This window comes from Orcinus orca, chromosome 3 (assembly GCF_937001465.1).
Source record: "Orcinus orca chromosome 3, mOrcOrc1.1, whole genome shotgun sequence".
NCBI lineage: Eukaryota > Metazoa > Chordata > Mammalia > Artiodactyla > Delphinidae > Orcinus > Orcinus orca.
In genome coordinates, this window is record NC_064561.1 from 121,883,744 (window position 1) to 122,889,800 (window position 1,006,057).

General features: G+C 39.7%; 9 protein-coding genes, 1 long non-coding RNA gene, 1 other non-coding gene and 3 pseudogenes across 30 annotated transcripts; 7 read left to right on the forward strand and 7 right to left on the reverse strand.

Moving 5' to 3' along the window:
• Positions 1-58,383: 58,383 nt before the first annotated feature.
• Positions 58,384-108,230, reverse strand: THBS4 (thrombospondin 4). The gene is made up of 22 exons (XM_004270853.4): positions 107,950-108,230; positions 102,358-102,561; positions 90,880-91,127; positions 87,394-87,502; positions 86,922-87,004; positions 86,534-86,585; positions 86,111-86,313; positions 84,562-84,699; positions 82,865-82,933; positions 75,002-75,154; positions 71,846-71,950; positions 70,826-70,933; positions 70,360-70,519; positions 68,931-69,049; positions 67,809-67,861; positions 65,077-65,270; positions 63,539-63,717; positions 62,847-62,895; positions 62,557-62,753; positions 61,755-61,927; positions 59,147-59,286; positions 58,384-58,605 (listed from the first exon to the last, which is right to left on the reverse strand). Exons 1-22 carry the CDS (start codon positions 108,035-108,037, stop codon positions 58,544-58,546), a joined length of 2,886 nt encoding a protein of 961 aa, XP_004270901.1. The 5' UTR covers positions 108,038-108,230; the 3' UTR covers positions 58,384-58,543.
• On the forward strand, positions 59,190-70,365 carry LOC117201688 (uncharacterized). Of its 5 annotated transcripts, none has more exons than XR_004483781.2 (6): positions 59,190-59,316; positions 59,426-59,642; positions 60,124-60,240; positions 61,237-61,415; positions 63,209-63,912; positions 69,735-70,365. It is a non-coding gene; the product is annotated as an uncharacterized LOC117201688 (long non-coding RNA). The 5 variants fall into 5 exon arrangements; XR_007476387.1 differs by having other exon boundaries at positions 59,194-59,320; XR_004483782.2 differs by lacking the exon at positions 63,209-63,912.
• Positions 100,880-709,388, forward strand: HOMER1 (homer scaffold protein 1). 5 transcript variants are annotated; one of them, XM_049707766.1, is made up of 10 exons: positions 576,119-576,702; positions 577,636-577,955; positions 621,676-621,832; positions 626,284-626,415; positions 630,201-630,293; positions 640,389-640,528; positions 675,648-675,804; positions 680,105-680,215; positions 680,834-680,914; positions 701,061-709,388. In XM_049707766.1, exons 2-10 carry the CDS (start codon positions 577,951-577,953, stop codon positions 701,247-701,249), a joined length of 1,065 nt encoding a protein of 354 aa, XP_049563723.1. In that variant the 5' UTR covers positions 576,119-576,702; positions 577,636-577,950; the 3' UTR covers positions 701,250-709,388. The 5 variants fall into 5 exon arrangements, with proteins under 5 accessions (XP_049563724.1, XP_049563727.1, XP_049563723.1 ...); XM_049707768.1 differs by adding an exon at positions 594,758-594,809 and having other exon boundaries at positions 576,120-577,955; XM_049707767.1 differs by lacking the exons at positions 576,119-576,702; positions 577,636-577,955 and adding an exon at positions 100,880-100,884.
• MTX3 (metaxin 3) lies at positions 160,053-174,491 on the forward strand. 3 transcript variants are annotated; one of them, XM_004270851.3, is made up of 9 exons: positions 160,053-160,153; positions 160,659-160,728; positions 161,097-161,173; positions 162,120-162,212; positions 162,731-162,913; positions 163,060-163,136; positions 163,651-163,808; positions 165,086-165,174; positions 167,962-174,491. In XM_004270851.3, exons 1-9 carry the CDS (start codon positions 160,073-160,075, stop codon positions 168,070-168,072), a joined length of 939 nt encoding a protein of 312 aa, XP_004270899.1. In that variant the 5' UTR covers positions 160,053-160,072; the 3' UTR covers positions 168,073-174,491. The 3 variants fall into 3 exon arrangements, with proteins under 3 accessions (XP_004270899.1, XP_004270900.1, XP_033285995.1); XM_004270852.3 differs by lacking the exon at positions 165,086-165,174; XM_033430104.2 differs by lacking the exon at positions 162,120-162,212.
• LOC125963813 (tigger transposable element-derived protein 1-like) lies at positions 251,812-253,928 on the reverse strand (annotated as a pseudogene).
• Positions 343,520-451,525, reverse strand: CMYA5 (cardiomyopathy associated 5). 2 transcript variants are annotated; one of them, XM_049707733.1, is made up of 13 exons: positions 450,933-451,505; positions 396,211-406,312; positions 393,173-393,268; positions 391,568-391,801; positions 389,946-389,968; positions 385,540-385,658; positions 380,528-380,677; positions 377,781-377,927; positions 376,290-376,437; positions 353,247-353,380; positions 351,868-351,967; positions 349,604-349,777; positions 343,520-344,468 (listed from the first exon to the last, which is right to left on the reverse strand). In XM_049707733.1, the coding sequence occupies exons 1-13, from the start codon at positions 451,091-451,093 to the stop codon at positions 344,222-344,224; spliced, it is 11,835 nt and encodes a 3,944-aa protein (XP_049563690.1). In that variant the 5' UTR covers positions 451,094-451,505; the 3' UTR covers positions 343,520-344,221. The 2 variants fall into 2 exon arrangements, 1 of the variants encoding a protein (XP_049563690.1); XR_007476384.1 differs by lacking the exons at positions 343,520-344,468; positions 349,604-349,777; positions 351,868-351,967; ... (2 more) ...; positions 377,781-377,927; positions 389,946-389,968 and having other exon boundaries at positions 380,538-380,677; positions 450,933-451,525.
• Positions 409,994-410,122, forward strand: LOC117201699 (small nucleolar RNA SNORA72). Its single transcript, XR_004483792.1, has one exon. It is a non-coding gene; the product is annotated as a small nucleolar RNA SNORA72 (small nucleolar RNA).
• On the reverse strand, positions 454,252-514,840 carry TENT2 (terminal nucleotidyltransferase 2). 6 transcript variants are annotated; one of them, XM_004270846.3, is made up of 16 exons: positions 514,504-514,828; positions 514,209-514,277; positions 508,594-508,767; positions 508,293-508,382; positions 505,255-505,492; positions 489,958-490,072; positions 489,775-489,866; positions 487,897-487,975; positions 486,024-486,093; positions 480,384-480,460; positions 479,873-480,001; positions 475,072-475,115; positions 468,000-468,136; positions 459,582-459,673; positions 457,285-457,364; positions 454,252-455,686 (listed from the first exon to the last, which is right to left on the reverse strand). In XM_004270846.3, the coding sequence occupies exons 3-16, from the start codon at positions 508,728-508,730 to the stop codon at positions 455,612-455,614; spliced, it is 1,455 nt and encodes a 484-aa protein (XP_004270894.1). In that variant the 5' UTR covers positions 508,731-508,767; positions 514,209-514,277; positions 514,504-514,828; the 3' UTR covers positions 454,252-455,611. The 6 variants fall into 6 exon arrangements, with proteins under 6 accessions (XP_004270894.1, XP_033285989.1, XP_012388860.1 ...); XM_033430098.1 differs by having other exon boundaries at positions 514,209-514,272; positions 514,504-514,814; XM_012533406.3 differs by having other exon boundaries at positions 487,897-487,963; positions 514,504-514,789.
• Positions 469,690-470,130, forward strand: LOC101283910 (NHP2-like protein 1; annotated as a pseudogene).
• An 18,630-nt stretch (positions 709,389-728,018) lies between the features above and the next one.
• On the reverse strand, positions 728,019-801,949 carry JMY (junction mediating and regulatory protein, p53 cofactor). 2 transcript variants are annotated; one of them, XM_033430086.2, is made up of 11 exons: positions 800,119-801,949; positions 771,119-771,292; positions 760,850-761,000; positions 756,896-757,065; positions 753,886-754,051; positions 753,220-753,407; positions 750,797-750,883; positions 740,149-740,253; positions 738,380-738,968; positions 737,039-737,346; positions 728,019-733,307 (listed from the first exon to the last, which is right to left on the reverse strand). In XM_033430086.2, exons 1-10 carry the CDS (start codon positions 801,157-801,159, stop codon positions 737,042-737,044), a joined length of 2,976 nt encoding a protein of 991 aa, XP_033285977.1. In that variant the 5' UTR covers positions 801,160-801,949; the 3' UTR covers positions 728,019-733,307; positions 737,039-737,041. The 2 variants fall into 2 exon arrangements, with proteins under 2 accessions (XP_033285977.1, XP_004270890.1); XM_004270842.3 differs by having other exon boundaries at positions 740,158-740,253; positions 800,119-801,948.
• A 68,101-nt stretch (positions 801,950-870,050) lies between these two features.
• On the reverse strand, positions 870,051-891,174 carry BHMT (betaine--homocysteine S-methyltransferase). Its single transcript, XM_004270841.4, has 8 exons — positions 891,021-891,174; positions 887,197-887,329; positions 880,449-880,567; positions 878,927-879,118; positions 878,407-878,554; positions 874,753-874,935; positions 873,078-873,306; positions 870,051-871,413 (listed from the first exon to the last, which is right to left on the reverse strand). Exons 1-8 carry the CDS (start codon positions 891,051-891,053, stop codon positions 871,230-871,232), a joined length of 1,221 nt encoding a protein of 406 aa, XP_004270889.1. The 5' UTR covers positions 891,054-891,174; the 3' UTR covers positions 870,051-871,229.
• A 3,873-nt stretch (positions 891,175-895,047) lies between these two features.
• On the forward strand, positions 895,048-902,754 carry LOC125963967 (tigger transposable element-derived protein 1-like; annotated as a pseudogene).
• A 13,417-nt stretch (positions 902,755-916,171) lies between these two features.
• Positions 916,172-930,588, reverse strand: BHMT2 (betaine--homocysteine S-methyltransferase 2). 2 transcript variants are annotated; one of them, XM_004270840.2, is made up of 8 exons: positions 930,479-930,588; positions 926,665-926,797; positions 924,706-924,797; positions 923,510-923,701; positions 922,116-922,263; positions 920,854-921,036; positions 920,364-920,592; positions 916,172-917,172 (listed from the first exon to the last, which is right to left on the reverse strand). In XM_004270840.2, exons 1-8 carry the CDS (start codon positions 930,509-930,511, stop codon positions 917,091-917,093), a joined length of 1,092 nt encoding a protein of 363 aa, XP_004270888.1. In that variant the 5' UTR covers positions 930,512-930,588; the 3' UTR covers positions 916,172-917,090. The 2 variants fall into 2 exon arrangements, with proteins under 2 accessions (XP_004270888.1, XP_033285976.1); XM_033430085.2 differs by lacking the exon at positions 920,364-920,592.
• Positions 930,555-996,738, forward strand: DMGDH (dimethylglycine dehydrogenase). 2 transcript variants are annotated; one of them, XM_033430084.2, is made up of 16 exons: positions 930,555-930,765; positions 931,660-931,834; positions 939,973-940,071; positions 942,411-942,575; positions 945,291-945,495; positions 951,742-951,990; positions 953,853-954,051; positions 960,455-960,624; positions 961,082-961,235; positions 963,255-963,420; positions 963,884-964,014; positions 965,285-965,502; positions 967,129-967,286; positions 969,644-969,703; positions 983,659-983,793; positions 990,792-996,738. In XM_033430084.2, the coding sequence occupies exons 1-16, from the start codon at positions 930,680-930,682 to the stop codon at positions 991,020-991,022; spliced, it is 2,601 nt and encodes an 866-aa protein (XP_033285975.1). In that variant the 5' UTR covers positions 930,555-930,679; the 3' UTR covers positions 991,023-996,738. The 2 variants fall into 2 exon arrangements, with proteins under 2 accessions (XP_033285975.1, XP_004270887.1); XM_004270839.4 differs by having other exon boundaries at positions 930,559-930,765; positions 990,807-996,737.
• The last annotated feature ends 9,319 nt before the right edge of the window (positions 996,739-1,006,057 follow it).

Genomic DNA, 1,006,057 nt, shown 5'->3' on the forward strand with positions numbered 1-1,006,057 from the left:
GTAAAACCATGCCCACCAATCTTTTCCAGATACACTCCCCTCTACTTCGGGCTACAGGTCAGAGTGCTGTGTGACAATACCCTTATTCTTACAGAAGCCCTTTTATCTAGCTGAGATTAGGAGACGCACTAGCCAGGAGGATTTGAGACGCACCTCCTTAAATCTTTGAGGTCATAATAAGAGGCTTTATCTTGACCTTGAGGCCACACTTTATTTGTGGCATCTTAGAAATGATGAGTAGTTAAAAAAATAGTGTTGTTGAAAAAATATTTCATTGAATGTGTTTCAGTGTGTTGTTAAATGAAAAGTAATTTAGAAAACCATATATACAGTGTGATCCAAATCCTGCCTGTGTGAACTCTTAAAGAGAAAATTATTCTCATACTTGTTAAAACAGTAATACTTGGGAATTCCTTGGCAGTCCAGTTGTTAGGACTCGGTGCTTTCACTGCGGGAGCCTGGGTTCAATCCCTGGTCGGGGAACTAAGATCCTGCATGCCCCATGGTGCGGCCAAAAAAAACAAAAAACAAAAAACAATGACAACAACAACACAGTAAGACTTTATTCAAGTCCATTCAATAGGAGTTTTGCAATAGGGCAGAGAGATCAGGCTCAACTCAATACAAGGACAGTGGGGATTGATAACCAACAAGCAGAGGGAGGGGGTCCAGTAGATGGAAAATTATAAGAGGAGACCTCAGGGGGTGGAGAGATTCTTGCTAAAGGTAGGCCAAGTGTAAGCAGGTAGGGTAGGGGGCCCCCAGAGGAAGAACCAGACTTAGCTTTATTAACATAAGAAGCCATTTTAGGCCTCAGCCGTTTTGTGATCTAAGCCTGGCCACAGTGCTTGCCCTTGCAGAGGGATATGTCTCAGTAGTCAGTGATATTAAGGGAGAAAAAGAAGGTAAAAACAGTTACTACCAGGACAAGGAGATAACCTAACTTTATCAGAGACAATGTATCAGTTGTAAAGACTACCAGTTCTGTTTGAAAGGTAAAGATTACCCTGAAGCACGTTCTTGAGTTGTTTTGCAGAATTCAAACCCCCTGGAGTCCTCAACCATCAGATTAACTGGAACCTAAGGGATGATAATGTTGACATTTTCTGACCCTCATGACTTCTGTCAACTAGGGCCTGGACTCTGTCAACCTTTGTCCCAAGTCTATACTGAATTCTCTGTTCACACCCCTTAATGAATATGCATATACCACACAAGCCCTTTCATGAATATGCAGGGACCCTTAGCTTAAAGCTTCCCCAAGTTTGCTATTCAGGGGGACACTGCTTTGAGAAAGATCCCTGGTGTTCTCCTTACTGGCTGCAAGTAATAATAAATCCTTCCTTCTCTCAATCTTTGGCTTGGTTGTGTCTTTTGGCTCAACACCCATGAAGAGGCGAACTCAGTTTTTGGGTAACACAAGGACTTATACATCAAAGGTAGAGGGATGAAGAACTTGGTCAGATATCAAGGGTGGGGAGTTTTGCTAAGACTAGGCTGTGCCACCTGGCAAGGACAGGCTGGATGTGGAAGACTAAGGTTGAGGTCTAGTCAAGAAGAGAGCTCAGAGGAGCCTGACTATTTGGTCAAGGAGAGGGACTTGGTTAGAACACACATGCATGCTTGCGCGCTCAGAGAAAATGCACCCAAAGTGTTCACGTTGTTTTGTCTTCATAGCAGCACCCCCCGCCCCCGTGTTTTCCTCTCCACATTTTGGGAACTGTTCTCATGGCTGTAGCAGGAGCAGCTATTTTCTTTCCACGTAATTGTCATAGCTACAGTTAATTGATTCAGGAATGGACTTCCCATTTAAGTTGGGCAATCAAGCCTCTCTGGAAATTTGGACTTGAAACGAGGAGTTGGGAGACTTAAAAGATGTTGCTAGTGACTAGCTTAGGACACAGGGAGAAAGCCAATTTGCAGGAAGATCTAGGATTAAAATGGATGTGTAGAGGGGTAGTTGTGAAAGAGAGAAGGGGTGGGGCAGAGAGAGAGAATGGACTTCTGAATTTCTTAGGGTGTTCTTAATGTTCCCCACTTGAATTCTGTTCTGGAACCCCAGCTTGAAATAATAATGATAGCTCTTATTCACTGAGCACTTGATGTATGCCTGGTACAATTCTCAAAATGATCCTGTGGAAGTTACTGTTCTAATTCTCATTTTACACGTGAAGGAAAAAGGCGAACTTTTCTTAAAATCCTTACTAAATGCAATTGTTTTTACAGAGGTTGCCAAATCTCACCTCACCTCACCCATCTTTCCCATCTCCTTTTCTCTTTACCATTCTCCACCTCCCAAGGTTTCCTTTGTAGATCAGTTTTTCCTTTTAGCATATAGAGCTTTCTCTTGGTTTTTCTATTTGCATAAGGATTATATCAGTAAGGACTTGCATTTGAGTAGCACAGTGAACCTCAGTGTCATAAACACCTGGGATTTTGGTTCAGCATCTCAGTGTCAGGCCAAAGGCTACCGTGAATTTCTGGCTTTTCTTTTGTGGACTCCAGGGACTGCTTTGCAGATCCATCCTATCTACATTACAGACAGAAAACCAAGGAAGGGTGCAGGGCTCCCTAAAGAGAAGCACACTGCACATGTTAGGGCAGGAAATATAAAGGTCTGGAATATCTTGTTATTACCAGAAGACAAGAATAATTTTAAAGACGCTCTGATGACAAGCTAAGTTATGTCTAGCAATGAGTATTATCTAGAAATAAGGTTTGTAATCATTATAGTATGTTATGCGTTTTTCTGCCTTTTGAGGTGAGAAAGTGAGTGAAGAGACTGATGAATTAGACTTATAATATTAATAAAAATTCAAAAGAAGATACAGGTAGTTAAGTTTAAAGCCAATGTTTAAGTTATTATAGTTTATTAAGTTCATAAGGTTAAACTTTTTAGGTGTCATGTGTTTTAAATGTTTAGAGAGTTTTGTCTGTACTAATGTGAATCATCTTTATTGGGTTTTTGAAGGGCTTGAGAAAATCAAATGTATTAAAATTAGATTGTACTTTGAAATTTCTAAGACTTAATTTTTAAAACGTGATAAACATTTGGGTGTATGTATCACATTTATAAGCCAAGGAGACATTAATCAAAAACAAAATTGACTAATAATATTAACACAAAATTAATCAATTTGTAAATAAAATGACATGAGTTTAAAGGCTTAAAAATTATTTTAAAAATACATATAATTTATATAAAATGTAAGTTGAAACTCTTTCAATGCATAAAAGCTGTCTTCAGACATAAGAAAAATTTAGTTGATACTTTAGGTGTGTCAGTCAGTATAGGCTAAGATATGCTGTGGTAACAAGCAAGTCTAAAATTCTCTGGTTTACAATGACTAAAGTTCAGTTCTCGCTCACATTACATTTCAGCTGTGGGCTGTCTGCAGCTCTGCTCCAAGTTCTCTTCACTCTGAGAGCCAGGCTGATACAGCAGCCCCTATTTGGGACATTGCTGATGAAGGTGGGTGAATTTGCCACTCCAAAATATGCTACTTTGGAAGAAGAATTCTTCTGAGCTGAACGCAATTGAGAAGATACAAGAAAACTTTTTTGCCCTCCCCCATTTGCCTAAGAGCAGAACATAAATTTAGAAAAGCATCCCTCCTCCCCTCTCTACCGGTAAGGACAAACATTAATACCTGGGGACAACTTTGGACCCTTATCAATGGAGAAGACATTGACTTAAATCTGCATAATAAAACACTCTAGTTTACCATGCATCTCCTGGTCACCTCCTCATACTTGGCTTCTCCCATACTTTTACCTTGTCTTTAGCTAAAGATGGTATATAAGCCTGAGTTCTAAGCTACTTCTGAGAACTACTAATTTTTCCAGTATATCTCCCATGTATACCTGTGGTATAGAATGAAGGGTAGCAAAACGTGCCACCACAGAATATGCCACTTTGGCATACTGATTGTTTTGAGCTATAGCAAGTAGGGAGAAGCTTTCTCTGAATGCCCCTTGCCTGCCTACAGACAGATCCTCCAAAAGAAGCTCAGTAGTCATAGATCCCTTCCCTGGGAATTTCATCAACCAGAGGAGACTAGAAGTTGACACCACACCCAGACAGACTTCAACATAAACTCCCATCTGTTCTTCTAAAGGTCCATTCATCTTTCCTAAAAATCATTACTCTCCCCTAAAAGGCCTACATCCTCTTTCTTCTTTCCCTATTAAGATGGTATTTAAGTGAGTTCTAAGCCACTTTGGGGAGCCATTTTTCCCTTGGGTATCTCTCATGTATACATGAGGTATGCATGCTAATAAATGTCTTTGTCTTTTGTTAACTGTTTTATTACAGAGGTCTCAGCTAAGAACTTAGAAGAGTAAAGGGAAAATTATTTTTCCTCCCCTACACTGGTCTCATGGAAGAAAGAGAGAACATGGCAGAATCACATGGTGACTCCCAAAGCTTCTTCCTAGAGGTGGTACACATCACTTCTGTTATCACTGCATTGATCAAAGCAAGTCCTATGGCTACTCTTGAGATCCACAGGGTGGGGATATCTAATCTTCCCACAAGGAGGGGTGCCTCAAGTCATAGCCAAGGCTGATGCAATGAGGCAGGGAAGTATTACCCTCCCCCAGGGTGGGGCAGCTGATATTTTGAACAATAATACAACCTACTATAATGGGGAATAAGGAGATTTTTTAAAATTCTTATAATTTACTTTTTTCTCCTGTCATACATGATGTCAATGTGTCTTAAATTACAGAAGTGATTGGTTCTGGGTATTGGAATTAGGGTGATTTTAATTTTCTTCTTCGAAAATTTCTATAATGAATATATAGTTATTTTGAAACCAAATTAAAAATTTTAAGTTTTAATTAAAATTTTCATAGCCAGATTAAAATTTATAAATTTTATTTGGACAGAAAAGGCAGTGGATAACTTGTTTTTAATATAGGAAGGGTGATGTGTGTAAAACAGTGTTTTAATATCTCACAACATAGAAGGAAAAAATGTATGTTGGAGAGCTTGTGTTTTAGGTATCTCTCTATCCAACCTGTCAGCTCAGAAAGAGTGTGGCTATAAAATGGGATGTGTTCGTTAAATACATACCTCAGTAACTGATGAATGTTGGTTAGTTGGGTGGGGAGAGCATAGTCTCATGATGGCATAGAGGCATTTTGTATTATAAGATACATTCTTTTGTGGTTATCTGGCTGATGTCATGAAATTCTCACTCTTGCCACCAGGGAAGATGATATTTCTCTTTGGCAGGAAACTTACAGTTAGTACAGCTTGGATCTCTTTGCATATTATCACAGCGAAGCTTTTGTGCTTAATTGACTCTTCATTTGCTTCTGATTTTTACAGTCAGTACTGATCTTACTGATGAACTAGCTTTTTGTAATCCAAATTGGATTTCTGCCTAATTGGTTGTTTCTGTCCCAAATCTACTTGGTGGTTGAGATGAAATCAGATTTTCAGTTCTCCCCTCTACCCCACCACTTTGGTTTTTCAGTATATTTAAATGAATTTTCATAATTATAATCCTAAAGTGTTCGTCTCTTCCTTTTTTGTCTCTTGGAGACAAGAAAGCTCACAAGACCACATTGACAGGTGACTGACTCATTAGCTCCTCCTTGCTCAGATAGAATCTCTGAACTGAGCAAACTTTAGATTAGGTTGCAGGAAGGCTCATGATTCAGCCTGTGATCCTGCCGAATAAATGGTGATAGAATCAATCTCTCTCAAACTTTCCTCCATTATTTCAAGTAATAACTTTATTTATATATCTTCCCCCCACCACCTCATCCACTACATGGCCTTTTCTTGATCCATGTGGTAACATCTCTTGAATCAGTTTGCCTTCTGTCTTAGTTCACCTTAGAACCCCAAGGTTACTGCACAAGTTGCCCACCTGGCTCTCTCCATTTTCAGGTACACCTAATCCTTTACCAGCCGTGGTGACCTTTCAGGAATGTAAATCTAGTAATCTAGGTCACTCCTGTGTAAGGGGGCCCATTGCCTTCGTCATATATTTATGGCATTCAAGTCCCTTTGAAACAGGAGGGAAGGAGGCAGGGCACAACTTTTGAAAGAATAACATAGCCTGAGGACATGACATAAACTGATTAGAACCAAATGGGTCCAAGATGGCAGACAAGTCGACTTTTTCCACTAGAACTTGAGCTTCAGTATATGCTCACATCAGCAAGCTAAATGACACACCCACAGGCGCCATGACAGTTCCAAGGCCGACCATAAGGATCAAAAAGTGAGCCCTGGCCCAATTCTTGGAAATCCCCGCCCCTTCCTGAAATAGCTGGAATACTCCTCCCACTCATTAGCCTGTGAAATAACCCACTTGTATAAAAACTGCCATCTCCTTACCCTCGTGCCTTTCTCACATTCTGAGATGACCCACACTCTGTCTGTGGAGTATGTTTCTCTCTAAATAAATCTGCTTCTTACCTATCACTTTGTCTCTCACTGAATTCTTTCTGCAATGAGACATCAGGAACCTGAGCTTCATTAAGTCCTGAAACCGGGTGTGCAGTATCAGTTGGAAGACTGTGGGTTTTGGCCAGGTTTGAGTCCCGGCATGTGGCTTCAAGTCCCAATCTGGGTTTTGGCCAGGTTCGAGTCCCAATCTGGGTTTTGGCCAGGTTCGAGTCCCGGCAGTGTGGCTTCAAGTCCCAATCTGAGGGTCATGGTTTCACCTTTAGACCTGGTCTCTGACCCCCTCTCTAGTCTACCTCCCCAGTGCTCTCACCCGAATACTCCTCGTGTCAACCTTACTATACTACTTTCAGTGTTCCTAAATGCCCTTCCTTGACAGTGAAACTTGGTTCTGCCTGGAACATTCATCCTTCTTTTATTTCTACCAGCCTCCCTAATTTTCAAGATTTCCTTTCAGATATATTCTTTTAAGAAAGCATTTCTTGAAACAGCTCCCTCCTCAGCCCCACCCGGATCAGATTTGGGTTATAATTTGAGCATAATATTCTTCACCGTATTTAATTTTCCATTTATGTGGTGATATCCTCCTCTCCATGAGGGCAGAGATGATAGGTTTTTTCACCATTGTACACCTAGCACCTAGCGTAATGCTGGGATGTGCACTTGCTGTCTGTTAAATGGATGGATGAATCTCTTCCCAAGGAAAATCAGTGACTAGACCATGTCAGTTAGTGATACTGGGAGGCACAGAATCTAGCACCACATAACTACTCTCTCCCTGTGCCATCAGGAATGGAGTGAACCCCTACTGGGTTGTCTGCCCCTGTACATTTTCTCTGGGAACTGTCCCCATCCCCCGCTTCCCCTCAAACAGTTACAGTGATGGACTCCTGATTGCCGTGGTCATAAACAAGACCGCCCACAGCCACTGACCACCTGGGTTCGGGGTTGGGGACTATTCTAGGATGAATTATTTTATCCTAGAATATAGAATTATAATAGTTGGTGAACTGTTCTAAGATGGCCCTAGACCCAGTGGCCTGGTCTGTGTCCCTTACCCTGGAGCTTGCAATTAGGACCGAGACAGAGAAAAGAGAAGAGAAAAAAGGAGGGGAAGGGAGGGGAGGGGAGGGGAGGGGAGTTCTCTCTGCAGATAACTCCCCCTTGGCTGGACAAGAACCATTAAACACAGGCCCTGTTCATGGTCACGTTTTCTGCCCTGTGGGCCAGAAAAGCAGAGATTTCTGTTTGCAACAAGATAAGGTAGAGGAAACTTTCTGAGATAAGATGCAAGATAGAGAGCTCTGATGGCTTTTCCAGACGATGGTTCTAGGTCTTCATGTGGCCCAGATGCTCTCTTGACCCTGAGTTTCCAGTAAACACTCCTGTAGCCTACTATGAAAATTTCCTTTTATTATTGGAATTAGTGTGAATAACATAACGCTACTAAAAACAATCAGTATGTCACTTTATGTCTCAAAGCTCTAAATCTGCTTGAAAAATAAGTACATAAATGAAGACTACCTAAAAGAGAACAAGCAAAGGCTCTCCAGATCTTGCTGTATCGCAAGGGAGTGAGCCACCGTCAACAGTGCTTGGCAGGCTCAAAAAACAAAGGAGTGGGAAAGCTTTGTAGTGGAGAAAAGAGAAGACTTCAGTGATGCTCTTATTGGAAGCTGCTGCCATGAGGAAACTGTTTGCAGGCTAACGGGCTAACTAGATGCAGGCATCCTGTGTGATTGGTGAAGGTGACTATTTAGCTTTCTCTGGTTAGTCCTAAATTGGAAATGGGGGCAAAAATTAGGGAAGCTATCAGCTATTAATCAAGTCCTGGCCATTTTGAGTCATTTGCTACAAGGGTTGTTTGGATTCCTGGTCTGGTTGCTGCATGTTGTGTGTCAGAGTTCCTTTGTTTGTTTGTTTTTTGGGGTTTTTTTTTGCCACACCACACGGTTTGTGGGATCTTAGTTCCCTGACCAGGGATCGAACCCAGGGCCCCTGCAGTGAGAATGCTGAGTCCTAACCACAGGACTGCCAGGGAATTCCCCAGAGTTCTATTTTTATATATAGTCTGGCCATTGTCCGTTTGTATATTCAGTATCTCATGATGATACTTGTATGTATTGAACTCCTTTACTTCAAAAAAAAACTTCTTAAATTCATCTTGGTCAAGGGCATAATATGTGCGGGAACACTTTCTGCTTTTGGAGGGTGTTTTAGGGTAAGAGACATGGAAATAAGATATATGCATCAGGCCAGGAGGGTTCCAGGAGATGTGATCAGAATAAGCCACCTTCCCCGTTCTTGACACCCAGAGCTGGTAGAGAACAGTGGTAAAGGCTGGATCCTCCACATTCATCAGGCTTGGAGATCTGCTGGGAGATTGAAGGTCAGCACAGTAGGCTTTGGAATCACTTTGCCCAACTTTGTTTTCTTTGACAGCAGTGCTACTTTTAAGATTTGGATTTGGGGGCTGGTGAAGTGGGAGTGGATCATCTGCTCATAAAGCTACAACTAATACCCAGACTGTGCCATGTTCACACCAGATTCCAAGTGCCGTAGGGCCATGGGGCTCCCTAATATACAATGGAGACATGGAACTGAACAAATGTAAAGCTAAAAGGATGCCTGGATATCACCTAACCTACTTTCTACCACCACCCCACAGAATTCTTAAAGACATAGGTGAGGAAACAGATTTAGAAAATGTATTGGTTTTCTGTGGCAGCTGTAACAAATTATCACAGATTTAGTGGTTTGAGACAACACAACTGAATTCATTCACAGTTCTGGAGGTCAGAAGTCTGGGTGGGCTTGGCTAAGTTCTTTTCTCAGGGTATCACAAGGCCAGAAAGCAAGCGTTGGCTAGACGGGGCTCTTATCTGCAGCCTCCGGGAAGAATCTGCTTCTAAGCTCTTTCAAGTTATTGGCAGAATCCAGTTCTTTGTGGCTGTAGGTCTGAGGTCTCTGTTTTCTTGCTGCCTGCCAGCTAGGGGCCACCCTCAGTTCCTTCTCAAATGGTGCTCTATCTCCAAAGCAGCAAGGGCATATGGAGTCTTCTCACACTCCAATCTCTCTGACTTCCGTATCTGTCCTTCAAAGGACTCCTGTGATTGGATCAGGCCCACCCAGATAATCTCCTTATTTTGAGGTCAGTTGACTTGGAACTTTAATTATATCTGAAGAATTCCTTCACAGAAGTCTCTAGATTAATGTTTAATTGAATGAATAATGGGGTGGGGGGAGTGGGGGGACAGGAATCTCAGAGAGGCCGTCTTTAGAATTTGCCTACTACGAAGAAATTCCGAGTGGAGATAAACTCTTGAACCAGTTCTGGGTAACGTGTAATTATTATTTGAAGGCCGAGAAAGAAGGTGAACATCTTCTGACCACCTATACATTAGTTGTAAAAAATAGATTCCAGAAGTATAGGGACTTAGTTCTCATTTGCAAAAAAAAAGTCCAAGGCAGGTATTCTGGTTGGTGGGTAGCTTTCCTCTACCCAGTGATTCAGAGACCCAGGCTCCTTCCATATTGTATCTCCTTTCATATTGTAGCTCCTCGCTTCCCTAGGGCCGTCACCTACATCCAGTTGGTGCAAGATGAAAGACCATGAGGGAGATGCATCTGTCCCTCAAGCCTTTGTCTAGTGGAAGACACATCACTTAACAGTCATTCCCTTGGTGACAGCTAGTCACATGGCCATGTCTAGCTGTCAGGGTGCTTGGAGATATAGTCTAGCTGTATATTAATGAAGAAGAAATGGATTGGTGAACAGTAGCAGTCTCTGCTTCAACCTACTGTGTACTGGCACCTTACATAATTTTCATTTAATTAACACCAGAGCCCTGAGAGGTATATTGGTCTGCTTTACAGAACTGGGAGCTGAGAGCCAGAGAAATAATTTTCCCAGGGTCCCACAGCTGTTATGTGAAGCACCTCAGTTAGGATCTCAATCCTATTTGACTCCCAAACTCTTACTCTTTCCAGTTTGATATATAATAGTTCTTCGGTAGAACGTTTGGAGATCAAGCCCATGTTTAGGGATGTGTTGGTTGGATTATAATTTGATTATCATGGCTGGTTTTCTCCAAATGAATCAGAATTACCTAAGTGGTTTGTTTGAAATGTTTAGTTCCTAGCCCCACTCCACTAAAGTTTTATTCAGCCAGTCTGGGGTCGGGGAGGGGGTAGGAATCTGCATTAACTAAGCACCCTGGGTTATTCAGATGTGTTGAAATGGACATGAGTAGGTGAATTCCCAGTTCTGGTCTGGAAAAGTGCTTCTTGCTAGGAATTGGGGTTCTGATCTGTTTATGAAATTCTGGGGCTTCTCCAGAGTAGCTTCCCCTGCCCCACTCCAAGGAATCATGTCACTGGGGAGGGATTTTTTTTTTTTAATGGTAACAACAGAGATGAGTGAGGCCAGTTGCATGCCTGCCAAATGGTCCTATTCTCTGCCTAAAGCCCACCCATCTTGGCCCTGCAATGCTCAGGTTCGGGTGACTGTTGGACTCCTCTAACGGCCTCCTTCCGATGTGGAGAACATGAACCCAACTCCCTATCATCTGTAGAATCACATGTCATTGGTGATGTTGGTTGCCTGGGTTGCTTGTTCAGCCAATTTCTCACCCTGTCTTTACTGAGGATGGACTGCTTGCAGACTTGTGCTAGAAGGACCCATGAACGAAGCAAAGCAAGATGTTGCCCGGTCTTATAAGCTTTTAGCCTGGTAAGGTAAACCTACCGTTAATGAGAGGCAGTACCATTTACAGAGGGAGTTTACATATTAGCTTATTTAATTCTCACAAAAAACACTGAGGAGTTGGCATTGTTTCCAAAAACTGAAGCTCAAAGATGTTAAATAATTTAATCAAGGTGACTCAACTAGCTAGTGGTTGTGGATCTGGTATTTGAATCCAGGTCAGTTTGATTCTAAAACTCATGTTCTTAGTTTCTCTGAGCAGTGGGCTGAAAGAATATGTCCGTATCCTAATCCCCCAGAACCTGTGAATGTGACCTTTGCAGAAGTAATGAAGGTACAGATCTTGAGTGAGGAGGTCATCCTGAACTATCCAGGTGGGTAACAAGTGTCCTTATAAGAGACACACAGAGGAGAAAACAGACACAGAAGAGGAGATGTGACGTCTAGACAGAGATTGGAGTGATACAGCTACAGCCAAGGAATGCTGATGGTCACCAGAAGCTGGAAGATGAAAGAAATGGATTGTCCCCGAGAGTATGGAAAACACATTGATTTCAGATTTCTGTCCTCCAGAACTGCAAGAAAATAAATTTCTGTGTTCTAAGCCACCAGTCTATGGCTGTTTTGTTTTTGTTTCTAACAGCAGTCACAGGAAACTAATACACCCTATTTGTTTTAAGCAAAATCCTCAGGGAGCATATAATTCAAGGATGAATTATGTTGTGTGCTGACAGATGGAAAATCAGAGACAGACATCACTGAAATTGGGGGTCAGTTAGCCCTATGTAATTATCTGTTAGTACCTGCCTGTCTCTTTCTCTGTGTTGGACTTACATCATCATCACCATCATCACCTTCATCATTTCTGATATTGTTGACTACTTAATATGCGCTAGGTACCAGACTAAGTGCTTTACTTGCATTACCTCATTTAAAACTCCCATCAATTCTATGAGGTAAGTACTAGTATTATCCTATTTTGCAGATGAGGAAACTGAGGCTCAGAAAGGTGATTTCCCACCTGTGGTTGTACAGTGAATAAGTGCCAGTGGGAGGCCTGGAACTCAGGTCTGTCTTGCTCCTGAGTCTTGGCTTAAGCAGTTCCCTACACCATCTTCCCTTTTAGTAAATTCTTACATACTTAGTCATTGTAGTTAAGGGCTCCACCATTTTGGGTGACCAGAGCCAGAGGGGTGGACGGAGCAATGGGCTCCATGAGCCTGAGTCCTCTAGTGTATGGCATGCCCCTCCAGGCCACAGCAGGCGTGCCTCTGCAGATGTTCGTTAATGAGTGAGATGTAATAGGACGGGATGCCAGCTGATCTCTGGCTGCTACAGGGCCATTGGAGAAGTGTATGACATCCTCTTGGAGGTGAGCCACCGGTTTCTGCATTCAGTTACGGAGCTGCTGCACACAGGGGTGGGGAGAAAGCAGGTGAGCGCTGCCTCTCACTGCCTGGAGGGAGGTATAGCATGCAAATCCCAGTGAAGGAAATAGGGAATATGGACTGAAGTTTCCTCTGGGCTGGTGGTGATCTGGACGGACTGGGCCTGTCCCACCCTCTGTTCAGTTGAGGAGAGGGACACGAGGCTGGATTTTCATTTCTGTTCCTTTCTCAGAAGCTCTCAATGTTATGGACTTAAGACCCAGGTAAAATACCCTCAGTGCAAGAGGGAATGGAAAATTCCTGGGCCTGATTCTGACAGGAAAGCCTGGTTTTAGAATTTGAAAAGGTGATTGACTACAGTTTGCTTTTCTCCAAGTAGGGGAGAGACAATACGGAGTGCTGTGCTGGAGGGGCCAAAGGTAAGGGGCCTGATTTTGCATTTGCTGCAGCCAAGAAATGGCTTTCTGCTCTGCCCCTACACTCCTCCCCCATCTGCCCCCGCCTTCCCCAGCATGGGTTTCCATGACGCCAGACTGTTGATTTCTTCTACATTTGTGTGGAATTGACATCTTCTATCCTTCCAATGTTGAATTAACTTTGTGAATAATCTGTTAAGCATCCCAATCAAAAGGACTTCCCTCTTTTCTAGAATTTTCCCCATTTGTCAGTGGAGGTAGGAATCCCACTGAAGGTTTGTTAAAGAGCCATAGAAGAGTTCTAGATGGCCCTGCTCGCAGACGGTAATTGCACTTTATATTTTTTGTAATACTCTTACCTAGCCTTCAGGGATTCAAGTGGGATTGAAATTATATTTACCAAATTTCAGCATATTGATACCTTAAAAGAAGTAAATGTAAGACAGCAAAAATGTATAGACTTTTATGCGGTAAACATAAACTCAGGAAAGTTTCGTTTATTCAACAAAGTGTTGTTGCATACCTATTGTTTGTCAAATTATAGGAATATGGAAAAAAACAAGTCTGCCTTCAACTTGCTCAAGGTCTATTTGGGGAAACTATTATGCAGCTATTGAAAATCATTCTTTCTGGTGAGATTACTTAATGGTTTCTCCAAAGTGGAGAAAAGGTATTAAAAGAATGACAGTAGAAAAAGGTAAGGAAGCTAGAAAGTAGCTGGATTTACTGCACAATATGCAATAGCCAATATTATTTTGAACTAAATTCCAAGAGAACAGTGTGATCTCTGTTCTCTTGGAATTGAGTTCTCTGATCTCTGTATACCTAATGTATACAGGTCTATCTATGAAAATACTGTGGAATAAGCCCAGGAAGGATGGGTAGTGTTCCAGCCCTTCTGTAAGTATAAACAATCAGAACACAGGCTTTCAATTGTCAAAGTGTGATGGGAAGCTTTTATCGAGTAATAATCAGTAGAAAGTTAAGCAACTGTCTTAGTGATTTATTCAATGCCACTTCTTGCCATCATTTTGAAATTGATAAACTGGGCATAGTTCAGAAAGTAAACCTGATGCCTTTATGGGGGTTGGAGCCACATTCATGCTCTGGGTGGGATCAGCTCTGCAGGAGAACATTACATTTTTTCTTGAAGGCAAACTGCTTATAGGTTTTTTGCCTCTTTATTTTGTATTTACTTTTAAAGTTGCACTTGTTCACCTACCAGTGTTTACAAAATCCTGTATTTGGGATGCTTTTTCTATAATAAAATGTTAATCATTTGAAAAAACGCTTTCAAAGAATTTGGGGAGCCCAATGCATAACTGTATGCCGATGACATTTAAGCACATAAAGAACTGGAAGGACATTTTTCAAAATGGATTATTTTAGAATTGTAGAATTGCAGGCTTATTCCTTCTATTTTCAATGTTTTCTGAATTTTCTAAAGTGAGTTGCTGCATGATCTTGATAATTAGAGGGAAAAAGATGTCATTAAAAAAATGATTGCACCTGAGTAGCTGCAACCCATGCTCTCTGTTGCCAGCTGATCCTCTGCCTTTGGCAAGAGATAAATTTCATGAGCCTGGAAGCCCTGCCAGGAATAGTGCAATTACCCAGAACGAATCCACCCTGGGGCCTGGCCAGCCCCCACTGGAGGGAGGGAAGGTGCAGAGAAGCCCATCTGGAGAGGGGCTGCGTCGTTTCTCAGGGACACCCCAAAACTGAGCTGCGCCCACCTATTGATTCCCAGGTTCCTAACTTAAAGATGAATTGCTGGTGCTGGACTGCCAGCTGGCTAAACGCTGCTTTGACTTGGGGGCTATGTGCCCACCTGGAAGTGCGAGGAAAAGCGGCTGGGCAGAAGCCTGTGTGGATTTGCATCCCCCTCGGAGCTGTGGGGGAGAGCATCACGTTTCCCTCCTAACAGTGGTCAAGCTTCTTGACTGGGAGTGCTGGCCTCTGCCAGAATGCGTTGGAGACTATAATTCCCTCCTGCTGTATTGTCTAGCGCTATTCCATTCTGACCAGTGACATCTGCATCACCAGGGGGAAAGGCAGAAGCTCAGGGCCTTGGGGCAGATTTGCTGAATCAGACTCTGCATTCTAACAAATCTGCAGGTGACTCAAGAGCACAGCTGCCTTTGCCTAGCTCTGCCCGAGTCACCTCTCAGGTGGCTGAATCTCAGACAGGCTGCAGGGGAAGAGGGGCGGGGTAGGAAGAGGACACCCCTGAGGAGCGGAGCCGGTGGGAAGCCTCGCCTTCAATCGGGTGGCCTCCGAGCAGAAGCGGTTCCAGAGGCCAGGCCAGGGCAGCTGGCGAGAGCCCTGATGAGCGTCTTACTTCTGCTATTGAGGGCGAAGGAGGCTGGGCAAGAGCCCATTCCAGGGCCACCTTCTCCAGGAATGTGGGGGGCTTAGTGGATAATCTCTCCCTGTCTCTCGCAGAGTCTCTGGAGCCTGGAAGCAGAGGCATTATTTTCATTTTCCAGATGGTTTGTGGGTGGTGGGGAGGAGGCAGGCGGGGATGCTGCCAGCTACTGAGGAAGCTCAGAGCTCTCTCCTCAGCCTAGCAGTGCCAGCTGGCTCTCGGGCCAGATATGAAGGCTGTGTCCAGACACACCATCCTTCCAGATCTCCAGAGAGTTGCTGTTTGGGCTGCTGGATTCTCTCAGGGGCTGCCTAGAGCTACAGACTCCTGGGCCGCTTTCATTTTTTGAAGAGGGGTGGTGGTAGTTTCCAATACATTAAAAATGCTGGGGAAAAACAGGTTAAATATTATAGTGTTTAAAAAATATATTTACATTAAAAAAATTAATGTTTAAGACTTCCCTGGTGGCGCAGTGGATAAGAATCCACCTGCGGGGCTTCCCTGGTGGCGCAGTGGTTGAGAGTCTGCCTGCTAATGCAGGGGACACGGGTTTGAGCCCTGGTCTGGGAGGATCCCACATGCCACGGAGCAACTATGCCCGTGAGCCACAACTACTGAGCCTGCGCGTCTGGAGCCTGTGCTCCGCAACAAGAGAGGCCGCGATGGTGAGAGGCCCGTGCACTGTGATGAAGAGTGGCCCCCGCTTGCCACAGCTAGAGAAAGCCCACGCACAGAAATGAAGACCCAACACAGCCAAAAATAAATTAATTTTTTAAAATGTTATTTAAAAAAAAAAAAGAATCTACCTGCCAATGCAGGGGACACGGGTTCGAGCTCTGGTCCGGGAAGATCCCACATGCTGCGGAGCAACTAAGCCCGTGTGCCACAACTACTGAGCCTGCGCTCTAGAGCCCATGAGCCACAACTACTGAGCCCACGTGCCACAACTACTGAAGCCCATGCGCCTAAAGCCCGTGCTCCGCAACGAGAGAAGCCACCACAATGAGAAGCCCCCGCTTGCCGCAACTAGAGAAAGACTGCCTGCAGCAATGAAGACCCAACGCAGCCAAAAATAAAAATGAATAAATTAAAAAAAGAAAAGTACACTGGAAATAAAATTTTTTAAAAAGTTAATGTTTAAAAACACAGACAATGTGAATATAGATTTAACACTGTATTAGTTTGCAAGGGCTGCCGGAACGAAGTACCACTAAGTTAGTGGCTTAAACAGCGGAAATTGTCTCACAGTTTTGGAGGCTGGAAGTCTGAGATCAAGGTGTCTGTCTACAGGGTTGCCTTCTTTGAGGGCTCTCTGTTTGGCTTGTAGATTAGCTGTCCGCTCCCCATGTTGTTATGTGGTCTTCTCTCTGTGTTTGTGTGCAGTTGTCCTTTTCTTACAAGGACACCAGTCATATTGGATTAGGGCCCACCCTGATGGCCTCATTTTAACTTAACTTCTTTAAAGACCCTATTTCTAAATACAGTTACATCCTGAAGTCCTGGGTGTTAGGAATTTTTGGAGAATACAACTCAGCTCGTAACAAACATTTGGAAATAACATCGAAAGGCTAGAATAAAGCCCTTTCATGAATGTAAGACCCAGGCCCGGTGGCCCTCCTTTCTCCACCCTGTCTGTGTCCTGGACCCATAAACCATCCAAGTGGGCAGCAGGAGGTGTCTGATTTTTCCTGTGTTTGTATGCGGGGGTGGAAACAGGGAGAAAGGTTCTTCCCTCCCCCTTGGCCTACTCTGGCTGCTTGCTGCCCTCTAAACCAGTCGCCACTGTGGTCCTCATGTGGATCCCAGAAGATTTCCCCTTTGGTGGGAAAATCTAAAGGCTTGGCTTCAACCATTGCACACAGCTGGGGCCAGGGTTCTGTTGCCCCCAGACTCGGGACCTGCGTGAAGAAAGCCTGCCCAACATGGTGTCCTCTGGTCCTGATGTTCCTACAGGATTTCAGTTCCAAATCCTGAAAGTACTTCCCTGTGGGATTGTTCGGTAATCATAACATTCTCACCCGTGTTGGGGGACCTGATCCTTCAAATGGGCAAATTGTTTGAGTCTTTTAAGTCCTCCCTGAAGCCATCTGTTATGGGTTGAATTGTGTCCCCTAAAAAAGACATATCGGTGTCCCAACCTCAAGTACATCAGAATGTGACCCTATTAGAGATAGGATCTTTACAGAGTTCATCAAGTTAAAATGAAGTTATAAGGGTGGGCCCTAATCTGATATGACTCATGTCCTTATAAAAAGGGGAAATTTGGACACAGATGTGCATAGAGGAAAGATGATGTGAAGAGACAGAGGTAGAAGATGGCCACTGACAAGCCAAGGAGAGAGGCTTGGAATAGATCCTTTTCTCAAAGCCCTCGGAAGGATCCTTGATTTCCAAACCCAATTCTCCAGAACTGGGAGACCTCAAACGTCTGTTGTTTAAGGCAGCCAGTTGACAGTACTTTGTTACAGGAGCCCTAGCAAATGGATTCCCCACCTGTGGGAACTCCTACCCCCTACCTCTTCTCTCTCCTTATTTGCTCAGCTCACTTTCCATTACACACAGACTTGACTTGGCCAAGGCCTTGTTCCGTCCCCCAACGGTGTCTGGCCTAATTTACTTATGTGACAGTCTTGGTTCTCTTCAGTAATCATAAGCTTGCTGAGGGCAAAGACCAGGGTTATGTTCCTTTAAAAAATTCCACTGGCCCTTGCCCAGTGCTGGTCAGAAGATCAATAAAACCATGTTGATCTGAAGAACTTTCCTCCCTTCCTGTTCACTTCTGCCCGTAGACTTTCTGGCATGGTTAGGGTGAGAGGCTGAGCCTCATGTGGTCCTTCCAGGTGGGTCTGGGCACAGCATTGCATTCATTGAGGCTGCAGGTTCTTGTGACCTCATCTCTCTGCCCTTCCAATCTGATCCTGAGAACAAGCCCTCTTGGTTGTGGAGTGCGTTGCCATGACCTTGAAAGGATATCCAAGAAGCCCTTGGCTCTGGAGAATGCCTCTATGGGTGTTGAGTGGCGTGGGGAGAGCAATGGCCTGGTTGGTTTGCAGGGCCTTTTGCTGCCCCCTCCTGGAAACCATCTCTAGGTCCTGGAGCCTGAGCTGTCACAGAAGCCCAGTTCTGCTCCAGTGTCCATGGGCACCCTGGGTCTCCCTGCAGGCCCTTCTAGGAGTGTGTCTGGTTTGAACTATGATGATGGCATCCTCGGAGTCTGGAATGCCAGCCTCTGCTCCGTCGTGAGGGGCAGCCCTTGCAGCTGTGCATTGTGTTGGGGGGAGCCAAGTGGGACAGCCAGAGCCTCAGGAGTCTGGGGTGGGAGGCAGGGCGACACTCAGGGGACCAAAGAGGATGAGGAGCCCCTAAAGGAAGCGGTGGTGGCATTTCTGAGGCAGAGACGGGCTGAGAGTTGTAATCCCGGTGGAAGGAGTCTGCTCCGAGGTTGCTGCTTGGTTGGTTTTGATTTAACCCAGGCTGAACCCCCTGGTCGTGTGGTCAAAAACAAGTCAAAGAGCTTTGGGAGCCCAGAGTAGGGAGTGCTTACACTTACCTGAAGGGAAGGAGAGGCCGCACAGAGAGGTGACCTCTGAATTAGGCTCCAAAGACTGAACAAAAAAGACAAGAAGGTGCAGGCCTCAAAGCTGCCCACAGCCCCTCCTGGCCCGGCACAGCCTGGGGCTGGGGAGACGCTGGCTCCAGCTTAGTCCCCCAGGATGGACTCCTGTGATGGGCCGCATGCCAAGGGCATTTTAAAGAACAGGCCAGGTCAGGAGAGTGGCGGGAAAACATGTTTGAAATATTAACTCAAGTATTTCCCTGCTTTGCCGTCCCTCTCCCTCCCTTCGCCTCCTACCCCGGCAACTTGAACTTTAAAGCAGCCATCTTCCAGCCCCTTGGCCCCAGGTGAGGAACGTAACAGAGAGGAAAGCAGGACTGGACCTCCGCTTCTAAAAGCCTAAAGCCGCTCCTGAATGGACAGGACTCTGGATGTAGCCAAAGCATTTGGGATTTGGGGGGTTTGGTGAGAGGATGATTTCATTTAAACACGAGAAAAGATTCTTCTGGGATGGGGGAAGGGAGGAAGAAGGAAAGCCATGACAGTACAGAAATGGGGGTTCCTATGGTGGGGGGGATGTCCTATATCCTGTGAACTAGAAAGAGCCCTGGGAGACCCCAAAGAGGAAGTGGCTTGTACAGTGTGTTCAGGCAGAAGTGACACCTTGGCCCCCAGAGCTTCCCGTCCCAGTGTGGTTCAGAGCATAGCAAGTTCCTTCCTGAGATGGCCATGAGAGTAGCAGCGAAGCGTCAGCCTTAAGAGGACCATGACCTTGAAAGGAGGTCTTGTGTTCCAGGGGCTGTGGGCTGAGGGGGCAGGTGATGTCTCAGTGGCCATGCAGGGTGGCCGCACTGCATCCCTCCCCGGGTGCCCTCACAGGGTTTGTGTGGTAGGTGGAATTGCAAAGATCCCTTTGCCTTCCCTGAGCCATTCTCCCATCCCCTGGTTAGTCAATCAAGCATCAATTTAGTACAGCTGGGAAGGGACTCGGCAGGTGAATTAAGGTAACTAATCAGCTGACCTAAAATAGGGACAGCAGCCTGGATTAGCCAGGTGGGCCCAATGGAATCAAGCAGGAGAGGAAGTCAGAGTTGGTCAGAGAGGTGCAGAGGACGCCAAGTCAGAGAAGGTCTTCCAAGGGTGAGGAGTGTTTGCTGCCTCTTTGCTGGTGCTGAGGGGCCCATGTGCAAGGCCCAGAGAGAGACTTTTAGGAACTAGGGGTACCCTGGTGGACAGCCAGCAAGGGAATGGGGATCTCAGTCTCTTGACTACAAAGGACTGAGCTGGGCCAAAAACCTGGATGCACTTGGAAGTGATTCTTCCCTAAGATCTCCAATAGAAGCCCGGCTTTGGCCAACACCTGATTTTAGCCCTGAGAAACCCGTGTTGGACTTCTGACCTACAGAAACTGTGAGTTAATATATATTTGTGTTGTTTTAAGCTGCTAAGTTTGCGGGAATTTGTTCCAGCAGCAATAGGAAATGTTTGGATGGTGAGCCTGCAATTGTGCAGGCCACAAAGTGACAATATGTGACAACATCCAGACACACGGACAACCAGAACATTGAAGACCCCATCCCTCAAAGCTTAGGGGGACTTTGACAAGATCTTAGGTTCAGGCAGGGGGTAAATGCCAAACTGAGATTATGTTTTTGCCACATTGGTGGGATGGGGATCAAAACAAATTAAATTCAGTAATAGAAAAAGTGTGTGTATTCCGCACACCTGGACTTGTGGCCTGAGATTGGGAGCCACTTCAGGAACTTTTATAGAGAGCTCACATTTGATGGAGTTAGAGTGAACGTTTCCTAAGCGCTGAGAGCTTCTCTGTCCAGGTCAGCATTTTAAAGAAAAGGAACATGGCAGAGTAAGGCAAAAATAAGGCAAGTGCTCCAAGGCGGGTCTCCACCTGACCCACAGCCTGTGCCCATGGAAGCTTCCACCGGCTCAGACAAGGACATCAGTGTGCTCTTTGCGTAGCCGCTCTCATGCTGGTGGAGCACTGGGGCCTTGTGTGTTGCTGCTTGGGAGGAGGTGTCAGCCGTCTGGGGGCTCTCAAAACTGCCCGAGCTTCTTTCTGCTTTGTCTGGCTTCCCAGCTGGGAAAGAACAGGCGTTGCTGTTCCATAGCCTGAGCAAACCCGCAGGCAGAGCCCCTGAGTGAGACCTGAGACGAGAAGGAGGGGTGAGACTGTGGGTTACCAGAGGCGGGGGTGGGAGTGTCGTGAAAGGTGTGAGAGACGTCCAAAGGTACAAACTTCCAGTTACGAAATAACTAAGTCATGGGGATGTAACGTACAGCATGGTGACTATAGTTCTTTTTTTTCTTCCAGATTTATTGATATAATTGACATACAGCACTGTATAAGTTTAAGGTGTACAGCACAGTGATTTGACTTACATACATCATGAAGTGATTATCACAATAAGCTTAATAAAACATCCATCATCTCATATAGATAGAACATTAAAGAAATAGAAAAAAATTTTTTCTTGTGATTAAAGACTCTTAGGATTTACTCTTTACCAACTTTCATATATAACATACAGCAGTGTTAATTGTCTTTATAATGTTGTATAGCCCTAGTACTTATTTACCTTATAAGGGGAAGTTTGTACCTTTTGACTGCTTTCATCCAATTCTCCTTCCCTCCAACCCTCTGCACCGCCCTGCCCCCCACCCCGACCCCGCACTGCCTCTGGTAACCACAAATCTGTTCTCTTTTTCCTATGAGTTCATTTGTGTGTTTGTTTATGAAGTATAATTGACCTACAACACTGTTAGTTCCTGTTATACAACATAGTGGTTTGATATTTCTATATGTATCAAAGTGATCACCATGATAAGTTTAGTTACTCTCTGTTATCATACAAAGATATTACATAATTATTGACTATAGTCCCCACAATGTACATTTCATGCCTGTGACTCATTTATTTTGAAACTGAAAGTTCATACCTTTTAATTTCCTCACCTGTTTCTTTACCCTGCCCCCCTCTGGCAACCACCTGTTTGGTCCCTGTATCTATAACTCTGTTTCTGTTTTGTTACTTTGTTTGTTTGTTTGTTTTTAGATTCCACATATAAGTGAAATCATATAATATTTGTCTTGCTCTGTTTGAGTTATTTCACTTAGCATAATACCCTCTAGGTCCATCCATGTTGTCACAAATGGCAAGATTTCAATTTTTTTTTTTAATGCTGAGCAATATTCCATTGTGTATATATATACCATATCTTCTTTATTCATTCATCTATCAGTGGGCACTTAGGTTGCTTCCATATCTTGGCTATTGTAAATAATGCTGCATTGAACATAGGGATGCATATATCTTTTCTAATTAGTGTTTTTGTTTTCTTCAGATAAATACCCAGGAGTAGAATTGCTGGACCATATTGTAGTCCTATTTTTAATTTCTTGAGGAATCTCCATACTGTTTTCCACAGTGGCTGCACCAATTTACATTTTCACCAACAGTGCACGAGGTTCCCTTTTCTCCACAGTTTTGCAACACTTGTTATTTGTTGTCTTTTTAATAATAGCCATTCTGAGAGGTGTGAGGTGATATCTCACTGTGGTTTTGATTTGCATTTCCCTGATGATTAGTGATGTTGAGCATCTTTTCATGTACCCATTGGCCATCTGTATGTCTTGGGAAAATGTCTATTCAGATCCTCTGCCCATTTTTAAATTGGGTTGTTTGTTTTTTTTTGCTGATGAGTTGTATGAGTACTTTGTATATTTTGGATATTAACCCCTTATTGTATATATCACTTGCAAATATCTTCTCCCATTCAGTAGGTGGCTTTTTCACTTTGTTGATAGTTTCATTCACTTGGCAAAAGCTTGTTAGTTTGATGTAGTCTCATTTGTTTACTTTTGCTTTTGTTTCCCTTGCCTGAGGAGACATATCTGAAAAAATATTACTAGGACTGTCAAAGAACATACTGCCTGTGTTTTCTTCTAGAATTTTTATGGTTTCATGTCTTACATTTAAGTCTTTAATTCATTTTGAATTTATTTTTGTGCATGGTGTGAGAGAATAGTACAGTCTGACTCTTTTGCATGTAGCTGTCCAGTTTTCCCAACATCATTTATTGAAGAGGCTGTCTTTTCCCCATTTTATGTTCTTGTCTCCTTTGCTGTCGATTAATTGCCCTTATAAGTATGAGCTCATTTCTGGGCTCTGTATTCTGTTGATTCATTGATCTACCTGTCTGTTTTTTGCTAATACTGTTACTTTGTAGTGTAGTCTTTTTTTTTTTTTTTTTTTTTTTTTTTTTTGCGGCACGCGGGCCTCTCACTGCTGTGGCCCCTCCCGTTGCGGAGCACAGGCTCCCGACGCGCAGGCCCAGCGGCCATGGCTCACGGGCCCAGCCGCTCCACGGCACGTGGGATCCTCCCGGACCGGGGCACGAACCCGCGTCCCCTGCAGCAGCAGGCGGACTCTCAACCACTGCGCCACCAGGGAAGCCCCTGTAGTGTAGTCTTAAATCAGGGTATGTGATATCTCCAGCTCTGTTCTTTCTCAAAATTGTTTTGGCTATTTTGGGTCTTTTATGTTGCCCTATAAATTTTAGAATTATTTGCTCTAGTTCTGTGAAAAATGCCATGGATATTTTGATAGGGATTGCACTGAATCTGTAGATTGCCTTGAGTAGTATGCTCATTTTAACAATATTAATTATTGCAATCCATCAGCATGGTATATCCTTCCATCTGTTTGTGTGGTCTTTAATTTCTTTCAGGAGTATCTTACAGTTTTCTGAGTACAGGTCTTTTACCTCCTTAGTTAGATTTATTCCAAGGTATTTTGTTCTTTTTGACATAAATGGGATTGTTTTTTTAATTCCTCTTTCTGATAGTTTGATGTTAGTGTATACAAATGAAAATAGATTTCTGTATATTAATTTTGCAAGTTTACTGACTTCATTGATGAGTTCCAGTAGTTTTTTACAGGCACTTTTAGGATCTTATATATATAGTATCATGCCATCTGCAAACAGTGACAGTTTTACTTCTTCCTTTCCAATTTGGATGCCTTTATTTCTTCTTATCTGATTGCTGTGGTTAGGACTTTCAATACTAAGAATAGTATTGGAATGTTGAATAAAAGTGGTGAGAGTGGACATCCTTGTCTTGTTCCTGATCTTACAGGAAATACTTTCAGCTTTTCACTGTTGAGTATGATCTTAGCTGTGGGCTTACCATATTTGGCCTTTATTATGTTGAGTATATTCCTTTTGTACCTACTTTGTTGAGAGTTTTAACCATAAATGGATGTTGAATTTTGTCAAAAGCTTTTTCTGCATCTATTGAGATGATTATATGATTTTTATTCTTTAGTTTTTTAATGTGGTGTATCACATTGACAGATTTGTGGATATCAAAACAGTGGGATAAATCCCACTTGATCATGGTGTATGATCCTTTTAATATATGGTTGAATTTGTTTGCTAATATTTTGTTGAGGATTTTTGCATCTGTTTATCAGGGATGTTGGCCTGTGATTTTCTTCGTGATATATTTTTTGTCTGGTTTTGGTATCAGGGTAATGCTGGCCTTGTAGAATGAACTCAGAAACATTCCTTCATCTGCAATTTTTTGGAATAGTTTGAGAAGGATAGGTGTTGACTCTTCTCTAAATGTTTGGTGGAATTCATCTATGAAGCCATCTGGTCCTGGACTTTTGTTTGTTGGGAGTTTTTATTTTGTTTTGTTTTGTTGTTAATAAAAGCCAGCATTTATTGAGCTTTGCTTCATGCCAGGCATTGTTCTAAGCATGATCCATGTGTTAATTCATGTAATCCTCAAAATGATCCCATGAGGTGAGCACAGAGAAGTTGTGCCCAGATTACATAGCAGAGCTCACATCCAGACCCAGCCTGTCTGGCTCCTAAAACTGCATTCTTTTTTTCTTTCTTTTTTTTTTTTTTTTTTTTCAGTACGCGGGCCTCTCACTGTTGTGGCCTCTCCCGTTGCGGAGCACAGGCTCCGGACGCACAGGCTCAGCGGCCATGGCTTACGGGCCCAGCCGCTCTGTGGCATTTGGGATCTTCCCGGATCGGGGCACGAACCTGCGTCCCCTGCATCGGCAGGTGGACTCTCAACCCCTGTGCCACCAGGGAAGCCCTAAAACTGCATGCTTAACCATGATGCTTAAGGTTATCAGATGAGTAGCCCAGGAGAGACTGGGGACCGGGAAAGCCTGCCACAGTAAGTGGTGGTGGGTAGGGCTTTCCTTTTCCTGAGGTGCAGCTGTGTGGGCCTGGGCAGGCCCCTCGGGGTGCCTCTGAAGCCTGGAGAGGCACACTGGCCACCTTCCTCCTGGGAGGCCTGGGTGAGGCCCCCAGGCCAAGTCTGCAGAGCCAAGAGCCCTCCCTACCCCTAAATACAAAGCACAATGATGACAGTAGTCCTCATCATTCATGATGATCATTCTTATTAAAATACACATAGGAGCCTCTGGGAGGCTGATGGGATTTTTGTTGTTGTTGTTTGTTTGGTTGGTTGGTTTATTTTTTTTTTATTCAAACATTCACAAAAATTATAATCATCCTCATCAGTTCACTCAGTCCCATGTAATTATTTTTTTCATCTTGATCTTTTGTTAGCACTTTTATGAATTCATAAGTTTTCCATTAGAGTTCTGAAAATGCTTATTCATTCAGTTCAGCAGTATAGTCAGTTACCTGAAACCTGTACTTGTCAGAGTCTTTTCCATGAATTCCTTGAAGATGAAACTCTTTTATAGGAACATTTTTGCAAAAGCATCAGAGTACACCCAGAACTGTCTGTAAATGACAAAAGACATAAAAATGACCATGGCTAGGGCTTCCCCGGTGGCGCAGTGGTTGAGAGTCTGCCTACCGATGCAGAGGACACGGGTTCATGCCCCGGTCCGGGAGGATCCCACATGACGCAGAGTGGCTGGGCCCATGAGCCACGTCCGCTGAGCCTGCGTGCCCGGAGCCTGTGCTCTGCAACGGGAGAGGCCACAACGGTGAGAGGCCCACGTACCGCAAAAAAAAAAAAAAAAAAAAAAAATGACCGCAGTTAAAGATTTGATGAAAGTTCATAATAATGCAATTGACAAGGAAATTTAGTTATTTCTGAGACATACATTTTAAAGGAATAACTAGAATTATGACTAATTATACCAGAACATATAAGATTTTTAGAAGTTTCATGTAATGTCTGAAACATTTATGTTAACATATTTCCATACAAATAACCCAAAGAAAGTTTAGTATTAGTTGCTTTTTTGTTGTTGTTTGTTTTTTTATACTGCAGGTTCTTATTAGTCATCAATTTTATACACATTAGTGTATACATATATATCCCAATCGCCCAATTCAGCACACCACCATCCCCACCCCTCCGCGGTTTCCATACGTTTGTTCACTACATCTGTGTCTCAACTTCTGCCCTGCAAACCGGTTCATCTGTACCATTTTTCTAGGTTCCACATACATGCGTTAATATACGATATTTGTTTTTCTCTTTCTGACTTACTTCACTCTGTATGACAGTCTCTAGATCCATCCACATCTCAAAAAATGACTCAATTTCATCCCTTTTTATGGCTAATATTCCATTGTATATATGTACCACATCTTCTTTATCCATTCGTCTGTCGATGGGCATTTAGGTTGCTTCCATGCCCTGGCTATTGTAAATAGTGCTGCAATGAACATTGGGGTGCATGTGTCTTTTTGAATTATGGTTTTTATCTGGGTATATGCCCAGTAGTGGGATTGCTGGATCATATAGTAATTCTATTTTTAGTTTTTTAAGGCACCTCCATACTGTTCTCCATAGTGGCTGTATCAATTTACATTCCCACCAACAGTGCAAGAGGGTTCCCTTTTCTCCACACCCTCTCCAGCATTGTTGTTTGTAGATTTTCTGATGATGCCCATTCTAACTGGTGTGAGGTGATACCTCACTGTAGTTTTGATTTGCATTTCTCTAATAATTAGTGATGTTGAGCAGCTTTTCATGTGCTTCTTGGCCATCTGTATGTCTTCTTTGGAGAAATGTCTATTTAGGTCTTCTGCCAATTTTTGGATTGGCTTGTTTGTTCCTTTAATATTGAGCTGCATGAGCTGTTTATATATTTTGGAGATTAATCCTATGTCCGTTGATTCATTTGCGAATATTTTCTCTCATTCTGAGGGTTGTCTTTTTGTCTTGTTTATGGTTTCCTTTGCTGTGCAAAAGTTTTGAAGTTTCATTAGGTCCCATTTGTTTATTTTTGTTTTAATTTCCATTACTCTAGGAGGTGGATCAAAAAGGATCTTGCTGTGATTTGTGTCAAAGAGTGTTCTCCTTTGTTTTCCTCTAAGAGTTTTATAGTGTCCAGTCTTACATTTAGGTCTCGAAACCATTTTGAGTTTATTTTTGTGTATGGTGTTAGGGAGTGTTCAATGTCATTCTTTTACATGTAGCTGTCCAGTTTTCCCAGCCCCACTTATTGAAGAGACGGTCTTTTCTCCATTGTATATCTTTGCCTCCTTTGTCATAGATTAGTTGACCATAGGTGTGTGGGTTTATCTCTGGGCTTTCTATCTTGTTCCATTGATCTATGTTTCTGTTTTTGTGCCAGTACCATGTTATCTTGATTACTGTAGCTTTGTAGTATAGTCTGAAGTCAGGGAGTTTGATTCCTCCAGGTCCGTTTTTCTCCCTCAAGACTGCTTTAGCTATTCAGGGTCTTTTGTGTCTCCATACAAATTTTAAGATGATTTTTTCTAGTTCTGTAAAAAATGCCATTGGTAATTTGATAGAGATTGCATTGAATCTGTAGATTGCTTTGGGTAGTATAGTCATTTTCACAATATTGATTCTTCCACTCCAAGAACATGGTATATCTCTCCATCTGTTGGTATCATCTTTAATTTCTGTCATCAGTGTCCTATAGTTTTCTGCATACAGGTTTTTTGTTTCCCTAGGTAGATTTATTCCTAGGTATTTTATTCTTTTTTTTGCAATGGTAAATGGGAGTGTTTCCATAATTTCTCTTTCAGATTTTTCATCATTAGTGTATAGGAATGCAAGAGATTTCTGTGCATTAATTTTGTATCCTGCAACTTTACCAAATTCATTGATTAGCTCTAGTAATTTTCTGGTGGCATTTTTAGGATTCTCTATGTATAGTATCATGTCATCTGCAAACAGTGACAGTTTTACTTCTTCTTTTCCAATTTGTATTCCTTTTATTTCTTTCTCTTCTCTGATTGCTGTGGCTAGGACTTCCGAAACTATGTTGAATAGTAGTGGTGAGAATGGACAACCTTGTCTTTTTCCTGATCTTAGAGGAAATGCTTTCAGTTTTAAACCATTGAGAATGATGTTGGCTATGGGTGTGTCATATATGGCCTTTATTATGTTGAGGTAGGTTCCCTCTATGCCCACTTTCTGGAGAGTTTTTATCATAAATGGGTGAATTTTGTCAAAAGCTTTTTCTTTTTTTTTTGGAATATTCTCTCCTCTGTATTGGGAAGGCTGTGACCAAGTCAGCTTCCTTTCTCTCATTAGACAGGTGATAGAAGAACACCTCACGGGAAATCAGAACCTAGTCAGCGCCTGCCCCTGACGATGGGGATGCTAAGGGAGTTGGGGGAGGGGGTGGGAAGGGTGGAGAGCCAAGAATCATCTTCAGCAGCCTTGGCGTGCTTTAGTCTAAGGCTACTTGTGAAGACTTGATGTAGACTCATTTTCTCCTCGCATCTACTGCAGAGTTAGACAAGTTGGGTCAGGACACAGGGTAGATTTGACCAGAACTTCGGGTCCTTAGGCAGAAGATCCAGGATGATCTCGTAGCATTTGATGCAAGTCCCAAGAAGATGTGGTTTTCCTTCCTACCTTCCTCAATGGCCCATTTGCCCTTCCTTCAGTTTAATGGTTTTCTTTCCTTATCGTGAGTTATGGGGGCTTCAGGCATTCCACGGGGGTCTCGCTGCCTTCCAGAATATCTCGCCTATGCCAGCAGTTCTACACGTAGAGATTCCTTTGGGTACTTCAAGGTTATCCCCCTTGTTAAAATGCAAATTCTCCTTAGATGGGCAAAGTGACTTCCAAATGGTAAGAGCCTTAGGAAGGGAGCTCAGAATCCACTCTCCATTTCGAGAAAACAAAGGAGACAGACCCTGGGGCCGGATGTAGGGCGGCCAGGCCCCGCAGGTCGGGGAGGGCGGGGTGAATTCTGCGGGGGCTTCCCGCTCCAGCCCCCCAGGAATTTCCACGGGGCCCCCTCTGGACATCGGCGCGTCAACAGCTGGAGGGGAGCGCAAAGGATGCAGCCCCCTCCTCCCCCCGACTCGCCGGGAGCCTGGGGAAGCCCTTCCGCGGGCGGCGCATCCCATGGGCTCCGCGGGGGCGGACCCAACGAGCCGGGCTCGCGGCTGCGTGGGCGGCCTGGCGAGCGGCGGGCGGGCGGGCGGCGCTGGATCTACCCGCCCACGCGCCCCTCAGCGCTTCCCAGCGGGGGCGGCAGAGTGAGCCCCACCCCCGCGCCCGGAAGCCGCGCGCCCGGCGCCCATCCCGGCGTGGCGGCTGCTGAGTCACGCGCCCGGGAAGCGCGGCCGCTGCCCCCCCATCCCCCACTGCGCCTCAAAAGCTTTTTCTGCATCTAGTGAGATCATCATATGGTTTTTATTCTTCAATTTGTTAATCTAGTGTATCACATTGATTGATTTGCATATATTGAAGAATCCTTGCATCCCTGGGATAAATCCCACTTGGTCATGGTGTATGATCCTTTTAATGTGTTGTTGGATTCTGTTTGCTAGTATTTTGTTGAGGATTTTTGCATCTATATTCATCAGTGATATTGGTCTGTAATTTTCTTTTTTTGTAGTATCTTTGTCTAGTTTTGGTATCAGGGTGATGGTGGCCTCATAGAATGACTTTGGGAGTGTTCCTTCCTCTGCAATTTTTTGGAAGAGTTTGAGAAGGATGGGTGTTAGCTCTTCTCTAAATGTTTGATAGAATTCACCTGTGAAGCCATCTGGTCCTGGACTTTTGTTTGTTGGAGCATTTTTAATCACAGTTTCAATTTCATTCCTTGTGATTCGTCTGTTCATATTTTCTGTTTCTTCCTGGTTCAGTCTTGGAAGGTTATACCTTTCTACGAATGTGTCCATTTCTTCCAGATTGTCCATTTTATTGGCATAGAGTTGCTTGTAGTAGTCCCTTAGGATGCTTTGTATTTCTACGGTGTCTATTGTAACTTCTCCTTTTTCATTTCTAATTTTATTGATTTGAGTCCTCTCCCTCTTTTTCTTGATGAGTCTGGCTAATGATGTATCAATTTTGTTTATCTTTTCAAAGAACTAGCTTTTAGTTTTATTGATATTTGCTATTGCTTTCTTTGTTTCTATTTCATTTATTTCTGCTCTGATCTTTACTATTTCTTTCCTTCTGCTAATTTTGGGTTTTGTTTGTTCTTCTTTCTCTAGTTCCTTTAGGTGTAAGGTTAGATTGTTTACTTGAGATTTTTCTTGTTTCTTGAGGTAGGCTTGTATAGCTATAAACTTCCCTCTTAGAAATCCTTTTGCTGCATCCCATAGGTTTTGGATCATCATGTTTTCATTGTCATTTGTCTCTAGGTGTTTTTTGATTTCCTCTTTGATTTCTTCAATGATCTCTTGATTATTTAGTGACGTAGTTTTTAGCCTCCCTGTGTTTGTGTTTTTTACGTTTTTTCCCCTGTAATTGATTTTTAATCTCATAGCATTGTGGTCAGAAAAGATGCTTGATATGATTTCAATTTTCTTAAATTTACTGAGGCTTGATTTGTGACCCAAGATGTGATCTATCCAGGAGAATGTTCCGTGCGCACTTGAGAAGAAAGTGTAATATGCTGTTTTGGCATGGAATGTCCTATAAATATCAATTAAATCTATCTGGTCTATTGTGTCATTTAAAGCTTGTGTTTCCTTATTTATTTTCATTTTGGATGATCTGTCCATTGGTGTAAGTGAGGTGTTAACGTCCCCCACTACTATTGTGTTACTGTCGATTTCTTCTTTTATAGCTGTTAGCAGTTGCCTTATGTATTGAGGTGCTCCTATGCTGGGTGCATGTATATTTATAATTGTTATATCTTTTTCTTGGATTGATCCCTTGATCATTATGTAGTGTCCTTCCTTTTCTCTTGTAACATTATTTATTTTAAAGTCTATTTTATCTGATATGAGTATTGCTACTCCAGCTTTCTTTTGATTTCCATTTGCATGGAATATCTTTTTCCATGCCCTCACTTTCAGCTGAATGTGTCCCTAGGTCTGAAGTGGGTCTCTTGTAGACAGCATATAGATGGGTCTTGTTTTTTTTTTTTTTTTAACATCTTTATTGGGGTATAATTGCTTTACAATGGTGTGTTAGTTTCTGCTTTATAACAAAGTGAATCAGTCGTACATAAACATATGTTCCCATATGTCTTCCCTCTTGCGTCTCCCTCCCTCCCACCCTCCCTATCCCACCCCTCCAGGCTGTCACAAAGCACCGAGCCAATATCCCTGTGCCATGCGGCTGCTTCCCGCTAGCTATCTACCTTACTACGTTTGTTATTGTGTATATGCCCATGACTCTCTCTCGCCCTGTCACAGCTCACCCTTCCCCCTCCCCATAACCTCAAGTCCGTTCTCTAGGAGGTCTGCGTCTTTATTCCTGCCTTACCCCTAGGTTCTTCCTGACATTTTTTTTTTCTTAAATTCCATATATATGTGTTAGCATACGGTACTTGTCTTTTTCTTTCTGACTTACTTCACTCTGTATGACAGACTCTAGGTCTATCCACCTCATTACAAATAGCTCCATTTCGTTTCTTTTTATGGCTGAGTAATATTCCATTGTATATATGTGCCACATCTTCTTTATCCATTCATCCGATGATGGGCACTTAGGTTGTTTCCATCTCCGGGCTATTGTAAATAGAGCTGCAATGAACATTTTGGTACATGACTCTTTTTGAATTTCGGTTTTCTCAGGGTATATGCCCAGTAGTGGGATTGCTGGGTCATATGGTAGTTCTATTTGTAGTTTTTTAAGGAACCTCCATCCTGTTCTCCATAGTGGCTGAACCAATTCACATTCCCACCAGCAGTGCAAGAGTGTTCCCTTTTCTCCATATCCTCTCCAGCATTTATTGTTTCTAGATTTTTTGATGATGGCCATTCTGACTGGTGTGAGATGATATCTCATTGTAGTTTTGATTTGCATTTCTCTAATGATTAATGATGTTGAGCATTCTTTCATGTGTTTGTTGGCAGTCTGTATATCTTCTTTGGAGAAATGTCTATTTAGGTCTTCTGCCCATTTTTGGATTGGGTTGCTTGTTTTTTTGTTATTGAGCTGCATCAGCTGCTTGTAAATTTTGGAGATTAATCCTTTGTTGGTTGCTTCATTTGCAAATATTTTCTCCCATTCTGAGGGTTGTCTTTTGGTCTTGTTTATGGTTTCCTTTGCTGTGCAAAAGCTTTGAAGTTTCATTAGGTCCCATTTATTTATTTTTGTTTTTATTTCCATTACTCTAGGAGGTGGGTCAGAAAGGATCTTGCTGTGATTTATGTCATAGAGTGTTCTGCCTATGTTTTCCTCTAAGAGTTTGATAGTTTCTGGCCTTACATTTAGGTCTTTAATCCATTTTGAGCTTATTTTTGTGTATGGTGTTAGGGAGTGATCTAATCTCATACTTTTACATGTACCTGTCCAGTTTTCCCAGCACCACTTATTGAAGAGGCTGTCCTTTCTCCACTGTACATTACTGCCACCTTTATCAAAGATAAGGTGTCCATATGTGCATGGGTTTATCTCTGGGCTTTCTCTCCTGTTCCATTGATCTTTCTTTCTGTTTTTGTGCCAGTACCATACCGTCTTGATAACTGTAGCTTTGTAGTATAGTCTGAAGTCAGGGAGCCTGATTCCTCCAGTTCCTTCTTTCGTTCTCAAGATTGCTTTGGCTATTCGGGGTCTTTTGTGTTTCCATACAAATTGCAAAATTTTTTGTTCTAGTTCTGTGAAAAATGCCAGTGGTAGTTTGATAGGGATTGCATTGAATCTATAGATTGCTTTGGGTAGTAGAGTCATTTTCACAGTGTTGATTCTTCCAATCCAAGAACATGGTATATCTCTCCATCTATTTGTATCATCTTTAATTTCTTTCATCAGTGTCTTATAATTTTCTGCATACAGGTCTTTTGTCTCCTTAGGTAGGTTTATTCCTAGATATTTTATTCTTTTTGTTGCAATGGTAAATGGGAGTGTTTTCTTGATTTCACTTTCAGATTTTTCATCATTAGTATATAGGAATGCCAGAGATTTCTGTGCATTAATTTTGTATCCTGCCACTTTACCAAATTCATTGATTAGCTCTAATAGTTTTCTGGTAGCATCTTTAGGATTATGTATAGTATCATGTCATCTGCAAACAGTGACAGCTTTACTTCTTCTTTTCCGATTTGGATTCCTTTTATTTCCTTTTCTTCTCTGATTGCTGTGGCTAAAACTTCCAAAACTATGTTGAATAAGAGTGGTGAGAGTGGGCAACCTTGTCTTGTTCCTGATCTTAGTGGAAATGCTTTCAGTTTTTCACCATTGAGGATGATGTTTGCTGTGGGCTTGTCATATATGGCCTTTATTATGTTGAGGAAAGTTCCGTCTATGCCTACTTTCTGGAGGGTTTTTATCATAAACTGGTGTTGAATTTTGTCAAAAGCTTTCTCTGCATCTATTGAGATGATCATATGGTTTTTCTCCTTCAATTTGTTAATATGGTTTATCACATTGATAGATTTGCGTATATTGAAGAATCCTTGCATTCCTGGAATAAACCCCACTTGATCATGGTGTATGATCCTTTTAATGTGCTGTTGGATTCTGTTGGCTAGTATTTTGTTGAGGATTTTTGCATCTATGTTCATCAGTGATATTGGCCTGTAGTTTTCTTCCTTTGTGACATCCTTGTCTGGTTTTGGTATCAAGGTGATGGTGGCCTCGTAGAAGGAGTTTGGGAGTGTTCCTCCCTCTGCTATATTTTGGAAGAGTTTGAGAAGGATAGGTGTTAGCTCTTCTCTAAATGTTTGATAGAATTTGCCTGTGAAGCCATCTGGTCCTGGGCTTTTCTTTGTTGGGAGATTTTTAATCACAGTTTCAATTTCAGTGCTTGTGATTGGTCTGTTCATATTTTCTATTTCTTCCTGATTCAGTCTTGGCAGGTTGTGCCTTTCTAAGAATTTGTCCATTTCTTCCAGGTTGTCCATTTTATTGGCATAGAGTTGCTTGTAGTAATCTCTCATGATCTCTTTTATTTCTGCAGTGTCAGTTGTTACCTCTCCTTTTTCATTTCTAATTCTATTGATTTGAGTCTTCTCCCTTTTTTTCTTGATGAGTCTGGCTAGTGGTTTATCTATTTTGTTTATCTTCTCAAAGAACCAGCTTTTAGTTTTATTGATCTTTGCTATTGTTTCCTTCATTTCTTTTTCATTTATTTCTGATCTGATTTTTATGATTTCTTTCCTTCTGCTAGCTTTGGGGTTTTTTTGTTCTTCTTTCTCTAATTGCTTGAGGTGCAAGGTTAGGTTGTTTATTCGAGATGTTTCCTGCTTCTTAAGGTGGGCTTGTATTGCTATAAACTTCCCCCTTAGAACTGCTTTTGCTGTATCCCACAGGTTTTGGGTCGTTGTGTCTCCATTGTCATTTGTTCCTAGGTATTTTTTGATTTCCTCTTTGATTTCTTCAGTGATCACTTCATTATTAAGTAGTGTATTGTTTAGCCTCCATGTGTTTGTATTTTTTACAGATCTTTTCCTGTAATTGATATCTAGTCTCATGGCATTGTGGTCAGAAAAGATACTTGATACAATTTCAATTTTCTTAAATTTACCAAGGCTTGATTTGTGACCCAAGATATGATCTATCCTGGAGAATGTTCCATGAGCACTTGAGAAAAATGTGTATTCTGTTGTTTTTGGATGGAGTGTCCTATAAATATCAATTAAGTCCATCTTGTTTAATGTATCATTTAAAGCTTGTGTTTCCTTATTTATTTTCATTTTGGATGATCTGTCCATGGGTGGAAGTGGGGTGTTTAAGTCCCCTACTATGAATGTGTTACTGTCGATTTCCCCTTTTATGGCTGTTAGTATTTGCCTTATGTATTGAGGTGCTCCTATGTTGGGTGCATAAATATTTACAGTTGTTATATCTTCTTCTTGGATCGATCCCTTGATCATTATGTAGTGTCCTTCTTTGTCTCTTGTAATAGTCTTTATTTTAAAGTCTATTTTGTCTGATATGAGAATTGCTACTCCAGCTTTCTTTTGGTTTCCATTTGCATGGAATATCTTTTTCCATCCCCTTACTTTCAGTCTGTATGTGTCTCTAGGTCTGAAGTGGGTCTCTTGTAGACAGCATATATAAGGGTCTTGTTTTTGTATCCATTCAGCTAATCTGTGTCTTTTGGTGGGAGCATTTAGTCCATTTACATTTAAGGTAATTATCGATATGTATGTTCCTATTCCCATTTTCTAAATTGTTTTGGGTTCGTTATTATAGGTCTTTTCCTTCTCTTGTGTTTATTACCTAGAGAAGATCCTTTAGCATTTGTTGTAAAGCTGGTTTGGTGGTGCTGAACTCTCTCAGCTTTTGCTTGTCTGTAAAGGTTTTAATTTCTCCATCAAATCTGCATGAGATCCTTGCTGGGTAGAGTAGTCTTGGCTGCAGGTTTTTCTCCTTCATCACTTTCAGTATGTCCTGTCACTCCCTTCTGGCTTGTAGGGTTTCTGCTGAGAGATCAGCTGTTAACCTTATGGGGATTCCCTTATGTGTTATTTGTTGTTTTTCCCTTGCTGCTTTTAATATGCTTTCTTTGTATTTAATTTTTGACAGTTTGATTAATATGTGTCTTGGCGTATTTCTCCTTGTATTTATCCTGTATGGGACTCTCTGTGCTTCCTGGACTTGATTAACTATTTCCTTCCCCATATTAGGGAAGTTTTCAACTATAATCTCTTCAAATATTTTCTCAGTCCCTTTCTTTCTCTCTTCTTCTTCTGGATCCCCTATAATTCGAATGTTGGTGCGTTTAATGTTGTCCCAGAGGTCTCTGAGACTGTCCTCAGTTCTTTTCATTCTTTTTTCTTTATTCTGCTCTGCAGTAGTTATTTCCACTATTTTATCTTCCAGGTCACTTACCCGTTCTTCTGCCTCAGTTATTCTGCTATTGATCCCATCTAGAGTACTTTTAATTTCATTTATTGTGTTGTTCATTGTTGCTTGTTTCATCTTTATTTCTTCTAGTTCCTTGTTAACTGTTTCTTGCATTTTGTCCATTCTATTTCCAAGATTTTGGATCATCTTTACTATCATTATTCTGAATTCTTTTTCAGGTAGACTGGCTATTTCCTCTTCATTTGTTAGGTCTGGTGCATTTTTATCTTGCTCCTTTATCTGCTGTGTGTTTTTCTGTCTTCTTATTTTGCTTATCTTACTGTGTTTGGGGTCTCCTTTTTGCAGACTGCAGGTTCGTAGTTCCCGCTCTTTTTGATGTCTGTCTCCAGTGGCTAAGGTTGGTTCAGTGGGTTGTGTAGGCTTCCTGGTGGAGGGGACTAGTGCCTGTGTTGTGGTGGATGAGGCTGGATCTTGTCTCTCTAGTGGGCAGGTTCACTTCTGGTGGTGTGTTTTGGGGTGTCTGTGGCCTTATTATGATTTTAGGCAGCCTCTCTGCTAATGGGTGGGGTTGTGTTCATGTTTTGCTAGTTGTTTGGCATAGGTTGTCCAGCACTGTGGCTTGCTGGTCGTTGAGTGAAGCTGGGTGCTGGTGTTAAGATGGAGGTCTCTGGGAGATTTTCGCCGTTTGATATTATGTGGAGCTGGGAGGTCTCTTGTGGACCAGTGTCCTGAAGTTGGCTCTCCTACCTCAGAGGCAGAGCCGTGACTTCTGGCTGTAGCACCAAGAGCCTTTCATCCACACGGCTCAGAATAAAAGGGAGAAAAAGTAGAGGGAATTAGTAGAAGTATGAGGAAAGAAAGAAGGAAAGGAGGGAAGGAAGGGAGGAAGGAAGAAAGAAAGAAAGAAGCAAAGAAGGAAAGAAGGCAAGAAGGAAAGAAAGGAGGGAGGGAGGGAGGGAGGAAGGAAGGAAGGAGGGAAAGAAGGAAAAAGACAGAAAGAAAGAAGATACAGTAAAAGTAAAATAAAGTATAATAAATTTATTGAATTAAAAAATTCTTATTTGGAAAAAAAAAAAGGGACGGATAGAACCTTAGGACAAATGTTGGAAGCAAAGCTATACAGACAAAATCTTACACAGAAGCATACACATACACCCTCACTAAAAGAGGTAAAGGGGGAAAAATCATAAATCTTGCTGTCAGAGACCACCTCCTCAATTTGGGATGATTCGTTGTCTAAAGGAGGGAAGGAAGGAAGGAAAGAAAGAAAGAAAGAACGAAGGTAAAGTATAATAACGTTATTAAAATTAAAATTGATTATTAAGAAAAAAATTTTTTAAAAAAACCATGGACGGATAGAACCCTGGGACAAATGGTGGAAGCAAGACTATACAGACAAGATCTCACACAGAAGCATACACATACACACTCACAAAAAGAGGAATAGGGAAAAAAATCATAGATCTTGCTCCTAAAGTCCACTTCCTTAATTTGGGATGATTGGTTGTCTATTCATGTATTCCACAGATGCAGGGTATATCAAGTTGATTGTGGAGCTTTAATCCGCTGCTTCTGAGGCTGCTGGGAGAGATTTCCCTTTCTCTTCTTTGTTCTCACAGCTCACAAGGGCTCAGTTTTGGATTTGGCCCTGCCTCTGCGTGTAGTTCGCTGGAGGGCGTCTGTTTTTTGCTCAGACAGGACGGGGTTAAAGGAGCCGCTGATTCGGGGGCTCTGGCGCACTCAGGCCGGCGGGGAGGGAGGGGCACGGAATGCGGCGCGGGCCTGCGGCGGCGAAGTCCCGCGTGACTTTGCACCAGCCTGAGGCCTGCCGTGCGTTCTCCCGGGGAAGTTGTCCCTGGATCCCGGGAACCTGGCAGTGGCGGGCTGCACAGGCTCCGTGGAAGAGGGGTGTGGAGAGTGACCTGTGCTCGCACACAGGCCCCTTGGTGCGGCAGCAGCAGCCTTAACGTCTCCCGCCCGCCTCTGGGGTCCGCGCTTTTAGCCGCGGCTCGCGCCCGTCTGTGGGGTCCCGCTTTCAGCCGTGGCTCGCGCCCGTCTCTGGGGTCCGTGCTTTTAGCCGCGGCTCGCGCCCGTCTCTGGAGTTCCTTTAAGCAGGGTTCTTAAACCCCTCTCCTCACGCACCAGGAAACAAAGAGGGAAGAAAAAGTCTCTTGCCTCTTCGGCAGGTGCAGACTTTTCCCGGGACTCCCTCCCGGCTAGCTGTGGTGCACTAACCCCTTCAGGCTATGTTCAAGCCTCCAACCCCAGTTCTCTCCCTGCGCTCCGTCCGAAACCGAAACCCGAGCCTCAGCTCCCAGCCCCGCCCGCCCCGGCGGGTGAGCAGACAAGCCTCTCGGGCTGGTGAGTGCCAGTTGGCACCGATCCTCTGTGCGGGAATCTCCCCGCTTTGCCCTCCGCACCCGTTGCTGTGCACTCCTCCGCGGCTTCGAAGCTCCCCCCTCCGCCTCCCGCAGTCTCCGCCCGCGAAGGGGCTTCCTAGTGTGTGGAAACTTTTCCTCCTTCACAGCTCCCTCCCACTGGTGCAGGTGCGTCCCTATTCTTTTGTCTCTGTTTTTTCTTTTTTTCTTTTGCCCTACCCAGGTACGTGGGGAGTTTCTTGCCTTTTGGGAGGTCTGAGGTCTTCTGCCAGCCTTCAGTAGGTGTTCTGTAGGAGTTGTTCCACGTGTAGATGTATTTCTGGTGTATCTGTGGGGAGGAGGGTGATCTCCGCGTCTTACTCTTCCGCCATCTTCAAGGTCCCCCCCTGGGTCTTGTTTTTGTATCCATTCAGAAAGCCTGTGTCTTTTGGTTGGAGCATTTAATCCATTCACATTTAAGGTAATTATCGATAAGTATGTTCCTATGACCATTTTCTTAATTGTTTGGGGTTTGTTTTTGTAGGTCCTTTTCTTCTCTTGTGTTTCCCACTTAGCGAAGTTCCTTTAGCATTTGTTGTAGAGCTGGTTTGGTGGTGCTGAATTCTCTTAGCTTTTGCTTGTCTGTAAAGCTTTTGATTTCTCCTTCAAATCTGAATGAGATCCTTGCTGGGTACAGTAATCTTGGTTGTAGGTTCTTCCCTTTCATCACTTTAAGTATATCATGCCACTTCCTTCTGGCTTGTAGAGTTTCTGCTGAGAAATCAGCTGTTAACCTTATGGGAGTTCCCTTGTGTGTTATTTTTCGTTTTTCCCTTGATGCTTACAATTATTTTTCTTTGTCTTTAATTTTTGCCAATTTGATTACTATGTGTCTCGGCATGTTTCTCCTTGGGTTTACCCTGTATGGGACTCACTGGGCTTCCTGGACTTGGGTGGCTATTTCCTTTCTCACGTTAGGGAAGTTTTCGACTATAATCTCTTCAGATATTTTCTCGGGTCCTTTCTCTCTCTCTCTTCCTTCTGGGACCCTATAATGCAAATGTTGTTGTGTTTAATGTTGTCCCAGAGGTCTCTTAGGCTGTCTTCATTTCTTTTCATTCTTTTTTCTTTCTTCTGTTCCGCAGCAGTGAATTCTACCATTCTGTTTTACAGGTCATTGATCGGTTCTTAGCCTCAGTTATTCTGCTATTGATTCCTTCTAGTGTAGTTTTCATTTCAGTCATTGTATTGTTCATCTCTGTTTGTTTGTTCTTTAATTCTTCTAGGTCGTTGTTAAATATTTCTTGCATCTTCTTGATCTTTTCCTCCATTGTTTTTCTGAGGTCCTGGATAATCTTCACTATCATTATTCTGAATTCTTTTTCTGGAAGGTTGCCTATCTCCACTTCATTTAGTGTTTTTTCTGGGGTTTTATCTTGTTCCTTCATCTGGTACATAGCCCTCTGCCTTTTCATCTTGTCTGTCTTTCTGTGAATGTGGTTTTTGTTCCACAAGCTGCAGGATTGTAGTTCTTCTTGCTTCTGCTGTCTGCCCTCTGGTGGATGAGGCTATCTAAGAGGCTTGATGGGAGGGACTGGTGGTGGATAGAGCTGACTGTTGCTCTGGTGGGCAGAGCTCAGTAGAACATTAATCTACTTGACTGTTGATGGGTGGGGCTGGGTTCCCTCCCTGTTGGTTGTTTGGCCTGAGGCAACCCAACACTGGAGCTTACCTGGGCTCTTTGGTGGGGCTAATGACAGACTCTAGGTGGGCTCATGCCAAGGAGTACTTCCCAGAACTTCTGCTGTCAGTGTCCTTGTCCCCACGGTGAGCCACAGCCACCCCCTGCCTCTGCAGGAGACCCTCCAACACTAGCAGGTAGGTCTGGTTCAGTCTCCCCAGGGGTCACTGCTTCTTCCCCTGGGTCCCGATGCACACACTACTTTGTGTGTGCCCTCCAAGAGTGGAGTCTCTGTTTCCCCCAGTCCTGTCAAAGTCCTGCAATCAGTTCCCACTAAGCTTCAAAGTCTGATTCTCTAGGAATTCCTCCTCCCGTTGCCGGACCCTCAGGTTGGGATGCCTGACATGGGGCTCAGAACCTTCACTCCAGTGGGTGGACTTCTGTGATATAAGTGTTCTCTAGTCTGTGAGTCACCCACCCAGCAGTTATGGGATTTGATTTTACTGTGATTTTGTACCCCTCCTACCATCTCATTGTGGCTTCTCCTTTGTCTTTGGATGTGTGGTGTCTTTTTTGGTGAATTCCAGTATCTTCCTGTCGATGATTGTCCAGCAGCTAGTTGTGATTCTGGTGTTCTCACAAGAGGGAGTAAGAGATGGCCTTCTACTCCACCATCTTGGTTCCTCTGTGTTGGGAGTGTTTTGTTCTTTCCCTCTTTTTTTTTTTTTTTTAACTGATTCAGTTTCATTACTGGTAATTGGTTTGTTTGTATTTTCTATTTCTTCCTGGTTCAGTCTTAGGAGATTGTACATTTCTAGAAATTTGTTAACTTCTTCTAGGTTGTCCATTTTATTGGTGTGTAATTGCCCATAGTAATCTCCTATGGTCCTTTGTATACCTGTGGTATCATTTGTAACTTCTCCTTTTTTATAACTGATGTTACTGATTTGGGTCCTCTTTTTTTCTTGATGAGTCTGGCTAAAGGTTTATCAATTTTGCTTATCTTTCCAAAGAACCAGTTCTTAGTTTTATTGATCTTTGCTATTGTTTTCTTTGTTTCTATTTCATTTATTTCTGCTCTGATCTCTATGATTTCTTTCCTTCTACTAACTTTGGGTTTTGTCTTTTTCTTCTTTATCTAGTTTCTTTAGGTGTAAGGTTAAATTGTTTATTTGAGATTGTTCTTGTTTCATGAGTTAGGCTTGTATCACTATAAACTTGCCTCTTGGAACTGCTTTTGCTGCATCCCATAGATTTTGGATCACTGAGTTTCCATTTATCTCCAGATATTTATTAATTTCCTCTTTGATTTCTTCACTAACCTGTTGAATGGTTAGTAGTTTATTGTTTAGCTTCCATGTGTTTGTGCTTTTTGCAGGTTTTTTTGTTGTAGTTGATTTCTAGTCTCATGGCATTGTGGTCAGAAAAGATGCTTGATATGATTTCAGTTTTCTTAAATTTACTGATATTTGTTTTGTGGCCTAGCATGTGATGTATCCTGGAAAATATTTCATGACTATAGTTAATAATAATGTAGTGCATATTGAAAGTTGCTAAGAGAGTAAATCTTAAAAGTTCTCATCACAAGAAGAAAACATTGGTCTCTGTGTGTGGTGCTGGATGGTAACTAGACTTATTTTGTGATCATTTTTCAATGTATACAAATATCAATTGAATCATTATGCTGTACAACTGAAACTAAAGTAATGTTGTATGTCAGAAAAAAAGTGCCTGGAGAAGGCTCATGGCCCTCTTGTGGGTGACCATGGATGCGAAGGGCTTTCTGAGCTGAGATGCTGAGCTACGTGCTCCTGGTACATGGCTCTGCTGAGGCTCTGGGCCATTTAATGAGCTGCCTTACATCCTCTTTGGAGTCCTGACTAAGGTGGGACATCTGCATCTCTAGGAGCCCTGGGAAGCCTTTTGGGAGAGGAATATCAAGTCCTGTGGTATATGGGTAAGGGGGCATACTCCACAATCAGGTGAACTTGGTCCAAATCCTGGCTTTTCTTCTTATTAGATGGGTGAACTTGCTTCTTTTTTTTTTTTTGAATTTTACAATTTTATTTATTTTTTTATAAGCAGGTTTTTATTTGAACTTGCTTCTTAACCTCTCTGGGTAGTTGTTTCCTCATTTGCAAAATGGGGATATTAAGAGTATTTACCTTTTTGCTTTGTTGTAAGGCTTTAATGAGGTAACTTATATGAAGCAACTGGAATGTAGGACACCACAAGAAATCTATCCTATGATGATACACAAAAGATCTAGAATGGGAGATCTTGCATTTGATAGGATTCTAAGGCATTCTATCAGGAGTTGGAGAAGAATGTCTGTTTTCTAGGAGTCAATGTGTGTTCCTGTGTAGTGACATTAGTAGTTTTTGTCTGTCCATTATCTAAACCTCATTTCCTAATAGCACCTTATTACTTTCTCTCCTGGAGATGATACTCCTGGGTATAGCTGTGGTGGAGGCAGTGCCCTTTCTCTAAAGAACTCAAAGAGGCCAGATCCTCCCCTCCCTGCCCAGCTGTGGGCAGGGTATATGCCTTTGCCTTGGCCAGTTAAATTCCCTGTCCTGGAAATTGTCTCTGATCTCTCTTTCTGGACTCCTATTAGGTAGATACTGAACCTTCCAGATTAGTCACCTTTTCTCTCCCACTTTCTATTTATTGTGTTCCCTTTATTGGAGAGTTTCTCTATTTTATCTTCCAGATTTTCTGTTGGATTTGTTATGTTAGCTATCATAATTCTATCTACCAAGAGTTCTTTTCTGTTTTCTGATTATTCCTTTCCCTCCCTAAAAATAGCATTCTGTTCTTGTTTCATGGATGCATATTGTCTTAGTCTGTTCAGGTTGCTATAACAAGAAAACACTGACTGGGTGGCTTATAAACCACAGAAATTTGTTGCTTACACTTCTGGAGGCTGGGAATTCTAAGATCAAGGTGCCAGCCTGGTTGCCTTCTGGTGAGGGCCCTTTTCCTGGCTCATACCAGCACCTTCTTGCTGTGTCCTCACATGGTGGAAGAGGCTGGGCTGTCTCTGTAGCCTTTTTATTTTTCTTCATAAGGCAGTAATCCTGTTGTTGAGGGCCCCACTCTCATGACATAAACATCTTCTAAAGACCCAGCCTCCTAATACTATCATCTTTGGAGGTTAGAATTTCAACATATGAATTCAGGGAGGACACAAATATATGGACCATAGCACATATCTTCACATACTTCAAGGTGGGTGGTATTATTATTATTATTAGGCTGTGCCACGCAGCTTGCGGGATCTTAGTTCCCCGACCAGGGGTTGAACCCAGGCCCTCAGCAGTGAAAGCATGGAGTCTTAACCACTGGACTGCCAGGGAATTCCCAAGGAGGGTATTATTTAGTTTTTTTCTTTTACGTGTTCCTCTGGTCCTTTTATGGCCTCTTTCTCACCCTTCTGAGCTGCTTTTATTGTCATTGTTTGGTCTCCCATTTTAGAGTGAGGCACTAAAAAGCTAATTAAAACTCTCTGGGCGTTCCTGCCCTATCACTCCATAATTAACAACAATCATGACTTTCTTTCTCTGTTACACGTTTTTTCTCTGAATATTATTATAATGCTTTCCATTGTTTGATATGTTCCATTATTAATAACTATATAATTATCCCATTGTTTTCTGGGCATTAAGTTTTTCCTTTTTTTTCTTTTTTGCTCTTAGAAGTAAGTTTGCTATGAATATCTTTCTATATATGGCTTTTATTTCCACATAAATCATTGTCTTGGAATAGACTCTGGGAGTGGAATTGTCAGGTCAGAAGCTCGTGGGCATTTTCATCACTCCTTCCTGTGTGTTGCCAAATTTCTTTCTAAAGGTAGTGGATATAGGTCCAATGCCAGCAGCAACAAATGAGTACAACCCTCAAGCACATGATTTTTAAGTCTTTCTTTATTGTTGCTTGTTTTAAGTACATAATAGCACTCATTATTGTTTAATCTCATTATTTTTAAAATTTGTCTTTCTTTGGTTACTGGGGGGAGGGGTGGTTGAATATTCTTTCATAATGGAACTGGGTGAATTTAGCTTGGAGAAACATGAGGAAGCCCATTGGATACATAAAATCTCCTCAAATGACTTTCAAGTAGAGGCAAATGCAAAATATTCTGTGTTGGTGTGTTGGTAGTGGTTCTTAACCTGCGTGCCATGGGCTGGGCAGGTTGACTCCCTGAAATTATATGCAAAATGTTGTGTCCATCTACACATTAGCAAAGGGAGAGGGAGGATCCTTGGCTTTCATCACAATTTCACAAGGATCAGGACCTACAAGGGCTTATTAGTTAATATGGTGGGAGATTTCTACCCCGAGTAAAAAAAAAAAAAAAACGCAATAAGGAAGACTCTGGGGTGAGATTTCCTTGATTTGAAATCTCCTTCTGCCAGTTGCCAGCTCTGTGATCGTGGGCAAGCTATGAACTTCTCTGTGCTCTGAAGTGGGGATGATAACGATAGCAGCTATCTCATGGGGTTGCTGTGGTGATTAAATGAATTCACACAGGTAAAGCACTTTTAATAGCACTTGGCATATAGTAAATGTCTAATGGATGTCTATTATTCAAAACTATTATAATTAGAACCTTCCAACAAAAGGATAGTCTACCTCATATAGCCTATCAGGTCAAAAGTTTGTAGGTAGTGAGTTCCCTGTCACTTGAGGTATTCATGAAATAGCGAGATGACAACTGTCAGGGAGGCTCTTGAGAGAACCTCTGAATTGGGAGGTACTCTGAGTTTCTGTGAATTAAATTTTCCCTCTGGGCAGGTGGCATGGGTGAGACCAGCAGGAACGACAGTTGCGCTTGCTAAAATGGAAATGTACTTATGAACAAGCAGGCTGTTTCATGAGCATGTTCCTGGCACATGCTTCTGAAGATGCAGAAGAATAGTTTGAAAAAACCAAGTACAGTTTCTGCACCGCTATGTGCGGAGAGAGTAGGGGTGGGGGAATTATCCTTGGTGCCCAGAGAGATGAGATAGTTGGGCATTGGAGGTGGGCTGTTGTGCAACAGAAGCTGCCTGTTTCTAACTGCTTCTCTAATGAACAGATATTTAATGAGCATTTACCAAAGTCTGTGGGCTGGATGTGATGGTGGACGGCGGGTATGATTAAAAAGATGAATGAGATCCAGTATCACTATGCCCTCATTGTTCTAGTTTTCATTTTATTCACTGGACCTCAGGGCTATTCATGGAGGGACAGTGAAGCCCAGCTAAGTGGCTGAGACACATGGATGTCTTTGGGATGACTGCTCCAGAGGGGAGTTGGACATTTCTACATGTGTATGTGTGCGCATGTTCATGAGCACTGGGTATCCGTTCAAGCCTCAGTTTCCCTAACGCTGGATCAAGTAAAATCTAAGTGGGCTAGTAGAGAGGGAGGTTTACTTCTGGTTGGTTTATCCAGAAGCAGACGCTGAGTTAAGGATTTGAGTACAGCTTGTTTATTTGGAGGTGAAGGAACCCCAGGTAGGGGAGTGGAGAGTGAGGCAGGGAGGGGAAGGCATTTACCACTGAGGCAACTGGAGCTTCATCGTGCTGGGGGTGACAGAGAACACACACTGTTGCCGAAATATCGGCTTCCCTGTGCACCAGTGCCGAACAAAAATACGGAGACAGGGAATTCGGAGGAAGAGAGAGATCGCTTTATTTTTCTGCCGGGCAGAAGGGAAGACACAGCAGGCTAGTGCCTCAGGAACTGTGCTCCCCCATCCCTTGGAAATCAGGGAAGATTTTATATGTGGGTCTCGCAGTCCAGGGTATATGATAAGGATCAAAGTAGTGAAGGTCTTGCATTCTTCCTTCCCTTTACATTATTTCAAAACAGTCATAGCTGGTGTCAGGCCGCCGGGTAATTGCGTCCGTTTGCCTCTGGTTTATCGGATGTAACTCACGGAGAGTTGGGGATGATAGGTGCCAAATGTAAATTACATAGTGTCAGGGAGTGAGGTTAGCTTTGTAAAGTACAAATCTATTTACTACAAATTAGTGACAGAGTAAAACAAGGAGTGATTAACTCTTTCAGGCCAGGTTATGTTTCTTCTCTGGCCTGTTCGCGGTTCCCTTTGCTTTCCTTGCCCTCAGGAGAAGAAAGAAAACTCTCACTTCTATGTACATTGCAACAATACCTCAGGGGCATCCCCCTGCAAGGTGAGGGGCTAGTTGGAGCCTGTTCCCGGTACTCTTAATTCCCTTGTACTCCCTGCCTGTGACATGGGTAGAAAAGTTGTCTCAGCACCAGAGAACTTTCTGGAACAAACGGCTGGCAGTTTGACATCAGTGAGTGAGAAGTGCTGAGAGAGATGGACACCAAACGCATCTGCCACAGTGTTTTTCAGCAGGAACATAAGTTCCCCTGATGGAAGCAAGGCCAAGCGTGCTTTGGGAAGCAAGATGGATGCCAATGAGCTCTTTCTCAAGCCTGAGGCTGACTAGGGCCGCTGTACAGTTGACCCTTGAACAACATGGTGGCTGGGATGCTGACCCTCTCGCACAGTGGAAAATCCAGTATAACTTTACAGTCGACCCTACGTATTATGTGTTTCTTCACCTGCAGTTTCAACCAGCTGCAGACTGCGTAGTACCGCAGTACGTATTTGTTGGAAAAAGCCCACTTCTAAGTGGACTCCCCACAGTTTAAACCTGTGTTTTTCAAGGGTCAGCTGTATAAAGTTGCTGGTTTTGTGCGCTTCATAAAGGCAGCTGGCCAAGGAGGCACAGGTGGGGCTCAAGTCCGGCCTGGGTTCTGCTCAATATGCACCATATGGGTCAGAGGCACTCCCAGTAGCCTCGGGTTTGAACTCCAAGGATAGATGGAGGCATGAAGTCTGGTGAGGGTGACAAGAAGGTGTGGAGAAGAAAAGCTGGGGCCTCCAAAGTCCCAGGACATGCTCACCTTCCACTGCTGGGTCTTCCCCATCAAAACAGGAGGTGTGGTGGCCTCCAGGGAGACTCCTGGAATTTTGTCTCGTACCTTCTATGAGCACTTTCTGTTGGAGCGCTCTGGAGGGGAGCAGCGTCTCAGACCTCACCTCTGACCTGGCCTAGCTGAGGTGGTTCTCACAGCAGAAGGAGAAGCTTGAGCCTGCAGGTTCCCACACCTGGGATCTAGTCTCAGCCCCGCTCCTAACTAGCTATGGGACCCTGACAAATCAGAGATGACCGGGTCTCCGTTTCTCCAATTGTAAAATGGGGAGGTGGAAAAAGATGGTCCCTAATCACCATTCAGATACAAAATCTGGTGATTTTATGGTTTTGGATACATAACTTTGCAAACACTTGCCCATCCTGAGTATCTCCTGTATTAGGGAGAATTAAATTCAACTGGGAGTAACAGAAAAGCCCCAAATACACTGATAAAAAATTCTCATTTTCAAAAAGCCGAGATGTAGAAATATTAGGGCCAGTGTGTGACTTCACAGTACCAATTCTGTCCTGTTCTGTGCTATGACACTTCCATTCCCGAAGTTTTCTCCTCTGTCGAAGATGGCTTCTGGACCTCTGGCCGTTCCATCCATATTCCAGAGTAGGAGGAGGGAGAAAAGGATAGAAAGGAAACATCAACTGTCTTTAAAAGAAGAGTCCCAGAGCTACCATAATTTTTTTGCTTACATGCCATTGGCTGGAACTTAGTCATATGACCACACCCAACTACAAGGAACTCTGGGAGATGTAGACTTATTCCAGGCATCTATGTTCCAGGTAAAATTGTGGGCTCTATGCCTATGAAAGAAGGATAGAGCAGATATTGGGAGTCGTAGCCTCTACCTTAAATTCCTCCAGGTGCAGGACTAGCCGAATAAGCCACACCATTTGGTCTCTGCCCCTGGTCATGTGTGTCTCACCTCAGTGGTCTCCACTGTGCGTCTTCTCCTCTGGTCCCACGGGGCATTTGTAGTTATTAGCCTTAGCTTTTACCTTTGCGTCCCTCTTTATTTCCTCATGAATGATGCAGAAATAGCCCTTCATTTCGTCTTTGCACTTGACAAGCCCCAGGGCCTCACTCAGCTGCTCGCGAGAGGTGCCTGATGTTTCAGGGGTGCGCTAGACCACCTCCCATACAGTGACTTGCTAGGGGACTCCCAGGACTCAGCATACAGACAAGCTCATGGTGATGATTTATTACAGCAAAGGATACAAAGCAGAATCAGCAAAGGAAAAAAGGGGCACGGGGCAAAATCTTAAGGAAACCAGGTGCATGTGTCCAAGATTCCTCTCCCAGAGGAACGTGTTTAATCCCCTCCAGCAAGGAGTTGTCACAACACATGTGAGATGTCCACCAGGGAAGCTCATTAAAGACTCAGCAGCCAGGTTGTTACTGGGGGCTGGGCATGCAAGCACACTCTGCCTAGCACGTACCGAAGTTCCAGACGCCCGGCAGGGAAGCAGGTGTTCAGCATAAGCCACATGGTACAATATGGGCCACACTTCTCAGTTCTGGGAATGGAGGGAGCCCTCCCCAAACCCAGGCTCTCAGATGCCAGCCAGAGGCCAACTTGGCAAGCAGGCTTTTTTTTTTTTTTTTTAAGGAATGGTTTCATATTAAAAGACACCTAGAAATGTAATTCACTGTATAAACAGAATAAAGCAGAATAACCAAACAGTCCCTGTAGTAGAGGAGGAAAAACCAATTTTGTCATTCGACATCTCTTCATGATCAAAACGGCAAGCAGGCTTTTAGGATAGAAATCTCAGGCCTGCTTTTTTAACTCTGCTCTGCACAATTGATGCATATTTTCTATAACTATATAATAATTTCAGGTTATGGAGCCAGGGACACCGGGTTTGAATCTCGTCTCTGCCATTTATAACGTAGGTGTCCTTTGCCAAGTCCCTTTTGCAATCTGTGCCTCGGTTTCTTCAGTTACAAGAAGGGAATCCTCTCCCTCCTCCTCCCTTGCAGGTTGTTGTCAGGATTAGATGTAATGTGCACAGGGTGTCTGGAATGCTCTCTGAGTCGAGCTGTTACTGTTAGTCTTTTTTTTTTTTTTTTTTTTGGCGGCACGCGGGCCTCTCACTGTTGTGTCCTCTCCCGTTGCGGAGCACGGGCTCCGGACGCGCAGGCTCAGGGGCCATGGCTCACGGGCCCAGCCGCTCCGCGGCATGTGGGATCTTCCCGGACCGGGGCACAAACCCGTGTCCCCAGCATCGGCAGGCGGACTCTCAACCACTGCGCCACCAGGCAAGCCCACTGTTAGTCTTTTTCCTCCCTGTCTGTGTTGGTGTGTGATATTTTGGTCCAATGCCCGGGGCAGAGGGCAGTGTGGTGGAGCTGAATTAAGGTGGAGTAGAAGTAGGGGGTCTTCTCTTCGTCCTGGGTCAAAAGGGGGGCCCACTCCCCACCTGCCCTTCCTCTGCTTTCTGTCTGGAGGGGCTGGCATTGGCGTTCGGCATCAGTGGACCCCCTGGCACATTGGCTCTGGTTGAGTCTGAGTGATCGGGGAGGGGGAGGAGACTGAGGGTGGGCTGCTTGTTTCCTTGGCTCCTTCGTGGGGTTTTGCACATGTGGGGTGTGGCTGTGCCCCTCTACCCAAGGTCCTGTTGGCTGCACTCTCTGCCCTCACCCTCTCCAGAAGTGGTGACAACTCTTGCCTCTAGTTCTGTCAAGGGAGGTGGGGAGGGGTGGGAACAGCGCCCCTCTCTTGCTTGGTGGGTGGAGTGGGGCGGGAGCAGAGGAAGGGATACTGTACTCTCGCTTTTGGTTTCCCGAAACCTGCCCCTACCTTCTGCATTAGCCCCTTTATTAATCTCTTCTCAGTTATGAATCTGACGGCCTTCTGTTTCTTGCGGAGTCCTGCTAGGACGAGGACTTGGGACACTTGGATTAGAGCCCAGGCTGAGCCACTCAGTAGCTGTGGGACTGGGGCCAAGGTATCTAGCAGGTCATCAGCCAGCGGGCTGGTGTCTAACCCTTCTCTGTACTCCCGGCTGGCTTTGCCGAGTACCTTGGATCTGGCAAGTTGAGGGTCTCAGTCAGACTCAGACGCCCGTAGCAGCCAGGCAGGAGCCTACTGAGTGCCGAGGGTTGAATGGGACCTGGGAGACCTGGCGGACACAGCCCTCGCTGAGGTTCCTGGTCAGGAATGCAGATGGTGTGGCCAGAGCTTTTGATTTTTTGAGGGAAGCTGGAAATCCAGATTTTTATGTGAACTCTTCCGTGTTTTAAATGTTTGCTCAGGTTAACAAAACCAACAAACTACCACACGACAACGAAAACACCCTGCAGGCCAAACAGTTTTTGCCTCAATCAGTTTCTGTCAAGCCACCTGTCCTGGCCTGGGACTCTGCCCTCTGCTCCCTGGAAAATCCTTCCTGGTGGGACATTTAGGACAAGGCTCTTTTGACCCAGCTAAGAGCTCTCAGGATTAAGTAAGTAGGGGTTCTTCCAATAGACGAATGTGTTATAGATAGTCTAAGAGCAAGGGAATCTAGAGATTGGCTTTAAGGTTCATCTCATTCTAAAATAAATTATACTTTTGCAATTCTGATCAGTACTAGAATGAAAATCACTTTCACTCGTACAGAGGCCTGGACTGAAGCCAACTGCATTTGTGTACCTTTGCTGCAGCCCTCACAGTGCCTAGCACAGTGTCTGGCACATGGTCATTGCTTATTGGGTGTTTGATGAATGAATGAGTGAGTGAGTGAATAATGAACGGATGGAGAATGGCTCTTTGCTTGGCTCACAGAGAAGGCTATCATGTGAATTTAGGTTGAGGGACATGGAAAAAGGCTTCTCTAGGCAATTCCTGAAAGAGAGCAAAGGAAATGAGGCTTCAGTGATCATTCAGAGCCTAATCTGCAATCATTCCAATTTAGGATGTTTCACGCATGGTGCTTGTTTTTTGTTTAGTTGTTATGTTTTGGTAAATAAGAGTTCTTAAGCACTGAACTATTAGTAGTTAACAGTGCTAGGGGTAGAGTAAGTTTTTAATAAACTGTAGTAGTTATTTTACTTTTAATGAACTTTAGGAGTTGTCTTTTAGCTAAAAAAAAAAGAAGCAGTCTGTTCAGAATAGGGCTATTTTTAGAGGATTGCCGCCACCTAGTGGATTCTCTGGAGAAAGACAGGAAGTTGAAGCCGACTGCTCTTGGGCTTGATGTAGTTGGCTTTTCCAATTCAACACTTTAATAAGCGCGGGGGTGGGGGGTTGGAGAGGGGAGGGTTGGAGATGAAAATTGCACAGTCCTCATCCTCCAGGAGCTCACAGAAACCACAGGGTGAGAAGGGACTTGCGAGATGTTGGTTCTCGAACTCTCATCCTCAGAATTCTGGTGGGAGAGGGTTGGGGAACAGGATAACTCATTAAAAATAAACTAACGGAGAAATTTCGATAAGAATTTTCCTTCCATAAATTTTTCTTAGACTTTAGATGTCTGCTACTGCTTACTCTAGCGGATGCTATAAAATAAGCATTAATGAACAAGTAGTTAAGAACCTGAAACGTGGCAACAGATGTTCACGCTTAGTTGGACAAGTCTTTTTTGTGGGCACACATGCTCCCGACAGGGATTCCTGTTGTGCTTCATCGTGTATAAATTTGGTAGTACTTAGCAAGTTAAACTTCACGGAGGCGAAACTTGTGTGTTAGTTCACCACTTGGATCAAGAACTGAAACGAATCCTTTTCTCAGAGCACTTTGAGCTGAAGCTGTGACTTCTGAGGGCTACCCTTCAGGGCAGGGTTGGGACCCGGCTCCACCACCCAGCCACCCATCTGGACCCCTCGGCTCAGGAGCTATTTTGTGGAATTTCTAAGGTGAAGGATGTGGCCTGGTTTAAACACAGGCAGCTTTTAATTTTAAGAACAAATTTAGTCAGTAGGAGCTGAATAATGCAAGTCTGATTTGTAGTGGCTCAAGAAACCAGCTTGGGGTCCAGCCTTGGTGGTGTGAGCTAGGAGCTGAAATCAAGGCTGTTTTGTTTGTATTTTTTTTTTTTTTTTTTTGCTGTACGCGGGCCTCTCACCGCTGTGGCCTCTCCCATTGCGGAGCACAGGCTCCGGACGCGCAGGCCCAGCGGCCATGGCTCACGGGCCCAGCCCCTCCGCGGCATGTGGGATCCTCCCAGACCGGGGCACGAACCCACGTCCCCTGCATCGGCAGGCGGACTCTCAATCACTGCGCCACCAGGGAAGCCCTGTTTGTATTTTAATTGCTCTCATTTTATATCATTTATTCATCTATACTTCTCTTAGGCAATATTTTGCTGAACCCACTTAAACTGCTCATTGGTCTGGTTTTTTTTTTTTTTTTTTCGTGGTACGCGGGCCTCTCACTGCTGTGGCCTCTCCCATTGCGGAGCACGGGCTCCGGACACGCAGGCTCAGCGGCCATGGCTCACGGGCCCAGCCGCTCTGCGGCATGTGGGATCCTCCCGGACCGGGGCACGAACCCGTGTCCCCTGCATCGGCAGGCGGACTCTCAACCACTGCGCCACCAGGGAAGCCCTCATTGGTCTGTTTGACACTTTCTTAACTTGTATTCCATTCTTTCTTATAGAAACAACACATGGTCAGGAGTTTTATCTTAGACCAGTACATGTGCTTTGCAGGCTCCCCATTTCTGCATGTGGGTCTGGGGCTGCCTGCTTCTGCCTCTGGTGAACGGAGCTGGATGGACAGTGTCTGCAGAAACACCTTCTGGCGTTGGGAGTGTGGGTCGTGGAGGTGGTCCCGCTCTCGCTGTGGCCCAGTTCACTTCTCCGAGTGCAGATCCCTTTGGCGCTGCCCCTCATGTCCTCCCTTCGTTGACTTTCCTTCTGTTTGCTCCACTCTGTTGGGGCTCAGCAGATGCCCCTGCTCTCACTCTGGCCTCCTGCCCACTCATCCGGCCGACCTCCATTGTCAGCTCTTCCTGGGGCTGCTCCCTCACCCCCATGCCCCCATTCAGTATCCCTGGGCTTCTATGGCTTCAGAATATGAGATTGGGGGCTTTATCTTTGGTGGTCACCCACTCTACCATTGCTCTTCGGCCACTGGATGTTCCTGCGGGCGTCTGGTCCTCCACCACACGGGGGCGCCATTTCTTGGTGGCTGCAGTGATGCTGCTTATAATGGGCCTGTCTGCCCCTGCAGTCTTGGCTACCCAGAGCCCTCACCTCTGCTCTCAGCGTGCAGGCTAAGTGTCCAGTCCACAGTCACCCACGGGTGCCCCACTGGAGACTCCTCCACCTTCTCCTGCTGTGTGGGAGTGGGGCAGACCCCGCCACTCCAGACCCCACCACCCCTCTGCTCCACCAGCCTTGGGGAATCCCTTTCTCTCTTCTAAGGGCCACCCCCCTCTGCCTCTAGACCAACTCCAGTTTCATTCCTTCATTAAGTCCTACTTTTCCAAACCGTATCCCTGGTGGCTATTCTGTTTTTTCAGGTAGGCCCCAGAAACCCAAAGATGATCCTACCCTTTAGATCACCAACATTTGAGGTCATTCAGAATGCGGTAGGGTAGCACCTTGAGACACAGACCCACCTCCTGCTCATATCTCCCTTTTCCCCAATTCTTCCGTTCAGGCAGAAGGTGGACCCTGAGCTCATTGCCTCGGAGGGTTTGTGGCAGGATCGCCAGGCTGTTCAGTGATGCTGCAGCCTGCTGTGTGTTGATGGCCTTGGAGCCAGGGAGGGCTGCACCAAGGTACAGCGACAGTCCCCTCTGTAGAGTGACAATCCCCATGGTAGAAATGGGCTGTGCTCTAGAACAACTGTCAGCCACTTATTTGGAGTTGAGGATGCATTTCCCAGACTCCTCCAAAATTAAAAAAAAAAAAAATTCTATCAATGTTGTCACTTAGCTGTTTTTTGTTGATTTTGCTTTTTTCCTTATGAAGGAAGCTTTTGTACACAGAAAACACAATTATGGCTACTGTAGATTCTTCCAGCACAAAAAGAATCTGGTCTAGAGGTGAGGAAACTTGAGAACTAGGTCATTTATACATGAATCTAGGGGAGTGGGATATGAGCCACCCCTGTTTGGAGGGCATACACTTGAAATCCCTAATAACATTGGGACTATAGGAGAGCCCAGCTTTCCCTTTGGGGTCATGAGAAAAATCCCCTTCAGTGTCCAGAGCCCCAAAACTTTGGCTAATAAACAACCTCAGTCCACTGAGTTCACCCCAAATGTCTTGAAACAGTATAGTTTCCTTATTGGGTAAGGGTCTTTTATTCCTAAGAAAACTTAAATATAGAGATGCTGAACCAGTCATCCCAATATTTTTGTGTGGTGTTTGGGAATTATCTTTGACTATGTGGTGTGTAAAGTACTTGAAATATTTAAGAGAATTTGGCATATTCGAGAATTTAATAAACTGAACTTGAGTATTTGATTTTAGTCTTGTAATTTTAAGTTAAAAGGTATGGGAGGGTTTGGTTGAATATATAAATAGGTGGTTAAGATACCTTGTGACCCACAATATTCATGTTTGTTATATTTGTAAGAGTTACGTAAGTATGTAGGTAGGTTTTGTCAGACAAATGACAGAAAAGTTTATAAGTGAAATTGAAACATAGTAAATTTATAGTATATCACAAATTACTGTAGTATTATGTTATAGATTAATGTATTAAGTTTATAAATGCAATTTTAAATGCTTAGGGAGATTTAATTGTTTGCAAATGGGACTAAACAATCAAAAGCTTAAAAGTGGTTATAAATTTTGCTATAGAGTACTAAGTAGATTTGCATATTGATAGAGTATAGTAGAATCGTAAGATTTTTAAAAAATTGAAGTACAGTTGATTTACAATGTTGTGTTAGTTTCAGGTGTATAGCACAGTGATTCTGTTATACATATATGTGTATATATGTATATATCTATTCTTTTTCAGATTCTTTTCCCTTGTAGGTTATCACAGAATATTGAGCAGAGTTCCCTGTGCTATACAGTAGGTCCTTGTTGCTTATCTATTATACATATAGTAGTGTGTATATGTTAATCCCAAACTCCTAATTTATCCTCCCTGCCCTTTCCCCGAGTATAGTAAGAGTTTTAAGTTGAACTTATAAACTTCAGATTTTGTAGTTTGTATCTTTAGTTAATTCTGAGATCCCGGAATAATAACCTGGGAGGGGAGAGGGGAGAGCTTCCTTTCTTTCTTGGGTGGAGGCAAAATGTGCTCTACCTCCCTCTTTGCACCTGCTCCCAGGCCCTGGAGCTGTCTCCTGATGCCCTCTGCACCCTCCTCCTGCCCCAAGAACTCTCCCCACACCTGGTGGGAGTCTACCCAGGCACGGTCTTTTCCCCACAGTGATGAGCCTCTTCTCTCGGCCAGTCACACCTCCCACGCCCCCAGGACCCTTGATCTCAGTCAGAATTGAGGAGGTGGATAGGCAACGGGATGACTTTATCCTCGTTGGTGAGTGAGTGATGGCTGCTCAGACTCCTAGGGGTGTTACTAAAACTCAAAGGAGGACCTTACTAACCTGAATGAAACTCTAATAGGAATTTGAGTCACTGAGATAAAGTTGAGTGTAAACATTCAAAAGTCCCAGGTTGTGACTTGGGGAAGAGGGTACCACACCTGCTAGCCTGTTCCTATGGTGTGTATCTGGCCTTTGTCTAGCTTCTCTCAAGTGCTTCCCAATTTTCACAGTTTTTCCACTTCTTTGCTTTTTTAAATTGAATATATTTGATATATAACATTGTGTGAATTTAGGGTATACAACATGTTAATCTGATATATTTACATGTTGTAATGTGATTGCTGTTGCAGTGATATTTGGCGCCTCTATCATATTACATAATTATCATTTCTTTTTAGTGGTTGGGATAATTAAGTTTTAGTCTCAGCAAGTTTGATGATTGTAGTACAATATTGTCATGTGTATTCACTGTATCGTGCATTGGCTCTCTATGACGTATTTACTTCTCATTGCAAGTTTGTACCCTTAAACAACAGCAGTCTTATCCCCTCACTTCCCATCCTCTGGCAACCACCATTTTACTCTGTTTTTCAAAAGTTTGACTTTTTTAGATTCCACATATAAGTGATATCACACAGTATTTGTCATTCTGTATCTGACTTATCTCAGCATACTATACTCAAGGTCCATCCACGTTGTTGCAAATGGCAGGAGATCCTCCTTTCTCATGCCTGAATAATATTCCATTGTGTGTGTATACTACATCTTTTTTTTAAAATCCATTCATCCATTGGGCATTTAGGTTGTTTCCATATCTTGGCTGTTGTGAATAATGCTGCAATAAACATGGGAGTGTATGTATTGCTTTGCAATCCTATTTTCATTTCTTTTGGTATATACTGATCTTATGGTAGATCTATTTTTAATTTTATGAGGAAACTCCATACTGTTTTCCACAGTGGCTGGACCAATTTACATTCAGACAGTGTATAAGGGTTCTCTTTTCAACACCTCCTCACCAGCACTTGTTGTCTCTTGTCTTCTTGATGATAGCCATTCTAATAGATGAGATGAATCCCATTGTTTTTTGTTTGTTTGTTTGTTTGTTTGTTTGCGGTACGGGCCTCTCACTGTTTGTGGCCTCTCCCGTTGCGGAGCACAGGCTCCGGACGCGCAGGCTCAGCGGCCATGGCTCACGGGCCCAGCCGCTCTGAGGCATGTGGGATCCTCCTGGACCGGGGCACGAACCCGCGTCCCCTGCATCGGCAGGCGGACTCTCAACCACTGCGCCACTAGGGAAGCCCCCCCCACATTGTGGTTTTGATTTCCATTTCCTTGATGCTTAGTGATGGTGAGCATCTTTTCATGTGCCTGTTGGCCATTTTGATGTCTTCTTTGGAAAACTGTTTAGTTCTCTGTCCATCTAAAAATTGGATTGTTTTTTGTTATTGAGTTGTATGCGTTTTTAAAAATATATATTTCAGTTTGGCATGTACTTGAGTGATTAGAATGAAATCCCCCAAGAACAGTATCTGTAGCCTTCATCACATATTGCTAGTAAAGTGCCAAGGACTCCAGAGAAAGCACACTAAACTTTTGTAGTATGAAATACTTTTATACCTATAAAGGTATGACGTAACTCTACCATAGAGTGGGTGTGGACCAGGAGGGCCAGAGAGCTCCTGGAGGCCCTCGGGGCTCAGGAAATAACCTTTCAGTGGGATACAAAAAGCAAGGAAAGTGGGGAAGATTGAGAGGTGACAATCTCCAACCATATGAATTTACTTCTCCTTCCTGGGCTTTTTAGAATTGGGAAAGATTTGTAGATGTGGAACCACAGGTGTCACAACAGAAATATGGCCCAGAGATCCTGGGAAGGCAGCTCCTGTAGCAGGATCTGCCTGCGAGACTAGATTCCCTCTGTGTCAGCAGAGGGAAGAATTGGTAGACAGGTCTAAGTTCTGTCCACTCACTGAAGACCCTGATTGAAGGTCTAAGTCCTGACTTTTGAGGCAACCTCCATCTGTAGGCTTTACATGTGAGAGGTGGCCCGAAATCCTGCACATCTCATATTGGTCATGCATATGCCACTGTGTTTTCTGACTACTGAAATAGAATAAAACAGTGGTCACAGTGTTTACCCTTTATTTATGATTTAAAATATTTCCAGGAATTTTAGAATTTGGAGAATATATTACTGCCCAGCAATGTTCCTTGAAACAAAAATCTAAGGGAATTTATAAAAATTTGCCTGGATCTTTGCCTAACAAATGCAGTGGGAGAAAGGCTAGTGCGAAAATCAGTCAAGTTTCTGTCCCCTACACACAGAGAGGCTGCCGGCGCCACCGCACATAGGGTGTATGTTGTGAGCGGCTTTCTGAGTTGTAGGAGGGCTTATATGATCCATATACGCTATTGTCCTTATTACTTAAGAGGCATTCGTGCATCCAGCCAGCCAGAAATTTACTGGCTATCTACTCCATGTCGGGCACTCAGCTTATACAGATTGTAGTTAAGACATGGTCCTTTATTCTCAATTAGCTGATATTCCACTAGAGGGAGCCAAATATATAAATAAGCACAATAACCGTGTTGAAAGTGCTGGCATCGGAGTCTGGGCAGAAGGGGTGTGTGTGAGGTGGGGAGCGTAACAGAAGGAACTGGACAAATCCGCCCCAGGATGGGTCAGGAAAAGTCTTCATAGGAAAGGTGTCCCTGAGCAGTGTTTCTGAGGCTTCTTACCCAGAATAGGGAGGCTGCTGAGGTGAGCACGGAACTGTGAGGCTTCTGTGTGAAGCTAACTGGAGAGACGGAAGAGGAGCCTCTGGCCTGAGCCTTTTGACTGTTGCACGTGGACACCACAGAGAACGGCACACACATCATCAAAGCCTGAGCCACGTGCAAGCGATGTCTGGGTAACACAGTTTTTAGAAATTCTCTTCTTTATTGCTACATTCATATAAAAAGTTTGGTATATTTGGGTGGGCAAAAGAAAGCCACAGTGTATATAAAGAAAGTTGTAGGAGGTTAAAAAAATATGTGGTTTCAGTGTTTGGAAAAGCAGTCACGGATTGTTTCTTTGGTTTAGTTATCCAGGCGATCGAAATTCTGGGTTTGAAATTCTTGGAAGTCCTCTGGGATGGTGTCTGCAAAGGAGAACAGGCACAGGGGGATTAGGAAGGCTCCCTCCAGCCCGCATCCTGGTGCATCTCACGCTGGGAGGCATCCTGTAGGGGTTGCTGTCAGCCCACCCAGCAGGCCCCCAAAGACACCACTTCACGCCACACCCCCCGGCCGCCATTTTCTACCGCCGCTGCTTTGCAGATTGTTGGCTTAAAGCCCAGGAACGCTCATTCACAGGCCTAAAGAAAAAATGGATTTTGAGTTTATGATTCTGTGTGAGCTGTATGAAAATGAAGGCTGCCTATCAATTAAACCTGCCTGAATCTCTCACTGAACCCACGTTCTAAGCCAAGCAGTTTAATTCTCTGGGGCTCAATTTCCTCATCTATCAAATAGGAGAAATGAGATCGGCCTTTTACTTGGATGACACAGGGATTCTCAGGTTTCGGGAATGTGTGGCATGAGCTTGTGGCTTCTGGAAGGGAAGTGTGCTATACGATAGGGTGGCATTATTGGATTTTTTTTCTAGTAGTGATAGTATGCAGCGACAAGAATGTACGTTACCATTGCAGCGATACTTGAGGTTGGACCAAATGATGTTTTCCTGGGAGAAGCAGAACACGCCGAGCCGGCCTCCACGCATGGTGGTGTCTATGGTGACCCCTGAGTCAGCCACCAACTCGGAGCCTTCATAAAACTGCACCCTGCGGACAACACAGCCAGAGCGGGCCTCCGTGAGTAGGTCTCCAACCAAGGTTGGGGGACGCGCCTGTCGTAAGACCTAGGGGTCCCCCTTCTTATCCACCTGCATCTTTGCTCTGTTTCATACTCCACTTTTCACAGACCTGGAGCATGCTCCCGCTGCTGTGTTCCCCTTTCCCTACGAGACTGGAAGCTCCATGAGGTCAGGGACCACCTGTCCACATCTCCCCTCTTCTGTCTCTCCAAAGGCCTAGCATGATGCTGGGCACCGAGTTCAACTCGCTGGGTACTCGCTGATGAGTTAAAGAGAAATCACAATACGACTCAGGACCGAGAGGCTTTGTGACTTCACTGTCCAGTGAGTTACCTTGTCCAGACCTCATGCTTGAAAACCACTGCTTTTCTCTAGGTCGAACTGATAACATTTGGTGGAATCCCAGAGCAATGATTCTCCTCGGGAGGGACGGCACTTCCTAAGCAGGGTTTGAGACATTTGTGGGAGCATTTTGAGCTGTCACCGTGGCATTTAGTGACAGAGGCCAGGGGTGCTGGGTAGCTTACAGGCCCTGGAGAGAAAAATCAAAACTTGTCCTGCATCCAGACACTTTTGGGGTGCTCCTCCAGACCCGTGGGTAGGTGAAGAGACTGTTCATCTGGGCTTAGAACCTAACTCTCTCTCACTTGTGAACATCAAGTAGTTTTGCACTGGTATTAACTGATTTTCCAGGGTAAATTGAGAAACTGAGTACAGTCGACCCTGAAACAACATAGGCTTGAACTGCATGCGTCCACTTATATGTGGATTTTTTCCAAATACTACTTTACTATGTGATCTACAGGTGGTTGACTCTGCAGATACTGAGCCGCTGATACGGAAGGCCGACTGTGGGACTGGAGCATCTGCAGATCTTTATCCCTGGCGGGGTCCTGGAACTGATCCCCTGAATTGCTCAAAGGTCAGCTGTACTTTGTTTTGTTTAACAATTAAGCTGTTTACTATTTACTTATTTTATTGGAGTATAGTTGACTTACAATGTTGTGTTACTTTCTGCTGTACAGCAAAGTGAATCAGTTATACATCTACATATATCCACTGTTTTAGATTCTATTCCCACATGGGCCATTACAGAATATTGAGTTCCATGTGCTATACAGTAGGTCCTTATTGCTTATGCATTTTATATACAGTAGTGTGTATATGTCAATCCCAACCTCCTAATTTTTCCCTTCCCCACCCCCCCATAACCATAGATTGTTTTCTACATCTCTGACTCTACTTCTGTTTTGTAAATCAGTTCATTTGTACCTTTTAGGTTCCACATGTAAGCGATGTCATACAATATTTGTCCTTCTCTGTAGCTGTTCACCATTTTAGAAAGTCACATTACCACTGTTGTGTCTACAACACACCAATCTGTAGCAGGACATCGCCTCTGCCGTGATTCTAGGCACAGGTGCCAGTGTCTGTCTCATTTTGTGTTGGGTGTGGTTGTGTCCAAGCATTTACACGATTTTGTTATAAATTATTATTTCTCTATTAGGGATCAGATTGACTCTCTAAAATAATCTGTGCAGGTAGGTTATATTTTCTATGATTTCATTTTGGGACACAGAGGGGGCATCTCAAAATATGTCATAAAAAAGGGGCATTAAGCTTAATAGGGCTGAGAACATGCTCATCTTACTGTGAGACAGATTACATTTGATGTAATGTCTCAAAGAAGGACAAAATCTGAACTAGCCCTCATGATCCGTTTTTTTCCACTCAGCAGCTTCCTTGCCCCCGGTCAGCAGAAAGCAATCAGCACCATTCCTAAAAGTGCTACATAAGCTGGCAGGGGTGTTGATCTGTAAGTTTGAGGAATGAGAGAGAAAAGTACACCGACTAAATTTCAAAGATGTAGTGCTAAGGCATCCTAGCTTCTGAGAACAGTTGTTTGTTTTTTAAATAGTCCTACAGGGAAATAAGGCAGATTACATCGGCTCACATGAAGGTCAGTTCATGCCGAGGGTGGGACGTGCCGTCACTGTGTCAGGCACTGGGGAGACCAAGATAAAATGAGACATGGGTGCTGCCCTCGTGGAGTTTATCAGACCGTGAGGGACTCACTGCAGCGTGAAATGTTTGTGGGTAAGTGATGATACAGGGCCGAGAGGGACCACATGGGGATGTGGATGGGAGAGTCAGTGCACGTCTCACCTCACACGGGTCAGCGTGGCAGAGGGGAATCACCGTTCTGGTGCCCCGGTGCCAAGGCCTCCCCCACAGAAGGTCCTTCTACCCCCAGTTTGGCCCTACCATCCAGGCGGTCAGTCTGAGCCGGGTGTCGTCCTCCCACCTCTCTTCTGGGAGCCTGAGGTCCCAGCATGTCCTCGGGGACCCTCGGCTCAGGGAAGCGGAGGCTCCGCGATGCAGAAGGAGGATGCGCTTTACTTCAAGTGCACGGGGTGGAGGGGGCGCTGCACCTACCTGATGTAGCCCACCTGGGGCCGGTGCTGCAGGAACCAGCGGTAGGACACCTTGTCCTTCCAGCCCACGTTCCTGGAGTCCTTCCACAGCAGCCTGACCTGGTCGCTGGTGTCCCCGGTGTGCCACAGGGAGTTGCGGAGATGCTCCCCCGGACCCGTCTTAGACTTAACGGCCTGGACAACGACACGAGTGAGGTCTTAGAACAGAACGCACAGACCACCCTTCCCGCACCCTCCATCCCTGGGGTGGTGACGGGGTGGGAATTCACGGTTACAATCTGGTGGCTTTGATCTGGACACAAAGCATCAACGCTTAAGTGCCATTTCTACTGCGATGCTCCCCCCAGCCTTTCAGTAATCCGCACTGGCCAGTATTCCACTAACCCAGCCCATGTTTTTCCTGCTGAAAATCCATTGCTCCCCACATTTGGCCAATGAGGGCTCTGAAGTGTGCCTTTCTTCCCAGCAGGAGTGACAGAGGTAGCCTCCCAGCCCTCCTGTACAAAGCTGGCCCCATCGAGGAAACACAATACCAGTTTCCAGAAGAGTGTGCCTGAAGCTGCACCCCAAATCCTCCCCCCCTCTTGGGCCCCTACTGGGGCTGACATTCTCACCATCAGTCACCCAGAGGGAAGCACGTAGCTTGTACGCAGGAGTGAAGGCAAGGCCCTGGATGGGCTCCAGTGTTCCCTAACTTGAATGCTGGCACGAATGCATCAATTCCTTAGATGGATAAATGCCATATGGGAGAACACAGAATTTAAAAGGTGGGTGAAGGGCCCAGAGGAAAGGGAGATGAGTACCTTGAGCTGAATGCCAGGTTCTGCAACAGCTCGGAACGGGGTGGCCTGCCAGTACGTCTGCTCCGTCTGCTTCCACATGACCACATAGAAGCTGGAACTGTCTTGGTAACCAAAGATAAAGCCAGCATAGTCATCGTCCGTCTGGGTGTTGACGTGGAAGGTCCCTTCGAAGTCCACTCCATTAAAAGCCGTGTACCCTGTAACGATCAAAATAGATGAGAAAAACAGACAAGCCACACCAGCTCGAAAGAGTGAATTCTGTACCAGTGGTGATGAGGCCCTGGACGTACCCACTGCCAGGCCTGGATCGCTGTTCATGGTCTGCACGATCTCCATGCCCTGCGGAGAGAGTTGAAGGGGTTAAGATTAAGCTTGGAGGGCGTAGAATCATCTCAGAGAAGCCCAGAACCTCAGACCTCCATGTAAAGATTTCATTATCTGAGGAACTGCTCTCCCTTGTTACGTGCTCAAAGAAAGCGTACCCTTAGAAGAAAACAAAAACCCTCAAAGCTAAGTAGAAATAGTTTTGCTAAAACTGTCACTTAAGCTGAGTCAATAAACCCTTAATTAGAGAACATATGCTTCTAATGAATGTGACCTCCTGGGTGACACTGGAAAACCGACGAAGCCTCTCTGTGCCTGTCTTCTTTAGGTCCACAGGGAGGAGGACACACCGGAGCATCTACTGCAGAGATGAGAAGCATGGCTCTAGGGTCAGACTGCCTAGGTCCCAAATCCAGCAATCTTAGCTGCTTAACTGCAGTGCTACCATGAGTAATCACTCAAGCTTTGTAACACTTGAGCTCATCATCTGTAAAACGAGGCTAATGAAAGAGCTCTGTCACAGGGCTGTTGAGAGGAACAAACACGACGTGGAACAGTACCTGGCTGGAGGTCGGCACCCTCAAAATTTACCCACTACTCTCAGAAGGGCCTGTGTCGAGAGGCAACGCTGAGCCGGTGCCGACCGCGTGACCCTCACCTTGTTCAGGACCACCCAATTGGGATCGATCTGGGCGTCCCCTTCAGGGTCCAGGACCACCGTCTGATAGGCCCTGAAGTCGGTCAGGGTGACCTCTGCGTTCTCCGGGCACACGTCGATCCGATCGATGACCTGGTCGTGGTCGAAGTCTGTCTCGCAGATGTCCCCCACGCCGTCGCCTGTGGGGGTGGAGGAGGAGGGGACCAGTTCAGTAATGCCTACTACCCCCAAGCCACCCCTCCGTGACAGAGGGGGCTGGGCAAGGAGCAGAGAGAGCCCAAGACCCAGCTCCACGTGGAGCCAGGAGTCCTGGAATCAGCCGTGTCTGAGCCGGCCCCGCGGTCCTCGTGGTGGGTTGGTGAACCCCACTGCAGGTGAGTGAACCCCACTGCAGGTGATCAAAAGGACTTCCTAGGGACAGAGTGGAGGGCAACTGTCCAAAGATGACCTGACGAGGGACTTCCCTGGTGGTCCTGTGGTTAAGACTACCTCTTCCAATGCAGGGCGTGCGGGTTCGATCCCTGGTTGGGGAGCTAGGATCCCACATGCCTCGCAGCCAAAAAACCAAAACAAAAAACAGAAGCAATATTGTAACAAATTCAATAAAGACTTTAAAAATGGTCCACATCAAAAAAAAAAAAAAAATCTTAAAAAAAAAGTACACTTCAAAGTTGACCTGACAGGAAACCCTGGCTGTCCTCTAGGACAGGGGTTTCACCAACTGGTGGATCTTTTTTTTTTTTTTTGCGGTACGTGGGCCTCCCACTGTTGTGGCCTCTCCCGTTGCGGAGCACAGGCTCCGATGCACAGGCTCAGCAGCCATGGCTCACGGGCCCAGCCGCTCCGCGGCATGTGGGATCTTCCGGGACCGGGGCACAAACCCGCATCCCCTGCATCGGCAGGCGGACACTCAACCACTGCGCCACCAGGGAAGCCCCAACTGGTGGATCTTAAGCCTGACCTTACGTAAGCAAACGTCTACAGTACTTTCTGGACTATAACGCATAAAAAGCAGGGAAATTATGGTCACCAAAATCTAAGAATTTACAGCGATCCTTAGGCTGAATATAGCCCAGTGTCTTTTGTCCAGCTGACAGATGGTGTTAAAATTTGAATTTGCATACTGGGATGGGCATGCCCTCACCAACGCACCACCACGTGTCCTCACCACTCTGCTGTCTCATTTCTGGCTCTGTGCATACCTTTCCTTAACAGCTTGGCCCCTGCAGGCATCAGGCATCACGCAGCGCTGCGGTGCCCTCCCCTCCATCCCGCTCCTGCCCTGTCACTCTGGTGAAAGGCACGAGCAAGATGGTGGAGCAGCTCTCCAAGCCCCGAGCAGCACGTGGCTGCTTCCCTGCCCTGTGTGGTCTCATCCGAGGGCTGTGCAGAAGCAGCTCTTCTCTGACAGTTGAGACTGGTGTCTAGCAGATGTCTACTGTCCACACAAGCTGTGGCTGCTCAGAGAAGCTGGGGCCCTGGCAGAGGGGGGCCACCATGGGCCTGGCTGAAGGGAGCCTGGGGCTGAGCCCACTTACTGTTGCTGTCCTCCTGGGCAGGGTTGGGGACCAGCCGGCAGTTGTCTGGTCCAGGGGGCACCAGGTCTGGGATGCCGTCATTGTCATCATCATCATCACACTCGTCACCAATTCCATCCTTATCAGTGTCCAGCTGGGCACTGTTTATGACAGTGGGGCAGTTGTCTGTACTGTCCTGGTGCCCGTCTCCATCACTGTGGGAGAAAGGAGAGGGGGTTTGCGTCCCAGTTCAGCAGAGGACACGAAGAGTCCAGTTCTCAGGAGGGAGAGTTTGGGTGTGGGGTCTTAACCAGGCTTGGTCTTTTATCACCCCCACAGGTCCTTAGATGAGGCTGCCTTATGGGCCTCAGAGACCATTTCCCACTTCTCCAACCTGTTGAAACAAGTAGATCATTTTCTATTCAAAATAAGGGCCTATTTCTGTGATTTGGTGACCAGATGCTCCTTTCAGTCCCCGGGCACGACTGTGACCCCCGACAGAGAAAGTGGGAGGGGAACAAAGTGAGGCGCAGTGGACTCACTGCCCGCTGCGAGTCCTGGCTCAGCTGCGCACCAGCATGGGGCCCCGGACGTGACCCTTACCCCTCTACGGCTCAGCATCCTCCCCTGTACCATGGGAATAATAACAGCCTACCTCACAGGGTTGTTAGGAAGATTGAATGATTAAGTGATTAGAATTTTGCATGTTACGTTTTAATATAAGAAAAACACTTCTAAGTGCCTGGCTCTTGGGAAGCCCTAAGGTGTTTCCTTTTCTATGACTCTTCACCATGCCCGGCCAGTAAGCCCGAGAAGTGTCAGACGGGAATGCACAGGGAGAAGGGCAGGAACAGCAGGGCCGCCCTTCCCAAGAACTGAGCACGTAGGCCGGGCTCGGCCCTGGGCTAACGCACTTCTCAGAACCCTCGTTCTCTGCCCACCTGACATTCCTTCTTTCCAGGCCTAACGGCCACCTGAGGATGAGTCTGCCCTGTCCCCAGGCTTCCCTGAGTTGATGGAGGCCTCCCACGGCTACCCTGGATTAGAGCAGATACTCCTTTCACGGGCGCCACCCACAGCTCGTCCTGGACCAGCAACTGCCCCACGCTGTCCACAGTGGGACAAGGAAGGGAAGCCAGGGGCCAGTCCATGCCCTTCAGGCCAATGCTTCCCAGATGGGTCCCAGAGAAAGTGAGGTCAACCCTGACAGGCAGAAGGTGACACAACTCCAACAGTGGAATTCCTGGGCATGTGGCAGGGCTGCTTTCCAAATCATAAGATTGAGCTATTTCCATTAGCAGCCATTCCATATAGCCCTGAACATTTTTATGCAAAACCAAGCAGTTTCTGTCCTCAAGTTTGTGGGAATTAAAATGTAGTGGAATGAGTTATTTTAGGCAGAAAATCTAGAGGCTGGTGGGACAGGATATTTTAGAAATCACTTAGATGGCACTGAGAGCACAGGATGACCTACAACAGGGAACATTCTTGATGTACCTTATCGAGGGAAGTTGTCAGGGTACCAGCCGCATCTTAACCTCAGAAACGGAGACATCCTATGTCAAACTGTCTCCGACTTGCCTCTCCTTTCCTCATGCTGTGATAACACTAATACCTCAGTTACCATTTTCTGCAGGTTATCTGAGGGCCAGCACTGTAGGTAGGAGCTTTACCTACATTATCTTTCTTTTTTACCATCACTTGGCATTTAATTCGCTCTACTTTGCAGATGAAGAAATTGAGACTCAGAGACTGAGAAGTCTGTTGACGTTCACTTAGCTGGCATGTACTGTGCATCAAGGACACGGAGCACAAGGACTTGATAGGAGCTGTCCTTGAGCAAGGTTGGGCTTGGGAGCTGCTGCCTGTAGGGAAGCCTCTGAGAAGAGGTTGAGAAGGGCAGCTATGTTTCTTCCTGCTTTGCCTTTTAGACTCCTTTCCCTCTCTCACCCCTGTCCTGCTGCCCCTATGATTCCCTACAGAGATGAAAGGGTTTAGAGTCTTGGACGGCAGGTACCTCTAGGGCAGAGCTGGCCATGCCTACATTTTTGATGTTCCTATAGCATCTGATCCAGCCCCGTGTCTTAACGTAGGACTCCATCCATGTGGGGCTAGAAGGGCTGACAACATTCATTTGTATAGAACAACTCCACCCAAATAAAGAAAACTGAAAGAAAAAATTCCAAGGACAATGAAATAACAGTGATTCCCTCAGCACACTGACAGCTCTCTATTTTGGGATGATGATGAAGCTTTCCTGAGCTGAAAGAATATAACAGCAAAAGAGCTAACATCGATGCAACAGAAACTGTAATATGTCCTTTCCATAAATTAACTCAACTTTCACAAGAGTCCTAAGAGCTACATTCCATTTCCATCCCCATTTTACAGATGAGACAATGGAGGCACAGAGAGATGAGGTAACTTGCCTAAGGTAAGCTGATGTGTAGGTGGAGGAGCTGGGATTTATATCTAGCTGTGTCGCTCCAGAGCCCATCTTTAAAGCATGATGCTACACTGCCTCTCCTGTGATAGAGTCTCAGTTGCTTGAGTGCCTAGTGGCCCCTCCTGGTACCGTCAAGTCCCCCATTCATGGAGGTGCAGTGACCCTGACCAAAGACAGGGCTATGGTCCCTCCAGCAACTCAATCTGCCCAGAGAGATCCCAAAGCATGGTAGCAACGGAGAGCTCTGAAAGAGAAAACTTCCTCTGGAATTTTCATCAGCCCTATGCAGCTGGGAAACGTGCCATACCTGTCCTGATTGGTGTCACAGGAGTCCCCAACCAGATCGTTATCCACATCAGACTGCAAAGAGAACAAAACGTGTCATTTACCCCTGGGCCTGCACAGAATGTTCCAGAGAAGGCAGGCCCAGCCCATCATCACTGGATCTCAGGAATTATTTCTCTGGAATTGGGGTGGTGCAAACTGCAAAAGGACAACACCATATTGGTGTAGGCACAATGCTGAATTTTCAAAAAAGCCTTCCAAAATATCAAGCTCCAAGGATGGGCTGCCTACACACCAGATGAGCTGATTGGAGAAGGGCGCTGGGGCAGCATGGTGGCAGGTGGAGACGTGGCACTCAGGCACGGGTCGGAAGGGAGCCAGCCACAGGCACGGGGACAAGGCAAACAGATTTTGCTTTGCTTCTGCATTTTGGAATTGAGCCAGCATGGGAGTGAGTCAGAGGGCAATAATGACGCCCCTCTCTCAGGGCTTTAAAAATAAGTGACACATCATATCCAATTATCCAGACAGGAAGGAGGAGAGAGAAGGCAAACAGCACATCGCTGACTGATCCCAACCTGAAATGTCCATACATAGGCTGTTGTTGGGATTTGGGGATGAAAGGGACATGAGGCTCCCCATGGTTAATTTCCACATTGCATTTTCCTTTCAGCCAAAAAAAAAAAAACAACTTGTTTTGGGCATCATTAAACTATTACTGGGACTTCCCCGGTGGTCCAGCAGTTAAGACTGTGTGCTCCCAATGCAGGGAGCCCAGGTTCGATCCCTGGTCAGGGAACTAGATCCTGCATGCCGGAACTAAAGATCCCACACACAGCAACGAAGAGCCCACGTGCTGCAACTAAGACCCGGCGCAGCCAGATAAATTTTAAGAAACCCCCAAAACAACTATTCCTAACCTCACAGGGACTTCACAGCCTGTGAGATTAGTCCCGAAGGCCTCAGATCTCCCATCACCTCCAGGCTTAAGTATACAATTTCACCACCTCTGCTGTTAGGTATAAGGCAACAGCAAAGAACTGGGCTGGCGGGCTCGGCTGGGCTCTTCCAGACACGTGTCTTACGTGAGTCTCTGCATTGGGCAGTTCAGCCTAGAGTTTGGATGGCCCTGGATCCTACTAACCTGGTTAGGGTTGCTGACATCAGGACAGCTGTCACAGGCATCCCCCACGCCATCACCATCTTTGTCCTGTTGATCACGGTTGGGAACTTTCTGGCAGTTGTCCAGGATGTTTTTTATTCCTATGAGAAAGGAATGCTTCTCTGAGTCAGGTGAACATCACAGAAAGGTCTGGAGCACAGACTTCCAGGTGCTGTAGAGATCAGGCCAGCACATGGCACACAGCAGGTAATGTCTGCCTGGGCCATCCTCAGAGAGCCATACCTTTTCCAGCAGTTACCTGGAGGTAATGTCAAAGGATGGATTCTGGGAGCCTTAAAAGAAGAATGACCTGAGGCATTTATCCACTGAGTTAGAATTTGTTGAAGATATCAAGGGCTATCACTGCAACCAGATGAGGGGGTCATGAGGGCTAGGTGGGCCGACCCTGGAGAGGGAGGACCTCACGGGTGTGTGAGCTATGACAAGGGCCCCGGGGCTCAGGCAGTGGTGTGCTGGAGTCAGGCCAGTCATACCCATTTCTACCCAGCTTCCCGTTCAATCATGTCATCTCCTCTTGGTACCTTGGAACCAGTGATGGTGGGAGTGGTATTTACATAATGGAAACTGGCAAATGCTACAACTCGGTGCGTTGTTTGTTTGTTTCGCTGAGCGGGTTTACCATCAGTCAGGCTTATAGAAGGTGGGATTGTGTTTTAGAGACATGGGAATAGTCTGGAGTGCCGGGTGTGTGTTGGTTAGTGGTGGGTGTAGTGTATTTCTAAAAGGAAATTCCTTCAAGGTCCTGTGTTGTGATGTGTTTTTCAGAAACTATCGGATCCAGCCTATACTTTGATGATAGTCACCTATATGTTCCGGAAGCTATACAGGAACAAACGTCCTCCCTCACGGCCTGTGAGGCTCCAGAGTTGTGCTCCAGAGGTGCTATTCACACAGACCACAATACGAGGCCCCTTCAGTGGCCCCTGGAGCTGGGTGATGCAGCCGCCCTGCCTGACAGCTCTTCCCAGGCTCCTGGGAAATGCCCGAGTCTCTGCAGGAGGAGCCTGACCCACGGCTGCAGCCCATGACCCTGCTCAGCCCCTCTACCTCAATCCTCCACTTCCAGGACCCTTATGCATGAGAAGGATGGTGGGGAGGGAGGAAAGCTGCAGTCTGGGAAGACAGATGCCCTACAGAGCCACATCCCTGACAAGACACTGCTCGAAGGGATTCCTACAAAGTTTCTGGCAATGATATAGAGTTCCCAGAACACCAGGGTTCTTCTTCCACAGAAACAAGTGGGCCTTGGGGCCACCAGGCACAGGCCATGTGGAACCCCCTGGAGCGGAAAGGCCCTCAGAGTCAGTCATTCTATTCCTGCTCCTAAGAGAGAACAAGGGGAAAAAGGACAAATGAATCCCAAGTAAAAGACTAAGCAAGACACACCCACCATCTCCATCCATGTCGTCATCGCAGGCATCTCCTTTTCCATCCCCGTCCGTGTCCTTCTGGTCATTATTTAGGACATTCCGGCAGTTATCACAGGCATCCCCAAACATATCTTTGTCACTGTTCCTCTGGTCCACATTGTGAGTCAGGACACAGTTGTCCTAAAGGATCAAAAGACCGACGTTAACTCTGACTTTTACTGAATCCCCACTGTGTGCCTGGTCCTGCGGTGGATGCCAGCCAACCTTCCCCCGACTGGCATGAGATGTCGCAACTCAGGAGGCCCAAGTTCATCAGTTTTATAAACATTTCATAATCTTAGAATAAAAAACTGCAGTGCCATGGGAACGCAGGCATGGAAACAGACAATCGGGATGATTAATATAAATAGTTGACTTCACGGCCTTTCTTCCACCATCCCTGGTACGTGGCAATTCATAGGCCCTCCCAGCAAAGCAGGTACTTACCTGCTCATTCAGGATCCCATCTCCATCAGCATCCTCGTCACAAGCATCTCCAAGGCCATCTCTGTCTGCATCCTCTTGGCCGGAATTTGGCACATACTTGCAGTTGTCCTAAGTTGGAGAAACACAGCTCAGAGACACATCTACATTTGTATTTTTTCAGCTTTATTGAGGTATAACTGACAAATAAAATTGCAAGACATTTAAAGTGTATAATGTGACGATTGGATATACGTTGATATTGTGAAGGGATTCCCCCATTGAGTTAATTAACATATGCATCACCTCACGTTTATCTCCCCATTTTTTTTTGCTGAGAACATTTAAGTTCTACACTCTTAGTAAATTTCAACTATACAGTACAGTGTTATCAACTATAGTCACCATGTTATACATTAGATCCTCAGATCTTATTCACCTCATGGCAGAAAGTTTGCACCCTTTCATCAACTTCTCCCCATTTCCCCCATCCCCATCTCCATCTGTCTTAAGTCAAAAACTATTTCTGCCTGTACCTGTCTGGCTTTTTTTCTTAAAATAAATTTATTTATTTTTGGCTGCGTTGGGTCTTCATTGCTGCGTGCTTTCTCTAGTTGTGGTTAGCGGGGGCTACTCTTTGTTGCGGAGTAGGGCTCTAGGCACACGGGCTCACGGGCTTCAGTAGTTGTGGCACGTGGGCTCAGCAGTTGTGGCTCACGGGCTCTAGAGTGCAGGCTCAGTAGTTGTGGTGCACGGGCTTAGTTGCTCCACGGCATGCGGGATCTTCCCAGACTAGGGCTCGAACCTGTGTCTCCGCCTGCATTGGCAGGCGGATTCTTAACCACTGTGCCACCAGAGAAGTCCCTACCTGTCTGGCTTTATTGTTGATGGCTGTTTTGCTACATTTGAGATGCAGCTACTTCAAAAATACAGTTTTAAATGGAAGCCACAGAACCTCTGCCCCATATAAGATGTGGCTTTGGAAAGCCACAGAGTGAGTGTGCGTGCATGTGCGTGTTTTTTTCTCCTGCTCGACCCCCTTACCTTTTTGCAGTTGCTGGCAGAGCACAGCAATTCTTCGTCAGGGTAGCTGTCAATGTCCACGTCCTTTCCGCAGATGTAGCCGTCACCAGCCCAGCCAACCCCACACTGTGAAGGAAAAACCCGTCAGGAGTCCAGGAGCTGAGCCTGGTGGGAGGCCAGGGTCCGACAGGGGCCTCTGCTCCTGTGTGTGCATCCCCAGAGGGAGGGCCAGAAAGCTTTGTTCGCAGGATTTTAAAACTATTAAACTGTGTTTTGAATAGTCTACTGCTTCAAAATTCAAAAAGTACAAAGGGAGAGTGAAAACTCCTTCCTGCTCTTGCACCTTGGCTCAGGAATCAAGGCAATCTGCTCTCATGAATACTTTCAGAGACATGCTGGGCAGAGATCAGCAAACACACATACGTTCTTTTTCTCTTTTTGTCGTTCAGCACAATTGGTAGCACACATATGAACACTGCTCTGTACCTTGAATTTTTAAAAAATTAACATTATATCTTAGCGCTCTTTTCATATTACCACACGTAGATTAGTGTCTTCCTTTTTAATGGGCACAGAGATAACATACATAAAGTGGAATGCATGCACCTCAGTGAATTCAACCAGTCCCCTATGGTCGGTGTCAAGTCGTTAAAACCTTTTTCTGTCGCAAACAATGCTGCCACAAAGAATCTGAGGACATTTATCATTCTGCACCTGTACTGGCTTCTTAGCATGAAATTCTTGGTTCAAAGGGTATTTGTACTTTTGAAGTATTGTCAAAATGTTCTCCATGTGATTGTCCAGTTTCTTCTCCCAATGGAAATGAATGCACACAAGGGTGGAGCGGCCGCTGTGGCACCTTCCTTAGCATTCTGGAGCCACAGTCGTGTCTCTGAATCTAATGGTCTTCTAGATCAATGTCCACCACAGCAGGAACCTTCCAAAGTGCTTTACCTCCACTCATATCTTTTAACAGGTGAAGATTCCCACAGGGGTAGGGCTGGGTCTGCATGTTCTCTACGTTTCTGGAAAAGTCTACCCAAGTTCCGTGCCACCACCAGCTGCTGAGAGCAAGCCTTCATTGTCAGCAGAAGAGGCATTAAAATAACAGTTATTCTATGCCGGACTCTATAAGCATTATCTCCAGTCCTTACAATGATGCTGCAAGGTCATCACTATCCCATTTTACAAAAGAGTCGACTCAGCTCAGAGTGGCTAAGTCCCTTGCCCAAGGTCTCAGAGCTGGGACTTGAACTCAAGACTGTCCCAGTTCAATGTTTTCTGCCACATGTATTTGGTTAACATGCACTTTGAGTTCTCCCTCTGATATTCCATATAGTTGGCCTGGCTAAAGGATGAATGATAAACCCAAGAGAAAGGAAATCCTTCTATAAGAGGTGTCCTGGGTATGAGGTGGTACCTGGGAGCTCAGCTCAGGAGCAGGATAGGTGCCCGAGGAGGGGCAGGCAGAACTGCAGAAGGAACAGGAGACAAGGGGGCCTGGAAAATGACAGGGAACCAGCAAGGCAGGGGCAGGTAAGAGCCGGGGGAACAGGGCCAAGGAAAAAGAAACGTTACATGAGTAAATGTTAAATTTCCTGCCCTCATTAATCAAAATAACGTGATTTAAGACCAGTGACTTCCTAAGCTGCAGCCTGGCTATTCTTAATCATGTGCACCCCGCTTCTGCAACCAGAGATGTGGAAGGCAGAATCCAAAGACACGCCTCCCAGTAACTACCCCTATTTCTGTTCAATTGCTTCAGCAGGGCCTTCAGAGGGCCTGGAGAGCTCAGCCGTGGGGTATGGTCCTTGACTCATTTTAATGAAGAAAAGATTTCCTCTAGGAACAAGGTTGTTTTTAATGAGCCATTTTCTGGCAGATTAAATTATTTTAGTAGTCACACCAAGTGTATTAATCCTTTACCATCTGTCATTGTGCCTCACCACAAATTCAAAAACACATTAAGGGAAAAAAACACAAAACACATGAAGAGCCTCATCACCCACCATCCCAGGGGAATCGTTAATTTGTTCACAGAAAATGAGGATTTAAACATAGATACACGCTTGCCTCTCAATGGGAATAAACATGCCCCATCAACAGGAATTAGAGGAACTGTGGATTTTTTTCTCCCCCTTGAACCCAGCCCATTCCTTCATCAGTATCTTGTTACAAATTATCTGTGTTGATGGAGAGAGCTGGTGCCATTGCAGTTATTTCTCTAACTTAGTTTTGATTCTTCTCATTTTTCCTATTTGAAAGTGATATGCCCATTGTAGAAAATTCTGAGAACATGAAGGTAAGGGAGTCTGAGTTTGAGGTATAAAGAAGAGAGAAAAAGTCTCCCAGGATCCATCCTGCCGCTCAGGGTGATCGCCATGAACCTATGAGCCCCCAACTCTAAAGGGCCTGGCTCCCTGGGGAGGTGAGTGGCTGGAGACGGCTGATTGAGCAGCACCTAGAATCCCCCAGGACTCCAGGGCAGGATGGATGGCAGGCATGAACCTCATTCCTCGCCAAGGGCCCACTACACACCTGCCTGGTGGGAGACCCTTGCAAGGCTGCAACTGCCCTGCCCTCTACCCACCTCCTCCTCCCCAGGCCGGCTCCCGGGTGGGGAACCGCATGGGAAGGAGAGTGAGCACCCACTGAGCTACTCCTGAGCCCGGCCGAGGTGGACACAGAGAACAGAGGGTGCTGCGGAAGATGGGAGGTTTCCTCCCAGGGTTTATAAGAGCAGCCCACCACCCCTCCACTGTGGCTCACCTCCTGAAGTATGAGGCCAGATTTTGAAACTGGATGCCCTCAGGGTGAGGACAGTAAGGAAGGGCAGCAGTAGGAAGGGAGGGAAGGAGGCTCCTTCCGCTCCGGCTGTTCACTTCTTGGGCCTTCCAGAGGGGGTGGCTGGGAGCTGGGGCTCCACCACCGAGGTGCCCAGGGGGATGGTGCCGACCCACGGCCAAGAGGGAGAGAAAGAGGGTGGCTGATGGTCAGGTGGACCTCAGATTGCTCCCCACAAACTCAGCTGACTCTGTTATTACTACATCCTTTGTTTACTTTGATGGAATTGTTTTCATTCTTGAGTACTTTTACCCTGAAGCAAGTGGAAACCGGAGAGGCATGGTGTTTCAAATGGAAGGGGGAAAATGATAAAGCAAGGAGCAAACAACTTACCACGCATGTCACATCCCCCTGCCTCTCTTCAATGCACTGTGCGTTCACGCTGCAAGGGTTCAGTTCTGCATTCCTGCAGTTTCTTTCCATTTTGCATCCCCTCGTCTGATCACCAATGTACCCTGGTTTACAAGGCCCACAGCGATAAGATCCCTGTAAGGAGCAGAGCAAGACGGTGAGCCAAGGCCTCAGACCTGTGAGCAAAGGTACGGCACTTGTGTCTATTTTTACATGTACTCGATGATGCCAGGATGCAGTGAGCCCCATGCCTGCCTCTGCTTATGTGTATGTCTTCTAACACTGTGTGAGTATTGGGGGAGACACTACCAGACTGGAAGCCACAGCAGGCCACGGAGACATAAAGGAACACAATCGAAGGGAGAAGGCTGGCCAGTGAGCCACTTTGACTTGCTGGCTCCACTGTGGAGGGCAAGGAGGAAAGGGCTGAAAACTCCAGTGAAGTCCTGGGAGGTGGAGTGAGAAAATTTACTCTGGGGACAAAGAACACGGTTTGGTAAAAAAGCAAATGAGAAAATTGTTTTTAATGTTCATTTGGCTTTTTTTTTTTTTAACAATCAAGTGACAAAGGAACAGAGAAATGTCGTCGGCCTTGCGCTGAGAATTCTTGATGAGGTGGAGTGCTGTGAAAGAAACCTGGCAAGTGAGCTGTCAGCTCCATTGCGGTGGCGCTTCCGGGACAAGCTTGACTTCTTTTTTTTTCTTTTTTACTGAGATAGACTTTACATATCATGAAAGACATCCACATAAACTACACAATTCAATGATTTTGGTCACTCACAACCCCTGACTCACTGAATCCAAAAGATGCTTTCCAAGTATTATTATTTTATTTTGCCCACACTGCAGGGCTTGTGGGATCTTAGTTCCCCAACCAGGGATTGAACTCAGGCCCTGGGAGAATCCTAACCACTGGACCGCCAGGGAATTCTCTCCAATGATCTTTCTTGATCTGTCAGCCTCATTGGAAGACTCCCTTTGGTCAGTTCTTTCCTTTTCTTTGTTTCTCTGCTCTTTTTCCTTTGCCTACTCCTTCATTTTTGAGGTTTTCTAGAGTTCTATTTTGTAGACAGTTCCACTGTCTACTATTCCTCTCCCTGAGTGACTTTAGTTATTACCTTCATGTCAGTGTCTCCCAAATCCATTTCCACAGACTAGCTTTGTCCTGGTAGAAAGCTAAGAAGCTAAAAAGCTAATAAGTCCCAGTATATTCCTAGGCAGCATTGTGGATAGAACAGGGCTCTGCAGCCAGACTCGATGTCTTATGAGATGTGTGGCCTTCGCCTAATTATTTAACTTTCCTGTGCCTCAGTTTCTTCAACTGTAAAATGGGGATAATAATAGTGCCTATTGACAGGTTTGTTGTGAGGATTAAAATAAGTGACTTGATATTTATAAAATGCTTTGACATATAAGGAAGCTAGGAACCTAGAGATTAAAAACCTTTCCCAGGAACATACAGTAAATGAGAAGCAGTCATACCTGGAGCCAATAGTTACTTCATTGACAGTCTACTGTGCTACACCTATCACCTTGGAAAGAGTCAACAGGAACTTTCAGGAATAAAAGCCAAATCTGATTCGTTAAAATTTCAACCCAAATGGAATATTATTCAGCCATAAAAAGAAACGAAATTGAGCTATTTGTAATGAGGTGGATAGACCTAGAGTCTGTCATACAGAGTGAAGTAAGTCAGAAAGAGAAAGACAAATATCATATGCTAACACATATATATGGAATTTAAGAAAAAAAAATGTCATGAAGAACTTAGGGGTAAGACAGGAATAAAGACACAAACCTACTAGAGAACAGACTTGAGGATATGGGGAGGGGGAAGGGTGAGCTGTGACAAAGCGAGAGAGAGGCATGGACATATATACACTAACAAACGTAAGGTAGATAGCTAGTGGGAAGCAGCCACATAGCACAGGGAGATCAGCTCGGTGCTTTGTGACCGCCTGGAGGGGTGGGATAGGGAGGGTGGGAGGGAGGGAGACGCAAGAGGGAAGAGATATGGGAACATATGTATATGTATAACTGATTCACTTTGTTATAAAGCAGAAACTAACACACCATTGTAAAGCAATTATACCCCAATAAAGATGTTAAAAAAAAAATTCAACCCACTAAGCATTAGGCATTTTAATTTAATACAAATGACTTTCGAGAAGTCCTATGAAAATAATGAATACCATTTGGGAATTCTGTTGTCACGAGTAAAATGCATATTTTGGAATACTGAACTATTAATACAAACTAAAAAGCTCTTCCTATTTAAAAAATACTAGAATGATAATATTTTATTCAATAAACATTAATTCAAAAGCCCAACACTGATCAGGAAACTTGCATAAGCCTCTGAGATAGCCTCATCCACCAGAGGGCAGACAGCAGAAGCAAGAAGAACTACAATCCTGCAGCTTGTGGAACAAAAACCACATTCACAGAAAGATAGACAAGATGAAAAGGCAGAGGGCTATGTACCAGATGAAGGAACAAGATAAAACCCCAGAAAAACAACTAAATGAAGTGGAGATAGGCAACCTTCCAGAAAAAGAATTCAGAGTAATGATAGTGAAGATGATCCAGGACCTCGGGAAAAGAATGGAGGCAAAGATCGAGAAGTTGCAAGAAATGTTTAACAAAGACCTAGAAGAATTAAAGAACAAACAAACAGAGATGAACAATACAATAACTGAAATGAAAACTACACTAGAAGGAATCAATAGCAGAGTAACCGAGGCAGAAGAACAGACAAGTGACCTGTAAGACAGAATGGTGGAATTCACTGCTGTGGAACAGAAGAAAGAAAAAAGAATGAAAAGAAATGAAGACAACCTCTGGGAGGTTGAAGAGACCTCTGGGACAACATTAAATGCAACAACATTCGCATTATAGGGGTCCCAGAAGGAGAAGAGAGAGAGAAAGGACCAGAGAAAATATTTGAAGAGATTATAGTCGAAAACTTCCCTAACATGGGAAAGGAAATAGCCACCCAAGTCCAGGAAGCGCAGAGAGTCCAATACAGGATAAATCCAAGGAGAAACACACCGAGACATATAGTAATCAAATCGGCAAAAATTAAAGACAAAGAAAAATTATTAAAAGCAGCAAGAGAAAAACAACAAATAACACACAAGGGAACTCCCATAAGGTTAACAGCTGATTTCTCAGCAGAAACTCTACAAGCCAGAAGAGAGTGGCATGATATACTTAAAGTGATGAAGGGAAGAACCTACAACCAAGATTACTCTACCCAGCAAGGATCTCATTCAGATTCGATGGAGAAATCAAAAGCTTTACAGACAAGCAAAAGCTAAGAGAATTCAGTGCCACCAAACCAGCTCTACAACAAATGCTAAAGGAACTTCTCTAAGTGGGAAACACAAAAGAAGAAAAGGACCTACAAAAACAAACCCAAAACAATTAAGAAAATGGTCATAGGAACATATATATTGATAACTACCCTAAACGTGAATGGATTAAACACTCCAACCAAAAGACACAGGCTTTCCGAACGGATACAAAAACAAGACCCATCTATATGCTGTCTACAAGACACCCACTTAAAACCTAGGGACACATTCAGACTGAAAGTGAGGGCATGGAAAAAGATATTCCATGCAAATGGAAATCAAAAGAAAGCTGGAGTAGCAATACTCATATCAGATAAAATAGACTTTAAAATAAACAATGTTACAAGAGACAAGGAAGGACACTACATAATGATCAAGGGATCAATCCAAGAAAAAGATATAACAATTATAAATATACATGCACCCAGCATAGGAGCACCTCAATACATAAGGCAACTGCTAACAGCTATAAAAGAAGAAATCGACAGCAACACAATAATAGTGGGGGACATTAACACCTCACTTACATCAATGGACAGATCATCTAAAATGAAAATAAATAAGGAAACACAAACTTTAAATGACACAATAGACCAGATAGATTTAATTGATATTTATAGGACATTCCATCCCAAAACAGCAGATTACACTTTCTTCTCAAGTGCGCATGGAACATTCTCCAGGATAGATCACATCTTGGGTCACTAATCAAGCCTCAGTAAACTTAAGAAAATTGAAATCATATCAAGCATCTTTTCTGACCACAACGTTATGAGATTAGAAATCATTACAGGGGAAAAAATGTAAAAACCACAAAAACATGGAGGCTAAACAATATGTTACTAAATAACCAAGAGATCACTGAAGAAATCAAAGAGGAAATCAAAAAACACCTAGAGACAAATGACAATGAAAACACGACGATCCAAAACCTATGGGATGCAGCAAAAGCAGTTCTAAGAGGGAAGTTTATGGCTATACAAGCCTACCTCAAGAAACAAGAAAAATCTCAAATAAACAATCTAACCTTACACCTAAAGGAACTAGAGAAAGAAGAACAAACAAAACCCAAAGTTAGCAGAAGGAAAGAAATCATAAAGATCAGATCAGAAATAAATGAAAATGAAGGAAACGATAGCAAAGATCAATAAAACTAAAAGCTGGTTCTTTGAGAAGATAAACAAAATTGATAAACCATTAGCCAGACTCATCAAGAAAAAGAGGGAGAGGACTCAAATCAATAAAATTAGAAATGAAAAAGAGTTACAACAGACACCACAGAAACACAAAGCATCCTAAGAGACTACTACAAGCAACTGTATGCCAATAAAATGGACAATCTGGAAGAAATGGACACATTCGTAGAAAGGTATAACCTTCCAAGACTGAACCAGGAAGAAACAGAAAATATGAACAGACGAATCACAAGGAATGAAATTGAAACTGTGATTAAAAATGTTCCAACAAACAAAAGTCCAGGACCAGATGGCTTCACAGGTGAATTCTATCAAACATTTAGAGAAGAGCTAAACCCATCCTTCTCAAACTCTTCCAAAAAATTGCAGAGGAAGGAACACTCCCAAACTCATTCTGTGAGGCCACCATCACACAAAACCAGACATACCAAAACCAGACAAAGATACTACAAAAAAATAAAATTACAGACCAATATCACTGATGAATATAGATGCAAAAATCCTCAACAAAATACTAGCAAACAGAATCCAACAACACATTAAAAGGATCATACGCCATGACCAAGTGGGATTTATCCCAGGGATGCAAGGATTCTTCAATATACGCAAATCAATCAATGTGATACAGCATATTAACAAACTGAAGAATAAAAACCATATGATCATCTCAATATATGCAGAAAAAGCTTAGGACAAAATTCAACACCCATTTATGATAAAAACTCTCCAGAAAGTGGGCATAGAGGGAACCTACCTCAACATAATAAAGGCCACATATGACAAACCCACAGCAAACATCATTCTCAATAGTGAAAAACTGAAAGCACTTCCTCTAAGATCAGGAAAAAGACAAGGATGTCCACTCTTGCCACTATTATTCAACATAGTTTTGGAAGTCCTAGCCACAGCAATCAGAGAAGAAAAAGAAATAAAAGGAATACAAATTGGAAAAGAAGAAGTAAAACTTCACTGTTTGCAGATGACATGATACTATACATAGAGAATCCTAAAGATGCCACCAGAAAACTACTAGAGCTAATCAATGAATTTGGTAAAGTAGCAGGATACAAAATTAATGCACAGAAATCTCTTGCATTCCTATACACTAATGATGAAAAATCTGAAAGAGAAATTAAGGAAACACTCCCATTTACCACTGCAACAAAAAGAATAAAATACCTAGGAATAAACCTACCTAGGGAGACAAAACACCTGTATGCAGAAAACTATAAGACACTGATGAAAGAAATTAAAGATGACACCAACAGATGGATACACCATGTTCATGGAGTGGAAGAATCAATATTGTGAAAATGACTATACTACCCAAAGCAATCTACAGATTCAATGCAATCCCTATCAAATTACCAATAGTCTTTTTTACAGAACTAGAACAAATCATCTTAAAATTTGTATGGAGACAAAAAAGACCCCGAATAGCCAAAGCAGTCGTGAGGGAAAAAAACGGAGCTGGAGGAATGAGACTCCCTGACTTCAGAGTATAATATAAGTCTACACTAATCAAGACAATATGGTACTGGCACAATAACAGAAACATAGATCAATGGAACAAGATAGAAAGTCCAGAGATAAAGGCACGCACCTATGGTCAACTAATCTATGACAAAGGAGGCAAGGATATACAATGGAGAAAAGAGAGTCTCTTCAGTAAGTGCTGCTGGGAAAACTGGACAGCTACATGTAAAAGAATGACATTAGAACACTCCCCAACACCATACACAAAAATAAACTCAAAATGGATTAGAGATCTAAATGTAAGACTGGACACTATAAAACTCTTAGAGGAAAACATAGGAAGAACACTCTTTGACATAAATCACAGCAAGATCTTTTTTTGATCCACCTCCTAGAGTAATGGAAATAAAAACAAAAATAAACAAATGGGAACTAATGAAACTTAAAAGCTTTTGCACAGCAAAGGAAACCATAAACAAGACGAAAAGACAACCCTCAGAATGAGAGAAAATATTTGCAAACGAATCAATGGACAAAGGATTAATCTCCAAAATATATAAATAGCTCATGCAGCTCAATATGAAAAAAACAAACAACCCAATCCAAAAATGGAAAGAAGACCTAAATAGACATTTCTCCAAAGAAGACATACAGATGGCCAAGAAGCACATGAAAAGCTGCTCAACATCACTAATTATTAGAGAAATGCAAATCAAAGCTACAATGAGGTATCATCTCACACCAGTTAGAATGGGCATCATCAGAAAATCTACAAACAACAAATGCTGGAGAGGGTGTGGAGAAAAGGGAACCCTCTTGTACTGTTGGTGGGAATGTAAATTGATACAGCCACTATGGAGAACAGTACGGAGGTTCCTTAAAAAACTAAAAATAGAATTTTTTTAGTTTTTAGTGGGATACAGCAATCCCACTACTGGGCAAATACCCAGAGAAAACCATAATTCCAAAAGACACATGCACCCCAATGTTCATAGCAGCACTGTTTACAATAGCCAGGTCATGGAAACAACCTAAATGCCCATTGACAGACGAATGGATAAAGATGTGGCACACATATACAATGGAATATTACTCAGCCATAGAAAGGAACGAAATTGGGTCATTTGTTTGAGACATGGATGGACCTGCAGACTGTCGTACAGAGTGAAGTAAGTCAGAAATATAAACACAAATATCGTACATTAACACATGTATGTGGAACCTAGAAAAATGGTACAGATGAACTGGTTTGCAGGGCAGAAATAGAGACACAGATGTAGAGAAGAAACGTATGGACACCAAGGGGGGAAAGCCATGGCAGGGGGCGGTGGTGGTGTGATGAACTGGGAGATTGGGATTGACATGTATACACTGATGTGTATAAAAGTGATGACTAATGAGAACTGCTGTATAAAAAAAAAGAAAATAACCCCAAAGCCCAACACTGCAACTTTGAGAGAAGATAAAGAACAAATTTGGCATTTATAAAATTATTATTAATTTTTTGGCCATGCCACACAGCTTGCAGGATCTTAGTTCCCCGACCAGGGATTGAACCCCAGCCCTCGTCAGTGACAGCACAGAGTCCTAACCACTGGACCACAAGGGAATTCCCATATAAAATCATTCTTATGTAGAAAATTACTTATAAATTACTCTTACATTAAAAACTGTTTTTCAGCACAAATTTTATCCTCACTTGCAAGTCAAATATATTATGCCCATATGTTCTCCATGTGTTTTGGGGTTATGATTTACGTACACATACTTGTTTTAATAACTAGTCTTCGATAACAAGAGCCATGAAAAATACTCACCAAAGTGTTAACACAGATAGAATTGAGAACACACGCTCCACTTCGACACTCATCGATGTCAGTGCAGACCTAGTGCAGAGAAGTTTAAAGGGACACTGTTTAAGTAGAAAGACAAATACATTTTGCTTTGCTTTGACATCTTTGTGTGAAGCGAGGACGTGCAATTTCAGGTAGGCTGGTGATCAGAGTATATCCTTAGTGGCCCTGCTTTTGCTTGAGGGTGTCCCACTTGCCCTGAGTTTTGGAGTCTCTTCACAAAGTGATATTAGCCAGGGTCCTGGGGATTTTACTGCTCTAGGGCTGGTTTTGATGTCAATTTTGGGGCTCCTGTTTCTGCATTCTATGTGTAACATAGGTTTGGAGCTCATGACTATGTGTCTTACAAGCTTGGAGCTTTGATTTGTTGTGGGCAACTGTCATTTCTGTCAACCATGTCCCAAAGCTGACATCAAGCTTCCTGTTGATTTTTGGGGCCTAAGAAAGTTTTCTCATCTCCTTGTAATAAGTAGGGTAGCTCTCTAAGGCTTCTGGCTTTCTTCAGGGGTATTAGGTCTTTCTAAAGGTTCAAGACTACATCTGCTATACCCACACAGTGCTTGAACCCCAGTTTCCCACTTGGAGGACCTAAAACCATCTCCCACCTCCCATGAGCTGCTGTGACATCAGTTTCCACCCACAGCTCTGACTCTGAGTTCCCTCTTTGTTTCTCGAACCTGCACATTTCCTCTTATTTCTTTTGATATTGGTCATGCATTAAAATTTGTTGTTTAATTTCAGCAAGTTGGTTCCCTTTGACCTGAGTTCATTCTGCCATATTCTGGAAATCCACTGGAAGGGCTCCTTCCTAGCTTACATAAAGCACCTTCTGTTTCTTTTTGTCTATTTTCCTTAGCTTAGTCTTGGCGATTCTGTCTTTAGAGAAGAGGAAGAAAAATTTAGGTCATTACTCCAATGGCTTGTCATTCGTGTGTGTCGAGCTTGGCTCCTTTTTCTAGTCTAAAAAATGATGCCCTCTAGAATCCTTTGATAGGCTGCTAGGAAATAATGAACCTCTGCCCTTCTTTAAAGCTAATAATTTCCGTAAGGTAGTAAAATATATTTATAGACCAACCATTTTTAGGGGCTGAAAACATCAAAAAGAATTTCACGGTCAGTCAGTTAAATAATGGTCAGGATATAGTAGAACATTTGGAAATAAACGGAGACTGTCACAAAGTGCTTGAGTGCTCTACAGCAATTTACGGCTTATATAAGAAGAAAGGCAGGTTTCCTCAGGGGATTATTTCTACTCGTGAAATCCTCTCATCTCTAAAACAGCTTCTGATCAGCAACAATGACTCTATGAAAGTGACCTAATTTTTCAAAGCTTTTATTTGTTTCCCCAGTTCTTAAGTTATTTGGTGGGACAAAATGTTCAAAAGGCTACCAACAAAATAAGGCTGAAACATGTCACATATCCAGGATTACCCCCTTCACTGCTTTCCTAGTGCTACTCGATTATCCCAGCTGACTAGCTTCCTCCTCACTAGCCTTGATGAAATGAGTTGGAAAACTTCCTAATGTGCCCGCAGTGCATGAGGACATTCTGCACACCCTTGGCCGCTCCGGGAGGTAAAGGGTTATATGGAAAGAGGTGGGAACCAACCAAAGGTTTTCTGTTGGTAATTAGAGATTAAAAGGCCACAACTTCAGCCCACCTGCTTGTTTGTCTTGGCAAAATTGATCCCAACACCCTGCACCGTGGACCCTGTGAAGCCCACCGGGCAGGTGTCACATCTGAAGCCAGGAGCCAAGTTCACACAGCGCACGCCTGGGTAGCAGGGATGGTATTTGCACTAGAGAGAAAGAAAAATTCACTCTTTAGCCGCATGGAAAAAACACGCTCAAACTTCCATTCATCTATTTGTGCAGACTTGGGGATTCATTTAACTATCATTTTTTGGTGCTCGACATGATCAAAGGCAATAAAGGCTTCCAATTTCATAGTTACTCACAGAATCCCTGACCCACACGGTCTGGAGGTTTCCTTGTAGTGGGCTTTTGCTATATTATAGAATCACGCACAGCCGAGTGGAAAGAGTACTTAATGTTAACCAGTCTACCTCCCAGCGCAAATTCCCTGATATTCTAACTTGGAGTTTTAAAACCTCTGTGAGAGGACAGTGCTCCTGGACCACTTGTCAGCTAGCTATTAGTTGAGTCCAAAGGAACCAACTACTCAAAGAAAAAGACCTTGAGAAGACAAAACCAGGGCAGCTGTTGTTTCTTGAGTAAGATGTGATTCATCAGGGTCTGTGCCTGCCTTTGTGCCCTACCAAGTCCATGACTGTTCCTAGGCTCTCACAGTCTAGGAGGTTCATTCTGATTTTGTTTTGTTTCGTTTTTAACCAGTTCAACTAATGTAAAAAACATGACCACTTCCTGCGCTTTCAAAAGGAGGAAAATTCCAGCTCACAGATAAAAACCAGATGCAGTTCTGTGAAACATGTGCAGATGTTCTTCCAGTGGAGGGATGACTAAAGACCATCTTAATTGCTTACTACCTGGGGAGGTCATCCGCTACCACAAGCCTGCAGGATGCATGTGTGTGAAAGCTCCTTCCAGCCTTCCTCTGGCCAAAGGCACATGGGGGCAGCCTTGCTACCCACTGCGAACACTGTTTTGGGACTGGACCAGTGACTGGCTAACGATGGTCCTTCAGAGGCTTTGCCAGCTGGCCAAACAGCCCGTATTTGCTGTATGTCCTTCTGGCTCCATCTCTGGGCACTTTTGGTTACTCACAGATAATGGGGCCTCTTCAAAAGGTCTTATTGGTTTGAGATTCCTGTCTGCTCCTCTGTTTTAGGAAGCCTGAAGCAATCAGTTGCAAGCCCTGAAATATACTCTTACCCAGATCTTTCCCCTCCCATGTTTGCAAATGTGTGGAAAAATCACAACTGTCACAGAGACTGCTTAAGAGAAAGAATCAATGTTAGAGTTGAAGGCTGAAATCTCAGCATTGTAGTAACACAAACTGGAAGAGTGGGAACCATGGAGGGGAGACACAATGATCACGGCCACAACTGCGTGTCATGCCTCCTCCTTCCCACCATCACAGATCTCTAAGGATTCCTGAGGGAGTACTTTTTATGTAGCCTGGAGGACAACCCAAGTCATCCCTTAGTCATCAACATGGCTTCTTTCCCCATAAGCTGTCGGATGTACAAGATACTGAGGGAGCCCCATCCTATCTAGTTGAACTTTTACCTCATCAACGTCAGAACAGGTGATCCCATTTCCTGTGTAGCCCTCAGGGCAAGGCCCACAATGAAAGCCATCTCTGGTGTTGGTACATCGGACGCCACGGAAACACGGGTTGGAATCGCACCGGCGCACTGGGGGTATCAGGGATGCTGGGAGCACGGGGGGCACCACGGTGTTGGGAGTTGGAGACTGAAAGCTGAGAGGACCTAGAGGAAAACCATCATCCACAGGCTTATAAACCACCAAGAAAACAGAGCTGATACAGAATCAAGCTTAGTTTCGCAGTGAACTTCTTTTCCCTTCCCTCTGCCTCTGTGCCAAACCTCCAGAAACCAGCGCCAGTGGAGCCTCACCCACCCAGGCCCATCATCAGTTGGCATTTGCTGGTCCAACTCAGAATGCACCAGTTACTAGAAAAGCACTTACCGCAAGCCTGGCATTCAGCTATGGTGTTTCGCAAAAATGATGTTTCCTTGACCTTTAGAAATGGGAAGGGAGAAAAAAAAAGATGGAAAAGGAGTTCCTGATGTATAATCCAGGAGTGAAAGAATCCATGAGTAGCAAACTATTAAGCAGTACTTAAAGGAGTGTTAAAGGAGCTCTTGGTAGTTCCCACTCTGCATGGAGCCCTGGTGTGTTTATCACAGGCTGGTCCCCCATTTTCAGAGCCCCAGGGCAGCGGGCCGCACGGGGCCACTTGGGCTCAGGCTCCAGGTCCCCTCCCTGCCTCTGCAGGCCTGCAGATCCATTAACTCCAACACAGAGCTTCTCTGATAAGACTGGGCCTTCTCTGATGGTATGTCCTACTTGTTACCTGCTGTCTCAGAAGATCCTTCACCTCTCCCAGTAGCTGGTTTAGTTGTGACATCTGCCCCAAGAACTGCCGATTGAAGTCTCCTGTAGGAACAGCAGAAGATAAGGCGCGTTCGGTCAGTGACAGCGATTTCTACAGTGACTCAAAAACAAATGATTTCCCAGAGACCATCAAGACAAAGAACCTAAGATACAGGAATTTAGTTTAGGGTCAAACTCATTTAATTCATCTACAACATAATGATAATGATGCCACTGGGCTGGTTACATCAAATTCCTATGAATTATACTAATAAAAGTGCAATGAAAACGTTCCTTGCCCTGGACTTGGCACAAGAGCCTCATCTCTGTAGGTACATGATCCTGTAGGGCTGCTCTGCCCACAGCCCACCTTTCTGGGATGGGACCCAGTCCAGCCGGGGGCCTGGGGGTTTGTGTTGATGGAGGTGTGCAAACTGCCCAAGAGCCCACACCTGTGCTTGTGGCAGCCAGCGGCTCGCTCTGCTGCAGGAAGCAGTCTTGCAGGCTGGCCACCTGGAACAGCGAGCCTCTCACCGCCAACTTCAGCTCTTCCAAGGAGTCCTGGAAGAGATCGGATTCACACCATACATTGCTGATGTCATTCAAAAGCCAGTGAGCTTGCAGACGCACACAATTTTCATAACACGGTAGGCCTGAATACTTGGACTCTGACACTTTCCATAATTTTGTGGGTTTGCATTTTTTCCTGAAGCCTGCCAGCCCTGTCCTTTTGACTGAAGCAAATATGGAAGAAACCAGTAGCTTAGGAGAGTGCTGGAGTCCAGCATGGTCTGAGGGCTCATGAAGGTGACTAGGAGAAGAGAAAAGGCAGTTTTCCTTCATGGTAAACAAGCTCTTTTGTGGCAGGAGGCTCTTAAGAGTTGTCTGTTTATGGAGTTTAGACTGTAATGAATAAGACATTGACCCCAATTTTAAACACTATTGTTCTTAGGGTGCCTTGGATCCAGGTTTTAGCAAAGTCTCTGGTTTCCCTGGATTATGAAGATGAATAAACCGTATATTCTTTTTTGTGTGTGTATATTCTTTTTCTTTCTTTTTTATTGGGGTATAGTTGATTTACAATGTTGTGTTAGTTTCTGCTGTACAGCGAAGTGAATCAGCTATACGTATACATATACACCCTCTTTTTTTGGATTTCCTTCCCATTTAGGTCACCACAGAGCACTGAGTAGAGTTCCTTGTGCTATACTGCAGGTTCTCATTAGTTATCTATTTTATACATATTAGTGTATATATGTCAATCCCTATCTCCCAATTCATCCCACCCCGCCTTTCCCCTCTTGGTGTCCATACATTTTTTCTCTACATCTGTGTCTATTTCTGCCTTGCAAACAGGTTCATCTGTACCATTTTTCTAGATTCCACATATATATGTTAATATACGATATTTGTTTTTCTCTTTCTGACTTACTTCACTCTGTATGACACTCTCTAGGTCCATCCAGGTCTCTACAAATGACCCAGTTTCATTCCTTTTTATGGCTGAGTTATATTCCATTGTATATACGTACCACATATTCTTTATCCGTTCCTCTGTTGATGGATATTTAGGTTGCTTCCATGACCTGGCTATTGTAAATAGTGCTGCAATAAATACTGGGGTGCATGTGTCTTTTTGAATTATGGTTTTCTCAGGGTATATGCCCAGTAGTGGGATTGCTGGGTCATAGGGTAGTTCTATTTTTAGTTTTTTAAGGAACCTCCATACTGTTCTCCATAGTGGCTGTACCAATTTACATTCCCACCAACAGTACAAGAGAGCTCCCTTTTCTCCACACCCACTTCAGCATTTATTATTTGTAGACCTTTTGATGATGGCCATTCTGACCGGTGTGAGGCGATACCTCATTGTGGTTTTGATTTACATTTCTTTAATAATCAGTGATATTAAACTGTATATTCTGTGATGTATATTTTCATATATTTTCACACTATTGGTTTATATCCATCATTCATTGTTAGTCATAGTCAATTTTCTCACCCCTTAATTTTGTAGCTTTTACTGTACTCATTATTTTATATATGTATGATAGAAAATGTTTATGTTAACTGTGGCAACATAAAGTCATCATTCTTATTTTAGAAATGAGTATGCTAAGGATGTTCAGAGGGACTCTGCTTTTTCATTTAGCTAAGTTAAGATGTATGCAACACGTGCTACATAATAGGTATTTTGTGGAATCAGACCATAAGCTCTATGGAGGCAGAGCCATGACTGTTTGGCCTAATGCCTAGAATGTGCCTACTGACTGACTAATTGACTGACTGACTGACTGAGAAGGTACTATGAAGACAGAGCACTGTGGTCCTTGTTGATAGTCTAAGGAGGTAAAACTTTTGGACAAAATTCCAAAAAATTCCATCTGTTTCTGATTCTTAGATATGGACTTATTTGGTGGAGACTAATTTCTGAAATGTCAGTGACACAATTTCTGACTGTCATTCTGACTATTTGGGCTACTCTGGGGATTCAGAAATAAAGTTTGGCATATCTTTCCATTAATTTTTTTCTCTCTCTATAAATCTACACTAAATATATATACAACTCTTTCTCCCTCTCTCTACACTTGGATTTTAGCTTTCTTGAAACTTCTGCTTGAAAATGCTTCCTATGTTTCAAGCACAAATTCTAGTACCTGATTCATAGTTTTTACATTATTATCTAAAACTCCTCAGCATTCCTAGTTACAATGGAAATTACTGTTTACACCCTGCTTCTTTACACAAAGGGCTCAGAATAACTTGGTAAGAGCACATATAGTTTAGTTAAAGCATATAATAATGAAATAGAAGTGGAAAATAGTGATTGCAATATATAAAACAAGGGCCACAGTGGATGAACGTAGTTACTGATTTTGGGATTGACTTCCGTATCAGATGAAATTCTGGAACGATGAGCAGTTATAGTATAATTGGAAAAGACAAAGAATACTACTAGTTATTTATAGGAAACAAAGTATTTCCTAGCACAAAATTCTTTTTTTTAAAATAAATTTTTTTTTTTTTATATTTATTTTTGGCTGCATTGGGTCTTCATTGCTGCACGCGGGCTTTTCTCTAGTTGCGGTGAGCAGGGCCTACTCTTCGTTGTGGTGCATGGGCTTTTCATTGTGGTGGCTTCTCTTGTTGTGGAGCACAGGCTCTAGGAGCACGGGCTTCAGTGGTTGTGGCACGTGGGCTCAGTAGTTGTGGCACATGGGATCTTCCCGGGCCAGGGCTCGAACCCATGTCTCCTGCATTGGCAGGCAGATTCTTAACCACTGTGCCACCACGGAAGTCCCCCTAGTGCAAAATTCTAAGAGAAGCATATGTGGCAATTTCTAGAGTAGGTGCAATGATATGATGGAAAAAAATACCATCAACAGGGCATAAAACGGAAGACAGAAGTGATGTGATTTGTAAGGCCTCATGGAATTAAGTTGGCAATAAGGGTCTTTTTGTTAGGGATGCTCTAGTGAGACCTGTGAAATATGTTGTTCCTGGTGCTTGGCAATTTCCAATCATTCTTTTTTACTTTCATTAAAAATATAATAACGTTATAGAAAGATTACAAGTAGATCATCCTATTGCCCTAAGAAAGTTTAAAAATTTTTGCTATTCTTTTTGCTATTCCTTTCCTGCTTTACAATTATATTGCCAAAGTCTCCACTTATCATCTAAAAGAGCAGCTCTCAATTTTGACTTCACGTTAGAATCAGTATTTTAAAAAGTACTGATGCTGAGGCACCACCTTTATAGATTCTGATTTAACTTGTCTGGAGGGTGGGCCCTCTAGCAGCCGGTTTTTAAGTTCCACGGGTGTTTCTAACATGCAGCCAAAATTAGACCCACTCTTGACCTCAGCCCACTCTTCTGCATTCAGCAGAAGCTTCAGAAACTCATCTTTCCAGTTTGGAGAATGGTTTGTGGGTTCTTACCTGTGCCTTCCTCTGGAAAGTCCTCAATTCAACAGCCTCAGGACTCTGGGCGAGGCCAGAAAAGGCTCTGGGGAGATTGTGAATGGAATCCACTTGCGAGCAGTCCACGTAGAGCTCTACAGAGCCAGCTCCCCGGTGCAGATTGTTCAGTCTCAGGAGGACCCTGTGCCGCCTGCCGTCGGCCAGCTGCAGGTTGTTGAAAACCACCAAATGAATCTTCCCATCATTCTTCAGGTAACGGAGGATGGCTAGAACCAAGCACGGGTCAGTGGATAATGAGATAAAGGGAAAGGGCGTGATTCTGTGCTGCACAGCCTCCAGGTGACAATGGCAAGGCTGGGTCATTGGAAAGACGCAAGTAAGTCAGCACCATAAATTTTCAACATTCTGTGTGCCAGGCAGTTTTCTAGGCATTGGCCACCACTCTGTTGCTAAGAATGTTTTGTGCTCATGAAGAGAGACAATAAGTAGTAAATTTGAAAACAAACAGAATAATTTCAGATAATGATGAGTACAGTGAGCAAGTAGAACCCATCCAAGTAAGCTCCTGAGGGCATGAATTCACTAATTCGCAAACATCTACTGAGCACTACTACAGGGCTGGGTGCTGCCCTTCGTTGCTGTAAACACTTAATTTCTCCTCACTGCAACCCTATGAAACTGGAATGACTACAGGTGAGGAAAGGGAAGCTCAGATAAGCGAAGGAACTTGCTACACAAGGACACAGTAAGTGACAGGACTAGAATTTGAAACTGAGTGTGGTTTATTCCATGACTAAAAGAATGCTAGGCCTGGATAGGCCTTTGTAAGGACTTCATGGGAGATCCACTACCTTACACAAAAAGACATTCCCAGTATTACGTTGAGTGAAAAAAAGGTTATGAGTCAGTACAGGTTCATTCCGAAAAAACTATGTAGGTATGTACATAGACTTATATACACATATACGGAAAATTAGAAGGAAATATTAATACGGTCATTGCTGGACGACGTGTTTTTTTTCCTTTTCTTCATTTTCATTGCCTGATTTTTCTACAAGAAACATGCATTACTTATGTAATACAAAAAAGTAAAAGAAAAAAATGAATTCCACACATAAACCCAGAGTGTGCTACAGTCAGTCTATATGATTCATAACAAGTAACTGGGACCATCTTTCCTCAGATACCTCTTCTGTGAAGTGTAAATGCCAACTTGGTGCTGCCCCATGGAGTAGCCAGCCAGGAATATCTGTTTATGTTGCAATACTGCCAGAAAAAATAATCCCTACTATGAAATTTTAAAGATGTTTTTGAAGACTTCCTCCAAATACATTAGACTTTCTAGGTTGACTTCCCCACCCTTCTAAACCCTGACTAGATTTGCTTTCCCATTTGACCATGGCTGGAGGGGGCCAGTTGGCATCAGGGTCTGTGGTATAGACAGATGCCCTGAGGAGTCAGGAGATCTTCCCTCGTGCCCATGTGGTCGCCGCCACTTGCTTACCGAGAGAGAAGAATTAGTACGACCTGACAGAACAGACTGGCTAGAAGGCCTTTCTATGGCTGTAGTACATTACTACGTTTCCTGAAGCAAAGTATTGGTAAGACTTAAGTAAATATGGTATGAGGAGAAAGAAAACAGACATGAGTAGAAATTCTTGAGGTATTTTAAACATGGGATACAACAGAGTTTTTTTACCCCTTTATTTAATATTGTTGAGAATTTATAATAGTAACAGCACGGCTGGAAATTGGAGGCATAAGGCACACAAAAGAGGGGGAAAATGAACCCAAATATATGCACTAATTCAATATTTTAAGACGTCTATTTCTTTACTTTTTTGAATAGTTTTGCAAATGCCTGGCGTTTTTACAGGCCAGTGAAAACACCACTTGGACTACCAGACTTCAACCAGGTCATAGACACATATACTCAGGATCTCCTCATTTTCATTATAGCCACAACCTCTGTTCCTCATAGTAACAGTTTAAGAGAATACACAGAGTAGCTTAAAACAAATACCCTTGGTCTTTCTCTCCTGGGATTTCTGTGTAATTCAAAGGAAACATTTTCACGGGCCCTTGCCTGCTTTTAGCAGGCCTTCCAGGCCATGTGGGCCATGATTTATTTTCATAACTGAATTGCTAAGTTTAATTTTATAAATAGTACCTAGTGGAGTACGTTATGTATAACACTTGCACATTAATGTTGTGAATATAAACTTTCAATGAATAATTAAATGATTGCATTGAAAGCTTTTCACATATAAATTTAAAAGTTTAGAGAGTAGCAATTTAACAACTATTGCAGGCAGCCAAACCTGCCATTGTGTTCATGCTGTCATTTAAGGGCACGCTAGACTTCTGCCTTGCTTTGTGTTGCAGTGCAGCACTGAAATGAGATTCCTCATGCTCATAGATCTTGTGACAAGAGCAAGAGGAAAAAAAGGAAAAGAAGACATGGAAACTTCCATCTTCACAAGGTCTGTTAGCAGAAAATTATCAAGTGCTTTGACATTTACCATTCTTCATACTTGATCCAATAATTTTCATTTTGCTTATGGCTTCCATTTTTTCATTTTTCTTTTTTATTGCAAACTCCTTACTTCAGTGCTTCTATACTTATTTTATCTTCAGAGCAGTAAGACTACCCCAGAGGGTCAACAGGCACGTGCTCAGAAAACTCAGCATTCTCCCATCAGTCACAATGAGTCTAGAAACAGCCTCAACAACCCAGGAGCCTGCAGCCTGGGAGATTCCCTGACCTTCTCCAGAAGCAGCACCACTGGAGGGGAGAGAGCAGACATGGTTCCCTTCCTCTCTCTGGTCCCCCTTTCCCAGTGCTCACCTTGCCCAATCTTAGCCCAACATACACACAGAGCAGAGGGGAGCAAAACAGAGGGGAAAATACAAGTGAGCCAGTAAGACATCACTTCTGCCTCCAGAAGGAGTGAAAAATCAGGCCTGGAAGCCGGAAGGAGCAGTCTTCTCCTGGCTCCAGCCCACTTCTGCCCCTTAGCACCCCAGGGAGCAACGCACTCAGGAAAACGGTCACTGGGTACAGCTCTGCTTCTTCAGCTGAGGCACATTCCATTCTCTTGCTTGCTTCTCATGGAAACAAGTTTGCTTGGTGATTTCAGCCTTGTTCTCTCTCAGGGAGAGTACCAAGAACTCCTCTGATTAGAACTGAATGCTGCAGGTCTTCAAAAGGTGTTTCTGCCTCTACCTTGTTCTATCTCTGGGTTTCTCTGCCAGATTCCTTACTTACCTTCCTGCTGAGGGTCTCTTTCTATGCAGTTTTTCTGGACTGAAAGCTTGAGATTCTTACAGGACCGTTTTGACCAAATGATTGCCTTTTCAATGCAACACACAACCGAGCCAATGGAATCATTCACTAGCTCCCTAGTGGTCCCTAATTAACGTGTAACTTATCCCAGGACTGGCCCAACCTTCCTGCCACCTTCCATTCTACTGATCACCAGCCATGCTGAACGACCAGTTCTAACAACCCATTTTCACCCCTCTCTAGCGTTCTCCAGCCTCCCTCATCCTTTTCTTCCTGTGCGAATGTTCTCTTCTCTGTTCCTCTCCTTCCTGCTCCATCATTGCCACAAATCTGAAGCCAAGCTCCAGCTCAAATGCACCAGACTCCCTCTGGTCTTCCATCTTCCCCATGGCTGGAAGTTACTGCCTCATTCATCTTCCCTAACACTTTCTCGGTGCTTTGCTAGGTATACTTTTTCAGGACTCAGGTTCCAGTCATGGCTCGGACACTTAACCCCTATGTGACCCTGGGCCTGAAGGGTCCACTTCTTAAACTATTGAAAGGAGTCAATAAAAGCTGTCCTTCCTATTTCATTTTGTTTTCAGTGGTGGTCAAATAAGAAAATGCAAAAATATAAGCTGCTGTACAAACGTAGGTACTAGTATATTTGTTTATTTCTTATCTTCTCTACTAAAGCATAAACTCTTGGGACAAGCAGTCTATTTCTTACTAATTTTCCCATACACCACAGCATCTGAGAACACCAAATACAACTATCTGTTGAATGAAAAAATAGATAAAATAGACTGTATCTACTTTGAGACATGTATCTACTCTGATTTTTTTTTTTTTTTTTTGCGGTACGCGGGCCTCTCACCGCTGTGGCCTCTCCCATTGCGGAGCACAGGCTCTGGACGCGCAGGCTCACGGGCCATGGCTCATGGGCCCAGCCGCTCTGCAGCATAACCCGTGTCCCCCGCATCGGCAGGCGGACTCCCAACCACTGCACCACCAGGGAAGCCCCCTACTCTGATTTTTTTAATCCACAATCTTTTGAAAAATGTGGGGAGCAGTTTCTATTAGTTTACTTACATAAATCCTTTCCTTCTAAACTAAGCATCTTTGTGTACTTGAGAGTTTGGAGGCCCGTTTTATGGCTGCATTTCCATGTCTGGGTACCAGCCTGACAGAGGAGCCACGCAGCCCGGCCTGATTAAAACCATCTCAGTGACTGGCGGGGGATGAAGACGAAGAAGCAAACTCAAGCAATGAAGATTTGAAATATTGCTATCTTGGGAAAACTTTCAAAACGTGCTTTTTGAAAAGTGGACGGACTTGGTGGTCAAAAATATTATGATGTGTTGAATGTCAAAGCTATGAAGCAGGCTACCAGCTTTAAAGAACTGGAAATGATAATATTTTGTTTGCTTGGGCAAAGAAATTCAGAGTGACCTGGCCTGCAGGCAGCAAACTCAGCAAGGTAGTCCAGGGCTTTCTGCTTTGCTTGGCGAATGGCTTTGCTTGGCGAATGGCTTTGCTTGGCAAATGGCTTTGCTCTTTGGCACTTTTAAATATATGATGAAAGCAATTGCTGTCAACCTTTCCTCTTCTTCTCTAAATAACTGTACATTAAAAAAAGACTTCTTGCCATTAATGTTTCTTGTGACGGATATCCTTGTTTGCCTTCACTCATTTATCTTTATGCCCTATACGCTAAGGTCTTTGTAACTTTAGTGCTTTGGAAATACATAAAAGGTAAATCATAGAACTGCTTTTCCTAAAAGTACTCTGGGTGACTCCCAGGTGTGATAAATGCAGTATGTGTGTTTTGAAATTTTTTTGTAGCAGTTTAAACCAATGTAAAGCTTACAGAACACACACACGCACACGCACGCGCACACACGCGCACACGCGCGCGCACACACACACACACACACGGAGCAAAGAAACCATCCAGTGAAAGGAAGCACAGCAGTTATACTGAACATCTGCAAACGGCTTTATATTTTGCTAAGTTATGAGGCATCACTGTAAACAACTATCAGGTAGGTAACAGAGCTGTAAATGTGCACAGAATGCCAAGGTCACCTTAGAGGAGAGAGGCGCACAGCAACTTCTTAAATGCCCATGGAATGCTCTCCAGCCTTAGCAGAGCCACAGAATATTAGCATTATAAATCATCCAGCTTAATATCTCATTTCACAAATCCCTTCAGTAAAAGTGCAGCCTCTACCAGCACATTTCCAGTAACAAAGAACTTTACTTTGCAGAAAAACCCATTTCACTTTTGGATTGCTCCCCAAGATTTTCCTAATTCAGAGCCAATATCTGTTTCCTCCAACTTCCACCGGTGTGTCCTAATTTTACTCTTCAGAACTATAGACAGATATAATCTTATCCTCAATCGAAATGATATTCTTCAAATATTTTAAGGCAACTTTCACTTCTCTCATGTCTTCTGTCTGGCTCCTTGATTTCTCCAGTTCCTTTAACTTTTTGACTTGTGATGTGGTAAAAAAAACGGGATCCAGAAGGATGCTGGCTTGGTGACTCTCCTTAAGGTAGTCTGACTTGACAGTGTCCCTGTGAAATGTGCTCACAACTAGACACAGTATTCTAGATGTGGCTGGACAATTAAGTGTGCAGTGGGACTATCAGTGCCCTTAATCTGGCCACATGTGTGTATTAATGAAGCCTAAAATTTGAAAAGCTTTAAAAAGAAGTTGCATCACTGTATCTGTTCATTCATTCATTCAGCAAACATTTCTGAGCAACTACTAAGTGCCAGGCACTGTGCTCAACATTGCTTGGTTCTTAACGTTGTTGACTAGAATGCTTAGGATGGGTCTTCCACATCCTGGGTGTCTACAATTTACTTTTCACTCCTAGAGGACGGATTTACATTTATTATTGTTAAATTGAATCTGATGGTGGCCTACTGTGTGTCAGCCAGGTAGGACCTTGCAAATCTTGATAATGGCATCTGACATGTTCAACTGTTTTTTCCAGCTCTGTGCCACCTGCAAACATGTTAAAATACTATGTTTCCACCTAAGTCACTGATATGTTGAAAAGTTCAATGCCCAAGACAGAGCCTTATCAAAAACCACTAGATACTTTGCTATAAGGCAATTTACCAACTCCTAACAGTACTATTTATCTAGCTTATTCTTTTTTTATATTATTCAGAAAGGTATAATGAGTGACTTCATAAAATTCATTAAAAAATTTGGCAGGATTTATTTTTAGTAAACCTATTTGCCTTCAAATAATCCCAGCTTTCTTTTCCAGGAAATCCCCAAATGCATGAATAAAACAGTACAACCCTCTGAAGGTTTGTCCTAAAGTTCACGAAAATTCTTTCCACTTTCTGGATATCATCATTTTAAAACTGAGTTCATTCAAGGGTACCTCATAAGAGTACTGTGAAAGTTAAAAGGGAAAATGAGCGTTGAGCCTTTAGCATGGCCCTGGTTCATTGTAATGGCTCCATAAATAAATATTATTATAAGCGTTTGAGGCACCTCATTTTTTCCCCTTCATTATTTGGTTTAGAATTCTAACTTTTTTTTTTTTTTTGGCCTCTCCACGCAGCTTGCGAGATCTTAGTTCCCCCATCACGGACTGAACCCGGGCCCTTGGCAGTGAAAGCTCAGAGTCCTAACCACTGGCCAGCCAGGAAATTCCAGAATTCTAACTTTTAAACTCTTCCATCTCTTTCAAGCTGTATCTCTCATTAGCCTGCAGGTTTCAGAACTACTCTGAACCATTTGACTTCTCCTGTCATAGGCTGAGGAGCCTGACTCTCTCCAGTCATTACTGCTAATTCTTGGAGTTCCCTTCATTTCCAAAGCATCAAGTTGTTTTTTTGTGGCTCTCAAATTAAGGCTAAAGAAGAGGTCCTCTCATGCTTTTTCTGAAAGGTGAAGCTTTCATTAAGGTAAGCCAAGAGTTCACCAACTCATCATTTTTGGAAGACAGTTGCCTAAATAATAGAAAGGTGTCTCTGTCTCTCACTATCTATCTAATCTATCTAATACAGTAACCTGAAGTTTTTATTGAGCTTCAGAGTCTAAGTTATTATACTTTATATAAGTCAGTTCTTGCAATCAACCTGGGAGGTAGCTGTTATCATCCCCACTTTAGAGATAGTAAATCGATGCTCAGGGGGGTTCAGAGATGTATTCATGGTGACACAGTTCCTGAGACTTTTAACTGTGACTCAAACTCAGGATACTAACTGGAAAGTTGTCTCTATGTCAGATTCAAGAAAATCACCAACCATATCTTCTACCCAGCTAGGTGGTTTCTATAGAATGCTTATTTCTATACCACTGTATTACTAATAATCTGATAGAGCATTTCTATCAGAAATACTACCTGTATCACTTTTACATCCTCAACCAAATGGTCTTCAACATTCATTCATTCAAAAAGTGATTCCGAGCCAGGCCTACTGTGTGACATTGTATACATCTAGAATTTCCACAACAATGTCTTGTTTTTTTTTAAACAAAGATACTCTTCTCAGCCTCCATTTATTCTATCCAGTCTCTTCATGAGCCACTTCTATGTACAGGGCACTGTGCTATGTGCTGCAGTATACACAAAGGTGAGTTAAGGGATGCTCAGTCCCTGCCTTAGGGAAGCTTATAACCTACTGGAGAAAAGACCTCTAAGTAATTCAAATACAAGGCAAGCGAACAGTAGCACCTTCTGTGGAGGTACAAAGTCATATAAAGAAAGGTGTCAGGAGGAGCTGGAGATGTGTCTTACGTGTGTAGGATTTCAGTCACTTGAGATGGTGCAGGGCATGCACCAGGGGAAGCAGAGGGCAAGAGCAAAAGGACAGAGAAGGAGCGACAGTGTGGGTGCGTCCAGGGAACAGTAGTTAGTCCATCCAGCTGAAGCACAGGCTGCACGGACAGTTGGAAGGACAGATAAACTGGAAAGGCTGGTTGGGAGTCAGGCAATAGAAAGCCCTAAAAGCCCAGCCTGGGCAATTGCACCTTATTCAGTTTGGGATCGGAAGCCACTACAGGTCTCTGCTGTCAGGCATGACTAGATCCAAGTTATGCTTTGCGAACAGTAACGAGGCGACCATGGTAGGATGACTTGGAGAGTGAGAGGGTAGAAACAGAAAGCTCAGTGGCAAACTCATTCTTTGCAGTCTTCATGGAATACACTTTAGTTTCTCGTAGGAGCTCGTCAAAGGCCCAGACAACCAAATCCTCTCTTCGATTCCATCTGTGCAGTCACCCTCTCCCAAACCATAACCTTTAATAGAGGGAAAGATGTGTCCTATTTCCTACTCTGGTGCTTTAAGTCATGAGAGATACATCTTGATTTCTTGTTTCGCTGTTTTCCATGCAAAGCAACAGAAGACAAGATCAGCTGAGGCTTGTCAGTTGAATAACGGACTGGGGTTCACCTTTCAGGAAGATGCTTTCCCCCCACCCTCCACAAATCATGGCAGGTGTGCATGGCCCCCTCAACGGTCAGGTCACTGAAGATGGTCTCTTGCTCTTTGTAACTCCCCTGCTCGACCAGTCCCTGCTTCACCTACTCCCTACTCACATGAAAGTGCTTGCCCCCTGCTCCGGCAAGTGCTTATTCTAATCCTTAGGCCAGAACGCCTCCACCTGCTAGTTTATTAAAGGGAAACTTCTGCCCTCATGATGGCGGTTAACCTGAGGGGCTGTGAGGAATGTGCCCCAGCTGCCGGTTTCCCTGGTAACTGACAAGCCAACCCGACGTCAATTTCCCCATACATGGTAGCCTCCTTCTCCTCCGAGTAGCAAAGATCGCTGCCATGTCCCGCCTGCTGTCTGCTCTATACAGTAGGATGTCGCTCCAGGACCTTTTGCTGCAGACATGTAAGATCCCCTGTCCAATAAACTGTTGATGTCTCTGTCACTGCTCTGGGCTCTTCTTTTGGTCTCGAGGCCTGCAGGGTGCAGCCCAGCACCACCACTGAACACCTCAATGGGGAGTCACAAACACATGCTGCATCTTTTTCTGGACCTGATGGACCCAGTGACTTCTTTCTTGTTCCAGTCACAATGGGCTGCTGCTCCTTCCTAGAACTTTAAGATTCACAAGGGATGGCAAATCTCTGTCCTTTTTCCTATTGCTCCAGGGACTCTTCTCTGTGTCAAATTCTTCAACTCTAATACTGTTATAAATTCCTCTTTGTTTTCTGAGAATTGTCATCTCTGGATTCTTTTAGGACTCCTTTTAAAAAATATTTTTTCTAAGAGCTTTTTATCTCTTCTAGTAGGTTGGCAGGTGGAAAGGTGTTCAATCCTTTCCTCTTTCTTTCTCCTTTAACATGGAGATCAGCTGGTATTAACAGCTGACTCACATGACTGGTGATTCTTCAAAGGAAACACACTTAACAACCCCCTTCCCTATCCATCTACCTGCCCATGTATCTAGCATTACCCTGGCTTCTATAGAGTGAACAGAAAGAATCAGCTCGGGGGAAGTTGCTTGTTTTTCCACAATGGCCAATTTAGAAATAGAGGGTGAGATTCAGAGAGAGTGAAAAGCTAGAAGTTGAGTTTTTGGCTCTATAGAGGGCCTTTTAGCCACTAAGCTGAGCGAGCTAAAAGAAAAACCTTCCAGTGCATCTAAAATAATTTAGTGAGAAGCTACTGCCCTTTAGATGAAGAAGGGTGGCTTTTATAGATGATAAACTGAGTAGCTGGGTTCTTAGACAATGAGATGTTCCTTCAAGAGATGTGAGGCAAAATGGGGTTGTCAGAATCAAGGCAGAGAGATGGGTGAAATTACCTCCCATCAGGGCTGAAGGCGGGGCAAAGGGAGCAGGAATGGTTGAAACATCTGCTAAATCATGAATCATGTCCCCAACTCCCTTCATTGTCTGAAACCGCACCTCAGCCCCTGAGAGGCCAGAGGAACAGACAGAGAAAGCAGACTTGTGAGTGAGATGGAAGGAGGGAGGGAGGATATTGGAACTTGACATAAAAGGAGGGGTTAAAAGCCCATTCCTTCTTGCTTTTAACTCTATAGCCCTATGAATGCTAAGAATTAGGAATTTCTTCCAGCTCCCAACACCTGCAGCTTTAAGTGTTCAATCACAATTAGAATCTCAGAGAGTTTGAAGCACTAGAAGTATCTACTTTGTAGAACAAACTGAAATAAAAAATCTCGCCGGAAGGACCAGTCCTCCTTTTTTAAAAGCATGAGGCAGCATGGACACGTATCTGTCACATTCCTCAATAAGCAGGAACAGGTGTTGTCCGCAGGGCACGGGTGGAAGAGAAGGAGATGAAAAAATAGTGACCTTTTCCTTGGAAGTCATTTCTTAGTACATGTAGGAACTCAATTTGACAGTGAAACATTTGACAGCAGAGGGAACAAACAAGTGACAGACCTGTGTAAATTGGCACAAAGCAGGTAGAAAAGAGAGCTGTTCATTTCGTTCTACCACTGAGATATATTCTCTCCATCAAGTCCGGGAGGTGCTTGCAGAGCTAGGAGTTAGGTCTGCTAAGCCACATGCTTCTAAGGGAGCACAAGAATGGTGCGAGTGGCTATTACAGGCTGAATGTGTGTGTTCCCCTCAAATTCATATGTTGAAGCCCGAACCCTCAATATGGTGGTATTAGAAAGTAGGCCTTTGGGAGGTAATTAGGTTTAGATTAGGTCATGAGGGTGGGACCCCCATGATGGCATTAGTGTCCTTACAAGAAAAGGAAGACAGAGCTCACTCTCTCTCTCTGCACCAGCACACACTGAGGAAAGGCCATATGAGGACACAGTGAGAAGGTGGCTGTCTACAAGCCAGGACCCAGGCTCTCATCAGGAACCAAATCTGCTGGCACCTTGACCTTGGACTTACCAGCCTTCAGTACTGTGGGCAATAAACATCTGTTGCTTAAGCCACCCAGTCTATGCTATTTGTTATAGCAGCTCAAGCTGACTAAGAGTGGCCAAACGGTCCTGGGTCCTGTCCCTTCCAGGACTGGATCCAGAATAACATGAGGATCGGACAATGTCAAAGGGCATTTTTGCCGCAAGCTATTCTTCCTTCTTTCTCCCGATATCAACTCACCCTCCCTATACAGGTAAGTGCACAATCAGAGGAATTTGGTATTGAAAACTGAACTCAATGGTGGATGGAACCATCTGAAGGAAAGTAGACCCCAAATCCTGGAATAGGCAGAGAGGATTTTTAAGAAAATAATTTCTATAAATCTCCTTACCTTTGTTCAAGCGTCCCATCACAGTAAACTCAAAATACTTGCTGTTGTCAGCTGAAGAGTAAAGTCCGAAGATGGTGGCTGAACTTTTCGTCTGCAGCTTGAAGGTGGAGATCACATAGAGCTCGTTCAGGGTGGGGTCTGTCAGGACTGGCTGCAGGGCACCTGGGTTCAGCCTCTGGCTGGCGGATGGGAGGAGGTCAAAGACTGCGGTGAATGGGGAGAAAGGAACAATCAGTGAAAGGTTTAACTTTGGGGCAAACACGTTTTTTGAGGGGAGACAATTTGACAGTAAGCTATGAAGTAAACTGATACTGTAATCATTTTTCCACATTGTCAAACTCGCCAGTTCTTCCTCATCACTCTTACAGTGGCTGGACATTTGAACCAGAAGAAATAGAGCACAATATTCATCACAAGGTTATAGCCCCCAAGAGAAGACAAACTTTGCAAACCCAAAATTGCATTTTGGCTGAAGAAGTGGCTCTGAAAATGCCCACTAGGGAGAGGCTAGTATAAAGGCTAAAAGCCTTTTATACTAAAGGCTTAACGTATAAGGTGTGGGGGACGCAGGTAACAGTGTCCAAGTCATTGTTTTTCTTATGGCCCCTAGTAGTGATTTCTGCCTTGGGGTCCCTCATGTGCCTCTTGGACCGGAGCCAGTTGTCTTTTCCTGGTCAGTGATAAGTGACACAGGAAATATGCAGCAGAAAGCAGGGGTGTGGTAGGAGATACACTGTCAACAAAACAGTTTGCTACCTTGGTGAGACCAAAGTGTTCGCTTTGTGCATTTACAGTGCCCCAGTGTTTCTCTGCTAAGAAATCCCGATGTGGAAACAAAACAAAACCATACAACGTGGTTTCTATTTCTTGATTGTAACCTCACTGATAGAGTTGGTCTACAAAAACTAGAACCTGCATGTGTATTTGTGTAAGTTGCTTTTGATCGAGTCAGCAGCACCTTCTCTCAAACTTTATGAAAGTTATGAGAGAGTCTGTCCAGTTAATTTAAAAGGCAAAGGCCAACTTTGGGTAATACTCACTAGAAGTTACTTAGTATTGTTCTTGGTTTATGCAAATATCGTTTGGACAATTCCATAGCCTGCAGGAACTTCAGGCTCCAGAGCTGTCTCCTGGATACAATAATCTGGTTACTAAAAACGGTCATAGTATCCATAATTTATAAAGAGCTCTTACAAATCAATAATAAGCATCCTAATAAAAAAATGGGTAAATAACATGAAAAGGCAACTTACAGAAAGAGTTACAATGGCACATAAGTACATATATAAGTGTTCATATGCTTAACTAATGATGAAGGAATTGCTAACTTAAACAACGAGGTATTATTTTCACCATCAAATTGGAAAAACAATAAATACAATAATACCCAACTGTTGGTGAGGATTCAGGAAGATGGGTACTCCTATACTGGTGGGTAAGATTTAAACTGGTATAAACACTTTGAAGCCAGTTTAAATAGCAATATCAAAGGCCCTAAGACACATATGCTCTTTGATTTAGCATTGCTACAAAAGGAATTTATCTTAAGAAAATAATGGATGACACGGTCATTTATTTAGGAGATTCACCACCAGTGTTCATTCTAGAATTTCTATTTAGGAAGGAGTTATGTGAAAATCTAATTGGAAGAGGTGGGAAACCTGAATCTTTGCTGGCAGAGCACTTTGTCTCTTCTTAACAGAGACAGAAAGGCTTGACGGGGATTACAGGGATTTCAGCCCTCCGAAGCCATCCTGTGGCACTGCAAATGTTCAACAAATTATTTATAGTATAAAAACACTGGAAACTAAATGTCCTACATTAGAGCCCTGGATAAATAAATTTTGGTCCACCCAAAAAGAGAAGTACTATATATTAAATTACTATATATTAAAAAGGGTAATGCAGCTGAATACTTAGATATGGGAAAAAGCTCATGATACATTAAGTGGAGACAGATGATAAAATTACATGTATAACATGATCCCATTTGAAATATGTATTTGCCCAGAAAAAGATTTGAAAAACAATACGACAAAATGCTAACAAGAATAGTAGCTATCTCTGGGTTGAATAATTATACATTTTTAATTTCATTTGATTTTACTTATCCAATTTTCTTTTTTTTTTACAATGAACAGGTGTTGCTTTCGTCAGAAAAAATAAAGTTATAAAACAAACAGGCAAAAGCCTAGTTATTAATGAATGTCTACTCCTTTTGAAAGACGGTATGTCTTCAGATTGGATCTGTATTGTTTCTTTCATGTGTATCAAGAACCTTATACAATAATGATTTTAATACTAGCAGTGCTGGAAAGCAGAATATCTATTATGTTCTTTCTAGCATCCCACATTCCCCAAACATGAGGACTGCTGCCAACTGTACTTCAAAAGGGGCATAGAATTTTTAAATTTCTAGAGAACTGGAAACTTTACATTTCCATCAGTGGGAGCAAAGGGAAATAAGGCAATATATTTAAAAGTTCCATTCAGGACAAGACATCTTCAGGAAAGAGATGTGTGTTTAAAAGTATGGGAACTGCATGCAAAACTAAACTCTTGGTATTCCTGATTTTTGCTTTGACCATGATTACGTCATAATTCAGCTGAAACTAAATTTACCGCATTTCAATCTGTACGGTTCCTCTAATCCACTGGCTTCACTCTCAAGAGGCCAAGTTGGGATTAGTTAGTAATGAGTTTGGAGAGTGTTTTGAAAAGGAAATGAGACACCACAAATTTCTACTAATGTTATGACGCTTTAGTAATAGCGCCAGGATCTAAGCACAACCTTCTAGTGTTACAGGTGAAATTACTGCTACCAATGAGCCCAACCATCACTGTATGAAAATTGAATACTTACCAATAAGACTAGCAAGGCAGCTCAGAGGAAAAAGGAGATAAATTATTCAGCTGAGCTGATAATTGCAAACTAATCAACTCAATAAAGAATCTATCAGAAACTTGACTTAATCAGATCATCTACAGCAATTAAATTAACCAGATAATTTAGGTATAACCTGATTTCAAGTCTCCATAAAACAGGCAGCTCTGTCCAAGGAGAAGCAAAATCCATACCTGCAACACACCATGAAGTTGTGTTCAAACGTCAAGAATTCATATAACACAAAATATTACACCCATGAATTCAAACCTGTTAAATAATGTTTGCAATAAGAAAACTTTTGAACTGTGTCAAAAAGCTTCCTTTCTGACACCAAAAGCAAAGGCAACAAAAGCAAAAGTAAACAAGTGGAACTACATCAAACTAAAAAGCTTCTGCACAGCAAAGGAAACCAACGAAATGAAAAGGCAACCTATGGAATGGGAGACGACATCTGCAAATCACATCTCTGAAAAGGGGTTAATATCCAAAAAACTCATACAACTCAATAGCAAAAACAAACAAAACAACAAAAAATCGCAACCAAACATATTTAAAAGTGGGCAGAAAATCTGAATAAACATTTTTCCAAAGGAGATAGACAGATGGCCAACATATACATGAAAAGATGCCCAACATCACTAATCATGAGGGAAACGCAAATCGAAACCACAATGAGATATCACCTGACACCAGTTAGAATGGCTATTAGCAAAAAGACAGGAAACAGCAAGTGTTGGTGAGGAGGTGGGAAAAAGGGAACCCTTGTACACCATTGGTGGAAATTTAAGTTGGGGCAGCTACTATGGAAAGCAGTATGAAGGTTCCTCAAAAAATTAAAAATAGAACTACCTTATATGATCCAGCAATCCCACTCCTGGGTATTTAGCCAAAGAAAACAAAACCATTAACTCCGAAAGATATATGGAGTTATTCATCACAGCACTATTTACAATAGCCAAGATATGAAAACAACCTGTGTCCATCAACGGATAAATGAATAAAGAAAATGTGATACACACACACAACAGAATATTATTCGTCATAAAAAGGAAGGAAATCTTGCCCTTTATGACAATATGGATGGATTTTGAGGGCATTATGTAAGTGTAATTAAGACAAAGACAAATACTGTATGGTCTCACTTATATGTGGAATCTTAAAAACAAAAACAAACAAACAAGAAAGGACAAGCTCATAGACACAGAGAACAGACTGATGGTTGCCAGAAGTGGGGTAGTAGTGGTGGGGGTGAAATGGGTGGAAGACGTCAAAAGGTACAAGCTTCCAGTTATAAAATAAATAAGCCATGGGGATGTAATGTACAGCATGGTGACTATAGTTAATAGTACTGTATTGCACATTTGAAAGTTGCTAAGAGAATAGATGTTAAAAGTTCTCATCACAAGAAAAAAATCTGTAGTCATGTGTGGCAATGGATGTTAACTGGACTTACTGTGATGATCATTTTGCAATGTATACAATTATCAAATCATTATGTTGTACACCTGAAACTAATATAACATTATATGCCAATTATACATTAATTTTTAAAAAAGGCTTCCTTTCTTACCTTCTTAGAAGCAAGGTCACAATGAATAAATACTATAAAGTACAGCATTTTAAACATTTCAACCCAAACTAAAAGCAGTTTCACTACCCCCTGAAAACACAATTCTGGTTGCCTGGTCTGGAATCAAAATGAGTTATCTGGTGAAATGCAAAGTTTAAATGGGTAGTTACTGCAGTGGGAGGGGAAGGGAATGGAGAGCACTAGCACAGGCTTTCTTCATTCTGCCTTCCTTGAATTAGCAATTTTTACTTCAAGTTGCGCGTCTCTTCCAGCTTTATTTCCTTAGTCAGTAAAAATTAACCCCAGGCATCAATTCAAACAGATGAAGATCATCACTGGATAGCCAGTTAAAGCCCTAAGATGTTTTCTTGCTTAAATAGTATCTTCCTTTTGGTCTCTCCAAAATTCTGTTTAAGCTTAAGTGCTTTCTGCCCAACAGTTCTTTTCACCCCATCTCACAAAGGGGTTTGAAGACTGATCATCCAGGTGGCTTTTCAAATTATTAATCAACTTATTAACCTCTTTGTAGAGAAAGACCCATTTCTCAGCCTTCCAGTTCAATTTACCTCAAGAATCAAGAGACCAAGCCAACTCCCAAAGGAGGTTTTGGGGTCCCAACAAAGTTGGAGCAGAAAAAGGCGAGTGGCAGGGCAATACAGCCATACCGCACCTTTCTTGGGGATATCAGCTTCAGACCACCTGGTGGAAACATCGCGCCTGCCGCGTCGAAGGATTTAGGATGCTGGGCTGAGTGGAGGGCCGGCCAGAGAGAGCCGCGGGGGACGGAATGCGGATTTCGCCCTACTTCAAACAGAACGTGTTCGAGGTCTAGGGCCGCGCCATAAGCTTGGAAACCCCTCGTCTTTGCCTAGCCTGAAAATAAGTTTTGCATCCCCCAAACTATTGTATAGGGAATTGGTCTCATCGCTGGATAATCGAATCTCCGAAAACTCTTATCTTTATCGTTTCCAATCACAATAAAAAACAGAGAGGTGCCGAGCGAGGCCCCAGGAGCCAGGGGCCGAGCCGCGCGCGGAGCTGGTCCCTCCGTTCGCCCAAGTGGACCGCGGAACGGCGGGCTCCGTGACCGAGGGACCCTGGCCCGTGGCTCCCGCCCCGGCTCGCTCCCACTTACCCTGGGGGGTGGCCTGGGCGCCGGCCCCCAGCCACGGCTGCAGGGCCAGGTGCAGCAGGAGCAAGGCGGCTCCGCGCGGGGCCAGCATGTTGGCTTTTCCTGCTCCCCGTGGGCGCTCGGGACTCACGGCTCCGCGGGCCCTGCCTGTGAGTGCGGACGGCGCGCAGCCCCTCGGTCGGGCTTCCAACGCGCAGCGCAGGTGAGGCGAACGCGGCGTCCGGGCTGCCGTCGGGGGCGGTGCTCGCGTCCTGGCGCCGCGGAGCTGAGTGCGCTGGCTGCTGGGCAGGGCGCTTTATGGTCTGGCTGGCCGGGGTGGGGGAGGGCCGAGGCCGGGGCGGCCTACTTGGCTGGGATCCCCTTTGGCCGGGAAGTATGGGGGCGGCCGGAGCGGGGAGCGTGGGCGGCAGAGAGAGAGGCGTGAGCTTCGGGACTGGGGACGGGAAGGAGCCCTGGGCCGACCCGGTCCTGGGTGGGTGGGCGTAGTCGCCGGGCCCGCACGGACGAGGGGGTTAGGAGGATGCGAAGTGCAAGGATGAGCAGTCGCGGGGCTGGTGAGAAAGTGAGGACACGCGGGACAGAGAAGAAGGAGAAGAGCGGGGCAAAGGAGGAAGAAAGTGACACTGACCCGCTAGCTTTGGGCACCATCCATCCCCCACCTCTTCTTTTCTAAACAGAAGAACATCGTTTGGTCAGGCTCATAACGCCCATCTTGGGTTCCCTTCCCAACGAGCCCTGAAGGCTCTCCGGGACCTTCTGCCTCCTAAGGTGGTCCGGAGAACAACTGGTTTCTTTTATTTCTTCAAGCTTTTCTTGAATACTTTAAATGATGAATATTTTCCCCATCAAGTTTTGAGACGTGAACGGTGAATGTTTCAAAGTTTTTGAGTTTTCAATGGAAATAAAACACATCTCAAGGAATCCATCCAGACAGAACCATTTATAGGATGGCAGTGTTTTATGGAGAATTTTTCAGTCCGGTTTCCAAACACTCTGCCCACTTCTGTTCCGCCTTCCCAAAAGATTCCAAGTGACAGTTTAAAGCTATGGGAGTAGGACCTAAAAGAGAGGGAAGGAACATAAGGAATTAGTCTTCCTCCTAGGCAAAGCTCCCTAAAAATAATGTGGATTAATTAGAGGAAAAAATATTTCAGAACAATGGCAAATTCTTTCCTCTTAAACAATCTTGACTAATGGAGAAAATCCAGCAAAGTATTTATATCCCTATATTTAAATCTCAGAGAATTCCATTTGAAAGTTTAAGAAGCTATCTGCCATAAACTGGAAGATTAACTCATCTTCTTATTCCCAAACGGTGCTAGAATAACCCCTCACCAATTATGATTCCATTTACAGCTAATGACCTGAAAATTTGTGAGCTATATTCAGAGCTCCTTTCTATTTGGGGTCTAACATAGTTCTAATCCAGGCTTCATTTAAGGCCACATTACACTAAATCTCTGTATGGAGTGGGTCACCATATGTCTACATATAAGAGAGCACTGAAGAGACAAAGGGCACATGTTTCCAGCGATGTGACTGTACACTAGTGAGATGGATTAGACTCGAGAATCTTCAAGTCACCAAACGGTGTCCTCAGGAGTGGCCTGGGTTGGAGGGAGCTCCAGGCCCCCAACTTCTGCTTTAAGCACAATGGCTCTGCTTGTATATGCTTTATGCAACGGACTTCGGAGTAAGTAGGACTAAGTTATTTGGAAGGCAGATACCTTTTTTTTAAAGTCATCTTTGTTTAGTCATCTTTGTCAGGCATCCCCAAACCCTAGCAAATTCCCAACAAAACAGCTTGCACAGGTAGGCACACAATAAATTTTGGTTGAAACTGGATGACTACTAAGTGTACCTGAGCAACAAAAGAATCAAATGACTTTCTGCTAGCCTAATAGAACTTACAATTTAGTTTTGTTTTTAAAGAGACTGCATATTTATGAGGCTATTCTTTGGGGAACCTCAGTCAGCTTTTTCTTCATGTTCTCAGAATCAAGAGGAAATTTGATTACAATAAAATTCATTAAATTGGCTGTGAAATATATGGTAAAGGAGGTGAAAGAGTTAATCTGTGTCTTTTCTGTGCCACCTCATTAAAATATCTGTTGTTAACACTTACACTGAATTTTAATTTATTTTAATAATGTACTAATTTATTTAAATTTTTCCCAATATCAGACTGAGCTCTTTAGCACTATCTCATTTATTTTCATAGTCCTAATTCCAAGTACAGTGCTGACACTTGATAGTAAGTAGCTCATTGAATTTACTTTCCTTCTCTTGGTACTGTAAAGCAGGATAAGAGGTTGTGATATGTTAGTAATCCATTCGTGCCGTAGATTGCAAAAATGGCCCCAAAGCTTCACTGTTGTCTATATATCTTTTGCTTTCCAGCTGTAGCTCTAGGCTTGGCCATGTAGTTTTCTTGGTCAATAAGAAGTTAGCAAAACTCCTACAAGCAGAAGTAAAAAACATACGTGTGTGATTGGATTTGTTTACTTTTCCACCTCTGCCTTTGCCATGATAGTGTGGCTGTGCTAGCCTGTTGGAGGACGAGACATGGAGCAGAGCTGAGGCACCACAGTCACCCTAAGTAAAGCCAGCTGAGATCTGCTCACAGCTGACTCACACAGGTGAATAGGTTCAGGCAAGATCAGCAGAGCTGTCTTGTTGACTCTAGCCATGAGAGGAACAAACGTTTATTTTTTAAAATGTATTTATTTAATAAATGTATGTATGTATGTACGTATTTATTTATGGCTGCATTGGGTCTTTGCTGCTGCACGTGGGCTTTCTCTAGTTGCGGCGAGCGGGGGCTACTCTTCATTGCGGTGCGGGGGCTTCTCATTGCGGGGGCTTCTCTCGTTGCAGAGAATGGGCTTCAGTAGTTGTGGTGCATGGGCTCAGTAGTTGTGGCTCGTGGGCTCTAGAGCGCAGGCTCAGTAGTTGTGGTGCACAGGCTTGTTGCTCCGCGGCATGTGGGATCTTCCCGGACCAGGGATCGAACTCATGTCCCCTGCATTGGCAGGCAGATTCTTAACCACTGTGCCACCAGGGGAGTCCCTATTTATTTATTTTAAACATTTATTTTTGTATGCCATTAAGATTTGGGGGTTGTTTACTATGTAACATTATTGTTACATTACGATCTTATTGTAGCAAATTATATACTAGGTTCTGTGCCATTTCTAATTATTGTAACACAGAGTATGCCCCATTTTTGATGTTTGCTGACAGATTTCAAGCTACAGCACTCCCCTTCCTCTTGGTCCCACATCTGAGCAACTGGATAAGAAAGCCTGGGTGCTCCTTCCTTTGGTGCTGTGCAAGCCCTACATCATGCATGGGAACACTCTCCCCAGCCCTACCCGCTAATCATCATGAACACCCCAAAGCCAGCCTTCTTTCCCTTCTCTCTCAAGCCATCTGCAGACCAGCTTGGGAGCCCATCCTGCTCTCACCAGAAAGCCTTCCTATGTGAGTAATAAACCTTTTCAAAATCTTTTGCAGCCGGGCGTGGGGATACCCATCCTGCTTCTGCTCCTCCTGTTCTTCAGAAGGGGGAGAAGTTACTCGTATTACACGCTACTATTTGGCACAGCTAAGTAGAAGCTATATACATATTTGTTAATTGATATTTGAATAAAGCTATCATTAGTTATGTCAAGTTTTCCACTTGAATTTCTTTTTTAACATCTTTATTGCAGTATAATTTCTTTACAGTGGTGTGTTAGTTTCTCCTTTATAACAAAGTGAATCACCCATACATATGCATATATCCTCATATGTCCTCCCTCTTGTGTCTCCCTCCCATGCTCCCTATCCCACCCCTCTACGTGGTCACAAAGCACCGAGCTGATCTCCCTGTGCTATGCAGCTGCTTCCCACTAGCTAGCTATTTTACATTTGGTAGTGTATATATGTCCACGCCACTCTCTCACTTCATCCCAGCTTACCCTTCCCCCACCCCATGTCCTCAAGTCAGTTCTCTACATCTGTGTCTTTATTCCTGTCCTGCCCCTAGGTTCCTCAGAACCTTTTCTTTTTTCTTTTTAGATTCTATATATATGTGTTAGCAAACAGTATTTGTTTTCCTCTTTCTGACTTACTTCACTATGTATGACAGACTCTAGGTCCATCTACCTTACTACAAAAAACTCAATTCCATTTCTTTTAATGGCTGAGTAATATGCCATTGTATATATATGCTACATCTTCTTTATCCATTCATCTGTCAATGGACACTTAGGTTGCTTCCATGTCCTGGCTATTGTAAATAGAGCTGTAATGAACTTTGTGGTACATGACTCTTTATGAATTATGGTCTTCTCAGGGTATATGCCCAGTAGTGGGATTGCTGGGTCATATGGTAGTTATATTTTTAGTTTTTTAAGGAACCTTCATGCTGTTCTCCATAGTGGCTGTATCAATTTACAGTCCCAGCAACAGTGCAGGAGGGTTCCCTTTTCTCCACAGCCTCTCCAGCATTTATTGTTTGTAGATATTTTGATGATGGCCATTCTGACTGCTATGAGGTGATACCTCATTGTAGTTTTGATTTGCATATCTCTACTGATTAGTGATGTTGAGCATCCTTTCATGTGTTTGTTGGCAATCTGTATATCTTCTTTGGAGAAATGTCTATTTAGGTCTTCTGCCCATTTTTGGATTGGGTTGTTTGTTTTTTTGATATTGAGCTGCATGAGCTGCTTGTAAATTTTGGAGATTAATCCTTTGTCAGTTGCTTCATTTGCAAATATTTTCTCCCATTCTGAGGGTTGTCTTTTAGTCTTGTTTATGGTTTCCTTTGCTGGGCAAAAGCTTTGAAGTTTCATTAGTTCCCATTTGTTTATTTTTGTTTTTATTTCCATTTCTCTAGGAGGTGGGTCAAAAAGGATTTTGCTGTGATTTATGTCATAGAGTGTTCTGCCTATGTTTTCTTATAAAAGTTTTACAGAGTCTGGTCTTATATTTAGGTCTTTAATCCATTTTGAGTTTATTTTTGTGTATGGTGTTAGGAAGTGTTCTAATTTCATTCTTTTACATGTAGCTGTCCAGTTTTCACAGCACCACTTATTGAAGAGGCTGTCTTTTCTCCATTGTATATTCTTGCCTCCTTTATCAGAGATAAGGTGACCATAGGTGGGTGGGTTTATCTCTGGGCTTTCTATCCTGTTCCATTGATCTATATGTCTGTTTTTGTGCCAGTACCATACTTTCATGATTACTGTAGCTTTGTAGTTTAGTCTGAAGTCAGGGAGCCTGATTCTTCCAGCTCCATTTTGCTTTCTAAAGATTGCCTTGGCTATTCGGGGTCTTTCTGTTTCCATGCAAATTGTGAAGTCTTTTATTCTTGTTCTGTGAAAAATGCCATTGGTAGCTTGATAGGAATTGCACTGAATCTGTAGATTGCTTTGGGCAGTACAGTCATTTTCACAATGTTGATTCTTCCAATCCAAGAACATGGTATATCTCTCAATCTGTTTGTATCATCTTTAAAACTCTGCAAGCAAGAAGGGAGTGGCAGGACATATTTAAAGTGATGAAAGGGAAAACCCTACAACCAAGATTACTCTAACCAGCAAGGATCTCATTCAGATTCAATGGAGAAATTAAAACCTTCACAGACAAACAAAAGCTAAGAGAATTCAGCACCACCAAACCAGCTTTACAACAAATGCTAAAGGAACTTCTCTAGGCAGGAAACACAAGAGAAAGTAAAGACCTACAATAACAAACCCAAAAGAATTAAGAAAATGGTAATAGGAACACACATACTGATAACTACCTTAAATGTAAATGGATTAAATGCTCCGACCAAAAGACATAGACTGGCTGAATGGATACAAAAACCATACCTGTATATATGCTGTCTACAAGAGACCCACTTCAGACCTAGGGACACGTACAGACTGAAAGTGAGGGCATGGAAAAAGATATTCCATGCAAATGGAAATCAAAAGAGAGCTGGAGTAGCAATTCTCATATCACACAAAATAGACTTTAAAATAAAGACTATTATAGGAAACAAAGAGGGACACTACATAATGACCAAGGGATCAATCCAAGAAGAAGATATAACAATTGTAAATATTTATGCACCCAACATAGGAGCACCTCAATACATAAGGCAAATGCTAACATCCATAAAAGGGGAAATCAACAGTGTCACATTCATCGTAGGGAATTTAACACCCCACTTTCACCAATGGATAGATCATCCAAAACGAAAATAAATAAGGAAACATAAGCTTTACATGACACATTAAACAAGATGGACTTAATTGATATTTATAGGACATTCCATCCAAAAACAACAGAATACACTTTCTTCTCAAGTGCTCATGGAACATTGTCCAGGATAGATCATATCTTGGATCACAAATCAAGCCTTGGTAAATTTAAGAAAATTGAAATAGTTTTAAGTATCTTTTCCAATCACAACGCTATGAGACTAGATATCAGTTACAGGAAAAAAATCTGTAAAAAATACAAACACATGGAGGCTAAATAATACACTACTAATTAACCAAGAGATCACTGAAGAAATCAAAAAGGAAATCAAAAAATACCTAGAAACAAATGACAATGAAAACACGATGACCCAAAACCTATGGGATGCAACAAAAGCAGTTCTAAGAGGGAAGTTTTTAGCAATAGAGTCCTACCTCAAGAAACAAGAAATGGGACTTCCCTAGTGGTGCAGTGGTTAAGGATCTTCCTGCCAGTGCAGGGGACATGGGTTCAAGCCCTGGTCCGGGAAGATCCCACGTGCCGTGGAGCAAATAAGCCCATATGCCACAACTACTGAGCCTGCGCTCCAGAGCCCACAAGTCACAACTGCTGAGCCCACGTGCCACAACTCCTGAAGCCTGTGCACCTATAGCCTGTGCTCTGCAAGAAGAGAAGCCACCACAATGAGAAGCCCACGCACCACAATAAAGAGTAGCCCCCACTCGCTGCAACTAGAGAAAGCCTACGCGCAGCAACGGAGACCCAACATGGCCAAAAATAAATAAATAAATAAATTTATTTTAAAAAAAGAAAAGAAAAAAGAAACAAGAAATGTCTCAAGTAAACAACCTAACCTCACACCTAAAGCAATTAGAGATAGAAGATCAAAAAAGCACCAAAGTTAGCAGAAGGAGAGAAATCATAAAAATCAGATCACAAATAAATGAAAAAGAAAGGAAGGAAACTATAGCAAAGATCAACAAAACTAAAAGCTGGTTCTTTGAGAAGATAAACAAAATTGATAAACCATTAGCCAGGCTCATCAAGAAAAAAAGGGAGAAGACTCAAATCAGTAGAATCAGAAATGTGAAAGGAGAAGTAACAACTGACAATGCAGAAATACAAAGGATCATGAGAGATTACTACAAGCAAGTGTATGCCAATAAAATACACAACCTGGAAGAAATGGACACATTCTTAGAAAAGCACAACTTTCCAAGACTGAACCAGGAAGAAATAGAAGATATAAACAGACCAATCACAAGCACTGAAATTGAGATTGTGACTAAAAATCTTCCAACAAGCAAAAGCCCAGGACCAGATGGCTTGACAGGCAAATTCTATCAAACATTTAGAAAAGAACTAACACCTATCCTTCTCAAACTCTTCCAAAATATAGCAGAGGAAGGAACACTCCCAAACTCATACTACGAGACCACCATCACCCTGATAACAAAACCAGACAAAGATGTCACAAAGAAAACTACAGGCCAATATCACTGATGAACATAGATGCAAAAATCCTCAACAAAATACTAGCAAACAGAATCCAACAGCACATTAAAAGGATCATACACCATGGCCAAGTGGGGTTTATCCCAGGAATGCAAGGATTCTTCAATATATGCAAATCAATCAATGTGATAAACCATATTAACAAATTGAAGGAGAAAAACCATATGATCATTTCAATAGATGCAGAAACAGCTTTTGACAAAATTCAACACCCATTTATGATAAAAACTCTCCAGAAAGTAGGCATAGAGGGAACTTACCTCAACATAATAAAGGCTATATATGACAAACCCACAGCCAACATTGTTCTCAATGACAAAAAACTGAAAGCATTTCCTCTAAGATCAGGAGCAAGACAAGGTTGTCCACTCTCACCACTAATATTCAACATAGTTTTTGAAGTTTTAGCCACAGCAGTCAGAGAAGAAAAAGAAATAAAAGGAATCCAAATCAGAAAAGAAGAAGTAAAGCTGTCACTGTTTGCAAATGACATGATCCTATATATAGAGATTCCTAAAGATGCTACCAGAAAACTATAAAAGCTAATCAATGAATTTGGTAAAGTAGGATACAAAATTAATGCACAGAATCTCTTGATTTCCTCAGTGATCTCTTGGTTATTTATTAGTGTATTATTTAGCCTCCATGTGTTTGTATTTTTAACAGATTTTTCACTGTAATTGATATCTAGTCTCATAGCACTGTGGTCAGAAAAGATTCTTGATATGATTTCGACTTTCTTAAATTTACCAAGGCTTGATTTGTGAACCCAAGATATGATCTATCCTGGACAATGTTCCATGAGCACTTGAGAAGAAAGTGTATTCTGTTGTTTTTGGATGGAATGTCCTATAAATATCAATTAAGTCCATCTTGTTTAATGTGTCATTTAAAGCTTGTGTTTCCTTATTTATTTTTATTTTGGATGATCTGTACATTTGTGAAAGTGGGGTGTTAAAGTCCCCTACTATGAATGTGATACTGTGGATTTCCCCTTTTATGGATGTTAGCATTTGCCTTATGTATTGAGGTGCTCCTATGTTGGGTGCATAAGTATTTACAATTGTTATATCTTCTTCTTGGATTGATCCCTTGGTCATTATGTAGTGTCCCTCTTTGTTTCTTGTAATAGTCTTTATTTTAAAGTCTATTTTGTGTGATATGAGAATTGCTACTCCAGCTCTCTTTTGATTTCCATTTGCATGGAATATCTTTTTCCATGCCCTCACTTTCAGTCTGTATGTGTCCCTAGGTCTGAAGTGGGTCTCTTGTAGACAGCATATATACAGGTATGGTTTTTGTATCCATTCAGCCAGTCTATGTCTTTTGGCCGGAGCATTTAATCCATTTACATTTAAGGTAGTTATCGGTATGTGTGTTCCTATTACCATTTTCTTAATTCTTTTGGGTTTGTTATTGTAGGTCTTTACTTTCTCTTGTGTTTCCTGCCTAGAGAAGTTCCTTTAGCATTTGTTGTAAAGCTGGTTTGGTGGTGCTGAATTCTCTTAGCTTTTGTTTGTCTGTGAAGGTTTTAATTTCTCCATTGAATCTGAATGAGATCTTGCTGGTTAGAGTAATCTTGGTTGTAGGGTTTTCCCTTTCATCACTTTAAATATGTCCTGCCACTCCCTTCTGGCTTGCAGAATTTCTGCTGAAAGATCGGCTGTTAACCTTATGGGGATTCCCTTGTATGTTATTTGTCATTTTTCCCTTGCTGCTTTTAATATTTTTCTTTGTATTTAACTTTTGATAGTTTGATTAATATTAATATGTGTCTTGGCATGTTTCTTATTGGGTTTATCCTGTATGCAACTCTCTGCGCTTCCTGGACTTGATTGACTATTTCCTTTCCCATATTAGGGAAGTTTTCAACTATAATCTCTTCAAATATTTTCTCAGTCCCTTTCTTTTTCTCTTCCTCTTCTGGGACCCCTATAATTCGAATGTTGGTATGTTTAATGTTGTGCCAGAGGTCTGTGAGACTGTCCTCAATTCTTTTCATTCTTTTTCCTTTATTCTGCTCTTCAGTAGTTATTTCCAGTATTTTATCTTCCAGGTCACTTATCCATTCTTTTGCCTCAGTTATTCTGCTATTGATTCCTTCTAGAGAATTTTTAATTTCATTTATTGTGTTTTTCATCGTTTGCTTTTTAGTTCTTCTCGTTCCTTTTTAAATGTTTCTTGTATTTTCTCCATTCTATTTCCAAGATTTTGGATCATCTTTACTCTCATTATTCTGAATTCTTTTTCAGGTAGACTGCCTATTTCCTCTTCCTTTATTTGGTCTGGTGAGTTTTTGCCTTGCTCCTTCATCTGCTGTGTGTTTCTCTGTCTTCTCATTTTCCTTAACTTACTGTGTTTGGGGTCTCCTTTTCGCAGGCTGCAGGTTCGTAGTTCCTGTTGTTTTTGGTGTCTGCTCCCAGTGGCTAAGGTTGCTTCAGTGGTTTGTGTAGGCTTCCTACACAGTGGAAGGGACTGGTGCCTGTGTTCTGGTGGAAGAGGCTGGATCTTGTCTTTCTGGTGGTCAGGACCGCATCCGGTGGTGTGTTTTGGGGTTTCTGTGACCTTATTATGATTTTAGGCAGCCTCTCTGCTAATGAGTGGGGTTGTGTTCCTGTCCTGCTAGTTGTTTGCCCTAGGGTGTCCAGCACTGTAGCTTGCTGGTCATTGAGTGGAGCTGGGTCTTAGGCATTGAGATGGAGACCTCTGGGAGAGCTTTCACTGTTTGATATTATGTGGACCTGGGAGGTCTCTGGTGGACCAATGTGCTGAACTTGGCTCTCCTACCTCAGAGTCACAGGCCTGAAATTCAGCCAGAGCACCAAGGCTCTGTCAGCCACACAGCTGAGAAGAAAAGGGAGAAAAAAAGAAAGAAAGAAAGAAAGAAAGAAAGAAAGAAAGAATAAAATAAATTTATTAAAATAATAAATTAAACAAAATTATTAAAAATTTAAAAAATTTAAAAGTAATAAAAAAGAAAGAAAAAGAGAGCAACCAAACCAAAAAACAAATCCACCAGTGATAACAAGCGCTAAAAACTATACTAAAAAAAAAGACAGAACCCTAGGACAAATGGTAAAAGCAAAGCTATACAGACAAAATCACACAAAGAGGCAAGTACATACACACTCACAAAAAGAGAAAAAGGAAAAAAAATATATATCTATATATTTTAAAAAAAGGAAGAGAGCAAGCAAATTAATAAACAAATCTACCAATGATAATAAACTCTAAATAGTAAACTAAGATAAACATAAAACCAGAAACAAATTAGATGCAGAAAGCAAACCCCAAGTCTACAGGTGCTCCCAACGTCCACTTCCTCAATTTGGGATGATTCATTGTCTATTCAGGTATTCCACAGATGCAGGTACGTTAAGTTGTTTGTGGAGATTTAACCCGCTGCTCCTGAGGATGCTGGGAGAGGTTTCCCTTTCTCTTCTTTGTTTGCACAGCTCCTGGGGTTCAGCTTTGGATTTGGCCCCGCCTCTGCGTGAAGGTCGCCTGAGGGCATCTGTTCTTCTCTCAGACAGGACGGGGTTAAAGGAGCAGCTGATTTGGGGTCTCTGGCTCACTCAGGCCGGGGCGAGGGAGGGGTATGGGTGCGGGGCGAGCCTGTGGCGGCAGAGGCCGGCGGGACGTTGCACCAGCCTGAGGTGTGCCGTGCGTTCTCCCGGGGAAGTTGTCCCTGGATCATGGGACCCTGATAGTGGCTGGCTGCACAGGCTTCTGGGAGGGGCGATGTGGAGAGTGACCTGTGCTTGCACACAGGCTTCTTGGTGGCAACAGCAGCAGCCTTAGTGTCTCATGCCCGTCTCTGGGATCCGCCCTGGTAGCCGTGGCTCGCGACCGTCTCTGGAGCTCGTTTAGGCAGTGTTCTGCATCCCCTCTCCTCGTGCACCCCGAAACAATGGTCTCTTGCCTCTTTGGCAGGTCCAGACTTCTTCCTGGACTCCCTCCCAGATATCTGTGGCGCACTAGCCCCCTTCAGTCTGTGTTCACACAGCCAACCCCAGTCCTCTCCCTGGGATCTAAGCTCCCAAGCCTGAGCCTCAGCTCCCAGCCCCGCCTGCCCCGGCGGGTGAGCAGACAAGCCTCTCGGGCTGGTGAGTGCTGGTCGGCACAGATCCTCTGTGCGGGAATCTCTCCACTTTGCCCTCCGCACCCCTGTGGCTGCGCTCTCCTCTGTGGCTCCAAAGCTTCCCCCTCTCCGCCACCCACAGTCTCCGCCAGTGAAGGGGCTTCCTAGTGTGTGGAAACCTTTCCTCCTTCACGGCTCCCTCCCACTGGTGCAGGTCCCGTCCCTATCCTTTTGTCTCTGTTTATTCTTTTTTCTTTTGCCCTACCCAGGTACATGGGGAGTTTCTTGCCTTTTGGGAGGTCTGAGGTCTTCTGCCAGCATTCAGTAGGTGTTCTGTAGGAGTTGTTCCACACGTACATGTATTTCTGATGTATTTGTGGGGAGGAAGGTGGTCTCCATGTCTTATCCTCCATCATCTTGAAGGTCTCCCCCTTCTCCACTAGAATTCTTGAAGGGAATAGAAATGGAAATAATTACTAACATTTAAAGATGGTTTGAAGGGAGTATGGTTTACACTGTAATATGTGATGACATTTATGCCACAGCACTGGAAAATGTAGACTTTGGACTACTGTTTAGTTTAGTGTTAATAACAAAGAAAGTTCCTTTTTTTTTAAAATTGGGGTATAGTTGTTTTACAATGTTGAGTTAGTTTCAACAAAGGAAGTTTCTTGATTAAGTGACAGGAAAATAGCTTCTCTAGAAACTAGTCAACACCAATAAGGGCCTGGTAAATGAAGCAGGGGACATTTGATTAGTGTACAATTAAAAGTAAAAAACTTTTTCGCAGAACTCAAAAAAAGATAGTTTGCCTTAGCAATTAGGCACTGAAGATTAATGAAGCAAGGAAAGAAGTGTGTACAATCACTCATTTTCAATCTCACTAAGGGTCTAAGTAGACTATTTTAAAAATTCTTATTAAGCTTCTTTAATATACTTTACTAAATACTGTGTAAAGATTCCTTAGAAAAGTAGCCAGAGTTGCAATTGTGAGGACATTTATTACCAGTAACTATGTCTACCCAGCTTGAAGTCCAGAGAGAGTTTTGACAACTAGCATTTCTTAAAGTAACTGCACTGCTTCATTAAACAATACATTAATCCATCCAAATGGTGGTTTCTGCAAAGTCTAGTGATAAGAATGATTATTGTTCCAGGGAAATCCCAAACTTCGTGCCAGATGTCTAAATGTATTTGCTAAGAAAATATGATGCAAACTGCAATGAAATAATAGGACATAAAGCAAACTTGCAAAATACGCTAAAATTATATTCATTTGGATGTGAGGAGTTTAGAATTGGGGATGATTTGATTTGAATTGGATTGAAATTCATCTATGGGGAAAAAATGTTTGTAAGCAAGTGAATAGTATTACTCGAATTCCTGGGGGCATGTTTAACTTTACTAAAATAACTAACACATGAAGGATTTTAGTAGTTAACTGTCAACTGGAAGCTTGGTACTGCTAATGAAAAATGAGCCCTAACAAGTTTGTAAAGAAGCTGGACCATATATATAAATATTTTTTCCAACTCTAAATTATAAAATTCTCTAGGTGTTGCTATCCAATCATTGACAAAAGTGTTGAGTTAGAAAGAATATTTGCCTATCAATCATGAAATCTGAATTAGAGTTTCTTCTCTTTAATATAATCAGCTATCCAACAAATAATTATTTTGTGCCTCTTCATTACTTCACTCAACAAATATTTCTCAACAGTCTTCAAGAATGTGCCCACTACTGTGTTAGACAATGGCCATACAAAGATGAATGACACACAGTTCTTGTTCTCCAGCTCAGAGTCTGCTGTGAGAAATACAGAAGTACAGAGGATATAAATAATATGATAAAGGCTATAACAGATATGTGTCCTAAGAAATAAGGAAATGCTGAGGAGAAAGCAACTTATAGTTAGAGAGAATTGGAAGAGTCTTCCTAGAAGACATTCTCCACGTGGCAAAGTAAGGGAAGAACATTGCAGGCAGAGTGAATGCGTGTTATGTACAAACCCATGGAGGGAGATGTCAAGATGATGTCTGGGGTCCCGACCTGGGCCACATGGCAGACTGTAGTGCCATCCCCTGAGATATGAGGGGTAGATGATGGTTTGGCTTGGCCATGTTGAGGTTAAGGCACCTTTAAGACATTCAAGTGGAGCTGTCCATTAGGAGCTTAGTTACATGGGTCTGTAACTCAAGAGAGAGGTCGATAGGTGTGGCCTCATTAATTTACAGGTAGCAGCTAAAGCTGTAGGTGTAGATGAGACTGCGTAAGAAGTGTGCGTCAGATGAGGAAAAAACACCGAGGAACACTAATGTTCAGAACCAGTAGAGGAGAAGGCAGAGATAAAGATGGAGAGAAGTAAAAGAAAACTGGGAAAGTGTGGTATCAGGGAGGCATGGTGACTAGTATCAATACCTTGGAGAGGTCAAGCAAGATAAGAACTGAAAACTGTGCTTCGGCTTATCAACATGGAAGTCATTGGTGACTCTGTTGGAAGCGTTTGATGGAGTAGTGTGGGTGAAGGAAAAACAGGAGACCGCCATTTGAGGAGTGAGGATGACAGAATAGGAAGTGGAGAATAAAGATAGTGATAAAAGTAAGATAACTTTCAAGAAGCTTGCCCGGGATGTGGAAGGTGGAGATAGGGCAGTAATTATTGGGAGAGATAGGAACATATTTTGATGTAGATGGAACAGAGCTGCCAGGGAGGGAGTTGATGATATGTGATTTTTCTTAATCAGGAGGCATTAAAAGTATAACTAGTGTCATGTGGTGGTCTATTAAATTTGATGTTTTATGTTTTCTTATAATAGTTTTTCATTTTCTGTATCACAACAGAAGCTTCACAAGAATGAAGGCTGTCTGTAACAGACAGTAACAGAATTCCCATCCCAGGGGTTCATTACCTCCTATAACATGAAGTCCAGAGGGAGAGAGTTGCAGGGATGATTCAGTGAATTAACAACCTTATGCCTCTGGGTCAGCTCTTGAACTTCCCTCGTGGTTATTGCAGCTCCTAACATCATGTCTTTACATGACATCATCCAAGAGTAGGAAGCAAGGGGACGGTGAGGCTTCTGCTCTTGTATCTCTCTCAGTCTCCAACCACTGCTCATTTTTCCATGAGGAAGACCTTTCCCAGCAGCACCCAAATAGACTTCTTTCTCTTCAAGTCTTATTGTCCAGGAATGGGTCACAGACATACCCATGTCTTTTCTGTCAGGAAGGGTGGGAAAGGGACGACTGGTGTCTTCAGCCTCCATTGTGGGAGTGGGCTCGACCAGGAAGGAAGAGGGAGAGGAGGGTGGATTACAGACCAGGCCAACATGGTCACCACAGGCTCTGTGTCTCTCATTCTGCTAGTGCCCCCTGCAGGGCTGGGTGCTTACAAGTGGGTCTTTGGCAAATGGTCCTTATTCTCTTTTGAGATTCATAGCTCAAATAGGCGAAGCTAGAAGAGAAGTGGTGAACTGGTAAATGAGAATAGGAGGGAGGGGGTGGGTAAAAATAATGGACTTAGGGAAAAGAGGATGGGCAAAAAGAGACGAAATAACTTCAGTTTCCATGGGTTTAATGTGAAGAATACTCTTAATATATAAGAAGTTCTAGACCAGAGATTGGCAAACTGGCCAATCTGGCTTACCACAGGCCAAATCTGGCTTACCACCTGTTTCTGTAGGGTCGACAAGTTAAGGGGAGTTTTGACATTTTTAAGTGGCTGCAGAAAAAAAATTATAAAGAAGTGTTATTTATGACATGTGAAAATTATGTAAATTTCTGATTTCAAGGTCTATACATAAAATTGTGTTGGAACACAGCCATGTTTGCTTGTCTACGGCTGCTTTTGTGACACAACCACAGAGCTGGGGAGTGGCAACCAAGTCCATGTGGATTACAAAGCCCTAAAGTCTTTACTCTCTGGCGCTTCACGGGAAAAGTGACTGGCCCCTCTTCTAGGCCATATGTTTTCTGAAATCCTCTCCATTGTGTTAGACTTAATTATTAAGCAGAAGAAAGAAAGGGAAGGAAGAGGAAGCAAATATTAGCAGACTCCTGTTGCTGACTCCATTCCTTACTCTCCTGTCTTCTATTAAGACCTAGGAGTTGAGGGGCACGGGGCATGAGCATCACATCTTACTTCCTAGTACCACAAACTAATAAGTATTAAATCTACCCTTCCTCTCCTTCCTCTCTCTAGGTACAGTATTCTGCCAGTGGTATTAACATGGACCAGCTTTACATCAGTCTCAGGAGAAACGGGAGGGAGTTGGTCATTGACTTGAAAAATCTGTCTAATGAAAATATGCTTCCTTTTATGGGTCTAGGGAAATGTGAACTGCAGACCTTTTATATTGCCACTTGAGCATTCAATTTCATTGGTAGATAGCATGTGTTTCCTCATACGTGTCAGTTAAAAATGAGATTCTGCCTTGCATAATTCTCAGAAAGAGATTTCCTTCTGGTGTTCTGGCATGTCTCTTCACAGAAATAATTCTGAGTATGGATGTAATTCCTAGTGATATTGATGACTTTGGCTGCCGCATTTAAAAAGTGACCAGTGGGAAAGCAAAGTAGACGTGACAAATCCAATAAAGGAAAAGTTTCAGCAGGAAAAGCAGAAGTGAGCAAAGGTAGCAGAGGAATTGGGGGAAGAAGGAGAGAAAAAGGGGAAGGGAAGGTGAGGAGGCAGCCAAGAGTCCCTCAAAAACAAGCTCATTGTATGCAGGGGTGTTGAGTGCTGGTTCTTTTTTTTTTTTTTTTTTGCGGTACGCGGGCCTCTCACTGTTGTGGCCTCTCCCGTTGCAGAGCACAGGCTTCGGACGCGCAGGCTCAGTAGCCATGGCTCACGGGCCCAGCCACTCCGCGGCATGCGGTATCTTCCCAGACCGGGGCACGAACCCGTGTCCTCTGCATCGGCAGGCGGACTCTCAACCACTGCGCCACCAGGGAAGCCCCAAGTGCTGCTTCTTTTTAAAGGACCCGTCAAAGAGTCCCATGTTCCATTTGATACCTTCATTTTTCTTTCTTACACACATACTCTCTCTCTCTCTCTCTCTCTCTCTCTCTCCAGAATGTAAGCGCTCCTTTCCCAGTGACCTCTGGTTGGAACACGCTGTTCAGTGAGGCTCCCGGAAGTCACCAGTGAGAGCACAGACTTTGGTACTAGTCCTCTGAGGATTACTATCCCTCTTATCTTGGTCGCAGCAGCAGTCTTTCAACACTATCTGCATATCTCATAAGCAGCTTAGTTAAGCAGCTAAAATCAAGGCCTGCAGGCTTGCCGCAGCACATCCGAACAGGGCTTTTCCTGTGACATTATGACTAATTTTTTATCTTCATTTGCACAACACAACTTACTTATACATATGTACTTATATGCATATTCATGCATGCATATATATGCATGTATATGCATAAGTACACACACACACACACACACACACACACACACACACACACTCCATCCTTATCTCTTTTCTGTGGAAGAGTCTTAGTAACTCACATAATAATAGTAATCAACTTTATCTCATTCAGATACAGAGCCCTGTCATATCTTTGATCTCATTTAATCTTCATGACACTGAAGTGAGATAGATAAGATGGTTAAAATTCCCACTGTACAGACTAGAAAACTAAAGGTCAGGGAGGTTGAACAACCTACCCAAGGGAATGCTGAAGCTTGGCCTCAAACTCAAGTCTCTGACCCCGGGCCCAGCGCCTTTCTACTCTACTGCACTGGCTTCTAGAGAACGAATGATCAATGCAAAAACCCCTGCTTCCTGGGCAGGCTAAGGGAAGGGAAGCCGTAAGAATGAATTTCTTGCTGTTAATTAATTTATTTTCTTCTAATATATTATGTGAAACCAAAAACTCAGTTTTCCAGTATTAGCTTTTCTTTCTCTACACGTTTTAAAGACCATTGCCATAATGGTTGTGGTCACCAGCACAGTGTATCCTGACCTAGTCCTGCCCTGTCCTGTGAAGGAATGCTGTGTCTGATCCGGAGAGGTGGCACATGGAGTCACACCTGGGTTTGAAACCCCGCTCATCACTCTCTAGATGTATGGCCTTAGAAGGTGTATGGTCTCTTAAAACTTTTGTTGGGGGAGGGGGTGGTGTCTTCATTTCCTCACTGGGAAATGGGAATGATACCTACCTTGTGAGTTGTATGAGAACCAGCTCCAGGATGGTGTCTGACATACTGTAACTTTCAATTAACAGTGGTTGTTTATTCCTACGTTGAGACTGTGACTTCAGGGACTTGAAGACTCCCAGGATGTGTGAATCTGAAACATTTCTGAGAAGGGCTGCTGAAAATAAGCAGGGGTATTGTGCTGGTTAGGAATGCAGTAGACTCTGCAGCCATAATGGCTTTGATCCTGATTCCATGCTGTGTGCCCTTAGGAAGGCCTTTAATGGCTCTGTTCCTCAGACTGAAGTGTCATTCAAAAGATGGAGATGCTAATGGTACCCATTATAAGATGAGTGGAGATGCCAATAGCACTTTTTGGGTGAGAGAATAAATATAAGCATTTAACCTAGTGCCTGACACAAAGTGGTTTCATTATTACTTTCATTTTGGGGGAATGAGGTTCAGGTATTTCCATTTTTTTTTTTTTTTTGTTTGTTTGTTTGTTTTTGTGGTATGTGGGCCTCTCACTGTTGTGGCCTCTCCCGTTGCGGAGCACAGGCTCCGGATGTGCAGGCTCAGCGGCCATGGCTCACGGGCCCAGCCGCTCCGCGGCATGTGGGATCTTCCCGGACCGGGGCACGAACCTGTGTCCCCTGCATCGGCAGGCGGACTCCCAACCACTGCGCCACCAGGGAAGCCCCAGGTATTTCCATTTTAAACTGAGTTTGTTAATCTATTATTCTCCGGAGCCTAAATGAGAGGAAATGGGGAAAGAGTAGGTTGCCTTGACAATTTTAAACAAGTAGAGCATATTCTCTTAGAGAAAGAACACCCGACCCTCTTGTAAAAAGAAGGGAAAGACAGCAGGACTTAGAGGAAATTTTAATTACTCTGACTACAAGCAGAATTAATGCTTTTGCTGCCTTGGTTACCTAGGGCAAAAATTGAGCTCAAAATCAAGGAGGAGGCTGTGCTATTATATATAGAAACTCTGTAATCTCACTCCTGGGTAACTCCGTGTGTGCAGGTACAGTTAGATATGTTGGCCAACATACAGATCAGAAAAATAGAGAGTTTTGGAGGCTGGTAAAGGCTAAGGAAAGTCCCAGGCTAAAAATATCCTCAATCCACAACTGTAATTGACTCTGGGGAATAATTATTCTGCTATAATCAGGGTCTGTGGGACATAATGGAATGTTATGATTCTGAGATTTGCTTGTTGCAGAATAGATATTTGTTTACTTTCCTTCATTTCTCTATGTTTCTTTAATAAATATTCTTGTTCCATTAAGGCTGGTGTTCATCCAACTGAGGACATCAATGGTAACCTACACAGCTATCTTGGGGAAAGGTTTGCCCTGTGCTTCGGTGGAGCCTTGTGTTGAGAGAACTGTGACATCCTCATAGAGTAGTTTGGTCCAGGGCATCCCAAGTCCAGTACCGTAAAAAGAAAATGGGAGAGATGTGGGCTTTGTAGTCTGATCCTTATCTAAGCAAATAAATAAAGCATGAAAAGAAGGATGTATCAGACTTGTCAACAGGGCTGTTTCCACTGTTGTTATGAAAGGAACTTATGACACTGAGAAGGTGTTCTTTCATGATCTAGCCTCTCTTTATGTACATTTTGGGTACATAAGGTAGATTATGACTTTCCAACAATTTGAGTAAATGAGCTTCATAAATCAGGAGAAAAGATTGGCTTGATAGTGTACTTTTTTGTCTATTGAGACAACTATATTTTCACCTAGGTATCTGAAAGGTAAATGTACTGGATTTATGTATTAAGACCAGAGGCTTTTTAATAATGATATGAGAAGGAATATTTTTTGGAAACTTGCTTGTGGTTATAACTGCTATTTAAATCTCTACAAACATTGGAAGAAAAATAATTGTGATTGAATTTTTATTTAAAATGTTGTTGCATGAAGACTTTTGTGTCTGGTAGTATATTAGAACAAGATGCCCTGGATGATCCTCCTAGTAAAAACAATGAACATTTCAGAGTAGAAAATATTTTAAAAATTAGATTGATTACCGAGCTGTAAGAAAGCAAGAAATTCATAGAGGCCAAATATAAAGTTAGAGCCTGAATCCTAACAGGCAGTGAGCACTGAAGTCAGCTTTTACACTGAGAGTATCTGATAAACCTTGGGAAATTAAACTTCTGTTTTATCAACTTCACAGGTTGAAGGGATAAAAAAAAGCCTAAGACCCTCCTAGGATGAAGAAACTAATAGGAGGACGCCCTCCCCCATGTAAAGCTAAGACCTGAAGGAGTCACACCCTCAGTATAAGAGTGGACTAGAAATAAACCCTCTGTTCGGAAGGGGAGAACAAGAAATCTTGCCTGTCTTGAGTTTAGCTCTGGTGTAGGGGAGAAAATCTTCCCCCTGAGCAGTTGTACCTATAGCTATCCTTCATGTGGTTTTTGTTTGTTTGTTTTTGCCTTTTCTTACAAAGTTAAAAAACTTAATGTTTTAAAACTTACAGAGAAGTCAAGAGAGAAGTACAATGAACAGTTCTAGCGTCACCAGTTTCTCTAGACATACGCCAATATCTATACCTACACACGTGTGTGTGCACGTGCGTGCACGTGTGCATATCGATAAATACCTGTTTTTTTGGTTTGAACCAATCGAAATTAACTTATAATCACTGGTCACTTTATCCTTAAATACTTCAACACGCATTTCCTAGAATAAGGACATCTTCCTATAGAATCATAATATTACCTCATCTCAGAAAAGTAATGATAAAATGTCATTTACTATATGGTCCGTATTCTAATATTCTTAATTGTCTTCCAAATATATTTTATGACTTAAGAAAAACAGAAGCTGCCCAAGGTACATTGAACTTGATTGGTCTGTTTCTTAAGCTTCTTTTAATTAAGAAGAGTATCCTGCCTTTTATGTGTGAGTATGACAATGACTTTTGTAGAATTCCAGCCAACTGTCATGTAGAATGTCCTATATTCTGAATCATTATTAGATTCAAGTTAAATATTTTTGTCAAGAATGCTTCAGGGACTTCCCTGGTGGCACAGTGGTTAAGAATCCACCTGCCAATTCAGGGGACACAGGTTCGATCCCTGGTCCGGGAAGATCGCACATGCCACGGAGCAACTAAGCCCGTGCACCACAACTACTGAGCCTGTGCTCTAGAGCCCGCAAGCCACAACTACTGAGCCCATGTGCCACAACTACTGAGGCCCCCGTGCCTAGAGCCCGTGCTCCACAACAAGAGAAGCCACCGCAATGAGAAGCCCACACACTGCAACAAAGAGTAGCCCCCTCTCACTGCAACTAGAGAAAGCCTGCATGCAGCAACGAAGACCCAGTGCAGCCAAAAATAAATAAATAGATAAATTTAAAAAAAATTTTTTTAAAGGAAGAATCCTTCATAGTTGATGTTGCTTCTTGTGGTTTTGTAGTGCTAAATTCATGCTACTGTATGGCGTGAAAAAATATCATAGAGATCTGGTAGTGTCTCCAGGCAACTAAAGTCCAAAAAAATCCTCTCTGGAGGACAAAAACTGTAACCCAGTTCTCAAAGAATTCCTACAGATAATGTTCCAAATAATAAAAAAAAATTACAAAACATTCAAGGAAATAAGGCACCATAGGTGAGAGCCAACAGAAACAACTGAAACAGAATCACACTTTCACAGACTTTCAAGCTATACAATAAGTATATTTAATATGCTTCAAGAAATAAAAGAGAAGCCTGAAAATAAGGACAGGAAACAAAAAATGTTTTAAAGTATATTTGAAATAAAACTTCTAGGAAAGGAAAATAGAATTGAAATGAAAAACAATGTATGAATTATATGGTAGATTGGACAAAATTAAGAGATAATTAGTGAAGTAGAAGATAAATCTAAAGAACTTGTACAAAATATAGCACAGAGAAACAAGATTAAAAAGGAATATGAGAAGTTAAAAGTAAAGGAGGATAGAGTAAGAAGTCCATATGTCTAATTGAGTTCCAGATGGAGATATTAGAAAGAATGGAAAAGAGACAATATTTAAAGAGAGAATGGCTGAGAATTTTTCAGAATTGTTGACAGACACCAAACTACAGAATCCCCCAAAATCTCAAACAGGATAAATAATAATTAATGGAAGCCAGAAGACAGGGAATATTATTTTTAATGTGCTGAGGAAAAAAAAAACTATCAATCCCAAACTCTATAATTAATGAAAAGAATAAGGGTAAAATAAGGACATTTAAAGACAAATAAAACTCAGTATAAGATCCTCACAAAATGAATTCCTAAGGTATATACTTCAGACTCAGAGAAAAATGAACTCAAATTGGAAGTCTGAAATACAAGAAGAAATGATGAGCAAAGGTTTTATAAATAAAGAGACTTAAACATTGGTCATATAAAACAATAACAATGATGCTTAATTTGTAGAATTAAAAAGCAAGATAGAACTAAAGTACTATAAACAATAAAGTTGGGAGGGAAGCAATTAGATAGAGTCTTATAATGATCTTGTATTTTTCAGGAGCAGGTAAAATGATTGATAAGTTTAGATTTTATTAAATATTAAAATATTTATGCTTACCTCTGGGAGAGTAGAAAATGTATTGCTCAGAAACTAGTAGAAGGAAGAAATTAACAAAGAAAAAATCCTCCCCCCCCACCAATACATAAAATTCTTTTGGTTTGCATGTTGCCAAACTATATTGCGGGATTGTGCCATCCATATCACTGAGTTTTTCTTATATAAAGCTATAAATAAGAAATTTCCTTCAGATCCAAGTGCCAACAAAAAGCTTTGTTTATTTTAGGAGATTTCTTTATGGCTAATAGGTAATTTTGTATCTATTATATTTTCATTTTTGCTTTTGCCACCTGGAAGCCCCGCCCAAACATTGACCTCCACTTTAATAATTAGGTAGGAGCTACTATCCTACAGATCTTTTAACTCTTCCCTCCCACTTTGATTATCTAACATTTATTTTTATTTTTTATGATCCTTATTTTCATCTTGTGTTCGTGTCTTAAATGCTCTGTAGGACAAATTAGGTAGGAATAAATAAATATCTACTTGAATGGATCAATAAGTAAAAATGAAATGATTAAAGCAAATAAAAAATTGAAATCTGGAAAGTGGTAACTATTTTACTTGCTCTTTAGTCTTCTTCATTAGTGGCTGCACAGGAAGAGTGGTATGAATTAGTCTACCCTGTTTGAATCAATTCATCCAGGGCTGGAATTCCAAGCAGCTTGTCTATGCTTGGGGTTTTTAGTAGCAGTTAGTGGTGCAAAACACTAACATGACAAGCAAAATCTATTATGAAGAAAAGAAATGAGAACTTATTACTGACCAACTTTTAGAGGTAGTAGTACTTTAAACATGATATTATACATATATATGTTTCATCATTTGTGAACACAGTTTTGTCTCTCAGGTAGAAATAGTAATGGAGAAAGAAGCTGCCCTACTTTGATATAATGAAGCTGATTATGGCAGTTGAATTTGTTATACGAGTTCATCGCACTTGATTCAATTTATGCTAAAAATAACATTCTTTCTCAGAGCAATCCCACTCAAAAAAAAAAAATCAGTGGAGACCTTCAAAAGAACACAGAAAATAAAAATGAAATGAAATAACAAAATGACATTTTAAGACTACAGTGTAGTTGTTATATGGGAGGAGGCCAACAATGGGGTGACCCCAAGAATTAGGCTATGCAAAGAAATAGCTCTTTGCCAGCTGACCACAGGTAACGGGTAAACCCAGTATACAGCCACATCTTGTAGAATACAGAGACGTGACTTTAACCTGTCCCAATGAAAAATTTTAACACGTTTAAGGAGAGACTGTGGCAGTCAGAAAGGGAACTGGTCAGACATTGAAGTTTTAGAAATGGGTGGTATGGGCAGAGTTAGTGAGGCAAAAGTTGGCAGTGGACACATGAGTTGTCCTGGCCGCTGATACAACGCTTCTGGGCCAAGCGGCAGACAGGCCACATGGTAGAAATGGATGCATCAGGTAATTATAGGCTGACCCCATTCAACCTCACCCTTGTTGCTTGCCAAGCAAATTTCTGTTAAACTGGCTTCCCGGCAGTTTGTCTAAGAATGTACTTGCCAGGTATACACTGATGTGTATAAAATTGATGACTAATAAGAACCTGCAGTATAAACAAACAAACAAAACAAATACTAAACTTTCATTGCGTTATTTGTATGGAAATATGTTAATATAAATGTTTCAGACATTACATGAAATTTCTAAAAATCTTATACGTTCTGGTATAATGTTATAAGTCATAATTCTAGTTATTACTTTAAAATGTATATCTCAGAAATAACTAAATTTCCTTGTCAATTGCATTATTATGAACTTTCATCAAATCTTTAACCGTGGTCATCTTTAAGTCTTTTGTCATTTACAGACAGTTCTGGGTGTACTCTGATGCTTTTGCAAATATGTTCCTATAAAAGGGTTTCATCTTCAAGGAATTCACGGAAAAGACTTGACAAGTACAGGTTTCTGGTAACTGACTATACTGCTGACTGAATGAATAAGCATTTTCAGAACTCTAATGGAAAACTGATGAACTCATAAAACTGCTAACAAAAGATCAAGATTGAAAAGAAATTTAATTACATGGGACTGAGTGAACGGATGAGGATGATTATAATTTTTGTGACTTTCCGTTTGAATAAAAAAAAAAAAAGGAATGTACTTGCCAGGCTGAAGCTAATGCCAGCCCTGTTAAAGACACTTTGCCTTTTAATGAAAATAAGGGCAGTCAGCTTATTATCCTTCAGCCTCCCTCCACAATGACAAGACAAGAGCCTCTGCATCTCTATGACTGAATCCCCAACCCAGGTCTATGGTACTTTTACCACGGAAAGGAACATTCCCCTTGGAAGCCAGTCTGGCCGTCTTCCCCATGACACCTGGCCTCCCCAGGGACCTTCTAAATGTTGACAGTCAGCCATCATTTTACATTAGTAGATGAGGGTAATGTTCCAATGAGACATGTGATTACCAGAGGTTCCTTATCAGAAGAAGGAACGTGCCAGAAGGCAAAGAGATGAGCTTCAAAACATGGGTTCAGGGGCTTCCCTGGTGGCGCAGAGGTTGAGAGTCCGCCTGCCGATGCAGGGGACACGGGTTCGTGCCCCGGTCCGGGAAGATCCCACGTGCCACGGAGCGGCTGGGCCCGTGAGCCATGGCCGCTGAGCCTGCGCGTCCGGAGCCTGTGCTCCGCAACGGGAGAGGCCACAACAGTGAGAGGCCTGCGTACCGCAAAAAAAAAAAAAAAAAAAAAAAATAATAATAATAATAACATGGGTTCACCTCTCCCAGTACAGCTCATAGAGGTCCTGGCTAACTCCTCCCACCTACCCACCCAAGGTGAGGCAGGTGTCAGCCCTTTAGAATGTACTCTCCTATGTTCCCAGGGTCTTTTAGACCTTTATAGAAGGTCTCTCACTTGTGGCCAGGCCATGTAAGCCCCAGAGGACATCACTCACCTTGGCTGCACCTTCCCCTAGGTACCTGGGTCACCTAGGGCAAGTCTATCCCTGAGATAGTCAAATCCCACTTGGCTTTTGCTGCCACCAACTCAGTACCAAAGAAATGAAAACTTTCCTCATCCCCTAATTGTCTTTTTTTTTTTAATGCCAAAAAAATAAAAGTATGATAAGGTAACACCTTTTTCATTGCTTCATCTTTTCTCATCTAAGTTTGGATAATGTTCTAAGATTGGGTACTGAATGTTAATTATCTTAAAGGATGTAAAATTTCCATTACAAGATTACTTACAGGAATGGTAACATCTCCAAGTTCTTGGGAGTTAAACACATTTCAATGTGGAAGGACTGTTAGGGAGACCTTGGCATTATCTGAATCTGGGAGTGATGACATAAAACTATCACAGAAAGGGCCTCAGTTATTGAGTACAACCCTCTTCTCTCTTTTCTGTATGAGGATAAGCCAGGGTTCAAGGAGGTTAACTTATTTCCCCAGAGACAGTCAGTAGCAGACCAGAATGAACAGCCAGTTCTCCAGGCTCCTGGTACAGTGTTCTCTCCAAGTCTGCATTGGAATACGGTGCTCTAAGTAAAGCCCTTTGTTTGACTCTTATGGGAATGCCAGACAATAGAAGTGTACTCCATAGCTGCCTGCCTATTTTCTTCAGTCTGGTTCAAATCAGAGTCTCTTCTCCACTTCCCTCATACCGCAAATTTCTGTACCTTGGGCTATAATCCACACATGTTCACGAATAAATACTAGCAGCTACTTCATGGTGTCAGTCATTTTCTTGCTCTCTTCCCCCAACCTTAGACAATACCACACCCTTGAGCTCCAGCACCTCTCTTGATATCCATCAGCTTAAGTCTGTTGCTGCTTCCAAGGGTCCTGCTGCATTCACAGAGCACCATTCTGCTTCTGGGGCTACCACCACATCTGCTGGGGAGCACTGCCATCTCTGCTAGAGATCATTGTTACATCTGTTGGGAACCATATTCTGGTCTACTAGATACTATTGTCACATCAGCTGGAGACCACAGTCATGTCTGCTGGGTACCATTATCACATCTGGCAGTGACCACATTCATGTCTGCTGGAAACCACTGTCACCTCTGCTGAGTACCACCTCTGGTGCTTTGGATCCTGTGAGATTCCAAAGCTGTGCAGCATTTTGAAGTGAAGTTTGAGAGATTACTTCTTTCCTGGTTAGGAGGAACACATGTATTATAGGAAGTTGTGGTGATGCCAAAGCAACACTGCCTCGTACACCAAAGCTTTAACCAGTTTTCAATGAAAAACTCTTTTCTTCATTTACTATAATCCTACCTCTATGGGATTTGATGATGAATCACTGGGAAGCTGGACCAGGAGACAGAGCTAAGAGCTGGGCACCAAGTTATAGCCAGAATCTCTCTTCTGAGACTTTGTTTCTGGGTCAAATTGACTTTCTTCATATCTTAGGGTAATTTTCCTCCAAGGAGGCTTATTTATGGGGTAACTACTATTACAGCTGATTTATTGGGCGCTTACTACATTCTATGCCCTGTGCCAAGAGCCAGTTTTACCTCACTTAACTTTTACAAAAGCCCTGTGAAGCAGATACTATTATTATGTCCCTATTTTACAGAAGAGGAGATGGATCCTTACAGAGGATAGAAGACTTTTCCAAGGCCACACAGCTAATATGTGGCAGACCTAAGATTAAAACCCAGATCTGTGGAATTCTGGAACCTGTTTTCTTAAGCTTTATCCTATACTGACTGGTACAAATACACTCTGGGCAGCCCACGATTACCACCTGTCACATGTGCCTGGCTATGGCTAAAACCCAGAGGTGGACACAAGGCTCAAAGTAGGGCCCTTCATGTTACCACTTTATTCTTAAAATATCAGTATGCAGGATCCTGGTAAGACACCTCTGGGGTTAAGAAATTAAACACTTTTGTGTGTGTGTGTGTGTGGGAGGGTAGAAACTTGCTCCATTTTGAGGATCCCCATGGCCCTGCCTTTTTGCAGCTAAGAAGTTCCCTGTATTCCAGCACTGGGTGTATGGGAAAGGATGGGGATGAGGGCAGGGAGAGAGGAGAGAGGAATACTTCTGGGAGCCTATCAGCCATTCTAGAAAGCAGACAGTTTATGGTTCCTCATCCTCCCTCTGCTTTGTTCTCTCTAGTTTCACTGTTAGTGCATACTGGCTCCTCTCTCTGCCTTGTGCCAAATGCCTAAGAGGACCTGTTGGTTGGTTAGTCCCACACTATCCAATACAGTGCCACTCTTGGTAAGTGTTTTATTGCCGTGCTTCTTCAGAAGCTGATCTCCTTATGTTCAGCCTATAGATGGCTTTTATGTCAGGTTCCAATCCCCGGTCCAGTCAGTGGCAGGAACTGGTCTAGCTGCTTTGTTCAGATAGAGGGGGGCAGGCACATAAGCTTTTCTTAGCCTCCTTCCTTTTCACACACCGTTATTTTGCAGAAAGTCCCATTACCACTAAAAGAAAGTGATACATTAGTGCTGTCTGATTTGGGTCTGATTTAGGTCAACATAATTACTGGGGGGGTTCTTTGGCAGAAACAACCATGTTTCAGTATTTTTATCCTCTACACAAAGCAACTGGTTCTGATATGTAACAGGTCTGAGAAAAGCATCCAATCCCAGAGGTGGGCATAGAGCTCAAAGTAGGACACTTTAAGGAGAGGCTTTTCATTCAGTTGTCCTTGTGGCTTGGGTTTGGGGGAGCAGATTGGAAGTGTGCCCTGGGAACCTCTTCCTGCAGAGCTCCGGGGAGCCAGCCCTGGATCATTCCAAAATTTAGCCAAGTTTGGTGTTGTCATTATTCCTCGAGGGACATCACTGGAAATGATCACCTCTCAGTTGTTCTCGCCCCACTTTTACCTCTCTTTCTGCCTCTGTGCTTTGTGGGCAGCTTCCTTGATGTAATAGTTTTTGATCTAAAAGAGTCAACAAGCTGAACAAACTCAAACAATGATTTTCCTTTCCTCCTGTGATCATTCCCCAATATCCATTCACCCCTTCTTCCTTTTAGTCAAGGAGAGGCATATGTTCTCTTAGCTAAAGACTGTATTTCCCAGCCTCTTTTGCAGCTGTGGTGGCCATTCTAGACATTCTAGATAAGGAGATGTAAGTAACAACTTCCGGGTCATATCCCGTCATAGGTGCTGTGCTGTGCTGCCCTCTAGCCATTGGGGCATGTGGGGTAGGGTGTGGTTGTTGGTTGACAGCCCCCTTTGTAAAAAGAGCTCAAAAGAGCCATCTCATCCAAGGTCATGCCCTCTTCCTGGAGCAGCTCACAGCCAATAACTGGTCAAGGGATATAAAGGCCCAACTCCCCATCCCAACTCTGAAGGGCCATCTCTCCTTCACAGTTAACTATAGGGTCAGTTGAGGCCTGGCTGTGATTGTCCTGCAGCCTAATTTCTCTCCCTGCACAATTCTGCCTCCTTCCTTTCCCCCTGCAGAGGTTGATCCCAAGAGCACTGCCTAACGAACCTCTTACATGCTAATCCCCATCTCAGATTTCCCAGGAAACCCACCCTGCAGCACATCTTTAAAAGAAAGTTATTTGCCTTTCTTTCTGCCTACTTTTCTACTGGTTGGAACACAGAGAGGGCGGTGGTGAATGAGCTTTGACCATATGAATGAGGAAATGCCTTACAGGGTAGAGGAGCAACAAGATAGAAGGTAGGTGGGCCACTGGATGATGTCATGGGTCAAGCTCCCCATGAACACTGGACCACTGACCACCTGCATCCTTCTAGTCTGTTATGTGAGAGAATAATCAACGTTGGTCTTATCTGAGCCACTCTATTGTTGGGTTTCTATGTTAGAGCAGCTTAGCCTATACAATAGGAGTTGGAGAAAGTGTGATCAACTCTAGTCAGATAATTTAAGACCTTGTTAACCACAGTAAGGATTCCAGACTTTATCTTAAGGACAGTGCGCCTTTGCTGCATCTTTAAGCATTGTGTATATTGTCTGTCTAAGAAAAAACTCTGGAACTGAGTTGCTTCACTCTTAGAGTAGAATTGCCTTGACATACTTTTTTTTTTTTTTTTTTTTTGCGGTATGCGGGCCTCTCACTGCTGTGGTCTCTCCCGCTGCGGAGCACAGGCCCCAGATACGCAGGCCCAGTGGCCACAGCTCACGGGCCCAGCCGCTCCACGGCATGTGGGATCTTCCCAAACCGGGGCACGAACCCGTGTCCCCTGCATTGGCAGGCGGACTCTCAACCACTGCGCCACCAGGGAAGCCCGACATATGTTTTTTGAAAAGTAACATTAGTAGGACTATTTGCCTAAATTTAGTTAGAATGACTCAATTACTAGAAAAAAAATTTTTTGTATTATCCTCACAAAATTGTAGATTTCACATTAATAAAAGTAGAATAAGAAGCTGATTATTCTCTTTGGCATTTTATTTGAACCACTGTTCTTTTGAGTCTCTCTTTACTGGAAGTAGATTTGATTTTTTTTCACTGCAATCTGGCAATCCTGTAGAACTTGAGTGGAAAATAGGATTATGCTGAAAATTTCTTGCAGGAGGAATGATTAGTGACTCTGTATGACTAAAGAATAGTAATTAGAGGCACAAAGACTTGAAAGGTCAATTCTTTAAAAACTTCTCCATAGTATGTGTAACCACATTACTTTCTTGGTTTAGACAGCAAACTAAATTCATATGTTTTCTTGGGGAAAATAGAAGCAACAGCCTCGTAGCAAAACTCCCTGTCGAATTGTTTTCTGAACATCAAATAGTAAATAGTTTCCCCACTCTGGTTCACAACACATCTCTTGACAATTTGGTTTTTTTGGACACCCATACGTGGTTATTCACCTAGGTGGTCTAGGTTGGAATTTCAGTTATTGCTATCCAAATAAAACACTCCTTTTCCAGGAATCAGCAGACTCCGTATTAACTGTTCTCTCAGAGCCTGGATGAAGGCCATGTTGGGAACCTGAGGCTTCTCTTGAGTACTTTCTACCATCTTTTCCTCTCAAAGAGGAAACAGAAGCTTCTTTAATAAAGCCTCAGGTTGTAGAACAATCCCACGTCTACCCACTCAACTCCTCAACCATTTCCCATCAGTCCTCCATTGGTATCTCTCCCAAGATGCTTTAAAATGAAAACTACGTAAAATATGGTTTTTCCCTTCTTTCTTCAAGACCAGGACAGGCTAGTTTTCTTCCAAGATACATGTACCACACTTACGTATAAATAAGCTTCTTTCCTCAGAACAATGGTCCTCAACCAGGGACGATTTTGCCCCCTCACCCCACCCCGGGGACATTTGGCAATGTCTAGAAACATTTCTGGCTGTCGCAGCTGGGGGAATGCTACTTGAATCTAGTGATAGAGGCCAGGGATGCTGCTAAACACCCTGCCATGCACAGGACGGCCCCCCACAACAAAGAACTGTCCAGCCCAGAGTGTCAGTAGTGCCGGTTCTGAGAAGCCCTACCTAAATAAGATTTGAAATTGTACTTATTTTCCAAATTAACTGGCTATCATATACTTTGGATTTTATTCAGAAGCAGTATTTGGAAACAAAATTTGCCCCTTAGATTATAGTTACCAGATTCAGCAAATAAAAATACAGGAAGCTGAGTGAAATTTGAAGTTTTTACTTATATGAAAAAATTATCCATTATTCATATGAAATTCAAATTTAACTGGGCATCTTGTATTTTATCTGGCAACCTTATCTTAGATGGAGATATTTGCCATAGTTTTCACTGGTAGAACCACTTTTATATTTTAATTTAAACCACTGATTTTAGTTAGAAGATGCTCACTGTTTAAAAAAATTTTTTATGTTAATGTGGTACGTAAACAAACTGATTAACTTTCAGAAAGACCGTATTATTATGAACACAGCTTGAGAGTATCTTTTGTTTCTTCTCTGAAAATCATATCAATCTGATTTTTGTTAAATAGCTGTGATGTGATAATAGACTTTCTAATGTTCTTCTGCTCTGCTAGGAATGGTCCTCGTTTATTCTGGACCTGGGCCCAGGTTGTTCTAAGACCTTACCCCAAATACACAAATCAGGGTCTTTCATTTTCTTTTTTTGCAGGACCATCTATTGCTTTCTTCACTCTCAAAATAAAACTAAATGGTTACAATTTGAGAAGAATGTGAATAATTAATATTGATAATCTCAGACAAAATCCAATACACCATCCACATCACTAGAAGAAAAGTGACTGTAAGATCCAAAACAATAATATTTGTCTTTCATAAAAATATGTGACATGTGTATGAACCCAGGGCTGGGGTCAGAAGACCTGCATTCTGGTTGAGGTTCTGTCACTGGCTCACTCTGGATCTCTTATCTAGTGCTCAACCCTCTACACTCGGCTCTCTCTTTACCAAGTTTAAGATGCTCTGTGACTTAGGTATATTAAAATATATGAGAAATGACTAATGTTATCACAAAATCGTCACATCTGTTAAATTAAATTTTAAAGAATAGTTAATTCAGATAACTGCAAATTTACTAATTAATTTAAACTTTAACTATACTTATTTATATTATACATGGAATTACAAGCTGCTAAACTTTAAGAAATCCATAATCTATTATCTTTTGCCAATATAGGAAGAGCTGGGGAATATTACAGTAAAAATGAATACATTTACACTATTTTCTGTGTAGTAGCACTGAAGCACTAAAATAGTCCCAAAAGGAGCTAAGAAAAAGAACAAGGAAAAACCACCTTGTTCCAAAATGTATTGAATGCAACTTTTCCACATGATCTTAGTCTAATTACTGTCATTTCTGAGCTCTCGTTATTATTTTAATGTTTGAAATTGGCTTTCATTTTACTTTTTTCATTTACCCCAGTTGCAGAATGCTAAAAGTTGCCCCTTTGCCCCAATGGGTAAACAATTCTCTAATCTTTCATCTGTTTGTCCATTTCTAAAACTTTTCTGAATTTCTAAATCAAATCCACAAGCCTCAGAGAAGGGAAGACTCTAGCAGGTAAGAAGCAAGAAGGATCCAACCCAATGTCATCAAAGGTCCAGCCTGCAGGATGTGTCTGGCAGGACCTCAGATCTGCATCTCAGGAGCAAACACCAAGAGATGCTGCGTCACCAGCATTTGAAAGCACCTGCCTAGAAGGCACAGAGTCCTGACTTCTCCAGGCCAGTCGGATGCAGCGCTGATCCCACTAACAGAATGAACAATATCATTTACACATTTTAGTTATCACTCTAAAATGGATAATCTAAAACTTTTCTATTTTCTCCATTTGGGGAAAAAAATAAACCCTTGAGGCAACCCTGAATGATACTTCAGAAAAGGTAGCCTCCAGTTTCAGCTCAGCTGTTGCAGCTAGGATTCCTTGTGAAAGTGACCAGCCATGGGTAGAATATCAGGAAGCTGAACTGGAAGGTTTTCAAAGTCTTTTTAACTCTAACTTTTAGTTCCCTTTATCTTCACCTCTCTGGCTCTGATTCATTTATGCTGCATTGGGAGAGCCCCAAGTATGAATGACCCATCCCCCCACTTGCTATCACCTATTTCCCTGTGCTCAGCTGAACTTTTAACTTTTAAAGAAACAGACTTGTAGAGGAATGTTTAAAACCCAAAATATATGAAGAGCTTCTCCAGAATCTCACACCAGTTTGTTTCTGATGATAAATACCAGATGCTAGAGAGGAAGATTAACTATGCAGGCAACTTGCATATAAATTATACAGTAATGGCAAGAAAGGGGTCTGGAGGGATATGGGATTTCATTTTGAACTTGGCTACGGCATCGGCTTCTGTCCCCAAAGGGGAGCAGTTTTGAGTTGCTGTACATTCATTCATACATATATGTTCATTGTTTTTTCTTTTCTTTTTTTCTTGCATTTGCTCTCAGTTTTTTTCTTTTCTTTCTTTCTTTCGCCCTTTTTCCGTTGGAAGAACTGCTGTTATGTCTGGTTTGTAGAGATCAGAATGCCATGGGCAGTTCTTGAGTCTCATGTGTGGTGGGAAGGGGTTAGAGAGCTTACTCAATCAGGACAAATCGTTAGTAAACAGCATGGTGTGACCACTAACCTAACCCTTCAGAAGGAGCTCGCATGCTGCAACTAAAGGATCCCGCACGCTGCAACAAAGATCCCGAGTGCCGCAACTAAGACCCGGCGCAGCTAAATAAATAAGTAGGTAAGTAAGTAAGTAAATAAATAAATATTTTAAAAAAGAAAGAAAGCTCTCTAGGTTCAAAACCATGCCTTCACCTATTTTTCTATCTCTCCCTGCTTAATCCTCCTCTTTGTCTAATCCCCTTCCCCTCTGCTCCCTTTCTTGATCCCTCTCTCCTTTCCCTAAGTATTTCCTGAATCTCTAATTTGGTTTTTAAAAGTCTATGAAATGCTTCAGGCATATATAAAAGTATAAGGAATAATATAACAAATATTCATTCCTACTACTCAGCTAAGTTTTTTATTGCAAATTATTGAAGCCCATTCTATATCAGCCTCCTGATATATCTACTCTCCATTCTCCACGCCAGGAGTTAAACACAATGCTTAACTTGCTACTCATTCACCTATAACAGATTATAAAATGGAACTTAAAAAAAAACTTGTTCTCTCTGAAAAAAAATTACATTCTTTCTTCTTATGATAATAATCAGGGCATTTAAAATGATTATATATACAATGGATAAACAACAAGGTCCTACTGTATAGCACAGGGAACTATATTCAATATCAATATCCTGTGATAAACCACAATGGAAAAGAATAGGGAAAAGAATATGTGTGTGTGTGTGTGTGTGTGTATATATATATATATATATATATATATATATCTGAATCACTTTGCTGTACAGCAGAAACTAATACAACATTGTAAATCAAATATACTTCAATAAAATAAATTAAAAAAAAAGAATCAGGGCACTTAATTAAATTTTAAAAGAGAAAGATGAAACAAAGTTTTTCAAGTGAACGTACATTGAAATAATTGTTCCTCCAGCTACCTCCTGCTGAAGGGGCATGCACTAAAGTTTCCCAACACCATCAATACAATTGTGTTCAGAAGTCTTTTTCTGAATCCCTGTAATTTTAATACTCTTTTGTTTAGTTCTCAGTCTTTCCTCTTTTCTTTCTCCTGGAGTTTCCCCAACTGTCTAATTGTTCTCTCCTGTCTCATTACAGGGTTCACCCCAATGACATTTACTGCTTGGACAATTTATTCTTGAACATAAAATGTTCTCTCTCTGCTCTGTACCAAATGAATATAGTTGACTTTCGCGGCACCTTTTCTAAATGATTTGGTGAAAAAGGATGAAAACCATTCACATCAGGATGGAGCATGAGGTCACTGAGAGAGGTGCTTCCAGCCCTTCGGAGGCAGGATGACTATTAAACATGGCAGAGAGCATGGTCCTTGGGCCTCTGTTCCTCTTTGGAAAATGTTAATGGTTTAGGGGCAGTAGAGTCATCCTTAGTAACAGGGCCTTCCTGACATCCAATGAGGGGATGTCAGACCCCGAAGCCAGGACTAAAAGAGACCTCTGCTCCCATCAGGCCCAGCAGATGTGCCTTGGTAGAGGTGCCCTTGATGTAAAGGTCTGGTGTCAGATCCACATCTATGTCAGGCAGCTACTAAAGGCAGTAACTGGATGTCCAAAGAGCAGAGTGCTTGCTGTGGAGCACCACCAAGTGGTACACTACCAAGTAAGCCCAGAATTAGGTGCTGGTCAGTTTGCTGTTTTAATATTGATGACAGTTAACAAAAATAGAATGCATGGTATGGTATAAAATATGAGAGTAAAAGATGTCTAATCAATAAACTTGAAGTACAAAGCATGTTGGAAGTAGGGTTGTATAACAGTGGCTTTTTCCAAATAATGCTATTTAACTATTTTCCAAATTGTTCTTTTTCTCATTCTTACAATATGATTTATTTACATCTTTGGTAAATAGTTAATGTCAAGAATGCCTATGAAGTAAATATTATTTAGTGTAAAAAGCTCAGGCTTTGGAGACAAACAGAACTGGGTAAAAATCCTCATGTAATCACTTTTCAGGACAAGATATCTACCCTTGGTGTCTCCAAGTCCAAATTCCTTAGCATGACTACACAGGCCTCTGACTATGACTGTAGTCTTATTTCTCATTATTATCTACTGCTCACTTTATCATCCTAAAATGTTGAATTACACGTTCTCAGACCACAGCATACTATTTCTTTACTCCTTGTCTTTACTTGAGTTGTTATCTCTGCTAGGAAGTCCTCCCTGGTCATGAGGGGTGCTTGCCTGACACTGCTTCATCTCCAAGCGCTCTGCAGATGGGTGAATTATCCCTCCCATATAAATTCATGATACCCTGAACTTATCCCCATCAGCACGAAGCACACAGAATGGATGTTATATGTTTATCTCCTTCAATATAAGCCACTCAAAAACAAGAACCACATCTTATTTATCTTGGTAACCCTGGTGTCAGCATTTAGTAAACTCAATAAATGTTTGCTGGATTGGGAGGGATATATCTGTGAAATGAGTATAATACCATTCCTAGGATTACCGTGAGGAGGAAGTTTAAAATGCTGCTGCTAATTCTGTTACCCAGCCTCCTTCTAACGTATTTCTAAAACACAGAAACAAATATATCATACATGCAAAGAAAATATATATTGACAGTCATCTCTAGATGTCGTTTTTGTACTCATAACATTTTCCATAGAAAAAAGTGTTCAACCGAATTGTAAGCATATTTACTAATTTTAAGATACCATTTGGCTTATGAAATCCAAATAGCAGAAAGACACTCATGGACCAGATGAACAGTTTCACTGAGAGTCAACTGGTCTCTCTTAATTTTTATAAACTGTTGGCCATATCTACAAGTAGAAATTATCTTGAAGAAGAATAAATGTAAAAATAGATTGGTTTTTAAACAGGTCCACATACATAATTAATACATCTACACCTAAAAAGATCAGAGAGAAAAGAATTTTTCACTTTTACCACCATAAAAAAATGAGGCACGTGAATTTGTTTCTTACCTAGTAACTTGAGTTAATGCAATGGAATAAACATAAATGAATTTATATACATATAAATTATATATTAAATTATAATTAAAGTCCATACTTTATTCAGATTTCTTTCGATTTTTATCTAATCTGTAACTTCCCACCTCTAACAGTGAAGACGCCTATCATCTGCCATCCATGTACTTAATTGTTCAACTCCATAGTACATATAACAGTATCAGAATTACTAACCCATACCCGTACCTGTGGACTTTATCAACTACAGTACAGCATATGTACAGTTCTTTTTGCCTTTAGTCATACAGACTACACTCATTTCAAAAGTTGCTTAGATTAGGACCACCATCCATCCCTTTCAGTGTGGTTGTTTCATGCATTTGTAAGAAAGATTCTTTTGTCACAGTCTATATCCCATGCTGGGATCCCCTGACCTCCTAAATAATTTTTAAATTTACATATATTAAGGATCATTTTTTGTGCTGTAAAATTCTATGGTTTTAGACTAATGGATCATGTCATGTGTCCACCATTACAGTATCTTACAAAGTTGTTTCATCTCCTTAAATAACCCCCAGTGCTTTACATTCAACCTTCTCTCCCTCCTTTCAAACCCCTGGCAACCATCAGTCGTTTTACTATATCTATAGTTTTGCCTATTCCAGAATGTCATGTAATTAGAATCATATAATTTTTCAGTTTCACCTTTTTCATTTAGCAATATGCACTTTAGGTTCATCCATGTCTTTGGGGGGGCTTGATTGGTCATTTATTTTTATAGCTGAATGATATCCCATTGTATGTATATGCCACAGTTTATTTATCTACTCACCTATTAAAGGACATCTTGGTTGCTTCTGGTTTGGGGTGTTATAAATAAAGCTGCTATGAACACTCCTGTGCAGATTTTTGTGTGGATGTAGGTTTTCAAATCAGCTGAGTAAATACTTAGAGGTACAGTTGCTAGATTGTATGATATATTAATTTCCTAGGGCTCCTGTAACAAATTATGAAAAGCTGGGTGGCTTAAAACAACATAAATTTATTCTCTCAGTTTTGGAGTTTAGAAATGAAGTGAAAATTGAGTGTCAGCAGGGCCATGTTCCCTCTGAAGACTCTAGGAAAGAACCCTTTCTTGCCTCTTCCTAGCTTCTGGTGGCTGCCAGAAATCCTTGGTATTCCTTGGCCTGTAGACACATCATTCCAATTTCTGCTTGTCTTCACATGGCCGTCTTCCCTTCTGTGTGTCTGTGTCTCTCTTTCTCTGTGTCTCTATGTCTCCTTCTTATAAGGACATCAGTTACTGGATTTGGGGTCCATCTTAATCCAGTATGATCTCATCTGAACTTGTTTACATCTGCAAAGCCCTTATTTCCAAATAAGGTCACATCACAGGTACTAGGAGTTAAGATTTCAACATAATTTTGGGGGAGGGGGAAACAATTCAACCCACAAAATATAGTAAGATAGTGTTTAGCTTTGGGAGAAATTGCCAAACTGTCTTGCAAAGTTTTGCATTCCCACCAGCAAAGAATAAGCGTTCCTGTTGCTCCAAAGCCTTGCAAAGCAGTTGGGATTGTCAGTTTTTTGGATTTTAGCCATTTTAACAGGTGTGTAGTGATATTTCATTGTTGTTTTAATTTGCAATTCCCTAATGACAAATGATGTTGATAATCTTTTTATATGCTTATTTCCATCTGTATATCCTCTTTGATGAGGTGTCTGTTCACATCTTTCCCCTATTTTTATTTTATTTTATTTTTGGAGTATAATTGCTTTACAATGGTGTGTTACTTTCTGCTTTACAACAAAATGAATCAGTTATATATATATATACATATGTTCCCATATCTCTTCCCTCTGGCATCTCCCTCCCTCCCCCCACCGTCCCTATCCCACCCCTCCAGGAGATCACAAAGCACCAAGCTGATCTCCCTGTGCTATGCGGCTGCTTCCCACTAGCTATCTACCTTACATTTGGTAGTGTATATATATCCATGCCTCTCTCTTGCTTTGTCAGAGCTTACCCTTCCCTCTCCCCATATCCTCAAGTCCATTCTCTAGTAGGTCTGTGTCTTTATTCCTGTCTTACCCCTAGGTTCTTCTTGACATTTTTTTTTCTTAAATTCCATATATATGTGTTAGCATACGGTATTTGTCTCTCTCTTTCTGACTTACTTCACTCTGTATGACAGACTCTAGGTCTATCCACCTCATTACAAATAGCACAATTTAGTTTCTTTTTATGGCTGAGTAATATTACATTGTATATATGTGCCACATCTTCTTTATCCATTCAACCGATGATGGACACTTAGATTGTTTCCGTCTCTGGGGTATTGTAAATAGAGCTGCAATGAACATTTTGGTACATGACTCTTTTTGAATTATGGTTTTCTCAGGGTATATGCCCAGTAGTGGGATTGCTGGGTCATATGGTAGTTCTATTTGTAGTTTTTTAAGGAACCTCCGTACTGTTCTCCACAGTGGCTGTATCAATTTACATTCCCACCAACAGTGCAAGAGTGTTCCCTTTTCTCCACACGCTCTCCAGCATTTATTGTTTCTAGATTTTTTGATAATGGCCATTCTGACTGGTGTGAGATGATATCTCATTGTAGTTTTGATTTGCATTTCTCTAATGATTAGTGATGTTGAGCATTATTTCATGTGTTTGCTGGCAGTCTGTATATCTTCTTTGGAGAAATGTCTATTTAGGTCTTCTGCCCATTTTTGGATTGGGTTGTTTGTTTTTTGTTATTAAGCTGCATGAGCTGCTTATAAATTTTGGAGATTAATCCTTTGTCAGTTGCTTCATTTGCAAATATTTTCTCCCATTCTGAGGGTTGTCTTTTGGTCTTGTTTATGGTTTCCTTTGCTGGGCAAAAGTTTTGAAGTTTCATTAGGTCCCATTTGTTTATTTTTGCTTTTATTTCTATTTCTCTAGGAGGTGGGTCAAAAAGGATCTTGCTGTGGTTTATGTCATAGAGTGACCTGCCTATGTTTTCCTCTAAGAGTTTGAAAGTTTCTGGCCTTATATTTAGGTCTTTAATCCATTTTGAGCTTATTTTTGTATATGCTGTTAGGGAGTGATCTAATTTCATACTTTTACATGTACCTGTCCAGTTTTCCCAGCACTACTTATTGAAGAGGCTGTCCATTCTCCACTGTACATTCCTGCCTCCTTTATCAACGATAAGGTGACCATATGTGCGTGGGTTTATCTCTGGGCTTTCTATCCTGTTCCATTGATCTATCTTTCTGTTTTTGTGCCAGTACCATACTGTCTTGATTACTATAGCTTTGTAGGATAGTCTGCAGTCAGGGAGCCTGATTCCTCCAGCTCCGTTTTTCCTTCTCAAGATTGCTTTGGCTATTCGGGGTCTTTTGTGTTTCCATACAAATTGTGAATTTTTTTGTTCTAGTTCTGTGAAAAATGCCAGGGGTAGTTTGATAGGGATTGCACTGAATCTGTAGATTACTTTGGGTAGTAGAGTCATTTTCACAATGTTGATTCTTCCAATCTAAGAACATGGTATATCTCTCCATCTATTTGTATCATCTTTAATTTCTTTCATCAGTGTCTTATAGTTTTCTGCATACAGGTCTTTTGTCTCCTTAGGTAGGTTTATTCCTAGATATTTTATTCTTTTTGTTGCAATGGTAAATGAGAGTGTTTTCTTGATTTCACTTTCAGATTTTTCATCATTAGTGTATAGGAATGCCAGAGATTTCTGTGCATTAATTTTGTATCCTGCAACTTTACCAAATTCATTGATTAGCTCTAGTAGTTTTCTGGTAGCATCTTTAGGATTCACTATGTATAGTGTCATGTCATCTGCAAACAGTGACAGCTTTACTTCTTCTTTTCCGATTTGGATTCCTTTTATTTCCTTTTCTTCTCTGATTGCTGTGGCTAAAACTTCCAAAACTATGTTGAATAAGAGTGGTGAGAGTGGGCAAACTTGTCTTGGTCCTGATCTTAGTGGAAATGCTTTCAGTTTTTCACCATTGAGGACGATGTTGGCTGTGGGTTTGACATATATGGTCTTTATTATGTTGAGAAAAGTTCCCTCTATGCCTATTTTCTGCAGGGTTTTTATCATAAATTGGTGTTGAATTTTGTCGAAAGCTTTCTGTGCATCTATGGAGATGATCATATGGTTTTTCTCCTTCAATTTGTTAATATGGTGTATCACGTTGATTGATTTGCGTATATTGAAGAATCCTTGCATTCCTGGAATAAACCCCACTTGATCATGATGTATGATCCGTTTAATGTGCTGTTGGATTCTGTTTGCTAGTATTTTGTTGAGGATTTTTGCATCTATGTTCATCAGTGATATTGGCCTGTAGTTTTCTTTATTTGTGACATCCTTCTCTGGTTTTGGTATCAGGGTGATGGTGGCCTTGTAGAATGAGTTTCGGAGTGTTCCTCCCTGCTATATTTTGGAAGAGTTTGAGAAGGATAGGTGTTAGCTCTTCTCTAAATGTTTGGTAGAATTCGCCTGTGAAGCTGTCTGGTCCTGGGCTTTTGTTTGTTGGAAGATTTTTAATACAGTTTCAATTTCAGTGCTTGTGATTGGCCTGTTCATATTTTCTATTTCTTCCTGATTCAGTCTTGGCAGGTTGTGCATTTCTAAGAATTTGTCCATTTCTTCCAGGTTGTCCATTTTATTGGCATAGAGTTGCTTGTAGTAATCTCTCATGATCTTTTGTATTTCTGCAGTGTCAGTTGTTACTTCTCCTTTTTCATTTCTAATTCTATTGATTTGAATCTTCTCCCTTTTTTTCTTGATGAGTCTGGCTAATGATTTATCAATTTTGTTTATCTTCTCAAAGAACCCGCTTTTAGTTTTATTGATCTTTGCTATCGTTTCCTTCATTTCTTTTTCATTTATTTCTGATCTGATTTTTATGATTTCTTTCCTTCTGCTAACTTTGCGGGTTTTTTGTTCTTCTTTCTCTAATTGTTTTAGGTGCAAGGTTAGGTTGTTTATTCGAGATGTTTCCTGTTTCTTAAGGTAGGATTGTATTGCTATAAACTTCCCTCTTAGAACTGCTTTTGCTGCATCCCATAGGATTTGGGTCGTCGTGTCTCCACTGTCATTTGTTTCTAGGTATTTTTTGATTTCCTCTTTGATTTCTTCAGTGATTACTTCGTTATTAAGTAGGGTATTGTTTAGCCTCCATGTGTCTGTATTTTTTACAGATCTTTTCCTGTAATATCTAGTCTCATAATGTTGTGGTCGGAAAAGATACTTGATACAATTTCAATTCTCTTAATTGTACCAAGGCTTGATTTGTGACCCAAGATATGATCTATCCTGGAGAATGTTCCATGAGCACTTGAGAAGAAAGTGTATTCTGTTGTTTTTGGATGGAATGTCCTATAATTATCAATTAAGTCCATCTTGTTTAATGTATCATTTAAAGCTTGTGTTTCCTTATTTATTTTCATTTTGGATGATCTGTCCATTGGTGAAAGTGGGGTGTTAAAGTCCCCTACTATGAATGTGTTACTGTCACTTTCCCCTTTTATGGCTGTTAGTATTTGCCTTGTGTATTGAGTTGCTCCTATGTTGGGTGCATAAATATTTACAATTGTTATATCTTCTTCTTGGATCGATCCCTTGATCATTATGTAGTGTCCTTCTTTATCTCTTCTAATAGTGTTTATTTTAAAGTCTATTTTGTCTCATATGAGAATTGCTCCTCCAGCTTTCTTTTGGTTTCCATTTGCATGGAATATCTTTTTCCATCCCCTTACTTTCAGTCTGTATGTGTCTCTAGGTCTGAAGTGGGTCTCTTGTAGACAGCAAATATATGGGTCTTGTTTTTGCATCCATTCAGCCAATCTGTGTCTTTTGGTGGGAGCATTCAGTCCATTTACATTTAAGGTAATTATCGATATGTATGTTCCTATTCCCATTTTCTTAATTATTTTGGGTTCGTTACTGTAGGTCTTTTCCTTATCTTGTGTTTCTTGCCTAGAGAAGTTCCTTTAGCAGTTGTTGTATAGCTGGTTTGGTGGTGCTGAACTCTCTCAGCTTTTTCTTGTCTGTAAAAGTTTTAATTTCTCCATCAAATCTGAATGAGATCTTTGCTGGGTAGAGTAATCTTGGTTGCAGGTTTTTCTCCTTCATCACTTTGAATATGTCCTGTCAGTCCCTTCTGGCTTGCAGAGTTTCTGCTGAAAGATCAGCTGTTAACCTTATGGGGATTCCCTTGTGTGTTATTTGTTGTTTTTCCCTTGCTGCTTTTAATATGTTTTCTTTGTATTTAATTATTGACAGTTTGATTAATATGTGTCTTGGCATATTTCTCCTTGGATTTATCCTGTATGGGACTCTCTGTGCTTCCTGGACTCGATTAACTATTTCCTTTCCCATATTAGGGAAATTTTCAACTATAATCTCTTCAAATATTTTCTCAGTCCCTTTCTTTTTCTCTTCTTCTTCTGGAACCCCTATAATTCGAATGTTGGTACATTTCATGTTGTCCCAGAGGTCTCTGAGACTGTCCTCAGTTCTTTTCATCCTTTTTTCTTTATTCTGCTCTGCAGTAGTTATTTCCACTATTTTATCTTCCTGGTCACTTATCCGTTCTTCTGCCTCAGTTATTCTGCTATTGATTCCATCTAGAATATTTTTCATTTCATTTATTGTGTTGTTCATCATTGTTTGTTTCATCTTTAGTTTTTCTAGGTCCTTGTTAAATGCTTCTTGCATTTTGTCTATTCTATTTCCAAGATTTTGGATCATCTTTACTATCATTATTCTGAATTCTTTTTCAGGTAGACTGCCTATTTCCTCTTCATTTGTTAGGTCTGGTGGGTTTTTATCTTTCTCCTTCATCTGCTGTGTGTTTTTCTGTCTTCTCATTTTGCTTATCTTACTGTGTTTGGGGTCTCCTTTTTGCAGGCTGCAGGTTCATAGTTCCCGTTGTTTTTGGAGTCTGTCCCCAGTGGCTAAGGTTGGTTCAGTGGGTTGTGTAGGCTTCCTGGTGGAGCGGACTAGTGTCTGTGTTCTGGTGGATGATGCTGGATCTTGTCTTTCTGGTGGGCAGGTCCACATGTGGTGGTGTGTTTTGGGGTATCTGTGGACTTATGATTTTAGGCAGCCTCTCTGCTAATGGGTGGGGTTGTGTTTCTGTCTTGCTAGTTGTTTGGCATAGGATGTTCAGCACTGTAGCTTGCTGGTCATTGAGTGAAGCTGGGTGCTGGTGTTGAGATGGAGATCTCTGGGAGATTTTCACCATTTGATATTACATGGAGCTGGGAGGTCTCTTGTGGACCAGTGTCCTGAAGTTCACTCTCCCACCTCAGAGGCACAGCACTGACTCCTGGCTGCAGCACCAAGAGCCTTTCATCCACACGGCCAGGTATGTGGGGTGTTTCTTGCCTTTTCGGATGTCTGAGGTCTTCTGCCAGTGCTCAGTAGGTGTGCTGTAGGAGTTGTTCCATGTGTAGATGTATCTCTGGTGTATCTGTGGGGAGGAAGGTGATCTCTGCATCTTACTCTTCCGCTATCTTCCCGGAAGCCTAGTGATCTTTTCCTCATTTTTAAATTGGGTTCTTTGTTTTCTTGTTGAGTTTCAAGAGTTCTTTGTATATTTTGGATACAATTCCTTTAACAGATAGGTGTTTTGCAAAAATTTTTTCCCTGTCTGTGGCTTATGTTTTCATTCTCCTAGTAGGCTGTTTCATATTTTTATTATTCAATTGTATATATTTTTTTCCTTTGAGACTTCCTCTTTGACTCATTGATTATCTAGGAGTGTCTTGTTTAGTTTCCAAGAGTGTGGAGATTTTACTGTTGTCTTTCTGTTTCTTATTTCCAGCTTGATTCTAGTATGGTCAAAAAATATATTCTGTATGATCTCATCAAAATTTTTTGTTGAGGTTTGCTTTATGACTCAGGATATGGTCTATCTTGGTGAATATTCTGTGAGCTCTTGGAAAGAATGTGTGTTCTATTGTTGATTGGAGCATTGTATAAATGTCAATTAAATCCTCTGTTTAATTCATCTAGACGTTTGCTTATTTTCTGTCCAGTAGTTCTATCAATTTGCTGAGAAGGGAGGGGGTAACCATAACTATAATTATGGATTTATCTATTTATTCTTTCATACCTATCAGTTTTTGCTTTATGTGTTTTGAAGCACAGCTGTTTGGAGTACACATTTAGGATTGGTATGGCTTCTTGGTGGATTGACCTATTTATTGTTATATAATATCCCTCTTGTCCCTAGTAGTTTTCTTTGTTCTGAAGGCTACTTTATCTGATATTAATACATCCACTCTTACTTTTTTATCTGATCAGTATTTGCCTGGTATAGTTTTCTCCATTCTTTTGTGTCCAACCTACCTCTGTCATTATATTTGAAGTTCTTTGTAGACAGTATTTATCTGGCTTGTGTTTGTTTGTTTTCTAAATTTTTATTGGAGTATAGTTGATTTACAATGTTGTGTTAATTTCTGCTGTACAGCAAAGTGAATCAGTTATACATATACATATATCCACTCTTTTTAAGATTTTTTTCCCATATAGGTCATTACAGAGTATTGAGAAGAGTTCTCTGTGTTTTACAGTGGGTCCTTATTATGGGTTGTGGTTTTTCATTCACTCTGCCAATCTCTGTCTTTTAGTTGGTGTATTTAGACCATTTATATTTAGAGTAATAACTGATTTTGTAGAGTTCAAATCTGTCATTTTATTATTCGTTTTCTATTTGTTCCCTGCTAATCATTCCTCTGTTTCTCTCTCATTCTCTCTCTCTTTTTTCTTCTTGTGGGTTACTTGAACATTTCTTAGAATCCTATTTTAATTTATTTAATGTTTTTGAGTATATCACTTTGCATTATTTTCTTATTGGTTGCTCTAGGTATTACAATATACATATATAACTTATCACAGTCTACAGGCATATGATGTTCTATCACTTTGAGTGAAGTATAGAAACCTTATTTCCTTTTAGGACCCTTTACTACCCCCACTTTTAAAATATAATTCTTCTGTTTCTGCATAATTGATCAGTATGTCAAATGACATTTTTTTTCACTTAATTCTTTTTAATACAGGCATAACTTGTTTATTGCACTTCACAGATATTGCTTTTTGTTTTGTTTTTTATAAATTGAAGGTTTGTGGCAACCCTGTATTGAGCAAGTCTACTGGCACTATTTCTCCAACAGCATTTGCTTATTTTGTGTCTCTGTGTCACATTTTGGTAATTCTCAAAATAATTCAAACTTTTTCATTATTATATTTGTTATAGTGATCTGTAATCAGTGATCTTTAATGTTATTATTTTAAAAAGATTATGACTTGCTGAAGGCTCAGATGATGGTTAGCATTTTTTAGCTATAAAGTATTTTTAATTAAGGGATTTACATTGGTTTTTTTTAAAGACATAATGCTATTGTACACTAAACAGACTACAGTATAGTGTAAACATAATTTTTATATGCACTAGGAAACCAAAATATTTGTATGACTTACTTTATTGTGATATTTGCTTTATTGTGGTAGTCTGGAACTGACCAATATCTCCAAGGTATGCCTGTACAAAATACAGACAACAGGTTCACTATGCTGGAGGAGCAAAATGAATCTCTTTCAATATATATCACTGCCTAATAGCCTTGATACCAAATAAATAAATGAGCCTGGCTCCCCATTTACATTTCTAGGCAATAAGGTACCATTAGAGGAAGTCACACAATTGTGCTAACTTAGCTAGGCTTCAAGATGGCCGAGCCCCACTGTTGAAGCTTTAGATTCCATCTTCTTTCAATTCATAGGGCAATTCCTAGGATCTCTTCCCTTTTCTATCATCTTCAGGGCCAAGCTTTAAAGGGTATTAAAACCCAGGTCTCCACATAGGACTTCTAATAGTTGGAATTGGTAAAATGTAAATTGATCCTGTTACATTCTCTAGCTAACTTCACTTTCATAAAAATAGTTGAATAAATATTTAAAGAATATCTCTTTGAAAGGGCATCTAATTATTAGCCTGCCCATGGCTCTCACTTGATTTGTCTCCTTCATACTAATTTAAATTTGACCTTTGCCATTGTCAGCAATGCTTCCATTCACTTTTTTAAAATATTTATTTATTTATTTGTTTTTATTTTTGGCTGTATTGGGTCTTCGTTGCTGTGCGCAGGCTTTCTCCAGTTGCAGCTAGCGGGGGCTACTCTTCGTTGCAGTATGTGGACTTCTCATTGTTGTGGCTTCTCTTGTTGCAGAGCAGGGGCTCTAGGCGCACGGGCTTCAGCAGTTGTGGCACGCGGGCTCAGTAATTGTGGTGCATGGGCTTAGTTGCTCTGTGGCATGTGGATCTTCCCAGGCCAGAGCTCAAACCCATGTCCCCTGCATTGGCAGGCGGATTCTTAACCACTGTACCACCAATGAAGCCCTTCCATTCACTTTTTACTAACTCCCTGATACATCCTCTAAATTGCTTTCTCTCTCTCTTTAGAGCCCCTAATCTTTTTCCCTCAGGCTCTTTTGATTTGTTTTCTAATGTAACGGGGAAATTTGAAGGTAACTGATTTGAGCTAACTCAGCATTCTGTGCTCTCCTTGAAACTTACTCTAGTGTCAGAAAGAAAGCATGTCTCTCATTTTCATTGCCAGCGCCACTGCGCAAACTCCTGATCTCAGCCTCTCAGCTCTTAGGGTAATTCCTAGGACCCCATCACTCTTCTCTCTGCCATCTTCAGGCTTTTGTTCACCATGTCTGTATGTAGATCCACCCTGTAAACTCCTTCAAGAACTTTATCTTGAGTATTCTGCTCCTGTCCTATTCCTTTCCTTCATTTATCTGGCATATTCCTTGTGATATTATACCTGCCCCTATTCCTAATACCATTCTCTTTAGTAATCTCTTGCAATTTGATTTCTAAGAACCTATTCAATGAGAAATGCTCAGTGCAAGGGTGCCAGGTGACTCTCTTCTAATAATATTCTGCAGCATTTCCTCCCTTCATTTTTTTCACATTTAAATTCATATAATGCAATGCATGAATTCATAAAATGCTTCCTCCTATCATGTCCATGAAACAATAGCATTCCACCTCCCGTCCATGACTATGTGAATCCATTAATATTGTATTAAGACTTTTACTCTTTTTTTACTTCCTCAAAACTACAAATCCCCATGCCTTCCAATATCACCAATTATGGTTCTCAACTTAGTCAATCAACATTCTTCCTGATCAGTCTCCAGCTTATTGTCAAATCCAGCATCCATTTACTTGTCTTCAGATTCTTTGCCATTGTCATTCCCATCTCTACGCCTTGACTTATATATGTAGTATAGCCCATGGAGTGCCTTCCTCTGTGCCAATTTAAATCCAATGCACTCATCCTTCCAGGTCAGCTAAAGTCCTACTTCTTCTACCAGGCCTTTGCCAAGCATTGCAGTACATTAAAGACTTTGTCTAAAGCCAAATTAGACTTGTGGTCTGCTTGACAAAATGGTACCTCCTAAACATCTCTAGTTACCTCAAATATGTAGGCTTTGTTTTATCAACTAACCCTTTGAAAGCATGAATACAAGTTTTTATTCCCTGACTGCCCAGCAAGGTGCTGGGCATATAGAAGTTGCTTCATGAACTTGTTTAATGGCTTAATTCTAAACAAATACTATTAAATAAATAATGATAGTAATATCATGTCACTGATAATTCTACTCTGAGTGAAACTATGATTTTTATAGGACTACTTAGAAGGCTACAGGCAGAACGGCCACCAAAAAGTTTACAAATAATAAATGCTGGAGAGGGTGTAGAGAGGAAGGAACCCTCCTACACTGTTGGCGGGAATGTCAATTGGTACAGCCACTATATAGGGAGAACAGTATGGAGGTTCCTTAAATAACTAAAAACAGAGCTACCATATGATCCTGCAGTCCCAATCCTGGGCATATATCCAGAGAAAAACATAATTCAGAAAGATACATGCACCCCAATCTTCATAGCAGCACTATTTACAATAGCCAAGACATGGAAGCAACGTAAGTGTCCAGCAACAGATGAATGGATAGAGAAGATGTGGTACATATACACAATGGAATATTAGCCATAAAAAAGAATGAAATAGTGCCATTTGCAGCAGCATGGATGGATCTAGAGATTATCATACTAAGTGAAGTAAGCCAGATAGAGAAAGACAAATATCATATGATATTGCTTATATGTGGCATCTAAAAAAAACGATACAAATGAACTTCTTTAAAAAAAAAAGAAAGACTCACAGACACAGAAAACAAACTTATGGTTACCAAAGGAGAAAGGGGAGAGGCAAAAATTAGGAGTTTGAGGTTAAAATATACACACTACTAAATATAAAATAGATAACCAACAAGGACCTACTGTACAGCAAAGAGAACTATACTCAATATCTTGTAATAACCTATAATGGAAGAGAATGTATAAAAGTTATATATATATATTTATATATATATAACCGAATCACTTTGCTGTATACCTGAAACTAACACAACATTGTAAATCAATTATATTTCAATAAAAATTTTTTAAAAAGAAAAAGAAGGCTATAGGCAGAATGACATAGTGGTTAAGAGTATAAGCCCAGACTGCCTGGGTTCAAATCCTGCCTGTATCACCTATTGGCTAGGTGACCTTGGGAAGGTTAATTAACATCTTTGTGCCTTAATTTTCCTCCCTGAAAATAGGGGAACATAACAGTATTTACCTCATGGAGTCATTATGAAGATCAAATGAGTTATGTTGGATACTTAAAACAATTTCTGGCATGTAGAAATTGTTCCATGAATGTCAGCTATTATTAAATGCTTATCACACATAAAATGATAGTATCTCAGAGCTAAAACAACTTTCACTTTATAAGTGAATGAGTTGAGGAATAAAGGTAAAATGATTGGCTCAAGGTCATATGGCTATTTAGAAACAAAATCAGGAAACCAGCTCTCCTGACTTCTATTCAGTGTTTGCTAGTTTCCTCCCCAAGGGTTCCTTATCTAAACATGGAACTGAATTACAGAAGTTTAGAGTTGAAAGCGACATTCAAGGCTCTCTAGTTCATAATGCATAATCACTTGTCACAAACCTTTCATCTTTGCTGACAGCACCATATTACAGATTCTTAATCATCCAGACAAAAGATCTTAATACCATGGCTCCTAAGTTAAGAAACACATGAGGGATAGGAATGGATGCCAAGATCAGGTCCCCGGAGTCCAGATGACCATCACTAGATGAAGCCATTTTCAATGTCTATATTTTGAAAAATGAGGTTTCTTTCTCAGGGAAAACACTGTCTGGAATACTCATTATAAAGCTGTAATTCAGGTCATCCCACACATACATGAATGTTTTGCAGACAGCATGCTTCCTGGTAGGAATCTGAAATTATTTTGATGAACTTTGAATAATACTCTCTAGCAGCCAGAAAAAAGGCACAGGGGCATACCAACTACCCATACCAGGCATAATTCGTGAAGGTTTCCACTTTCTCTGTGGTTCTCTGGAACAATATTCAGCCTGGTTGTGCAATCAACTGGCCTAGGGTTTTAAAATTCAATCTAGAAAATACAGACTCTCAAGAGGAATTGCAATAATAAAAGATTGCTATTAAACAGGCACTAATAAACCTGTGTGTAAGGATTCTCTCATCAGAAGCATTAGCATGCTATTCTCTGTCTCAACTCAAAGCTAGGAGATTTAATTTCTCTTTAATGCAAATGAAACTGTTGTATGTAACAACAGCAATAATGGAGAAGGCTAAACTGAGTAATTATGCTGTGTGTCCACAAAGAATGTGCATCCACTTTCACCTCCCTCCCTCATAAACAAGACTCAAGTAATCTACATTCTCTGTGTACGATTATTTAAAATGTCTAATTGTAGTATATGGACTCTGAGCTTTATGGCTTGGGATTTTAATCCTCTAAACAGGGAGGTCCAATTACTTGAATCTGGATGTTGAATTACCTGCTTTATTCTGAAGACTGAACAGACAGACTCCATTGATCCCACAGAGGATGTATCATTCCTACTCTCTGCTTCCATAGTATTTTATTTTTATCTCTAACTTTACTCATGATAATCTAACTTGTTACACCTAATCCTTTGTCTCCTTTGTAGAGTATAAACTCCTGAGGAGAGAAGTCATATCTTATTTATCTCTGTATTCTCCCAGAGCCTTACAGTGTTTTGGACATAGTAGCTGCTCAATAAATATTCTGACATTTAATTTTAATGGTACATATGTTATGCATTTCCCAGTTTAAAGTATTGTTAAAGGAATGTCACCTTTGACATAACTTCCCTACCCATTTCTGAGAACTCTTGCCTTTGAAACATGAAAATGGACTTTAACAGATTCATACTGTAATTTAGATGGCTATGTAAACAGTAAGGGAGTGCTTAGCAATTACTTGTTCAATTGTAATTTTATGAAAATTTGCAGAGATTTCTTTTGAGTTTTCAGTAGTTTAAAGGGACCCAGCCATCTCAGAGGCACAGGAAGGAAAAATCTCAGAGGAGTGACTGGGAGGGTATCCCAGAAAGTTTACTTTGCCTTCTAGAAAGAAGCCTGACATCCAGGTGCTAATTTCAAGACCCAGAGAGCATGTTACGATCATGGCATTCCCAAGGCCTATCTTTCCTCTTTTTCCTCCATTTTTTCTGAGAAATTGTCAGCTTGATGTTCAAGAAACATGTAGTTCATGCCCACTAGGCCCACAGACACGACTGGTGACACGATTTGCAGGGCCCAGTTGAAATAAAAAATGCAGGGCCCTTTGTTCAAAAATTATTAAGAATTTCAAGACAATGACACCAGAACAAGTGTGAGCTCTTCTAAGTATAGGGCCCTGTGTGACTGCAGAGGTCTCACATCTATGAAGCCAGCCCTGTTCTGTCTTCAAAAAACTTCTGGTACAATGAAAGGCAAAAGGTTTGTATCAGATAGAAGCTACAATTCAAGTATGTACAAGATGCTACAGGAACCCAGAAGTTCCTAACTTTGGAAAATTGTCCCAGGGAGGTGACAGTTAAGCTCATTTCTGAGGGAGCAGTGCCAGGGAAGAACAATATTCCAGACTGAAGAACGGCAGAATTCACTTGACAAACTTCAGGAAACTTGTTACTTTTAGGAAGAGTGTAACAAGCAAATATGAAGGTGACTAATTGAGATTGAGAGTGGCAAGAAGCAGAAGCCAAATATATGGGGAAAAGGGGTCAAACAATTACAGAGTGCCTACTATATGCCAAGTTCTTTACCTCTATGTCATAATTTTAAACACAACAATCTTGTCAATAAACTTCTCATGCCTGGTTTACAAATGGGTTATTTAGGCCCAGGGTAGTAATAGTCAAAGTGCTTGGTACACATGGCATCCAATAAGTACTTGAGGAATTACTGGCGGGTTGTCTGACATTGCCCAGGACTCTTAAACCCCAGGCCAAACTGATGGCTAAGCGTGTTGTTAACCCCTTCAGTGGCCCTTCCCGCCTTGCACCTCTCCCAGTCCCCAGAGTACCCTTCCTTCCCTCGCGCCCCGCCCCCGCGTTTCCACGTGCCGGAAAGTAAGCAGCAAAAGTACTTCCGGGATAGCAAAGGTCGGCCCCGGCAAGATGGCGGCGCCCTTGGAGCTCAGGTGCTGGGGAGGCGGCTGGGGGCTCCCGTCGGTGCACAGCGAGTCCTTGGTGGTGATGGTGAGGCCGCCTCGCGGGCCAGGGCGCGGGAAAGAAGGGGCGGGGCCAGAGACGCGAGGCTGGCTGGTCCGGGTCCCGGCGGCTGGGGTTGGTTCCCGCTGCGCTCGGGCCCGGCCGGCCGGGTCGCTGCTCGCTGCACCGCCCGGGGCTCCCTCCCGTCCAACGAGTTACAGCCTAGCCTGTGGCCCCGCCGAATCCTGGAGGAGAAGTCATGGCTTCTCCGCTTGGCTCCGAGTTTTCTCAGCCTTGCAAAGCCGTCTGTGCAGTGGAATGAAAGCTCAAAGCAGTAGGCGCGCGCTCCCCGCTCTGCATCCCTCAAACGTTTGGGGGGAAAAAAGTCCTCGAAATCTTGGTAGCGCGCAACCCCGGCTAGAAGTAGCGGGAGGGACGCAGCCCCCGAGTCAGGCGTTTCTGCCTTCTGGGGACCCGGCTTTGAAGTAAAGCTGCTCTGCAGATTTGCATTACGTATTCAGTCTAAAATGTTTTATTGCAAACTCTCTTTCAGGCTTACGCCAAGTTTTCTGGTGCACCCCTGAAAGTCAATGTCATAGATAACACCTGGAGAGGTTCAAGAGGTACAGTGTAAACTTTTAAACACCCATTTCTGCCCTCTGTAAGCACCCTCCCCCCTCTTATTTAAAGCTAGGGGGCTTGTAGCCATGGAGTACCTTGGGGTTTTAGTTCTTACCACGACCTTAGCTGTGTGTTGCTTATGTTTTGATCATTTTGAGTAATACTTCAAAGGAGAAGCCAAATCAGTGGAAATTATGAGAAATGAAAATGTTCTCCAAAACTTTTTGTGTGTGTGTGAAATTGCAAAAACCTAAGATGAGTTACTCATTTTTTTTTCTCCAAATGTGACTGGCATAGTTTTTAGGGTATTGGAGTCTCTTCAGAGGAAATCGAAATGCTTCCTTATATGTAAACTGTGTTGTGATTACAGGAGATGTACCAGTTTTGACAACTGAAGACAGTATTGTTTCTCAGCCGGCAAAAATACTAAACTTTTTAAGAAAACAGGTGGGTTCCTTCTGGAGAAATAGATTCTTGATCCCTGCATGTTGCTTCCAAAGAAAGTGCATTAAAAAAATTTTTTTTAGAATTCTGTTTTGGAGATACATAGGGCTTGATATAAGAATAGATTTGAGAGTCACTGCTCTAAATCATGAGTTGTACTGTGATTCAAAAGGCATATAGTGAGTTATAGTCAATTTATATTTTCATGCACTTTGCTTGGTTTTTATTGAAGCTTAGGTGTAAGTAGATTCAATTTAACCATTTTCACTATTATACTTATTGATATGATTGTAAATTTAGTTCCATAATTGCTACACATTTTGTGCTTGGTGTGAGGTCTGAGTTCCCATCAACTAGCAACTATTTATTTTTTAAAAGCACTTAAACTAATAGTTGCAGTTAAATGTTTCATGAAATAATGTATCCAAAATATCTGAACATGCCAAGATTTGTATATCTAAAATGTTTAAACTGTAACAGTTTACATAAATGTAAAAGTTATCATTGATTTTGCCAATAGTTTAAAAAAAGAAGTCCTATATCAACAAAATTTAGAACTTTTCTCAATTGGAAGGTTTTCTCTTTTCAAGGGGAAAATGCTACTAATTAGAACTTTTTCCTTATTGTTAACAAGAATAATAATAGTCTCTATTAAGTTTGTACTACATGTCATGCACTAAACTAAACTAGGTCATTAACAATCATTGAAATAATAGTTAATAATAAATAAACACCTAAAACTAACATTTATTGACCTTAACGTGTGCATGATGCTGTGCTAAGAACTTTATTTGCATTAAGCAGCATTTGTCACTGAATTTGTATTTCTCTTTTCCCCTTTTAATATGTTTGCCATTTTTGAGGAAGAATAGGAGTCCTAATTTATTTAGCTTCACTGTTTTGGGATGTTCTTGACTTATGAGGTTTTTGGTTTTTTATTTTTTAATAGAAATATAATGCCGATTATGAACTGTCAGCAAAACAAGGGGCAGATACACTAGCTTACATTGCTCTCCTCGAAGAGAAGCTTCTTCCTGCAGTGGTGAGCATTGGTGAATATTACGGTATTTTAGTGACGTACTGAAAATGTACTTAGTCGATTTAGAAGAAAAATAATGGAAAAGGCTTAAGAGAAGAAATTTCATTTATGTATCAGTCTTGATTCTTTCATGTAACTGCAGAACTGGGTTGATTCTGTTAGACGTTCAACTAGTGTATGAAACAACAAAGTGAAAGTTACTGTCATTTTGGAAATAAAGATTCTCTGTGAAAGATTGGAGTTTGTCCATGTATAGAGTTGGGCCAACTGTAATTCATTCATTCAGCAAATATTCATTGAGCACCTACTATGTTCTAGGCCTTATTCTGGGTGCTTGGGATAGAGCAATCAACAAAACTCACACATTTAAAAACATTGATTTATCCTTGAGTCATCCTAACTGGAAAATTTGTATGGAGTCAACTTCATTCAGAGATATTTATGAAAAACTTTCACATTGATTGAGGATCTTCCTTTTAGTAAAAGAATATCTTTGTAGTGTTTTTTCCCTCCTTTTGCAGCTTCACACATTCTGGGTTGAGAGTGACAATTACTTTACTGTGACAAAGCCATGGTTTGCTTCACGAATGCCTTTTCCCTTGAGTTTGATCCTGCCTGGAAGAATGTCTAAGGGAGCACTGAATAGGATTCTCCTGACCAGGGGAGAGCCTCCCCTCTACCACCTCCGAGATGTAGAAGCTCAGGTATGATTGGAATTACCTTCAGAGCAAGGGCCCTCCAGAGGAGGGACAAGAGAAGGAGCAGGGATGAACTTATCTATAGATGCCAGTCTGAAAAGGAGTTCTCAAGTATCTTTCCTACCTTTGAGATGTAATTTCATCCTTATTAGATATACAGAGATGCCAAGGAGTGCCTAAATCTTCTGTCAAACAGACTGGGAACATCTCAGTTTTTCTTTGGAGATATGTGAGTGCATTCCCTTAAAAACCATTTTGATGTTTTGTTTGCATGTATTCAGTGAGCAGTTATTTAAAGCAAGTTCCCTTGCCTGGTCCTCCCACCCCAGCCCCAATGAGTTTTTCACTTAAAAAAAATATTTAATGGATTTTTACTGTAGGAAACTTTTTCTGTTGCGGTAATCTTACATTGACTTAATATGCTACATATGTGAATTTGAAACTTCTAAGGCTATTCCCACCATGTCTCCAGTCTCTATATAACACTTATGGTAAAAATGAATCTTTAATTTACAACTTAATTTTCTTCTAAATAAAATGGGTAGAGTATTTTTTAAAAGCTACAACTGAGTAAAACCCTAGCTGCATCATTTTTATAAGCCAGAATGGGTAGTAAACCTTTTAAAAGACCGTATTGTATACTTCAGAATTGACAAATGTATTTGAGAAAAAGTGTTTTTTTTAACATAATCCCAAATTAATATTTTCTATGTGCTTTTAAAAAATCCTTAATTTATTTTTAGGCCTTCTACTTTGGATGCCTATGTGTTTGGTTTTCTCGCACCTCTTTATAAAGTATGCTTTCCTAAAGTTCAGTTACAAGAACATTTGAAACAGCTCTCCAACCTGTGTCGCTTTTGTGATGACATCCTAAACAGTTATTTTAGGCTTAGTCTTGGAGGTAAGCTGGTTCCTCTTCAGCTAATCTTTGTTTGCATAGAATACTTGCATATTCTCCTAAGGATGTATAAGCCAAATTCATTACTTATTAAAGAAGTTTGTATATTGTCTTTAAATGCTGGTTTATAGAACTTCAGAAAGTTGCATTTTTCCAACTTATTTTTACTCCCATGTGTTAGTTCTTCTTTAAATAGAGAAATATATATTTGCCATTTGTCTGTTCTGGATTTTATACAGTTCTTGCTTCTTGTTCTTTAAATATTGCTCCTTTGAAGTGGGTCATTTTCTTCTAAAAGTTAACCACAGGTATTTATTGTGTCCCTGCCGAAAGATAGCATTTATCCTAATGCAAATGGGCAATTACTTTAAAGGTTGCTTCTAGCATTTTCCTGTGTGAACAGAAATGAGCAGCAGATTGATTTTGGTGAGGTACACTCCCATGATTCCACTACTTCAAAACTGATTACATCAGACTGGAGGTATAGTAAACAGAGGGCACCTGTCACTTAGGCTCTGATTCTTCGAGTATTGGGCCTTGTGCTTAAGTGATTGGGACACAAAATTTGTATGGGGAGAGTTGGCCAGAATTGTCCTTTTAAGAAATAGAAGTCATAAGGATCGTTGGTTTAGGGACAGTTTACTTTTTATAGTGGGTTATGTGTTTTGTATATAATACACTTGTATATAACAAGGGAGGGGTTAGTTAGTTTGGGGGTCATGAAACTGAGTAACTTTCAACCTTGTTACTTGGGAGCAGTGGTTAGCAAACCTGACTACAGAACAAATACAAAATCTTGGGTCCTATACCAGATTCACTGAATTAGAATCCCTTAGGGATGGATCCCAGGAATCTGTATTTTTTAAAGTTCCTCCAAGTACTTCGGATGCTTTGTGGGTAACTGTTTGGGCCTTAGAAAGCTGTTCAAATAGTTGTAACTAAAGACCTATGTGAAATGGGGGGGAAGGTACAAGTCAAATTTGAGAAGGAAATGAGGACTGTTGTGCTCTAATGACCTTGGCTATCTGCATAATGCTTGGCTAACAGGGTCTCCTTAAGGACAAATTTAGTCCTTTAGCTTAGGGTTTGGTTTTGGAGCATTACTCTCCCTCTTAAGTTTGCCTTTGAACCCAGAATGGTTTTTCACTTTGCCTTTTTTGGAGGGTGTGGTGGGCAATGGGGCACTTAGGAGGGTTGGATAGACTCAATATTCTTTGAATCTAAACAGCTTGTAAGGCTTTCAGAATTTCCTCTTTCTGATTTCTGTCCTGGCTTCTTAGGCATCTCTCCTGCTGGACAAGAAACGGTAGATGCAAATCTGCAGAAACTCACACAACTTGTAAATAAGGAATCCAACTTGATTGAAAAGGTCAAGTTTACTTCAATTGTTATTTTATAGTAGTTTAGTATTTTCCTTTCTGCAATTAATATTGTTTTGGGTTATGCATTAACTTTACCTTTTCAGTTTTTCTTTTTTTTTTAAGTTTATTTTTTCAGAAAGCTGTTTAAACATACATTTACTAAAGCTGTACAAAATACAGTGTTTTGAAGCCAGTAATGGCCTGATTGCTATGGGGAAAGATCTGATAATGGTATTGGATTTACTTTTACCACCCAATTAGTAGTACTTTTCAAGTTAGGAGACCCCAAAGCCTGGCTTCAAAAAGAGAAAGACAAACAAGAAAACACTCCTTGCTTGCTTGTCTGCTTCCTTCTGTCTCTGAGGGTTAACGTTTCTTGAGATTGTAAGCACCTGTGCTTATCCTTTCTTGCTAAAAGCACTATGGTGTTTTTTTCTTTCTTCCACGTAAATGGTTTTCTTTTGCCTCCTTCCTATGCTCTGTTCTAAACGTTGTCTGCAATTTTTGCCAGTGTGGATATTTTGCCACTTAGGGAGTATGCATTTGTTGAGAGAGATATTGAGGAATTGGGTGGGGGAGGGAGCCAACAATGGAAATTTCAAGGGTGATTCTAATTGGAAAAATACAAGGGAGTTATGCATTTTTTCCTCAAATGTTTGATAAACTTGCTTTTTCTTTCTTATGCAAATGCATAATGCTTTATTCTTTCACAAACTAATAGGTCATTGTGGCTTAATAACACTGGCTAGAGGATTTGGGGGATTGAGTAACAGGCACTGTGTTATACGAGCTTTATATGAGTTATCTCATTTAATCTTCACAGCAGCTCTATGTGTGCAGGTACTTTGTCATTCCCATTTTACAGATGAGATACTGAAGCTTCGAGAGTAGCTTATAACATCACCTGCCCGAGGCCTTTCAGCTGGCAAGAGGTAGAGAGAGAATTTGAACCCTAGAAATTGGATTCCAGCATGGGCTTTGCAGTTAGTCAGTCATCTAACTCTTGAATGAAAGTATGTATCCATTACTACTGGTGGTAATAGCCAGATTTATAACAGCCACTCTCTGGAATGACCATTTTATTTCTCTTTATGGTATTGCATGTACCTCTTATTAAAGTTTGGGTAAGCTGAATGAAAGCCAAGTTTGTCTTAATTCATAGCCTAACCCAGCAAATCTCATGAGAGGAAATACACTGAGAGTTAAGTGTGGATAATGGAAAGATTACTCAGACTGTTTTAGATACTTTTCTGCTAGATGAAGGCTATCCAGTATAGCTTCCATTTCTATCTGTGGCAAATTCATTAGACATGTGAAGGGAACCATGAAATACCTGCATATGCAGAAAGTGAAGCCAGGAGGCCCTGTCACCACTTGGTACAGTTCCATTTTGGCATCATCAATATATGAGAGTTTCCTGACCCTATATCAGCACCTCTCTCCACCCCACTTCCCATCTGCTCTTCAGTACAGTTCACTGCTACAAGACATTAGAACAACAAATTCTATTGGCTACCACCGTTCACCATTTAGACAGGAAATCTAGAGCTTAAAAAAAAGAAAGAGTTATGTTTGAGGAACTTAGTTCTTGCAAGGAAAAAAAAGACATCACAATTGATTCAGATAGTTCACTGGGAATACTTTTTCCCTCGGAAAATTAAGAGTTAATCTTTTATTCTTTTCCCTTTATTATGAACCCTATGTACCTCTGCTGAAACATTTCCCCTGTACTTTATAAAAGCATCTTGAGAAGATAAGAGAGAGTTTTGGGCTGCTTATATTCAAAACTCTAAAAAAGCCTACCTATCAAGTAGGTGATAAGATGCTATATTCTGTTGGTTTTGGGTCATTGATGGCAGCTGCTTTCTAGTCTTCTATGAAGCAGCTTAACACCAGGACCTTGCACTCTGGTTTTGGGGTACCCTGGTTAAAGGTAGTTTTCTAAGGTCTGACTCAGTTCTAAGTAACCCCTGTCCTAGTGTTTCCCGGGATGCTAACGTACTCCTTAGGGTAAGTCTGAAACTCTTGGACATTTTCTAAATATGTTCTTGATTTGTTTCTCTGGAGCAGACTTAGAACTGATCCAGTGTTTGCAGTGCCTCTGGATTAGGTCTAAAGAATTTATCCTTCTTTCTGTATCTTTTCTTAGCTTCTCTTGGTCTAAATAGTCATAGCCTTAAAGAGGTGATCTTTTTGAGTGGAGTACAGGTCATTTTTATTGAGGCAATGAGATATAGTTGAAAGAACAATAGTGTTAGAATAAAAAGACCTGTGTTCACATTTCAGCTCTGATGCTAGCTTTGCAACCTAATGCAAATCTGGTAACCTTTCTGAGCTTCATTTTGCTAATCTGTAAAGTAGGGAATGATTGTGTCCGCCTTTTTTTTTTGTTTTTCCTTTACAGTTGTGTTGGGAAGATCAAATGAGAACATACTTTGTAAACTGTGGAGAGTAATGTAACAGAAATACTGCTTTTACCTTAATATGAGAAGATCTCTTAAACCAAGTTGTGCTGTGGTTGAGTTCAGTAGACTGTTCATTATGTGGAATTACTGTAATTTTGTGAAGTCATCAAGGATGAGCCATATTGCTTTCATACATATACTGAGTCAGCCAGTATTTAGATATGATGTTTAGAATTCTTGAGAGATTATTTGCAAGAAAAAGGTTTCTCTAGCAGTCCTAGAAACATAAGGTTCGGTACTCTTCTAGACTACAGTTTGGATGGGGAGGCCACAGTCCATATAAGTGATGCCATAGCCATAAGTCAGATGTACCTTTTGTACTTTCCACAGATGGATGACAATCTTCGCCAAAGCCCTCAGCTTCCTCCTCGGAAACTGCCAACACTTAAATTGACTCCAGCAGAAGAAGAAAGTAATTCCTCACAACGGCTGTCACCCTGACAGTCTTCATGCTTTGTGTCCAAAGTCATATAATTGTTGCAGTAATCTCTTACACTAAGTGTGTGAAGGCAAAAAGAAAATTCATGAATAGGTATAAGGAAGACTCTAAAACAAAAGAAACTTTCTATGACAGCAATTTTTTTTTAGTTAGGAAGCTCGTGTTTTAGCTTGGCAATGCACTTTAAGTAACATCAAGGTAAATGCTAAATGAACTTGGGGGAAAGAGAAAACACGTTGTACTGTAAATAAAAAACCTGCCTTAACCTTGGCAGATTTTTGCCTTTGGTTCACATGTTGCTGGCCCAAAGCTACACTTCTGTTCTGAATGTGCACTGTTAGTTTATCCAAGTTAATTTATTAATTTAGTATCCTTATACCAGTCTAAATATCTAATATGTGGCTCTTTGGCTGAAGCCTTTTTTTCTTCTGTTTAGAAATCTGATGCCTATTTTAGATGTTAGGAAAAATATATTATTCTAATATTCTATTTACTTCAATAGAAAAGCCTGTATTTAACTTTAAAAAGCAATGAGGAATGTGTTTTTTAATTATGCTCTCATAAGTCTAATCTTTGGGGGAGTTACTACCATACATATAAATATTAAAGATGGTTACATATAATATTTGTCTGACTATATGCACTTCAATATAACAGTATTTGCTCATGTGTTCAATACAGGTTAGCAAGGGCTGTTTTAATTTATTGGAGCTTTAGACCTGTGTATTCGTAGTACATCTTTAACTCTAGTCATCTCTTTCTTGGGTTGATTTCGGGAGAGCTGAACGTGTTAGCATCGTTATTATGCCAGGCTGTAAAGTCTAACTGACACTTGCCCGGTTGTTAGACACTACTCAGGAGGAGCTTACTGCCAGAGAACTAGAAGTACCTACTGTGCACCTGGTCCAGGTTCACCATGCTTGGCTCAGACCAGTGTTCTTCCTAAGAAACATATCATGTAGTCAAAACCTTTATGACAACTAATTATTTTCCATAGAGTTAACTACAGTTGAAGGATTCAATGGAGTAATCGGAAATAGCAGATTTTAAAGAACATTTTCTATTTATTGGTTTGTGAACTGTTCAAAGATTTCCTGTGCGGGTAATTTTACTTACAATAGAATCTTGCTTATTTTAGTGGCTGAGGTGCTTCTGCTGTCCTAAAACTACTTCTGGGGTTTTTAAAATATAGGACCATGTTTTTGATTAGTGTCTTAAAAGATTACTATGGTGCTCAGCAAATCTTGTCACATCCTGCAGAAACCCCCAGGTTAGGAAAACAGTTTTGGACTCAAGAGACTTGTCTAATTTGAGCTGAGTGGAACTCAGCTGTGTTTGACCTGTATCCTCTCCATTTGTTCTGTATTTAGGTAGCTATTTATACAGAAGTCTTTATGTCATTGTAAATATTTTTTCTTGAAAGTTTTAATGAGAAACAGGGTAGTCTTCAAAGTCTTGTTCATCTGTTTGGACGCATTGAGAGAAAGAAACTAATGAGTTTCACATTACTTCTGCAACAGGTGGGGGAGAGAGAGAGAGAGAGAGGGAGAGAGAGAGAGAGAGAGAGAGAGAGAGAGAGAGAGAGAGAGAGAGAGAGAGAGAGAGAGAGAGTGTGTGTGTGTGTGTGTGTGTGTGTGTGTGTGTGTGTGTGTGTGTGTGTGTGTGTGTGTGTGTGTGTGTTATGCGTTAGTCTTCTGTTAGAGTCCAGCAGTCGGAAATCTGTTTGAATATTCTGTGTTGGAAATCATGACCATAGGACTTTATTGTCCTCTAGGATTGATGTTTATTGGAGATGGGTGGTTAGCACATTAATCATCTGCTTATGCTTTAGTCAGGGTTAGTCATTTTCGATTATGATTTCTACTAAAACTTTCAAAAAGTATTTGAAGTGACTTACAATTGTCAAATATGTAAAACAGCACAATTAAAATTAGTTTTTGGCAAAATAAAAAATTTGTAGGAGAAAGAACTATATTAACCCTAACAGATTCTAAAATTGAATGGTAAATTTAACTCCAGATTTCTCCATGGGCAAAGTCAAAGGATAATACTGGGTTATGTAAAGTTTTCTGTCAGTAAGGTTACTACTGTCCATGAGTAAGCAAAATGTATTTACATTTTTATAAGAATGTGTAATATCGTATTCTTACGACACAAAGATGCAGCCAGTAAGCATACTGTAATGTTTGTTGAAAGTTTAATGTGTTGAAAGTTTAATAAAAAAATATCATTCTAGAATAACAAGTATCCTTTTTTAGTAGAAAGACGAATGTAAAAATGATTTATTTCCTTTTGGTCATTCCTGCTTTGAACTGCCTTTAGCTGTATGCTATATAGGCCATGATGCTTCCAGACTATCTTTCCTAAGATGCAAAATATGATTTAGATAAGTGAGAATTTATATGCTGGGTTACTTAGTTGAGGTTTTTGGTATAAGCTAATGAGATGCTAGGAGGCTATCACTGAACACAAACCACTCCAGGGGTCAGCCACACATATAGGAAGCTCTTGGAAAGGAATAACTGGGCAGAGAGCTTTTGAGCAACCTGTCAGGATATGCTTTGGATAAAGTTTGAGTTCGCTGAGATAAATGGTCCACAGTCTTAAAATACTGTGAGCCACTTTCTTTTGGAAGTGATGGTGGAGGATAATATGATAAAAGGGACTATGTTTGTGTTTATGTTTCTTGGTAGTATAGGATGAGAAAATTGGTCAGATAATTCCCATAAGATAAAGATCGTTCATCAACAAACTGTCATCAGTTATCCATAAGACTGGCCATTCCCCTAAGACCAAAGAAACTGTAAAAGACCTTTAAGGACAGTCATTCCTACACAGTGTTTTTCCCCCTAAAAGGTTGGCACTGACAAACGAATTAAATTTCAACCTAGACATGTTTGTTTTATTTTTTGAGGGCTAGAGGATTAGAGATTTTATGTTAAATCTGAAGCATTTTGATTTCCATTTGTAATTTCTGTTCATTTAATGTGGCTAGATATATTAACTTAAAGGAATGGGTAAGCTTATTTCAATCAGAGCTCAGTTACAATTTTCAGAAGTCTGCAAAAATGGAAGAAAACTAGACATCAAAAGAGGCAGAAATTGGTAACAGTATCTCAGAAAACCAGTTTTTAAAGGTAGTATCATGTGATAAAAGTGGTATTTGAAGTCAGTAGTATGTTTTCTTAGAGCCTCTTCCAGGAATAGACATTTACCATGTTATTAGATTTTTCTTAAACTGTTTACTTTTTCATAAACTGTCAAAAATTGTATCCCTCTGAAACCAAAATATAAATGCTTAAAATGTAAAGACAGGAAGCTGAGGGATGGTTACATAGGATCTCTGTGTACTATTTTTGCAACTTCTTTTTGTGAGTCTATAATTATTTCAAAATAAAAGGGTTTTAAAAATAAATTCAATAAGTTTATCATTATCTAAACTATGATTTAAAATTTAATGCTTTAAACATAGTATTCAGTTCCAGATTAATAAATGCATAATATAATTAATTTATTTCATTCTTGAGTTTAAAGAAAAAAAAACTCAGGTTTATAACAAATGATAATCTAAAGATCTGTTTTGCTTTATCAGCAAAGATAAAACAAGAACCCCTAAAACTAAGAATCCCTTTTCCCTAGGAGATTAAAAATTCTACGGTTTTATGTTTGTAATTGTATCTTTTTTCCCTATGGTATGGTATCCTTTTATGAGGATAAAATATTTTGGAAAAAACTCCTCCATGTCTCTGTGTGGTGATCCTTCTTTGTTTTGCAAGTGTTCTCTAACTACACTAGGGATGAACAAAATGCAGTGTGTCTGTGTGCTTTTTGTTTTTTAAGTTCACAGGGATTTAGTGATTGACTTTGTCTTGGTTTAATTATTTATATTATTGAAATCCTGAGCAGAGCCACATATATTTGGGTTGTAATGACGGTCTTTTGTATATGTTGTTGGCATTTAGAATTATCTTTTGCCTTTTTTCTTGTTCAGCTCTGTGGAACTTACATTTACTTTTCAATGTTTTCATATTTCCTAAGAAATTACTAGATTTTTAAGAAATTCGTTGTTAATTACATGAACCAAAGGTCAGTAATCCTAGTCTCAAAGGTTTAACTGAAGTTTCATTAGATCTTCAAAATGTTGATTTTCATAGAGATGTAAAGATGGAGTGCTTTGCTTTTTTTTTTTTTTTTAAGGGTTTTAAAAATTATTTAGCCCCAAACTCTTGTTGGGATATAATGTTTGCTAGAAGCCCAGGTTACCTCCCCTAGACTTAAAATTATTGTGATTGAGGTGGAGAGGTATCCTCGGAATCAAAAAGCATGCAAAAATCATTTGTTCCAGATGAGGCGGCCAGTGATTACTGATGAGAATGAACATTCTTGAACAATGATAGAAGAAAGGGTAGCTTTGAGTTGGATGTTTGTAAACAGAGAGTGGAATGTTATGATAAAAGACTATTCAGAGCAAAACAAAGTAGTTCCTTTAAAAAAATGCAGGAAAATAAGTCTTTATATCCTCATTATTATTAATTTGAAATTATATTGTAAGATAGTTTTAAACTATAATTCAGTTCTTTGGAGAAGCATTTCAAGATATATTTTGGCAGAATATATTGTTATTATATGAACAGTGGGTTCTTTGGCTAAATAGGGAAATGCTGGGTTAGACAAAGTTAAGTTACTGTAGGCTTCTCAGCACCTTACATATGCTGTTGGTGGTTTCAGACTCCAAGAAGGGCCTGTATTTTATACACTATTTTCCTAATTTATTTTTATGTGGATTTTTTTTTTTAAGTAGGTGTCATGTGGGATTTGTGTTCTGAGAAATACAGTTAGGGAAATGCTGCCCTAAGAGTGCTTCTGCTTGTTTGTACTCATTGCAGAGGTTTCCAGTTGTTGGCTGCCCTTCTAGTGAGTGGTGATAAAATGGAAGCGACCGGTTAGGGCTCCCTGGGACCATGGAGTTGACTGAGGATTGGTTGTGGGTTTAGATAGTTTGGTTATTTAGGCACATGTGAGGCCCTTGGTCAGTCCAGCTGCTTCCCTAGAATCCCAGTTGGCTTGGAACAGCTGTACAGGAGTGTGAACTGGTGGTTTCAGAGAACTAACCACTTGTTAGGCATCTATGAGACAGAGGGAACCAACTTGGAATTCCATTCCAAACTGTTTTTGGCTGTGCTTTAAAAGTACCAGAAAGGCAGTGAGTATTTATAGCATTAAAGTCACATACAAGCTAGTTATTTTATATATATATATATATATATATATATATATATATGCACATGCATACACACATAGTGTCTTAGAAAGTGTACAGTTCCTTCCGTGACAAAAGCAAGGAAAGTTTAATATTTTCAACTTCTATTACTGAAGACATGGTCTAAAAAAGGATTGTATGTTTGTGTATGTATTTTCTAGGATGAGGGTTTACAGTTTTTATTAAATTCTCAGCAAGTTTCTGTATCCCCCCAAGTTTAAGCCTCACTAGACCTTCTAATTTCAGAGGACTAAGTATATCTGATTTCATTTCAAAGTATAAAACCAGTTCACTCATCAGGCATAAGGATGCTCTTTGTTTTCTGCCGTGTATATGGTTGCATATTTGGAACTGCGTGCTTTGGATGTGTATTTGTTGGAAAGCTTGCCTTTGGGTTTGAGTTGTGGTGTGGTGAACATCTGGCCATGTGCAAAGCAGTTGGATCTTTGTTCTGATTCTTTAGATCTTCTCATGCAAATTCAGAGAAATGCCTTCTAATCATTGAGTTTACATGTCCCGGATCCCTGGATGTCTAGAAACAATGGCTTGCCAGAGTTTGCATCAGTCCTGAGGGAGTCACGCACTATAGAGGAGGCTGTGTTTACTATTTGTTCTTTGACCTGTTGGCTGCCTCTCTTGCGGTGCTGGCGTCTTATTTCTTGGAGAAGGACGGGTGTACTCAAGCTTTTATGTTAACTGCATAAAGATGAGCTTTATTCTTCTTCTGACTTGATGTTTTATTTTGTAAAATATCTTTCCATTTTTCTGTTCATCCCAAAGTGGAAATTTGAGGTGTTTGTAATATAACTTTAGCTTTCTGGAAGACTGATAGCAAAGAAGACAAGTAAGAAATTTATGTATACTCATATTGGTTTTGTTCCACCAAGCTTATCTTCAAATGGTATACATTTGAAACATCTGTTCTAGTGTATAAACACTGTAGTTTTGTTATGAAGTAAACAATCTTAAAATAAGCATTGTTGGTCATAATTTCAATATTCTAGCCTTGCCTTGTGTGAATATATTTTACTCAGAATTTGTGTATAAATACCCAGAAGTGGTGATGATGATCAATGTTGTAAAGAATTTATTCTGATAAATGAGAAACTGGATATAATGTCAAAATAGCTATTTTCACAATAAAATCTCAAGTTGCTCGAATGTTTATTAATTCCTGGTTTAATGTTACTTATTCCTTAAGGTGAATATTTCATTGGGAAGAATTTTGGGGTCGTTCAAAATCGTTTTGTGCTGGGACTGAGCTAGATAGAGGGTTGTTCTTTTTAAAATGTCCATTCTTTCTGTGATGCCTTGAGATCACTTGTGCTCTTTCCAGCCTGTGCTAAAGGAGGTTAGAGGCCTGCTCCCTAGGCCATTGTGTGTGTGTAACCTCAGACAGCTCACACAACTTTTCAGGACTCTAGCTAGCTTATCCCTTTGGCTTTATAAGTTTCTTAAAATTTTTTTTTGCTCACACAACTTTTCAGGACTCTAGTTAGCTTCTCTCTTTGGTTTTATAAGTTTCTTTAAAATTTTCTTTTTTGCTCACCTAGAAAGTCCAGTGATGTTCCATGTAATTGGATGGAAGGCATACACTGAGAAAAATAATGCAACTTTAGTTAGTGGGGAAGATATTCATATTTTTTGCTTTTTTTTTTTTTTAATTGGGTAGCATATATGGGTATGGAGAACCCTGTTAGGGCTGTTAGTCTAGTAAGGGCAGGTTCCCTGAGGGGATGAGTATTTGTTAGTAGAGTTTATTTTTTTTAATTGAGGTATAATTTATGTATAGTAAAATGCATCAACCTTCCAAGTAGAGCTGTTCAGGTATGTATTTCTCTCACATGAGAAGCCAGCTACATCTTTGTTGATACTTCTATCCCCAAAGAATACAAATCTTAATTGCGTATGAACTTTGGGTTTCAGATGAAATGCCTTTGGGTGGATTGAGGTGGTAATGATCACTTACTTCTTGCAAGAGAGCAGGAAAGAAGAGTTGTTGGTGGTGGGATAATAGAATTCTTTTGGGGAAAGACAACTGTTGGATTGGCCAAAAAGTTCATTCGGGTTTTTCTGTAAGATGGTATTTGGAGTCACAAAGCTGAGAACCTTTCAACAAACACCTTCAGAATTTTTCGTTCTTAATTTTTCAGCTTAGAGGCTTGACTTTGGTCTGGGACTATTTGGGGTGCTCAAAAGCTCCTGAATATTTAGTATGATGTCCTTTGGTGAACAGTAGGCTGCAACGTAAGTGGTGCTCTGTTTTTCTTTTGCCATTAATAGCAGCCATTGGTAGGAAAACTTTTAAGTTTTCCATATGGGGATCTTGTCCTAAGTGAATCTCCGTAGGAGAAAGATTGAAATAAAGGGGAAACCACTAAGATCACTGAGGACTGCGCATATGTTTGAGACAGGTATATATGAGAATAAGAAGGAAATGGTGGTGGAGAATGTAAGGATTTGTCTTACTCCATCTTGTAATTAAGTTCCTAGTTGTAAAGCAAAGGAGATACACATCCCTTCTTGATCTGACAAGAAGTTCAGGAGAAACGATGAGAAAACATGGCACATTTCTCCAGGTACATTAGTCAGCCTCCTGGAATGCTTTAGACGTCTATGAATATGAAATGAAGACAGCTGTGCATCGTCAAAGACGTTGCTAATTTCTAACACAGCCAACTCGCTCCAAAAGTTGTACTTTTCCAAGTAAGAGAGGGGCTATTATATTTATCCTGCTTTTTGAGTAAGCGAGTGAAAATAGGGAAATCTTGACATTTATAAATAAAATTAGGGATTGGTGGTTTTTTTTTTTTTTTTGCGGTACGCGGGCCTCTCACTGCTGCGGCCTCTCCTGTTGCGGAGCAACAGGCTCCGGACGCGCAGGCTCAGCGGCCATGGCTCACGGGCACAGCCGCTCCGCGGCATGTGGGATCCTCCCGGACCGGGGCACGAACCCGTGTCCCCTGCATCGGCAGGTGGACTGTCAACCACTGCACCACCAGGGAAGCCCAGGTATTGGTTTTTCAGATCCGAGTTTCGGGCAGGTGGTCGTCTCAAGAATTCACATTTTGAAAAAGTTAAGAAATCTTTTGGTGTAGAAGGAAGCATGACGCTTTCCAAATATCACAGTTAAGACCAAACAGATTTCAGTTTTATTTTAAATGCAAGAAGCAAACTGACTTATTTGAAGACTGTCAGATTGTGCCTATTCTGATATGTGTTGTCCCAGTTCTGTCTATGAGGGGGGAATTGTCATTTTCATCTAATGAGCATGGTTTACGTTTTGTATTACATATAATATGCAGTTCACAGAGTGACTACTGCTAAAATGGTTTAGAAAAAGGTGGGAAGGGATATAGTAGATGTAGAAATTAAAAGGAAAAAGAACCAAAGAGAAAGGAACTCTAAATATGATGTAATTGGGGCTGTGGCGAGGAAGAGGAATGGAATGTAGAAAGACAGTGGATTTTAGTTAGAAAGCCAGGCTTAACACAGCACACCAAACTGGTGATTTTAAGCAAGTCACTTGATTCTTAGTCTGCATTACTATTCGTTGCAATGCAATGGAATAATTGAATCTGGATGTATGAACATTTTTATGTGTTTGTTTTTTTAAAAAAAATTATTAAAATTTAGACACTACCAATAGGAAGAGCCCCATCCCACCCCTTATGAATAACCTCTGTTAACCTATTGGTATCTAGTCTTTCAGTCTTCTGTTTTCTACACACACACACACACACACACACACAATTCTGTATATATTGTAATCCTATATAGTATGTATTATTCTGTAATATGCTTTTTCACTTAGTGTTCAGAAAATCTTGTAGGTCACTACATATTCTACATGATTTTTAAAGGCTGTGTGCAATTTCAGTGCATGATGTTACATTGTTTATTTCATTCCTTTGCAATGGACATTAGGGTAAATTCCTCTTGTAATGGTCTTTGTTATATGTTATTAAGTTGTTTCTCAGGAAGATGCACCACTTTATATTCTCCAATGCCCTGTGTAGGAGAGCCTGTTTTACTGCAACCCCATGAACTTTGAGTTCTTTATCTCGTCACTAATCTAAAAGGTAAAAAAGTTTATTTATTTAATATGTATTTTTTTGATAACTAGTAAGGGTGAATATTTTCCCCATATGTCTACAGTCCATTTGTGTTTCTTCTGTAAGTTGTCTATTCATATTCTGCATAAAAGGAAAATTACTTAACTTCTCTGAAACCCTGTCTTCTCTGCTGTAAGACGGGGTTTCCATGTGGTCTAAACGGAATAACACATTGCAGATCCAGAATATGGCAGGCATGCAACAGTATTGTTTTCCTTCGTGTTATTTCCTGGATTAAGAGCTCCCAGTGGATGGAGACTCATTATTTATCCCAGCACCTAGTACAGTGCTTGGAACAGAGAAGAAGCTCAAAAAGGTTTTGAGGAAGGAGGAATAGCTGGGATTCGAAAATATTTTGAGTATATCAGGAAAAGGAGTGAGAAAAGTTGAAGCCGAGATCCAATGAATAAGTAGTGAGAAAACTGGTGGGTTCCTCAGAAGCTTATTATTCAAATGGAAGAATTTAGGTTTTATTCTCAAAGCTCCACAAGAAAAAATTTCTTATAAAGTGGCTAAAGGACGTTAAATATTTGTATTCAAGGCCGTAAGTAGCCTTGAGAAGTTGAGTTATTATTTTGTAAGCTAATGAGTACATATTTTAAGTACACTAAGAAAGGTGACTAATTAAAGGAATTAATAATTAAAATTTCTGAAAAGTGAATTAAAAAAATGATTAATTCTAATTTCCATATATTAGATTTGCCTAGACTAGGAGTAAACATGCAATAATAATATAATCATATTTTAAAATGGTAATAAGTTAAAGTAACCCAGAGTTGTGGTGCCTCGAAAGGAAGGAAGAGAATTGGTGTCAGGTCTTGTTTTATCCAACATGCCCTGGGATCATGGGGGAGAGAGTCAGTGATTCGTTAATGAGAGTTGCAGATGGCTCTAAATTGAGAAGTATTGTAAACAGCAGGAATGACTGAGAAATGATACAAAAGGAGCAGGAAAGGTTAGGAACATGGACAGGAAATCAAATGATTCAGCCTGGAGTAATGCAAGCCAGTCTGACATCTGGGGCCAAATAAGAAGAAATAGAGATATTCCCTGAAAGAGACAAACATGAAAAACAGTCACATCTCAAAGGAGATTGTGGGTGTGGGGAGGGAGTAGAGGAAAACAAGAGAAGTAAGAAGCAGGAACTAATGATATTTGCCCAGTACTATGATTTGGTACTTTCCGTGTTGATTTCTTTTTGACTGAGGTTAAAGCAATTTAGTACTATGTAAGAAATAGAGTTTTTGAGGATTAACTCAGTACCTAGTGAAACAAAAGCTCAGCCTGTCTTTTAGTTGATCCTAATGATTGTTAGAGTGTTATCAGTATAGAGAGCATTGTGGAAGTGGCTGGAATCTTCAGAAAAGCTCTAGTAGGATAGATCACTTGCCATACTCCTACCTGGCATCTCTCATTCAGTGGGTGTTGCCAGGAACTCTTGGAGCAGCTCCCTCCAGGCTATCCTAGTTGCCAGCAGCATGAGGGGGCCCTACAAAACCTTTGGTGGGTTAGTACAGGGTCCAGCTTAAGCAAAAATAAGATGTGAGTTTCACAGTGGCTGCTCCATGAGGCAGTCTGTTCCTTCCAGCATTTCTTAGTATCCCTTATCCTTCTCTCTTGCTATAAAAGTCTAGTGATCATTTGTATTTTCTCTAGATGTCAATAAACTAAAGTCAGATTTATTGGCAATATTGGCCCACTTTAGGAATCGCCAACTCTTTTTTTTTTTTTTTTTTTTAATAGAGCCACCACTTCTCATATTTTCAGTTACAAGGGCTTTAGGAATTGGGTCACAGTGAGGACCTCGTGGAGATGAAGAGGAAGAGGACCAAATTATTCTAGGGAGGACAAACCCCTAAGCAGGTGATGCTTACTGTATCCATTCCCCATCCCGAGGAGAAGACCAGAACATTGGTGCAAAGAGTATGTTGAAGGAGTGAGCTGGAAAGGAGAGGTGTCAAAGACATATTGCTTGTAGTTCCAGTTGTAGCTTGTAATGTATGTTAATGGCTCAAATTGGAAGCTTGAAGCTGAATGTGTCACCTATACCCAGACATATTTGTCTTGTAACAGAAGGTCCTTATGGCTAAAAAAAATTCATTCATGTATTCAACAAGTATATACTGAGTGTCCCCTATGTTCCAGGCACTGTTCTTAGTACTGAGGATACATCAGTGGACAAAACACAGATCTCGGCTCTTGGGGTACTACATTTTAGCGGGGGGGGGGGGAATTAATAATGAACTTAATAAGCAGAGTATATAATGTAGTAGAAAGTGGAGGTGCTATGGAAAAAGAAAGTAAAGCAGGATAAAGGGGCTGGGAGTGCTGGGATTGGGGGCAAGTGACGGTATTAAATAGGGCAAGATAGGCTTCATTGTGAAGATGAGCAAAGACTTGAAAGAAGTGTTGGGCGGCCTTCCACATATCTGATGAAGAACATCCTAGGTGGAGCAGTGGTCCTAAGGGAAGGTTTGTCTGGCATGTCTGAGAATCAGCAAGTAGGCCAGTGTCTCTGGAGCAGAGTGAGCAAGGTGGGGAGTGAAAGAGATGAGATCGGTGACTAAGGAGTGGGAGCAGACCAGGTAAGAGCCTGTGGGCATTTGTAAGCCTTTGGCTTTTACTCTGAGCCATTTCAAGGTTTCGAGTACAGAAGTGATGTCACTGATTACTTTTTAAAAGGACTATTTGAGCTGTGATGCTGAGGATTGACAAGGGTGTGAGCAGGAAGACCAACTGAGAGCATATTATAGTAATCTAGCCAAGAGATGGTGGTGGCTCAGATGGATTAGGATGGTAGCAGTGGAAGTGGTAAGAAGAGGTTGGATTCTGGATGTATTTTCATGTACATCAACAAGATTTTTTGACTGATTAGATGTGGGTTGTGAGAAAAAGAGAAGTGACTTAAAGATTTTTGGCATGAGCACTGGATGGATCAAGTTGCCATCACCTGAGATGGGAAAGGCTCTGAGGAGAATAGCTTTTGAGGGGTGATTGGGAGTTTCATTTCTGACATGTTGAGTTTGTGATATCTTTTACACATCCAAGTGGAGATGTTGAGTAAGCACCTGAGGAGATATAAGTTTGGAGTTCAGGAGATACAACTGAAGAGTCATGAGTATAAAGATGTTATTTAAAACCGTGCGACTGAATGAGATCATCAAGGATTTAAGTTATAGAGAAGAGAAGAGGACTAAGAACTGAGACCAGGGACACTCTGAACATGAAAGGAGGCCTGAGACCAATGAGTCTGGAGGAAAATCAAAAGAAGGTGATGTCCTTGAAGCCAAATGAAGAAGGAAGAGGGAGTGATTAAGTGCAGTGACTAGAGCTGATGGGTTATGTAAGATGGGGACTGTGACTTGACCATTGGATTTAGCAAAATGACCTTGATGAGCAGTTTCCATGGAGGGGTGGATAGGAATAGGTTCAAGAGAGACTAGGAGGAGAGGAATTGGGAAGAGTGAGAAGAAACAAATGATGACGGGGATAATTGTAAAAAGCATGACAGAGCTGGGAAAGACATCTAGAGGTAAAAATGCCTTCCTGTGGGTCCTTGAGCTCCCACCAAGAACGTAGCTACCTATTTATTTATGTATGTTTATGTATAGCTGCAAATCAAGTCAGCATGCAACCAGCAGTGCTGAGCTAGGTCATTAGGAAACCTTCCCTTTAACAGAGATTCAAATGGGGTTTAATAGAGTTTGTCAAGGGACTTCTTATTTATTACAAAAATGTCGCTATTTAAAACATGGGATTCTTCTCAAAATGATTAGCTAAATTCTTTTGTGAATAAGCATATTAATACATTTATACTTAGTTAAGCCAGAGGATGCAGGGACGAAGTCAATCACTGAAGTATTTTCTTCTTTGTCTAGAGGATTTCAGCTTCTGTGGCTTAGGTAATAGAATTTGTTTCCTTTATCTAGGCCTGGGGCCCAGAGAACTGAGCCCAAATGAAGTAAATCTGCATCTTTATTTTCCATTTGAGCTACTTAATGACTGTGTGCATTCATCAGGGGACAGGATGAGAACATATTCGAAAATTAAAGGGTTATCGCTATAGAAAGCATTGAGAATGCTGTGTGAAGCATAAGTATGTTTTAGGAAAAATATAATGTTTTAAAGGCACCGACTAGTCTGAAAACAAACCAGAAAGCTTGGTGTCATCTTATCTCTTTCCCTGTCTTTCTAGTCAGTCACCAAGTCCCATCTGTTCCTCACTATGGTCATCACTTGGATCTGAACGGTGCTCCTGCCATGGCCTCTTCTATCCTGGGTCACTGCTGCAGATACACCATCAGCCTCCTATCTCTGGTTTTGCTCCTTTCCAAACCATTCTCCACATTGTTCAAGAGTGATCTTTATAAAATGCATAAAGATCATGCTTCACCCTTGCTTAATACCTTTTAATGGTGTCTTGTTGTTATCAAGTCTAAGCTTCTTAAGAGAGCCTATAAGACATTTCATCATCTGGTTCAAGTTCAACTTTGCCCCACCTTCTGTCCTCACCACTGAAGATCCAGCCACCAAACCTCCTAAATCTCCAAATCACTCCATACTTTCTTTTAAGTCTTTGGACGAAGAGGCTCAAATGAGTAATAGAGAAGCCACAAAATCAATTTAACAAGACTACACAGAGAATTAGATTTTTAGGCGTCTTTAAAATAGAAATGGAAGGGAGGTTGTTCTTGCCCTTTGTAACTCCCCTGCTTGACCAGTCCCTGCTTCACCTATACCTACTCACATGAACATGCTTGCCCTCTGCCCCAGCTAGTGATTGTTCTAATCCTTAGGCCAGAACGGTTCCACCTGCTAATTTATCAAAGGGAAACATCTGCCCTTGTGATGGTGATTAACCCGAAGGGCGGAGAGGGATGTGCCCCAGCTGCCAGTTTCCCTGGTAACTGAGCCAACCTGATGTCAATTCCCCCTATAAATGTAGCCTCCTTCTCCCTGGAGTAGCAAAGATCGCTGCCACGAACTCCCTGCTTGGGTGGGATGTTGCTCCATGACCCTTTTGTTTCAGACGTGTAAGATCCCCTGTCCATCAAACCATTGATGTCTCTGTTGCTGTCTCTGGGCTCTTTCTTCAGTCTCGAGGCTGGGCAACTACAAGGTTTGCAGGCCTGCGGGGTGCAGCCCAACAGAGGTCCTTTGTTTCCATGTTCCATGTATTCACATTATACTAGATGTTTCTATTTCTGCTTGGCTCATGCATGTGTGTAACAGCACTGCACCTAAATCATGTTTGGCTTCTTCTCTACTCGACTTTGAGAACTCTCATGGCTTAATCCTTTCCCTGTTTTTACATTTTACTCACTCACTTCACACACCCACTTTACACACTTTCCCTTGTTTGTCTTTTCCATCCTCAGTCTTCAAATACTGCCTATAATTTGACATCTCACAGACCGATGTTTCAGGCATCTCTTGTGAGATTAGACTCCTATCCAAAGGAGATCTAAAAGGTCTGCAGCAATCTCAAACTTGAATCTAAAGCTGAACTCTTATCTTCACTCTGCCAAAACCTCTTCCTCTGCTAGTGCTTCCCATCTCAATAAACATCACCTGTGCTACTCCGTTGCCAAAGTCAGAGACCTGAACATTTACCTTTTTCTTAGTCCCTAAGAAAACCTACTAACATGCCAGGCAATGCCTAAAATGTTTTATATATAATAACTTTGTCTTTTAACAAATCTGTAAAGTAGCTGCTATTATTATCACCCACTTCATAGATGAGGAAACTAAGGCACAGAGAGGTTACGTCAGTTGCCCAAGGTCACGCAGCTTACTAATGGTAAGTAAGTAATCAGGGATTTAAACTCAGATGATGTGGCTTCAGAGTCCATGTGCTTAAATTAACCTCTACACCAACTGTTACTCTTGGTATCTCTTTCTGATTCACCCCTGATAAACTCTCATCCAACTTATCAGATGTGTAAGGAGTCCTACCTCCAAAAATGCCCTAAATCCATCTACTTCTTTCCATCATAGTTGCCATCACCCTAGCCTTTTTCCGAGGCTGTCATATTTCCCTGGAGATCTCCAATTCCACTCTTGTCCTTCCCACCTCCCTCAACTCAGCATCCCTAGTCATTCTTCCCAAAGAAGCCAGGTCTTAGCTTGAATGTAATTTTTTTTTTTCCTGAGAAGCCTCCCTTGATTCCCATAAGTGAATCACATCCTCTCAATTATCCTTTCTCATATCACCCTATTCATTTCTTTCATGGTAAATTTCATAATTGATAATTAGACGTTTGTGTCTTTATTTTTTAAAGCTCCATGAGAACAAGGATTTTTGTTTTATTTTCCACTATCTACCCAGTGCCTAGCACAGACCTTAGCCCATAGTAGGCATTTAGTAATATCTGTGAATGGATGGATGGATGAGTGACTAATATTGAGTAAGAAGTGACTAACTTTTATGTGTTATAATGAAAGTATGGTTTCACTTCTTTATAATGAACTAATGGGAGGAGGCTGTATGAATTACTGAAAAATATACAATGTATGATCTTTAAAATAAAACGTAGTTTTATTGTTTCAGTGAAGGACTTTGTATAATTCCAGTACGCATGCCACCCATTGCTTTCACCCCAACACTCCTTTCTAAGAGATTCTGTTCCCACCCTCACACCGCTAACTCAGCTCATTGGACCAGAGATAGAAACTGATCCGAGCTAAGCTAATTAGATTCTCCCTGCTCAGACTTTAGAGTCAGGAACCTGAGAAACAGATCTTTAAGGCAACTGCATTCATTCAGACTTCAAATATTTATTGAGCATCTAGAATGAAGTGGTCGTTGGGGATGTAATGAACAAGACACATCTCTCCTTGAAGACATTTACAGTTCAGAGAAGAAGACCTGCTATTGCAATTCAGTGTGTTAAGTGCTGTGACATGTGAATTACCAAGGAGTACACAGGAGGGCCTAGGAGAGGTGCCTTAAGCAGTCTTGTGAAGGCAGAGAAAGTTTCCCAGCAGAGGTGATGTCTTAGCCAAAAAAAGCTAAATTGACCCAGGAGAGAGTAGGCATGAGGTGAAAGGGTATTCTAAGCAGAGGGAACAGATAAGGCCAACACAGTGCATTCAGTCTGTTGTGCAATGATAGGGGAGATTTTACTGAGAGGGAAATGTGGTCTCCACCATGAAGGCCCTTGTCAGCCTGTACAAAGTTTGGACTTTATCCTGAGAGCTGTGAGGTTCCTGAACAAGGGATTGTATCAGAAGAGTGACACATTCTAGAGTGCTCTAGAAAGATCCCTATGGTTTCAGTTGGGGGGAACATAGTGGAAGGAGATGTACCAGTTAGGAGATTGTTATAGAAATCCAGGCATGGAATGATGTTGGCAGGAATGAGTTGGTGACAGTGGGAAGAAATGGAGTGGATGGTTAAAGTGTGTTTAGGTTGATGAAGGGTGAGGGAGAGAGGAATTAAGGACGACGTCCAGGCTTGCAGCTTGGGCTCGCAGTAGACTGTGAGGTCACGCTCTGAGACAGGAGACATGTCAGGGACCTCAAGGAAGAGGTCAGGGCTGGAGACATAAATGGGAGTGTTATCTCGGAAGAATTAAGTGAAAGCTTTGGGGTTGACTTTACCCAGTGAGTATGTGGAGAAGAAGAAAAGAAGAGGTCCATGGGTGGAATCCTGCGTGACTCCACAATTAAGAAGGTGAATGAGGAAGAAGAGTCTATAAAAGAGTTTGAGAAGATGTGTCCTGAGAGCCAGTTGGAAACCCAAGGAAGAGTGATGTTGCAGAAACCAGTGGCTGACACCCCCTCTGGAAGAGTCTAACGAATGTCAGTGTCCTAACACAATGACCAAATCAAGGACAACTTCACAGTAACTAATTGCTTGGGGATATCTAACATACATGATAGCTAACATATATTTCTCTTAATTATGTAAATATCATTCTTAGATTGTTATCTATGGCGGTATCCATCTGTGTGTCCCTAAGAATGCTAAGAAGCTTCCCGATAGTCGCCTCGCCCTAATTCCTTGCAAATTCTCTAAGAGTAGAGTCTGGAAAACTCACTGGAGCACCATAAGACAGAAGGGGAAAGGAAAACCAGACTGGACGGACTCCATGATCCTTCTCCAAAGTATTTCTAAATGGGCTTAGGAGATTAGCATGCTTCATGTCCAGACTGTTCCTGCAGTGATTCAGCCATGTGGCTGACAGAGTCTTGGTGGTCTAGCCTGGTGTCAGACCTGTGTCTCTGAGGTGGGAAAGCTGAGATCAGGACATTGGTCCACCAGAGACCTCCCAGCTCCATGTAATATCAAATGGCGAAAGCTCTCCCAGAGGTCTCCATCTCAAGGCTAAGACCCAGCTCCACTCAACGACCAGCAAGCTACAGTGCTGGACACCCTAGGCCAAACAACTAGCAAGACAGGAAGACAACGGCACCCATTAGTAGAGAGGCTGCCTAAAATCATAATAAGGTCACAGACACACCACCAGATGTGGTCCTGCTCACCAGAAAGACAAGACCCAACCTCATCCACCAGAACACAGGCACCAGTCCCCTCCACCAGGAAGCCTACACAACCCACTGAACCTACCTTAGCCACTGGGGGCAGACAGCAAAAACAACAGGAACTATGAACCTGCAACCTGTGAAAAGGAGACCCCAAACACAGTAAGTTAAGCAAAATGAGAAGACAGAGAAACACACAGCAGATGAAGGAGCAAGGTAAAAACCTACCAGATCAAACAAATGAAGAAGAAATAGACAGTCTACCTGAAAAAGAATTCAGAGTAATGATAGTAAAGATGATCCAAAATCTTGGAAATAGAATGGAGAAAATACAAGAAACGTTTAACAAGGACCTAGAATAACTAAAGAGCAAACAAACGATGAAGAACAACACAATAATGGAAATTTAAAATTCTCTAGAAGGAATCAATAGCAGAATAACTGAGGCAGAAGAACGGATATGTGACCTGGAAGATAAAATACTGGAAATAACTACCGCAGAGCAGAATAAAGAAAAAAGAATGAAAAGAACTGAGGACAGTCTCAGAGACCTCTGGGACAACATTAAATGCACCAGCGTTCAAATTATAGGGGTCTCAGAAGAGGAAGAGAAAAAGAAAGGGACTGAGAAAATATTTGAAGAGATTATACTTGAAAACTTCCCTAATATAGGAAAGGAAAGAGTCAATCAAGTCCAGGGAGCACAGAGAGTCCCATGCAGGATAAACCCAAGGAAAAACATGCCAAGACACATATTAATCAAACTATCAAAAATTAAATACAAAGAAAAAATATTAAAATCAGCAAGGGAAAAACAACAAATAACATACAAGGGAATCCCCATAAGGTTAACAGCTGATCTTTCAGCAGAAACTCTGCAAGCCAGAAGGGAGTGGCAGGACATATTTAAAGTGATGAAAGGGAAGACCCTACAACCAAGATTACTCTACCCAGCAAGGATCTCATTCAGATTCAATGGAGAAATTAAAACCTTCACAGACAAGCAAAAGCTAAGAGAATTCAGCACCACCAAACCAGCTTTACAACAAATGCTAAGGAAACTTCTCTAGGCAGGAAACACAAGAGAAGGAAAAAACCTACAATAACAAACCCAAAAGAATTAAGAAAATGGTAATAGGAACATACATATAGATAACTACATTAAATGTAAATGGATTAAATGCTCCAAACAAAAGACACAGACTGGCTGAATGGATACAAAAACCAGACCTGTATATATGCTGTCTACAAGAGACCACTTCAGACCTAGGGACACATACAGACTGAAAGTGAGGGGATGGAAAAAGATATCCATGCAAACGGAAATCAAAAGAGAGCTGGAGTAGCAATTCTCATATCAGACAAAATAGACTTTAAAATAAAGACTATTACAAGAGACAAAGAAGGACACTACATAATGATCAAGGGATAATTCCAAGAAGAAGATATAACAATTGTAAATATTTATGCACCCAATATATGATCACCTCAATACATAAGGCAAATGCTAACATCCATAAAAGGGGAATTCAACAGTAACAAGATCATAGTAGGAGACTTTAACACCCCACTTTTACCAATGGAAAGAACATCCCAAATGAAAATAAATAAGGAAACACAAGCTTTAAGTGACACATTAAACAAGATGGACTTAACTGATATTTATAGGACATTCCATCCAAAAACAACAGAATACACTTTCTTCTCAAGTGCTCATGGAACATTTTCCACAATATATCATATCTTGGGTCACAAATCAAGTCTTAGTAAATTTAAGAAAATTGAAATCGTATCAAGTATCTTTTCCGACCACAACACTATGAGAGTAGATATCAATTATAGGAAAAAATCTATAAAAAAATACAAAAACATGGAGGCTAAACAATACACTACTAAATAACCAAGTGATCACTGAAGAAATCAAAGAGGAAATCAAAAAATACCTAGAAACAAATGACAATGAAAATATGATGACCCAAAACCTATGGAATGCAGCAAAAGCTGTTCTAAGAGGAAAGTTTATAGCTATACAAGCCTACCTCAAGAAACATGAAACATTTCAAATAAACTACACCTAAAGCAATTAGAAAAAGGAGGAAAAAAAAAAACCCAAGTTAGCAGAAGGAAACAAATCATAAAGATCAGATCAGAAGTAAATGAAAAAGAAATGAAGGAAACGATAACAAAGATCAATAAAACTAAAAGCTTGTTCTTTGAGAAGATAAATAAAATGATAAACCATCAGCCAGACGCATTAAGAAAAAAAGAGAGAAGAGTCAAATCAATAGACTTAGAAATGAAAAAGGAGAAGTAACAACTGACACTGTAGAAATACAAAGAATCATGAGAGATTACCACAAGCAACTCTATGCCAATAAAATGGACAACCTGGAAGAAATGGACAAATTCTTAGAAAAGCACAGTCTCCTGAGACTGAACCAGGAAGAAATAGAAAATATAAACAGACCAATCACAAGCACTGAGATTGAAACTGTGATTAAAAATCTTCCAACAAAAAAAAGCCCAGGACTTCACAGGATGTCCTCACAGGATGGTTTCAGAGGAAAATTCTATCAAACATTCAGAGAAGAGCTAACACTTAACCATTTAAACTCTTACAAAATATAGCAGAGGGAGGAACATTCTCAAACTCATTCTACGAGGTCACCATCATCCTGATACCAAAACCAGACAAAGATGTCACAAAGAAAGAAAACTACAGGCCAATATCACTGATGAACATAGATGCAAAAATCCTCAACAAAATACTAGCCAACAGAATCCAACAGCACATTAAAAGGATCATACACCATAATCAAGTGGGGTTTATCCCAGGAATGCAAGGATTGTTCAATATATGCAAATCAATCAATGTGATAAACCATATTAACAAATGAAGGAGAAAAACCATATGATCATCTCAATTGTTGCAGAAAAAGCTTTTGACAAAATTCGAAACCCATTTATGATAAACACCCTGCAGAACGTAAGCACAGAGGGAACTTACCTCAACATAATAAAGACTGTATATGACAAACCCACAGCCAACATCATTCTCAATGGTGAAAAACTGAAACCATTCGTCTAAGATCAGGAACAAGACAAGGTTGCCCACTCTCACCACTATTATTTAACATAGTTTTGGAAGTTATAGCCACAGCAATCAGGGACGAAAAAGAAATAAAAGAATCCAAATCGGAAAAGAAGTAAAGCTGTCATTGTTTGCAGATGACATGATACTATACATAGAGAATCCTAAAGACGCTGCCAGAAAACTACTAGAGCTAATCAATGAATTTGGTAAAGTTGCAGGATACAAAATTAATGCACAGAAATCTCTGGCATTCCTATACACTAATGATGAAAAATCTGAAAGAGAAATTACGAAAACACTCCCATTTACCACTGCAACAAAAAGAATAAAATATCTAGGAATAAACCTACCTAAGGAGACAAAAGACCTGTATGCAGAAAACTATAAGACATTGATGAAAGAAATTAAAGATGATACAGTTAGAGAGATATACCATGTTCTTGGATTGGAAGAATCAACATTGTGAAAATGACTGTACTACCCAAAGCAATCTACAGGTTTAATGCAATCCCTATCAAACTACCACTGGCATTTTTCACAGAACTAGAACAAAAAATTTCACAGTTTGTATGGAAACACAAAAGACCTCGAATACCCAAAGCAATCTTTAGAAAGAAAAACAGATCTGGAGGAATCTGGCTCCCGGACTTCAGACTATACTACGTAGCTACAGTAATCAAGACAGTATGGTGGGGCTTCCCTGGTGGAGCAGTGGTTGAGAATCTGCCTGCCAATGCAGGGTACACGGGTTTGAGCTCTGGTCTGGGAAGATCCCACATGCCACGGGGCAACTAGGCCCGTGAGCCACAACTACTGAGCCTGCGCGTATGGAGCCTGTGCTCCACAACAAGAGAGGCCACAACAGTGAGAGGCCCGCGCACCGCGATGAAGAGTGGCCCCCGCTCGCTGCAACTCGAGAAAGCCCTCGCACAGAAAATGAAGACCCAACACAGCCAAAATAAATAAATAAATAAATAGGAAAAAGAAAGACCGTATGTTACTGGCACAAATACAGAAATATAGATCAATGGAACAGGATAGAAAGCCCAGAGATAAACCCACACACATATGGTCACCTTATGTTTGATAAAGAAGGCAAGAATATATAATGGAGAAAAGACAGCCTCTTCAATAAGTGGTGTTGGGAAAACTGGATAGCTACATGTAAAAGAATGAAATTAGAACACTCCCTAACACCACACACAAAAATAAACTCAAAATGGATTAAAGACCTAAACGTAAGGCCAGACACCATCAAACTCTTAGAGGAAAACGTAGGCAGAACACTCTATGACATCAATCACAGCAAGATCCTTTTTGACCCACCTCCTAGAGAAATGGAAATAAAAACAAAAATAAACAAATGGGAACTAATGAAACTTAAAAGCTTTTGCACAGCAAAGGAAACCATAAACAAGACTAAAAGACAACCCTCAGAATGGGAGAAAATATTTGCAAATGAAGCAATTGACAAAGGAATAATCTCCAAAATTTACAAACAGCTCATATAGCTCAATATCAAAAAAACAAACAACCCAATCCAAAAATGGGCAGAAGACCTAAATAGACATTTCTCCAAAGAAGATATACAGATTGCCATCAAACACATGAAAGGATGCTCAACATCCCCAATCATTAGAGAAATGAAAATCAAAACTACAATGAGATATCATCTCACACCAGTCAGAATGGCCATCATCAAAAAATCTAGAAACAATAAATGCTGGAGAGGGTGTGGAGAAAAGGGAACACTCCTGCACTGCTGGTGGGAATGTGAATTGATACAGCCACTATGGAGAACAGTATGGAGGTTCCTTAAAAAACTAAAAATAGAACTACCATACGACCCAGGAATCCCACTACTGGGCATATACCCTGAGAAAACCATAATTCAAAAAGAGTCGTGTACCACAGTGTTCATTGCAGCTCTATTTACAATAGCCAGGACATGGAAGCAACCTAAGTGTCCATCGACAGATGAATGCATAAAGAAGATGTGGCACATATATACAATGGAATATTACTCAGCCATAAAAAGAAATGAAATTGAGTTATTTGTAATGAGGTGGATGGACCTAGAGTGTCATACAAAGTAAGTCAGAAAAAGAAAAAGAAATACCGTGTGCTAAGACATGTATATGGAATCTAAAAAATAAAAAAGGTTCTGATGAACCTAGGGACAGGACAGGAATAAAGACACAGACGTAGAGAATGGACTTGAAGACATGGGGAGGGGGAAGGGAAAGCTGGGACGAAGTGAGAGAGTGGCATGGACATATATACACTACCAAACGTAAAATCGATAGCTAGTGGGAAGCAGCCGCATAGCACAGGGAGATCAGCTTGCTGCTTTGTGACCACCTAGAGGGGTGGGATAGGGAGGGTGGGAGGGAGACGCAAGGGGGAGGAGATATGGGGATATATGTATATGTATAGCTGATTCACTTTGTTATAAAGCAGAAAGTAACACACCATTGTAAAGCAAATATACTCAAATAAAGATGTTTAAAAAAAAAAGTGGAGTCTGGATTCATGAGCGTTTTTCTGAATTTGGTTTTCAAATGTTATTACATGTTGGTTTGTGAAGTATGCTTGAATGTCAGAGTTGAGAATGTGGAAAAAAGGAGACATAAGGAAAATTTATTTTAAAAATGTTTTTCAACTTGAAGCAAAGCATCTAACAACCCGCTAAGTTTAGCATTTCATGTGTGTTTATGACCTGTCAGAAACTGCCAGAACTTGACTTGGGATAAAGAAGAAAAAGATGTTGCCTGTTTGTCATCTCTCAGAGCGTCCAACTTCTGAAGGTCACTTTGCCACCAAAAAAGAACTTTCCTTCATCAGTGGACATTTCTCAAAGGACAGAAACATTAGTAACAGGATCCAGGCCATGTAATGTTCATTAAACAATTAGATGCTGATGTCAGTTGGTAATCACTCTTTTCCAGTTTATTTTCAACAGTGCGAGTGTTCCTAAGAGGCTTGCATGGGATTGAATCTGGTATTTTAATCAGAATTTTAGTGTATTTTCAGTATCGGTAACATCTCCCTCCCTCCTACTTACACTGAGCAATAGTGTCTCCTGGGTCTGATTTGTGCTCTTTCTTCTGAATGTTTAGTCAATTTAATATACACGGTGGACATATTCTGGGAAAAAAAACCCACTAGGCTTCTCAGCAGAGCCATTTTAAAGATTAGGTGTTTAAAAACAAAGCCATACCATCTATCACAATTATAAGGCAGGAAATACAGCACTCTGCAATGTTTAAATACTTTTCTTTAAGTATTTTCTTGGCCTCACAGGCACTCAACTTCTCTGAAGGTGATTTTTGTGACATCCCTCTGAAGTTTGAGGTCCTGGAAAAGCGCAATGCTGTTTACTGAGTGCTTTCCATTTAAAACTGTTTCACTGAATGGTTAATGAAATGGAAAAGAAAGCACAATATGAAGGCAGTTGTGGTCAAGGCTACTATTCTCAGGTCCAGAACAGAAGGTCTGAGTCTTGCCAAATACCAGGCCAGACCACGAGCACAGCCTTTTCTTTCCTGGGTCAATACAAGAGGTGCAAACATGGGTAAGAGGGCTCCAATCCCAGTCCGCCAACTCAAGGTTTAAGAATAACTTTCTTCATTTTCTTAATTAACGACTTAATTTCTAATGCCAAGCTCTTATTTCTCCTGGCTAGGAGAAAAAAAAAAAAGAAAAAGAAACAGAAAATGCACAACCTCAGTCCTTCCAGGGGTCCCCTCCCTACAACTATTTATGCCAGTGTTTCTGGAGCTTATGCAGTGCGAAAGCCTCTGGGGTGGGGCCCACCTGGTCCCCATCTACACAATTTATCTCTGAGACAGCCTCGCCCTTGCCCAGCCTGCATGGGCCCTCAGGCCCAGCCTCTCTCTGTGCTGCTGGCTGCGTGCAACTCCCTCCCCGCCTTTCACTCTGCCCCCAAGCATCTCTGCCAGGTTGCCTCTGTACCCTGCTGATGGCACTCACCCAGGAAGCAGGGCTTACAAATCCTTCTCCCTATTACTTCCCTCTTTACTTCCTCCTAGTCGAATAGAATATCTTTCTAGGCTGGGGGAATCGCTTATTTCTTTCCCTGTTTCTTCAGTACAATCTGCCCCCCCCCCCTTTTCTTTTTCAATTGAATCGTCTTCTGCTAAGGGCTTAGGCTTTTGTTTCCAAAGCTTGGAAGGAAAGTCTGCCTTGTGCCCTGCCACAAACCTCCTGTGAGGCAGGAGCACAGAGTCAGCAGCTATCTGCTTGAACGGGAAGGAAGAGAAAGGAAAAACAGGGATACAATCACTGTAGATAGACAGCTCAGCATCTTATCCCACCCAAACGCACACCTCCCCTGACTTCCTCTCCTGACACCTGGACTCGCAGTGTTTGTTAGAAGATACCACTGAACTCCTTCTAGCCACATTTCCGGGTGTCCACGGGCCCAGGAGCCTATGGATTCGTACACAGATGTGCACACCAAATGGCAGGGAAGGACGGGCCTGGGAGAAACACTTTCCTTCAGCAGAGGAAGGAGGTCTGGCCCAGTCCACTGAGCACAGCACCTGCTCTGTGAACAATTCTGATCCAGTCCTGGATGCTTCCATGCCCTGAATGGGAGGACCACGTGGAGAAACAGAAAGAACTGTAATCCCAGAGTGGGTCCAGGTAAGACTGCACCTGGTCTGCATCTTCCCACCCCTGCCATACACACATCAAATGAAACACAAAAGAACAGGACACAGAAGGCAGAGTCCTTTCCCCTCCAGCCAGCGAGATGCTCAGGGGTGAGCAGAGCCATCAAGGGCCCTGGAAGCAGCTGGAGAAGGAAGGTAGACAGCTCAAGGTTTCTTAGAGGTCCCAGGTGGTTTCACACCACCAGGAGCTTTGGCAGGTTGTGGAAAGTTACAGACTACGCACCATGCGGCTGATCAGAAGGCCAGCAAAGAGGAACAAGAGAAGTGCAAGTGGTGGCCTGAGTGCTGGGGCCGCAACTTCCTGTGCCACGACTCGCATATTCCCAGAGACACAAGAAAGGCTACAGAGGAAGTTCTGTCGTTATGCAGGTGGGAATGGGCCGGGGAGGTGGCTGCTGTTTTAGTAGGATTAAGGACAAGCTGTTAAAGAACCTTAACAAGGATCTGTAAGCTGGACGGAGCCAGAAGTTACAGATATCTGCCTCCATGTCTCTACATCAGTATTTTAATCCATGCACCACAGCGGAATAAGGTGAACCTTTCCCCCGGGTGGAGCGGGGTTTAAATTCCAGGCCTGTCATTTCTTAGCTATCGAGTTCTTTGGCAAATTGCAGGATCTCTTTTCCCTCATCTGTAAATGGGCATAACAGTTTTATAAAGTACACCTAGCATATTACCTGGCATATAATTAGGACCAAATAAATGAGAGTTGCTACTATTGTTATTGTTATTACTATCACTATTATCATCTGATCCCTTGATTTCACTAGTGAAAAACCAGAGCTGGAGCCTACAGGGTTTTAGACTGTCTTTGGGCTTTTGCATTTAAGAGACAGCATTAGGCCAGCTAAGAGACCAGAGCATATAATCAAATGTCCAGTGGGTGACATCTGTTGAGACCCTAGACTCACTCTGTTCACTCATTAATAAGTCACACACTTGGGTCATAGTAATTCTCTGGGGGTATGGGGACTGAGTCTGCAAAAATGATGGCATTTGCTGAACCTAAGTCATGAACAGCTATGCTGGGCCAGAAATAGTTTCCCAAGTGATGACTTTCTTTGCCAAGTCAAAGGCACAGCTCACAGTGGGCTTGGAACAACAGAAACATCTAATAGGAGAGTCCCTTTTTCAGGGTGATACCCAGCAATCTTTCACCTTCAAAACAGGGCAGTGACCAATTTCTAGAGCACATTCTTTGGCCTGTTTTGCTACAAAGGCACAAGAAGAGATTCAGGGGAAAGAGAAGCCTCGGTAATTTATCAAGGGGAAACAGGTTAACTGAATCAAAATCCCAGCAGGAACTGTAAGTTAGAGAACTTCCAAAGTTTCTGGCTCCCACATCCCCTGTTGCCTGTTGTCAAGAGCATTTGTGGACGTGATAGCCTAGCCTATGTCCCCAAAACCCAAGCCAACTAAAGAAAGCAATGCATTTGGTGGAAAATTCATGAAAATAAAGACATCCTAATAGAGCAGTTGGACTATTCTCACTGCATTTTGCCCAGAAAAGAGAGCCATGGAAAGATTCTATCACCATCTGTGATCTACTTGCCATAAAATCATAAAGCAGAGAAAGATGACAATGGAAGGACTTCAAAGGTATAGAGCAGTCACTCACCCGTGCCCAGAGGCTTACAGCTAATGTGAGGCAGCTGCAGAACTAGAACCCAGGGCTTCTAACTCCCAGCCAGGGGCCCTTTCCACCACCCAGGCAGCTGTCCTAGAGATGGTAAGAGCACACATTTTCAGAAAGTACTCCAAGCTCATTAATGAAGAGATGCCAATTAAACAGCTATTCCTTCTTGCATCAGGGGATCGGGACAAGAATAACACTGCATATTGGGTCTGAAGGGACCAGGAGGCCAACAAGAACACAGGTTGCCTCCAGCTTCTGATAAGACTGTGCTCCAAGTTCATTTCCATGTCATTTGTTTGGACACCACAACATACTTCCAGGTAGAAACAATGGGTAACTTCCCAGGTCAGTCTAGAGAAGCTTTTTTAATATATAACTTTACGTGTAACTTTACTGACTATTCCTGATATTCCAGCTGTAACAAGCCACCATTTATATCTGTTTCATGAATAGAAAAACAAATTCCAGGCCCCAGCTTGGAAGGCAGCAACATAGCTCCCATTTTCCTCCAGTGGGAGTGGTTTCCCTTGCAGTTGCCTGGGACTCTAGGGTATTGGGAACAAAGGAAGAGGCAGGAACTCTTCTCCAGGCTCCGGGAACTTGCTCTTACACTGCTGGCTCTCAAAGCTGACCCTTGGGAGGTGCTGGTCACCAGCAAAGGTCTCAGTGGTCTAGGCTAAAATACACCATTGAAGTTCCAGTGGAGAAAGTTTTTCACAAAGCAAAGTGTATTCAATTTAAAGAACCACCCTTTATTCTTGAGATGACTCTTCTCAGTTTGGGGTGTTGAGGTGTCTTTTTGGAAATGATTGTAGTCAGTGTACTTGTTTTCTTAATATTCTTTCTTGGAAAAATAACATGGGCAATCCTATGTTGATGGTCCCCAGAACTGCATTCCAAAATTTGAGAACTCCAATTCTGAGAACCACTGCTCAACACCTCCCCATTTCTTGGGTGAGCTGGGGAAGGTTTTTGCTGTAGTGTCCATCCTTCAGGGCTCTGGGAGGGGTGAGCCAAGGTGAAGTGAGCTGCTGGAACTGGGGGACAATATGGGTCTCATCCTTTACCACTGGTGCATGGGACAATATGGGTCTCTCATGAATTAAATGGCCCAAAGGAGGGTCTGATTGGGATTAACTTTATCTAATGGCTTAGAAGACAAATTCTGGGTGGGCCAAGGGTACCTCTCTTAAACTTCATTAATTGAGACTGATTAGAAATGTATATTTCAGGTAGAGGCTAATCATTCAGTTAGGAGCTACTACCTAATAAGGAGTGTATGAGTTGATGACTAAGCAAATCAAACCACATATTTACAGGGAAACATTGAATGTGCCTGGGAATGTGATCTTTAAAATAATGTTAAAGTATCAATTTGCATTAAAATATTAATTAAAAACTTGTTATCAATTTTTAAAAATTTTGTCTTTTATTTATTTTTAAAGATTTTATTTTGATGTGGACCATTTTTAAAGTCTTTATTGAATCTGTTACAATATTGCTTCTGTTTTATGGTTTTTTTGGTGTTTTGGCCACGAGACCTGTGGGATCTTACCTCCCCGACCAGGGATCGAAACCGCGCCCCCTGAATTGGAAGGCAAAGTCTTAACCACTGGATCACCAGGGAAGTCCCTATCAAATATTTTTGAGACAGATTTGGTAGACCTTGCTAAGCATTCTTTTGTTGGAGTTATTCCAACAAAAAATTCCAACAAAAGTTATTTTATTTTGAAAGCGAAGCAAAACAAAATAAAAACAAAGATCATGGGCTTCCCTGGTGGTGCAGTGGTTAAGAATCCACCTGCCAATGAAGGGGGTGCGGTTTCGATCCCTGGTCTGGGAAGATCCGATGTGCCACGGAGCTACTAAGCCCATGCACCACAACTACTGAGTCTGCGCTCTAGAGCCTGCGAGCCACAACTACTGAGCCTGTGTGCCACAACTACTGAAGCCCGCATGCCTAGAGCCTGTGCTTCGCAACAAGAGAAGCCACCGCAACGAGAAGCCCGCACTGCAACGAAGAGTAGCTCCTGCTCGCCGCAACTAGAGAAAGCCCGCACGCAGCAACGAAGACCCAATGCAGCCAAAAATAAATAAATTAATTAATTAATTAAACAAACAAACAAACCAACAAAAATCGTATTCAACATCCTGTTGTTCTTTCTTTGCCCTTGGAATTCACTCCTGAACTGCCCTTTACTTCTCTTCTCTCACGCACACTGCCTTAATTCAGGCTCTCATCACTTCCTGCCCAAAGCCTGGTTTTCACACTTCCTTTTTAAAATCACAGGACACTTTCTTCAAACAAAGTCTATATAGAAGTCTAGTTTCAAAACAACAGAAAGCTGCTTTGCTTGGAGCAGGGCGAGGGCTGGCTCCCTGCACCCTCACCCCTGCCTCCGTCATTCATTCATTCAATATATATTAATTGAAAACCATGGCCTAGTCTACCAACTTAATTTCCTAATTGGGCCTCCTGGCTGTAGTCTCTTGACTCTACCATGGACCGTCCATCCTGGTAGTAGAACTACTTTTCTAAAACTCAGATCTGATCTTATCACTATACTTTTCAGAAACTTTCAATTGTGTCCTTATTGTGTGTGATGTCTTGACCCTATGGTGTCAGCAGTATCTGACCCTTACTGAGAAAAAGGCTCCAGATAGAAGCAATAAGAGTTGATTTTATATTTGCAAATGATGTGACTGACCAGGGCTTAATCTCCAAAATACACAAACAGCTCATATAACTTAACAACAAAAAAACAAACAACCCAACTGGGAAATGGGCAGAAGACCTAGAAAGACATTTCTCCAAAGAAGACTTACAGATGGCCAAGAGGCACAGGAAAGATGCTCAACATCACTAATTATTAGGGAAATGCAAACCAAAACTACAATGAGGTATCACCTCTCACCCATCAGAATGGCCATCATCAAAACGTCTACAAATAATAAATGCTGGAGAGGGTGTGCAGAAAAGGGAACCGTCTTATACTGTTGGTGGGAATGTAAATTGGTGCAGCCACTATGGAGAACAGTTTGGAGGTTCCTTAAAAAACTAAAAGTAGAGTTGCCATATGATCCAGCAATCCCACTCCTGGGCATATATCCAGATAAAACTATAATTAGAAAAGATACATGCACCCCTATGTTCACAGCAGCACTATTTACAATAGCCAAGACATGGAAACAACCTAAATGTCCATTGACAGATGAATGGATAAAGAAGATGTGGTACATATATACGGTGGAATATTACTCAGCCATAAAAAGAATAAAATAATGCCATCTGCAGCAATATGGATAGACCTAGAGATTATCATAATAAGTCAGAAAGAGAAAGACAAATATCATATGACATCACTTATATGTGGAATCTAAAATACAACACAAGTGAATTTATCTATGAAACAGAAACAGACTCACAGACATAGAGGACAGACTGGTGGTTGCCATGGGGGAGGGGAGAGTGGGGGAGGGGAGAGTGGGGGAGGGAAGGATTGGGGGTTTGGGATTAGCAGACGCAAACTATTATCTGTAGGATGGATAAACAACAAGGCCCTACTGTATAGCACAGGGAACTATATTCCATATCCTGTGATAAACCATAATGGAAAGGAATATAAAAAAGAATACATATATGTATAACGGAATCACTTTTCTATATAGCAGAAGTTAACACAACATTGTAAATCAAATATACTTCAATAAAATTTTTTTAAAAGAATTGATTTTATTAAAGGCTCCGTGAGACATGGGAGTACAAGTGGAGATACTTCAGTACAAGTAGCAAAGTGAAACACAGAGTCAGGGGACAGGCTAATCATCCACACCTGAGAGGAACCAGAACTGCGGGGTCCTGGGCAGGGTCTGGGTTGGATGGGTACCCCCGGAAGATTCAGCAGGGGGCCACTGATGCCCAGTGGTCCCAGGAGGATGTGTGTGAGTGGTGCGCCCACAGCAGAGTGGGGTCAGTTCCCAGCAGACACAGCAGTTGCCCCAGTAGTGGGAGAGGTCTTATTTGGGAGCATGAGGGAGCCTCCGGGGAATGCCAGCACTATTTGTGGGACACCCATTTGCAGCAGGTCAGGAATGGACAAGAGCCTGTATAACCCCAGTTAGTACTATTACTTTGCCACAATTTATTCCTATGTTTTGATGAAAGCTGAGGTTGTCCTGGGTCATACAGGCTTTAAGAAAACAGTTCCTGAGAAATAGTCATCAGGGCTAAAACATATCCTTCCATTGCCCTTTCTGAGAGAACTGAGTTCATATCATATAGAAGATGTTCTGTATTGGGGACATTTTGACTAAAGTAGCTAATTATGGCCTGACACAGAGAACTGGAGTCCTGGGCCTGTCACAAGCCTCTCCAAGGCCTCTGCTGTGGTGTCAGCAGATTTATGCTTTGTAGGCGGTTCGTTCTCTCACTTGGTTTGCAGCAAGGGGATGGGGTGAAGGTGAACGGATCATTCTATAGAGGTGACTTTTGAAATGGAATATAGTTTGGGGTTCCTTGGGGGACTATGGGTGACCTATGTTTAAATCTCGTGTGCCCGAGTCGGGTATGGCCCACAGCATCTGCCACGTCACCCAGCTAAGAGCTGTTTGACATGTGAGATAAGGATGTCTTCAAAGCATTCTGGACGGGTCAGAGCAGGACTGGCATTGTCTTAACTGAGAGATAGGCCTGCATTTCGCCCTGCCGTTACTTGTGGTCCTTCCCTGACTTTAGCACCAACATGATCAGGGCCTCCCTGCTGCCCAGGGGGCGTACATGGGCTTCTTCTTTCAGCTGGTCACAGGCAGAAGTTCAGTTCCTCCCAGGTCTGCTTGTTAAACCCTGATCACAAACCATCTGTTCTCAGTGTTTTCCCAGGTTGCCAACTGAACGCAGGGAGGATGGAGTGTTTTGAAAACTCTGCAGCTGTTAGTTTCCCTGCTGATCCCACTTCAGGGTAGTGGGATGCTTTTCTAAGGGTAACCTCTCTTTAAGCTTGAGTCATTAAAATGTTTGAGGTCAGCAATGTTCAGAGGAAGCATATTACAGCTGACCAAGCAGAAAGGACTTTGGAAATCTCTCTGCCTCTGCTCTGTGATCCCATTGTCCAATTCTCCTCTCATGAAGAAAGAATTTAACCTTCAGGAAGGATGGTCTGGAAATTTTCTCTGCATCGTATCAGTGATTTCACCAGATGCAGTCTTGCCTCCCTTACTTGCTAAACGGCAGGATATACAGTTTTTACATGCGTCTGAAGGCTCCAAGGAGGGTCCTGAACACTCTCAATGTAAATGAAGAGTAGACAGGGATGGCCCCCTTGTTCTGGGTGGGGAGAGCTGCCCCAAGATGCTCTCAACACTGATGTCATTTGCATGGCTTCCACCTGCCCGGTTAGGAGAAGTACCCGAAGGCCTTCCGGGCTGTCAGGGAGGGAATTTGATCACAAACTCCCTGGTGACTCGAGAGATTGAACTGTTTGTATACTTACTGGCTAATGGCACATTATCTTCTACATAGTGCCTGTTCAGATCTTGCCTATTTTTTGACTGGTTTGTGTTTTTCAGAGAGTGTCTCTTGAACAAGGGGTCAGAAAACTACAGCCTGCTGACCAGCTGCCTATTTTTGTAAATAATGTTGGATCAAAAGATGCCTGTTAAGAACCCTCCTACACTGTTGGTGGGAATGTAAATTGCTGCAGCCACTATGGAAAACAGTATGGAGGTTCCTTCAAAAACTAAAAGTAGAGTTGCCATATGATCCAGCAATCCCACTCCTGGGCATATACCCAGACAAAACTATAATTCAAAAAGATACATGTACCCCTATGTTCATAGCAGCACTATTCACAATAGCCAAGACATGGAAACAACCTAAATGTCCATTGACAGATGAATGGATAAAGAAGATGTGGTACATATATACAATGGAATACTACTCAGCCATAAAAAGAGTGAAATAATACCATTTGCAGTGACATAGATGGGCCTCAAGATTTTCATACTAAGTAAAGTAAGCCAGACAGAGAAAGACAAATACCATATGATATCACTTATATGTGGAATCTAAAATATGACACAAATGAACTTATCTACAAAACAGAAACAGACTTGTGGTTGCCAAGGGGTAGGGGATGTGGGGAAGGGATGGATTGGGAGTTTGGGATTAGCAGATGCAAACTATTATATATAGAATAGATAAACAACAAGGTCCTACTGTATAGCATAGGGAACTATATTCAATATCCTCTGATAAACCATGATGAAAAAGAATATGAAAAAGAATATATATATATATGTATAAGTGAATCACTTTGCTGTACAGTAGAAATTAACACAACATTGTAAATCAGCTATAGTTCAATAAAATAAATTAAAAAAAGAAGATGACCATTAACTTATGAATGAACGTCTGCGGCTGCTTTCTGTACTTCTAGGTCAGGGTCAAGTACGTGACGGAGAATGACCGGTCTAAAATATTTACTCTCTGGCCCTTTACAGAAAAGGCCCTGCTTCCATGGTTCACCTCTTTCTAGTAATAAAACAGTACAAATTGTAACCACAAGGAGATACCAGTTCATGTACTCATCAGATTGTCATAAAGCCTGAAGTGAGAAAAGTGAGAAACACACCTATTAACAAAGAGACACGCACAAGTATGTTTGCTGTGGCTTGTTGGTCAGAATTCTTAAACTGGGTGATTTTTCACCAGGAAAAAAATAAAGATAAGAATTTTGCTATATGCATACAGTGGAATACTTTTTTGAGATTTTAAACGGATTATAAACCTTCAAAACATCAAGTTGAGCAAACAAAACAAAACAAAACAAAAGCAATTTGCAGAATGATACACACAACAGTAGCAATGCTATTTATATAAAATTTGAAAATATGAAAACGCAATCTGCTCTTGTGGGTGAAGGATACATATTGAGCTAGATCAGTTTACAAAGGCTGATCTAGGCTGGTGGGTGGAGAGCTAGGCTGAGATGAACCCCGCGTTGGTTTACCGCCAAGGCTGTGTGAAGAGATCAAGGCTGTGTAGAGGGGAGAGGGGACTGTTGCCCAGGCCTGAAGCTCTGGGTCTCAATGGCCCTCATGCAGTGAAGAAACCCCCTGGAGAGAGACCCCTTAACTGTGGACTCACTGCCTGTCATACCCTTTTAGTCTGGGAGTCAATGCATTGTCATATGGGAATTTCTTGCTACAGCACAGTTATAAACACCCACATTTTATTTATTTGCTGAATCATCAGCCTCTCCCAGGTTCCATTTCAATGGACTGACCATATATGGCTAAATCCATACAAAATATAGAAATACCAAATTCAGGAAAGTAGTTACCCCTGGGATGGGGTTGGGTAACAGAAGAGAAGGGGTCAAGAAGACATCCTAGTGGCTATAATGTGTCTATAATGATTTATCTCTTCATAACATAGGAAACCAATGTGACAAAACATTATGCTTTGATTAAGCTGAGAGAGGGCATGTATAAATCTTTAGGGTGAAAGGAAGTTGGTGGATAGAGGTGGATGGAGGACTGAGCTTCTTGGTAGAAAATGAGAAAAATCTATTTTTGAGGGAGAAGAGAATGGTCAGAACTGGCACCCAATCTAGGTTGATATGCTTACTATTCTATATTCCACATTGAATGGAGGAATTCAGCAACTTCTTATTGTGCTGGGCCCTGTGGGTGATGGGGTCCAGAGCTATGATGAGACAGTTCCTGCCTTGAAGGCACTTACAATCAGTGAGGGAGAGTTTACGCCGAGACTGATGCTCCTGCAAAGCAGGACGGAAACAGCACAATACCAGCCTGAGCACATTGCTGTGGGAGCAGCAGGGGAGGGACCATCAGTCTGGGTAGAAGAGGAAGGGAAGGGAGAATTCTTCAAGCAAGAAGTGGGAACTCAGCTCCCGAGACACAAAACACCCGTAAAGGAGGAGAAGTGCAGAAGGGATTCAACAGGAGGAATCTTCAGGGGATCGAGTGCAGCCCAGCCCAGAGGAAAGGGTACAACGTGCTGAGGAGAGGGGGGAAAGCACACCTGGAGCATATGTGTGTGTGTGTGTGTGTGTGTGTGTGCATGTAGCATCATCGAGTAGAAATTGAGGCCAGATGTAAGGAGTTGGGAAGCCTCTGGCTGCCTTTCTAGCTTGGACTTCCTTCCACAGGCATGGGGAGCTACTGAAGCCTGGAAATCTTGGAAGGTTGAAAAGGTCAGTGCGACAAGACCTGTCCTCATAATTATCTCCCAAAATGGGAGGGAAGGAGGGAAGAAGGGAGGGAGGAATGAGTAAGAACAGGAGGCAGGAGCCTGGTAGAAGGCTGTTGACACATGTCCAGGCAAGAAATGCAAGAAATGACACAAGCCTGTGTTCAGAGAGTGGTTGTGGGGATAGAGAGGCAGGCAATGAGCGAGGACCCTGTGGAGGAGAGGCAAGTGGAGGTGTCACAATCACCCTGAAGGTATTGCTCCCTGGAAATGCCCCCTGAATATCAGGGCAGCTGCACTTCCACGACAGATGCCCTTGGGCAGAGGTGGAGGGCCAAGAGCAAATGGAAGCTGAGTTCTTGTGAGGACAACCATGAAATCAGGAATTATTCACAGTGAAGGGAAAAGCCTTTGTAGGTTTCCAAAGAAGCTTCAAGCCCAGGACTGAAATGTAGGGTCTGGTGCCAGGGGTGGCTAGGGACATGGAGAGGGTCATTTTAATCATTATATGTCACTTGATCCAACGTCAGGAGGCAGGGCAGCTTCATAACCTGAATCCCACAAACTCTGTTTCTGAGGGGCCCTCTGAAGGCTATAAGTGGTCCAGCACAACTCAAACCTTAAAACAGACTCAAGCGAAATCATGAGTTGGGAAGTGTGGGGAAGAAGGCCCATAGTGGGTGGTGACTCCAAGCGTAGCTAGGAAGGAGGGGGGCAAGGATTGGACTGAAGAGTTCCAGTGCGTCCACCCTGGGCTATCCCTACTTGCCAGCGGAGCTAAATATGAAGCTGCCATGTGATGACACCACAGCAGAAAGGTTCCATTTGCAAATTCTTTTCATCAGGGAAGAGGTAGATCTTCTCTGCCCTCAACTGATAATCCTTATCCACTTCTTTGTCCAACAAGCGATCCAACTTGGTCTACAGACACTACAACTTGACCCAACACCTGAGAATGGTCTTTGGGTGACTAGGATCAGTCAGGATGAAGAGAGAGAATAAAATAGGTGAGGCCTGAAGTCTGTGCCTGGGAGAGCATTTTACAAAGTGCTAGGCTCACTGGAAGGCTTTTTTCTTTCTTTCTTTTTTCTGCTGGTGTGTGTGTGTAGTTATTGTTCACTTATGTCATTCCATCTGCATTGGGGTCAGTCTGTTTCACATATCTGGGCCACTATGTTGTAAGTTCCTTGAGGTCAAGGATGGCATCTCATTGATCTTGGCATCCCAGAATCTGGCACAATCCTTCACATGTCATCAGACCTCAGTCAATGTGGTTGTCTTCAGTGGAAAGCAGCATGGACACGGGTCTGCTTGCAAAAGACATTGTGTTATCCACTTGCGCTGATTTAGAACGTAAAAAATCCATAATGACAACCTGGTGTTAATTACAGCCAACTCCTTACCCAGTTCCCCAATCCTACAGGTCCTCAGAAATGTGGCTCCATCTGAATACACTACCTTGGATCTGTGACCATCTGGGTGGTCCTCTGTCCTTCCGAGGAGGAGGGAGAGGCGCCTTCCCTAAGCGTAGGCTAGTTGGGCGTCTCCAGTGCCTACTACAATCCTGAACATCCCAGGGACCGCCCATCCTCCTCCTAAGCTACTGAGCACTTTTATCTCTTGTTGACAAGTATCAGGCCAAAAGAGGCATAGGAGTTATCAATGAGAACGAAGAAAAGCACTTCCTCATCCTAGCATTTCAAACTCAGCTGCCCTTGTTCTATTGGTCCAGGACCTTGGGGTGCCTTTGAGAACAAGGAGCCCTGGGCTCTTCTACTCCTGGGAAAAGTGCCGACAGGGGACTTTTCAGGTGGTATTTTGCTGACTGGCAATATGAGCTGGACATTTAATGGGGGGTAGAATATAGTTTTGAGGAATAGGTATTTCTTTTACTCTTTTTTTTTTTTTTTTAAGAAATAACATTTATCCTTGTCTAGAAGATATTTGTACCCACCTCACTTTCATCACCAGCCCTGTGAATTTTCAGGTAACTCCTTCATCAGCGGGGCCTAATTAGGGATGTGGATGAAGACATGTTTGCCTGCACCCCAACCTGGGTGAGCCCTGTGGTGAGTTCCTAGGGCTGTGCAGGGTGAGAGTCATCAGCTGATGGGCACTGTCTGTGCTTGGGTACTGAGGGGCAGTCAAGGGAAGTGTGTACACCCAAATATTTATGATGATTATCTCTGAGAGGCGGAACAATGGGTGATATTTATTGATTCTTTATATTTTTCTGTATTAATTGGACTTGAGGGCAATCAGCATGGATTATTTTATGATCAGAAAAATTATACAGCCATTTTTAGAAAGATCCAGTAAAGCAGGGCTCCTGTGTGTTCCCCAAACACATCCTGCTTAAGGCAGCCCGCTCCACATCCTGTTCCTACTTGCCCTGCTGGGACCACTCACGTGTGCACTTATTCTCAGTGACCCCTCCCATCCCCCCATCCCAAGACCCGCCCCTTCGCAGAACACTCCTGACAAGGCCCCAGTTATATCCCTCCCTCTCATGAAGCTCAGCAATGTCCTGAGGCTGAAACTTTCTCATATTCTTGTATCGATCTCTTCACAATTTTTATAATTGATTTCATATATTTGTATAATTGATTCTGAAATACTCAAGTAATATGTGAATTAATTCTCCTTGTAAAAATAAAATTACCCCTGGTCTTCTCCCTCCATCCCCAGAGTTAAATTACTATTATCAGTTGGTGTGTTTTCTTCCAGGTTTTTCTGTTATGTACTGACTTAAATGCACTCATGGATGCTATATAATCATGTGCTTTTGTTTTTTTTCCTTTTCTTTTTTTCATAAATAGTAGCATATTTTCAGGCACTGCAACTCTCTTTTTTTACTCAATAATACGTCTTGAAGGTCTACCCATTCCATAGCTCTTTAAGTGCTATATAGTATTCTAAAGTGTATTTAGTAATTCCTCATGGTTGGATATTTAGATTGTTTCCAGCCTTTCATTACAAGCATTGAACGTTTTGGGAATGCCTCCTTGTGCATAAGGATAAGTGTTTCTTGAGGAGAGTTACTGAGAAGTGAAATTGCTGAGTCAGATGGCATGTGAATTTTTTTTTTTTTAGCAGATACTATTAGATTGCTCTCCAAAGTGTTGTACTAATTATAGTTCCACTGGGATTGTGTGAGTATACCTGCTTTCCCACACCCTTGCCAAATATGAATACTATCAAATATTTTCATTATTGCCAATCTGATGGGTACAGTATATGATTGTTCAAAAATTTCCCTATCAGCGAGATTGAGTATATTTTCTTAAGTTTACTTGTACTTTCTCTTATATAAATTGTTCATATTTTTTTATTTTTCATTTTATGGGGAGAAAAATCTTTTGGGGAGAAGGAATTTGTATGGGCTGTTTATATGTTCTAGACCAGGGGTCCCCAACCCCCAGGCCACAAACTGGTATTGGTCCGTGGCCTGTTAGGAACTGGGCCACGCAGCAGGAGGTGAGCAGTGGGAAGCTTCATCTGTATTTACAGCCACTCGCCATCGCTCACATTACTGCCTGGGCTCCGCCTCGTGTCAGATCAGTGACGGTGTCAGATTCTCATAAGAGCGCGACTCCTACTGTGAACTGCACGTGTGAGGGATCTAGGCTGCACGCTTCTTACGAGAATCTAATGCCTGATGATATGAAGTGGAGCAGAGGGGGTGATGCTAGCACGGGGGAGCGGCTGCAAATACAGATTATCATTAGCAGAGAGATTTGCACAGAGACCATAATAAATCAGTTGCTTGCAGACTCATATCAAAACCCCATCAGTGAGTGGCAAGTGACAATTAGGCTGCATCCGGTGGCAGGCTTTATAGTGGCTTTATAGTGGCAAATGATTTGATGTACTTCAATTGTACAGCTGCATCTGGTGGCAGGCTTTAAGTCAGAATCTGATACTTATGGGCATGGCCTGCCCATTGTTTTATTTACCACTTCCGTCCGTGCCTCTTTCCCGCTCTGCACACTTGTCTCAGTCACAGTTTTGGTAAGTCCACAAGCTAACCCTAGTCAAAATGAATAAAAACCAAACGTCGCTGGAGAGCTGCTTTGAAACGGGGGAAAGACCCAATGATGAGACAGCAGAAGACTCTAAGACTGCCAGCAAAAAGAAAGCTGCATTTAAAAGAAAATACCAAGAGTCCTACTTAGTTTACAGGTTCATTGCAACAGGTGATTCACATTCTCCAAGCCCACTTTGTATAACATGTGGCGACAGGCTATCCAACGAAGCCATGAAACCTTCAAAACTGCTTCTCCACATGGAGACCAAGCACCCTGCATTAAAAGACAAGCCTTTGGAGTTTTCCAAAAGAAAATAACGTGAACACGAAGAACAGAAGCAATTATTGAAGGCTACCACGTCATCAAATGTGTCTGCGCTGAGAGCATCATTCTTAGTGGCTAACGGCATTGCTAAAGCTAAGAAGCCCTTTACTATTGGTGAAGAGTTGATCCTGCCTGCTGCTAAGGACATGTGTTGTGAACTTTTAGGAAAGGCTGCAGTTCAAAAGGTGGCATGTGTTCCTCTTTCGGCCAGCACCTTAACTAGACGAATTGATGAAATAGCAGAGGATACTGAGGCACAATTCTTAGAGAAGATTAATGACTCACTGTGCTATGCAATCCAGGTTGACAAGTCTACCAATGTTGACAAGGCAACAGTGCTTGTTTTTCTGTGATGTATTTTTCAGGAGGATGTGTGTGAGGATATGTTATGTGCACTTTTGTTGCCAACCAACACCACAGCTGCAGAGCTATTGAAGTCTTTGAGTGATTACGTATCAGAAAAACTGAATTGGTCATTTCGTGTTGGTATATGCATGGACAGAGTGGCTGCCATGACTGGACGGCTTTCTGATTTCACTACTTGGGTCAAAGAGGTCGCTTCTGAATGTGAGTCTATGCACTGTGTCATCCCTAGAGAAATGCCGGCTAGCCGAAAAATGTCACCTGAACTTAGCAATGTTTTGCAGGATGTAATTAAAATTATCAACCACGTTAAAGTGCATGCCCTTAACTCACATCTGTTCATGCTGCTCTGTGAGGAGATGGACGCAGAACACACACGTCTTCTCTTATACACAGAAGTGAGATGGCTTTCTAAAGGTGGATCTCTGGCCAGAGTTTTTGAGTTACGAGAGCCGCTCCAGAGATTTCTTTTAGAAAAACAGTCACCACTGGCAACATATTTCAGTGCCACAGAATGGGTCGCAAAACTTGCTTACTTGTGTGACATATTCAACCTGCTCAGCGAACTCAATCTCTCACTTCAGGGGAGAATGACAACTGTGTTCAAGTCGGCAGATAAAGTGGCTGCATTCAAAGCCACACTGGAATTATGGGGGTGATGAGGGAATGTTGGGATTTTTGACATGTTTCAAACATTAGCAGAGATTTTGAAAGAGACTGAGCGAGGGCCTTCTTTCTCCTAGCTAGTGCATGATCACTTATCTCAGCTTTCAAAAGAGTTTGAGCATTACTTCCTAACCACAAAAGACCCCCAGAACTGGGAAGGAATGGATCTGCGACCCATTTGTCAATAAGCCAGGTGAATTGACTTTGTCCGAGCTAGAAGAGAATCAACCGCTTGAGATCGCAAATGACGGTGGCCTTAAAAGTATGCTTGAGACAACTTCAAATCTCTGTACATTCTGGATTAAAGTCAAGGCGGAATATCCTGAGATTGCCACAAAGGCACTGAAAAGCCTGCTTCCATTTCCAACATCCTATCTTTGTGAAGCAGGGTTTTCTGCAGTGACAGCAACGAAAAGGAGATCACAAGGAGATTGGACATAAGCAACACACTACAGGTGTCACTGTCTCCCATCACCCCCAGACGGGACCACGTAGTTGCAGGAAAACAAGCTCAGGGCTCCCACTGATTCTGCATTATGGTGAGTTGTATAATTATTTCATTATATATTACACTGTAATAATAATAAAATAAAGTGCACGATAAATGTAATGCACTGAGGGCTCCCCTGGTGGCGCAGTGGTTGAGAGTCCGCCTGCCGATGCAGGGGACACGGGTTCGTGCCTCGGTCCGGGAAGATCCCACATGCCGCGGAGCGGTTGGGCCCGTGAGCCATGGCCGCTGAGGCTGCGTGTCCAGAGCCTGTGCTCCACAATGGGAGAGGCCACAACAGTGAGAGGCCCACATACCACACACACAAAAAAAAAATGTAATGCACTTGAATCATCCTGAAACCATTCCCCACCCCTGTCCGTGGAAAAATTGTTTCTCACGAAACTGGTCCCTGGTGCCAAAAAATTGGGGATTGCTGTTCTAGACAATAATCCCTTGTTATTTATATGCACTGCAAGAATTTTCCCTCATACTTTGCCTTTTCTTTTTTTTTTTTAATTTGTGAATGGTGTCTTTTTTTTTTTAAGATTTTTTTGATGTGGACCACTTTTAAAGCCTGTAATGAATTTGTTATAATATTGCTTCTGTCTTATGTTTTGATTCTTTGGCCACGAGCCATGTGGGATGCTAGCTCCCAGACCAGGATCAAACCCACACCCCCTGCACTGGAAGGTGAAGTCTCAACCACTGGATCTCCAGAGAAGTCCCGTGAATGGTGTCTTTTGGACAGAAGTTTTGTTTGTTTGTTTTTGCAGTACGCGGGCCTCTCACTGTTGTGGCCTCTCCTGCTGCGGAGCACAGGCTCTGGACATGCAGGCTCAGCGGCCATGGCTCACGGGCCCAGCCGCTCCGCGGCATGTGGGATCTTCCCGGACCGGGGCACGAACCCGTGTGCCCTGCATCGGCAGGCGGACTCTCAACCACTGCATCCAGGGAAGCCCTGTTTGTTTTTAATAGAGCCAAATTTATCCATCACTTCTCTATGTTTTACTTTCTATTGGCTCAAAACTATTTGTGGATTTGCTTTATATATTTTGTCTTTCTTTTCTCAACTTCCTTGGGCCTGCTCGCCTTGCTAACCTTGGCATGCATGTACAGGGAACACTTGGGGAGACTGTCTGAGCCCACTGCTGCCCCAGTGCACATCCCTTAGGTGTTCTGACACCAACTCCAATGGCTGGCGCCAACTTGTCCCTTGCTAGGGAATTATAAAAAATCAACTTTGGCGACGGTTTGGAATTATTTATGGTTGTGGACATTTGTCTTCGCAGGGTCTTAGTTACCGTTAACTCTCCACTCAAGAAAACTAAATCTTATTATTAGACAATCAAGCACACATGGAGTCCAGGAGATAGAGAAAAAATAGAAGGAAAATAAAAATATCTTAAACCTGCTTGAGCTTGGCTTTACTTACTTGAAACCAAGGAGTCCCAAGACCCTGAGCCAGCAAGTGACAGAACCAGAGATAAAACCCAAATCACCCATGGCTAAGTCACTCACTCCCCATTAGGCCCTATCCCCTCTGCCCTGTCACCTCCACCACTGCAGCGATGCCTCCACTTACAGATGCTGTCACCAAACCTCAAGGCTTCTACTGACGGTGGCGTGGAAGCGGAAGTGGAAAACTGTTTTGCTACAATAACCCAGTGGTGGGAGACTGGTGACAGATGTGCTGCATGAATCAGATTTATCTGGCTGGGAACACTTCACAAATTTGGGTGTGTGGGTATGGGAAGTACACCTCTGTTTCATACAAACAGCAACACTAGGCTGCATCCCCTCTCCATAGCTTGAGATGTTTGTTGTTATATATTAACAATTATCTGCAAGCACAGCTATCGCCTTATGCAAGTTTCATGGGTGTGCCTGTGGGGGGCTGGGGAAGGGGTGGGGACACTGGTGTGTGGTCGGGAAATGAAAGGAAGAAGAGGTGCTGGTTTTAAGACACATCTGCCTTCCCTTCTCTGCTTTCTTCAAATTCAGATTCACTCGCAAGAGAAACCTAAAAAGTACAGTGTGGTAGACTGACTGCTTTAATAGTCCCAATCCTGCACCCATCCCTGTGTCTACATCCTCCACCAGGTAACTCTGCAGAGCCATCCACCTTGCCCTCACCCCCCTCCCCAAACACACACACACACTCTGATTCTGGGCCGGGTTGTGTGATTCAGGTTGTGTGGTTCGCTTTAGCTAATGGAATGTTGGCAAATGAAATCCAAGGTCAGCTGAGGCTTGAAACAGCATTTGTGCCTTTCCACCCTCTTGCTTCTTTGCAGTTGCTCTGAGAACATGCCTAAACTAGCCTACAGGAGGATGATTAAGGGCAGCAGAGCTGAGTGATCTCAGTCAAAGCCATCCTGGACCAGCCAACAACCAGCTCAGCCCCAGACACGTGAGTAAGCTCAGCTGAGAATAGAACAGTCCATCTGAGCCCAGCTTAAACCACCTACCTGCAGACTCTGAGCTACATAAATGCTTACTATTGTATGCTTACTGAGGTTTCGTGGTTGTTTTTCATGCGGTATCATTGGGGCAATTGATAACGGATTCATTTGACAAAAGGTGTGTCTGCGTAGGTCACTGTGTTACATGCCTTGGGCAATTATCTGGTTAAGTTTTAAAACATTTTAGGTGACCTCAAAGCAATCCACCTATAAACCTGTTCTCATCATCATTGCTTAAGAAAGAGAAATTGCTAAATCCCCACTTTTCTCTGATACTGTGTGTGCAGCAGAAGCGTTCAGCTGTGGCTTTGTGGTTGAGGTGTATCCACTTCCCTAGGGCACAATTAGTCTTTTCATAAACTCCGGTTTCAAAGAATGCCAAATGACTACCCTCTCACAAAAGAAAGGTAAAGCTCACATGGCCTTCTGATGAATGAGTTTACAGTTACGTGGTGAGAACTGCCTTATGCGTTCTGGGTTGATACAGGGCTCTCTTGAGGGCATGATCACTGAGAACAGTCCTGTTCGCTACCCCACAGTGACCAGCTGGAGGCCAGGCCAATCCCACCTGGTGTGGCTGTGTACACAGTGGACAGGATAACTTCCTAGGGGGGGAAAGCTATGGAGAGAAAGGGGGTGTGGGGGGTACAGAGCAAGGGGTCGGACGAGCAGCTCTCCCAACTTGCACTGGCAGGTCCTCAGGGCAGAGATTCCTAACTCACACTAGACATCGTGTCAGTCCTGAAGGGGGAGGTCTGGAGCACGGAAACTTCTCTTGCCCAGAAGGGATCTTCTTGACTTTGCAATGCTGTCTCCAGCTTGGGAGGAGACCCTGGAAGAGTTAGAGAGGACCCCAAAGCGGAGGTACGCACCAAGTGAGAAAAGCAAAGAGGGGAAGATGCTCTAGAGACTCCATCCCACGCTAGTCTGGCCCTGGTCTTGAACTCAAGGGACTGAGCTTGAAGGCTGTGGGGAGCCCTACAGAGGTTAGTCAACTTTTAATGTTGCCAAATGACAGATTAACCAAAACAAAATGCCAAATCTACCATCTTCTGTCATACCTTTTTGAGAACAGGACTTTTTGACCCCAAATAAAAAATAAAAGCATAATCTCAGTATAAAAGAATGGTCTTTCCCCCAAAATGAGTCAGTAATCTTATACCATCTCATATATATATATATATATATATATATGATTATAATTATATATATAATTATGTATGTGTATATAATTATTCTTGTTTTTCTCATTTCGCTTTAGACTTAGGAAGATTTCGTCATGAATGAGTCACCGCTTCCGGCCTCCCTCTTTGCCTCTTTGATGGATAGACGGATGAATGGATTGGTAGATGGGGCTGCATAGGACCAGACCAAATTCCTCATAAAGGTCACTCAGGTCGATAATTCCCAGAGCTGAGCCACACTGCGCCAGGCCTTAGTCCATAAGTTCAGACAGGTGTCAATTCAATTCAATTCAATAGATATTTATGTAGTGCCTACAGTGTGCTAGTCCCTGGAGATACAATAATGAATAAGACAGATATAGAGCTTACAGGAAAGAGGGTTGGGAGAAAATTAAATATGCAGTTATAATGTAGAATAGTGCAATCTATAATTATGATATGAGAGGGGGAGGGTACTGTCAGAGCACACAAAAGAAGCACGTGAATGTAGTCTAGGGACTCCAGAGAGAAGACAGACAGCCTTCCTGAGCACTACGACGGCTCATCATTCTAGGCGCTTCACACATAACGTCTCTTCTCCCTACAACCATCCTGCCAGGTAGTTATAATTATCACCATATTACAAATGTGGAAACTGTAGAAGTAAGCTCTATGCCCAGAGCCACTGTTTTAGGATGGATTCCCTGGGACACTGACTGAGATGGAGATTTGCCCACAGGGGTGCTCTTAGAAACAGCACCTTGAGGGTGTTCAGGCAATGGGGTCAGGCAGAGGGGAAGCTGAGGGGGGAAGCAGGTGCAACAGTGGCCTCAGTTTATATCACGGGCGCCCTGCAGCTGGGAAGCAAAGGGATGGGCTTTGAACCCTGGAATTGACCAGTCATTGAACCCAGCCTGTCCCTGAGATAAGGGTGTAGGCTTGGGTGTGGTAGCCCCTTTCATGTGATGGTAATTCCTGGAATGGGGGGTGGGGGAAGGTAGGTTGTTAACTGTCAGCATCTGGGAGAATGAGAGCTTGGTCCTAACCCCAGTGCACCTGTAGCCACCCAGCTCCCACATGGGTAGCTTGTACTTTTAAGGGTTGACGTGTCCCAGGGCTTGGTCCCCTCTCTTCCCTACCATCACTCTTTGGTGAAATCACAATTTTAAATACCATTTATGTGACCCCACATTTATATCCTTAGTTTAGGCCCTCTCGTGTGCTTCAGACTCACAGGCCACTGTTTATTCGTCATCTTCACTTAGCATTTTCAAAAGCAACCTCTTAATACTTTTTTTGGCTACAACGCGTGGCTTGTGGGATCTTAGTTCCCTGAACTGGGGTCAAACCTGGGCCCACGGCAATGATAGCGCCACTGGCTAACCACTGGACCTCCAGGGAATTCCCCAACTTCTGGATTCTTACCCTCCCTGCAATCAGTTCCGTCCCCGCTTTCCATCCCAGTTAATGATACCTCCACCCTCCCAGCTGCTCAAGCTAAAAACCTTAGATCACTCTTGACTATTCTTTTCCTCTGAGCCCTCAATTTAGTCCATTAGGAAATTCTTCAACATACGTCCCACAGCATCTTCCCATTTCACTCAGTGTAAGTGCTTTCAGTGGCCTGATCTCCCCTTATCACCTCTGTCAACTTAGTTCCTACCCCTCCCATCCCACCCCATTCCATGCAGACAGGCCAGTCTCCTTGTCATTTCTTGAACCCTGCATGCAGGCTCTAACCTCAGGGCCTTTGCATAGAACCCCACCCCCATACATCTTTAGAGTTCACTCTTTCACCCCCTTCAAGTCTTTGTTCAGATATCCACCTGCTCAACGAGGCTTCCCTGAACACATTATTTCAATTACACTCTCCATTCTCTGTCCCAGCTTAATTTTTTCCCCGAGCATCCACCACCTTCTAACATATAATTTAATTATTTATTTTATTTCTTGTCAACCCCCCCATGCCCCACCTCAACTACAATGCAAACTTCATGAAGTCAGGGCCTTTCCTGCTTTGTTCACCATGGTCTCCTGGGGGCCTAGAACAGTGCCTGACACACAGTGGGTGTTCAGGAAGTGTTCGTTGACTGACTGACTAAAGCAGGGCAGAGGGTAACCAAGTGGGTCTGTCTGGTTCCAAACACATGTTCTCGCCCACACACCACATTACACGTTTCCTACACATAACTCCTTCAAGATAGATGCAATGCCACTGAGAGGCCAAAAGCAAATCTTGGCCTTGCACGAGGTCACATGGCGTAGCAGGCGAGGATCCGTGTGTCAAAAGTGATTCCAGCTGGGCTTTGTTTGCTGGGCCAAAAGAATTTCTCAGGGTGCTTCATAAGTGAAAATCTTGCCCCTAGCCCCGCCACGACTGGAAAGAAATGGTGTCAGGGCTTCTGGAGCCCTGTCTGAATGAGACAGGTGCAGAATTCTGACATGATCAGTGATTCTCAGGTTTTCCTGTGGCTGTCCAAGTTCACTGCTGAGGTGGGGAAACCTGAGCCATACACTCACGCAGCACTCCTCAAGCCTTTTCTTTAAAACAGCCCAGGTCTGCGTGTCTGCTCAGACTTTTGACCAACTGCCCATATTCTGATGTCATTCAGAATTTTTTGTTAAAGGAAATATGGAGACAAGGGGTTTGGCCACATCACTTTCATCAGAGCAACATGCGAACCCTTCTTTATTTTTAAAAGGGTGTTTTAAGAATCAGAGTCAGTAGGGGACAGGGGAAAAAGCTCTGATATTGGAATTAGAAACCTGAGGCCAGGCTAGTCTTGACTTTTCATGACCTTGAGCAAATTACTCTGTTTAAATTTCATTTTCTGCTACACAATGAGGACCATTGGACTAATTAGCGCTGGTAAGCTAATGTGTTTTAGGTTGAATTCAGTCTGTGCTTGGTTAGTTTTGGACCTTAGCAGGGTTTTTTTTTTTCATAGTCTTAGGTATATATTATATTTTTTATTGAAGTATAGTTGATTTACGAAATTGTGTCAGCTTCAGGAATACAGCAAAGTTATTCATATAAATAAATAAATAAATAAATACACATTTCAGATTATTTTCCATTATAGGTTATTACAAGATATTGAATATAATTCCCTGTGCTATACTGTAAACACTTGCTGGTTATCTATTTTATGCATAGCAGTTTGTATCTGTTAATCCCATACTCTTAATTTATCCCTCCCTCTTCGCTTTCCCCTTAGGTAACCATAAGTTTGTTTTCTATGCCTGTGAGTCTGTTTGTTTTGCATATAGATTCATTTGTATTATTTTTTAGATTCCACATATAAGTGGTATATAATATTTGTCTTTCTCTGCCTGACTTACTTCACTTAGTGTGATGTTCTCTAGGTTCATCCATGTTGTTGCGAATGGCAATATTTGATTCTTTTTTTATGGCTGAGTAATATTCCATTATATATATCACATCTTCTTAAACCAATCATCTGTTGATGAGCACTTGGGTTTTTCAATGTCTTGGCTATTGTAAATAGTGCTGCTATGAACATTGGGGTGCATATATCTTTTTGAACTTGAGTTTTCATCTTTTCCAGATATATGTCCAGGAATGGGATTGCTGGATCATATGGTAACTCTATTTTTAGTTTTTTAAGGAACTTCTGTACAGTTTTCCTTAGTGGCTGCACCAATTTACATTCCTACCAACAGTGTAGGAGAGTTCCCTTTTCTCCACATCCTCTTCAGCACTTATTATTTGTAGACTTTTTGATGATGGCCATTCTGACCAGTGTAAGGTGATACCTCATTGTGGTTTTGATTTTCCTTTCTCTAATAATTAGTGATGTTGAGGATATTTGCATGTGCCTGTTGGACATTATGTCTTCTTTGGAGAAATGTCTACCTAGGTCTTCTGCCCATTTTGTGATTGGGTTGTTTGTTTTTTTTGATATTGAGTTGTATGAGCTGTTTGTATAGTTTGGATATTAAACCCTTGTCAGTCACATCATTGCAAATATCAATATTTTCTCCCATTCCGTAGGTTGTCTTTTTTGTTTTGATGGTTTCCTTTGCTGGGCAAAGGTTTTTACATTTGACTACGTCCCATTTGTTTATTTTTGCCTTTATTTCTTTCATCTTAGGAGACTGAGCTAAGAAAATATTGGTATGATTTATGTCAGAGAATATTTTGCCTGTGTTCTCTTCTAGGAGTTTTATGGTATCATGTCTTATATTTACGCCTTTAAACTATTTTGAGTTCATTTTTGTGTATGGTGTAAGGGAGTGTTCTAGTTTCATTGATTTACATGTAGCCTGGATCGCAGCAGTTTTTGAAAATGGAACCTGGCTACCTCTAGATGGAGCTTGAGGTCTCCATTTTACTACAGTCCATACCACTCCCTGTTGCCTTTCACCAAAGTCACTCGTCTGTGTTATCTGCCTGGCCTTGAAGGCAGCTGTTTCCCTTCCAGTGATAAAAATCTAATGATTCTAAGAAATATAATAATTCCTGTAATTAGTGGTACCCAATGGGTGATGGGGGGAGGGGAGCAATAGCTTTTGAACTCTAGAATGAAGAAACAGCGTTTATATATTGATCATAGAAACTCATTCTGTTATGCTTTAAACTACATTAATTTTGTTGTAATTCATTCTTCAAAGATTAGACGTTATTACTCTTAAAATGTCTCTGAACATAATAGAGTATATTTCCACAATGTAAAGGAGATGGAAGGAACTTTCTCCAATAAGGAGGACCTGAGCTAATGTAGCTATGCCCCCTCCCTCAACATGTGTAGAAGCACTAAAGTCTAAACATTAAGAAAAATGAGTTTGGGGGGGGGAAAGTATGACTCCTTTTTTGGGTGCCAGAAATAGAGAAATAAAAACTAGTGGCACAGGCATGAGCTGGTGTAGAGGTAGCCCAAGGGGTCTTTGGACCCAGACATTGATTTAGGGGTGGGAGACAGGGCTTGGGGTCTGTGCAAAGCAGGGATGCTAGATGAAGCCTTCTACACAAGCCTCAGAGAAGCCTTTCTGTTCAAACGATTAAGGCATTGCAAGGAGAAATAGAAGCCATTGAAAGAAAAAAAGAAAAGAAAAGAACAGTACACTTGAAACAGGCATGTTTGAAAAAGAACAGAGCTTTGCCTGCCTTAAACAACCTCCTCTACTACAAGAATACTCAAGCTCTCACACTTCTCTGAGCCAGTACATGAAGTGATGGGTCAATTTTTATAGCTAATAAAGTGCATTTTGATCACTCAGATCTTGAGATTTCAAATCCTAACGTGCTTATCTTAACATCTAACATTTATTGACCACTTGCCTCATGGCAGGCACTGGTGGTCCCTGCCCTTGAAGTCTTTCATGACCACCTGACCTTGGGAAGTCACATGGTCAGGCCTCTCTGTGAGTCCCTAATACCAGCCAGATGCCCAAACTGGCGCTGCCAGGACTGAGCCATGAGAATCTGCCACATCGTGAGAAAGACTGACCACACTTTCCCCTCCCAGCCCACTGTGCCTATATGGCAAGGTCCAAATGGAAACTGTATTACATTATTCAATGAGAGAATTAAAAACGGATTCTTAGTATCAAAAGCTGTTTTGCTGGTGGTGGGGAAGGGATTTCAGGAAGTATTCTTAATATAACAGCGCTCAATGTTGGATTAAATTAAACTCAGTGTTGGTGCTGTCCTATCTCTGCTGAGTTATACCAAGATCTTCTAAGACATTTGGGAAAAAAGAGGCTTGGCAGGAACCAAGGCATTTATAATGGGAAAAACAGAACATTTTCTTTCATGAAAGATAAAACTTCACCACATATTCTCTAAATCAGATTTTCTGACATGTGCCCTTTAATTGTATTCCCGTTCTTATTTGAAGGGGGGCTGGGGGAAGGTTAAGGCTAAGGGTGGATATACCTCCTTGTTCTCTTCTTAGTAAAGACGACAGTCCCCTTGGAATCAACAACTTAGGTACTTCGAAGCCAACAAGACCATGGTCCCTCACAAGGTATAATACATTTAACAGTGCAATCATGGAAGTTCACCTCTCCAAGGGTTTTTGCTTTATGAAATCCAGGCAGCCCCCTGGATTCCTCCTTTCTCCTGGAGGAGAGTAAGGGGGAAAGGGTGGGTCCTACAGGCTGGAAAGCCCAGAGTCTTCTGGGAATGCATTGCACAGGTATCCAGGAACCCAGGATGAAGCTGTTTTATTCATTGCAGCTGCCTCTGTGACCAATGCCAACTGTCCCAGTCTACAGAATCTGTGTGGGGAAGGTTAGAGGCTGGGAGGGAAGGGTCAGAGGGTTGAAATCTGTTTCTTTACCTGGCCCAGGTGTTCTTTTTCAAGCAGGGGAAAGAGCTATCTTATTTTTGAGAGCCCTTAATGGTGTAATCATTTCTATTTTCTGATGTGTACAAGTTATGTATATTATCACGTATTTGTTTCTGCAGGCAATGTTATTTTTCTGACCCAGTTAAGACAACTGGACTTCACATCACTCATTCCAGCCTTTCACACATGGAAAACACATTATCACCATCTTTTATGAAGCAGATGAGCACTAACCTCTGTTCCCCAAACCCACGACTTTGTCCCATCTACATTTTCACTCAGTTCTTTTTTGTCCTGTCACCGTTTGGAACGGTAGCTAGGCCTTGTGAAATGCATTCCTCTCACCAACTCACAAATCATTAAAATACAAGTTTCCTTTGCTCCTTGGGCCATTTTCAAAGGGGAAACTTTTTAAATAGTCTTTCTACAGCAGTCACCAAAAAGACAGAAAACAGGAAATTAAATGAATTACCAAGAAAGTCTGCATGTGATTCTATTTTGTCCTTTCAACTAATGAAGATAATATGCCCTGAATATAACACAACATTATTAAAACAATAAAATAACAGAGAAACGGTCATGGCCTGTAATTGATTTAGCCTCCAGATTCGTATTATAAATATTCTTTTCTTCTCTCAACACTTGGGGGAAAATGACATTTTTTTCTCTTATAAAAAGAAACTAGGAATTTGTATTTTGTTTCTATCACAGGAACAAGCTTTTAAAAAGTTTCTTGGGACCTTATTGAATAGATTCTATGTGTCTTTGATTTTTAGGATAAAATGCACAAAATAGCAAAAACAAATAGAAATCTGTTTTGACCAAATTTATATCAATCCAAATGCTGCTGTTTGATCCGAACACACTGTGTTTTCAAAGCTACAGGACACACACACACATGCACACACACACAATAGTAACAAAATCCCAATCCCAACATTGTTCTCAATTGGAGGAGCTTTGATTTGTGGCAAATGTAAGCTCCCAAAAGAAATAGGAAATGATTAAAACCAGCATCCCAGGGAAAGGTTATTGATAAACTCTGAGACTCCCCACTCCCAAGTGCAATTTCAGGGGCTGCTAAGGGCACTGCAGTTATCACCATGGGGTCAGGGCTCTTGGACACTGGTATCTCTGTCCACGACAGAAGTCCTTCTTTCAGAAGCCCACAGCAGTCTCCCCGATGCCCTTCTGAGCAGACCCATTTATTACTTTCTGTTTATAGGCTGAGGGAAGTGTAGCACCAGCTTGCAGCCAGAAGGCACATCCCTACCTCATGGTCGAGGGCTACGTGAATACAGACCTAGGGGTGGTTTTGCTATTACTTAAGACACATTAGGGAGGCTTCCTGAACCCATTGCCCTCCATTCCTGAAGCTCTCCTTGGAAGGAGTTGAATCAGTGTCACCCTCGAATGGCCAGCGAGAATTAAACACAACTGGCTTCATTACGGGGTTTTCGGAAAGAGAAGCTAACTTGGTTTTGCCAGCTCTCAGTCACTAGATCTTGAATAGAGTTGTCTGTTGGGGTCCACCCAGTCTAGGATTCTTTCCAATAAGGAGATGTTCTTTTAACTCAAGACTTAAAAACTAGGATAATGAGACTGATTGTGACTACCAGTTGGAAGGAGAATGGGCAGTTTTTCTAAATCATGAAACTAGCTCATGTGGTGGAGTACGATTAACCAAGAAAAGCTGTATTTTAGAAGAGTTATTTGTTGACCTATAAAGATGTTCATGCCATTCTATTGAGTACAATATACAATAGCAAGTACAGTACGATCCACTTTTTATAAAAAGTAAATTACTTACACTCTGCACCTCAGACCTCTTCCTAACACCTTCCAGTTTCTAAGCTCTTTGGCTTCCCTCTGACTCTTCTCCTCTCCCAGTTTGGGGGAACTTCATCTAACCTGGGGAGGAAGGCCAGGAGAAACAATTTATCATTACCGAGCACTATTCTTCCAGATTTTTCACTGATGGTGTAAAAGCACAATTCTCAAACTGTTTAAAAAACATAATTCCCACACATACAGATGGTAAACTCATGCCAAAGTTTAACTCATTAATGAAGAAACCTGCAGTAAGACGAGAGCTGGTTTGTAGAAAATTTGAGAAATGGGGATTATAGAGTTAGTGGAGAAAGGAATACCGAAATAAGATTGCTAAATAGATACTAAACAAGTTAATGCTCTGTAGACAAGTGTGGAGGTTAACTTCTCTACCAGCTCCCACCCCCCGTAAATATATCATCACACCTTATTATTCTTCTAAAAGTTAATCTCTTAATTTACCAGGGTTGTAAAATACCTGGGTCACAACAAAAGTGTCATTCCCTGGGTAAGTCAGACGACCTTTCACAGACTTTTTAGAAAGGTCATAAAGCCAATATTTTGCCTTATTTTCAAATTTTAGGTAGTTTATCTTGCACAACAACATAAACTTTATGTCCTGGGTCCTTTGGAGTTTAAACTTTGGAAATGTCAAAGCTAAGATATAATTCTTGATCTCAGCTTTCCTGCCATAATGAGCCTTCCATCCTAGAACTAGGGAAGAACAACCTTAAACCAGAATGGGGTAAACTAAGAACCAAACCCAAAATCTCAGTATCAGCTTCTTCTGGAACTGGGGCTATTAACAGATTGACAGGCACAGTGAATACCTCACTCAGCCCCAGAACGATGACACCCAGTCCTTCACCCTCTCAGTAGGAGATAGGAAGAAATCTCTCTGGTTTATTTGACCAGTCCAAAGGAAAGAGCTAAGCATAGGTCTTCACCAGTAAATGGGGATCACCCTACAATAATGCTTAGGATTATCAAGCCCGACCTACATATTCAGAGCTTCCGAACAGCCTGTTACTCCCCATCCATTTTTTTTTTTACATCTTTATTGGAGTATAATTGCTTTACAATGTTGAGTTCGTTCCTGCTGTATAACAAAGTGAATCAGCTATATGTATACATATATCCCCATATCCCCTCCCTCTTGCACCTTCCTCCCACCCTCCCTATCCCACTCCTCTAGGTGGTCACAAAGCACTGAGCTGATCTCCTTGTACTATGCAGCTGCTTCCCGCTAGCTATCTATTTTACATTTTGTAGTGTATATATGTCAGTGCTACTCTCTCATGTTGTTCCGGCTTCCCCTTCCCCCCCACTGTGTCCTCAAGTCCATTCTGTACATCTGCATCTTTATTCCTGTCCCACCCCTAGGTTCATCAGAACCTTTTCCTTTTTTTTTTTAGATTCCATATATATGTATTAGCATATGGTATTTGTTTTTCTCTTTCTGACTTACTCCACTCTGTGTTTCAAATTGAGTTTGAGGCTATCTCAATAGAAACCTTCCAAACTGAAAAGCAAAGAGAACAATATTTTGTATTTTGGGACAACTACAAAAAGTGTAACATACACATAATGGAAATACCAGAAGCAGATGAAAGGTAGAAAGGAAAGGAAGAAAAATTTGAAATAATAATGATGGAGAATTTAACCTGATTAATGTCAGACATCAAACCACAGACTGGGGAAGCTCAGAAAACACCAAGTAGCATAAATGAAGAAAAATACACTGAGGCATATCATTTTCAAACTACAGAAAATCAAAGATAAAGAAAAAAATCCTGAAAGAAGCTAGAGGGGAAAAATATATTACCTATGGAACAACAAAGATAAGAGTTAATCTGACTTCTCCTCAGAAACCATGCAAGCAAGAAGAGAGAGAAGTGAAATATTTAAATTATTGAGAGAAAAAATCCCACCAATCTAGAATTCTATACTCAGAGAAATTATCCTCCAAAAGTGAAGGAGAAATAAAGACTGAGACAAACAAAAATTGAAGGAATATGTTGCCAGTAGACCTGACTTGCAAGAAATTTTAAAAGAAATTCTTTAGAGGGAAGGAAAGTGATATAAATGTAGATCAACATTAAAAAAAGAAGAGCATTGAAGAAGGAATAAGTGAAGGTAAAATAAAAACTTTTATTTCCTTATTCTTTTTTTTGAATTTTTTTATACAGCAGGTTCTTATTAGTTATCTATTTTATACATATTAGTGTATACATGTCAATCCCAATCTCCCAATTCATCCCACCACCACCACCCCACTCTCACCACTTTCCCCACTTGGTGTCCATACGTTTGTTCTCTACATCTGTGTCTCTATTTCTGCCTTGCAAACAGGTTCATCTCTACAATTTTTCTAGGTTCCACATATATGCATTAATATAGGATATTCGCTTCTCTCTTTCTGACTTACTTCACTCTGTATGACACTCTCTAGATCCATCCACATCTCTACAAATGACCCAATTTCGTTCCCTTTTATGGCTGAGTAATATTCCATTGTATATATGTACCACATCTTCTTTATCCATTTGTCTGTCGATGGGCATTTAGGTTGCTTCCATGACCTGGCTATTGTAAATAGTGCTGCGATGAACATTGGGGTGCATGTGTCTTTTTGAATTATGGCTTTCTCTGGGGTATATGCTCAGTAGTGTGATGGCTGGGTCATATGGTAATTCTATTTTTAGTTTTTTAAGGAACCTCCATGCTGTTCTCCATAGTGACTCTATCAACTTACATTCCCACCAACAGTGCAAGAGGGTTCCATTTTCTCCACAGCCTCTTCAGCATTTGTTGTTTGTAGATTTTCTGATGATGCCTATTCTAACTGGTGTGAGTTGATACCTCATTATAATTTTCATTTGCATTTCTCTAATAATTAGTGATGTTGTTGAGCAGCTGTTCATGGGCCTCTTGGCCATCTATATGTCTTCTTTGGAGAAATTTCTATTTAGGTCTTCTGCCTATTTTTGGATTGGGTTGTTTGTTTTTTTAATATTGAGCTGCATGAGCTGTTTATATATTTTGGAGATTAATCCTTTGTCCATTGATTCGTTTGCAAATATTTTCTTCCATTCTGAGGGTTGTCTTTTCATCTTGTTTATGGTTTCTTTTGCTGTGCAAAAGCTTTTAAGTTTCATTAGGTCCCATTGGTTTATTTTTGTTTTTATTTCCATTACTCTAGGAGGTGGATCAAAAAAGATCTTGTTGTGATCTATGTCAAAGTGTGTTCTTCCTCTTTTCCTCTAAGAGTTTTATAGTTTCTGTTTTTACATTTAGGTCTTTAATCCATTTTGAGATTATTTTTGTGTATGGTGTTAGGGAGTGTTCTAATTTCATTCTTTTACATGTAGCTGTCCAGTTTTCCCTGCACCACTTATTGAAGAGACTGTCTTTTCTCCACTGCATATCCTTGACTCCTTTGTCATATATTAGTTGACCGTAGGTGGGTGGGTTTATCTCTGGGCTTTCTATCCTGTTCCATTGATCTATATATCTGTTTTTGTGCCAGTACCATATTGTCTTGATTACTGTAGCTTTGTAGTATAGTCAGAAGTCAGGGAGTCTGATTCCTCTAGCTCTGTTTTTTTCCCTCAAGATTGCTTTGGCTATTTGGAGTCTATTGTGTCTCCGTACAAATTTTCAGATTTTTTTGTTCTACTTCTGTAAAAAAATGCCATTGATAATTTCATAGGGATTGCACTGAATCTGTAGATTGCTTTGGGTAGTATAGTCACTTTTACAAATAGATTTTTCCAATCCACAAACATGGTATATCTCTTCATCTGTTTGTGTCATCTTTGATTTCTTTCATCAGTGTCTTATAGTTTTCTGCATACAGGTCTTTTACCTCTTTAGGTAGGATTATTCCTAAGTATTTTATTCTTTTTGTTGCAGTGGTGAATGGGATTGTTTCCTTAATTTCTTTCTGATCTTTTGTTGTTAGTGTATAGGAATGCAAGAGATTTCTGTGCATTAATTTTGTATCCTGCAACTTTACCAAATTCATTGACTAGCTCTAGTAGTTTTCTGGTGGCATCTTTAGGATTCTCTATGTATAGTATCATGTCATCTGCAAACAGTGACAGCTTTACTTCTTCTTTTCCAATTTGTATTTCTTTTATTTCTTTTCTTCTCTGATTGCTGTGGCTAGGACTTTCAAAACTATGTGAATAAGAGTGATAAGAGTGGACATCCTTGTCTTGTTCCTGATCAAAGAGGAAATGCTTTCAGCTTTTCACCATTGAGAATGATGGTTGCTGTGGGTTTGTCATATATGGCCTTTATTATATTAAGGTAGGTTCCCTCTATGCCTACGTTTTGGAGAGTTTTTATCACAAATGGGTGTTGAATTTTGTCAAAAGTTTTTTCTGCATCTATTGAGATGATCATATGGTTTTTATTCTTCAATTTGTTAATATGGTGTATCACATTGATTGATTTGCATATATTGAAGAAGCCTTGCATCCCTGGGATAAATCCCACTTGATCATGGTGTATGATCCTTTAAATGTGTTGTTGGGTTCTGTCTGCTAGTATTTTGTTGAGGATTTTTGCATCTATATTCAACAGTGATATTGGTTTGTAATTTTCTTTTTTGTAGTATCTTTGTCTGGTTTTGGTATCAGGGTGATGGTTGCCTCATAGAATGAGTTTTGGAGTGTTCTTTCCTCTGCAATTTTTTGGAAGAGTTTGAGAAGAACGGGTGTTAGCTCTTCTCTAAACGTTTGATAGAATTTACCTGTGAAGCCATCTGGTCCTGGACTTCTGTTTGTTGGAAGATTTTTAATCACAGTTTCAATTTCATTACTTGTGATAGGTCTGTTCATATTTTCTACTTCTTCCTGGTTCAGTCTTGGAAGGTTATACCTTTCTAAGAATTTGCCCATTTCTTCCAGATTGTCCATTTTGTTGGCATAGAGTTGCTTGTAGTAGTCTCTCAGGATGCTTTGTATTTCTGCGGTGTCTGTTGTAATTTCTCCTTTTTCATTTCTAATTTTATTGATTTGAGTCCTCTCCCTCTTTTTCTTGATGAGTCTAGCTAAAGGTTTATCAATTTTGTTTATCTTCTCAGAGAACCAGTTTTTAGTTTTATTGATATTTGCTACTGTTTTCTTTGTTTCTATATCATTTATTTCTGCTCTTATTTTTATGATTTCTTCTCTTCTACTAACTTCGGGTTTTGCTTGTTCTTCTTTCTCTAATTGCTTTAGGTGTAAGGTTAGATTGTTTATTTGAGATTTTTCTTGTTTCTTGAGGTAGGATTTTATTGCTATAAACTTCCCTCTTAGAACTGCTTTTGCTGCATCCCATAGGTTTTGGATCATCGTGTTTTTGTTGTCATTTGTTTCTAAGTATTTTTGATTCCTCTTTCATTTCTTCAGTGATCTCTTGGTTATTTAGTAACGTATTGTTTAGCCTCCATGTGTTTGTGTTTTTTACATTCTTTTCCCTGTAATTTATTTCTATTCTCATAGTGTTGTGGTCAGAAAAGATGCTTGATCTGATTTCAATTTTCTTAAATTTACCGAGGCTTGATTTGTGACCCAAGATGTGATCAATTCTGGAACAATTCATGTTCCATGTGCACTTGAGAAGAAAATGTAATCTGCTGTTTTCGGATGAAATGTCCTATATATATCAATTAAATGTATCTCGTCTAATGTGTTATTTAAAGCTTGTGTTTCCTTATTAAGTATTTGTCTGGATGATCTGTCCATTGGTGTAAGTGAGGTGTTAAAGTCCCTCACTATTGTTGTGTTACTGTTGATTTCCTCTTTTATAGCTGTTAGCAGTTGCCTTATGTATTGAGGTGCTGCTATGTTGGGTGCATATATATTTATAATTGTTATATCTTCTTCTTGGAATGATCCCTTGATCATTATGTAGTGTCCTTCCTTGTCTCCTGTAACATTCTTTATTTTAATGTCTATTTTATCTGATATGAGTATTGCTACTTCAGCTTTCTTTTGATTTCCATTTGTATGGAATATCTTTTTCTATCCCCTCACTTTCAGTCTGTATGTGTCCCTGGGTCTGAAGTGGGTCTCTTGTAGACAGCATATATATGGGTCTTGTTTTTGTATCCATTCAGTGAGCCTGTGTCTGTTGGTTGGAGCATTTAACCCATTCACATTTAAGGTAATATCAATATGTATGTTCCTATTACCATTTTCTTAATTGTTTTGGGTTTGTTTTTGTAGGTCCTTTCCTTCTCTTGTGTTTCTCACTTAGAGAAGTTCCTTTAGAATTTGTTGTAGAGCTGGTTTGGTGGTGCTGAATTCTTTTAGCATTGGCTTGTTTGTAAAGCTTTTGATTTCTCTGTCAAATATGAATAAGATCCTTGTTGGGTAGAGTAATCTTGGTTGTAGGTTCTTCCCTTTCATCACTTTAAATATATTGCACCACTCCCTTCTGGCTTGTAGAGTTTCTGCTAATAAATCAGCTATTAATCTTGTGGGAGTTCCCTTATATGTTATTTGTCATTTTTCCCTTATTGCTTTTAATTTTTCTTTGTCTTTAATTTTTGTCAATTTGATTACTATGTGTCTCAGCGTGTTTCTCCTTGGGTTTATCCTGCCTGGGACTCTGCACTTCCTGGAATTGGGTGGCTATTTCCTTTCCCATGTTAGGGAAGTTTTTGACTATAATCTTTTCAAATATTTTCTCGGGTCTTTTCTCTCTCTCCTCCTTCTGGGACCCCTATAACACGAATGTTGCTGTGTTTAATGTTGTCCTAGAGGTCTCTTAGGCTGTCTTCATTTCTTTTCATTCTTTTTTCTTTATTCTGTTCCACAGCAGTGAATTCCACCATTCTGTCTTCCAGGTTACTTATCTGTTCTTCTTCCTCAGTTATTCTGCTATTGATTCCTTCTAGTGTATTTTTCATTTCAGTTATTGTATTGTTCATCTCTATTTGTTTGTTCTTTAATGGTTGTAGGTGTTTGTTCTTTAATTCTTCTAGGTCTTTATTAGGCGTTTCTTGCAACTTCTTTTTTTTTTTTTAACATCTTTATTGGGGTATAATTGCTTTACAATGGTGTGTTAGTTTCTGCTTTATAACAAAGTGAATCAGTTATACATATACATATGTTCCCATATCTCTTCCCTCTTGCGTCTCCCTCCCTCCCACCCTCCCTATCCCACCCCTCTTGCAACTTCTTGATCTTTGCCTCCATTCTTTTTCGAGGTCATGGATTGTCTTCAATATCATTATTCTGAATTCTTTTTCTGGAAGGTTCCCTATTTCCACTTCATTTAGTTGTTTCTCTGGGTTTTTATCTTCTTCCTTCATCTGGTACATAGTCCTCTGCCTTTTCACTTGGTTTATCTTTCTGTGACTGTGGTTTTCATTCCACAGGCTGCAGAATGTAGTTCTTCTTGCTTCTGCTGTATGCCCTCTGGTGGATGAGGCTATCTAAGAGGCTTGTGCAAGCTTCCTGATGGGAGGGATTGGTGGTGGGTAGAGCTAGGTGTTGCTCTGGTGGGCAGAACTCAGTAAAACTTTAATCTACTTGTCTGTTGATGGGTGGGGCTGAGTTCCCTCCCTGTTGGTTGTTTGGCCTGAGGCAACCCAGCACTGGAGGCTACATGCTCTTTGCTGGGGCTAATGGCAGACTCTGGGAGGGCTCACGCCAAGGAGTACTTTTCAGAAATTCTGCTTCCAGTCACTTTGTCCCTGCAGTGAACCACAAACACCCCCCCACCTTTGCAGGAGACCCTTTAACAGTAGCAGGTAGGTCTGGTTCAGTCTCCTATGGGGTCACTGCTCCTTCCTCCTGTGTGCTGATGCACAAACTACTTTGTGTGTGCCTTCTAAGAGTGGAGTCTTTGTTTCCCCCATTCCTGTCAAAGTCCTGAAATCAAATTCCGCTAGCTTTCAAAAAGTCTGATTCTCTGGGAATTCCTCCTCCCATTGCCAGACGCTCAGGTTGGGATACCTGACGTGGGGCTCAGAATCTTCACTCCAGTGGGTGGACTTCTGAGGTATAATTGTTCTCCAGTTTGTGAGTCACCCACCCAGTGGTTATGGGATTTGATTTTATTGTGATTGCGCCCCTCCTACCATCTCATTGTGGCTTCTCCCTTGTCTTTGGATGTGGGGTATCTTTTTCGGTGAGTTCCAGTGTCTTCCTGTCAATGATTGTTCAGCAGTTAGTTGTGATTCTGGTGCTCTCGCAAGAGGGAGTGAGCACATGTCCTTCTACTCTGCCATCTTGAACCAATCTCTTTTTTTTCTTTTTTTTTTTTCTGTATGCGGACCTCTCATTTTTGTGGCCTCTCCCGTTGCGGAGCACAGGCTCCGGACGTGCAGGCTCAGCGGCCATGGCTCACGGGCCCAGCTGCTCCGTGGCATGTGGGATCCTCCTGGACCGGGGCACAAACCCATGTCCCCTGCATCGGCAGGCAGACTCTCAACCACTGCGCCACCAGGGAAGCCCCTATTTTCTTATTCTTAATTGATGTAATGGAAAACAGTTTGTTCAAAATAATAATAGCAACAATGTATTCAACTATGTATGCTTTTATATTTATATCTTATGTGCCTATATGTATTATATATATATATATATATATATATATATGAAATGAATGACAGCAACATAAGGGACAGGAGAAAGGAGTTAGAATTATTTTGTTATTAAAAGGTATGTACACTACCCATGAGGCATTATAGGGTTTTTTAAAAGTGGACTTGGATTAGTTGTAAATGTATATTGTAAACACTAAGACCACCACTAAAAAAAGTAAAACAAAATATATATATATAGCTGATATGCTAAGAAAGGAGAGAAAAATGGAATCATACAAAATGCTCAATTAAAATTACAAAAGGCAGAAAAAAATTACAAAAGGCAGAAAAAGAGTGGAGGACAAAAACAAGAACAAGGGCAACAAGTAGAAAACAGTAACATATACGGGAGATTTTAATCTAATAATATCAAAAATCACTATGAATGTCAATGGTCTAAATGCACCAATTAAAAAACAGGGATGCAGAAACAGATACACAGATGTAGAGAACAAACATATGGACACCAAGGGGAGAAAACGGGGGTGGGTTGTGGTGGTGGGATGAATTGGGAGATTGGGATTGATATATATACACTAATATGTATAAAATTGATAACTAATAAGAACCTGCTGTATAAAAATTAATTAATTAATTAATTAAAAATTAAAAAACAGGCACTGTCAGAGTGTATCAAGGAACAAGATCTGACTATATGTTGCATACAATAAACTCACTTTAAACATAAAGACACATATAGATCAAAAGTAAATGGATGGAGAAAAATATTACATGCTAACATTTCAAAATTTCAGAGGAAGACAGGAGTAGCTATATTAATTTCAGACAAAGTAGACTTCAAAATAAGAAATGTTATCAGGGATAAAGAAGGGCATTACATAATGATAAAGGGGCCTATTCTGCAAGAAAACATAACAATCTTTAACATGTGTGTGTCTAACAATAAAGTACCAAAGTACGTGAGGCAAAAACTGATAGAAACACAAGGAGAAATAGATGGATACTCTATAATAATTCGAGACTTCAACACTCCTGTAGCAGAAATGGACAAATGCAGCAGACAGAAATTGAGGAAGGATATATTGAACTCAACAACACCATTAATCAATTAGATATAATTTATATCTATAGTCTACTTCATCCAACAATAGCAGAATAGCATTCTTCTCAAGGTAACACACAACATCCATCAAAATTGACTATATTCTGGGCCATAAAACACACTTTAATGAATTTAAAAGAATAGAAATTATACAATGTCTGTTCCTAGACCACAATGGAATTAAACCAGAAATCAATAACAGAAAGATAACTGGAAAATGGCCAAATGAGTGGAGAGTAAATAACACTTCCTAATAATGTCTGGGTCAAAGAAGACATTTCAAGAGAAATTTAAAAATGTTTTGAACTAAATGAAAATGAAAACACAACTTATCAAAATTTGTGGGAGGCAGCAAAAGTAGTGCTTAGAGGGAAATTTACAGCATTGAATACATATATTAGAACAGAAGAAAGACCTGAAATCAATAATCTAAGTTTACACCTTAGGTAACTAGAAAAAGAAGAGCAAATTAAATCAAAAGTAAACAGAAAGAAAGAAATAATAATGATTAGAGCAGAAATCAATGAAATTGAAAATAGGAGAAAATCAACAAAACCAAAAGCTAGTTCTTTGGAAAAAATTAGCTTAGAGAAAACCTTGCTTGTTTTTCATCTCTCAATAGAGAGAATCAACAAAACCAAAGCTAGTTCTTTGTGGGGGGGAAGCAATAAAATTAATAAGCTCTATCCAGACTGAGAAAAAAAGAGAATACAAATTACTAATATATGAAATGAAAGAGGGAAGATCACTACACATCCCACAGACATTAAAAGAATAATAATGGAGGGCTTCCCTGGTGGCGCAGTGGTTGAGAGTCCGCCTGCCAATGCAGGGGACACGGGTTCATGCCCCAGTCCGGGAAGATCCCACATGCCGCAGAGCGGCTGGACCTATGAGCCATGGCCACTGGGGCTGCACGTCCGGAGCCTGTGCTCTGCAGCGGGAGAGGCCACAATACCGAAAGGCCCACGTACCGCAAAAAAAAAAAAAAAAAAAAAAGAATAATAATGGAATACTTTGAACTACTCTATGCCCCTAGATTTGATAGCTTAGATGAAATGGACAAATTCCTTGAAAGATACAATCTACCAAAATTCACACAAGAAGAAATATACAATCTGAATAAGCCTACCTCTACTAAAGAAATTGCATGATAATTAATGACCTCCAAACCAGAAAGCACCAGGCCCAGAAGGTTCACTGGTGAATTCTACCAAACATTTAAGGAAGAAATTATACCAATTCTCCACAATCTCTTTCAGAGGATAGAAGCAGGGGAATACTTCCTAATTCAGTCAAAGAGGACAGCATTAGCCTGATACCAAAACCACACAAACACAATATAAGAAAACTACAGACCAATATCTCTCATGATCATAAATGCAAAAGTCCTCAACAAAATATTAGCAAATCAAATTCAAATAACATATAAGAAAAATTATACACTACAACCAAGTGGGATTTATCCTAGGTATGCAGATCTGGTTCAACATTCAAAAATCAATTAATGTAATCATCACATCAACAGGCTAAAGAAGAAAAATTACATGATCACATCAACAGATGCAAAAAAAGAAAAAAAAGCATTTAACAACATCCAACACCCACTCATGATAAAAACTCCTCAGTAAACTAGGAATAGAGGGGAACCTACTCAACTTGATAGACTACAAAAAAACCTACAGCTAACATCATACTTAGTGGTGAGAAACTCGAAGCTTTCTCACTAAGATCAGGTATGAGGCAAGGGTATACCCTTTCACCACCTCTTTTCAACATTGTACTGGAATTTCTCGCAATGCAATAAGAAAAGAATAAGAAATTTATATGAATTGAGAAGAAAGAAGTAGAACTGTCTTTGTTCATAGATGACATAATTGTCTATGTAACAAATCTGAAAGAATCAACAACAACAACAAACTCCTGGAATTAATACGTGCTTACAGCAAGGTTGCAGAATACAAGGTTAATATACAAAAGTTAATTGTTTTCCTATATACTACCAATGAACAAGGGAATTTGAAATTAAAAACACAATACCATTTATATTAGCATTACAAAAATGAAATACTTAGGTATAAATCTAATAAAATATGTACAAGATTTATGTGAGGAAAAGCACAAACTCTGATGAGTGAACTCAAAGAAGAACTAAATAAATGGGGAGATATTTCATGCTCAGGGACAGGAAGAATCAGTATGTCAAGATGTTAGTTCTTCCCAACTTAATCTATAGATTCAATGCAATTCCAGTGAAAACCCCAGAAGTTATTTTGTGGATACTGACATACTGATTCTGAAGTTTATTTGTAGAGGCAAAGACCCAGAATAGCCCACAAACCACTGAAGAAGAAGAATAAAATTGGAAGACTAATACTACTAGACTTCAAGACTATACTATAAAGCTACAGTAATCAAGGCAGTGTGGTATTGGTGAAAAAATAGACAAATAGACTAATAGAACAGAAAAGAGAGCCCAGAAATAGACCCACATAAATATAGTCAAGTGATCTTGACAAAAGGTAATACAATAGAACAAAGGTAACACAATGGAGCAAAGATAGCCTTTTCAAAAAATGGCATTGAAACAACTGGACATCCACATGAACAACAACAGCAAAAAATCATAGAATTTTAACTCAAAATGATCATAGACCTAAATGTAAAACAAAACTGTAAAACTTTTAGAAGATAAAATAGGAGAAGACTTATATGGCCTTGAAAATGTTGATAACTTTTTAGATACAACAACAGTATAATCTATGAAAGAAATAATTGATAAGCTGGACTTCATTAAAATAGAAAACTTATGCTCTGAAAAAATATAATGCCAAAATAATGAGAAGACAAGCCACAGAGAAAATATTTGCAAAAGACACATCTGATAAAGGACTGTCATTCTAAATATACAAAGAACTCTTAAAATTCAACAATAAGAAAGTGAAGAACCCAATTAAAAAATGGACAAAAGACCTAAACAGACACCTCACCAATGAAGATATACAGATGGCAAATAGCATATGGAAAAGACGCTCCACATCATATGTCAGCAGGGAAATACAAATTAAGACAACAATGAGATACAACCACACACCTATTAGAATAGCCCAAAATTCGGAACACTGACAACAAAATACTGGCAACAGATGAGAGCTCCCGTTGCTCTCTAATTCATTGCTGGCAGAGAAGAAATTATATAGTCATTTTGGAGGAATGTTTGGCAGTTTCTTACAAAACTAAACATACTCCTACTATATGATCCAGTAATCACACTCCTTGGTATTTATCCAAAGGAGGTGAAACTTATGTCCACACAAAAACCTGCAAACAAATATTATAGCAGCTTAATTCATTCATAACTGCCCAAACTTGGAAGCAACCAAGATATCCTTCAGAAGGTGAATAGATAAACAAACTGTAATATATCCTGACAGTGGAATATTATTCAGTACTAAAAAGAAGTGAGTGCTTAAGCCATGAAAAGAGACGGAGGAAACATAAATGCATATAAACAAGGGAAAGAAGTCAATCTGAAAATGCTATACACTCTGTGATTCTAACTATTTGATATTCTGGAAAAGGCAAAACCTTGGAAACAGTAAAACATCAGTGGTTGCCAGAGGTTGGTGGGGGGTGGTGGAGAGGGATAAGCAGAGGATTTTATTCATCTCTGTGAGGACCACAGAGGATTATTAGGGCAGTGAAACTACTCTGTATACTATAATGGTAGATACATGTCATTATACCTTTGTCCAAATGTATAGAATGTACAACACCAAGAGTGAACCCTAAAATAAACTATGGACTTTGGGTGGTTAAGATAAGTCAATGTAGGTTTATCAATTGTAACAAATGTTCTACTTTGGTGGGGATGTTGATAATGGGGGAGGGGGATATATGAGATATCTCTACACCTTCCTCTCAATTTTTCTATGAACCTTAAACTGCTGTAAAAAAAAAAAGTCTAAAATAAATTCAAACAATAAAAAAGTGAAAATCACGTGTAAGTCCCCCTCATGAATAGAACAATTGCTAGTATTTGTACACTCACACAACTAAAATGAGAATATGATATGAATGCTTTTTTTGCTACTTGTTTTCTTATTCAGCAATGTGTTGTAGCCAAAAATAATATGGATCAACATCTTAATTTTTAATGGTTGTATATTATTCTGTATGTGGGGAATATACTGTAATCTGTTTTAACTATCTACTAATAGATATGTTGCCTCTATGTATGTATGTGGATGTGAGTGTGTGTAGATGTGTGTGTGTATATACGTATGTGTATACTCATCTGATTATCAACATATTATAAATTTCTGGAAATGGAATTAGTGAAAGGGAATGCCCATGTACCATTTTAATACATAATGCCAAATTTCCCACCAGAAAGCTTTTGCTAATTTACACATCCAACACTGTTAATAAGAGAGTTCACTTTTCCAGTACTAGGTATTGGAAATCTTTTTTATCTTTGCCAGTCTTTTAGGTAAAGAAATGGTATCTCTTAAATTTCTTTTTTCCTTTCCAAAGACTAGTAGCTCTACCTGTTAGTTCTCTCTTTTATTGTTATTTTGTTTTGTAAAATATATCTCAATATTTTTAACTGGTATTTTTTTGTTTCCAGAAATGTTGCACATATTGCCATGTGTATATTGGCCATTTGTGTTATCTCTTTTAAAATTTTCTTGTCTGTGTGCTCTGTCATTTATTTCTGTAGGGATGCTAGTCTTTTCTCACTGATTTATTTTATTTATTTATTTTAAAATTTTATTTATTTACTTTTTTAACATCTTTATTGGAGTTTAATTGATTTACAATGGTGTGTTAGTTTCTGCTTTATAACAAAGTGAATCAGTTATACATATGTTCCCATATCTCTTCCCTCTTGCGTCTCCCTCCCTCCCACACTCCCTATCCCACCCTTCTAGGTGGTCACAAACCACCTAGCTGACCTCCCTGTGCTATGCGGCTGCTTCCCACTAGCTATCTATTTTATGTTTGGTAGTGTATATATGTCCATGCCACTCTCTCACTTTGTCACAGCTTACCCTTCCCCCTCCCCATATCCTCAAGTCCATGCTCTAGTAGGTCTGTGTCTTTATTCCCATCTTACCCCTAGCTTCTTCATGACCTTTTTGTTTTTTTAGATTCCATATATATGTGTTAGCATACGGTATTTGTTTTTCTCTTTCTGACTTACTTCACTCTGTATGACAGACTCTAGGTCCATCCACCTCACTACAAATAACTCAATTTCATTTCTTTTTATGGCTAGTAATATTCCATTATATATATGTGCTCTCACTGATTTATTAAAACTCTTTGTAGATTGGGAATATTGATTCCTGAACAGTGCACAATGATCTCATTTAAATATAATTTTCATGAAGTTGGTCTATAACTTTATTTCTTCTCTTCCCACTAGGTTTGTTCAATTCTGGAACATTCTATACAAGCTCTGTAAAATGTCTGTTGCTTGCTACCCTGGGCATATTTTCTTTCTGTGTATAGTATTGTGTTCTATATCTTTAAGTTTGCTTACATTCCTTAATGATGAGAAGGAATTTATGTACTTAGGCTTTTTGGTGAAAAGAGATCATCTTCCAGTTTTATAACTATCTGGAAAAATATTCTATTCCCTACCTGTGCTCTAAGCCCTACACTCTAATCACATTATTAGTCTTTTTTTTTTTTTTGCGGTACGCGGGCCTCTCACTGTTGTGGCCTCTCCCGTTGCGGAGCACAGGCTCCGGACGCAGCCATGGCTCACGGGCCCAGCCTCTCCGCGGCATGTGGGATCTTCCCGGACCGGGGCACGAACCCGTGTCCCCTGCATCGGCAGGCGGACTCTCAACCACTGCGCCACCAGGGAAGCCCACATTATTCGTCTTGATGGCATAGCCAGCCTCCATCCTGAGCCATCTTGTTAGTGTAAATTTAGTTGTGGTCCGAGGGGCCCACCATGAATAACAGAGACACTTCTATCCCTAGGAAAATTCCAAAAATTTAGAGGTTGTCTCTCAGGAACTAGGGAGAAAGGCCAGCCACATTTTTTTATTATATAACAATGATGATGATGACGATGATATAATTTCTAGTGTACCCTACTTCTCCCATTTCAAAAAACATAATGCCCTAGCCCAGTGAAACTCCTATCTTTTAAGAAAATGCTTAAGAAGTAAGTGTCACGGGGAAATCTGAGGTACAAATGTGGATCTGCATTTCAATTCCTGCTTTGGTATAGAAGAGATTCATGGCCTCAGCTTCAGGTAAGAGGCTTCCTGTTGGTTGATGCTCCCTAGCAGGGACTCTGAAATCTCATCAAACTGTTAATTTCCTTTCCTGTGAACACTTCTCTTGTTAACCAGCCCCTGGGCATTTTCCAATGGAAAATGGAGTTGTTGGCCTTCTCTGGCTGCTGTTTATAGTCCAGTGAATTTAAAGATGGATCACGTAATTACTGTATTCCATACTGATAGAATACAGGTGGAGGACTGAAAACAGGAGAATGTCAAGTAGTCCATTTGGGTCCATTGGGACCAGTGGAGGGAAAGAAAACTGAAAAGGAGAAATACGCTGAGACAGAAACAGCGGAAGACACAACATTTAAATAGGAGCCGTCTTAGTGAGACTGTGTCACCTCAGAGCCAACAGATGTCAGCAGATGGGATGCACCTTTGAGAAACTCATAAAGCAAAATCAAGTACCAGAGCCCAAAATGGAAACAGGAAAACCAAATCACACTCCCAGATATGTCTTAGCAAATAAAGTCTCGGCTCCCCAAACAACAGGTGTTGTTCAGAGGGGGTGCATCTAACATTCCTGCACACCTCTACAGCTTCTGAGAGAAGAGCACTCTTCAGGGAATTTTAGAACCTGCTTCTTTGGTCATTCTTAGAGCAATCGATTTTCACTGCCAACACTCGCTCATCTGTAAAAATTAAGTCAGGTTGCTCTGGCTATAAAGAGCAGCTGGAGTTAGACCAGCCCAAGTCTCTGGGGTCTGTTTTGCAAGAAGGTAATTTTAACTCAGGTGATGAATTCACTAGGATTTTGGAGGATGGCAAGAGGAAATCTGGTAGTCTTTTTTTCTAGCTGTTGTTAAAGGCGGGACCCTAGAGCTCTTGGAACAAAGGAGAATCAGGAGGTGGGTTGGCTGGTATTTCACAGCGTCCATGCTAGCCTAACTTAACCCCCAGTGTGCAGTGCAAATACTTACTGAGCTTTTGCTGCCTGAGGAGGATGGTTGGTGGAGGAGAGGTTTCTACGTGAGGCTGCTAACCTGATCATTCAGACCTCTCCCTTCCTCCCTAGTACGTTCGTGTTAATTCTCTACTTGTACCAGGGAGGAGCATTTTGGAGGCCTTCATGATACAGGTTGTGGCCTCACTCTCCACTCCCCTCTTGCAGAATTGCTGCTCCTGGGGCTGTGTACAGACATGAAGGGAAAGGTTATTCCAGGAATATTCCATTTCAGCTTCTAAAGGATGACGTTCCAGGGACGGGTTTATACTTTCTGAGTTGCTGCTCTTCGAGACAGAAGCCAATAGTGACTTAAGGAGAGAAGCTGAACCATAATAATAAGCAGAGGCCAAAATCAGAGTGAAGGGTTGGGGCAGGCTTCCCACCCAGTTTCTACCTCCTTTCACTCCAACAGGGCAAGGGCCTTGCCTTTGTTGATATCTTTGCAGCTACAACAAAGGCTTTCCTTTCCCCACCACTCCCCCCAACTCCACATTCCCCTCCCTGCAAAGATGCGGCACCTCTTATAAACCCCGGGATCGTGCTTTAGTCCCCCAAGAGATCTCAAAATTACTGTAAGGGGAGGCACACTGTTCCTTGGCTTTTCAGGTTGCTACTTAGTCGCAAAGATCAATGTTATGAAGAAACAACAACAAAAATAAGTGTGGCGGGGTTGGGGAAGTGGGCCTTCAGACTGTGTTGATGTTCCCTGGGGTGGGGTGGGTGTGCAGTGGGGTGGCAGAGACATATTTGAAAGCAAGTAATGGAAAGGATGGGAAGGACATTTTGGTATCCTTAAGAGTGTCCTGGGTGGAGAGCCTCAGGCCTTCAGGCCAGATCAGCCCCAGGAAAAGATGTGAAGGAAGCAGCCTGACCCCCATGGCTCCCTGTTCCCCATGTGTTTCCCCTCCTTTTTCCAAAAATTATTCCAGTGGTGAATCGTGTGACCCATGGTGGTTGCTGATTACCCCTCCCGGAAGTACTTGGGGATGATCCTTTCATTAAAAAAAAAAAATATTTCTAGCCTTTGCATTTTCAGTTTCATTGGGTGATAAGGACATATTTGAGGGCAGGCTACGAGGAACGGGGATGTTTAACCACTTGTTCATTCAACAAATAATTATTGAGTACCTGTTATGTTCTGGACCCTGGCAGGAGCAAGATGGAGGGCCCTTCATGCCCAACATCAATACCATGGCTGGTTTCCTCCTAAATTACCCAAGGGCAGTATTCACCACAGTGAATATTGATTTTCTTTTAAAGTCAACATGTTCTGTTCTCAGTGAGGAAAGCATTAAGGTTTTAAGAGACATTTGACCTTTCCTGGGTCAAATTACATTGCAAGGGTCCCAAACTTAGCTGAGAATGGCTCTATATGAGTCATGTGCAGTTGGCTCCAAATTTAAATTTCTAGATTTCTCTTGAGCTCCATACATATACCTCCATTTGCTTGTTAATCAGCTCTGTTCATTTTTCCTACAGGCACCTCAAATTCCACATGTCCAGAGTCAAACACCCTGTCTTCCTGGGAAACTTGCTCTCCTCCTCCTATGACCCCTGTATCACTGAACATCTTCTTCCCCTACCGGTTACCCAAGCCGGCAGCCTGGGCATCATTCCTGAAGAGTCTTCTTTGCCCAATCTTTCAAACCAGTCACCAAGTCCTGACTATCCTACCACCTATGGAAGAACAACGCTTTGTCATGTATTTAGATCAGAATTGGCCGAAGGCATGTTTTAATTTCAAGCAATTTGCAGGGAGAAAACTAAACTAAGCAGTCAGGTGCTTTCTGTCTAATATAATACATTGAGTGGTAGATTAATAAGTATCAATATGATTACTGAGATCACTTACAACTTAAGCAAGTAAATTCACTTTTCCATAACAAACACACTTGTGACTTAAATAATTTCTTAAAAGAATGCATTTTCCTCTGAGGTTATCACAAGACTTGAATGGTTTTTCTGAGAGAATAAATAAGAGCTTTGTAAATAGTTGTGGATCTTGGCAAAACCCTTTCTCTTTCTTACTGAAAATCTTAACCATAGAGAGGAACTGGCATCATGATTCAAGATGCAGAACATGTACATTTTAATCCTATTTCAGACCTTTGCCCTACATGGATTATTTTTTAATTATACTCCTGTTGTCACTAGAATGTAAATATGGAATATTCTGTAAATTTTCTTCCTTATTTTGTGGAGAAGGGCAATAAATAACACAGCATCTAATTTCTTAAAGTACTTATGTCAACAATATGAGTTTTTTCTTGTCTTAGTCTGTTTGGGCTGCTATAACAGAATACCATAGACTTAGTGGCTTAAACAACAAACATTTGTTCCTTACAGTTCTGAGAAGTTCAAGATCAAGGCACTGGAAAATTCAGTGTCTGGTGAGGGCCCACTTCCTGGTTTATAAATGGCCACATTTTCCCTGTTTCCTCACATGGTGGAAGTGGGGAGGAAGCTCTCTGGGGTCTCTTATAATCCCATGCATGAGGGCTCTACCCTCATGACCTGATCACCTCCCAATGGCCCCACCTCCAAATACCATCACATTCAGGATTAGGTTTCAACATATGAATATTGAGGGGACACAAACATTTAACATTTCTCTTTACAGAGCTTCTCAGAAAATATAATGGTGACCTAAGTCTTCAATTTTAGCTGTGGTTAATCAATGTTTGAGACATAATTTTTTATGCCATATTCTTAAAATTCTCTTGTACCTATCCTCTACTTCACCATCTCTACTGTCATCACCTGAGTTTAGGCCCCAACATAATTTGCTTGGAGGACCAACCAACAATCCCTAATGGGTACCCTCTTTCTAGCCTTGATGTCTTCCCACCTATTCCCTAGACTGAATGATGTTTCCAAACTGTGCAGATATGCCCTTGTAATTCTTCTGTTTAAAACTATTTATGGGCTTCCCTTTGCTTATGGATTAAATAGAAACTATTTACAGTGGCATAATAGGTCCTGTATAGAAAATAAATGAAGATCTGTGATATTGTGATTTATAATAAGAAATATATATTTGGTCTTTGTCCCTGTTTCTGGCACAGAGCTCCTAAAACCCTTGGAATTTTCTAAATGATAAGAGCAATAAAGGTGTCTTGATATTCATAACAAACTGCTTTTAACCACACCTGAGTTTATGGTAACAAAGTTGACTTTTGGAAAGCAGGAATGATGGGGCTGGTTGCCAGGGGAACCAACCCTGTGATTGGAGGGTTGGAACTTTCAGTTCGACCCCTGATCTCTGAGGGAAAGGGAGAGGGGCAGGAGGCAGAATCAATCACCAATGGCTAAGGATTTGATCAATCATGCCTAGTTAATGAAGCCTCCATAAAAGCCCAAAAGAACCAGTTCTGACAGGTTCTGGTTGGTGAACACGTGGAGATTTCACACGTGAGGATTTAGGGAGAGTGGCATGCTCAGAGAGGGCATGGAAGTTCTGCACTCCTTCTCACTTACTATACTTTGCCCTTTGCATCTCTTCTATCTGGCTGTTCCTGGGTCATATTCTCTTACAACAAACTGGTAAACCTAAGTGAAGTGTTTTTCTGAGTTCTGTGAGCTGCTTTAGCAAATTAATTGAACCCAAGGCAAGGGTTGTGAGAACCTTCGATCTACAGCAGTTGGTCAGTCCAGGTGACAACATGAACTTGTGATTAATGTCTGAAGGTAGGGGTGGGGAGTCTCGTAGGACTGAGCACTTAACTTGTGAGATTCGATGCTATATTCATGTAGATAGTGTCAGAATTGAGTTCATTGCTTGGTGATATGGAAAAACAAACACACAGAAGATTCCTCCCTGAAATATCCCCTTCATTCAGTCAGTATTCAAAAAGAATAAAAGAAACCACTGTAGATCTTTTATGCAGAAGAGGATTGGTATAGAAAATAGGTGTTTATTAAAGTGTTGGAAGAGCTTTGGGTATAACCAGATCTCCAAGAATACCATCACAACTGACCTGCCAGGGAGACGGTACCTTTGTCAAAATTGGGAAGGTAGGGAATCAGAACACACTATAATGGCTACAATCCATGTGCTAGGAAACTGCTACCTCCAAGACAACTGACCAAGCATGAAGCTATCAACTAGGCACTGGAACACTGCTGCAGAAAAGCTCCACAACTTCAACAGAAATCAGCTAAGAGTATCAGGACTATGCAGCCTCTGTCTCAGCTCTAAACCTTCTAAATCTTGAGTAGTACATGGAATTTCTGGAACCTAATTTGCATCCAGACCTCTGGTTGCAAGAGAATCTTGGAAAAGAAGTTTTTAGCTGTCCAGGAAGACAAATAGAACAGAAAGTAGGAATGGGCACTGAGTGCCCATTGACCACACCCAACACACCATTCTCTTGCCTTCTGTTAGGACACAGTATTCTGGTTTTCTCCATAACCCTGTGATGCCTTATCTTCTACCTGTTTCTTACATGTTGCTGTTACTCAGGACTCAGACCTATCCTTTTCCCACTCTATATTCCCCTTCTGGGGAATTTCATGCACTCAGTATGTGAGGATTCCAAAATCATCATCTCCAGTCAGGTTTCTTTCACACATGGTACCCACATCTCCAGCTGCCTACTGGATCTCTGCCTAGATATGTCACAGGCATTTCAAGCTGAACATATCCAAAATTAAACTGATCATGTCCTCCTTCCTCAGACCTGCTCTGTCTCCTGATGTCCCTTATCTCAGTAAACGACAAGATAAACTATCTCACTTCCCAAGCAAGACACCTAGGAGTCATCCTTGACTCCTCCTCTTTACCTTCCATGTCTAGTTAATCCCCAAGTGTTGAGAATTGCACATATTAAATCTCTCTCACACCTACCCATTTCTACTATCATCTCCAACCCGAACTCCGGCAAGGGTGTCTCAACTGGTTTCCCTGTCTCCAGTCTTGCCTTCCTTCAACCTGTCCTCCAACTGTATTCAGCAAGCTTTGTCAAAATCATACGTCAGATCTCTTAAAACCCTTGTAGCTCTCCATACCTTTAGGATAGAGTCCAGAGCCATTAATATGGCTTTCAAGGTGCCAAGGCTAATATACAGCTGGTGTTTACCTGTACAACTACTTTTTGTTTTGTTTTGTTTTTTGGTTTTTTTTTTGGCTGAGTTGTCTCTTTGTTGCTGCACACAGGCTTTCTCTAGATGCAGCAAGCGAGGGCTAGTCTTTGTTGCAGTGCACGGGCTTCTCATTGTGGTGGCTTCTCCTGTGGAGCACGGGCTCTAGGCACTCAGGTTTCAGTAGTTGCAGCACCAGGCTCAGTACTTGCAGTATGTGGGCCCTAGAGCACGTGGGCTTCTGCAGTTGTGGTGCATGGGCTCAGTAGTTGTGGCGCACAGGCTTAGTTGCTCCGCGGCATGTGGGATCCTCCGGGACCAGGGCTAGAACCTGTGTCCCTTGCATTGGCAGGTGGATTCTTAACCACTGCACTAAGGGAAGTCCCCTGGCTGTTTAAATATTGAAATTCTCCCATACTTTGAACCTATCTCCCCTACCTCTGCACTATCCATCAACTGAAGAGTTAATGCTGAATCTGTTCTAATTAGTTGATGCTTATGCCAGTCAGTAGCCCACAAAGTACACACTACTGGGCTCTGCCATTGGTTTCCACCAAAAGAGGGTTGATACAGGTCTGTGTCTTGGTGCTCCCTTCCCCTCAACCCCCGGTAGGTGTTGCTTAGGGATCATTCTGGTTTTCTTCAGCACACCAATCCAATATGCTTCCCAAGCTCCATTCCTTGTCCCAGTGAAGTCCTCTACCAGTGTTCCCAAGAACACTCCATGGTCAGGGGATGATGTTGGTCCTGGTGGACATGCTGGCACCCCAGGGATCTCTGAGACTGTGGCCAACTACCACAGGCCAATGCTCCCTCAGAGTCACCCTCACCTGGCCACATGTGGGAACTTCAGCCTCTGTTGGACTTGAGTTCCCAGAGAATGGGATGAAAAGTGGGAGAGCAGATGGGTAGATGGTTAAAGGTTCCTACAGGTCACTGTTTGGCACCAGGCAGAGTTTCTTCAGGAATGATGAACACTCCTGAGAAAGATGGGCACCCATAGGGATGGTCTGGGGACTAGTGTGAAATTCATCTCTGTTAAATTCCTCTTTTATTTATTGGAAGGGCTTGGTTAAAACCCACCTGATGCCCACTTGTCTTGGGCATTTATGATGTTAATTTTATTACTAAATAGGGGAATTAATGAGCGTATAGTGCCAGCTCTGTTCCACTCTAAATGTATATTAATTCACTTGAGGACTATGGATGTGATAATCTCCATTTTCTGGATGAGAAAACTGAAGTACAGAGAGGTTATCTAAAACCTAAGTGGCTGAGCCAGGATTTCAACTTATGGTTCAGTATTTATCTACCAACTAGAGCCTCTCATCTAGTCTGAAGGATTAGGTGAGACCAAAGTATGTCACTCCAGTAGACAATTTTCATAATTAAGTCAATATAGAGATATTGAATAGGTAAAAATCTAAAACAGTATTATATGAGCTAAGACATTTTGTCAACATAATTGCTGTTGATTCTACAAATGCCGAGAGAAAATTTAGTGTCTTGAAAAATATCTCTGAAGTTAAGTGAATTCTCCTCTTACTGAGTCTACAGTTTACTTAATGTCCTGCAATTTAATGGGAAAATCTTTGGAAAAGTTTTATCTTGACTCAGGGGGCATCATTTATCTAGTGGCAGGTACACCAATCACAAAAATTATATCTTTGAACAATTTGTACTGTTACTTAAGTCTCTTAATAAGCAAGAGAATAATATCTATAGTTTCTCATATTTAGAGAATAAAATAGGATATATTTTTAAAATGGAATATATTTTATAAATGGATTTATTTTATAAATGGGGTACATTTTAAAAATTAGTTATATAATTATTGACTAATTTATATTCATGTCTCAGTTAAATGTTTTTATCTTACTCCTATAAGGCCTGTACATTCTAGCCCCTGCCTTCTTTTATAATTCTTCCCCTCACTCTGTGCTCCAGCAATTCTGGAATCTTCAGTTCCTTGGAGTCCTCCCCTCTTCTTGGAACCTTCTTCTCCTGACAATCTCAATTCTGAGCAACAGCTTAAGAATCACTTCCTCTGGGAGCTCTTCCCTGCCCTCTGGGGTCCCCTGGTTATACATTAGCAGAACCAGCTAGAATTCCCCCAGCAAAACCTCTTCAGCTGTTATGGTGATCACTTATCCTGGCCTGTCCTTCTTGCCAGGCTACAAGCCCAGTTAGGGCAGGGCTTCCTGCTACATCTCCAAGGTCTACCAGATGGCCCTAAACATCATAGCTACTCAACAGCTATTTGTTGAATGAATGAACATCTGTATGTTCAAAGCACTTTGCATTTACCTTTAAGGTAACATGATATAGATGTTTATTTTTAAACTGACTACTGAAATTTTGCAGAAAGTTAAATTCAAAGTATTTTCTAAAGGGGTTAAAATTGGGATTGAGAGGTTTCTGACTGCCAGGAGTCTCTCTCTAGGGCTGGTTGTTTAATTGACTGAGCAAGACCTCTCATTATTCTTAGATTTTCCTTTATTGTCCAGGGTACCTAGACCCAAAATTCACCACCTTCAGAACCTCCAAATGTAAGCCTGGGCATGCCCCTCATGTTGGTTTGACTTGGATGGCATTTTGACCACTAGAGCTTTGTTTGCTGTGTGAGTTTGGTTTTTTTTTTAACATGCAAATGTTATGTTTGGTTGATCTGTGGTTAAACACTTCTTGAAAGTCTCAGACCTCAGCTTCTTGGTGATCTCATAAAATTTCCACAGACTGTGTGTCACTCACAACCTAAGTATCTGGAAGGAAACCCAACTTTAAAATGCAGTTCCCTGAAAGGTGATACGTCTGTTTTTCTAACATCTCCAAGTCACTGGAATGTGCATTGGCAATATTTCTAGACCAGATTTCTGGGGAACTGGCTCACTTGTCTAAGAGACACAGTTAATTTAAAGACACTAAAATCTCAACAAGCCTCTTGGCTACTCCATTGCAACTACACAGATGGCTGAGTTGGAGACTAGCATATATATTAGCTGAGACAAACAGGCATTTGTCCTGAAAGAAAAGTATTGTCCATTCTAAGAATGCCATTGACAAGATCATAAATGCAGTACGTGGTCAGACCATTGGTTGATAAAGCTCAACATTCCTTCCTTCCTTAATTCACTCATTCATTCAACATGTACTTTCTGCATCGGGGCTATGGGCCAGGCTCTCTGCTAAGCCCACATGGAATAGACACAATATCTGTCCAGTTGGGTAAACAATTACAGTGCACTGTAGAGTTGTTCCACTGGTGGAAGAGTGACCAGCCTTGCCCTGGAGGAGTTGTGGGGACTTCCTAGAAAAGGCTCCACTTGAATTGGGTCTGTAAGTGGTAGTTTTCCAGTCTTAGAAGAGAGTGGCAGGGGAACCTCAAGGAAGTAAGTGTGACAAAGGCATGGCATCGAGAAAGAGCACTCTCTGTTCTTAGGACCTTGGACAGCCCAGAACACAGGGGCACCAGGAACATTCCTGTGGGAACACGGTGACTTGGTCTTCATCGGTTGACCTTCACAACATTTCTATCTAATATCCAGGAATTTATCTGACCTCTTCTTGGACCCATTTTTAATTTTCATCTTGAACACATTATGGGGGTAACATGTTCCATTTATAGGCCACAGGTTGTTAAAGATGTACTTCCTTTTATTTGTCCTAAAATACTTCTCTGAATGATCACCAGCAGGGTAATTTTTTTCTCTTTTTATAATTGCAGCGTGTTGGTACTCCTACCTAATCCCCAGGAGTCACACAGATAAAGAATGGATTCGAAACGCACTGTTGAAATCCTGACTGTGGTAACTGGGGCCACCTAAAAGCCAAAATCCACCCTCCTCACCTTCCACGTCACACCCACATAGGCTACATGTTGCTTTTTTTGTAACACTCCCCCTCTTTGATGACCTCCCTCGATGTTAATGTTCTTTTATTTGTTTTGAAAATAAAACCAGAAACCCAATTTATTAATGGCAACGAGAACTAGATCTGCTGAGTGACTTATGGTAGCCAGAGCGGGACATTCTCCCTGTGCAGCTGGGAGGAATCTGAGCCTGGGCTGCTGGTTGGAAGGATCTAGATGCTGAATGGCACCAGGTGCTGATAGCGTGTGGTGTCCATCTCCACAATAAAGACTCACCTGGGCTAGACTGGCCAAGTCTGAGGCCTGGGATGGACCCTCCCAAGGTGAGACTCTGGAGAGCCACTTGCTTCTGATACCATAAGGATAAAAATGTTCCCAGAAGGGAAAAGTCCTTATAAATGGAATAAAAGATGGCTTTGTGAACAATGTTACTCCATACCCCCGCACCCTTTGGGATGCTGTCCTGAAACAGGATGCTATTATCCAGAGCCATTCTGGAATTTTAAAAGGAAGGGACAGAATTCTAGTCTTGAACAATCCCTGGAGTAAATTGTTAGCTCCTTGTGTGTGACTTTTTCTCCTCCTACTGAGAAAACAAAACTTGTACAGTTCTGCCCTGGGCCCTTTCCCCTTGGTTTCTCCTTGCCTTTTGGCTCAACTTACCTCAGCCTTCTCACCCTCCCTGTGTAGTGTCACCCACTCTCACGGCAGCCAGTAGAACTGAGGGGCTGGATAAGGAGCACAATGCCAGTCTGAGACTAAGTGAAGGAGAGACGGGAGGAAGGGCTGGTGGAAGCATCTCAAGCCACCAGCAATCTAAGGAAGTTTGACAAGCCTGCGGGGGTGCCCTCGAGCCAAACTGCAATCAGAAGCGTCCTGGCCTCCAAGGAACAGGCTGCCTTAACACCCCTGCCACGTTCAGTCACTGGCCAGAAGCGCGTGTGGTAAGCATGGCCTTGGTGCATGGTGATAGATTTCAGAGTGCAGCAGCTGGGCCTTGGGCAGTTAAGTTCCCTGAACTTGGAGGTCTGTGAGACCCATGCTTATGGCTGCCATACTTGGAGTCCTCCTCACCTCATCCCCACCCACCCAGCTTCTACCACCCTTTAGATCTTAGTTGAAACATCACTTCCTCAGGGAAGTCATCTCAAACCCTTGGATTGACCAGGCTTCCTTGCTCTCTGCTCCCACAACACATACCTTTTCTATAAGTTCCTGTTTAATTACCTGACTCCCCAGATGCACTCTGAACTCAGAAGGGCTGGAACTGTGTCTATATTGCTCCCCACTGAATCCACACTACGTGCAACACCTGGCCCCTGGAAGACAATAAGTGTTTGTTGAATGAACGAATGACTAGTCGCTGATGCAGCTGAGATAGCTCAAATTGTGTGACAATCTTCGTTTCAGGGAATATGCTTATGAAATTGCTCGCTCTAGATAAAAGCTTCACATTTATGTGGTATTTTCAATTTTCAGGCTGAGCTTTCAGAACAATTTAAGAAACCCCTTGAGGGAAACATTTCAAGTTAGAGCAATGCTCCTGAGTCACGGTGGCTATTTCCCAATTCCATCTTGGAATAGAGTCTGGGGCAAAACGAGATGGAGACAACAGGTTTCAGGAGAAACCTAAATCCTCATACTGATTTGATCACTAACAGAATCTTAAATTTCTCCTCTGGAAACCTGTGTTCATACTTCTTGGGTTAGTAAGAGCTCTAAACGACATAATAGGTGTAAGAATGTGCTGGCTAGTTCTGATGCCAGCCCAACCTGGATTGTTTTACTACTGCTATTCTTTATGGACTGTAGGTCAGGGTGAGGGGAGTACGGAGGTGAGTGAGTGAAGGGGAGGGAAGATGTAGATCAGGACATCAAGACTCCCCAAAATATTTGGGGGAGAAGTTGTGCTTTGGAAAATAGCACAGGGGTTCAGAGAAGACGGTTTCCTGAAAGGACACCAGACCTGTCTGAAAACTAAGGAGGGATGTATAAGCCATGGAAACCCATTCACATGACTGTGCATTGGGTGTAAAAATAGGACCCTGAGGTTGCCAGACTCTGCAATGATTGCCTTAGTTCTAACTAATACTCTTAACTGGGAAAAATGTGGGCAGTTCTGTGGTATGAAGCAGCACTTCCTGACAAAGAAGTCTGTGGATCCATTTAAGATGTTCCGAGCAGTGTCCCTCAAGATGTCTAAAATGCCTCAGCCAAGTTGGCCAGAGCCTTCGGAAACATTACATGCTGCTGAGAACCATGTGGGTTGGCAGAAGCTGCTCTGTGCACAGATCAGTTCATCCTCAGCCCACCAGGGACGAGCCACTGGGGCCGCTCCCTGCTGCCAGAGCACCCAGTGGAAGCACCTAGGGATATGAGCCCCTTCCTGGTTGTTCCTGAAGTTGCATGGCATGCTTGGAATGAATACTGGCATCAGAGAACCCAGAGATCTGGGTTCAAGCCTTGAGGTCACCAAATCAGCTCTGGGACCTTGGGCTAGCTCCTTAGCGATGACATTTTCATCTATAAAATGGAGCTAGAGTAGCAGCCTTCCTCACAGATTTGGTATAAGAATTTCATAAAATGTATGTCAAGTATCTGGAACACGTTCAGTAAATGAGAATTATTCTTATTTAACTTAGGAGTGGAAAACAGACCTGATTTGGACACTGGTTTTGCTACTTAGTAGCTGTGTGATCTTGGGCATGTTACTTAACCTCTTTGAACCTCGTTATTTTCCTTATTTGTAAATTGGGAAAATACTACTTAACCTGCCATGGTGTTGTAAGAATTAGAGTTAATTTAAGAAAGGTGCCTAACTAAGTAACTGGCACATAGTAGTAGTACTCAATAAAAGTTATCTGTCAGGATTATTTGTAGATCAAAGAAAGAATAAAAATTCTTGATTCGGTTTGTACAGAGCAAGTATGTGTAAGGATAACAAGCAAATCTGAACTGTTCTGTGGGAAACAAATTGTCTTCTAAGACAGGCTGCCTTATTTCCCCAGGTTAGGCCAGTTCTGAACCTGTGGGCAACAGAGGCAGAGGCTGGGGACTGGCCCTAGGGCCTGGAAGGGTCAGACCCCAGCCCCCTCCTATGAGGGCCTCCTTCATCTGTCCATTTTCCAGGAAACATTTTCGCCTCCAGCCTCAGGTGCCCTGAGAAGAAGTGAAGCATTAGGTCACCATTACTTATACTGCCACAGAATTTTCAGACCATGAGACTCCTATCTATCCCCAGGCTGGGCTGGCCTGTCCCCAAGAAGGAAGGAAGCCAGGAAGTGGATGAGGTTACAAAACTATTTTATATCTGTTCTGTTTTTAATTGATTTCACAGTGCAGGAAGAAAAATCGGAATCTTTCCTACATTACCTTTCAACGCAGGAGTCCTCCTCTGGTTAGGAAACCCATCTGGGGAAGAGTTGGAGCTGGTCTTTGTGTGGTCAGTGTTCCTCCCTGCATCCTGCAAGCCCGGGCAGCACCAGCCCTGCTCCCATCAGTGGGTCCCCTGTGAGCCACCCCCTTTACACACTGGTTTGGAGAGAGGGGGAGCCCTGCCTTTGCCCTGGGCTCCAAAAGAGCCCAACTCTTTTCCACTTAGTGTAGCCTCCCTGTCAGCTGGGGTCTCCCAGACCCTTATATCCAGGTACCACAGGCTCTGTGGAAGCCCAAGTCCTCCTGGGATTTTCATGGATTCCTGGTGGGATGCAGGGGTGACTAACTTTTTACAATTACCTTTGGCCTCGCAAATTTTTTGCACCTTGTGGCAGGAAAGCTGCCCCCCGTCCAGCACCCCTGCAAATGGTGTGTGATGTGTTCTTTGTCAGGATTTGATGGTTGTAAGGAATGGTCACATAATGAGCAACAGAGAAATCAGTGAACACATGTATGTTTCAGACTTCCGTTCTTATAAGGCTGTTCAGCCATCCAGCCATTCATGTGGGAGGATGGGGGTACATCTGCATTTATTAACTATTTTTTAATATGAACTCTGCCTTTATGGAGGGAAACTGGGTGACTGAAGAACAAGGAGGTGGGAGATTTTGCATATCTTTTTAAAATTTTGTACCATTTATATGTACAACTATTGTGTGCCTACATGTGTGCATGCACACATGCACACACACACACACACACACACACACACACACACACACACACACATCCCACATCCCTCATTCTTTCTCCCTATGCCATCTAAAATGCTCTAGCCCCTTCTCTCTACAGAGCTAATCCTTCAAGGGCTGATTTCAAAAAGTCTTCTTTTCCCAACTACTCAAGTCCTCTGTAGTCCCTTTTCCCCCTCTCTGAACCCTGAATTTCCAGGCAGTCTTGCTAAGGTTGGGACCTACTGCACAAACCATCTCATAATGTAAGAGTGTAACATAGTGTCAGTTTCCTGAGAGCTGTGCTTGTCTCTAGTCAATTCCTTAAAGGTAGAGACCAGCCACAGCTTAGTTTCTCTGGATCTCTCACAGCACATAGCTGAACAAATGAATTAGAGGCAAAGGCAAAACTAGACAATTCTGAAGGAAAAGGGCATGGCTAAAACAAAATGCCCTTTGGAACCTCTATCACGTACCTGGTATTAGCTTTTATTGCTCCCAGAACCAGTGGGAATGATGGAAGTGAGAAGCTGCTGTCACTGGACCCATTACCTGTCTCTGTTCCATCGCAATGAGAACAGTTGGGTCTTTTCAAGGGGATGTGTTTTGGATGAACATCCCCATATAGGAACATACATGCTTATACAACATATACCTCAGCAGGTAGTAATCTTTTTGCTGATGGAGGGTCTTGCCTCGATGTTGATAGCTGCTGACTGATCACGGTGCTGGTTGCTGAAGGCTGGGATGGCTGTGGCCACTTCTTAAAATAAGACAACAATGAAGTTTGCTACACTGATCGACTCTTTCTTCCATGAATGATTTCTCTATAGCATGCAATGCTGTGTGACAGCATTTTACCTACAGTAGAGCTTATTTCAAAATTGGAGTCAATCTTTTCAAACCCTCCCACTGCTTTATCAACTAAGTTTATGTAATATTCTAAATCCTTTGTTGTCATTTCAACAATCTTCACAACATCTTCACCAGAAGTAGATTTCATCTCAAGAAACTACTTTCTTTTCTTATCCATTAGAAGCAATTCCTTATCCGTCAATTCAATTTTTATCATGAGATTGCAGGAATTCAGTCACATCTTCAGGCTCCACATCTAATTCTAACTCTCTTGATATTTCCACCACATCTACAGTGAGTTTCTTCACTGAAGTCTTGAATCTCTCAAAGTCATCCATGAGGCTGGAATCAACTGCTTCCAAACTCTTAATGTTGAGATTTTCCCATGAATCACACATGTTCTTAATGACATCTAGAAAGGTGAATCCTTTCCAGAAGGTTTTCAATTTATCCTTCCCAGATCCATCAGAGGAATCACTACCTATGGCAATGATAGCCTTGCAAAATATAATTCTTAAATAATAAGACTTGAAAGTTGAAATGACTCCTTGATCTGTGGGCTACAGAATGGCTCTTGTTAGCAGGCATGAAAAAAACATTAAACTCATTGTCTCCATCACAGCTCTTGGGTGACCAGGTGCATTGTCAACAAGTAGTAATATTTTGAAAGGAATCTTTTCTTTTTCAGAGCAATAGTTCTCAAGAGGGGGCTTAAAATATTCAGTAAACCATGTTGTTAACAGATGTGCTGTCATCCAGGCTTTGTTGTTCCATTTATAGAGCACAGGCGGAGTAGATTTAGCATAATTCTTAAGGGCCCTAAGATTTTCAGAATGGTAAATGAGCATTGGCTTCAACTTAAAGTCACCAGGTAAGGGCTTCCCTGGTGGTGCAGTGGTTAAGAATCTGCCTGCTGGTGCAGGGGACACAGTTTTGAGCCCTGGTCTGGGAAGATCCTACATGCCATGGAGCAACTAAGCCCATGTGCCACAACTACTGAGCCTGTGTTCTCAAGTCCACGAGCCACAACTACTGAGCCCACGTGTCACAACTAATGAAGCCCACACACCTAGAGCCCGTGCTCTGCAACAAGGGAAGCCACTGCAATAAGAAGCCTATGCACCACAACGAAGAATAGCACCGGTTCACCACAACTAGAGAAAGCCCACACGCAGCAACGAAGACCCAATGCAGACAAAAATAAATAAATAATTAATTAAATTTAATAAAAATAAAAAGGTCACCAGGTGCCCTAACCTCCAGCAAGAGAGTCAGGCTGTCCTCTGATGCTTTGAAGCCAGGCATTGACTTCTCCTCTCTAGCTATGAAAGTCCTAGATGGCATCTTCCAATAGAAGGCTACTTTGCCTACACTGAAAATTTTAGTGTTGCCACATTCATTAATTGTCCTAGCTAGATTTTCTGGATAACTTGCTGCAGCTTCTACATCAGCATTTGCTGCTTCACCTTGCACTTTGTTGTTAATGGAGATGCCTTCTTTCCTTCAACCTCTGCTAGCTTCAAATGTTTCTTCTGCAGCTTCCTCACCTCCCTCAGCCTTCAAGAATTGAAGAGAGCTGGGGCCTTAAGCTTTGGCTTAAGGGAATGTTGTGGCTGGTTTGATCTTCTTCCCAGATCAAGGAAACTTTCTCCTTATCAGCAATAAGGCTGTTTCATTTTCTTATTTTTCATATATTTACTGGAGTAGTAATTTAATATCCCTCAGGAACTTTTCCCCTTTGTATTCACAATGTGGCTAACTGTTTGGTGCAAGAAGCCTAGCTTTCCCCCTATCTTTGCTTTCAACATGCCTTCCTCACTAAGTTTGATGATTATTTAGCTTCTGATTTAAAGTGAGAGATGATGTAAGACTCTTACTTTCACTTGAAATCTTAGAAGCCATTATAGGGTTATTAACTGCCCTAATTTCAATATTATTGTGTCTCAGGGAATAGGGAGGCCTCAGGAGAGATGGGGGAAGGCGGGTTGGTGGAGAAGTCAGAGCACACACATTTTGATTACTTTTGCTGTCTTATTTCTCCAAAGAAGACATACAGATGGCCAATAGGCACATGAAAAGATGCTCAACATGGCTAATTATTAGAGAAATGCAAATCAAAACTATAATGAGGTACCATCTCACACCAGTCAGAATGGCCGTCATTAAAAGTCTATAAATAGGGCTTCCCTGGTGGTGCAGTGGTTGAGAGTCCGCCTGCCAATGCAGGGGAGACGGGTTCGTGCCCTGGTCCGGGAAGATCCCACATGCCGCGGAGCGGCTGGGCCCGTGAGACATGGCCGCTGAGCCTGCGCGTCCGGAGCCTGTGCTCCGCAACGGGAGAGGCCACAACAGTGAGAGGCCCGCGTACTGCAAAAAAAAAAAAAAAGTCTATAAATAACAAATGCTAGAGAGGGTGTGGAGAAAAGGGAACCTTCCTACACTGTTGGTGGGAATGTGCATTGGTGCAGCCACTGTGGAAAACAGTATGGAAATTCCTCAGAAAACTAAAAATAGAATTACTTATATGACCCAGCAATCCCACTCCTGGGCATATATCTGGACAAAACTATAATTCAAAAGGACACACACAACTCTATGTTCATAGCAGTGCTATTCACAATTGCCAAGACATGGAAACAATCTAAATTTCCATCAACAGATGAATGGATAAAAAAGGTGTGGTCCATATATTATACAGTGGAATACTACTCAGCCATAAAAAGAACGAAATAATACCATTTGCAACAACATAGATGGGCCTCAAGATTTTCATACTAAGTAAAGTAAGCCAGACAAAGTAAATACCATATGATATCGCTTATATGTGGAATCAAAAATATGACACAAATGAACTTATCTATGAAACAGAAACAGAATCATGGACATAGAGCACAGACTGGTGGGTGCCAAGGGGTAGGGGGTTGGGGGATGGATGGAGTGGGAGATTGTGGTTAGCAGATGTAAGCTTTTATCTATAGAATGGGTAAATAACAAGGTCCTACTGTATAGTACAGAGAACTATATTCAATATCTTATGATAAACCATAATGGAAAAGAATATTTAAAAAATGTATATATGTGTGTGTGTGTGTGTGTGTGTATAATTGAATCACTTTGCTGTACAGCAGTAATTAACACAACATTGTATATCAACTATACATCAAATTTTTTAAAAGTTTGCTATCTTCTCTAGGTGTAGTTTGTGGCACCTCAAAATAATCATAACATCAAAGATCACTGATCACAGATCACCTTAACAAATATAATAATAATAAAAAAGTTGGAAATATTGTGAGAATTACCAAAATGTGACACAGAGAAAAACGTTGTTGGAAAAATGGCACTGACAGACTTCCTCGATGCAGGGTTACCACAAACCTTCAGTTTGTAGAAAACGCAGTTACCTGCGAAGCACAATAAAGTGAAGTGCAATAAAACGAGCTATGTCTGTATAGACTATGTTTTTCCCTATAAATACATGCTATGTATAAAAAACTCATAAAGTTTAATTCACAAATTAAGCACAGTAAGAGAATTTCTGAATTGTCCTCATCACTCCACTTGTCCTTCAAGGCCATTATTAAGTAAAATAAGGGTGACTCGAACGCAAGCAATATCGCGACAGTTGATCCCATAACCCAGATGGACGTTAAGTGACTAATGGCAGGATATGCTGGACAAAGGGATGATTCACTTCCCAGGCTGGATGGAGTGGGATGGCACAAAATTTTGTCATGTTACATAGAATGGCCCACAATTTAAAACTCATGAACTATTTCTGGAATTTTCCATTTCATATTTTTGGACAAGTTGACCATAGGTAACTGCAACAGGGGTAAGTGGGGACTGCTGTACTCCTCGCTTTTGAAAATGGAACCCAAACAGAAGAATGCCTCCCTCCTACAGCTGACCCCCACTCCCCAGGAGGGACTGGGAGGGGTAAGGAGGTCCCACCACCCAAAGCCCTAGAGGCTCTTACAGTGTTCCTTCCCCTCCCCTGTTTAGCATGAACGGTGATGACCCTCAGCTGGTGCTCCCACATGAAGCAGCCAATTCCAGGAAGCTCCAGCCCAACTGACCCAGGCCTGTGGGCCCTGCCATCGTTCCTCCGGGGCAGTCACAGTTCCATAAAACTCCAGGCACAGAAGGCAAAAGGCTTCATCCTCCCTGCCTCAGGCCTTCCAGAACTGCCTCTCCCAGGGACCAAGACTCCGCTGCCCTCCGTGATGCAGCTAAATGCCAGAATTAGCCAGACTCCTCTCCCGCCATCACCTTCCACAGCCCCTTCATCTCTAAAGCCTGAAACTCGGACGTCTGCTTTGGGAGCCCAAAATAAAGTCTCATTTCCTTTCAAGTTCAAACTGCATCTGCCTGGGATTAGCAGAACAGCTAGTCTGCCACGCGGTGGCTCCCTCCATTTCTGGAAAACCCTGAAAGATGCAACCCGGTAAGCGTTTATCTCTCCATCTGCCACTTGTGGTGCCACCATGGCAGTCTGAGCCCCCGGTTCACCTCACGCCCTCTTGTAACTCATTTCTCCAGGATGAGCTCTTTTACACACGTAGACTCACTGCAAGTAGGTGCTGGACACCTCCCCCACCCCCTCACCCTTCCTTGATCCCACACAATTTAACTCCCTAGTCTAGGACAGAAGGCAGTGTTTCCTGAATATTTGGGAGCTAAGAAAAGTGGATAACTGTGTTCTTCCTGGAGCTCACAGGCCTCAAAACTCCAACCTCTGGGCCATGCATAGCTCCCAACAGGCTCTCCTACCCTCAAGAATCTTTAGATCAACACTGATTCTAGATCCCCTAAGACCCCTTTCCAGAGAGCAGGGGGCATTGTCCCCTTCTCCTGGCCTATGGCCGGCTCATGCTGCACCAGCACAATTGGCCCTGGGAACCTCCATTTCCTTCGAGAGAAGCCCCATCTCTGATTCCCCAGGGCCCAGATAAGACAGCTCCACTACTCAATCTTGCATTGCCTGTGTTATACTAATTTAAACACCATGTGGAGTATGATACGCAATATAATGGCCACCTCCCTCTACCAAAGATATACACATTTTAATCCCCAGAACCTGTGAATACTGCTGGTTACTTGGCAAAGGGGAATTAAGGTTTCAGACAGAACTGTTTGCCAATCAGCTGACCTTGACATAGGGCGATTACATGCAGTGCTGGCCTGGACGCTGGAGGAAGGAGCCACGAGCCAAGGAATGTGGGTGGCCTTGGAAGCAGAGAAAAAAGCTCTACATCCTCCAGAAAGGAACACAGCCCTGCCAGCACCTTGATTTTAGCCACACGAGAACCATGTCAGATTCTGACTTAGAATACTATAAAATCATATAAATTTGTGTTGTTTTAAGCTGCTAAGTTTGTGGTAGTTTATTATGGCAGCAACTAGGAAACCAATACATGGAGGATACCAAGAATTCAGTCTAAATTCTAACTTCAGTAAAAACTGTTCTAACTCTTCACCACTTAGCATCTAAATCTGCAGCTGTCATACTCAGATTCATGATGTCTTCACCATTTGCTTCAAGAATAACTTGCTTTACTTTGGTGTAAATAGACAGTTTATCCTGGTGACTTCCTTGAAAACAAGAGAATCTGTTCCAAAGTTTCAAGAGCCCATCTCCAGAAACCCAAATGGCAGTTCTCTTTTACAGCAATCCTAAAATGGCATTTCCCTTACTAAAATATAACATACTTTAAGTTCTTCTTCTCTCGGAATCCTGATACGTAAATCACAGGTATCTCTCTAAGTCATCTTCCCTCCATTTCAATTGCTATTAGTGAGGTTCAAGGCCAGCTCTATCACTTGCTTGAAACACTGTGAAGGTCTCACTCCGCCCCCATTCTATTACTCAACACTACAGTGGAGGGATCTTTCTAGAATCTGATCATCCTCCTGTTGATAAACATTCCATGGCTCCCCATTGCTCTCAGGAGACCACACATGGCTTCCAAGCCCATGATCGGCCCCTGCCCATGTTTCTGGCCTCATTTCCAGCACATGTAGAACCAGCACCAGGGTGGTTCTATCAAATGTGTAGTCACAGAGCACTGAGCGTCAACCTATGGAATTGACTGTGCAAAGCAGATCCCCACACTTTCATGGCATCTAGCTTGTACAACACAGCTATGGCTGTGATGGTTTGAATTGTGTCTTCCCCAAACTCATGTCTTGAAGTCCCATCTTCCAGGACCTCAGAATGTGACCTTAATTGGAAGTAGGGTTTTTGCAGCTGTAATCTGTTAAAATGAGGTTATCTTGCAGAAGGTGGGTCCCTGTTCCAACATGACTGGCGATTCTTACAAAAAGGGGCAAGTGGACATAAGCACACATGCAGGAAGTGTGCCACGTGAAGATTGGAGGTACGTGGCCAGGAGCCAAGGAACCACCAGCAGCTAGGAGAGAGGTCTGGAGCAGATTCTTCCCTGGCACCTTCTGAGGGAGCATGGCCCCGATGACACCTTGATTTTGGAATTCTAACCAATTGAACTGTGAGGCAACAAACTTCAGTTGTTCTAAGCCACCTGAGTAGCGGTATTTTATTACAACAGTCCTAGGAAACTAATATAGTGGCCCCACTGGCTCCTCAGCTTCAGACGTCTCCAGCATTTGCCAGCAGTGCCTATGGCTCTCTGTGTGGAAATGTGGACACACAGTAGGGCTGTGAAGTAGTGAAGGTCACATTTTCAAAGATCCACAAAACTCATTACTACAAAAACTGAGAGGCCCCTGCCCTTTGCTCTCTTACTGTTTCTCAACTTCATGGAAACCAGTGGCTAAGAAGAATTCATTAAAGGAGAGCATTAGTCAGTTTGCCTGCAGTGGGTTGGTTTTGTTCTCTTCCTCCTTAGAGATAATGAGGAGTGAAGAACAATTCAATATTCTCAAAACATCAAATGTTCCAGTGAGGTCAAAGCATGGCTTTCATCTCCTACCTTTGTTCCTGTTTCTTACTTCCACACAGTTTACTCCAATCCTTGTGTTCTCTTATTTTTTTAATACACTTATTTATTTATTTTTGGCTGTGTTGGGTCTTTGTTGCTGTGCGCTGGCTTTCTCTAGTTGCGGCGAGCGGGGTCTACTCTTCGTTGCAGTGCGCAGGCTTCTCATTGTTGTGGCTTCTCTCGTTGCAGAGCACGGGCTCTAGGCGTGTGCGCTTCAGTAGTTGTGGCATGAAGGCTCAGTAGTTGTGACTCACGGGGTCTAGAGTGCAGGCTCAGCAGTTGTGGCACATGGGCTTAGTTGCTCCATGGCATGTGGGATCTTCCCAGACCAGGTATCGAACCCCCGTCCCCTACATTGGCAGGCAGATTCTTAACCACTGTGCCACCAGGGAAGTCCCCCTTGTGTTCTCTTAATTAAAACCAAAATGGACTTGACTTTTCAGTCCCAGTTAATAAGAGGTGAAGCCAGCCTGTTATGTCTGGGCTCCAGAAACTGCTCCGAACAAGATGTACCTGCAAGAAAAGACTGTGCCAGGGAAGAGCAAACACAGTAAGTCACCGCCCCTTCCTGGCAGGACTACTGTCTTCTGTGTGGGATCCAGGAGGCTGATTCTCAGATAGGTCCCACCATCTCTGGGAAGGAGACTAACTGGACACAAGGGCCCTACTTGGAGTGGGTGAGGCTGGAACAAGGGGCCAGAAAGTAGGTTGGGGACTCAGGTCAGATTTGCTCTTAATCTCCAGGTGGAGAAATGTCCATAGGAAAGGGTGAGGAGGTGAAGGCCAGGCTTGAGGAGGAGTAGGAGAGGGAGAAAGGAGAAAAAGAAAGCAGACGGAAGGACTAAAAGGAGGGAGGGAGAGACTGAAAAGAAAATGGTTTCAGGGCTGATGGAGGGAGAGAGCCTGTGTCCTGTGGTCAGGCCCAGAGACTGTCTGTAGTTGGCCCTGTCCTTGTCAACTTGGCCCACCAGAGGTGAGCTTGTGCCCCAGGCAAGACTGCCTTCCCACATAGGAGGACCATGCAGTGCCATGTAAAGGGCTTCCATAAAGGCCAACCCACCCCCAAACGTCTTCCCCATAAGCCTGACATTTGCCTCAGATTTCTTTGCCATTTGTCCCTGTGGATTAAATCTTTGTCTTGAAGCAAATAACTAAAGCTAAGACTTCTTGAATGTTTACATCCTCCAAGCACTGTTCTAAGTGTCGTACATGTATCAGCTGACTTCATCTGTAAAATAGCTTCCCAAGGTGGGTGCCATGATAGTCATCATTCTCTCCACATTTCAGATGAGGAAACTGAGGCACAAACTAGTGGAGCAACTTACATAATGTCATCAAGCTGGTAAGTTGTAGAGCCAGGATTTGAACCCAGTCTGGCTGGTTCCAGAGTCCACATTCTTCCCATTGCACTATACTTATTCCCCAAATGAAAACCATCAGGAACTCTCCCACCATGGTTTTCAAAGCCATGTGTTGCTCCTTAATTGGGTTTTTAGGATGAGAGGTTGTTTTGAAGATAATTAAAGAGAAACACTTGGAACCATCGCCTCTGAGCACCTCTCTGTAGTCCTCCAGCTGGGTTCACTAACAATTACTGTTCACAGCCTCGTGCCTTCCCCCCCACACACCCCTGAGCTATAACTGGAAAGCAATAGACAGGCTCCACAAATCATAAGACTCAGCCTCATTACCTCATAATATCATGTGTAAAGGCAGGTCATCAGGCTGGCAAAGCTGTTACATCAAGTACCATTACTTAATTTTTGGAAGCCGAATGACAACACTGGATGATAGAAAAACAAGTCTGCTTGTTATTTGAGTTTACTGACGCTTTGCTCTCAAGAAAAATACAACCTAAGCTTCTAAAGGCAGTGAGATTATGTAATAGTATTATTACCCAAAACAACAATAACAACCATCACAAAAATAGTACTCTTAGGCAAATTTATCCATTAGAATGGAATGGTAGATCTGAAAATTACCTGATTTTACAGTGGAGAACACTGAGGCACAGAAGATATACAGGTTTAAATGATTTACTGAAGGTCGCATATAAGTCAGTAGCTTTTAATCCTAACAGTACATCAAAATCACCTACAGAAGCATCTAAATATGCAGCTATTTGGGAACCACTCCAGACTTGCTGAGTCAGGACCTCAGGTGGGTGGCATCAAAGGGCAGCTGCACAGGTTTATTAGTGACAAAAACCAGGAGCCAAGGGTCCTGACCCCCACACATTCTCTCCCCCACCCCCTGTTGTCTGCTTTCCCACTCTCATTATTCCCAGGATATATAGAAGAGAAAGACATACACACAGGCCGCTCTGTTTCATACACATACACAAAACCTTTAAGCAACATTTCCCTGTAATTGCACAGCACCTACCTCTATTTTGATACTTATCATAGTGCATTAAAAGTATCCCCTGACCCTGTGCCATAGAGAGTGATGTCTGACAAGGAAGCACCTTCATTTTCTTAAGTTTTCTATATCCTGATAACAATATAAAGGAATAGAAATGAGGATATGTGGAAAACGCTGAGTGTGTATGTGAATAGGAACAATTAGAATCTCTTACTTGTTGGGGCCCAAGATATTCTGAGAATAAGTATGTGACAGGAAAGGACATGTGTCAGAATTACTTAAAGACCATGAGGAAATCTTGGTCAGTGGCACAGATTCAACCAATGTGGGAAGTTTCTCATTATGCTCCAAGCCCACATAAATTTTGGGTAAAATATAACAACAAAATGTTATTGTTGTTGTCATCATTATTACTGTCATTTCATAGCCAAACACAAAACTAAGCAAGGAAAATTCCCAGGTACCAGGAAGGAAGTAGAAACTCAAACTCATAAAGTTGAGCAGGGGCTAAAAGCAGACTGTCCACAGGGACATGAGAAACAGGTGCTGGCAGAGAAGATGTGTGTTAACAGCCATGGGAACAGAATTAGGCTTCAGGCCAGCAGGTGGTAAGAAGTAGAAACTGACCTCTTTGAATAAAGCTAAAAGCCAGAAAGAGATGTTCCTCCCATGAAATAAGGACTAGGAGACTCTGCCCACTGGTCTAAGGAACAGCAGGAAGCTGACCATCTGGCCAACACTGTGGGTGGTGAAAGAGTAGACCTATAGAAATCAAACTTCCAAAATTGTACCATGTGTAGGTGTTAGTCAGAATTTCTCCAAACCATAACCAAATGAAGTTATACTCAAAAAATAAATATAAAAAGTACCCAGGAATGAACTCTGCAAAGGCAAATGTGAACCAAGTGATACAGATGCCTGCACAATACAAGTTCACAGAGCTCTAACAGGAAACTTTACCTACTGAAGATGAATTCATGGTAAATATGTCTAATTCTAGGAAGAAAGGAACTATCTTGAAATACAGTCAACAGATGAGATAGTTGGGAAAATTTGTACCCCAATAAACGACACATGATGGAATAATATGAAAAGATTTTTAAAATGAGTATGTCTAAAATATTCAAAAAGAGTAAAAGATACAAAGTAACATGAAAAAGACATGTTACTTTTTCATAATATCTTTTGCTTTATTTTAGTAAACAAAATAGTAACATGCAAATACAAGAAAGCAGCATTTTCTGATATTATTATATATACCTGAAAAATATAAGCAAATGAATGGGAAACAATAATGGGACACAGTAAGGTGGTTAGGACAAGGTTAATAGAGAAATCAATGATCTTCCAATATAAAAGCAATAGCCCCTTAGAACATAATAACAAAAGATCTCACTTATAATAAACACAATAACCAAAACATAAAATACCTAGAAATAAATATGAAATATTTAAGATCTATATGAAGAAAACTTTAAAATGCTACCGAGATATGCAAAAGATGACTTGTTAAATGTAAAGACAAACCTTACTCGTGCATAGGAAGATGTGATATCAAAGAATGTTAAATATCCCTAAATTTAATCTATTCTTGCCTATTTATTTTTCAGAAACAGAATTTGAAGAAATAATGGCCAAAATTTTTCCAAACTTAGTGAAAACTATATACCCACAGGTCCAAGAAGATCAGCAAAATCCAACCAAGTTAAAGACAAACCACACAAAAATGTATCATAACCAAATTGCTGGAAACAAGAAACAAAGATAAAATTTTAAAGGCAGTCAGACTAAAATAAAGCAAAAGACATTACACATAGGAGAACAAAATTTTAAATTCCATTAACTGGGCATTAAAAACAATGGAAGCAAAAAGAAAAGAAAATGACATCTTTAAAATGCTGAAAGAAAAAAAAATAAAACTATTAGTCTAGAATTTATATCCAGCAATAATATTGTTAAAAAGCAAAGGTAAAATAAAAACAGTTTCAGGCAAACAAAAGCTAGGTGAATTCATTGCCAGCAGACTTTCACTAAAAGAAATGAAAGAGGATATTTTTCAAGCTGAAAGAAATACCAGACAGAAATTTGCACCTATACAAAGGAATAAAGAAAAATGGTAAACATCTAATATAAAGTAATTAAATATAAAATACTTATTTCTAATATTTAAACTTTTTAAAAAAGACATTTGGTTGTTTAAAGCAAAAATAATTTACCATGGGATTTACAACATATGTAGAGGTAAAATGTATGACAAGGAAAATACAAAGGTTGGAAGAGAGAAGTAGAAACATACATATGCCATGTGATGTAATATGTGAAGACAGGTTGTAATATGTGAAGACAGGTTGTGATAAGATGAAGATATATACTGTGAATTCTAGAATAACCACTATGAAAATAAGTTAACAAAAGAAAGAGCTATAGCCAATAAACCAATAGAGGAGGGAAAATAGAATAAAAAAGAACACTAAAAAAATTCAACAGAGGATAGGACAAGATGAAAAGAAGGAACAGAGATCAATTGAGACAAATAGAAAACAAATAGCAGGTGGGGCTAATGGCGGACTCTGGGAGGGCTCATGCCAAGGAGTACTTCCTAGAATTTCTGCTGCCAGTGTCCTTGTCCTCATGGTGAGACATAGGAGACCCTCCAACACTAGCAGGTTACTACAGGAATGCCAAGGAGAGGGCAGACAGCAAGCAAGAAGAACTACAATCCTGCAGCCTGTGGAACAAAAACCACATTCACAGAAAGATAGACAAGATGAAAAGGCAGAGGGCTATGTACCAGATGAAGGAACAAGATAAAACCCCAGAAAAACAACTAAATGAAGTGGAGATAGGCAACCTTCCAGAAAAAGAATTCAGAATAATGATACTGAAGATGATCCAGGACCTCAGAAAAAGAATGGAGGCAAAGTTTGAGAAGATGCAAGAAATGTTTAACGAAGATCTAGAAGAATTAAAGAACAAACAAACAGAGATGAACAATACAATAACTGAAATGAAAAATAAACTAGAAGGAATCAATAGCAGAATAACTGAGGCAGAAGAATGAATAAGTGACCTGGAACACAGAATGGTGGAATTCACTGCCGTGGAACAGAATAAAGAAAAAAGAATGAAAAGAAATGAAGACAGCCTAAGAGACCTCTGGGACAACATTAAATGCAACAACATTCGCATTATAGGGGTCCCAGAAGGAGAAGAGAGAGAGAAAGGACCCAAGAAAATATTTGAAGAGATTACAATCAAAAACTTCCCTAACATGGGAAAGGAAATAGCCACCAAAGTCCAGGAAGCGCAGAGAGTCCCATACAGGATAATTGCAAGGGAAAAAAAGGCCGAGACACAAAGTAATCAAATTGGCAAAAATTTGTCTTGAAAGCAGCAAGGGAAAAACAACAAATAAGATGCAAGAGAATTCCCATAAGGTTAAGAGCTGATTTCTCAGCAGATATTCTACAAGCCAGAAGGGAGTGGCATGACATATTTAAAGTGATGAAAGGGAAGAACCTACAACCAAGATTACTCTACCCGGAAAGGACCTCATTCACATTCGGTGGAGAAATCAAAAGCTTTACAGACAAACAAAAGCTAAGAGATTTCAGCACCATCCAAGCAGCTCTACAACAAATGCTAAAGGAACTTCTCTCAGTGGGAAACATAGAGAAGGAAAGGATCTAAAAAAACAAACCCAAAACAATTTAGAAAATGGTAATAGGAACATACATATCGATAATTACCTTAAATGTGAATGGATTAAATGCTCCAACCAAAAGACACAGGCTCACTGAATGGATACAAAAATAAGACACATGTATATGCTGTCTACAAGAAACCCACTTCAGACCTAGGGACACATACAGACTGAAAATGAGGGGATGGAAAAAGATATTCCATTCAAATGGAAATCAAAAGAAATCTGGAGTAGCAATACTCATATCAGATAAAATAGACTTTAAAATAAAGAATGTTACAAGAGACAAGGAAGGATACTACATAATGATCAAGGGAGCAGTCCAAGAAGAAGATATAACAATTATTAATATTTATGCACCCAAAATAGTAGCACCTCAATACATAAGGCAACTGCTAACAGCTATAAAAGAGGAAATCGACAGTAACACAATAATAATAGGGGACTTTAACACCTCACTTACACCAATGGACAGATCATCCAAACAGAAAATTAATACGGAAACACAGGCTTTAAATGACACAATAGACCAGATAGATTTAATTGATATTTATAGGACATTCCATCCAAAAACAGCAGATTACACTTTCTTCTCGAGTGTGCACGGAACATTCTCCAGAATTGATAATATCCTGGGTCACAAATCAAGACTCAGTAAATTTAAGAAAATTGAAATCAGATCAAGCACCTTTTCTGACCACAACACTATGAGATTAGAAATAAATTACAGGAAAAAGAACATAAAAAACACAAACAGAGGGAGGCTAAATGATACGTTACTAAATAACCAAGAGATCACTGAAGAAATCAAAGAGGAAATCAGAAAATACCTAGAGACAAATGACAATGAAAACACGATGATCCAAAACCAATGGGATGCAGCAAAACCAATTCTAACAGGAAAGTTTATAGCAATAAAATCCTACCTCAAGAAAGAACAAACATCTCAAATAAACAATCTAACTTTACACCTAAAAGAATTAGAGAAAGAAGAACAAACAAAACCCAAACTTAGTAGATGGAAAGAAATCATAAAGATCAGAGCAGAAATAAATGAAATAGAAACAAAGAAAACAATAGCAAAGTTCAATAAAACTAAAAGCTGGTTCTTTGAGAAGATAAACAAAATTTATAAACCTTTAGCCAGACTCATCAAGAGGGAGAGGACTCAAATCATTAAAATTAGAAATGAAAAAGGAGAAATTACAACAGACACCGCAGAAATACAAAGCATCCTAAGAGACTACTACAAGCAACTCTATGCCAATAAAATGGACAACCTGGAAGAAATGGACAAATTCTTAGAAAGGTATAACCTTCCAAGACTGAATCAGGAAGAAATAGAAAATATGAACAGACCAATCACAAGCACTGAAATTGAAACTGTGACTAAAAATCTTCCAACAAACAAAAGTCCAGGACCAGATGGCTTCACAGGTGAATTCTATCAAACGTTTAGAGAATAGGTAACATCATCCTTCTCAAACTCTTCCAAAAAATTGCAGAGGAAGGAACACTCCCAAACTCATTCTATGAGGCCACCATCACCCTGATACCAAAACCAAAGATACTACAAAAAAACAAAATTACAGACCAACATCGCTGATGAATATAGGTGCAAAAATCCTCAACAAAATCTTAGCAAAAAGAATCCAACAACACATTAAAAGAATCATACACCATGATCAAGTGGGATTAATCCCAGGGATGCAAGTCTTCTTCAATATATGCAAATCAATCAATGTGATACATCATATTAACAAATAGAAGAATAAAAACCATATGATCATCTCAATAGATGCAGAAAAAGCTTTTAACAAAATTCAGCACCCATTTGTGATAAAAACTCTCCAGAACGTGGGCATAGAGGGAACCTACCTCAACATAATAAAGGCCATATACGACAAACCCACAGCAAACGTCATTCTCAATGGTGAAAAACTGAAAGCATTTCCTCTAATATCAGGAACGAGATAAGGATGTCCACTCTCGTCACTCTTATTCACATAGTTTTGGAAGTCTTAGCCACAGCAATCAGAGAAGAAAAGGAAATAAAAGGAATACAAATTGGAAAAGAAGAAGTAAAGCTGTCACTGTTTGCAGATGACATGATACTATACACAGAGAATCCTAAAGATGCCACCAGAAAACTACTAGATCTAATCAATGAATTTGGTAAAGTTGCAGGATACAAAATTAATGCACAGAAATCTCTGGTATTCTTATACACTAATGATGAAAAATCTAAAAGAGAAATTAAGGAAACACTCCCATTTACCATTGCAACAAAAAGAATAAAATATCTAGGAATAAACCTACCTAGGGAGACAAAAGACCTGTATGCAGAAAACTATAAGACACTGATGAAAGAAATTAAAGGTGACACTAACAGGTGGAGAGATATGCCATGTTCTTGGATTGGAAGAATCAATATTGTGAAAATGACTATACTACCCAAAGCAATCTACAGATTCAATGCAATCCCTATGAATTTACCAATGTCCTTTTCTACAGAATTAGAACAAAAAAATCTGAAAATTTGTATGGAGACACAAAAGACCCCAAATAGCCAAAGCAGTCTTGAGGGGAAAAAAAAGACCTGGAGGAATCAGGCTCCCAGACTTCAGAATATACTACAGAACTACAGTAATCAAGACAATATGGTACTGGCACAAAAACAGAAATATAGATCAATGGAATAGGATAGAAAGCCCAGAGATAAACCCACGCATCTATGATCAACTAATCTATGACAAAGGAGGCAAGGATACACAATGGAGAAAAGACAGTCTCTTCAATAAGTGGTGCTGGGAGAACTGCACAGCTACATGTAAAAGAATAAAATTAGAACACTCCCTAACACCATACACAGAAATAAACTCAAAATGGATTAGAGACCTAAATGTAAGACTGGACACTATAAAACTCTTAGAGGAAAACATAAAAAGAACACTCTTCAACATAAATTCAGCAAGATCTTTTTTGATCTGCCTCCTAGAGTAATGGAAATAAAAATAAACAAATGGGACCTAATGAAACTTCAAAGCTTTTGCAAAGCAAAGGAAACTACAAACAAGATGGGAAGACAACCCTCAAAATGGGAGAAAATATTTGCAAATGAATCAGTGGGAAAAGGATTAATCCCCAAAATATATAAACAGCTCATGAAGATCAATATTAAAAAAACAAACAACCCAATCCAAAAATGGGTAGAAGACCTAAATAAACATTTCTCCAAAGAAGACGTACAGATGGCCAAGAAGCACATGAAAAGCTACTCAACACCACTAATTATTAGAGAAATGCAAATCAAAACTACAGTGAGGTATCACCTCACACCAGTTAGAATGGGCATCATCAGAAAATCTACAAACAACAAATGCTGGAGAAGGTTTGAAGAAAAGGGAACCCTCTTGCACTGTTGTTGGGAATGAAAATGGATACAGCCACTATGGAGAACAGTATGGAGGTTCATTAAAAAACTATAAATAGAATTACCATATGATCCAGCAATCCCACTACTGGGCATATACCCAGAGAAACCCATAATTCAAACTGACACGTGTACCCCAATGTTCATTGCAGCAGTATTTACAATAGCTAGGACACTGAAGCAACTTCATGCCCATTGATAGATGAATGGATAAAGAAGATGTGGTACATATATACAATGGAACATTACTCAGCCATAAAAAGGAACGAAATTGGGCCATCTGTAGAGACATGGATGGATCTAGAGACTGTCATACAGAGTGAAGTAAGTCAGAAAGAGAAAAACAAATGTATATTAATGCATATATGTGGAGCCTAGAAAAATGGTACAGATGAACTGGTTTGCAGGGCAGAAATTTAGACATAGATGCAGAGAACAAACGTATGGACACCAAGTGGGGAAAGTGGTGGGGAGTGGTGTTGTGATGAAATGGGAGAGTGGGATTGACATATATATACCAATAATTATAAAATGGATAACTAGTAAGAATCTGCTGTACAAAAAATAGTTTTTCAAAAGAAAAAAACCAAATAGCAAATTTTGTATTTAAACCCAAGTGTATCAATAATTACATTAAATATAAATTGTCAAATACTCAAAATAAAAGTCAGAAATTGACAAATTCGATAAGGCCAACAAGTGCAAACTTCAAGAGAAGCCGAGTGAGCGTGGGGCAGAGCCTGGCACAATATACTCTGGATGCTCTCCCAGGCACAATTTCTTAGCAGATGTTAGTCTCCAAGGAAATGTGGTTGACTGTCAGTATGTGAAGAAATCAGTGCAAGGTGAATCGTTTTTCAAAAAGAAAATATGAATTTCTTTCCCAGTTTCAATTTATAAATGTATTTTAGAACTCTAAAAAGAAAAAAGCAGAGTGAAAGATCGCAAAAGAGTAAGACACAGAGATCACCTTCCTCCCCACAAATACACCAGAAATACATCTACATGTGGAGCAACTCCTACAGAACAACTACTGAACGCTGGCAGAAGACCTCAGACCTCCCAAAAGGCAAGAAACTCCCCACGTACCTGGGTAGGGCAAAAGAAAAAAGAATAAACAGAGACAAAAGAATCGGGACGGGACCTGCACCAGTGGGAGGGAACTGTGAAGGAGGAAATGTTTCCACACACGAGGAAGCCTCTTCGCAGGCAAAGACTGCGGGTGGTGGAGGGGGGAAGCTTCGGAGCTGCGGAGGAGAGCACAGCAACAGGGGTGCGGAGGGCAAAGCGGAAAGATTCCTGCACAGAGGATCAGTGACGACCAGCATTCACCAGCCCGAGAAGTTTGTCTGCTCACCCACCAGGGCGGGCGGAGGGCTGGGAGCTGAGGCTCGGAGGTCGGATCCCAGGGAGAGGACTGGTGTTGGCGGTGTGAACACAGCCTAAAGGGGTTAGTGCACCACAGCTGGCCGGGAGAGAGTCTGGGAAAAACTCTGGAGCTGCCAAAGAGGCAAGAGAGTTTTTCTTCCCTCTGTGTTTCCTGGTGCATGAGGAGAGGGGATTAAGAGCACTGCCTAAACAAGCTCCAGAGATGGGCGTGAACCGCGGCTATCAGCGCAGACCCCAGAGACGGGCACGAGACTCTAAGGCTGCTGCTGCCGCCACCAAGAAGCCTGTGAGCAAGCACAGGTCACTGTCCACACCTCTCCTCCTAAGAGCCTGTGCAGCCCACCACGGCCAGGGTCCCGTGATCCAGGGGCAACTTCCCTGGAAGAACGCACAGCGTTCCTCAGGCTGGTGCAATGTCCCGCCGGCCTCTGCCACTGCAGGCTCACCCCGCATCCATACCCCTCCCTTCCCCTGGCCTGAGTGAGCCAGAGACCCCGAATCAGCTGCTACTTTAACCCCGTCCTGTCTGAGCGAAGAACAGATGCCCTCAAACGACCCACACACAGAGGCGGGTCCAAATCCAAAGCTGAACCCCAGGAGCTGTGTGAACAAAGAAGAGAAAGGAAAATTTCTCCTAGTAGCCTCAGGAGCAGCGGATTAAAGCTCCACAATCAACTTGATGTACCGTGCATCGGTGGAGTACCTGAATAGACAACGAATCATCCCAAACTGAGGAGGTGGACTTTGGGAGCAAAGATATATATTTTTTCCCCTTTTTCTCTTTTTGTGAGTTTGTATGCTTCTGTGTGTGATTTTGCCTGTATAGCTTTGCTTTTACCATTTAACCTAGGGTTCTGTCCATCCTTTTTTTTGTTTTTACTTTAAAATTTTTTTTTCTTAATAATTAATTTTTATTTTAATAACTTTATCTTATTTTATTTTACTTTAATTTATCCTCTTTCTTTCTTTCTTTCTACTTTTTCTCCCTTTTATTCTGAGCTGTGTGGATGAAAGGCTCTTAGTGCTCCAGCCAAGAGTCAGTGCTGTGCCCCTGAGGTGGGAGAGCCAACTTCAGGACACTGGTCCACAAGAGACCACCCAGCTCCATGTAATATCAAACGGTGAAAATCTCCCAGAGATCTCCGTCTCAATGCCAAGATCCAGCTTCACTCAATGACCAGCAAGCTACAGTGCTGGCCACCCTATGCCAAACAACTAGCAAGACAAGAACACAACCCCATCCATTAGCAGAGAGGCTGCCTAAAATCATAATAAGGCCACAGACACCCCAAAACACACCACCAGACGTGGACCTGCCCAGCAGAAAGATAAGATCCAGCCTCATCCACCAGAACACAGGCACTAGTCCCCTCCACCAGGAAGCCTACACAACCCACTGAACCAACCTTAGCCACTTCGGACAGACACCAAAAACAATGGGAACTACGAACCTGCAGCCTGCGAAAAGGAGACACCAAACACAGTAAGTCAAGCAAAATGAGAAGACAGAAAAATATACAGCACATGAAGGAGCAAGGTAAAAAACGTACCAGACCTAACAAATGAAGAGGAAATACGCAGTCTATCTGAAAAAGAATTCAGAATAATGATGGTAAAGATGATCCAAAATCTTGGAAATAGAATAGAGAAAATACAAGAAACGTTTAAGAAGGACCTAGAAGAACTGAAGAGCAAACAAACAATGATGAACAACAGAATAAATGAAATTAAAAATTTTCTAGAAGGGATCAAGAGCAGAATAACTGAGGCAGAAGAACGGATAAGTGACCTGGAAGATAAAATAGTGGAAATAACTACTGCAGAGCAGAATAAAGAAAAAAGAATGAAAAGAACTGAGGACAGTCTCAGAGACCTCTGGGACAACATGAAACACACCAACATTTGAATTATAGGAGTCCCAGAAGAAGAAGAGAAAAAGAAAGGGACTGAGAAAATATTTGAAGAGATTATAGTTGAAAACTTCCCTAATATGGGAAAGGAAAAAGTCAATCAAGTTCAGGAAGCACAGAGAGTCCCATAATGGATAAATCCAAGGAGAAACACTCCAAAACACATATTAATCAAACTGTCAAAAATTAAATACAAAGAAAACATATTAAAAGCAGCAAGGGAAAAACAACAAATAACACACAAGGGAATTCCCATAAGGTTAACAGCCGATCTTTCAGCAGAAACTCTGCAAGCCAGAAGGGAGTGGCAGGACATATTTAAAGTGATGAAGGAGAAAAACCTACAACCAAGATTACTCTATCCAGCATGGATCCCATTCAGATTTGATGGAGAAATTAAAACCGTTACAGACAAGCAAAAGCTAAGAGAATTCAGCACCACCAAACCAGCTTTACAACAAATGCTAAAGGAACTTCTCTAGGCAGGAAACACAAGAGAAGGAAAACACCTACAATAACAAACCCAAAACAATTAAGAAAATGGGAATAGGAACATACATATCGATAATTACCTTAAATGTAAATGGATTAAATGTTCCAACCAAAAGATACAGACTGGCTGAATGGATACAAAAACAAGACCCATATATATGCTGTCTACAAGAGACCCACTTCAGACCTAGGGACACATACAGCCTGAAAGTGAGGGCATGGAAAAAGATATTCCATGCAAATGGAAACCAAAAGAAAGCTGGAGGAGCAATTCTCATATGAGACAAAATAGACTTTAAAATAAAGACTATTAGAAGAGACAAAGAAGGACACTACATAATGATCAAGGGATTGATCCAAGAAGAAGATATAACAAGTGTAAATATTTATGCACTCAACATAGGAGCACCTCAATAAATAAGGCAAATACTAAAAGCCATAAAAGGGGAAAGTGACAGTAACACAAACATAGTAGGGGACTTTAACACCCCGCTTTCACCAATGGACAGATCATCCAAAATGAAAATAAATAAGGAAACACAAGCTTTAAATGATACATTAAACAAGATGGACTTAATTGATATTTATAGGACATTCCATCCAAAAACAACAGAATACACATTTTTCTCAAGTGCTCATGGAACATTCTCCAGGATAGATCATATCTTGGGTCACAAATCAAGCCTTGGTGAATTTAAGGAGATTGAAATCATATCAAGTATCTTTGCCAACCATAATGCTATGAAACTAGATATCAATTACAGGAAAAAATCTGTAAAAAAAACAAACACATGGAGGCTAAACAATACACTACTTAATAACCAAGAGGTCACTGAAGAAATCAAAGAGGAAATCAAAAAATACCTAGAAACAAATGACAATGGAGACATGATGACCCAAAACCTATGGGATGCAGCAAAAGCAGTTCTAAGAGGGAAGTTTATAGCAATACAATCCTACCTTAAGAAACAAGAAACATCTTGAATGAACAACCTAACCTTGCACCTAAAACAATTAGAGAAAGAAGAACAAAAAAACCCCAAAGTTAGCAGAAGGAAAGAAATCATAAAGATCAGATCAGAAATAAATGAAAAAGAAAGGAAGGAAACTATAGCAAAGATCAACAAAACTAAAAGCTGGTACTTTGAGAAGATAAACAAAATTGATAAACCATTAGTCAGATTCATCAAGAAAAAAAGGGAGAAGAGTCAAATCAATAGAATTAGAAATGAAAAAGGAGAAGTAACAACTAACACTGCAGAAATACAAAGGATCACGAGAGATTACTACAAGCAACTCTATGACAATAAAATGGACAACCTGGAAGAAATGGACAAATTCTTAGAAATGCACAACCTGCTGAGACTGAACCAGGAAGAAACAGAAAATATGAACAGACCAATCACAAGCACTGAAGTTGAAACTGTGATTAAAAGTCTTCCAACAAGCAAAAGCTCAGGACCAGATGGCTTCACAGGTGAATTCTATCAAACATTTAGAGAAGAGCTAACACCTATCCTTCTCAAACTCTTCCAAAATATAGCAGAGGGAGGAACACTCCCAAACTCATTCTACGAGGCCACCATCACCCTGATACCAAAACCAGACAAAGATGTGACAAAGAAAGAAAACTACAGGCCAATATCACTGATGAACATAGATGCAAAAATCCTCAACAAAATACTAGCAAACAGCACATTAAAAGGATCATACACCATGATCAAGTGGGTTTGTCCCAGGAATGCAAGGGTTCTTCAATATAAGCAAATCAATCAACGTGACATACCATATTAACAAATTGAAGTAGAAAAACCATATAATCATCTCAATCTATGCAGAGAAAGCTCTTGACAAAATTCAACACCCATTTATGATAAAAACCCTGCAGAAAGTAGGCATAGAGGGAACTTTCCTCAACATAATAAAGGCCATATATGACAAACCCACAGCAAACATTGTTCTCAATGGTGAAAAACTGAAAGCATTTCCACTAAGATCAGGAACAAGACAATGTTGCCCACTCTCACTGCTATTATTCAACATAGTTTTCGAAGTTTTAGCCACAGCAATCAGAGAAGAAAAGGAAATAAAAGGAATCTAAATTGAAAAAGAAGAAGTAAAGCTGTCACTGTTTGCAGATGACATAATACTATACATAGAGAATCCTAAAGATGTTACCAGAAAAACCCTAGAGCTAATCAATGAATTTGGTAAAGGTGCAGGATACAAAATTAATGCACAGAAATCTCTGGCATTCCTATACACTAATGATGAAAAATATGAAAGTGAAATTAAGAAAACACTCCCATTTACCATTGCAACAAAAAGAATAAAACACCTAGGAATAAATCTACCTAAGGAGACAAAAGTACTCTATGCAGAAAATTATAAGACACTAATGAAAGAAATTCAAGATGATACCAATAGATGGAGAGATACACCATGTTCTTGGATTGGAAGAATCAACATTGTGAAAATGACTCTACTACCCAAAGCAATCTACAGATTCAATGCAATCCCTATCAAAGTACCACTGGCATTTTTCATGGAACTAGAACAAAAAATGTCACAATTTGTATGGAAACACAAAAGACCCCGAATAGCCAAAGCAATCTTGAGAACGAAAAACAGAGCTGGAGGAATCAGGATCCCTGACTTCAGACTATACTACAAAGCTACAGTAATCATGAAAGTATGGTACTGGCACAAAAACAGAAATATAGATCAATGGAACAGGATAGAAATCCCAGAGACAAACCCACACACATATGGTCACCTTATCTTTGATAAAGGAGGCAACAAGATACAGTGGAGAAAAGACAGCCTCTTCAAATAGTGGTGCTGGGAAAATTGGACAGGTACATGTAAAAGTATGAAATTAGAACATTCCCTAACACCATACACAAAAATAAACTCAAAATGGATTAAAGACCTAAACGTAAGGCCAGACACTATCAAACTCTTAGAGGAAAACATAGGAAGAACACTATGACATGAATCACAGCAAGATACTTTTTGACCCACCTCCTAGAGAAATGGAAATAAAAACAAAAATAAACTAATGGAACCTAATGAAACTTAAAAGCTTTTGCACAGCAAAGGAAACCATAAACAAGACCAAAAGACAACCCTCAGAATGGGAGAAAATATTTACAAATGAAGCAACTGACAAAGGATTAATCTCCAAAATTTACAAGCAGCTCCTGCAGCTCAATACCAAAAAAAAAAAAAAAAAAAACAACCCAATCCAAAAATGGGCAAAAGACCTAAATAGACATTTCTCCAAAGAAGGTATACAGATTGCCAACAAACACATGAAAGAATGCTCAACATCACTAATCATTAGAGAAATGCAAATCAAAACTACAATGAGCTATCATCTCACACCAGAATGGTCAGAATGGCCATCATCAAAACATCTAGAAACAATAAATGCTGGAGGGGGTGTGGAGAAAAGCGAACACTCTTGCACTGCTGGTGGGAATGTAAATTGATACAGCCACTATGGAGAACAGAACGGAGGTTCCTTAAAAAACTACAAATAGAACTATCATATGACCCAGCAATCCCACTACTGGGCATATACCCTGAGAAAACCATAATTCAAAAAGAGTCATGTACCAAAATGTTCACTGCAGCTCTATTTACAATAGCCAGGACATGGAAGCAACCTAAGTGTCCATCGACAGATGAATGGATAAACAAGATGTGGCACATATATACAATGGAATATTACTCAGCCATAAAAAGAAAGAAAATTGAGTTATTTGTAGTGAGGTGGATGGACCTAGAGTCTGTCATACAGAGTGAAGTAAATCAGAAAGAGAAAAACAAATACCGTATGCTAACACATATATATGGAATCTAAGAAAAAAAAAGGGTCATGATGAACCTAGGGGCAAGATGGGAATAAAGACCGAGACCTACTAGAGAATGGACTTGAGGATATGGGGAGGTGGAAGGGTAACCTGTGACAAAGTGATAGAGTGGCATGGACATATATACACTACCAAACGTAAAATAGATAGCTAGTGGGAAGCAGCCGCATAGCACAGGGAGATCAGCTAGGTGCTTTGTGATCACCTAGAGGGGTGGGATAGGGAGTTTCGGAGGGAGGGAGATGCAAGAGGGAAGAGATATGGGAACATATGTATATGTATAACTGATTCACTTTGTTATAAAGCAGAAACTAACACACCATTGTAAAGCAATTAAACTCCAATAAAGATGTTAAAAAAAAAAGAAAACCCATCTTATTTTTTTCAACTTTTAAAAAAATTTATCTATTTATTTATTTATTTGTGGCTGCATTGGGTCTTTGTTGCTGCGTGTGGGCTTTCTTTAGTTGAGGCAAGCCGAGGCTACTGTTCATTGTGGTGCATGGGCTTCTCACTGCCGTGGCTTCTCTTGTTGCAGAGCACAGCCTCTAGGCATGAGGTCTTCAGTAGTTGTGGCATGAGGGCTCAGTAGTTGTGGCTTTTGGGCTCGAGAGCACAGGCTCAGTATTTGTGGCACAAAGGCTTAGCTGCTCTGCGGCATGTGGGATCTTCCTGTACCAGGGCTCGATCGTGAATCCCCTGCATTGGCAGGCGGATTCTTAACCATTGCACCACCAGGGAAGCCCCAAGAAAACCCACTTTAAATACAAACACTCAGAAAAGTTAAAGGCTGGGATGGGAAAACAATCCTAAGGAAACTGGAATGGCTGTATTTATATGAGATGAAATGGATTTCAAGACAGTGATTACTGTCAAAGACAAGAGATATTCTGCAATAATAAAGTGGTCAAATCCTCAAGAAGACATAATCCTACATCTGTACATCCAAAAACAGATCTTAAAAAAATACAAAAAGCAAAAACTAACAAAACTGCAACAAACTTTTAACACTGTTTTCAGTTATTGATAGAAGTAAATAGAAAATCAGTAGAGATATAGATCAGAACCACACGTGGCCTAATTAACATTTACAGTTGACCCTTAAACATCATCGGTTTGAACTGCATGGGTCCACTTATACATGGATTTTTTTTCCAGTAAATATCTGCTACAAAATTAGTGCAGCCATTGTGGAAAATGGTATGGAGGTCTCTCAGAAAACTAAAAATAGAACTACCATATGACCTAGCAATTACACTCCTGGGTATACGCCTAATTGAAACAAAAACACTAATTTGAATAGATATGTGCATCCCAATGTTCACAGCAGCATTATTCACAATTGCCAAGACACGGAAACAACCTAAGAGTCCATCAACAGATGAATAGATGAAGAAGCTGTGAGATACACACACACACACACACACACACACACTGGAACACTACTCAGCCATAAAAAAGAACAAAATTTTGCCATTTGCAGCAACATTCATGGACTTGAAGGGCATTATGCTAAGTGAAGTAAGTCAGAGAAAGATAAATACTGTATGGTCTTTGGTGGGGCTAATGGCAGACTCTCGGAGGTCTCATGCCAAGGAGTACTTCCCAGAACTTCTGCTGCCAGTGTCCTTGTCCCCACAGTGAGCAACAGCCACCCCCCGCCTCTGCAGGAGACCCTCCAACACTAGCAGGTGGGACTCCCCTGGGCAGCTGACATGAACCTGGTCTTCTCAGGACCTGCTGGGGCTTTGGCTTCTGGAACACATGGGGCTGAGTCCATGCTGACAGCGCGGGGGCTTCGGGACAACACAGGGTCGAGTCCACACTAACGGGAGCCAAGTCTCCTCAGGAGTTGCTGAGGCTTCGGCTTTGGGATGTTGTTGAGTCCAGCTCACGCTGACGGGAGCCCCGACTCCTCAGGACCGGCCGGGAGGTGATGTGGCTGACGGAAAAGCCGTGTAGATGAAAGGCTCTTGGTGCTGCAGCCAGGAGTGAGTGCTGTGCCTCTGAGGTGGGAGAGCCAACTTCAGGACACTGGTACACAAGAGACCTCCCAGCTCCACATAATATCAAACGGCAAAAACCTCTCAGATATCTCCATCTCAACACCAGCAGCCAGCTTCACTGAACGACCAGCAAGCTACAGTGCTGGACACCCTATGCCAAACAACTAGCAAGACAGGAACACAACCCCATCTATTAGCAGAGAGGCTACCTAAAATCATAATAAGGCCACAGACACCCAGAACACACCAAAAACGTGGACATGACCACCAGAAAGACAAGATCCAGCCTCATCCACCAGAACACAGGCACTAGTCTCCTCCACCAGGAAGCCTACACAACCAACTGAACCAATCTTAGCCACTGGGGACAGACACCCAAAACAACGGGAACTACGAACCTGCAGCCTGCAAAAAGGAGACGCCAAACGCAGTAAGTTAAGCAAAATGAGAAGACAGAAAAACACACAACAGTTCAAGGAGCAAGATAAAAACCCACCAGACCTAACAAATGAAGAGGAAATAGGCAGTCTACCTGAAAAAGATTCAGAATACTGATAGTAAAGATGATCCAAAATCTTGGAAATAGAATAGACAAAATGCAAGAAACATTTAACAAGGACCTAGAAGAACTGGAGATGAAACAAGCAACGATAAACAACACAATAAATGAAATTAAAAATACTCTAGATGGGATCAAGAGCAGAATAACTGAAGCAGAAAAACGGATAAATGACCTGGAAGATAAATAGTGGAAATAACTACTGCAGAGCAGAATAAAGAAAAAAGAAAGAAAAGAACTGAGGACAGTCTCAGAGACCTCTGGGACAACATGAAACACACCAACATTCAAATTATAGGGGCTCCAGAAGAAGGGAAAAAGAAAGGGACTGAGAAAATATTTGAAGAGATTATAGTTGAAAACTTCCCTAATATGGGAAAGGAAATAGTTAATCAAGTCCAGGAAGCACAGAGAGTCCCATACAGGATAAATCAAAGGAGAAATACGCCAAGACACATACTAACCAAACTGTCAAAAATTAAATACAAAGAAAGCATATTAAAAGCAGCAAGGGAAAAACAACAAATAACACACAAGGGAATCCCCATAAGGTTAACCACTGATCTTTCAGCAGAAACTCTGCTAGCCAGAAGGGAAAGGCAGGACATATTTAAAGTGATGAAGGAGAAAAACCTACAACCAAGATTACTCTACGCAGCAAGGATCCCATTCAGATTTGATGGAGAAACTAAAACTGTTACAGACAAGCAAAAGCTGAGACAGTTCAGCACCACCAAACCAGCTTTACAACAAATGCTAAAGGAACTTCTCTAGGCAAGAAACACAAGAGAAGGAAAAGACCTACAATAACAAACCCAAAACAATTAAGAAAATGGGAATAGGAACATACATATCGATAATTACCTTAAATGTAAATGGATTAAATGCTCCCACCAAAAGACACAGATTGGCTGAATGGATACAAAAACAAGACCCTTATATGCTGTCTACAAGAGACCCACTTCAGACCTAGAGACAACATACAGACTGAAAGTAAGGTGATGGAAAAAGATATTCCATGCAAATGGAAACCAAAAGAAAGCTGGAGGAGCAATTCTCATATGAGACAAAATAGACTTTAAAATAAACACTATTAGAAGAGATAAAGAAGGACACTACATAATGATCAAGGGATCAATCCAAGAAGAAGATATAACAATAGTAAATATTTATGCACCCAACATAGGAGCAACTCAATACACAAGGCAAATACTAACAGCCATAAAAGGGGAAAGTGACAGTAACACATTCATAGTAGGGGACTTTAACACCCCACTTTCACCAATGGACAGATCATCCAAAATGAAAATAAATAAGGAAACACAAGCTTTAAATGATACATTAAACAAGATGGACTTAATTGATAATTATAGGACATTCCATCCAAAAACAACAGAATACACATTTTTCTCAAGTGCTCATGGAACATTCTCCAGGATAGATCATATCTTGGGTCACAAATCAAGCCTTGGTACAATTAAGAGAATTGAAATTGTATCAAGTATCTTTGCCGACCACAATGTTATGAGACTAGGTATTACAGGAAAAGATCTGAAAAAAATACAGACACATGGAGGCTAAACAATACACTACTTAATAACAAAGTAATCACTGAAGAAATCAAAGAGGAAATCAAAAAATACCTAGAAACAAATGACAGTGGAGACACGACGACCCAAATCCTATGGGATGCAGCAAAAGCAGTCTAAGAGGGAAGTCTATAGCAATACAATCCTACCTTAAGAAACAAGAAACATCTTGAATGAACAACCTAACCTTGCACCTAAAGCAATTAGAGAAAGAAGAACAAAAAACCCCCCAAAGTTAGCAGAAGGAAAGAAATCATAAAGATCAGATCAGAAATAAATGAAAAGGAAATGAAGGAAACGATAGCAAAGATCAGTAAAACTAAAAGCTGGTTCTTTGAGAAGATAAACAAAATTGATAAATCATTAGCCAGACTCATCAAGAAAAAAAGGGAGAAGAGTCAAATCAATAGACTTAGAAATGAAAAAGGAGAAGTAACAACTGACACTGCAGAAATACAAAAGATCATGAGAGATTACTACAAGCAATTCTATGCCAATAAAATGGACAATCTGGAAGAAATGGACAAATTCTTAGAAATGCACAACGTGCCAAGACTGAATCAGGAAGAGATAGAAAGTATGAACAGACCAATCACAGGCACTGAAATTGAAGCAGAGATGAAAAATCTTCCAACAAGCAAAAGCTCAGGACCAGATGGCTTCACAGGCGAATTCTATCAAATATTTAGAGAAGAGCTAACACCTATCCTTCTCAAACTCTTCCAAAATATAGCAGAGGGAGGAACACTCCCAAACTCATTCTACGAGGCCACCATCACCTTGATACCAAAACCAGACAAGGATGTCACAAAGAAAGAAAACTACAGGCCAATATCACTGATGAACACACATGCAAAAATCTTCAACAAAATACTAGTAAACAGAATCCAACAGCACATTAAAAGGATCACACACCATGATCAAGTGGGGTTTATTCCAGGAATGCAAGGATTCTTCAGTATATGCAAATCAATCAACGTGATACACCATATTAACAAATTGAAGGAGAAAAACCATATGATCATCTCAATAGATGCAGAGAAAGCTTTTGACAAAATTCAACACCGATTTATGATAAAAACCCTGCAGAAAGTAGGCATAGAGGGAATTTTCCTCAAGATAATAAAGGCCATATATGACAAACCCACAGCGAACATCGTCCTCAATGGTGAAAAACTGAAAGCATTTCCACTAAGATCAGGAATAAGACAAGGTTGCCCACTCTCACCACTCTTATTCAACATAGTTTTGGAAGTTTTAGCCACAGCAATCAGAGAAGAAAAGGAAATAAAAGGAATCCAAATCGGAAAAGAAGAAATAAAGCTGTCACTGTTTGCAGATGTCATGATACTACACATAGAGAATCCTAAAGATTCTACGAAAAAACTACAAGAGCTAAATAATGAATTCGGTAATGTAACAGGATACAAAATTAATGCACAGAAATCTCTGGCATTCCTATACACTAATGATGAAAAATCTGAAAGTGAAATCAAGAAAACACTCCCATTTACCATTGCAACAAAAAGAATTAAATATCTAGGAATAAACCTACCTAAGGAGACAAAAGACCTGTATGCAGAAAAGTATAAGACACTGATGAAAGAAATTAAAGATGATCCAAATAGACGGAGAGATATACCATGTTCTTGGATTGGAAGAATCAACATTGTGAAAATGACTCTACTACCCAAAGCAATCTACAGATTCAATGCAATCCCTATCAAAGTACCACTGGCATTTTTCACGGAACTAGAACAAAAAATGTCACAATTTGTATGGAAACACAAAAGACCCCAAAAAGCCAAAGCAATCTTGAGAACGAAAAACAGAGCTGGAGGAATCAGGCTCCCTGACTTCAGACTATATTACAAAGGTACAATAATCAAGACAGTATGGTACTGGCACAAAAACAGAAAGATAGATCAATGGAACAGGATAGAAAGATAAACCCACGCACATATGGTCACCTTATCTTTGATAAAGGAGGCAGGAATGTACAGTGGATAAAGGACAGCCTCTTCAAATAGTGGTGCTGGGAAAACTGGACAGGTACATGTAAAAGTATAAGATTAGATCACTCCCTAACACCATACACAAAAATAAGCTCAAAATGGATTAAAGACCTAAACGTAAGGCCAGACACTATCAAACTCTTAGAGGAAAACATAGGCAGGACACTCTATGACATAAATCACAGCAAGATCCTTTTTGACCCACTTCCTAGAGAAATGCAAATAAAAACAAAAATAAACAAATGGGACCAAATGAAACTTAAAAGCTTTTGCACAGCAAAGGAAACCATAAAGAAGACCAAAAGACAACCCTCAGAATGGGAGAAAATATTTACAAATGAAGCAACTGACAAAGGATTAATCTCCAAAATTTATAAGCAGCTCATGCAGCTCAATACCAAAAAAACAAACAACCCAATCCAAAAATGAGCAGAAGACCTAAATAGACATTTCTCCAAAGAAGATATACAGATTGCCAACAAACACATGAAAGAATGCTCAACATCACTAATCATTAGAGAAATGCAAATCAAAACTACAATGAGATATCATCTCACACCAGAATGGTCAGAATGGCCATCATCAAAACATCTAGAAACAATAAATGCTGGAGAGGGTGTGGAGAAAAGGGAACACTCTTGCACTGTTGGTGGGAATGTGAATTGGTACAGTCACTATGGAGAACAGAATGGAGGTTCCTTAAAAAAACTACAAATAGAACTACCATATGTCCCAGCAATCCCACTACTGGGCATATACCCTGAGAAAACCATAATTCAAAAAGAGTCATGTACCAAAATGTTCACTGCAGCTCTATTTACAATAGCCTGGAGGTGGAAGCAACCTAAGTGTCCATCATCGGTTGAATGGATAAAGAAGATGTGGCACATATATACAATGGAATATTACTCAGCCATAAAAAGAAACGAAATTGAGCTATTTGTAATGAGGTGGATAGACCTAGAGTCTCTCATACAAAGTGAAGTAAGTCAGGAAGAGAAATACAAATACCGTGTGCTAACACATATATATGGAATTTAAGAAACAAAAATTTCATGAGAAACCTAGGGGTAAGACAGGAATAAACACACAGACCTACTAGAGAATGGACTTGAGGATATGGGGAATGGAAAGGGTAAGCTGTGACAAAGCGAGAGAGAGGCATGGACATATATACACTACCAAACATAAGGTAGATAGCTAGTGGAAAGCAGCCGCATAGCACAGGGAGATCAGCTCTGTGGTTTGTGACCGCCTGGAGGGGTGGGATAGGGAGGGTGGGAGGGAGGGAGAGGCAAGAGGGAAAAGATATGGGAACAGATGTATATGTATAACTGATTCACTTTGTTATAAAGCAGAAACTAACACACCATTTGTAAAGCAATTATACTCCAATAAAGATGTAAAAAAAATACTTTATGATATCACTGACAAGTGGAATCTAAAACAAAATACAAACTAGTGACTATAATGTTCAAGAAGCAGACTCATGGATACAGAGAACAAACCAGTGGTCACTAGTGAGCAGTGGGGTGAGGGGTGATATAGGGGTGGGGGACAGGGAGGTACAAACTATTGGGTGTAAGATAGATTCAAGGGTATATTGTACAACATGGGGAACAGAACCAATATTTTGTAATAACTGTAAATGGAAGGTAAACTTTAAAAATTGTATTAAAAAAAGAAAAAACTTACTACAGTCCTACACAATCCACAGTTAGTGGAATCCTCAGATGTGGAACGGGGGATAAGGAGGGCCAACTGTAAAGTTATCCACAGATTTCTGACCACACAAGTGTTGGTGTCCCTAACCTCCATGTTGTTCAAGGGTCAGACCATCACACCCAAAAATAGCATAATAACATCTTTTCTTTTCTGCTATTTCATGCTGGTGATTTTTCTTTTTTAAAATGTAAGCCACTAATGTTTTAAGAAAAAATTTTAAACTAAAATTTGTATATTATTATTACACAAACTGAAACATAAGTGACTTTTAGCAAGTATATTCATGCTTACATAAACTCAAATATTTATACATTTAAAACAATTTCCATTCAACATACGAAATTTCTGAAATACATAAAAGCATTAATACTTTCTATAAAACTACAATTAAAACATCAATTTGCTACAAGCATATAAAACATCAAGTGCTTTCTTGGAGTTTCAAGTCACCTCTTTAAAATGAGATCTTGCTTGCATATACAGTCTTTCTCCAATAATCAGTGTGAGCTTTTTTTTTCCCCAGGAGGTTTATTTTCCAGGTACATTATAAGCTCAAGAAAACGGACCCAACAATTATGCAATGTAATTATGTCATAACAACTTAATTGCACATAATGCTTTAAAGTAGGTTTGGATGAAGTTCTCAAACTCTTTGGTATATGTTCTTCAGGGACTCCTATTAGAAAAAGCAGGAATTGTAAGTCCCTTCAATCCACATTTTGCTTTAAAATGGACAAGACTTTGGTTAAAGTTCTATGTTTTGGGCATTTATTATTAATTAAAATGGTCTCCAAACCAATAAATGGGGCTGATGTATTATTAGTTCACAAGACTTCATTTAACTTGTTCCTGATGCAGTGGGAGGCTATAGATATTCATTTATTATAACATGTCATTGATAGTTTCAATCTTTCACTTTTAAGCAGAGAAGTCAATAGGTTTAGTCAGTACTTCTCTGTTCATTTTCTGTTATAATCTAAATGAAACAGTAATTTGCAGTAACTATCAATACTGTTCCACAGTATATGTGATTACGATTGGAAAGATGTATAGAATTAAATTTAGAGTTACTCAGGCTAAGTCAATATTAGACTGTTCAGTAATTCTGCATTAACTATAGTAGGTTGTCAGGTAATGCTTATTTAAAAACCCCAAACCATTCCATTTACAAGAGAAATTGTTGCAAGTGTATAAAACAGCAGGTATACAAGGAGAACATCAAACATACTTTATTTTGCACAAAAAAAGCAGCCATAACAAGGCACAGCAAGCAGAAACATACATTAGCAGTCAAAGGGTTAGTGTTGCAAACACAATGTGTTTTTGTGTGTGGCCTTGGCGATAGCCATTGCGATGTAAAATAACTTTCTGTAGCAGCAGGTAAGGAAACTAAGGAGCACTCACCAGTGGTACAGAGCACGTTAACAAAAAGACACAAGAATGAATTCAACTACTTTAGTGCAAAATGTCTAGGACGGAACAGTAAATTCATTTCAATACTAAGCAATAAACACTAGAACTTGGTATTACTTCCAAAATGGCTCACTCAAGTAGTATTGCATGCTATTCTAAGTGACAAAAAGGTGCTAAGTTATTTATAGATACAATGGTTGTACAGTTAACTTAAAACACATTGGGAATAGCTGCAGCAAGGTAGGCCTGCGTGTGATTTTTTAAGTTGACATGTGCAGTCGAATCACGGATTCATTAAAGTTGAATCTTTTTCTGTGCCTGTGATGACTTTGTGAACCATGAAGAAAATGAGACTAGAGGATTCCCAAACAAGTCAGATAAGGATAACTACAGTGGTTGCTGATTGTTGAGATTACTGTTAAACTGTAATTCATAATTTGGATGGCAGTATTTATCTCTGTTGTAAAGCCTCATAGCTGAATTGCTTAAGTACAAGCTATAGAATTTCAGCACACTTAATTTTTAATAGAATAACATCTTTTCAAGTATACATAATCAATTTATACACAATGGCTCTAGGCCATGAAACATGCCTCAATGCATTTAACAGGATTGAAATTATACTTAATGTGTTCTGTGATGACATAAGAATTAAGCTAGAAATCACTAACAAAAAATATATAGGCAGAGCCTCTAAATATTTAGAAATTAAACAATGCACTTCTAACTATCCCATGGGTCAAAGAGGAAATATTACAAATATTCTCTACACAGAAAATTAGAAAATATTTTGAACTGAAATATTATGGAGATACATCATATTAAAATTTGTGGGATGCAACTAAAGCAGTACTTAGAGGGAAATTTATAGCTTTAAATGCTTATATTAGAAAAGAAAAAAGCCTCAAATCAATTATCTAAGCTTTCATCTTAAGAAGCTAGAAAATGAAGAGAAAATTCAATCAAACACAGGAGAAAACAGACATGGGCCAAGACGGAGTGAGACGATTACACTGACAGGCTGTTACACTGATATAAACTAAAATACTGGACAAAATACTAAGGGAACTACATGAGAACTCTGAAAAGTAAAGAAAAACAGGCAGATTGAGGAGTCCAAATATGAAGAAGCAACCTACATGGGGGTGAGTTTCCAGGGTCCCCCCGCCCCCTTGTTTTGCTTGTGCTTTTGACCCAAGGGTGGGCTGTAGTCATGGTCCCCATGGAGTCTCCAGTCATTAAGGAAAATCAAAAGAGTTCTAAAAGAAATGCTAAAGGAAGTTCTTCAGGCAGAAGGAAGATGTTATCAGAGGAAAACTTGGAACTTCGGGAATGAGGAAGAGCATCAGATATGGTAAATATCTGTACTAATAAAAAACTATTTCTCTCCCCTTAAAATATGTACGACTATTGAAAACAAAAATCATAAGATTGTATGGTTCACATTTCCATGTATGTAGGTGTAGTACATTTGACAGTTATAACATAGAGAGGGGAAAGTAAAGACCAATAGGATTTTAAGTCTTCTACATGTTACTTGAAGCAGTAAAATATTACCTCTAAGTAGACAAAATTTATATATATAGTATATCCTAAAGCACCACTAAAACTAAAACAAACAAACAAAAAATCCCCACAAAAAAACAAAAGTTAAAGTCAAAAAGCCAACAGAAAAATTGAAATGGAATACTTATAATTCAAATGGAAATTAATCAATAATATTAAATGTCTAAATAATCTAAAAGAAGGTGTGAAATAGAAAACAGAGGAACAAAAATTAGAGTGGAAAACAAGACATAAGAAATCCTCTTCAAACATAAAAAAAGAGATAGGTCACAAGTAAAAAGATGGAGAAAAATATACCATGCTGGATTGGCTATACTATTATAAGACAAAGCAGATTTCAGAGCAAGGGCTTTTTCATAGATAAAGAGGGGCATTTCATAAAAATAAAGGCTCAATTCTCCAAGAAGATATAGCAATTTTAAATGTGTATGCCCCTAACAACAGAATTTCAAAATATGTGAAGCACAAACTTAACTGAAAAGATAAGACAGATCCACAATTATAGCTGGAGATTTCAACACTCTTCTCTCAGTGATCAATAAAACGAGTAGACAGAAGATTAGCAAGCATATAGAAGACATGAACAACAAGATCAACAATCTTGACCTGAATGATATTGATATGGAACACTTTACCCAACAGCAGCAGAATACACATTCTTTTCAAGTGCACATGGAACATTCACAATAGATCACATTCTGTGCCATAAAGAAAACTTAGCAAATGTAAAATAATTGAAAGCAAGCTCTATTCTCTGAACATAATAGAATTAATCTAGAAATCAGTAACAGAAAGATATTTGGAAAATGCTAATATTTTTAATCACCAGAGCATCTGTATGTTTACATATTACTTTTCTGTTTTGTATACTTAAAAATTTCACAGTAAAAATGTAAACTAAAACTTTAAATGTTTAAACTGGTACAGAAGGATAGCTTGGTGAGAGTTAAAATAATGAGAGCCCCTCCTTATGACTAGATTGTTCTCAGAGACTGATAAAACTCGAAGGAGGGAGTGGGATGGATGGAAGAAAAGTGAAGACCCCTCCCAAACTATACGGAAAAATCCGTAATAATTAAGAACACCATAGCATTGTCAATAGCAAGTGAAATCTGCAATGTAAATTATTAAATTGTGAAATGTAAGCCGTGGTTTTGTTTGTTCTGTGACATTTGGTAAAGGTAGAAAATAAGAGAAGATTGAGAGCTTGCTGTCTCTCCAATAGCCTCTATTTGCCACTCCTCCCTTTGTCGGCCTCCTTTGTCTGCCACCACCAACTCTTTTCAACTTTAGAATCCCAGGCAGAGACTGGACAGAATCACAGCCTCCAGGTTTTATGAGCGATGTCGATTCAGGCTATGGAGAACATCCCACTCCTCTCCCCGCAACAAAAGATATTTTGGTCAAACTCCACCTAAGCTTAGCAGACACCACTATTTCCAGGACGTGGCAATGAGAAGACCCTGAGTCTCAACTGTGGGAATTTGGGCATGCCACCTGACTGCCTAGCCTTGGTTTCCTTATCTGGGAACTAGAGGTAATTAACCCACCTCACAGGAGTTGTGAGGATGAAATAAGATAATTGGTGTGAAAGTGCTTTGTCAGCAGGAAAAGTGCCTCTCAAATGATTTACTGCTAAAGACACCAGTCTCAGGATCTGGTGGTGGTGCTCACCTGGGGTAGTGATCAGTTTCTCTCAACCTCCTAGAAATGGTGTGACCTGAGTCAGTGAATCGTCCTGTCATACTTACTAGAGGGAGGGCAGAGATGGCCAGCTGACCACTCAAATCCCTGCTCCCCCTCCCATGGTGCAGAGTTGGTGCTAGAAAGTGGCTGACCAGCCAGAAACTGCATTTCCCAGTGCCCTTGGCATCCATGTGAGACCAAGGGTCTAGTTCTTGCCACTGGAATGTGAGCCACAGCTTTTACGAAGCAGAAGTGCTTTCTTGTTGCTTTTTTCTCTCCTTCTAGCTAGCTAAACGTGTAGGAAAACGATCCGACCCAGCTAATAGGCAGCCACAAGGCAGAAAGAACCCAAGTCCTGAATCAGCACATGGAAGAAGAGAGGCATCCAGTCACAAGAAACGCCTGCCTGGGGCCATTACATGAGAATGAAATAAAGATCTATGATGGATGTTTGAGCAATCATACATTTTTGGAACATTTGATAAAGCAGTTGGCATGACCTTAACAAGGAGGGTACATAATGCTTCTAGGTTTAATTCCTCACTCTGTCAAGCTTTTGTGACCATGACCATGGTCCCATGGTACCTATACTCTTTATACCTCAGTTCCCTCACCAGTAAAATATGGATGATAATAGTTCTTAATGTGAACTCTGGGCTGTTGTGAACGCTAATTGATGTCACGCATACAAGGTAACAATAATGATAAATGTTCAATAAATGTGGGCCACTATTATTATTAAACAGCATAGAATTACCAAGCCTTTTTTGAAAGTTCATTCATTCCAGAAAAAAAAATTCTAACTCTGTAGCTTGTCTCCAGGTGACTGTGGCCACTATGCGCATATCAAATATTTTCCAAAGAAATTTTTTCAGGGCCTTAGCATTTTTCCTGGACAGTTTTTAATCTTTATTTGAACACAGTTAACTGGCAAATCTCCAAGTCTAAAGCTTAAGGCTCAGCTTATACCTGAAGGGTCATGTGTATTGATTTAATGATAGTTTGTGACTTGACCAACAACTTCTTAGAAGCCTCACGGACCTGCCCTCTCCAGGGTGTGGTCAAGAAGCCAAGGATGAGTTGCCTTACAGCTGCAGGTCCGACTGTAACCAGCAGAAGGAAATGCTGCACACACACCGCTGCAACGTTTGAAGATGCCCAGGGCCTTTCCATTATGAAGGTTTTTTTTTCTCCCCATTTTCATTCCTTGCCTTTAGAACAATGACCATGATATTTCAAAAAAAATCTGGTTATCCTCGGTTGAGCTCAGTTTTTACAGATCTTCTGAGTCTCTTGTGTGGTCACTGGCACTGGTGTGGTTGGGAGAGGCGTATTCCCTGAATGTAACAACAGGAGACCTCGTGCTCTCCTGGATCTGCTGGTCCAGCTGCCTGTGCTCCTCGTCCTCCCTTCCTGAGTCACTTGACACCCACCGGTTTCTGCAAATGATCCCCCCCCCCCATCTTCTCCCACCCATGGCAGATTCCAGGACTCTGGCCTGTTACCTCAGTCATTCTCAGCGGTGTGTTGGAAATGGAGTGGGAGGTTATGATGCATTTCAGAGTCTCCTATATGAAGTGTTCTGAAAACACACGTGCCTGGGTCTCACTCCAGAGCTCCTGAATCCGAGGCAGGGGTGGGCGAGGCTTTGAAGCAGCTCCTGGGGTGATCAAGGTCTGACAAGCACTCCCACTGCCACCTGGCATGCCGCTGGCGTAGTTAATGAGGACCCAGATGAGGCAAATAGCAGGCGAGGGAGAGGAGGGCCCAGTTGGGGGTGGAGTTGGCATGACTCAGTGATTGAACGGTGCTCTTACTCTCCCCATTTTTCCCCAGAGGGAAAATCTGAAACCCACTCCCTCCCAACAGGTGATTCACCTCTTTCTTAACTGAGAAAATTAAAGCTCTCCAACAGTTCTGCCCTCCTCTTAACACTGACTTCTTATCCACATTCTCCATCCTTCCTCCCCACTGGGTGCTCAGCCTGTCTTGGCCTCCACAGGTGTCTGGAGCCTGCCCACCTTCCCTTGGCTCTCTGGGGACCCCTCTACTCCGTTATCTGTTCCCCACCTGCACCTTTGGTTCTCCCTCTCTGGGGCTCCTTTCCTCCTTCCACAGCCCCATGGTCTGTGCTCAAAGCTTCCCTGTTACTCGCTCTCTCATGCAATCATCACCAGTTCTATGAGTTCTCTCTGCTCTGGATGATCCTTCCATTCCATCCCCTCTTCCCTGTCCTGTGCTGACCTCTGTTACTCCTTCCATGACAACAACACATCCTCTGAACTGGCCTGTGTCCACAAAGCTCACTCCCCAGACTGACTCCAGAGAGATTCTTTTAACATGCTAATCAGACATACTTTGCCCTGACTGCAGACTTTCACTGTCCCCGCCCACCACTGCTGGACAACCCCCCCCACACACCTCACAAATCACACAGGCCCTTCTCCATTTGCCCTTCCCCAGCCCTGCACTTCTCACTATGCACCCGCAAGCCTCTTAGGGAATCTTTGCCTTTGCTTAGTACTCCTTTCCCCATTTCGCTTCCTGAAGCAAACTCCCATTCATCCTACAAAACCCAGCTTGGGTACCATCTCGCATGAAGAGCTCCCTGATACCCTTGGAGAGATTTCATCCTTCTCTCTTGAAGAAAAGAGGGCTCTCACTGGTGCCCCTTCCCTCTCTTCAACGTTGGAGTCACTAAGTATTCCTTCTCTGCATACTCCATTCATTCACAATTCTCTCTTCTTTCCAAGCTGTGAGCTTCTTGAGGGCATAGGCTGAGAATGACTCATTTCAGCCCTCCTAGTGCCTAGCACAGCGCCTCTCTCAGTAATTGTGGGGAAGGCTTAGAGCTAGCCTCTCTGCTTCCTTTCACAGATCAAGTTCTTTAAAATATCAAATCCCTGCCTCTTCGGTATTTCCACTCCCACTCACCCCTGCACCCCCTAAAATCTGTTCTCCTCCCATGTTTCTGATCTTTTAAAGAAACAAATGACTCAGTCACATGTCTAAAGTACACTGTGCCCATTCCCTTCCCACCTTCTTTGACCTCTGGGTCTTCTGACCCTGGTGACTACCACCTGCTTTGACATTCTTCCCTTGGTTTGTGTAGTGGAGAGTCATTGTTTTGGCTGTATCCATTCTATCTCCCTCTGGGAACAGCACCCCAATCCTCCTCTAGGGAACTGTCCCTCCCTCATTCTCAGTCCATGTGGTTTGGATGCCTCCATTCGTAACTCGAGATGGATGTTGACTTAATTCTAAGCATCAGAGCATGACAACCCATTGGCTTAGAAATGGGCATATAATGGGCTACACCAGAGTCAGACTCATTCATAGAACTTCACTGAAACTGTCTGGAGGAGACCTGCTCTTCCTGATGGAGAAGATAGAATGGAGCTCCTAGCAGCTGTTTTGTCACCATAAGGACAAGGTTCCTGGGCCAACATAGGGAAGAATAAGGTGAAAAGAGTAAAAACAAGTCCCCAAATCACTGAGTCCCTGAATACATCTGAGCCTGGACTACCCTGGGCTTACCTGTTACATGAGTCAATATACTCTTTTATTATTATTAAACCAATTTGAATTGAGTTTCCTATCACTTGTAAAAAAAAAAATCCTATACAGTACTATATATAAAATATATAACCAACAAGGACCTGCTGTATAGCACAGGAAACTCAATATTTTATAATAATCTATAAGGAAAAAGAATCTGAAAAAGAATATATATATATATATATATATATACACATATATATAAGTGAATCACTTTGCTGTACACCTGAAACTAACACAACCTTGTAAATCAACTATACATCAATTTAAAAAAATCCTGACTAATTGTGGTTATTATGATCTATAGTATATGAGGCCTCCCACAACATTCTCTTTCTCCTTCACTGGTTTCTCATTTTCCTCCTATCTCACACATGTAATCCTGATGCTAATAGAAATTTTCGTTTGCAGAATGTTTACAGCTCACAAGCCGCCTGGACAGAGCCCTCCCAGGTTTCACACATACTCTCCCTGTTGAACACACCAATTCTGTAGCTCCAGTTCCCCTATCTACAGGATGACCCAAATTCTCATCTCCAATTCCAACTTCCCCACAGAACCCCCAGCCTCACTGTTCCAACCACCTGCCATTCATTAGCATCCCACCAATTCCTCTGAATTGCCTGAAACCCAATTCTTCCTTTCCAATTTTTTCCAAAACCAGATTATCCTTTTTTCTTTCTTTTTTATTGAAGTATAATGGATTTACAATGCTGTGCCAATCTCTGCTATACAGCAAAGCGACTGCTTTACACATATAGTCATTTTTAAAAAATATTCTTTTCCAGTATGGTTTATCCCAGAAAACTGGATATAGTTCCCTGTGATTATCTTAATTTTGGTCAAGGTATTAAACTTTTCCAGTTTCCCATGATCTGAAACCCAGGAGTTACCCTTCATTATTCCTTCCCTCTTAGTTTGGGAATCAGCCCTGACTCAAGCTGGGCTACCAAGAGTGCCCAAGACTAGTAGGAAAGAGATGTTCTCTCCTTCCTGAGTTCCAGGCTGGTAGGAGCTTTGAGTTGGGGAGGGGGGGTCACTGTGCCTGCCTGAGGATGAAGCCAAGCTTGAGGGAAGCAGGGCTGAGAGAGGGAGAGGGCAGAAGACTCCCAATGGTGCCATCTGAACCCCTACACCCTGCCTTGATTGAAGCCAGACCTAAGCCCTGGACATTTCAGTTATATGAGCTATTAAATTACCTTTTTTGCTTCAGCCAGGTTGCCAATTTTCTCTTATAACCCTCTTGTAATACTGACACAGACTTTGTCTGTTGCTTGTCTCAAGGGTGCCAGAGCTGACTGTAGATGTTTAAGAAAGGTCAGACGACCACTGGCTGGTTACAGCTCTCATAGGGATCTGGACGGGATGGACTTAGATGTCCTTCCAGACTCTGAGAACCAGCGCTGGGTTCACTTGCAAACCTTCTCCCTTTTGGGAACATAGCCCCTCCCTTCCCAGCTCTTTCCCACAGGCCCGTCTCACGTTCCGCCCGCCCTTCATCAGAGCTGCCACTGCTGCCTTTTCCTGTCTTCCCTATTAATGCAGGACCTCTTTGAGGGGATGTGGAGGCTGTGAGCTTTTCTTCTTAGTTTGGTCAGTGTTTACGGGAAAGAAGGGAGGGAGGAAAGGAGAGAACGGTACAAAGGGAAGGGAAAGGAAGGCGAGAAATCTACTGTTCACGGTATTCTAAGCACATAATTGTGAAGCTCCATCTAGTCTCTTAATTACTGATTCAAAATCCCTCCTTGTTGTATTTGCTACTTTTTAAAATCTGAAATGCTCCTTTATGCTTTCAGGTCAATTTTAAAAATACAATCCATAGAGGACAGTGCTATGTAGCAAAGACGTCTGCAGCAAAGACGCTTTCACTCTAAACTCCAGTGTCGCCCTCTCTTGACCTTGTCTTCCTGCTCACCTCTCTTTTTTCTTGTGATTTTCTTAGTTTCCTTCTTTATCAGAATGAAGTGCCCGGACCCACAGCTGATACACTGGCTTTTAATGGTGTATCGGGGCATAGTTGCCAAGGATCCTTCCAGAGATATTTAGACAAGTGATACTATTGTCTAACTTGTCAAAGGAAAACTAGATAATGAGATAATACTCCCCAGCGAGTTACAGAAGCAAGTAATCTAAGATATGCCCTCTCTGTTTTCATTATCAGAGACTTGACACCTCCCACCAAAAAAAAAAAGGAAGAAAGAAACACCCTAGGCACCATCTACTTTCCATTGTCTGGGAAGTTTTTCCATCCAGACATTTCTTAAGTGGTTAGAATGGTGCTGAGTGTAATTGTGGTGATGGGTCCAGCTGGCCCAGACTTCCCTACAAGGACCTCTGCATTGCAGCAGGTTTAAAATAATAGTCACTGCCTCAAGTGGATGAGATTTCTAAGCGAATGTTACTGTTTCTCTACGCACCCAAGAATTCATATTTAAATGCTTACTGAGAACCCATTGTGTACTGCACTCTGTTAAACTGAGGGAGGAGATGCCAAAACAGGGAGGCACTGTCCTCGCTCCCTGGGTGTTTATCATCTAATTAGAGACAGGCCACATCCCCACACCTACAGATTTCACTTCAGCTGAGAACCTGAATCCAGGGGTTCTCAACTCTGGCCGCACATTAGTGTCACCTGAGAAGCTTTAGGAGCACTGTGGATGCCCGCGCCTCATGCTCAACAATTAAATGAGAAATATCTGGGTAGAGCCCAGGCATGTGAATACTGTTAACCCCTGCCTCGCCCACCCTCTCCCCACCTCCTGGCAAGTCTAAGGTGCAGTCAGATTTGAGAAACTTTGGCCTAAATGCTACCTCTTCTTAAACACAGCGATCAGTTTGTCCTCCCTGACTGCCCCAGCCAGAAGGACTAAATATTACTGATTCTCAAAAGCCCAAGTGTTTCCATCAAAGAAACACTCAGGAAACTTCAGGCCAAGTCCTCTTTCCCAGAAGGCACAGGAGGAGGAGGTGGCAGGACAGTCGACATGCTGTAGCCCTTGCCCTCACCTGGAAGGTTTCTTTGCTCAGTACTAACAAAAGGCAGGGCCAATCAGCCAGCCTGGGAGATCATGGAGGTCCACCCAAATACATCCCAACTCTTGGACTAACCATGTATTTCTTTGCAGCCACTTGACTTGCTGGAAGGTGCCTCCGTTCATAAACTCGGGGTCTGGAAGTTACCTGGACCAAATGAGAAGTATATTTCAAATCATAAAACTGAAATCTTCAGAGGCAACAGAGATTGACCTAGATTTTCTCCTCCTAGGCCTCCATCTCTGACCACATTCCTGGCCAGTGCAGGTGCAGCGTCCCAGCTAACAGAAGCAGGCCGGGCCTTAGTGTCCCAGAACAGACATTCTTAGGCCCTGACTACAGCTGCCTGGCTGGGAGATATGACTTAGCCTTGATTAAAGTAGTCTTTTATTTCCCCTGAGTGACCCCATTCAGCCAACATGAATCTGTTTGTCCAACTGATTCTAACCTAATCGCTGGCACAGCAGCCAAAACCTCTAAGGCCCTGACCTCTCTCTGTAATTGCTCTGACCAACATATCTGCGTCCTCTCTCTGACAGTTCAGATGAGCCGGGCCTCCAAGCTCTACCTCAGAATGTGATTCATCCAGAACATCAGAGCACGGGAGACGCAGACTGGAAACTTTTATGTTCTACGGGCAAAAATAAAGCGAGACTGAGCAATGGAGATGTAAGCTTCCATTTTTATAATTGTTTCTTAAGGGTATGGGCAGGATGCTTTGTTCAGAAGGTGGAAAGTTTTCCAAGGCTCCAGAGGGGCTCCTACTGCCGAGAAGGAAACAAGAGCTTTGTCACCAGTAGAAAAATTCAGCCCTTGAGCCCACTTGGACACCCAGTGTCAGAGTGGTCCGGGCCTCCCAGAAGGAGCCTGGCATCATAAAATCTCACTTGATCACAGCTGTGGTTGCTGGGAAGCAGTGACACCTGTGGCTCTGGTCCCTCAAGTACCTCCCCCAAATGTTGGCCCTGCCCTGAGGGGTAAGATCAGGCCATTTGACCCCCTTTGGCCCTCAGCCCTCCTGCCTCCGAGTCTCCAAGTATCACGATCATAAATGTCACCTCAAGACCATCTCTAGTCAATTCTCTTCTTCCCAGCCCTTATTTTGAATGAGCTTGGAGGGAGAGTGGAAATGCCCACCTCGAGCCTGTGTTCACAGAGGGCACTTCTGCAACAGCAGCAACAGAAGGTGGGGCCTGCTTTCCTGGGGGAGGCCCCTCACAGCACCAGCTGCATTGTAATGGTTCACTCCACCAACATTCACTCTGTTTCTACTACATGCCAGGTAAGAGATAAGCTGCACACTATACAGGATGCAAAGCTGAGCACGGAGGAGCCCCCAGGGAGCTTCTTCTCTAACAGACAGAAGGGAGGCTAGTGCTGCTCAGGATTCCTGGGGAGGGGCAGCAATATCAAGTGCTGTGATACTGATGTTGATCTAAAAGGATATCTCATACTTCGTTCAGGCCATTTACAAAAGGGGAAATTCCTCATCCGGATTCCATCTCAGAAGGAATTTGGAAACTTATCCCCTGTTGTCTCAGAGCTCCTCACTGAGACACTTGCTAATTTTCTGCTGTCCTGGCAGGGCACCTCCACAGGTGATTCATGTGGATTTCTGTATGGCTGTCCTGTTCATCACTGGTCATTGTCCTTCTTAAGAAGAGAGCAGCCTTAGGTATTCTACATAAGAATATGTGTGTTCCCTTCTGAACTTATTCTATGAGGTCAGCATCACCCTGATACCAAAACCAAAGATAACACCAAAAAAAAAAAACAAAAACACAGGCCAATATCACTGATAAACATGGATGCAAAAATCCCCAACAACAAATAATTAGCAAACCAAATCCAACAATACATTAAAAGAATCATACACCATGATCAAGTGGGATTTATCCCAGGGATACAAGGATTTTTCGGTATCTGCAAATCAATTAATGTGATACACCACATGAACAAACTGAAGAATAAAAACCATATGATCATCTCAATAGATGCAGAAAAGGCTTTGACAAAATTCAAAATCCATTTATGATAAAAACTCTCCAGAAAGTGGGCTTAAAGGGAACCTACCTCAACATAATAAAGGCCATATATGACAAACCCACAGCTAACATCATACTCAATGGTGAAAAGCTGAAAGCATTTCTTCTAAGATCAGGAACAAGACAAGAATGCCCACTCTTGCCACTTTTGTTTAACACAGTTTTAGAAGTTCTAGCCACAGTAATCAGATTAGAAAAAGAAATAAAATGAATACAAATTGGAAAGGAAGAAGTAAAACTGTCACTGTTTGCACATGACATGATACTACACATAGGAAATCCTAAAGATGCCACCAGAAAAATTATTAGAGCTCGTCAATGAATTCAGTAGTTGCAGGATACAAAATTAATATACAGAAATCTGTTGTATTTTTATATTAACAGTGAACTGTCAGAAAGAGAAATTAAGGAAACAGTCCCATTTATCATCGCATCAAAAAGGATGAAATACCTAGGAATAAACCTACCTAAGGAGGTAAAAGACCTGTACTTGGAAAACTATAAGATGCTGATGAAGGAACTTGAAGATGGCACAAAGAGATGGAAAGATATACCCTGTTCTTAGATTGGAAGAATTAACATTGTTAAAATGCCTATACTTCCCAAGGCAATCTACATATTCAGTGCAATCCCTATCAAAATACCAATGGCATTTTTCACAGAACAAGAACAAATAATTTTAAAATTTGTATGGAAACACAAAAAACCCTGAATAGCCAAAACAACTTTGAGAAAGAAGAACAGAGCTGGAGGAATCACATTACCTGACATCAGACTATACTACAAAGCTACAGTAATAAAAACAGTATGGTACTGGCACAAAAACAGACACATGGATCGATGGAAGAGAATAGAGAGGCCAGAAATAAACCAATGCACTTATGGTCAATTAATTTATGACAAAGGAGGCAAGAATATACAATGGAGAAAAGACAGTCACTTCAATAAGTGGTGCTAGGAAAACTGAACATCTACATGTAAAATAATGAAATTATAACATTCTCTAACACCATAAACAAAAATAAACTCAAAATGGATTAAAGACCTGAATGTAAGACCAGATACCATAAAACTCCTAGAGGAAAACATAGACAGAACACTCTTTGACACAAATTGTAGCAGTATTTTTTTTAACCTGTCTCCTCAAACAAAGGAAATAAAAGCAAAAATAAACAAATGGGACCTAATTAAACTTAAAAACTTTTGAACAGCAAAGGAAACCATCAACAAAATGAAAAGACAACCTACTGAATGGGAGAAAATATTTGCAAATGATATGACCAATAAGGGGTTAGCATCCAACATATATAAATAGCTCATGCAACTCAACATCAAAAAAAAATCAAACAACCTGATTTTAAAATGGGCAGAAGAACTGAATAGACATTTTTCCAAAGAGGAGATGCAGATGGTCAACAGGCACATGGAAAGATGCTCAACATCACTCAACTTCAGGGAAATGCAAATCAAAACCACAATGAAATATCACTTCACACCTGTCAGAATGGCTATCATCAAAAAGAACACAAATGACAAATGTTGGCGAGGATGTGGAGAAAAGGGAACCCTCATGCACTGTTGGTGGTAACGTAAACTGGTGCAGCCTCTGGGGAAAACAGTATGGAGGTTTCTCAAAAAGCTAAAAACAGAACTACCACGTGAACCAGAAATTCCACTCCTGGGTATGTATCCAATAAAAACAAAAACACTAATTCAAAAAGATACATGCACCCCTATGTCCATAGCCGCATTATTTATAACTGCAAAGATATGGAAACAACCTAAGTGTCCATCAACAGATGAATGGATAAAGAAGATGTGGTATATATACACAATGAAATATCACTCAGCCATAATAAAGAACAAAATCTTGCCATTTGCAGCAACATGGATGGACTTGGAGGGCATTATGCTAAGTAAAATAAGTCAGAGAAAGACAAATACTGTATGATATCACTTATATGTGGAATCTAAAAATACAACAAATTAGTGAACATAATAAAAATGAAGCAGACTCACAGATATAGAGAGCAAACTAGTGATTACCAGTGGGAAGAGGGAAGTGGGGTGGGGCAATATAGCGGTATGGGATTAAGAGATACAAACTATTAGGTATAAAATAAGCTACAAGAATATATCATACAGCACAGGGAATATAGCCAATATTTTATACTAACTATAAATGGAGTATAAGCTTTAAAATTTGTGAATCACTAAATTGTACACCTGTAACTATTATACATCCACTATACTTCAATTTAAAAAAACTAAAAACCGGGCTTCCCTGGTGGCGCAGTGGTTGAGAGTCCGCCTGCCGATGCAGGGGACAAGGGTTCGTGCCCCGGTCCGGGAAGATCCCACGTGCCGCGGAGCGGCTGGGCCCGTGAGCCATGGCCGCTGAGCCTGCGCGTCCGGAGCCTGTGCTCCGCAACGGGAGAGGCCACAACAGGGAGAGGCCCGCGTACCACACACACACAAAAAAAACAAAAACAAAAACCTAAAAACCAATTTTTTAAAACGGCAACCATCAGCAACAACAGGGATGGACCCTGAGGGCATTGTGCTAAGTGAAATAAGTCAGACAGAAAAAGACAAGTACTGCATGTTCACAATAGACACACATACCAAATCATTATACTGTACACCTAAAACTGACACAATGTTATGTCAATTATGTCTCAATAAAAAGATAACTTAAAAAGTTTAAACAAAACAAAAAAGAGTACGTGTGTTCCCTTAGCTAATTCCCCCACCCGTAACGCAGAGCGGGGCAAAGAACCACATGAATTGGGGCATTTAGCACCCTTCTCCCAGTGCTCAAAATAGTTCATTTGGAATAAAGATTAATTAAGGCAAAAGTGGGGAAAGTGTTCTTACATTCAGCTGTCCAGCAAAGTCCCACGGCAGTTCAACCAGAGAGAGTGCGGTGTCTTCGACCACGACAGGCCCTGCCCTGCATTCTGACCTCTTGAATCACCCCCAGCTTTTGTTCTCAATCACGCTTCCAGGAGAAGGCTTTGCGTGGCCATCCCCCATCTCATTGCAGCTCTTTCGGTACATCTTCCTTTCCTAAGTCAGCATTTTTGGGACACATCTCTTAAACCGGGCTTCTTAACCTTGGCAGGGGGCTTTAAGTACTGATGCCTGAGCACAGCCCCAGGGTTCTGACTGGGTTGGTTTGGGGTGGGGCCAGGCATTGTGGGATTCCAGCTTCCCAGGTGATTCTCATGTGTTGTTAAAGGGCTGCGCCTTTGGTTTTCTCTTGCCAGGCTTTCTCTTACACTTTGTATCCTATGTGCTCATTGTTATAAAGAGAGGGCTGAAGCCAGGGCAATAGCTCAGTTCTGGAAGTTCAACATTACACCACTGAAGGAATTTATCTCCCTTGTCTCTGGCCAGGGCTAAGAGACCTCTGGTTCCAGGGTCTTTTGAAATTTTATCCTCAATGTCACCAGTTCCCAGGAGAAGTACTCCCCATATTTCTGCTTGTATTTGTGGAAACCTAACCACATCTTTATAATCTAAAAAGCCACACAATGGGGCTGTGACTCCATATAAGTTGTGGCCATGTGTGGCACTGTGTCTTTTTCCATTTCTTTTTGTCTCTACTCTGCCCCTCAGTTTGTTCACCTTTAAAAAAGTCTTTAAATTATTATAAAATATAACTAAAATCCTTAATTTTTTCATGTTTGAGACAAATTTTTGACCTTCATTCTTATTTTTTTTAAGATACATTTGTCTCTGAAAGAAAAATAAATGCATTGCTACTTAGGTGGCCTCCCTCCAGTTTGTAAAGGCTGGGTGGGGTGGACAGAGCACTGTCCAGAGGTAACTAGAAGGCCCAAGCTTGCCTCCATCATTCACTAGCTACGTACCCTGAGATGCAAGCCACCAAAACATTCCTCTCTTCTCTCAGCCAGAAAATGTAGGATAACAGCTTCACGGTCCGTATCCACAGCCCACAACCATGGGTCATTATGAGAATCAAATGAGCCAGTATCTGTGAATAGTCTGAGGGGGAAGAAATGATTCCTTTTCGTCAGGTATACTGTGAGCTCGAATCTTTCCGCAAGAGAAATTTTCCATGCTCATTTCGATTTCTTTGGAAACCTTGCATTCAATCGTGTGATCAGAGCCCTTGCTGGTCTATAGGAGGCTCTTCTTTTTCTGGGAAGGCTGATCTGCAGACTGTCTGCTGTTTTCTGGAAGTTCCATTTCAGAAGGCAGCCCTGGGGAGCTCCATCTCGACATCTGCAAATCACATCCACGGGGAAAATGTGACTCACTTGAGTGACTGTGTTAAGTTTTCATGGGTATTGTTCAGGGAGTAGGTGTTGTCTTTGGGCCAAATCACTTGAAACCATCATGACATCAGCCCCATCACTGAAAAACTGACTGTGCCCGCAACAGGAAGCAGAGAAAAAGGTGGAGGCTGGGAAGCAAGGTTACTCTAAGAAAAGTCGCTTTCCCAGCCCTCTGAAGTGTTAGAGATAAGGCAGTCAACAAACACAGCAGAGCACCCCGAGTACAGTAGGAGAGCAGTAAAGTGTGACCAGCCAGTTCCGGCCCTCTCATAAATAACCCAGTACAAACTGAAACAGCTAAGGTGACTCAACTCCTGCGAATGAGGAGAGACGCAAACAGCCCACACTTGAAGCTGCACAGGTGATGAGTATATGAAATTCCCACTCCCCACTCCCTTTTTTGGCTACATCTGACGTCACTAATTGGTCATCACATTGTCTGCAGGTGGCCCTTGATGCAACTCCAGAATCCTTCCCGACTCAGTTTCAACAGCTGCTACCGGTCAATCCAGGATGTCAATTGCTATGAAACTGTTGGACGTTCCCAGTGAAAAGGTTTCAATTACCAAATCAATTCATGCATGTCACTAGGTCACTCAGATCCCAGCTTCCTCCTTCTCATCTTCATCATCAGTGACATCACTGTACCTATCACCATAAAGCAGATGAGAAGAATAGCCCCCTGAGGGGCCTGCAGGGTCTCTGGCCTGCAAACAAACAGGGGACCCAGCCCCCACCTCCTCTAGTGCAGGCTCTCCTAAGGCAGCTTAGCAGGCTCTGATAATGCAGCTGTCAAAGCTGGTGGGCCAGAGACATGGCCACCTGCCCTTCTGAAGAAGATTCATGGGCATCTCTTTCCACTGCCACCAGATGAAGACTTCTACCCTAGGCTCATACGAAGGATTCTCCAGTATATAAGCTGGAAGAGAATATGTTAAGGTATAGGTGGAGGGTGAATGTAGGACAAGACGAAACTTACAAAAATTACTTTTAAAGAAATAGAATAAATGCCCTAAATTGTTTGTAAGTCATCACTTAGAATTCCCCTTGAATACAGTGCTGGAGAGATATGATGACCCAGTCAAATTAGAGAAACCCAAGAGGCCTTGATTGATCAGGAAACACAGACTGCTGTATGGAAATGAATGAACTCACCACTGAGCCCTCCAGCCACTCCCACTGGATAGCCAGGCTAAAGGGGAGCTGAAGCATCAGGAGCGCCAAGCACACGTGCTGTGGGTGTGTGCTCACATGGGGGGCAGCTTGGTCGAGCACAAACCTGAGCAAAGAGTACAAGGCTCTCATTCAGACACACCTGTCATCACCTGGTCTCAGCAATCACTGTGGGAAACAAAGATTCCCAGGGCAGTGAGTCACGAAGGCCAGAAAAATCAGAGAGGACAGAAGTTACCCCATTTCAAGACTGACCAAGGAGCAGGCTGTGAGTAGACTCCCACTGAATATCCAAGGTCCTTCCCCTAGAATCTGAAAGATGGATGTGAAGGAGGGGTTGGAAGCCCTGAGTTTCCTCAAGAGCTGCCCAGTGAAGGTAGCTATGGACATCAGACTCTGAAATCCTAGGCCAAAAGGCACTAGGGCCCCCAATTCCAGCTTCACCGGGCTCTATGTTCTAGATGTGATGGAAATTGAGGCTTGAGGTGCGATAAGAAAGGAATTGAAATGATCACCTGTCTTGTGACGGGTCAAGATCCTTACTTATGTTTTCAGAGGTGGGAAAGAGGAATGTAGGATACAGATGGGAGGGATGAAGCTGATGAGAAGGGAGTAGAAATGCCATTAACATTTCCTCATTCTGGAGCAAAGGGAGTTTGGCTCTGTAAATAGCTTTTTTACCCCAAGTAAAACCAGTCATCACATCCCAACTCAGCCTGGGCCTATAATTTCCCAGGATAGTGTTACACCGTATATGACATTGTCATCCTCTGTGAATTCCTCAGCAACGCTACGGCACCAAGGTAGGTAGATATTCCCACCTCTTAAGGAAATGCTTGTCTCAGTCTCCCTGACCGGGACTGGGTGCATCGTTTGATGTCCTGTCTTGAAGGAAGCCTTCCCTGATTTCACCGCACCCTTCCTCTCACTCTCTAGCCGATACGCCTCTCATTGGTACTCCACAATATCTTGCCCACTGTGTCTCCATCCCATTAGAATGTGAGATTACCGAGGGCTGAAGCTTTATCATATTCCTGATATGTCCACAGGGTCATATTACGGTCCATTAAACGTTTCTGGAAGAGAAAAGGGGGATCAACTGACCAACTTGCCCAGGTTTGCTGGGACTTTCCTGATTTTAGCATTGTAAGTCCTGTGTCCTGGGAAATCCCTCAGACTTGGGCAAACCGAACAATTGGTCACTCTGCCAGATGGGAAAGAGGGAGGGAGGGAGGAAGGAAGCCAAGAAAGAGGGAGGAAGGAATGGGCCTGGGGCAGGACCCTGGGTGCTCTGTCTTGCTGGCATGGGAGTGGCCCGCCTTCCTGTCCAGGTGGTGGCAGCTGAGCAACAGGTGAGCTGCTGGGGATTGCGGGACATTCTATGAGCTCATCCCTATAAAGGAGCAAAGACACAACGGGCCAGCCGTGATCCAGTCGTAACTGAATTCTGAAAATAGACCTATTATATTCCCTCAGGGAGCATCTGTTGAGCACCAACCCTTTGTCAGGTTCCAGACGCTGAGAATATGGAAGAAGTAAGGACAGGCCCCGCCCGCTGGAAGCCAGAGGAGGCCGGACACGCTGAGGGAACGTGCTGTGCGCGTCCTGTTTCATCCCGTGGGTAGAGCTCTGCATACACAGCTGATGCACACAGCCACAGTGGGCAGTGTGTCTGCCAAGCTGGCAGACACATTGTCTACCTTGGGAATCCTAGCGGACACTGTTACCACCTCTAGAACAGAACTTCACCACGCATTCCCTTGTCTGTAAAACCCCCAGTGTAAGAGGGCTATTGGCTGCTTGGTTTTTGTTTTTGTTTTTTTTTGCAGTACGCGGGCCTCTCACTGTTGTGGCCTCTCCAATTGCGGAGCACAGGCTCCGGACGCGCAGGCTCAGCGACCATGGCTCACGGGCCCAGCTGCTCCGCGGCATGTGGGATCTTCCCGGATCGGGGCACGAACCTGTATCCCCTGCATCGGCAGGAGGTCTCTCAACCACTGCGCCACCAGGGAAGCCCGGCTGCTTGGTTTGTAACCAACACGCAGGCCTTCTCAGAGGGTTTTTAAGAGGATCACCAGGCCCCTCGCTTAAATTAGACTTGATGTCATGGCCAACAGACATGAGGTTGCCAGGACCAGCTGGGGGCCAGGCACCGCGAGGAGGCCCAGGGAAGAGAAGGATGCGGGTTTCTGCTGAGCTCAGGGCTGATGGAGCTAATCCCCAGGTATCAGCCCCGCCTGCTCGTCCACCGCCCTCCAGTGAGCAGCTGCAGGGCCAATGGCCAGGCAGCTGCCTCCGAGCCCGGAGACGTGGCACAACCAGGCCTGTGGAACTGGACACAATGTCCTGCCCTGTTTTTCTTTACTCCCGATTTTCCGTTCTCAGCCACAGGTTGTGGACCAAGAGGATTATTGCGGTGATTTTCTATCATGGCCCACGGAAGACAGACACGGCAAATGTGGAGTGCAGCTGACCATCTATCTCTTGGTTGGTCTCCAACCTATCCTGAGCATCAACCTCCACAGATCTGGCATTGTGTCTATTTGGCTCTTAATAACAGATGCATAATTTTTGTCCCCGAACTCCCGCCCCACCCTGATCCCCTACTGTACATTCTGAGAATGGACTGGTTTATGGAAAAAGAAATATCACCTCTCTGAGTTGTTTCAGAACTCAGAAACATTGTGCAAGGCACTTTGTTTTACAAATCAGAGGGAAACAGACATGGAATAAGTCTCAGAATTAAGATAAAAACACCAAGCCTATAAATGATTTCTTTCCCTCTCCTCTTATCTGTTTATAGAATTTCTCTTTCTTCCTTCCCTCCCTTGTTTATGGCCATGAGCTGGGTGTATAACAGGAAAACTGGATGTGTTTTATGCCTTCTGGGAATTCACATGCAATTGGGGTTTATTACCATCACAAGGCAAAGACTTGGAGTTCAGCTCCCTAACAAGCAGGGTCATAGATGAAGCCCTCCCTCAATCTCCTGCCATTGCATTCATGTTAATAAAGTATTTAAACACAGTATGCTCAGCAAAGAGGGATTAACTGGGAGGGCCTGAGGGGAGAGAGGAAGGAGTAATCAGAAAGGCTTCACAGAGGAGTTGACAGTCAAGTTGAGATTTGGAGGATGAATAAGAGCGTATTATGTAGTTAAAGTCAAACACAAATTCTCAGCAATCCATGATTAGGATAAGTCAAAAACATGAAAAAGGAAGTTTATAAGCAGAGATTTTGCTTTCAGGATAAACATGGGGGTTCTACGTATATTTCACCCAGGCTGGGACGCCTCCTTCCACAGACTCTCCAGCGTGCAATTGGTGTTCATGTCCAGGCTGCTGCCCTTTCAGGTGCTGTAAGATCCCATGTTCCCCATCTGTAATGGAGATAAGAAAGTGAACTAACACTCTGTAGAAAGCTTTTCTAAATTTAGGGTTAAGACAGAAAGATTTTGGCTCCATTTGTATTTAACTAGAAACTTCCATTAACCAAAATGTGCCATTCCCCAGGCCAGCTGGCTAATGGAGGTTGCGGCATTTCTCTCTTTGTTTTGCTTTCTTCCTTTCACTCTGGGTTCCTGTGCTCCTGTCTCTGCAGCAGCATCTTCTTCCCTTCCTCTCTCCTCTCCGCCCTCTCACTTGTCAGTGCCTGACTCAGCGGAGATGTGTGGGATCGGGTGGGGAGTGAATCAGTGAGTTGAGTTGCAGAAGGAGAGTCACTGTGCATTTACTCTTCACTTGCTAAGGTACACCTAGTGCCTCCCTAGCTGACCACTCTCGGTGAAGCTGTCCTTGTGGGCGAGGCCATAATCCCAGACCCCAGACCAAGCATAAAAAAGCAAAGCTCCTGGGATGGATGGTCAGAGAGATTTATGCTTCCGAGGGAGGAGACTGGAACCCTGACAAGACACAGCTGGCTGAGGGAGTGAGCTGGAAGACTCCGCCCTGGGGTGAGGCAGAAGAGTTGGGGGGTGTCTTTAAATAGCAGGTGGCTTCACTGTTTCTATAAGTGAAAACAGTACGTTTTCACTGAACACTGATTACGAAAATGGTCTTTTATTAGATAGCTGCCTCAACCCAAAGGACAGCCCTGGAGATGCTGGCTGGGGAACCTTCCCTGCAGTTCATAAACATGGTTGACTGCAGCTCACCATGGCGCCAGGAGTGTTTGTTATTTCTTTCTGCTCAAGGACTCTGCACAGGCCAGGAATGAGGGACCCGTGAGGGTATAAGGGCAGTAATAGTCCAGGGCTTTGCTTCAAGCGCCTGCCAGATGTAATTATCCTTGCCGTTTGTGTATTTATCTGAGAGTCATTCATCCTTCGAGGAGATTGAAAAAGAGATCTGCCTTGGGGCCTTGGGGGAGGGCAGGGAGGAGGGTGCTGGGAAGAGCAAAGCTTGTAAAGACACCACTAAGTCTTCTTGCCACAAGGCAGAGCTGAATGTAATGGGTCTCTCCTCTCTTTAATTAACCGAAAAAGCCCTTCTGAAATGGCAGAGTTGGCAAGAGACTGAGGAGCACTGAGTAAATTACCTCTGAGTAAATCACCTGCCTTCTAGCCTCCTTGCTTTGAGGAAGCTGGCCCCAATGTCTCATGGCAGGTTGGGGAAGCCCACTCCACTTGCCAACTCCCGGGAAAAACATGGCGGCCCAAGTGGTCGAGAAACCACAGTCAGGGATGAGTCCAGACCTCACCACCAAGTCCCCATGCTAAGCCAGGGGGTTCGCTGGTATTCCCCAAGAAGGAGTGAATAATAACAGCTGACATTTATCGAGCACATACTACGCGCCAGGCACAGTGCTAGATGTTTTATACCCATGAACTCATTTCATTCTAGCAACTCCATGAAGAAGTTCTCTGTTCAGATAAAGCTGCCAAGAAGAGAGGAAAGAACCTACTCACAGAGACACAGCTGGTTGATGGCAGAGCCAGGATGCACACCCAGGTTGGTCAGAAGCCTAACACTCTTAACTACCCCCCTACACTGCCTCTTTTCACGCTGCATTGGGAAGGAGCTCAGAATATGCCACCCCCAAACAGGCCACCCTGGCACATTGACTATTTTGAGGTAAAGGCACTTGAAAAACAACAAGTACAAGAAAAACACTCTGACCGTCCTTCTTTTTCTTAGAAGCTGGAGATGAAATTCCCGCGTGAAAGATGTCTTCACCATAGAAAACAAATGTACGGCTACCAAAGGGGAAAGGAGGTGAAGGATAAATTAGGAGCTTGGGATTAACAGATACGCACTACTACATGCAAAATAGATAACCAACAAGGACCTACTGGTATAGCACAGGAACTCTGCTCAACAGTTTGTGATAACCTATAAGGGAAAAGAATGTGAAAATGAATAGATATGCATAACTGAATCGCTTTGCTGTACACCTGAAACTAACATGACATTGTAAATCAACTACACTTTAATAAAATAAAAAAATAAATTAAAAAAGAAAGATGTCTTCCCTATACCAGAAGGAAAGTAACATTCATATCACCAAGGATAAGTTCAGATCGAGAGAACTCTATGCGAACAGACCTCGTTCAAAGAATTCCTATCTTCCTTTTGACTCTCCACGTAGTTTAGTCACTTTACAATTGCCTGTCTTTGTTCAACCTCATATAAAAGCAAGTAGGCTGCACCATTTCTTGGGTCTTCTTTTCCTTATGAGGGCTCCCATGTCACATAAAACTCGTATTAAATAAATGTGTATGTTGTTCTCCCGTTGATCTGCCTTCTGTCCGTTTAATTCGTAGGCCCAGCCAAAAAGAACCCTAAGAGGGTAAAGGTCAAAATTTGCCTGCCCCACAGCTGTTCCCTTCCAAATTCACCCTGTTCTCCCACCCTCATTTTATCTATTCAGCTGTCTTCCCAGACTTTCCTATGGACAGGTGGCATTGCAGTGGGGACTCCGTAAATGTCAGGTTTCTTTGGGCAGGTTTGCTTAGTGTGGGACTTTCTGCCAAGATATATCAGGGATATTACCACTTTGGATAATGCAAGCAGAAGTTGTGTGTGATCCATGTGTTAGGTGAGGAAAAGAAATGCTGAAAGGCTACCTGGTCGAACCTCCCTCTTTAGAATCCTGAGAGGACAAGGAAGCCATAAGTGGAGTCAAGATCCCATCTAATCTAAGCCCTTCCGAGAGACAGCATTGTCCGGAGGCACATGATTCAAGAATATCCTACAGAATGAAGGCCTCTCTCAAATGTACACGTTGAAAAGCCATTTCAGCCAAGTGAGGAAGACTGATTTCTCAACATGGAAAGATAGTTTTGCCAGCAGCCCTGGAAAAAACACTGGGTCTTGGACATTCAATCAAGTAAATTAACTTGGAGGCTCAGCTGGGTTCCCCAAGCAAAGAGTGTGCAGCTTTGAAAACCCTTCTCGCCCTCAGAGGGACGGTAAGCAAACAGACACCCAAACGTTCCAGGAGCAGGCCTCGCAGACATCTTGTGGTGTGTCCAGTCCCCAGGGGGAGCACAAGGCAGCTCATCTACTTCCCAGATGGCGTGTTTTGACAGGGGCTGGCTGTTTCCCAAGCCCTTTCCTGATGGCCTGACTTTGGCTTAGGGACAAGGGTGGAGGCTGCTGCTCTGAGAAATGCATTTGCTCTTCCGTTGCAAAACATCTCCGGGTGATTGATGAACCAGCTCCAGGGAAGAAGAAATAAGTCACCAGCACCTGAAATACAGCCGCCGCTAGAAGAAAATATTTCATCCTTTCAGGAAGCCCCCAATCCACATAGACATTAATTAGAACAGAAATGAAAGAGGGTCAGATTCTGCTGCAGTTGTAGGGGCGATGGGCAGGCAAACAGAGGAGCCATGGTCCTCGTAAGAAGATGAGAAATGTAATCACTATAAACCTTTAGTGACCTTTGTTTTCCCCTTTGGCTAAATGTCCCTAGTATCGGATCCAGCCCCCCGCGGGGGCTATAACTCTTTCTCACCAGATGCTGTCAGCCAGCCCTAGGAAGTCAAGCAACAGCCCTCCAGTCTGCATGTGGAAAGGTGGCAGACCCTACTGGCCAAGGGCACACTGCTGGTTTGGGGCAGAGCTGAGTTCAGAGCTCTTCCCTCAGGGAAACCACCAGCCTTGTTCAGGACAGATCACCAAACTTGGTGTCCTCATTTTGTGACCTTGTGACGGCAAAGTCACCTCTCTGGGCCTTTGATTCTTCTTGTATAAAACGTAGGGATCAGACTAGAGATGTATTTTCACACCTGTACGAGCAGTGGAACCCATTTTATAGACTAAATACTATAAGACACCCAATAACACATAAAACAAATGCAAACAGAGCTTCTTCAAGATTGGTGTCATGTGATGGTGAGGAGTTTTATCATTCACGTTTCAGCTCTGTCACTTACTAGTTGTGTGACCTTGAGCAAGTTGTTTATCTGCCAAGCCCTAGTCTTGTCATCCATAACATAGGAATTATAATAAGACCTACTTCATAGAGTGATTACAAGGAGTGTTGAGATAGTGCATGTACAGCACTTCCCATAGAAGGGTTGGCTAAGCACTGTGACTACTATTCACCATCATCAGATTATAGTGGGTGGCGAGGTCTCGAGTTTTACCCACTCAATCCTTCCCCTTCATTTGACTGCATCCTTCTGTAGCTCCAAAGAAGTGTTGAGAGACCTCGGGGCTCTGTGGGGCTCAGCTCAAAAACCACTGGATGGAGAGATGAGTGTTGCCCTGACTTTCTGAGATCGGTGTCTCCAGAGGTGCTTACCAGATACCCAGGGGACCAGACTTCAGGAGGTATGTGCAAGTCCCAGGGCTGTGCGCTTAACCTGCACACAAGGTGCTTCTTATGTTCAAGTTCTCTGGGGGAACACCGGAAGAGGATCCCAAGAGTCCCTTCAGCTCTAGTATGCCCAGATTCCACTTTGTTCTTTGCCTCTACCAGGCTGGTTGGGAATGGCCTGAGCCCAGCTCTGGGGCGCCTGCTAGAAGAGACGGGGCTCACCCTCTCACTGACCTCCAGGACTCTGGCCTCTCACTCTAAACCCATGGCCCTTGCCTGTCCTCTCAGCCTCAGCTGACTTTCCTGGCCCTCGCATGTGCCTGCCCAGAACCAAGGTCTCTGCTTGACCTCCCCTTGGCCTGCCCTGTTCCATTATTGCCAGCATCCTGGTGGGACAATTTCACAGGTGGAATCAGACTGAGTTACATAAGAAATTCCAAGAGAGGCTATTTTCTGCCTAATCTGTTTTCTCTCCATGGGTCAATTTGGTTGCACTTTTATTTTGAAATAAAAGAACCTAGAAACAAATAAGCAAACACCTTATTATTGAGAACCATCTGCGGAAAATCCCACGGAGCAGCTCCAAGGTCAAAGCTTATCTGTTCTGCCTCATACACAAAACAGCCAGCAGGCAGGCAGGATGGGAAATCATAGTATCGTAAGAAGTCTGGGTAAAAGCAAGTATCTTCTTTTCAATTGAATATAAAAGTAAGAGTTCTCTCTGCAGCCCAAAGCTTGAAACTAAGAGCTTCACAGAAACAACAATGATCCTATTGAGTTGGCTGGGGTGGGGGGGGGGGTCAGGGAAGAATCCACAGTAGCCCGAAGACTCACGCTTGACTCTTTCCTTCTCTTTGATCTCAGATTTTCATTTTTTTAAAAAGTGCCATCTGTTCTTTCTGTCACTTTCACATTGAAGAAAAATAATTTCAGTTCTTGAAATTGTGTATCTTCTGACATTCTTTCCCCCAGGCTGGTTCCCTCTTTCGGCACAGGTGAAGGTAAGGGAGGGCATCAGAACTGAGTTTCTATTAATACTGTTCGTGACTAACTCCCACCAGAAAGGACGAGCCCTGTGAAGCCAGGCTCGTGAGCAGTGTTCCGAGTAGACACACAGTAGGGTTGGCTTGGCTTTGCCTGATGATGGGAACATTCTATATCTGCATTGGTCTGTAGAGTGGCCACTAGCCACATCTGGCTCATGAGCTCTTGAAATGTGCCTAGTGCAAGAGAGGAACTGAATTTTTAAATTTATTTCATTTAAATTAATTTAAATCTGAAGTTAAATATTTAGATATGTGACACAGTTTAGGGGATTCGTTTTGTGTGTGTGTGTGTGTGTGTGTGTGTGTGTATTAGGGGAGTCTTTAGGGGAGGCAGGCCATGCTAGGACGCTACAGCGGCAGGCTTTCACCCCCTCTGTCCTCTCTTGGTCTTCTCTTGGTCCATGGCCCTCCCATGCACCACCACCAATTGCCCCCCGAAAATATGGATGACTTGGAGGTGCATTTATTAGGCTGTTATTGCGTTATTATGGTTCATAGGACTTCTCTGTTACCAGTAGGCTTGGGGAAACTGGGTTACACAGTCATAAACAGAAACACAAAAGTCTGAAATTAATTTTAAAATGTGATCTCAGCTCTTACAAAGGATCCTTCCCTGCTCAGGCAGTGTGGTCAGACCCTCAGTGTGATCTGAGGCAGAAGAAAGCCAGCTAAGGAAATAAAACAAAGCACAGCACTTTTACAAAATGCTCACCTGTTTGCAGAAAAATATGTTTTCAAAGAGAAGAGGAAAAAAAAAAAGAAAGAAAACACCTGGGTGTCTTAGTAGTGGGCCAAGAAGAGACCCTGGAGGAGCAGGTAAGGCTACCAGCAACAACAACTAGCCCAGATCAGGCCTCGTGCCCTTCTGGGGCACAGCGAGGCCAGGGGGTCTGGTCTCACTGTGTCTAGGGAGGCTTGCAGGCCTCCAAACACAGGATGCTCAACGAATACTCGTTAGCTGACTACCTAACTTTAAACTCTCAGGCATTTATATTTTTCAAGGAAATTTGGCAAAGGAAACCAAGTAACTATTTTTGGTTTCGCTTTAGGTTACACTTTATTCTGCACAATTTTGAGCCAATACAGTAAGAATATATAATTACATATGGGGCAGCTTTAGCAACTTCACAGAAGATGAACTTCCTGCCACTGGTATTTATGTTCTGGTGCAGAAGACATCAAAAGGAGGTGTCAGTGAACAGTTCACAGTTCTAGACATTTTACCCTCAATCTGCATTCTCTTTTCACCCATTTCCATGTCTTCTTTTCCTGGGAGAGTGGGGCTGACGGTTGGGAGCACAGCCCAGCAAGATCGAGGGCTCTAGAACGTTCCTTTCCTTCAGGGCCTCTCGTATAGGGAGGGTGAACCCAGGAGCAGGGTCAGCACAATCCAGCCCTGTGGGGCAACGTCCGGGACAAGGAGGGAAAGAGGGGCTCTTGACTTCCTGTCACCTGGCTCTTCACCCCCCAAAATAAATGGCACCCCTTGAGGTGCTGGCCACTTCCAGGGAGAAGCTGTGTCCACACAGCTGACCTGCGTCTTCCTCACCCCCTTTGTCTTTCACCCAACTCTAAATTTTAAAACTCTTCATTTTCACTCTATCCTACATATGTATATTTTAATTTTATACAGTGTTTACAAATCCCATGTTATCATTAGCTTCACTTACTAACATGTTTTAAACTTCTCACCTCATGGCTTTTGGGTTTGATTTTAATCATGTATCACTTCATTTTTTATGTTTTTAATCCCCTGTTGGAGTTCAGCCATTTGTCTTATTTTAAATCTCGTCTAGTTGGAGTGTCTCTTTTGGAAAAAAACCCTAATATTCTTTTATCAGAATAACTTTTATTCCAATTTCCTAGACACAAACTTTCTTACATCTTATTTTTTGAACTTGAAGACTTTTATTTCTCTCATTTTAAAACCCAATTTATTTTAATTATTTCTTCTTTATGTATTTTGAAATTTCAAAGTGCTTATTTTTAAACTTATTTTGACATAACTTTGTGTTTAATATGTTTGATTTTAAGCCCATCTTAATATTTCAGTCTTCCTTTGTTTTTGAAATTAAATCTTCAGAAAGGTCATAACCTTTCTGTTCTTCATATATATAATATGTATATATGTGTATATATATGTATGTGTATATGCACATATATGTGTGTGTATATATATATATTTTTTATTTTACATGATTTGTTTTCCAAATGGTCAGTGAAGTTGTAGCCCCAGAAGTATTAATAGTGGGGAGCTCCCCATAGACAGGATGGAGGTCACGTTCACTCCTGCTGCCCCTGAAGGCTCCCCTCTCTTCTCTTAACAGAGGAACCGCCCCAGTTCAGCGCTGTTTGACAAAGACCCTCTCCTCAACCAGCTGGAGAGCTCTAAATGTTAAAGCCCACCAGCCCCCAGGCAGTAAACCTCATTGTACACATGGAACCTTAGGAAAAATAATCCTGTGGGCCTCCATCCATTTCTGCCTCTCCTGTGCTCTGAGGATCTTCGGGGCCTGCCTGTGATCTGTGTGTCCTACTCTAAGCTTCCCCACTCTTCTCCGCTCTGCCGTGGGGAAAAGGATGCCATTCTGAGGAGATGAGCAGACAGCAGCGTGCCCAGGATGCCTGGCTCAACTCTCAGAGCCCCACTGGATTGATGAGATGCTGACACTATGTAATTTGCCTTCAAATCCCCTTTGAGTCCCTTTGGAGGAGTCCCCAAGCGGGGCCGTCTTCCCAAGATGGGGTCTGCCCCACTACTGCATACTCTGCAAACTACGTTCCCGCCTATTTGGTGAAGGGTATCTTCCTTACACCTTCCCTGACAGAGATTGGCCATCCCAACTGCCCTTCACTCCTGTCCCTGATGGTGCCGTCCCTGGTGGTGCCCCTTGAGAATGCTCTGCTGGCTCTGTTACTGGTGAGCTACCCCAGTGTAGAAGGCATGGCTCAGAGAGCCTGTGAGCCCCTTAATTCCAGAAAGTGTCTAAACATAAACTGTCGTAGCTTGGAGGAGTTTGGTCCACCAGATCTGATGAACCGTCTTACCAGGAAAAGTCCAACCAAATTCCACTCTAAAAAGCTGGACCTAAAGTCTCTGAGTATCAAATAAGAGAATCAGGTGGAGAAGCAGGTAAAGAATTCAGTGTGATTTGGGTATATTTAGGCCCAACTTTAGGCTGTGGAATTCTCTACTTAACCTGGGTAAAAACTGTCCTGTTGAGGAATAGTGACAGGATCCACTTTGTTTGGGTACATTATTCTCTGGGGAACCAAGAGCCGAAAGAAAATGGTTTTTTTCCCCAGGAAACATGCCAGGTTTGCATTCGCCACAGTCCAATCTGCTGCTTTCTGTAGTTCTGTACCCAGAGAAGTCTCCTGCCTGTACCCAAGGAGCGAGCAGATGGGTCGGGGTGGGGTGGGGATCCGTGGAACTGGTGCCATAAAAAGCTCTCGACAGAAATAAAACCTTGACTTTCCTACCGCACTTAATACTGCCTTTCCTATGGCGGATGCTTATTAAAATGTGTTGCATGGCATCAAACCCAGGCCACAGGCTTCCCTTGCTGCCTCTGGGATGGCTAGACGGAGACCTCCACATCAGTGGTGCTTCCTGGCCTCCAGAGGAAGCTCAAGGTTCCTCCAATCCTGAGCCCTGGGGTAGAGAGAGGAGAGAAGGAGGTGCAGGGAGGAGCCTCAAGCAGCGTGCTCTAGGCATTAGGACAGCGCTTGGCCCACCAGCTCCCTGGGCAGTGCTTGGCCGTGGTGCCACCTTGCCACCGGAGCTGTGAGTGTGGACAGAGGGGAAGGGAGCTGTGGATGCCCGAGGCCATTCAGGGGTGCCTCTCTCCCCCAGGTACTAGGTGGGGTGTGGCAGCAAAGGTCTGTGGCAACAGGGAGCCTGCATGTGCTCATCCTCATTCTCTGTACTTGTTCTGCTTCTCCCAGGAGACTCTGGGCTGGACTGGGAGGGAGGGAGGGAGGGAGGGAAAGAGGGAGGAGAAAGAGTGACAGGAGAAGCATTGAGGACTGACAACCTTCAAATTCAGAAAAAGACCCTCCACCTGATGACAGTGACCTATAATATTCAACGCCACTGGCTATGCTGAAGGATGAGCGCTCTGACAATACTGATGAAGGCTAAGTTGGATAACCTTTTTGAAGGACAATACGATCACAGGAAACCAATGCTTTTAAAAAGTTAATATCCTGAATTTGTGGACCATCCCTTAAGGGGTGAAAAATCATATTTGGAGCAAAGACTTAGGTAAAAGGAAGTCTATCACAACATTATCTACAATCCTAAAAAAACAGAGCAAACCAAAAAACCCCACAACTTAAATGCCAAGGGGTAGAGCTTAGTTAAATACGTTCTAGTATATTCAGATGATGGACTATTTTGCAGTCATTATCCATCAGATTCTCACTACCTATCGACACAGGAAGATGCTCCAGTATAATCCCTATCTTTAAAAAACAACAAAAATTGGCCATATTTCCTCATTTTGAAGATACTAACAACTGAATGAGGCACCAGAGGCTTAACAAAAGTCTTTTAGGGAGAAACAATAATAGGACACTAAACATATATCAACTGTAAAATACATCCCAATTTAAGGAACATTAGAAAGTGAGAAATATGTGCCTTAGAATAGAAGAAATATATCTCTGGGATTACGGCTGATTTTTATTTTATTCTTTATACTTTTCTGTAATTTCCAAATCTTTAACAGTAAACATAATTGGGCTGTAGGAATGCCTGGACCCATGTCTGATGTTTTCTGCCATGTGAAGGCAAGTACCACTGCGGTTTCTCCCTGCCCCGACTCCCTCCATTCAGGGAGACCACAGGAGTCACCAGATTGGTGGGTTTAGAAGAGACACTGAACTTCCCAGCTCCTGCCAATCCCCTTCCTTCATGGAACCCACCTACCAGCCCAGAGCACATCCTCTAGATCGCCCCAGCTCTTGGGAGGAAGGTTGGAGGGGCTGTCATTTGGGGATTCAGTTCAGCTCTGGGAGTCAATATTAGGAAGCCCACTTGCCTGCAGATATAAGCCCCATTCTCTAATATCAACTTTATCAGTGAACTGGTCATATTTTTTTGTCTTTTGCCTACTTTTTTGTCTTATTTCTCAGTTCGAAACCCAAGCATGGAAGACGGGTGCTATACTGAACTCTCTCAAAACCTCCAACAAACAGGCTGAATTTTATAGTCAGATACGATCATTGAGCAAAGAAGAAATCCAGTTAAGCATAGCCAAGCCCCTTAGGGAATGATGCTTCCTGCACAGTGAGTTCTGCGTGGGCTCTAGGGAGGGGACAGGGACCAGGGCATTCAGGGCAGGCCTCTCTGGAGACCAGCGAGCAAGCGGGAACCCTAGGTCAGAGGTGCCTCTTCTCTTTGTGCTTCCGCATCTCAGTTACAAGATGCCACTGAGAGAAGAATCTGCTTTTCCTCTCCTTGCAGCATCTCTTGGTTGCTAAGCAGATCCCTTGGGTAACTATGTGGGCACAAAACCTTTGCAGAACTGCCAGGAATCTGCTTCACCCAATTGTCAAAGTGAAAAATGAAATCATTCCTCTCACCTGTCACTACTTTGCACAAAGCTTCCATTATTGAATGGTGATGGCCCAGAATGTTATTCTCACCTACTTGTGGGAATATAAATGAGTTTTGCATATTTCACCCCCAAGAGAGTGGGAGGGGAGGAAGGGGGTGTTGGGATCTCTCAGGTTGATACTCTTGTGAGTTAATGATTGCGGAGAAGCAGGTGGAACAAATCAGCAGTGTCCTCTGCCCTTGGAAAAATGGTGCTTCAGGCAGGTGAAGACTATTCTGATTTAGAGGACGCTCTCCTTAGGCCCAGAGATGCACATGAACCCCTCTGATGGCCTCCTGGATTAGAGTCAGAATCTCTAAAGAGGAGGACAAGAAATTTCTGCATTTTAAAGAAATTCCTTAGATGATCCTTATGTGGACTGTGCACTTTAAAGTTTGAAAACCACTGCTTTTCTCTAACATGGATATGTATACAAACAAGTGCATTAAGAGGTGTTATGATAAATGTACGTCCTGGAAGGAGTGAGACACTATCGGAGGGAGGGTCCATTTTAACCGAGTGCAAGGAAAGTGTTGTTTTGAGTCTTGAGCAATGAGTACACGTTGTCCAGGTAGAGGAGGAAGGGGAAAAGGACATCTTAGGCAGAGGAGAAATGCTAGCAAAGATACAGCTGCCTGAGGCTGGCCTGATGAGCTAAGAGTAATAAAAGCTTGAATGCACAGTGTTAGGAGGGGAACCACAAGTGAGGGGATGACAGAGGGGAGGATCTGGAGGTTAAGGAGTTTGGAATTTAACCTGTGGCCTGTGAGTTGCCCCCAAGAGTGGTATGTTCAGATTTGCATCTTAGAAAAGTCACTCTGAAGACTGGCACAGAAGATAGGTTGGGAGGGGCAAAACAGGAGGCGGGAAGACCACTAGAGGCTGTCCTAGCAGCCTGAGCCAGGCCCAGGCTGGGTATGAAGGTGACAGGAATGAAGCCACTTTTCTTCCTTGGCCCGGATCCACGCAGCCTCCAAGTGTACAGCACCAAACTCGAACCACAACACTGCTCAAATACCCTACCTATGTATTGGAATAATCAAAACATTCGGAAGTATTGCTTAAGCACCAAATACGATGATGATACTGCTTTCCAGATACTTAAAAATACAATTTTAAATCATCTCATGAAACAAGCTGTAATTCTTAGGCAAGTGGATTAATCTGGTGCTTCTCAAACCGGGGTATGATGGTGCTAAGGGTTACCAGAAGCCCCAAGGTCAGAAGAGTGTATCTTCTAGGAGCATACAACTTCTTTGAAGATTGGGGGGCATTATTTTTCATTAGTTCAAATGCAAACATACTATACTGTGTCGCACCAGTTTGGACTCTGATGGCTCATTCTTCTCAGCTATTGGCACATCTGTAAAATGCAGGGTTTGGTTTCCATGACCTCTAAAGTCTTTTCACGCTCCAATATGTAATTATTTTTTTCCTAACTAGTTAACATCGTCCTCCTTTCCCTCTAGATCTCAGAGATAGGTCATTTTTTTCTGTTTCTGTAAGGTCACCCTCCTTAATTCGTACTCCTGCTGCTGGCAGCTCTTCTCCCAGTTCTCAGATCCTTTTAAGCATGAGGTGGGGCCTCTCACCCTCCGCCCCTGCAACGCTTGCTCAGCCAGAGTTTCTTGATCTCCCTCCATCTATCTTCTCTAGAGTTTGTCACCTTCCTCATCTCTAATTTAAAAAAGGAGGAGTGGGGGAGGCAATCAAGACAGAGTAGTCCTTTCTTCTGGACAGGGAGACTTCCATCCTCCTTTTGACCTTTCCCTCAATTACTGCTGGTTTGACATTTTTCCCCTTTCATTCTAAGTCCCTCCTGAACTCTCTCATTTGGAGTTTGAGTTATTTTGCATTCAATGACTTTTTCAGGTTTTGGTTTAACATTTAACAACTTTGCCTGTCAACCTCCCTTCTTTTTCCTCCAAAATGCTGAAATGCAGTAAAAGAGCAGAAAGGACTTTCCCTCACTTACAGTCATCACATCACTCAGAGTGGAATTTGGCTGAAACTTGAACCAAAATGTGATTGGTTTCATCAAGCAAGGAGTTAAGGATGTAAACCTGACGTCGCTAAGTTCATCATCTGCATTTTCCCAAACTTTTGATGTAATCACACACAGACACACGCATACACACACACACACACACACACACACACACACACACACACACCTCACTCCTAAAAACTGTATTTTTAGGGATTTGGTTGGAGATTGGAAAATACTGTCATGAAGAGAACACGGGTTTAAGACAGACAACAAAGGCTAGGGATAAGTAAATCTTTCAATGGAGAAGGAACCACAATAAAGTTTCTAGGGAGCACTCATTTAAATTTTAAAAATTAAATGTAGAGTAAGAAACACTCACGAGGGCTTCCCTGGTGGCACAGTGGTTGAGAGTCCGCCTGCCGATGCAGGGGACACGGGTTTGTACCCCGGTCCGGGAAGATCCCACATGCCGCAGAGAGGCTGGGCCCGTGAGCCATGGCCGCTGGGCCTGCGCGTCCGGAGTCTGTGCTCCGCAACGGGAGAGGCCACAGCAGTGAGAGGCCCGTGTACCACGAAAAAAAAAAAAAAAGAAACACTCACGAAACCTCCAGTTTTCAGAAGTCTTTTCAGGTTATTAAATGATAATCTGATCAGGGCAAACCACAGAGTGGTCCCTCAATGATAGATGAATGGACGAGAACCTTGATAAAAGATCAGGGAGAAAAAGTGTTCAGTTACATATTTAGGGAGAAAGAATTTAAATTATACCTGTAAAATAATATCTGAATTTTCTATTATGTCCCAGAAAGTATACAACATCATAAAGAAATACAAATTAAAACCACAGTGCGATAACTCAGTACATGAACTATGCTAGTCAATGTGGAACTTAGGAGTCACTGTAGATTTATTAAGGAAATTAACCGGGTTCAATTGCTGGGGCTGAAACTAGAGTGAATGCTTTTGTATATTTAATGAGGATGTTGGAAACCAGAGTATGTGTGCGATAATGACAATGACAATAGTAGTGATGATGACAGTAACAATAAAGGGTAGAAGAAGCTACTCTTTATTGTGCCAAAGAAGGCATATTAGGAATTGAAACAATGGGGCAAAAGAACACTAAATAATTATTTGAAGTTTCTGGATAGGGAAGAAAGAGAGAAAAATCAAGACTTCTCAGTTTAGAGAGACAAAGACTAATGGGATTTTATTAGTTTGCCAAACACTGATAGCGCTAATTCCAACTAACTCCAATTGATCTAATTGCATAGTTTCCAATCAATCTTCCAATAATAATTTGGCTTTCCACATGGATTTGCCTATAGAAATATAAGTGCTGCTCCTGTGACCCGGCCTCTCCAGACCCTTGCCCTGTTCCAGCTTTGGGACTGGCCAACTGCAGGACCAAGTTCAATCATTGATTCTTTCAGGGATGCTTTCCCATCATCTATAAAATGAATGAGGTCTGAAAGGAGGAAATAGTTCTTTAAGCACTCTGAACTCTTGCAAATGAAGGTGCCATATACATGTAGGTAGAACTTAATATAATTTATCCTCCAAACTGGAATACTTTTGAAAGTGCTATTAATAATTAGGCTGGGCAACAGGTATACATAAAGACTATCATTCTGCACCATCATTGTGAGCAAGGACATGGTTTCCAAATGCTAGCTCAATGACCAGGAGAAATTTCCATTATCCCACTGCAAAATCAGAGAAATGAGGGTCTGAAATAAATTTTTCTTAAATATTACAAAATATTTCATGCAAACAAAGAAGATTTGCAATTTATGTGTAAGGCATAAAGAATAAAATAACAGATTAAGTCTTTATAAATTTCTTCTCAAACACATTCCTTTCCCTCTTCCCTAGATTTTATCATTATTCTGAATTTGTTTATCCTGAATCTTGAATTTGTGATATCATTCCCTTGATTTTCTTTATAGCATTACTAGATACATATGTACCTCTAAAAATATTTAGTTTGTAGGGTTTTTTTTAACATTATGTAAATGGAATAATCATTTGGTAGGTATTTTTATAGGATTTTTTTTTTCCTAACATCTTATAAGTCAGGAAGGACACAGCATCACTTCTGCAGTATTCCTACCAAAAAACCTCAACCTGAATCAAATCATAAGGAGACATCAGGGAACCCTAATTGATTATTCTACAAATGACTTGCCTATAATTTTCAAAAGAGTCAAGATTATGAAAGTCAAGAAAAGACTGAGGAATTGTTCCAGATTGATGAAAACTAAAGAGACACAACTAAATGCAACGTGTGATTCAGAACCATATACTTTTGCTATAAAGGACATTTTGGGGACAATTAATGAAACTTGAATGGGGGTCTGAGAATTAGATGATAGTAATGTATCAGTACTAATTTTCTGATTTTGGTAGTTCTATCATGGTTATATAGGCTATCATTCTTGCTTGTAGAAAGTATAAATAAGAAATTTGTAGTATCTAATTTTTTCCCCAATAGCTAAATGTTCCAGTACCATTTATTGAATAGGCAGCCTTTCCACACTAATATCAGTGCTAGTTCCATGGCATTTCAAGTTTCCATAATATTGGGTCAGTATCTGGGCACTCAAGTCCATTCCATTGGCCTTTCTGTCTGTCCCTGAGCCATAGAATCATGTTGATTTTTCCTGAAGAACATTTGGTATAAAAAAATTAAAATCCACTTACAATCAGTTTGTACTATGACGGGGCCACCAGTCTGAATTGCTTCCCCCAGCCCCTCCCCCCCACCTTATATCTCACATGCCAGCCACTAAGAGGCTGCTGGCTTTCTGTTTCTCGCACACACACCAAGCCTGTGAAGCTGGACGCCATTTCTGGAGGAGCAGCCCCAAGCCCTTGGCTTCACCCCACGCCTCGGCTCCTGCCTGTAGCTTTTTTGATTGTGATGCCTCCATTGCTTGGTTCTGGACACCACCCTCCTTCCCCAACCCCGGACATTCTATGCTTGGAAATGAAACACCAGAGATTTCTTTTCTCAGCATCTTTGGAAAGCAATGGTGCTTCAGAAAGAAGTAGCCATCAGTTAAAATAGTGCTCACTGATGAGGAAAGCATGCGAGCAAGGAAAACAGGTCATAAGGCCTCTTCCACAAGGGAGCTGTTAGGCCCCAGCTCACAAAAGAGGCTCTTCCTTTTGGAGCCCTACAACAGCCTCAGGCAGCGGCTCTCAGAGTGTGGTCTCCTGATCATCAGCACCACCACCACCTAGGAACTTGTTAAAAATGCCTCTTCTCAGGACCCACCCTTGACCTAACTGAATCAGAAACACTGGGCTTTAGGAAGCCCTCCAGTAATTCTGATGCACTCAAGTTTGAAACCACTGGCCTAATGAATCTTCAGCCTGAACAAAAGTCTCTTCCCCCAGCTCTTGGTGGTACACAGGTGTGCTCAAATGTATAAAATTACTTTCTGCAGCAGAGCCCCAAGAAATCATCTGTCTGCACAATCAGCAAATGATTCATTGCACAAGTCTTGTCTCCTGAGCCAAGCTAAGGTTTCTAAGCACCTGCTGGGAACCTTCCCCTGTCCTCCTGGGATGTCAGGCTCAGTGTTTCTTCTCCCTTAACCATTGCCAACTCCTGTGTAGATAAATGGCACTACTATTCCCTAACCTAGAAACCTTGATACTTTCTTCAAATCCTCCCTCATCCTTGCTGTTCACATGCAATTACCAAATCCTATAGATTCTACAGTCTCTGCTTTTCCATGTATAAGGGCTTTCTAGGTGTACTGCTTTTTGCTAAGCATTTTATGTGTTACTTTATTTAGTCCCCACAACACACCACGGAAGATAATACTATGATTATCATCCCCATCTTACATGGAGGAAACTGAGGTTTAGAGAGGAAGAGGAACTTCTCCAGAATCATCCAGCTATAATTACTTCAAAGGCAGATATTTTAAAGGCAGGTATGTCTGTCATACAACTCAACAAAAAAACCCAGACAACCCAATTGAAAAATAGGCAGAAGACCTAAAGAGACATTTCTCCAAAGAAGAAATATGGATGGGCAATAGGCACATGAAAAGATGCTCAACTTGGCTAATTATTAGAAAGATGCAAATCAAAACTACAGTGAGGTACCACCTCATACCAGTCAGAATGGCCATCATTAAAAAGTCTACAAATAACAAATGATGGAGAGGGTGTGGAGAAAAGGGAACCCTCCTACACTGTTGGTGGGAAGGTACATTGGTACAGCCACTATGGAAAGCAGTATGGAAGTTCCTCAGAAAACTAAAAGTAGAATTATCATATGATCCAGCAATCCCACTCCTGGGCATATATCCAGACAAAACTATACTTCAAAAAGACACATGCACTCCTATGTTCATAGTAGCACTATTCACAATAGCCAAAACATGGAAATAACCTAAATGTCCATCAACAGATGAATGGATAAAGAAGATGTGGTACATATATACAATGGAATACTACTCAGCCATAAAAAAGAACGAAATAATGCCATTTGAAGCAACATGGATACAACTAGAGATTATCATACTAAGTGAAGTAAGTCAGAAAGAGAAAGACAAATACCATATGGTATCACTTATATGTGGAATCTAAAATATGACACAAATGAACCTATCTATGAAACAGAAGCAGACTCAGACATAGAGAACATACTTGTGGTTGCCAAGAGGTAGGGGGTTGGGGGAGGGATGGAGTGGGAGGTTGAGGTTAGCAGATGTAAGCTATTATATATGGAATGGATAAAATACAAGGTCCTACAGTATAGCCCAGAGAACTATATTCAATATCCTACGATAAACCATAATGGAAAAGAATATTTTAAAAAGAATGTATGTATATAGATATGTATAACTGTATATATATGTACACTTTGCTGTACAGCAGAAATTAACACAACATTGTAAATCAACTATACTTTAATTAAAATAAGTAAATAAGTAAGTAAATTAAAAAATAAGTAAGTAATAAATAAATAAGAAAGGCAAATATGTCTGAAACTGAAATCAAATTCTGGATTTTAACCATCCTTATCTCCTTTTTCCCAAAAGAACTCTAAAATCATCATTACTTTCCTAGTGATGGTTTCTAACTGGTACCTGGTCTTCAATTAATCCTTAATAACACCTTCAGGGATCTTTCTAGGAAGAGGGGGCATCCCATCACTCAAATCTTCCATGGAAATTCACTGCCTAAAGAATAATTCTAAACCCCCTAGTGCCTAAGGCCCTCCACACCCAGGCTCCACCTTCTTCCCCAAGCTTGCCTCCCAACCCATTCCTCCAACCTAAATCACATCTTGAACTTTGCATCTATTGCTGCTCAACTCAGGCAACCTGAAAGACCTTTAACCATCCAGGCAGTGGTACTTATCACTCAGATTCTCCCACTGTTTCAAAGATGGCATATAAACGTCCCACCAGTGTGTGTAAGTTAAGGTGGTAATTTTACAATAAAATTGAGAAATAACTCCCTCAGTGACCAAATGTGGCAGATTGTATTATTTTCCACAATTATCTCATACTATTCCCTGGGGGAGAATTATCTTTTCCCTGTACCACTGACAGCAGCCTTGGCCATATGACTGACTTTGGCCAGTGGAATTGTAGTGGAAGAGCCTTAGATGACTTCCAAGCAGAAGTTTTAAAAGCTAACAGGTGGTTCACTGAACTCCCCAGCAGGAAATAGCAATGTTCTAGTTAGGGCCTACTGCATCAGCCTCAGTCCCAGAGTAGAGATAAGATGGGACAGAGCCACAGCCAACTCACAATGACATACAGCAAAAGCAAGAAATCAAACTTTGGTTTATAAGCTATGGCGCTTTCCAGGGTGTTGATGTTGAGGCAGCATCCTGACTAAAGAAACAGAGATTTTTTCTTTTTCAATCTTCTTTCAATGGAACCAATTAGCCCTAGTCTGCATCCCTGACATCAAAAGAAGTAGAACTTGGCCAGTAGGGTGGGTGTGTTCTGTGTGATAAGAAGATGCTTGACCTGACTGACTTGGCCTTTCCCTGGGGCAAGTGAATAGATAGAACTTCAGTCCAGCTGCACCACAATCTAGATGGGTAATTACTATCCCAGCCCCTAGTGCCGCAGATAGGAGATGAGCATCAGCAGCGAAAATGTCCTAACATAGGGGAGGGTAGAAGAGGAGACCTGTGTCTATGTTCCCCACTTCCAACAGGCTCCTGCTTGAGGAGCCTCAGTGTCAAAAACTCAAAGCCATTGGCTCAGGTGGCTCAGCAGCTGGAAAGAATTGGGATGCACCCCTTCCTCAACCTGAGCCAGTTCATCCCAGAAAGGTCAGACTCAATGCTGAATCAGATTAAAGCCAGGGGACCAAGAAGAACCTCCCGGTCACCCCACTCACCTGTCTTGGTTGATAAGGCCCTATACACAGACTGGGATTAAGCTCAGGACAGACTGGAAGACTCCTCCTGGCTTTGGGACAGCTTATATGCTGCCTTCCTCAGGAGTGACCACTGTGCTTTTCACCTCTGATCCAGTGATCTCCTCTGCCCTTTCTGTAAAAACTAACCCAGGGTTGCCTGTGACAACATTGGACTTGTTCCTGAAGGTCAGCTCTGATGACACTTCCTCCACAAAGCCTTTCTTCCTCCGACGGCCAACTTTCTCCTCATTCTGGAAAGCGGTGGGCACTGTGCCAGACTGATTGAATTCTACATGCCATCGTCCACAGCAGCATCCTTGAGTAGTCACAATATTTATCATAATGGAGCAAGAACCTCCCACACATTCTGCCTTATTTTTTAAACCTAACATTGATTGACCAAAGCCAATATAACAATTTCAAATGAAGCATGACATTGGCTTTAAGATTAGTTGCTAGGAGATGACATCACTGTAACTTCAAAATCCAGAATCTCATTTTAACCTGCTTGATTCAATGTAAACTTTGTACCCTTAAGAGAGAGACAATCATCACTAAGACTCAGGCTTATAATCGGTGTTCAGGGAGTGAAGAGTGAGAATAACTGTACTTCAATCACTTTTTTAAAGTATTTATCTGCTAACACTAAAAAAAGTTCAGGTACCACAACACAGTGAATACAGTTAGTTCCACCCGTCTGAGGGGGATACGGTCCAAGATCCCCAGTGATGCCTGAAACCACAGACAGTACTGAACCCTGTATATACTATGCTTTTTCCTATACAGACATACCTATGATAATGTGTAATTTATAAATTAGGCATGTAAAAGAATATCTGAATTGCCAGCATCACTATTCTTGCACTTTGGGCCATTATTAAATAAAGTGTTGCCTTGACTGTTGATCTGATCGTTGTCACGGGAGGGATAGAACAGGATGGCATGAGATTTCATCATACTATGCATAATGGCATGCAATTTAAAATTTATGAATTGTTTATTTTTGGAATTTTCCATTTAACATTTTCAGACCACAGTTGACCGTGGGTAACTGAAACCACAGAAAGCAAAACCACGGGTAAGGGGGAGACTGCTATATACTTATCCCTAAATCACACTTTTAAAGTTTGTTACGACTTTAAAGGTATGTTATATGCTTTTCACCAAAATTTTTAAAAAGTTAAAGTCCAACTAGAACTACATAATGTGCCTTGGAAGGTCTCAGCGCCTCTGAATCCCCAAATGTGACGAGGGTAAGTCAAGCTGTAAGGGAATGCTATAGGCAAGAACCATTCTGTAGCTAAGTGCAGTTCTGTCTTTGCTCCACCCACATATTTGCTCAGATCTCCTGTGTCACTCACCACAGCAGGGGTGCTGTAAGCCCCATGGCCTGCTCATGAATGTCTTAGGGCTGCCATAGCAAATTCCCACATGCTGGGAGACTTAAAACAACAGAACTGTGTTCTCTCACAGGCTGGAGGTCAGAAGTCTGAAACCAGGATGTCAGCTGGGCCATGCTCCCTCCTAAGCTCTAGAGGAGAGTTTCTCCTTGCCTCTTCTGAGCGCCTGGTGGTTGCTGGTTGTCAGCAATCCTTGGCACATCTTGACTTTTAGATGCACCACTCCAACCCCTGCCTGCGTCTTCACATGGGCCTCTTCCCTGTGGGTGAATCTCTCCACTCACACGGATTTAGGGCCCACCCGACTCCAGTTGACAATATCTGCAAAGACTCTATTCCCAAATAAGGTCATGTGCATAGGCACCAGGCTTAGGATGTCAACATACATTTTTGAGACACAAGTCAACCTACAACAGTCTGAAACTATTTTTTTCTTCACATTTCTTTGGCCAAGACAAAAATCAGAGACTTTCTGAAGGGACATTATGAAGAAAGTAAACACAAACAAACAATAGCAGCAATACAACAGAAAGTACAAAGGCATGAAAATGGAGATGTTTATTCAAAGATTGTTGAAGTCTGGCCATGGTTTGACTTGTCTGCCAGAACGCATGAAGCCCTCTGGGGAAACCCTCCCCAAAGCATCCATTTCCTTCTCTTCCTTTTAGGGTTCCAACTCCTACAGGCCCAGGTGCCTTCCCAGATGGTCAGTGGAGGTGGATGAGCCCCTCCTGAAAGGTATACACACCTCCAGTTCCTCTGGGAGCTCTCAGGCTGCCCTATCACCTTCCTGAGTCAGAAACGTAAAAGAACAGTTTCCTCCCCAGTGCTTATAATTATTACCCAACCACCATTGTTTTAGATCCGGCACAAACCACACAAGGGCCCTTCCTTTGGGCTCAGACAGATTTCTCTGGGCCAGTCCAGGAGGCAGCGGCAGACCTGCAAGTGTTACAGAGTCAGGTGCTGTCTCTGTGGCTTACATTCCAGCCAGCCCTTCTCAGCCGTCCAAATCTACTCACAAAGACCCTGTTCCTGAACCTTAAGGGATACAGTTTTGACTTTGCTTGGAAGAATAAATCCCCACCTTTGTGAAGGTAAGTCAGAGCCCTCCCACTAAACCCTGCATCACCATGGCAACCGAGAGTCCCCTTCTCTAATTCAGAAGGGTGTCTTTTGTGAAACTTTGCAGAAATAGCCATGGTGGCACCTTTCGCTCAGTCTGCTCGGTCTGAGAAGAGGTGACTACAATTAGTGTGCAGTCTTTCTAAGTCTTTCATAATCCCTTTAGAGTGGGAACTCCACCTCCCCTGATGCTGCTTCTCCTTTCCTCCATCTCTCCTTTCCTCGAAGAATTGTGGGCTAGGGTATTCAGGAGCAGTTTCCTACCACCACCTCTCCCTTCCCGCCACCAATCAAGTCCTCCATGCCTCCAAAACACCATATTATCTCCATGCCATTCCTGCATCCTCTATAGCCTACGAAAGAAAAGAAAATGGCAACAGCAAAATAAAGGAAAAAAGGACTCTATGAACTGAAAGAGACAGCAGGGATACTGTGATGAATATAAGGACTACCTGTTCCCCTTGCTTGCATTCTAAGCTTCAAGTACTAGAAATAAATAGTCAGGCTTTTATGTTGAAATTTTTTTGTATCCCCAGACAGCCAATCTCACATTTAGGGCAAGTAATTTCCAATCTGCTGAATTCTATTGTCATTAGGAAGGTAAATAGTAGAAAAAAATCAGTGAAATTTATTAGAACAAAAGCTAAATGAATACATTTGTATTTTAAAGGTGGTATTATCAGCTTCTCTACTGCAGGATTGCAGTACTTTAAAAGCACGTTCTCCACATGATTCTTTTTTCAGGTTGTGTTCAACTCTATGTTGATTTGGCAGTATCTATCAAAAGGCTTTAAAAATTTGTACATTTTAACTCATAATTCCATTTCTAGAACTTGCTGAAAGAAAATAATTAGATGTATGTGCAAATATTTATAGACAAGGATACTCATTTTAGAATCATTTATAATAACCACAAGTTGGAAACAAATGTCCAGCATCAGATTATTGGTTAAATAGATGATGCTACATCATTATAATGGAATATTTACCACATATTAAAAATTATACTCAATGAATATTTAAGGATATGAAGGAAAATACTGCATACACACTCATACACATACACATACATCAGATGGGATTCTCTGGCTGCTGGTAACAACAAAAAACAATTTGAAATGGCTTAAGCTGACAAAGGTGACTTTGCAGTGCATTGGAGAAGGGATGATACTCCATGAATGGGACTGGATCAATTCTTTGTCCATGAGGGAAAAGCTGCATTTTGATTTCTACCTTATATCATAGATGAAAAATCAGTATCTATATATGTAACCTAAATGTGAAAGCTAGAATAAAACAGGAAAACTTTTAAAAAGAAACATACGAAAATCTCTCGATTACTACAGGGGTAAGGTAGGCAAAGCTTTCTTACATCGAACACAAAAACTAATGGTAAAGGAAAAAAGATAAATTGAATTTTACTAAAATAAATTTTGGTTTATCAAAAATCACTAAGAGAGTGAAAAGTTAAGCTACAAAACGTTGGGGGGCTTGCAAAATATATATCCAACAAAGAACTCATATTCAGAATATATACAGGAATCCTACCAAACAAACAAACAGACAGACAACATAATAGAAAAGTGGGCAAAAGATTTGAACGGAAACTTAAAAAGATATCCAAATGGCCAATAAATCAATAAGTATAGACAAAGATGTTCATCTTCTATAACCGTCAGGGAAATGCAAATTTAAACCATAATGTGGTACCACTATAGAACCAACAGAATGGTTAAAGAGAAATAGACAAATAATACCAAGTGGTAACAAAGATACGAAACAACTGAAAATCTCACACAGTGCTGGTTGGAACTCAACTTTGGAAATATTTTGGCAGTGTCTACTAAAGCTGAACATAGGCATGCCACAACCCAGCAATTCTGTTCCTAGGTATTTACCCAGAAGAAAGGGTACACATACTCACTAAAAGATAGGTACAAGAATGTTCATAGCAGTACCATTTGTAATAGCCCCAAACTGGAAACAACTCAAATGTCCACCAACAGCAGATGAATAAATAAATTGGTGCATTTATAAATTGTACTACTGTATAGCAAAGAGAATGAACAAATAATGCTACAAACAACAGCATGGATAAATCTCATAAATGGTGAGCAGAAGAAGCCAAAAACAAAGGAAAAAAATATTGTGATTCCATTCACATGAAGTTGAAAAAACTAATTTATGGTTACTTGCAGATACTGGTTACTTAAGGAAGTGGGAGTGACTGGGAATCAATTATTGTAATGGTCTTTTTCTCGATATACATATATTACATGTCTACACATGGATTAATAGCATACATGACTATACACATATCAGCTTTGAAAAAAATTCATCATGCTGTAAACTTGTGATTCATTTTCTGAATGTACTTCAAAATGAAAGCTATATTAATGGCTTAAAAGGGTAGAGGTTTATTTAACTCAAGTCACTCAAAGTTTAGAATTAGGCACTAAAGAACGGGAATGTTGTCTCAACAATGTTGAGAATCCCGGCTCCCATCTTTATGCTCCTTCATGCTCAGCATGTGAATTTCATCCTCAAGTTTGCAAGATGCCTGTGATACCTCTAGGCATTGCATCTGCATTTGAGGAAGGCAGAAGGCAAAAGGCCCAAAATCAAAGACCCTACCAACTGAGTCTAGATCTGTGGAATTGTGCATACCATTTATTTTAGTCATCATTTTCCATAGTTTCCAAAAGTTCCACGGTGAGACGTATTAAGGTTATTTTTTAAAAGAAAGCTCTATACATGGAAAAGAATCAAATTAGAACACTCCCTAACACCATACACAGAAATAAACTCAAAATGGATTAAAGACCTAAAGGTAAGACTGGACACTATAAAACTCTTAGAGGAAAACAGAGGAAGAACATTCTTTGACATAAATCACAGTAAGATCTTTTTTGACCCACCTCCTAGACAAATGGAAATAAAAACAAAAATAAACAACTGGGACCTAATGAAACTTAAAAGATTTTGCACAGCAAAGGAAACCATAAACAAGACCAAAAGACAACCCTCAGAATGGGAGAAAATATTTGCAAATGAAGCAACTGACAAAGGATTAATCTCCAAAATTTACAAGCAGCTCAACATTAAAAAAACAAACAACCCAATCCAAAAATGGGTAGAAGACCTAAATAGACATTTCTCCAAAGAAGACATACAGATGGCAAGAAGCACATGAAAAGCTGCTCAACATCACTAATTATTAGAGAAATGCAAATCAAAACTACAATGAGGTACCACCTCACACCAGTTAGAATGGGCATCATCAGAAAATCTACAAACAACAAATGCTGGAGAGGGTGTGGAGAAAAGGGAACCCTCTTGTACTGTTGGTGGGAATGTAAATTGATACAGCCACTATGGAGTACAGTATGGAGGTTCCTTAAAAAACTAAAAATAGAATTACCATATGATACAGCAATCCTACTACTGGGCATATACCCAGAGAAAGCCATAATTCAAAAAGACACATGCACCCCAATGTTCATTGCAGCACTATGTACAATAGCCAGGTCATGGAAGCAACCTAAATGCCCATCGACAGACAAATGGATAAAGAAGATGTGGTACATATATACAATGGAATATTAGCCATAAAAAGGAACGAAATTGGGTCATTTTTTGAGACGTGGATGGATCTAGAGACTGTCATACAGAGTGAAGTAAGTCAGAAAGAGAAAAACAAATATCGTATATTAACACATATATGTGGAACCTAGAAAAATGGTACAGATGAACCGGTTTGCAGGGCAGAAACAGACACAGATGTAGAGAACACACCTATGGACACCAATGGGGGAAAGCAGCAGGGGGGTGGGTGGGTGGGGATGAATTGGGCGATTGGGATTGACATGTATACACTGATGTGTATAAAATGGATGACTAATAGGGACCTGCTGTATAAAAAAAATAAATAAAATTAAATTAAAAAATTTAAAAAACAAAATAAAAAGAAAGCTCTAATTGAATGGGAACAAAGCAAAAATAATTTTCCGATTTTGAACTTCAAGCCCCGTAGAGGTAATTCACAGGGTTTCCCATCGGGCTGAATAACTGGAGACTCATTTCTATGCCTACAGGGGCAAAAAAGTAGCCCCGAACTCATTCTTGGGAGAGTGCAGAACAATGCACGGCTCCCCACTTCTCACATTATAAGGTGCATGCAAAGACTTTGTGTGGGGGCCCCCTAAATGCTACTCTTTGGGAGCAGAGGTGTTTCTGACCTGAAATGACTTGGGGAAAATGGCAACATCCCACACAGCCAGGGCTGGTGTGTAGGTGTCTGCTGCTGCTGTTCAACGCTCAAATGCATATTTTATCCATTTTCTGGAGCTCTGCAGGGTAGAACTTAGCTCAGAATAGTTAAGGAGAAATGCAAATCAAGAAATAAGCTTAGTTATAGTTTAATTCACTGAAGGAAGACAAGTAAAAAGCATTATAAATATTTCAACAGAGGTGATTTCCTGAAAAATGCCATTGATCAACAATTTTTCCTTAGAAAACGACCTTTGAAATAGCTTGTGTTTTGAATGAGTCAGGTTTATTCTCCCTATCTGGGTGATAATGCTTGACCTTGAGGTTTCAATCCTTCACTCACCTCCAGTCACTGAGAAAACTAGGTGACCGGCAAACAGACTCTGTTTGGAGCTTCTGCTTGAAGGACCCAAACATTTTTCTCCATCTGACTTACAATCCAAGGACTGTTTGGAGACAGCCCTCAAATATTCAAGTGGAGAGAAGCAGAAAGTTGACACACAGTGATTCTGAATGGTGAGAAGGGAAATTGTGTTAAAGAAGAACCAAAAATCTATAGGATTTTCGGACTTCACTTTCAACAACATTTATTTACCACCCGATTTGTATGACGCCCTAAGCTAAAACCTAGGGTCTTCAGAGACAATCTGTCCCCCACAGGAGCCCTCCACTGCCATGCCCTAGAGTCATCCCAAAAGCCACTCCTTCCCCCTCCCTCCTTCCCCCCATCCCCAAGAGCCACACTGACCTTTGAGTCCCTCTCAGGCATCAGGCTATTTCTCACCTCCTCACCTTTACTCTACGTCAGGAATACTCTCCTCTCCCCTCCTCTTGCTTCCATAACCCACTCCCCTCAATCTGGCCAACTCCTATTCAGCCATCAGGTCTTAGTGCAGACATTTCTTGTAAGAAAGCCCACCTAAGTCCTCCCAAGTGCCTCTGCCTACACTTTCACTTAGAACTTCTTTCCACTGAATAAACTTAAAAAGGCACAAAGAGACAAAAATAAAATGCCTTTTATGACTATACCTCTGGAGTCTTGCTTATTCAACACACTAGTGATGTAAAACTAATATTACTTGGTCACAAGATATGTTCTCTCCCTGCTTTGTACCCCATGATTCTTCAGCCTATATGCTCATTAGATCCCTGTGCTCCTGCTCTGGCCTCCTTGAAGGTGGGAATTGTGTCTTACTCATCTTTGTTCCCAGCAGGAATCAGTATGGTATCTTGATACAGTAGATGTTAAAAAATACATATTCAGATTGAACATAGTTAAATATAATATATTGAATTGACTCTAAATAAAGCTGGGCACTAAGCTTGCACCATCAAGGAGTCTCTATTCAGTCTTCCCAACTGGGTTTATACAAACTGGTTCAAGTTCACAGTAAATATGGAAACAGTACACAATTTCCCATGACAAATTCAAGAAAAACTCTAGGCCAAATAGTGAAGTTGGTGCCTTTAAAACCAGACTTTTATAGAAATGAAAACTTGGAGGTCTATTGAATACCTATCAGTAATGAACTGGTTGAGTAGTCTATGATCCATCTTTCCAGTGGAGTACATTTGGGCATTAAAATAGTGATGTGAATCTGTCTGTTGATGTGAGAAGATGTTCATGACATAGCTTTAAGTAAGAAGAGCAGACTATGTAACAGTGATTTTATTTACATTTTTTAAAGCATGTGTGTGTGTGTGTGTGTGTGTGTGTGTGTATGCGTGCATGCACGCACGTACGAGGGAAAAAAGAGAAGAGCCTAGGAGGACACACACCAAATGTTAACACTGCTTCCCTCTGAGTGGTGAAATTAAGGATAATTTATCTTTTGCTCTAAATACTTTCCCTGAATGTTTGCAATGAGTAAAAACAGGAAAATATTAAGCTTTCATTGGAGATACAATGGCCATGGATAGTATGCCATGGAGAGCATGCCAAGGTGTGTGTGAGGACACTCTGCTTTTCTGAGGGGTACACTAGGCTCTTTGATTGTAATAAGTCCCTGCACTATAGCTGAATTAATAACAGCTAAAATCTTTGCTATTGTCATGTGCCGGCACTCTGCTAAGAATTTTACATACGTTAATTCTTTCTTTTACATGACACAACAACCCTTCCCTGCTTTATTTTTTTTTATAGCACGTATCACTTTCTGACACTAAACAGTTTACTTATTTATCTCCTTTACTGTGTGTTGTTCCTCTCACTAGAATGTAAACTTCCTGTGGGCAGGGCTATTTGTTTTGATCACTGCTGGATCCCTAGTACCTATGGCAGTGCCTGGCAACTTAGTTAGTACTCAAATAAATGAATGAATAAATGAACAACCTTACGACATAATAACTAGTACTATTCCTTCCTTACAATGAGGACTCTAAAGGAGGCTAAACAATTCGCCCAAAGTCACACACTGTGAAGGAGCAGAGCCATGTCTCTCTCAACACAGATCTACATGATGATCTGTGTTCTAACCCGCTCTCATCAGTTACAACAAATCCTTGAATGAGAGTGTCCTCCTCCTCCCCCAACATGCAGTCAGTCCCCAGGAGAGACAGTGAGATGTCACATAACAACTTTCAAGTGTGGTTTCCTTCTGACTGTTAAATTGGTAAGATCTTGACATAACAGAAGATGTTCTATCATTTGCAATGGTCATCTAACAGGCATGATATTTTTTCAGATCAAAAGCAGGAGGAACAGAGCCTAGAAACCTAATCAAGTATTCACTAAATGAAAAAAAAAACAAAAAACTAGAGCCTGGAAAATGCCCTTAAGGCAACTTCTTTTTTTTTTTTTTAATTCTGAGTATAAGAATTTGGACTGAATAGATAAAACCCCCAAAGGACAAGGATTTTCTCAGGGAAAAATCCTCAGGGATGATGCAAGGAGAAAGTACTTGGAGCAGCAAACCCAAGTATTTGGGCCCATGGCTGGTCATGGCAGTTTAATAATGCTGGCCATTAAGATCTTGCACATAACTTGCCTTGCTTTCCACATAACCAAACAATCTTTTGACTTACACAGAGCTTCCCATGTAAAAATCTGTCAGTTCTCCTGAGCATGTGGGATTTGAGAGGTAAAGAGCCACAGGCAGTATGTGCAGCCCAACACTGACCACGGTGGGTACCCGCAGGTCTTGGAGCTCAGGGCCCTAGAGAGAGAATCCTCTGACCAGAGATGTATGTTCTCCAGCCCCTTTGGCAATTTGATTTCTCACTACAGATTAAGTGATTGGCATCCTAAATTACCTATCAGTCTTCTGTGGGCTTGATTAATATGGGTGAATCCCTGTGGAACTGACAACCTTTGGGAGCTCTGACCAATCCAGTTCCTAGATCTTCAGTGGGAAAACCAGCCCTGAATTGTAATGACAATTCTAACCCGGGAAGACCAGACCCTTCCCCCATACACACACATGTCCACACACACATACACACACATATGAAATATGCACAACATACAGATGCACACACAAATACACTCACATACACACTTATATACACACCTGTGAGGCCCTGTCTGAGGCCCTGTTTGGCCAGGCAACTCCTTGGATGACATCATTATCTCATTTTCCCTGTAACTGAAAATTCATGCAGTTGAAAGATATAAAACATTTCCTTCAAATTTCCTTGTATTTCTCCATCTTTGGTGGTTGCCAACTTTTCATTGAGGGTAAACAGACTCAGTTCAACACAAAGTCTGCCCAGGTACAACAGCAGTTTTTCCCCACAGTTCTGCACTAGGCTGGTTCTAAAGGCAACTAGTGGTACATGTAAAAGTATGAGATTAGAACACTCCCTAACACTATACACAAAAATAATCTCAAAATGGATTAAAGACCTAAATGTAAGGCCAGACACTATCAAACTCTTAGAGGAAACACAGGCAGAACACTCTATGACATAAATCACAGCAAGATCCTTTTTGACCCACCTCCTAGACAAATGGAAATAAAAACAAAAATAAACAAATGGGACCAAATGAAACTTAAAAGCTTTTGCACAGCAAAGGAAACCATAAACAAGACCAAAAGACAACCCTCAGAATGGGAGAAAATATTTGCAAATGAAGCAACTGACAAAGGATTAATCTCCAAAATATACAAGCAGCTCATGCAGCTCAATAACAAAAAAACAATCAACCCAATCCAAAAATGGGCAGAAGACCTAAACAGACGTTTCTCCAAAGAAGACATACAGATTGCCAACAAACACATGAAAGAATGCTCAACATCACTAATCATTAGAGAAATGCAAATCAAAACTACAATGAGATATCATCTCACACCGGTCAAAATGGCCATCATCAAAAAATCTACAAACAATAAATGCTGGACAGGGTGTGGAGAAAAGGGAACACTCTGGCACTGTTGCTGGGAATGTAAACTGATACAGCCACTATGGAGAACAGTATGGAGGTTCCTTAAAAAACTAAAAATAGAATTACCATATGACCCAGCAATCCCACTACTGGGCATATACCCTGAGAAAACCATAATTCAAAAAGAGTCACGTACCAAAATGTTCACTGCAGCTCTATTTACAATAGCCAGGACATGGAAGCAACCTAAGTGTCCATCAACAGATGAAGGGATAAAGAAGATGTGGCACATATATACAATGGAATATTACTCAGCCATAAAAAGAACTAAATTGAGTTATTTGTAGTGAGGTGGATGGACCTAGAGTCTGTCATACAGAGTGAAGTAAGTCAGAAGGAGAAAAATACCATATGCTAACACATATATATAGAATCTAAGAAAAAAAAAAAAGGTCATGAAGAACCTGGGGTAAGATGGGAATAACGACATAGACCTACTAGAGAATGGACTTGAGGATATGGGGAGGGGGAAGGGTAAGCTGGAACGAAGTGAGAGAGTGGCATGGACATATATACACTACCAAACGTAAGGTAGATAGCTAATGGGAAGCAGCCGCATAGCACAGGGAGATCAGCTCGGTGCTTTGTGACCACCTAGAGGGGTGGGATAGGGAGGGTGGAAGGGAGGGAGACGCAAGAGGGAAGAGATATGGGAACATATGTATATGTATAACTGATTCACTTTGTTATAAAGCAGAAACTAACACACCATTGTAAAGCAATTATACTCCAATAAAGATGTTAAATAAATAAATAAATAAATAAAGGCAACTAGTCAGCAGGGCTGCTCTCCTAGAAGCAGGGAGTGAGCAGGGCCACAGGGTTCCTGGACGGAGCTGAGAAGGGGACAGAGAACACTTTTTCTTCTCTCCCACCCATACCAGGCCCTTTCTTTGCAGGAGGTGAGAGCTGGCAAAGGCCAGCCCAGGGGACCTTTATGAAACATCCTGTTTAATGCTGAAAAACGCAATACCCAAACAAGTGAAAAGCCAGTTCTTTGAGACTGCCACTGCGTTACTCCTCATACCTGTTACTTCTTGTTAACTCACCCAGAATATAACCTAAAGTCCTTACTTGGCCTTTAAGGGCATTATGAGCTGGTCCCCAGCTACCGTCTGCATCCACAGCATTCTCTCCTCCTTGATTATTCCACTCCACTCCCCTGGCCTCCTCACTGGTCTTTTAACACACCCTCATGCTGCTGCCTCGGGACCTCTACACTTGCTGTTCTTTCTGTAGGGAATACTATTCCTTTGCAGATATCCACATGACCTGTTCCCTCACTTCATTTAAGTCTTTATTCAAATATCACCTTACTAGAGACGCTGTCCCATCATACCTCCAATATATAGCAGTACCTGCCTCCTTTTACTCTTCCTTCTCTCACCCTGATTTATTTTTCTTCCTAATTCTTATTCCCCACTGACATACTATGTATGTGTTTATTGTCTGTCTTCCTCCACTAAAATATAAGCTCCTTGCAAGCAGGGATTTTGTCTGATTTGATGACTGCCATTTTGCCAGGGTCTAGAATAGCACCCGACCCATAGTAAGTACTCAATAAATCTGTGTTGAATGAATGAAATGTGCTTCTCCTTCCCCATTTTCCTTTTTCCTATTTATTTTTCCTGAGGCCTCCAAAGTTACAAAGTCCTCAAATAACATGTTGACTCTGGAAGTGTATCATTCTCCCTGAAGTGCCTAACATGTAGTAAGGTCCTCCGTGGTGTCAGGCAGCCCAACACGAAGTCTGGAAGCTCGGGTTAGGTTGAGAAAGGATTTCCAATCATTAGCTAGTTGTACAGAAATCCACGGAAGGGAAGATACTACGGGATTCTAAAACCATTCTAAGGAGTAATGGCCAAATTCATCTTTGGAAAAGAAGTGCTCTTTGGTTCAGGGAATTGCTTTTAATGGACCTTTTAGTTCTGCAAAGAAAGGCCTAAAGTCTGGGCAGGATAGAAGAGGCTGAGATTGAAGGGCACAATTTTGCTCTCAGTCTATTACAAAGGTGTCTATATTGGTAAGAGAAGTGTTTTTATGTTTTCTAGTTGCACTGGCTGATCTGAAAAAACAAAGTTTAAACAGAGCTAGAAACTTAAAGAATAAAGTAGAATGGAGAGGTTTGTCTGTTCAATATGTCTGGAAGACTGGGCTGAAGAAGGTATCAGAGGGGGCTCCTGGCAACATGAGGTGCTTCACATTCAGTTTTATTTTGTCTCATAATCTACAAAGAAATTTCCGTTATTAACCCCAAGTCTTCAACAGAAGCTATGTTAACCGCTGCCAACGTCAGCCTTGTGTTAGCACTGCCTTAAGGAATCAATGGAGACTATGTCAATGTTTTGGATGGTGAAGGTCAAATGGGACCAGGGAAGCATGAAGAAGTAGTGGTGAGGCGGCTAGAGGAGGTGGAGAAGAATTTGGAGGACAGAGATGTCAACAAGGAGAACGTAATCACTTCGAGAAATTCTTGGAAATTTGACATAGGAAGCAGAATTTCTTGCAATCAGTATAATGTCCGTATTTGGATAGTAAAAGAAAAGGGACTGGGAGAGAAGGAGAAATTTAGGGACTTTGCGGTCCCTAAAGGGAATCCTGCGTCACAGAATCAGACTTGAATCTCAGTGGTTATCTACTTCTCAAACTTTATTTAGCCATAGAAACCTGTTCATCAACTAAACTATTATATAGAACCCAGCCGGTAAAACAGGATAAAACTGAGCCCCTGCGATGGAAAGGGATAGAGGTTTGAATTTATGCCCAGTTGGCTTTCCCACTGGATCCCACGTTGGCCCTCAGGCCCCTCTGGGGAATCCCAGTACCCCAGGAACATAGTTTAAAAACCATGGATCTGGAACTCAAAGCAAGAATATACTCTTTAATATTCCAGATGGTTGATCTTTCAGCCTGACTCTGAGGGCTCATTACCTGCTAAGCAGCCTGTCTCTGAGCCAGCTGTCACTGATGGGGTGTTCTCCCTTCTCTTGAACCAAATTCCTCAACGCTGGGACTTCTGCCCACTGGTCCTGGTGTAAAAATCAAAATAAGCCTATTCTTCCCTTCAAGTCTTTGAAGACCTCTAATTTCCTTCCTTAACTTGTCTTTGTTCCAAGTTAAACATTCTCAACCCTCCAACTATTCGCAAACTATTCTTACAGTTCATATGCTATTTGGGCACCTGAAATTACTGATACTGATTAGAGAAAACAAACAGCATAGATAGTTAAGACCAAAACAGGGGCACATACAAGAGGGGTACAACCACACACACTATGAGGGTAGTAAAGGAAAATGAGAGATGTTGACCTGCTACTCTGAAAACTGTACAGAAATATGTCCTCCCCCCTACCCAACCCTGCCCACCCCTGGCACTGTGAAGTGGGCTGGAAATCAGGTCGAACTTCATTCAGCTCAGGGCTGTGCCCTGGATCACTCCCTAATAGTCACAAAATCAGAGATACGAGGGGATGGCTATCGACAGTGGAGGCACTCAGCTCTTACTATTATTATTTTGAAAACATCCCCCAGCAGCTGGGCTCCGGAATTCAGGACAGTAAGTGCCTAGCATGGGTTCATCCCCACTAGTCTTAATTGACCACATGTGTATCCACACAGTTATTGATCCTTGCCTAATGCCATGGACTCTATTAACTAAAAACAAGTGACATTCTGTAACCATGGATCCATCAGTTGTTTCGGAGCAGGATGTATCAGAATGTCAGCATCGTTCAGTGGTTATTATTGGATTTATCTTGGGCACTGGCTTTGGTGGAGGCTGTAGGGGTCAGGGAGGCGAGCTGCAACACATAGGGTTAGTTGCACAGCTGCAAAGTATGCGGCCAGCTCAGTATGAGGGCACCCCACCAACCTCCGTGAAACAAAACTTCGGCTTCCTGCTATCGAGGTGCTTCACACACACCCTATTGGTGGCTTGAGGCTTGGAGACACATGCATGTTGCGCATACCAGCAGTGGGCAGACAAGGAAAACTGCACTTGACATAGGAGGGTCCTTTCAGTGCCGATCCTGCCTCTGCGTGCCTGGACCATATCCTTTGTCTGTGATAAAGCTCTTCCATGAGTATAAACTGCTTCAGTCCTGTGAGTTCCTTCAGAGATGATTAATGGGTAATTAACACAGCAAGGGTGAGAAGGGACTTCAGATACAAGCCATTCTGCGGCCTGAAGGGTGCTTCTGATGGGAGAGTGTTAGTGTTTGGTGCTGAAAGCACACAGTTTTGTAAGTGGGTGTGATGAAGTACAATACTTAGTTCTGTTGGATGTTAGGGAAGCACGTCCAGAAAAACAACAGGCACGTGGTCTGGTTTGCTCCAACAGAAAAATATTTCTAACTTTGAAAAAGAATGCATCCAGCCAGAGTTGCCAGGTATGTGTGCAAACAGATAGAGAAGGACCACAGTGTTCGTCCTCATTTTTTTTCTTTTTCCCACATGCTCTTTTATTTTGGCCCTGTACCTGTTAGGGGCAACACTGTGGTTTCATGTCTTTTTTCCACAAATAGAATATTATACATGCTTCTGAATCCTAAATAACGTCATTGGTATTGAAGAAAGAATCAAGGTATCCCACGTCTGCCAGGACTATGACAGCATTGACAACAAACAGAGGCTTGGGAAGGAAGTCAGTTCAGGAGGGAAGAGAATGTGTATATATGAATGAATGTATGTGTGCATACATGTATATTCAGATGTGTATGTGTGGTATGTGTGTGAGAGGGTATGTATACACACACGTAATTTTCACACACCACGTATATGTAGAAAAAATGATCTGTGATTAAAAATGAAACAAAATATAACCATTTTATTCTCTTAGCTCAGGATTTGAGCTATATCTAAATCCAGGCTCTGCCACCTGCCGGCTGTGACTATGTACAAGTCAGTTAACTGCTCTGAGACTGGTTTCCTCATCTATAAAATGGCAATTTTTATTGTGCAAGGTTCTGATGGGGATTAAAAGAGATAATGCATGGGCTCTACATGTTATCAACCATCCACAGATTTCCAGAAGAGAAATTTTGACCAAAATTTGCTAACTTCCTTTCTTTTCTCTGAGGATCTGTAGTGAGAAGAGGAAGGACAAGAAGGGAACGGAACTCAGAGAAGAAGGACCAAGGAGGAGGACATGAGGAAATAGCATTAACTTCACTCTACTTGTCTGCACTGGAATAATCCCCTAGGAACCAACCAGGAACTCGCCTAACAGTCAACAAAGGCAGGTAAAACATGATCTCCTGACCCCACTGTCCTCCCCGCCACCATCCACTTGCTACGGAGTCAGAGACAGGAGGCCACTTACTGGGGATGCAGTGGAGGGTTGGCCACAGAGGGTCTCCAGCATCCCCTGTCAGGATGTTTTATAAGCTAAAAATGCTGTGCCATTTCACATGCTTCTTTAATCTCGTGTTTACAATTATCCTGAGAAAAAGGCATCACTAAAGCATCTGAGTTGCGTAACGTGTTGACCTGTAAGGACTGAATCACGATTTGAACCTAGTTCTTCCCATTACTACATGGCTTCCTCCTCGATACCAGAGCTGCTTCCAACTTGATGGGTGTTGCTGGTGTCCTGTCCCATTCGCCCCAGCTCACCTGAGTGCACCAGCAGCTGTATTAGAGGGCTGTCAGCCCTCTGTCAACTGTGTCAGGCACCTATGTTTCTTGTGCTCTTTGAGGGTTTTCTTGTGACCACAGGAGCTTGCAAGGAACACAACCTGGAAAGGTAGGGAAAGGGAATTTAATGTCCCCTAGGGTCCCCTGGGGCAATGCTCAACCAACTGGGGTTGGAGAGAAGCACTTACATTTCAGCCTCTGGCATGTTCTGAGTGGTTTCTGGGGATGCCCCCAGCATGAGAGCCCCAGATGTTACAGTGTAATAACCCACCCATAAAACATGTCCTTCATCCGCTCTTGCCCCTTCCTGTCTCACTTTCCCCACTTCCTCACACGTGCTTCCTTGGACACCTCCTATGTAAAGAACCCACGCTAAATCTTTACCTCGAGATCTACTTTCGGAGGAACCCCAACTGAGTCAAATTCTAAATTCCATGTGGTTGCTGCTACTGTTGTTATTGTTTTGAATTACACTACATTCCCACCAAAAAAAGTAACAATGACCGTGGGGTGCTGATCAGTCAGAACCTCATTAACACTTTTAAGGCTTGAAAACACTGAAGATAGTGTTTCCCATAAAGCAACAAGTTATTCCTCCTGTTTCACTAAGTACCCTTCTTCCCAGCAGCTGCTCCAATTTCAAAGCAGGATGATGAAGGCTTTGAAGACGCTCTGTTAATGCAGTTACAGATCCAGTTTGGGTATGCTAGCTATTAAACAATGGACTTTAGGATATATGCCAAAAGTAGGACATTGTCTCTCGACATAAGAAAACAACTGAATTGGTAATGTTAAAAAAAATCTGTAAGTATGATCAAAGTATTTATATTATGGAGAACAAGAGCAATCAGCTCAACATGCATTCTAGATTTATCAACTCTGCACACATATTTTAGGAAGATTTTGAGAGATTTCAATACAATATCTAAAAATGACCCACCATTTTATTTTTAGCAAAAAGAGATTCTCAGTTTCTGGTAGTTGTCTGTAACTATAGGCTGAAAATGTTTCGATTTTAAAACATATATGTGTAAAATTCTCACATGAAAATGAGCGGTAGCACAACCCACTGCAGTGCGATGGCTCTTTATTCACAGTTTGTCCCGTCCAGAGATGCCAGACTCACGTCACATGCAGTAAGTTCACATCACACGTTTTGTTTTACAGACTCTAACCATTTATTTAACAAAATGGAAATTTCTAATATCTAGCACTTTTCTACATTTAAAATTACAGGGAAAAGAGACTCGTGTTCTACAGTATATAATGATTACAAAAGAGTTCGTTATCAGCTTTGAATGGTTAAAACACTTTCTCTGCTGATTAGGACTCCACATCCTTTAGTGAAGTGAGATGACATTTTTCTTGTGGAAAAGGCCAGTGTTTCTTGTTGGAGGAGATGTGTCACCAGTACAACCTTCCCTTCACTCAGACCTGTCTATCTGAGGATTTCTCTTACCAGTGAAACAGATGGGAGTCCATTTCACTATTTTGATTCCCAAGTCAGATATCAATCCTTTTCACTTAGGGAAGAACTCAAACGTATATAAACCAAAAGGCGGAGATTGCTTTTTCCATCCTTTTTACTCACGTGACGCTCTGGAAAGTCACAGTTTTCTTGGTGGTTTTGCTCGCGTGCTGATCCCTGTTCATGGAGCTATTACTAGTGCTCATGTGCAGGAGATGTTTTGAATAATGTCTAGCACCCACAGGAAAGAACAACAGACCCCCCAAATTTGAATTTTGTTCTTGCAAACTCTAAAAGCCAACGATCACTTGTGCCTTGCAGAATCTGGGGGCTCTATTCCCAGGTGCAAAGTGCATTTTCCGGGTTTCTCCAGAGCAAAGGCAGGGTGGACGCCCTCATTAAACCTGTGCCTGATGATGAAGAGCAACTGTCCAGTCTCAGAGTTTATAAACAGGAGCCTTTGGGTGGTGTAGTCCAGTAGGATGCCCACTCTGGCGGGACGCTCTGTCACGTGGACATCGCTCACAATGCCACTGTAGAAAAATGTGTATCTGAAATGGAATGGAATGGGAATTGAAAACTTTGGAAATCTTGAAGGACCATGATAAAGAAAATCACTTGGAGATAACCGATTGTGCAGTTGTTCACCTCAATTCACAATGAGTTGCAATAACATTGTCCCAAATACTTTAACCAGATCCCTCCTAGATGCTAACATGCATAGCTCTTCCCAACAGACGAGTATTTTTAATAATTTTGTTCCTTCTACATTAGGAGGCAGTCCCAGAATAACCAACATATGCCTCCCTTGTGATTTTTCTCAACATTTTAATTCTTTCCCAGCTGCCCACGTGTTTTAACTACTGCATTCATGGTGTGTCATTCTTTTGAATAAAACTCCTTTGAGGCTGCCATGTACTTTAAAAAGTACCGCGGGCTTGCCTTCCATAAAGTGTATTAATTTTACCATTTAAAAATTTTGTAAGTAACTTACATAAGGACCTTTATGAAGTTTAAGAAATATTTCATTATTTTTGCCCAACATCATCTTTTGTACACTCCCACTGCCCCAAATCAACTTTCCTTTTCATCTTCTCACCCTTACAGCCAAGGGGGGGTGCCTTTGATTTCTTTCTTCAATTCAAACAAATTCAGTTCAACATGTAGTCATTGGGCATATCTGTGTGTCCTGTACTTTGCTAGACCTCTGCACCTCTGGGGGATATGCAGACCATAGCATACTGTCCTTGCCCCCAGGGACCCCATACTCTACTAAGCAGGAATGAAAATTGTTGATGACTTAAACATGGGCTGGGGCTGAGTGAGACTCCAGTTTAGAGCACAGATTGGTAAAGCGTTTCCTTACACATTTAATGGACCTGGTTTAGTTGTGAAAGGAAAGGTTCAAGGCCAGGCTGGCAAGGAGAAATTGCTGAACAGAAGAAGTTAAATTGCTCTATGCAAAAAAGTAACACAAGGTGGGAGTTTTCTCCTAGCAATCTTAGAAACAGAGGGTGGAGCCCTGAAAACAGAAGAATAGAAGAAATGAGAGATGGAAGAGAAGAAAAGAGATGAGGGACAGATCTGTGGATATGATAGGTCTGAGGGTGGGAGTGACACTGGGAAGACTGGGGCCGGAGAAACTGGGTGACTCTGGTGTGGCTGAGAAGGACAAGGACCTTGAAGACCTGTGACATCTCTCTTAAAGGCCCAGAAGCTTGAGTGCAGGAATATTTAGGAAATGGCAAGTTAGCAATTTCCTCGCTGAATGACGCTCATGTGAAAGGGCAGAGGTTCACAGGGATGGAAGGTAAGCGAGACTTCCACAACGATAAAGGACCTCTTCAGTGCCTTGCTAATGTGAAATACGGCAGAACATTATGAAGTTTTAGAACCTGTAAAGCACACAGAGGCTGCAGGTGGCAATGACGGAGAACAGCAGTGGGCTGTTGTTGGGCTGCCCAACTTCACCCTTGGAGAACAGATGGAGAACAGGCTGGGGCTCTTACAGAAGGGGCTTGGGGAGCAGATGGGCTCACATTCAGCCAAAGAAGAATGGTCAGAACCGGATGGGGAAAAAAGGGAGAAGGCGATCCAAGCCATCGGGGCAGCAGAAGCAGCGATGAGGTGGCAGAATAAACCTGTATGTCACGGAGAACATCACCATCTGATTGATGGGTTAGGAGGGGACATGGGAATGACTTTAAGGATATTACCCGGATAGGTAAGTCAGAGGCCAGGCTCTAGACCTGCCCTGTCCAATATAGTGGCCACCAGGCACACGTGGCCACTTAAATTAAAATTAAGTAAAATTCAAAATTCAGTTCGTCAGTCCTATTAACCACATTTCAAGTTCTCAAGAGCCACATATGACACCATTTTTCTATTTTTGCAGAATGTGTGATTGTGCAGCACTGGTCTAGAGGGTTCTGAATGCCCATATAAGCCATTTCCCTACCCTGCTTAGAAGGTCCCCGGTGCCCACAGGCCCAGCCCTGGTCAGTCCCTGAGCTAATCGCTACCATGGAGGTCAAGGAGGGAAAGACATTCCTTGAAGCCTTGGACCCACCAGTTCTACAGGGCCTGGAATTCGCCCTGTCTTGTTTCTGCCTCCATTTCCTACTGAGCACATCACTTCCTTCTCCAACCTGCACTCCGGCCTGAAACCAAGCCTATCTGCTGCGGCCTGACTCCCTCCCTATCCTTTGGACTGCTGGTCCCTGTTCAAACAAAGGTCATCCAGAAGCCTGATTCTTGACACCTGCATGACCCTGGAACTACCTTGGCGAGGTTTCCCACCTGGGTGGACCACCCTTGTGAATCTCACTGATGGCCCAGAATGAGCCCAGCCAGACTCCTCTCCACCCTGGTGGCCACGCCCCTCAGGCCTCCTCATACTCCAGCCTGGTCACATTCTTCCTGGCTTCCCCCTTCACTGTGGTCCCACCTGAGTGTCGACACCACTGTAGATGTTTGTAGATTTTTGAGCAGAAAAGGAAGGGACGTGATGCAAATGATGTTTGAGAAATATTTGTCAGCTGTGACACATAGAATGGCTTGGAGTGGGTGGAGACTGGAAGAAGAACACAGGCATGTTGGCTGTGGATGAAACTAGTAAAGGAAACAAAGCCTTGAACTAGAGAAGTAAGTTAGGAACAGACAGGATGAAATACCGTTGATTCTTTCTCCTTAGAATCTCTTCATTTCTCCTATCCAGTTGTGACATCTTAAAGCCTGATGCAAGTAGAATCAAGAGTAATACCGCTTGGGGCTTCCCTGGTGGCGCAGTGGTTGGGAGTCTGCCTGCCGATGCAGGGGACATGGGTTCGTGCCCCGGTCCGGGAAGATCCCACATGCCGCAGAGCGGCTGGGCCCGTGAGCCATGGCCGCTGAGCCTGCACGTCCGGAGCCTGTGCTCCGCAACGGGAGAGGCCACAACAGTGAGAGGCCCGCGTACCGCAAAAAAAAAAAAAAAAAAAAAAAAAGAGTAATACCGCTTGGTTTAAATCATGAAGCGAGAAAAATGGAAAAACACAGGAGGGTCTGCTATAGCAGTACTCTCAGTAACCTGAAGGCCAGGGTGCTCTGATTTGGAACATGAAATGAGGCATTTAAGACCTGACCTCTCTGTGCTGTGACCACACACAGCACACTCCTCCTCCCAAAATCTACAGAACCTACCCTGGGCCCACAAGAGCCAAAGACCAAAGTTGTTGAACCTGCTGAATGAAATGAACAGTTCTGTTTTCTAGAGTCTAGAACTCTGTATTGGACTCTCGTCTTTGGTTTGGGTTCTTAAGGGTTCAAGTGTCTAAGGAAATTTTCATGAAATCAATACCTAGTTCCAGCTCTAAGTCTACCGATGATAAACTCTGGGTTTGAATGATCTTTCAGCTCTAGGAGGAGGCTGAATATCAATTAATCATCATGGCTCTGCCTTGATGGAATGTGACTTTAAATAGCTCTTGGAGATGGTGTCCTTATGAACCATGTCAGAGAATCAAACTCTGTCAAGTAGGATGCAGGGAGAGATGTGCAGCCAGAAATATGCAAAATCCCAATCTGTGGGCCTTTTTCTGGGAACTTGCGAGCACTGCTTCCTTTTTAAGCATTACATTTGAATAATTCCTCACATTTGATTCTTTATGATTTCAAAGCTCTTCCTTGTACCTGACTTCATGTGATCCTCACAACCCCAAAATGTAGCAGACCAGGCATCCCTGTCCCTGACAAGACAGATGAGCACATCAGATATGCTCATTAGATTAGCCAACTTCTGGTGAGTAGTCAATATGAGGCTAGTCGAGAAGGGAGCCAGGACTAAAATCAGGTTCCTGGCTCCAGTCTCATGCTCTTTTATTAGACTATCTTGTGCACATATTCAGTTCATAACATGCTCGCCTTATCTAACGCAGGTTAACAGCTTTTTCACATCAAGCGATTAAACAATACTAATGAGACAGGCTGGGACCTGGGACCCTTTACTGCAGCACTTGCACCTGGACAAATGTCTTCTTGAGCAACAAAATACAAAGAAACTATAAAGGACTAAAAATAACTGCATGCATGTCCAGTTGGGGCAAAGTATGAACAACAAGATACAAAAAGGCCAAAACCCAACTGCCACTTCTGAGGTGCTGGGAGCAAAAGCAGGGTACTGCGCATGATCCGTGCCCGCAGCACCGCCAAGGGGGTGGGCGGACCACCTAAGCCACGCCTCCCGCCTGACCCAGCAATCCTCCCCTACCCTCAGCCCATATAATGGACCAGCTCACCCCCCCTCACGGAGCGAGCGTGGGTACCTATTACTTGTTCTCGCTCTCTCCTGCTGCGGCAGGAGTCCCAATAAAGCCTTGCTTGCATTCCTCGTCTGGCCTCTTATCAATTTCTATTGATTAAAGAGTCCAAGAACCCAGGTCGGTAACACTAATAAGACCAGAGGTTAGTCAGCTTTGTCTGTAAAGGGCCAGAGAGTAAATATCTTAGGCTTTGGGGCCATTCAATCTCTATTACAACTAGTCGTCTCTGCCATTGTAGCACAAAGGCAGCCGTAGGCAATACGTAAACAAATGAGCTTGACTGTGTTCCAATAAAACCACATTTACAAAAAAAGCAGCGGGTCATATTTGGCCTATTGGGCTATAGTTTGCCAACCCTTAATATAGACCAACGGCGGTGGGGTAGGGGGGTGGTACTGGGGACCTACTTCTTCCTCAGTCCTGTTGACTCCTCTGTGGAGGGAGCCCTTTCGGCCTTACCCTTGTGGTCTCTCCCCACCCTGGGGTGAGTTTTGAAGGAAAAACTGGCCATGCATGTGTTTCCCTAACTCTTCCTGACGAGTTTCCTGAGGAGATGCACATGCTTCTCCAGGAACCTACTCTGCCCCACAGGATGGGAAGCTGCCCTGGCCAAGGCTCTGCGTGGGGACAAGTCTGTCTATTAATAGGGTTCGATATAAGAAACATTCTTGCTTTCACATAGGAACCACATTCTCTAAAACCGGCTTCCTCAGTCATCAGAGTAGTAGTTGAATCTCCAAATACTTGAGTCTTCTGTTTTCTTTCTCAGCTGACTCAGAACTTGGGCAGGGAAGTGAGAGGTTATTTATTAGGTCCCTCAGAGCCCTCTGCCTAGACATCAACGCATGACACTTTGATTAAGTGGGGAGGGGCAGGCTCCGGCTTACCTCTGCGGCTCAGAGCAGTGCATGTACCACGCGGTCTCTCCTTGTCCCAGGGCACCAGCCTGCACCGCCGAGCTGGAGCAGATGCCCAGTCGGTACGCTGGGCAGTCTGTGACAGTGGTTTCCCAGTAGTGCTGGCCACAGGCAGGCAGCTCCTCACCCAGCACTGATGGGATTCTGCAGGCAAAGTTGATCAGGAATTGCCAGGCTTTGTCTCATAAACACCAACATTCATAAATGTGTACACAGTTTAAGCAGGATTCTATCCTCGGAAACTGCTGGAGTTTGACTAAAGACATTCATTGTTCATTGTGCCCCTGACCGTGACCTGATGGCCACAGAATTCCCCAAACCCTCAACATGTATTTAACACATTTCTACTGCCACACTCAACACACATGTATTACACATAGCGTCTCTTGGAGGGACTGGGAAACTGGAAATTAGAATAATGGCAGGATAAAAAGAAATGGCACAATCTCTGCTTTCAAAGAGAGTGAGGAAATATAAGGGAGGCAGGTGGAGAATTCCAAGAGAGCATGACTTGCAAAGTTTTCTTCCAAAACTTGCACATACACAAAAAGGAGTCTCTAAAACCTTCTCTCACAATGGGTTCCAGTGTCTGCTGACTTTCCTGGGCACAGAGACCGAAAACGGTGCTGCTCCTGAAGAGCAAGCTGTCTGGGGAGGCCAGAGCAGAGCGGAGTTCCACCTGGATGAACCAGGTGTAATGCTTGTGCTCCTCAGAGGCTTGTGGTCAACAGTCTTTGGGACTCTGGCCTCTTTAGATGGTAGCAGGTACACCTGAGAGGTTGTCGAAAGGTCTCTTTTTGTCTCACCTCAGCTATTTTTGTAACAGACACGGTGAAGTGAACCAAAGCACTTTCCACTGCGGATGGGTGACCTTGTTTGCATGAATTGCTCAATTTTGCTTTGAAATGGCTGAGACAGCAAGGAAGCATTTTTAATTTAAGCAGCATTAATATTCAGTCAGCACCCTCTCCCTCTCCCCTTTAACAGATGAGAAAGTGATTAATGCAAAGGAATGTACTTCATTTTCTCGTGTCTTTACCCAACAACCTCATTTCAGAGAGGGGGCTACTGATGGGCCCTTGCTCTCTGGAGCAAAGCCCAGCTGCCTGATATTTATGAGTTAATTTTCAGGTTAATAATAAATAAGTAAAATTCTATCAAATACATTAGTTATTATCTATGAACTCTTACCAACCTCCAATCTATTTCTTTTCTCTTTGATTTTTTTGAGAAATCCAAAAGAGACAGAAAAGCCCAATCTATTTCTTAAATCTTTTTTTCCCCTGAATTCACTCATTTGTACATGCTTAGCATCTCCAGTGTTCTGGGCCCCAGGCTAGATTCCGGAGATTAAAGATGCGGAAGACGAGGCTGTTGCTTGAGGACTAGTCAAAATAGAGCATCTGACCAACGACTCCACAAGTGCTCAGACCTTTTTGCGGATAAGATCAAGGGTGCCAGGGCCCAGAAAAGGCTTGGTCATTTCCAGGAGCAGGTAACACCTGAGCTGAGCCACAGACAGATGAATAGCAGACTGAGAGGAAAACAGCACAAGTCGCCGTTGGTGGGCTCAGGGCTATACTGTGAGAGCACCCTGGGCGCATCAGTGCCAACAGCAGTGTGTTTCACATGCTTTTCACGTACTTTCTCCCATTTGACCATTTTGACCCTCAAAATAACCACGAGAGAGTGCAGGCAAATTGCAGAGCAATCTCCCCACCGTGCCCTCAGCTTTTGGATTTCTTTACTTTGCTTCTTCCTTTTGTGGGAGCTTCTGGGGGATGTGGTGGTGGGGGGGGAGGGCAAGATCCTGAAAGTCCTGCATGTGGCCAGAACCAGAAACTCAACAAAATGTCATTCTCCTCTATTCCTTTTCAAGTGGATAGATTCAAAATCTGGTTTGCTGTTGAAATAATAGAAGAATTAACCCAGGCTCTTTTTTCATTGAACCAGAGATAATGCCTTAGAACAGCCTATGTGTTAAACAAAACCATCTGTGCTTATATTTCCAATAAAAATACTGACACTTGCTCCAAGTTTGAATGATCTCTGTCACTTTCCCCCTAGTAACGAACCATAACTGAACTGTATGTGCGCGTACCAATTTATGCTCAATGTCACACATACCAGGCATGTGCACTACACCAACAATGTGCTCAGGTGAGGCCACACTGAGGTGACACCCTCAGAAGACTCTCCTGCGGAGGCATCTCGTGCTTTCTTCTTCTACTTACTCTGTCAGCCGTCTCCTCTCAGCGAAGCTGATCTCTGTGCCATCTGAGGAAATCTGCAGAGCGGGATGAGCCGTTTCCCTCAGCAGGAGAAATCTCGTTCCTATTATAGTTAGAAAATAGGATTATAACATTACTGCAATGTCGAGCGCTATCCCTGGGCCAAGCCCCGCATTTCAGATCGTAGTCTCCCTTGCTTCTAACATCAAAATCCTCTGCTCAGTGTTTTCAGATCCACAGCAAAATTTCTTCCGTGATAAGGACTAGTGAACATCAGTGGCTGGTCACCTCACCCGGTGTGCTTCTCCTGTACTAGCGCTCACTCTATTATGCAAAGTATGCTCCCTGCACCAGCAGCACCTACCTACCTCACCTGGAAACTAGTTAGAAATGCAGCAACTCGGGCCTGCCCCAGACCTCCTGAACCACAATCGGTATTTTAACAAGCTCCTTGGGAGATTCACGCGCACATTAAAGTTTGAAGATGCAATGGTCTATCTAACCTCCAGGAGTGGTTCTAACAGTGGACAGTACAGGCACCATTTGGGACTGCAGGGAACACACTTCTGGACAGACAACCCTCATGCCCTCTCTTTATAAACATCAGGCTGGCCCTAACCACATCACACCCAAGGTGCGTGCACAAGTTTTTGCTGGTTAAGCAAATCACGTAATGTGCCACCCTCAATCTTGCCATCTTTGGGTCTAGCATAAGATAATAAAATGATCACTCTTCCACTCCTCATTTCTTTTCACAATAATTGAGAACAGCCAAGCATTTTTTTGTTGGCACCATCAAGGGTATTTTCCCCAAAATGCCCTTGAACAGTTTCATCACTTTTTTGAGTTGCTCACTCATTCATTCATTCAACAAACATTAATGGGCACAAACCATGTGCTAGGCATGGAAAATAAACAGAAGAATAAGACTAGAAGCTTGTTCATAGAGTTCACAGTGTAATAAAATAAGAATATCCTCATCCCACTCTTTCCCCAACACACACACACTCAAAACATACCCACAAACGATAGCACATTGTGAACCAAACAAGGATCATCTGAGGAGATTTAAAACACTTGTCAGAGTCCATATCCAGGTAAATTAGACCAGGATCTCCAGGAGTGGGCTCCCCACATCAGTATTTTCTTAAGCACCTGGGCTGATTGCTAATGGGTGGCCAAGGTTGAGAATGTCTTAAACCAGAAAAACAAAAGAAACACCTTGACCTTTGGCCAATCTTGGGTCCTCATGCCAAAAACCTAGCCCTGCCAGCAGGTTGGGGGCGTGAAGAAGTGGCCCTCTAGGATGTCTTCTCTGGGTGGTGGAAGGGAAGGAATGGGAAGGCTTGGAAATAGTTCTCTGTGTGCAAAGGAGAAGGTACCTCTGGTGGAAATGAGGGCAGCTTCACTTTGTTCACTTGTCCCAAATGCACTGATGGCTTTCACGTAGAAAAAGTAATTGTCATTGGGTTGGAGGTTAACTTTCAGTTGGAGTCCTTTAATTCCAGAGAAAGATCTAAATATGAAGGGAAAATAATAATTTTAAATATAACCCTATATGCTAAACAACTCATCATATTTCAATCCTGTAGTGAATGAACATCTTTTATTCACAACAAATCACTTATTTTTCCCTTTCTATGACCATCGAGTTAGCAAGCCAGATTTTATAAAATGGCCATTGTCCACTAAATTTACCTTATCAAATCATTTCTACCTGGTCAACTTTTGTCCAATATTGTGACTTCCAGAATGCTCTTTGGAATAGAGCCAACCATTTTTTTTTTTTTAATTCAGAAAATAGACTAATTTTGTGGTTAATGAGTCCCCAAGGATATATTGTTTTCTCTATCAAATTTTGGCTGAGAGGGCACTTGTGGATTAAGATGATATTAAACCAACCTGTAATGCAAAAGACACCATCTCATTAACAGATCCTGAATAGTGGAAAACTTAAGGTGAGTGTTGATTTTGTATATGGTCATCATGCCAAAGCCAGCCAACTTATAGAAACTGAAGATCTCTAAAGAAGACAATACCCTTTAGAGCAAACTTAATCCTGGAGAGAAAAGAGAATTCTAACTGCCAAATACAATCCCCAAAGCTGCTGTTCCTAAACCTCCCATTTACATTAAAAGAAAAGTGCTGGTCGTGGTATCTAAATGGCAGCAGGCTTGGCAAGAACACTGTAACAGCCCAACCATTTAAGCACAAATGGACCTGTTGGATTTGAAGATGGAGCTCTGAACTTGCCAATGAGCTGGAATAATTTTTGTGCCTCTTTTCCATTCTCTTTTATCTGCTTGATATCGCGTCCTAGAGCGTTTATACAAATAAAGTATACAAGTGCTCTTTCTTTTAGCCTCCATTTGGAGAGGCTTTGGAGAGAGTTACAAGTTAGGCTACTTGCTAATAAAAGAAGTCCTAATCTGAGTACTAAAGAATCAGAATCCTGTTCCTGTTAGATGTGCATTGGATACTAGTCATTGAAAACAATAGTACAATAGCCTTCAAGTTCATTCTCAGAGGGAGATGCGGGTTTTTTTTATCTGTTTGTTTGCTTTGTTTGTTTTTTATTTTCTTTGTGTTTATTATTAATGAAGGTACCACGAAATCATTAGAATCAAAGAGTGGCCACTGTTCATTCTCAGACTGATTTTTGTTTTCAGGTTATTTCTACTTCTGTTGACTTACTTCATTCTCAGTACCTACCTTAGAGAATACCATGGAGAACCAGGAGAAGGAAAAAGTATCATTGACCCAAAAAACAGATGAACTTAGACTTTTTAAAAGCAGAAAATCTGTACAGAGTAACAATCCCTCCCCCATCAAAGCCCCATGTCTAAAAGCACAGAAAACTCACAGTGTGTTCCTCAGCAGGAGGGGGCAGGGAGGGGAGAAGCCTGGGTCTATTTGTATATTTGCTATTTAGTGCCTGCATCTGGTAAAAGTCAGTACAAACTCCCCAAACCTTATTGGTTGTTATTTCAGAACCTACCACCTGAGCAGGTCCTCACAGAGTACTATCTTTAGATGCATGGAGAATGCATGGATTGAGCCACACGTCCACTGACAACTAATAATGCTTCAATTTATTAACAAAAAAACCAGGTCCTATGACTGAGAATGCAATTCCCAACTAATACCTAGATTGTTATTCTGGGGTAGATGTATTTCTGATCTTATTTGCATTGATGACTGAAGAGATGTTTTCAATGTACATTAATTATAACAAGCTTATTGTCTCAATAAGCACACTCAGATCTGAACTGAATTTCAGACTTCATCCACTCATCAAATAAACACTTACTGATCACGTATCATGTGCCCAGGCCCTGTCCCTGCTTGAGGTGTAAGTGACAAGGAGAGGTGAGGAAATTTCATCTCTAGAAACTGGATAGAACACATGGGTTTCATTTTGTGATAATGCAGATGTTAAATGCCAAGGATGCTGTTTTTTGGGTAAGTTTTGCTCTTAAATTTTATGCAGTCTGTCAAGGAGGAAATTCCATATATATAGTCAATTGTATGCTAAGTCTTATTAGTCATTTAAAGAATAAAAGTTTACATGGTACAGAAGCCAATATATGGGATAAGATCTGCTTTCAGTGCGTGAACATGTCATGCAGACGTGACAAATATGCCTAATGCCCTCGCTGACTCTATAAAAGCACCAGGCATGAAAATGAAAGTAATATGAAATATGGTAGGGCTTTATTGTTTATAAGTTGCTGTCTTATGCTCAAGCACCAAGAACAAAGCAAAAAAGCTCAGCTACGAATGGTTCATTTCCACGTCTGTTTATTGTCTGACCTCACTTGAATGTCATAAAAGCCTTCATGTCAGCTGTCCCTGCTGTTTAGCCAAATGAAAGCTTCAAAAATTTTGGAATTTGAAATCTGAAGAGTGGCACTCTTCCATAGATTATATTTTTTACTTCAAAACCAAAAACTTGTCATAATTGCAACTGAAACCACATGAGTTATAATAAGTTTTGCATAGTTTGGAGTAGAATTCAAATTCACAGAATATCCAAACTGAAGTAAGTGATTAGACAGCAAATGGAACCACAGCAAGTTGTTGATGCTTAGGTAAGAAGAGATTTCAGCCTTATCAATAATGTGACTAACCTGACGATGTTAGAAGTCTAGAGCCAGTAATAAAATTCAAAAGGCAATAAGAAATTTGACTCAAAGGTTCTCACTTTGGGTCCTAAGTGTGGGATCCTCCCTACAAGTATCATAGTGCAATGGAAAGGGAAGGCTTTATATGTGGAGGTTCCGGGAATGTGAGGACAAGGAAGCATCTAGGAACCCTGACAGAGCAAATTAGCTGATTGCTGGTAGGGCATAAGCATGCTGTGGGGTTTGATCACAGAGCTCTGCACCCAGCAGGTCTTCAAAGGACTTTCGGCTTGCTCATTGGTAGGACAAAGGACATTTGTTAAACTCCAATGTTGTAAGGCAGAGAGAAATGATTCAAAGGAGACCCCTTGTCTCCTCAGAAGTCTGAAGGGCTGCCATGTAAATGAGAGTGGTCTCCTCTTCTGCTGTTTCAGAAGGAAACGAGTGGAAGCCCCCAGGAGGCTGACGTTTGTCCAATATAACAAAGACCTCTCTAGCCTGAGCCTTTTCCTTCTTTAATTTTTGCAAGGAATGATGGAAAAGTTTGCCACAACTAACCATAGACAATGGGGCAAGAATTATTGATATTTCACATGGGAATTGAAAAGGATCTTTATGAAGAAAAAAAACATTAGGGACTTAATGCTTAATGGGAAAATACTAAAAGCATTCCCATTAAGTCAGAGAGACAGACATGAGGTTAAAAAAAATTGGGAGGTAGGAGGTAAAATTACCATTTGCAGATGATATGACTGCTATCTAGAAAACCTAAGAAAATCAGACAAAAAACTCAGAATTTAGTGGAAGAGCTAGATGTGAAACTAATATAAGAAATCAAAACCGTTCATATACAAATAACAACTAGATAGAAGATAAAGCAAAAGAAAGATCTTATTTAGAATAGTGGCAAACATAACAAAAGTATATAAGATTTATATGAAAAATATTTTTGAAAATGGTACTGAAGGAAAGCACACAAAAGACTTGACTAAAATGAAAGGCATATCAGTTCTTGGGTATAAAAATGCAACATCATAAAAATTTCAATACTCCCTAAATTAATCTATCAATTTAACATGATCTCTAAAAATACCAAATTGTCAGGGGCAGGGGATTAGAGGTGACTACACAGTCTGATTCTAAAGATCATCTGAAAAATAAACTAGCAAATAGCAAAAAAAAAAAAAAAAAAAAGTCATGAAGGGGTAACCTAACCTACATGAATTCTAAAATTATAAAGCTATAATAATAAAAACAGCATGGTACTAGGGTATAAATAGATGGGTCAATGGAATAGATTATAAAGGTGAGGAATAGACCCAAATACATAGGTTCTTTAGTATATAATAGTGGAGGTATTTCAAATCAGAAGGGGGGTTTTCTTGCTGGCACAGAGGGATAGCCATAGTAGAAAAAATAAAGTTGGATTCCCTACTGCGTACTTCCTCCTGAAAGTAGATCTAAACTAACATTAACATTAACAAATACGTATGGAGAGGAGCTTTAAGATGGCAGAAGAGTAAGACGCGGAGATCACCTTCCTCCCCACACATACATCAGAAATACATCTACATGTGGAGCAACTCCTACAGAACACCTACTGAACGCTGGCAGAAGACCTCAGACCTCCCAAAAGGCAAGAAACCCCCCACGTACCTGGGTAGGGCAAAAGAAAAAAGAAAAAACAGAGACAAAAGAATGGGGACGGGACCTGCACCAGTGGGAGGGAGCTGTGAAGGAGGAAAGGTTTCCGCACACTAGGAAGCCCCTTCGCGGGCGGGGACTGCGGGTGGTGGAGGGGGGAAGCTTCGGAGCCGTGGAGGAGAGCGCAGCCACAGGGGTGCGGAGGGCAAAGCGGAGAGATTCCCGCACAGAGGATCCGTGCCAACCAGCCCGAGAGGCTTGTCTGCTCCGCGGGGGCTGGGAGCTGAGGCTCGGGTTCAGAGGTCGGATGGCAGGGAGAGGACTGGGGTTGGCGGCGTGAACACAGCCTACAGGGGGTTAGTGCACCACAGCTAGCCGGTAGGGAGTCCGGGGAAAAGTCTGGACCTGCCGAAGAGGCAAGAGACTTTTTCTTCCCTCTTTGTTTCCTGGTACGCGAGGAGAGGGGATTAAGAGCGCCGCTTAAAAGAGCTCCAGAGACAGGCGCGAGCCGCGACTAACAGCGTGGACCCCAGAGACAGACATGAGACGCTAAGGCTGCTGCTGCCACCACCAAGAAGCCTGTGTGTGAGCACAGGTCACTACCCACACCCCCCTTCCGAAGAGCCTGTGCAGCCCGCCACTGCCAGGGTCCCGGGAACCAGGGACAACTGCCCCGGGAGAACGCACGGCGCGCCTCAGGCTGGTGCAACATCCCTCCGGCCTCTGCCCCCGCAGGCTCGCCCCGCACTCAGTACCCCTCCCTGCCCCCGGCCTGAGTGAGCCAGAGCCCCCTAATCAACTGTTACTTTAACCTTGTCTTGTCTGAGCGAAGAACAGACTCCCTCAAGCGACCTACATGCAGAGGCGGGGCCAAATCCAAAGCTGAGCCCCTGGGAGCTGTGAGAACAAAGAAGAGAAAGGGAAATCTCTCCCAGTAGCCTCAGGAGCTGCGGATTATATCTCCACAATCAATTTGATGTACCCTGCTTCTGCGGAATACCTGAATAGACAACAAATCATCCCAAATGGAGGAGGTGGACTTTGGGAGCAACGGTATATATATATTTTTTCCCCTTTTTCTCTCTTTTTTTTTTTTTTTCCAGTACGCGGGCCTCTCACCACTGTGGCCCCTCCCGTTGTGGAGCAGAGGCTCCAGACGCGCAGGCTCAGTGGCCATGGCTCATGGGCCCAGCCTCCCTGCGGCACGCGGGATCCTCCTGGACATGGGCACGAACCCGCGTTCCCTGCATTGGCAGGCGGACCCCCAACCACTGTGCCACCAGGGAAGCCCCCTTTTTCTCTTTTTGTGAGTGTGTATGTGTATGCTTCTGTGTGTGATTTTGTCTGTATAGCTTTGCTTTTACCATTTGTCCTAGGGTTCTGTCTGTCCGTTTTTTTTGTTGTTTTATTTTAGTATAGTTTTTAGCACTTCTTATCATTGGTGGATTTGTTTTTTGGTTTGATTGCTCTCTTCTTTCTCTCTTTCTTTTTTCTTTTTATATTACTTAAAAATAACTATTTTTTACTTTAATAACTGTATTTTATTTTATCTTCTTCTTTCTTTCTTTCTTTTCTCCCTTTTATTCTGAGCTGTGTGCATGACAGGCTCTTGGTGCTCCAGACAGGAGTCAGGGCTGTGCCTCTGAGGTGGGAGAGCCAAGTTCAGGACACCGGTCCACAAGAGACCTCCCAGCTCCACGTAATATCAAAGGGCGAAAATCTCCCAGAGATCTCCATCTCAACGCCAAGGCCCAGCTCCACTCAACGACCAGCAAGCTACAGTGCTGGACACACTAAGCCAAATAACTAGCAAGACAGGAACACAACCCTACCCATTAGCACAAAGGCTGCCTAAACCCATAATAAGGCCACAGACACCCCAAAACACACCACCAGATGTGGACCTGCCCAGTAGAAAGACAAGATCCAGCCTCATCCACCAGAACACAGGCACTAGTCCCCTCCACCAGGAAGCCTACACAACCCACTGAACCAACCTTAGCCACTGGGAACACACACCAAAAACAACGGGAACTAAGAAACTGCAGCCTGCAAAAATGAGACCCCAAACAGTAAGTTAAGCAAAATGAGAAGACAGAGAAACTCACAGCAGATGAAGGAGCAAGGCAAAAACCCAGAAGACCTAACAAATGAAGAGGAAATAGACATTCTACCTGAAAAAGAATTCAGAATAATGATGGTAAAGATGATTCAAGATCTTAGAAATAGAATGGAGAAAATACAAGAAATGTTTAACAAGGACCTAGAAGAACTAAAGAGCAAACAAACATGATGAACAACACAATAAATGAAATTAAAAATTCTCTAGAAGGGATCAATAGCAGAATAACTGAGGCAGAAGAACGGATCAGTAACCTGGAAGATAAAATAGTGGAAATAACTACTGCAGAGCAGAATAAAGAAAAAAGAATAAAAAGAATTGAGGACAGTCTCAGAGACCTCTGGGACAACATTAAATGCATTAACATTCGAATTATAGGGGTCCCAGAAAAGAAGAGAAAAAGAAAGGAACTAAGAAAATATTTGAAGAGATTATAGTTGAAAACTTCCCTAATATGGGAAAGGAAATAGTTAATCAAGTCCAAGAAGCACAGAGAGTCCCATAAAGGATAAATCCAAGGAGAAACACACCAAGACACATATTAAACAAACTATCAAAAATTAAATACAATGAAAAAATATTAAAAGCAGCAAGGGAAAAACAACAAATAACACACAAGGGAATCCCCATAAGGTTAACAGCTGATCTTTAAGCAGAAACTCTGCAAGCCAGAAGGGAGTGGCAGGATATACTTAAAGTGATGAAGGAGAAAAACCTACAACCAAGATTACTCTACCCAGCAAGGGTCTCATTCAGATTTGATGGAGAAATTAAAACCTTTACAGACAAGCAAAAGCTAACAATTCAGCACCACCAAACTAGCATTACAACAAATGATAAAGGAACTTCTCTAGGCAGGAAACACAAGAGAAGGAAAACACCTACAATAACAAACCCAAAACAATTAAGAAAATGGTAATAGGAACATACATATCGATAATTGCCTTAAATGTAAATGGATTAAATGCTCCAACCAAAAGACATAGACTGACTGAATGGATACAAAAACAAGACCCATATACATGCTGTCTACAAGAGACCCACTTAAAACCTAGGGACACATACAGACTGAAAGTGAGGGGATGGAAAAAGATATTCCATGCAAATGCAAATCAAAAGAAAACTAGAGTAGCAATTCTCATATCAGACAAAATAGACTTTAAAACAAAGACTATTATTATAAGAGACAAAGACACTACATAATGATCAAGGGATCGATCCAAGACGAACATATAACAATTATAAATTTTTATGCACCCAACACAGGAGCCCCTCAATACATAAGGCAAATACTAACAGTCATAAAAGGGGAAATCGACAGTAACACAATCATAGGAGGGGACTTTAACACCCCACTTTCACCAATGGACAGAACATCACGAATGAAAATAAATAAGGAAACACAAGCTTTAAATGATACATTAAACAAGATGGACTTAATTGATATCTATAGGACATTCCATCCCAAACCAACAGAATATACATTCTTCTCTAGTGCTAATGGAACATTTTCCAGGATAGATCATACCTTGGGTCACAAATCAAGCCTTGGTAAATTTAAGAAAACTGAAATCGTATCAAGTATCTTTTCGGACCACAATGCTATGAGAGTAGATATCAATTACAGGAAAACATCTGCAAAAAATAGAAACACATGGAGGCTAAACAATACACTACTTAATAACCAAGAGATCACTGAAGAAATCAAAGAGGAAATCAAAAAATACCAAGAAACAAATGACAATGAAAACACGATGACCCAAAACCTATGAGATGCAGCAAAAGCAGTTCTAAGAGGGAAGTTTATAGCAATACAACCATACCTTAAGAAAAAAGAAACATCTCAAATAAACAACCTAACCTTACACCTAAAGCAATTAGAGAAAGAAGAACAAAAATACCTCAAAGTTAGCAGAAGGAAAGAAATCATAAAGATCAGATCAGAAATAAGTGAAAAAGAAATGAAGGAAATGACAGCAAAGATCAATAAAACTAAAAGCTGGTTCTTTGAGAAGATAAACAAAATTGATAAACCATTAGCCAGACTCATCAAGAAAAGAAGGGAGAAGACTCAAATCAATAGAATCAGAAATGAAAGAGAAGTAACAACTGACAATGCAGAAATACAAAGGATCATGAGAGATTACTACAAGTAACTCTATGCCAATAAAATGGACAACCTGGAAGAAATGGACAAATTCTTAGAAATGCACAACCTTCGGAGACTGAACCAGGAAGAAATAGAAAATATGAACAGACCAATCACAAGCACTGAAATTGAAACTGTGATTAAAAATCTTCCAACAAACAAAAGCCCAGGACCAGATGGCTTCACAGGCGAATTCTATCAAACATTTAGAGAAGAGCTAACACCTATCCTTCTCAAACTCTTCCAAAATATAGCAGAGGGAGGAACACTCCCAAACTCCTTCTACGAGGCCACCATCACCTTGATACCAAAACCAGAGAAGGATGTCACAAAGAAAGAAAACTACAGGCCAATATCACTGATGAACATAGATGCAAAAATCCTCAACAAAATAGTAGCAAACAGAATAAAACAGCACATTAAAAGGATCATACACCATGATCAAGTGGGGTTTATTCCAGGAATGCAAGGATTCTTCAATATACGCAAATCTATCAATGTGATAAACCATATTAACAAATTGAAGGAGAAAAACCATATGATCATCTCAATAGATGCAGAGAAAGCTTTTGACAAAATTCAACACCCATTTATGATAAAAACCCTGCAGAAAGTAGGCATAGAGGGAACTTTCCTCAACATAGTAAAGGCCATATATGAAAAGCCCACAGCAAACATCATCCTCAATGGTGAAAAACTGAAACCATTTCCACTAATCAGGAATAAGACAAGGTTGCCCACTCTCACCACTCTTATTCAACATAGTTTTGGAAGTTTTAGCCACAGCAATCAGAGAAGAAAAGGAAATAAAAGGAATCCAAATCGGAAAAGAAGAAGTAAAGCTGTCACTGTTTGCAGATGACATGATCCTACACATAGAGAATCCTAAAGATGCTACCAGAAAACTACTAGAGCTAATCAATGAATTTGGTAAAGTGGCAGGATACAAAATTAATGCACAGAAATCTCTGGCATTCCTATAAACTAATGATGAAAAATCTGAAAGTGAAATCAAGAAAACACTCCCATTTACCATTGCAACAAAAAGAATAAAATATCTAGGAACAAACCTACCTAAGGAGACAAAAGACCTGTATGCAGAAAATTATAAGACACTGATGAAAGAAATTAAAGATGATACAAATAGATGGAGAGATATACCATGTTCTTTGATTGGAAGAATCAACATTGTGAAAATGACTCTACTACCCAAAGCAATCTATAGATTCAATGCAATCCCTATCAAACTACCACTGGCATTTTTCACAGAACTAGAACAAAAAATTTCACAATTTGTATGGAAACACAAAAGACCCCGAATAGCCAAAGCAATCTTGAGAACGAAAAAAGGAACTGGAGGAATCAGGCTCCCTGACTTCAGACTATACTACAAAGCTACAGTTATCAAGATGGTATGATACTGGCACAAAAACAGAAAGATAGATCAATGGAACAGGATAGAAAGCCCAGAGATAAACCCACGGACATATGGACACCTTATCTTTGATAAAGGTGGCAGGAATGTACAGTGGAGAAAGGACAGCCTCTTCAATAAGTGGTGCTGGGAAAACTGGACAGGTACATGTAAAAGTATGAGATTAGATCACTCCCTAACACCATACACAAAAATAAGTTCAAAATGGATTAAAGACCTAAATGTAAGGCCAGAAACTATCAAACTCTTAGAGGAAAACATAGGCAGAACACTCTATGACATAAATCACAGCAAGATCCTTTTTTACCCACTTCCTAGAGAAATGCAAATAAAAACAAACAAATGGGACCTAATGAAACTTCAAAGCTTTTGCACAGCAAAGGAAACCATAAACAAGACCAAAAGACAACCCTCAGAATGGGAGAAAATATTTGCAAATGAAGCAACCGACAAAGGATTAATCTCCAAAATTTACAAGCAGCTCATGCAGCTCAATAACAAAAAAACAAACAACCCAATCCAAAAATGGGCAGAAGACCTAAATAGACATTTCTCCAAAGAAGATATACAGACTGCCAACAAACACATGAAAGAATGCTCAACATCATTAATCATTAGAGAAATGCAAATCAAAACTACAATGAGATATCATCTCACACCAGTCAGAATGGCCATCATCAAAAAATCTAGAAACAATAAATGCTGGAGAGGGTGTGGAGAAAAGGGAACCCTCTTGCACTGCTGGTGGGAATGTGAATTGGTTCAGCCACTATGGAGAACAGTATGGAGGTTCCTTAAAAAACTACAAATAGAACTACCATATGACCCAGCAATCCCACTACTGGGCATATACCTTGAGAAAACCAAAATTCAAAAAGAGTCATGGGGCTTCCCTGGTGGCACAGTGGTTGAGACTCTGCCTGCCGATGCGGGGGACACGGGTTCGTGCCCCGGTCCGGGAAGATCCCACATGCCGCGGAGCGGCTGGGCCCGTGAGCCATGGCCGCTGGGCCTGCGCGTCCGGAGCCTGTGCTCCGCAACGGGAGAGGCCACAACAGTGAGAGGCCCGCGTACCGCAAAAAAAAAAAAAAAAAAAGAGTCATGTACCAAAATGTTCATTGTAGCTCTATTTACAATAGCCCGGAGATGGAAACAACCTAAGTGCCCATCATCGGATGAATGGATAAAGAAGATGTGGCACATATATAAATTGGAATATTACTCAGCCATAAAAAGAAATGAAATTGAGCTATTTGTAATGAGGTGGATAGACCTAGAGTCTGTCATACAGAGTGAAGTAAGTCAGAAAGAAAAAGACAAATACCGTATGCTAACACATATAGATGGAATTTAAGAAAAAAAAATGTCATGAAGAACCTAGGGGTAAGGCAGGAATAAAGACGCAGACCTCCTAGAGAACGGACTTGAGGTTATGGGGAGGGGGAAGGGTGAGCTGTGACAGGGCGAGAGAGAGTCATGGACATATACACACTAACAAACGTAGTAAGGTAGATAGCTAGTGGGAAGCAGCCGCATGGCACAGGATATTGGCTCGGTGCTTTGTGACAGCCTGGAGGGGTGGGATAGGGAGGGTGGGAGGGAGGGAGATGCAAGAGGGAAGACATATGGGAACATATGTTTATGTATGACTGATTCACTTTGTTATAAAGCAGAAACTAACACACCATTGTAAGGCAATTATACCCCAATAAAGATGTTAAAAAAAAAAAATCTTCCAACAAACAAAAGCCCAGGACCAGATGGCTTCACAGGCGAATTCTATCAAACATTTAGAGAAGAGCTAACACCTATCCTTCTCAAACTCTTCCAAAATATAGCAGAGGGAGGAACACTCCCAAACTCATTCTACGAGGCCACCATCACCCTGATACCAAAACCAGACAAAGATGTCACAAAGAAAGAAAACCACAGGCCAATATCACTGATGAACATAGATGCAAAAATCCTCAACAAAATAGTAGCAAACAGAATCCAACAACACATTAAAAGGATCATACACTATGATCAAGTGGGGTTTATCCCAGGAATGCAAGGATTCTTCAGTATACGCAAATCAATCAATGTGATACAGCATATTAACAAACTGAAGGAGAAAAACCATATGATCATCTCAATAGATGCAGAGAAAGCTTTCGGCAAAATTCAACATGCATTTATGATCAAAATTCTCCAGAAAGTAGGCATAGAGGGAACTTTCCTCAACATAATAAAGGCCATATATGACAAACCCACAGCCAACATCATCCTCAATGGTGAAAAACTGAAACCATTTCCACTAAGATCAGGAACAAGACAAGGTTGCCCACTCTCACCACTGTTATTCAACATAGTTTTGGAAATTTTAGCCACAGCAATCAGAGAAGAAAAAGAAATAAAAGGAATCCAAATTGGAAAAGAAGAAATAAAACTGTCACTGTTTGCAGATGACATGATACTATACACAGAGAACCCTAAAAATGCTACCAGAAAACTACTAGAGCTAATCAATGAATTTGGTAAAGTAGCAGGATACAAAATTAATGCACAGAAATCTCTGCCATTCCTATACACTAATGATGAAAAATCTGAAAGTGAAATTAAGAAAACACTCCCATTTACCATTGCAACAAAAAAATTAAAACAACTAGGAATAAACCTACCTAAGGAGAGAAAAGAACTGTATGCAGAAAACTATAAGACACTGAAGAAAGATATTAAAGATGAAAAAAACAGATGGAGAGATATACCATGTCCTTTGATTGGAAGAATCAACATTGTGAACATGACTATACTACCCAAAGCAATCTACAGTTTCAATGGAATCCTTACCAAACTACCAATGGCATTTTTCGCAAACTAGAACAAAAAATGTCACAATTTGTATGGAAACACAAAAGACCCTGTATAGCCAAAGCAACCTTCAGAAAGAAAAAAGGAGCTGCAGGAATCAGGCTCCCTGACTTCAGACTATACTCCAAAGCTACGGTAATCAAGACAGTATGGTACTGGCACAAAAACAGAAATATAGATCAATGGAACAGGACAGAAAGCCCAGAGATAAACCCATGCACATGTGGTCACCTTATCTTTGATAAAGGAGGCAAGAATATAGAGTGGAGAAAAGACAGCCTCTTCAATAAGTGGTGCTGGGAAAACTGGAAAGCTACATGTAAAAGAATGAGATTAGAACACTCCCTAACACCATACACAAAAATAAACTAAAAATGGATTAAAGACCTAAATGTAAGGTCAGACATGATAAAACTCCTAGAGGACAACACAGGTAGAACACTCTATGACATCAATCACAGCAAGATCCTTTCTGACCCACCTCCAAGAGAAATGGAAATAAAAACAAAAATAAACAAATGGGAACTAATGAAACTTAAAAGCTTTTGCACAGCAAAGGAAACCATAAACAAGACCAAAAGACAACCCTCAGAATGGGAGAAAATATTTGCAAATGAAGCAACTGACAAAGGATTAATCTCCAAAATTTACAAGTAGCTCATGCAGCTCAATATCAAAAAAACAAACAACCCAATCCAAAAATGGGCAGAAGACCTAAATAGACATTTCTCCAAAGATGATATACAGATTGCCAACAAACACATGAAAGAATGCTCAACATCATTGATCATTAGAGAAATGCAAATCAAAACTACAATGAGATATCATCTCACACCAGTCAGAATGGCCATCATTAAAAAATCTAGAAACAATAAATGCTGGAGAGGGTGTGGAGAAAAGGGAACCCTCTTGCACTGTTGGTGGGAATGTAAATTGATACAGCCACTATGGAGAACAGTATGAAGTTTCCTTAAAAAACTAAAAATAGAACTACCATGCGACTCAGCAATCCCACTACTGGGCATATACCCTGAGAAAACCATAATTCAAAAAGAGTCATGTACCAAAATGTTCATTGCAGCTCTATTTACAATAGCCAGGACATGGAAGCAACCTAAGTGTCCATCGACAGATGAAGGGATAAAGAAGATGTGGCACACATATACAATGGAATATTACTCAGCCATAGAAAGAAATGAAATTGAGTTATTTGTAGTGACGTGGATGGACCTAGAGTCTGTCATACAAAGTGAAGAAAGTCAGAAAGAGAAAAACAAATACCATATGCTAACACATATATATGGAATCTAAAAAAAAAAGGTCATGAAGAACCTAGGGGCAAGATAGGAATAAAGACACAGACCTACTAAAGAATGGAGTTGAGGATACGGGGAGGGGGAAGGGTAAACTGGGACAAAGTGAGAGAGTGGCATGGACATATAGACACTACCAAATGTGAAATAGATAGCTAGTGGGAAGCATCCGCATAGCACAGGGAGATAAGTTCGGTGTTTTGTGATGACCTAGAGGGGTGGGAGGGAGGCTCCAGAGGGAGAAGATGGGGGATATATGTATACATATAGCTGATTCACTTTGTTGTACAATAGAAACTAACACAACATTGTAAAGCAGTTATACTCTAATAAAGATGTATAAAAAAAAAGAAGAAGGGGCTTCCCTGGTGGCGCAGTGGTTGAGAGTCCGCCTGCCGATGCAGGGGATATGGGTTCGTGCCCTGGTCCGGGAAGATCCCACATGCCGCAGAGCGGCCGGGCCCGTGGGCCGTGGCCGCTAAGCCTGCGCATCCGGAGCCTGTGCTCCACAGCGGGAGAGGCCACAGCAGTGAGAGGCCCGCGTACAGAAAAAAAAAAAAAAAGAAGAAGAGATTAGGACACAGACAGACACAGAGGTACCATACGAAGACACAGAGAAAAAACAGTCACCTACAAACCAAAGAGAGAGGCCTCAGAAGAAATCAACTCTGCAGACACCTTGATCTTGGATGTTGAGCTTCCAGAATTGAAAATACATATCTATTGTTTTAGCCAAAAAAATATACGTATGGCAAAAAATTTTTAAATTGCAACTCATATCATAGATGAAGGCTAATGTTCTTTATAAATCAGAGCTTCTACAAATCAGTAAGAAAAAAATACTACACTCTAACAGGAAAAAATGGGTAAAGGAAATGAACAGTTCATAGAAAAGGAAGTACATGAGTCTGAAACAGACAAAAAGATGTTCAACCTAATAACAGAAATGCACAATTAAACTATAATCAGATTCCTTTTTCTACTTATCAAACTGTCAAGTTTTATCACACCCTGTGTAGGCAAAGGTATGAAGAACCAAGCACACTTACATGTTGCTAGCCAGAGTGTAAACAGCTACAGCCTCTGTGGAGACAATTTGGTAATATCTATCAAAATTCAAAATGTTCATACCTTCTAACCAATCACGGTACTTCTAGGAATGTATCCTACAGATATACCTGCACATGTACGAAACGATATATGCACAAGGATTTTTCTGCAGCACTCTTTGTGAGAATGGAAACAACTTAAGTGCCTCTCAACTGGTCAAATAAATTAATTACAGTCTTAGACTACAATAGAATTGTTTTTTAAAAAACTGATGCAGTTCCATTTGTACTGATATGAGATACCAGGAAATATTTTTAAACAAGAAAAGTAAGGTGGTAGAAATATATATATAGTATGCTACCATTTGTTGACAAAATATAGACGCTGTGTATGCACAGATTATCTTAAAAGATAAATATGAATCAGATAACAGTAATTGTCTCTGGGGAGGAGAACTAAGTAAATGAAGTATGGATAGAAAGGAGACAATTTTCACTGTATTCCTTTTTGTATCTTTTGAATTTGTACCATATGTATGCATTATCTATCCAAAATTAATTAAACAGTTAACTTTTAGAGCTATATTACAAGTTCAGGAGTTGGTTGAATGTGTTTGCAAAATGCAAACATTAGTTGGAACTCTGTAAAGTAACTTCTCTAGGAATTTTATAATTCAACAATTTGTGTTGGATGGAAGGAAGGGGTGTACATGTGCTCAAGGTAAGCTGAGGGGCTGGTCACCACAAGGAGTGGCTGTCCTCTGCACTGCCATGTCTAATACCTGGATCTACACATGTTTTCTCCCAGGAAAAGGGGGCAGCATGTGTACAAACAATATGGAGGAACCCAGTGCCGTGACTCCTGGAAGCAGCCTGCAGATGGTGCTGTCACTGCAGTGCACAACAGATGGCTAAGTATGAATTGTTTTTTAAAAACACAGTGGGCTCTTACTGTTGGCAGCACCAACATTCAGCTAGTCAATCAACACCATTTAATGTGAACTGTGAACAGAGCACACTGCTGGGCCCTATGGGGACCAGTTAGTAAAGTAGTGTTCCCCATACCTGCCTGGGCACAGTAGACCTTCTGAATCGGAATCTCTTAAGAGGAGCCCGTGAATATAAACTCCAACAAGCATCCCAGTTGTTTTTCTATGATCAGTTAGGTTTGAGAAACATAATCATAAGATAGTGTGGGGTGAGAAGCGGTGGGCAGGAGAAACAGGAAAAAAGAAGAAAAATCCATGAGAACATAAACAACATGAAATACAAGAACAGCTAACTAAATAGTTTTAGCTATTGGAAGCCATTTATAAAACCTTAACTAACCATAAACATGGAATTTTTTGTTTAAGATGAAAAATTTTGGTTAAATCAAGATTAAGAAGAACATTCTTTATATACTGACTTTTGGGGTTTTTTTTAAACTTGGTAGATAAAAATTTTTGAACAGGACTATTCTTCATTTGATAAATGAGGATATTATGAGACTCAGTGATAACTAAACATCACTATTAGTTCATAATAGTATAGAAACATAACACGAGGGCTGAATCCTGACCCACGGAACTTAGGCTTTCCTGTAATTAGCATCTCGCACAAAATCAAAGAGAGCCAAAGGATTCCAGCAGAAGGATCCTGCAGCTTTGTTTTCTCTGTAGCTAGTTACCCTCCCAAGTTTGAATGATGCCATTTATATTTCAGGCAGAGAATCCCAGGAGCCTAGTAACATTCATTCATTCTTCTGGATTCTCTAAGCTCTCCTTTACCACTCAGAGGTCACATAGGCGGACAATTACTTGAGGTCCCATAGAACTGCCTGCACAGAATGGCGACTTAACGTTGTACTTTCAAGAGCCCCTTTAAAAAATGGTTACACAGGGAATGTTTTTGCATCTTTTGTAAAACTGTTCTTAAAGACAATCACTACTATCTTGTTCAATAGCCCTTATATAAAGATCTACGTGAAAAATTCATCTTAGAACTGAATGTCAAGAAATATAATTGTCTCTCTTAGTGAAGTGCTGTGTTTCCTTTTATTTAAAAAAAAGATGCGTTATGTAATCTCTTTCTTTCTCCCTCTTGCTCTCTCTCCCCACTCTCCTGTTTTCACTTTAGCTGCCAGGAAGTTCATATTCAAATTGTATGTTCCGTTGAGGTACTGTTCTTAGCCTATGCTTTCTGATACAACCTCCTTCTGCATGACCTGGCTCTTGCTCTTACAGGGTTGTTTTTAGTGGCTCTAGCGTGCCTGGGTCTTTTATTGTGAACTAGAATACTTTGGGAAATTGACAGATCATACGTTAGAAGTGAAGGAATAGGCTGGTTTTCCACTGACTGAGGTTTTACTACACAACCAGGAGGTGTATAGGATTTTCAATGATCAAAGTTAAGTCAGATTCATTTGGGAAGAAAATTCATTTAGAAAAAGCTGAATGCCAAGAATTTCAGTGGGAGCGGGGTGGGGGGCGGGGTGGGAGGGTGGATTATCTTCCGGTAGCTCTCTCTCCCAAGGGCTCCCTGAAGAGGAATATTACAACTTGGGTCAGGAAAACAATACCATATGAAGATTGTCTATTAATATTGTCTCTTAATTACTCAATGCATTTTCTCCCAGTCATGTCAGTTGTCCTTCCTGTCACCCTGTGAAGCAAGCACAGGGCAGGAATGACTGCCTCTTTTACCCATAGGTTGTGGAGAAGGTCAAATCATTTGCCCTTGGCCCTATGGTCAGTCATCACCTCTCCAGCTGAAAGCTTCGTAAAGACTTTTTAAAAAGAAAAAAATTCCGGGATTCTTCATCTCCTGCTCAGGCACTAAGTTCATTAGGAAATTCACCCTTATTTGTCCTTATTATATGGACAAAGTGGCAGTCATCCCCAGCTAGAATACCCAGCTGTGACAGACAATCCTGTTCCTGTCCCATCACGTGTAACCCCAAAAGCTAGAAGCAGGAGCTCACGAGTCCAGCACCCAGAGCCTCACCCACGCTGGGGAGGCTCCCAGGGAGGGTGGCCCGGGAGGGTCTCCCTGCCCACAGCCTTGGCCGGGGCTGGGGAGCAGGAAGTTCACTACCAACCACTTCTGTGGCGTATTGAGTCTCACAGATTTGTCATTCAGTACACAGCTTCTTTCTGCACAGCCTACACAGCTAAGCCCTGTACTATATTTCTCGCAGTTTTCCCTCCTCCACCCACAGTTCTGCTGACTTCTTTCCACACAGGAGAGACAGAACAGCTGAGGAAACAGCAGAGCGGTGGAAAATTTTTGCAAGTGTTTTGAGCCCACCCAACCTGAGGAGAGCATTCAAAGAAAAACAGGAAAGGGTGAGTAGGAGCTCCCTCAGCCCCCGCACACAAGCCGGGGATTGTCACTCCCGCCCACCCCCAAGCCCAGTAGGGGCCGACTGCTGGGACAGAGCCGCAGTGCCCACACACCAAAATATGCAAATGTGTCTTCTGGAAGGATGATGGAATGGAGGCAACTGCTCGGCTATTTCAGACACCACATCATGGAACTCGGGAGCCCAGTAGGCACATTGCATTCAAACCCCTACTCTGAGAGGTTAACCAGCAACTTTGGTCTTAGATTGGAATTTCTAGAGGCCGTCATACGGGAGAGTGAATGCAGGTCCGAAGCTGGATGTGTTTCTGTTCTGGCAACCAAAATTAGACTCCCTAATCTAAAGGGTAATCAATGCCCTCCATGTGTGTATGTGCAATTTCATATTACTCATCCTTTTCTCCCTTCTCATTTCCTTTCAACTTCTCTTCCCACTCCAGACCGGAGCTTTTAAGTCTGTCTGTCTTTTCAGGGATTGAGGGTGAGAAAGAGATGTAAATTCATTTAGTTCTTAGTCCTGTTGGGTTCTCCATCTCTCCTTTGCTAGAGATTCCAGCCAGTTAGAGGACTTGGAGTTGGCAAGGGCAGAAGGAGACCGGCTAATGCCATCATTCATCTACTCGTTCACTCATTAAATAGACCTTTAATAAACAGCTGCATAGATAAGGTTCCTGTCCTTACCCATTTTTTTGTGGGGTTTCTTTTGTGGTTTGTTTTCTTTTCTTTTTGCATCTGATTTAGAATAGGGGTTTTGCATAGAACCTAAAATGTATGTAAGGGTTATGTAACCAATGGATCAACAAGATTATCAGCGTCCTTCCCTATAAGTGATCCATGAAAAGGCTTCCAGTCCACAGGTTAGACTAGTCTTATCTCCTACTTAAGTATCCAAGCACTAAAATTAACTCATTCACCATTCTTCTTTACTTTGTTGGCACAGTTTATTTTTTTTCCCATTGTGAATAGGAGGTTATCCTCAAAGCTGACCTAACTTTTTTTGTTGGTGTCAATATTATGTGTTCAATGTTGATGATATTTACCCATCCAGGTACCACATATGTATTGAGTAGCTACAATATGCCAGATGCTGTCTCAGGCACTGACGCTGCCACTTTAAATAATAACCCCTTCATGGAGCCAACAAGTGAGCAGGATCAGACAATCCTTGGCTTGCTGTTCTTTCCAAGACACAAAATGACTTTAATTATGCACTGCTATGCAGAAAAACAAAGTGAAGAATGTGGTTCTAATAGAATGGAACAGTAGGGATTGTTTGCCTTTGTTGGCTAGGGGTGATCAAGTGTTGAGGTTCTTTGTTTATCAATTCTACTGTCTGACTAGCTGTCTACAACTGACATCCTAGAGATTGGACCATATAGATGATAGTAAATAGTTAATGTTTTGTAGGGTTTTGAACCATCAGACATTGTAGGGAATGTTTTAAAGTTGGCTGTAAGAACCAGATGGTCAAAGACCTAAGACACATGGCTACTCCAGAAGAGTAGAATTTTCCTTCCCTCCTGAACTCTTAAATTGGAGAACAAAAGGGATACAGATGCGTTTTGCAGCACTGGGACTCTGAAATTAAGGATGAATTATTTCACAGTCTGTTGATGCCAACCAGAGGTATAAGGCATTGAGGTTTCTTGTATTCGTGAGGGATCACAGGGTAGTGATTTGTGGCCAACACAATTGTGCTTGCCTCAAAAAATTACCTATTGTAGGATTCAGCAGGGATCCAGAGAGGCTGGAGAGTCATCCCTGGGCTGCGGATTGAACATACCATTCTACCTCCTGGCACTGAGGGGTCTTTTAGCACGTAATTGGAAAAGAGCTCCATCTCCAACACAGCCCCGAACTGTCAGCAAGCCTTCTGCATGTGGAATTTCCCTTCACTTCTAGCTTGCTGGACCACATCCATTCAATAACAAAGGATTCTTGTAGTGTTCCGTAACTTCTACAAACTTCTGCTTATCCAGCCTCTCAAATGCTCTCCTTTGGCAAGAAAAATAAAAATGAACCCCCTGGCAAAGCCTCAAAGGGATAAACTAATGACAAGTCATGTTTTAATAAGCTCAACTTTTGTCTTAATGAAATTGGTGGATGGCCATTTTTTCCCTAGAAATGGAACCGTCAATGATTTCTCTGGCTTTGATGAAGGATTTGTTTGGAATGCATTATTCCCTGTTGATATCAAATGGACTTTTTTTTTTTGAGGGCCCCAGGATGATCAGAGAAAGGAAAAACTTTAATTAAAGGGGTTTTGAATGGACTGTGTTCTCTCTTTACATCTATGTTTTTCGTGTGACAAAGGAAACCCAGGATACACGATAACTTCCAGTTGTCAGGCTGTTAAGGTCTGCTAACTCAGTCTGTGTAATGACACAAGATTTAGAACTAGTGGAAAGAATAAGACAAACCTGAGTGTGCATCCTGACTCCACTCTGTCATTTAATACCTTGGCCAAATTATTTAACCTCCCTGAGTCTCATTCAATGGAAGTCATGACCTCCCTCCTAGAATTGTCGAGAGGGTTAGATGAGATTTAGCACAGCTCCTGGCATGTTGAAGGCCCTCGGTGATGCCATTCCCCCTTCCATCCCCCCATTCCCTTCTCCCTGTAGCCGCATTTATGAGATGACATCACAGTTCCCTCAGTGGGATGGCTACTAGGTCTCAGGGTTTCTCTCAGATTTCTGCTGATTTAAGAATCCAACTGTGCTGGTATTATTTATGCAAATGTCAGCTGGGGACCGATGCTATAACAAGGATGAGTCACTTCAGAGCATTCCTTCACAGTCTCATCTTGCCTCAGAAAGAACTGGGCTTTCCTCACTGATGGTGAAGAACGATGGGAGAGATTGCCCTGGGACTCAGGCACTCCAGACCAAATGCTCTCCTAGCACCAAGAGTCTTTTGCAGAGAATGTCCAGGACTCTCCTGGGTGACATTCAACAGTGGTTAGCAGCTTGGACTGTGAAATCTAACAAAACAAGGTTTGAATCCTGATTGCCACTCACTAGCTGCTAGCGTCTCAAAGCATATGTTTTCTCTCAGAGTTCGTTTGAGGATTAAATAAGGCAACATACATAAGGCACTTAGAATAGTGACTTGGCACATAGTAAATGCTCAATAGAAGCCAGTTATAATCTCTTTCTCTTTGTCTCTGTCTTTGTCTCCCTCTCTCTCCCTCTTTTCTCTCTCTTCCGTCTCTCTGTTTCTGTCTCTGTTGGTCTGTCTGTCTGTCTGTCTCTCTCTGAGTTAACCTCTCGGCTATTTGCTGATCATTGAAGCCTGCCTTCTAGCAATTGGCACATTAACAGTATGTTGTTTCCTGTACATTTACTACGTTCTCACTTCTGCTGAAATGTCTACATCCCACCTATACGCACTCCACTCAACATTAATTTGTCCTTTGATCGTTATTTTGTGAAGCCTGCCTTCACATACTTGAAAGAAACTATAATTATTGCTCGGTCGTATGAAACCTCAAATCATAACTAAATAAATAGCTGTTGATTGATAATGAAAATAATCAAGAACTTAAATAATATACTTTATTAAAAAGCTAATTTCATACCATTATTTCCAAGTTCCATATCCTGCCAAAATAGTTTATCTCAGTAAATTTGGTTTAAAAAAATCCCTATCAAAATATGAATATTAATAATAATGATTTGAATATTCATCATGGAACAAAAAGTTGCCCTATTGCCGTGGATTGGAGGTTAAGAAGTAAATGAAGTAACAGTAAATGAAGTAACATTTACCAAAGGTCCTCTGGATGCACAGCCCTTTATTGATAAATTTTAGCTTCATAATTTTAGTGAGAGAGCTTTACATTTCTTTTTTCCAGAAAAAGTCTCTAGATTCTTCATGCTCTTGAAGAGGCATCTGCCTCTTCAAGAGCATGAAGGTAATATATATTACCACATATATATATGTATCTCTGTGGTAATATATATGTCATTAGGTCCTTTATATTACCAATATATCACGGAGACATTCAAATTTACATTATATACAAGCTCGCTATTAGTTTCCTGAGTTAGGTGGTACCTATTCTGATCTAACTACTAAAAAGCAGATAACGTATGCATGTATCCTGTGTAATGACTCAAGTTAAATATACCTCAAAGAATGTTCTATCTTATTAAAATTCACATATATTTTTCTTACAAGGGAGTGATTATTCTGCATTGCAGCATGTGTTTATTACAAACTTAGAGTTCATCCACGAATAGTGATGGAATTGCAAATCAAGTCAACGGCTTAATTAGCTCAGGAGGATTTTAGGAAGCTTTTCTCCCTCTGTGAGCATAAGCTTAGAGGTTAGCTTGGAGGCCTGCGCTGGGTTCCTGGCACCCCAGGCTCTCCCCATGGAGAGGGATCTTTACCTGAGGCCCTCGCCCTCGGGAGAGTGCTGTCTGCAGTACTCCAAAGTGTAGGTCTCAGTGGCCTCTGGGTTGGCAGGCCGCCATCGGATGGTGGCCGTGTTCCAACACACAGTACAGTCCTCGGCACAGATCACAGGGGTGGAGGGCGCTGCAGAGAGAGAACCAAGTCAATTGTGGAGCAGTCTATGGCAGTTCTGCTTCCCTGGTACTCTGGGAAGAATGCTTGGGCATGATTTTGTTTTCATTTTTGACTAAAAAATACATTCTGGGTTGAAAATCCAAAAGGTATAAAAATGTATAGAGTGAAAAGTCTCCCTCTCACCCCTGCCTTCCAAATTGCCCAGTTTTTACCCATCCCCCAACAGTCTCTAAAAGCAGCTTCCTATAAATCCTACCAGAGCTTCTTCATACATATACAAGTAAATCAAAGTATTCTTGTCCCCTTCCTTTACACAAAAGTTAGCCATGATTTTGCCATCAATAGGTGCTCAATAAATACTTGTTTTAAAACGCAAGAAGAAAGGATAAACCAGTGGAAGTAAGTTAACTGCCTCAGAGGGGTATCCAAGACAGGCCAGGGCAGGGACAGTTAGAATTATCTTAAAGGTGGGCTTCCCTGGTGGCGCAGTGGTTGAGAGTCCGCCTGCTGATGCAAGGGACACGGGTTCGTGCCCCGGTCCGGGAAGATCCCACATGCCGCGGAGTGGCTGGGCCCGTGAGCCACGGCCGCTGAGCCTGTGCGTCCGGAGCCTGTGCTCCGCAACGGGAGAGGCCACAACAGTGAGAGGCCCGCGTACCGCAAAAAAAAAAAAAAAAAAAAAAAAATTATCTTAAAGGCAATGCAAACTCAGCTTATCCTACACCTGCTTCAGCCCCCTGTGAAAAGGTTCCATCATGGGAATGCATTCCCAGCTGAATACCATTGCTGAGAAACATTTTGGGGTCTCCCAGCACCTATATGAGGAAGCCTGAGCTTCTTACCTTAGCAAATGTGGACTCTATACACTAGCCTTTCTCATCTCATGTCTCCCCTCTCCTTGTTTTTAAGCCAAAGAAATAATACCAAAATTCTTGTTGTATCCAGCACACTCCATACTCTTTCTTACCTGGGCACCTGTGCTCATTTGTCTTCTTCAAATGGAATACACTCCTTTAACACATTATTCCTACTGATCCTTTAAGGATTCCATTCAGACATCAGTTCTAGGAAGCCATTCCTGACCCTGTCCCTGCCCTGGCCTGTCTCAGATACTCCTCTGGAGTGTTGTGGATCACGGCCCTTACCACACATTTTTTATAATCTTTTGTTTTGTGTCTCCCACACTTGAGTATGAGCTTTGTGAGAGGAGCCCAGTCTTATTTCTTGTTGTAAACCCAGCACTGCACAATACCCAGCGCACAACAGGTGCTTAACAAATGCTTATTGGTTGATCTTAATAGTCTGTGAAGAATTGAGTATTGCCTCCTAACACCCCCTTAACATCTCTTTACCTGTTCTAAAAATTGCCCTTTCGCTGGGCAGGCTACATCCGGTGAAATTCACAGCCATTACCCATACTTGATAGCATCGGTCAGGTTCTAAATCTTCAAAAACGCAGTAGCTTTCTTTCACCGTCACTCTGTATTCTTCTACCAAATCTAGCATAAAACACAATCATAAACTCTAGGGTATCTTCCTAAGTTAGTTGAAAGTTACATTTATTGGAAAAATGACACATTTTTCAGTGGGAAACACAAACTGATAAACTTACAGATACTACTGTGTGATAGATAGCACTTTAGAACGCTTAAAGCAACAGCATTCTGAAAGATATTTAGAATGACACAGTATTACTTGTGAACACTTACCAGAAAATAATAGTATAGTATATTATTATAGTATAATATTAATATAGTATAATAATTATTATACTATATTAATATAGTATAATAATATACTAATAGCATATTAGTAAGATCCTGAGCTTCATATTCTGCAATTAAAGTAACTTATTTCAATAGCACATACTACAATTGCAGAGTTTATGTTAACTTAAATCTCAGTAATGCATTCTCAAGAAAATTCTTAAGAAGCAATGCCAATATTTCAGGAGAGTATGTAATAAAATAAGGACAATCCCATGTTTTCTAAATTTATGATGTTAAAAAGCATCTTTACAGATTAGTAAATCATTTGTATTCAGTATGGTTTTCAAAGTTTCAAATCCTGCTTCCTTCTCATGAATTCCAGAATCCTTTCACCTAGAGATTTCCACAATTTATAGAAATACTTAAACACCTTTGATAGAGCATAAACTATTCTAAGAAATAACTTTGTTTAGTCAAGACATTTCCTAAAATTACTTACATTATTTTCAAGATGTTAGTAGTAAATATTACTCAATAACATTCTGAACACCTACCCCTTGGGCCAATCTGATTATTCTTACTGAAATTTTCTCTCCTTTTAAAAGAACAATTTTCTTTTCTAAATTAGCCTATGGTAATTCCAGTTGTTCTCTCTTATTACTCTATGATGTTACATCTTCAAAACCCCTCCAGTTAAGAAACCCAGATTGTTCCCTTTTAAAGTAAATTTAAGAGATCTTCAACTCAGAAGGTTTCTTCAACTGCATCTCTCTTTCCCAATGAGCTATACTTTCTGCGCAGAAAGTTTGGCTTAAATAATGTCATAAAGACATATACACTGAAAAACATTTCCCCATAACCTAGAACTTGTGACTGCAGTTTTCAATGGAATTATCCTTTTAGGCTAAGTCCTGTTAGCCTGGTACTCCTTTTAACAGAGCACATAACATATGTTACTGGAGACCTATTATTCACAGCATGGTATCACAGTCTAGACCATCAGATTAATGAACTGGCATCAGCAGAGTTCAAGGCATTGAATGAATGAGACACAGGACAGGTAAGTGGGGCATGGTGCGGGGGGTCGGGGGGCGGTGGCAGTGAAGCACTTTTAAAAAGCACTCCAGGAAATAAACAGTTGTTAAGAGGAGTCTTGGAGAGCCATGAAGTTCCATGATATAACTGGATATAACGGTGAAGTGTGGTATAACAGAACAAACACAGAGTCAAGCAAATAAAAACATAAGCTTTGGAGTCTGAAAGATCTGTATTTAAAACCTGCCCTGGTCCCGAGTAACTTGCGTGGTCTTGGGCAAATTATTTAATCTCACATCAGTTTTCTCATTTGCAAAGGTGGATAAGGGCACTTTCCTTGTTGTGCTGTGACAGGTATATGGTAATAGGTCCCCAATAAGATAGGAGTTCTTATAGACAAACTTAGCCAACTTTACAATATGCCTATGGTTGCTTTCTTACTTTTTTCCTAATTTAAATAAGTATCATATGACATCTGAAAAGACTTAAATACTGGTTAACAGTGAAATACGTTATAATTCATTCCTTATTACAAATTGGGTTCCTATGCCATGTCAATCCTGTCACATGCTCATCTGATTTCCAAAATACATGGGTCTATCCTTAACAAGCAACACAGAATGCCAGCAGTCCCAGCTCTGATTCATCAGGAAGTACAACCTCAAACTGCCTGGCTTCTAGGTCTTATTAGAGGTCCTAGAGATATTCACAGAGGCTCAACTATATGACGTGCCACCCATTCACCCTCCTAAGCACTTTCACCTCTATCTTCACATTAATTTGGGACACCAGAAGACTACACCATACAGTCTTCTCATGCCTTGAGAAGTGTGAACTCTGAATTTACCTTTATAGTTTGTTTTCAGCTTTTATCAAAGGTGGATCTGAGAAATGCCAACCATGACATCCAATGCTGCATTTGCACTAAAATTACTGTGGAGGACAGTGTCCTATATACAGCTCATTTCTCCTCTACAAAGTGGCACACTTTATACTTGTCTTTTAGACTTCAGTTCTGATTGAAACTTTGTTTTCAACACTTTGGTACATTACCTCCTGCCTGAAAATGAGAATCAATTTCTCCTGTTAACCTGAATACTCAAAGCCAAATTTGAATTTCAATTACAGTATTCATGTTGATCATTAGGATGATATTTATGCATTTTTGTTTTCCTTGATCCTGATTTCCAAATTTTGCTTACATGTTATTTCATTATACGATTGTTGGTTCATTGTTGTTTTTTAAGTGGCTACAAGTGCTTTGTGGAAAGAGTCATGATATGTATATGTTTAAATACTACACATTAAGATATAGAAATGTATGTATGCATCTGAATTTGTGTTAGCAATCCTACCATTTACTTCCTGGTCATCTTGTGGCTCCTCCATGCAGTAAACCTGGAATGAGTCAACGACATCTTCCTTGTTCACGCTCCAGTAAACTGCAATCGTTGTGCTAGTGGCAGAATTTGGTTCCTGAGGTTCTAATCTAGGAGGCTGTGGAACTGGAATATAAGCAAGATTTATTATCACTAATGCTGCTTTTATTGATTGATTTCTTTTTCTTTTTGCAAAAGTCACTTGTACTTACTGATAAAAATGGAAACAATACAGAAGTACATGGAGTGAAGCTGGGAGGGCTACCTTGTTCCCAACAGCCCCCAACCCTAAGGATATTCCTTGGAGGCAACCACTGTTACAGTTGAGTGTGTCTCCCTCCAAAATGTCTTGTCTGCATGTGTACATATATACATATAATATACATAGAAGTAAACAAAAAATGTATCTCCCAATGGGATCACTTGATAATATTCTTCTGTAATCCTATATTTAGAGCAATAAACTTATACAAGTTAGAGGATTCATCAAATGATTTGGTTTTCCTTCAAAACAAAACTTTGAGAAAGCATTGCTAGATAACCAATGTTGTATCCTTCTACATCAGTATAGAAACTATATTCAAATAGAGACAAATGAAACCGTTTTTAGCTATAGTTGCTATACTATCAAGGCTGAAAAAGACTTGCATGAATAAAATATCAAAATATACTTTCTGAAACTACTATCCCATTTTTCCATCTCCAACATGACTATACCTACAACTTTTTAAAACAAAATGTAAAAATTACATGGGGGAAAATGTACCCTATTAACTGATTCAAATATAAGGTTTAGATATCTAGTACAAATCCATTGTTCTGAATTTTAAAGACAACAATATTCTCAAGTGTTTTACCAGAGATTTCAAAGGTTTATAATTATGCATATTGAACATTAACAGCATATACGACACCATAAATCAAGCTCCTATACAATTCTCCTCCAAAATTTTTGAGATATAAAAGCATTGAACATAGTTTACAAATTAGAGGAAAAGGTTATTCCCATAGTTGAAAAGATGTCCTGTTTTTAAATTTATTTGTGTTGTTATTTTCCTGTCAACAGTTTCCTGAGAGATGAGCTTGCTGAATAATACAGGCCAAATTTTATGAGATTACTTTATTAAAAGTCAGCACTGAAGGGAAAGAAAACAAAGCTTAGTTCAACAGGAAAGTGGAAAGTAGAAGAAATAAATGGGTCTAAATTTAGTAAATGGAACAAAAAGAGACACATTGAAAAGATTCAATAAAGAGATAAAGACCTGAGGAAATACACAGTTATGAAAAATGAGAAGCAGGATAAGAGAGTGGGCAAGTTCATGGGCTTTGGAGCAGAGAGGCTGGCCTAAGGTTAAATGCCAGATCCCTCACTTAGGAGCTGTGTTATCTCAGCTTTGGTTCCTCCATCTTTAAAATAGGAAAACGACAATAATACCATTTCCTCCCAGGGCTGTTTTAAAAAGCAAGATAATGTATATTAAATGCTTAGCAATGTATCTGACACATAACCGGTGTTAACATTCAGAAAGCAACATGGCCTTTTGCAGGAGCACAGAAAATGGAGGGGAGAAGGCAGGAAGCCCCTGAAGATGGGAGCTGAAGTAGAGACCCATCATCTGGTAAATCACAGAGGGACCACAGAGGTAAGACATGCTGGGAGCCTGCATGATAAGGCAGGAAGCCTGCCTGTCAGAGCACCTCTGCAAGGACTGATAGTGGTTCAGAGACTCTTATACTATCTTTGACTTTTCTGTCTTCCCAGCAGGAAATCAGTGTCACATTGTAAAGGAGTCCATCCGGATAAATGCAGTTCAGTAAATTTTCATGTTGCCCAGGTTTATGGAAGAGCCAAGCAGATTGACTATTATCAATCATCTTTGAAGCAGTGCTGGAGAACTTCTTGAGGCATGAACGACGAACATGCTGCTTTTTTCTCTACTAATTATAAATTGAGCTATAGCTGCTTTTTAAAACTGGCAACATCTTTTCAAAAATCTCTCTCTCAGGTAACTTAACGAACTTAAAATTGATAATTGACCCCCAAATCAACAAATTTTAAGGAATAAGCAGTTGTAGGGAATTAAGTAAAGAATGTAAGCTAGAAATAATTTTGTACTTAATCTACTCCTTTAAAAACATTAAAATTAAAACATCTTTTTTCAAAGCAAGAACCACTTTTATTCTTCAAAGTATTCTAAAACTAAGAAGGGAGTATGAATATTCCATAGATGTAATCTAATAACAGTTGGCTGGATTTATAATTCCTGTGTGGCAAAAGGACATCTGAAGCTCAGATTTTATACGTTAGCAATGCTATTTACGCTTCTGTAGTAATAAACTTGAGTGGGAGTAATGCCAAAAAATGCAAAATGATTTTAAGGCTTCTTTGCCAGAGGCTAAGGAGCCAGGCACAGCATCACACCATGGATTCCCTCTGCCTGACAGTGTGCCCATAAAGAGCTGTCATGCTCGGCGAGCTAAGCACTAGATCAACCTGCACTTTAGTACCTGTGGTGGATACAGATTCCCACTAAACCTAGCTTTCAAAAAAGTCCCCAGGAGAACAGCATTATTTGCAGTAGCCAAAATGTGAAAGGAACCCAAAAGTACATCGATGAGTGAATCGATAATGGATAAGCAAAATGCAGTACAGACATCCAATGGAATTTATTCAGCTTTAATAAGGAAGGGCATTCTGACACGTGGTACAACACGGATGAACTTTGAGGGCATTATGCTAAGTGAAATAAGCAGTCACAAAAAGACAGATACTGCATAATTCCACTTATATGAGGTACCTAGAGTACTTTAAATTCATAGAGACAGGAGGTAGAATGGTGGTTGCCAGAGGCTGGGGGGAGGGGGTGGGGGCAGGAGGAATGAGGAGTTATTATTTAATAGATACAGTTTCAGGGCTTCCCCGGTGGCGCAGTGGTTGAGGGCCGCCTGCCAATGCAGCGGACACAGGTTCATGCCCCGGTCTGGGAGGATCCCACATGCCGCGAAGCGGCTGGGCCCGTGAGCCATGGCCGCTGAGCCTGCGCGTCCGGATCCTGTGCTCCGCAACGGGAGAGGCCACAACAGTGAGAGGCCCGCGTACCGCAAAAAAAAAAAAAAAAAAAAAGATACAGTTTCAGTCTTGCAAGATGAAAAGAATTCGGGAGATGGATTAGTGGTGATGGTTGTACGATGGTGGCTTCAACATGGTTAAAATGGTAAATTTTATTTTACGCATATTTTACCACAATTAAAAAAAAAAAGTTCTTAGGAGCAGAGTCCAGAAAGCCTTGGATGTCACTAATCTATAGTTACCCCTCCTTTCACAGCAGTGCACTCAGCCTCTTTGGTGTAGAGCAGTGGTTCAAGTGCAAAGACTCTGAAGCCAAACTCCACTCGCCACACACACCCCAAATAGCTGTGTATCTTGGGCAATATGAGAGGCGTTTCTCTGTTCCCTTTATTTCCTCACCTGTCAAATGGGAATAACAATAAAACCTACCTCCTAGAGTTGCTGTGAGATTAGATGACGGTCTAATTAGATAACAGTCTCCACACTGCCAGGCATCACGTAAGCACGGAAGAAATGTTAGGGGCTGCTCTGTTTCTCATCATAAAGTTCACATCCTTTCCTTATTGTATCTGTTTATTACAGTGATCAGATTAGCTTTTCAGGCACCCGGTGAGGACTTTATAGCTGAGAGATGTTGGTCACAAAATGAGCAAAAGCTATCTAGCAGCAAGTCAACACCCTGGGCTCCAATTCTGGGAAGCAGATGTACAACGAGTGCCATTTATATCTCAGAGACCAGTCTCCCCATAACAGTTTGAACTACTGGGACTGCCACATGCACTGTTTCTGAATGAATCATTAACACTTTGTGACAAATTTAACTCTGTGACCTCTAAAATATACAAAATGCCCTCTTATTGCCCATCAGATATTCAAAAGAATATCCTTCTAAATGAACAAGAGCATATAACGAATCCCTTAAAAGCAAAAGAGCTACTTTCTTGACCAGAATTTCTTGGTTTGCAATCGCTGCTCCATTCAAATGCTTCTTAAAGACATTACAAGAAAATACCCTTTTGTTCTGAGATATTTCTAGAGAAAATCCGTTAGGACAAATGACTGAATTTTTCATTTTATATAGGGTTGATGGGTTTTGTGGGGGCGGGGTGCTTTTTTGTTTTTCAGTTTTTTTTAAAGACACAGTAACCTTTTACTAGTTACTAAATTAAAACTCTTCCCACAGGAATGAAAGTTGTCAATTTGAAAACAGAAGTTGTCTTTAAGGTTTGCTTTGGAAGACTATAGCATCTTTTAAGGAGGGCATCTAAGTACATTTTACAGTAAGTGGAACTTGGTTACTTCACTGAAACACAGCAGCTTTGAAAAATCTAAAGAAATGTCATTGTCTTGTTTGTTAAAATAGCACATTAAAAAATATTCTGAAGAGCCGGCAGGATGCTTTTCACAGCTGAGTAGGAGGCTCCTGGCTACAGAGCATGATGCTGAGCTGTTAGTTCTCTAAGTTAATCTGTTTAGTTTGAAAAAAGGAAAAAGAACTCAATTGAAGAGGGGAAAACCACTCAGAAAGAAAAATCTGTTCAACACATATGAAAATATTTGATTTATTTTTCCTTCTATACCTGGCTGCTGGCATGAAGCAAATAATCTCTAGAAGAGAGAGAGAAATCCTCTTTTAAAAGGAAAAAATAAATAAAAGAGAGAAGACCCTTCGATTCCATTGCTACTTCCTTCCACCTCCACAATATCCCAGCACAGTCATAAAGCTTCAAATGGAAATGCAGTTTATAACTGAAATGGTTTGCTAGTCTCACGCTTTATTTCAGAATCTAGCTTTAAATTTTTACAGCTAAGATTTTTCTTTTTCCAGTTATATTTCCTTACATTCAAAAACTTTACAAAACAAATAAGAAAAAACTGTCAAATTTCATCAAGGTAAATAATATATTGAAGTTCCTACCAGCCACTTGTTTTAACATCTGGTTGCTTCTTGCCGAGCTGTCGTCATAATGTTCAAAAAGTGAAAACGCAGCAGGCATTTTCTCTAAAGAAGCAGTGCTCTCCATTGCAGAAAGCAACCTATCAGGAGGAAATATTTCTATATAAGTCAAGAAATTATTAGCATACAAAATGAAAGCTAAGAACAGTTATTCAAAATGAAGTTGTTGTTTTTGGTGGTGGTGATGGTGGTGGTTTCTGTGAGGTGTTGTATCCAAAAAGAATTTAAACTGTTTCAAAATCTGGAAATATATGTATAAAATCTATTCACAGGATTCTTCAGTGCAACTGGTAATATTAGAAACTCCATTCCTATACCCTTAAATCTGAATAGATTCCATTGAATTATACAGTCTTAATTTTGCCTCTATAAAGTTGGTCCTAAAAATGATTACATTATAATTGTTGTTTATACTCCCTGAAGATAAAAATGTTTGGAGCCCATCTGGAAATTCACATACTGTGTGATATCTTTGCTGTTTTCAACTGTCACTATTATACATCTCACCATTTAGTCTTTCAAGAAAATATGTTCACCTACTATGTGCCAGGCACTGTTCTGGGTTCCGGGATACAGCAATGGAGGAGGAAAGTCTATCTATTCTTAAAAGACTAAATAAGCCACAGTATATAAATTAATAGCTTTCTTTATACTCAAGAGCGTCTTAGGAGGGATGCCAACAAATACTCAGCATTGGTATCCAGGTGAAATCTGGACTTAAAATTAAAAAAAAAAAAAAAAAGGTAGATTCTGAAGAGGGAAAAGGGGAAGGGAGAATTGCAAAAACATTTATCTTTAGCATGAGGGGCCTAAACTTTGGTTGGGCTCTCTCCTCTGTGCACCTCACTCACAGAGGACTGGAATTACCTTCCAGAAATTAAGTCAACCACTAGGAACTCCATCAGCTTCATAATCATGGACGTTGGGGTTTGGGCAGCACAGACCCATCTCTAAGCCTTTCACCTGCTGTTGGAACTTTCTTCTCCTAAATACTTGTGTGTCTCCTTCCTCACTAAATTTAGATCTCTGTTCAAATGTCAGCTCTTCAGAGAGGGCAGCCCTCTCCCTTCTTCTGTTCCTTACTCTGTCGTGTTTTCTCCTCAAACTCATTACAACCTATGTGTTTTTGTCTGTCTACTTCACCTGACTATAATCTACATGCAAAAAAAGGACTTTGCTGGGTTTACTACTGTACTGTAATGTGTTACGTGGCACATAGTAGGCTTTTAATAGATATATTTTGAATGAATAAGAGGACAAGGTTTCATTTGGATGAGAATATCAGGATCTCAGGTCTGGAAAATTTATCAATATGAGGGGAAAAGATTATAAAATATAACTGAAATATTTAGAGTGCCCACTAGGCTTACTTGTGTTAGGAATAATAAAATTCACTATCATCTGATTTGGGGGAGATGTTCCAGTAGGGGCTTTGAAGAGGAGGTGACATTTGGTTGAGTCTTAAAGAATAAGTAGGAGTTTCCTAGGCAGAAAAGATAGTACGGGTGTTGCAGAGAGAAGAACAGCATGAATAAAGGCATGGGGTTGTGAAAGAGGCACTCAAGGCCCAGAGGGGACCATGGGCTACCTTGAGAACTGGGAAGGGGAGACAGTTAGAGATGACTTTCATATCCACCAAGAGTTTCCATTTTGTTTTTAAGGCAGGGAGAGCCATAGAAGTGTTTACACAGGGAAGTTTAGAAGAGTACCCTGGCATGAGTCTGAAGGAGGATCACAGCAAGTAGACTAGAGAGGTAGTGAGGCCAGTTGGGGGGACCCCACGACGCTCGTGATGAGGGAAGACAACATGAGCCTTAATTAAGGCTTTGGAGACGTAGAGGGTGGAAATGATAGGCTCAAAATGAATAAACAGGGGTGACTAGTGCACATACTAAGCCCTCTCAGTACATGTCACCGACGAAATGGAGGACTTTTTTGTAGCACAGAAGCTGTAGCTCTAGATAGAACACATAAAGTGTTTGAATTTTCCCTTATGCACTGATCTGTTCAATTTTAACATCAGTGTGTGTAAGGGCATCTTTTTATGAGCAGGTCCTACAATGGTTGTGACTCTCTTTCATTATTAGAACACAAAAAAAGCAAAACAGAGGAAAAAAAATTATCCTCTTAACAGAACAGCATTTTCTAAGCAAATGTGTTTTTTAAAATATGCAAATTTTGAGTCTAAATATCCTTGACAGCATTCTTTAATTTAAGCATTTTCAGTGTCGAGAAAAATCATTTAATATATGAGCACTGCCTTTAGATATATAATATGATGGCAGGGAAAAAAAAAGCAGCAAGGGGAAAAATCTAGGAGAAAAAGCTAGATAATTAGCATTTCTCACAGAAAGGAACACCGATGACATTGAGACTTTGAGGCAGAAGTTGTCTTGAGAACGTGAAAGGCTTCATTTTAGTGAAAAAAATCAAGCTTCATCATATGTGTGCACATTTAACAGGATTTTCTTTAATTGCTTATATTGCTTCACCAAATCCTGAATTTTGTTATCTTTTTTCTTTACAGAAAAATAATGGTTATCCCAAGTGTATGCTCCTTTAGGCAACATGCAGCTTCCGCAAAGATTAATTCATTGTCAATTGGACAATGAGATCAAAATTAATTAAAATGACACACAGATGAACAAGTTCAAGCACAAAACCAAAAAAAATGGTATTTAGAATTAAATGCATGTCAATTCGTATTAGCAAGTTAATATTCTAATGTTTAGAAAAGTAAAAACGTGAAACTATAGCATTTTTAAAGGTAAACACATTTGCAAATTTTCATTCATCAAGTTTTCTTGCTGATCAGTATCTTCCACGAGTGAATGAAATATAATAAATAAGCAAATATGCCCCTACATTGTCCAGTGCATACGGAATGGCACTCTAAATCCATATACTTTGGGGGTAAAAATAAATATTAATACTACTTAGAAGAAATGTGTAATTTTTAAAAAATAAACTGGGTATCAGTTTCCAGACCTGCCCGGTGTGCCTCTGACTCCTGCGTGAGAACCGGTACATGTGCAGGTGCCTGGTCCCACCTGGATTCTCCTGTAGTGGATCTGGGGTGGAGCTCCAGAAGCTTTGGTTTAACAAACTGCACAGGTAACTCAGAAGCCAGTCTGGGGCACCACCAGGCCAGAGCACAGGCTGTTATAAACCACAGGTTCTCAACCCTGCCTGTGCACTGAAATCACCTAGCAAGCTTTAAAAATACCCTGGCCACACCCCACCTCAGTTAAGCCAGAATCGCATGAGATAAGATAGAGGCATCAGCATTTTTTAAAGCTCCCTGAGTAATTCTATTTATAACAGAGCCACTATAATAAAACCCTTATTGATTAATGCCAATATTAATATACAAACTATTAAAGCATCTTGACAATATTCTGTTGAACATATTTTATTAAAGATAAATAAGATTCATCTGTACAGTTTTCATTATCTAAAAAATCAGGTTTCTAATCCAAACCCATCTTTCTATATTTTAATATATCACAAATACAAATTTCTGATTTTACTTTATGCTATTTCACAATTTGGCATTGAATGAAATGAACTGAAGATAATATTTACAATTTTAGAAATTTACATTAAAGGGGTAAAAATGATCTAAAAAAAAAAATTAGGCTCTAACAGGAGGAAAGACCTCAGGCCTGGCTATGAGGCAGAAGGGAAAACGTGTCATATCAGTATGAGTACTTCACTATCAGATGCTCCAGACGATAAGCATAGATCTGCTACGTGTTTTTATAGACAACATTTCCTGATTTCTTGTTGAGTGTTTTGCCTTTTAAATGAATGAAGAACTTCTCTTAGATTGAGTGTTAAAAAACAACAACAAAAACAAAACAAAATCAAAAGAGGAACATTCATTTAGGTGAGCTGAGCAGAAAAAGAAGATAAATTCATGCCTGTCCTCTGAAGAGAAAATGAGAGAACATTCCCTTAAGGTTACATAAATCATCAAATTGCTCAAGGCAGATACGAATGATTCTTTCAAATACTCATATTTAACCAGAAAGTCTAAGTATCTACAAAATGTTCTGTATGCAGTGACAGGAAAGATAGCCTAGTCTAGATTAGGCTGGAAATACAGAATACATCTCAACGAAGCAGTTAAAAATCTACATTATGATAATTGTTATTTAACTAAAGCACATGCAATTTCCTTTCAAAAGCTATCATTTAGCTTTCAAAAGCACTGTATCTATAATAAAAGTGCAAATCCAGGAGCTCACTAAATGTATGCATTTTTTAACTGGCAGCTCATTTTCTATAAAGCATCAAAATATTAAAATAAAGCATACAGTCATGCTAGTCTCAGTTGCCACTACATTGTGCCACATTTTCTATACCTTTCATTGATTTCCTCAAACGACTTATGGGGGAATGAGAGAGATTGAGAGAGGAGAAGGGAGGGAAGGAGGGAGGGAAGAAGGGAGGGGGGAGGGGAGAGAGAGAGAGAGAAACTAATTAACAACCAAAAGGAAAACCAACCTCAAGCATTAAGATCACGTATGTTCTAAAAGTCATTACTCCTCAGCCACCTTTGAGGCTGTTTCCTCTGGGGGGCTTCATTCCAGGCAGCAAAGAAATTAGTGCTCAGAAGGGGTGGCGGACAGGGTCTGGGATGGAGGGGGCTTTAGTTTTACTCTCTACCATCAGCAAGGCCAGCAACAGTTGCTTCTGCTCTGCTTCTCTATTCATTAATAAATGGCTTAGCTTCCAGAATAGAATTCTCTGAAGCAAGGAAAGTGACTTAAATTCGTTCAATGTGGAGATAAAGCAAAATGTAATCAGTAGTTATCTCTGGGTGATACCTTCTCTGTGCTTTTCTGTACTTTCCAAATTTTCTGAAATGGATATATATTACTTTTATGAGGAGGAATAACATGCTTCCTTTTCTACAGCTTGTTCTTCTGGAGAGGAGAAAATATTCTTATCAAACCAAGGTAAGGTTCTTAGGAAACACAAAGCACTTTATTAGTGCTAGACTTCCAAGGAGGTGCTTAAGTTTAAAATGCTAAAGCTTTGCCTTAATTAAGCATAAAGCAACTGAATGATTTTCATCCTCCTTTGAGGATGCCATGTCCACCTCACCCAAATTTGCACTGGATGGAGGCATCCCCAAAGGCAAATCAAAAGCCTAACATTGCCCCATTTGGCCTTGTTCTATCTCCAGTCTTTAGTAGAAGGCTGGGAGGATTGCGGAGCTTTGAAAGGGAGGTTCCCACTCATCATAAAATGGTGCTTTTCTCGTTTGACAATTAGGTTTAGGATTGCCTTCAGGGAAAACATCTCCATCACTCCTGGTTAATCCTGGCTCCATGGAGAACCAGTATTCTACTGAAGGTTCTAGGGAATTAGGAGAGCAAAGAGCTGTCTCTGTGAGTAGTTTGAGGAGCACCCAAGGGACTCTGTCCACAAGGTACTTGCTTGAATTAAGGAATCTGATCACCAGGAAGACCCTTGTAAAAAGATCAACATGGTACCTGAGAGAGGTATCATGTCATCCTTTTGCATGCTGAAAGTGTACCAAAATGTTACTCTCCACTTGGTAAGGTTCAGAGGCAATGGTCCCTATGAGAGGTCATTTCAGATTAGGGAGTGGGAGTGGAGGGGGGAGAGGCACTGGAAGATGAGGCCAGCACCCAGGGAGCATGGCATGAATAAAGTTTTTAGGCTGCTTTCCCTCCCTCTTAGAAGGTGACCAATCCATTGTGACAGAGCAGAAAGATGATGCTGCGGCCTGGCTTCCATGTGTCCTTCAACTGGATCTGGGTGTTACGGCTTTAAGGATTGGCTGGGCCTTTTCAATAGGCATGAGGCATGCCCTAATAACTTTTAAATGAGAATTATATAAACCCCACATAGAGATATAAATCATCTTAGGGAATAGTAAAAGATGAGTTTTTTTAAAGTAAACTTGGGTCAGAGTGGGTTCAAGGTGTCTGGACCTGTTTGAATTGGTGCTTACAGTCAAGAAAACAGTCTCATCAAGCTCCTCGACTTCTCTCACGATGGTCTCCAGGGTGTCCTTGGCAGTGTCCATGCTCTGCAGAAAGTGGACCATCTGGTCATGTAGGAACTCCATCTTCTTTTTCTTCACTTCCTCAAAGCTCTGGGCTTTCTCATCATACTGCGCTAAAACCTTTTTCATCATTTCCTCATTCTGTTCTTCTAGGCTTTTCTCATTTTTACTACAGTTTTCCTTTAAAAACAAACAAAAAACCCTTCTGAATGAAACAAGAAGTGCGTGTGTGTGTGTTTGTGTGTGTGTTTTAAGAGAAATACTAGCCTTTAGAATAATTAACCTCTGGCATCCTGGTAAGAGAATCACAGATTACATGCAGAGTCTAAATTTCCAGCCCACCAACCCCCTTTGCCATAGTTAGCTTTGCAACAGAATTCACTGTAAGAGAACTGTCAAGAAGGATTTAGTTAATGAAACACACATAAAAATGTTTGTAGGGAAGTATTGCCTACCCGCATTCCCACATGATAAAATCTGAAAGTGGCATCACAGTGAATGAAGATCAGGTAGCAGAGAAGGTTTAGTGCCATTTTCACCACTCCACTAAAATCATAGTGTGAGGGAGGGCACAGCCAGTGTATTGGACAGGGTGCTACATTCATAAATGCTCTCCAGGGAAGGGGTAGCTTCCACCAGAGCAGGAGAAACTTTATTGCCCGTCTGGACAAACTCAGATGCTTAGAGGGCTAGTGATAAGGTGATCATATTACTTACTGTCTAAAAGGAACACTTTGGTGTCAGTGAGGGGTAGGGGGCAATAACACTAAAAATAATCAACAGGTGTTAACTGATCTACAACAGGAATTAAGCAGACCTCTCACAAGCAAACTGGGATGAGGAGTCACCCGAGTGATGGGGAAACTGTGCACCAGCCTTCCACAGGGGCCCTCTACCAGTCCTGACTGACAAGTAAGGATGCCTGGGCTGTGATTGTATATGGATGGAGCACTGCTACCCCCTTCTTTCACTGCAGAGGGAGCAGGGTCAGCATGAACTCATCGAAGACAGTGGTACCATGAGAGGCACTCATCTGTCCTGGGCATGAAATACTGGGCAGTGCTTTAGAGCACCTCTGCAGAGCTAACCCAGTGAAAAGCAGGATGGTAGGGCAAGTCAGAACTCAGACCTGAATTCAAATCTTGGCTCTCAACTTACTATAAACTTACTATGACCTTGGTTAATATATTTCACTCTAAGTCTCAGTTTCTTATCTATAAAATGGGGGCAATAATAATAATAATAGCTCCTATTTCATATGGTTACTGTAAGGATGAAATTGGATAAAGCATGTAAAGCAGTTGCCCTATCATAGTAAGTGCCTGATAAATGTGCATGTGTTTTTAAGGGCAATTCATTTATCCTTAGAAAGTAGTCTCACTGATGAAACAGAGGGAAGACTTAAGGACTTTACTTTTAATGGAAGAAAACCAACAATGGCAAACCACATATGCACACACAAACCCCAATTCAGGTCCTTTTAGCTTAGAATCATTTATTTGTGATGCCATGAGCAGACCAAGTTAAAGTAAAAAGGATAAGGTAACCTACCTCAATGGTATTAAAAAAGGATTCTATCTCACTAACAAAGGCTTCAATCCTCAAGGATTTTACTTGTAAATCTTCTAGAAAGTCTGCTAATTGAACCTGAAGAAAAGAATTAAGATATCCTTAGTATATGAGATTTGAGAAAAGAACTTCAAGCAGTGAATTCCAATTTTCTTATAAATTTAGTATGTTTGGTAGAGAGCCACTATATCATGTTCACTAACAAATCAATCTTTAACTTTTCCTTGCTGCTTCATCTAAATTGACTATAGGTAATGTATGATAAACAATTAGGAGGTTTGTGAGTGACAGCAATAGTTTATTTTCTTATGCAAGAGGAAGGACTTCTTGGTAAGCTGGTGAGTTCAAAGCATACTTGTTTTAGTAAACTATGAATTGAATTCTTCCTCCTTAATTAGGCCTTGATTTTTATATATTGTCATTCCTCTAAGATGGCAGACTTTTTTCTGAACTGGTCCAACATATCTGAGTAGACTTCTCACATTCGCACCAATGGTTTCAGGTGTTCCTGCCCCACCTGATCCTGAGAAGGTGAACAGAGTGTCACCAGGCCGAATGTCTAGTATACCAAATGATGAAAACTATCTACTACAGAGACCTTAAGGTTCTAATGACCCTCAAAGGGTTAAAATACTCTCAAGGAGTGACAGCCAACTAGAAAATGCATGGGTGATGGGGGAAGATGGTACCTATTAGTTATAAAACTAGCTGCAATCTATCCTGTGAAACTTAACAAGTAACAACACAATAAAAGAGCTTCCGTCTGCCTGATTCACTATCCACAGAATGATGGAGAAATTACACTGAGAAAAGTCCCTTCAGGATCTGGTCTCTGCTTCCCTCTCTAGCCCCTGCCTCTTCTCCACAAGCCCCCAGGCTCCAATCACACAAGCCCCACCTTTCCTTGGACTCTTTCCCACCTAATGTGCCTTTTTATATGGCATTCCCTTTCTCTAGAATGTCCTCTCTGCCCTTGTTTACTAGAAGAACTCTATCTTACTTAAGGCTCACCCAAGCTTCACCCTTTTGTGACATCTTTCCTATCCTTCCCAGTCTCCCTCCACCATTTCATTTACTCCCAGAGGGTTCCTGTCTCAGAACACTGTGCTCCCATAATGCTGTATGATCTGGGGGAGCTACAAGTCTATCTTCCTTTATTTTTGTTTTGTTTTTATTCTCTATGATTAGCACAGTTCTTGACATGGAATGCAAGGTCAATAAATATTGAGAAAGAAGGAAGGGAGAGAGTGAAGGAAGAAAACAAATGACAGATAAAAGATAAGGCACCACAGAGGGGATGGAGTGGTGGGGAGAAGCCAGGACCTGGATAATCTACAAATGCAGCCATCAGTTCCTGAATAATCACAAATGGCCTACTCACAAGATGCTAGAGAATTCTCAAGTGACAATTTTTTAAATTTAATTTTTAAAATGTGCCAACCAACTCAATCTTCACAGTTGATTTAATGAACGAAGCAAGTCTCTGGCTTAGTCAATTTGTTTTCCACTTTCTCTTCATACTATATGGAGAAGGTCCAGAAAAAAACTTTAAAATGGTTTTAAAGCAGGAGACATCATATCTCCCTGCTTTTGAAATTTGTTTTAAATTAACAGTACTTATAATTATTTTTTTAATTTCTAAAACTCATGGAGATAAACAAAACATAAATAAGAAAGCTAAAGAAAATCTAGTCTTCTTTCTACTGACAGTACCCAGTAGTTGTTAGTTAACAAAACCAAGCATCATCAAAGAATGGGGCATATTTCACTGGTGTTGATGCATCCCAATGCCTGAGATTCCAAAAAGAAATTGACCCATGCCCTACCCCAAACTTGACCGGGTAAAGTTTCAACAAAATTTCACCCTGGAGATATAAAACCAATATCATATCAGTTGAGAAGGATTACTTTTCCAGGAAAAAAAAAAAAAAGCCAAGATTCTAATATGTTTTCCTACTGAATCAAAATGAGCCTGACAATCATTTATCAGTGACCTAACTGAATAATCATATTGAAAATTGCTACCATTAGGAAGGCACTAAGCAGAGCAACATGGATACACAGTCAAGGGCATGAGCTCTAGCATCAGACAGACCTGGGTACTAGTCCTAGTGCTGTCTTCTATGACCTTGGACTTAAACTATCTGAGCCCATGTCATTATCTGCAAATCGATGACAATGACAGGGTTGTCATATGGATTAAAAGATATCTTGTATACAAAGACCTTAACACATTGCCTGGCCCACAGTAAGTGCTCAATTCTTGCTATTACTTGCAATTTTAGATGATTCTGGCTACTATATGGAGAATACATTGATGAGGTAAGGGTGGAGATTCCAGTTAGAAGGCTACTGAAAGGTAGATGAGAATCTTAAAGACTAAATGTTTGATTTCCAATAGTATCTCTGAGGGAGTAGAATACTTATAATCACATACATGAGGATATATGTTGCGACTAACTTTCTAACATTGGGAGTCTATAGACATAGCCAGAAGGAATGCAAAGTTTTCCATTTCTAACATCAATTTTATAAATAAAGAAGAAATGTGGAGAAAACCAAAATTTAAAATGTCTTACTGTCTTGAGTATTTTATAAAACTTGCAATAAAATAGCTTAATATAATGTAAATGTGTATTTTTAAAGGATGATATTGTAGATAACAGAAAATAAATTGTGCTTTATGCTCAAGTGCATATTTTTAAATTTAAAATTATTTGCCTTTTTAAGATAATGTTAAGGGCTACTGTCATAAGATCTCTCAAAGGCAATGCCCCATGTTATTTATCCTGGTATCTCCAGAATCTAGAAGAATACCTGGCACATACTATGTACCCAGTAAATGTTTGTCAAAGTGATCTTAACTAAATAACTAGGGAAATATGCTTAGTTTTTTTCAGACTATTATGCCTAAAGATGAGTGTATCAAATATTGGTCATTTTTTAAAATTGAGAAAATGAGAAAGTCAATTAAACATCTATGTATGATTACACACTTGTATGCTTTAAAATCTATTTACCTTTATAGCACTTATAGCTGTATCAAGCGTTGAAACCTCATGGTCTTTGTGGGTACCAAACAGCTTGTCAACAGCAGAAATTGGGCTTTTACATGTGTGGCAATATGTGTCAATCTGGGACTTTTTCAATTCCTTTTGTTCCTTCTCGGTTACCAACTCTGATGATAACTGGTCTTGTTCTGTCATCTCTCTGTCCAACTCTTCCTGTTCAGCAGACTTACTTTGTTCCACCTCACTCACAAATTCATTTTCACTGACATGTTCAGAGGATTCCTTTCCATGAGATAACACATCTTCAGGGGTGGATTCTGAATACAGTTCTTCTGATAAAGTGTCTTGAGTAACCACTTCGTAATTCAGGGATTCAGCAAATTCATACTCATCCTGAACAGGGCTACTGCAGAGCCGGTCTTCACTCAGCTCAGGGGGAACCATTATTTGAGGTTCTTCTTGCAGTGTTTCTTGAACACAAGTTGCACCAGATGCAAATTCTTCCTCTGGGAAGGACACTTGTACTGGGACATTCAGACTGACCTCTGGATTTGCATTTGCTGCTTCATTAGTCTGGCTGCTCATTTCATCTACTCTCTCCAGGACATGATGAGTGTCTTCAAATGGAACCGCATAGCTTACCCTCTGGGTAACCACTCTGACTTCCTCGGTGATGGAAGCTTTCCTCTGCATAGCTACACTGTCAAAAGCCTCCACGTGGCCTACTGATTCTCCTTCTCTGTAAGCTGCTTTCTGTTTCTCTTCCAGACTCTCCTCCCCGCAAATAGTTTCAAACCTCCCCCAAATTTCCCCTTCTTCAATTATTGATCGGTATGAATCATCCTTACCAACTGGCTTTTCTTCTAGACCTTGGCCTTGGTCCTTTTCAGTTACAGATGTGTCATGGAGAATGTCATCTTTGAGTATGTACTTCTCAAAATATATTCCTGTTCCATCATCAGTGTCAGAATTTCTGCTTGGAAATGATGCTTCAGAATTCACACTGTCACCTTCAGAAGTTGTCTCCCCTTCTTCCTTTTTCTCTCCAACTGCTTCTTCATATAGATCTTTATATAAAAATGCCAGTGCGGGTGGCTCCTCCAGAAGTTCAGGATTAATGGCTTTAGCAGTGGTAGGAAATATCTGGGTTCGTGACAAAACTCCTTCCTCTTCATCAAATAAAGGCATCCCAGGTGACTTTGAGTCCACATCTCTATTTATGCTCTTTGGAGCATCTCTGTCAGCTGATTTTTGGATAACCGAAGACTTTTGGGTCTCTGGGTCAGATAATTTGCTGTAGTCCTTTTCTAGTCCATAAAAACTTTCATCTAATTTCACCAATTCATATTCATATTCTAGGGCACTTTCCTCTGAACGTTCTGGGAGAGAGACAGCTTCTCCTGGAACTTCCTTTGACAGCTCTCCTTCAACATTTAATTTCCATGGAGTTCTCTGTTTTTCTGGGTCTGGGGAGATGTTATAATCAATCAATGTATATTTTTCAAAATAATCCTCTTCACTGGGAATTTCAGGCTGATTAAAGGCTAAATCACCAGTTTCTGAATCTGTGGATATCTCCTCTTTGGTTGTATGAGTTTCCTTTTTTTGGTCTTCTTTCGATGGTGTAACTTTTTTATCAGAATCTTCTAACTTACTCTGTAATGTTTTATAGCAAGCAACTGCCTCACTCTCATCATGGAAGGGTATAGGCTTAAAGGAGGCCTTCTCTTCCAAATATTCTAACTTATCTTGGATTTGTTCACTTTCTTCCTCATCAACTGAAGAAATAAATGCAGGAGCATGAATGTTCAATATCTCACAACCTTCAGAAATGATACTGAAGGCACTCTTTTGCTCTTCTGAAAGTCCAGCTGGCTTACTAGTCACTGTAAATTCTTCATCTCTTACATATGTGTCTTCAGGCTCCTTGGAAATCATCTCATCAATACTGATTGTTGTTGCATTAGTTATAAATTGAGCATAGTTGCTGCTCACTGAAGAGCGTGGTTCATTTACATGGGCGTCTTCCACAGCTTCCAAGTGGTGCTTTGAAACAAGAACAGATTGTTCAGACATTTCAGATGCTTGATCTTGAGATGTTTGAATAGTATGGACCATATGCCTCTCTGGAGTCAATTCTGACCATGGATCTAAAATCCTTTCAGATTCTTTAGATGGAGATCTTTGTTTACTTTCTTTTGTGGTATCTACTGAGCCACCTTTTGGCAGCTCTGACGCTGTGACCTGTCCCTTTTCTTCATTGTGACTTACCACATCCCTGCTTGACTTGTCCAATACCAGATTTCCTTCCTTCGGTAAAGAGTGATCATTTATTTCATCACGATAAGGAAGATCTACTGGAAGGAAAGTCCTGGTTTTCTCCACCAAAACTTTACGTTCTTCTAATGGATGTGGTTGGGTTCCTACTGCCTTTGTTTCCCTGATTTCTGGGTGAGCCTCTGAGATCATGGTTTCTGATTTTTCAGTAATTTCTGTAGTTTTAACTAATGAAAATGGTTGAGTTTCACCCAAAGAATGACTGAAAGAGATATCTGACTCTTCAGGCATATGCCTGGCTATATTCATGGAATAAGGCTGAATTTCCTGCTGCTCTTTTCCTTCTAAAAATGCATGTGACGGCTCTTCTTTTTCTTCTCCTTTACCCTCCTCAATAATTTTGTATCTTTCTTTGTGGTCATCATTTTGATAGACTTGCTGCAGCGCAGTAGCAGCTTTTGGTTCTTCCAATTTAATAGGGCTAGATCCGTGTGTAATTTGTGCCTTCCCTATTTCATTATTACCTCTAAGCTCTAATGGGGCCACCGTTTCTTGTTTTTCTGCCACCACCTTCTTTTCTTCCAAGGAATATGATCTCATTCCCAAGTTACCTTTCTCCTCAGTTGGGCTAACAGATCTGAGTTTTATTTCCTCTTCAGAAATTTTCAAGGAAGTAGGTTTTGGCATCTCTTTCTCTAGTCTGTCTTCACCAAGATCAATTAAACTGTCTTTAGATTCTTCTACTGGCAAAATTATTGACTGCAGCTCCTCTGATTCCTCTGTGATATTTTTACTTGCAAAGCTAGATGAAGCTGATTTGGGCTGTTGTGGCACCTTATCTATTGCATCAAATAAAAAGAGTGATTTTTCTTTTTGATCACTTCCTGGCTCTTCTTTAAGGATAGAAATATTCCATTTAGATGGAGGGGAGATTTCTGGCATCTGGGGTCTTTTACCATCAGTGATATGAAGACAAGCAGCATTTTTGGCTTCTTCCATAATGGATTTCTCACCCATGGGAGAATAAGATTGAATTCTAAGATGTCCCTCACCATCAGCAGAAGTAACTACTGAGTTTAGGTCCATTTCCTCTGAATAGTCTAGGACTTCTTTCTTCCCATAATCTTCACTAGATGCCTCAAAGTTGGATTTTGGCTGTGGCAAAACTTCTACATTTGATAACAATGTGGGTTTTTCTTTAAAGTCTTGACCTTCACCAGATTTAACTAAAGAACCTGTGGATTCTGCAGCAGTTTCAGGTTTGGCCTCTAGCAACAGATGATCCGCTGGCTTCTCATTTGCATGAACGTCAGCTGGAGCAGGACCTCTAGGCTCTATCACAGTCACTGCTTTTTCTACAGATGGGCTTGGCTGAGCTTCTAAATCTTCTTTTTCAGCAACTGTGTTATCTGGAGTGCTTGACTGTAAAAATAAACTGGACAACCACGATGTGAAAGATGAAATTCCTTTCTTTCCCTTTTCCTCAGAGAGGCCTGGCTCCACTGCCTTCTGCTGCTTGGGCGGCTTTTGTATGACCTCAGGTGACTCTGGGGGTTGAGGTTCTTCATTTTCTTGGGTTGAGGAGAGGGGTTTTATTTGTGTGGGTGTTTTCACTTCAGATGCTGGTTTCCCTCTCTCAGCATCATCTACAACCTCTGACTGAACCACTTTTGATTCTTCTCCAGGTAAGGGAGATATACGCCTGTGTGCTTCTTTTTCATTGCCCAGTGCAAGTTCTGCCTCTTCTGCCAGGAAATGGGCTGCTTTGGCAAGAGAGGGAAGAGTTTCTGATTTGACCTCTTCTGTTGATGGGCCAGACACTGGTTTCTGGAAGATTCTTTCAGATGGTGTTTTGATTTCTTCCCAGCTGTCTTCTTTGCAAGGCCTGGAAAATTCTGTGTTTGCTTTCTCCGATACCAAACTTTCACTTCCCACTAAAGAAAGGGTCTGCTTCCCTTCTGCTTCATTTCTCTCCACATTTCCAGCTGGAACTAAAGATTTTGGTTTGGGGGCCAGCTTTATTTCTTCAGAAGAATAAGTTTTAGTTGCTAAGGTCTCTATGTTACCACTAGAGGTATCGAGAGTAGACACTGGTTCTTGTAATGATAAGTGAGATTCTTCTGCAGAATGTGGCAGAATTTGCCTTCTGATTTCAGTTGCGTGGTCTTTCTCTGACAGAGCAGGCTTGAGCTGCCCTGTCATCAGATCACTGGTACCAGAGGAACCCAACGGCACAGATCCAGGGACTCTTTCTTCATGGTGACTTGCCAAGTCTCTCTCTGGCTTTTTCAGCATCCAATTTTCATCCTTTGGAGAAATAAGGGCCTCTTTCATGTGTGTTTCTTTGACATCTGTAGGCTCAGTTGTCATAAATGATTTTGATTCTTCCAAAGACAAATTTTCTTTCATAGACAAAAATTGTTTAATACCCATATCTTGTTTATCTGCAAAAGATCTGTTTACGTCAGGTAATTTAACAGCTTGGTCTGAATGAAGTTCTTTTTCAGGCTTCTCTTCTTCCACAGGGAGGTCAGAAGAAGCAATCTTTGATGGCTCTGTTATACTCTGGGGTACATGAAATGAATTTGGTTGGTCAGTTTCTTCATTTAATTTAGTTACAGTATTATCTGTCACTTGTGCCTTCAAATTTCCTGTTGGCAGTAACAGGCTTATTTCTTGTTTTCCTTCTTTTTTAAAGTCAACTGAATGGTTCAACTCTCCTGATAATCCTTTTAAAGAAAAAGTGTGTGGCTGAAGTTCTTCTGGGTTGTCTCCTTCAACTAGAGAGGTAAATGCTTCCCTTGATCCTAAGCTAACTACCTTAGGAGAGAAAGCTTTAATTTCTTGAATCTGAGGTTCCTCCCTAAGGCATGATGAAACCTCTGAAATTTCAGGCACTGTAGTTGACACATGAAGTCCCCTGTTTTCTTCTTTTCCTTCTCCTCTACTTCCAAGTTCAGCTAGGCCCTTTTCTAAGGCAGAATCCCCTGTTTCAGTTATGGGAGATTTTATTTGTTTTGTATCTATGGATTCACTTTGCCTACCTAAACCACCAGTGAATTCAGAGCCAGAATTTGGTAATTCTGATACTTGATGTGGCTTGTCTTCCTTCTCAGGTTCCAAAGACAGCTGTGCCAGAGCAAGATCTTGATTTTCTGACAGGAAATCTCCCTGAACTACAGAAGGTGTCTCCATTGCCTGTTTGCTCTTATCACCACAGAGGGTTGGTAATGTTGAAGCTAAATCTTCTGATGCTAAATATTCTAACTCAGGAAAAGAACTTGCTGTTTGCTCATTTTTGCCTTTTGTAACTATATATTTGAGTGCAGGTGACACGTTCTGTGAGGAAGGAAGTTCAGTTTCTGTTTTCTTTATCTCACCACCTAGGTTGAGCGAAAGCACATGGTCAGGTCCTGACATCTCTGAGGCAGAAATAGAATTTTTTTTCTGTGACACATCCAAATATTCAGAGTCGAAGACTGTAGAAAATGGAAGATCTTGTTTGTTTTCCACCCTTGCTTCCTTTGATATATCTGAATGCTGAGAAGACAATGTTTTGGTTACTGCCAACCCAGGTTTAATGTCTTCAGTTTCTACCTTTGACAAAACAGAATGCTCTGGTATAGAGGATATGCTTGCAGGTAAATCAAATTTAATTTCTTTCCCTATTTCTGACCAAGCCGGATGTTGGGATGCAGCAGTTTCAGCGGGAGAAGAACTAGCTTTAATTGCTACATTGTCTTCTTCTTTAAGAAGTGAATGCTTATCTACAGATGTTACCATCTGAAGCGGCAAACCAATTCCTAATTCACTCTTTCCTACTTTTGTTAAGACTGGATATTCTGTAGGGGTGGGAAGAGATAAATCTGTTGGGATTTCTTCTTTTGCTAATTTGGTTAAGCTTGAATCATGCTTTGTTACAGATGTCGTGGTTATTGAAGAACTGGGTTCAATTTCTTTCTTTATGTCTTCTGACAAAGCTGAAAATTCTGATATGGGTGGTGCATGCTCAACTTCCTTTTCCACTCCTGGTGACGCTGAATGCAGCACTCTAGGTGTACCAGTTATTTTAGAATCACGTTGCACTTCTGCAACACAAATCTCAGGTCCAGATAAAGATGTTTCCTTTAGAGGTGAATATGGCTTTATTACTTCAGGCTCATTCTCTGACAACCTTCTCTGTTCTAGTTCAGATGTCACAGTTAAATTGGGTTTGACATCCTTCTTTGGCTCATCTACCAAGTCAGGCAGAACTGAATCTTTCATCCCAGACTCTGGAACATTTGGAGGCTGAGGCTCCATTTCTTGATCCCGTAATACATGTGCTATAGCTTCTTGAGAATCAGGCACAATTTCTTCCTTACTTTTAACTTTTAACAAAGCCATCTGTTCATCTGCAGATTTTGGAGTGAGTGATGTTTTGGGTTCTTGTTCTTTCTTAATTGCATGGACTGAATCAGGTGAAACTGAACACTGAGATACAGGCAAAACAGGTTTGGTTTCTTCCTTTACCATGGACAATTGTGCAGGTGTTGCAGCTAGTGATGAACTAGTCTTAATTTCTCCCTTCTCTGAATCACTGGTTAAACATGGCAGAATCAAGTCTTCAGACTCAGGTTCTAAATATGCTCCAGTTCTCTGCTTCTGTGCCATAATGAGATATTCAGATATAGTTGTTGATGTTGTCTGAGCATCTGGTTTAATCTCTCCCTCATTTGTTGAAGGGAGCCAACTCAAGTCTTCAGGTGCAGACACCAAAGGAGAAGTTTCAGTTCTTTGCTTCTGTGATGAACTTAGATGCTCAGGTACAGGTGTAGCAGTTGGTGCAATTTCTTCCTCATCTGCTTCTGAGAAGCAGGAATATCCTGACACAGCCATTGCAGTTAACAGTGAATCAGGCTCAGTTTCCTCCTTATTTGTTTCTGGGATCCTATATGGTGGGATGGAAGCTTGTGATGCTGAATCTGGAGAAAAAAGTTCAGCTTCTTCGGTGTCTTCATCTGACAAAATCGTGTGTTCAGATGGTGATGTTAAACATATTGGAGAATCACACTCAAATTCTCTTTTCTCTGTCTCCTGAGTTCCATAGGATGGAAATGAGAATTCTGACACAAATGCAGAGTCTGGAGAAAAAGGTCCAATGTCTTCTTGCTCTTCTTCTGAGAAATTCATGGGTGAGGAGGCATCTTTTAGATTTAAAGGGGATCTGTGGACAATTGCTTCCTCCTGTGACTCCAGTGTTGCATATGGCGGTACTGAAAATTCAGACGCAGAGGTGGAAGAGGGTGTGTACCACTCCATCTCTACTGTCTCTTCTTCTGAGAGGACCACATGTTCAGATGGGGTGGCTGAAAGTGGTGGGGCCTGGCATTCAGGAGTCCCCTCAGTTGTGTATGGTGGCAGAGAGCATTCAGATACAGAGGCCACCTCTGGGGGATAGAATCTGGTGTCCTCCTTCTCTTCTTCTAACAGAGTCTTGTGCTCAGAAATACCTTTTGATTTCAACAGGGAGACATCACCAATTATTTTCTTTGGGGATTCCTGTGTTACATTTGGCGGGACTGCATATTGGGAGGTCAGTGTTAAATCTGGTGTGAAATGCTCATTTCCTAGGTTCTCTTCTTCTGATAGGACCATGTGTTCAGATGTAGCAGTTGAAAGCAGTGGTGACTGGCATTCAGAAGTCCCCTCAGTTGTGTATGGCGAGAGAGAATGTTCAGATACAGAGGCCACCTCTGGGGAATACAGCCTAGTGTCTTCCTTCTCTTCTTCTGACGGAATCAGGGGCTCAGACACACCTTTTGATGTTAATGGGAACTTATGGTCAGTTGTTTTCTTTGGTGACTCTTTTGTTGCCTGTGAGGGAATTGAATATTCAGAAGCAGATGTGGAATATGGTGTGTAATGCCCATTTTCTGAAGCCTCTTCTCTGGACAGGACCACGTGCTCTGCTGTAGCTGTTGAAAACAGTGGGGACTGGCATTCAGGAGTCTTCTCAGTTGTGGATGGTGAGACAGATGTAGAGGTTGAAGCTGGGGAATAAGGCTCAAATTCATCATTCTCCTCTTCTGACAAAACTGCATGTTCAGATACAGGTTTTACATTAGGTGAAGAAACTGGCTCAACTTCTTGCTTCTCTCGTTCATAGTTCAAATCCTGTGTGACTGAATACTCCGATATGAAAGCAGAATCAGTAGAAACAGACTCATTTTCCTCTCTTTCTTCCTCAGATAAGGTGACATGTTCAGGTGTTGATGTCGTCAGTAATGGCAGAATGGTCTCGTCTTCTTTCTGCTCCACTTCAGGGGCCAAGCGTGGTGGGAAGGGCTCCTCAGAAACTGATGGACTTTCTGGGTAATCAAGTTCTATGATCTCTTCTTCCACTAAATTAGAATCTTCAGGTTCAGGGGTAGCAGATATTGGTAGAGGCGTTTCTATTTCTTCTTTCTCTGGTTCCTCTAACACTAGAGGTTCAGAAAGAGAAATGGATGTCTCGGGCATGTTTTCATCCTTCTCTCCTTTGACAGCGAGATGAGGAGGGTTCAGTCGTTCAGAGACTGGTTTTGCCCTTTCTGGTGAAGTCAGATCCAGTTCTTCTCTCTCTGGGCCAAAATCTTCCTGGATAGAGGCTGTCAGACCTGGTGAAAGTGTTTCCAGAGAACCCTTCTCTGACTCCAGTGAAATGGAATGGTCAGCAGAAGATACGTCTTCCCTCTTTACCTCGTCCACTAACGGCAGTGAGACTGAAGAGTCATGCTCTGCAGTTACCATTTCTTGTGAATCAGCCTCAGATTCTTCCTTTGCTGTTTCCAGGAACGCAGGTGCAGATGTATTGGGTGTAAGAGAGGAAGGCTCTATCTCACGGGGTTTTGCTTCATCAGCTGGCAGCTGTGGCACTGACTGTGGAGCGCTGAGCTGTGTTTCTTGTTCTGCTGTGTCATTACTTGTATAAGAGGAAGGTGTGTGCTTGGTAGTAGATGCAGCCCTTAAGGGAGAATCAGCGTAAATTTTCTTTAGATCTTCATGACTGAATGAGGTCAGGGACTTTGATCCTTTGGAAACTGCACCTCTCCAGGGTGCAGCAAGCTCTTTTACTTCATCATCGTCTATGCTTTGGGCTACTGATTTGCCTGTTTTGGAAACTACATTAGAATCATGATTGCCCAAATCTGGCTCTAGACTAATGGACGCATCTTTCCCCTTCCTATAATGTATTTCTTTAATTACATAACCCTTTGGCAATGTTCCATAAAATTGTAAAGGAATTAACTCTTCTTTAACAGAATTAAACATCTTAATTTTATATTGTACTGTTCCTATGTAAACTGGCCTTAACACTAACGGTTTGTGTTCTTTGTATATCGCTCCAGTGATAGGAGGTGTATTTGAGGTGGTCTTCTTGTTTCTCATCTTATCGTAAATGCCAGTAGATGAATTCTTTTTCCGGGTCTTTAGTTCCTGGCTTTCTGAAATTAAAGGATTACTTGTTTTGTTTGCTGGAACATCTTGGGATTCAAAAGAATTTCTTTTTTTGTTGCCTTTCCGACGCAATGATGGTGAGCCATGCTTTGACTTAGGCTTTCTTTTCCGAACTTTTTTAACTTCATCCACAATAAAGGAAACATTCCCTGGAGGAGACTTCAGAGTCGACCCTTCCAGACTACACACACCAGAGGTCTGACTTTCTTCCAAGGCCCAAGGAGTGGAAGACCTACTTGAATTGGTCTCCCAGGTTATTCCACTATCTTCCCGTTGAACTGTTACCATGGAAAAGGAGGGGTCAGATATGATACACTTCTGCTTGGTCTTGCCCTCTTCATTCTGGTCTGATAACCTAGAGTAAATAATGATATTATTAATAATTCTACATATATTAATAATAAAAATAACAGTAATTACATATTCTAATAATAAGGTCAATGTCCTACTCTTACTAGGTAAAGGATTAATGTAAAATTAAAACATACAGATGAATAGTGCCATCCATATCAAAAATAAGGATGTATACAAAATAAAGTTTAAAAATTGAAGTCAGGATACCAAATACAATAACACATCCCAGGGTGGAATAAATCAATATCCTGCAAAGTCAAAAAAAAGCTAAAGTGAAATTCCCTACCTTCCCCTATCAGGATTGCCCCCAGACCTCCTGTGGCTCACCCAGTCCCTCAGGCTCACTATCTACTCACCAGGACCTTCATAATGGCCCTTGCACCTGTGCCTTCCCTGTTACTGCTATCACTACCTTGACCTAGCTTTTTATCACATCACCCCTTGATTATTTCATTAGCTTCCTAACTGGTCAGCTAGTATCACGTTTACCTCCTGCCCTCCCCCCACCCTCAATCCATCCTGCCTATCTTTCCAGACCAAGTTTACTAAAAATTTTCATCATGCCACTTCCTGCTCAAAAACGTCAGTAAATTCCTTATATCTATAGAAAAATAAATTCAAAATACTTAACTCTCTGATCCCTACCTGACCTTCTTTCCAAGTACCCACTTCCACCCTATCCCTACATGGTACATTTCTGTTTTAACTAGATAATTCTGTGTTCAGTAAATATATCACGGAAACTCTGAGTCAGGGCCATGAAGGGAAAGTAGTGAATATAGAGAGATCACAAAAAAACCCAGCAGCCTACTGTGCTGTATTTAACTCATCTGTAAACCAGGAATCATAATAGAACCTACTTCACGGGATTGCTGTGAGGTTTAAATTAGCTAATACACATGAAATGCTTAGAAAATGTGCCTGGCATGTAATTAACACTCAAAAAACATGATCTGTAATCAGGTCCTCCATATAATCCTTGAACTAGAGATCAAAGGAGCCTGGGCATGTTCATTTTCAATGGCTAAAGAGGTTTGGAAAGATGGTCACCTTGGACTGCTCTCATACGCCCTCAAGAGATGGCTGGCTTTGGCTGTCCCTTTCAATTGCCATTGGGCCTTTGTCTCAGACTCTGCAGCACTCTTCCCTGGAATTTTCCTACACTTTCTCCTCCCCTGTGCTCATGCCATTCTTCCACTTACAATTCTTATCCCCCACCTTCATCTACCTTTCCTGCATATTTAAATTCTATCTACTCTTCAAGGCTTAGTTTTAAAACCTCCAGTGTTACCATCCCTGACCAATTCAGCAGGCATATTTGCCTTTAAGTTCAAGACTGAGATAAATACAGAACTATTGACTGACTTATACACTTTTCTACAACAATAAAAACACAAACAAAAATCTATGCTAAAAAACCACTAAGCATAAGTATTCAATTAAGGCACTTTTAAAAAACATACAGAGATAAAATTTAGGTCCCTAACCAATCATTTTTTTTATCATCAGTCACTGCTTATATTAGCGGTCCTTAATTCTGGATACATTTTAGAGTCATCTGTAGAGAGATTTTAAAAAATACTGATGCCACACTATACCCCTTCCCACAGAGACGCTAGTTTAATCGTACTAGGGTAGGAAGTTTTAAGAGCTTCCAGGTGACTCCATTATGCATCCAGAGTTGCAAATCACTGGGCTAAACAATCCTAGCTATGAAACTTAACTAGTACCTGCCTTTCTAGCTTACCCTGAACGCTTTTTAGTTTGTTAGGTTAGGCTGAAAGCCAAGACCATAAATCTTTGCAGGTACATTCAACTCCCCTTTCTGAAACTTCAGAGTTTCCCCAGTAGTCATCCGCAAAGGGCTTATGGACTGCTGAGATCCTGATCTCCTTAGATCTCACCCATGACCAAGTCGAGCCTGGGGCAGCCAGAACCCCTGGACCACTGGTCTTCAGTAGCAAGCATCCTCATCCATTTACCCCAGGATGCTGAAAACAATTTCATTTTCTACACATGCAGTGAGTGAAAATGGCTGGAAAGCGGTGAGAAGAACTGGTTTCTCCATTTCCCTGGTAACTCTGCTCTCACTTATTTGCTTTGGTATTGAACTTAATTAGTAATTGATACCTTATCTTGGTTCTGAACTGAATCTTATTTTTAATGTTTTTCAGGCTCCTTTACATATCTAATTAAACTTATTCCTTGAAATTTTCAATTCCTTCTACCCCTTCTCCCTTCTGTTTAACTTAACAAAGGCAGAACGAAATTAAAAATTAAGGTTATAGCATGCAACTGAAAAGTCAGCATTTCGAATGCCCATCATTGTAGTAGTATTACAAAAGCAATTATAATTCAAAGTTAATTACTGATTGTAAATTCAATGTACTCAACCAGAGAAGTTTTCATTACTCATTAGAATGAGTTCATGAGTGCTTAGCAGAATACCCAAATGTTGATCATAAAAAGATAGAGGCCTACTGAGGTGGGTTCACTCAATCATTTACTTATTCATTCACTCATTTATTTCTTCATTTAATAAAATTTTATTGAGTTTAAATACTAGGAATACAAATATAAAGACACAGAATCTTCTCTCAAGAAATTCAAAATCTAACAGGGAGACAGAACTAAACATTTTAATACAGTGTGGTAAGTTCATTTACAGAAGATAGGCAAGATACAGTGAGAACATAAAGAAGGGAAGACCTCAAGAGGAAAGATACTTGCACTGGATTCTGAAGAGGAAATAGGAGTTTGCCAAATGGATGAAGAGTGGTGGTGGTGTAAGGATGGGAAGCTCATTCCAGGAAAATGTCACAGGATATGAAAAAAACGTACACATGAATAAATCAGTCTGGCTCACTGAGAAACCCAAAGTATTTGGGGATATCTTGATTATTGGATGGGAGCAAAGGAATAGAAGAAAAACACAGCCAACAGGAATCAGAGAATAACTATATTAGCATGTGTAAAGTCATAGCCCAAGTATTCAAATTACACTCAGTGTAAAGAAACCATTTTCCTTAATAGAAGACCAATGATCTCCCTAGAATTCAGAAGTGTTTCTTACTCAGGAACACAAATGTTCTCATCTATGCAAAGATGTATACATCAATTTTCCATAATTAATGGATATTGGCTATGAACATGATCTTATTCATTCTCCTCTGATTCTCACAAAGCAACCTTCTGATTATTACTTGGCTTCCCAAGCAGATTTATCTGAGAGTGAGAAGAAACACTTCTTGATGACCTGGGGAGCTCACTTCCTCCTTTCAGAATTGGTCAAGGAGAAGGTTTAGTAGATTTGAGTTAGATCCAGGAAAGAACAGACTGATACCGAATTGAGTGCCAAAGACTTCTTCCTTTTCAGGATAAACTTTATCTGATTTCCTTCTATTCCTATTTATTAAGAGACATTTTTAATAATGAATGAATGCTAAATTTTATTATACAATTTTTATGCAAAATTGACCATATTCTTTATTCTGTTAATGTGGTGAATTACGATTGATTTCCAGATGTCAAACCAACCCTGAACTCCTGAAATGACTTCAACATGGTTGTGATGTATTATATTTTCTATATTAAAAAGCTGGATTTTGTTTAGGAATTTTGCTCCTGTGTTCATGAATAATTGGCCTATAATATCCTTTCTTACAACGTGCTTGTCAGGTTTTTGTATCAAGATTGTGCTGCCTCTTGTAATAATCAGGGCAGGGTAAACATTTGCTATATTAAGACCATGCATGTGTCCCCAGACCTAGTTCTTTCCCAAGGTCTGGTTTTGTAAATGCTGAGGATAAACCAAAAAAGAAAAACAAAACATTGTGCTGCCTCAAAGAACAAATTGGGAAGTGTTCTCTCTTTCACTATTCTCTGGAAGAGTTTGTAGAAGATTGTATTATTTCTCTCTTGAGTGCTTGGTAGACTTTACTGGTGAAGTCATCTGCACCTGTAGTCTTCTCTATGGTAAGGTTTTAATTAGCAGTTTAATTTATTTAATAGTTATGTGACTACCTGAAATTTCTTTTTGTGTCACTTTGGATATGTTGTATTTTTCTAAGAATTGACATATTTAACCTAAATTTTAAAAAATCATTGGATTAAATTTGTTCATAGTATTCTTTCAGGATCTTTTAAGTTTCTGTAAGATCTAAAATTGTATCCATTTTTTCAATTCTGATATTGGTCATTTGTGTCTCCTTTTTATGTTCTTCATCTTTATAAAAATTGACAGACATTATAATTTGGTAATCTTTTCAATAAAGTTTGGCTTTATTGATGTTTCCTTTTTCATAAATGTCTGCTTTCTATTATTTGCTTTTTCAACTTTGAGTTTAGTTAGCAAGTATTTTTCTACCTTCTTGAGATAGATTCTTATATCATTAATTTCTATCTTTCTCCCTTTCTAATGTTTCTAATATTTCTCCTTTACTATAACTTAAGACTAGGCATTTCTCTTTAACCAAAGATTTTGATGCATCACATAAAAGTTGGTATATAGTATTTTCATCATTATTATTATTAATCTCAAAATATTTTTGAATTTCCATTGTGATATCTTATCTGACCCAGAAATTATTTACTTCTTTTTATTCCAAGTTTACTCAGATATAATTGACATAGAACACTGTATAAGTTTAAGTGTACAGCTTAACAATTTGACTTATATACATCATGAAATGATTACAATAAATTTAATTAACATCCATCATTTCATATAGATATGAAATAAAAGGAAAAGAAAACATTTTTCCTTGTGATGAGAATGCTTAGGATTTACTCACCTAAGAACTTTCATAAAGCTAATTATATTTATCATGTTGTACATTACATCCCTAGTACTTGTTTATTTTATAACTGGGAGTTTGTACCTTTTGACCACCTCCATCCAATTCCCTCGCTCCTTGCCTCTGGTAACAACAAAGCTGATCTCTTTCTCTAAAAGTCTGTTTGTTTGTTTGTTTTTTAAGTATAACTGACCTATAACACTATGTTAGTTCCTGGTACATAACTTGGTGATTCAATATTTCTATACATTTCAAAATGATCACTATAGTAACTCTGGTTACCATCTGTCACCATACAAAGATATTATATCATCACTGACTATATTCTCCACACTGAACATTTCATACCTCTGACTCATTTATTATGCAACTAGAAGCTTGTGCCTCTTAATCTCCCTCACTTATTTCTCTCCTCTCTCCATTCCCCTCTCTTCTGGCAATGACCTCTTTGTTCTCTGTGTCTATAACTCTGTTTTTATCTTGTTTGTTCATGTGTTTTGTTTTTTAGATTCCACATATAAGTGAAATTATACAGTAGTTTTCTTTCTCTGACTTATTTCACTTTAGCATAATAACCTCTAGGTCTACGCATGTTGTCACAAATGGCAAGATTTCATTCTTTTTTATGGCTGAGTAAAATTCCATTGTGCATATGTGTGTGTGTGTAGGTTGATTCCATATCTTGGCTATTGTAAATAATGCTGTAATGAACATAGGGGTGCAGATATCTTTTTGTATTCGTGTTTCATTTTCTTCAGATAAATATTGCTGGATTTATGGAGTGGAATTGCTGGATCATATGATAATTCTATTTTTAATTTTTTGAGGAACCTCCATAATGTTTTCCATAGTGGTGGCACCAATTTACATTCCCACCAACAGTACATAAGGGTTCCCTTTCCTCCACATCCTCACCAACACTTATTATTGTTGTCTTTTTGATACTAGCCATTCTGACAGGTGTGAAGTGATACCTCATTGTGGTTTTGATTTGCATTTTCCTGATGATGAGTGATGTTGAGCATTTTTCATGAGCCCGTTGGCTACTTGAATGTCTTCTTTGGAAAAAGTGCCTATTCAGATCCTCTGCCCATTTTTTAAGTAAGTTGTATGGTTTTTTGTTGTTGTTTTTTGTTGTTGTTGTTTTTGATGTTCAGTTGTGTGATTTCTTTATATATTTTGGATATTAACCTCTTATCAGGTATTTCATTAGCAAATATCTTGTCCCATTCAGTAGGCAGTCTTTTCATTTTGTTGATAGTTCTCTTGCTGTGCTTTTAGTTTGATGTAGTCCCATTTGTTTATTTTTGCTTTTGCTTCCTCTGCCTGAGGAAACATATCAAAAAATATTGCTAAGATCAATGTCAAAGAGCATACTGCCTATGTTTTCTTTTAGAAGATTTATGGTTTCAGGTCTTATATCTAATCCTTTAATCCATTTTGAGTTTATTTTTGTATATGGTGTAAGAAAGTAGTCCAATAAGATTTTTTTCCATGTAGCTGTCATTTTCCCAACACCATTTATTGAAGAGGCTGTCTTTTCCTCACTGTATATTCTTGTCTCCTGCATCATAGATTAATTGACCATATAAGTGTGGGTTTATTTCTGGGCTCTCTGTTTTGTTTCATTGATCTGTGTGTCTGTTTTTGTGCCAGTACCATGCTGTTTTGATTACTGTAGCTTTGTCATATAGTTTGAAATCAGGGCACGTGATACCTCCAGGTTTGTTCTTCTTTCTCAAGATTGCTTTGGCTATTCAGGGTCTTTCATGGTTCCCACAAATTTTAGAAATATTTTTTCTAGTTCTGTGAAATATGCCATTGGTATTTTGATAGGGATTACATTGAATCTGTAGGTTGCCTTGAGTAGTATGGTCATTTTAACAACATTAATTCTTCCAATTCATAGGCACGGTGTGTCTTTCCATCTGTTTATGTTGTCCTCAATTTCTTTCATCAGCATATTATAGGTTTCTGAGTACAGGTCTTTCATTTCCTTAGTTAGATTTATTCCTGGGTATTTTATTCTTTTTGATGCAATTGTAAATGGGATTGTTTTCTCAATTTCTCTTTCTGATAGTTCATTGTTCATGTATAGAAAAGCAATAGATTTCTGTATATTAATTTTGTGTCCTGCACTTTTACTGTATTCACTGATGAGTTCTACTAGTTTTTGGTGGCATCTTGAGGATATTCTGTGTATAATATCACACCATCTGCAAACAGTGACAGTTTTACTTCTTTCTTTCCAGTTTGAATTCCTTTTATTTCTTTTTCTAATCTGATTGCTGTGGTTAGGGCTTCCAATACTATGTTGAATAAAAGTGGTGAGAGTGGGCATCCTTGTCTTCTTCCTGACCTTAGAGGAAATGCTTTCAGCTTTTCACTATTGAGTATGATGTTAGCTGAGGGCTTGTCATATGTAGCCTTTATTATGTTGAGATATGTTCTTTCTATACCCACTTTACTGGGAGTTTTTTTTTTAATCATAAATATATGCTGAATTTTGTAAAAAGCTTTTTTTGCATCTATTGATATGATCATGTGATTTTTATTCTTCAGTTTGTTAATGTGGTGTATCATACTGATTGATTTGTGAATATTGAACCATCCTTGCACCCCTGGGATAAATCCCACTTGATCATGGTGTATGATCCTTTTAAAGTATGGTTGAATTTGTTTGCTAGTATTTTGTTGAGGATATATGATTATTTTAAGATGCTGATCTCTTAAGGTCAATCACATTTTAACAATCTTGCATTTTTACTCCCCTCCCCCATACACACATTTAATGCTTTTTACATCATATTTTATATCTTTTTTTGCATCTTTTGTATCCCTTAACTACATATTGTGAATATTGATGATTTTACTACTTTTGTCTTATAACCTTCCTACTAGGTTTATAAGTGGTTGATCTACTACCTTTCCTGTATATATGCCTTTACCAATGAAATTTTTCCTTTTGTAATTTTCACATTTCTACTTATAGCCTGTTTTGTACACTCAGAAAATTCACTTTAATGTTTCTTGCAAAGCTGGGTTTTTTGTTGCTAAACTCTTTTAGCTTTTGCTAGACTGTAAATCTCTTGATCTCTCCTTAAAATCTGAATGATAGTTTGCCAGGTGGAGTATTCTTAGTTGTACATCTTTTCCTTTTATCACTTTAAACATATCATGCTACTCCTTCTGGCCTGAAGAGTTTCTGCTGAAAAGTCATCTGATAGCTTTATGAAAGTTCTCTTGTACATAACATGTTCATTTTCCCTTGCTGCTTTTAGTATTCTCTCTTTTTCTTTAATTTTTGCCATTTTAATTGTAACATGTCTTGGTGTGGTCCTCTTTAGGTTGATTTTGTTTGGCACTCCCTGCTTCTTGGACCTTTTTGCTTCTGTTTCCCTTCCTTGGTTAGGGAAGCTTTCAGCTATTATGTTTTCTGCTCCTTTCTCTCTCTCTCTCCTCTCCTTCTGGGGCCCCTAAAATATGAATGTTAGTATGTTTGATATTGCTCTAGAAGTCTCTTAAACTGTCTGCATTTTTAAAAATTCTTTTCTCCTGTTTAGCTTGACTGATTTCCACTACTCTGTCTTCCAGTTTTCTGATCTGCCTCTCTGTATCATCTAAGCTATTGTTGATTCCTTCTAGTGTATTTTTTATTTCAATTATTATTATTATATTCTTCAGCTGTGTTTGGTTTTCCTTTACATTTTCTAACTCTTTGTTAGAAACTACTGACTGCTCACTGTATTCATACATTCTTATCCCAAGTTCTTTCAACATCATTACGATCATTACCTTGAACTCTTTGTCAGATAGACTGCTTATCTCCACTTCACTTAGTTCTTCTTCTGGGGTTTTATCTTGTTCCTTCATTCAGAACATATTCCCTGTCACTTCATTTTGCCTAACTCTCTGTTTTTATTTCTATGTATATGGCATGTTGATTTCATTTTCCAATCTTAGAGAACTAGCCTTAAGTAGGAAACATACTATACGCCCCAGCAGCACACTCCCCTTTGGTCACCAGAGCTATATGCTGCAGGGGTGCCCTCTATATGGGCTGAATTGGTCTTTCTGCTGTGGCAGGCTGACTACTGTGGGTGCACTGCTAGGTAGATGTGGCTGGCCCTCAGCTCAATTGGTTGCCAAGCCCTGCCTAGTCAGAGATTATCTTAAAACATATTCCTTAATTTCAAAATACATGGGGATTTCCTAGTGATTTTTTTTGTTAATGCTTTCTAGTTTAACTGCATTGTCACCAAAGAATTTATTTTATAGAAGTTATACTTTGAAATTTATTGAGATTTGCTTTATGGCTATATGGCCAAATTTTGGTTGTTTGTTTGTTTAAATATTTATGTGTTCTGGAAAAGAATATGTGTCTTGTGGTTTTTCAGTATTGTTCTATGTACATCAAGTAGGTCAGACTTATTAGTTGTGTTATTCAAATATTTTTATTATTATTTTTTTAATATTATTATCTGCTTTACTATGTGTTGTATAATTCTCATACAACAATTCCATAAGTAGATATATTAATTTACCAGATGAGGAAACAGGCCTGGGGGATTAAGTATTTTTTGCAAATCAAGTCTTTTTACCTTTAATGATATTATGGGATCTTAGTTCCCTTGGTCCAGAGCAGTGAAAGTACTGAGACCTAACCACTGGACCCCCAGGGAACTCCCACAAAGATTTTCTAAAACGCTGCCAATTTAAATGGAGCACTTAGTCCATTTAAGCTTAATATAATTACCAATACAATTACCATATATTTGGGGTTAAATCTTCCATCTTATTATGTGCTTTCTATTTGTACTACCTAGTCTATGTTCCTTTTTCTCTCCTTTCTTGCCTTGTTTTAAATTGAACATTTATTATTATTCTATTTACCCACTTTATTAGCTTGGCAGTTATATTTTACTATTCTTTTAGTGATTATCCTAGAGATTTCAACATCCTTGAATCATTAATGTCTAACATAAATTGGTATTTTTATCTCTTCCAAGACAACACAAGGACCATAAATTATAATTTCAACTTACATGCTGTTATAATTGTACATTTTAATTCTGTAAATATTTTAAAATCTCATAGCCATAATTTTATTATTGTTTTAAACAGCCAATATTCATTTAGATTTCTCTATATACTGAATTTTCAAAAATTGTGTTCCATTCCTTCCTCCACCTCCAATATTCCATCTGGAATATTTTTCCTCCTCCCTAAAAAATTCGCTTTAGTACTTCATTTACTGTGAATTTTCTGGTGGTAAATTCACCCTACGTATTCCTTAAAAAGTGTTTTTACACATCCATTCTAAGAGTCTTTTTTCAGGGTATAAAATTCTATATTGGCAGGTATTTTTCTCTGAAGACTTGATTCCACCATGTTTAACCAGTATTTTCTCTCAATACTTTATTTTTTAAATTTTTATTCAAGTAGAGTTGCTTTACAATACTGTGTTAGTTGCTACTGTACAGCAAAGTGAATCAGCTGTATGTATACATATATCTCCTTTCTTTTGGATTTCCTTCCCATTTAGATAACCACAGAGCACTGAGTAGAATTCTCTGAGCTATACACTAGGTTCTCATTAGTTATTTATTTTATACATAGTATTAAGTGTCAATACTGTATATATGTCAATGCCAATCTCCCAATCATCCCATCACCCCTTTCCCCCTAGATATCCATATGCTTCTTCTCTCTGTCTGTGTCTCTGTTTCTGCTTTGTAAATAAGATCGTCTATACAATTTTTTTCAAATTCCATATATATGCATTAATATACAATATTTGTTTTTCTCTTTATGACTTAATTCATTCTTTATGACAGTCTCTAGGTCCATCAACGACTCTACAAATGACCCAATTTCGTTCCTTTTTATGGCCGAGTAATGTTCCATTAAAAATGTCATTCCGGGCTTCCCTGGTGGCACAGTGGTTGAGAGTCCGCCTCCCGATGCAGGGGACACGGGTTTGTGCCCCGGTCCGGGAAGATCCCACATGCCGCAGAGCAGCTGGGCCCATGAGCCATGGCCGCTGAGCCTGCGCGTCCGGAGCCTGTGCTCCGCAATGGGAGAGGCCACAGCAGTGAGAGGCCCGCATACCACAAAAAAAAAAAAAAAAATGTCATTCCAAGAGGGCAGACAGCAGAAGCAAGAAGAACTACAATCCTGCAGCTGTGGAACAAAAACCACATTCACAGAGAGAGACAGACAAGAAGAAAAGGCAGAGGGCTATGTACCAGATGAAAGAACAAGATAAAACCCCCAAAAAACAACTAAGTGAAGTGGAGATAGGCAACCTTCCAGAAAAAGAATTCAGAATAATGATAGCGAAGATGACCCAGAACCTCAGAAAAAGAATGGAAGCAAAGATCGAGAAGATGCAACAAATGTTTAACAAAGACCTACAGGAATTAAAGAACAAACAAAAAGAGATGAACAATACAATAACTGAAATGAAAACTACACTAGAAGGAATCAATAGCAGAAGAACTGATAAGTAACCTGGAAGACAGAATGGTGGAATTCACTGCTGCGGAACAGAATAAAGAAAAAAGAATGAAGACAGCCTAAGAGACCTCTGGGACAACATTAAACGCAACAACATTCGCATTATAGGGGTTGCAGAAGGAGAAGAGAGAGAAAAAGGACCAGAGAAAATATCTGAAGAGATTATAGTCAAACACTTCCCTAACATGGGAAAGGAAATAGCCACCCAAGTCCAGGAAGTGCAGCGAGTCCCATACAGGATAAACCCAAGAAGAAACACGCCGAGACACATAGTAATTAAATCGGCAAAAATTAAAGACAAAGAAAAATTATTGAAAGCAGCAAGGGAAAAATGACAAATAACATACAAGGGAACTCCCATAAGGTTAACAGCTGATTTCTCAGCAGAAACTCTACAAGCCAGAAGGGAGTGGCATGATATACGTAAAGTGATGAAAGGGAAGAACCTACAATCAAGATTACTGTACCCGGCAAGGATCTCATTCAAATCCGATGGAGAAATGAAAAGCTTCACAGACAAGTAAAAGCTAAGAGAATTCAGCACCACCAAACCAGCACCACAATGAATGCTAAAGAAACTTCTCTAAGTGGGAAACACAAGAGAAGAAAAGGACCTACAAAAACAAACCCAAAACAATTAAGAAAATGGTAATAGGAACATATAAATCAATAATTACCTTAAACATGAATGGATTAAATGCTCCAACCAAAAGACACAGGCTTGTTGAATGGATACAAAAAAAAAGACCCATCTATATTCTGTCTACAAGAGACCCACTTCAGACCTAGGGACACATGCAGACTGAAAGTGAGGGCATGGAAAAAGATATTTCATTCAAATGGAAATCAAAAGAAAGCTGGAGTAGCTATACTCATATCAGATAAAATAGACTTTAAAATAAAGAATGTTACAAGAGACAAGGACACTACATAATGATCAAGGGATCAATCCAAGAAAAAGATATAACAATTATAAATATATATGCATGCAACATTGGAGCACCTCAATACATAAGGCAGCTGCTAACAGCTATAAAAGCAGAAATCGACAGTAACACAATAATAGTGGGGGACTTTAACACCTCACTTACACCAATGGACAGATCATCCAAACAGAAAATTAATAAGGAAACAGAAGCTTCAAATGACACAATAGACCAGATTGAGTTAATTGATATTTATAGGACATTCCATCCAAAAACAGCAGATTACACTTTCTTCTCAAGTGCACATGGAACATTCTCCAGGATAGATCACATCCTGGGTCACAAATCAAGCCTCAGTAAAGTTAAGAAAATTGAAATCATATCAACCATCTTTACTGACAATAACGCTATGAGACTAGAAATGAATTACAAGGAAAAAAACGTAAAAACCACAAACACATGGAGGCTAAACAATACGTTACTAAATAACCAAGAGATTACTGAAGAAATCAAAAAATACCTAGAGACAAATCACAATGAAAACACGACGATCCAAAACCTATGGGATGCAGCAAAAGCAGTTCTAAGAGGGAATTTTATAGCTATACAAGCCTACCTCAAGAAACAAGAAACATCTCAAGTAAACAATCTAACCTTACACCTAAAGGAACTAGAGAAAGAAGAACAAACAAAACCCAAAGTTAGCAGAAGGAAAGATATCATAAAGATCAGAGCAGAAATAAATGATATAGAAACTAAGAAAATAGCAAAGATCAATAAAACTAAAAGCTGGTTCTTTGAGAAGATAAATAACATTGATAAACCATTAGCCAGACTCATCAAGAGAAAGAGGGAGAGGACTCAAATCAATAAAATTAGAAATGAAAAAGGAGAAGTTACAACAGACACCGCAGAAATACAAAGAATCCTAAGAGACTACTACAAGCAACTCTATGCCAATACAATGGACAACCTGGAAGAAATGGACAAATTCTTAGAAAGGTATAACCTTCCAAGACTGAACCAGGAAGAAACAGAAAGTATGAACAGACCAATCACAAGCAATGAAATTGAAACTGTGATTAAAAATCTTCCAACAAACAAAAGTTCAGGACCAGATGGCTTCACAGTTGAATTCTATCAAACATTTAGAGAAGAGCTAACACCCATCCTTCTCAGACTCTTCCAAAAAACTTCAGAGGGAGGAACACTCCCAAACTCATTCTATGAGGCCACCATCACCCTGATACCAAAACCAGACAAAGATACTACAAAAAAAGAAAATTACAGACCAATATCACTGATGAATATAGATTCAAAAATCCTCAACAAAATCCCAGCAAAGAGAATCCAACAACACATTAAAAGGATCATACACCACTCTCAAGTGGGATTTATCCCAGGGATGCAAGGATTCTTCAATATACACAAATCAATCAATGTGATACACCATATTAACAAATTGAAGAATAAAAACCATATGATCATCTTGATGCAGAAAAAGCTTTTGAAAAAATTCAACACCCATTTATGATAAAAGCCTTCCAGAAAGTGGGCATAGAGGGAACCTACCTCAACATAATAAAGGCCATATACAACAAACCCACAGTAAACATCATTCTCAATGGTGTAAAAATGAAAGCACTTCCTCTAAGATCAGGAACGAGACAAGGATGTCCACTCTCACCACTATTATTCAACATAGTTTTGGAAGTCCTAGCCATGGCAATCAGAGAAGAAAAAGAAATAAAAGGAATCCAAATTGGAAAAGAAGAAGTAAAACCGTCACTGTTTGCAGATGACATGATACTATACATAGAGAATCCTAAAGATGCCACCAGAAAACTACTAGAGCTAATCAATGAATTTGGAAAAGTTGCAGGATACAAAATTAATGCACAGAAGTCTCTTGCATTCGTATACACTAATGATGAAAAATCTGAAAGAGAAATTATGGAAACACTCCCATTTACCATTGCAACAAAAAGAATAAAATACCTAGGAATAAACCTACCTAGGAAGACAAAAGACCTGTATGCAGAAAACTATAAGACGCTGATGAAAGAACTTAAAGATGATACCAACAGATGGAGAGATATACCATGTTCTTGGATTGAAAGAATCAATATTGTGAAAATGACTATACTACCCAAAGCAGTCTACAGATTCAATGCAATCCCTATCAAATTACCATTGGCATTTTTTAAAGACCTAGAACAAATCATCTTAAAATTTGTATGGAGACACAAAAGACCCCGAATAGCCAAAGCAGTCTTGAGGGAAAAAAACGGAGCTGGAGGAATCAGACCCCCTGATTTCAGACTATACTACAAAGCTACAGTAATCAAGACAATATGGTACTGGCACAAAAACAGAAACATAGATCAATGGAACAAGATAGAAAGCCCAGAGATAAACCCATGCAACTATGGTCAACTAATCTATGACAAAGGAGGCAAGGATATAAAATAGAGAAAAGACAGCCTCTTCAATAAGTGGTGCTGGGAAAACTGGACAGCTATATGTAAAAGAATGAAATTAGAACACTCCCTAACACCATACACAAAAATAAACTCAAAATGGATTAGAGATCTAAATATAAGACCGGACACTATAAAACTCTTAGAGGAAAACATAAGAAGAACACTCTTTGACATAAATCACAGCAAGGTCTTTTTTGATCCGCCTCCTAGAGTAATGGAAATAAAAATAAATAAATGGGACCTAATGAAATTTAAAAGCTTTTGCACAGCAAAGGAAACCATAAACAAGACGAAAAGACAACCCTCAGAATGGGAGAAAATATTTGCAAACGAATCAACGGATAAAGGATTAATCTCCAAAATATACAAACATCTCATGCAGCTCAATATGAAAAAAACAAACAACCCAATCCAAATATGGGCAGAAGATCTAAATAGACATTTCTCCAAAGAAGGCATACAGATGGCCAAGAAGCACATGAAAAGCTGCTCAACATCACTAATTATTAGAGAAATGCAAATCAAAACTACAATGAGGTATCACCTCACACCAGTTAGAATGGGCATCATCAGAAAATCTACAAACAACAAACGCTGGAGAGGGTGTGGAGAAAAGGGAACCCTCTTGCACTGTTGGTGGGAATGAAAATGGATACAGCCACTATGGAGAACAGTATGGAGGTTCATTAATAAACTAAAAATAGAATTACCATATGACCCAGCAATTCCACTACTGGCCATATACCCAGAGAGAACCATAATTCAAAAAGACACGTGCACCCCAATGTTCATTGCAGCACTATTTATAATAGCTAGGTCGTGGAAGCAACTTCATGTCCATTGATAGATGAATGGATAAAGAAGATGTGGTACATATATACAGTGGAATATTACTCAGCCATAAAAAGGAACGAAATTGGGTCATTTGTTGAGACGTGGATGGATCTAGAGATTGTCATACAGAGTGAAGTAAGTCAGAAAGAGAAAAACAAGTATCGCATATTAACACAGATATATGTGGAACTTAGAAAAATGGTACAGATGAACCGGTTTGCAGGGTAGAAATTGAGACACAGATGTAGAGAACAAACATATGGACACGAAGCAGGGAAAGTGGCAGGGTGGTTGGGGTGGTGGTGTGACGAATTGGGCAATTGGGATTGAAATGTATACAATGATGTGTATAAAACTGATGACTGATAAGAATCTGCTGTATAAAAAAATAAAATAAAATTCAAAAAAAAATGTCATTCCACTGTTTTCTACTTCCATTGTTTCACCTAAATCAGCTGTTAGTGTGTTGTTGCTTTCCTGAAGGTAATCTGGGTTGTTTCCCCATCACCACCCACAAGCTGTTTTTAGGATCTTGTTGTTGTCTTTAGTTTTCAAAAATTTTACTAACATGTGCTTAGGAATCTTATCCTGCTTGGAGTTTGTATGGCTTCTTCAATCTACACATTTATGTCTTTCATCATTTTTGAGAAATTCTCAGTCATACTCTGTTCAAATATTACTTCTGTCCCATTTTTCTCTTCTCTTGTTCTGAGATTCTAATATTTCATAACTTAGAACTTCTCATAGTGTCTTATCCGTGCTTCATTTGGATGTTTCTTCCGATCTATTATCCAGTACACTAATTCTCTTTTCAACTGTGTCTAAACTGCTACTAAAATCATCAAATATGTTACTTTTTGTTATTGTATTTTTCAATTCTAGGATTTCTATTCTACTAATTGTTTCCAGTTCTCTGACAGTTCTCAATCTTGCCTTTTATATCCATGTCCCTACAAATAACTTAAGCATTACATAAGCACAGTCCCCCTCCAGGAGCCCTTCCCTTTCCATAACAGTCCAGCTATGCCCTAATAAGTATGACTCTTTGTGAGATAAGAACTTGAAGGAATTGTGTGCTATGCTATTTCTTCATTTCTAAACTTCCCCTTAATAAGCCCTATATTTGCATTGTGTGACATAGTAGTGTGTATATGTCCATGCCCCTTTGTATAGTAAGGCTGGATGTGATAACTCCTTAATGGTGTTTTGGTATGCTTGCCGATGATATCCTTATATCCCACTGTTAAATTGACATTATATTTTCTAAATTTATTTTGAGCTGTACTAGTATAAATCATTTCTAAAAAGATGAATTTTGTTAAATGTGCTGGAAAAATCTAACTTCTGAAGTTCCAGAATGGAGGATAAAGTCCTGGAATATGACCATGTCAAGAAGTCCCTGTTTCCTGTTTAAGCCCTTTCACTTTAGCTGAAACTGAAACTACTAACTTGTTGAAAATTAAGTAATTGATCATGAATGGAAAGAGCCTTGTGGTTTTATAATATTTCTTATTTTATAAGTAAGGGAACCAAAGAAAGGTAATACATATATATCCAAATTGAAATTTTTAAAGAACAAAATGGCTACCAAAGAGGAGCTACCAAAATAATAATTTCCCTTATTTTATCATATTTGTTTCGAATTGGCACTTTGATTTTTTACTTAAAGAAAAAAAAAAACTACATTTCTGAAGAAGTGAAACAGGTCCTCAAACTATTTTTATCTGAAAGCTAAGATTTATAACTATTAGATTTTATTTTTCTTAGGCTAAAGCTTTGTATTTCAGGAACTGGTAGTCCTGTCCTCTGATTAGCAGTTAAAGTGACATTAAAGTTCCTTATAGGAATATAACTATGAACAATACCTTAGCTTTTTATGCTATCTTATTCTACTCTCAAGCAACCACAGTGCACTAACGGGAAGTATATCAAACAAAAGGAGGTAATGGGTAGAATTTTTTCCTACTAAATCTGCCAAAATGCGTTTAGTATCTATTATAACACAGCAATGAAGTCATATATAATCTTGCTTATGTTGCAGACTTTGAAAGCATAAGTTTTTAAAGCATAAAATGCTAAGCAAGCTTGTGATTTTATAATATGATCTGTTAATATTTTATGTGGGCCCTAAAAGCATAATAAGCAGGTCTTAAAAGCATAATCACTAATTCTACAATTAATATTTCACCAAGAATTAATTGAATAACCATGTCCTTCACAGAAAATTAATCATATGCATTGCTGAACAAAAGTAATATAAAATAGCTTGGGTTAAAAGCTTATAAGCCATGAAAAAAACCATGAAACTATGAATGAAAAAATTATTATACAGATTATCATGCCCTAATATAAAGTACTCGTTTTGTGGGTATAATAAAGACCACTCAAGTTCATTGTGGATGAGAAGAATAAGCGTCTTATTGTCACAGTGACCAGACATTTCATAAGCCTGGAAGTTAGGGCCCCATACTATTTGAAATCCAGTTATCTTTCTAGCTTTACCTTCTGCTCTTCTCTTTCATGAATCCTGTGCTCCAGCCAAACATTGGCCTTACCCCTCATGCTTTGCTTACATACTTCTCTGCACTAGGAATGAATCATCTCTGCACATTCTAACTTTACAGCCTTCAGAGACCAGCTTATATATCAACTTCTCCATGTAGCTGTCAATGACTCTTCAAGCCAAAAGTAATTTTCTTCCTCTGAAATTCTAGAATCCTCATGTAATCTTCTCCTATGGCATTTACCACCATACATTAGAGTTATTTTGTCATAGATCTTAGCTACTCTACAAGGCTGTAAACTACCTGTGAGCAGGGTTCATATCTTTTAGCGCTTCTTTTAGGGGCTTTCCTCTTGCGAAGTCTTTCCAAAACATTCACCTTCATTTTCAGAGGAACAAGTCTTTTACTTTTGCACTCATTTCATCAGCTTTGGTAATATTTAATTATATCACGAAATAACAAGTGCAACCAGGATAAAAAGGTTTAGAATAATCACAACTGACCCTTAGTAAAACTGCAACTCAAAATGATGGGTATTATTAGATAGGAGCCTCCTATGAGGAGTGGTTAACTTGCCTTAGGCATTAGTCTATTTTACAGAGAAAATGGGGAGCTTTGGTTACACCAGCCAATTAGGTTTAGTGGAAAGTAATTTTAAAAAGCTTACATTCCTTTCTCTTTCATTTCTAGTTTCCATTCATTAGCATTTATACCCATAAAATTTCTGTTTCAGATAATTTCAGAACTATGAAACTTCAACCATCATTGACTTTCAACTGATTTCACATTGAAGCCCAAGGTCAAGATTCATTCATCCAACAAGTATTTATTGAGCTCCAATTATGTACTAAGTACTATGTTAGACATGATTTTTTACAGCAAGACAGCCATTTGCTGCAAATTTTCTAGAAGATCTTTACAGTCACTTTAGATTAACCAATTTGGTCTGAGCTATAGATTTATGGTAGAACTGTAAATTAACTTTTCCTTTTTTTGTTCTTTTGAAATCTAAGGTGATTTCAATGTTGCCACTAGAGGCAGCTCAACAGTAAAGCAAATTAGGTGCTTGCCTCAGCCCTCGCCCGTATAAGAGCATCACTAGATACAGTCAGCATTCTCCCAGCCTAGCTTGAGAACACTCAGTGTGTGAACATTTTCCTGCTTCATCCATACAAGGGTGTATGAAGAAACTCCATTCACATCTTTTTAGCCTTTTTAAAGGACTTTTTTAATCTGTAAAATATTTTAAAATACACGATAGCAATTAATTTAAAATTATTAGCTGGGACATTAATTTCTCATTCCAGGTGCTTCTTTCCATGTGGAAGGACATCTATTAGTGTAACACTCCTTCCTGGCTAGCTTCCCTCTGTCTCTTCCCCATTCTACTCTGTTCCTTCTACTGTTAAGTACACAGGTATGTTCTCATGTGGAGAGGCCTGTAGGTCTTCAGAGGTCATGACTGGGTATATAAATCTGTCTCTGAGATTTGGTATGAGAAAGCACATTGTGGTCCTATACCTGAGCCACATTCTTTGATATTAGGTTTATCAGTAATAATTGATGTTTTGATCTCTAGCTGCTATTCCTTTGATTATCTACCAATTATTTCAGAACTTAGGCAGGGAAAAGAGGTAATTATACTTGCCAAAGCCCAATATAAATAAATGGACACATGTACAGCAGTTGGTAAAGCCCAAAGGACATCACTTGACAGCAAGAACAGATACGATAGCTAACCTACATGCTTGTGATTATCCACCATAAACTGATATGTGGACCAATCAGACCAAGAGAAATTCACCAATCAGACTCAGTAATGCCCTGATGACATAGGGGTCTCCTTCACAAACACACAGGCATGTGTCTCTTTATATGCACAAGCTTTAAGAACCCCATAACTACAATGGTTGAAACGATGCTTTATAAGCAACATAGACCAATTTTAAAAGTGTACTACCCATGGTCAGTGATAAATAATAGTATATCCATGGCAAAAATGTCCATGAGCTGTCAAGAATAAGGGTTGACAATTTGAGTCAGAATATGCAAAAACGATAAAAGTTGGTATTCTTTTTTTTTTTTTTTTTTTTTTCAGTACGCGGGCCCCTCACTGCTGTGGCCTCTCCCGCTGCGGAGCACAGGCTCCGGACGTGCAGGCTCAGCAGCCACGGCTCACAGGCCCAGCCGCTCCACGGCATGTGGGACCTTCCCAGACCGGGGCACAAACCCATGTCCCCTGCATTGGCAGGCGGACTCCCAACCACTGCGCCACCAGGGAAGCCCATAAGTTGGTATTCTTAAATGCCTCAGGTTACTTTGGCTTAGGGCCATGCTAGCTCTAAGGCTGATTCCTCTGCCACCAGCTAACAGGAAGAAGGCAACCTGGATTTTTTCGTGCTTGCTCTGACGCTTACCCACTGTCCGGTTTTCAGCATGTAAACAAAACAAAGTCTATGCTCTCATGTTGCTTAAATTTTATTAGAGGGGAAGACAGAGAATGAATAAATGTTGGGTGGTGATAAGTGCTATGAAGAAAATGAAACAGGATAAATGGGATAGAGGGCAACGGTTATGATTTGGGGTGCTATATTACATAAGGTAGCCAAGGAAGAGCTCACAATTAAAGAGATATTTGAGCAGAGATTTGAAGGGAATGAGCATGAAAATATTAGGAGAAAGAGCATAGCAAACAATAGTATTAAAGTCGCGGACGTGAGACTGCTTGGCAAACACAAACAGCAAAGACGGCAGTGTATTGGAGTATAATGAGAGAGAAAGGTGAGGTCAGAAAAGTAGCCAGGAGCCAGTTCACTTGGGCTTATAGGCCACAGGAAGGGTTTGGATTTCACTCCCAATGAGACGGTAAGCCACTGGACTGTCAGCCCTGCCATCTTCGAGGAGCTCAGAGATTGGCAGCTACTCAGTCTAAGCTGGTTGGGGTTCATTTACCCCCCTGCCCTACCTCAATCAGGAATTTGAATCTTAAGCAGGGTGACTAGAAGGCTGAAAATCCAGGGCACTCAGGCCAGATAATCAGTCCTTCTTGTTCCCTGGACCCCACCCAGCACTCCGCTGGTTCCTGCCTGGTTCTCCAGTCTACCTGTGAGCTCTTTAAAGTTCTTCTAATAGATTCCATGTTCTGTTTGGTATATAAAGAGTTGCTTCTTTGCTCGCTATTAGAGATGGCTAACTTACCACTGCTTATTTCGCATCTTCGGGGGCCTCCAGATACTCTCCATTTCCCAGCATCCCTTGAGTTAGGTGTGGTCAGGTGGCAGTCAAGTGATGGAGTTCCAGCCAATGGAAGGTAAGCACTAGTAATGTTTCTAGGCATTTCTAGGCATTTCGAGGCATGGATCGCTAAGATCTCCCAGACATGATCCTCTGTACTTTTTCCCATGCATAGCTTGAAGCATGGCAACCTTAAATGCCACATACTGAGGAGGATAGAGCCACAACAGCTAAGGTGCCTCAGTCACTACTTGGAGGAGGCCTGCCTAATGAGGAATACCTGCATAGGACTTTTAATCAAGCTCAAGAGAAACTTTTATTATACTAAGTTACTGAGATTTGGTTTGCTACAGCAGCTAGGGCTATCTTTTTTTGTTTTTTAATAAATTTATTTATTTATTTTTGGCTGTGTTGGGTCTTCATTGCTGCACATGGGCTTTCTGTGGTTGCGGTGAGCAGGGGCTACTCTTCGTTGCGGTGGGCATGCTTCTCATTGCGGTGGCTTTTCTTGTTGCGGAGCACAGGCTCTAGGCGTGTGGGCTTCAGTAGTTGCAGCACATGGGCTCAGTAGTTGTGACTCGAGGGCTCTAGAGCACAGGCTCAGCAGTTGTGGTGCACGGGCTTAGTTGCTCCGCGGCAAGTGGGATCTTCCCGGACCAGGGCTCGAACCCACGTACCCTGCATTGGGAGGCAGATTCTTAACCACTGCGCCACCAGGCAAGTCCCTAGGGCTATCTTATCTAATACCTTTCATTTAAACCCGAACTACACCTCTCAGTCATCATTAAACATCTCACTCCAACATTAAACATCTGTACTCCTTGACACAGAAAACATTTTTTTGAGATATATATAAATATAATGTTAACTCTGATTACACAAGTAAATGAGAATATTCTTGTTGTAAAAAATTAATCTAGGGGCTTCCCTGGTAGCGCAGTGGTTGAGAGTCCGCCTCCCAATGCAGGGTTCGTGCCCCGGTCCGGGAAGATCCCACATGCCGCAGAGCAGCTGGGCCCGTGAGCCATGGCTGCTGAGCCTGCACGTCCGGAGTCTGTGCTTCGCAACGGGAGAGGCCACAACAATGAGAGGCCCGCGTACTGCAAAAAAAAAAAAAAAAATTAATCTAACATTGATAGGCAAAATCTCCCATAACTACCACAACCCCCATTTCAGTCCCATAACTAGAGATAATGCTGTTAATCGATATTTTGCAAAATAAAAAACAAAACAAAAACTGAGCCTCGTAAAATAAATAATGGAAATTCCACTGTTAAATTCTAACAAGTACTCACCATGTGCAAACTAACGGGAATCTAAGAAGAATAAACACAGTGCCAGCCTTCCAGGAGCTTAGAGTTAGCATGTAAGAATATCTGCAGACAGATCATTATAATACAGTGCAACACATGTGAGAACAGAAAGAATGTGCAAAGCGCATCAGACATGGATGTACAGAGACGGAAATTTTTAAAAATTTGGAGTGGATTCAGGCAGGCTGTGTGAATACACGTGTGAAAGGAGGGGTCTGGAATATAATACAGAGTTTAAAAGGCTGATGTAAGGTTTTGCAAGATGAAAATTAGTTTTCCAGGAGGACCAGGTTGGGGGTAATTCAGGTAAAAGGAACAACATAGGCCAAAGGAGGGAGGTGTGACACCATACGGTATGTCTGGGGGTACTTTGTGGCACCTTCAAAAACGTCTGTAATCTCCTTAAAAATCAAAAGACTCAGTGGCACATATGTTAGTATTAGGTAGATGCTTCCAATGCTACTCCAACCCCAAGCAGATTGGGAAATACCCATCACCCTGTCTTTCCCAGGGCTTTAGAACAGTCCTGATAATTAGTTAATGATGGGATGCACATATATTTGCTATTAAAGGCTGAGATAACTTGAGTCATTGAGTGCCTAAGACATGTGCTTGACCTTACAACAAGGACTAGATGAAGAAGTGATCCATTTGAAAGTACAAGGTTTCAAAATAGTGACTATCTTCCTTCTTTCTTACTCCCACCCCTCCCCAACCAAATTATTACATGTGGACCACATGCCTAAGCTTTTCCATTTACTTCAAGTAAGAAATGTCTACCTGCTAGTGGATAAAGGTGTTATATGACCCATAAGAACAGTGAAATTATAGGAGTTACTTATCTGCCCAGAGTTAAAAAGAGTACTTTGAATTTTGGACTGAGTAATCAAGTTATAAATACTTAGGGAGTGGACTTCCCTGGTGACACAGTGTTTAAGAATCCGCCTGCCAATGCAGGGGACATGGGTTCAAGCCCTGGTCCAGGAAGATCCCACATGCTGCAGAGCAACTAAGCCCATGCACCACAACTACTGAGCCTGCGCTCTAGAACCCGTGAGCCACAACTACTGAGCCCACGTGCCACAACTACTGAAGCCCACAGGCTCTAGGCACATGTGCCTAGAGCCCATGCTCTGCAACAAGAGAAACCACGACAATGAGAAGCCCGCGCACTGCAACGAAGAGCAGCCCTCGCTCGCCGCAACTAGAGAAAGCCCGCGCACAGCAACGAAGACCCAGCAGAGCCAAAAATAAATAAATAAATTTATAAAAAAAAGAAAATACTTAGGGAGTATCTATCCATTCAGGGCCTGCATGAGCTGGGGGCTATGTCTCAATTGAATAAATTGCAGGCAGACGTCTGAATGCACCAAAGAAAAGTATAAAACTCATCCACTAAATTCTCCACTATCGCAGAAAACTAAGGGCAAAAGATGCCAGGTCTAGAGAACCAAAGTAAATGACCTACGTACAGTGTGACAGGGCTAGTTCATAGCTTAGTGCCTACTACAGAGCAAAACATGGGCAAGTCAATTATTTGTGGTCTTGGCAGCTCCTCGACAGTGGGAGTTCCTCAGTGTCACTACTGACATTTTGGGCTACAAAAATTCCTTGCTGTGGGAGCGAGCATGCGTGCTCAGTGGCACCCTGACCTCTACCTACCAGATGCCAACAGTACCCTACTCCTAGTTCTGACAACGAAAAATGTGTCCTCAGAATTATACTAGCTGAGTATAAGAGTGAAAGAGTGTACAAGAGTGAAAGAGCAAATGAATAGATAAATAAGTAAGTAAATAAATAAATAAATAATCAACCACGGGCAACATTAACCTTGGCTGAGGATATATGGAAAAACCACGGAGGATAAGAACATTCCATGTTCTGGGATTCCCAGTTGAGGAGTTAAATACAGGCTTAGCTCTTTAGCACTAGAATTCTTCAAAAGCTACTGAGTATTAGCACAGAACAGAAACGGTACCCCACCAGCCACTGCTGTCAAATTCCTGTGAAAGTTGAGTGGTGGTTACTAAGAGACAGAGTACTTCATCTGAATAGAATGTGTCAGGCTGGGATCTTTTAAAATAAATCAGTGAGTCGGGACAGACTTCTCCCCTGCTGTTCCACAGACTCCTTTTTTTTTTTTTTACTACAATTATAATTCCATAAAAGCACAGAGGATTAGGGCCAATTGATCCAAAAAGTAGGAGAAATTTGATCAAGTTCCCTCATTTCCTTAGTGACCCTCCTGCAATTTTTCTTAAGTTTGCAACAGAGAAAGAGCCATTAAATTGTGACCTTGAAAATAAAAAGAATACATTTAAAAATGAAACTCAGCTCCTCTATTAGATGAAACGGGGGTTTGCCCACATGCCTAGTATATAATGGCAACAGTTTTTCTTTTTTCTGTTGTTTTTTAAAGGAAATAATAGTAATAAAACACAACTAAAGATCCCACATACCGCAACAAATATCCTGCATGCAGCAACTAAGACCCAGTGTAGCCAAATAAATAAATATTAAGACACACACACACACACACACACACACACACACCCCAAAGCCTCACTCCAGCAGATACTAGAGAAATGAGCAAGGCTGGGTGAAAATCCTCCCAGCCCTGAAGCTTCAAGAGGGAAGACACTTCTGCCTGTGTCAGCAGAGAGGCTTTGGGGCCAGGGGTTGGCTGTCCTGGGGCTTTCTGGATCAACCTCACAGAGCTATACCACTGGAGGCACAATGAGGGCGCCCTCCAGCTATGGAGAGAACATCCTTGAGAATCTTGTGTGCTACATATAGAGGAGTACAAGATGTACAGGGGAGAGGAGTTAAACCAGAACATTCTGACTGAGTGACAGCCACACACCTTCTCTTTAATTCCCAAGTGCTCCTCCAGGGACTTTTGATCTAGTCCCCAAACTAATGCTGCCAATAATCCCTCAAGGAAAATTAATCATAACGTTACAGCTACTGACAAACCCTCAGACATTTTTTGCTAGATCAGCTCTGGACAATAACTCATTAACATCCTTAACTGTATGGTTTCTGCAAGTGCGGTATTAGGAAGTGTGTTCTTTTGTGCACACGTAAAATGTTTAGAAAATTTTCCAATCTCCATTTTTTTCTTTATTCTCAAATCAATGATCTATAAAGGTTGTGTGGGACACTTTACCTTTTTTAAAAATGCATTTTTTATTTCCCTCTCCAATGCAGCCTTAATACGGGAGAAGTGCAACCTGAAAGATTCATCTCTCAAGAACACAGTTTACAAAGTCTGGTCATAAAATCTACATTGATAACTAAATTTTGTATCTCTCCTTTTCAACTTTCCAAGCAGTTGTCTGGGTATCTTACATTCTTATACTCATTCTACCTTTAGTGGTTATTACACTTTAATCAAACTCTGTCATGCTAGGTTGGCGGCAGGGGTACCTGATTCCCACAAAGTTGAAAGCACATCAGCAGTATCCTGGCTAGAGCCAGCAGGTAAGAAACTCTGGAAGAACCTATCTGATAGTCTCTCCTCCTCAGGCTCAAACACCACTGCTAGGAAGCAACAAGGAATATTTGACCTACAACAAAATGCAGACAGCAAAACCAACACCATAAAAGGAAGCATCTCAAATTCCAGAGGGAAAAAGAAACAAAGATATTAAATAAAATTCCTGTCGATACGTATTCTAAACTCACACAAGAGAATGAAAGTGGGAAATGCAAACCTTAGTATTACAATGAAAACAGTTTTGCCCTTGAGGATGCCCTGAAATGGGACCACACTTTGAGAACCACTGTCCTACAACCTCCTATTTAATGGTTAGCCTAGCATTCTACCACAGGATATAACACTTTATCCAACACCATGTTGTTGAACATTTAGACTGTTTCCAGGTTTTTGCCATTATACAAAAAGCTACAACAAACATCCTTAGAGATAGCTCTTTCTGCACATTTGTTTCCTTAGAATTAACACCTCAGGAAGTAGAATTTGAGAGTCAAAAACAAAGTTATTTTGTCAGGCTTTTTATACACACTGCCAATTTTCCCTCCAGAAAGGTTTATTAATTTGCATTCCTATCAGTGGCCTGTGCAAGTGCCTTCCATCCTGACCCACATGCCTATCAGCACCAGGTACCATGTGAGCTCTGTCCTGAGATCTGTTTTTAGAAAATCGAAATGTGACTGAGCTGGAGGTTAGTGAGCTCTGTCTCTTAGATGAACCACAATACTTGAGATTTACTGGAATTCTCTGCTTGCAGAGTACTTCTCTGATAATTCTACCAGAGTGTTTATTTACTGCTATTTCGAATTATTACATTAGTATTACCATGTGTTTTCCACTTGACAATAAGAAACCATGCCTCATTATCACAGAATATACCACAGTGCTGAGCCCATGGGACAGAGACTGCACTGGGTAGTAGTGGAAAGAGCACTTTTCACCTCAGTGCGACAGACCTGGGTTTAAATCGTCACTTCCCACTTACTAGCTGTGCAAGCTTGGGCGAACTACTTCCCCTTCCTTCCCTGAGCTTGAAGGTCATCACGGTAACAGGGAGACTAATACTTACTTCATAAGACAGCTGTGTTGAAATGCTGTGTGTAAAATGCATCATACCATACTAGGCAAATAACAAATGTTCCATTTGTTTGTTCTCTCTCTTTTCCTTTCCAGTGTTGAACTAACTTTGTGAAATCCAAACTCTGAGGATCTAAAAATTCACTCTGATTTATGAATAAGGCTATAATTAATGAAGGCAGAACGCATCTCTTTAACAATGATTACCTCTGGGAAGTGTAACTAAGCAAAATTGACAAGCATTCTAATTATTCTTCCTTGCATCACTCAATCGTTACTCATTCTCTCAGTAAGTCAATATCTATGAGTGTGTACCGTGTGTTCCAAAGACAGATTACACCCAGTCCCTAAACAAAACAGAAATGTAAAATGAAATCCTTTTTAGTGCCAGAATGCTAATTCTCTGATCACACTGAAACCTGAATTCAGAGAGAAGCCATTCAGAAAGTTATGCTGAGAGAGCTGTTCTAATTGTACATCTCTGCGGCTGCAGGAACATCACCCCGGGCCCTATTCTGGTTCAAAGCTGACACTTATTGCAGTGGGGCTTTAGGACTAGAATATTTTAATGTGACCCTGAAATGTATCCAAATATGAACAAGAAGGCTTTGACATTTTCTGATAACCCAACCAAGGAAATTAGAGAAAAGACACTAGTGAGATAGGTGCAGTCCAGGTTGAAGTTCACTCCTGGTTTTACCTCAAAATTTAAACAAAGCACAAATCAAGGAGAGTTATCTGTGCATCTGGGAGTACACCCCAACAAAGGTGTAGGGTGAGGAGTGTTCTCTGGGGAATAGCATTGCTAGTGATGGCAGTATGAACCCACAAAAATACTCAAGCCAGGGTATTTATACTGAAGGAAGGGAGGGGGAACTGACACTCATTCAGGCTCTACTCTGTCCCAGGCACACGTGATTTCCTTGTGCATTTCGTATTCTTGTTTACCCCACCCCACTGACACCTACATCTTTCAGAGTCTGAGGCTCAAAGAGGTCAAGTGGTTCTCAGAGGTATATTCTGGAGAACTGTGCGTGCTCAGGCTTTAACAACTCCAGGAGAGATGTAAAGAAACTCTGGGACTCTGATGCTTGAGGTCAAACTGAGATTGATCAAGAGCTTTTTGCTACCAGCACCTGAACGGTATATGCTAAAGTTGGTGTTAGTTCATCAGAAACTTCTCTTCAGGTCTATAACTCTATGTTCAGTAGACCTTAAAATATTGGCAATGGGAAGGCATGTGGATGGGAAGGATTAGTTCCTTCAGATCTGAGACAGGTTTTAAAAAATATGCTGGTGGCATGTTGTGGTCATGATATACCAGTGGCAGCTTTGGGTTTTGATAGTGTGGCTATCGATGTTCAAAAGATTCCTGATGGTGGGAAAAAAAAAAGTATTTCTTGAAATGTGGGGCATGACTCCAGCTTTAGGGGGTTCTTCTGACTAGCCCTGAGGAAGGGCACATGTGTAGCCAAGGTCTGTAGGGGAACAAGAACGTTAGAAATGTTAAGAAGAGGTGAGGGACTCGTGGTATTAAGGGCAAATGCCCTCAAGCTTGCTTAAATAGAAGGGATTTATCTTAAGGAAACAGAGATGTCTCATGAAATCCAAGGGCAGGCAGGAGGGGTATCCAGGCCTCACAGGGAAGAGAAAAAAGGAAAACCACCAGGAATCAAGGGATGTGTCTCTCTGTCTCTGTGTATGTGTCTCTCTCTCTCCTCTAACACAGCTACCTCTCTTTCTCTTGCACATGGCTCAACACAGCTGCCACCAAAGGACACCTTCAGTCCCAGAGTCTACAAAATTGTCTTGGAGTTCTTAGAGGTTTTTTTTGGTAACACACAATTTGTTCCCAAGGAGATTAAGCGATACACCAAAAACAAAAGCAGAAGCACCTGGCTTTCTGAAAAGGTGTTTTATTGCTTCTCCCTCTTCCCATCTCTAGATTCCAGAGAACAAAGAGAAAGGGATGGGAAAAGTGACATTACCTCACCTCTGGCTGTTGGCCTACCCTGCCTTGATGAAGGATGGAGCCCTTGTGGGTGACAGGACAGCTTCAAACATCTTTCTCTCTCTTACAGATGGGTAGACAGTAAGGTATACTCACAGAATTCTGAGCCAGTCATTCCTTGTAGGTGCTCTGTTTTGGGTGGATTGTTTTAAGGTTTTAGAAACTCATTTGGGTGATCCTGAATACAGAGTCTTAGCCTTCCCCTCTGTATAGGGTCTCCTCAAAACCCATCTTCTATACAAAAGTCCTCCCTTCTTCACAGTTTCACTTTCTATGGTTACCCACAGTCAGCAATGGTCCAAAAATATCAAATAGAAAATTCCAGAAATAAACAACTCATCAGTTTTCAATTGCGTGCCATTCAGAGCAGCGTGATCAAATCTTGCACCACGCCGCTCCATCCCACCTCACATGGACATCGTCTGCTCCTGACATCCAACCATCAACATCACACGGGCTCCATGAGCCAGATCACCCAAAGCTGATGATCCTGCTACTGACATACTGTCAGGTCAGTAGTAGCCTAACCCTACATCATAATGCCTATGTCACTCACATCCCTTTATCTCATCACATAGGCATGTTACCATCTCACAGAACCACAAGAAGAGTGAATGAAATACAGTAAGGTATTTTGAGAGAGAGAGACCACATTCATATAACTTGTTATAATATATAGTTGTAACTGTTCTATTTTGTTATTAGTTATTGTTGTTAATCTCTTACTGTTCCTAAGGGTTCAGTACTACCTGTGGTTTCAGGCATCCTCTGGGGATCTTGGAAAATATCCACTGTGTATAAGAGGGGACTACTGTACTCTGGGCTCCCTGACCTGACAGATAGCTTTTATTTAGCATTACATAGCAATTTTTTCTGGATACCATCCCAGATACCAAATTATGCTCAGCAATTTTAGCTAGTGTTCTTCTTGGACAGATGTAAATTTAAAATCTTTTTTTAACTAACAGAAAAATAAACTAATAATTTTCGAAAACATGACAACCAATATTCTATGACAAAATATTAAAAAGATCAAAATAACATTGAACAGATCTCCAAAAAGTCGAGACCTGTCCTCAAACCCTTCTCTTCTAAAACTAGCTAAACAGAATTCGTGTCTCCATTTCTAAGTTACCAGAAAAGCGAATCTGACACTACTTGAGTCTCATTTCTCCCCGTGACCAGGGTCAGAGCAGCCCACTTTGTGAGTTGCAGCACAATTCTCCACAGGAGGATTGACCTAGGTATACAGACTAAAAGGATTAGAAGGCAATTAATTTTCTGATAATAGCAAACAGATAGTTGACAGATTTTAATAGGGCTTTGAAACCCCAAAGCAGAGATACCAAGGTACGTAAGATAGGCCATGCTGAGGCCTAAATGAAAGAATTGTTTGTTTTTATCATAAAATGTAAAGTCAAAGCTAGACTAAACAGGGATATTCAGATTCAGCAGATATTTAATGGGAAAAGGTACTTCAACCTTATATGGTTGTATATTTGGTCGTTGCTCTGTGTTGTACTTTCAATTAAATTCCTTATGGAAATGTTAACTAGTTGATTTGCTCCATTGTTTAAATAAAGTGTTGTATATCCATAGAAAAAGCAAAATCTACTGCATCCTATGTTAAAAATCCTGAGGGTCAGGTAACACCTGGTGAAAGCCTAGCCCAGTGCCCCATACTGTCCTAGTGGACATCTGACATCATTTTTGACTGTCCAGCTTCTGACCTCTCTTCCCATTTGGTACATTCCCCACCTTGGGGGTCCTGGAGGAGGTAGATCTGACAGTGCCAGCTACTCGTGATGACCTTCACACCCATTACAGACTGACTTGAGAGCTAGTGATGGAGGAAGTGGAGGTGGGGTTCCTCACTCTCTCTGAAGGAAGCGGAGGTTACAGCTGATGCCATGTTGAGCTGCTGGTATGGAAGTGGAAATAGTATAAACTATGACATCTAGCGCCCAACAGTAATGACAACTGTTTCCTTACCAGAGAACTCAAAAAAAAAAAAAAAAAACAGCTTTATTGCGATATAATTCACATACCATACAATTCACCCATTTAAACTGTATAATTCACTGGCTTTTAGTATATTCACAGAGTTGTGCAACCATCACCACAATCAAGTTTAAAACATTTTCATCACCCCAAAATTAACCCCACACCCCTTAAGCAACATCCCCTAATTCCTCCCCCTATCTCCCTCCCAGCTCTAGGTAACCACTAATCTACTTTCTGTCTCTAAAGATTTGCCTATTTCTGGACATTTTATATAAATGGAAATATACAATGTGATCCTTTGTGTCTGCCTTCTTTCACATAGCATACTGTTTTCAGGGTTCATCCACGTTGTAGCAAGAATCAGTATTTCATTCCTTTTTATGGCTGAATAATATTCCATTGTATGAATGTACATTTTTTTTATCCATTCAATAGTTGATGGACATTTCCGTTGTTTCCACTTTTTGGCTATTATGAATAATGCTGCTAGGAACACTTGTGTACAAGTTTTTATGTGGACATATATGTTCACTTCTCTGCATGTTCACTTCTCTCCACCAGACCAGTTTTGAGGCATGGTTTTAAGAGTTGTTCCTGGCTACAATAAACCTACTTTTCAACAATTCTCACAATTCTGTGAGCTATCAACATCTTTTGAATAAAGTCATTTTCTGCTTAAATCGGTCACAGTTTCTATTGCAACTCAAAACACTGACTGGGGGCTTCCCTGGTGGCACAGTGGTTGAGAGTCCGCCTGCCGATGCAGGGGACACGAGTTCGTGCCCCGGTCCGGGAAGATCCCACATGCCGCGGAGCGGCTGGGCCCGTGAGCCATGGCCGCTGAGCCTGAGCGTCCGGAGCCTGTGCTCTGCAACGGGAGAGGCCACAACAGTGAGACGCCCGCGTACCTCAAAAAAAAAAAAAAAAACACTGACTGACACCGACTCTGGAACCCAAGGCAGCACCCCTCACCTAGAGAAAATCACTTACATATGTCTCTACCAGCAACTAGAAACCTGTTCAATGTCAGTATTGTTACTAAAGCTTGGGTTTCTGAATTCATGATTCTAAACTCTTAATCTATGCAAACTCAGTCCATGGGAACTTATGGGATTGACAAGTGGAAACTTTGGCAGGTTGAGCAGCAAGGAGGAACTGGAGCAGAGAGAAATAGAAAACTCTTAGGAAGTGGTTGCCATTTCTTGCCATTTTCCTTCAAGATAAAGTAGGTCATTGATTCTTGTTATTCAGATGATAAGGTGCTGACTGATGCTAGCAGTCCTCTCTCTGCCTTGGTCCTCCATCACCCTGCCAACCTAGGTTGCCATCAGGGACTCCACTAGGATTTTCTTCCAAATGGTCAAATAGGTAAATAAAGTAAGAGTCCTAATTCTATCAGCCTGAAACAGGAGGGAAGGGGACAGGGCACAATCTTTAAAAGAATGACACAGGGCTTCCCTGGTGGCACAGTGGTTGAGAGTCCGCTTGCCGATGCAGGGAACGCGGGTTCGTGCCCCGGTCTGGGAAGATCCCACATGCCGCGGAGCAGCTAGGCCAGTGAGCCATGGCCGCTGAGCCTGCGCGTCCGGAGCCTGTGCTCCGCAATGGGAGAGGCCACAACAGTGAGAGGCTCGCGTACGGCCAAAAAAAAAAAAAAAAAAAGACACAACCCTGGAGGATGTGACATAAACTGGTTAGAACCAACTAGGTCCAAGATGGCGGAAGATTCGACTCCCAGTAGACCTTGAGCCTCACTATATGTTCACTGTACTACATTAGCATGCTAGATGACACACTCACCAGCGCCCTCACAGTTCCGAGGCTGACCATACTGGGCATATACCCAGAGAAAACCATAATTCAAAAAGACACATGCACCCCAGTGTTCATTGCAGCACTATTTACAATAGCCAGGACATGGAAACAACATAAATGTCCATGAACAGAGGAATGGATAAAGAAGATGTGGTACATATATACAATGGAATATTACTCAGGCATAAAAAGGAACGAAATTGGGTCATTTTTAGAGACATGGATGGACCTAGAGACTGTCATACAGAGTGAAGTAAGTCAGAAAGAGAAAAACAAATATTGTATATTAACGGGTATATGTGGAATCTGAAAAAATTGGTATAGACAATCTTATTACAAAGCAGAAACAGAGACACAGACGTAGAGAACAAATGTATGGATACCAAGGGGGAAGGAGGGGGTGGAATGAATTGGGAGATTGGGTTTGACATATACACTATTGATACTTGATACTATGGATAAAATAGATAACTAATGAGAACCTACTAGCACAGGGAACTCTATTCAGTGCTCTGTGGGTGACCTAAATGGGAAGGAAATCCATAAAAGAGGGGATATATGTATACATATAGCTGATTCACTTTGCTGTACAGCAGAAACTAACACAACATTGTAAAGCAACTATACTCTAATAAAAATTTTTAAAAAACAAAAACAAAACAAATAAAAACAAAACAAAAAGGCCAAAAAGTGGGCAGTGGCCAAATCCTGGAAATCTCCACCCTTTCTCCAAGATAGGTGGAATAATCCTCCCATTCATTAGCCTATGAAATTACCCAGCTCATAAAAACTAACCACCCCATATTCTGGGGTCACTCTCACCTTTTGAGATGGACTGCATTCTGTCTATGGAGTGTGTATCTCTCTCAATAAATCTACTTCTTACCTATAACTTTGCCTCTGGCTGAATTCCTTCTGCACTGAGACATAAAGAACCTGAACTTCAGTAAGTCCTGAGACCAGGTGTGCAATCTCAACTAAAAGACAGTGGGGGACTTCCCTGGTGGTGCAGTGGATAAGAATCTGCCTGCCAATCCAGGGTACCCAGGTTCGACCCCTGGTCTGGTAAGATCCCACATGCCGCAGAGCAACTAAGCCCGTGCGCCTCAACTACTGAGCCTGCGCTCTGGAGACCACAAGCCACCACTACTGAAGACCGCGTGCCGCAACTACTGAAGCCCACGTGCCTAGAGCCCGTGCTCCGCAACAAGAGAAGCCACCACAATGAGAAGCCCATGCACCACAACGAAGAGTAGCCCCCGCTCACCGCAACTAGAGAAAGCCCGAGCGCAGCAGTGAAGACCCAACGCAGCCAAAAAAATAAATAAATAAAAGACTGTGGGTTCAAGTCCCAATCTGAGTTTTGGCTGGGTTTGAGTCCCGGCCTGTGAGTTCAAGTCCCAGTGTAAGTTGTGCGGTTTCAGGCCAAATGAACTATACATTCGGTTATCAGGCAATTTTAGTTCAGATATCAACACTGTTAACTTTGTGTATGCTTTCTCCCAACCCCCATGCCTCTTTTGATAAGAATATCACTGCCTCCCAGGGTTGTTAGTGATCTGAAGCCAAGGGTTTGGAGAAAGTTGTTTTCTGCAGTTTCCTAGGTAATACCCTTAGCTCCCTCCTCTGTGCAGCATAGATAGGGGTGCAGCTATAATGCCAGTCTGCCCTTAGTGCCCTCTCACTACTCTTCTAAGCACTCATTTCCCCTTCCAGGTCCCCTCTTCTCCCAGGAGAGTCTCTTAGATCCTATATTTGAAGGTATTTGTTCCAAAGGGAATCCAACCTAAAACAGATGCTGATAGGTTTAAGCTATTAACCTTCTCAAAGGCATTTACATTTCAATGTCATTAATCTCTCTCTGTTGACTTGCATTTTCCAAATTCAAAGACCACTCTCAGTTCTCATTCTCCCTGTCCTTGCTTTGGCACCTAAGAACAAGGTGTTGAAGAGTGGTATTGATCTGAGAGAAGGAAACCTGAGATCCTAGAATGAAACATTTTGTGTTGCAATCCAACCACTTATGCACTTAACCATTTCTTAAGCACCTACTGTGTGCCTGACACTGTGTTCTAGCTGCTGGAGATGTAGCAGAGAAGAGAAGCAAGGCCCCCGCCCTCATGCAGCTTCCACTCTAGTGGTGGCAATAAACAATAAATACACAAAAAGATACCATTTCAGACAGTGACAGGTGCCATGAAGAGGAATGTGAAACAGTGAACAATGCGATAGTGAAAGATGTGAAGAAAGCCCATCAGGCAGGATGGTTGCAGAAAGCCTCTTTAAGAAGGTGGCTTTTCCACCGAAACGTGAAGGGTGGATTTAAGGAAAAAGTGTTCCAGGGAGAGAAAACAGCAAGAGCGAAGACCTGGATTCAGGGACAGGCTTAGCACAGCACACAGGAGGTTCAGAAAAAAGCCAGTGTGGCTGGAATGTAGTAGAGGAAGGGTATGAGATGAGCTGAGAAGTAATCAGGTCAGGTAGGGCCTTGGAAGCCATGGTAAAGATGCAGAGAGGCTATCTTGCCCCAAGTCACACAGTTGGTAAATGGCAGAGCCAGGATGATAACCCAGGTCTTTTCAATCCTATCAAGTGTTTTTGCATTGTAATCTGGTTTATGCCCAAAATGGTGCTAGGTGAAGAGAGACTTTACTGGACATTCCAAAACTGTCCTTCTTGGACATTCCAAAACTCTAAGAAGAGACAGACTGTTGTCTCACTCTCTTCTCTTCATTCTCTCTTAAAAAAAAAAAATACTAGATATGAAAACTTCAGAGTATACCATGCTAAATCATACAAATTCTGTCTTTTAAACAGAGGATCTGAATTTTATAGATATTATAAGTAAATACCTATTGAACATTTATCATATGATCCCATAGAGCATGCAGAGAAGTTATTTTGGTGTTGCTATGTTTGACCTTATTAAAACTCAAGCACACAGGATTGCCTAACATCTTTTTTTTTTTTTCCTAACATCTATTTTTAAACATAAGACCTACTCTCCCTATTACACATTAGGAAACTTAATATAGCTGAGGTGCTGGTCAGGATTAGCTACTACATAGATTGTCTGGCGCTTTTATGTTTTGCTTTTAAAATCAGAAGTAAATCAAAATAATTGTTTTTTAAAAGTAAATTTATGCTCAAAAAAAGAAAGAAATTGGCTAATAAACACCAGATGTGTGTTAGAGCTGGTGATGAGCACTGAACTCATGAGTGTTCCAGGATTGGCTATGCCATTAGACTAGGGTTAGAATCCTAGCATACTTACTAGCCATCTGACATTAGGTAAAATTACTCAAGATTGCTAAGTCTCCATTTTCTCTTCCATAAAATGGGAATGAAAACAATGCATATATCATAGAGCTATTGTGAAAATAGACCAAACTAACAAGTGACCATGCTTGGAATAGACTAGCTATTCCTTGAGTTGATGTCGGTTTCCTTTCCTTCTCTGGGTCTCTGTTCACTCATCAGAAGCATAAACAGGTCAGGGAGATGATGCTAAAGTCCTGTCTAGGATAAATGTCATCAGCAGCCAGGCCTTCCAGCAATATGTGGACCACAGGGCAGTGAAACCTCCTGTTGTAGGCAGATAGAGAAGTTGCTAGCAAGATGACAAGGAGACCAACAGAAAACTCCCAGAGAAAGGAGCAAGAAGGCCTCAGAGACTGGGACTTGAAGGACCGGGATCCTAGCAGAACCCTGCCTCTGCTCCCCAGGCACAATTCATTTTACCAATGTATTTGCTTCAACTAATTACTTGTGAGATTATTTGTTTAATGCCTGCCCTCTCCAGAGACTAAACTCTAAAGATTAGGGACTCTGTTTTCTTCACTCATTCTAGATTTAATTTACTTTGTTTCCCACACAGTAGGCCCTCATCAAATATCTGCTGAATGAATGAGCCTCTTTTCTTTCAGTAGGTACATTTCTGAAATTGGAGGTGTCTCGAATTTAGCTAAGCAACATGGCGGCATTGCTGCTCTGGCATTCATTTTGTTGGACCAAGTGGCCTGCAGGGGCCTTAAACTGACACCAGCCTCCTCATGTAAGAACATGTCCCAGAGACAGTCCTCATAGTAAGCTCCTGATATGACTTCCCCAACAGTTTTTGTGATCAATAGTCTCCCTCACCTTCCATCGTCTTCCCCTGTGCACCCCTTAGATAAGACTTCTGTGAAATTTACCAAAACCCCATGCATTTTGGTTTGAATTGACTGATCCAGTCTTAGCCCAAGAACCCCCAAGAATTCCACACATAGACCCTAATAAAGGCATGTGTGCCAGGTTTTGTCTCTCCCTTTGCCTGTACTCACTCTGCCTTGACCTCCCTGTATGGCCCCTTGAGGTACGCTGTGCATTTCCTCCAGGACTTGTGAGTAGTAAACTTCTCTAGCTCAATTTCTCTTGTGGTCTTTTGTTGTTGAATTGCTACTCATGCTCACCATCCGGCACCCTATGTTCCACTTAATAAATGTTAATTTAATGAAGTCATAACAGGAGGAAATTCATTTTATTTACAAATCAACAATTTTAAGTGCCCTAGTGAACTCAGCCAATAAGAGGAAATTTGTGATGAAAATTTCTGTTTAGCTGTGGATTTTTTTTTTTTAAGAGAAGTGTACCCAAACTAAGAAAGCATAGTAATGGCTCCATGAGAGGGCTTTGAGCATTTAGAGTTTGGTAGCATCAATTAACCCTCCCACATATCTTGGACTTTATCAGACTAGGATGTAGAGTTTTGGAACTGAATACACTCCGGTTGCCTTAAGAGAGGACTTTTCTCTGGGCAAAATGCAAAGCCTATTCTTAACTGTCCATCTATGATCCAGCTCAAGGGTCAGTCTAGGGGAGGCTTCCCAATGAGTCACAGAAGGTGGGAATGATAACCACAGACATCCTAATTGAACAATCCCTCAGTACTTATCACTGTCGCCTCCAAGCTACTGTGTTTACAGAGTCCCTGGCTATTGTCAATTCCTGGAAAATGAATGGTCAGCAACTAATGAAATTCTACCTAATCTAACAGGTTCAGCATCCCAACTAAATTTGCTTCTCAAGGGAATCTGGATGACTTGATATTCACCTGCTCATTCATTCACTCATTTATTCATGCCATTCACTTATTAATTCAACAAATATTCCCAGTCCTGGAAATTCTGAGTGATTCTGGATGAGAAAAAGAAAGCTCAAACAGAGCAGGAATTAGCACAAGAGCTGGAACCAGGAACTAAAGAATATCTAATCACATATTGTGTCTGGAATATCTTTCTGCCCAGCTGGAGTATCATCTCTGCAAAATCTTTCTAAATTTCATTTTAAGAAGAATATACTTCTTTTCTCTGTTCCCTTGTTAATATCCTCAGTGTAGTACTATGACATTATGTTGGAGTTACCTGCTTCCCCTCACCAGGCTGTGAGCTCCTTAAGAAGGAACTGTGCCATCCAACCACCCTTATGTCTCTGGTGCCTTGCATAGGGCCAAGCATATAGAACTCATTATCAGTGGAACAGTTCTCTGCATTCCAGTGAAGTTAATGGATTTCTAGGTATTATCAGGCCTGTATTGTCCAATATGGTAGCCACTAGCCACATGTGGCTACTGAGCATTTGAAATGTAGCCTGGGGGTGGGGAAGAAGAATTGAGACGTACTGTAAATGTAAAACACACATCAAATTTCAAAGACTTGGCACACAAAAATGTAAAATATCCCATTAATAGTTTTTATATTGATCATATGTTGAAATGATAATACTTTGGATATTGAGTTAAATAAACATATTATTAAAATTAATTTCACCTGTTTCTTTTTACTTTTTCATGTAGCTGTTAGAAAATTATAAATTATATATGTGGTTCACATTGTAAGTATTTTATTATCCACTAGAAATATTGGATAATACTGGGCTACATCAAAGATTACTATTTCAGGTACAAACCACATCCAGTCTCTTATACCTGATTCTCTCTTTTGGTAGGAAGGAAGGGGAATTTGGTTACTTTGTCCGAATTGAGTCAAGGCTTTCACTGAGCCTAGGTTCAGATTATCCAGGGAATATAAGACACTTTTTTTTTTTTTGGCAAAATTCTATCAGTTAAAATGTCCCACATTTTGGTTGGTTTGCTGTTTTAAAGAAAAAAAATCCAACTCTTGCTGTAGTCCCCTATACGGAGTCAAAGTCTCACCAAGGGCATGTAATACCCATGCAGCCAACACTTAAATAGCTCTTCAATTCCTGGCTCCAAGAGCCTCTGCTTTATCTTCTCTCCTCCCTCAGTCTCTGGCATCCTAAGTAGTCACCCCTCCCATCTCAGCTTTTTCCACTGACCTCAGAAGAGGGCTGTCTCAAATAACACACTTGTCAAAACACCTAGGTAAGCACAGAAGTGAGAGACATCATATAAATAGACATATGGCAACAGACTGCTCCATACTGATAACAAAAACCATTTACAAACTCCCCTCACCTTCCAATAGGTTTCTTTCTTACAATGATTAAACGTAAATGTCACTAATAAGTTTAATTCTATCAGCTTAGGCAGACCTTTTTTATACAGGCACTGGCAAAGCTGCAAATGAACATGATTTTTAAGATTTGGGCACTGTTGTAGCAAAAACCTCTGTGCTTAAACAGAGAAATTAAAATTGACCAACAGAAAAGATCCAAAACAAAAATTCTGAAAAATTTCCAAGTGATCTGTGGGAAAGACCAAAAGAGTCAGGCTTCGTCGGACTACAGTCAGAAAAATACAAAACTCATGGATGTCTATTTACGTAACTTCCTCCATACAGGAGACCATAAGCTTGAAACATTTAGTACAGTGTTGGGCACCCAACAGGTGTTCAATGAGTATACGAGAGTATAGGCGCTTACTATTTAATGGGATAATGCAATCACCGTGCTTTTCTTTTCTTTTTTTAACCCTGAGTGGTATGGTAGGCAGAACCCAACTTCCTATTTTACTCTGAATACAATCAGAAGCCCTTATCAGGGCCTGCAAAGTCCTACATGATTTGCAACCCAACCATCTCTTAGACTCATTTCCCATCACTCTCCCCTTATTTACTCTGCTCTTGTGTTCCTCAAATAAGCCACACACAGTCCTGCCTCAGCGCCCTTGCACCAGCTCTCCTCTTTGCCTAGAATACTGATTCCTTCAGTCTCTGGTCAAATGTCACCTCATCACAGAGGCTTTCTTCACCACCTTATCCAAAACAGTATAACCCTTATCTGCTGTACTTGTCCTCATATCACTGATTGCCACCTGACATACTACATATTTGTTTGTCTATTTGTCTCCCCAACCTGGAAAGCCACTCCCAGGAGGGCAGGGACTTGGTTCATTTTGTTCACTGCTGTATCCTTTGTGCCTAGAAAGTGCGTGACACATAGTAAGAGTTCAATAAGTAGTTGTTGAATGAATAAACAAATGAACATAGATTGGAGTCCAGACACCGGGATCTAGTCCTAATTCTACCGCTAAAAAGTTGTGTGACTTTGAACAAACGTCCCCTGAAACTCAGTTGCTGAATCTGTAAAAGGATTGGTTGGGAAAAGATGTTTCTATAGCCTCTCCCAGCTCTCAAATCCTGCAGGTTTTATAGAGATGCTTTTTACATACAACTTTTGTATGAAGTTTTAGCAACATGAAAATCTTTTTCTTATATCCACAAACAATGAGCCCTCTGGGCACTTCATTATGATTGAAGACCCTGCTCCAAAGGCCCTGGATGAAGTCTTCCCCCATCCTTCCAGGCAGGATAGACCCCAGGACTTCCTGCCTACTTTGAGGTGTTTCATACAGACCTTTTCTTCCTTATATCTCTTATAACAGTTAATGACATAATTACATTTTTCTGTTTCTCCACCTAGAATGTGACTATCTTGAGGACAGTAATGGAGGTCTTAGTAATGTTTGTATCCCCAGCATGGTCCTTGGCAATTAGTAGGCATTCCATGAATGTTTAGTGAATGAAGGAACACAGGAAAGCCAAAGTGGAATAGGACCATTTCTCATACTGAAAATGGAGACATCACTCTCCCCTCATTGATGAATGGTGGGCAGAAGGTAGCTTGGCTGCTAGTAATGATTCATCTGAAGGGATGTAAAGAAATTAAAACTTACCGGTAACCTACTGAAGGCCAAGCACTCTTACACATGTTCACATAGTTTATTTAATCCTGTGACAACCTATGAATTAGGAATTATCACTAATTATCCTTTTTTATAAATCTGTAAAATTATCCCAATTTAGAGATGAGAAATATGGAGCTCAGAGAGGATGGGAGATTTGCCCATGATGGAATGGCAAACAGGGTTGCCACTCAGGACTCTTCATGCCAATGATATTCATATCACTGAATGATATATCAGAAGGGTAGTTCTCTAATCTAATACAAATACTGGCATGTATAATGGTGAGCTTCCCTGCACTTTACAATTAAAGGTGATTTTTTTCCTTGATTCAGAAAGGTGGCTATAGATACTTCTATATATTATTGCTGGAAGAACAAAGAAAAGATGCACAAGCAGATGACGCTTTGTACCTTTTGAGTTTTTAAAAGTGAAGTCTTTTTCTGATAATAAAGTGCACTGTCTGTTCATTACAGAAAAACCAAAAAATACAGTTAAAGAAAAAAGTTTAGTCGACCATTATCCCATCACTCAGAGACAATGACTATTAACCTTTTTTCAACCTTAAGGTTAATAAAAGTTACTATAACCTTTATTATGCTAAGCTTTATTAACCTTTTAAGCCTTTTTCCAATACACACTTTATTTTATAGTGAGATCATTCTGAATTATAAAATGAACTTTTTTTCAAATTCAATATATGCACTTCCCATACTGTTAGAAATCTTCATAAATAACATTTTAATAATGGCTTAATAATACCAAAAGAGATGCCATCATCAATCATTCTGTTATTATTACTTAAGCTATTTCCATTCAGTTACTTTCATGTTACTTTCATGCCTCTCAATTAAAAAAAAAATCAGTCTGTAAATCAACTTCTGCAAATAGTTCTGATCTTTGAGGAAACAGAGACAGAGACAACTTTTCCATTCAAGAAGGGGAAAACTCCCATTATTATTCGGAATAGTGAATAAAAGGTCTTTCCCTTTCCTCCAATAACCTTGCCATATAGAAGTTAGTTGGAGCCATTCAAGTTTCCCCTACAGTAAGAAAGGGTCTTTCCTCCAAAAGAAGGGAGGTGTGGAAGTCTAGCAGTGGCTGGGAGTAAACAGACAGAGGCTCACATCTTGGTTCTTACATTTACTTGCCTTAAACCCTCAGTAAATTACGTAAAGCCTCGGTTTCCTCATGTATAACAGGACAGTTACCTCACAGCGCTGCTGGGAGGGTTTAAAATGAGAACTGAGCCTGGCATGGAGTGAGCCCTCTTTTAACTGTAAAACTTGGATGGAGGATTTGAGAGGAAGAATGTCTCATCATTTTTCCTTCCCATAAATTAGAGAATATTCGAAGCTCTCACCTCTAGTCTCAGAAGAAAGAAGAACTTTAGGCCATATTTGTAAACTCACGCCCACCAAAATGGTTTGGTTTCTGATCACACTTTGAGGTTAGAAAACATTCAAGAACTCCCACTTCCCAGAGGAGTTCCTGCCAACAGAAACCTCTCTCCTGAAAGAGCCTACAGCTGCCACCTCCCTTCGCCTTGCCCCACCATGAAGCAATCCCTACATATCTCCCTTCCTTCTCTCTGCTGCTGCCTCTCTGCTCTGAGCCCTCCCCAAACACAACTTTCCAATCTGCCTGTCAGTCTCCTTTCTCAATGACACCAATCTGTTCTCCTAAATCCTCTCCAGAAGTTTACTGATTTCTTGTTACCCATGTCATCAAATCCAAAATTTTTTAAATGGGATGGCTTTCAAGGCCTCCACCACCACCATCTACCTCTTCCCCCACATTTCCCTCCACTCTACATTCCGACGCTTGGCCTGGTGTCCACCTTATCATCTGTAGTCAGAGCAGGCTGACATTTACTGCAGATAAATTATGCCTTTACCTGAAGATCTTGACCTTTGGCAAAGGGCAACACAACACCAAAGTGGTATTTTGAATCTCTATCAGCTGCTCACATTTTAGAGTAAATGAGTTTTCAGATTCTTGGGTGGCAGGGGTGCAAATTTTGCTTGGGCAAAAGGATATGAGGATCCTGGATGCCATTAAGGGAAAAGGCTGGATTGACAGACTTCCCCTTCTCCGTACTGCCCAGGAATCACAGGTCCCTACTCCTGTTCCATCTCCCACAGGTGCCTTCTCTTCTGCGTCTCCTTTCTGCAATTCTTGCCCATTCTCCAGGGCCTAAGTCATGCCCACTACTTTTGAAGGCAGCCGCACATCTACACACTCTTCTGACCTTCCACGGTACCATGGTCTGTCCTTCCCTCCCCTCTCGTGTATTCAGCACACTGTCTCATGGTCCCCATATTGCTTCCTAACTTCTTCCATAAAGTCTTTGAGGGCAGGGACTGTGCCTGCTCCCCACTTGGTAAATATGTGACTGATATTCCAGACTTCTTATCTGACTGACAGTTCACCCTAATCAATGCCCCTCTGTGGGCTGTTTCAGCTTCAGCTCTGCTGTCTTTGGTTGGGCGGCACTTTTAACTTTGGGTAAGATGGGTGCTCTGCAGTGCTGCACAACCATCTGTCACCTACAAAGCCTTTCTACTGATATTAATAGATTTAGGAAGGGACACAACTAACAAACCGAAAAACAAACAAAAAACCTAAAACTAAAAACAAACACCCTACCCCCATCCCCATACTCAAAGAGAACAAGGAAAGGTAAAAACAAATCCAAATCTACAGGAGATGATTCCTGCTGTTCTCATTTTAGGGCCTGCAAGAAAGAAGGGAGGCAGGGAGACCACATTTGTGTATAGTTATTACCTAATTGTATTCACATGTAATGTTGATAAATGTTTGAGACCAAAAAAAAAAAAAAAGCAGAATTTTAATAACAGGGGTGACTGAAATTCATGCTTCTTTTTTCCAAAGAATGTATGGGCGTTTGTACAAAAATTAAGTCCTCTTCTAGCAACCTAGGTCAGTGCTGGGCATCCAGGAGACTTTCAGTCCTTTGAAGTTTCCAGAGCGGCTTCTCGGCCTCCACCCCACCCCATACCCTGTTCTCCTCTAGCTCAGGGTTTCAAGATTGTTCCTAGGCTTTGGGCCAAATAGGCATTTCTGCGCAAGTCTGCGCAGTTCGGCAGAACCCGAAGTAAATCCCCAAGAATAAACAAGAGCAGCAGCAAGTCACAAGGAGCCGGCTGGGGGGAGGGGGTGGTAATGAGGGCGGAAAGGGGGATGGGGAGGGATGAATTTTGCTGCTCCAGCCGGGCCTGTCACTCCAGCTGACAGCAAGCACCTTCACCTTCAAGTTCTTCCCAAGGCAGCGCCCCCAGAGAGAAAGTGCTTAGCTCGAGGGAAATGAACCCCAGCGCTTAAAAAGAGGGAAAGGAAGGGTGCGGCGTTTCCCCCGCGCAGCACCCGCCCAGCCTCGCTGCCGCCCTCCCGGCCCAGGCGGCGCGCGTCTGGCTGCGGGCCCGGAGCGAGGGGCCCACGCTACCTGGCGTCCGGCTCCGGTTCCGACTCCGACTCCGACTCCGCGGCCGTCTCGTCCTCCTCGCCCCCCGACTCCTCCTCAGTGTCCAGCCCCCGGGTCACCTCCTCGTCCGCGTCGGAGCCCAGGGCGCTGTCCGCGGCGTGGCTGCTCTCGCTGCTAGCCATCGCGCCTCTCCCGGGCCGGAGCTGGAGCCGGAACCGCCCGCGCAGCGCCTGGTGTTCTCCCTCTGACGGCGCCTCCGGCCCGGCCCGGCCCTGCCCTGTCCTGGCGGGGCGGCTCGGGTTCCCTCCTGGGGGCGGGCGAGCCCCGCGACTTTAAATAGAAAGCGTCAGAAAGTTTCACCACCTAGCTTCTGGGGCCGGGGCTCGGCGTCTCCTGTTCCCTGCGCGTCTAACTTCCCGCAGCCCTCCCCGCCCCAATTTAGGCGGGTCCCTGGCGGGCCCTTTGGGCAACTGGAGAGCACCACTCCGAGGGGCGCAGGCTCCCGCTGCATCCGGGAGTTGGGAGGAGGAAAGGCACACAGCCCCCCTGCTTCTCTTCCCTCTAGAGTGGGTTTGGTAGGCTTCAGGTTTGCAGCAGAACTGAGCTACTCGATGGGCCCTTATCCCAACCAAATAACTACTCCCTTTTACAGAGCAGAACACTTACTACTAGTTCAGGCACTCGTAATTTCCCCCTCACAACTCTGCTGTGGTAGGTTTAACTAAGATGCTGGTTTTATAAATGAGAAAACAGGCTCAGAAGAGCTTGGGTACCTAGCTTGCTCAAGGTCTCCTTTTGCTAGCAAGGTGACCCAATGGGAAACAAAGTCTGCCCATTTCAAAAGCCCAGTTTTGAACCATTGTTCAGTACTGGCTCCTTTTATATTTGCAAATCAATATTGTGTATTCTCTTCCTCAGTGACCCCTGGATTATTCACCCAGGAAACTTTTATCTCCACAAATCTTAAAACTTTGAAGAGGAATAATTTCCCTACATTGGCCAAAGTCTTGTTTTGTCTGAAATTCAACCCAAAGTCCCAGATCATGCCATGCCCATGTTTAAGAGCCCTCAATGGCTTCCCACTGTTCTAGGACTAAAGCACAAGGTCCTTGGGAAGATAAATGCTAACAACCCACATCTTAGCTGTCTGGTCTTGTCTTTGGAAGTCAGGAGTTCTAACATTTATCAAGTCACACCACTGTGCCTTTATGTACACAATTCCTTCCACCTGAAACGTTCTTCCCGTCTTTATTTACCTGGGTACTCATCATTCAAGATCACACTTTTCTCTGAAATCCCCAGCTTAAGCTCAATAACACTGTTTTAGGTTCCCACATTATCCTATATTCAAATTATGTTTGTGTCTCTTTCCCCAGTAGACTGTAAGTTTATCTTTGTCCCATTATCCCCATCTCATACAAGCGCAGAAGCTTAGCAAAGTACTTAGCACATAGTAGGTGCTTAATGAACGGTCCCTGCACTGAAGAGAACAGGCCTGCTATGTACAACAGGTAGAGATATCTTCACAATACATAAAGATCTTTTTTTTCATAAGAATGATTTTATGGCTAAAAGAGCTAACACTGATTTTTAATTACAGCAAATTCTATTCACAGAGTTGTTAAATATGATAAATGTAAATTAGGTAGTATTCCCCAGTTACAGTTATCCCTAGCTCATATGTGTGCATTAGGTCTGTGGGCAAAGAACCGCAGGTAGTTGAGGTACAGTACAGAAGCATCAGCTAGGGGGCATGAGAGGGAAGACAGCAATAGTCCAGCCTTCCAGGGTTCACTAAACCAGGTGTAACATCAGCAGTATGCATTCTCTTACAGCAGGTTGGCTTTTGCATTAGTAATCCCAAGTGTCTGCTCATTAGGACAAAAAGGAATCAATTGCAGCTGTGGGATCTATTAAACACTAATCAAAACTACAGGTGGGCTTCCCTGGTGGCGCAGTGGTTGAGAGTCCGCCTGCCAATGCAGGGGACGTGCGTCCGTGCCCTGGACTGGGAGGATTCCACATGCCGTGGAGCGGCTGGCTGTGAGCCATGGCCGCTGAGCCTGCGCGTCTGGAGCCTGCAACGGGAGAGGCCACAACAGTGAGAGGCCCGCGTATCTCACACACACAAAAAAACTACAGGTATATTCCCTCCATTTAACTCAAAATTTCTTAGGAACACTAACTATAATCAACAAGATTTGTGGAGATCTTAGCTCAAACCAATCCAAAATTTAGAACTGCAGTACAGATTGCATATTTTAAACTTTCTAACACTACTTTCCTGAGTAACAACATAAATAGAAATGGCCAGATCAATACAAATAGAAAAGAATGTATTATTCACAACACAATTAAATAATTCATATTGAAAATAATTTAAAAGCCTAAAAATTCTCTCAGGGCTTCCCTGGTGGCGCAGTGGTTGAGAGTCCGTCTGCTGATGCAGGGGACACGGGTTCGTGCCCTGGTCCGGGAAGATTCCACATGCCACGGGGCGGCTGGGCCCGTGAGACATGGCCGCTGAGCCTGCGCGTCCGGAGCCTGTGCACCACAACGGGAGACGCCACAACAGTGAGAGGCCCGCATACTGCAAAAAAAAAAAAAAAAATTCTCTCATATATTGACAGACCACTTATCTGACATATTTAGCAGTCACAAAGTGCATAATCTTAGGTTTCAGTCTATTGATTTACGACTGGGTGTAAATTTATTAACTTCTTATCTGTTATAGCGATATGGCTGAAAAGCAGCAGCAGTGAGATAGGGGGCCTGGTGGTCATTGAAAGCTGAGGAAACAGTGGCATGAAGGAGTCCATGGTAAATTCTGGGGCTTTATTAGGAAATGTCATAATACTGTAGAGGCAGAATGCCCCAGACACTTACCCATGTCTGACAGCTACACAGTATTACTATGGAGTACTATGGCTATTATTTATTGTTTATAATTATTACCCGGAGTCATTACTGGAATATTAATTATACTCAACACATTCTGATAAAGAAGAGTTGCATAGTGTAAATTACATTTTAGGGAAATTTCCAAGAAAAAGAACTAGTACATAAAGCTTAATTGCTTCAAAAGCATTAATCATCAGTAAACTGAAAAATTCACCTGTGTGGAAAGCTTCATTCCTAATAATGCCAGAGAAATAGGGTGTTGATGTGGCTAGTTGGCTTAAAGATGAATGAACTTGATTCCAAGATTCTCTGCATAATCTAAATAATTACACACAATAACTGGATTCGGTTCAGCTCCAGATGATAACTACAGCCTCAATCTCATCTCAGAAGTAAAGACTTTCACAGAAGAAAGAAAAAAAAAGCAAAAAAACACATCGACAATTTCCATATATAAACTTTATTCCATTTGATCATACAAAAATTTAAACTTAAAGAAAAAAATGAAAATATGCACCTTTTATAAGTCAAAAAGCAAAAGTCTTGTTAGCATTTGAATTGGTCTGCAAAAAAACCAAATACATTAGAGGTACAAACTGTGCTACAGCAGGTCTAAAAGAAGTTGTACACAGTCCTTTTGAAAGTCCTTTTGAAAAAGTTAAAACTGTTTTTAAGATTATTTATATTTAAATTTACAGGCACTGACCAATTTACAAATATTTACATAAACCAAAAACGACCTTAATAAACACTGTAGCATTTTTAGCAGCCACCACTATTTCTTCTTGTGGAAAAGATATCTTTACAAACATTAAGCTTTTATTTATAATAATGTTATGTCTTATCTAGAACATTTTATAGTGGCTTACTGCCTAAAAATTCCAGTTTAGATTACAATCCTATAATTATACACAGAAAAAACTCTGATACTATCAATAGGATATAATCTCAACTTTGATCTTTCAGTTTCTGTTGCTTCATGTCACAGGAAAAATAAAAGCAGGAAAACAGGAAGTAAAACAAAAGTGCAAATTGCACTAAGCTACCATAAAGCACAGAGGACTTAACCTTTTCAAAATGTCTACACTGAACTGATTCTTCAAAACAATTCCCTAACTGCTGTACAATACACAGTTAGTGCTCATATTATTACAGTGCAAAATGTAGTTGTTTCAACACAAAATTTAAAGCAATCACAAGTACACCAAAAGCATGTGAGGTACTAATGAAATGCTAATATCGACACAAAGCCTCAGTTTATCCTGATGAGTCAAGTGAGGACTTAAGGCAATTGTCCAGTATTTCATGCCTCTGCAGTGATTTCACTGAAATAAAAGATTTCATTTTGCTTCAAGTAACTGAATAACTGACTCGAATCTTCACTTCACTAGAACAGACTCAGGCAACAAACCATCTACCGAAGGTGATACTTTTAAGTATGTATACATCAGACCCTTTCCAAAACAGTCCACACATCTCTTCAGTATTAGCATGTGGTACAATTAATTACAGTTATAGCAAATAACTTTTATTTGATAATTCTCAAAAAAATATTTTATTTGATCTCCTGAAAATTCATGCCATAATATTACTAATTATCAATGTAAACATTTTCAAAAATACATCTTTAAATCAAAGGGTTTTATTAGGAAATGTCATAATAAAATATGCATATATAAGTATGTCCTCTTAAGAATAAAACATGAAAACAAGAAGAACAATTAAAAAGAAACCATGATGAAGGTAAACAAAATGCATTATGATGTTACTACTGTTCTTTATTAAGAAATAGAGGCCAGTTATCTTTTCAGGACAGCAGTTCTTAACGGTAGTATACTGTTCAAATCTCGTTTGTTTTTCAATCTGTGCCATGACTGGAAGAGAAAGAAAAATCATTCTTAAAACCTAAAATATATGTGGAACAAAAGGCTGAAAGGAGAGTTACTAGAATGTTAACAGTGATTTCTCAAGGCAGTAAAATTTGGGGTGACTTTTTTCTGTCTGTGTTTTTATCTCCCAAGTTTTTAACACAGTAAAAGTATTGTTTCTGTCATCAGAAAGATGTTATTTAAAAACTTTACACCTGTGTAGTTCCAATTCATTAATAAAGAAATGAGCACATAGGTTGTACAAAAAGATGCAACTGACAATATTAACATTTATTCACCGATTTAGATAATGTCATTTAAAACAGCAAAGTAATTAATACAAAACCTTTGGGTTTGAGAGGGTAAGGAAAGATTACTTCAATTATTTGACTGACTATTTTGTATCTAGAAAGCTCTTCCAATTAAAAACTGTATTTATGAAGAAAGAGAGAGTAAATCTATAATAAAGCACCTTATACAATACATCTAGACAAGAAGAGTGAAAAGAATTTTTAAGAGAAAAAAGAAACTGAAATTCTTGTTCATAAGCTAAAAATCTGGCCCACTACCAAAAAATCTGGCTGCAGATCTTTGCAGTTTGCTCTTACTTCAGTTGTTCAACTGACTAAAAGTACTGGTTTTATAGCTAAACAATCATAAATGAAAGCTCACCCATCAGTAAGAACAGAAATGTACAAATGCTATTTTTGAGTTCTCAATTTAATCTGATAGAGAAAAACATTCCCTCTTGGATACTTGTTTTGCCCTACAGAATTCCATTTCATTCTAAATTTTCTATTCTGGTTGACAAACTGAGAGGGCCTAATTTGAAGGACAGCCTGTAAACATGATACACTTGCATTTTTAATAATCATCAAAATAAAGTCCACTTTATGATGTCTCGGTAATGAAAAAATATGCCTCTAAAATGATCTTCACAAGTTCCTTGATCTTTTTATTCTATGAAGTATTCTCTCCTATATGTCTCATAATATTACTATACATATTTCTATCAATGTGTTTCTACTCTGTATTGTTGAATAACTTGAAGCTAGGAATCAAACCTAGCAAAATCACTGATGAAAAAATTCATACTGTGGACTAGAGAGCTAAGGAATAAACTACAGTTTACATATATATGACTTTATATATATAAAATGTGTGTGCACACAAACACATACATTTTGTTTAACTTCTCAGAATATAAACAAAGATAAAATGGAGCTCTAGTTCCTTGTGACAGGGGGTATATAGAAGAAAAATATGGAACAGACATGGCTTTCTTCTAAGGCTATATTTCTTCCCCAATATTTTAAGGAGGGAAAGGAGTCCTTTAGGTTTTATTCATTCATTTTGAGAGCTTAATAAGCTCACTGTGAAAATGCTTATTTCCACAAAGTGAAAGCCATATGAGTAAAAGCGGAGTCAGATCTCTCTGAAGGAGTATTTCTAAATTCAAGTAATAAATTCCCTATTGCGCCACATTAATTGTTTCACAACACAGGAACCAGAGCTGTTCTTTCCTATTACCTATATGTTTTTTTTAATTTTCAAAGCACACTAGTGCACTAATGCTTCTAGAGTTAATCTGATGCATTGTTTACCTTTAAAAATTGATCCTTGATCATGTCAAACTTCTGCTTTTCATGCACAGCTCTGGCTGTATTTGTTCCATCAAAAGGTTCTACAATGTTAAATGCACATATAAACAAGAAATTATTAAAATGAGAACTTCAGTTTTTTATTTGGTCGAATTATATGAAATTGCCAATATTTGACAGTTTCTGACCTACACAGTAGCAATTGCATGTGGTTTAGCCTAACATCAGATTTATGTGTATAATAAATAGTTTTATAATAGCTATGAGCTGTCTAACAAGGTAGATAAAATTCAAGTGAGAAGATGTCTAAAGTAAACATCTTTAAGTAAACAGCATAGGTATATTAAGTATAAATCATAAAAATAGGTAAGATTTCTGAAGAATCATAGAGTCAAGAACCTACTGTGAGGTACTTCCCTGGTGGTGCAGTGGTTAAGAATCCGCCTGCCAATGCAGGGGACACAGGTTCAAGCCCTGGTCTGGGAAGATCCCATATGCCACGGAGCAGCTAGGCCTGTGCGCCACAACTACTGAGCCTGTGCTCTAGAGCCCACAAGCCACAACTACTGAAGCCCATGCACGTAGAGCCTGTGTTCTGCAGCAAGAGAAGCCACCGCAATGAGAAGCCCATGCACTGCAACGAAGAGTAGCCCCCGCTCGTCACAACTAGAGAAAGCCTGCACACAGCAATGAAGACCCAAGGCAGCCAAAAATAAATAAATAAATAAATAAATAATAAAAACCCACTGATTTGTCTAGTAGGAGAAAGGTCAATGCCTTTGAAAGTAGAGGTTTAATACCAGGGAGGATGGAAGACAGTGCAGAGAATTATGGTGTGACTAAATGGCTTAAAAAAAATGCAATGAGAACGGTAACTTGTATTAGAAATTTGGCAGTGAAAGACAGAAAAACAGGATAGAGAAAAAAGTGGACAAGACAGGAAGAGAACAAAATAAGAGATTTTATGTGTGTGTCTCCAATATTACTTTCCATGTCCCTACCCTCACCCCACTCACCCTTCACCCACAAAATAAGAGAGAAGAGTTCATATATAGAGACAAAGAAACTGATTCTATATAAGAGAATGAGGAAACTGAAGATAACAGTGAGAAAAGAAGGATAACTAAAGGCATCAGGAGTAAGATGGGAGCTGAAATAATGCCAGCAGTAGGTTAAAATTACTAGAGTTGAAGAATTTTGGCATAAAAAAGAGGAAAAAAAGTACTCAGAAAAGCCAGTAGGATCAAGTCAAGAGTACTTTTCAAGGATGAGAAGACCTATGTATGCTGTAAAGCTGAAAGAGAGAGACTAGTGAGAAAGAGAATGAAGTTGCTAGAATGAGGGGAAAGACCTCAAAAAAGGTGTGAAAGAATAGGAAATTTGATGGAGATGTTAATTTTAGATTTGTCATATAACCAGGTACGTAATTTTAAAAACTCCTTTTGCTTATTTTTTTATTGCTCAGAAAGGCTATTTCAAAAAACTTTATTGTCACAGTACATTTCAAAATAAAATAACGCCATATGCTAAACTATCAGATCACAGTACGTAGCACTTTACAACTGTATTTAATATTCAAAAGAACCAAGTAACTAAAATAACATACACACACTGTGCAATTTAGCAAACGAAAGACCAAAGCAGGAGATTCAATTTCACATTTATAAACTCTTAATGTGTTGCATTATAATTCAAGATTAAAATACTCTAAATTTGATGTTTTCCTGCAAATGCCAAATCTCAACCCTTTATGTTACCTCAAGATTTACAAAAGTCATCAACTTGGCATCTGTGAGAACAATATTGCCTCTTGAAGTCAGTTTCCACTGACTTAAAGAAATATTCAACTACATGTAAATTAATTTTAGAGAACAGACTATCTGCAGACCATTTAATTTTTAAAGGAAAATCAATTTAATATTCATAAAAATCTAGCTTGTATTAATTATCAATATTTAAGTATAAAAGAACTAATTTTATTTCAAAGAATCATTTTCTTCTACCTGTATGTAAGTCATGAAACTAAATTTCAACCAACTACAAGCATGAGAGGTGCGTGAAGACTGCTCAAATCCTACTGACTGGAAAGATTCGACACCTAAATTCATGTTTATTATTTTACAACTAAAGAATTTTAAATTATTTTTTAATTAAAATCTTACGATTAAAAGACTTATAAACCACTTCAGAACATAAATGTATTACTTTTAGATGAAATATAAGCTGAAAGTATTCAAGTAATTCTCTCAGTACCATGATGATAGTTGGATAGGAAATAGAGAGTGTTGTGGGAAAGCTACCTTCTACACAGATGTATTTATTTCTCCACTCAATACCATCAGGCCTGGGAATGGCTTTGGCTTCACGAACTGAAATCATTTGACTGTTCCAGCTATCAAAAGAAAAACATTAATCATGTTAACTATTTTCTTAACTTCCCTTTTATTATTTTTATTATATCAGTAGTTAAGCCTACTCTGATCTTCTCATAGAACTGGAATTTGCTTCAACCCTCTGCACCTCGATCCCCATTTCCCCTTCTCTACTTCGTTTGTCTCCACAGCACTTACATTCTAACAATTTGCTTATTTATTATGTTATTGTGTGTCTCCCCTAAATAGAATGAAAGCTCCAAGATGCTGAGCTATTTGTGTATTTTACTCTTCACCTAGTTGCTTAGTATAAACTAGGTATTCAATACATATTTTTTGAATAAATGAAGTAATATGAAAAATAAAATGTAAGTAAGCAAAAAAACTATGTTCCTTGTTAACACCCCAGTAAGAATTTTTTATTTGGTAAGAGAGAGGTAATCTTCTTGTGTTGTTTTCTGGCATCATTAAATAATTTCTGTTCAGGTGCACCTCTACCGATATGATTTATAGTAGAAAAATTTTTAATTTTCCAGTAGAAGCAAGAAGATGCTGTTTTAAGAAAAGAAAAATACTCTATGAAAACATACCGTTATTGCTGTATATCAGATGTAGATGTTAACAGTGAAGTTTTATTCAAGTAAAACAATTTTATCAGCATGCTTGAAGGTAAACTGTCCCGTCTTTAGTATATCCTAACCTTACACTGTTCTTTTAAATTTATAATAATTTAGTACAAGTTCAAATTATAATAATTTTATACAATTTTCCTTTTTTCAAAAACATTTTAAAAACACATAACCACTCAGCTTGTATTCAATAGAAAAATGAGTTTGGGGTATAGCTGATATCTTTTTTTCAGCTGTATTTAGCGTTCTCCATCATTTCAGTAGGAGAAAGACCATGGTTTGGGACATTCCAAATGCAACACTTGTCCTACTCTGTCTCTATTTATTAGAGAATCCATAAGGATATAATCGTGGGTCCAGTATGGCATTTGTTTCTGGAAAATTGACTAATTTCTATGTTAAACATGCAAGAAAATATTGCATCTTGTAAAGTTTGATAACTGAAAAGAATCCTCAAAGTATGATTTTCTATTTTTTCTTACCAAGAATACAGTTTAGAAATAATTTGCAAAGACAGCTTTAAGTTCTTTAAAAATATATATCAGAATTTGTTTTTTAAAAATAAGTGGGTTGTCAAAAAGAAATACTTAGGATTGGTTACAGTAAGATGTTTTAGATCCTTCATGTGCAGCAGCTCTGTTAGTTTGGACTCCAAACAGAAAAGAAGTACACTGCTCTACTGGTCCAAGTGTGTTACCAAAATTTTCTTAAAAATAACAATGTAAAGGGGAGAGTTATATAACCACATTGCTGACCCACACAAAATTACAGTAGAATTACATTTTGTGCTACTTCACTTTATACCGCATAAGACAAATTTCACTAATGAAATGAACTTTTTCCTGAGACTACTTGTTTCTAATTTCAACTTATAGGACAGTGGAATCTGCAGTAGAATTAAAATAGGAAATATTATGTTAAAAGGAGGTGGACTGATTTTTTTCTCTCAGACAAGTTTAAAATATTGAAATACTGTATCCTGCTGTTAAACTAAAACTTTTACTTTCTTAAATCAAAGGAACTCTCTTCACCACTATATTTCTATTAAATCCAATCCTGAATTTATATTACATGCCAGTATTTGATTCTAAACTGGATCACAGAAACATATGTGACACAACCATATTCACTTTTTCATCACTAATCAGATAGTGTTTAATCTTCAACCTATAAACAACCCAAACAATTCAGTTATTTAAATGACTGTATCATTTGAAGTACTTCATAGAGGAATTAAAAAAGAATATTTGAACCACTACTATTTGGACTGATTCAATCTACTGCATTTTTGAAGAACTTTCAAATATTTGAAATTATTAAATATTTCAAATCATAAACATGATACATAACTTATATACTACTTTTAATCTTAGAGGTGAATTTAAATGTAGAATTCAAATGGTAATTTAGAAATATTTTCCCTATACATTTCCTTCTTTAAAACAGGCTCTAAACTAAGCCTTTTATCATACCATATTTCTCTACCATAATTTGCTTGCCATGTGAAAATCTGTCATTGTCACTCAATAATTAAAGTATAAAATAAGATACAATCTATAAAAGAGGGATGTTTCAGAAAAGACTAGAACAACAGATATGGGGCTTAATCTAAAACAGATCTGATAATGTATGATAATCTTTTGAATATAAAACAGATTTCTGACTATATTGGTAAGATGCTTGCTTTTTTTCTTCAGTAATGATAATGAGCTGGTACTCATTTATTAATTCTCTTCTAGCCATTCTTTTTGTGACAAACAAAGTATTTTGAGACAATTGATTAAATTGGAAATGCAGACTTCAACAACATTACAAAGAAAAATTTAAGTCTAATATAGACAAAATTATGTGTCCGATACCACATGACTGCATATATGCTAAGACTAGTCAAAGTAAGTGAAAAAATTGTGTATTTTTATTCTATTACTAAGGGTTGGGAAGCAAATAATCAAACAAACAAACACTTTGTTAGGGATTTCAAATCTTGTAAACAGAGAAAAAGCTTGACTCTAATCCTGGAGTTTTGTTTTGTTTTGACTGGCTCCTCTTCTGCCTGACCCTTTAAATGCTGGTGTCTATCAGGACTTTGTCTTTTTCAATCTTTTTCAAATGCTAGAGCACCCATCCGGGCTTCAGTACTCTGATGTTTCTTTCCCAAATCTTCTTCTCCAGCTACTAAGCCCCACGACAAAATGTACAAGTACCTATTGGAAACTGCCACCTAGATGTCATGTAGGCAACACTGTGCCCATTTTCAAGACTGAATTTAATATGTCCTGTCCATGGTCAATTATTAAAATCACTCCCTTGCATATCTCTCAACTCTCTTACCTGCTCTTGCTTCACTGAACTTACTTGGCTGATACAACTATAATTAAATCTTTGTTTACTCCAATCCTTTCCCAAGCAGCTAAACAGCGCTGGAGAAAAAATGCAACCATATTGACCTTTCCGTTTATGATCACTTTAAATTCATGATGACTTAGCTCAAAATGATCCTAAATGCCACTACCCACCAATCATACTATATTTCCATAGTTAATTCACTCCTTTACTCTTCTACGTGACAATTCATACCTTCTCCTCACTTCTCAAATCTACTCCCTCACAATCCTTCCTGGCTGATGTCCATGCTTCATTTCACTAAAAAAACTAAAACAATCAAAAGATAGTTTCCTCTAGCTCCCACCACATCAACCTGCATTTGTCTGTATCTATATATTCTTTTTTTCCTCATTATTATTAATGAATTGTCAGCGCTTCTATTCCACTGGTGCTCTAGATTCCAATCCTTCTCTACTCAAACAAGTAGACTGTTCAACAATTTACTACAATTTTTCTGGTATCATCAATTTTGCCATAAAGATGGCAAAATTTCTTTCTAAAAACAAAATCTCAACCCTGCTTAATCCTCCAATTTCTACCCCACTTTTTCTGCTCCCTTTACAAGTATGTAAATTTCCCTAGAGAGTTAGCTACACTACCTAAATCCTCCCCTCCTTTTCTCTCTTTAGCTCACACCAATGACACTTTTTTTTTTTTTTTATAGGGAAGAAGTGGATTTATTTAGAAAGAAACACACTGCACAGAGAGAGTGTGGGCCATCTCAGAAGGCGAGACCAGCCTTGGGAGAAACACACTCCACAGAGTATGGGCCATCTCAGAAGGTGAGAAAGGCCCCAATGACGCTTTTTATCCACTGTTCCTGTCAAGGGTCCAGTAGCCTCCACATGGACAGATGCTTCAATGGTCAGCTTTTAGTTCTCATCTTGTACTTGATCTATCAAAAAATGTGACGCACATAATCACTCCCTCCTCCTCAAAACGTTTTTCCCCGTTGGATTCCAAGACACCACATTCTATTGGCTTTCCTCCTTTCTCAATGATTCTTCCTTTTTTGATTACTATATACTAGTTCCTTCATACCTAATCTATTTTTATTTCATCTCTGTATTGACATTTTTCAAAGGGAAAAATGAAAAGCATAAAACTTAAAAGCAGTGCAACAGTGGTTAATATTTTGCCACATTTGCTTGTGTATATGTGTATGTTTTGAACTGACCCTTTTGTTTAAGCTGCAGACAGAGTGAAACTTCATTTCTTTATCCTTTGGCATATATCTAAGAATAAGGCTATTCTCCTTTGTAATACCAACAGCATCAAGAAATTAATGTAACTCAAATGCCTTTTATAATTTTTCCACCCTCTCTACAATCAGATTGTAATCCAGGTTCATCCACTGTATTTGATTGTTCCATCTCTTTAATCTGGAAATGTCCCCTCCACTTTTTTTTTTTTTAAGATATTGACTTTTTGAGACACTAGGCCAATTGTTTCACAGAATATCTACATTCTGAATTTGTCTTTCTCTCTTCACTGTCATTTAAAACACTCTTGTATCTTCTGTATTTCCTGTACCCCTCTTAACACTGGAGTATCTAAGGGTTTAGTCTTTGGACTAAACCTTTTCTATCTATATTCCCTTGGTTTTCTCAAAAAGTTTCCTAGCATTAAATACCATCTACCTGCTGACAACTCCCAAATATAAAGCTCTAACTGTGACCTCGCTCCTGAACTCTAGAGTTGTATATCCAACTCTACTCAGTATCTCTACTTGAATATTTTGTGGGTATCTCAACCTTAAAATGTTCAAAATCAGTAATGTTCCTCCCTTGTCTTCCGCATCACACCTAATGGCAACTCCACCTTTGCAGTTGCTCAGGCCAAAATCTTAGAAGCCATTCTTGGCTCCTCGCTTTCTCTTAGGTCACATCTAATCTATGGCAAATCAAAATGTAAGTGGAATCTGACCACTTCTCATCCACTTCCACTGCAACCACCTTTACCCAAGCTACATGACGTCTCCTTGCTTCTGCCTTCGGCTCCCCCTTCAGTCTATTCTTATCCACCAACCAGGATGAGCATGTTATAAACTAAATCAGATCACGCAATTTCTCTACTGAAATCCCTCCAGTGGTTTCCCATTTTACCCAGAGGAAAAGCCAAAGTCATCAAAATTAACCACAAGACCCTACATGACATGGACTTCCTTAACTCTCTGACATCATTGACTTCTACACTCTCTTCCAGTCACACTGGCCTCTTTGCTGTTCCTTGAACATGTTAGGCAAACCTCCACCTCAGGGTCTTTGCAGTTGTTTTTCCTTCTGTTTGGAAAGCTCTTCTCCCATATAGACACATAACTCACACTTTCCTCTCCGTTGGGTCTTTATTTCAAAGGTCACCTTTTCGGTGAGACTGTCTTACCACGCTAGGTATTAAACGGCAATACAGGTATTAAAATTGCAACAACTACACACACCAGAATATCCTTTCTTGCTTTTGCTTTATTTTTCTCTACTTACCACCATCTAACATACTGTACATTTGTTTACTGTCTATCTCTCCATACTACAAGATAAGCTCCATAAAGACACTTTTGTTAACTGCTATATCCCCAGTGCATAGAAAATAGCTTGGTATAGAGTAGGCACTCAATGATTTACTGATGAAATAAAATGAGGAAAAAATAGTAAGAAAGGAGATAGAAAAATTGTTCTTTGTATTTCCATTTTCAAAAAATGTATGTATTTAAGTATATAGGTATGTATTTTTAATCCAACATATAAACTAGCAGTAATGACATGTGATTGGGCATCCAGAAAATAAAGAGAATTATAAAACAGATACCTTTTAAGGTTCCTAGAATCTCCAGTAGCTATGAGTCTGTAAGATATTTAGAATTTAAAATTTTCTTTTCTTTTTTGTTGTTTTGCTAAGTTACAAAGTGATTAAATTCTGACTGTATGTTTTTCTAGACTCCTGAACCACCTGATCCTTTTTTTTCCTATTGTGTCAGTTCCTCATTCCTAGGTACATTTCTAGAAAGCTGGCTTCATTTTAAGAATTTTCAGCAGCAAGGTTTAAGGAGAAAGCTGCGAGTGAAGTAGGTAAGAAAATCTTTTTAATGGTAATTTTAAATGGCCATATAAAATTTCTGCACCATTCATACCAGGTACTCAAGCATCCTTTCACAGGCACTTAATTCTTTGTCTTCAAGTAAAGGGAATTTTTTAATAGTATCTCAAAGTTCAGAAAACATCCTTACAAATGCTTCTAATGGCTGCCAGAATTCTTCTGCACAGCACCTAGTTCATTACCATGACTACACTCTTGGCTATGCTCCCTACAGTCAAATTTCTGAAAATATCTGGTATGAAACAACAATGCACTATATGATGAAACAGTAGGTGAAGATGTCACCTAACTCATGTAGCATCATAACAAGTGCGTCCAAAAGTTCAAAACCTCTTAGCCAGATTCATTTGGCACAGCAAGCTAGTTTGTTAATACTAAACTAACATACAAACCTGCACATCTACCATTTTGTTTCAGTCCAACAAAGCAGATGATTTTCAAAGTATTTCTCTAGATGCTCTAATCCTAAACTCTACATGGCAGAAAAATATCTTTCTTCTATGAACTTGCCCCAATATCTAATTTACATGACACAACAGATGATGCCAATACAGTCTAACAACTAAGAATGTGGTTTTAGTCACCTGAATTTGAATCCCAGTTCTCTAGCTATCTAACTGTATCGTTACGGGCAAGTTTCAAGTTCACAAATTCCCGAAGTTTGAAAGGGGTTATTGTGAGGATTAAATGAGATAATACATGGGATTCACTCGGCATACTGCAGGACACTAGGTAAACATTCACGAAACATTAGCTATTATCATTGCAACATCTTAAAAAATCTTAACTCTAGAATAACCTTTATATTCTCTTATGTCCCATGTCTCATACAGTCTTAAATCTTTCCTCATCTTTATACAGATGAAAGCTCCTTCCTTTTTATCTTTGTTGCCTAGACTTACATTCAGGTCCTGGTCATTTTTAACCTGGATTATTATAACTTCATTCTTCTTGAACTACTTTTCTTCAGCACTTTTCTTACTCCTTTTGTTAACCTAATTCAGTAATTTCTAAGTCACCTTGACGATCTCTGACTCATATCCATAATCTTACTTTCTGCTTCAAAATTATTTACCTATAGCAAGTATTTTTCAAGTACCACTACCTGGCATTGGGCTAGGTAATGGAGACACAACCATAAACAAAACAGGCAGTCTGATAGAAACTTTACTTGGAGAAATGTAACGAACACTTCTTCCTTCAGGTCCTATGTTTCAAATCATCTTATATGAGTCAAGTTTCTTTAAAACTCCTGTATGATAGCAGATAATATCAACATTTCAGTAAAGTATCATAGTTAAGAGAGTGAATTTTGCAGTCAAAACTATCTGAAGTATTCCCCTTACTACCTGTGTGATCTTTGGGCCAGTTTCCTCACCTCTCTATATGCCTCACTGGTAAAATAGGCATAAAATAATACCAACTCATTTGGCTATTATGTAAACTAATGACATAATACATATAATCTGCTTAGAACAGTTCTTCCCACCAAGTAATAGCAATTTATTAGGCTTACTATTATTGTTCCCCTCTCCAAACCTCTTCAAACTGGCACCCTATGGTCACTGTACCCTCCTCCTCTAATTGTACAACTTCTAAGTTCTCTCATTCATTCTCTCCTTCAAGCTTTTCCAAATTGATCAGAAGAGCTGCAAACAACCCCTAATCCCATTCTATCTGGACTAAAAACTCCTGTAAGAACTTTCAGTTATGGCCAGCCTGACTACACACTTTACTGTTTCATGTTTATGTATCACCCTCACCAAAAAAAAAAAAAAAAAAAAAAAGGAAAAGGAGTAGTCCTTGATTTGTATATCATACAAACACAACTATTTATTCAGATATCAAGTATTAAGTAGAACTTTTTCCAAGTTGTTTTAGCTGTGTTTTTTATTACAAATTTTAAGTTCCGGGAAAACAGATGTTCCATACTATACAGCACCTACACAGGACCAACACAAACATTTATTCAGGCCCTACAGTGGAAAGAGGTGGCTAAATATAAAATGGGATCACTACTGAAATCAACTAAAACTGGGCTTATTGAACTATAATTTTTTTTATTAGCTAGAAACAGGAAAGCTATTTAGTTTCTAATTAATTATTAGATATTAAATTTTATAAACTACACATTTTTGGAGTAGTTTACAACACTGAAATTGATAAATACAGTTTATGACCCAATTTGTAGCATTCACTTATTTACAAACGAATAAACACAATTTGAAATTTCACTTACTCAAATTCTGTAGCATAATATTTAAGAAAGCCCAGTAAGAGGTCCCCAAGATTTGATTCATTCTTTGAGAGGTAAGGAGGAACATTACACGGAGCTTGATGTACAAGGTGCAGCTGTATAGCAGGACTAAAAGATTCCTATCAAAAAGAAAAAGGGAAAAATGTGAGGCCATTTAAAAACACACCAAAAAACTTTATAAATCCTAACATAAGGCTGTCTGAAGAAGAGAGAATTTTCTTTATGTTGGCAATTTGGAAATCTGAAGATTTTCTTCCAGTAAAGGTTTCACCAATGTTTGGAGTAGGCCAGAAAGGACCTGAAAACTAAGGTGTTCTAACCCTGACTGAGGTATATCACTCAGTTAACCAAATGAATTCCTATGGTAGCAAAAGATTTTCTAATTCATAAATAAAACCTTACTGTACATACCAAGATTCCATCCAATAATATTTAGATTTCTTTATAAATGTATATCCTTCTTAATTATTTCTATGAAGAGCAGTTGTACTTTCTGAAGTGTATCAAGGACAAGATGAGAGCTTTCTCCAACTGTCACTTAAAATTTCTCTCAAAGGTCATATAAATAATTTTAATACATAAACAGTACTTATGCTGATTTTAAGATTTTTTGAAATTTTATTTCATTTTGTATTTTGTATCTTAGAGGGAACAGAAATAATGATGTTCAACATGAATTGAACTTGCAAAGACAAAGAAGGCAGGGAAAAGAAGAAAGATAGGAAACATACCAGCAAGCAATATTCAGCAATTTACTTTTAGCATAATATGCATAAAGGAGGATATCATCTGCTTGCAATCCAGGCCCAAACAAGATACTTATTAGAAAGAATACTAATGAGTACTTATTATTTTTGCCTATGGTATGCCATTCATTTTCATATCTGATCTTTCCTCTATTATTTCCTCTATTATTGCAAGTTATGGCTCTAAAATAAACTAAATGAACTATAGAAATTCTCAAATAATACATATCCATTACATTAGAAAATACTCTTTCTCAGGTAATTTTCACAGTGCCCTCAAGAAAGGTTTTCTATATTCCCCTTTGCCATCAGAAAAGAAAGATTTAAAAAACAAACAAAAAAACCCAATTGGTTAAGACAGCAGAATGACAACTACACTTAAGGTTCTCAACTACCCAACAGATCAACTTTGGGTTTATAGATATTAATTCAATTAGTAATATCTGAATAACTCCAATATTTAAAAAAAGAGGGTCCCCAAATAACTAAGTGGTAATACCAAGAAATAGGGTAGTGCATCTATTTAATGATAGTCCTCAAAAAACATCAGTAAAAACAAAGAGCAAGAAAATAAAAATATATTCTCTCCCTGCCCCATTACCTATAATTCTATCAACAATTTTTAACTACCAAGAAGTGATTACCTTTCTGTCAGAAGAAAAATTCTACTCCAACCACAACTCACAAAGTTGGCATCCCTAAATGTGGGGCTTCCCTTACACTTCTAACAGATTTATTATTATGTTATATGACTCAAGTAGAAATCTTATTTGTCTCTAGGACTAGGGGGAATAGGAGAGAAGCACTAATTTGTAATAAAGAGTAAAGGCAGAAGGAAGAGCAGGTTTCTTACTTGTCTTGCTCTTACTTGTTAAGTGTAAAATTGGACTTAGGATAACATTATTTAAAACTGTAAAACTGGCTCCAGCTCTGACATCGCCTGTGCTCCTTGAGGAGTGACGATACCATGGAACCGGAGCCATGACTGAGGCTGATGTAAATCTGAAAGCCTACCCTCTTGCAGATGCCGACCTCACCAAGAAACTATTGGACCTCATTCAGCAGTCATGTAACTACAAGCAGCTTCACAAAGGAGCCAATGAGGCCACCAAAACCCTCAAGAGAGGAATCTCTGAGTTCATAGTGATGGCTGCAGACACCGAGCCCCTGGAGATCATCCTGCACCTCCCACTGCTGTGTGAGGACAAGAATGTGCCCTACGTGTTTGTGCGCTCCAAGCAGGCCCTGGGGCAAGCCTGTGGGGTCTCCAGGCTGTCATCGCCTGTTCTGTCACCATCAAAGAAGGCTCACAACTGAAGCAGCAAATCCAGTCCATCCAGCAGTCCACTGAAAGGTTCTTAGTCTAAACAGGTGGCCTCTGCCACACTCCCTGCTGACTCCTACTGCAGGGGTTATGTATCATTTGTCTGTTAGCATATAGTATTTTGAGCTACCTTCTATTGTTATAAAATATTATAGTGCTCAAAAAAAAACTATAAAATTTAATATTCTCTAGGGAATTAAACAAAAAAGGTATAAGTTCAAATGACAGGGAAAAGAAAAGTGGGTCACTGTTTAATAGTTTCTGCTCTGAAAGCTTCTTATTTTGATTTCTAGCACCTAGCACAATAAGCATTCAAGTTATGAAATGATGCTGAGACAGAGCAGCAATTTTCTTACCTGAAGTTTAAAACTGTTTGAACCCCCTTTAAAATTTTTATTTTGTTCAATAATTTAAAGAAACATATCAGTAATTGTGAGATTAAAACTATAGAGTTGTGAGACCTACTATATTAAAATGCTGAAGGACCCTGAACCAACAGTTTGGCCAGTGTTCTCTTAGCTTCACTGTTCTTTTTCAAGGTCATATATAAAAAGGGCCATGTCATACCTATTGAGGGAGAACTGAAGGAGAAATCCAAGCAAACAAACAAACAAAAAATAGGATCCAACTAAAAGAAGCTACAAGTAAATAGGGATTCTATTTAACCTTAAGTAATCCCCATTTTTGGTAATCATTCATATTACAGAAAGATTTTCTGCTTTAAAAAAAATTTCATTGAAGAATTTTTTTAAAAGGAGCTCCCCAACTGCATTTATGTATTGAAGAACAATATATGTTACTTCAGATAGGATGAGGGCACGTAAGCAGCAATCCAAAAGCCAAAGAAATAAAAGCAGCCTTTAAAATTACAATCTAAATTCAGAGAAAAACAATTTAACCAATACAATATAACATCTATTTCTTAAAGCATTTTTTCCTTTGGATTACTGATATTTACTTTTTTTTTTTAACTTAGGGAAGAAATATCTATTATTTTTTAAGGTTATATCTTATTTTGGGCTTCTGATATCCAGATATGTAATAACTAAATCCTGAAAACATTTTCCAAATGATATTTAAATGCTGAAGACACATATCTTCCATTTTCTCTTCACAATGCCAAGTTAAGACAAATTTAAATAAGTAATCTCTTGAAAAACATTTGAAAAGTCTCACTGTTTTTGCCCATATAATTGCCTAGCAAAACACCTTTTGCCAGATTCCATGATCTTTTAAGAGGCTGTATCATCATATCTTACTTTACCTTCAAAGTTTGAAAATTTGGATAATTAAACACTTTCTGGACTAAATTAGACTGGCTGAACTTTTACTTGGTAACTGTTCTTTAAAATGATGTATAGCTTAAATGAAAGATGACTGTTTTCCATTTCTAGGCAAAGAAATTTAAGTTGCACAATTTTCTAACAATATGAATTTTTAAAGCCTAGAAACGTAGAGGAAGATCTCAAAGAAAAGGATAACTGATATGGAGCATTTAAGTGGAGTTTTACCTATATAGAGAAAGAACTAAATGATACATTGAAGTTCTACCAAGACTTCTTAATTTTACGCAGATCACCACTAATCTAGTGATGTACATTAAAGACTGATCATTAAATTGCCTTTAAACTATATCTGATATGAATGAGATCTTTAAAGTTTTGAAAGGAATGTAAGTATTTAACACAAAGTAGAAGTACTATTATGAAGTGGTTAAGAGCATGAGCTCTGGAGTCAGACCTAGGTTTGCAACCTTGTTCTTCTACAGCTATGTGAACTTAACCACGTTACCTAGCTTTCCAAAGGTTAAGCTCCTTCATCCATAATATAAAGAAAGTAACAATATTCATAGGGTTGTTATACAAATTAAATGATACACTGTATGGAAAGCATAGTAGCAATATTATCTATTTATTAATTATTCAGTATATGCGAGGCATGATGATTATTTTAACTATACATTTACAACACAGTATGTGGTTACCTCCTGCAACTTTCAATGCATTATTGTGGAATTATCTTTGGCTTCTGAGAATAGGAAGATACCACTAGGGAAGGAAACAAATATAAGTTGTCTTGATAAATCTACCTAGCATAAATCTAGGTGAATCTCATAATATGCTTGCATTAAAATAAAGATCCCTTCATATGCCTAACCTGAGTTTATATATTTAAACCTTCTCAACTTCATTTCTTTAACTCAACAGTAAACACTCTGTCCTCTATCATTTATGTTGCTTTTTCAGTCAATAGTTAAGTAGTAATAATCAATAATGCTATATATCATGATATAGTTGATAAAGATGTTTATAATCTTTCATCTTTTCCTTTCATAATTTAATAACAACTGAATTGCAAGACCATACCAATTTTTTAATTGAAAGTTTGTTACTGTAAAGTTTTAAATCATTCTCAAACTTTTTTATCAAGCTGAAATTTTGTCAGATCAGCTTTTCTTAAAGGTATATAAATATATCTGTATAGGAACAATCAGATATATACAAATAAAATGTAGTAAGCAATGCAAATTAGATGAAATGGTATCTTAGTGACTACTACTATCATTTTGCCTTTCCATAGGCAGCACAGTCTAATGGAAAAAATACCAGTTGCTGCATCCATAAGTTGTGACTAAACAGCCTGGATCAATCATGTAATCTTTCTAACATTCAACTGTGAAACAAGGGGAGTACTTTAGAAGTTTATTTGCTTAGGATTGAAGATACTGTATATAAAATTTATATGTGCTGATATAAAATAGATACTAAATAAATGATAGTTACTGTTAGTAATAAGAAACAAGCTAATTTGCTTGTTCCATCAGATGGCCCACTGAAAAAAGCGCTCCACTGATCAGTTTACAGGTTTCATACAAAACAAAAAAAACCTGCTAAGAAGGGGTATTAAGTCCTTATCCATGTAAGTATCAATCTTATAGTAAAGATAATGTGGTTTAAATATTTATGACAATGTAAGCACACATGAAAGCAAATTAAGATATTCTTAAGTCTAGTGGGGCCTGCTATTAGTACTTTTTAAAGCCTTGGGGCTGGGCAGGTATTAAATCTATTTCCTGGTTATAGGTGTAGAAATAAGATTATTAGCAAAACAGGGTGGAGAATATAGGCTTAGAGGTAGTACATGTGAACAGAAATCAGGACCCTGTCATGGGAGAAAGCTAGGTGATTAGAAAAATGAAACACAGAAGTAAAAATGAGGTTCTTCAAACTAGAATATACTAGTAAGAATCTATCTTATAAAAGTAATACCTCTGTCTCCCAGCATAGTGCTATTAAACTGAAATTTCATCAGTATTTTACATCAGTAAAGAGAGTTCCAAGTAGTACATGGTTTTAAGTGAGATCTCTGTAGAAGCATCTTTTCAATACACAATAATAGATTCTTTAAAGGGTAAGTTTAACTTAGATCCTTTGTATGTTGAAAAATATATGCAGCTCTTTCTACACTGAAACCTAGGTCTTAAAGAAAAATAAAGTTGAGACAATGCAATGAAATAGTAAACACCCAGTCATTATCTTTGACCATTCAGTATGAGCTAAAGAATAAAAACTGTAGAGGGAGGAAAACATTCAAGAATAGGCCCAAAAGTTCATGTTATTTTCATTTCTATACCTTCTGATGCTTTCCTTTACCATAATCCTTAAAAAAGCATAAATACTTATACATAGCTATACTGTAAACTCATTATAATAGTTCTTCACAGCAGCAATTTGTTTTTAAAAGGAGGAAGATAAGATAGCCAGATTCCAAAAGGTTCTTGTGTTAAACAGTCTCTTCTAGTAGATGACACCACAAACTGGGAGGCCCCCACTACAGCAAGACTCTATTTACAGTGAACCCTTTATTATCCAGTACCTCATATGTGTGCATTATAAGAATAACTGATGTTCAAAAACAAGAACATCAGTTCTCAATCATCAAAGATTAAATTACATTTAATTTAGGTTCCAGGTCAATATATTTATTATATTTTGTCTGATACATATAAAATAAATAAGTTCTTTGAAAACTGATCACTCAAGATGGATGTTATGTTTTCCTTTGTAATATGATTATTTAGTAAGTTTAGAAAACACCTCTTCTTATAAGTTTATGAACTAACAGGTAAAAAATTATGTGGTTTCAGAAGGTTGGTCAAACATTCTAAACAAGCTGCCTAAATATTATTTCCAAAAAAAACCAGGAACAAGAATGACTATGGAAGAAAACAGAAATGGTAAGACTATAAACAAAGAAACAGCAAATTCTGGAGAAAAGAACACAAAAACTAGAAAAGAAACAAAAATACTCATATAGATTATGAATAAGTACATTACCTAGGTTTCTCTAAACTCAAACTGAGTACATACTAAACTTTTTCTAGTAGGCACACTTCATTTCTTGAGTGTTTCCAATTAACTTCACCAGGATTCTTAATAGTGTACACACAAGGACAGTGTACTAATGTTACCTCTTAGAATATTACTTGGTAAGATCAAATGAAAGATAAAAAGATTACCCAATTGTTCATCATCTTAATTTTTTTCCCTGATTTCAAATTATACATATGTTAGGCTATAAAACTTCTGAGTTACTAACTAAAGATATGTTCTAAACATGAAAAAAAGTAGCAAGAAAAAACTGGTAGCATGAAAAAAACTGGTATGAGTCCAAATGGGCCTTCACCAACTAAGTATATTTAATTCCCATTAGTGATAATCATGAGCATCACACAAAAAGTTCCACCATTAACATGAATGACAAGATTGTCTGCCAATAACCAAATAAAATAGCAGAGTCTTCTGAAAAATTATATGAAACATTTTTGCATTCTAGTGGCCAATGCCTCAGTCTATGTAGAAAATGTTATCATATATTTAGAAGGTAATTAATACTACTTTTATATTCACGTTAATACTGCACATAATAGTTCCACATATACTTGTCATAACATGTATTGTAATAATTTATAAGGAACACTTACTGGGTAAATTTTTTGGATGGATGGAAGGATGGGTTCAGGTAGGGCTATAAAAAGAAAAAGTTTAAAGCTTCCATGATTCACGTAATTCATTTTACAAAGCAATAATTTGTCAGCTACACCCCAGGTATGAGACTATATGGGTTTATGCTAAAATTCAACAGCTTTCATATACTTTGTGAAATTAATTCTGATCCCTAAAAATTTAAATTCAAAATATATCTAAGTAGACAATTTAAGGTCTGTTAATAAATTACATATATTTCCATGTAAACCAATGTTCCTTACATGGTTTTAGAATAATAGGTCATCAATAAATGGACACACATCATTTGGTCCAACATCAGACACACACACAAAATAAGCAAGACAATTGTTGTGCTACAGATATTAAAAAGACATTGTTAAGATGGATGTAGCTATCAAAACAAAAATTTTTTAAGTACAATCCAATGGCACTACATCATAAGAATAACAGCTCTATCATAATTGTCCCTTTATTATTTAATTTCTTCTAACAATAATACCAAAATTGAGATAGTTTTGGGAAATTGATCTATTGGGAAAAAAAATGAAAAGATCTTCAACTTCATTAATACATTTTTAAAAAGAAAACCTCAGCAAAGGTTAGAAATCTAAATCAGGAGATTTGTACCAATCTGCTATATAATAAATAAAATTTCATACAAAAGAATCATTATCGTCATATGTCTCTGCATTTTTTAACTGCCATTCTGCACCCTTCAACAGCTTTACCCAAATCCAACCTCATTAAATGTGCTAACTGTAATCTCACATCATTAGAATGTAGATGGAATAACATGAAAGGCAGAGTGTTTAATATTCACAATATAAGAAGTAACTGTAAAATATAGTATCTTGAATATGGTAAGATACAAATAATACATTTTCAAGATTTCTTTAAGATTAAAGACCAAATATAGTACTGCATGATAAACTATGTATTTAAGAATTAGAAATAATTACATATACAGTTGACGCTTGAACAATACAGGGGTTAAGGGTGCCAACCCCTGTGCAGTCCAAAATCTGCATATAACTTTATAGTTGGCCCTCCATATCTGAGGTTTCAAATCTACAGATTCAACCAGCTGCAGATCATGTAGTAAGTACTGCAATACATATATACCGAAAAAAATCTGTATATAAGTAGACCCGCACAGTTCAAACCTGGGTTGTTCAAGGGTCAACTGTAATTAAATAAATTCAGTAACAAAGAATCATTACTTGACTTTTAATTTGCTATTTAGCAAAAAAAATTTTTAATGACTCCTGGAATACATTAATGAACACATAATCAACCATTATGACCAATTTACATGGTTTCCAACTATGATTATAAATGTATAAATTTCTACCACATAGTACAAAGTAGGATGCTTTATTTAAATATCTCTTCATCATGCTTTATTCCCAAGTTGAAAACTGGAAACTGTAATAAAATAAAATTCCATGATAGTATGGAACGTTCACAGTGTATGACTAAGAATATTAGGGGAAAAAACTCACTCATTACTTACCAGAATCACTCTCAGGAAGTAAGGATACATATTTTTTTCCCCAAAGACATTCAAATGCTAAAATTCTAGAAGACCCTACAAATAAACTCAAGCCCCAGTCACTTAATTCTAAAAGTCTCTATATTTGTATAACATTTTTAATGGCTTTTTAATAATTTTCATTATAACATAGAAGTCAAACTGGAAACTCTTATTAGAAATTAGTTTAAGTTTTAAATCTAAAAACCTGAGTTCTATTCCCATGTAACACTGCTAGTAAAATAAAATTATAACTTAAAAAAGGATGAAGAAAAGACTGTAGAAAATTAGGAAAAAAATACTATCTCGTTCTAGTTATCTCATAACTAGAATGCTAGGAGAGAAAAATAAACACAAACCACTGGTATAGGGTCTTTCAGTAGATAAAGAGCTTTTAGAACTAAGCAATTTGGAAGCTTTTGGGGGCAAGGTTATCATTCAAAAAATCCCCTGCCTTACAACCTTAAAGATTTAAAAACACTCGTCATTAGAGAAGCAGTTAGTGTACCCTGGCAATTATTTATCAATGTTATCCTGATAGTAACCTCAAAACATTTAGTAGTTTTTCAAATGTTTACTTTATTCCAAACCAACATACACTCTGAAAGAATCTCTCTGTAACAACATCTATTTTAATTTCAAAATTCTGGACTTCAATCTTTTACTTTTCTCTCTCAAAAGCAAAATAAGACAAAAGTTTATTATTGCAGGATATGATCAATAGATAATGCCTTGAATATATTTAATCTATAAGATTTTACTTTGCCTGTAGTTTGGATGAGAGCTTTCTGGTCAGGCCTTCACAAATTTATACACATAAAAGTTACATACTAATTTATCAAAAGTTAAACTAAAAAAAAAAAAGCAGACCTTCAACAACACTAAACAACCACTAATTTTGAAAACACAAGAACAATTTTAAAATGCCTAAGAGATATTTCTATACCTGGTAATACGGTAAACATTCCATGAATATTCATTCATATTGTTGTTTCTAACCAACTGACACTTTTGCCTTTATTATTAACTCATAATCTTAAATTGCTATTAAATTCTCTTCTCAATAGGTTTTTCCCTTCATGCTTTCATCAGTCACTTTTTCAAGCATATGTAGTTTGTAACTGTTGAAATTCATTCTAGGAAATGCTTTAATCTTTTCAACCTTTCTACATAGAAAGGACCTGTCTCCCTTCTCTGTTCATGGCAGAAAAGATATTAAAGCATTTAAACAAAACTTAAAGGTCATCTAATCCAACCATTAGTGTTACAGATGAATATTAAAGCCAGAGAGGTAGAATAACTTGGCCAAAATCACACAAACTAGTTCACTGTGGCAGAGCTGGAACTGCTCAATACACCTTGCAGACTCTTGTATGACAAGAAAAGCAATTATTAATACTTATTTCAATCTCTGTAATTTCTTCTGTGGAGGAGTAGGTTAAATCTGCCAAAGTACAGAACTACACAGTAGGTCTGGTTAGCTGATGTCTTTTAACAAACACCTAGAAATGGTTGATGAGAGTGCCATTAATTACTAACCATCTTAGTAAACAGGACCACTTTATCAAGAATAAAATGTTTAACAAAATCTAAACCAAATTTTAACATGATTTCATTACACTGGTAAAATACTAACATTTGAATTTTTAACTTGCTTACAAAACCACCAAGGGGCATCTGTGATTAAAGTACATTTTTCTAAAAAAGCAATCAAATTAAAATTTCTAATGTAACCCAAAAGAATGGAGGGATAGGGCACATATTATGAATGTTCACGCATGTTATATGCTTTAGTCAAATCTAATGTTTAAATCTCAACTAAAACTAAAAAATGAATAGACACTAGGTGGTAGTACATGAATGTTATTCTTCTTCATATATTCTATATGTATTTTACAAGAACTATTTCTAATCTATTCAATTTTTAATAAAAGTGAACTGCAATCCATAAGATTGGACAGAGTTCACTAAAAAAGCATCAAAAGTAATGTATGTTTCAGATTGAACTATAAAATTGGACAAAAATGATCAGTGATATATAAAGAAGTATCTAAAGCAGCCAACATCATGTTTCAAATCCTTTTGGAAGGGCAAATCAATCATCAAATTAGTATATATCCAAGACTGTTCAGCAACAAAAATACATGTATTATAATTAGCCTGAAATTCTTTAACAACAAAGAGGAAGATTAAACCTTTCTGATGATTACTGATTCACAAAATTTTGGTCCATTTAAACTATTTTAAGTCTCTCTCATTACCTCAAAAAAATTCACCTGATTCCACTGTTCAAATAAAAATATACTCTCTTATGTAATGTATTGTAAAATATCTACAAATACAGTAATATATAAAGAAAACGAATCCTACTGTCCATAAGTAATAACACCTGATAAATTTTTGGCACATACCTTTTCTGTATTTGTATACATATGAATATATACACACTCAAGTATAGCTACTGTCTTTTAAATAAAATTGGTATGTTGTATATGACATTGTTATCATAAATATTTTCTTATATCAATAAATATCTTTAAAACATGGTTTTTAGTATCTGTATAAATTTCATATTAGGATATATCATAATTAATTTGACCATTCCTCCTACTCTGAAAAACTTAGATTATTTTTAATCTTTCATTATTTCAACAAACACCATGAAAAACAGCCTTATATAAATTCATATGTACATCGCTGATTATTTACCTTAGGATAAGTTCCTAGAAATAGAATCACTGAGTCAAAGAGTATAAACAAATATTACAACAATTGTTTTCTAAACTGTGCAATATTAACCCACAACTTCCTGGTAAATGGTCTTACATTAATATCAAGTCTTTCACCCAATCTCCATGCCAGTTCACAGGAAATAAAAGCTTCTTTAAACCAACAAGAAAATCATTTAATTCCTGTCTCAAGTGAAAAATAAAAAACATGATGAATGGTGCTTGAGCAAGATAATGGGTCCACAATACAGTGGTGAAAGTTCTTTGAATACAAGAGCGAATACAGGAAACTGTCAAAAAATAAAAACACAGTGAAACTTCTTTATAATGTTTTCCAGGGATAACATTACTAAAACATCTCTTCAAAGCAACAAAATAGGAAATGTGGTTGTATGTGCCTTAGAAAAAACTTTTTAAAACAATGATATTTGAATATAAGGTCAACAGGGAAGACACCATAATGAAGTTTAACTGCATTTCCGTTTTAAAAATTGGGAAAAACTCCACAATACTTACTTTGTAAATAGTGCAAAACCATCAATACAAGACTATAGCTGCTTAAAGTACCACGACTGGCATCATTTATCTCATGGTGACTCGCCCACTTCTTAATCACCAGTACTAACGGACGAACTCGATTTTCAACTGAAAGTAAAATTAAAACTTAAAAATGGTAAGAAGATTTTACAGTTTCTTTGAAAGTTTACATTATTTCCGAACTCCATGCCAATAGAAAGAGCAATGCCTCCAGTTATTAAACACTGTTCACCATAAATGTGTCTTACTTCTAAAATGTACTTGTTACCTTTTAAAAATGACCAATTATTAAAATTCATTTTATTGACCTATTACTCTGGTAGTATGTGATTTTAGTGTAGCAACATATTATGTATATGAGAAAATGAGACACACTGTACATAAACACAAAGAGGTATCAGTATTTACTACACACATCTTTATGAAGGAATAAAGAATGAAGGATAAATACAGAAAGTATTAATTGTTTGGAAATAAACACAAAACTTACGGTATGCATACGTTCTGAGAAGGAATGTGTTTCTTATTCCAACAATATTGTTTACATTCAAGTCGAACTCCACACAACTATTTTAAAAAATGAAAAAAACTTCAGCTCAAATACAAAATAAACTAACTCCCTAGTAACTAAATTCACATCCATCCATCCATCCAATGATACAAAATAGCATGGGCCCAAAGACCTTAAAATGAGACACTACAGAAATAAGAATGAAAACATACTTTTAGTATGATCGGGGGTCTATTAAAGATATAAAATAAGATTACTGTTGAAAGATCCATAATGTACCAGTAAGGCTTCAATTATTCTTAACAAAAAAAAACCAAAAAACAAAAAAAAAAACTTTTAATTTTGTAATCTTTTCCAGATAAACAAAATTATATGGCCAAACACATTTCTGGGCAAGTTATCCCACTAAGTTATTTATTCTCAATCAATTTTGAACGACAGCATCATCTGCTTTAAAATAGGAATGAAAAGCAAAATAAAGTACATGTGAAAAAATAAAAGTTCTGTCTACACTTTATATTCCCTCCAAAAGGGTTGCTAAATTATAGTATCATGACAAACTTGGCTACTGACATCTAGGAAGAACTATAACAACCAAACACATAACAGAAGGGACACTTCTTTGAAATCAAAGATATCATGCAGTTCACAATTTAGAAAATATGGCAATAATGGTGGGATACATAAAGAATGTCTAAACTCAAAATAACAAGGACTAACTAATGCATAAGTAACAGGACCATATACTATCAGGTCCAACTGCTGAACAATGAGTCTTTCTGTGAAAAGTGTCTAAAATAAAAACGAAAGTCCTTTCTATAGCTTTTAACTGTAAAATTTGAAATTTACCTTTTCAGATTTTCTAGTTACGGGAAAAGAAATCCTATAATCTTTCAATTATCCATACACATTAATAAAAATTGATGGTGAAATTAACACTTCAGATATATTTGGCTTTGGGAAGCTTATGGTAACAGTAAAGTTACATTCTTTGTGTCTGTACAAATCTAACACTGAAACCAGTTTGCACTCCCTGTATATAACTCGACAAAGAGGAAAAAAACACTTAGATGGAAACTAGTGTGCAAATAAAAACTTCCAAAAATATGAATTCAGAACTTTAAAAATATCCACAGTACTTGCTTCAAATTCTACTTCTGGAAATACTGAAGTAACCCTTAATAAGGAAAGAATTTTATGCACAAAATGCTTATTTAAACAGGGAGTGGTTAAGTTAAAGTCAATAAATTCACACAATGAAATATTGTAAAGCAACTGAAAATGAAGCCAGAAGATATTCAATGATAAAAGCAAGTATTCATGATATACTGTTAAGTAACAAAGTATGATTTCAATTTTAATTTTAAAAGCTTTTATGCAGGGCTTCCCTGGTGGCGCAGTAGTTAAGAGTCCGCCTGCCGATGCAGGGCACACAGGTTCGTGCCCCGGTCCGGGAAGATCCCACATGTCGCAGGGCGGCTGGGCCCGTGAGCCATGGCCACTGAGCCTGCGCGTCCGGAGCCTGTGCTCCGCGACGGGAGGCCACAACAGTGAGAGGCCCGCGTACCACAAAAAAAAAAAAAAACCTTTTATGCACTCATACGCATAGAAAAGGGTCTGAAAGGCTTATACCAAAACGTTAACATCAGTTATCTTTGGATGTTAGAAGTGCAGTTGGATTCGTTCCATCAAGCCTCTTAGATAGCCTCATCCACCAGAGGGCAGACAGCAGAAGCAAGAAGAACTACAATCCTGCAGCCTGTGGAACAAAAACCACATTCACAGAAAGACAAGATGAAAAGGCAGAGGGCTATGTACCAGATGAAGGAACAAGAAAAAACCCCAGAAAAACAACTAAATGAAGTGGAGATAGGCAACCTTCCAGAAAAAGAATTCAGAATAATGATAGTGAAGATGATCCAGGACCTTGGAAAAAGAATGGAGGCAAAGATTGAGAAGATGCAAGAAATGTTTAACAAAGACCTAGAAGAATTAAAGAACAAACAAACAGAGATGAACAATACAATAACTGAAATGAAAACTAAACTAGAAGGAATCAATAGCAGAATAACTGAGGCAGAAGAACGGATAAGTGAGCTGGAAGACAGAATGGTGGAATTCACTGCTGCAGAACAGACTAAAGAAAAAAGAATGAAAAGAAATGAAGACAGCCTAAGAGACCTCTGGGACAACATTAAACGCAACAACATTCACATTATATGGGTCCCAGAAGGAAGAGAGAGAGAGAAAGGACCAGAGAAAATATTTGAAGAGATTATAGTCGAAAACTGCCCTGACATGGGAAAGGAAATAGCCACCCAGGTCCAGGAAGCATAGCAAGTCCCATCCAGGATAAACCCAAGGAGAAATACGCCGAGACACATAGTAATCAAATTGGCAAAAATTAAAGACAAGAAAAATTATTGAAAGCAGCAAGGGAAAAACGACAAATAACATACAAGGAACTTCCATAAGGTTAACAGCTGATTGCTCAGCAGAAACTCTACAAGCCAGAAGGGAGTGGCATGATATACTTAAAGTGATGAAAGGGAAGAACCTACAAGCAAGATTACTCTACCCAGCAAGGATGTCATTCAGATTCAATGGAGAAATCAAAAGCTTTACAGACAAGCAAAAACTAGGAGAATTCAGCACCACCAAACCAGCTCTACAACAAATGCTAAAGGAACTTCTCTAAGTGGGAAACACAAGAGAAGAAAAGGACCTACAAAAACAAACCCAGAACAATTAAGAAAATGGTCATAGGAACATACATATCGATAATTACCTTAAATGTGAATGGATTAAATGCTCCAACCAAAAGACACAGGCTTGCTGAATGGATACAAAAACAAGACCCATATACATGCTGTCTACAAGAAACCCACTTTAGACCTAGGGACACATACAGACTGAAAGTGAGGGGAAGGAAAAAGATATTCCATGCAAATGGAAATCAAAAGAAAGCTGGAGTAGGTATACTCATATCAGATAAAATAGACTTTAAAATAAAGAATGTTACAAGAAACAAGGAAGGACACTACATAATGATCAGGGGATCAATCCAAGAAGAAGATATAACAATTATAAATATATATGCACGCAACATAGGAGCACCTCAATAGATAGGGCAACTGCTAACAGCTATAAAAGAGGAAATTGACAGTAACACAATAATAGTGGGGGACTTTAACACCTCACTTACACCAATGGACAGATCATCCAAAATGAAAATAAATAAGGAAACAGATGCTTTAAATGACACAGTAGACCAGATAGATTTAATTGATATTTATAGGACATTCCATCCAAAACCAGCAGATTACACTTTCTTCTCAAGTCTGCACAGAACATTATCCAGGATAGATCACATCTTGGGTCACAAATCAAGCCTCAGTAAATTTAAGAAAACTGACATCATATCAGGCATCTTTTCTGACCACAAGGCTATGAGATTAGAAATGAATTACAGGGAAAAAAACGTAAAATACACAAACACATGGAGGCTAAACAATACGTTACTATATAACCAAGAGATCACTGAAGAATCAAAGAGGAAATCAAAAAATACCTAGAGACAAATGACAATGAAAACACAATAATCCAAAACCTATGGGATGCAGCAAAAGCAGTTCTAAGAGGGAAGTTTATAGCTATACAAGCCTACCTCAAGAAACAAGAAAAATCTCAAGTAAACAATCTAAACTTACACCTAAAGGAACTAGAGAAAGAAGAACAAAAAAAAAAAAAAAAAAAAAAAAAGAAGTGCAGTTGTTTTTTTCCTTAATGGTGTGTATAGAGAAGAATTATAAAATGGTGCTTATATAGAACACTTAACAATGAAAAAACCTTGTATAATAATCTTAAATAGAAAAAGAATTGTTTATATAACTACATTTTTCAAAACAATTATAATTAGCTAATAGTTTTACTTACATTTACTTTATGTTTTATCTCTCTATATCTTCGTGCTTTAAAAAAAAAACTTCACCATTAAAAACAGAAAACTCCATCGTTACTTGATAGAAATTCAGTAAATATTTATAGATTAGATGGATGTTTGGATGAATGAGGGTGAAAGTTTGAGCCAGCACTTATCTAAAGATTTGTTTAAAATATATATATTCAGTCAATTCTGATTATTCACAGTAGTTATGTTCTATATAGTCGCTGCAAACACTAAATTAGTGAACAGTGAACCATTGCTCCTAGAGGAAACAAAGGATTAGGTTTCTAGGAGCCTCCAGTCACATTTTCATCAGCGGATCAATATGTCTCCAGTCACATTTCATTGGGTTGGCCAAAAAGTTTGTTCGGGCTTTTCTATCACATCGTATGGAAAAACCCGGACGAATATTTTTGGCAACACTATATTTTATTTTATTTTTTCATGGCCGCACTGTATGGGATGTGAGATCTTACTTCCCTGACCAGGGATCAAACCTGTGCCCCCTGCAGTGGAAGCGCACAGTCTTAACCACTGGACTGCCAGGGAAGTCCCTCCAGTCACATTTTCCTCAACTGATCAATATGTAACTTTGTTTTATGTATGTTTCAACTTAAAGACACCTCATTTAATATACTGTTCATTCAATAACAGTGAAGTCATTGCAAAGAGCACTGTACTCTACTGGTGCTTGAATGAAGCACATCTAACACACATATTTCCTCCATATGGCACATCACAGCTTTGTGCAAAAGGACCCTAGACAGTACCTCAGCATTATGTTCGGGACTCACTTTAAGCAGCAAAATCAAGCACGAAAGCACAAAAATGTGAAAAACAGCACTAACTAGACTGTGAAAAGGACATTTGTTTATAGTATGAGAGCTGAAACAAGAAAACAGAGTGTCACATTGTTAAACTCAGTTGGGAACACCTACATCAGGTGACTCAAAATTTTCCCCACTCTGTGCATGTCTATGAATAATCATAAAAGTGTTGCAAATGTTAATTTGGGGGGTTACAAAATATATTTTATCAAGTATGCAAATTCATAAATATGGAATCCATGAATAATGATCAACTGTGTATATACTTATATAATTTCAGTATTACTTTTATAAACTGGGCTAGAAAATGTGATTTATCACAATCCTATATATTTTTTAGAAAATAAATCTTTTTTAACCAATAAAACAAACACCTATTTACATTTTATAAAATGTAAATAGATAGATATTATATAAAAGATTCTAATTCCAATGCCTATAAGAAATCCAGAACCCAAACTAGAATACGTAGATGGATATAATTATATTAGTAACAACCCCCTATGATATAAATATACATCAAATTTCATCAATTAAGATATGTTCTCAAGAGCACATTACATTTCCAAAAGGCAAGAGGATCATTTAAAACTCTAAAATATAAATACGTATATATTCTTTCAATTGGATAGTCCCAAATACTCAAAACGTCAACCAGAATAACTAAGTACAGTTAAGTATGAACAACTGCTCAGACTATTTTAAAAAATCATTTCAAAAACCAAATCATCTCTAAATGGAGATAAGCTATTACGTGATAGCATACACTTCTTAATTATCTACCTCAGAAGAATACCTAAAAATTATCTAAGGCAACTTAAAAAAAAGAACTCAATAATCACTGACCTGACTTTATCCCTGAACTTCACAATTGGCACTTTTGCTCGAATCAGCTGAGGTCTCTCAATGTAACCAGCTGAAGGATAAAAGATAATATGGATATCTGTAAATGTTTCTCAAATTCATAGTGTTCCAATGCACATTTTTTAAAAGTAATATTTTACTTAGCTAAAACAATTTGAGAAAATATAGTCTTTGAGACAGAAAGCAAAGACAAAAGGACGTTATCAAATTCTTCTAAGTTTGGAACTTCCAGTACCATGTACAGGACTTTATATATTAATACGTTATTTTCAGAAATGTGGTCTAATATTTAATAACATCTATAAAGAATTTCATCAGAGCATTATAAGAGAAGTATCTATGCCAGCAGCAGGGGGATAGCTAAATTCTGGTACAGCACACGGCAAGATATTATGGCAGCCATAGAAATCACATTTACAAAGAATCTTAAATGTGGAAATGTTGGCAACATGATACAGGGGGCAGTGATACATTCAAATAAGTATGATCTGTAAGAGGAAAAACACATATATACATATTTTTTTATTCCACCAAACTTAAAAAAATGTTTTTTTGTGAGTTGAAATACATGTTCATTGTAGAAAATTAGGAAAACACAGAAATGTATATAAAAAAGAAACTGCGAACTTTTCCCAAAAGAGCAATTTCCTAATGTTTCAACTAAAGAAAAACGTAATAACATATTGTAACACTAAAAATTTTCTGTTATAATGCTTCTAACACAAAAATCATAAAATACATCAAGCTTGAAATAGAATTATGTGCAGGAATTCAGTGAAGTTTAATGAAAAATAAGATTAAGAGTTAAAGGTTTTGAGTTCCAAGTACAGGTTCAGACACCAACAAACTATACTCCTCGGGCAAGTTACTAAGCCCACTGATGACCAGTTTCCTTAATTATTAAAAACACTAATTAAAAAGAAAATTTTCATTTGAATTATATGATCTCTTAGCTCCCTTTCACTTTTAATATTTTATGATTTTAATAATAGTTATTAAAAATTCATTTATGGTACAAATTACTCCTTTATTTTACAGATGTGAAATTCAAGTCCACTGAAATAAATCTCTTGATTTGTTTCTTTCCTACGACTGATATGTTATTCAAGGGCAATAACTCGTTAAGTGACTTTGTATTTTCCAGCTCAAAGCCTGACACATAAGGGGTATTTGTTAAATAAACAGACAAACTATCTTTCCAACATCACAGTTAGTGTGACTTCAAATGTCCACAATATTCTGTGTAAGTTTAAATAAATTATTTGAGATGGCTTAACATGAGGATTAAAATCTGCTTCGTCAGCTTATTCAAAGAATAAAATCTTACAATAAAATGGCCTAAGTCAATAATTTTGTTTTCTGTTGGAGTAATATATCTGGGCTTCATGTTCAGTGATAATGTTTTTAAAACAAGTAAAGATATATGTCATTGCAAAATAGATGAAATTCTCTCTTCCTCACATGAATACCTATAAGACTTCACCTGTATACTTCTTTTGGCTTGTCAGATACTCTGCATTACAGCTATTTACATTCATGCTGTAGCTTCCCTAATGGTCTACAACTTTTTGAGAAAGAACTGAAGCTTACATATCTTTGAATTCCCCACTACCTTCAGTGGGACAGCTTACAAGTAAACTCAATAAAGATTTGCTGAATTATACATTTCTGTGTTGAATGGTTTACTCTTCTTTTTAATCAAAAGTTAGAAGGAATTTATTTGGGAAAAAGGATCTACATTATACCTAACCTAACCAGAAAATAAAAAATCCTTACCAGAAAATAAATATAGTGCGAGACATTTTAAATAAATAGTTGTCAAATGACATATGAACGTGAAGCATGTCAGACTTACAAAGTCTAGTACAGAAGTGTTTATGGACTAAGGTGAGGATATGCCGTGCTTCAGTCTTCTGATTTACCTGAAAAAAACACTGAAAAGTTAAAAATAAAGTGTTTTTTCATTATCTTTCTAAACTTAGTGTTTTATTTTCTTAATGTACCTCAACAAAAAGAAAACATAAAGTATACTTTTCATTGGAGTTGTTTTTCAATATACAGTAAATTACATTGTTTAAAAGTCAACCTTTATGCTATCTTTTACATCAATATTTCTAAATCAATTTCTGACTTTAAACTTAAAAGCACAATTTTAAAAGAAATACTGAAACAGCTATATGTCATTTTTTCACTTTAGTATATAAATGTAAAAAAACAATCTTCTCCAAGAAAAATAAACAGAATTTTAACTTTCTGTAACATGTTTTATTTCCCTATCTAGACTGTGAGTTGCTTAAAAATAAGATTCAAATCTATGGTGTTTCAGTATGAGTTGTAACAACATGATTCAGACATGTGAATAAGACTAGAGGATTAGTGTGATGTACCTAAGTATAACCTAATTGTATGGGAGAAAGTTTTAATTAAAACTCTAGTATTCTCCACTATGTTTATTATTTCTGAGGGGTTTTTTTTTTTTCTTTTTCAGTTTTCCTTTATATGATTTCAAAGCCTAGAAAAATATCAAGAGTTTCTTTCCTGGAATAAATCTCTTTCTGATTTGCAGTAACTAGAAGTCAATTTTGTTAGTGGACTAACAGGAATAGTAAAAATATATATTACCATTCAACAGAGGTTTTTGTATTTTTTAAGAGGTGGAATATAAGGCATATTAAAATTATACTGAAATTAACTTAATCTTTGGTGATCCAGAAGAGACTTCAGGGCTTCCCTGGTGGTACAGTGGTTAAGAATCTGCCTGCCAATGCAGGGGACACGGGTTCGAGCCCTGGTCCGGGAAGATCCCACATGCCGCAGAGCAACTAAGCCCGTGCACCACAACTACTGAGCCTGCGCTCTAGAGCCTGAGAGGCACAGCTATTGAGCCCATGTGCCACCAACTACTGAAGCCTGCGTGCCTATAGCCCGTGCTCCACAACAAGAGAAGCCACCACAATGAGAAGCCCGCTCACTGCAACAAAGAGTAGCCGCTGTTCGTGGCAACAAAGACCCAATGCAGCCAAAAATAAATAAATAAATTTATAAAAAAAAAAAAAGAAGAGACTTCATTCAGCATATTAAAGAGGCTGCTCAGGTCAGCTTAATGAACAACAATTATTGTGGAATTAAGGATACACAAGAGTATCAGTTAACAGGGAATTCAAATAAACATAATACTAAATAGCAAAATTTGGTTGCTAAATAAGAAGAAACAAAGTCAAAATATCAGAGACAATTACGTTAAATCACAGTAGTCTTACTTTAAATTTCAGTGAAATCTCTCTTTTTGAATTCCCAAAATAAGTACTCCAAATCCCATAGTACTTTCAAAGGGAAAACAATAAAGATTAAAAATAGAATCACTGAGAATAGAAATGGAAGGAAATATATCAAGATAAAGAAAAACTCTTCCTCTTTGCTGCATCCTGGTAACATACCCAACCTAATAACATTTCAAAATAGAGGCAGAGCTCTTTAAAAACACATAGTGCAACCACCTCACTTTAATAGTTTAGAAATAAATTAATGCTAGAATTTCTGTTACGTTTATTGTGTACATGCCTGGAAAAAAAAAAAGCAGCAGCATTTCCTGGCTTTCCTTGAATTCTTATAAACAGAGAATTCAAAGAAGCAATTAAACAAAACAGGTTTTTTTCCTCAATGACTCTTACATGAAATTTCTTAAATGACTTAACATGAGAAACACACTTGGAATAAATGTTTCATTACTTACTGGTTCCTCTTTAACAACCAGACATAAATCACCATCACTGCTCCGAGTACCAAATCCATTTAAAGAGGACCCAACTAAAAAAAGTCTGCTTTCTAGAGAAACAGAAGAGAATTATAAGGTATTATTTAAAATTTAAAATTGGGATGCATGTACTCAAAGGGCATGCAAAACAAGGAAACATACGTGGAAATATCAGCTGAATTTCTCTCTGCAGCTCTGTTCGACAGAGTTCTTTCTTCTTTAAATCACTTACTTGCTGCTGACATGCTTCAAATAACTCCAGTATCTGCTGACTCAACTTGGATGCACCACAAAAAAAGAAGTAAAAATTTTGTTCAGAAATGTAAAAGTTATTACTGTATTGAGAAATATAAAATTATTGATAGTATTTTTTAAATATATATTATCTCCTTAACACTTTCTAATACAAAACTACCTTTATTTAAGTAACAATAATTACTTAGTAACTGAAATAGTTACCAACTTTTACATAGTAAAGTATCACTGACAAGTCACAGAGAATTCATAATGAGTGTAATTCACAGGTCATCAAACTACAACCTTCAGTTACTGCCTGTTTTTGTATGGGACATGAGCTAAGAATGGTTTTTACATTTTTAAAGGGTTATAAAAACAAACAAAAATATGCAATAGAAACCATATGTGAGTGGCAAAGTCTAAAATATTTACTATCTGGCCTTTTAAAGAAGAAGTTTACGCAACCCCTGGTATTCATACCACAAATACCAAATACAACAGACTTTAGAAGAAAAGTCCCTGGTTGTCTATGCTCATGCAAACCACCCTCTTCCCTATTCTTACAACACCGCCCTGAACCCTGCCTTCTTGTGGCCATCTATGGACAGATCTCCCTGTTTATCTACCTATCTGGTTCACACTTTCCCCTCCAACTGATCTCTTGCCATCACCACAGGTGACACCCTTACCTAAAATGGGCTAAGTATCATAACATACTCCCAGCATCTCTGAACTTCTTTTACTTTAATATTTTTTATCAGTGTTACACTCCCAGAGCCATATCATGGTCTTTACAGTAAAACAGAACTTCTTTACCTCCGAAATTTTAAATTCCAATATACTATCTTGGCTTCAATCTCCTGTCCAATTTTCACTTTCTTACCCTCCTCATACCTTCTCTAGAACCACACAGACCTGGATTCTCTTGAATCCTCCCTTTTCTCCCAACCCAACAGCTCCTGAAATAGCATGATTTCCTTCTCTACGCAGTCTATACCCCACAATGCATCCCTTGAACCACTCATTTTTATCATGCCTTAACAACATTACACCCTTGTCATGCTCTAACAAAATCCTAATTTTAGGTTCACTACAAACAACTACCTTCTCTGCTCTTATATCTGAGTTGCTAACTTAAAAAAAAATCACAAAATTGGCATCTTTCAAATTTATAGTTTAAGAACAAACCTAAGATTGACCCTTAGCATCTCTCAGCAATTACTTCCATGTCTCTGGTTAGATATTGCTTCCTTTTTTCACCATCAGCATTCCAAAATGTTTACACCTTTCCTCAAGTTCCCTACACTTATCTCACTTTCTTTAGCAGATAACTTCACATTAAAGTTTACTAAGAAAACTGAGGATATCAAATGTGACATTCCTCAGCTTCCTAACTACAAACTTGCAAACTACTATCTGTATGAAATCTCATCTCCTTACCTCTCCTGTCAAACTGTCCTCTTCCTCGGTTCAAAGTTAATCCCTCTATCAATACTTCTGTATCCATCCCTTCTGGTAGCCTCTAGGGCACAAATATTCCATCAGTTTTTTGGTCTGTCTTTTGCATTTTCAACCTCTCCCTCTCTAGGCCATTCCCCAAGTCCATGACCAGGCACAAGTCTCACCCATCATTTAAAACAGTTTCTTTTATGATGTTTAGAATACTCATTTTAAGAAGGCAGAGGCAGTCTGGGCAACTTGGCAGAAAGAGACAATTATTTAATATCCCTGAGTAGCCATCACCCCCCCAAAAAGACAAAGCAACTAGGAAAATAAAACAAACAGATCAAACCAAACCAGAACAAAATAAAAATGGCCAACGAATACAGCACAATTGACTATAAATTACTCATGAACCCTAAAATATTGGCAGTTAGGACCCAACACCAATAGCAGCAAGACCCACATGGTATCAGAACATAACAGAAAGAAGACGAAAGGGATCTGGGACAGCCCCAAAGCCAGAACATCCAGAAATCAAACTGCCTAGAGGTACTACTTCCCACCCCCTTCCTTAAATTGGCAGGTCCAACTTGGTGTGGAATAGCAACCAAAACTGGGAGGGAGCTTCACAGGCTATAACTCATAAGTAAATGCAAGAGGATCACACAAAGATCAGAAATCTCTAAACTAAGTGAAACTCCCTTCTAAAACACAGCAACACACCAAGGAGAAATTGCCAGTAAGAGAAATCTAAACTAAGTAGCACAGAGCCATTAGGTGTAAAGGAAAGAAAGTCTAAAACTAGAATGATTCTGACTTCCAGAGGACATCTGACAATGTCTGGAAACAGTTTTGGTTATCATATTTGCGGGAATGGGTACGACAGGGTGGTCACTGGCAAGCAGCAGGTAGAGGCCAGGATGCCACTAAACATCCTACAATGCCCAGGACAATTCCCCACAGCAAAGATTATCTAACCAAAAACGTTAATATTGTAGAAAGTGAAAAACCCAATCTAGATAAAAGCAGGGAAGGAGAAGAGAAAAGGTCTCAGAAAGTGTATTTTTGAATACTACATAGCAACAGAAGAGGATTCCTACAGCCACAAACCTAGCAAAGCTAGCTTATCCAACTCTCCTCATCTAAAAGTAGTATAGGAAAAGTCGCCTCACTTAAACAGAAAGGAACTGGAATCTCAAAAAGAGAGGTGAGAATGGGAGGACAGAAAAATAATATTTGAAGGAATAATGTCTAAAAAGGATTCTAGTCAATTCACATACAAAGTTTTTATTAAAAAAATGAGAAGAGTAACATTCCTACAGATAACGAAGCATACCAGAAAGATATGCCCACAAAACTAATGAACATTTTAATATAATATGTAGAACCAAGGCTTTTTCTCTCATGTTTTAATTTCCTAAAAAGATAACTGACTATAAAGTATACATACCAGCAAAAAATAATTGGGAATTTACATTTTTTAAATTATCAAAAGCAGTTAAAAATATGAAATACTTGGAAATATATTAAACAAAAGATATACAAAACCTGTACACTGAAAATTATAAATATTGATGAGAGAAATTAAACACCTAAATAAATGGAGAGATAGAAGGAAAAAGTTGAAGGATTTACCATACCTAACTTCTAGACTTAACCATACAACTACAGTAATCAAAACAGTATAGCCCTGGGAAAAGGAGACACAAAAAAAATAGCAAAACAGAATACTGAAATATTTATGAATGAAATGATGACACCTGGAATTTGCTTCAAACTAATAAGGGAGGGAGGTATAGACAAAATAAGATTGGTCAAATGTCAGTAATTGTTAAAGCTTGGTGTTACGAGGATTTATAATACTATATTCTATTTCTGTATATATTTGATACTTTCCATAATAAAAAGCTTTACTTTTAAGAAGCTTTTTTAAAAAGGCATCCATCTTTACAAAAAGACTTGAAAAAGGCTTCCAGTTAGAGTGGTTAATATAAAATTTTAAATGGCGCTTGAATAATTAAGTTTTATCCACTCAGAGCAAGGTATTAGTGTTAATTAGTATTAATCCACTTAGTATTTGGCCCTGTAGGCCAAATACTGCCTCTGGCCTGTTCTGTAGGGCCAGCAAACTAAAAATGATCCATACATTTTTAAAGCATTGTTTAAAAAAGAAAGAAAAGAAAAGAAAATGTGACAGGGGGCCATGTAGCTCATATACCTAAAATATTTACTAACTGGCCCTTCATAGAAAAAGTTTTGCCAACCCCATGATCTAGAGAATCCGTTAGGCAGATCAAAACTACTACAAGTCAGAGTAGGTACTCAACATTTGTTGAATAACAAAAAGAAATAAATTTCTTGGGAATTCCCTGGCGGTGCAGTGATTAAGACTTGGCGCTTTCACTGCGGTTGCCCAGGTTCAATCCCTGGTCTGGGAACTAAGATATTGCCACACAGTGTGGCCAAAAAAAAAAAAAAAAAAAAAGCAAGAAAGAAATTTCTTTACAACAATGCCCAAATGAAATGTTATTATACTTAAAAAATTTTTTCGTCTGAATGATCATGTTCATGTAGAAACATTCACATATGAAAAAATGTATGACTAGTTAGAAAATACGAAATTCCATATATTTGCTCCTCTTCTTTTTTCTACATTCATAGAACATTTCTTCTCTCTCAAGTACTACTATAATGGAGACCTAGTAGATTGTTATACAAATGAATTTTCCTCCCTATCCAGCCGCCTTATTGATTATCCTACACCAGACATATAGAGTCCAAATAAGACAAAAACTCAAAAGAAATGCACATATATGCTGAAACAAGACTTCTCTTGCTTAAATTTAGAGAAATATTTCAGAAGATGGCTCAATGGTCTTATAATTCTGGAAAAATAGAGGAATGTATGATATGAAATCTCCTTGGCTGAATATCAAGCATCAAATATTTAGATCATATATGTAATAAGCTGACTATGCATACGGCATTTCAAGACTTTGTTTTTGTTTCATTCGAAAGTAAAGTCTTCCTAATCATTAGTTTAATAAAAAAAACTATTGCAACAAAGTATCTGTAAAATACATTATTCTTAAAGTTGTTTAAATCTCTACAATACTACCAGTTTAGGCTGCCTGCCAAGATCTATTACTTTAATTTAAAATTAATTATAGAAGATATCTATTTCTCACTGTATATAAAAATTATATCTTCTCAAAATTGTATAAAAAATAAGATTTACATAATAGTTTAAAATATTTAAATTAATATTTGTTCCAAATATCAATGTTCCTTTTTCCTAAAAAATATTATAACCTGTCCTCAAACTCAGGCTCAAACCAAATTACCAATAAAGTTATCATTGTCTGAGATCAACACAAGATCAACAACAACTTAAAGACAAGTTAAGTATGGATTTAGATTCAGAAAAGTTTTTAAATGTGTCAGTAAAGAAAGCTTAAGGTATAACTTTTGCAGGGTATTCTCAGTAGATTCTCCATTTGTCCCTGTTAGCTGGGTCCCCATGTAAAAGAAAGTGAAAAAAACCTTTCAGCTGGGAGTATCAAGACCTGATCACTTACTATAATACATGAAAATTGGTAACAGGGTTTGGGCTAAATATAAGTGCTATCTAGGGCTTCCCTGGTGGCGCAGTGGTTGAGAGTCCGCCTGCCGATGCAGGGGACACGGGTTCGTGCCCCGCTCCGGGAAGATCCCACGTGCCGCGGAGCGGCTGGGCTCGTGAGCCATGGCCGCTGAGCCTGCGCGTCCGGAGCCTGTGCTCCGCAATGGGGGAGGCCACAACAGTGAGAGGCCCACGTACCGCAAAAAAAAAAAAAAAAAAAAAAAATAAGTGCTATCTACAAACAACAAACACAAATTAGCAATGAGCTTTCAAGACAGGAGAAATAAAATTAAATACCGTACAGAAAATAGGTCATTAGTTCACAAACACTTCAACAAAAACTAGCAATTCCTCAGGGTCTCTCATTGCCACAATCTTTGTTACACATGTAACTGTAGAAAAAGCTAGTACCAATTACTGAGTAAAATAAAGCTAGTTATGAAATAAAAGTTTAAATTCATTCTTGATACTGAATTCCCTTTCTCTTCAAATTAAATAAAATAGAATCAGGAAAATGTCATGCTGAAAACAACCCACTCTTTATTAATATGTTAAATTACTATGGTTTTTTTTGTGTGTGGCCACAATGTAGAGCCTTCATTGGCTTACAAGATAATAAGCCAATTAAGATAAGCTTTCATTGGCTTACCTTAATCAAGATAAATTAATCTCTTGATTAATTTATCAACTGGTACACTGATTAGGCAGTTTGAATTACTGATTTTTTTCCCTGAACCCTGACTGCTTTTAGGCACATACTATTATCTGAACTTAGCCAAGAAAGAACTGCCTAATAAAAGGAGGATGGAAAAAAAACAAACAAAACAAGCTTTCATTTGAGGATCTCTTGTGCTGAGTCCTGGTCTAGATTTTCTACATGAATTTACATCTCAGTGGCTTTAAAACATTTTTGACAGACACATACATTATAAAGATAGAGCCCCAAGAATAAATTTAACCAAGGAGGTAAAAGATCTGTACACTGAAAACTATAAAACACTGGTGAGAGAAATTAAAGACTACAAATAAATGAAAAGATATCCCATTCATGGATCCGAAGAATCAAAATTGTTGAAATGTTCACAGTACCCAAAGCTATCTACAGATTCAATGCAATGCCTATCAAAATTCCAGTGGCATTTCAAACAAAATAGAAAAAGCAATCCTAAAATTCACATGGAACCACCAATGACCCAGAATAGCTACAGCAGTTTTAAGCAAGAAGAACAAAGCTGGACGCATGACACTTTCTGATTTCAAATTCTATTACAAAGCTATAGTAATCAAAACAGTATAGTACTGGCATAAAAATGGACACACAGACCAATGAACATAATAGAGAGCCCAGGAAAAAACCCATGCACATATGGTTAACTAAAAGGTGTCAAGACTATACAATAGAAAAAGCACAGTCTTCAACAGTGTTGGGAAACCTGGATATCCCCATGCAAAAGAATGAAAATGGGCCCTTACCTTACACCATACACAAAAATCAACTCAAAATGGATTAAAGATTTAATTGTAAGACCTGAAACTGTAAAACTCATATAAGAAAACATAAGGGGAAAGCTCCATGACCTTGGTCTTGACAATGATTTTTCAGATTTGACACCAAAAGCATAGGCAACAAAAGCGAAAATCAACAAGCAGAGCTACATCAAATAAAAGTTTCTGTACAGCAAAAAAAATCAACAATATGAAAAAGCAGCATAAAGAATGGGAGAAAATATTTGCAAACCATATATCTGAGAAGGGGTTAATATCCAAAATACATAAGAAACTCATACAACTCAGTAGCAAAAATACAAATGACCCAATTTAAAAATGGACAAAGGACCTAAAGAGACATTTTTCCAAAGAAGACATACAAATGGCCAACAGGTACATGAAAAGATGTTCAGTATTACTTAGCATCAGGAAAATGAAAATCAAAACCACAATGAGGCGCTTCCCTGGTGGCGGTGTAGTTGAGAATCTGCCTGCCAATGCAAGGGACACGGGTTCGAGCCCTGGTCTCGGAAGATCCCACGTGCCGTGGCACAACTAGGCCTGTGAGCCACAACTACTGAGCCTGCACGTCTGGAGCCTGTGCTCCGCAACAACAGAGGCCACGATAGTGAGAGGCCCGCGCACCGCGATGAAGAGCGGCCCCCGCTTGCCACAACTAGAGAAAGCCCTCACACAGAAACGAAGACCCAACAAGCCAAAAATAAATTAATTAATTAATAAATTTAAAAAAAAACCACAATGAGATATCGCCTCACACTTGTTAAGATGGCTATTACCAAAAAGTCAAAAGATAAGTGTTGGTGAGGATGTGGAGAAAAGGGAACCCTTACATAGTATTCATAGGAAGTACAACCATACTGGAAAACAGCAAGGAGATTCCTCAAAAAATTAAAAATAGAACTACCATATGTTCTAGCTATCCCACTTCTGGGTATATATCTAAAGGAAAAAAGTCTCTATCTCAACAAGGAATCTGCACTCCCATGTTCATTGCAGCATTATTCACAGTAGCCAAGATATGGAGAAAACCTAAGTGTGTCCACTGATGGATGAATGGATAAAGAAAATTGTTTGTGTGTGTGTGTGTGTGTGCGTGTATACATACACAATGGAATATTATTCGGCCTTAAAAAGGAAGGAAATTCTGCTATTTGCAACATGGATGAACCTGGAAGACATTATGCTAAATGAAATAAGCTAGACACAGAAAGACAAATACTGCATGACCTCACTTACATGTGGACTCTAAAAAAGTCAAATTCACAGTAGCAGAGAGTGGAATGGCAGTTATTAGGGGCTGAGGAGTAGGATGAGGAAAATGGGGAAATACTGCTCAAAGGACACAAACTTACAGTTATAAGATGAATAACTTCTGGAGACATAATGTACAATTACAGTGAATACGTTCAGTTAATAATGTATTGTACACTTGAAATTTGCTGAGAGTAGATTTCAAGTGTTCTCATCACAAAAAAATATAACTGTGAGGTGATGAATATCACCTTAATTATCTTGATTATGGTAATCATTTCACAACATATACATACATCAAAACATCATGTATACTTTAAATATATACAATTTTTATTTGTTACTCATATCTCAGTTAAGCTGGAAAAAAACTGATAGGAGATATGGGCATATACATTTGTTCTGTTTCTAAATAAGGTGGAATATTGAAAATTTTAAAGATAGAGCCTCTGAAAAATCTGCAAGATAACTGTCCCCAAATTGTTCCTCCTAGGGTGTCAAAAGGTTCCATAAAATTTGCTCCTTTCCAAAACTGAACATTACACAAGAAATCTTGAACAATTCATTCATAATCATCTTTTTACTTTATACTCAGTACCAAGAAAACCTCAACCTATCCTCATCTCAACTCAAAATTCAAAATCAATTACTTCAATTCACTTAATACCTTCAAACTACCCAGAATTTTCAAAAATCAGTTATTATAGATGGAATTCAGGAGTTCAGATAATTGATTCCTCTACAAGCCTCTTTTTTGTTCAGGCAACCATATCTTCACCTAAAAACTAGAATGAAATAAAAGTTAAAATCCAGAAAAGTACCTCAGATTTTTTTACTGAGAAGAGTTCTGTTTGCTAATACAGCAACTTGAAAAACAGAGAAAAGACTTTAAAATGGAGGAAAAATTTAAACTCAGAACGTACTCATTTTCAAAAATTTAATTTTTTAGGTTTAATTCTCTAACTAATTAAAACTTCTACTAACAAAATATTTCCCTGGAACTTACTAAAGCAGCTGACTGATTTATTATTATTAATAGTAAATTCATTATTACCAATGTTAAGTGAGCTCTTTACACTACCCAGCAAATACTGTTTCAAACCTTCTCCACTATTCTTAAACCTCAGACATCCCATTTCATCTTCTCTACTCTCAACAGATAACCTTGCATAGTAATTCAGAGAGAAAACATGAAGAAGCCACTCAACTATGGAAACTCCGTTAACTTCTCCATACCATATGTACAAATCTACCTATCTTCCTTTTACCTACACCTATCCTCTCCTCCTATATCCTCCAGTTCCAAAAAGCTTTTCTCTTACCTAAAGCCAATCACTCCACCTATAGGCAGGACCCATGCCCTTTCCACCTTCTAAGGAATCTTTCCCATAAACATTTATATGTGCTTAAAGTTTCTTCCACCTCAAAAACAAAACAAAAAAACTCCTTTGTTCCAACTTCCCATCTTTGGCTCCTCCTCTACACAGCCAAACTTCCCAAAACAATTGTAAATAAGCTTAGTTTCTGTATCTGTTTTCCTACCCTTTCCTCAACCTATTTCAATCAGTCTTGGATCCAGGCTCACCACTCTCCCTAGACAATCATACCCATCCTCTTGGCTTCAATTATCATCTACATGCCAATGATCACCAAATGTACACTTCTGGTCAATACCTTTCCTCTTAATTCCAGATCTATATGTATTAAACTATCAACTCTAAATATCTAATTTGATGTTTCAAATGCACATTTAAGACAACATGTCCACAGAACTCATGACATCCCTGCTCACCCTTCAATTCCTATTAAATACACATACTCCTAAAGCTTGCTCCTCTTGCATTTTGTTCTGTCTCAGTGAATGGTACCACCATGCATCCAGTTATAGAAGCCAGAAATCTGGGAGTAATCTTCAATATTTTCTTCTCTACCTAAACCAGCGGTTCTCAACTAGAGGCAATTCTGCCCCCCAGGGGACATCTGGCAGTATCTATAGATATTTTTAGTTGTCATAACTGGCGATAAGTGGCATCTAGTGAATTGAAGCCAGGAATGTGGCTAAACATCCCATGATGCAGATGCTTAGATGACCTAATCTCTAATCCATCATCAAATCCTATCAATTTCACTTCCCCCAACAAAGCTTAAATCCAGTTTTTCTTCATCTTAACTACCAGCACTTCCTAATTCAAGGCACCATTACCTTTCACAACCATAAATTCCCTACATACCCACTTGTTCAACTGCTTAAAATGAAGTCAGAATAATTTTAACTCATCTCTTTCCTGCTTAAAAAACTCCTAAACCAATCAAACTCTAGCCACTTTGGCCTCCTTTCAGTTCTTTGCATACTCCATGCTCCCTTCTACAATTTTTCGGACCCTCAAATACACTGTTCCCTCTCTCTAAAGCATTCTCTCCACCCCCACTACTCTTTCACTGGTTAACTCCTACTCACCCGTCAGATCTCAGCTCAAACATTACCTCCTCTAGACCATCACTGAAATTTCAAATAAATTCTCTTACCACTCTGCAATTTTCCTTTATAGCACTTATATATAAATAAAACTGTGATTTGCATGATTATTTTTTAATGGCTCTCCCTCTCACTATACTGTATGTACATGTTAAAGAGACCATGTAAGTTTACCAAAATGTTTTGGCACAATGTTGTAGCATATAGCTGTCACTCACAAATATTTGCTGGATACTAAAAAAATACAGAATCTAATCTACTTCAGGAGTTTCAATTGTCACTTCTATTTCAGGTGACTTCAGGATTCATATCTCTGGCCCCAGCCTTGCTTCTGAAATATATATGGCCAGTTCAGCTACAACATGTTTTTCTACAATACTGATTAGCTTACAGATGATTGGTAAATAAGGGAACAGTATCAATTTAATGTATTAATTGGGTTGACTTGTATGTGGAGCTGAAATTGTGGAATTATAACCTTACAAGAAAAAAAAAAAAAGCCCTCAGCTTGGCTGCTCACAGGCAGGAGTCCTTATAGATCTAAGACAACTAAAAATAAGCATCCATATCCAGGGTTCCCACTTGACAGGCAAACCCCCAGACTCACAGCTCTCTGCTGGTGTATTTCCTTCTGAGTCTATCTTAACAGCAGACTCACTGACTCAGAGCGCCACTTTTAACTGCCTTGTCTCAGTGCCCTCCACAAGCCAGCACATCTCAACTCTGTAATGTGTATTTTTAATATCCCATGCAGCAGCATCCAACCATGCTAAGCCACCTACCTGGTCTGTCCAAGTCATTTCCTAAGGTATCAATTATTATTCTTGATAGCGTTCTGGTTACAAAACTGTTTAGGTTTTGAGTAGTGTCCTCCAGCCCTATTTTCCCATAGCCCTATATTCTTAGTGTGCAATCTGCAGAACATGAGGTCTTTCAAGAGCACAAACGTTACAGCAGATTTCCCCATAGTTCAAAAAAACTCTTGACTACTTCCTCAGTCAGCTTATACACCCAAAATCTGAGTTCCTTATCTTTGTTAACAGTCCAGAATCAAATCATTAAAGTTACTGATATCTCTCTCTCTCTCCCTCTCTCCCCTATATTCAATCATTCCACACATCTATCAATTTTCCGTATGCATGGTCTCTCACATCTTTTCCACAATCATCCACTGTAACTGAAAGCTTCAGCACCTCTCATCTGAAAGAATTTGATAATTAATAGCCTTCAAGGTAATCATCCAACTTCCAGGCTCTCCTATTCCAAACCAAACTCCACTATACTCTAAGAACTATCTTCCCAAAAATGCAAATCTAATTGGGATAGTCCTCTACTCAAAAACCTTCAATGGCATTCTACTGTGCATTCAAAGCCTCAAACTACTGCTCCACTTTTATTTCTCACTGAACCTCCCACTCATTTTACAATCCAGCAGAGATAGAGGTAAACCATACAAACTACTGAGCTCACTGCTGGCAAAGAAAGACACTCAGTAAACAGTAACTATTACTGCCACAGATTACCAGCTATTATAGTCAGTTCTAAGAACGTCATCTCCCTACTCTTGATTTTAAGCATCTTAAGTTCCTCCTGTTTATATTATTAGAGATGAGAGTCAAATCTTGGTTCTGTCACTTACTAGCTGTGACCTTGAGCAAGTTATTTAGCTTTCTGAGTCTCAGTAAAATTAGGATAATATCCATGTCATGGGGTTGTTGAAAAGACTAAATAATATAGCATATGTAGAATGCCTAGAAGAGAAGAGACATCAATAAATGTTAGTTTTCTTAAAAAGTGTTCACTTAAAGAATGGACACAGAACTAACTACTTGCCTTCTTTCTCCCACAACTAGGCAAGTACAGAGTAGCACTCAAAGAAATTGGTTTAACAACAGAATATTATCTTTATCCCTTGAGATAAGTGCTTATGCCAAAAACATAAGATTTAGGACAATCTTTTTCTGTGCTACCAAGCAAAGAAAAAGTTACTGATATGGAACCATACTTTACTAGATGATTTATACTGACTAATGTGAATCATGTTATTACATTTACTGAGACTCAGTATATCCCTGATCCATATGCAGAACTAGTAGTTATTTAGTTAGTTCTAAGAATTAACTATTACAAACATACAAATAAATAAATGCAAAAATAGAGAACTTCAATACTCATGCATAATATATTCCATAAAAAATGGGCCTACCTGCATGTATATATCAAAAACCCACACGTAGTAAAAGGTGGTTATATCGTCATTCAAAGAATTGGTCTCATGTGATTTATACCACAGGCTTTCACAATATAGTATTACATGAGTTTCTTTAAAATGAGAAAGCAAAGAAAGGACAAACAGTTGAGGGGGGGTGGGGGGGTACCAAAACATCCCAAGTTAATCACTCTGCTTTTTCCTTCCTCCCACTGGTATTGGCTAAATGCTTTTCCTACTTCACAGTAAGAAAAGAATGACAGCCTTTTTCTTAAACAGTGCTGGGACAATTGGACCAAGAGCAAAAAATTAAGTTAGATCCCCTACTTCACATCATATATAAAGATTAACTCAAAATGGATCGAAGACCTAAATCTAAGAACACTATAAAACTCTTAGAATAACATGGAGGCATTAATTTTTGTGACCCTGGATTAGGCAATGGTTTCTTAGATATGCCACCAGAAGCTCAAGCAACCAAAGAAAAACAAATTGGACTTCGTCAAAATGAAAAAAGCTTTTGCGCTTCAAAGGAGACCATCAAGAAAGTAAAAAGAGACACCACAGAATGGAAGAATATATTTGCAAATCATCTATCTGATAAAAGTCTAGTATTCAGAACATATAAACAACTCTTACAACTCAACAAGAATAACAAAAACAATTTAAAAATGGACAAAGGATCTGAATAGACAATTCTCCAAAGAAGATACACATTCCAACACACAAATGAAAAGATGATCAACATCATTAGTCATTAGGGAAATGCAAACCAAAATCAAAATGAGATACCATTTCGCACCCACTAGGTTATAACCCACCTGGTTATAATCAAGAAGACAAACAATAAAAAGTGTTGGCAAAGATGTGAAGAAACTGGAACACTCACACACTGCTGGTAGAAATGTAAAATGGTGCAGCCACTTTAGAAAATATGTTGGCAATTCCTCAAAAAGTTATACACAGAGCTACTGCATAACTCTGCAATTTCACCCCTAGGTATAGACCCAAGAGAAATGAAAACATGTCCACACAAAAACTTGTACACAGATATAGCAGAATAGTCAAAAAGTGGAAACAGCCCAAAAATCCATCAACTGAGGCATGCACAAATAAAATATGGTTTATCTATACAATGGAATATTACTCAGCTATAAAAAGGAATAAAGAACTGAGAAATGCTACGACATGGATGAATCTTGAAAACATGTTAAGTGAAAGAATCAAGACCACATATTGTATGACTCCATTTATATGAAATGTTCAAAACAGACAAATCCATACTGATAAAAAATCGATTAGTGGTTGCCAGAGGCTGGGGGAGAGGGGCAGAGATGAGAAAGGAACTGCTACTGGGTACAAGGTGTCTTTTGGGGGTGATAAAAGGTACTGGAATTAGACAGTGGTAATGGTTGCACAACCTTGTGAATATAATAAAAACCACTGAATCATGCACTTTAAAAGAGTAAATTTTACGTGGACTTACTTCCCTGGTGGCACAGTGGTTAAGAATCCTCCTGCCAATGCAGGGGACATGGGTTCAAGCCCTGGTCTGGGAAGATCCCACATGCCACGGAGCAACTAAGCCCATGTGCCACAACTACTGAAGCCTGCGCGCCTAGAGCCCGTGCTCCACAACAAGAGAAGCCACTGCAATGAGAAGTCCACACACCACAATGAAGAGTAGCCCCCACTTGCCCAACTAGAGAAAGCCCGTGTGCAGCAACGAAGACCCAACGCAGCCAAAAAAAAAAAAAGAATTTTATGATACAATTACATCTCAATTAAAGAAAAAAAGGAATGATAGGAGAATAAAAAGCAGCACAACTAAGGAATGCAGCAAGTGTTCCTTTTTAACCCAACATTTTCTGTACACTTACTATGTTCCAGACCTACGCTGGTTGCTAGGAACCCAAAATAAAGTCACTACACTCTTTTCAGGCTCCTTCTCCTTAGCCTACAAATGTCATATTTCTCCAGAGTAGTGCAGCTTTGAAAATGCAAAAACAACAAATATAAGCCACAGACAATTCAAGAGAATGCAGATATTTACATTATAAACTCTTCTAAATTACCCAGAATTTTTTTTTTAGGTTTCACTAAATATGGGGAGAGAGAAGAGATATGCTTCTAATACTGGTATTAAATAACTCATTGTTCCCCAATGCTGATAATGTCGTTTCCCAAGAATTATTATTTTAAGAGCTTCATTTCATTTATTCGAAATTTTTTTTACAAATAATGTTTTTGATAAATCTTTCCTGATCATATCCCTTTGGAAGTATTACTTTCTCACTGACTCCTGGGTTCTCTATTTTTGACATTAAAAACCTCATGATAAAAACAAATATCCCAAAAGATGCTTTTTAATACTTTACTACAATATCCATATGAAAGCTTGTTTTTCTGTAATAAGAATAGGTAACAACAGAATTCTCTAAACTAAGAAATCAAACGTTTTAGGCTCTAATCCCAGATTTTTATGAATCACAGAAAATCTGATATACTGATATGAAAGCTGCATTTCCACAGAAGAACAGCTCACAAAAATCAAAGAATCAAATTTAGACAGAAAGCTCTGAATAGTACTTTAAATAGTGCAAAAAAGGGCATGTTCTACTTAATCCAAGACATTAGATATTTCTGATACTTTCAATACACTATTTATATTAACTTCCCAAAAGATAAAACTAAAATCTACATTAAAATTACCTTATCTTTGGCCTCAGGCAGTGTGATTTCTCTAGGTTCTAAAAATGGTATTTCTCGAAAAGGCGGAACACCTCTGACTATATCTGGTACATAGTGTGTATGAAACAATGGCGGCATTGAGTATCTTCTTTCACCTGATAAAGGCACTATGTGGTTAACTATAGTTGGCTCTTGGTGAGGTGAATGGAAACGCTGTCGTTTACCATCAAGAGGAAGATTCTTTTCATCGTTTAATCTCCTGAAAACAAACAATATACCTTAGTGATTAAAGATATAATTTTCTGATGACAAATAGAAAACACTAAAAATATATAAATAGATGACAATATTGACTTTTTCAGCGAGGCCACATTAGCTCTAAATGAATCTTAAAATATTCATTTTCGGCATAAGAGATGCCTTAGAGAACGCTTTAGGAAAAATGTGTAATAATGATGCATATTTTTTAAAAAAACAAACCACATATATACATTAGGGTTGGTCTCCTGCATTTGAACTACCACAATACTTCTTATCAGCAGCAAAAAGTTGGCAGAAGACTTTCTATTTATAGAATCACTAACAATAAAAGATCCAAACTCTAACATAGGGAGGAAGAGATTAACTGAACTGAGTGCTATATATAAAAAAGGGCTCTTTGAGACCACCTATGTTCTGGTTTATCAGTAGGAAAGACCAAATTAAGAGACAGTTACTTTTTAAAAAAGCTTTATATAAAGACGTTGGACAACTAAAGAAATCTGAAAATGAACTGCATTTCAGATAACAGTATTGTACTAATGTTAAACTTCTTGGGCATGATCAATATATTTTTGGTTATACAAGAGAATATCCTCGTTCTTAGGAGGAATGCACTGATGTGTTGCGGGGTAAAGTGCAACGATGTCAACAACCTTCTTTCATGTCACTCAGAAAAAAGTAGGGATAGGGAAGGAAAAAGGCAGAATAGAACAAATCTCGCAGAACCGATCAATCTAGGAAAACCACATACAGGTGTTCATTGTACTATTCAAATTTTTCTGGAGGCTTAAAAATATTCAAAACAAAAAGGGAAAAATAATTTAAAAGTAATTATTTGTGGGAAAAGAAAGGTATTTACTTTCTTAAGTTGTTTATACCATAGGAAATTATCCAATTCCTTTTGAACTCTAAAATTTTATGAGTCATAGCCACCTGAAGGTTTTTATTTTAATACTCTTGGGATTATGTCAATTACTCTCTCCTTGACAGACCCACAAAATAACTGGTACTCCTACCCACAGGTAAAGATGCTAAAAACATAAGTGTATATTTAATTTTTTTTTTATTTTTTAATAATTTATTTATTCATTTAATTTTGGCTGTGTTGAGTCTTTGTTGCTGCGTGCGGGCTTTCTCTAATTGCGGTGAGCGGGGTCTTCATTGTGGTGCGCAGGCTTCTCATTGTGGTAGCTTCTCTTGTTGCACAGCACGGGCTCTAGGCGCGTGGGTTTCAGTAGTTGTGGCACGTGAGCTCAGTAGTTGTGGCTCACGGGCTCTAGAGCGCAGGCTCAGTAGTTGTGGTGCACAGGTTTAGTTGCTCCACAGCATGTGGGATCTTCCCCGACCAGGGCTCGAACCCATGTCCCCTACATTGGCAGGCGAATTCTTAACCACTGAGCCACGAGAGAAGCCCCTTTAACATTTTTTAAACATAAAATTTAGAGCTTTATATGCTGAATACCTTCTATTGAGAATGTCAATTTTAGTTTTAAAATTACATATGTATAATTATGAACTAGTGGAATTTATTTTCATTCATGATTCACAAATGGGCTATCAAGGCAATTTCTAAAAAATGAAAATTTGAATAAAGTCAATAATTTAAGCATCATTATATAGTTTTCCACAATGGCAGCTTTGAAGAACAATTCACAGTGCTTCTAAGTATGGGATGTAGAGCCAAACCACCTGGTTTCAAATCCCAGTTATGCTACTCCTACCTGAATAACCAGATCATTACTTCTGTGTGCTTCAGCTTTCTCCTCAAAAGAAGAGGCGTAACAGTACTTACCTCATAAAGTGTTGTGAAACTTAGTCAAACCATTATCTGCAAAGTCCTTAGAGCAATGCCTACTACACATAGTGAGTGATCAATAATTCTTAGCTACTGTTATTTGTAGTTGGACATAAAAGTTACGGAATGTTTATAGACTATAAATAGTAATATCTTGCAAATATTGCCAAATATTATTTTAATAATCACCCCTAAAGTTCTATCATAATTACCCCATGATACATCAATTTCTTTTAATCAAATTGGTTAAAATGAATTGATTCCTGACTTCTCTATAGAAAGCTTTATGTCATGTAGAAATTTTCACTATAATAACGTTTATCGTGGAAACTTACCTGTGTAAGACAAATCAAATAGTAAACTTTACTAGAAAGAAGGTGTTATAGGCTGAATTATGTCCTCTCAAAATTCATATGTTTAAGTCTTAACCCCTAGTACTTCAAAATGTGACTGTATTTGGACACAGGTCCTTTAAAGAAATAACTGAGTTAAAATGGGGTCACTAGAGTGAGCCCTAATCCAATATAACTAGTGTCCTCAGAAGAACAGATTAGGACACCAAAAACACAGACAGAGGGATGACCATCTGAGGACAGAGAAAGAAGGCAGCCATCTATAAGCTAAAGAGGGAGGCCTCAGAGGAAACCAAACCTGCCAACACCTTGATCTTGGACTTCTAGCCCCCAGAATTTTGAGAAAATTAATTTCTGTTGTTTAAGCCACCAAGTCTATTGTACTTTGTTATGGCGGCCCTAATAAACAGATACAGAAACCCATCTTATTTAGTTAAAAATCTCAATTAAAAGTAGTTATCTGAAGACAGTTATCCCTAAAATTTTTTAAATACTTTGAAGTTTTAAAATTCTGTTACAGGACTGATCTCACACAGGTCCCAGAAAACAAAATGTAGGGCATAGTGTCCATTCAACTTAATACAAGATACAGTGTTAAACAGTTCCCCAAAATGCAATTTTTTCTTTTAAAATAAGTAAGAAATACTTACTTCCTTCCTCGAAATAATGGGGAAGTTGAGGTCTGTACTGGACTGACATTTCCATATGTCAACTGCTGTAATGATACAGCTCTAGACAAGCTACCAAAGACAAAGAAAGAACAGTAGTAGTATACATTTTTTCCTTAAAAACAAAAAACTAATTTCAGAAAAACTAAACAGTTCACTGATCACAAGAAAACAAGACATGATGACATTTTCTCTAGCTCCAAATGTTTCATATAAAAAGGATTTGTGTCAAGTAGAAAATGAAACTTACAAATGACATGGGCCAAAATAACACCGTACTTACTCTGTATTCTGAAAGTTGAACTGTGCATCTATAAGCTGCTGGTGTGAATAAAGACTTGGTGACAGGGTGAAGAAGTTATTATGTTGTTGATGGTTTGGAGTGAAAGGCGGGCGACCCAAAATTGAGTTTGGGAACATGCTCTTGCTCACTAAGAGTAAACATGTATTCTTCTACCTACAATAGTTTTAAAGATAATTTATTATAGCTTAAAGACATTGAACTCTTTGATAACTAGCATCTGCTAATTAATAAACAATTAGTTACCAAGTTACGAATTTCATTTGCAAAGTTATTTTTTTAAAGTTCAAACAGATCTCTTAAGTCACACCATAAGTAACAAAAAAACTTACTAATAATAAATTTTAAATCTAGATTAACCACATTATTCAAATGATAGTAAAATCTGTGCATTTCTAATTTTGTGATGAATTTTCCCTAATAAATTTATCCTAATATCAACAAATCTTTTAGAATCAAGTTAACACCACTATACTCTGATAATAAAAAGAAACCACCCAAGTGAGACATTTAATGAAATCCTACAATTTCTTACATTTATTCCCAATCTAATTTATTCAAAGGTATAAGCTGTCATATGACAACCTGATTCCCAGGATTTAGATCGTACAGATCTGATCAAACAAGGGATGGAATTTGTATCACCTAATAACTATTTATAAAATGCTGAGATTCCCCTCAAAGTCTAAACAACTTATAAAAAGAACTTCCAATAAAAGACAGTTTGCTCCACACAAATGGGGAAAACCTAGGTACAAAGCAATCAGAATCGTTCACTACCCCAAGCAGAAGACTAGATATTTATTATTCGCAATGACTGACCCCAAGAGGCTATAGACTTACAAAGAGTAGGGTAAGAAAACAAACTGAAAACAAGTATTAAGTCTACAAAGTAAAAATAGGATCCCCAGCCTGCATTCCCAATTCAGGCAATTAGAAAACTTATCTATGGAATAATGGAACAAGAAACCATATAATACAGTAACCAAAGAACCTGTAACATAGGAACAGTCGCTCACCAAGAAAAAGTTAAGCTCACTCGCAACCTACAATGAAGCCTACTATTGAACTGCCTACTCATGCACATAAGCTTCCAATTTAGATTTCTAGTTAGAAAACAGACATCCATGGATCATCAAAAGTTACAAAAAAAAAAAAAAGGCCTAGGAATAAACAGAAACAATACCTGCAACAAATGAAAAATGAGGGAAAAAAAACCTCCATAATTAATGAAATAACATTGAATATGTAAATAAGAATGTGTTTTTTAAAAAGCAGAAAGGGCTCTTGGAAAATTAAAAGCAGAAATATCCAGCAGAAAGCTAAAAATAACATTGAGGAATGAACAAAAAGGAAAAATTGGTGAGGGCAGACAGGAGGCAGGACAGTAAGAGAAAAAAATATAATAAAACCAAACTATGTGGTCCAACATCCAATACAACAGAAGTTCCAGGAAGAACAGAGAAAACACAGAAAAGGAAATTACCAAGTAAATAAAACAAGAAAATGTCCAAGACTGAAGAACACCAAGCCTTAGATTGAAAGGACTCAATGAGTATAAAGCACAACTGAATATATATATATACATACACACACACACACACACATATAAAGGTATATTACAGTGACATTTCAGAATATCAGGTAAAAGAAGCTTATAAATATTACAGAGAAAGAAAATGTTATAAACAAAGGGATGGTATGGATAAACAACAAGGTCCTACCATATAGCACGGAGAACTATATTCAATATCCCGAGATAAACCATAATGGAAAAGAATATAAAAAAGAATGTATAATTGTATCACTTTGCTATACAGCAGAAATTAACACAACACTGTAAATCAACTACACTTCAATTAAAAAAAAAAAACACCAAGGGATGGTAATCAAAATGGCTTTGGCCCTCTCAGTAGCAACAGTGGAAACAAAACAAGGAAGTGAATGCCTTCAAGGCTCCGAAGGAAATGCTTTCAAGCTATAATTTTATACCCAGCTATACTATCAGTGCAAAAGGAAAATAAAAACATTTTTAGACATGTAAAGTATCAAAAAAAGAAAAATGAAAAGAAAATCTGGGATCTAGGAAAAGGGAGCTCTGACACAGGGCAGAGACAAATTCCCCAGGATGATGGTGAAGGGAAGCTAAACAGCTTAAGTTAGAACACATAGAGGTCTTCAAGAAGATATCCAAAGAGGAAAAAGATTAACTGGTAGATTACCTTATATATTTGACCACAGAGAGGAGTTCGGCTAACAGAGCAGAAATTATAGGAACAGAAATGCAGCAAGTTAATAATAAATTACTAAACTACAGACAAAACACACTCAAAAGGTCATATAAAAAAGGAAATATAATCAGTCACCTACTTGGTTCTTACAATAACAAGAACATTGAACATACTGATTTAAACAGAAATTGTAATATATTTATTATATATTTACTACACTGTATTTATTTACAGATTACATATGCTACATAAAATATACTATATGCTACATATATTTACATGTTTATACACACATAAATCTCACAATTTATGATGAGAGAGGGTACATAAAAGTGGTAAATCCTCATTTTCAGTAGATCAGTAGATGTCAATCCAAAAACCAAGCTGTATAAAAATTTCTACGTTGTTTTTTTTTTTTTTTAGAACAACAGAGGAAAATAACATATAAGCTGCTAAAAGAAATGGTAATTGCCTCTGGGACTAAGACAAGATGGCTGGAAAAATTAGAATAGGAGACAACAAGAGAGAAAAGAGAAAGATCTGGGAAGAGACAAATAAGTCACTCACAGAAACTTTATTCCTTTTCAATTCTGTAAGATTAAAATTTCCTAGACTGGCCAAAGAGTGAGATTCACCAGTCCAAGGTTCATAACAGATTATGGACAATAGTCTTGGGCCACCATCAGATCCCATCCCAAGTGCCTGACTCTAATTTGGACCAGAGACAAGGTGTTACCTCCAGAAAACAAGAGTTTGTCAGCTTTCTTCAGCAGGCCTTTATCCCTTGTTATAGGAAATTGATTAAAACAAAAAATCAATCCTATCAAATCTGCTAAACTGTACTCTCTGATGTTCACTGATCAGAGGAAATATCTTGAACCAAGCAGGATTCCAGAGAATTCTTTATTAAAAGTACACTCAATAATTGTAGAATGCCAGATCTAAGGCTGTCAACTAATGCCTTCTTCTCCCTTTGCCTGGGCTTACACTCCTTCTTGGCTTCCTTGACTCTGCTACTCTGACTCAACTCCCCATAAAACAATTACTATTTCAAAGAATTCATGAGAAAATGACATTAAATACAATTCATTATAATGAATTTTGCTTGATATTTAATTTTGTTGTAACACAGATACTATAGATCTGATCAAACAAAAGAAGAAATTTGTATTCAGAAAAACTAGAATTAAAACACTCTATATTCAGATTTATTTAAATCAATTCGTAGTTAAAATTCTAGACATTTTGTTTATACCTATAAATAATATGCTTGTGTTTTTCTTCAGGCTTGAGACCCAAAATGACATAATAGCCCAGACCTCACCTAATTTCTATTGCATTACATGGTCAGATTCAAACTTAAGAATAAGTCAAAAGATGTCTTGTAGCCCAGAAGTACTCCTCAAACGACCACGGCTTAAAAGCTGAGAATGATTCCATACTCAAAAGTGTACTTTAGGGCAGTTATCTAAATCAGCCTATCCCTAATTACCAGATAAGCATCAAAGGTTTTCCAGCGCCTCCAAAACTAAGTTATCTGTCGTGTTCTCCTCAGGATGAATTTTTGGCCCTCAAGTCTGGCTCTTAACCAGGCCAGCCTTCAAAGTGGGGAGGATCATTCCTAGGGAATGTAATCAATGACATTCAATGCTCTCCAACACAAGTATTCTGCATGACCATCTAGAGATAAGGAAGTAAACCAAAAGCCCATGAATTTCAATTCCTCTTTCTAATATTTCTCCTAATACATTCCAACACTAATTTTGATGAAGATAAAAATGACACCAAAATAATAACCTATTATAATAAAACAATATAAGGGATCATTTTTTAAACAGAATAGAGTTTCTGAGAATAAAATCCAGCAAAACTATTACCATACCAGATTTAAGGGGACCTCTACAAAATTTTAAATCTTTTTCTTTATATTCTGAATGAAAGCCTTCTTCACCAAGTAGACAATGATCCATAAAAAAAAATTACTCCACATTAACATTGGTAGCAGGTGTAAGAAATTTTATGATAAATAAAATCCAGATATTGGTGGTATCCTATTTTTCTTAGTTTGAAAATTATCAATTTCTCAATCTGTGCGTGACTACAAAAAAGAATAATCTAGGTAAATTTTGAACTGCTTTAAAACTGTTGCATTGGTTCTTGCCTTAAGGAGAGAATCTTAAGGATTACTTCTTGACTAAGGTTGCCCATTCGGAAGTTACACAGATTTATTTGTAAATAGTCATATATGAGACAAGGTAGTAAAGGAGTAGTTCACAAAGTAATTCCTAGTGATATAGCATTTGGTCCTATAACTTACAACCCGGAATTTCTGTCCTAAACTTGACCTCTCCTCCAAGGAATTAGAGAACACTCAAGGTTACATAATTCCTTCATCAAGATTCTCTGGAAAGTGGAATCTACCTAGTATAAAAACCAGAAATGTAGTAGCAAATCTAGTTATCTGTCCACTTTGTCCAAATGCCTTTGATCCCCTAAACTCACTTTTTTTCTCCATAATGCAACAAGTCCAACTCCTAAATCCTGCTCACCCTCTGTCAAACCACCCACAGGTTTTGATAACGACAGTCCTTTTTTAATTTTTATTGGAGTATAGTTGCTTTTACAATGTTGTGTTAGTTTCTACTGTACAGCAAAGTCAACCAGTCAACCTCTGATCAAGAATTAGATCCCATCTAAGTATTAAAAAATAATCTAGCCACATGATTCCAAATGGACATTTCTTAAATACCTATTTCACACACAGCTTGTTACACTTCCTGATCAGACAGAATTGAGACTATTCACACCAACAGAGTACTGCTACTATTATTTGGCTATTCATCAGTACATATTAAGAGCCTTCTAGCTGTTAATGCCATGTTTAAAGGCTTGTGGTAATAAAGCATACAATATGAGGGTATTTACAAAAGTAGTATGTCGCCTGTAATTCAAATACGCAGACTTAGTGTTCGGTTCTGATCTTTCCCCACAAAACCATACACCACACGTTTGTTAGGTTGCCAATGTAGCTTGAGTTTTAGTTTCATTTTCTTTTTTGTTCACCCTACTGGTATACCAATATAAATAAACGACTGCTATTTTAAACAAAGAGCTGAGAGAGGATCAAACAAGGCAGGGAACTTGGATAGTAGAGGATTTATGAGACACATAAGCCCCCCGTGTGCTGACCTAGAAAGAGAGATGAAGAACCTATCTACAAAGGCTGAACGGTGCAAAAACAAAAGGGATAGACAACAATCTGACAGTCCTAACCTGTGCGGTTTCCTGTAAAGCTAAAAACTGAGACAATTTCACAACCATTTAGTGAAAAGTCTTAAATTTTAAATTAGTAATCCTGATATTTACCTTAGTTCTTCACCACCCTTTGAAACCCCATGCAGTGTCCCAAGACAGTCTTCCTTGTTTGGTCCTAGACTGAGGACGGGGCGCGAGAAAGACAAACGAATGGGAAACGTTTAAGAGTTCCTAAGATTCTTCAGAAAGTACCGCAGCCTGGGGGCCGCCCATACGTCTGGGATATCAGAGAGATTATGCCGGAACCTCCCACGCAAAACACTACAGTTTCCGAAAAAGTTCCCGGCGCCCCGCCCCCCACCCGGGCCTACACCGTTGCTTTCCTCTCCGAAACCCCCTAACTCACAAGTGTCCTCGGGGAAGGCTAAGCAGGAGAATCTACCGGCACCGCCAGCCCAGGAGCTCCAGAGCCGGAGCAGGGACGGCCCGGCGCGCTCGGTCCTAGCTTTCTCCAGAGCCAAAGGTGGTAGTTCCCGCGCGGAATGGGTAGGCCCAGCTCCGGCTCCGGATTGCGATCTAATTCCCGGGCTCGGCGGCCGGGGAGGTACGACACAAGAAAAGGCAGGGGCAGCAAGGGTGAGGGAACTCGAGGGAGGTGGCAAGAGACGGAAGACCAAAATGTAGCCGGAAAAAAGCGGCGTAGAAACCCCTGTCGGAAACACCCGGAAGACCGACGTGACCCCGGATGGAAACGGCGAGTAGGGGGACGGAGGTCATACTTCCGGCAGCCGCCTCACTCTCTCCTGCGAGGTCTTCGCTCGAGTGCGCAAGCGCACGGCTCCTGGGGGCCCGGCTGGGAGGGCGTGGGACGTTCGGCAGCTGCGAGAGCAAGCGCGAGCGCGTAGGGGAAGGGCTGGGACTGCCTAGAGAAAGGCGGAGCGGCAGATGGAGGAGGGTGGTTGGCGGAGAGCTGCCCTGGACCCGCTCCTCAAGCTCAAATTCTGATAAACATTTTTTTTACTGATCCTTCCTGTCTCTCAGCCGGGTGACTCCTCCCCAGAGAAGATTTTCCAGGCCAAGTTTTCCCTCACTCTTCTACACTGATCAGTATTAAGCTTTGTTTTTTCCCGTTAATGAACTGAGAGCTGGTTGGGGACCCTTATTTATCTATAAAGCCCGGACTCAACTCCCTGCCTTAGTAGCTAACATTCACTAATAAAACAAATATTTAATATTTCTTCTTGAGTGAGCTTTAATAGTTGTGAAAATATAAGTTGTTGAAATTTATTCGTGTAAATCTGTTAACAATATTCCTTTATTGTCCTTTTTACTCCTGAAATTGATAACTTGTGTCTTTTTTCTTTTTTCCTGATCGACCCGGCAAGAGGCAATATTAATCTCACTGATTTCAAATCTCAAAGTCAACTTTTGGTTTCATAGATTTTCTTTATTTTTCTTTTCTCTTTCATTGATTTCTACTGTTATGTTTATTTCCTTTATTCTTTTTTTTGAAGTTTTTAAAATTAATTTTCCAGTTTCTTGGAAACAGGTCTTTGATTTGAGATGTTTCTTCCTTTGTAATATAGGCATTTAGTAGTATGAGTTTCCTTCAAAGTACTGTGTTAGCTGTATCCCACACATTTTAATATATTGTGTTTTCATTTTACTTCATTTCAAAATACTTTCTAATTTCCCTATATGGGTTTTTTTCTTTGATCCTCGGATTATTTATGTTATTTAGTCTCCAAGTATCAGACTTTCCGGATACCTTTCTGTTTTTGATTTCTAATTCAATCCCATTATCATCAAAGAACATACTTCATATAATTCGAATCATTTTAAATTTATTGAGATTTGTTCTGTGGCCCAGAATATGGTTGGTCTGTCTTGGTAAGTGTTCAGTGTACATTTAAAATAAATGTGTATTCTGTAGCTGTTGGGTGAAATGCTCCACAAATGTGAATCACGTCAAGTTGCCTGATATTACTGTTCAAATCTAAATCCTGGGGGGGGTTTAGAACATACTTACTGATTTTCTGTCTACTTATTTTATTAATTATTAAGGGAAGAGCACTGAAATCCCTCACTATAATTATGGATTTTTCTAGTTTTCCTTGCTGTTCTATCAGTTTTTGCTTTATGTGTTGTGAAGCTCTGCTGTTAGTTGCATAAACATTTAGAATTGTTCTATTATTTAGGTGAATTTATCTTTAATGAAATGAATATGAAAATTATTATGTCATTATGAAATGATTCACTTTATAAATGACCCTCTTTTTTTCCTGGTAATATTCTTTGCTCTAACTGTACTCTGTCTGATGGTAATGCAATCACTACAGCTTTCTTTTTAATAGCGTTAACATGTTTTTGTTTTTTTTTGCTGTATGCAGGCCTGTCACCGCTGTGGCCTCTCCCATTGCGGAGCAGGCTCCGGACGCACAGGCCCAGCGGCCATGGCTCATGGGCCCAGCCACTCCGTGGCATGTGGGATCTTCCCGGACTGGGGCACGAACCCGTGTCCCCTGCATTGGCAGGCGGACTCTCAACCACTGCGCCACCAGGGAAGCCCAACATGGTTTATTTTTAAGGGAAAAAGTTATTCCAGTTCTACAAAAGTCTTCCAGGAATTTGAAGGGTAAATACTTCCCAGATCATTCTATAAAGACAGCATTACTCTGGTACCCAAACTCAAGATGTTCCAAGAAAAGAAAACAATGGGCCAATAGCCTCATAAACATAGATGCAAAAATTCTTAATAAAATTCTACCTATTTTTGTTCCACAATATATAAAAAAAATATATATACATTATGACAAATGAGGGCTTATCCCAGGAATGCTAGGCTGAATTAACATTGGAAAATCAAACAACATAATTCACCATTAGCTAAGACTAAGAAAGAAAAATTGTATGATCATTTCAATAGGTGCAACAAAAGCATTGGAAAAATCCAATACCCATTCCTAGGAATATAAGAGAAAACACACAACTTGATAGAAAACGTCAATAAAAAACAGCACACTTAATGGGAAAGAACTGAATATTTTCTTCCTAAGATCAGGAATAAGGCAAGAATTTCTGCACTCACCACCTCTTCAACATTGTACTGGGGGAGTTCTAGCCTGCACAATAAGGCAAGAAAAAGAAATAAAAGGCATCCAAATTGGAAAGGAAGAAGTAAAACTGGCTTTATTTACAGGTGACATGATATATGGTCAAAATTCTATAGAACCTAAAAAAAGCTACTAGAACTCAAATGAGATCATCAAGACTACATTATACAAAAATCAATATACAAAAGTAAATTGATTTGTATTATACTAGCAACAAACAATCTGAAATTGAAATTAAAAATACCAAATGCTTAGAGATGAGTTGATAAATAAATATACATTTATTTATTTATACATATTGTACACTGAAAACTACAAAATACACTGAGAGAAATTTAAGAAGACACAGATAAACAGAAAGATATATATCATGGGTTAGAAGACTCAATACAGTAAAAGTGTCAATTTCCAAATCAAAATCCCAGCAGGCTTTCTTAAGTAATTGACAAAGGGATTCTAAAATTTATATGGAAATACAAAGGACATAGAATAACTTTAACAACTTTAAAAGAGAAGAACAAAGTTGGAAATTTTACACTACACTACCTGATTTCAATGTTTATTATAAAGCTACGTTAACCCAGATAGTATAGAACTGATATAAAGAGAGACAAACAGATCAATGAAATTGAATAGTGAGGTTTTTAAAAGTCACATATATCTCTATGGCCAAATGATCTTCAACAAAGACAATTCAATGGGGAAAAGAAAGACTTTTCAGCTAATAATGCTGGAATATTTGGATATCCATATGTAAAAATCAATCAATCTATCTATCTCATACTGTATGTGAAAACACAAAACAGATCATATATCTAGCTGTAAAACTTTAAACTTCTGGAAGAAAACAAGAAAAAATTATTTGCAACCTTAGGCTAGGCAAAGATTTCTTAGGTATGGTATTAAAACACTATCCTTAAAAGAAAAAAAGTGATAAACTGGACTTTATCAAAATTAAGTACTTCTTTTCAAGACACTGTTAAGAAAATGAAAAGACTAGGCAGAAACAGAAGATGCATCCAACCCCCAGCTTTGGGGCAGAGTCAGGGAAGAAGGGACTTGGGGTGTTTTGATGATGTGGTTTTTGCGATTGTTAATTTTATATTTGGTATGTGATTGGCAACATGAGCTCTTCTGTGATGTGGAGTCCTCTACAGCTTCTAGGTTTGGATGTAGCAATGTGGAATAGAATGGATACAAATAAGGACTACTATTGTATTTTGTACCTATTATATGCCATCTCATCTGGGGCATCTTGGGGATGGAGTAGTAAACAAAATTAACCCAGTCTGTTCTCTCCTGTAGTTTACAGTTCAGAGAGAATAAACTTTACAAATTTAGAAAACAAAAATCTAATTTTATTTTTTTTTAAACTGGTGCTTCTGAAAGGAATGCCCTTTATACACACACACACACACATATATATATATATATTTATTTATTTATTTATTTATTTGGTTGTGCCAGGTCTTAGTTGCAGCAGGCAGGTTCCTCAGTTGTGGGAGGCAGTCTCCTAGTTGCGACTTGTGGGCTCCTTAGTTGTGGCATGCGAACTCTTAGTTGCAGCAGGCATGTGGGATCTAGTTCCCTAAGCAGGGATTGAACCCGGGCCCTGTGCATTGATAGCACAGAGGCTTAACCACTGCACCACCAGGGAAGTCCCCAAAAATCTAATTTTAATGGTAGTAACCAAGAAAAGGAAAAGCAAATAACCGGGGGATCTAACCGATCATGAAGAGCACAATGGCTAAGTATGTGCACTACTCAGATCTCCTGTGTGCAGAGCATAGTTGACTGACAACCCCAGCTGCTGCCTCTCTGGATCTACCACCACATTTGGAACCGAGGTCATGTCCCTGTTGAACTGTGGCCAGCCAGTGACTGACCACTGCAGAGATGCTGGAGCCAACCTTCCTGCAGGACAAAGGACCCTTCTAATGGACACTTCTGACTTGGGAACTCCCCATTTGCCTAGCCAAAACGTTCTTAGAAGAGTGCTGCAGTCTTCTTCTACCCAATTCTCCTTCCTTCTCCTCCTTCAATAGATGTCAGACGTGCATTGGAACCTGAGGCTTTCCCTGCTTACCCTTGCTTCCACATTTTTATCTTCCACAGGGATATCTTTTAATAAATCTCTTGCATGTCTAATCCTGTCTTGGCATCTGCTTCTTGGAGGACTCAAACTAACACAGAAGCTTTCCCTGTGAAAGTGCCATTTAAGCCAAGACCTAAGGGAGTAGAAGTTAGATGAAAATTTGAAGGAAGAAAGAGAACAGCCCTGAGTTAGACAGGAGCTTGGCACAGTGCCTGGCACATGGTTAGTACTCAGTAAACATCGCTTGACTAAATGGAATACAAGTGCTTTATGTAGGGCAAGTAATTATTCCTCATAAACAGTTTTACAAATGGAGTTCTATTATTATCCCTATTATGACAAATGACAAAACTGAGGATAAGAACTGTAAAGTACCTTGCACAAGGTCAGGCAGCCGTTGAAAAGCACAAACTAGGATACAAACTTAGGTTTGTTTGTTTCCAAGCCTGTTATTTTTAACTGGTTAAATATCAAGTTATACTGGCTCGCCTCAGAGGATTTGAAAGTGGGCTTTGAAAAGAAAATGTGTATAATATAATCTTTTTAAATTCGTAATCCATCTAAAGACCACTGCCTCTTCTAAAAACAGGGCAAGAGACATCCTGAATGGAAAAAGATATTCCATGCAAATGGAAATCAAAAGAAAGCTGGAGTAGCAATTCTCATATCAGACAAAATAGACTTTAAAATAAAGACTATTACAAGAGACAAAGAAGGACTCTACATAATGATCAAGGGATCAATCAAAGAAAAAGATATAACAATTGTAAATATTTATGCACCCAACTTAAGAGCACCTCAATACAAAAGGTGCTGTATATGCTAACAGACATAAAAGGGGAAATCAACAGTAACTCAGTAATAGTAGGGAACTTCAACACCCCACTTTCACCAATGGACAGATCACCCAAAATGAAAATAAATAAGGAAACACAAGCTTTAAATGATACATTAAACAACATAGACTTAATTGATATTTTTATGATATTCCATCCAAAAACAAGAGAATACACATTCTTCTCAAGTGCTCATGGAACATTCTCCAGGATAGATCATATCTTGGGTCACAAATCAAGCCTTGGTGAATTTAAGAAAATTGAGATCATATCAAGTAACTTTTCCAACCACAACGCTATGAGACTAGATATCAATTACAGGAAAATATCTGTCAGAAATACAAACACATGGAGGCTAAACAACACACTACTTAATAACCAAGAGATCACTGAAGAAATCACAGAGGAAATCAAAAAATACCTAGAAACAAATGACAATGAAAACATGATGACCCAAAACCTATGGGATGCAGCAAATGCAGTTCTAAGAGGGAAGTTTATAGCAATACTAACCTACCTTAAGAAACAAGAAACATCTCAAATAAACAACCTAACCTTACACCTAAAGCAATTAGAGAAAGAAGAACAAAAACCCCCAAAGTTAACAGAAGGAAAGAAATCATAAAGATCAGATCAGAAATAAATGAAAAAGAAATGAAGGAAATGATAGCAAAGATCAATAAACTAAAAGCTGGTTCTTTCAAAAGATAAACAAAATTGATAAACCATTAGCCTGACTTATCAAGAAAAAAAGGGAGAAGACTCAAATCAATAGAATTAGAAATGAAAGAAGAGGGGCTTCCCTGGTGGCGCAGTAGTTGAGAGGCCGCCTGCCGATGCAGGGGACACGGGTTGGTGCCCCCGTCCAGGAAGATCCCACATGTCGCGGAGCAGCTAGGCCCATGAGCCATGGCCGCTGAGCCTGCACATCCGGAGCCTGTACTCCTCAATGGGAGAGAACACAACAGTGAGAGGCCCGCGTACTGCAAAAAAAAAAAAAAGAAATGAAAGAGGAGAAGTAAAAACTGACACTGCAGAAATACAAAGGATCATGAGAGATTACTAAAAGCAACTCTATGACAATAAGATGGACAACCTGAAAGAAGTGGACAAATTCTTAGAAATGCACAACCTTCGGAGACTGAACCAGGAAGAAACAGAAAATATAAACAGACCGATCACAAGCACTGAAATTGAAACTGTGATCTCCAACAAACAAAAGCCCAGGACCAGATGGCTTCACAGGCGAATTCCATCAAACATTTAGAGAAGAGCTAACACCTATCCTTCTCAAACTCTTCCAAAATATAGCAGAGGGAGGAACACTCCCAAACTCATTCTATGAGGCCACCATCACCCTGATACCAAAACCAGACAAAGATGTCACAAAGAAAGAAAACCACAGGCCAATATCACTGATGAACATACATACAAAAATCCTCAACAAAATACTAGCAAACAGAATCCAACAGCACATTAAAAGGATCATACACCATGATCAAGTGGGTTTGTCCCAGAAATGTAAGGATTCTTCAATATACACAAATCAATCAATGTGATACACCATATTAACAAATTGAAGGAGAGAAACCATATGATCATCTCAATAGATGCAGAGAAAGCTTTCGACAAAATTCAACACCCATTTATGACAAAAATCCCCCAGAAAGTAGGCATAGAGGGAACTTTCCTCAACATAATAAAGGCCATATATGACAAAACCACAGCAAACATCATCCTCAATGGTGAAAAACTGAAAACATTTCCTCTAAGATCAGGTACAAGACAAGGTTGCCCACTCTCACCACTCTTATTCAACATAGCTTTGGAAGTTTTAGCCACAGCAATGAGAGAAGAAAAAGAAATAAAAGGAATCCAAATTGGAAAAGAAGAAGTAAAGCTGTCACTGTTTGCATATGACATGATACTATACATAGAGAATCCTAAAAATGCTACCAGAAAACTACTAGAGCTAATCAATGAATTTGATAAAGTAGCAGGATACAAAATTAATGCACAGAAATCTCTTGCATTCCTATACACTAATGATGAAAAATCTGAAAGTGAAATTACCATTTCACTTTTACCATTGCAACAAAAAGAATAAAATATCTAGGAATAAACCTACCTAAGGATACAAAAGACCGGTATGCAGAAAATTGTAAGACACTGATGAAAGAAATTAAAGATGATACAAATAGATGGAGAGATATAGCATGTTCTTGAATTGGAAGAATCAACATTGTGAAAATGACTCTACTACCCAAAGCAATCTACAGATTCAATGCAATCCCTATCAAACTACCACTGGCATTTTTCACAGAACTAGAACAAAAAATGTCACAATTTGTATGGAAACACAAAAGACCCCGAATAGCCAAAGGAATCTTGAGAAAGAAAAATGGAGCTGGGGGAATCAGGCTCCTGGACTTCAGACTATACTAAAAAGCTACAGTAATCAAGACAGTATGGTACTGGCACAGAAACAGAAATATAGATCAATGGAACAGGATAGAAAGCTCAGAGATAAACCCACACACATGTGGTCACCTTACCTTTGATAAAGGAGGCAAGAATATACAGTGGAGAAAAGATAGCCTCTTCAGTAAGTGGTGTTGGGAAAACTGGACAGGTACATATAAAAGAATGAAATTAGAACACTCCCTAACAGCATACACAAAAATAAACTCAAAATGGATTAAAGACCTAAATGTAAGGCCAGACACCATCAAACTCTTAGAGGAAAACATAGGCAGAAGACTCTGTGACATAAATCACAGCAAGATGCTTTTTGACCCACCTCCTAGAGAAACGGAAATAAAAACAAAAATAAACAGATGGGACCTAATGAAACTTAAAAGCTTTTGCCCAGCAAAGGAAACCATAAACAAGACAAAAAGACAACCCTCAGAATGGGAGAAAATATTTGCAAATGAAGCAACTGACAAAGGATTAATCTCCAAAATTTACAAGCAGCTCATGCAGCTCAATATTAAAAAAACAAACAACCCAATCCAAAAATGGGCAGAAGACCTAAATATACATTTCTCCAAAGATGATATACAGATTGCCAACAAACACATGAAAGAATGCTCTACATCATTGATCATTAGAGAAATGCAGATCAAAACTACAATGAGATATCATCTCACACCGGTCAGAATGGCCATCATCAAAAAATCTACAAACAAGAAATGCTGCAGAGGGTGTGGAGAAAAGGGAACCCTCTTGCACTGTTGGTGGGAATGTAAATTGATACAGCCACTATGGAGAACAGTATGGAGGTTCCTTAAAAAACTAAAAATAGAACTATCATACGACCCAGCAATCCCACTACTGGGCATATACCTTGAGAAAACCATAATTCAAAAAGAGTCATGTACCAAAATGTTCATTGCAGCTCTATTTACAATAGCCAGGACATGGAAGCAACCAAAGTGTCCATCAACAGATGAATGGATAAAGAAGATGTGGCACATATCTACAATGGAATATTACTCAGCCATAAAAAGGAACGAAACTGAGTTATTTGTGTGAGGTGGATGGACCTAGAGACTGTCCTACAGAGTGAAGTAAGTCAGAAAGAGAAAAACAAATACCGTATGCTAACACATATATATGGAATCTAAAAAAAAAAAGGTCATGAAGAACCTAGGGGCCAGATGGGAATAAAGATGCAGACCTGCTAGAGAATGGACTTGAGGATACGAGGAGGGGGAAGGTAAGCTGGGACAAAGTGAGAGAGTGGCATGGACATATATACACTACCAAACATAAAATAGGTAGCTAGTGGCAAGCAGCCTCATAGCACAGGGAGATCAGCTAGGTGCTTTGTGACCACCTAGAGGGGTGGGATAGGGAGGGTGGGAGGGAGGGAGTTGCAAGAGGGAAGAAAAAGATATGGGGACATATGTATACGTATAACTGATTCACTTTGTTATAAAGCAGAAACTAACACACCATTGTAAAGCAATTATACTCCAATAAAGATGTTAAAAAAAAAAAAGAGAGAGACATCCTGAATTACCCTGGTGATGTGTATGAAAGTCATGAAGTAACTGGTTTGGATTTCACTAATGGAGTCCATGTTGCAAGCAGGGTTCAATAGTCAGAGATACAGAAGTTTGAAAGAAATCCTAGGCAGTTCCTCTTAAAGTAATGCTACTTGGAGATACACAGATGTCTTTCTAATTAGGAAGGCGTGACTGAAACCAGAGGTACAGGATAGAGTTAGATGATTGTCATAGTTTTAAAACTCTTCAAACTTATCAACTTCTCACTATCCAGTGTGATCCTCTACATGTCATGGGGACACTTTCAAAGTGCATTATTTTGGGTGCAACCTGAGAACAAATACTGACTGTTGAATTTAACAGTATTCTTGGGAATTCAAAATACACTATTCCATCATTCTATCTCTAATGAATTTATTGTAGAACAATCTCAGCAAATGATTATAGGGTATTAGAACTAAAATGAAGTTTAGCAATTATCCCTGCTCCTCATTTTATATGTAAGAAAACAACGGATGTATTAAAGATAGAAAAGGAAATAAATTAATATGTACTAAATCATTTAAAGTATATCAGCATATAATTTCAACTTAGATATTGTCCGAGAATAGACAGAACAATCAAAGAAGGCAGTTGCAAATTCTACATGAATACACTGTGAATGTAGTTCGCTACGCATTCACCTGGATTGAGCCCTTGGAAATTTCAAGTTGAAATTACTGCCATGGGTTCTCATGCCTTCAGAAATTACTATAGTAAAATATAAATTTGAGTAGCAATTTGCTCAGAGTGTTAAAAGCCTGATTTAGTGGGGAGAGGAGTTAATGAAATTTATTGCTTTCTATGATTATAAAAGTAATAAAGCCTTATTGGGAAATTTTTAGAAAATACAGAAATGTATCAAGAAGGAAGTAAAAAATTAAAATTGATGGGATACAATATAACTAAAATCTGTGATCTGAAAGCTGGCTTTTAAAAGGTTAATTTTATGAAGACAAAAATAAGAATTAAATGCCAATCAAAATCTCAATTTTCATTATCATGAATGTTTGTTTAACAGATGTGATTCAATATGGCCCAGATTAATATCACAGTCTTTAACTTTTATTACTTTGGAAACTCAAGAACTGAACAACCTAAAATAATATTCTAAGAGATTCAAATTAAAAGAAATTCTGTGAATGGAAGAATAATTTACTAGGCAATGAGGATCTAAAAAATCGATCTTAGTGGTAGGTTCCAAACAACTTGTTAGAATAACTGCAATTAAATGAGCTAATTAGAACCCCCAAACCCTTATTTTTTTCATTGATTCAACAGTAATTTTTAAATGGCATCTGATTTTTCTAACCCCGAGTCCTGAAATTATATGGATATATAGATTTTTCAACGTTACGTAAAGGTTAACAAATTCTAGGGATATGTAAAGGAATAAAATCAGTATCACAAACACTTCTTTACGTAGTTCATCACTAAGGATTTGTTTCACGTTTACTCTCTTGATCTTGTTTCTTTCCTTCCTGGGAAGGTTTCACTCACTAACTCATTTGTTCATTCATTTAATCAGTCATTCAGTCAATCAACAAATATTTATTGAGCACCCATTATCTTCTGGATAAATAGTTACAATAAGAATGTCACTATTTGGGAGGTGGAGGGTAGTAGTAATGAAAAGCTGAATAGAACAAACAGCTAATTAGAGAAGGAGCCAAACTTCAAGACCAAACATGCAGTATGTGAACAAGATTAAACCACAAGAGCTAGAAAAGTGTTATTGAGAAACAGGGTTTAATTCAAACGAATCTTTCCTCAAAAGGAAAAGTAAAGACAAGAGCTGGAAGAAAAGTGAGCTTACTGTCCAAAAAGATAATTCTCATAAGTATCAGAATGTAATACTTCAGTTTCTAAATTTTTCTATTTGCATTCCACCTAGCTTTATACCACACTCTCTTCTCTTGCAATTTCTTCTTGAGGAGCTCCAGTCAGAGAAGAATTTTTCAGGGAAATGTTAACCAGATGGCTTTTTCTAATCTTCCTTGGGAAAAAAAATCAAAGTAGGGTTTGCAAGTAACACCGCCACCTACAAGTACTTTGAAAAGAAAAATGACTGAAATCCCAGTCATCTGGGTAGATGTCCAAGCTGCCAGAAGTCTAAGAATAAAGCTTTGGAGTGGGGCTTCTGGTTTACAGAAAATAGAAATGTGATTAAAATAAAATAAGAAAAGAAAAATAACTTAAAAGTCTTGGCATCTTTCAAAAACAAAAAGTCTGTTTGCCTATGTTTTTTGCCTCCATATTAGCTACATCTTTCAAGTCACATGAGATCTTTGGCCAAGTAACTTTAAACATCTCCACATCTCAGTTTCCTTATCTGCCTGGGGATATTATAAGAGCAACTGCGTCTTGGTTGTGAGGATTAGATTCTTAGTGATTATTAAGAATTGTTAAATTTCAACTCAGATACTTGTCCATTTCATCTTTTCCTGAGTATCATCATGGTAGGCTTAACTACTACTAATGGCCGGGACTCCTTCCCTCCCACCACCACCTGCCCCAAAACAAAGTTACCAGACCCTTTGTTTTTAGGTGAAACTGAGAATATGCATAGGATTGCTGAGTAAGAAGTACTTTCTGAGTCACCCTGCAACTTGAACACCTGGTTGCTACCGTAAGGAAAGAACCCTAAGCTGAACTTCAGCATTAATAAAATAAAGTAGGTCTATAAAAAAATCTAATAAATTGAAATTTTAGATTTTCGTTTTAGCAGTCACTGAATTCAGCAGGTAGCTCCAAATTCCTAACACATAACAGGTATGTGTCTTGACATTAAAATTATACTTACGAACTTTAGAAGACAGCTTCTTTCAGGTATTGCAGTATCAAAATCAGGGGAGCTTGATTCCCGCAGACCACGACTTGATGTTTTTGAGGGATGCGTAGGTGGAAGTGAGGGAAAGGGGATAAAAAGGATGCTGAATACACCAAATTGTACCAACACACTACCCAGATGGTACCACTCTGATAAATAATCGATATTATTCATTAAATCAATCTGAATATCATCCAGCTCTTTATGTAGCATCTAGAAAGTAGATGTATTTAAAAAGATAGATAAGAAATATAAGTGATGAAAGGAAGGAAAAGATACCTTCCAACTGAGGTTAAATTTAACTCAAAAATGAAAAATATGAAGATAAAATTACAAAGATATGTTCTGCCATCTGTAGAATGACTTCCCTGGCAAAATTTTTGAAATATGCCAATACCAAGTGTTGATAAGGATGTCAAACAATGAGAAATCTTAAATACTTCTGGTATTTAAAACCACTTTGTTTAAAACCACTTTGGAAAACACTGGCATTTCAAATAACTTTGAATAAGTATATATTTTGAAATCCAGCAATTCCTCCCCTAAGTATATACTCTAAAGAAATTCTTACCCAGGAGACATGTACAATTATGTTAATACCAGCATTGTTTCAAATAGAAAAAAAAAAAAAAAGCCTGGTAACTCAAATATCTGTTGACAAGAAACTGAGTGAATAAGTTGTAGTTTATTCATAAAGTGAATACAGCAGTGAAAATAAATTGCAGCTACATATGTCAACATGGATGAACTTCACAAATCTGAATGCTGAAGTAAAATAAAAAGAGCAAGTTGCAAGGGAAAAGAACTATATGATTCCATTTATACAAAGTTCAAAAACACGCAAAACTAAACAATTTGTTATTTAGTGATACATTCATATGCGGTAAAACTATAAAGAAAAGCAAGGGAATGATAAATACAAAATTGAGGGTACCAGATATCCATGGGGAAAGGGAGGAGAGAAGAGGGATGAAATAGTTGAAGGACAGTGCACAAGACATAGAGTGGTAATATTCTATTTCTTAAACTAGGTGGTGGGTACCTGGGTGTTCACTTATTGTTATTAATAATAATACTTTATGTATTTGTTATACGTAATGACAAAATAAAATTCTTAAGTCAGAAATTATACAGCGTAAGAGATATTCGATTAATGTGAGATTTAAGTTTTACAAACATCCAAAATCCAGCCAAAGTAATCCGAACATAACCTCAGGGAGGTCTGATTGGATTGAAATATTACGAATATAACCAATTGTTCAGTAGACCTTTGGTCTTGTAATGGTTTGTAATTCTTCTGTGGTAAGAACTTGAATTCTATATACATAAATTCTAGTTTCACAGAATTTCTGGTTACTGAATGAGTCTACCTAGGATGGCTTGGAATACACCTAAAAAATTAACTTTATTGTTCTCTTCTTACCTTTATATTCATGGGGACGTGAACTAATTTTTTTAAATTATTTTTTCTTTGTGGAAATGACCTCCACAAAAAAGCCAACTTTTAGTGCTGGTTTAGAACTGTAGAAAAAGAGAAACAGCTTAATTAAAAAGTGGTTCCTGGGACTTCCCTGGCAGTTCAGTGGTTAGTACTCTGCACTTCCACTGCAGCGGGCACAGGTTCGATTTCTGGTCAGGGAACTAAGATCCCGCATGCCGCGACATGGCCAAACACTAAGAAGTTGTTCCTAACTAGAAGGTTTATCTTTAAAAAAAGGATATGCTATTGAGAAATTTGTAATTTGAAGATTTCTGAAGGTGCCAAGATACGTACCCCAACAATGAAGAGGGAAGAAATTATAGAAAGGAGATTATTGCATGACTCTATTTACACAGCAGTAATGCTCTTGACATATCAACTCAAACTCCCAGCAAGATCACTAATCTCAAGAATGTATTTATTAGGCCATCAGACAATGATATTAGCCAACTAATTTTCCTCGCTGTGATTTCGTACTCTTTGTGTTTATAATTCGACTTCCTGTATTGCTTCCCTACAAAGAGAGGATGGACATATCTACCAGCACTGTGCTGGATATTTTCCATTTGGCCTGCATATCTAGCCCACCCATCCCACTCTGCTTTCTGCCTGAAAGACTGACCTATATGGACTCTACCACCGGGTTTCCTTGCCCACCAAGCTTCCTGTTGAGTTGGATCAGCCCAGAGCCTCAGGAGATCAGAGGGAGGGAGAAAAGACAGGTTGGGATTTTATTCCACAGGCTTCTTCCTGTCGTGTCATAGTAGGCTGGCCATGTTCATAACTGAAGGTTTCCAGAAGCTTTTTTCACACAGCCTTCTCTGTCTCCGGGTTCCAATCATTGCTTCTTTCCCTCACTTCTTCAGGCTGTCAAAAAAGTCTGACCCCATGACCCTGCTTTTGCTCTCAGAATGCCTGGAAGAGTAATCATATATAGTCTACCCCCAGAAACAACAATCCTCCAACTAACCAGTCATGAGCACAGTGTCATGGTGTGAGGATGGAGTGAAACATTTTTTATTTTTTCCATTAAATTATCTCCACGCAGAGACAGCATCAGATGTGTGCCAGGGTCCCTTTTTGCTCTCATCTCATCTTGTCTTCCCTTTTTTTCCCTCTGCCCTATCCCCAGGATCCTCTCCATCAGTCAATGCTCTCTGTGGTCAAGTCCATGGAAATTCCTGTCTCTAGTACAGTTCTAGGAGGGCAATTGTGAGACCCCTCAAACCTTCATTTTAATTGACTAAAGCCTTTTAGGGTCTTTAGAGTATAGCACCTACAAAATAAACCACAAACACATTTTAAAAACAAGACTTTTTTTCCTGCAAATATTGCTCTCCTCTTATATTACAACATGGGTATATTATTTTACTAAAGACCTTCTGCTCACCTGTATGAGAAAGCGAAAGATTCGGGGGAGAGGGCAGGGAAGATGAAGAAAGAATGGAGTGGTAGCTGGATATGCAAGTCATGTCCAGAGAGCATTTCAGGAAATGAAAATAGCATGTTGAAGGCCACAAAGCTGGGAAGTTGGAACATTTGTGGAACTAAAATAAGGCCACTGTAACTGAAGCTTTGTTAGCAAGAGAGAGAATGGTTTGTGAGATAGAGCTGCGAATCAGAGAAAGCAGAGCATCATGGGTCACATTAAGGAGCTTGACCTTTATCCTAAGTAAAGAAAGGGTGGATGGGGCTTCCCTGGTGGCGCAGTGGTTGAGAGTCCGCCTGCCGCTACAGGGAACACGGGTTCGTGCCCTGGTCCAGGAAGATCCCACATGCCGCGGAGCGGCTGGGCCCGTGAGCCATGGTCGCTGAGCCTGCGCGTCTGGAGCCTGTGCTCCGCAACGGGAGAGGCCACAACAGTGAGAGGCCCACGTACCGCAAAAAAAAAAAAAAAAAAAAAAAGAAAGGGTGGATGGTTTGGGGGAAACCTGAGGGAAGGCAAGTGAAGTAAATATTGTAAAAGTTTGGTTAAGAAAGATTGAGAAGCTGACCCATGTGATCTATTGTATATCACTCTATTTCTTGGCTTTCTTGCACTTAAAATTATTTTTAATTGAAGTATAGTTGATTTACAATGTTGTGTTAGTTTCAGGTGTACAGCAAAGTGATTCAGTGGTGTATATATACACATATACACACATATATATATTTTCCAGATTCTTCTCCCTTATAGGTTATTACAAAATACCGAGTATAGTTTGCTGTGCTATACAGTAGGTTCTTTTCTTTTCTTTTTTTTTTTGACTGCATTGGGTCTTCATTGCTGTGCACGGGCTTTCTCTAGTTGTGGGAAGCGGGGGCTACTCTTTGTTGTGGTGCGTGGGCTTCTCATTGCAGTGGCTTCTCTTGTTCCAGATCACAGGCTCTAGGCACACGGGCTTCAGTAGTTGTGGCATGCGGGCTCAGTAGTTGTGGCACACGGGCTTAGTTGCTCCGTGGTATGTGGGATCTTCCCGGACCAGGGCTCGAACCCCTGTCCCCTGCATTAGCAGGTGGATTCTTAACCACTGCGCCACCAGGGAAGCCCAGTAGTTTCTTGTTGTGTATCTATTTTATATGTAGTAGTGTGTATATGTTAATCCCAAACTCCTAATTTATCCCTCCCCCACTTTCACCCTAGGTAACCATAAGTTTGTTTTCTCTGTCTGTAGATCTATTTCTTTTTTGTATTTAAGTTCATTTGTATCATTTTTTCTTTTTTAGATTCCACATATAAGCGATATCGTATGATTTTTTCCTTCTCTGTCTGGTTTACTTCATTTAATATGATAATGTCTAGGTCCATCCATGTTGCTGCAAATGGCATGATTTCATTCTTTTTTATGGCTGAGTAGTATTCCATTGTGTGTATGTACCATGTCTTCTTTATCCATCCCTCTGTCAATGGACATTTAGGTTGGTTCTAAGTCTTAGCTATTGTAAATAGACTTGCACTTAAATTTCTAAAATTTTAAATTATCCAAATAATCCATAAATATGTTCTTTTTAAAATAAATTTATTTATTTTGTTTATTTATTTTTGGCTGCATTTTGTCTTTGTTGCTGCACACAGGCTTTCTCTAGTTGCGGCGAGCAGGGGCTACTCTTCATTGTGGTGTGCAGTCTTCTCATTGCATTGACTTCTCTTGTTGCAGAGTAGGGGCTCTAGGCACACGGGCTTCAGTAGTTGTGGCATGTGGGCTCAGTAGTTGTGGCTTGCAGGCTCTAGAGAGCAGGCTCAGTAGTTGTGGCACATAGGCTTATTTGTTCCACAGTATGTGAGATCTTCCCAGACCAAGACTCGAACCCGTGTCCCTTGCATTGGCAGTCAGAATCTTAACCACTGTGCCACCAGGGAAGCCCCATAAATATGTTCTTAAAGTAAAAATTTTCAACAATAGAAACTGAAAAGTTCCCCTGACTTATCATCCTTAATAACTCTTGAAACTTCCTCTCAGTTAACTATTATGTACTAGGAATGTTTACATCTACAACTAACAAGAAAACCTGGCTATCAACGACCTAAGCTAATTGGAGTTTGTTTGATAGGCAGCTGTTAGCATTGGTTCAGTGATGTCAAGATGGCTGCCATAGCTCCAAGCATGGTATCTATCATTCACGAATCAGTGTGTGGCTATAGATAATTAATTTTCACCATTGTGTGGAATTTCATTGTACAAATATACTACACTGTATCCATTCTCCTGTTAACGGACACTTGGATTATTTCCAGTTTAGGGGGTTTTGTTTCATTTGTATTTTCTGGTTTTGCTATTAAAAACATGTGCTATTAATTGTCTTATACAAGTCTTCTGGTGTACAAATTTCTCTAGGCTATACCTAGGAGTAGAACTTCTGAGTAACAGAGTTTTCACATTTCAATTTTATTTTATTATGCCCTTTATATAAATGGTATCATGTAGTACATATTGTTCTGTATCTTTAATTTATTGCATAAGCTCAAAGATTTTGTCTATTTTCCTCACTACTCTGTCCCCAGCACCATTCATTCATTTAATAAATATTTATTAAATACCTACTCTGTACCAGGCTCAAGTTGGAAACATTAACTTGAGTTTTCCTCTGAAGTCCCTTCCCTCCCTATCTTCCATAAAGGCCCTCAATTCTGATCCTTCAGTTTACAAGTTTACAAGTATTATCACAAGAATAGGGCCACTGCTAGTCCACAGGGTGCTTTTATGCTAGTTGAAGAAAAGGCATATCCCTCCCACGGCACCCAATCACATGCCAGGTTTACCCACAGCCAGCACTGCGCGATGTTTGGTGAGCGGAGCTCAGCCTGAATTTCAGCCCCCTCACTCCCTCAGCAGATGCTCTTATGCAGGTACAACCTGTTCAACTGTACAGAGCAGCCCTGCCCCAGAAAGCTAGTTAATAGATGCAAACTTCTCTCTAACTGCCTCTCAACCTGGCTATACTCAAAGATGCTCTTCCTTTACCTCTGTTATTCTCTCCTTTACCTATTGCACTAAACAGACTGGAGGAAGGGTCCATAATATTTGCCATGAAGAAACTATTTGCCATGAAGAAAAGCAGCACCAATCAGTTCTTTTAAATATAAGTTCTGTGGCTCAAAAAGCATTCTTTGTCAGTAAAATCAACCCAGATACCCAAGCCGTAATGATTTGGCTTGGCTTGGATGAAGAACTGGTATATGAGCCAGAAATGATCTCTGTGGGCTAGGAATTAAATATACCAGGTTCCTCTGAAGTGGCTTCACCCAATTTCTGTCTAGTGGCCCAATTTCTGTGGATACAAAGTGACAGCAGACAAGCCAATCAAATTCTGTCTTTGAGAACTACACATGATAGATGAATAAAGAAAAGACAGATTATTCCAGTTTAATGAGCCCAAGTAATAATGAGAAATTTATGATTTTTAGTGATACTCAGAGTTGCAGTAGGATGAAGGGAAATTTGGGGCCTGAGGCAACTTCCCTTGTATAAAACTTTCGACAGAGAATGAAATCTGTGTGACTCTTCCTAACACTAATTGGTCATTTCCCCCACAGTTAAGTATAAAATGTCTTATATCATTTTCTAAGTTCTGCTTTTCTCTCCAACCAGATGCTAACTTCCCCAAGACGACTTCCTTGTGAGTTCTTTAACCCCTGGCAGAGTGTTGAACATGCACATAAGAAGAATTCAATAAATATTTGAGAGGCTGAATTACTTTTTAAAAAATTGTTAATAATTCAACCTAAAAACATTTAAGTATCAAATAACATATAACCATTATAAAAAATGTAAACAGTGTAAGTTGGAGTTCATGTACTTTTTTTCTCCTGCATTCTCAACTATCTCTGCTTATCACTGTTAAGTTTTTTATGTGTGTTCCCAGACCTTTTTACATGCACAGACATATTAATTTGTAAGGTTTTTCCTTACATAAAAATGGAATCATATATTGTTCTGCAACTTGCTTTTTTAAATTAAACAGTTTTTTGGTCTGTTCTTCATGTCACTGTGTAGTGTGTACCTCATTGTTTTGGATGGCTGCTTCCATGGTGTCCCTTTCATAGGATGGATATGTTAATTTTTTTAATAACCATCTATAACTGAATATTTAGGTAGTCTCCAAGCCCTCACTACTATGAATAATGCTACAATGAACACCCTTGTACATATATTCTTGCACACCTTGGTGGTATTTTTGTAGGCTATAGACCCACATGTGGAATTACAGGGGAAACTTATAGTGATGTTTTGAAAAGGACATTTAGGTAAGAGAGTCTAAATTCTAGGCTTGACTCTGCCACTTCTAATCTGTGTTACTCTGAGCAAGTCATTTCAACTCCCTGAGATTCTTTTATTTGATCTTTAAGAGAAGGAAAAACCTCAGTATGTTTCATAGGATTGTTGTGAAAATCAAATGACCAAACTAAAGCATCATGGTTGACTAATATTAGATTAGGAGTATTTCTTCAGCCTTTTTGTAATCTGCTGAATCTCATTAGATGACTTGCCAATTTCTAGTAGTCGGCTGAAATGTTCCTCTTTTGAATACAGTATAGGGAACCAAGTAGAAGAGTATTATTGAAATCAAGTAGACAAATCATTGCATCCTGTGGAAATAGGTCTTGTTCTTTGAAAAGATGAATTCAGATCTCAGTTTTGATCATCCTTAGAAAAGCATGAAAGTGACCCAAAGTAAACTCCAAAAACAGAAATACAAAGAAAATGTCTTCTCTAGAATCCTATAAGGCAGTGGTCGCCAGCCTTTTTGGCACAAGGGACCGGTTTCATGGAAGACAGTTTTTCCACGGGGTGGAGAGGGAATGGTTCAGGCAGGAATGTGAGTGATGGGAAGCCATGGGGAGCAGTAAATGAAGCTTTGCTTGCTGGCCTGCCACTCACCTTCTGCTGTGCGGTCTGGTTCCTAACAGGGGGTTGGGGACCGCTGCTACAAGGTCATAGGCAGAGAAGTCTTTGTAATCAAAAAATTCCATTATAAAATACGTTTACTGGCTAAAAAGTATTTGTGCCACTCATTTTGTTATCAAAAACCTGAGCTTCAGTTCTGGTTTTACCATTAAGTTGTCTGTGAGTAAGAACCTACATTTTCCTCACTTGCAAAATGAACGGGTTGAATTAGATCATCTTTAAGTTCCCTTTTACTGAAACAATAGTAAAAATTATAATAGTTACATGTATAAAGTGTTTACTGTATTAGAACCAGCACTGTTCTAATTGCATTATATATGTTGATTCATTTAATCATCACAGCAAACCTATGAGGCAGGTACTACTATTATCATCTCCATTTTACAGATGTGGAAACTGAGGGACAGAGAGGTTAGGTGACTTGCCTAAGGTTACATAGCTAGTGAGGGACAGAGGCAGGGCTTTGGGTCTAGGTTGTCAGGCTCCAGAGTTCATGCCCTGACCCTTTCATCCTGTGATTCTCTGATCTCCTCAAACCCTTGAATTCTTTGCTTTGTGTTGATATTTGAAAGAAACTTCTATTCTAGGAGTTTCTTTCCACTTTGTTTTGTTTCAAAGCTTTATTGACATAAATTTATTTGGAGGTCCTTTTTCCTTTTTTGAGAAAAAATTAAAAATGAATAACTTATATTAGTTTTCTACTGCTACACAACAAATTACCCCAAGATTTTGCAGCTTAAACAATAAACATTTATTATCTCACCTAATTTCTGCTTAGCTGTGTGATTCTGGGTCAGGGTCTCCCATGAGCTCATAGTCATGTCATTGGCGAGGGCTGCAGTCACGTGAAGGGGCTGACAATCTGCTTCCAAGTATACTCATGGCTGTTGGTAGGAGATTTCAGGTTCTCCCCACATGGGCCTCTTCATCAGGCTGTTCATACAACTTGGTAGCTGGTTCCTTAGAGTGAGAAATCTGCGAGAGACAGAGACAGAGACAGACAGAGACAGAGAACCCAAGGCAGAAGCTGAAGTCTTCTGTCCCGGCCACTCTCCTAATCTTGGAGGTGACATTCCATCACTTCTGCCATATCTATTTGCTGGAAGCAAGTCACCAAGTCCAACCCAAACTCAAGGGGAGGGAAAGTAAGCTTCATCTCTTAAGGGGAAGAATATCAAAATATGTATAAATATATCTTTAAAACCACACTGAGTACAACAAAAACATATGAACAGTGGTATACTCACTGCCCCGAACTGGGAATTATTACCTTATCATATTTTCCTCAAAACATTTTCAAAAAGAAAAAAAAACATTAGAAATAAAATCTTCTTTGTTCCCATACCCAGACCCAATCCTTTTCCTATTCTCCAGATTCTAATCTCCAACAATTCTAAGATTATATGGTGTATCGTTCCAGTCTTTTTATTCTTTTATATACATATAGGTCATGCTCCAAGAGGTCAGGGACCTTGTCCCGCTAGCACCTGACATAGAATAGGCACTCAGGGCATATTTGTTGACTAAATCAATGATTTCTAGCCTACAGCCTCAGTCTTCTACTCTCCACTCCTATACCTTATGGATATTTTGAAATGAAAAGCCTGTCACACTCCTCCCCAGCTTGAAAAATGCCATTGGCTCCTCCATCTGTGGAATAAAGTCCACTCTTCTTAACATGCATTAAAAGTTTCTGTGAAAACAACTCTCCCCTCCCCCCCAAAGCAAAACAAACACCACTTCTTCTAATAGAGGAAGCAGCAGAAGAAAAACACATATCAGCTAATTCTATTATAAGCTGACAGCCCTGGTAAAAGAAGTCCTGGAGGAAGAGTTCAGAATCCATAGAGAAAGGAGGCTATGTAATTATTGATAGATTTCATCTTCGTTGTTGTTGTATTTTTTTTCCTCATGCTCTTTCTCTTTCATGAGAAGTTTTACCTACTGTTTAAAGGGAAGGGAATCTAACATTTCATTGAGCACTTAATGATATGCCAGGCATTTGGCTAAATGCTATATTTACTTTATCCCATCTAATATAATTTTCTTCAAAAACCTAGAGTAGGTGTCACCTCTTCTTTCAAAAATAAAATGACTGAGTTCAAAAATGTCAAATACACCAAGGAAAATAAAATGTGTTGGTGATTTCTACAATACAAGAAAGTACAAAAGATTTGTACAATACGTATGCTTCTTATTAGTTAATATTAGGTCTTGGGCCATCTGTGGTCACACATCTCATGTGTGATACTCTTGATGTGCCAGTCTTCCTCATAAACTCCTCTCTCATCTCTCTCCCTCTTCCTTCCCTCTCTCTTCTCTTCCTCTGGGCTTGCCTCTCTTTCCCTTGCTCTCTCTTAATCCCATTACTTTCTGGTTTTTTTGTTTTTTGTTTTTCGTTTTTCTCTCTGCCTACCTCTTAAGCCCATCAACAGCTTCATTGTTGCCTTCTAGGCCAAAAAGTTTACTGAAGGCTTGTCTAAGCTGAAGTGAAAGTAAACAGAAAGAAAGGTTTCCTTTAATTCCTGAGCTAGAATTGCAACAAAGTATAATGATGTTTCAGTACAATATGTGACCCAAAGAGATAAAGTTATATACTCTAGCCAGGCTTTCAGCTTCCAATATGCAAGGGACAGTTGCCCACTGAGCTCTTGATGAGGTTCTCAATCATTACTGGTAATACCAAGGTTCTCATGTTTCCATTTTGAAAAAAAAGAACCTGTAACCAGGAGATGTTAGCATTTTATCAATATGTAGAAGTTGTAGAGGGAAGTTTCCCTGAGGCTTGAAAAGTAAGAATGGAAGCAGAAGAAAAATTTTCTATAAAGGACAGACAGGATGTGGAAAACTGAAAATAGCGTCATGTGGAACATTCAAGATGAGTCTGGTGGTCCTCAAATTCCACCCATTCATCAGGTCCTGAGAGTGCGGAGGCTGCTTTGGAAAACCAAAACTAGATTATTAATAATGCAGGAGGTTTTATACTCCGTTCTAGTGTTTAAGTCGAGGTTGCCCTCCATTTTGATGCTTTCTGATTCTCCACTTTTAGGCAAACGAGAAGAAACCAAGAGGATCATTCCTTTGGCTCGATTTCAAGAAAAAGGTATTCATTTACTTGCAAAACTTTTCAAGTGTTCTCTAAATATCAGACTCCATATTTAAACAAACCAAATTTTAGTGAGCAAGCAGATGCTATAAATCATCAAAACAGCTCTCTCTTCCCCCACCTCCCGGGCAAACAAACAGTCATTAAAAGAAAATTAGCGTTGAAGAACGGAGCTAGTGGGTAGGTGGTTTATAGCTTGTGGGTTGATGATCTGACAATATTTTAGCAGAGAACTTCGCTGACTGGCAAAAAGCAGTGAGTTGCTAAACACTGAGAGATTGTTATGAAGACTTAAGGGTGAAGATATTGTTTCCTGGAAAAGAGGGCAGTGTTTGAAGACTATTGCCCTGCCCCTTTCATGATTTGCATCTCATGTGGAGGTGTCTTTCCTTAATAAAAAGCAATTAGATTCCGGCCAGGTACCACCCCCTCCTCTTCAACAGACTCTTACCACCCTGAATTAATAACATACCTTGTTGACTCGTTAAGTTTTGGTGTCATTTTGATACATATATTATTACAGCAATACATAAAAGCTACAATATTCAATCTGCTTAAACGATGTTAAGGCTATACTTTGGAGATGAGAAACTTTGAATTATCCAGTTGATTCAGGAAATGAGTTTACTGGCCTACTGTACATTCATTTGAAGAATGAAAGAGAGAGAGAATCCCCTGAGGCTTAAATCTGAAGGGGACTCAGCTTTTCACTGTACTTTTAGAAGTAAAATAGTAATGGTACTCATAAGGGAGTTTTATAAATTGGCATGCCCCAAATTTCTTTTTTAGCTATGTGCACGTAACTGCGTAAGTGAATGAGCTGGACTGCATCAGGCACTAAAGAAAGCCACTTTGCTCTTTTTCTCCACTGCTCTTTCAAACCTTCTCTGTCAAATTATTCTTCTCCAACCTTGGATGAAATCTGAGGCAGAGATCCTAGTTTTTCTGGTCATGTTCGTGTATTAAAAACTCAGTATCATCTAATATTAAAATGTTATGGCCTCATTTGGTTCTAAGTTTCTATTTATGCCCCCATCCCCCATTCCCTCCATCCTTAGGCCTGAATCAAGCTTGCAAGCCCCAAATGGGAAAGGTCAGGGTGGGTTTGTGTGGAATGGGGGCAGGGTGGAGGGGGGAGGGGTGTTCTTTCTTCCTAGACCCACTGACTGCTACACTTTCTCGGCTGCTCTTTGTGGCTTTTCTATGGTCTGATCAATGGAGGAGGTGGATTCATGGACAAAGGCAATGTTCTCTGCCTGGTGCCGTGGACTTTCTGAGTTCTCACTACTGAGGACCTCCAACCTCCAGTTTCCTTTCACAGAAAATGATTTCAGAATGACGATTGCTTTCTCTACCACTTCTCACTCCAATCACCACATCTCAGCTTGAAACTTTAGAACCACCCTTTAGAGAGACTGTTTTTATGGAGTCTTTCTTTTTTTTTTGAATTTTATTTTATTCATTTTTTTATACAGCAGGTTCTTATTAGTTATCTATTTTATACATATTAGTATATGTATGTCAATCCCAGTCTCCCAGTTCATCCCACCCCCCCACCCCCCACTTTCCCTCCTTGGTGTCCATACTTTTGTTCTCTGGCGGAGTCTCTTTTAAGATGACCCAAATCCAGTTCTTTTTAATTCAATCCACATGCTGCCCACAGGAAACCTGTAGATTAGCCTCCTCAGATCCTTATTTCTAATTGCATTAATCAGGGTTCTCCAGAGAAACAGAAACAGTATGCGATAGAGATAGAGATAGATGCAGATAAAGAAAATTTTTTACATTTTATAAAAACTTTATTATAGATGTTTAAAAACATACATGAAAGAAGAGGGAATAATAAAAATGAACTGATGTATACATCTCCCAGTTTCCACAATCACCAACAAACTCTCAGTTCTGTCTTATCTATGCCCACAGCCACCAGCATCCCTGGCCTTCTACCCCAGAACTATTTTGAAGCAAATCCCAGATATTATATCATTTATCTGTAAATATTTCATTATATATCTCAAGAAGATACAGATTTTTTATAAAAAACACAATCACAATTATTACACTTAAAAATTAACAAAAAAGTTCTTGGGCTTCCCTGGTGATGCAGTGGCCGAGAATCTGCCTGCCAATGCAGGGGACATGGGTTCGAGCCCTGGTCTGGGAAGATCCCACACGCCAAGGAGCAACTAAGCCCGTGCACCACAACTACTGAGCCTGTGCTCTAGAGCCTGCGAGCCACAGCTACTGAGCCCTAATACTGCAACTACTGAAGCCCGTGCACCTAGAGCCCGTGCTCCACAACAAGAGAAGCCACCGCAATGAGAGGCCCGTGCACCACAACGAAGAGTAGCCCCTGCTCTCCACAACTATAGAAAGCCCATGCGCAGCAACAAAGACCCAACGCAGCCAAAAATAAATAAATTTTTTTAAAAAGTTCTTAATACCACCAAATGCTGAGTCAGTATTCACATTTTCTCAATTTTCATGTAAATTTTAAAATATCTTATTTGTTTATCTATTTATTTATTTGGCTGCATTGGGTCTTAGTTGCTGCGCGTGGGCTTTCTATAGTTGCGGCGAGCGGGGGCTACTCTTTGTTGCGGTGCGCGGGCCTCTCATTGCGGTGGCTTCTCTTGTTGTGGAGCACGGGCTCTAGGTGCGCGGGCTTCAGTAGTTGCAGCATGTGGGCTTCAGTAGTTGCACAATTTGGGAGGCTACTCTAAGAAAATGAATATAAAAAATTAGGCCTTTAAGTTTTACAAAATCATGGGACCGTGTGAGCACATTGCCAGGGCCCTTTCTGGGAGTGAGGGGCTTCCCATAAATCTGACTCAAGACTCAGTCTATTTATGAAAGTGTTAAATCTTTAAGGACTATTCTAGATTGTACAATGGTGAATTGGGTTCTACAATCAGATCGGCAGACCTGTATTAGATCAGTTCAGCTATCTACCAGATACTTCCTGTGTCTTTTGGGAAAAGTTATTTAAATTCTCTAAGCCTCGATTTCCTATATTAGTAAACCCACTTCATACGATAGCTGCAAAGATGAAAATATGTCAGTGTGTAAAACATTTTAGCATAGCTCATAATTAGTGCTTAATAAGTGTTAGCTATTATTAGCTATTAGTATTAAAATCTGAAGTATCTGAACTCTGCCCTGTATTTGCCTTTTCAAAACTCACAGATCCTTAGTTCCTCACAACAAAATTCAAGGGATCATCTGTAAGGAAATAAAATCCAGAATATCCAAGTCTGAAGTTTCCTGGTGAAAAAGAGCAGCTGGACCCCTACTCTCCCCCGTAAAGTTCCCCTCCCGGTGGATCATCTTGCCACCATCCTACCTGGATGATAAGGAGCTGCTCCTCTTTGAACACACCGAGACCAGGCTGGGTTGTGAAAAAAGAATCGACTAAAATCTAGGGGATAGTTTAAAAAAAGAATAAATAAAAATAAAGTATATCCAAGGTGGACTCTGCTTTCTCACAGCTATCTCCCCATTCCACATGAGGCCTTAGGAAAAGAAATTTTGCTTGGATTCCTCCTAGCTTCCAATCTTCCTCATCATGGTAAATACCATACACGAGTACCCACCACATAGGTGTACAATCCCAGACACAGAACTAACATACAGTTAGGCAGGTTGGGCACTGCACAAAGATATCACATCTTAGAAGGCACCATTCGCATTGTAGACATCACAGATTTCTATGTTTACCAAAATAATTTTCTGGTGAATGGCAGCTAAGTATCTTGTTACATAGTCAGTACATTGTGATACTTTCTATAATCATTGAAACTAGAATGCCTTGAGGAAGACTTGGGGAGGGGGTGCCTTTTCCACTTTGTACACATGTATGATGTGGGTGTGGAGGCCTTGACTGGGCATCTAGAATGTTTAAAGTCTAGAAAGAGGAAGAGAGATCCAGTTCCCTGGCTGTTACCCCAAACCTAGAGCCTGCTCTCTCAGTTCCCATTTCCTGTCTAGGGTCTTACCTCTTCCTCTGGCAATTGACATAGAGAATTGCTCCACCCTTCAGAAAGACCAAGAGGTCTTTACTTTTGCAGAGCTTAATGATATAACTAGATTCATATAATACAATAACCTACAACAATAAATACACACATGGTAATAGAAAATGATTTCCTTATAAAGTTTCTAAGATACACACATGCAGAGTTGTTTATTTTAAGGCCATGTTAATTTCAGGAAGAACAAATTTCTGTTACCCAAATGGCTGAGGATGTATTAAATTGAATAATAGATTATATCTGCTGTTCGCTTTGACAACTTAAGCTTTTATAATATCACATCTAAAACATGAGGAAAATATTACTAGGTTGATTTGGTTTTCAATGTAACACTCACTAGATATGATGTCATAATTCCTGAAACATCAATGAAAAGAGAACGTTTGGTTTTTCAAATGTGTTGGCCCAGTATAAATACAGCTATTTCCAACAACATCAGACCTAGCCATTTTTAGCCTTCCCACCCTTAGTATAAGTGTATTTCTTAAAACATGGTCCTTATTGCAATATTTTGTACTATGTTTAATTCTCAATATGTTCTGAGATTTAAGCTAAAACCAAGCTTTAATTCTAAATAAAAAAGAAAACAGTTTTTAAGGTGTATCTTTGTAACTGCAATATAGAATTTCCAAGTTAATTAAAAAATATTAGCTTGTTACTGTTTAAACTTTCTTAGTGTAAAATATATCATACCTTCACAATAGTGTATATGTGTATATGTGCTGTTTAAAGAAGAATAATAAAAGAAGAGCTATGTACCTACTATCCGTCTTAAGAAATAGAACATAACCAGTACCTTAGAAGTTTCCTTTCTACCTCTCCCTGGTGATGCTCCTTTCCCTGTCCACCATAATTAACCATATGTTGAAACTTTGTTAATCACTCCATGGTTCTATTAATTGTTTTATCATATACGTGTATCCTTAAGCAATATATTGTCTAATTTTGCCTTCTTTTACAATTGATGTAAATGAAATCATACATATATAGGCTTGTATGATTTGCTTTTCTGTTCAATATATTTTTGAGTTTTATCATCTATTGATACACAAAGCTGTATTTCATTCAGTTTTGCTACTCTGGTATTCCTTTGTTATGAGTGAACCACAATTTAGTTATCAGTTCTACTACTGATGGGTGTTTGGGCTGTTTCCCTTTTTTTTTTTTTTTTTGTCTTTTTATGAACAATGCTGCTGTGAGTTTTTTAAATTCACATCTCCCATGTACATGTGCACAAGTTTCTTTAGAATATAAACCTAGAAGTGGAGAGTTTTAGTATCCATCAAAATAGATTAAGAAATAAATGTCAAACCACAGTATTCACAGAACATATGTTTGATGACAATGATGATGATGATGATGATAATCTCCTTGCTGAAGAGTGACAAAATCGGAGAGCTCATGCTTTGCTTACTAGCTCTGGCTTCAGAACATTACTAAATATCACCAATCTCACAGAAAGAAATTCCAAGAAACTTAACTCAAGTCCCCAGGTTTTTCCTGATAGGAGACAAGAGCGAAGAGTATGGAAGTCTTAATGAAGGGGGTTATCAATTGATGGTAAAGGTTTGCCAAGTGATTTCAGAACGAAGAACTGACTGCTATGGGGAGAAATATGGGCTGGATAGCAACAAGAAAGCTTGACTTCTAAGCTGCTTCTATCTATAGATGGCTGTGTGGTTTTTGAGCAAATCAGGTAATATCACTGATTCTCCGTTTTCATGTCCATAAAATATGAAGTTTAGATTCAATGACCTTTGGGTCACTTCCGGCTCTAATTCTGATTCAGTGATTTTAAGTTCTTTTGGAAACGACAGCTTTGCTCGCCCCCTAGTGGTGTCCTCTTGCCTTGCAACTGGAGAAACCGGTTTAAAATGGTGGTTATTGTCTCTCAAAAACTTCCTTGTACAGTGTATTTTAGGCATTATAATTAAAAGGCATGAAAATGAAAGGAAGCTTTTTGTGAAGTTATTAAATTTTTTTAAAACACACACTTAAATAAAAGGTTTTTTTCATTGACAAGAATTAATATTTGGTTTTAACAATAATGTCCTTGAGTTGCACACTTATAATTTTTGTATTTATTTTAATAACTTTAAATACAAAATGAGAAAAAAAAGTCCTGCCTTCTTCGCCCAAGATGTAAAAAGAAATTAATTAATACATTTCCCTTCTACTAAATTAATGCCATTAATTATTATTTAAGTACTGTAGATAAAAGATTGGAGAGTTCCTGAGGATTAAAGAAAATAAATTACATAGTACCCTGCCCATAGTAGGCATTCAATACAGGTTAAATGAGTGTGAATCTTCATCTGAAAAAAACCAACAACAACACTATTTTTTCAGCTGGAGCCTGAGTTGTCTAGTGGATTGAAAGTAAAAGAGAATGGCATTGATCTACTTTGTAAAGCTCTTGGGAACAGACTTGCTTAACCACTTTAAGAATGAGTTTCTCTATTTGCAAGGAGGGAATAAAATTCCTGATGCTTGTTGAAATGACAGGGACATCATAAAGATTAGTGAGTCGAATGTTGGTAAAGAATATCATATTCCTTATAGAGCAGTGTTATGTAAAGACTCAGGTCAGTATCATCAGAAACTGGCTACAAGGGCACTATGTACCTGTCATTTTTGAAATAGAGTATAAAATCCCAACATGAGAAATAGCCCTGCTCACAAAACTATAAAATGTCATTTTTCTTCAAAGAGAGGAAAATTAGAAAAACAAAGACTCTTACCTTTGAATTTAAACACCAAATCGATACATAAAAGAAAAGAATCAGGTTCTGAGTCCTGAATGTTTTTTGTTCTTTCAGCATTTTAATGAATAAACGAAAAATAAGTTTAATTATATAAAAATACTTTGACAGAAGTTTAGCTTTGTCTTTCTGTTGTTGTCTTTTCAACAGTGGCGCTGCCTTGGGAAATCTTTTCCTATGCTCTCTTATCTGTTCACCTGACTCATAGAGACAGCCCAATTGAGGGGGGAAAAATGAGCTTCAAATCAGGGAAACTAAGTTGTAGCTCTGGCTCTGCCTCTTAAAGTATAAGTGACCTTGGGCAAGCCCCTTGAGCTCTCTGAGATTTACTCTGTTCTATAAAATGGAGGTTTTGATAACAGCAGTAGCTCTGTCCCAGTGCCGTTCTGATGATTAAGAGTGTGTAAATTCTCTTTAGCGACTGCAAAATTATTTCCAAATGTTAATGACTGTTTTTCATATCTTTATTTATTATTTTTTTTTGTCTATACAAACTTACCCATCTTGTCTTTATCAAGTCTTGATGATTTTACCCTCAAAACTCCAGCTCTTCCTCTATATTCCCACCTCTTCGGCCCTGGATTCCACTAGGACCTTTCTATTCACGGGCCCACCTCTCCCTAAACCCCGCCCCGGACTCTCCCCCAGCTCCAGTCAAACCAATCCACCACCAGGGTGAAATTTCTCACCTGAAAATATGGGCACACCGGGCTTCCCTGGTGGCGCAGTGGTTGAAGTCCGCCTGCCGATGCAGGGGACACGGGTTCGTGTCCCGGTCCGGGAAGATCTCACATGCCGCAGAGCGGCTGGGCCCGTGAGCCATGGCCGCTGAGCCTGTGCGTCCGGAGCCTATAGGCACACCCTTCTAGTGATCGGTATTCTTTCTGGCTCCTAATGCCCTGCAGAATAAAATCTCAGTTCCTTCACCATCTAGCCCTGCCTACCTGTTCCCTGCATCTTCTGCTCGTCCTTTCTTGTACTTCACAGACTCATAATTCCATAATTGTCTCTTTTTCCTGTCTGCATGCACTTGCACATTTATTTCTCCTGCCTAAAACGTCCTCCTCCTCCCACTCAGCAACTCTAGTACAATTTTTCTGTGGAATCTTCTCACTGATTGCTGGCAAAATTCTACTTACTCTTCACACCTTAGTTCAAACTCTCTCCCTTTCACATGCTCCCTTTACACTATGTTGAGATCTTCAGAGTTTTTTTTTTTTTTTTTTTTTTTGTGGTACGCGGGCCTCTCACTGCTGTGGCCTCTCCCGTTGTGGAGCACAGGCTCCGGACGCGCAGGCTCAGCGGCCATGGCTCACGGGCCCAACCGCTCCGCGGCATGTGGGATCTTCCCGGACTGGGGCACGAACCCGTGTCCCCTGCATCGGCAGGCGGACTCTCAACCACTGCGCCACCAGGGACGCCCTCTTCAGAGTTTTAACTGGATTGTTGTCCCTCTTTCAGAATGTGGATTCTTAACAAGGGTGGATCATGTCTTTTCATGTTGCACAAGGCCTGCACCTAGCAAACATTTAACTTTTTTTGTTGCATGAATGTCTATTTTCTAGTATGCTTAGCCCTGGACTGATTTCATTTTATACATCTTATTTTTCTATTTTTACAAGTTTAAATCATTTCTGTATACCAGTTTGGCCTCCTACCTTCACTCTCATGTAAGTATCAAAAGTTGTAACAACCTTATCTTGGGACAGCATTGCTGTATCAAATACAACATTCTTGCTTAAGTTAGGGTATTTATAATTAGAAGGAACAGAGAATTACTCAAGCTAACTCAAGGGAATGGGTGAGGGTGGGGTTGTTTTTAAGACTCTGCAGGGATATTGTGGGCATCCTAGGGGAGGCCTCAAGGGAAATGTGGTGAGTACAGAGCAGTTTCTCCCTCTCTTGTCACATCTTCACATCATTCTATGTATGTTCTCTAGGCCTTCTTTCCCAGCTCCATCTGTTTTCAATTTCCTAATAGCTTGCCCCTGAATTTTGGCTACAGTTCAAGTCCCCTACATCCTTTCACCCTTTACCCCACACTTCCTCTGTTTTCTCAAATTTCACATCCACAAGAGAGGACTCGAATTGACACAGCTCATCTTCTTGGGCCAAGCCACATTCATTCATTCATTCATTAAATATTTATGGAACACCTGATATATGCAAGGCACTCTTTTAGGTGCTGGGGTAAAGGTAGTGGAAGAGACGAATAAAAATGTCTGCTGCCAGAGTTTACATTCTACTGGCCACAGACAAGACCCTAAACTGGCTATCCCTAGACCAGATGCCACTTTTCAGCACCATCATGTGTGGTTGGCAGTGGAGAGAGGCAGGGTCATGTGGTAGAAAATGTGGTCACCTGGTCACCCAAAATTGATCAGGACAGAGTTCCTAAAAGGAGGTGTGTGCAGGCACAGAGACTTTGGTGCAATTTTAGTTTGAATCTTCTCTTTATTACTCATATTCCCTTACTTTATTTTCCTTCACATCTTAAATATCTCATATATGGTTTTAAAAGCATTCTTTTGATCTTCTTTGATCCATTCAAGGCCACCATGATATCTGAATACATTCTTACATATCCTAAGTATGTGTAATACTGGAAGGGTTTGTAATGTTTTTTAACGCCTGAAGCGTGTAGCCCGAGAGAGGATGGGTAACTTTTTACTCTTGATTTAACTGTATCAGCTCACTTTGCAATTACTAGATGTTGTTATTCCCATTTATATCTATAGTTGGGGAAAAAAGAAACGACTTTAGAAGCCTTTAGGACCAAGCCCTGAACTCCATTAAAGTGCATCTTTCTTTGTGAGTCTACCTGTCTCTCTGGGATCACTATGTGCATGTGCACAGGTGTGTTTGTGTGTGCACAAAAGTTTATGTGGCATAATATTCTCGCTGCCTCTTGATAGCACCATCTCTATCTCTTTGCTGTTCATCTCTTTCTCTCTCTCTCTCACCTCTTTGTCTTGTTCTCCTCCCTCTTCCCATGGACCCCGAGTCTGTTGTTTCTCTCAACTTATGTAAAACAGAACTAAAGGCAATGTTTTCTGCCGGTGCCATCACTTCATTGGTCTGGGATTGGAGATGAGTACTCAGGACTGGATTACCACTTGGTAGCAGCCATCAACAGGTGAGAAGTAAGGACCCAGCCAAGGGCCTAAATTGGAAGACTTTTTACAGGAGTGAATAACTGCCACTAAGAGACGCCTTTTCACTCAAAACTTAGTTACTGAAATGCATGATGCATTATGTAAAATTCATAATGACAATAGACAAGAATGTTTTTTTATTAGAAAGAGATCCCAATGTGTAAAAATGTCAAGGAAACCTAACATCCTTCTACAGGCAAGAACCTTTCTTATTAACCTTTAACATAATTATAGCTAAGTACCCTGCTCTACAGTCCACTGCTTAAACTAACCGAGGTTCACTTAGGCCCATGCAGATTAAATTTGCCATAAATCTTTTAGAATCAGAAGTCTGCAGGGATGTCCTGGTTCCAGAACTGTAGACTGCAGAGCTACTTTTCATAAACAAATTATCATAGGCAGTTTCCACCCTGCTTTTAAACCCTAAGTGGATCTGTAACTATTTGCTTACAATGTATAGAAAGAAAACATTCATTTAATTTCTCTTATTCTCCCTGTTTCTTTTTTTTTTTTTTTTTTTTTTGCGGTACGCGGGCCTCTCACTGCTGTGGCCTCTCCCGCTGCGGAGCACAGGCTCCGGACGCGCAGGCTCAGCGGCCATGGCTCACGGGCCCAGCCGCTCCGCGGCATGTGGGATCCTCCCGGACCGGGGCACGAACCCGTGTCCCCTGCATCGGCAGGCAGGCGGACTCTCAACCACTGCGCTACCAGGGAAGCGCCCCTGTTTCTGTCTTTGACCTCATCTTTTGAGCCTCATAGCAAGAGAGAGAGAGAAACAATGTTTAGCATAATCCAGACCTGAATGAAAATCCTAGGATTCCCTTTGTCAACAGCCAATTCTACAACTATTGACTAACTTCATCCGATTTCTCTCAGCCTCGTAATTGATTTTTTTACCTTCACTTGCCATCTATGTATTATTAACTTGTTTCAAACAGCTTTAGCACAATTCCAAATTCTCTTTTAAAACTAGCTTCTTATAGAAACTCCCTCTTAAAGTGGTATCAGACCTTCCCTCTCTTATTCTAAAACACTTTTCAATATGTTAAAATGACCAGAGTTTTTAAACAATTAATTTGATTTTTCAACAAACATTTAGTGAGCCCCTACTGGGCTGGGTACTGGGAATACAGCTGAATAAAACAGACAACAATCCTTGCCCTCTTGGAGTTTACCTCCTACTGATGATAGGGGAGAAAAACAAAGTAGCTAACAATTATGTACTATCTTAAAACGTGAAGTGCGGTAGAAAAAATAAAGGAAGGTAGGGGGGTAGGGGGTGGGAGTTGCAATAGTAAATAAAACGGCCAGGTAGGCTGAGTCTTTTGAAACAGTTTCATGTTTTCTCTTCTTAACTTTAAAAGCAAAGATATATCCATTTATAATCCTCCCACTATAAAAAGGTGAAATACTATTTTTAATTGCTTCTGAACTTATACACCCTTGATTAAGTATTTTTATGTGGCTCTATCATCTGCCAGGAAAAAAAAAAAATCCTAAACCAGAGTTCATGGTTTGCTGGTTGTGTGCAGCTGCTTTAATTGATCGCTTTATAGCAGCATTCCACTTTCTGAAGTGAATAGAAATCTTGGGCATCAGAAGACCTGTCTCTAAGAGTTGAAGATCCTGTGACTAGAGAGTGCAGTACTCTAGAATATCTGGAACCAGAAGCCTCTGGCGAAGCCACCTGATTTTAGTTATTTCAGACTAATGCAGAAGAAGCTTATATGCATACACTTCAAATAACAGTACTAACCAACTATAAATATTTGGGGATTAGTATGGCATGCAATTGTCATTGTTTTCCCACAAATGAAAATGGGTTTAGATTCTCTGTCTTGCTTTGCCTGGACTCTCTTGAGCATCGTTCTTACTGGCCTAATAGTCACACGGCATCAGTTCAGCTTCCAGTCAGCCAAACCAGTGGGTCTTAACCTTGGCTGTGACCGGAATCGTCTTTTAAAATTACTGATGCATGGGCCCCTGATTCCAATTAAATCAGGATCTCTGGTGGGTAAATATATGTATTTAACTCCAATTATACAAGAGATTCTAATGCACAGTCTGGGCCAAGAACCGGTGCACCTAGCCTATCAGTCCCTAGCAGCCTCCTACCCAGCACCTCTGAGGGTCTCCTAAGGTCATTAGCGATTTATTACCTCCATAGAGACCTCAGCTCTCACCCTCACTTGCTTTTTCTTTCCACTACTTTCCTCCCTTTCCTTTACTTCTTGTCCCCATTATTTCTGCTTCTGCCTCAGGCCTGCCAACAGTACCTGGTAAGGTTGTTTGGCCCTACTGGTGGCCAGAGGTGAGCCAGGTTTTCAGCTCTCTGAGGCAAAACACACTGATCTAATTACCTGTAGATTGCCCACTCATCACTTCTGCAGCTGCTTCTGTGGTTCTCCAGGGCCTCTCCACGCCCTGCCAGCCTGGCTGCCCTCCATGTCTGGTGCTCCACTCAGGGCTGGCCCCCACGGTGGAAAACTTTGGCGCTCAGGGTTCCCGTTGAATATGTACTATCACAGTGTCTTAGTATGCTCTCAGTGTGGTATAGAAGGCACTTCATCATCTGGGCCGTGGCCTTTTTCCCACCTCACTCCCCTCCACCACCACCAGCACCTCTCCCACCCCTGCCCCACACACTTCTCCTTACATTATCACGTTTCCCTAGATGTACCTGTTTGTTTGTTTGCTTGTTTAATCTAGAAACTCCCTTCCTCATTCTTCAGGCCCCTAACTCAATTGTTGCTTCCCTGAGAAGCCTTGTCTATCCACCTTGATTATAGTGTTGTTCACACTGTATCATGACGGCTTATGTGTTTATGCTCCTGGCTGCCCCTCTAGACTTGAGGCAGAGGCTGGATCTTTATCTTCCATATTTTAAAATACCGACTAGCTTCTTGGGAAATGTTGAATGGAAGAAAGACTGAATAGACTCATAGACTGCGGATGGCAAACTATAGCGAGCCTGTGGACCACATCTGGCCCATCGCCTGTTTTTGTAATTGTAGTTTTATTGAAAAACAGCCACATCTTTTCGTGTATGTATTGTATAAATATACCCATTTGTATGTACGTATAAAGTTTTATTGAAACATAGCCAAGCTCATACGTATTGTCTGTGGTTGCTTTAGTGCTGCAAGGGTGGACTTGAGCAGTTGCAAAAGAGACCATATGGTCCCCAAAGCCTAAAATATTTACTATCGGGACTTCCACCAAAAAAAAAAGTTTGCTGACTCCTGATCTAAAAAACACCTGAGAGATCTCCTATTGCAGTGTGCCAAGTAAAAAGATAATGCAAACCATATAGGTAATTTAAAATTTCCAAGTAGCTACATTTAAAAAAGGAAAAGAAACAGATAAAAATAATTTTAGTAATATGTTTTATTTAACCCCAAATACCAAAAATGTTATCATTTCAACATGTAATTAATATCAAAATGATATAATGAGATATTTTACATTTTTATAGTACTAAGTCTTTGAAATCATAAAAATATTTTATACTTACAGACCATCTTAATTTGAACTTATGCTCAATAGCCACATCTATAGCTAATGACCAAATTATTGGACAATTCTAGGCCAAATCCATCAGTTTATAATTGAAGAAATTGGTCCAGAGAGGTTAAGAGTTTAAAGTCACATAGTGGAAGAATCAGGCACTAAACCTAGCTCTCGTTATTCCTAGGCAAGTGGTCCTTCCACAGCATACTGCCTTTGGTCTTACTGTTTGTTTACTAGAAGAGCTATGATAAGGAGACCTGGTTTCTAATTTTGTACAAGCATCAATAAGTTGTGTGACTTTGGGATAGTTCTTAGCTTCCAGGATTTTCATTGCCTCATCTCTAAAAGCATTAGGACTGAGTGATCTTTAAGTTCTCATGTTATGTGACAATCAAACATGTTGGTTTGAAAACCAGAATACACCGCAGTCATTTTGCCCAAGAATTCTGTTCCTAAGAAGCTGTGTGTAGATATGAATTCAAGACCATGTAGGTTGTCACCATAACTTAAAGCTTTTAGGGGCCAGAATTTTAGGTAATTCATCCATTCAAATTTACATGTCAGTAATCAGGAACAAGCCTAAAGCCTGATACCTTTGTCACAGAAGCTCTCACAGCATCAGTGTTATGTTCTCAAGAGATTTTGGAGATGATCCAAGAAGGCCACTGCTGAGCAGTGAAAAAGCAAAGAAGGGACTGGTGTTAGGGCCCATTCAGGGCAGCAGAAGGGTTTCCTTTCTCTGCTAACCAGCATCAGGGTCTGTTACAAAGGACAGGAGGGTAGGACAGTGAGGAAATTGATCTGGCATAATACCTATGGGAAATTAGGGGATAGAGAACCGTGACCATGATTAGATAATGAAATTTTAGTTTGCAATACCAAATTTTATAACAGAATCAGTAGTATTAAATTTGTAATCCAAATCACAGAAGAAACATAACAGTGTAGGAGAAAGGTTCAGAAATGGAAGTGGACAGGCACCAAAGAGAGCTGCATCTTATTTACAAGTTTGCCTAAGACCAATTGTGTTTGCTTTTAAATTTATTCATATCTTGCCCCTCCTCCACGACAGAAAAACCTTTCTTTCCTTCCAGAGTCTGGAGAAGATTGCGGTAGAGGGCAAAAGCTATGTGCTTTGGAGTTGGTATGAACCCCAGATACTCCTTTTAAAAATGATATGGCCTTGGCACAAGTTTGTGGCTTAGTTTCCTTCTCTGTAAAATAGGCATGATAATAGTACTTACCACATTGGACTGAATATTAAATGAAGCAATATGGAAAAAGTTTTTAGCACAATAAATATCACATATTAAGTACTCAATTAATCTTAGCTAGTATTCTCATTCTGAAAACAGGATTCAAGAAGCAGGAGAGGAGCTACCAGTGTGCTTATACCTGCAAGTGACTGTTGGTGATTCACAGATGCTCTACCATGTTTATGGGAATATTGGTGGTATATATTAAATTGTGTGCATGGAAAGCAGTGGAATCTGACTGTGTCACTGAATCCTCCATTATTCATGCTTCAAGATCAGCGACTGGGCAGCTGGACGTGATGATGTGGAGTTCCCCAGTGAATCTCACTGGGCATTTTGCTTTTATTACTTGCTAGGTAAGTTCTTCAGAATTCTAAAGCTGAGTTTTGCTTCTTTATAACAGTGTTTCATTTTCATAAGCTTGTGCGCTGCTAGCTGACTTTAGTTTGCTTTGGTTAATCTGCCTTCTTTCTGGGAAAAACAACATGAGAGTAGCTTCAAGTTTGCATCCTGTGTTGGGAAACTTGCCCTCCAGGACCAAGAGACTTTATAAAACAGTCCTTCAGCAGTTGTTCAGCCAGTGAAGAAGAGGTGGGTTCCCTTCCCTGCTGACTCATTGATCACGTTTCCTGCAGAATGGATTCAACTCAGCATATTTGGAATTACTGGCCAGAGACAAAGGTGACAGCGCTGGGTGTTCTTTCCTGGGACATTTATCAAGGAAAACTCAGCCCCTTAGATAGAATAGCAGGTTGGTTGTGAACCAATCATCAGCTACAGTAATTATCAACCCTATTTTACGAAACTGAAGGACAGTGAGGTTGAGTAATTTGCCCAAGATCACACAGCAAGTAAGAAGCAGAGCCTGAGATCAACCCTAGGCAGTCTGGCACCAGAGTCTGTGCCTTTATTTCCCTCTTCCCCCATCTACAAGTTAGGAGGTGCCTTTTTATTTTCGACCAGTTTTTTCAATGGAACTGCAAAAATGTAGATTTTTAAAATTTTTTATTTATTTTACGTATTTTTTTTTGGTTGCGTTGGGTCTTCGTTGCTACACACGGGCTTTCTCTAGTTGTGATGAGTGCGGGCTGCTCTTCGTTGTGGTGTGTGGGCTTCTCATCGTGGTGGCTTCTCTTGTTGTGTCACATGGGCTCCATAGTTGTGGCTCACGGGCTCTAGAGCACAGGCTCAGTTGTTGTGGTGCACGGGCTAGGTTGCTCCTCGGCATGTGGGATCTTCTGGGATCTTCCCGGACCAGGGCTTGAACCCGTGTCCCCTTCATTGGCAGGCGGATTCTTAACCACTGCGCCACTAGGGAAGTCCGAATATGTAGATTTAAAAGTCTATTTTTTTAATCGAAATGATTTACAATAATTGATTTTGATACTAAGGCAATTTGCACTCTTTTAAGAACTTTTAATTTATTGTTAGTTCCTTGCAAAAATTATTATAGAATTATAATATGTTTTATTTTGCGGCTAAACAGTGAGACCGATGATAGGAAGTATACTCCTTCCACCCTTTATCTTCATGTTGTCTTCCTATACATCCCTCAAAACCCAGGAGTTCATTACTTCCTCCTCTGCTACTCCTACAACTATACACATATCTATAATTGCACTCATCACATTGCATTGTAATTATTTGTGTATCTCATTTATGGCCCCTGCTCAACTGGACAGGATCTATATTTTTCTTCATGTCTGAATTTGTGTAATAAAGTCAACAAAGAACAAATGTTCATTGAACTGTATCTGAGGAAAATGCTTTTATTCAAATAGATTTCTTTTATGTGAAATGTCTTTTTCAACTGATCAGGCAGATTTAATATAAGAGAAAGTTCTGGAGTTACATGATCACTGATACTCTTTTTTTCAATTTTTAAAATAAATTTATTGATTTATTTTATTTATTTTTGGCTGTGTTGGGTCTTCATTGCTGCACACGGGCTTTCTCTAGTTGCAGTGAGCAGGGGCTACTCTTCGTTGCGGTGCGCTGTCTTCTCATTGCGGTGCTTCTTTTGTTGCGGAGCTTGGGCTCTAGGCGTGTGGGCTTCAGTAGTTGCAGCACATGGGCTCAGTAGTTGTGGCACACGGGCTTAGTTGCTCTGTGGGATGTGGGATCCTCCCGGACCAGGGATCGAACCCGTGTACCCTGCACTGGCAGATAGACTCCTAACCACTGTGCCACCAGGGAAGTCCATCACTGATACTCTTATTAAAAAATTCTCTTATTTGAAATCCTGAGTGTGAAAAAATATGGAATAACTTATCTGCATTCATTCTAGAGAACTGTAGTCTTCCCATCATGGAATATTTGTAATCCATTCTTCCAACATTAATAACTGTGTAGCTATTCATGTTTATCTACCATTTATTCTAAAATCTTTTGGACTCAAAGTTTTTAAGAGTTACATGAAATCATTGTGATCTGATTTTTTTCTTACTATTTCCCTATTGTGTCTTATGTATTATAATTAGAAAATGTATCCTTGCTTTTTAATTTTGTTTTCTACACGCTGTCACTTCTCGTTGTTATTCTATGAAGGAAATGTCATTGTACACAGGATAAAATGTTTAGCAAATATACAAACACCAGATTTTAGTTGAAGAAACAAAGAGCACAGAGCTCTTTGTAGAAACAAATACATTTATGTTACAGCTTAAATTTTCACTGTTTTTTTACAGAAGCAAATACATTTATGTTACAGCTTAAATTTTCACTGTTTTTTAACAAGAATAAAAGCAAAGTAATTATGTTGCATAATCTTTGATTAAAGTTAGTTGAAAACCAATATAGCTCTAACATGTTATGTTGTAACTCACCTAGCAGTGAATCTTTTCAGCTTTTCAAACCCCTCCAATTTATGTAATTCCTGCTGTTAAACATATTAGTTTAGCTTGAATTAAAGCAAAATTTAAACTTATGCTATCTACTGACTGGTTTCTTAAGTTTATTATATTTTAAATTAAAATTTGGAATTTATTTATGCCATTTTAAGATAATTAACTGTGATTTCATATGTTTAAATTATAAACATACTGGTGTTTATAATATTTTTATTACAAGCCGTACGGATCTTGGACCTCAGATTTCCTAAGGGGCTTTTAGAAACTTGTGGTAAATATTTATTAGAGGATATGAGCTTTCTTTTCTTATTTTAATCTTTCTTTTTAATTTCATTTAATTTTATTTTTTTGGCCATGCCATGTGGCTTGTGGGATTTTAGTTCCCAACCAGAGATTGAACCCGGGCTCTTGGCAGTGAGAGTGCTGAGTCCTAACCACTGGACCACCAGGGAATTCCCAATCTTTATTTTTTTAGAAAGAAAAGAGATATTATTTAATTCATCTATATTTATTCTATATTTTCATACGATAATGCAAAGGGGACAGCGTGAATTTATGGAACTTAACTTCCAAATTCCAAAAGGCTTTTTATATTGTGAATGTTTGCCTATAATGAAAGTCTGTTGAACAAGCTGAAACAATTAGAGAATCACAGGATACCAAAAGAACAATTTCCTCTCTTATACTACACTTACAACTAGTCTTGAAGATTTCTAAGTGTCAATCTAGAACCAAACTCTTTTTGCAAACATAGTACTGAATGACTTTTTCCTTCATGTGCACCGTTTGATGTGTAAAAGGAAGCTGTAATTTTTGTGAAATCACTTGCTTTTAAAAAATATGTTTGGGGCTTCCCTGGTGGCGCAGTGGTTGAGAGTCCACCTGCCGATGCAGGGGACACGGGTTCGTGCCCCGGTCCAGGAAGATCCCACATGCCGCGGAGCGGCTGGGCCCGTGAGCCATGGCCGCTGAGCCTGCGCGTCTGGAGCCTGTGCTCCGCAACGGGAGAGGCCACAACAGTGAGAGGCCCACGTACTGCAAATAAATAAAATAAAAAAACAATAAAAAATATGTTTGTTTTTAAGTTTGTGGCTTGCCCAATTTTAAAACCATGATGGGAAAAAATTTTAATGGCCTACAACCTCACCAGCTTCACAAACTGAGATTTTATTATTTTGTGTGTCTGCATAAGATTTGTTTTGCATATTGCTAACTAGCCTGTAACATGTGCATTTTAATAACATCATAGTTTTCTCTATATTCAGCCAGTAACTAGGCATTTTAACTAGTATGGGGATGGACAAATGAAGGAAAAGTAATCATTAATCTCTGAAATGGCTGAATCTTTTAAATATCTCCCTTCACGAACAGTTTACACGCTTGCTGCTTTGCTCCTGATGGCAAAAAGCAATGCTAACTTTGGTCATTACTAGTATTTCCTTTTGTGTAAGTCCAAGTTGACTTTGTTCAACTTATATTCAAGCCGTTTTTGTTGATTTCTCTCTGGGGCTTAGAGCGCATTCAACAGACATGTGGACCTTTGATTTATTGGTCACAAATAAAAACTAAAAATCTTCCAAGAGGATAAAACTCATCTCTGTTTCAGCTTATGTTAGCAGGAAAAGTTGTTTTAGCCCCACAGAGACTCTGAACCTTATTTTGAACTTATTGCCTGGTGCCTTTGAGCAGTGGGATCAATATTTTGAGGCATTTGTTCCAAGCCCCACAGTTCCAAATCAGTCTCAGCAAGTTGAACTAAACTTTATTTGACTTTAGCAATTCAAACCTCCAATATTTCTTTCAATACATGATTGAAAGTCAATCATATCTGCTCATAAATGTGTTTAGGTTTTGTTTAAGCACAGGTGTTTTATTCATTTTTAAAAGCCTTGAATTTTTAGGCTTATGAAAAGAGGATAAGCTCATCATTAAAAAAAAGTCCAAACATTACAAAATTATTGTAGAAAGTCAAGCTCTTGTGATATGGTGAGCCATTATTAACAGAGGAGTAGCAGTATTCCACAAGAATGTTTTCCTGTTTACTAGCATGTATTACTGTCCTGAGAGACCTTTTTTCAATAATTCCTTGACAATTATATAGCTCTTGAAACATACTAATCATACAATACATACTATTTTGCACATCGTATTTCTCGTTAATATCTCTTGGATATCTTTACATGTTAGTACTTACAAAGTCTACTTCATTCTTTTCTTTGGCTAAATGTCATCCCATTATACAAATGTACCATAGTTCATTTTCATAATTATGGGCACATGGGTTGTTTCCAGGTTGGTTTTGTTCGTTTGTTTGTTTGATTGGTTGGTTTGGTTTTGTTTGCCATACCAATGTTGCAGTGAATATCCTTTTAAACATATCTGTGTACAGTTGGAACACTATTTTAAAGCATTAAAAATAGGTAATGGCATAATACTGTTTTCATGTATGTATTTAATTCTTGTTAGCACTCCAGATTATTGTTACCAGCGTACCAAACTTGTAATAAATAACATTTCAAAAATTTAACTCGGTGGCTCAGTTTACAAAGCACCTTCATATAATTATCTCATTAATAATATATTAATATAATTATCTGACTTCACATCAGTGTGATGTGTGCAGTGCAGGTTTATAGGAAAAAATGGTGCTGACTTGGAATTTTTCACGGCCTAAAATAGTTATATAGAGTGTAAGTCGTCTGTTCTGCTAACTCAAGGAGTCAAGGCCACTGTCATGATAAGAGCGTTATATCATACCGGTACCTTATTGTGAAAAAACACTTATGTGACACTTCAATAACTGGTGTTGCTAATTTACTATCCAGTTTTCAGGCAATTTTTTTTAATTGTCATATCCAGAGATCAGACTCACCAGGCATTTATTAGCTAAATGCTCCAATAATTGCTACTCCAGAACCAAGTATTTAAAAGACATTTATGCAGCAGTAGTTAATGATGGAGGAATCTCAGTGTCATTTTACCTCATTTGGAATTGGGAGACCTGAGAGTAATGGGAGAAAACAAAAGTCTGTAGAATGTAGCACGAAGAGGACAGTGCTTGCTAAAACCTTAGAAACTACTCTCTCCATCGATTATCATTTCTGTATTTTTATGACCCTTCCTTTACCCAGTGCCTATCACGGTAGGCTAGTAATAAATGGTGAACCTTCTCTGATTTCCCACACTCCTGGTAGGAAGCAGGCTCCTGTGCAGGGAAAGGAAATCTTTGTTATGTTGCCTCCAGTTTTGGGAAAGGAAGCAATCTTGAATGACTATTGTTGCAGTAGCTGCAAATTTATGTTGCCTCATTAGTGGATCTATCCCCACCCTGAGTTTAGCTGAGAATGCACTTCTGAACTTCCTCTCTTCCTACATCTATTGTAACATGCACAGGACCACAAAATCAGCTTCCAGATCTGGAATCTTATGAGATGGTATCCACTTCAAGCCCTGCTTGTTGAATATGATAGCATTTCGAACCAACCATGATTCTACAGAGTGGCTACTGGGATTAATATATACATACTACTATATATAAAATAGATAATCAACAAGGACCTACTATATAGCACAGGGAACTCTACTCAATATTCTGTAATAACCTATATGGGAAAAGAATCTGAAAGAGAATGGATATATGTATAGCTGAATCACTTGGCTGTACACCTGAAACTAACACAACATTGTAAATCAACTATATTCAATAAAAAATTTTTAAAAATCACATTGCTGATAATACTTAGAAATTCTGGTGCTCTCTTCACATCAGCACCATTACAGGAAGTTGATCTGTCCCTATTTCATCTGTCCAATATTACTTTATACTTTTCAAAGTATACTTGACTGTAAAGTCAAGCTGGTTTTTTCATTGTCCCATGTGTAATACCTAGTTCATTTCCATCTTTCTGTCCAACCTTATATTTTTTCTCTCTCCTACAAGTCCTTTTTCTCTCTTGCCTAATTGAATTCTAATTGAATTTGAAAACAAATCCCCATGTCCTGATAAAGCCTTTCCTGTTATGACAGCCTTTCCTGATGTTTATACACAGGCAGAGAAACTCAACACCTTTCTGCACATTCTGTCTTTCCCTTCCCAACCTGTGGCTGAAATATCAAGTTTGTACTCTTGACATTCAAACTCTTAAAATAGTAACCTGTTTACTGGATTGCAATAATCGTATTAGGCACCAGAGTACAGTGTATGCCTTTCCCATTCTCCCACCTCTGGGCCTTCTCTCTGAACCTAGTAGGGAGATATACTGATGAGCAAGGTTGGGTTTTAGTGCATACCTCTGGACCTATCAGAGGACTCCCATTGAAGTTCAGAGTCAGCTGCAGTTGATCAGTTTCTTACTCACATAGTGTATGGGAATGGTGGAGAGTTTCAAACTGATCAATGGCAAATGCCCTACCATTCTTCTTACTTGACTAACAAATTCCTCTTATGTACACAAGAATGACCTTTTGGCCCTCATGGTGTTTTTACAGCAGGTACCTTTGGACACATTTCACTTACTCAGGATATTTCAAGCATGAGTATTCCATAGCTGGTTAAAATTTCACTAATACTTTCTCATTCAGAATAATATATTTTATGTGTAATAAATAAAAAATGTTTCCAATTCAGAAAATTTAAAAATACAAGAAGTATGGCATATCTGGAGGGTGAGCATTTCCTATGATAATTTTATCTCCTGTCTCCTGACTAGTCTTATGAACTACCTAATTTAAGATTTAAAATCCTGGACTTCCCTGGTGGCGCAGTGATTAAGAATCTGCCTGCCAATGCAGGGGACGTGGGTTCGAGCCCTGGTCTGGGAGGATCCCACATGCCATAGAGCAACTAAGCCTGTGCACCACAACTACTGAGCCTGCGCTCTAGAACCTGCAAACCACAACTACTGAAGCCCATGCGCCTAGAGCCCATGCTCCGCAACAAGAGAAGCCACCGCAATGAGAAGCCCGCATAGCACAATGAAGAGTAGCCCCTGCTCACCGTAACTAGAGAAAGCCTGCGTGCGGCAACGAAGACCCAACGCAGCCATAAATAAATTTATTTATTTTTTTAAAAAAAGATTTAAAGTCCTGGGAATTCCCTGGCGGTCCAGCGTTTAGGTCATAACACTTTCACTGCCATGGGCCCAGGTTCAATTCCTGGTCAGGGAACTAAGATCCCGCAAGCTGCATGGCATGGCCAAAAAATAAAATAAAATTTAAAGTGCTGTGTTACATGTTCATTTTTTAATATATTGACCATGGACTTTCTAATTAGATTATAAACTTCTCAAGGACAAGAATCATGTCACCAATGACTTTGGTACCTCTCACAGCATTTAGTATAATCCTGAGCATTTCAAGATGTTCAATATGTATTCATTGACTGAAGTCAATGTCATCTTTAGATTGAAGTGCTTAAGTTCCAATTCAATGGCTTTTAGGTAAGAGATGGTAAATCAGTTGGGGTCCTAAGGAAGAAACAAAATTCACCCTAGGTGGTTCAAATGAAGAGACTTTAATGAAAAGACTACTCAAAGATATACAGACAAGGATAAGATAAAGTATGGTGAGGCACCCAGCAGCCAGCTACAGAGAGAGAACCAATTCCCCCCTGGGGATGAAGAAACGAAGAAAGGAAATAGAGTTAGCAGAACCCAGTGAGAGCTGGAGCTGGAAAAAAAGAGTGATCTGAGAGAAAATGTGGTTGAAGATTGATGACCAAGAGCTGGGGTGCCAAAGCAGGGGGGAACAAAAAATACCCCACTTTCCACCCTCAGATCTTCTATGTGTTCCAGCTCACAAAGAGTCATGGAGATATAGTCAGCAAATTTCAGTCTTCTGAGGCACAGAGCAGGGCAGAAAAGGGTGGAGGAAGATTGGTGTGGCTAGGACTTGGGCAGGACTGGGGATGGGGTAGGAGGGAAGGCATGCAAAGTAACCCCCATAGAAGGTTTCTATTATAAACGGAAACAAGAAAAAGGCTGAATTTTTTTTTGCTGCATTGGGTCTTTGTTGCAGTGCACGGGCTTCTCATTGCAGTGGCTTCTCTTGTTGTGGAGCACCGGTCCTAGAGCTCACGGGCTTCAGTGGTTGTGGCTTGCAGGCTCTAGAGCGCAGGCTCAGTAGTTGTGCCGCATGGGCTTAGTTCCTCTGCGGCATGTGGGATCTCCCGGACCAGGGCTCGAACCTGTGTCCCCTGCACTGGCAGGCGGATTCTTAACCACTGCACCACGAGGGAAGTCCCAAGGCTGAATTATTATGTAAAGAATAAGAGAAGCCTAGAAATCTAAAAATTATCTGGGGAAAAACTAAGTCTGACTTAGCCAAATCTAAGCCCTGACTGTTAATTTTCTTCACTAGATCACTCCTAATACAATCTGAATAAGGGAATAAGCACTCTGTTACATTCAAACTTTCAATTATTGCAGTTTCAAGTCAAGCAATGAACATGTATATCCATGACTCATAGCAATGAATAAAATTCATTTGCAGATATACGTGCCATCACATTCAAAGTGGGGGCTGTACTGCTCAATGGGCGCCTCAGTGGGGGTTTTGGGGCAGGTAGGGCTGTGAAGTAAAATAATAGAACACACGTGTTCCTCCTGTGTGGAGGAATTGTTATGAATACTATCAGACTGTTCTCTTTCCACTTAAAAGAGGAGAACGTTTTCACATTTTTTCCTTTTATTTGGTGCCTATCTATTGACCACATAGGGTTAGTGAATATTTACATAAATAGAAGGATAGAACGTTAAAGGTCTTGTAATCTGCTAACACTTTTAACACATAAAGAAACAGGTTCCCACAAGTCACCTGCCCTGCCCTGTGGCAGAACCAGCCCAGAATGCAGATTGTCAACATCCTAATCTGGCCACTCACAGTTCTAGAAATGCTTGATTTAGCTCCAATTAAATGGCAAAAGAGTATAGGCGTTGAGGGCAAAGGTTTGGAATTAGGCAGATTTGTGTTTAACTCCAGCTGGACTTCAGGCAAGCAACAAATAAATTCCTGCTGCGCTTCTGGTTCCTCTTCCATAAAGCGGGGTGAATACCCACTCCATTAAAGTTATTGTGGGCCTAAAAAAATATAAAATGTTCAGCACAGTGCTTGGCAGGTAGTAGATGTCCAATAAATAAAAACTATCGTATAGTAGTTTTCTTTGAAAATCAACTGATAATTTAGTAATAGATGATGGTCAATAAGAATTTGAGAAGCATTTTGTAGGAAACCCTAAAACAAGAAAAGAAACTTTAAGTCAATCAGAAGAGGTAAAGCAGAGAATGAGGGGAATTACTTAACTGGAGTGGAAAGGAATACAACAGACAGTCCTAACAGTAAATGAATTGGTTTTCTTTTTTCTCCTCTGTCTTTACTAAGGAAACACGACCCTGAGTCCCACTTTTAAATTATGTTTTTTTGATTAATAGGCTTTATTTTTTTAACGTAGTTTATCTTTTGATTCACAGAGATTAATACTATTGGACCCATGGAAAAGCGGAAAATAATTGAAAAGCATAAAGCACTATACAGATACAAGGTCATATTATTCTTAAGAATAAATACTGAGAAGTGCCTGGTTACTAGTTAACACACCAGAAAGAGATGAATCAACAGAACTTGATCTACATAGGTTTTTAAAGAACATCAAGTGTTAAATGGTGCAACGGCTGGCAAACTTTCCCGGGGACTGATGGATTGCTTATCTGAATTCTATCTAAATGAAGAATTGCAGGCATAGCTGTGGAAACTTACAGACAGCGAGTATTGCACCATACTGGATAAACAAGCTGAATCTGTAATTAACTGGTAGGACCATTGAAAAACGTATAAAACAACCTACTGGGGAAAAGGCACCATAGCTTGTAAGAGAAATTCACATAGAAATATTATGAGGTCTTTAGCAAAATAAAGACTGTTGTGCCAAAGGGAAAACTAGTGGGCAAAACTTATAAGACTTTCACCAAATCCTTAAATGCAAAGACATTTCCTACTATTTAATAAGAAATTTTGATGAGGTCATCAGTGGATTGGCAGTACTTTAAAAATAAAATAAGGATAGAGACCTGGCTTAAAATGAGGAAACAGAGTATATGAACATGTCTTAATGTAGAGAAGCATAAACAGCAGGATTTCAGAGATACCTCTGTGCTGAGGCAAACCTATTTAAAATTTGTGTAGGTAATCTGGAAGACAATATCAGATTCGTAGATGATAATAAGCTCCTCCAAGTAGAAAGTACCTATGAGAGCAATGGGAGAAATGATAGGAAAAATCTGAGAGTTTGGGTAAGTAGGCAGAAAGGTAGCAGATCTCATTCCTGTACACTTCATGCTCAAGAGTGTTGACCCCCTTTTTAGATGAGAGGGTCCCAGGGAGATGCTGTTAGTTAAGGGAATGCCATGGACTGGAGGAATGCTCCATGTAGCTGAAGCCTCAGTGGTCACTCCAGAGTAGGTGCTGGGTGAAGGATAGAGGTAGACCACTTTCTTTCTGGCTCCAAACTGTGGGATGTTCTGTCGTTCCAGAGAAGTCTTCTTGTAGGAGTGGGAAGGGCAGAAGAACAATGAAGAAAGATTTTCCCCTTAAGGAAAAATGTTTTGTGGACATTTAGCTAAAAACGGTAATAGGTACCCTAATGTACTCTTTTTATTTTTATTTTTTTGGCCGCACTGCTTGGCATGTGAGATCTTAGTTCCCCAACCAGGGATCGAACCCATCCCCCTCCTGCAGCGGAAGCACAGTCTCAACCACTGGACCGCCAGGGAAGTCCCTACACTAATGTACTCTTAAGGGCTCAGTTAACTCATGCGGTAAGCTTTGAGGTCAACTTTGACTGAGATGTCCAAAGGCCTTTGAAGTTTGACACGAGCCTTTGTGCAAGGAAAGGCATTCTTTTTTTTTTCTTTTGCGGTACGCTGGCCTCTCACTGCTGTGGCCTCTCCCCTTGCGGAGCACAGGCTCTGGACGCGCAGGCTCAGCGGCCATGGCTCACGGGCCCAGCCGCTCCGCGGCATGCGGGATCTTCCCGGACCGGGGCACGAACCCGCGTCCCCTGCATCGGCAGGTGGACTCCCAACCACTGCACCACCAGGGAAGCCCAGGAAAGGCATTCTTTAAAGGCTGGGAGTTTACTCTGTTACCTATGTGGTAAATCCAGGGTCAATGATAATCTGCAGACCAGTTCATGGATGGAAGAGACTACAATGTAGTAGTTCAGAAGGATTCAGAGATCACTGGGCAAAGTAGAAAAGATTTTGTATTTTTATGCTAGATTCTCTGTATTTGGTTTCCTTTTACACTTGATAAGATCACAGAGTTGGTATGGTATGCCTCTGTGTAAAACTCTCAAAGGTTTTGTATGCTTTAAAGGAAAGGAATGCATTTTAGAAACAACTTTGAAGTCAGCTTCTCCAATTCTTACATAGTCTAATGTTGCTTTTCCATGTATATAGTTCCTCTTATACAGCTGATTACAGAAGGAGTAGGAAGAATGCCATTAATTTTCATGCCAGTAAAAGAAATAAAAAACTGACAGCTTCCTTTCATACATAAAAGTTGCATTTACTAAGCATTTGCAATGTACCAGTGTTTTATTTTTCATTTAATTATTATAGCAAACCCTTCAGGTATTTTTTTTTTTTTTTGCGGTTCGCGGGCCTCTCATTGTTGTGGCCTCTCCCGTTGCGGAGCACAGGCTCCGGACGCGCGGGCTCAGCGGCCATGGCTCACGGGCCCAGCCGCTCCGCGGCATGTGGGATCTTCCCGGACCGGGGCACGAACCTGTGTCCCCTGCATCGGCAGGAGGACTCTCAACCACTGTGCCACCAGGGAAGTCCATGGTATTATTATTATACACATTTTAGGGACTGGAAAGTTGAGGCTCAGAGATATTCAATAATTTATCCAGGCTACCTGGCAAGGCCAAGAAGACTCAAAGTCTGTCTGATTCCAAACTCCATATTCTTAATATCCATATGTATAAACTTGCTGATGTTCTTTAAGTCCATGTTTGATTATAATTTGTATTAACACAACAAAAGGAAGTTTAATTAAAATACTTTATCATCTTTAATCTATAATATTTTAATCTCTACTTTTAAAATCTTTTCATTTTATTCTACATGCAGCTTACCCTGTTAGTAAAGAATCCACCATTACAGATTATAAAAAATATTTTTCAACAAGGGACATGCCACTGAATGTCATGACTATTCATGTGCTGGCTCTAGTGCTTTCAGACAAATTTGTTTTGTCGTGCCCACTCTATTGCATTGAGTAGGTTGTAAATCTTGTTAAAACCAATAAAAATGTAATTTCAGAATGTTTTAAAAGCAATCTCTCATGTCACTGGATTCTCAAATGCTTTCTGTTTCTACTTTCTTTTACATATAGTGCAAAAAAGATTCTGATAAAAATAATTTTATAGTTAAGTATAATATTTTTCTAATTATAAAAAATAATACATGATGACTTGACAGAATTTAGAATATGTATAAAGGTATAAAGAAAAAAGTATCCAGAATTCCATTACCCACAGATAAAACATTATAAACATCTAATGTTCTTCCTTTAAATGTATATGAGAACAAAATGTTAACTGTGGATTATTTTGGAAGGTGGTTGAAGAATTTCAAGTAATTTAAAATTATGTATATGTACATTTTAAAAATACTTCTATTTTATATATGTATATATTCATCTAAGATATTCATTGAAGTTTTCAAATATTCTGTAAAGTTAATTCCATTTCTCTATATGGTGACTATGAGATGTTATGACTATAAGCAAAAATTTGGCCAATTTGTCTAGATGAGAATTGAAAAATATTAATGTGATTTATACATAATAGGAAATTTTAATTTTTGCACCTTTTAATTTTCCTGTTTACAAAGATAATATGTGGTCCTTGTACACAAATCAAATAACACATAAAAGTATTAAAAATAATTAACATTTGTTGAGTGCTTTCTATGTGCCAGGCACTGTTCTAAGGGTTTTGTTTATATTAACTCATTTAATCCTCACAATAATTCTATGAAGTAGGGACTATTATTTATTGTTTTTATTTTACAAATGAGAAAACTTAGGCATTGAGAAGCTAAGTAAATTGCGTGAAGTCTTGGTTTATTAGGAAAACAATCATGCCAAACAGCCTGGTTTTTATTCGTTCACTGAGTTGTTTTAATGAGAAACAAAGATGATGAATTAGAACCTTGTCATGGACATATTATAGTTTCATTTTGGGAAATAAAATGATCAAGTTCCACGTGATGTTCTTATAGATGAAGAAGGTAAAGGGAGGGTGGATGCACACCTAGGAGAATCCGGAGCTGGCTGAGCCCTGGGTCTCAGGACAGGTAGTGGGTCACTGTCAAGAACATGTAGATGCTAAATGACAGAGTTGAGATTCAAACCCAGGCAGGATGTCCCCAAAGCCCACACTGAAACACTCCCTAAATTGCCTCTATAATGTATAAAAAAGAAAGGCATTAAGAAGAAAGCCAAAATCTCTGATTCCACGACTCAGGGACAACAACTGCCATCATTTTGGTAAACGTATTTCCAGACCCTTTTCGATGCAAAGCTTACCTGCAGCTGATCTAAGTTTGGCAGACTGTTCTGTGATCCTCTTGGAACGTGAGACCGTGGGAAGCTTGTGAGGAACTGCTGCTGCAAAGCCATTTCTCACTTGTCTCCACATCTTTCTGGGAGGGTATCATGAGACCATTTCTCATCATCTCTTAGGTTCTGAACCGGTATGAGGTTTTCTGCCTTCCCCTCTGCAATGCAATTATGATGCTAACCACCCAGAATCAGGTCAGACTTCACAGGTTAAGAGCACAGTTCCTGGGCTTCCCTGGTGGGGCAGTGGTTGAGAGTCCGCCTGCCGATGCAGGGGACGCGGGTTCGTGCCCCAGTCCGGGAAGATCCCACATGCCGCGGAGCGGCTGGGCCCGTGAGCCGTGGCCGCTGGGCCTGCGTGTCCGGAGCCTGTGCTCCGCAACGGGAGAGGCCACAACAGTGAGAGGCCTGCATACTGCAAAAAAAAAAAAAAAAAAAAAAAGAGCACAGTTCCTTGCTATACACCTGAAACGAACACAACATTGTAAATCAACTATACTTCAATATAAACAAAAAAATAAATAAAAAACCCAGTCCCCACAAGGCTGTGCTCACTTAGGACACTAGCCATTAGCTCAGGGATTCTCAGGCCACCCACGCTTCTGACCAACTAGCTACAAATTCAGGTGCTTCCACTATCCCCTCAAGTTTGATAATTCACTAGAACAACTCACGGAACTCAGGAAAGCACTAGACTTATGATTATGGTTTTATTATAAAGGATAAATCAGGACCAGAAAACTGAAGAGACACATAGGGCAAGTTCTGGAGGGTCCCAAATATGAAGCTTCCATATCTTTAGGCTGTGTAACCCTCCCACACATCCTGTGTGGTTACCAATCAGGGAAGCTTACCTGAGCCTCTGTGTCTAGAGTTTTTATTGGGGTTTCTTTATGTAGGCAGGATTAATTGACTCATTGAAAAAATGATTGAATTGATCTCTAGTCCCTCTCTCCTTCCCAGAGATTGGGGCTGATATCACCTGGCTCAAAGCCCCAGCTCTCTAATTATATGGTTGTTTTTTCTGGCATGTCCAGTTCCTGTCCCAAGTCATTGCATTAGCAAAAAATTCAGGTATGGCCCAAGGTACCCACCATAAATACTGAAGACACTCTTATGCCTTGGGAAATTCCAAGGATTTAGAGGTTATCTCCTAGAAACCAGAAATAAAAATGTCAGCCAAATCCTTTATTATATAACACCACCCCCCTTAGCACACCACTGCAGGCTATAAAACTACTTAGCTGCAGTGTGGAATCAGTTCCTCAGCAACAGTGTGTCCCACAACTCATGTTGCATTGTCACCCAGGTCCTTTTGTTTCTGTGTTGTCTTGTGGGACAAGGGACATGAGCAGCTGGCACTTCTGCTGTCTTTGCTTTTGCTATTTATGTAAGTAATAAACTATCTGAATTTTAAAAGGGCTTGTTGTTTCTTTACAAGTCACATGTGTTAGCCTTGCTTGACCTATCACGTACAGAAATAAGAAAATCCCAAGAGGACAAGTATGGGGTATTAAGGTGTTTAATTTGCTTTAGCCATTTTGATTTTTAAGAACACTCAGTGGGGCTGTTCAGTAGGCTAGATGTGAGATCAGAGCATGGAGGGTAGCAAAGAAGGTAAGTTGTGCAGTGGCAATGACTGACATCAGAGGAGAGGGTAAGTTTTCTGAAGGAGACAGTGTAGAGAAGCTAATGGTGAAGGATGACTTTGATGTGAGCTCAGACTTGAAGAGTCATAAAATCTTTGAATAAAAAATGACTTTAAAGGTCTTATATCCAACCTCTTACCTGGTAAGAGTAACATCATCCCAACAATTGGTCATAAAGCCAGTTTATGCTGAAATAGACATAGTGAGGAACGAATAAGCCAATTATTCTCAGGGTAATCAATTCTATTGATAGAGATCTGATCATTTTTGCATTCTTTCTCATACTGAGCTAACAGTTACCTTTTAATAAATTTTACCATTGACCCTTTACTACCTCATGTAGCACATATTCACACAGCTATTAACTGTTGTTTGGGACAGACATGCTATGAAGTCAATCATCATGTCTCCCCTTGGTTTTGTCTTCAGCAAATTAAACATCTGCCTTCACCCACACCTCACATGGTCTTGTCTTGGTTCCCACCACCTTTGTTATCTTGCTATCTCATTAGCATCTTTCCTAAAATAAAATATCCAGATATTGTTGCATCAGTGAAGAGTATAATGAAATCACTATTTCCAATAAAGTATCTTATTTCAATTTCTTCTCTTTCTATAAATATATTTTTGAACTTACACAGTCTTCTTCAAAAAAGGATATGAGGGAGACAGGAACGTAAAATGTATATTAATGTGTTATTCTGTCCTCCTACTGTTAAGTTTTAACATATTTGTGTGTTTTAAATAATATTTTTAAATAATTTGGTTTGGTTTTATATTATGAAGATAATGTGTTAATGGTAAAAAAAAATTCAAACAATACAAGTAGTAATAGGGAAAAGTTTTAAAAAAATCCCCCTAACTCTCAAACTTATAATCCCACTCCTTAAAGCACAATTTAGTTTACTGTATTCATCCAGAATTTTTTTATATTGGGCATCTTTCCTTATCAGCACTATGGGTCTATCTCATTCTTTTTAATAGCTGCATAGTATTTTATTATATGGTTATACCATTTTTATTTATCAGTCCCCTTTGATGGACATAGGTGTTGTTTGCTCTCCTTTTTTTATTTTATAGCAATACAATAGATTTTTGCATGTGTTTCTTTGAATGCATGAGAAAGTATATCTGTAGGATAATTTCTTTAAAGTATTTAGAACCGCTATGTCAAAATTTATGTATGCCTTCAAGGGTACACCAATTTACACTCCTGCTAACAGTCTGTGGTAGTATGGTGGACCCCTGAACAACATGGGTTTAAACTGCACAGTCCACTTACATGTGGATTTTGTAATAGTACGTGATTGGTAGCTGGTTAAATGGGAGAGGTGGGGACGGTGACTGTAAAGTTATACTCAGATTTTCGGATTTTCCACTGGGTGGAGGGACGGTGCCCTAATCCCCATGTTGCTCAGGGCTTAACTGTACTTGTTTTTCCATGTGCCAAACTCTAAATAATTGTTAATCTAACAGCTGACAAGTAGAATATGATTTGGGCTGGATTCCTTCTGTTCGCCCCACCAGATACACCCTGCACTCTTCTCCCTGCTCTTTGCCCCAGGAAGACAACGTGTATAGACTACATCACTGGACTCCTGTGCCCTCTAGCTTCCTATATGTCAAGTTTAGGAAGGGGGCCACCAGTAGGAGGTGGGGAGGGGGTAAGGGGAGAGGTATTTATTGGTGAAGTTGAGATGTTTATTTCCTGGGCTCCCTCCTTGTGGGGTCTCTGTGGGCTGGCTGTGACCCTTAGCCAAGGACTCAGCTCCTGTCCACACAATCTCCTCTGTTTCATTTCTAGCCACTGCTTTCTATTCTTGTCCTTTCAGGTGTAGAAGGGTGGTCTGCCCTGCTAAGCCAGATATTGCCCCCTCTCTTATGGTTTTCCTACACCCTGTCCCACCTTTGTAAGTAGTATCTTTAATAAGCATGCCTTGAAGTACCCAATTTGAATATTCTGTTTCCTGCCAGTTCTCATTCCTGAAAGCTCCACTTAGAGAGATTCCCCAGGATGTTCAGGAGGTATCTCTCAAGAGATGCAATGTGAACATAGACCTGAATGATAAGGAGGAGTGTAACTATCTTAGGCATATGTGTTCCAGGTGGCAACGGCCCTGAGTTTGGAACAAGCTTGTCATAGTTGAAGAGCAGCAGGAATAGCAGAGCAGCTTTGGGCCGAGTGGCAAATATATGGTTCGCTTGTCCAAGAGCCATTGCCTCTTCTTCCTTGCTGAGAGAGCTCTAATTTTGTTCAGACACAATAGGAAGATTCAAAGGATGAACCGTCATTTGTCTAAGAGAATCATGAAAATTCTGTTCCAAAGCGTCAGTGATTGATTTAGGGATGGGCATGTAACCCAGTTCTAGCCAATGAGAAATGAGAGGGAATTTTCTGGGGTCCTCTTGAGAATTTTTCTCTCTGGTACAAACAGGCATAAAGGAGAAAATTCCTGCCTCTTTCTCTCCTTTTCTGCTTTGGATGCTTTTTGTGAGAATATGATGCCTGGAAACGCAATAGTCTTTTAACAACCATGAGACAAAGGACCAGGTTTAAAAACCAACATATGAAGATAGAAGAGCGAAAGGTTGGAAAGAACCTGGACCCTAATGATACACTGGACCTTCCAAACCAACTTTAGGACCACCTAACTGCAGACTTCTTGTTAAGTAAATAAGCAAATAAAAGCCAGTCTTAGCTTACGTCACCATTAGGTGGGGTTTCTGATCCTTTGCAGTTGACACACCAGCTCACACAGTAGCAGCGGAGGTGGTGAGGAACTGTAACCAAGGTAAGAGAGGTGGGCAGCGGTCTGTCATGCAGTGTCTCTTAGGCCAAGGCGTGGAATTTGGATTTTATTCCAAGGGTAAGAGATTTTTGCAGATGACCCAGTCAATACAGGCATATTATACAGATCTATCTAGCTATCTGTCTATATCAATATACATATTTATCATGTATATGATAAGAATATTATTTATTATTAAAATAATAGATACTGACTAAAGATATATTTACCATTTCCATTTTAAATTTTAGAGAAATTACTATTTACAACCAGATAAAAAGAAATAAAAAGTCTCACGAGTAACATAAGCTAACTTGGCTGAAACTCCCAAATGTTGAGAATCTTTATTCATGTCTGACCTCTTATGCTCGGGAGACCCTTCAACACAGTTTCTAGGTATTGCTTCTGCCTGCTTTAGCCATGTCAGTCTTTACCAATTATGTTCTGCTTCAGAGAGCTTGCAATTGTCACCTCAACCCCTTATCTCTCTTTGAAAGAGCCCCCAGTTTTTGCCTCAGCCTTGTGTCTTTGAAAAGAAGGCAGCTTCCTTTAAGCATGGCTGTCCTAAATACCTTGGATGGTGTTTTTCTCCTAGCTGGCACCAAAAACATCACAAAATAAGGTAGATCATTTAAAACATTTTCCTCATGGTTGTCCTGTTCCCCCATTCAGCAGAAAGATTATTGGTTACCATGGCAATCAGCTTCCACAGCCTTCCATTCTAAGGAACTGCACAGGTAGAGCGCAAGCTTTACTTTGCGTTCTTTACCCTAGGTCTCTGCAGATTTGCATATTTTTCCAGCCTGTACTCTGAATTTTTTGTACTCTGTAACCGCTGTTTAGAACAATCAACCAACCAAACAAACAACTTGGAGTTAAGCCAGATAATTTTTTCAAAGGCACCATATCCCCTTCTCTTCTGAATCTTTTAAAAATTTACATAAACCATTGTACAATGATTTTCTCACAGCACCAATTGAAAACTTTCTGGTATGTTCTTTCACAAGTCTGGGATTCTAGTTGTATCTCTTTAACCATGTTTAGAAAACAAATAATGAATTTACAGTAAAAATCAGAGCAGGAGATAGTTCTATGAGATCACTGCCCCTGGGCTTTATATCGTATCTTTCCTAAGGATAATTCTCTGAATTCCCTTCCTCTACCACTCCCAAGCCCTCTGATAAAACAGTGCAGATACTCAGAAGGGTAAAAGTTGTCCTCAAGCCATTGCCTTGGAGGTGCCAAATGCTTAGACTTTCACCCCTGAGACTGTTAACTACCCTGTTTCTATTCAGAACCTTACTGATAATAGTAAAAGATGGTTTTAAACAGGCCAAACAAATTACTGGCACCCAGTACCTGCTACATTTATGGAGGAGATGGAATAACTTTGGAGCATCAACTGGATAAATTCTATTTCCCTACAACTTTTCAAAAAGCCTTTTCTTATTATTACTTTTAATCTTTGCTGATTATTTAGTTTCTTCATAACTATGTCACAGAAGTGAGGAATCTAGAGATTTCTGTGATATGGAGAGATATCTTTTAATCTATTGTTTCTACCTATGACTTTATTTGAAGCAATAGTGGTATTTTGGTAATGAAAAAGAGAGAACGTGGAAGGGGAGTTGCTATTATCTAATGTTAAGCAATTAAAAATAAAATCTGGCTTTAACCCTCTTTCATGGAAGGTTTTTCTATCACCTAGATATCTTTTCATTGAAAAAGACATATCTCATGACCTATCTATGAACATCCCATTGAACAGCACCATCCCCTATTGAGGGCATGGAAGTAAACTCTGTAACTAAAACAGATGCCTCCACCCACAGATTCTAAAATCAGTGGGTATTCATAAACGTTGCCACAAATTTTCAGAGCATAGTGGGAAAAAGGAACTGTTAAAAATTTGAAACTCTACTAAAGTACTTTCTGCCTCTTCCGGTAAAAGAAAATATATTGCTTTCTAGGAAGCTCACTACTTTAAAAAACAAAACAATCAGGATGGGAAATTCATGACTAGCATTTGGGTTACATCAGCTCAGTTTTAGGAGAGAAAATATTTACTTTTAGATGGAAAGCCATATAGAATGGTTCTCTGACTCCTCTCAAAATGGTACTGGAATTGTTTCAAGGGAGGAGAAAGACAATTTATTATTATATTTTCTGAGCAGACATACCATGATACATAAAATGTTACAAAGTTTTACTTATTCCTTTGGGTACATGAACGCATGTATTACCTTATATGCTAATCCCACATAAGTTAGAAAGAAAAATTGACCAATTATTGGCAGAATTTTCTAGATTAAGTGCAGAGGTTAAAATAAAAAATAATCACACAAACTTCGAGTAATTATATCACAGTGCACCCTGAGATTTATATAGAAAAAAAAAAGTTGTTCTCAATTTTCAGTTGACCAAGAGAGCAGTTGAGGAGGGACCATGTAGGTTTGAAAAGCAGAAACGCTAATGACGGGTCAACATTGTAAAAGCAGGGAGGCGGATAACATACTGTTTTGACAGCTGAGTAAAGATGAGGGGAAAAAAGATTGTAAACCAGAGGAAGTCATGATAAAAGGGTAGAATGAAGTGTTTGAAAATGGTAAATTGAGACCTTTAATTAACATCAATGGCAAGAGCACAAAAGAGAGAAAAGTGATTTAGTTTAGATAGGAAATGGCTTGTAGAGAAATTTGAGTAGAGTAATAATTTGTATTTTAATTTGCAAGGGCCAAGAGTTGACTTTATTTGAAGAATGATAGCTCTATTGCTTTAATATTTTATACACACTTAAGAAGCTCCATTTGTCTGATATATAAATTAGTACAATTTCTATTAATATGATATATATATATATATTAGACAAATTGGCAAGCAGGGGTTTGCTTTTGATCAACTTTTGTTATAACCTTAATAAAAACTAGTTTCGATATTTCAAACTATAAGCAAGATCATGATTTTATAATGTGAAGATAACAGAAAGCCTGATTTAGTTGCAACTTGGTCCTAATTCTTTTGGCTGTTGTTCTTTAGTCCTGGGCTCCTAACTTGATCAAGAAAGCGTAAATGCAGAAAGAAGTAAAAACCAATGTTCCTTAATTAGGAATCATGTGAGTAGTTTAATATTCAAAACATTAAAAATACATATGATATAAATTCCGTAGAGTTTTAGCTCCTTGTATTTAAACTGCACTGATATCCATTTACAGCTCTCCTAACAATCACTGAATAGGTTGGCAATCCTATGTCCTGAATTTCCCAGGTCACTTCATATTCCAAATATTTTGTCTATTGTTAAATGATGTGTTTGGATTTTGGTTTGGAAAACATGGTCACTGAGCTTATAGACTAACTCTGAAATAGCAATAGCCTTTGGCATTTTGTAGTAGCTCTGTTTTGGGGCCATGGTTATCATGTTAAATCAGATCAAATCAAAGTTCATTATTTGAGTTGAACTAATAATAAACTATGAAATAACGGAGACATTTAAAAAACTTTGTAGTAATTTGGAATTTGAAGAGCATTCATAGCATGATTTATTATAGACACAAACACACACATAGCTAGTAAACCTAAAGATAGATGGCTCCTCATCGTTGCCATATAGGAAATAAAAAACAGCATACTTAAGAGATATTGTGTTATACGTTATACGGTCAAAACTAAGGAAGACAAAATTAGTCTAACTGTGCTTGTATTAATACTTAAATAAAAAGGATTTGGTAGTCTTTCTTATTTTCAATTTCCATAGACTGAAACTCATATTCTTGATAAACCAGAACTGAAAGGGTACACTGGGATTTGCTATGTGTTGTACATGACGATAATTATAAGGGAACAAAGTCAAGATTGACTCATTATCCTATGCCAAAACATTGCTGTTTTGCAAATGAAAACGTTTAGATCATTTGATGCCTCCCACCCCATTATTATACTTCATATCATTAAGATAGTGTTCATGGCTCTGCTCTTTATTCTTTAGTGATTTAGGTAGCCACTAAGAAAGAAAAAAAGTTTTAAAGCCTACTAAGTCCAGAATGGCATTTAATAACTCTTTCGAAAATTAAGGTGCTTTTCCCCAAGTCTTGCTGGAAACATATCTACCACTGTGCTCAGTCTCTCCTCCCACATTTCCGTGCTAGTGGGGACTTGAGAAACCCGGGAAAGCTGCTGCAACAGGGGTGGGAGTGGGAGATAGGCTATCACCCGCTTGACACTTCGGCACTGTTGCTATGAATGATTCACTTGTGTTTGGCACATTTGTTGCAAGGAAATCTCCTCCTCCCGCCGCTCCTCTCGGCTGTCTCCTGCGCTTTGGCCTTTAAGGAGAAGCGAGAGCAGGTGGGCACAGAAGAGCTCGCCGAGTCCTCCTCCCCCTGCTCCTTCCCTAATTTAGCAGTACTTCCGGCCGCGTGACATCATCCCCCGCACCCCGGTGACGTGAACGGCGGGTGACGTGTGTGCGGAGAGGAGCGCGCTGACGTTGCTATTTAAAGGTCCTCCTGCGGGGAGGATGGAGACTCAGCGAGAGCACCCGGTGTGGGGCGCGGAGGAGGCTGTGGCGGCAGGGAGCGGGGCCAGGAGCCAGCAGAGGAGCAGAGCGCACGGCACGCGCGCCGCCGACCACTAGGGGAGGGGGGAAAGGAAGGACGGACCGCCGGACCTGCCGCCCGGCCTAGCTCCCCACGAGGGCCGGCTCGGCCCGTGACCAGCAGCGTCCCCGCCGCCCTCGCAGCTGCCGCCTCCTCCCGCTACCCTCAGGGCCCCACCGGGCTCTCGGGACGGGTCAGCACCCCAGTCCCTGGTGCCCGGCCGCGTCTCCGCGGCCGCGGCCGCCTCCTCCCGCGAGCAGGGGGAGGGACCGCACTGCTCCCGATTCTCCCCGCCCCCTCCCCCGCCCCTCGCAGCCAGCTCCGCTGCCGCGCTCGCCTCTTGCGGGCGGCGCTGACCTGGGAAGCGGCGCCCTCCGCTCTGTGAGCGGCCGGTGGAGGCGGAGGCAGCGGCGGGCTTCGGGCCGCCCGGCCAGCGCTGCTCCGCCGAGCAGGAGCTGGAGGCCGGCGAAGGCGGGCGGTGATGGAAGTGTGAGAAGGAGGCGGCGGGGCCCGAGAACTGTGAGGCGGCGTGTGGCGGCGGCGTGTGGCGGCGGCGTGTGGCGGCGGCGCGGAGCGGGAGAGGCGAGGAGCAGGGGTGGGGGCGCTGGAGCAGCGGCTGTTCTGCGGCTTCGAGCCCCTTTCCCCTGGTCCCGACGCGGGATTAGCCGCCCGCCTCGGCTCGGGCGGGCTCCCGTCGACCCTTCAGCCCCGTCCTTCGCCGCTGCTCGGCCCGTCCGGGAGCTGGGGGCAGGGTGCCGGGGGGCAGCGTGGGGCTTGGCTTTCTAATTCATTCATTCTCCGCCGCCGGAGCCTCGAACTTGCGGTGCTCCGAAGAGCGGAGGGAAGAGCGGCAGCAGCGAATGAAGGGCCGGGCGCGAGCCGGGCTCCATTGTGCTCGGCGGCGGGGGGCGGGTAGGGGCTGAGGGAGGTGGGATCCGGCCCCCTCCCCCTGCTCCCCGGCGTGCGCTGCGCCCCCAGCCTGCTGCCAGCCTGGAAATGGCTCCGTGTGTTCTCCTCGGGAGAATGAATCGATCCTGCCCAGCCTTCTCTTCCTCCTCCCCGCCTCCTCTCTGCTCCCAGTCTTAGGAGGGGGGAAAAAAATTAAAAGACAGATTCCAATGTGGAGTGCCATGCACGTCGCGAGCCGCTGGGTTTGCACTTGGAAGAGATTTTTCTACATAGCTTTTTCTAATGTGAGCGCAGGGAAGCAGTGGCATTACTGCGCTTAGGATTTTTATTTTCTCGTAGGGATCTCTCAAGTGCTCGTCGCATTGGGTTGCACGCTCCACCCCCAGGGACCTGGTGTGGTGGAGAAATTTGAACCCGCAGCCTTAGTAGCACCGAAAAGGCCGAGTTACCTGGGCTCTCCCTGAGTGTGGAGGAGGACAGGAGAGAAATGACCACTGAACTCATTTTTTATAGGACTCCGTGAAGCTGGATTCTGCATTTCCCGATTCATAGACTCATTTTGTGGAATAGAGTTGACCGCCGTCTCCTCCGCGCAGCATTTTAACTCTAATAAGCAAATGCCACCTCTGTTTGAACATTTTGGTATTTCCCAGAGAGAAATCATTTTACCTAAGGGAACTAACTGAATTTTCAGCATCACTGAAATACCTCCACAAAAGGATCTCGGGGGGTGGAAAAGCATCTGCGAAATAACGGACGGAGAAATTCCTTTGGAGTTGTTCCGTAGCATAAGAGCAGAAACTTCCGAGCAAGTTTTCACTGGGCAAAATGGGGTAAGGATTTTGTGCTTAACCCCGCTTCGAGTCTGTTTATGTATGTGTGTTACTGAGTGGTGGTGGTGAATTGTCTGTGTTTTATGTTTTCAAACAAATTTGCCACCTTGCCAAGCTGGTAGTGCTTTAAAAATATAGGTGTATTAACCTTTTAAGAAGTTATTTTTGTGGAGTAACACCGGAGGCCGTAATTAAGGAACATACGTCTATTATTGTAACCAGAATGTAGCTTTATTAGTGGTATTTAAGAAGACCACACGTACTGCCCTTTCCTGGTCGAAGTGCCGCAGCAGTTTATAATCAAAGTCGTGTTCTCTTAGGTTTTGTTGCCGGTATCTTTCAAAAAGAAGTCCAGAGTTCTCTCAGTACTTTGAGAATAATCAGGTGCACAAAGGACAATTGTTAAGTAATGAGTGGTTAGACTACAGTCCTTGAAAATGATCCAGTGTAAATTGTCCTCACTGTGCCCTCCTTTTTGCCCTTGAATAGCCGAAGCTAAAATCTATAGAATTGCTCTATTGGGGCATTTAAAACGAAAATCTGAAAGTCTTAGGAGGAGTCCACAGTGCCCTGCATTTAAAGATCAGAGCCTGAATAGGAAACAGCTTTTTGTTAAAGGAACTTGTTCACTTTCTCTGTTTTTTTTTTTTTTTGCTTTTATGATCAAGTCTTCAGTTTGTGTTAACAATGTCAGATGTATACCTTCTTTCAGATCCAAAGTCAACCAAGAGTGCCGTTTTCCTACCTTTTGTTAATTTTTCACACAGTAACTCGATAAAATGCTAGTGACTCTTACTAATTTAAGCCAGACTTCCATAATATATTAATGGAGTAATGATCTAGTTTCATTGACAGATTTTCAATGATTTTTTGTCAAAGAGGAACTTCTAGAATTTTCTCTCTCTCTCTTTTTCGTAGTTGAATAAACACATCTAAAGTGTAGTTAAGGGACAGAGATTGAAAGGACAGACACTGAAATTCGTTGTGACAGTTTAGGGGTGTGCACACCTAAACTTTCATTCTTAAAACGTTCAGAGGAAAGTTCTTACTAGTACTACCCTTTTTTGTTGGAATTAGAACTTGAAGTTCATAAACTTAAGTTTGAAGATGTAGAACGTACGTTGTAGGAGTCCATCAGGAATTGATGAGAAAGAGTGATACTTGTTTTTAAAACTTAAATGACAAAGTGATGAGAATATATATAACTTGCATGATTTGGGATACTGCTAACAGCAATTAAAATACCTCATTCTATTTCTAGTGCTGCTATTAGTAGCTTGGTGATCTGAGGCAAATTGCTTGACCTTTGTGGACTCTTGTTTTTTTAATCTGTAAAATGAAGGTCTTAGGTGAGTTTTAAAATTTTTTCCAGCCTGTAAAAGTGAATTATTTCTTTTTCTCCTGCAGTTTTCATAATTGCTGTTGGTTTCTTGAAGTAAATCTCTCAGATGGAGAGATTTTCTCTAAGCAGTTTTTAAGCATGTAAGCTTGGAAAATAATGGCATTTGAAAAATGTTTTGGATGAATTGTACCAATTTTAATGAGAGAAAATACTGACAAATACTACTATTCAAAATCTTTGAAATATGGCTTCCCTTGAGAGTCCGCAGCTCTTCTGTTTAAAATGTGTCAGAGAAGAAAAATCAAGTGGCAGTTTTTCATGTTGAAGGCTGCATTCTCTCTAAGCTGTGGAGTGGTAGCATCATGAAAGAAAATTCATGGTTTTCCACAACATTTAAGCTGCATGAATGTCCATGGTTTTACCAAGGGAAGCTTGAGATGAACTTAAGACGAAGGGGATTGGTCTTTAAAACATGAAAATAAGCCCCTGCACATAGCCCAGATTTTAGATACTTCAGTGTAATTAAATGTGTTTATAAACTAATTTATTAGTCCTTAATAAAGTCTTAAAGGTGGACTGGAGAGGCAAAGGAGTGAATGTTTATGGCATAATTTTTCTGCAAGTCTGCATTTGGGGCTGTGACTCTCAGTAATAGTGACTTGTTTCATCTAAGTTGTCAAGAGAAGGCATTTGTGGAAGTTTCCACACTTAGTAGGTGTTTGTACCTAATAAGTGTTTGTGGAATAAGCACAGCCTCCTGCACCTACTTAAAACAAAAGGGAACAGAGCTTTAAATGGCCTTTAAAGTTTTACCTAGGCAATCCTAAATTACCTTACTCTGACAGGTATCTGTATCTAAAATTTAATATTGTGGGTGGAGAGTTTCATGTTTTATGAATATATTTTTGACTAATGTTAGGTTATAATAAAAATTTATCTCTGCCTTAGTTTTGGATATAATTGCAAGTCTAGGGGCAAAATCAAAACAAAAGGAATGATTTTGAAAGAAAATGAGTGATTAGTTCAGGCCAAAAACAAATCTAAGGCTCCTGTGATGGTAGTTTATGAACTATGGTGGAAATGAAAAAGAACAGCTGAAACTGACAGTTGGCAGAATCTGTCAAAGTATCCTGGATGCTGCCTGAGCTGTTTTTAATTACAGTGAAGGTGGTTGAAGTATTGGTTTGTGAAATAGGTGTATCAGAACCCCTAAAAATGAGAGCAGGTATGTGAGGTAAAGTCTAGGGAAACTTCCGGGCCCCAGCGAGGAGCCCTTGTTAGGTATGACCCCCCAGCCCTCCAAGTAGTATCTCCTAAGGAGAGCAGTGAGTCAGGAGCTATTTTGGAATGATTAGAGTAGGCAACAGAAATCACATAACTTCAGTGAGGTATTTCATGCTACCTTTTTTTTTTTTTTCATGCTACCTTTTGTTTTACTTAGCTCATATTGGCAACTTAGTGATCTCAACAAGGGAATATTCCCTCCCCCCTCTTATTAAGAGTGAGTTATTTTTAAAATGTGACTTTCCCTGCAAATGAGGTTGATAACGCTCTTTGTGATTTATCTCACCTGCCCGTGGGCGCCTCTGGAAACCCTCTTCTCCGCCTTTCCTCAGATAACTTCCTGAAGCGTGGAAGTGAGTGCTGCCTCATTGCAACCTGAACCAAGTCGCTTCTTTGCTGGGAGAGGAAGCTGACACCTCTTTCTGCCCCATGCTACTGGGTGCTGCTCTCCGGGGACTTTAGCTAAAACGCAGAAATCTTGATCCAGCATGCACTGCAATCTGAATGGGCTTTGTTGCAAAGGCAACCACTTAATCACTTCTAACATCAGGAAAGTTAGATGGAAGTCTGTTCCTTTTACCAGGTTTGAACCCCTATCATGTGGCATGTACAGCAGCTCAGTACTGCTGATACAGAGACCAGTAACATGTGCTTCTTCCCTTAGGGAGTTTATAGCTTAGAAGTTGATCTAGGATAATTACCTGAATGGAATTCATGGCAGTTAAGCGACTGACAGAAGTGTCTTTATACTTAGTTGTAAACTCAGTTTAGTTTTAAGTGATTAAATGTCTCAGATGAAAAGGTGGTTAAAATCTCAGAAGGTTCAACATCACTACTGCAGTGTGTTTGTTTGTTTTTCCAGACCTGTGGTGTTTAGTTGAAATATTTATTTTTAGTTACTCCATTGCTTTGTTTTGTTATTTTAAGATTAATCCAACTCACTGGATAGAAGAGTAGGGAGAATGAGTTCCAAATATTTAAGTGTTTCCTGATATAATTTTTAAATGACTGAATATAAGGCATTTTAAGTAGCTTTATTTCTCAGTTAGGATCTGTTTAGTTGAGTGAAATGTGCAGTTTCTTGTTTGTGTTGCATATTTGTAATGACCCATGGCTTATAAAGTGACCCTATAGCTTACGAGATTCATTATGTTTGTGGAATGATTGAGATCTTCCTAGAAATCAAAAAGACTTCTCTGTTAAGGTTTGAAAAGTTGAGTGCTTTTTGAGACAATATAATGTTTCATCCTCATTAAGTATCTTCATTTCGAAAGAATCTCCATGTGATAAGCAGCATTTATATACATTACAGGAATTGAGATAAAATTTTCCAATCTTATTGAATGGGCATTGCAAGAGTAAGTAAAACTTTTTAAAGGCTAATCATTCAGTGGTCTTTAACATGTGTAATCATATAGAACTGAATCTTTTAGGTTAAAAAGTCTTAATTTTCACAACATATCTCTGTATACTATAAAATTAGGACGTCCATTATCACACTGTTAAAAGAGACAGATTTATCAGTGAACTTGTGCTCTTAATTGCGGTTTGATTTTCCTTTCTTCATCCATCATAAGTCTAACACATTGGTTATTTCTGTGCTCCCTAATAAAATATCTGATTTGAAAAAAAGATGAAATTGATGAGAATCAGTGCTGCTTGTTTTAAGCAACATTTTTTAGGGAAGCAGTTGAAATTAATCACATGTATATGTTACCTTTTTTTGTGCTTTGTCATTACCCTCCACTTGTATTTTATTTATTTCTCATCTTGTTTTTAAAAATCTCACTTCTCTGGTAGGTATAATTTAGAATTACTTTTACAGGTACAAAACTAAATTACTTGGTTTTTTTTGGCTGCGTTGGGTCTTTGTTGCTGCTTGCCGGCTTTCTCGGCGAGCAGGGGCTACTCTTCACTGCAGTGTGTGGGCTTCTCATCGCGGTGGCTTCTCTTGTCACAGAGCACGGGCTCCAGGCGTGCGAGCCTCAGCAGTTGCGTCTCATGGGCTCAGTAGTTGTGGTGCACGGGCTTAGTTGCTCCGTGGCACGTGTGATCTTCCTGGACCAGGGATCGACCCCGTGTCCTGGCAGGCAGATTCCCAACCACTGAGCCACCAGGGAAGTCCCTAAATTACTTTTTAGTGACCTTGCAAAAGAAAAGAAACAAACTATTCTTTCTCATGAGGTTTCTCCCCCCCACACACACTCAATGATTAATTGTGAACCCAGTATGGCTCTTGTGTAGCTAAAAGAATTTTAAATATGTAAAACAAACATTTGACTTAGTTAAGATCTGAATTTCATTTACACATAATTATCTTTTTTAAGATAGGCTACTGGAAGAAGGCAAAGCATCATTGTTTTCTTTTTTGTTTCAGAAAATAAAATTATAAAATCCGAAAAATTAGCAGTCTAGCCAATACTTTCTCTTCATAGTACAGTTTACCTTTGCACTTTCTCTAGCTTTTGAAAAATCACTTTAATCTTTTTTTTTCACTTTAATCTTTTAACACCTAATATTAGCTTTTTAAAAATTGCTTTGCTTTATGGACATTTTCTTTTAATGTTCTTCCCTAAAACATGAAGCATTTCCGTGTTATCTTTGAAAAGAGTCGGCACCAGTTCCTTAAGGCAGAGCAGTTTTAAGAATTGTGGACTTTTTGTGAAATTACCAAACAAGAGTTAGACAGAAATTAAACACAAACAAAAAAGTGTACTGAGGGATCACAGATACCAAACAGCTTTTATTCCTTTATTAGGTTGTTTTAAGTCATGTTTATGATGTCATGGGCACATCTGGATCCATGTGTCCACATGCCTCAGAGTCCAGAAGGCTGTGGAAGAGAGTGTTCTTGACCCCTGCCCCACCTATAGAAGGGCTTGCTCCTCATTTGTCCCTGTCTTTAGTAGGAGGGCGGAGATAGATAACCACAGCTCTGGTATCTCTCTGAGTACCGTACAGTGTGTTTCCTAACCACCTAGGTCGTAGCAGAGCACACACGTGCAGTGTAAGTTGAAAGAATCTGGGGAATTAGACCCCACTCTTAGTGTACAGAAAATGCCGATTCCTAGCAGTTGGGTATAAGTTGGATGTACCAATTATTTTTCTGATAAACTTTCTTGGTAAATTGTTGGATCCTTTAACCTTTACATTTAAGCATGCCTCAATCTTACTTAAGTAGTGTTGCCTTCCTTCTGTTTCATTTAAGAAGTTTAAGACGGTTATTTTGAATAAGGCTTTTCTGTGAGTTGGAATTTGCCCTACTTACTTTCAGTTTCCCCCATTAGGCTCTTAGTAATGGTCGCTATGAAATTATCTTAAGTGGATTTGACTATCAAAGAGCTCAAAGTACTCATACTAGAAAATTTCTGTCCGTGTTCCTTTGTGGAAGGTAAGTCTGTACATGACTAAACTTAGGTAGGACAATTATTTTGAACCAACTGTAATACTTGAGTGTGCTTAGCTTATCCTTTTACGTTTCTGTGCTTTCTTTTTGCTTATCTTGTAAAACTGCTGTTTTCTGTCCTCTGTAGTTATGAATCTCTGTCATATGACTTTTAACATTAAAATTCATGTGCTTTGCTTAATCACCCTGCCAGCTCCCAAGATGTTTACAGAATGAGGATTCCACCTACTCTTGTGTACTCAGTTTTGCCAGGGATCTGTATACATTCAGCTGAATGGGAAGACTCACAAATCACCCTTCAACTCATCTTCCTTGAGGTTCTGTTGATTAAAAAAAAAAGTTCTGGATCTTGCAGGCTGCCTTTTTTCCCTACTCAACTGAAAATATATAGGATTTTAGTTGTCTATTTTTATTGTTGCTTTCATTTACTATTTTTTAATGCTAAATTGATATTTATTGCTATGCCTATGTTAATGTGAGGGTAATAAGACATTAATGGAAATATTGCTACTTAGTTTTACTTGGTAGCATATTAGTATATTTGGAGTAATTAGTATATGATCTGTGGTAAACTGTAGGTTAGTCATACGGTACAAAGCTAGCCTGAAAAATAATTTCAAAGATGGTGCAGTGGTCGATTAGAAACCAGGATGCAAAGCTGTATATTCTCAACTATATAAAATACATCCGTACATGCATAAAAAGATTTGAAGGAAATTCATTAAAGTGCTACCATGTTTATTTCTGGGACATACAATTGTGAAATTTTGTTGAGTCTTTCTGAATCTTTAAGTTTCTCTGTGATTAATATATTAAGTTTTAGAACTTCTCTTGGGTTTAAAGAGTGAAGGTCTTAAAAAATACTAATATCTACAGTACAGAGTTATCAGGATCAGTCACTGTTCCTACATATACATAGATACTTATGTGTTTGTATCAATTTTAGCTTGTTTATCTCAAATTTTATTTTTCTTTTCAAAATTGGCTAAAGTAATTACACCAATGATAGCAAAAATGGTTTCTTGTTTAAGTGTAAGGAGTAGTTCAGAATGTTAGTACTAATCCCCACTTTTTTTGGAGCCAGAGCTCAAAAGGAAAATGTGACTAGGGAGGTCATGCAGGGGCAGAACATGTGCTAGATCTCCAGCTCCTTGGGGTTCCTACCATTAGCTCAGGGGATCCTAAATGGATGCTCACATATACAGAGACTGATTTATAGGGGGTTTCTAACCCCTCATCGTTTAAAATAAAATTCTAATTTAATGTAAGCTTAGTGTCTTGATAGTGAGTTTTAACTAAATGGTGTTGTCTTCCTTTTAGATGGTACTGAAAGAAAGTGCATTCTAATTTTAGCGTAATCAGTGTCTGCTCAGTGCATTATATTTTAAATACATTGAAGTCTTTCTCATAAATGAATTGAAATGTTATTACATATGTTTTGTATAGTTTCCAAAGTTGATTCTACAGTGTAAATTCCATCAGTCAAAGCCCTGTTAACTGCTCTTGTAGTTAATGGACACATGAGCCTCAAGAATGTGTGAGGAAGCAGGGTCTACTTCTCTGAAGACTTCAGACCAGAAAAAGAATGCTTAAGATGTTATCTTGAAACACTTTTCCTAGAGCTTAATGTTGGACCATGAGACCCACAAGTGGAAGGATCACTTGTGGCCTACAGTACAATTTCTGAATCATCATGCAACAGCTGTAAGTTGTTTGATTCCCTAGAATTCGTAAGAGACAGCTGGGCCTTATTGTATCCAGATTTAAAATTGTTATTCTTTCTGAATCTTTTCCCCCAGAGGTCCCAAACTCTAATGCTATCATTGGCTAGGCAGAAAAATGTGTGAATATATAAGGCAGAAGGCAGTAAGGATTGGTGGGGACCGTGGGAAAGTGAAGAGAGCATGTCCTGCCTGAAGGCATTTGTAGCCAGTGTTCTAAAAACCCTCTGGTGAAAGAAATACACCTGAAGCCTAGTCTCTTACTTATTTGGCACTTTTTGAGCTCCTACCATGTGTTAGTGACTGTGATACTTTGATCTAGGTTGGATACAGTAGGTTTGGAAATGCTTTAACTCTTGACTCAAGAAGGAAGACCAGAGCATAGCAGGGTAGCGGCAGAAATTCACACTAGATTAGTGGTTCTCAAATTTGAATTTGCATCAGAATCACCTAGAGGGCTTGTTAAAAACACAGATTGCTGGACTTCAACCCACGTTTTTGATTCAGTAGGTCTGGGAGTGAGGCCCACGAATTTGCTGTTCCAATGACTTCTCAGGTGATGTTGATGTTGGTCCAAGGACCTTACTTAGAGTCACGGCGTTTGAAAAACGAAGCTTACGTATGAGAAACTTCTGTCCATTCAGAAGCCTCGATGATTCTTGAAGCTTTCTTTTCTCTGCTTGCAAATTGAAAAACGTTATAAATTTGAACTAAAGGGGGAAACCTTGATTGAACCTTTTATCTACTGTTTATAAGCTAAAAGATCCAGGACAACTTGAAACTGATCTCTATCTCTTTAAACCTGATTACCTCCAGCAGTACTTACCAGTTAATGCCACTTGCTTCAGAGTGACTTCTGCTTTCTGGCATTTCGGAATGTATTATTTCTAAACTACCTGACACTGCTTTGACTTCTGAAGGTTTTTTTGTGATTTTTTTAAAATTTATTTTTATTTTTGGCTGCGTTGGGTCTTCGTTGCTGCATGCGGGCTTTCTCTAGTTGCGGCAAGCGGGAGCTACTCTTCACTGCAGTGCGCAGGCTTCTTCTGTCGCGGAGCACGGGCTCTAGGCGCGCGGGCTCAGTAGTTGTGGCTCACAGGTTCTGGAGCGCGGGCTCAGTAGTTGTGGCGCACAGGCTTAGTTGCTCCGCGGCATGTGGGATCTTCCTGGACCAAGGCTCGAACCCGTGTCCCCTGCACTAGCAGGCGGATTCTTAACCACTCTGCCACCAGGGAAGTCTGACTCCTGAAGTTTTTATGCTTCTGGAGGAAGTATGATTTCCTTCTAAGTTGTTTATCCTGTTTAGCTATCCTTAAGTTTGTCCACATGCTATCGTATTAGTTTTCTGTTGCTGTGTGACAAATCACCATAATTTTAGTGGCTTTAAAACAACACCCATTTATCTCAGTTTCTGTGAGTCAGGAATCCAGACACCTTAACGGGGTCTTCTGCTCAGGGTCTCACAAGGCAGGAGCAGTCAAGGTGGCAGCTCGAACTAGAGTCTTATCTGTGGATCAGCATCTCCTTCAAAGCTCATGTGGTTGTTGGCTGAATTCATTTCCTTGCAGCTATAGAACTCAAAGTGGCTGTGACTTCAAGGCAGCCAGGAGGAGCCCCTCTCTGGTGCTTCATCTTGTTCTAAAGGACTCGCCTAAATAAGTCAGGGCCACCCAGGGTACCCTCCCTTTTGATTAGTTGAAAGTCAACTGATTAGTGACCTAATTACCTGTGTGACATCCCATCATATTCAAGCCTTCTACCCATACTGAAGGTGAGAGTTTTATGCAGAAAATGCCCACCAGGGGGCAGTAATCTAGGGGCCATCTTAGAATTCTGCCTGCTGCACCACATCAAATACCTATGGATATTTTCCAAATGCTCAAGTATCAGTATGTCCATTCCATTTATTTTTGTTTTTTTTTTAACTTTTAAAAATCTGTAGTCCTCTGCATTCCTGCTCCACTATGGACTGGTTACTCTTTAGTTGGATTATGTAGTCTCATACTAGACTTTCCCTTAATTTTTTTGGGGGGTGGGTGGTGAGGCATCATATCTCCTGTTTCCTGGACACTGTTTTCTTCATTTATCCTTTTGTTTTAGTGAATCTCCTTTTCCTGTAGTTACCTGAAAATGACTAGGTAGGAGATAACTTTTTTGAGACATATGTGAAAGTGCCCTCCCCCTCAACTGAGGCTAGATCTCTAGACAGGAAGTAATTTTCTCTTATTACTGTGAAGGCACTGATCTGTCGTCTTCTAGTTTCCAGTGTTCCTGTTGAAGCCTGCTTGTTTCTGATGCCTGTTCCTTCATGTGTTACTCTTAACCCACTTTGGAATGTTTTAGGATTTTTTTTTTTTCTCTGCTGTTCAAAAATTTCACAATGATGTGGTGTGGCACTTTTTGTTTGTATGTTTTTTTTGTTTTTTTTTAATTGTTCTTTTGGTCACTGCTGGACCATATCAGCCGTCAACTTCCCTAAGTTTGGGAGATTTTCTTCTATTTTTAAAAAATATCATTTCATACATTTTTTTCTCTTTCTGACCTATTAGTTGGATGGTAACCTTTTTGTCTTATCTACCAGTTTTTTTCTTTTTATTCTGCCTTCTAAGGAAATTTCCTTGACTTCATCTTCTAATACTTTTATTGGATTTTTAATTTTCACATAATTTTAAATTTCCAGGTCTTCTTTCTCAATATGTCATCGATTTGAGGACACTTACAGTGTTTTGAAGTTTTGTTTTCTGTTCCCTAAATTTTCTTTTGTGTTCCTTTTTTGTTTAGTTTCTTCTTTCATGATGGAAACTTTCCTGGAATATCTGGTAATCCTGAGCTGTGTGTAAGAGTAAGATACTAAAAAGCCGGTTAGAAGCTCTCTGTGACCCAGTGAGTCCTGTCACCGGTGGGCTTCGTGTTAGGCATTTAGGTGGTGAACAGGCCATTTTCTTGGGTGATTTCCAGGTATCAGTAAGTAGAGATCTGTTCTCTGAGATTGTAGGTCTTTTCTTTGAGACTGTTCACTCTAGAGAACAATCTTCCAATGTATATACCTCTTGGCATTCTGAGAGCAAGGTATATACCATTATATACCCAGGAGGCATATTACCTGCTGTAAACTGAAAAACATGAAGGGGAGGGTTTGCAGCCTTTCTCTTAATGCTTCATCCTTGTTTTCTGCTATTGGTAAAGGTAGTTGCTTGACTATGGAGGGTGGGAAGGGGGGAAGGGAGCTCTCATTGTTCTGTTACTTAAACTTTGGATCAGCTCCCCAGTATCAGCCCCATACCTCACACCCTCTCCTGCAATTCCTTTGCCTCTGAATTCTGGCCAGCAAGTTGTTCACTTTTTAGTTCCCTTTTTTGCAGGCACTATACAGTTTCCTTGGCTCTGCCAAGTCACGTACTATTCCTTCTTCCAAATTACTTCTTTCAAAACTGTATTAAAATTACACAGTGGAGTCACTTCTGTTCTTTGGTTTTATGGGTTTATACCTTCTTTTTCCCTTCACTTTCATTTTAGTGTAGTTTCAGAAACGGAAGATATATGTGTGCAATTAATTTGCCATGTTTGACCCGAATCACTGAGCCTTAGCTTTTGAATTTATATAAGGCATCTTTCAGATGACACTGTTAACACTGTTGATGGTTAATTGATTAGCATTTGGTGGATGATGAAGTGTTGACTTTCTAAAAATCTCTCTGACTTGACCGGAAAACTCAGTGCATGATGTAACCACATCTTAAAATTTAAAAGTTAAAGTTGATCATCAGCCCAAACCTCAGCAAAGCAGAGCACTTACTCTCTCAACTGTGTCAGGTAGCTAAGGTGTTGCTACAGTTTGTTCCTTAGCACTGTGCCTCTTGAGCATTTGTATAACAAACATTAAGCACTTTATTTGTGTTATGAGTCACGCTAGGCGCTGGCAATACAAAGATGAGTAGACAGTCATGTAAACAAGAAATTACATTACTGTGACTTAAGTGCTGTAACAGAGATGTATGTTGTATTTGCCAGCACAGAGAAGGAAGTGCCCTCCTCTACCTGGGAAGGTCAGAGAAAGCTTCACATAGCCAGTTATGTTTGTTTGGAGCATTAAAGAACAAACAAGAGTTGATGAGGGCTGGGGGGTAGGGGCAGTGAGGAGAGGGAAAATGTGTGAGGAGGTTGTTAGGGTATTTTGGGCAGGGGAGTGGCAAAGGTACAGCTTCAAAGGTGGCATATGCTAGTTAGAAAGTTTAAGGTAGTTTGGCATAACTCAGATATAATATAAAAGTAGATTTGGCTAGAAAGTTAGTCCAGGGACAGATGATGGCTGTGTCATGTCAGAGGATTGTACTTTCTGTAGATCAGTGGTCTCCACATGTTTTTGTGGCACCCATATCAATGAAAGATGTTGGGCATATTCCTTCATATGTGTATATTTATAAGTTGCATGTCCTACTGTGTGTGTGTAAACACACATACATATATATTATAAAACATAAAAATAGAAATGAAAGAAGAGAAAATAATTTATTCCTGTACCCCACTTTAGAGGCCATTGCTTTACATAGTGGTGAGCAAAGGAACAATTTTAAGCTGGTAGAGTTAATACCATGCTTGTGTTTTAGATTAACTACTCAGGTTACAATATGGGATGAAGTTTTAGACTTGGAGGAGGGGTGTGTGTATATGAGAGAGAAATGAGTGGGGGTCTTGGAGATCCTCAAGTTTAATTGTGTAATAGGTTAATGGCAGCAGCTTAGTCAAGAATAATGGCTTGAATTAAGGTAGAGTAGAACATGGGCTGAAGTCAAAAAGAGATTTAAGTAGTACTATCTATAGGCGTTGACAATGAACCCTGTTGATATAGAGGGGTAAGGAGATTGGCGTGGTCAGCCATTAGCTGAGATAGGGAACAAGGAGAAAAGCAAGTTTGCAGTGAGGTGAGATGACAAATTGAGTAAAAATTGATGTATTTATGGCCAACTACGTGGGAATGTCTTATAGTTGGGTATCCAGGTCTGGTATTCAGGAAAAGAGAACTAGGCTGATGATAGAGTTTTGGGAATCATTAGAATATATAAGTAGTGGTTGAAACTTTGAATGTGGATGAGCTCATTCAGGATATTTATAGAAAAGGGCAGATCAGGCCTCTCTGGGGGAATAGTCATTTAAGGGGCAGCAAAGAAGCTGAGAGAGCTCTCAGGCTAGCACAGTGAGCGAACAGTGTCAAAAAGCCAAGAAAGGGAGTTTCCAGAATTGAGTAGCCAGGATCAAATGTAGCAAAAACATCAAATGAGGCAAAAAGTATCTATTAGGTTGGGTAAGTAGTGGTCCTTTAACGACCTTACCTTGAGAAGTTTGAGCAGCCTGGGATGAATCCAAATTGCCACCAGGTGATGGTGCTAATGAAGGATGAGGAAGCAGGGACCATAAGTGTAGGCTTCTCCTTTAAGACTAAGCTTCTCTGAAATAGAGTGTAGCTTCAGCAAGCTCTAGAGTTCAAGAAATTTTTGTGGTTTTGTTTTCAAAATGGGACTAAGCATTCATTTTAGGCCCTGAGAAAGGAGTCCATAGCTAGGGGTATTTAAAAATTAGAGTACAGAGGGATAATTACTGAGAAAGGAGATGGGAGAGAGTGCAATCTGGAGCACAGGAGAAATAGTTAACCTTAAATAAGAGGCATATCTTCCTTGTAGACTGGAGCGATGTATGTATGGAAGGATATGATTGGGTTAAGTTTGTAGGTTAAAGGGCAGGAGACTGGGAGGGAGTTCCTTAGCTGGGGGACTCCATTTCCTCAATTCATTCCCTGATTCATGTAATAAACAAATATTCTAAATGCCTGCTATGTGTCAGGCACTATTCTAAGTATATGAGCTACATCTGTGAACAAAGAGCCTTGCCTTCATGGGCATGTATTCTAGAAAATGATGAAAGACAAGGCCATCTTCTGAGAGTGTAGAGCAGCGGTCCCCAACCTTTGTGGCACGGGGGACCGGTTTTGTGGAAGACAGTTTTTCCATGGGGTTGGGGGAGCAATATGGTTCGGGGGCTTCCCTGGTGGCGCAGTGGTTGAGAGTCCGCCTGCCGATACAGGGGACACGGGTTCGTGCCCCGGTCCAGGAAGATCCCACATGCCGCGGAGCGGCTGGGCCCGTGAGCCATGGCCGCTGAGCCTGCGCATCCGGAGCCTGTGCTCCGCAACGCGAGAGGCCACAACAGTGAGAGGCCCGCGTACCGCAAAAAAAAAAAAAAAAAAAAAAAAAAAAAAAAAAAATATGGTTCGGGCAGTAATGCGAGCGCTGGGGAACGATGGGGCGCAACAGATGAAGCTTCGCTCACTCATCCACCACTCACCTCCTGCTGTGCGGCCCGGTTCCTAACAGGCCGCGGACCGGTACCATTCCGCGGCCCGGGGGTTGCGGACCCCTGGTGTAGAGGATGAAGGTTGGTCAGAGCCTTGGGAAGAGAGGTGAAGAATGGGAGAGATTACTGACCATGAACAGTGAGGAGCTTGGAGGGCCCACCTGAGGTTAAAGCACAGGTTTTGGTGCTCCTGTTGTGGAAACAGTCTAAATCCAGGTTGCTCCTGTACCTGAGGAGAAGAGAACTGTGTCTTAGAAGGGCTTTCCTGGCCTCCATTCTGCTAAAAATGAAGCACGAAAGAGGTATGTCCAATTTTGGTAGTGTTCTATTTAGAGTTATTTACATATGCCACTTTTCCCCACCCCAGTCCCCTTTTCCTTCTGTAGAGAACATTCTTATCTTAGGAAACCAACCTAGTAAGTATTAAGTTTGCCAGAATGGCACCAGTTTCTTAACATTTAAAGCCTTTTCTGCGGGAAGCATCCTGGAACCTAGTCCTGTGGCATGTCCTGGAGCTCTCCTGAGTTTTGGGGCTCCATTTAATATTTATCTCCCCATCCCTCACTTGTGCCCTGTACACATGCCAAACACAACACACATGCACTCATGGGGAACCAGAGTGTAGAGGGGTCCTTTACTGAATTTTTTCTTCTGTTATACTGGGGAAAGTCACAGAGGTTAATTGATTGGCGTAAGCACTCGAACATTGCTCTGATGCCTATCGAGAACTCAGTATAGTATTACTATTTTGGAAGCAGTTTTGCAACTTTAACTTACCCTGTCTTTCTTACTCTTGATAAATGTAAATATTCTTAGTCTTCTTGGATGGGTGGGCTTTGTTTTCTTTCTAGTCATTCAAAATACCTGTACTCCTTGGCTAATTCTAGTTTCACTATCATGACAGCTTGGATAGCATTTTATTTTTTATGGGGACTTTCATGGTGGGGGAATATGTCTTAACTAGCAAATTGAACAGCATTTTTCTTTTTTGTAGTAGTTAGAATCAGTTAAGAAACAGACTTTGAAGTGAAATAAATTTTACTTCAGCTTTTGTTCTATAAAGTTTAATTTCACCATCAAGCTCTAAATTAATGGGACTGGCACCATTTTTTAAAGTTTTTTTTTTTTTTAATTTAACCTCGAGAGATGGATTTAGGCTGCAGAAGCTCTAGCTGTGATATAGAACAGCATAGCATAATACAGGCAGAGCAATTTAGAAATCAAATGAGGTCTTTTGAACCAGCCAGTGGCTGCATTTAAATTATTGATCCTCTTAGCTCTGTGATCTTGGGCAGGTTACTTAAGTTTTGTATGTCTCAGTTGCCTCATCTGTAAAATGGGGATAGAATTATGAGGGTTAAAGGATCAGATATAAACAAGTTGTTAAAACATTGTGGCAATAGGAACTACTTAATAAATCACAGTTATTATAACTATAGTTTTTATACAGTTAAATTTCTGGTATTAAAACTAAGTTTTGTGTTTTTCTGACTTCTAAATAAAGAACATGAAAAAAATTTTTTAACTTCTAGTATTACTGAAAGCCAAAGATAAGATTTTAGACTTTATCGCCTTCTAATAAAATACCCATTAATAAACCCCTTCCTCCTGTATTTTATATCCAAAGAACTTAAGCTGTTTAATGTTCTAATTTCATTGATTATCTTGGAATATCCTGATTTGGGGGGCCTTGATGGAACCGTGAAAATATTAATTCTCAGTAAGGAAGTTGAGGTTTAAATATTATATGTGATAGGAATAATCACCTATTCTACTGTAATTAATTTTATAAGATGCACATACAACTGTTTTTATGAAAACTCTTTTGTATAGTTAAGCCATCTTGTTGGTCATCTTAATAGGTCTACAGAAGATTATTTAAATATCTGATTAGGTCTTTCTTATTAGACATGTTCACCAATTACAAGAATCTTTAAAGTCAGATATTATTAAATTACTCAGATTAGAGTTTAATATAGGAAAAGGTAAGTAAAAAAACAAAAGAATAAAATATACTCATACTTATTACTTAAAAATATGTTTCTAAATTCTTATGATAGCATTAGTTTAGACCATAAGTGTCATGAGGGCAGAAACTGCCTTGTCTATTAATTCAAGTAACAGATGTTTATTGAGCGTCCACCGTGCACCCAGCACTTTTTCAGGTGCTGGGAATATTGCAGGGAACATAATAGACAAAAATTCCAGTCCTCATGAGATCACATTTTAATGTAAATTGTATCTGCACTGCTTGGCACATGACAGGTGTTCAAGAATATGTTCCTCTACACCCTTTAGCTGCCCCAGAGGCTGAGTATAAAGGTGCAAATAAGTCTCCTTCCCTAGCCAGTTACTGTTAGGGGCTACAAGTCAAGTTATGCTAGGGGGCTTCATATGTCCCCTCCATGGGTCTGTCTGCAGAGGTCATGGGACCCTGGAGGATTTTAAGCAGCAGAGTGAAATTTCAGTTCACGTCAAAGTGTTGCATTTATGCAGTTGAAATACTTGTTTGACCCCAGAGGGCCTGTTTTTCCTCTTTTAGTAACTGAATGTTGGGTCTAACTTGAATATAAGTTAAAAATTAGAGTAGTATATTAACTTTTTCAAGTAGAGTTTTCATGTAGGTGGAGGAAAGAACCTTAGAGATATTCTGCCTGTTTGTTTTTTTTTTAATTAATGTTTTGTTTCCCTTTGTTTTCAGATGCAGAAATAACCTTGTAAGTCGGTACCTGTGTTGTTTTTAAGTGAAGCAGGTGAGGGCTTTGCCCAGAGTCCCAATGTTAGATGGTGGTAGAGCCTAGCCTTCTATTGCTTGGCCTTGTGTTCTTTCTGAGTGGTGTACATACACCACTCAGTACACCATCCATTAGTACAAGCCAACCTAAAAATCGGTTGTTTAACAAGTTTATACATTTCTTGTATTTTGAAATCTTGAAATCTCTCCCTTTTCTGAATCCTCTTAGCACTTTATATTACCTCTCCTGTGGCATTTATCACTTTGTACTCTTACATAATTATCTTCTATTAGAAAAAAATGTTTTCTAGTTGAAACCTCTCTGAGAATAGGATGTATATGTGGTTCCTCTTTGTATATTCCCCGTAGCTCTTAACCGAATGCCTGGCATTCACTAGGTACTCAAATTATTAAACCTGTACTCACAGAGATTATATTTTGGGTCTGGTAACCATGAAAACCCACAAGAATCTATTTAGCCTACAACAATTTAAGAAGTTCTTTGGTTTAGCCTCAAATCTAGGTTTGAATTCTGGCTTCATCCTCAACTTGGCTTTGTGATCTTCAATAGCTCACTTACATCCTTTTCTTCATCTGTAAAATGGAAATAGTATGTGCTCCATCCAGATTGAAGATTTAGGTAGTAAAATGTATCCAAAGGATCTAGTGCTTGATGTACTTAATAGCCACTCAATAAATGGTAACTATTCCATTTTGAAATTTATTTTCTATTTATTATAAATGTGCAGATTTTAGTAATAGCTCTATTACTATGTGCAGGATTTATAGTAACATAGAGGAAGTTCTGTGGTGAAAAGTTGACAATATTTTGGTGTGGTTATCAGATTGTAAAGTCTGGGGTGTTTGGCTTACTAGTTATTTATTTAGGATGTCTGATTTGGGGCTCTATGGACTGATTCACACTGCGAAAACTTAAAAGCGACTGATAAATAAACTAGAATGGCAATTTATTAATAAGTCATTAGAAATACATCCTCTCCCATGGAAAAAAATGCCACAGTGGAACCCTTGCAATCAGGAGGTTGCTTGACGAGTAAAGGTAATTGATTGGATGTTTAGTGCTACAGTAGTCTCATGAATCAATCTTCACCTGCCACTGGGATTGTTGGGACCCCCTCACCCCCAGAGAGTGCTAGGGGCACTGCCTAATCACCTCTCATGAATCGCCTGTTCTTACAAGTTATCTGCTTTTGTGTTGCATATTCTTGAAGGAAAAAGCAAAACACTTGGAGGTTTTATACTTAGTCATTAGCCTGTCGTTTCTGCCTGAGTTTACAGCCTCACTTTGGTTGGATTAGAGGAGCTTAGATAGACTCCTAAATTTTTAAAATTTAAATTTTGTATTAAGAAAAGTTTTAAGCATACGAAAACCTAAAGAGATTTGTATAATTAACCCCTATGCATCCATCATCCAGCTTCAACAGTTATTAACATATGGCACATATTGTTTCATCTATACTGCCTGTCCCTCTCCACATTATTTTAAAGCAAATTCTAGACATGATATAATTTTACCTGTAAATATTAAGTATGTATCACTAAGAAATAGGACTATTTAAAAAATATGTACAATACTATCATCATACCAAAAAATCCCACTAATAATTTCTTAACATCTGATCAGTGATCAGAGCTCCCCAATTACCTCATCAGTCTTTTTAAATCATTGAATTGTTCAAATCAGCTTCCAGACATGTTTCACACATTGCACTTGGTTGATACATTTCTTGGGTTCCTTTTAATCTATAACAGCATCCTCCCTTTCTTGCTGTTTATTTATCAAATTTGTCATCTAGAATTTTACATATTCTGGATTTGGCAGGCAGTATCCTCACGGTGTTGTTTAACTTGTTCCTCTGTTCTCCTGTCTTTGGTAAACTTGTGGCTAGGTCTAGGCTTGATTGGATTCAGGTTTGAATTTTTTCCCCTAAGAATATGTCATAGATGGTTGTGGTTTACTTCCTGTCTGTTGCATTATATCAGAAGGCACATAGCAGTGTCTTGGCAGTTCTCTTTTTGTATGTTAACGTTGATCATGGGGCTCGGTATTATCAACTTGATCCATCAATTATATTCTTTCAGTGAAACCATTATATTTTAGTTATTTCTAATTTTATTCTCAAGGAGTACCTTGCTGTCAAACATTATTGCCTTTCTTCTAATTTGTTCTTCACATGCAGCCAGAATGATCTTTTAAATATTAGTTAGATCATGTACTACCCTGCTTAAAACTGTTCAGTAGTATCCTATTACTCATAAACTAACACCTGAACTTCCACCCATTCTGTGAGGATCTGCATAACCTGGGCTTGATCTGCCTTTCTACACCTCATGTTATGCCATTCTGTTCTTTGAGCGGAAGTACGCCTTTATTCATAGCATAGGCTCTTGTAGTAGACTGCCTGAGTGTGTGATCTTGGGCAAGTCATTTTAACTGTTCTGTGCCCCGGTTTCCCCATATTTTAAAGTCAGCGTTTTAAGAGTATATGCAATAGGATTCTAATGATAAAGTAATACATATAAATCACTTAAAACAATGCCATACAAAATAATAAATACCAAATATTAACTGTTGGTTGTTGCTGATGCTGGTGTTATCTCTCTCTGTGTTGCAGCCACACTGTATTTTTCAGTTTCTGGAACTGCCAAGCTCTTGCCAGCCTCAAGATCTATCCACATTGTTCTGATTATCTCTTTCTACATGACAAACCACTCAGAATTCAGTGGCCTAAAACAACAGTATCATTTATCTAGCTCACCAATATGCAAGTTGGGTAGAGCTTGGTGAGGACAGCTCATATCTGCTCTGTGTGGCACTGTCTGGGGTGGCTCAACCGGGGGCTGCGAGATCTACTTTTAAATGGGTCATTCATATGGTTGGCAAGACAGTGTTGGCTCTTGACTGTGAACTCAGCCAGGGACCTTGGTTCTTCTCCGCAGTCTGTTTAGCTTTCCTTGCTGCATCGTGGTCAAGTTTGAAGAGTGAGTGCCCTACAAGAACCAGGCTGAAAGCTGGATGGCCTATTGCCACCTGGTCTCAGAAGTCATACTGCATCACTCTGGCCTCATTGTTTTGGTCTAGCAATCACAAAGGTCCGTTCATATTTAAGGGAAGAGGACATAAACTCCACCTCCTGATAGGCAGATGACATGGTTCTAGAAGAGGGACAGGAGTTATTGTTGCAGCCATCTTTGGAAAATGCATTTTGTCACACACATGCTATTGTCTGAGCCTATGAAACACTATTATCACTCCGATTCCCACTCTTTAGCTAACTATCCAATCTAAATCTCTTCCTCCATTCCTGATGTGCACACTCTTTCCCACAGCTCTCTATTTTCTTTGGCAATACTGATCACAGTTGGTAATTATCTCTTTAAGTCCATGAAGGTTAAGGCCTGTTATATATCCAGTACCTTGCCTGGAATCCTTTGAAATGTTAAAATGTATTCTTTGTAACTTACAAATACAAGCATCATATATCATATTTTCATTAGCAATAGCATATTCCAAACTTTGTTGGAAGAAAGGAACAGAGATACAGAAACACCAGGAGTCAGTCCTTTAACTCCTCAGAGTTCATCTCCTACTGTTAGCTTAGGGTGAGGATGGGGTAGAGGAGAAACACATATATAAATTTTGTGAGGGAGAGGAGGTAGGAGGAGGAAGCAGTTTGAACGGCTGAATTCCTACTATTCTCCCTGTACTTTTAAACCTAAACCCACAAGTCTATTTTCTATTCCCCTATTCCTCTAGGATCCAGTTCATAGCAAAAGGCTTCTAGCTGGTCTGACAAAGAAATACTCACGACTCTCAGGGAGCAGCCAAATAGATGTACTTTATTTAAGAAAAGCTAACCGAACCCTCACTCAGAAACAGTGTTCTTTTACTTTTGGCACAGATCTAACAAGATTAGGTTCCAGGTTTCTCAGCCCCTGGGAGACTGGGTAGGAAAGAGAGAATAGACTTTTTGAAATGAGATATAGATAACAGCAAGAAAAACAGCTGTTGGTGCCTCAGATATTGTGGCCTGGGAATAGTTAGGTGGTGTAGAAGTTTTCACAAATTCTAAAGGCTTTTATTAGTTAATAAACATAGCATGCCAGTTGCTGAGTGTTAGAGACAGAAGGGTGAACAAACTCTTGGAGCTTGCAATCTGGGGATGGGAGTAGACTTTATGATTACTTTGACTTTTAACCTACATGTGTCTTTATATTTTAAATGATTTTTAAAATGATTTTCTTATAAACATCATATGGTTAGGTGTTCCTTTATATCCAGTATGACAGTCTCTGCCTTTTAATTGGGGTCTTTAGACCATATACATTTAATATGATTATTGGTATTATTTGGGTTTAAGTCTACCATCTTACTTGTTTGCAGTTTGTCCCATCTATTCTTTGTTGCCCTCTCTTCTTGCTCTTTTGCCTTGTTTTGGCATACTTACTTGAGTATATTTTATAATTCCTTTTATTTACTATGTTGGCTTACTAACTATACCTCTAAATATGTTTTGTTGTTGTTTAGTGATTCTTTAGTGTTTATAGTATGCACTCATCACACTCTACCTTCAGGTGGTATTATATCTCTTCACATATAATAAGAACCTTACAATAGTATAGTGTTTGTGCTATTATTATACATTTTACTTCTATTAATAACATAACCCTCAAAATAAATTGTTATTATTTTTACTTAATCAATTATGTTTTTTAAATTTATTTTATTTATCTATTTTTGGCTGTATTGGGTCTTCGTTGCTGTGCATGGGCTTTCTCTAGTTATGGCAAGCAGGGCCTGCTCTTCGTTGCAGTGCGCAGGCTTCTCATTGCGGTGACTTCTCTTGTTGCGGAGCATGGGCTTTAGGTGCGCGGGCTTCAGTAGTTGTGGCATGCAGGTTCAGTAGTTGTGGCTCGCAGGCTCTAGAGGGCAGGCTCAGTAGTTGTGGCACATGGGCTTAGTTGCTCTGCAGCATGTGGGATCCTCCTGGACCAGGGATTGAACCCATGTCCCCTGCATTGGCAGGTGGATTCTTAACCACTGTGCCACTAGGGAAGTCCCTTAATTATTTTTAAAATAAGGCAAAAAACATTATATTTACCCACATATTTACCATTTTTGGTGCTCTTCATTCTTTTGAGTAGCTCTAGATATCGATATCCATATGGTATCATTTTCTTCTACCTAAAACTTCCCTTTAACATTGTCTCACAGTACAGGTCTACCAATGGTGAATTCTTTCAGGTTTTGTGTGTCTTGAGAAAATAATTTCACCCTCATTTTTTTAAAGGTTTTTTTTTTTTTTTGAGGTAAAATTCACGTAACATGAAAGTAACCATTAACTATTTTAAAGCATATAGCATTTAGCACATTGAAGAGGTTATGTAAACATCGCCTCTGTCTAGTTCTAAGATATTTTCATAACCCTAAATTCACTTTCTTTTTTTTTTTTTTGCGGTATGCGGGCCTCTCACTGTTGTGGCCTCTCCCATTGCAGAGCACAGGCTCCGGACGCGCAGCCTCAGCAGCCATGGCTCACGGGCCCAGCCGCTCTGCGGCATGTGGGATCTTCCCAGACTGGGGCATGAATGCATGTCCCCTGCATCGGCAGGTGGACTCTCAACCACTGCGCCACCAGGGAAGCCCTCACTTTCATTTTTGAAATATGTTTTTACTGGGTAGAGAATTCTTGATGAGTTTTTCTTTTCATACTTTTAAGATGTTGTTTCACTGTCTTCTGGCTTGTGTTGTTTCCAGTGAGAAGTCTGCTATCATTTTTCCTTTGTTCCTCTGTATGTAATGTGCCCCACAATCCTGAGATTGTGTTTAAGATTTTCTCTTTATCATTGGTTTTAAGCAATTTAATTATGATGTCCCTTGGTGTAGTTTTTTTCATGTTTCTTTGTGCTTCAAGTTTGTCAAGCTTTTTGGGTTTGTGGCTTTGGGATATTATCCAGTTTGTAAATTTTCCAACCGTAATTTCTTCAGATATTTTTTTCCATCCTTCCCATCTTTGAGGATTTCAATTGCATGTATATTAGGCTACTTGAAGTTGTTCTATGATAATTACATTGATACTCTATTTTTGTGTTTTTTTTCCTCTGTGCTTTATTTTGAGTAGTTTCTATTTCTGTATCTTCAAATTAGTTTTCTTTTCTTTGGCAGTGTTTACTTTGCTGTTAATTTCATCCACTATGTTTTTCATCTCCAGAAAACTGATTTGGGGCTTTTATATGTCTTCAAGTCTCTCCCTAAAATGCTTATGCTTTCCTCTGCCTTCTTGAACATGTGGACTATCATTATAATAACTATCTTAATGTCCTTGTCTACTAGTCCTATCATCTGTGTCATTTCTGGGTCTGTTTCTGTTGACTGAGTGTTAGATATTTAGAATTTTAGTTTATTGAGTGCTGAATATTTTTGTATTTTAAATATTCTTGTAGAAGGGCCTAATGAAAGAAGCAGGATATTTTCTAATATTTATATGGAGATAATAACTTGTATAGTTATAACACTCATCTCAGAGGGAATGAGGAAGTAAAACATATTTGTTAGCATGACAATAACAAAGATTTATAACTTATGAGATTTTGAATCAGTCAGTGAGTAATTCAAAAATGAATAAGAAAGAAACTTAAGTCTAGTTTTCATTGCCAGACAACATTCTCTTCTTTGGGAGTAGTGAAAAGTCCTGGGCTTTGCAGTTGGTCTTGGATTTGAATCCTAGAGATACCAGTACTGGCTGTGACCTTTGGCCAATTATTTAAACTATCCCCTCCTCCAAGTCCTTTTTTGTTTGTTTGTTTGTTTTTAATCTAACTTCTTTTATATCTTAGAGTTGTTTTGAGATGGAAATGAGAATTTATATAAGGCGTTTACATGTAATAGGAATTCAACAAAATGTTACTTTCTTCCTCTACCTTTTCTCCTTTTAGCTGTTTCATTTTGCAACAGTGCTGCTTTTGAATCACATGTTGGTTTGAAATGGGAGGAAAATAGTCACTACTCAACTACTCTTGTTACTCTTGAACAATTATTGTAACTCTTCCCATGGCAAGAGTTATTCTTGAGCTTTAATTTTCATCAAATTACCTGCAGTTGAAAATACCCAGTTGGCAAACAACTTGCCTAAAATTGCTTTAATACATTCAAATTTGCTTCTATTAAGATTTTATGCTATTTTTTTCAGTTATTCTATCCCTAATAAGTAAACATATTATTTGAGATATATGATGAGAAACTTATTTTTAACATAGTTTAGAATAAATTAATTCTGTAAATGGCAGAGGGGTAATAGATTTTAACTGAAGATTTGTACCGTCTGTTAGTGTATTAGTTTCCTATGTCTGCTGTAACAAATTACCACAAAGTTGGTATTAAGATAACACACATTTATTCTCTTACGGTTCTAGATGTCAGAAGTCCAAAATCAGTTTCACGGGGTGAAACCAAGGTGTCAGCAGGGCTGCAGTCCCTCAGGAAGCTCTAGGGGAGAATGGTCTCCTTGCCTTTTCCACTTTCTGGAGCTGCATTCCTTGTATTCATCGTTCATGGCCTCTTCTTCCATTTCAAAGCCATCAGTGTGACATCTTCCAATCTCCCTGACTCTTCTCCTTTTGTCACATAAGCTTCTTCTTTAGTTAAATCTCCCTCTGCCACCTTCTTATAAGGACACTTGTGGTTACATTTCGGGTCCACCAGCATAATCCAGAAGAATCTCTCCATCTAAGGAGTCTTAATCACAGCTGCAAAATCCTGTTTACCAACAACGTAACATTCACAGGTTCTGGGTATTAGGAGCTGGATATCTTTGGGGGCAATTATTCAACCTTCCACAATTATTTAAAGAGGATATCAATAAATCCTATTTTTCAAATGGTATAATTTTTTTTGCAGCCCTACATTTAAAAGATCTGTCAATTTACTGAAGTCTTCTGTTGCTCTCCCATTTTACATTGATTATTTACAATTTCACCTAGTGAAGTATGTTTTTTTCTATGTCCACGTCACAAATATTTAGTTGTGATGATTGATAAGAAAAAGACTTTAAAAGTATTTCCTAAAGTAGTTCATATAGCCCACTTTATAAAACTTGTTTGTATGTAATCTAACCTTTCTGACTGTGTGTGTGTGTGCATGCATGTGTGTGTAGGAATCCTGTAATGGTTCAGACAGCTTTTACAGAAAGTATAAAGTACAACTAGTTAGGGAATTACATTTTTAAAACTGAAGGGAAACACTTTCCTGGAAAAACTTCTTTATCAGAGGAGAAGTGTTCAATAAAATGCTGGAAGAATTAAATTCTTAAGATGTTTTCTGCCAGAAAGAAACCAAATCAAGACAGGAAAAACAACAAGGAGAAAGTAGAAAGTATCTTCACAAGTGTATACCTCCTCTTTCATCAAAATATGCGTATTATTCCTGTCATGTAATCCTTTTCAGAAATGCCGCATGTGATGAAACCTAGTTAATGTCTGAAGCAGATATAAGATACATTGGAATTAGTAACTTTAGTCTCAAAGACCAATGTTTTCACCTCAGACAGGCTAACACTATTATTGTTATTGTTGTTATTACTGTATTTTGTCACAGAGGTGAAATCATTGTATCAAAATACAGATCAGAGAGTTATCTTCCTTTGCAGAAGGAAAGCTCAAGAACTATGATAATTGGCATGACTAAAAGTAAGTTTTTGGATTCTTCCAAACCACACTATCATTCCAATAAAGTGTTATAATACAAATTGTTTTCAAAATACAAGCAAAAGGTAAGTGGTGCCAGTGCACATACATATATCCCATGAAAACACTTAAGTACTCTTTTTTTTTTTTTTTTTTCTTTTTTGCGGTACGCGGGCCTGTCACTGTTGTGGCCTCTCCTGTTGCGGAGTACAGGCTCCGGACGCACAGGCTCAGCGGCCATGGCTCACAGGGCCAGCCGCTCTGTGGCATGTGGGATCTTCCCAGACCGGGGCACGAACCCACGTCCCCAGCATCGGCAGGCGGACTCTCAACCACTGCGGCACCAGGGAAGCCCTTTAAGTACTCTTAACAGTGCTTAACATGCATAGTAAGCAGAGTTGTCTAGCTATACTATCCCACTTCTGTCAACAAAATTTCAGCTCAAAGGTCAGGCAAGAATTTGGTTACATCAGTGAACTCGGGTTTACCTGGCAAAAGTATTCTTTTCCCATCCAAGGAGTCAGTATAGGATAAAGATGTGGGCTCTGGAGCCAGGCCGTGTTTGTGTGCTGGCTCTACCATGTGTCATCTTGAGCAAGTTACATACCCTCTCTATGCCCCAGGTTCCTCATCTGCAAAAGAGGGTGAATAGCAACTACCTCACACAGGTTGAGAGGATTAAATAACACAGGCCTAGTGCTTATAACAGTGGCCATATGGTAAGCTCTCAAAAATGTTAATTATAACCAAAGAATTTACCACGTATCCATTTTGTAAGTTTAGGCTTTTGTTTTCAGGCTTAAAAGTGGCATATTTGAATTTCTTAGTTTGAATTATCCAGTCTACGGATCTCTTCCTTTGGCACAAATGATGGAAGTTGTATGCTTATTGATTTATAAAAGGGAAACGGTTAAGATGTTATATCATTCCAACTGCAAAAGGTTAAAAACTCAACTTTTTTGTCACTATTACTTTTTAAAATTCAATAACTAGTGTTTAAGCTATTCGGTTTTTATTATATTAGTTCTGTAATCTTTCAGTTACTACAGAGAATTTCCAGTAATTTGTAAAATCAGGAACAAGGTAAAACAGGATGGTTAAAGATACAGTGTTGAAAAGAAATATGAGTAGATACAGCAGACACCTGAGATAAGATCAGTATTAGTGGAAAACAGAACATGGCTGAGCTTCTTGACAAATGAGTGAGAAGTGTGTGGAGTTGTAGTCTTGTTTCGGCATAACAGCAAGCAGACAAGTTTTTTTCCTAGCACTGTCATATGAAATACTGAATAATATGGGGATCCAAAGGGAGTTTGTTGTTAGTCTGTTAAGAGATTCAAGGGAGAACTTTAAATCTTAATTCAGTGAAGGCTTGCTTCTAAGAAATTGCGATAAGCAGAAATTTGCCTTCTGGCTCTGTTAATAATATAGGGGGAGGGAAAGTTTAGTCTTGGAGAATTTATAATAGTTAGCAGGCTTTTTTTTAATCTTTATTCGATTATAATTGCTTTACAATGTTGTGTTAGTTTCTGCTGTACAACAAAGTGAATCAGCTATATGTGAACATATATCCCCTCCCTCTTGCATCTCCCTCCCACACTCCTCACCCCACCCCTCTAGGCCGTCACAAAGCACCGAGCTGATCTCCCTGTGCTGTGCAGCTGCTTCTCACTAGCTACCTATTTTACACATGGTAGTGTATCTATGTCAATGCTACTCTCTCAGTTCATCCCACCCGCCCCTTCCCCTCCCATGTCCACAAGTTTGTTCTCTACGTCTGTGTCTCTATTCCTGCCCGACCACTAGGTTTATCGGTACCATTTTTCTAGATGCCATATATATGTGTTAATATACGGTATTTGTTTTTTTCTTTCTGACTTCACTCTGTATGACAGACTCTAGGTTTATCCACATCACTACAAATGACTCAACAAATACTTTCGATATTTCTGCCAAAGTAGAAAATAGTAGAAAAGAATGAATGCATTTAGGATACTGGGGATAGGAAGGTGTTGATTTTTTTAAAAAGTGTTATGGCCTAGCTTATAAATTCATATAAACTTTGCATTTTTCTCTAGCCATATTTATTTTTGATATGATTTTTTTTATTACCATGATGTAAAATTGTTGTAGGATGACATGCCGTGTTCCTGTGCTGTTTGTAGTACCCTTGCTGTTAAGACCACTGCTCTCTTCTTGAGAAATAAGGCTAACTTGTTTTTTCTCAAATGTCTCAAAAAGAGCATTCAATTGAGGCTCTAGAGCACTTTTTCACATGATGAGAGGCTATGTTTGAGTAGGAAAGATTCAAGAGTAGATTTTACCACTTTGTCCAGAATCCAGGTTTTAGACTTTTATAGAAGAACTGAAGAGAACTGGTTCCTAAGTGGTCACTGAATAGTTGGATGAGGCAACCTTAATCCGAGTTCTGTTATTATCCACTTAGGTAGTGTGGAATGTCTGCCAAACACAAAGGCTTTAGCAGAATTGATACTTTTCTATTTATCAATTGGTTCAGCTAATATTTGTACTTAATGTTTAGTTAATCCATCATCATCTTCTATGCTTTGTTAGCTGGAGAACCAGTTAGGGAACTTTCTCCAGGTTTAGATGATTGGCTTTCTTAGAGTTGATATTTTACAGTATTTCTTAGGACAAGCTTGCTGGCTCACAATTAAAGGCACACAAGTAGTTTTAGATTATTGTTGTATAGGATAACTCTAGGTATTGTTACACACCATAAGGAGAATTCTGAGGAGACCTAGTTGATGAAAAAACTTGCGTCAGTGGAGATTTGTGGATGATTTGTAGGAAGTATTCCACAGGCAAGAGTGTCTCCAGATCTCTGTTTGCCAGATGAATCCATTATCACTCAGGTTGTAATATTTTTAACTGTCTTTCACTTTTTTAAAAATTTAAGGCATATATTCAGTAAAATGCACAAATCTAAAGCTCACTGGATGTTTACATAGCTATTTATTTGTGTAATCACCGAGATAACATTCCACTAACTGTGTTTTTTTAAAGCAAGGAAATACATTGCATTAATATTGTTTGCTCAGATTTTTTTCTTATAAATATAGTACATGTTCACATATTGAAAAGTTGAGATAAGAAAAAATAAGTCATTTGTAATCCCACCAACAACAACTCTAAATGTCTTGGTATATAGTCATTTATTCATTTATTTGTTAAGTATTTTCTGGGTGTTTAATATGTGCCAGGTGTTTGAGTTGCTGGGAACACAGCCCTGATTAAAAATGGCAAAATCCTTGCCCTTAAGGAGATAACACTTTAGCTGGGGCAGAGGGATGATAAATAAGAAAATATGTTGTATGTCAGATGGTGATAAGTGCAGTGGAGAACAGTAAAAGAAGGGGGATAGGAAGTCCTGGGAGAGGAGAGGAAGGGGCTACAGTTTTTATATAGGGCAACCAGGAAGGCCTCACTGCGAAAGTAACATTTGAGCAAACACCTGAAGGAGGCAAAGGAAGATTCTAGACAGATCTGAGGGGAAAGAGTGCTTCAGGCAAAGGCCCTGAGGTAGGATGTGCTTGGCATTGTTTGAGAAACAAGGAGGGCCATTGTGGCTGGGCAAAAAACAGTAAGCAAATGGCATTTTGTTCTTTTTTATGGCTGAGTAATATTCCATTGTATGTATGTGCCACATCTTCTTTATCCATTCCTCTGTTGATGGACACTTAGGTTGCTTCCATGTCCTGGCTATTGTAAACAGTGCTGCAGTGAACACTGGGGTGCATGTATCTTTTCGAATATTACTCAGCCATAAAAAAGAACAAAATAATGCCATTTGCAGCAAAATGAATGGACCTAGAGATTGTCATACGGAGTGAAGTAAGTCAGACAGAGAAAGACAAATATCATATGATATCACTTATATGTGGAATCTAAAAAAAGGGGTATGAATGAACTTACGTACAAAACAGAAGTAGAGTCACAGATGTAGAAAACAAACTCATGGTTACCAGCGGGTAAGGGGGAGGAGGGATAAATTGGGAGATTGGAATTGACATATACATACTACTGTGTATAAAATAGATAACTAATAAGAACCTGCTGTATAGCACAGGGAACTCTACTCAATACTTTGTAATGGCCTATATGGGAAAAGAATCTAAAAAAAAGAAAGAGTGAATATATGTATAGGTATAGCTGATTTACTTTGCTCTACACTTGAAACTAACACAACATTGTAAATCAACTATACTCCAATAAATATTAAAACAAAACAAAACAGTAAGCTACAGAAAGGTTGGAGAGGGAGCAGGGGTCCTATCCTGTAGTGGTTTTTCCTCCTGAGAGGTGATTCCACATGAGAATCACCTTGGAAGCGGGGCTGCCCACCAGACCAGTGATGCTAGGGCTTGGGGCCAGGTGTTTGTAATGCAGCCAGGGTTGAGAAACACTGATGGCAGGTCTTTAGACCATTTTAAGAACTTTGGCTTTTACTATGAGTGAGATGGGAAGCCATTAGAGGGTTTTGAGCAATGTTCCACCTGATTTAGGTTTTATTACTTTAAAACTCTATATTATGAAATTTTTTAGACATACAAAAAAGTAGAAAATACAGTCTCCTATACCACCATTTTCCCACCCACTTCAGTAGCAACCTCATTTTGCCTTACTTGGTTTATCCTAACCTCTCGCCCCCTTTTTATCTTTTTCCTGGAGTATTTAAATACTAGCTTCAGTTTTTAGAAGGATCACTCTGGTTTCTGTGTTGGGAAAAGGCAAGGCAGGGCAAGGGCAGAATATAAGTATGTCTTCCATGGATTTTTTTCTCTGAATATACAGTTGACCCTTGAACAACACGGGTTTGCGCTGCGAGGGTCCACTTACGCTTGGATTTTTTTTGCTAGGTACATATCACGATACTGCACGATCTAAGGTTGGTTGAATGCAAGGATACAGAGAGCTGACTGTAAAGTTGTACTTGGGTTTTTGACTGCTCAGAGTATTGGTGCCCTTAACCCTTACGTTGTTCAGGATTCAACTGTAGATAAATTTTTAAACAAAAATTGAATTGTGCTGTGTTAACAGTTTTACATAAACTCTTTTCACTTACTATATTGGACACCTTATGTCACTGAATATTCTGGAACTTTGTTTTTTAATGGCTACGTAGGATTCCGTTATGTGGATCTACCATGATTTATTTGATCTTATGTCATTAGATGTTTTAATTTACGATCTTTGCTTATCATAAACAGTGTGGTGATACATCCCTATAGCTAAATATCTGCATATATATATATATAATTTCCTTAAGGTAGGTTCCTAGAATGGAATTGCTATGTCAAAGGATATACACAGAAATTTAAAGCTTTTGATATGCATTGTCAAAGTGTTTTTGGAAAGCCTTTACTAATTTATACCCCCACTAGGTGTTTCTGAAAGTGTCAGATTTCCTTAAACTCAAACATTGAATTTTTTCATTAAAAAAATAAAAGGTTTCCTGTTTTGACAGGTGAAAAAATGATAACTCATGGTTTTAATTTGCAGTTCTTTGATTCCTAGTGAGGTTGAATTTCATTTCCATTTGCATTTTTTTAAAAATAACGCCTATTATATCATTTTCTAGCTGTGTGACTTTGGATAAGTCACTTAGGACCTATGCTTTTGTACTATGAAATGGGTGTTGTATACCTGCTTCACAGAGTTTTCATAAACATTAAGTAAAAGCATTTTTTATCTCTAGGTTTTTAAACTTTTTGATCCACAGTAGGAAAAAAAAAAAAAAGACATCCTGCTTTGTGACAAGCATATATAAATATGTAGCCAAAAGTTTCATGAAATGATACATATACCCTTACCAAGTGTGATACAGTCTGATGTTTTACATTCTCATTCATTTCTTAAAATGCCCATTAAATTAATTATAACCCTCTGGGTTGTGACCCAGTGTTTGAAAAACACTCTCATAAGCTCTGGAGTACTATATCTTGTCAGGTGCTCTTTTATCTTTAGTGATTATCTCTTCCAGGTAGCTCAGAAGTCAGCCTCCCTTTACCTCTACTAAATTCATTTTCAGAAAAGATAAAGAGGAAACAAACAACCAAATCTAGCTTACTGTACTATTGAATCAAATTTTTGGTCAGTGAAAAATGTTAAATAACTTCACAGTCAGAAAATGTGTTTGTTTGGGCTTTTGTGATACCATAATGACTGAATTGTTAACACAGTTGTTGTGTAATAGATCTAATGCATTTGAGCAAAACACCACATAATTACAGGGATTGATTGTATTTGCAAAACCCCAAATTGGGACACAGCATCTGATAGTTTTGCCTATAATTTTTGTTACCTGAAAAGCCGACAAAAATGGAAAACATAGGTCACATTTAGTTATATTTAGTACAGCCCTTTTCAATGGAAAAATAACAGTATGAAAGCTAGGTAATCCTGAGATACTGGGAATGTGTGGCGACCATGCATAAAATACCAGGTGCTGTTCATTGGTCAGACTTGTAGCTAAACTACTTGAGGACCACTCAGAAAAGAGATAAATCTAATTATCAGCTGTGACTAGAGGAAACTTGATCAGATGAAAGTGAGAATCACTTCCAAGCTTGAGGGCTGTTGGAATGAAAATTGCAGAGAGAAACAGAGTGGGAATGGACTGGTGGCGTTTACTATTTGGAAAGCATCTGGGAGTTTAATGTATTTGAGAAGAGAATTGTGTTGTTACTTTTGACCTCTAGTTTAACATTAAATATGTTTTATCTGTTAAAATTATTTTTTGATGCTAAGACAGAAAAATTTTTTGATGACTCTAAGTTAAAAATTTGACTAATACACATTTACCATTCTACTCGCCCCTCCACAAAGGAGAAAATTTTAAGGCATGTCAGAAACAATTTGGTACAAAAATATGAAAACTAAATTTTATACCAAAGAACTGTAATTTGCCTTTGAAAAATGGTAGAATATATATGCTATATCTATACTATATTGATTTTTAAACATTAAATGTCATCAGATTTAGAAAAATAAGCAACTCTGCCTTTCTCTATGTTAGTGGGTGTTCACCTTAATTAAGTTCACCTAAATTCTAACATGTGGTTGGAATTGTATATATGAGATGTTTCCATGCATATAGTTTGAGTGATGACTTTGGATTCTGGTCTTTTCACTCTCTGCAGCTAAGATAGGGTTTTAAACAAGCTTAGGAATAAGGGTAGAAATCTTCTGGGCTCAAATGGCCCAGAAATATATGAAGACCTCCTTACCCTCACTAGTAATCAGGGATGTGCAAATTCAGCAATGGTGAAATACCATTTCATGCCCATCAAGTTGGCACAAATTACTTGGACCTTACCAAGTGTTGGGAGGAAATAATATTAGACTATTAAAGTATAAACTGGTACATGTGTTGTGAGAAGCAATATGGAAATGTGCTATGGTGCATACCCCGTGACCAGGAATTCAGCTTCTAGTATCTCTCTTGCATGTGTACACAAGTGAACATACAGGGTCATTGTTTGTAATAGTGCAGAAATTGGAACAACCTATATGTTTATCAGTAAGGAAGTGGCTACAAAAATTGTCCAGTATTTTCCACTTAAAATACAGTATGAGTAATACATGTAATTTTAAATTTACAGTTTCTAAAAGGTAAGATAAATTTTAATATATGTTGACAATACAGTTGACCCTTGAACAGTGCTGGGGTTAGGGGGACCAACCTCCCACTCAGTCAAAAATCTGCTTATAACTTCTGATGCCCCCAAAACCTAACTACTGATATCCTATTATTGACAAGTACTGTTACCAGTAACATTAATAGTTGGTTAACACATATTTTATATGCTATATGTATTATATAGTGTATTCTTATAATACAATAAGCTAGACAAAAATGAAACGTCATTAAGAAAATCATAAGGAAGTGAAAATACATTTACAGTATTGTATTTATCAATATCATTAAGTGTATATCATCTGTTTACAAGATGAATCACCTGTCAGTACCTACATCGATATTGTCTTATATGATACAAAACAGTGTAGATGTTATATATATTGCTAACACTAGACATCAAAAGTGATAAGATAATGTGAAAAAGAAATTCATTTTTATTTACAGGTGTAACAATTCATGCATTGATAACGAAGAGGCAGCAATGTGATGGCTTTATGGTAGCCTAGTGTTAATAATCAATACAATTGCTTCACAGTAGCCTAGCCTATACACTAATGAATGAATGATTATAAAATTTTTATGGCATACAGTATTACAGTCATATTCATAATATAGTATTAGAAACATTGTTACCTTTTTTTTTTTTTTTTGGCCACGCCAAGTGGCATGCGGGATCTTAATTCCCCCACCAGGGATCGAACCCGCACCCCCTGCATTGGAAGCATGGAGTTTTAACCACCAGACCGCCGTTACTTTTTTTTAAACTGCTTACCTGTGATGATAGGCTGATACACAATTTCTCCAATTATCAGAGAGAGGGGCATACTGTACGGTAATGTAATTCTTTGAAAGCAAAGTTAAAAAACAGTAAGAAAACTAACTCATTATTAATTTTTTTTTAGAAGATGTTGGGGGTAGGAGTTTATTAATTAATTAATTTATTTTTGCTGTGTTGGGTCTTCGTTTCTGTGCGAGGGCTTTCTCTAGTGTGGCAAGCAGGGGCCACTCTTCATCGTGGTGCGCGGGCCTCTCACTATCGCGGACTCTCTTGTTGCGGAGCACAGGCTCCAGACGCGCAGGCTCAGTAGTTGTGGCTCACGGGCCTAGTTGCTCCACGGCATGTGGGATCCTCCCAGACCAGGGCTCGAACCCGTGTCCCCTGCATTAGCAGGCAGATTCTCAACCACTGCACCACCAGGGAAGCCCTCATTATTAATTTTATATTAAATATTACTCACCTTATAACTATGTGAGGATAGACCAGTATCTACATATATTTTATGCATTCATGACATACCTAACTTTTTCTTATTTTTTCAATTTTCCTAGGCTATGTGGTTTGTCTGTGAGTTTTTTCAAACTGTTGTGTAATCTGCAAAAAATTTTCTAATATATTTATTGGAAAAAATCCGAGTGTAAGTAGACCTGTACAGTTCAAATCCATGTTCAAGGGTCAATTGTATATCCATAATATTTTTAACATATGTAAAGAGATTCAGATATTACATCCTTTTTTCATACTATCCACTGTGTATTTTGCACTTAGAGCACCTCTCAGTTTGGATGCTAAAATTTTTATCAAAAGTACTTGATCTGAATTTAAATTTCATAAAATTTACACTTGAAGCAGTAGATTCACATATCCAAGTTGTTCCATACATGCTTAGAAGTATTTCAGTAACTGAGTTACTTGAGTATCAAATAAACTAATTCACTTTCTCAATTTCCCTAGCCACGTTTCAGATGCTCAGTAGTCACCGTATTGGATAGTGCAGTTCTGATCATAGTGCCAACTTTTGCACAGCAGTTTAAAAAAAAAGATCTACATATGCATAAAATAAAATGTGGCTGATTTAGTCAGATTTCTCAGTGTTAATAAGAATTCTAGAGAAATGGTGTGCAGTTTTATTGTTTGTTTTGAGCAATTAAAAATATTCAGAGTAATACAGGGAATAATGTAACATCTATGCAACCACTATTCAAATGTAGCAAATGTTAATATTTTGCCAGAATACCTTTGGATCTTTCTGTTCAATATTTTGCCAAAATACCTTTGGATCTTTCTCTTCAATCATAGGTTTATTTTTAAGAGTATTTGCTTGTTCAGATAGAAAATGGATTGCATATTCACTTGGTTAGTTTGTAGTAAGTGTAAAGGAAAAGAGTACCTAAGAGTATTATTGTTCCTTGAAGTATTGTTGGTATTATAACTTAAATAATCTTTTAACATTTAATTCACTTAAAAAGTTTCTAGGAATTGGATGTCTACTAGAAAATTACTTATTTTGGATTTTTAGGAATATGCCATATATATTAACAAGAATTAAATTCTCATTAACAAGAGGCTATTTTCCTTAGATTTCCCTAGTGTATACTGTGAGTTCTCAGAATATAGCTTTATTTAGTGGAAATCAACTGGGAAAAGAAGAATGTTTAAAGTCTAGTGAAATTGAAAGTACAGTACTAATTTTAAATGTAACTGAGTTACCAGGAATACCTCCTCATATATTTTAAGACACCAAGTATTTTATCTGAAATAAATAGAGTTTTAAAAGGGGGAGTGGGGCAGAGATGATGTCACTTGGAAGTCAATACTCAAAGGACCTAGCAAGCCAGGTCCTTTGAGTACTGAAGATGTTGCTTAAATATATACATTGAGTGGGTTTACTTGCTCTTTCCAATGAATTTGAACATATTCCTTTGATCTTTTAAATGTAGCTACTGATTAAGGTGCCCAAAGTAAATAAGTACTGTAATCCCTTTTAATAACTAGTGCTGTGCCTTAATGAAAGGACTGAGACTGAGGGAAAAAAAAGAAAACTTAAAATGAAGGCTGTATATAAGGAGTATAAACAATGTTGTTACTGTTTGAAGTACAGTTTTATAATTTAGTAATATTAAACTCCAGATTGAAAATTTTAATTTAATTGATTATATTTTCTTCAGATATGCTAATTAAGTCAAATACCTGATGTCATGAAGATATTTCTGATGCACAATTGTTATGATACAATGATTTTCTTTAAAAATCTTTCGTTTGAATGTGTAATTAACCAGTTCAAAGACCAAGGAATTCAGATCATACAGTTTTTAAGAATTCTTCCAGAAAAGACGTTTTGTAGTTGTTGGTGTCACATTTTAATTCTGTATACCTATGTTATAGCAATCTCCTTTACGATTTTGTTTTTGCTGTATAGTAACTCGGAAGTTTAAACAAACACCTGCTATGTTTTTGGTTCATCACTAGATGGCGCTCTTGTGGTACAACTATGTGTGCGGTAGCCATTAGTCGGATAAGCTTTGCTTGCCTCAGAGGAAGCATGTGTTATTTGTTTGTTTTAAAGAAAATTCAAAATGGATAAGTAATCACCTGTTAAACACATAACATGGTAATAGAAATACATAGCTGATAATATGCAGTCATAATCTTTGAGCCGCGTCAAAACAGCTGTTTCAGTCAGTAAGATTTTTCTTACAGGCCTGTGCTGGGAGACTAGAGGTGGGTGGTGGGATAGCGGAAGTAAACCAATTACCTGATAATCCAGTGGAATTACACTTTATATTATTAACTAGTACAGGACAGTTCTTTTGAGGACATTCCAGTGCTTGAGCTCCAGCTTGTCTGAAGACATGCTGTGCCAGCTCATAATGGCACTGAGACTAAATTCTTCAGGCATTGCATTTGAGGTTAAATGGTCATTTGTGTCCATCCACTCCTTGTCTTATCCTTGCCCATGTCATTTTGGCCTTAACACCTATTGTCCCGCTTCTCTTCCCACTTCAAACTCCAAAAACCAAGCTAAAGGTAGAATGTTTTTTGTCTTACTTCCTGTGTATTTACTTCTAATGAAGGAAGGAAGTGGACATACCTTCAGCACTTCCAGAGCCATAGTTGGACACATTTGGAATTTCTGCTCCTGTCTTACTTTCCCTTTATTCCTCTTTATGAATAATAAGAATGCTTTCAGATGATGTCCTGTTAAGTTAGTTGAGTTCCAAGCTATTAAAAATTGTCACTTATTCTATGGTTCTTTGACAGTCTTCAAAAGTGGCCCCTAAAGCATTCTTTTCTCAGCATTAACTGTGATGTAAGTGTAGCTTCCTACACTGTGCCACTTAAGAAAATCTTCTAGTGCTAGAACAAGTTTTAAAAGTTAAATAGTACTTAAAGGTTTGTAAAGACAAGTACTAGTTTCCTATCTCATCTTGTCCTTCATCTAGCCCCGTCCCCCCAGGCAACTGCTTTTACAAATTCCCATTTTTATTTCTCTTGGTAGTTGTCTGCATGTCTCTAATATGCTGTTATACTGCTGTTTCTTGATTAAAAGACTTGAATATTAAATCCTTATAGCAGAAAGTCAATTGATAATGAACTTTTATGATTTCCATGTTTATTCCACCCATCTCAATCAGTTAGCCTTATAAATTTTTCCATTGATTACCTCTACAGTATTAAATGGGGCCCTAAAAATCTAATTGTATGTGGATCTGTCTTACAAAGTTAATGAATGACCAGTGTGTGCTAGCTAGCCAGGAGAACTGGAAGACCACCAATCACATTTTATTGGGGAGCACGTTATTGCAGAATTTATTATATGTAAGCCTTTTTCCTCAATTATTATTTGTGTAATTTTTTAAATGACAACTGCTTGGAACAACTAGGAAACTTGTTTTATCACATAAAAAGCCTAGAGGCTGAGTCATCGATTCAATGACATAATCAAGGAAACAGATTCCTGGTTTTTCCATCTGCTCTTGTTCACAATGTTGGCTTTGTTCTCAGGTTAGCTGCCCTCAAGGTCCTAAGATGACTCTTCAGGTCCGAGTGTCACTGCAAACACAACGTTATTTAAGAGAACGTCCCTTCTTATGTGTGTGGGTTTTTTTTTTTTTTTTTTTTGTGGTACGCGGTACACTGTTGTGGCCCCTCCCGTTGCGGAGCACAGGCTCCGGACACGCAGGCTCAGCGGCCATGGCTCACGGGACCAGCCGCTCCGCGGCATGTGGGCTCTTCCCGGACTGGGTTACAAACCCGTGTCCCCTGCATTGGCAGGCGGACTCTCAACCACTGCCCCACCAGGGAAGCCCTTACGTGTGTATCTTTTTGTGAGTGTACCCAGGAGCTTCCAGCAAACCTTCCCTGATTATCTCATTAGCCAGAACTGCTTCAGAGGTCCATTCCTAAACGGACTTCTGGCAAGGAGAATGGGATTGCATTGATGATCTTAGTGAAGCTCACAGTCATGTGGAGGAGGATAGAGAACAACATCTGAGGTGTGTGTTAGGAAGGAGCCAGGAGGAATAGTTGGCGGATGGTCAACCAGCAGTGTCTGTAGCAATGTCAAACTCTTAGTGGAAGGTGTCATTTACCTTATACCTTTAACCTCTGCCAGGCTACTTTCTTTTGGAAAATTAAGTGGAAAGTCTGGCAATTGTTTGAAACCATAACTTTCTTCATATCCGCGTTGCTATGTATGTAGTATCAATACTTTTACAGAGTTTTAGCCCGCGGTTAAGACCTTCAGAATTCTTCTTATACCAACTTCCTAGAATTATTTTACAAACCTTCTGGAAAGCACTTCAGTGACCTCTTCTAACAGTAAGGTCATTTGAACTACTCATTGCCTTGACTTTTTTTTTTTTTAATTTTTCTTTCTTTCTTTCTTTCTTTTGGTTGCATTGGTCTTCGTTGCTGCATGCGGGCTTTCTCTAGTTGCAGTGAGCGGGGGCTACTCTTCATTGTGGCGCACGGGCTTCTCATTGCAGTGGCTTCTCTTGTTGAGGAACACAGGCTCTAGGCAGGCAGGCTTCAGTAGTTGTGGCACATGGGCTCAGTAGTTGTGGCTCACGGACTCTAGAGCACAGGCTCAGGTGTTGTGGCGCATGGGCTTAGTTGCTCCATGGCATGTGGGATCTTCCTGGAGCAGGGCTCGAACCCGTGTTCCCTGTGTTGGCAGGTGGATTCTTAACCACTGCGCCACCAGGGAAGTTCTGTCTTGACTATTGATGTAAGAAGTTACAAAGTAGATGATTCTCTAGGATTGAAGTGTGTGTGTCTCTCTCTGTGTGTTCTGTGTTTAGTTTTGTTTCTCTAAGCTAGTTTAAAGCATTTCATGCAAAAATCTATTTGCTTTCAAAATTGATTTTTAGATTAATGTTTAATTTCTTAGGAGAATTACTTTGTGTCATTATATCTGCTTAAGAAATAATACTGTAGTCATGACTAATGCCTCAATTTTGTATTATGCCATATATATATATATATTCTAGTAACAGTAATGTCAATAAAGATGGTAGAATATACAGATTGGCTTTCAGTGAGATGTGTTTACCTCAAAATTTATCTTTTGATTCTCATATTGTGGCTATAAATGTAAGTCCTATGAGATGTTACTGTGTTACGTGAAAAAGAATTCTAGGATCAGATCACTTTGCTGCATGCTGGGTTATTCAGGGTTAAATGGGTTTCTTTACTGCAAGACTTCTCAGAACCTTTAATATATTAACGTGCATTATAAATGTTTCAGAGTGGAACACGTAGGTGTTTGCAGAACTTATATAAGTATGGAACACTCAATTCTAGGACTTTTGTTCCATAGAACATACTTTGGAAAACGCTGGTATTTGACGCAGTTAGTTTTGTGTGAATTGTTATAAAGGAAGTAGTGCGTCTAACCTTTATTTGTGAGTGCCATCCAGTTTATTTGAAAACGTATTAGCACTTGAACACTTGGGATAATCAGCGTCAGATGCTTTTCAGATCCTTTAAGAGATAAGTGCTTTAAGATTTCGGGTATAGCTTCTCTACTGCTGCTTCTACAGCTTTTCTCTAAAATGAAATTTTTCCATTTTAATGTTGAAATGTACCTTAAACAGACGAGATAAGCTCTCTTGATGATTCCCAAAACTTTTCACTCCAGCCTGGTTTTCTCTACTGAGCTCCAAACTAACATTTTAAGTTCCCTTCCTGACAGTTTTACATGCAAACCCTATAGGCATCAGAACTTGGTCAAAACTGAGCTCATCCTTTTCCTCACCATCCCCCCTGTTCCAGACTTTATTTTCTGTTTACCACACTGCCTAGTGGCACTGTCTTCTTTTCAGTCACCCAGACCAGAAGCCCAGGAGACTCGGATTCCTCCTTCATCTCCTACATCATGATTTCTTAACCTTGACACTGTTGACATTTTTGGCTGGATAGTTTTTTGTTGTAGGAGGCTGTCCTGTGCATTGTAGATGTTCAGCAACACCCTTCTTCCTACTAGAAGCCAGTAGCAATCTCCCTCCGTTGTGACCACCAAAAATGTCTCCAGACATTGTAAAATGTCCCCTGGGAGACAACTCACCCCTGTTTGATAAACCACTGCCCTACATCCAAACTGGTACCTTATCTTATTGATTCTACTTTCTAAATTTACCTTTAACCCCTCCTCATGTCTTTATTCCACTCCCTAACCTCCTATTCTTTTTATTTTTTTAATACTTGGGATCCTTTGTAAGGTTCTGACTAGTGTCCCTATGTCCAATGTTGTTTCCCTTCAACCCACCCTTTTCAGGGCTACTAAATTTATCTTTCTAAAATGCAAAGCTGTTCCTATTTACATCTCTCAGTAGTTTCCAGTGGGTACCCTCATGAACTGGCTTCTCTATCTCTAGCCTCATTCTTCAAAGGCACGCATACTCACTGAGGTTCTTGCTACACATGCCTAAGTACTATGCCCTCTAACCACTGTGCCATGGTTTCAGACTCTCCTTAGGCATCGGTTTCTCCACAGTAGCCTTTACCCACTTATTTTCAGAGACTCTATCATGGTGAAGGGCATATTATTTGTTTAACATAATCTGTCTTCCCTCACCAGACTGAACTTTTCAAGGGCAAAGACCATCTCTCTCTGTTTTTACCATGTAGTAGATATTCCATAAAAGGGTGAGTCATCTGCTTGTATGCCCTGACAGATGTAGTAACATCCTCGTTACTTCTAGGAATTCTCTTCCCTGAGTATCAGCTGTAAAATTATTTCCCTAGTCTTTATCATCCAGATGTTGATGGCTAGGCCTTTAATGACAGAGATCTTGAACTACTTTTTTTTTCTTTGAATGAACTATAACTTTCTTTAAGAAATCAGCTATTCAGAAAAAAATTGAAGAAAACAGCGTATTTAGTTGATGTCAGACGTCATTTGCTTGTAAAATAGCTAGTTTACCCTAAAGGTTTTTATTCAGAATGGAATTAAATTGTGTGGAATAATTGTGCAGATTAATTACACTGTGTGAATTAATATGGTGTGGAAAGTATTTATTGGACTCAAAACATCGCACTTCCATTGAATAAGGATTTGATGATTTGTCATATAAGGCTTGCAAAAGCAATATCATTGTCTTAACAATTTTACTTTTTTGGAAAATACATTTATTAGAACACATTCTTATAATTATCAGCCTACGCTATCTAGAAATTTATCCCCTGTCAAATGAAAAAAATATTACCAAGTCAATAGAGCCAAGAATGGCCCACTTCCCTTCCTTATGTGTCTTAAAAAATAGAATTTTGTGTGAATGAATTTCCCTGTGAATTGGAACTAGCTGCAGTCACTGAACTTTAATTAAAAGGTGAAAAAAAAGAAAAGCAGAGGTTGCAGGGCTTTTGGACGATAACCCAAATGTAGCACCAGCCTTATTGTGAAAGTCAAGGATTGAGGATGGGGAAAGAGAATGAATAGGGCCTACTCCTAATTTGGAAGAATTCTGCATCCTGGCATAGCGCCTTGCCAGATTATTAATAATTATTTGCTGAATGAACCCATGTATAATAGCAGTTAAGCCAGAAGTGATGACTTTCTGCTTCATTTTTTAGGGAGGGGCATAAAATGTATCGCTCACTTCCTTTCAAAAGTGATTCTTTAATAAGAACAGTTGTTATGGTGGTTTCCAGAAATGAAACTGGGAAGAGCCCAGTTACATACAGGGAAGGTACCTCCCTTTCCTAATAGCTCTCTAAGGGCTAAAGTAAATCATAGGAGACATATGTGACACCCAGCCCATTATTATTAATCTGAAGAAAAATTTTGCCAAAGACCAAAATTTGCCTTGCCTGTTTTCTAATTTCACTCTTTTCCATACTCTTTTCCCTTCTTTAAATTTAAAATTGGAAAGCATTTTTAATTCTTTAAAATTAAAAAATTTAAACTTACTTAATTTTAACATTTTATATATATAATACCAGTTAAAAGTCTCTTTAGGACCTTAAGCTGCTTTAGGAAAGAAAAGTGTTATTATGTAAATGAAAGAAACATTTGGACTCCAAAAAAATTTTTGGTAAATGCTCTTTACAAGAGAATTCTAACTGAGAACTTGGAAAATTTTGCCTTATAATGCTTCTATCACATACAGATCATCTCATGCTTGTTTTTTCAGACTGTAAAAGAAATCTGTAATGATCATATTTTGAATATATATTTTTGATAAGTTTTGATTCTTGAAATTATAATTCTTAAAACCTCTATTTATCTTTAAGGCCTTACTTGATCTAAGTAAAAGATACTGTGATGATGGGCTACTTTGTTTTCCTTATATTTTTCAGTATTTTTCCTTATATTTTTCAGTATGTATATTGAAAGTAAATTTTCCCAGTAAATTCTTTACCTGTTACCAGAATAATGTAGTTTTTAAATGGGTAAAAACTTTTAACTTAGTGAGAGTCACATATAAGATACTTGTATTTAAACAGCATATCATCAGTTCTAATTATTTGCAGTGGTTTTGTTCTATAAAGGCACCACAAACACTGAATTAATGAGTGTTGAACCATTGTCCGGAGGGAAACACAGTGTTAGATTCCTGTGAGCCTCTGGTCACATTTTCATCAGCCAATCAATAATAACCTTGTTTGATGTATGTTTCTATCTAAAGACACCCTATTTAATATATATTGTTGATTCATTACCATTGAACTCGTGGCCAAAAGCACTGTAACTCATGCCTGAACAAAACTTATGTAACATTTTTTCTCCATGAGGCACATCACAGTCTTCTTACATCTAGGAACAGACAGCACTCAGCACTGTGCTTGGGGGCCATTTGAAACAGTGAAAGCACCAACAAAAAGCACAAAAATGCAGACTTCATGGTGCTAAACAGATTGCAAAAAGAACACTTGTTTATAGTATGAGAGCTGAAACAAGAAGGCAGAGTGCTACCTTGATCAACCTCAGGTGGAAAGGTACATGTCAGGTAACTGGAAGAGACCAAGGAAGTACCTCAAGTATGGATTTTGGGGTTACAAATGCATTTTAGTGAGTAGGCAAAATCACAGATACAGAATCTTCAAATAATAAGGATTGACTGTAATTGTTTTAAAGAAGGTTATAATACTCAGTATTCAAATTTAAAAGAAAGTTTCTCTTATTTTCAAGGATGAGGGAATTTTTGGGTAAGTGGAATCATACAGTTTTCATCTTCTATTGTCCAATGGAATAAAAGTGGCTGCTTTCATCCTGTCATTTTGTTTTCTCCCCTACAGGGAACAACCCATCTTCAGCACTCGAGCTCATGTCTTCCAGATTGACCCAAACACAAAGAAGAACTGGGTACCCACCAGCAAGCACGCAGTTACTGTGTCTTATTTCTATGACAGCACAAGAAACGTGTATAGGATAATCAGTTTAGATGGCTCAAAGGTAAGTTACATTTACATTAAATAACCTTGCTGTTTTGCTTTGTATAGTATACACTTCAGTTTTATTCAGAAGATTTTTATCTTCATTAAAATAAAATATTTTCTTTTGAGCTTTAAAAACTTACCTTTTAAAAAACAAAATTGATCATTTTTAGGGTAGCAACTTTTTCATCCCCTAAATTACTTGGATTAACCACCTTATATATATATTGAGTTACATGCCAAAATATTCTACAAATTTGAAGTCAGTTTATTTGATAAATATTCATTGCATATCTGTTGTGTCAGGCACTGTGTTAGGTGCTAGGAATATAGTTTTCAACAGAACGGACACAGTTTCTACTCTTGGAGCATGTAATCTAGTGAGGAACTAGACTTCTTTTCAGATATACTTCTATAGTCTAGTAGGCAGTTCAGAATCCCTAAATCATAGGAAGTCTTTCAATATTAAGTTCAGTATTCAATAATAAAGCTGACATCCATTATTCAGAAGAGAAGCGTATGGACAAGACCTGTTTTTATTTGTTAGGAGAGGCAGATAGTAAAATGTTTATGAGCATGGACTGCCTGGGTTTCTGTCTCAATTCTACCATCTATGAAGTTTTTGATTTGGGGCAAATTATGTGTTTACTTCTCTGAGTTTCATTGTTCTCACCTCAGTAGTAGTTGTAAGGATTGAGTTGGTATCTACAGAGCACTTGGTTACCTCAGTGCCTGATGGAGTATACCCTTCAATAGGGGGGAAGTTCCATTTTTTCCTCAATGAGTTTTGAATAATACATGTAGATAATTCCTAGGAAATTTTCACAGTTCAGTGTAGAGTTAAGACCACAAACTCTGAAGCTGGACCATCTGGTTTGAATTTTTACTTTAATACTTACTAGCCATGTGACCTAGAGCAAGATATTTAATGTCTTCATGTCTCAGTTTTCTCATATGTAAAAAAGAACTAATGTAAATAACTGCATCATTACACCGTGGGATTATTGTGAAGATTAAATAAATTAATTTAGGCAAAAGCACTTAAAGTGTGTATAGTAATCACTATGCAAACACTTACTGCTATTGTTATTATTAATATTATTCAGCTTTTTTTTTTTTAAGATGTTGGGGGTAGGAGTTTATTAATTTATTTATTTTTGCTGCGTTGGGTCTTCGTGCGAGGGCTTTCTCTAGTTGTGGCAAGCGGGGGCCGCTCTTCATCGCAGTGCGCGGGCCTCTCACTATTGCGGCCTCTCTTGTTGCGGAGCACAGGCTCCAGATGCGCAGGCTCAGTAGTTGTGGCTCACGGGCCTAGTTGCTCCGTGGCATGTGGGATCCTCCCAGACCAGGGCTCGAACCCGTGTCCCCTGCATTAGCAGGCAGATTCTCAACCACTGCGCCACCAGGGAAGCCCCCAGCTTTTAATTATGTATTGCCTAGTGGTTTGGGGGAATCAAAGATAATTTAATTTAATGCTGAACTTTCAGTCTGTTTTTTCTATGTGCTCATTCCTTATCTCCTTAACTGGATTATAGGACCCCAGGGGCTATGTGCACTTTGTCTTGTACATAAGTGACTAACATGTATTTATTTGAATAATTGATCCTCTTTTCATTTTTACTTAGGATTTATAGGACTTGGGAAATAGCAATAGTTAATTTATCTGAAGCTTTATTTAATGAAGAATAATTTTGCCACATTTTGTAACTGTTTAGTGAAATTAACAGATATTAATTATTATAATCTCAGACCCTAGAGTGTTAATTTATTTCTTTTCCCTGACTTGATCCTTCAATTCTCTGTAATTTGTATTTCTCTCTTGGCCCAAACCATGGATAAGATGTGGTTTTATTAGAGAGGGCAGTTAAATGATATATAAAAGTAAAGTAGGCCCAAGTCCATTGTGATTAAATAATCCTCATGTGTTTTTCTCCTGAAGCAGTATGAACTATTGCTTCTGTCATTTCCATTTTTGAATATACTTTGTAGCTTGTAATTATTAGGCTCTTATATAACTCTTGTGAAAAAGTTTTTTTGTTTCTTTTAATAAAATCTACTCTCTGTACTGGAGTTACATTTTCTATCACATTTTCCATTTTCTAGTTACTTTTCTGAACTGATGCTATTAACTATTGCAGTTTCCTGCAGGAGTAGTTTTTTGGTAAGCAGTAGTGGTTTATTTGATGCAGCTAAATGGGTGGGTTTCTTTTCCCCACCCTCACTTCTGTTTCTGCACAACATGATGAGTTGGGAAAACCTTAGGTGCCCCTGATTAGAAAACATCCATTTGTTCTTACTTAAGGCCTTTTCTGTGCATGTCAAGTTTGCTTGAAGGTTTTCTAATCCTGCTGCAGAGACGTCAGTATGGCCAAGGGCCAGGATCAGGGCACTATATGGTTGGTAATGACACAGCATTTCTACTTCTTTTCCTTGAAAAGACAAGAACTATGGGATTGAGAGACATATTTATTTTAAAGAACTAAAAATCTAAAAAAATGGATTTATAGTAGCATTCCATTTTAAGAATTCTAATAAATAATTTTAAGTGCAGAATCATCTATTATTTTAAAGTTTTATTCACTGATTAAAGAATCCCAAAACAAGTCATATGGAGGCAAGGAAAGGTTCAGAATGGGGATTAAAATGGAACTCTTAAACATAAAAGCAGAAAGAAGTTAGTCTGAAATAGCCAAACCAGAAGGTCAGTGACTGGCAACTCATGAGTCACACGTTTTCCATGCCTTATAAAGCCCGTGGTCGCCTCACTATGTGAGAGTTGTTAGGGTCACCTGTAAGATGCCCATCTTTCCTTGGAAACACTCAGATCCCAGCTCACATGTGCATGTACCCTCCTCAGGGAACACTCAAGGACCACCAAATCTAAAGTAGTTCTGGCCAGCCCTTGCCTTTCTGCCTCTCAGTCTTGATCCCATCCTGGTCTGTGGTCTTCACAGCACTTACCACTCTCTGAAATTTCATTGGTCAGCTACTTGTTTACTTGTTCAGTGACTGACTCTTCTTGCTCTAGAATGTAATCCACAGTTACGTTGCTTCTCACTGTTGTATCTCAAGTTCCTAGAGTTGTGCTTGGCATTTAGTAGGTATTTGCACACGCGAAAAGTTGCATATCCAAACGAGTCCTTACCATTCGTTAGTATATTCTTTCCCACTCAGTCTTTCATTTGATGACAACCCTGCATGTTAGAGCAGTTGTTAGCTACATTTTATAGGATCTAAAATGACATGCCAGGAAAAACAGCTTTTGAACCAAAGGGTAAGGCAGTATATTAGTGTATAAATTTTGTCGGAGGTGAAAATGCTTATAGAGAGTAAGGGCTCTCATGTAACAACAGATAACGTGTCTACTGTCAGATAACATGTCTACTGTCTGTGAGAGAAGGCAAGCCACCACTCTCTTACTGTCTACTTTAGTAGGACAAATGTCATACATTCATTATAACTTCATCAGTACCTGCATAGCTCATAAATATTTACGTTTTTACTGTTGTTCATGTGGTGTACAGATTTTGCTTTGTTCTGGAATGCTTGATTCTTATTCCACATTTAATAGTTCACCAAATAACTGCTTATGGATTTGATAATGTATCTGTTTATTATTATGGGATCACTTTGTAATCTCAATCTCAGTTACAGAGTCATTAGACTACTTAACTAAAACTGATTCTATACCTTAATAGTACTGGCAGAGGGGATGAACGAACTGAAATTAATGTGTTAAAGAGTAGTTGAAGTTTATTAAAGTGATCAGCAAAGTTAATATTTAATAAAGTACTAAAAGACTAGTTTTCTAAGAAACTATGTTATAAACAGAAGTGATAGTGATTCTCATTACCATGATTTTATACGACTTTATATGTAAAGAAGCAAAGTGTATATTTAAGGGTTTGTTTTTCTCTTGAGTAAAGGAAAACTTACTAAAGGATTGAAAGTTTTTTCTGTATCACAGTATATTTCAGGTAAGTTGGCTTTAAGAAAATTCTTGTTGATGGATTTTAGAAAATAGTGATCAAATAGAAAATTTGTTCTATTGCTGCCTTTATTTTTGAAAGATTCTTTGGAGAGGGGTCCTTACTTTTTAAATAAACAACTATTAAAACCTACTTGCTTCTGGTGAATATCATCCAAAATTCATAGATATTGATCCTAAATGTTCAAAGAGAAGACACTGACCACATTAAAAACTCTTTAAAAGTTTTTGCATCACAGGAAAACTTATTTTGCTTGTAAAGTATTGAAATTTATAGTAGAGTGCCATTATACTTATAGTTTTCTTATTACCATATTGCCACAGTCACTTGTAATGTTAAAAACTGTTTCTCTAACTCTCTTTATATATTTAACATTGTGGCTCAATAGGAGTCCTGAGTTTTTATGTATCTGAATAGTCCTGTGCTTAAATGCCTATTTGCGAATTTTTGGCTGGTTACTCATACTTGTTTTATTTTTCAGGCAATAATTAACAGCACCATCACCCCAAACATGACATTTACTAAAACATCTCAGAAGTTTGGCCAGTGGGCTGATAGCAGGGCAAACACTGTTTATGGACTGGGGTTCTCCTCTGAGCATCATCTTTCGAAAGTAAGTTAAATCATAAGATCTGAGTGGAAATCTACATCTTCAAATCAGACGTCTTAAATATATAATAGAAAATGGAGAGTATAAAATGTAGGAGAAATTTCTTTGGTATTTTCAGAACAACTTTAGTGACAGCAGAGCAAGAAGTGAGAGATCAGTGGATCCCACTGTCAGTTGGAAACATTGTATACATTAAAAACAGTCACCATTGATTGAGGAGGGTTTTTGTGGCTAACTAGGAAATAAAATGTGGGAATTATCACTTCAGAATGGACTTTGCTCGGGAGTTAGCACCCTTGGTTGATGTTCTGTAAGATAGGTAGACACCAAACGCTTCTGAATTGTGAAAACTCAAGCTGATAGTGATATTTCAGACATAATAGCAGGCACATATAAGTTACTGTTTAGGAAAGTGGTGCTTTGTCTGGGTGAGAATTACTCTGAGGCCTCTGATGCAACACAGAGTAAGATCTAAGAGACACCGTGAGGAGTTCTCAGAACTGACCAAGTAAATTACTGTGGCTAGAATGGCTGATAAAATACAGAGCATCACTAGGCTAAATACTGGAAATAAAACAGTTTTCCTGCATATAAACAAAAGCCATGCAGTGTTCATACCAGCAGCATCCTGAGTTCTTGTGGATGTCACAAAGAAAGAGTTTATAAGGAAAAGGAAACAATCTCAGGATAACAAGATGATCAAGGAGATGAGGATTACTCACTTTTACCCTTCACATTTGATGCTCACCAGACCCAAAGAGTTATGCTTAAAACTTCTGTTTGAAGCACTCAGTTAAAAGACTAGCCCTACATTTGAACCATATTTTATGTATGATTTGGTATACATAGGATCTGATGGCTTGAGAGTTGAAATAGCTCAAGTGCAGGGTAATCAGGCTCTTGTTAGATACGTTAATACTTAAGTGAAACCTAAGCTGTTCGTTATAGAAATCATTGAGATTCTTAAAAATTATTTCTTTTAAAAAATCTTACACTTTTGTGAATATTTATTGACTTGAAGTTATAATTAGATAGTTCAGTAGTTAAAATAATCTTTCTTTCCTTTTGTTTTAGTTGTAAACTTTCCTTAACACTGTTGTTTTCAAGTGCTTTTGTTATCTTTTTGATATAAATTAGAGTTGAAATCTCAATTTTACAACTATTTTAACTTTTGTCTTGATGATTATAAGTCATTCTCTGTAAGGTGATTAAAACAAACAAGTGTTAACTGATTTCATTTCTCTTACACCCATTATATTCTCTAAATATATTTCTTGAGCTATGGTAAAGTTATAAGTTTTAGACTTAAAGTATTTCAACATAGCAGGGACACAGGCATCGAGTTAAGCATTGTCCCTCCATAAACAATCCCCTTAGGAAATTACACATTTATTCTAATATTTTTGCCGTTACTCAGAACCTTTTTGGAAATTTTCTTTTGAAATTGTCTATTAAAGCCTATAGCAAAAACATTAAAACTATAATTATATTACACTTGCTGAATTTCTTGACAACAAAGGAACTAAATTGTGGATTAATTTCTCAAACCCTCATGAAATGATTTTTGAGCCTAAGTAATTTTGACTATATTAAGTTGTTGTTTTTTTACTACATCTTTCAAGTTACTGGGCAGATAGCTAATGTGGCAAAGAAATAGTTTATTAAATTCTGTCACTCATATTGTCTCCTCTTATCTGATCTTTTTTCTAAGAATAGCTTTTATAGTTAAAGAATTTTATTTTTCCTCTTTAAAGTTAGCATATGCTTTTGACCAAACTGGTAGCGAATTCTAGTATTGTATTGTGAGGGTGGATTAACCATTAGGAAACAACTCAGTAGCTCCTGGAGCCAACTCTAGTTTGTTTATTCACTAGACTTGGCTCTAAGAGCTTATGATCAGTCTCTTCAGAATGTTTTGGTCCAAAGATCACAAAATCATGACTTATTTTCCAAGCTACCTTGAAGATTAATGTCAGTGCTTTGTAAACTATAAGGGACACAAAGGAGTACATAATCTTTTACATAAGTGAAGCAAGCCTGTAAATATTCTGGCTTGTTTTGTCACTAAAATCATACATGAAATGAAACATTGTAAGAGTTTGGAGAAGGCTCTGAAGGCAATTCTAGGCAAGGTACTCTCAAAATATGAGAGAGCAGCAGCATTGAAAGAAATTTCTGGTCTCCTAAGGTTGATGTATGAGGAAAATTCCAACTATGCTTGGATTGTTAGAGTGCTTACCAAGTTGTATTTTGTTATCATGGAAACCTAAACCTATAAAAATTAGCAACAGCATGGGTCTTTATGAAGTTGAGAAGAATTTTAAACATTAACTACTTTGGAATGCCAAATTAGTGTAAGAAAAACTTTGTGTATTATTTCAAATTACATAAAGAGAAATTAATTATGGTTTTGCTTTTATTTCAATTCCAACAATGTGAATGAGACCTTTTTAGCTCTATATTCAGACTTTTTTTTTTTTACAGTAATGAGATATTCTCTTTAATTAGATAAGTATAATAATAATAGATTCAGTTTCCTGATCTACAAGTTGTAGGTGGGGGTAACAGTGTTTAAGAAGGAAAGTTGTAATAATGACAACTTTAATTTTGACCCTCCTCCGTCTCCCTGTTGGCAGGTCAGAGTATCATGAGCCTTTCCTTACAAAGCTTTCCTTCCCAAGATGGCAATGAAATCAGGGTTGGCTTATGGGGTTCGAAGAGGGACCTATAATTTCATATTTTTATTGCTAGCTATAACAGATGTTTTGAGTTGCACAAAGATTTTAGATTTTTTAAATTTGGTTATTTTGTAGCCTTGCCTTATTCTCTCTGAGAACAGTGGCAGACTGGTTTCCACTTCCAGTTCATAAATAGATACTGTTTGTGGCCATGACATTTATTTGATTACCATGGGTTCCAAAGAGTTAGCATTTCATATAAAGTAATTTTTTAAAATGGTTACCAATCTTAAAGACCTTTGTGGGGTCCTGCTTTTCCTTTCTGCTGCTGTGCATTAGCTGTTTAGGAATCTTTGGAAATGAAGTTTTAGTAATGTCAGTTAGTGACAGTAGTAAACGTTGCTGTTTGTACTGCTGCAAATAAAATGCCTTACATAATACAAGAGTTTATATTCTAGTAAAAGTTAAAAGCATGCTCCAGATACAGAGATGATTAGGAGTGGACACTTAAGCGATTTAGTTTTCTCCATGAGAAACAAACATAGTATGCCCATCTTTACTGATTCCACTCCCAACCTGTACCCCACACCTTGGTCTTAGTAAAGTATATCTGAACAACCAAGGAGAGACAAAACTAAGCTAGCTGAAACCAAATTCTAACTTAGTTTTATCATGATTTTTTTTTTTTTTTTTGTGGTACGCTGGCCTCTCACTGTTGTGGCCTCTCCTGTTGCGGAGCACAGGCTCCGGATGCGCAGGCTCAGCGGCCATGGCTCACCGGCCTAGCCGCTCCGCGGCATGTGGGATCTTCCCGGGCTGGGGCACGAACCCGCATCCCCTGCATCGGCAGGCAGACTCTCAACCACTGCGCCACCAGGGAAGCCCCATCATGATTTTTTTTAACAAGATCTGTCAGAGTACTTTATAGTGCGCAAATGTTTGATATTAGGTTTATTTTCCTGTCATTTTCATATTATGCCTGTAATTGATTTGAGGGCTAAGTTGCTGTGTAAGAGTCTGTTATTCCATAAAATGGAAGAAAACTAAGATGAAAGTGGGCATTAAGACCTATTTTTATTTGATTAATGTATATAGTCTTTCTACATTCAGTTTGCAGAAAAGTTTCAGGAATTTAAAGAAGCTGCTCGACTAGCCAAGGAGAAATCTCAAGAAAAGATGGAACTTACCAGTACACCTTCACAGGTGGGTATCTAATTTCTATTCTTACTTATAAGCTTTGTTCATTTTAGATGGTATCCTTTATGCCAGAGATAAATTTAGGAAAATAATGGCAAAATTAAGGTGATTGGATTCCAAAGTAGACATAGAAATGCACCCTTCAGTTAATCCATACTAGTGGAGAAAGGGTTTTTTTCCTATATACCAATGTGTACAAGAATCTCAGGGGGAAAAAAATCTGTTTAGTAATTAAAACTCAGTTTTTTAATGTGCATACAACTTAAAAACAATTGTATATAAAAAACATAGATTGCCCTATTGTTTGTATTCTGTGTTCTGTGATGGTCAGTCGGGTGCAGCCCCGCAAGAGAAGACATAGGAGAGGCTTGGGAAAACAGAAGTTTATTGTCCTCACAGGTCCTAGAAACAGGAGGCACGTCACACCTCTGGGTGGGGCACCAGGGATGCCTCAGGGTGGTCAGAGGGCAGAAAGCAAGAGCACAGGGGAACACCAAGGCTAGAGCCTGTATTGGGGTTTCTGTTGGGAATGGCAGGGCAGGGTGAACAGTTTAGGACTGGCTAGCCTGAATGATTTCAGTGGGCGGTAAACTATAGAGAGTTAGTTCCTAGTTGCCTAGTATCGAGCTCCTTGGATGATTAAGGCAGAGGAATATTGTCTCCTGGGATGGAGGGGCCAGATAGAGGAGGTATGGCCTGGTGTGGTTAATTTGCATATCAAAGCCATGCTCCCACCTTAGCCCCCTGCTATCTCTAAGAATTGGCTAGCCAGAAAGATTTTTTAAGATGTCAAAACATCACAATATACAGAAAATAAAAATATATAAACAATATAGTTTGTTCTACCTGATTTTAAGGTGTGTTTAAATCTGACAGTTGGGACATTTTACATCTCAGCACTGAGACCCAAAGGTTGTAGTTTTTAAAAAAGTATCCCTTTTTGAGATTGGGATTGATACCATGTATAAAATATATAACTAATGAGAACCTACTGTATAGCACAGGAAACTCTACTCAATGCTCTTTGGTGACCTAAATGAGAAGGAAATCCAAAAAAAGGGGGTATATGTATATGTATAGCTGATTCACTTTGCTGTACAGTAGAAACTAACACAATATTGTAAAGCAGCTATACTCCAATAAAAAATAAAGAAAGAAAAAGAAAAGAAAAAGCATCCCTTTTTCCTTTAACAAAATGAGTTAATACTTATTACTTGTCCATTGTAATCTTTCTTCAGTTGGAAATTAATTACATCTCTAAATAAAATTCATTAAATAGTTACATTTGAGTACTTTCACAAAGGTTTTAATGTAATAATATCACTCATAGAAAGCCAATAATTTTCAGCTTTTTAATAATAGACTTTTCTAAAGTTAATCTTTATTTCAGTTGTCATCTTAAGAGTAAGGTTCAGCTTTGTGCTGGGTTCTTCTCTAGAGTAATTGTTTGTTTTTGAAGTGTACTTAGGAGATTTTATAAAAGGAAGGATTGGATATTACAAATGTTTCTGTGGAATATGTCAGTAGTAGCTGATTTACATAAAACTTTCTTAAGTGAGTAAATAGTAATTGCCTTGGAATTTTGTGACTAGCCAAATGATTGGAACATTTTAGAAAATATTTTGCTCTTCACCTTCCTCCCCACCCCTGGCACCCAACTCTGTTTGGTAAACCCTACTGGTATAAATAGTTTTGAGTGTTTTCAGAGGAAAGAAGAGTTCTGTTGAGTATGCTTAAAGTTCATATTTCCTCATAGACTAAAGGTGTACTCTGGATTGAAGCCAAAGCTCCATGATACCTCCTCTGTACTTGCAGTGACCTGGAATAACAAGAATGATCATTTTGAAACTTCCCTTGAATCTGTCTCCCTAAGTGCTGTGATAATGTAGCGATGCTTTTAAGCATAAAAGCCTATTTAAAATTTAGTACCAGTACACGTTGGGAGCTCCAGTTCCTCAGGTGAATGATTCCAGTGTCACAGGAGGATGCTATAACACATTCAATAAGAGAATACTGAAAAAACTCCAGTAAAATTGTAATGGTTTACACTTTGCTCTTGTACTTAGTTCCTGCTTCTCTAATCATAACTTGTGTTTGTTTAATTGGTCATAAAGTGTTACAAGTTGCTGCTAAGATACCTGCTTCTCTTTGGTGGAAGGAATGTCTTTAAGCCTTTCATCAAAGGAATATATCAAAGATGTTTGTATTTGGAAAATGCTGTGAAATATAAAGAATAAAGAAATGTCTTAAGTTCATTAGTATTTGAGAGCCAAAATATACTGACCTTAATTTATCTTTTTAAAATATTTGAAGTCTGATTGTTAATTTACAGAGCCAGAGAAGTAGGGGGAAAATGGTATTTTCATTTCTCTTTCCTCTCCTTTCTTTTTTTTTTTAATGACAGTCCCTTACAGAGGTCATTACTATTTCTGTTTTGACTCGAATTGTATGACCTTTGGCCACTCTGATTCCATTCAGCTAGAAAGCACAGCTTGATTCTCACTGGTTTAACCCAATCTACTAAATTAACACTCTGCCTGAAGACTAGAATGTTACTCAGGAATTCAGCAAAGTGGGTAGAGAGATTAAATGGGATAATTGATAATAGTAGACACTGAGTTGGTCATAGCTTTCACTTTTATTCGAGGTGGTATAGCAGACCAGTTAGGTGTATGTATTTTCAAGTCAAACAAACTTAGACATAAATTCTTTTTCTGCCTCTATGTGATCTTGGAAAAATTGCTTAACCCAAGTCTGTTTATACATCTGCAGCATGAGTATTACATTACTTACCTTACAGGATTGTTGGGTGGAATAAGTATGATAATGGCAATGTCATGTTGACACTGTCATACAATAATGGCAATAATGTACACTCTAGAGCTTGGCTTTGATCTGGGCTCTAACCCTTTTTAGTTTTCTGAACTTAGGCATGTTAGTATTTTCTTTAGTCCATAAAATGGGAATAAGGATGATATTTTCTTACAAAGTTATTGTGAGAATTAAATAAGGATTACAAAGTGCTTAGCATATAGTAAAGGCTTAATAAATGTTAACAGCTGAGTTTCCAATGTGGCTGTAATGGTGAAGATAATGATGTAAAGTCTTGACATAGTTATTTAGAAAAATACAGATGCCTTAATTGAATAAAGCCTATATCAGAAGCCCCTGGAAGACATGTTAAAACACAAATTGCTGCATCCCAACCTTAGCATTTCTGATTTAGAAGGGCTGAGGTGGGACCTGAGAATTTGCATTTCTAACAGGTTTCCAAGAGATGCTGATGGCTGTTGATCTGGGGAATCAGACTTTGAGAAATAATGCTGTAGACAAACCATTCCATCTCCCTAAAGGCTTGTGATGAAAGGAGTCTGGCATTTAGAACAAAGTTGGCCAATTCCCTCTTAGACTCTTGAGCTAAGGTTGTATACTTGATATAAATATGTGGTCATATCAGATAATCTTCATGTTGTCTTCATCAAGGTAACATCTCTAGGAATGCTTTGAATCACATATCAGTTGTCAGTTTCTTTCGCATCTCTCTTTAAATAACAGACATTAATTTAGAACTTTTCCTCTGTTGGAGATCTTATGTTCTCATGTTTCCATGGGAATATTTTAAATAGTCAATTTGATATAAAATCAAGAGAGATGATTGACTTTAAACTTGAAATTTCTTACATAGTTCACAGTTTTAAAAATACTGTATTTCAGTTAACTTGTTAGGCACTTTCCTCAGAATATGCATTGAAGAAAAAGGGGCTATATGATCATTTAATCCACATTTTTCTTCATTGGAGTTTAGAAAAAAAATAATTTTTAGCTTCAGTTGACTAAGACTTTTAAATTGAGTAAAATCTATTTACTCCATCACTTGTTTGAAGCCAAAGAATATTCATGGGCTTTTTTTTTCCATTTAAGATATCAGGTTGTATAGCATTAAATATATTGTAGTAGCTACCTTGATTTATATTTAATATGTCTAAACCTCTTCCTCAAGATTTTTTAGAATTCACTTTATAGAAAAAATGGATTATATGTGTGTGTGAGTGTGTGTATTCAGAGAAAAATAAAGTTTATTTAGCTTTGTTATAAATACCATAATTTTTAAAATATTCATTTTAACAATAAATTATATTTACCCAATGGCACTGGTTTATTGTAAGTGATTATTAGGCTCTCTGTGACTAGCTGTTTGATCCTATGAAAGTCAGTTGATCTCTTTGGCCATGGTTCTTGAATCTGTAAGGTCAGAGGTTTGAACTATATCATTTCTAAGGACATTTCAAGTGCAGTAAATCTCGAATGTTTTAGATTTTCCTGCTATAAATGGATTTTTTGAAAAGTGGTCTGCAGTAGCCAACTGTTACTATCGTAAACTATATTATTTATATATCTAGCCCACAAATATGCCATTAGAATTAGTGAATGCCTATACATTAATATGATGCCTTCTTAGTATCATATGACAAGTGTGGTTTTACTGAACCAAATACCACGAGAACAAGTTTTACAACTTCAGGAAAGGTTCACTAGAGTTCTCTGGATATTTTTTTTGCTCTCCAAAGTAAGGGCAGTGGAGATATGTGTCTTTAATCCTGTTACTTGTCCCAATGGACTATTTATCTATTGGGAGTGTTTCTCTATTGGGTTTACCTACTAGTTATTGGCAGTGAAAATAGAGAGGGAGGGAATAGACATAATGGTGAACTTGACTGAACTTGGAGGAAATGTAAGAATTGAGGAAATAGTGAAGGCAAGGGAGAATGGTAAAGTAAGATATTAAGTTAGATGTTTCTGAAACTTCTATTCTTGGTTTGTAGCGTGAACTTCAAAGGAGGATATCTACTTCAGAGAATGAATTTCAATCCTATTGGACATACAGGTGAATAGTGTGTAGTTAGAAATTTGGAATTGGAACTAAGTCTCAAGAATCATCAACAAATGAGTAATAGTTAAAGCTGTAGGTGAGAATGATATCATCCAGAAAAAAATAGGATGGAAAGACAGGAGAGACAAGGGTCAAAAATTGTCACTTAAAGATTGTCACTTAAAGGGACTTCCCTGGTGGCACAGTGGTTAAGAATCCGCTTGCCAATGCAGGGGACACGGTTTCAAGCCCTGGTCCGGGAGGATTCCACATGCCGCAGAGCAACTAAGCCCGTGTGCCACAACTACTGAGCCTGCGCTCGAGAGCCTGCGAGCCCCAACTAGTGAAGCCCATGCACCTAGAGCCTGTGCTCCGCAACAAGAGAAGCCACTTCAATGAGAAGGCTGTGCACCACAACGAAGAATAGCACCCGCTCCCCGCAACTAGAGAAAGCCCACGTGCACCCCCCCAACAAAGACCCAACACAGCCAAAAATAAAAATTAATTAATTAATTAAAAAAAAAAAGATGGTCACTTAAGGAATTTGAGGGAGATATAGGGAAAAACACAGAAGTAGGAAATGAACCAGCAGAGAATGTTAGCACAGAAGTCAAGAGAAGAGCATTTTAAGTTGGAGACAATGACTTGCAGTGCAGGGAGCAGAGTTCCACTAGGTTGAGACTTTAAGAGGACTTTCAACCTAACAAAGTGGAGTCCACTTGTAAATACAGGGACTGTTGGGAAGGAAGGGCAATGTGAAGCACTTTGTAGAATGAAAGGAGATAGTTAGTGACTTTAGGTTATTCTTGAGGCCAAAATGCTTAGTAATAAGAATAAGGTAACAAATATTTGGTTCTCTTGTATGAGGAGAAAAAGGGTTAGCGTGATAATCTCAGGAGGATATGGAGCTAAGAATTTTTTTTCTGGAATGTATGTGTGGGGGTGACTGGAATGTGTTCTTAAATGGAAGGAAGGAGCTAGAGAAGGAAAAAGAGACGAGAAGGAAGGGATCATTGATGGAGCATTGTGCAGAAGAGGGTAATGTGAGAGGGAAGGGTGGAAACAAATTAGCTACTTTATTTGAGATAGGAGGGAAGGATAAAAACAGATTTAGATGCAGATAGGTGTGAGATCGAGGAAGTCTATGCCAATTTATTTCCATTTTTTCTATGAAGGAAGAGTTAGATCATTCTCTGAGAGGAAGGACAACCGAACAAGAGAAAGCTTGAACAGAGGTTTGAGATTGCTGTTAGGTAAAGAAAAAGAAGAGTCAAGTGGGAATAAGTAAAATTAAAGAATACTCGTCACTTCAAGAGCATAATTGAAGTCAGAGCTCAAAATTATTTTCATGACACTAACCAGCATATTTAACGTATTTTCTCCCATAGCATTTGGTAGCTTGGGCACATGAGAATAGGGAATGATGATATGAATTAGAAATTGGCAAGATGGGTGTTGTGGAAGGTAAGGAAGCCCGGAAGTTGGGATGATGCTACTGAGAATATAATTGAGATGATTGACTTTCTATTGCAGGCTGGGTATGGAGAGAAATAAAGCCAGGTTGAGCCTGAAAACTAGCATAATAGCAGAGGGCCAAGAGGATGTAAGTCCTGATGAGGTTGAAGAGCAGGTGGAAAGGGAGTGGGACAGGTTGGGAGGATAGGAGGTTGTACAGCATAAGCCCTCTTATCTGTTGGAATCAAAGCCAGTAGTTGATGAGTTAATCTAAAAAGTCAGTTGAGAGGCCCGCGCACCGCAATGAAGAGTGGCCCCTGCTTGCCACAACTAGAGAAAGCCCTTGCACAGAAACACAGCAAAAAAAATTAAAACAAAAAGATCTTTAAAAAAAAAAAAAGTCAGTTAATGTAAAGACTTTTTTTAAAAAAAGATTCTTTTACATTTATAAATTAAAATTCAATAATATTATGTTTCATTTGTTCACTAGTATTTTGATTTAAAGCTGAAGGCTTTTCTTTGATTGTTAATCTTTCTTACATAAATCATACCAGTAATTGATCGTCTGCAATTTCCTGAGTTTTTTTTCTTTAAGTAGAGCTAACCCTTGACACCCCATCCTCCTTCTATGGCACATACACCTGAGAGTAGACTGGTGACACCACCCTGAAGGCCTGGCCTGGAGTGAGGGCCAACCTGATTTCTTTTGCTTTTTGCCGGAGGACTTTCTTGCCACTTCATAAATGAGTAGAGAGAATTCTTTAGCACTTTCTGAATCTTACATCATTGCTCAGATTCCTTTTTTATAGTGTGGTCACATGTGTTAGTTTTGGCTTCCTTGATACTCTCTCATATTTTAATATGCAAACTTTTTTTTCAATTTGACTGTTATTTTTCTTTTTCAGATTATTTGTTTTGGTGTGGGGTGTGAGGGAAATTTCCCAGAAACAGTGAGATGTGAGTTTTATTTTCTCAAAATAAGGATGGAGAGGTGATAGAAGTTGATTAAATCTGTTTTTATTTATATTTTACACTTTTAATTTTTTTATCAACTGTGATCAAAGAATATATTATTTGATAATTTTTTCCTTAAACATTTACCAAAGAAGTGGCTAGCCATAATAGTTTAGGAATCTCTTTCTAAAGAGGAATTATCCTACTTTGTCAAAAGTTTGTAGTCTAACAGATATACCTCCATGCTTTTTATTTTAATGTTTGATTTAAAGATATAAAATGCAGGTTTTATGAAAGTTAGGGTCTTTAAGGAATAACTAAAGTGGAATGTTTAGGAAATTACACAAAATTTTAACTGAAAAACAACTAGATGTTTGGAATATGTTAAATAAAACTAGTTTCGCAGTGCTATTTTTAGCCTATGTAAAATTTCTAGAAGGCTTCACACAACACTTTTGGCTACCTGTGCGGCTACCTAGTTGGAATAGTTAGAAGGCAAAGGAGTTTCATTTCCCTTATGTACTGTTGGAACTATTTCTTGTTCTCTTGAGCAAATGTTAATTTTTTTAAAACATCCTTAAAAATGAAATATGCTTTGGGCTTTTGTTTTCATTTTAGGTATAGTGTCTAGGGTAATTTCAATATGCCTTTTGTTAAATATAGCTAATAATCGAGCTTTCAGAAGAAAAGCTTGCTCTGTTGAGATGCTGGAATTGTTGCAACCTCTATCCCTTTCTTCTTTCTCTCCTTCTTAGCTTGTCTCTAAGAAGAGTCTACTTCAGTATCATCAACAGTTATAGCCTCCCCAACACCCATGCCTCATAATCTTTCTTATTTCACCCCAGAAGGTAATAAGAACCAGAAATCACACTACTCCTCCTCTGACTCTTTCTTTTAATCCTAATCTGCTTTTGGCCCTCACACTCTTATCAACCAAATCTAACAAATCCTTAGTTGCTAGTACTGGTTATGCCCTTTCAGGTTGACAAGGTAATTTTTTCTGTTATCATTTCCACTGAATTAGGTCTTGGCCAACTTACTGTTTAGTTGATTGGACAGTCAACCTTGATTATTTTAGTTTGGCCTTTCTTGGAGAAAAATTTTCCCAATTTATTGAAACCAAATATGAATACCTCATGGTCTCTTACTGGCTGCTTAAACTTTTTCAGGCTAATTGACATGGTCCATAATTGATCTAGAGATAGTCATTTTGGATACTGTTCCCTCAGTAGGATTTGACTTTGTTGTAAAACAAAATTTCATGTTTTCACAGTATACTACAAACTATTCATACACTGACTCTCAGTTAATAGAAACAGTAGATTCAGAGGAAAGTTTTTTTTTTTTTTGCAATACGTGGGCCTCTCACTGTTGTGGCCTCTCCCATTGCGGAGAACAGGCTCCGGACGCGCAGGCTCAGCGACCATGGCTCACGGGCCCAGCCGCTCCGCTGCATGTGGGATCTTCCCGGACCGGGGCACGAACCCGTGTCCCCTGCATCGGCAGGCGGACTCTCAACCACTGCGCCACCAGGGAAGCCCCAGAGGAAAGATTTTAAAAGAATGAAATTAAAGGTCAAACTAGAGATTCCATTAATAATTGAAAAATAGTTAAGTGAGGATGTGGAATCAAGAAACTAGTCTTTTGATCTTTGATAGCTTGTATAATTTATAGCACTATGGTACTATTAGTTAAAATATTTAAATGTAAAATAAAACACATACAGCAATATAAAACCAGAAGCCCCAAAAAAGGAAGTTGGTCTCACCACATTAATATCAATATTTTCCATATTTCTTTCTAGTGCTTCTTCACGTGCAATAATTTTTATGTAAAGTGTATAAATTATCATAATCTAGATATCTCCTTATATTGTTCTCTTTTTTCTAGTTATAAGCATTTTCCTATATTACACATATTCTTATTTTTATTTGAGAGGAAATCTTATATTCTTTCAAGTTGACAAATTATGACTATCCCCAACTACTCCCCTATTGGACACTGATGTTTTATTGTGAAGTTTTATTGGTCAGAAATTGCAAGGGGTCTGTCAAGCTGCTCTTTAACAGTCTGGTGCTAGGACCACCCCTGGTTACCAGGGTTATCAAATGACCCTTCATTCTGACTTCTAATATCAAATTTAGATAATCTGATGATGGCAGTCATAAGAGTAGGTGTCAGGGTGACCTTTGTTTTAAATCCCATCTATTTTCCAGTGGGATAAACTAAATTTACCTTGATAGAAATAAAACAGGAAATATTGCAAAGAGAAATAATTTCATTATGAGTAGCAGGCAAGAAAAGCTGAAATACATTATATATAATGTGCTATAGAAATATTTCCAGTTACTTTTCTAAATGTCTCTTGGAATTGAAAGCTATGGCAGATCAAAAAGATTGACTTGTTGAAGATTTCGTTCCCTTTCTCTTCCTACCCTCCCAAATAAAAAATAAAATCTTCTTGCATTTTTGTCCCATCTTCTTTTTCTTCTTAAGTAATTAGTTGAATATCTTATTTTAACCAATTAATTGCTTATATAACCTAAAAGTTTTTCAGTTCTTTGAAACTACATTTCTAAATTGTGTTATGTTTACATTTTTAAATTGTATTGTTTCAGTTAGTTTTCTTGTGCGTTGCTTTGGTTTAAAATTTTTTCTCCTTCAAATTTCATTTTTACGTCTTTGACTCCAATTTCAATTGAAATAACTATATTTCATAAGTAAGCATACATCAGAGTCAGTTTTAACTTTTAGATGATCTTGTGTATTTTAACAAAAGTGTAACACTTTTTTATCCCCACTCCCCTTTTTTTTTTTTAAAGGAATCAGCAGGAGGGGATCTTCAGTCTCCTTTAACACCAGAAAGTATCAATGGGACAGATGATGAAAGAACACCTGATGTGACCCAGAACTCAGAGCCAAGGCCTGAACCGACTCAGAATGCATTGCCATTTTCACATAGGTACAGATTCAATTCAACCATCATGATTAAGTAAAATGTGTAGAAACTTACTTGGTTTCAGATAAATCTTGCAAAGTTACAACCCTGAGTGAAAATTCCAGGTCAGACTTTTTTTTTTAACTGTTAACCTCAGAAAAGTTTTAATAATTTATAGTTGCTTAGATGGACTGGAGTGGACATTTCCATTACCTTTGTAGAAAAAGGGCTACTGAGCTAATTATAGTACAAATTGTTTTTCAGTGAAACAACATATTATTGCAAATCTCTTTTACTTATTTCTTAACCCAGCTCCTAAAAAGCCCTCTTTGTTAACCTGGTTTCCATTTTCATGTATGTTCTTGAGGGTTATAAAAATCTTTTTAAAAAAATAGGTTTCCTATTCTGAAATTAAGCATTGCCAGTCTTAGAGGTAATCTCACTGTATTATTTCAAAGAAGAAGACAAGTTATTGGTTTAACTTCCAGCATGGACCTGTTAATGTTAATGTCAGGTTCATTTTTGCACACCAACTAACAGGAGATAAATCTTTACATGCTTCTGAATTTTAAAGAATTTGATACTTTAAAAAGATGCACTTTATCCTAAATATGTTCAAAACCAGTTACATTAATTATTGGCCATATTGTGGTATTTTTAGGATGTAAGGAGGTCTGTGAAACTGTAAATGTAAACAAATACCTCTCAGTCATTGTCTTAAAGTTAATTTTTATCCTTCTTTGGAAACTTTTAACCTAGATAATTTTAATTAAAATTCAGAAAAAAGTTTTCCTTTGTTGTGCATCTCTTTGGACCAGTTCAAAAAGATCAAATTCTTTAGCATATTCAGAAGAATTGTGAAGTGAGATATTCCAAACTCTCTTTTTCATGAGAATTTTAGTTTTGATTTTATTGGTTGAATATTAGGGGCATAGGACTAAATTTATTAGAGACTAACATTGAGGCACCTCATAGTCAAGCTGAGGAAGAAGAAGGAATTTGTTAAAGAGTTTTTTAGGAATGAATGGGGAAAAACTCTGACTATGAGGCTATTCTAATATGTTCCTAAAAATGGTAATAATTTTGCATAAAAGAGTTAGGCATATTTTAGAATTTTCATAGAGGTAATGCTTTAACTATTGCAGTATAAGTGTATTCTCTTTTCTATAGCTAAAAAATGACTGAACACATGAACATTTTTGGTTCTTCCAATCTGAAGACTATATGTTTACATTGATTTGTAAACCATACTGGTTTTTAAAATACGCAATTACTACTAAAGAGCAATGTGATTCATATGCAGTTTTAAAAATATTTGTGTTGATGGAAGCAAAAATTTCTTTCCTATTATATTTAACACGTCCAATTAATAAATAGATGTAACTACACTGAACATAATTATAAACTTGATTTCTTTGGCTAACACTTAAACAAGACGTGCATTGGATACTGTAGCATTATGAAATAAGAACTTTTGTATTTATCATTTGTAAAAGCTATTTCTAGTTTACTTTATGTACCTAAAATTTTCTGAGTGTTTATTATTTTGCTAATCCTTAGTGTTTGGAGTTATTAACTGTGATTGGTCATCTATTGATTTTCTCTGTTTTGGGGAGTCAAATAGGAGTTTACTTTCTTTGATGTGAGGTACAGCTTCTTTGACTACTGAAATATGTAGATTAGCCAGGGAGGTATTTGAGTTCTGAAAATGAAATTTAACAGATCAATTTAAGCTTTTAATTATGTTAAAGGCATTATATAATCTTACAGTTTTCTTATTATTTAAAAAACACTTCAGCATAGGATTTTAGAAGACTTATTCTCTGAACTTGTTTTTACATCAATCAGTATCAATGAATATTCTCCTTGTTACTTGATTGAAATTAAGATTTCTACCTGAGATAGAAAATTGAGTATTTTACAGCTAATGTTAGAACCTCAAAATAACAGAGGGGACCTCAGAGATGGTGTAATCTAGGATTTTTCAAACTGCAGTGGTTTGAAATCAACTTAGGTTATTCATGGCATTCTGAAAAAATGAAATATAAAATGAAATAAGTAACACCAGGATAAAACCCACATTAAGGGATGAAATTGTGTTTCAGTAACATACATATTTAAGTGTGGGCTGGATTATAGGGTAAAACGTCAAAGTTTGAAAGCATGGGCCTTTGACACATCCCAGAAGTTAGGTGATTTGTCCTAGGTCATACAGTTCATTAGTAACAGCTTTAGAACTACAGCTCAGCTCTTTTGACCCTACTATGTACTGCCAGTTAGTTAATAGTGCATTTTAGTCTAATCCCCAAAACAAGCACATTGTTGTGTCAGGAAGTTAATAACTGTTTCTATTTTGGGAGAACTATATAGAAATAAGGTCAGTGTTTCATTAATGAGAGACACAAAGAATATTAAAATAATTTCTATTCAAATCTGAAACTCACAAATGTTTAAACTTGATACACTATCCTTTTTTCCCATGGCAGAGAACATTTAAAATCTATGTTTTTAAGGCTTACTTATACTATTTATTTTTGTCTTTCTTCCTTAGTACTTATTTCAACAGAAAAGAATGAATAGGAAAAAAGATACTTTGCCAACATTCCTCTGTTCTGGTTGATACCATTTTATTGCTAAATTAGGAGCAAAATCACTAGAATATCTGTGTTTTTTGTTTTTTCTTTTAAAGGTGGAAGGATATAGGGAACAATGATCTAGTCAGTCAAGTTGATTGAGTTGATTGTAGTAATAGCTACTTAGCAAGCCAGCTTGTGCTCTTCTTAAAATTTAAATTGTATACCTAAATCTTATTAATTCATTAATTAACATAACAAAAGGAAACCCTGATTTTCATTTGGTCCTGAAAATTTAGTAATGTGTTTATAGTTTATTTACTCTCTGTAAACTTTATTTATTTTTTAAAAAGTATTACTTAACTTTAAAGAGAAAAGCAAGATTTGTTTGTTAGTCTTTAAACTAACACAAATTTTCAAGTATATTTGAAAGAGATAACACTATAGTGAACTCCCATGAGCACGTCTCCCAGCTTCAACATTTAGGAAAAAATGGCCAGGCTTGTTTCTTTTCTAATCCTACCCACTCTTCCACTTTTGTATTATTTTTAGAGCAAATTCCAGACATATAATTTCATCCACAAATACTTTTTTAAAATTACTTTTGAACTTTTAAAAAACTTATTTACTAAGCTAGTACAACTTTTTATATTCCATCTAACTCACTGGCATTATAGAGTTACCTTTATTTACTCTTTTCTTTGTTTTTTTAAAAATTACACTGCTGAAGTAAATTTTAAAATGTATGGACTGCTCAATGCTTAAGTCAAGTGCTATATAGTACTGTGTTGTGTCCTTGTTATAAACTATGCAAAAACATTCTCATTGAATAAGTTTAGATAAATTAACACTTTTTTAGTATATTTATTTAAATGCTTTTAAAAGTCTAGAGATGTGTAAAATAGGAAGATTATGAAAATGTTTACTAATTTCTTTGGGGAAATGGTAATAAATTTTATCTAAATTGCTATTTTTTCTTAAAATATTTTTTTAACCTAAATGATAATATCCTTTTGGGACTGAACAGGTGTACACTCTGACCTACTGAAGTGTTCAGGGCATCCTTTGAGACTGTAGTCTTAGATTAGCTATATGGTTGACCCTTGAACAACACAGGTTTGAACTGCGAGGGTCCACTCGTGAGTGGATTTCTTTCGATAGTAAATATTACGGTATTACAGAATCCACAGTTGGTTGAATCTGTGGATGTGGAACGACGGATGCAGAGGACTACCTGTAAAGTTATGCATGGCTTTTTGTCTGCACGGAGGGTTGGCACCCCTAACTCCCTGCACTGTTCAAGGGTCATCTGTATACTAAATAAAATAACTACTATATACTGTACTATATATATAAATATAGTATTTATATATATATGGAGGAAAGTTTTGTACTCTGATTCCAGGAGGGATTTGCTTCATAGCATCAGCTGTCTGGAATTTACTTGTTATTTCTTAATGAATTCTAGGATTTTTAAAAAAGATTTAAAACTATCTAAAATTCTCTTGGAAATAGTTAATTTTATAGTTTCGCAGTGCTGTTAGAATGTAATACTGAAATATAATACTGAAAACTGAAACTTTTTATTTTGTTCATTGTGAATATATGATCCTCAGATATATAGTGATATATTGATAAATAACTGCTGGTATCCTATTTTTGAGAGTTGAAAGCAGATATGTGTATACAGCAGTAGTTCGTGAAGCTATTTTTGTACTGATAAATTTTCAAAAGTTTGATTATCTTAATGGAAAATAGGCTGTTTTGAGCACTAATTATATTTAAATTCTTCTAATGTTTAGATAATGTATTCTCATGGTGCTGCTAGAATTTATGCATTTTGGGGGTTCTGCATGTATCTTCTATTCTGTTAAAGAGATTTTTTTTTCTGCCACTTTGTGTGTTTCCAACAGATATTCATTAAAGGATATGTGTAGAATCATCACTCCTTAGTAGGTTGATTTTGCTTTAAAGCAGTATAACTACAATTTTACCGTAATCTGGGTGGGTTTATTCCATTTGTATTTATTAGATTAATTTCTTCATTTATTATCAGAGCTTCCAAAAGCTACTACTTTAAAACTGTGTCTAGGGATTTTTGTAATCTCAAAAACTAAGTTTCATTGGAAAATATACACACCATTTTAGTTATATGTTAAAAAAAACAAGCAGTGTTTTATCTTGAATCAAATATATTTTGTACATGCTTTGAAGATGATACAAACAGGAAAAAACTGAATGACTATTAAGAGCTCTGGGGTACTATATTCTCCACAGCTGTGTCATTTGTCTCTCTTTTTTATGGATAGTAAGCAAAACTTCTAAGGTTATAGTTATGAAGTAAAATAGAAATAATTTCTGTGGATAACTCTTGTTTGAATAAAACTGTGTATAAAGCTGGGGGTTGATTTCACAAGAAGTGCCTTATCATTGATAAAATTGCAGATGAAAAATTTAACTTGTAGGATTCCCCTTATTATTAGTTACAATTGACTTGAATATTGTTATTCCTCTACCATTGAACCTCAAAATTAGAATTAGTTTTAAAAAATTAATTTGAAGGCCAAGACAATTTGTGAGAGATCGCAACTAAACAATTTGGAGATGTCAGAATTTCCTGTACCATAATTGTGAACAGATAGCATTTTGTAAGAGGTGCTGTGGTAATTTGGCAGTATATATAGATCTGCATTTTCTGGGAACTAAGAAGCAATTCATGTATTTTTGAATAAGGCACAGGAAAAAATACAGTTTAGTGACCAAGACTGTTTATTAGGTTTTTAGGTATGTATACTTAAATTTCCTATCTTAAGTTTTTAAGAACTAATTTTATTCTATTTTAATGTCTTCTAAAAGATTTTGAAGAAAATATAAAAATTTGCTAATGCATTTTGTTGGGAATTATCACTTAATATGGATTGTTTGCAAGAAGAAAAATACTATTCGTATGAGATAAGGACATTACTAACCCACCTTCAACAGGGATCGTTCCCTTGCCCTTCTTCTTCTCTGCCTTACCGTTGTAATTAATGGGAAGAATTTTCACCAGTCCATCCCTAGTGATTGTTAGTTTCTATTTTCAGGATGATTGGCTTGAAGTTAGAGGTGTGATCATTCACAGTGGAACAGATTGATCTTAGGTTAATTATGACCTTTTTCCCATGGAGGGCTTCTAAAAATTCTTTTTTCCTTCCATTTCTGTTCTTAGAAAACCATAGTGGGGCTTCCATTGGAAGGGAAGTGTGTGATAACAGTTCTGCTCTAGGACTTAGGGAAAAATACTCTTCCTTTGGATTTGGCTTTCTATCTTTCCTCTTACTAGAATAGTAAGGGACAAGATGAAATAGTGAATGTAGGCAGAGGCCAAGCAAGTCACATAAATGTGTGAAGTTTGTGATATGTATGACGGTATGGAATTGTGAGGTCTGTGGTAAAGTGGAATGTACACGGTTCATCTGGAGATACTAAAGTTTTTTAAAAATAAGGCCAAACAGAGAGATGAGGATTAGATGACCCATCTGGTTTCTAGCTTAGACTTTCAAAAGAAATCTTTGTGATTTACGTATGGTTTAGCCCAAGGTAAGGATTTTAAGCAAATTCCCAGCTAGTAATATCCGTTGGCATGATTATTAAATTCTTGGTGGTGGTATTTGGGAGGATATGATTTGCAAATTTGGAATCCTGGATATTTGCTCTTTGTTGACATATTACTCTGATAGGTGTTATTACTACTCTCAAACACAAAAATCTGACCATGTCACTTTTCTCCTTAAAATATTTCAGTGGCATGATGTATGTAGACTAATCCATGATCATCAGGTGAGGCTTCCCCAGACTCATCACTTTGTGATTCTGTAGTAGTTACTTGCATTTGCTTGTAACTACTTACGACCAAGCAACCATGCTATTGCTCATCTGCAAGTCTTTGCTCCCTCGTTTTTGCAACATTCTCCCTTCTCTTTAGAGTCGCTGCATGCACACACACACACACACACACACACACACACACACACACACACACACACCATACTTCCTTGCACCCCACCTCTGCCTCTAACTTGATCACCAACTAGTGAACCCTGGTATATCCTCATAAGGTCCAGCATCATCTCCTCCAGTAAGCTCTCTTTCATGTCCTCAGACTGAATTATGTCTCCTCTATTAAATCCCTTTTGCCTCTAAACCAACATATACAGGTTAACATTAGCTTTTCAGTGTCTCCTGGAACAAGGATTGTGCTTTATTCATTTGTATCACCGGTGCTTAGTACAGTAGACATTCATTAAACATACGAAGGAAACAATTTCCCTCACAGAAATTGAGTACATACTCTGAATGCCCTTGGTACGGTGCTTCAGTCAGCTAAAGTTACACCTACAGTTTCATAAGACCTTGAAGGTAAAATGTAAAACTAGTTATATTCTTTGAAAAGCAGTCACTCTTGTCAAACTTAAGACTTGAGTTTAACTGACTTAGTCTAATTTTCTTCAAAATTTCGTAGTTTGTGTAAAGAAATGTTAAAGATAGTGTTATAAATAATAACAGTGTTATTAAGTACCTAATAATGTGAAAGATACTAAAATGTGCATTTTCAATGTAATGGAATCATTTTTCATCCCTTTCTTGAGAATAATTTTTATTTCAGAAGCAGTGCAGAGTAATTCAATGATGTAGTTTCTGTGAAATTAGGCAGTATTTATATTCTGTGTTTTTAAAACCATTTAGAAGCAAACTGTTTTTAAAAATATCATCTCTTACAAAGTTCAGCACAAGTACTTACTATTTGACTCAAATAAGTGAATTTAGGGACTACAGATTTTTTGAAATTGAGAATTGTACTATGTACATTTGGCAAAAGTAAAGATGGAGACCAACTCTTGCTTTGTGGGATAATACATTTCACAAGGAAATAAGCTGACAAGTAATTCAGTGAAACGTATTGAAAGTAGTCCTGTTCCAGGGACTGTCTTCCTCATAGAGTATGTAAAATGTGAATACAACTAAACCATTGAAATACGTGTAAATTTTACTTTTGTTTATCAGTTTGCCATTTTCCTTTAACAGTTTAGATTAGCTGTATATTCATTGTAGACAAAATAGTTAATCTTTTTGACGCTGGCCTAGATTGAAGTCTAATTGTTGATATTAGAACTTTGGATATAGAAGGAACCTCCACTATTAATAGTCCAGCTACTTCATTTTACAGAAATGGAAGCAAGTCCAGGGAAGGAGGTATTCAGCATCACTGTTTGCTGATGGCTAGGTAAGACCAGAAAGGACTCCAGAGTCAGTGGTCATTAGGGTCCATCCTGGTTGTGGCAGCTCTCCTTCTACTAAACTCTAAGAGGGTTTGTTTTCTGTATGACCTTTCCGATACTCGACGTCTCAGTTTTTAATCATTGTTGAACGCATATTTAGCACCACTTGCCAAATTCCCCTGCTAGAGTCTTAGCTTTCGGCTAAGCCTTGTTGAGTTGTATTGGTACAATATTAGAATTATATTGGTACCAGTATTTCTTGGTAGCCCATATTGTTTCTAGTCATTTAGGCATGTAAGAGATAAGGAATAAATGTGTTGCATAAAAAAATGTGTATGCTCTTACTGCTACTGAGATGACAGAAAGGGGTAAATAAATTGGTGCAACTTGATCATTAGCATCAAAAACATACCATATGCTAGGCAGGACTAAAAAAGATACTGATATAAAGAATAATTAGTTTACCTTTTAAATTCTAACGGGGTCTACTTAGCTATTAATATTCCCATTAATATTGTTAATAACAGTTTTATTGAGATACGATTCACATACTAGACAATTCACCTGTTTAAAGTGTATAATTCAGTGATATCTGGTACAACCAAAATTGTACAAGAGTTTCTGCAACCATCACCACAGTCAATTTTAGAACACTTTCATTACCTCCCCCCAAAGCCTGTACCAGTTAGCAGTCACTTCCCTATTTCCCTTCACACACTTGCTGCCTCCCACAGTCCTAGGCAACCACTAGTCTACTTTCTGTCTCTGCAGATTTGTCTGTTTTGGATGTTGTGTATAAATGGAATCACATAATATGTGGTCTTTTACGACTAGTTTCTTTTACTTAGGATGTGTTTTCAAGTTTTATCTATGTTGTAGAATGTGTCAATACTTCATTTCCTTTTATTGCTGAATAATATTCTATTAACCCACTCATCAGTTGATAAACATTTGGATTGTTTCCACTTTCTGGAAGTTCCACTATTGTTATGAATAATGCTGCTGTGAGCATTTGTATACGAGTTTTTGTGTGGACATACGTTTTCAGTTCTCCACGTATATACCTAGTAGTGGAACTGCTAGGTCATATGGTAATTCTATGGTTAACCTTTGGGAGGAACTGCCAGACTATTTTGCAAAGCAGCGCACCATTTAAAATTCCCACCAGTGGTATATAAGTGTTCCAGTTTCTCCACATCATCATCAACACGTTACTATCTCTTTTTTATTATAGCCATCTTCATAGGTGTGATGTGGTATCTCATTGTGGTTTTGATTTGTATTTCCTTGATGGCTAATGTTGACCATCTTTTCATTTAGTTATTGTCCACTTGCATATCTTCTTTAGAGAAGTGGCTACTTAGATCCTTTGCCCATTTTTAATTGGGTTGTTTGTCTCTTTGTTGTTGAGTTGTAATTACTTATATATTCTAGATGTTAACTCCTTATCGGATAAATGATTTGCAGATATTTTCTCCAATTCTGTGGGTTGTCTTTTTCACTTTCTTGATGGTGTTCTTTGCAACACAAAAGCTGTTAATTTTAATTAAGTCCCATTTATCTTTTTTTTTCTTTTGTTGCTTGTGCTTTTGTTGTCATATCTAAGAAACCATTGCCTAATCCATGGGCACAAAGATTTACACCTGTTTTCCTTGAGAGTTCTGTGATTTTAGCTCTTATGTTTAGATCTGGCCAATTTTGAGTATTTTTGTATATGATGTAGGATAGAGACCCAACTTTATTCTTTTGCATGTGGATATCCAGTTATCCCAGCATCATTTGTTGAAAAGACTGTTCTTTTCCCATTGAGTTCTCTTGGCATCCTTGTCAAAAATCAGTTGACCATAAATGTTTATATCTGAACTCTCAGTTCTATCCCATTGATCTATCCTCATGCCATTCTTCATTATTGTAGCTTTGTATTAAGATTTGAAATTGGGGATGTGAGTTCTCCAATTTTATCCTTCCTTTTTTAAGATTTAAGATTATTCTGACAGTCCTGAGTCCCTAGGATTTCCATGTGATTTTTGGATCAGCTTGTGAATTTCTGTAAAGAAATCAGTTGGGATTCTGATAGGAACTCCATTGAATCTGTAGAAAAACTTGGATGGCCATCTTAATAATGTTAAGTCTGTCAATTCATGAACATGTGATGTTTTCCCACTTAGCTCTTCAATTCTTTCAACGGTGTTTAGTTTTCAGAGTATAAGTTTTGCATTTCTTTTGTTAAATTTATTCCTAAGCATTCTTTTTGATGCTGTTATTAGTGGAATTGTTTCTTAATCTTATTTTCTAATTGTCATGATGTATCTAGAAATACAGTTGATTTTGTAGAGTGATATTGTGGCCTATAAACTTGTAAAACTCATTAGTCTTAATAGTTTTTTCGTAGCTTCCTTAAGATTTTCTGTATACAAAATTATGTCATCCGCAAATAGAGATAATTTTACTTCTTCCTTTCCATTCTTGATGTCTTTTATTTCATTTTCTTGACTAATTGCCCTGTCTAAAACCTTCAGTACAATGCTGAATAGAAGTGACAAGAGTGGACATCTCCTTCTTGTTCCAGATCTTAGGGGGAAAGCTTTCAGTCTTTCATTGTTAGGTTTGCTATTAGTTGTGGCTTTTCTTAGATGCTCCTTATGATGTTGAGGAAGTTCCCATATATTCCTAGCTTTTTAGTGTTTTTTCCATTAATATTTATTCTGATTGGTTAATGATTACCTCCCCTCAATTGGTAGCTTTAGGAAACTGTGCTTTGACAAATGTAACCATATGCTTTCCTTACATGGAATTGTTCTTAAAAGGTAATTTTTTTAAATTAATTTTTTTATTGGAGTATAGTTGATTTACAATGTTGTGTTAGTTTCTGCTGTACAGCAAAGTGAGTCAGTTATACATATACATATATCCAATCTTTTTTAGATTCCATTCCCATATAGGTCATTACAGAGTAATGAATAGAGTTCCCTGTGCTATACAGTAGGTTCTTATTAGTTATCTATTTTATATACAGTAGTGTGTATATGTCCATCCCAATCTCCCAATTTATCTCTCCCCTGCTTCCCCCCTTGGCAACCATAAGTTTGTTTTCTACATCTGTGACTCAGTTTCTGTTTTGTATGTAGGTTCATTTGTACCATTTTTGATAGTTTAAAGGAAAAAAAAGAACTCGATTTGAGGGGAAGAATTTTCCTTATAAAACTGTCATTAATTTTTAAAAGTTTATCACTAGGCTTCAGATTTTCTATCTAAAAATATGAAACCTTCCAGTTTTCTAGCTTTTTTCTCCAGAATATATGAAGCAGCTTTTATAGACAGTGGGAATGGTGGTACATTTACTTCTTATCTGATTTTGTAAGTGATATAGTTGACTTTTTTCTTCATATTTTTTAATTAAGAGAAAACAACTGATTAAAATGCCCTTTTTTTTAAGAAGAGAAAGAATGTAAATAGTCTTTTTTAAATGATACTGGGTAAATCATGGCATTATTTCAATGAATATAAAACATGTCCTTATTAAATATGAATAGAAATACACATATTAAGTTATTCATTGCAAATAACTCTGATTTCTAGTGTAAATATTACTCTTGAAAAGACTAATCCTGCATTTTTTCCTTATTGCATTATAGAAATGTTAGCTGATGATTATTTTAAGTGATCAGTACTTGTTTTACGCCAATAGTGTTCTACCTAGTTTACCATGAAGGAGTTGTGTTTCTGGATGCATATAGTCTAAAAGAGTTTTCAGCATAGTTGTACATTAACCTTTAAACAACATAAGCATGTTATAATCATGCCGCAGGACATTTTAAAGCCTGCCTTTGCATACAAAGTAGAAAATTAAGTCACTAGGTAAATTTAGTCAGATTTTTTTAGTGTCATTTACCAGGGGAACCAAAGTTTTTTTTTATTAATTTAAAAATCTTAACAATAAAATTTCTCCATGATACTTAATATGAAACCTTAGACACAGTTATATAGAGAGATTTCCTTCATAGCTGCTTTGGCGTCTATAACATGAGGTTTATGGAAAAGCGTGTTAGCAAAAGTGACTTTAGAAAGTATATATGATCCTTTGGGTTAATAATTTTTTGTAATTGGATCATTTTAGGGTATGCTTTACTCACAAGCTAATTTATTATTAAAGAGACGACCTGAAGCCTCTCTGGCTCTATGAAATAATAGATTTTTTTTCTCTAGAGATATAGAGAATGAATATTAGTAATTTGTTAAATTACAGGAAGAAACACATCATTGGGTATTATCTGAGTGCACAAACACTGCTATTGTATAGTAGCCATACCTTTTCAACTTCTTTTAAAAGGTGTAGCTAAGCCATTCTGTCATTATTACATATTGTCAGAAAGTCTTAGTTTCCATAGCAAAGGAGATGTACTTTATCTTACAGGTCTCACAATCCATGGGACCTACTAGATGTCAAGCCCTTAACTAGTACTAGACATATATTACATTTTGGTTTTTTGGAGAGAAATAGGTATCTTGGGGAGAAACAATAAAGAAGAAAAATCATATGCCTAAATGAACTCATTTCCCTTTCCCCCGCTTCCCACTTTAAGAAAAATTTCTGTTTGAACATTTTTTATTTTTATGGAAAAGCTGGACCCCTTACTTCCTTACATCCTTATACCTGCTGGATAGGGTACTTTTACTTTTTTTGAAAGTCAGAAAAGATCAGTCCTCCAGTTTGGATTTTTTTCCTACTGCGGAAACAACCAGTTTTCCTTGGTAGATGACTTCTGTGACCACCTCTAGTTTTGGAACGTAGTGGAGTCACCATTTCCATGGAAGAAGAGGACCTGCAGTTTATCCTAATTGAAAAGATGCAAATAGACCCTGACGGAGAGAGAGTAACTGACATGGAAGAAACATGACACTTTAAAAAGACCCAGTCTTCACAGATTTAACTTTGAAGAGCCAAAAGAATTAGTACCTATAAGGAAGATACTGAAATGTATCAGTTCCTCACTATGCCTAGATAGCATTTAAAATATCTCTGAGTAGCAGAAAAAAAAAATGACTTGGCATGGCATCTTGTGTTTCATTCCTTTGGCAAAATGTTATTATACTTGCTCCACTTAATTTTCAGAAGTCTTAAAAGCCCTTGATGGAGAAAATTTTCTGTTTCTTAAAAATCAAAATAGCTATTATTCCTGATAAAGATAGTGAAAAAAATAAGCAACCTAATTTTCCTGGACTTCAAAGTAGAAGTGGTTCATAGATGCTGTTTCTATTAAGATTTTAATGTAGTTATTTTCCTACATGTAATCTGATACTCATTTCTTGGTCCATTTCTTTTGTTGTCATATGACAACACTTAACTCCCCACCTCACAGGGATGTTGTGAGGCAAGTTTTAAATGTTTCTAAGAAAAGTGTAGAATTTATAACTCTTGACTGTCTCTTTGTTGGTAGTTTCTACAACCATAAGATTTTATTTTAAAATTTACAAGTGCTTTCCTATAGTTATAAATGGATATTAGGTGTATTAAAATGGAAGTAAGATAATGAAGTTGTATTTGATTTATCACTGAGCATCCTTGTAAATAATTTAACTGAATGGAATGTTGCATTGATTTTTTTTTCAACGAAGAGCTTTTATACAATTATAATTAAAGAAAAGCTAAAGTAAAAGTGTCTGTTTTCCCCTTTTATTTAGTTGAGATTTAATTACTCATATGTCTTAGAGAGATGAAGGGTAACCCAATTCATCAATTTCTAATGAATAGGAAATGAAAAATACAATGAAATAGATAAAATTTAAGGGAAAAAGTTATAGAGAGGTGCCCAGAATTGGGGTTTTGAGTAAAACTCTGTGTTATTAATTAGATAGAGGTGAAATTTTAGTAACATTTTCATTAAAAATAGGATTAATATAGGAATAGAGATTTGATAAGCACTTGCTTCACATCACAGCAAAAAGGGTTATAAAGGAAATTTGCCTCATTAAATAAAGGAAAAATGTTTAAATATTAGCTAAAATTCATGCCTAGAGAAAAATTATTAGCCTGCAGAATTTGATTTCATTTATACAATTTCATTTTCATAACATATTTTAGAAAGTAATTGTATAACATACTCTCTTCCACATAAATCAACCAGCCCGATTTTGCAAATCAAACTTAGATATAGTGTGTGAATTATCAGATAATGACTCCCAGAGTGAGGTTTTTAAATTGCTATCAAATGTCTACTTTATGCTGCTTTGTTTTCACTGTGTATAGTATCAAAAGACAAATCAATTCAAAGTGAATCTTTGGAGTCAGCCTTATAATCTGGCATTTGTAAACAAATAATTTAGAAAATATTTTCTAAATTACCATATTATTTAAATGTGTGTTTTATAACTTATTCTGTATGCTTTAAAAATGGGAATGGACATAGTCCTGGGTTAAGTGTGTTAGTATCAAGAAAGCATTTGAAACCAGAATACCATATTTTTTGAATGCCTCACTTTAAAAAAATTTAACGGCTTTAGTTGAACTTTGTATGCTTCATTTTACCAGAGATCCTACTGCTCCCTACGGTCACATATACCACAAAATTCACTCACTCATGTTGTTTAAATTATTAGTTTCTTTAACTTGTATAGGGAGGTGACTGTTGAGGGGCCTTTCTTTGGCTAACTTGGTTTATCCCTCTTTTCAACATTTTATAATTTGCCCTCATTTAAGCATTTTATGCATATGTTCATATCAACTACCGATATGAATCATATACATTGGTTCATAGTGTTTTCCTCTTTATCCAGTTTAATGCTGATATGTTTGAATACTGCAGGGAGAATAATATCTTGGAAATTCTAACCTCATAATAATGAGAAAAACACTGTGTAAACAGCTAGTTTGAGGATAATTATGAAATTATTTGTAAATTTTATGTGTAAGCATTAATAAAAATAAACTCCTTTAAGAATAATTCTGAACCTGGTTTCTCTTGCCCATACTGATTTTTTTTAACATCAGAAACACTGAGAAGTTATCTTTTGATTAAAAAAAGTAGACAGTGCTTTCTTTTCCCCTCAAATATGATAGCATCTAATACAGTATGTGTGTTCTAACCAGTCTATATCATAGAAAGCAAATATTAAAGTTGGTGAACATGTGCTTCAGAAATAATGAAGAAATATAACCACATTAGTCATTACCTTAACAGTATTCTTTTTCTGATGTTCAAAACTTAGAAGGGCTATCTTGTATCAGTGTCCATTTTATTATGGGAACAGTTTATAAAATACATCCTGAGCCTGACATAATTCTAGAGAGAATGATTTCCTGGGAGGAAATGTGAATAATATAATGGTTTTGTGATTATTTTGTTGGTCTCTAAAAATAAAAGATGTTCTTACCATCATATACCTCTCAAAAATAAAAAGGTGAACTTGGGTTCTTCTGGCTATGCCACCAGTAGTATTCTTTCAGGCAAATTACTTAATCACTCTGAGCTGGTTTCTTCATCTATTAAGTAAAAGCGGAGGGATGGGGGTGAGTAATGATTTATAAGGTCCTGTCTTTTGATTATCTTGAAGTGATCCTGCCTTTAATCCAGGAAATAAGATATCCTCTTGCAGTGTTCTGTTGCTGGGCATGAGATTTAGTACTGAGTTTATAATCATTAAGAACTTTGATATGTTACCGTGCTACATAAAAAATTATACTACATAAGTCAAGTTAGCCATCTCTGTCTTTAAACAGAACATTAGGAAAAAGAAGTGTCTTATGCTTTTGCATTATGTGCACACATAATTAAAATTATTTAAATTCCTTCCAGATGACACTGTGGATTCAAAATGTGTGATCCATCAGTTATTACTTTTCAATGATAATAATTTTCATTTAAAATTAGAGTGCTAGCACAGGAGATAGCATAGTATTGTAATGTCCTGGATTGGATTATTATAATGGGATGAATTTCTGAACTATAATACTACCTAATAACTAGACTTATAGATTGAAGCCCATAATGACAAGTAAATCTTCTATACTTGGGAATGGATTTTAGCAGTATCAAATCATAAACAGCAAACTGAAAGAAACTTGCTTTATGTAGTGGCTCACTTTGAAACATGGTATTAACCAATGGAAAATGGTGAGGTCGGATATGCTGTCCTTTGAGAAAGAAAGATGTAAAAATTTAATAAGTAATATATTGCTACAGCTGGAAATAATAGTGTAGGCATTTAACACTTCAAATAGTGTTGTTTGATGTCTCATCTGTGAATCATACCTCACAGTTTAATACAACTTCTAAACTAATTTGTAGAAAGCATTATGCCCAAAAAGGCGAGGGGAGAATAGTTCTTGCTTTTAATTCACTGAAGTTCAGTGATACCAATTGAGGGAAAAATCATCTTTATGTTTCTTCTTCCTTTATTTTCTTCCTTAAGAGATCATCTTGTGTTTGTTTGGCTTTTTAAAAATTTTATTGGAGTATAGTCAATTTACAATGTTGTGTTAGTTTCTGCTGTACAGCAAAGTGAATCAGTTATAAATATACATATATCCAGCCTCTTGTAGATTCTTTTCCCATATAGGTCATTACAGAGTATTGAGAAGAGTTCCCTTGTGCTATACAATAGGTTATTATTACTTATCCATTTTCACCTTATAATACTTTATTTCAGTTCAGAACTCTGAATGCTAGGCTATGTGCACTATCCTTAGTGCTTCTAAAGATTAGGTGGTATGGTGTGTATGGAAGTCTATTTATTAAAGGGCCTTAGATGAGTATATACATATACTTTTTACTTTTTTTATAGTTTTATCTCTACTCATTTTATTTTATAATTGTCTCATGAGAAGAAGAACAGATACAATTTCTTCATTTTCCAGGAAAAAAAAAATCTGAGGTGTAAGGAGGTTAGGGAATTTTTCTAAAATCTATAGATTTCAGAATTAGAATTTGACTCTAACCCTCTACTTCTCTGCCCCAGTCTTTTTCCAGTTTATCCTGAATAAATTTTAAGCCCACGTGGAGACCAAAGTTGAAAAAGATGATAATTAACAAAATTCATTTGTTGTTTGGCACAATAGTTTTTAAATATATGGTTGAAATTCACCAGTAAGTGGTAGGTCTGTAGGCATTTAATTCATTTGAGAATGTATTATATATTTTGGTTAAGTCAGCATGGTCATATTGATTTTAGAGTTATTTACACTGACAAATATTTTAATAGTTTATCATGTGTGCTTGTATATGTGTATAGTCATAGTATTCTTGATTATATAGCTGCAAGCAAAGGAAAATCATTAGGGAATCTTAGATTTAGGTAATTTATATTAGTGTCATAGTAAACTTACACATTATACACTTTCTTTGCTCTTTAGTCTATTGATCTAGTAATATAGTTAAGAATACAATCTGGGTGTTTACTAAGTAGCTGGCTAATAGTTTTAATACTGCTTAGAGCTCACCTTTATGTTTCCAAAACCATCATGGCATGAACAAACATTTGGAACACTTGTCCTAAGAGTTCTCAGATTTGCGTGCAAGGATATGGCAACTTAATAGCATCTAGAGAGGGTCTCATAGCAAACGTCATTTCTTAGGAGCAGCAAGTTGAAACTTGCAAATAGCTTCAGAGGTATTCTACAAAATATGGTCATAGGCCCTGAATAGTTCAAAATTAGATTCTAAATTTTATTTGAAGGTAAAGAGGTTAAAAGTAGCTCTACTATAAATCAGTGATTCTAAAGATGTGTCCAGAGGTGAGGAGCACCTGGAAAGCACAATTATCTTTGTGGAGTGTTTTTATATGTATATATATTATATACACATATATAATCACATGGATTAGAAATCATTTAGCTAACCCATTATATATGTAAAAATTACCATGAGCCACATGCAAAAGCGTGGTCAAAATAAACATGACCAGCTGTTTCTGGAAGTTATCCATGTATAGGTCCTTTTTAATACTCATTCGTTCAAAATCATTTATTGAGCATGTCTGTGTGCCAGGACAAAGGGACTAAGATTGCCCTCAAGGAGCTTTGTGAGGCAGTGGAACATATATTTGGTGGTGATGATGATGATGCAGAGGTAGTGATTCATGGAGTGCTCTGCAAGCCCCAGAGAGCCCCAGCTGTCTTCATAGCTACTTTAACACTCTCTGATCTCATGCTTCCCTTTATACTCTTTTTGACATATTTGAGTGCCAGGTACTGTGAATACATCAGTGCACAAGGCAGACATCTCTGTTCTCATGGTGTTTAAACTTAAGGAGGGGGTGCAAGAAAAAGAAATAAATGACTGTATAATTACTGTTATGAAAAGTATCAAGTAAGAGGAGATTAAAGGGAGAGGGAGAGGGCAGGTAGTAGTCTGTCTAGATCAGAAGAGGAGGCCTCCTTGAGGGCTCACTTATCAGTCATCTTCCAGAGAATAGAAACCACCTAGAAGACTGGGGGAGGAGCAATCCAGGCAGAGGGAGGGGTGCCTGCCTTCGCCTTGAAGCCCTTGGGTGTTTAGTGCCCTTATCTGAGATCTTGGTAGTGACAATGGAAGGAATCTGTAGAGGAAAACTGGGATGGGAAAAAAGAGAGGGTTTTTTCACTCTGCAGCTCTGAGAGCAAGGAAATACAAAAGATAAAGGTGTTTCTACTCCACGAGCTTGTAAACCATTTGAGAACAATAGCCATGATTATTTATCCTTAAATTCACATTGTCTGGTAGAGTGCTTGACACATAGTAGGTGTGCAAAAAACATTTGTTGACTCAAGTGACTGATTAATTGTTCCTTATGTATTAGAATTTTTTTTCTACAATTAGGGTAGAAATTCCTTTGAGGAAGAGAAAAATATATACATCTATTTAGTGATAAGTGGTATCAGTAAATGGAATCTAAAATAGGCTTGTCTTCCTTCTTGAATTTCTCTGTTCAGTTTTACAAAAATGCATCTGAAAGAGTATTTATACTCTCAAAAGATTAACATTTTTAAGTTGCCTATGAAGTTAGCTGCCACAAGTCATGTCATTTTAATATAATTCTTGAAAAACTCAGCATGGAAGCTAGCTTTCCAGATCTATATTTGCATAGACTTTCTCCTAAGTATTTTTTTTCCAGCTTGAGATATAATTGCTGTATTGTATAAGTTTAAGGTGTACAATGTGTGTTGATTTGGTGCATTTATATGTTGCAGATGATTGTGTTAGCTAACACCTGTGTCAGGTTACATAATTACCATTTCTTTTTTTTGTGGTGAGAACATTTAAGATCTACTCTTAGCAACTTTCAAGTATATAATACAGTATTATTAACTGTAATCACTTTGCTGTACATTAGATCCCCAGAACTTATGCGTCTACTACTGGAAGTTTGCACTCTTTGACCAACATCTCGATTCCTTTTCCCCAACCCCATCCCCTGGTAACTGCCATTGTGGTCTCTGTTTCTTGCGTTTGGCTTTTTTAGATTCCACGTATAAGTGATAGAATATAGCAGGGGTCCCCAACCCCCGGACCTTGGACCACTACTGGTCTTCCGCCTCTTAGGAGCTGGGCCGCACAGCAGGAGGTGCGCGGTGGGCGGGTGAGCGAGCAAAGCTTCATCTGCTGCTCCCCGTCGCTCCCCATCGCTTGCGTTTCCGCCTGAACCACCACCGCCCCCGCCCCCCACCCACCTTCCGTGGAAAAATTGTCTTCCATGAAACTGGTCCCTGGTGCCAAAAAGGTTGGGGACTGCTGTCATATAGTATTTGCCTTTCTCTGTTTGACTTATTTCACTTAGCATGAACGCCCTTAAGGCCCATCCAATGTTGTTGCAACTGGCAGGATGTACTTCTTTCTGGTGGCTGAATAATATTTCATTCTTTATTCCTCTATTGATGAACACTTAGGTTGTTTCCATATTTTGGCTATTGTGAATAATGCTGCAGTGACCCTGGGCTCATAAGCCTTTAACTTGTTTTTTATAAATCAGTAACAATCATAGAGATTTAATTAATTGAAAGGCAAAAAAAAAATCAGTCATTACAAGCTCATAAAATATTTACATAAGGACTTCACTAATATGGGCAAACTAATATATATGATAGAAGCTCCTCTGAAGCTTGGGATATATAGTTATTTGGGGTTATTTTCCAAAGGCTGTTAATAAACCAAATAAACCTCAAAGCATATTTTAGTGCGAAGAGCCTAGATTTAGCAGACTCTGCACTCATTTGTAGAAAACAGCATAGCAAAAAGTAATAGAAGGCCCTTAAAGTAATTATGCAGATATTCACATTTATATGTTTTATAAAATTATTTACTTTTACATGTAAATGTAAATAAAACAAGTCATCCATCTCTATAATATAAAGTCTTTTGATTTTGAGTTATTTAGTGATATGGATGTCTATTGTTTTCATATCCTCAAAAAGAAGTATAGAGATCCTGCTTTATTAGTCAATCCATACTTGTAACCATTCTCCATTTCAAAATATGTTTTGCAAATTTTGCTATGATGTCAAAGACCTTTGGAGCAATAACTTAAATCTGTTTGATCCAAACTTAATCTGTTTAAATTAGTATAATCTGATAATTATTTTTATTAATCCACATTCTAAGCTAGTTGAAAAGTAGTCACCTGCATGGCATTCTCAACACCCTTACATATGATTGCGTGTAGCCTATTGTGATAAATAATAGAGCAGAGGAGCACATGTGAAAAAATGCTTTATGGTTTAGTTGGAAAAACCTTAAGGCAGGAATCTTAATTCAAGTTTTAGCTCTGTTGCTGCTATATAGAAGGCAGAAAGCCCCCATCCATTACAGCATTTGGATTCAATAGTTGAGTTAGTTAATTCAGTTGCTTAAGCTTGGTGTAAATGAAGCCCACATCACTGATCTTGACATCATATGTGATAGCTTCACACAAACAAAAACTCTTTCCAAGTCACAGATTACAGAAGAGGTGTTAGAGCAAAAGGGAAACTTAAATTTGTGGGATGGTTATGTTCAAATCTGTCACTGTTACTAGAAAAACAACACAAAGCAGTATCCTGCTGACAGTGATTTTAGTTGTATCATCTTTCTATTGCTAAAGTGGTGACTCTTGCAGAACTAATCTGCAGTTGGAGTATAGCCAGTCTTCATCAACTTGGCCAATAAAGTTGGTTCTTGGAGTTACTTTGGCTTCCATCCAGGCTGAGCAGGCAGGCTTTAGAGGGAAAAACAAAAAAGCCTGTCTTGTTAATAGCCAATCAATCAGTAGTAGACTAAGCTATTATTAATTCTGAGGTATATTCACCTATCATCTCCCCCTTTTTAAAATTCGTTTGCATAATACTTCTGGTCAGGGCCTTTATCTTTGCATATTATTTACATAGCTCACATATACATTAAATAAAAGAAGTTAGTAATGATGATCTGCCTCAACTAAAAAACAATAATAGTTGCAAGTAAAATTTTGTTCATTCTACAACTCAAACTTTCAAATAATTTGAAGTTATGTCTTTTGACTCTGGCCTTACCTTTAAAAACAAATTTAAACTGAAATGCAAAAGTTCTCTGATTCTGAGTGTTAAGTAATGGTCAATTAAATTATTTATTACAATTGGTTTCTAAAAAAATGAAAAGTTTTCATGACAAGAAATTGGAAAACAGATTTTACTGTAAAATTATCCATATATTTCTACTCAATTTTAGCTCTTGCAAAATCTCTGCTAATAGCATCTTTTCCATTCTGCTAGTACTGAGCGAGATTTCTATTTTATTTATCTTGTTTTTCCCCAACAATACTAAATATTGTGCTGAACAATTTTTAGCATGGATTTTCTTTAAGTGACCTACTTTGCAAGGAAACAGAGACATCTTAGCCTCTAAAACTCTATCAAATTATGGATAGACAGATAAAAATATTCATTTCTGTCTTGAATAAAGTATGATGATTATAATGCTATTACCCTGTAAATAAAAGAACAGCCTCAATATTAATTGATCTCACTCTTTGTAAAAGATAGATGTATATTCATAAGAGATAAGAGGAACGTAATTCTTAGTATTTAAGGTTGTTTCCCTGAAGACATCTCCCCAATAGGATAATCTAACATCGTTCTCTGAATAGGTTTCCAAAGAAAGTTTTTAGTCACTGACCAGTTTTTATAAGAGGGAAATCAACACAATTATTGACTTGCCTAAAGGCAGTAGATGCACAATTCACAGTATGACCTTGAGTAAATTCTTTTCTTTTCTCATTTATGAACTAGCAGTAGGCCCACTAAATAGCTTTTCCTCCCTTCCCTTACATCCAGCATCCAACCCTCTCAAATTCACTGATGGTAGGGGAAGTATGATTGACATTAAAATATTTTAAACACCTCTAAAGTAGTTTGAGCCTTTCACAAATAAATATCTTTGAGCAAGAAGTTGGTATCCACGCCTACTTTACTTTAAAGAGAATAGGCTGCTTTACGTTTTCAAAGGGAATCTCTTTAAAGGTTTTAGAGGTCAAAGAGGTAGGGAGTTGCAGTGAGAGTAAAAAGGGAAAATGAAATTGGGACCTCCGTGGTCCCTTCACCTTGTATCTCCATTCCTTGACCACAGGTACTTTAAGGCACATGGCAGAGACCACAGACATTACTGTGCCAGGCAGGCCGTGTGCAGATGTTAGCAGATACTATAGTATGAAGCCATCTCCAGTGAAAGCTACTCTAGCACATAGATATGCTTCCATTACTGCTAGGAGCACAGTTATGGGTGGTAGGGGATTTCTAAGGGCCTCTTTTTAGGGGGTTTATGGGTCCCTCCATTTTAGTGAATAAAAACAGGCCTAGGGCTAGACTTTTTGTGTCCTCTAAAGTCAAATGGGAAACTCTGCATCAAAGTGCATTATGTTTTTATGAGGTAAACATAGCATAGTTCAAATTCAGATTTCACCTTCTCTTCTCACCCCTCACAATCAGAAAGCAACCTTACCACTTCATGAGAATCATATTTGTTAACTTATTTTCTCACTCCTTCATTAGCTTGATAAATTTATTCTGAGGTCTACACCAAAGGTTTAAACTTATAAATAATACATCTATTTTACCTAAGGGTGACAGCAGAAATCATGGAGTGCACACCTGATGTGGTTTCACTTGAATTATCTCTGCTTAAGTTATTTACATCACTAGTCAAAAATATCTCCCTTAAAATATTTAATGTAAATCTCTTTAGCTTTATAGCTCACTGAAGATTCTTTCAGGATTCTTTATTGACTGTACATGTACAAAAGGCACTAACATATGATGGTTAGGTGCTTTCTTCAAGGGTACTTTTATTTGGGCTGTTTATTCCTCAAAATTAATGAGGAGAGTTAGTATTAATCCTCATTTTACAGATGAGGAAGCTGAGACCCCGTGAGGTTAGATAACATCCCCGAAGTCCTATAACTAGCAAATGGCCAGAGCCATGATTTGAACCATATCAACAACAGATGAGCCTGTGCCTTTTTTAAATTGAGATACAACTGACATACAACATTGTATTAGTTTTCAGTGTATCTGAGCCTATACTTTTAATCACTGTTTCACAGTTGGTTCTTGCTTAATGTGTACTTTTAACAGAATTCTTCACAACTTAGAAATTTCTATTTATAGACTGATACAGACATGCATTATACATTTGGAAGTAATTTGCTTCAGATTAATTTCATAACTTCCTCAGAAAAGTCAGTGGTATTTCAGTTTCTTTACCAGAACTAAGGAAAATTCTGTAGTTTATCTGATTCCAGATGCCTTTGATAAGACACACTATTATTTATATACTACCAAGAAAAAACATTGTCAATTAAACTGACTATAACAGCTCTTTCACGTATATTTAAACATAGATATTAATATATCTATGTAACTCTTTTGTACATACGTAATATATGTAAAATAAATGGTTTAAGATGTTCCTATAATTTCATCATATGCAGAGTCCAACTCTTCAACTCACTTTCTGATTCTATAACTTAAGTCCAGTTTTTTGTTTGTTTGTTTGTTTGTTTTTTGCGGTACGTGGGCCTCTCACTGTTGTGGCCTCTCCCGTTGCAGAGCGCAGGCTCAGCGGCCATGGCCCACGGGCCCAGCCGCTCCGCAGCATGTGGGAACTTCCCGGACCGGGGCACGAACCCGTGTCCCCTGCATCGGCAGGCGGATTCTCAACCACTGCGCCACCAGGGAAGCCCTATGTCCAGTTTTTCAACCCAGTATCATCTTTTGGGGCTGTCAATAACATTAGTGATACAGTGTTTCTTTAAAAACTACTTTACTCCTGTCTCTGAGATTTTCTTCCAAACCACTGTTTATTAAAAGCTTTAATACTTAAATTCCATTTCACTTCTAAAAACTGTGTTTCCCAATTATAACCATGTGATTTCCAGTTCACAACAGGGCTGTCTTTAAAACTTTATTGGCAAACGTATCTTCATCTGTTTACCATTAGCGATCACTTTCTATATTGTATGTTAATCCAGACACACCAGGCTCTGTGCAAAGATAATGGATTGTGAGGCAGGGAAGGAAAGTAAAATTTGGGACATTATCAAGGCAAACTTGAAAGCAATGGTCAGAGGAGGCAGCTTTTAGAAGCAGGTGCCAACAGGAGGGTAAGGAACAGAGCAAAGGGAACATCTGATAAGAAGGCCCCAAGGATAAGTATAAAGATAAGGAAGGAAGTTGCCAAAATTCCAGTCAGCTTTGAGAGGCACCTTGTTAAGGATTTAGGCAAATTGGGGCTTTCAGCCATATCTAGTAGAAAAATTCTTAGTATACTAGGTTCTTTAAATACCGTTTATACACAATGCAAAATTACTGTTTTCATTTAAGAGGTATTTATTTGCTCTAAAAGAATAGCTTACATTGTATTAAGGAAAACAAATTTCGATCCAACTGTTGAAGAAGGCCTTAGTTTCTCAGTGGCACTAGCTTGGGGCCAGTAGGTGGGCATGAGAGCACCTAGCCCAGAAGTGGCACACAAACAGGTTGAACGCCATGGTGGCTGCAACTGCATCCACAGGTGTGGAGAGGGAGTGAGGAGAGAAACCAACAGGCAGGTCCTGAGACAAGGCAGTATTGTGGGATGCTCACATCAGCCCTCTTACTTTCATAGTTAGGGAGTGACCTCACTACCAAGATTAATGTCAAGAAGTAAGCCTATTGCAACCTAATCTTAAATCCTCTTTTAAAAGCTTATCTGGATATTTTTCACAGTTCTACATAATTAACATGCTTATTAGGAAATATATATCAATACAAGGGGCTACCATTCCAGAGACTCTGATGGTGGATCCTGGGTCCTGGAGGCATGGGAGAGAGGCATCTTTCTTCAATACTACAACTGACCATTCACATAGAGGATTCACTCCACAGGTTAAATAAGTGCATTAGATTCTTATTTTGTTAGACAGTCTATTTGTTAGATGGTACTTTTGAAGTACTTTTTCTTCTAGATTTTATGTAACTAATTTAATGAAGTTTACTACTTTCTTGCAGAACTCTGACATTAGATGAAGGAAAACAGTAAAATTCCAGTTTAAGGAACCTTTCAAATGATGTTTTTGGAGTGTTTTGAACTCCTTCATCTGACTTCTAGATCTCAAGCCAACAGGAAATCAGCTGGTCCTTTTTGAAGGGAAACTACCAAACAGTCACAAGAATAAAGAATTATTTTGCCCTTTATTCCAGCATTCAGACATGAGATCATAGTTGTATTTCAGTATATCTTCTGACTCACCAGTGTCTCCAGCTAAGCAATTTCTTTGCAAACAGTTAATGTGAAACTATCAAAACTGTACCTGTAAAAAAGGACCAAGTTAGTAGCCAGAGAACCCCAATATTTTTTTTAAAAAACAAGTGTTCTGAAATGTAAAATGCTAACTTAAAATGTTGGTATCAGAATTAATCCCAAGGTATTCATTACCGCTAAAAATCAGGAACGTGATACCTTAGAGTTGTAGACTAAAGCAAGGAACATTGTTTTTGCAAACTTGCGAAAGTGTGCCAAGTATTTAACATTATATGTAAGGGCTGAACACGTCTGAGATAGCTCACATGTGGAACTTCCTTCAGGGCACTCTAGAATTCATTATAAACCGAAATTGTGGAAGGTATTCTAATATACTGGATGGTGAAAGGAATATATAAAGAAGCTGTAGAGAGAAAACAGGGCAGATTGACCAAAATCAAAAACATTTTATTTCCTAAGTTGTGCTGTAGAAAGACAGATTATTAGAGGAGCAGCTCATTAAGTACAGGTAGCAAGAATGTTCTGAAAGATTCAGATTTACCAACAAAGATGAAATTTTGGTTGATATGGCAAAATAGCCTTAACAACACATATTTATTTACCTTGGAACCAAGTATAAAAAAATGCAGAAACAAAAACTTAGCATTGAACTGCTCTGCTGTAGTATTCATTTCGGCACTATTAAGTCTCAAATTGTTATGGTTTACTGTACTCTTGTGCAATATGCGAAAAAGTATTTGATATGACAGTTTTTTCAACATTTGTTTTTTAGTGCAATCAGCAAGTACTTTGGGCTCTGCAGAGGAAATAAGAAAAAGGTTAATGGGAATCCATTGATCAGCTTATCTGTGGCCAGACATCACTACTTAATACATTAGAGGTTCAAAACATGTTCAGGGATATGAAGTAAACAAGCTATAGTATATCAAAACTTTGTTCATCTTTTTCTTTCCTGTTCCAGAGGCATTGTTTTAATTTTTTCCTGCCCAAATCAATCTTAATTATACCTTGTCTATGTCCCATTCCTTTCCTTTGTGTATATCTCTGCCTCTCTAATCCTATTTCTCCTATCTACTTCTTATCACCATCTCCAGTTGCCCTCATCTCCTTCCTTTTAATTTTCAACTCTCTTATTATGTGTCACAGCTGTTCTGTTTCCTGCCCACCCAGTCTCTTCCTATGCCAACAAATACATGAGTGGAGCAGCTTAGAGACCATTCTACCCATTTTAAGAAGACCTGACTTTCCAGAGCTCCTATTATTTGGAATCCTACAAGTCATAGAAAGAGTATCTAGGAGTGCTTCGATAGACTTTTTTTTCTTTTAGCTGTGTGATATTTTTATTTGAAGTATAATTTATGTATAGTAAAATTCACCTTTTCTACTGTACAGTTTTATGAGGTTTGACAAATTTGTACAGTTGTGTACACATCAACACAATCAAGGTAAAGAAGGGTTCAATCACCCCCCAAAATTCTCTCCTGCTCTTTTGTAGTCAGCCTCTCCCCATTACCCCCAGCTCCTAGCAACCAGTGATCTGTTTTCTGTCGCTATAGTTTTGGCTTTTCCCTAATGTCATATAAATGGAATCATACATTAAAGAAAGAATGGAATCATACAGTATGTAGCCCTTTTTTTCCTTTTTAAAAAAACTGGGGTAAAATATATATAACATAAAATTTATCATCTTAACCATTTTTTTTTTTTTTTTTTTTTTTTTTTTTTTGTGGTACACGGGCCTCTCACTGTTGTGGCCTCTCCCGTTGTGGAGCACAGGCTCCAGACACGCAGGTTCAGCGGCCATGGCTCACGGGCCTAGCTGCTCCACGGCATGTGGGATCTTCCCAGACCGGGGCACGAACCCGTGTCCCCTGCATCGGCAGGCAGACTCTAAACCACTGCGCCACCAGGGAAGCCCCATCTTAACCATTTTTAAGTGTACAGTTCAATACTGTTAAGTATATTCACGTTGTTGTGGAACCAATCTATAGAACTCTTCCATCTTGCAAAACTGACACATTATATACCCTTTAAACAAAAATTCTCCATTCTTCTTTTCCCCCTAGCACCTGGAAACTACCCTGCTACTTTTTGTCTCTACGAATCTGACTACTCTAGCTAACTTACATAGGTGGAATCATATGGTGTTTGTCTTTTTGTGACTAATTTATTTCACTTAGCATAATGTCCTCTGGGTTTCTCCATGTCGTAGTATGTATAAGAATTTCCTTCCTTTTTTTTTTTTTTTAAAGTTTTTGTTTGTTTGTTTGATTTGGCTATGTTGGGTCTTCATTGCTGTGCGCGGGCTTTCTCTAGTTGCGGCGAGCGAGAGCTACTCTTCATAGCAGTGTGCGGGCTTCTCATTGCAGTGGCTTCTCTTGTTGCAAAGTGCGGGCTCTAGGCACGTGGGCTTCAGTAGTTGCAGCACGCAGGCTAAGTAGCTGTGGTGCCCGGGCTTATTTGCTCTGCGACATGTGGGATCTTCCTGGACCAGGGCTCGAACCCGTGTCCTCTGCATTGGCAGGTGGATTCTTTTTTTTGTTTTTTAGCGGTACACGGGCCTCTCACTGTTGTGGCCTCTTCCATTGCAGAGCACAGGCTCCGGACGCACAGGCCCAGCAGCCATGGCTCACGGGCCCAGCCGCTCCGCAGCATGTGGGATCTTCCTGGACCGGGGCATGAACCTGTGTCCCCTGCATCGGCAGGCGGACTCTCAACCACTGCGCCACCAGGGAAGCCCAGGCTGCTTGTTTTTTGTTGTTGTTGAGTTGTAGGAATTCTTCATATATTCTGGATATATGATTTGCAAATATCTTTTCCAATTTGTGGGTTGCCTTTTAACTCTCTTGATTGTATCCTTTGATGCACAGAAGTTTTAAATTTTGCCATACTCCAGCTGTATCTATTTTTTTCTTTTATTACCTGTGCTTTCTGTGATATATCCAAGAAATCATCAGAAGTCCAATGTCATGGAGCTTTTCACATATGTTTTCTTCTTAAGGGTTTTATAGTTTTTGCTTTTATGCTTGATCCATTTTTAGTTAATTTTTGCATATGGTGTGAGACACAGAACTAAGTTCATTCTTTTGCATGTGGATATCCAGTTTTCCCAGCACCATTTGTTGAAAAAAACTGTCATTTCCTCATTGAATGGCCATGGCAACCATGTATGTGAAAATCATTTGACCACATATGTGAGGGTTTATTTCTGGACTCTCTCTTCCTTTGGTCTATATGTCTGCCTTTATGCCAATACCACATTATTTTGATTACCGTAGCTTTATAATACATTTGAAATCAGGAAATGTGAGACCTCTAACTTTGTTCTTCTTTTTCAAGATTGTTTTATCTGTTCAGAGTTCCTTGAGGTGCCATATGAATTTTAGGATGGATTTTTCTGTTTCTCCAAAAAGTACTGTTGGGATTTTGATAGGGATTACATTGAATTTGTAGATCACTTTGGGTTGTATTGACATCTTCACAATATTAAATCTTCCAGTCCATCTACATGGTATGTCTTTCTGTTTATTTGTGTCTTCTTTAATTTCATTCAGTAACATTTTATAGTTTTCATTGTCCGAGTCTTTCACCTTCTTGGTTAAGTTTATTCCTAAGTAGTTTATTCTATTTAATACTATTGTGAACAGAATTGTTTTCTTAATTTCCTTTGCAGATTGTTCAGTGTATATAGAATCACAGCTAGTTTTTGTGTGCTGAGTTTTGTATCCTGCATCTTTGCTGAATTCATTTGTTAGTTCTAACAGCTTTTTTGTGGAATCTTTAGGGTTATCCACATATAAGATCATGTCATCTGCAACAGAGAGAATTTCACTTCTTCCTTTCCAATTTAAATGCCTTTTATTTATTGTTCTTGCCTAATTCCTCTGGCTGGGACTTCCTGTATCATATTGAATTTAAAATGATGAAATAGTCATCCTTCTCTTATTTCTGGTCTTAAAGGAAAAGGCTTCTGTCTTTCACCTTTGAATCTGATATTAGCTATGTGCTTTTCTTACATGGCCTTTATTATGTTAGGTAGTTTCTTTCTATTCCTAGTTTATTGAGTGTTTTGAAAAATCACAAAAGGATGTTGAAATTTGTCAAGTGCCTTTTTTACATCAATTGAGATGATCACATGGTTTTTTTCCCCTTCATTCTGTTAATGTGGTATGCTATATTGATTTTTGCTTTGTTGATCCACTCTTGCATTCCAGAATCTCTTTTCATTTTTAAATAGTGTCTTTCAAAGAGAATGTTTCAATTTTTATAAAATCCCTTTTCTCAGTTTTTTAAAATGGATCATCCTTTTGGTGGTGTATCTAAGAAACCTTTGCCTAACTGAGGGAGACAAACATTTTTTCCTATGGTTTCTTCTAGAAGTTTATAGTTTTATATTTTGAGTTAATTTTTGTATTGAATATGAGATATGAGTCAAGATTCTTTGTTTTTCCTTTTGTATGTGGTTATCCAGTTGTTTCAGCACCATTTGTTTAAAAGACTATTTTTTCTCCTTTGGATTGTCTTAGACCATTTATAACTATCTTCATTTTAATCATTTTCAGATATTTTCCTGTCTTTCCTGTCTTCCTTGGAGATCCAGGTTTTGCTCTTGTATCATAGTCTTTCACCTGAAGAACTTTCTTTAATATTTCTTATAGTGTATGTCTGCTGTGAATGAATTCTCTCATCTATTGTTTGTCTGAAAAACTCTATTTCACTTTCATTTAGAGAGGTATTTTTGTTACGTGTAGAATTCTGAGCTGAGAATTGTTTTCTTTCATGACTGTCACTCCATTGTCTTTTGAATTACTTAGTTTGTGATCAGAAACCTACTGTAATTGTTACTTTTGTTCCTCTATATGTAATATGTTTTTGAGTTTTTTGGATCTGAGGTTTAATGTCTTTTATTATTTTTTGAAAATTCTTAGCCAGATTCTCTTCAAAATATTTCTTCTGCCTTTTTTTCTCTTCTCCTTTTGGGATTCCAGCTACACATTTGTTGAACAGTTTGATATTGCCCCACATCTTGAATACCTTGTTTCTTTTTTTTCATTCTTTTTTCTGTTTGTGTTTCAGTTTGGCTAATTTCTATTTAGTTTCAAGTTCACTGACTTTTATGCAGCCATGTCACGTTTACTGATGAGCCTGTCAGAAGAATTGTTCATCTATATTATCATGTTCTTTACCTCTAGCATTTCCATTTGACTCTTATAGTTTCCATCTCTGTTGAAATTCAACATCTGATGATACAGGGTGTCCTCCTTTTCCATTAAAACCTTTAGCATAGCTATTTTACATTCCTTGTTTGATAAATACTACTTTGTGGTCATCTATGGGTGTGACTCTGTTGACTGCTTTCTCTCTTGGCAGTAGGTTTTTTCCCTTGCTTTTTGGTATGTCTTATAATTTTTTATTGAATGCCAAAAGTAAGGCATTCAATAAAGATAAATAGTATTTACTCCTGGAGATGGGCCTGACTCTTCTGCTAGGTTGTTAGTGTGAAGGTTAAGCTGGTTTATTCAGGGGTTGACCTGGATTTGGAATTTGTTGTTGCTGTGGTTACCATGAGTACATCACAGGCTTTAAACATGTCTAGCATTACCATGTGCTTAGAGTTGGGTTTGGGTTGCTGGAAGGTTTCCTTACTGTTTCTGCTCCACCCTCAGCTTTTGGTCTTTTCTATGTACCTTTGCCTCAGAGGGGGTCTGTCTCTTGACCTCCCCCCAGTAGAAGGCTGCTATCAGCTTGGTGGTAGGGGATAGGGTAGGTTTCTCTATTGTCCTTGTCCAGCCTCAATCTTGGGCAGGCCCTGTGTCCTGGGGTATCAGGGTGGGGTTCTCTTAGTGATCCTGTACCCCTCCAAGTAGCAGACAAATTCAACCTTGTAAATCTAACAGTCTTATGCAGGAGTTTCCTGCCCCATCCCCCAAGGTTGGAGACCTCTAATGGTCTAGGACCTCTAGTAGTCTAGGACTGTTTTTTGTTATTTTCACAGGGTTATAGAGTTTTATTCCCTACTTTTCCCCTAGCCATCACAGGTCTTCATCTGTGTCTGGGAGGGTGGGGGTAACAAGATTTTCTCCCCTTCTCCCAGTGATTTAAGGCTTTGTTTCCAAAGAGGAAAAGAATCCTGACCATGCTTTGTGGCTTTTCCACAGTGGTGGCCTCTTCCCTCACCCAAGGATCCCTGGAACTTCTGTCACTGTGGAGTTTGGGGCCCAGCACAGTGGTATGTGAATGCATTCTGGTTCACTGACATGGAAGCTCTCCAAACCTCATCCTTTTGGGTTTTTATGGAGGCTCCATTATGTAGACATAATTGATTAACTCATTGGCCATTAGTCATTGATTCAGTCTGCAGCCCCTCTTCCCTCCCTGGAAATCAGGGATTGGGACTGAAAGTTCCAACTCTGTTCTCATGGTTGGTTTCCTTGGCAGCCAGTCGCCCCATCTTTAAGGGTTTCCCAAAGTCACCTCATTAACATAAACTTACTTGTGGCTGAACAGGGCTTATTATGAATAACAAGACACATTTCACCTTTATGGTTCTGGATCAGTTTCAGGAACTAAGGACAAAAGACCAAATATTATAAAAAAGATGCTCCCATTGCTCTATTGCTTAGGAAAGTCTAAGGGTTTGGGGAACTATTGAACTAGGAACCATGGACAAAGACCAAAATGTATGTTTATTATAAATCGCAATATTACAGATATATAGTGGGGTTTTTTTAAGTTATAGGTAGTATTAGTTTGCTAGGGCTGCCCTAACATATACCACAGTCTGGGTGGCTTAAAAAATAGACTTTTATTTTCTGTAGGCTGGAAGTCTGAAGATCAAGGTGTTGACAGGATTGTTTCTCCTGAGACCTCTCCTTGGCTTGCAGATGCTTTCTTCCAGTGTCTTCACATGACCTTCCTCAGTGCATGTCTGTGTTCTAATTCATCTTCTTATAAGGACACCAGTCATATTGGATCAGGGATCACCCTAATTACCCCATTTAACTTAATTACCTCTTTTAAGACCCTGTCTTCAAATATACTCTATATCTTGAGGTACTGGGGGTTAGTATTTTAACACATTCATTCGTGAGCAGACACAGTTCAGCCCATAATGCAAAGAATTGGGGAAAAAAACGGAAATGTAGAGATCATCTAGGACAGTACTGTCCAGTAGAACTTTCTGTGATGATGAAAAGTTCTGTATCTTTGCTGTCCAGTATGGTAGCCACTAGTCATGTGTGGCTGTTGAGCATATGAAATGTGCCCAAAGGGACTGAGAAGCTGAATTTTTTACTTTAATTCTGAGCAATTTAAATGTAAATGGTCACATGCAGCTAGCGGCTAACATTTGGACAATACACAAATAATGACTGAAATAATTGTGATGTAGGCTGAGTTCTCAAATTCTTAATGGACTTTGCTACATACAGATTGTAAGATAAAACCTAGAGAAATAAAAAATAAAGCACTCTCATTTTTGTTCTTTTTCCTTTTATAAAGATGGTAATCTTACTTTATAATTGTGAAATTTTCAACAAATGTGTTTTAGAAATATTCAAAATCATTTTTTCTGCTCTTTAATTTTTTTTTTTTTTTTTTTTTTTTTTGCGGTACGCGGGCCTCTCACTGCCGTGGCCTCTCCTGTCGCGGAGCACAGGCTCCGGACGCGCAGGCTCAGCGGCCATGGCTCACAGGCCCAGCCGCTCCGCGGCATGTGCGATCCTCCTGGACCGGGGTACGAACCCGCGTCCCCTGCATCGGCAGGCGGACTCTCAACCACTGCGCCACCAGGGAAGCCCTGCTCTTTAATTTTTAAGAGGTTTGATATTTGCATGTATCAAGTGTTTAAATTAGTTCAGTAAGATTTTTGTTGTCAGATTGTAGAGTCCATTTAAATAAAACTAACATCTGTAGCAGAAAAATTGGTAGATGGTTTAAAAATCTATAATTCAGTTAGGGCAGGTGAATCGGTGCATGGTTTACTCAGAAAATCTGAACCTGGAAAATCATTCCACAAAAGAAGAAATGGAAAGAGCTTTCTTTTTAAGGATAGAAATGGATTGTTAAATTAATAGCTTAACTGATTGTTTGATTTTGTCCTTTCATTGTGGTTGATGAAGTTTTTTCTGTACACTTCAGAAAATTTTTTAACTTTTCATTTAAAACTGATTTTAGACTTACAGAAAAATTGCAAAAACTGTACAGGGAATCCTCATATACCCTCATCCAGCTTGTCTTCATGTTAACATCTTACATAACCGTAATATAATTATCAAAATCAGGAAATTAACATTGATATAATGCTACTAACTAAACTACAGATCTCAGTTTTCACCAGTGTCCCTTTTCTGTTCTAGGATCCCATCCAGGATCCCACATTGCATTTCATTATTTCTTCTTAGTCTCCTCCATTCTGTTTCTCAAACTTACCTTTTTTTGACACTTTTGAATTGTGCCAATAAGTTATTTTGTAAAATATATACGATGTTTTTACAAAATTGGAATGATGGCTATGCATTTTTGGGAAGAATGCCACAGAAATGATCTTGTTATGCTGATATGTCTTCTTCCTGGTGATGAGCTCTAGAAATCTTGATGATTGAAATGATACTTTCTTTTATACAATATATATTAAGATTACTATAAAATATCAATCCACCAAAACATTTGCTCTGTGATGCAAATGACTTTTTAAAACCCAAAATGCTGATTAAAAAAGCTATTATCATCACTAGTTAATGGGATGAAGTTAGTAGAGTTTCACTAATAGGAATAAACGGTTCAATAATGAGAAAGAGAAACCATCTTTTTCTTTCAAATGAGGTAATTCTTTCTTCACTGGAAACTTAAGAAGGAATTATCAAGAGAGGGGTCTTCTCACCTAATGGAATAGTCTTTGTAATAGAAAATTATCTTGGTTGAGATACTTAACTCTGGGTAACTTATCAAGTAGAACATTAAATGAGGAAAAAGGCGATTGCTTTAGTTTTGTTCTATAAGTGACACTGGAATTCTATCAGAAGTTAAGTGTTTAGAACCAGTTTCTAGGTCTAGCCTATCACATGACCTGAATTCAATTTATTACAGCAAATTTTGTATTTGGGGCATTTAAAAATTCTGAATAAGATGACGTAAATCAACAATTTCAAAAGAAATACTCTATTACATGTTCCAGACCTTATTAACATTGAAGCATCCTCATATGTTTTATATGAAGGAATGAAATTGTACTTCAGGCTTTGACGCTCTTAAAAAATAAAGTACGTTTTTAGGTTTTGTTTATAAATATTTTTCAAGATATAATGTTTATTCCTCAAAAGAGAATGGGTAGAATCTCTTCTGTAGATACTTGTATCTGTCATAAAGAAGGGAACTCTTCCATATTAAGCCTCCTACTTTGGTAGCTTTTATATTTCTTTACTTGGTAGGTTTTATTCACTAGGAACATTTCAGTTAAATATTTGTGTTTTTATTCTTTTGGGGTTGTTTTTGAAACATTCATGGATTATAAACCAAATAATAGAAGTGAGTACTGTTGTCTCTTCAATGTAACAATATTCAGCATAATGGGTAGAATTTTCTTTTATTTTAGTTCAGCAATCAGCAAACATTGGGAGGCTGAACTGGCTACCCTCAAAGGAAATAATGCCAAACTCACTGCAGCCCTGTTGGAGTCCACTGCCAATGTGAAACAATGGAAACAGCAACTTGCTGCATATCAAGAGGAAGCAGAACGTCTGCACAAACGGGTAAGTTCAGGGCTGCTATGGGTAAGGATTTATGGCTAACAGATTTTCTTGATCAGAGGAAATTTACATGTAGATTCAGCACAGGAACATCTTATGGAGATTTTTGTTGGTTATCAAAACATATATATGGTTTGTATTATATGTTTATTGGTTAAGAAAAATATTTTCTGCAGTTTAATGGGAATGAAGAATATACAGCTTTTGGAGTCCAAACACCTGATTTCAAATTCCTGTTGTGCCACTTATTAGCTGTCTGACCTTTGGCAAGTTGTTCCCCACTTTCTACTCAGTATTCTCATCTATAAAATAGGAATAATAACATAGACTCTGTAATTCCTGTGAAAATTGAGATACTGAATTGACATGTAATTCCAGAGTTAATGATAATGCTTTTATTATTTTATTTTATTGTTATTTCTTAAAGAAACAACAGTAAATTTGAAAAATACAGGTAGAAAATTCTTTATAAAAGTTGGTAACAATACAAATATGGGGCAGTAAAAGAAAAATCAGACATCGCAATACCATTAATATCAGAAGACTAAACAATTACTTAATAAAGAATTATTTTATTCAAAGCATATGCATTCACCCAGTAGGAAGCAGATGCCACTAGTTTCTGTTTTCCAGACAGCTGCCAAAGAAGTGAACCCCATAGACAAAAGGAAATGGACTTAGAGCACAGTTTGAGGAGTGTACTTAGTGGACCAGGATGACCGGGGAAGTAAGGTAGAAGTTGGAGTAGAGACTGGAGGGAGAGTAAGAACCCTGAGTAAACACCGTTCTATCCTAAGTATAAAAGTCAACTCATGAGGGGGAAAGAGGGAAGTTGTTATTTAATGAATATAGTGTTTCCATTTTGCAAGATGAATATACTTTTGCAACAATGTGAATATACTTAACGCTACTGAACTATACATTTAAAAATGGTTAAGATGATAAACTTTTACTGTGTTTTTTATTGTTTTTTGCCACAATAAGAAAAATTAACTTAGGACAACTGATTCATAATCCAAAAAACATTCATTGAGGAGCTATCCTTTTTACATATTCCCTGCCCTTGAGGAATTTTTGCTTTAAGTAGTCAATTGAATTTTAAAGAAACAAAGTATTTTTATTTACTCACATAATTATAATTTCCAGTGCTCTTCTTTCCTTCCTGTAGGTCTGAATTTCCATCAGGTACCATTTCCCTTCAGCCTGAGTAACCTCCTTTAGCATTTTTTATATATATTTATAAATATATATACATACATATTTTGTCTTTACTACAGGTTGTGTTTTCCTATTTCTTCACGTCTAGTCATTTTTGGTTGTATATTGGAAATGGTAAATGAGATGATGTTATAGAGCCCATAGATTCTGTTATCTTTCTCTGAATATTCAGTGTTGAATTTTGTTTCAGTGAGCAGCTAAATGACTTGTATAGTCATCCCTTGGTATCTGAGGGGGATTGGTTCCAGGACCCCCCCCCCCCACCAACCACCTCCTGGATACCAGTATCCACGAGTGCTCAAGTCCCTTATATAAAATGGCATAGTACATTCGTCCCTTTGTATCCACAGGTTTCACATCCACCGTGGGTATGGAGGGCTGACTGTACTTTGAAGTTTGGGAGGTATAGACTTATGCTTTACTAGTTGGTTTATTTCCATTTTGTTCTTAATTCTAGGGTGAATCCTTGAGTCCTGGAAAATCTTTATTTCTAAGGCATAACCCTTCTGGGGTTTCAGTGGGAAGCTTAAGGTGCTTGCTAAGACCTAATTTGGTGGGACTCTAACCTCAAAGTGTCTTCTCTGTGGTGAGCACTACCACGGCTTAGCTCTTTCAGCCTTCTAGCTTCTCTCCCATACCGCTGAACTCCTTGGATTCCTACTTTTACATGTTCAGTTCAGAAGTCAGCCAAAGATTGAAGGGGTGTCTGTATGCTTTTTAGAGGTCATTTTTTCATACAGTTCCCTGAATTTCTAGTTGCTTAACCTGTTCTGAGGCATCCCCAACTCCTCAGACTCCTTGAGAAAATAAGATCTCAGGTTTTTGCTTGAGTTCTAGTCAAGCAACTCAGCCGGACTGCACAGTGCCTTCAGGCAAAAAGATGTGTAAATGTGTATCTCACCCAGTATGATGCTTTCTTTCAGTCTTTTGCCCAATTTGGTCATTCACCAGGGCCTTCTAACAGTTGATGTTTACATTTTGCCCATGATTTGCAATTGTTATCTGAGGGAAAGGTAATCCAGTAAAAGCTACTCCATCATTATCAAAACTAGAACTCCTCGTGAGGAATATACTACCTAATTGAGCAAAGAAAACTAATATATATTAAACAATAGGGAAATAATTCCCAAGATTTTTGAACAGATGTTCAGTGTTGTGGACCAGAGGTCAGGAGAGCCTTGAGCACTTGAGTAGATAGGAATGGCTTTCTAGAGAAGTGCATTCTGAGCTGAGAGTTGAGGGTTTGGTTAGTTTTGAATGGTTTTCAAAGGTAAGAGAAGACATTCTAGTTAAGTCAACAAGATGGATATGAGCGTGGTTTGTTCTTAGGACAGGGAGATTTGCCTGCTTTTAGCTGAAAGTGCATAACTAGGTGTCTTGGGCAATGAGATGTTTAAGTAGTTTGTGGCTAGCTTATGGAGGACCTGAGAGTTTAGATTTGATGCTGTGAAAAAGATGAGCCATTGAAAGGCTTTTAATGGGACAGTCACACAATGAAAGATGGATATTAGCACTTTGCAGAAGAGATAAAAATAGACAAAGGATATAATTAGGTCCACTGGCAGGTCATTGTTTTTGTTTACACCTGGATGATAAGGGTCTGCACAAGGCTATTAGAGCATAAATAGAAAACAAGAAAGTGATATGAGAGGTAGAGTGACAGAATATGGAGGTTAATTCAATACTTGGAAAATGTGAGGGAAAGAGATTTGCTGTTTCCTTAGTAGTCTACAATTTATTATATTCTAGTCAATCAAAATGTATGAGAGGGCTTCCCTGGTGGCGCAGTGGTTGAGAGTCCGCCTGCCAATGCAGGGGACACGGGTTCGTGCCCCGGTCCGGGAAGATCCCACGTGCCGCGGAGCAGCTGGGCCCGTGAGCCATGGCCGCTGAGCCTGCGCATCCGGAGCCTGTGCTCCGCAATGGGAGAGGCCACAACAGTGAGAGGCCCGCATATCGCAAAAACAAAAACAAAAACAAACAAAAACAAACAAAAAAAATGTATGAGATCCTGACATGTGTAGAGAGCTTTGATAAGGTGTGTGTGTGTTTATGTTGACTTCTGTCTATTTTGACTGTTTTGGGATGGTATCACTTTTAGGGATAATGCCGTTCTCTGTTCTCTCAAAAAATAGCAAGTGCACATTAGAAGTTATGTTGCTCTCTGGACCCTCAGTAAATTTGGATTGAGTAGAGAACTGTTCCCTTTTGCTCTAAGAACAAATTGATGTGAAGATATTCTAGTATCAAATGATTTAAGTTGTATTTTAAGCATATCTTTTCTTCCAGATTCCTTTACATTTTAGAAATGTCTTTGAAAAATTTTTCACTTCTGCAAGGCCAGTTTTCAGAACCCATATTTAATTTGAAGGCTACAGATGGAGGGCAGATGGCTGATTTTGAATTTGTTTTCAGAAGAAATTTTTAAAGAAGACTTTTGTTACAGGGGTTCTCTACTGTCATTAATCACTTAATTTAAGTTTTGCTAACCTTTTCATGACCAACTCTAATTATTTCCTTTGTTCTTTATCCTTAGTCCTAAATTGATTTTATTTTTAATTTTTAAATTTTATTTATTTATTTTTGGCTGCATTGGGTCTTCTTTGCTGCTTGCAGGCTTCCTCTAGTTGCAGCAAGTGGGGGCTACTCTTCGTTGCGGTGCGCGGGCCTTTCATCGTGGTGGCTTCTCTTGTTGCGGAGCATGGGCTCTAGGTGCACGAGCTTCAGTAGTTTCAGCACACAGGCTCCGTAGTTGTGGCTCTCGGGCTCTAGAGTGCAGGCTCAGTAGTTGTGGCACAGGGGTTAGTTGCTCCATGGCATGTGGGATCTTCCTGGACCAGAGGTGAAACCTGTGTCCCCTGCATTGACAGGCGGATTCTTAACCACTGTGCCACCAGGGAAGTCCCCTAAATTGATATTTTTAACAAATCAATTCTATTCATCCTACCCTGTCAATATTTCTCAAAATTAATTTTGATATATTGATTCAAAATTCATTAGTCACCTATCAGGGACTTATATGTCTTCAGCAAGAAATCCTTTGAAATTGTCGTGTAATTTAATCTGTGTTCTCATTTAATTTTAGGTTACTGAGCTTGAATGTGTTAGTAGTCAAGCAAATGCGGTGCATACCCATAAGACAGAATTAAATCAGACAATACAAGAATTGGAAGAGACGCTGAAAGTGAAGGAAGAGGTATTTGCTACTTCTCACTTGTCTGTAATCTCACTAAAATATGTGTACAAACATTACAGTCTATGTCAGATTTAAAGGTACTTTATGCAGTAAGGTCAGGTTGTGGGGTGTTTTTAGGATGAAATTTTTCTTGAGTGATATTAAGCTTGTTCATATTTTTCCCATCCCTGTGTCTGTTATGAACTACAGTGAGACAGTCAGACTGAGATACTGCCTCTTGACTTCTGTAATGAGAGTTGCATTCATACAATCAACAGAAAACCATTAGAAGTTAAATGAATTTTACAAGCTGTTCCTTTGTCTAGTTTCCAGTCAAAAGATTTAATATCCCAGGAAAGAATTATATCCACAAAGCTTGAAGCAACCTTAAAATGTTCAGACTGCTGTTTCTAAGCAGTGCTGTACCAAAGCAACCAAGCTGATTTGTTGCTTAAGATTATGCTGTACTAGACAACATACCCATAAAGATGAATTTACCCCTTGAAATCAGTATAAAGGAGTGTTTTTTAAGTCATCTTTTTTCTAAGGACTGGGACAATAATTTCAGGGAAAAATAAGGCCTTCTCTCTCCTTGATATAGTTAAAATATTGTTAAAGACATTGCTCTACTTTTTCTAGGAAATAGAAAGATTAAAACAAGAAATTGATAATGCCAGAGAACTACAAGAACAGAGGGACTCTTTGACTCAGAAACTACAGGTGAGCTATAATAAAATTTTTTATTCATTTCTGCATAAGTGAGAGTCATCAATCATTCTTTCACTTAGTAATGACTTTTTTTCTGCAACTCCGTTTTATAGGTTATTTGTCACTTTTCTTTTCCAGGACTTCTGATTCATGCCTGATCATTGATTTTTCAAAAATTACTTGATAACTTCATCTACATAGCTTATCATCATAGATGGTCATTTTATAAATTGTCATTAGTAAATTATTTTAGAAATGCCTACTTTTTAACATAAAAAGTACTCTGAACTTAAAGAAAATTTCTCAAATGGATTATATTCAGTTTTGGAATTCTCGTTTTTTTTTTCACTCTGAACTAATGTATGAATTACAGCAGTAGTTGTGCCCTAATGGAAATCAAGGTAGTGTTCTTTTTCTTTCCTTGCCCTAACTAATTTTACTCACTTTTCTCTGCATAAATATTACGCTTCCTGACTCTAATTCACATATACATATCCTTTTCAGTGTTAATCAGCCTTGGTTGGGGAAGATTTCTCAAAATTACAACCCAAATCTCCTGCTGCCAGCTCAGGCACTTTTCTTATACCCCATGACCTCAAGGAGGGTCAGGACCACTTCAGGGTTTGGAGTAGTTATAAATGTGTGTATGAAGTGATGAATTTGGGACAAAGGGTGATAAGTGGGACCTGGAAGCCTAGGATTGGAAAGAGTACCTAGATTATTATAAGAATGACCAACATTTATTGAGTGCTTATTATGTACCAGATACTGTGCTTTACTTATATTATGCATTTAATCCATAGAACAGTCATATGAGGAAACTAAGGCTTGGATAAGTTAACTTGTCCAACCTACATTTAAATGAGCGCAAATTCTGTAACAGAGACCCTTCATAAAACAAACAGTTTCTTTATATGAAATGAGATATTTCCTTCTTTCTCTCCCATCACTGACTTTCAGCAGTCTGGGAAAAATGAAGTTGCTTGTTTTGGTCTGCCCTATTAAACAGTGTTCCTATATTTAACCATTTGTGTAGATTAGTGGTGCTCAGCTAGGGGTAGTTTTGTGCCCCAGGGGACGTTCAGCAATGTATGGAGACATTTTTGATTTTCGCAGCTAGGGTAGTGGAATTGATATTTAGTAAATTGAAGCCAAGGTTGCTACTGAACGTTGAATTATCCAGCCCAAAATTTCAAGAGTGCCAAAGTTGAGAAAATCTTGGTGTAGAATTAAAATATGAAGCATGTAATCAGGGCTGGAAGAAATGGGGGAAATGCAGGCTAGTTTTGTCTTTTGTTTTGGTTTGGCTCCCATTGTTTAATTACTTGCTTTGATACAGGCAGTTGCTAAGCACTTACATATATTAGCTCTAACTCTCACAGTAACAGGTGTGGTATCCCCATTTTCAAAGAGAAGGCAGCAGTTTAGAGGTGTTAACAAGTTTAATTAAAGCACTTAGAAAGTAGTGAAGCCTAGATTTGTTTTGATTCTAAAATCTCTGTTCTTTCTGCATTACCACACTGTTTCAGCAGCCAAGCATCCAAGCCATCCCTAACAATTCTTGGGAAATTTTTTTTCAGTTATGTATACATTTACATTGTCCCAGAGAAACCAAGAAGTGATTTATTCATATCAAACTTCTAAATGTATTTCATCATTGATTGAGCAGTAGTTGAATCTTACAGCTGGCACCTAGAATTGTAACTGTCAATTCTTACCTGCTCTTTCACTGAATATCAAAAATACTTATCAAAACAGCCTACCTGGAATAGGACAGGGAAACTTTCAGAAAACCTAAGGGTGAATTCTAAAAGGCCAAGCCACAGAAATAACCTGTATTTTTTCCAACTTGAAGAAAGTTCCTCCTTTATAGCCTGGCCCCTCCTACCTAAAGATCTGCTTGTCAGAAGTTCCAACACTCTTGAACCTCCATTCATAAATTCAGTCCAAAAAATAGGGATCATTAAATATTTGGAATGGTAGAGGAACTTTGAAATTGCAGTGCATGGATTTGGATTGTAGGTATGGATATGGATTAAAAATTTGTAGTTATGGGTAAATTAAAAATAGTGTGATATGATTTTTCTAATTTGCAAGTGTTTTTTTCCTCAAATGTCAATGTGACATATGCTCATTGTAAAAAATTTAGAAAAATGTAATTTAGCGGGGAAAGAAACCCCATAATCCCATCATCCTAAGGCAAAGTGTTTAGAATTTTCTTCCCCCAATGTTTCTTTGGATAACTTTTTCTTTATGTGAGACATATAGATACCAATTTGTTGTCTTACTTTCCTAACAACATTTTGTCATAAGCTGCATATGTTATATGGCTGTATAGTGTTCTCCTATATAGATATACCATAATTTTCTTCCAACATTCTTACAGGGATGGTTATTTGTTTTCAATGTTAGCTATAGTAAATAATGTCATAATGAATCTTTTTAAATAATCCTTTCTCATTATTTCTTTAAGATGAGCTTTTTAAGAAGAATTACTAGTTGTAAATGTTTTTAAATTACTTATGCTGAGAAATTGATGTCAGGAACAGCAGGATACCCTCTGGATATTGGTCTCCTGCCATCTTTGCTGTCTGATAAGGAACAAAGGAGTAGTTTACTATTTTTTTAGTATTATCATTTTTTTGATTACGAATTTTCCATATGCTTATTGTCATCTTTCTGTATCTTGAAGGCACCAAGTACATTTTCACCTTAGAGTACCTGGTGTATCCTTGCCTGGAGGTCTGAGCCCCAAGATCTTCAAATGCGCTGGTTTCTAATGTAATTTACATCTTGGCTCACATGTTAATTTCTCTGATTTCCCAATTTAAGCACTACTTTGCAGGCCGCCACGCCCCCTCCCCCAGTACTCTTTATAATATTACCATGTCTTATTTTCCTTGTAGCAGTCATCACCATATGAAATGATCTTGGTTTTTTTTAATTTTTAAAATATTTATTTATTTATGGCTGCGTCGGGTCGTATTTTTGGCATGCAGGATCTTTCATTGCAGCATGTGGGCTTCTATGTAGTTGTGGTGCGCGGGCTCCAGAGTGCGCAGGCTCAGTAGTTGCAGTGTATGGACTCCAGAGTGCGTGGGCTCTGTAGTTGTGGCATGTGGCTCTCTAGTTGTGGTGCACAGGCTCAGTAGTTGCAGCATGTGGGATCTTAGTTTCCTAACCAGGGATCGAACCTGCATCCCCTGCATTGGAAGGAGGATTCTCAACCACCAGGGAAGTCCCAATGATCTTGTTTTTTTAATTTATCTTTAAACTTTTTATTTTGAAGAAATTTCACACTTACAGAAAAGTTGCATGAATAAGACAAAGATTTTTCATGTACCTTTCACCCACATCCCCCAGATGTTAACATCTTTGCCATATTTGTTTCGCTTTATCATTATGGAACTCTCTCTGTATATATTCATATTTTTTTCTAAATGTTTGAGAATAACTTCCAAATATGCCATCCCTTTGCCTCTAAACACTTTAATGTATATTCTTTTTTTTTCATATTTAATTTTTAAATTAATTTTATTGGAGTATAGTTGATTTACAATGTTGTGTTAGTTTCTGCTGTACAGCAGAGTGAGTCAGTCATAATATACATATCCACTCTTTTTTAGATTATTTTCCCATATAGGTCATGACAGAGTACTGAGTAGAGTTCCATGTGTTATACAGTAGGCTCTTATCTGTTTTATAGAGAGTAGTGTGTATATGTCAATCCCAGCCTCCCAATTTATTGCCCCCTTTCCCCTTTGGTAACCATAAGTTTGTTTTCCATCTGTGACTCTATTTCTGTTTTGTAAATAAGTTCATTTGTACCATTTTTTTAGATTCCACATATAAGCGATATCATATGATATTTGTCTTTCTCTGTCTGACTTCACTCAGTATGACAATCTCTTCAATGTTTTTTCTAAGAGTAGGACAGTCTCTTAGATTACCATCAAAATCAAGAAATTATCTAAAGACTTTATTCAAATTCCCATAATTGTCCTAATAATCCTCTTTATAACAAAATTTTAAAAATTGTTTTTCTGGTCCAGGCTTCATTCCAGGATCACAAGTTGTATTTAGTTGTCATGTCTATTTATTTTGTTGTTTAAATTGTCCCAGATTTGGCAAGTGGGAACCTTTTTAATCCTGCTTCTGTGTCCTTTGGATGTGACCCTATCATTTAAAGAACTTCATGTTTTAGCTCAACTAGATATTCCTAGTTGTGTTTATCAGCTTCAGCCTTGAAATTAGCTATTTCTTCAAAGAAAAATTTCTTTTAGCAAAGTTTGGCGTTTAGAAACCAAGTTCTGGGCACAAGATATACCTTTTGCTATTGAGATGTCATCATTTCTAGGCCCTATTAATGATCAGAGCTAGAAGTACACACATAGCACATTATGTCCATTACAATAGCTATATTGAAAAAAAACAAACCTGAAATCATACACATACCTCCTGTTGCAGTCCAGTACTATGGAGTTCATTTTAGCCTTCCCCATTTTCCTGTTAGTAACTCCTTTCCCCAATATTGTTATAAAGCAGAAACTAACACACCATTGTGAAGCAATTATACTCCAATAAAGATGTTAAATAAATAAAACACACAAAAAAGAAACCACAATATGTTTATTTGCTTGCTTAGTCCTTGAAAGCACAGAAAGTAGTTGCTAATTCATACCACTGCCAAAACAACAACAACAACAAAACCCTACTAACTAGAGATCAGTATTCTTTTTGTCCTTAGCCTGTGTTCAAAAGTTAGGTTAGTTCTTCCACTCCCCCTTTTCAATTGGTTAGTTATTCATTTGAAACACATTTATGTTCATTTGTATCTTATTATATTCCATTTTAGTTTTTTCTTCCCCATTCTTTATTTTGTATTTGTATGCATTTACAGAGCATATGAAACATTAACATGGTTCTAAAAGTCAGAACTATTCAGGAAGATATCTTCAGGGACATGTCATCCTGTCCAATCCAGTCTACCCCCATTCTTGCCCCCCATTCCCGGCTGCCCCCTGTGGTAACCAATCTCATTAGTTTCTGGGTTATCCTTTCTGTGTTTCTTTTTACACAAATGAACAGATATGTCTCTTTCTTAATTTCCTCCCCTTTTTTTCCTATACAAATGGTAACATACTCTAGATTACTCTTCCGCACTTTGCTTTTTTTTAATCTAAGCTATGTTCTGGAAATCACTCTGTCCTGTCAGTTCACAGAGAGAGACCTTGTTCATTCTTTTTTTTTTTTTTAGCTGTATAGTACTTCATTTGCATGTGTGATAGTTTTTAAAACCACACTCCTTTATGTGGGTATTTAGGTTGTTTCCAGTATTTTGCAGCAGTACTAGAATGAGTAACCTTATGCATAGGTGTTTTGTTATTGTTGGAGGTGTATCTACAGGGTGAACTCTTAGGAGTGAGATTTCTAAGTGAGAACATCATGTAGTCAAATTCCTCTCCATGATGGGTTGTGCCAGTTTTCCCTTGTATCATCAGTGTGAGAGAATGCCTGTTTCTCCACAGCCTCACCAACAAAATGTGTTCTCATACTTTTTTAACTTGTGGCAATGTATGATAGGTGGGAAATGATAGTTTTAATTTGTGTATCCCATATTACGAGTGAGATTAAACATCTTTCATAAGCTTAAAGGCCATTTCGGTATCTTTTTGTACCTATATAGATTGTGTATTCTTGTCTTTGCCCTTTTTTGATCCTTCTTCCACAAAATTGGAAGAGTTCTTTATATATCTGCAATTATATGTTACAAGTGTTTTCTCCCAGTTTGTCAAAGTTTTTGACTTTGCGTAAGATGGTGGTGTTGTTTTATGTAGTAGTCAAATACACCATTCTTTTCTTTCATTGCTCTAGCTGTCAATCATAGTTAGATAGCTCTTTTCCAAACTCAAATCATATGGGAATCCATCCATATTTACCTTTAGTACTTCTGTGGTTTCATTTTTTAACATTTAGATCTCTGAGTCATTTGGGGTTTGTCCTTCTGTGTGTGGTGTGAGATATGAATCTAACTTTATCTTTTTCCAAATGTCTATCTACTTATCACTACCATTTATTTAAAACTTTATCCTTTTTTTCCAGAGATTTTAGATATTCAATTTCCATGTGTGTTCTGGTGTATATCTGGACTTCCTATGCTATTCTACTAGTCACTCTTACGTATTCCTAGTACCACACTTCTTTAATTGTAGAGGCTTTACAGTATGTTTTAATATCTGATAAGGCCAATCAGTCCTCATAGCCTTCCTTTTTCATTGTTTTTTAATATATTCTTACATGTTTATTTTTCCATACAAATTTTAGTATTAACGTAAGTACCAATTTTAGTGTCAATGAAAACTTTAGCTCTATAAAAAATTTCATTGGGATTGCCTAAAATTTATTATGCTAGTTTAGCAGAAGTGTGGTTTCCATCCTATCCAAGAACAAGGGATGTCTTCTTATTTGTCCACATCTACTTCTGTGTTTTTCAGGAGCATTTTAGGGTTTTCATGCTGTGAATTTGGCATGTTTCTTGTTTATTTGTAAATATTTAATCTTCTTTTCTTCTATTGACAATGGAGTTTTCTCTACCATCGTATCTTTTAATTGATTATTGTTTATATATTGGGTTGGCCAAAAAGTTCATTCGGGTTTTTCCGTAAGATGTTACGGAAAACCGGAATGAGCTTTTTGGCTATCCCAATATATGAAAGCTGTTGAATTCTGTTTGCTAATTTTATATCCCTCTACCTTACTAAATTATTTCATTGTTTGAACTAGTTTTGTCATTTATTCCATTTATTCTCTAAGATTTCCTAGGTATACTAACATATATTCTGCAAATAGAAATAATTTTACTTCTTTTCTTCCAGTTCTTATGCCTCTGTTGATTTTTCCTGTTGAATTACACCTGTTAAAAATACAGGTACAGAGGTGGAGTCAAGATGGCCTACTAGAAGGACGCGGAATTCGCGTCTCCTCACAACTAGGTCACCTACCAGGCACCAGTGGGGGACCACGGACACCTAAGGGGACGGGAGGAACCCCCAGCGACCGGCTTGCAGGATCTTGGTTCTCAGGCCGTAGGTCGGGCCCAAGCTCCTGTGGTGGGAGCTCCAAGTCCAAACTGCTGGACTAACAGAGAACCTCAGACTCCAGGGAATATCAGTTGGAGTGAGGCCTCCCGGAGGTCCGCATCTCAGCACCAAGTTCCGGCTCTTTCCAACTGACTGCAAACTCCAATGCTGGACATCTCAGACCAAACAACCAGTAAGACAGGAATACAGCACCACCCATCAAAAAAAAAAACAAAAATGAAACGACAAAAAAAAATGTTACAGATGAAGGAGCAAGATAAAAAACTACAAGACCAAATAAATGAAGACAAAATAGGCGACCTCCCTGAAAAAGAATTCAGAGTAATGATAGTAAAGATGATCCAAAATCTTGGAAACAGTATGGAAAAAATACAAGAAACATTTAACAAGGATCTAGAAGAGCTAAAGAGCAAACAGACAGTGATGAACAACACAATACGGAAATTAAAAATACTCTGGAAGGAATCAGTAACAGAATAACTAGGCAGAAGAACAGATAAGTGAGCTAGAAGATAAAATGGTGGAAATAACTGCCAGGGAGCAGAATAAAGAAAAAAGAATGAAAAGAATTGAGGACAGTCTCAGAGACCTCTGGGACAACATTAAACACACCAACATTCAAATTATAGGGGTCCCAGAAGAAGAAGAGAAAAAGAAACGGTCTGGGAAAATATTTGAAGAGATTATAGTAGAAAACTTTCGTAACGTGGGAAAGGAAATAGTCAATCAAGTCGAGGAAACACAGAGAGTACCATGCAGGATAAATGCAAAGAGAAACACACCGAGACACATATTAATCAAACTATCAAAAATTAAATACAAAGAAAAAATATTAAAAGCAGCAAGGGAAAAACAACAAATAACATACAAGGGAATCCCCATAAGGTTAACAGCTGATCTTTCAGCAGAAACTCTGCAAGCCAGAAGGGAGTGGCAGGACATATTTAAAGTGATGAAAGGGAAAAACTTACAGCCAAGATTACTCTACCCAGCAAGGATCTCATTCAGATTCGATGGAGAAATTAAAACCTTTACAAACAAGCAAAAGCTAAGAGAATTCAGCACCACCAAACCAGCCTTACAACGAATGCTAAAGGAACTTCTCTAGGCAGGAAACACAAGAGAAGGAAAAGACCAACAATAACAAACCCCCAAAATTAAGAAAATGGTAATAGGAACATACATATCGATAACTGCATTAAATGTAAATGGATTAAATGCTCCAACCAAAAGACATAGACTGGCTGAATGGATACAAAAACAGGACCCATACTTATGCTGTCTACAAGAGACCCACTTCAGACCTAGGGACACATACAGACTGAAAGTGAGGGCATGGAAAAAGATATTCCATGCATATGGAAATCAGAAGAAAGCTGGAGTAGCAATTCTCATATCAGAGAAAATAGACTTTAAAATAAAGACTATTACAGGAGACAAAGAAGGACACTACATAATGATCAAGGGATCAATCCAAGAAGAAGATATAGCAACTGTAAATATTTATGCACCCAATATAGGAGCACCTCAATACATAAGGCAAATGCTAACAGCCATAAAAGGGGAAATTGACAGTAACACAATCATAGTAGGGGACTTTAACACCCCAGTTTCACCAATGGACAGAGCATCCAAAATAAAAATAAATAAGGAAACACAAGCTTTGAATGACACATGAAACAAGGTAGGACATTCCATCCCAAAACAACAGAATACACTTTCTTCTCAAGAGCTTATGGAACATTCTCCAGGATAGATCATATCTTGGGTCACAAATCAAGCCTCGGTAAATTTAAGAAAATTGAAATTGTGTCAAGTATCTTTTCTGACCAAAACGCTATGAGACTAGATATCAATTACAGGAAAAAAATTTGTAAAAAATACAAATACATAGAGGCTAAACAATACACTGCTTAATAACCAAGCGATGACTGAGGAAATCAAAAAATTCCTAGAAAGAAATGACAATGAAAACATGACGACCCAAAACCTATGGGATGCAACAAAAGCAGTTCTAAGAGGAAAGTTTATAGCAATACAATCCTACCTCAATAAACAAGAAACATCTCAAATAAACAACCTAACCTTACAACCTAAAGCTAGTAGAGGAAGAAGAACAAAAATCCCCCAAAGTTAGCAGAAGGAAAGAAATCATAAAGATGAGATCAGAAATAAATGAAAAAGAAATGAAGGAAACGATAGCAAAGATCAATAAAACTAAAAGCTGGTTCTTTGAGAAGATAAACAAAATAGATAAACCATTAGCCAGACTCATCAAGAAAGGGAGAAGACTCATCAATAGCATTAGAAATGAAAAAGGAGAAGTAACAACTGACATTGCAGAAAAAGGAAGGATCATGAGAGATTATTACAAGCAACTCTATGCCAATAAAATGGACAACCTGGAAGAAATGGAAGAAATTCTTAGAAAAGCACAACCTTCGGAGACTAAACCAGGAAGAAATAGAAAATATAAACAGACCAATCACAAGCACTGAAATTGAGACTGTGATTAAAAATCTTCCAACAAAAGCACAGGACCAGATGGCTTCACAGGCGAAGTCTATCAAACATTTAGAGAAGAGCTAACACTTATCCTTCTCAAACTCTTCCAAAATATATCAGAGGAAGGAACACTCCCAAACTCATTCTCTACGAGGCCACTATCAGCCTGATACCAAAACCAGACAAAGATGTCACAAAGAAAGAAAACTACAGGCCTATATCACTGACGAACATAGATGCAGAAATCCTCAACAAAATACTAGCAAACAGAATCCAACAGTACATTAAAAGGATCATACACCACGATCAAGTGGGGTTTATCCCAGGAATGCAAGGATTCTTCAATATACGCTAATCAGTCAATGTGATACACCATATTAACAAATTGAAGGAGAAAAACCATATGATCATCTCAATAGATGCAGAAAAAGCTTTTGACAAAATTCAACACCCGTTTATGATAAAAAGTCTCCAGAAAGTAGGCATAGAGGGAACCTACCTCAGTATAATAAAGGCTATATATGACAAACCCATAGCCAGCATCATTCTCAGTGGTGAAAAACTGAAACTATTTCCACTAAGTTCAGGAACAGGACAAGGTTGTCCACCCTCACCACTATTATTCAACACAGTTTTGGAAGTTTTAGCCACAGCAGTCAGCGAAGAAAAGGAAATAAAAGGAATCCAAATTGGAAAAGAAGAAGTAAAGCTGTCAGTGTTTACAGATGACATGATACTATACATAGAGAATCCTAAAGATGCTACCAGAAAACTACTAGAGCTAATCAATGAATTTGGTAAAGTAGCAGGATACAAAATTAATGCACAGAAATCTCTTGCATTCCTATACACTAATGATGAAAAATCTGAAAGTGAAATCAAGAAAACACTCCCATTTACCATTGCAACAAAAAGAATAAAATATCTAGGAATAAATCTACCTAAGGAGACAAAAGACCTGTATGCAGAAAATTATAAGACACTGATGAAAGAAATTAAAGATGATACAAATAGATGGAGACATATACCATGTTCTTGGATTGGAAGAATCAACATTGTGAAAATGACTCTACTACCCAAAGCAATCTATAGATTCAATGCAATCCCTATCAAACTACCACTGGCATTTTTCACAGAACTAGAACAAAAAATTTCGCAATTTGTATGGAAACACAAAAGACCCCGAATAGCCAAAGCAATCTTGAGAACGAAAGAAGGAACTGGAGGAATCAGGCTCCCTGACTTCAGACTATACTACAAAGCTACAGTTATCAAGATGGTATGGTACTGGCACAAAAACAGAAAGATAGATCAATGGAACAGGATAGAAAGCCCAGAGATAAACCCATGCACATATGGACACCTTATCTTTGATAAAGGTGGCAGGAATGTACAGTGGAGAAAGGACAGCCTCTTCAATAAGTGGTGCTGGGAAAACTGGACAGGTACATGTAAAAGTATGAGATTAGATCACTCCCTAACACCATACACAAAAATAAACTCAAAATGGATTAAAGACCTAAATGTAAGGCCAGAAACTATCAAACTGTTAGAGGAAAACATAGGCAGAACACTCTATGACATAAATCACAGCAAGATCCTTTCTGACCCACCTCCTAGAGTAATGGAAATAAAAACAAAAATAAACAAATGGGACCTAATGAAACTTCAAAGCTTTTGCACAGCAAAGGAAACCATAAACAAGACCAAAAGACAACCCTCAGAATGGGAGAAAATATTTGCAAATGAAGCAACCGACAAAGGATTAATCTCCAAAATTTACAAGCAGCTCATGCAGCTCAATAACAAAAAAACAAACAACCCAATCCAAAAATGGGCAGAAGACCTAAATAGACATTTCTCCAAAGAAGATATACAGACTGCCAACAAACACATGAAAGAATGCTCAACATCATTAATCATTAGAGAAATGCAAATCAAAACTACAATGAGATATCATCTCACACCAGAATGGTCAGAATGGCCATCATCAAAAAATCTAGAAACAATAAATGCTGGAGAGGGTGTGGAGAAAAGGGAACCCTCTTGCACTGCTGGTGGGAATGTGAATTGGTTCAGCCACTATGGAGAACAGTATGGAGGTTCCTTAAAAAACTACAAATAGAACTACCATATGACCCAGCAATCCCACTACTGGGCATATACCCTGAGAAAACCGAAATTCAAAAAGAGTCTGGTACCAAAATGTTCATTGCAGCTCTATTTACAATAGCCCGGAGATGGAAACAACCTAAGTGCCCATCATCAGATGAATGGATAAAGAAGATGTGGCACATATATACAATGGAATATTACTCAGCCATAAAAAGAAACGAAATTGAGCTATTTGTAATGAGGTGGATAGACCTAGAGTCTGTCATACAGAGTGAAGTAAGTCAGAAAGAAAAAGACAAATACCGTATGCTAACACATATATATGGAATTTAAGAAAAAATAATGTCATGAAGAACCTAGGGGTAAGGCAGGAATAAAGACGCAGACCTCCTAGAGAACGGACTTGAGGTTATGGGGAGGGGGAAGGGTGAGCTGTGACGGGGCGAGGGAGAGTCATGGACATATACACACTAACAAACGTAGTAAGGTAGATAGCTAGTGGGAAGCAGCCGCATGGCACAGGGATATTGGCTCGGTGCTTTGTGACAGCCTGGAGGGGTGGGATAGGGAGGGTGGGAGGGAGGGAGACGCAAGAGGGAAGAGATATGGGAACATATGTATATGTATAACTGATTCACTTTGTTATAAAGCAGAAACTAACACACCATTGTAAAGCAATTATACCCCAATAAAGATGTTAAAAAAAAAAAAAGACACTGATGAAAGAAATTAAAGATGATACAAACAGGTGGAGAGATATAGTATGTTCTTGGATTGGAAGAATCAACATTGTGAAAATGACTATACTACCCAAAGCAATCTACAGATTCAATGCAATCCCTGTCAAGCTACCGCTGGCACTTTTCCCAGAACTAGAACAAAAAATTTCACAATTTGTATGGAAACACAAAAAACCCCGAATAGCCAAAGCAATCTTGAGAACGAAAAATGGAGCTGGAGGAATCAGGCTCCCTGACTTCAGACTATACTACAAAGCTACAGTAACCAAGACAGTGTGGTACTGACACAGAAACAGAAATATAGATCAATGCAACAGGATAGAAAGCCCAGAGATAAACCCACACACATATGGTCACCTTATCTTTGATAAAGGAGGCAACAATGTACAGTGGAGAAAAGGCAGCCTCTTCAATAAGTGGTGCTGGGAAAACTGGACAGCTACATGTAAAAGAATGAAATTAGAACACCCCCTAACACCATACACAAAAATAAACTCAAAATGGATTGAAGACCTAAATGTAAGGCCAGACAATATCAGACTCTTAGAGGAAAACATAGGAAGAACACTCTATGACATGAATCACAGCAAGATCCTTTTTGACCCACCTCTGAGAGAAATGGAAATAAAAACAAAAATAAACAAATGGGACCTAATGAAACTTAAAAGCTTTTGCACAGCAAAGGAAACCATAAACCGTAACCATAAACCACAAACCATAAAGATGAAAAAACAACCCTCAGAATGGAGAAAATATTTGCAAATGAAGCAACTGACAAAGGATTAATCTCCAAAATTTACAAGCAGCTCATGCAGCTCAATATTAAAAAAAACAAACAACCCAATCCAAAAATGGGCAGAACATCTAAATAGACATTTCTTCAAAAAAGATACACAGATTGCCAACAGACATGTAAAAGAATGCTAAAGATCATTAATCATTAGAGAAATGCAAATCCAGACTACAATGAGATATCATCTCACACTGGTCAGAATGGCCATCATCAAAATATCTAGAAACAATAAATGCTGATGAGGGTGTGGAGAAAAGGGAACCCTCTTGCACTGTTGCTGGGAATGTAAATTGATACAGCCACTATGGAGAACAGTATGGATGTTCCTTAAAAAACTAAAAATAGAACTACCATACAACCCAGCAGTCCCACTACTGGGCATATACCCTGAGAAAACCATAATTCAGAAAGAGTCATGTACCAAAAGGTTCATTGCAGCTCTATTTACAATAGCCAGGACATGGAAGCAACCGAAGTGTCCATCAACAGATGAATGGATAAAGAAGATGTGGCACATATCTACAATGGAATATTACTCAGCCATAAAAAGGAACAAAACTGAGTTATTTGTAGTGAGGTGGATGGACCTAGAGCCTGTCATACAGAGTGAAGTAAGTCAGAGAAAAACAAGTACTGTATGCTAACACATATATATGGAATCTAAAATTTTAAAAATGGTCATGAAGAACCTAGGGGCAAGATGGGAATAAAGATGCAGACCTGCTAGAGAATGGACTTGAGGTTATGGGGAGGGGGAAGGATAAGCTGGGACAAAGTGAGAGAGTGGCAGGGACATATATACACTACCAAACGTAAAATAGATAGCTAGTGGGAAGCAGCCGCATAGCACAGGGAGATCAGCTCTGTGCTTTGTGACCACCTAGAGGGGTGGGATAGGGAGGGTGGGAGGGCGGTAGATGCAAGAGGGAAGAGATATGGGGACATATGTATATGTATAACTGATTCACTTTGTTATACAGCAGAAACTAACACACCATTGTGAAGCAATTATACTCCAATAAAGATGTTAAAAAAAGAAAAAAAAACCTAAATGTAAGGCTAGACACTTTAAAACTATTAGAGGAAAACATAGGCAGAACACTGTATGACATAAATTACATCAAGATCCTTTTTGACCCACCTCCTAGACAAATGGAAATAAAAACAAAAATAAAAAATGGGACCTAATGAAAGAAAAGCTTTTACACAGCAACAGAAACCATAAACAAGAGAAAAAGACAACTCTCAGAATGGGAGAAAATATTTGCAAGCAAAGCAATGATAAAGGATTAATCTCCAAAATATATAAGCAGCTCATGACCTCAATATCAGAAAAACAAACAACCCAATCCAAAAATGGGCAGAAGACCTAAACAGACATTTCTCCAAAGAAGATACACAGATTGCCAACAAACAGGTGAAAAGATGCCCAACATCAGTAATCATTAGAGAAAATCAAAACTACAATGAGGTATCATCTCACACCAGTTAGAACGGCCATCATCAAAAAATCTACAAACAATAAATGCTGAAGAGGGTGTGGAGAAAAGGGAACCCTCTTGCACTGTTGGTTGGAATGTAAATTGATACAGCCACTATGGAGAACAGTATGGAGGTTCCTTAAAAAACTAAAAATAGAACTACAGTACAATCCAGCAATCCCACTACTGGGCAGGTACCCTGAGGAAACCATAATTCAAAAAGAGTCATGTACCACAATATTCAGTGTAGCACTATTTACAATAGCCAGTACATGGAAACAGCCTAAGTATCCACCGACAGATGAATGGATAAAGAAGATGTGGCACATATATACAATGGAATATTACTCAGCCATAAAAAGAAATCGAAATTGAGTTATTTGTAGTGAGGTGGATGGACCTAGAGTCTGTCATACAGAGTGAAGTATGTCAGAAAGAGAAAAACAAATACTGTATGCTAACATATATATATGGAATCTGAAAAGAAACGGTTCTGATGAACCTAGGGGCAGGACAGGAATAAAGACACAGACATAGAGAATGGACTTGACACCGGGAGGGGGAATGGTAAGCTGGGACGAACTGAGAGAGTGACATGGACATATATACACTACCAAATGTAAAATAGATAGCTAGTGGGAAGCAGGTGCATAGCACAGGGAGATCAGCTCTGTGCTTTGTGACCACCTAGAGGGGTGGGAGGGAGGGAGACTCAAGTGGGAGGGGATATGGGGATATACGTATGCATATAGCTGATTCACTTTGTTTTACAGCAGAAACTAACACTACACTGTGAAGCAATTATACTCCAATAAAGATGTTAAAAAAAAAAAAAATCTCATGCACTGAGGAGTAAACAAACCAAAAATACAGGTACAGTGTTAAACAGTAGTGGAGGTGACAGACTTCTCTTGTTCCTGATCTTTGTGGAAATGCCTCTAATATTTTTCCATTAATTGAAATGCTGGCTTTACCACTAAAATATAGGTATCTTACCATATTATGAGAGTGGCTAATTCCTATTTTCTTGAGTGTTTTTACCACAAATGAGTGAACTTTGTTAATAGCTTTTTTAGTATCTATCTAGATAATCATAGTTTTTATCCCCAGATCCATTAATATGGTTTATTAATGGATTTTCTAAAACTGAACCACATTTGCATTCCTAGAATAAATACCACTTAGCTGTGGTGTATCATTTTATTAATGTGGTACCAGATTTTTGTTCCCTATTATTGACAGTTTTTACATGATATTCATTTGTAATATTGGTCTGTAACTTTCTTCCATTTTCAGGTGGGGGCTGAATTTATAAGATTTAGGTATCAAGGCTATACTAGCTTCATAAGATAATTTGGAAGATTTTGTTTATTTTCTATGCTCTGGAATAACTTATGTCATATTGGAACTGTCTGGTCTTTGAAAGTTTAATAGAACTTCCCCTTGAAACCATCTGGGCCTGGTGCTTTTTATGGAGTAATTCCATGATTACTCTCTATTTCTTCTGCAGATATTGGGCTGTTTAAGCTTTACATCTGGGTTTTCAAATATTCAGTGGGAACTCTTATAATTTCTTATTTTATATAGGTTTTTTTCTTTCTTAAGTAATGATATGTCTATTTTAAGCTTTTTGCGAAAGGAGATTTTGACTTATTAATTAGTGTTACTCTTTCTGTCCTCTACCTAATGAATTTTTACTTTTATCTTTATTTCTGCCTTTTGTTTTGGTTTACTTTTTTATTGTTTTTCTAGCATTTTGAGAAGGGAATTTAATTCCTTTATTTTCATTTTTATTTATTTGTGTTTAAGGCTATAGATTTTTCTCTGGTCATTGCTTTCATGTGTCCCATAGATTCTGACAGTGTTTCCATTATCATTATTTCTTGAAATTCTGTAATTTTGGTTTTATTTCCCTTTCACGCTAGAAGTGTTTAAAAGAACGTGTTTTAATTTGCTTGTGGAAGGGCCTTTTAGTTTTATGATTTAGTTACTTATTTCTAGTTTTACTGCATTGTGATCACAAGGGTTTGTTTATGTAATGTCTGCTTTGCCTAATTTACCGATTTTTTGTGTAATCTAGCATATGATCAATTTTATGAATGCTCTTTATTGATTTTGTAGTTTAAGACTTCTTACCTTTTTTGTTGTTGTTCCTCTTGATCTGTCCTATATTGAGAGTGGAATATTAAAAGCTCTTATCAGTGTACTTTTTTCTATGTCTCCTTAGACCTCCTGTAGTTTCTACTTTATAAAGGTGGCTACTGTGTTTCTTGGTACATAAACATAATTGTTATATCTTCATTGTGTGTTGTCACTTTTAGCATTAAAGGTGTCTTTCTTTGCCACTTTTTCTACCGCTATTACAACCCCTGCCTGGTATACCTTTGCCCATATCATAATTTTTGGACTTTCTAAATGAATTTCCCAGTGGAAGGACCATTTATTTTATGATTAGCTATCCCCAAAGTCCCTTTCTCTTCTTTTTACTCTAAGAAGTATGCCTTTCCAAGGTTGCCTTCTCGAGTGTCCTGTATACTGTGAATTCGCTTCTTGTAGGCTGTTCTGGTCTACCAGGACTTTTTGTTTTCCACCAGTATTTTGGCGCTTTCAGTGGTCTTTCTCTTTCTTTGGATTATTAGAGTTCAGTCTTAGGCCTTTCATTCTCCTCTTCCTTCTTCTGTGCATTTCCCCACAACCCTGCCTTGCCCTCTGCGAAGAGAATAAGAACTTGACAAATATCTTTGCTAGAAACTGGTGCTTATATCTCCTAATTATAGGTAACTTGAAGTTTGTATTGTTCTCTTTCTTCTAGTTGAAGTTGTGGAATTTGTGTCATTTTATTTGTTCTTATTATTGGTTTACACAGTTTGGAAAGATGGTTGAAAGATTTCAGTGCACATAGTGATTTCCTCAGTTACACAGACGTCTGTTCTGTTGACTTCTTTGTTACCAGTATCTTCCTTCTAGAATGCATGCTCCTTCAAAACAGGGCCCGTCTTTATTTTCTACTTTATCTTCAGTGCTTAGTATGTAGAAGACACTCAGTAAATAATTGTTGAATAACTTCTTCTTTAACCCATTTTTCTGTTGAATTATTAATACTTGTTTTGATGATTTATGTCATGTTATATATGAAGGTTAATAATCTAATAGAACAATAATTTATCTTTTAAGAGTTTAAGGTGTGAATCAGATATCAATAAAGACAATTTTTTGTAGCTTTTATTTAGATTAAATGATGCAAGATTTAAATTTATAACCTGACCTGGTCCCATTGATGGTGGTAATAATTGTCTACATTTTTTTAATCACTGTAGTGTTGTAGACTCCATATCTAACAAATACAGAGCATTTGTATTTATATACTTTCAGTTACTGCCTTTTAAAGCACTCAAAAGGGATTTAGCAAATTCTGGCCTTAGTGCTTTATCTTGGTGCCCCTGGCATATGCTCACATATGGGTAAAGGGGAAGGGAAAATAGTAGCACAAAAATGATAATAAGCAGAAGAATGAGTTGGGAGGGAGAATAAAAGTCAAGAAGAAGGGATGGAAAATATAGACAGAAGGTAGAAAACTGGGACATGCCACCAGTCAGTTTGCTTCATACTGATCCTGGGTTGTCTGTTCTTCCTCTGGGATCTTATTCTCTGCCTCAGAATAGACCAGCACCAACAGCATTGTATTGGATCCCTTTTGTTATGGGCCTAGTGAAATTCCTCCATCAGAGAAATGGCTTAGAGCACAAGACTCCTGGAGAGAACAGCTCAATTTTAATAGCTGAGGGAATTTGGTGTTTTGCTTGCTTCCACTGAAAATGGTTGGATGTTTCATTGATTGGCAAGGAGAACAAGGAAGCCTTTCATTTTTAAGGACGGCTTTAGAGGGCAAACTGGGTGGTGCCTGGTGAAGTGGGTGTTTTCTAGTGAATGACATTTGGTCTATTTTTACAGTTGGAAACATTCTACAGTACTCTTAAGCTTATTGTTTAAGCAGGCAAGAGAGCATGCTGTGCAATCATGAGTGGAATTTTTACATTTGATCCCAGGGTCTGTTTTCTCCCCCATAGTTTAGAGCCTCCATGAACTTGGCTTCTGAATTTATAAATATTTTATTGGTTTCAGAATCTGCTCTCAGTTTACTTATCTTCACCTTGTAGATTATTCAAAGGAAAAAGATTAGAAACATACCTGCTTAACATCTAACAGTAAATACTTTAAGATTAGATTGGAATTCCCTAAATTCTTTCTTTATAAGTCATTATAACTGCTTTCTTCCTTTTTTTGTATTTTCCCAGGCTCTTCCGACTCATCTGTGGTGTCTTTTTGCTTGAGCTTTGCTCTTAGTTAAACATGTGAATATTTCTTTGTGTTGAGAATGCTAAATCAATGGTTACTTTCTTATATGTAATCAAGTCAGTTTTCCAATTATTTTTCTCAAAAGTTTAATTTTGCTGGTATTATAGGACAAATACATTTTGGAAAGAAGTGCTCATAATCCCAACAACCAGAACTGTTTCCTATTTTCTGTGTGTACTTTAATTCCTATTGTTTGTCCTCATGCATACTAATTTTTGCCTCGTTGCAGTGTGCTGCTTCATGTTCTGTTATTTTCATTTAACGTTTACCAGATTGCCTTTCAATAATTTTTTAAAAACAATCTACTGTCCTTCAGATATATAGTAACTTCTAAATAATTTTTAAGTATGCCAGATTTTATTCTGTTTAAAAAGTTAAAAATTTTTTTGTTGTCATGAACTTTTACTTCCCTTTTGTTATTTTTTCTTTCCTTAATCTGTAGTATATTGGAATTGTTAGTTGTATAATTCTCTTATATGTACAGTTATTATATATCTTCACTACAGTTTTTAGCAGGTGAGCTATATTCTCTACCGTATGCATTCATTTGATACTGAGGCGAAACAAAGAATAATTAACATATTCAGAGGATCCTAAAACCTTATTTGAGTCATTTTTCTTCTCTACATCTTTCTCCAAAATTTCCAATAAGGAGAAAAAATTAATTTGTCTCTTTTTCTCTGCCTTCTTTCATCTGAGATTGCTAACAATTGTGCCAGAGGAAAAGAACATGGGCAGAAATAGAAAAGAGACGCAGATAATCCACAAAATGGGTCTTCATCCGATCTCAGTATTTGAAGTGCCTAGACTAGTGTTGCCTGGCACAAAGCAAGCAGTCAGGAAATTTGTGTTGGGGGGACAGATGTATTCATGAACAAGCCAATCAATAAAACCACATGTATTTCTCAGATGGCAAAATCTAAAAACCTCCTTAAATTGTATTGAGACTCAGAAGGTCATCCTAATTATCAAACTGCATTAACTACCACAATATTAGTCATAACAAAAGTTATATTGTTTAAGTCTTAAACTGACACACATATATATATCACACTTTTGTTTCTAAAGGAAGTAGAAATTCGGAACAAAGACCTGGAGGGACAACTGTCTGACTTGGAGCAACGTCTGGAGAAAAGTCAGAATGAACAAGAAGCTTTTCGCAATAACCTGAAGACACTGTTAGAAATTCTTGATGGAAAAATCTTTGAACTAACAGAATTACGAGATAACTTGGCCAAGCTACTAGAACGCAGCTAAGGAAAGTTAAATTTCAGTGCCAATTGATTAAAAAATATACTGTCTCTCTTCATAGGACTGTTTGGGCTCTGCATCAAGATTGCACAAAAAATTTGAATATCCCTTGTCCAGGAGGAGGATCTTTTGAAAATTGGAATTGTATATTTCAGTGTAAATTTTAGAGTTCAGCTTGTAGCTAGTTGGGGAAAAAGAGATGAAAAACTTGAACTACAGATTACCTCCATGTATATTATTGGCCATAGTTAACTAGAAAGTTATAAACAGACACTTAATGCAATCTTTTTTTCTGATATTAGCCAATGGGAGAATTAACAAATGTCTGGGTCACATCCCCTTTTTGTGTTCAACACAGTGAAGGTTATCTGCTTTTTGAATTAATTTATTTATGATATCTAAAGCTGTGTTTTGTGCAAAAACTTCGTGATGAAAGCCCTGTCTTTTGTTGTAATCGGAATAATTTCTCAGGATATTTTTGCACTGCTGGCAGCAGTGCCATTACCAATTAATTCTTGCCAGGAGTGAGAGTGAGCTGCATCTTTAATTGAAACATACTTACTATAACTGGGTGTATAGAGTTCTTCCCTTTTTTTATACTGGAAGATATTTCACTCTGGTGACCACTCTGGTACACTCTGGTGTTCTCTAATCTTGTCTGCTGTATAGTTTACTTTTCCATATTGATTCCATGTATTTATGAGAAGATATTGTCTCCCATTTTATTACACATTTTAAAGCCAACTAATGAAGGCAGCTGAGTCCCTCCAAAATTTTTCTTTTTAAATTTCTAATAAATTTGACACACAGTACTGAAATACAGCAGCCCGTCACTGGCGGTCTGGTCTAGCAATGTTAAGTATATTTACAGAATATGCAGTTACATTTATTTATATATTTTGCAAGAAATCTTTTCTGAATGATTAATGCATTTCAATTTACAAATAATAATGGTTGTTGGGAAACTGTTTATTATAGATCATTTTAAGGTGTATAGCTATTTTAAAGGCGATCCATTTCCATCGAGCAGCCAATCAGAGGACTATTGGGATTGGAGCCGTGTACTCTGTCTGGGTCTTCACATCAACCACGTCTCTAGTCAATCCTCACAAGGCAATATTCTAAACTGTTAACTAGGCATTTCAAAACAGGAATTCAATTCAGCGGGCTCTTCTCAGTGAACAGGATTTAATGTTGTTTTGAGGTAATTTTAAAGGACTTTCAGCAAACATGCATTTCTTTATATATTTCTTTTAAGAAACTGTTTTAAAAGTAAGTCAAGTGCTGTCTAGTCTGCTTATGGAGTAGGAACTGCATCAGAGTCCATATATTCTTGCTGTCCAATGCTTGTGACGTTGAGGAGGGTTCTTATTTAAAGTGTATGCTTGAGTATCTGACTCCATGGAGTTTACAAATGCACTGACTTTTTGTTTGTACCCCAAAACAGTTGAATTGTTAAGTACAGAATTAAGCTGGTTAATCAATTTGTAACCATTTTTTCACTCACAAACAGCTAATCAACACTAGACAATTTTGTTTTATATATATGTATGTGTATGTATGTAAATACATACATATTAATTTATATTAGAGTGAAAAATAAATGGTTTGTTTCTAAAGTTAGTTTCTAAAGTGAGTTTTCAGGTGTCTCTGAAAAGTTTATATCAGACACTTAATCATCTTGTATTATATGTGCTATGATATGTAAGTTACCTCCATCTATTTTAGGGTATTTGCCTCACCTGTTTATAATAGGGAGGATAATTTAGGTACACAAGCTCAGAGCTATTTCTCTGATAAATCAGGTAATAAAATTTATTTGATTGATGGAATTTTGAAGTAGATGTGATTTTATCCATCAGTTTCTGAGTAACAGAGCACCAGATTTTAATTAAAATAGGGGATTTAGCACTAGGGATCAGGAAATTTGGTTATGAAGAGTTAAAAATTCAAAAAAAAATAGGACAAGCTGTTGAAATGGTAAGTGAATTATTTTAATGATGTAATAAGATATTTTTAAATTTTGACATAGTTGTCATTTAATGGGAAAATAACTCACCAAAATGTCTCCACTTGAATTGTATTGATATATGAGACATCTGTAATTCAATATATACATATACTCATATGTATATACAGAAAATTATTTTTACTATTTTCCTATGGACATGAAATCTAAAATTGGAAATTTTGTGAGTTTTTTCCTTTCCAATAGAGTCTAATTTTTTCTTTTTTTAGTGATTCAACAATTTCTTGAGGGCTGCACCTTTAAATTCCCAGCTTGTCATTAGACGTGTACAGTATATGGGATAAGGTGGACACAAGTGCACATATAAATAAAATTTTCTTATTAAGACTATTTTAAACATTCATTTACAGTAGGAGAGTATCTAGAAATCATCATCTACAAGTCATAATTAGTTTGTGTGCCTACTGTAGTTTTCTTCATTTCTGTATTATATAAATAAAAGTTTGCATATTAAAATTTGATTTTTCCCAGAGACAAGTATTATATAATGTATATTTAGATCAAACTGTGGTAATATATTTATCAGAAAATAATGTTGGGGACTATAGCCTGAACATGTGGACTTGAAGTGACACAGAAAAGGAGAGCAGAGATTGATCCCATTGTGTGTAAGTTATTATAACTATGAATTCTTGTACAAAAAAACAATTGAAAAAAAGAAAAACAAAAATACAGTTTTTATTTTGAAATACATTTGTTGTTCTCTGGAGAATGTATCTTTTTTTCCTTCAGTCTTTTACAGATACTTTTTAAAAAGCATTTAAGTGATGGCAGCATTTACTTAAATCTTACAGGTGCTACTGGATTTTGCATTAGTGTGTTATGTTGTGAAATCCTAACTTTGACATAAAAGGTTTTATAAGTATTTCCCTGCCTGGAAAATTAGTTTTTGTTTCTCCTCTCTCTCTCTCTCTCTCTTTCTTTCTGTCTTTTTTTTCCTCCCCCTTTCTTTCTGCAGATTAAAAAAAGTTCATGAAGTTGCATCCCTCCTGTCCCTAATAGAAGAACTCCAGCACCACCATAGATTTAAAGTTTTGCTGTCATTGAACTGTTGGGAAGCAGTTAGAGGAAAAACTTACACCTTTTTTTCAAGTGGAACTAAAAGAGATACTCAGTTAAACCACCACCACCTTTTAAAACTCATTTCTTTGCCTTGTTAAAATTAAATGTATTCTTTCACATGTGTGCTCCGGCCTCCCATGTTTTTACTTAACTCTGGAGTATGCAGCTCAGCTGCTGTCTCCTCGCAGACCTGATTTTCTGTCAGCTCTGGAATGCGAGGCAGGCCATATGGGAAAATGTGTTTGGTGGCAGTGGTTTCTTGTTTTCTAAAGAAATCCTTTTGTTTATTTGATATCAAATGATTTTAACATCCTGATATTCAGTGCTTGAAGCCATGAAATAGTCTTCATTGAACTTTTTTCTTCTGGGTATTTAACATTGTTCCTTTATCATTCATGAAGTCAATTAATTTATATAAATCTTAAAGAGGAAAACTTTCAGGTAAGAAGTAGTTGAGAAAGACACATTTTTAAAAAATTTCTCAAGTAGGATACTATGCTATAGTAAGTATTTGTTGAGAAGATAATTTTCATGTGAGAAAATATTGTAAAAGTTTCTAGAAAAGGATCATTTTAGAATGGAAACAGATGTATCATTCACCTTACTCTAAATTGTGAAAGTGTATTTTTAACTAATATTCATGTTAAATTGGACCTTAAATTTTTATGGCAGTTTTTCTCTATGGGAAACCAATATATAGGTGTCACACAAATAAGCATAGTTAATGAATTAAAAGAAATGAATGTTTTTCTCTTTTTGTTTATATATTGATATTACCTAGTAAAGTAGCTACAAGTTGCTAACAATTTTATCCAAGGAAAAACTCAGTCAGCACTACACTGCCAAGTGATTTCTGCTTAGTATATTAGATAAAAAAGAATTGAGTTATTTTTACCAAAAACAGGTGACCCAGGGAGAGAAATTGCATCTAGAATAGGGGAAAGGCCATAAGCTCCCAACAGATTTCTAGTCAATTCGTTGATCTCTTTAAGTACGCTTTTTATCTTTTAGATTAAAGGACACATTCCAAAGGCTACCAGAAGTGTATGTGGGTAAGGAGAGGATATTTTTTTGTGAAAACAAAGCCAGCAAAAAGAGTAGGAGCGTGATGACTTCAGTTTTTATCTAAGACACATCAGGGTAGCCAGAGTCACAGGAAGTTCTATTTCCTACCTTGCTGCTGCTTTTAACTAAACAAGTTGGGACTGCCCTAGTGAATTTCAAAGGCTTTCAGAAGATCCTGTCATTATTATCTGTCAGGATTTATAACCTAATATAAGATACCTAGCATTCAGACCTCACCATTCCATGGGATTCTGACCTACTTTTGTCAATTATTTTCACGTCAGATCTGCCCAGGGACAGAAATGTTGCTCTGTTTTCTCCTAATAAAACCAAATTAAGATGACAATGGGTGCCCGCCAAAATTAAGCCCATTTCTGTAATATAGAAAAATTTCTTTTGTGGGTATTTTTTCTAACTATGTTCATGATTTTATCTTGTTATCTGTGTTTTATAACTATGTTACTATATATGCATATATATATATATATAGTAAGTCATATCTATATGACTTGTGTATATGACTTATTTGATTGTTATACCTTAAGTGGAATGACTGTTTCAGAAAACAGGGCTAGAAAGCAGACGTACTTGAAGTAAATGCTTTCTCAACAACTTCAGTATAAAATGGAATAGAAATGGGTGTTTGTTGAATATCTGCTATGTGACAGGCACTGTACTAACTGTTTGACATTTCATTTCTACGTATAGGGTCCCTGCCAGGGGTTTTCCTTTGGAGGGGGGATGAGGGAAAAAGGCTCAAATGATTGCACCTGGTATGTTCCCACAGCAGTCAGTCTGGTCATCCAGTCCACTGTCAGAAGGTGGACATCTTATTCATGTTGCTGGTACCGTTTTTCCCTTGAGCTTGCCTGTCTAGAATATCTCTGTTAGGACACTTCTTAACTATATATTTTATATTTGCTCTTCTTGAACTTCTTCCTTCAGGCTCCTTTGGTGTTTACAATGCTTGTCATCATTCAGTTGCAAGTCATACTTTGTTTGCAGGTGTTATGTTTATGCAATATGTTTTACTCTCCAGTTTTTTTAAACTTACAGGGTTCAGATAATCCAAGGAAAGTACGTTTCATATGCAGAATTTCAGTCTATAAAATTTAAGTAGCAAACTGTTTATAAAGGCCTTGGGAAGACAATTTATCTCTTAAGTTCCCTAATGAAATAAGTTGTAAACCTGTAAAACTCATCCTCCAACACTAAAATAGTTCAGCAGGATGTGGGTTTTGCAGTCAGTCCTAGGTAACTTTGTGGTCAATTCTGTTTCCACAGAAGTTAAGGCCTCTGTGACTGATCAGGCCATTAGATCATTTACAGAAGTGACTCATGGCCCTAGGTTCTTTAGATGGGTGGTAGCCCTCAATTAAATGGAATCATATAATATTTGTCTTTTTGTATTTGGCGTATTTCACTTAGCATAATGTTTTCAAGGTTTATCCATGTTGTGGCTTATGTCAGAATTTCATTCTCTTTCGATGTTGAATATTCCATTGTATGGATATACCACATTTTGTTTATCCATTTATCTATTGATGGACATTTGGGTCATTTCCACCTTTTGGCTATTGTGAATAATTCTGCAGTGAACATTCATATACAAAGATTTGAGTCCTACTTTCATTTCTTTGAATATATACCTAGGAGTGGAATTGCTGGATCATATGGTAATTCTATGTTTAACTTTTTAAGGAAGGGTTGGGTTTGAATTGAATTAATTAAAAAGACTCATAGAGCAAGGTGCCTTCTCATTGGGAAATCACAGTTGTGGGGTTAGTATTTTGTTAATAGGTCTGTAAGTGATCCATTGGTCTCTTAAGTCATGCCTTCTATTCTCTTACCTAAAATATTTGTTGAGCACCTGGTATATCCCAAGAATTGAGACACAAGAGAGAAGCTCATACTTCAGTGCAGGACACAGACAGTTTACAGTGCATAAGTACTCTGATCAAGAGGACTAGCATGAGGCAGCCCAGAGGGAAGAAGAGTCAAGAAATCTTTTCCAGAAGAGATGATACCTAGCTGAGTTTGGGTGGGGGAGTAAGAGCTAGCTAGTTGAAGGGGTGTGAGAGAATTGTAGAGAATGTGTCGTGTGCAAAGGCTTAGAGGGATGAAAGCATTGAGACATTTAGAAGGTTAGAATGGGTTAGTACACTGACACACAGGGTGTTAGGGAAAAGTATATGGCAAAAGATGGTGATGGAGGAGTAGGCGAAGGGTAGATCAGGAAAGACTTTGTAAGTCATATAAAAGATTTGGGTTTTATTCTGAAGAAAATCTAGAGATATTGAAGGATTTTTTTTTTTTTGTAAAGAAGTGATATAGTGTTAAAATATATGGTTTAAAAGTCTAGTTAGTTCTGCAAATCATAGTAGTCCCTGTTGAGAGGCTGCTTTATGGTGGTTGTGCTGGGATGGAAAAGGTGAAATGGATTCAGAGAGTATTGGGGAGGTAGAATGAGTGGGGCTTCTTTGGTGGAATCAGTAGATGGCAAAGAAAAGAGAAGAATGTAGGATGATTCCTAGATCTCTTGAGTTGGACAGCCAGGTGTTACCATCGCATTTACTCAGACAGTGAATTCAACATGGGGAAAGGGTTAGTTCTGGTGGCGGCAAGACAAAGCAAGATGAATGATGGGTTAGATCTGTTTTGAGTTTAAGATGCCTATGGAATATCCAAGTAGAAATGTAGTTCTAGTTGGAGCTTAGGAGAAAAACATGAGCTGGAGATAGATATTTGGGAATTGTCAGCATATGTATTGATAATTGTAATTGAGAGCATGAGAAATGGGGAGATTACAAGATGAAAATGTCACTTTGAGCCAGGTACAAGACAAGAGCTTGTGAAAGAGACAGAAGGAATGACCGAGAGCAGTGAGTAGACAGAGTGAGGGACTCGTGGAAGCGCAGAATAGAGTAGCCAGATTTCACACGCGAATAAATAAATCAACAAATCAACTCATGTCTTGAGGCCATGATATTCCAGCTGTGTTCTGTTGAGACTCTTCATTAATATTTGATAAATATATTTGAACATAAAAAATTAAAAGCCAACAAACTCAGATATGCAGTTTATAACATTTTAAAATACTGCAATCCAGCAAACATCAGTACCAGGTTAACTCTTTTTGTGCAGATGCCAGACTAAAGCCATCTCTGATAAACTTCATGAAGAGCGCCTTGGTGTTTCAAGGTGAGCTGTTAAAGAACTGCTCCCATTTCTTAATGTGAATCAGGACTTTCTCAATACCGTGCAACTGAAACAAAATACAGAAATAGGGTCTACGTAAGATAATGTCTGTCTTCTGTAAACCCAGTCTCAAATGCTGTTTATGAAAATAACTTCACTTTTCTTATTGACTTATTAAATTAAATGTTACATACCATTCTTTCTGTTAATATATTGGTTTTCCAGGTGGCTGTCATTTCTAAAAGGTTAACGGGGGGAGGGTCACTGTTTCCTAGTAGAACTTGGCTTATTATCTTTCTGTGGCTCAGCTGCCTCCCCTCAAAGTCAAGTTCTAGAGGCTTAAGTGTATTACATGTACCTTTTTAAATGTGTTATTTTGATACTAAATTCACCACTAGGAGCAGATGGCGTTTGTGTTTGCATTGCTATAGAAAGTTTTGAGAGTTAACATTTCTGTTATCTTAAATGATCCTTACTCTTTTTTTCATACTGATTCATAAACAGATAACTGTATACAAATTATCTCTGGTAGAAATTATCTCAAACAAGGACAACAACCACAAAATACTCTCTGTATTTGGTTTTAGAATGCTGTATGGTATATTTGATTTTTATTTCTAGTTTAAGTTAAAATTAGCTTGAATTCCTTGAGTAGACACGGCTTGCACTACTTGGGCAACAAATTAGAGCATGTTAGACTTCCAGGAAGAAAAGAGGAGCTACTGGTTTTCAAATTTGGCTCCAACTAATCCATAAAACTTGCAAATCACTTGTGAATTGTCAAATAAACTCTAACTTTTCAACCACCTTTGTTCATATTTTTCTTATGTAGTGATTAATCTTGGTCTCCTTTGGCAGAGCCTTTATTTTAGAATATATTCTGTGCATTAAAATCCCATGTTCTATATAATAGTATAAAACAGAATGTCACTGTCTATGGCACATGGCCATCTCACAACAGCTCACAACAAATTTTCACAGCAATGTCATGACCTAAGTGTTATTGTTATCCCCATTTTATAGATTTTGTAGAGTCTGAGATTCAGCAAGATTAAGTGATGGGCCAAGTAAGAGGCAGAAGGAAGAGTAGAACACAGGTGCTCTGCCCGCTAATCGTGTTCCCTTCCCACTCCATCGTGTCTGAACTATGAACGGCAGACCTTTTGTAAGAAGGCAGGTACAAAAATTTATCAACTCACGATATTTAACAATCTATCACTTAATGAGAAAAATCGTTCGTTTTCCATTTCACAAAGGTATTATGTCTTTGAATGCTTATCTCCCTGCTTCTCTCCTTTTTTAGAAAAAAAAAAAACCCTTTATTTTCATTTTAATTATGCAAGTGGTTCATATATGCTTTCCTTTTTCAAATGTCTTTAAAAGTACAGATAAAGCAAATGTCACCCTTGATCTTTCAGTTCCAGCCCTAGAAATTACTAGTGTAATTTATTTCATGTATGTCCCTCCAGCATTTTTATATGCATTTATATACAACATATGTGCTTATAGAAATAACTAGTTGTTTGGAGGGGAGGGAGTACATAAATTTCATCAAATGGTATGTCTTGTTATAAATTTGCTATTTTTTACCTCATCTCTTGGGAAGATCTGTGCAAGTTGGTACACATAGACCTACCTCATGCTTTTTAGCTTCTTCAGACTATTACATTTTGTGGATGGATGATAGTTTATTTAAGCATTTCCATATTTTTTTCTTACTTTTTGTTCTATCCCCTTCTTTCTGACCTTGATGCTACTTTTTCAAGTATTAGGGATATTCAAGATTGATTAATACTCAGTTAATCAAGTCAAATGTTCCATAGTCCCTCTCGTGTCCCCGGGGAGTCAGAATGAACTCTGGATAAATAACGTTTCCTAAAAACTAAAACTCCAAAAAATTTTTAACTGATCTTGATGAAAATCTTTCTAAATTACACTACACGCAGCAACCAGCAACATGCTTTGGATGTAGTCATCACTCAGTAAATGTGCTGCGTGACTGAACACGCTTACTGTCTTAGAAAAGAGAAGATGCTTAGTGTAAATGTTTACCTTTGCTTAGTGACTTGGTCCACCAACCACTGTACAGGGCCACCATCTGGGGATGCCTGGAGGACCCCCAAGGGTGTTTAGGACGGTTTAAAACCCAAAATGCTGTGCTTTATAGCCTTCAAAGTGGGGAAGAAGGACATAAGTTTAAAAAGGAAAGGAGATGCTTAAACTGTGGTGTATCCAGCTACTGTCTCCCTCTTATGCCAGGAGCCTTTTGTCACCTTAATAGTGGGGTGGCTTTGCTTCTGGTCCATCCCCTGCCATATTTGGCTGTTCATTCAGTGAAAGATTTTTTGAGCACCTGCAATGTCACAAGGGACTGTGCTGGGCCCTGGAAATACAAAGATGATAAGACAGAGTCCCTACCCTCAAGAAGCTTATACTGTAGTGAAGGAAGAAGCATGTATGTTAGCCAATAAGTACCATAAGACACTAACCTTATCATGAAAGGAGTCATAGCTTCTGGGGAATATACAGAGAGGGGAGATAGTCAGTGTCATTGAGGAGGTGGCATTTGAATGTAAAAGATGAATAGCAGTCCACTTTGAAGATCAGGTGAACGGATGGAGAGCCGAGGAGAAAGGCTCATCGCAAGAACAGAGAGACGTGCTCAAATTCAGTTTAATGCCCAGTGGCTTAGCTTGGAGCATCAGAGCGGACAACGGTGGACAGATTCCAGATGGGACCTTGTCTTGTGTTCTCGGCAGTTCTGACTCTTCCTAAAGGGAGTGGAAAGCCACTGAAACCTCAGGGGAGGGAAGTAGTAGGACTGGATTTACATTTTAGAAAAAGTAAGTCACTCTGGCCACAGTATCAAGAATGAATTCAAGACTATGGGAGGTGATGGAGGTGTTAACTAACCTATCCTGGTGATCATTTCACAACATATACATGTATCCAATCATCACGTTGTACACCTTAAACTCACGCAATGTTACATGTCAATTATATCTCAGTAAAGCTGGGGAAAAGAATGGGTTAAAGAAATGTTCTGCAAGACCAGATTCAGGGTCAGGGTGGCTTTTTTGTTTGTTTCCAATTGTAGCAATCCAGGTAAGAGACAAAAAAAAAAAAAAAAAGGAAGTGATGCAAAAACAGCTGAACTAAATATGAGATGTTCAAGAGATATGTGTTGGGGTGATATTTTGAAATTTTTAGTTTCTCTTTCTTTCCTGACATTTATTGTTCCTTTCCCTCCCCTGCACTCTCAGCAATTCAGGCAACAGCAAAAACATCCTCTTCCCTGGCCCTCAGGATTGGGTTGTTACTGTAGTAATGAGAGAGGCAAGTCCCTACTTTTGAATTTCTCCCCTCAAATGAGGTTTTTTTTAAAAAGACCCTCCCTCCTCATGTCAAGGAAGAGGAATGGAAGGGAAACAAGACAATGAGAGGGCGGCAAGTATCACCAAGAAGGAGCCCCGAGCACTGCCCCTCCTGCCAACACTGCCTGAGATGAGAGTTTGGGGACAAATAAGTGAGTCCCCAGAGAGGATGGAGGATCAAAGTGCAGAAGACAGCTCTGCCTCAGTTTCCAAGTTTTGCCTGGAAGTTTCCTGGGGGTCCAGGGTGGCATAGGGAAGCAGCTGAGAAGTTCCCCTGCCTCACCCTCTCTAGCAGGCACAGAAGCCACTGGCAAAGGAGCCAGTGAATCGGGACAGAGGGTCACCTGGTGGATCTGGCACCAGTGACCAGATGGACATCTCAGTGGATGCTGGTACAGAAACATGCCAGTGACGAGGGCCAGAGGGAACCAGCCATGTAAGCAAATGCAGCATCAACAGAAGTGGATAAAGAGCAAGGACCCATACTCTCCAAGTCCCCCCAGGCGGTTGATATGAGGTGAAACTTAATTGTAACTGCAGGGAGGAGGTGGTAGAAGGGGAACTCTGATTGGCTGAGTTTATGTTGAATTGACAAAAACAATTTCTGCTGCTCTGCAGAATGTATTTTAGAACAAAATTATATTCTTTGCACACTCTAGTTGTGGCCTGGGAAAATGTATCTACTAGCAGTAGACATTGCAGGACTTGGTAACTGTCGAGGACTTCTAGGTTTCCAGATTGGGTTTGAAGAAAGATAAATTCCGTTTGGATCTGGTGAGTTTGAGGTACTTCTCCAGAAGCCTCATGGATCTGAAGCTTGGGAGAGAAGTGTAGGCTGAAGAAATGAATTTGAAAGTTACCAGAAAACAGGCTATTGGTGAAGCCATGAGTAGATGAAATCAAACAGAGGGTGAGGATTACAGGACCGGAGCCCTGAAAAGCCCTGACATGTAAAAGGGTGTGCAGAGAAAATGGAATTAGAAAAGAGCCCATGAGGAAAGGTCCAAAGTAAACTAGAGAAGAACTAGCAGGTGACACCAGATAATCCAATTGATAGCTCTCATTTAATTTTATACTAAATCAATAGGATCCAGCTCCAGGAGAGTTCATGGATACAAACTAAAATTCTTTGTGACATCTCTTCTCCTTATTATCCAGGAAATGACCTTCCTCATGTCCAAACTCAAGGCCACATTCTGGTTGCCTGAGGATGCCGGGATTCCGACTACGAGGGCCTAATTTGTGTTAAAATGGTGAAGCCTTACTTATTTCCATAGTGTTCCTGCAAGGTAGATCGTAGTTCATGTACACGGAGAGCATTTTTGCATGTTATGCCAAGGAGCTGTCAGGACTTTTTTTTTTCACTATCTTACCCAATTCCCCTTTTAAGAAAAGAGCGCTCACAAATTATGTTCAGAGAGTAAGACTAAAAAAGTTTGTTCTTTTGACCTGTGCTTCTTATTTCTAGGCATTGACAACTACATACATCCATTATTCCCTTATCACCCTGGCTGCTAGGAAGCTCAAGACCAGATTTTGGGCTTAATTGCTGTAGGGTTCCTCAGATAAGTGTTCTTAGAATTCTAGGTTTTTTCTTCCTTTTGGCCCTTATTTATTTGTTCCTGTTCCTGTTTTTTTGCTCAGTAGTTTGATTTTGTTATATTGGCCTGATGGTACTCATATATATAGGTATATATTTTTTTTTTTTTGGAGGGGGGAGGCTGCGTTGGGTCTTCATTGCTGCACAGGCTTTTCTCTAGTTGTGGCGAACAGGGGCTACTCTTTGTTGTGGTGCGCAGCCTTCTCATTGCGGTGGCTTCTCTTGTTGCAGAGCATGGACTCTAGGCATGCGGGCTTCAGTAGTTGCAGCGTGTGGACTCAGTAGTTGTGGCTCGTGGGCTCTAGATCGCAGGCTCAGTAGTTGTGGTGCATGGGGTTAGTTGCTCCGCGGTATGTGGGGTCTTCCCGGACCAGGGTTGGAACCTGTGTCCCCTGCATTGGCAGGCTGATTCTTAACCACTGCACCACCAGGGAAGTCCCGGTAATATTTTTATAGTAAGCTACTTCAAATCTTTTTTTGAGTTTGGCAAGAATTAGAATAGCTACAAAAGAATAAAGGATATGTCATCATAATTTTGCAGGGTTTTTTTAACCTGTACGTCTAAGGCTAGCCATTCGTCTATGTTAGTAACTGTCTTCATTTATTAGTTGCAAAGTTCATTCTATTGAATAATTCAGAGAATCTTTTTTTCTCTATAGTCAACCCATATATTAACAATAGCAAAACTTAAACATGTGATTGCTTGATGTTATAGAGCATTTAAGAAAACAAGGTAACCCCAGTGAAGTGATAAAATTAGCTTTCCTCTTTTGTCTGTTAGCTCTGCTTATCTGTCATGGCACATTGGTTAGAATAGTGGCCAGTAATCTTATGTCATTGACATAGATTTTTTTTCTCCATATCTCATGTCAGAGCTGATAACAAGCTTCTTGCTCTGACTGTTGAACGATCATGAGGAAGAACTCAACAAAAATAAATAATAGCATATGTACTGTGCTAGGTTCATAACTGTGGGCATGCTTTCATTTGTCACATCTTTTGGACGATCACATCTGTTTTAGGTGTCAGGATCTACTTTTACCATCACCAGTGAGGAAGATACAAGGCTTTCCTCCAAGGTGAAGACTGAATGATTGAAAGAGACTTTGTCAAGACAAAATTTTTCCCCAAGAGTCCTGCCAAAGATTGGCCCCTGGGGAGGATGCACCATGTAATTCTCCTTTTCTTCCACTGGCTACTAAGTTAACCTTTAAGCCACATATGCCAGGTTAGAATGCAGTCACCAATCACCATTGCTTTAATTCTCCCAACTTAGATGGCGCTTAGCCACCTGAACTGAAAGTTGGATGAAACTCTCCTTTGAATAAGGCTCATCACAGGACTTAATGTAGCCTGCTTCCTCAGCCAATGCCTGCTAAATACCAGCTTGGACCCCAACAAAGAGAAACAAGGTCCAAACTCTCCTTTTGGCTAATGATTTGATTGTCAAACCAAGATGTCTCAAACCTATAATTCTAGTTTTAATTGACTGCATTCTGTTTGAAAGAGCAATAGCTTCAGGGGAGGAGAGTAAGAACTTTTATTAACCACAGAGTATGTATTGGGCCCTGGACATGTCAGGTCATTTGGTCCTTAAAACAGCCCTGGGAAGGGCAGTAGTGGCTCTGCTTCACAGAGTAGCACCCAGGGACCCCAGGAAACCAGTGGTCACCCAACGCCATATAACTAGCAAAGAGTGGAATCTAGTTTGAACTCAGATGGGCTTGACTCCTTTTTTTCTCTAAGAGGCATGTTTTTCTTTGCCAACCTCAACAACGAGAGAAAAAGAGGCAGAAAGATAATCTAAAAAATGGAGTGACTGCTCACTTAAGAGGCTGTAACAAGATTGGAGCTTGGTGGCTATTGCTAGAGTCTCCAGGGTAGGGTCCTTAGGAAGATTCCTAAATTGCTGACCGTGACTCATTCAGTCCTTTCTGTTGCCTGATTTTATCATCTGATCACAAGACTGTGCTGTAACTTTGGAGTGAAAAAACAAAGCTAAGAATCCATACAGTATTCTCAACTCCCATCTAATGCTGTGATTCCTGAGATGCCTACTTTATACATAACGGGGGAAACGCATACAAGGAAGTTACATGCAGTGACTGCACAACACTCCAAATACAGCTTCCCACTTGTGCCAGGAGAGACTCATTCATGTGGATTTAGAGGAGTCTCAGGGACAGGTTTTTGGAAAATCAGGCCTTGGGGTTCTGGAAGCTTAGTACTCTTACTACAGAGCACTCCTGTTCCTGTCTCATCCCCCTGGAAAGAGTCCCGGGGTTGGGTTTGCTGGAGTCGGGGTCAAATGAGGGGTCAGTAGTAACAAAGGTGATGACACCCCCTCATTCCTCCACCTAGAGAACCTTCTTAGCCTTTCCCCAGACATGTTCGCTAGTAAAGAACTCCTTCCACTTCAGCCTTGCTGGGATCCACAGATTTCAAAATGAAGATTTTGGTTCTGCCTTGTCTAAACACTGAGAGAGTTTTTGTTGCAGACTGGGAGCTGGCAGCAGCTCTCCAGAGCCAGGATATGTAGAATTCCTTAAAAACACGCAGCATGGAGCAGCCTGAAAACCTTAGAAATGCTTTTGAGAATCAACTTAATCTTCCACCTCTGAAACCAGCTACGTGATGATGGGGGCTTTTGTTTTCTTTGCAGAGCCTAGGCTCCCTTTGAGAAAACTGACCAATTTGTAAATGTGGTAAAGATAACACTTTTCAATAAGCTGTTATTTCTCCCTCTTTATTATTTGGGTCAAAGAATTTTTTGAATTTCATTCCAATTCTTTTCACTTTGTGTATCAAGAAAAACAGTCATAGCAAGAAAGACTTGACCAATATATTCTTTTCATATCACAAATTCTCTTCTCAAAGTTTTTTTCTGGGAGGAATGAAAGTAATTTTATTTGTTGTTGGGTTATGGTCAAGTACTTGCAAATGACATGGTTTTTTTCCCATGAAATAGGCAATTTCTACCTGATTACAATACTTAAAATGTTATACATCCAGTGGTGTCTCATCTAAAATGATTTGTTGTTACTGCTAAAGATGATTTTACAAATATCCCTCCAAGTGACAACAGAAAGCAGACATGAACTGATTTTTTAAATTAGAATTTTGTTAGCCTTATGTTTTGGATTAAGAAAGAGATGTGGTCAGTTAATGGTTTTATTCCATTTTTATTGCAAACAAGAATGAAAAAGAGAAAAAATATTTCCACACTGGATTCCCCTTGAATGAATTCAAGCAAAGTTCATTACTAGTGGTTTTGCATCTGGCAAAGGTGTAAAATTGTGCCCATAGAGGTGTTGATTAGCTCCAATTCAGCAGGGCCCAGCCCTTTGGTGGGCAGTGCTGGCGTGGGAGAAGTGGCCTTCTCTGCACATCTGTTAAGTCCCAGGGGCTTCTAGGGTTTGGTCAGAAGCTCATGCTAAAAACGATCTTTTTCCCCACCAGATTCTAGGTAGAAAAGGTATGTCATCCATTCATCTGTTGATGGACACTTAGGTTGCTTCCATGTCCTGGCTATTGTAAATAGAGCTGCAGTGAACATTTTGGTACATGACTCTTTTTGAATTATGGTTTTCTCAGGGTATATGCCCAGTAGTGGGATTGCTAGGTCGTATGGTAGTTCTATTTTTAGTTTTTTAAGGAACCTCGGGAATAAAGACGCAGACCTTCTAGAGAATGGACTTGAGGATACGGGGAGGGGGAAGGGTAAGCTGGGACGAAGTGAGAGAGTGGCATGGACATATATACACTACCAAACGTAAAACAGATAGCTAGTGGGAAGCAGCCGCGTAGCACAGGGAGATCAGCTCGGTGCTTTGTGACCACCTAGAGGGGTGGGATAGGGAGGGTGGGAGGGAGACGCAAGAGGGAAGAGATATGGGAACATATGTATATGTATAACTGATTCACTTTGTTATACAGCAGAAACTAACACACCATTGTAAAGCAATTATACTCCAATAAAGATGTTAAAAAAAACCAAAAGGTATGTCATCCACTATAAATGATGACTGGATCTTTTCAGACTCTGACAATATGAGCCACATCTTAGGACTATGCAGTTCTTCCTGACATTTCCTTCCATGAACAATTGCACACAATTCCACACACTTGTGTTTGCCATTCAGTGTTCTTCACACACGTGTGACCTGCAACTCTGCTTTTGACAGGCTCCTCATCTCCCCAGGCCCCCGTTTCCTCCTCTGCAAATGAGGGAAATGGCCTATAACTCCTTCCAACCTCTTCTTCCATCTCTAGAATATTCAATACATTAAGAGGACAGGGTTAAGAATCATTGCTTCGAAAGAAACTCTAAGATTTCTATCATCTGAGGGCAAAGGTGGGCCTGCAAGTCATTTATTGTCTCAAAAAAATTAGACCTTTCTTTAAACATGGACCTACCATATGATCCAGCCATTCTACTCCTAGCTACTTACTCAAGAGAAGTAAAAACATGTCTGCACAAAGACTTGTACAGGAAGCTTTATTCCCCCAAACCACAAACTGGAAACAACCCAAATGCCCATTAATAGATGAAAGAATAAACAAAACGTTGTACATCCATACAATGGATTACTATTGAGCAATCAAAAGGAACAAAATGCAATAACATAAATGAATCTCATTATGCTGAATGAAGGAAGCCAGACACAAGACGACATACTGTACATTCTGGTTATGTAAAATTCTGGACAATGCAAACTAATCTATTACAGTTACACAAGGCAGGTCAGTGCTTGCCTGTGGTCTGCAAAAGGTACAAGGGACCTTTTTGTGGAGGGAAATGTTCTGTATTTTGATTGTGACGGTAGTTTCACAGGTGGATGCAACTGTCAAAGCTCATCAAAATGTGTACTTTAAATGAATACAACTTATGTAAATTGTTTCTCAAAGTTATCAGGGGAAATTTTTTTGTAAGCTCTTGACCAATCTGAGGCTTGAAGAAAATACATAATGGGCAGCGGATAAAGTTTTGAGGGGCCATGATATCAAAAAAGGAATGACAAACCGAAAATATTCTTAAACATTCTGGAAAGCCCTTTAGTTTCTGAGCAGCATGTATGAATTTGTAGGAAAATAATTTATCTTCTGATTTCAGGTAAAGCCCAGAACAAAGAACTGCCTTGGAAGCTAAGCAAGGTATGTTGCTCCACAAACAAAGGCAGGTAGGTACATGGTGGTGGGCAGCTTCCTGTCTTTGCAGCAAGTCAGGCTCCTGCATACCGATTTCTTCCTTCACTCTGCCCGAGGTGGTATTTACGGGTCTACTCAGGTGGATTCCATTCTACTTTATGAATGTCTATTCAGAAAAACTAGAAAGCTGTAGGGCATATTATTCCTTTATAGGCCACACGGGGCGGCCGATTTTAGTTGCACCAACTTGTAGAATCACAGGATGTGAGGTTTGGAAGGAGCCTCAGAGATTCTCCTGTCCAACTTCCCAAAGGAGAAAGCTGAGGCCCAGAGAGGGTAAGTGAGTGGCCTAAGAACACAAAGCACCAGCAGGACTAAAAATCACCGCTCTCCAGGAGTCTCTCCACTTTAATACACTGGCTCATCACTTATTGAAAAAGTACAACCCCAAGTCTCTAGCCAGATCCTAAATCCAGGCTTAATTAGCCTGCTGCACCTTTATCTTTAAAAATTTTTTTAAATGTTTTATTTTTTTTAATGAAAGCTGTAAAATGGTTGGATTCTAGCTGAGAGAAAAGCAGCAGATTCCCAGTTCCGGCCCTACTGCGAGGAAACGTAAGGATCCAACCTCAGCACGGGCATGAATGTGAGGCATTTATGATTCTTGTAGAACTTGGCAACAATTACAAAAGCCTGCTCCATGGTGGAAATGACCATGTTAAATTTCCATTCTTATTTGCATTTGCAAAAATAGAATAAAATTATTTCTTGGGTAGAAGCATCCTCTGTGACTGGGAAGTGCTTCTTGTTCGTTGCTGCCCCTTTTACTCTTCATATACTTCCCCTTGATGGCTGTTGAAATAGCAGATATTTCATACAGAGAGAACATTCATCACAGCAGACTCTTGATTGAAGTTGAGTCAGATTCTGCCGTGAAGCTGCCACCGCCAGGGAGTAAATGAGGCCTCTCTGGAAGCTCCACCACCACCCAGTCTAACGTGGCTTTAATTTCCAAACTACAGTTTGGCAGGGCCAGGTCTCAGCACTGTCCCCAACCTCCTCCTCTTGCATCTGACCCCTCGGCGCCTGGGTTTCACGGGGCCGAGATGTCCCCTTGGGGGTCGTGATGTTGCTTCCCAGGGGTATCTGGATGGCACCTGCCAGCTGGTGCTGGTGCAGGGGAGACAAAGATGATAGCTGAGTAATTGAGCAGTGCCCTTGGCCCTTTGGTTGGCCGGCGTGCTGGTAACATGTTTTGCTCTTCCCGCAGACTCCCCAGAAGGTCTGTTGTAGAGTTTGGTAGAATGACTAGGACAGTAACTTCTGGAAGAAGACTTCGGATTGTTGGAATCACCCCAAGCTGAAGAAGCAACACCGGCGGCCCCTGCTTCTGTGAGGGGGCTCCTGGATCACCAAGCGACGGCACGTCCTGGAGGTGTCGGCAGTGCTGGGCCCCACCCTTCCCCGTGGTGGTGTTTTCTGGGTCACTCTGTCTTGTCCTGAGGGCCATGCTGTGCCGTGGCTGCGGGACACACCTTTCGTGTGTGGGCACCGTGGATGGGCGGGTCTAACCCTGTATCCGGTGCGTCCCTCCACTGAGCACCGTGAGGGACAGACTCCCTAACACTGCCGACACTTGTGCATCCACAAGGCCATTTGTCAGCGCTGAATTCCTTGTTGAGCAAGTGGATAATAAAGGTACTGACCTTAATGGTCTAATCAAACCAGTGTAGTAGTGACACAAGAAATCATTGAAAAACTGCGGGCGAAGAGCTGAAACTTTCTCTAGAAAGTTCGTTAATGACCAGAATAGATTATATAATCTACGTACAATCATGGAGAATTGAGATGGGTACTTGAAAAAAAAAAACAACCAAAAAAACATATTCTCCCCACCTCCTCTAATCCTTTGAATTTAAATCATTCCTATCATTGAGGTCAAAGGTGTTTGGGCCCCCTGAAGTACAGAATTAATTTTCTTCTCCATTTTCTATTGATTTATTAATTATAAATGTAGTCTTTTGTTTACCTAAGAGACAGGAATACAATTGCTATTTCAAGTCACTTTTACTTTCTATTTACTATTTTTTTTTTATCAGCACACAAGCATGTTCTAGTGTCTCTTACCTTTAAATAAATAATCCGCCCTTAATCCTTAGAGCTATCAGTTGATTTCTCCCCTCTTCACTGAAAAACTTATGAAAGAATTGTGGGCTCATGAATTATCTCCATTTCTTATCTTTCCATTTGTTCTTCAGACTTCTCCACTCTGGCTTCTGCCCACACTGCTCTGCCGGAAGTGCTCTCTCCAAGGTAACCAGTAACCTCTATGTCGTCCATTCCGGGGAGCATTTCTGAGTCCTCATTTTCCTGGAATGCTCCTTGGAGGACCATCTGAGAATCCTTCTACTGCACACGGAAGAAAAACCAACTCACATTGTGGCAAACAAAGCAGTAAGTTTATCGTATGGTTTCTTTAATAATTTTCTCCCCTCTATTTCTCCCTTCTTTCTGGCATTAATCAGATATTAGATTAGTTGAATTGATCTTCTATTTTTTCTAGAGCTGTTTATTCAGCTCTAAGAGTTCCTTGCCTATCTTTTAAACCTTGTATTGCATGTGTAATGTCAGCTGTCAGAGTTTTTCTCAGTGTCATCCCTTGTTCTCAGATGATTCCTTTTTATTGCAACACATTTTTGTTTCATGGATGTAGTATTTTGCCTTACTTTTCTGGCAGAATTAATTTTAATTTTTCCTACTACTTCCTGAATTGTCTGTTTTCTGAGTTACCTTGTTTGTTTTGGTCTCTGTTGTGTGGGGACTTTCCGAAAATGTCTGTGACTCAAAGTAGTCTGTTCATATTCTACAGGGAGACCCTGGGAGCTCTAGGGGACCAAGAGGGTGGAGCTGGTGGACTGGTGGCTTTGGGGGTAGGTTGATTGGGTGGGAGGCCAGCTTTGTCATTTGGTGAATCTCCATCTCTCCTCACACCCAAATATTACCATGTGCTGGTCTTTTGTCTGGGGTGATTTAGTTTCTCCGGAAAGGGATCTTCCAGACTCCTGGGGGGGTGGGGGTGGGGACAGATGCCTCGCTGAGAGCCATGTCAGAACCAAGCAGGAGGCGGCCAGGGGCCTTGTGATTCTGAAGGTAGATTGTAACTCGATCCTACAGTGTTCAGCATTACCTCTGCCCTCCTCTTGGACTGCTATTTGAGTCTAGATCTTCTCTGGCTCACTTTTTCCAGGGAATGAACTTCTAGACTCTTGCTGTGGGAAAGAAGGGTCTGGAAGGTGGGGGGAGGGAAGGTCTCTTGCTCCTGTTTGAGACTCCCACCATTCTCCCTCTTTTCACCTGATACCTCTCCCCACCTTTCACAGAACACAGTGCCCCCCAGCGGTGCCAGACCCTCAGGACTCGGCCGGCTCCTCAAGTGTCTCACTGCAAGCTCTCAGGTCAGCTCCCTCCACTCGCTTAAGCCGTTTACCTCCCATACATCTTTCAAAGCCTGCACATTTTTTGTCCATAATTTTCTCCTCTTTTGTTCTTTATTCCTTTACTGTCATGTTAGGGCTTTAGGAGGGAGTATCAATTAAGGCATGTTTCAAGCCACCATATTTAACTGGAAGTATGTTGGCATTCTTTATAACTTCGGATTATATTTTGATTCTTTAGGTCTGCCTTTCCACAGAAGGTCAGAAAATAGAAATTCTGACTTTTTCAGCTACACCCAGTTCTTTCTACAAAGAGTAAACACGAAGGTAAGGATTTTTGTTGTTAATTTAAAATGTTGCCTGTTACATAATATTTTGTGTCATTGTAAGTGAAATTATGTTCTATTGAAGAAAGAAACGTATATGGTTATTGCTGCTTTTTCAAATTATCCAGGAGCATCTATCCTACTCTGAGATGTCCTTGCTTCTAAGTTACTCAGATCTTTGCAGTTCTTTGTGAAGGATTTTGGTATCAGATCTTCCGAGTAATAACAGCTAACGTTCATATATGTGCCAGGCACTCTTCTGTGCCCTCATTTAACCTGTACAACAACCATATGAAGTTGGTATCATTATTTGTCTCTCTCTTTGGAACACAAAACTGAAGCACAGAGAGTAATATATCCAAATTCACATGGCTAGTGTCTCAAGAGTCCTTGCTCTTCACCACTATGCCATGCTCTGTTGCAAAATCTTTTTCTTCTATCTGATGAAACTTCTATAGATTTTCCCACCTACTTCCCCAGAGGAAACTTACAATATGAAAACACCTAGAGAGAGAGTTTAAAACACACACACATGCACACACACAGCCAATTAAAAGAAGCTGTGTAGACCGGAAGTCTGAGATGAGCTGGTTTTTCCACTGGAGCACTAAATTTGGCTCTGATTTACTGTCAACTAATTTTAAAAAGTGAAATGTTAGATTATATGGTTCTCATTGTTTTGTAGAGCAAGCATGCACATTATTTTTCAGAGAAAAAAGTTTTTGGCAACTGAATTCTAGAAGCAATTTCTACAATGCTAATGAAAGAACTCTAGGGTTTTTAAAAAGCTTTTTATTGGAAATGTAATACATAATCAGAAAAATACAAAAACATAAACACACAGCTTAGTGAATTATTATAAAGCGAACCCCCATCTCACCACTACCCTGGTCAGGAAAGAAAAGCTTAGCCCCACAGAAGCCCTCTGTATGCTCCTTTCTGGTCATGAAGCTCTGGTCTCCCCAAACGTACCATTATCATGACTTTCGTGCCAATCATCTTTTTTTTTTCTTTCTGTTAGTTTTACCACCTAAATAATATCCTAAACACTATAGTTTAGTTTTGCGTATTTTTTAAAAACTTTGACTGGAATCATGTATTAGATATTTTTGCTTTTTGCTCGACTTTATGTCAGTGAAATTCATCCAGATTATTTTGTGTAGCTGTATTCATTTTTATTCTATAGTACTCCATTGTCTGACTATACCACATTTTAGGGATATACCACAATTGTCCGTTCATCAGCTGATAGACCCTTGGGTTGTTTAGTTTTTGGCTATTAGGAAGAATGCTGCCTTAAGCATTCTTGTATATGTCTTCTGATTCAAGGATACACACATTTCAACTGGGTCATTGGGTGACCATATTTTCTTTATGTCTCTTCCCATCATGTTCCATCTATACATGTCTATATCCAAATTCCCCCACTTCATAAACATACCAGTCATAGTGGAATACGGCCCACCCTAATGACCTTATTTTAACTTGATTACCTCTGTAAAGACCCTATCTCCAAAAAAGGACACATACTGAGGGTCAGGACTTCAACATATGAACTTTTTGAGGTACACAACAAAGTTGGTCATACTAAAACAAGGAACAATTCTAGAAAGAGGACAGTTTGTGCATAGGCCCTAAGGTAAGAGAGAGATTATACACAATGCTAGAGCTCAGTAAACCATGAGGCTGATAGGAAGGGCCAAATCACATTCAGCCTTATAGTCCATAGGAAGAAGATTTGGGATTTTATTCTAAGTGCAATGGAAAGTAACCGGAGGGTCTTATGCAGTGGAGAGACATGATCTCACCACTTTTGAGTGGAGGATTAGTTGGAAGGAGACAAAGAGTGGCAGTGAAAGATCAGTTAGGAGGCTACTGCAGTACCCTACTTGAGAGATGAATGTGGTCTGGACCAGTGTAGGGGTTAGGGACAGAGAAAGCAGTGGATGTATGCCAGATGTAAAAGTTAGGGTTGATAGGACTCGTTGGATACAGAGGATGAGGGTGAGAAGGGCAGCAAGGATAACTTCCAGGTTCTGAATTCCAGAACTGGATTAATTAAAAAAAAAAAAAAAAGAAGAAGAAGAAGAAAGAAAGAAAAAGATAAAACTGAGAAGGATTGGGTCCAGGTTTTAATAGAATAGGAAGGGAACCATTTTGGACATGTTATACTTGAAATTGCAGGAAGCATCCTAATGAAGAGATCACGGGGCAGTTGCATACATACAGATCCAGTGTTCTGAGAAGAGGTACAGGCCAGATAAAATCGGGAATCATTACGACACAAATGTCATTTAGAACCATGGGGAAAGGTGAGACTAAGAAGATTGAGAAAAGGGTTATGAAGAAAGTCTAGAAATATTGCTTACATATAGTGCAGTGAAAGAATTGCTGGAGTTGGGGAGATAATATTCTACGTGTTACCTTCTGATGATTCACCTTAATGCAACACCAAAGCTTAGATAACATTAGAGAAACTCATAACTGAAATGTAAAAACCTTTCAGCAAGTTCTGGGTCACAGTGAATCTATTGTTGAATCTTCTGATGGTTGTTGGAAGAGTTAACCTTCTGTTTCAAAAACTTGGCCCTGACCCACACACTTGCCGGGGTAGGCCATCCTATTTCTGACAAGAGGTGGGTCACAAAGTGGCCTGTAGGTAAGACCAGAGAATTTTTAAATTGAGATTTGAGCCACTGGAACACTTGAACTTTTACTTAAAGAAGATTCCAGAGGTTTAGGATCTTTAAGCATGAAAAAGATCATTTTGGCCTAAAACATTTATAGAATGTTTTTGCCAACTGGACTACTTCCACCATAGAGCCATAGTGTGGCTTTTGCATAATGTAATTTTGAATAAGATTATATTGCAAAATGCCCACGTTGGCTACTTTCCCTCATCTCACTCCTCTCCCAAGTCAATAATGTGAATTTACTGTTCTAGCATAAATAGATATTTACACACTGTAGAATATCTGCAAAATAATTCCGAGTAGTGCTTCTTATTCTAAATCTTTCATTAAGAAGTTTTAGGAATAACTGTGACTGATTCCTGCAAGACTTCCTTTTCTTTCCATTGGAAAATGGTTACAAACAAGCTAAGGTTTCTTTGAAGTTTGCCAATCTATCATCTTCAATTACACAAAACATCTGTTGGTGGAGGAAGTTCAGTGCCCTTGAGGATGAGTAACTTTTTAATTGTTCTCGGTGGTAAACTATTCTGACAGAAATTGGCCAGTGGCTTTAGTTGCTTAAGGCTTTTCCTCAAAAACCAATATCATCATACTCATAGGCCTGCTATAACTTGATAAAAGGACTTTTAAATATTTCAATATAAAAGGCCTCCAGATAACCACAGAGATAGACTAAGACATTTATTCAGGGTTGAAACAATTCAAACTGGCTGCAGTCACCGGGAATTTTCTAGCTCTAGAAGCACATGAATACAGATAAGTTGCTGAGGCCAAGAGAACACCCCAGCATCTGCAACTCTCAGACGTCACTGGAAGTGAGACAAATAATGGTCTAGGAGTTTTTATGTGGGGATATATATGTCCCCATGACTCTCCTTGCAGGAACTATGTTCTGGGGAACAAAGTTCCTAAAGCCACAGAGCATAATAGCACTATGTTACACCTAAACCACTTCAAAGGAATCTGCTATATAACTCATTCATGTCTTAAAATAAGTTGCCTCTGAAGAGATTTGAACTTAATAGCTTTTTTTGGACTGACTTTATTTGAATATTATTTGAAGTCACATCTTGATGTCTTTGAAACTCTGTTTTTATTCTTCTTGAAAATGTTTAGTGATCAAGTGTTTCTCTAGCACATCTCAACACAGGAGACTCAGGCCTAGTTTTAGCCTAGAATGAAGTGCTCTTCTCCAGACCATCTGAAGTGAACACTGAGCACCACTTGCATCTTACAGGGTTAGGGTTAAGAGGAAGTTGAAGATGCTGTGGGAGATAATTGGGCAGGGTAGTGTTTAAAGCAAAGCCTGCCAAACCAGTAGCCACCCCAGACACGTTTACTATCTAACCCTTTTCTTGTGCCTCATATGAATTGTGAAGATTAAATCGGATTCTGTGATTCTTCCTTTCATGTCTTGTTTTCCTTTCAATGTTCTGATTAAGAATGTTGACACACAAGGAGGGCCAGACACATACTGCCTATGTGCTTTCCAAATGAACATACCTGATGGAATTTAGATTATGATGAGATAAGAACAGCATTTTAGAAACATGTGCAGGTGGAAAGGCATGAGCTGAGCATGAAAATGTAGATACTAGAGGTAGACTTAGGAGACCAAAGTTGGCCCACAGAAAGCCTTGTGGCATTGGTGCACGATTTCCTTAACCAGCAATGGAGCCAGGAAGCCCAGGACTCTACAGCAAGGCCTGGCCATTGGAATTGGTGACAGGGAAGAAAGATGCTTAATGGCCTGAGTATATGAAGTCCTCCACAGCAACTGGAAAAGCAGGTGGAAGAGGCAGGAATGAGGGGAAGTAGGAAGTGACTGTGATTAGAGGATGGGCCCGCTTGAACTCTGCAGAAGAATTAACGGGCCAGCGGTCTGTTAGAGGTTAAGCTGACAAATAGTTGAGTTCAGAGAATAGCGAGAGCACAAAACTGGTGAGCTCTTGTGAACAAGCAAGATTATTAGTAGAGAGCTCTGGAGAAAATGTTAGCAGTGAGGAAGAACTAAGTCTCTGGTGAGCAACAAAGCTGTGGGTCGCTGTGGGAAAGGTATCCACTTGGCACTGGGACAGAGCGCTTGGGAAATGTGCTTAAACTTCAGTAACTGTCAGAAATAGATGGTATGTTGGTGGGTTTGCACCAAAGAATTTTAAACCTCTCCCACACAGCTTCCTGTAGCAAAGAAATGAAGTTTCAACCAGTTTACAGAACTCAGCAAGGTCAGGATGAACGACAGAATCACAAAGGACTAAGGAATTCCACAGGGCCTAGATTTCCAGGGGAGGCTGTCGCCTGTCTTGGTAAGTCACCCAGTAAGCCCATTCCAAACCAGCCACAGCATGATTTTCACAAGGGTGGACTAGGATGTACTGTGTTGAGAGCTGAATTAATGTGTTAACTAACTAATTCGTTTTGAGGCAGAAGGTTATTCTATCAGTTTAGCTAAAGCACTTCTATTAAGTCCATTCTCTAAACTCTCACAGAAAAACTATCTAGTAATCAAAGCCCTCTGTTTAGTTTCAGATATATTTATGGAGGGAATACATGGAAGTAAGGCCCTTCCTTGGGAGAAATGTCTCCCTTAATCTCCCCCAATTTAGAGGATCACAAATTGACTGCTAAAATGAAAGGCATTTAAGGACCCTCCAACTTTGGAGGTCAACATTTCTAAACCATATTTTGTTACAAACAGTGGTCGTGAAGAGGCAGAAGTACAGGGGTGGAGAGTCTGAATCCTGTTCATCATGTGGTAACAAATGCACAACTTGCTATGCTCCTTCTTATTAGAAATGAAGTGACATTATATACCACCATTGCTATTTTAAACAAACAAAATGAGCTTAACTCAATAAATATCTTTTATTAAAGAAAAAAGGAATATTGTTAAGCACCAAAACTGTATGTTGTTATATTGCATGTACAAGAAGAGAAAGGTGATTGCAATACTTAGTGTACAAGTACTTTGAAGTCGTGAGTGTAAAAAACATGAAATACAAAGCGATACAATAATTACAATGCAGAAAGTTGCACTAAAGAGCAAAAGGCAACAGTCAAAACCATTATTGGAGAGTTCATAGTATTGCTCTAAATGCTTGCTTAGTTTTTTTTCTTTGTACTTTTAATACTTTTTAGAATGTTAACTGAGCATATTTAAGTACTGTAAAATTTGCAGGAGTTGTCACTTATATTCTGCACACTGTCCATTTAGTGTAATGGTGTTAAAGCCATCCTGAAAAGCCAAGCACAGTGTGCTAGTGTTTTGCTTAATATTGCACAAAGCTAGTAAGTGGTGAGTTGGTTTGCCATTAAAATTTTCATTTAACCAGAAAGGCTAAAAGAACATACCAGTTTCATTCGCCCTAATGGGCTTTTATTCATGCAAAAGGATCTGTAGCCTTCGATTTTTCATAAATTATACATTATGGTTTCACACTTTGCAAGACATATAGTACAATAAGAAATTCAATGGAACAGTGGGGATTCTGTCCAAGTCGAAAAAGTCAGAAGTCACTTGCATGGGTTGTACTGTGCACCCTTCTTTGGTCACAAATGAAGGGAAAATGTCATCTTGTGATTATGAAGAATTCTTAAAACCAATATAATTAGTACTGGGAAAAGCTGGAATAACCTGTTGCACTCTTTGATAGTTAACCACAGAACATGCAAATTAAAAAAAAAAATTCCCTTGTTAAAATTGAACTTTTTAACCAACACCCACACCTTTAGTATACATCTCAAATCACTTACCACAGACTTTCCTTAACTCACCAATTGGAGCCTCTCTTAGTCATACCTGACCAAAAAACCCAAAACTTTCTCTTAATCCTCAAAACAAATGACTGCTTTGAGATTCAGTATAAGATAACATTGATAAAATATTTAATATATCAGCCTCAGAAGTATTTTCTGTACATGCACCTTACAGTGGCATAATAAATGTGTTTGGAGAAGGGGAGAGACACATGAATTTGGATTTCCATCAATTAAGTCCCTCAAATACCAAGCTGTACATTTACTGTGGGTAAAACAGAAAATTTTAGAATGAACATATCTTTGAAATATTTCAATGGGCAAACATTTACAACAGACAGACACACACACACACACACACACACACACACACACACGGAATCCAGACTCCCTCTTGCCTTTAAAAATCCTTTACATAGATGATAGTTTAGGCAGCAATATAAACTAATTTTGTAGGAAAAACTTTTAAATTAGACTATATTTATAGGATAAAAAATACCACTGCTTCATTTTACAAAGCAATTAAGCAGAGACTTTAATGTGCTTTAAATAAAGAGCACTTTGCAGCAAAGTTCAGAACTAACTACTGAATTGTTCAGTAGCACTAAATGAATGCAACATGCTCCAATAGTAAGGTGCTTCTACTTTCTTACCTCTCTTCCATCTAAAAATCAATCTTGTGGTCAATCCTCTAAGCATAGTTGTTCTTCTATGCTAAGCAATAAATGGGAAATAAAATCTATTTAAAATGCACATTTTATATTATTTAAATTCAGTGCAAGAATTAGGTAAAACTTGTTCAGGTTTCTGCTTTCACTATCAAATGGATGCATGTTAACAATGCATCTGCCACAGTTTTTAAATGTTTTACAGCTGTTCAAAAAGACTTTTTACAAATAACCTGGTATAAGTATATGAAATTTCAACTCCCTGATAAGGCCTTTAGGGACCCATTAGCAATTTACAGGTTGGTATCTGATGTTACGTACATAATAATTAAATTATAAAGGTTAAAAAAACAAGCTTGTATTTAGTGAAAGAAAAGCTTTCCTTATGCACACACGCAATGAACGCAATTTAAAAATGGAGTCTTAAGGAATGTATAAATTTAAATTGTATTAATTGTATACTGGTCCCATTCCAAACAGAGAGGGTACTGCCCATTGATTTTTGTCCCACTGATACAAGAGTTTTAATTCTTAGTGTCTGCTATGGCCAAAGTATCTAACACATCACATTTTATGACATAGAGACGTCATGCCACATGTTAACAAATATTGCTACATAGTTCAGCTTTGTAGAAACAAGGCTCCCCCACCCCCATGATATAGAGTAGAAAATATTCTGTGGGTCCGCATAATGAGAAAAGCCCCCATATCCTCACTGTGGAAATACTACACCTGATGAACTGTTACAGCTGTGCATTTTATAGAAATGTTTCAGTTCCACAATGAAGAACTAAAGAATGATTGTTTTTATACTGCTCACAAACTCAATAAACCTATAAAATATACACGAAGTGAGCAATTCTCATCTTTTAAAATTCCTCTTTAGCCAGGTATTTCTTCCTCATACTGCTACCCTACAGTACCACCAGGATTTTAAATCATTAGGAATACCTTTTCTATACAGGCCACATTGATTATATATACATAATTTTAGTTGTATTAGTAGAAGAAATATTCAAAATTGACATTCAAGTGAGCAGTAACATTAACCACCAAACATCCAAGTCATCATCTACTTGTTTCCCTATTTTAAGTATACTGCAGTTGAGACTAGATTGGTAAATTAACTGCTAAATTGATTCAGCATAAGCAAGCAGCTGTTTGTAGATTCTTGATACAGAAATGATACATTAACAGAAATAATAACTGTCAAGTATTTTAAACCATATAAGTAGTACAGGCAAATTTGGAACTGGAAACATGATCATATATAAGTACCATCATAACAGTATATACAAATTTTATACTAAGGACAAAGATGCTCATTTTATTAGGGGCAAGGATAAGAAGGAAACCATGCTTGTATAATTTTTGTTGGGCTCTAAAACTGCTTTTTAATTGACATGTGGATTCAACTGGACACATGGACTGTAGTTATCTGAAATTCTAATGTTTGTGAGAACTCCAAAGGTTGATGACCTATCATAACATGTAATTTTGTGGAAGGAGGAACCTGAATCCAGAGGAAGGGAAGTGGATGTGTTGGAGAGAAAGTTGCTACCAGAGAATGAGCACAGGGGTTGCTAATGAGGCTCTACAAGTGTGAGGACAACCTTCAAGGAGTGCTGTGGTGGGGTATGCTTCTAGCTGTGGATACACTCCTGAAGGATTCGTGCAGATCTGAACACCCTGCTTTCTTTGCTAGAGACTTATTACAACATGGCTCAGGAAAACAGATTATAGGACCCTTTTAAAAGTGAGCATTGTCTCTTAATGGAATCCCAGCTATAACACTAAGTGGGTAGCAATTTCCTCTAGACATATTAAGGTTCCAGTGCTTCTGCTGTCAATAATGACATAAGATCCTCCTGTATTTTTCTAAATGTCAATAAATGAAACAAAACTGAAAAAACTGTTATGAACAAGCATCCAAAGGCATAAAATAGATACATGATTTAAGATTTGCAAATTTGCTTTAAAAATTTTTTTCAAATATATCAATCAAATCAATCATTCTTTAGGTTAAAAGGCATGTTTCAATGCGTTGCTGAAGGTGTGTTACAAAAATCTACAACCCATCCCCACTGTAATCAGGGGATTGAGATTAATTTTATATTAGATCTGTATTTCTAATATTCTCAGACAAGGTGTAAGAATGATGCTAGAATAAAGCCAATATATTGTGAAAATGCTCATATTCTCATCAATAAACATAGTCAATATTTAAGATTTTGTTTTATATAACCTGTTGCCAGAAAATTTTCTCCATAATTATTTTAAAGGAAATAACATTTTCAAGTAACAAAGGTGTGAGCATTTTTGTCCTTCAGGATCACTAATTCAGATACATTTGAGGGCTTTTACTTCAGGACTGCTTTCTGGGTCTAGGCCAGAGAATTGCCTCATAAGAAAGAAAGTTCATTTTGGTATGTCAGCCATTCATATAATGGCCAAGACCTGTCTTACACAGAATTACACTCTACAGAGTACTGTAAACTGGGTCCAACATATCTACCTTCATTCAAGCCCACACAGTCCTGCTGAGAATTCTATCGGCTCCACGCATTCTTCAGGACTCCATTACAGCAAAATCAGCACCTAGAGCTACATACATATGTTTAAGAATTTAGTGACGATAACAAAGCCTCTCTCCCAAAATTCAACTCCAAGCATGTGAAGATAGCGAAATGCCAAAGAGGCTTTTCTGCCCATCTACTTTCTGTACATTTGTAGAGCACGTTTTTTTTTCCCATTGTGGAGCATAAAAATAAAAACAAATGGTGCATGTTAAAAAAGACTTAAGATCTGCATCCCTACTATTGAATCCTGATTTTTGATTCTCAATAGGAAAGTCATGTTGAGTTATAGTAATCAAGCAATAGTTCAACCAAAAAGACTAAAAATAATTTGAAATATCAAATTACAAAGTATTGCTTCTCATAAACAATGCTGCACATAAAATTCAAACTATTATAAATTCACAGTTATGAAGGGCTATTTAAAAGCATGGAAATTTTTACTCTGAAACCTTACAAATTGTAAGTGTGTGGGCTTCTAAAAATAGGTCATGTTAAATGTATCACGTTGTGGTAAACACATTTATAGGTGTATCTCCATGGTTATGTATCTTTTCAGATGTTGTGGAACATCTTTATGAAAATTCCTTTGTAGACGAGTAATGTGGGAATTATCAGTGCATTTCCATCTGATTTCTTCCAATTCCTGCCCTATAGCTATCATGATTAACTTCTTTTTCAGAATGTCACACTATTTAAGCTGATATGGAAGAAGCTCTGTATTTTGGGCAGATGACTATTCAGTGCACTGAACGATGGATTTCAAAGCAATCTCAACGCAGCTCACAGTAGACCTGTCAACCCAGTGTTCTTCCAACTCATAGCGACTCCTAGCTTTACTGGCCACTACAAGGATGTAAATGGGTAGACAGGTGGGGAAGGTGCTTAAAAAACAGGAATCTTCACAAGGCCTTTTCTCCGTTGCAGTCAGGAACATTGCACATCTAAAACTCATGTTAACCACCATCTGTTGGAATGACTGGAAAAGTGGTAACTTGCCAATTGTGCTTCCTTTTTCACACCACTGAGCCAATACACTTTGGATCTAATGGAATCCAATTGTGGGACCACATGTTTACAATTTTGTAAGAGCCGATGTTCAACTGTAGGTATTTTTTTCATTCTGTTGAGTCACCTGTTTACAAACAAAGTAATACTGTATGTTAAAAAGAACAGCCTATTAAAGACAGTATGTATATATATTCCCTCACACCTTTCACAAGATCCAGTATGAACACTGATGGTTTTTTCTTTCAAATGACCTTTTTACATAGATGATGTATAAAAAACATCTTACAAAAGGATATGTTTGTATTCTTAAAAAAAAAGTAAAACAAAATTTGAACATGGATTTTGATCACTGTTAAAAGATCATATGTCAAGATGACTATAGTTAACAACACTGCTGTGTGATATACAGGAAAGTAGCTAAGAGAGTAAATCCTAACGAGTTCTCGTCACAGGAGAATATTTTTTATTTTCTCTCCTTTTTCTTTTTTCTTTAAGATGGATGTTGGCTGAACCTACTGTGGTAATCATTTCACAATATATGTAAATCAAACCATCATGCTGTACGCCTTAACCTTATACAGTGATGTACGCCAATTATTCTCAATAAAGCTGGGAAAAAGAGTTTTTTAAAAAGGTTGTATGTTAGAGTCACTTTCACTTTTCTTCCTTTTACTCTTAACATTTTATGTCAAAACTAGACACTAAAAAGATAAACACAATCCAAAATCTTTGCCTCAAAAACTGTCAGTATAATAAGAACTATCAAATGGCAAGTTTAAAATACACCAGAGAGAGTTGTCATTATAATTGAGATTTAGAGGACAGAGCTAGTACTGTCTTTAAATAGATGACTTTACCAGGACTTTGTAAAATTCAAAATAGTTGTGTTTGAGATCCATGCGCTGACCCACAGCACAGGAGAAACATATATATGGCCTACTTGTCAGGTAAGAGCTGACATGTGGCTTTTGAGGACTTGAAATATGTCTAGCGTGACTGAGAAAGTGATTTGAATTTGACTTAAATTAAAATCTAAAACTCTGTAAAAAATACTTTTCCATTAAGCACAACTTGGTTGTTTTGGTACGACTGTTCAATGTAACCAATGAATACTTGGCATCCAAACTGAGGTGGTGCTACTAGTAAGTGTAAAATACTCACTGGATTTTGAAGACTCAGTACCCAAAAAAAGTAAAGATATTGACAAGATACTCTTTTGGATATATCATGTAGTAAAATATTACTAGAATCAATTTCACCCATCACTTTTAACTTTTTTAATGTGGCTCACATTATATTTCTATTGGACACCATCATTATAGTTACTCATGAGTTTAAGAAGGACCCCACAGGAAACAAGTTAGAAATAATAAAAAGTCTATACAATTATATATATTCCCTTATGTTTAGAAAACCCCTTCAAAGATACTATTACCTATGGCTAGGTCTGAGATGAGTTTTTAGAGGAGGATGAAGCTGAACATGTCCAGGACCTTCAGTTTTTATTTCATGAAGTTTTAAGAAATTAGTTCTTCAAAAACAAGTATGTAATTAATTATTTTGAATCTATAAGAAAGAAACCAATTAATAGGAAATACAAATTACAGCCTTTTTAGCCATCTGTAGAAAAGTGTCTAAAAGTTCAGAGCCTTTAAAAATGACTTCCTAGGGACTTCCCTGGTGGTTCAGTGGTTAAGACTCCACGCTCCCAGTGCAGGGGGCCCGGGCTCAACCCCTGGTCAGGGAACTAGATCCCGCACGCCACAACTAAAAGCCTGCATGCCGCAGCTAAAAAGATCCCACATGCTGCAACTAAGACCCAGCACAGCCAAATAAATTAATTAATTAAAATATTAAAAAAAAAAAAGACTCCCTAAGACCACACACAGGCAGTGATATATAGCTCTTTATCAATGGCTGCTCAACTGGTAGGGATCACAACTAGTCTGTGGTTTGCTTCTGGTGTGGGACACATTTAGTCTTTAGTGACTTTGCCACTATCCCAGTTCATGCATTTTCTGGCAGTATTTCATTGTTCCTCTCAACATTATACCACATACACCAGCCATGAACAATCAGCCAAAAAAAGGGAAGGTTTTAGGCGATTTTCAGAGTGGTATTCATTATGGACATATTCTTAACACCTGACATAAGGTTAAATTAGCAGCCAAAAGCTATAAGTAACATCCCAGCTACTTGAATATACGAAATGCATGCTTATGTGAAGGTCCAGCCCTGGGATTACCTAATCAGTGCCAACATGGTAGCTTCTGGCATAGGTTTAGGGGTTTACTGAGAAGCTACATGCTGAAGGGGACAAGGCAAGAGGTAGCAAGCACTGTGAAGTGGGACACAATCTACAGTCATCCAGTGTGGGAAAGATTCCCAGTCAGGCACACCCGAGTCTCTAGACACACTCACACACTTGAGTGGACACATTTACATTCCTCTACAAAGCATGGTGTGCATATGTACAAGCACAAATAGTTTGAAATTATTTGGGGATCCAAAAACAATAAGTGACCGATAATTAAGGCCTCCACAACTAACAGGAAAAAAGGGTGCCAACGGTCCCAAGACCCATGGCCATGGCAGACAGTGTTACTATCAAATGTTGGTTAGAGCACATTAAAGTTAACACCCAACCACTTATCAAGATTCTTCATGCTTTTTGTTAAGCTACAGTGCAGATGCTGGTGGGGAGGGGTGGAGTTGGGGAGTGTGGAATTGGCACATTTTCCTGATGGACCCATGCCCAAAAGGGTAAAAACTGCTTTTAGTAATATTTTGAAATATCCAAAATAGTATCTTCCAACATTTAATCAATATTTTAAAAACTAATGACACAGTTTCTGGGTTTTGTTTTACCTTTTTGTAATAAGTCTTTAAAATCCAGATGTATGCCTACATATGTATCAGTTCTACTCTTTCAGAATCTCTGGGAGTGAAGGCCATGAATATGCATTTTTAGTCAGCTCCCCCTGGTAGTTCTTAAGATCAGGCACAGTGATTCTTCCTTTACCTACTCCCACCTACTTCCCCCTTTTGTAAAGCCCATAGAAACATATTCCATCAAGAGAGCATAATGATTAATAGAATATATTTGCATACTTTATATTTTGCACAAATAATATTTCAGTTATGGTCCTCAGCAATCTGATATATTATTTGATTTATAGCATGTGTTATCTTTACCAATTCTATGTATTTAGCATAATTTGTGCCACATAACTATATAAATTAGCTTATTAAAGCGTAGTGGGGGACAGCTCTGTATTACCTTGGGAGAATGCCAAATGTGTACCAATTCCCACAGGGTACTCAATAAGGTATGTATATTATGTCAGCTGCCATTTTATCTAGACAATGCAGTAATTACAATAAGCCCTAAATGATAAACTTTAAAGGCTTAGAAAGCTAAATAATCCGACAATGCAATGACTTTTCTAGATTCCCTTGTGGGCAGCTAACAAAACATCAAAATTCAATATGCATAACAGTTTGCAACTGAAATACCTAAGTTAGAAAAAACCTTTTCTGTTTTTTTAAAGCTAGAATAAGACTGTCACTTTACTAGAATAAGACTATCCTTTTTACTTGGGATATAGCTTGTACTAAAGAAATTGTTAATGAGCAGGATATAAAAAAACACAGCATTTACACAGGAACATCTCTGTACTTTTTTTGTTATGTTTCCAGAAACTACAGAAGTAAAACCTGAAGTTATGATCCAGGCTATAACTGAGCTGTATAATAAATAATGAACCTCAGATTCAATGACGTATAACAGACCTCATCATCCAATACAAAAGCTGTATTACTGGAACACTACTGAAGAAAAGTAAGACCATTTACTTGTTAGTTTTCCCAGTCTGTGCAAGGCAAAGCCTCCTCGTCATCCTCTGACTCAGGGGATGCTTCTTTGATTCTTCTAAGAGCTTCATGGATGCTCCGTGTTAGAGGGTCCGTGTCGGGCAGAAGCGTGAAGGATTCTCTCAAGACTTCCTTCTGTACCTTCTTCAATTTTACCCCCTTCCTTATTTGTGCCAAGATATTATTATCATCTTCATCAGGAAAAGGAGGCAGAGTTCGCTGTTCAACCTTTCTCAGATGAAAACTACCACGCTTCAAGGAAGCTAGCACCTCATCCATGGGTGAGCTCACTTTAGAAAATGAAAGAGAACAATTATGATTGCACTTAGGAACTGTATAACCTCCAGACTTTAGCACTGATAGCCCAGGATGCTAAAAATGTATCTAGAGAAGGGACCATGAAGCATGGACACAACATTGCCAGAACACAGGGTATACTAATTATGCTTGTTTAAAAAAATCCCAAGACCCAAATTCCATGTCAGGCATTACTGGTATTCCTATCATTTCTCATGTGAGAGAAGTGAGCAGATTGGGGGCTGGGGGGTGATCTTTAGTATTATTATGGGTGACACTCCTAAAGAGTTTCCATAATGCAAAAGTCCAATCAAATTCAGACAGTGACTGGACTGCACATTTAATTTTAAAAAATTAAATTCTGGTTCATTATGGTGACTGTGTGTGTGTTTTTTTTAAATAACTGCTTTACATATGAAATTCTACTTGGGCTATGGTAAGAAATATTTTATAGGATGGTCTCTCAGATTAAAATGTAATATACAAATAAAATGTTCTCTCCGTGAATGCTAAAGCTCCTAAGGGCCAAAATTATTTGCTGTTTCAAAAACATCTTTATTAAGGCATATCTGACATGCAATAAATTATACATATTACTCCCTATTCTTCTTTGCTTCTTTATAAAAGATATGCCAGGGTCCTCAATAAATATGTAGCCAAATGTTATATGGTTTTGCCAATGTTCTCCCGACCAGACAGCTTCCCTTTTCTTGTATTTCTGAGATTTAAAATCATATTGTAACACAAAAGGAGCCACATAATACATGTTACCAAATAGATCAAGTCAAAAGATATAATTTAAAAAGCATCTCTAAGAGCTCAAGCAGGTCCATATTTGTGTCTGTACACATGTGCAAACATGGGTTGGTAAGAATTCTGCCATGCTGAGACCCTGAAAACCTGTTTGCTATCAAATAATGTCCAAAAATAAAATGTTTAAAGCTTTGTAATGTCCTAGGAAATAAACAGTCCTTTAACTACATGCCTCAGTCAACAGATGAACTCAAAAATCTTTTTTTAACTCACCTCTCTTCCTCTGCAAACCTTCAGCAGTCTTTTTGAGCTTCTTCCTGGCACTGACGAGCTGGCTGCTGTCGAAGAGGTGTGCTGAGGGGGCACTAGCTGACTCTGGGATCCTCTTCTCGTTCCCCTCCACTCTAGGCAGACCTTCCTCCAGTGTCTCTGGGGCGCCGTCCTTACCGACAGGCAGAGGCGGTGGTGGTGGGGGAGGAGGAGGTGGCGGGGGAGGTGCCGGAGGAAGAGGTGGGGGGAGTGGATCTGCTGTGGCAGAACCTGGTTTAGGGTCAATCTTACTCAGAAGTGGAGGAGATGCGGCAGGAGGCGGTTCAGAGGTAACACCACCGGGAGGTAACGAAGTAGCTTCAAGTTGTGCTGATGAATTGTCTTCAAGCTGTGTGAGGCTTTGGGCTTCTGTTGTCTGTGATGACCCGAGCTTGCCCCTTCCTTCCTCCACTCCCTCACTTTTCTCTTCTACCTGTAGCGCTCCTGGCAGAGGGTCACACTGGTCTTCACAGGACACGGGACTGGCTGCACTTCTTCTTGCGTGAGCCAGTCGCAATCTGGTTGATTTAAGTATGACCTGGCCTGGGTATCTCTAAGAAATCAGAAGTTATTATAACTGGTTAGATTACAATTTATGAACAAATGGCTGTTTATTTTCTCCCTCCAATGCAAGATTTTATTTTAGAGCTTTTGTGATTTTTCAGGGAAAATATACTGAAAACCAAAATACCAAAATGTAATACCTTACAAATAATTATCACCAAATTCTTTATTATTTGCTTATCATCAAATCCTTCTCCCCTCTTATCCACTTAAGAGGTCAACTGTTCAGAATTACCATATGATTAAAGAAAGATCCTTAGTGAATAAAAAGTACTAATTTAAATGGGAAAATAGTAGCAGTGTAAAATAAAAAACAAATGATGTCAAATATATATATGCTATTGGTAGGCAGAAAGCTAAAAAACTATTCTTAGATTCTTACATGTATTTTCAAATGCTTACAGATAAAAAATTAAAACATTAATGTTCTTCAAAGGGTAACATGGCATTTTTTTAAAGCTCTGAAAACAATATATGCATTTTATGATAGAATAGAAGGAGAATGAATAAAATTTTTTGGAGTACTGATACACAGAACTCTCATTCTTTTACTATGGTAAAACCTAGCATTAATGCATTTGGCAGACAACATTTTCTTAACACAAAGCTTATCCTTGTGTTAAGGACCCCATTCCCACCCACCCCCACTCTGTCACTTGATCAAAAGCTCCCTTCACCTGTAAGGAGACCCCTCAGAATAAAGAGTAGAAGTAAGGCTCTTGAGTGCTGCTAAGAACCAGAACTACCTAGTTTAAGCACATTCCAAGGAAATGCTTAGCTGCTGTGATATCAGTGTCCAGAGTCATGGATAAGCCTGGCAAGAGAACTGCTGAAGCATTTCTCATGTGTGTTGATCCACCCTCTAATTCTGCCATTGGTCATATTATTACACCACAGTGTTGATGTACACAGAATTAATAACAAGTTGATGCTTAAAATGGACAGTCAGTTGTGAACTATTAAATTCAAGAGGAATGAATCCAGGCTTCCCAGAGGCCCTGGCCATTCCTCTTCTATCACTGAGGTGGTAAGCCAAGGACTGCCATAACTAAAACTGTTTTCTAGATAATAAAGGGAAAATCAAGTTTTTCTCATAAAAGAAATCTTACAATAGGAGTATATATGTACCTCTGTTTAAAAAGCAATGAAAAATAATAAATTGACCATACTTTTACTACCTGTTTAAAGGTTCGAAGTCTATCCAGTGTTCTCTGTCTTTCTTGGCTAACCCAGGCACTTTTTCTTTCTTCTTCATCATGTAATTTTTCTCTTTTCTGGTGTTAAAAAAAAAAAAAAAAAGTAATTCCATTACGATGTGTCCCATTATATTTTATCATTAATAGAAAAAAAGAGAGTTCTCCCAATATGTAAGCTGGATTACTCCAAAGAATGATGTATTAAGCAATGTTCTGTGGCATGAAACACTATCAGTTTTAATTGAAATTATATTGTTGTTTCACTTTCTGCATGACCTACCAATTAAAAGACGTTTACTCTGTAAATATTTTCTCTGAACTGAAAAATGTTTCATCTTTGGGGTTCTGGCTTGAACAATTTTATTATGCAATACTTGTAATTGCTATATTCTGCTAACTCAAATAGTTAACCTTAAAAACAAAAAATAACCACTTGGTCGGTAATTTAGATATTATATATGGGTTAAGCCTGATGTTCTGTAGATAATGTCTACTATTACTGAACCTGTTCCTCTTGCCACAAATCTAAGTGTGTGTTTTAATACCTCATTCAATTTTTTTCCTTCCCATTCCCCAATCCCAAACCTCTTTGATTTTGTATTCCCAAACTGGATTAACAGTATCACCACCCACCCAATGTTGGCCAAGTTAAATACGAATTGCTCTTTTTAAAGGAAAGAAAGCGGAAGTCTTGGCAGGAGGATAAAGAGTGGGAGTAGTGCTTCTGACAACCTCACTGCTGAGGGTCAGGTGACAGGTAGTTACCAATTAGGGAATGCACTGAAGAGTGCCACGACGGCCAACTACGTCCCCAGAGAGATGTAACTATCACATACAATACAGATTGGTTCCACTTTCTCTTGGTGAGGTGGGTTGAATCCTTTGTATATAAATCAGCCCATGGAATTTATGGTCAGGGTGCAGGGGGGTGCCAAGGGTGAGTAAACATGAACATTCTTCCATCTCTTCTTATGGCAGGTCAAGAAGACCTTTTCCCTTTAGAGAGCTCTCACTTGGGGAGTCTTAAGAGAGTCGCAAAGGCCATTTATTAGTAGATAAAAAGTCATGTATCTCTCAGTAACAGTCCCAGATTGCTATATATAATCCTAAAGGTTTCCAGATGGGAAATTAAAGAAGATATGACCTGAGCTCTTCATTAAAAGAAATAAAGGTCCCATGTGGATTCTGTCCTTTATAGAGGAAAGCCCAGAATGGCTTAAGGACACAGTGAGGCAAGAACTTATCCCAACTCCTCACCCCTACTGCATACTCAGTTCCATTCACACAGCTGAGCCAACAAAAGGAAGGAACTGAAAAAATCTCATATTTACAACTGGTAACCACCTGGAATTGGGAGTGAGCTTGTACTTTCCCACGCTGGGATACATGCCATGGGATACTCAGGGACAAAGGGTCTTCTAAGGCCTATCGAGTGGCACTGGCTCAGAGATGAAGAGATTTTTCTATACTTAGAGTGTATTATCGAATGAATACAGTGCTTAGTACTTGAGGAAGAAATTAGTTGTCTAAGAGATATTCAGCATTTTCAAACTGTGAATCTGCATCTCTAAACATAATATACAAATATCTGAATGTGAAGTTCAGAAATAAAACTGATCAATCATTTTGCTGGTCTGTCAGCTGGTATAACCAGAGTCAGATCATACTATTATCTAAAAGATCCCAAATGGAAAGAGAAAGTTTCAGACATGTTCAGGCATGAACTGATGGGTTTGTATGGACTTTTCATAGAGCACAGTATTGTATTTAAAAGAGCCTAGTGAGTAACAGGCCCCCTCTGGCTAGCTAGGGGAAAGTTATTTAACGAAGATAATTTATCCTTTTGTGACGGGCGGGGGCAGGGGGTGGTGGAGGGTGGGTGGGGAATACTTACTAGATGATGCTAGATGGTGACACAAGGGGCTTTGAGTTTCTGTTAACATTGTTTAACAAGCTGGTGCTAGCTGTATGCATATGTTCATCTAGTGAAAATTAAAACTTATGAGCTGTACACTTGTGTGTGTGATAAAGGTGGTTTAAAACCAGATTTGATCTAAGCCAACTTTCATTTTCCTCTAGCTTTGCATGTTAAGAATTGATGATTAATGGATTCATTCTCCTACAGTGAGGTATTCCACCCAAAGTCGGTAGTAGGCAAAATTATAAGGCAAATGACATTCATCTTTCAGATTCCCCCAAATATCAATATCCTCTTTTTACTCAACTTTGCCACGTAAAACTCTGAGAAAGGATTTGATACTCATTCATTCTAAAAGGCTAATTAGTTCCTCCATCCATAAAAATATTGGCATTTTATCAGAATCCAAAATCTTCACGCAATAAGGAATGCATTCTAAGTGTGGAGTTTAATCACAAGCTGACAGCGCAGGTGCCGATGGTGAGAGTAGGAGGCATTCTTATTCATTTAACTCTTAAGCTGGCCCACAGTCTGACTTTCCTTACAGAGCAGTTCCTGGCCCATGAAAACGGTACTGAACAATAAAAATATAATAAATTTGCTGTTGATTTCAGATGAATCTTACAGTTTACGGGTAGTTTGGCTACTCTTACGTGTTTAAATTCAAGAGTTTTAGCTAATATGTGCTGAAATGAGCTTGAAGGATAACGTCAAAACCCCTACAGCAGCTAACGTCATTCTTAATCACAACAAATTAGAAGCCTTCTTAAGACCAGGAAAAGATAAAGAAGTCTCCTCTTATCACTCTTTTTCTTTTTTTTTTTTGGCGGTACGCGGGCTTCTCACTGCCGTGGCCTCTCCCGTTGCAGAATAACAGGCTCCAGACGTGCAGGCTCAGCGGCCATGGCTCACGGGCCCAGCCGCTCCACGGCATGTGGGATCTTCCTGGACCGGGGCACAAACCCATATCCCCTGCATTGGCAGGCGGACTCTCAACCACTGCGCCACCAGGGAAGCCCTCACCACTCTTTTTCAACACCCTACTGGAAATCCTAGCTGACACAATAAGAAGAGCAAATAAAAGGTATACAGACTGCTACAAAATAACTAAACTGCCTTTATTTGCATAAGACCTGATTGTCTATGTAGAAAATCTCAAAGAACCACCAAAAAAGCTACTAGAACTAATACACAACTATAACAAGACTGCAAGGTACAGGGATGACATATAAAAGCCAACTGCTTTCTAATGTTAACAGCAATGAAACACTGGAATTATGAACCTTTTATATTACCCCTACAAAACTATTTACATTACCACACCCCAAAAAGCAGATAGATAAATTTAGGTATAAATCTAATAAAATGTGAACAAGATCAATGAAGCAAGCTATAACTCTTAGAAAAGAAACCAAAGAAGAACTAAATAAAGACATATTCCTTGTTCATGTATAGGAAGACTCAATACTATTAACATATCAATTATCGAGAGGGCAGACAGCAGAAGCAAGAAGAACTATAATCCTGCAGCCTGTGGAACGAAAACCACATTCACAGAAGATACACAAAATGAAAAGGCAGAGGGCTATGTACCAGATGAAGGAACAAGATAAAACCCCGGAAAATCAACTAAATGAAGTGGAGATAGGCAACCTCCCAGAAAAAGAATTCAGAATAATGATAGTGAAGATGATCCAGGACCTCGGAAAAAGAATGGAGGCAAAGGTCGAGAAGGTGCAAGAAATATTTAATGAAGACCTAGAAGAATTAAAGAACAAACAGAGAATACAAAAACTGAAATGAAATACACTAGAAGGAATCAATAGCAGAGTAACTGAGGGAGAAGAACAGATAAGTGACCTGGGAGACAGAATGGTAGAATTCACTGCCACAGAACAGAATAAAGAAAAAAGAATGAAAAGAAATGAAGACAGCCTAAGAGACCTCTGGGACAACATTAAATGCACCAACATTCTCATTATAGGGGTCCCAGAAGGAGGAGAGAGAGAGAAAGAACCCGAGGAAATATTTGAAGAGATCATAGTCGAAAACTTCCCTAACATGGGAAAGGAAACAGCCACCCAAGTCCAGGAAGCACAACGAGTCCCAGGCAGGATAAATCCAAGGAAAAACACGCCGAGACACATAGTAATCAAATTGACAAAAATTAAAGACAAAGAAAAATTATTAAAAGATACAAGGGAAAAACGACAAATAACATACAAGGGAATCCCATAAGCTTAACAGCTGATTTCTCAGCAGAAACACTACAGGCCAGAGGGAGTGGCATGATATATTTAAAGTAATGAAAGGGAAGAACCTACAACCCAAGATTACTCTACCCAGAAAAGATCTCATTCAGATTTGATGGAGAAATCAAAAGCTTTACAGACAAACAAAAGCTAAGAGAATCTAGCACCACCAAACCAGCTCTACAAAAAATGCTAAAGGAACTTCTCTAAGTGGGAAAAACAAGAAAAGGACCTATAAAACAAACCCAAAACAATTAAGAAAATGGTAATATGAACATATGTATCGATAATTACCTTAAATGTGAATGGATTAAATGCTCCAACCAAAAGACATAGGCTGGCTGAATGGATACAAAGACAAGACCCATATATATGCTGTCTACAAGAGACCCACTTCAGACCTAGGGACACATACAGACTGAAAGTGAGGGGATGGAAAAAGATATACCATGCAAATGGAAATCAAAAGAAAGCTGGAGCAGCAATACTCGTATCAGATAAAATAGACTTTAAAATAAAGACTATTACAAGAAACAAGGAAGGACACTACATAATGATCAAGGGATCAATCCAAAAAGAAGATATAACAATTATAAATATATATGCACCCAACATAGGAACACCTCAATACATAAGGAAAATGCTAACAGCTATAAAAGAGGAAATCAACAATAGTGGGGGACTTTAACACCTCACTTACACCAATGGACAGAGCATCCAGACAGAAACTTAATAAGGAAACACAAGCTTTAAATGACACAGCAGACCAGATAGATTTAATTGATATTTATAGGACATTCCATCTGATAACAGATTACACTTTCTTCTCAAGTGTATACAGAACACTCTCCAGGACAGATCACATCTTGGGTCACAAATCAAGCCTTGGTAAATATAAGAAAACTGAAATCATATCCAGCATTGTTTCCGACCACAATGCTATGAGATTAGAAATAAATTACAGGGAAAAAACCGTAAAAAACACAAACACATGGAGGCTAAACAATACGTTACTAAATAACCAAGAGATCACTGAAGAAGTCAACAGGAAATCAAAAAATACCTAGGGACAAATGACAATGAAAACGCAATGATCCAAAACCTATGGGATCCAGTAAAAGCAGTTCTAAGAGGAAAGTTTATAGCAATACAATCCTACCTTAAGAAACAAGAAAAATGTCAAACAATCTAACCTTACACCTAGAGAAAGAAGAACAAACAAACCCAAAGTTAGTAGAAGGAAAGAAATCATAAAGATCAGATCAGAAATAAATGAAACAGAAACAAAGAAAACAATAGCAAAGATCAATAAAACTAAAAGCTGGTTCTTTGAGAAGATAAACAAAATTGATAAGCCTTTAGCCAGACTCATCAAGAAAAAGAGAGGACTCAAATCAATAAAATTAGAAATGAAAAAGGAGAAGTTACAACAGACACCACAGAAATACAAAGCATCCTAGGAGACTACTACACGCAACTTTATGCCAACAAAACAGACAACCTGGAAGAAATGGACAAATTCTTAGAAAGGTATAACCTTCCAAGATAGAACAAGGAAGAAATAGAAAATATGAACAGACCAATCACAACCAATGAAATTGAAACTGTGATTAAAAATCTTCCAACAAACAAAAGTCCAGGACCAGATGGCTTCACAGGTGAATTCTATCAAATATTTAGAGACGAGCTAACACCCATCCTTCTCAAACTCTTCCTAAAATTGCAGAGGAAGGAACACTCCCAAACTCATTCTACAAGGCCACCATCACCCTGATACCAAAACCAGACGAAGATACTACAAAAAAAGAAAATTACAGACCAATATCACTGATGAATATAGATGCAAAAGTCCTCAACAAAATACTAGCAAACAGAATCCAACAACAAATTAAAAGGATCATACACCATGATCAAGTGGGATTTATCCCCAGGATGCAAGGATTCTCCAATATACACAAGTCAATCAATGTGATACACCATATTAACAAATGGAAGAATAAAAAGTATATGATCATCTCAACAGATGCAGAAAAAGCTTCTGACAAAACTCAACACCATTTTATGATAAAAACTCTCCAGAAAGTGGGCACAGAGGGAACCTACCTCAACATAAGAAAGGCCATATTATGACAAACCCGCAACAAACATCATTCTCAATGGTGAAAAACTGAAAGCATTTCCTCTAACATCAGGAATGAGACAAGGATGTCCACTCTCACCACTATTATTCAACATAGTTTTGGAAGTCCTAGCCACGGCAATCAGAGAAGAAAAAGAAATAAAAGGAATACAAACTGGAAAAGAAGAAGTAAAACTGTCACTGTTTGCAGATGACATGATACTATACATAAAGAATCCTAAAGATGCCACCAGAAGACTACTAGAGCTAATCAATGAATATGGTATAAAGTTGCAGGATACAAAATTAATGCACAGAAATCTCTTGCATTCCTATATGCTAACAACAAAAGATCAGAAAGAGAAATTAAGGAAACAATCCCATTCACCACTGCAACAAAAAGAATAGAATACCTAGGAATAAACCTACCTAAGAAGGTAAAAGACCTGTACTCAGGAAACTATAAGACACTGATGAAAGAAATCACAGATGACACAAACAGATGGAGAGATATATCATGTTCGTGGATTGGAAGAATCAATATTGTGAAAATGACTATACTACCCAAAGCAATCTACAGATTCAGTGCAATCCCTATCAAATTACCAATGGCACTTTTTACAGAAACAGAACAAAAAAATCTTAAAATATATGGAGACACAAAAGACCCCAAATAGCCAAAGCAATCTTGAGGGGAGAAAACGGAGCTGGAGGAATCAGACTCCCTGACTTCAGACTATACTACAAAGCTACAGTAATCAAGACAATATGGTACTGGCACAAAAACAGATATATGTATCAATGGAACAGGACAGAAAGCCCCAGTGATAAACCCATGCACCTATGGTCAACTAATCTATGACAAAGGAGGTAAGGATATACAATGGAGAAAAGACAGCCTTTTAAGTGGTCCTGGGAAAACTGGACAGCTACATGTAAAAGAATGAAATTAGAACACTCTCTGACACCATACACAAAAATAAACTCAAAATGGATTAAAGACCTAAATGTAAGACCAGACACTATAAAACTCCTAGAGGAAAACATAGGAAGAATACCCTTTGACAAAAATCACAGCAAGATCTTTTTTGACCCACCTCCTAGAGTAATGGAAATAAAAACAAAAATAAACAAATGGGACCTAATGAAACTTCAAAGCTTTTGCACAGCAAAGGAAACTACAAACAAGATGAAAAGACAACCCTCAGAATGGGAGAAAATATTTGCAAACGAATCAACGGACAAAGGATTAATCTTCAAAATATACAAGTAGTTCATGCAGCTCAATATTAAAAAAACAAACCCAATCAAAAAATGGGCAGGGCTTCCCTGGTGGCACAGTGGTTGAGAGTCCACCTGCCGATGCAGGAGACACAGGTTCATGCCCCGGTCCGCGAGGATCCCACATGCCGCGGAGCGGCTGGGCCCGTGAGCCATGGCCGCTGAGCCTGCGTGTCCAGAGCCTGTGCTCCGCAACAGGAGAGGCCACAACAGTGAGAGGCCCGCGTACCACAAAAAAAAAAAAGGGGGGGGGAGAAGACCTAAACAGACATCTCTCCAAAGAAGACATACAGATGGCCAAGAGGCACATGAAAAGCTGCTCAACATCACTAATTATTAGAGAAATGCAAATCAAAACTATAATGAGGTATCACCTCACACCAGTTAGAATGGGCATCATCAGAAAATCTACAAACAACAAATGCTGGAGAGGGTGTGGAGAAAAGGAAACCCTCTTGCACTGCTGGTGGGAATGTAAATGGATACAGCCACTATGGAGAACAGTATGGAGGTTCCTTAAGAAACTAAAAATAGAATTACCATATGACCCAGCATATACTGGGCATATACCCAGAGAAAACCATAATTCAAAAAAGCACATGCACCCCAATATTCATTGAGCACTATTTACAACAGCCAAGTCATGGAAGCAACCTAAATGCCCATCGACAGATGAATGGATAAAGAAGTTGTGGTACATATATACAATGGAATATTACTCAGCCATTAAAAAGAAATGCAATTGAGTTATTTGTGGTGAGGTGGATGGACCTAGAGTCTGTCATACAGAGTGAAGTAAGTCAGAAAGAGAAAAACAAATACTATATGCTAACACATATAGAAGGAATCTAAGAAAAAAAAATGTCATGAAGAACCTAGGGCTAAGACACCAATAAAGACACAGACCTACTAGAACATGGAGTTGAGGATATGGGGAGGGGGAAGGGTAAGCTGGGATGAAGTGAGAGAGTGGCATGGACATATATACACTACCAAACGTAAAATAGATAGCTAGTGGGAAGCAGCCGCATAGCACAGGGAGGTCAGCTAGGTGGTTTGTGACCACCTAGAGGGGTGGGATAGGGAGGGTGGGAGGGAGGGAGATGCAAGAGGGAAGAGATATGGGAACATATGTATAACTGATTCACTTTGTTATAAAGCAGAAACTAACACACCATTGTAAAGCAATTATACTCCAATAAAGATGTTAAAAAAAAAAGAAGTTGTGGTATATATATACAAGGAACTATTACTCAGCCATAAAAAGGAACGAAATTGGGTCATTTGTAGAGATGCGGATGTACCTAGAGACTGTCATACAGAGTGCAGTAAGTCAGAAAGAGAAAAACAAATATCGTATATTAACGCATATATGTGGAATCTAGAAAAATGGTACAGATGAACCAGTTTGCAAGGCAAAAACAGAGACATAGGTGTAAAGAACAAACGTATGGACACCAAGCGGGGAAAGCGGCACGTGGGGGGGATGAATTGGGAGATTGGGATTGACATATATACACTAATATGTATAAAACAGATGACTTGTAAGAACCTGCTGTATAAAAAAAATAATATTAAAACAAACAAAAAAAAAACACTGCTCTTTGAGATAATGTCAAAGAATGAAAAGGCAAGCCACAGATTAGGAGCAAGTATTTGCAACAGATATATCTGAAAGGGGCTATTATCCACAATAAGAAAATAAATAACCTTATTAGAAATGAACAAAATATCTAACACTTACTAAAGAAGAGGTACAGACGGTAGATAAGCCTTGTGAGAACGTGCCCAACATCCTACACCATCAGGGAACTGCAAACTAAAACAACTATGAGGAACCACTACACACTTATTAGAATGGCTAAATTCCAAAACACTGACAACATTAAATGGAGGATGTGGAGCACACGGAACTCTAAATTCATTGCTAGTGAGAACGTAAAATGGTGCAGCCACTTTGGAAGACAGTTTGGCAGTTTCCTACAAGGTAAGCATACTCTTCCCATAAGATCCAGCAATCACGCTCTTTGCTATTTTACCCAAAAGAGCTGAAAACTTAATGTGCACACAAAAACCTTCCCATATTATCAGCTTTATTCTTAAGTGTCAAAACTTGGAAGCAAGATGTCTTCACCAGGTGAATGGACAAATAAACTGTGGTATATCCAGACAATGGAATATTGTTCAGTGCTAAGAAATAATCTACCATGCCATGCAAATACAAAGAGGAACCTTAAGTGCAAATTACAAGTTACATAAGCCAACATGAAACAGCTACATATAGGGTTCCAATTAAACGTTAGGGGGAAAGGCAAAACAAAAGATCAGTGGTTGCCATGAGTTTGTGGAGAGAGGGGTATGAAAAGGTGGAGCACAGGGAATTTTTAGGGCAGTGAAAATATTCTATATGATACTATAATGGTGGATTCATGTCATTATATATTTAGCAAAAACAATAGAATGTACAGAACAAAGGATGAACTGTGGACTTTGGGTGGTAATGATGTGCCAATGTTGGTTCAGACTGTAACGAATATACCACTCTTGTGTGGTACTGCACTGGTAGAGGAAGCTGTGCTATAAGGAAGTATATACACAATTGGGCCTCTGAACCTGTGGGTTCCACACCCTTGGGTTCAAACAACCTCGGATTGAAAATACTCAGGGGGCAAAAAAACCACAGAAGGTTCCAAAAAGCAAAACTCGAAGAATTTGCCTACTGGCAACTACTTACATAGCATTTACATTATATAAAGTATTACATGTAATCTAGAGATGAAGAATACAGGAGGATGTGCACAAGTTACATGCAAGTACTAGGCTATTTTATATAAGGGACTGGAGCATCCACAGATTTTGGTGGGGAGGTTGGGGGAGTTGGAAGGGCAGGTGTCCTGGAACCAATTTCCCCATGGACACTGAGGAATGGCTGAACAGTGACTTAACGCTAACATCTAGCTATAACATTTTCTTATTCTCTACAGATTTTATTCACTTTGAGATATGTAAAATTCGAAGTTTTATTCTAAGTCTTTCAGAGTGCAAACTTACTAGTTGTACTGTGTGGTGGGTTCTATATTCATCTTCACTCCGAAGGCGCTGTTGGAATTTTTCATTGTGTTTTGCAATACAAATTTCCTATAAATACATGAAATGTGTTTTAATATAAGTGAAACTTGAAAGACTCAAAATCTAATTCAATTTGATAAATTAAATTTTAATCTTAACATATACCTACCTACACAGCAAAATATCAAGTAAGCTACCTCTGGTTTCTCATCTGGAATATCGAAGCAGCATAAGCCAAATAATTAGGATCTTAAAAGATTCTTTTATTAAACTACTTAACATCTGTAGAATTCCTGATTTCTCCCTTTTTTTGGAAGGGAAGGAATGGGGCATGGTAGAGTGGAAGGGGGGTGTACCTAGATAGTCTCAAAAGTCTCTTTCAAATCTGAAGACTGTGGCCAGAAGATTCTAAGTATTATTGTACTCTTTAAACTAGTCTGAGCAAAAAAAGGACACATAACACTTGACTTAAACTCTGTTTCTTAAGTGCTTTCTGATGAATTAAAGAACATGATTTTGCCCGGATTGGTTTAAACAATATCATGAAATCTGAATCTTCTGATCATAGACTTCAGAGCTAAAAAGAGACCTTAAAGACTAGAAAGTACAATAATCGTATGCTACAGATTTACATGAAAATAATATTAAGAGATATGTGCTCTTTACACATACCCTATCATCTGGCAACTTCCTAGTGGCACCATGCTAAGTCTTCATTTTCTCTGGGTCCTTCTGGAGAAGTCCTCCAGATAAACAGTTTCTAACACTCTCAAAGCTATACCAAAAGATTACTCTTATAACCTCGTTAAGTCATACATGAATAACCTTTCAGGCCAGGAAGCTGTATTTTAAAGCAGCTCTTTTATCTCCTTCCTATCTTTACCCACACTGCGTTGACTCTACTGCCTAACAAGTATTGATCACAGATCGAACCTGTCCAAGGCAGTCTCCAAGGGGGAGAAGTGGCATGATATAGTGATATAATGGCTCAGGCTTCCAAGTCACACAGACCTAGGATAGTATCCTGCTTTGACCCATACTAGCTGCTTTTCCTTAGGTAATTTATTTAACGACTGGAAGCCTTAGTTCCTTTGGTTATAAAATGAGGATACAAGTCTACAATTCCTTATCAAGAACAGAACTCAGATGTGTTTCAAAATTAATTTTTTTTTTAATTTTAGAAAGGTGATATGTTGCATACACCATCTATTGCCTAGTAACTCCAGCAGGATCTGACACAACACCCCATAATAAGTATTACTGATGCTTTTGCAGTGAAAACAGATGAATAGTCAAAGTAAGTAGGACAAAGAAATGTTCAGGTCTGGGTTTGCCACCAAATCAAGTATCAGAATGCGTTTTGGCTACTGGGAGAATAAAAGAAGATAACATACATAAAGAACAATGTTATTTCTATTATTCTTCCTGAAAAGTTTAATCACAAAGCATAGACCTCAAGTCCTCACGGCACAGCCAGAGACCGTCTTCGTTCTCTCAAGAGGAGAAGCAGGGCATGATTTACTTATAGCCAGAGAACTACCCCTGGGTATGAAATTCTATTGTGGGTGCCAGATTAACCACGGAGCCTGTGACCCTGGGGATGCTGACATGCAGACCACAAGGAGTGTAGGGTGCTGTTACAAAGAGAGTCATCCTGATCTTTGGTAAAGTATGACTGATCGTTCTTCTCAGAACAGTGTTTCTAAGTTACTCTCTTTCCAGCCTTCTTTTGTCATTCCTCCTTCCCTCTGCAGTTCTGTCACCTAAGCCGTTGGATTTGGGGGTCTGGGGGCAGGGAAAGGGGAGGACAGGGGGCAAGACCATTCAGAGACCCTTGGCTGTGTGCTGTGACAGGTCACAGCAGATCAGAGGCTGCGGTGTAAATGGGCAGAATCTACAGGGCTGAGTTTCCCTACCTCAGATTTAGTTTAATATAAGAATGAAGAGTGAAGAATATAGATTAAATTGGTACACACTTTTATATATAAATAAAAATTTCCTTGAAGACTGAGGTCAGAACCAGTCAACTTAATTGTAGAGCATCCCTGGCCTCCTTAAAATAAAAAGGAGCCGGGAATTGCATTACATGGAATCCTGTAGTCATGATCAGAGTCACCTCTGGGTGGCTGAGGCAAACAGCATATCACCACTGGCTGTTCTAATGTGTTTAAGAGGATAATGCTCAGACAACCATATAATGTCAATACAATGGCCCAAGTATTGAGAAGATATAACTCTTACTCAGTTTTAAAAGGTATGTGTATTAGTGACAAATTGCGTTAGAATTATTGGATATGGGTCAAAGATTAAGTAATGGAAAAATAAATAAATAAAAGATTACTTAATGGAATAAAAGCAAGATGTAAAATTAAGGTTATATTCAATTAATATGTAACCTATTATACCTTTTTATTTCTGAGGTATGCTTTCTTGGCTGAAACCCGTCCACGTCTTGCCTCCAGCTGGCGTGCTTTCTGCTGAAGTTTCTGTAGCTCTTCTCTCTGTAAATGCACAGACACTGCCATCTCTTCCTTCTCCAGCATGGCCTCCATGCTTTCATAAGTGTCATAGTATACCACTTCATCTCTCTTTTCTGTTACAAAACAGCAACAAGGGGTAGTGGTTAAGAGCATGGGCTATGGAGCCAGACAGAACAGGGCTCTGATCCACTCACTGATTCTATAACCTCAGGCAAAGCCATTACCCCTTTGTAAAATAGGAAATATACCTCTTTGGGGGAATGTGTGTGCCAGTGTCTGGCACATAGTTAAGTGCTCAATATAAAATGCCAAGAACCTTGTCTCCCAAATAAAAAATTTGAGAATACAGATTCTGGCTGAAGCAACAAAGCCAGTTACTTACAAAGTAAGTAGGAAGGAATAACATAGTTGCACTGCTACATCTACTAAATCACTTGTTTGACTTTACATTAAGTTTTCTTAACCTCAACAGAAGAAATAAAACTGGTGTCCATGTACATTTTCCCTATGTATGCAAACAAATACATGGGGAAATTTCATCATTCATTCAAATGTCTTTTTGTGGACTTATGTATTAGACACACATCATACCCGATATAAGTCTTTTGATGCTTTCCAGTTGTGCTGTCAACAGTAACTCTTCACACTTTAAGATTTCAAACTGCACTTCATACAACTGAAGTTGCAGATCATAATAATCAGCTTCTAATTGATCCAACTGAGCGATGGCTTCTGTACCGCCCTGCAAACTCTGCATCTGCATTGAAAATAAAAATAAGGACATATCTAGTTTGAGGGAACAAGAAATTAAGCTATGATTAGAAATGAATACTAACTAATCAGACAGGATAAATCCATGAAGCAACTGAACACCAGCAGACAACGTGGGATCAGAGGCTCGTGTACAGATAATTTAAGAACCTACTAAATTTGTGTATAAAGCTGTGTGAACATGTATATTTTTCTCTGAGTACAGTGTTCCTAGCTTTCAAATTCATAAAGGGACAAGAGTCTGTGACTTAAAAGAGGTGAGAATGACGATAGTCAAGACTCGGTTAAAAAGGAATAGTACTTACTCCTAAGTGTGGTTAAAAAATTCTTAAGTCAAATGTAATTTTGCTTGCCTGGGTGATATTTAATGTTTCAGTGTTACTTTAGAAACTGTTTGATGTTTAGCATTATACCATGGCAAATACCACTGTCACATCAGGAAGACGTTTTTGTTTTTAAAATAACCTAAGGAGATGTGACATATCAACATTTTTTTTAAAGAACAAAAGTCTCCCCATAATTTAAACCACAGAGTTGTACTGTACTATAAAGCAAGGGATTTGTTTGGGATGGGCTTAATAAATCACATTTGGTCTGTTTCTCCTGAGTCATGTGGTCATGTTAAATTAATGCTAATAAAACTAGTGGAGCCACCATCACAGATATGTATAAAAAGCACAATGCACATATTGTATCCCTCAACAGGCATAAACCTGGCAAGAATGACTAACTGACAGCTTTACCAAATCCTCTGAAGAATTCAAACACAATCGAGAACATTCAAAAACAGACTATTCAGGTACTATTAAGGATAACCCCAGGGAAAATGACCCCACAGATAAACATGCCAGACTCCCTGGCCCATTTCAGCCTCACCCTTCCTCTACCATAGGAGACCAATTCCAGTAAGAAATGTTCTTGCAATAGCACATAGTTATAAAACTTACCTCAGCAGCTCTTTTAGGCACCCTATATTGTCATTACAATTCATCCTGGTTAGAATAAAGCTAGTCAATCTGATGAAGACAGTGGCACTCTATTTCAGTCAATAAAATGCTAGCATATCAAGTTTTAAAGTTCAAGACCTTAAGAAAATTCCAGATACCTAGTAACATAAAGGAGAAAGCTAACTAGAAAAGAAGATTAGAGTGGAAATGCCTCAGGTGAAGGAGAGATGGAGCTGAAATCTGTGAAGAGATTCTGAATAGTGTGGAAAAGTTCAGAACAAGTTCTCATTTTTCCTTTAACAATAGTAGCAAATCAGAAAATGTAAGGGAAAAATAAATCCATTAACAAATCTAAATCCATAATTTAAAATCCATTAACAAAAAGATTTTTCTAGATCGTACCCTTAAAATATTACAGATTACCTCATACACTATTTTTTAAACAAGAGTTAGACATGCATATGCACATTCATAGAATGTATTTTACATAAAGCTGTATTAATAAAAGCAGTGATGACATTTTGTTCTTCTCTAGAGAATATACAACTTTCACACATACATACTCAATGTATTTAGAAGCCAATGTGGTCAAGCCACAGAATGGGAACAAATATTTGCAAATCATATATTTGATAAGACTTGTATCTGGAATATGTAAAGAACTCTTTCAATTCAGTGATTTAAAAAACCCAATTTTAGGGAGTTTCCCGGCAGTCCAGTGGATCCCACAAGCCTAGCAGCACAGCTCCCCCACACACAAAAAAATTTTTAATGGGCAAATGACCTGAATAGACACTTCTCCAAAGAAAATATATAAGTGGCCAATAAGCACATGGAAAGATAATGGACATAAATGCCATCAGAGAAAGGCAAATCAAAGCCACGAGATACCACTTCACACCCACCAGGATGGCTATTATTATATATATATATATATATATATATATATAAAATCTATATAAAAGACTGTTTAGTGTAACGTAAAGAAAGATGTGGAGAAATTCTATCCTTTGTACACTGCTGGTGGGAATGTAAATGGTACAGCTGCTTTGGAAAACAGTCTGATAGTTCCTCAGTAGGTTAAATAGCATTTCACGCCAAGATAAATGAAAACCTTGCACATGGATGTTCACAGCAGCTTTATTCGTAAAGCTCCAAAAGTAAAAAGAACCCCAAAGTTCATCAACTGATGAATGCACAAAATGTGGTGTATCATTTGGCCAAAAAAAGTAAATTAAGTAATGATGCATGCTACAATACGGATGTACCTTGAAAACATTACACTACGTGGGGGAAAAAGCATTAAAGAAGTTACATCTTTTATGATTCCATTTATATGAAATGTCGAGAACAGCAAATCTATAGAGACAGAAAATAGTTGCCTAGGTGTGGGGAGGACCGAAGGGGAGATAGGAAATGAGTGCTCCTTTTTCTTTTAACAGTTGCTGCCTACAGTCATGCTGGCATGCTGTGAAAATGCCATAACTCTAACTCTTCTATCAGAGGCCCCATTGTGAAAGTTATCATCATCTCATGGAGGTACTGCAAAATTAACTACTTTCTGTAGAGTCAGAAAAATTTAAGTCTTATACCCAAAAAAAAGTCAAATAGCATATCTTATGAAAAAAAATTTTTAAATATATTTTTCTCACGGCTTTTGTTACTTTTTTTTTTTTTTTTTTTTTCCCGGTACGCGGGCCTCTCACTGTGTGGACTCTCCCGCTGCAGAGCACAGGCTCCGGACGCGCAAACTCAGCAGCCATGGCTCACGGGCCCAGCCGCTCCGCGGCATGTGGGATCCTCCCGGACCGGGGCACGAACCCGTGTCCCCTGCATCGGCAGGCGGACTCCCAACCACTGCGCCACCAAGGAAGCCCTGTTACCTCTTCTTTTAGTGCATGTTTCCTCTGTTCCAAACAGATCTCTTTAGCTCTCATCATCTGCAGAGTCTCCTTAGAAACTGCATACTGGAGTTTTTCCATACGTTCAGCAGCTGCTGCCCATGATGCTTTACCAAATTTCTTCTGATCTGCTCGCATTCGATCATATACAGCTATTGATAATTTTTAAAAAGACATTGAGACATTAAGACATGAAACAACTTGACACTAAAGAATTGAAAGTCTTAGATTCCACTGATCACACACTCAAAGATAAACACACAAATGCTACCCTCATGATAAACTACCTATAACGGCTCTAAAATATAATTCAACAGTATGTTAGATTCTCTCTAATGTCTCCAATAAGAATTTTAAATAGTCATTCTCAGAAATAACTTTCTGAAGATGAAACTGAGTTTTCAGGTTAATTTTAAAACTTACTTAAAAAAATACTCTTTTCACATTGTCCAGTGTTATTAAATTTCTAAGTTTCTATAAAACTTTATTCTGTCACGGTTTATACTTTTTCCTAGGTATGTTAGTTGAAATCAGAACCATAACTATTAAAAGGTATTTAAAAATTATTTAAATTCATGTACTTTTGAGTTCTCCAAACGTATTTTAATGATAATGGTAGGATGAAATAAATCCTAGACATTAGCATGGAGCTGATTCTGCTAAGGTTAGTGCTGGAGCAGAAACAGTTAGTGCTGGGCTTAACTAACTAAGCCCCAAAGAAGACACCCAACTTCTCCTTGCCACCACACAGAAAAAGGAAGAACTTTTTAGTTTGCCACAATAGAGGCCTCATTCAAGAAACATTTCTTGACAATCAAACACCTAGTATCTTCCAGTTAAAGAAGTTTATCACTGATAATAGAATGGTGCTGGCTCATCTTGGGTCCTTATACAAATGAACCCAACCATCCTATGATCCTTATGCCTAATAGGTCAGACATGCTTTAACTATCATAAAAGAGTCAGGCAATCTGATTACGCAGTACCTAATTTAGATTCGTGTACATTCTCTAGTAGTTTCTTTAATACGTTCAGAGGTAAGTGATTAATACTTTTGTAATGCTACTATATCATAACCCTCTTTGCAAGAAGTATCTCAGTAACATATGCCTCAATTTTAATTTTTTGACAATAATACGAGTACATACTTGAAAATTAAAACTGTACAGAGAGGCTGATAGTGGAAAAGAGCAGTTTCTCATGCTCAGCTCTCCCCCCACCCTTAGTCCCAATGACTAAATGCAACCAACTTGGAACCTGCTCCTGGGTAGTTACCTCCATTCAAGAACGTTACCATTTCTTGATTTAGTCTTAAAAATCTGTTGAGTTCTTATGACAAATGAGCAATCTATTTACTCAGAATCTCCTCTCAATATAGTTCTTTTGGTTTCTCTAGTTTTTCTTTGGCCTTTAAATGCTAACATATTTGAATATTGATCTGATCCTTTATTTTAGGGTTTCTAACAAATAATAACTACTTCTGTTGCTTACATAGCAAAATGATTCTGCCATCTTAAATCTCTATCTTTTAAAAATGTATGATAGTATTTATGCAACCATAAGATCAATACAGTAGTGCACTGTAGGGGAAAAAATAACAGCAGGGGGTTAGACAGTTTGGAGTTAAATTCTCACTTCTACCCATCAACATGTAACTTTCAGAAGAAACTTAACTGTTCTTGGGCTAAATTCCCTTGAATAATAAACATAATACAGTACCTCCTCGGAAGACTTGTGGAAATTAAATGAGAGAATAATAGATATTTAAATGTTTCTCTCACTTCACATGGCAATATTAATCAAATACATGGTCTGTTTTGTTTCTTCTCTCCCTCATGCACACGTGACCACAATCACTCATATTTATACGATGTTGTGTTAATTTCAAAGTGCTTTTTCCAAGTGTTCTATTTACCTGCCCAGCAATCCTATAGAATAGGCATGGTATGCATTATCAACACCTTCAACACAGATATGTGAAACTTGGTGACTTAAGACCAAGGTTACACACCTATAAAAGGAGAGTTATATGAGTACCCAAGTTGCTTAAATACCTAGCCTGCTGCTTCTATCATTTTCACCTGAACTTGTAATCACAGCATATAGTCAAACATTCTGCATAAACAAAAATAGTCTGGAGCCTTATCTCTTGCTTCCCACTTAAGGACTGTGTCTGTAGAGCAGTTCCCTGTCCTAATTCAGTCTCAGGTTGTTACCTACCACAAGAGCTAGTCAATACTTTGTCTTCCAACATCTTTAGATAGAATGTATTCTTCTGCCTAATTGCTGCTCACTACTTCACCTGGAGTTATTTTCCAACAGCTCAGGAATATGAAGATAATGTAGAAAATTATGAATACAGAATGCTCGGAATACCCCTAGAACAATATTGGAACACCTCTAAAACAGATTCTTGGGCTTCCCTAGTGGCCCAGTGGTTGAGAGTCCGCCTGCCGATGCAGGGGACACGGGTTCGTGCCCCGGTCCGCGAAGATCCCACATGCCGCGGAGCGGCTTGGCCCATGAGCCACGGCCACTGAGCCTGCGCGTCCGGAGCCCGTGCTCCGCAATGGGAGAGGCCACAACAGTGAGATCCCCATGTACCGCAAAAAAACAAAAAAAACAAAAAAAACCCAGATTCTTCTCTCCCTCTGCTGGCAAGAATAAAGATTCTTGCTAAGATGACTGATAACATTAACAGGATAACACCATGTAATAGCACCCTATGGTGATCATTATATGTAAAAAAGCTCTGAAGGCAACAGTCCTGGTGTTTACAAGGAATCATGTTAAATTTGTTTAAAAAACCTTAATGTTCTAACATACATATACCTGTCAGAAAAGGGCCCATTTAAGATGTTTTTAAAAGCTAAGCAGTAAAATTGGGCTACACCTGGCTTTGCATAAGGAAGGAAATAAAGGCCTATTTTACTCCTCTTCTAATATATAGAGAATACAAGGAGATCTTATATAGATCAATGGGGGAAAACAGCCCAATAGAAAAATAGGCAGAAGACAGTAACTGGGAAAAAAGGAAGGACATGCAAATACCAATTATTACATGAAAACAAAAAAGATGAACACTCAGTAATAAGCAAAGAAATGCAAATTTTAAAAACATGGTACTACTTTTCATCTATTAAACTGTTTTTTTTTTTAAAATGACAATGCCAAATGATGCTGAGGAATCAAGCAAAGTATTCTCATTCAGCACAATGGCTTCGAGTGAAACTTTTAAGGAAACGTGGATTTGCTGAAAGAATAACCTGAATAACGACTTTAATGCCAGGTATACAAATAGAGAGATTATTAAAATAATGAATAATTTAAACTGCTTCTCAGGGAGTGGTGGAACGATTTCTGTGGCCTCTATGGAAGGGAGTTGGAAGGAACGGACCTTGCCAGACAGACCTTGCCAGATGTATCTCTTCATTTGGCTTGATTTGTATCCTTTATAAATTGTAATGGTAAGTATGTGTTTTCCTGAGTTCTGCGAGTGAATTTTTGAACCTGAAAGGGCTGTAGGAACCCCAAATTTGTAGCCAGTTGGTTAGACGTACAGATGGCCTAAGGACACCCCAAATTTGCAAGTAGTGTCTGAAGGGCAGGGAGTCTTGCTGGTGACTGGGACTTTAAGCTATGACATCTGTAACTGTGAACGATTATTGTCAGAATTGAATTATGCTATACTAATACCCATCACTTTTAATTTTTTTAAAGGTGGGCTATATGTAAACACATATGCCTAGAAAAGACTGAAAGGATATACCTTAACTTGTTAATAGTGGTCTTCTTTAACTGCTAGGATTATGAGTGGTCTTTAATTCTTTTCTATATAACTATTTTGAACATAAAATACTTAAACCACTCATTTTTGAAAATACCTCCATCCATTTTGAAAATACCTAACAAAAATAATTCTACTGGGAAACTCACCTTTTTGAGCTTTAGCTGTTATTTCAAAATATTTGACAGTAAGATCTTGAATGGACAGCACAGCCATATGAGCTTTCCGCTGCCAGTCAGCATCTTCTTTTTGTAGACTTTCAATTCTTCGGGGACCCAGGTAATCATTCTCTATAGAAATCTGTAGAGAGAAAATAGAAAAATGGAAAAGATCATTTCTTTCTCTCTTTTAACATTTACTGAACGTTTATATATCAGGCATTGTGCTTGGTACTAAAAGAAAGAATACTTGTTTTTCCCTGCTCTGCAGTAGAAGCTATCAATTTACAAAACAATTAAATTAACAATAATGTTGAAGACAGTTGATGCAGAAATTGTTCCCCCTTCCTCCTCTATCTTCTTCTTCATCCTTCCCTCTTCTATATATAAAGGACATATAACAAAATGTTTAAGACTGATGATTTTCAAGTGCTGGGATGAGAAATTTATTTCCTCCTTTACGATAATTGTATTTTCAGTTTAAGAATTATTTGTGCCAATAAAATGCTTATTTAATCATTGACATAAATAAATAAAATAAGATTGACAATACATAAAAATCAGCCTATCTGCCTACTGAAGGACTCTGGATATAAGTAACAGAAAAACTGGCTATGTATTATTTATAAGAGTCACAACTAAAACAAAAGGACAAAGGAAAGTTGAAAATCAAATGATGGACAGAGGTATGCCAAGTGAATGTCACAGAAGTAACAATATCAATGTTAAAATATAGAAAAGCGCTAAACCGGTATGTTAATATGGAAGAAAGTTACAGTCCAGGAAGAACAGCAATAGACCCTCTGTACTGCTTTACCACATACTGAGAAAGAAACTTAAAACTTAAACAATAACACCGTATTAGGATGATGGGGAAAAAATATTATAGAGAAAAATGTGCCACCCCTGGCACACTTAAAAAAAATTGATCAAGTAAGTTATCATACACCACTAAAAAATTATAATGAATTTCAAAAGTAGAAATAATGCAGGTCATAGTCTCTAAACAGTACAATAAACAGAAATCAAAGGAACAGTCTAAAACAGATGATTGAGTCTTGAAGCAACAACATACTGCTCCTTAAGCAAATGAAGTCTTCCAGAAAGAGGGAAAAACGTATGAGCACTCACTGTAGTGCTCAGCACACACAGAACAATTAATTAGCAATGTTAAGGCGACAGTGGCAAGGTAGAGGAAGAGGTCAAGAATGATCCTAGGGTTACTGGGAAAAAATATGTACATGGAATTGCCAAGGATTTCATTTTGCATACTAAGTTTAACTTTGCAAGTCTTGTCCAGAGATATAAGCTTGGGTACACTTGACACACTAGAAGACATTTAAAGCAACGAGAGTGAATGAGTTCATGTAAGGAATTGTAATCATATAAGTAGCAAGATTCAATGGAGGAGAAATCAACACTATCAAACACTGCTTAGGGATCAAGTAGATACACAACCAGTACCCATGGACCTAACAGCGTGAACTTGGCGACAACAGTTCTGGAGTACAGGCAAATTCCTTTTGCCTATTAATTCCCACCATATCTTCAGACCTCAGTTCAATTACTGGTTCATGGATGTCATCCCTGACTCATCATTATAGGCAGTATAAGCTCTTCAATCTAAAAAATAGCCTTCATTCTTAAGTCTTATCACAATCATACTTTACATTATTTTATATCACCTCCTTTCTGCTCTGAATGTTCCATGAGGGCAGAGAATGCACAAGTGGTTTTTATCTCTGCTTGCTTGCTTTTCACTAGCACACTGCTGGGCATGAACTAGGTAATCTACAATATTTCCTGAATGAGTGAATAAAAATTCACTTCCATACATGTTTTTAATGAGGAGAGAAATGCAGACACATGTATAATACTCTTTTGTGAAATTTGTGTGAGTGAATAGAGGGGAAAAGGGTAGAGAAGAGGATAAGGCTTAAGGGTAGGCACTCTTGCTTTATTTTAATGGGAGATCACAGAGCAGGTTGAGAGGGAGAACCTATGTCTTCCCCTGTGAAGAAAGAACCCAGTTATGAAAAGAATATGAACAAGAATTATGTATATGTATAACTGAATCACTTTGCTGTACAACTGAAAGTAACAGAACATTGTAAATCAACTATACTCCAAAATAATATAAAAATTAAAAAAAGAAAGAAAGAATCCAGTTAAAAATAAATTGGTAGAGGAGACGGGAGAAGACACAAGATAGCTGTTTTTAGATGGTAGGGTGACAAACCATTTATCGTAGGAAGAGGGTTAGTGAAGTCATGGTGAAACAGGCACACATAATATACTGCTGGTGGAACTATAAATTGATTAAAACCTTTTCTGGAAAGTATTTTATGATACCATAGTCTTTGAACACATTTAGCTGTTTAGATCAGGACAAACTTTACTGAGGCCCATAAATTGCAGAGGGCTTTGAAGGAGGGGTAGGATTTTGACAGTTACATGGGGAGCATATGGGAAAAGAGAACCACCCAAAAGGGATGCTGTAGGTAAGAATTAACCTGAACAAAAGCCTTGAGGTAAGTAAGTAAGTTCAATGCATGGTAAAGGACAGAGAGCAGTCCAGCCTAGCTGGAGTTTAGGTAAAACAGGTGAAGGTAGTGGGAGATAACACTAGAGAAGTAGGTTAGATCAATGAGGAGGCTGAGGAGTTTGTATTGCATATGACAGGCAACTGGAAACCACTGAGGGCTTCTCAGCAATAGTAAGGGGCATATTTAGACTTCAGTTTACATTTAAGGTTTTAGAAAACTTGTTTTCTGTAATAAAACCATCAAGGTTTTGTGCTTTCATTTGTTGTGATTACCTTTGATTTTTAAAACAAGTTAAAAAGCAAAAGATTAGTGTTCACAAGTATGAAAAAGAAATTTAATAAATTGATATTATGATAAACTTAATAAATTGTAGCAAAAATTTAAATTCTTACTCGGCACATTATGATGGAAGTCCTTTTCAATGACATGGTTAAACTTCGTATGTTTATTATACCTAAGACCATAAGCTAGGTTAGCTAAGTTTTTTCCCTGACTTTGAAAGTCAAAATGTATTTAGATTCTATCAACTCCGAAGTTCAACCTTCTGCCTTGTGATGCTAGGGTTCAGGCTCTGAAAACTACATTTAGCCTTTGCCAACAGAAAGGGCTGGAGGAGATTTCAGAGTTGAAGGAAAGAGAAGATTTGCTTCTTCCTATCTGTATCACTTGACTTTCCTGTTTGCTGTTCCTGTGATCATCATCCCAGACTCGCTTCTTCATCCCAGCATCTGCAGTACCTTCTTGAAGGAGTTAACAGAATCGAGTTTGCAGTTTTTTAACCTTCACAGAACTGACCTCATTTGTGTGCTCAAGACAAACCAGCACCTGTCCACCAGTGCCCTATCCCCAGAGATCTGGTCCTCTCCACTGAGATCAGACACACCAGCACTAGAAGAGCAATGTCTTCTTTCTCAGAGGTCAGCTCCACAGGACCTATCCTTTAATAATTACCACCTCTTCCCTTTGTAACCCCCGATCCTAGGAGTGGTGGCTGCTTTTGCAATTAACTCTGATATCTTAAGAGTTGCCTTCTTATCTACCTTGTTAACAACTTTATACCTGGTTCTTAAAATGCCCTCTGTTGAAATAACTGATTTGATCTTCTGGTCAGACCAACAGACACAACTGTGGAACAGAAATGTAATAACCAAAACAGGCAGTGCTCAAAATTCAAAAATCTTAACTCAGATCATGAAGATAGAAACCCTTTTCACTTGCATAAACACTGTACAGAAATGAGAAATCTTGCATTATCTTTTTGAAGAGAAAAAATAATATTAAAAATCTGGTGGTAATTTTTGGCGATAACCTGTTCTTTGTTGTTATTTTTACCTTCATTGTACATGTATATTCAAAAATACAGAAAACAAACATGCTATGCTTTTTAAATGCTGGTTTTTTAACTGACTTCTGAAACTCAGTAGCTAATGCTGCAGCCAACTGTTTAAAAACATAATTACAGTTTACTGTACCTAAGACATTAAGCTAGGATACTGAGTTCTCTTCCTAACTTGGCAAATTTGAAGATGTACAGCATTGGTCAGCTGGATCATGTGCTAATAACAATGACACCTCTGTTTTCAATTTTAGGGCTAGAAAGAAAACAGTGTCTGTTTTTAAGATGGAAAAAAATGAGTTAGTTTAGGTAGCTAGGATAGTGAGACTAGTTTATAAACACAAATTTCTTGGCAAGGAATTGCTTATTATAAAGTACATCACTAGCTTGGATACTGGGTTTTATATGAGAAGCTGAAGTGTTACTTCTGTCTATTGCTGAGATTGTAAGTTAAAAAAAATTCCAATTCTTAGGTGAAACAAATGCCAAGATAAACTTGTGAATATACTGATGTAGTAGAAACCTTAATGTGAATTTTCCAGGCCCAGGAGTCATCTGAAGGTGACTCTTGATTAAGAGAATGACATGACTAGACTTGGCATCATCTATTTCATGCATTTTTACATTCAAAGCAAATATTAAGTGTACTATTCCCAGGTAAGAGTGTGAAATGAGGCATTTTTTGAAGGTAAGAGACATCTAAAGACAAGGAAACCAAAGGAAAAAATAGTTGAGGTAAGAGATAAGTACCTTAATGTATAGTGGTAGCACTATATATTTCATAGTGTACGTGGCAGAGTATATAGTGGTCCAGTGGTGTAAAAATTGCACACTGCACAAAACCAGGGGGTTTGCCAAGCCATGCGTACTGCTGCATATGCCCATCTGTCTGCTGGAATAAGGGTGGAGGTGGGTGACTTTTTCTATTTCACACAAAGACACCTATAGATTTGCCTGGTCCTGGGGAAGGGTGGAGGAAGAAGAGTACATTCAAGTTTCAACTAGAAGACAGCTGAATTGCAAAATGACATGACTGGCTACAAAGGGGAGGGAAAAGCTGAGGGTGTCTTCTAGTTTCTAGCTTATGTACTTTCAGCAAATCATTAGAAATAAGTTGGACAATGTGTCTGAAGTGCTTATAGTTAATCCAGGAAGACTATCAGTAGGTCACCTTGCTAACCCTGACTCGTTAAGACACTGGGCCTAAAAATCTAGAGAGGATCATCTAGTTTATTTATTTTTATTTATTTATTTAAGCTTTTTTTTTTGGTCACGCCACGCAGCTTGCAGGATCTTAGTTCCCCGACTAGGGATTGAACCTGGGCCCCGGCAGTGAAAGTCCTATCCACCGGACCACCAGAGAATCTCCCAAGCATCATGTAGTTTAAATCTCATTTTATGGATGAAAAAACTGGGGCCCAGAGAGAATGTAACTTTGAATTTAGTGTGCTCCATCCCTTAGCTGTTTCAAATTTTATTCGACACGTGGTTCTCAAACTTCATATCAGAATTACCGGGAAGACTTGTTAAAACAAAGATTGCTGAGCTTCTCCCTAGAGTTTCAGCAAAGGAGATCTGAGGTGAGGTCTAAGAATCTGTATTTTTAACAAGGTTCTAGGTGATACTGATGCTCCTCGTCTGGGGGTCACATTTTAAGAACCAGCGTATTAGAGTCTGGGAGCTTCCGAAAGAGGTGTGTATTTTAAAGAGGCTAAAGGTCAAATTCCATAGGATGAGATAGCATTCTAGCCCCTGACCATCATTCCTCTCCTACAAATCCTTAGACTGAGGCATATCAAACAATTCACACCCTGTGGTATAACTAAATGAGCAGGCTTTGCAGTCAAACATGTGTTTCAATCCCAGCCATGCCACTTATTGGCCTCCACTCATGGTGCTGGGTTGGTGATTCAGTATGTTTGAATAACTTATTGTGACTAAAAGCCCTAGTATTATGCCTGTTCACTATACCATTCCTGTTTTTATATATCTATCTGGAATATTCTCAATCTCCAATACAGACATATGTACTCACTTCCTACTGAATTCTTATTCTTCAGTGGCGAAGCTTGATCATCCCCCTTTTTCCATATATCTTCAGGCAATGGTGATCACCTCATTTTGTGTCTCTACATAAACTTGTACATACTGCTCATTTTTCTTTTAAAAAATCACCTGAGTTATAATTTACATACAACAAAATGTACCTGTTTTAAGTGTAAATTTTGACAAATATATATACCCGTGATAATAGGCACCATAATCAAGATTTGAAGCACATCAATCTCCCCAAAGGATTCTGTTACATCCGCTTCCTCTCAGTGGATCTCCCTGGCCCCACCCCAGGCAACAGCTGTTTAGGACAATCTTCTAGAATTCCATGTAAATGGAGGCACAGTTTGTCTGGCATCTTTTGCTCAGCACAATTTTTTATAAGCTATTTAATCAGGATTTAATTTACATACACTGTGTTCAAGTAAATCCATCTAAAGTGCTCAATTTGATGAGTTTTGATTGCTGTATACACCCAAGAAACCACCACTACAATCATGATACAAAACATTTCCATCACCTCCAAAACATGTTCGTGCTACTTTGCCATCCATACCTTCTCGTACTGCTTTGCCATCCATACCTTCACACATATACAGGACGGTTTTGTTTATCCATTTTATCCACATTTTGTTTATCCATTCACCTGTCGATGGTTATTTGGGTTGTCCCAGTTTGGGGCTACCGGGAATACAGTTGGCATGAACACTGGTATGTAAGTCTTTTTTGTGAACAGATGTTTTCGTTTCTCTTGTATAAGTAACTAAGAGACAAACAGCTGAGTTGTAAGGTATTGTACAGTTGACCCTTGAGCAACATAGATTTGAACTGCATGAGTCCACTTACATGCAGATTTTTTCCCCCATAAATATTACAGTGCTACAAGATCTGCTGTTGGTTGAATCCACGGATGGGGAACGACGATCTGGAAAGCCACTTTGGGACTTAAGCATCTGAAAATTTTGGTACCATTGGCCGGTCCTGGAACCACACCCAAGGGTTTTTCAAAGATCAACCATATATGTTTGTTTAACTTTGAAGAAAGCACCAAACTGTTTTCCAAAGGGGTTGTACGACTTTAAAATTCTGTTAGCAATGTATGAAAATTCCACTTACTCTACATCCTCACTAGCCCTTGGGAGGGCCAGAATTTTTTCATTATACTCACTTCAATGGGTGTGTAATAGTATCTCACTGTGGTGCCAATTTGGATTTCCTAGATGAGTGTGTTGAGCATCTTCACATGTGATTATTAGCCATTTCTTTGTGTCTTTTTAAATATTTAGCTCATATTGAAAATTTTGGGGTTTTGTCTTACTGAGTTGTACAGTTCCTCTTTCAGATGTATTACAAGTTATTTTCTCTCAGTGTGTGGCCTCCTCATTTTCTTAATCTTTAAAATAGCAAAAGTATTTAATTTTAGTGAAGTACAATTTTATCTTTTTTTTTTTTTTAGCTGAAGTTTTCTGCATCCTATCTAAAAAACCTTTGTCTTTCCTTCTGAAAGACTGTAAAAACTTCCTAGTTTTGTTATAAAAGTTTTATACTATGAGCTTTATGTTTGGGTCTAACATGTATTTCAAATTAATTTTTGTGTATGGTATAAGATAAGGAAGCCTGGACTTCATTATTTCTATATGGGTATCCACTTCTAGCACCATCTGTTGATAAGACTATTCTTTCTCCCCACTGAATTGCCTTGTCACCTTTGTAGAAAACTAATTGACTATATAACCACAGGTTTATTTCTGGATTCTGTTTAGTTCCATTCATTTACACGTCTATCCTATACTATCACCACAATGTCTGGATTTCTCTAGCTATTTTATAATTGCCTGGTTAGTTTAAAAAAAAAAAAAAAAACACCCTACTGGAATATTAATTTGAATCTACAGATCAGTTGAGAACTGACATCTAAACATTATTGATTATTGTTAATAGATTATCTTCCAATCTATTAACATGGTCTATCTCCCATTTATTTAGGTATGCTTTAATTTTTCTCATCAAAATCTTATAATTTTTCAGTATATAGTCCTTTCATATATTTTATAAAATTTATCCCTAAACATTTCATGTTCAGAGATGCTAATGTAAAAGGCATTTAAAACTTTTTGATTTCAACTTCATTTCTGGAAGATAGAAAATGCAATTGAATCTTTAATACTGACCTTGTAACTAAACTTACAGATTTCCAGTAGCTTTTTTAGATTCTTAATTTTTTTACATGTGTGATCACATGATCTACAAACAAATAATCTACTTTTTTTCTAATTTATATATGCCTTTTATTTTTTTTTTTTTGCTTTATTGAACTGGCGACAAACTCCAGAGAAATACTGAATAAAAGTTGTGGGAGCAGACAATCTTACCTAGTTACCAATCTTAGTGGGGGAAGAATTCAGTCATTCACCATCATGTATGATGTTAGACAGGCTTTCCACACATACCCTTTATCAGCTCAAAGAAGTTCCCTTCTCTTCCTAGGTTGCTGAGATTTTACCATGGATGGGCAATGAACTTTTTATCAAGTGCATTTCTGCACCCAGACATGTTGATTTTTTTCCTTTATTAATAATATGGTGAGTTACATTGATTAGTTTTTGTAATGTTAAACCAATCTTGCCTTTCTAAGATAAACCCTAATCACAGTATATTATTGAATCCTATTTTTCAATATTATGTTAAGAATTACTGCATCTACATTCATGAGGGACGTTTATCTGTAGTTTTCTTTTTTTCTATAATGTCGTTTGATTTGTATAATGCTGGCCTCAAAAATGAGTTGGGAAGTGTTCCCTCTTTTAAATCCTCCAATGATCCTTTACCTGGCCCTGGAGTTTTCTTTGTGAGAAGGTTTTAAATTATGAATTCAACTTTGTTAATACAGAGCTACCAATTTTTTTCTATTTTTTCTTGACTCTGTTTTGACAATTTGTATTTCTCTAAGAAGTGTATCCATTTCATCTTAAGTTGTAGAATTTTTTGGCACAAATTTGTTCACGTTCTCTTACTAGCTCATCATCATAGTTGATGGGGCATTTGAGGGGCAATGCAGTAAAATACGATTTTTACCTTTGAAAATGTTAACAGTTTAAGAAATATGTTGTCTGTTCCTCCTCACCTATACTCTGCTTCCCAGGGGAAAAAAATGGAGTAATAACTGACGCTAGTGGACAATATAGCCTGACAAGAAGGTTCAATCCATTTGCTAATATTAGTACTCAATACAAACCATGATATAATATGAAAGCAAAAATTCACATAGATTCTGATAATCAGTGTTAAGCTGTATATAGATTATCTCAGCTAAACACTGCAGCTTAGTGTAGAAGTAGATGGGGCCTCCATGTATATCATCCAGTTCATCCCTAGCCTTCCAGTCAAGTTTTCAATGGACAAATATCTATAGTTCATTTTTTTTAAATTGGAGGAAACTGTAGTGTCTAAAAATTCTTAGTTACTAGTTACCATTTTACCCAAAATGCCAAGTTTATGATAAAACTGACTTAACAACACAATATTTTTTGAAAGTATTAATAAAGGAGAGTGTGTCAATTATGTGACAGTCTGTATTGCTCCATATCTTGACTCATTAGTAAAGGGAAAAAGACAGACATGCTTTACCTTGTAATAATTTTTCAAATATTATACTACTCATTCTTGCCCCCAAGCACAAAGTTTTCAGAATAAGTGGCAATTTCCCAGATATAAATTTCGTAAATAATGTTCCAAATTCACGCATTAATACACAAAATGTTTTTTAATATCCTAGTTCAGCAATATTTCCATGTGAATTAAACACAGCAACATTGATTTGAGGTCAGCTATAAAACCAAACCCTTAACACTTGCCTCAAAAAAAGTAATATATATTTTACACACAAAAGTAAATGTCATGAATTTTAAAGCTGTACAATTAATGCCTTGTAACTTTCAAAACAAGGTCTTCCCAAAACAAATGTTCTCAAAACTCCTACTAAATAAGTCTAAGACTAGATAATACCCAAAACATTAAAAGGGAGACAGGAGTAGATAGAGAGGGGGAAAAAAGCACAGGAAAGGAGGAAAGATGAGAATCTCAATGTATTTACAAATTTTCTAGGCTTTTCTCAGCCCTGGCTACTCAGCAAAGTCGCCTTTTCAGATGCTTTTAAAATGAGGTGTTCAGGCTCTATGTAACACAAAACTACCAGACTAGAATCTCTGGGGACAATGGATCAGATATTTACATTTATAAAAGCTCCTCTAATAATTAAAATGTATAGCCAGACACGCTGAGAACTATGAAACAGGCAGGTTACTATTTAGATTTAAAAAAAAATACCTTGATCTGCTGTCTTCGTAGCATGGCAAGTTCTCGCATGTCTCGGAATGGCTGTAGTAAATACTGATAGAGTTCAGTTGTGGCTTCTGCAAGGCTGCTGTAGGCTTCATCCTCCATCTGATACAAGTCCAGAAGCTCTACCATGCTCTCTGTATTCTTGTGCTTATCCAAGAGCTGTGGAACAAGAAAATTTCACTACAAAGAAATCCAACTGTAATAACCTATAAAACCTGCAAATTCCCTATCATCTCAGGACCTTGGAACTCTGAAATGCAGAACTAAAGAGAATGAGGAGCACTAACTGCTTTCATCACTTATCTCCATGCCTTAGGTGTCTTACTACAAGACCACTGCCTAAACATCCTTTTCTAACTACTGTTACCATATTATTCCTGTTCTCTGCATTTTCTGGAATTCCATACTATCTGCCTACCCTTAACTCTTAAAATTTTTTTCCCAGCATCTAGTAGCTTTCTCCATACTTATATAATCATTGCTAATCTACAAAGTAGTTATCAACTCTTGCCAACATTATTTTACTAATTTCCCCAAATAATCTTGCCACTCTTTTCCTCCTCCAAATTTGGAACATTCCTTCAAAAACTTCAACTCATGCCTATCACTTCCTTCAAACTCTAGGTGAAAACACCCCTCAACTCTATTGAAGAGTTTAAAACTGACTATAATAGATTTTTATAACTTTCTTACTTTGCATTCTTTGATACTCATGTGTATATGTATGTTTATAAAGATATTCATTCATTTCTCAACAAGTAAGGACTGAGCATCTTAATACATGTTAGGCACTGGGCATACAAAAACATGGTTCCTTTCTTCGGTTTGCAAAGCAGAAATAGAGACAGATGCAGAGAACAAACGTATGGACACCAAGGGAGGAAAGTGGGGGTGGGATGAACTGGGAGACTGGGACTGACATATATATGCTAGTATGTATAAAATAGGTAACTAATAAGAACCTGTTGTATAAAAAATAAATTAATTTTTTTAAAACAACATGGTTCCTTTCTTCATGGAGTTTACTGTGTAGTAAATAAGCAAACTAAATAAAGTTTTAAAAAATTACAAACTGTGATAAATGCTATGAAAATTATTACTTTTTAAAAAGTAAAGAACAGGGCTTCCCTGGTGGCGCAGTGGTTGAGAGTCCACCTGCCGATGCAGGGGACACGGGTTCGTGCCCCGGTCCGGGAGGATCCCACATGCCGCGGAGCGGCTGGGCCCGTGAGCCATGGCCGCTGAGCCTGCGCGTCCGGAGCCTGTGCTCCGCAGCGGGAGAGGCCACAGCACTGAGAGGCCCGCGTACCGCAAAAAAAAAAAAAAAAAAAAAAAAAAAGAGTAACACAATTAAACAATGGGTGCCAAGAGAAAGAATAAAAGGTGGGGAGATGGTGAAAAACTATGCCCTAGTTCAGAGCAGGTTAGAGAGAAAAGGCTATCCACGGAAGCTTAAGCTGAAATTTAAAGAACCTTTGAATGAACCATGTGGCAAGACACTATTTTATTTTTATTTATTCATTTTTGGCCATGCTGCATGGCTTGTGGGATCTTAGTCCCCAGGGATTGAACCCAGGCCCACAGCAGTGAAAGCACTGAGTCCTTACCACTGGACCGCCAGGGACTCCCAGGACACTATTTTATATACTTATTCTTGGTGTCCATTTACTTGGTGACAGTCTCATCTCCTCAAAAGCACAAAATTCTGCTATTCTTTCTCATACCTAAAGTTTCCACTACTATCCTCTTTCCCAGCTTCTTGCTTTGGTTATCATATTGTGTTGTACATATTACAGTTGACCCTTGAACAACTGTAATATGGGGTTGGGGCGCCAACCCCTGCCTAGTTAAAAATCAGCATATAACTTTACAGACAACCCTCCCTCCCAATCCACAGTTCTGCATACAAGTATTCAAAAAATGAAATACACAGGTATAAATCTAATTATGTACAGAATCTATGAGGAAAATTACACAACTCTGATGAAAGAACTCAAAGACCCAAATTAAATGGAAGTATTCCACATATGGATTGGAAAACTCAGTACTGTCAAGGTGTCAGTTCTTCCAAACTTGATCTATAGGATCAATGCAATGCCATTTAAAGTCTCAGCAAGTTATTTTGTGGATATCAACAAATGAATTCTCAAGTTTATATGGAAAGGCAAAAGATCCAGAATAACCAACACAATATTGACGAACAAAGTTAAAGACTGACACTCTCCATTCAACTTCACTAGTTACTATAAATCTACAGTAATCAAGACAGTGTGGTATTGGTAAAAGAAGAGATCAATGGAAGAGATTCCAAAAGTAAACCCCCCCACACACAGTCAAGTAATCTTTTGACAAAAGAGCAAAGGGAATTCAATGAAGAGATCAGCCTTTTCAACAAATGGACATCCGCGTACGAAAGAAAAAAATCTACAGACCTTAACTCAAAAATTAACTCAAAATGGATCACAAACCTAAAGGTAAGATGCAAAGTTATAAAACTCTTAGAAAATAACACGGGAAAATCTAGGTAAGCTTGGGTTTGATGACTTTTTAGATATAACACAAAAGCACAATGCTTTTCTACTCAATTTTTCTATAAACCTGAAAGTGATAAAACAGTCTATTAACTTTTTTTTAGTCTATTAACTTTTAAATGATAGCAAACCTATTTAAAGACATAGTTTTATATTTCACTGTATCCATGCTTTTTATTTTTTAAATAAAACCGAGAATCATTAAAAATAAATCTGTAATATCCAATTAACACTGATTTTCATCCCTGTTAAGCCCTACTGTTTTAAGGTGATCAGACTAATCAAACAATATCTTTCTGCTTTGTTAACAAGTAGTTTTCGGTAGGTTGGTTTTGTTTGTTGTTTGTTTTTAATAGAGGTCCACTAGAAGACAGAAATCAATTCAAACATCAGGGATTTTAACAACAGATAACACATAAATAATTTACAGATGCAGACAGAGGCCAGACCAAGTGGGATCTTGCTTTATGCCGAAAGCAAAGAGATGCCATAAAAGGACTGTTGTTTTGTTTTTCCTTCAAAAACCTCTCTGGTTCCAGGGAAGCATTAGGGAATAAATACTTTCCCAAGTAAGGGAATCTTGACTTTTATTCTGAAGGATAAAATGGGATAAAAGTGTAAAGGGAAGACTGGGTTAGAAAGACAGAAGGGCATATCCCTGGATACCATAAAATAAGGTTTACAAAATGGAGTAAACAGAGAAAGGGAACATAATGAAAGACAATTCTGGAGGCACTAACATACATGATAGACCTGAGTTATACTACAGTGGTGAGAAGGGGCACCAGAGTGGATGCAGATAGATCAGTTCATAATCTCCTGGGTCAGTCCATGTAAGCCTAGATTGGAGGAAGAGAAAAGCAAAGATTTAAGAAATGCTTTGGAGATAAAATTAACAGGACTTGATGAAAGACTGGATTTTCTCTTTACCCTAAGGTCTTTGGTATTCATTGATACAAAGAACACAGGAATAGAAACAGGTTTTTAGAGGCAAAAATTACGGATTCAGAGACACTGTGTCCAAAGTGTTTTTTAGATATCCATGAGGTCATGAAGGGAATGCAAAATGTCCAAGATAAACCTTATCTTTAAAAAGTCTACAATCTAACTAGGGAAACAAACAAACAGACATGTAAGTAAAATACTGACTGTAGAAGACAATCACAGTTCATAGTGGGCTAAAGCAGCTGAAAAAGATGTTCTAAAGCTAGGATTTGAACTGGGTCTCGAAGGATGGGAAGTGCTAGACAGGTGAAGAAGAGCAACCCAGTCTGGAGAAATCACATGAATAAAAAGCGTCACACAATTGAATCCTGGATGGGAGGACGGGGGTGGCAGAGTGCCGTGCTCCCTGGGGTAGAGGGTACACACTACTGAGCAGGACATCACATTGAGACTGTAAAAGCAGCACATTCTAATAAGCAGTGAAACCAATGATGAAGTAGAAAAAAAGAATGATGCATTTGATCAATGGGACCTGTTTGATTTTTAGTTTACAAAGTTAAACTTATCTAAATAACCATATTAAAGTCATGGTCATTTAGTACCTGGTTACTTGAAGCATGGTCTGGGATCAGCAACATCTGATTACTTGTTAGAAATATAGAACCTCAGAGCCCACTCCAGACCCCCAGAATCAGAATGAGTGATGAGTATGCACAGCAAAGTTTCAGAAGCACTGCTTCAGTAAACACCTTATATGGCCACATTAACTACAACATGAGGTAAAAGTCTCTGTAAATTATACAAATTATGTAGTCCATTTTCAAACTGAATTTTCAAACTGAAAACTGTAGAATTACATTATGTAACCTTTTTTTTCCTGGATCTAAAATCATTTTCCCCTCTCACTCTTTCTCTTACTATTTAAGTATTATTTTATTTTATTTAGCTCAATTACCACTATTCAGACTAAAATTAAGCCAAAACTCCCATTTCTCTTCAGTTCCCTATTAAAGCATTTTTAGCTAATCTAAAAAAACAAGTTACTACTGAAGCCAACCCCAGAACAAAAAAAAGTTACTACTGAAGCCAACCCCAGAACGATCTTCATCTTTAGAAGACAGGTACAGGGACTTGCCCTGGTGGTGCAGTGGTTAAGATTCCGCCTGTCAATGCAGGGGACACGGGTTCAATCCCCGGTCCAGCAAGATCCCACATGCCGCACAGCAACTAAGCCCGTACGCTACAACTACTGAGCCTACGCTCTAGAGCCCGTGAGCCACAACTACTGAAGCCTGTGTGCTGCAACTACTGAAGCCCGTGTGCTGCAACTACTGAAGCCTGAGCACCTAGAGCCCATGCTCCGCAACAAGCCACCACAATGAGAAGCCCGTGCACTGCAACCAAGAGTAGCCTCTGCTCACCGCAACTAGAGAGAAAGCCCGCGTGCAGCAACAAAGACCCAAAGTGGCCAAAAAAACCAAAAAACAAAAAGAAAATCCTGTTTAAAAAGAAAAGACAGGTACAAAGAGACAAAGTCAGCCTGGCCTTACCTCCAGGCCTGGCCAGGATCTTACCTCTAATACATGGGCCATTCAATGAAACTGGATGTTTAAAAGCAATAACTCACCCCCCACCCCTGGCAAATACATTAAATAAATAAATAAATAAGAATAAACAGGGCTTCCCTGGTGGCGCAGTGGCTGAGAGTCCACCTGCCGATGCAGGGGACACGGGTTCGTGCCCTAGTCTGGGAAGATCCCACATGCCGCGGAGTGGCTAGGCCCGTGAGCCATGGCCGCTGAGCCTGCGCGTCTGGAGCCTGTGCTCCGCAACGGGAGAGGCCACAACAGTGAGAGGCCCGCGTACCGCAAAAAAAAAAAAAAAAGAATAAACAAAAAATAAAAGCGATGGCCATTAAAATCATCAAATTAAATAACTCCCTTTATTCTGATGTGTTTACTTGTTTTTTTAAAATTATAATTTAGCCTTTTACTACTACAAAGAAACAGTGAAATGATCATGAAGACATTTCCAGTTCTTTTGATAGAATTCTATTAATTTAAAAACTAGCAATTGAGAATCCCAATTTAGAATAAACTGAAAAATCACAAGAGAAATAGAATTCAGTAAGGTGTTATAATTTACATGCAGAAACCAACAGCCCCTTTCATAGTAAATACAAAACAACCAGCCAGGATTCCATCTGCAACAAAACAGAAAAATACCTAGGAATAAACTTAAATCTTTTAAGAGCCATGTAAATAAAATGTTAAGGTACAAAAAAAGTAAATAAATGGAAGAGTAAAAATAAAAATATCAATTCTCACTAATCTATAAATTTCACATGGTAATAAAACAACCTCTTCACACTTTCATGGCATAAGAAAAGGCCAATTTTAAAGTTCACATGGAGGGGGTGCCTTCAAGATGGCAGAGGAGTAAGACGTGGAGATCACCGTCCTCCCCACAAACACATCAAAACTACATCTACGTGTGGAACAACTCCTACAGAACACCGACTGAATGCTGCCAGAAGACCTCAGACTTCCCAAAAGACACCCTCAGGTGACCTACCCACAGAGGCGGGACCAAATCCAAAGCTGAACCGCAGGAGCTAAGTGAACAAAGAAGAGAAAGGCAAATTTCTCCCAGCAGCCTCAGGAGCAGCGGATTAAATCTCCACAATCACCTTGATGTACCCTGCACCTGTGGAATACCTGAATAGACAACAAATCATCCCAAAATTTAGGTGGTGGACTTTGGGAGCAACTGTAGATTTGGGGTTTGCTTTCTGCATCTGATTTGTTTCCGGTTATATGTTTATCTTAGTTTAGTAGTTACAGCTTATTATCATTGGTAGATTTGTTTACTGATTTGGTTGCTCTCTTCCTTTTTTAATTTATATATATATATATATATATATATATATATAAATAAAACTTTCTTTTTTCTTTTTGTGAGTGTGTATGTGTATGCTTCTTCGTGTGATTTTCTCTGTACAGCTTTGCTTTTCCCATTTGTCCTAGGGTTCTGACTGTCCATTGTTTCTTTTTAGTATAGTTTTTAGGGCTTGTTATCATCGGTGGATTTGTTATTTGGTTTAGCTGCTCTCTTCCTTTCTTTTCTTTTTTCTATTACTTTTTTTAAAATAATTTTTTCTATTTTAATGACTTTATTTAGTTAATTAAATTTCATTCTTTCTTTTTTTGTCTCCCTTTTCTTCTGAGCCGTGTGGCTGACAGGGTCTTGGTGCTCAGGCCGGGTAGCAGGCCTGAGCCTCTGAGGTGGGAGAGCCAAGTTTAAGACTATGGTCCACCAGAGACCTCCCGGCCGCACATAGTATCAAACGGCGAAAGCTCTCCCAGAGATCTCCATCTCAACGCTAAGACCCAGCTCCACTCAACGATCAGCAAGCTACAGTGCTGGACACCCTATGCCAAACAACTAGCAAGACAGGAGCACAACACCACCCATTAGCACAGAGGCTGCCTAAAATCATAACAAGTTCACAGATACCCCAAAACACACGACCGGACGAGGTCTTGCCCACCAAAAAGACAACATCCAGCCTCATCCACCAGAACACAGGCACCAGTCCCCTACACCAGGAAGTCTACACAATCCACTGAACCAACCTTTTACCCTCTGGGAGCAGACACCAAAATCAATGGGAACTACAAACCTGCAACCTGGGAAATGCAGACCCCAACAGAGTAAGTTAAGCAAAATGAGAAAACAGAAAAATACGCAGCAGATGAAGGAGCAAGGTAAAAACCCACCAGACCAAACAAATGAAGAGGAAATAGACAGTCTACCTGAAAAACAATTCAGAGTAATGACAGTAATGACCCAAAATCTTGGAAACAGAATGGAGAAAACAGAAGAAATGTTTAACAAGGGCCTAGAAGAACTAAAGAGCAAACAATGATGAACAACACAATAAATGAAATTAAGAATTTTCTCTAAAAGGAATCAATAGCAGAATAACTGAGGCAGGAGAACCGATAAGTGATCTGTAAGATAAAATAGTGAAAATAACTACCACAGAACAAAATAAAGAGAAAAGAATGAAAAGAATTGAGGCCAATCTCAGAGACTTCTGGGAAAACATTAAATGCACCAACATTCGAGTTATTGGGGTCCCAAAAAGAAGAAGAGAAGAAGAAAGGGACTGAGAAAATATCTGAAGAGATTATAGTTAAAAACTTCCCTAATATGGGCAAGGAAATAATCAAGTCCAAGAAGCGCAGAAAGTCCCATACAGGATAAACCCAAGGAGAAACATGCCAAGACATATATTAATCAAACTATCAAAAATTAAATACAAAGAAAAATATTAAAAGCAGCAAGGGAAAAGCAATAATTAACACATAAGGGAATCCCCAAAAGGTTAACAGCTGATCTTTCAGCAGAAACTCTGCAAGCCAGAAGGGAGTAGCAGGACATGTTTAAAGTGATGAAAGGAAAAACCTACAACCAAGATTACTCTACCCAGCAAGGATCTCATTCAGATTCGATGGAGAAATTAAAACCTTTACAGATAAGCAAAAGCTAAGAGAATTCAGCACCACCAACCCAGCTCCACAACAAATGCTAAAGGAACTTCTCTAGGCAGGAAACACAAGAGAAGGAAAAGACTTACAATAACAACCCCAAAACAATTAAGAAAATGGTAATAGAAACATGCATACCTATAATTAAATGTAAATGGTTTAAATGCCCCAACCAAAAGACACAGACTGGCTGACTGGAAACAAAAACAAGACCCATACGTATGCTGTCTACAACAGACCCACTTCAGACCTAAGGACCCATACAGACTGAAAGTGAGGGGATGGAAAAAGATATTCCATGCAAATGAAAATCAAAAGAAAGCTGGAGTAGCAATTCTCTTATCAGACAAAATAGACTTTAAAGACTATTACAAGAGACAAAGGAGGACACTACATAACGATCAAAGGATCAATCCAAGAAATATAAGAATTGTAAATATTTATGCACCCAACATACGAGCACCTCGATACATAAGACAAACGCTAACAGCCATAAAAGGGGAAATCGACAGTAACACAATAATAGTAGGGGACTTCAACACCCCACTTTCACCAATGGACAGATCATCCAAAATGAAAATAAATAAGGCAACACAAGCTTTAAATGATACATTAAACAAGATGGACTTAATTGATATTTATAGGTCATTCTGTTCAAAAACAGCATATTACACTTTCCTCTCAACTGCTCATGGAACATTCTCGAGGATAGATCATATCTTGGGTCACAAATCAAGCCTTGGTAAATTTGAGAAACGTGAAACCGTGTCAAGTATCTTTTCCGACCAAAACGCTATGAGACTAGGTATCAATTACAGGAAAAAATCTGTAAAAAATACAAACACATGGAGGCTAAACAATACACTACTTAATAACCAAGAGATCACTGAGAAAATCAAAAAATTCCTAGAAAGAAATGACAATGAAAACACGAGGACCCAAAACCTATGGGACGCAGCAAAAGCAGTTTTAAGAGGGAAGTTTATAGCAATACAATCCTACTTCAACAAACAAGAAACATCTCAAATAAACAACCTAACCTTACACCTAAAGCAATTAGAGAAAGAAGAACCAAAAAAAAACCCCCAAAGTTAGCAGAAGGAAAGAAATCATAAAGATGAGATCAGAAATAAATGAAAAAGAAATGAAGGAAACGATAGCAAAGATCAATAAAACTAAAAGCTGGTTCTTTGAGAAGATAAACAAAATTGATAAACCATTAGCCAGACTCATCAAGACAAAAAGGGAGAAGACTCAAATCAATAGAAATGAAAAAGAAGAAATAACAACTGACACTGCAGAAATACAAAGGATCATGAGAGATTACTACAAGTAACTCTGTGCCAATAAAAAGGACAACCTGGAAGAAATGGACAAATTCTTAGAAATGCACAACCTTCCGAGACTGAACCAGGAAGAAATAGAAAATATAAACAGACCAATCACAAGCACTGAAATTGAAACTGTCATTAAATATCTTCCAACAAACAAAAGCCCAGGACCAGATGGCTTCACAGGAGAATTCTAGCATTTAGAGAAGAGCTAACAGCTATCCTTCTCAAAACTCTTCCAAAGTATAGCAGAGGGAAGAACACTCCCAAACTCACTCTACAAGGCCACCATCACCCTGATACCAAAACCAGACAAAGATGTCACAAAAAAAGAAAACTACAGGCTAATGTCACTGATGAACATAGATGCAAAAATCCTCAACAAAATACTAGCAAACAGAATCCAACATCACATTAAAAGGATCATACATCATGATCAAGTGGGGTTTATTCCAGGAATGCAATGATTCTTCAATATATGCAAATCAATCAATGTGATACACCATATTAACAAATTGAAGAAAAACCATACGATCATCTCAATAGATGCAGAAAAAGCTTTTGACAAAATTCAACACCCATTTATGATAAAAACCCTCCAGAAAGTAGACATAGAGGGAACTTACCTCAACATAAAAAAGGCCATATATGACAAGCCTAGAGCCAACATCGTTCTCAGTGGTGAAAAACTGAAACCATCAGGAACAAGACAAGGTTGCCCATTCTCACCACTATTATTCAACATAGTTCTGGAAGTTTTAGCCACAGCAATCAGAGAAGAAAAAGAAATAAAAGGAATCCAAATCAGAAAGAAGAAGTAAAACTGTCACTGTTCGCGATGACATGATACCATACGTAGAGAATCCTAAAGATGCTACCAGAAAACTACTAGAGCTAATCAATGCATTTGGTAAAGTAGCAGGATACAAAATTAATGCACAGAACTCTCTTGCATTCTTATACACTAATGATGAAAAATCTGAAAGAGAAATTAAGGAAACACTCCCATTTACCATTGCAACAAAAAGAATTTTAAAAATCTAGGAATAAACCTACCTAAGGAGACAAAAGACCTGTATGGAGAAAACTATAAGACACTAATGAAAGAAATTAAAGATGATACAAACAGATGGAGAGATATACCGTGTTCCTGGGTTGGAAGAATCAACATTGTGAAAATGACTCTACTACCCAAAGCAATCTACAGATTCAATGCAGTGCCTATCAAATGACCAATGGCATTTTTCACAGAACTAGAACAAAAAAATTCACAATTTGTATGGAAACACAATAGACCCCGAATAGCCAAAGCAATCTTGGGAAAGAAAAATGGAGCTGGAGGAATCAGGCTCCCTGACTTTAGACTATACTACAAAGTGACAGTAATCAAGACAGTATGGTACTGGAACAAAACCAGAAATATAGATCAGTGGAACAGGATAGAAAGCCCAGAGATAAACTCACACACATATGGTCACCTTATCTTTGATAAAGGAGGCAAGAATATATAATGGAGAAAAGACAGCATCTTCCAATAGGTGGTGTGGGAAAACTGGACAGTTACATGTAAAAGAATGAAATTAGAACACTTTCTAACACCATACACAAAAATAAACTCAAAATCGATTAAAGACCTAAATGTAAGGCCAGATACTATAAAACTCTTAGAGGAAAACATAAGCAGAACACTCTATGACATAAATCACAGCAAGACCCTTTTTGACCCACCTCCTAGAGAAATGGAAATAAAAACAAAAATAAACAAATGGGACCTAATGAAACTTCAAAGCTTTTGCACAGTTAACCATAAACAAGACGAAAAGACAACCCTCAGAATGGGAGAAAATATTTGCAAATGAAGCAACTGACAAAGGATTAATCTCCAAAATATACAAGCAACTCATGCAGCTCAATATCAAAAAGACAAACAACCCAATCCAAATGGGCAGAAGACCTAAATAGACATTTCTCCAAAGAAGATATACAGATTGCTAACAAACACATGAAAGGATGCTCAACAACATTAATCATTAGAGAAATGCAAATCAAAACTACAATGAGGTATCGCCTCACACCAAGTCAGAATGGTCATCATCAAAAAATCTACAAACAATAAATGCTGGAGAGTGTGTGGAGAAAAGGGAACCCTCTTGCACTGTTGCTGGGAATATAAATTGATACAGCCACTATGGAGAACAGCATGGAGGTTCCTCAAAAAACTATAAATAGAACTACCATACAACCTAGCAATCCCCCTACTGGGCATATACCCTGAGAAAACCATAATTCAAAAAGAGTCATGTACCAAAGTGTTCATTGCAGCTCTATTTACAATAGCCAGGACATGAAAGCAACCTAAGTGTCCATCATTGGATGAATGGATAAAGAAGATGTGGCACATATATACAATGGAATATTACTCAGCCATAGAAAGAAACGAAATTGGGTCATTTGTAGCAAGGTGGATGGACCTGGAGACTGTCATACAGAGTGAAGTAAGTCAGAAAGAGAAAAACAAATACCATATGCTAACACATATATATGGAATCTAAAAAAAAAAAGGTTCTGAAGAACCTAGGGGCAGGACAGGAATAAAGATGCAGACATAGAGAATGGACATGAGGACACGGGTGGGGAGAGGGTAAGCTGGGACAAAGTGAGAGGGTGGCATGGACATATATACACTACCAAATGTAAAATAGACAGCTAGTGGGAAGCAGCCGCATATTACAGGGCAATCAGCTCGGTGCTTTGTGTCCACCTGGAGGTGTGGGATAGGGAGGGTGGGAGCGAGATGTAAGAGGGAGGATATATGGGGATGTATGTATATGTATAGCTGATTCACTTTGTTATAGCAGTGAATAGCAGAAACTAACACACCATTGTAAAGCAATTATTCTCCAATAAAGATGTTAAAAAAATAAAGTTTACATGGAAAAATAAGAGAATAAAATAGCAAAAAAATAATTTTTTTTTTGGCTGTGCTGTTAGGCATGTGGGATCTCAGTTCTCCAACCAGGGATCGAACCCGTGCCCCCTGCATTGGAAGCATGGAGTCTTAACCACTGTACCACCAGGGAAGTTCCCCCCGCCCCACAATTTTTTTATAAAGAGTAATTGTGGAGAAAGGCAATGGCCTACCAGGTAGCATAAATATTTAATATAAGCACCAAGTACAATGAAGTAGTAAAGAGTTCAGATATATGAAAGTTTACTGCACAATAAGCATGAATCATTCAAGAAATGTTTGTGATAATTGTCATTTAGTCAGGAATAAAAAAAAGTTGGATTCCCACCTTATTCCTTACACCAAAATAAATTACAGCAGTGTCAACAATTTAAATGCAAAGAACAAAATCATCTGGCTACAGACAAAAAAACTAAATCAAGAAACAAATAACAATGGGAAAAATATTTGCAATATAGACAATTTCCAAGATCAAAACAAACTAAACAACAAATAGGTAAAAAATGGAATGAATGAGTTCACAGAAATTACTCCTGAACAAATGAAGACTCATTCATACCTCAAAATAAATCACAAACTGAAACTTTTCATGGATAAGATCAAAAGGTTTTGAAAATACAGTCTTGTGTTTAAAAGGATACAGAAACAAACAGCAACCTCCTCCTTTTGTTTGAAAAAGTGTAAATTGATACATCCTCTACAGAAAGCAATTTCAACAAAATGCATATTTCTCTTTGACCCAGCAATTCCTCTTACAGAACTTTATCCTGTAGATATACATGCACTTGTGGGAAAAGATATGCTATTTCAACAGCAAAAGATCAGGAAAAACCTATATACCAAACCAAATCGATTCAATGGAGCATTATCTAGCAACTGGAAGAAATAGTGTTTATTGAGGAAAAAAAACCCAAGATATATATAACATGCTACCATTTGAGTTGCTTAAAGGCGGAAAATAGGACATATATATACTCTATGTCTTTGTACATGTAACTGAATCTGCAAGACACACAAGAAACTTATGGGTGACTGCCTCTGAGGTGCCTCTGAAGAGATGAGGAGATGGGGGAAGGAGCTGGGTTTACATTCCACTTTTCAATCATGATCTATCAAGTAAATACACTCTTTTTTTAAAAGGAAAGTCTTATACTCTATTTCTTCTTCACTTTCCCACCCCAAAAGTATCCTGGCTTACACATCAAAAAAGGAAAATTAAATTATCCCCTTTGCCACAATATCCAAAACTACACATATAACTTTTACTAAAGTATGAGAAATATGAAAATGATACACACTTCTCTTCCTTTGCTCACCTAATTATTCATAAGTAGCTAAGTCATGTGTTAAGTCATCTATTTTAAGCTACAATTGAAAAGGAGGATTATGAAAGTAATAGCAGTTGTGTGAATAATCAATTTCTAATCACGACACTCTTCTCAAGTCCCAGAAATCAGTTCTAACTCGTGGCAAAGGTGCTCACCTCCACCATGGCTTAACACCAAGGCTGCAGCACGTCAGAAATAAAATAACCAGATTAAGGAAGAACAGGACAAGAAAATGGGGGGGTGGGGGTGAGGTGAGTGTATAATAGCAGCAAAACAATGGTAATCTTTACAATGAATCATGAATTTTTTTTTTTTGGCCACGCCTTGCAGCTTGTGGGATCTTAGTCCCCCAGAGATCGAACCCGAACCCTCAGCAGTGAAAGCACGGAGTCCTAGCCACTGGACCTCCAGGGAATTCCCTAAACTATCTTTTTATAGTATTAATAAAGGCAATAATTCTCTCCTTGCAAGAAAATGTGCATTCACAGAAGCCCTTTATTTTTTATTCCACTTGAAAATGGAACATTTACGTTGATTTTCTACCGAGTCCTAGGAATAGCAAAACTGTTAAAAGAATAAGAAAAAACCCAACATGGTAGCAACGTCCCTCAATAATAAATTTCCCCGAGCCATTTACAAGCACTCAAATGACAGGATTCATCAGTAAGACAATCCTCAAATACTAAGCTTCTTTGAGCTCTTCTTACAGAGACACTAAAGTAAATATAACACACCAAACAGTTTAGATACTATTTTGTACCAACACAAAAACATCAAGTCACTATATGCTTGTTAATTAAATCATAATAGGACTCTACACAGACATGCAACCACAAGAAAGAAAATCAGTTATTCTATTCAAATATTAACATTTATTTATTTCCCAAATGCCTTTGATCAACAGAGCAGTACTTCTGCAAAGCTATTATGAACCAACTAAACTTAATACTCCTGCAGAGAAGCTCAAGGCATCTCACCTAACACTGCTAATTTATTAATTTGTCTTCTTTGCTATAAAGTTTCATGTTTTTCTAACATTCGATTACCTAAAAACCAATTATAGCTTCAACTCGCAATCTATTTTAATCTAAGGATCCGAAAATAATCTTAAAGGAAATGTATTTTAAAATGTCAAAAGATGCAATTTACTAAGCATTACACTGTTTAGTCTAAACCATTTCCTATAAACTCAGATAAAAGAATTCAACTGTAAAATATAATCACAACCTGTTATAGTAACGTATTTAGTTTTCTATTTTGCTAACTAAAGCTGACTAAATCCAGGGACTAAATAAACTGAACTGTGGCTATCTGCAGGTTATGAACTGTGAAATGTAAAAGGTGCTATAAATAATACACACAAAAAAGCGTACAAAGAAATTGGAAAGAGAGGCAGCTTGCTTAGGATTAAGGATGTTTGGGATGTACAGTGAAGGCCTGAATTTAAAATGGAGAAAATGCTGTTTGCTAATTTGAGAAGATTCATTGATGGACACAAACGGAGTCAGAACGCAGATGTATCTGAGAATACAACATGCCTGCAAAGGATGATTTCAGAAGGGCTCAACTGCACCCAATACAATATAGAGATGCTCACTACAGGATGCAGAGGAAAGGAGGACAGGCAGGAACAGGGGCTGAAAGTAAAGAGCTGAATTATTTGTTTCCAAATCTGACACATCTCTAATGCAATTTTAGAAAGTTATTTTGCTCTACCTATTCACTTAAAAGAAATGAAGCAGAATTATATAAAGCATTAATTAAATATATTAGCCTAATAAGTAGAACACTTCTCCCTTACCCTTCTTTCCAGCTTTCCTAATGGACACTTTTTTGCCTCCCCTGATCTAACCTGATAAAAACTAAGCTTTTAACCTACACTGATTTTTGAAACAAAGCTCTGCTTATTGCAAAATTTCTCTAGGGCAAGGACCCACAACTTTCATCAGGTTGTTAAAGGAGATAGTGACAACAGCTTTTAAATAATTTCTTTCAAGACTCCCCTAACCATAACCACTGCAACAGAGAAAGAACAAAACTACCTTGTGCCATTTACTCCCTTCCCTAATCCTATTCAACTTGGCTTCTAACCCAGTGAAAAGTTACAAATACAGGAGGGAAAAAGAGCACCTCCTGTGCTTAACTGTGGAGTCCCCATCCTGTACCGTGCCAATCAGAGTTAGTTCTAGAGTCCTCTTTCTGACTTCAGGATTATAGGACTGCCACTATCCTTGAAGATCCTAGAATAATTTCTGAAGTCCTAGGTATAAAATTTAGAAGCTAAACTCTCTCCTGAGCAGAGTTTCATAACTTTCTTCCTACTTTAATGTGTCAATCCCCAAAGAGCGCCTCATTTTTTTCCCCTTAATTAATAAGATGTTTAGGGACTTCCCCAGTGGTCCAGTGATTAAAGACTCTGTGCTTCCACTGCACAGGGTGTGGGTTCGATCCCTGGTCTGGGAACTAAGATCCCACATGCCTCGAGGTACAGCCAGGAAAAAAGAAAAAAAAAAGATGTTTAGGACTTCCCTGGTGGTGCAGTGGTTAAGAATCCGCCTGCCAATGCAGCAGACATGGATTTGATCCCTGGTCCAGGAAGATCCCACATGCCACAGAGCAAGTAAGCCTGTGCACCACAACTACTGAGCCCACGCTCCGCAACTGACACCCCCCATGAGCTCTAGGGGCCTGCGAGCCACAACTACTGAAGCCCTCGCACCTAGAACCCGTGCTCCGCAGCAAGAGAAGCCAACGCAATGAGAAGCCCGTGCACCACAACGAAGAGTAGCCCCTGCTCGCTGCAACTAGAGAAAGCCGGTGCGCAGCAACAAAGACCCAACACAGCCAAAAAAAAAAGATGTTTAAGAAGCAACATAAAAATCTACAAATAATATCATCATTAATTATTAAGACATGCAAACAATCATCTGTTTGTGGAAAAGGGTGACTCAAGACTAGCAATGAGGTGCTCAGATGGGAGAGGCCTATACCAGCAATGAAATTGGATCTGTGGCCCTAGGAACTGCCCTTAGGTCTAGGTGACTTGTTTCCCCAACTGTCAAGTAAGGACCAATGCCACACACATTTTCCACATTCACAAAGTACTGCTCAATTCTGTTCTTGTTTGAATCATTTTTGTTATTTCTATGTTAATCACTGATTGTCAACAACTGTTAATGCTGAAATCCAATTTTACAAAGTGTAAGGGCTACTGACAGTAATGGCCCATTCTGATATTTTAAAAATTGGTTTTCAGGGCTTCCCTGGTGGCACAGTGGTTGAGAGTCTGCCTGCCCATGCAGGGGGCATGGGTTCGTGCCCCGGTCCGGGAAGAACCCACATGCCGCGGAGCGGCTGGGCCCGTGAGCCATGGCCACTGAGCCTGCGCGTCCGGAGCCTGTGCTCCGCAACGGGAGAGGCCACAGCAGTGAGAGGCCCACGTACTGCAAAAAAAAATAAAAAATAAATAAAAACTGGTTTTCAGATTCTTCACTTCATAGGTGAGTGGCAAATTTGACTTCATTTTACTCCTGGGGAGGAGACACCTTTAATTAAAATGTTAGGTACATGTGGGCTTCCCTGGTGGCGCAGTGGTTGAGAGTCCACCTGCCGATGCAGGGGACACGGGTTCGTGCCCCGGTCCAGGAAGATCCCACATGCCGCGGAGCGGCTGGGCCCGTGAGCCATGGCCGCTGAGCCTGCGCGTCCGGAGCCTGTGCTCCGCAACAGGAGAGGCCACAACAGTGAGAGGCCCGCTTACCGCAAAAAAAAAAAAAAATGTTAGGTACATGTATACATGTCATACACAGAAACCACCTTTATAACATATCAAAAAACATCTACCGAGCACCTGCTGTGTACAGAAACACTGGGGAATTCAGGCATTAGAAAAAACTAACAACAAACCCCATCTCTGTCTCCTGGTTAAATGCATTTTAAAGGGTAGAAGGGGTCCATAAGGAGAAAAACCAGGGCAGCAGTTATGCATGATATGAACCGTATGAACATAAGGCCTCTCTGATCTCCGAATTTCTGACAGCAAGTCCTCTGGTTTCTGACAGTGGTCAGAAATGACTTTCTTCAGGAAGGGCACCTGACCTGGCCCTGGAAAGAAGGGTGGAACTTAGACAAAAGAATGACAACATGGGTGGGGTGGGTGTCCTATACAATGGAGCATGGTGTACAGTGAGCTCAGTGAATAATGGGTAAAAGAGCTTGACTAGAATAATGAAAGGTTCACGTAGAGCAGAGAAAGAGATAAGAGACTGGCAAGCTAACCAAAATATGCGTGACTCTGAATGTCAGGAATTTGGAATCTGTTCACAGGACAATGGTAAGCAATGGAGGAGTTTGGTTTGGTGTGTGTATGTTACAGCTAAAGAGTTGGGTATGAAGATGTGCAAAGTAATGCTTTAAAATAGTTTGGGGGACTTCCGTGGTGGTCCAGTGGTTAAGACTTTGCCATCCAATGCAGGGGGTGCAGGTTCGATCCCTGGTCGGGGAGCTAGGATCCCACATGCCGCAGGGCCAAAAAACCAAAACATAAAACAGAAGCAACATTGTAACAAATTCAATAAAGACTTTAAAAATGGTCCACATCATAAAATAGTTTGGGAGCAAGGTATACAAAGGCTACAATGCAAGGAAGACACTGAAGGGGAGCTAAGGATGAAATAGTGAGATGAAACAGTCCATACATCCAAACTATTCAAACTATTGAATAGTTTCAATATTTTCATCCTTGAAATAGTCCAAGGATGAAACAGTGAGATTAAACTAAAGTGGGTGTAGGAGCAACATGAGAAAGCAGTAACCAATGCATGAATGACTCCATAGTTCTTCAGTTCTAAAATTCATATTTAACATTTCTGAATCAGTATGCATTTACTAATCAGTATGTACATATAACACAGTGATGTAGGTATAACTATTATGTCATTTTACAAAGAACCAGAGGCAAAGAACCAGAACTTGCCTAAAGTTAGGTAGCTGGTGAAAGACAGAAGTGAATCCTCCACAGCTTAACTCAAGCTCTTAACCACTACCTTATTTGTCCCTACTCATAACCAGTCTATCATCTTTCCCTTACGTGAATGATACCAATCTTCTGGGTCTAGGAAGACTGAAAATACGATGAAAAATATATACAATGGAATAATACTCAGCCATTTTAAAAAAATGAAATTTTGCCATCTGAACAACATGGATGGACCTGGAGGGTATTATGCTTAGTAAAACAACTCAGAAAAGACAAATACGGTATGATATCACATATATATGGAGTCTAAAAAATAAAACAAAGGAATGAACATAACAACAAAAAAGAAACAGACTCAGAGATATAGAGAACAAACTAGTGGTTACCAGTGGGGAGAGGGCAAGGGGGATGGGAAATAGAGGTAAGGGGATTAAAAGGGACAAAGTATTATGTATAAAGTAAATAAGCTACAAGGATATGCTGTACAGCAAAGGGAACATCGCTAATATTTTACAGTAAATTTTTGTTTTATATATAAATTTATTTATTTATTTTTGGCTGCATTGGGTCTTCATTGCTGTGCGCGGGCTTTCTCTAGTTGTAGTGAGCGGGGGCTTCTCTCGTTGCAGAGCACAGGCTCTAGGTGTGCGGGCTTCAACAGTTGTGGCACACGGGCTCAGTAGTTGTGGCTTGCAGGCTCTAGAGCACAGGCTCAGTAGTTGTGGCACACGGGCTTAGTTGCTCCATGGTCTGTGGGATCTTCTCAGACCAGGGATCGAACCTATGTCCCCTGCACTGGCAGGCAGACTCTTAACCACTGTGCCACCAGGAAAGTCCTACAGCAACTTTAGATGGAGTATAATCTACAAAAATTTTGAATCACTATGTTGTACACCTGAAACTAATATAATATTGAAAATCAATTATAACTCAATAAAAATAAGTTTTTTTTTCTTTCAAGTTTTAGGTCTCATAGCACTTCACATATAGAGTAAAACCTGCTCAAGAGCCAACTCCCAGGCCCTCCAGGGAGCCAGAGACCTTTTAACACACTGTTTACAAAAATCAAGCACCTTGACAGGCTTCACTGTGAGCTGGCACATAATTTCCTTTCACCAAAATAATGCATGTTCAGCTATTGCTAAAGTTAATTCTTGTCCCTTTCTCTCTTAATCCTCCATTTCTTTTTTTTTTTTAATTTTATATTGGAGTATGGTTGATTAACAATGTTGTGTTAGTTTCGGGTGTACAGCAAAGTGATTCAGTTATACATATAGTACAAGTATCTATTCTTCAAATTCTTTTTCCATTTAGGTTATTACAGAGTATTGAGCAGAGTTCCCTGTGCTATACAGTAGATCTTTGTTGGTTATCTATATTAAATACAGCAGTGTGTACATGTCAATCCCAAACTCCCTTTCTCTAACCCTACTTGGCATAACCTTTCATTTTCATTTGGCAATCCCAATACCCAAACTCACATCACCTAATATAAAAGGGAAAAAAAAGGAGGCAGGATTTCCAACTGAAAATATATCAAGAGAGTTAACATCCTTAACTGCCTTCCTCCTCTGCCTAGCCAGAAAAGTAAGATAATTATTTAGTATAGTTATGAGGGGAAGGGGAGTATAATATTAACTATTCAAAGTTATTTACCAATTGTTTGAAATGGGAATAAACAGCATGAGAAACGAGGTAGATTTCAGGTCTTACCTTAAAATACACCAAATTCCCTATTTCTACTGTGGGGGGAAAAAGTATCAGGAAATGTTTAGAGGAGAAAATAAATTTTCTTGAAAGTAAGTTATTATCACACCATCTAAACCAACTCACCCTTAGCTAGCTTAATATAGAACAGAAATTACAACAGATATTTAAACATCAGTGTAACATTTATTCTTCCTGTGGTTACAGGAAAATTATTTTTATGAGTCTGTATAAGAAAGACATATGCATTCTGTCTCACATTAGAGTTTTATGTATCATACATGCACAAATTTAAATTCACCTCCTCTGGGATTACAATGTTCTCCAATGACAGACAACATGGTTGGTTACAGTATATGAACATAATCAAGGTTTTCCAAAAACAGTCATCAGCCAAACACTGTTAATGTTTCTGTCCAATGATGAGACATTAACCATGTACTTCAATTTGACAAAGGCCCAAAAAAAGTCATCAGCCAGACACTGTTAATGTTTCTGTCCAATGATGAGACATTAACCATGTATTTCAATTTGACAAAGGCTAAGTTTATCAGTTAGCCTTATTCCCTTTCTACAGGGGTGAAGATAGTCTAGTGGTTAAGAAAACCAGCTGGAATCAGGCATGGATTTGAATCTGGTTCTCTTACACAGATATGTTATCTTAGGCAAGTTTATCTAATCACTTTGAACCTGTTTCCTCTATTGTAAAATCCCTACCTGTTAGGTTGATATGAAGATTAATATTAATAAGAGTTAACATTTATCAAGTGTTTATTGAGTAAATGGCACTGTTCTAAGTACCTTACATAAATGCTACTTTTAAATCACTCTATGAGGCAGCAGTATTATTCTCCTCACTTTACAGATGAGGAAGCTAAGGCACTGAGAGAATTAGGTGGGCCCAAATACATAAAGCTATTAAGTGGAGAAGCAGGGCTCAAACTCACTTGAACCCTACCTCTTAACTCCTATCAACATGCTAACTTAATGTATCAATATTTAAATACGTCTGCACAGTGCTTGACCCACAGGAAGCATTCAATAAAAATTAGTTATTGTGATCATTAAAAACTAGAGCCTCAGGACTTTCCTGGTCGCACAGTGGTTGAGAATCTGCCTGCCAACGCAGGGAACACAGGTTCGAGCCCTGGTCCGGGAAGATCCCACATGCCGCAGAGCAACCAAGACCGTGTGCCACAACTACTGACCCTGCGTGCTCAACTACTGAGCACATGTGCTGCAACTACTGAAGCCCACCCGCCTAGAGCCCGTGCTCCACAACGAGAAGCCACCAGAATGAGAAGCCCATAGAGGGCAACGAAGAGTAGCCCCTGCTCGCCGCAACAAGAGAAAGCCCGTGCACAGCAACGAAAACCCAACGCAGCCAAACAAATACATTAACTAATGAATCAATTAAAAAAAAAACTACAAAAAAAACCTAGAGCCTCACATACGTCTCTACATATTGGTTGCCCCAGTTATTACCCTGTTAAGAGTCAGTAAAGACGGGACAGACTCAGATAGCAAGGTGAAGAGGAAGAATGGCTTTCAGAAATAATTTTAGTAATTAAACGGTTTTGTAAGTGTAACTTCAGCAAGTTATCAAAAAAATAATGGGAAAGCAGTTTTAACAATAAAGTCCATAGGGAAAAGCACACACACACAAAAAACCCTCAAGTAATGATAATGAACAAAGTGAGGACTAGAAAACGAGTAAAAAAAAAACAGGCAGAAACACCACTCCTGCCTGCTTCAGTGCCCTCGTGTACTCAAAAATGAATCAGAGCTTTTTCAAAGCCTGAAGAAACTCTAGCAACATTAGAAGTGCTATGTCTTAGACAGTCACCTTACTGCAGAGGGACCCAAACCTGGATACAAGCACATAAAACAAGTGGCTCAGGTCCCAACAGTTGCCACACTGTGTTTGTAAACTGCCCTGGATCCTTATGGAAAAGAAGACTGTAATTTCATTCTGCAAACATGAAATTAACGCCCACAGAGGGTAAGTGACAGCATAAGGTCAAGCAACTAGTATCACAACTAGGACAAAAACACAGATTTTCCTGAGCCATGTTCAATAAATTTTCTTTCCACTAAGCATTAATTAAGATAGTGTAGTGAGACATTTCTTAAAAAGTACCCTACCCCAACTAATTGTTAGCAGCAGGATGACTTGGTAACCAATTTTAATTAAAATTTTTTTCCTGAAGAAAATGATCATTCTTGTTTATCACTGTATTCTCCCTGTGCCTATATTACTTCATTGCACTAATAACATTTGTTGAATAAACTAAGCCCCAAGCCATCACCCTCACTGTAACCTTAGAAGTTACAATAAAGCCCCAAATCATTAAATGAACTTCATTTATCCTTAGGACCACTCTCTATAAAATGTCTAGCTCACAAGGCCTATTTTTATTTCATAGCCTATTATACAAAACCTTCACTATAATCTGAAAAGTCTATTATATGCAATTATAACTATATAAAATTTAAAATTCAAGGACCAGCATAAGGGCAATTCCCCACACTTAAGAAAACAACTCAAAAATTTCTAGCTTTTTGCTGAATGAATCCTTCTCTGCTCCTATGCAGTTTTAGTAACTTAACTCTGTGTTAAGGCTACTTGGTATTAACAGTCCCCTACAAGAAGCTTGAAAAGCCAAATGAACTTCACCACCTCTATCAAAAAACAAACAGCACCAAGAACTATTGTTCAGTCTTCACTGCCTATGTCTCTTACTCATACAACTTAATTTTTCTCCTATGACAACTAAGGAAACTGGGTAGATTCAGAGGGAGCAGATCCTGGCCTATTAATGAGTAGTGAAAAGAGCCACAGGGAAATTTCCCATTACAAAAATATAAGCACACATACATCTAACCATCAATGGAAAGCCACCCTGTGCTTTCAAGTACCACTTCCAACAATATTCTACAATCAATAAAAGGCCAAATAAAGCAGCAATGGAGAACAGTGAGACTAAAGTTACATGTTAAGATTTTGGGAATGAAGATTGCTAATTCAACCACAACAACTGTTATGTCTGACAAACCAAACCTCCCACTCACCTTCTCCCTTCAACACATACACACACACACACACACACACACACACACACACACACAAGATAGTACTCACATTACGAAAGTATTTGTCCAAATTGGTCTTGTTTTAGCAAGGAGGAAACATGTCTGTGAAATATCTGGTGGGCCAGGAATCATGTGATGTTAAATGGCAAGCAGAGAAACCACCACATAAATTATTTATCAGGAAAGCTGCCATCCTGCCACCAGCCTCCATGTTTCTGTTTTACAGAAACACTAACTGAGAAACATATATTCAACTTTTTTTCTACACCTACCTTTTTTTTTTTCAGTAATATGACAAATAGCCAAAAGTTTATTGGGACATAGGATTGAAGAAAGAGATAAATATCTAAGTCATTATTTTAACAGTTTCCAGCTGTTAAAACAACGTTGTTGTCTTTCATCACAACTGTTGTCTTTCATCACAACTTTCAAGAATCCCACAAAATTCATTTAGCTTCATTATTCCTTAACTGTTTTACAGTAAAAGAGCAGTTTGCACCATGTTCATGGAAATATCCAGGCAGAACAGCTCTGTCCTCTGCAACTAAGTACATTATGTCCTTCCTGAGACTGCTTCTACTATTTATACCTAATCATGGGTTGTGGCTCACTGGCCCAAAGACCAGCATCCTAGGACTCCTAAACGACTGTCATTTCTCTAATGTATACACAGATCTTCCTTGACTTACACTGGGGTTACTGCCCGATAAACCCATCATAAGTTTAAAGTATTGTAAATCAGAACTGCATTTAATACACCTAACCCACTGAACATTATAGCTTAGGCTAGCCTACCTTAAATATGCTCAGAACACTCACATTAGCCTACACTTGGGTAAAAATCATCTAACAAAAGCTTATTTTATAATAAAGTGTTAAATATCTCATGTAATTGATTGAATACTGTACTGAAAGTGAAAACAGAAAGGTTGTATGGGCACAGAACGGTTCTTTACCCTACTGACCCTGTGGCTGACTGGGAGCTGCAGCGTGCTGCCCAGTGTTACAAGAGTAAGATACCCAGGAAAAGATCAAAATTTGAAATACTGTTCCTACTGAATGCGTATCACTTTCATATCATCTTAAAACTGAACCACCTTAAGTCGGGGACTGTCTGTAGTTGGGGCTTCAGCAGTGCTCTGGAGTTTTATAGCTAATCTTAGTTTTCCAGGAAAATTAGTAAAGTCATAATTGGGAAGAGGGGTGATAAGTAAACAATCTTCATAGAGCTCCTTGCTCCTTCTCTTAAACAGCTCAAGTCAGGAGTTGTTTATAGTCATTTTAAAATACAAAGGAAAACAGTGATTGGGCACTCTTGTCTAACATAAACCCATCCTTGCACCCTAGGCAACCTACTTCTAAAACACAACGTGTGGACTATGCCCTACACTATGCCTATCATGATTAATTTGAAGTAAAACGAACAAGTTACCTTAATTTAAAAGTTCATTATTTACCTGGCTAGATTTTAAATTACTGATGCCACCGTCCCATTCTCAGGAGCGGAGACTGACATCCTTTCTAATGTCATCAGGGAAACAAGGCATGTGTAGAAAAGGCCTATGTCTGGATTAGGACAAATCAAGTTTGAATCTCTGAGTTTAGTCACTGCTCAGCAGTTTAAAATTGGCCAAATCTCAACTTCTGCTTCAGTAAAATATGTATAAAATGCCACTTGTCTCAGAAGATAGAGTGGAGGATGAAAGGGGATAGGTAATGTGAAGCGCCCCAATACCTAAGTAGTGCCAATATTTACACTGCCTTGAAGCAACACTTTCTGGAAGCCTCCTTTATAAGTGCCAAACACATTTTAGGTACTTTTTCATGTCTTAAGTCTTCGGAAATGCTTTAAGCATTTTCCCCATTTCTCTGTTTTAAAGAGGTTAAATAACTAAACAGGTCACAGAAGTGATGAGTACTAATTCAAGCCCAGGTTTTCCTGACTCCAAACAGAGTACGCTCTGTCTACTGTGTGCCTTACATGGCTGCTTTTGAAAACACATGCTTCTCTCAGTGGTTTCAACTGGAAAAGTTAGAATTGAGCAGTTTTGTAAACATCATAAATTCCAAAGTGAACAATGATTTTTAGATTTTAATCAAGCCTACCGTCATGGTTAAGGTTTACTATCTAAAGGACCACAATCATTTCAATAGTGGTCCTTATACTGAAACCATTATTTACAAAATCCACGTCATCAAAGGTAAACCATGGTATGGCTTGTGATATGATACTCAGCTTTAACCAACAACCAAGGCTACTGCTGAAACCATTCCAAGAGGCCTTGGTGGCACTCGATTCATTCAGGGATTTAGTGCTTGCTATATAAATAGCACTACTTACAGTAAATCCTTGTAAAAGTCCAAGACAAGCCTACCATGTAATAAATTTCACATTTCATTTGCACTCAAGATTAAAGCCCTAAGTAGTACACAATCTCAATTCTTATGTCATATAAAAATAATTTCATTAATATTGTATAAATTGTACCACCTCACAAACTAGTCAACTGACCAAATTTGTAAACCATTAATAAAAACTTCTGGCAGAAAACTTAAGGTTTAATTCTTCAATACTCCACAAGACAGATATAGGACTACTTCTTATAACCCCATATTAAATCATAAATATATTCCAAAAATTAAATTCCAATAGAGGTTATGTCCTAAGCTTACAAAGCAGATAATTTATAATTGTGGTTTTAAGGCTCTTTTTGAAGAACACCTTTAAGCCTTTCCCTCCAAAACTGTGACTATGCCTATGCATATACAGACACCTATGCATTCTACTTAAGGTACTCCATTAAAGTCCATCTATAGCTCCCCTCAATTTATAGGAAATTCACCAACCCCAGATAACAACTCCTTATTTAGGAAGTTATGTACAGTATTTACAGTTTTAAGAGATTTTTCTCCTTGTTTTTAAACAGTATGGTCCTTGAGGAATTTACATTTATCAGCTCAAAATTTTTATTTACTCACAACTTTACATTAAAATGACACTTCTAAATCTTTTAAATTCCTGCAACACTAAAAAACAACAACAACAACAAAAACTGGTGTCCTTTGTCCACTATTATTAAGAGTGCTCACAAGATGTGTGGCCCTGAACTAGGGGTGGCAAAGAAGAGAATTCCATGATACTGTCAAGGCTGGTGACCTTGAGAAGTTTACAGTCTCGTTGTACAGTCTGTTCTATTAAAAAAAAAAACCCTCCTTCCACAATTTACTGACTATTTTGCACAAATAGGTGTGGTCTCTAAACTGAAACCTTTAAATGGATAGGAAAAGGAAGACTGTAGAAAAAAGAACCGGAAAACAGATTCAGAGGAATTAAAGGAAAGACATGACCAAAGGATCAAATTTTCCAGCAACACATACCTAAGAATATGTTTGATTTACCACATATACCTAGTTTTTAAAAACCTATAACCAATTCCACAAGAATTGTGGAACTGGGAATTAAAAAAAAAAAAAGATTTAGACATAATTACTAACTCAATAGAATCGATAAAATGACACAACTTATACAACGATTTTACCAAAAAAAATGGTACTGCGAACTATTAAGACAGCAAAAAATTTAAGCAGATGGGGAAGAAAACAATATATGGCAGTTATGCCATACACTCCCACTGTCACACCCATGGCAGACATCACTAATTAATCATGCAATCCTTTCCCCCTACTGAGCTTAATTTCTTCCAAAATAACCTTCCAGTAGAAATAAGGGTGGGCATTATAACTGAACCTATTTGTTGTCCTTGATAGCTATTTTTTAAATACTGTTCAACTAAGCGAAGAACCAAAAATTTATGTATTTAATGTTCAATGAACAGACTTCATTTAGAGTTTTTCCCAAAACAAAATACTCTTTAAAAGTTTAAATTTTCTCTGTTGAAGAGAATAAAACATTATGGTCAATATAACCTTAATTAGGAAAAATACTCTTTTTCAAAAAAGTACATGAGTTCTAGAAAACTGTAATAAACTATATTTTTCAGCAGCCTTCATTTTTGACCCAGTTTGAATGAAATAACCAGAAATAATTATTTTTTCTGAGTATCAGTAAAGTTAAAAGCAGACATACCTACATCATTCAGGGTTTAAAACATAGAAAGTTTTAAAAAAAGGATAATATATACCTGTAAAATGAATAAGCGAAAGAAGCACTAACTTTGTTCTTGCAGTTTAAAAGAAATACCGGTCACTATGAAAACTCTAAAGAGAATGTGACCATTTTAAGATTTGTCACTTCCTTCCAGAAAGGATTTAAGGTAGAACACAGACTCCAGAAATGAGATGATAAAAAGGGAAATAAAAACAGATTCCTGGAACTACAGGATCATACTATGATGGGTGATGTTTAGCATAAAGTAAACTAACAGAAGTCAAAACCTGGATTCACTCTAAGTTTTAAGAGAGCACCGTGGGATAAGCAATAAAGTATTATTTCCTAAATCCTTAAGTCTAGCAAAGACTTCATAATATTCTATGAAGAAACCAGAAGGCTCCAGCTTCCTAGCACTAATAGGATTCAAGTAGTACAGAAACATAGGCAAGGCTGACAGATGACAACACAGTGTCAGCAATATAAACACGATAAAAGGGGGCATTTCCCCACCCCAACTCCAACCTCAATTGATACTAATACTAAAAATAATAAATTGCTTTGAGAACGAGAGTACTTCTTTAGTAGTTTTTTCAGCAGAAGCTGATAAGTACACATGACCTCAAATTATACGTATCTTTTCCTCATCGTAGAGCTCCCTGCGTATAACCATTCAGACCTTTTCCCATTGTTTCCTGTTATTTTAAAGATTCGTTTGAAAAAGTGTTTGCACTACTTTTACTTCTCAAGTCCAAAAGCATAATAAACATTCCTGCCCAGGGCCTTTTTTCTCCCTAAAACAAGAGTGAAACATGAGCTCTCTTTAAAGACTTGCTATATTCCTAGAGTGTGTATAAAACCTTTCAAAGTCCATTTGCATCCAATTGTCAGTAGGGGCTTTTTCATTTGGACAGGCCACTCATCTGGAGGAAAATGATTTGTAAATTTGCCTAAGTTGCCAAATCACACATGGAGACAAAAAACTGACCGTTTTTGCTCCATAAGACAAACCATTTTGAATAAATGAACATGACGCCAGGAAACTAAGGTTAATAATCTGGGTAATTATTGCTGGAAACAACTTCAGGGACAAAGAGAAACACTCATTTAGCTTATACTTATGGGACAGCTTTCTGCTAAATGGCTTTAATCTTATTACCAGTACTTAGTAGCAAACAGAGCACTTTATAGAAGCTATGTGATAAGTGGGAGGCAGAACTCTAAAGACTTATCAAAGTTCCTTCACAGAGCAAACTAAGGAAAGCCACGGTTTTCCCCACTATTGAAAGGAATAAAGGGGGAGATAGGTCAAGAGCCATTCCTTTTCCCTTGTTTAGCTAGAAACACAAGCGCCCCAAATGCGCACAACCTAGACCGAGGCTCCAGCCTCCGGCAGTGAGGAGGAACCAAAAGCAATGAGTGGAGCCCAGACTACGTTCTTACCTCCTGGATGCGCTTCCTGGCCCGCTGAAGCACTTCTTCGTAGCCCTTCTGCCGCAGCTCGCTAAGGCTTTCGTAATACTCCTCCGGGTCATCGGTCTCGGTGAAGAGTACCTGGGAGAGGATCTTCCAGCCACAGGTGTCCAGGCCGTGACCCAGGTAAACCTGTAGCTGGTAACACAGCGTGTCTATCTCCTGCTCGGTCATCTCCGGGGCGCCCCCGAACAGCACCGTCCACATGCCCGAGGGCTCCTCGGGGAACACAGGCAGGCACGGCTCCAGCTGCGAGTTCACGGAGCACAGCTGCTGGTGCACAGCGCGCAGATCCTGGAAGGAGAAGAGCCCGGCCCAGCTGCACTCCTCGGCCGGGGACTCCAGCTCGGCGGCGGGCTGCGGCTGCTCAGCGTCCGAGAGCGCCAGCGCCGCCGGGTCCGCCTCGTCCTCCCTCACCATTTCCAGCACCTCGATCTCCTCGGTGACCGTCCCGCAGGCGCTCACTACCCGCACCGACGACACCGGCGCCTCCTTGGGCGCCGGCGGGGCTGCCGCAGCCGCAGCCCCCGCCACATCCCTGCCTCCAGATGTCCTCCGGACCGGGCTGGAGTTGGCCCGCACTAGGCTCCGGAGAGGGCTCTCCGCCCCTTTGCCGGCCGAACTCCGCAACAGTGGGTCCTCCCGAAGGCTGCACGCACTCCGCGGAGAGCCTCCCTCCGCCCAGGCCGGGCGCCTCCGGGACCCGGGGCTCCTGCCCACAGTCGCGGAGGCAGTGGTCTCGGGGCGACCCTTGCCCGCCGGGCTGCCCGGCCCCCGGGTCCCGTCGGACGCGGGTGCACCAGGCTCAGCGCCCCCTCGCGCCCCTGCCTGCTCCCGGGTGCCGCTTCTCTGCCTCTGGGCCGTCCGGTTGTGGCAGGTTATGGCAAACTTGCCCTCAATCTCGTTCCAGGCTACGATGAAGACGAACTTGTGCTTCTCGCGCTCGTCGAACACATGGGGCCGCACGGCCACCCAGTCCGACTCGAGCGTCTCCTCGAGCGCGAACGACATGGTGGCTCCGGCGCCAGGCCGCGGGGAAGGCGCCGCCGGCCCTGCCCGCCCGAGGACTCACCGGCTGACTGCACCGCGCCCCCAGCTCACCCTCGCCGGGAGCCTTCAGCCATCTTAGCGCGCCGGCCGGCTCTCCCCGCTCGCTCGCCAGTCTCTTCGCACTCGCACCCACCGCGCTCCTTTGTGGTGCGGCTCGCGGGAAAGACAATACGCGTCGCAGGAGCAGGTAGTTCACATGGTCACGTGCGGCCGGATCTGTTTACAAGCCCTGCGCTGCGGCAGCGCCTCGCGCCCGCCCGGGCCGCCCCCCGAGCGAGGCCGCGGTGCTGCGTCTGCTGCGCTCCGGAGGTGAGGCGCGGGTTGCCTAGCGCCGCGCAGGCGGGTAGGTGGTCGGGACCGGCGGCTTGCGAGCCTCCGCCGCTCGCCCGGGCCGATCTCCCCGCCCCTCCTCTTCTTCCCGACCCACAGGAGCCGGCGTGACGGAGGGACGCGTCTCCTAAACTCTGCGCCTCAGTATCGCCACAATGTTGCCATTCGGCCGCTGACGTCGCGGCTCCACGAGGGACGTAAACACGGGCACGTGCCGCACGCTGGTGACGCGGCGGCGGAGGCGCGCACAGCCCGCTCGCGCGCGTCGGCCCCGCCTCTCTGCGTCTCCCGCCCCCGCCCGCTCGCGGCCGCGCGCCTGAGTCTTCTCTTCCTCCGACTCAGCCTCCTACTCCGGCGCTCTGGAGCTGGTGATCCGCACGCAGAGAGAGGCAGGTGTACCCTGCGGGACAGGTGGCCTCCGAACCCAGGAAAAGAGGAACGAATGTGGAGGAGCTGAGAATTTTTGAACTCCAGTCATTCAAAGGGACTCTCAGGTGTAAATTTTCCTCCATTCATCCAGAGGGGTAACTCCTATATTCAGAAAGTAGTCCGTAACGTTATGTGAACTATGTGCTAAACTTTATTGGGATCCCCTAGACTATTGGGTTCTCTCCTAGCACCCTTGCGATACAGTTTAAGATATGAAAGGAAGGTGTCTGAAGACAACCCAGTAGAACTCCAAAATAAAATAAAATTAAATGAAAATTCAGTCATGTCCCAATAGTATGAATGTTTACATCTCAGTTCATCAGTGTTTTATTGCTTCAGGATTCATCATTGTGTGCTGTTCTGTGAACCTCGTTGTGAGATCACTGACTTGAGCCTTTTGAAATAGTATTCAATTATAAGTTACCAGAAAGCACATACCAAAAAAAAAAAGATCATGTAGATCTGAAGAATTCTGTTCATACTGAACTATGATGAAACACATTCTTAAAATTGCCTAGTGGATCTTATAATCTAGTTTATATTATTGGCATTCTTTTTTTCCTGCTAGTATCCAATTCATATTGCAGGTATTCTGCATTCACAGTAAAGTACAATGGGAATTGTTACTTTTATCCATATTTCTAAAATATATGCAAGACCATTTGGATTAACCTGGCATTGTTAGCCATACTTACTTCAGTATTGTCCTGACATCTGAATAAACAGCCAAAAGCTTTATTTCTGTCACTCAGCTGGACATTTTAGACCTGTAGATCTGCTCTGACCAAAAAAAAAAAAAAAAAAAAATGGGGTCACTTTGGGCAGGGCAGGATGAGCAAAAAGGGAAAAGGACTGGTTTTTAAACCTTTTTACAGTTCTTTATGTGAACTATAAATTTTCAAAGCTTGTAACTGAACTTGTGGCAACTCTCAAATGCAAATCAGAAATAACACCTTTTGAAAGGCAGGAAGAAAGAGAGAAAAGCCATTGCAAATCTTTATCACCAGCTAAGCAAACAATAGCACATCATAGAAAAATTTCCTCTTTTCTGTGGAAAAGTTACTACTAACAGTTTTTCTGTTAAAAAGTGATGAGATAATTATAGCTCTCTTCTTATAATACATTATAGATAAGTATAAATGCTAAGAATGAATGCCAAAAGAATATGTTTATGGGAAGTATTTTTATTTACATGTATATTAAAATTGCAATATTTATCCACAACATTATGTCTTATCACAATAGTGCTAGAGAAAAATTGTTTGTGGTCACACAGGTGTTAAGTATTTTCGCCCAGTACTCTGGCAACTGTGTTTTGTCAAAAAAGTTGTTTCAATGTTTCTGGTCTCCTCTATTCTCCTCTATCTTAGTAACTGTTATCCTAGAAATAAAAAAAAAAAACTGAAATTCCCATGGCAGGTGACTGTAGTACTTTACAATTCTTTATTTAGGGCTATATCTGATTGTCAAGCAAGATCTCTGAGTGTATAAATACTCCCTGGGAATAAGTAAAGCTACAGAAATCTACATTTTGACCTTGTTCCATAACCCCAGGAGCCTGGGTTGTGATTCTCCCACTGGGACTTGCTAAAAACTTCACACCATATCTTTTACTACTACTGCCATCTCGAATACCATAGGGTGTGCTGGGATTTTTGTTCTAAGCGGCAGGGTTGCTTGTTCTGCAGTGAGGACCTACTGCAGAGCCATTCTCTCCTTAGAGCCATACTCAAAGCTGGCACCTTCCACATTGCCTGATACATGAGCTGGAGCAGTTTTCCTAGGTGTGGAATGTGTTGCATCCAAAGCCCAGGGAGGCTTAACAGTCATTGTGCTTCCTTCATTCTGGTAGTGGCTGCATCATGCACCAATCTGTCCTTTACTTTGAAGGGAATGTCCTGACACACACCTGACCGTAGGATGTGCAGAAACTTTACAGAGTTGGCAAGTGCCTGAATTTTTGTAGAGTTTGTCTCCCTCCCTCTGGAGTGCATATGTCTCCAGCATGCCAGCACCCTCTTACTCATCCTGCCAGATCAACATGATGTCATCAGTGTAATGTATCAATATGATATTCTGTGATATGTCCAGGTGGTCCAGATGTCTTCAGGCTAAATTATGGCAGATGGTGGGAGAGTTAACATGGCCCTGGAGCAAAGTGTTTCTGATCTTCTTTCCTGATTGGGATAGAAAAGTACACATTTGCCAAATCAATGGCTGCATATTGAGTACCAGAGACCATATTATCTGCTGTAGCAAAGAAACTACATCTGGCTGGGCAGCTGTGATCAGGACTATTTCTTGGTTGAGCAAGTCTTTAGAATCCATCTGGATTCTGCAAAGACCAGACCAGCATATTAAACAGAGCTATTCTAGGGACAACCATGCCTACATCTTTAAGAGTGGCATTAATCTCTGCTATCCCTCTCCAGGGTTATAGTGCTTTTGATTCACTCTCTTGGCGGAAGGTAGGCAGTTTCAGATGCTTCCACTTGAACTTCCCTGCTATGATAGCTCTCATCAACAGACTTAATGTATGGGTTCCTCCAACTGCCACATATGTCAATCCCAATATATATTTGGGGACCAGGGAAATGAGTACCAGGTGACTTCACAGACCTGGTGGACCCAGACTTTGGTCAAGACTCCACTTATTACCTGGTCCACAGAGCCCATGATGAAGTCTCTGGTTGTCAACTTAGACCCTGTCCTCAGTAGTCCTTGAAATGTCTGAGAATTTCCCTTTCCCCAGTGAACAGTCACTCAAGTACACAGCCTAGATCCCTTTGGGGAAGCACTGGGGAAATCATCATGTATTGCAGAGTTCTTTGCAGTGGAACTCAGTCATCTCTTCAGTCAATGGTACCAGGTCTGAAAACTGAAAACTGGGCAAGAGACTACTTTGAGTACTTCCCTCAACCTCCCGCTCGTCCATTCTGGCTCTATTTTGACTACGTATATTAAGCAGTGTCTCTTGCTGCTCGGCTATTTTGCCCCTCGGGACGCTGTGGTTTATTAACCACCCCATAACTGTGGACATTGTGACCCTCTGACTTCTGATGGTGAAATGCTATCGATGGCCTCTAGTGCTCCAGGGCCTTCTCATCCCCATTGCTATCAATGAGCCAAATTCTGTGACCACTTCTCCTGCCTTTAACCCTGGCCTACAAAGGAGAGCCACAATGAACTTCATGGGGACGCTGGGGCCCCTCTCACCAACACATTTCTATCAAACACCCTTGGTGAATGGCATATTCTTCGGACCTTCCTGGGAAACATATTTGTTCTGGCCTCACGTAACATACCCATTCCAGCATTCCCACTTCCCTGAGTCTTTTATTCCCTTCCTCTTTTGTATACCATGGCAATTCAAGCATTTCAATTCAGGCTCTGGGAGGCTCATTGCTTTTTCCAGGTTTCTAGGAGTCATCCTCATGGCAAGTTTTCAACATCCACTAGGGTCTTAGCTTGGATGTTAAATTCTCTTGTCCTGAGAGAGTGACCTTCAAGTCTATAAACAATGGTAGTTACCCACAGCTTTTGCATTATCAGTCTTAGGATGAGAGCCCAATCTCATAACAACCCTCCACTTCCATTATCCTTATATATTATTGTTACCCTTACATTTCAAACGCCTAAATCTTCGCACCAGCCACTGGTACATGTCCACTGGTATGTTGTCCCAACTCACCCCCAGTGAAAATTTTAGAAAGATTTTGCCAGGGTTTCTCAGTGGCAAAAAGAAAGAAAAGCAACTGAGGGGAGCTGAGAAGGTGAACAAAATTTACATCTGATACAAATCTGCTTTCAATGTTTGACAGTACCTAAGAGTAGCATGCTTCATTAAGGACTTCAAAATTTCTTCTGAGCTTAAAAAACTTTCTTAGGTATTATTACAAAAGCAACCCATGTTCATTGTAGTCAAATTTAAAACTGCAGATAGACCAAAACAAGAAACTTTAAATACTACCTTGAGATACCACTTTTAAAACCTTGGTATGGATATTTTTATACTTTTTTCCTATACTTATTTACAAAAGCAAGATCCCACTACAAATACTACTTTGTAAACTATCTTTTTCATGTAATAATGTCTCCTGAAATTTTTAATAAGTATACATCTTTGATACTGTTTTTAAAAGAATTCCATTGTGCAAGAAGCTCCTCACTCAGTCCTGAACAGATTTTTCCTCCAATTGCAGCCTGAAGTCTCATATTCATCTTCCTGCCCCTATGGAGTTGCACCACCAAATGCGTCAGAGGAGAGAGACACCCTTATTCTGCAATTGTTTAACATACTCTACAATGTCTAATATCCTTTAAGACATCCATCCATTTATCTGTAATTTCAAAAATCTGGACATAAGATGAGCATATACTTATGCTTAGTATTTAATGGTAATTTGAATGTAAGTACAATAAAAAGTGAAAACCAGAAAAAAAAAAGAATTCCATTGTGTATATTTACATAATAATGTATGTTATCAACCCCTTCAGAACCAGATTTAAGTTGTCATCACTCACATCCTTGAGCTAAATCCTAATCCTATATCTTTATATCCTAAATCTTTGAGCACCTACTGAATTGTTTCTCTTTTGTTCTCAATGTCCCATCTAGGGAATCCTTTGAAACCCATACCCTTAACCACAGTATTAAGATCCTCCAATAAGCAGACAGAATGATGGGATTAGATGTGTAAGAGAACTTGGAGGGAAACACCTCTAAGGGAAAAATGGGGAGGGAGCCAGAGCAAAGGGGAGAACTGGTGGTGGTGAAGGAATGGGGAAGAAAGGAAGTTTCAATAGAAAGCATCTTGGAGTGCAGTGCAGTTTAGAGTGTTTTCTGTAAGTCAATGGGGAATCCTCAAGCCAAAGTTACCTGTCAGAGGAGTTTCGTGTCTCACAGCAACAGGCCTGCCATTCTCCCCATCTCCTCAGTCAGTGGCTGGGAGCAGCCTGGAGGAAATGTGGTGGATTCATAATGCAGCAACCTGGGCTGTCAGGATTACGCTTGGAGATCTGAGATGAACGTTCTCATGGCTGCCACAAACACCATCTGTACTTTACAAAAACTTGGTACTATTCATTCATTGATTCATGACACATCGAGTGCACAAATAGAGTACAATGTGGTGCTCACATTCTAGTAATTGGCTTCAGTTTGAGTGGATCATCACAAATAATTTTTTAGAAATTAGAAACAGAAATAGATTTCCAGACTCTCTTGAGGAAGATCTTCAAGGTATGGCTTCATTATCTTGTTTGAAATGATTTTTCAAGATCTAAGGTAAATTCAAAGCTAAATACTAAATGGGGTTTGAGTTCTTCCTCGTTGCGTAGACCCAGTACTGTATTCCTATCACTTGATGCAGATAACCTGGGTGAGTTTTACATAATAAATTAAAGTCTAGAACCTGAAACAATAACTGCTATTTCCACAAAATGTTTGAGAGAGAGAACAACATACCTATCCCGAATACATACTTACTTTCCTATCCTTATATCCCTTCTTTTATATATATATGGTTTGTATTAGTTTTCTATGGCTGCTTCAACACAGTACCACCAACTTAATGACTTAAAACAACTCAAGTTTATTATCTTAAGGTTCTAGAGGTCAGAAGTCTGCAGTGAGTCTCACTGGGCTAAAGTCAAGTTGTCTGTGGGGCTGCGTTTCTTCTAGAGGCTGCAGGGCAGAGTCCATTTCCTAGCCCTTTCCAGCTTCTAGGGGCTGCCCACCTTCACAGGTGTCTAGCCTTTCCCTCCATCTTGTAAGCCAGCGATAGTGGGCCACATTCTTCCCACAGCACATGACATTTCTTCTCAGAGACAGATCCTGCTTCTCTTGTCACATCTCCTTTGACTCTTGACTTCTACCTCCCTCTTTCATTTTTAAGGACCCTTGTGATTATATCAGACCACAAGGATAATCCAGGATAATTTTTATGTCTGCTGATTAGCAACCTTAATTCCATCTGCAGCCTTAATTCCCCTTGGCCAGATAAACTCACATAGTCACAGTTTTGAAGATTATCATGTGGCTATCTTTGGGGGGCGGGGCATTATTCTGCCCACCATATGTCTTATAGCTAAGGCCTCTGAAACAATATCTGTTGGAAACAGTTCCGGTGTTTATTAACCTTTTGGATGTTCATGGGAATGAAACTAAAGATTTATCATTCTTAGGATATTTTTCCTAGCTTTCGGTAGCTATACATTATCATAGTAAGGAAGTTGTCTTCTATTGCTATGATCTCCTTATATATTACTCTGTAATAAACCACACCCAAACTTAACGATTTAAAACAATTTATTATTATCGCTCATGTTACTGCAGGTTGATTGGTCTTAGCTGGATGGTTCTCTCTGGAGGCTTGAGCAGGCTGGGTGTCCAATATGGCTGCTTCCCTCACATGTCTGGGCTTCTGTTCTCCTCCATGGGGACTCTCTCCCACAGAGTAGCTTGTGGCGTGCATTGAGGTAATCGTATTTTTCTTCTTTAATCTGTTAACGTTGGCAGTGTTTAACATGCAGGTTGTTTACTAGGACACGCCCTTGGGATCAAGACCTGCGGAAGGAAAGAGGAGGAAGCAGGAGTAAGGAGAAGGAGGTCTCAAGCTGTGGTGGAGGCCTGATGCCCCCGAGTCCATGGAGATCATTGTAGCTGAGGTGCCCCCACAGTGGGCCAGGTGTTTATGCGTTCACCCAGTTGTTGGGTGTGGGTTGTCCCTGGAAGGGTATATAACCCTGGATGAAGCTGAAGTGATTCCCTAAAGGTGAAGACTGAATGAAGACTGTACACTGGCAACTCTCTCAGCAGGTGAGGCAACGAGCCATTCCTTGGAAGAGGATCTGGGCTGTGCCTCTCCATGTCTCTTCCACAAGGTTCCTAGTAGTATTTATAAAAGTAAAAAACCAGAAAACAAAACAAAAAAACCCTGGAAACAACCTAAATCTTCATCATACAATGATCAATAAAGATATGTAGAATAGCTACATGATGAAAAAACATACAGCAATGACAATAAATAACTAACACCACATCTGTCAAGAGCTAGAGTCACCGTCTGTCAGCATGGTTAAAGCTCAGAAACATGATGTTACATGAAAAAAGCATGTGCAGGAAAAAGCATGCCTGTCATTTCTATAAAATTTAAAACATTCAAAACCCAACTATATTTTGTTTATGGATCATGAATATATAGGAAAAGTAATAAAATATTCATCAGGATCATAACCACTAAATTTCTCATAGTGTCTAGGAAGGGAGGGTGGGAACTAGCATCAGGGAAAGGGGCTCAGAGGCTACAATTGTATCTGGAAGTTTGGTTTCTTTAAAAAAGATCTGAACTAACATGGCATTATAGCACAATGCTATTATATGACGAAATGTTGTCTTGAGTACATGAAAGTTTATTATATTTACTTTTTCTGTGTTAAAACAACTTCATTATAAAATTAATAATTTAAAAAACTACCATGTAGTCATTAAAGAAAAATTAATTACCCTTACACACATTAACATAGATATATTGCAAAAGCAATGCTAAATGAAGAAAAGAATTTGCAGCTGGGTATATACATGATGATGCCGTTTCAATTTTTTTTAATTTTTAAATTCTTTCTTTTTTTAGTTTTTTTTTTCTTTTTTATATATTTTTGCCATTTCAATTTATTTATCATTTCTTTAAATATTTTTTTTGATGTGGACCATTTTTAACGTCTTTATTGAATTTGTTACAATATTGCTTCTGTTTTATGTTTTGGTTTTTTGGCCATGAGGCATGTGGGACCTCAGTTCCCCGACCAGGGATGGAACCTGTACCCCCTGCATTGGAAGGCAAAGTTTTAACCACTGGACCACCAGGGAAGTCCCCCATTTCAATTTTTAAATAAGCAAAATGACATTCTATATTATTTATAGATCTATACTCATGTGGTAAAAGTATTTTAAAATGCAAGGGCAGGACACACACCAATAATATCCAAATAGTTTTACCTTTGAGAAGACAAGGAGATGAATAGGACTGGGGAAGGATACAAAGAAGATTTCCAGATATTCACATGGGCTCAATCTCAGTGTTGACTACATGGCTATTTATTGTATGACTCTGTGCTTCTTGGTATGGTTGAGGTAGTTCATATTTTTTAAAAACTTAAACATTCCATTTTGATTGGTCTTTCCCTCTGGTTATAATGAAAATAACCACATCAGTATATGCCATCACTTGTTTGGCATTGAAAAGGAAAGGAAAAGAGTGTCTTCTATAAATCTCCAATTGCCATTTTTTTCTGGTATATCCTTTGCTGCACCCATTTTTTTAAAACACTGACTTAGTGTCCCTGATTAAAAACAAGTGCCCCAGTACTTATGTGTCCAGTTATTTTGGGGGGTGTTAAAACTCCATTGCTGCAGTGGGACAAAATCATTGGTGTACTCAGGCACTGGAAGTTAAGAGAAGAAGCAAGGTCGGCAAGTCTTAGGTTATGCCTCTCCCTCATTAAAAAATCCAGATTTTAAACAATTTTATGGAGAAAGGATATTAAGTTATAACTATTTGCACCCTCCATGTTATTTTCTGATCCCTACAAAGGGATTTTGGTGTTGTCTTTTTATTTAACATCAGTTAACATTTCTGTGTATCACTTGGCCCACACACTAGTCAGTGTTCCATAGTTTCCATCTTGATAATGCACTGCGGTTTACTTAGCCTTACCACTATTGTTGAAGTTTTGAGATTTTTCCAACTTTCCAGTATTATAAATAGCATTTCTATGACCATCTTTGTGCAAGCTACTTCTTTTCTTTCTGGTCATTTCCTTGAGGTATAATCCTAAAGTGGAATTAGGCCAAAAGGTATGAATAGTTTTGTGATTCTAAGTTCATATTCCAGTATTATATCAATTTATCTTAGATCTAAAACTGTTGGGTTTACACATTTGAACATACTTTAAAAAATTTAGTAGGTACAGAATGATTGTTAAAAGGTGCTTAATGAAAAGTTCTCTCAGCTGATTTTTTAATCTTTTTTGTGTGTGTGCATGTGTGTGTCTAATTATTAAAAGTAATACTCTCACTGTGGAAAAATAAAATCAAGTAAGTGAAAGTACCCTCTAAACCCGCACTCTTAAAAGATTCCATGTTCTGATTTGACTTAACACTCTTTCACATGATTCTATATGCATGCAATGTTTCATTCTTGAGACTTCAGGCAATATTTGGAAGTTCTTTAGAAACCCATCCAATCAAGACATCCTGTGTGCTTGAGCCTTTTCTCTTTGCAATTCTTTCAATTATTCCCTTTCTTTTCAAATCTACAGCTCTAATCTCTTCACCAGCTATTTTTCCTGAAACTTCCAACATAATCCAATCTCCCAAAAATCTTTATTTGCCATGTTGGATCTTTCAACTACAAGTTTATTTTTATTCTTCACAATCTGTTCCAAACCTCAGCACCATCTCAGAACAATATCCTTGACCCCACCCCGAATTATTGAAATCAGGATCTTAAAGCATGTGGGACCCAGGAATTTTCACTTTCAAAAGTTCCCCAGGAGCTTCCCTGGTGCCACAGTAGTTAAGAATCTGCCTGCTAATGCAGGGGACACGGGCTTGAGCCCTGGTCCGGGAAGATCCCACGGAGATGCACTAAACCTGTGCGCCACAACTACTGAGCCTGCGCTCTAGAGCCCGCGAGCCACAACTACTTAAGCCTGCGTGCCTAGAGCCCGTGCTCTGCAACGAGAAGCCACCACAATGAGAAGCCCGCGCACTGCAATGAAGAGTAGCCCCCACTCGCCCCAACTAGAGAAAGCCCACGCACAGCAACGAAGACCCAATGCAGCCAAAGAAAAAAAAAAAGAAAAAAAAAAGTTCCCCAGGTGATTTTAAAATACAGGCAGGACAAAAACCACCGTGTTTCTCTAATTTCTGGAATGATTTCTCCATACCTGCATGTTTTTACTTTTTCACTAATTGTTTTCTCCTTAATTCCCTATAAACTGGACTCTGAGTCTTCTGCTTTACTGAAACCATTAACTTTAAAAAAAAAAATCGAATGCAATACCATTCAGTCCTGAGAGTAGGTGGTAAGTCCAGAAGTTGCCTTTTCTGCCCCGGTATACTTTTCGTGTTCGTTTACTTTTCGTATTTGTTTATTTCGAAGTTTCATGTTTGTTAATGTATGTTATCTACTGCTGCACTGCAAACTACCCCAAAACCTAGTGGCTTAAAACAATAAAACCATTCCTTTGCTCCGATTCTGCAGTGTGGGCAGGACTGGGTGGAGACTGCTGGTATCTGCTCCAGGTGGTGTTGGCTGGGAAGGTGAAACTGGGCCTTGAGGATCTATGATGCTTGACTCTCATGTCTGGTGCCTCAGCTGCCTCATTTTTTCTCCAATGGGGAGGTTGAAATTTTTTACATAGTGACTTGGGGCCCTCAAGAGAGCAAAAGCTGAGGTTGTCAGATTTCTTAAGGCCCAGGCCTTTGGCCAGCAGGGTGCAGTTTTGCCACATTCTATTCGTGAGAGCAAGTCACAGGCCAGCCAGATTCAAGGAGAGAGGGAATAGACTCCACTCTGGATGGCGAGGAACGGCATGTGTGAACAGGGATGGGAGGTTTCAAGCAGGGGAAAATGTGCATGTGGTAGACAAAGAATATCACTTGGAATCACTGAGTGATTGAATGAAAGAACAAACGAACAAGTGAATGAATAGAGTAATAAAAAACATAGGACAGAAAATATTTTAAAGTATACAGACAGTACATAGACAACAAAATACTCTTTTATATAAATGGAATGTATTTAATGGTAGAGACTGACTGCATTCAATTTTGCACCAAAAGGGAAGCTGAGGGAAGCAGTAGATATATTCTACATCAAGACAGATTGTGTCAGGTCAGGCCGGATGGTGTGAGGTGAGAGATGCTTCAGCTAGACCAGGAGTAAGTCTCCATGCAGGTGCCTAAGGCAGGCAGGACAGAGGTCAGATCCAGAGAGATCAGTTCTGGGTGAGGAGTGAGAGCAGGAGTGAGAAGTAAGAGAGGTTCTGCAGCAAGTCCAGACCAGCAATGTCAGACTCCACGACCAGAAACTCAGGACAGGAAAATGGGAGACAAAAAAGGGACCAGGCCAACAGGAGACAAGATACCAGGCATTAGCATCAAGTGTCACTGTTGACACTGGGCACACTGCTCAGCTGCCTGATCGGTGGGTCCTAGAGTCTAGGTTCACAGGGGCTGACCCGGCACTGGGTTGGTCAGGATCTGTTCTTTATTTTCTTACTGGATCATCTGTTCTATCTAAATCTGTAGAAAGAAGTAGCTTGTAGATGATATTAGTCACTTTTGCCAGAATTACCCAAAATGTAGTGTGGTAGTCAGCCTCCAAGACAGCTCCCATTGATCCTCGCTTCCTGGTATTCACACCCTAGCCTAGTCCCCTCTGACATTCTCTGAGGACTGGTCTGTGGGGCCCATAGAATATGGCAAAAGTAATGATTTGTCTCTTCCAAAATGAAGTTATTAAAGACTGAGGGTTCCATCCTGGGCTGTCTCTATCTCTGGTCACCCACTCTGAGGGAGGTATGTGGTCAGGTTGTGAGCAGCCCTATGGAGAGGCCCACATGGCAGGGAAATGAAGGCTCTGGCCAACAACCACGTTAGTGAACTTGAAAGTCAGATTCTCCAACCTCGTTGAGCCTTGAGATGACTGTAGCCTCTGCTAACGGTTTAACTACACCCTCATGAGAGACCCCGAGGCAATGACATGCAGCTAGGTCCCTCCAGAATTTCTGACCCTGAGAAACCGTGTGAGATAATAAACGTGTGTAGTTTCAAGTTGCTAAATTTGGGTAATCTCTTATGCAGCAATAGATACCTAATACATGTGGTCTGTATCAGAATTTTCTGGAGAGTTTATTGAACATGCAACTCTCAGGTCACATCTGAATGAAGAAAAACTATCTTTGGTAGGGGCCAGCCATCTCTATTTTTAACAAGCTTCTGAGGTAATTCTATGTACTCTTTTTTTTTTTTTTGGTACGTGGGCCTCTCACTGTTGTGGCCTCTCCCATTGCAGAGCACAGGCTCCGGACGCGTAGGCTCAGCAGCCATGGCTCACGGGCCCAGCCGCTCCATGGCATGTGGGATCTTCCCGGACCGGGGCACGAACCCGCGTCCTCTGCATCGGCAGGCGGACTCTCAACCACTGCGCCACCAGGGAAGCCCCCTATGTACTCTTAAACTTGAGAAACATTACCTTATGCATTTAATCCCTTAGTGTTACTTCTTCCAAATGAATTTACATTTTAATCCTAATTTCTAAGAAGACCTTACGCAATGAGTATTACCCAGGGCTTAAACACTAAACCCAGAGATTCTTGATATTTTTGAGTTCAAGACACTATTTCAAATATTACAAGTTTTCGTGATATGTTTGAAACCATTAAAAGACTAAATGAATGCTAAGCAAGCCAGTGATGATTACAATCAATCAGTGCTACAGTATAGCCTTGTCCATAAAAGTGTCTGTACTAAATACGCTTTCCCCTGGTTACCCTTCAGCCTTGAGGATGAATTTATTGCTCTGTATGTGCTCACTCGTAAGTTCAAGAGGCCAAGTTTTTCCACATTCCAGCAGAAGTACGTCAAGCTTTGTGCTAAATATGTATTAGGCCTCACCCTTATTTTTGCACTCTCTTCTACGTCCTATCATATATCCAACTGAGCACAATGTCTCACTGGTAAAGATTCAAACTGGGTGAGTACCATATTGATGATACTCAGCAATAGAGATGGTTATTATGTTAGTTAGGGTTCTGATATAAAAAAGGTTGCATATTCAAATTGGGATCATTCAAGAAGAGTTTAGGAAGGGAGGATGAACAAAGGTGTAAGACAGGTGTAGGGAAACACAAGACGTAGACACTAGTAGCAGAGCCATCCCTAATGGCAAGAGGTGGGATCGGTTCCTAGAACTGGAGACAGAGAGAGGGCTGTGTGAAGAGGACCACTTGACAGGAGTTGAGATCTTTGGTGGAAGGAGGCACCCAGCCTCTAGTGACCCCCACATGGGGGGAGCAGGAGATTAATACCCAGGCCATGCTTTCTTCCCTACCTTTATCTCTTGCCAGTGCCCTGCATTGGTCAAACCCAACAGGAAGCCAGAGGGTAGGAGAGTTCATGGTGGCAGTTCATAGAGGTCAGCCTCCTAGAGAAGGGGGGCCAGTGGTCTGGGGTTACAGGAAGGGGAGAGATAGAGAAGATGTTTACATCACAGTCATCCATCCGTCTTTGCATAAAGCCATCCTGAGAAGTTTTTAGACCTAAGATGAACTACTTCAGGCTCAATGAGACATAACTTATTTCATAATGTGAAATTTGATGAATACTCGTTTGTTTCTAAAACTTCATGACCACAAACATGGCAGTCATATCCTCTTTAAGTCTTCATATTTCTCAGCTGATTCTTAACATTTTTATTCTATCTTAATATGTGAAACTACCTTCTTGGTGATTTTAACTAGAAGTTGTAGAGGAAAATGGGCTGTCAGAAGTTGTATCTGTGATTAGGTGGCAAAGTTAGGGGAAGATGAAAGTGTCCTGACATACAGTAGAATGTTGGAGAAGGTTCAGAGGTAGAAGGGGACACCTGGCCTGCGGTGAGCGGAAGGAAAGAATGGACCAGGAGGAGAGAGAGAGTTAAATACAATAGTTCGAGGCACGCTTCTGAATGTTTTTGAACATAAGAAACAAATGGTTAGATTAACTCCACCAACTCTTCCTAGTTGATAGGCATGGTCTGTAAATGGTCCTCTTCTCCCCAGTTTGGGAGGTAAGCAGGGGCTTTATGGGTAAAAGTTCAGTACCCAGTAATTCTTCACTTTATGGGCTTTGAACCTCTGAAATGTGGTATAGGTGGAGAGGAGGTACCTCTGTGATACCAGATCACGAAACCCAGGATTAGGAAGGGATCTTCTATCACTATGAATCTAATTTACAACATCCTTACTATGTGACTTCTCAGTCATCAAAGGTGGCCAGCAATAAGGAGCTCAATATTTTATCAAGCAACTTTTCCACTCTGCCTACTCAATCACAGAACAAACACTTTTTCCTAGGGACAGAGATATGCTTTCTTACAACTTCTGCCTGCCATCTAGACAGGCTTAGAATAGTCTATTTCCTCTGCTATACGAAAAACTCACCAACACTATCCTTCCGCTTTTTTCCAGCCTCCTTTTATCCTGCTGAAATAATTAAAAATAAACAGATATACATTTTTTTTTTTTTTTTTTTTTTTTGCCACACCATGCAGCTTGCAGGATCTTGGTTCCCCAACCAGGGATCGAACCTGGGGCCCTGGCAGTGAGAGCGCTGAGTCCTAACCACTGGCTGTCAGGGAATTTCCAGGTAAGCATAATATTTTATTGCCCACTATGAACCGGACACTGACCTAGAGGTTTTTGTTTGTTTGTTTTGGCCATACCGCAGATCATGTGGGATCTTAGTTCCCTGACCAGGGATCGAGCCCATGCCCCTGTTGTGGAAGTTCAGAGTCTTAACCACTGGACTACCAGGGAATTCCCTGGCCTAGAGGTTTTGTGCACTGTATTGCTAATCTTTATAAAAACATGAGGTCAGTATTTTCATGCTCATTTTACAGGTGAGAAAGCCATACGAATTCTATGTGGCTGAGTCGGGAGTAGAAAGCAAGATGTGTGAGTCCTACACTTCCCTGGTGGCACAGTGGTTAAGAATTCCCCTGCCAATGCAGGGGACACGGGTTTGAGACCTGGTCCAGGAAGATCCCACGTGCCACGGAGCAACTAAGCTTGTGCACCACAACTACTGAGCCCGCATGCCACAACTACTGAAGCCCGTGCACCTAGAGCCCATGATCCACAGCAAGAGAAGCCATTGCAATGAGAAACCTGTGCACCGCAGCAAAGAGTAGCCCCCACTCGCCACAGCTAGAGACAGCCCTCGAGCAGCAATGAAGACCCAATGCGGCCAAAAATAAATAAATAAATTTATTTTTTAAAAAAATGTTGAATTAAGTTTTTGTGGCATGATGCCAGGAAATTCTCTCTCCCTTTGTTTTAACTCTGAAAAAAGTTGCAAAATTTTATCACTTAGCTTTCCACTGATTTACACTCAATTTGTTGAGGTTTCATATAGCCCTGTCTTTGTGGTTAGATTTAACATAAACACGGAACCAAGACTCCCTAATAATAGACTACAGCTCTCAACTTCCTGAAAACTATGCTCCTTTATTTATATGTTATTTTTTTTCTTACTCATTCCTTGCCTTGTATTTAAATCCTAAAATGTTGGTAAAAAAACCCCACTTTGAGACATTTTAAAAATTAATAGCACAGGGCTTCCCTGGTGACGCAGTGGTTGAGAATCCACTTGCCATGCAGGGGACACGGGTTCAAGCCCTGGTCTGGGAAGATCCCACATGCCGTGGAGCAACTAAGCCCGTGCGCCACAACTACTGAGCCTGTGTGCCACAACTACTGAAGCCTGCGTGCCTAGAGCCCGTGCTCTGCAACAAGAGAAGCCACCACAATGAGAAGCGCATGCACCGCAACGAAGAGTAGCCCCCACTCACCACAACTAGAGAAAGCCCACCTGCAGCAAAGAAGACCCAACGCAGCCAAAAATAAAATAAATTAAAAACAAAACAAAACAAAAAACCGACCATGCACTGGCAATTCTAAACAATGTCAGTGATAAAATACTTCTCCCTAAAATAATTTTTTTGTTTAGTTGTAAAAAATTGCTTTATAGTGTTGAATAATACATGTAAACTTCAAATTAGCACCTTTTATTGCTTATATTTAAATAAACATTATATTCTAATGGCAGTTAGAGAATTGTTAGTTACACAGTTGGCCCTGAACTACAAACATTCATTTTGTAAATTCCTAAAGGTTTTGAATTATTGAGCTATATTGGGTGGGTTGTAGATGAGGGAGACACAGCTCGTGTCTGAGATCCCAGTGGTACTAATATTTCTGCATCTAGACAGTAGATGAACAATGATGGCATAATGACTGTAAAGAGAACTTGAATTACTATAATTCCGTCATTCTATGTGTCTGCTTGGAGTTGTTATTTGGGTTTAAAACTTAAAACAGTGAAACAGTTTGAACTGGGAGGTGAAATATTTTTGTCCGGTAATTTTACATTTTCTAATACCTAAACAACTTTTAGTTTTGTGGACAGAATTCAGATATGGGTTAGGCCTAATTTCATAAAGACTTGATCTCATAAAGGGATTGGGACAGACACTAAAACTCATGACTTGGAGCAGGTTGGAACTTCTGAGCAGAAAGCTAACAAGTTTTAGTTCATACATGAAACTGTTTTATTTTAGTTGGAATTCTTCTTATTTAATTGCAGTTAATCTCTAATTGTAAGTAGATAAAGTAGGGGGTTCCTGGAGAAAGAAAACCAGGCACGGCTTTCTTGACATAAGAGAAACCATTTTTAGCCTAAGTCATTGTGTTATCTAAGCCTGGTCACAATGCTTGCCCTTGAACAGGTCTCAGTAATTAATGATCTTAAGGGGATAAAAGAATGCAGAAACAAGGCAAGAGAAGTAACAACAGCAAAGACAATATTATTAATTGTAAAGACTCCCAGTTCTGTTTAAAAGGTAAAGATTAGCTTGAAGTGCTCAATCACCAGGTCAGCTGGAACCTAAGGGATGATGATGTTTGACCTTTTCTCTGACCCTGGGACCTTCAATCCACTAAAGCTTGGACTCTATAGGCCGCCCAAGGCCCTTCATGAATATGTGTATAGGCTTAGCTTAAAATTTACCCAGTTTTGCTATTCTGGGAGACACTGCTTTGGGAAAGATCCCCAGTGTTCTCCTTCTCTTTACCTGCTATGTCCTTCCTTCCTTCTCTCAATCTTTGGCTTGGTTGAGTCTTTTAGCTCCAGACCCACCAAGAGACTAATCCAGTTTTTGGGTAATGTAATGTTGTCATTCATTACTGTGAAAGACCAATATGTTGGTATAATTTTTTCCCTTAAAATTAATGTAATTAAATAGGATTAATTTGTTACATTTTTGGGTATATAATCTTTGTTTTGTTATTTCTTTATTTTACTGACATGTTTTGTACATACAAAGTCCAATAAATTAAAAATACACTGTTGCTTTTTCTGGACATTATGATCAATTTGATTTCATGATGATTACTGAAAACTTTTTGTTGTATAGAGTTAGGAGTTTAAAAATGATCAGCTCCAGATATCAAATAAAATAGGTATGCCAGTGATCATGCCTAAGAAGTTACCAATAATCCCCTATCCTTATCAAAATCCAACCAACATTTTAGGCTCTAGATTTTCCATAACTTGGTCAGATCCAGGAGGAGGGAGAAGGATAATTGATATTCCTACTTATTCCCCCTAGAAAATAAGGTAGAGCAAGAGAGAAGAAACAAAATTATTAAAGGTTACTGATATTATAACAACAAAACAACCACCAAAATGATGAAGTATGTAGAGAGCTTTTGCTAATTGGTCTAGCAGAAAATAAATCACAACAGTTTTGCAGAATTTTACAACCTTCTTGCACCTAGAAATAAAGGACAGCCCCAGTTAGAATGGGGATACTCTGGAGGGCTTGATAACTTGGGAGGGAGGGAGGGGCTCTTGGCTGCAGCCCCAGTACCAGCCTGGGGTGATCACAGACTCTGCTAGCAGCATGATGACAATTCTAAGAGGTAAGAGTGTTTTCTTTCTGCTACTGACTCAAAACCCCTCAGGTTAGAGAAAAGTAAAAAAGTGCTTCTGTTCCTTCTTCTCAAATTGTAGGCAGTAACTGGAAAATCTATGACAACTTTGTCTAACATTTCTCCCACCTTATCTTTTTTTTTCCCCACATGGGGAGTGCAACAGAGAGGATAAAAGTGTGTAATTTGGGGGGGGGGTTTAATCTCTACTTAGTTGGATAAATTACATACCCTATTTTCATTTGAAAAATGGGGATAATTATAGTAATAATAGTTAATGTGGTATAGTGAACGCCCGTTCTGCCCCAGACGCATCTATGTGTGTATTACTTTGTTTAACCCTCACAACAACCCTATGAGGTCAGAACTGTTATTAATCCCCTTTGACAAAGATGAAGCTGAAGTAACTTGTCTAAGTTTGTGTTATTGGCACCCTCTTAACCGTACTACTATACTTAACAAGTAGAGATGTGGAGAGGATTAAATAAGAGAATGCATGTAAAACTCTTAGATTAGCGCTGACAGTGTTGAATTTTACCTTGAGCCCTGTGATCCTGGAAAATAACTATGGTTAAAGAAACCCCCCCGCCCCGACCCTTTGTGTTCTGGAAAATGGTTTACTGCAAAGAGCCATCCTTCCCCATATGACTTACCTAAGACTCATGGGTGCTCCCTTGTTTACCCCTGATAAAGGCCAGGCAGGGACCCTCCCAATTCCTATTCTTTGCCTCATAAATGATGAGCTGAACTGTTTTGTCCCCACTGATGAATCGGAACAAAATATTTGTTAAACAAACTTTGGTTAGGATTCTCTCCTTCCCTCAAGCCCCTGTACTTTGACTTGTCCTCAGTTTAAGGTGGCATGCAGCCCCTCCTTAACAGCTTCTCCTGAAGTAGGTTGACCTCGGGGTAAAACATTCTCTGAACTACTATCAGATCGGCCATCCCAACACTTTCATCCCACTATCTCGTTTTACATTCTTTCTAGCCTTGTGTAGTCCTCCCTATAAAAGAATAACCCATTTTACCTAACCTCTGAGGCCCTTGCAGGTCTCATTATCAGAGTATTCTCCCCATTACACGAGACACCTCCTCCTATTGCCATAGCCCCTTGGCCCGCCACCTCCCACCCCTGAAATAATCCTTTCACATGAAGTCTCTCCTTAACTAAATCTGGATTTGTTTTTTGACAGTGCCTGGCACATAGTAAGTACTCAGTAAATATTAGCTAGTATTATTATTATTATTTCATTGCATCCTCTTCCTCTGTCCTGTGTCTGCACTGTCCTGTGCCAGTATAGGCAGGAAGCAACGGGAATCCAGCTTTCTCCTTACACCTGATGGGTCTGTATTAATCTTAGTCCCCAAAGGAAATTGATTAATCAAACCCGGATAATTTGAGGAGCATTTATTTATAAGGGAGTCTAGTTAAACACGTGTGGCTGGGGAGGAGAACCACAAGTGATAGTAGCAATAGTTTTTACCTTCCCTGAGTCCGAGAGAACAAAAGAGGCAGATGCTGCCAGAACATGGAAGGACAGAGTCATGTAGACCAAGCCAATCGGAGAGCAGCATTGACTTGCAATCAATCAAATAACCCAGCCAACCTCTATCAGGGAATAAATATCCCACCTTACTGTCCTCTCTCCCTTGGATCTTCTGCGGTGGCACTCCACTGACTAAATCCAACAGGAAGACAGGGGCACAGGAGTCCTGCTAATTAATTCACACAAGTGAGCTGCAAGGGGCAGAAAGCCAGGTGGAAGAGAGCGGAGATCTGTAGGGACACATGGAAAATGTCTATAACAAAAGGGTTCACATGTTTCTGTGTATCTTCGACTGGGTCCCTGGAAACAGATTCTGAGACAAAGAGTCACATGCAGAACGTTTATTAAAGATTTCACTCAGGAAATACAGCTTTAAGGAAGCGAGGGAAGCAGGACTCCGACAGAGGGAGAAGCTGACTCACCATGCAGGTGCAACCCAAGGCGTCAGACTATTCTATCAGGAGTTCTGGACCTGGGATGGTTTTTCACAGTCATCCCCAAACTGAGGCTAAGGGGTAGCCCTTTGCACCAATGTATCAGCCAGATAGATTACAACCTTTGTCTAAGGTGGAGCCGTGCCTGTTATCTAGGGAAGTTCCCAGGGAGGGATGCAGGTGTGAGCCTTTAGCACCTGCAGGGATGGTGAAGGGATCTGGGTGGAAGACCACAGTAACCACTACAGTGTGTATGAGGGTGAGGCAATTGCTAATTGGATGGCCAAGGACAAGTAAAGTACTGAATAACGGAATGATAGAATACACTGCTGAGTTGGTGAGAAGGATTGAAAAAGTGAAATTAGATGTTGAAAGGCGTTTGAAAAACTTCAAGCTTCATTCTTGGTAAAATACATAAATAAAAATGAACCTCTTAATAACATAGAAATAAATGGATAACTCCTTAACATGGCAAAGTACTATATCTCAACCCAAGAGCTAGAATCATGCTTAATGGGAAACATCAAGCTCCTTCCCATGAAAGTCAAGGACAAGCCAAGGACATCCATACTGGACATCCATCCAAATCTGCTAAGATGTAATCTGCTAATCCCAACCTCCCACTCCCTCCCTCCCCCAACCCCCTCCCCCTTGGCAACCACATGTCTGTTCTCTTTTTTTTTCTTCCCCTGGCCACGCTGCGCAGCTGGCAGGATCTTAGTTCCCCAACTAGGGATTGAACCCAGGCCCACATTAGTGAAAGCTTGGAGTCCTAACCACTGGACTGTCAGGGAATTCCCCACAGGTCTGTTCTCTATGTCCGTGAGTCTGTTTCTGTTTCTTAGATAGGTTCATTTGTGTCATATTTTAGACTCCACATGTAAGTGGTATATGATATAGTTTTAATAGCACGTGTTATGGGAGGAGTCTTTATAAGCAGTCCTTTCTATTATCCAACTTCTACCAGAAAGAATGGCTCAAGTTCCAATTGCTGCCTTCCATGGCCATCACCAGAATTCAAACAGCTCCGTGCAGAGGGTCAAGTTATGCAGGTGCCTGGCTGTACATTTTGCAGCTAAATCATTCTGGCAGGCATGTCAGGAAATTATGCTGTTCAGAATCAGATGTTCCACAGGAACATTACTGGACTTTTTCTGTGGCTGAGTGGCAAAACTGATGATACCTACTCTGAAAATTTTCCAGGTCAAGCTTATGCATACCAGTCTGTGCCCAAGCATGCTTGCTAGGAAGATGAGTCCCATGCAATTCTGCAGATTTGTATGTTTCTCCAGGGACCTCACCCAGGTGCTAGAATAGAGGCAAAGGTTTCGTCAGGGAAAATTTGGGCTTTGGCTCAGGTATTCTACAGTCCATCTTCCCTCAGAACAGAGAGTTTGGGGCAGGATTTTCTTTTTTTTTTTTTTGGCCGTGTGCATTACGGGATCTTGGTTCCCTAACCAGGGATTGAACCTGGGCCATGGCAGTGAAAGCCCAGAATCCTAACCTCTAGGCCCCCAGGGGACTACCTAGGGCAGCATTTTCAACTTGCTTAATAGAATGTCAGCCTTGCTACCTGCTTGCTTGATGTACAAGATTTATGTATCTTATATCAGTCAACAACGTAAAATCCTAACACTACATTCTGGTTGGAGAATGACCTTGAACTGTCAATTACTTTCCTTTTTTCGAAAGCTAAGCAGAGAAAAGTGACATTTAGTAAAGATTAAGGGACATGTTATCCATCTATTTTTTACTTTTAAGATCTGTCCTGGTATCTCATTAGATCGTGGTAGAGCTATATATTTATGTGACGTTAACTCAGTCTTCTCCAGAATCACCGTTACTGTTTATCTTTTAGAGAGTGCAAAGACCAGATTTGCTATAAAGCTTTTGAAGTTGTTGACTAAAATATCTAGCAGTGTCTCTGACATAGGACATTGCATGATGGGTTTATTTTAGTTTAGAGTTTAGTACTAGGGGAAAAATCCCTTCTAAAAGACTGCCTTCCAAATTTGCCATTCTAAGAGCAATACATTGCATAGCTCTTCTTCTCTGGTTGGCAAAAATAGAATTAATTATCTTGCACCGTTAACATGTTAGCCTTTGGAGCTAGAGTATATGCTTCCTCCTCCTTTTTATGACTTTGGTATTATATTTCCATCCCAATAAATGTGTTCTATATGCATCTCTTACTGGAAGTTACTGTAAGGCCTAAATTTATTTTTTTAAAAAGTAGGGCTATGAATTTATATTACCATAAAATACTTCCATAAAAGCAACACTATGTTCACTTGAAAAAATAAAATAACAACAAAACCCCAACAAGAGCAAGAGACTATACCCAGGCAAGGAACAAGATTTTAAAAATTAAAAAGTCTGAGAAAGAAAGAGTAGAAGGACTCATTTATTTTTTCATTTATTCATTCTTAAATTCATTCCTAGCAGTGGAAGTTTTGATAAATTCATTGATTCTCTAAATGCGGTAGTAAACATTAGGTATGCCAAACTCCATGTTGGAGACTGGCACTTATACCCTCTTGGGAGATCCCAGGAAAGGATAAGAGTGAGGAAAAGAATGATAGTGGGGAGAGCAGTAGGTGTCCTAGATCCACTCAAAATGTGTGCCCACCAATTTAAGCTGCCTTGGTTGGTCAGTCCTGACCCTTCCTGGCAGGGTTCAGAAATGACATAAACTCTGTGAGGGCAAGGATTTTTACCATGCCCAATGAACTCAGGTTTTCTATTAAATTTTTAGGGAATGAATGAATAAATGAAAAAATGAGTCAGTGTTATAGGTCACTATGATGACGGCAATCCAAGTCTCCCACGGCCTGAGCTCCTGCCCTCACGCCCAAGTTTCTTTTGTTGCCAGGAGATGGTAGCCCTATCTCGGGGGACTCTGGGAAGCAGTTTCCTTGAGACACTTTGCCTCAGTGGGTTGTAGGTGTTGGAAAGGGGATTCACGCCCTTTCTCCACCCAAATTTCACCCCTATAAAGTTGGTTGTGTTTTAAAATATTGTGTTCTTTAGACTACCCATAAATCTCCAATTTTCATTTCTCCTAATTTTTCATAGCTGGATACAAGACAATGTAATGTGAACAATATCTTGGGCCTTCTGAAGCTTTGTGATAAAATCATATACATTTTTAAAAAAATCATGACATTGGGGAATCACTCTAATCCAATGGTTCTCAAACTTTTTTTTGTCCACTCGGCTTGTGAGATCTTAGTTCCCCGACCAGGGATCAAACCCGTGCCCCCTGCAGTGGAAGTGCGGAGTCTTAACCACTGGACCGCCAGGGAATTACCCAATGGTTCAAAAACTTTAGTGTGTATCAAAATCACCTAGAGGGATTGTTACAATTCACGTTGCTGGGTCCCACCTTCAGAACTTCTGATTCACTAGACCTGGGGTGGGGCTCAAGAATTTGCATTTCTAACAAAGTCATGCTGAAGCTGCTAGTCCAGGGATCACGATTTGAGAAACACAGCTCTAAACCAACTTTCTTTACCCAGCCATCTGCCTGTTGTCACCTTGCGGTGGCTTCTGCTCTGAATGCGTTTGGCAAACGTGCACAATGGCTTCAGGAATGTGAGACTGACTAATCTGGTGGCTGTGAACGGCGTTATCTACAGCTGGTGGCTGGTTGCAAAATGGAGCAATTAAGGATTAAAACATAAATCACAGGAAATTAATATGAAGCACCGCTGAGAATAAAACCCATAAAATTCCTGGCATTCCTCTGTTTTGGTCATACACATGTGCATCCTGCTTTGTGTTGCTATTCTACACAACATGGATGAGGCTACACCCAGAACAAACAAAGGACTGTCTCTGCCATCAGAGAATGATAAGGTCACAGGCAGGCAAGAGAATGAAAGTAAATCCGATGAAATAAGATTCTCGTGCTGATCATAAAGAAAAATGCCGTTATATTATTTTAATTTAATAAATATCCATTTTCAGTCTGTAGCTTGTGGCACAGTGGAAATCTGAGTTTCTGTTGCCTCCAAAGAATGATTTCTTTATGCCAAAATAATTTCTCTCTGAATATTTTCTACGAGTCAGAACTTCATATGACTATTTCATAAGAATTCATTATTGACTTTGACAATGTGGCTTCTTAGAATAAAAACCTGAAGCATACTGTGAGATAAACACGAACTTGAAATACAGGTTGATGAAGTGGAAACAAGCTGAAATTTTATAATGCTGATTAATAATTCATTTGACATCCTAGAAATTTATATTTGGATTTCCTCTTATATACCCTCATTTAAAAAGTTTAAGTTGATTAGCGCTAAGTAAAATGAATCGATATAAAGTCTGGAAAATCTGGTTGCGTTGATTGGACAAAAATTAGTTTGCAAAACCTTCTTTTTATTTTGTCCCTTCCATGAGGTCACAAAGTCACTTTTCATATCACAGACATCCCCAAATGGTTACTTATTCCTTAATATTTTCTTTGACTAATCGGAGCAAGATGACAGTTTCTTTTTTATTCATCCTACTAATCTCTGAGTGTTATTTATCTAAATCTGTTCCATCTACTATTCATAATGACATAATGATTGCATCGATGCACGTAAGTTAAGGTGGAATTGATTTAAATAAAATGCATTTGAATTTAAATTACTACCCAAGAAGATGGAATGTAATAACTTCAACTGTAGCTTCCTATCTCTTATTTAATTTAACCATAATATGGTTCTCAGCTGGTAAATAGATAGTTTCATTTTTAGAAGACCTATGCTATACATTTCAAGTGTTGACTGAGTTTGATAATTTCTCAAATTATTTTTACTGTCTAATCAGGAACATGAAGCATTTGAAACAAATAGGTGTAAATTCATTGAGAGGGTTAAACACCTCCGAGTCAATGGGTTTAATCATGATTTTGTTTGACATATTTTACATGTCAGTATATCAAACAATACACAAAACAATGTACATGTCCATAAATGTTTTATTTGTTAAAACAAAACATGCTGAAAAATTTCTAAAGACACACAAAAATGTTGAAATTCCCAAAACTTGGAGAAAAAAATCTTTCACCCCTGCTCCCTGTCTCCTTGGGGCCAGGGCACAGCACAGGAAATCATGGAGACTCATGTTTGCAATCATTCCTTTGAAGGAATTAACACAGGGCATGAGGGACATCTTGCTGCAGAATCTAATCTTGCTTGAAGAAAAAAAAAAGGCTACAATTTTAGAGTCTTGGCCTGGCTTGTGTACAGGGTAATGAGCTAGGTGAGTTCAGAAGCTTAAAACAAGCACAAGGAGCATGCTAATATGGCTAAGCAGTAATGTGGTGCGCCATATCCCCTGTGGATTTGAGTCTCTGAGCTGAGCACCTTATGTGGAAAAGGCTATTTAGTTCTCTTAATATACTTTAAGTATACTACTTTTGAAAATTATTATTTTTTCTTTAGAAGGTATCGTGTGTGTGTGTGTGTGTGTGTGTGTGTGTGTGTGTGATTTAATACTCACCTCCAGGATGCTCTAGAATAATGAAGGATATATCTTCAGGTGACATTGGGAGTCCAGATCTTGGAATACTGACGCTCACACCAGGCTGTCCTGGCCTAACTCAAACATACAACTGCCACACATGGATTGGACTTAAGAGATTTTTAAAGCTTCCTTAGCAAGACATTTATAAATAATCTTTCAGGGTGGGTTAATTGTGCAGAACTAATGTTACCTAAACAGCTCACAAATGCTTAAGTAGTACCTCACAACAGGTCCTCGCAGTGATGCTGCGAGGCATATTAGCTTCATTTTTCAGAAGTAGAAGCTGAGGCACAGAAAGACTAAGTAACTTTGCTTAGTTCCCCCAATGGTAAGTAAGTGATAGATCTGGGATTAGGCCCTTGTCAGTCTGGGTCAGGGGTCATGAGCCTTTACTCTGTGTGTGTGTGTGTGTGTGCGCGCGCACGTGTGTGTGTGTGATACTTTGAAAAAAGAAAACCTCATCAAAGTTGGGGCACGTTCTGCTCATGGTAGCAGTTGTTGTCCTTGAGGGTGAATGTTCTTTTGGTTCTTTTAAAAAGTGTGTAAACTTGAAACCTAGGGCAGTCATTAGATCCTTTAAACCATAACTTGCTGAATAAATGAGCCTGTAACTTGCCTTCACTGATCAAACTCACCTGAAATGTTCTTGCAGGTTGCATACTCTCCAAGCTTCATGTAGCTTAGACAATGCACCACAAATCTCCTTTAACTGCCCTCTATAGATAATGCCTCTAAAGTGTGGGTTGCTATAGTAATGGTTACTTAAGCTGTTTTTCAGGAACATGGAGCTACTCTTGCCCAGATCAAATAGCTTAAGACTGCCAACCATTCATCTGGGTCTGCCCAAGTGTCCAATGGATGATCTTTTGATGTCAGAGGTCCAAAAACCCCACCCTCAGGTCATGCTAATGCTGCCATTTTCTGAACAGGCATCCCATGAAGAAGCACGTAACTCAGATAGGCCTGCACAGAACACCAATCACTTCACCTTTTCTTGACTCCAGTCATCTTTCCCCACACCTCAGATCATGCCGCTTCCTTATCCCGTAAATATCCTGAGCCCCTCGCCTTCAGGAAGGCAGATTTGAGACTTGCTCTCCCGTCTCCTTGCTTGGTTACCTTGTGAATAAACCTTTTCTCTGCTGCAAACCTCAGCATCTCAGCATTTGGCTTGCTGTGCTTTGGGCAAACCTGGTTCGGTAATAAACTGTCTTCTGAAGGACAGTGGTCCTTTGCTAATGGAGATTTTCAGCCAGAGTATGTTTTTGGGTACTGCATCTCAGGAAAGGCAGAACATCTCAGGAAAGGCAGAACCTCTCAGAAAAGAGCAACGGGGCTTCCCTGGTGGCGCAGTGGTTGAGAGTCCGCCTGCCGATGCAGGGGACACGGGTTCGTGCCCCGGTCCGGGAGGATCCCATATGCCGCGGAGCGGCTGGGCCCGTGAGCCATGGCCACTGAGCCTGCGCGTCCGGAGCCTGCGCTCCGCAACGGGAGAGGCCACAACAGTGAGAGGCCCGCGTACTGCAAAAAAAAAAAAAAAAAGCAACAGAACTAGCAAGGGCATGGAACAGCTTCTATATGAAGCAAGAATAAGAAACTCAAGACACTTCCTTCTGATATCCCCAACTCCTAGCCCCGCCAGAGTCAGCAAAAGATGGGAGAAGAGTTACTGTTCTAGAAGTTGGGAGTTTTAGGATTTTCTTGGCTATTCCTTTAACTAGGTGTGTGGATGTGAGTAAGCCTCATAACATTGCTGATCTTGGCTTCCTTATCTGTAAGATGGATTCTGGATTTCCAGGGAAAAATTTCTACACCAAGACAGCATAGGGTGGCAGTTAGCAGTATTTTTTCTGGAACCAGATCACCTGAGTTTGTAACACAGTTCTCATCTAACTTCTCAGTGCCTATATTCTTCATCTATAAAACAGCGATATTAATTTCTTTTTCACAGCTTTGGGGTAATGATGGGTTGATACATATAGGCTTTTTTAAATGGTGCTTGGGGGACTTCCCCGGCGGTCCAGCGGTTAAGACTGCGCTTTCACTGCAGGGGGTTCGGATTCGATCTCTGGTCAGGGAACTAAGATCCCGCGTGCCACATGGCCTAAAATAAAATAAAATAGTGCTTGGCACTTAGTAAGTTCTCAATAAATATTTGCTCTTAATGCTATGGGTTTCTAGTACAGTTTCAGGGTCCAACTTTTTTTTTTTAACTTAATTGCATTTATTTCTTTATACAGCAGGTTCTTATTATTTATGGATTTTATGCATATTAGTGTGGTCCAACTTTATACAACTGAGAATATTTAGACAAGTCATCATCTTGGATCCTTTTTCTTGGTGTTTCCTAGCTTAAGAGGCTCAAGGAATAAGAATTCTTTTTGTAATCCCATTCTGTTCTCACTCTTACCCAAGCAGCCCTCCCCTCAACTCTCAGCTGTTGTCAAGGCAGGGATTCAGGCAGGTGGAGGCAAGAGTTGGCGCAAGAAGGAAGAATGGGTTATTAAGGTCAGATGAAGGGCTGAGTGTGTTAGTACAAGTTGTGTATAACTTGGCAACCACTTATGTACTAATACATATGAAGCTTGTTTCCCTTATGCAAAGTCAACACTGATGATGAACTTAGACAGCTGGAGGTATCACCCTGCCAGGAGGGTCCCACCGTCTTCTCTGCCACCACCTGTCTCACTCCTACCTTCCTGCATTTCGTTATTCTCCTTTCCCATCAACACCGGCTGCCACCTCTACCGACATGTCATAATGTCAAGTGAGGTGTCCAGATGCCAGTGCAGAAATTGCCTATTTCTACTCCGCCTCCAGAGAGGAGCTCCATGAGTCAAGGCACTGCCAGAGCTGGATTTATCCCGGAAAAGGGTTAGTGAAATAAAATCATTTTAAAGTTGAGATTTTATCAAAATACAATGTTATAAAGCCCTCCACAAAACAAACAAAAATCCTATGGGATTTTCCTTAAGGTATACTCAAGTTCAAACATGTCATTATAGACTGATAATTTAAATTATGAGCTACATCTTAATTTAAAATATATACTCTTAATTTTAAATATATTTTTCTTAAAACTTTGCATTTTAGGAATGAAAAAGTCTTTTGAGACCATTCATTCCATGTCAGCATTTTTTCGATGAGGAAACTGAGAGGTAGTGCGGTGAAAGATACTCGCCCTTGTTCATGGGGCTCATTAGCAGAGCTGGGGCAAGAATAGAATTCTCAGTCAAGAATACTTTAGGGCTTCCCTGGTGGCGCAGTGGTTGGGAGTCCACCTGCCGATGCAGGGGACGCGGGTTCGTGCCCCGGTCTGGGAAGATCCCACGTGCCGCGGAACGGCTGGGCCCGTGAGCCATGGCCGCTGAGCCTGCGCGTCCGGAGCCTGTGCTCCGCAACGGGAGAGGCCACAACAGTGAGAGGCCCGCATACCGCAAAAAAAAAAAAATCAAGAATCAATGAATATGTGAATGAATGAAGGGCTGAGTGAATGAATGAAAATGGTAGAGCTACAGCTTTGTTGCAGTAGACACCACCACTGGGATACAACCTCCAAGCAATATGGGGAGGAAAGAATCTCAGAATGGGACCTGAGATGGACTAATCCAATATAAAATGGGTATTAATGTATCATCTTTACCTGTCGACATCCCTAGGCTGGAGAAGTCCGCATTATAATGATTACTCAAGAGATGCTTTCAATGTCCTTGCAGGAAGACAAACAACTTGAACCTGGCCTTTGACCAAAGACCTGTGACCCAGTTTAGAAAATAATATTCTAGTGTGTTTATACTTACTGATGAGGCTGTCATCACTTTTTCAATTTTCCTCACAGTGGTATAAGATTAATGAGCTAACCATTTTTCATCCTGATGTGAAAGAAACTCATATGTATAAACTATTACTGTCATGTTTATAATCCAGAATGATTTGATGAAGTAGTACATTTAGATACCTAAATGATAATGAAGAGTTTTTAATTTATTTGCTTGATTTGTTGAATTTTAAATTAACTTGAGTTTTTAATTGGACTGTGGGTTTTTAATTCACAAGGGACCAAGAAGTATATGTCTTCTCTTTGTTGACAAGCCCTATCTTCTCCATGTATTCCTGGTCTCTACTTTTTTTGCGTCTATTTTTATTTCTATCTGGAAACTTGTCTGACTGGTCTTTGCCACTGAAGACATGAAATTGTGCGAAAGTCTTGGCATTCCTTGCTTGATGACTTCACAACTGACTAATTAAGTGCAAGCAAATTCTTGTTGGATAACTTCATCACATAGTTCCAGAGAATCACTAGTACACGATGGTCATTAAAGTTGTTTTTTCTTTTTCTTTTAAAATGACTACAATACTTTTTAAAATAGCAAATTGCTTTATTTTCTTTCCTTTCCAGAGGTTTTAATTTTTCTTATTTAGTCTTCATGGCTAGACTTCTTTTAGAAGCTTGAAAATCATTTCTCCCTTTTTATTAGGGCCTTTTTGGCAGACACTGCTTTTTCACTGGAACTGAACTATGGCTTGATTCATTTTTATTATTTCTGTATTTGTTTCACAACGTAATTAATATTAACAGAACTGTTCTTGGAACAGAGCTTAATCCCTCAGCTTTTGTGTCTGATGCTAGCATGATTAGGTCTGGAGAAATAAATTAAAAAAAAAATTGTATGCCAGGCATAATAGCAGTGGTAGCATTCCTTAATCTTCCTGTTTCCGCCCACATTTGTTTACACGCACATCCATCTGTAACGTCTCAGAATTAATCACTGTTCCTCCAGTCTAGAGAAAATTGAGAAGCCTCATTTCTGAGCCTTTAGAAATGAACTTCCTACAAACGGACCATAAGATCCACACTCACTGACACAAATTCCCTTTTCTAAGGAAGTCACTGCTTTTCACATGCCAGTCCTTAGCCTCTCTTAGCCAGAATACTTAATTGAAATATCCTCATTTTAAAATCTTGGGTTCTTTAATAAAAATAAATTTCAACAATGCTGTTTTCATTCCTTCTGTCTCTTCTTTCTTTTTAATCCCATGCTTAACCCTTTGTGACCCAGAGGGATTTTCAGGTCCCTTAGTAAAAATATTCTTGCAGTCTGGGATGCTGGGATCCTGGACCACAAGGACCTCAAGTGATAAATGTCCTGTTAGAATTTAGGTTCCACTGATGACAGATTGTGCAATAAATAGTTCGATAGTGAGTTACTGCTTTTATTTATTTATTTATTTAACCAAAAGAGGGTATTTCTTTTCTCTTTAAGAACACTGACTTTTAAGTTGCTAAGGAACCACAGTTCAGTCTATAGGCGTTATTCTATGAATTTGGCTCTTACCTTAATATGCCTACCTTTCATTTATTTCATTATTCTTTTCTGCCACAAAATTACTGCTGTACTCTAAGATCCTCTTCTTCACACACCCCTCCCTGGTCTCTAAAGAAAACCTGGAAAAAGGATGGAGGTCCAAGCGCAGGGGCTTCTGGAAAAGGACAAAGAAGATGGGGATGCTGGGGAGTGGGTGGGGTAGAGCTGCCCTCAACAGTTCAGGGCACCTTCTTCCCCATCTAGCTAACCTGAGGCCCAAACTTGGCCTCTGCAACTTCCTTTGGCTTCTGCGCTTGACTTGAAGACCCTCCTCCGGGCTGACTGTCTTAGAAGGCAATTGGTTATCTTCCTTGTTGGCCCACAGGGTGATTCTGCCACTGTACCCGCTGGCCTGGCCTCATGGAAATCCGACAAGCCTGCCTTGCAGGGACATAACAGATTGGCTTCTTTCTCTTCTTTCCTTTATTACAGTCAGAGAGAGGCCCAGAGGAGGAGGAGGCCGCGGGCATAGAAGTCGCCCTCTACAAGGGAGCTCTTGTGAAATTCGCTCTGCAGGGAAAACAATACTGTGGGGTGTCGTTTTCAGTTGTGTTGTCTGTCGCTGGCATGACAATTTGAACAGTACTGTTTCCCTGATCTGTTTGGGCTTGGTTTCCATTCTTGCATAATGCACATGCTGGGTTCTTTGTACTGTGGATAACAGAGTGCCCACAGGTACCTGGGCTGGGAGAGCTGCAGGGTTCTTTAATTTTACGAATCAAGTGGAGTCCAAGATGCATATTTTTAAAATCTCATATTTTTATTGCTAGAACAATATATCAACATTGAAGATCAGTTTTAATCATTATTAACTATTTTAGCTATACAAAAAATACATTAGTTCTCATCTTCCGTTGAGTGGGAGAAAACTGGGTGCTCATTAGAATCACCTGGGAGCTTTTCAAATTACTGAGGCCCAGGCCTTACTCTAAACCAGCTGAATGTGAATCTGTAAGGTGGGGCCCTGGCAACCCTATTTTTTTTGTTTTTTTATAAATTTATTTATTTATTTATTTTTGGCTGCGTTGGGTCTTCATTGCTGCACACGGGCTCTCTCTAGTTGCGACGAGCGGGGGCTACTCTTCATTGCGGTATGCGGGCTTCTCATTGCGGTGGCTTCTCTTGTTGCAGAGCACGGGCTCTAGTGCTTCAGTAGTTGTGGCACATGGGCTCAGTAGTTGTGGCTCGTGGGCTCTAGAGCACAGGCTCAGTAGTTGTGGCCACGGGCTTAATTGCTCCACGGCATGTAGGATCTTCCCAGGCCAGGTCTCGAACCTGTGTCTCCTGCATTGGCAGGCGGATTCTTAACCACTGTGCCACCCCGGAAGCCCGGCAACCATATTTTTAATGAACTCCTCAGATGAGTCGAGAACCACCGGTAGAAGATAATATTGTTAAATAACCAGTTTACTCTCCAACCAGCTTAAGAAGTAATCTCTCCCAGTGAATCTCTCCCTGGTCACATTTCCCTCCCAAACCTCAGAGGTAATCACTAGCCTAAATGTGGTGTTTATTGTTCTCATCCAAATATTTAAACTTTTACCACATGTGTATGTATGTTTATAAACTTAAATAATATACGGTATGGCATTTATAAGTTTTTAAAACTTTGTATAAATGGAATTATGTCATGTGTATCTTTCTAAAACTTTTTTCTCAAGATTTATTCATATTGGTACATGTAGTTTGTTAATTTTCATGACTGTATAGTATTCTATTGTATAAATATTTTTTAAAGTTTCTTTTTGAAGAGAGCCAGTGGTTGTACCATTTTAACAGAATTATTTTCATTTGTGGGCTATTTTCTCCCAGTTTTATATTTAAGTGTACATATTTTAATAGTGATAATTCAATTATAACTCAATTTTGGGTTCTTCTTTTCCCATTTAATACTTTTTTCTTCTCATTTAATATTATGCCATAAACTTCTTTCCAAGCTTTAATTTGTTATAATGATTATTTAATTAACTACATAATTTTCCTTCATGTTTATTTATCATAATTTATCTAACTATACCCCTAATGTTTACTCCTAATATCTTTTTAGGGGATGGAGCTGGTAATGCTATAAGAAAGATTCAGAAGTAAGCAGCTTACTTGTTTTGTTGAATTATTTCACTGGAATAACTTTCCAGCAGTAGGATTATTGAATCAAAGTCTTTTTGAACAATTTTTATGATTCTCGATACATTTTGTAATATTGTTTTCCAAAAGCACTTTTACCATCTCTCAGTTAACACTGTATGATTTTGTTTCATGGGAGAATATAGTATTAGAAGTGCCTCTTGGGACCTCCCTGGTGGCACAGTGGTTAAGAATCTGCCTGCCAATGCAGGGGACACAGGTTCGAGCCCTGGTCTGGGAAGATCCCACATGCCTCAGAGCAACTAAGCCCGTGCACCACAACTACTGAGCCTGTGCTCTAGAGCCTGCGAGCCACAACTACTGAGCCCACAAGCCACAATTACTGAAGCCCGCATGCCTAGAGCCCGTGCTCCACAACAAGAGAAGCCACAGCAATGAGAAGCCCGCACACCGCAATGAAGAGTAGCCCTTGATTGACACAACTAGAGAAAGCCCGTGTGCGGCAATGAAGACCCAACAGAGCCAAAAATTAAAAAATTTAAAAAAGAATTGCCTCTTTTGGAGAAGCCGTACTATTGGTTCCAAACTCTTAGAACAGAAAGGAGTTCCCAGAATTGACTCTATTTAAAACTATGCAAAGCTAAATGGAATAGCAAATACACAAGCAATAGCAAAAACAGTGGATAATGAATTGATTCCCGATGTGATTTAACAATGATAATTGTTACTTAAGTTGCCTAACCTCTTTACTAAACCTCAGTCTGCTCATCTATAAAATGGGATTATAATAGAAATGATAATAGCAATGAGTAGCACAATATTTTTAGTCTTTATCTTGTACTAGGCACTGTTCTAAACACTATGTATACTAACATTTAGTTTTCATAACAACCCTATCATGTAGGCATTATTATTATTATTATTATTTTATAGTTGAGGAACCAAAGTACAGAGAGAGGTTAAGTGACTTTTCTAATGTCATACAGCTAGTAAATGGCAGAGCCAGAATTCTAACTCAGACAGTCTGGCTCCAGAGTTTACACTCATAATCTCTAAATAAATAATTTAGTTCGTATAAAATACGGGTACAATGCCTGGCACATAGTTAGTACTCAATAAATGTTTGCTTTTATTTTTATTATTATGCATTTTTAAAAGTCAAATAACTGGTACAGGGAGTGGCAGAATTGATTTAAAATCTCTAGAAAACAGAATCAATGAGCAGAAGTTTCAGCAAGGCAAATTCTGACTCAGTAGCAATAGTGCACTCTTGGGATCTGGGCATGAAAAAGGAGAGGCTGAATGGCCCGTTGTTAATAATGTTGTAGAAGAAATCCCTGCGTCAGGTGGGTGGCTGAGCTAGATGACCTCTAAGCCACTTTGCAACTATAGGTTTGTACGATTCTAAGCCAGGATCTTATGTTCTTTTTCCACGCAGTAAAACTTCACTTGTTTTCTTTAATATTAGTTTCAGTTTATGAACCTTGTTGATGTTATTTTCATTGCAATTACCTGAATCATTCACCAACAAGAGCGTGGCTTTGTAGTTTGGTTAAGCCTTTGGCAGTCTCTTGTGTTGTAATGTTTGATGTGTTACAACACCTGAATGTTATTAAAATGACGGGTGCTGGGGAAACCAACATATAAACATGTAAGTCATTGTGCTGTGGTGGTCAGCCTTCTAGGTAGGCAGCTACAGGGTTGCTGCCGCTTGGTTAAATATCATATGGAGTGTGTCATCTTTAACTACCAAAAGACTGTGCAGGTCCATGAGATCATCATGGCTTTAAATGTTTACATTGAAAAATTATGGGACTATGATTGTGGATGTGAGTTGATGTCGATCTATAACAACACAGTTTGCAGGTGACTCAGGGGAGTTGCAGTGAGTTTCTTGCTGGGAAGGGGAATTACTTCCTTGATGGAAGAAATAGTTTTGCTCAAGTCATGGGGAAGCCACACCTGACCACATAATTTGCTTTCCCTTTGGAGTACAGCCTAGGCAATTACTTTGCCTTTACGATTACATCTTAAGCAATCCTTCAGGAGAATGTACAATTTTGTATATCAGCTTCATATAATTTCTCCAAACTTGGTGATTTAAAAAGCACAGTTAATTCCATTATAAAGATGTTGATGATGGAATCCATAGCAAACATACTAGACTGGCTTAGAGAGTCAGTACTTTGAAAACAATTTCTTCTTGGCTATATATTTTTATCTTTGGTCTAATGTTTTACATTGTGCTGAATGTGTAGTTACTATGGAGACAGATGAAAATAGCCATAGACTTTGGGGTGTCAAATTGTCACCAATTTTCTATATAGGGCTTCCCTGGTGGCACAGTGGTTGAGAGTCCGCCTGCCGATGCAGGGGATGCAGGTTCGTGCCCCGGTCTGGGAGGATCCCACAGGCCGTGGAGCGGCTGGGCCCGTGAGCCATGGCCGCTGGGCCTGCGCGTCTAGAGCCTGTGCTCCGCAGCGGGAGAGACCACAACAGTGAGAGGCCCGTATACCGCAAAAAAAAAAAAAAAAAAAAAAAAAAAATTTGCTATATAAAAATAGGATGGGGAGTCAGAAGGAAGGTGGACAAAAGCTTTCAAAACAATATTATGAGATTTAACCTGTAATGTAAGGGAGATGAGAAAGCCAGAGAGCAGACAGAACTTTAGACGTTAGATTCTCCAAAATCTTAAGATAAGCAATCTGAAATGATCATTTTTGAATCATCAGCACTGAAACACACAATGTATTTGCCTTATAAGGAAAATAATCTATTTTTATTTAGTGGGATTTGACTATTTTAACATTAGTAATAATTCTACTGAAACAGAACTTGTTACTGGTTGACTTCTATTTATGAGGGCACCTTCATGCAAACAGCTCATGTATTTATATGTATGAGTATTTATACTCTGTGTTTAAGTTAGAAACGTTGTAACTCAAGTTAAATAATGAAAAAAAATGCCATTTTGTTTTGAGTAAGCCAAGGTTTGCTTTGCAATCTGACCAACTAACAAACAAGTATGAGCATACATTTGGGGCATCTTGCTTTGGGGAACTTCAGAGAGGGTGGCAAGCTGTCTGTCAGTAATGACAAGTGTCATTATCCTTGTGTTATTCATAATGAATCCAATAGGGTGAGGGTGGTGTCTCCAGTCACCCAGGAACTTGAATTAGAACCCTTAAGACTTGAATGACAGTGGCAGGCAATCAGAGTCACTGCTTTTTTGGAATGTAAGTAGCATTTCTAAAAGGAACATGTGTTATTTACATACATAAAGTAAATAGTGAAAGATTGGCTTAGGCTAAAAATACTCAAGGTAAGGTTTCAGGACTGGGTAGTAAAGGAATGAGCTTGTATTGTAGACTTTTCAGAACAGAAAAATTCCTTTTGTCATATCTGTTTAAGATGAAAATCATTTTGATTCAAATAAAACAGAAGGGAGTTGAGAAACATAATTCAAAAGAGGGTTAAAAAAAAGTTTAGCCAAGAAGTGCCAAATGTATAGTACAGCTAAGAACAAATCTCAACTTACAATATTATTCTTAAGCAAATTATACTTTGACAACATCTTGCTACATTTCAGATTGTGTAGTTATAAGAATGAAATTTGAAAATTATTTTGACATATACTATTTTAGGTAACATTTCGAAAAATGTATCCTAAGCAAGGCAGTATATTTATCATCTATAAAACAAAGCAAAGAAATCGAACTTAGAATTTTCTTCTGGTAGGTTAGTTGAAAAAACAAAACTTTCCTATAGACCTAGAAGTTGACAGTGGTCTTCCTGCCCACGGTAAAGCTTTGAATGGGACAAGACTCAATCTGGGGGTTGGGGGGAAGGAATGTCCCTCTTCTCTCCTCGGGACAGGAACACAAAGTGATTGAGGTAGCTTGAATTTATGCCTCCTCTTTGAAAAAGTCCTTCTTGTACAGCTATTTCTCTTTGCCTCAGATACCTTCTGTTGTGGCATAACCCTGCCAGAGGGCTACTGGAGAGAATACATTTTTTTTTTTTTTTTAATGCAGAGAGGGCTGATCAATAAACATGACAATATGACAAGTCTTGATAGTCTTCGATTGAGTCCTGTGAGGCACAGCTGCTGAAGGGGAGGCCTGTGAGGCCAGTGGCTGGCGTCTGAGATCAGAGTAGTGATTAAGGGACATCTGATCTGGCCAGTGCCATCTGGGGGCAAAACTGCCTCTTCACCATCATGGCGGCTTTGCCCTGCCTGCTCCTTTCTCCCACCTGAGCCCTTCAGTCAGCCCAACTTGGGAGGCTGCTTATGCCCCTGTGATGAAAGAACAGATTTCTCGTCTGCTCACTTTGCCCCAGTGGTATAAATTCCTCCTATGAACCAACCCTTCCAAAGAGCAGGGAGCCTCTGCAATGCCCCCACTACTCCGAAGACAAGGTCGGTGACTTAATACTCCTATCCACTGGCAGAGATTCAGGCACAAATCAAAGAATTTAGAACTGGAAGGGACTTTAAAGACTTAAAAAATACAACCTTCTAATTTTATACGTGAAGAACTGAGACTGTGTGAGAGCCACAGAGCTAATTAATGCCAGGGAAATGGGACAAGAACCCAAGTGTCTTGCGCAGGATTCTTGTAAATGGAAGAGTGTGTCATTATCTCAGGAGATCTGTGGGTGCTGCCTCCAGGCCAGTGCTCATTCCTCTGTGTAGTTACTAAGCAATGTTAGTAGGAAACATAATTTTAGATGGGGTGATTTGGGGCTTCATATTTAAAGAAACGAATTATTGTGAGTCTGTCATGTGCAAACGGGTGCCAAACAATTCTCTTCACACTGTTTTATAAAACAATCATAAAGCCCACAGCTTTTCCTTATTGGGATGTGTCCTTATCTGAACTCAGAGGCACTTCATCTTCTGTCCCTTTGAGTGTCTCACTCACAGATTGAGGAAGCTAAACTTGAAATCTTGAATTCTCTGGCCCATATTTAGAGATGATTCTCTTTCTAGTAGATATTCTTTATCTGAGTCTTAAGACTAGGCAGCTGGGTATCCGTTTAACAGGAAGACCTAAATTTCGTCCCTTCCAGGCATTCTGCCCAACTTGCAAAGCAGAAATCCTTGCAACTCTTTCTTGCATTTGGCCTGATATGTCTTGTGTAGTCACAGTAAGTTTACACAGAGCAGAGTGTGTTCAGGAAGCAGAAACAGACAGATAAACACACTTCGTTATTACCATCCTGGAAGCAAATTGCATTGCTTTGGTCATGCTCGCCATAAATACATAAAGGAACAGAATGTAGGTATGGCTCTATGAGAGTTTTAGAGTAGGTGAATTTTTACAAAATTGTGTACCTATTATGTGCCACTCATTTTTTTTTTCATTTGTTCTTTTATTCAGGGAAATGCTTTATTCTACTTTTGGTTGGTATCTGTCATAAAAACTTATTTTTGGGGAAGGGATTTGATGTTGGTTATTTATATTTTAGTTTACGCATTTATTTACCCAGTGAATATTCATGAGAAACTACTATGTACTTGACACTATGCTAGGTGTTTGAATATAATAGGGCGAGAAAATTAGACAAATTCATGCCTTTATGGCTTAGACTGGTGAGGGACACAATATAGTAAACAAGTAAATGGGAGATAACAACTTGAGGAGTGCTGTGAAGGAGATGTATAAAGCGCTAGGAGACGGGGGATTGGATTTGGTCATAAAAGCCAAGGGAAGCTTCCATGTAAAATGATGCTTGAACAGAAATGTGAAGGAGTTGGAGTTATCAAGCAGGAAAGAATGATTCAAGTCAAGAAAATAGTATATACAAAGGCTCTGTAATAGTGACGGGTCAAGGGATACAGTCTGTATCACATTTTTGCTTTTGCTGTAATATGGTGAATAAGTTTGACTGGGGTTAGAAGGGCTACAAGTAGACTAGTTAGGAGGTTATTAAAATAGACAAAGTTTGACTAAAGAAGGTGAAGAAGGTGGAGGGAACAGACAATTTTGACAGAATTGGGGGATGGTTTGGGCATGGAGGTGTCGTGGATGACTTCCGGCTTTCAGGTTGGTTCCACTGGATGACAAATTCATTGAGGTAAGAATCAAGGAAGGAAACCAGGTTAGGAGTATTGGTGGGTATGGGGAATGGTGAGAGCATGAATTCATTAAGCTTGGGCACCTTTGAGAATCCCAAGAGGGCAAACTTGTCAGTTGTATAAGTGGGTTTGAAGCCTGAGGAGACAGAGTCTTGGGCTGGAGTTACCAATTTGTGTTATTTCTGTAGGGATAGTAATGAAGAAATTGAGTACAGATGAGAGCACCTGGGAAGAGAATATTTTCGAGTGGATTTAAGTAAATGCTTTGCTTTTCTCTGGGGATGTGTCTTTTAAGCCTTGTCTAAGTACAGAATAAATTACTTTGATTCCTGAGCAAAGTCTTTCTGGTTTTAGAGCAGTGGGCAAACTTATGAATTGGGCAGAAATGTCCCTAAAATATGCCACATAGGTGGATCCTGCTGGGCTTGTTGAAAATTTAACCAAAAAGACATGAAAGATATTTTAAAAACCTCTATGAAAAAAGCAACTTTTAGCTATCTTCTTGGGAGGCAGTTAGCGCATATGGAGAGAAGGACAGGTAAAATGCAGATGTCTACAGAGCAGATTAAACGCTGTGTTGGCAAACAAACTGATTAAAATGATCAAAGACGTCCTTTCAATCTAAGGTAGTTTGAAGATGTTTTTTGTGTGAAGACTGAATTAATCTAAAATGTCCCTACTGGCTGTTAGTGAGTTGAATGTGTTTATTTTCATTCTATGTCTACGTGTTCACATTCCTTCAAAACACAAGCTTTGTTTATATGTTTATTTATTTTAATTAATTTATTTTTTTGGCGGTGCTGAGCGGCTTGTGAGTTCTTAGTTCCCCGACCAGGGATTGAACCCAGGTCCCAGCAGTGAAAGCAGAGAGTCCTCACCACTGGACCACCAGGGAATTCGCAAAATGTATGCTTTAATAGCCATCATAGGTGGGAGGGCTGGGGCTCTTCCTTAGTGTTCTTGCTCTTGCCTTATCTGCCATTGAGTGGTTGAATATTCCTTCCCTGATTTGTTAATTTTGAGTTGAGAAATTATCCTTTCAGGTACAACAAATGTTTTTCAGTTATCTACAATGTGGTAGGCATTGTGCTGGGTGTTGTCACTTTTATTATCTCATTTAAGAATGAACAGATATTTATTATGTCTACTACATGTCCAATCCAGTACTAGGCACTGTGAAGGATACAAATAGGTAGGATCAAGAGTTTTATCCTCGGTGTGCTTATGGTAGGTTGGAATGAAGAGAAAAGAAACCAGGAAACAGGACACACATAAGGCTAGAATAATCCCAACAGGCTGCCTGGAGGAAGTAGGAGGTGAGTTGGGCTTTCAAGGAGGGACGGGGTTTAGAGAAGCAGAATGGGGGTTGAGGAGGGGACATCCTGAGTGAAAGAACAGTCCGGAGGATGCCAGACTTAGCAAAGCCCAGGAAAGGGATGAGTCTGCCAAGTGGAGCTGCCCCAACAGAGCACCTTACTAATGATCTTGATGCTAAAGCTGACACTTAATGCCTGCAATTTTTTAGTCGACTAGGTAGAGAAACCTCATTAAAATTTTTCCTTATATATATTTTTGTAGAATAGCTGGGGAAATACAACTGAGTATAAGGAAAAACTTTAAGTTCTCCCTAATCCCACTATTATTGTTAACATTTTGGCGTATATGCTTCTACAACATCTTGCATGCATACAGATGGACAGACTGACATACACAAAATGAACCAGCAGCTCCCTGAAAAGTGTTTTCTATGGTACTATTTTACTGCTACATCCATTCAATGGAATACTGTAAATAAAAAGTGATTTATGAAGCATGAAGTACTTCCACACAATGAAATACTATGAAACTACTTTGAAACGGTGAAAAGTAGATGTAGATAATCTATATGCATGTATCCTTTCATGGAAGGAATCCCATCATATATATTATTAGATGAAAAAGGCATGTTACAAAAAACTTTATTGATCCACTTATTAAAACTTATGAAAGCTTTATTGCTCCACTTATTGGCATTAGTTTAACTTTTAAACAACATAGAAAAATCAGTGAGGATATTCCCATTTAGAAATATTGGGTTGGACATTTTTCCATTATTAAATATTCTTCAAAATCATAATTTTATTGGCTGTGCAATAAAATATGATGACTCATGTCATATGAGTGTCCAACAATTTATTTAATCATTTCTTTGTTGTTCTGATTTTTCATTATTATAAAACTACACACACATACTTTTAGATTCCTAGGGTAGAACGGTTGAGTCAAGGAAAATAAACATGTTTGAGATTCTTGCCAAATTGCTTTGCAGAAAGGCTGTCATGAGTTTTCATTTCTACCAACTATGTACAAAAGTACAGCTCTCATTGTACTTGAGATACTTTTTAAAAGTTAATAGGAGAAATGGTATTTCACAGTCATTTGTATTTGCATCTTTCTTTTTTTTCTTTTTGGCCGTGCCACGCAGCTTGAAAGATCTCATTTCTCCAACTAGGGATCGAACCCGGGCCTCCTCAGTGAAAGCACCGAATCTTAACCACTAGGCCACCAGGGAACTCTCCCCCGCACTTTTTGTGTGTGTGTGTGTGTATTTGCATCATTTGTAATACTAATAACATTCAAGATTTTTATGTTTATCAGCCACTTATATTGATACTTTTATTTGAATAATCTAATTCTTAACCCATTTTTCTAGTTTTATAGGACTCTAAAAATTAATAGACAATTTTTAAGACCAGTTTTACATTTACAGAAAATTTGAGCAAAAAGTACAGAGATTTCCCATACGCCACCTCTTTCTACTGTCCCCTCAGTTTCCTCTACTATTAATATCTTGCATTCCTATGGTATATTTGTTACAATTGATGAGCCAATATTGACACATTATTATTGACTAAAGTCTATAGTGGGTTCACTCTTTGCTTTGTACATTCCATGGATTTTGACAAAGGTACTACATGTATCCACCATTACAGCATCATACAGAATAGTTTCACTGCCCTAAAAAATCCTCTGTGTACATTTATTCATCTCTCCCTCCCCCATAACCTCTGGCAACCACTCATCTTTTTATTTTCTCTATAGTTTTGCCTTTTCCATGATGACACATAGTTGGAATCATCTAGCAGATTGTCTTTTCCGACTGGCTTCTTTGATTTAGCAATATGCATTTAAGTTTCCTCTGTCTTTTCATGGCTTGAGAGCTCATTTCTTTTTATGGTTGAGCAACATTCAATCATATGGATGTGCCATGCTTTGTTTATTTATTCACCTATGGAAGAACATATTGGCTATTTCCAAATTTTGGCAATTATGAATAAACCTGCAAATGTTTGTGTACAGGTTTTTGTGTGGACATAATTTTCAACTAATTTGGGAAATACCATGGTGCGTGACTGTTGGATCACATGGTTAAGGATAGACTTAGGTTTTTTTCCCTTCTTTTTAAAAAAATTTTTTATTGAAATATAGTTGAGTTACTATGTTGTGTTAGTTTCAGGTGTACAGCAAAGTGATTCAGATATATATATATATATATTCTTTTCCAGATTTTTTTCCCTTATAGGTTATTATAAGACATTGAGTATAGTTCCCTGTGCTATATAGTAGGTCTTTGTTGGTTATCTATTTTATATATAGTAGTACGTATATTTTAATCCCAAACTCTTATTTATCCCTCCCCACCTCAAGAGTAGGCTTAGTTTTGTAAGAAGCTGTTAAACTGTCCTCCAAAGTGGCTGTGCCGTTTTGCAATCCCATCAGTAATAAATGAGAATTATTACTTATAGTACTTAAAAACATCTATAAACAGCAATGACAATTTAAAAAATCTATGCATAAGCTATTTATCTATAAAGGAGAGCCATTTGTTTGTCATATATGGAGCAGAACACCCCCCCATTATTAATTGTATTTTAATACTTTTTCCTTCAGTGGATAGAGTTTCTCTTCACTGTGAAGGATCTGCCTATAGATATATTCCTCCAGAATTCTATTTTTGATGTTGGATGCTTTGAATTCTTGATTATAATGGTGATTAGGAATTATTTTCTAAGTTTTAATAAATTCATATGCTGCCCTCAACAATACCACATAGAACACAAGGCCACATTTTCCTATATTTTCTATACAACAGTAAAATCTTTCACCAGTCAATTTTGTTGTTTGTTTTTTGTGGTTTTTTTTAGAATGTTTTTGAGAGGCAGACTCTCAACCACTGCGCCACCAGGGAAGCCCTCTTATTCTTTTTTAAAAATTATTTTCCGGGCTTTCCTGGTGGCGCAGTGGTTGAGAGTCCGCCTGCCGATGCAGGGGGCGCGGGTTCGTGCCCCGGTTTGGGAGGATCCCACATGCCGCAGAGCGGCTGGGCCTATGGGCCATGGCCGCTGAGCCTGCGCGTCCGGAGCCTGTTCTCCGCAACGGTAGAGGCCACAATAGTGAGAGGCCCGCGTACAGCAAAAAAAAAAAAAAAAAAAAAAATTATTTTCCATTATGGTATATTATAGGACACAGAATATAGTTCCCTGTGATATATATTAGGACCTTGTTGTTTATCCATTCTCTGTATAATAGTTTGCAACTGCTAATCCCAAACTCCCAATCCATCCCTCCACCACCTTCCTCCCCCTTGGCAACCACAAGTCTGCTCTCTATGTCTGTGAGTCTGTTTCTGTTTCGTAGATAGGTTCATTTGTGTCATATTTTAGATTCCACATATAAGTGATACATGGTATTTGTCTTTCTCTTTCTGACTTACTTCACTTAGTATGATCATCTCTAGGTCCATCCATGTTGCTGCACATGTCATTATTTCATTCTTTTTTATGGCTCTGTAGTATTCTCTTATCCTTGAGCTTACATATTTGTTATCTTTCTAGACAATTCGATTAACACTTACAGAGCACCTACTATGTGCCAAGTATTGGGTTAAGGTCTAGGAATCCCTTTAAAGGAAACATCAAGGACAGGAGCTGGCAAACTTTTTCTGTAAAGGATCAGACAGTAAGTATCTTAGGTTTGGGGGGCTATCCAGTCTCTGTCACACTACTCAACTCCAGTGATGTAGTGCCAAGGCAGCCACAGACAATGAGTCAAAGTATGCCAAGTACAATAAAAATGTGGCTGTGTGCCAATACAACATTTTAAAAAAAGAGGGGGTGGATCCCTGATCAAGGAGATCACTAATACTGCTAAAATAAATTAGAATGCAATGTGAAGCATTTTCTTCATCAGCCGTATAAACATGATAAGTGAACTCTATAAGCGGTACGAACAACTTGCTATTGAAATACAACACGGGGAACTGATTCATTTTATCTAGCATTGCTGAACAAGTTTTCATTTAGGAGGTGACTTTTAGGATTTAAAGGATTCCAGGAGGAAGAAAGGATTTCAAAAAGAGAATTCGAACTAGCGTAAACAAGGAATATGAGATGAAAGAACATGTCATGTTTGGGAAGTCTCAAAAGTTCTCCTTTTGTAGCTAAAACAGAGTGTGTTTGTAGGAAGACGTGGGGGGAAGGTATGCTGGACTCAGGCTGTCAAAGGCTCTGAGGCTGCCCTCTGGGAACTGGATTTCAGCTGTGGGTCAAGACTGGGACATCAGCTCTGTTTACAAATGAGATCTGTAGATCTATACCACATGGAGGGCATTTTGGAGTGGTTGAGAGTGGACACAGGGAAACACGTTATAAAGCTATTTCTGTTGTCCAAGTGAGAGGCGGTAAGGCCTTGAACTGGGTCAGTGGCTTTGGGATACAGAAGAGAGGCTTTGGGAGATGAATTGACAGGTCATAATGACTGAATGACTGTTTCCAGAATTCCAGGACTGTCAGCTCCTTGGCTGTAGGCCAGCCATGTAGTGCTCAGACGTGTTCCTAGACCACTTCCCTGCCCTTCCTTGCTTGGCATCACAGGGAGCTGACCCCCATCAAACTACAATTCCTGGCTCCCTTGCTGGCTTCTGGTTGGACACAGTCAAATGCGAGGTGGGAGAAGGAGAGAAGCCAAGCCATTTCTCCCCTCTCTCCCTGGCCCCATGGCATCGGCAACAGTGGCTGAGTCTCCTCTGTGTATTTAGCTCCTGCCACGGTCCAAGGTTCCAACTCCCATTTGGTGGCCTTGGCTCTCGGGCTCCCTAATATCTCCTCTTCTGTATTGTTTGAGCCCTAGGGATGATGGAGGTTTCCTGCAGCTCTAATCTCTCTCAAGTTTGCCTCACTTTCCTCCGTTTTCTCTTTCAGCTTTTTTGACCTCTTTGTAACCAGTTCCCCTCAGTTGAACTACCTAGTATAAGTTCTATTTTTCTGGCCAGATCCTGACTGATAGAGATGTAATGATTAAACTAGTTGGGCAGTGCAGGAGATTAAGGTAGGAAAGGAAGACAATTCAGTTTTCAATCTGTTTCATGGTTTCATAGAAGGTGCCTACTGTACCTATAATGGCCTTCACTGCTGCTCCCTCTAGACCATTCATCGCAAAGCTAGTCGGAATAATTTTTTTAAAACCTTGCTTCCCTGCTGGCACAGTGGTTGAGAGTCCGCCTACCGATGCAGGGGACACGGGTTCGTGCCCCGGTCCGGGAAGATCCCACATGCCGCGGAGCGCCTAGGCCCATGGGCCATGGCCGCTGAGCCTGTGCGTCCGGAGTCTGTGCTCCGCAACGGGAGAGGCCACAGCAGTGAGAGGCCCGTGTACTGCAAAAAACAAAACAACAAAAAAAACCACCTAAGTGTATCATATCCTTCCCTGCTTAAAACCTTCCAGTGACTTTTCGTTGTACCTAGAATAAAAGCTAAGCTCCTTATAGCTGATTCACTTTGTTATAAAGCAGAAACTAACAGACCATTTGTAAAACAATTATACTCCAATAAAGATATTAAAAAAACAACAACAACTAAGCTCCTTATATAAGCTTCTACCTGCACCTACTTATCTTTCCCTCCTCATTTACCCTGTCCAGCCACACTGGCCCCCTTGCTGGTCCTCAAACTCACCAAGTTAATTTCTGCCTCAGGGCCTTTGCACTTCTGTTCCTACTGCTGGAAATGCTCTTTCCTCAGCTCTCCATGTGTTGTCTTCATGCAGGTCTCTGCACTTACCTTCTTATTCTGGTTTGTGTTCTTCATCACATGTATCACTCTATGAAATTCTATCCTTTATGTTTTTACTTCCTTAAAGCTTGAAGGCAAAAATTTTGCCTTGTTTACCTTTCTATTCTCAGTGCCTAGTATACGGTCTGGCATATATTAAGGCCAGCATAAATATTTGCTAATGAATAAATGAATAATGATTTTACCTTTTTAAAGTGTTATACAGCAGAGGTGCTTTATGTATCCTTTGATTACTTTACTTACTTTTTTTTTTCGCTGTGCCACAGGGCATGTGGGATCTTAGCTCCCCACCAGGGATCGAAGCCATGTCTCCTGCAGTGGAAATGCAGAGTCTTAACCACTGGACCGCCGGGGAAGTCCTGATTGTTTTACTTATTTTTATTATTTTACCTCCATTCTATCTCTTCCTGAAATGCCCTCTCCCTTTCCATCATCACTATTCTTCTTTCAAAACAGTTGGAATCCTTTCCTCTACAAAACTTTCCCTCCCTACTCCACACAGGGAACTGACTTCTCCCTTCTTTGGGGTCCATTGTACCCCAGCAAGACTGACATTTTATTGCAGTTACTTAATATTTATCTCTGTTTCCTAGGTAGTAACCTCTTAAAGGGAAGTAGAGATCATGAATTTTTACCTCTATAGTTTTAGTCTGTAGAATAGTGCCTGACACGTTGCATTTGGTAAATATTTGTTAAATGAATGAATGAAGTGGGAGATACAGGAGATTTTCCAGCTCCACGTTTCTACTTGTTTTCATACACTATGGATTGCTGGGAAGGAAAAATGATTCCATATCTGTATATGGGGATGATAGTACCAAACACACACTGTTGCTAGAGAAGATTGAGGTAATGGAATGAAAGCTCTTAGGGAATTATAAGAATAATATGAGTAAAACCTGTCATTCGTATATTATGGGAAAAGGGCTTCTTCCATTGACAAGGATGCATCCTGATATGAGTATCAGTTTTATCCAAGACTTGTCTATAAGAAACAAACTTTCTAGAATTTTTGTGATGATTTGGGAAGAAGGTACTGATGGAAGTATGGTCAAGGTAGATTTCACAGGAAAAGAAGGTGTGCTTAGGAGTATATGCTTGGCTTTTTCAAAGGTTTGGTTAGCCCTGGGAGGAAGGCCTTATAGTATTGTACACTTTCTGGGGACGAGTGTACAAAGCCCATAGGTAAGAGAAGTACATGCTCAGGGAGGCCTTGACCTCACAGTTAGACTTAGGTGCAGGTCCAAGATGGGCAGAGTCAGGTACAGCGTCCACCTGCACCTGCCCTTTCCCCTGTGAACTAAGTGCCCAGCCCAGCACTGGGAAGGACTGATTGTCCCCGAACACTGTATTGTTTTGTCCCGACAGGTGTCCCCTTGCTCCGGCACCTTTAACTCCTCAGCGCCTGCTCTCTGTAACTTAGAGAAGCCAAGGGTGGGGCGAAAATGTATTAAGCACTCTTTCTGCCAGCATCTTTATCCTCTGCTACTCTGCTGTGCCATTTGGAAGCTGAGAGAGAGCCTGTTTTGTCCCCAGCCCTATTTTGTCCTGAGTATCACTAAGTACCTAATTTACTATTAAGTAAAGACCAGAAGGAAGAAACAGATTTTAAAACATTTACAAGTATTTAAGCGCCAAAGTACTTTTTCTAAGGATAAAACTAATGACAGAATATTGGTTTTCATCCAAAAGTTCCTTGAAGACAAAAGCGATCCGTTAGAACACATCTTTATTGAACCTGGGTGGGCGCATGGTGGGTGGGGACATTGGGTTGAACTGGGGGCCTCTGTGTAAAATTGATTGTGGACTTGGAATTTAAAATAAAGTCATAGTGTGCTGAGACACCTTTTTCCCCCTTTGTGTCACTCACACTACATTTCCATAAAGGGATCTTAATCATAATCTCAGACATATTTTTAGTTTAAACACTAAAAAAAAAATCCCAAATCTACGAAAACAATTATGGATATTTTTGCTAATGCACAGGGCCGAGTTTTAAAAGAAATCCAAGGCGTTAAAAAAATGAAAAAGAATTCATTACCTGTTCCTCACCCCCAACTCTCTGCCTTTTAAAACTTAAGTATTCACGGGCTTCCCTGGTGGCGCAGTGGTTGAGAGTCCGCCTGCCGATGCAGGGGACACGGGTTCGTGCCCTGGTCCGGGAAGATCCCACATGCCGTGGAGCGGCTGGGCCCGTGAGCCATGGCCATTGAACCTGCGCGTCCGCAGTCTGTGCTCTGCAATGGGAGAGGCCACAACAGTGAGAGGCCCGTGTACCGCAAAAAAATAACAAAACAAAAAACTTAAGTATTCTAAGAAAATATATATGAGTGGTTGGCATATAAGCATTAGCTGCTCTTCTGTGTGATCCCATGTTTTTGCGTTCCTTCCTCTTTTTTAAAAATAGCATATTATATTTAATTGTATGTTTCCACATCCCTCATTAGACTTGGGCTCATCTGTGTCAGGACCAAGTCTCACCCATCTTAGATTTATCAGTGCCTATGGTATGAGTGTGCCTAGTGCAGAATTGTTTTTCAACAACTATTTGTTGAATGAATGAAACATCATTTTTAGTTCTAGGCCTTGTTTGGCTCTCTGCCTAATAAGATAATTTTTAATTCATCACAAGCACTAGCTCTTAATCAGATCAAAAGATGCCCAAGCTCACTCTTAATAAAAGAAGTACAAATTAAAACTCTACGGAGATACCACTTTTTCACCTGTCCTATCCTTGTATATGTTGTGCACATAGGATCAACACTTGGTTAGTTGTGTATACTAATATTGCTTCTTGGGAAGGCATTTCGGCGATACCTATCAAAATTCCAAATGAACATACTCTTTGATCTAGGAATTCTACTTCTAGGAATTTATCTGACAGATATTCTCCCACAGGTGGCAATGATACAGGTAGGAACATTCACTGTGGTCTTGTTTGCAGTAGCAAAAGCCTTGAAAGGACCTAAATGTCCACCAGTAGGAAACTAGTTAAATAAATAAGGGTACATGCATGCAACAGATAATCTAGTCCAGAGGAAAAAAAGAATGAGGCAGCTCTGTATCTACTGATAGGGGATGATTGCTAAGATATATTGTTAAGTTAGAAAAACAAGATTCAAGGCGGTGTATGCAGTATGCAACCATAAATTATTTAAGTGATGATGATATAAACAGACATATTTGCATGTATATGCATAGCTATTCCTGAATGGACTTATAAAACCCTAGGAATATTAGCTGCCTCTGGTTCAGGGAACTGGGTGGTTAGGGAACAGGGAGCTATGGTTTCTGTCCCTCACAACACAAAAAGTCCCCTTTGACTCACTTATTTAACCCTTCACCACTTTCCCATTGCTGTTAGGATTAAGTCCAAATCCTTCTCATGGCCTGCAAGGTGCTTCGTCACAGGACCCCGATCTCCTTCCCCTGCGTCATCTGCAGCCCCTCTCCCTCGTGGCTTGGTCTTCTTTCAGTTCCTCAAACAAAATTCTCCTTCCCATCTCGGCCTTTGCAGATGCTCTGCCTGGAACACTCCTCCCCTCCACCTTTACCTCCCTAATTCCTGGTGGTTCTTGAGCCATCAACTTCAAGTTCACTTCATCAAGGTGACCTTTGCTACCTCCCCAGCCTAATGTAGTACCCTGGTAGAAGCTCTCATGGCGTCAGAAACTTCTCTTTCATAGTAAACACTGCAATTGCAAGGAATACATTATTTGTTTGATGTCTGTTTTCCTTTCTAAGCCTCAAGTTAACGTCTGTCTTGGTTACCTCTGTACACATGCATAGTATGAAGCAGGTGCTCATACACACCTGTGGAAGGAAGAAAAGAAGTATGGAAGGAATGAAGGTGGGGGAGGGAGGAAGTGGGGAAGGTAACATGTAGAGATGAAGGAAGGAAGAAAGGAAGTAACAATCAAGACATTACATGAAATTTCTAAAAATCTTATATGTTCTGGTATAATGTTATAAGTCATAATTCTAGTTATTACTTTAAAATGTATATCTCGGAAATAACTAAATTTCCTTGTCAATTGCATCATTATGAACTTTCATCAAATCTTTAACCATGGTCATTTTTAAGTCTTTTGTCATTTACAGACTGTTCCGGGTGTACTCTGATGCTTTTGCAAAAATGTTCCCATAAAAGGGTTTCATCTTCAAGGAATTCATGGAAAAGACTCTGACAAGTACAGGTTTCTGGTAACTGACTATACTGCTGAACTGAATGAATAAGCATTTTCAGAACTCTAATGGAAAACTGATGAACTCATAAAAGTGCTAACAAAAGATCAAAATTTAAAAAAATTATTAATTACATGGGACTGAGTGAACTGATGAGGATGATTATAATTTTTGTGACTTTCTGTTTGAATAATAATAATAAAAAAAGACACTAAAGCCCATTGTAAAGAGCTCTCCCTATGTGTGTTCCTCATTAGTAATTAGTTTGTGAGCTTAGTATCCTCAGGTTTACTTGAAAATTACATGTTAACTCTGTGGCCTTAGAATTCATATTTTATAAAAATTGGATATTTTGGTTTATTGTTTAGTGAAAAAAAAATGTATCACCACCGATGAATTTTTGTTTTACTTTAGCCTAGAAATCGTGTTATTCTGAATATTTCTTCTTTTACCACTAAGGGGCAGTAGCTTTTCACACAGAAGGTAATGATTTCTATCTTTTATGGATGGGAAGATGTTTTAATATATATATTGGGTTGGCCAAAAAGTTCGTTCATGTTTTTCTGTAAGATTTGGAAAAACCCAAATGAACTTTTTGGCCAGCCCAATATGTCAGGGCTTTAGACTATTTTAAATAGTCTACATATTTTTACATTGATGCTGCTGGGTTTAAATATGAATCAGATGGTCATTTGGTTGCATTTAGGATGAATCAATCTTCTTCCTGAGCCTCCAAGGCCCTGAAGGAGCTGGTTGCCGCCCACCTTTCTGCTCAGCCACACCCGGGCTTCTCAAGAAGGCAAGATCGTCTCCCTCCAAAGCCTTGTCACTTGTTATTTCTTCCTAGAATGCCATCCTCATTCAGATTTCTGCTCCACTGCCAGCAACTCAAACAGGACTTTCCAGATCCTTCCATCTAAAGTAGCTCCACCCAGGGACCGGACAGGTTTTGTTAGCCCTGAATTAGAGAAAAAGAATACAAAATTATGAATATAAAAATTCATACAAAAATAAACACTTACTTAGAAAAAAAATCACAACAAAGGACAAAACAAAAAAAGCGGACACATACCCCAATCATCAGAAAAGCCTGAAAAAGGGCACATATTTTTATTAATTAACTGCCTGACGTAATATGTTTTAACCCTGCCATTTTGTGTGTATACTCTTTGGTCACCTCTTTATAAGACAGCGATGGTGTGATATTTTCTAGACAGTGGATAAAAAGATAATTCCGTCTTCGGTAGAGTACATTGATTGAAATGTGTTTTTATGATTGATAGTACAGAAAAGTTGTTCTTTGCTTTCACTACTCATTATTGGTAGTGCCATGTAAAGTTTTAGGATTGCTGTCAAAATTCAAGAAATCTCTATTAGTTTTTTTTTTCATATATGGGTCCTAAGACTTTAGGGCACTTCAAGCGTTTTTGTTTCGGGGTGTGTGGTATGTGCGTGCGTGTGGTGTGTGTGTGCGCGTCTCTTCACACTAGCCTAGCATCACAGTCCCTCTGGGGGGCTTGAACTGGGCCTGAGCAGATGAAGAGCTCTGAAACTTAAGCTGCATTAGATCAGAGTCAATGCCCCTCAACTCCACTCCTCAATTACTTGTTATCACTTCCCTTGGTTCTCATTTTCCTCAGCGCTAGCCACAACCCAAACTTACCTTAGTTCTGCGTCTGCCTGTGTCCAGATGGCCTTCCCCCACTGCCAGGTGAGCTGGCACTACCCCCTGACTGTTTTGCTGAGGCTGTGCTCCCAGAGCCTCCCACAGGTTTGGCCTAGGAGAGGGGCTCAACAATTTGTTGAATGAATGAGTGAATGAATGTTACATTTAATATCAATTTAAATGTAACATGGGATCTAATATCAATCTCTCGAATTTGTTCTTGGAATTTATGAATGTTGATTTTTCATAAAACCCATTTTAATTAAGCGTGATGGCATAGGAAGTGTTAGGAGCACTAATTTTGCTAATAGGATAATTTTCTGGAATGGTAGTTTTTACCTGCTATCACAATGTGTACATTTCTTTGACTAGAAGTTTCAAAATAGTAGAGCCGTTTCTTTAGAGTCCTTTAGAGTTTGTGTGGGACTCAGATCCACGATACAGCAGCTTTCAAACTTTCTTGCTGGATTAGCTCCCCAAATAATTTAAAAACAAAACAAGAGAGTCGACACCCTCACACATTTTCAAGTTATTATTTTGTTAAATCATAAGTTTAAATATTTGCAAATGATGTCATTACTGACCTAGTGTAAACTGAGATTTTAAAAAGCCAACTGTATTAATTGGAAGCAAAATACCAAATCAATTTGATTCCTGTTTTTATCCCTTTTAGAAGTACATTAATGAACCCTTCTTTAATAGTATAAAATATTTTAATGTTCATTTTTCTTCCTTAAATCTGTATTCTCATTCTACTCCTTCTCCCCCCTCAATGTCCTATATTTTCATGTCTGAAAGTCTTCTGTGGATAGACCCATCAAACTTGTATATAACAAAAATTATATATATATATATATATATACCTTTAAATGTAAATTTGTAAAGTTTTTGTTGTGATAACAAACTCAAAATATTTAACATTTCTTCTAGATTGAGTTATTATTATTATTATACATATGATCAAAAAATAAATATATGACAAATTTTGATTACAAAAAGTAATTATGAAAAGTAAAATTTATTAGAAACACATTTCTTAATTAGATGAGTTGAACTGCTCTTTCAATTAGTTTATGTATGCATGTTTGAATATTATTTATTGCTAGGATGAGGCAGAGTTTAACATCAATTCTATGCCTACTTACTTTTTTATAAATGTTTTGAGAAACCTTATTCAAATAAATAAGCAGATGGGAAAGAAGAATATTTTGTTATAGCACTATTAATCTCCTGGACTCCTTCCAAGTTTTACATCAGAAATTATATAATGATATATTACCAGGAACTATTATTAATGCCCTATTGGTTAACATGTCCTACTTCGTTTACATCGATGGCAAAGAATTAGGAACCAGCTGACTTGCAAAAAGAGTAATCAACCATTAGGACTTCCCTGGCGGTCCAGTGGTTAAGAATCCATGCTTCCACTTCAGGGGGCACGGGTTTGATTCCTGGTCAGGGAACTAAGATCCTGCACGCCACACGGTGCGGCAAAAAAAAAAAGTCAACTGTTAAAGTCATTTGCTTTCCCAACAGCAGTATTTAGGAATCTCCTTGTGTCTGGGGCTTCAGATGTTTTGACTTCTCAGGACAATTTCGGGTTTTACAATGCAATGCAGGAAGATTTGGGATGAGTGAAAGGTGTGCTTTTTAAAAAATTTTTGATGTGGGCGGTGATTATTAGAGGAAAGGTAGGAGAACCCATAAACACCTGGACAACAGGTGTGTTTTCAGGCAGAGTAATTGTATAAAACAGTCGTTTCAAACGCAAGGTGAGGATCTGAAACTGATTTCCTTGAAACGACCTCTGTCTGCGTACAGAAGAGAAAAGTCTTGGAGTCACTTCGCAGTCGGAAGACCATTCATTCTGAACCTATTTCAGAATTAGGTTCCAAGGTATACTTTACAATGGTCATACCACTAGCCCATAGCACCCCTGGGATGAGACCCAGGTGTCCTTATACCACACCCTCTACCTAGTCCTTCTCTCTTACAGCAAGTAGTGTTTTTTGTTTTTTAAAAAATCCTCAATTTTTAAAAAGTTTATTATTTTAAAATTTATTTTATCGAAGTACAGTTGATTTACAGGGCTGTTACTTTCTGACATACAGCAAAGTGATTCAGTTATACATCTCTATATATTCTTTTTCATATTCTTTTCCATTATGGTTTATCACAGGATATTGAATAGAGCTCCCTGTGCTATACAGCAGGGCCTTGTTTATCCATTCTATATATACTAGTTTGCATCTGCTAACCTCAAACTCCCAATCCATCCCTCCCCCACTCCCTCTCCACCTTGGCAACCACAAGCCTGTTCTCTCTGTCTGTGTGTCTGTTTCTGTTTTGTAGATAAGTTCATTTGTATCAGTTTTTTAGATTCCACATATAAGTGATCTCATATGATATTTGTCTTTCTTTCTCTGACTTACTTCACTTAGTGTGATAATCTCTAGGTCCATCCATGTTGCTACAAATAGCATTACAAAAAAATGCTCAATTTAAGTCAGCTTGTAAAGCTCCGGCAACTTCAGTCAAGACCAAAATATGAATAATCTGTAGAGGGACAGGAATATTAGTCTCTGGAATTACACCGTATAAACTTCTAAAATATGCAATTTATTCTCAGAATCTATTTGTCCAGGAGCCTCACAATCGACAACTGTAGTAAGAGTCTTAAGGGCGACCAACACAATATTTACAAGCAATTGGTGAGATTATGATTATTTATAATCACATCTTCCAAACACAGTGAGTAGGTAACACACTTATAAAAACAAACTGAAAGTAAAACACAAATGTGGGGATTCACTTTCAATTTATTTAGAAAGTATTTATTAAGAATCTACCGTGTGCCAAGAATGTACTGGCTGCTAGAGATTTTGAAATTAATTTTAAACTAATTCGCTTACTGCAAGAAGGCGTGCACATGGTGATTAAGAGCAGCAGACGCCGGGGCCACCTCTGGCTTAACTATTGCCCCATCTTTTTGGTTTAGGTGGCTTTAGGCAAGCTTCAGTGTCCTCTTCTGGAAAAAGTAAATAATAACATGTAATTCCTAGTGTTATTGTGGGGCTTGAGGAGATAGTCGTATAATAAACACTCAGGAAATGGCAGTTCTTTTTACCACTCTTTTTTTTTGCGGTATGCGGGCCTGCTCACTGTTGTGGCCTCTCCCGCTGCGGAGCACAGGCTCCGGAAGCGCAGGCTCAGCGGCCATGGCTCACGGGCCCAGCCGCTCCGCGGCATGTGGGATCCCCCCAGACCGGGTCACGAACCCGCGTCCCCTGCATCGGCAGGCGGACTCTCAACCACTGCGCCACCAGGGAAGCCCTACCACTCTTTTTATTTACCCCTCCACTCCAGCACCTGGCGTGGTGTCTGCACTTAAGGGTAGACAATAAGTGCTACTCAGTCAACAAATGAATGCACAAATAACAAATATTTTAATACACCACTCTATCTGTAAAAAAAAAAAAGAATTACATTGTGAGCAGAACAGGTTATTCTCAAAGATACAATTTTAGTTACAATATTTAGTACATTCTAATGCTAAATACCTTTAAAAATATTTCTTTCTCCATTCTACTATTCAGTGAAGTCATAGATCTCACTTTTAGAGAGCTTCCTGAGTATTCGAACATTTTCCCATCAATTTTTTTTTCAGCAGAGTCTTCAGGGTGAGAATTATGGTAGGCTCCTTTTAAATTATACAAAATAGTTCCAGGAAATCCACAAATTCCTTAGAAATATGTGGATCTAGTGGGAAAAGTATTTCACATTTTTGAGAATTCCCAGGTGGGAATGGGCAACCAATGACATCGTATCTTGTTGAGATGAGAGTTTAAAGGACCATGGAGGATATATTCTTGTTAGAGAATTTTTCTTGTGCCAATTTGGGGGCTGGTATGGCGGTACGAAGGGGGAAATTCTTCCCCTTTCTAAGGTGAATAGTCCAAGTTCCAGATCCAAGTCTCTCCTAGGATCCCTTTCTGTTTGCTCCCCTCTCCCTGCCTCTACTTTCACTGCTCTGATGATTCTCTCCAGGGACAACATCTACAGTGTGTTGGTGGGAGTGTTGGAAGTGAGAAGTGACGTCTGGGAATGTGCGCCTTATTGCAAAACAGCATTGCTGGGATCCCACATCCTTTATTGCTTAAGCTTTGGTTATTTTAACATACTCATTACATTGACCTGGATCCTATTCCTTGTTCTTAATCATTCAAAAGGATATTGGGTTATAAAATTTGGAAACGTAAATAAAATCTAGGTACTGGAGAGCAGACTTGTTAATTAATCACTCTACCTGGTTCCATTAATCCAGTCCTGAGGGTGCTTAAGGAAATATACTTTAAAGTTTCCTTTAAAATAAATGTCATCTGTTCTAATTATACTTCCCTTCACATGCGAAATTCTTTTAAACCATTCTTTAGGTTGAGTTAGTACTTTGGGTGATGTTGGTACTTCCCATCTCTTGTCCTGTTGTAGAACTTAAGCCCAGCTACTGAATTGTACAAGAGAAGAATTAGGCATTTGTTTTGTTCTCTTTCCTAGCTCTGTTTTTCACTCTCAGCACACCTACTCTTACCCACAAATCCAAGGCTACAGTCTTTCTCTCTAAAACATATTTCTGCCCACGAAGTACCCAGTGGTTAATTTCCACAGCTCTGATTCATCTTGACAGTCACATGCTTCCAACAGGTGGGCAGTCACCTGGAGACACTTTTCTTTAATAATACATATGTTTCATGATGGTGCTAGGTATCACCCTCATTTTCCAGGTATACGACGCGACAGATAGAATTCCAGTTTTTTGTCCTATCCCCTTACGGTATTTATACCTTTTGTCCCCCATGTTTCTTATCATGTGTCTTAGCAATCATTTTTTAGTTTTTTCTAACCTTCTCAATGTTCTTCCAGACATTTGATTGCCTCTGTGGGGTTCCTTCTCTCTTCTGTTTGTAATATAGTAATATGTTGTTCTGGTAATATATTAGTCAAAGATGATTTCTGAGGGGGTGTATCAGTAAAGTAAATAATGGACCATGAAACCCGCAGTGAAAAATGTGGAAGTTACGGGAAGAAAACTAATCAAGCAGGAGTAAGCTGGCTCGAGGCTGGGTTTAGGGCTGGCTGGGTTTAGATAGGGGAGTGTCTTTGAGTTCCCTTTCTCTGTTGCATCTTTATTCGTTCCTCGCTACCTGCAGCATCCCTCAGCCTCTCAGAAGCTCAGTATTTTCAGGTCTCCCAGTTTCCAGTCGGGAAGAAAAGCAACCGTGGAGAACAACCTTTGAGGTGTCAGCCACGCTCACCATCTCTGCCTGTCTTAGATCTGACCCCCTCTTCCACAGGGTGGCTACACGGGAGCCATTATTAGCTTAGATGACCCACCCTTATCCACGGTTGATTGGATCAGGAGAGACCATCGAATCCAAACTGCCAGTCAGATTCCTTCTCCACAGATCCTGATTCATTTGAAAGCTTCAAGTTTGATTCAAAACTCTCCCCCTCCTCTCAGCACACATGAGGCTCACGGCCTGGTGACTTGTGTGTGGATTTGTGTGTTTGTGCATGTGAGTGAGGGAGGGGCATGCACTGTTCTCTAACAGAAGCCCACCTTCATCCCTGGTGGACCCTTCCAGTGTGTGGAGCGGGAGGAGAGAAAGGGAAACGTTGTTTCCCGAGGTGAAGGCGTCATCTGCACTCCAGGTGGAGGCTCTTAAGGAATTCAAGCCCAAACCCAGGAAGAAGGCTTTGAGAGATCTGGTGACTCCAGGTCTGAAGCCTCCCCTGGCCACCACATTCCTCTGCACCCAGAGCCCCTCTGCTTCGTGCCTTGGTGGTCCTTGACAAGCCTGCCACCTCCAATCTTACACCTTCCATGGTCCCAACTCTGGGGTCTTAGGAGGAGGTGACTGGGCTCATGCTCTACCCGTGAGGAACTGGAAACTTGGGGGGGTGTCCATTGGCCCCTCTCCTTCTGATCATGCCATCACACTGTGGACCTCAATGCTCATTCCCCGCTGGTGCTTGAGATAGATCAGCAAGACCAGTGCTCACCAGTCATGCAACCAGGACCCAAGATGGCAGGCTTCTCTTTCCCCCAGACACACACGAACTTGGAGTGGTTCTGTTGAGTTCCCTTCCCTCAGCTTTGTAGAGGAGGCCAATCCCGAGACCAAAGTCTCTTATCAAACCTTGTCTTTTCCTCCAAAAGGAGAAGTCCTCCTCTTTGATCTCATGATAGGACCTGGCAAACCAACCTAGTCTCTCCAGCCCCTGCGAGTACAGTTGTACCAGGAATACAACTGGTCCCTCTTTATTTCAGCTCCAAGCATTTCATGATTTTTCTTAATACAGCACTGACTCTGCTGTGCTCCCCAAATTATTCTGCTAACATGAGTGCCAGGACGATCTCTCCATCTGAAACTCACACCCTCCTGCTACTGTAACTCAAGGAGGTTTCCGTTACCCGCAAGCAGAGTCTTATTCATATATTTGTAACTTTTCCCAACGACAGACATTTGGTAAGATTATTGGCTAAAGAAGTCAATGTGGGTCCCAAAGGAACGACTTTTCCTGGGATGCTTCAAATCCCACCAGGTTAGTGCCTTATGTGAGACTTGTCCTCCAGAGAAAGTGGATAGTTTCGTGATTTTCCTCCAGCAGAGCTTAGCAGCTTGCATGTAAGAATAGGCAAAGTGTGCAGTGGGGTTGCTCCCAGGCTGAGCTTTTTAGGGAGCACGTGGCAGAGAAGAAGTGAATGAGGAAAGGAAAGTGCTGGTGGGAAAGTGGTTAAAACGATGAGCCATGAGGTCCAGGTTGTGGAGCACGGAGCGGTCCTACACCTTGGCTGCTCATTGGAATCAGTTGGGGAAACTTTCACACTAATAATGGTTGAGTCCCTCCCCCAGAGCATCTGATGTCATTGATTAAGGCAGACTAGTCATCCTGAGCCGCACAAACTGCCCAGCTGATTCTAATATTTAGCCGAGATTGCAAAACACAGCTGTATGTAAGGAAAAGAAGTGAAGTTAGATGGACGCTGGTAGAACGTTCAAGATATTGGAGATCCTGGATGTAGTCGGCTCGACTGAGACCTGGATTCAAGAGGGAGGCTGCTCAGAGATCGGGAAGTCAGGATGGAAGGTAATGCCGAGTGCCAGGCGAGGCCGAGAGTGGTTCTGCTGAAGGGACCTGTGAGGGTGGCGAAGTGTCTGGTCAGATGGGGCGGCTGGCAGGGTCACCTTCGTACGTGGCTGTCATTTCCTGGGAGACTGATTGGAGGCTGAGGTTGCAGAGAAAGAGCCCATAAGGAGGTGCTGAAGCCCTTGCTGACTATGGTGGAGGGACCTGGGGTCGGAGATTGAAGGAACAAGGATGGGAAGAGGGTGGGGGGTTGGAGGACATGAACCTCAGAAGAGAAGAGAGTTTTCCGGGGGTGGGGGAGTGACACTTGGAAGTTGCAGTGGATCATTTAGAGGAGCTGTAAGTACCCCCTTCCCCTGTAGGGAGTCTGGGAGAAGGTAGGTGTATAGGAAAACTCAGTTTCGCACATGTGAGTCTGTCTTTCCTCCGTGTCTCCTTTACTCCTCACATAAAACCCTTCACTTCTGGTCGCCAAATGTGTGGAGGCTTTTCTCCATACCATCCAATTCTCTGGGCACCGGGTGGGGATGGGGTGAGTCCTACGATTTAACTCAGTCCTGACACTGCCTACCTAGAGAGTGTCAGATCCCACAGGGTATGGGTTCTGTCCTACAAGACTGTCCCCATCCCCGCCTTCAGACGCCAATCGCAAGTCCAGGTTGTCACCTGTGCTTTCGATGGCTCGGCTGTAAATCAGAGGTTGCCATGATTCCCCCTCCTTGGGTTTGATTAATTTGCAAGTATGGCTCACAAAACTCAGGGAAACATCTTTACCGGTATATTAAAGGATATGATAAAGGATACAGATGAACAGCCAGATGAAGAGATACGTAGGGTGAGGTCTGGGGGGGTCCTGAGTGCGGGAGCTTCTGTCCCTGAGGAGTTGGGACACGTCACCCTCCTGGTGTGGATGTGTTTACCAAGCTCTCCGAGCCCCCTTCTATTGGGATTTTATGGAGGCTTCCTCATGTAGGCATGGTTAGTTATTATTTTTCTTTAATAAATTTATTTATTTATTTTTGGCTGCGTTGGGTCTTCGTTGCTGTGCGCGGGCTTTCTCTAGTTGCGGCGAGCGGGGGCTACTCTTCGTTGCGGTGCCGCGGGCTTCTCACTTGGTGGCTTCTCTTGTTGCGGAGCACGGGCTCCAGGCGCGCGGACTTCAGTAGTTGTGGCACGTGGGCTCAGTAGTTGTGCTCGCAGGCTCTAGAGCGCAGGCTCCGTAGTTGTGGAGCACAGGCTTTGTTGCTCCGCGGCATGTGGGATCTTCCCGGACCAGGGCTTGAACCCGTGTCCCCTGAATTGGCAGGCAGATTCTTAACCACTGTGCCACCAGGAAAGCCCGGCATGGTTAGTTATTAACTCCATTTCCAGCCCCTCCCCCGTCCCTGGAGAATGGAGAATGGGGCTGAAAATTCCAAGCTTCTAATCATGGCTTGGTCTTTCTGGTGACCATCCCCCATCCAGAGTTGTCTCAATAGAATAAAAGATGCTCCCAGTACTCTTTTCACTTAGAAAATGACAGGGTTTCAGGAGCTCGGTTCCAGGAACCGGGGCCAGAGACCAATACATATTTTCTGTTATCTCCCCATAGGGAAATGAGCAGTGTGCCCTAGACAGAGCCGTAGCACAAGCGAGGTCTTGGAAAACAGCCTGATTCTTCAATATTACTGAGGTTTGGTCTCCAGATGGTTGGGCATTTCTTGTAAAATTTTTCAGTATTGAATGAATAGATTGTTTAGGATCCATGACTTAGCTTGTGCTGTTCAGGGGTCACAAATTGGTGAATTCCAGCTCATTTAGTTCAGACCACACCAGAGTTTGGGGGAAAAATGGAACCTGAATGTCTTTGTGTGGAGCCTGCTGTCTTCAGTTTACCCCAGGTCCCACCTTTGGCCCCCAGACGGAGCTGCTTCCTACATTTACACTACCTACTTGGCCCCAAGACTTTTGTTTCCTTAATTTCTTTTATTATGAAAAATTCCAGAATATAAAAGTAAAGAGAATGGTATAATGAATCCCCATATACTGTCACCCAGACCTGAAGATTTTTGATGTTGGGACCCCTGGGGAGATAAGAAGAGCAGGACAGTACACTTCTTTGCAAAAGCTTTCCCTCTGGTGCTGCGTCACTTTCACCGCATCCTGACTTACTAGTTGTTATTTGTATTGCTACTGAAGCCTTTCCACATAATTATTCATGCGTACTTGTTGAGCCACTTGTGTGTGCCAGGCCCCTTTGTAGGCACTGGAGCTAGAGCAGAGAGCAAAACAAACAAGGTCCCTGTCCTCAGAGGACTTACAGCACAGGGTGGAGGAGAAAGATAGTACAGTCAGTCAAGCAATCAACGGGTCATGTGAAGTGCTATGAAGGACAAAAGCAAGGCCATTTGACAGAGCATCTAGTCAAGGTGTAGGGGATGGTAGGATTGGGGTGGGTAGGTATTCAGGAGGGCATCCCTGAAAGGGTGGCGTTTGATCCAAGACATGAATGACAAGAAGGTACCGACATGTGAGAATCTGAAAGGTACCACACTCCAGGCAAAGGGGACAGCCAGTGCAAAGGTCCTGAGGTAGGAACGAGCTTAAGGGCTGTTCGAAGGACAGAAAGAGGTGAGCAGGATGCAGATGTTTCTCAGGGCTTCCTTGGGGTAACTTAGCCCTCCCTAATGCTGGGTTAAGTGGCTTTTCTCTGTGCCTCTACAGTGCCCTCTGTGACAGCTATTATAGCACTTAATTCCTTTAGTAAGGATTTCTCTGTCTCCCTCACTGGTCCAGGGGCTGACCGAAGGCAGGATGGTATCATTTTCATCTTCATATTTCCCAGAGCTTAGCTGTGTCTGGCTCACAGACGGTGCTCAATAAATATTTGAAGCAGCATAAATGTGTACTTTTTGGAGGAAAGAAGAAGATGGGAATCTGGGCCCCTGAGTTCAAGACTCAAATCTGGAAGTAACAAGCAAATCACAAAAATTTTCAGCTCCTAAAATTTTCCCTGCATGTCCGAAAGAGTACAATGAAGTAGTTTTGCAATTATTCAAGTTTCCTTCTTTCTATCAGGGGTCTCCCAAATGTGTATTTGTTTTCTCATTCATCAGATATTTATTGAGCTCTTACTACATCCAAGGCATTATTCTAGGCACGTGGGTATGAAAGCGAATAAAGCCAAGTCTCTGCCCTTGTGGAGCTTGTATTCTAGTTTGTGGGGAGGAAGTGAAAAACAAATATTTTTTGAGCAAAAAAATGTATGGCAAGTGGTGATAATTGCTATTGAGAAAAATAAACAGAGTAAGGGGGATAGAGAGTGTAGAGGAGGGTGCACTGATACACGGGGTGGTGAGGGAAAATGAGTCCGTTTTGGGTCTTCTGGGAATCAGATGCCAATAAGGACATAGAATTGCAAGACTGGAGGGTGGGATGGGGTGGAAATGCTCATGAAAGTTAAAGGAGAGAGGGACCAGGAATGACAGGTAGAGCCTTCAGGCTGCAATGCAGGTCTGGCACCTGTGAAAGGGGAGGAGGAGATAGGACTGGGTAGGGGTAGAAACTGAGTTGTGATGAAGATCCAGAAATGCCTTGGTCCACCCGGTGGTGAGTTCTGGAGAGAATATTGTCCTCTGTGGTCCTTCATGCACAGTTGTCCTTTGTCAGGTCAACATGTCAGGCTTGTATACCCTTGCATTGCTCGGGCACCAGGTACAGGCTGGCCTAGGGAAGGTGTGACCTTGAACAAAGAAGTCCTCTGCAGCTTTGACCTTGAAGGAGCTGGGCGCTGGGGTCATATAACCCACAGCTGGGCAGCCTGTCCTTCCAAGAAAGGGCATCTGAGAGGCGAAACTCAGTGTCTGTGACAGGAAGCAATTGGAAGTGACGAGGAGTGACATGATCTACTTAGTTTTTCAAAGAGTCATTCTTGATAGTCTGTGGAGATTAGATCACAGGGAGCCTAAGGAGGAAGCAGAGAGACTGCTTAAGAAACTTACTGTGTCATAATCTAGGTGAGAGATGATGGTGGCTTGGTCCAGGGAGGTGATGGTAGGAAGGTTGTGAAAAGCCGATATATTTTGAAGGTAGGTCTGACAGGCTTTGTTGATGGACTGAAAGTGGGCGTGAGAGGAAGAGAGGAGTCAAGGATTTGGGCTTGAGCAAAATCTTAGAATCTGGAGCCGCCATGTTCTAAGATGGAAAATGCTGTGGGAGGAGCATGTTTAGGGGGACAAGAGAAGCTCAGGACCTTGTCTTCAGACAATGGCTGCTCCTAGGACATGGAGGGCTCTGGGGAATGTTTTTATGGGATATCTGTCTATATAAGCAATTTTATTTTAAAAAGGTATTCAATCTAAAATGTATTTAAAAATTCAGGGGCTCACGTGAGGTGTGGTGATCTGCCATGTGGTTTAGAAGAGTGCGTTGGAGAGTGGTACTTCTGTGAAGATGCTCATCTCTCCCGACTGAGGAATAGGAAGCATCTCTTCTTATTCTTTCTTGGCAAATGAACTACTTTCCTATCTTCCACTGAGAGAAAAAGATAGCGATGCTGTCTATTCTTACTCTCAATGCCATGGATTTTTGGAAACTGTTTGTATTGAAACAATAAGATCTTGTTTCTGTAGCTCCCTCATCCCACTGATTTAGTGCTGGTTACATCAGGACTCCTGGTACCACATCATCCACAGTGTGGCCCGTGAACACTGGCTTCTGCGACTCTCAGGGGTGACTGCTGTGCTTCGTGGACGGTGACCACAGTACCCGTCTTATGTGGGAACATCGAATGACTGTTCCTTTTGTGGCAAATTTACTGTTGGGAATCTTACAGTGTGAACGTAGAGGAGTGCATCTGCCAACACAGTGCCTTCCTAGGACATGATGTCTCCGTGTTGACCCTGCAGCCACTTTCCACACAACTCCACAGGAGGCAGTGCTGGAAGAGAGGGGTCATTCACTCAGGGATGTCCATCCCTCGTCTTGCACTACTTCATACCAACCCGGGAGGCCAGGACGGGGCCATATCCATCAGAGGCCAGGGGCCATGGACAGGCATAGCCTGCTGGCCTTGTGGAGCAGTGTTTGGAAGTTCCTCAGGGTCTGAGGCATGGCTACCCCTGGAGGAGCCTGTGGAGGGGTGGGGTGACCACTGGGTGGCAGTGGTGGGGGGGAGGGAGTAGCCATGTTTGAGGAAGGATGCTCAGGGTAAAGAGCACCTGTCGCTACCCCTGCTGTCCCCCCGGGCTGTGTCCCCTCACCACCACCACCACTACCACCCCCCACCCTGTGCTGAGGCTGGAACCCGCATAGGTGAGGACTAACATGGGCCTCCATAGGCTGCTCAAAGCAAGGGCCGACGGTGGACCTTTGGTGGCCCAGAGCCTGGAACTTGTCCTGTGTCTGAGAAGAGTCACACACAGTCTGCACTGTACTGGGCAGCCCAATCTCACCGGATTCCGGGACAGAGATACTGTACCCAGCAGCAGGAGCTCTCCTGTCACCATTTGCCCCTCCTGGAACCGGGGCCAACAAGAGGCCCAGGGCTCCTTGGGGCCCTTGGTCAATGCCAGACTGGGGTGGAAGTGGGAGACATGGGAAAGAGGTGTACATTGTCACTGAGCACCTAGAAGGGAAGAAACCGGGACTGGGTCCCATGCTGACCTGTCCAGGCTGGGGGCACTCCTCCCGGATGGCATAGCTGGCCCTGAGCAGTCCTAGCCACTACAGAGGGACTTAGACAATTTTGAGGAAGGCGTCTCTGGTGACCAGAACCCACACAGACCGGGTCCCAATTTGGGGAACCCTGCCTGGACAACCACGGGAAGGCACACAGGGCCTGAACCCCAGGGTCCAGGGCAGCGACTGGCTTGGGTCTAAAGGTCAGGCTGATGTCAAGTGCATGTTCCTGGGGGTGGTCCATGCTGGAGATACAAATCTGGGGATCATCAGGCTTCTGGGAATGGCCTTATGGAAGGAAAAAGTTCTGAGGCCTCTATCCCAAACTCCATCATCTTACCATAAAATGTAAGAAGACAGTCCTCTCCTTCCTAGGGAGATGAAGACCTCTAAACAAGAATTACCCACATGGTGGTTTCTAGAACTTCCATAGCTTATGCTTATGCAAACCTACAAAGACCTCTGAGTCCTGAAAACAGAAACAGTTCATAATATGAAAAACCACAGGCCTGAACCTCCCTAGGAAGCAGTACCTGTGGGGAAGAATGACATTCTCATTCCCAGTGCCAGGCTGAGTGCAGGCTAATAAAACTTTCCCTGCTCTCTGAACGGTGTTATTTGTTTTAGTCTGCCGTCTGTTTAGTCAGGGGAATAATTAATTAACAACGAAGCCTGCTGTAAACACACCACAAGTGGCACTCAGTAAATATTTGTTGACAGTGATGAGGCTGTTGCTTACGTATACCATCAAATTAGAAACATAAAATTGTGGAGCTCTTTAAGCACGGTATTAGAGATGTGTCACCTTACAGATGAGAAAATTGAAGCTCAGAGAAGCAGAGTAATATATCCAATGTTGCATAGTGAGGTAGAGGCAAAGCTAGGACTTGCACCCCAAATACCTGATTCTAAATTTATTCATTGCTTTTTCTACTACATCACATGAGTGTTTTGCAATGTAGTGTTCTGCACAATTCATGCGTTGAGACATTAACCTTTCCAGAGAACAGTAAAATCTCATTAAGTCAAAATAATTGGAAGGATGGCCAGGCTGAATTGGGGGAAAAGTTTGAACTATTTTCAAAGATATTCAGCCTTTTCCTTTCAAGGCCATGTAGTAAACTAGAACAAATAACCACAAAATGGGGCCAAATAGAGGTCTCACTGAACCTGCTTGAAGGAACAAACAGGAATCATTTTCAAATGGTACATGAGCAGCTTGCAAATAAGTGATGACTGCTAAAAATATGTTAGGCATTTGGGGAAATAAATTTTTGTTAAAAGTACTCTAAATATTTCCCTTGAAAATGTACTTCATGTAAAAATTTACATAGGGAATGTTCACAAATCTGTCGCTCAAACCATGTGATAAAATGATTGTGCGTTTGGGCTTCCCTGGTGGCGCAGTGGTTGAGAATCCGCCCGCCGATACAGGGGATACGGGTTCGTGCCCCGGTCCGGGAGGATCCCACATGCCGCGGAGCGGCCGGGCCCGTGAGCCATGGCCGCTGAGCCTGTGCGTCCGGAGCCTGTGCTCCGCAACGGGAGAGGCCACAACAGTGAGAGGCCCGCATACCACAAAAAAAAACCAAACAAAAACAAAAAACAAACAAAATAAATGATTGTGTGTTTGATATAGTGGCATATAAATTAACCTCTTCTGTTTGGCTGTACTGGAATGGCTTGGCATTATTTCTGTAGCTCACAGCAGCACAAATTATGGCATCTGTCCCTCTCACTTTCCATCTCCTTAATTTTTCATCTATCCAAGGCCAACAGAGCCTCCAGCTGCTTGAAAACTGGAAGCATTTTCTGGCTCTTCCTTTCCGTCACCACACTCCCACCAATTTTGGCCGAATGACCCTGCCCTTTCTGTCACCATCTGTGAGAAATCTTTGTATTTGGCTGCCTGTCTGTCGTTTTCTGTTCAAACACTAAATATTCATTTGTTCCTGAAGATGTTTAGAAACACTGGGCCTGGTTATCCCAAACTCTGTGGTTTAACACACTCTCAGACTATTCCTGAAGCACTTCCCAGGGCTCCTCTATTTTTCTCTCTTCAAATTGACTCCTTCCTCCTCGACTGTGTAAGAATCAGAATTGTCTACCTGGCACGTAACACACGGAAGGTTCCAGACTGGCTGAGTGGATGTTACTGACTAACAGGGAGGCTGTTTGGGAAAACAGTCTGTATAATGTTCTCAGCCAGCCATTGTGCTCAAAACTGGGGAAAATGATCTCTGGAGGAAGAAAAAAAGAGGATCCGGTTGGAGAGAGATAAGGCTTTCCTCGCTGGGTGGGTTGTCCAGGATGTGATTCAAAGATCCATGTATCTTAGGGAAAAACTGATCAAAACAAATAAAGAGAGCTACAGCTGTTTCTGCCGTTTAATGTTACAGTTTGTTCTGATGAAATAGCTTGAGTTCAAAGAAAAATAGAACGCCTCCTGCATTCCCAGCTGGTGCTTTGCTGCCCCCCTCTGGAGAAATTGGGAACTGAAGTTTTTGATCCCTTCCTGTCCGGTTCTGTCTCCGTTATAGGTCTGCATCGGCTTGGCTCCCTTACTCAAAGGCGCTTTGCTACGGTGTGAATAAGTATCAGGTCATAAACTGCAAGCAGTTTACTCAGTGAGTTTACATCGACTCTGAGGAATGCAGGGATCTCTATTTCCTGGCAGGAGGATGAACTCCATAGTTTTGTGAACCATCTGTCCTGGTTCCATTCTCCTTCTACCAAGAATCCAAGCTGAAGCCATCTTTCCTGGTAGCCTTGGACTAATAGGAAATTCTTCCTGACTTGACATCCTGCCTTTGGAATCTTACCCTTAAAAGGGAGAGTTTAGACTCTGGATCTCTAAGGTCTCTCTGGCTCTGATTCCACAAAAATACCTTTACCAGTGAGAAATGTCTGTTTAACACAAGGAAGCTTATAGGTATTGAATGAAATTTCCCTTTTAATGAACAAGATTTCTGGAAATAAAATGAATGCACTTGGTGGAGGGATGAATTTCAAAAAAAAAATTTGAAAATATGAAATATGCCACTAGGAGTCACTGTTGACATACAGTTTCATTCCAGTGTACCTTCAGTATGTATATTTCCTCTTGAGGGAAACATTTTTAAAATCAAAAGATATAAGAAAAATTAGGGGTTACAGTGTTTTGTATGGCAATACAAGTTCTGAAAAGAATATTAAAGGGGCATCCATCTTACGCAGTAGTAGGTTGAATAAAGGTATCTATTACCTATGAATGAAAGTATTAAATATTGAACCTGATTTGAGAATGAAAAATGGTAGATAGCAATTGGTAAAAAAAAAAAGTGCCTTTCACTCTTTTCTTATTTCACCTCAGCCATATGCAACCTCTGAGAGTCGTGCTGCTTTGAAAAGAAATTCTGGAAATTTCTTTTCCCTTTAAATACTGCTGCCTTGTCCTTTAAAACTCTAGCATGCTTGTGTCTTTTTAAATAGAAACTGAGGTTATACAAGACTTAGCAAATTATAGAACAGAAATAAGATTCAAATACATCCAAGATAAGTCTCATTGCTCCTTTTATTTTAATAGCTGAAGAGATTAGAATTTCCAAACAGCTATACCAATCCATGAATGTTTAGAAAGAAACATGAACTCTTTCCTAATACATTGAGTAGCCGTTTATTCTAATGCTCTTACATCTTCAGGCTTGAGCTTTCAGAGTAGATACTACCAGGTAAAAATATAGTTCTCAATCTAGGAACCCCAGATAGAGTTTGGAGAATCTCTTTTTCTTTATCATATATTTTTTAAAGCTACCAAAGTAACACAAGACCATTGCTCCCCAGCCTTACTGAAGGGAGGTATTTAGGTGGATCCAGCCTAGAAAAAGATGGAGAAAGCCTGGGTATCCATCCCTTCTCAGCCTCCCCATTGGTCTGAATGCTTCTTAGAGGTAGAAATGGGTCAGAAAAGTGAGGGAACAACTCTGGAACTCTGAGCTTTGAATATTTACTGATCAGGTCCCATAGGACTGATTTTCTAAGAAAAAACTTAAAGGAATAGCAAAGTCCCCATAGCTGGTGTCCCATAGCAGTGTTTTTCAATCTGTGGGTCAAAATTCATTAATGGGTCATAAAATCAATTTGAGGGGTCTTAACCAGCATAGTATTTTATTAATGAAATAGGACAGAAAGGAGTGGAATAAAAAATACCAGAATGGATCACATTTTATTTCAATGGTTGTACATGTACTTTACTGGGTCATTATATCAATATAAATTGTGTTTCTTATGAAGGGTCATCTCCAGAAGAGCTTGGAAGTCATTTTCCTATAGCACTTTGTCTGTCCCTGTCTGGTTGCTGAGCCATTTATGACAGCTCACATCTCCTCCTCCTTACTAGCCTGCAAACTTCTTGAAGTGGGACTAATGTCCAAATTACTTTTCCTTGGCCACAGTGATTTCCTTAGTACCGTGTACATGGTGGGTGCTTAGTAAACCTGTTTAATATTCGCTTCTTATTTATTTTGCTTTCAAGTTATAAATATATACTTTTCAAAATTGTCAAGTACTATTTGTAATTGTTTTGTTACATGTAGGCTGGGGTTCATATAAGCATTGCCTTTTAACCATCTTTTCCTTATTTTTGGAACTGTGGCCCAAACATAGAGGAACTGAGGCCCAAACATAGACTTCCAAACATAGAGGAGGTCACTGAAAATGGGTTCCGCGGAGGCTATTATGCAGATCTGAACTTCTGTTTTTCAAAGAGCTCTCTCAGCTGCTGCTCGGTTGTGGCTTCTTTCTGCTGCATAAGCTCGGCTGTTCCTTTGGTCACTCCCCAGGCATCCGGCTTTGACATAGAAGGGTTGTACGGCCTGCCTGAGGCTATCCGAAGATTCTCCCAGTATTCCTTCCTGGCCCTGGGGGAACAAAACACACAGCAGGAGACTTCTCCCTGAGCTTCCCTCTCTAGGTCGCAGAGCTCAGACACCCCTGTAGAGCTGTCTTTGGGCTCTTGAGAGTGTGTCCATTGAAACACATTTATATTTTTCTTTCAGAATCTGTAGGTCTAAAGTTACTTTGAATTTCTTCTTTTTACATACACACAGGTTCAAAAGCTAAGAGTTTAGAATAAGGACATTTTCTATCCAAATTACCCTACCTCTCCATCCTCACTTTCTGGCATTCTACTTCCTGAGCCAGCTGAGCCCACATTTGCTGCTCTCCCCAAAGCCAGTGTTGCTTCTGCACCTCTCACCCTGAGGATCCCGCCCCAGCCTCCTTTCTATTTCCCTTGTCTTCCAGCAGAGATTTCCTCACAGGTTTCCCTGTCTCGAGGCTACTAAAACTTGCAAATCTAACTTTGTCTCGGACCCCTTGAGACCCTCCAGGCTCCTCACTGCCTTGGGATGAGGTCATCTCAACCTCGTGAGCATGAACAAAGGCCACCTCCTGTTCCTGACCTGTGTCTTTACCAAATTCTGAATCCAATATTCTCAAACTTCTAGTGTCTCAGCACCTTGTCCTCTTGCCACATCTCAGTGCTTCCCTCTAGGCTGTTCTCCTGTCTGGCCATCTAATTCGTCCTTCAAAATTCAGCTCTGGTGTTAGCTCTGTAAGAAATTCTTCACCAACCTTCCCACCTTTCCCCCTGTGGGCCATTAGTACAGACTCCACAGCACCTGTGCACATCTTCATCCTTAACTTACCATACCAGTTTGAACTTAGCTGTTTATTTCTCTGCCTACTAGACTGTTACCTCCTTGGGGACAGGCCTGTGCCTTGTCCAACGTGCTCCCTCAGCAACCACAACGGTGCCTGACATAGTTGTGCTCAACTAATGTTCACTGAACAGAGGGAAACTGCTCCCTCTGCTTGGGGTGCATCCTCCACCCCCTTCTTTATCCCGTGGAAGCCTACTCAGCTCTTCAAAATCCAGCCCCAACGTCCCTTCTTCTAAAGTATCTATTAGGTAGCGATAGTTATTCTCTTCTCTTCATTGTTACTTTTTTATCCATGCCTCTACTCAAGCAGTTAACTACATCACCTTTCTTCTCCATTTTCCCCAGTAGACCGCGAGATTCTCTTAGCCAGGGACCACAGCCTTTCATTTCTATATTCCTAGTGCCCTGCACATAGCCTGATGTGAAACTCTGTTTGTTTATTGTTCCTGTTCCCCACTGGAATGTAAACTCGGTGGGTAAAGACATGTTTTATCTCATTCACCACTGTCTTCCCAGCTCTAAGGTTCGTGCTTGGCACAGAACAGGCAATTAATATTTGCTGTACTTAAATCCTAACAACTGATTCACTGTTAGTGTCCACCACATGGCTGGTGCTTTCCTAGAGTGTGGAATCACATTGTGTTGCAACTTACATGATTTATATTCTATATTCTTAAAGCTTTCCCCAAAAATCACTCCATAAAGCTACGTTATAAACATCTCTATGAGAGAATTTAAAGAGGATAACTGATTCTTTACCATTACACAGCAAATAGGCTGCAGTTTGGGTAATGACCTCATTTGGACATCTTCATAATCTAAATGAGTTTGGTTTGGCAAATACAGTTTAAGGTTCTTACCTTGCTCTGATCCAGGGTTTGGTGTGCATGTCCAAACCACTTCCCCAGCTGCCATGTTTTTCTGAAGCTGGTGGCAAAAATCCCCTTTCCGGGGCCAGCTCCTCTGCAATCGCCCTGATGTGGTAGGGCTCAAATCCACAGCACCCACCTATGTACCTGACCCCCAGGTTGTAGGCCTCTCTGGCGTATTTTTGAATATCCCATCTGGTTGCAACTCTGGGCTCCAGTCCTGTAATAAATGACACTCTGCTTAAATTAAAAATATATATTCAAAACAAACAGCTATAATAAATGTGTAATTTTCAATAAATGAGTTAGATAAGTTGTCAATATTTAGTTCCTAACTCTTAAAAACTATTAGCTATTTTGCATTGACATATCCAATTGTAAATACTGTGACAGCCGGACTTCAAGATGATTCCCAATGATCTCTGCCCTCTGATGTTCTCACCCTCGTGTGGACCCTCCTGTATTATGTCAGGTTGGTCTGTGAGGCCAATAGAATATGGCAGAAGGGATGGTTTGTGACTTCTGAGGCTAGGTCATAAGAGACATTATGTTTTCTGCCTTGTTCTCTCCTGGAACGTTCAGCCCAGTTGCCGTGTTGTGAGAACACTCAGATACCACAGTGGAAAGCCCATGAGCTAAGGAGCTGAGGCCTCCAGTCCACAGACAGAAAAAAACTGACCCTGACTCCCAACAGCCAACTGAGAGAGCCTGCAAGTAGATCCCCCAGCTCCCATCAGGCCTTCAGATGACTATAACCCTTGCTAGAGTCTGGACTGCAACGTATTAAGAGACTCTGAGCTAAGCTGCTCCCAAATTCATGACCCACAGCAACTTGAGATATAATAAATATTTGTTGTTTAAAGCCATTAAATTTTGCAATAATTTGTTCTACAGCAATAAATACCACAAACGCCTTGCCGTTCTTCTTCTATGGTTCTTCTAGACGGATTATTTTCCAGGGTCCCTCTAGAATATGGGGTAAGGACCTTAGAATGAAATAGGAGGCTGGCCAGGGTCTGGCCCCGCTCACCCGTGGCTTGATTCTCCAGGTAGACTCACCCCCACTTCCCACACAAGCTTTATCCCTCTTCCCAGACTGCAAGTATTACCCCCTTCATCTGCTTGGTCTCTTCATTCAAATCTGTTACACAGTAACCCAATGATGGTAACTTCCCTCTGCCCTGCAAACTCAGATATTGCTAGAATATCTAAGCAACATTCAGAATAGGAGAAAAGTATCTGGGCGATAACCTGGTCTAAACGACTTATTTTTTCTGATGAGAAAATTAAGATCTGGGAGAACTAAGAAATTTTGCTAAGGTTCTGCAACTTAGCAACAGAGCTGGAACCAGAAACAGAATCTTTGCTGATCCTACCCAGGAGGGCGTCCTTTCTGCCAACTTCAGGTATGACGAATTGGTTGTCTACCTAGGTGTTGACTTACCTTTGATTTTACATTTAAGTTCAGAGGTCTTTTTTGCTTGCCGGTCCTGTCTTTTCCTAATGTCTAATTTAAAAGTTTGGGGTTGCAAGGAGAGAAGCTGGGGGCAAGATATGAGGGGATATGCAGCCATTACTTTACGTGATAAAGCTCTATGGCTAGAGATTTCTTTGGAATTTGTCAAACATAAAGACCCTGAGATGATTTATAAAACGTCTGTCTTACCGAAGGGGAATTCTGGCAGGTCGATAAATCCCTGTTTGCCGCAGTCGGGGGTGTGGTAGGCCAAGGGCTGACTCATCAGGTGGGCTTTCAGTCCCGCGGCCTCCAGGCCTTCTTTCATGAGCTTCACTGTTTGTAAGCTAGTTGTGAGGTCAAAATGGCAGTTCACGCCAACGATGGAAGCTCCTGCAAGTGGGAAGAACATTTGAGCTTTAGGGATTCACCAGGTACCAATGGGCCCGACTCTCCTCTCACTCAGGGAGCTTTTATTTGGAATGGTGAATTGGAAGTATGGCACCGGGTCCCTGCAAACTTATCTCACCCTTGGGCAAGAATGATTAGTAACAGGCAGCAAGCCCTTTCTGCAAACAGTGCTTTGAAGAGTCAGCTATAATTGAAGTGTCGTTTATGCACACTTGGCTGTCCATCATTTTTTGAAAAATATAATCATTATTAGAGGTTTTTTTAACTTCAAATTTTAGTAGTCATGTAAAAAAATCATCATTGGACTGTTCTTTAACTTCAAATTTTAGTAGCCATTTTTTCAATCTTTGACATTATATTTGCAAAGCATGATAATTTTTCACGACTCCCAGCTGCCCCATGGCACCTGTGGTTACGACTCATCTGAGGGATAAATCAGTGTTTCCTTTTATCAGGCCAATTTAACAATATTATTAAGTTTCTTGGGCATAACAGCAGAGTGTAATTTAGGAAACGGTTTTTCCGAAACTTTCGTACAAGTGAAATCATATAATATGTGTCCTTTCCTGAATGGCTTATTTCACTTAGTACAATGTTTTCAAGGCTCATCCCTGTTGAAGCATGTGTCAGAATTTCATTCCTTTTTATGGCTGAATGATATTCCATTGCATGTACGTACCACATTTTGCTTATCCATTCATTAGTTGGACACTTGGGTTGTCCGAAAAAAAGGACTTTTTTGATGAACTCATGGCCTAGGATTTTGTAGCTGGGATATAGAGATGCCAAGAACAAGGAAAGGAAAGATTCATTCTGGCCACAATGAGAGCGGCACCAACATCCAGATTCCAGGAGCAGCAGAGCTGACGCTACACGCTGTGACCTCCAGTGTTCAGTGGCAGGCGTCTTAGCGGTCCTCACTGGCCTGGGCCTGCAGTTGGCTCTTCATTTTTGTTCCAATCTGGCCTCACTCCCTGTCATTCCTCTGAATCAGTTTTTGTTAAGGACACCGATGACCTCAATCTTGCCAAGTCTAGTAGTCACTTCTCTCTTCTCATCTTACTCAACGTCTCGGCAGCATTCAACCTCGTGGCACTCTCTCCTTCATCGATACTCCCCTTCTCTTGGCTTCTGAGAACTTCCCCCACTCTCTGAGTGTTGCCCCTACCTCCCTGGCTGCTTTTTTTTGAGTGTTATGTGCTGACCCCTCCTCAAGGCTAAACCTTTCAGTCCTGTAGCGTCCCAGGATCCCACTGAGCCATCTTCTCTTCTGCATCTACACTTCCTTTTCAGCCCCAGGCTCTCAATACCATCTATATCCAGACCTCTCCCAAGCTTCTCTCTCTAACTCTGACCTTTCCACTGGGTTCCAGACTGGTATATTCAACAGCTTACTGAACAGGGTCACTTGGGTCTTGACTACCTTTTTCTTCTTTTGTCTTTCTTTCTTTCTTTCCTTTTCTTTTCCTCCCTTCCTCCCTCTCTCCCTCCCTCCCTCCCTCCCTCCCTTCCTTCCTTCCTTCCTTCCTTCCATCCATCCGTCCGTCCTTCCTGGTGTCCTGGAGCCACAGTTTCTCTTTCCTTGCTAGATATCATTACATTAATGAAGTCATCACATCTTGGCTGTTTATTGATGTCTATTAGGTATAAAGGTCCTTGTAAGGGGTTTTAGAGAAATATAAATAAAGGACACCAAAGATTTTATAATTTAGCACAGGGCTTCCCAAGGTTTGCTCTATGAAAACAAGGTTCTATGATCAATTAAATTGGGCAGTAGTTATTTACTGTAGTCCCTTCTTGGAGACTGCCAGTGCACACGAACACGTCAAAGCCTCTGAGAAGTTCTGCAGCCAAGAGGCTGCTTAACGTGGCTTAACACAGCATTTTCTATCCGTGTGTAACTGCAGAACCCTATTAACAGTCTCACAGATTAGAAAATGTCATCTGAGGACACTCTAAATGTGCGACACAGCTGCTGAGAGGAGGAAGTGATTACTTGGGGTAGGGATGACTATGTAAGGGCACATGGAAGTTGAACTAACATTGGAAGATGGACTAGATTTGTGAGACGGATATTGACTAAGGACCTATCATGTGCTGGGTGCTGTGCTGGGCACACGGTACTCCGTGCTGAGCCAAGCAGACATAGTCTCTGCCCTCTGGGATTTTACAATCAAGTGAGAGAGCCAGACATTCAAGACATAAACGAATGAGATAACTGGGGAGTTCTGTGAAGGATAGAAACAGGGTACAGTGAGGTCAAGCACTGTGGCCACTCACTCTGAACAGACCGGCAGGGGAAGGAGTAGATGCAGGCCAAGAATCCCTGCCAATTAACAGCTGGGATGATGAGGGCCTCCTCTGATCTTTTTGAAACATATTAATTTGGTTTCTCTCCCCATTTCTAATATGTATAATAAAAAATTAGGATTCTACAATGTCATTCCTAAACCTAAATAATTATTATTAGTGACAAGTATGAAGTGACTTCCATGAAATATTAAGAGTTGGATAAAGATGAGAAATTAAACAATTAGCCAATCAAAATCTCTGTTCCACACAGTGAGTCAGACTCTTCCACGGACACTGTGTTATTCCTCAGGTTGAAAATGAGGCAGCTTTGAAAAAAGTCTGTGAATTTTCCCTAATTGAAATGAGACCCAATATTAGGAATGGAAATTATATGAAAAGGTAAATTAGGTGCTCCATGTCTCACATCAAAGGATTTGAAAATTTATTATAGCAATTACAAAAAGTAAAACATACCGGTCATTTATGAGAATGGAAAAACTTTGGCAAAGAGGGCAACTGACTTAAAAGTTATTAATGTCTAAAGACCTCAACTTTAGATAGTTTAAAATAAAACATAATTTTTCCTAATGTTCCTTTTGATTTACTAAAATTCTTCTCATTTCCAGGTGTTAAACCTTCAGCGTAGGTCTAATTGCCCATTTCAAAAGGCTGGTATGTCTGTGTATGTATTTTTTTTTAACATTTTTTTCTCTTTGGGACTCAATAATGATATTATAGATATTCCTAAGAAAGTAAATTAATGGCTTTCCTGTAACAAAAGTAGTATATAGTGATTCATAGATGGACCTGCATTTGTATGTCATTTAAAAGACACACTAGGGGTTTCCCTGGTGGCGCAGTGGTTGAGGATCTGCCTGCCAATGCAGGGGACACGGGTTCGAGCCCTGGCCCGGGAAGATCCCACATGCCGCGGAGCAACTACTGAGCCTGTGTGTCTGGAGCCGGCGCTCCGCAACAAGATAGGCCGCGATAGTGAGAGGCCCGCGCACCGCGATGAAGAGTGGCCCCTGCTCGCCACAACTAGAGAAAGCCCTCGCACAGAAATGAAGATCCAACACAGACAAAAATAAATATAAAAATAAATAAATAAATTTTAAAGATAGACACACTAATTGCAAACTGGCCAGAACGCATCATCACCTGCTTTCACCAGGCGCACTGCACATTCGCCAGGGGCCACACCGTGTAAATCTCCCTCTGGGCCGATGCACATGGTCGCTGCCACTGGTTTTCCAGATGCTTTCAAGGCTTCAACTGCCCATACAGCCTCTTCAACGTGTTCAAAATACTGAAATAAGTTAAAGTCAAGATACTTTTAATCTTGTTTCTTCCCAAATAATTTGAAAACTTATCCTACTGTGTATTAACTTAATTATCCTCAGATGGGTGTTTTTCAAACTCTGAGTTGTGACCCATTAACATTTTTAAAACAGAATAGAAAGGTGATTTCAGCGACTTACAGCCCACAGGTTTGAAGAACACTATGTCACATTAACTGAATCACATTTAGTTGAAGCCCTAAATTGGAAAAACATTTCAAAACTAAATATTACAGCTACTAGTCATGACTGGTGCCTAACCCCACATGGTCCTCATGAGAGTAAAAGGCAGAGAAAATGTCCTAAGTGTACTCGTCTCATCTTAGATCGTATATGTTTACCTCTGCGATCAAAAAGTCCACGTTCTTCTTCATGAAGACCTCTAACTGTTGCTGGAAGACTTTTTTGACTTCAGTTTCCCTCTTGCAGCTAAGGTACGAAGGTGTCTGGCTTACGCCTCCTGCCACCAAGGCGTCTCCCTCATCAGCTACTTGCCGGGCAATATCACAAGCAGCTTCATTGACTTTCTGCCCCTAAAATGGATGAATTTATGATACATCTACATTTTCATGTGAAATTGAAGCAAAATTGTTATTCAACGTCCAAATCTCAGTTGTATGTTATAATAGTGATTTTATTCCAGAAAACGACAGTGATGGAATAGTTCAGTGCTTTATGGAGTTGAGCAATTTGCAGTAACAACATTGCCAATAACAGTGATTAAAAAAAAAAAATCTAATGATGGTATTTAGGATATTATATTATACCAAAGATCTGTGAGAGGGTAAAAGTCCTTACATAAAAAGGATCTGGTATCTTCCAATGCCTAAGCTGCTCTTAGAAGAATACCTAGCAAATAGTGGTGATGATGATTTGCTTTTATCATTAATAAGAATAAAATTCAATTTAAATTACTACAGAATTCATGACTTTTTGTCATTATATATTTTTTCAACAGATACATGTATCACAAGTCAGGTCTTTTCTGATTTTTTAGACAATATAAATTGATGTTTGTCCTCAAAAAACCCCAGTACTAGAGATCACACAGACTCATGTAATTTTAGAATTCCTTTTTCATTTTAGAGATGAAGAAATTGCTGATTTGATGGGATGAGTAAATGGTTTGCCCAACATCACGCAGTTGATTGTAGCTGAGCCTGGAAGATTCTAGGTTCACTGACTCCTGGCACATATGACCTTTCTCCTATACTGTGTCACATTAACAAATTGTAAAGATGTAAGAGTTTCGGACTTCCCTGGTGGCTCAATGGTTAAGAATCCGCTTGCCAATGCAGGGGACACGAGTTCGAGCCCTGGTCCGGGAAGATCCCACATGCCGCGGAGCAACTAAGCCCACGACCCACAACTACTGAGCTTGCGTGTCACAACTACTGAAGTCCGCGCGCCTAGAGCCCGTGCTCCTCAACAAAGAGAAGCCACCGCAATGAGAAGCCCGCGCACTGCAACAAAGAGTAGCCCATGCTCGCCGCCACTAGAGAAAGCCCGTGGGCAGCAACGAAGACCCAACGCAGCCAAAAATAAAATCAATCAATCAATAAATAAAATTAATTTTTAAAGAAGATGTAAGAGTTTGTAAGGATACTCCTTCGGCAACTTAGTCAAGAGACTGAATCATTAATAGTTAAATACTTCTTTGATCTGCTTCATTAAATGCCTTTCTGTTAATTTGAGGGACGCTAGCTAAAACCTAAGAATATTATTTACACATATCTCGTTTCTGTATTGTTTAAAACAAAACAGAACTCTAAAGAGGCTCAACATTTTTCTCTATGAGAGCTTTGGTAATGACACGCGTGTCTACTATGTCCTTCTAAGAGCGCCATGTGTGGTGTTACTCACGGATATTTTCTCTGCAACATAGTTTCCCCTGTTCTCCAGCTTGTCTTCACTGGCGTAGAAGGTGAAGGTCTGCATGACATTCGATCCAGCTCTGAGGAATTCTCGATGAAGCTGGCGAACTGGGAGATTGAATGAGGGAAAGGTATTCATTGTTAACAGTTTATTAGTCTGTGATGCTTTCAAAAGGCTCTCAGGTAAACAACTATGAAAACAGCTGCTTAAATTCCTGGTTGCCTGGCATTTGCTCATCCTGGGGGCAAATGAGGGGTGGATCTGGAGTCTCTTGCCAGGAGAAAGAGATTATCTCTGCCATGGGTGTGGGGTGAAGGGAAGAGGGAGGTCCCACAGAGGAAGAATCATCTCAGTGCTTTTGCCAGGCAGAGAAGATGGGGAAGGACATTCCCTAGAGAGGGAACAGCCCGAGCAAAGACAAGGAGGCAAGAAAAGTCTTGGCATTTGGGGGAGTGACAAGCAGTCTGAGTGGCCGGAGTTGAGGATATGCTGGAGAAGTGGTGGGAGATGCACTTGGAAAGGCGGGCTGTCAGAGTGTAAAACAGCCTAACACATCATCCCAAGGAGTCTAGGTGCCAGACCACAGGTATCAGTGTTTTGGTTTTGTTTTTTTAATTTATTTTATTTATGTATTTTTGGCTGCATTGGGTCTTTGTTGCTGTGCGCGGGCTTTCTCTACTTGCGGCGAACAGGGGCTACTCTTCGCTGTGGTGCACGGGCTTCTCACTGCAGTGGCTTCTCTTGTTGCAGAGCATGGGCTCTAGGCATGCAGGCTTCAGTAGTTGTGGCATGTGGGCTCAGTAGTTATGGCTCACAGGCTCTAGAGCACAGGCTCAGTAGTTGTGGTGCACGGGCTTAGTTGCTCCACGGCATGTGGGATCCTCCCGGATCGGGGATCAAACCCGTGTCCCCTGCATTGGCAGGCAGATTCTCAACCACTGCACCACCAGGGAAGCCCAACTCAGTGTTTCTGAAAGATAATTCTGGTAGTAGAGTGGAATAAGTGTCGGAGAAATGTTCGCAATCTAGGTTCATGGGTGAATACCACGTGGCGAAGCTTTCATTGGCTGGAGGAAATATGGTGGGAGGTTTCTTTTTTTTTTTCCCCATATAATCAAATGTATGCAATTTAAAGAGTTATGCTTTGCTCTAAAATAGTGGTCCTAAACCTTGGTTGCCCATTAGATATCCTGCAAGCTTTTCAAAAATTATGAAGGTTAGTGTCAAATCCACATATATTCTAATTTAATTGGTTTGGGGTAAGGCACAAGCAATTTTTTTTAAAGTTTTCCCAGCTGATTCTTATTTTCAGTTTTGTTGAGAATCACCATTCTAAGAGCAGGAGGATGTTTCTTCTATAAAATGATATTGAGACTTAGATGGTGTTTTGTTTTTGTCAGGAGAAATGACTGGACAGAGTAAGAAACCAACAGTCGTATATCGAACCCTAAAATTTATTTTGAAATTTCAGAGACTTATAAAGTCTGCCGGTCTGGGAACAACTACATTAGACACTAGGAAATTATTAGGACACTGGTGTTCTTAGCCCTTCAGAGGCTAAGACTGGAGAATAGTTTGGCATCTTTGCAACCCAGATGCCTAGTAGAGTGCCAAGAACATAGGAAGCTCAGTTTTTGTTTATAAATGGACAAAAAGGTGAGGCCAAAAACGCTTTTGAATTTCAGAGAATGGATTTCTAAGCTTGAAGCCAAATCTCTGCTTTTAAAATCATGGAACCTTTCGTTCTCAGTGGGAACTTAAAAGCATGCCTAAATTAGGGGGTTTCGAAGTTGTTTTAATTAGCAGCAGAATCAACTGAAAAACCTTATATACAGTCAATCAGATAAACACAGAGTGCTGAGGTTGGAGCAAGGGAGAAGGGACTACAGACTTGGTATCTGGGACAGAATGGTTTATGAATAAGAAGTCCACCCAGCTGGCCCTTTGATGGATTTCCAGAGGCTGTAAAAAAAAAAAAAAAAAAAAAAAAACAAGCAAAAACCCTGGAATGGTGTGTAAATCGTTTACATGTATGTACATTGTATAGTGCTCATAGGGTCTATAATCTTTTATCAGATTTGTTCAGAGGGCAGTGAGTCAGAAAGGTGAAGACAACCTTTTCACTCTTAATAGATTTGATTTGATTTGATTATTCCATCATGCTTCTTAAAAATGCCATGCTTTTCAAAGTGTGACCCTACTAGACTCACTTGGGGACAATTAAAAATTCAGATTCCTCAAACCCCTCCAGACCCAGGGAAACTGATTCAAAGCTGATTCCACTGAGTGCAAGAACCACAACTTTTGGCATAAATTTTAGTAGGAGAGTTAGTCTGGTAATTTCTGAATATCCTTTCAATTTCTATTTTCTGTTTCCTCTCATCATAAAACGATGAGTTTTCATCCTCTAACCAACAATAGGGTATGACCAGTTCACATGACAATGATACAACTTATGCTAATTAATTATATGCATTTTATGGCTTTATACTCTTCATATACTAGCTTTATTTTAGCATCACAGAAGCTAAATATTACCAACTTATGTGTGTGTGTATATGTATAAAACATATGACCCAGACATATATGTACAGAATATAGATATTACCTTGTACACTTACTTGAGAAATGCAAGTCTTTGAAATTCCACAGCAAACTCTAAAAGGTCAAATAAAAATTTGCAGTATTTCTTCAGTGGGACAATAAATTTGCAGTAAAATCATTTGGCAGCAAAATGTCACCTGAACTAATGTGAGGATATTTATAATTGTATCCTATTTAGTGTGGGTAGCCATATATTTTGATGCAAAAAGAGTATTCATGTGTTTGATGGGGCGTAGGGGAGCACTTCAGACCCTAATAAGAGCGTTATGCAATATGTAGCATATGTAATGTATTAACTTTCTAAAATTCCCACAAATTCTGGATTCTAAGACGCATTTGGCCCCAAAAGGGCTTGGATAAGGAATTGCAGACTTGTAGCATAACCTTCCCTTTCTCACTGCTTCCAGCACTAAAAAGTCAAGTCCAGGCACCACTCCTACAAAAGTGTTTTGGGTGCCGTCCAGTCTACAGGGAAACTTTTCAGGGTCTATATGAATTCTAGTTATTACCCAGTCAAAATTAGAAAAGCACCTGCAAAAACAAATTCATTTGCATAAAGTAGCATGACAATGACCACCGCTCTCATTTAGAACATGAATGTTTTAAACACATTTCACCACCCCCACCCCAGAAAAGGTTAAATACATCCAAGTTCGTATGAAATGGTTCTTTGAAGATAAGTTACAAGCAGATTTGTCTTTTCTGATGCGTCCTGTAGTCCACTGTGTTTGACAGAGTTTGAACTAGGCACTGGCAGAGTTGAATATAGGGGATTTCAGTCTATAGCAGAAAGGATTAAATCTGATGACTCAGTATCATGGAGTTTTCATTAATTCTTGGAAAGCAAGGAGCTCGCAGAAGAAAAAGTAGAGCAAATGCTCAATACATGTAAATAAGCTCAAAATATTCAAGACACAAGTGGCCAAGAGATCAAATGTGCTGTTTCTGCATTAATAAAATCAAAGAAAATCGGTATCAGAGCAGTTTCTCTTGAGCTCCTCTAATGTGTGACTTTAAAAAAGTAAACGTTAACTAACAAAATTGAAATTTGCAGTTTAAACAACAGTCTTATTTTGTTTCCATGGCAAAGTTTGGGCAAAGGTAGTTTATCGTTAATGTCAGTTTGGCCCAAGAAATATTTCATTCTGAGTTTAACCCAGCAAGCAGACCTTAAGAAACAAACCATAGATATATTAGAAAATCTCACTCTCAGGTCTTAATTATGCCATTGTGTTCCTTACATCCCTTCGACACAATGTTTCTGAAAGTGGGGTTTACCTTGCCACCATTTGGAGACAAGTATTATAAATATGCAGGTTCCTGGACCTGTCACAAACCTAATGAAACCAAATCTATAAGTGGGGTCTGGGAATTTATTATTTTTAACAAACTTCGCTGGTGAAACTAAAATTTGAGAACTCTTGTTGGTTTAGCTTCCAAAGCTTACTAATTGCATTTTTTTTTAAAGAGTAGAACACAGTATTATTTCTACGTTTATTTGGGAATATAAAAGTTGCGTACATTTGCTGGGTTTCATAGTGTGACTACGGCTCTTCTACTTTGGATACTTTTTAGGGACAGTGTGATTTGAACACACTTCTGTACTTCTCTAGCAGTAATAGATTAATACAACCAAGAATATTACCAAGAGAGGAAGCAACTCACTCAAGTTACTAACAAGAGCGAATAGTTGTAGTGTTTAACATGAGCCAGGCACTCTTTTGAACACTGCACATATCATTTATTTAATCCTCATAACAACTTTATGAGGTAGATGTCAATATTATCTTGGTTTTCTTAGCTAAGTAATTTCCCCAAGGCCGCACAGCCTAGCGGCTGTGTCAGGATCTGAGCCAGTTCGTCTGGATCCAGAGTCTGTACTGGATCTCAAAACTGTACTGTCTCTCAGTTTATGTTCTTGGTTAATTTCCATCCTTCGTCACTGAGTTTATTGGAATATGCTTTTCTTTAACGTAAAAAACATCTGTTTATTATCTTATACAATATTCACAAGAACTCTGGTTTCCTCTGAAAGATTTAAATTCTTTCGAAGTGTTGGTTGCTGACGGCTCCTGGCTGAGACCCTTCCTAGGAAGTGCCCTAGGCCAAAGGGCACTCCTTTGCCCAGGATTAAGCCCTCTCCTGGAGGAGGGGAGCGCTGACAGTTTGTGTTAGTAGGGGGAAAACACAAAGACCTAGCCGCCTAGCCTCAATCTGGGACAACTCTGAGGGGTCTGTGCAATTCCAGAGCTCCCTGAGAGATTGGCTGGGGTCTCTGTTACAACTCTTCACGGCTTAGTTCCAGGTCCTCCCTTTGCCCAGTCCTGCTTCCCTCACTCCCTTAGTTCACTCCCAAGAGTAGAACCCCTGAGCACAACTCTCTACTTCATAATGTGTTTTCTGAGTGGTCTGACCTGCAAGAGTTGAAGCCAGAACTAGTCATGGGAAATAACTCTGAAGGCATCATTTTAGAGTCAGATCTCCTTCTGACTAGCTAGTAATGAGCACCCACACATCACAGGTGATGGAGCTCCCAGCATGCTCTAGGGGTACAACTATTAAAACCTCAACCTGTAGTGAATTAGGATGAGATACCCTTGGAAGGGAATGCACTAGTCGGTGCACTATGTCAGATGTTTGAGAGGTCCAGGGGAAGTAGGAACTGTAAGGACTCCAGAGCTAGATGGCTATTGTTGGGTACCACCAAATACTGGAGAAAGACAATGAAAGGCTACAGGTGAGTCATCACCGATTTCAGGCAATGTGTGAGAGTGAGGATCTTCTGGGTGGTGTGTAAAGAGACTCAGTTCCTGTTGCTAGAGAACAGAAAAACTGAGGCTCTGGCCCGGGACTAAATTACATAGGGAGCAGAGTTCTCAACTGGGAAAGCATTTTATTGCCAAAAGTTAGGGTCTGATTAGGAAGAAATGGGACCCTCAGATCTGGAATAAAGACATATGGGTGGATTAACCCATTAGCCTTGAAAACCTACATCCCTCAGAAGTCCATGGACCTGCAAAAGTGACCCATTGCTCCCTTTTGAAGATTAAATCTTCGCTATTCCTTAAGGCTGATACGGAGGCCCTAAGAGACAGCATTTATCCCCTTCAGATTGCATCCTACCTCCCCTCCTGTCCATAAAAGATTTGTGGTCAAAAAAGTAAAGTGAGAATAAGGTGTGTGGGTGCAGGTGCAGGTTAGGTAGGTAGTTGAACAGGGTGGCGCTAGTATACAATGAAATTGACTAGTTGGCAGATACATAATGGAAGAGGGCTTATCTGCAAGATGATGATTGATGCTGTATCATGCAACTTACAGTGGGTTAAGGAGGGAACGTGGCCTTGTGGGGGAGAATGGCTAAAACACACTAAAATGGTAGAGCCAGAGTCGTGATGAGATTGAAGAATAGGAGCACTAGAGAAAGTGAGCAGAAAAGATAGGAGGGGGTGGTCAGAGAATGTGGTATTTGTCCTTGAGATTTCAGAGGTGGACGGCTATTGGCGATGGTGAGGTCTAGGAGAGGGTTGCTAAGGTGGGAATGGAGGAAAAGTTTGCTGGAGATGAGGAGGAGATCAAGGCACTAACAGGAAGAGTGCTGGATGGATCACATGTATGGATGTTGAAGTCAACTAGAGTGTTGAAGAAGGGAGGGGCAGAGAAAGGCAGTGAGCCAGGTTCTAGACTCATCTAGAGTGAGGATCAGCGAACAAGAGGTAGATATAGGGCTTCCCTGGTGGTGCAGTGGTTGAGAGTCCGCCTGCTGATGCAGGGGACACGGGTTCGTGCCCCGGTCTGGGAAGATCCCACATGCTGCGGAGCAGCTGGGCCCGTGAGCCATGGCCGCTGAGCCTGCGCGTCCGGAGCCTGTGCTCCGCAACGGGAGAGGCCACAGCAGTGAGAGGCCCGCGTACCGCAAAAAAAAAAAAAAAAAGGTAGATATAGATGACAGCAACGGGCCATTGGTACTTACCCAACAGGCAAACCTGTACTTATGTACCTAGCACGGTGCCCAGCAGGCAATAATAAATATTTGGATACCACGGCATGAATGTATCTGTTTGATGGCATGCTTCTAGACGTGGGTCAACATAGTGGTCTTTTATGAGAGCTTAGAATATAGCTGTGCACCAACCTGCTTCTGGGTGTTCCACAGCAGCTTCTGGGGTCCAAGGTCCTGCCTTCACGTAGCCCCTCTTCTCCAGTGCAAAGACAAAACCTCCATCTCCAATCATGACCTCTCCAGAGTTTAACCGTTCTAGGATGCCCTAAAATTACAGAAGAGGAGGAAGAAAAGTTGTTACTTGAATTTTTAAGACAATTTTCTACCTTTAGAACTTTTGCTATCATATTCTTGAGAAGTATGATTTCTTTAGAATTCTCAGAAAATATCTGTTTTATACAGAAATTTGTGACTATATTGAGAATCACCAGAATGCTAATATATTGAAAGTTTGTGTATCCATGTGTATGTGACAGGGATGGGGTCTTTCCGAACACATTAAAGAGTATTTGAAGAATATTGTGGGAGGATGTTATGTTTGAATAAACATCTTCAGAGGGATTAGATGAAAAGGTTTTGTTGTAAAGCCTCATTAGATGAAAAGGTTTTGTTGTAAATAAATACTTAAGCACACCTTCTTAAAATGGTGATTGTTAGTCTTTCTTCTTATTCTATCAATAAACTAAAGAGAGGATTGTATTTTATAAAGTTGAAGTGGCATACAATGCTATTAAGGCATTTTGAGACTGAAAAGTCAAAAGATATTTGGTGAAGACAGAAGGAAGGAGATACTACCACAAAGAGGGCCAAATCAATTAAAGACTTCTGTCTCTGGTGTTAAAATTCAGTTTCCATAATAGCAGCTGCATTATGCTGTCCAGGAAGTTATGAGTACGCACAGCCCGCTCTCTACAAGTGAGGGAACAGGAAAGAGACAGGTAAATAAAATATTTGTAAACTAATTTCTAATCCAACCTCCATACCTATTCCATTTACAGTACTATGCAATAATTACCCTGGTGTTAATAGAGAAATGTTGAACTTAATATTTTTAAAGGGCTTTGTGACTTAGAAAGTAATTTTCTAGTGTAACAATTTTTTTTTTAATTTCAAAAACTCATAGCCTTTAAAAATAAAAGGTACCCTAATTCAATTTAGGTCACTCTGATTTTACAAATGAAGAATTAAGGTCCAGAGTCTCTGAGTAATTTATACACGGTCTTCCAGGTGCAGTGTATATGGTCTCCTGATTCTTTTATCCTTCAATGGTATCTAGATTTGATTTTAAATGGGGGTGGGGAGGATGGGATAGCCCTGAAAAGGCCGTGTAAAGTAATAACTTGGAATGTACTTACCTGTTGTGTTCCATTTATTACTAATAATGGTTGACAGAACAAATGCTGATATAACAAGGGTTACAAATTCTGTGAGAGACATTCGTAGGATTTTCTGTCTTAGGTCCTCACCAACTTCTGCCTCTCTTCCACACCATTTTGAAACTGGTGCTCAGAGAAAAGAAACATCTGACATTTCTACCTTAAAGCAGTGAAATAGGACTATGCTAAATATTCTTGAATAGCCCTTCCACGTAGAAAAAATGTCAAGTGTACAAGTCCATGAGATAACAGATACAAAAATATAGAATTGATCACATGTAATTTTGAAATCCAAATACTTGTCATGATTACAATGTGTCTAAATGTCACATTTTAGATTGACACATATACACTAATATGTATAAAACAGATAACTAATAAGAACCTGCTGTATAAAAAAATAAAATAAAATTCCAAAAAAAAAGTCACATTTTAAAACTACAACTTTAATCGTTATGACCCAATTAACAAGAAAAATATATTGCTAGTCGGTGCAGTTGTATAAAAACATGAACAACAGTCAAATAAATGAGATATGACTGGCTACTAATTTTCATTTGGGTGACGTAATTCATGATATTTTATTCAATCACCTAGCAACTCTCATTGGACTCTTCTGTGTGTTTTCAAACTTTAGTAGCACAACACTTAAATGCACAGCATAGCTAAGAATCTGATATTTGGTGGCAGAGTGGCTAGTGGTGATTCAATTACCATGCTGTACCTTAGTTTATTGAACAATTACATCAGGAAGAACACTCTCTTAGATTCTACTGCATTTTTAAATTACCTGAACTTCAGACTTTCTTGTTCCTAAGCTAAGTGGCTTTTTTTTTAAATGGAATGTGCTCTGAGAAAATGCTCAAGATATTGTTTGTGAAAAAGTGTTGCAAAGCAATATGTGTAATATCAGAATTTTTGTTTAAAAAGTACATATTTGCCTAGACAATAAACTAGCAGAATATACATCAAAATGTAGTAGACACTGTTCTTAGTGGTTTTCCTAGTTGTTTACAATGAACTTGTGTTAGTTTTGTAACGTACGTTTTAATTTTAATCAGAAGTATAGAAGTATTATTGTCCATATTTTAACAGTGACATAGGCATGGAAACAAGGTTACCAAAGAAACTTTTTTTTTCTTCCCATCTTATGTCCATCTGTTGCTAAAATAATCCTTTAAAATGTTTCATTTTGTGAGTTTGAGTCTGGGGTAGTGGATTAGGATTTATGGCAACATAAATCGGGCCAAACCAAGAAAAAATTTAAATCTCTATGGGAATCGTCCTTTCCAGCCTACATCAGCTATTCCTTTAGTAGATATATGGATTGGCAAAATTCTCCACCTAACTGAACTGGTGACAGCCTATAATCGATTGTCATCTCAGCATCTTAAATCCTGGGACTGCATGGCATTTTAAAAAATTAATTGAATTAATGTTTTTCCTTGTGTGGAGGTCTTTTTAATTTGAGGCGGGGTCAGCCCTTTAGAAACTAGGTACAGCCCATTTCTAAAGGGATGGCTGGCAATGAATTTGGGAGGTGGACCTGCCCCCACAGTCCTTACAGCTGCAGGAGTACAGTTGGCCTGGCCCTGTCTCCTTCGCTGCCATTCCCTGGGCCTCTGTCTGCCAGGCATGGAGTTGGGTGCTTTGACACCCAAGGCGCAAGCATATTCCCTACTCCCTCCGTCCTTCTCTTCCCACTCCTAACCATAGTCCTACTCTCAGTGTATGCATCCATCCATCCATCCATCCATCTCCGGCCCCCGCACCGTCCCCCCCCCCCACCCAGTAACTAGACGAAGGCCCACAATCTGGACTGAAACACTCGTCCCCAGGGAAGGGCGGGCTTGTTACTGGGTTTTTATTTTTAAAACTTATTAACAGTCCTTCCTCAATATCTTACGGCCATTGTGCTTAATTTTTCTGAAACTGTCTTTTCGAGGCCCGCACGGTGCCCTGTTCTGTGATCGCTGAAACCAAACTGCGGGATGAAAACTTACATCATCCAAACAACGCCAGAGCCCTAGGGCTGCGGCGGGGCGGGCTGGTGGGTGCAGCGAGAACCCTGCAAGGTAGGGGCCCTGAGACCTTAGGCGCCTGTGAGTGCGCGGGCGGGAAACGGTGGGAGACCGGGCGCGCGCCTCCCTGCCCTGCAAGCGCTGGGCGTCAAGGGGCGAGCGCGGTGGCACGGGCACAGACCCCAGAGGAGCCCGGGGCACGCAGCAGGGCGACCCCGAGTCCCACCGCCGTGGGGAAGGGAAGTCGCACCTGTGGGTCTAGGAGCCGCATCACGGGGGAGTGCTCAAGACGTTGGGAGTCTCAGCTCTTTGGGGGCGCCCTGGAGTTGGGGGGTCACATAGTTCTAGAGGGCGCTCTGGTCAGGGGGGCAGGAGTGCAGACTCAGAGGCGCCTTGGTGTTCTGCAGCAGAAGTCCTGGGGGGCCTTCTGGTCACAGTCAGGCTCTAAGGGCTCCTCTGCGCTCCCCGCGGCTGAGATGCAATGCGGGGCTGGTTTGTGGATCGAAACTCAGAGCTTTGGCCGGGATGGACAGCGCCCTTGGGTCCCCTGCAGACTCACCTTTTTGGCCTTTTTGCCCCCGACTGGTGCCATCTTCGTGGTGTCCCGGACGGACGGTACTTAACACGGATGAGGACTGGCGAGGCGAGCGTTTCCCCCTGAGAAGCCCGGAGCTGCACGGCGGCAGCAGCCGGGCTCTTTATACCCGCTGCTCCCGCGGGGTGGGTTTCCCCACCCCCGGTGCGGTCCAACGCGGGCCTCGGGCGGGGAACACGCCCACCAGCCCTTGATCCCGGCCTGTCGCTGCTTGGGAACCTGCGTGCGGAGGAGGTGATCGAGATTGTTCTGCCAAAATGGGTGAAACCATCCAGAAGTAAAATAATAATAATAATAATGCTGCCACTGGCTCAGGTTTCAGACCTCCCTGTGCCCGGCCCTTCTTTTCCCCTCGCAGGTCCCCGACCCTGATTTCTCCCTTGCCTGGGATCGTGTATCATTACTTCCTTAAGTCGCTAGGCCAGACCCCTAAGAATTCCATCCAATGCCCAAATATTTGTCAAAGGCCGAGGATACAAGATTACTGAACGAGGAGGCTTGCAGTTCTTGGAAGAACTTCAGCCTAAAGTGTGACCTCCTGTGTGATATACACCCAGTGGATATGTATCTGAAAAAAATATGACATTTACAGAAGGGTCCGATACTGACCCTGCATTAGTGTGTGTGTGTGTGTGTGTGTGTGTGTGTGTGTGTGTGTTCAAAGTGAACTTTATCCTTATATCCAAACATGCCTTACAGTTTCTAATAATATCTTTGCAACATTTAACAAGGACAAACACTTAATGTTTATATATGACAGTGGAAATGTACTTTAGAGACTTCAAAATTCAGCGTGAAAACTGTGTATAAAAACGAATAGGCATTAGAGAAACTGGAGGAAAATAGAAATGTTAATAGTAGTTATCTATTGATGGTAGAGTTACGTCTTGCTTTTATTTTATTCATTATGTTTTACTGTATTTTCCAAACTTTCTTTACAGTGAGAACACATTGACTTTAAAAATTTTTTTAATTTAATATATTTATTTTTTATCCAGCAGGTTCTTATTAGTTATCCATTTTATGCATATTAGTGTATATATGTCAATCCCAGTCTCCCAATTCATCCCAGCACCACCACCCCCCAGAACACATTGACTTTAAAATAATGAAAACATTACTTTAGAAAAATGTACAACGTAAGAGTAAATAGCCTAGAGAACAACTAAGAAGTCTGAAGTAGAGTTCAGAAACTTACCCAAATACATAAAAGCACACAAGGAAATTTTGTATGTAGAACAATAACCTCTATTTCGACACGTGCAAAGAAGGAAATTACTGTAGCAAGTGATGAATTAATACAAATTTAGTTGCTCAAATTAGGTGCACTTGAGATAAAACTGTGAAATTAGGAAAGTCCTTTTGCTTCAGGTAATTGTCAAGTTTAAAATGGCAAAAAGGGAAGGATGATGGATGCATATTGTAATGCAAATGATCTATTATTTCACCTGTCCGGCAAGAATGAGGCATGAGGTAATGTAGGCATCCTTCACAGTGCCTAGATTTTCAACCATGAAAGCATTGGAGTATATGAGTAGGTAACAGTTCAGTTATTTAATGCGTCAACTACGTATATTATTGATATTAACCAGGTGAGTATGGGTGAGACAAGCAGGTTTAGTCTGAGTCTAGTTAGGGCTGCAGAGAGCAGTTGCGGTGGTGGGTACTAGTCGCTAGAGGGCAGTATCAGGGCTCGACTGTAAAAACTGAAAGCAGCTGTTCTCAATTTCACAGTTCGTCCACTTTCAGCAAAACTCAGGAGAGGTTTTAAACTAGCAACATTTAATTTAAAAATGAATTGCGAACTTTTAGTAGATAATATAGACACATGGCAAAAATGTTCAAGTCTTTCCCCAGCTGCTATTCCCGGGTCAAGTCCTCCCTGGAGATAACCACTGTTACCTGTTAACTATTCTTCCGGAACTCTGTGCCTATGTAAGTGTATACATGTATAGATAAGGATTTGTATTTAAATGTAGGGAATTTAATTTATTTAGTCACTTATCCACCTCCACCTTTTCTGAAATGATTAATAGGCAGCTGTTGAAATAATTTTGTTTTTCTTCAGCTTCTCAGTTTGTTCTACCTCCGCTCCCCACGCCAATGGGGTCCATTAAAAAAATTCATGCACCTACTATTTCCGTAATAGCTAATAATATCCACAGCCCACCGACTGCTTACTATGTGCCAGGCACTACGTTAAGCCTTTTACATATGCAATATTATTTACTCCTCACAATTCTGTGAGGTAGACACCCCCTCTTTGTCCTCAAGAACCATGAACTCAGGGAGATATAGAAGTTATCAGAGTGATCTCTGAAGGCCCTGTGCCCCATTTCCAAAGTACAAAGTACTAAGGTGGCTTGGATGCCACCTGGGGAGTGAGTTCTGTAGTAACTGTCCTTGGGAGGCTGTCCATGTTCTCTGTTCTCTGCTAGAGCAATGAGATGAGGAAGGTCACATAGCACAGAAGTCTTTGACCTCCTACGTAGACCTTTGGGGTCAAAAATATATCCTGAAGGGAAAGAGGAGGGTTAGAGCCGGAGGTCCACTCCCTCAGTTTTATCACCTCAAAAAGAGAGGTTATGGTTCCATCTCCAGCTAGTGCTTTGCTCCACTTATAACCCTATCTATTAATTCAACAGACATTTAAGGCCCATGCATACAATGAGTCAAGCGCCATGCTTGTTGCCGGAGATAAAGGATATTTCCTCCATTTTCCCAAAAGGGGGAAATAGATTCCATCTCATGTAAGAGTTAAAATGTCCCCTTTATCAATATGCAGATGAAAAAAATGTCAGGACTTTTCATTTTCCATTCAACTGGGATCATCTTTAAAATGAAAGTGGCTTTTCATAGATCTTTTTAGACTAAAAATGTTTTATTTAGCCTCTAAACTGTTGAACATGTTTTATGTTTTAACATCATGTAGAACAGTGTTTGCAAACTGGTAGCATGGAAATGGGGCCAACTTCTGTGTTTACTTTGGCAAGGCCCGTGTTTTGAAAAAATTGAATGTGGATTCCTTTATGTGGCGCCTTCCCATTTGCCGGTCTGCCTGACACCCAGTTGTTCCACTCTTGATTGGTTCACGTATTTACCTTACCTTGAAGGCATGTGAGTTTCAACCTCTGCTGTAAGTAGAAGGAATATTGGGGGTTATCAAATATATGTGAGATGTCCTTTGGTCCGCGTTCTCCCAAATAGCCCCCAAACTGAAGATTTCACTTTCCTTATATTTTTCTATTGCCAATAATCTCAGTTATTTTTTGTTGCCACTGCTTGGGATCATTGTAAAGGGATGGTGGGGGTGGGCTTTTCACCTAAAACCCTCTTTCCTGGGTGCACAGCCTTTCCTCACTTTATCTTTTCTGGTAGTACAGCTGGTCCCAGAACAACTCAGGGGTTAGGGGAGCCAACCCTCTGCACAGTCGAAAATCTGCCTGTGATTTCTTGTCTGCCCACCTTGTCAGCCGTTCCTCCATATCCATGATTCAGCATCCTTAGATTCAACCATCTGCAAATCATGTATTACTGTAGTATTTACTATTGGAAAAAAATCCTTGTATGGGTTGACCTGCACTTTTCAAACCCTTGTTGTTCAAGGCTCAACTGAACTTCAGTCCCTCTGTCCATTGCAACGGCTACACTCAACATGATCCCAACACACCAGGCACATTAAACCACATCACGCAATTACTCCTCTTTTAAGGGTCTTGGTTACTTATGTAAAATTCAAGCTGAAGCTAGGTGACTTCTCAGATTCCTTTTTTGCGATTGGCTTAGCGTATGCTTAGAGCAAAAAACAACCTTTTCCCATGTTCTTTCTTTGCCTTCCTCTTGTGGTCAGCAAGCACTTCCTTAGACTGGCCGAGAGGATACCTCTGGCTCCTGTTTCTGCCTCCAGCTTCTGCCCATTCCTAGTTCCTGGAGAAATAGTGGGTTTTATTTTTGCTGAACTATTCAGGACTTCTTTCCACCACAGGCAAAAATGCTTCTCTCAGAGCTCACAGATCTGCCATCTTGTACAGTCTCCTGGATTCTGCAGAAGAGTTCTCTAGCCAATGTTCCTGTGAATTCTGGATACCCCCCGTTTCCCAGACTATCCTCCCAGCAAGGTAATTGCTTCCCAGGTTCTCTTTCTAGCTCTGAAATTTTCTCTCCTCTCCTCCCTTTCCTTTAATGCTTTCTAACAGGATAATTAGCCTGTCTTCTTTGGTCATGTGTTCTTTTGCTTCTTTTTCTTGAAACAAAACAAAACCAGAAACTATAACTTTATGGGCACTTACTATGTGGAGTTAGCCATGCTAAGGTCTTCATAGGCATTATGTAATCTTCACAGTAAACCCAGGAGGTAGGTACTTTGCCATCCCCATTTTACTGATGGCAATACTGAGGCACACAGTTTAAATGGGAACCTTCCCAAGGTCGCGCCAACAGCAAGCACAGAGCTGAGAGGAGGATTTCAGCCCAGGACGAATGTTGTCAGAGATCATACTCTTTAGAGCGACTCTATTCTTCCTTTTCAGTAAACTGTTTTTCTAAAAAAAAAACTTTCCAAACTCTTTATAACCTCATCCAACTCACGGCACCTCCCACTCACCTGGCCCAACACAAAGGTCCCTTCTCCTGGTCAGGAGAAGTCCAGATTCACTAGAAATACAATTAGTTACCAACATGTTACTGACAGAAAACAGTCTGCCCTGTCCCGGTCATCTCCACGTGATGACTCTTGGATTGTGTGTAACCCCTGGCTTGTCCAGTCATACTGAAACTTTGTTGTTTTAAATGGGTACTGGAAAAGAAAAGCCATAATTTCCTGGGATAGGCAATCAAACCTTGGTTTCCTACATCTTTTTTTTTTTTCGCGGTACGCGGGCCTCTCACTGTTGTGGCCTCTCCCGTTGCGGAGCACAGGATCCAGACGCGCAGGCTCAGCGGCCATGGCTCACGGGTCCAGCCGCTCCGCGGCACGTGGGATCTTCGCGGATCGGGGCACGAACCCGCGTCCTCTGCATCGGCAGGCAGACTCTCAACCACTGCGCCACCAGGGAAGCCCGTACATCTTTGAAAGATGAATAAGATATCGTTTGCTTCTTTGAATGGTAGAAGGTGGAGTAGGGACTAAAGATCCCCTTTTCCCGTGGGTCTGGCACATGATGTCTGTGTGGTCCATCAGCTCCCACACACAGCTCCTGATTTGAGGAGTCATACCCCAGGGACAACCCCATGTCTTGGTCCAGAACCTGCAGGGGAAGTACACACCAGGTTGGTGAGCGTGCGGTGTGAGAAGGAAGAGATGGAGAAATAAAGAAATTATCACCGGTGGCTCAGAGAAAATCTGGTCGTGGTGGGATGAGATGTGGTGTCCAGCCCAGGAAGTGTCAGACACGAGGACCCTGCTGAGGAGCTTACGTTTGATGGGAAACTCTGCTGGGCTGGAACCAAAGACTCCCCCCACCCTTTTTTTCTCACAAAAAAACATGCTGTTTCCTATTGGTCTGCACATCACCGTTTCACTAGTTAGCTGCATCCAAAGAGGATGTGGTGAGGGCTTTTAGCTTGGTGATGATAGTAGAAATCTTTGTCCATGTAAGGAAAGCATTTCTTTGGTGTGGGCTGGTACATGATTTTAGTCTCCTTTTAAAATTAATTAATTAATTTTATTTTATTTATTTATTTATTTTGGTTGTACCGGGTCTTAGTTGAGGCATGCGAACTCTTAGTTGTGGCACGCATGTGGGATCTAGTTCCCTGACCAGGGATCGAACGCGCATCCCCTTCATTAAAAGGCGGATTCTTAACCACTGCGCCACCAGTGAAGACCCATGATTTTAGTCTACTTTAAGATCATTACCAGTGCACAGCCCTCAGTTAACTTAGAAAAGTGACAACACGAGTAATAACTGAGTAGTAAAAGTGTCATCACCCACCAACTTCTGAACCTCAGGAATATAGGAACATATATGTTTTTCAAGTTAATATGTGCATATAATAGGAACCCCAAAGAGTAAAATGAGGGGCACATAAAAAATGAGGTTCTCTCTAACTTCCACTTCCCCAGTTTTGGCTTTTTTGGTATTTATAACCTACCCAGGTTATAAATAATTTAGAAAGAATTTCTAAAAGAAGTTGGTACTTTCAGAAACCAGCTTCCAGTGATGCCACTAAAAATCAGCCAGAATAACTAAAATGAAAAATACAAAATGTTGGGGAAGATGGGGAGCAACTGGAACTCTCATTGCTGCTGGTTGGAGTATAAACTGGTAAAACTCTTTAGGAAAAAAATGTTTTGTGGTATCTTTTAGAGCTGCACATATCTGTATCAAGCAGTTTCACTCCTGGGTGGAAACGTGTATAACTGTTCCTCAAACGAAATGTACAAGAATGTTCATAGCAGCCTATTCATAAATGGCCCAAACTGGAAACTGCCCATCGACAACAGAATGGGAAAATGAATTGTGACGCACTTACACTCTATGGAATTCTATATGTAATGTGAATGATTCACTTATAATTACATGTAACAATATGAATGAATCCTACACTGTTGAGTAAAAGAAGCCAGACACAAAAGGGAAATACATTAAGTTTACATTTATATAATGTACAGAAACAGGCAAAACTAAGTTATGCTCTTAGGAGTCACAGTATTGATTACCCTAGGGGAAGGGGTAGTGACAAGAAAGGCATGGAGTGCTTTTAGGTTGCTGGTAATGTTCTAGTTCTTTGATCTTAGTGCTGTGTACTTGGAGTATGTTTGGTTTATGAATACTCACCAAGCTGTACGTTTACAGCAAATATGTTTTTTTTTAATAGATCTTATACTCTAATGAAAAAATTAAAAACGAGAATTAAAATGACATAAAACATTTTCTTGGCCTTTTGTGCATCCCACAAAATGCTCAATAAACTAAATAAACTAAAAAAATGAAAATAAGCCTGTCTAGATTTTGAATACAGTCATTTCATTGCTGGTAGGAAATGATTTAGGCAGACAGTATTAACTCTAATAGTTTCCTTGCTATAAAAGTAATCCATTTTGGGCTTCCCTGGTGGCTCAGTGCTTAAGAATCCTCCTGCCAATGCAGGGGACACGGGTTCGAGCCCTGGTCTGGGAAGATCCCACATGCCATGGAGCAACTAAGCCAGTGAGCCACAACAACTGAACCCACGTGCCACAACTACTGAAGCCCATGCGCCTAGAGCCGTGCTCCACAACAAGAGAAGCCACTGCAATGAGAAGCCTGTGCACTGTGGGGAAGAGTAGCCCCCGCTTGCCGCAACTAGAGAAAGCCTGCATGCAGCAATGACCCAAAGCAGCCAAAAATTAATCAATTTTTTAAAAAAAAGTAATCCGTTTTGAAAAATAAAATTCAGTCCTTAATATATACATAAGGTACCCTAAATTCAAAAGGTCACTAATTGTTAATGAGATTAACTATACACTCATGATCTAGGATAAACTATAAAAAGGAAAAATTAAAACACTATTTCAGGATGTCAGTTTCGTTTTAGTTTTAAATGACTGTTAGATCAGTATTGTATAATGTACAGAAGAAAGTTAATTTAAATTAATCAATTAAGACATTCACTTAGTTCAAAATTCAAATAAAAAGGGGTATCCTGTCCCTCAGTCACTCAGTTTCCCCAGTCAACCAATGTTTCAGTCCTTTTGTGTCCATTCAGAAATATTTTATGCATATACAACAAATATGTATGTATGCATATACAACAAATATGTATAAACATTCTTTGCCCCCCATTTAACTAAGCAGTAGTGCCCCATAGACACTACCTCTGCCTTGGAGAGACTGGAATTTTTAACTTAACAATATATATTCACAATCATTTCATATTAAGATGAGGAAGTTCCTCTTTTTTTAGTGGCTGAATAATATTTTATTGTATAATATACCAGAATTTATTTAGCATGTCTGTACTTACGGACAGTAATATTATTTCCATGCTTTGCCACGTCACATAAAGCTGAAATGAATAGCATCCCACGTCCATTATTTTATACATTTGAATAAATGTAGGCATACCTTGTTTTATTGTGCTTCACTTTATTGCAATTCACAGATATTGCATTTTTTACAAATTGAAGGTTTGTGGCAACCCTGCATCAAACAAGTCTATCAGCACCATTTTTCCAATACCATTTGTTCACTTCATGTCTCTGTGTCACATTTTGGTAATTCTTGCAATATTTCAAAATTTTCTTTATTTGTTGTGGTGATCTGTGATTAGTGATCTTTGATGTTATTGTAATTGTTTTGGGGCACCATGAACTTCGCCCAGATAAGATGACAAACTTGATAACTGTTGTGTGTTCTGACTGGCCATTCCCCCATCTCTCCCCCTCTCCTTGGGCCTCCCTATTCCCCAAGAATTGAAATTGAAATTAGGCCAGTTAATCCTACAACGGCCTCTAAGTGTTCAAGTGAAAGGAAGAGTCACACGTCTCTCGGTTTAAATGAGGTATCAGTTTAAGCAGAGAGAGGCTGAAAACTAGACCTCTTGCATTAAACAGTTAGCCAAGTTGTGAATGCAAAGGAAAAGTTCTTGAAGGAAATTAAAATTGCTACTCCAGTGAACGCATTATAAGAAACCAAAACAGCCTTATTTGTGATATGGAGAAAGTTTTGGTGGTCTGGTTAGAAGATCAAACCAGTCACAACATTTCCTTACGCCAAGGTCTGATCCAGAGCAAGGCCTTAACTCTTTTGAATTCTATGAAGGCTGAGAGAGGTGAAGTAGCTGCAGAAGAAAAGTCTGCAATAACAGGGGTTTGTTTATGAAACTGAAAGAAATAAACTGTCTTCATAACATCAAAATGCAAGATGAAGCAGCAAGCGCAGATGTAGAAGCTGCGGCAAGTTATCCAGAAGATCTAGCTAAGGTTATTAATGAAGGTGGCTACACTAAACAACAAATTTTCAGTGTAGGCAAAACAGCCTTCTATTGGAAGAAGATGCCATCTAGGACTTTCACAGCTAGAGAGGACGAAGTCAATGCCTGGCTTCAAAGCTTCAAAGGACAGACTGCCTCTTTTGTTAGGGACTAATGCGGCTGGTGACTTTAAGTTGAAGCCAATGCTTATTTACCATTCTGAAAATCCTAGGGTGCTTAAGAATTATGCTAAACCTGCTCTGCCTGTGCTCTATAAATGGAACAACAAAGTCTGGATGACAGCACATTTGATGACAACAGGTTTATTGAATATTTTAAGCCCACTGCTGAGATCTAGTGCTCAGAAAAGAAGATTCTTTTCAAAATATGACTGCTCGGGCTTCCCTGGTGGTGCAGTGGTTGAGAGTCCGCCTGTCGATGCAAGGGACGCAGGTTCATGCCCCGATCCGGGAAGATCCCACATTCCGCGGAGCGGCTGGGCCCGTGAGCCATGGCCGCTGAGCCTGCGTGTCTGGAACCTGTGCTCCGCAACGGGAGAGGCCACAACAGTGAGAGGCCCACGTACCGCAAAACAAACAAAAACAAACAAAAGAAAATATGACTGCTCATTGATAATGCACCTGGTCACCGAAGACCTCTGATGGAGATGTACAATGAGATTCATGGTTTTTTTTTTTTTTTCCTGCCTACTAATACAGCATCCATTCTGCAGCCCATGGATCAAGGAAACACTTTGACTTTCAAGTCTTGTTATTTAAGAAATACATTTTGTAAGGCTATAGCTGTCATAGATAGTGATTCCTCTGATGGATCTGGGCAAAGTCAATTGAAAACCTTCTGCAAAGGACTCACCATTCTATTTTTTTTTTTTTTTTTTTTTGGCAGTACGCAGGCCTTTCACTGCTGTGGCCTCTCCCGTTGCGGAGCACAGGCTCCGGACGCGCAGGCTCAGCAGCCATGGCTCACGGGCCCAGCTGCTCTGCGGCATGTGGGATCTTCCCGGACCGGGGCACGAACCCGTGTCCCCTGCATCGGCAGGGAAGCCCAGGGAAGCCACCAGGGAAGCCCAGCACTCACCATTCTAGATGCCATTAAGAATATTTGTGATTCATGGGAAGAGGTCAAAATGTCAACATAACAGGAGTTTGGAAGAAGTTGATTCCAGCCCTCAGGGATGACTTTGAGGGGTTCAAGACTTCAGTGAAGAAAGTCACTGCAGATGTGGTGGGAATAGCAAGAGACTGGAATTAGATATGGATCCTGAAGATGTGACTGAATTGCTGCAATCTCAAGATAAAACTTTAATTGATAAGGAGCTGCTTCTTATGGATGGGCAAAGAAAGTGGTTTCTTGAGATGGAATCTACTCCTGGTGAAGATGATGTCGAGCTTGTTGAAAAGGATTTAGGGTTTAGGATTTAGGATTTACCAACTTGGTTGATAAAGCAACCCCAGGGTTTGAGAGGATCGACTTCAATTCTGAAAGAAGTTCTACTGTGGTTAAAATGCTATCAAACAGCGTTGCGTGCTTCAGAGAAATCATTTGTAGACGGAAGAGTCAATCAATGTGGCAAACTTCACTGTTGTCTTATCTTAAGAAATGGCCACTGCCACCCCACCTTCAGCAGCCACCAGCCTGATCAGTCGGCAGCCACCAACACTGAGGCAAGACCCTCCACCAGCAAAAAGATCGAAGGCTCAGATGATGGTTAGCATTTTTTTAGTAATAAAATATTTTTTAATTAAAGTTCATTCATTGTTTTTTTAGACATAATACTATTACACACTTAATAGGCTACAGTATAGTGTGAACATAACTTTCATATGCCCTGAGAAACCAGAAAGCTCATATGACTTGCTTTATTGTGATATTTGCTTATTGTAGTGGTCTGGAACCAAATCCACAGTATCTCCAAGGTATCCATGTTTGTGGCAAGTCTGGAAGATAGTTAATTTGTATTGTCAGTCATTTACTTGCTTTCTCCACTTGGTCATTTTAGTTTTGAAACTAGAACTATTGAAGGTGAGTTTTAGAGTTACAGTCGTAAGGGTTTTCAGGTAGAATGGATTCACTGATCCATGCTTTCATTTATTCCTTCAATAAGTATTGAGCCCTATTTTATTCTCCCCAGTGAACAAAAGAGACAAAATTTCCTGATGTCTTGGTGTTTACATTCTGGTGTGTTGTGGGTAAGGTGGGGAGAGAAGACAGACAATATGCAAATAAATAAGTAAATGATATATATGTTAGGAAACATTAAATGCTCTGCAGAAAAATAAAACAGGGATGGGGGATAGGTCATTCCAGGAAGGGTGTTGCAACTTTAAACAGGGGTGGCAGGCCCCTGTAAGGACTTGGCATCAGTAAGAGCTGGGGACCCTTGGAGGGTTTTCCTTCCATTATGTTTCTTTCCTTCTTTATAAGTAACATTTTTATTTTAAACTAGTTTTAGGTTTAAAAAAAGTTGCAAAGATAGCACAGGTAGTTCAGCTTCTTACCCCAATATAGGCTCCAGTATCAGCCCACAGCTTTTTATAACCCAGTTCTGAGGATTTCTACAAGTAGGCTGGCTCACCCACTTTGTTCCCTTGATGTTATCATCTTACACGACTGTGGTATATTTCTCCAAACTAAGAAACCAACATTGGTTTCCTCCTATTACATTAACTCCAGACTTTTAAAAGTTTTTATCAGTTTTTCCATTAATGTCCTTTTTCTGTTCCAGAATCCAGTTGGGGCTACTACACAGCATTTAGTTTTCATGTCTCCTGGTCTCCTCTAGTCTGGACAATTTCTCATGATTTCCTTGTTTTTCATGACCTTGACAGTCTTGAGGATTACTGATCAGGTATTTTGTAGAATATCTATCAGTCCAGATTTGTTTGATGTTTTCCTTATGATTAGAAAGGAGTGATGGATTTTTGGAAAGAATACTATAGGAGTGATGTTCCCTTTTCATTCCATCATATCTGGGCCACATGATATCTACCTGATAAGGTGATATTAACCTGATCACTTGTTTCAAGTGGGTCTGCCAGTGTTCTCCACTATAAAGTTAATATTTTCCCCTTTCCAGTTTCTATGCTTTGGAAGCCAGTCACTAAGGCCAGCCCACATTCAACTGACTTACATTTTAGAAACCGTGTTCTGGCTGCTAGGGTGAGACTAGTTGTAGAAGGACAAGGGCAAGAGTTGTATCCCAGGTAGAGTTGATGGAGGCTGAAACTACTGTAGTCACATAGCTGGCGAAAAGAAATGCCTGGCTTCCATTTCAAAACTTCAGAACTGGGGAGCCCAGAGCCAATTCTGTGAGGATAAATATGAATGTAGCCATAGACCACCCTGAAATCACTTCATTCTTGCCCCTCAGGGCTGGGCTTGGGGTTTTAGTTCCTTCTCTTTGCAAGTTACCTGAGGACAGTTTTAGCTGTAGGTGGAAGAAGTTTGGTTTACTCACCAAATTAGATATTCTGTATAAAGTATAGGAATATTTAAAAAAAAAAAAGTGTAGGGATATAGAAGTTCTAAATACATGTTACTTTTTGTACTTGTTATGATTTTTCATTGCTGTTCAACAAATTAAGAGTCTATTATCTAATAATAGATAAGAGTCTATTATCTATTATTAAGTAAATAATAATTGTTAGATGAAAACATAGCACAGTGCCTGGCTTTCATAAATACTTATTGAATTAGCCAGAAGAAATTAGGTAGCAAGTGACTGACAAAGGAATGGGTCCCACCCAGTGACCGCAGCCAGGTCACAAGAGCTCCTCTTCGATCTCTCTCATGACCATCGCTTGGAATTTCCCCTCTTCCTTCTCTTTCTCCTTCAGATAGTTGCTTTCCAGGACCATCCCTTCCCTTTACCTTCGTCTCACACCGGGTCAGCTTGCTCTGGAGTTAGTCTGTCAGACCAGGGAAAGCAAAAGGTCCTAGAGAAGTTCCATCTCCAATAGCTTCACCCATCCAGTCTTATTTTCTTCTGAAATAAAATGAATACTACCTCTCTTGCTTTTCTGCTTTGAGTGTCCAACAATCTGCCTTTAGCACCCCTGGGGGTGACAGAAGAATTAGTCTTTTGATCCCAGCCAGCCTGCTTTTAGAAATCCCTGTAAAGTCATAAGGAACCATGTGCCTATACAGTTGGGTGAGAAGCTGAGACCATATTCTCTTCTCCAGTTCTTCCATGGACAGTGCTTGTCCTTGTGTTCTTGGTTATTCTGTAAGATTCAGGTCAAAGTTTTGCCTGGAAAATCCTTCCCTGACCACCCCTTCCTATTTAACTTTAGAGTAGGAACTTCGTGCTGGCTTGGGAACCCAATCACCTTCCAAAGTAAGAAGACGTGTTTCAAGTCTCAAAACATTTATAAATTTGTTAACATACTCTAGAACAAAGAACTGCTAAAAAAGTTAAGCTATAAAATGTTAAAGAAATTAATATAAAATTAAGGATCATAAAAAATATTAAGGATCATAAGGTTTTTTTGTTTTGTTTTGTTTTGTTTTTGCGGTACGCGGGCCTCTTACTGTTGTGGCCTCTCCCGTTGCGGAGCACAGGCTCCCGACGCACAGGCTCAGCGGCCGTGGCTCACGGGCGCAGCCGCTCCGCGACATGTGGGATCTTCCCGGACCGGGGGCACGAACCCACGTCCCCTGCATCAGCAGGCGAACTCTCAACCACTGCGCCACCAGGGAAGCCCTCATAAGGTTTTTAACTGGGTTTCCTGAGATCTGGATTTGGCTTCAGGTAGTGTATCTGGGATGTGACTCTGGGAAGTCAGAGTGAAGAGGAGGAGAGTAAGACAGGGATGGGGTAAAGCCCAGGTGTGGTGCCCTAAGGAGGTTGCTGGCTATAGGCAATGAGGTTGCATTGCCTCTGCTGTGGAACCTCCTGAGCATTAACCAGAATGTCTATGTGCATTGTCTACTTGGAGGGACAGGATGCTGGAGCATTAACCCACTGGATTTTTTTCCCCTTGATTGAGGGCTGCCCTGAGGCTGTTAACACCCTCACCCTTTTGGTTGTTTGCCTGTGGGAAGAGAGGTCTGCAGCCTGCATGGGAGAGGGCTTTGGGCCAGCAAGCAGGATGACTCGAGCAGTGCTAAAGGAGGACGCTGTCCTGGCCAGGTGAGCCTAAGCCACAGGTAACTGGTCTCGGCAGCCACAGGTGAATTTCAGTCAGAGGCGTGGAGGGAGTGGGAGCCGGGGCATCAGAGCCATCTGCTAGAGTTACATGATGGATTGAGGCTACCAAACGATAGACACTGCAGCGGCTTGACATTCTGGTCTGGAGCTCTCCACAGTGTCAAATTAGGGGAACTAGTTCTGGGTGCTTATTGCTTATTTGTCCAAGGCCCCAGATTTGATTGCATAACACTCTGTGAGTTACTCCAGGCAGATATTAGTCTCTTGACTCTTTTTTAAAAAAAACTGTGGTAAGACATAGATACCACAAAATTTGTCATTTTAATTATTGCCATGTGTACGGTTCAGTGGCATTAAACACATCCCCAGTGTTGTATAACCACCATCTCCATCCATTTCTAGAACTTGTAAAAACTCTTCCCAAACTGAAACTCAGTACCCATTAAACAATGACTCCCCATTTTGACCTTCCCTCATTTCCTGGCAACCACCATTCTATTTTCTGCCTCTGTGAATCTGGCTACTCTGGGAACCCCATATAAGTGGGATCATATAACATTTTTCCTTTTATGGCTGGCTTATTTCACTTCGCATAATGTCTTCAAGGTTCATTCATGTGGTAGCATATGTCTGTTTTTTTTTTTCCTTTTTAAGGCTAAATAATATTCCATTGTATGTATGTACTACATTTGTTCATCCATCTGTTGATTTACACCTGGGTTACTTCTACTTTTTGGCTATTGTGTATAATGCTGCTATGAACATAAGTGTACAAAAATCTGTTTGGGTTCTGCTTTCAATTTTGGGGCATACACCCAGAAGTGGAATCATATGATAATTCTGTTAACAAAAAAATTAATAAGTCAATCTAAAGGTGAATTAGAGAATTTTATTGAAGCCAGTCTGAGGATTGTAACCCAGGAGAGAGTCTTCAGAAAACTCTGAGGACTGTTCCTTTTGTTAGAAGTTGAAGGCACAGTCTTACACATTTTGGAGAAAAAGGATTACACATCAAAACGACACACTGACATTTTTACGTAAAGTTTACCAAAGATGCATAATCCAGTTTGTACTAAGCAAGCAACAGGTCACCATGACCCCTTTCAGGATTAGGAAAGGAAAAATTAATCTTCTAAGGAGTTACATTGCTGTCATCAGAAGAAGGAAAAAAAAAGCCATTGATCTTTATGGTCAACAGGCATTCCTGCCTTTGAGGAGGTCTGGTTAATGTATAATGCGGATGCACATCGCACATAAGGGAGGACCCGGTACAGGCAGGGAGTACGTTATGCTAAATTTTCTTGTCCTGCCTTAAAACATAAATTTTATTCCATCAATTCTATTTTTAATTTTGTAAGGAGCCACCATACTCTTTTTTTTTTTTTTTGCAGTACGCGGGCCTCTCACCATTGTGGCCTCTCCCGCTGCAGAGCACAGGCTCCAGACGCACAGGCTCAGTGGCCATGGCTCACGGGCCCAGCCGCTCCGTGGCATGTGGGATCTTCCCGAACCGGGGCACGAACCCGCATCCTCTGCATCGGCAGGCGGACTCTCAACCACTGCGCCACCAGGGAAGCCCCACCATACTGTTTTCCATAGTGGCTATACCATTTTACATTCCTGCCAAGAGTGCACAAGGGTTCCAATTTCACCACATCCTCACTGACACTTGCTATTTCTAATGAGTTGATAACTCATCGTAGCTTTGATTTGCATTTCCTTAAAGGTTAGTGATGTTGAGCACCTTTTCATATGCTTGTTGGCCATTTTTATATCTTTGGAGAAATGTCTGTTCAAGTGTTTGCCCGTTTTTTAATTAGGTTTTTAAAAACTATTGAGTTGTAGGAGTTCTTTATATATTCTGGATATTAACCCTACTGAGGTATATGATTTGCAAAATTTCTTTTTCTCATTCCTTAGTTTGTCTTTTTTCCTGACTCTTTTTGTTTGTTTGTTTTTAAGATATTGGGGCTGAGAGGGATTTAGTGACCTGTGAAGATCACACATATCTTTATTGGAGCCTTTATTGGACTTGAACATGTGTCTCTACTCTTTACCTAATCTCCTTATTTCACTATCTCACCCCATTCTCTAACATTTGGTCATGTCAACATAAACAGTAGTTTGTCCTATGGCAATTAATACTGTGTAGCCAAGGAACCAAGCAAGAAAACTTTAACTGGTTCTTTGGATAACCCAGCCTCTTGCTGCCATCCCCGTTAGTCCTCCTCTCCCACTGTCCAGCGGGGATGCTTATAGAGATACAGAACATACCTGGGTGCCTTTAGTTACATTAATTAGCGAATTCATTAATTAAATTTATTTTCACCATCATATCCTGCTTAAAATGTTCTTTTCTGTTCCTTAAAATGTTTTTAAGAATCAGAACGTTTTCCAAAGGCTATTTATTTACTTTAACAACTGACAACTGGTGGGTTTTTCGACCACATTTTAAAGAAGAGACTAATTATATGGAGCAAGCTTCCATGCTCTCCAAATTAATCCCAAAGCACTGATGCTAATAGATTCAGGCCACTGCCTAGTATGGTGCTTGACACAAAGTAGGCCTCCCATAAATATTTGTCAAATAAATGTTGCAATGCTACAACGAAAGGAGAGGATTTGTAGGGAAAGCCGATTCCATTGTTTGATTTAGCAGGGAAAAAGGAGCAGTATTTTCCACAGTATAGCCTCTGCGGAAATTGATTTTATTGGTCTCATTCTTCATGTCTGAGGCTTTGGGATACAGCATCCTTGGGAGGAAGCAGGAATAAATCTCTTCAGAAGAATACAGCAAGCGCAAGCAGCCTTTCTGTCTGGATGTTGAAGAGAGCCAAGATTTGGGCCCTTTTGATCAAAGCAACTTGGGCCCTTTTGATCAAAGCAACTTCCTCACTGTATTATGGGAGGCTATGAAAAAGGATTCTTCAAGAAACAATAAAACTATTTGGCTTTTCAACATAATATCATTTCAACAATGACGCTTGAGTAAATCACTGAACTTTCCTGGGCCTCAGCTTCCTCTCATCAAACAACAATAGAGTCGAACCCGAAGAGCTATTCTCCTTGGGCTCTAAAATGCTATATTTCTATTTTAGTATTCCATTTGAAAGAAAATCTGGAAAAATAAATTGAGCAGGTCCAAGAGTTATATGTAAATACTCTATTTTAAATCAGGTCCTCACAGTCGTTAAAGTTCATGGAAAGCTTAAAGAGAATTTCCCCCTTTTTCTGGTTTTTATTTCAGTCATTATCTCTAACTTGTAATTTCAGTTTATAACCTCAATTACACATTCAATATGATATATATCTCATCCATGTGATTAGATTCTAATGTGAGAGTATCATAAGAATATTTCTAGTCAACTGAATATTTGATTTCCCTTGGTTAATGTGGTCCTGTTGTCTGGCTGCCTACCAATCTTTGAATATCCTTCCTATGTTTAGGGGGATTTTCCCATTTTAGGAGTCTTGCCTTCCCAAGGTAGAATTCCCCAAATTCACTTTCCCAGCTTTCCTGATAGCTAGGATGCAGCAGGCCTGTGACTGAGGCCCTCCTAATCACGTACACCAACTTGAGAGTCTGAGTGAGACGCAGTGGGTATGATGAAGCAGGCATCAAGTGGACCCCTATTCTGGAATGGGTGTGGCCACGGCAGCAGTGATGGAAGGGGTGGTCTTTATATCTGGTGTCAGCAGTGGCATCACCATGGATTAGTTTGAATGTTGTTTAATCAGATCAGGCTGACTCTGGCCCTCCTGGAGTTTCTTTGAACTTCTGCATAATCTTTAATAAACACTTTCCTGTTTAAACTTGGTAGAGTGGGTTCTGTTGCTGGCAAACAAGAACATTGACTGATAGAATTTATTTTCAAAGGAATCTCTTATGTGTCCGGGACCTAAGTATTTACTTTCCAAGACAAAAAATAATCTTCAACTTATCTGTTCTTAAACTCAATTTTTGTTAGTCCATAAAATAATATGACTGATGCTTTAGTAACAGTTATTTATTTATTCAGCAAATCTTGTGCTCAGGGCTGAAAAGGATACGGCGATTAGTAAGTCACAAGCCCTGTCTCTGAAAGCTCACATCTGTTTCAAAGTTAAGCATCTATTGCTGGATCACTTAATAATTATAATAATGTTTAACATGAATGAGTACTTACCCTGCTCCAGGCACATGTGTTAACTCATTGAATTGTGCCAACAACTCTGAGTAGGTATAGTCCTTATTCCTACAGATGAGGAAAACAAGGAGCTTCCCCATGCTAAGCCACTTGTTCAAGGCCACATAGCTAGTGAGCAGCAGAGCTGAGATTCAGACTCAGGTGGTCTGGCCCCAGACCACACATTCCTAACACCACTCCATGGCAGTAAGTTTGCACTGCTCTGAGTTTCCATTTAGATAACATCATGTTTGAAACCGCTTCCTTCTCATTATAAAATCGAGAATCAGCAGTCACATTGGATAAGGAAAGAGTAAAGACTCCTCCCTCTGGCCTTTTTTTTTTTTTAAAGATAAAACTGAGCCCCCAAATGGACCATAACATTTCCCTCAGTTTCCCTGGGCACAGCTGAGAGAAACCAGAACTTTCAAAAAGACAATTTAAATCCTACACCTCTCTTTCCTTGCTGTGACCTCTTTGTGGCTTATTCTCAACACAACAGCCAAAGGAATCCTGTCCTCTCTTGGTTCAAAACCCTCCAGTGTCCTCTCATATGAATCAGAGTAAAAGCCAAAATCCTTGTTAAGGTTGCCAAGTCCTGAGAACAAAGGTTCCCTACTTTCCAGATCTCAGCTCCTGTCACTCTCTCCTCTCTCACTGTGTCCCCAGCAACCCTGACTCCTTGGCTGTTCCTTGAAAACGTGGGGCAAGCTGGCTGCCTCGGGCTTTGACCTTTCTGGACTTCTCTTCTCCAAGATATCCATGTGTTACGGTCCTTACCTCCTCCAAGTTTTTTCTTGAAAATAACCTTTTTAGTAAGCGCCCTCTCTACCTGATATTTCAACTTCACCTCACTGAAGTAGGTTCTAGGATGACCAACTTTGGCCTAGGAGAGAGGGGTTTCCCAGGACACAGGACTTTCAGTGCTAAAACTGGGTTTGTCCCGGACCAACCAGTCCACTTGATCACCTGTGTAGTCCCAGAACAGTGCCTGGCTCCTAACAGCCTTAATAAATATTTCTGGAAGAGAATGAATGAATGAATGAACAAGTAGGTAAGAGAAACAAGCACTCTTAGAGGGGAGTGTAGGTGGGTGTTTATTGCCCCTGAAATCAGAACATATAGGTATATCTGTTCATCATAGCAACTTGTAAGTCTTCTTCAGCATGGAATGAAGCCCAACTTTCATGAATAGGGAACCAATATTTCTTAATCTCCTAATCAGAAAAGTATGATTTATCATTTTGCTGTTGCTGTAAGTAGTTTGGAATAGTGTGTCCCACACTCATCTTCTCAAGAAACAGTTAGAATGGCCATGTTGGCTTTACATTTTCTTAGACTTCAAAGTGGTTTCCATATTTTAAACGGCAATGATGCATTTTTGAAGGTGTGTTTTTTTCCATTGCTAATGACCCTGAGTGCCAACTCCCTCCTCTACCTTAACACTTCCTCCATCTACTCCAGCCAGGACCTTCCTGGGGTTGCCCCTGAGCCATTCTGCTTACGTAGCATGCCCTTCCGATTCCTGATGCCCCCTATTTTTCTCACACCAGTCTCCCCAACTTCAGCTTTTTCAAATGAACACAATCTGATGCCGGTCTGTCACATGTCAGGTACTTGTTCTTCAAAATATTTTTGGCAAGAGAATTCAACAAGGCAGCATAAGTCAGTGGCTTATTCATCTTTGCATCCCTTGACCCTAGCTTGGTTTGTACATTCATTCACCCACTCATTCGTTCACTCAACCAACACATCTTTTTTGAGTTCTGTAATGTGCCAGGTAATGGGAATACATCAATTAACCAGATATTTTCTCTGACCCCTCTAGTATGGCACAGGCAAATAAACAGGAATGATCAAGGGAGTATTAAAACTACATTGTACTTATTCATGATAAATGTAGGGTATTTTGGAAACACATGGGAGGGGTGCAGTAACTACCAGAGTTCAAGCACTAGGAAAATGTTATTTGAACAAATGGACGAGTGAGTGGCTGAGTGAACAAATGAATGAATGAATGAATATAATTGGTATGAGAGCACAGAATCTTCATGGTATGTAGTCACCATCACATGGCAAGATGTTTCTCCAGCTTCACTATTTTGAAGAGGCCAGCTCATATGAACCCCTATGATGAAAAATACAACTTTTACTTCCCTCTTTCTCCTCTTCTCCTTTCTCTTCTGACCAAATAGCAGGAATGAAATGAAATGTGAGTGCCAGCAGTGCCATAGTCAGCATGTCCCATCTACTCTGCTCAAAACTCTAATAAAATAACTCTGATGTCAGGCAAAATTTCACCCTTCTGAAACTTCAGCATTTTCATGATTGATTAGACAAAATATCTGCTTGACTTCAAGGCAGCTGGCTGTACAGCCAAAATGGGTTGCTTAACTTTGCTTACGATTTTGCTTAAGGGTATCAAATCGTGGCTGTGTTCATTGTGAAGCAGGAATTGTTTTTCCAACTGAACTTCGCCTCTTGGTTTCAGCACATCTCTTCGATCCCTTGTGATGGTTTCCATGCCAGCAATTTGCCGGTCTGCGTTGCTGTTTCTACACACAGCACTGCAGGGTTTATCAGCGGACCATCTACTGTTCCTGGAAACTCCCTAGTAAACATCTGCTATGGAACTGGAAAGTGCTAGTTCAAACCAGTTTTTCTTAGTTTCACTGATCATTTTTGACCTTTTTCTTAATTTCTCTATACCAAATCAGAACCTATAGGAATTTTGCTTTTTAAGAAAACCCTCATTTTTATATGTTAAAATAGTTAAAGTGAATTATAAATAGTAATTTAACATTTTAGTATGCATTAAAAATTCTTATCTCTAAAAAGTAAGGACAAAATTAATTCTGATTCCTTAATACCAAGGAATTTTCATAATTTGTACCCAAGAGGCCTTTTACAGTAGGTTTGTCAAAACTAGGATCCAATACGAGACCATGAGTTGCATTGAGCACTCCCAATACACGGATCTGTGGAATGGACAAGGCCAGCTATCCTATAGCATATATGAGTCACCTGATTGTTTCCTTGCGGCATTATTTACCTTATTCCTAGATCACCTGTATTTCCTCTAAATTGGAAGTGGAATCCAAAGGCTTGATTAGATTCCACTCAGGCACCTTTGGCTGGTACATCATTGCTGATATAGTGTTTCTCATTCTGTATCACAACAGGAAACTCGTGATATCTGATTTTCCCTCTTGCAATCAGAAATCTTGATATAAACGTTAAAATTATAAAAATTAAAAAATTTTTATTTCATTGAAAAAGTAATAACTACCCATATTAACACATTTAGACACTAAGAAAGGTATCAGAGAAAACGAAGTCTTCCTTCTACACCATACTTTCAATCACTAGTCTTCCTTTCATAAGAGGGAAGCATTCCTCCCAGAAATATTCTACACACGTATGATGGGAGCATACTTTCATTTAGAACTTGTCTGGGAGGTCCTTCCTCTTCAGTACATGTTGAGCTCAGGTATTCTGTTTCTTTTTTAATTAAAAAAATTAAAAAAAATTTTTTTTAATTGAAATATAGTTGATTTACAATGTTGTATTAGTTTCAGGTGTACAGCAAAGTGTTTCAGTTATACATATATATATTTTTTTCAGATTCTTTTCCGTTATAGGTTATTACAAGATATTGAATATAGTCCCCTGTGCCAAACACTAGGTCCTTGTTCTTTATTTTATATTGTAGTGTGTTCATATCTACTGTTAATCCCAAACTCCTAATTTATCCCTCCCCCACTTCCCCTTTGGTATCGTAAGTTTGTTTTCTATATCTGTGAGCCTATTTCTGCTTTGTAAATAAGTTCATTTGTATCATTTTTTTTTAGATTCCACATATAAGCAATAGCATATGATATCATAGCATGTATTCCTTTTAATGGCTCCATGGTTTATCATCCTGTACACGTTCCATAAATCACTTAACTAGTATTTCACTGATGGATATTTTGGCAGTGTCCAGACTTATGCTTTTGCACAAATATGAAAATAAGTGTAGGCTACATTCCTAGAAATGACATTGCTCCTCCAAGGGTGTGTGAATTCTAAATTTGGATAGGAATGGCCAAACTGCTTTCCAAATAGCTTGTACAAGTTTACACTTCTACAAAAAGCATATGTACAATAGTGACTTTTCCTTTACACTCTCAACAACACAAGATATTATCATTTTTTTGTTTTTGTTAATGATAGTTGAAAAAAGGTATCTTCTTGTTTTCACATGCATTTACCTAATTTTGAATGTGTTGCATATCTTTTCCTATATTTAATAGGTTAAGGAAATCTATTTTCTGATTTATAGGTTAGGGAAAATCTCCCTTGGTATTTCAAATGTATGTAAATATTTGTGGCAGGATACTAGCACTCAGATTGCTTTAATCTGTAAATTATTATTATGCATAATAATAATTTACAGATTAAAAAGAAAGAATAAATTATTATCTTTTTCCTGCACTGGAAAGATAAAGAGCAAATATTTTCCCTACCTCCAATAAGGGTGCCTTTAGGAAAGTGGACCTCATTTCTCCATTCCTTTTGGTCTAATATCATGTTATATCAACAGAGCAAGAGGGAAAGAGGTTTTTCAGAAAACTTAGGAGAGAGTGACAGGAGCTGAGATCTGGAAAGTAGGGACAGTATGAGCTGCACGTGGGCCACAGGAGCTGAGAATTGATCCCCAGACGTTTCCGAAGAAGGGAGAGGACCTGCTGCCTGGGAAGGAAAGAGTCAGGTTGGGCCTGTGGTTCCTTAAGTACCACATTAAGGAATAATGTATCAGTGCTCAGAAGCTGCCTGAACTCCCTGTCAGTGCCTGCAGACTCACTACCCAGCACCTCACATCATTTCTACCAGGCGCCCTGTGCTTCCTGTGGCACCTGACTCACAGCATCATATCCCACAGTGAAAGAGTGATGGTCAAGCAAGGGTGATGATGCTAGTACTGACCCCAAGGCTTTGCTTGGCCCCTAGCTGGGTACATCTCCCTCTCAAAACACCTGTAAGCCCAAGAAAACGGCGTGGAGTTCTGAAGGCCAATCACATAGGAGAGCCCTCCTCACAACATCTACATAGGTGGGAGGATGGTTGAACTAAGACAACTTAAGACCCCTTTACTGGAATAGTGGTTACTAACCCTCGTTACACATTATTCCCATTTGACTTTGTTTAGAGTATTTTGGGTTTTGTGCACACATTTAATTTTATATGGTGAAATTTATGTTTCTTCTTTTCTTTTATGGTTTTCTCTTATGGACTTATGTTTAAAACTTTGATCAACCTTGAACTTGTTCTAAGAGATCCAACTTTTTCTTCCTAGGTTACTGACCAAATGTCCAACATTATTAAACAATCAAGCTTTCCTCACTAACCTGAAATACCTCCTTTATCAATCCAGCTTTCCCTTACTGACCTGAAATAATACCCTCTTTATCATACATTAACATTTATATATATACATATATGTTCCACTGAACTTTTTCTTAATACAAGTATCCAGTGGCTTTAATTACTATGTTTTATATATATATATATATATATATATATATATATATATATAGCCAGTGGTTATCTGGCAAGGCCACACCTTCCTCACTATCTCTCTTTATCTAATTTTCTCATAACCCCTAGAATATACCCCCCACCCCCATGTGCACTTGAGGTTTGCATGTCTATTTCCCCTCAATACTCATGATTTTTTCCCCTTGGGATTATATTACATTTATTAATCAATTTAGAACAACTTTGTATCTTAAAATATTGTCTTTCTCTTTATGAGCATGTGTGTAGATTTATTCGTCTTACTTTGCATCCTCAACTTTCCTTCAACAGCTCTTACACAGTTTTTGTAATATTATTCCTAGATATTTAATCATTTTGCTGAAAAAATAAAATAGATCTTTATTTTCACTATACTTTCAAAATCACTGTCAAGTGTATATAGAGAAGCAATGACTTTTGTATACAAAATTTTTAACCAGTCACTTTACTGAATTCTCCTGTTGTTTGTAAGAGCTTTCCAGATGCTCTTCTTGAGATTTCTAGCTATATAACCATTTCATCTACATAAAATATAATTTTCACTTTTCCATTATTTTTAATTATCTAAATGTATTTTCTAGTCTTGTCAGACCAAGGCAATAACAGTGGAGGACTGAGCATACTTTTCTGACTTTATTTTGGGGCATAGTTATTTTTATTTTATTTATTTATTTATCTTTTTGTGGTACGCCGGCCTCTCACTGTTGTGGCCTCTCCCGTTGTGGAACACAGGCTCCGGACGCACAGGCTCAGCGGCCATGGCTCACGGGACCAGCCGCTCCGCGGCATGTGGGATCTTCTCAGACCAGGACACGAACCCGTGTCCCCTGCATTGGCAGGCAGACTCTCAACCACTGCGCCACCAGGGAAGCCCGGGGCATAATTATTAAATTGGAGTTAGAACCAAATGGTTTGAAATGCTTTTCCCCAATATGTTTTTATTACTATCTATAATAAAATGTGATCCAATTACTATATAAATTTTGAATCTTTCAACCTAGGAAATCTATTTTTTAAGGACTTTGTTACCTGTTTGTCTCTTGGAAGTTTTATCAACTTCCATCTCATCAACATTCTATTCTGAGCATTGCACTTACTAACCCAAAATGAAACCTGTGTGTTTCATAAATGTAGGTTGGCTTTTGTCTCATATATATATATATATATATATATATATATATATATATATATATATATATAATAGGAGAGAGAGAGAGAGAGAGAGAGAGAGAAGCAAGAGCCTGGAACATAATAAGTAATAAATGCTTGTTGTTATTACTATTCCAAAGAATGTCCATAAAATTTAAAGTATTCAAACACTTTTATAAAAGGTAAATTATTTTTAATTTTATTGTTACAAATTGATACATTGTTTTGAAAAATAGAGAGAAATTGGCATGTAGCAAATAGCTCAAACATAAGTCAAGAAAATATTAGACCAAGATAGATTTGAACTCTGACTTTTAAAAAGGTCTCCCAAAACTGTTTATCTATTTTTATTTATTTTAAACAATTAACATAAGTATCTCATTGAGCATCTATTAGTATGCCTGGCACAATGATAAATACTTTAAGGAAAAATATAAGAAGCATATCACATTGTCCTTGTCCTTAGTAGTTTATAATCTAGCTATTTGTGATTATATAGACACATTTTTAAATTCTGGGGCCTAACACCTTTAAGTAAAATCATCTCTGAAAGTAATCATTTTGGAAGGTTATATGATTATTTCAAAAAGTCCTAAAACATTTTTTGCATCTTTTCCTTTGGGATTGCCTTTGGAGTCATTATACAAATCATTTAAGAAAGGCAGACTCATTACTTTCATTTTAGTTTAGAATGCTGCTCTATCCTCCTTCTGTACCTAGTTTAGTCTCCGTAATTAATCACTGGGTTTGTTGCTCACAGACTTCGTCACTTTAAAATCTCAAATTCACCCTAAAAGACAAGTTTCACTATTCTTGATTCCCTTCAAAAGCATGTCCTGCAGCATTACTGGACAGTAAGTACCTGGAGGACGAGAAGCCTTTCGCATCAGCTTTGCATCTCCCCCAGCATCTTGCTCGGAGCTTAAGCACAGCAGGAATGCAATACGCATCCTATGTTGAACTGACAGTACATTAGCTGTTCAGCAGCTGGAGACATCGGGGTGGCCTGAGGATAGAGGCCAGGAAGGGTTCCAGATGGGGCTTGAGGGGGATTTCTTTCCATTCTGCTATTTCAGTGTTTTCTTTCATTACTCCTCAGGCGTCTGGCTTTGACAATGAAGGACAGAAAGGTCTGCCTGAAGCCGGCAGCAGATTCTCCCAATACTCCCTTCTAGCCCTGTGTTTTAAAAAATATATAGTTAGTCAATTAAAAGATTCATGTCTATTTTGTAAGTCTAATACTTTATATAGATATTGGCTAAATACTCATAAGTCTGGTGGATGATCAGGCTAAAGTAGAATTTCAGTTTCAACATACAGACAGAAAAACTGTGCCCATATCCATTAATTCCAGGAGTCTTTCTACATTTCTATCCTCAATAACAATCACTGGGTTTCATACCACCTTTCAGAAAAAGACAACATGTTTGAAATTTACATGTTTTTGTGAATTATATTCATTCGGAAATTTCTAGCAGGGTCCTTCTAGCTCTACTCAATATATTAACATAATGACAAGTGTATGAAACCAGTTTTAAACGTAATGAGACAAAGTATAATTCTTCAAAAAGTAACCAAAAACAGAATACAAATTAATTTGTCAGTATTTGTGCTTTGTTTTTAGACAAAGAAAGAACACAAAGGTTCCTGGTCACAGACCTTTGTGTTAAATGTATTTTTATAGTTTTTTCCATTTTACCTATGAAACATTGAATAAATCAATATTTTTGGATGCTGAAAATGTCAGAAATCTGGGGTGTCTACAGGTTTCTGGATAATCACAAATTTTTGTGAACATCAGTATGTTTGGGAGTTTAGGGTACAAGGAATGTCTGGCTTTATTCTATAGAATAATGTTTTATTTGAAATTGCTAATGAATTTTAAGGATCCCTAGACAGTGTTTATTAAAAAAAGCCATTTCTCACTTATCTGAACTATTTAAATCATCATCAAAGTATACTTTCCTCACCTTTTAATTATATTTCTTTTTTTAAAGTAATTTAATTAGTTAACTTATTTTTTGGCTGCGTTGGGTCTTCGTTGCCGTGTGTGGGCTTTCTCTAGTTGCGGTGAGCAGGGGCTACACTTTGTTGCGGTGCGCAGGCTTCTCATTGTGGTGGCTTCTCTTGTTGTGCAGCACAGGCTGTAGGTGCGCAGGCTCAGTAGTTGCAGCACACGGGCCCTAGAGCGCGTAGGCTCAGTAGTTGTGGTGCACAGGCTTAGTTGCTCTGCGGCATGTGGGATCTTCCCAGACCAGGGATTGAACTTGTGTCCCCTACATTGGCAGGAGGATTCTTAACCACCAGGCCACCAGGGAAGTCCCTATATTTCTATTTAGTACTTTTTTTTCTAAGCATGAGACCTATAAAAAAAATCTTCCTGGATAAATATCCATACCTCCCAGAAGAAATGTTTGCCTAAATGATTTCTTGCCTACTTCTACAATCGAAATTAATTTACATTAGGAACATTGTCCTAAATGTTCAAAAATGAAGACTGTTCTAAATTCTACTGAAATGGATAAAGAAGTACAAAATGGATTAAAGACATAACAGCTCTGATTAGAGAAGAGCAGAAATTGTGGTTAGTTTCTAAAAGATGGAAAAGATTGACAGGTGAGAGAGAGAGAGAGAGAATGATTCAAAACAGAACAGTAATTCAAGGAGCCCCCAGAAAAATATCTTCAATAATAAAGTGATTGTAACAAACAGTATAATTTAGATATTGGAAGACCTTAGAGAAGGTGAAGGTCTATTATTCTTCTTTCAACAATAAAAAAGAATTAATTAGAAATTCCTATAAAACCAAACATTGTACAAAGAAAGTCCAACTATGAAGCAAATTAAAGTATGGCCTGAGTTTGGACTATGGATGAAATCTAAGAGGAGAGAATCAATTTGACCTTGATGCTTGGAATGTTCTCTCACAAGGGGCTCAGGTTTTGTAAAATAGGTTTATTTCTCTTTCTCTTGGTTCTGCAGTGAATAATGTTTAGAAAATAGTGATCAGGGTACCAGGAAATTAGATTGGAAATTTTATTGGTGGCACAAGATACGATAGATATCAGGTATTAAAGCAAGACAGACACTCTGCAGAAGTTTCAAAGTAGTTGCCTAAGAGCCAGTCAGATGACTCACTTGACTCTACACTGGAAAATCTAGATCACAGAGACCAATGGGTCAGCTACTTTGTGAGTGAAGATAGTGTGGTTAAATTGGGATCAGACCACACTCTCAGTTTGTCTCCTTAAAGGAAAGATGAAAAGTCTTCTAGCCAGTTTTGAGCCTAATAGGAGAGAGGGACCCAGCCTGGACATATTTAAAATCAGGCTCAAGAGAAACACCAGGAAGGAAAATGAGACTCCCCAAAATAGTTTATAGTGACCTGCTGAGAAAGTTGGGATCTGAGGGCAAAGCAGAGAAAAATTTTCAGAGAAAAATGCAATGCCTGTGGCATGAGAAATACAGACAAAAGTTTCCAGTGGCAGCCTCTGAAGAACTGTATATACACTCATGAGGATCTGCCAGGCCCAGAGAATGCGGTCTTCCTAATAGGGTGTCAATTAAGCAATACAAGTTTACTCCTTTTTCCATCTGCTCTCTTCTCTCTTTGAATCTGAAGAGGTCAGAAACCATGATTAGCAATATGGGAACGGAGGGTTGAAAGCATAAGACAGAGAAAGAGAAAGATCAGACTGGCCTTCCCTCCCTGGTTTCCTGAATATTGAAATCTCCTGCTGGAAAAAACGAGGTTTTCAGTTTGAAACATGTTCCAAGTCTTGATTTCACATGGAATTGAACACTTAATTACTGAATTGCCACTGTGTTTGCTTATACTGTGCTTGGTTATAAACCTTGATGATGTAAAATTAGTTGTATACCTTAAAGAAACCAAGAGGTAGATGAGGGAGGAAAAGTAGAGGGAAATGGAGGAAGGCAATTCTTATTTTACAGAGAGTGGAATCAAGAGATACTGCCTCATATTGACAGATTAAAAAACAAGTAGTTAAATATGAAATTCAAACTTGTAAAGATCGCCAACAGAACAAGCAAAAATGTAATAAGTCAAATTTGTGAAAAGGAGATCAGGGCAAGGGGGAAGATTATGTGATTTAAATCCCTCAGCTTTCATAAAGGGTAATTACCACTTAAAATTGATAAAACAAGAAATAGAGAAATAAGACTTCAAAACATAAGTGGCAAACAGGTTACCCCTGGAATGGGATGGGTGTCAGAAATGGGCAGCTTTTACCTTTCATTTTGTATACTTCTACACTTTTGAATTTGTATTACCATGTGCATGCATAATGCTAACAATCAATAAAATGAGATTAGAGGAAAACAGTAAGTTAATTAAAAAATTCCTACCTGGCTCTAATCCAGGGTTTGGTGTGCGTGTTGAGACCACTTCCCCAGCTGCCATGTTTGTCAGAAGACGGAGGCAAAAATCCCCTTTCCGGGGCCAGCTCCTCTGCAATCGCCCTGATGTGGTAGGGCTCAAATCCACAGCACCCACCTATGTACCTGACCCCCAGGCTGTAGGCCTCTCTGGCATATTTTTGAATATCCCATCTGGTTGCAACTCTGGGCTCCAGTGCTGTAATACAACAGTTACGGCACTTCTGTTACCATCTCTATATGCAGACAATCGATGCTCAAGGGGTATTTTCTTTTTTCAATGAAGAAACTATGAATTTTAGAGTATGAATTCCTCAGATAGCTAATTTTTGGTTAACACTGAAAGTCTTTGTCTTATACAGTCTCGTATCGTAAGTCTGTACTGTAGTTGTTCATTATAGCCATTTCCGTTTTGTCACAACAAGAAACCACAAGGTCTCTAATATGTGCCTGAGCTTACCGAAGGGATATTCGGGGAGATCCACAAACCCTCCTTTGCCACAGTCAGGCATGTGGAACCCCAGGGGCTGCACCATCAAGTGTGCTTTCAGCCCTGCAGCCCATAGGCCTTCCTTCATGAGTCTCATTGTCTTCAGGCTGGTGCAGGGCCCAAATCGGCAGTTCACACCAACGATTGAAGCCCCTATGCAAAGAAATACATTTATTTACTTGTTTCAAAATTTATTTACTTGTTTATTTTTTAAAATTGAAGTATAGTTGATTTACAATGTTGCGTTAGTTTCAGATGTACAGTCAAGTGATTCAGTTATACGTATATACTTTTTCAGATAATTTTTCATTATAGGTTATTACAAGATATTAAGTATAGTTCCCTGTGCTATACAGTAGGTCCTTGTTGTTTATCTATTTTATATATAGGAGTGTGTATCTTTTAATCCCAAACTCCTAATTTTCCCCTCCCCCCTCCCTGTTTCCCTTTGGGAACCATAAGTTTGTTTTCTGTGTCTGTGAGTCTATTTCTGTTTGGTCAATAAGTTCATTTGTATCATTTTATTAGATTCCACATATAAGTGATATGATATTTGTCTTTCTCTGTCTGACTTCGTTTCTATACACTAACAACAAAACATCAGAAAAAGAAATTAAGGAAACAATCGCATTTACCATTGCATCAAAAAGAATAAAATACCTAGGAATAAACGCACCTAAGGAGGCAAAAGACCTGTACTCCAAAAACTATAAAACACCGATGAAAGAAATTGAAGACAACACAAACAGATGGAAAGATATACAGTGTTCTTGGATTGGAAGAATCAATATTTTTAAATGACCATACTACCCAAGGCAATCTATAGATTTAGTGCAATCCCTACCAAATTACCAATGGCATTTTTCAGAGAACTAGAACAAATAATTTTAAAATTTGTATGAAAACACAAAAGACCCTGAATAGCCAAAACAATCTTGAGAAAGAGGAACAGAGCTGAAGGAATCTTGCTCCCTGACTTCAGACTATACCACAAAGCTACAGTCATAAAAACAGTATGGTACTGGCACAAAAACAGACACAAAGATCTTTATTTTCTTTTTTAATAGTTGGAAGGTGTCTTAGAAATTAGCTGTCCCCCTCCACCTCCTAAGTTTTACAGATAAAGAGATAGATTCCAATTAATGTTTTTATTTCTGAACTGTTCTCCCAATGTTAAGAAACATTTCATAAACAATAACTGAACTGCTTATCACATCATGGGTCCACATTACCTGCCTTCACCAGCTTCACAGCACATTCTCCAGGTGTTACACCATGCATGTCTCCCTCTGGGCCTATGCACATGGTGGCTGCCACGGGTTTTCTGGCTTCTTTTAAGACTTCCACAGCCCACACAGCTTCTTCAGCATGTTCAAAATACTAAGAGAAATTTCATGTTCTTCTATTAGTCCAAATATAAAGCAGATTTTGAGTGGTAGACCGCAAATGTTACAAAAACAGTTATAAAAATTACCAAATATATGTGATAAAATGTGCTAAGAAATGTGTCTCTATCAGATTGACTACAGAATACTTTTCTGAGTAAATATTTTAATTCCTTTAACAATAACATATAGGTTTTCATTCAGATATCATACTAAAAAAAGGTTTTAAAGTAACTGAGTATTTAAAATCATACTTTTGAAGGAACAAAAGTTTTGTTAATAAATTTTGGACTCATTTTTTATGGAACTTGGGTGATCTCTGCAGAATAATTGTTTATCATGCTTTACAATTCAAAATACTTTTATATTCACTTCTAGTTCGATATTCTAAAGTGCTCCATAAAGTAAGAAGGGAAGTATGATTAGTTCCCCAGATGAGAACATAGAGGCACAGAGAAGGGAGGGGTAGCCACTGAGTGTCTTTGCCAATGGTAGACAGGATACGTTGTCTGGTAAACCCAGGCCATTTGCAGGGGTGCTTCCCAGGAAACCCCATAAGTGCCACAACTGAAAAGCTGAACTTAATTTAAGTAAGTGGAGAAAAGCTAGCAGAAATCTCCCTGTTTCTTCCTGTTTGACTTAGATTCTGCAGAAGCAGTGTGTGAGGAATGGCAGAGAAAGTCAAAAGAGAGGTTCTTAAAAAACAAACTTGTGTTCTCATCTATCTGGAGAACATATAGGGCAGAGTTTGTGTTCATTTCTGTAGATGATTTTTTCCTGGTGGGTTAGCCAGGCTTGGGTAGCCCTAAGCCTTGGGAAGGTTGACGTAGCAAGGTTTTCAGTAAGTTCAGTAGGGCGATTGGGGAACTAGCAGTTGGGAGGCTATTGTCCTTGTTGGGGGTGAAGAGCTGGGTTGAGGCCTTGACTCTAGATGGTAGCAATCATGATGGGAAATAGGGAGATGGGAGAAAGAGGATATTCCGGGCCTTCATATCCAGTCAGTGACAACGCTTATTGATTCTAACTTCAAAATATCGCTCAGATGTTATAGCTTTAGTGAAAGCAGAGAGATGGGAGTGAGCAAGGCAGGGATGGAGGAGAGCAAGGAAACTACTACTTGGCACTAAGTGTTAATGGTGAGGCCTGAGCAGCCACCTACCCTCTAGGCTTTACTCCCGGACAGCCTCTATCCTCCCCTCCCACAGCCCCTTCCAGCCCTGCCCCTTTAATGCTAGGCTTACCTCTGCAATCAGGAAGTCCACATTTTTCCTGGTAAAAACGTCTAGCTGTTGTCGAAAAAGTTTTTTAATTCTAGCTTCATCCTTGTGGTGTTTGTACAATGATGTCTGGCAGATCCCCCCTGCTACCAAAGCATCACCTTTGTTGGCTACTTCTCTGGCAAGGTCACAGGCAGCGGTGTTTACAGCTTCCCACTGAGGTTAGACAGCAAGAGTACACATGGTGAGCCTGGCATTTTAAAGGTGAGATATAATAGATATCCAAGGGGGCAATGAGCAAGTAGCATGAGCACAAGTCACTGGTTTAAACTGCAATTCGAGAAGACCAGCAGAGTTGGGTATCATCTCTACTCCCAGTGAGCTTGTATGTTCATATTGTACTTACCACACTGGATTTTAGTAAATGCTCATTTGTTTGTCTCCCATACTTGACTGTGAGCCACTTCAGAATAGTGTCTATGCCTTTGTATCATCTTTGTATCTAGCATAGAGAATGGACTATAACAGGTACTCAATAAATGTCGGTTGGTTGAATGAATAAATGGGCATTAACGTTGACAAGTATTAATACTTTATATTTGCAGAATATCTCACAATACTTCCACATCCTTCCACTTTTCTCAACAACCCTATGCATGTAAGTAAGCATCAGTTATCTCCATTTGGCAGAGTAAACCAGTTCTCCATGTCTTTAAGTGTCTAACACAAAGTCACACAACCAATAGGTGGCAAAGTTGGGTATAAAACCCAATTCTCCTCATTCCTAGGCTAGTGCTGTGTTCCCTAGGACCGCCCTGTCTCAACATGGACAAGTCAGAAGAGAAGAATGTGAAATGAGAAGGTAACAAGAGCATCTATAAAGTGTTCTTTCCCTACAAAAACATATCACAGAAGGATGGTCATGCCCTTCTAATGGCATATTTTCTCCCAGTCCTACCCCCTCCCCTAGATAAAGAGACAGAAAATGCTTATTTATTTAGTACCTATATGTTTACATCATGATTAATTACTGGATAGATATTTTATGTGGAGGAAAAAATATTTTATTATTTTTTTTAAAAAATACTTTATTATTTTTTGTAATAAAGTGTAGTAACACATCAGGTCAATTCCATGGATTCCCATCAAGAGGTTATTTTTATTATAGATGATCCCTCTCCCCGCCCCTCCCCACTCCCACCTGCCCCATTATCATTTACCTGACTTTCCATTTTGTCCTCACTGGCAGAAAAGGTGAAAGTCTGCATGACATTTGATCCCGCTCTCAAGAATTCCATGTGAAGCTGACGAACTACAAAGGAGTTGTTTTTTCCATTGAAATTAAAAAAGTAAAAATCACAGAAGCTATCATTTTCAGCGGCAGCTCATCCACTCACATCTCTTTCAATCATACACAATTTCAAACCTGGTACTTATAAAGAAATTCAGATTCAGGTCAGCAGAATTTAGGGGCAAGGCAGAGTCCATACCAAATGGGGCTGTTTAGAATAGCCTCATGTTGACCTGCCAGTGGGCCCCATGGCCTGGTGCAGTCACATGCAGACACTAAGGCCCAGTTGGCCAACTGTCCCTTGGTCTCTTGGTCTAGAGAGGGTTTATTCATTTGCCGGTGTCATGAAGGATGTAGCTCGTCTACTTACAGTCAGCATTGGGGGGCCCTCAAAGTAGGATGAGGGAATTCTCACAGTGGGCAGAATGCATATGGGTGGCGCCCCTATCAAGTGTATTCAATAGCAAGCAGCTGGGGAAACGCAGTCAGGGAGCTTTCCTTGGCCCATCAGAAACTCCTTCCTCTCTCTCCCTTCATCTCCTCCCCAACTCAGTCTTTATCCTTGCTATTTCAACACTTTCTTCCTGGTTGAGCAAAGAAGATTTTCTAAAATTAAGAATGAGTTCTTCTTGGGTCAGATGAAATCTTCCTGCTAACACCAGAAAGACAAAACTCTGTCCTACCATATAACTCTGGGTGTCTGATGAAACAGTAATCATGGCCATTGGGTACTTATATGGGCATTTCATGTGGGTTAGTTCACAAGTCCTCACAACCAGCCCATGTCATGCCCCCATGTGACAGATGAAGAAACTGATCCTCAGAGGTCAAATGACTTGTTCAAGGTCACTCAGCTGGTCAGTAGAAGGACCTAGACATGACCCCATGTTTGTCTGATACACTGTGTATATACGAATAAAATCAGAGTGAATCAAAAGTTCCATTCCCAGCTTGTATCCCGTTTCACCCATATCTTCTTTGGCTTTATTTCCCACTTTCATTTAGAACAGCAAATCTATATTTGCTATATATATCTATATTTGCTATATATATATTTGCAAATCTATATTTGCTATTTGCCTATATTCTGTTAAGCTGGTGGTTACCATTAATCGTCCCTACCAAATGTACTGTTTTAATATCGTATGCAAATTAGCCAGAAGGATGAATCTGAAGCAATAACAGTTTTACTATGTTAAGGAAACTCTTGAATATACAAGGTAAATATTCATGGAACAAATATTGGTATGTATATTTTAGCACTCCCTGAATATGAAGATGCAAGTGTGTGTGTGTGTGTGTGTGTGTGTGTGTGTGTGTGTGTGTGTGTGTGTGTAGAGGAGGGAAGGAAGGAGAGAGAAGCCCTTTCTTCAGCTCGTGTACTGCCACTATCTCCACATCTTGGCAGTTTGGGCAAGTGAATCAGTCCCTAGAAAATGCTCACGGAACTTCCCTGGTGGCGCAGTGGTTAAGAATCCATCTGCCAATGCAGGGGTCACGGGTTCAATCCCTGGTCTGGGAAGATCCCACATGCTGAGGAGCAACGAAGCCCATGAGCCACAACTACTGAGCCCACGAGCCACAACTACTGAGCCCGCATGCCACAACTACTGAAGCCTGCGCGCCTAGAGCCCGTGCTCTGCAACAAGAGAAGCCACCACAATGAGAAGCCCGTGCACCACAACAAAGAGTAGCCCCTGCTCACCGCAACTAGAGAAAGCCCGCACGCAGCAATGAAGACCCAGTGCAGACAAAAATAAATAAATAACTAAAATAAATAAATCTATTTAAAAAAGAAAGAAAATGCTCGCTTTTATTTATCTTCTCTCAGTCAGATTTAAGCAAAATGTCACCCAGATAAACACTCAGGGGTGATGCTGGCACCGACCTGCACTTGGATGTTCTACTACGGCTTCTGAAGTCCAGAGCCCGGCCTTCACGTAGCCCCTCTTCTCCAGAGTTATGAGAAAGCTGCCGTCTCCAACCACAACCTCCCCACTATCCAGACGTTCCAAAATGCCCTGAAGAAGAGAAAGAAAAATCACCTAAGACCCCTCTTTTTTTTTTTTTCCTAAAAGCAGTTTCTAATTTTAGGAAAGGTGGTACAATGCTCTCACAGCTCCAGTTCTGTCGAAATCATCCGTGCCTAATAGTATTTCAGAAAGATTGAGAATACTCTATTATTGGACAATCCAGGTACTTGTTTTGTGCAAAGTTCTGTGACTATTTTTTCTCAAATACAATTTAATCTGAGTCAAATTGTAGTTAAAGTGCTGATTCCATAATGGTTATTTTGGTTTTTCAAGATGTTTGTGGCAGACACTGCTAGTCACCTAATGTGCATTTTTTTTCTCCTCTTCTTTGCTAATATATTTTGTTTGGGGAGACAATGTCCCCAACTTAAAAAAAAAAAAAATCCTCAGGCTCCTTTGCTGAGTGGGGTGGCCATATGACACAGTGTTGGCCAATGGGAAATAAGTGAAAGTCTGCTGAAGATTTCTAGAAAAGTTTTGCTTTCCTGATACAGATGCCCACTCCCTTCCCTCTTGTCCCTTTTTCTCTGTCCTGTGTGGAATGTCAGCTTAAGCCCTGGAGGTATAGCCATCATCTTGCAGCCATGCCACTGAAAGCCACACGCAGGCTGACAACCGCAGCCTGGTGTCTTAATGACATCTTGGAGTAGCTGCAGAGGCCGTGGACGGTGACCGTCCGCTAGACCTCTCGTTAGGTGAGAAAAATAAACCTCTTTTGTGTGTGAACCACTGGACATAATCCTATTGGACACAGCATTTTATAATTATACTTTACATTTTCCAGCATGTTCACAGACACGTTATCATTTGGTACTCTTAACAACTTTGGGAGCTAGGCAAGGCGGATAGTTTTTATTCCCACTTTATAGATGAGGAAACTGAGGTTCAGAGAGGCTAAGTGACTTGCTCAAGATCATAGAGCTCAGTAAGTGAAAAAGCAGACATCAGACCTTCTAAATTCCTAACCTAGTCTCTATTTACCACCTTTCGAGTCAGCCCACCCATAATCTGAATATAAGGTTGCATCCAGAGCAGTTATCCAAAGCTACGGTTTCCATTGTCTACAAAGTGCTTCCCCAGATACCTGAATGGCTCGCCCTCTGATTTTCTTCAGGTCTTTAAAGGTCAAGTGTCATTTTTTCAGAGAGAACTTCCCTGCGATTTATAAAAACTGCAAACACCCCCATGGGGATCCCTATCCCTCTTGTATAGACTGCATTCGTTGAAGATACAGCCTTTTGTTGAAAATACCAGCCAGTTCCTCTCAGCCCTGCCTACAGCTGGACACAGAGCAGTGCATGAATGGGGGAGGAAAGGTTCCCACTGCCCCTTCTAACCAGTCATATCTGCAGCCCAGGAAGGTACATTGGAAGCGGTTGCCCTGAGGCTAAGTACCAGGCCACCATCTCCACCACATCTCCATTTTCCTGTGGAGGGAAGTGGAATGGAGCCCAGCTCTGTTAACCAGAGCTGTAAGATGCTTGAGGCTCTGTCACCTCATACAGCACCTAACAAAGAGTAGGCCCTTAATAAAATATGCCAAGAGTTAGCACACGGACAGGACGGTTTTGAAAATGGCACATACCTCACATATGCTATAAGCTTGGTCCTGACAAGGAGGAAGAAGATGATACTCTTTAATAGAAAATTAGCTAGGATTTAAGAAAATGACAGTGCAAATTTTGACTGTTGCCTTCATGATACCAAGTAAATGTAAGGCATTTTGATCTGTTATCCGGATGTTTGTCCAACATTTAAAATTTTGCCAGTTTTCTAAACAGCCATTAGCAAAATAACTAAACTATCAATATTTGAATTCAGAGCATCTTTTAGTCCCTCCTTCACCGCTAGACTTACCACCTAAGTTAACTGCTACACCTGTATGATCTAAAGCCAGCTCTAGAATGACAGGACTGTGTAAAATAAAGAGCACTGGAAATTATTTGCAGTATATTTATATTTTCATTCCATCTTCCCTTTCAGTGTGGCAGTGACTCTGCCTTGGATCTGATGGTGATCTCTGAGAGGCATTTATGCCCTCTTTTTGCAGATAACAGTATCTAGACCTCTTGGATTTAAGATCTGGCTTCGGGGCACCTCTATTCATACACAGAGGAGTAGACCAACTTCACCCTATGGCAGGAAGCTGCCAGAGGTCCATCTGCCTGAAATTGCCACCAGGACTGCTCTTTTGGATTAAAGAAGCAATTGGAGGTGTCCTCTGTAGCAGTTAAATGAATTCTTCAAATGCACCTGTTAGCTGAGCAGAGAGGTGAGGTTAGCTCTGCCCCACTAACATCTTAACTCCCAGGTACACATTAACATGGATTCTCATATGATAATCTTGGTGTTGCAAAGAGCAGAGGCCAGGAAAAATAGGACAGGGACAGCATATTTTTAAAAAACCTTAAAAAAAATGAACTGTAAAAGTGAACACAGTATTAGAGAAAGTTCAGAGAAAGAAGTCAGCACAATGTTCTTTGCTTCTTTTTCTTTTTTTTTCATGCTCATTTGCTTCAATGCCCATGTTTTACCTTTATAATCAGAAAAACATAACCAGAATATGTTTTTTTGTTAAGTTTTTTAAACCTATATTCCACATCTTATGGAACTACTACCATTATTGTGTCCTTCCTTACAGTGTGTGTATAAATATTTTTATGTAGTTGGGATCAGTCTGTGATATGTCTCCTTTTGTAACTTAACATTGCAAAGCACTTTGCCTGTTCCCATACTTAGCTTTTTAATTGGCTGCCTAATAACTTATTAAATGGATGCACTTTACGGAGCCCACCATTGCAGGGCATCTTGGTTGTTCCTATCTTTTTAGTATTATTAAGTAAAACGGTGGTGCACATCCCCCCTTCCTTCCCCACCCTCTCTTCTGAATTAGGGAGCACAGATGGGTTGCCTCGAGGAGTTTGGAGATGTCCCGCGTCCAAGTTCATGCCCTTTTCCTAATTTTGTTTTGTCACCCCTTCTCCCCACCACACACACATCCAGCGTAAAAATGGAGGAACAGGGCGACCAGCTGGCTAGCAGATCGGGAAAGGGGAGCCCGGAGACCCAGACTACAGCGTGAGATGAGGCGGAGGCCCCACCCCCGGCTCCGCGCACCCCACCCTCCATCCCCGCCGCGGGTCTAGGGGTGTCCATGCCCGGGACCGGTTTCAGGCCAGTCCGAGGCTTGGGAGACCAGGCAACGGCCCTTCCCAAACACACGAGGGGCGCGAGCACTGGGGCCATTGAGTCGAAGAGCCGTAGGTGCGGGCGGGCGGAGGGCAGGAAATGTGAGCGCGGCCTGAGTCCGATGGCTGGACTTCAAACCCCTGCTCCACCTGGACTAGATCGGTGACCCTGAGCTAGGGTCTCGGACTCTGAGCCTCAGTTTCCTCACCTGTAAAATGGGAATAAACGTGAAGAGGAGATAATTTGCATGAAGCACTCGCGCAGTGCAGGGCAGCGAGTCAAGGCTCCATAAATGCTACCCAATATTGTTATCTCATCCTGACACCTAGGCACTACCGTCGTCCAGGCGATTCGCGAGCAGGTAAACCGAGGCTCAGAGCCGTCCAGGTGCCTCGCCCAGACCGCAGAGCTTGATTAGGGGCTGAGGTGAAGCCCCGCGGCCAGGAGGGCTGAGTACCTCCCGGTTTCCCCGAAACTCACCTTCTTGGCTCCGGGGCTTCCGACCAGCGCCATCGCGGAGCGGCTGTGGCGGGCGCTGAGTGGCGGGCAGCGCACGGAGCCAGAAGCCCGCCCCTCGCCGGGGGGAGGGTCCCACCGCCCCCCACCGCCCCCCACCGCCCCTGCTGTCTGCTGGCTTGGGAGTAGGTGCCTGCGCCCTCGCCCTATGGCCTCGACCTCGGCATGTTCTCCCTGGGCGCGCTGCGGCTGCGGGGCTTCCCGCTGCGGGGCTCCCCCGGCCGCCTACTTTCCGTCTGCGGCCGCGAAGGGTGAGTGGGGCCGGGTCTGCGCGGAGGCCCGCGGCTGGGCAGCTGCGGGGTGCGAGCGCAGGGCTGAGGCGGTCTCCGGTTTAGGGGTGCTTCCGACCCCGAGAAGTGGGCATTCGGCTTTCTTCTCGAATTATGGGTGTTCTTTTCTACGCACAACCGTTCAAAGTGAGAATATCAAAGGGTTCCTGGTGCAAAGACTCTCCTATCCCCATTCCCTTCCCCAGTCAACTGTTAGCAGTGTCTTCTGTATGGGGAGGCAAACGCAGGTGTATATATGGTCTTCTTTGACTTACTTATACCTTGCTTTTTACAATGCGTCTTGGGGAAGCTCATGATCTAGCTAGGAAGACAGACATGCAAATCAATATATCAAGCCACCGAGCAATATTTATAATTAGAGAAGCAGGTACACGGTGAGAGGACGTTGAGCGAGGAAGAGCGTTGTACTCCATCTGGCTCTCTTCAGCCTGGAAAACATTGGAGGGAGGCGGTGATCCAAGATTTATAGATAATGGACTTCATGATTATTATGGGTTTTTTTTTATGGAATAAAATGTTTATCAGTGTGTTTTTAAAGTAGACAGAAAAATTATTCTCTAGATTTCTTTGAGAAAAAGAAGTCATCTGTTCAATTCTTTAGCTCTATTAAGTATCTACAATGGGTCAGAATTAGGGGAATGGGGTTCAAATGCCTCCTCCTCCCTCCCCCAACCAGGTTGCCTAAGTCAGATTGAGTCTCCCAAATGATTGTCAGCACATGTAACTCTCCCAGGCACTAGATGTTAAGTACTAGAAGAATAAGTAAGGAGAATCACACTAGTCAGAAAAAAAACCAAAAAAAAACTATAACTATCATAGCCTAGTAAAGCTACTATTAAAAACAATGTCTTCCAGAGAAGAAAACCCACCCTCACCTGCAGAAACAAGATGGAAAGACAGGGCAGAAACAGTGATAATTGGAGGTGGCTGCGTTGGTGTGAGTCTGGCTTATCACTTGGCCAAAGCAGGCATGAAAGATGTGGTCCTCCTGGAGAAATCGGAGCTCACTGCTGGATCTACCTGGCACGCAGTAAGAAAACTATCTCAGCACCGTCATATGCACTGAATTGTCACTTGTGCGATTGATTTTTTTTCCTATTCACAGCTCCCCACTGAGAGCTCTTTAGAGCAAGTTCCCTTTCCATAGCGTTGGAAGGTGCAATTGCAGTTTAGTTGGTATACTTTAAGTGGGTGATCAACATGTATGATGTTGATAATCATGAGAAGATAACTTGAACATATGACTCTGGATTCAAATCCTGACTCTGTCATTTTCCACTTCTGGCAACTTACTTAAGTTTCTAGTTCCTGATGTGTAAAATGGGAATATTAATAGTACCTACCTAATAGGGTTGTGATGAAGATTGAATTAATATATGTCAAGTTATTATGGTAAGTGATTAGTAAATGTTAGCTTTTGTACCAAAGGATAGTGGCTGGGCGATCCTGAATAGAGGCCTGAGACCTTTACCTATGTCCCCTCACCTGGCTTTAGTGATCCTTTTATGTTTATTGATTTATGATTTTAAGTTAGTGCTGTGAGACAGCAGCTTGGCTTCATGAGGACTTAACTGTGAGGGCTGAGAACGTGCAACACAACTTTCATGTTGTGTTAAATGAAACACACGACCAAGTCAATCTCGCCTATTTAATGGTATGCGTAATTGTTCCAGTGCTGTATAATAATTGGGCTTACATCGAAAGCTGCTCAGGTAAATGAGGTGATTGACACCGCTTTCATACTGCCAAACCAATTATTTCTGAAGTCAGCTAAGATGGGAGAGGAAGATTTTATGACTGCAGGTGCCATTTTTGTTTGGAGGAAGAGTTGGGATGAACAACGAGGTCCTACAGTATAGCACAGGGAACTATATTCAGTATCCTGTAATAAACCATAATGGAAAAGAATATGAAAAACAATATATATATATGTATAACAGAATCATTTTGCTGTACACCAGAAACTAACATAACATTGTAAATCAACTATACTTCAATTTAAAAAAAAGTTGGGCAGTGTCAGCTTCTGCTCGTCATCCCTTTCCATCGTTAGCTTTCCACTACTGAGACAAGAGGGAACCCTGCTTTTAGGGGCCTTTTGACACCCAGAACCTGCTCATGGTAAGGGATAGAGTGGGATCTCCTGCCTCCAGCTGAGCTTCGGAGAGATTGATGCCCAGACTTAAGCCCAGTTCACCCCAGAGTCCCTGTGGTCACATAGTCAGACCACACCCACCAATTGGATGGAGACTTCTAGAAAAACGGCATCAAGCCCTGCTTCTCTTCTTTCTTCTCCTGCCAGCCCTCTCACTTCTCAGTCTGGGAGGGAGGCCCAGCTACCTGGTCCTCCCTTAGTGTCTTTTCTGAGTCTCCATAGGCACATTTGTCTCTTGTGTCAGCAGTTCTCCCTCAGCTTGCTTCCTGCTACCTGGAGAGAGGGGCCCAGGAAGCCACTGACCCTTCTGGCTCTTCTCCCCTCCCTGAACTAGACTTTCTATGCAGATTTCCTTTTATCATGGAATAGAAAGCCTGCATTTCTGCCACAGCTCTCCTATGACTTCTTTTTAGTGGACATTCGGTCAGTCTTTCAACAAATATTTATGAAGAGCCTATATTGTGTCAGGCCAGCACTGTTCTAGGAGGTGAGGACACAGCAGTGTGCAAAACAAAGCCCCTGCCCTCATGGAGCCACATTCTGGGGGGGCAGATGGAAGAAAACACAAATGATGCTCTAGAGTAATCGGTGCCAGCAGAGTGGAGCGGGGTAAAGGGATGAAGAATGATGGGGGTGGAGGAGCCTGGAGGCTACTTCGAAAAGGTGACACTTGAGCAGAGACTGGGCAGGAGTGAGGGAGCAAGGGGGCCATGAGGCTCTCCAGGTAAGAGCATGTAAGCAGAAGGAAATTTTTTTTTAACAATGCCGTATTTTATTTTATTTTTTGTGGTGCGGGCCCCTCACTGTTGTGGCCTCTCCCGTTGCGGAGCACAGGCTCCGGACGCGCAGGCTCAGCAGCCATGGCTCACGGGCCTAGCCGCTCCGCGGCATGTGGGATCTTCCCAGACCTGGGCACGAACCCGCGTCCCCTGCATTGGCAGGCGGACTCTTAACCACTGCGCCGCCAGGGAAGCCCAGCAGAGGGAAATTTTGCCAAATGGGAATCTCCTGAGAGGGAGGGCTTATACCCTTTTAACACTTACGGATTGTTAAGGAGGGTGTACACTGTAATATTTTAATTACTTTTTTGTTCATTTATAGTGGATTGACTTGATGTAACCTCCAATTTAGTTACTAGAATAACTAGAATCCCTGAATATTACTTCTTACACATCCCATGAATAATAATAATAACAATAAAGCAACATATCCTTAGCGTAAGGTCTTTTAAGAAAAGTGGGCAAAGTTTTTAAGATGATGGCTTCTTCTTAAAAGTTAACTGTGCAAACTAATTTCCCCTTAAGCAGAGAGGTACCAGAATGAGTGGAAAAGGCATTTTTCTGCTTTGTGAACAAAGTAGTAGGCTCTGGTTCACAAAATAAGATTCATGCAGGGTGAGCTCAAGATGGACTCAGGTATCAGAAGCCAGGTTATTTGGGCCCCTACAAATAAAGGAAAAGAAAACTGGATTGCCCTAGGAAGCTGATTAGAGGATTTCTTGCAAACAAGGGGGTCTCCCACCAAAGAGCATCCTGAAGAAATGCCACAGATTAGAATTTTTTTGAGATATAATTGACATAATAGTTTCAGATGCAGAACATAATGATTTGATATTTGTATATATTGCAAAAGGATCACAATAAATCTGGTTAACATCCATTACCCCACGTAGATACAAAATTTTTTTCTTGTGATGAGAAGTTTTAAGATGTACTCTCTTAGCGACTTTCAAATATACAATACAGTATTGTTAACTGTAGTCACCATGCTGTACGTTCCATCCCCAGGACTTCTTTATCTTATAACCGGAAGTTTGTGCCTTTCGACCCCTCCACCCATTTCACCCCCTCACCACCCCTGCCTCTAGCAACCATCGATCTGTTCTCTGTATCTCTGAGTTCCATTGTTTTGTTTGTTTGTTTTTAGATTCCTCACGTAAATGAGATCATATGGTATTTGGTATTTATAGTTCTTTGTCTTGTTTTATTTAGCATAATGCTGTCAAATTCCGTCCATGTTGTTGCAAATGACAGAATTTCCTTCTTTTTTATGGCTGAGTAATATTCCATTATATATATACATGTCACATTTTCTTTATCCATTCATTTTTTAACACAGAGAAATTTTGGAGCAGATATGAGAATGTGGACGTTTTGGGGGGCCAGCTGAAGGGGCAGACTACAAAAATAAAGGCAGTCTCACTGAAGAATAACATGTGCTCAAGGCTAAACATTTCTGGGACATGCAGGAATCAGATGCGCTGGGGAGGGGGGCACAGCTTGCAATGTGAATATTCAAAATGGAATCACAAATCCAACAGTCTTGAGGTTTTGCTGGATTTTAACGAGACTGTTTTGTCAGCACCCAATAATACTGCTAATATAGAACATTTCTTGTAGGATGGAAGGAAAGGGGAGAGAATGGACAAAGAAGCAGTTTTGGCATATGGGGTCCCCAGGAGAGGCTGCCCCTGGGAATGGTGTCAAAGTGGATGTTTTGGAGGGCTGAGGACTAAAGATGCAAGATTATCCATTTGGGGTGTAGGAAGACAATGTTAGAAACAGAAACAATGTTTCTGTTTATTTTATTTTATTTATTTATTTATTTTATTTTTTGCAGTACACGGGCCTCTCACTGTTGTGGCCTCTCCCATTGCGGAGCACAGGCTCCGGACGCGCAGGCTCAGTGGCCATGGCTTATGGGCCCAGCCACTCCACGGCATGTGGGATCTTCCCGGACCAGGGCACGAACCCGTGTCCCCTGCATTGGCAGGCAGACTCTCAACCACTTTGCCACCAGGGAAGCCCTCTGTTTATTTTTATCTAAAAATATAAGAAAAACATTAAGCTTTACTAATCTTTATAAATAGCCCTCACCTTTGATGTGGGTGACATATTGTGTATGATACCAATGTTGCCTAAGGGAGGGGTTGGTGCTCCACAATGGGAGCGTCCCCATTCCTTCTTTTGTCTTCAGTCTGTCATGACATATTGCAGATCACATGCTATAGGATATCAATGTTATGATCGATTTTATAGAAACAAGGCTTTAAATAATATTGTTTGTGATGAAAGGGAGAGGGAATGACCTTGAGAGTGTTGTACTACACAGAGGTTTGTTGGTTATCCCGGAAAAATAATCAAGAGTTGTAAAAAAGTTTTTCTTTTACAAAAAGACAAGTATCCCCAGTTTGGTGATCTTTGTAGTGATGGAAGTGGCTGCCAGTCATTCTATGTAGTAGATACATACAAAACAATAGATGCAGTTTATTCCTTCAAAGTCAAGGTAATGCTCACAATAAGTGAAAAATAATTTTTGGAAAATAGTCCTGTTGGAAAGAAAGCATTTTGAGAAGGGGTGTTTGGAAATGTTGGTATCATTATTAGATTTTTCTGGCCAAAATGATATGTATCACCTAGAAAAAACTCTCAAACATGCAAGAGATAAATTTAAAGTTAAGTTTAAACCCATTTAACATTTTCCCAAATGAGGAGTTTCAGTGGGTTTGTACCCATTTTTTAAAATGTATAATGCAGTACCTCCCAATTAACTTATAACAGCTGATGTACAAGAGAACGTGAAACATTAATAGTCAAATTTCAGTAAATACCTTTTGGTAGGTGGTGATGGGAATGGAAGAAGTGGCATCAAGATACAGAGAGTACAGCCAAGAGGGGGCACTTTTCCCACTTACACCTTTGTATCATTGACAGATAGCTTCTTCAGCTATCACAGCCATTCAAACCATCACAAGAGAAAACACACCAAGAAATTAGACCTTCAAATCGCTGTTTTACCAACATTAATCCAACATATATATTTTAGTAATATAAAATATTACATAGCCCTTGCTAAAATATTAATAAGCTTAATATTCAAAAGCTTTTCTACACAATAAATTTTTAAAATTCAGAAACCTTTCTACACAATAAAGTAAGAATTATTTACAACATTTAATTCATTTCCAGTTGTTTTTGTGTGTTTTATGATCTCTGCTAATATAGTAATACATATTTATATGTCATGTGGGAATAAAGAAATACACATATTTTAGTGGGTTTGCTCAAATATTTTTATTGGATGCGAGTACATGGAAGCACTGGGATATGGGAAGGCTTGAGGTCAGTCACTGGGCTTTTTGAGGCTGTAGAGGCTCATGACAGAGTGGGAAGGATTATTAAAGGGAGCGAGAACATCACTAGCTTTAGCATTGGATGATTTTTCTAACTGCATCATTCCTTTCATACTTATTGTTAGTCTGCTAGAAGGAAGAGCTTTCCACTCTCCCTACTTATTTATTTATTTATATCAACAAGGATTTATATATTCTTATTTTATTCAAAGGGTTATAATTCTTAATGATTATTCTTCTTTTTAAATTGAAGTATAGTTGATTTACAACATTGTGGTAATTTCTGCCGTACAGCAAAGTGATTCAGTTATACATATTTATATTCTTTTTCATATTCTTTTCCATTATGGTTTATCTCAGGATATTGGATATAGTTCCCTGTGCTATACAATAGGACCTTGTTGTCTTAATGATTATTCTTGTCTGTGTTTCATCTTCCCTCTTTTATCTTCTCCACCAACTATAATCATTTTCTTTCTTCAAATCAAAAGTAAGCCCCTGCCTGTCCTCCATGAAGCCTTCTGTGATCCGTCCAGCATCTTCTCTTAGTTCCCTTAGTTCTTGTGTCTTTCTCTCTATGCTCTGACACTTAATCCTATGCTCTTGATTTCATTGTTTCATGTATGGAAGTTTCATGACCCCAATCAGACTATAAAATCTTGAAGGATAAGAACAGTGTTTTTCTTCTTCTTCAAACTTCCCACTTAAAATATCCTTGCTGGAGCCCAGAAAGGAAAAACATTGTACCCTTCCTCCACCCCATGCCACAGGACTGACACACAAGTTAACAATAAATACCATGCAGGACATTACATTCAAATAACTCACAATAAAAACACAGATACGGTTGACCCCAAATTTTGAACACAGATTAAAAGACAAAAACTGGTTGATAAAAAATGTAAGGAATGCAAAAATTATATATATATATGTGTAATTTTATACCTGACAAAAAATTGAGTTCAGGATTTACTTCTGACTGTCCTGGCAGCGAGGAAACTAGGGTTGTATGAATTGTTCAGTAGAAATAGTTATAGCATTTCAGTAAGAAAGACCAATTTTTCCTTGACCAGAAATTCCTAGAATTTATTCCCTAAAAAAAGGATATTGAGCTAAATGTTTTGAGTAAGAGCTTTACAAAACAAACTGATGTGACCCTTTCAGAAGAGAGATCATTAACTCATTCTATGAAAACAGCTTTCCAGGGTGGGGAAGAAGATTGATGTAGTGTAGATATATCATTTTCGGGTGGTCTGGCTCTACCTAGGTTAAACTTAGAGGATCTTGAGGAGTGAATGGTGAACAGAACCCTAGGCCCAGGCTTGTGAATATCCATTTTCTCAACTGACACGAGATATATCGAAAACAAAATTGAGTTCTCTAGAAGATGCCTGAAGGCCAGAGATTCTCTATTATTGAACTAGAAAACTTCATATCACACTAGATACCAAGCATGTAAAGAAGGATGTGATATTTGGCTGAAAGTTAGGGAGCCTGACTCACAGTTGCCTCATTATGGGGCTGTGCTATGAGAGGACCTATGACGTTGGGCCAGCATTTGTCTCAGAAAAGTAGCCAGATGCTTGAACAAGTACTTGATAGACAAGAAGGATTCTGGTCCATAAAGGATCACTGATGAACTTTAATGGCGGATTTTTTTTTTAATTGAAGTACAGTTGATTTACAAAGCTGTGTTAGTTTCAGGCGTACAATGAAGTGATTCAGTCATACATATATATTCTTTTTCAGATTCTTTTCTATGATAGGTTATTATAAGATATTAAATATAGTTCCCTGTGCTACATAGTAGGTCTTCATTGTTTATCTATCAATATTTTATATATAGTAGTATGTATCTGTTAATCCCAAATTCCCAATTTATCCCTCCCCTGGCTCTTTCCCCTTTGGTAACCATTAGTTTGTTTTCTATGTCTGTGAGTCTATGTCTGTTCTGTAAATAAGTTCATTTGTATCACTTTTTTTAGATTCTGCATATAAGTGATATCAGTAGAACCAAATGCCCAACACGAAGAACTTTATAAATACTCCCAAACAGACTTTATTTTAAACAGATTGTATTCGGTTGAGCTTTCCAGGATAAATTAGCTGCTGAATGGGGCCCCAGACACTTAACTGAGAGAACCTGCTTCATATCATTGCTTAGAATTCTTTGCCTGGATACCATATTGCATCCGCCAGAGTTGATAAAAAGGGGTTTGGCAGGTAATATTTAGATATTTTCCTGAGAGTGATTATTCAATATTTATTCAGGAAATGTTTGCGGGGTATAATCTATGTGCTCATTCATCAACTGGTTAAGCTATGACAAAGGTCTGTTCACCACTCAACAGGCTCTAATTCCTAGGAATGTTCCACTTCTTCAATTTTGGAAATTTCAAGAAAGAAAATAGGAGGGCCACTCAATTCAAGGGAATGGTGGGGATCGAGACAAGGAAAACTTTTTGCTTGCTTGTTCATAGTCCTCCTTAAGGGAACACACGCTTTGTTGGTTTGAGTCCACATTGTATGCCGTCCCCCCATATTTTTCCTAATAGCGTACATTCCTAACCTAAGTGATTCCATCTAAGTCATCCCGTTTCTGAATCTGCAAACAATCCTTTCCCTAATAACTTTTAGGGATTGACTATATATGTTTGTTGGCTGGCTCTCACATTATTTATGTGGTTCAAGTGGGTGCTTATAACTGTCACGAGCCTTATGCAATGTGCATTCAAACTCGTGCTGATGTGTTCTCATCCCAGAGGACTGGCTGGTGCTTGCCAATTTCTTGCCAGTAATAAATTACTTCTTAACAGATAAACTGTCAACATTTTGAGAATGTTAATTTTTTTCGGTATTTCCTTTCCTCCCCACTTTTAAGGCAGGTTTAACAACTTACTTTCATCCTGGAATAAACTTAAAGAAAATACATTATGATAGCATCAAACTTTATGAGAAACTGGAAGAAGAAACCGGACAGGTAAATGCATTTAGCTTGAAATTGTCTGTTTAGGTCAGTTTCTCAGAGATACATAAGATTACTGAAGGATTTTGATATCATCATGTATCGCTGTGTGTAGTGACAGCCATGGCATGTGAAATGTGGTAGAAAACTCTGATGAGAGTTTAAGATGAGAACCTCTAGAGCTTGCTTTTCAATCAATTTAATTTCTTGAAGTGTATTACCCATGTAATTACCTGCTCCTGATTTTTTATTTTATTTTATATTTATTTATTTATTTTTTTTAAAGAAGATGTTGGGGGTAGGAGTTTACTAATTTTATTTATTTATTTTTGCTGTGTTGGGTCTTCGTTTCTGTGCGAGGTCTTTCTCTAGTTGTGGCAAGCGGGGGCCACTCTTCATCGCGGTGCGTGGGCCTCTCACTATCGCGGACTCTCTTGTTGCGGAGCACAGGCTCCAGACGCGCAGGCTCAGCAGTTGTGGCTCACGGGCCTAGTTGCTCCGTGGCATGTGGGATCCTCCCAGACCAGGGCTCGAACCCGTGTCCCCTGCATTAGCAGGCAGATTCTCGACCACTGCTCCACCACGGAAGCCCTCCTGAGTTTTTAAATGAGAAAAGAATAAAAAGCAGCTTTCAAAAATATCTTTAGTCAGCTTCTATATCTAGAAACTAAGATATCACAGCCTTTCAGCACTGGATTGCAAAGGATCTGACAACTGTACATGCCAGATTGTCACATGCCTTCGAAAAGTACTTCACTAAAAGCCCCTCACTTTTTTTTAAAAAATATGTTTGTTTGTTTGTTTATTTATTTATGGCTGTGTTGTGTCTTAGTTTCTGTGCAAGGGTTTTCTCTAGTTGCGGCAAGTGGGGGCCACTCTTCATCACGGTGCGCGGGCCTCTCACTATCGCAGCCTCTCTTGTTGCGGAGCACAGGCTCCAGACGTGCAGGCTCAGTAGTTGTGGCTCACGGGCCCAGTTGCTCGGCAGCATGTGGGATCTTCCCAGACCAGGGCTCGAACTCATATCCCCTGCATTGGCAGGCAGATTCTCAACCACTGTGCCACCAGGGAAGCCCCCCTCACTTTTACTTTTCTTTCTTCTCATTTGTATTAGTACTTTCAAAATAAAGTGGCAGGCAAAGAGTATCCATAGACTAAGACTGAAGTCTGCTTAAAATTTTCATGCTATTGCCCTTGCCTAAAACCATCACATGGCTCCCCACAGTCTACAGGACAAAAGCCAAAGAAGAAGGGCCTTCATTAGCTAAGCCCTGCCTGCCTTTCCAATGTTTTCTCTTGCCACTCTTTGCTATGCTCAGATGCTTCAGCTATTCTTAATTGCAAACAGTTCTAGAATGAGCTGGGCTGTCTGCCTGAGACAGCATTCCCTCTGGTCCCCATTTCAGCATTCGCCTTCCACCCTTTCCCGGGGGGCGTCTCCTTTGAGAAGCCATCCTTGACTTTGTTCACGCAGCAGTCAGGCGGAGCTGAGGGCATATCTCTTGGCTCTAAGAACATGTGTACACATACCTCTTATATTACGAATCCCCCTCAACTGTGATTGTTGCTTTACTGATTGGTCTTTCCTACAGAGTCCGAGCAACTTGAAGATAATGACTGCATCTTTGATCACTGTCACCCAGGGCCTTGCTGAGTGCTTGGCCAACTAAAGGACTTCAATAAATGCCAGGGCTTCCCTGGTGGCGCAGTGGTTGGGAGTCCGCCTGCCGATGCAGGGGATGCGGGTTCGTGCCCCGATCCGGGAGGATCCCGCATGCCGCGGAGGGGCTGGGCCCGTGGGCCATGGCCGCTGGGCCTGTGTTCCGGGGTCTGTGCTCCGCGGCGGGAGAGGCCGCAGCGGTGAGAGGCCCGCGTACCGCAAAAATAAATAAATAAATAAATAAATGCCAGATGAATGTTTATTTCAATTCACACTTAATCTCCTCACCGCAACATTCTGATTCTTCATGTTCCCTCTTCAAATCCTTTGTCTTTCTTTTTTTCACATAATTTTCTTCCACTCTGTACATGAGCACTATCTCATGTTGTAATTATGCATTTAGCTGTCCATCTTCACCTATAGACTGTAAGCTCCATCCAGGCAAGCTCTTCATCTGTCTTGTTCACAACAGCATCTCTGGGGCTTAGCATAGTGCCTGGCACAGAGGAGACACTTAGTAAATATTTGTAAAATGAACATCTTTTCATATGATGTAAATATGGTATATAGCCATCACTTTCACTGCATAGTGAATCTCTTTTCTTACACACCTTCATTTTCATTGTGCTGGAGAAGAACCATGTTCGAGTGCCAAATAATGATTTATGAGTTTTTACTGGCATTGTCATCACAGGTGGTGGGATTCCATCAGCCAGGTAGTATCAGAATTGCTACAACTCCTGTAAGGGTAGATGAATTTAAATATCAAATGACTCGGACTGGCTGGCATGCAACGGAACAGTATATTATTGAACCTGAAAAAATACAAGAGATGTTTCCTTTACTCAACATGAATAAGGTATTTATCCTAAGGGCATTTTTTTTTTTTTTTTTTTTTACCATTTGTTGATTTTAATTAAGATCAGAAAATGTTATTTTAGAAATTTAATTAGAAAAAACGTAGTGCACACATTTTGAATGTCAAAATCAGACGATTAATGCTGGAATTTGGGTAAATTATAAGATGGGCTATTATGTTTGCTAAATACAGTAAAGGTAATGAAAAATCTTATTAGCTTTCTACCTATTACAACTGAGGAAACATTTTCAATACCTCTCTATTACTGTGTCCCCCAGATCTGGAGGTTTCTATAATAAACCTTCTGCTTGAGAAATGCAGAGAAGACAATAACCAGGCGTGACAAATGTGTGTATAGAAAGACTGTGTTACTAACATTTTTTTTATAAAATCAAAGGTAGAAGTACATGTTATATTGCTACACAGATATCACCTAACTCATAGCTGTACTACCCTGACAGGTATTGATCTAACCAAATTTAGCTGAGAAAATCCACTTGGGAATTTAGTGTCTTTTTGCTGGGTGGTAATCTCATTTGAATAATAATAACAATGACTAATACTGCACTACCTAACACTACAGCACATACTTAATGTACTAGGTATTATGCAAAGCCATTTACATGTATAATCTCATTTACTCTTCACAATAATAATAGAAGGTATAGATTATTACTAAACAGGAAATTGCAGCTTAGATAGTGTACATAGTGGGCCTGAGCCCATCCAGCTAGAAAGAGCTGGAGGAGATTTGAACCCAGGCTCTCTGACTCCTTTGTACCTATGCTACCTAAAGGTACAAGGTGGAGCTGTTCAGGGAAGCAGAGGCTTGTGTTTCTCCCCAGTGTAGTATCTATGACGCCTAAGGGTTCATAGCGTTGCTCTGGGAGCTGGGTTGTTAGCCCCTGTGAGTCTTGACAGGTTGCTGGCACTCCCTTTTCAGTAGTTTTGTGTGATGCCAATGTGGTGGCAGATTGGTGTTGCATTGCATTGTCTGCGTTAAAATTCTGCCACCACTGCCAGGAAGGATATTCTTATATCTGTTTATATGTCAATCTTGGGATGCTCTGCTGGAAGTTCTCACATCACAGATTTTTCACAAGGACATTGGGCAATGGAAATATGTGGGAAGAGTATTCTCTGGCTCTGGGCAGGGTGCCAAATCAAATAGATCTAGGGTCACTGCATAAGGACATATCCATTATAAAACACCAAAGTGATGTTTAGAAGTCTACAGTAATACAAATTCCATTAAAACCAAAAGTCTCTTGCACTAAACCTATAACAAGAGATTGGATTAGTAATCCAAAACTTCCCACAAAGAAAAGCTGGGGCCCAGATGGTTTCACTGGTGAATTCTACCAGACATTTAAAGAAGAATTACTACAATTCTTCACAAACTCTTCCAAAAATAGAAGAGAATTGAACACTTCCCAACTTATTCTGTGAGGCCAGAATGTATTGCTGTGATACCAAAACTAGACAAAGACATCACAAGAAAAGAAAGACCTGTATCTCTTATGAATATTGATGCAAAAGTCCTCAACAAAATACTAGCAAACTGAATTCAGCAACATATAATAAGGATTTTTTTTAGCATAACCAAGTGGAATTTATCCTGGCTATGCAGGATTAGTTTAACATCTAAAAATCAATCAATGCAATATTGCATGAATAGAATAAAGGACGAAAATACATCATCATCTCAACAGATGCAGAAAAAAAATTGACAAAAGCCTCTTGACCATACTTGGTGATTAATAGATTTTTGTTGAATGGATGAGAACTAACTGTACTATTTCAGTGCTCCCTCCTTGTTTCATCTGAGTTTTATTCTTCTTTGTTTCCCCACAGTACCTCAAGCCATAGCACAAAGTAGGTATTTAAGAACTAGTTGTTGATGACTGAATCAAGTATACATTTTCCTGACACCAGATATATATTTAACATGTGAATCTATTAACAGTATTAAGCAATTAAATATAAATAATTAATCAATTAGTATTAGATTTAACTGAAAATGTTAGAAACCAAAATAATAATGCTTAAACAAGATAGATGTTTATTTCTCTTTCATTTTGGCAGTCCAGGGCTGAATGGTGGCTCTTATCCATGAAGACTTCAGGGATCCAGTTGCCTTCTGGATCATTGCTTTGTCATTCATAGGATGTGACTCCTTTGTTCTTACTCCAAGATGGCAGCTAGAGCACCAGCCATCATGTCTGCATTCCAGACAGCAGAATGGAGGAAGGGACAAAGAAGGGACAAAGGTCATATGCCAGTTGTCTCCTTAAAATGGTTCATGTGACCATGACACTTTCATTTGACACTTTCATTTGCATTTCATTGACCAGAATTTAGTGATAGTTTTAGCTACCATCTGGAACTAGTAGCTGCCAACTATTGGAAACTCTTTGTTCTTAGTGGTTATGTGTCTAAATAAACATTTGGTTTCCATTGCTTTGTGGGGGAGGGGAGAATGAATGTTGGAGACGATTGCAAACCTCTGTCAAATAGCCTGTCTACTTAGCTCTCCATGTGAGTCCTGCCTAGCTCTGAGCTTGGACATAGGGGAAAAAAAGTGGAGACTGATCGATCTGATGCCATGATGCATTTTTCAAGTCCAGTTTTGCTAAACATTTGCTGGCAGGATACAGTTACACTGAGTGAGTATATGTATTCATTTGAATATTGACTGTTTTGTGATCGATTTAGATTTTAGCTGGACTGTATAATCCTGGAGATGGTCACATTGATCCTTATTCTCTAACTATGGCCCTGGCTGCTGGGGCTAGGAAATATGGTGCCCTTTTAAAATATCCTGCACCAGTGACTTCTTTGAAACCCAAGTCAGATGGAACATGGGATGTTGAAACACCACAGGGATCTATGAGAGCAAATAGAATTGTGAATGCTGCAGGTAAGCGTCATTTAAAAAAAAAAAAAACTGTTTTTTTTTTTGAGTGGCAAAGAAATAAGATATTTAGTCATAATGTAATGTTTTATACTATGAACATTGTTATGAAACACTGTGGTACTCCCATGGTGAACATTTTGTCTGTTTCTAAGCTACAAAGCTCTCCCTCCATCACTTTGCTCTTGTTGTGTGAGATAACTCTGTCCTTGGTTATCCATAGCGAGTTGGTTTTCTTCTCCATGCTCCATTTTATTCTGCTCCGGATAACGTTTTGCCAAATTATGCTTTTTTTACCTACCTGTGTTCACACTTTCTTTATAATAATAACCAAATTCTAATGTTCAAATTCACGAGCATCCTCTTTGCTCTCAGTTTGTTTTTTGGAGCAGAGTTGATTATTTGTGTTCTTTCTCATCTATTTTGATTACTTTACTCTGTTCAAAAACCTTTTAACCCTTTTCCTTTCAGCACGTAATTAAATATATTTCATAATCTTTTCTTTAGGTTGCTCTGTTACAATTTAGACTCAGAGTAATGAAACCAAAAGGGATATTTGAGATAATCTAACAACTCACTCATTTTCCATTTGTGGAGACCAAGGTCCAAGAAGGTTATACTAATTGCCAAAGTGAGAGTTATGTCAGAGCCAGGACTTGAACCTGGGTCTTTTGATTCTTGAATTAACATACTTTCTATCAGGTTCTTTGCCTATGAAGTAATTTTCAAATATCACACATAAAAATAAATCCTTGTGCAAATGAAACTGCTTGTGTAATCTAAACCGGGCTAATAATGTATATTCATCTATAGTTCATAATGGTTAATTTAAAACGTAAAATAAACATGAGGCACCTACTGATTTTCTTATGTTCTGTTCTTTGAGTCATTGCTTAAATTTACAAAATGAAAAAAATCTTTATTATTTATCAGATCGGATGATACCCATGAGGACATGCCAGAAACAAATACCCTTAGGATTCTTTCCTCTAAATCGTAACTTCTGATTGATGTTATTTTTTAACAAACCATTTTTAGTGGCCCTGGAAAAAGTCATGTCTTCAGTATTTAAGTGTTTAAGTTAGTATTTCTGAATCTTTCTAACCCATGCCCTGCATTTGAAAAGCATAAAATCTCATTCATTCTTTAACATCATTTGAAATGCCAAATAATGTAAAACAACTTACCTAATAAATAAGAGCAAAGGCGTAAAACTTTGCTTTGTTTTTGAATTTCACTTGCCCACCCCCAAGGAAATCCCCATCAGGCACCCCCCATCTCCCACTGTCCTTGGGTACATCTCGTCTAAATTCTCCTAGAAGATCCAAGGCAATGAAATCATTCATCCTTTTTTTTTACAAGTAGCAAAAATTCTTTGTAATCTTGCAACTTTCTTTACGGTCTCATGAATTCAGCCTCTAAAAACATTTGACTGTTTTCCTAGTGATAGCAAGTACTAAATAAACATGCTCTGACTTCATATCCAGCACCTGTGTCAGACATTGCTCATTGATCACTGCACTCATTTCAGAGAGACTTGGACAAACCCCACGATTTTTCTTAACACAGTGCTTCAGGCAGCCACACACTCCCAACTGATATTTTGACAAATAACATAGAAAACCTTAATTTAACACATTTATCTATTGTTTTCCTAAAATGGATAAATATTTATTTGCACGATTCATTGCCATTGTAATATTTTGTTTTCTAAAGCACAATCTGTGAGGAATAAGGAATCTCTGAAGAGAAAGAATAATTTCTAAAGAGATCTGACCTAAGCCCAGGACATTGGTTGCCAGATGAAATATTCTGTGCAGCTGGGCAATCTTGTGGGGTGATCAGGGCAGAGGAGGGCAATGGCAGGAGGTCCTGGAGAACAGTTTTTCTGGTACTGGCCTCAGAAAACAAATCCCAGACCAGCACCAGAAAAACTGTTCTTCAGGCTGTCCTTCTTCATTCTTTGCTTCTGATGCCTTTAACTCAGCCACGTCTGAGTTCCATCCTCAGGTCTTGGTAACTCCAGGCAGCTCCTTGTTCACAGTTGTATGAAGAACTATACGGTCTCCATTCTCAGTTCTTTACATCATTCAGATCACATCTCTGGCCCATATCATTTTTTTTCCTTTTTCTTCTCCATCTCTTCTCTTCCACTGGGCAAAAGTTATTGGAGAAAATCTAACTGATCACATATAAATAGTCCGTGGAAGGTGTGGAGGGGTGTGTGTTTAGTTATTTCTGTCTGTTTTCAAAAAAAACTTTAAAGTATAGAAGTTCCCCAAAAAGTAAACCTCAGTAATTGGGGGTGAAGTTTTGGATATGCCCCTTTCTAGAATTAAAGCTAACAAAGATTAATTTTATGAATAAAAGCAACCATCTGCAGAAGGCGTTGTGCTAACATGATTTAGAAGATGTGTCTGATGGAATGTTTCCCAGAGTTACTCAGTGAGTCCAGGATGTCTCATAAATTCAGGTGAGGCCCTCAGGCAGCTCTGAAACCTAATTAAAGTAACCAGGATATAGACTTGGAAATACAACCAAAACAATGATGTATCTACTCAATTGTACCATAACCTGCTAAAAGTTTCTTTACATGGAGTCATAACAGAAGGCTGCTGAATCTTCAGGATATCCATGGAAAGGGAAGTCTAAAAGCAGAAATTTATCAGTTTCCTGATGTGTCTCCAGCACTGTCCAGGGCAGTGGGGCTATCTCGACCAGAGACACATTATTGCCAACTGTGTGACTTGGGCAAATTACTCATTTGTAAAATGGAGATAATAATTCCCATCTGAACAAGTTATTCTGATCCATAAATGATGTAAAGTACCCAGAAAAGTCCTACCACATAGAAAGCACTAAACAAATTAAGTATAATAATGATAATTTTTATGATTATTATAATTATTTCCTTGAAAGTCTGTGCCCTGGTCTGGGAAACACTAGCATCAAGTGTCACAACTTCTTGGTACCAGCCTTAAGATTCCCCATATCCTTTCACTTGCTCTGTAGTCATCCAGCACCCATTCTGCTGGTAAACTGACTTCCCAAAGAGCTTGGTTCTCAACCTAGGTGCATAAGAGTCACCGTGGGAAGTTTCCCAGGTGGTCTGGCTGGGAAGCTGTATTTTAAGCAAGTACTCCAGGTACTGTACTGTCTGTACCAGATAGTTTGTAAAATATCTTTTGAGAAACACTGCTATATCATTGTTCCTACAGGAGAGGGAATGTAGGAACCTTATTCTTGAGCAAGCAGAGCTGAGGAACAGTTTCTGACCCTGCTGACCTCTTGGTGTGCAATAGGCTAACTTGCCTTTAGTACTGCTTTTTTTTTTTTTTTTTAATTGGAGTATAATTGCTTTACAATGGTGTGTTAGATTTTGCTTTATAACAAAGTGAATCAGTTATACATATACATATGTTCCCATATCTCTTCCCTCTTGCGTCTCCCTCCCTCCCACCTTCCCTATCCCACCCCTCCAGGCAGCTTCACTCTACCTTAGGTCTAACCTGAGCCCCAGAGGCAGCTCGAGGGCAAGGGCAGGAGCTATTCACTGTGATGCAAGCTTTTTCTTTGCACGGTGAGGAATGTTTCTCTTGACCTTGTTTATAGTTGACTCGTTAAGCCCAGAGATAACTTTGTAAACTTTACTTAAGAATTTCCCTAATATGGTAAATCAGAAATGTGATTGGGTCATGCCAAGATGAAGCCCAGTGTTCAGCCAAAAAAGAATTGCTTAATTTTATCAATACTTTGCATCAGAGAGTGTCACTGTATAAACATCATTGTCACTGTATAAACTATCTAGTAGAAGTAAACCTGTCCACCAACCTGTACTGTTCATTTTAACTCCATTTCTGTCAGTCACTGCATTTTTAAAAATTGGAAGCCATTTCTAATGATCACTTTTTTATTGATTCTTCTGTTCAGTGTTTTTTCAGGTGATAATGGTAGGTTATAGAGGATTCCTCCACATTTGTTTCTCTTCCCTTTGAACTTGCTGGGTGGGTGATCTAGCAAGGGTTGAAGTGTAATCCTGCCAAGTTTTATGTTAATTTGGTTGACATATAGAGGAAGAGAATGCCAACAAACACCACCACATAGGGAAAAACAGTGTCCAGCTTGCTAGGGGGTTTGGAGTAATATAGTTATATGATATTTATGCATACACTTCTACTTTGTTTTAATTAGATTCAGAAATTTATAAATATATTTGAATAGGACAGGATTTATTTTCTTCAATTTATGTTTTTAATTGAAGCAAGTATATTAAGCACTGCAGTAGTTTGAATTGCTAGGCTAAATATTTTGGCTTTTTATATTTTAAAACTGCTCCAGTGCATATAACTAGAATATGTGGCTTTACTATATTATCCTACAAAGTCCTGACATTGGTAATTCACATCTTCCTAGGCAAGAATAAATTAAGTCATTAAATTATTCAATAACCAGCAAACAGCTCTAATGCCCACAGGTAAGATTTTTGGTTTGCAAATGGACATCCATTTCTGGGGCTGTTATCCAAGTGTGACCAACTTAGCCGTTAGGCCAAAACAAAACAACAGAACGCAGGAGTGATGTTTAGATGCCATATAAGAGTACAGTAGTCAGGGTTCCTAGACTCATAATTGATGATTTGTGATTAGCTCTGAATTTCATAATGACAGAGACTTCAGAACTCCTTCCTTATTAGATTGCCAAAAAAAGGAGAAACAGAAATGGTTAAAAATTTAGAGAATGCAGCCTCTAAAAAAATAACTTAAGGAAGATTCCCTAATCATTTGAATGATTATTCAAAATTATTATGAAACAAACAAGCAAATAGAACCCCCCTTCTCCCCAGTAATTCATTGATGGGTCAGGTGACCCTGCATCCCTGCCAACTAATCATTTTTATCATTTTAGATTCTCAAATACCTTTATACAAGTGAAGGAGTCTTGGATTTTTAAAATAGTCTTTCTGTAGCAAGAAAAACCAATAAGATGTGACCATTTCAGGGTCTCCCAGTGTGACCTTGGGCGTGTCTCTTTATCGTTCTGGACTTTAGCTCCACATCTGTAGCCTGAAGAGTCACCGAGTGGGAGAATCAAGGGTCTTTCAGTCACAAATTATCTGGTTCCATCTTTTGCAAAGGAAAAAAAATAATATTCATTTCCCCCAAGAAGACAGTCCCCTTGCACACTGAAGGGAGAAACGTAAGTTGTGGGAACTCCCACTTATCTATGAGCCCTCTGCTCTTTGCTGTGGCACCTCCTCTCTCCTGCTCTGGACACCAGATGCCTTCTTGCCTTTGCAAGAAAGGATCTTCCAAACATATTCAAACTGAACTTTTAAAAGAACAGAACACTTAAAAGGCTATCTCTCCCAAAGTGTATACATTTCAAATTTTCAGTTAACAGAACAATTCTGTGTTTGTGGAATTTTAGGCTTCAACAATTTGGGGAGAGGAGGGTCTGGGGGATAGAGAACTAACTAGTAGGGCTTTATTATACATGATTATTATGTTGATCACATCGACCCAGGGCCTCTTCCATTGCCTGACCGTCCCTGCTCTACAAGTAAGGTCAGTCCATTACTGTCTTTATTATCAACATTTGTACGTTCTATATATTTGGGTTGTTTATTTTTTTCCTTCAAATAATTTTTTTGCACACCTTTGCTATGGGCAAAATGTTTTTTCAGGAATGGAGTTCCTTTAGGTTCTTCAAAACTCTGGGGTAGTGTCAAATATTGTCTTCTCTTCTCCTGTTCAATTTTGCAATGGCAAAAGTAAAGTTTTTATGGACATTCTTTTTTTTTAAATTTAGTTTAGTGAAGTATAGTTGATTTACAACGTTGTGCTAATTTCTGCTGTACAGCAAAGTGATTCAGATATATATTATACATTCTTTTCCATATTCTTTTCCATTATGGTTTATCACAGGATATTGAATATAGTTCCCTGTGCTATACAGTAGGACCTTGTTGTTTATCCATTCTCTATATAATAGTTTGCATCTGCTAATCCCAAACTCCCAGTCCATCCCTCCCCCACCCCACCCTTGGCAACCACAAGTCTGTTTTCTATGCCTGTGAGTCTGTTTCTGTTCTGTAGATAAGTTCATTTGCATTGTTAGGACATTCTTTAGACTTTGTCATGAGCACTGAAGTATTCTAAATATTTTATTTTAATTGCTGAAATTGCTGTGTCAATGTAGTCTGTGGTATGCTTTTATATGTGGTGACATTTTTAAATGATTTTTTTATTTCAGGGTTTTGGGCTCGTGAAGTAGGTAAGATGATTGGACTAGAACATCCCCTCATTCCAGTTCAGCATCAGTATGTTGTCACATCGACCATCCCTGAAGTGAAAGCTTTAAAGCGAGAACTCCCGGTGCTCCGTGACCTGGAAGGATCTTATTACCTCCGACAGGAAAGGGATGGGCTTTTGTTTGGTCCATATGAAAGTCAAGAGAAAATGAAAGTTCAGGACTCATGGGTCACCAATGGAGTTCCTCCAGGTGGGTTCAGCAAATAGAAGTGTGTGCAGACACATCTATTTTATCTTCCTTGTAACTCTGGGCTGGCTATAGAATAAGATGCCACCATAATACTAGACTATCAGATACCTGGGACATTGGAAGTGAGGGATTCGAGGTAAATTCTGTTCTCATATCCCTTTGAACAATCACAGCAGGGGATAAGGAAAGAGAATTGGTGGTGGGAAAGATGAAAAAGATGCTCCCCGCTGCTTTGGAAGGCCCCAGGTAATTTTTACCTGCCCACACCAACCTCCTGCATCCCCCTTTTCTCCTTACTCCCCTGCTTACTTGGTCTAGTTTCTAGATTTGGATATAGCTGCTCTTGTTCTTTGACAGTTGGAAACACAACAGGTAGCAGAGATAGGACATCCAGCCTGTTAAGAATGAAAGCCTCAAAGTCTATAGCAGAGCAGGATAAGTTGGTACTGCAAACTGAAGCCCTCCTGTGCTGCATAAATGGATGTGGAAAAGTCTTAGGCCTCAGTGCTAACTCAGGAGGTACCATAGTTTCTCTTTCAAGTTCTGCAAGGGAGAGAAGGACCTGTTTTTGTTTTTCATGAAACATTTCTGCAGAGCCAGATGAAGGGTTGGTTCACCTAAGGAGGTATCTCAGGTTTTAATCTATAAAAGGAGCCAAAATGTCATTGGCACACAAATATTATAGGGAATATAGAGAAATGGAGGTAATTGTGCTTTCTAGAATTATACTTTGATAAGCTACTTGGGCTAGGGAATGAATCCCTCCCTCCTACTCTTCAAAGAACATCTGTGCCCACATTACTACAAATGATAAACCACCTTCCACAGAAGTTGGGCCAGCCAGCTGAGGGCTTCGGTTTTGCTGGGTGGGCTCTGCACATTCGGGCCTGAGGGGAATAGCTCCTGATCCAGAGGGAGGGCTAATCTGCCACCTGGGAGTCTCCTTCTCTGTTCTTCCCCCATGCTGGCAATCTCTCCTCCAAATAAATATTTGAACAAATATTTAATAATATTTATTGAACAAATATTTAAATAATTCCAGTTGGAGGAAGAGCCAGATTGTTGGCTGGCCCTGGGCGTCCACATGCCCTGGTCTAACCCTAGTGATCTGCAGGCCTCTCTGACCTGACATGCAGTCCACAGGAGGGACAAGAGGGAGCTGGCTGGCTGCTGTGCGGGAGCATCCCTGGGATTGGTGGCGATATTCTTTTAGCAGCTCATCTGTAGCCCTGCCTTCAATCCCAGTGCCTTTTATGACTGAGAAGATGACTGTGCTCCAAGACCCTGACTCTTTTCACAGAATTCCGGCCCTCGGATGTGTATAGAAGAGGGCTAGAGGAATGAAGCCTCCATGCCATCCTTCCCCGCTAAGAGTTAAAAGGTGTCTAGAATTCATCATCCTAGATGCTAAAGTGGTTTTTCATTTATCCCCACTGTCCTGACATGACTTTGCAAACTCCCATTTGCCCTCACCTGAGAGGATGAAGCAGACTTCTATGGTTAATTGAAGGATAAAAGACCTCTCTTGACAAACCAAATTATTATTATTTGTTTTTTAAAATTGTGATCGGCCTAAATGCTGGAAACTGCTAATATGCATAAATTAAAATTTTCTATTAAAAAGGTTAACTTTCATGATTTATTGTTTCAGGAAATAACATTATTCTTCTCAGTAATATAGTATACTAATATAACAGTACTCATCTGTTGATAGTAAATATCAAGTTTAGACTTAAAAAAGAAAGTACAATACCTTCCTAACGGGCCATCTTTAAATGTAAGCTGATTCAGAGATTGAAATCACTTTGTAGCACACGTCAGGGCAGCTGTGACATCCTGACCACAATGGCATTTCTCTTCAGGGTTTGGAAAGGAGCTCTTTGAGTCTGATCTAGACCGAATCATGGAACACGTCGAGGCTGCCATGGAAATGGTTCCAGTCTTGAAGAAGGCTGACATCATCAATATTGTCAATGGTCCTATCACCTATTCTCCTGACATTCTGCCTATGGTAGGGCCCCATCAGGGGGTCAGAAACTACTGGGTGGCTATAGGCTTTGGGTGAGTATCTCTATGTAATTCAACATTTATTATAGAGTTATGTAGTTTAGAGAAGTCTTATCCCATTCTCTCAGGCCAAGAATGGAAAATGGGAGAGAGGCAGAGAGTCTTCTCCCTTTTATGACCAATGAAATGTGAGGAATAAAAAATTTTAGTCTTAAAACTTTGACTTGTATAGGTTTAAAAGATTTGTACACAGAAGGGCAATGATTTCCTGGAAGTTTCTCTTTGCATATTTCCTGCCGTTTCCATTATTTATGTTTCCTTTCATGTTGTGAATGTTCAGATAGGTCAACTTGCCCCACTTTTGCAAGGATGTTTTCATAACACAATGAGACAAAGATAAATCAAAATATCAAATGTGTAATATGTCTCATGCAGTTTTCACCATAATTCATGTTTGTTCAACATGATTTTTGTTTCTTCATGATTCCTCTGGTTGCTTACTATTTATGGTTCCATTACCCATTTGATGTTTCATCTCTAATATTTGTCCCATTAATTTGGTGAATATTAACATCAAGCCTACCTTACTATCATATCACAGTTTCTAATACTTTACTTTTCTTCCCCATTTTATTTGGCCATTTATTCAACTGATATTTGATGATTGGCCAGCTTTGTACCAGGTCTAGTTCTGGGCACTGGGCTACAGCTGAGAACAAGGCAGTAAGTCTCATCAGAGGCACAAGGCTGGTTGGGGTGCTGTTCTTCCAATACAGTAGAGAGGCTGGGGTATGAACTAAGGAAGCAGCAGTGGGCACTGAGAGATAGGAAACAGAATTATTTAGATTTGGTGATTGATTGCATTAGGTCTTAAGGGAGAGAGAAAAATAGCAAATGATGGCAACCTTTCTTACTTGACTCCTGGTTGGACGCTGGGGCCAAAGGAAGAAATAATTGGAAAAATAATGAGTTCTATTTTTGACAGTGTTAAGTTTAGGTCTTTGGGACATCCAGAGGGAGAAAACCTGATGAAGATAGGAAGCTGGAAGGTATAATGTAACTGAGGGCTTAGGAAATCCCCTATAGAGTCCATATGTAGGCATGTTCTTGTGGGAGTATTTCTCTTGTACATCACTTATATGTCTTCTTTGGAGAAAAGTCTGTTTGTATACTTTGCCCATTTAAGAAATTGGATTATTTGTCTTTTTATTGTTAAGTTGTAGGAGTTCTTTATATATTCTAGATACAAGACCCTTATCCCATACATGATTTGCGATTTTTTCCCATTCTGTGGGTTTTTCATTTTCTTGATCATAGCCATTGAAACACAAAAGTTTTTAATTTTGATGAAGTCCAGAATGTGAATTTTTTTTCTTCTTTTGAATGTAGTTTTGATATCATATATAAGGAACCATTGTTTAATCCAAGTTAATGAAGATTTATACCTGTGTTTTCTTCTGAGAGTTTTATAGTTTTAACTCTTTTCTTTTAAATATATATATTTTTGATGTGGATCATTTTTTTAAAAGTCTTTATTGAATTTGTTACAATATTGCTTCAGTTTTATGTTTTGGTTTTTTGGCCTTGAGGCATGTGGGATCTCAGCTCCCCGACCAGGGATTGAACCCTCACCCCCTGCATTGGAAGGCGAAGTCTTAACCACTGGACCACCAGGGAAGTCCCTAGTTTTGACTCTTACGTTTAGGTCTTTAATCAATTCTGAGTTAATTTTTGTATGTGCTATGAGGTAAGTGCCCAGCTTGATTCATTTGAGGATAGCCAATTGTCCCAGCACCAATTGTTGAAAGATTATTCTTTACTCATTGAAATGTGTTGGCATCTATGATGTCTTTTTTCTGACACCACTTCTGACATTTAATTCTCCAATTCTCTGACACCAACTGACTATCCAACAATTCAATTCAATTCTGCTGCTAACTCCCAGAGTTAGTGCAGACCCCACTAGTTAAGGACTCAGTCCCATAAAACTGTCCTCACTTCAGATGCCAATTTCAGATGTCCTCACTTCCAGGGATCACCTGTAATTCTGACTGAATGGTTACACATTTGGAGGTTCCTGCAACCCCATCCTCAGGTTTGATAATTCAGTAGAATAATCACAGAACTCAGGAAAACCCTACTTACTTTTACCTATTTATTCTATAGAATACAACTCAGGAACATCCAAATGGAAGGGATGCATAGAGCAAGGTATGGGAGGGAGGGGTCTGGTGCAGAGCTTCCATGCCCTCTCTGGTGCACCATTTTCCTAGTGCATCAATGGGTTCACCAACCCAAAGGCTCTTTGAACACTGTTGTTTAGGAGTTTTTGTGAAAGTTTCATTACACAGGCACAATTGATTAAATCATTGACCATTGGTGATTGAACTTATGGTGACCAGCCCCTATTCTGAAGCTATCTAGTTCCCCTGACCCCCTTCCATGGAGCTGTCTGTTAGCATACAAAATAATATAAATTCCAAAGGTTTTAGGAGCTCTGTGCCAGGAACTGGGGACAAACACCAAATATTTATTTTTTTATTGTACCACAGCATCCTTGTCAAAATCAATTCATCATATATGTATAGATTTATTCCTAGACTCTCAACTTTATTCCATTGATCTATATGCCTATCCTTATGCCAGTACCATGCTGTCTTGATTACTGTAGCTTTGCAGTAAGTTCTGAAACTGGGAAGTGTGAATCCTCCAACTTTGTTCTTTTTCAGTATTGTTTTGGCTATTCTGGGCTTCTTAAATTTTTGTGTAAAATTTAGGACCAGCTTGTCAATTTTTTCAAAGAAGCCGCCTAGGATTTTGGTAGGGATTGCCTTGAATCTGTAGATCAACTTGGGGAGTATTGTCATGCTAATATTGAGTCTTCCAATTCATGAACAAAGGATGTCTTTCCATTTGTTTAGGACTTTTAATTAAAATTTCTCTCAATAATGATTTGTAGTTATCAGAGTGTAAATTTTGTACTTCTTTTGCTAAATTTATTCTTAAACATTTTATTCTTTTTGATTCTGCAATTAGCTTAATCACTGAATTATTTAGTCAACACATATTTGCAGATCATTGCTCTTTATCTGTGAACAAGAGCAGACAGTATTCCTGCCCTCATGATATTTATATTTTAATAGAACACCTGTCACTAAGGAAATTAGGAAGTTGCTTTCTTTAGAACACTAGTTACTTATCACCTAGAAATTGTATCTACTTGTATGGGGCTGATGTTGGACTCCTGCTTTGATTGCTCTGGGTAATTTTCCCAGGTTGTAGACATCGCGAGGTGAATGGGGAAGATAACAGGTTGGGGCAGACAAAGTGCCACACTCTCTCTGACCAATTTGGTCTGACCCCAGAAGGCCGCCTTGTTATTTAAAAGTTGGGATTGCTAAGATATTTCTTATGTAACATGGTGGATTCCTCACATTGGCTACCCCTCACAATTTATATCAGTGATCCATCCCATGGTTCTGAAGGCCAGTGACTTCCATATCTGGCTGAGCACCAGGGCTTGTTAAAAAGCAGAATCTCAACTTTGTGGTTAGTCACTTACACGTGTTTCATCCTCCTTTGCATCTTATCTGTGAAATTCTTATTAGTTATCACTAGAATCCATGAAAGGTGTGTGGAATTGGAAAACCAACAAGCAAACAGATTCCCAGACACCCCTCCTATTGATTCTGATTCAGTAGTCTGGAGAGGGGCCCAGGGATCAGCATTTCAGCATTGTCTGTTATTCTAGTCCAACCAGTCGAGAGAATAGGTATTTGCAAACTGTCTCCATATATGCCAGTGCTCATTTACCTTACTCACAGAATACCCTCAGTCAAAGCTGTTTCACTTTTATACCAAATCTAATAAGTTCTTCTTCTAGGTGACTAACACAATGCTCCCCAAATGTTTAATGAGTTGGATTGAATTGAATCTAGTTATCCTGGCTTACAACAGATGATAAACAGCAAATTTAAAGAGAGGAGAGACAGTTTCACAGTTATCATAAAAAAGCATACACACGGGCTTCCCTGGTGGCGCAGTGGTTGAGAGTCCGCCTGCCGATGCAGGGGACACGGGTTTGTGCCCCGGTCTGGGAAGATCCCACATGCCGTGGAGTGGCTGGGCCCATGAGCCATGGCCGCTGGGCCTGCGCGTCTGGAGCCCGTGCTCCGCAAAGGGAGAGGCCACAACAGTGAGAGGCCCGCGTACCGCAAAAAAAAAAAAAAAAAAAAAAGCATACACAAACACTCAAACAGCATAGCAGCTGGGCCATGTAGAAGTAGGTTCTACAGATTAATGCTAGACCTAGAAAAAGAGCCTCACTCTTCTTTCCTTTTCAGGTTCCCTTTCACTTCCACTTCACACGTTACTTCCTTATGAAAATCTTATCCATTGGGCAGAGGCATACTCTGTTGTTGGTTATACAAGGACCCATAGCCACCATGTACTGCTTGCCTACTATGTGCTTTTAAATGCCATGTCACTTAATTCTCCACCAGCACCATAAAGTGTGCACATGTGGAGACTAAAGCTCAGGGTGGTTACACAGCTTGCCCAAGGTCACACAGCTGGTAGTGGCAGAGCAAAAATCCTACCTAGATCTCTCTTACTCTATGCTTTCACACTTTCAACCACTACACCAGGGGCTCTCAATAGATGTTTCATAGCATTCAGTTGTATGGGATTTTACATATAACTTAATAATGATTATAGAGCTGTCGTTTGTAGAAATTTACTTTTTAAAAATAGATTTGATTCAGTCTTATCCTCAAATAACAGCACTCTGCCCCGTTTATTGGAAAGAACATGATGGTGTAGCAGTGAGACCACAGGAAACCGAAGCACAACCCTCCCTATGCCCAAGGAGTCTGCCAAGGATGTAAATTCTGTTATGTGTGTCTTGGCTGAAAAAAGATTGAGAACCATTGAAGAAGTAAAGTCCAATAACAGGGAGTGTATACTGGGGGCAGAAGACTGAGTTTGTATCCTGAATCTGCACTTTATTGCTGTGTGACCTTATTTAACCCCTGAGTGCAGGCTGGTTTTCTCATTGGTAAAATAGAGTTGCTAAAGAATAAATCAGCTGGTACATGTTAGAAGGAAACAGTGCTTGGTAAATGGTAAGTACTCAGTGAATATCAGAAGAACTTTAAATAGTGTCAAGTCTTATAAACAGTATCTCTAGCTCTCAAAAATGGCAAGTGTTGTATATTGTACATTGGGACTCTTTAAGTGAATAAACATTTTAAGCATATATTTCACAATTATTTTAAGCATGTATTTAATTTTTTTTTTTTTTTTTGCTTTCTTGAAACTTAATGAGATTGTTTGTGGGTGACTTGGATGAGCCATGTCTCTTTTTAAAAAAAACTATCCAGAGAAGTATAAATTGCTGTCATTTTATTCTGCTTGAGAAATATCCATATAACAAATATAAGCATTCATTTTTATAAAGTAGAAAAACTGCTATCTTGTTGTAAAAAAGTTAGTTAACATTTCCAGTCTTTGCTAAGGTCCTCCCATGCTCTTAGAAGCTGCAATGCTGGCCAAGTAGCTGTCCTCTGGGGTGCTGGAATTTCTTGCATTTTGAAGTCTGCTCGTGTAGCTCCTTTTCCTGGTGCTCTACTGGTGACTCCCTGCTCATCCAATTCCTCAGAAGCTTCTCTTGACTTAAACCAAAAACGAACCCACAGTAAAGTCCTTCATCAAGACTTTCCTTTAACCACAAGAATGAATGGGTAGGACTGCCCATGGGCGACGTTAAACTGTCATCCCTCCATCTGGTATGAAATTATTTGCCACAGTCATGTTCTTGGTTTTAAAGCATCCTCATGTGGAAATAGAAAACAAGCCAACCCTCCCCACCAAGTGACCCAAATTGCAAAATACAGGAGCCATTGTTTCTTCCTCCTCTTTCCCACAAGTCCTTGGGTGAATGCCTCTTTGTCTGAATGCTTCTTCTACAATAATGGCCCAAGATCCTTGTGCAGAGGTCATTGCTATGGGAACCTGAACTAAACTGAGTCTGAGAAGAGATGGGTATGCCACTCTACAGTGTACATATTTCTACTGCAAAGTTCCTATTAGTGAGGATAATCATAGCTCAAGAGGGCTGGTAAGGTACCAACCACATCTGCCTGTGTGCTTCCTCTCCTCCGTTTTCCTAAAGCATCTTTACTAGCTAAGAGTCATAGACTATTTTGCAGATATACAGCTCTTGAAACTGTGGAAAGAAACTAGCTATCAAGTCAGGCACATTTAATTTGGATGCCTAAAGATTTTTTTTTTTTTTGAGGAAAAAATATGATAGCATAAAGATTATGTTGATTGTGTGTTCTGAATAGCAATAGCACAGAACACTGTAGCTTTGAGGCCTTGTTAAATATATGGACATGTTTCATTGTTGGAAAACAATATGTGTTAGTAACAGGGTATTTATTTCTGTATTTGAAAGGTATGGCATAATCCATGCTGGTGGGGTAGGGAAATATCTCAGTGACTGGATCCTGCACGGAGAGCCTCCTTTTGATCTGATAGAATTGGATCCCAATCGCTATGGCAAGTGGACAACAACTCAGTTCACCGAGGCCAAAGCAAGAGAGTCGTATGGATTCAACAATATTGGTAAAGTGCACATTTACCGTTGTCTATGAAGTGTGTTCAGAATTGACTTACATCACTTCTGACTTTAGAAGCTTTTTATTCTGCGTATCATGGGGGAATGGTTAGGGAGTCTAAAAAGCATGTACTTCTAAGACACAAAAAGGACTCTATATGAATGTATATCTTTAATGTGAGGAAGGCATAAGTGATTTTAACTTTTAAATCTATTTTTACTTTACCCTTTGATGATCAATATAAATACAGCTTTGGGTCTTTGTAAAACATAAATTTAATGCATATATATGTATATATATAATACATACATATATATTATACATATAATATATACATATATATATTATATATATAATATATGCTTCTAGACTTTAAGTGCTGTGTTTTCCATTTTCTGAATCCCTTCAAAATATTTTATAGTTTTGGTTCTATGCTATTCAGAGCACCGATTTTCCTTTTTCAGTTGGTTACCCTAAAGAAGAACGGTTTGCCGGGAGGCCAACTCAGCGAGTCAGTGGGCTTTATAAAACCCTGGAGTCCAAGTGTTCCATGGGGTTCCATGCAGGCTGGGAGCAGCCACACTGGTTCTATCAACCAGGCCAGGACACTGGGTACAGGTGAGTGGGTGACTTCACCTGCCTGTCACTCTCACCGCAGAATGAAATTTGGGGGTGGAATGGAGGGACCCCAGAGAGGTGCCACGTCCCCCTCCCACCCCATCGCTCCACCCCATTCCAAAGAGCATTGAGCCTTTTCCCACGAAAATCACTTTTTGTGCAGTGCAGGCCTTAGTTTATCCCACGTGACATTGGTCCACATCTAGGACCCATGTGGCCTCACGAGACCTACAACCAGCCCAGATGAAGCCTCTGCTTGGCATTTTCCAGTTGCTCAGAGAACCTTCTCCACCCTCTCCAAATCCCCACATGGCTTCAGTTGGCTCCTGAAGGTTTGTCCTGGTTTAGGATGCCTGACCAAGTCACATAGTATGGAAACAGTATGGAAATATGGATTTTCTATTTGTCAGGGAACAGCTCAAAGCAACTGCTTTCTAGTGTGTGTGCATCGAATCATGCAAGTTATATGCACTGCTAGTACATTAGGGGAAAAGGTCATTTACTTACTATTTTAGTTTGAGCTAAAACGTAAAGCACATCACTAAAACAATTCTCTGAATTCCTCTAAAGTTGTTGCCATTATACTTGGATTGCATACTATTGTACTTGGGATTAATAGTGATTATATATTTTTTCTCATGAGAATCCATAAACCAAGAGAAAAGAAAGTTTCCTTTTCACGTTAAGTTCTCCTTTTTCTTTCTCAGCTGTGTTGGGTCTTCATTGCTGCGCATGGGCTTTTCTCTGGTTGCGGCGAGCGGGGGCTACTCTTTGTTGCGGTGTGTGGGCTTCTCATTGCGGTGGCTTCTCTTGTTGCAGAGCACAGGCTTTACACACGCGAGCTTCAGTAGTTGTGGCACGCGAGCTCTAGAGTGCAGGCTCAGTAGTTGTGGCACACGGGCTTAGTTGCTCCGCGGCATGTGGGATCTTCCCAGACCAGGGATTGGAACCCGTGTCCCCTGCATTGGCAGATGGGTTCTTAACCACTGCACCACCAGGAAGTCCAATTCTCTCTCTCTCTTTTTTTTTTTGACCTGTCATTTTGCTTATTTAAACAGGTTTTAATGTCTACTTTAAGATCAGATCTAAAAGGTCCAAAGTATAGTAGAGGGCCAGTTGCTGATTAATGAATTTGGACTCTGTAGTCAGCCAGTGGAGATTACCTGGGGGCAAAATCCCGGTTTGGTTTTTCCTAAACGACTCAGATAAATGCCAGATCTATTCTTCACCTTGTGCTGTTTGGACCTGGCCTATTTCTTCTACTATTTTAATAATTAAACCACTGAAGACTCATTTTGCAGACTTAGCATCCTGCTCTGAAGTTAAAATACCACATTAATAGTCCACTCTGTAAACTAGAAACGACCCTGCATAATGAGTTAGGAGACCTTTGTTCCAGGCCCAGCTCTGTCATTAACTAATGCAAAGACCTTGGAAGTCACTTTGTGCCTTTTCTCTACAAAATGAAGATGTTGGACCAGATCCTTGCTTACTCCAGGTGGACCAGCATGAAGCCTGTTAGAGTGCAGAATCTAGGGCCCCTCCGCAGACCTGCTGCATCAGAATCGGTATCTTAACAAGTACAAGTGATGTATTTGCATAAATGTTTGAGAAACAACAAACAAGATAGCTCTACCCCTCATATATTCTGGTTTAATTATGCCCCCCAAATTAGTATTTTTAAAATGCTCCCCCCCCCCCCGGTGATTCTAATATGTAACCAAGGTTGAAAACTACAGGATTGGTTAACTTCTAAGCTCTTTTCCAGATCTGAGAACCCACGTGGCCTATCTTATTTTCTACTTAATTAATACTTCATTCACTATGAAATGGGTCAAGGGATAGATGAGTAACTTAAAAAATCAAATAGATTCCAATATGTATGTATGATTTGTAGAACAGGTGGCACTTTTCCCCCAAATGAAATTTTCTAGGCAAAGAGGGTGTATTAAAATATCCTTATTCTGTAATTTTTTGAAAATGAATAACTCTTGTTTTATGACAAACATTGTGTTTCAGGCCAAGTTTTCGCCGCACAAACTGGTTTGATCCTGTGGGCTCTGAGTATAAACAGGTTATGCAAAGAGTAGGGGTGATTGACCTGTCACCATTTGGCAAGTTTAACATCAAAGGTCAAGACTCCATTAGATTGTTGGACCACCTCTTTGCAAATGTCATTCCCAAGGTAAATAACCTTATAGGGGTACCAGGTCCAGGATTCTGGCCTACTTAATTCTCTACCTCTTGTTTTCAAAAAAACCAATATGTTATGTCAATTCACCTAATGATTTCTGTATGAACACCAGAACCCTTCAACTAACCAAGGGTATTTTAGCTAATTTTCAAATTTAAATTTTTGTTAAATGAATTATCATCTAAGGACCTTATGACTTTGTTTAGTTGTGTAAATGGGAACCCCCAAATTGGATGAAATGTAATTTTTATGACAAGTAATTATAATGGTCATTTAAACTGAAAACTTCAAAATTAATGGGTTAAGGTTTATAGATAGTTCACACAATTGATAGAAATGATAGCATTCAGATGTTTTTCATTTTTGACAACCACATTTTTATTTCCATGTGGTGTTAAAAGGACACATAAGATTTTTATTTCATCCTGAGGTAATTTAAAATTCTTTTGTGTAGGTGGGTTTTACAAATATAAGTCACATGTTAACACCAAAAGGTCAAGTATATGCTGAGTTGACAGTTTCTCACCAGTCTCCTGGGGAGTTTCTATTAATAACTGGTTCTGGATCAGAACTTCATGATCTTAGGTAAGTGTACACCTAGTAAGAAAATTTTACATGGATTGTATATTGACCCAATCTTGCACCGAGGTTTTGTTTGTTTGTTTGTTTACCAGTAATTGAAAGTACAACTTGAATTCTTAAAATCTTATTGTTTTAAATAAACTTCATGTCTCTTAGAGGAAATTATTTGAAGGGCCCCTATGACCATCCCCCTCCCAAAGGTAGTCCATCCATGGGGTTTACTGGTTTTAATAATATTAACTCCCTTTTGTTAGGCATCACCAATATGTCAAAACCATTATTACACGTTATCTCAATAAATTCTTTTAATAGATATATCTGCAAGGTATGTATTATTCCCAATTTCAGGTGAGGAAAGTGAAGTTTGGGTTAAAGTAACCTGCTCAAGCCAGCCTTGTTGATTCTGATGCCCATGTTTGGTCCACTTTAGTGAACTGCCTCCCTAGTTTTTCTTCTTCCTTTTTCACGCTTTGTGCCACAAAGCTGCATCTAAATCATTGACCTGCCAAGTCAATCCTTCACATGAAGCTTTAGTCTACTATTTAGTCTGCTCTAAAGTCTCTAATCTTCAGTATTTCAAAAATACTTGGAATATTGTTGTTTAGTAAACATCTTACTCTGACAGATTCTCACTCTAGTTGTAAAATGATGCAAATTATATCCTCCAATCCAAGGTGCATTGGGAGCCATCTTAGTAGCTTAGCTTTGTGTCAGTCCAGATGATCATTTTCTGATAGACTTGTGTAGCTCCAGGGAGTGCTCAATAAATTATAAATGAGCCCTATCCCTGGGTTCCAATAACTCATCAAGACTCAGAAATTGAAACTAGTCTTTAGAGTTTTAATCTTTTCCTTGTCATTGTCAAAGCAAGTATGTGTCTGGTGGCAGGTGCATTATTAACCTTTAGCAGCACAAGCATGCCTCCTGTGTACAGGTATTAGAGAAAATTTTCCCAAGATTGAATCATCAGTTTAAATGCAATAGGGCTGTCACTATTTCAAAGAATCGTGTGGCAGAGTTTGTTTAAACGGAAGGGTCCTTCCGTACTGTGAAAAATTGCCCACACGTTTAAGTGGGTAGTTTAAAGAGGATCATTTAACATCTCTGGGACTCAGTTTCCTCAACTTTAAAAATTAGGTGATCTATGTGAAATGACATTCTAGGGACTTTCTGGCAATTCTAGACACAGAGCATTTCTTCCGAGAAATAATCTGTTACCAACATGCGTTATTCAAGCAGGATTTAACACGATGTTTATGAATCTCAAATGCAGATGGATTGAAGAAGAGGCTGTCAAAGGTGGATATGATGTTGAAATTAAAAACATAACCGATGAGCTTGGAGTCCTTGGCATCGCAGGGCCACATGCAAGAAAGGTCCTTCAGAAACTGACCTCTGAAGATCTTAGTGATGGTGTTTTCAAGTTTCTTCAGACCAAGTCTTTAAAGGTTTCCAACATTCCTGTCACTGCTATCAGGATATCTTATACTGGTAAGAATTGGAAAACAACCTAGAATAAGGCTCTAAAATTTAAAAGCAGTTACCAGAAATGTGTGCACGCATGCACATACACACAGCGCGCACACACACACACACACACACACACACACATTCACTTTGGTCATTTTAACTTTGGAGAAAGATTTCTCCTGCCTGACTCTTCTGACAATTTTGTTTATTCACTCCTAGTCTGAGAGAGTCCTTCCACAGATTTCCAATTGTTGTTCCAGGCTCATAGCTAGCTGCCTACCATTTGGAAAGGTAGGTAAAAAAGTGGGAAGAAGATGGCTGTTGGAATAGTTGGAAGGGTTGACAGAATATTCAGGCCAGCTGATTCTATTTGGGAACATTCAAAGTGGTCTCCCATTGATAGAGTCTCCCATAGAGAACATCGTGAATGTATCAGGCACCGCTCTTAAAGCATTACTACTGATCATCTTTCTTTCTGACTCTAAGTGCATTAGGGAAGACTTGCTATGCAGCTAACATTGCACATAGTAGATATTTGGAAACAGGGATGAATGAATGCTTCCCATTGGTGCTCTGGGCTCACTTCTAACTCCCTGTAGATTCCCTGTCCCTTCACAGAAGATGTACTAGGTGCCCAGGCATTCACTCAATTACGTGTTGCTAACGTTCTGGTGTTTGTCCTGGAGAAGCACCTCACCATCAGCCCTTGACATGAGGAATGAGGCGAACACACAGTATAAAGGCCATAGCTCTTCCCTGGGCTTCCGCTGTCCCTTTTCACCATCCTTCCTCTGCCCAACCTTGGCAAAATGGTGACCAGAATAAAACATAAGCAGAATAAAAAATAAGCAGACTCTTTGTGTTGGGTGTCATTTTCTTTGTTTTTTGCCCACAGCTCTAATGGTGAATGAAATGACCAAATGGGGAAGAAGGGGGGAGTGGGGGGCATTAGAGACTATGGCTATCCCACAGTGAAGACCATTTGAATAACTGTCATCAGTTGCCTTTATCTTTTTTGTTTGTTTGTTTGTTTTTTTGCGGTACGCGGGCCTCTGACTGTTGCGGCCTCTCCCGTTGCGGAGCATAGGCTCCGGACGCGCAGGCTCAGCGGCCGTGGCTCACGGGCCTAGCTGCTCCGTGGCATGTGGGATCTTCCCCGACCAGGGCACGAACCCATGTCCCCTGCATCGGCAGGCGGACTCTCAACCACTGCGCCACCAGGGAAGCCTAGTTGCCTTTATCTTTAAGCCTTGTGATTTGGGGCCAAGGAGTTGGGGGTTGAGGTGTCTAAACCTTGAACCCCTTTTCTTGATAAACTCTGCCATGCTAATTCCTGACTTAACATTATGAAGCTGAGGTCAAGGGGCAAGAGTAACTCCTGCATCACAGTCTTTCTGTGTCATGAGATGTCCTAGATGCTACCCTCTGTGTGGGGGACAGGATTGGGCACAAAAGCATCTGTGATATGGCAGGCTCCTTTACAGTGGGGTTTGGTTGCAACCTTTTTCTGAACTGGTCTTTTAAAACTCAACAATGTCTATATTGCATAAATGGAATCTCTCCATTTGTTGATGTGTTTTAGCTAATGCACATTAGACTCAATGATCATCATTCTTACTCTGGTGGGCACTTGTGGGTGTATTTCAGGTGAGCTGGGTTGGGAGCTGTACCACAGACGAGAAGATTCTGCGGCACTTTATGACGTTATCATGAATGCAGGCCAGGAAGAGGGAATTGACAATTTTGGAACCTATGCCATGAATGCCTTAAGACTGGAGAAAGCTTTCAGAGCCTGGGGGTCAGAGGTTTGAAATGCTAGCCTCTTTATTAAAATTTTACGTGTACTGTATCTGATTTTTATATAAGGGTTAGTTTTAACTGCATTAACATTGGCTCTGGCTGTAAGAGAAAGTATGTATTATAAGAAAAAAATTTTTTTTTTTGTTTTGCCCATGCCATGCAGCATGCGAGATCTCAGTTCCCCAGACCAGGGATCAAACCCGTGCCCCCTGCAGTGGAAGCGCAGAGCCCTAACCACTGGACCACCTGAGAATTCCCCGAAGTTTTATTTAATTAGGGAAAGAGGTTTTTCTCCTCAATTTCCCAGTTGCAAATTCACTGGAATTATGACATAATGTTTATTCTGCCCTAATTCCTCCTGCTTAGCAGAGAGCCCTGGACATCTGTCTCTGACTGTGTGCAGAGCTGTGGCTATCCCAAGGGAGCCTGCCTACCTCACGGGACTTGAGGACTACCTTTCAAATTCTTCCTTCTCCTCTGTCACATTGCCCATCCTCAGTTCTTTCTTATCCCGCACCTTTTGGGGAAGTAACAGCCAAAGGGGTCTTTCTGAGGGGGGTTGGTGGTTGGTGGTCTGGGATGTGTTGGTCCAGCCCACTCCCACCATTAATAATGGGAACTCAGGGTTTCTATTTGTGTAGTTACACACCATTTTCATAGTCATGATCTCATCTACCTTCTCAACTCTCTCTGAAGGAGGTATTATTGGTGATTCTTGTGCAAGGGGTTGGCAGTTCTACACACAATCCCTGTTCAAAACACAATCACACTAAGAAATAATAAACAACTTGGTCCAGATTACTCTGTTCTCTGTTTTATCTCCAATATGGCAGGCTATTTTTAGACCCCTTAATTTTTTCAGATTTGCTAGTTGTTTCCTTGGAAGACGTTAAGGTTTTAGGCCTGGGAGGTGAGATAAGGGACAGTGGTAAAAGATGTACTTACTTCAGGGTAGGGTCTCTTGGGTTCAGATGTATCCTCCACCACATACTAACTGTGTGACCTTAACCCTCTAGAGTCTGTTTACTTCTCTATAAGATAGGGCCAGTCTTTCTCCTCCAGAGTTATTGTTGAGATTAGATAGTCTACAAAGTGCCTAGGATATAACAATAAATTTGAGGGCAGAGTGGATTTGAAAGTGCAGGCAGGGTCCCTTGGACAGCTAGACCAGGGGCAGAAGCAAGTGGACTTTGAGGTGGAGAGGGCAGCCTCCTGGAGCCCCTGAAAGAACAAGGGCCCTGGGGCAAGTCACTGTTTTGCAGGAGAGGTGCTGTGTTATAAGGATTCTCAACCTACAAGCCGGGTGTGGGTGGGGTTCTTAGCGGAGGCTGCTGCAGGGAGAAAAGTAGAGGACGGCTCTGCCTCCACACTCCACAAGGGATGAAGCAGCTGAAGCAGCCTTTGCGGTCAGGCGTTTCTGCGCCTCCCTGCCTTTTCCCTCGGACCCCTCCTCTGAAATGGTTTTCTCCATCCCCCGTCCCTCCGATTTCCCAGCAGTGCCAGCACGCCCTCTAGTGTTAATACATCAACCAAGCATCTGGGCTTTGTTTTCATTTTTTTCCTGGAATTCTGAAACTTGGAGCAGGTAAAAATTTTAGAGGTGCTCAAATGGATTAGGAAATAGGAGGCCGAAATTTTATGTTATGTAAAACAAGTTTATATTACTCATGCAGTTCATACGAGGGCTGTGTTGTCTTTTTTTTTTAAGTTTGGCAACTTTTTAGGAGGTTTAGACCAGTTCTCCTGGAGCAAAAGAGACCAACGACAACAAAATAAACAAGCAAACAAAAATCAGGTCTAGTCCCAAATAGTGGCTTTAGTTCCCCTTGAACTATATTGTAATAACTCAACCAATTTGAGAAGATTGAGATTCAATCTCTATTTTTTTCTTTTTCCCTCTCCTGAACTCTGTAGAAGCCATTTTCCTATCACCTGCTTTTTCCTCTACTTATCCCAATTTCTGGATGATTGTAAGATAAGTAAATTACTTAATACCTTTTCAAAACCTATTTATGTAAAATTATTAGATAAAAGCTTCTGAAAGTCTTGTTTCTGGAAAGACATCATTGTTGTGGTATCCCTCAGATGTTTATTATACAAAGAAAGCCTTGGAAACAAACTGTGAATTTTAGTTTCTAATTTGCTATTGAAATAACAGTATTTGCTGAAAGGCTACATTTGAATTTTAGATTTAAAAAAATTACTTTGAGGCCAGTCCACAATTTTCCTTTTTCAGAATCTATATTCTGAAAAAAATGTTCTGAAAAAAAGTGTTCTCTCCCCTAAAAAGTATATATGAAAGTGATGTTATTAAAACAATTTGCACTCATGTAAGATTTAAAATGTGTGTTTTCCCTTTTAGATGAACTGTGATACAAATCCCCTGGAAGCGGGACTGGGATATTTTGTAAAGCTAAATAAGGTATGTTTACATTCCAAAGTTTTACTTGAAGTAAATCTTAAAATTGTGCTGTTTCATGACAGAGCCATGCTTTAAAATTTAGCCAAGTGTGATTATAGGACAAATGAGTTGAACATATATAGTAAGCATTGCTCAAATGCTTCATATTAAAATTTGTCAAAATTTGATATTAGTTCGAACAATTGCAACGTGCTTGTAGATGTAAGGTAGCAGAATCCAGCAACTTTAAAGACTAGCTCTAAATTCTAAGATTAAAAATCAGTAAGGATAAGATGTCAGCAGACACTCTTGTAAATCTCGGTGACTTGTGAAGTCACAATTAGCTAATGAGACATAGACATACTGCATTAATTGACTCTCCCTGGGTGCTCACAGCACGAAGCAGCCTCGCCCCAGCAGATCTATCCATCTGCTTATTGAGAGCATCTTTGTATGTAACTGCAACATCTGCGTATAAGCAAACCGACACATTTCAAATATGTTCAGCATAAAACAGGTATTACTGAGAAGCCAATACAGGCCCAAAGAGTCATAACTGATATTAACATTCCAAAGGGAACCCCTGCATCAGTGGTTCTCAGGCAGATAGCCTGAGCCTCACCTGGGAGCTTGTTACAAATGCAAATCCTTAGGTCCCCGCACAGACCTACTAAATCAGAATCCCTGGGGGTCGGGCTAAGAGCTCTGTGTTTAACAAGCTTCAGGGGATTCCGATGCACCTAAAGTTTGAGAAACACCACCCTACATAATTATTGTGGAAAAGCATATTATGAGGCCAATTTATTACAGCCTAGCTCATCTCTACAAATCCCACAAACATAAATGAGGTTATTCCATTGTTATGGTCTGAATGTTTGTGTCCCTCCAAAATTCATACGCTGAAGCCCTAAGCCCCATGTGATGCTATTTGGAGGCGGGGCCTTTGGGAGGAAATTAGTTCAGATGAGATCATGAGGTGGGACCTCCATGTTGGGATCAATGTTCTTATGAGAAGAAGAAGAGAGATCAGAGGTTGCTCTCTCTCTACCATCTGAGGACATAGTGAGAAGGCGCTGTCTGCCAGCCAGGAAGAGGAGGCTCATGGGGGAACCAAATTGGCCGGCACCTTGATCTTGGACTCACCAGCCTCCAGAACTGTAAGAAGTAAACTCCTGTTGTTTCAGCTACTCCCTCTGTGCTATTTTGTTATAGCAGCCTGAGCTGATTCAGACACCTATTAAGCGGTGTCTCAGTTACTATAAGAGAACTCAATGGAGGTACAGTTAGCAGTAATATTGAAGGATAAGGATGGCAGCTGCTTTCGCTCAGGGTATTTGTTAGAATTCCAAAATTCCTGTTCTGGCCTGCCTTGGGTGCTAATCAGCTAAAGTAAAGGCTGTTTCCCCATTCTATGGAAATATGTGAACACATGAATATGAATCAGGCTAAGGAAACTTTTTTAATGCCCCTGAATCAGTTCCCAAATTCTAAGCTAAGATATTAACATAAACATGTATATTTATAGCATTAGATTTTAGGAAAAAAGAACCTCCTAAAGGGTTTTAAAGGGAATATCTTTCTGTGCATTTTCCCCATGACTTTTATTTTTATGATGTACCATCTGCCTCCAGACCAGAGAAAGCAGGTGCTTGATGTTTGGGCAGAGCCTAGCAGCAGATTGCTCCTTCTGATAACAGAAATCTTGGTTTAGCTTTGTAAAATAAGGGTGAAAATGACCTGACTCCTGAAAGCACTAAAGTTCTGTTGTTGGTCACCAGTAGGTAAATAGATAGCTGACGTTTTTGCTTCAGTGTTTGGGTATTATTGTTTGGGGATAAGGCACAAACAATCTCTTCATGTTGAAAATGGATTTTTAAAACTCTCTTTATGATTATAAGCAGGTGTAGTGTGGATTGCATATTTATTAGTTCCTTTAAATTATTTCAATAACCAAAGCTCAGCTCAAAACTAATTTAATAGATAATGATTTTGATTTATGGTATATTTTTATGATTTCTGTATTGTTGGTTCTCATTTTGGTGTCATAAAGTTAATTTCTAATGCTTTCATTGGGTGAAGGTCCATGTAGCACAAGGACCTGGACCTAATCAAGCCAGTCTTTTTTAATTACCATGACTCAGGTCGTTAGTGGGCGTCAAGCTAACTGTAGCAATGCTTGCTAATTTCCAAGACAGGTGAATAGGTTGGATCAACTTCGTTTCAAGCCTATTTGGTGGTCTCACAACAATTTTATCTTAGTTTTGTAGCAGTCTCTAATGTAAAACAGGTTCCTGGAAAACTTATTTATATTATAAACTGAACTGTGTCACTTGGTAATTTAAGTCCTGTGCCTCAAAACAAAAATGTTACCCAACCTGGCTTCATACAACATTTTAAAGAATAATATAATGCAAGTCCATATTGCTTTGGAAAATTGATGTTATATGAAAACTGAAGCAGCAAATACAGGGGAATATTTGTATTTAATACCAATCAGAACAAAACAAAACCCTAAATCCTGACATTTTACAATAGTTTAAAATCAATTCTTTTCTTATCCTTCAAAGTAAATATGTAGACTTCACTGCTCGGCCCTTAAGTGTTTCCACAGTGATTGTGTAAGCCATAATATGAAGAGAAATATAGAGATGCAGGCTGTGTCAGAGTTAGGAGGACCACTGGAGATCACTCAGCACCACCTCTTCATTCGAGGATGAGGAAACTGAAGCACAGAGAAGTGACCTAGGTGCTGTCCTGTGTGTTGGCCCAGGTTAAACTCTGACCTCCCTGCAGTGCTCTCTCACCCACCACTTTTCCCAGCCAGGTCCTTTCCCATAATGGGCTTATCGGCCTTGAAAAACTGCCCCCAAATTTTCTGGCAACACGTATCATAGAATCTGCATGGCTACATTTTATCGATGAATACCTCCCACAGTTATGATTTTGTTATAAGTAATTTTGTGTTTTGTGGTAGGATCAGAATAGCTGCTTTGGCCATTTTAAGAAGGAAAGTGGGTGGGTGAGGAGATGGACCATCTGACCTCATTAGGCTGAACTGTTCTTATCAAAACTGGTACAAAAGTAGGGAAAAGAAAACTGGAGTATTGGGGACATCTCAGATCGTAAAGATGGCATTTGCCTTCCTTGACTCTTAGAGTTGTCTGAGCCTTGGTCTCCCTATGGTGTGGGCTTATGTGAAGCAAATACAGACGTGTGTATACATTCATTCATCTAGTCAACATTAATTAAGTACCATTTATTAAACACCTCGCTAGACCACAGGTCTAAAAGTTAAAGATACAGCTCCTGACGGCTCTCAGATCTCATGAAGCTTGGAACAAATGGAACTTTGGGAACTAAAAGCTGTAGGATGCATTCTTAACCTTAATTCTGAAAATACTGTTCCTCATGAGGAGGGTTGTGTAGTAGTGCGTATCAGTACTGTCTTGTAAAGAGTGAGCATAGGGTCCTGACAGGAAGCGTTAAGCACAACTGTGAAACAGGTAAAAATAACTGAATATTTCCTGTTAAGTCTTCTCAACTAAAACCCCTTTACCTGAAACAAGTCATATCATTGTGCTTAATAGTATTATAATTTGTTCCAGAGGAAGTTACTTTTGGGGGAAAAAATTAGTGGCTTTTTTTTTTTTTAGCTGGAAATGAAAGAAATGCATTAATTAAAAGCAAAAGGAAAATCAGCTGCCTTAGGTTGCAGTCATAAGTATTCTTGGAATTTTCCCCTTGGAATTACTGAATCTATCCATTTCCAGATAACCCCAGCCAAGAGCCACAGAGAATCAAATACTAAGGGTAATGTGTTAAGAGCAGAAGCATTTTTTTTTTTTTATAAGATCCCCCCACCCTTTTTCTCTCTCCCTCTCTTTTCCTGTCTTGAGTTTCTAACCAGCAGAAACAGAATAAAACGTGATATATATTAACCACAACTTAGAAGACAGTATTGATTCTAGAAATTACAGGGTCTCTCTTTAAGGAAAGATGATTTAAAGCATAACCATTCAGTAGGCAAAGCAAAACAAAAGGATGGTAAAGAGGCAAAACCCTCACCACCAGGGCGACTGCATCCAAGTATTCAATAAATATTAGTAAAACATCGAAGTGGAAATAAATCATTGTTCACAGACAACCAGTTAGAAAGGAATTTCTAGTACGTGATGGTGGTGAAAGTACCCAGCTCTGGGGAAATTTTAGGTAAATGGTAATAAGATTTGAGGAGGCAAAACATTTTCAGCGACTCTCAGTCCTGGCTGCATGCCACAGTCATCTGAAGTAGGATTCCTTTATTCATGCAATCCTTTAAAAAATCCCAAGGCTCAGGCTGCATCCCAGATCAATTAAAAAAGAAGAGCTGGGGTAGAGACTCAGGCAGCAGTATTTTTTTTTAATTCCCCAGGTGATTCCAAAAAAGATTGAGAATGATTGTTTTTAGGCCAGTGATTTTCAACTGGCTGAACATTACCATCTTGAAGAACTTAAAAGAAAAATTACCTGATGCCTTACCCCCAGTAGTTCTCAAAGTGTGGTTCACAGACCAGCAGCATCAATGTGACTTCAGGATTTATTAGAAATGCAAGTTATCGGGCACCATGCCAACCCCCAAAATCAAACTCTGGGGATGGGGCTGTCAATCTGTTTTAACAGGCCCTCCACGTGATTCTGATGAACGCTGACGTTTGAGAACACTGACCTGCCCAAACCAATTGGATCAACCCTGGGGGTAGGGTCTGGTTTCTTGTTTTTATTATGCAATGAAGATTGAGAACCACTGTCTTAGTTATTTTAACCTCATACCTGCTTATGGTCCTATGCATACAGGAAAGCAGAAACACAGCCTGGTCAGACAATTGGCTACCAGTTAATATATTCTGTCCCAAATCTTTTTCTTTTTTTGAATGAATTTTTTAAAAATATCACCAAATTTTAGCTCTGTGACCTTGGCAAAGCTATTTTACTTCATTTTCCATCTGGGATTCCTAGTCTGTAAAATGAGGGCTCCCTTCCGTGTCTAAAATTCTATGAAATACCACCTTGCACAGTGGTCGAAGACACTTGCTATGTTATCTATATGAGCCACACGATTGTATTATTTTAATTAAGCCATCCTTAGTCTCTTACCCATTTCTGTTGCTGAATGATAAAGGGAGAAGAAAAGAAAAGGAAGTAAAATGTAGTCTGAGATCTAGTTTATCATTCTTGAAACATCTGTCAGAGCACATTAAACTAACAACCATTGAATCACTATCCTCATATATATCCAATTTCTGTTATGAAACAATACTCTATTCCCAGCCTGAAAGCTTAAGTGTGCTATTTAGCTGACTTGCTTTCTCATTTGGAAGTCTGTGGAAACCCTGGGCTAGGAATGAATTGAAGTAATTCTTTAGATTGCTTTTATTTTATTGTTGTTATTTTAACAGCTTAACATGCAATAAATTGACATTTAAAGTATACCAGCTGGACACTCAGATCTGTAGAACAAATAAATTAACGTGTACCCTATCGCTAGCATTGCATATATCTGCATGAATAGAATACCAAATACAAAACGTAGAACAAGTCCAAAGTCAAGAAATAAAAATTAAAAAAAAATTTCATATCATTCTAGAGATAAGGAAGATCAAAGAATGTCATCTGCATGATAAAATGATGATCCTACTAAGCATCAAAGAACAGACAAGCTGATATCAGGAAATTTAAGAGAAATATTACTAATAACTAAAATTACAGTTGCATTTGCAGCTCTATAAACAGATGGCACGTATAGGAAAGATGAAAAATATAACATGTAAACTCAGTGCACAAATGGGGCAAAGGGAATAAAATTTAAAAATGGAACTTGGAGGGGATATATGTATACATATAGCTGTCTAATAGTGACTTTCAAAGAGCAGAAGTTTTTAATTTTTGAATTTTTAAAGTTCTTCTCAATTTGTTCTTTTGTGGACCATGCTCTTCATGTTGTATCTAAAAAATCTTTGCCTAACCCAAAGTCACAAAGATTTTCTGCTGTTTTCTCCTAGATGTTTTATCATTTTTTTAGAGCTGTGGTTTATTTTTAGTTAATTTTTCTATCTGGTAAAAGATATGGATTGAAGTTTATTTTTTAGCATATAGGTGTCCATTTGTTTACAGCACCATTTGTTGAAAAAGGCTATATGTTCAAATGGCATTGCCTTTGTACCTTTGTCAAAAAACAGTTGTCCATATATGTTTAGGTCTGTTTCCGGACTCTACTGTGTTCTATTGACCTATTTATCTTTCTTGATAATGATACCATACTGTCTTGATTACTGTAGCTTAAATGAGGTTGTGATAGTCGCGCAACTTTGCTGTTCTTTTACAATGTTGTTTTAGTTATTGTACGTCCTTTGAATTTCCGTGAATCAAAAAGCTTGCTGGGATTTTGACTGGAATTGCATTGTATCTATAGGTCAGTTCAAGTCTTCTAACTCATGAATGAGGTATATCTCTCTGTTTATTTAGGTAATCTTTAATTCCAAAGATGTTTTGTAGTTTATAGTTCTTGCATATCTCTTTACAGATCTATCCTTAAGTATTTTGTATTTTGATACTACTGTAAATGGCATTTTAAACTTCAAGTTTCAGTTGTTTACTGCTAGTGTATAGAAAGCAATGCATTTTGTATATTGATCTCACATTCTGTAACTTTGTTAAACCCACTTGGTAATTCTAGTACTTTTTTGTGTAGTTCTCTTTTTCTTTCTTTCTTTTTTTGTAGATTTCATTGGATTTTCTACATGGACAATTGCATTGTATGAAAATAAAGCTTTTCTTTGTCTCTTTTCTAATCAGTTCTTTTTCTTGCCTTATTGTACTGGCTAGATCCTCTACTGGTTGAAACTGCAACAAAGTTAAATAGAAGTGGTAAGAGCAAACACGCTTATCTTGTTTCCTGATTTTAGATGGAAAACATTCATCATCATCATCAGTCTTTCATCATTAAGTATGATGTTTGCTGTAGGTTTTTCATAGATGCTCTTTATCAGGCTGAGGACATTCCTTTCTGTTCTTAGTGCTAAAAGTTTGGGTTTTTTGTTTTTTGAATTAGGAATATTAGATTTTGGCAAGTGCTTTTTCTGCGTCCATTGAGATAATCATATGGTTTTTCTTTTTTACTTTGTTATATGATGAATTACATTTATTCTCAAATGTTAACCCAACTTTAATTTTGGCATAAAACCCACTTAGTAATGATGTATTACGTTTTTCTATGTTATTGGATTTTATTTGATAATTTTTAAAAGAAATTTTGTAGCTACATCCTCCTTATAGGATAGGTTACAGCTTGCAATTATTTTGTTCATTTTTCTTGATCTTTTGACATAAACTTCTTGAGTAGAGGTTCTGGCAATACAAAATACATCTTGTTTACCATTTTATCCCCAACACTTATCAGGGCTGGCACATAGCAGATGCAGATAATGCCAGAGAAGTACTGGGACCTCATCAGGAAGGGTCTCATCTGCCAGGCTAGGAAATTTGGAGTGTATCCTGGAGACACTGAGAAGCCTTTGAAGGATTTTGAGTAAGGAGTGACATTCTGGTGATGGAAAACAGATCAAAAGGGAATTACCCTGGTGACTGGACGATCACTTTACCCAATTATTGAAGAAATCTAGTAGAGAGATGTTGAGGGCTTCAGCTAAGGCATTGGCCATAGGATAGAGAAGAAAGAGGTATGAGTGATAATAAAAAGGTAGGCTGGAGACCACATGAAGGACTATTTGTGAAGGGAGTGGAAAGTAGGATCTAGGATATTGTTAATGAACTAGGAAACACAGGCAGGATGTGATTCAGAGGTTGGAAGGACTTGCGAGGTTGGAGGCTATGGAACAGTCAAATGGAGGGTCTCAGTGGCAGCTGAGCACGTTGGTGTGGAGACCTCTGCTCTGAAAGTATGGATTTGGATCATTGTTGTATAGGTGGCAGTTAAAGCCAGGGGAGTGCTGGGACCCCTCTTCTATAGCACCCTGTACTTATCTCTACCATGATATTTTTACACCTCATAATACTGGCTGCCTCCTTAGCTAGACTCTGAGCTCCTTGGGGACAGAGGCCAAGAATCCTCAGGGCTGGTTCTGTGTCCAGTAGTTCGTACGGGTTTAGTAAGTATTTGAAGGGTCTGAACCATGGCTCTGCCACTCACCTATTCTAAAACTAAAGTTGCTTAACCTAAAGGCACTTCAGTTTTATCAACTGTAAAATGAAGAAAATATCCACCTTATAAGTTTGTTATAAATATTAGATGAGCTAAAGAACATTTGATACCTCAATAAATGTTAGGTCCCTTCCATCTTATTGAATGGAATCTAAAACAAATCTTTTATGGAAAACCAACTATAGATAAAACCCTTTCAGTTTTTTGAAGACTCCAGCTTCATTTCTTTGTGTTTCTCTTATTTCCTTTAAGAAATAAATAATAATTATTTACTTTGCATTTAGGCTTGAGTGCTCTCCTTAAAACACCAAATGGGCAATTGTTCTTCACTGTAGTCTAGAGAGATGAAAGCTATTATGAAAATTCTATGTTCTAATTGTTGCTAATGCAGTTAAGCATAAAAGTACATCTGAATCCCTTTGCTGTACACCTGAAACTAACACAACATTGTTAATCAACTATGCTTCAATTAAAAAAAAAAAAGTACATCTGACAAAGCCACAAGTCCGTTCCACTGTTTTCCTAAAGTACATCTGACAAAGCCACAAGTCAGTTCCACTGTTTTCCTGTGAATCATAAGACTCAAAGACTGAAAAGTAAATATTTTCTTAATATTGAATCTAGTAAAAGTCATAAAACACATAACGGGGGCTATTTTCATTTTGAAACATCTAGTTTGGTTTGGATGCAATTAACGAATTATAGGCCTGGCTTGGGAATCATATTTTAAATATTTTCTCCAGGTTTCAATGTATCCACACCTTTCTTTGGGTTAACAGAGTCCCTTTTCTAGTTATATTAAAGACTTTTTTGAGAAGGAATACTTAATTGATTAGTGGTTTTGGTTAGAAAAATGCCAAATAAATTGTTTTAAATTGCTAAGAGCAGAGAATAAAAACTGTGAATGTGAGAGTATTCATTTCCAGTCAGTAATAGACTGGACTTGCTACACTCATAATTTAATATTTTGCTAATAAAGAGATAGAGAAATTGTGGTTATTATAAACTTACATGGAATGTTACCAAGTTCTGCATAGAGGAGAAGGAAGCAAGAATTGGGAAGCCTGGATTTGAGGTTTGGTAATAACTCACTTTGTCACTTTGGGCAAGAACGTTAACTCTGGGCCTTAATTTTCTCATATGAAAAATGACCTTGGACTAAGTTTTCTGCCTGCTTAAAAACTTCTATGAGTCTAACTGTGTGACTATGAAATGAATGATGGTATAATTTGTCTTGATGGGGTGGTGGGCCGGTCAGATCCATTCCCCCAAATGAACGAATCCAGTATATGGCTTCATCAGTTTAACTGTGAGACAAACACAGATGCATCTGGTATTTGACAAACGACCAGAGAAAGTTATGGTTCACATGGACCGCAGGTTAGTCAGGGCCACATGCTTTACAAAGGGAGTCCCGTGAGGACTGTTTTTAATGAATGATTCCTGGCTTCATTTTAAATAAGGAACTTTTCAGGAATGTGTTGAGGGACAGCGGCAGAAATCTATCACCCAGATTTTCATCTCTGCTCTGCCACTGACAGTGGTTGGTGACCACCGGGTCTCTCTGCAGCTCTCTTCAGGTCTGCAAACACGGGAGCATGATTCCACAACCAGTGCTGTGCCTGGTTTCTAAGGGGGGCTTTCTTAGGACCCAGGATGTTACACTGATTCTCTTATGCCTTTGGAAACTTTTGACATTTAGATTAAAAGGATTTTGGCCAAAAATTCAATCAAACTGATGACTGCTTTGAATTTTCTGATGGATTTTGACTCTAAATATGGAACAGAAGAGGTCCCAAACTAGGTTTTTATCATTTCTCTCCTGGTCTGTAAGAGCCCACCACCCAGAGTTCATATCAGAACCTTCCTTCCACTGCTGCTGTCGAATTCGCCTTAGCTACACATCTGAAAGCTCTCCATTGCTCTGAGAATCCCAACCCAAAGTATACTGGTTTAATTTATTTCATTTCCATGTGCTTTTCGATAATATGTGTGCTTTTAATAAAGCTAGTAAGAGATGAGGAGTTACATTTCACTTAAAATCTACTTAATGTTTTCATCTATGTGGATGTTATATTTAGGATGCATCACAGGTGGCTGCTTTAATGGCTCTTACTGCTTCTTAAAAATTAATAGATTAGAAATATAAGCCAAAATTATTTTAAGGTATAATCTCAGTGCCCCAGAAGTGTTTCTCAAAGACATTAACAGCTATTTATGTAGTTAATTTGGTAGTGACTCATTAAGAAATACATTTCTGTTCTCAGGTCATCCTGAAGGCACCAATTTTAATCTCAGCACTTAACCTTCAGACACATTTTCCTCTCTCATTTATAAATAATAACTGTATAATAAAGTCTGCAATCTTGGGAGGAAAGCCAAGCAAAATGAGAATGAAATGCTATCACCCCACTTTTAAATCTTCCCAAGTCAGGCCCAAGGTTAGCCTGGGAAGGGAGAACTGTCTCAAGGGGCAGGTGTCACCACTTATCTGTGTTTTAAGTATGTGTTCCTTACTTTTAATTAGGTTTTTGTTGTTGTTGTTTGAGTATTGTTTTCATTCATGTCTAAGGACGATATTGCTGACAAGATCACTTCCTAATTCAGGGATATACAGATATAGAGGTTAAATTTCATTAATATTAACCTTCAGGGTGTTTTCAAATCCTTTCACATAGTACAAAAATATTATTGTGTAGTGAATGTCATTCAAGATAGGTTAGGCTACCTAGAAATAATTTTTTAATTAATTAATTTTTTATTGAAGCATAGTTAATTTACAGTGTTGTATTAGTTTCAGGTGTACAGCAAAGTGATTCAGTTATACATATATATGTATTCTTTTTCAGATTCTTTTCTCACATAGGTTATTACAGAATACTAAGTAGAGTTCCCTGTGCTATACAGTAGGTCCTTGTTGTTTATCTATTTTATATATAGTAGCGTGTATATGTTACTCCGAAATTCCTAATTTATCCCTCCCTCCCCCCTTCCCCTTTGGTAACCATAAATTCATTTTCTATGTCTGTGAGTCTGTTTCTGTCTTGTAAATAAGTTCATTTGTATCATTTTTTTTAGATTCTACATATAAGTGATATCATATATTTGTGTTTCAAAATAATTTAAAAGAAACATTCTTTAGAGTATTTACATCAGCTGTTCCTGCCAGTGATAGACTCCAGGCACAGCCATTTAAAAAATGCGTATGGATAAAATCTAAAGGTGCTGACTTACATAACCGAGCCTCAGGAAAGACCCTTAACTTTGCTGGGCCTTCTCTTCATAAGCTGGGGATAAACTGATCTGTCTTATAGGAATCTTAATGAGGATTGTAAAGCCCTCAGCAGAGCGTCTGGCACATAGCAAGTGCCTAATAAATTGTAAATATTATTAATATTACTTATTTACTACTTTAATTTTTGAATTAAATTAGTAACTTAATTAAATTAATAATGAATTAAATTATTTTTTAAAATATTTACTATAACTTTTCTCTTTTAAAGGAAGTTTTCTGGGGTGCCCATGTTTCCTATTTCTTATGATTAACTGGTACCTTATGTTCCTGCTTAGACTTTGGTAAAATTATGAATTTGGCAGAGTTAGACTCCCCTTGTAGCACTTCTTATTCCCCCCACCCCCATGGCATCCACCCCAGCAGTTCTCGTCCAGCGCCCCCCAGAGTCCCCATTTCTGAAAGCTTTGGATGCGGCAGCTTTCACCACCGTCCCTCTGAAGGTGTGGCAGATGTTGGCTTAAGAGGCTCAGTGAAGGCAGCTCAAAATAGATGAAAAGAATGGGGCTGGGACTTCTGAGGTCTTGGTTGAGTGTCTGGCTAAATTAACTCACTTCTTTTCGACCCCAAATCCACCATCTGTGGATTGTTAGGAAGATTGACTTAAAAGCGCAAGGACTTTTGGAGAAGGGTATGCAGACAGTAGTTATCATGAAGCCTCCTCTTTCAAACTCAGTTCAAGCTGCTTCCTCCATATAACTGTTGCTGACAGAATGCTGCTCCAGCCCCCCTCTCACCCTAGACAGAACGGATCATACGCCTTCTTGAGCTCCCACTGTACGTGCCCCTATCATAGCAACTGTTTGTTTGCATTTCTGCCTTAGACATGCATTAGACAGTTTTTGTTTTAAGTTTCCAAAATGTTGTGATTTTCACACTCTCATAAAACACACAGAAGCAACAGTGAATCATGTTTCAAATTGGTATAGCTGATTTGTATACTATCGCTGTCATATTCTACCATGTTTCCAGTAATCTCAAATCATTCTTTTTTCCTCTGATATGTTAAAACATTGAGGAGATAAAATAATTTCAGTGCTGGGCATATTGAGATGTGGAAGGAAGGGGTCACATCTCCTCAGGGACCTCTCAGAGGCTACAAGACCCTGTTGTATTTAGCTCTGAATATCCTGTATCTAGTATCTGATACATAGCAGGGGCATACCAACAGCTGAGTAAATAATTGAAAGAATATTCTTTAATAGGGACTCAGGAGGACCCCAAACCTTCAAGATCTAAATGAATATCAGCAAAGATTCAGATTTCATAATAGGAGCTGAGGAAGCTATTCAGGATCTCCCAGCACTCCACAAGACACACTATATAGTGCTTGGCCACTCCAGGATTGTGTGCTTTTCCACACAATAAAGTGTTTTGTTTTTGTTTTTTCATTGCAATCATTGGCTTCCTATATAGATAAGAACACTAAAAAGCATACCTGTCATCATGTATCCATGATAGCAAGTCTTCTTTTAAAAATCTACCAAGAGGGGCTTCCCTGGTGGCGCAGTGGTTGAGAGTCCACCTGCCGATGCAGGGGACACGGGTTTGTGCCCCCGTCCGGGAAGATCCCACATGCCGCGGAGCCATAGCCGCTGAGCCTGCGCATCCGGAGCCTGTGCTCCGCAACGGGAGAGGCCACAACAGTGAGAGGCCCATGTACCGAAAAAAAAGAAAAAAAAATATACCAAGATAGCAACATAATTTTGTTGTAGCATTCTTTCTGTATTTAGATAAACATATTTTAACTGTAATGAACTTTGGTTTGTTATGACTTGTGTTATCATGAATTTATCCTACATAAGAACTCAAATGAATCAAGCTCTTCCTGTGTTTGTTGTTTTGTTTTCCCCAAAAGGGAAAAAAAAGGTTGAAAAGCACAGCATTACAGAATAAGCTCTTTGATCAAAATGTCTGTGTTTGACTAATTTTGTAACCCAGGGCCCAGCATGATGCCTCCCACACAGTAGGGGCTCAATAAATTTCTTGAATGAATTAACGGTGCAACCCAGTAGGTTAATGCATCCCGGGGACCATTATTCTGAAGAAGGAAAAAATGTAGGCATTTTGGAGTTGCTTTGGCATCACATTTCAAAAAAGTGAATTTCCTTCTTAGGGAAGGCTTACTTTAGGTAGAAACTGAGTCGCGCCATGCTCACTGCCCACCGTTCCCACTGTCCAGAGCCAGTAGATACAAGGGTCCCTTTCATAACCCACCATCTCAATATCATGCCTTACATTTTTCTGCCTAGGTAGTTCTGGTAAAATTGTTATCACAAGTTATTAACCTTAAGTCTAACCTCTTCTGAAAGAATAGGTGTCATTCAGGGACTAAGAAATATTTGTCTAGACGTTTGATCCAATCTGTATTTTTATTTAATGTGTAATTGGCAAGAAAATAGCAAAGACAAATTTAAATGCTTGCATCTCTAACCTTGTCACAGTGTCTGAGTATTCATTCATCATCATTATCTTGGATTCCTGCAGCCAGCAGACTTCATAGGAAAGCAAGCACTGAAACAGATTAAAGCCAAGGGGCTGAAACGGAGACTGGTCTGCCTCACCTTGGCAACGGACGATGTTGATCCGGAGGGAAATGAAAGCATCTGGTGTGGTGGCAAGGTGAGTGCTGAGGACCCATAGCGAGGGGCCACTGCAGTGTTTCTGCAGCAGAAACTCCTTGTCTCTGTTTCCGTTTACAGTTTTTTGCTAGTTATTTATCTATTGGTGAGATGACACTCTTTTGAATTCTGAAGTGACATTCAAGAAACAGAAATTACTTAACTGAAAGGAAAATGAAATGCTGCTCATTTTGGAAAACATGATATTCTATATGGTTTAATGAAAGAAAATAAACTGCAGGACTTGAAATACATGGGACAATGAGGAAGGTATGATTTAGAAGGTAAAATGACCTCTTGGCTCACCACATCTGTATCTGTGAATGCAAGAGAGAGATTTTATAAAGAATGTAGTATTCTGACTTAGCTTCTCAGGGATCGTTCAGGAGGAAACAATTCGTACCTTAGCACAGTAGCAGAAAACAATTTCCAAATGAAAACATCTATGACAAGAGAGGGTTAAACCTTAGTAAATAAAGGGAAAAGTGGAAATCCTTTGGTTCTTCAGGAGGAGTAAGACTACCTTCTCCTTTTGGGATGCTACATTTCACTCTCTCTCTTGGTCTTCAGTAAAGCCAGAGTTAGATAACCTATCAATAGAATTTCACTTCCTCCCCTTTTTATGACCATTTGTAAAACCCAGTTTGGCTCAACATTTTGCTGTGTTTTGGCTGGTGTTATCAGGCAGGGGTTATCAGGCAGGGACACTCAGCTTAGATTAGACCATGTGGCAACCACAGGGCCTTCAAGACTCATCTAAACATTTGCTCTGTATTGAGCAGGGTCTGCTTGGTCAACACCCAAATACTCAGATATTCTATTCCTAGGTTGTTTTTTTTTTTCCTTACGCACTACAGCCTACTTAATACTTGTTTTCATTTTCCCCATCTCTTCAGTGACAAAACGAGCACTGGAGGAGGGGAGAGCCAGTGGTGTCAATCTCAGCCTTTGGATTACTAAAGATATGGCCATTTGGGCTGAGGCAGGGGTCAGTTTGACATGGAAATAACATCTGCAGAGTTCCTACTAGTGCTGGATATTTTTATGTACTCTCATTTACTTTTTAAAAAATATTTATTTATTTAATTTATTTTTTTGTTTGCATTGGGTCTTAGCTGCGACATGCGGGCTCTTCGTTGTGGCACGCGGGATCTTTCATTGCGGCGCTCAGGCTTCTTTCTAGTCTGGTGCGCAGGCTCCAGGGCGCATGTGCTCTGTAGTTGTGGCATGTGGGTGCCAGGGCCTGTGGGCTCTGTAGTTTGCGGCACGTGGGCTCTCTCCTTGAGGCACGTGAGCTCAGTAGTTGTGGTGCACGGGCTTAGTTGCCCCGTGGCATGTGGCATCTTAGTTCCCTGAACAGGGATTGAACCCACGTCCCCTGCATTGGAAGGCAGATTCTTTACCACTGGACCACCAGGGAAGTCCCTCTCTCATTTACTTTTACAACACCCCTCCAAGATATGTATGATCATTCCCATTTAAAGATGAGGCTTTGGGGCTCAGAGAGATTAAGTAACTTGCTTGAGGTTACACAACTATGACATGTGATTGACGAAGCTGATTTCTGACCGAGGTACAGTTGGACTTTGAATTCTTATCCTTTCTTCTAAGACATGCTGAATACCCCGATTTGCTCTCTTCTTTGTCTCTGATGGCCCACTGTATTCTCCTAAGCACTTCATTATATACCCACAGTTCTTGCACATCTAAGTAACAGGTGGATGTTATAGTTTTAGATTCTATGAAGCCAATAGATCTTTTCTCAGATCTGAAGCTCTTTCTCAAATGCCTCACCTTTAATTGTGTTGTTTGCTCTTCTGTTTGAACCATTCCTACTCTTACCTCCCGGTCTCCACTTTCTGTTTCTGTTCTAGATCTCTGGTTCAGCCCTCTTTTTTTTTTTTTTTTTTGCGGTACGTGGGCCTCTCACTGTTGTGGCCTCTCCCATTGCGGAGCACAGGCTCTGGACGTGCAGCCTCAGCGGCTATGGCTCACAGGCCTAGCCGCTCCGCGGCACATGGGATCTTCCCGGACCGGGGCACGAACCCGTGTCCCCTGCATCGGCAGGTGGACTCTCAACCACTGCGCCACCAGGGAAGCCCCAGCCCTCTTTTCTTAATATGTTCTTTCTCTGATTTAAGATTTGCCCACAATTTCCACTGATAACCCGTCTGCCATTAAGTAACTGCTTGAGCCTCTCTGGGTCTCAGTGTTCTCACCTACAAAATGAAGCCACTGAGTGAGATAATGTCTAAGATTCTTTCCGCCTCTAATTAATTTTTCCCTGGTCGTTACACTTCCCTCACCTCATCTTTTTGTTCTACATTTTTCACTCTATTCTCATCCAACTATCTCAGTCTTCCTAATACGGTCTGTACTCATACTTCTACTGATAGTCTGTTTTACTTGGCCATGGAATGAACGAGAAGCTCTGTCATAACATTCTGTATGCAACCCCACATCGACCGTGATCAACTGACAGATTTTTAGTCATCTTAAATGTGACCATACCCAAGTTAAAAAACTGGAAACCTGTACCTTAAACTTATACAATGTTATATGTCAATTGTATCTCAACAAAGCTGGATAAAAAGAAGAACCCTGGAAACCCAAGCTCCATTTATTTATTTATTTTTTTTAAAAAAATTTATTTATTTTATTTAATTTATTTATTTTTGGCTGCATTGGGTCGTTGTTGCTGCATGTGGGCTTCCTCTAGTTGCGGCGAGCGGGGGCTACTCTTCCTTGCAGTGTGTGGGCTTCTCATTGCGGTGGCTTCTCTTGCTGCAGAGCATGGGCTCTAGGCGCGTGGGCTTCAGTAGTTGTGGCACACGGGCTCAGTAGTTATGGCTTGCGGGCTCTAGAGCGCAAGCTCAGTAGTTGTGGCACATGGACTTCGTTGCTCTGCAGCACGTGGGATCTTCCCGGATCAGGGCTTGAACCCGTGTCCCCTGCGTTGGCAGGCGGATTCTTAACCACTGTGCCACCAGGGAAGCCCCCATTTATTTTTATTGAAGTATAATTGCTTTACAAGGTTGTGTTAGTTTCTGCTATACAATGAAGTGAATCAGCTATATGTGTACATATATCCCTTCCAAGTTCCATTTTTAAATTTTATTCCCTTTGCTTCATTTGTGCACTGTGTTTACACATTGTATTTTTCATCTTTCCTATACGTGCCACCTGTTTATAGAGCTGCCAATGCAATTGTAATTTTAGTTATTAGTAATATTTCTCTTAAATTTCCTGATATCAGCTTGTCTGCTATTGGATGCTTAGTAGGATCCTCATTTTATCATGCAGATGACACTCTCTGATCTTCCTTATCTCTAGAATGATATGAAATATTTTTCAATTTTTATTTCCTGAATTTGGACTTGTTCTACCTTTTATATTTGGTATTCTATTCATGCAGATATTTTCAATGCTAGCGATAGGGTACATGTTAATTTATTTGTTCAACAGATCTGAGTTCTAGTATGTGACAGCAATATTCTAGGCACTAAGGAGGCAGCAGTGAACAAAACAGACAAGAATCTCTGCCCCTATGGAGCTTATATTCCAGGAGAGGAAGAGATAAACAATGAACATAAAATAAAATAAATAGCATGTCAGAGGGCAGTGACTACTTTGGGGAAAAATAAAGTCTAATTGGGAGATGGGCAGTGCTAGAGGGAGGGATTATGATTTTAAGTAAGGCTTTATATAAGAAAATCAAGGCATAAGTGTGGGCATGGGAGGGGCTTTAATTAGTTATAAAAGCAGCTTTGCTGGGAAGTAAGTTTTGAAGAAAAGGCTTTTGAGGAAGGAAGTTTGAAGAATTTAGAAAGTCTTGTTTTTCATTATTAATAAACTAAAACACACAGGGACGGCCAAAGAAGCATAATATATCATCCAATTTAAATTATGTTCCCTCTTTCAAAGGTTATTTACCATGTTCTCTTCTCTGAGTCTGTTACAGGCGTCTTTAAGTCTCATAATGAAGAGAAGAATGAGACAAGGCTAAAAATAAGTGAGGATTGTTTACATTGGTAAAAAGAAGGCTGATGTTTGATTTCACAAAGAATATGAGAATCTACTAGGCAAAGGGCGAGGGTGGTTCTTGTGATTCACTGAGCAAAACAAAACCATGGATTTCATTGAATCTGGAAGATTTTAAGGTCAAATGATATAGAATTTATGCCAGGGAAAACCTTTCCCTGGAGACTTAGTAATAAGATAAAAGGAAAGGCCAGTTTTCTAAAATACTTTGGACGACCAACCCCTGGATTAGAGAGAAATTAAAGGAGAAATGAAAGTAATCGAGCAGAAAGCAAAGCATTCAATAACTATTTTAAGACTAGCACGCACAAAATAAACATGCTATTTCTTTAAAGTTACTAATGCAGAAATAACTGCAAGAAGAATCACTGCTGAGATTTTAAGAGATGGGAAGGCCCAAGGAGATGGGGCACGCAGCCTCTGAAGAGTGATTGTGGGTTTTTTATCCAGTGAGTTAGGGGATTTGACCAAGAGATTCGTTCAGGATTCTTCCTGTTTTCTTAAGATGCCCAAGAAAACCAGGTTAACTTTCCCAGAGCTCCAAACACAAATCTCTGTTTTAGAGACTCAGAAGTGAAACCAAAGTTACCGAGAAGGTCTTTCAAAAAAGCGATGATTAAAACTCCAGCCACCCTGACCCAAATCCCAGTTTTATATCACGGAAATATGATCTAGAGGAGAAAAGCCATTTTGAAACATGTGTGTTATCTCAGCAATACCTTGGCAGTTAGTAATCTGCCAGAGAGAAACTTTTACTAATGAATGCATTCACTTTTTTAAATCACCAGAACAAGTTCAGAAATTATATGGAGAGCTTGTGATTTGGGGTTTCAACAAGATAATTAAAAACTGGGGCTACAGTGATAGGAGTCTGTACTTAATGTCATAAATGCATGAGACTAGAAATGCTATAGTATGACTGTTGACTGTCGTGAGCCCTTTGCTGAGGCAGCTGAAATATCACCAGGCTGATTCATGTCCATGGATGTTTTTGAGCAGCAGCTATAAGCAGCCGCTGTGCTAGACAGTAAGGCTGTAAGGATGAGTGCGATGTTGCGTAGCTGGGAGAAGCCGTTTTAAGTTGGGCTATGTATCATTTTGCTTTTGTTGTCTTCCTTTTACTTTTTAAAAATGTGGTGTTTACACATATACAATGGAATATTATTCAGGCATAAAAAGAAACAAAATTGAGTTATTTGTAGTGAGGTGGATGGACCTAGAGTCTGCCATACTGAGTAAACTAAGTCAGAAAGAGAAAAGTAAATACCATATGCTAACACATACATATGGAATCTAAAAAAAAAAAAGGTTCTGAAGAACCTAGGGGCAGGATAGGAATAAAAATGCAGACGTAGAGAATGGACTTGAGGACACGGGGAGGGGGAAGTGTAAGCTGGGACAAAGTGAGAGAGTGGCATGGACATATATAAACTACCAAATGTAAAATAGCTAGCTAGTGGGAAGTAGCTGCATAGCACAGGGAGATCAGCTTGTTGCTTTGTGAACCACCTAGAGGGGTGGGATAGGGAGGGTGGGAGAGAGACGCAAGAGGGAGGAGACATGGGGATATATGTATATGTATAGCTGATTCACTTTGTTATAAAGCAGAAACTGAAACACCATTGTAAAGCAATTACAATCCAATAAAGATGTTAGAAAAATAAGTGGTGTTTAAACCAGTATTGTAATTTGTTTGCATTTTACTCTGTTTTTCCTTTTCTTGCATCTTTTCCTTCAGCTAAGAGTTGTGGAAACCAGATCTAATCTTCTAATCAGGATTGTTATATAGATTTTATTTTTGGTAGCATAAAATTATTATTTTCATCTCCTAAATTTTGATTCCTTGTTCAGTATTTTTCTCTGGTTTGCCATCCCAAGTTATCCTATTTCATCCTTGTTAATTTTGATCATTCACACAGAACTCCATGTCTCCACTCATGTTGGAAAGTTTTATCCCCCTTCTCTACCCACCTAACTCCACCTACCTTCAAAATGTAGAACAGGGCTTCCCTGGTGGCGCAGTAGTTGAGAGTCTGCCTGCCAATGCAGGGGACATGGGTTTGTGCCCCAGTCCGGGAAGATCCCACATGCCATGGAGCAGCTAGGCCCGTGAGCCATGGCCGCTGAGCCTGTGCGTCCGTAACCTGTGCTCCGCAACGGGAGAGGCCACAACAGTGAGAGGCCAGAGTACCACAAAAAAAAAAAAAAAAAAAAATTGTAGAACAAATCCTGGCTTACTTATGTTGCCTACCTTGGCTTCCTGGTTATTGTTTCTAATGTCTGTATGTTAATTCCTCAACGAGGCAGGAAGCTCATGAGGGTAGGAACCAGACCTCTACTCATTCTCCAGAATGTCTAGCAAAATGTTTTGTACATGGTAAAGCTAGAGAGGGTAAAGTTAACATTTATTTAAGTGCCTAGCAATTACCAGGAATTGTTAAATCTGTATATATTCATATAGAAGATTCACTTCACATTGACTATTGATATATTAATAGAGTTTAATTCAGCACTATTCTGGCAGGCCATTTTCTAAATGCCAGCAGGAACAGTTGACTAGATTTGCATTTGGATTTTTAGATTTTTCTCCTTTGTATCTATTATTGCCATGCTAGTTTGATGGAAGAGAATTTTTTAAAGTTCAAAATGAAAATATTTGATTCTTCTTCCTATCAGATCTCTTGGCATGAAACTGAGCAAAATAGTACTAGGTATTAAGAAACTAGATGTAATTATTTAAAACTGAGAAATTTCAGAGCAACATGGATGTATATTTTGAGAATTGTTTTTCATAAGTTTTAAACTTTCATTAAGCTTCTCAAAAAAGTGAAGTTTTCCTCCTAGTGTTATCCTCACAGACAGCATATCATAAAACGCTGTAAGTTGAACGTATCTTTTGAGAATTTTCATCTAGAGAGGAGGCACATAAAGCTGTGACCAAGATGCTGAGGATGGTAGGGTCTTGTTTTTCAGGTGGTTGGCAACACGACCTCCGGAAGCTACAGTTACAGCATCCAGAAGAGTCTGGCTTTCGCGTATGTCCCTGTAGAGCTAAGTAAAGTGGGACAACAAGTGGAAGTTGAATTATTAGGCAAAAATTACTCAGCAACCGTCATACAAGAACCCTTGGTGTTGACGGAACCAATCAGAAACAAGCTTCAGAAAAAAGGTGGAAAGGACAAAATTTGAAAAGACTTTGAGAAGGCAACTGAATTATGGTTGCTATGTGATTGTATTGAAAATGATAACTGATTTGCTGGGGAATAGGGGAAACCAAAAATTTATTTCAAAATCATCAGAATCTTAAAACCATTCTCTTGTTTCCTAAGCAATATAGAATAATGGATGAGTGATTTACATTGTTCTTTCAGATGAAGAAATTTGAAGCTAATGTTTTTACTATTCTATATTGTTGTTTACGAAACTCGGCAAAACATTTAAGTGTTTGCTAACATACCATCATTATTACAACTGAAGTAGAAAACATTATATAATTTTAGAAACATTTGTATGTGGTTCTTGTTAGCTGAAAACAAATTATGTTTTGTTTTGTTTTTTTTACAAATTATGTTTTACATAAAGACAAAAGCAGTATTGTTGATGGATTTACTTCATTGAAAAATACTAGTTGAATAAGGGATCATTTTAATTTTTCATAATATATCTAGGAAGAAAATAGTAAAATTTAATATTGGTATATGTAACATTTTTATTCAATTCCTTGAAATATTTACTTTCTTAATGTCTTCCCTGAAAGCAGTTTTATGGGATGTCATTATTGTCCTTTCAAAGGTTGTTTTAGAAGAGAAATTGCAAAAGAGGACAGTCTTCCAAAGGAAACGGTACTTGTAAACCTTCTGAGATGAAGCCGAAACATAAATTGTGCCAGTACAAACACAGTCTGAATACTGAACACCTCTCTTTGGGAAAGAATTAATGCAAGTTGACATCACATTGTGCCGTTCTGAATATCATTTCACAAACATTTGACAAAGCAGGTCAAACAAGAGCTTTAAAAGCTGACAGGATTGCCCTTAACATTGTGTACAGCAAGGAAAAAAAGCCATTTAGAAATTATTCTTTGATGTACCTCTTGAAATTATTTGGGTTTAGTTGACAGAATAAATCAAATTTTTCATAAAAGGTAGTTTGTCATTTATCATTTGTTCTACACACACACTTGCTGCCTAGGAAAAGTTCAGTAAATAGGTATTAAAGAAGCTGAATGTGAAGCATAATAAGATTCTATAGTTAGAGTAGATTTTAAAATAATGTCTTAACTTGTAAGTTTTGAAAACATGCCAAATTTACATTTAAATGTTTTATAAAAGTAATCATGTATCAGCACTCTTCAGCATGCCATTCATTTATCTTTGGTATCTCCTCTTACATGAGAAATGAAGGAAATCTTTTTGGTAACAAACATTTGCTAATTATTAAGAATGTTATCCAGACCCTCTCTCCCAGTTCTGGTATAGGGTATAGGTGCTTTTCATTCTCCGCCTCTCTGTAGCCCAATTGTTAATTGTGTTAAAACTAATGAAAGAATTGAGAAAATATAATGCTACATCAGTGGCACAATTTACTAGTTACCTAAGTTGTAACTTTTCAGTAACTAGTTACTGGAAAATTATTTACATAAAATATTATTATAGCAGACTCTAATCAAAGGAACAGTACTCAGAACTTGTGGAGAAGGCAATTGACAATGCAAAAACAAATCTAAAGAAATGGTCATTTATTTTAAAAAGTCAAATTTTAAAGAATGCCAGGAGAAACAACAAAAGATGCTGATCTTACATTGCTAGAAGAAATCAGTAAAGCAGTATTTGAATGCCTTCATCTTTTTCACCAATAATTGGGCACTTGTTCTAAAGCAATAGATCAAATAACGTCAGAGTTTGTTACCATTCAGCCACTTTCTCTGATTTTTAGCAGATGAAGAAAAACTTCAGAAGTTTTTACTGTATGTAATAGAAATGTATGATGAATTTTCTGATGAAGATATTTTAGTGGAAACTTTTTAACTATAGACATGTTTGAAAGCCACTATAATTGTTCCCAAAGAACCAAAGGCAGTATTGCAATTCCTGCAGTTTGTTGTGAAAGATTTTTATGAATTTCTGCCAAACTTGTCATTATGTTAAAGTCCTTTCCTAGTTGTTTTTACATCTGTTGCTCAGGTAAAAGAAACTTTTGAAATTAAAAGCTTAAAAAATGTTCTTCTATCAACTTTGTGCAAAGATAACTGGATAAATCTGCCTATACTGTCTGGTAAATATTAATATGCAAAGAAAAAATTCAGTGAAGTCACTGCAAAGCTTAAAAACAGAAAAGGTTTATTATTCACAGGCAACAGACCACTTTATTACAATAGACCAATTTGTGGGTATAAATATTTTCCTTTTTCAAAACTACTTAATATAATTTAAAAATATTAACCCCTTGCTTTTTCATACTATAACATTTATTTTATTTCTATTTTTCTTATTTATTACTGGCATGACTATATATTCAAAGTTAATAGAAACTTGTCACTCTTTGCATTTCTTTTCTGGTTGTTATTTCATTTTGCAATTATTACTAAAAATAATTGTGTCATGTAAAAGGGGCAGAGAATCATTAAAAAATGGTCATCCAGGGTGGCTTCTTCGCTCACAAGTCTGGCACCTCACTAAGGTTGATGGCAACACCTGGGGCTGGCAGGGCACCTCTCTCCATGTGGCCTCACTGTGTGACTAACTTGCCAGGTAGTTCAGAGGAGGGAACTTAACATGGAGAACCAGCGAGGGATGCCAGCTGCCAAGCTGACACTAGGACCATACAGGGAGGGGCTGCTAGTGGGAGCAGGAACCATAGAAGAGATGTATCCACACCGGTGAAGATGCTGCCCGAAGCAGACAGAAGGGAAGAAACACCCTGGCTTGTTTCTTCCTTCCACCTTCCAGTCTCTCACAAGTGCCTCCCACTGGATGAACCTAGCTGGGAGCCTGGGATATGTAGTTTGTAGGGTTTGGCCCACCTGTGATACAGAGCAGAGAAAAGAAAGATCATGAAATGGATCGCATCGCAAAGGACAATGACTGGCATACAACACCAGCGTTCTGTTCAGCCCTGGCCAAAGGGTCAAGAGGTGCAAACATGGCTACTAGCATGGAAGGAGGTTGTGGGATGGGCTAACACATTTAAAAGGGCTACTTACATTATAATTTTTAAAAAGCATGGTGTATGGACTTCCCTGATGGCACAGTGATTAAGAATCCACCTGCCAATGCAGGGGACATGAGTTCGAGCCCTGGTCCGGGAAGATCCCACATGCCGTGGAGCAACTAAGCCCGTGTGCCACAACTACTGAGCCTGCGCTCTAGAGCCCGCGAGCCACAGCTACTGAGCCCACGTGCCACAACTACTGAAGCCTGCACGCCTAGAGCCCGTGCTCTGCAACAAGAGAAGCCACTGCAATGAGAAGCCTGTGCACCGGAATGAAGAGTAGCCCCCGCTTGCCACAACTAGAGAAAGCCCGCACGCAGCAATGAAGACCCAACACAGCCAAAAAAATAAATAATAAATAAATTTTTTTAAAAAGCATGGTGTATTACAATACACAACGTGCTATTATTTAGGTTCAAATTGGAAAAAATGTGAACATTTAAATTGCATTTATATATTATAGACTATCTCTGGAAGAGTAACACTAGTATTTCTGGGGAGGGGTTGAAATTTACTTTTCACTGTATGCCTTTTTAGATTTATTTAAATTATGTACATGTTTCACTTTTTAAAAGACCATATATAGTGCTTTCTTACCTAGTAAAAGTAGGTTCTTATTTTTTGGTCATATAATGTGACCCTCTATTTTTTAATATTCACATTGGTTTGAGATATTTAAGGATGGCTGGAAAGAGTTGGCTTAGAACCGCTTAAGAAATTGGTATACAATATAAAAAAATTCAATACAGATAAAGTGAATGCAATTCAGTTGTTGTATATAATAAATATTGTGTGAACACTAAGGCTCAGGCTGGGTGAAAGCTGAGGCTAAGGAAAAAAGATACAAGACAAAATGCAATACCAGCATCCTGTTTCTTGATCAGGATGGTGGTTACATGAGTCTGTTCACTTTGTGAGAATTCATTGACCTATGTACACTTCTGTGCACTGTCTTAAGCACACAGAAAATGCTATGTCAAAATCTTTTTTATACAAATGGTAGTATTTTCCACTATCTACTCTCATCTAGTTGGTTTTGAGGAGGTAGGAGGTGATAAGCAACGGGCAAGATGAGGGGATCAAAGGAGTTTCGAGTTGGCCATAGCTGTTTTTAGCCAGACTCTCAATTTCAGAAATAGGGAGAATTTTCAGAGCTAAAAGAAATCTTTCTTCTTTTTTTAAATTGATCCTTTTCCTCTCAATACACACACGTACACTAACACACAAAACAAAACAAACAATAAACTGAAGGTGCTTCTTAGAGAAAATTACCTTCCTATGTGCTTGGAGACTTGATGATTCTTAATGCCTTGGCAGTAGTTAGCACTGATAGCAGTTAATGCATATAACTGATGCATGTAACTACTGCCAACTTATACACTCATCTCTAAGTCCAGTATGTGACCTTACAAGCCTTTAAGAAGACTCTCACCCCCTCACTTAGATATGGTAGAAACAAACCCATCCCAGATCAATTTTCAAAACTAAATATATTTTGAAACTAATTTAATAGCTGACATCTAAAATAACAAAGTATGGCTATTCTTTCTGATATTCAAGTCTATCTCCTTCTGGACTATTCAAGGTAGTATGGGGCAATGAGTAACACCAACCACAATTAACCACATTTCGTTAGTAAACTTTAGTTTTTCTCTCTGAAGAAAGACCTCTTGCCATTCTTATCTCTACCCCAACGGTTAAACCTTTAGAGATAACATATTTAAAATGTTTAGCCTTTGTATACAAAGTTTATCATATTCAAAGGCACTGAAACCAAACAGGTTGAGACAAGCATTGAAACACAGGTATCATGACTTCTGAGCATAGCTTATAGCCAGTTAGCACCATGACAAGAACCTGAGTCTCTGCAAACCAGAGAAATAAAGAAGTACAACAAAAGCATCTATGATTTTCTCAGTGTATGGCCTTCGGGCTTTACAACCATGTTCACTGGGGGATATTTATTCTTAGCACTCTGTTCTAACTTAAAGTGCATTTTACTTTTTGTTTAAATGTAAATTATGTTATTACAAAATTGTTAATAATAATACTATTAGAAACAGATAATATATGCTCAGAGTTTAAAATTTAGGTGTAAGGGATATATTGTGAAAGTCAGTTTCTCTCCTATCCCTGTCTGCAGTCAATCAGCCTATCCAAAGACAACCAATGTTATCATTTCTTCTGTATCCTTCTTGAGATTCTCTGTAAGTATGTAAGCATTTCTCTCTCTCAGTATACGAATATATGTGTGTATATGTACATACATATGTATATATACACACATTTATGCATGTCATTTTAAACAAATGAAAACATACCAAGCATAATGTTCTTTGCCTAACTTAAAAAAATTAACAATATATCTTGAAGATTATTCCATATCATCCTTTTAAAACAATTATTTTGACCAGGCCCCACTATTTACCTTTTTCTAATAAAAAAATAAGGCCAAAATGAATATCTTGATGCATATGATGTTTCTGACACTGAGTACATCTGAAGGATAAGTTCCTACAACTGGAACTGCAGGATTAAAGTGTATGTGTGTTCTGGTAGACATGCAGAATTCTTCCCCGTAGAGGTTGTGCCACATTTCACTTGTGGTTAGTGTATGAGGGCTTACTTGACCCAAACAGTAAGTTCTCACGAGTGTCAGTGGTATGTTATTGAAGTTGCAACCTGTATTTCTCACTTGAGTGATGTTAACATGTGTTCATATATATATATATATATATATATATATATATTTTTTTTTTTTTTGCGGTATGCCGGCCTCTCACTGTCATGGCCTCTCCCATTGCGGAGCACAGGCTCCGGACGTGCAGGCCCAGCAGCCATGGCTCATGGGCCCAGCTGCTCTGCGGCATGTGGGATCCTCCCAGACCGGGGCACGAACCCGCGTCCCCTGCATTGGTAGGCGGACTCTCAACCACTGCGCCACCAGGGAAGCCCTGTGTTCGTATATTTAATAACCACTTATATTTCCTTTTCTGTAAACGATTATGTTCCTATATTTTGCCTATTTAAAAGGGATTGTTGGTCTTTTTCTTACTGATTTTTAGGAGTTAAGAGATTTTTAACTGTAGGTTAAATGGGTTTTGTGTGGGTTAGAATGCAAATCAGGTGTTTCTAATATCTTTTCTATGTAAAACATATATCCCAAGTTCCAAGCACCCCACCTACCAAATAATTAACTTTAATACCAACTTGTGAGTTGTGAGCTGCCTTTCTTTCAGTCCTAATTTTTGCATTTTCAAACTGATTGGAATGCTTTTTATTTTATTTTATATTATTTTATGTGATTATATACTGGGAAAACCCTAAAAAAAATCAATGATTAAACTAAAACAATAAAATAATTATTTGGCAGAATATAAATTACCAAACAGAAATCAGTAGCCATCATGTCCACAAAAAATAACCAGTTAAAAGATAGAGAAAAAGGTAAAGAAAGCCCCATTTCAGTAGCAACACAGAAGATAAAATACTTAGGAATAAATTTAACAAGACAAGTACAGGGGGAGACCTTCAAGATGGCAGAGGAATAAGACATAGAGATCACCTTCCTTCCCACAAATACATCAGAAATACATCTACATGTGGAACAACTCCTACAGAACACCTACTAAACACTGGCAGAAAACGTCAGACTTCCCAAAAGATATATGTTTTTTTCCATTTTCACTTTTTGTGAGTGTATATTTGTATGCTTCTTTGTGTGATTTTGTCTGTATAGCTTTGCTTTTACCATTTGTCCTACAGTTCTGTCTGTTTTTATTTTCATTTTTAAATACAGTTCTTAGCACTTGTTTTCATTGGTGGATTTATTTTTTGGTTTGGTTACTCTCTTCTTTCTTTTTTTATTACTTTTCAATTTTTTTATTTTTAATAATTAAAATTATTTTATTTTAATAACTTTATTTCTTTTTATGTTCTTTCTTTCTTTCTCCCTTTTCTTCTGAGCCATGTGGCTGACAGGGTCTTGGTGCTCTGGCTGGGTGTCAGGCCTATGCCTCTGAGGTGGGAGAGCTGAGTTCAGGACATTGATCCACTAGAAACCTCCCAGCTCCACGTAATATCAAATGGCGAAGCTCTCCCAGAGATTTCCATCTCAACACTAAGACCAAGCTCCACTCAACAACCAGCAAGCTACAGTGCTGAACACCCTATGCCAAACAACTAGCAAGACAGGAGCACAACACCACCCGTTAGCAGAGAGGCTGCCTAAAGTCATAAAAAGGTCACAAACACCACAAAACACAACACTGGATGTGGTCCTGCCCACCAGAAAGACAAGATCCAGCCTCATCCACCAGAACACAGGAACTAGTCCCTTCCACCAGGAAGCCTGCACAACCCACTGAACCAACCTTAGCCACTGGGGAAGGACACCAAAAACAACGGGAACTACAAACCTGCAGCCTGCGAAAAGGAGACCCCAAACACAGTAAGTTAAGCAAAATGAGAAGACAGAGAAACACACAGCAGATGAAGGAGCAAGCTAAAAACCCACCAGACCAAACAAATGAAGAGGAAATAGGCAGTCTACCTGAAAAAGAATTCAGAGTAATGATAGTAAAGATGAGCCAAAATCTTGGAAATAGAATGGAGAAAATACAAGAAACATTTAACATAGACTTAGAAGAACTAAAGAGCAAACAATGATGAACAACACAATAAATGAAATTAAAAATTCTCTAGAAGGAATCAATAGCAGAATAACTGAGGCAGAAGAACGGATAAGTGACCTGGAAGACAGAATGGTGGAAATAACTACTGCAGAGCACAATAAAGAAAAAAGAATGAAAAGAATTAAGTACAGTCTTAGAGACCTCTGGGACAACATTAAATGCACCAACGTTCGAATTATAGGGGTCCCAGAAGAAGAGAAAAAGAAAGGGACAGAAAATATTTGAAGAGATTATAGTTGAAAACTTCCCTTATATGGGAAAGGAAATAGTCAATCAAGTCCAGGAAGCACAGAGAGTCCAATACAGGATAAATCCAAGAAGAAACACACCAAGACACATATAAATCAAACTATCAAAAATTAAATACAAAAAAAAAAATTAAAAGCAGCAAGGGAAAAATAACATACAAGGGAATCCCCATAAGGTTAACAGCTGATCTTTCAGCAGAAACTCTGCAAGCCAGAAGGGAGGGGCAAGACATATTTAAAGTGATGAAAGGGAAAAACCTACAATGAAGATTACCCAGCAAGGATCTCATTCAGATTCAGTGGAGAAATTAAAACCTTTACAGACAAGCGAAAGCTAAGAGAAATCAGCACCACCAAACCAGCTTTACAACAAAGGCTAAAGGGACTTCTCTAGGCAGGAAACACAAGAGAAGGAAAAGACCTACAATAACAAACCCCAAACAATTAAGAAAATGGTAATAGGAACATACATTATTGACAATTACCTTAAATGTAAATGGATTAAAAGCTCCAACCAAAAGACATAGACTGGCCCAATGGATACAAAAATAAGACCCATATATATGCTGTCTACAAGAGACCCACTTCAGACTTGGGACACATACAGACTGAAAGTGAGGGGATGGAAAACGATATTCCATGCAAATGGAAATCAAAAAAAGCTGGAGTAGCAATTCTCATATCAGACAAAATAGACTTTAAAATAAAGACTATTACAAGAGACAAAGAAGGACACTACATAATGATCAAGGGCTCAATCCAAGAGCAAGATATAGCAATTGTAAATATTTATGCACCCAATACAGGAGCACCTCAATACATAAGGCAAATGCTAACAACTTTAATAGGGGAAATTGACAGTAACACAATAATAGCAGGGGACTTTAACACCCCACTTTCACGAATAGACAGATTATCCAAAACGAAAATAAATAAGGAAACACAAGCTTTAAATGATACATTAAACAAGATGGACTTAATTGATATTCATAGGACATTCCATCCAAAAACAACAGAATACACTTTCTTCTCAAATGCTCTTGGAACATTCCCAGGATAGATCATATCTTGGGTCACAAATCAAGCCTTGGTAAATTTAAGAAAATTGAAATTGTATCAAGTATCTTTTCTGACCACAATGCTATGAGACTAGATATCAGTTACAGGAAAACAATCTGTAAAAAATACAAACACATGGAGGCTAAACAATACACTACTTAATAACCAAGAGATCACTGAAGAAATCAAAGAGGAAGTCAAAAAATACCTAGAAACAAATGACAATGAAAACACAGCAACCCAAAACCTATGGGATGCGGCAAAAGCAGTTCTAAGAGAGAAGTTTATAGCAATACAATACTACCTCACAAAACAAGAAATATCTCAAATAAACAACCTAACCTTACAACCTAAAGCTATTAGAGAAAGAAGAACAAAAATCCCCCAAAGTTAGCAGAAGGAAAGAAATCATAAAGTTCAGATCAGAAATAAATGAAGAACAAATGAAGGAAACGATAGCAAAGATCAATCAAATTAAAATCTGGTTCTTTGAGAAGATAAACAAAATTGATAAACCATTAGCCAGACTCATCAAGAAAAAAGGAAGAAGACTCGAATCAATAGAATTAGAAATGAAAAAGGAGAAGTAACAACTGACACTGCAGAAATACAAAGGATCATGAGAGATTCCTACAAGCAGCTATATACAAATAAATTGGACAACCTGGAAGAAAAATGGACAAATTCTTAGAAATGCACAACCTTCCAAGACTGAACCAGGAAGAGATAGAAAATATAAACAGACCAATCACAAGCTTTGAAATTGAGGCTGTGATTAAAAATCTTCCAACAAACAGAAGCCCAGGACCAGATGGCTTCACAGGCAAATTCTATCAAACATTTAGAGAAGAGCTAACAACTATCCTTCTCAAACTCTTTCAAAATATAGCAGAGGGAGGAACACTCCCAAACTCATTCTACGAAGCCACCATCACCCTGATACCAAAACCAGACAAAGATGTCACAAAGAAAGAAAACTACAGGCCAATATCACTGATGAACATAGATGCAAAAATCCTCAACAAAACACTAGCAAACAGAATCCTACAGAACATTAAAAGGATCATACACCATGATCAAGTGGGGTTTATCCCAGGAATGCAAGGATTCTTCAATATATGCAAATCAATCAATGTGATAAACCATATTAACAAATTGAAGGAGAAAAACCGTATGATCAGCTCAATAGATGCAGAAAAAGCTTTCAAAAAAAATTCAACACCCATTTATGATAAAAACTCTCCAGAAAGTAGGTATAGAGGGAACTTACCTCAACATAATGAAGGCCATATATGACAAACCCACAGCCAACATCATTCTCAATGGTGAAAAACTGAAACCATTTCCGCTAAGATCAGGAAGAGGGCAAGGTTGTCCACTCTTACCACTATTATTCAACATAGTTTCGGAAGTCCTAGCCACAGCAATCAGAGAGGAAAAAGAAATAAAAGGAATACAAATTGGAAAAGAAGAAGTAAAACTGTCACTGTTTGCAGATGACATGATACTATACATAGAGAATCCTAAAGATGCTACCAGAAAACTGCTAGAGCTAATCAATGAATTTGGTAAAGTTGCAGGATACAAAATTAATGCACAGAAATCTCTTGCATTCCTATACACTAATGATGAAAAATCTGAAAGAGGAATTATGGAAACACTCCCATTTACCATTGCAACAAAAAGAATAAAATACCTAGGAATAAACCAACCCAAGGAGACAAAAGACCTGTATGCAGAAAACTATAAGACACTGATGAAAGAAATTAAAGATGATACCAACAGATGGAGAGATATACCATGTTCTTGGATATGAATCAATATTGTGAAAATGACTATACTACCCAAAGCAATCTACAGATTCAATGCAATCCCTATCAAATTACCAATGGCATTTTTTACGGAACTAGAACAAAAAATCTTAAAATTCGTATGGAGACACAAAGACCCCGAATAGCCAAAGCAGTCTTGAGGGGAAAAAACGGAGCTGGAGCAATCAGACTCCCTGAATTCAGACTATACTATAAAGCTACAGTAGTCAAGACAATATGGTACTGGCACAGAAACAGAAACATAGATCAATGGAACAAGATAGAAAGCCCAGAGATAAACCCACACACCTATGGTCAAATAATCTATGACAAAGGAGGTAAGGATATACAATGGAGAAAAGATAGTCTCTTCAGTAAGTGGTGCTGGGAAAACTGGAAAGCTACATGTAAAAGAATGAAATTAGAACACTCCCTAATACCATACACAAAAATAAACTCAAAATGGATTAGAGACCTAAATGTAAGACCAGACACTATAAAATTCTTAGAGGAAAATATAGGAAGAACACTCTTTGACATAAATCACCACAAGATGTTTTTTGATCCACCTCCTAGAGTAATGGAAATAAAAACAAACAAGTGGGATGCAATGAAACTTCAAAACTTTTGCACAGCAAAGGAAACCATAAACAAGACGAAAAGACAACCCTCAGAATGGGAGAAAATATTTGCAAATGAATCAATGGACAAAGGATTAATCTACAAAATATATAAACAGCTCATGCAGCTCAATATGAAAAAAACAAACAACCGAATCCAAAAATGGGCAGAAGACCTAAATAGACATTTCTCTAAAGAAGACACACAGATGGCCAAGAAGCACATGAAAAGCTGCTCGACATCACTCATTATTAGAGAAATGCAAATCAAAACTACAATGAGGTATCACCTAACACCAGTTAGATGGGCATCATCAGGAAATCTATAAACAACAAATGCTGGAGAGGGTGTGGAGAAAAGGGAACCCTCTTGCACTGTTGCTGGGAATGTAAATTGATACAGCCATTATGGAGAACAGTATGGAGGTTCCTTAAAAAACTAAAAATAGAATTACCATATGATCCAGCAATCGCACTACTGGGCATATACCCAGAGAAAACCACAATTCAAACAGACACATGCACCCCAATGTTCATTGCAGCACTATTTACAATAGCCAGGTCATGGAAGCAACCTAAATGCCCATCAATAGACGAATGGATAAAGAAGATGTGGTACATATACACAATGGAATATTAGTCAGCCATAAAAAGGAACGAAATTGGGTCATTTGTTGAGACGTGGATGGATCTACAGACTGTCATACAAAGTGATGTAATTCAGAAAGAGAAAAACAAATATTGTATATTAACGCATATATGTGGAACCTAGAAAAATGGTACAGATGAACTGGTTTGCAGGGCAGAAATTGAGACACAGGTGTAGAGAACAAACATATGGACACCAAGGGGGGAAAGCTGAAGGGGGTGGTGGTGGTGGTGTGATGAATTGGGCGATTAGGATTGACATGTATACACTGATGTGTATAAAATTGATGACTAATAAGAACCTGCTGTAAAAATAAATAAATAAAATTCAAAAATTCAAGAAAAAATAATCTGCCGTTTTTTTCCTCTTCTCCAAAGACACAAGATAATTATGATTGTGGGTTTTAAAAGTTCTAATAATTTAAAAAAAAAACTCTGTACTTTAAAAAAATAAACAATAAATGCTGGAGAGGGTGTGGAGAAAAGGGAACCCTCTTGCACTGTTGGTGGGAATGTAAATTGATACAGCCACTATGGAGAACAGTATGGAAGTTCCTTAAAAAACTAAAAATAGAACTACCATATGACCCAGCAATCCCACTACTGGACATATACCCTAAGAAAACTATAATTCAAAAAGAGTCATGTACCACTTTGTTCATTGCAGCTCTATTTACAATAGCCAGGACATGGAAGCAACCTAAGTGTCCATCGACAGATGAATGGATAAAGAAGATGTGGTATATATATATATATATATATATATATATATATATATATATATATACACACAATGGAACATCACTCAGCCATAAAAAGGAACAAAATTGAGTTATTTGTAGTGAAGTGGATGGACCTAGAGACTGTCATACAGTGTGAAGTAAGAGAAAAATAAATACCGTATGCTAACACATATATATGGAATTTTAAAAAAATGGTTCTGAAGAACCTAGGGGTAGGACAGGAATAAACACGCAGACGTAGAGAATGGACTTGAGGACACGGGAAGGGGGAAGTGTAAGCTGGGACAAAGTGAGAGAGTGGCATGGACATATATAAACTACCAAATGTAAAATAGATAGCTACTGGGAAGCCGCATAGGACAGGGAGATCAGCTTGTTGCTTTGTGTCCACCTAGAGGAGTGGGATAGGGAGGGTGGGAGGGGGACGCAAGAGGGAGGAGATATGGGGATATATGTATATGTGTAGCTGGTTCACTTTGTTATAAAGCAGAAACCAACACACCATTGTAAAGCAATTATACTCCAATAAAGATATATTTTTTTTAAAGTATAAAACTGATATGAGGAAAAATTTAAAACTTCTAAAAAACACAAAAGTAGACCTTAATAAATGAAATATACCCTTTCATTTTAGATATGGAACTTCATATCATAAAGATTTCAGTTGTCCCTTAGTTTATAAATTTAATGCAATTCCAATAAAAATACCAATAAACATTTTTGTGGAACTGGACATGTTTATATTAAAGTTTATATTAAAACATGCAGGAATAGTTAGGAAAATATTAAAAATTAAAAGTTCTGAGGAGTCACTGTCCCTATCACTCATTAAAACACTGTAAAGCCTCTGTAACTGAAATGGTGTGGTACTGAGTCCATGAGTCAACAGGTAGTCCAGTGGAATAGAATAGAATAAAGAGCCCAGAAATAGACCCAAGTATATATGGAAATTAAGCATATGATAAAGGTGGCATCTCATATCACTGGGGCAATGATGGACTTCTTTATGAGTGGAGGTGGGATAACTGAGTAGCCATTTGGAAAAAGATAAAATTAGATCCCTATCTCACATCATACACAAAAATAAATGCCAATAGATCAGGGATTTAAATGTAAAAACTGAAACCATACAAGTACTAGAAAGAAAAATATGGGTGAATTTGACTTAAACATTAGTGTAAGGAAAGTCTAACTCAAATCCATATGCAGTACAACAAGAAAATACTGATAAACTTGCCTACATAAAAAATAACTTTGGGGCTTCCCTAGTGGCGCAGTGGTTGAGAGTCCGCCTGCCGATGCAGGAGACACGGGTTCATGCCCCGGTCCGGGAAGATCCCACATGCCACGGACCGGCTAGGCTCGTGAGTCATGGCCGCTGAGCCTGCGCGTCCGGAGCCTGTGCTCCGCAACGGGAGAGGCCACAACAGTGACAGGCCCGCGTACCGCAAAACATTTGACAATTGACAAACTGGGAGAAAATATTTGTGATATAAATCACAAAGAGGTGATATATCGAATATAGAAAGAACTCTTAAAACTGAGGGGAAAATGACCAAAAACCCAATTGAGAATGACATGGACAATTCAGAAAAATGATGTAAAAATGTCCCTTCAACATATGAAAAGATGTTTAACCTTACTCATAATAAGAGAAATACAAAAAGAAAAACAAACAAAAACTATACTGAAATACCATTTCTCTTATCAGATTGGAAAAATTAAAAAGCATAGTATTTTTTAATGGCTGGTGATAGTGAAAATTGATACAACCCATACACATATGGAAGAGGGGAAAATAGAATTGGAGGTGTTCACTATGAACTCATGGTTTTATATCTATACATATGTATCTATATAATATGTGTGTGTATATATGTATATATATAAATAATGTATATGTGTACACATATATCTAGTTTCCATCTTTTTTTTAATATATATATATTTATTTATCTTTGGCTGTGTTGGGTCTTCAGTGCTGCGTGTGAGCTTTCTCTAGTTGCGGTGAGCGGGGGCTACTCTTTGTTGCGGTGCGTGGGCTTCTCATTGCAGTGGCTTCTCTTGTTGTGGAGCATGGGCTCTGGGTGTGCAGGCTTCAGTAGTTGTGGCACGCAGGCTCAGTAGTTGTGGTGCACGGGCTTAGTTGCTCCGCGGCATGTGGGATCATCCCAGACCAGGGCCTGAACCC

What these genes read in the sequence shown, in the direction of transcription:
- HOMER1 (XM_049707767.1), top strand. An exon ending in TCAGTTTAGATGGCTCAAAG is followed by an intron (nt 621,833 to 626,283) that starts GTAAGTTACATT and finishes TTTATTTTTCAG; the next exon opens with GCAATAATTAACAGCACCAT. An exon ending in TTACCAGTACACCTTCACAG is followed by an intron (nt 630,294 to 640,388) that starts GTGGGTATCTAA and finishes TTTTTTTTAAAG; the next exon opens with GAATCAGCAGGAGGGGATCT.
- THBS4 (XM_004270853.4), bottom strand. Translation starts at nt 108,037, where the DNA reads ATGCTGGCCCCGCGCGGAGCCGCCTTGCTCCTGCTGCACCTGGCCCTG. An exon ending in AGGGGGATGTGACATGCGTG is followed by an intron (nt 71,951 to 75,001) that starts GTAAGTTGTTTG and finishes TTTCCTTCACAG; the next exon opens with TGTGGGGTTGGCTGGGCTGG. An exon ending in ATGTCAGCAACCCTAACCAG is followed by an intron (nt 67,862 to 68,930) that starts GTTAGTAGGATC and finishes TTCTCTTTGCAG; the next exon opens with TCTGATGTGGATAACGATCT.
- MTX3 (XM_004270851.3), top strand. Translation starts at nt 160,073, where the DNA reads ATGGCGGCGCCCTTGGAGCTCAGGTGCTGGGGAGGCGGCTGGGGGCTC. An exon ending in TAAACTTTTTAAGAAAACAG is followed by an intron (nt 161,174 to 162,119) that starts GTGGGTTCCTTC and finishes ATTTTTTAATAG; the next exon opens with AAATATAATGCCGATTATGA. An exon ending in AGAAGCTTCTTCCTGCAGTG is followed by an intron (nt 162,213 to 162,730) that starts GTGAGCATTGGT and finishes CTCCTTTTGCAG; the next exon opens with CTTCACACATTCTGGGTTGA.
- CMYA5 (XM_049707733.1), bottom strand. Translation starts at nt 451,093, where the DNA reads ATGGCTAGCAGCGAGAGCAGCCACGCCGCGGACAGCGCCCTGGGCTCC. An exon ending in CCTTTTTTAATACCATTGAG is followed by an intron (nt 391,802 to 393,172) that starts GTAGGTTACCTT and finishes TTGTTTTTAAAG; the next exon opens with GAAAACTGTAGTAAAAATGA. An exon ending in GAGAGGAGACGGCTGACAGA is followed by an intron (nt 349,778 to 351,867) that starts GTAAGTAGAAGA and finishes CTTTGCCTGCAG; the next exon opens with AATCCCATCAGTGCTGGGTG.
- TENT2 (XM_004270846.3), bottom strand. Translation starts at nt 508,730, where the DNA reads ATGTTCCCAAACTCAATTTTGGGTCGCCCGCCTTTCACTCCAAACCAT. An exon ending in CCATCCAAAAAATTTACCCA is followed by an intron (nt 468,137 to 475,071) that starts GTAAGTGTTCCT and finishes TCTTTTTGATAG; the next exon opens with GAATCTTTTAGTCCTGCTAT. An exon ending in TAAATACATCTGTGTAGAAG is followed by an intron (nt 457,365 to 459,581) that starts GTAGCTTTCCCA and finishes TTAACATTGTAG; the next exon opens with AACCTTTTGATGGAACAAAT.
- JMY (XM_033430086.2), bottom strand. Translation starts at nt 801,159, where the DNA reads ATGTCGTTCGCGCTCGAGGAGACGCTCGAGTCGGACTGGGTGGCCGTG. An exon ending in CATACCTCAGAAATAAAAAG is followed by an intron (nt 750,884 to 753,219) that starts GTATAATAGGTT and finishes ATGTATTTATAG; the next exon opens with GAAATTTGTATTGCAAAACA. An exon ending in CCTTTAAACAGGTAGTAAAA is followed by an intron (nt 738,969 to 740,148) that starts GTATGGTCAATT and finishes CTGATTTCTTAG; the next exon opens with AGATACCCAGGCCAGGTCAT.
- BHMT (XM_004270841.4), bottom strand. Translation starts at nt 891,053, where the DNA reads ATGGCACCAGTCGGGGGCAAAAAGGCCAAAAAG. An exon ending in TGTGGAACACCCAGAAGCAG is followed by an intron (nt 880,568 to 887,196) that starts GTTGGTGCACAG and finishes TCAATCTCCCAG; the next exon opens with TTCGCCAGCTTCATCGAGAA. An exon ending in CCTGCCAGAATTCCCCTTCG is followed by an intron (nt 873,307 to 874,752) that starts GTAAGACAGACG and finishes CATTTATTACAG; the next exon opens with GACTGGAGCCCAGAGTTGCA.
- BHMT2 (XM_004270840.2), bottom strand. Translation starts at nt 930,511, where the DNA reads ATGGCGCTGGTCGGAAGCCCCGGAGCCAAGAAG. An exon ending in AGTAGAACATCCAAGTGCAG is followed by an intron (nt 924,798 to 926,664) that starts GTCGGTGCCAGC and finishes ACTCCTTTGTAG; the next exon opens with TTCGTCAGCTTCACATGGAA. An exon ending in TGGACTTCCTGATTGCAGAG is followed by an intron (nt 922,264 to 923,509) that starts GTAAGCCTAGCA and finishes AATTTCTCTTAG; the next exon opens with TATTTTGAACATGCTGAAGA.
- DMGDH (XM_033430084.2), top strand. Translation starts at nt 930,680, where the DNA reads ATGTTCTCCCTGGGCGCGCTGCGGCTGCGGGGCTTCCCGCTGCGGGGC. An exon ending in GGCCAGGACACTGGGTACAG is followed by an intron (nt 961,236 to 963,254) that starts GTGAGTGGGTGA and finishes ATTGTGTTTCAG; the next exon opens with GCCAAGTTTTCGCCGCACAA. An exon ending in ATTTTGTAAAGCTAAATAAG is followed by an intron (nt 969,704 to 983,658) that starts GTATGTTTACAT and finishes GGATTCCTGCAG; the next exon opens with CCAGCAGACTTCATAGGAAA.